General features: G+C 44.2%; 2 protein-coding genes across 2 annotated transcripts; one reads left to right on the top strand and one right to left on the bottom strand.

Moving 5' to 3' along the window:
• Positions 1-1,048: 1,048 nt before the first annotated feature.
• PTPRB (protein tyrosine phosphatase receptor type B) lies at positions 1,049-501,192 on the top strand. The gene is made up of 34 exons (XM_078673917.1): positions 1,049-1,147; positions 32,941-33,339; positions 166,370-166,635; positions 231,558-231,828; positions 287,617-287,895; positions 290,968-291,225; positions 294,939-295,202; positions 313,897-314,166; positions 315,933-316,193; positions 323,810-324,076; positions 334,598-334,861; positions 338,785-339,048; positions 347,516-347,779; positions 348,784-349,047; positions 351,185-351,454; positions 352,806-353,069; positions 354,234-354,497; positions 356,241-356,522; positions 360,330-360,608; positions 361,708-361,857; positions 383,721-383,964; positions 384,703-384,809; positions 385,308-385,413; positions 390,511-390,594; positions 390,689-390,706; positions 390,799-390,880; positions 397,104-397,194; positions 397,776-397,852; positions 410,047-410,181; positions 442,705-442,827; positions 448,150-448,313; positions 476,918-477,053; positions 500,185-500,305; positions 500,406-501,192. The coding sequence occupies exons 1-34, from the start codon at positions 1,093-1,095 to the stop codon at positions 500,426-500,428; spliced, it is 6,666 nt and encodes a 2,221-aa protein (XP_078530043.1). The 5' UTR covers positions 1,049-1,092; the 3' UTR covers positions 500,429-501,192.
• Positions 501,193-570,116: 68,924 nt separating this feature from the next.
• On the bottom strand, positions 570,117-669,342 carry LOC144769883 (indolethylamine N-methyltransferase-like). Its single transcript, XM_078654082.1, has 3 exons — positions 669,195-669,342; positions 617,958-618,165; positions 570,117-570,543 (listed from the first exon to the last, which is right to left on the bottom strand). The coding sequence occupies exons 1-3, from the start codon at positions 669,340-669,342 to the stop codon at positions 570,117-570,119; spliced, it is 783 nt and encodes a 260-aa protein (XP_078510208.1).
• Positions 669,343-870,119: the final 200,777 nt, after the last annotated feature.

The raw sequence follows: 870,119 nt of genomic DNA, 5'->3' as shown, positions 1-870,119 counted from the left end.
ATGTTGGTAGAAAAATGAAACACAGCATTCAGCTTGGTGACTGCTGAACGCCTCAGCCATCCTGCATCTCTCTGCGGCTGGGTTACAGCACCCAAAGCTGCCAAGGTGGGCTTTGTAAATGTAAATGTGTTTGTATTTTATATAGCGCACTTCTACCCAGAGGTCTCGTAGCGCTGTATTTATACCGCTGTGGAACCCATCCTGGCTTTCCTGTGAAATGTCCACTCCTGGGCACCCCCAAGGTGAATCTAAGCGCTGCTGGGTCCCTTGTGGAGATTAAGCAAGCTATTGCCCAGAGTCACAGAGTGGGACCCATGATTAGACTAGGCACCAAGGTGATAATTATCAGGTCCGGGGAAATTGAGTCCAAGAGCCGCCGAGGCGGGAATTGAACCCTGGTCCCGGTCCAGAACTCTGCATCAGGGTCTGCCGCTCTAACCATTGAGCCATGCTTCTCCAAATAGTTTGCATCCATTCACCCTCCTGGACCGGCTCGGACGAGGAGGTATAAATGAACAGTGACGTCAGCGCTCGTGGCTGACGGCACGAACTGTGATTGGGATGGTCCTCCCTTTTTGGGTGTGTGCCCCCAGTAAGTGTAGGCCTCCCCACTGTGCCCCTATATCTCTGGTACCCCTGCCCTTAACAGGGTTCACTCAGACGACCTTGACAAGAAGTCTAGCCCCGCCCCCCAGTGCCAACCAGGGAACTGAAAACATGTCATTATGTGAACAAGGCGGCTGTATGCAGCTTGGCACAGATCACCTGCACAGTACATGTGTGCACTGCACACATGTGTTCTTTCATGTCCGTTCAGAACCCAGACTGGGGCCGTGTTCACAAATCACGTCTGCACCTTCCCGGCGCCCCCAAACACCTCGCCAGCTTGTGTTCTCTGATGCTACAACAGACAGTCGATATTAGCGAATGACACCAAATGTCAACCTGGTGCAAAAGTCGCAAAAACAATTGAATAGAAGGAAGTGTTCGTCACTGACTTTTCCCCCCGTGAAGGCGCGTTTCCTTCCTAGCTCGAGCTTCGCTTATCTGGCTGGTGGAGAGAAGCATGGAGCGGCCGTGATTAGGTGCAAAATGGAGCCCTTCCTCCGGCTCTGGTGGCTTGCCTGCCTGTCTCTGGGGCTCGCAGGTAAGTGAGGCTCCCGGGGGACGGAGGGGAGCGGGCAGGGCTAGCGCACCCCGGGTTGGGCTGGTCCGGCAGGACCGCTGCCCTGAGAGCTGGACAGGATGAGAAGGAAATGAAGGCTGCTCACATCACACCGGGCACTGCCCTGCCAGGGTTGGCAGAGCCTCTGGGCACCGTGCAGATTGTTTCTTTAAGAAGGTTCACTTCCCTGGGTGTCGGTGCGCCTCCTGCCCCCACACCCAAGAGCCTGTGTGTCAAGAGTCCGGCACCTCGTGGGAGTTAGACCTCCTACTGTGAGCCGGGACTTTTGGGGGCTGGGAACAGCGGGTCGTCACTCCATAGCCGTTATACACACCATGTATGTGCCTCGAAGAATGCTTTTTTTTTTTTAAATACGCGGTATAAAGCGCTTGGAAATTTAGATTTGTCAACGCGCAGTGGCCCCCTTTGTGGTTCTATTCTCTCCCGTGTCTTGGTCAGCTTTGCATTATGCGGCGTTGTTATGCAAGAAGGGTGATTTAAATATACGTTAGAATGGGCGGAGTTCAACCTGTGTGTTATTTATATATATATGTATAAACTTCAAGCTGGTATTTCTTGAGATGGTGAAATGTTCGTATAGATTAGAGCCTCAAGTGTCCTAGGTCCATGCGCACGCAATCCAATTCAGGTTTAGTTTTTATATTCTGTGATTTATAGTCCTGTTTTTTTTATTTTTTATAATGGGATATCAGGACCACAGATACCATAATGCAAAGAAAAAACGGTCTGGGTGCGCTACTTTTACACTGACCTAGGAAACTGATATTCCCAGTTACCTAACAACCACTAAAGCCGTACTGCACCCGATAAGAATACGTTTACATGTGGACCTATCCGTCATGCCAGCTACCAGTACATCTTAAGTGTGATAAAGATTACCAGAGTTCTCACCCACAAAGTGCGAAGTCACCTTTAGTAACATTCACACTGTCACCAACGTCTTGCTGCCACGTGTAACACTTTCAGACAGTCTCCGCGTTTTAGCCTCCATCAGTTGGGGAGCTGTAGGCCTAATGAGGAAATTCAAGCACCAATCACAGAATGCAAAATAATGTAAAGCGCTCTGATACCCGCAAGGGTCTTGTTCGCGCTCTATAAAACTTTCTAAATAAATAAATAAATAAATAAATAAATAAATAAATAAATGTTGTCTAAAACTGGTTGAAGGTGTCACAAAATGTGCCACTGCCACTTGCAGCCCAATCTCCGGGTGGCCTCTGCGTGGTTACCTAGTGGCCCCATGTCGTGTTGAGCATTTTTATTCAGACTTGGCTTGTGGTTTTTGAACCTATAAATACAATACAAAAAGCCAAGTCCTAGCATGCAAAGTATTTTCGGCTAAAAAAGCCAGTACTGGCCGAATATGCCGTGCACATGACACGTGGCCACATGGGAACAGTGTTGCAGGAGCAGATGCGTCTTGTGTAGCTAGGCCTCCCGAAAAATGTTTTCTCAAATTGCCCTCTTGTCCGTCTTTAGCCTACATTATTTTAACGCATCATTGGCAAATGCAATTCAGCTCGAATCGAAGTCCATACAGTATTATGTCTCTACTAGCGCCATAGTGTTTGGTCCTTCTTTGACGTCACTGTGTCTGAACAAAGTGAAGTTACCAATCGCATCGAGGCACTGCTGGGTTTTAAACAGGATCAACATAGCTGCCAAGTTTCCGGTGCCCATGTGTGACTAGTCTGTCCAGTCCCGTTTTTTTAAATTTTTTATTCTAAGACTTGAAGTCCAGGGGGCAGATTTACAAGAAACTGACGCATCTGTAGAGATGTGTCAGTTTCCCTGCGCCAGCCTGCAATACACTTGCGCCATCATGGATGCGCCGTATTTACCATGACTCAATGGCGGCACAAAAGTGACGCAAGGAGCTTATAAATCTGCCCCAAGATTTTTTACTGAATAAGATTACAAGTCCAGAATTCTAAGAAAAAACAAGAATGGCCTAACTAGTCATGCAAGGACTTGCCTAACTTGCAAATAGCAGGAAGACTCAAAAGGTAGTAAAAGTCACCAAATAATTCACAAAATGTAAAATTAACGCTACATTGTCCATAATCCAATCCGAATATATGCATCCTGCATCCAGTTTATATTCCAAAAACTTTATTCTTGCATCTTCCACAATAAATGTCAAAACCAGCCAACACGTTTCGTCCTTACAAAAAGACTTGATCAGGGATTCTAATTCTCATGGTTCTCGCAAGGGCCTCCACATCAACAAGACAATTTACTTAACATTTCATAAGTATTCTAGTTCTCGCTTGCGCGATAGAACCACAAGAATTGGGATCCATGAAGAAGTCCTGTTGTAAGGACGAAACACGTTGGCTGGTATGGACATTAACTGTGGAAGATGCAGGTATAACGTTGCTTGGAATATAAACCAGTTTGCTGGAATCAATGAACTGATTGCAGAAATTAACCAAAATATAGATTTTTTTTTTTTGTGGAAAAATGGAAATTAAGTGCTGCAGAAGAAATAGTCAGTTTTTTTCTGCAAATAGCATCAACACAAGGTTTGTGGTGCTAAAATCACCATCCCTCAGCTTTCAGGAACAGGTAGACTTGATTCAGAAAAACATTTTTTTTACCACAGTTGTGGCATTTTACTGGGAGATTGTCCATTTTTCCTATTTTGTGTGCTTTCAGCCTCCTTTCAGTTGTGGTGGAAGCGGGTGTGAAACCTATGGTGATATGAGAAAGCTAAACAATTCTGAAACTTAGGCAAAATTATGAATTAAGCAAGGGGTCATTTGTGTAGATCCTTCAAAGTTTTCCCAAAGAAACTAAGTGTTAAAATAAAAGCATTTGAAAATTAGGAGGAAAAATGTATTTTTGTGACGTTTTCATTTGTAACTTCTCGTCACAATGTCAATTAACAAAAGCAATATACCATTACATCTGCTAGACCCTTCTGGTTGTAGGGATATATAGAGTTTGTGGGTTTTCCAAGAACTTGAGGTACCAAGCGCTAATAACTGGGCTGCACCTTGCAATGTTTTTTCATTGTGTACTGTGAATGAGGTAATTTATATTGTAAAATATACAGAGTGAAAAATAGGTATCAAGAAATCCTATGTATTTCCAAAATGAGTACAAGATATGGAGTTTAAGAGCAGTGGTTATTTGCACATCTCTGAATTTGTGGGTCAAAATGTCTTCTTTGTTACACACTGGCTCACATTTGAAAAACACAAATGCAGAGAAATGCAATTGGTAATAACACTTTGTTAGAAATAGAGGTCTCTAGTTGGAAATGGTTTGCGCCATTGTCCAAATAGGGACCCTTCTTCCTAGTAAGGGTAAGGGGGATACACTTAAAATAACCCCTGCTCACCCCCTTGGTAGCTTGGCACGAGCAGTGGGACTTATCTCAGAGGCAGTGTGTAAAGCATTTATGAACACATACAGCAATACAGTAATACAGTGAAAACACTACAAATGGACACCACACCAGTTTAGAAAAATATGTAATCTTTATTTAAACCAAACAAGACCAAAACAACAAAAATCCATAATACAGTAATACAAATATGCCTTTTAAAAGGTAGCAACAGTTCTGTGCAAGCCAATTGCAGATGCAACACTTTCAACACAAAGTACCTTGGATGCGTCAAAATCAAAAGCAAGAACAGCCACAGGGAAGGTGATGCGTCGGTTCCTTACATGCAGCAAAAGTGATGTGTCGGTTCTTTACTCCAGGTTCCTCACTGCCACGCAGTGGAGGTGATGCATCAGTTCCTTACTGAAGGGGGGGCGATGCGCTGGGTTACTTACTCTGTGGGGGGGAATGATGCGTCGGTTTCTTACTGCGGTCCCAGAGTCCATGTAGACTGGGCGCCCCAGTGTTATGCGCAAAGATCGGGGATGCGTCCGGTCTCGATGCGGCGCTGGGAACGGCACTGCGTTGATTTCTTCAGCCCTGGTCCCACGATCCGTTGGTTCTTGCAGCCACACAGCAGGGCCTGCATCGGAATCAGTGCAGTGATCTCGGCCTTCGTAGATCGGTTCCATTCAATGGGGCCTGCAGCGAGTTCCCGAGCCGCGGGCAGGCGCTGCATCGGTTTCTTCGGCGATGCATAGGAAACAGGTACGGATGTGTCGTGCTTCTCTTCGTTGCACTACTTTTCTCGCTCCCAATGGCAGGAACAACCTCCAGAGGCCCAGAACAGCAGCAGGTACCACTTGGCAGGTCAGAACTCTCAGCAAGTGGGTTCAGGGGAGCTGGGGCAGAAGTCTTTGTATCCTTGAAACTTCAAAAACAGGAGGCAAGCTCTAGTTCAAGCCCTTGGAGATCTTCCACAAGCAGAGGACACAGCACACAGCAAAGCCCTTCTCATTCCCTTAGCAGAAATAGCCATTGCAGGCCAACCCCAGACAGCACACAGCAAAGGGGCAGTACTTCTCAGTTTCTCCAGCTCTTCTCCTTGGTAAAAGTTCCTCTTGAATTGCAGAAATGATCTTCGAAGTCTTTTCTATCCCTGAGACTTCCAACAGGAGGAACACTCTACTTCAAACCCTTGGAGAAAACTGTAACAGCAGGATGATTAAAGCACAGTCTAGTCCTTTCCCTTCCCAAGACAGAAGCAACCACTGCAGGCCAACCCCAACAGTACACAGCACCGGGGCAGTACTCCTCCTCCAGCTTTTCCCGCTTGATCCTGGCAGGTTCCTTAGTGCAGCAGTAATCTAAAGTTCAGGGGTATTGGCCCCACTTTTTATTGCACACATACCTTTGTTTTCTGGTGGCAGAGAAGCTCTTTGCCTAGCCAAAACCAGTTCTGTCCTGTCTGGTGCAGCTGCCCGCAGGATGTGGAGACAGCATTGTCCAAGGCAGGCAGGGCCTATTCAGGTGCAAGGGAGATCTCCTCCCACTACTCTGAATGCAGCCAAGGTCTACTCAGCCCAGCCCGACTCATTCAGGAAAGGCAGGACACACAACAACCCCCGTGGCTGAGAGAGTGCACATCCCCAGCTCCTTTCACGCCAGACAGTCAATCCACAAACCAGCAGAGGAACACAGGATGGCTAAGCAAGAAAATACCCACTTATTAAAAGTGGTATTTTCAAACACACAATATAAAAATCATCTTTACTAAAAGATGCATTTCTTTATTCAGAGTTCAGGCATACTAAACTCAAACTTTCTAACTTTTCTCAATGGGAAGTTCTATTTATAAGATGTTATAAATAAACTCCCATTCTATTCTATGGGACAGGTAGCCTTTTAATAGTGAAAAACAAAATACACTGTATTTCACTATCAGGACATGTCACACACCTCAGTACATGTCCTACCTTTCACATACACTGCACCCTGCCCATGGGTCTACCATGGGCCTACCTTAGGGGTATTTTACATGTAAGAAAAGGGAAGGTTAGGGTCTGGCAAGTGGGTGCACTTGCCAGGTTGACATAGCAGTACCAAACTGTGCACAGACACTGCACTGGCAGGTCTGAGTTATATTTACAGGCTGCTCATATGGGTGACACAATCAGTGCTGCAGGCCCACTAGTAGCATTTGATTTGCAGGCCCTGGGCCCACGCAGTGCACTATACTAGGGATTTACCAGTAAATCACATATGTCACTCATGGAATAACCAATCCATAAACACAATTTACAGGGAGAGTATATGCACTTTAGCACTGATCAGCAGTGGTAAAGTGCTCAGAGTCATAAAACCAATAAAAACAGGGTCCAAAACAGGAGGCCATAAAGAAAAATGTCTGGGGATAGACCCACTGGAAAATCCAGGTCTTACAGACTTGTTCTACTATTCTGTGTTCTCCTAAGTCTTCTGATACAAATGGCACTACACTTGAATGGGTAGGCCTAGTGCCCGCGGTAAGAAAAAGACCAAAACTCAACTTGGAAACATCACATTTTTCTATTGAACACTGACCCTTTTGTTGCAATGTGCCTAGTTGTGGATTTTGGACCTAGCTCAACGGGCACTTAGGGAAACCCAGCAAACCTGTACATTTTTTAAAATTAGACACCTAGGAAAATCCAGGGTGGGGTGGCTTGTGTGCCTTCCACCAGGTTGACGTACCCAGAAGCCCTTGCAAACTTCAAACTTTGACTAAAAGCAAACATTCCTCACATTTCTGGGATGAAAAGTACTGGAATCTGCAGGTAACAACTATTTTCCTACTACCTACCATTTCCCCAGGACTCCCGATAAAAATGGTACCTCATTTGTGTCAGTGGGGCTAGTACCCGTAAAAGGAAAGGCCCCAAAACTCAACATGGACACCTCATATTTTTCCGCTGAAAACTGACCCTTTTTTGCAGTGTGCCTAGCTGTGAATTTTGGGCTCTAGCTCAGCCGGCAGCCAGGGAAACCTAGCAAACCTGTATATTTTTTTAAAACTAGGCACTTAGAGAATTTAGGGTGGGATGACATGTGTGACTCCCACCAAGTTTTCCTACACAGACCCCCTTGCAAACCTCAAACTTTGACTAAAAGCACACGTTTTCCTCACATTTCTGTGATGGAAAGTTCTTGAATCTGCAGGAATCCTCAACATTACTTCCATCCAGCATTCTCCCACTTATCCCAATAAAAATGCTCCCCCACTTGTGTAGCTGGGACTACTGCCCGTGAAAAGAACAGATCAAACCAAGGTCAAGGAGTGTCACTTTACGCGGACTCCCATTGGTGTTAGATTGATCCATTCCTGCCGTGGGCACTAAGCTGAGCCACACATATGGTCAGTGTTAGATCTGGGGGTCTCTAGTTGGCAATGGTATTCACCTTTGTCCAAATAGGGACCCTTACTTCTAAGTCAGGATAAGGGGATAACACTCCTAAATAACCCCTGCTCACCCCCTTGGTAGCTTGGCATGAGCAGACAGGCTTATCTCAGAGGCAGTGTGTTAAGCATTTGTGAATATACACAGTAATACAGTGAAAACACTACAGATGGACACAACACAGGTTTTATAAAAATAAGTATTCTTTATATAGACTCAACACAAGACCACAAACAAAAAAATCCACAATACTATACTTAAAGATGACTTAAAGATGATTAAAGTTGCTTAGTTCAAGTTGATGATAAATGCGACAAAGTTCTCAACAAAGTACCTGGATGCGTAACGCAAAGTAAACAATAGGCTCGCAAAAGGGGAGATGCGCCGGTTCAGTGATCCGGGGGAGATGATGCGTCGTGCCTCAATGCTTGTGCAGAGTAGGGGATGTGTTGTGATCCTTACCGGTGCGGAGGTGACGTGTAGATTCTCGGGCTGCGGGCCCGTTGCGGTGCGTAAGATGGCACCTTGATGCGATGCGATGATCCGGTTGCGATGTGAGAAGATGGCGCCCTTGAAGCGACAATGCGATGACGATGCGTAGATGCCCTGGCAGCCTTGCGACGACTCTATACTTTGGAGCCACGACAGGCCCTGCGACACGCTTCTCCGGTGATGTGATGGCGACTCTCTAGATGGCGTCACGCTTCTCCGTTGATGTTCAAGTGTGGAGTGGTGTGGCTCACTGGTTAGAGGCGGCAGACCCAGAAGCAGAGAACGGCCCAGGACCAGGGTTCAATTCCCGACGCGGCAGGGTCGTGGACCAGGGTCAGCGGGCTCGACAATTCTCGCCTCGGTACCTACTCTAACCAGGGATCACACTCGGCAACTCTGGGCATTAAGCTTGCCTCATCTCTACAACGGCCCCCCCACAGATGCCGGGGATGCCTGGTTTCACCTTGGAGATACCCAGAAGGGACCATCTCACAGGGAAAGCCAGGACGGGTTCCCCAGCGGTCTCCAGCGCCGGGACGCTTACGGGCAGCCGTGCGCTTTACAAATCCAACACATTTACACACATTTACATTTACATTCAAGGGAGATGCGGCGAAGGCTCGCTTCTCCTGCGATGCGACGATCTCGGCTGCGGCGGCGACACGCTTCTTCTCGATGCGTTGCGCTTCCAGCTCCCAGCGACACGCAAATGTCTGGAGTTGAGAATTCCCAGCAAGGAAATTCAGAGGGGAGCTGGAGGTGAAGTGTTTTGTCCCTGAGACTTCAGCAGGAGGCAAGCACAGTTTAAGCCCTTGGAGAATATTCTGTAAATGATGAAAGTCCTTAAACAGTTCCTTCTCCTTCCCTTAGCAATGAAACAACCACTACAGGCCAACCCAGCAAACAGCACACTGGCATAGGGGCAGTAAAACTCCTGCAACTTCCTTGGTTCTTCTCCTTGGCAAAAGGTTTCTTGTTCCAGAAGTGATCTCAAGTTCTTGGGACTGGGTCCCAATATTTTTTACCCCAAAATCCTTTGTTCTGTGAAGGCAGAGGGGCCTCTGCCTAGTCCAAACCAGTTCTTGAGCACTTTGTTTACATGACTCTCCCCTTCCTTTCACTGTGCAGGGCAGAGACATCAGACTCTGGAGCAATTTGTTGACAAGATTCCTTCTCTCCTTTCAAAATGCATGGCATAGACATCAGACAAGCCACAGGAGGTGGAGCCAGCATTGTAGAGGGAGGGCCCAGCCATATCCCAGGTGCAACTCATCCCTCCCATCTAGATGCAGATCTCTTTATTCACCACTGGGCTGCCCCAGCCTGTCTCCTGGAATCCCCCAGCCCTGTCACTCACAAAGCCAGACAAGGAATACGCAACCTGTCCTGGACAGTTAGGCAAGAAAATACCTACTTTCTAAAAGTGGTATCTTCAAACACAGAAAATTAAAACCAACTTTACTAAAAGATGTATTTTATCATTCTGAGTTCAAGCATACTAAATTCGAATTTCTACCATGTTCCCTGAGTCGGTTAGGATTATAAGAATGTAATAATCTAACTGCCCATTCAAGCCTATGGAGAACAGATAGCCTTGCAATAGTGAAAAACGAAAATGGCTGTAATTCACTATTAGGACATACTACACACATCAGAGCATGTCCTATCTTATACTTACAATGCACCCTGCCTATGGGCCTACCATAGAGGTGTCTAATATGAAGCAAAGGGAAGGTTTAGGGACTGGCCAGTGGGTGCACTTGCCAAGTCGACATGGCAGTCACAGACTGCACACAGACCTTGCAATGGCAAGCCTGAGACACACTTTACAAGCTGCTTCTGTGGGTGGCACAACCAGTGCTGCAAGCCATCCAGCAGCATTTGATTTACAAGCTCTGGGCACACATGGTGCACTGTACTAGGGGCTGACAGGTAAATCAGATAACCCAATCATGGAATCACCAATTAGTACATCAATTTAACATAGGGAGCACTTGCACTGTGGCACTGAACAGCAGTGACACAGTGCCCAAAGCATATAACCAGCAAAAACATATAAAAACATAGGAGGCAATCTGTCAAAAATGGAAGGGAGACTCACGTCAATGATGCCAGGTCTAACAGTCAGCAATTTTATTGGGACAAGTGGAAAGATACTGGGTGGTAGGAATTTTGTGGATTCCCTCTGATTCTGGAAGAATAAGTCACAGAAAAGATCCGCAAGAGGCACACCACACTGAACTACCCTGAGTGTCTAGTTTTCAGAATTGCCTGGGTTTGGTAGGTTTCTCTAGGTGGTCACCGAACAAGGCTCAAAAACTACAGCTACCCCTTTTGTTGATGTTGCCACATTGTGTCTTGGACCCCGCCCTTTTGCAGGCACTAGTGACACTAGTGTGAATAAAAAGTTATTAATGCAGGAACAGATTCTCTGTATCGTTAGTTATTCAATGATTTTATTAATTCATCCCTGGGGCTGTATACACAATTTCTGCAAATTTAATTTAACCTTTTAGCTGAGTCTATAATCGTTCACTCCTGGAGTAGGTGCCTGGGTTATAAAATGCTGAAAAGCACATTAAACATGCACAAATAAAACACATAAGAAAACATGTATAAGGGGCAATCAACGCACCAAATTGCACATACATAAAACATATATCAAATACCCACCCTTAAATGTGCTAACTAGGAAGTTATTTTCTTCAGTCTTCCAGTTGTTTTAAACAGATATGGCTGTGTTCTTTGCTTTTTACACAGTCCATAACGGAGATAGTCTGTGGATTGTAAACACGTGAGGGGTAGTTTTGCCCTCTATATTCTTGGTGTGTATCAAAAAATGTCTTTGAAAATGTATTGGAAATTATAGAGACTCCTCCATTGGAAGTGTCGACACTGATCCAGCGGGTTACCAGCAACAGGTAATCTAACACCACATACTCACCTGGGCCCATAAATTTCATTCACAACACACTGGTAATATCCGCTGGGGTCATGTTTTTATAATTTCCTAGATTAGTCATTTCTTGTCCCTAACTAATCTTTCACTGATCAAAACGTTACTTCCTCTGGTCAATGGACCATTAGTTGAACTAGTTGATGGTGAAATGACATAAGATTTCAATATACGTACACATTTGGAAATGATCACAGAGTCGGGATGTATTTTAAATTTGATCTCAGATTAATTCATGTGAACCACTTACACAATACAGGACAAACTCCGTCTCTCACGGGAAGGAAGATTCAAATAGTCAATCAAATTTCATTCATCTATACTTTGCAATGAAGCTTCTTGGAAAGGAGAGGATAGAGAGAAAAGTACATAAGCGCATACACAGATATATTTATTATTACCAAGAATGGTGTGAAAACCATCTCTGATGCCTAGGAATTGGTAGGGGTCCTCCAGGAAAGATCTGGCGAGCAAAGACTTCAGGACTGGAATCAGGACAGGACAGGGGACCTCTCTATCACCGACGCTTGCGTCGTACCCCTCTCTGACACTCTCTTCCCTCCTCGAGATTCTTCCTCGAGATTCTTCAAAATTATTTGCTTAAGATAATTGGTTCAGCGATTCGATTCTTCAATTTCACTCGTCACTCCAACAGTATCCCGGTCTGGAAATCAACATTTTCGTCTCCAGTTCTTACTAACTAACAAATGCTACCTCAATTATACCTTTCTGTATGCTAGTACCACCCATTAATGTTTCAAATTTATGAAACGTCTAACTCTGATTGGACGGGCAAGGGGAGGTGATCATCACACCATGCTTATTTCCCATTATTTTCTTTCAGCTCTTTGTTTAAAATCCCACCTCTAAAATTTTATACATCAATCTTTATTCCCACCCATATTCACATTGTAATTGTCACATATTGTAAAAACGTCTGCCAGTTCCCATGCATTTCAGTGAACTGTTGTTCCTGTTCTCATGGATGTATCCATTCACAGCCTTGGCCGATGTTCAAGTTGACATCGCGTCTTCCAGCTTGGATTCAATGCGCATGTGCGGAAGAACAAGAGGGAATAGACTGTGATTCATACCTTTAGGCCCATAATAAGCACTATTAAAAGAGTCAAAAAGACAAATGTTAAAATCAAAAATAAATGGTTTCACGGTATACCACCTATCTCTACTCTAATCCCATTTACGTATTATTCTTCTTCTTGCATTAGCATTAGTAATATAGTCGAGTTTAGTTTCTCAGCAAGCAGGTGGCAAGCATGTGAGTTTTAAGCAGCCATATTGTTAGCTTCTGCGCAAGTGCAAAAAGTTCCCTCCAAGCAAAAGATACGTCATACTACGTAGATGCAGTAGTCGCATGCGCACTACAGAATTTCGGTTAGCGGCCATTTCAAGAATAAACTCGAGTTACTTATTAGTAAGACACATATGCAAGCTTCCCCTACACTAATAAATGTTGTGTGGTGTATATTATTTTCACAATTACAAGGTTAGTACGGGGCTAGAGGTTACATGAGAAGATTGTCTTCAAGCAAAGACTCTTTTTCACAAGTCCTTGGTCCATCAACGCATTTCGGCCTAGAAACTGCAGGCCTCTTCAGGATAGAAGAAAGACGATGTACTGTTAGTCCCAACTGTGGGTGGGGTACCGTGATCCTCTGGGGGAATCTGTATCCTGGGGTCAAATGGGTGACAGGCATATTGTCATAGTTTGGAGGATGCTGGGAGATTGGGAACCAAATCCCCTCTGGCGGCCCCAGTGGATTAAATAAACAAGAGTGGCTGTGCCATGTAGATCAAATCAACATTGGAAGGCCTGTGGGCCGTATAGCATACGGTTTCAGGGTCCCAGTGATGGGCTTTAGTGATTCCTAGTCAGGGAACTCGAGGAACTCATGGCCGGACCATTCGGCGGGGAGCAGCAAAGCAGAATGCCTGTGTACTTCCTCGGTACTAGGCCCACCCACACTGGTGAGGTACCATTGTTATCAGGAGATATGTGAGAACTCTGAGTGGCAGAAAATCTGAGGCTCCCAGCAGATTTCAGTACTTTGGGGGATCCACATAAGCCACCCTGGAGTCCCCCTGGTGTCTAGTTTACAAAAATATCTATTAAATCCAAATCCAGTCAAACATATTTTATTTTTGTAGACCTCATAAGAGATCCACAATATAAAATGACAGTAAGTACAGATAATAAAGTTATTCATAAATTTGACATCTTTAAAACAGTGGTGAAAAAGTTAAAAAAAATTAAACAAATTATAGCATGCAAATTAATCTGGTGGGTCTCCTATTAGCTCGAACATATCATTAGTTCTAAAAATATTGAATTTAATACATATAGGTTTTATAAAATGGCTACGAGCTTCAATCAGGAGTTTATTTGGACAAACGTTTAAAACATGCACCATATCTTGAACATCTCCTCTGCACAGATCACAAGAGCCTGATTTATCAAATGTGCCTCCCCAGGTTTTGGTTAAGGCTTTTAATGGTAGAGTCTTTAATCGCAGCATCAAAATGCAACAACAATATCTAGAATTGGCAGATTTTCCCTAGAGACAATGAACACCCTGGCAGAGAAAGACAAAAAAGACAAATAATCTTGCACAACCATCTCATCCTCTAGTACAAACACATACAGTTGGGTTTAGCATGAGGGTAAGTGAAAAGTTAAAAATGTACATTTTATTAATGAAAGATTTCATAAAAATGAAATTCACTGTTAATTAGTGAAAGTTCAGATTACTGAACCAATTACTTATAGCAATTGAGCTGCAAAGCCACGACAAGACACCAACCCTTTAGAGGCCATTCACACACATTTTATGCGTGACACACACAAAACCATTCACACTGCCAGCTACCGGCCCAGCTTATTACAATACTCACATCAACAAACAATGCCATTCAGGGGCCCATCACTTTCATACACCCACAGGACTGACAAAGCAATCACACTGCACATCAACTGCCTGAGTGTGTGGACTGTAGTTTGGCTGATGTGTTTGTTGTGACCAGCAGAAATTCACTACACACACACCGTCAGCCAAATGCCAGCTCACACACATCACTAACCAGAGGCCAACCATACAGCCAGTGCACACATCACCAGCCAGATGCTAGGTCAGTCACAACAATCACACCGCCTGGAAGCTGGTAGAATGTGTGGACTGGTGTTTCATTGGCAGTTCATGTGTGTGTGCACTGACTTGCTCCTGGGCACAATACACACACTGGCAGCCGAACACGAGTGCACATACACATGTATCACACACACTGCTGGACAACCTACAGTCTACACACACCGCCAGCCAAGCATCAGTCCACTCACACTGCCAGCTAAGCACTAGTCTACATGCACCACCAGACAAGTGCCAGTCCACCCACACTGCCAGCCAAGTGCCAGTCTATGCACAGCACCATCACATTGTTTTTATCAAACAAGAGAACACAAGCCAATTTGAAGGGGATGAAGATGAAAAAAAAACAACTATCACTACAAACCCAACATGTCTAACTAAATACATCAAAACCTGCCAACTGTGAAACTGAACAAAAATTATAAAACGATACAGACCAATCAGTTCACTTTTACTCTCACAGTGGCTCTCAATACTTGAGTTGCGTGTCGTATGATTTAAAACAGGAGGGCACACATATCCCAGGTTTAGAAGGACACTTTGGGCAGTACATACAACTCTCCTTTTGCACACCTCTACGGACAAAGACTCTGCAGCTACTACAGGGAAAGGTTTTTTTGGGTGTGGGAGGAATGTAATCGGGAAAGTTGCAATCTTTCAACCTAGCAACATCCTCCACAACTCCAACTCTAGGAACACTTGCCTGCTCAACTACAACAAGGCTGCCTATTACCGACTGCTGAAACTGAACAAAAGTTATATTTTAAACTGGAGCACAATACTTGAATTAACAAAAGTATTGAAGGTTGCCAAATGCAACAAATGAACAACCAGCTTCTTATACCAAATATATGACTTATGAATAGTACTGTAAGGCTTCAACTTCTGATCTACCCTATCTACACCACCCATGTGCTTACTGTAGTCTGAAATGCACACAGGTTTGGGCATACCAGCAACCTGACCCCAAACAGTCCAGGTGAAGTACTTTCATCATGAATGGTTGTCAGCATGTGGACATATCTCCTGTAATAAACAAACTGTCACTTTATCAAACAGAAAGTAAAACAACTGCCATATAGTAATCTAGAAGAAAAAGTAAATCAATACAAAGCACACAAAGAACTATATTCTCAAAACCGATACCACTCACTTGCTAGACAAATCAAGACTGGGGGGAGATTTACAAAAGAGTCACACAACGCAGCACAGGCCTCCGCGAGGCTGAGCTTCATTGCGCGACAGGGAGGGAGCAGGAGAGCGCCATATCTTCAGAGATATGGCTCTCCCCTCTCCTTTCCCTTGCGCCGGCGATGATTTCAGTGGCCATAGCACTAGGGTGTGTGCATTAGACTAGCAAATGGTTTCCACAGGAAGGGTTCCCCTCGTGTACAAAAAACTATGCCTAGCCATGACAGAAAGCTTTTCCCACTTTATATGCGTGCTGCAAAGTGCAGCACGCATGCAAAGCCGGAACAGCATGGAGAAATGAAAGCATTTCTCCTGTTAGCGCCTCCTTTGAAGGTGCGTTAATTTTTGGAGCAAAACCATGTCTACAAATCTCATTAAATATGGTTTTGTGTCAAAAGCAATTGGTGGTTGCATGGGAACACCTATGTAGTACCCATGTAACACCCCCCCCGGCGCTAAGTAACGCAAAGCAGTGCCTCACTCTGCTTTCCAATACTTTTAGGGTGCTTTCCAGTGCAAAACAAGTTTGGGGGTTTTATAGTAAATTGCTTGAAAACCTCCCCCTGAGGTAGTGCACTTACTCTGCACAGACACAGCAAGCACCAAAGAAGTCCCACTGGAAAGGGGAAAAACACATTGCACATATCACAAAGCAGTATAAAATATGCACAAATCAATATGTTACTTTGAAAAAAAATCACACAAAAAGCTAAAGATTCAAACATTAGTTCAAAATAAATGATATAAACAGGTCAAGGATACATATTAGAGTAAAATATTTCATGTTGCTTACCAAGCACAACTACAGATCTGCCAAAGCTGCACCTGCAAACAGGAATCACCACCAAGACAGAAGACGACTGACTCTACAATAAATTTAAAAAACACTACTAAAAATGATAAAATATCACTCAAAAGACACTGATATTCCCCCGAAAAAGGTGTGACAAAAAAGACACCACCAGACGGAAGCAAACCTTATTCCAGAAGCAGATCCTCGACCAAATCCATAACCTTATACCCAGGTGTTACCACCCACCAGGCCTTAAAAATTGCAGCTCTGCCCTGGGGAGAGGGAATTACAAAAAAAACAAAGGCCCTCAAGGGGACTGGCACTCCTACACACTATCCCTGGGGTCTAGGTGGCTTCTGCCTCCCTCCCAAAAGCAGATTGGCCTAAAAGCAGCCAATCTGCCCTCGAGGGTGGCATAGAAAAAAAATGGATCCCATAGGGAACCAACCATTGCCCAACGCGTCACTCCCCAACATTAAAAAAGCCCTGGTAGTCTAGTGGGCTTCCACCCAATATCCCCCGTCCCCAGAGAGAAGATAGACATAAAAATGGCCAATCTGCTCTCCAGGGGTGGAGGGAGCTAATTATAAAAAATAGTATTGCCCAAGGGGTCGCTCCCCAACAACAATAAAAAGTCCTAGTGGTCTATTGGTCTTCCACCCCTTCTCCCCCAGAGGGCAGATGGGCCTAAAAACAGCAGAATGCCCTCTCAGCGGGGTAGAATTATAAAAAAAAATATTCCCCATGGGAAGAAACCCTTTCCCAAGGGGCCGCTCCCCGCAAATATAAAAAATCATTATCCCCCATAAGGGCAGATCAGCCTAAAAACAGCTGAACCACCCTCTCAGCGGGGTAGGATTATAAAAAAAAATATTCAAAAGAGGAGCAGCCCTTTCCCAAGGGGTCGCTCCCCGCAAATATCCCAAAACATTATCCCTGTGCTTCAACCCACTCTGGGGGGCAGATTAGCTAAAAGAAATGGCCAACATAGCTCCCAAGGGGGCCGAAACATGAAGTGAGCGGCCCTTGCCCAAGGTGCCGCTCCCCAAACGACAACAAAATTCCTGGTGGTCAAGTGGTGGGGATTCCTGCTTTACGATCGCGGCCCCACCAGCGATCTTGAAGCAGGAATCCACTACAGACAGACACAAGGAGAAAGGTACAACTCTTTCCTTTCCTGTGAGTGTTCCGAATTCAAAACTCCCCCACCCCATGGAGAAGGACTTACCTGAAAGCGTCCTCTCTCCTGGATGCGCTGGAAGCAAATGGCTTCAGGCACATATCCGGCACCATCTCATGATGTTTGAATGCCATAAATGCGCAGAACGTCATTGAATAGCCAGGGCATGGTCAGGGGTGGTAGCAGAAGCGCTTCTGCTGCCACCACCAATGGAGGAATGTTCATTTAGCCTGGATCGATCCTTGGCAAATGCACACTGTGGCTGAGGACGGCTCCAAGCCCTCCTCAGCTCGGATGGGGTGAAAGGTTAATGATACTTTTTTTGTGGACTGAAACAAAGTATTCAAAATCATAACATGGTTTCCTTGATGGTGGCACAGTCCATTTCTGATGCACTGAAATGAGGACAGAAGAAGACAGCATACACACCATTTTGTTTTCATGGTGGTAGTCAGCTTCAAATAATTATCAGCACTATAATACAAACAAGATGGTTCACAGTTGTGCAGCTGTAAGTGAACATTAATCTGTAGTACACAAAGTATGAGCTGAACTCAACTGCACCGAATATAATGAGACCAATTTATTACACAAATGCCAGGTGGTACTATGTTTGACGTGAGATCTGGACACAGTCGTGGCTTTGCAGTCCACATCATGTTGCAATTTGGGACTTCTTGTTTCACTTTTCACGTTATAAATCTGGAACTACACACAAAAAGCCAGAACTGGCTGAGGGTGTCATTCAGGACTAGAACATGTAAACACTTTGTAGTTGTCTGTAAATACACCAGGATTCCCATATCTGCTTCTCACACCTATTTGAATGACATTTCAGGCTTAACACTGACTTCTACAGGAGTGGACTCACATGCTGCTCCAGTTTGCAAAGTCCATGCAGTTCCTACAACCATTCTATTGTTGCAGGGTTTCTGTACTCACACAGAACTGTGCACAGAGGAGTGGAACCTCGGCAAATTAGGATGTCCCAAAACTTACCTTAGCAACCAACTCACCCCTTACCGAGCTAGCTACAGTGTCTCATTGGACATATCATACACCCAATGTTTAGACAAACCAGAACATGAACTTACAGTACCTCAGGGTACGTGGGACTCATGAACACTCTTTCGTTATATTATCATTACAAACCAGAACATGGAGTAAAGAAGACACATGTGCATTTGAAATGTTTATTTACTAATGCCGTCTTCTCAGGCGCAGTATCTTTGATAATACAAGTATACTTATTATCAGTAGCAAAATTATCAGCATAGTTACTAAGACATAAAAAGCGAATGGTGACAGCATGTTAACATGCTGTAATGAATAAGAGTTAACAACACTTATATCTCACCCTCCCTAACACATATATTATATTATTATCTAAGAAGGTCTCTTTGGGTTGTTTTAGGGCGGGCCCATACCTTAGTGTCCTAGCATGAAGGAATCACATCAGCATACACCAGCTCTCTCTGCATGTGCACCGCATCAAGTGTGTTAACAATTCTCGTGCAAAGCAATATCAATCCCGCCTCAAGCCCAAGTTGGCAAAGGCTGCACTTGTGTTATGACTATGAAGGCGTGGAGATCAGACCTCATAACAATTCCATATCGTGTTGCTCCTGAAACTTCAGCACTCTCCGTGCAGACATGTTTTATTAAACAAAGCAGATATCAGAGCAATAACATATTATTCTCACATTCACCACGGCAAACTACTAGGTTGAAAGCTAAGTCAACAAATGAGGGTCGTGTGCAGAAGTTGCAAGAAAGGAAGAATGGCGTTTAAATCTCAAACGTACCTATGCTAACTTAACACGATATAGGGATATATAGGAGTTATACAACACCCCCCCATGATCCGAGAACGGACTAAATAAGGTAACAGAAGTGCCATCACATGAGAGCAGAATCCATTTATAAACGAGCATGAATAAAAATTCAATAATAAAAACTAATGCTAAAAAATAGCCCACAAATATAATGTGGCTCAAGCCAATAGGCAAGCAAAAATAAAATGTCTTGACCAAAAGTCAATAAAATCAAGGAAATGCTATCAATCAGCATGCCAATTTGAGGCAGTGTCTATGATAAGACTGTATATGAAAAGTAAGCTGCAACAGCCTCCAGGAGGAAGTTACTGTCCTCATCCGAAAACAGTTCAGCCATCCAATTTAAAAGATGAAAGGAACATACGTGATCTTCCAGCACCGGATCCTCTATAACCATCAGAGGACAGCTCGGTGGGTTTTCAAGAAAACTTCGTTCCAAGAAACTTTGCGCTGCCGACAACACATCCCAGGGACCCATTAGTCCATGTGCCACCGCCAAGGCCATAATCCTTTCGTCAGAACAAACCAACTCGTGAGCAATGATAGGACTCATCAGTTGATCAAAATCGACGTCAGCAGATATTGGTCCGCAGAGACACAAATCAATGGCCCAAAGGAAATCACAGGTCAGGCAGCGAAATACAGGCTGGACACAGGTGAAATAGGAGAACCGAAAAGATAATCCAAAAGCCGTGCTTAGAGTCGCCAACGGCAGTGTGCCATAATAATCAAGCATGCGGTTGCGAAACCGCGTCAGTAGTAGCTGTGCGTGGACTTGCACAGGAAGGGCATCCATATTTAAAAAGGCAGAAAACCACCAATGCGCCAGCCGCTAAAGCAAGTAAAAACGGGAACCCTCCAAATAAGGATGAAAAAATAGAATGGAAGAAAGCAGGGATGACTCCAAAAATCTTCTCAAAGGAAGTCACGAGACCACCGCTAACAACTTTAAAAAAATGTGCTAGGCCCGTTGTGGAGGATGCGTTAAAGATAGAACGGACCATGGCTCCGAAATGCAAGGGCAAATCAGTGTTTAAAAGAGCCTGAACCTCCGTGCGGGTGTTAGCAATGTGAAGCACGAAAGTTTCACGGGCCGAGCTCAAGGCCACCTCTTTCTGGGACAATAGAGCTCTTATTCTAGCCATGCCGCTGAATTCTGCTCCCAAGGTCGGTATCTGTGGCCAAATGGAAGACTCCCTATGTTCACGTGTGGGAGGATAAAGAACATTTCTGCAGCAAATAACTCGCTCACTAACTGTTACTATGAAAGCTATACCTTTAATTAAACCACAACAGTTTTCATTATTGAGCATTAAATAACTACCATTCTCTAACAATTTAAACGTGGGGATGATAGCAGGAACTGGCGTGCCCTGTAAAACGCAAGCCATATTCGGGCGGTCCTTGTTACATGAACCGTGCAACTGTATGTGTCTGCACATCAAAGAATGATCTGGAGTCTCAGTACACTCATCCCCTGTCAGATAAACCTCTTGGTCATCCTTGAAACATCTGTATGTGTATGGGAGTGACCAGACCTCATGAAGAAAACCGCTACCTAAGGGTTCAAAACGACCTATTGGCACATATTTCATACAATTTGAAAACTTATATAAAGCAAAAGGCAGTGTTATTAAACCGTGGATAAGCCACGTAGCCGCAGTGGATTCTGCCACAGAAAAAGGTAAAGATTCCAACCTTTCAATATGTAGCATAGAAAAGGAAGCATCACGCATTGAAAGCAAGCGTTGTTTGTCTGTCAAATTAAACGGTGCAAATAAAGAAGAAACGTTCATGTATCCCCAGGGAACTTTACCCATTTTCAGAGTCTGAAGTGTCCATGCAAACTGCATGATCGAACGTAATTGATTTTGACCATGGTATAATACAGATACTTCATCATGTACAATATCAACAACAGACGACACAATATTATCTAATGTGTAAATTCTAGAGGAAAGCACGTTAATGCTATTGTCAACCACTGCAAGCACTTTCTCAAGATTTGCCTGATCAATAGCCCTAAGGCGTGAAGCAGCCTCAATCTGTGAGAGTTTCCAAATTTCATTGTAAACACCATATAACCACCTTTTCGACCTGCCACTAGCTGGGCCCTTAATGAAATCATTCAAATCCACGTCTGCATTCAGTTTGGAAAGGTGATACTTAACCGCAGGTAAAGTTGAATGTTTCAGCCAAGCTTGACACAACTTGCCAACAGAGTAAGAGGTGACAGTATGACTCAAATCAAAACGGGGATCAGATCTAACAGTCTTAAAACCGTCAGTTATATTTAAAAATCTTTTTTGGCAAGAATCAGCACTACGGTGCCAAAGCAGCCAACCCCTGGGATTCATACTGGAAATGTTAAAGGAGGAATTCAGAAGCAGAGCCTGTATTTCTCTAATGGACAATTTAGTAAAATTACTCCAATTCTCATATTCCTCCAACTCCGGGAAAGACGGGGTGTTCAACCTTTTAGATGTAGCCAATCCAAAGCATGTGGTCTGGGAAATGGTTTCATTTAAAAACCACATATGATTTGGGATGAGACATGCACGGTGCAAAGCCTCAGTGCCTTGTACCTGCCAGGCCCTTGAGCCCCAAACTGATTTAAGGTCTATGGTATCCTTCCATAACTCATACCCTCCAGTAACTAATTGATCCAGGAAGGCCTTTGAATATAACAATTTTGTATTTGTAAGTCGAACCTTGGACAGTTGCTGTTTGTGAAATTTAAAATAAAAGGACTCGGGATTGGACTGATTAAAGTCAGTGAAATAAGTATACTTTTTAAGAAACGTTTCTGAACTCCCTTGTGTTGGTGCTGGGCAATGTTCCCACTGAGTAAAATTAACCGCATCCCTTCGGGAAGATGTCTTGTGTAAGAAGTGATTGCCATAATGTTGGTAACAGAACAATTCACCATAATTAGCAGATTCTAAATATAAATCCTCAGCATCAAAAGCAGCATAATATTTCAAATCAGAAAACAAACTTTCCACAGCATTAACATCCCAATCATCAGAACGAATGTTTTGTTTCACCACATCCCCCATATTAACTCTCAGTACATTAGGGACATTAACGACTTCCGTTGGACCATGTATCTGAAAACGAACTGCATCCCACGCGATTCCATCCAGAACAGGCCACGCTGTGATGTTAACCAAAGTCAAGTCTCTTTTTAATCTGTGTGTAGAATGTGAAGAGGAAAGTGGGGCCAAAGTTCCATTCAAATGAGTAATGCAAGTTCTCTCCTCGACATAGTGTCCATTCATAATCCGAAAAAAATAAAACACAAAACCAATTGACATAAAAAGGTAAACTGAAAAAAGGACCAGCCAAATGTATATCCAAGGAGGTATCAAAAAATGTTTTTTAAACAGGCTAGCATATAATGCAATTTTAGAGGGTTTTTTCGAGGCAAGGGAAGCAGAGTCAAATGAAAATCTGGATTCCGTGGCTAAACGAGCTTGCAGGTCAGGCATGGACAAATCAGTGGGGTATGTATAGTCTGTCTCATCAAGGTTAGTTCCTGGTAAATTATTCAATAATGGAGTGGAAACAGCAGGTAATTCGATGGCCACCTCAGGTTCATTATTAGAAGCAGTGGGCATAATTGAATTTCTCACAATGGAAGGACAGGAAACAGCCGGTGTCATGCTAAGAAGAATCGGCCACTCTGTGTATCTTGACATTGTCAATAGAAATAAACCTGTTTTCCTTACGACCTGGAAGTGGTGGTAAAATGACTGTTCTTGTGCCCTTCACTCCAAGCACTGGGACCGGAGCTCGATAGGAGGGACCAAACTCTTTCTTGTTGTCGATCTTCTCTCGAACCAGTTCTCCAACTTGGGGTAGCCAGCCAACTACCGGGATCTGCAACGCATCATCCGATGTGGAGGGCAAATGTTCCTTTGCAAGAGTGTCTCTTGTCTTTTGTAGATTCTGTAAAACATTGCAATGTTCATCTGCGTCAAAGGAAGTGGCGCGAACCACCGAGTCTAGACCGTCAAGGTCAGGGACGAACATCTTGATGCCAAAGAGCATTTCGTATGGGGTCCGCCCACCCAGAGACCTTCTAGGGAGATTATTAAGAGCACGCTGCACGCCATAGAGGTGAGCCAGCCAGTTTCTGCCAGTGCCTATAACTCGGGCTGTCAAAGATTGCTTTAAATCACGGTTCATTCGTTCAACTACACTATTACCCTCAGGTCTGTAGGGTGACGAAAACTTGACTTGGACCCCCATCGAAGTCATGGCATCCTTATACGCCTTAGAGGCGAAAGCCGGACCCTGATCCGAATGGAAGGTACCACAGGCAAAAATCCCTATAAAGATACGCAAATCTCTGATGACAGTCCGGGAATCAGCGCTGCGATGTGGCCATAACCACACAAAGCGTGTGCATGAGTCAACTGCTACTAAGATGTATTTATACGCAGTATCAGATGAAAATGGACCGCAGTGATCTAAATAAACACAGCCTAGTGGTTTATTAGAAATGTACAACTGAGTCTGAGGCGGACGCGTAGCAGTTGAAGGTTTAATCTGCTGGCATATGTCACAAAGAAGGACATAATCACGCGTCTGTTTGTACAGTCCCCGCCACCAGAAACGTTGTTGTAGTTGCGTTACAGTGGCTGAGACGCCCGCATGCGCAGACGCCACACCTTCATGAGCCGCTGTAATCAAGTCTGTTCTGCGATCCGAGTTGGGAATCAGCCGTTCCCCAACATCAGGAATTGTCACAAAAGGAACCTTTTCGGGACTTAAGTGGTATTTATACTTCGAAGGGAATCCCGAAGGATGTTTACTTCCCTTCTCAGAGGCAGCAATCGCTGCCAAGATGTCGCTATCAATCTTGGTTTTAGACCTAGTAACTGCTGCAACTAAGTATGTAGATACTGCTGATTTCGCTGCTTCATCAGCAAGCGAGTTGCCAAAAGCGTGAACTCCCACGCGCTGATGACCGAGAGTATGAATCACATAAACGAGTGGCAACATAGCCTTAAGCTCTGCCACTCGAACCCAGATCATTTTATGTTTTATTGTGCTACCCGTGGAATCATGAAAATCATTTTGAATCCAAAAGAACAAGTTTTCATTGTAAGACTGGACACAGTAATAAGAATCACTTACAATTAGAGTAGTAACACTTGGATCTGCGTACTCCAAAGCTAGTAAGAGAGCACGAAGCTCTGCCAATTGTGCGGTGCAATCGCCCAGGGGCAACGTGTGTATCTCCCTGGAAATGAACTCATCATTCAACATAGCACCGACCACAATGGCGCATGCGGAAACGTAGGCATGTTTAGAGCCATGCGCAACCTGCGCCGACCCATCAGTGTAAATGATGCAATGGAAGTCCTCCAAAGGCCGCATCGCCAGAGGAGCAGGGTGAACGAATTCATACTGCAAGAACTCCTGCGACCGTAAGGAAGCGTCAAAAATAAACATGACATCCGAGGATGACAATGACGCAGCCCACTGAATCCACCGAGGGTGCAAAGCTTTCGAATTTGGTACACTGGCTTTCGTGACTGCCTCCAAATGAGGACAGGGTGTTACCACTAGCATGCGTTTCCCCTGTGACTGAGCTCGTTCCTTTAGAATAGCCATCTGTACAGCAGTTAAAACCTTTTCTATGGTGGGAAATCGCATCTCAGCCGAGGTGTACAAGTGTGACTTGTAAGCAATAGGTACTGTGTCACCTTCATTAAAAGTGAGGTAAGTGAAACCCACCGTCCCAGGAATTATTCTTATTACCAGGTTGGTGTGGTTATCACGAGTCAGTAAATATTTAGAAGCGAGCAGATCAGCCTGCAAGGATTGCAAAATGGCTGAATGCTCAGGCAGCCAGCATGATTTTGAGAAAGTTGGTTGGATCAAAGCATACAAAGGCTTGATACGCTGGGCATATTCCGGAATGTAAGTTCTGCCGAAATTCAAAAAGCCCAGTAAAGACTGTAATTTTTTCAGTGTTGTTGGAGCGCGTAATTGTGCGCACTTCTCCAAGAAGTGAGGAGCCAAACCTCTACCTTCATTGTTGAGCTCATAGCCCAAAAACAACACTGTGTGTTCAGCAATGTGCGATTTTGCAAAGTTGAATTTGTAACCCATGTCTGCGAAGTTGCAAACAAGAGAATTTACACGACACAGATGCTCCCAAATATCGTCGTCTGTGAGATATATGTCATCCACATACGAAAAAGCATCAGGGTCGAGTGCCTCTAGAATAGAGACAATTCGAGCGGTAAATACACCAGGACTATTCTTGTAGCCCATTGGAAGACGCCGGAATTGCTTTTGGACTCCAGCGCTTGTAAAACTGGTCCATTGGGAGCTAAAGCTGTCCAATCTGTGGGCATAAAAACCATTGGATATGTCAAGCGTTGTCTTGAAACGCTTACGCACGAGACTATCCACTAGGGCAGAGCCGTGGGTATTCTGTACTGCACAGTTACGGCAATGCGAGTTCAAATGCCGGTAATCCAAAACCAAACGATATGATCCGTCAGGTTTATTCACAGTAAAAAGGGGATTATTCATCGGTGACACACACGTTTCAATAACTCCCTGATATTCCAATTGTTCAAGGATTTCCGCGACGGAAGATTTTGCTTCACGCCGAATGGGATATTGAGGTTGAGGCTGCGGCTGAGACCGCAACGGAATTTCGTGGCAAGGCGACAATTTATCCCAACCACATTGGTTACGGTACAGAGCCGGCGCGAGAGCCCGAGCCCACTCTTCTGCAAAATGCTGCGCATGCTCTTTCGAGACAGTGTTCGCGAAACTGGGTAGGATTACCTCCTCCCCTCACGGCGCCGCGAGCACAAAAGGTGGGGGCCAGTCAGCCTCCGAAAGTAAAATATCATATGTAGAAGACAGATTCTCCCAAAATACGCCTTTAACGGTACGCTGTATGTCACCTTCAATTAACAGGACAATTTCATATAGTCTTTCAGGGGGAGCAAGTCTCGTATCCGCTGTTTCTATCACAACGTAGACATCAGTCGCTGTCACCCTCAGTAGTGGACGCAGCGCCTCTCTGACTATTGTTATCTCCGCCGCGCTGTCCAGCAAGGTCAGAGCCCACGTCAGATTCCGAAGCCGCGTTCTCACTATCTGTGGCATATCGATGCGCTGTTAAGGCTGCGACTTTCTTTTTCGCAAACTGCGGACGCCTAGGCGTAGAATCCTCCTGCTTCACTGCGCCGTCCGTCTGGCGGGACTGATCACGTCCTTGTTGGCCACCACGTCCACGTCCACCCCCTCCTCCTCCACCGGTTTTCGGGGCCGATGTGTCCTGAAAGGAACGAGGAGAGCGTTGATCAGAACCCTGAAAACGATCAGGTGATTTAATCATCGCGCGGTCGCGCAAATCATAAACTTTTTCGGGTGGCGCAGGAGCTTGTATTGCAGGAAAAGAACCCTGAGTCTGCATTGTCTGCTTCCCCTGTGTCTGTTTTTTAGGCCAATTTTGTTTCTTGGACTTTGGCTGGGCATCTGTCACTGCAGATTGCCCCTGTGGTTGTTTTTTCTCCTTCACTGGAAAATATTTCAGACCTCTACTCGTGCGGCCAATCGTTTTATAAGCGGCCACCACAATCTTTGCTAACTGGCGGGGTTTGTCGGCATCGGGCAGAGCAGCCAAAGCATTCGACACCTGAAAGTTAACTGCATCTCCTTTAACATTGGAGAGAATGAGATCACTTACAATCTCAAAAGAACCACACAGGCGCATACCCAATTCAACCGCTGCCTCTGGACCGTGATCATTCTGAACACGTCGAACGATTTCAGGCAGGGCAGTCATAGACGGGGTGCCGAAGCACCTTGTATAAACTGCCGCAAATGTTTTTCCCCAGCTGTCACAGTCAGCAAGTTCAGGAGTAATATCCTTCGGGAGAGTAATCGTCAACATTCTATGTTTATCAGCAGGAGTGGAATTCGGAAAAAACGCTTCCAGTTGATCAAACTTCTCTGCTAGCCAGAATGGGAAGTCATCGTTGTCAACAGGACGCGCACCAAAAACCGAATTTACCATAACAGGATTGAGACGCATTCCGCCTCGTTCCATGGGAGCGGCCGCACCCCCCTGGGGACCACCAGGAAGATGTCGACCGATGTATTGCACTAAAGCACGAATCACGGAAATGGAAACTACATGCAGCCTGCGAATTTCTGCCAGGGTACAAGCCCCGTGATTCGGGTGCGGGGTAAAGCCACCCAGCGCAGGCCAATTCGTACCTGGAATTGAGAGTGGACCTAACCTCGCACGGGACAAAGAGTGGGGGAGGGCGCCATCAAACCAAACTCGATGCTGCCAATGATCAATAGGTATTTCCAATGCCCTGTATGGCGTATATTCAGCCGGGACATCCGAGGCGGTGTAGGAGTGGTACAAACCAGAATTAGCGTCCACAGCCGGAAACGTAACCCAAGAGTAAAACAACTCGTAAGGAAACGCCGGATCTGCACTTACCACGAAAATCACAGCCATCCCATCTACTGGGACTTGGTACGTCTGAAGATGATTGCGTACCGCTACGCGACTATGCTGCGCAATAGCCACCGCTGCCGCCATTACAGAATTGGAAACAAGAAAACACAAAGAATACTTTGTAGCACAACTGGGTAGTAATACAAAGAAACCGTTTAGGTAAGAATCAAGCTTGAATAAAGACCTATTTCAAAAAATAGGTAGGTTTCACCGACACCCCGTTTTCCGGAAACGGACGTGAAGGGGTTAAGGCATGAACGATAAACTACTCGAGTGTCATGATATAAGACCACCGAAACCGTTGGGCGCCATGTTGCAGGGTTTCTGTACTCACACAGAACTGTGCACAGAGGAGTGGAACCTCGGCAAATTAGGATGTCCCAAAACTTACCTTAGCAACCAACTCACCCCTTACCGAGCTAGCTACAGTGTCTCATTGGACATATCATACACCCAATGTTTAGACAAACCAGAACATGAACTTACAGTACCTCAGGGTACGTGGGACTCATGAACACTCTTTCGTTATATTATCATTACAAACCAGAACATGGAGTAAAGAAGACACATGTGCATTTGAAATGTTTATTTACTAATGCCGTCTTCTCAGGCGCAGTATCTTTGATAATACAAGTATACTTATTATCAGTAGCAAAATTATCAGCATAGTTACTAAGACATAAAAAGCGAATGGTGACAGCATGTTAACATGCTGTAATGAATAAGAGTTAACAACACTTATATCTCACCCTCCCTAACACATATATTATATTATTATCTAAGAAGGTCTCTTTGGGTTGTTTTAGGGCGGGCCCATACCTTAGTGTCCTAGCATGAAGGAATCACATCAGCATACACCAGCTCTCTCTGCATGTGCACCGCATCAAGTGTGTTAACAATTCTCGTGCAAAGCAATATCAATCCCGCCTCAAGCCCAAGTTGGCAAAGGCTGCACTTGTGTTATGACTATGAAGGCGTGGAGATCAGACCTCATAACAATTCCATATCGTGTTGCTCCTGAAACTTCAGCACTCTCCGTGCAGACATGTTTTATTAAACAAAGCAGATATCAGAGCAATAACATATTATTCTCACATTCACCACGGCAAACTACTAGGTTGAAAGCTAAGTCAACAAATGAGGGTCGTGTGCAGAAGTTGCAAGAAAGGAAGAATGGCGTTTAAATCTCAAACGTACCTATGCTAACTTAACACGATATAGGGATATATAGGAGTTATACAACACTATGATATCATCATCATTTAGTATTTATTGGTTCCACCTGGCTACCGGCATTCAGACACTTTAAACGCATGTACCACTCACACCGTCCACAACAAACCATAATTTCTGCTCATGAACAGATTTAGGCCTTAGTAAATTGTGTGAAGAGACCACAATGTGTTTAGGGAAATTTATCCCAAAACAATAGAGGAAGTGTAGAGGTATTGACAGAATCACCCTCCAATCCGATATGCATAAACAAAGAGATTCTATCAATGTGTGGTGGTTTAAATTTTTTATATTTATATTTTGGTGGGTGAAAAAAAGGTGTAATAATAAACTCTCTCTTCGGGTGGTAAAGATGAGAGCACAATGTGCTTGTTAAAATACCCCTCACACACTAAAAAAATCCTTTAGTGTCATGCTTCATCATTGGGGTCTTCCCGTCCCTCTACGGGGCGGGGCGTGCTACGACCTGACGAACTACGCGGGAGCACTTTTAAGGTGACAAGGCTATGTGACTGTGCAAGGTGAGTGGTGTCAGTGAAGTGTAGGGACCTAATAATGTGTGGGAATTAAAAAGCTAAAAATCCTCTGGCTAGTGGAAAAAAACGATTTATTCACTTCCCTAGCTGGGGACGTTAAGAAGGGGGTTTTGAGGTAGAGCAATTAGCTAACTACCTGGTCTACATGTTTCGTAAGCAGTCCCCTACTGCTTACTCATCAGGACCTTCTAATGGCCCCTACTAGAAAATGCTCGGTTTCTAAGTATGATAAGCCTACAGTCCTAAAAACTAGCAGTAAAAATCCACTGTCAGTTTTAGCTTCAGGGCATGAGCTGGCCCAAGGGAAGCAAGATAAAATATATCAAAAAAGTTGACCTAAATGTGGTCTCTGTAAAGAAAAAGGGAAAAAAGGGGAAGAGAGAAAAGCACAAATTTATACAATTGTATCTATAATTTGTCTTTGAGCACCAATTAATATTAGTGCCACTAGTCCCACTTGTCATTCGTATTAGCCCAACTGATAAAGAAATTTATCACCATATCTTGAAATTTGAATTGTTCCATGTCTTGGTACCACACAATGTGCAAATTGGGATACAGCATCCATGTTGTGAGAAGAGTGGTATACTGTATGACATGTTGTTGGCTGCCCACCCAGGGCAATACAACTCTGAGCTGTTTGTATGCTGCATCGGGTTTTGACCCTTCCCACTCAATACCTACTCATGGGTTCCCAGATGCAGGGAAATCTATGATTTTTAGATCCACCGGTAACTTCCCTTGAAGGTGGCAACATTGCTTGGCAATCCGGAGTTTACCTCTTTTTAGGTGCTTCTAGTGCAAATTAATCTGAAATCCTCTCACAGGACTAATGTAGGTGAGAGAAAACTGCTTCTTCCTCTCCTCTAATATTGGCATCTTGGATACTCTCAAACCAGCCGGGAACTAGTATATTTCTGCATGAAATCAAGCACTTCCATATTCCGCTGGAGCATGCCAATCCTTGATACATTCTCTTCAACATAGGACGTCACTTGGAACATCCAGGCAGCATAATGTATCTTAGCTGCCTTCACACTGAATCTTCCTCCCATCCCTTTCAAGGTCTTTCTCTGTGCCACCCCTTCTCCTTCGGGTGGCCACACACACAGCTGAAGGACTGCCAGGCACAGATGTTCTCAAGTGATCTGCCTGCATGTGATTATGTTGTGTAGGAAGGGATGAACTGGCCACAACAACTGGGTGCACTTGTGCTAGTTTGCAACAGTTCTCCCACAGGCTGCCCAGCTTCACTTCACTCTTTGACAAGGGTGGTGGTTCTCATATCTCCAATGCAAACTAGACTCTTCAGACAAAATCCCATGCAACATCAAAAATGCATTGCATATGTATCAGAGTGGCGCAGAATCATGGATCAGTGGGAGAGTCTGTTCCTAAGTCTCTTAAAGGCACACCTAGTGTCAGGGAACTGATCGTGCTCTCTGCTGGTGGCTTTGAAGAGCACCCCAAGCATGGTGTGCTTAGGTCCTACCTACCTTGTCTCGGTCATCAGGGCTTGCAGCCCTATTAGTGGCCTGCCGCAGCATGTTTTCCATTTACTGCCTGTAAAATTACAGATACGTCTTAGGGCCTGGGTTCCTCCGAATCCTGTCTGCCTAGTGTGTCTTCTGTCTCATGAAGAAAAACAGGAATCAAGATGGCCCCGGAGATCTGCCTGCTAGTTGCTCACACATGGACTTGTGTCCATGAGTGTCCAATCCAACCCATTCCATAATGAAGGTCTGCCCCAAGGACAATCATATTCCTCATGCCTTCAGCAACACAACAAGGACCTACAGAGCTGCCTTCTACCAACTGGCATTCTTTTGCCCCTGGACTCTTCCAGAGCATTCATGCATGCATCCTACATGAAGTCTCCTGCTTGACCATCTCCCTTAGAATACAGTCAAGCATTCCAGAATCAGCTAATGCACTCCTGCATCAAATTCACCACACATTCTTCCAGCTTCGCATAAGGAAAGCGGTCATACACTTACTTCATCTGCTATTAAGATTTGTTTTAAAATTCAAAGAACATACCCAGATCTATTAACCAAACCAAAACAGAACACTGTTCTTGCATTAAATAGGAGCCAGCTCTAATAGCACCAAACATGTACATCAGTTCATTAATAACATTTTACCTTTTAAAAACGTTAGCTGCTAAGTGGGGTACATAACTTACTCTTTTACTGAATTAAAGAAATGTTGCCTGATTACAAGTGGACCTTGATATTGCAATTCCTGGGCAAATAAATGTTTGTGCAGAGATCGCAATTATAACTGCTGCCATGTTTAAGCAACCTGCATTGACCTGGTGCGATAAAATTCGCACCCTTCATTAAATGTCATCAGGTCAAATCTGCTGGACATTAACAAGGGGAAAGGGTAGGTACTTGCCTAGAATGCAGATGTGGGTGGGTAATAAATTCCACTCCGCCGGCAGAGTTCACGGAGTTTTGGCCAGTCCGTGATACGATTGTAATGTGGAGTTCGAGTCAGACTCCACCAACTGCCACTTGGTGGAGTTTTTTCTTGCGTGTGGCTCTCCAATGATGAGTTGGCAGGAGCAAGTGAGAATTTGCATCCACTAGCTCAATTTTCAGGCGCTAGGAGGGTACCAGGTACAATTTTCTCATTACGTGCTCTCGCACCCGTGCGCAGTGAGAAAGCTGCTGCTTGAGTAGAAAATCTATTTGAGCAGCAACAAATAAGCAGCACCCTCTGGCATACCACATGTTGGTGTTTGCGCAGACTTTGCAGTGCACAACAAGCTCTTGCCGCTAAAAATCAGCATGAGCATCACGCGATACGATTTCCACCAGCTCGCGGAACTCCGCAGAATCTCGCCGAATTTTCATGTAACTATGCGGAATTTGCAGCGTGACACTCCGCGCACTCCAAATTTAGTCTCCTAAAAATAGGATTATGCAATAAATCTCGCACCGTAGAAGGCCTACTTGAAGTCAGCCCTTTGGAATCTTCTGCTTTTATCAGAAAGAGAGCTTGCCTGATGACAATTTGTAGTAGAGTTTGGAAATTTTGATTATAGAGGGCATGGGATTTTTTTTTATTTGTGTTGTTTTTTATCTTTCAGAGGGATTTCTAATCGTCCACGTCCAGAAACAACAGTGCATCCTTGGAAGTAAGGTGGTAGTGAGTGTGGGCATATGCAACGTGACCAGCCAGAACCAGCAGTGGATGTGGACGGAGGATGAGAAACTGCTCCACGTGAGGTCAGCCCAGTGCTTGGGTATCTCCAACTCCTCTGCCAAGCACTCACGCCCTGCCATCTTCACCAACTGCTCCCAAGCACCCAGATGGGCCTGCCATGATAGCGATGGTCTACTGGAGGTGGCTGGCAGCTCTCTGTTTCTCAAGAAACAGGGCCCCAGAGTGGTGGTAAAGATGGACAAGAAGTACCCCAACAGGTGGAAGAAGGTTGAAGTGAATGAGAAGGGAGAACCAGCGTATCAAAGTTTGTGCCCAAAAAAAGGTGAGCCAGTCCTGCTGTAAACCTAATTGATATCTTTTTTGTATTTATGAAATCACAACCCTTACAAAATTGAGTTTTCAAAGTACACATACAATATTAGGTAAATCAGTCATAAGATTAATGCTTTATAAATCACTCATCTTGCTGGGGTTGACCATAGCTGGTGCTTCATGTGCAGGACCATATATGGTACCCCATGCTTGATAAGATGCCGTGATGTATTGTCCCTTTTCCTCTGCATGTCTGGGAGAGGGTTTGCTACCCGGCTTGTCCCTTATGATTTGAAGTTTGCTGCCTCCTCCCTTCTGCGCACTGGAGTTGGGATACCGTGCAGTCCCCGCTTTATAGTTGGGCACCATGCATAGTGTAGACCTATTCAGGCTCGCCATCCTAGTCATAGGGAGAGTAAGAAAGAACTCATGGGCAAGTTTTGGAGGTGAGGCAATTGCACATTTGTTAATGGACCCAGGAGCCTCATGGTCTTGATTGAGCCAATCACACCACATGGGAGCATGCCGGAGTGGAAGTGGGAGGCCAACACATCAGACACTCATGGCAGAGGGAGCACTACTCTGAGGGTGGGAACAAACACATAAATGCCCAAAAACGCAGAAGATAAGCCCCAAACATTAGTCTTCCACTTGGGTGGGGATGTTGTGTGGTTTTCTAGGAATGAGCTGAGATAGCAGATGAAGGTGGCAGGTATGAAGTTATAAAAGGTGTTTCGTCCTTCTTCATCACTCCCATCACCACCCATGCAACCCATGCCAGTGCTGCCAGTACCGGCAGTCCTGCTCCAGATGCTTTCTATTGAAGAGGAAGCCGATTTCCGTGATGATGAGGCAAAGGCCCAAACTGGTTCCCGGCCACCCAACTCTAAGTAAATGTGGTGGTGCGCCCCCTATACCAGAACCGCTTGCCTCCGCCAACGTACTCCTGGCAGGTATGAGTATGTTTTTAATTGTATTTATTTTATTTTGCTTTGTTCTACAGCACACTCCACCATTTGGTGTCAGCAGACTTTACATTGGAGCAGAACTGTGGGGTTGTACTATCTCAACTTACCCTAACGTCATTGTCTATTGAGAACATTAAAACATAACTGTGGAGTGGACTGTCTCATGCTATATAACATCATGGTGTTAACATTGAGAACAAACCCGTGGAGACAGAATGATTTGTTTACATTTATGTATCAGCCATAGGTTCCTTTACAGTCGTACCGTGCATACAGACAGCACTAAGGATGGATAGGGCCCGATTGTAGAGAGGGCATTAGGTGGAAAGAGAGGAGACTTGGAGGCATCATGGGAGTGTATTTTAGCAGAGTTTTGGGAGGGAAAGAGAAGGTGGAAAAGTGGTTAGGTGAGGTTCGAGGGGGGATCATGGGATATTTAAGTGAAGGCAGACAAGGGGAAAAGAAGGAGGTGGCAGAAAAAGATGTAGAGGAGCAAGGATGAAGGGAGAGAGCAGGGGAAAGAAGGTGTAGAGTGGTCAGAGGAAGAAAGAGGCAGAAAAGTGAAGAGAGGAGATAGTTTGGGAAGGAGTGAAAGGACAGCAAGGACAGAAATGAGGTGGAGAGAAGGGCAGGGGCCAAGGGATGCAAGGTGGCAGAGGGTTTGGGTCATTGTTGGCTTCTAGTTCATGTATTGTTTTATTTTATTTTGTGTTGTGAAATATCGTTGGGTCATCTTGACTTCTCATTTGGTAGAGGAATGTAGCTGCTCCAGAAAATGTTTGAAATATGTTTCTCGTTTTTCATATTCAAGTTGGAGAATGACTACGCTTCTAGTTGCTTGTTTTCACTGGACAGCTTAAAGTGGAGTTTAGGTAATATGGCTGGGCGTAGTAAATGACTATGTTTGAGAGACTGGGCTCTTTGAATTTGATTCTGGCCTGTAGTGGGAACCAGTATATACCTTTCAGAACAGGAGTGACGAGGTAGAATTGTTTTCCAGACACGATTTAAGACGCAGACTGTAGGGAAGAGTGTGGATTTGGGCACGCCTTTCTGGGTGGCATTAACACAGTTGGTACAAGAGAAAACTAAGGCGTTTACCAGGAAATGGAAGACTGCTTTCCAATTTTTTGAATCTGAAAACAACTCGCAGCCCATACATGGTGAGACAAAGATGGTTATATATACATGATATAATACAAGGCTGTTGTGAAAGCTGCACTGTTTAGATTAATCCTGTAGAAGCTAGTATTTCCTTAAAAAAGCTTGATTCCGAATTCCCTCCTGTTGTTGTTGTGGATAATTTCGGAGTAAGTGATCTTGTTGACAGAAGACAGACCTCCATTAGGCAGATTCCAGTAAACAACATGATGGACTCTGCTTCATAGAAATATAATATTGCCATATTTACCCCTGCTTGCCGGTGTTTATGTTGCTTTTGTCGCTTTGCCCCTAAGGAACACGCAGGAGCCGGGAGGTATGTTGAACACTTCTTTATTCCAGCGTGCATACCTCCACTCTGCCTCTCTCCTCCCCACTTCCTTCCTTCCCCACGCCCTTCCTGTGCTGCCTGTCCTGTCACATACAGGGTCAGGCAGCCACATTACGACATCTCCCCCTTTTGTACAAAGTCTTACTGTGTCTCAGATTATCTCGATGAGGCGTTCCGGCCGTCGAGTTTGTCGTCGAGGTCTCTCGGATGGTTCTGGGGTGTGTCGATGGTGCATGGGATGTTCCTGTCTCGCTGGACTGGATTGACTGCAGTCACTGCTTCTGCTTTGACTTTCAGAGTCAGTGGACGATTCCCAGGGGTGACGGTCATCTGTTCCGTGGGGATTGCATTTCTTAAAGTGTGACACATTTCGTGTAATTCTCTTGTGGTCGCCTTGAGCCGTGATCATGGTTCCTCTCCGGCGGCTGACCTTTAACGGATGGGCGATGTAGCGGCTGTCTGCTTTTGTTCCTCTGTCTCGGCGGACTACCACCCAATCTCCTTCTCTGATATCGGTGTGTTTTGCATGTCTGCGCTGATCGGCATATGTCTTCATTTTCAGCTTCTTCTCCTGATCAATATTGACTAATGTTTCATGATCAATGTTCGGAGGTCGTGACTGAGTCGTACTGGCCAGGGTGGGCAGTCGAGTGAGTGGGACTCTTCCGAGCATGAGGGTAGCTGGACATTGGCCTATGGTGTTGTGGGGCGTGGTGCGGTAAGCTCTCAGCACTTCGTTCAGTGCTTGCTGAATGTCTTTGTGGACCAGTTCTGCTTGTTGTACTGCTTTCTTCAAGGTTCCCATAAATCTTTCCACCATGCCGTTGGCTTGCGGCCATAGTGGTGTGATCTTTTGATGTTTAAAGTCAAGGTGTTTCGCAAAATCCGCAAATTCGTGGCCGTTGAACGGGGCCCGTTGTCCGACTTGACACGTAGGGGAATGCCCCATGCTGCAAATGTTTCGTCAAGTATTGGAATTACTGCGGTGGCTTTGGTGGATGGTATGAGGTGTGCGAATGGGAACCTGGAGTATTCGTCCATAATGACGATGATGTATTGGTTTGACTTCAGAGGTCCAAAGAAATCTATGGCGACTTGCTGCCATACTCCTTCCGGTAGTTCCGACATCTGTAATGGAGCTGGGGGCTCGTCTCGACTTACCAGTTGACATGGTATGCAGTCCTTGAGAGTGACTTCCACCATTTGATCTAACATCGGAAACCAGACGCGTTCCCGTAGTGCCTTCTTGGTGGCACTTATCCCTCGGTGGCCTTCGTGAGCAAGATTGATGACCCCTTGTCTCAGTCTCTGGGGAATGACAATCCTCCCCCCTCTCAGAATTAGGCCTTCACTACTGATGGAAAGTTCGTCCTGGACATGTCGGAAGGCGATGAGCTCACGTGACAGTGGACTTTGATCATCCGGCACATGGCGCCAAGAGTTGTTGCGGATGCGGTCGGATACAGCCTGAATGGTTGGGTCTTGGACAGACGCTTCCTGAATGGCTGCCAGCGGGACCGTGGGGGGACACGCCGCATCAATGACAAAATTCAGGTACTCTTCTGCTACAGATGGCAGCGCAGCGGCAGTGGCTGTGGGGTGACGGGACATGAAGTCGGCGGGATTGTCCGACTTCCCAGGCTTGTGGACAATGGTGTAGATGTAGTCCTGAAGACGGAGACCCCATCGCTCAATGCGTGGAGGCATCTTGGCCTTGGGGTTGCCGAAGATGGTGATGAGGGCTTGGTGGTCCGTGACGATGGTGAAATGTTTGCCATATACAAAAAGGTGGAAATGCTCACACGCCCAGACTACAGCCAGGCTTTCCTTCTCTGGTTGGGAGTACCGGGTCTCGGTGTCAGTGAGGCTGCGACTGGCATATGCGATGATGTGGCGCTGGTCGGAGTCCTCTGTGTATTGTGCGAGAATGGCGCCAAGCCCGACCGGGCTGGCATCCACGGTGAGCTCCGTACGTTTTTTTGCATCAAAGTAAGCCAGGTTGATCGCAGAACTGACAGCCTTTTTGATCTTTTTGAAGGAGCGATGACAGGCGTCTGAACATTCGAAGGGTTGTCCTTGGCGAGTAAGTTCTCGCAGGGGGTGACTGAGTGTGGCAAAGTCCTGAATGTAACGGGCGCAGTAGCTCGCCATGCCCAGGAATGAGCGAAGGTCGCTCACATCTTGAGGTGTTGGTGTGTCCGCAAGGGCCGATACCTTTTCAGGATCTGGAGTCATGCCATCTTTGGAGAATATGTGTCCGTAAAATTTCAAGTTCGATTTGTGAAACTCACATTTGGCTGAGTTCAGAGTGAGATTCGCATTGAGAAGTGCATGGCATACTCTGTCAAGAGCAGTGTCATGCTCGGTTTGATCTTTGCCAAACACCAGTAGATCATCACTGTAGTTGAAGGTGTTCGGTATTCCTTGAATCACACGTCTGATGGTTTCTTGGAAGATTTCGGCAGCAGATGATATGCCAAAGTTTAGGCGTTTGTAGCGGAAGAGGCCTTGGTGAGTTGTAAATGTGGTGATATAGCGAGATCTCTCCTGAAGTTCAAGTTGGTGGTAACCTTTATTGAGGTCCAGTTTTGAGAATATGGTAGCTCCGTTGAGGCGGGCAATCATGTCACTGATGTGTGGCCCAGGGTGACGTTCCCGTTGAATGGCTACGTTGGCCGCCCGCATGTCCACACATAGACGCACTTTATTGTTCTGTCCCTTTTTGGGGACGACAACCACAGGTGATATCCACGGAGTGGGGCCGGATGTACGTTCAATGATGTCTGCTTTGAGTAGCTCTTGAAGTTCGTCGTCTACTGCTTGTTGCAGATGGAATGGTACTTTCCGATGGTGTTGTGCCACCGGTGTGATTCGGTCATCGATGTGTAGTTTGACCTTAAAGTGATTTAACTTTCCAAGTCCTTTGAAGAGGTTGGGGAATTTCGCCTCGATGTCTGGGGCGTCTTCAGTCATGTAGAGGAATTCTACTAATTTGAGTCGTTCCGCCGTTGGCAAGCTGAGCAAACAGTCGGCTACATCTGGACCTTCTACAACATGGATGTATGCTGGAATCGCTCGGTCTCGATATGAGAGGGTGGTGGGAAACCGGCCGAGGCATGGCAATGGTTTTCGGGACATCCACGTAAATATTCTCACCGTTGCTGGTTCTAGCGCTGGACGTGGCTTCATGCTTTGATGTTCTAGGGCGCAGATGTAGTTCAGTGAGGCGCCTGAGTCTAGGACAAATTTGGCTGGGTGATTTCCGATCTTGATGTCCAATTTCGGATATTTTCTTAGCCGGTCTGGATCTGAGACAATGCATATGTATTCATCGCTGTCTTGGGACACCGGTGTATGGGTTACAGAGTCGCTGGATGTTGACCTCGACCGGCGTGACCGACGTGATCTGAGGGAGTGGTCACTGGATCGGGAGGAGCTGGTCGAGCGTCTTTCCCGTTCTTTGACCGCCCGTGCATGATGATGTGTTGAAGATCGAGGTCGTGAGGATCTCCGTCCCGAACGCGATGATCTCTGTCTCGACGATCTGTCCTGGCAGACGATTTCGAAGTGATTGTCTCTGCCACAGCGATGACAGCGTTGCCCCATAGCTGGACATTGGCCCGAGTGTGGGTAGTCTTGTCCGCACCTGTAACAGGCTGGAGCTGGCTTGCTAGATTTGTCATGTCGTGCTTCCCGTGATTTGTGGCTTGTTTTGGGTCTTCGGGACGAAGTGTGATACGTTGACTTGTTCGACTTCCACCGATCAGTCTGGTGCTTTTGATCCTTGTGACTTTGAGCTTGAAGCCGAAAGGCTTGTTCCTTCTTGTCCGATTTATTTACTTCCATCTTCTTGGCATGGTCTTCCGCCTGATCGTTTATGCGCGTCATTTCTTCGATTTCTTCTAGTGAATAGCGTTTCTTCAGCAGACGCCGACGTAGCGATTGGAACTGACATCCTTCAATTATGCGGAGCCGCAGTGCATCTTCAGTGTTAAAGTCGTCAAAGTTGCAGTGGCGGGCTAGTCGTCGTATGCGCAGTATGAAGTCGCACATTCGTTCTTCCTTCTCTTGCGTAGCTAGATTGAACGTGTATCGTTCATAGTCGAGGTTGTATTTATGTAAGAATTGCCGGTCAAGAGTTCCTTTGACGTCATCATATGAGGCGGTGGCCGCGTCAGGCAGCTCCTTGATAATTTGGGCAATGTCTTTCCCCACTAGATTGCGTAGGGCAATTAGTTTCTGTTTGGGGTCTTGAACTTGCGACCCAGTCATGTAGTCCTCGAAGTCCTCGGACCAACTTTTCCATTTGGGGCCCATGCTGCTGCCGGAGGTAAGTTCCAGAGGCTCAGGTGGTCTGAGATACGACAGTCCCATGATTGTTGGAAGCCCTGGGTTCATCGCTACAGGGTTGTGTGGTGGGGCTTGTGTCGCTGGGGTCCCTCCTGTATCACTGGATGACGCGGGTTGCACTGACATCCCTTGTGTGAGTGCTTATTTCTGTATGAAATCTGTATTTATTGTCAGGTGCCTGACTTCAAAATGGCCGACACAAGTGAAGTATATGGAGTTCTATGGGCGGTGCCTGACTCCAAGATGGCCGCCGTTTGAGACACGTGTGTCCTGCTATTTGTATTTTATTTTTGCTTGTAGGGGACGCGTGGCAGGGTGTTTGGCGGTAATTTAAACTGTCCGCTGCAGTGGCACTGATAGTTTGTCTTCAGGGACTCACCCCTTCGGTTGCTTGGCCACGGCGTCACCTTGGCGAGCGCTCCTCCGCCTTCGCGCTCTTTTCTTCTGCAGCTAGGGCTGGTGCTGCGTGTAGGCGGCGCGCATCTGGGGTCGCTTCTTTCCCGCAGGCAGCTCCGTCTCTGGGCTCCGCTTTCAGCAGCGGCAGCCAGGCGGGGTGTGGGCGCGTTTTCGTCCTGTTCGCGCGCGCCACTCCAACGCGAGCTGCAGGCTCGCTGTGTTCGGCCGCTCACGAGCGGCAGGGTGTAAGCGATGTGGGAATTGCTTTGGGAAATCCCACCCTCGTCGCCAGTGTCGCTTTGCCCCTAAGGAACACGCAGGAGCCGGGAGGTATGTAAGGAACACTTCTTTATTCCAGCGTGCATACCTCCACTCTGCCTCTCTCCTCCCCACTTCCTTCCTTCCCCACGCCCTTCCTGTGCTGCCTGTCCTGTCACATACAGGATCAGGCAGCCACATTACGACATCTTTCTTTAACATTTTCAACCACTTTAGGAAGGAGGTCCATTCTTGAGTATCGAGAAGTAGCTCTTCCACTGAGATCTAATTGCCATTTACATTTCTATAAAGCGCTTCCATTTCATTGTGAAAGTATAAGTACTTGCCGTCAGTGAATCCTCCCTGGAGTCTGCCTCCCAATTGCTGTGAAGCTGGGAATATCCTATGACGACTAAGAGATCCAGACAGTCTCTGCAGCTCAAGGAGCTGGAAACAAAGTTAGGGGAAATACGTTTGAGAGTCCCTGCAATAATTTCTAGCATATCTCTAGTGACTTGTGACGCTCCACGGGGCACCTTTAAATATTGGAAGGTCTGCATATTTGAATCAGCATTGGGCCATACTCACCAGTCAGCTTCAATGTCCCTGAATCCACTCACAGCCCCTATCATGGTCTAAACGTTGCCCTGAACAGTTCCTATTGATGCAAGTTCCCGTGTCGGTGTCACCCAATAATAACAACCGACCTTGGGGAAACTCTTATCTGCTATGCTTAGGCTTATGTAATAATTGCAGGCACATATGCACTCCCCCGGATATCACCTATACCCCAAACGCACCCAGTTGTGGTGCAGTTAAGATAGGCATTCAGATACGAGCATGCTGCTCCTAAAAAATGTCAAGAAAACGAGGAATATGAACATTTATTAAAAGATGCTTTCAACAAAGCTATTGGAACAAGGAAACAGCATTGCATAGCAGCTAGAAGTATATTGCAAACCACTTATTATAAAACAAACATAACTAACGTTTAAAGCGGTCTTCCCTTCAAAGCTGAATATTTTAATTTCCTAGCATATTTGTCATCCTTTTTTAAGTAATATGCACAAAGCAAGTAAGATATTTAAATAATAAAGTGAAGCAAGGTCTGTAAATCTGTATTACATCTTACAAATCAAGCACCAACATATCTCACAACTAAAATGAAACATAGTTTTCAGTTTAGTTTTAAGGGTAGATTAAACTATTATGACAAATGACCATTGTCTCACATCTGTGTTCATGGGCTCAAGAATGTAGACTTTACACATGTCTAAAAGGCACTATTCATTTGCAAAGATTATCATGCAAGAGTTCTTCGCAGTGATACATGTAAAATATATTTCAGATCCTTTTTTTGTCCCATAATAAATATTTCTTTGATTAATATTCTGCATATATTTTCGAAGTTTTTAACTCATAGGAACTTTGATTTGTAGCAGGAGTTTACTGTGGCTGATGAACATTGGATTGCAGTGAATGTAGAAGGGAAATGAGTTCTTATTGAAGAAGCCAAGTGTCATGACAGTGGTTAACCAGGGTGATATTCTTGGCGGGTCACATAGGTGTGGCTGGTTTAACGCCCTAGATTTTTCCTTGAGGCATGCTGGGTTTGATCTGGGCTTCTTCAGAGAGGAGGTTAAGCCTCCCTCGCAATGGAGCCTCTTTATTTTAGACTCAGTGAGGCAGGCAGAAACATTCGGGAGCATTTGGGGGCATATTATCAAGAAACAGCGTTAAATTTATCGCTGCTTTAGCGGCAGGAAACTGCCGCTAAAGCGGCGATAATGGGCTTGATAATATGCCCTTGTGAATTCCCAAAGAAGCCCATGTTCTGGTGTGAACATGGGATTCTATTGGAATTCTCAAGGGCATATTATCAAGCCCATTATTGCCGGGGGCGGGGACACGCCCACGAGGAACATGGCGGCGGGCTGAGAGCCGGTCGCAGGCAGCGCCGTGGTGCTCTCCGCTGGTTTTACAAGTGATATGCAGTAGCGAGGAGTCGCGAGTTTCCTTTCCGACAGGTAAAGCGGCAGATGCATTTCCCCCTCATTATCCAGCATTAAGCTAAGCCGGCACCTCTGTTTGTTTTTTCTTTGAGGTTGCTGGCCAGCTGATCACCCGAGAGGAGATTGCAGGTCGCAGGTCACAGGCAGCGCTAGGACCGCGCAAACCCGGCTCTGCCGGCAGGGGAAAAAAAAAAAAACACAACGACCGAGAGATGCGGGCAGAGTGTGTGGAGCAGACTGTGTTCGTATGTTTCTAACCTGCAGTGACCGGCGAGAGAGGCAAAATAACGTATCTACACCACTTAGCCTCCCAGTAGGTAAAAGGAAAATAAAATAAATAATAAAAACGGTGCGAGGGTCTTAACGGACCAGCGTTCACCCGTTTTTTTTTTTTTCATACTGGAAGAACGCCGAAGGCTATGGAGCAGATGCCGCTCCGTGCTGGTTAGACTAAAACTTAGAGGTCTGGTAGCATACACCTCTGAGCAGCAATCCTGCAGGACACAGCCTGTGAGAACGAAGCTTTACTTTTCTGTAAGATATGGGGGGAATGGGACTAAAGAGGTAGAGACTTCACCCACTTACATCACTGGGAGGTCGGGTTGCTGCATGGATCTAACACAGTCTGATGTCTCTATCTACAAGGATTGCTACGCTATTTTAGGGAAAGTCCCAGAACAAGAGCCTGCATTTTTGAAAGGTACCAAGCTGGTGGGACACAAGTCAACGGAAGCAGCGTTACCTGAGACAGTGGAGCCTATCCCAGTGGAGGCAAGCTCCAATCCTGTAAAAAAGGGGAATATTCTCCCAACAAGAAAGAATAGGTATCAGCTGAGATCCAGGGTTGAATTAAAGGAAAAAGGTGCCTTGGAATTTGAATTTGAAGAGAGGGAGCGGCCCATGCCATTAACTCCATGTAAAAGTAGAAAGAAAAAGCCTACCTTAGTTAAGAAACTTAAAGGGGCACCCCTTGATTGTCAGGCAGTCAAAAGTACCCCGTCCCTTAAATCTTTCTTTAAGGTCCTAGATCAAGCTAGGCTTTCGTTTGGGCAATCGGAGGCCAATACTGTCATCGTACCCTTAAAAAACCGCTACGAGGTCCTAGAAAACCTGGAAAACATGGAAAATGTTGAGGGAACTCACATGTCAAGTTTAGAGAGCTCAGGACAGTTTAGTCCCCCTGAGACTGAGATTGAGACTGAGACCGAAAATGCAACAGCAATAGGTATTCCGGCAAATGTAAATAAAGTAAACCCAGTAGACGAAGCTCAAGGAAACAAGGATAAGAACCCCACGAACCTCAAGAGTCAGTCTGGAGCAGTAAAACCTGCACAAAATAACTCCAAAGATTCAATAGGTGGGGCGAGGAGAAAGGAAGTGAGTAGAGATAACCAAACTGTTCAAACAACTTCTGGAACGAGGAGAAGTTCTGTGGACCTTGGTGAGCGGGAGCCGGAGAGCGACAGGTTAGGGGATCTCTTTCGATCTCTAAGAGGTGATATGATGTTGAAATTTGAGATCTCAGAGACCAACCAAAAAACCATTCATGATAGATTCGATGCATTAGAATCTAGGCTGGAGCAGGTCACTCTTCGTACAGGGAACCTTGAAACAGAAACAGCAGCTTTGAACAAAACAGTGCATGGCAACCAAAAAGATATAGAGCATTTAAAAGCCCAGAATAGATCTCTGGTCATGGATATTGAGCGGCTGGAGACTCAAGCACGTAGGAACAACCTAAGGATCTTGAAAATACCAGAGGGGGAAGAGCTGGAGGACATAAAAGTATTTGTCTGTAAACTTCTGAGAGAAGGTGTCCTAAAAGACCGCCCGGACATAGATTTGGAGGCAGAAATTCAAAGGGTGCACAGAGACCCCTACAAGAGACGTACAGACAGGAAACAACCTAGGAAAATACTAGTAAATTTCCAAACGTATAATGTCAAGGAGCTTATTTTGAGGAGATCTCTCCTAAAAACAGACCTCCTGTACAAGTCTAGTTCTTATCTTATTAGGTCGGATATTGGAGCAAGAACTGCACAAAGACAATGGGAGCTGGGCACTCGAATGCCGGATCTGAGGTCACTGGGAGCCCAGGTACAAATGAGATTTCCGGCCATGCTCAGGATTATGTGGAAGAACAAGACCTACAGTTTTACACAGCCAGAAGAGGTTGATAACCTTTTAGACCGAATGAGAAGTGAGCAGGAGGAGTAGTACCGGAAAGCCTGGCGTTCTCCTTAAGGATAGTAGAAACTGCAAAAAAAAAAACAAAAAAAAAAGAGGGTAAAAAAAAAAAAAAGAAAAAAAAAAAAAAAGCAGTTGGGGGCACACGAGAAAACAAATTATTGCATAAAATGTTGCTTGATAAAACTGGGGATATGATTTATTTCTGATTTAGTTTGTCTCGCTAAAACTTAGTATTGGGGGTACACGAGAAAGCAAACTATTGTACAAAATGTCGCATGATAAAACGGGTGATATGATTTATTTCTGATTCAGTTTATCTCGCTAAAACTTATTATTGGTCGCGGACACCACCCGGCTGCGCCGAAAAGGCGAAGTCATCGCCAGGTATGCAGAGGGGGTTCCTCAGGGGGGAGGGGCTGTGTGGGTGGGGGGGGTTAGGGGGAAAACAAAAGAAAAAAAATCCTCATATATAAACAAACTTATTCTGTATAGAGGCATGGATGGGTATGAGTGGATACTAGATTCATGATCAATTCATATAAGCTAAAGGTCCTGTCCTGGAACATCAACGGTTTAGGGGAAAAAATAAAACAGAGCAGAATCTGTGAATTCCTAAAAAATTCTGATGCTCAAATCATAATGCTTCAAGAAACACACCTAGAGGCCGCAGTGTGTAATTCTCTCTTTAAAAAGTTTCGGTGGGTCCAAGAGATAATTAGCTCCAGGCAAGTAGGTGCCACAAGAGGAGTTTCTATCATAATTCGAGCAAACAGAGGGATAACTGTAAGAAATTTTGAGACAGACCAATCGGGAAGATGGTTAGTCGTTGACATATATATTCAAAATATCCCTTACTCCATCGCTGTATATTACGGTCCAAATGAGGATAATTCGAGCCCTCTGTCTAAACTCGAAACAGCATTACTCACGACAACTGGCCCTTTAATTCTAGGCGGTGATTTTAACCTGGTCTTTGATCAAAAGTTGGATAGAACCTCTAAAGCTAAATACCATGCTCCCTTAAAAACACTTGCTATTCTGGACGCCCTAATGAAAGATTTTACTCTAGTTGACGTTTGGAGGAAAAAATATAGAACTCAACTAGGCTTTACTTTTTATAGCAAGAAATATAAGAACCATTCAAGAATAGATCATTTTTTAGTTGATCAACTCCTTCTCAAAGATATCAATTACCTCTCCTTCACACCCACAGGACTATCGGATCATGCTGTCTTGGAGATGGTAATTGAACTGAACACAACTCCCCTAAAACTTAGGTGGACACTGGAGAGATCACTTTTATTAGATGAACAAATTAAAGTAGATATTAAAGATAAAACATCAGAATTCTTCATAATAAATTCAGGAACTTCCTCCGTTCAAGTCGTATGGGAAACTTACAAGGCCTATCTGAGAGGGTGTCTTAAGTTCATTAATGAATCATAAGAGAAAGAGTAGAAAAAAAATAAGAAAGGATGACTTGACTGCAATAACAAGAAAGGATCTAGAATTACAAGATGCAATCCTAACGAACTCTAGCAGAGTACACTCGCTAGAGAAGGAACTTATAGAGTTACAACTCCAGTTAAAAACTTCAGACGAGAGAATTCTTAAAGAAAAATGGGAGTCTAGTAGACTAAAAAATTTTGAATACGGGGAAAAGTGTGGAGCCCTCCTAGCCTGGAAAGCTAGAGAAGAGAGAACAAGAAACAACATTAAAGCCTTAGTACAACGGCAGACAGGAGATTTGATGGAAACGGATGCAGAGATTAGAGGGGAAGCAAGGTCCTTTATGAGTAGTCTCTACACGGAAGTTAAATATCCTAAGGGGGAGGACTTAGAATCCTGGCTGGCAACAAAACATTTATTGCTAATGTCTGAAACAGACAAAGCTTATTTGGGAAGTGAGATCACAGAAGGGGAAATTCTGGGACAACTAAAGAAAATGAAAAGAGGGAAAGCTGCAGGTTCAGACGGGTTGCCCGTGGAGATTTATTTAGATAATAAAGATCAACTAATATCTCCGCTAAGGGATCTTTTTAACTCATTATTAATCCACGGTCACTCTACTCCCCCCTCATGGGCTGAAGCCATTATAACACTTATATTAAAACCTAACAAAGATCCCAAACAAATAGAGTCCTATGGACCCATTTCATTGTTAAACACCGATATGAAGATCTATTCTGGAATCCTAGCCACTAGACTATCGAAGGTTATAAAAACCATAATTCACCCTGACCAGAGAGGCTTTATACCAGGGAGACAGTTAAATGAATTAACATTTCAAACAATAGGAGCCATAGACTATGCCAGCACCAATAATCTTCCGCTTGCTCTGATCGCCATAGACGCGGCTAAGGCCTTCGATCAGGTCAATTGGAAGTATTTATGGGCCACAATGGAGGCATTTGGGTTCCCTCTTATTTTTATAGAGGCGGTCAGATCATTATATCACAATCCAAAGGCGAAGGTTCTAGTTAATGGAATTTTATCCAAATGGTTTGATATATCTCGTGGAACCAGGCAGGGCTGCCCCCTGTCCCCCCTTCTGTTTGATGTGTATATGGAGCCTTTTGTGTGTGGCATCAGAGAGGACAATATAATTCAACCATTCCAGCTTGGCAATCTGTCTCTGAAAGTGGCATTGTATGCAGATGATCTTCTCTTATATACCTCTGATCACTCAGCAGCAATACCAAGGTTGTTTTTCCTATCGGAAGAATTTGGGAATCTGTCAGGTTATCAGATAAATAAGGAGAAAACGGAGATTATGGGATGGAATAATAACATACACATATCGGGTGCAAAACAGTCAATGAGGTACCTGGGAATTCACCTTACCCAATCTGTAAAAAACATTACACTACTCAGCTGGCAAAAGGCGGCTAAAGATATCAATAAAACCTTAATCAGATGGGGGAGCCTGCCTTTGAATATATATGGTCGTGTCAATCTTATTAAGATGGTAATTCTTCCAAAATTGATTTTCTTATTTAACTGCATCCCTCTATCATTTTCTCCTAAAGACATTAATACTTTACAGGGCAAAATCGGATCATTCATATGGGCCTGCAAGTCCACTAGAATTGCATGGAAGAAGCTGAGAAGGGCCTTAAAAATTGGAGGGTTAGCCCTCCCGGATTTAATGTTATACTGCCATGCCTTCCACTTTAAAAATTTTAGGCTCCTTTCAAACAAGTTAGATGCATCATCGCAGGGCCGCCTGTTTCAAGCCCTATTAAACGATCTACCTTATGACCATGATTTCTTTTTATTTAAGTTTGGAGACCAGAAATTTTTTTAAAAAATTCGCCTAAGAATTTTACAGACTGCATTAAGAAACTGGGGGTTTATCAGGAAGACATTCGATATCCCTTACTATCATTCATACACTCCAATATGGGATTCTCCTGGTACACCTCAATGTCTTCAAGATCGCCTTTCACAACCTTTGAAAACAGCTGGGTTAAAAAAATGGGGCGATTTTTGGGGAGATTCAGGCTTAGTAAACTGGAACTCTTTAGCACAACTAACCAATGGCCAGTTGACCAGGTTCAAATATTATCAACTGTCTGCCTGGTGGTCTAGTCAAAATATGCAAAGGGAGAAAAATATAGACATTCTTGATGCAATTGGTAGGGGGGAAAATGGTTAAAAGAACTTTCATTTTGGTATAATTTAATGATCACAGAAGAGAATAGCACTTTGCACTTGGAGTTGAAAAAACTATGGGGAAACTGTATACCCGACCCCTCGGAGGAAATCTGTAAAGTTTGGTCGGACTCTTTTACTCTTTCTCAGAGGCTAATTAAACCAGCCAATTTAAGACGTAATCATTTGTTTACGGCTTATAGAGTCTATTGGACTCCTGCCAAACTGCATAAGATTACTCGTAATAATTACTACTGTCCTCGATGTAATCATTGTACCGCTGATGATGTCCATATTTTCCTTGATTGTCCAGCTATTCAAGATTATTGGAAAGCGATAACGGATTTTTTGAGTGACGTACTTTCTATAACTATTACTTGCTCTCGTAGACTTGTATTTTTTGGCTTAACAGACAATTATAATATTAACAATCTAGACACTAAGTTTATTTTTTATATAATTGTTATTGCAAGGAGACAAATTTGTATGGAGTGGAAGTCAGCGTCTCCTCCTAGATTTGTAATATGCCTGAAATATATAATGGAAGTTTGTAAAATGGATTTAGCTGGTCGTAACGAGAGTTCTGAAAATGTTTGGTCTAAATTGGTGATCTGGATGAACAAGTGAGCGGTCCTATGATTATGCCAGAGGTTGTGTTGGTCCTGTCCTCCACTCTGCCTAGGGCGCCCAAAATAGGCTCTGAGGAGTGGGATAAGGAAAACAGCCTACCTCTGGGACATCCCTGTTTGCCATGATACTGTTTCCGGGGCGGATAGGAAAACTACAGTATAAGAGGCAACAGAGAGACCCATCTAGAGCATAAGAATTCTGGTGGCATATATGAGGATTCTTAAAAAAAAAAAAAAAAAAAAAAAGCCCATTATTGCCTCTTTAGCGGCAGTCCCCTGCCGCTCAAGCGGCGCTAATTTTAACGATGTTTTTGATAATATGCACCTAGGAGTGCGGTGAGTTTGTAATGAGGAAGACGTAAGTTGAGTGCAATAATAAAAAAAAATAAAAAAAAATTGATACTTGTATAGCGCACTACTCACCCGCAAGGGTCTCAAGTCACTTGTACGAATACCGCTGTGGAACCCATTCTGGCTTTCCCTGTGAGGTGTCCACTCCTGGGCACCCCCAAGGTGGAGGCCAGGCATCCTTAGCGTTGTGGGGGCCGTTGTGGAGATTAAGCAAGCTATTGTTGCAGAGTGGGACTCCATGATTGGAATAGGCACTGAGGCGAGAATTAGCAGGTCTGTGGAATTTTGAGCCCAAGACCCGCCGATGCGGGGAATTGAACCCTGGTCCCGGGCTAGACCTCTGCATCAAGGTCTGCCGCTCTAACCATTGAGCCACACTTCTCCAATAAGGGGTTTGTCGTTAAGTACCACATTAACTTCACCTATGTGGAGTTCGGTAGGTGCACAAGGAGGTTCTAAAATGGATCATAGGCTGGCTTTTCAAAAAGCTACAAGCTCACACTAACGTTTAGGGCACATCCTGCAGTGAGTGCAGCTCGAGAACTGGTACAAAGTGAACCACTACAATGACAAGTTATTCTTATTATGGTGGAAGTGAAACTAAGTTCAACTTGTTGGTGAGGCTAAAGAGAAGATCCTAGCTCTCCTCTATGTCTTCTCCCGTGACTGTGGAAAGACCAGGAGAGAATATGGGCTGATGTATCAGTGGAAGTTGCATTGCTCTGCCTGAGGGTTCTGCAGTGAGGTCGGTTAGAAGCATCATGCACCGATACTTTGAGATGCTTGGATGCAGTACAAAATAGCATGGGCCTAAGTCTGGTCCTGCAGACACGACTGGGGTGTTATTGCCATGCCAGAGTTGGAGCTTTGGGTAGCGTGGCCCTGTGTCAGGGACCCTCCGATCAAAAGTAGACTGCGGGATACCTAGTAGGGCAGATGCAGCTCAGGACCGAAGAGGCGAGAGCCCTCAAACGGTGGGGCTATTTTTATATATGTAGCAGGTGAAAGTAGAACACACTGTAATGAGGAAGAGGTATATTGTCAGGAATCTGTGCTTGGTGGGTACTGTACGCAATAGCATAAGAACAGCGAGTATGGACACACTGGAAGGGTCACAGTGCCATACATAGCGAGAGCGCTTATTGGCCTGAAGTAGAGCTGCTGTCAGGCATAATGCGTAACTGCAACAAAAGATGGACAGAATGCTGAATGATTCAAACATTCTCCCCCAGTCAAGAGATCTCGGTTAAATCCATTGGTCTTTTGCCCACTAGCCACCCCAGTTTGGACCCAGCCATATACAAATCAGTCTTGACCCTGTGCCTCATGGGAACATTCCAGATCGAAGTGCCAAGCCAGGTCCTCCCTGGACCGGAAACAAGCATCCTGGGACTGGGTTCAGGGTATGTCACCCTTCATCAGCAAGGCTAGCTTGAATCCAGTGGCACAGTGAGCAAGGGACCCACGTCTGGGCATACCCATCCCACTTAGGTCGAAAAGTGTAACTGCAACAAATGATGGACGGAATGCTGAATGATTCAAACATTCTTCCCCAGTCAAGAGATCTGGGTTAAATCCATCATTTTTTTTGCCAACTACGCCACCCCAGTTTGGATCCAGCCATATGCAAATCGGTCTTGACTCTGCTTCTCATGGGAACAGTCCAGACCGAACTGCCAATCCGGGGCCTCCCTGGACTGGAAACAAGCAACCTGGGACAGTTTCGGGGTATGTCACCCTTCATCAGCCAGGCTAGCGTGAATCCAGTGGCACAGCGAGCAAGGGACCCACGTCTGTGCATACCCATCCCACTTGGGGCGAAAAGTGTAACTTCAACAAATGATGGTCTGAATGCTGAATGATTTAAACATTCTCCCCCAGTCAAGAGACCTGGGTTAAATCCATCTTTCTTTTGCCCACTATTCCACCCCAGTTTGGACCCAGCCAACAGCAAATCAGTCTTGACCCTGTGACTCATGTGAACAGTCCAGAACGAACTGCCAAGCCAGGTCCTCCCTAGACCGGAAACAAGCATCCTGGGACCGGTTTCGGCATATGTCACCCTTCATCAGCCAAGCTAGCTTGAATCCAGTGGCACAGTGAGCAAGGGACCAACGTCTGGGCATACCCATCCCACTTAGGGCGAAAAGTGTAACTGCAACAAATGATGGACGGAATGCTGAATGATTCAAACATTCTTCCCCAGTCAAGAGATCTGGGTTAAATCCATCATTCTTTTGCCCACTACGCCACCCCAGTTTGGATCGAGCCATCTGCAAATCGGTCTTGACCTTGCTCCTCATGGGAAAAATCCAGACCGAACTGCCAATCCAGGTTCTCCCTGGACTGGAAACAAGCATCCTGGGACTGGTTTCGGGGTATGTCACCCTTCATCAGCCAGGCTAGCTTGAATCCAGTGGCACAGTGAGAAAGGGACCCACGTCTGTGCATACCCATCCCACTTAGGGCGAAAAGTGTAACTGCAACAAATGATGGTCTGAATGCTGAATGATTTAAAAATTCTCCCCCAGTCAAGAGACCTGGGTTAAATCCATCTTTCTTTTGCCCACTATGCCACCCCTGTTTGGACCCATTCAACAGCAAATCAGTCTTGACCCTGTGACTCATGGGAACAGTCCAGAACGAACTGCTAAGCCAGGTCCTCCTTAGACCGGAAACAAGCATCCTGGGACCGGTTTCGGCATATGTCACCCTTCATCAGCCAAGCTAGCTTGAATCCAGTGGCACAGTGAGCAAGGGACCAACGTCTGGGTATACCCATCCAATTTAGGGCGAAAAGTGTAACTCTAACAAATGATGGACGGAATGCTGAATGATTCAGACATTCTTCCCAGTCAAGAGATCTGGGTTAAATTCATGGTTGTTTTGCCCACTACACCACCCCAGTTTGGAACCAGCCATATGTGTTGTAATTTACCCTTGGTTCCACCCATTCCTTCCTGTTCCCCCCTTGCCTCTTTCCCACTTGGTATGGCCCGTGCTGTCACTTGAAGGCAGCAGTAGAATGTTCTATTGCGACGATCCTGTCAAGCTGGGGGCACCTGTGTTATATAGAACTTAATAAAGGTTCTTGAATTCTACCACGTGTCGACAGTCTTTACTACAATTTTGGCGACGAGGGTGGGATCCGAAACCCACGCGTGCAAAGCACAATGGATTAGCAATCCGTGTCGACGGCCCTTGGAACAATTCTGTCGAACTTTTTAAAGGAATAATTAGCTTACCTGGAGTTGTCAAGTTCAGGAATGTGAGGTGTATCTTGGGTTTCAGGCTGCGCTCATCTTGCGTAGCATTTTCCTCAGAGTTGTGACGTGAAAGGGAGAGCGACGCTCATCTCGCAATGGCGCCACCTTACTGTTGAACACTGCAACCGCATTTACATAAATGAATTCAGGGCAATAATTTAATCCGATGGTACAGCAATTAATTTGCGTTCTAAAGTGTATTTGGAAAATAATATAAGTAAGAAAAGTGAATAAGTACCCTTTAGTGGAATTACTGAAGGAGTGTAGGAAATGTCTGTTTGATATACTAAATAATAAAAAATGTATCGAAGGAACCTTTAAGTCGAAAATATATACCCAGGTTATGAAAAAAGGTTTTTACACGCATTTTTGAGGGAAGTTTTGAGGAAAAACAAATAAAATGAGCGATGTGAGAAGAACATGAACTGGATTTCATATTGTGTGAAGGAATAACATAACTAAGCACATCAGCAACTACTAGTTGAAGCAAATTCTTTCCTTTAGGAACAGTTACTTAAGAAAGAGTTCGTAGACTGCATCCTTTTACTTTAACCTATACTATACAGGAAGAAATTTAGGATCAAAATACACAGAGAAGAAGGAGACTTCAAAATGGTGTTGTACAAGAGAGAAATTGAACATGAGTATACTATCAAATTAGAGGGAGTAGATATTGACTGTAACGGAGACTCAGGGTCACAAGGTACGGAGGTTAGCAAAAGAAAATGGAAGAGCGAATTGGCCATAACACTAGGGAATACTTTGGAAGAAGCTGACACGTCCTGGGAAACACACACTGGCAAAGGCATTATTTTAATTGGAAGAGATGAGATGAATTTGAGTTACAGGGTGAGAAGCCCATGGAATAAAGGGTATATTTCAGAAGAGGTGTTCTCCGTACTTGGAGGGGATGAGGAAATGAAATTAAGTGTAACGCAAAGTCCCAAAATTTCAGAACCAATGGGTAGACGGACTATAATCAAAAGTAGACAAATTACCCAGTGGGAGATGTTGAGGTTGAGAACACTATTATCCAGGGACGAAGTTGGAGGGACTAGGGCTGCTGTGAGGAAGGAGCAGATAGGAGAAGCAGCAGTTGTCAAATTCAAAAGAGATCTAAATACTTCATGGAGAAAAGATGAGGATGGAAATATAAGGATAAGTTTCAAAATAAAAGAACTTGCTAATAAAGGAACTGGGGTGGTAACACGACCCACGAGGACAGAGGAGGACCTTTGTAAGTCCACCTGCCACAAGGCTGAGAAAGCGTGGTGCTCTAATGCACAGGCCGAGTCCAAACATATGACAAGGGTGATATGTTCTGCTGACATTGACCGAGGTGGAGCTTATGATCAGAGTTGGATTGATTTAAAGTGCAACAAGCAAGGAGAGTACTGGGACTCGTTATATAGCGAAGTGACTGAGATGCAAAGGGAGGAGGCACACAATAATGTACGTTACCCGCACCCCAAAGTACCTTTAGAAGGGAACAGGATGCTTACAGAAGGCGGGAGAGGATATGTGTTCATAGACACAGAAGATTCAGCATCATTCACCAGTAGAACGGGTTTGAAGGAATCGGGGGAAAGGCCCGATTTTGAGGAGGCGCGTACCGAAGGATTTACCAGTGGTACTGAGAGCAGTAAGAGAACTGTCGTTAGACCCGATGCTGATCCTTATGATGAGAAGGAAACTGGACATTTGAGTTGGTGTAAACGCAGCGTTACATGGTCCAGGAAATTTCCTAAGAAAAAAAAAAAAGTCTATAAGGGTGGTCACCCACCTGAGTGGAGAAGGGTACAAGTCATGGCGGACTAGAGCTAAATAGTAAAAGTTACCGCCGTGGCCAGTGGCAGCCTGAGGAACTCACCCACACCATGAAGCAAACTTAAGGGGTGCACTGATGCATTTAGAAATTGCGATTGAGCACAAGTTCAGTTCATCGTCAGGCCCTTGCGTTTCCTAATTATACGTTCCCTTCCTTGTAAATGGAAGGGACAGACTATGGGAGGGGCCTACTCTGATCTAACGAACATTGGTTAAAGTAACCCTCCTTGCTAACTTAAAACGGATGAGAACCATGGTAACCCGAGTCTACATGATTCCTTAATTACAGACAGATGTACTACTAGGAGCATGTTGTTTACCAGTCTGTTGTTTAGAATTGAGGGGTGGCCGGGGTATACGGGAAGTTGGGGTTTTTGGCCAGGTTTTTCCCGTCACCATTAGATATGACTAGGAGGGTGAAGGGGACTTACAGTCAAGTTTACTATTGGTAGGAAAGGGGGGGCAGAGAATATGGTTTCTCAGGATACTATCACCCGCCACAGGACTTCGCCTCCCCGCCCTGTCATAGACATTGTTATAGTTATCAAGGGGCACTCTGCCAAGCCTGGTAGAGGCCATGGTTTATCATATAGGGTAGACCCCGGTGTCTCACCGGGCCCAGGGTCCTCCCTGTAGGACCCACCTTTGGTTTTTGCGCTATGATGTCCTCCTGTGTACACCTGCCTTTCTCTCTCTCACTCTTTCTCTCTCTCTCTCCCTTACTCGCACTCTCCTTTCCCCGCTCTTCCCCATTCTCCATTCCGCACCCACCTCCGTGTCTCCTGCCCATCTCCCCATCCCTTTGTTGCCTCCCTAGGGAGGATGATGTGTTGTAATTTACCCTTGGTTCCACCCATTCCTTCCTGTTCCCCCCTTGCCTCTTTCCCACTTGGTATGGCCCGTGCTGTCACTTGAAGGCAGCAGTAGAATGTTCTATTGCGACGATCCTGTCAAGCTGGGGGCACCTGTGTTATATAGAACTTAATAAAGGTTCTTGAATTCTACCACGTGTGGACAGTCTTTACTACAATATGCAAACCAGTCTTGACCCTGTGCCTCATGGGAATAGTCCAGACCGAACCGCCAAGCCAGGTCCTCCCTGGACCGGATACAAGCATCCTGGGACCAGTTTCAGGGTATATCACCCTTCATCAGCCAAGTTAGATTGAATCCAGTGGCACAGTGAGCAAGGGACCCACGTCTGGGCATACCCATGCCACTTAGGGCGAAAAGTGTAACTGCAAAAAATGATGGACGGAATGCTGAATGATTCAAACATTCTCCCCCAGTCAAGTGATCTGGGTTAAATCCATTGTTCTTTTGCCCACTACGCCACCCCAGTTTGGACCCAGCCATATGCAAATCAGTCTTGACCCTGTGCCTCATGGGAACAGTCCAGAACGAACTGCCAAGTCAGGTCCTCCCTGGCATAATGCAGCATGCTCTGCGTGAAGCTGGAGGAAAAGTGACTATATTAAAGCATTGTCTCACCCCCTTCCTCACTACTGTCCTTGCCCACCTTCGAGGTTTAAAGGGGTGAGGGGCTGTACTGTTGTAGGAGGACACAACTCTCCTGAACATTTAAGCAGGGGCAGTGGTGTGTAAATGGAACTGTGGATAATAACATGAAAAATCACAGGTCCATGAGACATTAGGCTGACCCACAGAAATTTTAGAAGTCAGGTGGAGATTGAGAAACATTCATATATGTCAATCCCTGGGTACTCTATCTATAGGCATCATTGCTGACATTAGCACAGTCATCATTTGTAGAGATCTCCCGAGCCACTATTGGGTTTTAAATCAATTGTCAAATTGTAGGTGTTAGCTACTCTAGAACTAAGTATGGAGCAGCATTAAAGATCAAGAAGATGTTGAATTAGGTCATTGCAATTTATGCATAAGTAGTATGACATCATTGTCTATCCACTGCTTTGACAGGTGCAACATGAGATAAGTTTATAAGTATACTTTTTTCATAGGCTTTGAAAGTTGTGGCGCAGGGGAGGAGGGCAGCAGCACCCTAAAAAATAACCATACTGGAGTTCAGAAGGTGAAAGAGCAATAAAGATGCCTCTAAATTTCGTTTTTATCTTATCATATTTGCTATGGTTCAATGATAAAGGTCAAATGTCAGGCTATGACTTCTGACAAATCACTGCTTATTGTTTTAGCATGGAGATTGGTGTTGCCTTTCTTTCACTGACTGCAAAGTTAGAGGATTTTGTAAAGTGAATTATGTGGCAATCCTGCTGGGGGTACAAGGAGTGTGAAAGGAAAGGATGTAAGATGTTAGTTTTTAACAGTAAACAATAACATTTAAATACTTGTGAATGAAATGTACAAAGATTTCAAAATATTTCAGGAGTTAGGGAAGCACAAATGAAGCACTTTTTTGTACTTATCAAGTGTGATGAAACAACGATTTTGATATATTCAAACAAAATCAAGATACCTTACTTGGTGGTGTTCAAATGATAAATGTTTGCTGAAACCAGATTTCTACACATTATAGTTTGTGCGCTATATAGACTTATCAGTGAAACTCCATGTCAGTTCGAATTTTGCAGCCATTTTAATGGAAAATGTACTGTAAATGAGAGTAAACTACCATTCCATGCTTTAGTAATATATTTGTGATAGTGTGCGTGCTCCAAAGAGCACCACTGGCTACATACCACACCCTTCCCACTGCTGTTGAATGGGTGAGACTCATTTGCTATATTTATTCTTCGTGTGACACCTAGATTTTTCATAATCCCTAAGATATAAATGATGTAACATTGATGGCAGCAACCCCACTCTGAAAATTGTTCCAACACCACTATTTTTTTTATAGTCTGCTCACTGAAAGGAGGTCTTCATAGGCCACTTTCAGTGCCCTAAACAATTGTTACTAGCTCTGCAAAAATTACAGATAGGGGCATATTATCAAGGAGCTATTGCCAAGTCAACTGCACTTTATCGCAGCCAAAGGTGCGTTACATTTATCGCCCCATTCACAAGCTGGTGCTAATAGCCCATACCACCAGTTTCCCTGCAACAGCAGCCGCAAAAAAATCACCACAGACGACCCCCGCTAATGAGATGCAGAGTAGGCGTTCCCGTGCCAAAAGCCACAACAATTTTAATGACCAGACAGATCGGCGATAACAACCCAAAACAGGCGACAAGGCGGGTTAGCAACAGGAAACTAACACCTGCTCTGACCTGGTGTAAAGTCGGATCACAGCCTGCACCACAAAAGGGAGCCCAGCCCAGAGCCACACCTGAAGGGCAACAGATGCCATGGAGCCACTGATCATGCATCTCAGAGCCCCAACAAGACCAAAACACCCACCGCCACCCCCCCTCCCCGGGCACCAACCCCGGGCACACCCCACCACCACCGGACCAAGACACTGCACATCAACAGCCCGAAAACATGGAAAAAAGCACCCGCCTGATGTCGCACAATTGCAGCAATCAACATACATGTGAGTACAGAAATCCTGAGTCATCCACGCACCATTGAAAGACCAAACAAAATGCCACATACTAATTTGTCTCCAGACAACTATTATGAAGAGTCATGGTGGGGCAACCCTGGACAATCTGTGAGTCACAGCCTGCAAGACAATGTCCAAGAAAAGAAGGTGTGTCAGGCACTCAGCAAAGGACAGGGAGAGAGAGAAAGAGAGAGACTGAACAAGGAGCGCAATGCCAATCATGCCCTTGGCCCATGCAATCATGCAAACAGCTGCGTGTGTCCCGAAATTCGTGCACTCCAAATCACAGGCCTGTCATCAAAGTTGGTGCAAAATCCACATCACATCTCAGAAATTCAAGCAGTAGTCAGACTAAAATTAGAAATGAAAGCTTATTTATCCATAAACACAAGGCGGAAGGCCAACTGAACCCCCGACCTTGGTCCTGAATGAGGCTGGCACACCCTGAATGAAGTAGCAAACCAGCCTCCGATGACTCCCAAACCCACGAACAGCGCTAAAGAAAAAACAATGTGCCCACACACACTTGTGCCTGTACGACCTACACCTGCAAAGGATGGCCTTGACACACTGGTCAAAAACTACCCATACGTCCAAGCTTTGCACACACATACGACTAATTGCCCAGAGCTGTGGCATATCGTCCACAGAACTGCCCCCGGTCTGATGAGTGCTGGTGCTACAAGACCAACAAACGCAATGGCAAGCATTCCTGGGCACATGCACAACCCCTGTCAAATGTAACTGTACGTGCATGAATGCTGCTTCTGTTGGGATCCCTGCCAATGGTAGTATTGCGAATCAGTTACCGTCTGAGTTTCCGTCTTGCCTACGTCACCTGCGTCCAGCCCTGGTTCCACTGTCGATCATGCACATTCGAGTGCCCCATGAAGGTCTGCCTATCCAACGCCACGGTAGCTGAATTGGATTATGACCTGACAGTGTGCCCCCTGTTGGCACACAAACAGGAGTGTCACTGGGATACCCGAGTATGGGATGCACTGATCTTTGGCGTATGTGCTGGCAGTTGTGCACGGGAGATTGCACAACTCCTTGTGTGCAGTGACCACAACGAGGTGCTACCCTATTGGGCTGTGCTGCAGATTGGGGAAACAGCATGGAATGAGCACATCCGTCCAGACCAGTTAATGGATTGGGTCACCCTGGTGTTCCTTGAACCCGACAATGACGTACTATTGGAACACATTGCCCATGAAGCTGCGCTTGCATTCATGGACGAGTAACTATGTTCCTGCAGCCACATTGGATTGTCACCCACAGCACAGGTCCCAACACCTTGTTGCATCGTGGAAAATGCTCACATATCCCACCACAACAGTGGACATGTCTGCCTTCGTCTGGACTCAGAATGCATATGCGAGGAACTATGCGTGTGTACAAACACCTGTGCAAGGTGAGGCAGTCCCATGGGCGTAGCATCACAGCATTGTTTAGCAACGTTTACAAATCGGACATACTGCTGGGGGGGAATACACACCTACCGGATCACTGTTAGCAGAGCAGACAGTCGGCGCAGTCCAGTGGCACAGCACTATGCAGATTCCATGGGCTGTGAGTCGTGTCCCCTGACACAGGGCAATGGGCAGACGCAAACATCACATGACTCGTCCAGCAAGGCAAGGTGGACTGAGACCGTTGCCATCCGTAACGATATGTGTACATTTTTGCACTGCCATGTCTTGCACCTCAACATGTTCCCATGCTGTATGTAAGTGTCTCAAGCATGTCCCTGCATGTTGTGGCCCTTGCCCTGTCCATACTGGCATGCACACGCCAATAAAGTCACCGCAACTTCACTACTGTCCAAATGTGATGGGTGTGGATTAGATGTACGAATTGTGTGCCACAATGAGCAGCGTTCCGACCCAGGGAGGGACTGAGTGACGCCAGCACAATGGGGGTGGGTCCCTTTTGCCTGCTCCTCCTCTGTGAGCCAAACACTGTGATTGAGATTGTTGATGGAAGGCCTGTGCACTTACGTGTCTCCAGCAATGTGAGTATGGTGTCCAACCTCTGAACATGTGGAGCAATGCAATGATTCCAAACAGATTGTGTCCACACAGATGTGTGTGAGTAGGTATGCAATGACAAGTTCTGCTGACACATGTGATGTAGGACACCACTTCTGGCTTGCTACCGATTTGGTCATTCCTACACACATCCCTATTCAATACATGGACTTGTGCCTACGTGGAGGGGTAGCGAGATTGTCATTAATGTGCAACAAGGCCACAGCTAGTACTCACCTTCACAGACATCCAACTGGCCATGTGGCTCAGGGTTCAACATGTGCATTGATGTCATTTACACAGGTGTACCTTCATGTGTAATCATTGTCCATACATATATACATACTTTCACACTTGAGTAAACATAGTCATGACACATCTGTGTGATTTTGAATGTTTTAGTCACATTCTGGTGCAATCTGGAGCTGGGGCTGTACATGGCCATGCGAAGCCCACATTACATGGGAGCTCAGTCGTGGGCCAACCAGAGTCCGCTGGGGATTGGTACGTGATTTGGGAGAGGGAGAGTGCAGTCCGCTGCAGGAGTGCTGTGTTATTGTCCACCAGTGAAGATATGCCAGTCCATGTCGGGGTCCAGGTGTATGTCCCTGAGTCTTCTGGTGTTCTGTGGGAGGTGTTGTCCCAGGGCATCATGCATAGGGAATTCCATGTGTTATTTGTCGGTGTCCTGGGAGACAGCCATGGTGGTGTGTGTTTCCTGCTGTGTGGTCTGTGCAGGTGGTGGGGTCACCTTGAGGTAGCTGGGCTGCCCAGCTCCTGGGGGTGGTGTGCTGAGCCTGTCCATTATCCGTTGAGGGTGTCTGAACAGATGTGCAGGGTGTCCTCTTCATCATCACTGATGGGAGTTGTAGTCTGCTTTGCAGTAAGTGTTGTTTGTCTCCCTATAATGTTAAGGGGAGATGCATGTTAACAGAGGTTCCCATGTATGTTGCCGCTTTGCAGACGTTTACATGCAGAATGCATGACAATGCACATGGTGACTGTTTTGGTGGTGCTGGCTATTTGATGGCAAACAGTGGGTTTTCTGAGTACATGACGGATGTGTGGTGGTGGTACCCGTACATTGTCATCACACAGTGTCAGGGAATGCCAGATGTGAGTGGCCAGTTACTACGCACAAGTGGAACCTGCTGTGTCATCTGTCCTGTGGTGTAGGTGTTGCACTGTGTCACACAGTGCCGTCATTGGTGATGTTCTTTTCTTGCTATGTGTGTGCTGCATTGTGGGGGAGCCAGCCCTGCAGCTCTGAGTTTGCGACTTGGGTCATTTGTGCTCTTGCACATATTTTTTGGCCTTGTGCATTATTTGTCTGCTACGTTTATTGAACGGCATGTGTTGTAGGTGCTCGTGGATGTGTCAGAGTGTGACCGGCTCCTGTGCGGATGTGATCCACACTGGGCCACCTCCATGTCAATTGGTGCACAAGGGCATTTGGGGCTGCTGCCATGCTATCGGTCATGCAGTGTCCCTTGCTTCGTCAGTGTGGCTCACACATCCGCTGCATTTCTGGTTTCATCACATGTGCATGGATTGGTAGGATTGTTGATTATTCGGATGGGGCCCATACATGCACGTGGTGGACGGGGACCTACTTGGTGTTTCTATGTGTGCTGCACTATGCCAAGGGTATCAGGGACATGTCCCACTGTCATTGTGCATTTGCGGTGTGCTTTACATGATTGTGCATGTGTGGCATTGTGCCCATCTCCCCCAGTCCCTGGTTGTCACTAACCCTGTTGCTGTTGGGTCAGGTCATATTGTGCTGTGTCCAGGCCCCTGACTCCACACTGGTGACTGTGGCCACCATTTCCTCCAGCTCATTGAGCTCACCCTGTGGCACAGGCCTCCCACCTCCAATCGCCTGTGCTGCCTTCCTGTTGCGGTGAGTTTCTGTTTGGTCTGCCTTTTCACATCATGCCAGCACCTCTTGACCTCCTCCATGGACCTCCTGGCCACTTCCACTGCATTGACGTTATAACAATGGTCTCCCATATTTCCGTTTGTGTTGCCAGTGCCGCAGTGGAGTTGACAAACAGTTGTTGGTAGTGTACTATCACCTTTGTGACGATGATCCGGTCTTCCTGCGGACTGAACACCATCTTCCTCTTCATCTTCTCCTTGCCCTTCCCGAACATGGGGTTCCATGCTGCTCCTCCGTGGGGCTTGTGGGTTTCGGCTTGTCCTCTGAACTCGGTCCGGGTGCAACCATGGTGCTACGCAGTTTGAATTGGTTTTGGCGTGTTTGTGTTTTTTGCCTTTTATAGTGAGTTTTCCCACATGACTCGTGGGTATTGCAGGGCTGTCACTGGTTGTCGTTGGTTTTGGTATTGCGCTTTGTGGCATTGCAACTTTTTTGGCATTCATGTTTTGCGTTTTTTGTTAATCGCGTTGAATTTTGCGCAGTCATTTGGCGCTTTATCCTGCAACTATCACATGGTGCTACCGGATGCCGGGAATTGGACATTAAGACGGTGTTATTTTCTCGCAGGAGACTGCGGTAGGCACAGTTGCGTTAAGTTACTTTTGCGATGGTTATCACACGTTCTTGAGAATATGCCCCAGAATCTTTAGTACCCTTGATGTGCATATGTCCATAGTTATTAATTATACGTGGTAAATGGAGGAAAGGCTTATTTATTGGAAATGGCATTTGCACATATCAGGAACTTCTGGCACTTGCCCTTGTCTGGAAGGATCATTGAATTTCTAGATGTCTTGCAAAATATATGGAATTTGGCAGGAGTTGTAATTTTGCTTCTTTCTGACACAGTTAGGCAGCATGTGGTCATATTGGGAAATCTTATTATTTAACAGATTCTTTACTTGTGAAGCCTCTGTCCTTGGAATTATTTTATTGAGGTTTTATTTTATTGTTATACTATGATTGGCAATCCTTTTATTATTTTTAGTTGTTTACATCATCAAGAAGCTAAGTAATTAAAATACATTTTAAATTGAACTATAGTCAAACACTGTATCACAGGTTCAGTGCTGTGACATCCCAAGTACCTTGTCTACCCTACATAAAAACTATACAGCTAAATAAAAAATAAAACAAACCAAAACCAACCCCGATGTCTTAGCCATCCAAGTCAGCCTACAATTTGGGCTCCATCAAGAGTGCATAACTCCTCTAAGTAAGCACAGAAGACTTCCCGCCTGAGTCTTTGGTTCTCATTATAACTGGCCTGATAATTTCCAATGTGTATAGCCGTTCATGCTACCACATATAACAGAATTATGAGTTTTACCATTTTTACAGCCCCCAGTACATACTGTATGCAGGAAATAAATATCCTTCATTAAATGTTGGCTGGTCGAACCTGGTGGAATTGAAAAGAAAATGGCCAGGAAAATACTAAGACATGAGGAGGTTTGTGCAGTAAGCACCAACATCTGCATGTTATGCCCAATTTTCAGGGCAAGCTTTTATATATGTGCTTTTATCGCAGCTGATAAATAACGTACCCCACGGGTTTGTTCTTTATAACGTGCAGTAAATGTTGCATCCAATACAGGGTCACTGTCAAATTGGTTAGCATTCACCGGCTACTGACTAATGGGTAGCGTGTTGCTAACCTTCTTTTAATTTTGAATTTATCACAACCTGGTGTTAATTGTATTTGCCTAACCATTTTGATTGCTACTGTTCCTCTTGGAGGATCACTATTGACCCAGAGGGACGCCTTGTGCTTGGCCACAGACACCTGATCAGTAACTTGAAAATGATTCATGGCATGAATTCAGTTGCCTATTGTCAAGTGTCAGTCAGTCAGTCAAAATACTTTATTGCGATAACTTAAGCCCCCCTGGCTGACTAAGTGAGATCCTTTGGGTTTATACCGGTGTCCTACGCCGATGACACCCAACTTCTGTTCCCCTTTAAGACCTTCACTCCTGCTTTACAAAGAACTTTTGCAGAAGGTATGAGGGCCGTTTCCAAATGGATGGCCAACAACTGCTTACAGTGCAACGTGACCAAAACAGAGGTTGTACTTTATGGGGAAGCAGTAACATCATGGTCCAATGAGTGGTGGCCTCTTGAACTAGGACCTGCCCCTATCCCTAAACAGACCATAAGAAATCTGGGAGTGCTATTTGACCAGTCACTGACCTTCAAAGATCATGTCAACCAGGTTGCTGGTACCTGTTTCGGGGTTATTTCTCTGCTGAGAAGGGTGTTTCCTTTCCTCCCAGATCACCACAGAAAGACCTTGGTCCAGGCTCTGGTCGTAAGTAGACTAGACTACTGTAATGGCCTTCTTTTGTCAGCTAATGAAGGCCAATTTAACAAACTACAGGTGGTCCAGAATACGGCCGCGAGGTTAGTCATGAAGGCTCCATCCAGGACTCCCTCCCGGCCACTACTGATGGAACTTCACTGGTTGCCAGTGCGACTGCGGACCAAATTTAAAATCTTGTGTACTATTCACAAGTGCCTGATGGGGAGAGGCCCGAAATTTCTCACTACAGCCTTCCTTCCTTATGTTCCTGGCCGCTCACTTCGATCGAGCAATCTCCAGCTTCTTAAGGTTCCAAAAATTAAAAAAACTCGCCAAGGAGGCAAGGCTTTTGCATACACAGGGCCTGTTCTTTGGAACACCCTCCCCCTCTCACTAAAGCTTAGTACTGACCACCTGTCTTTTCGAAAAACCCTGAAAACGTACCTTTTTTCCAGCATTTAATTCATTCCCCTCCCACCATCTACTAGTACTGTCTGGGCAGAGTAGCTGGTTCTTCTGTATGGCAAAGCGCAGAGATACCCCTTCGGGGGTCTATTCAGGCACTATAGAAGCATATAAATAAATAAATAAAATACAAAGACAATGGCAAGATACATATTACATTAGCAAAAATACACAAATTTACACATTAAAAACAATTAAAATGTGCAAAGTGCTAATGTGCAAAAGCTTAGGAAAAGAAAATTACGAATAAAATCCCCAGCAAAATAATCGTTAGCAACACCAATATCCCTGTTACAATGGTTTTTATGGTTATAGTCCCAATGTAATTATAGTTAACCTAATTAAAGTGCGCAATCCGTGCTACAAAGGGAGGTCGACACATTCTTTAATCTAATATTCCTGCTCCTAATAGCTCTCACCAGAAAACTAGCCACATGAAACATAACCCTGGGAGTTTGTAACAGTTGTAAAAAAATAAGAGCAGGTTTAACTAGAATACTAGAATAATGAATTCATGTATCAGGGATTTCTAGTCTTACAAAAGGAGCTTAAATCAGCTTAAATCAGCTCCTTTTTACGCATTTGGGGGCATATTAGCAAGAACCTCGTTAAAATTATCGCTGTTTTAGCGGCAGGAAACGGCCGCCAAAACGGCGATAATGTGCTTGCTAATATGCGTTATAGAATTCCAATAGAAGCCCAGGTCAGATTTGTAAGACATCTAACCCGGGCTTCTAGTGGAATTCTATAACACATGTTAGCAAACCCCTTAGCGCCGTTTTAGCGGCAGTTTCCTGCCGCTAAAACAGCGATAATTTTAACGAGGTTCTTGCTAATATGCCCCAAATGCGTAAAAAGGAGCTGATTAAGAGCTCCTGTAGACACTGTGGGACTCCAAGCTCCAAGCAAAGACTAACACAAGCAAACATATTTTGTATTTAAAAATGCAATTTATTAGGCATTATGGGGTCACTCAGCAAACATGCTATTAAAGATATACTGTTGGGTAGCTTCCAATTGCTGGCACCCCTACAGCCAAACACGTATATTGGTGAAGGCGGAAGAACAAATATAGACGCAGCCTTGAGTGCTTGTTCATGACCTTCGCAGAGACGTGGTTTCATTGTTCCCTGAAATCTACTACTTCCTCCAGCTAGCTACTATGCTCGATCAAAAACAGCAAAGAGCTAAACAACAACCACTGACAAATGCAATAGGTTTCACCTTTGGGACCATTTGGCATTGCCAATGCCTTCTGGTCATGCTGTCCATACAGCTTCAGCAAGATACTTTGCTGCAGGGTCAAATGTAACTCTAAAATAAAGGCACACTGATGCATCCTCAGAAGCTGTGTTAGTTTACACGTTTGTGCATTCATGATGATGTGTGTGTGTGCAATCGTCATTAAACATGTATGACTAAAACACATGAGATAGTTGGGGAAAAAAAGTAGTAGTGCTTTTTTTAAGGTGGAGGGGCAGCTAGCAATTTACTTTGGGCTCTCTTCACCCTAAAAAATATAACATTTAGAAAAAGTAAATAAAATACTGGGTGTGGAGAGGGGGTAATTGAGGAAAGCGTGGTGGAAAAGCAAAAGGGATTGTGTGGCGGAGGGGAAAACCAGCACACGAGAGAGAGTAGCACGAGAGTTGGGCAGAGAAACATTTCGATTGTAATAGGAACACAAAGTGTGAGGGAGGCAGGGATTTGGCAGGAGAAGAAACACACTGGCAAGAGCTTGCAATGTGAGGAAGACAGCAACGCAGCGCGCGGGGGTATTTGCCAGGGTGCAGGTTTTTGTCAAAGAGGGAAGCAGACAAGGGAGAGAGCAAAAAACACATGCACTATCATAAAAAAGTTCCATAAAAAGGAGCCGTGGAAGGATGGAAGCCAGCTAATCAGAGAGGAGAGGCTATGATCCAGGGGATGGACAAACACAAGATGGACAAGCTGGGATCATAAATGCCATTACGTCCCCCTTTTGTGCCCGTTGTATCACTAGGACAGAGTCTATACCGCATATCCTGTTTGAATGTCCGGACTATGCTAAACCCAGGAGTTTTTGGCTCAAAACCCTTTGTTGCAATATGGGTACGCGTAGTTACCTGGTAGCCCTTCGCATCCTAATGACGGACACTTCCCCTCCCATCGTTTGTGCTGTAGCTAAATTTTTAAAGCATTTTTGGTTGATTCGTTGCAAGAGATTGTCAATAGCTGTTTAATTCGTTTTTAGTTAATTTATTCTGGCATTACATGTCGTTTTATCTTTCTTAAATGTACATTTAATATTGCTTCTTAAAAATGTCATTTTTTCTAATTTTGTAAACGCTGTATATGTGTACGCTTTCAAGATATCTTGCATATCGAATAAAAGCTTCAACCAACCAACCAATAAATGCCATTACGAAAGAAGCAAGCAAATGAGAGTGACAATAAAGTCAACCAATAGTAAGCAATGGACGGGTTGTAATCCCAAGTAAATTCTTGGTAACAATAGATCTTTTGCAACCGAAAAGCTTGCACTGCCTGGCAAACTCGACCTAAAAAGACTTTTCCTAAACCATCTTTTTTACTTTGAATCAAAATGAAATCGTTTTCCAAAGCAATGTAACTTTTCTATATCAGAGGCCATTGTTCTTATAACTGTCGGCTGTTTAGTAGTAGAGATGACCAGTGCCTTGGTTACGAAACTACTGAGGATGTTTGCTGAGTTTGCTCCTAGCTGCTCTATTTACTTCCATAGCTTTTCATTTGGACATGAATTTTACATCAGCTATCCACAGTTACCTGACATTGGAGTCATATTCATATTTGATTTCGTGCAATTGTAAATACCTGGATTTAAACCGGGTCAACAATTTGTGGTTCTTGAAACCCAGTCCTGAAGATGGTCTCATGTACTTTTTTTTACATAAAGAGACCAAAATGCTGACATATAATCCACTTTAGCTTTTTGAACATCACATTACAACTCAACTACCAAAAAGAATACAAGGATTATTCTATGGAGCATTTGATGGCTAAGGGGATTTCCCACTAATCAAAAAACCAAAACCCCAGTTATGAAACACACAGTTGCGTCAAAATTCTAGAGGAATGTCACGCTGCTTCTTCTTTAGCCATGCGAGGCAGAAATTGATATTTAATCATATTTCCCCCATGTGTGTCTGTTTTATAAACATAAAGACATGTTAGGAAGCAAGCCGGTGTACAAATGATGTTTGACAAGTGTTCAAATCAAAGATGTTCTATGAGAACAAAAAAGTGAGGTGGATCGAGATAGTGCCTTTCATAAGCAACACCATGGGGGTAGTTGGTAGGGACTCATCAATTAGCTCACTGTGTCATCATTGGCACTTCCAAGACTAAAACCGAAAAACAACTCCCAAATATATATATATATATATATATATATATATATATATATATATATATATATATATATATATATATATATATATATATATATATATATATATATATATATATATATTTATATATTATATTCACTGAAAAAACCATAGGTTATAGACCATATATAGTTAGGAATTAGCATTTAAAAAACCTTATTTTACTCACACAAAACCATTGAAATTCCATATATAGTTAGTTGCACTAACTATATATCGCGCACCCGCAATCCACTGCTGATCATGTCACATATTACATCATTCATGACATGGTCAGTGACATCACTGATGACATCACTGATGACATCTCAAATGACATCACTGATGACATCACTGATGACAACATCCAGTGACTGTATTTTTCTGTAAAGTTAAAATATGTCTTGAGTGGATGTATAAGTGTCTGGATGAAGGATTTAGTAGGTGCATGACTGACTGTATGAGTGAGTGATTAAATGTGTCTCACTGAATGCATGGGTTAGTGACTAAACTGTCTTAATTTGTGCATCATTATGTCTGTTGTTCTGTAAACTGCTGCATGTGTTGATCATTAGCTATACGAGAGGCTATATGTGTTATTAATTGGTTGCCCAAGTATTTCTATGGGAGATTGAGTTTGTGTGGGGGTGGCTGGAAGGTGTGTGACTCTATGCATAGATGTGTGAGCAGTTTATTCACTAGGTGTATGAGTTCAAGAGTGCATGTGGAAACAGCTACATGGGCAGTTGACTGTGTGCATGAGTGTATTGATGAGTGAATGGATATCTCAATGCTACATGTCATAGTAAGTACATATGTAAAACACAGTACATGTGAGAGTTGGCATATATAAATAACTGTGCATGAGAGCCACTGAATGAGTGAGTGGTTGTATCGATCATTGTGAACTTGTATCAGGGATTGTATAAGAGAGTAAATATGTGTTAGTATATGTTTCAATAAGTAAGGTGTGTTTAACTGTATAGTTGAAGAAATGGAGGTGAGATTGTTTCTTTGCATGACTGACTGGGTGTGTGAGTAACTCAATGGATGAGTGGCAGTGTGTGAGTGTCTGTATACACTGAGTGTATCTAAGGTTATATTAGAGTCTGAAGAGGTTTATCGTATTAGTACAAGAATGATGTCAAATGAGATGTCATCAGTGATGTCATCAGTGATGTCATTTGAGATGTCATCAGTGATGTCATCAGTGATGTCACTGACCATGTCATGAATGATGTAATATGTGACATGATCAGCAGTGGATTGCGGGTGCGCGATATATAGTTAGTGCAACTAACTATATATGGAATTTCAATGGTTTTGTGTGAGTAAAATAAGGTTTTTTAAATGCTAATTCCTAACTATATATGGTCTATAACCTATGGTTTTTTTCAGTGAATTTCATTGTTTTTTTAACAGCTAATATCTGTAGCTGTAAAATGTATTCTTCTTTAAATCCAAAAATATATTTTATATGTTTATGAATAATTTTTTTTTTAAATAATTTTTTTTCTTCGTTCCCGCTTCGCAAATCGGGAAGCTTCCCGTTAGCTGACCTTGATGCCGCGAAATAGACCGCGAGCCGGTAAACGTTTCTTTACCGCAAGTGCCGCGTTACAAAACAACATCGTGACGCCTCCCGTCCGCATGACGTTTCACGTTGTCGCGTGATACGTCATATGACGTACTACGTTAGCGAACTGGTACGCGAAGCGAGTCGCAAAGCGCAGGTTTCTGGAAGCAAACTGGGAGGCCCTGCAAAGCGCTTAACGTAAACACAGCAAGTCATGTGACTTGGTAATAACACTTTTCATTGGTTCATTTCACTTTTGGTTTCCTAATGATGTAAGACTAGGTCATATAATCTAAAATGAACACTTTTGATTGGTTGAGAACTCTTGTTTTTCCCAAATGATGAAAATCCCTCCTTCTTTCCTCACTCTGACTTTCATCATTGTGAGAGAAAGACCCTTTGTGATCACTGAGCAATGGCTTCTTTAGTAGCTTCAGCTGGTGCTTCCCCACCACCTCCACCACATCCAAGGAAGAGTGGACCACCTGCTCAAGTTATAATTCAACAAGAAGAAGAAGAAGAGGAACAGGAGGACGAGCACGAAGAGAGGCAGTTTTTGCCTGAGCAGCCCAGGACGTCTCACCGGAAAGAAAACTTCATTTGGCAATTTTTTAAAATTCCCAAAGGTCAGAAAAAAGTAAATGCAAGATACGTAACTTGCCTTATATGTCAAGATAGACTGTCCAGAGGGACCGACAAAAAATACAGTTTCGGAAACTACACAATGCATCGCCATATGACTAGGTGGCATCCTAACAACTACAGTGCTGCACAGTTTCGGAACGACCTAGATAATCTCCCTATTATGGCCAGAAGATCTGTTGTACCGGAAGTAACGGGACCAGAGGGCAGGGAGATGGTGCCAAATATACAAATGAGATTTGGTGATGTAAAACACATCTGCGCATTTTGCGATGGATTCATTTCCTACGGACAAAAAAGCATCACTCTGATCAACAGAGCTATTGACTATCATATGCAAGTTTGTCCGAAACGCCCAAAATAATAAATACTTCTTTTTTTTGTTTTGTTGCTCCTGTTGAGCCCTTTACAATGAATCGTTTTCATTGCCCCCTCCAAGAAAAACCCCAAAAAATATAAAACTGTTCTGAAAAATTCAAAAACAGTAAAAAAATGTTCAGAAAAATAAAAAAAAAAGTTCTTTTCAGAACTACCTCCCCGTTATTAAAAAATTGGTACAATATTTGGAACTGTGCCAACCTCTATTTCTCTTAGTTCGCTTCCCAGTTCGCTCGCCGGTACGCGAACCGGAAGCGAACCAAAAACAGTAAGTATAAGGGAAGGAAACCCGCGCTCCACGCACTTCACTGGCTTCCAGTTGCCAGTCGGGTTGAATTTAAAACACTCTCCACATGCCATCGTATTGTGAATGGCAAGGCTCCTGCGTTGCTCAGGAGTTTGGTGACTGTGTATGAACCCACACGTAGCCTTCGATCCTCCTGCACAGGGCTCTTAACCATACCAAGAGTAAGGAAAGCCCGCATGGGGGGCAGATCTTTTAGGCATCTGGCGGCCAAACACTGGAATGCTCTTCCTTTAAGCCTGCGTTTGGAGCCATCAGAATTGATTTTCAGAAAAAAACTCAAGACCATTCTGTTCAGCAGGTAGACGGCGGGGAGGGTGGGTGGAACCTCAGTTTCTCACTTATCACAGCGCGGGGACACGCCGGTGGGCGTACTTCCAAGCGCTCTATAAATGTCCAAAATGAAATGAATGAAACAGACACTTATGTTAAAAGAAAGACAGCTATAGGGGAGTAAACTAGAGATACTATTACCCGTAATCCACTGCTGATGATGTCACATATTACATCATTCATGACATGCTCAGTGACATCATCAGCAGAGGATTGCGGGTTTTTTGGCAACATGCCTTATCCACGGTTTAATAACGCTGGCTTTTGCTTTATATAAGTTTTCAAATTGTATGAAATATATACCAATAGGTCGTTATGAACCTTTAGGTAGTGCTTTTCTTCATGAGGTCTGGTCGCTTCCATACACATACAGATGTTTCAAAGATGATCAAGAAGTTTATCTGAATGGAGAGGAATGCACTGAGACGCCAGATCATTCACTAATGTGTAGGCACATACAGTTACACGGTTCATGCAACAAACACCGACCAAATATGGCTTGCGTGTTGCAAGGCACGCCAGTTCCTGCTATCATCCCCACGTTCAAGTTGTTGGAAAATGGTAGTTATTTGATGCTCAATAATGAAGATTGTTCTGAGTTAATTAAAAGTATTCCTTTTATCGTAACAGTAAGTGAACGGGTTATTTGCTGCAGAAATGTTCTATTTCCTCCCACACATGAACATAGGGAGTTTTCAATCTGGCCACAAATACCAACCTTGGGACACGTTTCAACGGCATGGCAAGAATAAGAGCTCTTTTGTCTCAGAGAGAGGTGGCCTTGAGTTCGGCCCGTGAAACTTTCGTACTTCACATAGCGAACACCCGTACAGAGGTGCACACCCTTTTCAATTAAGATTTGCCTTTCAATTTCAGCAACATGTTTCCGACTATCTTTAACGCATCTTCCACAAAGTCCCTGGCGCACTTTTTTAAAGTTGTTACCAGTGGTCTCGTGACTTCATTTGAGAAAATCTTTGGAGTCATCCCTGCTTCCTTTCATTCTATTTTCTGCACTCTGGTTCGTGGATTGGCATTTTTACTTGCATTACCAGCGGACGCTCTTGTGCTTTTTTACATTTTTAAATATGGATGTCCCTCCTATGCAACCTCCCACCCTGCAGCTGCTGACACTGTTCCGCAATCGCATGCTAGAATATTATGGCACAATGCCGTTGGCGATATTAAGCACGGCATATGGATTATCTTTTCGATTCTCCTACTTCACCTGTGTCCAGCCTGTATTTCACTGCCTGACCTGTGATTTCGATTGGGCCATTGATTTGTGTCTCTGCGGACCGGTTTCTCCTGACGTCGACTTTAATCAGCTGATGACTCCTATCATTACTCACGAGTTGGTTTGTCCTGGCGAAAGGATTATGGCTGTGGCATTGATGCATGGACTACTTGGTCCCTGGAATTTACTGGCGGCAGCACAGTCTTTCTTGGAACAGAGCTTTCTTGAAAACCCACCGAGCTGTCCTCTGATGGTGATAGAGGATCCGGTGCTGGGAGAGCACGTATGTTCTTTTCCGCTTTTAAATTGGATGGCTGAACTGTTTTCGGATGAAGACGGTGACTTCCTATTGGAGGCTGTTGCAGCTTATTTTGCATACACAGTTATGTCATAGACCTTTTTCATGTTTGATATGCTGAGTACTAGCATTTCATTGACAATTCATTGACTTATTTGTCAAGTTTTTATTATTTACCTTGCCTATTGGCTTAAGACTCGATAAAGTACTTGGCTGTTTTATTTTTCTTTAGCATTAAATTTTCCTAGTTTTTAATGCTTTACCTTGCGGACCGTCCACATATAAACTTGCAATCTGCTCTCATGAGATGGCACTTCTATTATCTTATTCAGTTCGTTTCCGGATCATGAGGAGGTGTCATCTAGGTCCTGGATATCTTTACACCGTGTTAAGTTAGCATGGGCTCATTACCGGTTTAAACGCCATTTTTCCTTTTTTGCAACTTCTGCACACGACACTTAGTTGTTGCTTTAGCTTTCCACCTAGTAGTTCATCGTGGTTTACATGAGAATAATATGTTATTGGTCTACTATCTGCTTTACTTGTTAAACTATATCTGTACAGCGAGTGCTAAAGTTTCAAGAACAACACGATACAGAATTGTTATGAGGTCTGATCTCCACGACTTCATACTCATAACATAAGTGCAACTTCTGCCAATTCTGGGCATGAGGCGGGTTTTATATTGCTTTGCCGAACACACATACACAACAGTTGATGCGGTTCACATGAAGAGAGAGCTGGTGTATGCTGATGTGATTCCTTCAAATCTAAGACACTGAAGTATGGGCACGCCCTAAACCAACACAAAGAGACCTTCTTAGCAAATAATATAATATGTGTATTAGGGAGGGTGAGATATAAGCAGCCGCGGGCCGTGGAGGGAGTTACGATGGGGCAGGGAGGCGGGGAGGGGGAGAAGCAGGGTGGAGCCCTCTCTACCTTGCCCCTCCCCCTCCCCGCCTCCCTGCCCCACCGTAACTCCCTCCACGGCCCGCGGCTGCTTATAAGTGTTGCTAACTCTTATTCATTTACAGCATGTTAACATACTGTCACCATTCGCTTTTTATGTACTAGTAACTATGCTGGTAATTTTGCTACTGATAATATGTGTACTTGTATTCTCCACCCTGCTTCTCCCCCTCCCCGCCTCCCTGCCTCACCGTAACTCCCTCCATGGCCCGCGGCTGCTTATAAGTGTTGCTAACTCTTATTCATTTACAGCATGTTAACATACTATCACCATTCACTTTTTATGTACTAGTAACTATGCTGGTAATTTTGCTACTGATAATATGTGTACTTTTATTATCTAAGGTACTACGCCTGAGAAGACGGCATTAGTAAATAAACATTTCAAATACACATCTGTTCTTCTTAACTCCATGTTCTGGTTTCTAAGAAATCTATAACGACCGACTGTTCATGAGTTCCACGTATCCTGAGGTACTATAAGTTCATATTCTGGATTGTCTAAACATTGAGAGTTTGTTATATCCAATGTGACACTGTACCTAGCTTGCTAAGGAGTTTTTGATTACTAACGTGAGTTTTGGGACACCCTAATTCGCCGAGGTTCCAATCCTCTGTCCACAGTTCTGTGTGAGAACAGAAACCCTGCGACAGGGGCACCCCCGACCCTTGCTGGAGCTTCATCACACTTGCGATACAACTCCAGCAATGCATTCGCCGAGGTTCCAATCCTCTGTCCACAGTTCTGTGTGAGAACAGAAACCCTGCGACAGGGGCACCCCCGACCCTTGCTGGAGCTTCATCACACTTGCGATACAACTCCAGCAATACGCCACCTTTACGGCACAGATACATCACGCATCTGTGCTGTTTTTGCCCCATGATGCGCCGCATTGTAAATGCAGCACACCATAGGTGACTGAACAGCGGCACAGAATGACTAACACATCCCTGGTGATGCGCCAGTCATCATAAATGTATCCCTATGCTTCTTATCTTGTTAGAGATGAACCGCCATATGTATCATCAAAGTTTTTTGCATTTCCTAAATAGCGAACTTTAAGGAATAAATAGCGATTCTTTACCATTCCTAGTTTGCGATGAGCTATTTGCTAATTAGCCGAATGTAGCCCAATGAAGCCCAATGTAGCCCAATGTAGCCCAAAGATGGCCGCCAGACACACAAAAAAACAAATGTAGCCCAAATATCAGCCAGATGTAGCCCAACTATAGCCCAGTGACAGAATGACCAATCAGCTTCGCAAACCTCCGTTACGCGAAGCGGAGCGCTGTTACAGATATATATCTTTTTTTGAACGTTAATTTCTCAAAATCCACTGCAGCACATATATTGAGACCTAGCAAAGGCACATCGGGCTACCAGTCCCTAATATTTTGCCAAGTTTCGTGCAAATCCATTCAGCCGTTCGATTATTATTATTATTATTTTTTTTTGCCCCGCGGGGCCCTTTTAAAACCTCCACATCAAACCTAGGGGGTCAGCGAGGATCTACTATGCCCCCTTATAGTTATTTCCCCCTTTGTTTTGACCTCCTCTTGTCTCTCGATCCTACCGAGAGACAAGATGGCGGCCGCTACGGACTGTTTGGAATGTTGACAGACGCCGGAGAACCAATCAGCTTCGCTTCACAAAGCTCCGTTGCGCGAAAAGTCCGCGAACCAGAGCGCTGCCCGGTCCGCTGTTACAGATATATATCTTTTTTTAAACGTTAATTTCTCAAAATCCACTGGAGCACATATATTGAGACCTACAAAAGGCACATCGGGCTACCAGTCCCTACAATTTTGCCAAGTTTCGTGCAAATCCATTCAGCCGTTCGGGCTAAAAGTGAGGCCAACCGCCCTATGGAAATTAACATGGGAAAAACGCGTTTTGGGACCCCCCTTTTTTCTCGGCCCCCCCTTGACGAACCCCCCCAAAATTTTCAGGGGCTGCTCAGAAACAAAATGTGCCATTTTCCTGAAAATTTCAGCCAATTCCGTCCACAAACGCCAAAGTTATTAGACATAGAATTTTCAAAAAACCCTTAGAGAAAAAATCCTAACTATATATACCTACTGGCGACCGCCAGTAGGTAATATATATATATATATATTCACTGAAAAAACCATAGGTTTCAGGCCTTATATAGTTAGGAATTAGCATTTAAAAAAACCTTTGAAATTCACTGAAAAAACCATAGGTTTCAGGCCTTATATAATTAGGAATTAGCATTTAAAAAAACCTTTGAAATTCACTGAAAAAACCATAGGTTTCAGGAGTTATATAGTTAGGAATTAGTTTTTAAAAAAAACCTTTGAAATTCACTCAAAAAACTATAAGTTTTAGTGGTGTTATAGTTAGCTGGACATTTTACTCATACAAAACCAATGAAATTGCTCCTATATAGTTAGTTGTACTAACTATATTTCGCGCACCCGCAATCCACTGCTGATGATGTCACATATTAAATCATTCATGACATGGTCAGTGACATCACTGATGACATCTCAAATGACATCACTGATGACATCACTGATGACATCATCCAGTGAATGTGGTTTGCTTCGTTATTTAAATATGCATTATATATATAGCAATTTACATTGAAGAATGAGTGGATATATATAAATAAATATTTGGATGGAGGATTTAGTAGCAGTGTAATTGACTGTTTACTTGACCAATTTATAATGTCTCACTAAATATAGTGGATAGTGACTAAACTGTGTGAATATCTGTATCACTTTGTCAGTTGTTGTGTAAACTGATTCTACAGGTGGTTACTAGCTATGTGAAAGTCTATATTAGTTATTGATTAGTTAACTGAGTATTTGTATGGGAGTGTGAAAGTGTGTGTGGTTCGGTGGGGGGGGGGTGTGACTGTCCAAAGATGTGTGAATAGTTGATTCAGTAGATATATGAAGTTACAATACAATAATAACTTTATTCGGTAGTTTTAAGAAAAACACCATAAAAGTTCACAATAATCAAGTTACAAGAATTATAAAAATTTAAAAAGAGTTAAAAATACGTTTGTTAAAAAAACGATTAAGAAGAGCAGGAGCATCTTAATTTGTATAAGTTTTTCGATCTTATAATGGCATACAGTTTTCCTGTTTTCTAAGATTCTTTTATTTGTGCAAGTTCGCAGTATAGTTCATACTCAAAGATTTGTACGATGACGTATACAGAATTTGAGAAAAAGTACGATCGCTTTGGCATAATTTTCGTTTTCAAGATACTGGAGTGCCAGATATGCAGGGCGGCACTGTCGAAGGCCCCAGAATTTCAAGATGGGCAGTATCCAGCGTTTGCGGGTTCAATAAAAAACTTACAGAATAACATTGTATGTATCGTTGTTTGAGGGGACAGTAGATCACAAGGGCACATAGAAAATGTAGATGTCCAGACATTTTGCTTTGGAAATGCAACCAGTAAATGAAACAGATCAAGTCTGAAGCGAGTGAGCAGCATTTTTTCATACTGTGTTAGTTTGAAGTTCAAATAAGGTTCAGCAATGAACACAGTCTGCACTAGTAAGGAGTGTTGAACAGATGGTTTATGGATCTCGGATAGTAATCGTAATTGACGCAGGTGTGCAAGGCACTCTCTTTTTAAGTTCTTTTTTGAGATTTCTTTTATCAGTAACGGATGGTCAAAATACTTCCTGTAACCTAGGTCTGTTAATAGCGCTTTAACATAGGACACCCATTTGATTTTCTTGCAGTGATCCAGCGTTAAAATATCTTGAATAATCGCCCTAGTCAGTTTGCACTGCTCAGTGACCCATATTCTGCGCCACAACATTATTGGTTGCAATTTTATGATATCTGTTATATGGTCAATATCCAGCTCTGTGTGGCAGACATGAGTGGAGCAACTTTTTGGTACCGCCAACAGGTATCTCAGAAAGGAGTTCTCAATTTTTTGTATTGGGTCCACATTTGCGAAGCCCCATATCCCCGCCCCATATGTTGCCGTACTTATGCATTTTGAGTTATATATTTGCAGCAGTTCTTTGACCGGTCGCTGCCCCAGTCTTTGTGAGAAAGTTTTTAACGAGGATGTCTTTCGAAGAAATGAAAGTTTCCTAGCGTTGATAGCTGGGTTCCATTTAAATTTTTCATCAATGATGATCCCTAAATAGGGATAGGTTATAGTCCTATCCAGTTGTTCGCCCTGTACAAGCAGTTTCCTGTTTTTTGCGTTTCTTTTCTCCCCCACGTGCATTGTATAAGTTTTTTTTACGTTTAGTTTCAGATTCAGGCTTGCCATGAAGGTACAGTATCTATTCAGGGCCAGCTGTAATTCATTTGGTGTTCTTGCTAGAATGACAGCATCGTCGGCATATAGGAGAGCTGGTATCTGCCGACGAGCTATCAGAGGAAGGTCTTTGCTGCCTTGAAGCATAGCAGCCTCCAAGCCATTAGTGTAAAGGGTGAATAAGAAGGGGGCCAGTACACACCCCTGCCTGACCCCCTTTTCCACCCTGAAAGTGTCCGTGAGCTCTCCTCGCACCCCGAATCTTACCCTTCCTGTAGTGCCTGTATACAATTCTCGAAGAAAGTCCACTATTGGAGGGGGAACTCCCATCTTCAAAGTGATACTCCACAACGTTGAGTGTGCCACGCAATCAAACGCTGCGGGGAGATCTACGTATACCATATGAAGAGAGGAGCCTTTAGCTTCCACGTATTTGGCCGCCAATAGGGACAGATTTAAGACCTGATCGACTGTTCCTAGCCCCTCCCGGAAACCGTATTGTAGGTCTGAAATAATACTGTGGTCGGTAGCCCAGTCCTGGAGTCGCTCAAGGAGTATTCGTCCTGCCATTTTTCCTAGCGAGTCCAAGAGGGAGATCGGCCTGTAACATGATGGACTGTTTCGGTCTCCTTTTTTGAATATTGGTACCAACGTCGATGTTCTCCAAGAATCTAAAAGGCCCACTTCAGTAGTGGCGTTCAGGACGTTGGTTAGTAAGGGAGACCATAGATCTGGGAGGTGTTTAAAAATATCAACGGGAACGCCATCCGGGCCAGGAGCTTTGGCTGTTTTTGAGAATTTTCGGGCTTTTTGAACCTCTTCATGAGAAAGCTGTAGGTTTATTGGATAGATGGTATGTGACGAAGGTTCAGGTTGATCTGTGTCTTCTGTCAGGTCTTTTGAAAAGACTTTTGTGAAGTGTCTGACCCATTCTTGTTCAGTTATGGCGACGTCAATAGAAGGCGAATTGTCTTTGTCTGTTAAAAAAGGGGAGCGAACTACCTGCCAGAACGTGGTGCTGTCTTTTAGTTCCGAACTTTGGGTAAGACGTAACCATAGTTCAGTTTATATTTCTTTTTTCCTGTTGTTTAGGGCTACCGTGTACTCCTTTCTGAGTCTACTGATTTCTACTCTGTCTCTCTGGTTACTGTTTAAGGCTTCCTTTAAGCGTGTGGATGCTTTTGTACATGCTGTATTAAACCAACCTTTTTTTGAGTGTAGCTTTTGTTTGTGCGCCCTGGTTAGTTCTTTTTGGATACTTTTTGAGATTACCAGGAAGCTCTTTATGACTTCCCTTGGTTGTGTAGTAGGGTCCAGACAGTTTGTGATGTCAGCTTGGTTATGTGTGACTATTTTTCTAGTGGTTATTTCCTTATCAATACTACCCCACTTCAGTGTATAACCGTTCAAGGAGCCTAGTGCTAGGTCACGTTGGTTTAAAGCAGTCATGACATCATATGGTTTTTTTGTTTTTGTTTCAGCAAGACCCATGGTAATTGGAAAGTGGTCACTTAGAGGATTTTTAAGGACCTCAAATTCTTCTATGGTACATCCTGTAGGTGTTGAGATTAATATAAAATCAATTAGGCTTATCAGACCTCTTCCATTGAATGTGGGCTGAAAAGGAACAGATGAAGTCTTTATTTCGTTAGCAAAACTTAGCTCTAGTTCAGCCATGACTTCAGTCATTATTTCTCCCACCTTAGAGTGTGTAAAGTGCGTAAGGTTTATGTCGGCCTCATTACTGATACCACACTTATTATTGTTGCTGTTGCTACATAGGTGAAGATTAAAATCTCCTCCCCAAATTATCGTACATGACTGTTTGATGTATGTTATACGTTGTTCTTGTAATATTGCTGTGATCTCTGGGAGAAGGGCAGTCATGTCAGCCTGAGAAAGAGTATTATAAAAGTTCACAATTAAATAAAGTCTTTGTTTAGTGACCTTTAGTACTATGATCTGGAAATTCACATCTAGTCTTAAGGGGAGTACCTCATCCACAGGAAGGGTATTTGTAATGTAGGTGACTAAGCCTCCACTGTTTCTACCAGAGATTGATTTTTTTGCAGGTGACCAAAAAGTTTTAAAGCCCACCATATGTATTGGCCTTATAGCCCAAGTCTCCTGGAGGCAGATACAACCGCTCAAATTGATCTGACCAGGGTTTGTCTTTTTTGCGGAAAGACCTGCAATATTCCAAAATGTGAAGTAGATCTGTAAAGTATTTGGGATGGGATCAGCTGGGTTGCTTATATCGGATATCAAATCTTCCAGTTCCAGGGTAACAGGGGCCGATGTTACATTCACCAAAGCATCTGTCTTGTGATGTTTTGTTATTAGACAGTTAACTGTATCAGGGATTTGAATAAACTGGGTTGCCTTTTTTTCAGAGATAATCCATGTTGTAAGTGGTAAGATCATCTCTGTGTTGGAAGGTTGTGGAGGTTCCCTGTTAGAATGTAAGCTGGGGAGTCAATCATTAACATCTAAACCAGAGAGAGCATTAAACCTGTTATAGGTCGGAATATTGTAAGGAGTAACTAGTGGCATGGCTGCTTGGCTCCATCGGTTATCTCCATTCTCTTGGTAAGAGGTTTCAGAGAGATAAGGATGTGTGGCAGGAGGGATGAGTGTTTGACTCTGGTGCCACTGAACCGAGCCTGTTGGATAAAGAAACTTAGAGTTCTGGAAGGGTGTGGGAGGATAAGAGTCGGGGGGAAAGGACCCTTTTGGGAACGAATTCATGGGGATAGGGAAAATATTGTTATTTGTATTTAGTAGATGCCTATAAAAGTAACCCAATGGGAGAAGAGTTGTATTGAATTCCCATGTAGAGGGTGAAGGGGCCTTAGCTAGTGTTTTTTCGGCCCACTGAGGGTTTCTGAAGGTAATCACTACGCAATCCCCCTCAAATTTTTTACGTAAGGGGCCTATCCAGCCTACTCTTTGGGTATGCGAGATTTCCCCAACACATTCTATAGGAAAATTACAGTTCAAACTTAACCAATGTAGTGTTTTGTTTTTCTGGGACGATCCAGTTTCACTCTGTTCTCGTTTTAGTGTCGGTACGTTTACCAAGACAATTACGTAGGCTCCGCATTCAGGGGGGAGGGTAATACGTGTAGGGATCTGTCGTGCCCTATATGGTTGTTCGTACGATGTCTGCGGCTGCTGGATCTTTGCGGCCATGTAATTAGATTGAGTGGATACCTGTGATCCTTTTTGGGGTGGTACGTAAGAGTTCCTTGTCTGATTAATGGCTGAATGAATGTTCGTTGTGGAAGTGAAAGAAGGACTGTTAGGTAATGGGGGTTTATTTACAGCTGTTAAGTTATTGCTATGAGGGTTCTGTTTCGGGATAGTTTCTGGACCAGGAATAGGTTTTAGTTGGGGAATAGTTACTTTACTGCTGTTTGGTTTAAGGTTTCGAGGTACAGTAATATTTTGGAGCACGGTCGGTGCAGGTTTTGTGTTTAGGGATATTAGCTCTTCAATTTGTTTTTCCAGTCGGGCAAGCCTAGTTTCGACTGGTGACAAATATATACTTAGTAGGTCCCCAATTCGCTCGATGAGCTGATCGCTGCCTATGGTAGTTTCATACTTGTCCCTATGTTCCTCCCCTACATTTATATCTGAGGTCCCCGGGAGTTGATGTGTTTCGTTGGATGCCTCCTTACTTTTCTGCTTTCTCACACACTGGTGCTTCTTTGAGGCCCGAGGGACAGCTAAAATCAATTGCTTAGTTGGTTTCGGAATCGCTCCCCCTTGTATGTGAGTTGATTCGTTCACTTGTGTATCATCCACAATTTCAGGTGTTGAGGCCACGTTAAGGGCTGGGGATCTCTCTAGATCAGTGCTCAAATCACAGTTGGTAGAGGTATCTGACACTGAAAGATCAACCTCGTTTGTTAGTGTGTGAGGGTCGTTTTGGGTTTCCTGGATGGTGACTGAGTTAGTTGTATTAGATTTGGCGGGAGTGGCAGCAAATTGAATGCTTCCTAAAGAGGAGCGATTGGCAATACTCAAATCATGGGATACTCTTTGCTGTAACAATGAGATGCTAAGGTCAATAGCGTCGTGTGTTCTAGTTATAAAACTGTCTATTGGCCCTAGGACTGCCGCTGTTCCCGCGGCGGTCTTACTTCTGCTGCCTCTCGTGGACATATTGCAAGTTGTTAAATTTCAGCAGTTAGTTAGATATAAATACTTGTGAATCTCAATGGGCCACAGTAAATGTCACTATTACTCCCAAGATACACAGTAGGACAGAGGAGAAAAAAAAAAAAGAAAAAAAAAAAAAAGAGAGAAATTGTCCTACTTGTTTCAGTGTCTGAGATGTTAGGGTGGTGGACCCAACCCGACCTCTACGTACTCGGACGGCCACAGACGGCCCGCCCTTTGTCCGGGCTTCGTCCGGACGTCCCGCTCGCGTCCCGCGTTGCGGGCGTGACCCCGTTTTGTAGCGCCGCCTGGCGCTTGATGGTGACGCGCTCCAATGCGCGCTGACACGGCCCCCTGGGAAGGCGAGTTTCTCTCTACTGCGGCCGCTAGTGGAATTGCGGTGCGGCGGCAGGAGGACTCAGCCTGGATGCAGCAGCAGGGCGGAAGTTTTCCACAGGACTGCCCAGGTCACTGGGGGCAGAGCTGACGAGCAGCAGGTCTCCTGGAACGCTTAGGGGTTTAAATCGCTGTCCCTCTCTTTGAAATACAAGGTGCATGTTCTAACAGTTTGGGTGAGGGAATCTCTTTATGGGTGTGGTGATGAGCAAATATATTTCTCAAAGGTACAGGTCCAACAAACTAGAAAAATAAAAGGCAGTGTATGTGTCAGTTGTTGTATATAAATAAGTATACATAAGACACAATGATTGTGTGAGTGACTGTATGGATAACTGTATACGTGTAATAATGATTTTATAATTCACTAAGTATGACTTACTATCTAAATGAATAGAAGAAGTGGTGTTTGTATAAGTGTTTTGCTAAGTAAATATGTAAGCATGATCCATTGTTTGCATAAGTGAGTAGGATGACTTCATATGTGAATAGGATGCGTGCTGTTGTTTAATGTCGATATAGATGTATAAGTATTTTTGATAGTGTTCTATTGTTCATTGACAGCATGTATGAGTGAATCCATAGGTAAGTGATTAGATGTGTGTATACATCTATGAATCACTGAGTGGATTTTTAGATACTTGTATTGCTGTGACAATGGATTTAAATATGATACTCTGTATTTTACAAACAGTGATGAAAAATTGCAATAGTGTATGAAAAGGTGTATGTGATTGTCACGTGGATGATGTCATCAGTGATGTCATCAGTGATGTCATTTGAGATGTCATCAGTGATGTCACTGACCATGTCATGAATGATCTAATATGTGACATCATCAGCAGTGGATTGCGGGTGCGCGAAATATAGTTAGTACAACTAACTATATAGGAGCAATTTCATTGGTTTTGTATGAGTAAAATGTCCAGCTAACTATAACACCACTAAAACGTATAGTTTTTTGAGTGAATTTCAAAGGTTTTTTAAAAACTAATTCCTAACTATATAACTCCTGAAACCTATGGTTTTTTCAGTGAATTTCAAAGGTTTTTTTAAATGCTAATTCCTAACTATATAAGGCCTGAAACCTATGGTTTTTTCAGTGAATTTCAAAGGTTTTTTAAATGCTGATTCCTAACTATATAAGGCCTGAAACCTATGGTTTTTTGAATTTCAAAGGTTTTTTAAATGCTAATTCCTAACTATATAAGGCCTGAAACCTATGGTTTTTTCAGTGAATTTCAAAGGTTTTTTAAATGCTAATTCCTAACTATATAAGGCCTGAAACCTATGGTTTTTTCAGTGTTTAAAAAAAAAAAAAAGATTGGTTAACTGGCTTATTAAGTGTATCTTAATGAATACATATATTAGCGAGTAATGTTTAAATATTTAAATATATGCATGAGTGATGTAATATGTGACGTCATCAGCAGTGCATTGCAGACGTGCAAGTTATAGTGAGTCCAACTAACTATAACGTGGGAATTTCAATGGTTTTATGCGAGTAAAATTTCCAGCTAACTATAACTGGTGTGAAACCTATGGTTTTTTCAGTGAATTTCAAAGGTTTTTTAAATGCTAATTCCTAACTATAACTGGTGTGTAACCTATGGTTTTTTCAGTGAATATATATATTTATAAAATTTCTATGGCAAAATGAAACTCCTCATTTTGTTCCTTTTCAAATTAAATGTATTAAGTGTAACCACTTTATTCCAATCAAGATGACTTCAGGTGTGCCATACTTTTGTCATAAGTAAGACTGTTAGCGTTCTAGTTGTTCTTTAGAACACTCTGGGACATTAAGGGCCCGATTCACAGAACTAACTTAAGACAAAATCCTAAACTTACTACTTTTGGTATTCACAGAAGTTAGGATTTTGTCTTAAGTTTGTCTTAAGACAGACTTAAGACAGACCTAAGACAAAATCCTAACTTAAGTCTGTCTTAAGTCTGTCTTAAGTCTGTCTTAAGACAAACTTAAGACAAAATCCTAACTTCTGTGAATACCAAAAGTAGTAAGTTTAGGATTCTGTCTTAAGTTAGTTCTGTGAATCGGCCCCTCTGTCATTGGGCTATAGTTGGGCTACATCTGGCTGATATTTGGGCTACATTTGGGCTCTTTTGTCTCTGGTGGCCATCTTGGGAGACTTCATATCAGAATTTTTTTAATGAAATATAAGAGGATTGGAGAAGTCACTCAAAATGTGCCCTAATTTTTCTTTCTTCAGCACTAATCATAATTTCTATGGCAAAATGAACCCCCTCATTTTGTTCCTTTGCAAATTAAATGTTTTAAGTGTTAACATTTTATTCCAATCAAGATGACTTCAGGTGTGCCATACTTTTGTCATAAGTAAGACTGTTAGCGCTCTAGTTGTTCTTTAGAACACTCTGGGACATTCTGTTACTGGGCTATAGTTGGGCTACATCTGGGTGATATTTGGGCTACATTTGTTTTTTTTTTGTCTCTGGTGGCCATCTTTGGGCTACATTGGGCTACATTGGGCTACATTTGGGCTCTGACATATATATAGCCCAATGTAGCCCAATATATATTTTGTCAAAGTTAATTTTCGTAAAAACCACTGGAGCACATATCTTGAGACATAGCAAAGGCACATCGGGCTACCAGTCCCTACAATTTTGCCAAGTTTGGTGGAAAACCATTCAGCCGTTCGGGCTAAAAGTGAGTCCAACCGTATGGAAATTAACATGGGGAAAACACTGTTTTGGGACCCCCCTTTTATCTCGGCCCCCGCTTGACGAATCCCCCCCAAACTTTCAGGGAAGGAGCGCAGCGAGGCAAAGTTAAGGAAAATTTCAGGAAGATTCCTCAACCGGCGCCAAAGTTATTCCCAATAGAATGTTGCGATTTCCCTATGGATAACAATCCTAACTATATATACCTACTGGCTATCGCCAGTAGGTAATATATATATATATATATATATATATATATCCAAGCTCCGGTTACACCATTCAACGAGTCACTCACAGAAGCGGGTGCTGTCACACGACGGTGTCCGTGTGAAAAATGCAAGCTCCAGAATCCTAAAAATACCCAGCCGGGTTTAAGGAAAAACAGCATTCACGCATCTAGCAGCATGTCATCAAAGGGCTTTATTCAGAACAAACGCGTTTCAGGAAAAAATCCCTTCGTCAGTGTTCACATCGGAAACACGCTATGTGGCACCATTATCTATGTTTGCAGATGTCATAGAAACAAACAGTGGACTACATCACCGGCGCTATTTTGCGCGCCATCTTTAAGTGTGTGGTAAGTAAACATGCATCATTTCAATCATAAAATGGGTTATTCACTCCATATTTAAAGCCGTGTATCGGCAAACGTTGATTCCAGTCATTGCTTGTAATCATTAGTAAGGCAAAATAATCCAAACTAAAAACAAGAATAGACATCATGCAAAATATCGCAACATCCACATGAAAACCACATTAAACGATAATCACGGGGGCATATATCTTGCCGTGGATCGGCACAGGCAGCCAAATATTAGCTGCAAAAACTAGGAATTTATTCCCAATTGTTTCCTGATGCAAGAAATACAATAAATGTATAAGTTTAGGTGCAGCTTAAGACGAAAACCCATTCTTATGCATATTGTTTTACAAATCAGTCAAACTTACACATTAAAAAATTCAAAAAATTCAAAAAATTCAGAAAATGCCATATCAAAGAATTGCAGAATTATAGAATTACACATTGATATATTACTGATTCATCATCCTAAGTGTGATGCCAGTTCTTCACCCATGTTCAGGCCCTTTGGCGCCCTTGTCTCTAGATCAACAATATATCGAGATTCTAATCTCCTGAGTGTTTGTAACCTGTTGCCTCCTCTAGGATTTTCACTGACATAGTCTAGGCAAAAATATCTCAGGAGATTCCTGTCACTCTTGTGCTTCAGAGCAAAATGTCGAGCCACCGGATACGTGAAATCTCTATTAGTGATGGCTCTCATATGCTCGAGCACCCTTAGTTTGACGGGGTTGATGGTACTCCCAACATATCTCAATAAACAAGGACATGACAGACAGTAAACCGCATGGTCCGTGTGACAAGACATGAATTTGTCAATTTTCTTGCCATCTCTACAGCCAGGGACTACATATGTTAACGTTCTCTTGCTGGCTGTACAGGCTTTGCATTTCCCACAGGGAAAAAACCCTTTTGCATCTTTTAAGGTACCTGTTTGTTTTTCTTGAGGCTGCAAGTAACTATGGACCATCTGATCACGTAATGATCTTGCCCTTTTGAACGTGATTAGTGGTTTTTCTGGAATATCTGGCCCTACAATCAAATCCGATTTCAAAATGTGCCAGTGCTTGGACATTATGGATCTCAATTTGTTAGAGTTAGCAGCATATGGTGTTATCATGCGGAATTTACCATCTGAAATGGGGCGTGTTTTCTTAACAAAAAGGTCTGTACGGGGTACTTGTCTAACTTTATTCAAAGTATCCTGGAGAATTTGCCTACTATATCCTCTAATTCTGAATCTCTCCATACTCTCTAATGCAGCTTGCTCAAAATCCTTGGTCTGACTACAGTTCCGTTTGAGTCGTAAAAATTCCCCGTATGGGATGCTATTAATGAGTTTACGGGGATGGCTGCTTGACGAGTGCAATACACTGTTCCCAGCTGTTGGTTTTCGATAGAGTTGGGTGCATAAGTGTCCCTCTCTAACACTTACTTGTAAATCTAAGTAGTTAACACTGTCTTTACTCACATCACCAGTGAATTTTAGATTGCACTCATTCTGGTTAAGTATTTTTATGTATTCTATGGCTTCCTCTATAGACCCGTCCCAAACAAGGAACAGGTCATCAATGTACCTGTGCCAAGACACCACCTTGTTAGTCCAAACTGCGTTCTCCGGGGCCCAGGCTACCTGCTCCTCCCACCAGCCCACGAATAAATTTGCGTAGCTGGGGGCGAAGCAGGAACCCATGGCCGTGCCAGAGAGTTGGCAGTAGATGGTATCAAGAAAGAGAAAGATGTTATTACGCAAGCAAAATGCAATCAATTCTAGTAACATTTTGTTGTGCATTGCGTACTTCAATTCTCTTTTCTTTAGGAAATATTCCACTGCATGAAGACTTTGCTCATGGTCTATGCACGTGTACAAGCTAGTAATGTCCAATGTGATTAGTACATAAGAGGATCGCCAGGTTAACAATTCCACCTTCTCGATGAAATCAGTGGTATCTCTGATATAAGAACTCAAAGATAGCACAAAGTCAAAAAGAAAATGGTCCAGAAATTTTGAGAGATTCTCGGTTAAACCTCCTATAGAAGAAATAATGGGTCTCCCAGGGGGACTGTCACTGTTCTTATGGATCTTAGGTAGATGGTAGAAACAAGGCAAAATAGGGTTCATGATCTTCAGAAAAAGGTATTCTTCAAGATCCAACATCTGTTTATCATGCCATTTTTTGAGCAAAATGTACAAGTTGTCAAGATCCATAAGAACAGTGACAGTCCCCCTGGGAGACCCATTATTTCTTCTATAGGAGGTTTAACCGAGAATCTCTCAAAATTTCTGGACCATTTTCTTTTTGACTTTGTGCTATCTTTGAGTTCTTATATCAGAGATACCACTGATTTCATTGAGAAGGTGGAATTGTTAACCTGGCGATCCTCTTATGTACTAATCACATTGGACATTACAAGCTTGTACACGTGCATAGACCATGAGCAAGGTCTTCATGCAGTGGAATATTTCCTAAAGAAAAGAGAATTGAAGTACGCAATGCACAACAAAATGTTACTAGAATTGATTGCATTTTGCTTGCGTAATAACATCTTTCTCTTTCTTGATACCATCTACTGACAACTCTCTGGCACGGCCATGGGTTCCTGCTTCGCCCCCAGCTACGCGAATTTATTCGTGGGCTGGTGGGAGGAGCAGGTAGCCTGGGCCCCGGAGAACGCAGTTTGGACTAACAAGGTGGTGTCTTGGCACAGGTACATTGATGACCTGTTCCTTGTTTGGGACGGGTCTATAGAGGAAGCCATAGAATACATAAAAATACTTAACCAGAATGAGTGCAATCTAAAATTCACTGGTGATGTGAGTAAAGACAGTGTTAACTACTTAGATTTACAAGTAAGTGTTAGAGAGGGACACTTACGCACCCAACTCTATCGAAAACCAACAGCTGGGAACAGTGTATTGCACTCGTCAAGCAGCCATCCCCGTAAACTCATTAATAGCATCCCATACGGGGAATTTTTACGACTCAAACGGAACTGTAGTCAGACCAAGGATTTTGAGCAAGCTGCATTAGAGAGTATGGAGAGATTCAGAATTAGAGGATATAGTGGGCAAATTCTCCAGGATACTTTGAATAAAGTTAGACAACTACCCCGTACAGACCTTTTTGTTAAGAAAACACGCCCCATTTCAGATGGTAAATTCCGCATGATAACACCATATGCTGCTAACTCTAACAAATTGAGATCCATAATGTCCAAGCACTGGCACATTTTGAAATCGGATTTGATTGTAGGGTCAGATATTCCAGAAAAACCACTAATCACGTTCAAAAGGGCAAGATCATTACGTGATCAGATGGTCCATAGTTACTTGCAGCCTCAAGAAAAACAAACAGGTACCTTAAAAGATGCAAAAGGGTTTTTTCCCTGTGGGAAATGCAAAGCCTGTACAGCCAGCAAGAGAACGTTAACATATGTAGTCCCTGGCTGTAGAGATGGCAAGAAAATTGACAAATTCATGTCTTGTCACACGGACCATGCGGTTTACTGTCTGTCATGTCCTTGTTTATTGAGATATGTTGGGAGTACCATCAACCCCGTCAAACTAAGGGTGCTCGAGCATATGAGAGCCATCACTAATAGAGATTTCACGTATCCGGTGGCTCGACATTTTGCTCTGAAGCACAAGAGTGACAGGAATCTCCTGAGATATTTTTGCCTAGACTATGTCAGTGAAAATCCTAGAGGAGGCAACAGGTTACAAACACTCAGGAGATTAGAATCTCGATATATTGTTGATCTAGAGACAAGGGCGCCAAAGGGCCTGAACATGGGTGAAGAACTGGCATCACACTTAGGATGATGAATCAGTAGTATATAAATGTGTAATTCTATAATTCTGCAATTCTTTGATATGGCATTTTCTGAATTTTTTGAATTTTTTGAATTTTTTAATGTGTAAGTTTGACTGATTTGTAAAACAATATGCATAAGAATGGGTTTTTGTCTTAAGCTGCACCTAAACTTATACATTTATTGTATTTCTTGCATCAGGAAACAATTGGGAATAAATTCCTAGTTTTTGCAGCTAATATTTGGCTGCCTGTGCCGATCCACGGCAAGATATATGCCCCCGTGATTATCGTTTAATGTGGTTTTCATGTGGATGTTGCGATATTTTGCATGATGTCTATTCTTGTTTTTAGTTTGGATTATTTTGCCTTACTAATGATTACAAGCAATGACTGGAATCAACGTTTGCCGATACACAGCTTTAAATATGGAGTGAATAACCCATTTTATGTTTCAAATGATGTATGTTTACTTACCACACACTTAAAGATGGCGCGCGAAATAGCGCCGGTGATGTAGTCCACTGTTTGTTTCTAGGACATCTGCAAACATAGATAATGGTGCCACATAGCGTGTTTCCGATGTGAACACTGACGAAGGGATTTTTTCCTGAAACGCGTTTGTTCTGAATAAAGCCCTTTGATGACATGCTGCTAGATGCTTGAGTGCTGTTTTTCCTTAAACCCGGCTGGGTATTTTTAGGATTCTGGAGCTTGCATATATATATATATATATATATATATATATATATATATATATATATATATATAATATATATATATATATATATATATATATATATATATATATATATAAATATATATATATACGTGAGAAGAAAGCAATGTGTCATCAGAGTGATATTTGTCCAAGTCCAAAAAATCAATTCCTAAAGACCCCCTTAAAAGGAGGTGGCCCAAAGTGGTACTCAAAACTTGGCTCTTCGACAGACCCCCTTCTTGATGGACTGGAGCCTGCACCTCACCTCCTTGCCAGCGCCTTGGGACCCTTACGGGTGAGTCGTCGAGCTTAACAAACTTATGATTGATTGATTGCCTCCCAAAAAGTTAAAATCGTGTTCCGGAAATACACAGCTCATACTTTTAAATTTTGTCATATCCATACTCATTTAAGACAAAGCTATCATATTTAGACCATTTTAACCTAATCGGCCCTCATGTTCCATTGACATTAATTTTGTGGCAATTTCATCAGTGCACGGGGACCCAATTCCACCTCAAAAATGCACCGGACCTGCAAGTGGAATATTAAAAAAAAGCAGATTAAACAATAGAAACAAATAAAAAAGGCGCATAACATAGGCTGCATATAATATTTCCTATTAGGCCCAGTAAAATAGCATATTACAATATTTTACTATGTGGTCTGTTTACCAGATAGTTGCCAGGTTGACTCATACCAGCATGCCATCATTTAAAATTTACTAAGTGACAGAGTCGCCTCCATCGCCAGGAAATAAATGTGAGTTGAGATGTCAATGTGGACGTCCCACTGATGTTTTTCGTCTTACACTTTCTTTTTTCTAATTCAATACACATTCAAGAAAATTCTGCTCCAACTATCCTGTCAGAGGTGGTAAGTGCTCCACAGGAGGGAATATATCGCTCCCAATATTCCACTATTTAATTGTTATCACATACTCCATTTGACTCCCTTTCTGTATGACAATCCACATACTGGTTTTACTCTTTCTTCAATCATATTTTCTTGTTTAGAAAAGAGGAAAAAGTTGCATGTCCAAATAACCAAGACAACAACTATATGAATTCTTGGCAAACATCTTTGTGGCTTAGTATCAGTGTGTGCAATGGCCCTTAATTATTTATTAATTATTATTAAGTGAGATAAATGAGATTGTTTTTAAAATGCTATTTAGGGCCTGATTAGAAGTCTGGCGAACCGAGGACTGACAGACTCCCGAGGGCGCAAAAGTGGTGGTCAAACCACAGCTGCGCTGGGGGTCTGACTGCCCTATTAGGACTTTGGCATTGGTCCTGCCTATTAGGACTTTGGCCACGGACCACCATTGCACCGCCGCAACCTCCAGGGAACTGCGTTCCCTGGCGGTCCTGTGGCGGTCTGATGTATGCAATATGCTTGTTAGTCCCCTTGGGCACTACCAAGCGTATTACGACTTTCCCTAACTGCCCGCGGTGTCCTGCAAGTTCTTCCTCCATGTAACTGCTGGCCGTGAGTAAAGAAAAGGCCCACTCTTACCCCTGTGTACAGGGGTGCATGCAGGAGGGTGCATGTTGTGCCCCCTGTAGTTTTGCACCCTCAATTTCTGCAAGGGAAGAAATGCACAACATGGTGCATTCCTTCCCGTGCAGGAACAGGCACTGGCAGTCATGCGGCATTGTTGTTTAAGGCTCACAATGAAACTTTAAGCAGCACCTCCGCGGGGCCACCACACCACTCGCCCGCCAGACCACAAAATTACTTGTAATATGGCTGGTGGGCAGAAACAACTCTTGGTGGTGTGTGGTCCTAGTAGTGGCATACTCCCTGATCCCGCTCCACCAAATGTCATAATCAGGCCCTTTGTGTTGATAAAAAACTGCTCAGAATAGATGCGTTCTTCTTTGATATCACTTTGAGCAGAGTTTGCCTTAGTATTATAATGTAATATTACATTGTTTGAATAATTCTTCCATTTGAAATTACCGGTTGGATATTTCTGAGATATCAATCAGTTTGGCATTGAAGTCATTGTGTAATTACTCCTTCATGAACTTTCTCATGTTTTCTAATTGTTTATAAATACACCTCAAATTAATTATTTCGAATATGTTCGGTGAAATATGTGACTCACAACAGTCCTAGTTACCTATAAAAATAGACTCCATTTATATTTCTGAAGGTTAAGTGTGTTGAATTAACTCAGGCATGAATCCTTCTGATATCGGTACACTGAGTCCCACTGAACTGGGTAACAGCAACATCTGGTTCCTTTTTCCGCTGTTTTACTTCCTCATTGAGGGCCCTATGCACAAGTTGAGGTGATGCGCCGATAAAACAGTGCTCCCTTCTGCGCTTGCACTTTTGTTCTGAGTTAGCGCATGCCCTGGAGACAGCTCAGCATTGACAGCACAGTGTTTCTGGAACAGGGGTGGGGACCGCCTAGCCCTAACAGGGCACCCTCAAACAGCGGGGGGCACATTGCTGTGCCTCACCTGCTAAGTGGTGCTATTAGAGCATCCCCTAAAGACCTCTTAGTCCTCTGTACTTTCCCGACCTGCCAACACACACGGTGCCACCGTGTGACACACAATATCATCTCCCTTCACACGGTCACATGATGAGGAGCTGTTATCACATGGTGGTAGGGAATACAAGCTGAAAACTGCCGGAAACAGTGGATTTCCAGCTTGTTTTCGTAGACCTTGAACTGCCGATGCCCATTAAGGGGTGTGAAAACTTCTTTTTGGAAGAGGAGGTTTGGAGGCAAGAAGGAGGAAAAAGAGCCTCTTTAGTACTTATCAGCATGAGGTCCTGCCCCTCCAAGGCCCCGCTCCTCCCCTCAAACTGTGACATTTTTATTTTAGTTGGAATATTTGACTTCGAACTATAATATTTGGGGCATGAACATAGGCACACTCGTTCCCTCATTTTCATAGGGCTTAGCCCCCGGGAAATGATTATTTGCCTTTTAAGTATTTTGTGGGCACTTTAAGTAATCCAGCTTGTAGAAATATCAAAAGTGCATTTTTAAATATGTTATGAAAAACGATGTTATTATTGTTATTATGAAAGATAAACATAAATGCAGATATTTTGAGTATAACTCCTTTGGAAGGGCAGTTCTGCTGAGCCTTGAATGCATTTGTAAACTATCTGATGTCATCTTTTCCTGATTTTAATTTAAGTCTTAGAACTGAGCACGTGACACATGTCAACCACTTAAATGATAATTTGGCTTTTGAAAAGTATCTCTACTTCTGACTTGAAACTCAACATTATATTCAGTATCCGTTTGCGGCTTCCTTTTAGTGGCAAAATGAAAATGACAAATATAGTTTTTCAGGTGCCCATGAGGAAATTAAATTGTTCACAATTTGCAAATATGATATGAAGCACAGCGATTTATTGACCAATTTTTCAGTAAAATAAAATAATTCAATTTTCATGGACATGTTGCAAGCTTTCTATTTCATACATTGGAACTAGGACAGATTTCTGTGCTTTGACGTGGGGGTTGGTGGAGAGTATATGTGTGTTGTGTGTGGTTGTATGTGTGTGTGTGTGTGTGTCACGCCAATTCATTTGCCTGTCCATACAGGTAAAATGGTCAATCTGAGCTGGACTACAGGCACACTGTGATCTGGTTTTCTGATACAAATAGGTTGCTATAATATGACATGGAAGACTGCAAGGGCCTTTATTTCACCTTGTTGTGTGGCCACCCTGGCATGTGCCTGACTTTATCTTCTCTGCTTGATGTGCTCTTGCACAAACTGCATCTGGACCTTAAACATGCATTTCTAGTTAGGATTTCTTGGGCTTTTTAGTCCAGAAAATAAACATTATTACACTTGCTGGTCAACATGTTCTCCAACAAGGGATATGTATGAGGAAAAAGCAATGTTTGCATACTTCTAAGAATAGATCAAAGTAACGTGTTTGTATTGGGTTTTAAAACCTGTCCTTCAAACACAAATTATATGGTGGGCTTGAAGAATGTCAATGAACTACACTGGCTGTAGGAATCCTCAAAATCGTTTGTAATAATTGCCAAGCTTGGCCTTAATTATGGATAGTCACAAGAACAATTTGGTGCTCCTCTTTCATTCATGAACCCTCAGTTACTCATTGGATTCTGGTTCTTTGCAAACTAGGAGGCTCCTCAGAAGAACTAACTTGCCCTTATAAAGTGGCTCTCGAGATGATAGTGCACCACTGGGGTATGCCCTTCAGTTACCGTGTGGAGGGTGGATATCTTAATTCCATACAAGTTCAGTGATTTAGTAACCCGTTACATCTGCAGTGTTTTCCTTCAGGAACAGTTTTAGTCTACAGCCCGTCTGAGGCCCTAGATCTCTTATGTTTCCTGGGTAATCAGAAGACATTTTTTTTCATGCATTTCATTCTTTACATTAACAGTTGATCCTATTCATTGAGGTTTTCTGTGGGCTCTTTGGACAGCAAGAATAGTTCAATGGTGCCGTGATGCAGCAGGTTCCAGGGATATCCTGAATACATCTTCTGGGCCTGTCTGTTTAGTCATATATATAGACACTGGGTGATACCATCCGTCCAAACACACAGCCCTGGAGTTTATCCAAGGTAGGGAACTAGAGGCTATGAGGCGTCAAGGATGAGCTGGCCTTTAAACACAATGTTTTAACACAAAAAATCTACCTGAGATTTAATGTTCTGATTATATATCCCTCATGATTCTACTTAACACAGCTGCCGTTACTGGACATATGCCAAAATTGACATATGTACTCACACACTACCAGGTGTCATGCTTCATTATAGGTTACCCCACACATCTGTGATCTAAACAGACTAAAAACCAATGTGACATCCTAACCAGACCCTTATATTTACTAGAAATTACACTTGGTATTACAACCAAAATGTGGCCCGGATGACCTGATAGTGGGATACTTATGGATCTGATACATAAAAGGTTGACAAAGGTCATCCTTTTAGTCTATTTAGATCTCAGGTCCGTCCGTAGGTAGAAATGCCTTCCTGACTCCAGGTGAAGGCCCACTCTCCATCAAACCAGGCATTTGGAGAGCGTGGGGTTTCTTATGATGAAGCATGACTCCTGGTGGTGTGTGATACCATGGGGCAGATTTATGATGACTGGCGCATCCCCAGGGATGCGCCAGTTATATTGCGCCCCTGCTCCGCCACCCATGGTGCGCCGCATTTACAATGCGGCGCACCATGGGGCAAAAACGGCACAGCTGCGTGACGCATCTGTGCCGTAAAGGTGGCGCATTGCTGGAGTTGCGTCGCAACAAATTCATACATTTATACATACTAAAAAACAGAAAACATACCTGTCCTGCAGTTCCAGGAAAGGAACGCTTCAGAGGCGGGCCTTAATTCAGCCAAAAGAGGGCAGGGTGCAGTCCCACACTCATCACAGAGTGGGATGGATTATTGAGAGTTGCTGACACCACCCCACTCTCTGACGAGGTGTCACTTATTGACAATATCCCCTGGGCACTTCAGGGTTTAAAAATGAAGCATCCAGGTCCGAGACAAGCGGTAACACTCTCCATGTCATGAGGAGCAGGGCCTCGAGGCACTTTTGCCAGGCTGAGGAGGTCCTGCGCACATGACTGTGCATTTCTCACCCTGCCACAGGTCCGCTCAGGCAGGCAGGAGCCTGTGCATTTAGCGCATGTCGACCTCTAGGCTGCCTGACCTGAACAAGAAGGGTGTTTGCCTTTGCTCAGCCTGAGGGACACTCTTCCTTTCTGGAAAAGGTGAGGGGGCATCGCCACTTCACTCTTATGGACAGGACGTGGCACCCATACAGATATTTATTTCTGGTTGGTGGACCAGCTTCACCTTATGACAAATGTGGCTCTTTCAATGCTTAGCTAGGTCTGGTGGCTCGGGGGACCAACACATTCACCCTATTGGTCTGTGTTGGATCTCTTGGTCACAGGTTTAAATCCCATCGGCGTCACTTGACCTTTCATACTTCTGGATCTGAAAAATAAAATGAGCACCATTGAGCTGAGTATCCATAAACATGTGTTATTGAGCACTATGATTCCCCAAGGGGTGAACGCATGCCTTACAGATACATGCTGCATGTTATGTGAAGTGTAGTTATTTGCATTTCTGAAAACTGCACTGGCTGCAGCTGCTACTGCTGCAGTTGGATTCTGAGGCAAATTAGCCACGGTGATAGGGCATGGCTGCAACCACCCTGTCGACCTTTAACGCCATTCAGCATTATCCACCCCAGATTCAGGAGGTGACAGTAGGCCTGGTAACACTGATCCAATTCTGTACATCATTACCTCCATTCTGTTGGTGTTTATGGTGTTCTAAAGCAGCATAAACCCACAATACATACTAGGCCCTGTACCAGAACATAAACCCTCATACAACGCGGCGCCCAACCAATGAAAATAAGGTCCACAGTCCAAGGTTCTACAAGCCTTCTGTAATGTACCTTTCACTATTGTCCTAAATCTCGGGGAATTTCCTTAATCTTCGCAGTGCACCGTAATCCCTTTAATTCAGGGATGGCAATGATGCAGCAAGGTAGATATGTATTTATTCGCCCTGATAATGCTGGAATCCGCACCTCTGGCCAGTTTTACAAAGCCACACAATGACATACAAACACAAAGGGAGCAGTGCAGCCCAGGCACACAAAGATAAGGACACAGGCAGACGTATAGAAACATTTTAGGGCACCACGGTAATGGCACACACACGCCCAAAGTGACATAGGCCAGACAAACCCACACATACTGTACACGCTCACTCCCTCCCACAGCTCACAGGCACAGAACCTCCACTGACCCAGCACCCCTGGCCCAGCTTCAAAAGCCAGCCTGTTTCCTATGGCACCATGTGCGTTGTCATTCGGCCAAGAAATAACAATAAAGCAACGTCATAACCTAAAAACAGTGTCATAAATATCTCTCATCTTTCAAAGCCCTACAACAATCAAAGGCATATTTCAGAATTTCTTGAGATTGTAAACATGGTTTGAAAGTAAAAGGTAGGAGTGGAGAATCCACAACAGCAAAACGCGTTGGTAACTATGGTAAGAAACAATTAACTGGTATGGAGATTCTGCCATTAAACCTTTCCTGTTTTATGTTTATATATTTGTTAAAGCAATTATGTTTACTAAGAGCACTGAGGCACAGGAGCACAATATACTTTGCCGAAGATCACACAGTGTGATCAGATGGAGAAGCATGGTAAAAACAACTCCACCATGAGCACCTTTAACTGTGTTCACATACTCAATAAGATATCTACAAGATGAGGATTTTCAATGCCAGGTAGCCGAAGCGGGTTGCTTTTTAAAACCTATCGGTTTTCATTGTTGACTTATTCATTCTGTGTGTTGCACCTTCCCCATTTCTCTCTGTGTGTATTCTTTATTTACTGCCTCTGTTCCACTCTCTTTCTCTCAGGTTTCAGGTTTTAATGTCTTTATTTCGATGATAAAATCATAAAAGACAGAGTTAAAAAACATTGCATTACAAAGCATATTAACCACTATACAATAAATGAAAAAGAAAACTGAAAAACATTAACCATGTTATTAAATTACACTTAAATCACGGCTAAAACTATTTATTAAACCTCAAAAATCTACAAAGACAGAGATAAACCTGGACCTAAAAAAGCTAAAATTTACAAATTTCAATTTACAGAATTAATGGAGTCGTACGCAGTCCAGTAAATGAGAGTTCTTTCTGACCCTTATTGCCCACGCCCAGCCCAAAAATGTAGCCAAGCATATCACAAAGATTTCCGAGGTATTAGTTATTAAAACCCAAATTGCCTCGGAGGACCTTCTACATGGGAGGCGCTGAAACAAAGGTTTTAACCATTTGGTGCGAGGTTCTGAGTACTGCGGGCAAGCAAACAATAGATGACCCTCTGTTTCCTTTTGGCCTGGGCACCAGCAGCAAGAGCTTGAGGTTTCTTTACCCCAGGATGACGTAAATGAATTCAGTGGTAGGGCACCTACTCGAAACTGATGATAAAGTTTCTTGTCCAGTGGTCTGGTGATAATATCCCAGTAAGTCTCACGGGAGGGGTCCAGCTTAAAGCTTAGGAATCTTCCCGTAAGACTGCCAGAACTGGAAGCAATTACCAAAGATTGGCGAATCGAGGCCCAGTGTAATTCTTTGAATTCCTTTTTAGATGGAAAGGTGTTGGTACCAGGAAAAGCCCACAGATATTCTAAACCCATATCTTGCAAGCTCCTTTTCACGGAGCGGAGCCAGGGGATTCTTTCAGAGCCCCCCAACGACCTCACTTCTGCCAACTCCTTTGCAAATAGAGTAAGATCCGGGAAGGTCCACAAACGCCTCCAGAAAGCCACTACTCTAAATCTTGCCATATCATTAATTGGGAAGCATCCCATATCATGGCCGAGGGGTACCGATGGAGAAGATTGGGGTAACCCTACCAAGTTCCGAAGGAATTTACACTGAGTTTTATAAAGACTTGAGAGATCCATAAATCCCCATAAATCAGCGCCATAAAGTATGGCGGCGTTTATTTTAGTATCATAAATTTTCATAGCAGGGATAACCCGTTTTGTTATGGATCTCTTCTGCTCACGCAAAAGACAACCGGTGAGTTGTGCAAATTTTAGCTGTTGAGCCGCGATTTGCTCTTTCCATAGAAAACGGCGATCCAAAGTAACCCCTAAATAAGTCATGGATTCAACTTGTTCCAAGTTGACCCCACTCATTTTTACATTGCTACGGACGATGTTATTCCTAGTTAGAACCATGAACTTGGTTTTACCCACATTTACCTGGAGATCATTTTTCACACAAAACTCCTCAAAATGGTTCAAGGCCCGCTGTAGGCCTATCCGTGTCTTGGATAAGAGTAGGGTGTCATCGGCAAAGATAAGCATAGGGAATTTTATCCCTGACAATGATGGGGCGTCGGTATGGGTTGCCGAAAAAAATGTAACTACCTGATCTATGAAGAGCAGGAAAAGTGTGGGCGCAAGGACGCACCCCTGGCGAACTCCACGAGTGACCGGGAAGGAATCTGTAAATTGTCCTTGGCCTCCCCACCTTACCCTCGCATAGTTGTCTTCATGCATTCTAATGATTAGCTCGAGTAGTTCTCCTGGTAACCCAAGATCCCTCAATACCTGCCACAGTTTGACCCTAGGCACTAGATCGAAAGCTGACTTCAGATCTATAAATGCGGCAAAGATAGTACCACCGCCGAGCAAAACCACCTTCCAGAAAATCATACAGAATCAGAACACCTGGTCGATGGTGCTCGTCCCAGATCTAAAGCCTACTTGCATGGGTGACAATATATTTTCTGACTCCATCCACCCTTGCACTCTAGCCAGGATCATTCAATCAATGACCTTTTGGAGGCAGTCGATTAAACTAATCGGGCGATAATTGCCCGGATTAGACCTGTCTCCTTTTTTATATATTGGAAGGATCTCGGCCCCCTTCCATGATTTGGGGATGTATGCACCTTTTGCTATGGCATTTGCTATGTTAGTTATATATGGCACCCAGAGATCTGTATTTGCTTTGAACAAATCCACCGGTATTTGGTCCAACCCCGGTGCTTTCCCCCGCTGTGTCAAACCTAGGGCAGACTCCACCTCAATATTAGTGAAGGTCAGATTTTCTCCACATGTGGGCGTTATATACAGCTTATCCAGCATAGGAGGAGGATCAATGCTCGACATACTAAATTGGGACGAATAGTGTATTATCCAGGCTTCTGGGGACACGTGATTAGTTGGAGTACGGGAATCAACATCCTTCCCCCATTTTACTATGTCCCAGAATTTGGTCTGGTTGTTCCTCTTGGAGGCATCCAAGAGATCGGCCAAATAGCCATCCTCCCACACCCTTTTGGCTTCCCACTGAACTCTTTTATACCGTGTCCTAGCCTCTTTTACAGCACACATATTTCTAGATTTAACCTTGTCAACCAAATTGCTGTGAGCCTCCCTACATTCTTTGTTATACCACTTTGCCCGAGTAGCATGTGGTCGTGCTACACTCTTCTGACATGGTTTGGAGAGGAGAAACTTGAGCTTATCAAAACAGCGCTCATGCAAGTCCATGATTGTGTTAGGTTCTAAGGTACCCCTCCCAGTATCCTCTGGCAGCATTTTGTTTAATGCAATCATAACCACATTCTCTATATTAGTCTGAAGGGTTTCGTCTCCTGATATGTTTGACCATTTCAACCTCCTGCGATCATTAGATAGGATTACAACCCCTTGCCCCATGGGATCTGGATCTTCCGGTCTTACCAAACCATGCAACCTTAATTTCAATGACAGGGGGTTATGATCGCTTTCTGGGCGAGGGACAACTTCCATATCGACCATCAGTGACCAAAAGTCCATTTTTAAAAGGAAGTAGTCTATACGACTTTTCCTCAGTCCATTATCAAAAGTAAAGTTGGCGCCAAGGTCTGAGGGGGAGCGTCCATTTACTGCCCTTAACCCCCAAGTAAGGCATAGTGCAGTCCAGTTCAAAGCAGCCTCAGTTGCTTTAACAGTTTTACTGGTCAGTAAATCCGGTATGTTCTATGTTGCATCCTCTGCAGACCCCCAGCTGTCCTCTGCAACGTAGAGCGGTTCAATTGTACAATTCAAATCGCCGGCTAGGAGAATTAAGGTTTCTTTACTCAACCCCGCTAAATATCTATCCAGGACATCCACAATCGGAGGACACCGACCACCAGGGAGGCCACGAGAATAAATGTTAATGATGATCAAATTCTGTCCGCCTCCCTTGCGCAACTTGATGGCCAGTAGGTCGGGATTGTCCACATAAAGTTCGGTGATTTTATATCCCCATGCCTGTTTGACCCACGTTATCAGTCCCCCTGATGCTCGCCCTTTACTGCTCTTAATTGCAGGTTTAAAAAAGTTTATGAAACCTGCTTTATGTATTGGTTCGGGTGCCCAAGTCTCTTGTAGTACCACAACGTCATATGTATCAACAAACTCCAGCCAGTCCTCAGAATCCATGCGAGCCTTCACTCCTGCAACATTCCAGGACACAATATTAAATGTTGCTGTTGTAGGTTCTGCTGTCTTATTTCTAAGATTACTGGGGGGGAGAGGATTCATTAGGGTAGACCATGTAGGCGTATATCTCTCCCCTACCTCTTCTATTTTATTTATTTGCAAGCTATCCCCCTCTAACGTCGCCACTATTTCTTCCATTTTGTGTAGTGTGGACTGATCACCAGATTCAGATACCATTGGGGCTTGATGTAGGGTGTATGCCTCATTCCCACTAACATCAATGGGGTTATTCATCGTACTAGGTGTATTTAGTCAGTCTACCAACTCCAGGTCAGACAGGGGCCCAAAGTGGTTAAAGAGTAGAGGGTACTGCTGTAAGTGAGGTGTTCTTGGCCCTTTATACCTCCCGTCTCTCGCTCTCCACTGAGTTGGGCCCAAGGGATAATTGCTATGTCTATGTGGGTAAAAATAAGCTAGATCCAAGGATTGGACATCACCCTGGTGAGCAAATCTGGCTTTCCGTCGTATAGAATCGACCACCTAGGGGTCTTTAACCCCTTCAGCGCTAATGACAAGGGTAACTCGTCATGGACTTTCCATTGATTTCAATGGAAAGTCAATGGGAAGAAGAGGGAGTACCTTAGCAGCCAAGTGGTTAAATGAAATTAGGATACAGTCCCCTTCCAGGTCTTTGGTGCCGTTACCCACCCAATCTACTCTCCTTAAATAAAGAATTTCTGTTGTAGATGATGGTGGTAGGGGACGGTTTTTATTCAGCCAAAATATTGCTTTATTGCGCAATTCCCCTTGTGTCTCCTTAATACCATCTCTTAAGGGAGCGACACCAGTTAAGACTATAGTGTATTGGGTCGCCTCCGGGGGTAAATTAACTCGGGGTGCTAAACGCTTCTTTTGTTTACCCACAAACGGCGTCCTAGAGGGTTGAAGATTAGTTTTTCCCTTACTATGTGTCTGAGCTGGAGTGTTGTTGGATGGTTTTGTCCTGCCTTCTAACATAGAAGGATTCGCTTTATCTGGATTATGTTTGGGCAGGTCTTTTTTCCTTGGTGCGCGTGTTAGGGTACCTCCAGTAGCGGTAGTAGATGTGTCAACTGACCTTGCCCCTGCTATAAGTTTATTATTAGCTACCCCTGATGGTGTGGGCTTGGCTACCTGAATCGCGGGGGGATTGCTAGCCGGTTTGATTTTACCCAGTGTCAGATTACGGGCCCCTACCTCAGGACTAGAGGTGGATAGTTTTTGCAATATGCCCAGATTAGTATTAACCACAGTTTCCAGAACATCAATTTTGGAGGTCATCAGCCTTGTTCGCTCCAAAACCGGAAGCAGAATAGTTTTTAACATAGCCTCAATTTTGACCAAAAGAATATCATCACTATTGAGGCATGTTGGGCAAGGATTAGATGACCCCAAGGGAGTGAATGAAGGACAATACACATTTGGAAAACCATAAGGTGGTTGTTGTGGGGCTGATGGGGGCACACTACGGAAGTCGTTCAATTTGGGCTGTTTGTGATCTTTCGCCCCCTGGGGGCTCAAATCCTGCTTTCTCTTACAAGATATCAATTTCGGACTCATAGGATCCACCACAGTCAAATTAGGTGCGGTGGAACCAATAGATTGAAAAGAATTGTCCGAGTTAAGTTCATTATCCCCATTATTCTGGCTGTCGTCCCCCTCCCTTGACTGGCTGACATTACGTTTCGGGACTCTAGTGTCCGGGGATGAGGGTAGGACCACCCCCTCACCATCCATATGGACTATTGCCTCAGTCTCCATGGAATAAATGCAGTTGGATGCTGCATGGGGGACAGGGCTTTTAGCTAATGCCAAGCCACCTATCGAAGAGCGCTTTCCAGTAACTAGGTCTAAGGACAGTCTTTTTTCCACCATTTCTATTTCTTTTTCCAGAATCCCTGTGGCTCTAGTAATGAAGGCGTCCAGTGGGCCAGAAACTACACCCTTTGATGTTTGTAACTGAACTAAACGTTCTCTCCCTGATCTCAGTGGCATGATGAATTTTTATTTATTCAATTTAGTTTAACCTTCTGTACTTTAAATTCTTTAAATGCTATGTACCACCCTCCCTTTCACAGACAAACTATATCAAAGTACCTTTAGGTCCCCCACGATAAATGTGATGCTGCTTATTGTTTGGGTAGCAATTTTGACAGGGGTCCGGGCCTAACCCGACCTTGTCCGACCACGGACGGCCACAGACGGTCCCGCCCTTGTCCCAGGCTTCTCCCGGCCGCTCCCGCGCAGCGGGGCTAGTCCATTGAACTTATAGGCTCTAAAAAAAGAAAAAGAAGGAGGAGCCTGCAGGGAGAGCTGCCCAGGTGTGTGCAATGAGGGCGGGCGGGCGCTCCTGGGACTGGTAGTCCTGCGCCTCCGCCTGCTCGCAGCCCTGCAAGTTCAGATGGTAGTCAACCCCTCTAGTAGCAAGTGATTTTTAAATGGCTGCCCTCACGACTAGTTGCTGTAAAAGACGGAGGGAAAGGAAAACAATTCTGCTGCCGCCGAGAAGCTGCTGCCAAAGAGACAAGCCGCAAGGTATCCCACCAATAGTCCGGTTCTGCTGCCTTTTCTTACATCCACTGGGGGAGGAGCCTGCAGGGAGAGCTGCCCAGGTGTGTGCAATGAGGGCGGGCGGGCGCTCCCGGGACTGGTAGTCCTGCGCCTCCGCCTGCTCGCAGCCCTGCAAGTTCAGATGGTAGTCGACCCCTCTAGTAGCAAGTGGTTTTTAAATGGCTGCCCTCACGACGCAGGACCCGCGAAGCGGGTACCGCTAGTTGCTGTAAAAGACGGAGGGAAAGGAAAACAATTCTGCTGCCGCCGAGAAGCTGCTGCCAAAGAGACAAGCCGCAAGGTATCCCACCAATAGTCCGGTTCTGCTGCCTTTTCTTACATCCACTGGGGGAGGAGCCTGCAGGGAGAGCTGCCCAGGTGTGTGCAATGAGGGCGGGCGGGCGCTCCTGGGACTGGTAGTCCTGCGCCTCCGCCTGCTTGCAGCCCTGCAAGTTCAGATGGTAGTCGACCCCTCTAGTAGCAAGTGGTTTTTAAATAGCTGCCCTCACGACGCGGGACCCGCGAAGCGGGTACCTCTAGTTGCTGTAAAAGACGGAGGGAAAGGAAAACAATTCTGCTGCCGCCGAGAAGCTGCTGCCAAAGAGACAATCCGCAAGGTATCCCACCAATAGTCCGGTTCTGCTGCCTTTTCTTACATCCACTGGGGGAGGAGCCTGCAGGGAGAGCTGCCCAGGTGTGTGCAATGAGGGTGGGCGGGCGCTCCTGGGACTGGTAGTCCTGCGCCTCCGCCTGCTCGCAGCCCTGCAAGTTCAGATGGTAGTCGACCCCTCTAGTAGCAAGTGGTTTTTAAATGGCTGCCCTCACGACGCGGGACCCGCAAAGCGGGTACCGCTAGTTGCTGTAAAAGACGGAGGGAAAGGAAAACAATTCTGCTGCCGCCGAGAAGCTGCTGCCAAAGAGACAAGCCGCAAGGTATCCCACCAATAGTCCGGTTCTGCTGCCTTTTCTTACATCCACTGGGGGAGGAGCCTGCAGGGAGAGCTGCCCAGGTGTGTGCAATGAGGGCGGGCGGGCGCTCCTGGGACTGGTAGTCCTGCGCCTCCGCCTGCTCGCAGCCCTGCAAGTTCAGATGGTAGTCGACCCCTCTAGTAGCAAGTGGTTTTTAAATGGCTGCCCTCACGACTAGTTGCTGTAAAAGACGGAGGGAAAGGAAAACAATTCTGCTGCCGCCGAGAAGCTGCTGCCAAAGAGACAAGCCGCAAGGTATCCCACCAATAGTCCGGTTCTGCTGCCTTTTCTTACATCCACTGGGGGAGGAGCCTGCAGGGAGAGCTGCCCAGGTGTGTGCAATGAGGGCGGGCGGGCGCTCCCGGGACTGGTAGTCCTGCGCCTCCGCCTGCTCGCAGCCCTGCAAGTTCAGATGGTAGTCGACCCCTCTAGTAGCAAGTGGTTTTTAAATGGCTGCCCTCACGACGCAGGACCCGCGAAGCGGGTACCGCTAGTTGCTGTAAAAGACGGAGGGAAAGGAAAACAATTCTGCTGCCGCCGAGAAGCTGCTGCCAAAGAGACAAGCCGCAAGGTATCCCACCAATAGTCCGGTTCTGCTGCCTTTTCTTACATCCACTGGGGGAGGAGCCTGCAGGGAGAGCTGCCCAGGTGTGTGCAATGAGGGCGGGCGGGCGCTCCTGGGACTGGTAGTCCTGCGCCTCCGCCTGCTTGCAGCCCTGCAAGTTCAGATGGTAGTCGACCCCTCTAGTAGCAAGTGGTTTTTAAATAGCTGCCCTCACGACGCGGGACCCGCGAAGCGGGTACCTCTAGTTGCTGTAAAAGTCGGAGGGAAAGGAAAACAATTCTGCTGCCGCCGAGAAGCTGCTGCCAAAGAGACAAGCCGCAAGGTATCCCACCAATAGTACGGTTCTGCTGCCTTTTCTTACATCCACTGGGGGAGGAGCCTGCAGGGAGAGCTGCCCAGGTGTGTGCAATGAGGGCGGGCGGGCGCTCCTGGGACTGGTAGTCCTGCACCTCCGCCTGCTCGCAGCCCTGCAAGTTCAGATGGTAGTCGACCCCTCTAGTAGCAAGTGGTTTTTAAATGGCTGCCCTCACGACGCGGGACCCGCGAAGCGGGTACCGCTAGTTGCTGTAAAAGACGGAGGGAAAGGAAAACAATTCTGCTGCCGCCGAGAAGCTGCTGCCAAAGAGACAAGCCGCAAGGTATCCCACCAATAGTCCGGTTCTGCTGCCTTTTCTTACATCCACTGGGGGAGGAGCCTGCAGGGAGAGCTGCCCAGGTGTGTGCAATGAGGGCGGGCGGGCGCTCCTGGGACTGGTAGTCCTGCGCCTCCGCCTGCTCGCAGCCCTGCAAGTTCAGATGGTAGTCGACCCCTCTAGTAGCAAGTGGTTTTTAAATGGCTGCCCTCACGACGCGGGACCCGTGAAGCGGGTACCGCTAGTTGCTGTAAAAGACGGAGGGAAAGGAAAACAATTCTGCTGCCGCCGAGAAGCTGCTGCCAAAGAGACAAGCCGCAAGGTATCCCACCAATAGTCCGGTTCTGCTGCCTTTTCTTCCATCCACTGGGGGAGGAGCCTGCAGGGAGAGCTGCCCAGGTGTGTGCAATGAGGGCGGGCGGGCGCTCCTGGGACTGGTAGTCCTGCGCCTCCGCCTGCTCGCAGCCCTGCAAGTTCAGATGGTAGTCGACCCCTCTAGTAGCAAGTGGTTTTTAAATGGCTGCCCTCACGGCGCGTCACCCGCGAAGCGGGTACCGCTAGTTGCTGTAAAAGACGGAGGGAAAGGAAAACAATTCTGCTGCCGCCGAGAAGCTGCTGCCAAAGAGACAAGCCGCAAGGCTTTGGCTATGGATCCTTTCTTTCACCCTTTCTACCTCTCTTTTGGTGATTTCATAATATTATTTCTCCATATGTTGGAAACCATTTCTGACTGAAACTCTCTGTGCCACTTGCCTTTTCACACATATTCTGACACCTTTTCCGTTTGCTTTCTCTGTCTCCTACACACTCTTTCCCATTTTCCCTCGTTCTCACTATTGCTCTTCCACTCCCATTCTCTCTCTTCTCTCACCATATAGTCCCTTTCACACACTCTATCTTCCTTCCTCTGAATTTGCATCTTTCCTCACCATCCCCCTCCCTTATACTCCCTTCACCTCCACCACCTCTCTCGCTCCTTATCATTTACCACTTTCCATCTCTCAACCCTTCCCTTTCCACAAAGTCACTCTCACACTTTCTCTCAGACCTTCTTTCACCATCTCCCTTCTCTCATATCCCAATAGCATGCCTATGGTCCCATCTCTCTTTCCCTGGCACTCTTTTATTTACTCTCTCTCTCGCTCAGACCTTCTTTCACCATCTCCCTTCTCCCTCACCCCAGTACCATGTCTCTATTCCCATCTCTCTTTCCCTGACACACACACACTCTCTCTCCCTCTCTCGCTCTCTTTCACTCTCACTCTCTCTCTCCTCTCCTCTCTCCTCCCCTCTCCTCCTCCTCTCTCTCTCTCTCTCAGACCTTCTTCCACCATCTCCTTTCTCCCTCACCCCAGTACCATGTATCTATTCCCATCTCTCTATCCCTGACACATACACACACACTCTCTCTCTCTCTCTCTCTCTCTCTCTCTCTCCCTCTCTTCATCATCTTGTGGCTGTAGGGCTGGATACCGTGGTCCACTCTACAGATGATGAGCCGAACAAACACACTGTGCAGTGAGGTGGGCTGTTGCTCACCAGACTTTTTTTGAAGCAAAGCCAACACAAAGGAGGTGGTGCCTTCCTGTGCGGCAGCTGTAAGAGGGCAGGATTGCTGAGACAAACTGATTTCTCTCCGTTGCCATAGCCTGAAAGAGAGGGATTGGAACGCCGCAGAAGAAACATTTTTACCGCTGGCATCCACATCCCTGGTTTTTAGCCTACTCCATAAAGTGTCGCTTACCGCCATGTTGGGCTTGGTGTCCTCAAATTGGCTTCCAGTATCCAGGAGTAGCGGCCAGGGCAGGGGCATCCATACGGCTTGGCGCCCATCCTGTGGCACGCATTTTGACTGCGTGCGGGCAATAGAAGTCTTTGAGTTGGGCAGGATCTAGAGGGCCTGACTTGCATGCATTCAGCTGGCCAGACATGCATACAGATCAGTGGGGCAAATCCCTTTGTGCCCCCAGCAGGTGGGCATCTTGTTTCCTCACATCTGTTGAAATCCTACTCACCTGATGATAGGTGGCCTGTGTGAGGGTTTCCTCTGCTGGGACCTGCCACTGCACCTTGGCTTACCAACCTCTCCAGCCTCAATAACCAAAGGCATACTGCCAGCGCTAAGGAAATAATCTAGAGTCAGTACCCCTTCACTAAGAAGAGAGAATGGATGGCATGACCGCATTCCTGGCCTAGTATTATCCTTGCATTGCTGAGTAGATTTCAAGAGAGGGTGGTGCCAAGCAAGTGTCCACCTTCCTCGAGGACCCAAAGACTCTTGGCAGCTGACTTTCACCGCAGTAGAGGAACAGAAATGGCACTAGCCTTGACCCTCAGTGAATTAAGGAGCATCACGTGTAAAAGGGGTGCAAGAGGTCACATTTTTCTACATCCTTTCTCTGCGTTTAATCCTGTTGACAAACCCATCCTCAAAAGGAGGCTCAGATAGGAACAGCTGAAACTGTGTTCCTCTGCCTTGGAAGGCACTCAGATTGTGTCCTAACCAACCTTTTGGTCATACAGTTGTAAGGCACACACTGGGGTTCTGCAGGGCTTGTCACTCTCACATATGCTTTTCAACTTTTATGTTTGGTTGTAAGCTCAGCTCTTATGATCCTATGGATGTTTTGAATTTTCTTTCTTTAGGATGAGCTGAACAACAGCAATAAGTAAGTGTTACTGTTGTTGTTGCGTAAGAACAAGAACTGCTATCATGAGCGACTTGCCACCAACGCTTGCAGCTCCTCCTAATTTTAAGTCTTTGTTTGTGCTGTTTCATGAGTTCTTCCTAATGTGCAGATTATTCCACTTTCGTCTTCTTGTTTTCACATGCTGCGTTTGATTGGAAAGATTCTCCCTTTTTTCTGCCTACCAAATGTTACCCTAATGGTTCCGCTTCTGTTCTATGAAGTACAGACTACTGTAATATCCCATACTAGGGTCATCCGGCATCTACTTTCTTCAAGCACCAGAAAGTAGATTATGGGGCATGGCTGGCTCATCAGTCAGAGGGGAGTTTGGTTTTGATTCAACGTCTTTCTAAAGCTATCCCTTGTCTTCTCATTAGTCAGAGGCTGTTATTATACCAGTCATTTGATTTTGTGGGACCACCTAGTTTTGGAGGGAGCTAAGAATTTAGATGAGTCAATTCAGAATGCCAAATGGGTTACTGGGCAGAGCGTCTGCGGTATCATTTAACATATGAATGAAGGCTTCCGGCTTCCGGCATCCGGCTGTTCAGCATATATGCCATTGGGATGAGGGAAGGATGTTGTAACTGAACTGGGTACCATTGGCGGGCTCCATGTCTGTGGAGAGTTTGATTAGGAAGTGGTCTGACTATTATACCTGATCGATGCCAAAGAGCTTTTTTAGTCCAGGGAACGTAGGGAACAGGAGGTCAAGGTATCGGCCTCCTTCATGTGTTGGTTCCAACTAGCTGTGTTACACCAAGGGCATCCATGTTTTAAATTAAGAGGGTGATCAGCTCAGATGTTCATATCACCCAAGATGATAACATGGCTAGAAGCCATTAGAGCATGCCGGGAAATAAGTAAGAGGTCGGACTGGAAAGTGGGAAGGCATTTCTTGGGTGTGTAATAGATGACTGCACAGTTCAAGGAGGAGGTGGAGGAGGTAACAGCCTTCGTTCAAATTTACTAGAGTGAGGTGTATGATGGGCAGCCCATTATCTGGAAGGGGAGGGTATCATGATGGCCCAGTGGTACCCAATTTCTGGTCCTTGCTTGTTTCTCCGCAGAATGTTATGGTTTTTTGGACGGAGATTGACTATATCAGTGGCATAAGAGCAATACATTGATGCTTTTGAACCATTGGAAATATCTCCCCCTTACCTAATCCAAGTCATTTTGAAGCGAGAATAGTGTGTATTCCCAGACTCCTCCCATGCTCTTCTTACAGACACAACTCACACTTTAATGACCAAGTCCAATGACTCCGAAACGCGTTACTTGTTGATTTGTGCTAAATGGACAGGGCCAATCCACTGTCAAACCGATTTTTTTGAATGAGTGTCGCCGGTAGTTCTCATTTGTAATAGCACAAATAGGCTACAACACCATGTATGTGCTGTCCATGTCAGTACCAGATGTTTGGAATCATTTCCATGAAATGTTGAGTCTTGAGAAGAGTACGCATGACCAGGAGTGATGAGTGATGAGTCTCATTCTGACTATGACTAAAAACCAAAGATACTGCTCTTTGATCAAGTCCATTAAGGAAGCCCAATGTTTAAAGCCCCTAGGGTTGCTCGTTGTCCCAAGGGGACATGGCTAAAAGGTCTGTGTCAAATTTTAGTAATGTGGCTTTCCACTTTTTAATGGTTGTCTTCCTGCTTCTTGCTCAAAGTATTTCTGGTGGCTCGTTGCACTGCACATACATGTATGCTGACAATGTGAAATAGTATTTCTGCAAGTTATTCCCTATTATTTCACAGAGTGGTACATCCACAATAAGAAAGGCATGTTACAGGCGTGGTAGCATTATTACCAACTCAGAAGTATTACCTCCCATTGACCAGGCTACCTTAAATTAGGGCGCTTCTGTGTTAAGTTTATATACTTACAGTATCAAGTGTAAAAAAAGACAGGAAACTTTTCAATTGCTCGACCTGATGTAAGATCACTTTCTTCAAAAGAGTGTGGGATGTAAATTCTGTAGTGTGAAATATCACAATAATTTTGCCTGTTCTTCGTCGCTCTTGTCCCTTTTGTATTAATGGGAAACATTTATCTGAACACAGCCCTTGCAACACCTTAATGAACACAATACATATTATCACCAGGTGAAAAAGATATGTTTTAATCTATTAGGGCATTAATGTTAAAATAACAATATACTGTCCAATAAAATTTAAAACTTTTTGATTTTTGTAACACTATTATATTTTTCAGTACTTTGAATCATATTTTTTGCAAGGTGGATTTGTAGAGTGCCACTTGTAACCCATGAGGGTATCCAGGCGCTTAGTAGGTGATAGTATGCTTGTGGTGAGGCTGGGCCTGAGTACAGGCAGTCTTGATGGTCCAGCAAGAAGTCTTATTGAAAAGCCAGGTCTGCAGCTTTATCTTTGGTTGATGAGGTTAGCAGGCTGGGAAGGTCAATGGGAGTGGCTGGGATTCGAAGTTGCTGTAGATCTAGGTGATTTGTTCGTGGAAGAGGTTGTTCCAAATTAGGAGTGATGGTGTTGGCTGCGGCTGTTGGTTTGATAAATTCCTTGACAATGGTGAAAAGTCCCTTGCAGTTGATGGAGCTAGATTTGATTCTCAGGGTCAGAGCCTTTTTCTTGGTCTCTTTCACTTGATAGTGTCTAAGTGTTGCCATGTAGGTGTTTCTTTTGTGATTCATCGGGTGGTTCTCAATATCCTTTCAAGTTGTTTGCACACATTCTTGGACTCTCTGAAGTCAGCGTTGCACCAGCTAGCTTGTTTTTTTGGGAGTGGGGGGGTATGGGGGGGGGGCATATGGTATTGGTGCAGGTGGTGATCCAGTTGTTGAAGTTGTTTGTGTCATTGATGAGGTCGTTGGTGTGATCTGGGTAGTGTAGTTGTAAAGCTTTGACCCATTCTGTTTCTGCAACTTTCTTCCAGCAGCAGCTTGGAATTTTGCTGGACTCCATAGGGGTGATTGGTGGCCCTGTAATGTGGAAATGGGTGAGTAGAGTGATGTGGTTGACTTTAACTTTAGCTAGAGAAGAAGATGGGGTCCAGGGTGTGTCTGGCAATGTGGGCAGGGCTTTATGCGATTTGGGTGAAGTCGATGTTCTCTAGACTTTCAAGCAAATCCATGAAGTTGGCATCCATGGGATAGTCGAGATGAAAGTGGAGATTGCCTAGGAGTGTGAAGTCTTTGGTGCCCATGGGGAAGGGTGAGGTGAGGTCAGTGATGAGGTTGCTGAAGTGGGTGCAAGGTACCGGCGGCTGGTATGCGAGGGTGCCATTGATAGTGGTTTTGCCAGGTCTGGTGACTCAGTCGACTAATGCACCCACTGCAGGGGCCTGTGTTCAACCTCATGGTCACAGGTTCAAATCACGGCAGGTCCACTCAGCCTCTCATCCTTTCTGAGGTCAATAAATTGAGTACCATTTAGTTGGGTAACAATAGACACCCGTTATTCAGTGCCAAGAAGCCCCTTTGGGGATGAATGTGTGCTTCTTCAAATATACATGTTATTTTATGTTATGTTACTGTCTTTCTAAAGCTTGAAGTGCATGTGTTTCATAAAAGTGGCTTCGTGGTCAGTGTAGGAGGTACACTTGATGGTGTCTCTGTGGATGATGGAGAGTCTTCCTCCTGGTTTATGGGGCCTGTCCTGGTGCAAAAGTTTGTATCCAGTAGGGATGGCTGCATCAATTTCCAGTGCAAATGTGAGGCTGAGCCAGGTTCTGTGAGGAAGAGGATATCCAGTGCGTAGGAGGCAATGAGGTCCCAAATCTTGGTGGAGTGCTTGGTGGGTGAGCTTTTGTTGAGGAGCATGCATGCATGCAAGTGAGTGTTGTTGTCCCGGGTGGATGTGTGGTGCTGTGTGAGTGTAGGTCTTGAGATCTGGCTCATTGAAGGGTGCAATGTATGTGTGGGTGGTCAGAGCAGGTGTGTCGAGGCATGTGGAGGGGCCATACGAGCAGGTAAGGGGTCCACCATGGACTGAGGTGTGGCTTTGCTGCAGAATTTGTGGCGGCATCCAGGGATGAGCAGGTGGGTTCGTCAACGGTGGAGCTGCAGGAGGTATTTGGGCTAGGATTCCTGGCGCTGGGTGTGGTCCATGCATGGATGTGCGCAGATGGGCTTTCCTTTGGTATGCCGGTGGTGCCCCTGTGCTGCTGCCTCCATTAAATAGGGCCTAGAAGAGTTGGGGGAGAATAGGGGCACTTAATGTGCTCAGCAAGAGCATGAAAGTCAGGTAGGGAGAGCAGGAAAGTCCATTGGGGAGAGCATGAAAGTCCGGCAGGAGCCGCAAGGTGGGAAAATATGATCGCCGGAGCTAATCAGGGGGCAAAAACTGACAAAAGCGACCAAGATCCAACACGGAGCAGCACAGTAAGCGGAGTAAAAGATGCAAAAAGGGGCAGTTCAGAGGAACATAAAATGCAAAAAATAGAGCAGATAAATAAATAAAGGGGCAGATAGAGCAGACAGCACAAACAAAGAGTAGCTACCAAGTCGGGGGCAGAACGAGCAGCTAACAAGGAAAATGGCAGACGACAGACACCAACATGAGTCAGGCTGGCAAGGCAAGATCAAGTTCGCACTGAAGCAGAAGAGTTCGCACTGAAGCACAGGAGAGATGTCTGGGCACCTAGTACTTTTTTACTAGTTTGCATTTTATTTACAAGTATAACATTGCTTTGTGTTTCCATACAATTTTATTTTGGAAACTTTTGACTTTTGTATCATGTATCTATTTTTTGGGTACAGTTGGCACATTTTAATGTTCATATTTAAAAGTAAATCCACACAAAGAAAACAGTCGTTATTTCTCACTAGTTCTTGTATAGTGATGCATACACTAAAATAATCCTCAGGCAAGGAAGGACAACATGTAATGCTCCAAAGTACCTAGAAATGTCTGTCAGTGATCTGTAGCACTACTTATTAGTCACCCAAAAAGGATATACATTACTATTAGGAAAACAAGTAAACAAGCAATGATTCCAAACTCACATACAAGTTAGCACATTAACAATAGTGAGATCCCCAGTTGGAAGAACTTAGCCTTGCACTGGGTTGGTAACAGTGCAAAAACCCTAAACAATAATAATAACTTATTGTGTTTCTTAGGAATTCATGTTTACCTTGGGTTACTTACAGGATTATAGATCTGTAACTGTAAATAACAGGGTTGTTCTCCATCAAGGAAGTGACAACAGATGGACAATGAGAGTGAGGTGCGTTGCCTACGGTATCACTTGGAAAGAAAAGGCAGAAAATGCCAGTTTTTTGGCAACTACACACCTAGAAGTAATGAGTGCCCCCTCAAATCCTCTTCCTCTGCATTGTTAGTCATATGAATGAGCTGGCAGGAGAAGAGGAGCATGACATATCCTTTCACTCTCAACTAAACTTTATCAGTAGCATACTTGGTGTCCCGCCACCCAACCTCACCACACTCAATAGTGTGCTTCTCTCTCTCAAATACACAAAATGCACGTAGTGTCAGAAGCAGGTGGTGACATTTGAAAGTGGTGGGAGGCAAAAAATGGGGACGAGGTTGACTTAGCAGGCAAGCCCCCCAGCCATTTGGGGAGTTTGAGGTTAGTTAATGTCTGCAGCAAATACATTGTTTCTTCACCTAAAATCTATTTGTATCCCAAAATTTGGAAGCAGTCGTCTCCAAACACGTATGGTACCATGCCTGCCTGAGCTTAGAATGTTACTGTTTCCTGTAAAAGCGTTACATTTCATTATAAAATAGAGGTGGGTGTTCGCCTATAGGTTTGTACCAGATGCCTGGTTGTGGCTCAGCTTCAGGTCCTCTGAGACCCGTGAACTTAAAGCAAGAGGCGCTTTGATTTGGCTTTTAACTTCCAATCAGGCTCAAACCTAATGCACCAAGAATTACAAAAAATTGACATTTGATGCATAAAGCAGAGCGAAAGATATAACCATTGAGTGGCTGAATGGCACAATGTGAAAGCAATACTCCTGGCTTCGACGTTTGACCAATTTGTACGATCCTAGGCAAGTATTCTATTTCACAGTGTTTCCATTATTGCACATGTGATTACCCTGAAATTCTTACATTCTGAATTAGTGCTGTACAGGAATTCAGTTGTGTTTGGTTGTAAGACTATAATGTTGCTCTGAGTATAACAAGATTCTAGGAACACGCATGCTGCACATGACAACTGAACCTTGCACTAATCCAGATGACTCATATGGTGATTTTAGTGGTGTGAGAAAATATAGAAAGCTCTCTAAGTGGTAGCTGTGGAGAGCAGCCTTCAGGCTTAGTCCAGAAGGAGTGTAACCACACATTGTAGTTATAAAAATTGTTAATTATTATACACACTCACTAACACATTGGTATATCTCCTACCCAGAGCACAATACACGCAATAATTCAAGAGTAGAACAGGTAAGTAGCACAAATACACAGTGGTCTCCAGGAGCAGACCAAACCATATACTAAATAAGTGGAATGCGAACTGCGACCAAAGTCGGGACTAGGACCAGAAGAATCAAAAGAGCTGGGGACACAAGGAACCAACCAAGGTAAGTACCGTGGAACGCCACGGAGGCTGTGTGCAGAGTGGAAACACAGCAGCGTAATCAATGTAAGTCAATGGGAAAGTGGCAATTGCAGGTTTCTAGAAGAAGGACCCTTCCCAGAGGACCCTGGTGAAACCCCGTGGAAGATGGAAGCTTGGAGACTCACCCAAACTGTGGGTACCCCAGGAACAGGTAACCTACACCAAGGAGGCCGGGTGCAAAGGGACCACAACAGAGGACTTCAGTGAAGATGCAGCTGGCAAAGCAGGTGAAAGCGTCCAGTGGAATCCAAAGATGGATTTTTGAAGAGGAATACCTGCAAGCAGAGAGGACAGAGTCTATGCCACTCAGGAGTGACCAGGAGGCACAAAAGACCAATGACCAGCGATTACGGATGATGCAAGAGTGATGACGGTGACCTTGTCGCTGCAGCTGTGAGGACCAGGAGATGCTGTGGAAGACCAGGAGCAGTTCACAAGCTATCCCACCAGGGAATACAAGAACCAGGGGGTAGGTGCCCAGAGGGAGCACCAACAAGCTTTGGCAGCAGCAACAGATGTGGAAAACAAAAAGGGTGCAGGGTCATGACCTGCAAGGACCAAGGGACTTGCAAAGTGCAGGAGAGTCAGAGCAGGCCCGGAGCTAAGAGGGGAACCCACTGGAGCCAAAAAAGATGCTCAAGAGGACCCACAGGCTGAAGGCATAGGTGTTGCAAGATAATCTCCAGTAGCTCACAAAAGATGCAGGCCCACGGTCCAGAGGATGTGGTGAGTACAAAGATCTTAGCAGGAGCTTCTTGGAGCCCAAAGATCTCTGGAGGACAGAGTCAACAAGCCTTGGCAACGGCAAGTCAACACAGTGCACAGGAGTGCTGTTCCAGCGGGTCTGACGAGGGATAATGGCCTGAAACTTGCTGAGAGCACAGCACAGTCCTTGAGGGAGTTGCAGAACTACCACCTGTGTTGCTAGGCCTTTCAACGTCCAGAGGACATCAGGAACAGCAGATCACAGCTTGTTTGCAATGCCTTGAGACGCAGGGTAATGACTCTTTTACTCCAAGGGATATTACTTTGGGTGTCTTTAATGCCAACAGGCCTGCAGAAGAACCTGGATGGGGCAAAGGCACAGACAACAAAGAAGATTGGCAGGACAACAAGACCAGGAGCAGTTGAAGTCTTCCTAGATGCAGTCTCAGTTCCCAAAGCGAAGTCCAACAAAGTCCAAAGTACCAAGACGGTAGAAGTAGAAGTGGTTTCGGATCTGAATCTTGTCCCATTTTGAATCTGAACAGCCACCCACATGTAAGCCCTTAGCTACCCTAGGGAAATGGTTGGGACGATTCAGTTTTCCCTCCCAGAGGAGGGGATGGACAGAGAGGCGGATACTCCCATGTCCTTTGTCCAGTTTCATGCCAGAGTGGGAGCGAATGGTCCCTGAACTAGTTCCAACTGGAGTATGCAGGGAGGACACCAAAGGTGCCCTTCAAACCAGTCTGGTGGCACTGGCAAGCACCCCCACCAGAGCCCAATACACTAAGTTCTGTCTGGGAGGTGTTCACACCTCCCTGTGACAGGAAACCTATTGTTCTACCTTCCTCTTCTTGGGCTCTGCATAGAAGTAGGATGGCAGAATTGTGTCTGTGGTCAGCAGCAGCACAAGCTTGCTGTTAGAACCTGAAAGGCTTGTACCGGGAATACAGGGGGGCTCCCTGCAGGGGCCCTCCAGTACATGGGATCCTAAGTCCAACACTGAATCGGTGTTGGGGTAGGATTTCAACATGTTTGATACCAAACATGACCGCTTTTGGTGCATCCAATATATAGCTAGTCATCTCGTAATTGACTTGATGCCCACTATATGTATTAAATGGCTGACCGCACTTGCAAAGGTGATAGGAACAGGGTTTTGTAGGGGGTGTCCTGCTCATGCAGGGCAAACTTACACTTATAGCCTAGCACCCAGCCTTCAGGATTGAAAGGCATCCCTTAGGGGTGGCATAGGTTTAAGTGCAGTGAGCCGAGATACAAGAAAACTTATATCTGTTGTAAGTCATGCTAGCCCCAACTCACGCAGGCTGCAATGGCAGGCCTGTAGTCACAGTTTGAGTGGTCTCTCATGGGTGGCATAATACATGCTGCATCCCATCAGAGACCCCTGTTGTACCTATGCCCTGGGTACCTCAGTCCATATACTAAGGACTTAAAACGGTACACCAGTAGCCAATTAGGAAGATACAAACGTACATTCCATAGTCAGATTGAGGGAGAAAGCACAGTGACTGGGGTCTTGATTAGCTGGATCCCAGTCTGACAAGTCCAAAACACACTGACATCAGGCAAAAAGTGGGGGTAAACATGCCAGAAGGATCCTACCTTCCTACAAGGTGCTAAGCTTTTCCCTAAATAGCAACCTTTGTGTTCTTTGCTATGTTACCCTGTGACATCCCCGCTGGATCCCAGAGACTTAGACCTCCTTGTTAGACCTGGCACCTTGTCGTGGATCTCCCTTCCATTTTTTGCTGTAGCCTCAAGTATTTTTGCTGGTTATAGATGCTTTGGACACTGTGCCACTGCTATCCAGTGCCACAGTGCAAGTGCTCCCTATGGTAAATTGATGTATGGATTAGTGATTCCATGATTGGTTGGTTTGGTTTACTTGTCAGACCCTAGTACAGTACACTGAGTGTGCCCAGGGCTTGTAAACCAAATGCTGCTGGTGGGCTTGCAGCACTGGCTGTGCCACCCACAGAAGCAGCCTGTAAAAGTGTGTCTCAGGTCTGCCAATGCAGAGCCTAAGGGCAGTCTGCTGCTCCCATGTTGACTGGGCAAGTGCACCCACTTGCCCGTCATTAAACCTTCCCTTTTCTGCATATTAGTCACCCCTATGGTAGACCCAAGGGCAGGGTGCATTGTAGGTAAAAGGTAGAACATGCCCTGGTGTGTGTGTGGCATGTTCTTATAGTGAATTACAGCCATTTTTGTTTTTCACTATTGCAAGGCTACCTGTTCCCCATATGCCAGAATGGGCAGTTTGATTATTACATCTTATAAGCCTAACTGACTCGGGGAAGTAGGTAGAAATTCGAGTTTAGTATGCCTAAACTCAGAATGATAAAATACATATTTTAATGAAATTGGTTTTAGCATTCTGTGTTTGAAAATACCTCTTTTAGAAAGTGGGTATTTTCTTGTCTAACCATCCAAGCATGCCTCTGCTAGGTTGTGTATTCCTTGTCTGGGGTTTGAGTGACAGGGGCTGGGGGATTTCAGGAGACAGGGTGAGTCAGTAGAGGGCTGAATAGAGATCTGCATGCAGATGTGAGAGAGGAGTTGCACCAGGGACCTGAATAGGGCTGTGCCTTCCTTCCACAAGGCTGGCTCCACCTCCTGTGGTGCGTCTGATGTCAATGGCCTGACCTGTGAAAAAAAGAAGGAGTCTTGTCAAAAAATTGCTCCAGGACTGACCAGAACTGGTTTGGACTAGGCAAAGGCCTCTCTACCTTTATAGAACAAAGGAAAAATGAGTATAAAAGAGAGGACCCAAACCCAGAACTTTAGATCACTTTTGGGAAACAAGAAGAAACCTTTGCTGAGGAGAGGAACCTGAGATACTGAGGAGAGTCTATCCCAAGTGTGAAGGATTGACCTGCGGTGGTTGCCTGACTGCCAAAGAGAGGAGAAAGGACGTTGTGCTACTTTCATTCAACTTGTGAAGTATCTCCAAGGGCCTGAGATAGAGCTTGCCTCCTGCTGAAGTCTCAGGGACAACAAACTTCACCCACCAGCTCCCCAAGAGTTCTTTGGAAGTGCCTGTAGTTGTGAGGGACTACCTGTTGCAAGGAGCTGGAAGCGAGACTCACGAAGAAGAAGCGTGTTGCCACTGCTGCCGCTGCCGCAAAAGTGCCTCCCATCGCAGGAGAAGAGGATCAACGTTGCACCAGGCGCCACCACATCATCAGAGGAGGACGTTGCCGTCGCAGCCGCTGTCATCACGTCGCTGGGAAAGCGTGCCGCTGCTGCAGCTGTTGCATCGTTGCTGAAGTGCCTCACATTGCCGGAGAAGAGGATCTGCGTCGCATCGGACGCCACCACACCAGCGGGAAGCGTGTTGCAGGGCCTATCGTGGCTCAGAAGAATCGTTGAGTTGCCACACGGCCGTTGGGCATGCACGCATGCACACATCATGTCACATCAAGGAGAAGACGCCATTTTTGTTTCATTGCACCAGATCTTCATTGCATCACGGCGTTGCGGGCCGCATCGCCACGGAAGCGTAGTAAGAAACCGACGCATCACTTCCCCACACCGAGAAGAACCGACACATCCCCATAGCATGTTCAAGTTCAAGTTCAGAAATTTGTATAGCGCACTACTCACCCAGAGGGTCTCAAGGCGCTTGAGGGAGGGAGGTGAATTTACTATCCAGGTTTTTAGTTGCTTTCTGAAAGAGAGGTGGTTCTGAGTGAGGCGGAGGTGGGTGGGGAGAGAATTCCAAGTTTTAGCAGCTAAGTAGGAGAAGGATCTTCCCCCCATGGTGGATCTGTGATTGCGCGGGATTGCGGCGAGGGCTTGATTGGACGATCGTAGTTGGCGGGAGGGGGTGTAGAAGGATAGACGCGTGTTGAGGCATTCGGGTCCTAGGTCGTAGAGGGCTTTGTGTGCGTGGGTGAGGAGACGGAACGTTATTCTCTTGTTGACAGGGAGCCAATGCAGGTCTTTCAGGTGGTCGGAAATGTGAGCTTGCCGAGGGATGTCCAAAATGAGCCTGGCTGAGGCGTTTTGGATGCGTTGGAGTTTTTTCTGTAGTCTGGCTGTGGTTCCGGCGTAAAGGGTGTTGCCGTAATCCAATCGGCTTGTGACCAGTGCGTGGGTGACTGTCTTTCTTGTTTCGGTGGGGATCCAACGGAAGATTTTTTTGAGCATTCGTAGGATGTTGAAGCAAGATGATGAGATGGCGTTGACTTGTCTGGTCATCGAGAGGGAGGAGTCTAGGATGAAGCCCAGGTTACGTGCGTGGTCCGTAGGTATGGGTGCGGTTCCGAGGGCCGGTGGCCACCATGAGTTGTCTCAGGCAGAGGGGGATGGTCCTAAGATGAGGACTTCTGTTTTGTCCGAGTTTAGTTTTAGACGGCTGTTCTTCATCCATTCGGCTACTTCTTTCATTCCTTCGTGTAGGTTGGTTTTGGCGGTGTTTGGGTCTTTTGTGAGGGAGAGGATCAGCTGGGTGTCGTCTGCGTAGGAAATGATGTTGAGGTTGTGTTGGCGCGCGATGGATGCGAGGGGACTCATGTATACGTTGAAGAGGGTGGGGCTGAGTGACGATCCTTGTGGTACGCCGCAGATGACTTCGGTGGCCTCTGATTTGAAAGGGGGGAGGCGGACTCTCTGGGTTCTTCCGGTGAGGAACAATATTATCCAGTCTAATGCCTTTCCTTGTACTCCGATGTTGCTGAGGCGTTGTATGAGGGTGCTATGACAGACTGTGTCGAAGGCTGCGGAGAGGTCAAGTAAGATGAGAGCAACTGTTTCTCCGTTGTCCAGTAGTGTTCGGATGTCATCTGTTGCTGCGATGAGGGCGGTTTCGGTGCTGTTTTTGGCTCGGAAGCCTGATTGAGAGGAGTCGAGGGATTTGTTGGATTCTAGGAAGGCGGCGAGCTGACTGTTGACGGCTTTCTCGATGACTTTGGCGGGGAATGGGAGGAGCGAGATGGGGCGGTAGTTCTTAGGTTCGGTTGGGTCAGCCGTGGGTTTCTTCAGAAGGGCGCTGAGTTCGGCATGTTTCCAGTTTTCTGGGAAGGTGGCGGAGTTGAGGGAGCAGTTGATTACGTCTCGGAGATGGGGTGCGATGATGGAGTCTGCTTTGTTGAAGATGTGGTGGGGACAAGGGTCGGTTGGCGATCCTGAGTGGATGGGATTCATCAGGCGGATGGTGTCTTCAGTGGTGATTGGGTTCCAGGCGCAAAGGTTGCTAGAGGGGGGTTTTGGTTCGGAGGTGGGTGGAGTGGGCCGGTCTTCGGACTGGTTTTGAAAGCTGTTGTGTATTTCGGCGATTTTGTTGTGGAAGAATGATGATAGAGAGTCGCAGAGGTCTTGGGAGGGGGTGATGTCGTTAGTGCCTGCGGAGGGGTTAGTGAATTCTTTGACAATGTTGAATAGTTCCTTGCTGTTTTGGGCATTGTTGTCAAGTCGATCCTTAAATGCTGATTTCTTGGTGGATCGGATGAGTTGGTGGTGTTTGCGGGTGGCGTTTTTGAAGGAGGCTAGGTTGTCAGTGGTAGGGTTTTTTCTCCAGGTTTTCTCGAGAGTCCGATAGAGCTTCTTGGATTTCTTAAGGTCATCGTTGAACCAGGGGGCTTTTTTCTTCCCTTGCTTGATTATATGGTTTTTCAAGGGTGCTAGTTCGTCTGCGCTGTGGGTGATCCATTGTGTGAGGTTGGTGGCTGCTTGGTTTGGGTCCGATGAATTGGCAGGAGTGTTTTGTTGAAGCGACGAGAAGAGCTGGTCGGTGGTGATTTTGTTCCAGTTTCTTCGGGGAATAGGTTGTGGGGGTTATGGGACGTGGCTTTTTTGTAGTGGAAGTGAACGCAGCTGTGGTCCGTCCAGTGGAGAGCTGTGGTGTGATCGAAGGAGATGTGCTTGCTGGAGGTGAAGATAGGGTCGAGCGTGTGTCCGGCGGAGTGGGTGGGGGTGTCAACGAGTTGTTTGAGTCCGAGATTGGCCATGTTGTCCAGAAGGGTGGTGGTGTTGTTGTCGTTTTTCTTGTCCAGGTGGAAGTTGAGGTCTCCCAGTAGAATGTAGCTCTCGGATGGGATGGCATGTGGGCTGATGAAGTCAGTGATGACTTCACTGAATTGTGAGCGGGGTCCAGGGGGTCTGTAGATAAGGGTGCCTCTGAGTGTGGTTTTGGGGTCGGTGTGAATCTGGAAGTGAAGGTGTTCGGCGGTAGCGAGGTTATCGTCGGAGCTGGTCGTGATGCGGATGGTGTTCTTATGGACGATGGCGATGCCTCCTCCTGTTTGGTTGATGCGGTCCTTTCGGATGATCTTGTAGGTGTCCGGTATGGCTATGGCGATGTCGGGGGCTGATGAGGCGTTCATCCAAGTTTCTGTAAGGAAGGCGACGTCCGGCGATGTAGTGTCGAGTAGGTTCCAGAGTTCGATGGAGTGTCTGTGGACTGAGCGGGTGTTGAGCAGTAAGCACTTTAGGTGGTTAGTGTCGGAGCTCTGTTTGGAGTTTGTGGATTTGGTGTGGGTCCTGATGCAGTCGAACTTGCAGGAGTGGCAGGTGAAGGGTCCATGGGTGTGTCCTGGAGCGGCTTGGTAGCAGTTAGGGAGTGGGCCGGGGTTAAGTGCTGAGAGGGTTGCGGCGTCGTATGCTAAGCGGGTGGAATGGGGTTTGCGTGGACCAGGGGGGCTGGCGCTGGGCGCGGTCCAGGCGCGGACGGGCGTAGACGGGCTTACCTTTGGCGCACCTTCGGCGCACATAGGGCGCGACCGCTGCGCGTGAACGCTGCGCGCGTAGGCATCTGTCATATGTGGATAGTGGAAGGGGAGGGGAGAGGGAGGATCAGCTGGGAGGCGGGAGCGGGGTGGAGATCAGGGCAGGGAGGCACAACACAACAACAAAAAAAAAATGGCAGCAAGCCAATATCGCAACAGGATTGGGGCACAATTGTAAATAGCGCGATGCAAATGGCAGTGGCGCCGGCACAATCAGGCACAAATAAGTCTGCAGGCAGCCCAGCACAAGTTCAAATATCGTACAAGCGCACCTTGGCAATCAAGCGCTACAATCTAATTTACATCAGCAATTTAATAAATAATAATAAACAGGCGGGGCAATCTAGCGCTACGAACTCTAATAAATAATTATGCAGGCTAAAGCAGTTGTGGGTGCAAGGCGAGATAGGCACTCAGCAGTCTGGCGGTAAGCGCTACGATACCAGGCGAGGCAGGGAGCAGCGTGTGGAGCGACCTTTTCTGCTGGGAGCAGGGCGGTCACAGCGCTACCACGGCAGAGCGGGGGTAAACAGTATCAGTGGGAGGGAGGATCAGCTGGGAGGCGGGAGCGGGGTGGAGATCAGGGCAGGGAGGCACAACACAACAACAAAAAACAAAATGGCAGCAAGCCAATATCGCAACAGGATTGGGGCACAATTGTAAATAGCGTGATGCAAATGGCAGTGGCGCCGGCACAATCAGGCACAAATAAGTCTGCAGGCAGCCCAGCACAAGTTCAAATATCGTACAAGCGCACCTTGGCAATCAAGCGCTACGATCTAATTTACATCAGCAATTTAATAAATAATAATAAACAGGCGGGGCAATCTAGCGCTACGAACTCTAATAAATAATTATGCAGGCTAAAGCAGTTGTGGGTGCAAGGCGAGATAGGCACTCAGCAGTCTGGCGGTAAGCGCTACGATACCAGGCGAGGCAGGGAGCAGCGTGTGAAGCGACCTCATCTGCTGGGAGCAGGACGGTCATCAGTAGGGACCCGACGCATCACCGTTCTTGCGTGTAAGGAACCGACGCATCACCTTCCCTGCAACACTTTCGTATAGCGTTACGCATCCAAACGTACATTGAACTTAAAGTGTTGCATTTTACATCTAAAGAGAACTAAGCTATTTCTACCATTTTTAAAGTACAGTATTGTGGATTTTTGTCGTTTGTGGTCTTGTGTTACGTCTATATAAAAATACTTATTTTTATACTACAACTGTGGTGTCCATCTGTAGTGTTGTCACTGGGTTTCTTTTTAGAGTTCTCCCAATAACGAGAATTTTATGGATTTAGATGGTTTAACACTATGGTCTAAATAAACATTGTTTATCTCTCACTGGGTTACAGTATGTGTTCACAAATGCTTTACACACTGCCTCTGAGATGAGCCTGTCTGCTCGTGCCAAGCTACCAAGGGGGTGAGCAGGGGTTATTTTAGGAGTGTACCCCCTTACCCTGAATAGACGCAAGGGTCCCTTTGGACAAAGGTACCACCTCTGCCAACTAGAGACCCCCAAATCTAACACTCCTGAAATCTTAGTGCTCTGCTCGCGAGTGAATTCCAAGACTCAAAGTAATGAGGAGGTTTCATTAGTGCAAAGAAAACTTTTATTAAAATTCAAGTTATCGCATAGCAAAATCTGGGACTGATCACAAAATACTTGAATATGGCACCTCTCAATAATGCTCTAATGAGCTGATGATGTATTTTGATCTGACAATATAAGCTGTCAGAGAAATCATCAGCTATTTTTTTTCCTTGCTCACAACTCTCGATTGCACTACAATGTTGGCAAAAAAACAAATTTGCCATCTTTCGTTTAATACATTGAAAAAGTTACTGAAACAGTTTCATTTTCCTCTCCAGCTATGAACATCAGTCATGTCATAGTCTACCAAGTCTGACAGCATTTTATAAAAATTTGGTGAAACTATTTGGCTTTTGTTATCCTTTCAGTATTTTAATATTTTAATAATGCATTATAATGTTTTACTTTTGAAGGCTAATCGACCTTGAGCTGTCCTTTGAGATGTTTGTAAACTTTTTATTAAAGTCATAAAATGTGACATAAATAGGGAGGTAGAAGTTACCGGCACTGCCAAATTATAAATTATGTTATAATATGTAGGATTTTGCAATCAATGCTTAATAATCAATGACTTGTGACACACCCAGTCGCTGATTATTTCAACTGTAATAAATTATTGCAGTTGAGTTCTGAAGTGACAATGCCTCCTGCTGGCAGCGGAGGTGAAAGGCAGGTTAGGTTACAGAGCAGCCGTTCAGAGCAATGAAAATTAATGGGTTCTTATTTCTTTTTGCAGGAAATATCTAACAGGTTTTAAAATATTTTTAATGTTGCCCTCGAGATATTGCTTTTATTTTTCATGTTTGCAAACATGCTCTCTCTTTCATATGTGATAGAAATGGAGTCTCTGGTTGGCAGTGGTCTGCACCCTGTTCAAGTAGGGACCCTCACTCTAGTTAGGGGAAGGGAGTCACACAGCTAAGACCCTTGGTAGCTTGGCACAAGCAGTCAGGCTTATCTCAGAAGCAATATGTAAAGTATTGGTACACACAGTAACACAGTGGAAACACTACAAAAGTCCACACCAGTTTAGAAAAATAGCCAATATTTATCTGAAAAAAACAAGACCAAAACGACAAAAATCCAACATACATTAAGTCAAAATATGATTTTAAAAGGTCAGCAAGTTCAGTCCATAGTAATTAATGGATGCGTTAGTTTTAGCACAAAGTACCTTAGATGTGTCAAAATCCAAAGACGTGCAAGGCGCAGGGTAGGGGATGCGCCAGAAAAGCCAAGCAATGTGCCGGTTCCCTACTTCACTGGGGAGGTGATGCATTGATTCCTTACTGCCAGGGGAGGCGAGGTGTCTGTTCCTTACTGCTAGGCAGGGGAGGTGATGTGTCGATTCCTTACTGTCAGGGTAGATGATGTATTAATTTCCAGACACGCAACCTCGGTTCCTTACAGCAGTGCAGCGTTGAGGAAGAATCAGCATCAAGGGTTGATGCATCGAAAATCCAGGCCTCAGTCCAGAAGTGTTTTGATTTTGGGGTTTCAGAGGACCAGTACTTATACCCCTTCTGCCTTTGAAGAAGGCAAACTTCGAAGGAAAGTTTATGTAGTGCACAAGACCCCTCCTTTCCCTTACCCGGCTCCAAAGACAGTGGTGGTGGAGGCAGCTTTTTGTGAGGGCAGGCACAGCCCTATGCAGGTGTCAGTGACAACTTCTCCCACCACTCTAGCTGAGGAAAGCCATTCAGCCTGGTGATGGCCCAGCAAGATATGTAAGGCACACCTCAGCTACCTTTATGTGACTGTCTAGAGTTAATGCACAAGAGCCCAACTATCATCCAATCCAGACATGTGCACAGGCAGAGGTACAGAATGGATAAGCAAGAACAAGCCCACTTTCTAAAAGTGACATTTTCAAACTCGTAATTTAAAAACCAAATTCACCAAAAGATGTATTTTTAAATTGTGAGTTCACAGACCCCAAATTCCAAATCTCTGCCTTCTCCCAATGGGGAATTGCACTTAAAAGATATTTCAAGGCAATCCTCAAGTTAACCTGTGCGAGAGATAGTACTTGCAATAGTGAGAAACAAAATTAGCAGTAGTTACAAAATTAGCAGTAGTTCACCGTTAGGACATCTAAAACACACTAGTACATGTCCTACCTTTTAAGTATACTGCAGCCTGCCCATAGGGTTGCCTTTGGCCTAACTTAGGGATGCCTTGCATGTAGTTAAAGGGAAGGCTTCGACCTGGTAAGTGGGTGCATTAGCCAGGTTGACATGGCAGTTTAAACTGCACTCACAGACACTGCAGTGGCAGGTCTAAGACATGTTTGCAGGGCTACTCGTGTAGGTAGTACAATCAGTGCTGCAGGCCCACTAGTAGCATTTGATTTACAGGCCCTGGGCACATCTGGTGCACTTTACTAGGGACTTGCTAGTAAATCAAATATGCCAAGCTTGGATAAACCAATCACCAATACATTTAGACACAGAGCATATCCACTTTAGCACTGGTCAACAGTGATAAAGTGCCCAGAGTCCTAAAACCATTAAAAACAAAGTCAGAAAAAGGAGGAAGGCAAAAGGTTTGGGGATAACCCTGCCAAAAGGGCCAGGTCCAACAATATAAAAGAGCTATGCACCAAGGTTTTAAGTTGCTTGTGGGAAAGGGGATGGTGTGAACATGTATTGCATGGAATAACGTGCCCACTATATGATGATGAGGACATTGAAAATCACCTCGGAGTTCCATAACCTCGTAAAGGAACTCTACCTTCGACCTTGTTTTTGAATGTTGTTATGGACCTTCTTTGTGACATGCAATACTATTATAATGTACAGCAAGGTGTACTTTATCCCTTATATGGACAGCATGCTTGTGAGGGGAACAAATGTACAGAAATGTCACTACATTTAAATCTAGAGCTAAACTGTTTCATCATGACACTGTGAAGGTTATGACAGTCTTTTGAGGTTGGACTGGGGTAAGGAGGATAACATGCACAAAACATTTCAGATGCTATAATGTTCTTTACATTCAGAAAGCAACTAATTGTGACCACAGTTAATACAGCTGCCAGGGTCTCAAACACATACCCAATACATACAACATAATATTGACTAACCTGCAACTGGACCAAAAGGAAGGGGTTTTTGAGAGTTTGATTTTATTAACAGACACCCTCAGATTTTCACGTATTAAAATGAGGTGATTTAACTCTTTTTCCTGGGCACAGGGGTGGCTCCTCCACTAGGGTGGAGGAGCGCCACGCCACTGCTTTCTCGCAGTACGAGAAGCATAAACATAAAATGATAATAACTTGCCGTTATTACCATTGTATGTTTACTTGCAGGCGGGCGGGTGGAAGGGGCTACTCTGCACGCAGGGGAGGAGTATGGTGCCCACTCCTGAGGGCGCCATGACAGTTTGGTCGGCCCTCTGGGGCTGCCCAATCCAGTCATGCGCACTGTGCCCATGCAGGCTCCATGCAGGCTGCAATGATCCGACTTTAAACCAGTTATTAACTGTTTGAACTCTGCCAAAAGCACGGAACATATTTAGGAATGATTTCTCAGTCAACACAATTATCATGACTGTACTACTGACATGTTACACCTGAAGAAGCCATAGTGCTAGGAAACATCTTAAAGCCACGATGTTTTATCTGAGTTTCCACATTAAAAAATGTTTAAGAAGCTCCAACAATACCAGTGTCCTGACTGTGTGACATTTTAACCAATCTACCAATCAGTCTGTAATATCTTGAAGTTGAAAACGTTGTGTACAATGCTACTTGAGGGTGTTAGAGAATATTTTTGTAATGCCACCTGGATGTTCAGGGCTCAGCAGCATGTCTCCCTGTAGCTCCTACTAGTGAAGAGGCTGTACGTCAAGATAATCATTATATAACCCATTTGTTATGTAATTGTCTTTTTGTTGTAGCAACCACTCTAGAACATCCCTCTCTCCCCACATCACTAAACATCTAGCATTGAGGTTAACTCTTCTTTAAAAATGTTGACTATCAAAGGCAAAGATGTTCTTACCTGGAATCTGTTAAACTATGTAGATGGAGTACCCCTCATATATAGCTTATTAGGTCCCAGAACAGAGAAAAATCTGTCTGTACAAATACCAAAAACTCCCCTCACCTATGTCGCTTTTTAATCAAAGGTCAATCCAGGGTAGAATGAAGACTTAAATGATCATGTCGAACTCATTTTTTATTCTATTTATACAATACTCATGAAATATTTGTGCAATCTATGCATTTTCTTATACAACAGTATTAACACTTAGGCAACAGTTTATCACTGCTAACAACAACAGCACTGTGATACATAAACTGATATATAGACATACATCCATCAAATTCACAAGGAAAAACTGCACCAGAGAAACACAATTCATAAATCAATACCACTCTTATCACATTTATCATACTTAGTGTTATAATTCACCTTGTTGATAGATATAATCAACAGTCAAAGCCTTATTAATGGGCCCGCCTGTTAATCTCCTCCATTTCACATCCCACTAGAAATTAAAAACTGTGGGGCATAGTAGCAAAAAATAGCGATATTTATCGTTAAGTGCGCGTAGCGCATTTTTTTTATCGCTGTCTATCGCCGGATATTATCGCAGAGATAACATGCTATTAGCAACGTTTATCTCCGATGCGATAAAATATCCGGCGATAGCAGCTCAATGCGTGAATATCGCTAGAAATCCAGCGATATTCAGGCATTAACGCTAATGGAGACTTAACCTGAGTATCCACCTCCCATTGGATTTACAGGTTAAGTCATGGCCTGAGCAGGCGTTAGGTTCTGGCGATAATCGCGCTTAGCGTGACTTTTTTAATCGCACAGCCTGCCTTGCTAATAGGCGATAGCTGTGTTAGCAGCTGCTTTCAGTTGCTAACAGGTTGGGTATGCCCACTTTGCATGTCATTAGCGATAAATATCGCTGACATGCAAAGTGAGCTCCAAACCAGTTGCTATAGCCTAAAAGCTGTCGCTAACAGCAGTTAGCGACAGCTTGCTAATAGGGCGATAAAATTATTGCCGCTTTAGCGGGCAAAAGTCCTGCTAAAGCGCCGATAGTGCCCTTGCTAATATGCCCCTGTATTTTCTAAATATTTGACCTTCTTTTTCTTCAACCTCATTGTTCAGCTACATCTGCAGGTGCAGAAGACCTAATAATTACAAAGATTAAACAAATATGTGGGAGCAAAATTATATTATATTGGATGCAGTACCTCATTGGGTTCGCCCGCAAGTACTGGATTGTAGATGGTGGTAAACATCAATTTCATGAGGCAATGTGCCCCACGTTAAGGCACCTCCCCAAACATAAAATTAGCTGAGTAAATAAAGCTTATTAAATATGAAAATGCAATAGGTCTCGCAGCATTAGAGTTAGTGCTTTTAGAATTGTTTATGGGTTTTTTTTGTAAATCTTTAGCATTTTTGTTTCCTGTAGCCAATGCTAAAGAATTTCAAAAAAAAAAGCCATAAACATTTCTAAAAGCTCTGAAATGCAGCTCTTGAAATACGATTAGAACCCAAAAGTGCAAGAGTGCACAGCTATCTAAATAGAAAGTCTTGATCTGCTGGTGTACTGTGTTTGACACTGACCTGGTAACATTACATTCCCAGTCTGAGGGTTCACTGAAGGAAGGATGGACTAGCAAACACAGCCATAAAACATCGACTCCTGGCTCATTTATGGGAAAAAGCAACTTAGCAAAGACGCACAGCTCGGCAGGCGCTCATGTGAGAAAATAGCCGTTGCGTGTGAAAAGTGTGGCAAAGCAGAAAGAATACATAGCAGCGGGACAGCATGCCAGGTCCGTCATTAGGGGGACGTACACAGAGCAGAGAGGCACACAGGTGAGCGGGCCATAAAAACACAGTTGTGGGGGAAAGAGCCAACAGGAGGAAGACGGCTGAAACAGCCCTGCCAATGCACCTTGGGGTTAAACTAACGGCAATTAAGTCATTTCCGCCGCATTCCAACAAAAAACAAGACCAAGTGAAGCATGTGAAATGTAAGCAGAAACTGCAAGCTCTTTACAGGGAACCAATTTAGCTCCTTGGATAGTTTCAGAGCATAAAACAATTCACGATTAAAGCGATCAAGCTACTGTTTGTTCACCGCTAAGAAGATGGTTGCAACACTGGAGTAGATTTAAAGGAAATTAAACGTTTTCCAAACAGTCCAGTAACTCTGAAAGGGTTAAGAACATAAGGAAGAGTCAGTGAAAAGAAGATTCAAGAATGCAGGGGTGGAAGACTGAATACCTAGGTAGGCAATTGGTTTGCCACTTAATTCCAGTGTTGTATTTACCTCATGTCCAGCTACCGTCCTCTTGGTTAACATCGCCTCCTTAAGAAGGACAGCTTTGCTCAAGTCTCTTGTTGCCTATTCACCATATCACGAGGCCGACACTGAGTGCCAATTCTGGTGACACCTACAAGTTGATTCAGGAAGAATGTGAAAGCATTTCTTTGCGGCTCTGGCAGTTCACATACTAAAGTCCACGCACTTCAATATTTATTTACCTGTAGTGACCGAGCATTTACAAACTGCAAATGCGTACACACGCTACTCTTTTGAAAATACAAATGCTACAGCTGCGAAGCCCGAATGGAAATGCTTTTACACAAGCTGCTGCTTTTTAAAAATACAAATGCCGCTGTGGAGCTCCTACTTTGTAGGCGCCCGCTGGACCTGTGCAGGAGGGGTGTAGGGAGTGAGGGAGGGGTCGGGCAGACATGGGAATGGCTGCGGGAGGAGGAATAAGGAAGTATTGACACTTGCTTAAGAAAGGCACTGTTTGTGCTCAGAGGGTGGGGAGGGCTGGTAATGCGAAGCAGGAGAGGGGAAGCTAAATTATAATGCCGAAGCGGAGGTCACAATTCACGGTCACAATTCACGGTCATTATCTTTGTCCGTACCGCATTGATGTTGTGGAAAAGTAAATTTTGCCATGTTCTGTGTCCCTACGCCTCATCCATCATATGTTATGTATGCATGACCAATATGCATATGTTATTCCCCATTTCTGATTAAAGACGCAATTACAGTTGTGTCCACCTCTGGTATGCCAGTTTCCAGTCCTCGTGAATACTACGAATATCAGGCCTATGTAAGTAATGTTGCCACGTTTCTCAGTGTGCACGTTATTCAATTATAAAGTCCCCGTTTCTAGGCCTCAAAAGGGCCCGGACCACAGATTCAGCTCCTGTCTCCTGAAAGCCTCGCTGAGGAGCGATACAGCCCCCACCTGTATCCTCGACCTTTCACTTACTTCCTGCCTCGCAGTGCCCGGTGCAGCCCGGCTCTGCCTCTAAGTCTGCCAAAAGTATGTTATAGTTCCTGCTATCAGTTCAGTCCTCCTCTTCTGCATTCCTAAGCTACTGAACTGCATCAATAGTTTCCGTCATTGTCTAGCCTTCTCGGCTCCACGTTAGAGAAATACTGTATTTAATGGTCATTTAATATTCTTCACGCACTACATGTAGAATAATGCATGGTCCAGTCTTAGAGTCAAGTTAGCCTTTCCCCTCATGACTTCTAGTTCATATCAACATGTTCCCTAAACATTAGATACCAGATAGGATTAGGTACATGTCGCTCCGACCCTCCAGACTCTAGTCTCTGCTCCTAGCACAGAGTTCGTAGCCCCCAACTTCTCCTAGTAACACGTCATTGCCAGTTTTCGCGCACCATTAGGTTAGAGGTCCCGGCTCCTTAGGTAGCCCCCTCCTATGTTTCCGCCCATTCATGACATATTCTGTTACGTTTGCATCACATGTCTATGTAAACTCCCAGTTACACCCACTTTTACTGTTATCTCTCGCGACTGTTACACGTCACGCCTTCTATTCCACCCACTGTTACGCCTACTGCAATGTAATGCTATGTGTTTGCGCTATGTATATATATATCAATGTTATGTTATTGAATGTTAGCGCGCTCATCCCAGACCAAGCCCCAGCAGCTGCTGGGCATCTTTTTCCCCTACTGGGTCCCAGTTGTCCTGCTGGGCCCTGTCGTTCTGCTCATCCTATGCAGGTTGTCCTGATCCTGTCCTTATGCTGTAATAAACCTGCAGAAACTCCTACTACCTCGAATCTTGACTCTTATTTATTGAGCTATCTGTTATTTATTCATTCATGCACTCAAAAATAGGGTATTATTTATTTATTTACCACATAATGGCGCCCGAACAGGGACTTGCCCTTTCCCCACGCGTCGGTGAAGCCACGCCGACCCCCTGACCCCCTGCAGTCGTGACGGAACTCTTCTGGCCAAGTGCAGATATTTCTGCTTTAAGTATCCCTCAGGCCCACGGAGGAGACGGAGGAGGCGGTCCAGCATCCGAACGAGACGGTGGAGGAACGCGGCGAGTCCCGACCAGAGCCCAAGCCGAGAGTCCAAGGTCCGAGGTATCCGGAGGTCCACCCGTAACTGAAGTCCGAAGTCCGAAGTTCGTCGTCGTAGTCCAGTCCCGTCCGAGGCCTTCCGTTCCGTGCTGCCCGGTGAGTACCATTGCTGGGGTAGTGTCTAGACAGGGTCAGTCTAAATTGACTCTGGTCCGTGGGTTGGTGGTACCCAAGCCCGCAAACGAAGTGTTCACCTAGGTGGATGCGGGTCTTGATGTGTTCCTTTATGGGACCGGTATGTTCCGTACTGTTACAGCAGCGCATCCAGTAACTCTAGTCTGTTCCGTTCTCGAGAATTCTGTTCTGTTTCTGTTTTCAGTATTTTTCAGGTAGTATTCTGTTCGAACTGTTATTTATGATGTTGTTTAATGTATTTTCAATGTCGTGGTATGCCTGAATTGTTTTCCCAATTGTTATTGTTTTTCGTGTATTGTATTGTGTTCCGATTTAAGTTTAGAATGCCGCTCTTTTCAAAGTTACGTCAGTTAAAAACTAGAAAGGGTCTGCTGGAAGCAGCAGTTCCTGTTCCGCCAAGGGACAGTCCAGGTCACTTTATGTATCAGAAACATGGCATAAGCGCCATATTGTATTTAGATTTATGGGTAGAGTATACCAAACAGTTAGAAGAAAAGTATAGATGGCCCGTATCGGGTACATGGGATGCCGAATGTATCATGCGAGTAGAAGAAGCATTATGGAAAAAGAAAGCCAGACAGTCACAGAAAGATGCCATCGAGTTATGGCGTAAGGAAGCGCATAGAAGAACGGAAAAGGAAGTCAGAAGGTCAGAGTTAAGTAGAGAATCCCAAGAACGAGCCCAAGAAAGAGAATTAATCGAGATAGGTGAACAAGTCAAAGCCGAACAGTCAGACAGACAGAGGCATGCCCTTATTAAGGGTATGTATCCTCTTCTTGCCGAAGGTGTGCCAAAAGCGACCCCGGAGGCATCCAGTAATTTCCCGCCACCATTAGTTCCGACCAAGCTACGTCACAAACCGACCGCAGCTGATATTTTCATTTCGTCCTATTTGGATGACACCGTCCCAGAATATGCAAATCCAGTTCGCGCTCCACCTGTCCCTGTAAATCAGGCACTTCCCGCTCTTCCAGGCACCGGAGTACCTGTTACGGTACCCCCGGGTCAGCCCGCCATACAAGTTCAGCCCACGTTACAATTACCGACCCTGCAAGCACGAAGAATGTCAGTTGACGATTCTAGTCTAGGGGCCGCAGGAGGAGGTCCTCCTCAAACCCCGCCGCCATACAAGCGTTTATCAGCACTCGAATTACATGCTCAAGCATCACAGCGTACTCCCAAGAGTAATAAGTCTGTCGCAGAAATCAGGCAAACCCTTAACGAATGTAGTTATGATCCAGTTCCAGGCGAAAATACTATGGTTTTATATTCCTTGCGTGTAAGAAGAGTGACCGAGTATCTAGTCACCTTACCGAATATGAAAGAAGATCTAGACAGAATATATCGTTTCATCCGTACAGGGGATGATCCAGAAAGTATTGGCGAGATTATGTCCCAAAGGAAAGCCGAGATTCAGCTCATGATATTAAAGTTCCTGATCAATTGTCTAATAAGAGAACAAGATTACCCGACTAAAGATCCCGCCGACATGAGAATCCTAACAAGGTGGAGTGATAATATAGCCGAGGGTAAGCACAAGACCATTAGTGCCATGGAAAGTATGTACAAGAAAATTCGTAAAGAAATAATAAAGTTACACGAACAGCGTAAAGCAGCACAAGTAAGCGAGAAAGAAAGTGCCTCTGATCCTGAAGAGGAAGACGAGAATCCCGTCAGAATAGCGTATGTAGGAAAATCCAGATTTCCAGATCGCCATTTACGTCCAGAACCTAAGTCTATTTTTCATCATCCAGCACGAGAGCCTCGCTCTCTCGAACAAGTATTTCAAGCTACCGATCACATTCTGAAATCACGAGTCGGTTATAGCGAATTAAGTACTATGCACGAACAAGAACTAGCCCGATCAGCAGTCCGATGGATTACTGATTCTACCACTTTTCCAGACGAAATAGTGGCACAAATGTTTCTGAAACTGCCCCCAGCCGAGCAACGACTGGTGGGTATGTATATGATCCAGCACCTCATTACCCTGTATGAGGGTCAACATTCTGATCCAGGTCCGTTACATGATATCCTGAACGAGTTACTCCAGTATAGATGGAGAGGTCTAGGTACCGATTTAATTAGTGTCATTCTAGAACAGCGCCACAAGTATAGAACGTTCCTGAACCCGCATTTTGTTCATGTCTCACCCCCAGAAAGTAAACCGTTTTACATAGACAGACAGAATCCGTTACGAGAAGTCCACCCAGTCCAAGGGGCGGGTGGCGACATGCAACGAGTGTTTGTATACACTCCGATATCAAAGATGGAACTCCTCGAGATGAAGAAATTAATTCCCTGTCATGACAAAGATCCAGCAGGGTTCCATCGAGAATTAAAAGACATGCTCCGTATGGGAGAATACACCTACCCAGATATCATTAAAATGTTAAAGGTTCTGCTACCCGCAGGGGTGTATGAAAAGCTAAAGGAAAAAGAATGGGAGGTGGGAGAGAAAAAGATCGATTGGACAGCTCTAGAAGCTGAAGACAAGGCACGAGTACCAGGTACCGGTCTTGGAGATAAATGTAAAGAATTACCAGAATTATTGATTCAAGTTTTACCCAGATTATTGACAACTAGGAAAGAAGACTGGGATGCAATCTCAGCCTGCAAACAGAAACAAGAAGAAGATATTAGTGATTTTTATTCTAGATTCGAGAAATGTTTCAGTATTAACAGTGGTCTCAAGACAAGTAGTGAGTCATACCCTCATCTTTTCGTTACCAAATTGGTCGAGAATTCAAGTCCACAGATTAAAAACCGAGTTTTGAAAGTCGAAAGCACCTGGCAAGCAAATAGTCCGTCCCAGATGCTCCAGATGCTCCAGTACCACCAGAATAGAATCAGAGAAGAGCAAGAACACGAGAGAAAACGTATGAAAGACACGAAAATGAAAGTGCTAGTTGCACAATCTATTCCCCAAGACAGTCAGAAGAGGGGTCCGAATCAAGCCAGTCATCCTGCAGCTCCCGTTAAAGGGAACTGCAATTATTGTAAACAGCCAGGTCATTTTATAAACGATTGTGCAGTTCTGAAGCACAACATAGCTACTGGTAAGACTAAAGAAAGACCACGTCCGCCTAGACAAGAACAAGTTTCACAGGCTCCTCAGTCACAGAATGCACCGCAGACAGTTACAGTACCGCAGCCTATTGCTGCAACACAGCACGTTACATCGCAGATGTACCAGTATGCACAGTCTGAGTATCCAGAGTACCAGTCATATTCATGAAACAGCCTAGAGAGGGAGGTAGGCTTGCCTCTCATCGAGATACCTGTAGACCAAGAAGGTCCCTATGTTCATAGTCAAGTATTAGGGAAAGACAGAAAATTTCTGATCGATACAGGGGCAAGTAGGACCACAATTAGTCATGCCGAAGTTCCAGGGGCTCCGCTCTCAGGCTCAAGAAATGTTTCCCTTGGATTTTCAGGAAAACCCATAGTTAATGAAATATCTCAGCCAGTTACTCTAGAAGTAGGTCCATTGTCCCGTACTACTGATCTGTTACTTACTAAGTCATGTCCAGAAAATCTATTGGGTATTAAGACATTGAAAGAATTAGGTGCAATTATTTGTTGTTCCCCAGAGGGAATACGTCTGTTCCTACGTGACTTTAAGGGTCACTATGTATTACGAGATTTTGATTCAAGATTGTCTAATGTTCCGCAGCAGTTATGGGCGCGAGGTCCAACTGATGTAGGTTACATGCAAATCACACCCTATCGTGTGACTCTCAAACCAGGTGTAGTGTTACCCCGAATCAGACAGTACAGATTGCCACCTGAGGCTGTAGCAGCCTTATCCAAAATTATTGACGAGCTCATGGCTCAAGGGGTAGTTGTAGAAACTGACTCCAATGTATGCAATTCTCCGATCATTCCAGTCATGAAACGTACTGATCCGAATGCACCCCCAGTATATCGATTAGTGATTGATTTACGAGAGCTTAACAAATGTATTATTCCTCAGTACCCAGTTGTTCCAGACATTTCTTCTCTGTTAACTGCCATTGATTCCGAAGCCATGTTTTTCACTGTTATTGACCTCAAGAATGCATTTTTTAGTGTTCCAATTCATCCAGACAGCCAGTTTCTTTTCGGATTCTGTTTAAATGGAAGGAGCTATATGTTTACACGCGCTCCTCAAGGTTTCACAGAAAGCCCTAGTATTTACAGTCAAGCACTCAAGAGACAACTAGACAACATTCACATGCCAACTGACACTGCCCTGCTCCAGTATGTCGATGATCTACTGATCACAGCCCGTTCTGAACGTGCTTGCGAGCGAGCATCACTTACAGTTCTGTATTTTCTAGCCGAGATGGGGCACAAGGTGTCACCTTCGAAGCTTCAATTCTGTGTCCAGCAAGTGGTATACTTAGGACACTTGCTGTCCAAGAGGGGTAGGCAGTTGACACCCGACCGTATCCAGTTAATAGCGAGTCTTCCCCAGCCCAGAACCCAGAAGGAGGTACGTGCTTTTATCGGCCTTACTTCTTATTGTAGACAATGGATTCCCCAGTATGCATTTCTAGCCAAACCATTGATACAGTTAACGACACAGGAGGCAGCCGTATCGACTGTCCTCCCTTGGACATCTGAACATACACTTAGTTTCAACGAGTTAAAGAAAGCCCTATGTCAAGCTCCAGTTCTAGCTACACCGAACTACAGTAAGCCTTTTACACTTTTCGTTACAGAACGCGAAGGTACAGCATTATCTGTTCTCACACAAGATCAAGCAGGTCAATACAAGCCCTGTGCTTATTTTTCGAGCACATTAGATCCAGTCGCCCAGGCGTTGCCTGCGTGCCTCAAGTCAGTTGCAGCCACAGCACTAGCTATCAGACAAAGTGATTCCATAGTTTTAGGACATTCCCTGACAGTACAAGTTCCACATTCAGTAGAAGTTCTTTTAAACCGAACACAGACTCAGCACTTGACAATTGCACGTTTAACAGGTTATGAATTGACACTGTTCCAGCCACACATAGAAATTAGACGCTGCAACGTCCTGAATCCTGCTACACTGTTACCATCAGTCAATTCAAATCCAGACCCACATGATTGTGTGGAAGTAGTTAACATTACGACAAAGCCAAGACAAGACCTGACAGACATTCCGTTACCAGATCCTGACCTGACACTTTATGTGGATGGTTCATGTATGAGAACTAGTACAGGAGAACTAGTCGCCGCGTATGCAGTGACTACTGACACTGAAGTTATTGAAACACACCGTATTGATACCCTGTCCGCTCAAGCAGCAGAGCTAGTCGCTCTGACACAAGCCTGTATACATGCCAAGAACCTGAAGGTTAATGTTTACACAGATTCACGCTACGCATTCGGAGTTGTACACGACTTCGGAGTGCTCTGGCAGGAGAGAGGTTTTATGACTTCTCATGGAACCAAGATTCAGCATGGTCTCCTTATTCAAGCCCTGTTAGATGCCATACATTTACCAACATCTATTGCTATCATGAAGTGCAAAGCACATACGAAAGTCACAGACATTATTTCCCAAGGTAATGATCTAGCAGACCGCACAGCCAAGCTTACAGCACAGACTCCAGACGTTCCAGTTAATCAGACACATACTCCAGATCTGATTACATGCATGACAGTTAAGGACCCTACACAAGATGTCATAGATATCCAGGTACATGCTACTCCCGATGAAATCAAGAAATGGTCTGTACAAGGAGGGATCCAGACAGATCAAGGATGGTTAACGAAGGGTAGAGCCACATGGTTTCTCCCCGATTCTATGGTTCAAGTCATTATCAATACCGCACATAGTCCAGCACATTTAGGAGAAAAAGCTATGTTAGACAGTATCCAGAACATTTGGTTCAACAAGCATTTACGAGCTGCAGCCAAGCAGAAAGTCCGTACCTGTATGATATGTTGTCAGTTTAATCCAGGTAAAAGTGTCCCGGTGGAACAAGGTGGTTTCCAGCCCCCTGACCACCCTTTTGAGGTCCTCCAGATGGATTATATTCAGATGGAGCGATGTCGAGGTTTCAAGTATGTCCTTGTAGTAGTATGCGCTTTGTCCAGGTGGACAGAAGCATATCCAGTCCCAGATTACACAGCCGCGACCACTGCCAAACAGTTGGTTCGTGAATTTTTCCCTAGATACGGACTCCCTAGAGTCGTATATTCTGATAACGGTCAGCCATTCTCATCCGAACTCATGAAGCACGTTTCCCTGTTGTTAGGGTACCAGTGGAAGTTCCATTGTGTACGCCATCCAGAAGCAGCTGGACTAGTAGAAAGACATAATCAGACTCTGAAAATCCGTATAGCAAAAGTCTGTAAAGACAAGGGTGTAGACTGGTTAGTAGCTTTGCCAGTCGCTCTGTTTTACATGCGTATGGTCGCACATTCCAGATCAGGTCTGTCCCCGTATGAGGTCGTTTTCGGCCGCCCCCCTAACATGTGGGGTACTCCTAGACCCCGAAGTATTACCGATGTTTCATGTAATATGCTGACAGATTACCTAGCTTCCTTGATGTCTGCCCTCAACTCATGTCGTTCACAGGTTGCCGCCGCATTTCCAGACAATACCGAGGTGGCACCGCACGAGATCGTTCCAGGGTCGTTGGTGATGATCCGCAACTTTGACAGATCAAGTCCGCTGGAACCACGTTGGAAAGAGCCACGTCAAGTCCTCTTGACCACCCGAACTGCCGTCAAGTTAGAAGGCAGGAAGGGGTGGGTCCATCTTTCTCATGTAAAACTTTTTAAAGGATCAAAGCCAGTCGTCAAAGACATTGCCAAGAACATTTCCCAGGATTCGAAGGATTGCCAGAACATTGTTTTAAAGGACTGTCCCGCACCAGACTTTGTTACAACCCCTCCCTTGTTAGAGAAAACTCCGCAACAGGAGTATAAGTTAAAGCTCAGGTCTAATAAGTCAGCCAGTTTGATTGTATAAGTCCTCCCCTAGGTGAAACGGTTAGACTGTTTCTGACATGTATAAAATAGACCCCCATAGTGAGAGAGTCAGTCGCAGTTCACTACAATGCATCGTTTTTCTGAGTTTCATATTATTTCTCAGCCTAATGATTTCCTGCACCAGCTACGCATTTTTTCTGTATTTACCAGTTCCTCATGTAAATATGTCTGCTAATGCTACAGTAGAGCACACGTTTAGTGATCTGCCTCCTCACGAATATGCATACCGCCTTGCCATGCGTAATAACACATTCATCCGTATGTTACATTATTCACACCAGACCAGCAATGCCACTAATTGTTGGGTGTGTGGTCGACTCCCCCCTTTCCAGACATCGAAGGGAGTTCTGCCACTCTTTCCTTACCCATTCTCACACAATGGTTCGTGTGGAGCATGGTCCACGTTAACGTCATCCTCAACAGATATGTCTTTTCTTAACAGTACATGTTTTCCAGACAAGCAAGGTTTTCCCCACAGAACAGGTTTAGATTTAGAAAATGAGGTATATAATTTAGGAAATTATTCGTCGAATTTCATGGTTCTGAATGTTCAGTCTGATAATACTCCAGACTTACCTGCTATTTCAGTACTACCAGTCAAAGGCGAATTATGTATCCGTAGTTATGGTTCTGTACATATAGGTCATAGTGAATGTACTACTGTTGTCAAGTATGGTGACAGTGGGAAATCTATTTTCAAAGCTTCACGTCATTCTTATTTTGTTTGTGGTCAAACTGCATATGTCCGTCTGCCCCTCGATTGGGAGGGAACCTGTTACATTGCCTTCCTACTGCCACCTGTTTTTCTAGCCCCACCTGATTATCATAGGAATTCTTTCTTAGTACACACTAGACCTAGAAGGGAGTCCCCAATTGTCGATCAAACTGAAACTGCTCTAGAACAGTATACAGATTTCAATAAAGGTTTCTTTTTCTTTATAGGACCTGTCCAGAATAGTAAACTAATCCGTAGGTTAACAAGAACCCTCGAAGCTGTAGTAAATGAGACTGCCTCTGCTCTAGGTAACTTAACCGAAGAGCAATCTGCTATGAGATTTGTCGTTTTACAGAATCGTCTCGTCCTTGACGTCATACTGGCCGATAGGGGCGGGGCCTGTAGAATTCTCGGATCTAGTTGTTGCATTTTCATTCCAAATAACGCGCCGTCTGTTTATTCAGCTATAACCAGACTTCATAAAATTGCCCATCTGTTACATCAAGATCCAGGCACCTGGACATGGTCCGGTTGGTTCTGGAATATAATTTCCGCATGGGGATGGAAAGTCCTGTCCTTCCTAGGTATTGCAGTAGCGATCATATTTAGCTGCTGCCTCTGTATACAATGTGGCCCTGCGATTTGCAGCATGTGTGCTACCTCTTGTATTCCTAGTCCCAAGCCCCGTTCTAAATCCCGTTCCAAGACAATTCGAGACGAGCAAATGGTACTGTATGAAATGATAGACGGTATCATGAATATTGATGTTTCATGATGTAAACGTAGTGACAAGGAGGGAATGTGGAAAAGTAAATTTTGCCATGTTCTGTGTCCCTACGCCTCATCCATCATATGTTATGTATGCATGACCAATATGCATATGTTATTCCCCATTTCTGATTAAAGACGCAATTACAGTTGTGTCCACCTCTGGTATGCCAGTTTCCAGTCCTCGTGAATACTACGAATATCAGGCCTATGTAAGTAATGTTGCCACGTTTCTCAGTGTGCACGTTATTCAATTATAAAGTCCCCGTTTCTAGGCCTCAAAAGGGCCCGGACCACAGATTCAGCTCCTGTCTCCTGAAAGCCTCGCTGAGGAGCGATACAGCCCCCACCTGTATCCTCGACCTTTCACTTACTTCCTGCCTCGCAGTGCCCGGTGCAGCCCGGCTCTGCCTCTAAGTCTGCCAAAAGTATGTTATAGTTCCTGCTATCAGTTCAGTCCTCCTCTTCTGCATTCCTAAGCTACTGAACTGCATCAATAGTTTCCGTCATTGTCTAGCCTTCTCGGCTCCACGTTAGAGAAATACTGTATTTAATGGTCATTTAATATTCTTCACGCACTACATGTAGAATAATGCATGGTCCAGTCTTAGAGTCAAGTTAGCCTTTCCCCTCATGACTTCTAGTTCATATCAACATGTTCCCTAAACATTAGATACCAGATAGGATTAGGTACATGTCGCTCCGACCCTCCAGACTCTAGTCTCTGCTCCTAGCACAGAGTTCGTAGCCCCCAACTTCTCCTAGTAACACGTCATTGCCAGTTTTCGCGCACCATTAGGTTAGAGGTCCCGGCTCCTTAGGTAGCCCCCTCCTATGTTTCCGCCCATTCATGACATATTCTGTTACGTTTGCATCACATGTCTATGTAAACTCCCAGTTACACCCACTTTTACTGTTATCTCTCGCGACTGTTACACGTCACGCCTTCTATTCCACCCACTGTTACGCCTACTGCAATGTAATGCTATGTGTTTGCGCTATGTATATATATATCAATGTTATGTTATTGAATGTTAGCGCGCTCATCCCAGACCAAGCCCCAGCAGCTGCTGGGCATCTTTTTCCCCTACTGGGTCCCAGTTGTCCTGCTGGGCCCTGTCGTTCTGCTCATCCTATGCAGGTTGTCCTGATCCTGTCCTTATGCTGTAATAAACCTGCAGAAACTCCTACTACCTCGAATCTTGACTCTTATTTATTGAGCTATCTGTTATTTATTCATTCATGCACTCAAAAATAGGGTATTATTTATTTATTTACCACACATCTTTCTACGGACCGGTTCGAGTCTCCCTTTCTACCAGTGCCTATTAAAAAAATAAAAACTGTGGTGAATGGGAAACAAAATAATAAATGTGCCTATCGCAGTCTCGCAAATGGATGAACTCCCGAAGGGTGAATGCAAGGGTTTGCTTCAACAAACAACAACAAACAAGACGGAGGGAAGAGAGGGGAGGGGGGAGGAGAAATGCGACACGGCGGGAAGGGGAGGGGGCGGAGCGGAGAGTTGAGGCAGGAAGAATTAAGTGAGAGAAATGTGTGGAGAACAGATGAGCACGAAGAGAAGTGGGGGCGAGAGGGTAGAAAGAAAAGAGAAAGATGTGAGAGTAGGCGGGAGAAACGAGGAGCTAAGGAAACAGAGGTAAAGGGAGGCAAACGTGTGGGGAGACGAGGAAAGCAGACGTGGCAAATGTTGGAGAAAAGAAAGGAACAGGAGATGGGCATAGAAGGAGGTTCAGAGAGGGAATCGAAAGGAAGGGATAGAAGTAAGGGGCAAAGAGTGACAAGTGAGCAAGAAGAACAAGACGGAGGGAAGAGAGGGGAGGGGGGAGGAGAAATGCGACACGGCGGGAAGGGGCAGGCAGGATGACTCAGGGGAGGGGGCGGAGCGGGGCAGAGCGGCATGTGGGTGTGAACAAGCCGGGCCTTTGAAGTGAAGCTAAGCTTCACTTCAAAGGTGTCGGAGGAATGCGGGCGGCTGTGCACGCGCTTTTAAGCTCAATGCACATTCGCATTGAGCTTAAAAGTCACGGGCACTGCAAGGAATCGCCACGATTCCTTGCAAGTTAGATAAAGTCTGGATGAGCCCCTATAGTCTCGCTTGCTCGATGCGCATGCGCATCGACAGGCGAGACCTAAAAATGGATCCACTTCATAACGGAGTTGGAGATCAATGATAAGTTAAAGGGTTTTATTACAAAAACACATGATACACAGTATAGAGTCAATGCCATGATGACTCTTACATGCAAACTTATACAAAGGTTGCAAAATTAGAAATTATTCTAAGTCCCGAATAGTAGAACAGAAAAGTCTTCTGGCCCCCCACTAAATCATGGGGTTCTTAAACACAATTCTTGCATAGAAAATTAGTAATACTTCAAGCTTATTGTGGTGTAAGCAAAATTATTATTTCTTTAGAAAATCAGAACACAAGAATAATACACATCAGTATCTTAACACCTAAGCACCATTCCAATTCGTCGAACATTATTCTCCCCGCTCTATGCTAATGTGATCTGGAGACGTTCACACAAATATGAAGCATTTAACAATAGAACTTTCTCTAAGTGAATAGATCCAGTGAAGAAATGAATGGCAAATACACTTGTTGCAATCTTACATCCATGCAAACATAAGGAGATGATGGGAGGAGCGCTGAAACTTTTCAGACACTCATCACCAGTCACAGATCTGGGTTAAATCCATTATCATTCTTTAGCTCACTTCACGACCCCAGTTCAGACCAGCCATATGCAAATCACTCTTGACCCTGTTCCTTGTTGGAGCAGTCCAGCCTGAACTGCCAAGCCAGGTCTTACCTGGATTGGAAACAAGCGTCCTGGGACAGGTTTCGGGGTAACATCTTTCATAAGACAGGCTAGCTTGAATCCAGTGGCAAAGTGAGCAAGGGACCCACGTCTGGGCATATCCTGCCAATTTAGGGCGAACAAAGAAAACACAATGAGATGATGGACGGAGTACTGAAACTTTTCCGACACTCATCCCCAGTCACAGATCTGGTTGAATCCATCATCATTCTTTAGCTCACTTCGCCACCCCAGTTGAGACCCAGCGATATGCAAATCAGTCATGACCCAGTTCCTTCTAGGAACAGTCTAGCCCAAATTGCCAAGCCAGGTCTTCCTTGGACCGGAAACAAGCATCCTGGGACCGGTTTCAGGGTAACACCTCTCATCAGCCAGGCTACCTTGAATCAAGTGGTAAAGTGAGCAAGGGACACAAGTCTGGGCATACCCTGCCAACTTAGGGTGAACAAAGAAAATACATAGAGATGATGGACAGAGTGCTGAAACTTTTCAGACACTCACCCCTAGTCAAAGATCTGGGTTGAATCCATCATCGTTCTTTAGCTCACTTCTCCACCACAGTTCAGACCCAGCCATATGCAAATCAGTTTCTACCCTCTTCCTCAAATAATTATTACAACATCTAGTCTGCAACATTTTCTGCTTAGTTTCTGCAATTCTCCTCCACCATTTTTAACTATTTGTAGAAAAGATGCTTGATATTCTCCATCTTATACTCTTCAGACCATTTATTTTTTAATGGGTTTTTCTTATTTGAATACTCACAATTTGTAATTAGACACCCAGAAAATGTAAGCAAGCGAAACAGAATAGTTGCAAAAATCATTATTAATGTTAGAAAGGTTAGTATAATGCATAAATAATGCTCATCAAAATTATTGATTCATTCACCAACCTTGTTAAAACACTCCCCTAGCTCACTAACCCAGCGCTTCCCAAAAGCCATGCTCTTCTAAGAATTAAAGTTCACAAGAGATACTAGTCATGTTTGTGATATAAGACAATAATAGGGCCGTCATCAGGACTAAAAGTGCAGCATCTCTTAACTTTTAGTGCTTTGCAAACACCACGTTCTTTCGCAAGAAGAATATCTATTGTTAAGTGGTTGTGTCTATCCGTAGCTCTAATAACAATTAGTTCTGAATGAATTTGAGTTAACACTCCAGCCATGCTTAAGGCAATTTTTGTCACCAATGAGGATAAAAGTCTCATTTTCACATTATTCATTGCCATACCTATAGGAGGAATAATAGTACCTAAGATATAATGTTCTATTATCAATCTAGGATGTAGATCTGCCAAACTAAATAATTGTTCTTCTTTAATTTATTGTCTTATTGCTTTTTCATCTTTTCAATCTCTACCCTCCTCTTATTGTATTCCCTAACACATTCATGTTCTCCTTCAGTTAAACCACACACGTTTCCATGTTTAATTGCTACATTTTCAGACATTTACAATATTCTTAGATTCTTCATTCTCTATGATAGTTATTTTCTCTAGTGATATGTTGAAATATGATTAATAAGAAGACAAAATGCATTAATATTAAATATGCTAACAAACACTGTGCTAGAGGAGCACCCTCACCTGCAGAAGAGGGAAGGAAAGTACAGAGGAAACAACTCATAACATTAATAATGTCAGAACATTCTTGTATCATTTTAGTATAAATGTTATCTTGAAATCCACTAACTAACCTTTCCCTGTGTTTTGGTGTGTTATGTTTCATTTAATTATGTACTGTAGTTAATTCAACTCTATTAGTATTTTCAATAAGATAACTAAACTAATAATTTCACAGCATTTGCTGTGCTTCATTTTGTATTTATGCTAGAAACAAAATATTTGCGGGGCTCAAACTTCTTTAAAAATAAACAACATATTTCTTTAAAACAATAATAGGTTTCTTCTTATTTTTTTCAAAACAATATTGCAAACAACATTTCAAAATGATCTTTCTCAAAAGTTCTTTTCAATTTGTGTTGTCAGTAAATGTTCTATCTTCATTTATTTTACTAGAAAGGATCACTTTAACTTTAACTTTTAAGTCTTTTATAGTTATCAAAGTGGATTTTCTTCCCCTTCTAATTCACTTCCAAGTTCACTTTCAAAGGTGAATTACCAACGATTTATTGGGTTGTTGATCTCTGATTCTGATTCTTCTTCTTCCTATGACACCTTAGCTAGATATTCCTGTTCAAGCAATGCATTCTTTCTTTTTTGGTGTTCTCTTTCAGGTGATTCATTTCACTATTTTCTTTTTTGGTGTTCTCTATCAGGTGATTCTCTTTCACTATTTTCCTGACCTAGTTCAATTACGTCTGCAGTTTCATTTTTACAATGTGAACTATGATCTGTCTCAGTAGAAGTTGGTAGGCCGAAATGTTGAATAATGTCTGTCAACAAAAGTTTAGCAAATGTAATGCTGTCTGATTTCCAAACGAAATAAGCCTCAGCCCTTTTAGAAAAGAAGCAGAAAAAGACCAGGATGTATTTCAAGCCATTGCAAATAGGCATCTCCACAAAGTCTTTGAAGAGGCTTGCAAATGGACCTTCTGATATACCAATATGATTCATCATAGTCACTGTTCTTTTTCTCTGTTTATTTTTCTGGCACACCAAAGACCTCAAATATAAACATTTTGTCAAAAGTTCTGCAATTTGTGTTTTCCCAATATTTCCTAAATGTTCAGAGCGTGAAATTTCACCCTGAATAAGATTGTCCATGAAAATACCTTGCAGTGGGATATAGCTTTGTATCTGGAAGGATGTCTTTATTTTTAGGAGTGACATACAAACCCTGAAGATTTTTCATGTAACCAGATTTTTTTCATCTCTTTTTTTATCTTCTGTAGCTTCCTCTTGAAGTTCTCTCAACTCACCCAGAGAAATTTGAATTGAAATCAATAAGAAAGAATTCCTGTTTTCTGCATTTTGCATAGTATTTATTCTTGATTTCATCCTCAAATGCAAAATATATGGCCACTTGTTCAGCATTAGAGTAACCAAATCCTTTCCATCTTTATGGGCAGTGTGCTTGACTACGGAAATCTCATTTGGCTGCTGTATTGCTTTCAACAGATCAAGTATATAGAGACTGCTTTTTATGGGAGCTCCAAAAGGTGTCAAAAAGCCTCACTGTGACCACACAGTTTAAAAAAATGTGTTGCACCACACTAAAACCATACTGGCTGCTTATATAGTTTGTGAGATTTAAGTTTTCTAACAGGCAATACACTCTTTTCAGCATTTCAATATTTACATTATTTCCAGAATTTTTCACCATCCCTTTTCCAAATCTTGCATTTGTATTGATCCATTTCCATTCTTGCACCTTGCATGAGTCATTCCATTCACGCCAGCATTTACATATTGAATATAACCTATGTTTGAACCCATCAACCTATTTTGAGGACTCCTCTCAAATTGTTTTGTCTGAGCAACCATCAATTTCTCCTTTATTCCTGTCTGCGTCACATCAAACCAATCACTGCTATAATTGGCCAACTTCAAAATCTCATCTATACTTTTTGTCTGCCAGCACATTTCACTTTGCTGTATATGATTACTAAGTTCTAGAAGCAAACCCATAACAAAAGCAGAAATTAAACTGACACTATTTTTCTTGAGATCGTCAACTTTGCTGTCCTTAAAATCTGCATGAGTCTCTCGTAATCAGCATACATGAACTTTTTAGGTTCCTGTGAGGTTCTTTAATATTTTGCCCAATTAATATTCTTTTCAAGCCCCTTCAAGCCCCTTCTTTATCAAGGGAGAATTATGAAGAGCAAACCTATCTGATCCTTCAGTTGGCCAAACAACAGCAACCTTACATTCAGACTACTTCTCTTAAGGGAAATTCCAAAATTGTTCCCGATCCTAGTTCTGAATCACTAGCTGATCACCTCGCGTTGCTCTCTGATTCTTAAGCTTTCTTTTTGCTCGCTGTCCCCTCGCTGTCCCTTTTTTCAATCTCTTTCTGTATTTCTTCAAGTCACTCGATTCCCTTGTTTTTTCAAATAAATCTTTAATGTGAGCTTTAAAGTCATTAAATTCAATTCCTTTTTTCATCATGACTCAAATCCATTTTTTATTTCTTTCTCATATTCTGCATTTTACTGATGTCAACCTCACATTCATCTGCACATTTTTCTAATTTATCTTGTGCTTTATTCAAACATCTGGGTGTTTATTTTGTGGTAAATAAATAAATAATACCTCTATTTTTGGATGAATAAATGAATAACAGATAGCTCAATAAATAAGAGTCAAGATTCGAGGTAGTAGGAGTTTTGCAGGTTTAATACAGCATAAGGACAGGAACAGGACAACCTGCATAGGAATAGGATGGCAGGGCCCAGCAGCTGCTGGGGCTGGATCTGGGATGAGCGCGCTCCCATTTAATAACAATACACGATCATATATACTAAAACAGTTGCATTACAATACATACGATAGGCGGAGCAGTGGGTGTGGTCAATAGCAGTCGCGAAAGATAAGGGTGAAAGTGGGTGTAACAGAGGCGTATACATAGACATGTGATGCAAACGTAACAGAATATGTCATGAATGGGGCGGAAACCATGGAGGGGGCTACCTGAGGAGCCGGGACCTCTAACCTAATGGTGCGCGCAAACTGGCAATGACGTATCACTAGGAGAAGCTGGGGGCTTCGAACTCTGTGCTAGGAGCAGAGACTGAAGTCTGGAGAGTCAGGGCGACATGTACCTAAGCAGTATCTAGTATCTGATGTTTAGAGAACATGTTGATATGAACTAAGAGTCAGGAGGGGAGAGGCTAACGGACTCTAAGACTGGAGCATGCATTATTCTATATGTAGTGCGTGATGAAGAATATGAAATGACCATTAAATGCAGTATTTCTCTTACATGGAGACGTAAAGGCTAGACAATGACGGAAACTATTGATGCGATTCAGTAGCTTTAGGAATGCAGAGAAGGAGGACTGAACTGATAACTGGAATCATAACATACTCTTGGCAGACTCAGAGGCAGAGCCAGGCTGAGCCGGGCACTGCGAGGCAGGAAGTAAGTGAAGGGTCGAGGATACAGGTGGGGGCTGTATCGCTCCTCAGCGAGGCTTCAGGAGACAGGAGACAGGAGCTGAACTGAATCTGGTGTCCAGGCCCTTCTGAGGCCTAGAAACGGGGACTTTACAATGGAATAACGTGCACACTGAGAAACGTGGCAACGTAACTTTACATAGGCCTGATATTCGTAGTATTCACGAGAACTGGAAACTGACATACTAGATTTAGACACAACTGTAATTGCGTCTTTAATCGAACATAGGGAATACATATGCATATTAATCATGCACAGATAACTTATGATGGAGGACTCGTAGGGACACAGAACATGGCAAAATTTACTTTTCCACATTCCCTCCTTGTCACTACGTTTCCATCAGGAAACATCAATATTCATGATACCATCTATCATTTCATACAGTATCATTTGCTCGTCTCGAATTATCCTGGAACGGGATCTAGAACGAGGCTTGGGACTAGGAATACATGATGTAGCACAAATGCCGCAAATCGCAGGGCCACATTGTATACAGAGGCAGCAGCTGAATATGATCGCTACTGCAATACCTAGAAAGGACAAGACTTTCCATCCCCAGGCGGAAATTATATTCCAGAACCACCCGGACCATGTCCAGGTGCCTGGATCTTGGTGTAACAGATGGGCAATTTTATGGAGTCTGGTTATAGCTGAATAAACAGACGGCGCGTTATTTGGAATGAAAATGCAGCAACTAGATCCGATGACTCTACAGGCCCCGCCCCTATCGGCCAGTATGACGTCAAGGACGAGACGATTCTGTAAAACGACAAATCTCATAGCAGATTGCTCTTCGGTTAAGTTACCTAGAGCAGAGGCAGTCTCATTGACTACAGCTTCAAGGGTTCTGGTTAACCTACGGATTAGCTTACTATTCTGGATAGGTCCTATAAAGAAAAAGAAACCTCTGTTGAAATCTGTATACTGTTCTAGGGCAGTTTCAGTATAATCGACAATGGGGGACTCCCTTCTATGTCTAATGTGTACTAGATGTGTATTTCTATGATAATCAGATGGGGCTAGGAAAACTGGTGGCAGTAGGAAGGCAATGTAACAGGTTCCCTCCCAATCGAGGGGCAGACGAATATATGCAGTTTGACCACAAATAAAATAAGAATGGCGTGAAGCTTTGAAAATAGATTTCCCACTGTCACTATACTTGACAATAGTAGTACAATCGCTATGTCCTACATGTACGGAACCATTATTTCTAACACATAATTCGCCTTTGACTGGTAGTACTGAAATAGCAGGTAAGTCTGGAGTAGTATCAGACTGAACATTCAGGACCATGAAATTCGAAGAATAATTACCTAAATTGTATACTTCATTTTCTAGATCTAACCCTGTTCTGTGGGGAAGACCTTGCTTGTCTGAGAAACATGTACTGTTAAGAAAAGACATATCTGTTGAGGATGACGTTAACGTGGACCATGCTCCACACGAACCACTATGTGAAAATGGATAAGGAAAGAGTGGCAGAACTCCCTTCGGTGTCTGGAAAGGGGGGAGTCGACCACATACCCAACAATTAGTGGCATTGCTGGTCTGGTGTGAATAATGTAACATGCGGATGAAAGAGTTATTACGCATAGCGAGGCGGTAAGAGAGTTCATGAGGAGGTAGATCACTAAACGTGTGCTCTACTGTAGCATTGGAAGACTTATTTACATGAGAAACTGGAAAATACAGGTAGAATGCATAACTGGTGCAGGAAATCATAATACTGAGAAATAATATGAAACATAGAAAAACGATACATCGAATTGAGTTTAACTCTCTCACTATGGGGGTCTATTTTATACATGTCAGAAACAGTCTAACCGTTTCACCTAGGGGAGGACTTAGACAATCAAACTGGCTGACTTATTTTACTAGACCGGAGTTTCAACTTATACTCCTGTTGCGGAGTTTTCTCTAACGGGGAGGGTGCAGTATCATTGTTCTTTGCGGGACAGTCCTTGAAAATAGTACTTTGGCAATCCTTCAAATCCTGGGAAATGTTCTTTGAGACGGGTTTCAGTCCATAAAATTTCTTTACATGCGAAAGGTGCACCCAGCCTTTGCGTCCCTCCAACTTCACGGCTGTACGGGTGGCGAGGAGGACCTGTCGGGGCTCCTTCCAGCGAGGCTCTAGCGGACTTGAGCGGTCAAAATTGCGGACAAGAACCATGGATCCTGGAACGATTTCATGCGGTGCTACCTCGGTATTGTCTGGAAATGCGGCGGCAACCTGTGAACGACAAGAGTTGAGGGCAGACATCAAGGAAGCTAGGTAATCTGTCAGCATATTACTTGAAACATCGGTAATACTTCGGGGTCTGGGTGTACCCCACATGTTAGGGGGGCGGCCGAATACGACCTCATACGGGGACAGACCTGATCTGGAATGTGCGACCATGCGCATATAAAATAGAGCAACTGGCAGAGCTACTAGCCAGTCTACACCTTTCTCTTGACAAACTTTTGCGATACGGATTTTCAAAGTCTGGTTATGTCTCTCTACGAGACCGGCTGCTTCAGGATGGCGTACACAATGGAACTTCCACTGGTACCCTAACAAAAGGGAAACATGCTTCATTAACTCTGAGGAGAATGGCTGGCCGTTATCAGAATATACGACCCTAGGGAGTCCATAACGGGGGAAGAACTCACGAACCAACTGCTTGGCAGTGGTCGCGGCTGTGTAATCTGGAACTGGATATGCTTCTGTCCACCTGGACAAAGCGCATACAACTACAAGGACATACTTGAAACCTCGACATCGCTCCATCTGAATATAATCCATCTGGAGGACTTCAAAAGGGTGGTCAGGAGGTTGGAATCCCCCTTGTTCCACCGGGACACTTTTACCTGGATTAAACTGGCAACATATCATACAGGTACGGACTTTCTGCTTGGCTGCAGCTCGTAAATGCTTGTTGAACCAAATGTTCTGGATACTGTCTATCATAGCTTTTTCTCCTAAATGTGCTGGACTATGTGCGGTATTGATAATGACTTGAACCATAGAGTCGGGGAGAAACCATGTGGCTTTTCCCTTCGTCACCCATCCCTGATCCGTCTGTACCCCTCCTTGTTCAGACCATTTCTTGATTTCATCGGGAGTAGCATGTAACTGGATATCTATGACATCTTGAGTAGGGTCTTTAACTGTCATACATGTAGTCGGATCTGGAGTGTGTGTCGGTGTCTTATTTGCTGGAATGTCTGGAGTCTGTGCTGTAAGCTTGGCTGTGCGATCTGCTAGATCATTACCTTGGGAAATGGTGTCAGTAACTTTCGTATGTGCTTTGCATTTCATGATAGCAATGGATGTCGGTAAATGTATGGCATCTAACAGGGCCTGAATAAGGAGACCATGCTGAATCTTGGTACCATGAGAAGTCATGAAACCTCTCTCCTGCCAGAGCACTCCAAAGTCGTGTACGACTCCAAATGCGTAACGTGAATCGGTGTAAATATTAACTTTCAAGTTCTTGGCGTGTATGCAGGCTTGAGTCAGAGCAACTAGCTCTGCTGCTTGAGCGGACAGGGTATCAATACGGTGTGTCTCAATAACTTCAGTGTCAGTAGTCACTGCATACGCGGCTACTAGTTCTCCTGTACTTGTTCTCATACATGAACGATCCACATAAAGTGTCAGGTCTGGATCTGGAAATGGAATATCTGTCAAATCTTGTCTTGGCTTTGTCATGATGTTAACTATTTCCACACAGTCGTGTGTGGCAGAATTCGAAGTAACTGATGGTAACAGTGTAGCAGGATTTAAAATATTGCAGCGTCTGATTTCAATGTGTGGCTGAAACAGTGTCAATTCATAACCTGTTAAACGTGCAATTGTCAAGTGCTGAGTCTGTGTTCGGTTTAAAAGAACTTCCACGGAGTGTGGAACTTGTACTGTCAGGGAGTGTCCTAATACTATGGAATCACTTTGTCTGATAGCTAGTGCTGTGGCTGCAACTGACTTGAGGCACACAGGCAGAGCCTGGGCTACAGGATCTAATGTGCTCGAAAAATAAGCACAGGGCTTGTATTGTCCTGCTTGATCTTGTGTGAGAACAGATAATGCTGTACCTTCGCGTTCAGTGACGAAAAGTGTAAAAGACTTACTGTAGTTCGGTGTAGCCAGAACTGGAGCTTGACATAGGGCTTTCTTTAACTCATTGAAACTGAGTGTATGTTCAGATGTCCAAGGGAGGACAGTCGATACGGCTGCCTCCTGTGTCGTTAACTGTATCAGTGGCTTGGCTAGAAATGCATACTGAGGAATCCATTGTCTGCAATAAGAAGTAAGGCCAATAAAAGCACGTACCTCCTTCTGGGTCTTGGGTTGAGGAAGACTCGCTATTAACTGGATACGGTCTGGTGTCAACTGCCTACCCCACTTGGACAGTAAGTGTCCCAAGTAGACCACTTGCTGGACACAGAATTGAATCTTCGAAGGGGACACCTTGTGTCCCATCTCGGCTAGGAAATACAAGACTGTAAGGGATGCTCGCTCGCAAGCACGTTCAGAACGGGCTGTGATCAGTAGATCATCGACATACTGGAGCAGGGCAGTGTCAGTTGGCATGTGAATGTTGTCTAGTTGTCTCTTAAGTGCTTGACTGTAAATACTAGGACTTTCTGTGAAACCTTGAGGAGCTCGTGTGAACATATAGCTCCTTCCATTTAAACAAAATCCGAAAAGAAACTGGCTGTCTGGATGAATGGGAACACTGAAAAACGCGTTCTTGAGGTCAATTACAGTAAAGAACGTGGCTTCGGAATCGATGGCTGTCAATAGGGAAGAGATATTTGGAACGACTGGGTACTGAGGAATAATACATTTATTAAGTTCTCGTAGGTCAATCACTAATCGATATACTGGGGGTGCATTTGGATCAGTACGTTTCATAACTGGAATGATCGGAGAATTGCATACATTGGAGTCAGTTTCTACAACCACTCCTTGAGCGATGAGTTCGTCAATAATTTTGGATAAGGCTGCTACAGCCTCAGGTGGCAATCTGTACTGTCTGATTCGTGGTAACACTACACCTGGCTTGAGAGTCACACGATGGGGTGTGATTTGCATGTAACCTACATCAGTTGGACCTTGCGCCCATAAATGCTGCGGAACATTAGACAATCTGGGATCAAAATCTCGTAATACATAGTGACCCTTGAAGTCACGTAGGAACAATCGTATTCCCTCTGGGGAACAGCATATAACTGCACCTAATTCTTTCAGTGTTTTAATGCCTAACAGATTTTCTGGACATGACTTAGTAAGTAACAGATCAGTAGTGCGGGACAATGGACCTACTTCTAGAGTAACTGGCTTTGATATCTCATTTACGATAGGTTTTCCTGAAAATCCAAGGGAAACATTTCTTGAGCCTGAGAGCGGAGCCCCTGGAACTTCGGCGTGGCTAATTGTGGTCCTACTTGCCCCTGTATCAATCAAAAACTTTCTGTCTTTCCCTAATACTTGACTGTGAACATAGGGACCTCCTTGATCTACAGGTATCTCGATGAGAGGCAAGCCTACCTCCCTCTCTAGGCTGTTTCATGAATATGGCTGATACTCTGGATACTCGGACTGTGCATACTGGTACATCTGCTGTGTAACGTGCTGTGTTGCAGCGATGGGCTGCGGTGCTGTAACTGTCCGTTGTGTATTCTGTGGCTGAGGAGTCTGTGAAACTTGTTCTTGTCTAGGCGGACGTGGTCTTTCTTTAGTCTTACCGGTAGCTATGTTGTGTTTCAGAACTGCACACTCGTTTATAAAATGACCTGGCTGTTTACAATAATTGCAGTTTCCTTTAACGGGAGCTGCAGGATGACTGGCTTGATTCGGACCCCTCTTCTGACTGTCTTGTGGAATAGATTGTGCAACTAGTACTTTCATTTTCGTGTCTTTCATACGCTTTCTCTCGTGTTCTTGTTCTTCCCTGATTCTATTCTGGTGGTATTGGAGCATCTGTAACATCTGGGACGGGGTATTAGCTTGCCAGGTACTTTCGACTTTCAAAACTCGATTTTTAATTTGTGGGCTTGAATTCTCGACTAATTTAGTAACAAAAAGGTGAGGGTATGACTCGCTACTTGTCTTGAGGCCACTGTTGATGCTAAAACATTTCTCAAATCTGGAATAATAATCACTAATATCTTCGTCTTGTTTCTGTTTACAGGCTGAGATTGCATCCCAGTCTTCCTTTCTCGTTGTTAACAATCTGGGTAAAACTTGAATCAATAATTCAGGTAATTCTTTACATTTCGCTCCAAGACCGGTACCTGGTACTCGTGCCTTATCTTCAGCTTCTAGAACTGCCCAATCGATCTTTTTCTCTCCCACCTCCCATTCTTTTTCCTTGAGCTTTTCATACACCCCTGCGGGCAACAGAACCTTTAACATTTTAATTATATCTGGATACGTGTATTCTCCCATACGGAGCATGTCTTTTAATTCTCAATGGAACCCTGCTGGATCTTTATCATGACAGGGGATTAATTTTTTCATCTCTAGGAGTTCCATCTTTGTAATCGGAGTGTAAACAAACACTCGTTCTAGTTCGCCACCCGTTCCTCTAACTGGGTGGACTTCTCGTAACGGATTCTGTCTGTCCATGTAAAATGGTTTACTTTCTGGGGGTGAGACATGAACAAAATACGGGTTCAAAAATGTTCTATATTTGTGACGCTGTTCTAGAATGACACTAATTAAATCGGTACCTAAACCTTTCCATTTATACTGGAGTAACTCATTCAGGACATCGTGTAACGGACCTGGATCAGAATGTTGACCCTCATACTTTACGCTGTTCGTGTAACTTTATTATTTCTTTACGGATTTTCTTGTACATACTCTCTATAGCACCGATAGTCTTGTGCTTACCCTCGGCTATATTATCACTCCACTTTGTCAGGGTTCTCATTTCGGCTTGATCTTTGGTCGGATAATCTTGTTCTCGTATTAGACAATTAATCAGAAACTTTAATAGCATGAGCTGGACTTCAGCTTTTCTTTGACACATGACATCACTAATACTTTCTGGATCATTCCCTGTACGGATGAAACGATATATTCTGTCTAGATCTTCTTTCATATCTGGTAGGGTGACTAGATACTCGGTCACCTTTCTTACGCGTAATGAATATAAAACCATACTATCCTCGCCTGGGACTGGATCATAGCCACATTCGGTAAGGGCTTTTCTTATTTCTGCAACAGACTGATACCTGGGCGTACGCTGTGACGCTTGTGCATGTAATTCGGCTGACGTTAAACGCTTGTGTGGCGGCGGGGTTTGAGGAGGACCTCCTCCTGCGGCCCCTAAACTAGAATCGTCGACTGATCCTCTTCGTACTAGTGTGGCAGGAAATTGAAATGCGGGCTGAACTGGTATGGCGGGCTGGACCGGGGGGACCGTAATAGGTACTGCAAGGGGTACCCCGGTGTCTGGAGGAACGGGAAGTGCCTGATTTACAGGGGCTGGCGGAGCGCGAACAGGATTTGCATATTCTGGGACTGTGTCGTCCAAATAGGACGAAATAAAAATATCAGCTGCGGTCGGTTTGTGACGTAGCTTGGTCGGAACTAATGGTGGCGGAAAGTTACTGGATGCCTCCGGGGTCGCTTTTGGCAGGCCCTCGGCAAGAAGAGGATACATACCCTTAATAAGAGCATGCCTCTGTCTGTCTGACTGTTCGGTTTTAACTCGTTCACCAATCTCGATTAATTCCCTTTCTTGGGCTCGTTCCAAGGATTCTCTACTTAATTCTGACTTTCTGATTTCTTTTTCGGTTCTTTTATGAGCTTCTTTGCGCCATAACTCGATGGCATCTTTCTGTGACTGTCTGGCTTTCTTTTTCCATAATGCTTCTTCTACTCGCATGATGCACTCGGCATCCCATGTACCCGATACGGGCCATCTATACTTTTCTTCTAACTGTTTGGTATACTCTACCCATAAATCTAGATATAATATGGCACTTATGCCATGCTTCTGATACATAAAATGACCTGGACTGTCCCTAGGCGGAACTGGAACTGCTGCTTCCAGCAGACCCTTTCTAGTTCTTAACTGACGTAACTTAGAAAACAAGGGCATGACTGGACTGTAATCTAGACACAATACAATACACAATGAACACGATACTTATTCCCCATTCATACCACGACATTAAAATACATGAAGAACATTTAAAATAACAGTTCGAACAGAATACTACCTGGAATACGGAACACAGAATACATGAATTTTCTCGAGAACAGAACTGACTGGAACAGAAACTAGATGCACTGCTGAAACAGTACGAAACTTACCGGTCTCATACAGAGACACGTCAGGACCCGCATCCACCGAAGTGGACACTTCGTTTGTGGGTCTGTGTACCACCAACCCACGGACCAGAGTCAATCAGATTGACCCTGTCTAGATACTACCCCAGTAACGGTACTCACCGGGCAGCAAGAACGGAAAGCCTCGGACTGGACTGGACTGCTTCGACGTCGGACGGACGAACTTCGGACTTCTGTTACGGGTGGGCCTCCGGATACCTCGGACCTTGGACTCTCGGCTTGGGCTCTGGTCGGGACTCGCCGCGTTCCTCCACCGCCTCGTCTGGATGCTGGACCGCCTCCTCCGTCTCCTCCGTGGGCCTGAGGGATACTTGAAGCAGAAATATCTGCACGTGCACGGTATGGTTCCGTCACGGCTGCAGAGGGTCAGGGGGCCGGCGTGGCTTCACCGGCGCGTGGGGAAAGGGCAAGTCCCTATTCGGGCGCCATTATGTGGTAAATAAATAAATAATACCTCTATTTTTGGATGAATAAATGAATAACAGATAGCTCAATAAATAAGAGTCAAGATTCGAGGTAGTAGGAGTTTTGCAGGTTTAATACAGCATAAGGACAGGAACAGGACAACCTGCATAGGAATAGGATGGCAGGGCCCAGCAGCTGCTGGGGCTGGATCTGGGATGAGCGCGCTCCCATTTAATAACAATACACGATCATATATACTAAAACAGTTGCATTACAATACATACGATAGGCGGAGCAGTGGGTGTGGTCAATAGCAGTCGCGAAAGATAAGGGTGAAAGTGGGTGTAACAGAGGCGTATACATAGACATGTGATGCAAACGTAACAGAATATGTCATGAATGGGGCGGAAACCATGGAGGGGGCTACCTGAGGAGCCGGGACCTCTAACCTAATGGTGCGCGCAAACTGGCAATGACGTATCACTATGAGAAGCTGGGGGCTTCGAACTCTGTGCTAGGAGCAGAGACTGAAGTCTGGAGAGTCAGGGCGACATGTACCTAAGCAGTATCTAGTATCTGATGTTTAGAGAACATGTTGATATGAACTAAGAGTCAGGAGGGGAGAGGCTAACGGACTCTAAGACTGGAGCATGCATTATTCTATATGTAGTGCGTGATGAAGAATATGAAATGACCATTAAATGCAGTATTTCTCTTACATGGAGACGTAAAGGCTAGACAATGACGGAAACTATTGATGCGATTCAGTAGCTTTAGGAATGCAGAGAAGGAGGACTGAACTGATAACTGGAATCATAACATACTCTTGGCAGACTCAGAGGCAGAGCCAGGCTGAGCCGGGCACTGCGAGGCAGGAAGTAAGTGAAGGGTCGAGGATACAGGTGGGGGCTGTATCGCTCCTCAGCGAGGCTTCAGGAGACAGGAGACAGGAGCTGAACTGAATCTGGTGTCCAGGCCCTTCTGAGGCCTAGAAACGGGGACTTTACAATGGAATAACGTGCACACTGAGAAACGTGGCAACGTAACTTTACATAGGCCTGATATTCGTAGTATTCACGAGAACTGGAAACTGACATACTAGATTTAGACACAACTGTAATTGCGTCTTTAATCGAACATAGGGAATACATATGCATATTAATCATGCACAGATAACTTATGATGGAGGACTCGTAGGGACACAGAACATGGCAAAATTTACTTTTCCACAATGTAATCAACCTCATTTCATCAACTTTGATGAATATTATATGAGAATTGTCTACTTGGATCAATTTTCCCTTGTAGCATTTCTCCAAATTACATTTTTAAAAGAACAGCATTAATAGTTCTCTCTGTAGGAGTCCCTTCAACCACAACTATAGTACCAGATGGATCGATTTGAATTGGAGATACAGCTTAGGTATCTCTTCCAGTAATCGGCAATGCTGTCACTGCAATTTCTTGTGAGGCACTCGCTAATATGCTTACTACTACAGCTGTAGATGGGCTCTGTATTTTCACTGCTGTACTATCTCCTGCTGCTCCCATATCTGAAACTCCAGCAGAACCAGCACCAGTTCCTTGTGCCCTGTCAGTATGTGGATGAGATCTGGATTTCAAAAGAACATTAAGAAAATGATCCTCCTCATCTATGTTTCTATCATCTGTTTCTTTAATTATTGCAGGGGAAACTCTTCCACTTTCCATTGTATCCTCACTCTAACATTTCACTTGTCGATCCCATTTGTTTGCTAACCACTGCTTACATGAGCCTTTAACTTGCTTTATCATTTTCTTTCTTTCCTTCTCTGTGGCCATTCGATCCAATTTGTTTAATGCCTCAAACTGTGTGGGTCTAGGTAATAGCTTTTTTCATTCGTTGTGAATCTCAGCTTTCTAATGGTATAGGTACCTTCTAAAAGAAATTGTAAGTTTTAACAGAAGAGGTATAGTCATGCCATTCAAAAAGCAGGTACACGTATAGATCCCAATGTCTGTCATTATTTTGTAATCAAGTGTTCCCTTGGCAGGTAATATTCTGCCCCTCAGTATGTAGAAATATAACTTTTTAGGGGTACACTGGTGCAGGGTCACCCTTTTGTCCAAAGACCAACAAAATAGAGATCAACACTGGAGTTGGAAATAATTCACAAGTTTATTAATCACTCATGAGTGGGACCACATACACACAGTACTCTCAAGTGCTGCCTGAGGTAGTACACTGGTTTCACAAACCAGTGCCCTTTTATACAGGTTTTGTGCAGTGTAAGCATGTAAACAGAAATAGAAAGAACACGTTTTAGAAATAGTTATCAGCAAACAAGGGCAGATGAATAACTACATGGTCAGCAAAGTGGGAGGGGGAGCAGAAATGCTTATGGCAGCAGTTAATGATTGACAGTTAACAGGTGTACTGGCAGCTACAACCTCTGAGTACGTACACTGATTTTAACTGAGTCAGGAAGTCAACTAAAATAGATAGCACAAGCAGAGTGAAAAGACGAAAGAATAGCTAAGGAAACTTAAATGGACACCACAGCAAAAATGGCTGTTGCTTATGCCAAGTAAAATATTACCTGTTTTCCACAAGTAGATAGCACCCATTATTTTGACCCAAACCAATCTAAAAATCACGTAAAACAAACAGCAAACAACAACGAATCCCAGCGCTTCTCTTACAAAGGTCAATCTATCATGGCATGGTTCTGTCAGCAACTACCCAATGACAGCACAGCTTGTGGTGACGTCTCACCAATCTCAACTTCTTAGCTCCCTGGATGACTAGCCAATCACAGCTCAACCTTTTCATGAATGAGGAAAACAACTGCAAACCCTTTCTCACTAAATTATACCCAAAATAAACCTTGTCTACTCACCTAAATAGGAAGAAAAAAAGCAAGTTAAGGTAAGACAAATCTCACAATTAATAGACATGAGCAACAAGAGCAGTAACCTTAACTGTACTATCTTAAATCACAATACACACTATGTACATTCCCGTCCAGCAGTAATCTACCCTAATTAATCTACCTACACCTGTGCACTTAGGAGCAAAGCGCATCAATCCGAATTGAGCACACAACCCTAGTAAGGAAAGCTAATTATTTCTTTAAAACCCTATCTGTTTGTGTGCAATGCCTCTCACGACGCACTACCTTATGCAGACAAGTAAACCACAATATGTTGAGATCTTGGATTTCGACAAATCCGATGACCCAGCCAATCATTAATAAAACAAATTGTTTATAAAACAAGACTCACAAATAGGAAACAGACATTAGCACAACAGTGATCAAATCATCAATTAAGCCCCAAATCAGCATTGCATAACCAAACACTTCTCATATAACATAGCAATCCATCTCGCAAACTCAAACTTCGACAAACACCACAGACACCGCAGAAACACACACCCAAAACAAAAGCCTTTGATATGTCTCACACACCTAATTCTTTTTTTTTAAACTCTTTTTATTAGCACATGCTCAATCAACAGTACAATACTGTAATAGCAATTCACACACCTAACCTGGCATCCCCCTATTTCACATTTAGGAAGGGAAAAGTTCTACTATATGTCTAGGAACACTCCCTTTATGTGTGTTATTTTTAAAAGGCAGGTCCTGTGCCTAGGGATAAGCCATATGTGAGAAAAATGAAAGTAAAGATAAATAAAAATATAGGAAGTGCCTCATGTAAGCAACCACCAGGGAGTCAATTGGCAGGATCTCACAAATTTGCTCACTTTGTCATCATCTGAAATTTTCCTTTATATACGGAGGAACCAACACCCGAACAAGATCAAAAGAATGTTGTGTGTGTGTGCATTTTCTACATAACCCTATTGTGTATAGTACACATCCCACAAAAACCTCTGGACCCCAATATAGGGAGGAGAAAATTCTTCCTCACAAGAAAAATGTATTAAAAATGAGTTGCATATGACACATAGCAACCGTCTTAACTTTTATGCCTACACTCATGATTAAAAGCAGCATACCACGTTTAGACCAGTTTAAGAAAAACTGAAGAATAGACCTTAGAAACAAACACAACTTACAGAATCATTCAGCCCTATTCATACTTACACCCTGAATCATTCAGGAACAGCACTGCAAGTCATATCTCTCAAACTTTGACACTGGGAACTCCACTGGAAAATCCTCTATCTCTCCGAACTGGTCATATGGATACATGCAACCATCCTCTGCTACCAATATTTCTGAGAGCAAAACTGTACCCTAAAATGTGGACACCACAAAATTAATCTCCTTCGGTTTCCCACAGTTTACTGGATCAGAGACAGTGTTAATCCTCAATTTCATGAGGCAATGTGCCCACATGTTAAGGCACCTCCCCAAACATTAAATTAGCAGAGTAAAAATTGCTCGTTAACTATTGGGGCCCACTCAAAAACTGAGTTCTAGGTCAATGGAAAGTTAAAGGGTTTTATTACAAAAATAAATAATAAGCAGTACAGAGTCAATGCAACGAAGGCTCTCAAATGCAAACTTATACAGAGTATGTAAAATTAGAAATTATTCTAAGTGCCAAAGAAGCAGAAACATTAGAAAGAATTCAAGAACATCCCTGGTAGAACAAGAATGTTTTCTTGCTCACGTAAAAGATTATGTGGCTCTTATACACAATTCTTGCATAGGAAATTTGTAATTCTGCAAACTCATCATGGTGAGAGCAAAAGTATTATTTCTTTAGCAAATCAGTACACAAGAATAATACACATCCTTATCTTAACAACTAAGCACCATCCTACTTTTTCAACACCCTCTATGGTAATGTCATCTGGAGATTTTCTAACAAATATGAAACATTTAACAATAAGACTCAGTGAAAGGATTTAGTGAAAGAAAGAATCACATAGACACCAGTAGCGGCTGCTACTGACCAGGGGTGGTGATGCGGGGAGAGGGAGGGGGATCAAAGTGGGGAATAAAAAAAAAAAGTACCACCGCACACCGCCTCTTCTTTTTCCATCCTCGTCTCGGCAGGAAGCATACAGCCTCCCAGAATCAGCTTACCAATCACAACGCTGCCGTAGCAGCGTTGTGATTGGTCTGAGCACTGTGGTTCACTGCTCAGACAGGGGCTGGCAGGCTGTGCATGTTCGCCTCCCAGGCTGTCATGCATTAGTGTGCATGGCACTTTGACCGGCCTGAGACGGCCGGCCTAACCATCATGTGCACTTTAGGTGCTGCCCCCCTCCTAACCCTGTGACCTGGGGAGCCCAGCCCCCCCGCCTGGCTTTAGCTGCAAGCTGAATACAAAAAACAAATTATAATGACTAACGTTATTATCAATTTCTTTTTGTATTCAGCTTGCAGCTGAAGCAGTGGGGCGACGCTCCTCTGCCTTAGCGTAGGAGTTGCCACTGATAGATACGTGTTGCAATCTCACATCTGCACCATAGAATGTTCATTGTGAGGAAAAGAATACACATTAAAATAAACTAAAATTAACTCAGTTTGACAGTGTGTTTTGCAGAGCCTGTGGGGAGAGGATGTGTGCAGGGGGGAAAGCAGGAGTGAGTGACATGAATGGTATCCATCTTGTCTAAAATGGTGTTTTACATGGAAATGTGGCATATTTAACACACATTAATAAATACACTTCTCAACTCTGTAGGCATATTAATCATTATTATTGATGCACAAAATCCTGAAAAGCCTGAAAAACATTTTCACAAATACATGCATCACCTATCCTGAGTAAGCTAAAAAGTATTTACTTTACAGTTTCAAATCTCACATAGAACACAATTTCCAGCAAGCACTTAAGTGCAAATATTATAGAGCTCATATACTCCTGTACCCCAGCCCTGCACTCATGTGAAGATTTAATTAAAGGGATTGTCACTAGAGCCTCACTATATCCATCACTGGTACCAGTAGCTGTGCAAATTCCTTATCAGGCATGTAATTCCTTTTCCGTGCTTTTAAGTTACACCATCCATCACCAGTGCTCCATCCATTGTGTGTCAAGCTCTATAACAAAAAAACACCACTAATGTATTCCATATCACCATAGTGAAACAAATGCGTACCTTATATTAGTATTTCCAGCATGAAAAGCAGTTTTTAAAAATCAGCAATACAAGCCAAATCATATCTTTGTGGCATCCCGGGGTATAATAACTATAACATTTATGATGATATGGAATATGAACAATCAGATCTCATACAAAGTGTATCAATACAACACATAGTTGTCTCTGTGCTGAAAACAAATCTTCAAACCCCAACATTCTATTAAATATAATATCCAAGCTATAATTTAACGGGTATCTCTTCCTTAAGATCCGTTGTGACAGCATTACAAGTATGCACATTTCCTCTCTTTTCTTATGTTAGATGCTCATATTGACATCATCTCAATAACACGTTTGACCATATCATGTGTTGTGACTCTTCTTCTTCAATAGCTATATGTCCCATGTAATTATAGTTAATTAAAATGTGTTATTGCCACCTGATTTCACTCCTTGAATCAGTTCAGATTATAAGCTTGATGAATAATCAGGTGTATATGCACTTCAGCAGAAGTGGCAGAAGCTGGGTAAGTCTCATACCCAGACCATTTGCTGCTGCTTTACCCTTCATGGTTTCGCTGCCCGAAATCAAACTTGGATGGCAGTTAGAAAAGATTTGGAGGGTGTGTATTGCAAACTCATTGACATATGAGAACTAAGAATGCTTTAAGAGGAGTAAACCGTATTATTTGAAAATGAAAATAGAAAATGAAAAAAACTATATTGAAAGAAAAGAATTCTGACTTTTTTTATTTTGAGCAATGGTTAATAAAATCTATAAATTCTTGTGAATATAAAATGTCATCATTAATAATTTAAGCAATGTGATGTTAGAGATACGATTAGTATCATGTTGAGAGCTTGGTTCTTTTTAACATAAGGATTAGATTTGAAGGATATGCTTATTTTAGAATAGTTAAGGTTATGTTAAAGTGTATGGTTAGGAGAGATTTATAGTGAAAGTAAAAGTAGTATTAGTTTGGATTTTTTCAGCATTCTGGAGTTTGCTATAGTCAGAATTATGGATTCTTCATATTCATTTCGTCATAAACCTATGAAGACAAACCTGTATCCCCTATTTAACAAGCTGTTTCTTAAAGATAAAATATTTGGATTCATTATCATTGTATGTTGCGCAAATGTAACTGGTATGAGATCCATAGTAATTGGACAGTAATTGTATGTTACTTTAATGCAATGATATGCAATTTTGTGACCAAAACTGTAAACATTACAATGATTCATAATTGTTTCTTTAATTGTGAAACATTCAATCAAACATATTTAAAAAAACATATTCTCTCATTTTGTACTTTTCATTATCATGTAGTAAACATAATATTCTCTTTTTACATAAGGCTTTGTACTGCCCTCCTGTCGTTTATATGTATGTATTGGTATTTCCATAGTGCAACTCTAGCTGTGAAGCAACAGCGTGCTGTGCATTACAATAGGGGTTGTAATATTATGCCCCTCAAGTGGTAAACATACACATACCTCTTACTCACAAGGACATTAAGTGATTTGCCAAGCATCACACAAAGTTGAGTCTAGACTTTGATTTGAACCTGGGTTCCCGGGTTCCAAAGGCGGAATCTTGAGTGACTTAGCCACATATCCTTCCCCTTGTTTTTAACTGTAGATTATAGGCACTTCGATTACACAAATCACTTTAAAAACATTGCAGACTTGAGTGATGAAAGCCATTGGATGATTGCACATATTAAGAACCTGTGAAGGCAAATGGAGCGTGAAAACGAAAGAGTTGAACTTTCTTAATAATGCTGAACCTTAGCACGTGCTCTGTGTTTTCACAGATCTCAGAGGAGGCACTATGTCGGTGCAAAGCTCTCCAAGCTCTATGAGCACCACTACCATCAAAACGTCAGCTTCCACGGATGCTGTAACAGACAGTACCACGAGCCGATGGGAGATGAGCACTGAGATGTTCAACCAAACCCTCACAGGTGAAGCCAACCAAACCCACACTGAAAGCCCTCCGGTTTCTGTCACTGTGGCAGCCATTACAGAACAAACGTCAGCTGCAGCAACCACAGAATACTCCACGCATTATGTGGAAGAGGTATGTTTGAAATTGTCTATGCAACTATTCTTCATATTGCAACCTGACCTAGAATTTCTGTAATTCAAAAATACAATAAATAAGGGATGTGTATTTTGAGTCACTATATATATATATATATATATATATATATATATATATATGCGAAAACTTCCTCCCGAAGAATGAAGCAGGACCCAGAGAGGAACAGGTAAAGCAGCCTTTATTGTTCTGTAACAGTTCTAGTGGCGGCAGATGCATTTCGGCGTAATGTGCCTTCCTCAGTGCCCAACCCCAACTGCAAACGCGATGACTCTGTTTCTCCTGCTGCCTCGAAGGTTATAGGCGTAGGTCCGCTCCTCCCCCAGTCAATGTCGCACACCTGTGGAAGTTCATCGGAATGGTCAGAACTACCACTCCCAGGATGCAACATGTTCATAGCAACCCAGGCCGGTGTGATGGGGGGAGTGTGGAGCTGATTCTCTGCTGCGGACCACAGGGCAGGACGCGATGACGGCCACAGCCGTCTCCCAAAACAAAGAGCCCGCTCTCGGGCCCCCTCTATAAACGCCACAGCCTCCGTAACATCGAGTCCATGGAGCAGGGACCAAAATGCGGGGAGCATAATGCCCAAACAGAGGTGCAGTACCTCCACTGCTCGGGGCCCTCCGGAACAGAGGCGGGTATCGGACCAATCCATATATATATATATATATATATGTATATATATATATATATATATATCCAAATCAACACAGGAAGCCCATACAAAGCAGATCCACACAAAGTTTGAATAGGCACGTTTTTTTATTTTGCATCCATTTCACAGCTCGCTCTCAAACTGCTCCGAGCACCACCTTCTTACATGAGAGCCTAACGCGTTTCAGGAATTATCCTTTCATCAGAGGCAAGGTTCGAAGGTTCTGAGAAACAGTCTCTGGTCGTACACCTCTTCAAATACAAATCACCTGCCAAGTGGGCGTGGCCAATCTTGCACTGCATTCTGTGCCTTGTAGTGTACTAACCCTCTTCCCACAGTGGGGCTGCTTCTCTGACCTCACAATAACCACTATTGTTCCCCCAGTGGGGTGAAGGGCAGCGCTTGGAACCTTCCGAGAGCGCTTTGTAGCTGCAAATTCGTGCCAAGGCAGCACCACCTGCATGGTGCTGGTCTTTACTTCGTTCCGTGGCAAACTTCTTGAGTCTTGAGTGAAGCCCCCCTTGGACCCTGGTCACAGGTGGGGTCCGCCTCTCGACTGAGCAGCAGCCGAAAATATCCAAATCAACACAGGAAGCCCATACGAAGCAGATCCACACGAAGTTTGAATAGGCACGTTTTTTTATTTTGCATCCATTTCACAGCTCGCTCTCAAACTGCTCCGAGCACCACCTTCTTACATGAGAGCCTAACGCGTTTCAGGAATTATCCTTTCATCAGAGGCAAGGTTCGAAGGTTCTGAGAAACAGTCTCTGGTCGTACACCTCTTCAAATACAAATCACCTGCCAAGTAGGCGTGGCCAATTTTGCACTGCATTCTGTGCCTTGTAGTGTACTAACCCTCTTCCCACAGTGGGGCTGCTTCTCTGACCTCACAATAACCACTATTGTTCCCCCAGTGGGGTGAAGGGCAGCGCTTGGAACCTTCCGAGAGCGCTTTGTAGCTGCAAATTCGTGCCAAGGCAGCACCACCTGCATGGTGCTGGTCTTTACTTCGTTCCGTGGCAAACTTCTTGAGTGAAGCCCGCCTTGGACCCTGGTCACAGGTGGGGTCCGCCTCTCGACCGAGCAGCAGCGGAAAATATCCAAATCAACACAGGAAGCCCATACGAAGCAGATCCACACGAAGTTTGAATAGGCATGTTTTTTTATTTTGCATCCATTTCACAGCTCGCTCTCAAACTGCTCCGAGCACCACCTTCTTACATGAGAGCCTAACGCGTTTCAGGAATTATCCTTTCATCAGAGGCAAGGTTCGAAGGTTCTGAGAAACAGTCTCTGGTCGTACACCTCTTCAAATACAAATCACCTGCCAAGTGGGCGTGGCCAATCTTGCACTGCATTCTGTGCCTTGTAGTGTACTAACCCTCTTCCCACAGTGGGGCTGCTTCTCTGACCTCACAATAACCACTATTGTTCACCCAGTGGGGTGAAGGGCAGCGCTTGGAACCTTCCGAGAGCACTTTGTAGCTGCAAATTCGTGCCAAGGCAGCACCACCTGCATGGTGCTGGTCTTTACTTCGTTCCGTGGCAAACTTCTTGAGTTAAGCCCGCCTTGGACCCTGGTCACAGGTGGGGTCCGCCTCTCGACCGAGCAGCAGGCGAAAATATCCAAATCAACACAGGAAGCCCATACAAAGCAGATCCACACGAAGTTTGAATAGGCACGTTTTTTTATTTTGCATCCATTTCACAGCTCGCTCTCAAACTGCTCCGAGCACCACCTTCTTACATGAGAGCCTAACGCGTTTCAGGAATTATCCTTTCATCAGAGGCAAGGTTCGAAGGTTCTGAGAAACAGTCTCTGGTCGTACACCTCTTCAAATACAAATCACCTGCCAAGTGGGCGTGGCCAATCTTGCACTGCATTCTGTGCCTTGTAGTGTACTAACCCTCTTCCCACAGTGGGGCTGCTTCTCTGACCTCACAATAACCACTATTGTTCCCCCAGTGGGGTGAAGGGCAGCGCTTGGAGCCTTCCGAGAGCGCTTTGTAGCTGCAAATTCGTGCCAAGGCAGCACCATCTGCATGGTGCTGGTCTTTACTTCGTTCCGTGGCAAACTTCTTGAGTGAAGCCCGCCTTGGACCCTGGTCACAGGTGGGGTCCGCCTCTCGACCGAGCAGCAGCCGAAAATATCCAAATCAACACAGGAAGCCCATACGAAGCAGATCCACACGAAGTTTGAATAGGCACGTTTTTTTATTTTGCATCCATTTCACAGCTCGCTCTCAAACTGCTCCGAGCACCACCTTCTTACATGTAAATGTAAATGTAGTTGAGCTTATATAGCGCACAGCTACCCGCAGTGGGTTTCCCGGCGCTTGCTTAGGGAACCCTTCCTGGTATTCCCCAGTGAGATAGCAGGGTATCCACAAGGTGAAAGTCAGGCATCCCGCAACGAGGGGCCGTTGTGGAGATTAAGCAAGCTATTGCCCAGAGTCGCAGAGTGTGAACCCGTGAGTCGAGGAGGCACCGGGGCGAGAATTATCGAGTCCGTGGAATTTTTAGCCCAAGACCCCGCCGAGGCGGGGAATTGAACCCTGGTCCAGAACCGATCTCAGCTTCCGGGTCTGCTGCCTCTAACCCCTGAGCCACACTTCTCCACACATACATGAGAGCCTAACGCGTTTCAGGAATTATCCTTTCATCATAGGCAAGGTTCGAAGGTTCTGAGAAACAGTCTCTGGTCGTACACCTCTTCAAATACAAATCACCTGCCAAGTGGGCGTGGCCAATCTTGCACTGCATTCTGTGCCTTGTAGTGTACTAACCCTCTTCCCACAGTGGGGCTGCTTCTCTGACCTCACAATAACCACTATTGTTCCCCCAGTGGGGTGAAGGGCAGTGCTTGGAACCTTCCGAGAGCGCTTTGTAGCTGCAAATTCGTGGCAAGGCAGCACCACCTGCATGGTGCTGGTCTTTACTTCGTTCCGTGGCAAACTTCTTGAGTGAAGCCCGCCTTGGACCCTGGCCACAGGTGGGGTCCGCCTCTCGACCGAGCAGCAGCCGAAAATATCCAAATCAACACAGGAAGCCCATACGAAGCAGATCCACACGAAGTTTGAATAGGCACGTTTTTTTATTTTGCATCCATTTCACAGCTCGCTCTCAAACTCCTCCGAGCATCACCTTCTTACATGAGAGCCTAACGCGTTTCAGGAATTATCCTTTCATCAGAGGCAAGGTTCGAAGGTTCTGAGAAACAGTCTCTGGTCGTACACCTCTTCAAATACAAATCACCTGCCAAGTGGGCGTGGCCAATCTTGCACTGCATTCTGTGCCTTGGATATATATATATATATATAACTGCTTTAAATAATATACTTTTATAGAACTATCAAAAATATAACTTCACAGTTAGGAGTTTAAACTAACGTTATACCTTCAAAATATGGTAACCATCAGAGCCGCATGTAAAAGACAATGTCATGTACTTTTAACCCACTCAAGAGTTTTAAATTCACAATAGCGTGTTGGTCCATTGTGTGTAGCTGTAAAGGCAGTTTGAAGCAATGAATAACAAGGTCGACATTCATCTGCTATTTCACTTTAAAAGATGAACATCGGCCAACAAATCTGGGATCATCCAAGTCACATTCATCTTCTACTAGTGTGGGTACAGCAGGGTTGAAGGGCACTTTTTGCAACAGAAATCGATGATGGCTGAGGTGTAAATACCAGACGCAGACCACACTGTCAAGCAAAAATATCTTCCCCCTTCCATCTTTTTCCCCTTTGGTTCACCATTTTTCCTTTTCCCCTCTTTCTATAACCTAATCCTTTTTTACCCTCATTAAATTGTATTCCTTTCCTGCCTCTCTCCGGCGTGTTCTTTCTATTTGCTTCTTTCAAATGTCTCTTTCCCGGTGTGGATCGTTTCTCTTTCTCCTACACTTCACGTTGCTTATTTGTCCGCCCTTAGGCCAATTCTCTACTGCCATGAAGTGTAATTTATGAGCTTTTTTATCTGACTACCAACAGCCAGAATTGGCCTGTAAATAACTAATCCATGTTATTGTGGGACCCAGTTACCAGCCCATTACTCCCAGTGTGAATCCCAGCTAAAGCTACTGTTGCCAGCTGGCTGACATTTTATTGGGTTGACTGTTATTTTTGCGTAAAAGTTCGTTAAACAATGAGAAAAACAGGCAATATTTTTCCCTTTGAAGTATAAAATGCGAAATCACAAATACAAGAAGAATTCGCTTAAAACGCAGTGCTCTGAATGATATCAACATTATATTTAAAATAAATAGAGGGATTATTGTGATGTTAAAAAAAATATGAAGGATTTTATACAAATTCCATGCATCCTTAAACAGCTTGCCCAACCAGACTATCAAAATTTAAACAAATCACTGGTGTTGTTTCTGGAAGATGGCTGTTTGAGTGAGTGGGCTCACAACCTCACTGGAGTACAGGCACAGCAGTGTGCTAGCCTTCAAAATGATCTTTGAAACATTGGCTTTGTGAAATGAAGATATAGCATGTGGCTGTATATTAAGATTGAATCTCACACAAAGGGTAAAGGGGAAATATATGCTACTGAAAACTATACTATACCATTCCCAAGATAACCAAACACACAGTGTATATATTAGCATTTGCAAAAAGAACAGAGAAAAGATAAGAAATTTAAAGCGAGGTGGTGGGGCACTAAAGGTGTTTGGACGAGAACCCTCACTCACCCAAGGGTGACATACTTCATCATTGGATCCCTCCACACACTGGACTGCAAGGTACCCAGTATGGCCTACAACTTTTCAGAAGGAAAGAAGCTGGGGTGTTTTAATGTGGCACGTCTATATATTGATACCTCCGGGGCAGAATGAGGGGTGGAGTGCAAAGGAAAATAGTGTGTTAAAGCTATCTCAATAAGAGCAAAACAACGTTATTCTTGTGCCCTATGTGATAAAAGTTAACAACATAGTGAAACAAGGTTATGGATGTTCACCCTGTGTATGGTCAACATGTTTCTGTCTTGTTTAGTACTAAGTTGTTCCAAGCATTCTTCAGGACCAGAATATTCAGTCATGTTGCTGCAAAAACGTGTATGAAAAGCATAACAACTCAAAATAAGGTATTTCAAATATACTCAGGCCTGTACTCTTGACCAACTGTGCACAGTGGCGACAGATTCTCAAGTGGGTCAGATGGCCCCTAAGAAAATGAATAAGGTCTGACTGTACCGTCAACAGAGTTCCTGCACATGTAGAGCTTTTACGTGTCACTAATCTCGCTGTAGGGAGACTCTGGCGGGAGTGATTTAGTAAATTAAGATTATTAGTCATCAATAAATCAATCCATCAGGATTTATCAAGCACAGCTAATCACCCAATAGGGTATCCAAGTGCTTGCAGGACCTGGAGGTTTATTCGAACAGCCAGATCTTGAGACCATTCGGAATTCCACAAGTGAGGTGATGGTCCAGGGGTGCGTGTGGAGGCTGTTCCAGGTCTTTGCTGCGATGTTGGAGAAGAAGTGTCCGGCACTTCTGCTTAAGTAGATGCGGGTAGTATGCGCCAGTGAGAGGGAGGCAGAACATAGTCTTCTCGGCAGTTGGGGGAAGTTCAGGCGGTGGTTAATGTGGGCAGGTAGGTTGTGTAGAGCCTTGTGTGCGTGGGTCAGCAGCTTGAGTTGACATCTCTTCTGTATGGGGAGCCAGTGGAGATGCCTGAGGTGGGAAATGATGTGGGTTTGTCGAGGAAAGCCAAGGATGAGTCAGGCTGCGGTGTTGTGTATGGTCTGAAGTCTCTGTAGGAGTTGGGCAGCGATTCCTACTTAGAGGGTGTTGTCATTGCCCAGTCAACGTGTGATGAAGGCCTGTGTCACAGTGCGTCTTGTGTGTAGGGGTAGCCACTTGAAGATCTTACGTAGCAGGCGCAGAGTGAGGAAGCAGACAGAGGGAATGGCATTGATCTGTGATTTCTTGGTGAGCTTGTTGTCAATGATGATTCAGAGGTTTCTGGCGTGGTTGGCTGGAGTAGGTGCAGGTCCTAGGTCTCATTGCCCCCCAAATATCATTCCATGTGTTGCTGCTGGTGCCCAAAATCAGTACTTCTGTCTTGTCTGTGTTCAGTTGCAGGCAGTTGTTCTTCATCCAGTCGGCTTGCCATGTATCTGTGGAAGTTCTGTGTCATGCATCTGTCATGCATCTGTTCAGCTGCAGTCAGTTGTTCTTTATCCAGATGCGTGTCATGCATCTGTGGAAGGTGGTTCTGATGGTGGTGGGGTTGTCGGTGAGTGAGAGGAAATTATGTTGAGGCTGTGGAATCTGACGTTATTGCCCAACGGGATCGTATATGCACTGAAGGCTGAGGGATGAGCCCTGGGGGTCACCCTGGATTTATTGCAGTCAAGAATCCACTCTATCTTTTGAGTATAGATCAGAATTAGTATCATATAGGGGTTAAGTAACACTATTATCTATAGCTGTAATATTTTCCCGAGATCATTCCTCCCCATTCCCACCCACCCTGTAATCTTGCATATCACACCCTCATTAGAATGGAATTACTCATTTATGAATGGTGGATTTCCCATCCTAATGCACAAGTAAATTCAGCATTATTGAGGAAGCATGAAGTCTCTTTCTAGCTGTTGCTAGTTGGCACCTACATGCCTTGTATTTTGATAAGCACCTCATCAAATAGGAGTTCATTTTCAGTTTTTTTTTATCACAACATTCTCAAAATCTAACTCAATCAAACAATTCTTTTGTCAGTTAAATAAAGGGTATTTTTGGAATAGTTGCTTACTCCATTTATCGATTGCCTTCAAGCTTTCTGAAAAGATTTCCGATTAAAACAAACTAAAGTTAGAGCCAAAAAGTATTTTAGACAGGATGACAGACAACTTCCCAAAATTAAATATGGCAAAACCAAAACTTTTCCCAGTATCAATAACATTTTCAAATGGAATGACTCCTGTTGGCCAGGACCTTGTGTAACTGCCCCATGCAAACTACAAAAGTACACAATTTAGGAATAATTCACAGTTCCCATCTCAAAAGCCATAATCAAATACAATCAATATCTTGACACTTGTTTCTACACATCTACAAAATAAAGTTAATCATCTTTCTGACTTTTTGCCATCTGTTACAGTGCCTCCAGTACTTAATTTGTAAAGAAATAAGTGCCAGGGCCCTTGTCAGAACACTGCAGCAGCCTGCACCACCTGTTGCACTACTAATGATAATCCAGACTTTGAATACATTGACTAACACCTCCCACCCAAGCTATTTTTATACCTTTGGGTGGCAGGTATTCATCATTTTTAATGTATATAGAATTATTAACAACTGTTGTAGAGGTCATCACAGATTTGGACAAACAGTGCCGCCATGTGGCTGGCTGTCTTAAGTCCCAAGGTTGACAGTTAAGTACCAGTGCTGACTACCGGAAACCACTGGCTCAAATGAAGCACTGGCATAGAAACAATGAGATAGATAGTGCTATATGAATACTACAGAATGAATACAAATAAAAAATAGACTTAGTAGAACCCTGTAGTGTGTTTGTAGAACCTTGCATGTAGTATTTTATTTTGCAGTGATATCAAAGTCCTTTTTCTAAGACAAGAACATGGTTAGACAGTAAATTTTTGTGTTTGTTGCTTGACTGTTTGAGTTCTGAGTCTTTGCCTCTACACTACCTTCTTGAGAATGCTTTGACTGATCACCCTTGCTACTCTGAAAGTCAAGTGCGGAAGGGTTGTACTTGGCCCTATTCTGCAGAGCCAGATTAGGCCTGGTTCACAAGACAGCTACCCAACCACCACATTTGAGTCCCAATGGCCCCCACCTGCCCTGTGCCCCCCCTCCCCCATAAAGGAATCATACAGGGATAAATTGTAAAAAGTCATTGGTCTGAAGCCTAGTCCTGAGACTAATCTTTCGACTGAAATAGTACTAAGAAGAACAATAACATATGAGATTAAGAAGTGGTCATACACTATTACCAAGCAGACATCTCTGCTATACTGCAAGCCTAAGCCACCAACTAGGTTAAGAAATCCTGTTCCTCATCTTCACTAACATCGGTATGTCACAACTTTGTCCTTATTCCTGGGGCTGCAGTAACGTTGTTCTTTTTTTCACAGGAATAATATGAGAAATATATTCGGAAAATTACTCAGCACCGAAGGATATTTATTTTCATAAACTTCACCCCATACATGACTTGCTCATAGTTAAGCTTTTGAAGTTTGCAATGTGGGGACTGCAAGATCATCCCTTAGTTGTCAGTGAACCCACAAATAATGTACGCAGTAGATGTATTGACAGAAGAGACTTCAAGTTTAGAATAACCATTAATTATTGTCAAATAACGCCAAAGATGAATACAAGCTACCTTTGTTCAAGTCAGAATTTCTCATTATATCCTGCAGACAAACATAAGTTATGGGCAAAGGTAAAGAAAGCATTGAAATCCAAATACCCCAATCTCTCTGTGATGAAACTTAGGAATCCGTTCCTTGTTTTATCCTTAGGGCTGTCAGAGGATGCGCCCTTGACACATTGCAGCCACACTCTGGTTCCTTGCCTCAAAAACAGTGATTGGCGGCCGACTGGAGCCTCCTCTCCGGCTAACCTCAGTCCCAACTGAAGACAATGTTGTACCTTCACTCTGCATCAGTAGCATCACACCAATCAATCGCTGAAGCGGCATGCCCTGTCCTTCCAGTGGAAACTGTCTCAAAGGAAGTTGGGCAGCCAAAACTTCTGCAAAATCTGCCCAGTGCAAAATATTAACCAAAAAACCCTGCCAAATCAACACCGCATACCAAATTTCTCCCGTGGGGGTCGGGGGGCGCGGTTGGGGGACGCGTTATGTGTGTTGGGTTTCCCCTGATGTTTTTTGCCCACCACTATAAATACCAACAGCTTACAAAGTCACACAGTGTGTACACTTTTTCAATTTAGTCTTTCATATAAAACAGGTTCAACATACAGAGAACTGTGCAGAGACTACCCATTGGAAAGCGTACCACTACATAAACAGGGCGTGTTGATTACTCTTAGATGGTTTACACCTAGAAATCAGTACTGGTTGTTAACTGAGAACTATGATGCAGGGAGACGACCCCAAATCTTGCTTTCACAAGTCTTTACCCACACCGTGTGGTTTGAGTTCAAAGCTTACACTACAGACACCTCTAATTGAATCGCAGCTACTTTGCCAAAATGGATCTTACTTAACCTCCCCTCGACCTCAGTGAAAAAAGGTGTTTCCCCCCTAGATAGTGTTCCTGCCTTCAGGAGCTGCAATCAGGCCTTATCTCGTTACTGTTTTTATTTTGAATATTATTAAGCTTTTTATAACTTGCTCTTTGTTTCCTAATTTCCTGAGCAGTTGTCTGTAATCTAATTCCTTTGTGTGCGCTCATAAAATTACATTTTACACTAAAACGCTAATCACAAAGCATAGTTCCGGTAGTTTTGTGAAGAGTCAAAGGTTAGTTTCCATCAGCTTCCTTTTTATTACACCTTCTGAATTTGGGCATCAAGCAGCTGGCATCTAAAACGCAGACCCTTTCAAACGCCAATGGATTTAATAATTTAAGAATAGTGGTTTCTGAAAGTACCTTTCATTCTTTGAATTTAACGTAGCTGTGTTATAGAGTTGTGCCATGTTGTATATCGAAAATTCCGTATTGTGTGTGGAAACTTGTCGAGGATAACAGTGGGGCCACGTGAAACTGTGCTCCATCATTTAGAGACTTCTTCTAAGTGAGGAGTGTCTAGCCTAAGACCAGAAGCTCAGATGAATGCCAAGTTTTCAAGACCGCCATGCAAAATAAATGTACCTATAGTAAAATATAGATGTTACTCATTTATATAGTCAGTAAATATCCCAAAAATCTGGCATGGATCCAGCCTTCCTAGACAGGGATAGGATCCGCGCTCTAGGTGTTCCTTATACCAGAATATGGAATCGCATCTGTGAGTGTGTAGAACTGAACTGTAGTTTAATGTCTGCCCCCACACCCCAATTTAAACACACAACACGCGGTTACAAAATTCTGCTGATTTGCTAACATTGACTGAGATGCGTTTTTGCCCATGACAACTCTCCATGATGGCGGGCGCAGTGCCTGAATGGACCTGTCCTTGTGGGCACCACCAACCTATCCTCATAGAGTTGTTGAAACTGACTTTCTTTGCTCCATGCCATCAGGGACATCCTAAGGATTTTGGAGGTCCTGGCCCAAACATATTTTGGGGGCCCCTCTTCGTTTGTATGACATTACAACGCATGCTAATACATCGCATGCCATTACATCGCGGTTTTTACAACGCCGGTCGTTACATACAACTTGCGTTGGAGGGCGCTGGACTTAGGAGTAGTATAATTTACTATTCCAACTCCAGTCTACATACAATAGGGAAGGTGTTGGATAGTAAATTATACTATTCCTTGTCCTAGAGCGCCATCCAGCGCAAGTCGTTGTAACGACTTGAGTTCGACTTGAGTTCTAAAAACCACGATGTAATGGCATCGCGATGTAACGACCGCGTTGTAAACGACGTTTCTCCCCTCTTCGGAACAGCTTTGAATTCATGATCCAATTTCAGGTCTTTCATGCACTCTTTGGCCAGGCCACTGGCAGTGCGCAGGCACACTTTCCCAAATTCTAAATGTGTTTACATTTAATATTCAGGGATAGTGATGTGTGTTTTCAATATTGTAACACAGTGGTAGCTCACTAATATTACTGCAAATAATCTCTATGACGCCCTTCTACTTCTCATATGTGAGGTCCAGTTTGGACCTAAAAGAAACGTTTTATGAATGTTGCATGAAACATAAACACATTTCTCTGCAAAATGTCTGTAATAGACTCTCACTCATCACTCACATTAAAAATACATTAAAGGAAAAGGTATTTAAAACAATCTGTTTAACAATTATTCAAGGTAATCAGGGCAAGACTCTCTCCAGAACAGAGCTGGCTGTATCAGTAGCTCCCCTGAAAGGCTGGGGCCTTGGGCCAAAGCCCACTTTGCCCAGGGCTTAAAATGTCTCTGCATGCCGTAATGCACATCATGTTCTGGGCAGTCTAAATTTCCGTCCTCCAAGCTGAGGGTGCATTTTCTACGGTGCCGTCATGCTCTAGCAAACTTTGGACACCTCTGCTGTGCATGATGCATGCTCTCGTGACAATACCTTTACTCCCCATTTTGAATGCTTGACTGAAGGTTCAGCTCGTTTGCTATCACAGAAGAGATCTTAAAACCAAACTGTGTAGGGGGCCACAGTTTAGATAATACAGAACTAGATGTTAAGTAACATTTTCATCAGGGCACAGTTATTGATTTTAACTGTTGTCCTGGACAGTGTTTAATTTGCCAGAGGCTACTGCAGCTTGCACCACCTATTGCCCCTGTCTGTGCTTAAAATGACAGAACCAACAAAACTAGTAACCATCGTTCATCTGCAAGCATGACAATCCAGACTATTCCAGGACCCCAAAGCCATAAGAATGGTTTGGACAGCCAGTATTATTCATTTTAATGCATATTGAATTGATAAAATAATAAACAACTGTTGTTGTGCTCATCTCTAAATTTGAAAAACAGCACAACCATGTGGCAGACTGTTATAAGTGCTGGTGTTGACAATTAAGTGCTGAGCACCAGAAACCAGCGGTTCAGTTTGGTTGTCCAGAACAATGCAGACGAGGTCTTGTATGGTCATATGTTCATCCTCTGTACTGAGAGTTAACAACTTATCTACTTACTGACTCTTCACTGAAAACAATGTAGCAACTTTGAGGTGAATCAGCTCTGTGACAAAATGGCTAGAAAATTGTTTGAAACTGAAGTGGGGACTCAAATAGATGATGAAAAAAATATTTGGATTCAATTAAGCAGGTGAAGTTTTGATAAGTTGTCATGATAACCCCAAGAGGGCATTGCACAATGTAAACCTAAGTGCAAAGAATTGTACCCAATACTACTTGGGGGCAAGCTTTTCACAGTCTTGTGTAGGGGGAAATGTGGAGTGAGATTGGTTAAACTTGTCACTGGAATTGTGCATTGTCAAGCCGGCTTTAGAGCTGTTGGCGCCCGCTGCAACAATCATTAGCTCCCATGACCATTTCCTCGAATTCTTTCATGACCTCCGGGCAAAAGTACCCCCTCATCCCTTCATAGCCCCCCTTTCAAATACACTTAATTTGTTTTAAGGCACTGGTGAAGGCTGGCTTTACAATTACGAAGGTATACTTACCCAAACAAACCCTTTTCAGCATTATTAGGAATAGATAATTTAAGACTGGGGAAACAAACAGAACGTCCTTGTTAGAAATGGGGGTCTCTTGTTGGCAAGCGCTTGCACCTTTGTCCAAGTAGGGGACCTTCTTCTTAGTCAGGATAAGGGAGTTACACTCCCTAAAATAACCCATGCTTACCTCCTTGGTGGCTTGGCATAAGCAGTCAGGCTTATTCTAGAGGCAGTGTGTAAAGCATTTGCACATAACCAACAGTAATACAGTGTAAGCACTACAAAAGTACACCACACCAGTTTAGAAAAATATCCAATATTTTTATATACTCAAGACAAGACCAAAAACGATAAAAAATCACAATACAATATTTAGAAATCTTCAGTTATCAGAATAACCTTGGAAAAAAGTTCCTTAACGTCAATAGCTCCATCTGGGGCTATCACGGCGTTGTGAACAACAAAGTCCAAACAGTTCTGCATGACTACGGCGTTGCAGGCCAGCTACAGTGTCGGGAAGACCCGCAAAACAGTACCTTTGGAAATGTAGGGTATTGGCAACCCCTCGTCAAGCTCCAAAAGCACAGTGTCTGCAGGCGACGGTTCTGGAAGTTGGTGCAGGGGTCGTTGGGCCCTTGAAGTCACACCTGTTGCAGATCGAACTCCGCGCAGTTGAAGTCAGGAGTGCTGACGTCGGCGGGCGCTGCCGTGCGAAGTGCAGCAGTGCGGCGTGCGATGCCCTCAGGCCGTGGTGCGAGCAGCGGCTCGGTGGCAGCATCAGATGGCATCGTTGGTCAGATCAGGGTCGCGGTGCGAAGTAATTTGGTGCTCATCACGGTGCTGGGATGTCACGGTGCAACAGTGGCATCATTGTTGCTGAAGCACTGTCATCGTAATGGACAGAGGGGTCCCAGACTGAGAAAATAGATAATTATAAAATATACAAACAATGAAAAATGAAATACGGAAGGGCGACAGAAGTGCAATGTTTTATTCACAGCGCATTCTTGACCTTTTTATGGTTACACAGTAAGCATCAAAAGAATGAAATCAATAACTTTTGTTTTTTTGTGCCCAAATAGGAAGATGAGGGGGGAGGGGGTTTGTGTGGGGTAAAGTTAAAGATAAGATAGATGTGACTCACTTTTACATGAGTTTGTGACATTAAACATACATTGAAATTCCTGTATATACTCTTATTCGATGGTCCCCATCGGAAGGGGCCTCGTATGGTATGCACAAATCAGATACAGTTTATTAAACAATCAAGCTCCTGAAAAGCTGTATAAATCACGCTGGAAAAGGAGTTGACGGGGTAGATAGCAGTCTACGTTTCGACCCAAGGATTTGTAGGATGATTGATCCTTACACGGCTGGTCTTCATCAGGACATGTGAGGGAAGGGCAAACCTCCTAGGGTCAGGAGGAAAATATAAATCAATTACTATAAGGGCTCAAAAGGTCCCTAGCAACCTAGCGGGTTTACCGCTTGGTATTCTTCATTAAAAACACTGAGGGCTATATACACACGGAGAGCCACATGCTGTGCTCTCGACATTCGGTAAATCATGATTACCTGCCGCATGTGCGGGTCGGTGGGTGAATTGCTGCGGCCAAAGTTGTTTTTTTGTAGAAGATCTAAAGGAGCGAGAGAACTAAGTGAGGAGTGAATCCATCGGGTCACATTGCGTGTGGTTTTACAGGGCGTTACATTGAGAAAGGGGATTACCTGTGGCTTCACATGAATCGCTATGATTTTCCGACAGCCCGTATCTGAAAGAAGGAGTTAAAGAGCCAGTCAGTTTCGGGCGACAAAATGTCGAGCGATCTTCCTAAACTGACTAAAAAAGGGGGTGTAATTTTTTATTTTTTTATTTATTTATTTATTTATTTAATTTGTATAGCGCGTTATAACCACCGGGGTCTCTAAGCGCTGTTTGTCAAGATTACGCAGTGGGGTTCAGTATTTACATGATCTTAACACCACACCTAAAGGCTGCTCCATGCTTGCTTGAACAGTGCAGTTTTTAACTTTTTTCTGAAAGATAGCAGATTGCATTCCTTCCTTAGCTCTGGGGCCAGTTTATTCCATAAAGCTGGAAGTGTATTGGAGAAAGCGCGTCCCCCCACCGTAGCCAGTTTGAAACGGGATTGGGACAAGAGGGTAGCATCTGACGAGCGCAAAGTCCTGCTCGGTGTATATGGGGACAGGCGGGATTTCAAATATCTTGATGCCTTACCGTACAGCGCCTTATGTACGATACACAACCCTTTGAATACAGCCCTCTGCCGAATCGGGAGCCAATGTAGCTCCTGCATCAAAGGTGAGGAGTGGGCAGTCCTAGGTTTCTTATAAATCAGCCGGGCTGCATCATTCATAACCCCCTGTAGCATATCCAGCAACCGCTGGGGTAGACCAATATACAAGGAATTTCCGTAGTCCAGCCTAGCCAAGATTGTGGCTGAGACCACGTGTCTCAAGGTGGAAAATGAGAGTAGTGCAGAGATCTTCCTCAGTTGTCGCATCAGGCCTATACAGGTACCCACTACCGTGGTAACTTGTTTTTTCATAGAGAGTTTGTCATCCACGTACAGGCCCAAACTTTTGACTGCAGACGCCGGTTCCGGTGGCACACCCAGTTCCGCAGGCCAGAATTTCTCGCTCCAGGGGTTGCCCGTGATGGAAATGGGCAACACTTCCGTCTTGTCCGGGTTGATTTTTAAAGAATTCGCGGACATCCAATTGACCGTGGCTTTAAGTATGTCCTGCAACCTGGTGGACGCTCCAGGGCTATCGTCCAGCCGGATGATTATCTGGGTGTCGTCAGCGTAGTTGTATACTAAGCAGTCCATCCTATTCAGAAGGGCAATTAAAGGCTGCAGGTAGATATTAAAGAGTAGGGGTGACAGGGCAGAACCCTGTGGAACCCCGCAAGTAATGGGAGCCGAAGTGGAAAGAAGATCCCCCAACTGTACTCTTTGTGTCCTGCCCTGCAGGAATGATGTAAGCCATGCATGTGCTGTACCCCTGATACCAAAGGACCTCAACCGCGACAATAGTTGTTCATGACACACGGTATCAAAAGCCGCGGAGAGATCCAATAGTACCAGGGCGCTCGGTGTTCTTATATCAGCCCGACTCCTCAGTTCATCCAGGATTGATAGCATGACTAATTCCGTGCTATGGTTAGCACGGAACCCTGCCTGGTTAGGCTCCAGCAGGTCGTTGCTTTCCAGATGTCCTGAGAGCAATGCCAGCACATGCTGCTCGATCACTTTTGCCAAAAAAGGCAGCTGGGAAATGGGTCGGAAATTCTTCAAACACTTCATGTCTGATCCAGGTTTTTTTAATAGAGGAATCAGGCGAGCCTCTTTGAAAGCTAGAGGGACCTGTCCTGTGTGAAGAGAAGAATTCAACAGATACAAAACTTCTTTCTCAACTCCTGGCAGTGCCAATTTGAACACAGCAGGAGGGCATGGATCAACCTGAGAACCAGATTTAACTCGGTCCGTAATCGTGAGTAGTTCCTGTTTTGTAATTGGGGAAAACTCAGCTAACGGTATAATATCCGACGGGGCCGTGTGGTCAGGTGGGCGAGGACAATCGAGGGGTACAGTTGCAGCGATTTCCCCAGAATATCGGAGATCTTGTTCACAAAGAAGTCCTGGAACCTCTGGCAATCCTCCTGGGTGAACTCAGTGCTTTGCTCTTTGTTTGTCCTGAGCTCAGCCAGGACCCGAAAGATTTCCTTCTGAGGATTTCTAGCTGCAACTATTCTTTCCTGAAAGAAAGCAGCCTTCCTGGTTTGGATGGCTAGTTTATAAATCGCTAAGGATGAGATGTATTCTTTCTTGGCAGTGGCGTCATACTCTTTCCGCCATGCTCGTTCTTTCCTCCTCACCCCACGTTTCAGATCACGTAAGGAGTCGTTGTACCAGGGAGCCCCAGCTCCTCTTTCCACCTTCTTCACCCTAAGAAGGGGTGCCACCAAATCAATAGCTCTCCCCAGTCTATGCTGAAGGTGTCCACAGAGGGCATCAACATTAGCATTCTGCTCCTTTGCTGGAGGAGACTCTTCCAGGAGATGCACCATTTTCTCCCCATCAATGTTTCTCCACTTCCGGGCCATTTTCCAACCTTCCCCAGGCTTGGGCAGGTGGCCGTTCAAAAGAATTCTACCCTTTATTAAAGAGTGGTCAGACCAGGCACATGGCAAGACCTCTGTAGAGCCCTGGACTGGCATAGTGGTCCAAACTAAATCAAGCGCATGTCCCTTCTCGTGTGTCGGTCCCTTCACTTGTTGAGTGAAGTCCAAGGAGGAAACTGCTTCCTCAATCTGTAGCGCTTGCCCCTCTTTAGGGGATTTTTCCCAATGATAGTTGAAATCCCCGACAATAATCATTTTGTCATATCTCGACCGCAGATCCTGAACCAATCTAATGAAGAGAGACGGGAATTCTGGCGAAGCCCAAGGCGGTCGGTATACTACCAAAAACACCACACATACCGCCCCCCGCCTGAGTTTTACCCCCATAACCTCTGCGCCCCCCAGGGTTTCGGATAGAAACCTTTCAGCGCGGAGACGGGCCTGATAGAAAAGAGCTACTCCACCTCCTTTCTTAGCTCCCTCCCTATTAAAATGGATTGCCAGATAGCTATCTGGAAGGGCCGCCACTAAATCCGGCGCCGAACAATCCTCCAACCATGTTTCAGTAAGCGCAAGAGCATCTAGCTCCCCGTCTTCCAATAGTGAGAAGACCTCCAACTTGTGGCCCGGTAAGGAGCGCGTATTCAACAGGCCATAGTTTAAAACGTGAGCATTGAAGTAGCGCTGCCGCGCTCTTGTGCTCTGAGATGTAATCAAGAGGCCCTCCCGAGCTAGCAGATGTGTACAATCCTGGTCAAGGTGGGACTTACCCATGTTAAGTTCCAATAATTCGCCTCTAGAGTAATGTAACTTTGGGCCAGGGGTTCTGGCCCCGGGTCCCGGATGGTCACTGATGGGCAAAGATGGGCTCGCCTCTGGCGAGCCTCCGGCGCGCCTATGGCGCGCCCGCTGCGCGTCATCATGGGGACGTTTAAATAGCACCCAATCGTGCTATGTCTGCAGCAACAACTATAACGCCAACAAAGATGGCGTCCCTTGCCGGCACTTCCCCTCCCAAAATGGCGCCTAACCCCCAGTCCAGCTGACGGGCCGCCGAACAGCGGTGCAGATATCAATTTTAATGTGCAGGTATGTCCTAGCAAGCCCACTAATCGCGGCAAATCCAATGAAGTGTTCCCTTTTAAAAACACGCAGATAAAAGCGCACAAGACCGCGCTTCAAGCGCCGAGCATGTGGCACAGTTAAAAATTAAATTTCAAGTCCACAAATTGAATTAAATGTCCACAAGTAAGTGGCAGTTAGTAGATTTAGAGATAAGCAAGCGCAGCAGCAGAGTGTCGAAAAATGCCTCGCCTACACTGACGCTTACCTGAACAGGTTACCAAGGCGAGCTCACCTGATTATTCAGATTACTGAAACTGGAGGGAGGTCTCGTGGCATCGCTCGTTTCCAACCCGTAACCAGGAAGTAAAGCGGGACGGGGCGTGGTAACTTAGTCACCTAGGTAATGGAAAGTGAAAAAAGACTGGTCTGTGGCGGTTGCTAGGTAACCTGAGGCGTTCTATGTCAGAGAAATGCAGGAGTTGGTATGTAGTGGTAGGAGAGCGAATCATCGAGAGGTTATCTAGTACCCTTACAGTTTATAACATTGAGAACAGCACATTATACTGGCTTCACAGTTCGCAAACCTTGTGGATGATTCGCTCAAAACAAAAAGTCAAGAAATTTAAATTCCCCATGCGTGAACCTACCACCATGGTGGTTAAGACGCATATCTGTTCTTGACATGGGTTGGCGCCAGCATGTGTGACATATTGCATACTCCCCGTCGGCGTGAACCTGCCAACAGAGCGGTTAGACGCACATCATTACACAGAATAAGAGTCAGAGATTCAGAATAAGAAGAAATCACACAGTAGATTTCAGAGATTAGCCAGCTGGGCAAAACTATTTTCAGATTCATTCAGACCATTTCGCACAGAGTCAAAGAAATTGATCCATTTTAGTTCTCTGACATTGAGGATGGGTACTATGTTCCCTCCCCTTGGGCCCAGTTTTACCTGTTCCAATACCACCCACTTAAGACTTTCAGGTAAATGGTTTTCTTTGTTGCAATGTTCAACAAGAGGAGCTCCCTGGACCTTGCAGCGGACACGACTGCAGTGTTGTAGAAATCGCATTTTTGCCCGTTGTTGTGTTTGTCCCACATAAATTAGGTCACACGGACAGGTGATACAGTACACCACATTGGTGGTGTTACAGTTTGTATGTGATTTCAGTGTTACACGTAGCTGTTTATGGACAAATTCCTTTGTTTGTATTGTCGATGGACAGGCCTTGCAACTGCCGCATCTGTAATGGCCCACAACTGGTTGAAGATTCCACATGGAGGTGATTGTTTGTTCCTGGTCATTATCAAGAAATGAGCATACAACATGGTCACGGATATTTTTGGCCTTCTTAAAGGAGTGCAAAGGTAGATTGCTGAGGTTAAGGTCTCCTGAGATCAAGGGCAAATGTTTGTTTATAGCTTTCTTGACTGCATTGCTCTTGGTTGAAAAAGTTGTTACACAAATCAGGCGTTGTTCATTGCTTGCTGTTCGCTCATTAGGTTGTAACAGAACCTCTCGTGGGTTGAACTATGCTCTCTTCCTGTCTTTCTTTATCAAGCGCTTCGGATAGCCGCGTTCCATCAATCGTTCTGCAAGGTTCTCAGATTGCTCCATATAATCTTACGAATCCATCGCAACTGCAGCAAAAAGGAAGATTATATGGAGCAATCTGAGAACCTTGCAGAACGATTGATGGAACACGGCTATCCGAAGCGCTTGATAAAGAAAGCCAGGAAGAGAGCATGGTTCAACCCACGAGAGGTTCTGTTACAACCTAATGAGCGAACAGCAAGCAATGAACAACGCCTGATTTGTGTAACAACTTTTTCAACCAAGAGCAATGCAGTCAAGAAAGCTATAAACAAACATTGGCCCTTGATCTCAGGAGACCTTAACCTCAGCAATCTACCTTTACACTCCTTTAAGAAGGCCAAAAATATCCGTGACCATGTTGTATGCTCATTTCTTGATAATGACCAGGAACAAACAATCACCTCCATGTGGAATCTTCAACCAGTTGTGGGCTGTGGGGTGTGGGCTTCGACGGGCCGGAATAACAGGCGGGGAGGCCAGATATAGTGCGCTATGGTTACGTGGTTTTATTGTTGATACAGTCAGGTGGTGATATATAGTCACAGGGAGGGGGCCGCTAGGGTCCTTGATGGTGTCCGGAGGAGAGAAGACTTCGGGTCGGGAAGGGTGGTGGACGACTTCCGACTGCTTGGCTGAAGTCGTCAGGGTGGTGTGCGTCTTCCCTCTCGGCTGCTCCGGTCGTGTCTTGGATATCCACCGGTGGGCCTCGGAGGTTTGGGGCGAGAGAAAAATTACAGAGCCGTTAGTCTGACGCTCTCGTGCAGTAACGTAACTGCCACCGACACCGGGACGTGAGGGTACGGAAGAGGTGACAGTGAGGGAGGGTCGGATGGGGAGGTGGAAGAGACCGACAATAGGGGGGAAAAAGGGGTGACAGGGTGCTCACGGTGTGGAAGGGGCCTATATATATATATATAACGTGCTCTTGTGCTCAGGGTTGTGCGGCTTTACACTATTTACAACTATCTACAAGAGGCACACGGAAACGGATGGTGGTTACTCACGTGGCCCGCCGCAACTCCCTGGTGAGTTGCGGCCGCTCTCCAGCCACCTCCTGGGGACTCCACCAGTCCTCAGTCCACACGTTGCCGTCGGCGTCCTCCTCCTCTTCTGCAGCTCGGCTCTCGTTCTCCTCGCTTCTCTCTCTCCGCTCCGGTTCCTTCCTTGCTGCCTCCTGCCACGAGTCCGCGGGTTGGAACCCCGTTCCTAGTGGTTCGTTGGTTTTTCTACTTTCCGGGGCAGAGCTGGGGGCGGGACTTCCGGGGTTATGGAGAACTGCTTCCGGGTTCCCGTCTTCCGCATTCGAACCCTGGCGTACCTGCAGAGGATGAGAGATAGAAGAACTCCTAGGGAGAGGAAACAAGGTACAATAGGGGTTAGACGAGCCCGCCCCCGCGCGAGGATGCTTTCCCGTTAAGGTAGGGACCGTGACCTTTCCACATGGGCCATTACAGATGCGGCAGTTGCAAGGCCTGTCCATCGACGATACAAACAAAGGATTTGTCCATAAACAGCTACGTGTAACACTGAAATCACATACAAACTGTAACACCACCAATGTGGTGTACTGTATCACCTGTCCGTGTGACCTAATTTATGTCAGACAAACACAACAACCCGCAAAAATGCAATTTCTACAACACTGCAGTCGTGTCTGCTGCAAGGTCCAGGGAGCTCCTCTTGTTGAACATTGCAACAAAGAAAGCCATTTACCTGAAAGTCTTAAGTGGGTGGTATTGGAACAGGTAAAACTGGGCCCAAGGGGAGGGAACATAGTACCCATCCTCAATGTCAGAGAACTAAAATGGATCAATTTCTTTGACTCTGTGCGAAATGGTCTGAATGAATCTGAAAATAGTTTTGCCCAGCTGGCTAATCTCTGAAATCTACTGTGTGATTTCTTCTTATTCTGAATCTCTGACTCTTAATCTGTGTAATGATGTGCGTCTAACCGCTCTGTTGGCAGGTTCACGCCGACGGGGAGTATGCAATATGTCACACATGCTGGTGCCAACCCATGTCGAGAACAGATATGCGTCTTAACCACCATGGTGGTAGGTTCACGCATGGGGAATTTAAATTTCTTGACTTTTTGTTTTGAGCGAATCGTCCACAAGGTTTCGAACTGTGAAGCCGGTATAATGTGCTGTTCTCAATGTTATAAACTGTAAGGCTACTAGATAACCTCTCGATGATTCGCTCTCCTACCACTACGTACCAACTCCTGCATTTCTCTGACATAGAATGCCTCAGGTTACCTAGCAACCGCCACAGACCAGTCTTTTTTCACTTTCCATTACCTAGGTGACTAAGTTACCACGCCCCGTCCCGCTTTACTTCCTGGTTGGAAACGAGCGATGCCACGAGACCTCCCTCCAGTTTCAGTAATCTGAATAATCAGGTGAGCTCGCCTTGGTAACCTTATACCCCCCTTTTTTAGTCAGTTTAGGAAGATCGCTCGACATTTTGTCGCCCGAAACTGACTGGCTCTTTAACTCCTTCTTTCAGATACGGGCTGTCGGAAAATCATAGCGATTCATGTGAAGCCACAGGTAATCCCCTTTCTCAATGTAATGCCCTGTAAAACCACACGCAATGTGACCCGATGGATTCACTCCTCACTTAGTTCTCTCGCTCCTTTAGATCTTCTACAAAAAAACAACTTTGGCCGCAGCAATTCACCCACCGACCCGCACATGCGGCAGGTAATCATGATTTACCGAATGTCGAGAGCACAGCATGTGGCTCTCCGTGTGTATATAGCCCTCAGTGTTTTTAATGAAGAATACCAAGCGGTAAACCCGCTAGGTTGCTAGGGACCTTTTGAGCCCTTATAGTAATTGATTTATATTTTCCTCCTGACCCTAGGAGGTTTGCCCTTCCCTCACATGTCCTGATGAAGACCAGCCGTGTAAGGATCAATCATCCTACAAATCCTTGGGTCGAAACGTAGACTGCTATCTACCCCGTCAACTCCTTTTCCAGCGTGATTTATACAGCTTTTCAGGAGCTTGATTGTTTAATAAACTGTATCTGATTTGTGCATACCATACGAGGCCCCTTCCGATGGGGACCATCGAATAAGAGTATATACAGGAATTTCAATGTATGTTTAATGTCACAAACTCATGTAAAAGTGAGTCACATCTATCTTATCTTTAACTTTACCCCACACAAACCCCCTCCCCCCTCATCTTCCTATTTGGGCACAAAAAAACAAAAGTTATTGATTTCATTCTTTTGATGCTTACTGTGTAACCATAAAAAGGTCAAGAGTGCGCTGTGAATAAAACATTGCACTTCTGTCACCCTTTCCGTATTTCATTTTTCATTGTTTGTATATTTTATAATGATCTATTTTCTCAGTCTGGGACCCCTCTGTCCATTACAATACACTTACCCAGGTCCCTTTGACTTTATGGGTCTAACCCTGTTGTTCATAATATATGAAGCACTGTCATCGGCTGATGAACTGGAGTCACTGGCGCCGGCATCAGTAGGCCAGGGCTGTGGTGCGGGATGAGGGCGGTGCGTCATGTAACTTTACGAGCGTGTCCCTCCAACTATGGTGCAAGCAGTGGCGCCGATTTCGGCGTGGAGCTGCGTCTTCAGGGATACCAAGGCAGCGTCGTGAAGTGAGGCGGTGCGGAGTGTGGTGCCCACAGGTCATGTGCAAGCAGCGGCTCGGTGGTGGCATCAGCAGGCGGCATTGGTGAGACCAGGGTTGCGGTGCGGCAGTGCCCTCTGCGGTGCCTTCAGGACACAGAGTAAACAGCAGCATCATAGACGGCGTTGGGTTTATTTTTCTTCTGTTGCAGCACAAAACACAGAGTCCCCAGTGCTGGGAGCAGAAGAACTTGAAGTCTTTGCTGTTCCTGACACTTCCGAACAGGAGGCAAGCTCTACCTCAAGCCCTTGGAGATACTCAAAGAAAAGAAGTTGCAGAAAGTTCATGTCCACTCCTTTCACTGCCCAAGACAGAAGCAGCCACCGCAGGCCAACAGAGCAAAGCACACAGCAAAGTGGTAGCTCCTCCTCACAGCTTCTCCAGCTCTTCGTCTTGGCAGTCTTCTTGGTACAAAAGAGTTCTAAAGTTCAGGGGTTTGGGCCCCACTTTTTATAGCCTAAAATCCGATGTCCACTCAGGCAGAGAGTGTCTGTGCCCAGCCAGAACCAGTTCTGTCCTCTCTGGTGTAGCTTCCTGGCAGGGGTTGGAGACAGCTTTGTCAGAGGCAGACCAGGCCCATTCAGTTAAAAGGAAACCTCCTACCCCTACTCTAAATGCAGCCCAGGTCTATTTAGCCCCGCCCTGACTCATCAGCCTTCTGGAGCCACTGCTCCTCTCCAGGCCCTGTCATCCAAAACCCAGACAGTCAATCCACAAACCCAGCAGAGGCCTACTGGATGGCTTAGCAAGCAAATACCTACTTTGTAAAAGTGGTATTTTCAAACACAGAATGTAAATATCACCATCACTAAAAGATGCATCTTTAGATTCTGAGTTCAGGCATACTAAACTCTATTTCTCTACCTAGTCCCCGGGGCCAGTTATGTTTATAAGATGTTATAAACAAACTCCCTACTCTGTCCTATAGGAACAGGTAGCCTTGCAATAGTGAAAAACGAAATTGGCAGTAATTCACTATCAGGACATGCCACACACATTAGTGAATATCCTACCTTTCACATACACTGCACCCTGCCCACAGGGGTACCTTGGGCCTACCTTAGGGGTGACTAACATGTAGAAAAGGGAAGGTTTAGGGCCCGGCAAGTGGGTGCACTTGCCAGGTCGACATGGCAGTTACAAACTGCGCGCAGACTCTGCAGTGGCAGGTCTGAGTTACCTTTTTACCTGCTATTTTTGTGGGTGGCACAACCGGTGCTGCGAGCCCACTACTAGCATTGGATTTACAGGTCCAGGCACTCTCAGTGCACTTTATTAGGGACTTACCAATAAATCCAATATGCCAATCAAGGAAACACCAATTCATAATACCATCTACAACAAGAGCACTTGCACTTTAACACTGAATCAGCAGTGAGAACGTGCGCAGAGACTCTAAACCAGCAAAACCAGGAGGTCAGAAAGCAAAAAGACAGGGGAAACATGCCAAAAGATGTCAAGTCTAACAATCCAAACCTATTTTATGCAGTTTGCATACAGCTCTTTGATGACAATCTGTAAAAGTCTCTGTTCTATACTGGGGTTGTATCTTATGAACTGCGGTATCAAAAGGATCTCTGTGATAAAAGCAGTAATCCACTCAGCTATCCACATAAAATACAGGTCTGTGATCTGCACAGTCGTGTTCTTTGCAGCAGTCATATTAATCCTCTGCACAACCTTATGGTGAGTCAAAACTTGCGCTAGACAAAACTCTGATCTATCTCTATAGCTCAAACACTAATCAAAAGAGTTATCTTGACATTTTTAATGCTGCCTGACAGCTGAAGCCACAAAGAACTCTGCTGCAGGTGTTTTCAAATCGTTAGTTAATGCTAAACGCACTGCCCTCCCTGAGGTCAGCGCCCCCTCCCCAGGTCGGCACCCAGTGCAGCCGCACAAGTCGCACCTCCCTAAAGCCGGCCCTAAGTGTGTGTACAGCAGCTGGTTCAAGTTGCACAACAACCTCACAAGTAGGCATCCAAGTCAAAGACTCTTCCAATCACATGAAAAGGATGTTCTGAAGTATTTTCTATGTGTCAGTAAAGAAATTTGGCACGCTCCTGAACAAGTATCTATTTCCGAGATGAGTGCTTCCACATCATCTTTTTCATTAAAAGTCACACCGCAGCATCTTGCAGAAAGTATACCTAACACCGTGAATAAAAATGTATTTGTACACAATCAGATTGGAATATGCATAAATCTGTCACCGAGCTGTTGTGATCACACGACACTGCGACAATTGGTAGTTAATTATCATTTCTTCCCCACCACCCTCTGTAGCTTAAACATCTTCCAAGCAATAATGCCTTTAATTAAGTTATCTCTGGGAGAACCCTGACAAGCCAATGCATGCTACAATAATCAATAGCCCCATACAATTACCTTCCGTGATGTTGAGGTGTCTCGTAATCATCCAAATCAGATGTACACAGTACTAGTCTCAAAATACTGGTCACAATTTGCAATCGGTATTTTTGTAACCAGTGTTGTCATTTGCGAGCCGATCTTTGTACTAATAGGTCGGTTCGCAAATTTCAGATTTTTAGTAGTTCACAATTCGACTAGGACTGTGGCCTCCTCGGGTCAGCAGAACACAATGTCTGTGATTGCATTTAAATAAAGCTACTTTTTAAAAGATGCAACCCATTTTCCTTATAGGAAAGCAGGATGTGTTTAAAAAGCAAACATAAAATATAAGTTTTATTTTGTACGAGTAGGCAGTGAGCCAAACGACCTCTGCCTACTCTTAAAACATGTTTTTTGTCAACATTCACAAAGGGGGATGGGTCTCTTGGGGAACCCTTTCCATTTCCAAATGGCTTACCACCCCTATTGAGGAGGTGGTAAAAGATTACGGTTTTGTGACCAGAATTTGGTTCCAAAACATGAATACATACCCATGCTAATGGGTTTTTCAAAGGGGCGCCCTAAACACGCCCCTTCCAAATACTAATTTGGACTTTGGTCTCAAACCCAAATTGTGATTCTGTAACATTTGTGGTTGTACATAAAGCCAAGTCTTTTTGAAAATCAGGCCTTTTGCGACCGAGAAAAGGCTACATTCATGTGGCTAAAACTCCTTAAATGTTAGAATTAGATTTGCAAGTTATCGTGGTCATTGTGGCAGGAGAAAAGCCCTATTATCTTATGTAAAGGTAGCTGGGGTGATACAGTGATGATGAGAAGTCTCCCTCAGTGGTTCGGACAATTACAGAAATGCAGGTTCCCAAAGTTTGCCACTGACTGAAGATGAGCCCTGTGCAGAGAGGGGAAGCTGAACCGCAGCTACTCCCACCACAGCAGCAAGCCTCACCCTTCGCCATCAGCTGGGGGTTCAGACGTGATAACTTGCTTTTGGATAGCAGCCCATCAATTGAAACGGATACCCCTCGGAGTCGAAACTTCCTGCAATAGAATGCCTCGGATTGTTTACATCAATGTGTACCTTCAAGGTCTTTTTCTGGTTTAGGGAAAGTTACACACGCAGCTTTCTCAGCATTTTAGTCCCTTTGTTTGTGGAATGTGCTGACCTTTCAGCCAGGGCATTGTTTATATTCACTGGTGGGCTATATTTTTTAGTAATTGTTCAAAGCATTTCAAACTATTCTTGGTCAACATCATCTTTGCACACCTGTTGTCGAATATTTTGTATATTTTTCTATTGTGACCTCTAAATGGCACTTAAAGTGCTATTGCAAGAACATTCCTCAAATCGAATTGAATGAATGCTGTTTTCTGATTCTCATTTCAGTATACTTTGCTTCTGTCTCACAAACCTGGGGCTCCTAGGAACATTCCTCGGATACCCTTGGCCAGGACCTAGACTGAAATTTTGCTTTTTGCATTTGATCCTTTTTTATGGAGACTGTTGGATGTGCGCTTGGCACAATTCAGGTTACAAGAAGAACCAAAAATCTCTTCTAGAAAAACAATGCATTATGTTTGTTAACGTCGATTTTTGTAATGGGAGGGCATCTTTTTGAGCATTTCACAGTATTTGCACACAGAATATCAAGGCTCATGCACAAATTTCTTTGTGAACTGGGCTCTTAATCTCTAAAACCTATGATTTCTCCAAAGAATGTACAGAAAAAAGCAACAGACTCTCTCCTTGTTCTCAATCTAACTGTACACTGAATAGTTATTTATTAAGGAGGATTAGGCAGCACTGCATGTTGCCTTTGAAGTACTTCAAAGCGCTTGAGAGAAAATACAGCTTGAAAACTGGTAGGAATCCTCAAGTCCATTTGTGCACAGTAAAAGACCAAGGGACAAATGTACTAAGAACTTGTCGCAAAATACTGTCCGCAATTCCCAGTGAGTCGCAATTAAACCTAACTCATGAAAAATTGTGTTGAATCGGTATTTAGTTGCAAACCTAAATTGCGATATGTAATGACCTAACAAATCACAATTCAGTAAAGTACATAAGAAAATACTTCTTTGCGGTTGAATATGGCCCAATTCTGCTATTCAGACCCTTTGCCACCACAAAAAGGCTTCACACATCTGGCCCCAAATGCAACATTCTTACACTGTAAGTCCTTTTCTACGTAGAGGCATATCCAAATATTTCTGCTCTCAAATGTTTACTGAACTTCTTGTGGCTGGGATCGGATCAAAAGATTAAGCCAAGGATCCTTGCCCGTAGCCCCACCTGTGACCTCTTTTATTTGACTCTTTTTCAGTCTCGTGTGTTCTTTAATTATGTGAAGAGCAAAGCTACATATACAAGCATATCTGAAATTCGGTACCTGTTTCTGGAACTTCTGAAATACTGGCATTGATGTTCTGGAATCTCAGTCACTATTATACGAAATTCCGAGCTTTCAAGACATTCAGATTAATAGGGTTTACCGCTCGTTGAAATTCACTTTGTAAAAAATGCTCCACTGGCAAATAAAGGTCTTATTTGTTGTTTTCAGAAACGTGAAAAGCTGGACCGAATTTTCTCCAGAGTGGAAATTTCGAGTTGTGCTTAGAACATTGTCTATCTGAAACACATCCTTGATGTTAACTAGTTCCTACTGTGGAATCAAAGGCTGAGGTTCTATCAGTTTCTGCATTTACATAGGTCTAACTTTTTATTTTGTGGATGACGCTTTGTAGATCGTGGTTCCAAGTTGAACTTTTTCATCAAACCTATGATCTTCCGTTGTGGTAATCCCCGGACGTCCATATGCGACATTCAGCTCACAAGTTAAAATCATGAAGGTTTGTCTCAGCCTTTGTACTTCTGTGGAGCACAGGAGCATTTCTACAATATCGATAAAAAAATTTAGAATGCTCACAATCATTTAGTTAATATTTTACAAGTGAAAAAATTACATTTGCAATGGTGGGCACATAGATTGTTGACAAATTTATTTGGCATAAATGTGTTCATTAATCATTATGTGTTGTGTTTAAACAATGCTGAGTGAGTGAGTGGCGTCTGTGCTTAGATAGTACCACGTAGCCGGAAAAACATCGGGACACTTGAAGCAGAATGTGGAGGCTGGTAATACAAGTGGGTCAGCCAAGGAGCTTTCCCTCACTCGTCACAGAGTGGGATGGGGTCTGAGAGTCTGCTGACCCTACCCCACTGTGTGACAAGGCTTCATAATAGATATTCCCCCTGGGTGCTTCAGGGCTTAAAACTGAAGCATCGAGGTCCGAGGATATCAGTGGCGCTTCCCCATATCATGAGGGGGAGGACCACCAAGCACTTTGCCGGACTGAGGAGTTGACACGCATGACTGTGACATCTTCAGCAGGGGCAGCGGTACTCGGCCAGAGGAATGGTACATTTAATTATATATATTTTTATTATTAAATTAACCCCCTCCCTGCCCGCCCCCCCCTCCCTGCATGACCTCCCCCTCCCCAACCAACCTCCCCGCATGACCTCCCCTCCCCACGTGACCCCCCACACCCCACCACCCACAAGTCATGCCGGCCGCAACTGATCTTCAGCCTACCACAGTTCAGCTCAGGTAGCCAGGCGCCTGCGCATTTAGGGGCAGATTTATGTCAGACTTGCGCCACGTTTACGCCGTTGCATCACGCAACAGCGGCGTAAATGTCCGCATCCCTGCGACCCATTTACAATGTGACGCATCTAGGCAGATGCGTCACGTTGTAAAGCCCTGCGCCACATGTGGGCGTTCCGGTGCAGGGTGGGCGTTCCGGGGCAGGTGCGCCTCGCAAAAGTGCCTGCGTGAATTCTACAAGATTTCACGCAGGCACTTGTGCGATGCTGCTACGTCAATTCCTTACACCTGCTTGAAGCAGGCCTAAGGACTGACGCAGCACGTTAAGTATAAGGCACACCCGAGCATTGCTGGAGTCGCGTCGCGCTTGCGACGCGACTCCAGCGATGCGCCACCCTTACATCACGAGATGCGTCACGCATCTGCCTACCCTTGCGCCACGGCACGCCGCATTGTAAATGGGGCGCATTTGCCGTGATGCAAGGGTAGTTTTGCGTGACTCATTTGTTCTGGCGCATCCCTGCTGATTTGCAGAGATGCGCCAGAACACATAAATATGCCCCTCAGTGTATGTACAGTGCCTGGCTGTCTGACATGACCAAGGAGAGTACCTGTCTGGCTGACCATTGCTCAGGCTGACAGACACTCTTCTCGTCAGGAAAAGGTTGGGGTGGGCTCTGCCCTTAAGGAGTTGGTGTGGTTGATAGCCATCTGAAAACAAAAGGTCTTTTGGGGTTTTCTGAAACTGCCCTTGAAGCAGACGAGCCTTGGCTATTTACTGCACCCGGTAAATATTGATTCTGTGGAATACGGCATCTCCTATATGAAGTAAACACAAACACCCACTATTCCTAATTGTGACCCTGGAAATGAAACATTCAGAACATGTGTAGTCGGCATATATCGCAGTGAAATCTGCATGTTTTAGCATTTTGGGAGGAATTTTCTCCTGATAAATTCCACCAGGTTTTATCTGTTGAAATATTTCGGAGGAAAAAACAGGGGTGTGATAATTATAGCACAAGCCATCCTGGGATCCCCCTGCAAACTCCTGTTTGTGCAGGGATTTAGGGGTGTAGCTTCCATTAGTGCAGCAGGTGCAGTGCACCAAGACCCAGAGACCTGAGGGGCCAATTGGACCCTGATAGCTGCGGCATTCCAGTGCCCCTACAGTAGTCAAAGGGTCCTTTTACCCGAATTGGAATTCATAATCAGGACCTTAGATGGATTTTCAGAAAATCGGCACTCGTTTGAGACCTCCCTTTTCCATGCAGTCTCGCTAGGTGTGTTCTAAATGAACTCCATTCTCCCCTTCCCTCAACAATCACCGTGCTGCCGCATTGTGAAACATGTCGATAGATTACCATCTCCCACAACACAATAGCGCCCCCTTCCAGTCAATGTAGGCGCTTGAGTGTAACATGTGCTTAGATTATCACAGGCTGCGACTACTCGACGAGCAGCGCGTACTCTGAAAGCACGGCACACAAAAGCCTTGCAAGGCCCATTTCCTCCTGATAAAAAAAGGGAGAGAAACTGGTATTAAAAAATGTCAGGAAACCTTGGGAAAGTGTCTGGTGGAGACTTTGGAGCCTGCCATTAGACACGCATCCGGACACTCCCAGGACTCACTTCCGGTGCTTTTTCTGTAAAAGAATTCTTGGCTCCAGGGAGAGATACATTAACTGCTGAGGTACCTGCTTAGCTGGCCTTTAAAAAGCTGATAAGCAGTGCCGCTGGAAATAAAGTGCTATTGAATTTTTTGTTCAACAAAAAGTATTCAGTTCAAGATTGATTGTCTACTGTCTAAACGATTGTGTGTGACACACCTCAGTGAGCTGCATTGTGTATGCAAAGTACTACATTTCACAATAGAGCTGCTACTATTTTAACTTAGCTCCGCAGACATCTCCGCTGATTGTGTTTGAGAAACAGCATCGAGTTCCATGTAATGCATTATAAAGTGTGTTTACACAGTGGATACCTTATGAGCAATTACATCTCAGAGTGTCCAGTTGAATTTTAGAGTGACTATTTATTTGTGTTTCCCTAATCCCCTGTGGCTCGAGATTCCTGCAAGGAATCATGGTCCACTGGATGAAAGGCCTGATTTTGTGCGCCTACATTTGAGGAGAATAATAACAAACTAAAATTATTTTCAAGAAAGTTATTTCTTATTGTTGTTGGTTTATTTATTATGGCTTCATTCCCAGAGAATCTACTATTTTTGTGTGTTTGGTGCTACAGGAAGAGAAGCGGTATTAGAAAACAATATTGGCTCATATGAGAGTGACATTGAGGGTAAGGCATACAGCTGGTCCTATTTAGAACTAATCTTCAAGCATAGGGTAAACAAGGGATAATAATAGAAGGCGTATGCTTTATACAGAAGGGAGGCTGTGGGGTTAAAATGATCAAAGTCAGAAGTCTGACCAATTCGGATCCATCATTCACTCCTTAAAGCCATTGTCTAGTCAGTGGCGCAAATCTACTACTGTCTGTGCTCAGAATGATCCTTTGGCTAATACAAATGAATCATTTAACGAAGTTGACCAAAGGCCTAGCAATGGGATGGCGGGACTCTGGGAATGTGGTCTATATTGGGCTTCCAATGAGCTCACGGCCTGCAAAGACGACAAATCATGTGGCAAAACTCTCTTGTATCCATTGGAGCCGCAACCATGTAAACCAGCCTTGAAAACCCTCCAATGCATCAAGTAGAATTAAAGGGCCGGATCGTTGTCCGGATCTGCCCTCCACGGCAGCCCAGCCAGGAACCTCTGATCAGCCCACCTACACTTTCTTTATCAGTGTGATTAGAGATGACAGAATCACAGAGGGAGGTCTCTCGACATCTAGGGCCGTAGACGTGAAACGCCTTATAACCCAGTCTGTGGGGAGAAACCAACAATTTCAAGTTCTGAATACCCCTGGATATAGAACTCTTTGTAAAAGCTGGTATTCTGCTAAAGACTTGCACTGCCCAGATCAGTGACATAGTGATCCCAAAGAGGGGGGTTCCAACCACCTTGCAGTGAGTCGGGGTCTACCTACCCTTGTTGCTCTCTGCACTGCATGGACTCCTTACTGTTCTTTTCAGCACTCTGTGGAGACATTTCGGAATTTGTTAAATATCCTAATTAATTTAGCTAACTGGATATTGGTACTGTTTTAAAATGCCTTTTATTTCATTGCATGGTCGTTCTGTGGGTGCTAGCAAGTAAAGCCTTCTTGTGAAAGTTCAATTCAGTGGCTAATTAAAGTTACTGGGCCAGGTTCACTCAAGGGGTTGTAGGAATGGGTAGGTGCAAATACCTAGGGCCTCATTTATGAGGCTGTGCGTCAATTTTCCGCCGCCGGTGCGTCACTTTTTGTGACGCACCAGTGGCGTAAAAAATGCACCTTGTTGCGCCATATTTACAAAGTGACGCATCTCGGTAGATGCGTCCCTTTGTAAACCCCTGCGCCACATTATACCTGCGCCAGGTATTATGTATGCAAGGGGGGCATTTTGACGCAAGAAAGGGTCATGGAAGTGACGCAGTGAAATCTATAAGATTTCACTGTGCCATTTCTTGGCCGCTAATGCGTCAAAATCTTACGCCTGCTTCATGGCAGGCGTAAGACTGACACAGGCACTAACGACACGGGACTTGCCCATTTGAAAGTACACATTGCTGGAGTTGCGTCACTTTTTTGACACACTCCAGCAATGCGTCACTTATGCGCCTACAGATACGTCAGAAATACTGACGTATCTGTAACTCCTTGCAACATGATGCGTCATATTATAAATATGACGCATCAATCAAGTTGCAAGAAGTGCGCACTGAGAAGTGACGCATCGCTGCTTTCACGCAGCGATGCGTCATTTCTCATAAATGAGGCCCCTAGTGTTTAGATAGCTCTTGCTACTGCGGTCTTGCCATTTCATATGGGCAATAACAGGTATTACTAACTTGCAAGGCAAGGGCACTCAGGCCTCATGGTTGATGATGGAGGATAGGGCAAGTCGAGAAAACACGTCCATGTCTCTGGCATTCCATTCAAATGAAGGACCCAGGAGCCTCACTGGCTCTTGTGCACTTATTAAAGCTAAGGTAGGTAAGTGGCACAGTAGTGAATCCAGAAAGCCTCATGTCCTCTATCACAACGAATGCTACCACGACTGCAGGTCTGAAAACCCCGCCACTAAGAATTCCAAAACCAAACAGAGGAGAGGAGATATGGGTAGATGAGTTGGCCAAACGGCTAGGACGGTCAACCTCGAATCTAAGGGAACTGGGTTCAAGTCTTGGCAATGATGCTGAACATCCTGTGATTCTGGGCAAATCACTTAGGGCTAGATGTATCAACATACCCTTTTGCGATTTCCAAATAGCGATTTTTAAGGAATCGCTATTTGGGAATTGCAAAATGGCATATATGTAGAAACTCGCTATTTTTTAGCGATTTCTTAAAATTCCTTATTTGCGATTAGCAAATTGCTAATCGCAAATAAGGAATAATTTCCCATTCATTTCTATGGGCCAGGGGGCCCATAGGAATGAATGTGAAATTATTCTCAATTTGCGATTCGCAATTTGCTAATCGCAAATTGAGAATAATTTCAAGGGTGCAGGGGTGTCTCAACGAAACCCTGCTGCACTCCTGAAAACGACATGTGTGCGCATATGGCGCACATACATGCCCTCGGGCATGTATGAGCGTCACATAGCACCTTTACAAATTGCATAAAGTGCATTTGTAAAAGATTTCGCTAATTACCACCAACTACAAGTTGGTGGTAATTTGCGATTTCTTAGCCAAAATTCGCTAAAATGAAATGTTTCATACATAGCATTTAAGAAATCGCAATTTGCGATTTCTTAAATGCTTGCGCAATGTTAAGGAATTGCAAAATTTGCGATTCCTAAATATTGCAAACTTTTTGCATGATACATCTCATTTCCCGTTTTTCTTGTCGCAAACGCTGCTATTTTGCGAATCGCAGCGTTTGCGACAAGAAAAAAGCTTGATACATCTACCCCTTAATCTCTACGTGCCTAACAAAAATGAATGTGTCCTCATCTAACGCAACTGGTGCTCGTGCAAAGCGCTCTGATACCCGATATCTTCAGGTCAAATTCGCGCTATATACAACTCTGTAAAGAAAAAAGAAAGTAAATAAAAATGGAGAAAAGGGCAAGCTGATTGGTCTGCTCGCGAGCTGCTCTTGACTTTTGTTCACAAGCAGTTTGCATGTGCAGTCAAAGGATTCAATGTAATGAGTGTCAGTGCAGCGCGAAACAGATTACACCTATGTTTTAGTGCAATGGAAACATATAAAGCATTCATGCAGTGGAATTGGTCAGTAAGATTGGGGGGGGTTTGAGTTTCGGATTTCCCAAAAATCAGGCTTGCATTTAATATTACAATACATTTTACAAGCAGGCACATGAGAGGAGCTTAAGGGGCTGCGGAAAGGGAGAGGAATGCGGACTGGTATGAGTACTAAGTGAGAGAAACACAATATTTTGTCAAAATTTTCAACATTTTGATGGACTTTCAAAACAGAGATGAGAGAGTGGGTGTGTGTTTTTGTCTGAGTGCATGCAAAAATCCCAGGTGAAATCTGACCGACACCTCACCATACCCGACTGAAAGCACCTGTACCCAACTATTTATTAGAAAATGCATTTATTGGGGGTTGGGGGCTGACCCCTGAAGATGCGCCCCTGGAAATGGTCCTGCTTTCTGGAGTGATGGCCTTGTAGGGAAAGGAGGTGTAGTCACAAGTTTAGTTTGTGTTGATAAACTCATAAAACATACCACAAATGCAACCCATTGCAACAATAGGAACAAATACTCAGTAGCATAGCATTCATCATAATAGAACGCATCAGTGCATTATTTACAACCATTGACAGTTAAAATGAAAAATACAATATTACAAAAAAGAATAACATGGATCTCAAAACAGCGGTAAACATCAAACTAGAAAAGCACATTTATTTCCATATCTACATGAAGAAATAATTCTTAATAATCAGGTTTACTTGTAGAGCCCACCAGAGCGTGAAATATTGTGTGCTTGAATCCTAAAGCAGACTGAAGATCTCTGAGAGGTTCACAGTAAACTGGAAGCATAGGCTTAGAAACTGCACACCCCACTGGAGTGGAGACAAATGGATTATAACAACTTGCCAGCAAACTAGCTACATGTGGGAAATGGAATAAGTCAGCTTCGACGGAATGCTACCTTCTGAGCACTGCAAGTTGATGACATAGTAAATATATAATTTGCATTATTGATTTTAAAAAAAGGTTTACCCTGAACTCCACATTAAAAGGAGAAACCGTACATTTAATTTAAAGACTAGGACCCAGACTTACTAAAAGAATCCTAGAGTATTGTATGAAAATCTGCAGTTCTGCGTTGCACAAATGGGGACAATTGCATCACTTCATATTTACCGGGATCTGTACGCTGATGCCAACTGCTGGGTTTATGCAAACAAAAAAAATGTCTTCGAGGATGACACAAAGGAACTGGTGTCTTGTGCCAGTTTGTACTTAAGGTGCGCCCTGCCTCAAATACAAATTTGTATGTAAAAGGTGTCGTTTTGCAGAGTTTACACGTTACATTGGTATTATCACGCAGTGTTCTTTTGTTAGAAAGGTGATCCCGGGGGAGGCAGAAGATGTCTGACTGACCACCCCTAGGTCCACCCCTCTGTCTAGAAGTACCCGAGCGTTGTCGAGAGGCCTCCTGGGTGAGGGTCCTCTCCTAAGATCGTACAGCAGAGTAACCACACCACTACAAATAGACACCACACAAGAGGATCAGTTCTTAGGCTTTATCAAGGATAAAGGTTGCTGGTCTTCAGCGATATGTACAGGTAGATCGAGGGATCTGGAAAGTCTCGTAAACAAGGGATCGGGTAGCGGGACAGTCTCAGTACTGGTGAAGGATGGGATACCCTGCGCACAGCTCTCAATCCTCGAGCCGGGGGGTTCCGAGGGGTCGAGTCGCGGCAGCGCCAGCAGGACTCTGCAGATGGTCTCTACGGAGAGGGGGCCGCGGCAGCGCCAGCAGGCTCCAAAGATGGTTCAGCTAAGATGGACCGCGGCAGCGCCAGCAGGCTCCAAAGATGGTTCAGCTAAGATGGACCGCGGCAGCGCCAGCAGGCTCCAAAGATGGTTCAGCTAAGATGGACCACGGCAGCGCCAGCAGGCTCCAAAGATGCTTCAGCTAAGATGGACCGCGGCAGCGCCAGCAGGCTCCAAGGATGAGTTCAGGCTTCAGGGGAATGAGTTCTTCTCGGGTCAGCCGCGACAGCGTCAACAGGGCTCTTGACTCCAGGATACAACTGCCGTTCTACTCCGGGGCTGGCCCAGATATAGGACGGGAGTCCTTTGATGTCCGGACCCTCGCGCCTGGGGGTCAGAGGGGCCGGGATGATGGTGTCCAGACACCCAGCAGGGGTGTGGAGCCAGCTCCCAGGGAGGCCGGAGGGCGATTGATACCAGGTGTCCGGGGACGGCTGGAGGGCCATCGAAACTCCCCTCCTCTTGGATCCGTTGAGTGGCCACTCTACCACCTGGGTGGATCTTGGTGCCTCGATGTCGGGGCTTCGCTGGGGCCTTGGCCGGGGTCGGGCCGAGGCCACGTGCTCGGGATGTGATGGGCCCAAGATGGAGTCGGGTCTGTAGGGGTGGTCCGGAATGGCAGCCGGACCGGCAGTGTAGGGACGTGTGAGGTTCGCCATGTTCCAGGGGGGAGAGCCGTGGTTTGCCAGGGTGGATGCTCTCGTTGGTAGTTCGTGTAGGGTCATGCCAAGGGGGCGACCGAGGCTCGCTGGAGGCCCAATGTCGTCCTGGGCCCGCCATGCGGGAGGGGTAGGACCACGCCACGAGGCCGGGTCCAACACGCGTCCCCCCCAGCTGAAGGCAGGGGAGAGTCACCCATCTTCTTGGGGGTTCTCCTCGGCGAGGCGGAAGAAGCGGGACAGGCCATCAGCGTTGGCGTGCTCGTTGCCAGGGCGATGCTCCACAGTGAAGTCCATCCCTTGGAGGGAGATGGACCATCGCAGCAGCTTCGGGTTCTCGTCACGCATCTGCATCAGCCACCGCAGGGGCCGGTGGTCGGTATGTACCCGGAAGTGGGTGCCGAAGAGGTAGGGCCGGAGTTTCTTTAGGGCCCACACGACGGCGAAGGCTTCCCTCTCGATGGTGCTCCACCGTTGTTCTCGAGCCAGCAGTCGCCAGCTGATGAAGGCCACGGGACGGTCGACTCCCTCGGGGTTTACTTGGGATAGGACCGCCCCAATGCCGTGCTCCGAGGCGTCGGTTTGGACCACAAACTCTCGGCTGTAGTCGGGGGCCTGGAGCACAGGGGCGGTGCACATGGCAGTCTTTAGAGTCTCGAAGGCTGCTTGGCACTCGGGGGTCCATTGCACCTTCTGGGGTAGTCTTTTGGAGGTCAGTGCTGTGAGGGGCCCCACAATGCTCCCATAGTCCTTTATGAATCGACGGTAATATCCCATGAGCCCCAGGAAGGCTCGGATTGCGGTCTGGGTGACCGGGGGCTCCCAGCCCATGATGGCGTCAATCTTTGGTTGGAGGGGAGCCACCTGGCCGCTCCCTACTTGGTGCCCCAGATAGGTCACAGACCCTTGGCCTATCTGGCACTTGCTGGCTTTTATTGTCAGTCCGGCCCGTCGGAGGGCCGTCAGGACCTCCCAGAGGTGCTTCAGGTGCTCGTCCCAGTGGAGGCTGTATACCGCAATATCGTCCAGATACGCGGCACTGAACTCTTCTAGCCCCGCTAGCACTTTGTTCACCAGTCTCTGGAAGGTAGCCGGGGCGTTTTTCATGCCAAAGGGCATCACTTTGAAGTGGAAGTGGCCGTCGGGAGTCGAGAAGGCAGATCGCTCTTGGGCACCAGGGGTGAGGCTGAACTGCCAATACCCGGCCGTGAGGTCGAAGGTGCTGAGGTACCTGGCGGCCCCCAGGCGATCGATCAGTTCATCTGCCCGGGGGATGGGATGGGCGTCGGTCCTGGTGACAGCATTCAGTCCCCGGTAGTCGACACAGACCCGGAGCTCCGGGGGTGCGCCGGAGGCGGCGGCTTTAGGGACCAGGACAACGGGACTGGCCCAGGGGCTGTCTGGAGGTTCGACTACCCCCAGGGCGAGCATCTTGGTAACTTCGGACTGTATGCAGGCCCGAACTCGGTCGGGAACTCGGAAGGCTCGGTGCCACACAGGCGGGCTGTCCCTGGTGTCGACATCGTGGACACACCACCGGGTGACCCCGGGAGTGAGGGAAAACAGGTCCGCAAATTGCCCCAGCAGCTTCCGGCAGTCCTGGTGCTGTTCTGGGGTCAGGGTAGAAGAGAGCGTGACCCCTTCGACGGAGCCGTCCTTCTCAGTGGTGCTCAGGAGGTCTGGTAGGGGCTCGGAGTCGTCTTCAGCTCCGTCATCTGTAGCTAGCAGCAGGCTCAGTTCGGTGCGGGCAAAGTGAGGCTTGAGCCGGAGGGGGTTCCGGGGGGACTCCATGTCCACCAAGTAAGTGACGGGGCTCTTGCGTTCCACCACTTTGAAGGGCCCCGTCCATTTGTCCTGGAGGGCACAGGGTTCGACCGGGGACATGACCCAGACCTGCTGGCCTGGCTCAAACTCGATGGACGAGGCGTTCTGGTCATACCAGCGTTTCATCTCCTCCTGACTGGCCTCAAGGTTGGCCTCAGCAAGTTCCCGGAACTTCCGAGTCTGGTTGCGGAGGGTCAGGAGGTACCGGTAGACATCCGGTGGGGCGTCCTGGACAGCCGTCTCCCAGCCTTCTTTGACCAGGCTGAGGGGACCTCGGACAGGATGCCCATACAACAGTTCGAAGGGGCTGAACCCCAGGGACTTCTGGGGCACCTCCCAATAGGCAAACAGGAGGCAGGGCAGCAGGACGTCCCATCTGCGTCGTAGCGGTTCTTCTAAGCCCTTGATCATCCCCTTCAGTGTTCGGTTAAACCGCTCTACAAGTCCATTTCCTTGGGGGTGATACGGGGTGGTGAGCTTATATGTGACCCCGCACTGTTGCCACAGGGACCGCATATATTTAGATATAAAGTTTGTGCCCCGATCACTCACGACCTCTCGGGGGAAGCTGACCCTGGAGAAGATCCCCATTAGCGCTCGACCCACTACGGGGGCCGTAGTGGTTCGGAGGGGGATGGCTTCTGGATAGCGTGTGGCATGGTCCACCAGAACGAGGATGAAGCGGTGTCCCTGAGAGATGCGGGGGTCCAAGGGCCCTACTATGTCGATCCCCACTCGCTCGAAGGGGGTGGTTACCACGGGAAAAGGTTGGAGCGGGGCCTTGACTTTCCCCCCGCTCTTCCCGCTGGCTTGACAGGTCGGACAGGTTCTGCAGTGGTTGCTTACATCGTTGCACATTTTCGGCCAGTAAAAATGGGTCACCAGGCGGCTGTAGGTTTTGTCCTGCCCCAGGTGCCCGGCGAGGGGCACGTCGTGTGCCAGGTTCAAGAGGAAGTCTCTGAATCGGAGGGGGACTACCAGTCCCCGGCTGGCTCCTAGTTCGGCAATCTTCTGCTCGCTGTAGAGGAGGTCGTGGTCCCAATAGACCCAGTGGGACCCCGAGGGGTCTCCAGCGGCTTGAGTGGCGGCTTGTTGTCGGATTCCCTCGAGGGAGGGACAGGTTTTCTGTTCCTGCGGAACTGTTCGCGGGTGGGGCCACCTGCTTGGTGCCATTGAGCTAGTTCTGGAAGGTGGCTGAGCTCGGTGAGGTCTTCAGGGTTGGGGCCCGGGTTCCGGGTCGGCGTCCTCGGGGACGGCGGGCGGTGGAGGTGCGGGCCACTCCGGTTCTTCAGGCGGGGTGTCTTTGTTCGGGGCGGAGGCCCGGGCGGTCATGGATCGAGTGGTCGCACAGACCCACTCGGGAAGGCCGAGCATCCCCAGATGCTCCCTCCGCTCGACGTGGGCCCAGGGGGAACTTTCCAGGTTGTTCCCGAGGAGGCAGTCCACAGGGGCATCATCCCGGACAGTCACTTTCAGCATGCCCGACACCCCTCCCCATTCGAAGGGGATCCGGGCCATCTGGCACAAGCTCTCGGAGTTGTCCGCCGACCGTACTGGGCACAGGACGTTGGGTAGGATTTGTTCAGGGGTTACCAAATGGCAGCGGACCGCCGTTACGCTGGCCCCAGTGTCACGGAGGGCTTCGGCCCGGTGTCCATTAATGGTGACCCACTGGCGGTACTTCTGTGTGTTACCCGGGATCGGGGCTCGGGGGATCATGTCTCTTTCGCCCAGGCACACCAAGGACATAGCGGCGGGCTCCCACTTGGCTTGTTCGGGGTCGTCCTCTTCTTCCTCGCCTCTTTCTTCACCCAGGGCGGCGGCCGCGATCTGGCGGGTTGGAGGTCCGGTGGTGCCGGGTCGTTGGTTCATCGGGCAGAGGGGGTCATTAGCATAGTGACCCTGCCGCTGGCATCTGTGGCAGGTAACGTTCGAGCGGGGTCCCGGTCGGGCTGGAGGGGCCCCCCTTCGGTCCAGGGCTGGCGAAGTGGAGGTAGGGGAGGACCCCGTGGGGGCGTCTCGGCCCCTGCTCGGGCCTCCTCCGCCGCCTCATGGTCTGTGGTTCCCCGGGGATCCCCGGCCATAGTCTCCCCTCGGGCTCCGGGGGACTCGGGTTCTCTCCCATCTATCCGCCTCGACAGCGAGTTTCCGTGGCTCTGTCAGTTTGCTGTCGAGGAGATGCTGCCGGAGTTCGATGAAGCAGTTGTTGGACAGATGTTCCCATATGATGAGGTCGACCAACTGCTGGTAGGTGGTGACCTGACTGCCTCTGATCCACCCCTCGAAGGCTCTGCTATAAAAGTTCACATATTCCACCCATGTGGTACCGGGGATTTTTTTACAGTCTCGGAATTGCTGCCGGTACATTTCGGGGGTGAGTCTCTAGCGAGTGAGGAGGGCGGTTTTTATGTGTTCGTATGAGGTCATCTCAGCATCAGGAAGCTCTAGCAGGGCGTCCCTACCTTCGTTGACGAACTTCCCCCACAGGCCGGCGCCCCATTCCCTGAGGGGTACTCAATGGGCGGTCATGGCTACTTCATAGGCTTTGAACCACTGTTGGATGTCGTCGCTCTTATAATACTCTTTGACGACATCCTTGGGGATGTGTACCTTTGTGTCCCCGGGAGGTGGCGAGGTCTTGCCCCCGGAGGCGCTGGCTTTGCTCGCTTTGGCCTTGATTTCTAGTTCCTTTAAGCCCCGCTCATGCTCGAGCGTGAGTTTCTTTTCTTCAAGGTCTCTTTGTCTTCGTTTCTCCTCCAGGTCTCCTTCCAGCCGTAGTTGCTCGAGGGCTATTTTTCTTTCCGCCAGCTGTAGTTCTCCGTCTAACCGGAGTCGAGCGAGCTTCAATTCGTGGAGCCGGTTCCTCTCTCGTTCTTGGGCGTCTTCGTGGGAGAGGCCCGTGGCCATGTTTGTCGGTCTTTCCCCCGCTGTGCCGGTCTCCGGCCGTCCGTTCGGGTCCGGGTTATCTTCATTCTGGGGTGGCGTGTCTACGGCTTCCACCCATGTTTGCAGGGCCGATTTAAAGTCTTCCTTGGTGCTTAGGCCAGTGGTAGCGATGCCCAAGTCTTTGCAGAATTGCTTCAATTCCTTATGACTGTACTCTTCCATTTTTTCTTTTTGGAACTCTGCGGTCGGTCTGGTTTCTTGAGTAGTCATGGTCGCGGTGTGTTTCTGGCGGTAGTGGTTGAGTCACTCTCTGTACGATTTGCGTTGGCTCGGATCGCACCGCCTGCCACCAATGTTAGAAAGGTGATCCCGGGGGAGGCAGAAGATGTCTGACTGACCACCCCTAGGTCCACCCCTCCGTCTAGAAGTACCCGAGCGTTGTCGAGAGGCCTCATGGGTGAGGGTCCTCTCCTAAGATCGTACAGCAGAGTAACCACACCACTACAAATAGACACCACACAAGAGGATCAGTTCGTAGGCTTTATCAAGGATAAAGGTTGCTGGTCTTCAGTGATATGTACAGGTAGATCGAGGGATCTGGAAAGTCTCGTAAACAAGGGATCGGGTAGCGGGACAGTCTCAGTACTGGTGAAGGATGGGATACCCTGCGCACAGCTCTCAATCCTCGAGCCGGAGGGTTCCGAGGGGTCGAGTCGCGGCAGCGCCAGCAGGACTCTGCAGATGGTCTCTACGGAGAGGGGGCCGCGGCAGCGCCAGCAGGCCCCAAGGTGGTTTCGGCGAAGATGGGCCGCGGCAGCGCCAGCAGGCTCCAAAGATGGTTCAGCTAAGATGGACCGCGGCAGCGCCAGCAGGCTCCAAAGATGGTTCAGCTAAGATGGACCGCGGCAGCGCCAGCAGGCTCCAAAGATGGTTCAGCTAAGATGGACCGCGGCAGCGCCAGCAGGCTCCAAGGATGAGTTCAGGCTTCAGGGGAATGAGTTCTTCTCGGGTCAGCCGCGACAGCGTCAACAGGGCTCTTGACTCCAGGATACAACTGCCGTCCTACTCCGGGGCTGGCCCAGATATAGGACGGGAGTCCTTTGATGTCCGGACCCTCGCGCCTGGGGGTCAGAGGGGCCGGGATGATCGTGTCCAGACACCCAGCAGGGGGTTGGAGCCAGCGCCCAGGGAGGCCGGAGGGCGATCGATACCAGGCGTCCGGGGACGGCTGGAGGGCCATCGAAACTCCCCTCCTCTTGGATCCGTTGAGTGGTCACTCTACCACCTGGGTGGATCTTGGTGCCTCGATGTCGGGGCTTCGCTGAGGCCTTGGCCGGGGTCGGGCCGAGGCCACGTGCTCGGGACGTGATGGGCCCAAGATGGAGTCGGGCCTGTAGGGGTGGTCCGGAATGGCAGCCGGACCTGCAGCGTAGGGGCGTGTGGGGTTCGCCATGTTCCAGGGGGGAGAGCCGTGGTTTGCCAGGGTGGATGCTCTCGTTGGTAGTTCGTGTAGGGTCGTGCCAAGGGGGCGACCGAGGCTCGCTGGAGGCCCGATGTCGTCCTGGGCCCGCCATGCGGGAGGGGTAGGACCACGCCACGAGGCCGGGTCCAACATTTTTTTTTTAACCATAATTTTATTAGCATTTTTATAAAAACATACACAATAATACTATTACAGTTACTACTAGCCCCATCTTCTCCACCCCTTTTAGTCCAGTCCCCTTTACAGCATAAATAGACACATCTTATTTCGCAAAGTACACTTTTCAATTAGTTCTATTGAATGCAACATTGGCTTGTCTTTGGTACTTGGCCTGTGCAACAACACAACCCTCAGAGGAATTTAATATAGATGTTGTGTTTAACAAGCAAACCACTGCCAGTAATAAATTCAGCTTTCGCTATACTATACACAAAACAAACATTTGATGAGGAATATAAATGGAAAAAAAAAGAGTTCAAAAGATATTGGAACACTTAAACGTGGCACTGTTAGACCTGACATTCTTGGCATGATATCCCCCCAGGCTTTTTGCCTTCACACCCTAATTTATGCTGAACTCGTTTTTGTTGGCATTGGGACTCTGTGCACTTTCCATTTGCTAACCAGTGCAAAGTGCCTGCGCTCTCCCCTTCAGACATTGTAAAAATTGGCATGCACCCAATTGGCACATTTAATTTACTCATATGTCCTTAGTGGGGAACAACCTTTACAAAGCAACTTTTACAACGCACTACCATTACAACAAAACTTTTACAACGCACCATCCATTACAACGCATGCCATTACAACGCAACCATTACAACGCATGACACTACAACGCATACCACTACAACACATGTTATTACAACGCAGTCATTACAATGCATACCATTACAACGCATACCATTACAACGCATAGTACCCTTACACTATCCAACACTTACCCTACTGTTGCACCCCCTGGAGTTAGAATAGTAATTTTTACCCCTACAGTATCCAACACTTACCCTACAGTTGCACCCCCTGGAGTTAGAATAGTAATTTTTACCCCTACACTATCCAACACTTACCCTACTGTTGCACCCCAACTGGAGTTAGAATAGTAATTTTTACCCTTACACTATTCAATACTTACTATACATGCAATGTAATGGTATGCGTTGTAAAGGTAGTATGTGTTGTAATGGAATGCATTGTAAAGGTAGTTTTTAAAAATTCGTTGTAATGGCATGTGTTGTAATGGAATGTGTTGTAATGGATGTTGCGTTGTAAAAAATGCGTTGTAAAGGTATGCGTTGTAAAAGTATGCGTTGTAACGTCATACATCCGTCCTTAGTATATGGTACAACACGTACCCAGGGCTGTAAATTAAATTCTACAAGGGGGCTGCAGCAGACATTGTGCCACCCTCTAAAGTAGCACTGTTAACATGTATCAGGCCTGCCCCTGCAGGTTGGAATGCATTTTAAACTGTCATTTCAACCATTTACCAGACCTAAATGCTCCTCTTTAATACATGCAAGTAATCCTCAAGGTAACCCCTAAAGGCTCATATGACAGGGTGCATGGTATTTAAAAAGTGAGACATGTGGGTTCAGTTTTACATGTTCTAACAGCAAGAAACTTCTAAAGTCGTCCTTCACTGTTGTGAGGCTATGTCTCCCATGGACTATTAGTGGATTACCTTATTACACTTTATAAGTGATACGTCAAGTTTGGGACCTGGTAGAGAAATGCTGTTTCCACTCAAATGAATGTAATTTTAAATCCTCTTTAATAGTAAAGTCAAAAATAAAGTTACTATTCTGACAATGGCACTTTTAGAAAATTTGATAAGTAATTGGGCAAGCAAATCAACCCTTGTGGGCTCTGGTTTTAAAGTTAGAAAGATAAAGATGCCTACAGGGGATATATTTGAATCAAAATAGTTTTGAGTAATTATTTTCATATATCTGAGAAATGATAGCTAATAACAATAAAAAACAATTTCTTGAAGTTAATTATGGCAAAAAACAATTCTATTAGCAAATCAATTGCATCAACCGGATGGTCAAAAGCAATATACAAGGATATAGAAAGAACAACAGAAAAACTTAACAAACATTGACAACTGAGAACATATAGGTTAGATGTACGAAAATATCTTAGTAATCAATGTATATATCCATCTTCATTCAGAAAAATTGTGAGTCTGTCCTCAACATAGGATTCACCACTCAAAGATAACTTATTTTAACAATCAATACTGAGAAAAATTGATTATTTGTCTACGTTTTGGCCTTTGTTGTATTAAATCATTGAGGCCATATTCAGGACAAACTTAACTCTTATGCAATTTTTTTACCCTGGCCAACAGAAATGTCTGGGATTCTCAGATGAGGTATCTCCAGTGACAAGAGAAAGCAATAAATTTGGCTCAGGTAGCCTCTTTGAAAAAACAGAAAAACTGGATTTCTTTGTTATCTTTCCTGTGGCATCTGTCTCAGGGTCGCGACGAGAGTTAGAAATTAATTCTAAAGACGAAGGGTTCCAGTTTTTCTGTTCTTTCAAAGAGGCTAACTGAGTTTCTCAATCCTTGGGTTCTGAATCCTGGGCAGAGCTGGGAGAGTTCTACTCCAAAGATTAATGTGGAGGTAACAAAAAAACACACAAAATTCTGCGGAGTTCTGTGTGTGGGCGGACTTGCTCTGCGAGTCTTAAGGTAAGCAAGGTCGACGCCACCTGGCTCCAAAATTGCTACGTCCAAAGTGGAAAACAGCAGTAAGTAACGCGTTATGCTTGCCAACATGGTGCAAGGATGGAATGCAACCAATGCAGTCCTACTGATCCCAAAGACAGACAGGTCAGGAAGACTTTAAGGTCTGTGGATACCTCCGCGCAGGTGCATGTGCTCCTCTCTAGGCTTGTACATCTGCTTTATGTGAGATGTGCATGAGCTAAACAAATAGCGACACGATAGGCTCCAGAAGTACATCTGAGCAAGAAACGTTTGCAGGTTACCATTAAATATATTTTAGACTTGTTGAGTTGGGCCTGCACTCAAAAACTGATAAAAGGTTGGATTCAGGTGTACCTCAATTCGGAAACAATGTAAGCGTCTATTACTAAAACTAAAAAACACACGGCACTACAATTTCGGAATGTAAAACTAATATTAATTCTCAATTCTCAAAGGCTAGTGCAGTTAGACCCTGGTGATTTTTACCTGTGCTGTGTCTGTCTGGCGCCAACAGTTGGGACAGAAGTCGGTGCTACTGTGTGCAGAGAGCACAAGGCCCCCGGATCAAGCCATGCAATGAGCACACGCTGAGACTCAAAAGTGGTTCCCAAGTCCCAAAGTTGGCAGCTTTGGCCTCACCCTTTCCCTAAGACCTTACGTAGATGACAATAGGTAACCATGATACACTCTAGGTTTCTTGAAATGGTCTCTTGGCCACGCTTACTATGCAGAGAGATAAACGGTTGAGGGGGGGTCCGAGGGGAAAAAATTATTATAGACCTACTGGTACCTAGTCCCCCAACTAGACACTAAAACACACGGAAGGTACAGAAGGTCTCAGAAATACAGAGGGAGAGAAAAGAAAATAGCAAATCTCTCTATTGGGACCTAATAGTGTCCTCTTTACATGCCCAGAATACACAGTTAATCTGGAAACAACCAAGAAAACAAAAACAAGAGAAGATGCACAAGGAGAGGAAAAAGATACCCATCAGCCCACTCATAAGTGGAATCTCGTCATCTGGGTATATGTTGGTAAATGGTGTCCTCTAGGATCTGCCTTGGAAACAATCCATAGGACTGCCTAGTGATGGACCCAGAACATTTCACCAACAGATGACAGTATATGAGCGGGAGGGGTTGAGGTTGCAGTGCTCAAAGAAAAAGAAGAAGAAAAGTAAAATAATCCAAGTGATTCTAAAAATACCTACGATGATGTCATGAGATACTTTATTAGGGCTGACCATCAAAGTGGTATGGTTAAAAACAGTATGCTGATAGCATGTAAGGAATTGCTACCCACCAATGTTGTTATTCGGTCAACATGTTTCAGCCTCAAGGGCTTTCGTCAGGACCTATGGTGCTACTGCAACACTTACTTAAGTGATGTGAAAGTGGGATCTACATCTGCTTTCCAAACTGAAAAGAGTGTATCTTCTCCTGCATAGACACAATACAAAAGACAGAAACAGAGACATGGACAAATTAGTCCAACAAAAATAAAGTGCACAGACTGCAAACTCTCGTTTCTATGGTCTTTATAATATGGCTATGAACACTTGAAAGACACTCACCCTTATTGTGGGGAGAGAAAACCTCACCTGGCCACTGCTCAGGAAGAAAGGGAGGCCACGCACTGGAAATAAACAGAACACTTAGAAAGTTATAACCAGTGGTAGTAGAAACACAATCTACAGACAAGAAAAACTGGATTCAAAACACATAAATCAGAGACACACATGGTGACACAATGGCCAGACTGGTTTCCTCTTGCATCAGGAAAGTATACCACAAAGCCTCACTGACTGCACTGCTTGCACAAACCTGTAGACCTATAAAGTACAAAGGCCCAGGTAGCCAGCCGCAGTCACTGGGAATAGAGGCGCCTACTCCTGTGCTTTCCACCTAGTACTCAAAGACCAAAGACCAAAGCAATAATGCTATTGACTGTACCACCACCACTGACCTCTCCGTCGTTGCCTCGGAGTGAAAACTGAGCCGAGGGGGAGGCGACGACTGATGGTCACACGCGATGTTAAATACACTGCAGTGGACCTGAAAGGAAACTCCTTTGTTTCAAAATTTGATTGGCTCATGTGTAGGCCAATGGGAATCGGCTCACAGGCAGCCAACCGTGACCTACACTGATAAGCCTGCAGTGGACCTGAAAGGAAATTCCTTTGTTTCAAAATTTGATTGGCTCATGTGTAGGCCAATGGGAATCGGCTCACAGGCAGCCAACCGTGACCTACACTGATAAGCCTGCAGTGGACCTGAAAGGAAACTCCTTTGTTTCAAAATTTGATTGGCTCATGTGTAGGCCAATGGGAATCGGCTCACAGGCAGCCAACCGTGACCTACACTGATAAGCCTGCAGTGGACCTGAAAGGAAACTCCTTTGTTTCAAAATTTGATTGGCTCATGTGTAGGCCAATGGGAATCGGCTCACAGGCAGCCAACCGTGACCTACACTGATAAGCCTGCAGTGGACCTGAAAGGAAACTCCTTTGTTTCAAAATTTGATTGGCTCATGTGTAGGCCAATGGGAATCGGCTCACAGGCAGCCAAACGTGACCTACACTGATAAGCCTGCAGTGGACCTGAAAGGAAACTCCTTTGTTTCAAAATTTGATTGGCTCATGTGTAGGCCAATGGGAATCGGCTCACAGGCAGCCAACCGTGACCAACACTGATAAGCCTCAGCCACATTAACAGGCCGACCGTGAGACATACCTCACGCGCATATGCGCACCAGTCAAATCGTAAGGCAGTAAGATGGTGTGTTGTATTCTATCCAAAGAAGAGCCATAAGAAGAGCTAGGTGTGTTTATTTATTTATACTGCTAGAGGGCAATGTTTAGAGGTCGCGCGCTAATTTAGCCGTTTGCCAACTTCCAGTCGGATAGTACCAGGGGCTTAAACTGATATAGACACTGGCTACATATATTCAATATATATAGAACATGAGAAGGGGAACCCTACCCAGCGAGGGTGTTAGAGCTCAGTGGAGGTAACCCTTATGCCAAAAGCTGTTAGCACAAGGACTCTGTGTTCGGAAAAACAATCTGCACAATCACAGCTGCATCCAAGGAATGTCATCATTCAATCCTTCTGTGTCACTATGAAGTTTGAAAACCCACTTCTGTTCTTTCCTCAATAGGAAAAGTGAAACATCCGTGACGTGACTAGGTATGTAAGGTTGTTCTAGAACCAACCATCTCAGTTCATCTGGACTATGTCTCTTGTCCAAGAAGTGAGTGGTGAGCCGTGTTGCCTGTTTTCTGCGTCTCATAGTGCTCATATGTTCCTGCACGCGCAATTTGATTTTTCTTGCGGTCATGCCGATATACCTTAGTCCACAGGGGCAGGTAATCTGGTATATCACTTTCTCACTGTTGCAATTAGTGTGGTGTTTCAATTGCCATGGTCGCGAGGTCCCAATGTCCACTTCAAGTGTTTTGCTGGTCAGTGGGCATACTGAGCAATTCCCGCAGGGATGATGTCCTCGTACCGGGGGCAGACCCCATAGAGTTTGCGGGGGTTCACATACTTCTTGCCGAGGTCGTGTATGCACAAGAGAGTCTCTCAAGTTGTTCCCTCTTTTAAAAGAGTGTCAAACCACCACTAGACAGATTGGTGTGCGTGACAACGTACAACACATCATCTTCTAAAATCCAAAAGATGATCAGGAAAAGGTGGCGCATTCTGAACAGTTCCGGTGAGACCATTCTCCTTCCACTCTTTTCTTTTAAAAGAGGGAACAACTTGAGAGACTCTCTTGTGCATACACGACCTCGGCAAGAAGTATGTGAACCCCCGCAAACTCTATGGGGTCTGCCCCCGGTACGAGGACATCATCCCTGCGGGAATTGCTCAGTATGCCCACTGACCAGCAAAACACTTGAAGTGGACATTGGGACCTCGCGACCATGGCAATTGAAACACCACACTAATTGCAACAGTGAGAAAGTGATATACCAGATTACCTGCCCCTGTGGACTAAGGTATATCGGCATGACCGCAAGAAAAATCAAATTGCGCGTGCAGGAACATATGAGCACTATGAGACGCAGAAAACAGGCAACACGGCTCACCACTCACTTCTTGGACAAGAGACATAGTCCAGATGAACTGAGATGGTTGGTTCTAGAACAACCTTACATACCTAGTCACGTCACAGATGTTTCACTTTTCCTATTGAGGAAAGAACAGAAGTGGGTTTTCAAACTTCATAGTGACACAGAAGGATTGAATGATGACATTCCTTGGATGCAGCTGTGATTGTGCAGATTGTTTTTCCGAACACAGAGTCCTTGTGCTAACAGCTTTTGGCATAAGGGTTACCTCCACTGAGCTCTAACACCCTCGCTGGGTAGGGTTCCCCTTCTCATGTTCTATATATATTGAATATATGTAGCCAGTGTCTATATCAGTTTAAGCCCCTGGTACTATCCGACTGGAAGTTGGCAAATGGCTAAATTAGCGCGCGACCTCTAAACATTGCCCTCTAGCAGTATAAATAAATAAACACACCTAGCTCTTCTTATGGCTCTTCTTTGGATAGAATACAACACACCATCTTACTGCCTTACGATTTGACTGGTGCGCATATGCGCGTGAGGTATGTCTCACGGTCGGCCTGTTAATGTGGCTGAGGCTTATCAGTGTTGGTCACGGTTGGCTGCCTGTGAGCCGATTCCCATTGGCCTACACATGAGCCAATCAAATTTTGAAACAAAGGAGTTTCCTTTCAGGTCCACTGCAGGCTTATCAGTGTAGGTCACGTTTGGCTGCCTGTGAGCCGATTCCCATTGGCCTACACATGAGCCAATCAAATTTTGAAACAAAGGAGTTTCCTTTCAGGTCCACTGCAGGCTTATCAGTGTAGGTCACGGTTGGCTGCCTGTGAGCCGATTCCCATTGGCCTACACATGAGCCAATCAAATTTTGAAACAAAGGAGTTTCCTTTCAGGTCCACTGCAGGCTTATCAGTGTAGGTCACGGTTGGCTGCCTGTGAGCCGATTCCCATTGGCCTACACATGAGCCAATCAAATTTTGAAACAAAGGAGTTTCCTTTCAGGTCCACTGCAGGCTTATCAGTGTAGGTCACGGTTGGCTGCCTGTGAGCCGATTCCCATTGGCCTACACATGAGCCAATCAAATTTTGAAACAAAGGAATTTCCTTTCAGGTCCACTGCAGGCTTATCAGTGTAGGTCACGGTTGGCTGCCTGTGAGCCGATTCCCATTGGCCTACACATGAGCCAATCAAATTTTGAAACAAAGGAGTTTCCTTTCAGGTCCACTGCAGTGTATTTAACATCGCGTGTGACCATCAGTCGTCGCCTCCCCCTCGGCTCAGTTTTCACTCCGAGGCAACGACGGAGAGGTCAGTGGTGGTGGTACAGTCAATAGCATTATTGCTTTGGTCTTTGGTCTTTGAGTACTAGGTGGAAAGCACAGGAGTAGGCGCCTCTATTCCCAGTGACTGCGGCTGGCTACCTGGGCCTTTGTACTTTATAGGTCTACAGGTTTGTGCAAGCAGTGCAGTCAGTGAGGCTTTGTGGTATACTTTCCTGATGCAAGAGGAAACCAGTCTGGCCATTGTGTCACCATGTGTGTCTCTGATTTATGTGTTTTGAATCCAGTTTTTCTTGTCTGTAGATTGTGTTTCTACTACCACTGGTTATAACTTTCTAAGTGTTCTGTTTATTTCCAGTGCGTGGCCTCCCTTTCTTCCTGAGCAGTGGCCAGGTGAGGTTTTCTCTCCCCACAATAAGGGTGAGTGTCTTTCAAGTGTTCATAGCCATATTATAAAGACCATAGAAACGAGAGTTTGCAGTCTGTGCACTTTATTTTTGTTGGACTAATTTGTCCATGTCTCTGTTTCTGTCTTTTGTATTGTGTCTATGCAGGAGAAGATACACTCTTTTCAGTTTGGAAAGCAGATGTAGATCCCACTTTCACATCACTTAAGTAAGTGTTGCAGTAGCACCATAGGTCCTGACGAAAGCCCTTGAGGCTGAAACGTGTTGACCGAATAACAACATTGGTGGGTAGCAATTCCTTACATGCTATCAGCATACTGTTTTTAACCATACCACTTTGATGGTCAGCCCTAATAAAGTATCTCATGACATCATCGTAGGTATTTTTAGAATCACTTGGATTATTTTCCTTTTCTTCTTCTTTTTCTTTGAGCACTGCAACCTCAACCCCTCCCGCTCATATACTGTCATCTGTTGGTGAAATGTTCTGGGTCCATCACTAGGCAGTCCTATGGATTGTTTCCAAGGCAGATCCTAGAGGACACCATTTACCAACATATACCCAGATGACGAGATTCCACTTATGAGTGGGCTGATGGGTATCTTTTTCCTCTCCTTGTGCATCTTCTCTTGTTTTTGTTTTCTTGGTTGTTTCCAGATTAACTGTGTATTCTGGGCATGTAAAGAGGACACTATTAGGTCCCAATAGAGAGATTTGCTATTTTCTTTTCTCTCCCTCTGTATTTCTGAGACCTTCTGTACCTTCCGTGTGTTTTAGTGTCACGCTTACTATGCGACTACTCTCTACTCTCACTGAGTCTGAAATGCGCCCACTCCAAGATGAGTGCTAACAATGCCTTAAAGGTGGCAGCTGTGTGTTTCCTGTTTGCTGGTTCAGTTCAGGTAGCACTTAAGTTTCAAAAATAAAATTGTAAACCGCAAATCATCATTAACCTCGCTCATTAACACAACATCAAAAGCGCCAACACCGAGGTAACGCCCAGACCAGTTGCACAATTTCCTTTTCTTTTAGCTCTTCATATAAAGTTTTGGTGGCAGAGTTGCCCGCTGAGCCTCCCCCTCGCCCGTTGACAAACCATATATAGGCTTTTTGCCTGAATTTAATATGGCATCCCCACTAGATGGTTCTCTGCTGAAAAGATGCAGTTTTAATCAAGCTACTGATAGTGCCATAGACATAAACAAGGTACTACAGCAATAGAGAACACAGCACAGCAGGGGCTGACCGTCACTGACCGGATGAGTGATGTACCAGTAAACTCCGCTCCACCAGCAGTTAGCGGAGTTTGTTTTACCCTACTCTGACTCCAAGCATAGTGCATAGTGGCAAAACGTTGTGGGCTCCGCCTGCACAGCGGAGTTCACCACCCACCCTTAACTTTAACCATGGATAAGAGGATGAAAGATCAGCTGTTACACATGTTGAGGATGTGGAAGAAGGCAGCCAATGATGTAATGTGGTGTACCAGTTTAATTGGCCCTGGATGATCCCAGCGGATGACGACAAGGTAAGAAAGTTGTGGGGAAAAAAATATAGGGAAAAGTGGCAGGGGGACGTACCTTATTTGAGATGTAGCTGATTTGCTGGGTGATTCAAAGGCAGACTATGACCTTGACCTGGAGATAGAAAGTGACAGAGGGTAGAGAAAGGAAGCTTTGGCTGTTCGTCTGTATAAAGGTCATAGGAAAAGCCGAATGGGCGATATAGTGCGACAAAGGGAAGATGAGTACAGTCCGACACAGTGGGGCCTGAGGATCGAGTCTTGCAGGACACCTTTGGAAAAGGGAAAGAGTGGACTGAGAGAAAGAGCTGATCAGTCAGAAGCAGTGCTAATGATTCCAAAGAAAATAATGTAAACATCAGTGTTGGAGGGCAGGAATTAAATAAATCACCGAAAATGAGAAGAGGTAGCTATGGTGGGCTGAGGAAATGAAATTGGAAAGCTGTAGAATGTAATCTCAACAGAGAGAAGCCTGGGATATACCAACAAAAGGGCATACCATGGTTGTGGTTGGAAAAGTAAAGAGCTAGCCGGGTGAATAGTGATCATTCCACAGTTTTGAAGAATGAAGCAAGGAGAGGAGCAAGGTCAGCCAGGTGCTTCTAGAGCAGGAGGATCCACAATGCTTTTTCGAAGAGATAAGTGTAAATAAAAAAGTGAGCAGTGGGTAGTGGAACAGTTTTGTCAATTGGGTGAGTGAGCTAACCAAGACGACAAGAGTTTAACACTTTGCAAAGAGAAAGGGTTAGAGGATGTGTATGATCACTTTATATTAGGACGAACTGTAGGATTTTGTTCAGGGGTAGGTATACTTCATGTGAACAAGCAGGAATCCCAGTGGCTTTTATTTACATTCCTCACCCCGACTATCCCAGACATTTAACTGTATAATGTTTTTCAAAATGGCTCAGTTCTGCCTACCGTTCATGCCATGCTGAACCGCTAATTACTTTTATCTTTTAAGAAAGATCACATTAAAGTAGAGTTGTTCCAGGAAAAGCATGCTCCATCTCCAAACAGTTTGAATGATTCAAACTGATTCCAACTTCCAGGGAAAGGATAGGCTTAAACCGGATCAAGCTCGTTCACAAATCCTACTTCAAGGTCCTGGTTGAGGCCCCATTTGAAGAGACCGCCCTCTAACATCGGCTTTTAAACAATTACATACACATTGGTTCTTTCAAGCTATTGAATAAGGTTGGAATTCAACCACTGGAGGCACAGGTGTAAGCCAGGGAACTTCTAGGGGACTATCAGTCTTTTTGTCATCCAGGGCGAGTATATGATACAACATTCTTGGCTGAAAGGTAAGAACTGCTAAGAAGAACCGATAAATGGCTGAACACCACCTGATCGTGCTAAACACTGTCAGTGTATCTCCTGATGGTCAGAGAAGTTGAAAGCCTACTTAGCTTAGTGCCAATAGTGTTATAGTTGGTTCTATGTTAGACCACTACAGTACCTTATATGTGGGTGTCTATGTGGAAGTGGTGTCACTCCCCGCCTACTAGCTGCATTTGTAGTTGGAGGGAGTCAGCGTGGGCCCAGCCTGAACCAATGTGAAGGCCACTCCAAAGGCTGCCAAGCAGGGCTAGAATTCATTTCTAGCTCGTGCCCCGGTGCACAAGCGCCTCCACAACACTGAAGTGGAAGCAAGCCATGGTTCGGCCTATCCTTAAAAAACCTAGCCTGGACGGCAGTAAGCCGGAGAGCTATCGGCCGATTTCACTCTTGCCGTGGCCAGCTAAGGTGATGGAGGCACACGTAAACGCTGTCCTCTCGGAACATCTTCACCATGCAGATATCCTCGACGCGACGCAGAATGGGTTTAGGGCTGGTCATAGCACGGAGACGGCTCTGCTTTATATGGTGGAGCACCTTCGCTCCGTGCTTGACGCGGGACAAACGGCAGCGCTTGTGCTATTAGACCTGAGCGCTGCCTTTGACACCGTCTCGCACCCAATCCTTCTGCTGCGCCTAGAGGAGGCTGGTGTGACCGGCATCGCTCTCCAGTGGTTCCGGTCGTTTTTAGCCAACCGGGCCTTTAGCGTGACCGTCCCGCCTTATCAGTCTAAACTCCATCCGTTGAACCTGGGGGTTCCCCAAGGCTCCTCGCTGAGTCCTACGTTGTTCAATCTGTACGTAAGGCCGCTAGCTGAGGTTGTCAGGCAATGGGGTATGACGATGGTGTCATATGCCGATGACACCCAGCTAGCGGTTACGATCAGCGGGGATGCCGAAGTTGATGCCCCCAGGTTTCAACAAGGACTGCGGGCGGTCGCCAGCTGGATGACGTCCAACTGTCTCCAGCTGAACGCTAGTAAGACCGAGGTCATGGTTTTTGGCAGACAGCCGGATCTTTGGGGAGAGAGATGGTGGCCGGGGGAGTTGGGCCCTGCTCCTACCCCAGTCGCCGAGCTTAAGAACCTCGGGGTCTGGTTGGACCCTTCCCTTACGATTGTGTGTCACACCAAACGCACGGCGGCCTGCTGCTTTGGCATCCTGCGCGGGCTCCGTCCAGTGCTTAAATTCTTCGATGCTCCCACTAGGCAACTCATGATCCAAGCCACAGTCATCTCAAGGCTGGATTATGCGAGCTCCTTACTGGTTGGTCTGAACCAGGCGGAGATTGGGCGCCTACAACGGATTCAGAACGCCGCTGCAAGAGCGGTGGTAGGCCTCCCAAGATTCTGTCCTACCTCTAATACCCTGCGGTCATTGCATTGGCTGCCGGTGGCCCAGCGGATCCAGTTTAAGGTCCTCTGTGTCGCCTATAAAATTCTGAAGGGGTCCCCAGCAACGATCCTTATGGCCCTTCTCGCCCACTACATTCCAGCTCGACTTTTAAGATCTGCAGACCTAGAACTAGCTGTCGTGCCGCGCTTTAAGCGGAGTCGAGCTGGAGGACGCTCATTCCGAGTGCGTGCGGCGGTCCTGTGGAACTCCCTGCCCCCGGCGATTCGTGCTATGAGGGATCTGTTTTCTTTTCGTCGTGCGGTGAAAACTTTTTTATTCCCTTAGTTTTTCTATATTGGTTGCCTATTGTTTAAGTTGTGTTGTGCAGCTACCTTGTCGGGCGCCAGGACGCTCCTTCGCTGGAGCATCTGTGCGCCAAATAAAAACGCATAACATAACATAACATAACATAACAACAGGATTTCAAACAAAGGTCTCGATGTGGGGAAAATTGTGAAAAAACGTATTCACAGTTTTTTCGTGGCTTCTATGTTGAAATAAGTGGAGCAAATAAATGTTCTTCGCTTTACAAATGAGATACAAGTGACTACTTTGTAGCAAAGTGCCCTTTCCCAATTTCTTGCAATGTAAGCAGAAACATTATGGAAAATTAGTTCAATAATATTTTTACATCAAAGGCAATGCGTCGAACCTTTTTTTGTCAGAAATATTTTACAGAAATTACAAAAAAAAATAGCAACAGATCATCAGTTTGCTGTTTGAAAACATGTCACAATCAACTTGCCTTTGCTCTTTTTGTTTGCACTGGTGCACATTTTGTATCATTTGACCCTCACTTCGGATGTAAGAAACGTCCAGTGCGCACTCACGGGTAAAATGCGAGTTACACCCACGAGCCAGTGCAAACCCGCAATTTGCACCAGCCAGTCAGTCGGTGATCCTCGCGGTGCATAATTGCCCTGAAAATGGAACTAAATTAAATTTAGATTCAGTTTGTTTTGTACAGACGGATGGGAAGATTGGCCCTGGCAGCCAGACCCCCAATGACGGCCCGCCTGGCCGAAGGCCTCTGTGCGTCTGTGCGGCACCGCATTCAGCACACGCTGCTGGACAGTGCACACCGCCACGCTTCCGATAGAGAGGAAAGATGTCAGCATAGCGCACTGAAGCGTGCAGTGACTTCAGACGCCGCGTCAAGCGTCGGAACACACAGGACCGCAGAGGGTCGGATAAGAGAGAGCCTAATGCCAGCATTCCTTGGCAGCGCCTCGCTGGGAAAGAGGCGCTGGACCAGAGAGTCAGTCCTTTTGGGTGAGGCTGGTTTTATGAAGAGTAAAAAGGCAGCATATAATAATAGGCTGCGCTGGAAAGAAAACAAAACGGACCCACAAATAGCCACTGGGACGCGAGGGGGAGATAGGAGGAAGGAAGACAGGGGTGGGGAAGAGGAAAGTGAGAGGGGCCGAGGGACAGCGGTCAGCAGAGACGAGGAGCGCGGCTGGAAAGCGAGAGTCCCGTCTGGACAGCAGCGGCGGCGCGGCCAGCCTCCAGCAGCCGAGAGGGGGCCGAGGAGACTCTCCTCACAGAGCCGGCCCGGGCTCCCTGGCACAGGCGGGGGGCCGGCGGGTCACCAGGAGGTCGCGCCTCCACGCTGCAAGGAGCAGGGGGCATTATTCAAGGGACACGGCTGGCAGAGGAGGGGGAGGCGTGCCCTGGCTCCGGGCCGGGGCTGCGTCCCGCTCGGGTCCCCAGCACAGTATTGTTCCTTCGGAGGGAGCCGAGGAAATGGACTCTTGATTGCGGAAGTGGATGGAAAGGGCTCGGCAGGCTGAGGTCGGCTCAGAATGGCAGCGTGGGAACTGCGAGAAGCTGCCTCCTGCACCCTCTGCCTGAAGATCTGCCCCAGCTCCAGCGCCCCCCGCAGCCCCTTCCTGGACCCAGGCAGGGCCGGGGTGCCCACCGACTCCTTCCCCTCAGACCCTTGGATGCAGCTCGGCTCCTTCCTGGGCCGGATGCTACAGCTTGTCTGAACTCCCTGGTTTTCTGCTGGGTGCAACCCCTGGTCTAAAGCCTCTGCTCTGCAGAAACTGTTCTCAATCCCAGCCCTGCAACAACTGGGCTGGATGGAAAGCTCTTCAACAACTGGACTGGATGGAAAGCTCTTCAACAACTGGACTGGATGTAGTGTCAGATTTTCAACAGCTGTACGGTAGCCTCAAGTCTGCGACAAATATCTCGAGTTCTCCTCCCTGATCCTAAAAACGGACTCCCAGATCTACTGGAAGTAACACCTGTTATGAACCCCCAATTCTTTTGGGAGCAACAATCGCTGGGTAGCAGCAGTGGAGCTACCTGATGCAGCAAATGTTCTGAAGTCTCAGTTCTTCTACTGAATGCAAAAACAGATCCTCAACCCCCGTTCCACTGGAGGCAGCGCCTGTTATGAGCCCCCCAGTGCTACCGGATACATCAGCTGTTCTGAACCTCCAAATCTACTGGATGCGTCAGCTGTTTGGGACCCTCCTTGCTACTGGATGCATCGGCTCTTCAGAACCCCAAGTTGTCCTGGATGCATTAACTATTCTGAACCCCCATATCTCCTGGATGCATCAGCTGGTCTGAACCCCCATATCTCCTGGATGCATCAGCTGTTCTGAACCCCATGACCCTGTCTCCTGGATGCATCTAGTGTTCTGAACCCCCAGTTCGCCTGGATGCATCAGCTGTCCTGATCCCTATGCCCCCCAACTCCTGCATACATCCGCTCTTCTAAGCTCCCCTTCCTTTGGTTGGATGCTACAACTCGAGTGAACACCCCGCTCTTGAACCCTCGCGGCTGCAATAACTGTTCTGCTCTCACAACTCGTCTTATGGGACCAACAACTGTTGCGGTCCCCCTGGTGTTTGATGCCACAACGTTTATGAACCCCAGCTCTTCTACTTCATGCAACAACTAGTGTGAACTCCATGTTTTGTACTGGACACAACAACAGATTTGACTGTTCTGAACCCCGCGCGCTGTTGTGCCGGATGCAACACATGTTTTGAAGTCTCAGCTCTGGTCCTGGATGAAGCAATTACTCTAAATTTAAATTATATTTACTGAGTTAGACAGCTGCTTTCAACCCCAAGTCAAGATGGAAGAAGAGGTCTGAACTTCCAGTATACTTGAGACGCAGCCTCCACTGGAGACACCCCTGTCGCAGAAGGGGTTGAGGGGTCTTTCCTGTCCGTCTGACACTGCCCCGCCTGCCCCTGGATGCCTGGTCTGTGCCTTGGGATGTGTTGCTCCAGGGGGAGGATTATTTAGTAAAGGGCACCGACATGCTGAGATATGTGTCTGCATTGCCACTGTGGATTATACTCAACTGTGCCAAGGTGAGCTGCTGCCACGGCTGAGCCTGGGGATCAGGTACCCCAGGAAAGGGTTCACCACGAGTATTTGACACTGCATTGTTAATACCGAGGCTGTATGACATCCAACACTTACAATGGGCAGTATGACATCCAACACTTACACTGGGCGGTATGGCATCCAACACTTACACTGGGCGGTATGACATCTAACACTTACACTTGGCGGTATGACATCCAACACGTACACTGGGTGGTATGGCATCCAACACTTACACTGGGCGGTATGACATCCAACACTTACACTGGGCGTTATGGCATCCAACACTTACACTGGGCAGTATGACATCCAACAATTACACTGGGTGGTATGACGTCCAACACTTACACTGGGCGGTATGGCATCCAACACTTACACTGGGCGGTATGGCATCCAACACTTACACTGGGCGGTATGGCATCCAACACTTACACTGGGCGGTATGGCATCCAACACTTACACTGGGCGGTATGGCATCCAACACTTACACTGGGCGGTATGGCATCTAACACTTACACTTGGCGGTATGACATCCAACACTAACACTGGGCAGTATGGCATCCAACACTTACACTGGGTGTTATCGCACCCAACACTTACACTGGGCAGTATGACATCCAACACTTACACTGGGCAGTATGACGTCCAACACTTACACTGGGCGGTATGGTATCCAACACTTACACTGGGCGGTATGGCATCCAACACTTACACTGGGCGGTATGGTATCCAACACGTACACTGGGTGGTATGGCATCCAACACTTACACTGGGTGGTATGACATCCAACACTTACACTGGGCGTTATGGCATCCAACACTTACACTGGGCAGTATGACATCCAACAATTACACTGGGTGGTATGATGTCCAACACTTACACTGGGCGGTATGACATCCAACACTTACACTGGGCGGTATGGCATCCAACACTTACACTGGGCGGTATGGCATCCAACACTTACACTGGGCGGTATGACATCCAACACTTACACTGGGCGTTATGGCATCCAACACTTACACTAGGCAGTATGACATCCAACAATTACACTGGGTGGTATGACGTCCAACACTTACACTGGGCGGTATGGCATCCAACATGTACACTGGGCGGTATGACATCCAACAATTACACTGGGTGGTATGACGTCCAACACTTACACTGGGCGGTATGGCATCCAACACGTACACTGGGCGGTATGGCATCCAACACTTACACTGAGCGGTATGGCATCCAACACTTACACTGGGCGTTATGGTATCCACCACTTACCCTGGTTGGTATGGTATCCAACACTTACACTGGGCGGTATGGCATCCAACACTTACACTGGGCGGTATGGCATCCAACACTTACACTGGGCGGTATGGCATCCAACACTTACACTGGGCGGTATGGCATCCAACACTTACACTGGGCGGTATGGCATCCAACACTTACACTGGGCAGTATGACATCCAACAATTACACTGGGTGGTATGACGTCCAACACTTACACTGGGCGGTATGGCATCCAACACGTACACTGGGCGGTAAGGCATCCAACACTTACACTGAGCGGTATGGCATCCAACACTTACACTGGGCGTTATGGTATCCAACACTTACCCTGGTTGGTATGGTATCCAACACTTACACTGGGCGGTATGGCATCCAACACTTACACTGGGAGGTATGGCATCCAACAGTTACACTGGGCGGTATGACATCCAACACTTACACTGGGCCATATGACATCCAACACTTACACTGGGCGGTGTGGCATCCAACACTTACACTGGGCAGTATGGCATCCAACACTCACACTGGGTGGGATGGTATCCAACACTTACACTTGGCGGTATGGTAGCCAACACTTACACTCGGAGATATGGCATCCAACACTATCACTGGGCGGTGTGGCATCCAACACTTACACTGGGCAGTATGGCATCCAACACTCACACTGGGCGGTATGGCATCCAACACTCACACTGGGCGGTATGGCATCCAACACTTACACTGGGCAGTATGGCATTCAACACTTACACTGGGGCGTTATGGCATTCAACACTTAAATTGGGCAGTATCGCATTCAGCACTTACATTGGGCAGTATGGCATTCAACACTTACATTGGGCAGTATCACTTTCAACACTTACATGGGGCAGTGTGGCAGTCAACACTTACACTGGGCAGTATGGCATTCAACACTTACATTGGGCAGTATGGCATTCAAAACTTCCATTGGGCAGTGTGGCATTCAACACTTACATTGGGCAGTATAGCATACATCACTTACATTAGGCAGTATGGCATTCAACACTTACATTGGGCAGTATGGCATTCAGCACTTACTTTGGGCAGTAAGGTATTCAACACTTACATTGGGCAGTATGGCATTCAACACTTACATTGGGGAGTATGGCATTTAACACTTACATTGGGCAGTATCGCATTCAACACTTACATTGGGCAGCGAGGCATTCAACACTTACATTGGGCAGTGTGGCATTCAACACTTCCATTGGGCAGTGTGGCATCCAACACTTCCATTGGGCAGTATGACATCCAACACTTACACTGGGCAGTGTGACATCCAACACTTACACTGGGCAGTGTGACATCCAACACTTACACTGGGCAGTATGGCATCCAACACTTACATTGGTCAGTATGGCATTCAACACGTACACTGGGCAGTATGGCATCCAACACTTACACTGGGCAGTATGGCATCCAACACTTACACTGGGCAGTGTGACATCCAACACTTACACTGGGCAGTATGGCATCCAACACTTACATTGGTCAGTATCGCATTCAACACTTACATTGGGCAGCGAGGCATTCAACACTTACATTGGGCAGTGTGGCATTCAACACTTCCATTGGGCAGTGTGGCATCCAACACTTCCATTGGGCAGTATGACATCCAACACTTACACTGGGCAGTGTGACATCCAACACTTACACTGGGCAGTGTGACATCCAACACTTACACTGGGCAGTATGGCATCCAACACTTACATTGGTCAGTATGGCATTCAACACGTACACTGGGCAGTATGGCATCCAACACTTACACTGGGCAGTATGGCATCCAACACTTACACTGGGCAGTGTGACATCCAACACTTACACTGGGCAGTATGGCATCCAACACTTACATTGGTCAGTATGGCATTCAACACGTACACTGGGCAATATGACATCCAGCACCTAGACTGGGCAGTATGGCATCCAACACTTACACTGGGCAGTGTGACATCCAACACTTACACTGGGCAGTGTGGCATCCAACACTTCCATTGGGCAGTATGACATCCAACACTTACACTGGGCAGTGTGACATCCAACACTTACACTGGGCAGTGTGACATCCAACACTTACACTGGGCAGTATGGCATCCAACACTTACATTGGTCAGTATGGCATTCAACACGTACACTGGGCAGTATGGCATCCAACACTTACACTGGGCAGTATGGCATCCAACACTTACACTGGGCAGTGTGACATCCAACACTTACACTGGGCAGTATGGCATCCAACACTTACATTGGTCAGTATGGCATTCAACACGTACACTGGGCAATATGACATCCAGCACCTAGACTGGGCAGTATGGGCACGGAGCGCTCTATAAGCACTTCTGCGCATGATAGAAGTCATCGGCTGCTGTGATCCGCGCCCATGGACAGTGTGTTACATGGACTTGGAGTGGGCTTTAGAAGTACTTTGGCAGCGTGCTGTAAGGACTTAGGCGTCGTAGTGTATGTACAGTGGGGTCAATTCACAAAGGCATGTATGTGTATGTGAAGTGTTACTCCTGCAGTGCTGCTTCGAGTACTCATACATAGCCCAAAATGTCCAACTCTCTAAAACTGCTCACGGGGCACCGTCCTTTCTGTTTGTACTCATTATATATGCATGTTCCCTGAATATTCACCTTTATATGTTTTGGGGCCAACTCACTGAGGCTTTTACGAGTAGTTCTCCTGGAACCCTACCTCATGTACTCGTACATGCCTTCGAGAGTTGGACTCCTAGCGTGTGTCATGTTAACACCATGTTATATGAATTGAAAGCGTGTAATACTGCCATGGCATTATATATTGAGCCCCTACGTCAAGAATGAATGTTTGCCTTGACACGGGCATTGAGGCGTGTATTTCACTCCGATCTGGGTCTCCAGCTGTGGGGCTCATGTCACTCACCTGGCTGTCCCTCCTCTACCTCTCACCACATTATGTGCTCCATTAAGCGCTCTGAAGCTGCCGTTCCTTGGAGTGGGTGTTATACCAAAGCAACACATCCGATAACAAGCAGCACGAGCCAGTGAAGCTGACGCCACAAACAGCAGCAGTGCTTGGCCCAGTGAGCCATGGCACGTCTCTGAGCAGAGCACAGTCAGGGGCACACTACAGCCGTGTGACATGGACGAGAGAGGTGCGGGCCAGCTCCTAGCAGGAGACTATGGATTCATAGCAGTTATAGGCACCGGGAGAGGGGGCTCTGAGATACGAGGCAGTGCACTCCACCAACGCAGGCAGCGTAATGAAAGATACACCGAATCCCAGCTTGTGTATTAGAAGCACAGACAGCTCGCATGAAGCAACGAGTCAGTGTAGTATAAAATCCCACAGAGGGGGCTCTATGAGCCTTACGCTGTTCAATACCACCATACACGCACATAGGGGCTGCATTGTAACATACTTGGTCGAGTATTATACGTGCCTCGACAGTGTAATAGATATCCTAGATAGCGTACTACATGAGCCTAGGCAGTGGATTGTTTGTGAGGCCCTAGACAGAGCACTACACCTGCCTAAGTAGCGTGTTCTAAGAACCTACACAATGTACTATATACACACAGACAATGTACTACACTACACACACACACACACTGCGTACCACACACACCAGTGTATTTGAAGCTGCTGTAAGATTCCCTTGACCTATTGGGAGTGTGAATGATAAATTCATCACCAGTGGAGCCTAGAGTGGGTATTATGACACCATCAACAGTGTACAGGGCACGTCTAGGCAGAGTATTAAAATATCCTTGACAGAGCACTACAGGCACCTCGAGAACACTTTACAGGATCCTTTATCAGTGTATAATAGACAACAGTTGTATCTCGGATCACGAGCTTCTGTGTTATATGGGAGCACCTGGACAGCTCTGGTGCCCTTGTGACCTCTCCTCTCTGATATTTTTGACTCTATGCCCATCCAGCTGCACTGTTGATCCTTTCACTTTTCATTGGCATTATTTAAGGTCCTAAGCGATTTTATGCAAAAGACAAATCCTTAAATTGTCTCTCTATTCTTTACTCTACACCCATTTCTTCATTGGTCCACTCGCGAGGTGATCCGGAGTCCGTGCAGGGATGCTGTAGACACAGCTCAGCTCTGCAGGACTCATACAGGAGGTGTCACATGCATGCTTCTGAGGATCCCCCTCCCACTGAGCCTCTAACCCCTCTGTTTCTGTGTCCCCCCGCAGTATGTGGAGCCCCTGAGATGCACCATCAACCTCACGGATTGGAGCGTGTCCAGCCAGTCTTTTGATGTCAAGTGGAGCAGTGCGGGCAATCCCTGTAACTTCACCCTGATCTACACCTCAGACAGCTCCTGGGACAGCTCCTGCCTCCCTGTCCAGACAGGCAATCAGTCCTACGCGTGCAGGCAAACCAGCCTGGAGGCCGGGACCATGTATGACCTGAGCATCGTGTCGCTGCTGGACGGTGAGGTGAAGAACCTGTCCCTGGAAACAGGTAAGAGCTGCTCAGCAGGTGTGTCTGTCTGGCGCTGCCACCTTCTCTATGGAAGAGCTGTTCTAATCTGTGGTGTGTGATGAGGCTGCGCTGCAGCGCAGTCGCAGCGGTCAATGAGATGACGCTCGTCCCCAGGCACACTGAGGACACATCAAGCGTCGCATCATGGTCTGGCACTTGGGGCCGCGTTGCTGTTCCTATTACTCAGATGTCCTAATAACACACATGTGGAACTCCGGTTACACTCTGTAGATGGAGTTATACTATTAACTGATGGGTCACAAATGTGTTATTTGATCAGTTGTTACAATTTGAATGGAAGTGTTAGGATCTCTTTCTTAGACAAGACTATGGTGAAATCGACATTGTTCAGTAGCGTGGACTAACCCTGGGCGGACAACAATGCTACGCTCGAGTAGTTTGTGAAGTTTGCACTACTTCGCACTACGCGAATTGCATGTAGCACAGTGCGAACACGCGTAGCATAGCGGTCAGTTTTTGCTTGCTCGCGGTCCTCAACATCAAGTTGGTGACCGCGAGTGAGCAAAATGACACACCGGCAAGACTTTTTCCTCATTCGTGATCAGCAACATCAAGTTGGCGATTGCGAGCATGGAAAATAAACCTCCCGGCGAGATTCTCAACGTGGGGAGGTCAGGTTTCTCATTGCGGGTGGTCGCGTATGTTCGCGACCGCTGGCGATGAGAAACTACCAGTCCGTGTTGAGAAAGCTGCCGCTCGAGTACAATTCTACTAGAGCGGCAGAAAATGACAGCTCGCACTGTGCAAGATGCCGTTTTCAATGATTGCACAGTGCGGACAAGCATCCGACACTGTGCAATCATCGCGAACAGCGTACTACGCAGTTCGCATAGCGCTACGCGTAGATCTCGTAGTGCAAAGTGCACTTTGCCTAGCAAAGCGTAGCTCTACTGTGCAAAATACACCCAGGATTAGCGTGGACCCAGTATGTATGTTATGTTTCGATTCAACATGACATGTATGAAGTGTCACATTGCGACGCGATGAAGTGTTTCAAAGTGTGTACATTTATGGACGATCTAGAGTGTGAGAATTTTCTTAATATCTCATCTTTGACTTTTGAGCACCAGGATTATGGTAGAGAGTGGTCCACAGGTGTAAAGCAACCTGAATTCAGTTTCTGTACTTGTGTTAGCCTCATGGGCTCACTTGGTCAGAAAGAGCTATATGATCTTGACATAATGGCCATGGGCCAATTAAAAATGTGTGAAGGCTGTATATTCTAGGACATACCGTGCTGTATGAAATAGATAAACTAGATTTTCACATGTTAGACACAAGGGCCAATTTCCTGGCACACTGATGATACAGTGCAACGCAGGAATTATGTATTTGAGCAAAGTAATAGGGATCTTGAGGCATAATGCAAAATGCTGCTACAATTTAGCATAGTGATTATAGGTCTGTAATAGTGATTCACTTTACACAATGATGGTTATAGTATTGCACCGTGATGACAAATTCGGAAAAAGTGGTGATAAACACCAGCACAACAAACATACAATTGAGAACAGTAATGAGCATCTGCTGTCAATGTGCTGATACATTCTGGCCTGGTCATAAAACAGATTGTTACAGTGGTGATACCCATGGCTACTTGATGGGGATGAACTGGCTCAGTAGTAATTCATTCTGGCACACTGTTTGGGGTATTCTGGTGTGGCAGTTGGTTGTGGGACAGTGACCATACGTTTGGGAAGCGAGAACAATATCCCACAGAGTCCTAGTAGAATGTGGCAGAGTGAGGGGACTACGTAGGCACAGTGTTTCTGTCTGGAACACTGACGAAAATATTCTAGGTCGATCAGTGGTGATACAATCTGGACCAGTGAACTGGATTCACCAGACCCATTGAGTCTAAGTGCAACAATCACTTCTTCACAATTATTTGCGATTAAAAATTGGGCGGAAGATTACCTATTTCTCCATCAAGGCATGTCAGCCTAACCTGTACTGCCAGGCATGCATTTTGTTTTAAGATGGGTAAAAACAAGGACAATGGCTGCTTTAGTACAGTTCTGTGATAGAGGCGTGTGTGCGTCAGATACAGTACTTTGAGAGTTAGAACTCACTAAGCACACAGATCAAAGATAGACTATACTTTTTTTTATAAAAGGACCACATTGCACAGGTAATACTCTAAGACACATTTATTAAAATCAATAGGAAATCAGAAACTTCAGGATTAAAAATGTGTGCCATAGTGTGTCTCAATCCTATGTATGCCAGACTATTTATTGGTGTGCAGTGCTATTATTGAGTGAGTGATTCACTCCTCAATTAAGCATATGGATTACATGAACATATTAAATGTGAGAAACACTGAGATTTGGGAAGGAGTGACATTTCATTATTTTGTCTGATATTGCATTATCAGAATATACCTGTTTGAGGCATCCTCTGTTGAAGCAGAGGTGCATACAAGTAAAGGTTTAATACCAGCTCTTCATAATGGGCATAACGCTCCTTGGGGGACACTCTCCTCTTCCTTTGTATAGTTTGGCCTAACTTAAGCCATAGCCTGACCCAAAATGCTGGAGGATGTTGGAAAACACAAGCACAATGTGATATAGTCAAGAGGTAAATATCTTAATCTACAAACAAAATGTGATAACATAGTAAAAATATATCATATAGATCCTGAAGGTAAAAATAGCATGACTCAGAATAGAAACTGAGGAAACCATTTAACAGGGTAATGCCACTGGGCCTTTGTACTACACATTATAAATGGAGCCCAATATAGCCTTAGCATGCATACAATTGGTCTAAACATCCTTATATTTCAGCCAGCAAACTATCAAGTGAATCTGCCTGTTGTGTAGGGAGTTTGGTCTCGTAGAAAATGTTGCTTTCCGTTTTTAACAATTTCGAGGAGCTTAATGCACTCAAATGGGAGCTGGCCACAGGCAACATTCAAACCAAAGTCGACAGCTTTTAACCAACTTGAGTGGACGTTATATTTTAATCTGTAATCTGTAAAAACTACTAAAGGTGGAAGAGTCAAAGCATGGTACACAACTCTTTGGCCAATATGGTGCATTCCTGTCAGGTGGTTTTCTGCCCGACAGCTGTTGGTGATACATTTCACCCCAGGCCCGCAGAAGAAGACCATTAGTAACAATGCAGAACAACATATGTCCAATTTCCTGAAACATATTCACAAGATGGCCGACCGTAAGGAAGCTCTGTGAAGGAGCTCTCTGCTAAGGATCACCTTTTGGAATAAATCCCCATCAAATCCTTCCCATCGATCCACCGATCCATCACCTAGCTGGAAGCAAAGGAGGCGATCTTGCGATCTGCTTAGCAGACGAAACAGCCCAAGGCAATAAAAAGGGTGACACAGCAAGGATCGCCGTGAAGATCATGCAACAACAAAACAAAGGAAAAAAGCCCAGGGAGGCTTTCACCTACTGGACACCTACAGATGTCTGCCAGCCCTGATGCTTCTGAGCATGCCTGTGCCATGTCTTAGGATCAAGAATTTGGGCCATAACTAGCTGTGGGGCTCACTGACCCTGCCTCCCTCGAAGAGCGCGCCTACTGCCTGCTGGAGCAGGGGACAAAGAGAATGAGGTGGCCAAGTTGCTAAGAGAAGAGCCCACCACCATCCAGTTCTGCAATCAACCTTACTCAGTCCACGGTGCTAGTCCATCCCTCGGTGCTGTGGCTTCCCGGCAAGTGTGAACTACTGTGAGACAGTAGGGGAAGGAGGTCTCACTTGGTGCACGCAGACAATGACCTGACCCGCTCATACTGCGTGCCGGGGCTAGTTTTAGGGGTTCCCAGGGGCTGTTGGGACTAGATGCTACCTCCCTCAATCCCCTTGCTGGCATGCAGCTTGCCAGACCTGTGCAGCCTCGCCCCTGTCTGCAGGATGACAACTGACCCTCATCAGGCATCTTTGTCAACTTCTAGTGGTGCCCCTGCTCTCTCCCCCTACCCCCCCCCCAGCCCCCTTGTGGCTTGCGTGACTGAGCTCTAGTCCGCTTGATTCCAGCAGACGCTCGAAGCATTGCCTTATTAACTGCTGGCCAAAAGGACCGTCATGTGTGGAGGACCATCATGTGTTTGGAAGTGCAAAAAAAGGACAACATCAAGAGGCTGAGCCTACAGCTGCCCACTTCTTCCTGTTTCAATGATTGCCGACCAAGACACCGCCCCCACCTCCATCAATAGCTTGACTCACCAGATGCATGGGCGATGAGGAGGCTTCCACTTCTTCCTTTGAGCCCCTTGTCACCCCCTCGCTGCACACCGCTGAACGGCCCGACAATATCCAAACTTGGGACAAAATCCTAACTTAAGAAAAAATCCTAATTTAGGACATATGCCACTGGCCTGGCCTGTCCAGTTTTTCCATACGAGGACAATTGAGTTTTTGAAGGCTTTCTTTGAAAGCTGGTTTACTTGTGAACCCTTCTCCCTGCCTCTTCATTCACAATAGAGTTTGCTTTGTCTGAGAGACAACAGCAAAAAGGTTGTCCGTGTTGAATTAAACTACCTACAAAGTTTGTGGTATTAGTGTCTGATCTGTGCCTAGTACTACCCAGTCTGTTAAGGAAATAAAGTGCATATTGCTAGCTATAAGGACCTTCATGACAGTAAGCTGTGCTGCTGTATGAATACGCAGAATAGGTAATAAAATAACTTCAAAGCCTGCTGGATGCTTTGAGTCATTTGCCTGGGCAGGTCACATTATGAATAACGTTTATTTCACATTGTTGGACCATGTCAATGGGATTTGCTGTTTATTTTAAAAGCTATCACATGTCAAGAATGTTGGCTTTCATTTAAAAGCAGTGTTGAAACCGGGTCCTTACCAGGCATGGAGGAGAGTTGCACAGGGCACTTTACATTTGTGTTTTGTGCAGCTTGCACTATTTTGACGTTGTGTGAAAGAACAAACACATTTCGGTATGTTTCTATTAAATGTGGTCACCATTGTTTGTGTAGGTGATATTACCAAGTGTAAACCCTTGTTTTCACATCATAAGTTTCAAGCTTCATATTGACACAGGATTTAAAAGTGAACATGGTGATCCTGGGGTTGTATAAGGAACACATCCCACACCAATGCATAGGTTTAGGAAGGGTCCATGAACTTGTTTTTTTCTGAAATTGTGCTGTCTGCAGCACCTGCTAGGAAACACAGCTCAGCGGTTGTCTCTTCATGGTTCTGAGTTGAGTGTTAACACAAATTGTCTGAGTTAATGTATGTACTAAAAGCAGCGCAGTTTAAGCAAAAAGGTACATGGAGTTTCCGGGTTTCCATATAGGCAATGAAGATATTCATCTGACTGCTCATCCTTCTGTATGAGGGGGTGCCACTCCTATAAGCATGTGTTAGACCTGGCATCTTTGGGCATGGTTTCTCATGTCTTTTTGCCTCTGACCTGTTTTTAACTGTGTCCTGGATTTCGTTTTTGCTGGTTTTAGGATGCAAGTGCTCCCTTTCTGAAATATAATGGTGTTAGGTTTCCTCATGATTGGCCTATTTGATTTACTAGTACATTCCTCATACAGTGCTCGACGTGTGCCCATGGCCTGTAAGTCAAATGCTACTAGTCGCCTGCAGCACTGATTGTGTCACCCGCATGAGTAGCCCTGCAAACATGTCTCAGACCTGCCACTGTAGTGTCTGGGTGTGCAGTTTAAACTGCCATTTCGACCTGCCATTTCGACTCTTAACAGTAATATTAACATTTTGGTTCTTCTTTTAGCACCACAACGTTTATTCCACCAAACAATGAATCTCCTTATTCTTCTATTACATATATTTTACCCCTTCATAAAATATTCTATATTTCTCCACTATCCCTATTATATATATATACTTACTGAATTAAGAACTCATTGTAGACATATTTGCTCAAATAGTTTGTCAAAATAAGTACATAGCTGTTGATTACTCAACCAATATTACATTCTTAGGGCCCGATTCACAGAATGAATTTAAGACTAAATCCTAAACTTACTACTTTTTGGTATTCACAGAATGCACTTACTACTTTCGGGATTCACAGAGTGAACTAACTACTTTCGGGATTCACAGAATGAATTTACTACTTTCGGTATTCACAGAATAGATTTAAGACTACTAACTTTACGTCTGCACTCGGGCCGGAAATTCCGGCCAGGAGGCGGAGCTTCTGGCTTGGGGGTGGAGCTTCTGGCCTGGAGGCGGAGCTTCCGGGCCATAGGCAGAGCTTGCAGCCCGGAGGCTGAGCTTCCGGCCCAGAGGTGGACATTTCAGCCATGGCTAAATCCCCACCTCCGAGCCGGAAGCTCCGCCTCCAAGCCACAAGCTCCGCCACCGGGCCGGAAGCTCCGCCTCTGGGCCGGAAGCTCCGCCCCCAAGCCGGAAGCTCTGCCTCCAGGCCGGAATTTCCGGACCGAGTGCGGACGTAAAGTTAGTAGTCTTAAATCGATTCTGTGAATACCGAAAGTAGTAAGTTCATTCTGTGAATCCCGAAAGTAGTAAATTCACGCTGTGAATCCCAAAAGTAGTAAGTGCATTCTGTGAATACCAAATAGTAGTAAGTTTAGGATTTAGTCTTAAGTTCATTCTGTGAATCGGGCCCTTAGACTCCAACCACTTCTTACCATGATTTGGGGATGTACAATTCATCATCTTAATGCTGTTATCTTAATTAGAATTTCAACCCTAATCTGCCCTTTCATTAAGGCCTTCCTTGTAGGTCTAAAATTTAAATAAAACATAGTTCTCTTAGTTTTTGTTGTGTCACAATATCACCTCTCCAAGGTGATCTTCTATAAAATTAACTAACATAGCTCTCTCTCCATTTGCCTGTTACTTATACACAGAACAACAAGGATTTTTTTTCTTTTTTGTGTATGCATCGCTAAGTGATGTTCATTTAGCTGTACTCTCATTTGTGATCTTTTTTCCTCTACGTAGCCTTTGTTATAAGGACATACAAATAGATATATGATGTTTTTAGATTGACAGTTTGTCATATTATGAATTTGATATTTCATTCCATTACAATTCTTCCTGTGATTGCTCTATCATATATTCTACCAGTATGACAACTGAAATTCCCTTCTACTGGTGGTCCATTGCATAATCTAGCCTACATTCTACAGGCAAACAGAGGATTTCCAAGCACTGCCGTCTGCTCCCACAACTGAGCTATTGCAAAGGTATTGGCAAGAGAAAATCAAAACTGACTCCACTGAAGAAGAATGATTAGGGTCTTGGAACACCATGGGAAAGGATTAAGGGAGGCACACCTAAAACTTAGAAGAGATACTTCAAAACTGACTCCACTGAAGAAGAAAGATTAGGGTCTTGCAACACCATGGGGATGGATTAAGGGAAGTGGGCCTAGAACATAGCTTCATGAAAGTGCTACATACCAGTCCTAGACACATTTGACATGTTCTTTAGTACTGTCAATAATAAGCCATCTTTGATACTTTAGGACATCAAGGCATCTCGTGGTTATGATTTTATGGTAATGATTCTTTTTCTGGCATCTCGGTCATCACACAACACTGGCTAAGGTGGCTCGCACCTCCCTAATGGTGATTAAATTATGTATTCTGGGAAAGTGGAAGACTAACAGCTCACCATCCAAGGAGCACTGGTTTCAGGAACTGGTAGTCATAGCCAGTCACAAGCCACTGATCTGTATGGACAACAAACAAGTGGCAGTCTTTACTAAAATCTGGGACCATTTCCTAAGCTCATATGTGCCTTAAAACTATAGATTGCACATGGACACCCTGAGTCTGACTTGATTGTAATCAGTGGAAGAAGTGACTAATATGCTTCTGTGGCTGATCCCAGCACCTGGATGTATGTGCTGGCTCTTTTGGATATGCATTCCATTCCTTGGCTTTGAGCTCTACCTCTGCTGGATGAAACATTAGGGTTGACCCTGAATATTCTGTAGGTGGACTAACTGGGGGGCATATTACCAAGGGCCTTATCGCCGCTTTAGCGGCAATTTTTCCCGCTAAAGCGGCGATAATTTAATCGCCCTATTACCTAGCTGTTGCTAACACCAGTTAGCGACAGCTAATAGGCGATAGAGGGCATTTAGGGGCCCACTATGCATGTCAGCGATAATTATCGCTAATGACATGCATAGTGGGCGTGCCAAGATGTTAGCGACTGGAAACAGTCGCTAACATCGCTATCGCCTATTAGCAACTTTTGGAAATAATCGCGCTAAGCGCGATTATCTCCAAAAGCTAACGCCTGCCCAGAGCAGTTCTTAGCCATGTTATCCAATGGAAGGTGGATAACTTGGCTAAGAGCATTGTCACGATAATGCATGAATATCGCTGCTTTTACAGCAATATTCATGCATTTCCCACGATTTTTACCGCTTTTGAGATAAACCTTGATAATATCAAGGTATCTCAGCGGTAAAAATCATCATTAAAGCGCGGCGATATTTTTATACCCGCTAACCAAGCTTAGCGATAATTATCGCTATAGCTTGGTAATATGCCCCTGGGATCTTTAAGGCCTGTTGTTGCTGCTGGGGTGTCAGTTATCTGTAGATCGAAACTAAAGGGAGTGTGCCAGAGGCAGCCACGGATCCCATAGGTCTGTGTGTATCGGGCTCAGAGATGGTGCAGGTACTTGTGTCCCGCTGTGTGTCGTATCACGGGGATGGTTTCTGTTGCTGATGGTGAGAAACATACTTGCTACTGAGAAATTATGTGGTGGCTGATACTGTCCGTATGTAGGGTAAAGATACATTGTGCTGTAATATGGTTATTACCCACTTCCCCTTCTGTCTCCTGGCCCTCTGGTTAAGGTGGTCTTAGTATGACAGACAGAATATTTCTAGGTGAAGCATGCTCTGCGTTTTATGATTTAAATATCTGTACTGTCACAGATTTGGTGGCTCTTCCTATTCGCTATGCTACTTTACTAATTCCCATCGCCCAACCTCTTTCTGCACCTCTTCCTCTATACCACCTGCAGGGTTCATTTTATTATGTTAAGGTAGGCCCATATTATGTTTTAGTTCTATGTTTACTAGTGTACTGCTGGAACTGCATGCTCAGACTTCTGTTATTACTGTACGTGGTCAAATTGCATGTTGGTTCTTGCCTGTTAGTTTGCATTTTACAACAAATGTATATACATTGTTCAATATGCAAGAAATCTAGATTGGTAATTTCTCTATTTGTCCTGATCATATACTTATATGTTCAATAAAGAATTATCTTAACAATGCTTTTCATTGATGTCTCCTACATAAAGACCAGCTAGATTAGGGGCACAAGTTACTCCCATACTTGTCCCCTTCTTCTCGAAATATAGTCCGTTTTAGGATAAGAAGATGTCATTTTCTGATGTATTTCTGCACACGGTATTTTTAACTCTGACCCGAAACATTCAGGTGTGGCCTATTTCTGAAGAATGTCACTAATTACTTCCATGGTATCATCTTGAAGCATGCTTGGGCATAGAGAGTCGATTATTGAGTGTTATCAACATTTCCTCTTTCCAATAAAAATTGCAGCCGTTTGTTTTGGGAAAGCATAGATATGGTGTCTGTAAAATATGATTTCTGTTTGCTCACCTTATGTCTTAAAAGTGAATCAACATATTTATTAAGAGTTCCATAGCTTAATTCAGGCTAGGCACTGTTGGACTCATTGGGGAGTGCCGGACATACTTTAACGGACTTTAGGTAATTGATAGATGGCTGGTACATATCCCATTTTAGGAGACGTAAAGGATTTTCTGAATCCTCAAATGGGATTCTGAATGAATCTCAATTCTGTGTCTGTAGAAGTCTCATTGTAGAAATCTATTTCAAATACCTAATTGGTATCTAATATACCAATGTTCTGTGAACAAAATACAGTTGCAAAACATGAACATTTACTGACACCTCAAAGGAGATGCTCAGCCACTCGCACAAGGGAAGGGTTGCTGCTTTGTCAACCACAGTGTGTTTGGGGGATGCCAGTCTTTCTCTGAATTGTGGAGTAAGAGGTGTTAAAGAACTCAACAAACTTCATGGATCTCTCATTCCTATTTGTTCCCCTATTTGAGCTAAACGGGCTGTTTATATATTGCCCTTCCTCATAATAACTCCCCCTCAAAAATGGATGTGTGTTTTTTTAAACTACATCTACTACTATATTTCTTAAGTTATTGTGGCACATGTGGGGGACTGGCTTTCGTGCAGGCCTTTACAGCTGATGAGTCAATAATCAATATATGCAGAAATGCACTTCATGTAAGAATTCTGACTAAGGCCACCTATATCCCTATATGGTCTTGAGTATGTTTTATTGTATAGTGAAAATCCTATCCCATTCCACAGCAAAGCTTGGTTGCTATTGAAAGTATTTTTCTCAATGCTTCACAGCTTTAACCTTCCAAAATTACTAAGATCCAGTTTTATTGCGGAAAAGTGATTAGAGAGGTTCTGCCCTTTAGTATCCAATTAAAAAAGTTGTGTCTTCCTCTCTGAAATAACATCTTTGCCTTCAATAGAAACATGATAAATTCTCAAATGTACTCAGAGTAGTTACTCCAGGATATTTCAGAATACTGAAAAGTGGCACTACATTCTGTATTGTGGCAACGAGTTGCGCTTGACATACTGCAGTAAACGACTCAAATCCCTGAAATCATGCAAAAGCATAAAAACAAAAGATGCTTTAATGGAGAGCAGATGTTTTCCTCGGAAATTAATCACTAAGGGGTATATTCACAAGGAGTTATCGCCAAATTAACTGGACTTTATCGCAGCCAAAGTCGTGATAAAATTACCCCACCATTCACAAGCTGGTGCTAACAGCGATAGCAGCCGCAAAAAACATCGCCACAGAGGACCCCCACAACTATCGCTAATGAGATGCAGAGTAGGGGTTCCTGTGCCAACACCACACCTTAACATTCACAACGACACGCTAGATCGGCGATAAGAACACAAAACACGCGATAAGGCGCGTTAGCAGCAGGAAATTAACACCTGCTCTGACCTGGTGTAGAGTCGTACCACAGCCTGCACCACAAACGGGAGCCAAGGCCAGAGCCACATCTGAAGAACAACAGAAGCCTTGGAGCCACTGAACATGTGGGACGGACACCCAAGAGAGCCACAACACCCACCGCCACCACCCCCAGGACCCCCCCGCCCCGGCTCCCCTTGGCTAAGACATGCCACATCAGATACACCTAAACATGTACAAAATAATCCGCCTGATGTAGCACAATCACAATTGGTGACATGCATGTTTCGTCACAGAAATGAGCATCACACATTCACTTTCGAAGCAAACAATGAAACTTTATTGAAATTAACTGAAGACACATGGCGGCTCCCCTCGACACAATCCGTAGGTCAAATCCTGCAAGACAAAAAACATGATGAGAAGGTGTGTTCTGCGCACATCAAAGGATAGGGAGAGAGTGAAGGAGAGAGAGAGAAGAAAAGAGTAAGGGAGCGAGAGAGAGAGAGAGAAAAGAAGAGAGGGGGAGAGAGAGAGAGAGAGAAGAAGAGAGGGGGAGAGAGGTTGAGAGAGAGAGAAGAAGAGAGGGGGAGAGAGGGAGAGAGAAGAAGAGAGGGGGAAGAGAGAGAGAGAAGAAGAAGAGAGAGAGAAAGAGAGAGAGAGAGAGAGAGAGAGACAACCCTGCACACCCAGGCCATTCTGCTCACCTGCTGCCACCACTGTGTCTCCAACCACTTGCCAGTATGTCTAGCAGTACATCAGGTCACACATCTGAGGCAGAGCTGTCATCTGAAACAGAGTCCAGAGACATGACTGGCACAGTACACACACTTGCACAAGACAACAACGCCCGCCCACCCATGCACACCCAGGCAGAGGCATCCCAGCCCCTCCCGCCGCTCATTGGAGCATGCCTGCCCATGCACACCCGGGCCTCACTGCTCACCCCTGCCACCGGCATGTAGACTGCGGGTCCCACCACGTGCCACTGCAAGCCACAAGCCTGTGGCCCGCAGACATGGCACCCTCCACACCATGTATCCACACTGCGCTGGCCACCCGGTATCACGTCTGGTGCTGGGACTTGATTACACCATGGCAGACATGGTGCTTGGGTGTTGGTCAGTTTGTGTTTGGGTGTTTTTTCTATTTTTATGGTGATTTTTCCCGCCTGCCAGGTGTGTGGTGCAGGCCTGGCGCTGCTTATCGCTGGTTTCCCCATCACGCTTGGGCCCATCGCAGGTTTTATGGTGTTCTGGTTTGTGTTTTTGTCTCCATCAAGGTGGTTGTATCGCGGACATTGTCCGCGGTTTCGGCAGACTATCGCATGCTACCGCCGTGCTGTGAATTCCACTTTGACACAGGGTTATTTTCCAGTGTTAGGCTGCGATGTTGAAAGTTGCGTTACACTACTCTTGCAGTAGTTATTACACGTTATGTGAATATGCCCCTAAGTGGGTTAAAACTGCAGTGGCTAAATGTGGCACAGACATTAGCATTTAGTTATGATACTAAGTAGGAATATGAATAGACAGGCAAAATGTCCCCAGTATTTTTTCACCGCGACGGCAAAATCATCCAGAAAAAAGGCTAAAATACAACTCTAGAAATATCTCTCGCAATAATATACCTCCCACTGCCACAGACTGCCGTCAACGCCACAAGTTGAATTTACCAAAGTGGAACGAGAAATCCAAACTTGTCTTACGGTCTTCCTCAATGTTAGTGCACCACACTGTGATGTCAGCTAAGGCCCTTTCTAGTGTACCCCGGGAGCATAGCACTCCATGATGCTCGCTTGGACCTAACTCGTGTCGGCAGGGTCAGGCAAGGATACAACTCAAGGCCTACACAAAGACGCATGCAGTGATCCTCCTTTGGTGATGATGTGTGCGCAGGGGACTACAGCAACAAACAGGTCTCGCGGTTTGCGGTCAATGGTTAGTTTACGCCATCCAGTGACCCAGCAGGTCAAACGCTTCCCAGAACGTCGCCAAAATGGGCGCTACCTGCGGAAGCAGAGTACGAGCAGCTGCCTGGCGGAGGTAGTACCTGTAACTCATTGCCATAAAGTTGCCTTAGAAAGTGGAAAGCCAAAGATAAATTAGCACGCTGCTGTCTTCTTTATTTTCATGCTAAAACCTGACTGACTAGTTTATACAGAATGTGCTTCCACCAAATGAAGAATTTCAGATTCCTGGCTATTTTTTCAATCTGACGTTTACTCCAGATATAGCTTCGGTTCTTTCTATATTTGTGTAACATACGCATAATATAAGCCTTTTTTTGTTGCTCCCAGAAATAAACTTGTCAGCTTGCCAGCGGTCAGCCAGTTGCAGAGGGCAGCCCTCCTTATGTTGACAAGGCTTTGAAAATGCAGAATATTGTGACATGATACTTTTACTAAGCTTGTTGGCATTTATATAAATACTGCTGTTATTTGCTGTCATTAACCCAGACCGGCATTGTTCAATTAGAAGATTCAGTCATGCTAAAGCAGTGAATTTTTTAATAGGGCACATAATATGATTACCTCTTGAAAGTTAAAATACTGTAATTACAGAGCATTGCATGCGTTTACTGTTTGATTATAGCTTCTTCAGCTATGTACCGTCTTCTTGCAGTTTCTTTCAATTTTTACTTTAAAAAAAAATTAGTATTTGCCATACAATGTGCCTTCTTTTTGTTAAATATGTGTGTGAAAAACATACCATCATTTGTCATTAAGCCATAAATAGTGACAATCGCCCTCTGGCAGTGGTGTGAAAAAATGAATCTGCCCCTCTCTGGCCCTTCTCTCTTCCTCGTCTGCTTGTAATCTATGCAGACATAGCAGTCCTACAAGGCTGCTGCTTAGGAGTGGCCCGACCTGCCTCTAAGAAGTGGAAAGGCGAAGGAAGAGAAGGGGGCATTTTACCCTGTAAAGGTGGACTTTCTCATTTAGGGCCATATGTATCAAGATACCCATTTGCAATTCCCAAATAGCGATTTTTAAGAAATCGTTATTTGAGAATCGCAAATGGGTATGTATGTACAAAATCGCATTTTTTTGCGATTACTTAAAATTCCTTAATTGCGGTTAGCAAATTGCGAATCGCAATTAAGTAATACTTTCCTATTCATTTCTATGGGCCAGGAGGCCCATAGGAATGAATGTGAAGTTATTCTCAATTTGCGATTCGCAATTTGCTAATCTCAAATTGAGAATAATTTCAAGGGTGCAGGGGTGTCCAAAGGACAAAGGAAATCAAAAAAGGGGGGGAGTGAAGAGGTGGTGCCGATGGGCACCGAGGTGGGCACGTCCTCCTCTTATCAGGGATTCTATTAATCAAAAAGAGTCCACCTCACATTGGGTGGGTGTATATCCAGATGTCAATGGAATACACCTTCTTTGTTAAAATACCTCTCACACACCAAAAGGGCCCTTGGTGTCATGCTTCATCATCGGGGTCTTCCCGTCCCGCTGCGGGGCGGGGCAGTGCTGCGACAAGCGACTACGCTGGAGCACCTTTAGATGGGGGTGCTATGTGTTGGGAGTGAGTGTCAGTGGGGTCAGGAGTGATATAAAGTGTGAGTTATTAAAAAATACCTGGCCTAGTGGTAAAATAAATTTTTATTAAACACTGGCTGGTATTATTAAAAAGAAAAGTGAAGCGGAGAGATAGAGCAGAGATCTCTCCTGTGTGGGTCAACATGTTTCGAGGCGTGAAGCCTCTTCGTCAGGACCTAGGGGAAGATCCCCCTGTCACTCACTAGTGTTTCACCACAAAGGTAGAAAAATGTGTATATACAAAAAAGTGAAACAAGTTTATCTATGTGTGTAACTACAATTAATAATTACAACACATTTTTACTTTCACACTAGTAATGTAGTATGCTTATCATTAGAGGAGTCAATGCCTCATGAGCCAGCTCAAGACAGAAGGGTAATGTAGGGTCCCAATCAGCCCCCTGCACGCTCGTGCTTCCTCCTTCGTCTGTGGTCCACGGAAGCCAATGTGAGGTGGACCCTTTTTGATTAATAGTGTCCAAAGGACACCCTGTTGCACCCCTGAAATATGCATGGGTGCACATGCGGCGCACATACATGCCCTAAGGGCATGTATGTGCTTCACATGGCACTTTGAAAAATGCAAAAATGTGCATTTTTCAAGGAATTCACAACTTACCACCAACTAGAAGTTGGTGGTAACTTGCGATTCCTTAAGGGCATTTTGCTAATTTTTTTTGCTACATACATTGCATTTAAGGAATCGCAAAATTTGCGATTCCTTAAATGCAATTGCAAAATAAGGAATCGCAAATTTTGCGATTCCTTATTTTGCACCACATTTTGCTTAATACATTCCATTTAGCGAATTTCGGTCTTTGCGAATGCGAATTTGCATGATACATATGGCCCTTAATCATTTATGAGTAATAACTAAACACTTCTCAAGCTTGACAAGGAAATGCCAATACTCAGGATTCTAAAGAGATCGAGGTCTATTTCCCTTTCAGGAGGAAGGCCAGGAAGACTAACCCTTCATGTTTTTTGAATTTATATTAGTGGATGGGTACGGATGCAGATACGTTCTTGCACGACTCAGGAGTATTGTTATTTGGTGAGTGCTGGGCAACACAGATACCATGCTATGGTCTGCTGAGAGTGTTAATTTTCTTTACTTTGTTCTGCCACTTTTTTTAGTCCCAGGAGTTCTTGTTTGAAAAGAAGTGAACCGTGTGTTTTTGGAACTTTTGATGCTAGAACTGTGAGGAAATTCTTTTTTTTCCCTTCAAATTGGCAGTAGGGACAAAACGTCCTTATATTTGCTAGAATACACTAACATTAAGGTGGGGGAGGGTAGATGTTGCGTTGTGTATCTATTTTGTATACTACGTTTTCAATGCTTTTACTTTAGTAAAACAAGACCAAAATAACAAATAATCCAATCAATAGACCCGGATTTATCAGATTTTTAAGTTTTCAGTAAAAATAGCACCAAAAAAGCACAAAGCACTAGCTGGGAATATATGGTAATTCCGGACAAAGTCACAAGTTCAGGCCCACTGCAATGGAGCATAGACCTACAACAGGGACGAGTTAGGTCGGCTTAACAGAGTACCTTACTTCCTGGTTATGAAGCGCTGTGTGGATCTGCAGCGCAGACGAAGCGATGCGTCCGAATACGACGAGACTGCGGTATGAGATTCTGTTGCATCATTGTCGAGGATCCCGTCGACAGGCCTTGTGATGTAAAGTCCAGCATTGGGCATGCGGATTACAGCTGGCTATATACATTGGTTCCAAGAAGCTGCAAGACTGCGATGCAGAGTCCATCGTCGAGGCTGCCGGGGACAAGAGAATCAAGGGCCTGGACTGGGTATGCACCAAGCGATGAGTCGGTTACACGGACTGTATTGGTGACGCAGGTCTTTGCAACAGGGCCCACAGCATCGATGTGTTGGTTCTGCTTGGAGATGCGTTGCGCAGCCATGGTGAAGCATCGGTTCTGCTTGGGGATGCACCACTCAGCAGATAAGATGCATTGGTTCCACTAGCAAGCACATTAGTCCTACTTCCAAGGGTCCAGAATTTAGATGGCACCACTTGGCAGGATAGGTTCACAGATAACAAAGCCCAGGTGCAAGTGCATGGTTGTTGGAAGCCAGTTATGACCCTGAGGCTTCAGATCAGGAGGCCAGCCACCTAACCCTTGGAGTCACTCTGCGTTCTGGGATCAAGAGATCCAGTTCCAGTCCTTCTCACCCAGGCAAGAGGGCAGCAGGCTAGCACAGCAAAGCAGGAGTACAGCAGAGTTGCAGTCTTTCAGCAGCACAGCAGTCCTTCTTCTTGGCAGAAGTCCAGAAGTGTACTGAAGTGGTGGATTCTGAGGTCCTTCTTTTATACACAGTTGTGCTTTGAAGTGGGGAGAAGCTTCTAGAAGCATGCATTTGAAGTGCACTGATGTCCTGCCTTCCCTGCTCTGGCTCCAGACTAACTACAGTGGGGTATGCAGTCCTTTGTATGGAGACAGGACATAGCCTGTTCAGGTGTAAGTGAGGCTGGACCCAGCTCCTCCCTCCCATCCTGCCAGGAATGGCCCAATCAGTCACACATAAACTCCCATTGTGTGACTGTCCAATAGAAAAGCATAACGCCCAACTGCCAGCTACACCCAGTCAGGTAACCAGAGACAAGCTACAGGCACCAAATGGCTAAGGCAAGAACATTCCAACTTTCTACAAGTGGCATTTCAGAATGGAAATTTAAAATACAACTTCACCATGCGTTAGAATTTTAAATTAGTATTCCAGAGACACAGAGAATGTTATCCTATGGGAGAGATAGGCCTTGCTTTTAACTACTAGGACATGTAAAACTTACAAATACATGTCCTGTAGTTTAAATAAGTTGCACCCTACCCTCTGGTCTGTCCAGGGCCTACCCTAGGGGTGACTTATATGTGTTAAATAGAAAGGGTTGGGCCTGGCAAAAGGTTTATTTTGCCAGATCGAATAGCAGTTTAAACTGCACACACAGGCTCTTCAACATGTTTAAATGTAAAATCAACGTCAACGGTCTTAATGATTTCAAAAAGATTGGGATGTTTCGTTCAATGCTTCAGGCTCTTTCCATTGACTTAGTATGCATCCAGGAAACTCATATTCCATGGGATAAGCGTTCTTGCTTGGATAAGTTGGGATTGGATGTTTTGCTTACATCTAAACAAATGGGTATAAAAAGAGGAATTGCAATTTGCATGCGAAAGGGAGTTGGGAAGTGTTTGAAAACTTTAGCCGATAAATGGGGCAGATGGGGACTTGCTGAATTAATGATTGGGGGTTGTAAATTTACTATATGTTGTATGTATGGTCCAAATTTAGATGATGCTGAAGTTTTTAATATTATAAATACAGAATTAGCTACTTGGACTCAACCAATCATAGTGTGTGGGGATCTAAACATTCACCTGCCGGCTGACTGGAATATTAAATCAGGAAGGAGGTACCTGGGTCGTAAATCTAGATCGTATAGCGCCCTTAGAGAGTTGGTCTTGAATAATGGGCTAACGGATGTTTGGCACAAACTGTATCATAAAGACCCTGGATATACCTTTTATTCTAGTCCCCATCGGAAATTCGCCCGATTAGATTATTTTTTTGTTTCTTCTCAGTTCTTGGCGACAATCAGTATCGAAATTCTACCTCAAGTCATCTCAGACCATAATCCCATAATTGCTGTGATTCAGGTTCCCACAGAATGTCAAAACTCAATTAGATCCTGGTCATTCCAGAGAAGTTTGTTATTAGATGAAGATTATCTTCAATTTATGGCGACTATCATTAATGATTATTTTTTAACAAATAACGACACGGCCTCCTCACAAGTAGTGTGGGATGCCTTTAAGTCAATCGTACGCGGAGAGACAATCAGTTTCGCAAATTATAAGAGGAAAAAAATCCAAACAGACTTTAAGGAGAGGTTAAATAAGATCAGGTTAATTGAGTTGGATCTATCAACCGCATGTAAAAACAACACAGGGATAGAAGATGCTCAACTACGTCTAGTAATTGAACGCTCCGGCCTACGGACTCATATCGCCGACGAAGTAGCATCAAAATTTAAGTTATATAAAACTGAACGCTATGAGTATAGTGAGCGCACTGGTAAAATTTTAGCACAACGTCTTCGTCAAAAATCTTCTATAAGTGAAATCCAAGGTGTCAAAGATATGAATGGTATTTATCATGAACGTAGGGAAGGAATCTTAGAATCATTCTATGATTTCTATAAAACATTGTATAATGACTTTAATAATGAAGTTGTTAAGACTCTCAACCCTGTAAATTATCTCCACAGTACCAATCAATCATTATCGTGTTCTGAAGAGACCGATCCATTTATACGCTCTATAAGCTGGGATGAGATCGAAAATGCCATTTTAAGCCTTGCGGCAGGTAAAGCTATGGGATTTGACCAGATACCCCTTGAATTTTATTGGACATTTAGACATATGTTGAAACCAGAACTGTTAAAGATCTTTAATTCAGCCTTTCAAGGGAAACCACCTGATTCCTGGTCTACTGCTATTATAGTTGTTTTTTTAAAGAAGAATAAGGATTCAAAAGAATTAGGCTCATATCGACCCATCTCCCTTATCACCGCGGACAGTAAGATTTATTCTAAAATTCTCGCAAATAGACTAAACCAGGTAATGTCTAGTCTAGTATCTCACATTCAACATGGTTTTATCAGACATAGAGATACCACCGATCATGTTAAACGTGTTATTGCATTATTAGACTGGGCTCAAGCAAAGGAATCCCCAGTCGGGGTGATCTTACTCGACGCGGAAAAAGCGTTTGATAGAGTAGACTGGGGATTCCTTTGGACAGTGTTAGAGTGGAAACGGCTTCCATCACAATTTATTCAAGCGGTGCGATCACTCTATGCTAATCCTAAAGGCGTAATAAGATTAGGTACTGATAACTCGAAACCCTTTGCAATTACTAGGGGGACTAGACAAGGCTGCCCCTGTTCCCCGCTTCTATTTGCGTTATATATAGAACCTTACCTGACTAGACTTATCTTGGAACCTAATATCCCACCAGTCCGTCTTTTCGAAGTTGACCACAAAGTCTTAGCGTACGCAGATGACGTGGCTATCGTAACCTCTGATGTCTCCTCTGCGCTACCTATAATTATCGATGTGGCTAGAGAGTTTGGGCAAGTCTCCGTCTATAAGCTCAATATCACAAAAACACAGATCATACATTCGGAAACTGGCAAACCCACTGACATCCCATTAAATACTACTGCTACATATCTTGGTGTAATTTTATCTCCCAAGGTGGATGATATTGTCGCATTAAATATAGACCCGTTACTTATTTCCACTAATAGAACGTTAGAAAGATTTAATAATCTACACTTGTCTTTATACGGACGTACTAACGTCATTAAGATGATGATTTTTCCAATTTTTTTTTATTTTTTCCGCACTATTCCTTTATTCTTTTCAATGGCCCTTTTCAATAGAATTGATAGGATGTTGTCAAGGTTTTTGTGGGGGTACCGTCGTTCCAGAAGATCTTTAAAATGGTGTACTCTGCCGTCAGATTGTGCTGGGCTAGGATTCCCGAATTTCAGAATGTATTACTGGGCTATTACTTTGAAAACAATTCGGGTTCTACTTTTTCATGATTATGTAACAGAACCGGCTATGGCACCCTCCATTTTTGAAATGCTTTTAGGTGCTCATGCTCGGCAGTGTTTATTGAAAATCATTGAACCCAGCTACTATAAAAAAACAAAATTCTAAGTGGTCCTCGCTGCTTTTTCAGTCTGGCGGCAAATGAATAAAACTTTACGTATAGCGCCAAAATTGAATTTTTATACACCGCTGTCTGATAATAAGTCTCTACCCGAAATTTTCCAAGATACCGTAACTCATCAGTGGCATATGAAACAGATTTATATACTGGGGCAACTGTATCAAAGTGGGATTCTCATGTCCTTTTCTGAACTCCAAAAGACATTCGGTCTATCTAGGAACCAATTTTTTAAATATCTACAGATTCGTAGTTTTCTAGGAAAAAAAAATCTATTACTCAATGATACTATGGAGACTATTGACATTCTAGAAAGCTGCAGGAAGAATAATCGTATCGGTACAATCTATCTGTTGATGGTTAATAGGCTGCAGAATGACCTCGATTTTCAAACCCAGAAATGGCTGAGAAAGCTTTGTATTGAAGGGATAGATCTGGTCAAAGTTTTCGAGATGTGCAATAAGACACTAATTAACAGCTCTCTTAAAAGTCAACATTATATGTCTACTCTGGATCTTTACTATACACCTGCCAAACTGGCAAAATGGAAAGCTGTAAGAGGTATTAACTGTAGCCGTTGTGGAATTGTAGCAGCTGATTCAATTCACATGTTCTATAGCTGCTCTAAACTGGCTGTATACATAGACAAGATCGAAAAGTTTCTGACTAAGTTGCTGCATGCTCAGATTATGCTCCATCCTGCTGTTATTATTTTTGGTGTCTATTTTCCCTCTCGGAATTTATCTGTGGATCAGGAACACTTTATGTTTATTGGAATGTCTATTTATCGAGCTTGTATTACTTCTAGATGGCTGGATATAGACCCACCAACTTTTGAGCTATGGTTAGGAAAGTTGTTGAATGTTTATAGAATGGATAAAGCAGTTTACAAATTGAAGGGATTTAAAAAAAAGACTTTTGGCCGGAAGCTATGGTCCCCTATCGACAATTGGATTAGAAATGTATATTCGCTGTTTTTTTTTTGTAAAGACTCATGTTGGATTCTTTATTTTGTTATGTCCTTGTATGTTCTTTTCTACCTCTGCCAAAAAAAAATTAAAATAAAATAAAAAAAAACAACATGTTTAAATGGCTACTTAAGTGGGTGCACAATCAGTGCTGCAGACTCACTATTTAATTTACAGGCCAAGGATACATATAGTACCACTTTACTTATAAGTAAATAAAATATGCCAATTGGGTATGAGCCAATATTACCATGTTTATAGGAGAGAGTACATGCACCGTAGTATTGGTTAGCAGTGGTAAAGTGCTCAGAGTCCTAAACCTAGCAAGAACAAGGTCAGAAAAAATGGAGAAGGAAGGCAAAAAGTTGGGGGGGGAAGACCACCCCAAGGCTGACAGGTCTAACAGAGCCACAGAAAAGATCATCAATCTATTCTCTCATCAGGCATTTTTCCCCAAATAAAACAAGGAATTGTTGACCACTCCTGAAAACTCCCAATCCCGAACCTTCCATGTCTTCTGATTAAAGTCCTATCACCCCTCCTCCACAGTGGCTACATTTCTAGAAATGTAGATGCTAAACATGTTTGCTTGCATGAAGAAAAGTACTCTAACCTCAAGGCTGGTCAGACAGAATCCACTGCAGCAGAAGTAGCGGATCGGTCATGATCGCTGTTGTTGCCGACCTGGGCAGCAGAATCAGACAGTGCCAGTAGCCTGAATATGCTCGATCTTTCAGCATTATTCAACACCCTTAACCACAACATCTTGATATCTCTTCTGAGTGATTGGTCAGGAAGGATGTGCACTTGAATGGCTCTCCCCTTTTATAATAGATAAGGTACAAAAAATGGTCCTGATTCAGTGGTCCTTTTCTTCCCTGCCATTACTATTGCCTATATTTTTAGCTGTTTATTTTTTACATACATTCACTCTCACAGCTTTTCAGGAGTTTTGGCATTTAGTTCAATGCATTGGTTGATAACATATAGCTATTGTTACACTTTAATTGCAAACTTTTCAACTAAACCAGTGTCAGGAAATGCCTTATCAGAGGTAAAAAGTGATTTGAAAATTGGCTGAACAGAAATCTAGACCAGACCAAAGTTATTTTTTTCTTTTTTTTAGCTTTTCCCTATGGTCTTGTCAGTTGTGGCATTCCAGTCTCTGGCCTTTTCCTGTGCCGAATAAAAGTAAAATGTCTGGAGTGAAAGAGAACTTTAAACTGAATGTGGATGCCCAAGCCTCTGCTATAGCTTCATCTTCCATGTACTTTTTGTCCAAGCTTAGTCTGGTTCTCCCCCCTTACTCCAGAAGAAAGGAAAGCCACCATCACTGCAGTTTCGATTTAGACTACTGCAATGTCATGAATACAATCCTTTTGCATTGTCCACAATTCCTACAAAATCAAGTGGCTAGATTTTGTACTTCAGCTGCCCAGTTTGCAAGAGCTAAGTTTCTATTGACACATCCTCACTGGCCGTCTATCATGCACACTAAAATTATGAAGCTGCCAGCTCAAATTCTCACAGCCCTAGAATGCTGTATGCCCCAGGAATTCCATGTTGGATCTGGGAGGCAGCTTTCCACAAGTCACAGTCACATACATGATTAGTCATGACTAAAGTGTATGTCAAATTGTCTGTACCCAATTGGAAGTGGCTAACGTACCTGCAAGTCCCTAGTACATGCACTGGCACTCAGGGCATGTAAGTTAGAGGGATCCCGCAGGGCTTGCAGCATTGGTTGTGCCACCCTGATGGCAATGGCACAGTCACCATTTTCCCTGTATATGTGCGTAAATCAACCCTCTAGCAGGCCTACCGAGTCCTAAAGGCATGATGCAACATAACACAAGCAGGAAATATCCTGTCAGTAGAACACTCAAAACAACCATTTTTACTATGGAAAGACTTGATTGCCCAATTAGCCAGTACAGGGTTGCACACTGACCCATCAATTGTGCCAGACCCTGAACGGTGTGACTAAAGTGGGCACTCCAAGGTATTGCAAGTCAAAATTAACATAACTTGTTGCAGTGTGCAGCTTTAGCAAAGCTGCCACTTCATTGCTTTTAAAACTCCTGTGCCTTCTCGAGCACACATGGAGACTGTTCCTTGAGTCAGCAATCTGCCCTCTGGAAGAGACTTGCCAATGACGCTCAGGGAGAAGGGCAAGAAGGGATTGCAGGCCAGGGAGATGTTACCTCAGTCTTGCAGGAAACCACTTGGGGGCTAGCCCCAAAAGGCAGGCTTCAAAGGTGAGGTCGCCTTTGAATTGCCGATGTGTAACATCAGGGGAGAGGGCTAACCCATTGTTGAAGTAGACAGGCAGGCATGGGAAGCATAGAAGGGACACCTGTTGCCAAACTGGTTTTCCCAGGGGCATGTAGTTCTGAGGTAGCCACACTACAGTGGTGAGCTAGTGAGGTCTGAACACAGAGAGTGGGGTCTCACCATCTTGGGAATGGGCAGAATGGTGCATCCTGGGATAGCCAGATGCCACACTCTGCAGGAAGTGGTCCCAGGTGGGATGGAACCTGGTAGCTCATTGGCTACCAACTGAATCCTGCCCTGAGTGCACTATCCAAGCATAAAGAGGGCATCCCTGGTACCCAGACCTCAGACCTCCACTGACTTGGAAAAAGAGATGAAGAAGGACTGTCCTTCTGCACTGAGGGCCACAAAAGAGAAGCTGCACTGTTGAAGACTGCACCTGATGCACATAGTGGCTAATGAATAAAGGGACTGTGCTTGCAGTGCCCTGCTTAAAGAAGTAGTTGCCTCCGGAGCCCAGTGAAGCCAATACACTCCAAGGGCCAGTAAACGGGCCTCCTGTTTATAGCACATGGACATAACAGCTGAAGAAGCCTGTTCGAGCACGTTGGTAGCCCAAGTCTTCAAGCTGCTTCCATCACTGCCGTGCAGCACCAAGGACCGAGACCCGAAGCACAGAGTTGCATCAGATTTGTCTGACCTCAGGAATGCTGTCGGAGTTTGGCTGACCTCAGGAATGCTGTGGGAGTGTTGCTGGAACCCTCAGAAAGTGAGTTATCGAACCAGGAAGGAGAGACCTGTGACCACAACAAGGGGAGACTAGTAGTCCAGTGGCAACTGGACTTCAGCCTGACAGGAGAGGACTTTGTGGGACGCTGACCCTACAAACAGGACACCCTCACCATCTTTGTGGACTAGTGAACTCCTGCAGAGAGACCCACAGCGACCGCATCACACACACAGCATCCTTAGAGCATCCTCAACATGCCTTAGGACCACTCCATAGGAATCCATTGCAACGCGGATCGAGTGCCTGGAACTGCTGAAGGACTGCTTCCTCTGTGAAGGTAGCTGTTCTTGAAGACGTTGCCGTTCCCCCTGACTAGTTCCCCGCCAGAGATGGTTGCTCCAAGTACTAATAACCAACCACATTGATATCTAAGTTTTCCTTGAAAAAGTTTCTAAGGGGTTTAGTATGAGTATGGAGGTCCAAGGATCACCGTACTCGTGGTGGTGGTCAGACCACTCTCACCCCTGCGTGTCCAGAGTATGGTGTCGGACTGCAACAGGACCATCGGCTCTGCCGAGATCCAGATTCCTGCAGCAGTGGCGGTGTGTGAAGGGGAAGGAACATGCTGGGGGTCCCGATGCAGCACTGTTAAGCATATTTCGAAGTGCATTTCCACCATCCATTTCATGACGGTGAGTCTGCCATGAAAAGGGTGGCAGACATGCAGGTCAGGCCAAATCCTGCCCTGGGATGCATGCAGGGGGGCACATGTTGAAAATGCACCCTCATTCCTGCACAGTGTGGCATGCATGACATGGTGCATGCCACATCATTCTGGAACATGCTACAGTCACTCTCACAGCAGCGGTCTGCTGTTAAGGCACCCATATGATCCTAACAGACAGCCGCCGTGATACCGCCTACCCACCTGGATTCAACTCGGAATCCGGCGGATGGGTACGCCACATGCTTGGTGGTCCTCCTGTGGGCACAGCAGTGGCTCCTGCCAAGGCCCAAGTGTATAATTCATTGTCTTTACCAAGGCTTGTTTGTGGTTGAGTGAATTTGCATTGATACAATATTGCTTGTAAAATCTATACCTCCACAGCCCTCCAGGGCATCTTTGTAGTTCTAGTGTCTAAATTCTTCACAAAATACAGTCTATTTTTATAAATTGGTGTCATATTTCTTGAGTGTATTGTCGATTTCTTATTCAATTGTTTTGCTTTACACTTGTTCCTCTGTGTGATCCTTGGTGCACAGTGCCACTGCTACCCAGGGTTGAGCTGAGGGTTTTACAGATGAAACCTACTGACCTAAAGGGGTCGGTAAGAGTATTACACGGTGAGGTCATACAACCACATCATGTAATACATCTCATTTCCTCACAATGATGAAACACAGGACATATCAACTCTTGCCACTTTCATCCCTTTTCTTCACCTGACGTCATGAAGATCAGATCACTGTTTGTTTTTTTGTTCTCTCCTCCAAATATTCTACACCTTCCCCCCCCGAGTCCTGTATTTTACCTCTTTACTCCTGCTTCTTTCACTTTACTAGCTCCTCACTTTCAACCTCCACCAAATCCACATGTTGCCCCTGCATTAGCTCACCCTCAATTCCCTCCCTCTCTGTAGGTCATCTGCCCTCCCTGCCTTATCATTGTCTTCTGCACACTCGATTAACTGGTTTGTCAGAGTTCTGGTTAAGGTCCTTCTTGGGTTGGCCTGAAGCTGTGTATCAGCCTTTTTGTGCTGCTGCTCATGGCTTATGCCAGCCAACCTTTCCTGAATCTCCAAACACCACACGTATGAAAAAGAAGCTAAAATAATTCTATCTGCTGTTTATGGCAGTAAGGTAATTGAAAATAAAGGTGGAAAATGCATCCTTTTTTCTGTTTAAATAAACTGTACCTGCTGCCCTGTAAAAGCATTGCACTCCAGCACTAAACTTCTGTATGGGGTCCACTGATTGTCCACCTACACAAAAGCGTCTTTCTTTACCTCCATGGTATCAAGCTGCCAATGACTGTCAGGGACTGGGGCTTGACATTTTGCTTGAGGAGCAAAGTATAAGTACTCAGAATAGGAATGTCAAAGGCAGCTCTACACAGGTTTGTGGTGCCAAAGGGAGACTTTCTTTAAAATCCAAAAGCTTGCTTCATCAGACTATTCGACCCCAAGTTCTGTTTTTCACTGTCCCATCTTCATAGTCCGGAGCCATCTTCTCCTCCTCTCCCTTCTTCCCAGGAACATGGCATTCCATACTTGTGTATTCTATTCTTTGTTCTTTCAGATAGCTAAACGAACATACAAAAATGTCACAAAGGAAAGTCAACATCCCTAGTTAAATGCTAGTTTTTCCTCAAAAAGCAATATGATTAAAAAAACTGAAATAAAAAACAAATGCCCCATAAAGCAGAAGGCTCACACTAAATATTAGCAAGACAAATGCAAGGTCAAATGTATAAGCAAAAATGTACAGCGGATTAGAAAGCTAGCTATTTAAGGATAACATCCAAAGTCATCTCCAAAGTCATTTAGAACAGAAGTAATGAGCCTCACACTAGCAGCATTAGCACATCTAAGAACACACAGTTATTCTATGTACAAAATCACTCTGAGTGCACACACAACACGCATCAGCTCAGATTTTTGTGATCAGATCCTTTATAACATATTTGCTAGAAAGACACAGTAACTCCCATGTGATGGTTAGCATTCCAACAGAGGCATTTAGCCAAGAGGTTCCACATGAAATCTGTATGAAATGGGAGTATTTGTTGATGGGAGTGAAAACTCACCTCAAATATTAATCACTGTCTTTTCCAGGGGAACCACAAAAGCCACTATATAAACCTGTGCGTAACCTTATTGTAGCTTGGAACAAAGCACCGAGGCTTTACTTAGAGGCAATGTGTAAAGTATTTATGTAGCACTCAAACAGTAATAAAGAGAAAAGACAACACACTAAAAAACTCAAAATACAGTATATTTATATTTCATTAAATAAAATAACAAGAAAACAAAAAACATTCAATGCGTAGAACCGGAGTTATGAATTTTTAAAGTTTGAATTAAAATAGAACTCCTTAAGCACAAAGCACCAATTGCGGTTACCTAGTCATGCTAGATAGGGTCCAAGTTAAGCACTTAGGCTGACCTCAATGGTTCATTACTGTGGAAAGTTTACCTTCAGACGTAGAAACATTTCTGGAAAAAAGGTGCTCGTCGAGGAGCATCAGTGGGGTAAGCTAAGCCGCAAGCTTGATCTTAAACAGGGCTCGAAAACAGAGGACTGCTGAAGAGTGGGCCCCTGTGCAATAGCTGACGAAGGTAAAAGAGGTCTGAGCAGCTAAAGTCTGTGCCCAGGAAAGCTTCGACATTGATCAGATACTACTCACCGTCTGTCCCAATGAAGCCCTCGACGTTCGGATTTAGAAACTTCTGGAAGCTGGAACTCTTTCAATAGGGTAAACCACACAGGTGAGGCCAACCGACAATTCAACATCAACATCTGTGCCTTCGACAGCGATTCTGGTCTCCATCTGTTCACCAGGTAGAAAGTTCACAAAAAGTTTCTAAGTCCCACTTCTTGCAGTTTTGGAGTTGGGGGGGGTACACTCTAACACCAGCAAAGGGTACAAGATCTGTGGGCACCACTTGGGGGTTAAGACTCACTTCAACAAAGGTCGGGAGAAGGGTCCAGGGCAGGCCCAGTTTGAACTAGTCAACTGGGCATTTGCAGGAAGAAAGGCATCTGGAAGTTTTATAGCTCAAACAGGAGGTCAGCCAACTCACCTCCTGGAGCCACTTCTGGGATCCTGAGTTCAATGCAAGCAGGTTTCAGACAGCAAGGCAGTCCTACTTCTTATCTTCATTGTTTCAGGAATATTCTGAGGAGGGCAGTGGTGATGGCACATTTATGCCAAGGGCCAACGTGTGAGTTGGGGAAAATCCTGGCCACTGCGAAACCAATGAGGTAAAAGGTCCCAGGGATGACCCTACCCAGTTTGAGAGCACTTCCTGTTTGTTTTACTGCCAACTAAACCACAGTATCCCTCTTTCTTAAAATGTCAGAACCTTTCTTCCCCTCGTCAGAGATCAATGTGGCCACTCAGAGGTGTGACTATGCTAATGGGCAAACCCTCCCTTGTGGTCACTCCAAACCAGTTCTGGGCAGCTCCCTCTCCCACTGGTTTTGGGGTCAAGTTATCTTGGAGGAAAAATGGGAGGCAGGCCTAGAGATAAGCTAGATTTGTCAGTGACAGGGTAGGCATCCATATAAGCTTAAGAAGAGGCTGGACACAGCACCCAGGCCATCCAGCTCAAGGAAGAAAAACACCTCTCCACACCCTAGCCCTTTGACCACTCTCTAGGAAACAACCCACCTATAAAAAACAATTGACCATTAAGTTTGATTTTACATAACTATTAAAATGAATCCTTGGATCAAGCTCCTAGCTGCTACCAAACAAAAAGTAAGCACTATAAGTTGTTGTGGTATAGCCCAGTGTGTTCCCATGGGAGAGCCAACCTCACCGCAGTGAAAAATGACTTTGAAGGTATTTCACTGCCAGGACATGGTAAAACATTAAATCTAATGTATTTCTTTTTAAATACCATGCACTCTTTCGTATGAGCATGTAGGGCCTACCTTTGGGGTGTCATAGCTATTAAAAAAGAAGATTTAGGCCTGACAAAAGGTTGCATTGCCAGGAGGAAATGGCAGTTTAAAACTGCACATTCAGTCTGCAGTTGCAGGCCTGGATGTGTTTTACACTACTACTTTAGTGGGTGGCAAAATGAGTGCTGCAGCCGACTAGTAGTATTTGATTTACAGGCCCAAAGAACATGTGGTCCCATTTACTAGAGACTTACAAGTAAATTAAATGTGCCAATTAGACTTATGTCCATTCTAACATGTTTAGAAAGGACAGCATAATCCCTTTACCATTGGTCAACAGGAGTAAAGTGCACAGAGTCCTATGGGCAACAAAATCGGGTTTAGCTAAAGAAGGCAAATATCTGGGGAAATTCCACAGAAAAGATGGTTGTTTCCAACAAATCTATTCAGAGAATAATATTTCACATGATATCCTCTGATATTTAAAACTCATGGTGTGCCCTAGACTAACTGTGAACTGTTTTATTTTGGCATTTATTGTTTAAGTGAATATAGGGCTGTAGTACTATATGGGATTTCTTGGCATTCGATTGAGCACCTACCAGATTACTGAGCTGTTTGTGGATGTCTTCCGTGTTTTCTGATGTTCATAGAAAGACTAAAGATCTGGGATTATTTTCTAAAGACCCTGTGTTTACTCACAGAAAGCACCGGCTTTACTCCAAGATTTAAGCAAAAGGTGGACTCTTAGACAGCTACCACACGAAGAGTTAAAGGAGTAGACAGGTCCACATTTGCGGAACGTCTTGGGTATAATAAATACGCAATCTGCAGTCTGACTTTATTTTTTGGTCAATTGTAAGTCAGCCGCTGAAGAATGAACAGCTTACTTCTGTTTCACATCATCCAGGCCCTCTGTGGCTTCTTAATGGCACTCTTGACAAGGTTACTTAATATGGGTATGCTCATATCTGGCTTTGTGTGGCATAGCTGTGTTTTGTGCCATCATGGGCAGTCACATTCGTTTCAGCCAATAAAGTAACCACTATTATTTCTGTCTGAAAATTTTCTTCTGGCTCACTGCCAGAATTTAGTTGTATAACAATGCAAATGGATTTCTAAGTGTGTGTTTCCAGCCAAGTCTCTCCCAGCCCAGGCACTTCCCAGTCTCATTGTTCCTTTGTTCTAACGGATGTTAAAAGGACTAAGTGTTTTGTTTTCTGTGCCTGATAGATTAGATAAAGTCTGCATTTTTTGAACTACACCTTTTAGGCACGCAAGCCTTTGCTTTTTAATGTTCTAAAAACTGTATACTCAAGACTAATTCTGTTGGAAGGTTAGGGAGTGAACACTGTACATGAAAAGCACATATTTTCTTACATTTTCTTGAACAAGTAGTCATCGTACAGGACATATTGGATACTATTGTCGCTTGTGTTTGCCACACTGGTAGAAAAACCCAATATGTTCTGCAGATGCTGTTTCAGCAGAAATGATCAGATTGTTGTAAAGCATAGCATAGCATGGCCAGTAGGCAATGTGACACAGGCCTTCAGCCTTATCCCGTTGTGAGTCAGGCCATGACGCTTATTCTTTACGATTATTTGTTCACGTCCATGTTACTCATCGGATGCCTTTCCTGCCTGCCTTGCAGTCTCCTATAGATGGCATGAGAACATCTTGGTCGTCCATATTAAGACATCCGCACATCCTACTTAATCACTCAGATTAACAGGTCTGACAGTAACGTGCTACAGCATGCATATAGCATGCGTATATGCCTCTATTTGCATGTGTTAATACATCAAAATCAGAGCTATTGGCATTGACAATGTTTGTCCTAGCTGATTCATGAGAAAATCTAAAAATAAAAGGAGGACTTAAAGAAAAGTATTCTAGCCTCTCAAGCCATAAGACAAGCCATTCCAAGCTGGCTACCGTAGCAGGGTGGTTAACATTACAAACACTCATTATTATTCTTTGGTTGCCATCTTGGAAGGGCAGGTCATCTTTCCTGATCAATCAATCAATCTGTATTTGTAGAGTGCAGCTATTCACCCGCAAGGGTATCCAGACATTAGGTTGCTGAGTTCAGTCGAAAGCCAGGTCTTGAGTCTCTTCCTGGATTTTCGTTAGAGAGGGTGCTGACCGAAGGTGGAGGGGAAAGGCCGTTCCAGGACTTGGTGGCAAGGAAGGAGAATGGATGGCCTCCATTGAAGCTTCGGCGGATGCGAGGTGTCCGTGCGAGGGCAAGGAAGGGAAATCTAAGGTCTATGGAGGGCTGGTGGAAGTGCAGGCGGTAGTTGATGTATGCTGGTCCTTGGTCATGGAGGGCTCTATAGGCATGCTTCAGCATCTTGAATTGGCACCTTTTCTGGACGGTTACCAGTGGAGATTTCTGAGGTTGGGGGTGATGTGGGTCGGTTTGGGCAGGTTGAGGATGAGTCTGGCCTCTGAGTTCTGTATTATCTGGAGTCTCTTCTTGAGTTGGTTGTGGTTCCTGCATACAGTGCATTGCCATGGACTAGCTGCCTGGTGACATGGGTTTGAGTGACAGTTTTCCTTACGCCCATGGGAAGCCATTTGAAGATCTGTCGTTTGCGGTGGGAAAAAGGTCAGATTTCAGCAGACCACCAGGTGTCATTCCACGGGGAGGCGTTGTTCCCAAAGATCAGTATTTCGGTTTTGTCAGTGTTGAGCTTCAGACAGCTGGTCTTCATTCAGTCAGCGATATTGGTCATGCAATTGTGGAAGATGGTCCTTGTGGTGGTGGTGTCTGTTGAGAGTGAGAGGATGAGCTGGGTGTCATTGGCGTAGGATATGATGTTGAGGTTATGGGTTCCGACGTTGTTTGCCAGGGGCGTCATGTAAGTGTTGAAGTGGGTGGGGCTCAGGTATGAACATTGAGGGGCACGGCAGATAGTGCACCTTGGTTCTGAGGTGAAGGGTAGCAGACGGAGTCTCTGGGTTCAACCTATGAGGAAGGATGCAATCCATCTGAGTATATCACCCTGGATCCCAATGTGGTCTTGTTATGAGTATTTATTGGGATACTGTGTTAAACTCAGCTGAGAGCTCGGGAAGGATTACGACTGCCGATTCTCCCCTTTCGAAGAGGATACGGATGTTATCTGAGGTGGCAATCATGGTGGTCTTGGTGCTGTGGTTGGCAAGGAAACCAGATTGAGAGGTGTTGAGTGGGTTGTTTTTCTCTGGGTGTTCTGTGAGCTGACGGTTTATGGCCTTCTCGAGAACTTTGGTGGGAAATGGGAGCAACAAGATGGGGCAGTAGTTTTTGAGTTTGCTGGTGTCGACAGTTGGTTTTTTGAGGAGGATTCTGACTTCTGCATGTTTCCATATGTCAGGGAAGGTGGCTGTGTTGAGGGTTACATTGAGAATGGTGGTGAGTTGTCATCTGATTTCCTTGCTTCCTAGGTTGAAGAGGCAGTGGGAGCGGGGGTCCTTGGGTGCTCCGGAGAAGATGGATTTATGATGGCTGTTGCATTGTGGGTGGTAAGCTGTTCCCATGCAGTGGCAGATGGTCGGGGTGGCATCCATTAGTGTGAGGAGGCTATTAAGGTTGGTGGGTTGACATTCGAAGTTCCTAAGGATGGTGGATATTGTTATTGTTATTGTTAATTGAGATTTATATAACGCTAAATCACCGACAGGTCTCTTAGCGCTCGATATTTTAGTGTGGAAATAGTTCACTACTGTGTCCCAGAGTTCCTGTGAAGGGGCGATTGTGTTCTTGGTGGCTGGCAGGCAGACAAACTTTCTGACAATGCTGAAGAGTTCCTTGGTGTGGTTGGCACTTGTTTCGTTGTGGTTTGCCTGGGTATCTTTTTTGCGTCTTTGAGGCATTGGTGGTATTTCCTGAGGGCTGACTTGAAGGTGGCTCAGTCTATGTGATGTCTGCTGGTCTTCTCTACACTTGTTTGCAGCGTTTCATTGTCCTGAGTTCTTGTGTGTACCAGCTGATAAAATAAGACATCCGTTCCATCTGCTAGCATACTACCCAACCCCCCCCACACACACACACTTTTGCTTGGACTGAAATGCAGTGACCCAGGAATGGGTACTGCCACAGGTACAGCGGAGCCACTGCCATGAGCTACAATGGCAAGGGAATCAGCTTCCCAGTGCCTACCTCCTAGCTGCTCGTCTTTGCATTGTAGGTGATTCCAGGGAAGCCACCATTGTGGGACCCCTTATGAAGAACCCTATAGCAAAGATGGAGGTGGGGCAATGGTGGAGGGATGAGGTTCCCAGATCTGCTCCAAGGCAGGTAGCAGAAGCACCAACAGCCTGATTCATCAAGCTAAATTGCACTTGCAAAGGGCAAGATTCTCAGAATCTTGCCTTTTGCGAGTGCAATTTTTGCATTTGGGATTCATCATCCCAAATGCAAAATTCGCTATTAAAGAATTCGCACATTTTCGAAGAATTGCATTTAAGGAATCTCTATTTGAGATGCCTTAAATGCAATTCATGAATCATTTTAAAATTGCGAAATTGCAATTTTGGGCCGCTATATACCGAGAGGTCAGACCTCGTGGTAAATAGCAAAAACTTAGAAAAATGCATTTAAATGCATTTTTCTAAGTTGCATGTTACACACACACATGTCCTTGGGACATGTGTGTGCGCAACACCAATGTAGATTACATTTCAGGGGTGCTACAGGGTGTCCTTTGGACACCCCTGCACCCTTGAAATCGCATCCTTATTTGCGATTAGCTAATTGCTAATCGCAAATAAGGAATAACTCCCCATTCATTCCTATGGGCCTGTAGGCCCATAGGAATGCATGGGGAGTTATTCCTTATTTGCGATTAGCAATTTGCTAATCGCAAATAAGGAACATGTAGGAATCGCAATATTTTTTGCAATTCCTACATGAATCCCGTTTTGCAAGTCCTTAATAGCGATTCCTTATGAATCGCTATTAGGGGCTCGCAAAAGAGGAGAATGATGAATCTGGCTGCATATCAAGGCCAGCGCTTCTAAACCTGCATAAGAAATACAAGGGGGCACTGTTTTCTCTGAGCTGCAGGCCTCCAGCGAGATATATTTTAAGGATAATAACGTTTGACAGCTTCTGTAATGTTTGTAAGAGGTTGATGGCCTTGACATGGCCTGTCTTGCAGCCTACTAGCCTCCATGGGCTACGATGAATAAGCTACTGGATCCTACACAGTATGGTTTTAGAGAAGGGCACAGTAATTAGGAAAGCCCTGGACCAAGGAGGTGCGGCCGCCCTCATTATGCTGGACCTATCCGCGGCCTTTGACACGGTCCATCATGTTCTCCTTATGAACCGTCTGTCGGAGTATGGAGTCAAAGGCAAGGCATGGAGGCTGCTAAAAGCATTTCTGACAGAAAGCAAATAGTGTTCTTAGGGAACTTCTATTCTAAACCTTTTTCCTTACCATGTGGTGTGCCGCAGGGATCGACCCTTAGCCCTACCCATTTTATTGTTTATGTGGCACCTTTGGCTCCTCTGATCAGATCCTATGGATTCAGTCTTCCCTCATATGCAGATGACACACAAATTGTAGTGTCACTGCTACCGGGACAAGAAGTAGGAATAAGCAAGAAGTTCCATGACTGCATGGGAGCAATAAAAATATGGATGACACGGAATTGCCTAAAATTAAACTCAGGCAAAAATGAGATCCGCATGTTCGGAAACAAGACCAATTTCTGGACCCTGGACTGGTGGCCATCAGAACTGGGCACCCTCCCTAAACCTATGAGGAAGGCACAAAATCTGGGTATTATGGTGGATAATAGACTAAGCTTTGAGGACCAAATAAACGCCACATACTCGGCCACCTTTCACTCCCTTAAACTACTTAAAAAGGTCAAACCTTTCCTGCCAGAAGACAGTTTACGAACGGTCATCTCATCCCTTATTCTATCACTGCTGGATAATTGCAATGGGCTCTACTTGAATATCCAAGAGCGGCACTTAAGTAAACTGCAGATCCTGCAAAATGCGACAGCAAGACTTGTGACAGGTAACACCAAATTTGTATCTACTACACTGGTTGCCCATCAGGAAACTGGTGCCCTTTAAGTCACTATGTATTGTCTTCAAGGCGCTACATAGTCAGAGCCCTGATTTCCTGATTCACCAGTTTCAATGGTACACGCCCACAAAGAAAGCTTTGTGGGGGGGGGGGGAAGTTTCATTACAGGTGCGGCCAAAGCGTGGAATGCCCTCCCCTAGAGTATGAGGAACTCTACTGACCTCCTTGCATTCAGGAAGGAACTTAAAACGTGGCTTTTTAACTTATAGTATCCTCCAGCTACACTTTCCTTGAAACCCTGTTCTCAGCAGAGTTTGAGCTACCAGCGCCATAACACCCTTGGGTAACCAGGCGCTCTATAAACATAATTAACATAACATAATATGTGAAGTTCACAGGACTGGGCAGAGCCACAACCTGTGGGTGCCACACATCTGCCCTGTTCCCTAAACCGACAACACTAAGGTGGAGCCAGCCAGCAGCTGCACTGGTTAAAGGCATGTACAGGCTGGCAGCAATCTGACCCCTTTTGCTTTTATGTAGCCGAAGACAAACTCCTTTTCTAGTCACCACTATGAAATGTAAGCCTGCACAATACTAAAATGGACTGAAGAGGTAAGCAACACTTGACTGAAGTTGTCTAACCTAAGGCCTGCACTCTGTGTTTGTGTGTTTTAATGATGTGATTTAGCTGTCAATGGTTAGACCTAAAATGGAAGGACCAACGATATTTGCTACTGATTGGTTCACGTACGACCAAGTAAAATATTAATTGCGTTTTTGCTAAGTTGAACCTTTTTACAAAACTTTCACAACAAAAGTAAACGAACAATTGATTAAAATAGAAACATCCAATAGAAGAGGGTAATTCGATTTCCATTATTCTTATCTTGAGTGATAAAGTTCAAGTATTGTTCCATGAACACTTTGAGTTCCTGCAATAGACACCACAGCCAGAACCTATTCAGCTACAATTATTTCGACCTTATTATCAGTTAAAACGAGAGAGAATAAATGGAAAAAATGCAAAAGATTTTAGTGCTAATAGCCGCTTAGTTTAAAATATAGAACATTGGTATGGGTATTGGTATTTGACGATGCAATAATATATATGTTCAACAACTATTCCCCACTTAATTTGAGAATTAACTTCATTTTAGTAAAAAGAAACAAATCCATGTTTACACAGTGACACCTATGGTGGACTGGTGCATCAGTCAGTCAAAATCCAAACATCCGGTAAATCAGTGCAACACTATGCCATATTTCAACTTGTTCCATTTATAACTTGCCTACATCAATTTCATATTCCCTCTTAATTTGTATTTCAGCTCTTTAAATAAATGTTGCTGATCAACAGCGCACAACAATAATTTGGCACACACAGAAGAATAGTACAACTTCAGCAAGTCTTCATTCTCCATGTTGCATACATACGTTTTAGGAAAATGTGTTATTTGGTCAGTTGCCCAAGGAGCACACATTACCCCAATTTTAAGCCACATTTTTCTGTCATGGCCAACGCTTCCATGGACTTCTTACATCAACATCTGCATATAATGTCATTGGATCCTTTACAACAGATGCTGCTATCCAGGATCTGCGTCACTCTGACCTTCGGAATAGTAAAGTTTTCTTCATATTATTGGATGTAATGGTAATCTGACATAAACAGGATGCCTATCCTAAAAGCTCTTGCTTTATACCTACATTACCAGTAGCCAAAGCCTGGTTTAACATAACACCAAATAATAGAGTGATTTTAAATTAGAATGGGCTAACAATTCATCCAAATATGGTCTCCTAGGGCTATTATGGGTAAGTCCTCAGTCAGAGCACAGTAGATATTTTTAATAAGCAAATCACTGCTCATATTTGCACTTCTGCCATTTTAGATGATACTCATCTTGCACTAGTGATGCAATATGTCTGCATCTCAACAAGTAGGAAACATGAATGGGAATCACCAGCTGGTGAAAAACAAATAAAAGTGAAGGTGAAAAACTTGTAGTAGCCTTGACACTGGAAGTTTTTACCCATTTAATTGCACAAAGATTAAAATCCGGAGGTAACATGGAGCTTTACAGTGAACACCAATATAGAGAATTACGAATAGTTTTTGCCACCCTACCCTAAACGAGCATGTCATTAGATATGCTAATTAGCTCTTAGACTGCCAGATCAAAAGAGCGAGACAACCTGATGGTTGATGTCTTATTTTTAAGTAGTGGAATAGGCAAGCATGATCCGTTTTAGTATGTCCAGTAGTCAGGCATAAGATAAGGTGGAGAAATGACTTGACAGTACTAATTATTAGAGCCTAAACCATTCATACACCTTTACATTCCAAAGTGTTGAATTTATGGCATGTCACAATTTTTTTTATACTATGCACAAATAAACCTGGCAATGTAATAGTAAACGCCCTCAGCATTAGTTGTAGGATCACCCCAACACATGTCCTATGAAAACGTTTGATTTCCAGGGTCCATAAGATTTAGAAAAATATCAATTCAGTACCATATCTATTTGATTGGTTCAAAAATGAAAGTTCAACTTCCAGAAAGGGTCTACTGCTTCTAATGTTTCATTTCCTAAACCAAGTTATAAATCTTTTTTTCACACCTGAACAAATCTAGTACCTTATGTATCTCTTTTCTGACATTAAACATTGTTGATTGTAATTGTTAATAGCAGGAATTCTTCTCAACTCCAATTGATCATCTGTCAGAATAGTATTATCACTCTGCATTGTACCTATTTGACCAGTAGAAGTATTAACATCTGTTGTTGGTTCATGGACATTTGCACTCTCAAAAAGATTAAAATGCACTTGATATCACAACCAGAACTTTTCATATACTTCTGTCTTACTTAGAACTATATAATTTAATGTCAGAAAAGGATGACTAACCCATCTGGTCTTATGCTGTTACTACTTGCTCTAATCCACCTATTTTCTCCATCTCTGTTTTTACTCATTCTTTACACTAATGTCCCCCTTTCATTTATTCCAGATCTTGTATTTGCCATTGCAACTATTGTACTCCCTCAGCTAAAGAGGGAGAATATTTTAATTAATTCTCTCCAAAAAAGGAAAGCTATAGTTAAATCTAATTGTTACATTCGAACAAACTTGAAATATTTCCAAATATATTTGTTTTTCACATTTCAAATCAGTTTATCATAAGCCATAGATATGCATCCTATGCATGTATATGCAGGAGTAAATGTTGTTCTCCTGAGGCACTGGTGGATTGGAAATGGAAGGGCGAGCACATGTAAGGGCTGTCCTGTGCAGGTTTTGGGTTTGCTGATGGGTGTCATATTACTACCAAGTTTCATTTTCAAATTCATATCAACCTGAAAAACATTGTTTACCAATTTGTATCTTAGGGCCTAGTTTACAAAGCTATTTTGCAGTTGCAAAGTCTGCAATTCACAAGATTACAGGATTTGCACCACAAAAGATTTTATTTTTAATCTACTGACCCTCTTTTGTGATTCTGTAAAATTTTACGAAATCACAAAACAAAACAAAATAAGAAAAAACAAATCACTATTTGCAAGGGATATGCTTAGGGAGTCACTTCCAAATAGCAATTCGTTATGGTATGTATCAATGTTTTTTTTTTTTTTTTTTTAAAGGTTTTGTACAGCGCGTAGTAACCCTAGAGCATCCCAGCGCTAAACCTGAAACTCCAAGGGTATCAGCAGTGGAGGGAGTTTATGGGTGAGGAAAGAGGAGGGTCTTCAGTGATTTCCTAAATTGAAGGAGGTTGGGTTCTAATCTCAGTCGTCTTGGGAGGTTGTTCCAGAGTTTGGCCGTGTGGACCGAGAAGCGGCGGCCACCGGTCCTGGCTTTTTTAACTCTGGGGACTGTGATGAAATTTTCTCCGCTGGACCGGAGGGCCCTTTCCGCTTTGTAAGGGATAATGAATTCCTTAAGGAGGGGAGGGCCGTTGTTGTTGAGGGTTTTGTGGGCCAGACAGAGAGCCTTGAAGGCCACTCTTTCTCTGACTGGGAGCCAGTGGAGAGACTTGAGGGCTGGTTTTGCAGATGATCTTGCTGGTGTACCGGTCAGAAGGCGCGCGGCGGCATTTTGGACTTTCTGCAAGGTGTTGAGCGTGGCTTCGGGAGCTCCCAAGTAAATTGCGTTGCAGTAGTCAAGTCTCGCCAGAATGAGGCCCTGAATGAGAAGTTTCTTGGCGTTCGCTGGGAGCAAGGGGAAGACCTTTCTGCAGGCTCTGAGGAGTCCGAAGCATGTTCCTGCAGTTTTTGTTGCCTGAGTTCTAAAGCTTAGGTCGTTATCGATCCAAACGCCTAGGCTTTTGACCTCTTCCTTAGCGGTGGGGGGGTTGCCCAGGCAGTCGGGCCAGAGGTGAGGCGGCAGGGAGGGTCCTTTGTGGCCGAGCATCAGTATCTCGGTCTTTGAGCCGTTTAATTTTAGTGAGGAGAGGTTCATCCAGCGGTGGACTTAAGTGAGACAACTGTGGAGGTCAGAGGGGGAGTGGTGAGGGTGTGAGAGGGTAACCACCAGCTGGGTATCGTCAGCGTAGTTGATTATTGATACGCCGAACGGACTAACCAGTTTCTCCAGTGGAGCCATGTAAACGTTGAATAACGTAGGGCTCAAAGATGAGCCCTGCGGTACTCCACAGCGGAGGGGGATAACGGGTGAGTGGCTGTCGTTCTCCCACACTTGGAAGGAGCGGCCTGTTAGGAAGGATTTTAGCCACTTCAGGGCCGTACCCCTTACTCCGATTTCTTCCAGTCGTTGGATAAGGGTAGGATGGTCCACAGTGTCGAAGGCCGCACTGAGGTCCAGGAGGATCACTGCCACTGATCCTCCTGTGTCCAGAATGCTTCTGGCCTTCTCCACTGCTGCCAGGAGGGCGATGTCAGTGCCCTGTCCTGGGCGGAACCCTGTCTGGGAGACCCCTAGTAGGTTGTTGCTCTCCAGGAATAGTGACAGTTGTTTGTTCACTAACTTCTCCGCGATCTTACTGTTGCCTGGGAGAAGGGAGATGGGTCTGTAATTGGAGAGGTCCTGTGGGTCTAACGAAGGTTTTTTTAGTAGGCCTTTGACCGCTGCCGCCTTCCAGCTGGGGGGTACTGTGCCCTGCGAGAAGGAGGAGTTGATCAATGCCGTGAGGGGGAGTGTGATGGTACTAGTCACTTTTTTCAGGAAGCGGAGGGGTGCAGGGTCGAGTGGGGACCCACTTTTGATTGAGGCCAGTGTTGCCTCAACCTCTTCCGTGGTGACTGGACCAAAGGTGTCCAGGGGGAGTGAAGGGCTGTCAAGCGGGTGGGGGGGATGGATGATAGAATTAATGCGAGCCCTATCCGTATGCCACGGTTCGGCAGATGGAATGGTTTGGAGGATTTTTTTATTTTCTCGTCAAAGAAGGTAGCAAGATTAGTGCATTTGCTTTCTGCTTCTTTGGGATCGAGTGGCTTGAGAGGAGGGTCAGGGGCATGGAGGAGTTCTTTTAGAACGGCGAAGGTTTCGTGGGCCGAGCAAGCGGCATTTTTAATTCTGCTCTCGTAGAAAACAATTTTGGTGTTACGTAGCTCCTTTTTGTAGATATTTATGGAGGTACGAAAAGTATCTTTTTTCTCTGCCGTTTTGTCCTTCCTCCAAAGGCGTTCGTTCCTCTTGCAGGCCTTCCGCAAAAGGTTAAGTTCAGGGGTATACCAGGGGGACGGATTGACTCTCTTGGTGCGTTTCAGGGAGCTGGTTTTTGGCAGGATGGTGTCAAGGGATTGGGTGACCCAAGTGTTGAATTCTTTGTCCGCAGCTATGGTGTCTTGAGAGGGAAGGGGGACGTTTTCCCTTAGTTTGGCTGCCCATTCGTCTGGGTCCAGTTTGTGCCATCGTCTTGTCCTGATTCTTATTTTGGGGGATAGAGGGGGCAGAGTGTTAATCGCCCAAACGAAGGGGACCAGGAAATGATCTGTCCAAGGGAGGGGGACATGATCAAGGGTTTTCAGGTCTGGGATATTTGTAAATATGGGGTCGAGCAATTGCCCTCTGTCATGAGTGGCCTGTGGATTTTTTAGGTCGAGGCCGGTGGAGGTGATGTCCTGTAGCAGTTCTATCGCCTGCTTATCGGCCGGGTCCAGAAAGTGGACATTAAGGTCCCCCAAAAGTAGGTAGTTGGAGGAGGATGTGCACTCAATGGAGATCTTATCAATGATTTTACTTGGAAATTCGGCCAAGTGGCCTGGAGGGCGATATACCAGCGTTCCAGACAGTGAGGTAACTGGGGAGATTTGTATGGCAAAGTTACAGCTTTCGCACCCCTTGATGTTGCCGTCCGAAGTTCTGCAGGTAAAAACGTCCTTGTAAATTATGGCTAGTGCACCTCCTCTCCCCTCTGATCTATTCAGCGAGCACATAAGGTACCCGGGAGGGAGTGCAAGGACTGTGTCGGGGCCATTACTGGACGTAAGCCAGGTTTCAGTTAGAAACAAGATGTCTGTTGCGTGGTTGGCGATTAGGAGGTTGATTTCGTGCGCGTGCTTCACGAGCGACCTGCAGTTGAGTAGGCCGAGTTGCAATCCACTAGGTGCCTGATCCGGGCCGGCAGGGTTACAAAGATTGCATCTAATGAAGGGGTTGCCGTCCGTCAAAGTGCGCGAGCAGGAGGGATGTTTCTGGGTTTTTAAAGCTAGAAGCTTGTCCCGGGTGTATGTCAGGTCGTTCCTGGGTAGGATGGGCATAGTAGTTGGGCCTAGGGCCGGCTGGGCCCGGACGGGCTTGCCTTTGGCGCGCCTTCGGCGCGCTGACGGCGCGTCCGCTGCGCGTACGGTGTAAGCACATACTATCAAGGGGGAAGAGGGCGGGGCGTGGCCTCGAGTGGGCGTGGCCTCGCATCTCGCTGTCAATGGCGGCGAGAGTAGTCAGGGAAAGTGATTTGCACCGACAGCGCTGAAATCGGCTGTGCAACGAGTGACTTCCCAGCAGTTTCCTAAGGTGCCAAGAGCGGCGTGCTTTCTAAAATCACAGGTGAATGGTGACACAATTTTTAAAATATGAGCAAACAAACTCCCGGCTAATCGCCTCAGGAGGAAACAGGTTCTGACTCAGAGCGCTCGCATTCAGCGCTTTAAGTCGTGCGGGGCGGGGGGCGTGGCCTCGAGTGGGCGTGGCCTCGCGTCTCGCTGTCAATGGCGGCGAGAGTAGTCAGGGAAAGTGATTTGCACCGACAGCGCTGAAATCGGCTGTGCAGCGAGTGACTTCCCAGCAGTTTCCTAAGGTGCCAAGAGCGGCGTGCTTTCTAAAATCACAGGTGAATGGTGACACAATTTTTAAAATATGAGCAAACAAACTCCCGGCTAATCGCCTCAGGAGGAAACAGGTTCTGACTCAGAGCGCTTGCATTCAGCGCTTTAAGTCGTGCGGGGCGGGGGGCGTGGCCTCGAGTGGGCGTGGCCTCGCGTCTCGCTGTCAATGGCGGCGAGAGTAGTCAGGGAAAGTGATTTGCACCGACAGCGCTGAAATCGGCTGTGCAGCGAGTGACTTCCCAGCAGTTTCCTAAGGTGCCAAGAGCGGCGTGCTTTCTAAAATCACAGGTGAATGGTGACACAATTTTAAAAATATGAGCAAACAAACTCCCGGCTAATCGCCTCAGGAGGAAACAGGTTCTGACTCAGAGCGCTCGCATTCAGCGCTTTAAGTCGTGCGGGGCGGGGGGCGTGGCCTCGAGTGGGCGTGGCCTCGCGTCTCACTGTCAATGGCGGCGAGAGTAGTCAGGGAAAGTGATTTGCACCGACAGCGCTGAAATCGGCTGTGCAGCGAGTGACTTCCCAGCAGTTTCCTAAGGTGCCAAGAGCGGCGTGCTTTCTAAAATCACAGGTGAATGGTGACACAATTTTTAAAATATGAGCAAACAAACTCCCGGCTAATCGCCTCAGGAGGAAACAGGTTTGTTACCTTAGGTCTCAAAACATCCAGTTACTAAGGGCCACATGTATAGTGCATTTTACAGGTCGCAAATAGCCCTATTCTTTGAATTGGGCTGTTTGCATCCAGTAAAATGCTTTTTGGTATTTATGAATTCCAATTTGCGATTCGGTAACATGTTACTGAATCACAATTTGGAATTGCGAATATATACCGATTAGAGATTAGGAAGGGGCATGCTTAGGGTGTCCCTTCCTAATACCGAATCGCAGCGGTAAGTAGGATTGCTTTGCAACCGAAATGCTTCCACAAAACATTTGCATTTTAGCACCTATTCCAAGTAGGTGGTAACCCGTGCGCAAACGGAAGGGGTCCCCAAGGGACACCGTATCCTTTGTGAATGTTTGTAAAAATGTTTTTTAAAAACAGGCAGTCCCTGAAATGAAAACTTTTCATTTTTCTTTTTTAGACGTAACCCCTTTTCCTTTAAGGAAAACTAGCCGCATTTTAAAACAACATTATTGCTTTATTTCAAAGCAATCACAGACATGGTGGTCTGCTGACCCTAATAGGCCACAATTCCTATGATTTTTGAGAGTCCCAATGGGTCGCAAAATGTGAACTTCCCCTTTAACCGCTACCGCGCTAGCGGGTTTTCCCGCTGTGCGCTGAAATTTAAAAATCGCGCGGTTTGTGACAAAGCCAGCTCGTCATCCGCGTAGCGCAGGTAACGCCCATGACGAGCTGGCTTTGTCATCAGCACGGAAGGGGTTAATATGAATGAGGAAGGTCGATTTGTGACACATGAAGAAACGTTCAATGAAACTCATAGAGTTTCATACATTCAAATAGCTCTTACCTATTTGTGATTGACAGAGAATAGCAATTATGTCATCGCTATTAGAATTTTTTTTACATGTGGCCCTAAGTCCCAAGGTGGAGTGGTAACACATTTGCAAAATAGGAAGGATCCCAGTAAGTGTAAAAAAACATTGTTTGGGATTAATCAGTGGGAACCCTACTTTCAACTTTACAACAAAAAATACTTTTCTTTTCAGATGCAACCTTATTTCATCTGAGGCAAAAGGGTTGCATTTTTGTTTTAAGTTTAGTTTTTAAAAAAATGCTATCACAGACATGGTGGTCAGCTGACTCTATGCAGATCATGCTCACTGTGATGGCGCCTGTGAATCATGATGAGGAAGGTCAGATTGTGGCCCACTACAGTTCAGAATTTTTTGATCTAATAACATATTAATACCATAGATCGGCTTGCACAATTCTTTTAGATTTGCAAAAAGTGGGTGCATTATTTGCAGCCACAATTTGCTAATGGAAAGTTTGTATATCAGGCCCTAGTCTAATTTTCTTTCCATGTTGCTTCTCCTAAATTGTGCACGGCCCGTCTTTGCAATCAAATTCCAGCTTTTTAAATGATCACGCACGTCTAATCAAGCCATTACTAACCAAAATCACATGCACATAGTTAGACCTCTTTATGACTGTGTATGAAGTTTCTATAGAGTCTTTTACATTTCATTGCAACACCCGAAAAGTCATTATTGAATTGGTGTGCTGGGAGGTACAAGAATACAAGATACAAGAACTGTGTGATGTTCTCCCTCTTCCTGATCCCATTACCCTCTTTTGCTGCTTCATAAATATATGTATTAAAAATACAGAAATTAATTAGCATTAGAATGCTGATTTTATTTTATGAACTTTTTAAATTATTTGACATTATGTTGCTATACAGGTAAATTACTTGTGCACTTTATTTTTTCATGGTTTTTGCTCATTGGTTAAATGTTAACAATGTTATTACAAATGTCACTGAAGCTTTTAAACTTAGAAAACCTATGGTATGAGGTACTTTGATGAACAAAAGCAAAAATCTCAGAATCTGTTGTTGGTTAAAACGAGTGTTTTGTCTGAACCCACATGATGTTGTAAGGCTCTCCAAATCTTTCCTACGCGGCTGCTTGCTGGAGCCATGAAGGTCACTGTTGGACCCAACATCCTTGGCGTGGATTACCCTCAACTTTTTACCTTCTATCATCCTGTTTTGCTGACTTTGTTTTTGCTGGCTTTAGGACTCTGAGCACTTTACCATTGCTAACCAGTGCTAAAGTGTTTGTGCTGTCTCCTTTAAACATAGTGAAATTGGCTTACATCCAATTGGCAAATTTACTTGTAAGTCCCTAGTAAAGTGGTACTACATGTACCCTAGGCCTGTAAAATAAAAGATACTAGTAGACTTGCAGCACTTATTGTACCACCCACTTAAGTAGCATTTTTAAAGGTTGTTTCAGGTCTGCCATTGCAGTGTGCAGTTTTATATTGCCATTTCAACCTGGCAAAATAAACGTTTTGCCAGGCATAAACATGTCTTCTTAATACATGTAAGTCCCCCTAGGGAAGGCCCTTATCAGTGCAGAGGGCAGGGTTCAGTGTATTTAAAAAGTTGAACATGTGCTGTTAAGTTTATATGTCTGGCAGTAAAAAACTCCTAAATTCAGTTTCCACTAACGCAAGGCCTACTTGTCCCATAGGATGAAATTGGGTTACCTTGTTACATTGAATAAGTGATAACTTTCAATTGGGAGCAAGTAGGTGTGTCAAGTTCGGTGTTTAAAGAATTGTAATTTAAAACCCACTTTTAGAAAGTTTATATTTTCTTGTCCTCACCATATGGTGTCTGCAGCCTATATCCTGGATCACATGACTAGGTATATCTGGCAGTTGGTCTTTGTGTATTGCTCCCAGACAGTGAGACAAAGGGGACAAGGTGTTGGCAGGATGGGCCATCTCTGACTTGATAAAGGGGAGAAGCTGTCACCTACCACAGTTGCATATCACAAAGGGTCTGCCAGAGAATACTCCCAAAGGGTTTGACACTAGTCTTTTGTGTCCCCAGACAAGCTGGGATCAGGGCAGGGATGCTGGAAATTCAAAACACCTTTGGGGATGGAAACATCCAGAACCTACTCCTACTTCACAGTGGCACCAGGTATAAATAATGGTGCCTCAGACACAGCTCTTCACTACACCTCTGGACCCGTGGAAGACTCAGAAGGACTGCTCCGCAAGAAGGACTGCTACACTGCTGCCCTGCTATCTGAGAGAGGACTCGCCTTGCATCATGAACCCGGGATCACCAGTTTGACTCCAAGGGATAGTTGGCTAGCCTCCTGCTCAGACACAGACAGAAAAGGCTCCAACCACATTGAATCCAGCACCTGAACTCTATGTGCTGTGTGGCTTACCCTCAAACTGATACCACCACAGTCTTGGACCTTTGGAAGTAGGTCTGCAGGTGCTCTGCCAGCCCAGCTGTGGTCCTGTGAGAAGAACCAACACAGCGCAATGCATCTCCTCACAACTCCTTTAGAACTGCTGCACTGCAATGTATCCCCGATGCACGATCTCGCATCGTAGCTCCCTTGGAATGTTGCTGGGCGATGCATCCTTGACGTAGGCCTTCACATCACAGGCCCCTAGTTGATAGCATCCTCCACGATGAAACAGGACTTTGCTTCCTAACCCCACAGCTCTTCAGTACCACTGCTGCATGATGCATCCTCAGCACAGGAATTCACGTAGCAAGCCGCTCAAAGCAGGACTCTACATCACAATCCCCTCAACACAGGACTCCACATTGCAGCCTCGCATCCTTGACGTGGGATTTCGCAACGCTCCACAAACCATGATTTGGGCACTTTGTTCAGCGAGCCTAACTTGGTCCCTGCATCTGGCCCAGGTTCCATCGCAGTCAGCCTGAACTTGTGGTTTTGGCCCAGTCCAGCGCGAATAGATAACTAAAGTTGGTGCCTTATGCTTTTAGGCACTATTTCCACTTACATTTTTATAATTGTAAATCCCTGGTTCTACTTTTTGAATTTTAGACGTTTTGTTCTCAGATAATTTATTAAATTGTACTTTATTTTCTAAATTGGTTTGGGTTTTTTCTTGTGTTGTGTTTTCACATTATTACTATTTGAATTTCTGCATAAATGCCCTATGGTAGGCCTGACAACTTTGTGCCAAGCTACCAGAGGGTTGAGCACATGTTAATTAGGGATTAGCTTATGTTCCACCCTGACAAGAATCGAGGTTGCTGCTTGAGTAGGGTTTCACACCCCTCAACCAGTAACCATATTTCTTTTAGTCTTGCACGTTTCTGGGATCATGTTTTCTTCAAAAGGGGCCATTCTGTGAGTAAAGTCACACTACTCAGAAAACTCCAGTTTTAACATGTATTGCAAAGTTATCTTTATTTTTGTACCACCATGTCTAATTTCTCACTGTGTGTCTTTTTTGATTAAAGGTTAAATATTTGATGCCAGTCCTATAGATTTTGGCCCTTTGAAAACATTCATATTTGAGTAAAAATGACACAGGAATATTCTGTATCTGTGACTGAGCATGTCATTCATTATGAACAGACAATATATGCCAGTATCAAATATAGAATTATGTTTAATTAGACAATTACTGTTAAAAGGTAAATTGTAATCACTGGTGCAAATTCCATCAGATTTTGTCTTGTTAAACCCCACACTGTGAAGTCATCGAGGGTCTTTTGATGGGCCCCCAGTTTGTTTTATGAGCGAAAAACATTTGTCAATCTTCTTTTCTGAGAAACCAGTGACCTTAGTCAGAGGCTGTTTAACATTGATCCAGGTCATAGGATATTCAAGGTGGCTTCTGACTACGTAAAGGTTGTTTTCGATTACTAGTGTGTAAATATATGTTATAGGCATATCTGGAAACCCTGCCATGGATCCAGCCTCTCTAGGCATACTTTGAAAACCCCTGCTATGAAAGCTAAAAAGAATGATCTTTCAGCAAATTGGAAGCAAACTAAAAAAGTTGCACATTTTCTATGGCTTGCCTTTGCAAGATCAGTTTTCAATGCCAGAACAGATTTTACTAAACCTTACAATTGTTTTTTTTCTACGTTTAAACATACTTCTTAGATTTCTGAACTGAGTGTTTTTATTAAATTATTATGAAAGTCACACACCTTTTGGCAGCTGGCCTTGTACATTTCTATTTAAGTTCTATTCTGATACCCAACCACGCATATCACTTTCAGCGGTTTAAAACACACATCCTTTGCATTGTGTACTAAAAATAGTGGTGATGAGCATTGCTGAAATCGTACTTAATAACAAGCGTATGCAGGGGAAATCTTTACAAAAATATATGTACAAATATTCAATGGTTTTTCCTAGAACGCTTCTGCTAAAAAGTTTTTGCATGTGACCATAAATATTGAATGCAAAAACAACAATTGTTGGACAGAATGCAGAACAATGTCATACATTCACCCCAGGACAGAGATCTGGGCCTGAAGCCATCGTTTTTTTGCTCACCATGCCAGTCCAGTATGCAAATCAGTCTTGCCCCTGTGAACAATGGGAACAGTCCAGCCCGAACTAACAGGCCAGGTCCTCCCTGGACTAGAAACAAGCATCCTAGGACTTGATTCGGGGATTCACCCCTCATCAGCCCGGATAGCTTAAGTCCAGTGGCATGGAGAGCAAAGGACCCATGTCTGTGCATACCCACTCGGGGTGACAAATGCAAAAACAACAATTGATGGACAGAATGCAGAACAATGTCATACATTCACCCCAGTACAGAGATCTGGGCCTAAATCCATCGTTTTTTTGATCACCATGCATTTCCAGTTTACACCCAGCCATATGCAAATCAGTCTTGACCCTGTGCCCAATGGGGACAATGTGCCCAGGTCCTCCCTGAACTGGAAAAAGCATCATAGGACCGGTTTCCGGGTTTCACCCCTCATCATCCAGGATAGCTTGACTCCAGTGGCATGGAGAGCAGGGACCAACGTCTAGGCATACCCGTCCCACTTGGGGTGACAAATGCAAAAAGACGTGGGTCCCTTGCACACTTTGCCACTGGATTCAAGCTAGCCTGGCTGATGAGGGCTGTTAGCCAGAAACCGGTCCCAGGATGCGTGTTTCCGGTTCAGGGAAGACATGGCTTGGCAATTTGGGATGGACTGTTCCCATGAGGCACAGGGTCAAGACTGATTTGCATATAGCTGTGTCTGAACTGGGGTAGCGATGTGAGCTAAAGAACGATGATGGATTCAACCCAGATCTGTGACTGGGAATGAGTTTCTGCAAAGGTTCAGCGCCCCGTCCATCATCTCCTTGTGTTTGCTTTGCTCACCCTAAGTTGGCAGGGTATGCCCAGACGTGGGACCCAGTTCGGGCTGGACTGTTCCCATGAGGCACAGGATCAGACTGATTTGCATATGGCCATGTCTGAACTGGGGTGTCAGAGTGGGCTAAAGAACGGTGATGGATTAAACCCAGATCTGTTGACTGGGTGTGAGTGTTTGATTGGTTCAGATGCCCCGTCCATCACCACCCTATTTTGTACCGCTCTGTTCGCCATTAGTTGGCAGGGTATGCTCAGACGTGAGTCCCTTGCTCACTTTGTCACTGGATTCAAGCGAGCCTGGCTGAAGACGGCTGTAATGCCAGAAACCGGCCCTAGGAAGCTTGTTTCTGGTCCAAGGAAGGCATGGCTTGGCAGTTCGGGCAGGACTGTTCCCATGAGGCACAGGGTCAGACTGATTTGCATATGGCCATGTCTGAACTGGGGTGGCAGAGTGGGCTAAAGAACGGTGATGGGTTAAACCCAGATCTGTTTAATGGGTGTGAGTGTTTGATTGGTTCAGATGCCCCGTCCATCACCACCCCCTTTGTACCGCTTTGTTCGACATAAGTTGGCAGGGTATGCTCAGACGTGAGTCCCTTGCTCACTTTGAGACCAGAACAGAAAAAACCTGCTCAAGTGTGCACTGTTCCTAATGGACTAAGTCCACAATGTTTATTCCACAATCAATTCCAAATTCAAATCATATTTAAATTAAATATACCACACACTTTACTCTTGTTTGATCTGTTATTTACTTAATTCTCTATTTTGAACTTATAATCATGTAACTTGTATTCATAAAGATTCACAGTTGATCAACATACAATTACATTAAGTTTACTTCTTATATACACTCATGTACATTTCTTCATGTAGTAATATAACTTCATTATTTATCTCATAAACCACAGTTTGTTGCTGGCCCAATGCATTTCGGAACCGTGGTTCCTTCCTCAGGGGCTGTGTTCTGTAAATTAAAAAATTCCAATTACATAACGCATATCACAACCATTTATATGTATAATTCTTTAATTCTATGTTTTCTTAGGATCTAACAATGCATATATGAACACTGTACCTCAGATTCTCTATTTACACTGTGTGAATCGATACCACACTAATATGCATTATCACGTACATTTTCCTCCGTTGTGAATTCTCTTGTGGCAAACTAACTGCCCAAAAATACATTGATACATCCGGTGTCGATCTCAGTCATATTAAACAATTGGTACTAGCTTACCGACCATATATACAAAAATGAACAATAGATTCACAGTATTCCATTAAATCGTATATACAATAACTGCCTACATACAAAACTCATTGGTTCATGCGAACCTCTGCCATACACGATAGAGCCCTTCCTACTCTGTATATCACACTGTCCTTACTCCCTAAAACTGGATGGCTAAGACTGTCTAAATTTTATGTTACCACGTTATGCATTAAAGGGTTAACTCACTATAAAGAGGTCACTTACTCTAGTGGAGGGGATACGACTCGTATTCCAGCCTCGCAAAGAAATGTACTGCAGAAACCCGGTCTATAACTTCTTACTGTTGGCGTGCTATAAAGTAAACATGGAAATATCACTATGTGCTATAAAACATTTGCTTAAAGAACGGTAGCGTATCTCATGAACTGTGCACTTACTTGAGTGCAATTATATAACTTGAACGAAGACTGTTTATCACACCGCTTCAGGAATCATGCCAGAAGACGTCAAATCAGTGCGATTTTCTAAATTAAATAAGTAAATCTACGTGTAATTTGCCATATATACGGGTTAGTTTATGATTTTGTGTATCTTAGTGCAAACTCGTAACACTTACACGAAATGTCGCTTGAAACGAATCTCAACCGTATGTTCCGCTCCCCTTCGGCAGACTCGCGTCTCAAGATCTGGAGCATTCAATTAGTTTGAGTTCTTAACCGTGCTAAAAATAAAAGCGGAAAACTATTTCTATAACTACCTAGCGTAACGAGTATTAAAAAAGACAGGTTGTCTAATAAAATGATGTTCGCACTTACTTAACAGTTTCATAAGCGGCGGAACTCATCCGTCCGACGTGTAGGTCTCCGACTGACTGCCGTCCTACTTGTTTTTGGCGCCAAACGATGTCAACCCCTATTACCCAGGTAGTGGTTGTTAGGCTCAAGGATTCTGGGATATGTAGTATACTCATAACGGATAACATAAAAACCTAATCCCTATGTGTTTTGCCAGATCGTAAATCGCAGTTAAACATAGTTAATTCCACAGTACAGTGGGATTTATCGCAGATAATATGTGCTGTATACTAACCTCAGTGCGTATGAATATCATGTTTACCTAAATAATTTTTGTTTAACTCAGGAATCCTGGGATTTGTAGTGTTATCATGACGAATAACATGAACCATATCTTATTGAATTATACCGATAAAATTCATGCTAGAACATTAAAATCCCTAATAAAGTGAGATTTATCGCAAGTGATTAGTAGTATATCCTGACATCTAAACGTTTTTATACTAATGTTCATAACATAAGCTTGACTTGTATATCACATGTACTCAAAATTCTCACATCATATAGTCCTCCTATACATATATCGTAATACACAGTATATTCATTGTCCAGTATTACATTGCACATATATCTCAACACGTTATTTTATACCCACAGTAAATCTTAATCGCTTTGCTGACAGAAATATACATCAGACTAATACCGTGATAAGTGTGCTATTGTACCTCATTTTGTACTGTCTCTTACTCTCATGTGGATTTATATGTAGATCACAAAATAATTAGCTTTAGTGTACTCTATGTATGCAACTAGCAATCCCATTGCTACATGCTTATGCTGTTGTGGTTATTACCATGTGATTCCTCCTCCTTTATCGCTATACTGTAATGAATCACAGAAAACAACTCATATCAATTTTGTCATTAAGCCCTTTTGGCTGCATGGTTTCTAGAAACTCAATCCAAAATACTTCTCGCTGCAGAAGTTTTTGAGTATTGTCCACTCCATCTACTTTTGTGACCACTTCCACTATTTGTGCTCGTAGTTGGGCTATGGTGTGATTCTCTTTTGCCCAATGGGTAGCTACACTTGATGTTAAATTCTTCAGCCTTATAGTGCTCTTGTGCTCTGTTAATCTTAATTTGAATTTTCTCTCTGTTTTTTAGGACCGGTTTCCGGGTTTCACCCCTCATCAGCCAGGATAGCTTGACTCCAGTGGCATGGAGAGCAGGGACCAACGTCTAGGCATACCCGTCCCACTTGGGGTGACAAATGCAAAAAGACGTGAGTCCCTTGCTCACTTTGCCACTGGATTCAAGCAAACCTGGTTGAAGACGGCTGTAATGCCAGAAACCTGTCCTAGGAAGCTTGTTTCCGGTCCAGGGAAGGCATGGCTTCGCAGTTCGGGCTGGACTATTTCCATGAGGCACAGGATCAGACTGATTTGCATATGGCCATGTCTGAACTGGGGTGGCAGAGTGGGCTAAAGAACGGTGATGGATTAAACCCAGATCTATTGACTGGGCATGAGTGTTTGATTGGTTCAGATGCCCCGTCCATCACCACCCACTTTTGTACCGCTTTGTTCGCCATAATTTGGCAGGGTATGCTCAGACGTGAGTCCCTTGCTCACTTTGCCACTGGATTCAAGCAAGCCTGGCTGAAGACGGCTGTAATGTCAGAAACCGGAACTAGGAAGCTTGTTTCCGGTACAGGGAAGGCATGGCTTGGCAGTTCAGGCTGAACTGTTCCCATTAGGCACAGGGTCAGACTGATTTGCATATGGCCATGTCTGAACTGGGGTGGCAGAGTGGGCTAAAGAACGGTGATGGATTAAACCCAGATCTGTTGACTGGGTGTGAGTGTTTGATTGGTTCAGATGCTCCGTCCATCACCACCTCCTTTTTTACAGCCTTTCTAGATAGACAAAGGTGGGGGAAGCCTGGCTGTGAACTTCCTCTGCCAAGCTAGGCCTCCTTTGAATCTTAGGAAGGGGCTGATCACAGCCACCCCGGCCATCCTGTCATGGTGGAGTCCCCTTCCCACTCACAAGGCCATGTGTCCACTATTTGGGAGCCATACACATCTCATCACAGGGGAGTCATCAGGGGTCAGTTAACAAGAATGCCTTTTAGTTTTAGGCAGGACAGTTTCCATGGACCATTTTTGTAGCTGCTCCCAATCTGAATGTAAGCACTATAATTCGTTTTAGTGTATCTAAATGTTTACCTATGGGAGAGCCATCCTTGCCACAGTGAAAAATTACCCTGGAGATTTTTTACTGCAAGGTAATGTCAAATATTAAATATACATGGTCTACTGTTATAATACTATGCACCGTGGCCTGTGGGCATTTAAGGCCCATTGTAGGGGTAACTTATAAGCATTAAAAAGGAATGTTTAGGCATGCCAATAGTGTTTTATTTGCCAGGTCAAACTGTGAGCCTAAACCTGCACACCCAGGCTGCATTAGCGTGCTTGGAGACCAGTTTTACAGTACTACTTTAGTGGGTGACAAAATGAGTGCTGCAGCCCATTAGTAGTATTTAATTTACAGGCCCCAGGTGTAGTACCATATATAGTAGGGACTTTTAAGTAAATTATATGTGCTACCTGGGTATATACCAATTTTACTAGTATGTAGTACCATATACTTAATACCATATACGTAAATTAAATGTGCTAATTGGGTATATGCCAATTCTTGTAGGTGTACCCACTTTACCACTTGTTAGCAGAAGTAAAGTCCTATGGCCAACAAAAACGGATCCAGCAACAGAATGCAAAACTCTGGGTTGACCCTGCAGAGAGTGTAAATGTTCACACCATTAATGGTGTAATATTAAGCATTTAATCTCATTTACAGTGTGGTGCCTCAAAACACACTACGTTTGACTTCTTATTTTGGCTTACCATGCCTCCGATACGGAATGGACACTAGGCCACTTAATCCAAGGATTTTCTCCTTCTTGAATATTATTTTAAAGCCTACATAACTATTTTTTGCCAGGTTTTTTTGGGGAGGAAATGATTCAGAGCCATTTTTTATCTATCAATCAATCATGCTAAAATGTAGGAAGAGCATAGAAATATCGCATATAACACACTTTACAATCATAAAAGACTAACACTCGCGCACAATTTGGTAAAAATAGTTACTTCAAAGTGATTTGAGTTGAAGCCGAACCTCATCAACCAGGCAGGATTAAATGAGGTATCCGTGGGTCTGGTGCTAATATTGATGAAGTGTGGTGTTTCTCTAATGTATTGGGCCCTGTGGTTGAGTTCATAGAGTGATGAGACAGTGAGGTCCGGAGTGTAAGAAACGAGAGATAGAATGGCTTGGGGCACTCTGGAGACGAGACACTGACTTTGCAGTACTTGGTCATACGGTAACAAATGGTAGAGAGCCATGGATGTCGATTTACCCTAATACCGGGTTGGTGGAAGTGACATCTGGTGCATTTAGACCCCATGACAACTTCAAAGGGTTATGCCTTTGTTCTAGCCTATAGACACGAACCACCTAAAGTCTGCTACTGAGGGACCAAGGAAAGAGCAAGGAGAGGAAACTTCAAGACTCTTAGACGTATGTCTACTTTGTCTCCTGTCTCTGCCATCATGACCCCTATAGCCAGGTGTAGCATGGGCAGTACAAGGGTTATCAAAGCATTTGCTACCCTTGGATGCCCATGGTTGAGGTCCACATAGAGAGGTAAACGACTGCAATAATGGAGTGAATCTGTAAGAAAGGGGAAAAAAGTGAATAGGATAGTGGGAGTAGCCGAAGGGAGGACTTATGGCCCTGAGGAAGAGGAGGGGACAATAAAGGAGGACACCGAATATGGAGCATTATCAGTTGGTGACGTAAGAGGAGAGGAGAAGTGTGCCACTTGAGTGAGATCCATTTAGGCATGGTGTAAAGCGCATGATGTGATCAACAGTGTGAATGGTGGCTGAGAGATCAAACTGAGTCTGAGGGTGGTCATGACCGCAATTGCATTCTTTTGAGAAGCCAGTTAGTTTACAAGTCAACTCTCGACCACTCCAAAACCAGGTTCTCCAAGGCCCATGACCAATAAAAAAGTAGGGCTGCATTTTTCAAGTTTTGAATCTGTGATTTGATATGCACTGTTCTTAGCAGGGACGCGTTACTTGCTATCATTTCTGCTGAAAGCCTAACATGGTTGCTGGTGTTGCTGCAGACAGAAAGTAGGACAAATGGCACAATGCCCACTTCCCAGGCTGGCATTGGGCGGTGACAACTGTTAGCTTGGATTGTGGCATTCCTATAGTTTATTTTCATTAGTGCATATCCACTGATTAAGCTGTTGAGAATGTCAGACGTCTTGCAAACAAAATGTACCATAATATTTCAAGGTTGCAGGGCATGTTTTTGTAAGGGCTCTCAGACGATTTCTTATACAGCGCAATCATAACATGTCTTTCAACCTGCTCTTTGCAGAAGGCTTCTCCGCTGTGCTGTGAACTTCCTGGGCTTCTGCAGAGAGCCGTGTGAAGGCTTCCTGTATTTTCATTAGGATGTGCTACTGGGTAGGGGCAGGGTGAAGGGGCATGGAGATCTTATCAACAGGAATGTATTCAAACATGGTCAGCAAAGAGAAGTTTGCAGTTTTGGTCATATATGGAAGGGATTCTGAAACTCACCTCTCTACCAACAATTGCTAATGTGTTGTCCTTTCATTCCAGATCCCCTACCACCAGCTAAGTTTGAATTTATGCGGGACAGAAGCACGTCCACCAGCTTGCAGGTTTGGTGGACCACCTCCCGGGGAAAGGTCACGTGGTATGAGCTGCAACTGTTGGATTCCAACAAAGAAAACCTCCAGACCCGTCGAGTTCCAGGGACTGTGTTAATAAAGGAAGCCACATTCTCTGGTCTTACCCCTGGAACCAAATATAACCTCACCCTGACTGTACTTGCAGGCAATAAAAGTACCTCTGCTGTTCTCATCACTGGATCAACAGGTATATCACCCCCGCCAATTGCTTTTCTGGGTGTAGCTTGATGTATGTTGGGCACTCACCTGAGCGTTGCTTGCTGGTGCTGTCTTGGAAAGCAGAATTAAACTATTTACATTAATGGCCGGTCCTTATAGTACTGTTTTTCGTTGTATATTTAAATAGCCAATAGTTGGGAATTTAGGGATTGTGGCATGGGAAGTACAGTAGAACTAGCTTAACATGATTTAAGAAAGTTAGTTCAAACATATTGCAGCCTAAATTAACAAACCAAGCACATTGGTTCAAGGGGCTCAGCCATAGAAGGGAAGAGTGTCAGACTCTTGAATGTGGTGGGTGCAGTGCACGTCGCACTGCTCTTCAATCAGTCAGGTTGAAGATGCCTCATTACTTAAAGTACAGGTGTACACTCTCCTCTCTTGGGCGTCAGGCCTGTACAGTGTCAGTGTCATACGTGTGGCCAATCAATGCTCTGCTCAGCCTCTGTAGAGCGGCTCTAGGATTCATGTTAAAGGCTCGTTGGCAGGCAGGTGCGCCCTTCCTCTTTCAGACCCCAAACCGTATCATATTAAGGACAGGCTGGATGACAGACGTGGAGCCGTTTCCAAGACCCGCGTCTTTATTCAGGGATGTCCCAGTTATGCCTTTGAAGGGGGCTCAGTGCCTAACACTGAGTGGTTCTAAGCCTGATTGCAGCCCAGGAAGCAGGCAATAGGCTGTCAGTGGGGCCATGTCTACATTCACACCCGTCCGAAGAGGCCTCATTCCAGACTGTCTATGGCCTCAACGCAAGAGTGCCAATGCGTACATTCGGACAGAAGCACCGCACGGACACACCCCTCAATCAGGCGAGCATAAGACCAATGCACTAAGGTGAGGGACCCAATCAGATATCATAAGAAGGCACACAGACTGCTACGTCACCACATATAGAAAGAAACCGGGTGGGCAGGCGGGCAACTAGAGCCAAATTTCGGGGGGGGGGGAGCTGAAAAATATTTCGGGGGGGGCTAATTCTTCCAAACATAGACAGAGTGGCTGTAAGAAGGGGCGAACACACAACAAAAGCCTAATTTACACGTAAATGGTCTTTTAAAGACCTGTTAAGTACTCGGGTGCGGCGGCAATGAAATGCTCGCCAGCCCGCGAAGCTGTCTCCGGCCGGGCTGACACACACGACGCGGGGGGCTGAAGCCCCGTCAGCCCAATGGGTGTTGCGAGCCTGCGGGTGGGCGCCTTATGCTTTCGGAAAGATATACCTAGTGAAAAGGTAAGTTTGTGCTATAACTGTGCACATCACTGTGAGTATTGTACCTCGGGGTCTCAAATAGCTCCCAGCCTTGCTGAGCAAATAAATACAGATCCAAGTGGCGGTGGCTTTTTGAGTTTCACAGCGATAGGACGAATGCTTGATTCATTCAGTGCATTTTTAGTGTCAAACATCTGCGGTCACTCAATTTGTCACTAACTGCTTCGTCCCACACCAGGGCTAATCTGTGCTACTCGCTGCTTTTACCATCCGCATGCAATCAAGCAAATTATGGAACCCCTCACCTCTCTCCTAAGGAACTCTAACATCCCCTTCCACCTGTACGCGGATGACACTCAACTCTACTTGGAAACCACTTCGATCGCTGACATTCACAGACTTAATGCCACACTCATGGAGGTTCAACACTGGCTCTCAGCCAACCACCTCAAACTGAACGAAGATAAAACGGAAGTTCTCTTAATCTCGAACAAAGATGAAAACCCACAAATAGTGGAATGGCTCAAAGCCTTAAATGCCCTCAATGTCTCTCTTACTCCAACGGACTCAGCAAAATCACTAGGAATCACTCTCGACTCCAAACTGGACATGAAGAAGCATATCTCTAAAACCGCCAAAAGCGCGTTCATGAACTTGAAACTTCTCTACAAAATTAAACCCTTCCTCCCCCCCAAAGATCTGAAACATGCCACCCAGGCACTCGTGCTCTCAAGAATTGACTATGGCATTGCTGTACTGACTGGAACAGCCAAGTCACACCTGGGTCCCCTCAACTCCACCCTCAACGCTGCCGCAAGAATGATTACAGGAACAAGGAAATTTGACCACATCTCCCCGGCGCTCAAAGAACTCAAATGGCTTCCGATTGACCAACGAGCTAACTTCCGCACAGCCTGCCTCACACATAAAGCCTTGCACACAGGCAAACCTGAATACCTGGCTTCTAAACTCAAAAGGGCTGGACAATCCAGGAACCTCAGAAGCTCCAACACACTCCTGCTCATCCCATTGAAATCACAGAAACGCAAGACCTCTAATAAATCCTTTGCGGGGAACGCTCCCAGGATTTGGAACTCCATCCCCCCACATATCAGAACGACCGCCTCCTTCCCACAATTCAAAACGCTACTCAAAGCCCTCTTCCTTGAACGCTCCGGTGCTTAAAGAGAAGCCCATCTCGCAACAGCAGAAATCCGATTCCTCTACGGTACTCAAATCTAACCGATTCACCCCCGAACTCCGTCTCTTATTACGTTATTATTGCTGTTGTTTTGTTGGTGTACAGGCTTTATTCCCATCCTATCGTGTCCGATTCTTGTATTATTTGCTTATTGCCTTGATTGCATTTCTCTATTTGCTGTGAAGCGCTCTGATACCCCCGGGTCCAGCTAGCGCTATACAAAACTTCAATAAATAAATAAATGTTAGCTTAAATACGAATTGGAAATGAATGTTAAATGATTCACTTATGGTAAATGTTAAAAGATTCTCATTGGTGTAGGCATTTTGCGTCACATTTAGCTTTACTAACTCCATTTTCGTAGTTTTATTAGCTGCAGTTGTAGTATAATAATTGTGCCAGAATACTGTAGTCAGAATATTACTGACGTAGATATTGCGTCGTAAATATATTTTACTGAACTATGGTTGCTTGGGGTTTTATTACAGAAAATCTACAAACAATGAGATGATATTTTTGTAAACGATATTTCTGATATAGCAGTGATATTTCTCAGAAGATATTCTAACTTAAAACCTATGAGGTACACACTTAATAAGTGTTTATTTTTTATTTTTTGTTGCAACAGTTCCCTCAGCAGTGGTAAGTGTGCAGGCTTCCAGGCAAACCGACGGGTTGAATGTGTCCTGGGTTCCAGGCCCTGGGAATGCGGACTCGTACAGACTCCTGTTACGGGACAAGGAGCGTACCATCGAGGAGGTTGTAGTGGAGAAGCACGTCACCAGCCACGCCTTCAGTGGTCTGAAAGCTGGCCACCTGTATAACGTCACAGTAATAACCCAGGCGGCAGACCTGGAGAACCACACCTCGAAGCTGGCCAGGACAGGTATGTGGCCGCCAATAGTATGAGCTATGGCTGACGGAATGTCCCAATCAGGCATAAGGTTGGAGGGGTGGGGGCACTGATGGCGCAATCCTAATATTCATAGTCCTGCAGGGAGCAACAGGACGCGCACGCGGACATTCCTCGATGATGGGTTACCTTATCACTGCAGACGATTCGAGTGAAGGTGGATGGGCAGATGTTGTTGAACAATGAGGCATTTTAGAACTAGATGTCCAAATAATGAACACTCTTGAACCTAAAAAAAATGCTCCCTCTTGAACTGTTGGAACAAAAAAGGTATGTTATGTGTGATTGGGCCTACCATGTCCAAGCGAAGGCTGTGGTGAAATCCAGAACTGTTCCTGTTATGTAACTTCAGGGCGGTGGAGAATGAATTCCACTGCTCTGTCCAGCCTATGCACAGGAAGCTCTGCCAGCCCTGCCCTTGCCCCACCTGTCCATCACAGGGGTCTTGTAGGTCGGGGTGGTGGTGCCCAACATCAGTTAGGGGGAGCTGGGGTCAACAGTCGCTCCCTCAGTCTAGTCTTTGATACCCGTGACAGACACTGCCTCTGCTCTCAAGGGTCATGAAGGCAATGCCAGGAGCAAGAAGTAAACAGACCTCTAGGAGTGATGTTCAGGTTCTGCAGTTTACACCCTATGAACTTTCACTAACTCTTCAAGCAGCAAACATGAGCCTGTGGAGGTACAAAGTTGAAAACATGGATGAGTCCCAGATTGAAGTGACATATCAAAGTGTGTGATGTTGCTTCAGACACCCCTGACATTTTGATGAATCGGTAGTCGGAAGAGCATGCATCCCCTTGCAATGCGTTGGCTGTGTTACCCTGAATCATGTCCTACGCACTCCACTCTAATACAAATAATGATCAAGAAGACAGGGAGTCAGGTCTTTTTGTTACATTGAGAAATATCCATAACGAAAATGAGGGAATGGGTCAAAACCTGCACACTACAATACTCTCCCTTTGGGAACAGATCAAAAGTGAGCAAGAGAGGAAGGGGAAGGTCAATCCAAGTAGCTATTTGTAGGATTTCTCTTAAAAACCCTTTGGACCTTTTTGTCGTACATAAAAAATAAAAACATCTACATAATATAAGCCAAGAAGTCAAAGATTTCAATCAACTGTATTCCATAGAGCGTTACAAGGGAGGGCACCAGGGTCACTTTGAAAAGATCCCACACTTTTTGGGGCCCCATGCTTCCATTTAATATTTCTGCTCGCTTTTGAGACCTATTGGCTTTGCCGATGGACTCAGCCATGCTGTACAGCATCCCCAGTGTTCTGGAGTATTGAGAAAGGAAGTAATTTTGTAGGTATTCGCACCAAACGTGTGTGCCTACAAAATTGTGCAAACACTTTTTTTTCTGTTTGATTACCTCTCCGAGTTGGATGGGTAAGCAAAAAGAAAAAAGTAGCTCTAGCTGCTCGAGGAAGCAACACAGTGGCGTTGGAATCACAGAGGGTAGGCGAGGGTACACAACAGGAGGGCAGGGAAAGTAACACTGGGGGAAGGATAAAGCAAACCAAGAGCCATGGGTGAAGGGAAACAGCACAGGGCACGGGAGGGTAGCAAAGAGAAAGAGAGGAACACATAGCAGAGACAGTGCTTAATTTGAGCCAGTGGTTTCCAGGGCTATGCACTGTCATTTAATTGTCAACACCAAGGCACGTGTGACACTCTGCCACGAGGTGGCACTGTTTGGCTATTTAGAGATAACCACAACAACAGTTAATTATTGATCCAATATACTTTAAAAATGACTATTACCTGTCGCCCAAGCTATTCTTTCTGGTTTGGGGGCCTGAAATTGCCTGAATTGCCACTCTTGTAGGAATGTGATGGTTGGTAGTTGTGTTGTTAGTATCATTGGCAACTTAGCAGGGCCAGTGTGTGGTGCAAGCTGCAATGGCCTCATGAGGAGAGCCACGGTACGTATTTTTACAAATTAACCACTGGGCCAAGGGAAGCAAATGGGCGAGAGAGAGTGCAACATTTACCTGTGGGGCAGACGCACACAGGTCAGAAAGCAACATGAGGTAAAAGCACATGAGGGCGAGCACACCACAGAGGGAGAGCAGAGAGAAGCACATGGGCAGAGAAATGACAAAAGGAGCGCAGAAGAGGGGGTAACTACACGAGGTAGCCAGCTGAAAAACACATGCATTCTCATGAAATACTTAAACAAAATGATGGTGCCTAAAAGTGGCATTTGGGAATTTGTGTGCTTTTCTACCCATTAAACCCAGTCCCACACGGTTATTCCCTGTTACATTGGTTTAACTCATAATTGGATGGTACTGGTGCTGTGTTATCGCATTTTAATGTCAATTCCCCATAAGGAGTTTGCGCCCCGTCAGCACCGGGGAACTTATAATCAGAGCTGTAGTAGCAAGAAGGTTTTGCCAGTTTTGCACACAGAAAAGTCGTACTAATGACAACCAATAAAATCCTTCATCTTCTTGGGTGTGCAAGTCAATAGCCACTGTCTTTTTAATGAGTACTACATGAATAATGTATTGTGCGCAAATATAAAACAGAGCTTAATTAATGTATTAAAATCTTAAAGTATTCCAGAAACATGTGCGTTATTCAATTTCATCATGGATTCATCAACATTTGAATATTCTTCGTGAAAAAGGGTGTAAACGTGGAGCGCATTATAAATTAGGCGCTACTTTAAGAGAATAGTGCATTATAAAAGAGTTTTACATGGTGAGGGATTGTGTTCTCATTGATTAGAGTTGTTTTATATTGTATCAGAGATCCCTCTTCAAATCTTTGCTTTATTGTGCGTGCTCACAGCGTTAGTAAGCACCATTGTTTTGAATGGTATTTCTAAATAGTTTTTATTGCGTTTTGACTGGATATATTTACAAGCGAATTCAATGAGATTCAAGGATATGTCAGGATTGTAAGTGCCAGATAGTATCACAGATCACGGATGTTTCTGTCACTTTAAAACGGGCATGATGGCTGAGTGGGTGAATGAACGCTCTGTAAAGACTGAAAACCCTAAATGTCACAAGAATGTATCTTGTCAGGGATCACTCCATCTTTATAAGAGTAATTGCTACAGTTATAAAGCACACTTGTCCCTGAGTTTGGTCCTTAGGCATAGATAGTAGCCATGATTACCCAGCTCACTGGTAATTGTGTTACCGACCCTGAAGGATGAAATGATGAGCGAGCCTCCCAGTAGTAAAACCTGTGACTTTCCATTAATGCAAGGATCTCTGCAGTGGGCACATTAGCTCGCCGAGCTATCTTCCCGCCTTTCGCCTTCTAGGGGCTACGGGCACCCGTGAGCTCGAGGTCGGAGGCTGAGACCCTACCAGACAGCGAGGGTACGGGTGCCTGCGTGTACTGTCAGCGGCCTGTGGAAGGGTCATAGAGTCCAGTCGTGCTGGAATGTCGCATATCGCAGGGCGGCCTCCCAGACTTCCTTCCTTGGCTATGCTGCCCGGTTTCCTCTCAGGCCAGAAGCATGCATGTGATTTGCAGAAGACTGTGCAATGATTTCCTTTCTGATTAGACTTTAACCCAAGCAATGAAAGTCGGTTGCTATGTTTTGGGCCTAATTATCGCTGCATTGTGGGAACGTCCCGCGCGGACGGTGTAGCTATGTAAATATTGACGTGTTGGTGCCTGCTGTATGGTAACTCGGGGTATTCTCGTTCCCATTTTAGCTCCTGCTGAAGTCTCGAATCTGACGGTGATTAATGACGGTAGTTTGGACACATTAACAGTCTCATGGAAGAGACCCTCCGGCAGTTTTGATTTCTACAACCTCTCCCTTTCCCATCTCAGTTCGGTCAAAGAAATCAAGACCTTGCAGCCGGGGGCTTCCGCGGCCACTTTTAGCGGCCTGGTCCCGGGGCGGCTCTATCAGGTTGTCGTCAAGACCATCAGCGGGGATTTATCTGCTGGAAGGACCGTGGCCGGCAGGACAGGTAGGTGTAAGAAGCGCTGAGAATCCTTGGGGCTTATTCACAAAGGCGTTTTGGATCAGTAAAGTAATACTCCTGTAGAACTCTTTTACAAACTCATGCATTTCAATTCACAAAGGCCTGTGAGTACCCCTGTAGCACCAATCCCTGAGTCCGGGTCAGTTCTTAAGCCCCACCTCTACCAAGATGCTCAGAATTGAAGATCTCTGAAACCAAAAAGAAACCTGGGGCCAGGAAGCATCACATGAAGTATCAGCTTGGTTGTATGACATCTTGATGATATTTGAACCTCAAAGGGTGCTAAGCCTCATTATAACTAAGTCGGGGCGATGAACTCCACTCCGCTTACGGAGTTTAGGGAGTTTTCTGCACTCCGCATTATGCTACTCTATGCTTAGTGGAGTGGAGTTTTTTTCCTCACTCGAGATCGTCGACGTCAGGGTGGAGATCGCAAGTGAGGAAAATCCACCTCCCGGCGAGATTTTTCCCCGTTCGCGATCGTCACCATCAAGTTGGCGAGCGCAAGCGTGGAAAATCAACCTCTCGGCGAGATTTCTCAGCGCGGGCGGTCAGATTTCTCATTGCGAGTGGTCGCGTACGCTCGCTACCGCTCGCATTGAGAAACCGTCCGTTCGCTCAAATCACTCAAATCTACTAGAGCGGCAGAAAGGAATCAGCGCCTGCTTGCACTGTTGCATGGTGCAGTTTGTGATGATTGCAAGTGCAGACTAGCACCTGGCACTGAAAATCACAGCGAACGGCATTTATCTAACGCACTCCGCTGCTCGCGGAGCGCCGTGTACCCAGTAGAGTTTTTTTGCACTTGGAACTCTGCGAACTCTGCCCAGGCTTAATTAGACATTGAATTCTGTTGTTCATATGTTTGCTGGGTGAAAAGGTTCTTGTGTACTTTATGCCCAAATTGTTGTTTAAATGGCATCTCCTTGTAAAGTACAAATAGCTGCCACCGCTCAATCCAAGAAGTTTGGAAGCCCTTGGCCCTGGCTAGACAGTAGCAGTAGCCAGCATGTAGAGACCAAAGTATTCACAAACATCAAGTGGTTCAAATGACAGGTAAATTGTGGCTGAATACCTCTGGCAATGGCAACAAGAAAGATGCGGGTTGTACCATGGGGTGATTAGCCACACACAGAGTAACTGCTGGTAAATATAATAGACATTTTACATTTTAGCACCTCCCCACAGCTTTAAACCTATACAATACTCACAGTGTCCCGCACAGAGATGGTAAAAGGGAATATGAGTCGATAAAATACAACTAGGGAGAGAATGTGGCCAAACGGCTTGGGCAGTCGACCTCAGAGCTGGGTAACTGGTTTGAGTCTCGGCTGGGACGCTCAACATTCTGTGGCTCTGGGTAAATCACTTAATCTCCCTAAGCCTAACAAAAATGAATGTGTCCGTCTGTAACATAACTGGTGCTCATGTAAAGCGCTCTGATACCTTCAGGTCTAGTTTGCGCTATATAAAAACTCCACAAAAAAATTAATTTAAGTCACACGTTGGAATTTGGGTTCTTCTCCTCAAGTGGAGGGACTACACAGTAGGATAACAATAAGGGAAGGAAACAACAAACCACTTTTTCAGCACACATGGTCACAGCACCTAGCTAGATACTTCTAAAATAAACATGATGTAAGCATGTGCATTACAAAATGATGATGAGATTGCCAGGTCATGCAGGTTTTTTGGTGCACAACACCGGTGCTCAGGTGTGTCTGTGCATAAGAAAACGTTGCTGTAGACAGATGCATACAACATGGACACATAAGTAACCCAAAACACAAAATACAGCAGCATAACATTTGAGCACAAGCAATATCATTTATCCATCATAGAACCACATTAAAACATTTTCAACAAAACGGATGCAATGTCAGCCTCCGCTGATAACTGTGGACAAACGTGAAAAAGTATTGATTATACAGCCATTAAAGCTCCTCAAACGAGATGGGTAACCTCCTGTCGTATTTACAGTCATATTTCATGTTAATTATGCCCTTTATCAGTTAGTTGAATCATGATAGTGGCCTGCTCCCATGCTGCTGTGGTTATGCACTGGGGATGCAGCAATCACTGGGGAAGCAAGAATAAACCTTACTGTCCTGCTCGCTGATCGCAGCCCAGCACGCCTATGATATTCTGTGATTAATGGTTTGTATGTATGTAAGTGGTATTTTGATAGTGCGACTCTTTGCAGGCAGCGGAGCAATGCACAGAGTCAAAGGAACGCATTATATGAGTGAGTGGTAAGAGAGGTAGCTGGTTTGTGGGCAGATAATGCATGTGAGGTTCTGTTCTTTGAAACCGAAGCAGCGTCGGGCGGCCCTGATAGATATGGGGATGCTGTTCCACATCCTGGGCAGGTACATAAAAAAGGCCTGCTGTCTTGTGTCTTCTTTCTTTCACTTCGTAGTCTCCAGTCTGATGGTGCCCTGGCTGCAGGTGAGCCAAGAACCCGCAGAGATGGTGATCTTATCTACAAGATAAGCAGAGGTGCTGGTCGCGATGGCTTTGTAAATGATGCTGGGTGAATGTGCCTGCATAAGTGATGGTTTGTAGGATGGGCTGCTGTGCAGATGACATTGGGTTCGATAGGACCAACTTAAATGAGTCTATTTCTGGCCACATGTAAGAAATAAGGCAGTTATGTAAAACGTCTGGATGTACATGAAGAAGAAGCAATTTAGAATGAGACAGAGGGATGCACTATGCTACGCATGTGCTATCACACGGCCGGAAATACAAATTGGCTATAAATAAATACTTGGGGATTTTTCTCCTCACCCATTCTGAAGGTAATGATAGGCCAGTTCCAGAGCTACTACGAAATATTTAACCTGTAACAAATATTCATCACAGATGAGACAAACACTTTTTGTCAGTGAACTCCCTTTTATCACCTACATGCAAGGAAGCAGTGTCACTAGATGCAACATAGCAGGCACATCTTCATAAAGCTCTCCTTCACAGCTCTACAACACTGCACTGTACTTATTTGAGTGTCATACAATTACAAAGGAGACAATGTTGAATAATTTCTGTGATTTCTGTGATGAAGTGGGTAGAAACTTCACAAGATTATGAAGATAGAAGTTCTTACAATCTCAAAATGGAACTTCAAAGGGTCTTTTGCTGCCCCCCAAAAAGGCGTACCTCCCCTGTCATTGTATTGAACGGTATTTTGTGTGCACTTGACAATGAAGAACTGGAATCAGGTACTGTGACCAAAGATCAGATCTACAGGGATGTGTTGTATCGCCCAGTGCAGTGAACTTTAAACTCAGCTCCATAATGAGGACCGTTTAATTAATGACAAGGATTAGCAGGGATAGGTTGGTGGCCTCTCGGCATCACTGGTCCAAGCTCTGTACGACACCCACTCTATGATTCTTGTAGTCTACTTTCATATTATTGCTACATGTACTACTTGTCTCTTTGGATGTTATGAATGGACACCACACTAGGTTAGGCTACATGGGCCGAAACCAGTACTTAAGTCTCAAAGATACTTGTGCCATTTTGGGCAGCATATTCCACTGTAGCCCTAATGGCTGATTAGCTCTGTTGGGGCCAGTAACAGTAGATAGTAAGTTACTTGTAAATTATTTGTATTATTCATTTCAGAAACAATAGTTGTCATTAACACGTCTCTAAAACTGACCTATTTATACATAAAAAAGGGTGCAGTGGGCAGCAGGACCGGACTGGGGACTGAAACCGGTACTGGCAAACTGCTCGGTCTGTTCCGCCCTGGAGGAAGGGGGGGGGTAGGGGGGAGGGGTTGTGCAGCCGAGCTGTTTGAAAGGGCAGGTTTCGGCTGATTTTGTTACTGGAGACCAATATTGCTGACCTTCAGTAACAAAAATGCCCCCCCATGGGCCCAAAACCGGCCTCCACCCTGGCGGCCCACCAGGGAAACACCCAGTGCCCGCTACGGCCAGTCTGGCCCTGGTGGGCCGTTGAAAACAAAGGGTCTGATTTAGGGTTTGGTGGGTGGGTTACCCTGTCACTAATGTTACAGATACCCATCTACCTATTTCCAAGTGGCATAGGAGATAATGCATTTTTAATACGCCGGATAGGATGCCCGTCAAGTTTGTGATGCTGTAGCCCATCTTTTGATCTCTGAATCAGGCCGAAATATACTTTATATAACATCCAAGGAAAAAGTAAGAAAATCATTATGTAGACAGTGAAGTGTCACAGTAGATGCTCAACTTCAGAACAAGTCTCTCTATGTTCATTCAGATGATGCAGTCCTGCTGAACCTCAAAGAGACAGGCCACTCAGGTTTTCCCTCCACATTCACATCTCCATTTTCCCTCAGCCTAGACTCCAAGAATGCCCTAGCTGCCCTGAGCTTGGTGAATGTAAACGTCTTTCCCTCATCACAAACTCTCAATTAAATTCTCAGTGAGGTCTCACACCCCATAGACTAGAGTTCCTTCTTGATTATTCGGAGCACCTAGTTGGAATAATGCCCACTTTTGAGTCCTCCTTTAGTGTGTCGCTCTTCTTTTCAGCCATTTTAGTTACTTGTTCTCTCTGTATGGCTTCCTCCATTTCTACTAGTACTCGTCTGGCACAAGTGATCTTCCCCAGTTGGGTCTTTAGTGGGCAAACATTTCACCTTCACCACCGTCACTTAGCGCTGGACATATCCTCCATAACTGCAAAGTGCAGTAAGAGCTGCACCTTATTCTCCAGCTCAGCACCACCAGGTGGTAATGGCAATACCGTAATTGTGATTGTCGCAGCTCTTACTCCTTTAATTTCATAGAATAATGTGGAAGTGACAGCAGAGTCCTCAAACTGTTGGCACCTTTGAGATCTGTTTTCACATTTTTTGCATCTGCTTCTCCATGTTTGTGACCTTACACCTGCTCTGTTTCAGTTACACAGCTTTTTATTGAGTGGAAGCCATTCAGGACTCAATGTGCTTCAGGAACGCCTGCACCTCCTGTAAAATTGTAATTGCAAGGTTTTTTCCTTGTGAGAGTTGGGGCTTACTGTGACAGGAATCGCCAGATTAGACCTGTTTTTCACTCCAAATGAGGACCCCAGAGCAGTGCTTAATTTGAACCGGTAGATTCCGGTGCTCAGAACCGACACTTAATTTTCAACACTCGCACTTATGACAGCCTGCCACATGGTGGAGCTGTTTGTGAAATTTGGAGATGAGCATAGCAACAGTTTTTTATTAGCTCAATATACATTTGAAAAGGACGAATACATGCCTCCAGCCAATCTTAAAGCTTTAGGGGCCCGGAAAAGTCACACCTGTAGTAGTGTGATGGTTAATAGTTGTGTTGTTACTGGTACTGGCTGCACAAGCGGGGGCAATGGGTGATGCAAGCTGCAGTGTCCTTCTGACGAGGGCCCTGGCACTTTTTTTTTTTTACAATTTAAGCACTGCCACAGAGTAGAAAATGTTTCTCTTTACTTTTGCAGCTTTCAGCTTGTTATCATTAGGTGGTATTACGGGGCAGAAAAATATGTCCACCACCTGTCAGCTTCCTATGTCCCTCAATACCTCCAGAAGTCACAACATGAGGGCAGGTGAAATGATTACTCCTTGTCATAACCCCTTTCAGAGGGCCACGGGGCAAGAAGAAGCTACTAGCTACAACTGATGGGGGCTGAGGTCTTTTACTCCTGATGTCCCAGGGCCTGACTTACTATGGGCCCTTAGCGAGTGGGACAAGTACCCCTTCAGCACTTGACTGTCAGTAGCAGTGAGAGTTCAGCTGCCAAGGATTCTTGATGGGGAAGGGAGAGTTAAATACAGGGGGGAACACAGGCTCACAACTTAAAATATGTTCAGTAGCAGATTGACGAGTCAAATACATGCTTTCATGAAAAAAGGAGTATTTATACACAAACACAAAGTAAAAGACAGCATGCACGTACACCCCCTGAGATCGAAGTGCCAGTGTTTCGATAGGCAGGTCCCTGAGTCCCACTTTCTTCACACTAATTATAATGGTTATTCCCCATTCAGCAAAGGAGACACTCAGGTTAGGCCCCTGACTCCTCCAAATGCAAAAGTGTTCCAGCCCCCAAAGTGCTACGAGGCAGAACAAGTTGCCCCAGGGCCTTCTGGCCCTGCAAACAGTCTTTCCCAGTCCTGCAAGCGTTGCGCTACCAGTGTCCATGAGAGTGTTTCTCTCTCAGATGCCCCAAAGGGTAGCAATGTGAGTAGCATTCACGGTGCTTCAGGGGCAGAGCCTGGGAATCCATGGCATTTTTTTTAGTGAGAAGATAAGTTCCTCTGATCCTTCTTACAGATGTGGCGACACTCCTGTGGGTTCCGATCCTCAGGCGGGCTCGGCACACACCAGTCACCAGAGTGTCCTCCCCTCTACTTTCGACATCATCTGAAACAGGTAATGTTCCTTGTTCTTCATGGTAGACCCCACTGGCATACGGGGTCACTGACCTTACTGTGCACACAGGCAACAGCCCATTTGGCACAGCAGTAATTTCTGGTTCCTGGCAGCCTCCTCTGGCATGTGGAGTAGCAGACTTCACTCCACACACCACACGGCAGGAAGCTACTTCTTGGTCCGCAGATTGTGCTTTTTGTGATTTGGTGTAAATCCATTTAGTCGTTTTTGAAAAATAAAAGTTTAAAAATATTTCTACATCTGGATAGTGGGGTCTGCGAATAGCTTGCTGGAGCACCAGTTTAAAAAAGAGTGTTCTGATTGGCCCAGGGAGATATTTTTCCCATGGGCCAATTCACTCCTGTAGGAGAAAGGCTCCGGCGGGAGCAAGCGCTCTGATTGGCTGCCAGCAACTTAATTCCCTGCGCCTAACTTTAAAAATATATGTATTATGGAAGGGAGAAGGGTAAGGATACCCTTCCCCCTAAGCCTCATGAGGGGGACCCAGAGGAAGCCCCCCCCCTCCCTGGGACCAAAAGCAAAACAAATTGGCAAGTTTTGCCGCAACCCCACGTGAGTCCTGCATGATTGTGGTAAAAAAAGTGATAAATAAATTGGCGGCTGCCATTTTATTATTAGGGCTCCCGGTTTTATGGTATTTATTTTTTTGCCATTTCCGTCTGTATTTATCCATATTTATTTTTTGGGCATTGTTTCTGTTATTATCCACATTTATTTTTGCCACAAGTAAAAGACGATGCTACAGCTAGTATTTTTCCACATTTATTTAAATTGACAATGCACACAGGCGCTCACTTAAACTAGCGATTTGTTGTGGCTTTAGCAGTGCTTTAAATGGTCCGGTACCGAGTACCTGTGCTTCTCAGTTCTGCTAAAAAAAGACTTTAGGATAGAGTACAAGCACTTAACAGGAGCAAACGTGCCAGCGCTTCTGTATTTCCATCTAAAGCCAGCTAGAAATCTGCCTTCAAATGTCTTTGTTTTTCACACAGAAAATACGTAAGGTTATCTATATTGGTTGTGGTGTGTTTATGTATAGATAGACAGATAGATCCCAAGCTACACGCCACATGCCCTGAAAGTTACTATCTCAGTCTAAAGTTCACCGACTGAAAATAGATGCTATACCACTCGAGGGTGATCCCAGCGAGCAGAATAAATTGTCTCTTTTTCCACTCCGTCCATGTTTTCTCACATCCACAGCAAAGTTCGAAGGGCATGAACATATGAAGCTGTGCCAAAAAATGAACATTCTCAACCACAGACAGAATGCTGTGTGAAATTGGTATTCCACAGCAGATGGCCATTTTTTGACAAATTGAACCAGTCATATTTTGTAGATGGCAGAAGAACTGCATTTGATCTGCCTCATTTATTTTATTTTTTATTTTTTTTATTTTCAAAAGTTTTATATAGCGCTGGCTAGACCCGGAGGTATCAGAGCGCTTTACATGAGCATCAGATCATAGTTACAGGTTACATCATTACAAAGGTTACATAGTACTTAGAGCATGGCCACATAGTTACTTGTAAGGTCGAGATAAACAATAAGCACAAATACGTAAGGGGAAAAGCAGGCAAGGTGAGAGATTCAGGTGAGGGGGGTTAGGAGCAGGGGAAGTAGTCAGATAATGAAGGCGGGAAAGAGGAGGGTAGGCTGATAGACACAGCATGCGAAGAGGAGGGGAAGGGTGACGGGTACACAAACCGGTAGACGAGTCAAGGCAAACGTCCAAAGTCCAGTAAGCTGTGATCCCATGGGAAGTGGTATCACTTCCCTATCTCAGGTGCGAGAGGCTCTCTTTGCGCAGTGGACTCTCTCAGAGGGGTCTCTGAGACTCCAAGGCCTACATACTGGATCCTTCCCCAGTAAGGGGAGAGGGGGTGCTTTGGCAAGGGGTGCCATACCATACCTCAAGTGTGAGTGGCTCCCTTGGCACAGTGGACTCACTCAGCGTGTTCGCTGAGACTCCAGAGTATAAATATTGGATCTTTCCCCAACAAGGGGAGAAGGAGTGCTTAGTCAAAGGGCACAAAGGACAGGGGGGTAGGAGGGTAGCAGGCAAGGGGAGAGATTCGGGGGAGAGGGGATAGGAGCTAGGGACGAGACAATAAGGAGAGACGAAAAGAAGTCTGTCTAAAGACCGACTGGGTAGGTGACGACCAAGGAGGGAATCCAAAGCCCATCTCCCCTAATGCTTCATCACATCAAGCTTTCCTTTCAAATTTAAAATATAGACAGAACTCCTCAATTGAAAAATTACCTGATGCTGGTTAACAGAACAGATGCTGTCCTTACATAAATGCACTATTTTTCTATTATTCCATGCATTTCACATTTTACCTTTCCCTGATTGCCTCTGTCTTGGGCAGTCTGACATTCCTTCCACCTCCCCTCGTTCGCCTCCCTACCACCAGCAATCTGCCCATCATTCTCCCTCTTTTCCCTCACAGGCACGTCCGTGTACCACAGACTAGTTATGATGTGCTCCATCATTAACTATGAATTAAACCACTGAGTGATTGTTAAGGGGCTAGACCATTTACATTGCAAAGGGTGCTATGAGACTTTCATGCCATAGAAATGTAAAGTTAATATTTATATATGTACTGCAAACAAAGTTAAGAAAATCATGGGGGTGGTACAAAATATTATCCAGAGGAACAGCTATTGGTTGTGCAGCAGGTGCAGTGGCACCGGAGCCTTAGGGCCCCACTGTACCCCACTATAGCTGCACAAACTGTGGACCGAAAGGGTTCCAATTTCCTTCTTGCTTATGGCAAATTTGCTACGCCACTCACTGTGAAGGCTCCACACTCAGACATTGTAGTGGGGGGAGTTGTGGCGCAGGGTTGTTAATCTGATGCCTGACAGAGCTGTGTAGGAAATGTGCAGTGGTCGTGGAAAGCTCATCAACAGAAGAGACTCTCCTGTCCTCTCAGGAACCGGAGCCGGCTACATAGGATAGATCTGTCACAGTATTGTTTCTCTCAGCAAAACCCTCCCCACCCAGGATTTCAATTACTGGGTGTGCCATTGACATCTCGATAGGCGATACCTCATTGTACTGAAATGTGCCCTCTCGACGCGGCTTGGAAGAGCTCGCCACCCCGCCTGTGCAACATTGCATAACTGTGGAGTGAAACGGAGAGACACACTTCAAGAAATGCAAAATACCCTCCCGCCATCACTTTTGTGCATCAAAAATGATACAATACCTCCTTATACGAGGAAAACGCATCTTCTTTTAGGTTTAAAAAAGCTGAGTGCCAGGATGCGCTGCTGCAGCACTGTGAATTTAAGTGCTTAAATCGTGCACTGTATATGGCCTGGGACAGGAGGAGTCAGTGGTGTTGGGGGAGGCTACTGCATGGGGTGAAAGAACAAAAAAGCCTCATTAACCAATAAATGGTCTTTCAAAAGACCTGTGAAGTACTCTGGTGCGGCTGTGTGTGTGCCCAGGAAGGAATTTCCAGCAGCAGGCAGGGGGCTTGGAGAGAACTCTGGATTCGAGCACAGCAGCACGGCAAAGTTTTAAAGTATTTTGCCGTTTCTAAATATAAATACAGACAAAGGAAATATAGATTTATGTCTTTATTTATATGTAAAAATCCATAAATATGGAAAACCGGGAGCCCTATTTATTATATAGAAATGGGGAGGAGGGAATGAGTAGAGCCCTATCCCCAGCCCAATTAGGGCCCCAGGGACCCCATCCCTATGGCCGCATTCTATATTTAAGGGAAGCGGGACACACTGCCCCCCTTGCTAAGCCGTATTCAGCCCCTCTGACCCCATCTTCCGGGGCCCAATATGTTTATTAAGGGGAGGGGAGGCTGCATTAAAAAGGATGTGGGGACCTCATCCCCACAGGGCTATCCCTTATGTTTAAAGGGATGAGTGACATGCACCCCCCCAACCCTTTAATGGCCCCAGAAACTCCAACCCCCAGGGTTGGCTCACTTGCTGGGTCTCCAGGAGCCCACCCAGGGACACAATAGTTTTCCTGCTCGCACCGGCATGGGTAGGGAAACGCATTTGCTCCTGTCTGGCAGGAGCATTCAAATCTCCTGCCAAAGGGAGCAAACACAAAGTCTGCTCCCAGTGGGCGGGAGCTTTAAAAATGTTCCTACCAGCTAGGAGCAGACTTTTGTTCTGTTTCCCTGCCTGCACTGATGCGGACAGAGAAACAGAATAAGATATTGCTTCCACCTGGAGGGAGCAGCATAAATAGCTGCTCCCCCCAGGCAGGATCAATACCAGCTCGCACACCATGCGGGGAGCCGGATGGGGCCCTGGGGGCCCTATGGCTGCCCCTGCGGCCGCCGACGTGTGCGCGGTGGGTGCCCTAGGTGGGCAACGGGGCACTTATTACTCATGACATGTTCTAAGAGATCGCTGATGACATCTCAAATGACATTATTGAAGGCATCACTGGTGACATCATCCAATGAGTGTGCTAGTTTGTTTTGCAATGTGCATAGTGGCGGTTAACTGCCATATTACTTTTCTACCTAATTTTGTACAGCCTGTATCCAGCTAATGGGTGTCAGTGTTTACAAAACTATACATTTCTAATTCCTCATAAATGTGTAGAGGTATTGAACACATTATAATTCTTTGGCACACATACACCCAGCATATGCATACAGCAACACAAGTGCTGCACAGCACTTTATGCTAACTTGATGTAGGCCAAGGGTCAACCTTGAGGGATGAGTTAAGCACATGACAGCAGAACTTTACATGAGTGAGCCTGTAGGCATCACTGCAGTGACACAGGTAAGATGGCCTGTTCACTTCTACTGATCACTAAATAGTATGCCACAACCACTGCTTTCGTGCTACCTAACTCCTGGCAAAGGCACAAGCCTTTTACAACCATGAGGGCAGGGGGTTGGGCGCCCCTCCCTCTCTAACAAGACCATAAGCCGTAAGACAGGCTATAGCATGGTGCACACGCATGATCTGTGTTTGCACATAACAACACAAATCAGCACTAGGGCTCCAGATTCTATTGCAGCTGGGGAACTCAGGGCAGGGATACACGTCCTTCACCATGGGAGCGTCTTTTCCGTTCTAACACTGCCGTAATGGCGAAGCACCATCATTCGGTGGCCACTGTTCACCTGCTTCTTCTGCTAGAGCCGCCATTTCCAGTTCCTCCACCACCATCCTGTTCACATGCAGACACTTCACTTTGTGCTGATGTCTGGGCAGTGATGGTCTCACAACGTGCCGACGCGCCAAGTTTGGACAAAGCACTACTGGACCGTCAGACCGGTACTAAAATAAACCATTATGATTTATATAATGTACAGGAAAATGCAGGTGTTTGTATTAGCTGCCAAATATGAGTGCTTTCCCCTGTCCCTCCTCCTACCTGCCCTAGCACCACTAGACTTTCTGGCTGATAGAACTGTCCCCAAACAGGGCTATGGTAAGCAGAAATCCCTTGAGGGCTATGTTGGACATTTATGTTTTTTCAGTAATTAAATATTGCAAATAAAGGACAAAGTGGTGAAATACTATTTCCGGGATTTTGAAAGGAGGAATGATTTGAGTAACATTCTGATTTAACCAAAGGTCAATTTACTTTAATAGTTGCCTTTTAATAGCTTGCAGTCTATGTTTGTCTAAGGGTTGCTGACGTCACTGGTATTCTAAATATTTATAAGGGAGCGAAGTAAACAAAGGTGCGAAACTACCGTCCTCAACTGCTGGACAGTGAAACAGATGTTTGCTGGGAGCTATCTACGACGGGGAGAGCAAGAGAGGACTGTATATTGGAGGAACTCAGACAGCAAATGCTGGAAAGGGTGAGGTTGCATTTTAGAAAGGATTGCTGCAGGGAAAATGAACGAAGGCGCCTCCCATCAGGCACACATAAGGAAAGGAAGTCACTATTGAGTGACGGCTGGTAGCCAAGGAAGACATTACATGTCTGACTAAAGTTATTGTGTTTAAACGAGGGTCGTGCAAAGTTATTATATATTTTTTAGCAATTACCAACTTTCGCCATTCACATAGCTTCCATCTCCTTGGTCTGTGCAAAGTGTTTTCTCATCTAAAATGACAATTCAGCATACTAATGCTCAGGTGATGACATCACTGCTTGTTTTCTGGTCTTGATTTTGAGGCTCCTGAAACTAAGTTGCTTGGGCTTAGACAATTCATCCTAGTTGTGATATGTCCGGGTAACCAATTTTACGACCACATCACAACTTGTATCCCAGTGTGTTTTTATTAATGGAAATATGAGAGATCTCATTTCAGAAGTCCCAGCTTGAACCATTCGCTCACTCTGTTAGATATTGTCACAGCTACACACTATTATTGACAGGTTTTGAGTAGAGGTCAGCAAGCCTGAAAATTAAGAGGAAGAGCCATGCAAGAGCCTAGACCATGGTCTATGTTGGCTCTGAGAACCTTTATTCGAGCCGTGTCTTCACATGTTTGAGATGTAAGTTGTGCAACAAAAGCATGTAAATAAGATAAAGACTCTCCAAGAATTAAAAAAAAGTACTTTTTTACATGGAAGTGTTTTTCTTTAGAGCACGAGTAGTAAATCACAGTTTATTTAGACCTTAGTCTGTCAAACCAACATACAAATCCTTACACATGAAATACAATTGACAAAACAATCTAAAAATACATCAAATGTCATCTACTATACAAGAATAGACTTTAAAAACCTTCCTAAAGCACATGCTACGTCAACGAAATCCATATTTAACAAGAATGAGATTGCTTCCCTTCGATGCTGAATAGTATACTTAGTAAAAATTGTTTTTAAAAATAAAATAAACGTTGAACATCTAAAAAATGTAAACAATCAAAAAGCAAATGTACATTAAAGTAATTATACTATACACCACATATATAGTTTCCCTTCATGTTTAATAGCTCTTGGAATTTACTATAATTTGAATACAAAACATTAAAAGCAACCAGGAATATCAATAACAACTGACGAAGAAGAGAGTTGGGTAAGGAAGACAAATAGGGATAGGTTTGATTTAATTGCCCTGGTTCCAACATACAGCCAGCCTACCTCTTTGTTGCCAAGTAGCCTAAATCTGATAGCCTTGATTCCCTGATACACATTTCTTTTAAGTATTTTTTTTCGAGAGGGGCGGGGGCTCTACAACCTTATAATTCCCAATATTTAACTTTCTCGCATTTTTCATTAGTCTACCTTTAACATTCAGTGTACAATACAGTTCATTGTTTCTAATTTTTACAGCGAAATGTTGAAACTTTTAGATAATCAATACCGCCGAATGTCCCCAAAAAGCGTAATTTCGATTTCCATGGCAGGAAGTTTCAGGATTGCAGATCAGATTATATTCTTAAAGCAGAGGTCATTACTCTAGTGTGTAGCCCAAGCAATTTCTTTAGACATTTGCCTTCACACTTTTCCCACATTGATTCGGAGCTTAGGCATAAAACTTCAGCCCCATACAAACACTGAGGGGACACCATTGCACTATATGCGTTAAACAGTGGGGAGAGCGAGGGACAACCAAAAGCTTTCTTAAATTTGGTTTAGTAGGGACAGGTGTAGGGATTCTTCCCCATGACAATGTGACTTCCAGCAGGTTATGGTCAGAAAAGGTCTTCTCCAGTTATGTGGCATGGGTTACTTGAGTTGTAATGGGGAGGAAACATAATTTTCTATATAGTCTCGTGTGGAGCAGGTGGGGCGGTGAGTAGACCAACCCACTGCCCACCCATGTAGAGGGTCTGCCTGCCTGAAAGAGACTGCTCCCTGGAGAGGGGTGTGAGAGCAGTCCATCTGCACATCCAGGACCGCGTTATAGTCCCCTCCCAGTACCCTTGGGTATCAAGCCCAGTCTGCAAGCACTTTATTGAGATCTGTTAAGAATTTATCCTGATCGTAATTTGGGGCATATATACTGCCCATGACTATGTGTGTGCCATCTAGTGTGATATGGATTATGACATACCTGCCATGTACATCTGCACGCTGCTCCAAGGCCACGAACAGGACCTCATTTCCGACCCATATAGCTGCTCCCCTCGCAAAGGTGGAGTATGATGTGTTAAACACCTGGTCTCCCCACTTCTTACTGAGCTTGGTAGCCTCACAGTCAGTGAGGTGTCTCTCCTGCATCAAGGCAAACTGTGCCCTCCGCCTCTTTAGTTGGGGATGTATCCTATGGCGTTTGTGCACCAACCCCAAACCCCTGACATTCCAGGTGACTATAGTGTACGTTCCCAATGTGGCCATATGTTTGTGTATTCTGCTCTGAGTCCTGCCTTATCGTGGGGGCAGAGTAGTGTGTGCTGTGTAGTAGGGGGTAAGCCAGAATCCCAAAAACACACATTAACACCGAACACTAGGCCCAATCCCAGAACAATGCTGGACCAAACAAAAAACTCAACTTTGCGAACATTTCTCTAAGTTTGGTTTGCATTCGCTGCAGGGGAGGCGGCTCCTGCACTTTGCAGAACACTCTGGATTGTGTGCCACATTATGAGTGACTGGACCACCATTGTTTACTAAGGATATAGAGAAGTTGGGGGAATAAAAAGGAAGCTGCGGGGGCTACGGCTCATATATTATTAGGTTACTTCTGGCTCATCAGGGCACTCGGGAGGGAGAGACCCTCAGCCTAGATAGTCATTGGCAGTTTGTGGAGTGATATAGGGAAACAAAGTAAGGCTGTTCTCTGAGTCTGAATGCATAGTAGTGACTTCTGATGACTCCAGTGAGGAGAGGGAGCCACAGTCTCTGAAGGCCGTCGTAGTGACAAGCGCCGCCTCCCTGCTCCGCAAGGCCTGCTCTGGGAATGGGCTTTTCGCATTGGTTTTGCAAGTTGATCCTGTACGGCATGGTTTTCCCCCTGCCGCTACTTGTGGGTCCTGGTTTGTGCTTTGTGTTGATCTCTCTGACATGTGTGAGCGGAATGTAGCTTCCAGCCAGTCCCCTACAGCCTCCAGGCTGTCAAAGAAGTGTGTCTTTTGCTCATGCAGAATCTTCAAGTGGAGTGGAAACAGCAAGGAATACTTGAGGTTCAGTACTCTGAGTCTCTTTTTTGTCCTTTGGTAAGAGGCCCTCTGGTGTTGCACCAGGACCGTGAAGTCTGGGTATAGCAAAATCTGGTGGTTTTTGTACTGGATAGTGGATTTCTCCCTGGCGACTCAGAGCAGTGTGTCCCGATCCTTATATTTGAGTATACGAGCAATCTTGGGACGTGGAGGAACACCCGCTACTGGCTTTCTCATGAGGATTCTGTGGGCTCTCTCAACACAGAAGAGGTCGGCCAGGCCCTCTGGGGCTACCTGCTCCCGCAGCCTTTGTTCAACAAATCGAGGGGCGTTGGGAAATTCAAAGCGGTCCGGCAGGCCTACTATGCGGACGTTATTCCTCTGTGCCCTGCCCTCCGCATCGTCGACCCTGTCCTGTAGGCTGGACACTTACCGCTGCAGCTGTGATATCTGCCCCACATGGTCCTTGTGCTGTGGGAGCAGTTCAGATCAAAGTAGTTTATTGCTTTTCACTGTAGAGGCCAACTTGTCATGGTCTGCCTTAAGTAGTGTAAAGCCGGTTGTCAATGAGCCTATTTGTTGTTCTATTGCCTTCTGCTACTCCCTAACCTCCTGCAATATTAGGTCCAGTTTGTCCGGTCTCCATATTGGTCGTTGGGACACAGCTCATAGGGGGCATTTGGGTGGCATTGTCCGAATCTTCTTGCTGCATTGTACCCGTGGAGACCAACTCCGGCAGCTTTCCTTTTGTGGGCCCCATAGTGCGCCGCTGGGTAGGCCGGTCACCGTTCCAGTGTGTTGGAGCCCAAAGTCTATAGTGTCATCACTCGAAGGTGCACCAGAGATACCCCACAGTAACAGTCTGAGGCAGACCCAAGGGACCCCACTGCTTCTCAGCACCGCCTTGGGTAATCAGAGCAGGGGCAGACACATGAATGTTGGGCTACCGGCTGGAGTCGACGTGGAACCGAGTCGTGGAGACCGGGCATGCCTCCGTCGAGTGTCCCTCTTTATAGCTAGATAGAGATGTGGGCACCTCTCTGCAGGGTCAGGGTAGTTATGAAGTGCCTTGGTCTTCAGTCAGGGACAGGCCACTATTTCCAATGCGGGGCCGCCCATCGCCTATCCTGCCTTGGTACACAGTCCCCACAGCTAATGGCCTCCTTTCACCGGTGGTTCCCTCTGCATTCGGCCAGGCTGCCCTCACAGTCTCAGGTGCACCGCCCCCAGGACACTCAGTCTATCAGGAGCCACAGCCCTCGCGGCTCGCCGGCCCGTACAGGCCTCACAGTCAGAGCCGAAGAGTAAAAGAAGGCCCAAGCGAGGCGCGCCGCACCACCCGGCCAGCACCATGGAATGCACGACTCCCCACAGGGTACGTCAAGCCCACTGAACCCGCATCCAGGCAGAGTGCCCCCCTGCAGTCTGGAGTATGTCTGCTTTCTCCCGATCGTTACTTCGCCACCGAAGGCTCAGCTGGTGGGGCCCCAATCGTGTCGCTTCCTGCTGCGGTCCGATGCATTCAGAGAGACTGCTCCGATGCAGCAGCGCCCACCACCGATCCTCGGCGATTCATCCATGGCTGTTGTTGGAGTAGGCCAGTGGCACCGCCTTCTGGGGTGAAGAGGTGGGAGGCTGCACTCACCAGGGAAGCCGAGAGTGTCTCAGCTTTTCCCCCGACCTCGCTCATGGGCTGCCACACAGCCCTTTCTTGTAGCACGGGTCCTCATCGCACTTGCCAGTCACTGTTGGGTCACTTGAGGTAGTGCCCCAGAGATCCTCGGGACGCTGCAGTCTGCTCCAGCCAGCCCGTAAAGCCTAAGCTCATACACCACGCTCGTCCCCGCCGACTTTGCTGGTTTTGCCACCTTTATTGCATCGTACGGAGTGCACACTACCCCATCAGCATTCCCTTTAGTTTTCGCAAGCGGCAGGGTAGGATGTCACCCTGGATGTCACCCAACATCTCCGGTATTTGCCGGATAACTGGGTCCGGTCTTGGAGCTCCACTACAGTGCGGCCGCCATATTCGGTGGTTAGCCACGTCTCAGCACACAGAAGACAGAATATATGTCTTCCCCCTATTTTAAGGGGGAAAGCCTTGGCTTCTGATTGGACATGTGGCAGGTCTGCGAGATATGAGGTGAGAAGCATTGGGGCCAGCAAGCACCCTGTCTCAACCAAATCTCCAAGGCAATTTTCCTTGATAAGGACCTGGAGAGATCTAGTTCCACCTACGCCCAGTTGTCATTGTGTAGTTCTTGAAGTATCCTCAGGAGGTATTCCAGTATGCACATTCCACTAAATTTGGACCATGAATTTGGAAACAATCAAGTCTCTTCACCACCCTGATGACAGTGCAATAAGTGACCAAAAGGCATGCAAGTCCTCATGTGTACCCAATGTGTGGCTTAGATTTAAATTATGCATGGAGCATCATAACAAGTCTTTAAAATTATATAAGAGGCTTTTGTACCGCGCACAACCCAAGATATTTTAAGATGACTCTCAAATGCAATGATAAAAGAAAAGAGGCACAGTGAAGCAAGGTAATTGCCAAGGATCACACAATTTGGTCAGGCAGAGGAGTAGAGATTTGCGTGGGCGTTCCTAGTTTTCAAGTCTACCACAATAGGGGGATCTGTTTCTCTATCCCGTTTTAATTCAAAGGATAATGCTTTACCTTTAATTCTTTTAGAAGCTATATCTGTCCTGTGTGTTAGATACATACTTGTATTGTATGTGAAATCAAGTTGAAGCAATATTATTTCCTGGCGAAAGGTGATTAAGGAAATTGGTTGGGGGGGGGGGCAGAAACTGCATGAACCACATGAAGGAGCGGGTTGTTTTTGGGATGAGATGTTAAGAGGACTTCGGGCTGGCCAGAGCCAGTCCTCAGGCTTAACCATGTTTCGAGCCTTCAGTGGAACACTCACCTGATTTTTAGAGTAAGAAACAAGCATCTGATCAGACAGCCTGACTTCATTAAGCTAAGCATATTAAACTCTATAAGGTTGTGTATGGGTAGAGTTATATCAAATCAGGGAAAAGGGCTACAGTGGCGCTGTATTGCTTAGTGGGGTACAACGGTACCAAGCTGATTGGATGAGGTGGCATGAACTAATTTAAAACACTGGTGAAAATTCTAAGAACATCAAGTTGGCATTTTGTTTATAACATTTTATTTGATTTCAATTCTGTTTCCTGGATCCTGCTCACATTCATCTGTCCATTTGCCTTTCTTCATCAGTTCCCCACAAAGTGTCAGAACTGAAGGCGAGCAGCAGCGGCGGGGCGCACTCCCTTAAAGTGAGTTGGACACCCCCTACCGGAGACTGGGAGAAATTCCACATTGTGCTGTTGAACCACTCTGCTGTGGTGATGAACACCACTGTGGAAAGACACCGAAGAGACTTTGTCATCGAGAATGTTGGGTTGATACCAGGAAGACAATACGATGTGGCTGTCATTGTAGAGAGTGGAGGTTTACAAAACACTGCCCGCTGCAAAGGAAGAATCGGTGAGTGAATCTGCCGCGCATGCGCACAAGGCTTGTGATCAAGAGTCAACAGTGATCTATTTACTGTGTCTTTGTGGTAACCAAATGGCCAGAAGTGAGGAGTTGATATGGAAAACTGTGAAATATGAAAATTGTTGTAGAATGTACTTCCTTACCTTTAAATCCATCCCTGATATGAAAATGCCACCAGCAGTTGTTTTAACTCTAAAACCCCAGCCCCTAAGGCCTCATTACCACTGCATTAGGTATAGTTCCTGATACCCCCCACCCAAAGATTTACAGACACCGGGCGCATTGTTATTTTTCAAAGACAGAGTACCGCGTAATGGATGTTGGATCTTAGGGTCTTCTAGGAAAGGAGACATCCAGGGGGTATCAGAAATTCCAATCCTGATTTCCCCTGGGATTTCTCCTGGAGATTTTAGCTGCTTTGATCCAGAAAGACATCAGTTTCATTATGTTCCAGTGGTCCTTGTAAGTACAATGTGGCTTATAATGAAATTTGCGGGCCCACTGGACTAATTGGGAAATTTGTAATCAAAGGTATTTTAAACATGGCCCAACAGCCTATTTGTATATGTTGTTTTTCAGTCCTTTTTCTTGGGTTGGTCATTGCTTGGTTACGAAATATATTTATGGAAGTCTGTTGACCTAAAGTTTGCAGTTGTCATGTTGTCTACGCACAAAGCTGTGGAATGAAAGATGTAAAACGTTTATGTATGACCTGGCTGTGCTCAAAGCCATTGGCCCAACCCTTCTTCGGTTGCCTCAAAGGGAACAGACTGAAAGGATGAAAAAAATCTTCTAACCCCATTACCCATAATCCTTCAGTCTCTGGATGGTTTCACAAGCAGCAAACATAAGGAACAGCAGGAAAACTAATGCTTTCTCAGAATTCATTCCAGCCTATTAGAAGCCCGTGTTCACTTTCTCCAGCTTTTCAGACCACCCCAGCAGCTTCCTCCTCTGTGGTCCTGATGCACAGTAAGCATGTCTCCAGTAACAATGAGAAAGTAACACCTAAGGTGGCCTTCGACACAGCCACTCCCAGAAGAAACCGGGTTTCTGGGTCCATCAACTTATAAATGTGTCAAAACATAATTAAAGTATAGTATGGTATTATTTGAGCAAATATTAATTAGAACAATATTTTTGTTGAGCTTCCTTTGCTAATTAAGGCATTTGCTCACACGGTATTAAATGAATTGACATTGTTCTTCATAGTGCCTGTAGGTTTGTCTATTGCTATCTGTATAGTTACAGTGTGTCATTTTAGTCAGGTCCTTATCACATTGAACCATCACTTCAAAGATTCCTATGATACTTAAAAGTATTCTGGCAACTTTTGTATGGAACAGTCAGTGGCTTATAGTTAAACTATGGGGTTAATGGGTTGGTCAGGTTGAAGGTTCCTCAAATTTCGGAGAAGCGGACCAGCTCATAAAAGCGTTTGGCCCCCTCGCCCGCCATGCTAGGCCAGCAGGTGCCGGCGCTCAGGTAATAATGAGTGGGCCAAAGTAGGTAGCACGTCTTAGCCAGCACTAAGATGGGGCTTCAGTGGCCCTGGAAGCCAGGAAGTTTATGAGTGCTTCCGCCGTGGACTATAATATGACAAGAAGAAGTAGTTGGTGGTCAAAGATATAAGACAAGATAGTTGGAGGAGACACAGTATCACAGGATAATGGGCAACATCAAAGTTTTTTCACCTTAACTATTGCACATGCATGTACCCATTCTGAACCTGTGATTTCTTGGTTTTCTGACAGCTCCACACCCAGTCCTTCAGCTGCGAATAAAGCAAGCCAATGAATCGTCGCTGAGCGTCATGTGGTTGACTCCAGTCGCAGAATGGGACAGCTATGTTGTCTCTCTGGGAGACAGGGACCTCACTGTCATCAGCAAAGCACTTCCTAAAGAGGCCAAGGAATTCACCTTCACAGACCTGATTCCAGGTAGAAAGTACACAACAACCGTCACCAGCATCAGTGGGGAGCTAAGCAACTGGACAGCAGTGGAAGGAAGAACAGGTACTGCAGCATGGGCCGTTGTCCTCCTTTCAAGCATCTAGCTCACTGTCTCTTTCCCAAGCATCTCATAAAGGTCTTCAGGTGTCATGCCAATGTCCCACTAGATCTCAGCGCAGTCCACCACACGGAGACCCCATGCGGGTGTAGCACACCTCTTCTTACCTAGAAGTACATAGATTTCACTCCACTGCCCTTTGGCTGGGGTTGTGCCATAGAAATACCATATGCATACAGACATATATTTCTAAACCATAACCAGCCATTTTGTTTAATGCCTGGATTTCATTCTGCTGTATGAAATGAGCAACTTTTATGAGCATACTTCCTTCATATTATGCAAGGGTTATCGTTGGAGAAAAGGATGTAGAAGTAGTTAAGTTCAAGACATCTTTACAAGAAAGTTAATAAATTATTATACATATTTTTAATACTGCTCCGAATTGTCAAAGACGTTTGTAAGGAAAATAAGATTATTGTACAGATGAGAGCAACAAATAGTGTTTTTTAGCTTTGTTGTTACTAAAAGTGTTTGTGTGTGTGTGTGTGTGTGTGTATACAGTTTGCACCTGTTTGTTTTTTAATCTCGCCTGCACAGTGCAAGTGCTATGCTTGCAAAATCTCTTGCATTAAAAACAAAGGGGCAGATTTACAAGCCCCTTGCGCCACTTTTGCGTCACTTTTCCCATGTTAAAAGTGATGCAAACGTGGCGCAAGGGGCTTGTAGATCTGCCCCAAAAGTCTTACATGGGGCTCGGAACCCACCCATTACTTATCTCTGCTTACCCATGTCACTCGTCACTTTACTTACCATTGGCTGGCTCCCACGTGGCTCCCATGTCACTTTACTTACCATTGGCTGGCTCCCACGTGGCTCCTATGTCACTTTACTTACCATTGGCTGGCTTCCATGTGGCACCCATGCCACTCTAGTTTTCATGCTAGTCAGTGACTCCTCCTTGCCTCTGACATCATGCTGTGGAGCCTGGTTCAAGCATTGCTTCTCCTTGCCAGTATCCTTCTACTGGCTGCATGCTTCTGGAAGTACTTTTTAGGTCTCAGCCTGCGTAGGCTGCGCTTGCGCAGTTTCGCTGGGAAGATCTTATGTTTTTCAGAGTGGGGCTTGAACCCGCCCCTCTTCTCCATTGGCTGGCTTCCTAAACGGAGGCCAGCCATTGGAGGAGAGGGGCGTCTGTCCATTTAAGCCCCGTCTTTTTGGGATTCGGGGGTGTGTTTTTTAGGTTCTTTCTCTCTCTGACGTTGTCATTCCAAAACACGCCCCCCATCACGCTGCCTGCACATTCAAGTCGGCTCTCTGATTGGTTGACAACTACCAAATAAACCCTACCATTGGTGTTCCTTATTATCCAATCAGAGGGCCGACTGGCACGTGCAGGCAGCGTGAGCAGACAACAGGCGGATAGCAGCACTTCTCAGAAACGTATTTGTACTGGGCGGGGAGGGAGGGGGGCAGGAGAAAGAAAAACACGCCCCCCAGTCTGCAAAGGACGGGGCCCGCACATCTGCTCATTTTTATCCCTAGCGGGTGCCCACCCAACCAGGGACCTTGCCGCTATTCCGATACCCCTAGCGGGTGCCCACCCGGCCAGGGACTTTGCCTTAAAATGGGGTGCCTATCCCTCATTTTGCCCCGACAAACTCACCGCTGCTGGCCCAGGAATCCGGGCTGCTGCTGTCGTCACGAGGCCGCCGTGCTGGGATTGGTCCCAGCCGCGGACGTTGCCTCACAACGAAGAGGAAGTTGCCGGTGAAAGAGAGGACGGGAGCCTACCTCGCCTCCCAGGACGTCCCGGCACCGGAGAGGAGAAGCCAGGCCAGAGTCCGCGGGGCTCCCATGAGCGGGAGAGAGCCCCGCCCGAAGAGGAGTGTTCCAGGAGGCTAAGAAGCCGTCCCGCGCCTTGCTGGTCTCCCTTGTGGAGATGGAGACCAGAGATGCACCCGAGGTTGAGGGTTAGGTGTTGCAGTAGGGGCATAGCTCTGGTTGCGCAGGCTGCGTTGGCTGCATCGGTGGGGTTTGGAGTGGCAGACACCGAGGGTACGCATCCTGGCTGATGACGATAGCCCCGGCCTGAGTGCAGCGCATTACCGATCTGCTCTGGCGAGCCCATTCCTGACCGTTGGCCGTCTTGTGCCACTGGTTGTGACGTGGTGGTGGAGGGGACGGCGAGCTTTGCGGCAGCTACGGAATTGACTCGAGCGTTGCTCTGCCACGGCAGCCCATTTCCTAGCTCCCACACTTTCTCGCTCCATGTCGGCAGGTCGGAGGGCACCAGGCCGCAAGGGAGGCGGAGGCTCACATTCCGCATGTAGCGAAGGGGGTTACTCAGTGCGCGTGTGAGTGGGGGGCTCAGGGCGCGACCTTTTAATATCCTACGGGCACCGGAAGCCCGAGGTAGTCCGTCCGGGGCCAAAGCGTCCAGAGGGCCGTCACAGTTTAAGTCGGACCAATGTTCCCTGCTGCATTGTGTCTGTCCGCAATTGTTTCAGCATGGGTCCGACTGAGGCTTGAGAAGGGCGTGTTCTGGGGCTGTGGAGAAAGGATGGTGTCGGGCGTGTTGCAGAGCCGTTTAAAATGATTTGCGGTATTTCAGCCCAGTCTTCCAAAGTGGGTTTTGCGCGATTAGTCCAATAAACCCCGCCATCTTATCCGCTGCAGGCTCCCAGATGCGCAAGAACCGTGGCTTCCATTGTTAGTTTGCGCTGAGGCCCACGAGGGAGGAGCTTGCTGCCGGGTGCAGCATGGCCTGAGCGGGTGGCGAGTAGAGGGGGGTGGCGTGCTGGCCTTGGTTTGGATAGCCTCCATCACCCCCCCTCCCATCCAGACCATTTGGCAGATTCGCAATGGGTCCCACAGCCCCTCATCACCACCCCCCTCCCCAGACCGCTTCGGCGGGTGAGCATTTGGTTCTCGGCGGTTCCCATTAGAGGTGGATCGGAGTCACCCGGACCTTTTAGAAGCGGAGGGCCCTTTGGGACACCCTTACTCCCCCACCGTCCGCAACATGTCCGGGCTCAGTAAGTTGCTTATAACAACTGGTCGGCATCCAGTTGGGGGGTCAGCGGCCTGCCATTGTCCCAGCTGCAGGGTGCACTCTGGGCGGCTGCATGGTGCAGTCTGGCACGGCAGGCGGTCGAGGGGTTGACTACACCATGCGTGGCCATCACTGTGTCACAATGGGACCTCAGCTCCATTTGTAAGTTCCGCCTGGGTTGGGTTATGATCGTGCACAGGACCTGGGCAGTGTGTGTGTTTGGCGCTGTGTGTGTGTGTGTGTGTGTGGCGCTGTGTGTGTGTGTGGCACTGTATGTGTGTGGCGCTCTTTGTGTGTGTGTGTGGCGCTCTGTGTGTGTGTGTGGGGCTCTGTGTGTGTGTGTGTGGCGCTCTGTGTGTGTGTGTGTGGTGCTCTGTGTGTGGGTGTGGCTCTGTGTGTGTATAGGGCTCTGTGTGTGTGTGGGGGGGGCTCTGTGTAAGTCTGTGTGTTTGTGTTTGGCATTGCGAGAGATTAAGCTATTGGCATTGTAAATGACAATGCCATTTTTCAAGCCCAACACATAAATAAAAATGTTGTCATGAACAATGCCAATAGCTCTAACTTTTGCAAAGGCGAGACCGTTGCATTGTAAATGCTTGTTTTAATTACAGACAGGGGGAGTGCTCCCATGCTGTCCGTTTTTTACAACATGAAGGTCCCCGTCAGCTTGTTACTGCATGGCTACAAGTGTGTGTGTGTGGTGTTCTAATGTGAAATATCACAGATGTGCTGTTGTAGTGCCAGACCGAGGCAAGAAGAGCTGTGCTCACGGCAAAGTCTGTTGTGCGGCATCCCCCCTCAAGGGGGCCTCCGAGTAAAGCCATCCATTTGTGCACTATAACGATAGTAATGTGACTTTTTTTAATTATCTGATGACCCCCACCTTACTCAAACACAAACACACATCTTTCCATTCGCTGCGCAAGAGTGCACCACCCCATATGCAGTGATACAGAGCCTCCGGCTCGAATACTGTCTGTATTCGACCAATTAATATACACACCACAATCATACTTTTGACCTGTTTGATTTTTGAAATGTTTTATTCTTTGTAAAGACCTTCTGGGTCCAATTGAAATCCCATGCTTTTTATGCTAGAAATAGGATCGTTTTCTATATAAAAAACATTGGCAAAACCAATACATTTCTCAGAGGTGAAACGCACAGGCTTTGCCAATCCTTGTTTATTTATTTCATGGACCTTCTGTCTTTTTTCAATTAAGAAATAATACCTCTTTAATGGATGCTGCCTCCCATTTGCTTTGGTTATAAATAGGAGTCGTGTCCCATACAAGTCAGGCACTACACCAAATTGCTGAGCGTTGTGGAAAAGTTGCACCTTATTGGAGAAATCTATCTATCTATCTATCTATCTATCTATCTATCTATCTATCTATCTATCTATCTATCTATCTATCTATCTATCTATCTATCTATCTATCTGTCTGTCTGTCTGTCTGTCTGTCTGTCTGTCTGTCTAATTAATAAGCGCCTTTTCCAGGTGAAAGAAAAAAGAGGACACCGCCATATTTATGAAGGACGTAGATGTTTTTCCACAGGAAACAGATATTTCCCTGTGAAGAATATGAAATCTAAAGTTTTAAGCAAGGAAATACACATTACTCATCCATATCTATCTATATATATCTGTATCCATACAGTGGCAGTCAATGAATATATAAGTATTGGTAATATGCTTAATACTTATACATATGTGAATCTAGGCTGCGCCGCCGCTGTACACCCACCTAGCCACCCAACAGCATGTTGGTCTTGTTTCTAAATTCTAGACCTTTGTGTTGTGCCCTCCCACCCCCTTAGTTAGCTTTTAGTGAATTGTAAATTACATCAAATGCTTTGGGAACTAGTCCAAGATCTTGCCCGTGTATTGCATCAGAAATAACTGCTGTGAAAAGCTAGCCATTCATTGACTTCCAATGAATGATGAGTAAAAGGTATAGCGATTTTGGTATGCATTGTATCTCACGGGACAGCTGAGATACCAAGAATTGACACCTGCCTAAAATCTATAAATATATATATACATATATATGTGCATACATATATATTCTGCTTTTTCAAAAGGAACACATCCAGACACAAATAGTTCCCTTCATTATTAGAGACTACTTTAGCAATTTGTGCTTTTTGATACCAAAAAAACATATTTGCTTTTAGCCAATTGTATTTTCTTGTTAATAATTGTGAGTGCCCGGCTGATCCACCTATGGATGTACAAAAACCAGGCAAACTCAAAGGAAGCATTGGCAAATCCAAAAAAGGATGGTTATCTACGCCAGATTTAATGACTTGCCAATGCTTGTTTTAAGTTGGGGAGTTCAATTATGTGTTGTAGCCTTCCCATAGCTAATCAGAGCAACTGATTTACAAAAGCAACACATCAGAAGATACATGAAAATACAGTTGTATGGGATACAACATGTGCCAAAACTAGGACGTAGAGTTCTCATAGAGAGGGAATCATAGCAATGCACAAATAAGACTGCCTAGACTGATTCATCTGTCCATACGAGAGCGCATCCTAAAACTGTTCCGCAGGGGACCCTACCCAGTTATTTTGCAAATGTGAAAGCCAAGTGCCTGCTGAAATGAGGATCAATAAATAAACAGAGGTGCTCTGCAGTCATATGCAAGTATTAAATGCTGTGATGTGTTTAATAAATAGTACTTTTCTCTATCTTTGATGAGAGGGTTCTCCATCTGCATTTTTCATCACCAATACTTGGCATTTTCTTGCAACTTCCATATAAAAAAAAGAAATTTATGAACAAAATCCAACCCACTGTTTTTTGAGTATTCGTTGTCTTTCATAGAGGCTTCGATGCACGCGCGTCTAGTCATTACTAAAACGATTACATTTTTTAATGTTAAAGTGACAGCTGTATTTGTAAATAATTATTAGGCTCATTCAAAAGATTTAGGTCTCAATTGTTTACTTATAAAAGTTTTGAATATCTTTGTGAAAACCTTTTAAAAGTTGTCATTATTTGTCAAATTATTGATACGTTTAACAAAATAATCAGTTCTTTAAGACCGATCTTTAAAATTATAAAATTTCATTTGAAGGTATTAAACGTTGAACAATTGTTTAAAAAAACTATAATTTTAATAAATATTGTTTGTAACAAACAGAGGTTTATCAAGGTATTCAACTAATTAGACCTTTTAAAAAGGTAGGTTTCCGTGCCAAAATAGTATATAAAAAGTTAATAACACTGTAAGAAAGAGCCAAAAGGTTTTATTACCAAAGGATGGTCAATGCCCGAAAGACTAACAAACGTGTTCAGTGAGTGAGAAATAAAAGGGGTGAAGGAGCTTTCATTGGTTTAAGCGGCCTCTTCCTGCAGTACGTCATCTCTGTGGTGTACATGAAGTGACTTGGTGAACGAGCCACACAATATGCTGTTCTTCTTCCACTAGTAAACCAATAGAAGTGAGATTTCCTGCTTCCTCCTGACAGGGGCATTCCATCTTACTTTTCTTTGAGTTTTATGGCGGTGGGACAATTCTCTCGTAGGGGCCACATGTATATACCTCTTTAAAGGTCGCAGACGGCTTGTTTCGCAGAATCGGGCCTTTTGCGACCGAAAAAAGGCTTTTCCTATGTACCAAACCCTACTTGCGATTCGGTTACCTGTTACCGAATCACAAATAGGTTTTGCAATTTGGTGTTAGGAAGTGGCATTTTTACTTGCGATTCGGTTACCTGTTACCGAATCACAAATAGGTTTTGCAATTTGGTGTTAGGAAGTGGCATTTTTAGGACGTCCCTTCCTAATACCGAATCACAGAAGTATGTAAGAATGGTTTGCGAGTGAAATGAGGCAATAAAACATTTGCATTTTGCCACCAACTTGAAGTTGGTGGTTATCCTTCACAAAGGGGACGGGGTCCCTATTGGACCCCATCCCCTTTCTGAATGGTAGCACAAACATGTTTTCAGATCAGGCACGGGTCCCACGACTACTGCCTGCTCTTAAAAAATTAAAAGAATACTTTACTTTTTTTTTTTCAATGCAGCTCGTTTTCCTTTAAGGAACACAGGCTGCATTTTGTTTTTAAATGATGACTTTATTTAAATGCAATGATGGATATGGTGGTCTTCTGACTAAAGCAGGCAACCACCCCCGTGATATTAGTAATTACTAATGCTTCGCAAATAGCGATCTATCTCATTAATGTTCATGAGGTAGCTCAATTTGCGACCCCGTAGGAAAAGCTAAATGAAACTCAGGGAGTTTCATATATTAGTAATTGCCATTCGCAGAAAAAAGTAATTAGGTAATCGCTATTCCTAATATTGATACATGTGGCCCTTAGTAATGGATTTCAAACCTGGGCAGGCCCGCATTAGGGTCTAAAGAGGACCAGAGCGTTGCAAGGATACAGGCCTTTTGTACACAAGCCCTCTCACGCAGGATCATGTCATCCGCAAAGATTGAGCTTAATAGCCACAATCTTCTTCACAGGGATATCACACATACTATATTATTGTGTTAGGGCGAGAACAAGGTATAATATTAACATTGCATCTCTCCCCCACAGTGCCAGCGCAGGTAACGCACTTGAATGTGGGAAACAAGGAGACAACTGACAGCCTGTACACAAACTGGACACGGGCGTTGGGAGACGTGGACTCCTACCAGGTGCTACTGATTCATGAAAACATCGTCATCAAAAATGAAACTGTGCCAAGTGACACTAACAAATACCAGTTCCACTCACTGAAGCCCGGTGGACTGTATTCAGTGGTGGTGACCACTGTGAGTGGAGGAATCTCTTCCCGGCAAGCGCTCATCGATGGCCGGACAGGTAAGAAAGCACTGATTTTCACCCAATAGTGAACCTCAAAATCATGAGTGACACTTGAATTTACAGTCAATCTTCTTAATGGTACCACATTTAATGTCACCTAAAGTCCACACCCCAAAAACAGTTTATACATCCAAAACCACAGAGTATCCTACAGGGTTTTATCAATCCTGTTCTCACATTTCTGTAGTATTTCATATTCAATTTGAGAATTTGGTGTACAAAGTACATAATCCTCACACATTTCACAGTGCTTTGGGCCTGTATTTTAAAGGGCCTCTGTGGCATGAGAAAGAGTGAGAAAGGCGCACCGAGGCGATGTGTGGGTGTGTGTGAGAGAGAGAGAGAGAGTGAAAAAGCTGAGTTGTAGTGTGAGAACAAGACAAAGAACAGAAGAGTAAAAGATGTAGAGGGACAAAGAGAGAGAAAGCAAGCAAGAGAGACAATAAAACTACACGGAGACACAAATTTCAACTTAAAAGTGTACCGATGTCCCCTTTTCTGTTAATTACAACAAGGGGTGGTGATGGACAGAGTCTCTGAATTAAGCAGAGTACTCTCACCCAGTCAAGAGATCAGGGCTAGATCCAACACCGTTTTTTAGCTCATTGCACCATCCCAGTTTCAGAACCTGGCTGTATGCAAATTAGTCTGTCCCTGGCCCAGTGCATCATGGGAACAGGGCAGACCAGACTACAAAAGCCAATTCTTACACTGGGAAGGAAACAAGCTTCCGGGGACCGGTTTCTGCCATTTCAGGCGTCTTCGGCCCGGCTTGCTTGAATCCTGATGGTGCAATGAGCAAGGGACTCACATCTGAGTATACCCTTCCACGCTTAGGGTGGACAAAATTATTTACAACAAGGGGTGGTGATGGACAGAGTCTCTGAATTAAGCAGAGTACTCTCACCCAGTCAAGAGATCAGGGCTAGATCCAACACCGTTTTTTAGCTCATTGCACCATCCCAGTTTCAGAACCTGGCTGTATGCAAATTAGTCTGTCCCTGGCCCAGTGCATCATGGGAACAGGGCAGACCAGACTACAAAAGCCAATTCTTACACTGGGAAGGAAACAAGCTTCCGGGGACCGGTTTCTGCCATTTCAGGCGTCTTCGGCCCGGCTTGCTTGAATCCTGATGGTGCAATGAGCAAGGGACTCACATCTGAGTATACCCTTCCAAGCAAGCCGGGCCGAAGACGGCTGTAATGCCAGAAACCGGTCCCCGGAAGCTTGTTTCCTTCCCAATGTAAGAATTGGCTTTTGTAGTTTGGTTTGCCCTGTTCCCATCATGCACTGGGACAGGAACAGACTAATTTGCATACAGCCAGGTTCTGAAACTGGGATGGTGCAATGAGCTAAAAAACGGTGTTGGATCTAGCCCTGATCTCTTGACTGGGTGAGAGTATTCTGCTTAATTCAGAGACTCTGTCCCTCACCACCCCTTGTTGTAAATCCCTTTTCTGTTAAGGCATATCCACCCCTGCCAATATTGCAGTTGCTTAAACTTTGATCGATGATTCATTTGTATTTAATGGTTTTAGATAGAAAATAAATAAGATTGGAGCCTATAACTTTATTTTATTTATTTATAAAGTTGTATATTGCACGGACTAGATCCCGAAGGATATCAGAGCGCTTTACAGTTATAGGGAAAGGTAACAATCAGATCATGAATCAAACATGGATAGTAAAATAATCATTAGATCAAATAGTTCACACATAACAATTCATAAACGTTATTAACACACAAGGTATATGCCCCTAACTGAGCAGTTAGACCTGAGGAATGGTATCAAGATAGCTGAGATTGGCCTAATGGAGACAGTTTAGTGCTAGTGGCCAGATTAATGTACTTTCAGTTGGCGCTTTGTTCATACATCAAAGTAAGAGGGCAAAATGACTATTGAAACTAATTTTAAAACCAGGTTATTGGGCGTGGGCGGTTCTGCGCTGAATCTAATCCAAGCATAGAGAGAGGGGGTGTGGAGCAGCAGTGTGTGTGTTTTCTTCTGTTTCCTTTCTTTGTCTCAGCCCTGCTGGTGTTTCCATAAAAAAAGGTGCAGGCAGCCTTTCAGTATCACTCATGCTGAGAGCAGGGGAGGGGGGAAGAAAAGCACAGTAACCAAATAATCAACCTGCAGAATTTAGCCTTCTTCATAACGTTGACTGAAGGCAGGTGCTGAGCTACTCTTTAGCGGATGTATGTCATTACATTGCATACCAATACCACACGTGCCATTTCAACACGGGTATTACTACGCGATGTCAATGACATGCCATTACATAGCAAACTTTTACCAAGACTATGCTTTTACCACGCATGCCATTACAACGCAAAGGCATCCGTGGTAAAGCTATAGTCGTGGTAAAAGTTTGCAAGGTAAGTGACTCTACCCTACCTTACCCTAAACACTAATATAGTACCCCTACACAACCCTCCCCCGAATCTCAGTCCAATCCCTACAATAACACTACACTACCCTGCACGACCCCTGACACTACCCTAAAATACTACACTACACAAACACTACCCTAAACCCTAAAACACTACACTACACAACCACTACAAGACTATCCTAAACCCTAAAACACTACACTACACAAGCACTACCCTAAACCCATATATACTACACTACACAAACACTAACCTAAACCCTAAAACACTACACTACACAAACACTACCTTAAACCCTAAAACACTACACACGCATGACGTGGGCCTGTTAATAAAAGGGCCCAAGTTCACATGCTCGTCGCCAGTTCAGTAGGCATCACCACTGTATCTGTGTCATAATTTACAAAGTATGTGGGCCTAGAGCCCACGACTTTACAAGGGACAGCCTTGCAGACGGAACTGGTTGTTTTAATAGTATGAGACCTCAAGTGTTACATTTTTATGCATTAAGGCATTATACTTGTGATGATGCTACTCATAGGGTTGGACCGGCCTACAGGGCAATCAGACAGTGCCCAGTGGGCTGGTCTGACAGGTCACTGTAAGGGCCAGTTTTTACCTGTCTGTAGCCTGTTTTACGACCTGCTCTGTCGGTTTTTACTGATGATTTCCCTGATATTCAAATAAACATTACCTGCAGCCAACTTAAATCCATGCAGTCCTCCATGCCGTGCAAACCACTTATACAGCGTTTCTCTTTAAGTTCAAAACTCCCACAATTTGCAAACAAGGGCTACTTTTTAGCTTTCTCATTAACTAATGGGGGCCCCTATTATTTTGGTGCTTATTTTCTGTCTCAATCCTACCTTGATATAGAATGAGCTACCCTATCAAAGATCTGTTGCTCAGGCGACTAATTGTAGACATTTCTTTATAGTCAGTTTCTTATTTAGGAGGGCAGCACCCCCCTCTGGTCTGTAGCCCTCTGTGAATCATACACGAGTGGCTGAAACAGACGCAATACTGAGCTTTGGTGGCTGCCAACGTCCTCTTTATGGAGGTTCATGCCCTCATGTTTGTCCATTCGTCTGGGGTGTTGAAGATTATTTATATCTTATTAATCACCATGTAAATTGTTCCTGTTTGCTACTTGCCGGCTGCTTTGAACAAAGTACCTCCATTTTTAGCGAATCCAGGATTTACCTTCGTGCCATACTTTAACCCACTTGAGAAAGGCATGGGGCGTGCTAACATCATTAAGATGTTGGAAATTCATGACTCGGGGTGGGGGCAGGTGGAGTTGTGGGGTTGACTCGGATGGGTTAGATAGGGCAATGAAAGTTTAAGGAAACCTACATTATAATGAACTTACTTTTAAAATAACAGGAAGATAGAACTAGTGCCAGAAAGCAAGATAAGGAACTAGCCAGGAAAACTCTGCCGGTGATATTTAAACACCGATAATTAATCAGTAGTTTAAAAAAAAAAAAAAAAGCCCAGCCCTCCAAGTAGTGCACACATGCCAACATTTTAAAACAGGAGAGTGGAGACTGAAAATAAAATCGGGGAAATGTATTTTCCCCAGTGACAACTGCTAAAGCAAAGGCAATTTCAGGCGGGAGATGGCACAAAAAAGGATTTTTTTGTCTACAAAAATCGGGAGTCTTCCCCTGAATCGGGTTTATTGGCATTGTGCAATAATAATGCATTTGGTGCCTAGCAGTAATTCTGTCTCTTGTTTTACGCCATGCTACCACTGGAGGGCAGTGAACCCTTACTCAACAGAAAGAAAGGGTCTCCCACAGGACCACGGTTGTGGCAGGTGCTTCCGTTTCCTTTTAGTGGCAAGAAATTCAGAGCCCTTTAGTGATGTCAAACATATAGAAGTGGCGGTCATCCGTTCAGTATAAGAAATTTAAAAATAGTTGACGAAAGGTTATGCTCTTTCAATCCACTTTCGATCATTATGCACAATGCATCGTACACTTCTTTGCAGGTTTCACTGGTGTGAGAGTGAGCTGTTTGTTTAATTGGGCATAATTACTTTTTTAATAAATTCATTTCAGGCAAATCCCTTTTCTGTTCTTACAAACCAGATGTGCAAAATATCAAGAAAAATACATGTTTTTTTCGGGAATCATGTGCATACATGCCAACATTTTATTTAGAGGAAGAAATGGGATATTTAAAAAAAGCAGAACGCATTTTCGCGACCGACTTATGTTAAAGCAGAGGCAACCTGCATGGATCGGGTCTATTGGTGTGTATGGTGACAGACAATCAGCATTTTATTATTGGCAGTTTACGAACAACGCAAACATTAATAGAGGTCTAAACTCTGGCAAACAAAACGAAGTTCTATACTGTTTGTGTTACTATGTAAAACTGCTAAAAAATAAATTTAGAGTCCTGTCACATACTTTATTCTCCCCCTCCAAGCATCAAAGACAAATCGTTAACCTTTGATGTTACAGGTAATTGTTGGAGTGTGAGATTGGAGTGTGTGAGACAGGCATCAAAGTTTTAGTTTTGGCATTTTTAAAATACTCCAAATTGGGTTTCTGCATGCAGGAATCAGGAGGCGGGAGACTACCCTTGAAATCGGTGATCTCCCTCCTGGAGTTGGAGGGTTGGCATGTATTCATTTGCTATTTGTCGAGCTTGCCATCCATAGTTTGTGAACACCGGGTACGTTCATGCATATGTTAGCAGCTAGGACAGCTGTTTCCGCCGTGCTCTTTACCCACTGGCTGCCTCCACCAACGTACTGGGACCTGTTGGGAGCACCATGATTAAATTCCCGCTGCCTCCAGTCCTCTTTCAATTACAATGGTTCTTAAGAAATGTTTTGTCCACTGCTTACTAATAGGATAAAAGGGTATCAAAAGTTCCTAGGAAAGGGTAATGTAGGGTTTTCGTATGTGACAATGCCTGTCGCAGCTAATTCCAGTAGAGGCTGCTACCAGACCCGGGTGGTGGTGCGGGGGCAGGTGGAGTGGGAATGAAAAAAAAAACGCTTACCTGAGGTGCCTCCGTCCTCTTCTTCCTGACTCCGGCCCTCATCAGGATGCAGGAAGCATCAGGAAGCACCTGGCTCCCAGCCTCCTGTTAGCCAAACACAACGCTGCAATGCAGCGGTGTGATTGGTCTGATCGCCGTGGATCGGCGCTCATCCAGGGAACGGGGGCCTGGGCATGTTCTCCACGCAGGCTGTAATGCAAAGATGCGAAGTGCGAATGAATGTTTGGCCGGCCCAAGAGGGCCGGCCAAATAGTCATGTGCACTTAGGAGTGGGCAAAATACTCCTCCCCTGCTTCTCTGTCGTCGGATCAGCCCCGCCCCAAATGCAAAGCTGCAGCAGAAGGAAACATAAAATGATAATAAGGCGAGTTATTATCGTTTTATGTTTCTTTTACTTCACTGTTCCGAGAGCAGTGGGGTGGCGCTCCTTCGCCTTAGCGGAAGAGCCTCCACTGGCCAAACAATCCAGGGTTGGTGGTAAGTGTGGTCCCTAAGGTGGTGGATCCCTAAATTGTACATTTTTAGATTTGCATGCCACTGCTTCCACTCCAACTGCATTTGATAGGTGGTACATATAAAAACAGTGGCTCCACTACGATCTAGGAACAAAAACTCATCCAGCATGCAATAAACCTGGAGTTAAATCAATTGCAATGCCAATAACTTTATTATACACACTTTCACAGGGGATAATCATTATCTATTAGCATTATACAAAGGGGTTACATTTTAGGGGATGGAGGTGATGAATGCCTCACTGGAGTCCTGAGGAGATGCAATTTCATTACACACACACCCCGCAGACACCGACACACCCACACCCGCAGACATTCACACACACCATTAGGAGCCGGCCAAATAGGCCTTTCTACTGTCACAACGTGGATCCTCATGGGAAACCTGTCTGCATCAAAAGCTTCGCTTGCATAGAGGGACCTTCATACTGACATCAGTACAGCATTGGGCAATGGGGTACATATCGTGAACAGGTGTCTAAGGTTTTATATTTCATTGCAGTGTGCTATAGAATAATATCTAAAATATCTAAAATGAATTTCGTTGCGCGCACTGCATCACCAAATGTGATGAAGTGCGCGCAACGAAATTCGTTTTATTTATTTAAATGTTTACTTACCTGTAAAACTCCGTAATCCATACATTACTACCCCACACCCTGCCCCTCCCCCTGCCCACGTTATCGCCCTACAGAAACACCTACTGCCGACCGCTACTGTTCACTACACCTGGCCAGAGGTCACTATCCAATTTCAGAAAGATGACATTTCTATGTTTAGATCATTCTGTCTGCATTAATTTTTTAATGCGTATGGGGTGTTTTTATTTGCAATTGTTTTTCCATCAGCGTAATTACGACCTGAGGACTCAGGCCATTTGGAAAAATTCCGTGTCTGATTGTTCAAGAAAAGCCACAAATCTAAATTGCGGCAAACTATAGCTGCTAGCAACAAAGTAAAGCTAGTTTTGAGATTTGTCAATAAAGAGGCTAAACTTTTTTACTGAATAGTAGTATTTATTTGTCCTATTACATCACTTATGTTATACCAAAATGGCGTTTGCTAAAGCTTTGAAACATCCAATAAAATTGCAAATGAAACTTCAGGTAGGATCCATTGCTTGCTCAGTCACACTTTGACCATAGCCATTTAAAATGAAAAAAAACTCTGAAAAGCAAATTCTTGCACTTCAAAGGGCTGTCAGAGTCTTAGAAAACAGGAAGGACCCCTGTAGTCAAAAGGGATACAGCTTTTGATTACAGTAAGAGTGTTTCCTGTTGGTACATTGATCTCAGGGCCAAAAATACTTTTAAAGTCAAATCCTTTTTTGGCTTTGTTTAATTTATTACAGAGGAGACTGAAACTCTCCTGGTTCACAACAACCACATTTATGGAGAATATGGGGCATATTACCAAGCAATAGCGATAATTATCGCTATTGCTTGGTTAGAGTCAAAAATTTACCGCTGAGCTGCGGCGATTTTTATCGCAAATAAACCTTGGTATTACCAAGGTTTATCGCAAATGCGATAAAAATCGGCCGCAATGCATGAATATCGCTGAAAAGTCCGCGATATTCATGCATTATCGAGCTAATGCTCTTGGCCATGTTATCCACCTCCCATTGGATAACATGGCTAAGAACTGCTCAGGGCAGGTGTTAGCTTTTGGAGATATTCGCGCTTAGCGCGAATATCTCCATAAGTTGGTAATAGGAGATAGCGATGTTAGCGACTGTTTCCAGTCGCTAACATCTTGGCACGCCCACTTTGCATGTCATTAGTGATAAATATCACTGACATGCAAAGTGGGGCCCAAGATGGTTGCTATCTCCTACTAGCTGTCGCTAACTGGTGTTAGCGACAGCTAGGTAATAGGGAGATAATTTTATCTCCGCTTTCTTGGCTTTTAAAGCCAAAAAAGCAGAGATAAACCCCCTTGATAATATGCCCCTATGTTCCATGAGTCGGGTAGTGCGCCCGGCACCCTTTCAGAAGGTTTTTGGACATGTCCATCAGAGACCTTTCGATGGATGACTGTCAGATCTCCCTTCTTTTATTTAGGATTGTGCGAAATTCACGTAATTTACTTTCATGTAATTATGCAAAATACAAATATGGCATTTAGCATGAAATGCATCCCTCATTTCACTCTAAATAAATAGCACCAAAATCATAAGTATATGAAAGACAGTTATTCGCAATGCACCCACGCTTCTGTGCTATCATTTCGCATAAAGCTGTGTAAATACGCAACGGGTCGTAATGGCATAAGTTTTGAGAATTATATGTAATAAGCATAATACAAAGTTCCTTAGATGACGTTAATTACTCTTGTGTTACTCAGATTTTGCCGAAGTCTACTTTTGTTGCAGTTTTTAGAAGTCACTGAAAAAAGTTTAGTTCTCGGACTCAGGAACATTAATGAATAAAAACTAGTGATACACTGAGACCACAGTGACTGTGCTTGCGGTATGCCATCCGCATGCTTCTGCCTGGCTTGTTTGTGCATCATTGCTTCATATGTGGTTGTCTCCCCAGCGAAAAGGATCTTGTACTTAACATGCAGCTTCAAAATACCGATAACTAAAACCAATGTATAGAGGTGGCAAAGGATGGCGGGGGAATGGACGCAGAGAATGTGTTTAGAATGACGTTCACCAGGTGCATCTAGGCAGCACTGTACATTCACCTTATGGCCTCATTGCAAGTTCCTTGATTTAGTTGCAGGGATACCCAGGGGTCGGAATCTCTGATTCCAGCTGCTATCTCCAAACTAAATTCCCTCCCATAATGAGAAATAACACCCATACCTAGAAGTATCAGGTCCAGACTGTATGTTCTCCCCCTTCTATATGTAAGTCTGTGTGGGGGGGGGGGTTGTTGAGGACCATGTCGAGGATGGCAGGTAGTGGAGGTCTGGGAGGGATATAGCCTGTGAGGAGAGAGTTGGGGGAAGCATTTGCAGACCCCATCTATTGTGCAGTAGTATAACGGGTTGGTACCAGTGGCAGCCGCTTCCCACAGTCTAGTGTCTACATCCCTGAAATGATTGGGTCTGGAGGTTGTGGCCACTTTATTTTGAGGGACAGATACTCCCTCAGGTCAAGTTGGAATCACCCCAATACTAATCAGGGACACTCATAACAATGGACATATCACCTAATTTACAGTATGGCGGATTGTTACTCGCCACAAATGGCCGGATATCTGGTTCGCATTGTTTCATTGTTAGCATTACAAACACTTTCTTGCTGAACTTTAATAAGACACTGTCCTTGTTCATTACAGACACATTTTTAACAAGTGTTTGTTTGCCAGCACAAGACAGTGCTTAATTAGAATATTGCACAAATACAGTACAAACCATATCTTCAGCAAAAGCGTTACAACTTTGCCAGTTTCGTAGATGTACGTCAGAAGCACCAATCCATTTAATTTATTGAAATTAGCAGAACATACTGTGTTTTAACTACTTTCTGTTTTAACTTATGGTCGCATTTATATTTATAACATATAAAACACTGTTCTTTTATGAAGTGCACCTCACTGAAATGCACAAACAATGATCACTTGTGATTTTGGTTGTCTTATTTTGCGTTTCTACAGGAGCTCACTATCCAGAAGTATTTTAGAATTTCATCCATCAGAATACATATGTGATTGTAATTGCACCTCTTTCTCTGAACATAGGAGATCCTTGCAACTTATAAGTGCAGCTCAGAGCTCTTCTAATATGGGCACAGCTGCTCATTGAACCCAGCATGCAAGGCGCTACAGAACCGCCTTCCGTATGACACCACGCGGGCTTGGCAACATGGTCCAATTGCCCTGTGTCTGCCGGCATCACAGCACCTGCTAGTCTTTTGCCAAAGCCTTCTTAGAGGTTCCCATGAAGGATCCTCTGGACTCCTTACTACCCTCACTAAATTGACACACTCAAAGAAACACGTTTTCTCCAGTGCATGCTATGGCAGGCCTCAATTACATAAGGATCGAAAAATCCCTCAGTTGCTAGCAGAACACCCCCAAGCACTTTCGAAAACCAGAGTTTGCGCTACATTGTGGTTCAAGTACACTTTATGTTTCCTTTACCCAGATTTGTAGAGCAATGCATAGCAATTTATTTATGCATTTTCAAATAGCGCATACTTTACTCGAAGGTGTCAGAGCGCTTTACAATAGAACCAGTTGCCTTACATCAGAGAACCTGAATTACATAAAAGATACAAACAGAAAAACACTCTAAACTCACATAGGAATGGCAGTAAGTACATATGTCTACTACAGATACAAGTGGTTGCATAATATATCCAAGATGCTAATTCACTCAAGATTCCATTGTAAGAAGAGTTGAAACGATTAGGATTGGACAATAATATATTACAAATTAGCAGCGTATGCTCTTCTCGCCATTTCTGGGGTTCTTGTGGTGTTCACTCAGGAGGGCTGTGATGAGGTATCGACTTTGTATGTGTACTTGCAACAGTTCTGGCTCACAAAATATTGCTAAAGACCTCCAGACCACCAGTTCTCACAAACAGGAATAGAGGAATCCAATATCTGGTTCTGTTCTTCTGTCTCCCACAGTTCCCTCCAGTGTGAGTGGTGTTACGCTCAATAACTTGGGCCGGAGTGACTATCTGGGCGTATCCTGGCTGCCTGCTGCTGGAGATGTCGATAGTTATTTGGTGACACTGTCTCATTACGACAAGATTGCGCCACCTTTGACCATCTCAAAGTCTGTCAGCGAGTGCTCATTCAGTTCCCTAACCCCCGGCCGGCTCTACAATGTCACAATCACCACTAGGAGCGGCAAGTTTGAAAACCATTCCTTTGGCCAAGAATGGACAGGTAAAAATGATAGCACAGAATTTTTTTTTGTTTGATGCATGCATTTCTGCATTATACCTGGATGTATATGTATGTCGTCTGTTGCCATAATACATATCAAAGATGTCCTAGAACAAGGCATGAGTGAGGTCATAAGCAGTGCATGGCAAGGGGGCGACATATAGTTTCTTGAATTAAGTGTAACTGGTGAGTTTCAAGTTATTTTTTTAAGTTTAGAATATTACACTTAAAAACCGACATTTTCACCCAATATTAACGTCAGTTTAACGGTTGGTTTTTTAAAGAGAATTCTAAAGGTGTTTTATTGTGAAGTAAGGTAATCTTCCCGGGGTTTATTTACAGGCCCCTTGCACTGCCAGGCGTCACTTTTTTATCACAGAAAACTTGACACACTGGCGACACAAGGGGCTTGTTAATAAGCCCACCATTTCCAACTATAAAGTCTCTTTAATCTTTGTTTTTTGCACAGATTTTCTGTTTTTTATTCATGTACAGTTATATCACTATACCTCCAGTCCAGCATGGCATGAGGTTGACTGAAGGGCCTGCACAATACCTTGCATCCAGCTAACACCCGCTGTTCACAGCCATGAAAGTTGGCTACTGGGCCTGGCTTTGGGACAGACCCTTTGCCCAACCTTCATGCAGCCAGCCATTATCCTCTGCGCATGGCCATGGTCAAGGGTGGTGGGGGATTTGCTCAGGGCCCCCCAACTTGAACGGACACAAACTTTCCTATTTGTTTTCAATTGTTTTCCTGATCCTGTTGGTCAAGGGGACTATGCTGACTTCAGTGGGAGTCCAGGGACTTTCACTGGCTTTTGCGGGACTTCAACGTGGTTGTTGGGTCCCAAAAAGATTATTTTAATTTAAACCCACCCAAAAGGTCCATATGGCATGGTACCTCTACCCTGCCACCATATACCTTATTTTCTTTTCATTTTCAGGGTATGGGTACCAAGTCCCTGCGTCCTGCAATGCCAACTGCAACATTTCTCTTCATGTTTCAGCCACTGGACTCACAGGAGTGAGGCATCTAACGGGACAGATTGGCCCTTTGGCTAATCAGATTGCTTGGTTATTTGAAATCACATGCAAGAGTCACACACACCCAATCATCCAGATATACATACATTTTGAACTTTAATTTCCCAAAAGCTACTGCATGGATTTACACCAAATCTGCAAAACTTTGGTGTCATTCTGTACAGTCATTTTCGCTGTGGCACTAGTTAAAAATCCCTAGGGAAATTGCACAGGAAATTATGTTTTGGGAGCTCACTTGACAGATCACCAAGAAACTTTCAAGAAAGGAGCTGAGGTGAATGAACTTTTAGTGGGAAGTTTCGTGAAGATTCGTCAGACGACGTTAAAGTATATGTGTATTTGTGTAGCATACATTGCTGTAGATACATATACTGTGCATACTCCTGCCATCTAGTGTTGGTCTCAGACATTGAATGAATTCAGCACTCTGAATTACGGGAAATATTTCGAAGTTAGACCCTTGTGAATTGTGAGCTTTGAAACCACTGGCAAACATTCAATATGAAGGCTTGTTCATATCATATAAATAAATATATATTAATGGAAAAATCTACTTAGCTGCAGTCATTTGTTCTTAGCATGTAGTACTGTAGATTCACATGCTCTGCATACTCCTGCCACCTAGTATTGGGCCCAGACGTTCGCAAGCTGTTTTTCTTTGAAGAAGTTTGAGTCACAAGACCTGTTTAAGAGTGCATCAGCACAACAGCTCTACATCAGATTTCTTTCATCCACCATCGAGCTCGGATACTCGTGAAGATGCACCAGAGTCAAAGCATCAAGAAAATGGGTAAATGCCTTAAAATCCTTTCACTTCAGGTCTAGCAACTTACGAGAAGAAAGGAAATGAACTGTGTCAAACGGCTACAAATCTATTCATAATTTTTCATCAAGTCCACCTAATGGAGACATCATCAGCTCAATGGTTTCGTAGAAGACTTTGGGCTGATAGTGTGAATGTACCTGGGACTAAAGTATTAAAAGACCCGTTTGCACTTCTGGCCGCAATGTAATGCCAAGTTTGTATGGTTGAGCTACAGTATATGTCATTTGTGCCTTTCTTCTGAGCAGGAGGAGTCCAACTGTAAGGCCTGCCTTGCGTTCCATTGTGAAAAGTCTCTAAAACATTAATGAGACAGAGGCTGGGAGCAATTACAAAATGCAGAGCTAAAATCTCAAAGGCACGCTCAACATCTTCCTCAAAGAGATGTCAAAAGCCACCAAGCACACCTTGAGTAGGAGACCGATATGGGGAAAGACACATTTCCTCCACAATGGGTGAAGATCATTGGGACTACTATATTGTTGACCCACAGGATGATCTTGGCATTGAGCCATACCCTGTGTATATGTAGGTATATATGTATAGTCGCCTTCGCCAGACTGACGAAGGCGACTGACGAAATGCATTTGTTGACTGCAGACTTCAAGACATAAACTGGGAACTCACCCCGCAAGTGCTTCTTCTTCTGTGTATTGGGCCCGGAATTACAGACCGTATATTTACTATATAAATATATATATATATATATATATATATATATATATATATATATATATATATATATATATATATTGCATTCCTGACGCAAGCTCATCACACTGTCTTATTTCTTTTAAGAAGTGTGGGGTGTAACTTTAGCAGCAAAAGTATAATTTCTGATTGCCCTGAAGTCTGAGTATTATGCTTTGAGAACAGCTGGTTTTCAAGGGGTTAAAATGTAGATACTAATTAAAACAAGCATTTGCAATGCAATCAGGGCCTTTGGTGGTCATATCACTGAAAATACAAGATTTGAAAAAAATATCATTGTCTACAGGTGCTCGTGGAAAACAATTTCCAAGGACTGGAATCTAGAGAATGCTAAAGTGATTATGCTATTTTACTGACCTCTGCTGGTCGCTTTCTATCAAAAAAGTTAAATAGAGGCAGTTAAACAAACAGAAAGCAATTCTAGTATTTTACTGACCTCTACTGGTCGTTTTCTAACAAGACAGTTGAACAGAAAAAAAAGTCCCTAAGCGGAAGCAGACATGCCCTAGGGCTGATCTCCAGAGCCCACAAAGTACATACACATGTAGCTATATACTAAAGTATATACAAGAGGTCTTGAATGCTCGACCTAAAAAAAATGTGCAGCACCCAAAGTGTTCTTAGATAGCCCTGCAACGCCAACTTTACCACTAGTTTCAGGGATCATGAAGGTAGTGGCGGCAAAAGGTTGTAGACTGAGCCTAGATTTTTCTCTCTCCTTATCCTGGCCTAAACCCCAAGCTGCAAACAGAAGTCTATTGAAGCCTAGGTGTAAAAAATCAGTCAAAGGGTGCATGATTTTACTTACTGTATCGTTGGACTTTTTGTGGCCTAAATGGTATGTCATTAATGGTTTGAGTTATAACAACTGGTTGGAATGTTAAATAGATAGAAATATTGCGGTTTTATGAGTGCTTTTGCCATTTGTGCACAATTTCCTCATAAAACTTAACATTTGATAATATTTCTGCAACATTTTGGTATGTATTGTCTCTTCTTACCTTGGATATGCCTCCATTAGTAACAGATTCCCAGATCCTGAGAACTGTATTAAACATGAAAGGAATCAATATAATATTACATATTACCCTAGGCGCACTACTCTTTTTTCTGTATAATTAATTATATATATCCAATTAAGAGTTATATGTTGTCTGTGTCTTCTTCTGTGACAATATCCATAATCAAAGTTCTTCTTTTTGCATTTGTTTGAATAAAGCATTGGGGGACACAGCACCTACTTTGACTAATCGGTGTGATGCATGTGAGCTTTTGAAGAATCCTGCCAAATTTAAATGCCCTTTCTTGTTTCTGTTCTTGATTTTTGCTCTTTGTATCCCAGTGCCTTCCGGTGTCCAGGGACTCACTGTCAGCAGCTCGGCCCAGAGCGAATACTTGAAGGTGTCCTGGCTTCACGCCACTGGGGATTTTGACAACTACCAAGTGATCCTCAAAGACAATAAAGGCTTCATCAAAATACAAAATGTGTCAAGGGTTCAGAATGAGATTGCCTTTCATGATCTTGTGCCTGGGCGCCTGTACAGTGTCACCGTGAGCACAAGGAGCGGGAAATATCAGACCATCGCCATGGCCAGTGGCAGAACTTGTAAGTACTTCACAGTCTTGCTCTGGTACTACATGAAATGTATATCGAAGTGGACATTAAGGATGCAAGAAACTTTACTTAATCTTAAGTGCATTGTTTGTGTGTAACTTTGTTGGCTCACTCCAAAAGTCTCCCACATAGGTGGCGTGCAAGATTTTTTATGTTCTGTAACAAACTGAGGATTTGTTTTGGGATGTAATGAAAGGGTTTGCAGAACCATACTTTGTAACTCACACCTTTAAAATCATTTATTGTTTTCAAGTTAAACATGTACAAAAGTGCATATCTGACATGATTACAAGAATGTATGAACCCACTTTTGTCCGGGCCGGTTCACCCTCAAAACATACCTTTATGCACCAAGTTTACATCCAGATGTATAAAACCTCAAGTAATTTATTGAATTTCAGAAACAATGTTTAAATCACATGCAGCAATAAGGCATTAGTCATTGTGGTTTTAGTGATCTATTACCTAAATTAAAACATCTTTTTTGAAGAAGCGCAAAGAAGAGCAAAAAGCAGTTAATTACGTGCTGCCTTTTACTCTACTACATATAAAAATCACTTAATAAAAATAACGTAACAATGAGCCTCTCCAAGGAAAACAAGTCAGAACCTTATCTGGTGCAGGAAATGAACCACTCACTATTATTTCATCGAATGCGGTCAAGTGGGATACCTCATCCTTTATTTGCTTATCTATGATCTGCTCCATTTCATCACATATCAATTCGATGAATTCTTCTTTAGTATCAAAGCTTGTTCTCTTCTCTTTTTCCTGCCAGTCACTTTTGTACATATGTCTCTCCATCTACCAATGCCACCCAAGTTTTATAAGTCCCAATCATGTAAACAGTTTACACCAGTACGAGCTGGCTGCTAGTACCTGAATGAACACAGCGGATATCCCATCTGTCTTATTTCAAGAGCCCTAGGACATAATGCACTTGTAATAAGGTGGATTGGATATCCACCATGTTTGTGATGGAGTAACCCACCCGCCAAACCCTAAATCTTAGTCTGTGTCATGAAATGAGGCAGATGCCGCGTAGGCTCAAATACCACAATTACCTGCATTCACATTAAACATGATCGCATTGTGAAGTCGCTAAGGGATGTAATGTGCACCCTTGAAAATGTATATAAAATATCAATCTTTAATCATGTTAGCAATCTGCCTGGCTTCCTATGGGTGGACGTTACTCCTAAAACTTACACCTAATGTCAAGCTTCAATGACAACATTGTCAGGGGGGATGGCCTTATAGAAGCAAACCAAAGATTTCTCCAAGGTATCTTTGTTTCACCTTCGGTAGCGTGAGCTAAGATTAAAGACTAATGGGGACATTTAATATCTCGCAGATGTTTTAACGAGGGGCGCTCTACTTAGAGATCTCTGTCTGCCTAAGTTGATTTGATAGCCATACTAAAACTTACTGAAAGGTCTACATGGTGACACAGACATGACAAATTAATGACATGAAGTGGTCCTCAATAGAGCGAGACAACTATTACATTGACCTGGTGACTCCATGGCTGATGGGCCTCCAGGTAATTACACTGGTAAGGCCAGCGAAGGATCCGTTAATGTAATCATGGTGCTTTACCCAGCTCTAACCTCTAGTTTGTTGGAGTAGGAGCAATGCTGATGGGGAGAGAATGTGGCCTAACGGCTAGGGCGGTCAACCTCGGAGCTGGGTTCGAGTCTCGGCAGGGACGCTCAACATTTTGTGATTCTGGACAAATCACTTCATCTCCCCGTGCCTAACAAAAACAAATGTGTCCATCTGTAACGTAAGTGGTGCTCATGTAGAGCACTCTCATACCTTCGGGTCTAGTTTGCGCTATATAAAACTCAAAAAGAAATAGTGGTATTATCCCTCTGCCAATCTTCAGACAAAGCCCATACTAATTGAAAGTTCTCAGATTTGGGGTACTGGTATAACACAAACAAACAAAAATATAGTAAAACAATAAAGAATATATAAAAGGTTTAAGCTAGTTCAGTAAACATAATATTCAATTGATTTAATAATAGACAAGAAAAATAGAGAGAATACAATCATTGCAATGGAGAGAAAACCTATTAACCTTTCTTATTAAATTTACTGGGAGCAACTGTAACTTGGGGGTGCTATGCTATTATGTACTTTGTTAATTTGTGGTAAATATTAGACATATTTTTTTTATTTAAATATATTTATTTGTCATTTAATAGAGTTATTATGTTAATTGTTTGAAGTGAACTACTCTCTCTCTACTGTTGCACCGACTGGGTGGCAGTAGTAAATTTTACCCCTCCAGAGTCCAACGCTTTCTCTACTGTTGCACAGACTGGGGTGGGAATAGTAAATTTTCCCCTCCCAATTCCAACACTTTTTCTACTGTTGCACTGACTGTAGTGGGAATAGTACATTTTACAGTTCCTGAGTCCAACGCCTTCCCTACTGCCGCATCGACTGGAGTGGTAATAGTAAATATTACCCCTTCTGAGTCCAAGGCTTTCCCTACTGCTGCACCGATTGGAGTGGGTATAGTACATTTTACCCCTCCTGAGGGCAAAGCTTTCCCTACTGTTGCACCAACTGGAGTGGGAATAGGACATTTTACTCCTTCTGAGTCCAACGCTTTCCCTACTGTTGCACTCACTAGCGGGGAATAGTACATCTTACCCCTCCTGAGTCCAACACTTTCCCTACTGTTGCAGTGATTGGAGTGGGGATAGTAAATTGTACCCCTCCTTAGTTCAATGCTTTTCCTACTGTTGCACCAACTCGAGTGGGAATAGGAAGTAGTACTCCTTCTGAGTCCAATGCTTTCCCTACTGTTGCACTCACCAGAGGGGAATAGTAAATCTTACCCCTCCTGAGTCCAACGCTTCCCCTACAGTTGCAGTGATTGGAGTGGGAAAAGTCAATTGTACCCCTCCTGAGTTTAATGCTTTCCCTACTGTTATAAAGATTAGAGTGGGAATAATAAATGCTATCCCTCCTGAGTCCAATGCTTTCCCTACTGTTGCACTGACTGGAGAGGAAATAGTAAATGTTTCCCTCCTGAATTTAATGCTCTCTACCGTTGTGTACATTGGAGTGGAAATAGTATATTTATTATTTATATTGTTTAATTTTTTTAATTAATATTGTCCAAAACAAACGAAGTCCCACTCACACTCTCAGAGGAAAGCCAAACGCAGTAGTCACAGGAAAGTACAAGCAAATTGTTTTTTTTTTTTATTCATAAACCCGCCGTGACGCGTTTCGACACCTGAGTGGCGAAACGTGTCAATGCGGGTTTATGAATCAAATAAACCCCCAATTTGCTTGTACTTTCCTGTGACTAATGCGTTTGGCTTTCCTCTGAGAGCGTGAGTGGGACTTCGTTTGTTTTGGATATTATTCACCGGTCCTCTCCGCCGGTCTCACGCCACCCCGAAGATTAGGAGCATACACAGGAGAAACTTGGTGTGATATATATATATTATGCCGATCATTAAATAAACCCTTTACTGGATGGCTAATCTGCTTGAGTGTCCATGTCCGATTTCTTAAACTGGCAAATCGGTTCTGGTTGAAATATATATATATATATATATATTTTGACATATATATATATATATATATATATATTATGTTTGTGTATTTAATTTTTTTTTTATAGCTGTAAATGTATGTAACTTTTAAGATATTTTTAGTAAACCTTTTTTTATATGTTTTTATACTAATTATGTATAATTAAATTGGAAATATTATATATATAATTGTTATATTGGTAAATTGAAAAACAGTTATAAAATTATAACACAAGTTAAAATAATGTATTTTTCAAATAGTTTTACATTATATATGTGTATATAAATATGCACACTTAGATATATATATGTGTGTGTTTGTTTTTATTAGTACATATTTATATATATTTTTAATATTAGTTCAACATATTTTATAATATAAGAATGCTTTATGTTAAAATATTTAAGTTGTACTTATTTAAACTACATATATAGTAAAAAACGTTTTTTTAATATATATTTTTCAATATTAGTGTAAAGCTATATTGTTTCGATATTTTTGTACTTACCATTATGTGTATAGAAAATAATATTTTTGTGATTGATATTTTTGACATGATATTCCGGTATCACGATATTTATGGTTTCAATATTGTATCAGTGAACATGAAACTACACCAATCTTAAGCATCCCATAACCTAACCCAGTTTCACCTTTATAGCAGACTGCCCTAACTAACATCTAGTTACAATTACGGTCACCCGACTTCAACTTGCTGCTAGCCACTGTAGGCTTGAAATAAAGTAGAAAACAATACAATATTTTTTAAAGTAAGATGTCATTTGGGCCACTAAGAGTGCCATCCCATTTCTAATTTAGTAAAGCTATAGTTTGCTTCTTTATCCTGAAATGCTACCTATCTCAGGTAAGTGAGTTAATGTATTCAAGTGTTCTAAAATCCAGTTGGGTATTTCAAAAAGAGTATTAATAAATAAGTATAAGACTGTTGTGTGACATCCTTCTTTTCCTGTTGTTGCTCAGTCTTTAATGTTGGTGGAAACGGGATCCACTGATCCAAGAAGTATTTCGTGCACCTAAGTAGTACTTAGGTAAACACAAGTTCTCAGTCAGAGAATCAGGATTTAGTAGAATGTTTATTATAATAGAGTTCACTTAGACTATGGCAAATTTTTTAACAACTGTAAATTATTGTTGAAATGGGGCAGGAAGGAAGGTTTCTGGGTGTACCATAGCACATACGTAGGTGGGTACCGGCAAATTTGTACGTTTGTGGATATTCAAATACTTTTTACTGCACTGCTCACCCCTCAAATTCACCCAGATTTTCACTTGCAAACACCAGGAATAAGTGCCATCCCCAGGCAAAAGATGGTGCCGTATTTATGAAGGACGGAAATGTTTTTCCATAGGGAACACACAGATAGTTCCTTCTGGAGAGTAACAAATATAAAGGCTGAGCACAGAAATAAACAATACTTCATGATTTACTCGTGCAGTTCTTCCACCAAGTGCATATTTTGTGAATTGGAGTAAACTGGGATACTGTAATGACCTCAGCACCGCAAGAGTGCTGCTGAGGTGACCCGGAAGCTGCCCCGCACAATGTAACACCCTCAGGGCAGGCGTGCCCAGAGGATACAAATAAAGGAGGTGAAGACCGCTTGGGATCTTCCGCCCAGAGCAGTTACCCAGTGTGCATGTCTCACTGATTGCAGCTGCTGCACACGACCCCTCCCAGCAGTACGCCATGCCTCAGAGACCAACGACTGTTGACTGAACGATTCTTCAAGCAAAGGAATAATCCCATGGAAATAGATTGACCACTTTAACAGTGTTAATAGTACACAGATCAGCCAGGAATTTACAGACAAAAAGCTGCACTTAACTAGGAGTTATAATAGATTATTTAAAGTTCCATGCCGGATAAAGACACACATGTAGAACTCACCTAGGGAGAGTGCCCTGTAGAACAACTACACAAAATTGTGATTAAAAAAACATGGTGATGTTCCACATCCTTATGATAGATACAGTATTTAAACAGACTAACTCCGTGGCTGAGTGTGTAAAATATCGTAGACTTAAAACACTATTTTCGTTGTAAAATGTTATGTTTTCCGCCAGCGTTTTCTTTTAGGAAGATCATTCTGACTCTCTTGGTTATGAAATACTGAAAGGATGTCATATGTGTCGCATAATGTCTACGCAGTCTGTTATTTGTGAGAGAGAGACAGATGCTTTGGCGATTCATTCAGCAAAAAGCAGTCAGCTGCACTTTAGCAGTAAGGCTTCCATTGTTCGCTGAGATGGCTGTGTCAACACAGACTCTTTACTTAGAGCGCATATGCACATTTGCAAATTAAATCTTGTTGATCAGCTGCACAAGCTGCTTTTCAGCTGTTCATCTAATCAACTAATTGCATTTGCTACCAATAACGCAACGAGTATCGTCAAGTTGTTACAGCCTCAAACAGCTCCCCACACATTGTATGTTTTGTATCGAGTGTTCTGCACCAGATATTTTATAGGTAATGTTGACCTTTTCGTTTTTTAGAATGATACTTTTAAATATATTTTTTTTCTCTGTTCATGTATATTGTTAGTTTTAGGGACGATCTATGCGTATCCTCTGCTGTCTAATATGAGGATATTACAAGCCACCAAGGAGTTCTGTGACCGTACAGATGAACGATGCTGAATGCTTAAATCCTTGGTATTCTGCACTTTTATATGAAAAGGGATATTGTGGTTGCAAACATCAAGAACAAAAGCAAAATCTGTAATGTGAAATATTAAACATCAAAAGTTGCAACAAATATTACAAACAACTTTATGTAAGTCAGATTTAAAAAATATGCTGTAGCTCAAATGAGTTGAAAGTTGCAGAAAGATTCTATATTTTCCTGTAAAGATCCATATCATACAAAACAATAAACAGATTGCATAAATAATATCCCCTTTCTGTGATCAGTGTTCATTTGATAAATAGAGATCAGAGGAAGAAAACAACTGTTCTTTTTTTTTTTTTAACGGAGCTGTAATTATCCTCTGTGACCAGCCTTTCACTCGGGCTGTTGACTTTGGTGGCAGACTGTACGACGCCACATCTCACCTGTAGCAAGTTATTATGTTATTTATTGTGGTTCTAACTATATTTTCAGTGGCTTTTCAGTTTTAATTCATAACCATTACTGCAATTAAACTGGGTTTTTCATTGTGAATTTTGACAGTTATGTTCTAAAACACATGCTAATGTCTTACCATAACGTCACTTTAAACATATATTTATATATTTATATATGTATGTACTCACACACATGCCTATGTCTAAAGAATCCAAAGAGCACACTCAAGGTAGTTTGGTGTCCCCACAGTAGAATATTTCTTATTAAATTTTAATACCAAGCTACCATGAGGCAGTGTACCTCATTGAAGCCCTTGGAGCCTTTTTGATTTATAAACCGGGGTCCGCTACCCTCAACTCCTCCGATTGGGTCTAGCAGCCATCTTGGTGATGGACTTCATTGCAATATCTGTCTATCTCTCTACCTATCTGTCTATCTCTGTCTGTCTTTCTGTCCGTCCATCCGTCCGTCTATCTATCTATCTATCTATCTATCTATCTATCTATCTATCTATCTATCTATCTATCTATCTATCTATCTATCTATTTAATAAGTGCCTTTTCCAGGTGAAAGAGATAAGAGGACACCGCCGTATTTATGAAGGACATAGATGTTTTGCCACAGGAAACAGATATTTCCCTGTGAAGAATATGAAATATAAAGTTTTAAGCAAGGAAATACACATTACTCATCCATATCTATCTATATATATATCCGTATCTATACAGTGGCAGTCAATGAATATATAAGTATTGGTAATATGCTTAATACTTATACATATGTAAATATAGGCTGTGCTGCCGCTGTACACCTACCTAGCCACCAAACAACATGTTGGCCTTGTTTCTAAATTCTAGACTTTTATATTGTGCCCTCCCACCCCCTTAGTTAGCTTTTAGTGAATTGTACATTTCATCAAATGCTCTGAGAACTAGACCAAGGTCTGGCCCGTGTATTGCATCAGAAATAACCGCCGTGAAAAGCTACCCTTTCATTGACTTCCATTGAATGATGAGTAAATGGTATAGCGATTTTGGTATGCATTGTATCTCACGGGACAGCTGAGATACCAAGAATTCACACCTGCCTAAGTTTCTGACCCCTCTCATGACACCTTCTACTCGCCCATTTTACCACCTAATGTTGGCATAGCTACAACAGATTGACAAATAGCTGCTGCATGTTACTATAAATTATTTCCTTGGAATTAAATCGAGTAAAGCTGCTGGCAATACGTGTAGCTGCATTACCATAACCACATTTCTCTGATCAGCAATGTGAGGGCTTCTGTTTTTTAGGGTAAACTTAAAATTGATCATTGCCAATAAGCAGATTAATCTGGGGCAGTGGGAAGCCCAAAAGTTTGTTAAGATCTCTCGTATCAGAGCTTCAACAACTCTGCACATCACCCTTGAAATGGGTGCTAGTATGTAATGAGTGATTTATAAGACGTGTACACCAAACCAAATAGCATTCTTTGATATGAATGAATTGGACCATTTGGAGGTACTAGAGCGTAAAAATGTTTTGGTCATTGGTATTTGGGAATATTGCAATGCAGATTGCATTTTTTTGCAAACTGCATTCTTAAAGAAGAGCATGATTGGTATCTGGATTGGGTCAGATATTCTAGTTGCTATAAAGTCCGATAATGTGTCATATTTACCTAATATTAATTTCTTCAAAAATGTACAAGAGATATATTTGTAGCACAGAGTAAACAAATCAGGTGGTCATATCACATACAGTATGATTACCTTGTGATATTGTCATGAATTTGATATCCCTATCTTCTTGTTTTGTTCCATCAGTTCCGGAGTCAGTGAAGGAGTTGACTGTCGCCAGCAGGAGCACAGAAGACCTGCAGGTGACATGGACAAAGGCCAATGGAGATGTGGATCACTATCAGATCCAGTTGCTCTTCAATGACATGAAGGTCTTCCCACCTATTACCCTGAGTAACACTGCGGAGCAGTACCAATTTACCTCTCTCACGCCCGGAAGGCTCTACAAAATAGTAGTTCTCACCTTCAGTGGAGATGAACAGTGCTCCAAATTTGTAGAAGGATTAACAGGTAAAAAGACTCAAATGAAACAAGAGGGCTTAAAGCAACCAGTGTTAGACAAAGGAGGTTCACAAACATCTCTCCATTACACTTTACAAAAGGTTTTTCCTTTTCACAAAAATGATATGCAACTTTTTAATTGAGCAAAGCGCATGCAAATTTTTTGTCTCCTTTGTAAAAAGAATGTTGAGACTTATGGTGACTCATCGTAGCTATTGGTGGGATAATGATAATTTGCCTCTGACCGCAAGGCGCAAGCAACAAATAGTCTAACAACTGGCAATCGCAATGGCTTTGGGTAGCATTCCAACGCATCGTTCTTTTGCCCACCATGCCATCACAAATTAGACCCAGCCCAGGCTTGATGCTGCTCCAGTAGGAACAGTCCATCCCAAACAACCAAGCCAAGTACTCTTTTAAACAGAACACAAACAACCCAAGATTGGGTTCAGCCTATGGGCCGCTGCAGTCGCGTGCAGCTTAGTTCCAGTGGTACAGTGAGCACAGGACCACATCAGGGCATACATTGTATATATATGTCATGCGGTATGCTCTAATGACTTACCTTGCCAAGTATCTTTTTATTTTGATCATTGTAAGGTTTATATATGTGTAGTGTTTATCGGAGTTTCCCATTCTATGTGCCTGTTTTGATCATTACATGACCATTGCACACTGCTGTCCTCTCTCTGTACTGTCAATCACTTGAGGCAGACGGCTTATTGCAGAGAAAGGAAGGTTTATAACAGAGGAAAAAACGTACAAAAATAATTTGGATTAAGATGAGAATCAAGTAAAACGTGGCTGAACAGGTCATCATAAATTATTCTAATGCATATCATATTTCTGTCTAGTCTGCATGTCTCCTTTAAAAATCATTAAATAGGGACTGCTAACTTTAGTGTGCATCCTATGTCTGTGAGTGGAGCAAATATAATTTATTTAGAATTCATTGCAGCAAGGATATAACTCTTTATAATAATTGCCCAGGTAACTCCTTGTTGTTTCTTCAGTCCCCAGCACGGTGAAGAATATCCACCTCTCTGCCAATGGGATGACAAATAGCCTGAGAGTGAATTGGACGCCAGGGGCTGGAGATGTTGATTCTTATACAGTGACAATCTTTCGGAACAGCCAGCAGATGGATATGCAAGCCGTGTCTAAGCATGTCTACGAGCACACCTTCTACCAGTTGGAAGCAGGGGAGCAGTACCAGGTTGTGGTAAAGTCTATCAGCCGCTCCTTATACAACAGCCTAACTGCCTACGGACGAACAGGTGGGAGTTGGTAGACTTCTGTGCAGTATAAAAAATTACCTCTTTCATGTTAAATACTGGCTGAAAATATTTAATAATTTATTGGATATAACTGTGCATTCAAACTTTGTAAACATTGTAGTTTACACAAGGGTGAGAGAGGCACAACACAAAGTGTAAAAATATCTCACATACTCCTGAAAAAGGTGCAACAAAGAAATTGATGTTCCACATGTATCCAGTAGGTTACGCAATTATAGTCCAAATATGAGAGGATAGCTAAGATGGTAGTCTTTATTTATTCTTGTGATACACAGAAAAACACAACCACCACATTTCGTCCATGAAGCAACGGGACTTCTTCAGGGCTCATCCATGCTTTTAGAAGAATTCTGTTTTGCATCAATCCAAAAAGTATAAAGTTTATCATTCATCATTATCAGCAGTGTCCTGTATACGTTTCATAGAACAAGTGTTATAGCATCATAATGGCATTCATGCATAGATGAGTGTAATCGCGTAACTTATTGGATACATGTGAAACATCAATTCCTTTGATACACTGTTATCTGGATTACTTCAGAGATTTTTATGCTTTACGATGTGCCTCCCTTACCCTTGTGTGAATTGTTTTAAAAATAAATGGTATTGGAACGGTTAACCCAGGGAGTTTGATACCCGTGACTTGGAACGACTTTGAGTGCGGCAACACATTCACATTTCACAACCATTCAGAGCAGTGGTTTCTAAAAAATGTATTTTCTTCATCAGATAAAAGAAGTTTGCCATTTTTTTTATCAAAGAGTCCAAGGAAGAGGTAATCCAAAGTTTTTTCTTCCCGTTACTTTCCTTTAGGTCCATGCTCTGAATGAAATAATAGACTTTGGCCCTTGTAAATATGACTGGTCCAGTTTGGACATTCCACGGTGTTGACTTTGTGAGGATGTGTATTACAGATGTATGGTTTCATTTCAAATGTGAGGTTCATGCCACCAGTAGGACCAAGCACAATGGACATTTTGCCCATAAACCTGCTCCTAACAGAGTAGTGGATTCTCTTCCATGTATATAATGTAACAGCTAGGGTATTACACATCGAGCTGTTTATTTATCCTTGAGCATGGTCCTCGGTGTACTCCGACATTTCACCCGGCCCATTCCCTAGAACACTAATATATATTTTTGGTTACATGTCGTGTGATCCAGAGCCGAGTTGTTGAGTGTACCTTGACTGTGGAAGGCACCATCACTCCTCCACAAAATCCTCTTGGGAAATAAAGCTAGCTATGAAAGCTCACGTTGACTTCCGCATCATAATGTTCATTAAGATGGGATTGTGCCTGGAAGCTGCCGCGGGCAGTTCAGTGTTCTTTAATTTGTGTTGGCAAACCAACTGAATTCTAATCTACAAGTTCAGTACTTCCTAATCATTAAGCTCTTTCTGGCCGGAAGTCCTAGTGTGCAATGATTCTTATAAATTTGCATATAAATAAAAATGAACAGTCATGGAACATTACACTTGGTTACTGACATCTGAGGGTGGTTACTATGTGGTAATATTTCTGTGGCCTGATTTGACCCACGTCAGAGATCAACGGTCACTGAAATTAACCAAATATGTACATTCATATACCACGGCTCATAAGTACTAATATTGACATGTTCATGAAACAGACAACACTGCATTATGTACGTTTATATGTGAATCCCTGTTTCATACTAACAAAAATGTGCTTTCTCTTTCTGGTATCACCGCAAACCATGACAAAGTCGACATTTGGAGGCAAAATAGAAATATATTCATATCATCATAGTAAAGCAATCATTGTGGATTTATGGGCTGGGTACTATTTTCTTTTATTAAAATCTGTCATTTAAAAACTACCCTAAGGTGGAGCAGGAACATACATTTAACAAATAATACCTGGATAGTGAACAATGGCCGAATAAGCTCCAAAGGGCGATTAACGAAATGGCGGAGTTACTGACAGTTTGTACATTTTAATTAAATTCTTAAGTGGGGAATGTGATTAAAGCAAGGATGAATGTTAGAATAAATTTAGTGGAAAATCTTTCACAAATATGTGTTCATGGTTACACCTAAAATTTAAAATGATCAGCAATATAAAACGGCTTAATCGGATTTCTCCTTGTCTAGTTCCTGCAACTGTCCAAGGGTTAGTGGCTAATAATCTGTACAGCAGCCATTCGCTGGTAGTCAGCTGGCGCGGTGCAGCCGGTGTGGCAGAGCGCTATGACATTTTGCTGCTGAACGAGCAAGGAGTCTTGTTGAGTAATCGATCTGAGTTGGCTGCAGTCAAACAGCACAAATTTGAAGACCTGACACCAGGCAAGAGGTACAAAGTCAGAGTAATCACAGTGAGCGGAGGACTCTTCAGTGCGGCCCAAGAAACCGAAGGACAAACAGGTACAGAGAACTCTGAAGTTACATGTTCATGGTGGGCTGTCATTGACTCAAATCGTTGTTAAAGAAATGTTTACCTGCTTACATGGGTTCAAATTCAGATGTGGCCCTAGGAGGACTCCCACAATGTTATTGACGTCAAGTGAGTTCTTTGGTGCCTTGTGTGAAAGTAGTTTGTGGGTTACATGAACTCTATGTAAAGGAACCAACCACAATCTGTGCACATATGAGATCGATGAAATGGATATGAAATGTTAACTATTCACCCCAAGGAATTACCTGTCGTCCATTGCTAGGTTGAGGTGCTTTGTTGCCTGTGGCACTGACTAGTGTGTTTATGAATTAATCAAGGACCCATTGGAGGTGTTTAGTACATTAGTAAGTTCCCTACCACCATCCAATTTTGGGAGCCCTTCTACATTCAGTTTATCTATGTCTGTTTTCATATATGTTTGTATTGTATAAAAGAGATGTGAAATAGTCACATGAATGCCCTAATTTTGTATGTAGATACTCATGCCACAGTGAGCATGTGTGCACCTCTTGCTGTAGAATACTTTCAAATGATGCATCAACTGTTATTGTGTTGGGTCACTGATTTCTTCCGTCATTCCCTTTGTTGTATTTACTTTCCCTTCTCTAATCCTACACTGGCTGAGAGGCAATACGCAGGGTGGTAAAAGGTCATTGGAAAAGTGTGTAAAAGACATTGTGGGTGTACCAAGATTCCTAATGCTCACACTTTGACCTCTCCTTAGGAATTCCCATTTTCCCATCCATTTCTTGAACTTACAACTGTGGTAAATCTAGCCTTTGGAGCATGTTTCCCACTTGTAGGTATCCCCTCAAATTTGTACCATAAATGTAATTTATTTTTTGCACATGCGAGAGTATCTTAGATTTGCCAAATGTTTTGAGTACGGGTCCTTAATATTAGATAGTATAATATTTTGCATATACAGCTCTTTCAGTGACACTTTTCCTGGTTTTCAATAAAGAAAGGTAAACTTGAACCTAATTTATATCTGCATCGAAATGGTGGTCTTATAAATAGCCGGATCAATAGCAGCACCAACAGCTGTATGAAATGATAATGAGCTGTTCACACTTAATGATATTGCAATGTAAAATGGTAAAACATTGTTGCATCTATCGGATACAGCTCCCTGTGTTTATCTCTCACATGCCTTTTTCTCCATTTTTCATTCTCTTATTCTTTTCTTTTTGTTTTCGCAACCCATTTGATCTCTCACTCTTCTCACCACTGTTCTTTCTCTCTTTCACCAACCTCCTATCCTTGTTTTACAAAAATCTTGATAATATATTCTACGTATCTTACCTCTTTGTTTGGCAGTCCCAGCAGCCGTCACTGGTCTGAAGATAACACAACATAGCATGCAAAGCTTGTCCTTCACCTGGGTGGTGTCGGAGGGAGAAATGGAGTCCTATGAGATACTGCTGTACAATCCTGACAAAACTCTCCATGATCGAAAATCAGGAACTCCCGCTCTCCAGCAGTGTACCTTTGAAAGTTTGCTTTCGGGCAGGCTGTACAAAATGGTGATTGTTACCCGCAGTGGCACTCTTACCAATGAGACATCCACCCTTGGAAGAACAGGTAGGAACCTTAAATCATTGACCAATTGGTTAACAAAGAAATGAACAAGCTTAATTAATTACATACAATATTTGTTATTCAAACTTCCTTAGTTCTAACTGTTCCCATATAGTAATGCATGGTTGTTACTGAAATCCTTCCTATTAGAAATCAACTGTGACTGCAAAAGGCTGTGGTCATAGGCATAAAACACTATATTCCATTCCGAAAAGGCCTAGTCAACTCCAGTTGCCAACTTTGATATGGGAGACACAGGTCAGGCTTCTTATTTATAAATTAGCCAATTTAAATGTTATTATATAGAATGCTTGGATTTGTTGTGTAACAACCTGGGATTTACTAGACACCAGGCCATACGTCTAAAATAACCTGGAGTTTATTTGTGAATGTCAGTAATAAAATATTCAGGCATCAGTAGATATCATGTTTGACTTCAGTCGTTAACAGGTTTGGCTCTATTCAAATGCATATTAAGTGTGAATCCCTACTATGGCGATGATTACAAGTAGGCTGGAGCATTTTCACAAGAGGATACCCCTCTTAATGATTACTTGTTCTCACGTTAATAAGTACCAAAAAACCTTAGACTTCAGGAATAGGCTGTGGGTACAGCCGCAAACCAGGCCCCACCAATCCAGACCTGCACCACAGGTGGAGCATGGACACATCCCCCCAGGCATAGGAAAGCCTGCACTGCCTACTCACAGCCTCCAGACCACCTAACATTTGCCCCACAACCTGCATTGCCCCAGCACCAACTTACCACATGCTTATATCAGGTGGTAAACAACCATGAGGAAAAAGACTTGATAATCCTAGGCCGGCATGATTAGTGATTTTGTCCTAATTTTGGACTTCTTCACTGTACAACTTGTAATCGGCCCCTACATGTTTTCTCTGAGTCAAATGGCCCAGTTGTATAATCATGCCAGTAGTATACATGTTAACATTTGTGTAATACAATTTTGCAATTCAGTCACCCAAGTCGCACACAAAAATAGTCCATACCTGCCTTTGAGTCATTATTTGTAAACTGCTTGTAAATCTTGCTGCAAACCTCATTCTGATTGATGTGTAGCCCAAATCTAATTTTTTTAATTTGTACTGAGAATGGAAGTTGTTACTGGAATCCAGTGATTTGATAATTATGTTTTATCACCCAAGTTCCTGCCCCAGTGACTGCTCTACAGTCATCCAATCGAAACCTCACAGACAGCCTTTGGTTCACCTGGAACCCAGCAGTGGGTGACCAAGATCAGTATGAACTGACACTTTATAATCCGAATGGAACTGAAAAGGAGAAAAGACAGGGCAAGGACCTGAGGGAAGCCCACTTTCAGAGCCTGATCCCCGGCAGAAAATACAGACTGGAAATAGTGACTCACAGCGGAGACCTCACCAACAGAGCCATGGCTGATGGAAGAACATGTGAGTAGATTCTAGGGTTTTGCAAACTCTGATATGTGTTCGAACATTAATACATTATTCATAAATCTGTTTTGTTTTGACAACCATTTTATCATTCATAGGTGTAGCATTTCTTGAATAATTTGTTGGGCCTTGTGTCAAGTGTAAGTTGTGCTAGGCAGTGTATACCATGGGAAACACTGGTTTTATCTTTGAGCTTAGTCTGAATGTGTATACCTATGTTGCAACTCGCGTAAAGCCTTGCATTTTGGGCCTGAGGTCAAAGAGGAAGGTATAAAAGGGGGTGGTGATGGACGGAGCATCTGAATCAATCAAACACTCACACCCAGTCAAAAGATCTGAGTTTAATCCATCACCGTTCTTTAGCCCACTCTGCCACCCCAGTTCAGACATGGCTATATGCAAAGAGGAAGGTATGCCAACTTCTGCGGTATAAATATAAATATATATATATATATATCTCAAGAGCCATTAGTAATAGAGATGGTGATGCCACAACCTGACCACACGAATGACCTGCTTGGAATACTTTCCTTATGCCTGATGAGGAGGACCCAACCAGTGGAGAACACAGAAGCTCCAATGACAGTGTGTGTATGTTGCTCTGGCCATGTACAACTTTATCTTTATAATCTTAAATGCTAAATTCAAATTGGCTACAGTGCTTTTAAAGCTTGGTGATGGTGGCCTTAGTCTTATCCTTTACTGGTGTGCAGAGAGGCACCTGCTATAATCTTCCATCCTCGGAGACTGCATCCTTTTGAGGGTACGCAACCCGGCAATAGACAAAGGTGCCTTTAGGAGCTCGGTTTCATACACATGAAACAAACCAGCTCTAGCCCCACATTAGATGCTCATTGGATCTTTTAATATATTGGTTAGGATGCATTATCAACTTTTCTGTTTGACTATCACTTCAAAAAAATAATTTCACCATGACATTTTATTTTCACAATTACATATCCAACATCCTCTATAAAAGCAAACCTCACTGATTTGCCACCAAAATGAAGGTCAAAGTCTTTGACTGATCAAAGAGTTAAATCCAGCCATGTTTTCAATATAGCCATAATGCATATATAATGAGGAACATTTAGATTTGATTAATTTAATTGGGGATTATTTGCCTGTTTCTCTATCATTCTAAAAATCCACACTGAATTATACTTTTTCATAGGTCAACAATTCTAGCCCAGTTAACATCTAAAGCAGGTAGCAATTGGCCACTAAGGGCCACACTGTGCAGGGTATATCCTGACAGAGGTTCCATGACCCAGAACCATTTGCCAGTTGGTCAGTGCTACAATTTACCACACCTGTACATTTGTTCTCCATCCTTTTATTTATTTAAAGAGGAATAGAGTGTTCATTGAACTTAAAGACTATTCTAGCACTAATGCAAGGCAAGTCACTGTGAGAACAAACAGCTCAGACCAACTAAAACTTGGAGCCAGGAGAAAAAGTTAAGAGCACAAGTAAATAGGCCAGCTGAACAGACTGTCATTTAATATTTGGCTAAATTTGAGATAGGTAGATTTTATCTGATAAAGACGATTTATTTCATATGGAAGGAAATACCAAGTCCTCCTGCTCTTCCTCTGTGGAGGGTGCCTGTAAGAGTTAAGCATGTACAGAGTGAAAAGAACATGCTGGTACATGTTTGCAGAACTGTTTCTGAAGGAAAAGATGTCAGTTTGATTCAGAAGTTCCCTAACACTGTCTTATTTTCTCCCTCTTATCCAGCACCCAACCCACCTATTTCTATATCCTTTGTTGATGTTAAAAATACTTCGCTGTCAATCACATGGCTGGGCCCTCCTGATTGGACGGATTATGATGATTTTGAGCTTCAATGGATGCCACGGGATCCACTCACAATTTTAAATCCGTACAGCAGTAGCAAGTCAAAGGGGCGTATCATAAATGGCCTCCGCCCAGGAAGGCTCTACTCGTTCAGTGTCAGAAGCGTCAGTGGCTCTACTGGCAAGACCTACAGCCAGCCTCTGTACGGGACTGTGCGAACAAGTAAGTTGGGGGTCTGACGATTGTTAAAGAGTGATGAGCTAGATACACTACACATGCTAGAAGAAATGCAGCTTTTAATGTTAACCACATGTTCTGCACATAGTTGTGTGCCATTTACACATATTCCTAGTGGCTTCTTGTGCGAAATTGGGTTGTTTGTTGACCGGAGTGTGAGCCCTAGTCAAGCAGCAAACACAATCCTTGTCGTGGTGAGGCACAATTCAACCCTAAATTAACCTGTGCTCAACCCTCTGGTTGCTTGACACAGAACAGTCAGGCTTTACTTAGAGCAATATGTAAAGAATTTGTGCAACACTTCAAACAGTAATAAAGTGAAAACACCACACAAAAAGGACCCAACACCAGATTAGGAAAATAGAGCAGAATTATTTAATAATTAAAACAAGACCAAAATGAAAAAATTCCAATCAGTAGAACCGGAGTTATATATTTATAAAGATGAAAGTGTAAAGTAGCGCTCAAAAGCACAAAGTGCTAACCGGGGCTATCTGGTCGAGCTGGACGGGGTCAAAGTCGAAATTTCAGGCCGACCGCCATGAAGCGTAGGTCGGATAGTGTCCCAGATTAGTCCAGCTGAACTTTACCTTCTCAAGTTTTGTGTCAAAAATCCCGTTCACGTTGGAGAGAGCTACGAGGAACATGTAGAGCGTCACAGGAGGCTGTCGGCATGGTGCATAGAGCAGGCCAGGCATCGCGGAGCTTCACGTTGCCAGGGCTCGCAAGCGGTCTATGCTGAAGTGCAAAGAGATGGGCTGGCGGCGCTCTGCGCTGATTTTCAGTGTGAGCGGTGCGGTCTCAGTGCGCACGACCCGTTTGCAGTTGTGAAGAGCCCAGAAGCTTGACTTCTGTGCCTGTGAGCCACACCAAGGGTCCAGGATCTAAAAGGCTACACTTAGGTTTAGGAACTTGCGGCAGCTGGGTCTTGTAGCTGGTTGGGGAACCTTTATGTCCCTGAGGCTCAAATCAGGAGGACAGCAGAGTAGCTCCTGGAGTCACACTGGTGTTCTCGATTCAAGATGAGGTTGCAGGTCCAGTTCTTCCTCCTCAGGCAAGAGGGCAGCAGCAAGCATGTCAGCCCAGCAAGGCAGTAGCTCGTTTAGAGTAGCATTCCAGCAGACTGGCAGTTCTTTCAGCAGCACAACCGTCCTTTTTCCAGGCAGAATATCCACAGGTCCAGAAGTGCACTGAAGAGTTGGTGTCTGAGGTCCATTATTTATATATCAACAATAATGGCCTTCCCCTATACACTCTGTGGTCAAAGAACCCAGATTAATTCTGTATTTTAACTCAGTCAGGTAGAGGATGCTCTTCAACCTTCTCTCTGCATGTGCTGATCACAGTCACTCCCTCAAATAGCTTTAAAAACCATACATGTGTGTCTGTGTCTGTGAAGCCCACCACCGATCCTATTGCCTCACTATACCCTTCAACTGTGAAAAAGGGGGAGGGAGGGTTGCTCCCGTGAGGCTCTGTCAGAGCATCCTCTACCTGACTGAATTAAAATACAGAATTAATCTGGGTTCTTTGACCACAGAGTGTATAGGGGAAGGCCATTATTGTTGATATAGACTTGAGGGGGGGGGCGGCCTGTTCCCTTGCTTCTTCCCCCTGAGGCTCCTGATAGTATAGAGTCCATTATTTATACACAGTGCTTTTGCAGTGTAGAGAAACTTCTAGAGGTATAACTTTGAAGTGCACAAATGTCCTGCCTTCCTGGCCTATTGCTCCAAACTAACTACAAGGGGTAGGCAGCCCTTAGTGTGAAGACAGGATACAGCCTGTGTAAGTGGGATTGGGCCAATTGATGGCCCGTCCAGTCACACCTAGAATCCCCACTATGTGTGGGTGCCCAGGAGAAATAAACAAAGCCCAACTATCAGCTACACCCAGTCATGTGACCCATAGACAGATTGCAGGCTCCAAATGGCTAAGGCAAGAAAATGGCAAATTTCCAAAAACGGCATATTCAGTAAAACATTTTAAAATCCGAATTCACCATAAGTTAGGATTTTAAAATTGTGAATCTGGAGACCCCAAACATGAAGCTTTAACCTGTTCTCATTAGGAAATGACACTTATAAAAGGTAATAAGGTAATTCCAAAGTTATCCTAAAGGAGAGGTAGGCCTTGCAATAGTGAAAAACGAATTCAGGAGATTTTGACTACTAGGACATATAAAACTTAATAGTATCTGTCCTACTTTTTAAATACATTGCACCCAGGCCTACGGACTGCCCAGGACCAACTTTAGGGGTGTCTTATATGCATTAAAAAGGAAGGTTTGGGCCTGTCAAAAGGTTTATTTTGCCAGGTCAAAATAGAAGTTTAAAACTGCACACAAACAGGTCCAATTGCAGGCCTGAGACATGTTTAAGGTGATGCTTAAGTCGGTGGCTCAATCAGTGCTGCAGACCAACTAGGAACATTTAATTTACAGGTCCGGGGCACATGTTGTGCACTTTACTAGGGACGTATAAGTAAACTAAATATGCCAATTGGGTAGCCTAATACCAACAAAACCAAATCCAGCAAGTAAACAAGAGGAGGAAGGCAGAACGTTTTGGGGATATGACCCTATAGACAGGGCCAGGTTCAACACTACTTTTTGTCCCTTAACCATCCTGTGTGCATTCTCCACAGCATGGATATTCTCCTTTGTGGGATCAGGAAATGAGTGAAAGGTTGAAAAGGCTAAATTATCCCTTTTGTTTGCTTTTTCATTTCACGAAATTTATTTTTCAAAGAAGAGCTTTCTTCTCTATGCCATCTTACTGCTGCATTTTCCACAGTTCCTGCAGGTCTTCCATCTAGATCATTAAGAAGCATGTTAAAGAAGTGCCCATAAGTGGAGAAAATTCATTATAAATATTTTTGGATACTCATCAAGTGGGGGTTTTCACCTCTTTTGCTTTGGATTACCTTTACTGGCCCTCTGGTACTCCTCTATGAAAGCCTAAATGTGTTCCCCATGGAGCAGGAAAAAGGTTTTAGCAATCGGGACTTCGGTGTTCATCAAATCAAGTTATGAAGCTCTTGATTGCCTTGTTAAACTTGCGGTGCTTTATAATATCTGAAAGGAGAAATGAAGAGCTCTATAAAGTTATTTTAAAGTTAATTGAATACATAAATAAAAAATTAATAAATACAGAAATAAAATGAGGCATGCCCTCCTTCATTGCAAGGAGGAGAGTACCAGAGTTTCGTTTATATGCAGGTTATATTAAATAACTACATTATATTCAACATAGGTCCAAGGACGAAGTGTAAAAAAGGAGCACTGACTAACATTTGCATATTCATTATAAAAAATGCCATGTACCTTAATTGCACAAATAATGAAGGCCTCTTGGCAAGCAGGGAAGACACAGGTGAGTGCAATGAGAAGAACATATATTTTGGGTGGGGTTAAATACTTATAAAGTGGCTTCTGTTTCCAAGCAGCCAGTGCTCTGTATCTAAATTGCCTCTGCAGAATTGCAACTCACCCAGTGTCGGGCGCAACTGGAAATAAACATTAAAAAAGTCATGAAGGAGAATGCAATGGATCACTTCTTTGAAACAGAGTTTAATTCTTGGCCATTGCTGCTTACTAGTTAATGTACTAGGTGGACCACTTGCTGCTTGGGCTTCCTTGGTGACAACTGTTAAAGTCCATTTGAGGTTACTGAGGTGTTATCACAGTGTTGCACTTAATGAATAATCAGCCTAGACACTTATGACAAAGGAAGCTCCCAGTGTTAAACATGGAATCTTTTCTAAGGTACCTTGTCTTTTTCTCCTGCCTAGAGCCAGACGCGATACAGCACCTTCACTGCCGGCCACAGAACTCTACCGCCATTTCCTGCTCCTGGACGCCGCCAGACTCAGATTTTGATGGGTATAGTATTGAATGCAAGAAGATGGACAATGAAGTGGTCGAATTTTCTAAAAGGATTGAGAAGGAGAAGTCCTTGATCACCATTGTGATGTTGGTGCCACACAAGCAATACTTGGTGTCAATCAAAGTGCACTCTGCTGACATGACCAGTGGCGTGGTCGAAGACATCACGATCACCATGATAGACCGTGAGTACTGAAATTGGATGGAGGGAATGAGGAATCGATTGCTGATTCCGGGGTGGCTCAAGGGAGAATGAAAGTGAAAAAATATGCATGGGAAGAAAGATGCAAAGAAAGAAATAAGTAGGGAATGAGGTAGAGAAGAAAGGACAAATGGAAGGTAGTAAGGGTGGAAGAAAGGAAAGAAGGGAGATAGGGAGGAAGGGAAGAAATACAAGTTTGAAGCAGAGGGCATTAGGGAAGGAAGGAGGAGTTGTAAATAATATAAATACGAAGACAAGAGCAAGTAGGGGAGAGGAGTTGGCCTAACGGCTAGGGCGGTCTACTTTGAATCTGGGGAACCGGGTTCGAGTCTCGGCAATGACGCTGAACATCCTGTGATTCTGGGCAAATCACATAATCTCCTCGTACCTAACAAAAAGTGAATGTGTCCTCATGTAACGTAACTGGTGCTATGTAAAGTGCTCTGATACCCGATACCGGGTCAAGTTTACGCTATATAAAACTCCGTGAAAAAAAAGTAGACCCAAGGTACAAAGTGAAAAGAAAGGTGTGTGACTGTGAGAGTAAAAGAGAAAACTCTTAAGCAAGCAGGATTTCTATGCCAATCTGAGAGGATATTTACAATGAAAGAGGACTCAAGCTCTGCTTGTTGATCTAGACCCCATCACTTAAACATTAAATAATATTATAAAGATGGCTGCAGGCGACGGAGCAGTTTAATCACTGCAGTAGTCATTTTCTCAAGAGTAAACGTGTTTTATTTAAACATTTATTTACCTGTTGGTAGATGCTAAATCATTATAAACAGTATTAACAAGTACAGCAAACTAAAGCATTCGTTTTTCTACAGAACAGAGGTAGCCTACTAAATACAGTTTTGTACATAATTCCCGAGGTGGGTAAAATGTATTATTTCATGAGACATATGCCTCTGCTGCTGTGATAATTTTCAGACACACTTTGCCAGGTAGGTGTGTATTGTTTGCACCTACAAAATTGGAAGGGATCGAACTATTAGACATTTTCCATCTGTTCAATCTACATTTTGGTGATGCTTGACACCCAACTGGTTTAAGATGCTATAATTGTTTCTTTTTTACAGGTCCTCCTCCCCCATCTCCATATTTCCGAGTGAATAAGAAAGATACAGTAATTAGCAAATCTTCCATTGGCTTCAGTTTCAACTGTAGCTGGTTCAGTGATGCCAATGGGGCTGTGAAGTACTTCACGGTGATTGTGCAGGAGGCCGATGGTAAGCTGCTGTTGACTTTGATAAACTTTTTTCTGCTTTTACAAGGAATTTCCAGTTTTATCTATCAGGCTTAAGGGTAAGACTTGATCTTTGTCTATGGTCTATGGATATGATGACATAAGGAAAGTCTTGTTATTCTTATTGGTAACTGTTCAATGATTGGTTGTTTGGAGAAGCGGGAAGACCTGTCGAAGATGCCATTGTTTTGTCTGGTTAGTGGAAGACCAGCAGTGTGTTAGCCCAGCTTTATATATAGCCTCAAATTCCAGGATAAACATGCTCAAACTTCCAAGCAATCGTGTCTGGTTAGACCATGCACATAGTTATTGAATGGGAAATTGAATAGTGAAAGCATGGATATGTAATACACTTAATATAAAAGAGTGAATATCATTCTAAAGTACCCCACATAAGCGTATTGCCAGCACTTGTCACGTTGGCCATAATCAATTTGTGGTTTTTAAACTACATACATCTGATAAGAAGACCTCTTGGATCAGAAATACTAATGTATGATACTGGCATTTACTTCATTGTTGAAGCATAAAAGTTATTATTAGTTCCATATTGAACAGCGTTTAGGAAGGGTGCTTAATCTACCGGGTTTTGACAGAGCGACTGTTTTGTTCAGTAATACGTACGAGAGCTTGTTATGTGATAAAGAAAATATTCTAAAGCTAGTGCTAACATTAAATAAATGAAAATCTAAATGCTCAATGCCGTCTGTAAAATAGGATATATAGGGCCATATGTATGAACACATTTTCCCATAGACACAGAATGGGTAAAACCCCTTGATACATCTGGCCCATAGTGTTCCTGGTACCCTCAAGAACACAGCTCTCACTGCTTAGTTACAAAATCTGATCAGACCGGTCTGTTCAAGACAACTATGGCCTGATACCATAGATCCCTGAGATCTTGAATTACTTTCTAGGAAGTAGCCACATTCCTGACCCATGCGAATTTTGCTTTTATCCTTGGCATGACGCAAAGTATGCCATGGTTGTAGAGTGGTACAGAAGGGGGTGGTGATGGACGGAGCATCTGAACCAATCAAACACTCACACCCAGTCAAAAGATCTGGGTTTGATCCATCACCGTTCTTTAGCCCACTCTGCCACCCCAGTTCAGACATGGCTATATGCAAATCAGTCTGACCCTGTGCCTCAAGGGAACAGTCCAGCCCGAACTGCCAAGCCACGCCTTCCCTGGACCGGAAACAAGCTTCCGAGGACCGGTTTCTGGCATTACAGCCGTCTTCAGACCGGCTTGCTTGAATACAGTGGCAAAGCGAGCAAGGGACTCACGTCTGAGCATACCCTGCCACACTTATGGCGGCCAAAGCGGTACAAAAGGGGGTGGTGATGGACGGAGTATCTGAACCAATCAAACACTCACACCCAGTCAAAAGATCTGGGTTTGATCCATCACCATTCTTTAGCCCACTCTGCAACCCTAGTTCAGACATGGCTATATGCAAATCAGTCTGACCCTGTGCCTCATGGGAACAGTCCAGCCCGAACTGCCAAGCCATGCCTTCCCTGGACCGGAAACAAGCTTCCGAGGACCAGTTTCTGGCATTACATCCGTCTTCAGCCCGGCTTGCTTGAATCCAGTGGCAAAGTGAGCAAGGGACTCACGTCTGAGCATACCCTGCCACACTTATGGCGGCCAAAGCGGTACAAAAGGGGGTGGTGATGGACGGAGCATCTGAACCAATGAAACGCTCACACCCAGTCAAAAGATCCGGGTTTGATCCTTCACTGTTCTTTAGCCCACTCTGCCACCCCAGTTCAGACATGGCTATATGCAAATCAGCCTGACCCTGTGCCTCATGGGAACAGTCCAGCCCGAACTGCCAAGCCATGCCTTTCCTGGACCGGAAACAAGCTTCCGAGGACCGGTTTCTGGCATTACAGCCGTCTTCTGCCCGGCTTGCTTGAATCCAGTGGCAAAGTGAGCAAGGGACTCACGTCTGAGCATACCCTGCCACACTTATGGTGGCCAAAGCGGTACAAAAGGGGGTGGTGATGGACGGAGCATCTGAACCAATCAAACACTCACACCCAGTCAAAAGATCTGGGTTTGATCCATCACCATTCTTTAGCCCACTCTGCCACCCCAGTTCAGACATGGCTATATGCAAATCAGTCTGACCCTGTGCCTCACGGGAACAGTCCAGCTCGAACTGCCAAGCCATGCCTTCCCTGGACTGGAAACAAGCTTCCGAGGACGGGTTTCTGGCATTACAGCCGTCTTCAGCCCGGCTTGCTTGAATCCAGTGGCAAAGCGAGCAAGGGACTCACGTCTGAGCATACCCTGCCACACTTATGGCGGCCAAAGCGGTACAAAAGGGGGTGGTGATGGACGGAGTATCTGAACCAATCAAACACTCACACCCAGTCAAAAGATCTGGGTTTGATCCATCACCGTTCTTTAGCCCACTCTGCCACCCCAGTTCAGACATGGCTATATGCAAATCAGTCTGACCCTGTGCCTCAAGGGAACAGTCCAGCCCGAACTGCCAAGCCACGCCTTCCCTGGACCGGAAACAAGCTTCCGAGGACCGGTTTCTGGCATTACAGCCGTCTTCAGACCGGCTTGCTTGAATACAGTGGCAAAGCGAGCAAGGGACTCACGTCTGAGCATACCCTGCCACACTTATGGCGGCCAAAGCGGTACAAAAGGGGGTGGTGATGGACGGAGTATCTGAACCAATCAAACACTCACACCCAGTCAAAAGATCTGGGTTTGATCCATCACCATTCTTTAGCCCACTCTGCAACCCTAGTTCAGACATGGCTATATGCAAATCAGTCTGACCCTGTGCCTCATGGGAACAGTCCAGCCCGAACTGCCAAGCCATGCCTTCCCTGGACCGGAAACAAGCTTCCGAGGACCAGTTTCTGGCATTACAGCCGTCTTCAGCCCGGCTTGCTTGAATCCAGTGGCAAAGTGAGCAAGGGACTCACGTCTGAGCATACCCTGCCACACTTATGGCGGCCAAAGCGGTACAAAAGGGGGTGGTGATGGACGGAGCATCTGAACCAATGAAACGCTCACACCCAGTCAAAAGATCTGGGTTTGATCCTTCACTGTTCTTTAGCCCACTCTGCCACCCCAGTTCAGACATGGCTATATGCAAATCAGCCTGACCCTGTGCCTCATGGGAACAGTCCAGCCCGAACTGCCAAGCCATGCCTTTCCTGGACCGGAAACAAGCTTCCGAGGACCGGTTTCTGGCATTACAGCCGTCTTCTGCCCGGCTTGCTTGAATCCAGTGGCAAAGTGAGCAAGGGACTCACGTCTGAGCATACCCTGCCACACTTATGGTGGCCAAAGCGGTACAAAAGGGGGTGGTGATGGACGGAGCATCTGAACCAATCAAACACTCACACCCAGTCAAAAGATCTGGGTTTGATCCATCACCATTCTTTAGCCCACTCTGCCAACCCAGTTCAGACATGGCTATATGCAAATCAGTCTGACCCTGTGCCTCACGGGAACAGTCCAGCCCGAACTGCCAAGCCATGCCTTCCCTGGACTGGAAACAAGCTTCCGAGGACTGGTTTCTGGCATTACAGCCGTCTTCAGCCCGGCTTGCTTGAATCCAGTGGCAAAGTGAGCAAGGGACTCACGTCTGAGCATACCCTGCCACACTTATGGCGGCCAAAGCGGTACAAAAGGGGGTGGTGATGGACTGAGCATCTGAACCAATCAAACACTCACACCCAGTCAAAAGATCTGGGTTTGATCCATCACCGTTCTTTATCCCACTCTGCTACCCCAGTTCAGACATGGCTATATGCAAATCAGTCCGACCCTGTGCCTCATGGGAACAGTCCAGCCCGAACTGCCAAGCCATGCCTTCGCTGGACCGGAAACAAGCTTCCGAGGACCGGTTTCTGGCATTACAGCCGTCTTCAGCCCGGCTTGCTTGAATCCAGTGGCAAAGTGAGCAAGGGACTCACGTCTGAGCATACCCTGCCACACTTATGGCGGCCAAAGCGGTACAAAAGGGGGTGGTGATGGACGGAGCATCTGAACCAATCAAACGCTCACACCCAGTCAAAAGATCTGGGTTTGATCCTTCACTGTTCTTTAGGCCACTCTGCCACCCCAGTTCAGACATGGCTATATGCAAATCAGTCTGACCCTGTGCCTCATGGGAACAGTCCAGCCCGAACTGCCAAGCCATGCCTTCCCTGGACCGGAAACAAGCTTCCGAGGACCGGTTTCTGGCATTACAGCCGTCTTCAGCCCGGCTTGCTTGAATCCAGTGGCAAAGTGAGCAAGGGACTCACGTCTGAGCATACCCTGCCACACTTATGGCGGCCAAAGCGGTACAAAAGGGGGTGGTGATGGACGGAGCATCTGAACCAATCAAACACTCACACCCAGTCAAAAGATCTGGGTTTGATCCATCACCGCTCTTTAGCCCACTCTGCCACCCCAGTTCAGACATGGCTATATGCAAATCAGTCTGACCCTGTGCCTCACGGGAACAGTCCAGCCCGAACTGCCAAGCCATGCCTTCCCTGGACCGGAAACAAGCTTCCGAGGACCGGTTTCTGGCATTACAGCCGTCTTCAGCCCGGCTTGCTTGAATCCAGTGGCAAAGTGAGCAAGGGACTCATGTCAGAGCATACCCTGCCACACTTATGGCGGCCAAAGCGGTACAAAAGGGGGTGGTGATGGATGGTTGTAGAGTGGCATCTATCCTTTCTCTTGCTCATAACTGATTTCCTCTTATACTCATCCTTATAGATATTTTGCTAATCCACACATTTTCCTGGATCGATTAGTGTCGAATCCTGAGAGCTAGCTCTTTCAGAAATTCGGGAACCAGCTTCTCCTTGCCATCAAGATCCCTCCATCTCCCATCTCCATTAGAAGGCCTTTAAAACAGTAATCTTTATTGCCTGTTTAGGCTCAATTTGACAATTATGCCTAGAAGCAAGACAGATCACGGTGCACACATTCCAAGTTCTAACCCCTCACAAATCCTATTTTCCCCTTCCAGGATTTATTAAAATGGTGAAAGAGTGCTCCACATATCTGGGTACAGAATTATCAATGGGACAATGTATTTATTGTCCTTGCCTTTATTTCTGGTTTTGGTATAGGACTCAAGTGTTCAGTTGTTGAAGTCTTTCATAAGTATAGATTGACAAATCAAAGTGATGGTACAGTGTATAGATTCATGTTGAAGAATCTCGATGGAGTTTGTCGTTAGTATCTGTGAATCTTTTTAGATCTAGTTTGACAGTGCAGCTGTCTGCAACTGTTACTAACTTATACATTCTTTAAGATAATAGAATGGTCTTTGATTCCACCGAATGGATTATTTCTTTTTGACCTCATAGCATTGGGTGTTTGGTGCATCATTTCACCTTTTTTGGACTGTTTGTATTGCTTGACTATTTTACGTCTCAAAAGTACTCCGTATAACACCCATTAAATATGTTATCTCATAAATGCATTGCATGCAGAAAGAAATTGTTTTTTGTTTTGCATTTTCACTCAAACAGGCTTTTCCATAATATTTTAGTCAGCGCTTAAAATTATAGCAAGATGAGTGGCTTTGCCAAAGCTTGTTCGCTTGTGAGTCTGAGATCAAGAATGCTCCTTGTAGTAGACACCGAAGGCAAGTCTCTTCCCACTGGTATCTGTTCTGTTCATGCAGTAGACCTAGATCGGAATAAAGTTTGATGTGAATGTGGTAAATTTTTTAAGATTCTTTGGCACATTTTGTTTAATGGGTCCACGGAGAAATTATTTTAAAAATGGCTGTGAATCTCATACTGTGGATCAGTCTGTTTGCTTGAACAAATGTTCATGAAGATTTTGTAGATTAATGACATACTTGACTAAATATTGTATAGTGCGTGAAATGTGCTTAATTGGCTTTTTCATGCTTAGGTGAAACTTCACAAAAATGACATGTAATTACTCAAAATGCAAATCTAGCATTTAGCGCTATAGTTTAGCGTGAAGTACGTCCTCACATCCATTTTGAATGTGAGGCTGCATTTTACACCATAAAAAGAGTGTGGGTAACAGCTACTCCCGTTCTAGTCGGTTGCATTGTTCCTGTGCTATTGTGGTACCATTTAGCCGTGAAAATAGTGTAATTAAGAGATGCTGCATAATAGGGTCATTGTAGGAAATTAACATAACAAGCATAATATAAAATTCCTGATATTTCGACAGATCATGCTAGCATAACAGAAATTTAACCTAGGCCTAATTCTCACCACACATAGATTCTTCACATAGTGCTAATTAATGTCAATTAAAAAGTGAAATCTGAGCCAAAGGGTGTGAGACAAAATATCACTGTACAACAGCCGCGGCCCGTGAAGGGAGTTGCGTTGGGGTGAAAGGCGGGACGGGGGAGGGGCAGGGTGGGGCATGCTAAAAACCGGAGTATGGATAATTGGAGGTAAGTAAACAATTTAATTAATAAAAACAAATTTCGTAGCGCGGGCTGCATCGCATTTTCAATATCCTGGTTTTTATCATTCCCCACCCTGGCCCTCCCCCGCCCCGGCTTTCGCCCCACCGCAACGCCCTCCGCAGGCCGTGGCTGCTGTACAATCGGACTTGTGTGCACATCAAAGGCATGCATTAGATAGTTTCTTAGGAGTTAGTGGCAAAGAACTCATATTTACGTAGAGTTAGCTTGTCCTGTAAAATCTAAGGAGAAATTAAACTATTGTGGATTGGGTTCAGAGATTGCAGATGTAAGAGATATCACAAATCCCTAATGATCAATCCCTAATCTTTCTAATTTGATAAATGTGTTGGTCAGTCTGTCACTGGTTAAACAAGACGTTCTGTGTCAGTGGAAAGTATTGAATCAATTTCTGCTTTCTCTGTCAATTTGTTTTTGCTGGGAAACCTTGTGTGTTCTAGTGGCCACCATTATGAAGTCTCTGGTAGTTGTATGCCATCAGATAGGTCTGTTTCCTTTATTGTGTAAATTATTTCATGCAGTGTTGTCTGGTAGCCTAGTCTATGAGCCCCAAAGAAAACAGATGCAGTCAGGTACTAAACCCACCCAATATGCTGCTCTTACGCACTTTTCCATGGTTTAGGGGCTCATGACCATTTTTAGAAAGCAGCCAGTGAAACCGCTATTGTCTAAAGGAGTGCTGGTCACTTGTACAAACTTAAGGAGAGTGCAACTAGACCCCAAGACCCAGCTGGCAAGAGCACAAAGCTCTCTCTGGGGATGCTCTCTCACCCATACTTGCCATTACGAATACCACTCTCACTCAAGGCATCTTCCCAGAAGCTCTCAGGACAGACAAGATCCTCCCACTCACAAAGAAACATACACTAAAGTCTAATGATCTCACCGACTACCTGCCCGTCACTCACATACAAATCATCAGAAAGAACTTTAAAAAAAAGTCTATGTTCAACTCCAAGATCACATTAATGCTAACTGTCTCCTGCACAACTACCAGTCATGCTTCGGATCACCCTGCAGCAAGAAGACTGCTACCTTACACATTATATACAATGCTTTCAAACCCATGATGAAGATGACCCACATTCTGATATTGCTGGGTCTCCCAGTTGCCATTTACACTGTCAAAAATCCCACCCTAATGGACACCATAGAGTCTGGAATGGGATTCACTGGCAATGTCTTTCACTGGTTCTCCTCCTACCTTTCAAACCAACACCAGTTTGTTTGAATTGGCACCTCCAGGACACAAAATATTCCCATCACCTGCTGAGTCCCTCAGGGTTCCATACTGTCCTCTAGCATTGTCAGCAACTATATGGATCCGCTTGGTGCTGTACTCACAGATAACGTCGTACCTAGGCAACAAACACTACTGCAGAGGGCTCTCTGTGGGGATAGATTCAGACTTTACATAGTCAATAATAATGCCATGTTATTGGACCGTCAATATTATTCAGCAAAAGTGATTATTTTACACTGTGTTTCACACATACTCACCCATATACAAAGTGTTGTCTAGATATGACTTGTGTTAAACACTGCTTAGTAGGACATTTATTAATAACAGTTTCAGGAAATCAGTCCAAACTCACTTTATCCTTACGGCTCAGTTGTTTCCTAGGCAAAGGTGTGCACTACCCAATTTCAACATGTGACATGTGGGCCGAACTATAGGTAGCACGCAACCGGTCCTGAAGGTGTATGAATGCCTAATTGTTGCAACACAGTATCATTCAGGCTTGTTATCCTTTAAATCCTTGTGAGTTTGTTGATGTGCTCCCATACCAAAGGTATGTGTAAAATCCTCCTCAGGACACAACAAGGTCAAGTGCCTAAAAAACTCATCACTACTTGTGTGGTTGGTACCTGATACTAGTAAGTCTGTGGGACAGATGGATGCAGCACTTAAGTCACTGAAAACGGGACATGGTTAGGATTCCATGTCAGCAGAGAGATTTCGAACACGTCGCACGCAGGAGACAATGCATTCTCAACATTGGACGCCAAATACGGAATATCCTGTCTCACAGATAACAGCTTCAAGATTTGTCATATGCAGATGGTATCCAACTCTACTTCAACGTTTCCTCCCCTTGACACATTTAACACCTCATACACTACCTTTACATCATTCAGACCTGGATTTCCTGTTATTTACTAAGAACCACAAACAGGAAGCATTACACACCTGGCTCAATGACATGGACCTTGATTGCTTTGAACCCCAAACTTCATCCTCTGCCAAATCACTTGGACTCACCCTGGACACCAACATCACACATTGCTAAAATAGAACACATTGCCAAAAAACAAAGACAATCTGGTACCTGCTCTCTTCTCTAAAGAAAGTGAAACGGTTTCTTTCAGAAAGTAACTTCAAAACCCTCATACTCTCACATCTGAGTGGTGGTAACACCTTGCTCTATGGCATTCCAGGCTCAACACTGGCACCCTTGAAGTGCATCCTACACTCTGAAACATCATAACATTGATCCCATCCTGATGAAACTCCATTGGCTCCCCTTACCAGCCTACACCACCTTCAAACCCGGCTGCATCATTTACAAAGTCATAATGACAAAGCCCCCACCTATCTTGCAGACCGGCCCACTATCTCTGGTGGTTCTCAGCACACCTGCATTTAGGATGCCATCAGATTGCAGGCTAACACCTTTAAAAAAGAAAAGATAAGGCAGGATTACTTTTTCTTCCATGCACCCTGGATCCGGAGTAACATCCCTGTATCCATCAGGATCATCCCAATGCTGCTCCAATTTAGGAAAGAGCTGAAGATGCACCTCTTTAAAGTAGATACATCACAATGAATTAACAGTCCACAAATCTGCACGGGTCTGCCTGGTGCTGCTTTGGGTACTGCATCAGTCATATCTGTCCAGGTCCAGAGTATATATGATGGGATGCAATGAATCAGCTGATTGATCCAGGCGTTGTGGCAATGTGGGCACATTCTACCACACACTTTGGACCTGCCCACTAATCCAAAATTTCTAGACAGGGGTAATAGAAGTAATGAGAGAGGTGACAGGTCTATCGGTACCACTTGGGGCAAAATGGCTGCTGGAGGCCATATCAGGGGAGAAGAGGTGGCCCAAACATTCACATACCAGGCTGAACATGGCAGCAGGAGTGGCGAAACGCAACCTAGCTTGACTTTGGGGAGCGAACAGATCTCCCTCGGCTCGAGAATAGGAGGAAGATCTTGACCGGTTCCAACTAGCGGAGCACGCAGCGTACCTGTCCCAGGGCTGCCCATGTAAATTCAAAAAGATCTGGGGACCATGGGTGCAACACAGGGGTACGTTTGGAGTGGGAGTAGAGGGGGATAGGGAGGGAACTGGGTCACTAAGTCTCTCAGATGACGGGTCCTCAACCCGCCATATTACGTAAGGAGTCCACCTAGGAGACAGAGATTGGATTGTACATTGATTCAGTGTGGTCTATAGAGATTACACTATTCTGCTCATGAATGATCTGTGGTTCTCACATAACTGCTCAATAATAAGAACTTTAAAAAAAGGTCCACAACCCAGCTACTTCTCCTATCACTTATTGCCTTTTTTCTTTATGCCTGTATAGTGATCTGCTTCCTTTTGGCTAGGTTCGCACAATGGAAATACAACATACATCCTTACATACAGCTGACATTTCTGTTAATAGGGCATTCAGTAGGAGAATGCACCAGTTACCAGGGACTTCCCCTGGTGATCCTGGTGCAAGTCCTGGTAGGTTCCCATTAAGAAATGCCATCCCAGGGATGAGTCTACCACTCCTGCTGCATCTTTTGTTTTGTAATTGCTTAACAAAGAAGGGAGATGTGAGTGTAGTTGTTAGCAATGGGGTTTCTGGTTGGCAAAGGTATGCACCCTGTCCAAGCAGGAACCACAGTCCTTGTCAGGGTAAGTCGGATACACACCATAAATTAACATTTGATCACCTTCTGGTAGCTTGGCACTGAGCAGTAAGGCTTAACTTTATAACTTCTTTTCTGTGATAGTTATAATAAATCTAACCTTGGCAAGTTTTTGGATTTATTCTAGCATTTTAATATTTGAAGTTTATTTTTTGCTCACTTCTGTCAATAGTTATACTTTGTTAAAGTAATTCCCATGTTAGCCTACGGAGCCAATGTGCTACAATGGGGTTACATGACACTGGTAGTTTTTCCCTTATCAGGACATGTAAAACATCTTTTAAAATGTACCTACTTATAGTTACAAGAGGCACATAGGGGAGATATTACAGGGCCGTTTCTACCATTAGGCAGGACTAGGCGGCCGCATGGGGCGGCAAAAGGGGGAGGGCGGCAAAATACAAGTTCTTTTACATCTAAAAAGGTGCTGCTATAACGCTACCACTGCAGCTATAACTGGTGCATTATTATAATGCACCAGTTATAGCTGCAGTGGTAGCGCGGTCCTCCTGACAGGCTTTGGGGCTCTGGCTTAGCTGCTAGAGCTCGGCCTGCAAAGTGGTACAAAGTAATTAATAGAAGTTTTGGGCTGCTGCGCAGTGCAGCTCAGGGGCAAATCTCAGGCCTCTCAAATGGAGAGTGCCAGTCAGAGCCTGTCCCACACTAAGATCAGGACAAAGGCCGCAAGACCCTAGAGGCTGCCTCCCAGCCACCGCTGTCACACCCCAGAACTGATACCCGGAGGTGGTGCTGATGATATCGCTGCCTGCGGCCCCCAGCGTGCGTCCCTGCGCTGCATAGGAGGTGAGACTGCCGGGAGAAGCCCCGGGTGGTGGCGACTAGGGCCGCGGGTCTGATTATATTGCACCGCACTTGCACGGATTGTCTGAGCCGCTCCATCGACTCCTGCCTCCGGCGCCTGGACTGGAGCAGGTGCTGCTGCCCGACTCTGTGAGGGGACTAACAGGCAAAGCAACTGGTCCGCACGGCAGCGGGGATAAGGTGGAGCGTGAAGGCCACACACTGCTTGGTCTCGAGACCTATAACCTGGGGGCCCCGGTGCCTGGATTGCAATTCCGATAGAGTGAGCAATGCAATGCACCTTGCCCCTCCGCAGTATCAGGGTCCAATACTGGCAATTCCTATGATGGACTAGACCTGCTTCAAACCACCTGGCTCAATGCTACTGGTGGTTCACACTGGCCTGCTGCCTGGCTATGAATATGGCATTGGCAGCACCGCATGCCAACATCCGATATCCTGTCACCGAAGGACCTAGATGAAACAGTATGTCTAGTGTGCTGTCCAACCGAGAGCTCAGTGCTGAGCCAGAATTGCCACGCTGTGACCGGGGCGCACAAAGCCCATTGGACTGAAAGGGCTTCAGCCCCCCCTTCGTGTGTGGCAGCCTGGGCTGGGACAGCTTCCCGGGCACACACACAGCTGCACCGAGTACTTCACAGGTCTTTAAAAGACCATTTGCTTGCTAACGAGACTTTGTTGTGTGTTTTCACCCCTTCTTAAAGCCCCTGCATCTCCACTCTGCCTTTTGCTGGAAGAAATAACCCCCCCCCACCCGAATTTTTTCTTAGCCCCCTCCACCCCCCCGGAAATTTGGCCACCACGAGGCCCGTTAATTGGTGTGGCACAGGTTTGCTTGCTGGCCTCCTGCCTCAGAAAGAAGTGTGCCCAGAGAGCCCAGTATCTAGCAACACTTGATACTTGTAATGGGTGCTATAAAGTTAGGTACATTCTGAGCTGCCTGCTGTGCCTCTGTAGTCTGAGAAGTGTTCAGTCACGCAGTCTTTCTCTGCTCAATTTGAGCAGTGACACGTTAGCGCACTTTAGTGTACTGTAACTGAGTCGGGGTAGGGTGCCTGTGCGGGTTGACTAGTGCTGCTTGCAGTTCGCCTAGTTATAGCGCCGTTGGCAGCGTCACACGCTAGACAAAACAACGATATCTCCAGCACCAGGCTGTCCTGCCCAGCTTAACAGTATGATAAATTTACAAGGGCACTACATCTATGCCCTTAAATTTCTGGTACGTTTCTCGTTGCTCATATGGGTTTCATTTCTGATATTTATGTTTCCATTGTCTTTATTGCTTGATTTTGCTCGCGAGAATGTGTCACACAGTCGTTAAAATGTCACTCATAATTAGCCTGAAATTATGAAAATGTCACACATGGTAATCTGAAACCTTGGCAGCTTTGCCCGGCGCTTGACAGCTGAGGCACTATAAGGCGTGACATTGCATTTCAGGGCGCTGATGCAGACCACCACACTGAAATGCGTTAGTCTAACGCCTGATGAGTGATTCTTGACAGGGCTGAATGCATTCATTCATCTAGCCTGGATGACAGGAGGAGAGAGTTATCAGGCCTGAGAGTGATGATATTAAAAAGGAGGGGGGCGGCATTTTTCATTTCTCGCCTAGGACGGCAAAACACCTAGAAACGGCCCTGGATATTAGGGGTGACTTATATGTCAAAATAAGGTAGTTTAAGACTTTGGAAGTGCCTTTAATACCAAAGTTGAATTTGCATATAATTTACTTTTAAAAGCAGCAAGCAAAGCATGCACCTTTTAAAATGACAGCAGGCAACACTGCAGTACACACTTAAGTGCATTAAATCTGCTGGGCCTCTAAATCTACATGCCCTACCATATACTAGCGGCTTACAGGTTGGTTGGCATACTAATTGTTATTGTACCTAATTACCATATACCTTTTACACAGAGCACTGGCCCTCGGTATGGTTAGCAGAGCCTTGGGCTCAATCAGAGTCAGTTACCACCAGTACAGGTCAAAAATGGTAGTGATCAGGGCAAATAGAATAACTTTCTCACAGTAATGATAAATTCAACTTTGTCAGCAAAGATGATTGATCGTTACCATTCCAATCAAATAAAACATGAAAGAGCTATTTTTTCTCAATCAGGAATTACAGCGTATAAGTCTAATAGGGAACTCCAATGTTAACCTACGGGAGGGGGTAGGCCTCACAGTAGTGAAAAACGAATTTGGGTGTTTTCACTACCAGGACATGCAAAACTTAACACTGCAAGTCCTACCTTTTAATTACACAGCACCCTGCCCATTGGGCTACCTAGAGCCTACCTTAAGGGGACTTATAAGTTATAAGAGGGAGTTTAAGGCTTGGCAAGGGGCTTTAAATGGCTAGTCGACATGGCAGTGCAAACTGCACACACAGGCTCTGCAATGGCAGGTCTGAGGCATGTTTAAACTGCTACTGGTGCGGGTGGCACAATCAGTGATGCAGACCCACTAGTAGTATTTAATTTACAGGCCCTGGGCACATGTAGTGCAGGTTACTAGTGACCTATAGGTAAATTAAAAATGCCAATTGTGGATTAGTCAATTAAACCATGTTTTAGGAGAGAAGCGCATGAACTTTAGCACTGGTTGGCAGTGGTAAAGTGTTCAGAGGCCTAAGGCCAACAAAAAGAAATCCGCAAAACGTTGAAGCAAATAGGTAAAATGTTTGGATTAGACCACCCTAAGGCTGTCAAGTCTAATATTAATGGTGAGTGGACAAGCATTTATTTTGAGCATATTGAGAAAGGGCTGGTCACTTTGTGAACCTCTGGAGGAAATAGCCACATTATTCTCATAGTGTCACCCACCAAGTACTGCTTTCACCCGTTGGCCGCGGCCGCGATTTTGCAGCAGTGCGGCACTTCCTCAAAAACGTCGGCCGTTGGACGTGCGCAGCACTACGAAGGTAGTGCTCGCGACGTCCAACAGTCGACAGCAGCACTTAAGGGGTTACATTTGGGGCTTGTTTGTTTGAGGTCAGCGACCTTTGGTTAGACCAAGGCTCAAGTGTCATTGAAGGACATGTAGATAAATCATGCGATTGGCCATGCTCTGTGTCTGCAAGCCCAGTCAGCAGCAGCCTGTCTTCTCAATTCCTATATAGTTAGTAAAACATTATACTGTGTTAATAACGAGCAGGAAGTCGAGCATTTCTAACCCGTGCTGCAATAAAACAGACTCGGTTCACTTTAAGTCTATCAGGAACACCACAGCTCGGTGACCTGTCATCATTACTGTGTCACCCGAGCTCCCGGCTCTAGAAATACCTATCATTATCTGCTCGAGCGCCTCAGGCTGCGGCCTCTATTCATAATCACATTTTGACCTCTGTTCACCCCAATCTTCATTCAAAGTCCTGCCTCCATTTCCAATTTACTCTCTGCCTTTTCATGTACAAGTCTGTGTAAATGAGGAAATGATGCAAGACCATTTCTTGCCATGAGCTGGGCAAACACAGCATTTTAATTTGCGTTGTACTGCATGTCTATTAAATGTGCTTGCAAGCAAGGGGGGCTTTGGAGGAACATCAGCCTCGTCCTAGTCTCAGGCTCTGAGCTTTAGAAGAGCAAAAAACCCTTGATATGGAGCAAACGTTAGAAAAGCCAGTAGGTCAGGGTTACTTTCTGACTAAAGCATTTCAAAGTTATGCTGCTTTAAAAAAAAACATTTATTTCGGTATAAAATGCATTGATGAGATAAAAACTTCATCGTGTGATCATTCGGCGTACGTTTGAGATCTAAAAAAGCCCCACATGCATTTCAAAGAAGCACTACCCAAGAGGCGGAAGAATACACCAAATCGTCAATAACATGAGGTGAGAGAGCCCTGATCCTCTGAGCGAAGCCAAAGACCACTCTGTACATTTAAACTATTAGTAGCAATAGGTACCGAAGACAGCTGTGATGGTAGCCAGATCTAATAAAAAGGAAGGATATGTTCATCTGACTGTCGATGCCTTCTCTGTTATTCGTTTTCTGTGTTTTTTTCACGAGTTCTCATTGTTGCCAGTTGTTGTTCGCTGCTGAGCTAATGTAAAATTAGATACATTGATTAGATGTGATGGAGTGCGATTGAAATCTGTATGAGCAGGTGTGCAGAGCAAACTATTATTTCTGGTTAATTGTCAGTCACTCAATTATGGTTCTAAATTGGGGGCACAGCCTTTTCCTGCAAAGCCTCAGCATACTGTGTGACTGTAAAATTATATTATCCTGGCCAGCAGTGTCATGGATGAATACTGGGAGTGAGTAGACATTGCTGGAATTAATGATATGCACTATGCTAGTGCCTCACCAGTCTCCCGACTCACTCCTTTTTATCTGCTGTTATCACTACAGAGCAATATGACCACGTGGCAAGGTCATTACCAACCTGCTTGTCCCCAGTATCCTTTTGTCTAAAAGCTAAAGTACTTGTAAATCTATCCTGAAACCATTCAGATGTGTTCCCAGGTAACCATTTATGCTGCATGCTGGAAGTGTCACAGGAAGTTGTGTTGTCGATGAATACGCGCGTCAGTCAGCACTACATACATTGCATAGAGCGGAGCTCGCAGTACATTGGTTTGTAAGTGCTTGCCATGTGTGTGCGTCAAGGCAACAGTTTATAGCAGTGGAGAATGGTCAGGTGCATAGCGGAACGGGGCTTGAACTACAGAAATCAATCAATCAGAACATTTGTAAAGTGCACTACTCACCCTTAGGGTCTCAAGGCTCTGGGGGAGTGTTGGGGGGGGGGGGGGGTTGCTGCTACTGCTCGAATAGCCAGGTCTTGAATAGTCTTCTGAAGGTTAGTAGGTCCTGGGTCTGCCGTAGGAGGGTGGGGAGAGTGTTCCAGGTCTTGCCGGTGGGAGAACGATCTGCCGCCGGAGGTCGCTCTTCAGAAGCGGGGGGCGGTGGTGAGGGTGAGGTCTGTGGATCGGAGTTGGCGGGTGGGGATGTAGAAGGTGAGACGTCTGTTGAGGTATGCTGGTCCAGTGTGTGGAGTGCCTTGTGTGCGTGGGTGAGGAGCTTGAAGGTGATTCTCTTGTTTACTGGAAGCCAGTGCAGGTCTTTCAGGTGGGGTGTGATGTGGCTGTGGCAAGGGATGTCGAGGATCAGGTGTGCGGAGGCGTTCTGAATGCGTTGTAGTCGTTTCAGATGTTTGGCTGGGGTTCCTGCGTAGAGGGCGTTTTCAAATCCAGCCTGCTGCTGACGAGGGCCTGGGTGACCGCTCTTCGTGTTTCGATGGGGATCCACCTGGTGATCTTGCAGAGCATGCGGAGGGTGTTGAAGCAGGAGGATGAGACAGCGTTGACCTGTTTTGTCATGGAGAGGGTGGCGTTGAGGATGAACTCCTAGGTTGTGTGCATGGTCAGTGGGTGTCGGTGCTGTTCCCAGTGCGGTCGGCAACCAGGAGTTGTCCCAGGCTGAAGGGGTGGAGCCGAGGATGAGGACTTCTGTCTTGTCCGAGTTTAGCTTCAGGAGGCTGTTTTTCATCCACACGGAGATGGCTTTCATTCCTTCGTGGAGGTTGGTTTTGGCGGTGAGGGGGTCCTTGTTGAGGGAGAGGATCAGTTGGGTGTCGTCGGCGTAGGAGATGATGTTGAGGTTGTGCAGTCGGGCGACGTGGCGATTGGTGCCATGTAGATGATGAACAGTGTCGGGCTGAGGGACGAGCCTTGGGGTACGCCGCAAGTGATCTTGGGTGGCTTCGGAGCGGAAAGGGGGAGGCGGACGCTCTGGATACTGCCGGAGAGGAAGGAGGTGGTCCGGTCCAGAACCTTGTCCCAGATCCCAGCGTCGTGGAGGCGTGTGCGTAGGGTGCGGTGGCAGATGGAGTTGAAGGCGGCTGATAGGTCCAGGAGGATGATATGGTATTTAATGCAGGTGTGGGTTTCAGTGCAGCAGCACACCACAACAAGGTTGCACTTATGTTAGGTTAGGTTAGGTTGTCTTGTAAAGCGCATGGCTACCCCAGCAATGGGGCGTCCCAGCGCTGTAGACCACTGGGGAACCCGTCCTGGCTGTCCCTGTGAGATGATCCCTGCTGGGTATCTCCAAGGTGAAACCAGGCATCCCTGGTGTATGTGGGGGGCCGTTGTGGAGATGAGGCAAGCTAATGCCCAGAGTTGCCGAGTGTGATCCCTGGTAAGAGTAGGCACCGAGGCGAGAATTATCGAGTCCGCTGACCCTGGTCCACGACCCTGCCGCGTCGGGAATTGAACCCTGGTCCCGGGCCGTCCTCTGCTTCCGGGTCTGCCTCCTCTAACCAGTGAGCCACACCACTCCACTGCAGGTCTTCAGCACTAAAGCATAGCCAAAGGATCCAGTTCAACACATGTCCAGGACAGACTGGTCGCCGTGTAAGCAACCCATCAATGGGAGGAGTGAATATGATATGTGTCCTTGTTCTGCTTTGCAGCAGAAGGTGGGCAACACAGAAAAGCATTGTTGACTGACCCCATCCCGAACTGGACTAGAGATTCCTGGCAGCTAGGATTCTACATATTGGCACTGAGTGTAGCTTCTACCCAGCACTGCGCTTGATGTGAAATGAACCCTTTTTGGACAAGTTTGGAGTGACTTAGTGTTAAATAAAAGCAAAATCTTTAACACAGCCACAGCAAGGAAACAGGTGGATGTTATGCCTGGATGTAGAAATCTGCCTATGACCAGACTACCCCTACCTACTTGGATAGCAAAACGTAGTTCGCGGAGGCACAAGCTGCCTACCAAGATTTTGACTGGCTGCCTGCAACCTGAATAGACTGCTGCTAGGTGCTCTCTTCATTTTTAGCATATTGTAGATGGAAGCTCCCTTTCTGCTGCACCCCAGAAAATAGTGCATTTGTCATGGAATTATTTTCTGCATACTGCAGACTAACAAAACAATCCCAACCACTATTAGGACGTACCAGAGGCCAAGGAGAAGATTTATGATCTACAAGTGTGGGCGTGCATGTTAGTGCACATGAGCTTTGTTAGAAATGGGGTTTCTAGTTGACAGAGATATGTACCAAGGTCAGGCAGAACAAACTACTCTAGTCAGGGTACGCTAGATACATAACGTAAATAACCGGTGCTTACCCGCTGGTAGCTTGGCTCAGAGTAGGCAGGCTTATCAAAAGAGGCAATGTGTAAAGCATTTGTGCAACACACAGAAACACAATGAATACATCACAAAAAGACTCTACAGAGCTTTATAAAACGAGGGTGTTATATAATAAACACATTAAGGCCAAAACGATAAACATCCAATGTAAACTTTTCGAGATATGAACATCCAAAGTATGCAGGTAAAAATGTGGTGCTTAAAGTTCTGAGTGTTGAAAGAACACTCAACATTTTGTAGGTTATTTACATTCGCCTCGACCGGGTTGCATTGAGTTCAATCCAAGCAGAAGATCATTCGTTATGCGGCTGAAAAATAGTATCTGTTAATTAGTGCCCAATAATCACGAAAAAGGGAGATCCTTAACAAGTCCCCTGAGACCAGTACACTGTGTACAATTCAACCGCATGCGAGGCGGCAGCACAGCTGACAGGGACTGTACAGGTCAATTCGCACACAGTACTATCTCATATGAGGCACATGGGTTGGGGGCAAGCCGTCAGTGTCTACAGCCTTGGGGATGGAGCTTTCAAGGCTGCAATATCCTCCCTCACGCGGAGTGCGGGGGCTGTGAGAAGTCACGCTGATCCAGTGTTCAGGCACCACTCAATGTCAAGAGTATCTGCGGTTGTCTCCCGCTGGCAGAGTAATAGGCAGGGCAAGCCTTTGCCCTGACAACATTCCATTACATAAATGTGGCGGTTTGGAATAACGCACTGCCACCAATCAGGACTCCGCCATGCTCACTAGGGAATCGCTGGCCCTTTCTTGAAGTAAACACAGAGCAATGAGCCCAGTTGGAGATTGGGCAAGTGCTGAGTTTCACTACCAGAAGTTCATTGTTGATGTAGAGCGGAGCGCTGATTGTCACTGCGCGGGACTTTTCTCTTGTGCAGCCAATGCGCTGGTTCTCATGGAAGGGGCTTCTGCAGTAGTGTAGTAAAAGCGACCAAGAAGTCTTTGTTGGCCCTGAGACTTCAAGAACAGAAGGCAAGCCAACAAGCCCTTGGAGAGCACTTTCAATGTAGCACAGAAAAAGGGTAGCAGGCAGCAGGAGAGCCCAACAAGGCAGGTAGCAAGGTGGCAGTCCCTCTCACAACACAGCAATCAGCAAACCAACACAGGAAAGCAGTTCGCAGAATGGCAATCCCTCCTGGCAGCACAACAGTCCTTCTGGCAATGTGCAGACATATATCCAGCTGTGTCTGGTTACAAGTTCAACAAATGTCTGATTTTAGGGGATCAGAGACCCAGGACCTATTCCCAAAAGTGCCTTTGATGTAGGGGGTGACTGCAAAAGATTTCTCTGCAATACACAAGGATCCCTTTGAACCCAGTCCAGTCTGCCAGGCTAACCCTGAGGGGTAAATCAGTGCTTTGTGTGTGGACAGGACAGTACCTATTGAAGTGTAAGTATCAGCCCCTCCCATTACTCCCTGCCCAGGAAGACCCATCAGAATGCAGATGAGTGCTCAGAATGCAGATGAGCCTCACCTACCTGTGTTTGTGGCTGTCTAGAGGGAATGCACAAAGCGTTGCTGTCGTCAATTCACAGACATGTTTTGGAGACAGGCTGTCAGGCACAAAGAGCAGTAAGTACAGGGAAATGCCCCCTTTCTAAAAGTGGCATTTCTTAAATAGTAAAAAGGAGAATGTATCATTCCAAACATATGAAACATGAAAAAGCTACTCCTCTCTGATCAGGAATTACAGCTTAAAGGTGTATTAAGGATTTCCTAATGCTGATCTATGAGAGGGGTAGGCCTCACAGTAGTGAAAAACAAAATAGGCTGCCTTAAAAGTACATTTCCTACCTTTTACTTACATTACACCCTGCCCTTAGGGCTACCTAGTGCCTACCTAAGGGGTTACATATCTAATAAAAGGGGAGTTTATGGCTTGGCAAGTAGTTTTAAAGGCCAGATATAAGTGGCAGTAAACTTCACACACATGCTCTATAGTGGCAGGCATGAGATAGATTTAAAAGGCGTCTTCTGTGGGTGGCACAATCAGTGCTGCAGGCCCGCTAGTAGCATTTATTTTAAAGACCCTGGGTATATGGTATACCACTTTACTAGGGACTTACAAGTAAAACAAATATGCCAAACAGCAATACCATGTTTAGAGGAGAGAGCACATGCACATTGGTCAGCTGTGGTAAAATGCTCAGAGTGCTTAAGCCAACAAAAACAAGGTCAGACAGATAGGAGGAGGAAGGCAAAAAGTTTGGGGTGACCCTTCAGAGAGGGCCATTTTCCAACAGGCTTCCTTTTCACGCGAAGAGCACCAGGCCACAATACAGCGGTGGCCTCTTGTAGTGGCCTGATCTAAGGTAGTATTGCACACACCCCTGATATTAATCCCAAGGTTCATGGGCTTGAGAACGTTGGAGGTCCACGCTACACAGATCCATTCCATATTTAAATGGAGGCGTAAGTCAGGCGTGCCTATCTGGTGGTGCAGCAAGCTACCCCCAAACTTTATTAAGTGTTCTCAATATATTTCATCATATTTTATTAGTGGTATTTATATACCTGAGGGTAGTGGAGTGCCATACATATAACTAGGAATACATCCTGATGCATGTGGATTACAGATGTTTAGGTATACAGAGAGCAATGAAAATTTGCAATAGTGTTGTTGCTGCTAAGTGTCAGTACGTGTCTATTCTCCTTCGGCATTTTATAAATGCTATTTTTAAGACCTTTAATTCGTATAGAAGATACGTATAAAGGAACTCAAATGAGTGCTCAAAAGAAAGCATGTTTGTGATTACTTTATCTGAATCAATTATAATTCTATGTTGGCTGATTATGACCCATAAGGATATTGACATTTACTTGCACCATTGATATTAATTCCTTTTGTTGCATATTACTGAATGCAGGCCCCAGAAGACTGAACAGTAAAAACGCCATATAGTTACACCGTGAAAACAAATGTGTATTACAGATGGGCACATTTACAGGGCTCGATAATTTAGCATGTCAACGAAGGCCTTTCCCGATGATAACCCTCAAACATATGAGCATTAGATAACGTTTGGCCATAGGCACACAACGAGAAGTTGCATAGGCTTCTAATTCTACCACGAGAGCTGAAAAACAAAAAGGGCTCCGATCAAGATATTTTCAAGAGATTATTGCTAGAGTAACACTATCATATTTTTACAGCAGCAGGTATCTGAGATACCTTGTAAGAGTATATGAATGGACCATTCTCTTTGATGAAACACTTTGAAAAAGACAATTGTTATTACCTGGGTTATAGAATGGCCACATTTCTTCTGGTTGCACCTCATGATTTTCCCTACGAAATCATCTTAGCTATTCCTGTATACTCACCGCATCCCTTCCTGTCCCACAGTACTTTGCTGCTCTCGTTGCACTCTTCGTGCTGTATGAATGCCAAAGAGAAAACAGTACAGCACAATACTTAACAAGGGTTGTTCAGATAAACGTGTTGTGTAAAGAACTTATTAGGTGGTGTCTCTTTTTCCTTCATGTCTTTCCAGACAAGAGTGATATCAAGCCAGAACAGCAGAACCCTTTGCCTACATATCATGAGTACAAACACAACAGCTCCATCAAGGTTTACCAAACCAATTATTTTGCCAGCAAATGTGCAGAAAACCCAGACTACAACTATCAAAGTGTTCAGATTAAGCTAGGAACAGAGATGGAAAGCCTCGGAGGGAAGTGCGATCCGAACCAGCACAAGTTCTGTGATGGACCACTCAAGCCCCGGACGCCCTACAGGTTCGATTTACTGTGCTCGTTATGACAATGTTTGAACTCCTTCACTCAGATGACCCATATGCAACTCTTTGTCTATCTTCGAGGCGGGTACTCAGTGCATGTCACCTATCACAGGGAATGGAGGAGTCTTCATTTTTGTCTTGGTTTGGCTAACAACACGGCTAAACATCTCCTTTAATTATGCTCCATGACATGACCTGTCTTTCCCCCTGGTCATGGCAGAAGGCATTGCGATGTCAGAACGCAACTGACAATGAGGCATTACAGTTGCATTCTGACGTCATTTCTTTATAATAGGTGACTGGGTGCGTCACAAGTCGCCTATTGCAAAAAATCAGAGACAGTGTTTTATACAGTGATTGCAGAATCCCATGTATTATTATAGATAGATAGATAGATAGATAGATTGATAGATAGATAGATAGATAGATAGATAGACAATTACATCAGTTCTTTATTTGCCTTTTCCACGCTTCAGTTTGATGCTTTAGAGCAGGGGTCTCAACTATTGATCAGGGTGAGCCAAATGCATGCCAGATTTTCAGGAAATTCACATAAGGTAATTTTGCATTCAATTAATCTAAATTCAACTAATTTCGCACAGTCTGAAAATATGTCTTGGATTCAGACCTCCTAGCCCTACATTGAAAAGTCTGTCTTTAAAGAGCAGTGCGACCTTCTTCGGCTGATTCTCACAACTGGCCACTGTAGATGATTCATCTGTTACTGTGTTTTCAGGATCAGCATTCGTGCTTTCACACAGCTCTTTGGCGAAGATCTGAGGGACTTTTCCAAACCTCTTTTCTCAGACACTTTCTATTCTCTACCCATCGTGACAGAGTCGGGTAAGTGCGGGGGTGCAACTCTTTTTTCAATTTTATTTTAAAGATTCCCTTTCCAATTCACAAGTCATGACCACACTTTGCGGCTGCAACATATTTGTTTTAGGTAGCTAGAAGAACCCATGCTTTCAAGCGTGTTGTTATTTAATTCTTTCTTGATGCTATTTGACTGTATACCAGCTGTCAATGTCCTACTTAAATACTGCTTAAAGCTGGTTCTTTGGTAAACAGAGTAGTCCATGCCTGTTTGCATAAAATGGCCAGGTAGGCAACTGGACCCTTAAATAATACGCATCATTGAGGGATACTGTGAGGGAAATGGAATCGTGCTTCTGGTCTCTTTATAGACATATAAAGGTCAAATGTCCTCCTTTTGCGTCACAGAGCACAGATTTTTTGAACATCAGTGATTGTTGTCTTCTGGTATCACAGACTGTGTCCAAGATTATTCATATGTCGTAAGAAAACCCAAGAGTTTGATTATTTTTTGTCTCTGTGCAGAGCCTTTGCTGGGGGTGATTGAAGGTATAAGCGCTGGACTCTTCCTTATACTGATGCTGGTGGCAGTCGCTGCCTTCTTAGTCTACAGGAAAAAAGTGCGGCGCGGGTAAGCATCCCTTTTAGTTTTGCACCATTGCTTTTGATGGTTACTGCTTAACTTCACCAGTGAATTCTAATCGGAAACATATAACCATGCTTTGGTAAAACTGCGAGGACCTACAGTAATTACATAGCGCAAAGAAGAGCAGAATGGCAGAGAAGCCAAGAGAAAGGGCAGGTGGACTACAGACACATTCAGCAGCCTTTCCCCCAGATCTCTGACATACAGTCACAGTTTTTTCCAACACCAGAATTGTTCCTATGACCAACGCATAGTGCTTAGGCACACTGTCTCGCTTTTTAATGCACCAGTATTAGTGATGTTCAGATCTCAGCAGTTGTCAGATGGGGGCACTAAACTCATTGTGCATTATACCTAAGGCCGGAGCCAGTCACAGACACATCAGAATCTGTTCCTATATGTTTGGTATTTTTAAAAGGAATTTGAAATAACATAATAACCATTGTGTTTGCCTGTTAGTCATCTTCAGATCACACACAGGTGTCATGGTTCAGGCAAGCATTGTGCTTATTTTATTTTCCTAATAATCAGCTTCTCAAGATTGCCTGTATCCAGCGGCATCCATAAAAGTCCAGATGCATGCCATATTTTGAGTATCATCATAGAATACGTAAAGTAGTTTCAGTTTCATATGTACTTTATTTGATGTCCTGAAAGCCTGCCAAAGACCTGCCCATCTTGGGCATGCGTTGAACATCACTTGTCTAAGCCGTTGCATTGATCCTGAGAAAATCACGTTATGTAACTGACCTTAGAATGCCAGTTAGCAATAGAAAGCAGCTAGAAGCTCCTTATGAGGTAATTATTTGTTGTAAAATACTTGCTTTCATTAAACTAGGAACTTCTTCTGCATTTTTTAAGGCAGTCTGCTATTGAGTAATTGACAGTAGCTGTCAGCTGAGGGTACCTAGAATAATTAGATAAGCAGTGGTGTTTCTGTGGTACCCTAAGCTAGGGCCGATCCTATTCAAACATTAAATGTCATTTTATTGAAGCACCAATCGCCACACATTTTCTTCTGTGATGAGCATACCATCAATCATCATCCCTGATGTGTTTTTCTAAAACTGTGCTTTTCTAAAGATTTTTCACTTTTTCTCAAGGTTCTTTGGGCATGTTCTTTCTTTTACAAGCATGACCTTCTTCCTTAAGCATGACCCACTATCTGCTTTAGAACCACATGATTCCTGCTTCTGTTGGGTGGACCCTCTTTGGGATCTTCCACCATGTGAATTCATATCCCAAACCGTGCATGGTCTCTTCCATTAGGTCAGTCTTTCTCCCATCAGCTGGACCACCTACGAACTCTTCAAACATACAATTTCTCCTCCTTGCAGCTAGACCCTCTATGGGCGTTTCAGGCATGTGAATACTTCTCCGATAAGCATGACTCTCTTTGGGTGTTCATGCCACATACTTCTTTCTAGACGTAGCTCAGAAAGGTTCTCCCTTTCATCCCTTCTGAGCTTCACAAAGAAGTAGTCACATCTTTAATGCAATCTTCGCTGAACTAAACACATGTCTGTTATCTAGCTCTTTCAAAGGATCAGTTAAGACGTGTGCAACTGATCCAAGATGCAACAGCATGACCTATAACTGAACTTTCAAAGAAAGGTCATATTACACCCACTCTTTCAGATTTTGTTTCTGGTAGGAAAACCTAGAGTAGATAAAATATCTTCGGAGCCCCTGATCAGGCAGTTCCCCCGGTTTGTAGCAAATATGACGATGGGTGCAATGGCGGACTCCAGAGCTCGGTGCAAGTACGTAAAACATCTGGCTTCCAGTAGCTCAGAGAATTCACTGAATTTAAAACCTTGTCCTTTATTCACGAGGCGCTTCATGGCTAGGCTACATCTTTTCTTAGAAGAAAATGTAAGATATATATAGTGCCACTTACTGTGAACTTTTGCTCGGGATAAATAAAATCTGCGTGCCATCCTATGGTGGAAAAGCCTTTTCTTAGGCTGCTTCCGGGAGTGGAATTCTCTCCCCTGTCATCTGCATTCCCAGCCTTCATTATTCGGTAGCCTGTTTGAGGCTATGCAGGTTTCTGCTTCACCCTGATTTAGTGGGTATTTTAATTCACAGTTGGTTTCACGTGCACTATCATCAATATTGCTTTGGTCCTGACGAAGCGCCACCGACCTTTATGGTGAAAGAGGCATGAAACATGTTGACCTTTGACCTTTTTAACCTAGGCATAATGTGCCTTTAGGGTTACATATTATTCTGCAGTATTTGTCTGCCAAGGGTACATCTTTCTATATTTTTGCTGCATGATGACCCTTTATTATTACATGCAATTTTTTGCACGCACCTTTTTTACCCCTGTTTTTAGGACCCACACACCCCACACAGCCATATGCACCATCTGGCAGTCCTTGAAAAGATCTCCGATAAAGTGACCCTTTGGGGGGCCGTGGGGAATTGCAGAGCCGGCCCTAGAAGGAGTAACTGCCCGATGATGAGCATGACACCTATCATGTTATGTGAGGGCAACAGTGGACAAAGAGTGATTTTTCCTCTCACATGTGGGTCCCATATACCTAGGATTATCCCCTTTTTTCTTGACCTTTCTGTTTTTCTTTGAATGCATGTGTGACAATTTTGCACCCTGCGATAGGAACTGTGTCCTCTTGGTGATTCGTACATAACATAACTGTAGTGTTAAAGAATGTCCATAGACATGAAAGGCTTGAAGGTAGTTTTATTCTGCTCAAGAGCAGCACAGCGACAGCAACACAGTCCAGCCTTCAACTGACAAACGGTCAGCATTCCACCTCCCAGCCTCAGAACTCCCAACACCCAAGGTTCCAACTACCAGTGCCATGGGGGCACAAACACAGAATACTACATTATCCTCATTTCTGCAAACAAAAAGAAGAAAGAGAAAGAACAAAAGAAATATAGAGAAGACAGAGAAACAAAGGAAAGACGAAAGAAAGAAAGAAAGCAAAGCAAGACACTAAATACAATAAACGCTAACGTAGCATGGCAAAGAAAGGCTGAAACGCTCCAACTTCCTCTCTCGGTCAGCAAAATTGCGAGGTGAGTCTGCAGGTCCGTTGGATGCTCTTGAGCATCATCGCCATTATTTTTGTAGTGTTAAAGAATGTCCATAGACATGAAAGGCTTGAAGGTAGTTTTATTCTGCTCAAGAGCAGCACAGCGACAGCAACACAGTCCAGCCTTCAACTGACAAACGGTCAGCATTCCACCTCCCAGCCTCAGAACTCCCAACACCCAAGGTTCCAACTACCAGTGCCATGGGGGCACAAACACAGAATACTACAATAACCTAACATAACATAACATATCCTTGTGGAACGAATACAGAGGTACCAATTGTGAGCCACCTGTGTTACAGACACAACCGCCAATGGAGGACTTAATACCCTAATGCTTTATTACAAACTAGATTGTCTACTTAGCAGGATAGAGTGAACTGTGTATAATGTATCACAAACCGCCATGCCTTGCGTATTTTCTGTCAATGTGTATACTGTGACAACGTTTTTGATTAACAATAAGAAGAAACTTAAAAAAAAAAAAACATATCCTTGTGTGGGATCTGTGCCACTTAATTTGTTTCCTAAGCCTCACTCTGTACTCTCTTCAAACATGATGATTATTATCTAATAATAGTGGTTACCTATATGTGTCCTTCAACACTATGCACAATCTTTAAATATGTGGTTGCCTTTCCATTAAAGATGCCCAATATCAGGATTTTTGAAAATATCTTTCTTTCACTCCACACTCAAACCTTAACATGTTTTTCAGGCTATTTTTAACTTCTTTCACTAATATTCACCTTAAAGCCTTTGCTATCATATTTTCTCAGCATGCATATCTCTGGGACCTTGACAAAGGTGAGCCACTCTAAGTTATTCTCCTGTTTGATTGTTCTTCCTTGTGCCATTCATGCATGTGATTCATTCAACACATGGACTGTTCTCCTGCGGGCTCTTCCCATTCGATTCCTTCTCTTCTTCGAAAGCTCCCCAAAAACCCTTCATACATGTGATTCATGTCTCTTCCTGAAATAATCCTGTACAATCCCTTCATATATGTGATTATTATATTCTTGGGTGAAGTGTTAACATGTAGCTATGCCCTTAGAAGTTGGTATTATGCATGGTTCAAACCATTTTACATTTGCTCCTTAATTCAACCGGTACTCAGTAGAGCATGTTGGGAGCTGGTTTCTGTCATATTTCTATGGATTGAGGCCCATGCTGGTTGCCTGATTCTGCAGTTTTTCCAATCATTGAGTGGCATATTTGGAGCTCTGTAGACAATGTTTATGTAAATTAGTAGTGATATCATAGAGATCTTTCCCATCTTCACTTGGTGTCTAACTTGAGGGAGAGCGAAGTTGTATATGGATGCCATTGAGTATTGGGTCAGTTTAGAGTGTTGACACAACTGAGAACTGTGCTAAACATGGTCCTAGATGTCTTACTTCTAGTGATATGGATTGGAGTGTCATCAGACTTGTTAGCTAGTCAAAAGAAGCATGTTGGGTGTCGCCAACAAGATTTTAGTTTCTACTCTTTTGAGGCAGCGGAAGGGCCAGTGGAATGTGTGGTCTGGACATTTAGTGATGTGTGCTTGGTTCCCTAGTTTTTTGTGGAGCTGGATGTCAATTTGGGTGACATGAATGGTTATTTTGAAGTGCACTTGGTTTGCACTATTGGGGAGATATAGCCTGCCCATTTCTATGCTTACTGTAACACTAAAGGCTACACCCGGGGTTCAGTGTTGTCTTTCACACTGCCCTTACAGCCTTGTCTGTCCCACGCATTCTTGACATTTTATGGTGATTTTGCATTTAGATTATGTGCCGGATGAGAAATCCATGCATTTTCCAAGTTTATTGTGTAGTTTTTCTCTTTTTTACACCATTACCTCTTCAGGCTAGTATCAACTCAGGAACCCTTTTCTAGTGCAACTGGAATATGCTACATTGAATTAAATACATCTAACTGCTATCCCTCGCTTTTCACACCTATATTCCAGACTATGCAGATGTTGAGTGAATTATGAAGAAAATCTCTTTATTTTTTATTATTATAGTAACAGTTCAGATGGACCTACGGCAAGGCTCAGTGCTCGACGCGAGAGAACATCATCTGTACATTTGCATTTGGGCAATAAAGGGTAAGAAGACAGTTTCGTTTTTCTTACAAACTATTTTTGGTGTGTATAAGATTCCAATATATGCTAACTTGTAATATGTTTTTATGATTCGCAGCAACAGAAGAACATCCAGGTGGGTGCATAAAAACGCTATAGATTGTAATTAAATAAACAAAACATACACTTTTACAGTCTAAATCTTGCTTTGTCTCCTTCCTCATGTAGCCCAATAAAAACAAGTCAGTTTGATACTCACTTCACTAAACTGCAAGCAGATTCGAACTACCTACTATCGGAGGAGTACGAGGTAGGGTGAAGTATAAACATGGGTATCTGATGTAATGTAGAATCCAAGGTGTTAACATGAAAGCAATGTACTATCTTTACTCCAAGTGTAAGATAACTGCATTTGTTAAGTGACTGATTTTGCCTTGAGTAGAAATATGCTAGACTGGTCTGACAGTTGCATTCTATATGGCTTGATTGTGGAACGTATGTTAAATGGAGGCAACTGGAGAGGGTGCGTTGTCAAAGGATCTGGCAACGGCAGCACAACGGGAATAAAGATATAAAAGGAAGGCATAACTTTTGGTTGACTTGTGCACTGAAGATTAAAGAAGGCAGGCCCATCAATGCGGGATGAAAGAATGAGGCTAGCAACACTCTGTGGTATTTGGTGTCTCTGCGGGTTGAGGACGTGTGCTAGAAAATTTAAAGGGGCAGCAAGCACTTAGCAACCTATAAAGGTACTGTGAGTTCCTGGAAGAGGATTAGAAACTATAAGTAAGAGTTTGGAGAGAAGGAGTCAGCCTACAGCATAACAGCAGACGATTATGGAGAAAGGGAGATCATAAGCCCCAATAACGCCCATGTTTAAGGTAAGAGGTACAGGAAAGAGGGGACAGACAGCAACGAAAATGCACGTGCAAGAGAAAAGCAAGTGGGGAGAGATGTAAAAAGGGGCAAAGATGATCAAAATATCAAAACCTGTAGTCGGAGGAGCCCAAGTCTGCAAGACAGAAAAGCCAAAAGGAGGAAGGACAAGGAAGAGGAAGCCCAACAAACAACCTATGGTATCTCTTGGTGACATAGGGTCTGTTCCTTCGAACTTTTCTTTGGATGACAGGAACTACTTCTGTTTCACCCATATTTTGTGAAACGCTTCAGATGAAAGGGTCAGTGGTAGAATAGATCCACTGATGGGCAGTCTCCTGGCACCCATATTAAAATCAGGACTTCAATCAATCACTCAATCATTTGTAAAGCGCACTACATACCCGCGAGGGTCTCAAGGCGCTGGGGGGGGGGGCGCTACTGATCGAGCAGCCAGGTCTTGAGTATCCTCCTGAAGGTCAGCAGGTCTTGGATCTGTCGTAGGCTCAGTGGGAGGGTGTTCCATGTCTTGGCGGCGAGGTGGCCACCGGTGGTTGTTCTTCAGGGACGGTGGCGAGTGAGAGGTCGGCGGAGCGTAGTTGGCGGTTGGGGATGTAGAAGGAGAGCCGTCTGTTGAGGTTGGCTGGGCCTGTCTTGTGGAGTGCCTTGTGTGCATGGGTAAGGAGTTTGAAGGATACCCTCTTGTTGATGGGGAGCCAGTTCAGGTTTCTTAGGTGGGGGTGATGTGGCCGTGGCGTGGTACGTCGAGGATCAGTCGTGCCGAGGCGTTTTGGATGTGTTGTAGTCGTTTGATCAGCTTGGTCGGGGCTCCCGCGTAGAGGGCGTTTCCGTAGTCAAGTCTGCTGCTGACGAGGGCCTGGGTGACTGTCTTTCTTGTATCTGTCGGGATCCATCTGTAGATCTTGCGGATCATGCAGAGGGTGTTGAAGCAGGAGGAGGGGACGGTGTTGACTTGCTTGGTCTTTACTGAGGGCTGTCGTGGACTTATTACAATCTCTTTATTTTGTATTTTAAGTAGCATTGTCGTGCAGGGGGGAGTCTGGAATACTGGCGACCCAAGGTTTTGCTTTCATCCAGGAAGAAGGTTTTGGAATTATTAGAGTGGAGGTTCAAAGAAGTTCAGTCTCCTGTATGTGCTGTTCAATAACCTTTTCAATACAGTTGATTTCCACTGTTCTTTATTTTTATCTCACCCAGGCATTGGTCTTTAATAAAATAAAATTGTATCCACAATTCATCGTCATAATAAAAATATAATCGTTTTTAGGATATTTCAAGTTATCTACTCTAATGAGGAAGTAGTAAGAGTATTAAATGTAAAGCAAGTCCATGTGTTTCGTTATTTCTGCCGGCTATAATTAAGATTCCATAATGAAAAGTGTGGCCCTCATTAAAATATCCCTCAAGTTGCAAAATACAGTATATCACAGCATGTACATGCTCTACCAATCAGGAGCTGTATCATGATGGGCTTTGCTGGTGCAGAGCCGAGTGCCAGTTTCATGCTCCAGCAGCGCATAAAGTGAATTCATATAACCCATTATTTCTCTGAGTTCGTTTTTTATTTTCAGTGAGCAGAGCTCGAAAACTGTAAGCAAGGTTTTCAATTTCTCAACGGTGCTGTCTGAAAATAGAGGACTAATGCCAGTGGCGGCTGGCAGAGAACGGGGGAGGCAGGGCAAGGGGGGGGGGGGTGGAGTTAAAAAACAAACAAAAAAACACTTACCTCTTCAGCGCCTCTCCTCGGCATCCCTGCTGACGTCCCAGAACCGAAGTGGAATGGAAGCACACACAGGCTCCCTTCCCTAAGCCAATCATAATGCTGCACTACAGCGCTGTGATTGGTCTGAGCACCGTGATTCGGCGCTCAGATGTGGGAATAGGAGCCTGGGCATGTTCCTCACCAGGCTATGTAATGCCCAAGATGGCAGCCAAACAGTCACGCACACTTAGAGTGTGCCCACCACTATTCCCCCATTGACCTCAGCCCCGCAGCTACCATTTTATTTTTTCACTGCTTTGAAAAACAGTGGGGCGACGCTCCTACGCCTTGGCGGAGGAGCTGCCCCTGACTTACGCTGAGAATTAGAGGGTTGAATTAATTCACTTTTCACTTAACACACTGCAGGTGCATCAAACAGACGCTCAGCTCTGAGCCAGAAAACCTTGTCATGATTCGGCCCCAGGTTTCTAGAAACTACTGCTGCACATGAGACAATTCTGTCAATGTTGCTACCAAAGAAGATTGTTAACGAATCAGGGCTATATGTTGGAGTCAACAATGGATTAATCGCAGAAAATACGTCAATATCTCTGTTATTAAGGACAGGTGGCATACATGTGCATTATTTCTTTCTGCCATAGGGGCAGAACCTCTAAGACAATTTGCATGCATTGACCCACACCATTTTGCTATGTTTGCTGGAGCGAAATAGACATTATAATAAGTGCAGTATTGTTTCGATTTTAGACGAGTGGGCGTTATTATGGAATGCTTGTCTTCACTATTCAGGCTGACACTCCTTCTCAGTGGCTTCTATGATGTGTAATCATTACCTTGCTAGCAAGAAGGCTTGTTTCCAGTTTATTTATTTATTTATTTATTTATTTATTGTCATTTGTAAAGCGCGACAAATACCCGCAGGCGTCTTGGCGCTAAAAAATATTTGCGTACCTACGGCTCCCCATGGCGTGCAGCAACCGAGAATCTTTCCTGAAGGCACTATTGGTTAAACAACCAGGTTTTTAATTTCTTGCGGAACTGTAGGATTGAGGGACTTAGTCTGATGTCCTCCGGGAGCGTATTCCATAGTTTAGGTGCCGCTATCAGAAAGCGACGATCACCCCAGGACACTGTTTTGGACCGGGGGATCACTAGCTGATTAAGATTAGAGGACCAAAGCTGCCTTAAGGGATGATATGGCACTAGATGGTCTGATAAGAATTGGGGGCCTTGATTGTTTAAGGATTTATAAACTATGCATAGTGATTTAAATTTAATCCTATTTTGGATCGTCAGCCAGTGTAGTTGTTTTATTGTTCCAGATATGGCCGCGAATTTTGGTATTCCTGAAAGCAGGCGTGCTGCAGCGTTTTGTATCGATTGCAGCTTTTTTAGGACCCTGACCTGGGTATTTAAAAACAACCCATTGCAATAGTCAAGGGCCGAGAGAACCAAGGAACTAATCAAGGTTTTAATGGCAGTAGCTGGTAGAAACGGGCTTATCTTTCTAATCATACGTAATTTATGGTGAGCTGTAGTTGCAACTTTGTTCGCATGATCCATAAAAATAAGGCCCTCGTCAAAAATGACTCCTAGGTTTCTGACCTTGGCTGTTGGAGTGGGTGGTTCTCCGAATGTGGGTGGCCACCAGAATGAGGACCACACTGGAAAAAGTGGGCCAAAAATAACCACCTCGGTTTTTTCCGAATTGAGCTTCAAGCAATTTGTTGCCATCCACTCTCCTATTTTCAGCAATCCCATTTGAAAGCGTTGGGCCACCTCCCTTTCGTCACCTTTAATGGCCAATACCAACTGCGTGTCATCTGCATACGAGGTTAGGCTCATCCCATAGGTTTTGATGACATTCGCAAGGTCCGACACATAGATATTGAACAGTGTCGGACTAAAGGATGAGCCTTGTGGAACACCGCATGGCAGAGACAACTGCGTAGATTGGTATGGCCCCAAGGTGACGGCCTGGGATCTATCTTTGAGAAACGAGGTGAGCAAATTTATTGCCGTTTGACAGACGCCCATTTGGCCGACACGGTCGACAAGGGTCTTATGGTCGACCGTGTTGAATCAAGGCGGTTTCGGTCCCGTGGTGTTTTCGGAATCCGAATTGTGTGTCATCCAGCAATTTATGTTTCTCAATAAACTCCGACAGTTGTGAGTTCATCGTTTTTTCGACCACTTTTGCTATGAAAGGTAGACTGGCTATAGGCCTGTAGTTTTTTTGTTCAGTTTTATCGAGGCCTGGTTTCTTTAAAAGTGGTTTCAGTAATGTCTTTTTTAAGGCTTTGGGGTATATTCCTGAACTCAAAATGGAGTTACATACTTGAGTGATGATCGGTATTATAGCGTCCATCACAGGAGGGAGGACAAAAAATGGGCATGGGTCCAGTGCTGATCCGGGTTTGATTGTAGTTACAATAGCTTTTACCTGGTCCTGTGTTAAAGAATTAAAACTAGCAAAAATGGCTGAATGTATGTTGGGGGAGTAGAACTGGTTATAGTTGGGTTGGAGGCAAAAACTTGATAAATATCATCTACTTTAGAGAAGAAAAAGCTGGCGAGCTTGTCGCACAATACTTGTGATGGAGGTGGGGTGAGATCGGGAACATTATCTGACAGTGTTTTAGTTATTTCGTAAAGTAGTTTACTGGAGTTTTTAGCTTGCTCAATTTGGTCAGAGTAAAAAGACTTCTTGGCTTTTACTATCATCGCTTTGTAGACCGCAAGTGACTCTTTATAGCGCGTTCTGCTTGCTGTGTCATATGTTTTCCTCCATTGCCTTTCGCAGTTCCTGTTAAGTTGTTTTTGCGTTTTTAATTCACGCGTATACCACGGGGCTGTTGGACTAGGTCTGTTCCTGGATATGGATTTAATGGGAACCAAAAGATTAGTGGCATGGCCTAACCATTCCTGGAATTGTTGAGTTGCCGTGTCTGGGTCAGGAGAACACGTGTTCTTCATGTATGTGTACGAAATTAGGAGCGCTCTGAAGCATAGATGTTTTTTTACTTGTATATCTGCATGGAAATCATAGCATGACATAACACGTAGAAAATTTGAATGTGGGCTTCTATGCAAACAAAATTTTTCAAGTGGAAGGAAAGTCTAAAATTATTTTTGACTGCGAAGAGAATATTTGGCGAAAAGATCGAGGTCTTTTTGGTGCAGTGGTTCTGTTGCTATCATCACACTATGTTGCTGACATAATACATGTTCAGCTCTGGGATGGTATCGGAAAAGAGAGTGGAGAGAAACCCCCAGTATCCATCATCCTACCCTACACTGTCTCCCGCCACATCACTCTTTCTGTGTCCCTCCTTACCATACCAACATGTAATCTGGCCCTCTCTAATGCCATAACTTGCAGATCATTGTACCCCAAGCAAAATCCCATATCTATCGGTTTTCCGTTGGCAAGTCTCATCCCTACATCACTCCATGTCACCTACCCTGATGCACATTTAAGTCCATCACACCCACTCTAACACTTTTTTGAGTGCCTAACTCCACACCCCACTGAGGGTCTTCACTGGTGTGCCACAACCTCCCCAGCACCATTCCAAGTCCTGATGCCTTTACACTCTTCTTGGAGAAGGCCCATATGAGCCCTATTGACCGTCACGCCAAACAACAACTGCTGTCAATCAAACAAAAGCCAATACACAATGCAAGGGCTTGTGCATGTACACGTACTCTGTGTGCTAGGAAAACACATACTTAATTCCTCATGTTTCATCCGCCGCAGATATTTACCCGGCTGTCCTTCCACGCTGGTTGAGGAAGCAGCACACTTTTACTCAGCACTGTGTAGTTATTTGTTGACTTCCTCGTTGTGACGTAGGGCGCACGTCTCCTTTGTATCTGTCCCCCACACTGGATTGTATTCTTGTCGTTTCAGGACTTAAAGGACGTGGGTCGAAACCAATCCTTTGACACAGCACTTCTGCCGGAGAACAGGGGCAAGAATCGATACAACAATATATTACCCTGTAAGTTTTATGTGCGGATTTGTAATACTGCCTCGCGCTGGTTGTTTGTCACTTGTTCTGAAAGAGAGCGGCTCAGGCAGGGAATGCGCCATGGCTCTTTTGTACAGAATGATGTGGAATCTTGTTATCCTCCCAGACCTGGCTCCGCAGTGCTGATGATGCATTGCTCCCAGTGGGCCCTGTAGCTCGACTGGGACCCTCATGTTTCTTAACCACACCAGCGACATGATCCCGCCTAGCTATTAATGGCCGCTGTCAATAAGGCTAAGTGCGCCCATCTAGTGACTCGTTGCCTGTTTCTTGGAAGTCGCAGAAGTACTCTGCAGATTTGTGGTTGTGTTTTTCATAAACCGCCACATAAAATAGAAGAGTTTCATTAATGACATGTTACCAGCAGCAAAACTGGGATGAAACATCCTCTAATAACCAGACCCAACACATTTACTGCCGTGGGCCAGTGCGGGTTGCACTAAAATGTGTGAAAGGCGCTGCATAATATGCTTTAAATGGAGACATTATTGTATTAGTGTAATCAAGTTACTTCATGCTTCTGACCCCTTTCGGAAATATTCTGTTTCCAGACGATTCAACAAGAGTGAAGCTCGCAAATGTGGACGACGACCCCTGCTCCGACTACGTCAATGCCAGCTACACCCCCGTAAGTGGACGCATGTTCGCCCAGTCCTTGTGCTGCAGCTGAAAGTACAATATAAACATATTGCATCACTTCTAGGGCATGTTGCGGATCGCAATGTTAATTCTAGCCATAGACCAGAGCTTGAAGACAAGTTAATTAACAATGTCTTATAATATCTTTGCGGCTCACAATTTACATAGCTGCCAAGGTTTGAGATTGCTATGTGTGACATTTTCATAATTTCTCTGTAATTATGAGTGACATTTCAACGACTGTGAGTGACACTTTATCCCGAGTAAAATCAAGCAATCAAGACGAGAGGAACATATAGGTGCCAGCCAGGGTGCTGTTGTGTGTAAAACACTATTGCATAGATTCATCAAGCTTAAATCCGCTCGCAAAGGGCCAGATTCGCAAGCGGTATTTTTGCATTTGGGATGCATCATCCCAAATGCAAAAATCGCAATTCTAGAAATCGCTAAATTGCAATTATATGCATTTAAGGAATCTCAATTTGAGATTCCTTAAATGCAATGCATGAAAGTGTTTAAAATTGCAAATTCGCAAATAGGGCATGCAAATTAGCATGAAGTACAACTTCGTGGTAATTTGCAAAAACTTTGAAAAATGCACTAAAGTGCATTTTTCAAAGTTCCATGTTGCCCCCTAAGGTCATGTGTGTGCGCAATATATGTGCTCATATTAATTTCAGGGGTGCAACAGGGTGTCCTTTGGATACCCCTGCACCCTTAAAATCATAATCTCAATTTACGAATCGCTAATTGCGATTCGCAAATTGAGATTGTCTTCCCATTCATTCCTATGGGCCTTGAGGCCCATAGGAATGAATGGGGAGGTATTCCTTAATTGCGACTCGCAATTTGCGAGTCGCGATTAAGGAATTCTAAGAAATCGCTATTTTTTAAGTGATTTCTTGATGCATTCCATTTTGCAATTCCTTAATAGCGAATCAGTATTTTTCGCTATTAAGGAATCACAAATTGGTTTGTTGATGCATCTGGGGGTTAGTCCCCTTATGGGAAAATCCGAATATATGGCAGACGATGAAACAAACCAAAAGAGAAACGGTTAATGTTTGAAACAGGCAACAAAAGGGGTGTGCAGTTATATATTTTTTATTAACGCACCATACATTTTGGGAGAAGGGGTACTTCTTTATCAGTTTCCCAGCTCAGGACGAAGTCCCAGTAATCCTAAACACAAAACCCTGGATGGAGTAATACAGTCTGAAAGAGTAATGGTAGCAATATGGAAAGTGTAATGGCCATCACTGAATGACATTCCCCATTAGTAACCTCGTTGAAAAGAAGTCATAAGCATGAAGGGAACTTTATATATGCACTGTAGCAGCATATAAACAGGTAAGAGCTGTCAGCCAGACTATCAGTGACAGAGAGAGAATAAAAGAGAGCTGCACTCGAGAGACAGTGAGTACTGAGGACTGAGCTACAGTTGTTACCTGGGCGATAAAATATAACGTGCATTGTTTTAAATAGTTTATGGCGCACGTATTTAGCACGATTTACTTTTCAAATTATATTGCTCAGTGACACTAATGCAGGTTACGATTTTTAGTGCTACAGTGCTTCAGGATTTTGAATGCAAAAGCAGAAGAGCTATGTTGTGCTCTCTACCCTGCGAAGTGAATGATTTCTGTATCCTGCACTTACCTTGCTTGGATCTTTTATTTGGCTCACGCAACAAGCTAATAAACTATAATACAAATCTTGCTTTAAATTAATCTAGGTAACAGTCACTGTATTCGGGACCACCTCTATTCAGGAAAAACACCAACTTTTCCCTCGCAAAGCTCGAGGTTAGCACAGCTCAGTAATGAGTATCCACCTCTCAATATCTACTGCTTATGAAAACATTGTCACTCTTACCGTCATTCAGGTGAGGCAGGTATTCATGTCAAGTGCATGCTGACGATAATCTACTTCAGAGGTAGCAGATTAGTTGCTTGCCTCCCATAAAACTTAACCAAATCTGCCCTTGAACTTTTTGTTGTGCCATAAACTACAGGGAAGCAAAGGAGTTAGGTCCTAAATGGGACTGAGGGAAGAGCAGGACCATATAAACTATTGAACATCAAAAAAGAGTGCCCCAACCCTCGTGTCTTAATACAGAAGAATCTATCAGATAGAGACCAAGTATAACTTCATGAAACTTGGTACGGTACTTTTATTTATACCAATTATTCTTGTTTTTTATATCTTATTTTTTGGAGAAGTTTGAACTTTTAGCAAAAAAGAACACAATTGAACATTTATACAATATTTACAATTCTGACGACAAGACATTAAATCAATACAATATCACACTAACACAAGACAATATATACACAATATACACTTTCATCATTGTTTTGGAGATAAATCAATCAATAGCTTGAGAAAACAAAGCGATGTGAAATCAAGAGTAAGAGCAAAAAATACGGCGTTTTTCACTTAATCATTCAATGACATGACTTGCTCTTGAGATGTGCCGACGCGTTTCAGGTTCAAATATTTAGTTTTCGAACCCTCTTCAGGGCTTTGTTATTCGTCTATATTTTTCAGACAGGACATCTTTTCAACTAGAACCTGGGGACGTGGCTTCAAGCTCTAATTCTAGCTGCACAGCGTCCGTAGTCTCGTGGAGAGAAGGGATTGTGGCAACCGGGCTAACCTTGCAACAGTTTGTTCAAAATGGGTGTTTTAATCCGTTACACGCACGCCGTTTCTGTGTAGAATATCCTGGAATGTCGACTCAATTCCGGTGTTCCCTCCCGAGTGCTTCCGCTGTTTGCGCACTTAATCTATTCGCGGACCGCTTTCAATAGCTGCCTTCACCATCCACATCTTACTGAAGAGTGTAGTGCATCTTCAGTATTGAGACAGCTTCAGTGCACATGACGGTTTTGCCGGCCTCAGACAGCTGGCCAAACAGCCATGTGCACTGACAACAGCGCTCACCACTCCTCCTGCAGCCTGTCATCCCCCATGGCCCCGCCCCCAAAGATTCAGCAGGAAAGGGAAAATAAAATAATAATAAAACATGTTTATTATCTTTTTATTTTTCCTTTCCTGTGGTTTTGAGGCATCTAGAGGGGGTGAGGGTGATGATGCTCGAACGCCATAGCAGAGGAGCCGCCACTAAAATATTGATGAGACAGGATTTAGGCAAACCCTTGCAAGCAGGATCTTTGAGCTGTGCTGAATTGATACATCTGGCCTAATCCAAAGAACTGGACACATTCAAAATCAATCTCTGTGCAAACCCAGGTCTGTGATGGGACCTAGCCAATGACACATTAGGCTTGTTGTCATTAAAATGTACTTTGTGGTTTATTTTATGTTTCCCTTTTTAAAAATGTACATACCACTAAAAGATCTGAAGAACTCTCTCGACATTCAATCTTCCAGGTGTATAGTTAAGATGCTCACACTAGCAAAATGTCCAATGAGACAAGACACAAATCTCCGAGATAGTAATATACTTATTGAAACTTGTTGCTAAAGGGCGAATCTGACTCAATTTGGGATATCAGAACTCTGAGCATCTGAGTTCCTTTTCTGTGTGCTGATGTCCTGTCTCCAATCTTGTAGTTCTAAATTTAGTGGGGCCAGCAGCAGATTTTAGGCATCTTGTCCTTGTTGCCTGCAAACCACAACAATGAGAGTATTATTTGAACACCTCGCTAACATTGCGGTCACTTACAGGCAAATAGATTGGCAGCATTGATTCTGTAGTAACTCCATTGTAGCAACCCTGGTCTCAAAGATTTGATAATAAAGTGTTTGACATCATGGAACTTATTTCCCCTCCATTCTTAGACTAGATCTTCGGCTTTGGTGATAATGGGCAGTGATTAAAAAGTGTTGCTTCCTCAGCTGAATAGAGCACATATCATATTACTTCAGCTGAAATACAGGTTCTAGTTATTGTTCGACCTGGTATCCTTGGCTTGCTTTCCCCCAGACATTTTACCTTCAGACCTCCTTTTTTGCTGACTTCATTATTGCTGGCCGTAGTACTCTGGGCACTTTACCACTGCCAACCGGTGCTAAAGTGCATGTACTTTCTCATTAAAACATGGTAACATTGACGTATACCCAATTGGCACATTTAATTTATTTGTAAATCCCTAGGAAAGTGGTGATGCATGTGCCAAGGGCTTGTAAATTAAATGGTACTAGTGGGCCTACAGCACTGATTGCGCCACTCACCTAAGTAGGCCTTTAAACATGTCTCTGGATTCAATACAGCCACTCCTTAGGAACGTCAAGTCCTGAGACTCTACAAACTTTGACACGCTTTACACCTGCAACTGGGGCAAGGCCCGAATGTGCTAATTAGTGCTACTGCTTCTCCTGCTGTGTGGGACACGCAAGAGCCATGCCCAGGCAATGCGTGGGCCAAGAGCAGGCCCGTCTGAAGTCCAAAGGAGGCTGGGCTGGACCACCCCACTTGGTTTTGGTCCTCAAAAAGGTACTGTGCTTTTTTATTGTGACTGTTCCCCAAGTGAGTCTTTGGCCTTATAGTTCCCTCTGCATTGGACAGTTTATCCCTTTTTTGACTCACCTGCTGTTTACTGTTAGTTCTACACCCATTCAGGTTGGCTAAGTGTCCTTACCACCATTACCCAAGAAGCCTGGGATAACCATTTTAAAGTGGTCTATGGGTCTGAGACTTTAGCCTAGCCTGCGCCCTAGATTTTACCCTAGATGAGGTCAGGGATGCGATAATCAAAAGCCCCCTAAATAAGGCCCCAAGGCCGGATGGGGTACCCATGAATATGTACAAACCGTTGCTGGATCTATGGTCTCTTAGTACTACGGGCTTCCCTCAATCATGGCAAACTCATTGTGCCTATTTTAAAAAAAGGACAATTCTCAATCTCTGGGTGCTACAGTCTGATATCTCTGTTAGATTCGACATTAAGCTGGTAGGGAGAGTTGTCCCGTAACACCTTCTAGTCTTGGTCAGGGAGTCTGAAATTCCATCGGAAGTGTAATTTGGTGTCCGTGAGGGGGTTAGCACGGTGGAGCAACACTTGAATTTACACCTGTTGATCAGTAAATACACTGTCGCTAAGCAGGGCTCTATCGGCCTGGCCTTCAAGGACCTTTCCTGTAACTTCGACATCCTGAGATTCTGACTAGTTTAGGAGTGAATGGTGATTTGGTACAGTTCCAAAGAGTCCTTAACTATGACCTCACTGCCTCAGTCAGGTTTGGCCTCTCAGGTGAGTGGACAGATAGCTTTATGCTGGGGAGAGGGGTGTGCCAGGAGTGTGCACTAGCCCCACTGTTGTTTTTTTTGTATATAAATGGCTTAGGTGCTGCCCTGTCTAATAATGTTTCTGACACCCCCTCTGTTGGCAGGAAAAGGTTCCTGTTTTATTGTATGAGTATTATACTTTGAGAACCCCCAGTGGCCTTAACATCCTACTACAAGAATTTTTATTTTTAAGGGTCACTTGGACTTGCTACTTCTAACTCTAAAACCTTTATAATGGCCTGTAATCTTAGCCAAACAAAGATACAGAGTGTCTTGTTACAATTTTCATCTCGAATGTGGAAACAAAGCGGACACATCTTTTCTGATAGATAATATGGCAGGTTTTGGGCTGACCCAGATCATCACAGAGCCCACGCACAATGCCTGTCACACACTAGATGGAATCTTCACTAATAACCCCAACATTATCTTGGATAAATTATTGCCGTTAACCTGGACTGATCATAGGGATATTTTCTTCAAACTCCTTCTTCTGAAGGAAAAAAGTGCCCTTTCAAAATACATTGCCTCTGGCTAAGACCCGACTGTGGCACAAAATCACCAAAACAGATCTAGAAGAGGCCCTTGATTAACACATACCCTTGCTAGTCCCTGACAACAATAAGGATGCGGATAATCTAGAGTGCTGGATCAGATCAGCAGTTGATCATCTGGCTCCAGAAAAAACTCACTAAACAACGCAGAAATCAAGCCTCAGCCCCATGGTATAGTGCAGAACTCAAAAACATAAAATCGAAGTGCAGGCGATTAGAGTGCACCTGGAGGCTACACTATGGTGTGCAGGGTAAACTTAATTGTAGTCTAGCCCTAGTAGAATACAAAGAAGCAATTAAAACCACCAAAATGAACTACTTCACCTCTAAAATATAGGCAGCAAAACATTCGACTAGAGAGCTTTCTAAAACTCTCACTTCTCCGTCCAAACTTCAGCAGGAGAATCAATTCTCTCTTGATCAACCTTTCTGCAACAAAATGGCTAACCTTTTCCAGACAAAAGTACAAAACAGTCTACAAGAAGCTCACAGAGAATGCCAAGATACCGCCAGCAAGATGTTAGTAGAGGATACTATCTCTGAAACTCGTACTACCTGTCAACTATTTGGTTTCCCTCTAACCTCTGAGAGAGTAAATGATCTACTAATATCCATCAAAGCTGGCTCCCCGTCGAATCCCTCTGCTCCCTCAATAATTCACATGGCTTCGGATAGGGTTAGCACCCATTTGACCCCGCTCCTGAATAACCTTCTTACGTCAGGTATCTTCCCCACTTCTTGGAAGAAAGCTTGTATACGGCCCATTAAAAAAAAACTCACTAGATCCCTCCGAAGTCAAAATTACCGGCCTATATTTTGCCTACCCCTCACGGGCAAAATCCTAGAAAAATCTATTAATCAAGAGCCGGCATGCTATTTAGAATCCAACAACTTCTTAAACACCACCCAACATGGCTTCAGACCATACCACTCAACAGAATCAGCCTTAGTCATGGCCACCGAGAAGATACGTAAACAGCTTGACAGTGGGTGGAGGGCCGTCCTCATCCTACTTGACCTCTCAGCAGCGTTTGATACTGATAACCCTGCTCACCTCTTTCCTTGCTGCTAGGGAACAGAGGTTGTGCTGGGGTAACCTTACATCGGAGGCCTTTTCACTCCCTTGTAGAGTTTCTCAAGGCTCAGCACTGTCACCGACCCTGTTCAACATGTACGTCACTCCTCTGGCTAAGTTGATCAAAGCACATGGGTTCCTGCTGGTTTCTTACGCCGAGGACACTCAGATAGTCATATCTACATCATCTACTGCAGAAATAGTGGATGGGTTGTTTCACAACTGTCTGAAGCACCTCATTGGGTGGATGCATCTGAATTAACTTAAATTAAACACAGATAAAAGGGAGGTGGTGGTGTTCGGAAAGGGACCATCACTCTGGAATCACATATGGTGGCCAGCAGAGGCAGGACGTTGTCCTGATCCCATTGAGAAGGTCAGAAACCTAGGAGTCATTTTTGATGACTAGCTCAATTTTGCAGGTCAGATCCATCTCCTAACTTCCTTTTGCTTCTTCCTTCTAAAGAACCTATTCAATATTCTTCCATTCATTCCTCAAGAACTCAGAAAAACTGCAGTAGTCACCTTAATCCTTTCTAAAATTGACTACTGCAATGCTCTCTTTCTCAGCATTGACAAACGCCAACTATCAAAACTCCAGACCTTGCAGAATGCTGCAGCGCGACTGCTGTCGAACATCCCGAAATTCCATCCTATTTCCAAAAGCATTAGGGACCTCCATTGGCACCTGGTCCAACAAAAAATTGAATTCAAGGCTCTGTGTCTGGTGCATAAAGCACTACACGGTGGGGGACCACGGGACATACAGAAACTCTTCTCCTGACATGGCCCCCGGCGGGACTAAGATAAATGGAGACGGCGTGAGGTCGGGTAGGTGATCAGGCCACTCATACCTACGAGAAACTGTCTAGAGGATACCAACAGTTGCATCTCATGTTGTACTTTTCCCTTACTATCTAGAATACTATATCTCTTTCCAGTGGCACTAGATTAACGGATACAGGCCACTTATTGTTTTTTTCACTGACTGCATTCCGGTCCTGAACAAGCGCTTGAGATCTCCTATTGAGACCAATAAGTAACGCAAAACATGTTGACCATTAAACATGTCCATTGGGGGCATGCTACATTCTTCCTGCTACTGAGGGTCATTATCTCCCTCTAAGCAGCACAACCTTCTGGTTATTACTGATGGCAGAGAGACATTTTCCCTAATAAATTGTTTAGCCACCCCTACAGTCATCTTTTAGACTTTACGTTAGGACATCACTGCCACTCACCCCCACGCACCCATACGGCTTTATCTTGAAAAGATCTCCAATAAAGTAACCCTTCGGGGGACCCGTAGGAGATTGCAACGCCAACCCGACGAGGAGCATTGCCGATGATGAAGCATGACATCCTTCGGGGTGTATGAGGGCTCCAAGATCAGGACACACTGTACCCAGCAAACAAAGTATTGAACAACCATAGTTTTTCTCTCTATTCCTTTTCTATAGGAACAGTGACTCCTGTGAGATTTAATCACAACGTTCAGGAGCACGAGTCACTAGACCTTTATTTGGCTCCTCGTCCCCCTCCCCCATTATTTTGGGACCTAAGATCTGCCAGCAAAGGTCTTGTTCAGGTCCCTAAAATTAGTAAGGCTGGATGGGGGGGAAGAAGTCTCTCCCATTGGGCAGCCAAGCTCTGGAATAGGCTACAAGTTGTATATAGGTTACAACCAAATAGACTCCTGATTAGGAAAATGCTGACAACCTGGCTATTCCCATCCAAGTAAGAATGCAATACTTCCCTCTTTGGTAAAGCTTCTTGGTACACGCCACATTTAGCGGCATGATGCCTCAGCATTTGCACGCTTTACAAATGTTTTACTTACAAGGTCACAGTGTTGCTCTCACCCCCAAGTTTTCATACCTGAGTTTTGTCTTTGATGCAAGGGGTAATTGGGGTCCATATACTGCTAAAGTCTGCCAGAAATGTGTTAGCTCGTTAGGGTTCGTTTTCAATCTTGCCAATCCCCTTGGCATAAAACCTGTGGCCCCTCTGCTTGAGGTCTATAGAAGAAAGTGTTCACCAATTATATGTATGGGTCAGGCATCTGGGGATACATCAACACAAACCCCTTTCAGGATGAAAAAAACAGGGTGCTGGGTAGACTAATAGGGCTCCTTTATGCGTGTTCTACCTTTATCTCTCACCAGGAGCTGGGGGTAGATTTTGAGGAAGACACCATCAAACTGGCCCCCCTGCTCTTGTGGTGTCCGAACTGGATACATTTACTTGTCTCTTTTAACAGGGAGATTTTCAAGGATTGTCTTTCATGGAGGAAACGCTTCAATATCCCCTGGTCAAATTATATAAAGTCTGAGCTGTCGAATTTAGGAATGCCACACCTCTTCTCTGAGCCTGATACCATTACCGAAACTGATATGACATGGGTGAAAACCACATTTAAATTAAAGAAGTACTGCCTTAGAGAGAGCTATAAACTCACTAAATCCTCTGTAGGGGAGTATGTTGATCCTTGGAGCCATACCTGTAATGGGCCGATAATACGTGGGACAGAATGTTACTCACCCGTTTTAGATTTGGCATTGTGAGATGGGACCTCGGTTTTCATCTTGGTCAGTTTTACCCAGCTAAAATATTATTATGCTACTGTGATGAAACCTCGCCACAGAGCCTTTTGGATTTTACTTTCTTTTCCCAATTGTATCTTGATTTTACCAAAAGGTTTATATTTCCAGTAATTCGGGCCAGGGGCATTCGAAGTCCCAGGGCAGTTTTAGTCTTTTTGCAACAGCTTGATTCCCCATCTAACTGTATAAATATTTGCTCATTTTTAAAAGATGCTATAAATAGAAGGAAATGAATGCTGTTTTAATTGAAGTGGGCATTAACCTAGGGTAGCCTTTGCAGTTTCTAAACATTTTTCTTTACAAAAAAACGATGTAACAGTCCCACAGATTTTACATATATGTTTCTGATTATTTTTTGGTAGTTCTTATGTTGAAGTATGTAACTTTTTAGTAATTCACACTTGCACTTATCTGATGTTACAATGCTAGGAAATAAGATGGCTTTATATGTGGCTTATCATGGCATTAATATATGGCCCCAATCTGTTTTGCCTTCTGGAGGCCTTTTTCTATTTTTCTTTCAGGTATGAACATGCGTGTGTCACTGTTTTTAACTTAGTATATGGATTGTTTTAAGTTTTATTTTAATTATATACTGTACTTTTTATGATTACTTTGTCAACCAAAATACCATTTTTGACTATAACTATGTCTCTGGCCTGCCAGTATAGAGCCTGTGTGTGCAGTTTTAACCTGTTATGTCAACTCGGCAGAATAAACCTTTGCCAATTAATACATACAGGTCACCCCTAAGGTAGGCCCTGGACAGCCCCAATGGCAGGGTGCAGTGTATTTAAAAAGTTGGACATGTACTTTTAAGTTTTACATGTACCGTTAGTGAAAACCCTTTACATTCATTTTTCACTATTGCAAGACCTGTCTCTACCCCAGGATAACATTGGAGTTGCCTTATTACATTTTATAATTGTAAATTCCAAATGGGAAGAGATAAGTGGTTCATGCTTAGTGTCTCTGGAATCCTAAATTAAAATCCTAACGTATGGTGAAGTTGGGTTTTAAATTATAATTCTGAAAATGACACTTTAAGAAAGTTTACATTTTCGTGCCTTAGCCATTTGGTGCCTGCAGCCTGTCTCTGTTCACATGACTGGTTGTAGCTGGCAGTTGAGGATTCATGCATTCCTCCTAGACTGCCACACACAATGGGAGCTTAGGTGTGACTGGATGGACCATCACTGGCAGGATAGGAGGAAGGAGTTGGGCCAAACCTCATTATACCCAAATAGGCAGTGTTCTGTCTCCACACAAAGGGCCTAACAACCCTGCATTGTCACTTAAGCCAGTTTGGAGTCAGGTCAGGGGATGCAGGACATCTGTACACTTCAGAGGCATGCCTCTAGAAGCTATTCCCCACTTCAAAGGCACAACAGTGTATAAAAGAAGGATTTCAGACACCACCACTTCAGTACACTTCTGGACCTATGGGTACTCTGCCAGGAAGAATGACTGCTGTGCTGCTACAACGACTGCCACTTTGCTGGACGGCTACTCTGAAGGTGCTGCTGCCTTGCTGTGCTGACCTGTTGCCCTCTTGTATGGGGAAGACAAACTGGACCTGCAACTCTGTCTTGAACCCAAGACCCCAGAGTGACTCAAAGGGCTAGACTGCTGGCCTTCTGATCTGAGTCTCAGGGACATAACAGGCTCTTCTATAGTTTCTGGATGTATATTCAGCAAGTTCTTGACCCCCAAGAGGCCCTAAGTAAAGCCTGACTTCTCTGTGCCAGGCTACCAGGGGGTTGAACACAGGTTAATTTAAGGTTTTGTTGTGCCTTAACCTCACATCCCAGTTCTCCAGTAGACAAATTTCTAACAGTTATCTTTTCAAATTCAAACAAAAATATAGTCTCAAGAACAAGATAAATGTTGCTAGAAAGTTTTGGATGTCTTCGACCAATGCACATAGAGAGCAAAATATTTGACCAGCTCAAGCGGCTTACCTGAGCAGTCTTTGCCAAATTCAGTGACCACCAACAAGTTCACATATTTAACAACAAGGGGTGGTGATGGACAGAGTTTCTGAATTAAGCAGAATACTCTCACCCAGTCAAGAGATCAGGGCTAGATCCAACACCGTTTTTTAGCTCACTGCACCATCCCAGTTCAGAACCTGGCTATATGCAAATTAGTCTGTTCCTGTCCCAGTGCATGATGGGAACAGGGCAAACCAAACTACCAAGCCAATTCTTACACTGGGAAGGAAACAAGCTTCCGGGGACCGGTTTCTGGCATTTCAGCCGCCGTCGGCCCGGCTTGCTTGAATTAAACCAACAAGTTCACTGCAGGACCACAGTGTGCATTTAAAACACTGTTTCTTCTTTCTAACCCAGCCAGTCTGCTGGCAGATGATTTGCATAGCAACACCTGTGTTACAACTATCTTTGTATCCTCCAGGTACTTGATCTGTAGTCACTGAATTTGGTAGCAGCAATGAGTCCTTGGTTTGCTTGCAGTTTCTTTTCATGCTTTTGTTTTCTTCCATGTAATCCTCATCTTTTCTTCCTTGAATCTGCCACATTCCCGCACCCAATGCTCAAGTGGCTGCTGCTTTCAAGGCTAGGCTTGGACTCTAAATATAACCATTGGGCTAACGTGAAAAAAACAAATGTGTGTTTTTTTTCCTTTTTCCTTTTGTCTTTGCTAAAATAATGCAGCATGGCCTCTGTTTTTTTATAGGGCAATAACTTCCGAAGGGAATACATTGCCACTCAGGGCCCTTTGCCTGGCACCAAAGATGATTTCTGGAAAATGGTCTGGGAGCAAAATGTGCACAACATTGTGATGGTGACCCAATGTGTTGAAAAGGGGCGGGTGAGTACGTCCGGTGTCAAATAGATGTGTTTTCCTGTTTCCATGATTTGTTAATTGTGTATGGACTGTTCCAGGTACAGTGCTATCTACAAAGGCGCTATGTAACAACACATTGTTCTTCTTTTTCATCCCCTTCTGCACCTATTATCCTCCCTTGTCCTCTGCTCCTCTTACACTCTGTTTATCCCCTCCTCTGCACTCTCCCTTCTTCTCACAAGGACCGAGTACTGCCATAATGCCATGAACAGCTGTGCCTCAGTCCCAGACTAATGAACTTTCAGCTGTCAATGCTTAACACGATTATTTTTCAATTGCTTTTCAGACATTTAAGTGACAAGATTGCAGAACCTCAGTTTTGACAGGAATAGGAATCCCAATTCTTCCACTATAGATTTGGTAGAACACAAACCTTTGGATGTGTGTGATTGGAGACTGCACATTAAATAACAGATTTATTGCATTGAAGCCATTGTGTCTAAAATGCAATGGACTTCTTTGAGTATGCAATCTAGTTAAAAGCCATCACTTCCCACTCATCATCCCTGACTTTTACTGCCTTGACCTGAGTGAGCTGGAACTAAATGAGAAATGGGTCGTGGTACACCACCCTATTATAAATTAACATCCCTGCACCCAGTCGTAGAAAGCCAGCTCTGTTTTGACCCTTTGTTTTCTTGATACAGTCAAGGTGGTGTGTAAGAACGCACAGTTGGAACATTTATTAAACCCACACTGAAAGAACCTGAAGTAGTTGTTACTGCAACATGCTTTCTTTTTATATCGTGGTCCAAAGCTTCGGCCCTCTAAGATAGTGGAGTCTAGTGACTTGTTCAAATTGTTCTCTTTATTTCAAAATATTTCTTAGAATCATTGGTACAATTATTTTGAGGAGCTCACGAATTATAGTTATCAATAACAAGGAGAATCAGAGAACACACACTGAAAATAAGTATTTATAACAATCTCTCTAAAGTTGGGACAAGATAGTCTTTCTGTGTTATACTTACCAGTAACACTGCCACTAACCTCTTTTTTTGCATTTTTGTACAGGGCTTGGGGGATCTTTTTTTTAAACTATTGGTTCATTGTACTACTTTTTAAATTGGTTGCTAAAACGAAGGGTGAAACGACTTTTAAATCTGTTTTCTGTATTCTGTGATTTACAAACAATTTTCCAAACAAAAGGTGAAAGGGAAGGAAGGAATACTTACAGCTGTGCTTTTGAGCGGTCTGTGACTTTAAAGGGTTACAAAAAAGGATCCTGGCGCGACCGTGTAGCTGGCGCACGCAGTGGGTGCCCCGACGGCGAGTGCGCCATCCACGCTCAGTGCCAACCACGCTGCTGGACTGGATTGGAGAGACTCGCTGTGGGTCAATCGGATAACCTATTCAAGTTAGACAATGTCCACTGGTCTTTCAAGGTAATAATGAGAGGCCAGAACCGATCACATGCGGGCTTGTAAACACTTGGACAGCAGTAAAACATGCAGTTGAGATCCACCTGATACTTGAAACTAATAAATGGGACTTGCCTGTTTGTCACTGAGACATGGATTCCTCCAGAGTCTAATATCGTGGTGGGATTTTGCGTGTCCAGTTATCCATCAAGCAAGGCAGGACAAAAGGGGAGGAGGAGTGGCAGTATTTTTTAAAGCGAATTGGGAAATCATAAGGCTCGATGTAGATCAAATGCCAGGGTTATCCAGAATTCTGTGTTATTGGCCACCAGGAAGAGGTAACACCTTTGTTTACCAGTTTGTAAAAATCATCAGTAATCTGGCCCTTACACACGCAAGCTTTTTCATGTTGGGTGATTTTAATATCTGGGCACAATAGTGGCGTATCAAAAAGGCGGGCTGAGCTCCAGGGGGCCCCCTCAGCACAGTCTAAGGCCTGAGAGCTGATGAGTGAGTCCGGCGGGGGGCCCTCAATGTACTCTGCAGGGGGGGCTCAACTTTCGTTATGCCACTGGGGCAGAAGGCAACATATCCCCTCAATGTAAAGGGACATACTCTGGAGCTTATACAAGCACCAAAAGACAGACAGGATTCCTTAAAGTTGGTCAGACCATAACGTGATAGCCTTTGAAATAAAAAGCCTCAGACCTTCAAAGGTAGGTGGGCAAAGGGGAAAAAGAATTCAAGGCAGAGCCTGCCATAAGTTGATCAAGAGCCAGAATGGAAAACTCTTTGACTTAGAGACATGCTTCAGTGAAGCAGAAACAGTTGATGGGAATTATAATAAGCTGCAAGAAAATAACTAGAACATTTGATAAAGTAATACCAATTAAAGAGATTACAAATCGATGTAAGCCATCAGCATTATGGTATATGGAAGCCTTAAAAAAATCTATAACAAAATGTAAATAAAAAAAAGAAAATGGTGAAAACTCTATTTAGATAGTGATAAGCAGAAACTAAAGAAAGCACTACATATATATAAAGTAGAGATAAGGAAAGAGAAAAAAAGCTACTATGCACAATCTATTTTGAAGACGACTAATAGGTCGGAAAAATTCTTCAACATAGTTAAAGTACTGGCGAATCCTGACTGTACCAAACAAATACTAACACATTCACAAGAGCTTTGTGATTGTTTATCCAATTTTTTATATAATAAAATTGAGATATTTATTGCAGACATAAATGCAAACTCCAAAACAAATCAACAAACAAAAGATGGAAAAGGTAAAGAAGAGACAGAAATTCTAGCCAATACAAAGCTAGTGAGGCTTGAAGTAATGACAGAAGAAGCCTTCAAGACTGTAGCTATGTCCATTCCATCGCGGTCTATATTGGACCCGCTACCTCTAAAATACTGGAAGAAATGGGCAGATTACCTTTATCTGGGGTTGCAAAAGACATGTAATCTGTAATCAGTCTCTTGTGACAGACAAAGTGCAGCAGAGTTGCAAGAAAACATTGAGAACTTTCTTGTTTCCTGGAAGAGCAGAATATCCTGTTAATAGAGCAAACAGGCATTTGTCCTGCCCATGTCACAGAAATTGCATCAATTACAGCTCTAAATTAACTCCAGATTATGGTTGACAGGGGTCAGACGGTGGTTCTGATATTGTTGGATTTATCAGCCCCTTTTGACACTGTCAACCATTAAATACTTCTGACCAGGTTAAAAGAGATAGGTGTGGCAGGGATTCTGTTAAAATGTTTCCTACATCTCCTGCTGAAAATCATTCAGTCATACGCCACTAGTTTTGTGAATTATGCCAAAGATACACAACTGATCCTCTTGGTAGATAGCGATAGATATAGTCCATTGGATGCTTTTCATAATTTTCTGAAGGGAATATAGCATGCTACAACACATGTAATTACATTGCGTTCCGTAACAACGCGGTTGTTACAACGACTGTGTTGTTACAACGCAATGCCATTACTACGCAAGTCATTACATCGAGTTGCAGTAGATGGCGCTCTAACATTAGGAATAGTATAATTTACTATTCCAACTCCCGTCTACACAACAGTAGGGAAGGTGTTGGAATAGTAAATTATACTATTCTTTATGTTAAGGCGCCATCTACTGCAAGTCGATCTAATAACTTGCGTCGTAATGACATTGCTTTGTAACAACGCGGTCGTTGCAACAACCACGTTGTAAAGGTATTGCGGTCTAAGGACCGCGTAGTAAAGGTTGTTTCCTGTCTAAAGGTTGTAGCAGACTAGCTGAACACCAACTCACTAAAATGTAATGGTGAGAAAACGGGGTTTCTATGCTTTACGCCATCAAAAAGTTTGGATTAACTTCCAAACAGTTTTTGGCCTTGGACAGTTACAGGTGACCTAGAAACATCCAAATCTGCTTGTAATTTGGGAGTTTAACAGAACAACCTCCACATGCTTTGACTTGCGGAAAATTGTTCCTTTGCTGCCACAACCTGCTAGAAAGTTGATGGTCCAAAGTGCAGTTCATAGCCGAATTCACTATTGCAATGTCCTCATGCTTGGAGTACCAGAATATCTACGAAAAGGACTGTGCATAGTACAAGCAACAGCAGCATAACTTGTTCCGGATAAACCTAAGCGTGCCTCTTCGTCTTCTACTCTCAGGGAACTTCATTGTCTCTCAGTGAAGGACAGAATCACTTTTAAATCGATGTGCATTGTCTATAAGGCTATAAAAGGCACAGGACCCAGGCTATTGCAGAAAAATGTAAGCACTACGTTCCAATGAGAAGTTTACCTTCATCTACAGCTAATCTACTATGCATTCCAAAATGACAAACAATGAAACAGGGTGATCAGTCTTTTTCAGTAAAGGCAGCTCAAATCTGGAATAAGTTGCCGGCCCCGTTAAGAGCCAGTGACTTTCTCCTGCAATTTAGGAAGAACTCGAAAACATGATTCTCTTCCAGGGGATCCTCATCAATAGTCATAAGCACATGAATATTCCCGCCTATACACATCACATATATGTGAAAACCATATATGTACCTCTATATATATATATATCCATATATATATATATTCACTGAAAAAACCATAGGTTTCACACCAGTTATAGTTAGGTGGAAATTTTACTCGCATAAAACCATTGAAATTCCCACGTTATAGTTAGTTGGACTCACTATAACGTGCAATGCACTGCTGATGACGTCACATATTACATCACTCATGACATGGTCAGTGACATCACTCTTGACATCACTGATGACATCTCAAATGACATCAGTGCAGATCTTTCCATTTTATTGGCTCTGAGTGTAGCACTATCTATGATTTCAGGTTTGTAGCCTCTTTGGAGAAATTGAGCCCTACAGTGGGATTGGGCCAAACGGCACTCCTCATCACTGCTGCAGATTCTCCTGATGCAGAGCATCTCCCCGTAGGGGATACTCCGTATCAAATGTGCTGGATGATGGCTTCCAGCGTGCAACAGCGTGTTACCCGCTGTTGGCTTCCGGTATAATTTGGTGTGGAGGCTACCATCCTGGACAAAAATTTCCACATCCAGGAACACAATGGAATGTGCACTGATATTACTGGTGAAGTGGATATTGAGATTATTGTCATTCAATTCTTGTATAAACTCATTTACTTCACTCTCAGTGCCATCCCAAACTAGAAACAAATCGTCAATGTACCTGTACCAGAGTTTCACTTTGGTGTTCATGGTGGCAGTGTAGTTCTTCATGAGGACCTGCTCCTCCCAGTACCCCATATGCAAACATGCGTAACTGGGAGAGAAGCAGGCCCCCATTGCCACCCCCTGGTCTGCAAAAATAGCTGATTGGCAAATAGGAAAACATTGTTTTCTAAACAAATGGAAATCATGTCAAATAACATTTTCGAGTGTTCCTGAAAGCACGCTTCTCTTGTTCCTAAAAAATGTTGGGTAGCTTTCAAACCATCTTGATGGACTATGCTGGTGTATAACGAAGTAACGTCCATAGACACCAGAGTGTAATTGGAATTCCATTCGAAGTCAATGAGTTTCCTAAGTAGATCACAAGTGTCAAGGATAAAGGAAGGCAAGCCTTTTACATGGTCTTGTAGAAAGAAATCGATTTACTTGCTCATATTCTCCAGCAAGCTGTTACACGCAGAGATTATATATATATATATATATATATATATATATATATATATATATATATATATATACATATATATAGATAGATAGATAGATAGATATATATATATGTATATATATAGATAGATAGATAGATAGATAGATAGATAGATAGATAGATAGATAGATAGATAGATACACATAAACACTCCGATAAACTGGCACCGTGCCTTTAAGGCAGCCATGACCCCTAGCTTCCCATCATGCCTCAGGGGTGACAGTTAGGTTAGTTGTTCTTTCCAGCTCCTTCTGTCAGGAGCCTGGTGTCTTCAGCTCTACCTTTTTTCTGATTTCTGTCAGAAAATACTTCAATTTTTGAGTCAAAATCCTATTACTTTGAAGTCTTTCTGGTGTTGGAGTATTTCTCTACTGTTTTTTAGAGAGTTGAGCATTGTTTTTTGTCAGAAATGCCTTCCCTTTTTGACCCTTGCCCTTCCTGTGGTAAGAAGAAGGCTAAATCAGACTCCCATCCTGTCTGTATTCTATGCCTTCCTTCTGAACATAATCCTAAAACCTGCCAGCATTGCCAGCTGCTGTCCAAGAGAACTCTGAAGGACAGGGAGAGGATTCGCCTCTATGGGCTGGCTGACAAGAGAAAATCACAGTCTAGAGGCAGGCCTCTGATGAAAAAGAGGAAAGAGAGAGCTTCCACTCCATCTAGAAGTAAGCTTCCAGTATGCTCTCCATCGGCGTCGGGCTCGTGCCTCAAATCCCTTCATCGGTAACGAAAACGTCGACGAGAAGACCATCGATGGCAAGCTCGCTGTCGAGAGAACACCGGTCGTCGTCAAAGAACGCAGGTACGTCGAATCCTCCACAGTCGTCAACCCGGCCACGATCGGCGTCGAGGAGTCACTCTCCGTTGGTGCGGGCTCACCCAGCATCGAGAGGCAGATCTCCGTTGTCGCCATCGATGTGGCGTTTCGACGTAGAGACAGGCTCTTCCGTAGCAGGGTCACCAGCCATCGGCGTCGAAGCAAACATCTCAGTCGACGTCAACCAGACGACGGTCGACGTCGAGACAGGCTTTGTCGTCGCAGGGTCAATGGCGATCTGCGTCAAATCAAACATCTCCGTTGACACCAACCAGGTGACGCTCGACGTCGAGACACGTTTCATCACCTGAGGATAGACATTCATCACCTCCATCGTCTAGGCAGCGTGTGACGTCGAAGGCACGATCCTCTCCGACGGCGAGGTATTCAGCATTGAGACCAAAAGTGAAATATACCAAACTTCGTTCGACGTCGAGACGGCAGTCTCCGTTGGCGACGAGTAGTATCCCGCTCTCTATTCCACTGTCTTGTAGAAGACGGTCAGCGTTGAGGGAAAGATCGACATCGAGAAGGATTTCTCCATCTACCCACTCATTGTTGAGGTCTCCTGCACGCTCCATGTCGAAGGCGAGGTCTTGGGGTCCAGACATTCGAAGCACACTGAGAGATCGACGCAGAGGAGACAATCAGGCTCTGGGAACTCACCAGTGATGGTGACACAGAGCAGGTCGAAGCCGAGACACTCCCCATGGATGTCGCATTGCTCATCAAGACGCCGATCACGCTCCAGAAGCCACAGAGAGTCCTCTCACTCCATTCGGAGCTCACCCCAGATGTTTGCGTCATCACGCAGTGCTTCTGTTCACTCGCAGGAGCTTACAAAATCACCGCCAAGAGGTTCTCCAAGGAGACTGCGATCTCCTTCCATCCATTTCTCTCCCAGATGGCTACAACCTCACCATCATTGGCAGACAGAGCCTGCAGGTCACGCTCAACGTCCTACGGACTACTCCAGTCCGCTGCACAGATCACCATTGCAGCGTCTTTTGCAGGAAGTGGACAGATCACCCACCACTCAGGCCAGAGAACACCAAGGCAGATCCCCTGAACGCAGGTCGTCTCAGGGACATCGCAAGAGGCGGTGTACACCGTCTTGGTCTTCCTCTTTGACACATTCATCCAAAAAAGATTACTCACCTAACCTGACGGATAGTCCTCCCTCCAGAGTGTCGCCTATTGATGATGTTCTCACCAGAGGAGCTCAGAAGCTGGGCATCACCATGTCAGCTCCTCAGACAACCATGCCCATCATTTTTTAGACTCTCCATCAAAGGTCTGCGGCTAGGCCATTGCTCACTTTGGTCCCTGGTATCATCGAGCAGGTAATGGATCTCTTCCTCGCTCCAGCATCGGCTAAAGCAGCTCCAGCTCGGATCCTTAAAAAAAATGAGCCAGCTGCATCGGATCCTCTTTTCCTTAGATCGGATCCACCTGCCGCAGCGAAAAAGACGCATGCAGTTGCATCTTCCTCCTCCGCTCCTCCGGATAAAGAGAGTAGAGCACAAGATTCTTGGGCGCAGAAGGCTTGTGGCTCTGCAGCGTCTCTCTACAAGTGTCCAATGCCGCGGCCCTGTTGGGTCTTTATGACTGGTCACTATGGGACTCATTGGAGCGCTTTAAGGACAAGCCCCCAAAGGAGGATCAAAAGGACTTCTCTGAAATCCTTCAGGAAGATGCTCTGGTTGCAAACGAGGTAATCAGCACTGCAGTGGATGGTGCGTCCCTGGCAACTCACTCTTATGCACATGGCATATGTGCACTACGATCTTCCTGGCTGCACCTCACAGCGTTAAAACCGGAGGCCCAGCAGCGCATCCTGAATCTCCCTTTTTATGGCACTTCACTGTTTGGTGCACACACAGGCGAAGAAATGGCGAGGATAAGGGCCGAGTTGGATACCTTAAAGGCTGTGGGCCTAGAGAAGAAAAAGGAATTTAGAAAGATATACAGGCCCTACAATCAGAAAAACTACCAACAGAGGGTTCAAACCCCTCAATGGTCGCAAAACAGACAGGGCAAATCCCAGTACCAAGGCCGCCGTTCTTCGAGAGGAAGAGGAGTACATGAACAGCAGTCCTCCTCTGCAACAAAAACTCCAGGGAAGCGATGAGTTTCTGCTTCCTCTAGCACCGTTGCACACTCCAGTGGGAGGAAGTGTCTCAAGTAAATTTTTGTGCGTCCCCAAGAGACATTCCTCCGGTGAAATCTTGTCATCTACACATACACCTCCTGCGTCAAGAAGTGTCGACCCTTCTCGAAAAGCAAGCAATAGAAGAGGTCCTCCTGCACAGAGACGAAAGGGAATGTACTCACGATACTTCCTTGTTCAGAAAAAAGATCAACCGAACAAGTTCAGACCAATTCTGGATCTACGTTCTCTGAACAAGTCCATCAAAAAGGAAAGGTTTTGAACGTTGGCGCTCCACCAAATATTCCCACATCTAAAGAAAGGCGATTGGATGTGTTCGGTGGACCTCCAAGATGCGTACTTTCACATCCCAAACATAACACAACATCGCAAGTTCTTGTGATTCATGGTGGGAACAAAACATTACCAGTCCAAAGTCTTACCCTTCGGCCTAAAATCATCTCCGAGGGTTTTCACCAAATGCAAGGCAGTAGTAGCGGCAGCATTACATTGCCAAGGCTTGTTCGTATATCTATACCTGGAAGACTGGCAGTTGAAGGGATCATCTCCTCAAATGGTGCAGGAACACCTTCGCATATGCCTAGAACTCCTTCAGGGCTTTGGCCTGCATGTCAACCTGGACAAGTCGATCCTTCAACTGACTCAATCACTCCACTATCTGGGCACCAACCTCAACTCCGACCTCGGAAAAGTGTTTCCTTCGGAGGAGAGATGGTCATCAATGAAAGACAAAGGCAACATCATCCTTCAGGCTCATCAGCCATCAGTAAGACAGGTGGCATCTCTGCTGGGGTCAATGGCCATTTTTCTCATACCCAACACCAGATTGTGGATGAGACCGTTACAGCAAGATCTCGAGGAGAAATGGGATCAACCCTCGGGTCAGTGGAACGACCGGATTATCCTCTCTCCTGCAGCAAAAAAGTCCATTCTCTGGTGGCTGCAACCACAGAACCTTCTAGTGGGAGTCCCTTTTCACCAACCTGTACCAGAACAATCCCTGATCACGGATGCGTCACTTCAGGGCTTGGGAGCGCAAATGGGTCATCTGCAAACTCAGGGCAGATGGACCAACAGAGAACAGATGTATCACATTAATATGCTGGAGCTTCGGGCGGTTCATTTAGCCCTCAAGGCTTTTCAGCCGTCAATTCAGTCCAAATCGATCCTAGTACAAACAGACTATACAACCACCATGTATTACTTGAACAAACAAGATGGAACACGCTCTTGCCCTCTGTCTCTCGAATCACAAGCGATCTGGCACTGGCTACTAGCCAGAAACCTATTGATCAGGGCAGTCCATCTGCCGGGAGAGCAGAACGTGCGAGCAGACGCCTTCAGTCATCACTTCCAAGAGCAAGAAGACTGGGTGCTCAACGATGAAGTGGTGGCAGACATCTTTCATCAATGGGGTCATCCTTTCATCGACCTCTTTGCAGACGGTCAAAACAGAAAATGCCACGCCTTCGCATCCAGGTTTTACTGACCAGGAACGAGAGGGAATGCTCTTTTGATAGATTGGTCAGGGACGTTTGCATACGCCTTTCCAACCCTCCCTCTCATTCCGAAGGTGGTGGACAAACCTCTGCGATCCAGAATGAAGATGATACTCATAGCACCGGACTGGCCTTGACAATGGTGGTGTCCGGACCTGTTGCAACTCTCGGTTAGCCCTCATCGGAGACTACCATGCAGGCCGGACCTTCTCACCAAAATGGGAGGGAAGATTCTGCACCCCAGCCTTTCCTCGCTCAGCTTGACAGCATGGCTCCTGAAGTCATGCAGTACGGGCATTTGACCCTCCCTCAGGACTGCATGAACATTTTAAGGGAGTCAAAGAGACCTTCCACAAGAACCTCATACTCTATTAGTGGAAAAGGTTTTACTTGTGGTGTATCCGTAATGGTTGGAGTCCAATTAATGGACAAGAGGAGGTAATCTTGCCGTATTTGCCCTACTTGGCCAAATCTGGTTTGAAATACTTCCATTAAAGTGCATATGGCGCCTCTCACAGCATATCATAAATCACCTAACCAGCCCTCTTTCTTTCAGCTACAGGTGGTCAAGGACTTCCTGCAGGGGTTGAAAAAGGTGTATCCCCCTGTTCGACCTCCTTCTCCTCCTTGGGAGTTGAATATAGTCTTGTCTAAATTGATGGGACCTCCATTTGAACCCATTCATAAGGCTACATTACAACACCTTTCTTGGAAAGTAGCCTTTCTAGTAGCGATTACATCAGCACACAGAGTGAGTGAAATACAAGCACACTGTTCTAAAGAACCCTGTACGGTTTTCCACCATAATAGGGTGGTTGTGCGAACTCACCCTTCCTTCCTTCCTGCCCAAGGTTGTGTCAGAGTTCCATGTTAATCAGATGATGTCTCTACCTTCCTTCTTTCCCAATGCTACCACACCAGCGGAACGGTCTCTTCATTCGCTAGACCTCAAGAGGGTTCACAAATTCTATTTGGATGCAACGAAATCCATTAGAAAAGCTGATCAATTGTTTGTAAACTATGGTTCTGTTAGAAAAGGCTTCCCAGCTTCTAAAAGATCCATTTAAAGATGGATAGTATCTTGCATAAAGTTGGCCTACCAAATAGCAAATAAGCCTCTTTTTGCCTCCCCTAAAGCTCACTCTACTAGGGCCAAGGCTGCTACGGTTGCATTTCTGCACAATGTACTAATGGCCAAGATTTGCAAGGCTGCAACTTGGAAGTCAGTACATACGTGTAGCAGACATTACTGTCTGGATTTGGACTCCAGAGCGGATACCCAAGTGGGCCAGGCCTCCTTAAGGAATCTCTTTCAATACTAACCTATTGGAGTCTGTTTAGGCCTTACGGCTGTTATGTATCTTGATGGTACTCTGTTTACTTGCCCACAGGATGAGGGGATGGGCTTGCTATTCTATTCATGTGCTTATGACTATTGATGAGGATAATACAAAAAGGGTGAAACAAAGGGTCATAGGGGAGTTTAAAGACCTAGCCTAGGTTATGCCCCTTATTCAATAACTTCAAACTCCAGAAAACCTAGGGGTCTAATAAGGAGGATATATGCAAACCTCAAATCCAAAAGCTGAATGGATATCACAAACATTAGGAGTGGAATAAACAATAACCTGTATAAAAGGAAGTGTTAGTGGTTGTGAAAACAGACTCGCTCAATTCATAGGATCCCCATCAAACTATTGTATGATCAATTATATCATCTGGTCATCCTACTGTGGTAATAAGTCTCTAGATCATTGAGACCTGTATTTACCCAGTTTAGAGAGCGAGATCACTGCTCACAAGCACTAGGTGACCAGTGAAAAAAACTCATGATGGGTAGAAGTGCAGTGCAAAAAGAATGTGGTGAACGTAAAATAGGATAGAGGACAGAACAGTACTTTTATTGAGAATATGCCCTCTTCCTAGCTAAAAACAAAACGAACAGTGCAAGAATGCAGTATGGAACCAAATTACTGCATTAATGGTCAGCATGTTTCAACCTGAAAGGGAAAGACCCAAGGCTTTCATCAGGACCTCTGTTCTTTAATGATGCTACTGCTTAGTGAAAAAATATATATATAAAAAGTGACATTTAGAAAAGGATACAACGTATTAGTTGCAACTCCTCCATGTAGATAGATCCATTGCGTGATCCAGCTCTACCGGGGAGAAGACCTCACCTCGCCTGGACTCAAACTCAGGGGAAAATGAAGCCACGCTCTCTCCGTCGTTGCCCCAGGCGAATACCTGAGAAAGGGGAATCTATTGATGAGGATACCCTGGAAGAGAAGGATAAGTTACTTACCTGTAATCCTAGTTCTCTTCAAGGGGTATCCTCATCAAAGTCATAAGCACCCCACCCGCCCCCCCGGACAAGTGAACATGATACATACATCTCTTCGTAAAATGGTCTGCGGATATGCGCAAAGAACAGCTGACCTAACTGTCACCCCTGAGGCATGATGGGAAGCTAGGGGACATGGCTGCCTTAAAGGCACGGTGCCAGTTTATCTGAGTGTTTATGTGGGTTAGCTTTTCAGCTTTTTACACTGATGTTTCTACAATGCAGCCTATGAGCGAGGTGCCTTTATCCAAGCGTAATTAAAGTTCTACTGTTGTAGTCGTGCTTTTCTCTAAAACGATCACTGAGAAGGTCCCCAGAGCACCAAGATACCTTTTGGGTGAAAGTCGCACTTTAAAAATGTAATTAGTAATTATTCACATATAATGCTTTTGATGTCGATAGCAAGGGTCCCCAATGTTGCTTATACCTACTGGATCAGAAAAAAAATCAAAACTAGTGATTGAGCCAGTGAATCTCCAGGAATTAACCATTTGCACAAAAAAGTAGTATGACTGCTTTCTAAAAAGCGTATTTTAAACAATGAAAGCAGTAAGAAATATTCAACAGCGACTAGTGTCCAACTAGGATTGCCTTTATTCCTGGAAATGAACAGTTTGTTTTACTCTGGAACTGTAAAACCGTTTAGCAATGAACCCTAACACTACAAATGAAAGGAGCTCAAGTGAGCGTGACCACGAGGTAATGCTTGCCCTTTAAATTAAATATTGTAGGCCTCTTAAATAATGCAGCTACCTTCCACGGCCAAAGGATTTATAGAAAGAGTAGTCAGTATAATTGTCGCCACTTATCTCTTAGACGTTTCAGCCGGGATTAAGTGCAAACTTGTGTGCGTTTGTCTGAGGGACGCAGGTGGATGCAGCGGAAATGAGAAAAGTAAATCAGGCCAGACATTGGGACTATTAAATATGTCACAATGACAACAGTCTTATAAAACTAAAAAAAATAGGGGCACATACCATCATGGTTTGCCGTTCCTAGATGTAAATATCTTGGGTGAATGTAAAGAAAATATACAGTAAGCCCCGTGACGTTCTCTGTTTCTCATTCACGTTCAGTGGTACCTGCCAAACCCCGCCCAGTCCCGGTGACCACGAGAACCATCTGGATCGTAGGCTCAGCAGGCCTTACACCAGTGTTTACGCAGCTGCAGGAGATCAGTGCCAGTAAATTCCGGCTCTTGCGCGCGTGTACGTGCGTGCACACACTCCCATACACACACACACACTCTCGCTCTCTCTCTTACTTTCTCGTTTGTCCTCTTCTTCACACAGAAGTATCCAATAGACATCTTTGCTATAGTTTGCTCCTTTTAAAGCAGACGAATGAACAAATGTATAATAGTATTTTGCAACAAGTGGTCAATTCTCACTTTGTAAAGTTTTGCTATGCCCGAATTTGATGTTGAGAAAATAAGACAAATTAGAATTCTATGAAAGAATAATAAGGGTACTGTACAGGTTTACTCGAAAATGTGTCCATATTGTGATTCTAAAATGTGCTTGCCCGAATCTAGAGCTTCAGCAATTTAAACCTAAAAACATGCCAAACGGATAAAAATGGGGATAGTGGACATTCATCCATCAACCCTCCTTCAGCTGGTAAATAAAACGTTGCCAACCAATCAACAAGCATTGGCAGTGCAAATGACTGGCTTATAACAAGAAATTATTCTTCATTCAGTGGTGAGTTTAGGCACTCAGTACCTCCTCATGCATGCACTCTGTCACTCGTCCTTACACTCATGCACCCATTCGATTTACCCACTGATTCATTATTGCATCAAACTACTCACTCATATGCAATAAAACAGACACACAAACAGTGAGCATATGCAAGATAATTAAAAGAAAGAAAGTAAAAGAAAGAAAAGAAAAACGGTGCCTCATAAATGTGATGAGCATGCGTACAAGGAAAAATGCATTAGGTGCATAGTTTGTCTCTGGTTTACTGATCCAAGATAGTTGACGTGTTGTTTCTAAATATGTAGAACTAGCCTGATCTGGTAAAATAATGTTACGCCTTTGAAAATAACATTCCTCAATCGCTGCCCTGGTCATAAGTTGTGGTCTGGAGCGCTGCAAGCGAAATGAGCGGCATAATAGTGGCCCCATTGCACTGTCTAGGGAGTAGCCTAATGCTCCAAAAAAACAGAAAAAAGGAAAGTAAATCAAAGTTGACCTATGGAAAAAAAGAACATGGAAAACTGAAGGACTGGTGCACAAGTTATGGCCCTGAAGTGCACACAGTTTCGGGTGCATGGGCACATGTGATCAGGAAACCAAGCGTCACTCACAGCCCATCCGAGCCATTGGCAGAAGAGGCTGAACCATTGTCTTACTTGATATGGCTTCATGGGAGGAAACAGAATGTGAATGCCAAATATTGACTGCTCGTCTACATACCTTAAAGATGTGTATATATATTTGCCCCTGTATTTCACCATGACACATAAAACACACAGGCCTGCGTGCTTGACACTCACCTTCAGACGCGCGCGGACAGAGATGCACCAAACACATGTCGTGCAGTTACCGCGATTAAGAGGTTACAGACTACTGAGCGGCTACAAACATATACACGTGGCGTTAGGAACTCTTCCATGTCTAAACCGGCATGGAACTGACAGCAGTCATTTAGTTTATTTTCATTAACATTTTTCCAGACAATATGTTTAAAATTAATTCTTCATGATATGTATACACACCAACATGAACCGTTGATTGTAAAGATGTATTTACAATGATTTACGATTTTTTTGTTTGATGTGTCACACGGCAAACGTGAACAAGCCGAGAGGTGAAACGCGTTGTTTGTTGTTTTTTGCTGCCGAATAAACCTTTGCAGTACAGCAATTCCTGGTGTGTCGTTGCACGTTTTCTTCTACTGAGGAATCCTTTGGATTGATATATATATATATATATATATATATATATATATATATATATATATATCAACATCCAAAGAGATCCAATAGCCATGTGGGCGCGCTCTGCAGTGTGTGCTCTGCCCAGGGGTCGGATCCTGACCCAGGTAATTTTTGAAACAAAGGAGGCGGCACAATCAGGAATCGATTTAAAGCCTTATTTATTACAAGACTTCACCCCACCAACGCGTTTCGGCCTCACTCGGCCTTGCTCACGGTTGGTTAGTCCCTCTACAGTGTTTGTATTTATACTAGCCCATTTGTAACCTCGACAGCGTCCTCAATACCTGTCAACACTCTAAAGCAGCAGCTAAACGCTTTAGAAAAATTATACAAGAAAGAGATCAATAAAAGTTGGGAGGCAATCGCTTTAGAAAAGTACTTAGAAGTGAAACGCATCCCTCGAGGGCTCAGGATATTCACAATGCCAACTCATACAGAGGTAAAGAAAGAACTAATTGAAGAATGGATAGATAATAATACCCAATGCTCTCTGAACATGATGCGCATTCTTGTAAAGCATGCACGCATTGAGGTGGATGAGATCAAACTAAAGATCAAAGAGCTGGAAGATAACATTACAAATGAGACCAATCAAGATGAAGTTGCCAAACTCCGCAAGGAAATGGAAACTAGATTAGACTCTTATGAAAATGAAATCGAAGAACGCAAAGAGCGGAAATTCCAAAGGGATGAACAGGATTATATTCATGGCAGAATATTGACTTTTGCTAGAAAATATGATAATTTGAAAAAGAACTATCCAATACAAAAATTAGTATCAAGTGCAAGTGAATCCAGCATTAGTGATGATGGGTCAACACGAAGCACCTACCAGTCAAAAAACTGGTCAGTTTTAGAGGAGGTCGAATTGGTCAATCTGGAAAAAAGTATTGCGAGAGGCGGAGGAAGAGCAAGAGGAAGGGGGAGACGACCATACCCCAACCAAAGACACAGAGGAAGAGGAAGGGGGCAACAAAATCAAACAACCCCCACATCAGCGCCAGAAAAACCCGCAGGGCAAAACGAAGAAAAACGCCAGTACCCACTGCGCAATCGCAATCCGAGGCCAACTTAATAGTAAATCTTTCGGACCACCAACTGACAGAGACTGAAAAGCGTGTCTTAAATAAGGGATTATCATTTTGTCCCGAAGCACATTTTGATTACACAGAAACTCGGATAGATTTCTACAGATATGTGAGAAAGTTAAAACTAGCAAAAGTGCACGCCAACAAACAAACAGAGCCCATCAATACTGTAGATGTTAACATAGAGGAAGTTCCTTTCAATACCATTGCAGATATCCCAGATATGAAAAACAGTTTTGAATCATTATTTGACTTAGATGGTACCTCTATATCGGATGCCGAACTGTTAGAGGAGCTCAATATCCCTACAGACGTCAGACCAGCAACAGGATTAAAGAGAAAATCAAGGTACTATCCGATACTGTCACCTGGGAACAAAATAGACCTATTCTCGGAGGCAATGGTAAAAGAACTGGACAATCTCTCTAAAGTCAAGAACAAGACACGGGAAAATCTCTCGAAAAGTGAGCGTGCAGCAATCAAAACATTAATGAACAATGATAAAATCACCATAAAACCCGCGGACAAGGGGGGTAATATTGTCCTGATGAAAACAACTGATTATATAGAAGAGGCAATGAGACAATTAAACCAGTTAAACAACTATCAAAAACTGGAAATAAACCCGTATGAAAAGATGAAAAAAGAGCTACATGAACATTTGGAAACATGGCACAAAAATGGTCTAATAGATGAAGAAGAACAAAAGTATTTAACCATTGATTACCCAATAATACCGTGTATATATTTTCTCCCGAAAATTCATAAGACCTTAAATCAGCCACCAGGGAGGCCCATTGTTTCTTCATGTGGATCATTATACGAAAACATTTCCAATTACGCTGACAAATTTTTGGCCCCCATTGCCCAAAGTCTTCCATCGTACATAAAAGACACCGGTGATTTTTTGAGAATTCTAATGAATGTGACCTGGAACCCCGAATTTTTGCTAGTAACCATTGATGTAGTTTCACTCTACACCTCAATCCGCCATGACATCGGAATGCAAGCCTGTGAATACTATTTCAAACAACGGAATATCACATACCTAGACCATTCGAAAATGTTAATGTCAATGATTGATCTATGTTTGAAGAATAATGTTTTTTTCTTCAACAAGCAACTATTCAAACAAATCTGCGGCACCGCCATGGGCATTTCTCTATCACCGAACTACGCCAACATCACTATGGGGTGGTGGGAGAAAACCATAGCATGGAATGAAGAAAATCAACAAGATCTGGAACGGATAATGTTATGGGTTCGGTACATCGACGACCTGTTCATTATTTGGCACGGCACGAATGAGCAATTTCAGATATACTTCAATAAACTTAACAACAACAATGTCGGATTACAATTCACATGCAATACCAGCACTAAGGAGATAGATTTCTTGGACACCAAAATATATGTGCTCAATGAAAAGTTGGAATCAACTCTATTTCGAAAAAAGACAGCCACAAATAGTGTACTTCATGGAACAAGTTTTCATCCCACACCACTCCTGCGAAGTATACCGTATGGCGAATTCACAAGATTAAAGAGGAATTGCTCGGTAGCTGAAGATGCTGAGAAAATCATTGAAGAAAGTAAATGCAGATTCAGAGCGAGAGGCTATGAAGAAAGAGTGTTGACCAAGTGTAAAAGAAAAATCAACCAAATAACACGCACCCAAACATTGATGGAACAACCTAAAAAAAGTGAAACCCACACACCTCCAAGATTAATAATGACCTACAGTAAAGAAAGTTCCAACATTGCCCGAATAATGAAAAAATACTGGCATCTTCTGAAAAATGATCCTGATATTGGCAGTACCATTGGCAACTCACCACAAATAACATACAAAAAAAACACTTCACTGAAAGACCTATTGGTCAAAAGTCACTTCCAAGAAAAGCCAAAACAGAACTGGCTAGAAACGCAGCGAAAAGGATTCCAACCCTGCAACACTTGCAAAGCCTGCAAAATTGGAAAAAGTATGAAAGTAATTGAGGAACCAGATGGCAAGTTAATGAGAATAGATCAACAAATCTCATGCACCTCAAAAAATGTTATTTACATAATCGAATGCAAATGTGGAATGAAATATGTGGGGTGCACAACTTGCATGTTGAAGAAAAGAATTTTGGAACATATTCGAGCAGTAAAAAATTCCAACATGCAATATGCCACTGCGAAGCACATGAGTACATGCCAGAACGGCGACTGGAGGCAAATGCATTTCTTTGGAGCAAAAGTACTGGACAAAATGGAAAGAGGAGGTGATGTGGTTAGAAGACTGCGACAGATGGAGTCGCGCATGATAATCAGACTCCGAACCAAATACCCGAAGGGGATGAACTTTGGAGAGGATCTGCATGTTCACCTGGAATAAGAATCTCAGAATAAAAATGGGTACTACACCCTTAACAACAACGGATAAAGAATAAACATCAAGATAAGACAATGGGTACTGAACCCACTTTCATGAACACTGATTGTTACCGAAGTGCTATAATTTAAAAGCATGCAAAGTCTTTCTTTTCTTTAATTTAATCACTAAAATGCACTGAAACTACATCTCCCATAATGCCTCATAAATGGCTACAAATGGGCTAGTATAAATACAAACACTGTAGAGGGACTAACCAACCGTGAGCAAGGCCGAGTGAGGCCGAAACGCGTTGGTGGGGTGAAGTCTTGTAATAAATAAGGCTTTAAATCGATTCCTGATTGTGCCGCCTCCTTTGTTTCAAAAAAAAAAATAATATATATATATATATATATCCAACACACACAAAATGGCGTGCTTCTGCCGCTTACACGGCGGGCGCTCGGCAGGGTCGCCAAACCATCAAATGTTCAATACCCGGTATAATCCTTATTTGCAAAGATACCAGAGTCGTGGCCCAAATTCGTCTTCAGTGCTCAAGGTTTATTGGCAAACAAAACAGCCCCTACGCGTTTCGAGGTAAGCCTACCTCTTGCTCGCGTGAGCAAGAGGTAGGCTTACCTCGAAACGCGTAGGGGCTGTTTTGTTTGCCAATAAACCTTGAGCACTGAAGACGAATTTGGGCCTCGACTCTGGTATCTTTGCAAATAAGGATTACACCGGGTATTGAACATATATATATATATATATGTATATGTATATATATATATATACATGTATATATATATATAGCATATATATATATATATATATACACATATATATTGTTTATGGTTATTTTTATATAAATATTATTAAATTACATATGTAGAATTAAGAATAGTAAATTTGTCTGCTGAGGATGGCAGTAAGGAGGCGCATATTATGCATATTTAACCCCCAAAAGTACAGTATACATCTGCATGGCCCGCTCACCAACAGATGCCTTTCTAATCCAGTGCAATGATTAATAACCACAAAGCGCAGAGTTCTAACCAGGGCTAAGGCCATGTTACATTAAATCTCAAGGAAGAAAGGTCTGAAAATGAGTGTGTAGTCTATATTTCAGTTTTGTGACGCGGACAGCGACTGAATATATTGGAATATTCCAGCAATAAACAACGTGTTCTAAGGCTACCCACATATGAAATCAGCTGCAGCTTGTCAATCATCGCTCCAAGAGCCCTGGCTATCCTTGCAAGCAGGGCTAAAAGCCAGAAGCAGTAGGAGTGAAATCCATCGTCTTCAGTTAGTCGCGCGTGCAGTGCACCAGCTGAGCATCTCGAGGCTGTCAATCACGTCCTATCCATGAAATGAAGACTGAAGCTAAGTAGGTTCATTAATTAATGCATTTAGTTTCAGGAGTTTTAATTAAAGACAGTACACCAGTTCTAACACGGGATGCTATAAATAGATACACTCACATTCACCACAGGGGAGTTTGTCTGGAACATTGTTAGGCTCTAAGTAAGTTCCCGCCTGTTGTTTCTTTTACATTAGGATCACCATTGTATCTGCCTTGCCTTGTTGAATCCTGGCACTACAAATATTCTGCAAGTCATTTCCATACACGTACTAACGTTTTTGTGGAAATCTATTTATTGGGGAGAATTGTACCTGGAAGTGGCGGCAATGTTTGTTATGTGGGTCAGTGGAAGGGCACAGCACGAGACACGAGCAGCTATTCAGTTTTAGAATGAAGACCTGAGCGCAGGGACTTACTCACTAGAGGCTGTTCAACAGACAGCGCATAGAAGGTGGCAACAGTATGAGTACATTCTGGGCCTCCTTAGAGGGGCTGCAGCTGTATTCATAGATCTGTCTCAAACACCAATGAAGCGGAAACGTAGTCCATTCGGATATAGAACACTATACTATCACATCACCATTCAACTAATTATGCAGTCTTGCAGCATCCTAGTCTGTCTGAAGGGTGCTGGTTGCATAGTGTTGGGAGGAAGGGGCCAAGCTTTCGTCCAGGTATAAGACTGGCTGCAGCAGACTGTAGGACTTTCTAAGGAGGATATTTGCTATTTTGGAAGGCTGGAGTACCATGAATATGCGTGGCTGAGTCAGGGTTTATAGTTATTCTCACTACTAAAATGTCTTCTTGAATGTAGTCAGATGTTGGATGACTTATATTTAGCTGTGGGAATTACGGGCCATTGATCTGAGCTTCAGTCCTAGGTTTTAACTCTTGATTTAATAGTTGCCCCCGAATTGGTTCATCAGGTGAGGGTGCAGTTGTTAATCTTTCATTGGGAGCTTATCAGCAGCAGTTCTGCTTTACAGTCGTTTGATTAGAGGAAATGTGTGTCTGACCATGTTGTGCTAAGGGGCAGGCAGCCTACTCAGGTTAGTATTTATTGTATTCGTTGAAGCGCAGGTGTGGATGTGCGCCATTGGTGAACAAGTGGCGTAAGAGGTTCTGTAGATCTAACGGAGTGTGATAGAAGCAGATGTGGACCTAAGTAAGAAGCAAGAGAGAACCTTATTGACTCCTCACATGACCTGTTTGGCCTGAGAAATGAAGGAACGGAAGCAGTGTAAAACTCCTTTCCTGTGAGAGGGATTGCATCTCTGTCCTTCCCAAGGTTTGTAGACCCCCACCTGTTCCCTTGTGCTCTCAGAAGAAAAGGTTCCCCACTAACTCATGACAATACCCTATATTGTCTCTATATAGCGTAACCAAAGCTCCTCTTCTCCTCCTTGTATTAAAAAAGCAACTCCAACTGCCATGTCCATCCAACTCATTAATGTGGTTTCTTACCTTTGAACCTGCATAGAGTAATATCCATTTCATTTCATGGTGTTCAGAATTGGGCCCAATATTTTAAACGTGATTCTGCCTAGGACTTTATGACTTCCGGAGGGCTATAGCATTTATGAATGTTTTAAAGCAGGAGAATTACACACTTCGTTTGAAAATCCTGCCCCATCACATTGTGCATTCACACTCAGTGTGTTTTATAAGCACTTCCAGACGCCATCATGGCTTGATGCTCCAATGTCTCCCATGTAGACATCAAGCCTTCTCCCTCCCTTTGCATCATATTGTTTATTTTTTAAACAGATAATCATTTATTTAGAACTGGGCTCTTTTAAGGCTTTTCATGTAACCTATTACTGGAAGATGGCATCCTCCTGACTAAGGTTCTTCAATGAGGGTCACTACAGAACATCTTCATCGGCTTACACGATCATGTGCATTTCTACCCAAGTTCTTGGATGCTCCAAGTAAGAAATGCCTAAGTGTAAACAAAAGTGCTTATTCTGTATATCAGTGTGCCATTTGAAATTCATTCGCCTGAGCTAATGCAATTTAAACCACCCCTAGCACTAGTTTGTGCATCTGTAATATTCTAATCGTCTCCACTGCACTGTGATCTGTGTCCACAGTAAATATGGAGGTAGCGTTGCTCATGTTCACCTCGAAACCATTTGTGAGTGTATTCAATACATTGCTGAATTTGAACCAGTGGTTGCAGTTGGTGGACTGGGGCTTATTTTAATGATCAGACTTTAACCCAAGAATGATAGAGAGAAAGGCAGAAAAGGGGGAAAGAAGAAAGAGAAGAACAAATAGAAAACAGTGACAATGGGAGAAAGCAGGGATGAACAGGAACTCACAAAAATCAGATAAAGTAGCAGGGAGAGCATGGTGGTAGATGAAAGATGGAGTTAGTGGAATCAACACCAGACAGACTACGGATTCGTCAGCCCCAACATTCAGCAGCACGGACGGGGAACAATTTTGGAGAAAATCCTGAAAGCCCGACACTTAATATGTTTCAACTAAGCACTGGTAAATACCATTAGGGGCAATATGTAATCTACAGTCAATGAGCAGTCAATGGAGACTTTTGTTCCTGAATTACACATTTCCATGTTCTCCCACCTCTCTTCAGCTTTCCGTATCCGCAGTTGTCTCTGCATCAGCAGCTTGCAATCTCTCTCTATCATTCGCCACCACAAAAGTTAGCTAGGCAGCACTTTCCTGACTCTATTGAAGCGAGGTTTTATGGGTGTCATACATGAAATATGAACCTGGAATGAACCTGCACTTCAGTGATAAATGGCTCCCACACCACTATTACTGTGGGAAATTGACTTGATGAAAAGGAAAATGCCTTTCCGCTAGGTTTTTTGTCCAAGAGTGGTGCTAAATCCTCCTCATGTTTCATAGACAGGTGCGCCTTAAAAGCTGTCCCAATGCCTGTTGTTCTTGCAAAACACACCTTGAAGAACCTATGCCATCGATAAGTTAAGCACTCTTCTCAGTAATAGCCTACACAATGCAAAATGGCTGTGGTATGGAACGGGGTAAGATTAACAAGGAATATTCCCTCTGTCGAAGTGTATTGACGGAGTCAATCCTCTTCAAGGTATTTGATGATATTCCTTGTTTACCGTAGCTGGACTACATTCAGCCAGATATAGGTCTGAACTGCAGCGAAGTGGGTAGAGCACCTGCTGCGTAGATCTGTCCTCAACCTTCTGGTCACAGGATTAGTGTCCCAGAGGCCCCTAAAGTACTTTATTCTTCTGTTGTTAATAGAGTGGGTGTCTTCGAGTTACTTAATAATTATAACTATTACTTAATTATTAAGAGTAAATGTGCTTAATGTGGTATGCTACATAAGTGGCTACTATCATTAAAATGCTACTAACTTGGGGAGTGAGCCATTATCGAAAGCTAGAGCCCTGTTAAACGTTTTTCAAAAATCGGCGAAAACAATAGTCATTTTCGAAGTCACTGTAACAGGAGTTAGTGAAAAAACACAGGTTTTCCAGTCTCAATTTGTCTTTCATCACCCAGTAAATCGAGGACCACCAGATGCTTAGTAGTGACGCCTACTATTTACAGGTATGCCTGTTTTTGGTAGCAGAGCAAGTTATTATTCAAGGAGTTGTAGTCTTGGGGCTCTCCAGCTGAAGCTCTCTGGACTGACACACCAGCAAAGACTACAAACGCGTTGACCGGCTGGCATGGAGTGACTGCGTCGACACATTCGTTTGGGGAACTCTGCAAATCTTGGGCTACCACTAACAACCCTTTACCAGCTTCAAGGGAAGGGTGCCCTATACAAGCAAGCGCAAATACGTTTGCCACCTGCCAGACCACTTCATGTAGGGAACAGTGGCGGTCGGTGACCCTCAACAGTGGACAGTCGTCAAGCCGAGTGCCCAATCCACTGGCAGGTACTGTAATAAATCAGAGTGCCTTTGGGCTTACATTCCAAAGCTTTCAACCATGGCTCATTAACCGCATGCGTGCGGGCGGAATTCCGCCCGTACGCTGGGTTTTTAAAAATCGCATGTTACGTGACGAGCTGGGCTCGTCATGAGCGTGCGAGGAGGCTACGCCATGACGAGCCCAGCTCGTCATGAGCGTTGAAGGGGTTAAGAGATTTTATAACGGGCCGTGACTGGGAGTGCTTGAATAAAGGCTGAAGGCAATGTGAGTTTCTCACAGTGCCTGTCAGTTGGGCAAAAAATTTAAAATAAAATGTGAAATGTACTTCCCCATGCTTCCTCGTCTTGAGTGCAGTTGCTCGAATCCTCCTGGAGCCTCAGCCAACCCTCTCCAAATCCCGAGGCTGCTTTCATGCTGCAGATGAGCAGCGCAAGGATTGGCTGGAACAGGCTGCCGCGACGCTCCAGCATGCACTGGGGTTCTGTGCTAGCTCTCCAGTCAGCTGTATCAGACAGCTAGATGGAGAGGTGTACACTGCGCATGTCAGGCTTGCAGTCGCAAGAGTGACATGTGTGGTGTAAACTGGTGGAGTGAGCACCACTCCCCTGCTGCCAGTCAGCAGCAATGACCCTCCCCCAAACACTGCTCGGGCTGGGAGCAGAGAAAAATAAAATGGTAATTCATTTTATTACCATTTTACTTTTCACTTTTGCTTCACTGGCAACAGGGGGGCGATGCTCCTGCACCCTAATGGACGGGAGGAGGGGGGCACCCCTGTTAGGGAACACCAAAGGTCCGTTGTCTGTCCTGGCATTTCATTTCCCACATCGGTGAAATCCTTGACAAGATGTTTTTGAGTGCTTCCGTTGAACCAATTTAGCTAACTCACCAGTAAAAATTATTAGAAACAATAGCCAGGAGTCAATACGTGGTGTCTTGTGAACATTGAGCTGTTGGGTGACTATAAGTGCAAAAATTCTAGTTTTGGACAAACTCTAACTCCCTTCTATTTTATTATTTTTCTTTGCACCACTTTATTTTTGTAGCAATATTCTGCTGCTTCAGTTTGCTATTTTATGAAAGCAGAAAACATTGATTTGCGTACTTTTTTATACTAGTGTTTGGATGTGCTTCTTTACATTTGCCACATTCCTAGAAGAAGGTGATAATTTCCTGGTTCCCTGAGGCGGACTGTCGCAATGCTGTTACAAATAAAAAGAAAGCCATTTTACTACTTCCCAGATGTAAACTTGGAAAAAAAGAGCTGACAAGGCAGAAAGCAGGCGAAAGTGGCACAGGTGGAGAATCCATCTTAACTAACCATGGCAGATGTTAAAGAAAGTCAATTGATTTGCTGATTGGCTGAGTCTGGCTGTCAGTTTCGTTTAGCATCTATCACCTCACGCTCTGCGTCTGCCTCCTGGTGTTAAGCAGAACATTGCCCGCTGCTTTTAAAGGTAGCATAACAGGCGAGTACTGCAGCACAGACAATTGATAATATCCCACATACAGTTCCACCATGCGTCTATTTGTATGATATACGAAGGCCAAAGATTTGTGCAAAGCGTTGTGACGTGACACAAAGCCCTGCATGGTATTTGCATTAAAGGCGATTTGTGCTGGAAAGCAGCCATTTTTTCAGTGCAAATTATGCCTCATGCCGCATGGTGTCACTTTGCATCTAGAGGGCATTACTTGGACAGATCAGTCCAAACACCAATATTTTTTATGTCAATCCAGTCTACTAAAATAGCAAAGTCGTGCTTTGCATCAAAAACGAAGGCTTACTTAAAGCAGGCGTAAACAAGTGGAAATGTGTCAATTCCTCAAAAAAGTGACACAGCGCATGTGTGCTGCAGTGCCTAGCACATATATGATGTTTGGGATCCTCCTGAGCTTGTCTAAATAGGGTATACTTCCAGTGCAAACCTTATGCTAGACAGCGTTCACTCTCTGCACCACAGTGTGAGGTTGTGCGTCGCATAAGACAGCCCTTATAGAGCCACCCTGCAGGGGATGACCGCAGCATCAGGCCCGTCTTCACTGTGTTTTGTCCTTTGCAAAGCACAGTGCAGCAGATTTTGTTGCTGTGCTGTTTTGCATTAAACATTTGGAACTACACTACAGTAATTAATGCCACTCTTCAGATACAAGGACTTCTAATATCCCTTACGGCTTTGCTTACCCAAGGGAGCCTCTCTGCGTTCCAAGAGTCCTACACACTGCAAGCACATATTAACATCATAAATACAAAACCTATTAAACAGACTCAAGGAAAGGTACTAGACAAAGCTACTTCTGGAAAGCTGTTTTCAGAAAAAATGCCCTGCATCTGGGTGAGGCAAACTCTGGACCTTCCACGAAGATATGGAAATGTAGGGGCACACTTTCATTCAGCTTCTCCAGTTTAAAACAAGCACTTGAAAAGGCTGCCAATGCCTGGGCGTAGTTCGCTGAGTTTTGCTACGTGGAACTTCGCAAAGTTACAAAACAACTCTGTGAAGTTCCGCAAGTGGCGGAGTGTAGTGCGAACTGTTGTTGGTGCTGGCCTTTCTGCAGCTCGGGTAGAAATTCTACCCGAGCAGCAGCTCACACTCGCAAACTTACCGTTCGCGACCGGGGAAAAAACTCTGCTGCACTACGCAAAGCAGTGTTTTCTTGCAGTCCGCGAGCTCCGCAGAGTGCGGAGTGCAGAAAAATCCACGAACGGAGTGGAGTTCAATGCCCAGGCCTAATTTTAATACAAGCAGAACGTTCGCAGTAAGGGAATTAACACATACATTTCAGCACTGCTGCAGAAACGGCGAGGAGGTCTGTGTTTCCTTGTAAGTGAGTACGCCAAAGTAAAAAAAGTAATGCTTGCTGTCAGTACGTTATTCCCCATTCCACGTTTGAAATTTGAAATGAATCAGTAATTTTGAACCTGCTAATTACAGCACCTTGCTATATTGCAAAGTGCTGGTGGAGAATTGCCACACTAAATTTGCGCTGGATTCAGACTGATTCGCATAGTTTTGTGCATGGGTAAATGCAGTGCTTCAAATAGAAACATAGAAGTGCACCATTTCGGAGTGCATATTTTCCACTGATAAGTGTTGGTATGCTCCCATAAAAAGCATTAAGGCAATGCTGAGAAGTGCTAGTACTCTCCTTTTCAAGTTAAATAAATGCAGGTTCTCAGGCTAACAGTACCTACCCATTTAAAGCACTTAGGGCCATATGTACAAACCGTTTTTGCATTCGGAAACGTCCCAGACGAATGGCCGATTATGATTCGGTAACTTGTTATTGAAACGCAATTTGGTTTAGCGATTTGGTATTTGGAAGTGGCCTGTTTAGGGCGTCCCTTCCGAATACCGAAATGCATCGCTATGTATGAATATTTTGCAACTGAATTACAGTTGCAAAAACATTGATTTTTTACTGACTTCTAGACGGTAGTGGTAACCATTCGCAAATAAGAAGAGGTTCCCATGGGACCCTTCCCCTTTGAGAATGTAAAAAAAATATTTTTTAAGTTTCCTTTTTTCTTTTTAAACATATTCTGGTTTCCTTTACGAAAAACATGTTGCATTTTGGAAAAAACTTTTTCCTTATTAAAAAGCAATGACAGACATGGTGGTCTGCTAACCCTAGGATGCCGCTATCCCTGTGATGGCTATTATTCCTAATGGGTCGCAACTTGCGGCCTACCTCGTTGATATTCATGTGGTAGGTTAATTTGCGACCCATTAGGAATCACTATTGAATCCTTGTATGTTTTCTTACATTAGGAATTGCGATTTTCTAACTACGATTCAGTAAGAATTGCCAATAGGAATTTGCAATTCCAAAATGTTGTACTTTTGGCTGTTGGAAAGTGGGTTATTAGTAGTGGTAAATATGAATCTACTACTGGCAATAAAGTCACTAACATATTCTAGGGCTCAGAATAGGTCTCCGTAAATTATTCCCAGGCCCATCCCTTGGTAGCTTGGTTGCAAGCAGGCAGGCTTAACTTAAGAGACAGGTATGTAAAGCATTTAAAAACACTAATTCAGTAAATAATTAAGACACAGCAATAAAGTCAATAACACATTCTAGGGCTCAGAATAGGTCTCCGTAAATTATTCCCAAGCCCATCCCTTGGTAGCTTGGCTGCAAGCAGGCAGGCTTAACTTAAGAGACAGGTATGTAAAGCATTAAAAAACACTAATTCAGTAAATAATTAAGACACAACACACAATAAAAATCCCACACCAATTTATAAAAATAGGATTTATTTCTAGCTTTAAAATGACACCAAAACAACTATAATTCAATGTAGGGAACCGAAAATAGGTATTTTTAAAGATTTAGCACTATATAGCACTTTGAACACAAAGCGCCACCTTGGGACAGATGGTCGCTGTTGATCGGAACAAAGTCAAAGTTTGAGGCCGACCGTGATGGAGCCCTGCTCTGATACCCCTCGTGGTAGGCTTTGGATGAAGTTTTACCTTCTGACTTAGAGACTTTTCTGGCGCTTTTTTGCTGGGGTCCCTTGATGCTCTTCACCAGTCCAGGTTCGGTCAGGTTTTGCTGGTTTGCTTTCCAAAGAGCTACTGGTCAACTCTGGAAGTTGGACCTCCGGAGCTTTTCAGCAGGACGAATCAGCAAGCCAGGCAGGCTCGCGGTTTAAGGTGGGCGGCTTGGCTCTCGCGGTTAAGTCTGTCCCCTTCTCAAGCTTTTTTCTAAAGTTGCTCCAATCTTCTGAAACTTCTTCCAGACGTTCCTCTTGAGGGTCCAAAACACAATTGAAGGGTCTGGAATCTGGAATGGTCCTTGAAAGTTTGGGACCACAGTTTCCACAAAGCACCTGGACAAAACCCTTACAAATCCACTGGACACACTCCTGGCAGGGGAATCTTAGTGGTGACGGTCCAGGTGAGATCGGTTAACCTGTAAGTTGCAGGGAGTTCACTCTTTGTTCCTCTTGCAGCAAGGTACATCCAAAGGGCTCTATTTCCTGATAATGGAGCAGGCGCAATCAGCCAGAATGCAGGTCCTGATGGTAACAATCAAGTCTCCAGCTTGGCAAGTCTTCTTCTTCTCTTAGTTTCAAGTAGATGGCTTGAGTAACTTATGGTCACAAGCCAATTCAGTGACTATACACCTGATTGATTCTCTCGGAAAAGGTATGTCCAATGTTATAAATAGGTCAGATCTGTTTATAATGAACAGTTACAACAAAGATACTAGATGTGGCTTATTTATTCTGAAAAGCATTTGTTAAAGCCAATATGCCTTTAATGGTAGGTTATCCCAATCTGTTACTGGCTTTAGACAAGCATTTTGTTACATGAGGGACCTCAAAGATTACTGGAACAGGCGACGTGTTTGGTGTTGGGCACTCCTTCTGACAACCCTGGGGGTTAGAAGATTTTCATTGCTGATCCTATTTGTGTGATACAGGTTGTGTATCATTTGCCAGAAGTCATTTGCTACATATATGTAATGCTATGGCTGTAAGCTTGATGGTTGCCAATGCCAAGACAATAGGAAAGGCTGTAGAACTTACTGGCTAATTGAGAATTTTTTTTTCAGAGTCCGTAGGTTTGATCTGTTTATTTTTAAAAGTTATGACAACACCACTAGGCTTGACCTAATGTGTAAAGCATGTGTTAAAAGCAATATGCTTTAAAGGGTGGATTGTTTCTGTTACAGTGTACTAAAGCCTGTGGGCAGATGTTACAAGGAATCTCACAGATTCCCTTAGTAGATCAGGGTTTTGATTTTAGTAGTCCACTCAAACAAACCATTGGGTTTGAAGATTTGCATTCTAATGAACTTGATTAGACCTTTCTGGGAGGAAACTTGTCCATATTTATAAAGTATTACAGTATGTCTGATGGATTCCTTGTGGGAAAGCTGATACTCAATACAATAGGTTTGAGTTGGTTATGGTGACAAGCCTATAGGCCTTATTGGTTGATTGGGAAACCATTAAAGAAGATGTCATAGGTCAGATATGTTTATTTTGAAAAGTTCCAATACAAACAATAGGCCTGCTTTATTTATTATGAAAATATGTTAAATGCAATAGGCCACTAAGAGTGGATTGTCATTGCAGCATTTAAAGCCTGCAGATATGTATTTTGTTACATGAAACCTCACACATTACATTTGTACGCAAGGATTTTGGTGCTGGCTAACCTTGAAAAAACCAATGGGAAGAATATTTGCAACATTGTAATTCTTGCTAGAATCGTTTCAGACGGCCTCATGGACTCAGTACTAAGTGCTTGTGAAATAATATTTTAATAAAAAAATATCTATCTATCAATTAATCTATGTATATATACATATATATGTATATATACACACATATAATTTATATAGCTATCCATGTGTGTTCGTGTGCGCTGTGCATATATATATATAAATGCAAAAGAGAAGTAGAGAATTCTGGGTAGTTCTCAAGTTAGGTGGAAAGCAGCTCCTGTATGGAGCACCCTCAACACCAGCAACACTCTAAATCTGCTCACCTCAAATGTCTGCTTTTCTATCAAAGTCTTTAAGCGTAGGAGTAGCCAATGCCATCCACGCTGCGATAGAAAGGGACAAAGTATACACATTTATGTACTTCCATACATACTCACATAGAAAGTGCTTTTGTTCAGCGCTCTTCTGTCATTGGTTTGTACAATTGACAGCATACAGAATGGGGTGATGGGTCAGCCCACTTCAGCCAATGGCTCACTTGCCCTTTGAGTGATGCCATTTGTCTGATCACATGTGTACATCTGCCTACAAATGACTGTGCTTCAGTATCAGGGCTGGTGCCAGTCCTTTATTGTCCTTTTTTTCCTTTTATTGGTTGTTTATGATTTGTTGTCTTCTCCTCTTTTTTTAAACCATACTACAACTTTCCAGACAATGCTTGCAAGCCACTTGCTTACAGCTCTTTTTATTTTCTGTGCACCACATCCCTTGAGGCCACTGACTCTATAACAGGCGACCATCATGGAATGGTTTTGTCCATGCCATGCTGGAACTTTAAAACGATAATATACTATGTACAATACTATAACAAAATAGTCAGCTGCAGCTATGTTTAATTTTATTTGTTATTGCAAGCATATTTCTGTCATATTTAGGTGGCAGCATGTTTTCTTTTTTCCACTTTATTTCTTTATCTCTTTCCGTACGCGCCTCTGCCAACGGCCGTAGCGAGCACTACCTCGCTAGTCTTGCGCACGTCCATTGGCCGACGCAGCTGCACCCACTGATTAAAACTCCTGCACCGCGGCGGAATTCGCGCCACGGTTTAGGAGTTAATTATCTTGCATGTGTTGAGTTTGTTGTGTGTTTTATTGTGATCGGATAACTGGGTGAATGCAAGAATGAGTCAGTGGGTGGATGAATGAATGCATGGGGTGAAAGGATGAGAGACAGAATGCATGCATGATGACGTTTTGAGTAGTTAAACCGATCAATGAATAAAAGGGCACTTTCATTCATAAGCCAGCCCTCTTGGTACTGACTAGGAGCTAACTTGGTGCTATCCTGAGCCTTTCCATCAGTGAGATAGTGCATGCAGAGTGTACACTCTTCTCTCAGGTTCTCAGTGATGTAACATTTGAAGGTGGGGTTCCTCGGGTCGTTACAGATAACTTTTCAGCTGCTGTTGTCTCATGTTCTCCTGACTTGAATGCAGAAATTATTTAGGGCCTTTTTCCGAGTACCTTGCAAATCCATGTGGAATGTACTGCATATGTGTAATAATTCCCCTCACATGTCATCTGAAAAAAAAAAAACTCCGGTGACAGTGAAAAAGTTCTCAAAAAGAGAGAATAGTTGCATTAGCTCTGGCACAAAACTACAATTCCACGGATGATTGTCCATTCTGAACACCTGTAAATGGTGAGGTAAACCACATCAAACGTCAGTGCAGTCAAAATGAAGCCACAGACTACAGTTGTCATCAACCTGCTCTGTGGCTGGCTATGTTGGCTCCATGAAAAAATAATCTCTTTGCACTATGCGAAACATGGGAGCAAATTGCACACCTTCTTGCTGATGATTACCAAGTTCAAGTTTGACCCGAACCGGCATGCAATTTGTTTATTTTACTTTCTCCCGAATCCAGAGGCGTAAACTGGAATTATGTGTAATCTGCACCCAAGATTTGCGGCAGATTTGTACCTACTCGAACTTGCTGGACAATTAACCATGTTGAGTAATTTTGGCCCAAGGTGTAATCTTGTTTTAAGCTCAAACTTCTATTTGTGCCCAAAACGGGAGCAGCATAACTCTTGTGATCAGGGCCTTACATCTGCAGCCAGGTGGGTGGGAATCTGCCCGGCACATTGTGAATTTCCATGACGATAAAGAACTAAACCTGCGTTCATTTTTCATGCAGTTAGTCTTATGGGCATTGGTCTATGTTGCAACATAAGTATAATAATGCAATGTTTGTCTCCTTCCCCTCCAGGTGAAATGCGACCATTACTGGCCTTTCGACCAGGATTCGCTCTATTACGGAGACCTTATTGTACAAATGATGTCTGAGTCTGTGCTCCCAGAGTGGACCATAAGAGAGTTCAAAATCTGCAGTGTAAGCTCCTTTTTCGTTTTGTATTGAGCCTTTTGCATTATTCGCAAAGAATAAATCAGTGAGAATGGTGCCATTCATCACTTATTGATTGCCCTGCTAAGCTCCACTCGCCTCTGGCTCTGGAAGAGCAGTAGCCAGTGCTCGTCGTCCACTGTCAGACCATAGGAAAAGTACTCCTATGCTGGTCAGCAAAATACGGAAAATCACCTCTCATTTTGCACTGTACCAGTTTTTAACTTAAATAATTGTACCATGGTGTGTGCAAAACAGGATTCTGCAGAAGAGCGACAACATGCAGGAAGAGACATCAAGAGCAAAAAGTGCAATGACGCAGAGAAGAGAAATAACAAAAAGGAAGACACAGAAGAAAGTGAAGAGAGAAAAGAACAAATGTGAGAGAGATAAGGGGAAGAAAAATAGTAAAGTAAGAATGAGAGAAAGCTATAGTGGTGTGATCAAAAGAGAGAAAAGGGAATCCAAGATCTGGAGATGAACAGAAGTAGATGGACAAAGTAGAAAAGACAGAAATATAAATTGTCAAAGAAGAACATGTTTCAAGGATACATATCTTTGGACCACTCTGGGTCTCTACCTCCAGGTCAATCTTCTAGATTCCTGTCTGAATTTCTCTCCTCCTCATAGGGCTCTGAGACTCAACTGAAATGCTATAAACTCACCCTGCGAACCCCCTCAGATTAGCTTCTAGGCAGAAACATGCCAAAGAGACTTTCTATTACCGGCTAATTACGGACTAGGTTTACCATTCTCACTGTTTGTCACTTTTAAACCTCAACTTAAGCAATCTCCCCCAATCCCTCCAAATACTTGTTTGTTCTGTGGAAGGCCTTGCTGCTTACTACACTTTGAAAATCTCTAATGTGTTTGTATCTTTCTCTACCCAATCATCTCCTTGCTTTGACTCTTTTTTCTCTGCTTCTTGTTCTATGCTTTTCCAGTCTCTTGCCTTTCTCTTCTCCTCTTCAATGCTCTCATCCTATCACCCAATATCATAGTTTGAAGTCTTGACCATACTACAGAAGCCTGCTACTACCTCTTCACGATCTGACTGTCTTCCTCCTGCACTTGGGGAACAGTTTTTTCCTGGTCTTCTTTTTCTAGTTTCTCTAACTGTTCTTTGTCTCTTTCTATCTTTCCCTCCTTCTTTAAACTAACAATTCCCCTACTGAAGAAGCCATCTTTGAAGTCTCTGACTTCCGTCCTTCTGTTTACTGCTCATCACTGCAGAACCCTTTAGCAGATTGTCTACACACAGGTCTTTTCTTTGCTCCACTCAAATAATGTGTTTTCTGCATGTTTCTAACTTTGTTCTTCACTCTAGTCTCATTAAACGTTATTTTTTCTTAATAAAAATTGAACTACCTTTTGCTTTTGACAGGTTCTGCCTTCTAGTTCTTCTTTGGGTATTACGGGCTCTGTTTTAACTATTTTCATTCTTATCTCATTCATTGTTTATCTCAGTCTAATGTGTTGCTGCTTAGTATGAAGTCCCCCCAAGATTCTGTGTTGGGTTCCCTCCTTTTCTCAACATACACAATTCCCCCTTCTTGATCATTCAACTTTTGATTTTGAAGCTCACTTTTACGGTGATGATTCAGAAATCTTTTCTTGTTAATCTTCTCTCCATCAAGCTCTGCCTGTATCTCTGTGTTTGAATGCTGCTTGACGTTTCGTTTTCTTAAGCTTAATCCTAAAAACCTAAAAATTAGTTTCTTTTACATTACTTTAGGTTCCCCTGATCCTTCACCCTCTCTAGATTTTACTCTTCTGGTTCCTTTATTCACTTAGTCATGCCATTTTCATCATTTTACTATCCATAAAATGAAAGCATTACTCTTCATCCCCACTCTAAAATAACCATTAAAACATTGGTTTTTGCCACATCTTTACTATTGCTCGTCATTGTATGTGGATCTTCCCAGATATCTAATTAGTTCTCTACTGTGGATTTAAATTGCCTGAATGTGTATCATCTCGTACTTCATCTTTCTCATTCTCGTACTTGTCTAGGATGGTTACCTGTTGATTCACAATGTTAATTCTGCTTTTTGTTTCCATCTATAAGTCTTCACCGTCTAGCTTCTTCCTACCTCTGATTCCTTATCTCTCCATAAGCTCGCTCCTTGCGTATGCCTCACAGTGTCTCTTCGCCTACCTCTCCTCCTTGTGCTTCGTCTTCTTTTTATTCTTCTGCACTGCTAACTCCCAAAGTCTGTAGTGAACTTCCCTTCTTTATACAATCAGCTTTCTAACCAGGTCCAATAAGATGTTGATGGAACATTTGCTTTCCCTTTTATGCTTTTCTTTTACAGCATGGTAGTTTCGAAAAGCGCTTTGAATATAATAAAATAAGTATAAAGGGTGGAGAGAAGCGACAGGTAAGGAGGGGAAAGTGTATTAATGAAACAGAAAGTGTAAGGCAAGTTATGAAAGACAGGGAATGAGACAAAAAAGAAGTGAAGAGCAACAAGTTGTAAATGTTAAGCACTTGAAGAGAATGGACAGAAAATTATGAATTCAGAAAAACAAGGTGGCTAAAGGAAGAAAGCAAGCGAAGGACTTAAAGCAAAAAACAAGGAAAAAGAATCAGTTGGCACATGAAGAGAACACAAGCGCAGTAGTGAGACAAGAAAAGAGCGATCACGGGGGATGGACAAACTAAGGGATAGATATAGGGAAAGAGACCTAGACACAGGGCGGAGTGAAAGAGGCATGTTCAGCTACATTGATGACATTAATGATGCTACATCTATTCCTGCACTGACAAACAATATATTGATGTTATAATCCGCTTTTTTGACACCCAGGGAGGGCACATCTTCCTTTGAAGTGTGGAGTTTGCATCATCACCCCTTTTTTTATTACTCCTTAAGAATTGCATCAGCAATTAAAATTGTGGCACCATAATAAGAATATTGCAATTTTATTTTTTCTTCTGCGTGCTATTTATACACATATCCTCTTTCTCTGTTTACCGTTGTACTAGGTTTATGCATTGCTTCTTGTGGTTATGACGCTGGCTATTTCGCAGTGGGAAATATAAAAGGCTCCTTGTGTGTAAATTATACTGTGCTTCATCTAGAGAGTTCAGCCTTTGGTCTTTTTCTTAGGCTACCTTCTATCAATCTGAGTTCCAGTTTGAACAGCTTGTAAAAAACTCTTGCCTTATTTTGGCCCTAAGCAAACACAAGGAGATGATGAACGGAGCGCTGAAACTTTTCAGGCACTCACCTCCAGTCACAGATCTGGGTTGAATCCATCATCATTCTTTAGCTCACTTTGTCACCCCAGTTCAGACACAGCTATATGCAAATCAATCTTGACCCTGTGCCTCATGGGAACAGTCCAGCCCGAACTGCCAAGCCATGTCTTCCCTGGACCGGAAACAAGCATTCTGGGACCGGTTTCGGGCTACCAGCCCTCATCAGCCAGGCTAGCTTGAATCCAGTCTCAAAGTGAGCAAGGGACCCACGTCTGGGCATACCCTGCCAACTTAGGGTGAACAAAGCAAACACAAGGAGATGATGGACGGTGCTCTGAAACTTATTTTGGCCCTAGGCAGGCTACTTTGAGACACCCCTCTCATCTCACAATTTACCTTAAATGAATTTCTGAAGTTGTTTTCATACCCTAACTAGTATCCATTACCTCCAGCAGGGAGCTTTGCATGAGAGATGGTATCTCCCATTACAAAATTTATATTTTCAAAAGAGGGAACCTCGCCACTTATACATTTTCACATTTCTGGGTTTGATTTCAGCCTGCCATTCCTTAAAGTATCTTGGTAGGGATATAGTAGAGGCTACACAATGAATAACTGTGTTGTATGCCCCTATATTGCCATTCTGATGACATTATAAACCACGAGGGCAAAGGCCTACTGGTTTGTAAATGTCACCAATCCCCTCAATGGCAAAATAGGCCCTTATTGTGCTTGTTACCTTGTTATGTATTTTTATGTTATGTGTTTATTTTGGGATTGCTAGCTTGAAAAAGCTATTTACTTCAAGGTCCAGCTAACAACAAGCACCGATGGGGATTAGAATGCTTAGGTTTTGTTTACCTTCCTTGAATAAACTGTTGATACAACAATGGACAATGGTAAGGGACAATGGATGTATCTGATTATTTATCTGTAGACTTACCCGCCTAATTAGGGATTGACCAATTTACCACTCAGTTTGCTTATTTCAGAAAAACATTATCTTTAGCTCAAATGGATGAAAATAATACTGCCAGAGAATATGATGCATAATTCTCATCTTCTAACTCAGACAATGGTAAAGGTCTGCAGAATTGTATGGGTGCTGTCATTATGATAAGGAAATCATATTTCACAGGAACCATGAACGATTTCCATATATTGCAGTTCCTAGTGAATTACAGGTTTTTCCACAACTGTATTTTGTTCAATAAAAGCACCCAAACATTTTATACCCTTTATCTTCTTCTCAGTCTATACCTATCTAGATAGATAGATAAGTAGATCTATATCAATATCTGTCAATAGATAGATAGATAGACAGATAGATAGATTTCATAATCTGAATATGGGTCTATGTCATATAACATTTATAAGCTGTATGTGTGTGTATATATACATATATATATAGAAAAGATCCCCTTGAAACGATATATGTATGTATATATATATATATATATATATATATATATATATATATATATATATATATATATATATATATATATATATATGTACATCGATCCTCCTTAGGCTCCCATTTCACCCTGCAGAAGGGTAGCACGACAGATGGAAGAGCGTGCCAATGCTATAGACACCTACAATCACGGTTTACCAAAATTGTCAAGAAGAACCCTTCTTCAGGGCAGGTGCAGTGAATAATGTGTGCAATTTCGTGCATGAACAAGATGCGTCTCGGTCATGACAGTTTTGGTAAACCTCAGTTGTAGTGTTTGTTTGTGTGTGCAGATTTGCACAGTGTAATTTAAGTGTGGACACAGGCTTCGACACTCAAATATGTCATAATGCCCCTCACACTCCCTCAACAATGGTAATAGCATATTACACTCTACACATCTGCATATATGGTTTATCCAGATGTAAATGCATGAGAAAAAGGTGCATGAGTGCTATAGTTGTGAGTTGCACCTTTTTAAGTTCTGATGCGTGTTTTGAACTGAATTACACAGACGATATCCTCATAATTATTATTTTGTTGGCCACGTTTTATGCCTAGGACAAATTGTTCATGTTTTTTTTATCATGCTTTGTTGATAGAGCTGTTTAGATTCCTAACTAGTCATACTTCTCTCATTTGGCAGGAAGATCAGCTCGACTCCAGCAGGCTTGTCCGCCATTTTCACTACACGGTGTGGCCGGACCACGGAGTACCAGAAACAACCCAGTCCCTCATCCAGTTTGTGCGAACTGTCAGGGATTATATCAACAGGACCCCAGGCACTGGGCCGGCGGTGGTGCACTGCAGGTAATGAATGGCTCCAAGGAAATGTCACGCGCCCTGGGGAGGCCTGGGAAGCCGCCCCGCTGGCTGCTCAAATGTCACACGCAAGAGTCAAAAAGATGCGCGGCTGGTAATATTTAACACTGAAGCCGCGTGCGTCAGGTGAAAAAAAGAAATCTGTAAATATGAGCAGACCCATAGAATTCTTTATAGCTTTTAGAAACATACATCTTAAAAGGCGATTGGATCAAAATAATCACAGGAAAGGGTCCTCACTGCCAAAAGATTTACTGTCATGTTGCAGCCTCTTTAAAGGACAGTTTCAGGCACACTGCATCGACACACAAAAATGAAGAGTTTCATTCATAGGGCACTCAAAATGGGTGTCTACAGATTAAATATATCTAAGCAAATCACAACTCAAAAAAAAACCAGACAAAAGGCAACATGAATACAAACGAAGCAAACCTTTTTAAATCTAGTGAAAAAAGAAGTGCATGCTGCCAGTGCATTAATTCATGACAACTACAACAAACGTCAGAGCTACTGGAATTTTTTTTTTGAGAAAAAACAATTCTGAACAGATGAATAACGTTAGAATAGAGAATGTGTAATAATATATTGAGGAGGGCGTGAATCCCCCTTTGAGTGGCTGATGCGATTCTGCCAGCACTGGAAGTTGCTGGTGGCCGTGGTTAATTTGTAAAACAATAAGTGCTGTGGCTCTCGCCAGGAGGCAGCTTGAACCAGTCCATTTCTACTGTTAGCTCTGCCTAAAACACATCCAACTACTAACCATGAAAGTGGGAAGAGGATGTGGCATAATGGCCAGAGCTGCAGACTTCAGAGCTGGAGAACCAGGTTCCAGTCTCAGCGTTGGCTCAAACATCCTGTGATTATGGGCAAATCACTTACTCTCCCCGTAAAGAATGTGCCCTTAACTGGTGCTCATGAAACACTCCAGTGTTGATGATTAAGTGCCCGGGCTGAGCACCGGAAACCACCGGTACAAATTAAGCACTGGTTGGGGGCAGGATTACTGATGACATAGCAGGCCGGGTGTTCAATAGATTATGTAGTCAGCATTGGTACAGTGGTGTGACACTCTGGGACGGGTCTCTCCTGCAGAATGGGATTGTCCATCGACTGGGTGGGGATCCCCTGATGGTTTGAGTGCCCCCCCCCATGCACCGCAGGGGCTGCAGAGCCCTGCGTTGGTACAGGGCTTCTGTCTTTATGGACCTTCCCTCTACGGTGTATCCTGGGACTTCTTCAAAGCTCAAATAAGGAGTATTTATGGATTCTGGATTTCCTCAGGTGACAATGTCAGGGACTTGCAGTCGACCATATCATTGGCTTCCTAATCAGAAGTCCCAGCATTAGTGTCTGTGTAACCTAAAATGAATCAGTCTTGAAGGTGTTTGTCTTTCTTGACAGAACGTGGATTGTGTCTAGAGAGCGCTGAGGCCGCAAAACCATGGAATTTTGTGAGGCACTGTCTCTCTTACTCTGATAAAGGCACTTGCAAACAGAGGCACCCACAATCCCTTATAGGTTTTATTGGATCACCTTGAAAGCCAGGGTTGGAAGAGATCTTCAGTGCAGTAGGCAGTCGAGAAAAGACGTCTTCTTGGCAAGGAGCGAATCAACTTAAAGATCTTCAGGAGATGTTCACAAAAGAGCATGATATAGGAAAAGCACATTTATTAATTGGTGGAGATACAACTTCTAAATTAGCTAATCCTTGATTTTTCTGGTTCAGCAGACGTATTTAGTTTAATTTTATTTTATGAATTATATGCTGCAAGCAATGCCTTTGCAGTTATCTTGAACTGAGTGAAACTCATATTGCCAGAGAGCAGTTGCCTAATGCATTATTTGAATGTGTGTTCTAGTGAAAATCAAGATCATTAACTGTTAGGGATTATCCCTGTGGTATGTGCGTTATATATTTGTGTTGCCAAATTGAACTGCTAAATTTGCTAACACATTGTTATCTATTTAGGTGGAATATCTAAGAATGTAACACCAATATTGGAATAATACCCAAAAATATGCCTCATGAATGTCTATATGAATTGCCTGTATACTATGCAATATGAATTGCCTTTCCCTTGAATTTGAACTTTAAAGACTGTGTTGTGATGCAGTGGCGAATAAATCCAATTGCCACGGCATGTGTTTCCAGTAAACCTGGGTATGGGAGACTAACCTGTCTTTAAAATACCTGATTTGCATATAGGGCTTCTACCTGTACGTCTGCCATCTGTAAGCACTGTAAAACCATGGAAATAACATATCAATATTACCCAGTTTAGAGGTACTCAATATACCAATCTCAGAAAGACAGAAGGCCGAGTCAACCGAGACAGGATTCGAACTTGTGACTAGAGGGTCTGATTTATTTATTTTACCTGCGAAAGCTTGTTTGTCTTCACATCTGATGTGAAATCTTTTTCAGAAGATAACTCAATCATCACTGTAATCAAACCCAGCCAAGCTAGAAAAACGTCTGCATAGTATTTTACTCACTGCAACGTTTGATCCTTTATACACAGAACTGCAAATGTTTTATTTTTTTGTACCTGCAAGTTTACCGTTTGCAGAATTGTTCTAAACACAAATGGCAACACGCAAAACTTTAAAACCTTCACATACGTGTAAAAATTACCACAAATTTTGAGATAAAAAACGTTTAACTTTGCGCACTCTTCTCGTGATTTCCAAATCAGTGGCTTCTGTGACGAGTGTGAGGTTGGCCTTCGCAGAAGTGTGCCTGTGAGTGAGAGTGCCAGGGAAGCCCTGAATGGAGTTCCAAGTATATCTTTGGCTATACTTCCCTATGGTTTCTTACGTGGTATCGTTGCCTTACCTTGTCCTGTGAACCATGTGTGCCCCAAAATGGATTTAGAATTGGCTCTTGAAAGAGATTGTTGGGTTGCCATTCAATGGGTGCATTGCTTGCTCTTGCGTCGTATTGTAGAAATCCCACCGTTCTTGTCCCTGTAGTATTTGATATGTAGCACAAATGTCTTTATTTAAGCCAAAACTTCTGCTAATAATTATTGTTCATTTCAGAGAAATTTTCGGCATTAAGTGAGCATGAAATAGTTCTGAACAAAAAATGGAATATGGTACAAAAAAAAAAACCTGTCACTTAGGAAGTCCGAATGTATAGGGTTTTTATGGTTCGGGTTTTCTTCTCTGGTTCTTCATAAGTGGGAGCCTTTCGATCTACGCTTGGCTAGTCCCACTGAACATCAGTACAAGTAACATAGATGTAAATTTAAATAGAAGAGGCCCGACAATGCCGCCATTTTGTTGCTTCCTGTATTGGAAGGTTGGAAGAGTGCTAAATTATTGCAATTGACAACTTTCCTATTGGCACACTGCCTGTTTGTTGAACACACCTTTGACAGCTCAGCCATGATAGTCTGACCTTTTCATTTTCATGCTCTATTTGCCATACATCAGCACCTGCTTCAAGAGTTTATTATCGCTTGACAAGAAGCCACTTGTGTAAAATGATCACGCACACAAAGGTATGAAAGCATAAGATGCTGTTCAGTTGTCACATTGGATTATGTGGGAAAGTTCTAACAAGTCTTAAGTTCAATTTTAGTTTCTTATAAACACAGAAGATGGGCCAGAGAAAAAGGAGAGAATTTAGCAATGTTCCGAGTGTCAACAGGTCTGAGAATTGGCCATAGAAGTCTGCGATTTGACGCCGGGCCGGATATTAGCTGCTGCTTGTAGTTCAATTGAAATATTTTTCATATTGCAGAATATGTTCAGTACATGGTACGAAGAGCTCATAGCTTTGCCTAAACGTAACTTAATGTCAAAGTAGAGTAAAATGAGAAAAAATGTCAATGTTCCTGTAGTAAATTGGGTAATTGGTTGAGGGAGGTTCAACCCCTTTTCAAACATCAACTACAATCTCTTTCAGGGTGAAACACAAGCAAGCTCCAAATTAGCCCGTGCTTTTCCCTCTGGTAGGACGAAGCAGTCAGGCTTAGCTTAGAGGCAATGTATGAAGTATTTATGCAGCACTTCAAACAGTAATAAAGTGACAACACAACACAATAAAAATCCTACACCAATTCAAAAAAATAGAATACAATGTGATAAATTATTTGAGACCAAATATTACAAAAATCGAATCAGTAGACCCAGAGATATTTCAATTTCAAAGTTTTAAGTAAAGATAGTGCATAGAAATACAAAGCACCAACTATGCATATCAAGTGGTGACAGACCAGAACAAAGTACTAAGTTAAGGCCTATCACGATGTAGTGTCGGCCTTATACAGAAACCAAATCCTGGTTTGTCGAGTGTTGCGAGATCCCACGCTCAGGATGCGTCATGCAGATGCGGTTCTGAGTACGCTGCGGGGCTACGATACGTAATCCGGCATTGTTGGTGAGGATGCGGTTGACAAGAGGCTTGCGATACAAAGTCCTGTGTCAAGGATGCGTCTCACAGTGGTGGTTCTGAGAAGCAACATGATTGTGATGCGGAGTCCTGCACTGTCGAGGCTGCCATCAACAAGGAGTTTCAATGCGAAGGCCTGTGTTGAGGTTGTGTTGCACAGCGGGGGTTCCGAGGAGACTGCAATGTGGGATTCGGCATCAGGAGGTGTTGCGCTGAGGCTGTTTCAAAGCGGAGCTGCGAGGAGATGCGATGAGCTACGTTGGTTCTGTCAACAGGACAACAGTTCGGCTGGCAGAGCACCTTTAGGCCTACTTCAACGGGTCCAGGACTGGGGTGGCACCGTTTTGGGAGTAGGGCTCACCGAAGACAGTCCAGGTGCTGGATTCTAGGTTGTTGAAGCCTTTTCTGTCCCTGAGTCTCTGATCAGGAGGCCAACCAGCAACCTTCGAGTCACTCTGTTGGTGCTGGGTTCAAGTTTCAGGTCAGGGCCTTTTCACACGGGCAGCAGAGTAGCAATGCTTCTTACAGAGCAGCACAGCAGTCCTTTTGAGTCTTATACAGGTCCAGGGGTGTACTGAAGAATTGGGTCTGAGGGTCCAATATTATACCTCATGCCCACAAGTAGGAGAAGGTTCTGGAGGATTCTATCCCCAGAGGTGTCTGCAATTTCCTGCATCCCTATCCTGCCCTCAGCTTGTCGGAGGTCATAAAAGGCTTTTGTCAAACCCTTTTTGAGGGTGATCAGGCAAGGCTTTTGTGATTTGCAAGTGCGGTAGGTGACAGCTCCTCCCCCTCATCAAATTAGATAAGGCCCATTCTGCCAACACCTATCTCTCCTTTGTTTCACTGGGAGTAATACACAGAGACCAACTGCCTGCTACATCTAGTCATATGACAGAGAATGCAGGTGGCAGGAACCAAATGGTTAGGACAAGAAAATGCCAAATGTTTCTAAAAGTTGACTTTTCAGAATTGTGATTTAAAATCTGACTTTACCATTAAAAAAGGTATTTTAAATTTCAGTTCCTTGGACACCAAAGTTGACATTCCTAGCATTCCCAATTGAAAGTTAACGCAATGGTAGACTTTTGGAGAGGGAGGCCTCACAGTAGTGAAAAACAAATGCAAGACTGTTCCACTATCAGGACATGTAAAACTTAAAAGTACATGTCAACTTTTTTAATGCACTGCATCCTGGGCTGTTTAGGGCCTATCATAGGGATGACGTATCTGTATTAAAAAAGGGTGGGGTGGGTCTGGCAAAAAGTTTATCTTGTCAGGTCAAAATCGCAGTTTAAAACTGCACATACGACAGCAGTGGCAGACCTGAGACATATTTATAGGGCTACTTAAGTGGGTGACAAAATAAGTGCTGCAGGCATCTAATTTATAGGCCCTGGGTACATGTAAATTAAATATGCCAATTGGGTGTAAGCCAATTTTGCCATGTTTAAAGGAGAGAGCACATGCACTTTAGCACTGGTTAGCAGTGGTAAAGTGTGCAGAGTACTAAGGCCAGCAAAAACAAAGTCAGCAAAAATGGAAGATGGCAGGCATGATGTTGGGGAACACCATGTCAACGATTTCTAGTCCAACAGTTTCTCAACATTTTCTAATGAAAAACATAAGATGATGTACTGCTTGAAACATTATATTGAAGTAAAATTCTATACATTGCTGAATTGAAGTCTTTGACTGGGACATAAGCTATCACAGAATTACTGAGTAGAAATGACTTCTGAATAAGATATAGATGAGTTGTTGTCCCAGTATTCAGGGCCTTCCCATCCCATGTAAAAAGATTGTTTGTTTTATTCCGGATGTTAGAGCATCATCGTCACTTATTAGGCAGAAAAAACGAGACGAGAGCCTGCCATACAATTTAGTTTTGAAGATAGAGTGAAAAGAAGTATGTTCTGAACTTTCCACACAACTTTTACAAACTTGAACTAATCCGCAGACTGACAGAAACTTGTTCAACAATTTAGCACATTTTGGTAATTTAATCAGGGGGGTCATCAAAGAGAAGCACAGACTTTCAGGGAACAATATGCAATTCTGATATCTTGGTTGCACTTTTGCAATCAGCTGAGATTCTATACCTCTTTAATGGGGACAAAAGTCTATGACCCCTATCCGCACCCTTAACGTGGGCCTTTTTCTTCCACTAAATCCAAAGCGACTTCAGAACTGCTGTTCAGGCCCTCATACTCTTGCATCTGGATGGTGGTAATGCCCTGTTCCATGGCTTTCCAGGCTGTACACTGACACCCATTGGGGCATCCTACACGCAGCAGCACGTCCCATTCAAGGTATGAAGAAATATGAGGACATTCACCCCTTCCTGGTATAACTCCATTGGCTCCCTTTGCCGGCACACAGCATCTTCGAAATGAGCTGCATCATTCAGGAACTATCATGACCAACACTCAGACAAGCTCATTATCCCTGGAGCATCCCAGCACACTATTAGCCAGGACACCGTCAGGCTGCAGACCAAGAAAGTTAAAAAAAAAAAAAAAGGAGCAGGCCTTTTCCATCTATGTATCCAGAATCTGCAAGAACATTCCCATATCCATCAGGACCACCTCAACGCTGCTCCAATTTAGGAAAGAGATGAATAATCACCTGATTAAAGAACACTACATCACAATATATTATCCATCCACAGGTCAGCTTCCTCCCCTTCTTAACTTTATGCTTGCCATGTACTTTGCTCTTCTGCTTTTTGGCTAGAAATACTATATACATACATAAATTCCTGTGGACAGTTTGTGTCAGCTCCCATCCCTTCAGCCATATGGATTTGCCATAGCTGGAATAATGGAGACACCTTTGCCTTTTGACTGGCTCTGACCATTATGGAAATGTTTTCCTTGACTAGATAAGAGCTATCCCTTTAGGGGGCGTGGCTTGGGCGCCGATGGCGGAGGCCGCCTAGTAGCTCGGCTCCGCGACCGGGCCATCTGTTATCCTGATCCTGGGGCACCCTGGGCGTCCCGAACTCCGCAAAGGAGACCCCTGTGACCCGTGCACCGCTCGACGGCGATGAGGATCCGTGGCGGGCTCTATATCCGAGAGCAGAAGGATCCGAAAGTCCGCGGAGCGGAAGGCAAGATGGCGCCCGCTCCGTCTTCAGAGCCGTAGAGAAGGCCGGGAATCCTGGTGCGGCCGGCGCTCCGGGCGCCCTTTGCCGAGGCGGCCGCTCCCTTCCCCAATAGGGAGCCATAAAGCAGTTTGCCCCGTAACAGCCCCTGGGAGTCCGGAGACACCTGGAGGCAGACCGCAGAGTGCCCCGGGCCGCTGCCGCCGAACACTGCCGAGGAGCCGTGTGGGGGAGGAGAGGGGAGAGACGGTCCTCGCCGCGCGGCGGAGTTTGCCGCGGCCGCCCATCACCCGACCTCCTAGATGACCAAGTGAGTGGACCGGATCTGCGGCGCTGAGGGGTGACTTGAGGTGCCCCCCCGCTGGAAGAACGAAGTGCGTGGACGGGGCGCCGGCTATTGATAAGGGGACCGGGGGCTCCTTGGAACCACACTGCTCCCCGTGCTCTAGTCTGGCCCCCCTCTGCCCCTGAAACTAGGGCTGGAAGATTGCAACTACTCTCTGCGCTGGGGGTGAGGGGGCAACTGGACCGCCTACGCCGCGCTGCACCGGCGGAGCCCGCCGTCACACTCTGCCCTGAAGGCCCGAGCTGGCCTGTCATTGGACGCTCCTCTTAAGCGTCGTCCGGGGGCCCGCTCTACTCGGAGGCCTGCTGGTGACCGCAGAGTGGAAGACCGGGCGGTGACGCCATTTCCTGCGGCCGCGCCGCATTGGCCGGAATCCCCGGCTTGACCATCCCCCGCTCCCGCTGGGACCCCCTGCCGAAGACCCTGAACACTATGGGTAAGCCAAGAGGACCTAAAAGTAGTGCCCAGACTGCCTCTGATGTGGAGCCGCATGATAGCGAGGAGCGCCTACACCCGGAAGGATTAGGGAGCCCGCACCTTCAACAGCAGCTAGACAAAATCCTGCTGGCGATCACTGAGACTCGATCGGCCCTCCGAGAGGACATAGCTCAAGTTGCGACGGGCTTGGGATTGCTTAGAGCAGACCATGGTAAGCTCTCAGACAGGGTGAAGTGTAGTGTAGTTCCTATTATCCCAATAGGCTCTGCGCATTGGAATAATACCTTCAATAGTATAGGCCTAGACCAGACGTTAACTAGGTCTACTACTGTCGATATTAGACTTAAAGTTTTGGGTTTGCCAGCTAGCTCAGAGTTCACTAGAAACTTTCTCGAATAGGCAAGGAGGAGTTGAACCTCCCTGGATAGACAAGAAGGGATTTAGTTTCTGACAACCATAGAACATGACAACTTTGCTCTCCCCTAATCAAGAGTGTATCTCTAGAGTCGTGTGAAAACAAAAGACGACTTATTTTACTCAGTCAGTACGTGCATTCTTAGTCTCACCAGATTGTAGAGAAAAGGAAGAGACGGGCGTGTTCAATAAAAGATGTTATTTATTGATCAGTCTCTTTTCTCATACAAGAGAAATGGATCGATATTATTGCAATACTTATGGTTAAGTAAAGTGCATACAATAAAAGCAGAAGTATAAAATAATACTGTAAAAACATTGATATGGTTTCTAAGCCATATGAAAGTTTAAAATGAATAAAATGAATACATACACATTTACATTTGACTAATCGTACTCAACTGGTGTTTCTAACTACGCCTACCCCGTGTACCTGACCTAAGCCTAATACGTGGGCGGGAATAGAAAGTTACAGTTTAAGTTAAGTTTGTTTTGCCAAGTGACTGACTAAAGAATTCTCTGCAAGGGGTTATTCAGTTCTGTACCTGGAATCTAGGATGGATGAGGGATGGTATCTCTCGTCTCTGGTCTCGATATTCCAGGCTGCCTGCGAGGGCTACCCGGAAGCGCCGGAGCTGGATTTCTCGGCAGGAGAAAGCAGCGTCTCGTTCTCAGCGCGTCAGGAAAGGCGGGGCTGCGCCAGCGGGGTCTGCTCTGCTCTGGGCTTCGGCAAGTCTGGCTGCTCCGATCTCGTCACCACCGCGTGTGTTTGCATAGGGCAATATCGGTAATATTTATACCTTTAAGGTGCCGAGATTGACGTAAGGATGGACATAGATACGTCAATAAGGATGTCATACGACCTGGTCGTTAGCACATTCTTTTGCTGAAGTTCTCGGTGAAATCAAAACAATGGCCGCAGGGTTTTTCCCAGGTTGTCATAGGTTTGATTTGTTTTGAGAACTCCGTATGCCTTATCAGGGGCTGGAGGAATATCGCTTGTCTAATTAGATGGCAAGCGTTATGACCTAATCAGAAAACACGTTCCTGTGCCGTAGTGTGGCTTTATCAGATAACGGTTCCTGCATCATGGGGGTTTTCTGCCTCATGGGATGGCTGCTAGTTAACTTGTTAACCAGAATAGGGTCAGGAATAGGGGGATCGATACAGAACCTATAGGAATACATCACACCCACTCCACGCTAACTATGGACATATTTACGAATCTATGCATAGTAAAACATACTGTAGAGTATCGTGTATACCTTACCACCCCAAAATACATAAATGCATTTTGAATTTATCAAATATACGGAAAAAACATTCACATGTAATATATGCACTCAAGCTGTAGAATAATGCTAAAGTAATCACGCATATCTATACATTATCACTAATTTGTATATGAGAATTTACACATGAAATGGCTCTTAATACAGAAAAAAGTTTCGAGACCATTCCATCACAGAATAAAATAATTATGAACATACCAGCGGGCAGCTAATGTCTATAAAGTATCTAAAAATAGAAATCTTAGTTCTCTAAGAATAGTTCTTACTTTAAGCAGAAAATAAGTGTCCCGAAAAATTCGTAAAAATATTTTGGGGCTGCTGAAAAAAATCGCTGTCCGTGAACTGGAGGGAAAATTGTTCATGGTATTTTTGCTATTCTAGTTGAAGGCCAAATTCAGGGAACGCCGTGTGCGAGCTTGCTCAAAAGTCTCTATTTCTGCTCTGGTGAGAACATCATATCATTTAGACTCTCGAAAAAGTTGTCAACAGCTTCCTGGGAGAGTTCCACTAACTCGGAAAAAGATGTAACCATGCATTCGTGCGCATGATTGTCTCCATTGACGTTTTGATTAGTATTGCTGACAGAAGGTCGTACCTGATCAATGCTACTTTCATCTTGAACTTCACTACCCCTTAATCGTAGTGGTGAAGCTTCCACGAATGCCGTCATCAGGATTGGTAGCCGTTGAGGGCAGCACAAAGTATGAGCCTTTATTGGACTCAACAATGTTTCTGCATCCACTGGCGCATCTGATTGTAGAGTCAGACAGGTGTCTAACACGCATTCTTCTCCGCATAGCAAGCACCTTAATACAGGTAAAACACATCGATGCCACATTGGTCGAAATGAAAGAAACCAAGTCATGTTCAGGTCTCTAAGCCGGGATAGTCCCAGGATTTTTGATATCCGGTCCCGGTATCCAATGGCTAGGATTGTTTCTTCCCTTGTCGCAGGTGTTTTGTCTGTGACATGGTTTGCCATAACGAAATATAAGGACTAAGATTAGGATTCCTGCAATTAGTCCCAAAATGAGGGGAAGTCCGCCAAAAATCGAATGGACGAAATCTGGAAAAATACCCAGTATGGCTTTGAATGGTGTTAATGCCATCGAAAATACTGTCTTAAATACTTTTGAGACTCCACTGGTATCAGAAATATTTAAGATTTCATTCAGGATTTCTGCGAAATGTATGGGGGAATTAGTTGATAATAAGGAGTGAATCTCTGCAGTCGTCCTTGCGACTAGGAGATCATACGTTTCTTTTGATGACGTGAGTCTGGTCGGCGTCTGAAGAAGCACTGTTTTCATTCTGCTTAAAGTATCTATTCGAATAGAAGTAATTTTCAAGTTGGGCCATGCCCTTGCCTCCCTGTCTGGAAGGGAGCTGGGGAACAATAAGCGTCCACAGCACTTGACCTTCGCAGTCGTAGTTACGAGATAAGGAGTCCCGGGCATAAGACTACAGCATCTGCGATCTACAATTAGAATGTAACTCCCATTATAGAGTCTTTGAAAGAATGGTTCTATATCTGTTGCAGGTGCGCCTAGCTGGTGACATGAAAGGTTATTTGAGTTCCCTTCACAGGCTCCATGCAAACTAATTCCATTACACAGAAGTGTACCGCTCAGTGACATTGCACAATTATTGCCACTAAGAAACACTTTCTGGCCTTTATTACTGACACATGCATGTGAATAGGGCAAGTTCCATGTTGTTTTAATGTACCCCTTTCCCAATTTTTCGTACATGCCAGCCTGTATATATTTTTGGCAGTATTGAAACCTGAAGGTTGATATTGGAATATTAATTATCCCATGTATTATCCATTCACTGACAGGTCGTTCTGACATTGTCACTGGTAATCTCTCGAGTTTCTCAATGCTCAGGATTGTATAATCAGCACCCTTCTGGGCCATACTGATTTGTTTATCAGTAAGGTTAAAGATATTGAATAGTGACGTTGTGTTGATTAAACGCCAAGGCACATAGCCTGAACGCAGGTTTTGTAACGTCCAGCCAAGCTGTACAATAGAACGCAATTGAGACTTACCGTGTTGTAACAACAGTAAGTCTTGCGATATTATGTCGATTGCTGAAGACACAATGCTGTCCAGAGAAAAAATTCTGGAGGACAGAGTCATTAACCCATTGTCCACTACAGAAAGTGATTTTTCCAAATGAATACGGTCAATTTCCCGTATTCTTTCTGCTGTCTCAATTTGAGTCACCTTCCAGGCCTCGTTGTATGCTGCATATACAGAGGCTGCTATGAAACGTTTCTGACGCTGTTTGCGCGGTCCCATAATGAAATCACGCAAGTCAGCACCATCAGTAAGTAAAGTTAGGTGTTGCTTAATTTCTGCCAGTGTGGAAGTCTGTAGCCATTGAAGGCATAATTTGCCCACACTGTAGGTGGTTATTATTCCTGGGTGTTGTCTTTGGGAATATCTAGGGTCTGGCCTGGTCATTTTGAACCCCTGTGTTTTGTTCAGGAATCTGTCTTGACAGTTATTTGTATCTGTGGGCCAGATCAACCACTTTTTCCAATCAGGATGTGTTCTGTTTTGGTTTAATACATAATTTACGTCTATCTCTTCATCTGTGGAGCTATTGCTGTTCATTGTTGGTTTTGGAATAGACGGTTTATTTAAGTCTTTGATTTTGGCAAAGCCAAGACAGGTGGTTTGTTGAACAGTGTCATTTAAAAATATAATTTGTTCTGGGATCATGCAGGCTCTAAACAAGGATTCTATACCCTGTACTTGCCATTCTTTTGTACCCCAAACACTTTTTACTTCAACATTTTTGTCCCAATAATCAAAACCAAAAGTATTAATTTGTTCAAAGAATGAATCTGAATATATCAATTTCGTGTTTGTTATCATGGTCTTTGTCCCTGTCTTATTTGACAATTTGAAATAAAATGTTTCAGCATTACTTGTGTTGAAACCTGAAAAGTATGAATATTTGTCATAAACGGTTCTTGAGCTTCCTTTTGGAGGGGTTGCACAATGTTCCCATTGATTATAATTTAAAACATTTCTAGGTTGTGCAGATCTATGTAGAAAATGGTTACCATAGTGGTTATAACAGTACATACTATCATAATTTGTCGAACCCTGCAAATAATCATGTTTGGTAAATTTAGCAGACATTACTAAGTCAGACATCATATTATTTATACTTTCAAAGTCCCAATCATCAGCAAATGAGCTTGGTTTTACAAAGTCACTCAATGAGATCTTAATTTGGTGTGGATATTTCAGGATTTCAACCGGACCATAAATTTCGTAGTCAGCTTTGTCCCATGCTACCCCACCCGGTATAGGATTGGCTGTGAAGTTGACTGAAGAAAGTTCTCTTTTCTCGACGTGTGAAGATGTGTGTGGTTTGAGAATCAAGTTGATTTTCTGACTTGCTGTGTCCATTTTAGCATATTTTCCCTCAATGAAGCGTCCCAAAGTTAGTACCATGATGAGCCAAAGTATGAGGATAAATGCACCAAAACCCACCCAAAATTCAATCCATGGAGAAATTAGATATGTTTCTTTCAGTTGTTTCAAAAGTACTTTAACTTTATCTTTAAAGGTTTTTGTTGATGGCTGTGTATTTGATTCAGTGAAGCCTTCAGAGGAATCATCGAAGTTTATGAAGTAGCCGGATGCAGTTCTGTCTATTGTTCCAATTGTTTCAGGATTACTGTTTCTTGCATAGTCGTTTGTTACTTCATTATAGATTGGTGTGTCTCTGCTAAATGTTTTTATTTGGGTTTTCAGAGGTCTAAGTTCCATTGCATTGTTGCATAGTCCTTGTTGTAGTTCTGTAGGCGTTTCAAATGTGATTAGCCTCTTAGATTGAACCTCTGTGTTAGTAGCAAATCTTGGTGTTCTACTACTTCTCGGGAGTCCACTTGGCCTACTATTTGTTATCGGCCACATGTTGTGGTTTTACCAGGTCGATGGATACAACTCGGTTCTCCTTTTTACCAGCAAGCGGCGGTAGTACAACTGATCTTGTCCCGTTGATAGACAAGACAGGAACTGCTTTTCTGTAAGAAGGCCCAAATTCCTTCTTTACCGCGATCTTTTCTCTGACTAGATCCCCGACTTTTGGAATCCAGACAGGTCTTGCTGGGACAGGTGGTGGTTCTTCAGTGGTTGTTGGCTGCTGTTTCAACTTTATGTTGCTCAGGTCTTTTCTTGTTTCGTTTAAGTCCTGCAAAACAGCCAAACGATCTTTGATATCAAAGCGTTTTTCCTTCACCACTGAAGTCTGACTGTCGAGATCTAAGACTAACATCCTAGTTCCAAACAATAATTCGTACGGACTGAATCCCTTCAGAGAATTTCTTGGCAAGTTATTTAGACTACGTTGGACACTTATTAGATGTTTGACCCACCCAGTTCCCGAACCTAATATCCTTTCTGTTATAGATAGCTTTATGCCTTGGTTTTTTCTTTACACCATCCCGTATCCCTCAGGAAGGAAGTGAGAAGAGTCCCGCTGTGCTATGCTCATTTGGCCATGTTTCCCCTCAGGCTGGAGGGCTAGAGTGAAAACAATGGTCAAACGTAGCATGCTTCTAGCGTATATGCCATTTAGACTCGCAAATCTTTGTATAACAGTCCAGACGTCAGCCGAGTGCTGGTGATCTACATTATAAATGGAAACTAGCCTGTATATGTTAATCGGACGCTTTGCTTTTTACTGTTGATCTTTTCTGGAGTGAAACGACACGGTATTACACCGTTTCTCTCACCACTGCGATTCCTGTTACAGTTTGGGCAGTTCTTTACAAAAATGGTATGATGCAGGCTCATGCCTGGCCACCAGTAACTTGATTGTAATTCTTCCAGAGAATCTTTTAGTTTGAGGTGTCTGAGACCCTCGCCCATATGTGCGTCTGCTATTAACAAGTTTCTCCTGTCCATGTTTGGAATCACTCTATCCCCCTCTCCAGGGATTCGAGCAAAAGGGACGGAGTTTGCATCGATTATGTATGTATAATTGAGTGGATAGTTGATCGGTAGCGCCGAGCAGTCGCCTTTTAATGACGTTTTCACCGCCAGCACTGTTTCACCGTCAATATACTTCACTGTACGCTTTTTTCGAGCTACGGAAGCCGATTTAGTTGCTACCGCTGTGGCTGTCTCAGCCAATGAATTCCCTGCAACGTGAATGCCATCACGCTGATGACTCAGTGAGTGTGTCACGTGAGTCTTTGGTAGTTCTTTTTGTAAAAGAGCTATTTGTTCCCAAAGCAGTTTTTGCTTTATTGTTGCATCTGTGTCATCTTTGTAACCGTTTTGAATCCATGTCTGCAAATCGTTGTTATATGATTTGACGCAGTAATATGAATCGGACACTATAAGTGTCGGGAATTCGCGATCCGCATTATCTAGCGCCATTTTCAATGCTATTATTTCAGTCTGTTGTTCTGAATTAGTTTCTACTGAGTGTGTTTTTGTTAATAGAGGTCTTAGTTTACCTCCGCGCCACACTTCTTTTGTAATCTCACATGTGGGGTTGTATGCTTGTTGTCCCCAAACGGAGGGTTGAGCATGACCGTCTGTATAGATTACACAAGCGTATTGTCGTAAGGGCAGAATGTCGATAGGCAGAGGGAATGTTCTTTCATATTCTAGATTTTTCAATTCCTTTAGTTCTGGATCAAAGTAGTAGTATACTTTGTCCGTTGTAATTGAATTCACCCATTGTATCCATTCCGGATTCAATGTTGTTGTTGGTAAATTACAAGGTGTTGTTAGTGCCTCAAAGGCTGATTCTGCTGTTCTGACTGTGATGTGTCTACCGTCCGCTTGATCTTTTTCTCTAGCTATTGCGGTTTGAACTGCATGAACAATGTTTTCTTTAATGCTGAATTTCTTTTCAGCTTCTGTGTACAAGTGTGATTTGAATGCAATTGGTACCTTTTCTCCCTCATTAGAGGTCAGGTATGTGAATCCGCATCTTCCTGGGATGACTCGAATCACAAGATTGCGTGTGTTATCACGTGTTTCTAATTTTGTTTTAATTAACATGTCTGTTTGTAAGGATCTCAGAATTTCTGTGTGTATTTGAGTCCAATTGGTTCTTTTAAAATCTGGTTTTATTAGATCATAAAGGGGTTGGACCCTTTCTGCGTAATTTGCAATGTATGTTCTTCCGAAATTTAGGAAGCCTAGAATTGACTGTAGGTTTTTTAGTGTTCTTGGTGCTTGGAGTACGGCACATTTCTCTAGGAAATTGTCAGCCAGGCTTTTGCCTTAACTTGATAATTCGTATCCTAAGAACAGGACTGTTAGATGGGCAATTCTGGATTTTTTAAAGTTGAATTTGTAACCCTCTGCTGCGAACCCAAGTATTATGGTGTTCACTCTCTTCAAGTGAGTATCCAAGTCATCATCTGTTAAGTATATGTCGTCGACATAAGATAATGCTTCGTCATCATATGTTTGTAGTAATTCTGTTACTCTCGCTGAGAATACCCCTGGGCTATTCTTGTACCCCTGGGCTAACCGACAGAATTGTTTTTGAGTGCCATTTATTGAGAATGCAGACAAATATCTGCTCTCTGGTGCTATGTTTTGACAAAAGAATCCATTAGAGATGTCTAATGTTGTTTTGTATTTTTTGCGCACTATGTTATTCATTAGTGCAGCACTATGCGAGTTTTGCACTGCAAAAGTTTTGCAACATGAGTTAAGGTGTCGGTAATCCAAAACTAGACGATATGAATTGTCTGGTTTGGAGACCGGAAACAAAGGGTTGTTCATTTGTGAGGTGCAAGTTTCAATCACCCCCTGGTATTCTAATTGATCTAGGATTTCTTTTACCTGTTTTTTTAGCTTCTTGCTTAATTGGGTACTGTCTTTGTGCAGTAGGTTGTGATTTTAACTGGATTTTGTGAGGAGGAGAGTCCTCATCCCATCCTACATGATTTTTATATAAAGCAGGAGCTTGAGCTACTGCCCACTTTCTGGCAAGTGTGTATTTTTTATGAATTGGGATATGATTTGAGAAGGCAGGCATAATTATTTCTTCGCCATGAGGGCACTCCCTGACAAACTCTGGTGGCCAGTCTTTTTCAGCTAGAAGGATGTCATAGCCCTTGGAGAGATTATCCCAAAATAGTCCCCTTATTTTTCTAGTCTTATCCCCTTCTATACGTAAAGTTATTTTTGTGAGGTTTGCTAACTCTGGTGTCTGCAGTTTCCACTTGAAGATATTCATTCGTGTCCACTGTCTCCAGATGATTCATAAGGACTTTGCGAGCTATGCTCACTTCTGCTGCGCTGTCTAGCATTGTCTGAGCCCATTCTCCGTTTTTCAGTTGTGTCCTCAGTATTCTCGGCATTGTTAACTACCTTGATACTGGCTACCTTCTTTTTTGGAAATTGTAATTTCTTTTTTAGATGAGCAGGTTCCTTGTCTTTGGACTTGGCGTGCTCTTCTCTTTGTTCTGATCGTCCTCTTCTTTCCGATTTCTGCGAGGAAGTCTGAAAAGATTGAGAGGGACGTGTATCAATGTCTTGATATCTATCAGGCTTCTTTATATTATCCCTATTTCTAAGGTTATATCTTTTCCCAGAGGGGTCACTTTGGGGTGACCTGTGTCTTTGGTTCGGAGATTTTTCTCTCCGCCGAGGAGACCTTCCTCTGGACTGGAATTTCTTTTCTTTAGGATTGGATTGTTTGTTTCCATCCCAGCTCTTTTTTTGTGATGTTGAATTATTATTAAAAAATATTTTTTCGGGACTTTCAATCAGTTGTGGTTTTACTGGTATTCCACCTAAACTATCTCTACCTAGTTCCTCATAGGATTTTTCTATAATTCTGGCAATTTCAGCTGGTTGGTCTGCTATATCTGTCTCCTTTAACCTCTGGCGGATCGCCACGTTTGCTGCTTCTCCCTTTATGTTGGCTAATAATATAGCCGAGACCTGCTTGAAGTCTTTTAGTAATTTCATACCAAGAGTTAAAGCGGGTTCTTGACCGTATTCGTCTTGAATTTGTTTTAGCACATCTGGTATTACCGAAATGGATGGAACACCGTGCGTTTTTGTGTAGATGGAAGCAAAGACTGTACCCCAAGTGTCACAGTCCTCCACGTGTGGTGCGATTCCCATTGGAAGACAGATAGTCAGAATCCTGTGTTTTTCTAACGGGGTGGTGTCTGGAAACACCGCCTCTATTTGGGTGATTTTTTGTGCTAACCAGAATGGTATTTGTTCCCGTTTAGCTGGTACTTTACCTAGGCAGGATTGTATGTTCTGTGGTGTAATTTTATTTGTGTTCCCCTGGTGAGGGGTCAGCTGTGGAATTTTAATTGCTGGTTGAATTGTTGAAGTCCGCATCACATATTGGACTAATTGTCTATGTAATTTTATTAATTGTTTTAGCTGTGTTAAAAGCTCTGCTTGAGACATCCCATTGATGTCTGGATGTGGTGTGTATCCGGCTAGGACCGGCCACGTTGCTCCTGGTCTACCTAATGGACCGAGCCTGGTGATGTGATTATTATGCTTTAGGGCGCCATTAAATAAGAGCAGATGCTCTTGAAATTTAAGTGGTACTTCCACCTCCTCGAAAGGAGTGTACTCATTAGGAGGGTCCTCTGTTTTGTAATAGTGGAAGTACTTTGTTACAGCATTTGCTGCTGGAAAGTGTATCCATGAATAATATACCTCTGTCTGCCGATATTCGTGTGCCTCAATCACGAATATGACTGTGCCACCTCTAGGTGTCAGTCCATTTTCTATAAGTTTTAAAGTTATAGATTTCCTCTTGATGACCGGGATGAGTATTATATCCGGGTCTGTGTCTAGCAGTGCATTATCAGCTGCTGCGAGTTCAGTTGCTATCCTAACTGTCTCTCTTTCGTCATCACTGTCTCCCATTTTACCGACAGGGACGTTATTTAGTTTGTTTGCAGATCAGGTTTCTTATGGAAACAAAGATTAGATGCACAATATTTTGGAACAGTGTATCCTTCAACGTTGACTAAACCAAGAACCATACATAGGAGTTTCCTCCTGCGAGGTCTGGCGGATATTACCTTTTACCCACTCCAGACGTCTTTGGAGTATTATGGGAAAAGGGGTCTGAGTGAAAAAGCACGACTGAGTTACTCTAAATGTCTTACGTTAGTTTTATCGCCCTTCCAAACGCGTTGGGCGCCATGTAGTGTAGTTCCTATTATCCCAATAGGCTCTGCGCATTGGAATAATACCTTCAATAGTATAGGCCTAGACCAGACGTTAACTAGGTCTACTACTGTCGATATTAGACTTAAAGTTTTGGGTTTGCCAGCTAGCTCAGAGTTCACTAGAAACTTTCTCGAATAGGCAAGGAGGAGTTGAACCTCCCTGGATAGACAAGAAGGGATTTAGTTTCTGACAACCATAGAACATGACAACTTTGCTCTCCCCTAATCAAGAGTGTATCTCTAGAGTCGTGTGAAAACAAAAGACGACTTATTTTACTCAGTCAGTACGTGCATTCTTAGTCTCACCAGATTGTAGAGAAAAGGAAGAGACGGGCGTGTTCAATAAAAGATGTTATTTATTGATCAGTCTCTTTTCTCATACAAGAGAAATGGATCGATATTATTGCAATACTTATGGTTAAGTAAAGTGCATACAATAAAAGCAGAAGTATAAAATAATACTGTAAAAACATTGATATGGTTTCTAAGCCATATGAAGGTTTAAAATGAATAAAATGAATACATACACATTTACATTTGACTAATCGTACTCAACTGGTGTTTCTAACTACGCCTACCCCGTGTACCTGACCTAAGCCTAATACGTGGGCGGGAATAGAAAGTTACAGTTTAAGTTAAGTTTGTTTTGCCAAGTGACTGACTAAAGAATTCTCTGCAAGGGGTTATTCAGTTCTGTACCTGGAATCTAGGATGGATGAGGGATGGTATCTCTCGTCTCTGGTCTCGATATTCCAGGCTGCCTGCGAGGGCTACCCGGAAGCGCCGGAGCTGGATTTCTCGGCAGGAGAAAGCAGCGTCTCGTTCTCAGCGCGTCAGGAAAGGCAGGGCTGCGCCAGCGGGGTCTGCTCTGCTCTGGGCTTCGGCAAGTCTGGCTGCTCCGATCTCGTCACCACCGCGCGTGTTTGCATAGGGCAATATCGGTAATATTTATACCTTTAAGGTGCCGAGATTGACGTAAGGATGGACATAGATACGTCAATAAGGATGTCATACGACCTGGTCGTTAGCACATTCTTTTGCTGAAGTTCTCGGTGAAATCAAAACAATGGCCGCAGGGTTTTTCCCAGGTTGTCATAGGTTTGATTTGTTTTGAGAACTCCGTATGCCTTATCAGGGGCTGGAGGAATATCGCTTGTCTATTTAGATGGCAAGTGTTATGACCTAATCAGATAACACGTTCCTGTGCCGTAGTGTGGCTTTATCAGATAACGGTTCCTGCATCATGGGGGTTTTCTGCCTCATGGGATGGCTGCTAGTTAACTTGTTAACCAGAATAGGGTCAGGAATAGGGGGATCGATACAGAACCTATAGGAATACATCACAGAAGGAGGTGGAGAGTTCAGTGAGACACCTGGAACCGGCACAGAAGAACTTGGACGCCACAGTGAAGGATGCCCTGTCCCGAATAGAGGCCCTAGAGAAGCGGGCGGAAGACGCGGAAGGGCGCAATCGGAGAAATAACATTCGTATAGTAGGCCTTCCGGAAAAAATTGAAGGCGAGGACATGGTGACGTTCCTAGAGGATTGGCTACGGACGGCGGTGGCGCCGGAGGGGCTGTCCCCCTTCTATACCCTGGAACGGGCTCACAGAGTGCCGGCCAGACCGCCGTTACAGGGCCGCCCCCCCCCCCGACCGGTGGTGGCGCGACTGCTTCATTTCCGCGACAGAGACTTCCTACTGCAGGCCGCCAGGCAGAAGGGTCCTTATCAGGTGGAGAACAGCCGAGTGAACATTTTTCCGGACTATACCTATGAGACGCAAAGGCGTCGGTCCTCCTTCCTGGCATTCAAGCGAGAACTACGCGCCGAGGGCATCCAATACTCCCTACTTTTTCCGGCACGACTCCGCATCATCCTGGACGATTCAACTAAGTTCTTTGACACCCCGGACGACGCGTGTGGTTGGCTTGAATTGTACAGGGCTGGCAAGGATGGTTTTGGGACCTCTTCCCAATCCACGATGGAGAGCAACCAACAGCGGAAGACTGAGAGGTTCCGACATCGCAGAGGCAGAACTACTCGACCCTCGACGGTGGAAACTGAGGCGGAGAGGCGAGGCGCGCTGGAGATGGTCTCTACTATCTCTGGCCCCCAGAGGGACCAGGGGACTATAAACTCGGAGCCTGGAGAGAGTGGAGGCCACTCGGACACGGAGGGATCTGAATCGGACAGCGTGACACTCCCAGTGGTTACCCCGGAGACGGCAGAGGGCCTGCTCGATGAACAATGAGACTTTCGGGTGAGCCGGCTCTGAACGGAGGGCGGAGGTGGACGGGTGAATGAGGGGGGTAGGGTTTCATAAGGGGAACTGTTAGATACCTGGCTATATGGAGGGTTGCGGTGATTCCCTGTTTAGGCCCTGATGACCTGGGCTCGGTAGCATTGTGGCATTGCAGTGCGGGGACCCCCCATCGACGCTCGACCCCCATATTGCCCTTAAGGCACACCTGCGGTGACTACCGTCAGGTTAGTACAAAGGGGGTTTCTGAGGATACAGTTTGGATGGGAACTAGATGGTACTATTTAGAACCTGTTCTGGGGAGGGTGGGAGGGGACTCATGTTTGAAGGTTGTTTTGTTATTGTTGTGGGGGGGACTCGTCATCGGTATGGATTTATCTGGGTGCTTGCCTATGCTTGAGGTGTGTTTGGAGAGACAGGAGGACACAACATGGGACAATGGCTGATCTCTCAACTCTGAAATGCATCACCTGGAATGTACGGGGTCTGCACTCCATGTCCAGACGACATAAAGTCCACGCTTACCTAGTGCGCAGAGGCATACAGATTGCACTACTACAGGAAACGCACCTCACCAAGTCTGAGGGATTGGCGCTACAGCGTAGATGGCGAGGGCAGGTATACAACACCACGTATTCAGCTTATGCTAGGGGCGCGCTAATTTGGATAAGAGCTGGGGTACCCTTGCAGGTAGATAGTCACACAGTGGATCCGGAGGGGAAGTACGTGGCCCTTGCAGGAAAACTGGGGGGAAGAGATGTGAACATTTGCTGCATTTACGCGCCTAACATGGACCAGCTCGCCTTTCTGACTGCGCTGTCGGGTTCTCTGGCCCGCTACCTATCGAGACCCATCCTATTGGGGGGCGACTTCAATTCGGTGGTAGACGTTAGCCTTGATAGGTCCCATCCTCCCCTCCTGGACTCGCCAACCCATCGGGTGGCTAAGGGCAGGGCGAACTGGCAGACTAAGTGGGGACTGACAGATATCTGGCGAGCACAACACCCGCATACCCGGGACTACTCCCATTTTTCAGGCATGCACGAGTTGCATGTGCGGTTGGACGGCCTGCTGGGGTCGAGAGAATGGGCTTCCACAGCTGTGCGTTCTGAATATCTGACGAGAACTATCTCCGACCACAACCCGCTACTGGTTGATTTCAGGTGGTTTCGGAGCACCCCCTGTGTGCCGACCTGGAAACTACGTCCCGAGCTGCTAGAAGACCAGGTGTTCCGTAGCGACCTGGAAGATAAGATCACGGAATATTTTGAGGTGAATGAGGGCACGACAGATGAGAGGGCTACGGAATGGGACGCCTTTAATGTCGTGGTTCGGGGCTATTGCATAACGCAGCGAGTTGGGGTGCGTCGGGTCATCCTGGAAGATCTGGCTAAAGCGGACCGAGCACTCCGCGACCTAGAAGTTGCCCGCCCTGGCCGCCCGGAGCTCCAACAACAGACCTTGGCGGCAAGGGAGGCGGTGGCCGTGGAGGTTGAACGGCTGCGAAGCTATGACCACAAGGCTTACCTGACTAGATCGCTTGCTGAGGGTGATAAATCGGGAGCGCTGCTGGCTTGGCTTGCCAACCCGACGAGACGTACCTCACCCACTGTGGCCATGCACACTGCGGAGGGCAGGGAGGTTTATACGCAACCCGAGATCCTTGACTGCTTCTGGCGCTACTATAAGCTGCTATATCGCAGTCGACTACCACCAGACACCACTCCGACTGACGTTTTCCTGCGTGATCTACCGATCCCCACTCTGGAACCTGCACAGGCGAAGGACTTAGGGCGCGACGTGGAGTTGGGAGAGATCAGAAGCGCCATAAAAAGGATGGCGCGCAATAAAACGCCAGGCCTTGACGGGCTCCCAGTAGAGTTTTACTCCACCTATGTAGAACTCCTGGCCCCCAAGCTTCTGAGGGTTTACAAGGAAGCGAAGACCCTGGGGCGCTTACAGGGCTCGATGCGAGAGGCCCTGGTGATACCCCTGCTCAATCCCGATCGGGAAGGCGTAGAGCCAGCGTCCTACAGGCCGCTATCAATGTTCACCGTTGATTACAAGATCTTGAGCAGCATATTAGCCGCATGACTGCTGGATCACATGAGCTCTCTAGTGCATGTCGACCACGCGGGCTTCATTCCCAAGCGTAATACGACAATGAACATCCGCCGTTTGTTTCGCCTGCTGGAGGGAGATCACGCAGATGCTCCCGATCCCATGATCCTCTCGATTGACCTGGAGAAGGCCTTCGACAGCCTGGAGTGGGTCTACCTCCGCAAGGTCCTTGAGCGCTTTGGCCTGGGAGAGGGATTCCTGGGATGGACCACGGTATTATATACCTCGGCGGTGGCTAGGGTTAAGTCGGGCCCGTTGATTTCTCAACGGTACCCCGTAGAACGGGGCACTAGACAAGGCTGCTCGCTATCCCCATTGTTATTCGCCCTTGCAGTAGAGCCACTGGCATTATCGATCCGCACAGGGGCCCACTACAGGGGATTGCAGTCTCTGTCGGGACGCCAATACATTTCCCTATATGCTGACGATCTACTGCTTTTCCTCGAAGACGCTGGGACGGCCCTGATCGGAGCTGATGCAGTGCTCACAGCTTTCGGTGAGGTGTCAGGGCTCCGTGTAAACTGGACGAAAACTTGCCTGTTTCCGGTCCACAGCGATAGACCTCAGCCGGACACTCACAGGGAGATCAGATGGGAGCCTGTTTGTTTTAAGTACCTAGGGGTGTATGTTTACCATCACCCTGCTGATACCCTAGAGGGCAACATCTCCAGAAGCATCCGGGCGTTAAAGGGTAGCATGTCCTTTTGGTCCACCCTACCCCTATCGGTGGCGGGACGGATAGCGCTGCTGAAAATGGTGGCACTCCCCCGCCTGTTATATTACTTCCGGACACTTCCGATCTGGATCCCTAGATCTAGCTTTCAGAACCTAGACTCGATGATCGTGGCGTTCCTGTGGGGCTCGGGCCGCCGCAGAGTAGCGCTCAAGACCCTGCTGAGACCAAAAATGGAACGGGGGTTGGCGGTGCCCGACTTTGAAACGTACTATTTGGCTGCCCAATTGCAGACCTATACGCAAGAGATAGCGCGGGAATTTCGTGGCCCGGAAGAGACGCAGGGCAATGGTATACCCAGACATGTCTTATCGTTTATCGCACTGCAACAGATTTGAAGGACCTCACCCAGGAGGAACGCACTATACGGTTGTGCTGGAACCGGGTGCACCGCAGACTGGGAATGCCGCAGCCTTATGCCTCGGAGATCCCGCTGGGAATGCTCACTGCATTGCCCCATGGCGGTGACTGGTCGCGACTAGGAGTATGGGAAGAGATGGGTGTGCAGTCCCTGGGAGACCTCTATGAGGACGGGGCGTTACTGCCTTTTCGGGCACTTCTGGACCGCTACAACGTCCCCCGAGGCGATTTTTTGCTGCACGCGGCGGTCACAAGGGCACTCCAGGCGCACTGGCAGACTGGTCTTGAGGAACCACAGCTGTCCGCGGACGTGCCAATACGTCATGATGTCTGCGGGAACGGTTAAAGCAGTGTCATGCCTGTATTCCAGGATGATCAATGAGAGATTGACTCCAATGGTGGTGCTCAAGACCCGCTAGGAAACTGACATAGGGAAAGAAATCCCAGAGACCACGTGGGCCCAGCTGCTACGTCGAGCCTGGAAGGGCACACGCAGTGCTCGATTTCAATTGGTCCACTTCTATATATTACATAGAGCCTATCTGACTCCGGAGAAAATACAGAAATATTTCGCCTCGGAGACGGCAGCCTGCCCTAGATGCAGGACGCTTGGAGCGGACCTTATTCACATGTTATGGTCCTGCTCCGTGCTGACCCCCTACTGGTTGTTTGTAGGAGACACGCTGTCCGAAGTAACTGGTAGATCCCTGCGGGTAGATGCGGCGGTGGGAATTCTACACTGGTTCCCACATACCCCCAAAACTAAGATTTCTAGCAAGTTTATAGACTTGGGGTTGCTCCTGGCTAAACGGGAAATCACCAGACATTGGAAGGTGCGAGTTGGTCCAACGGGCGCTAAATCGCGCACTGAACTTCTAAAGTGGGCAGGGAGAGAGAGCGCATTGAGATACCAGTAGGCGAGGCGGCGGCAGGATGAGCGAGCACTGGAGGCAGCACAGGCTTGGGAGACATTAGTACAGGCCCTGCGCGACCATGACGCACATACTGACTCTGATAGTGTTGCTGAGGAGTTACCTGGACCCCAATAACATAATATTGGTGAGATACCCCCAATAGGAAGGACTAAATCTCTTATCACACGCTCTTTGGCTGTATACTAAACTACCGATGACGGGTTGGGAGGAGGGAGGGGGGAGGTGGACTGAGGAAAAGGGAGTGCCATTCGCTTTCACCAAGCATCGGAGAACTAAACTATGAGGACTTGTGACTCACTCCTCGGGGGGGTAGAACTGTTTGGGGAGGGAGAGGTGTTAATTTGGGTTGTTTAGAAAAGCAGTGGAGACCAATTCATTTTCGCCTGTTTTACTCTGCTAGAACGTGGAGCTATCTACTGAACATCGGATGCAAATGCCGCCCGACCCCCGGGTTGTGGGCTAAATGGCCGTGTATAGATATTCTACCACTACTGCCGACTGTGATATGCACCTTCTAACAGGCGACTATTGTATGCTTCTATTTGATTCCTGCAATAAAAATATATTTACACAAAAAAAAATAAGAGCTAGCCCTTCAAGACAGGTTCTAGGTATTCATTGTTCTTAGGGTGGAGCACTGCTTCAACTCCACAAACGAATGTCTGGTGACAAACAGTACTTCCAGTATTTCTGTGACTGGTCAATGTTCCCTCTCACCAGAGATCGGTGTGCTAGCTTTAACTCTGAGACTCGGGCCTGATTCACAAAGGGCCTCCGCACTCGTGGTGGAGGGCCCGCAGTTGTAGCTGGACCTCCTCACTGTAGTTTCTCATTGCTGAGGTCCCGCCGTGAGTCTGGGCCCCCCCACCACGACTGCAGGGCCTCCGCCCCGAGGGTGGCGGTCCTTTCTATATAGGGCCTTCAGCTCTTTAGCACCCTAAAATCGTAATGTTTCTGTCAGTGGGAATCCCATTTTACTTTTGGGTGGAAAGGTTTTCGGTGTTTAAAATAGTTTTGGTCTTTATGATATAGTTGACTGACTCTCAGTATTCTGCCTGCTAAGTTCCATCATCCAGGGACTGTTACTCAAGCACTAGTAAAATAGTGGGCAATGGAGATTTTAAAAATAGCTGTTAAATCACAAAGTTGCTCCATGTGATAACATGGCCCATAGATGCTCATGTACATGGAGTATCCAAAAGCAGGACAGCAGTGGCTTTGGCCCCGGGAAATAGTGGTAAATGACACTACCCGCTGTAGATCCCACTCTAGTTCCTGCTGACTTCTCTTGAACCCTGAGGATAGGCCTCAAAGGTGCGCAGATATATGTGACAATATTACCTAGCATTAGTGCCTGTCATATGTATACTATTAAACCCAGGGGTGTAGCTTGGTCAGTAAAATGGGAGGTGGCGGGAGGGGGGAAGCTTCAGATTTTCCGACAATGCTGCTGGCATATAATGTTTAAATACTTTATATGACAAGCAGGTTGCATGAGAGGTGCCTGAGGGGCAGTGGAAAGGGAGAGGAATGCGGAAAGGTAGGAGTGCTAAGGGAGAAAACAAAGGGGCATATTATCAAGGGGGTCGATAGGAAATTATCGCCGCTTTAGCGGCCGTTTTCGGCTGCTAAGAGGCGATAACTCTATCGCCCTATTAGCAAGCTGTGGCTAATAGCAGTTAGCGACAGCTTGTAGGCGATAGCGAGCGGTTTGGGGCCCGCTTTCTATGTCAGCGATATTTATCGCTAATGACATGCAAAGTGGGCGTTCCCAACCTGTTAGCGACTGAAAGCAGTCGCTAACCTCGCTATCGCCTATTACCAACACAGGTGTAGCGTTGGAAATATTTGCGCTAAGCGCAAATATCTCCAAAAACGAACAACTGCTCAGACCAGTTCTTAGCCATTATATCCAATGGGAGGTGGATATAATGGCTAAGACCCTGTTAGCGATAATGAGTGAATATCGCTGTATTCTCAGCGATATTCACGGAGTTTGCCGCTATCGCCTGAAATTTTATCGCTTTTGAGATAAACGTTGCTAATAGCACGTTATCTCAGCGATAAAATCCGGTGATGCGCGGCGATAAAAAAAGGGGATGAAAGGAACTACGGGGCATATTATCAAGGACCGGTGTTAAAATTATCGCCGTTTTATCGGCAGGAAACAGCTGATAAAACGGCAATAATGGGCTTGATAATACGCCCTTGTTAATTCCCATAGAAGCCCATGTTCTGGTGTTAACATGGGCTTCTATGGGAATTAATAAGGGCGTATTATCAAGCCCATTATCGCCGTTTTATCAGCAGTTTCCTGCCGATAAATCAGTGATAATTTTAACACCGGTCCTTGATAATATGCCCCTACATTTTTTCTGCAAACGCGATATTTTTTGCATTTAACTCTAAGAACGAAGCAAAACAGTGGAGAGTTAAGAGGGTCAAGAAGGGTAAATAAATGTCCTAGCTTTTTTTTTATTGTATCATCTGTTGACATCTGTATAGGGAGGCTCATCAGTGGCGCAGAGATAAGTGGGACCCTGACTTTTGAAGAAGGTGGCCCCTGAATGGCTTGAAAATGTTCCGAAAGAGAAAAAGGTGCAAGTAGGGACCCTGCAACCTCCGCCTGTCTTGTACTGGTGCCGTATGTGAGAACTTGGAAGTCGGGTTAGTAGTAAAGAGTCATTTTGACAGATGGTCAATGAACCAAAAAATATGGGGGTTTGTGGCAGTTCATTCAATGCTTTGCCTGATACAGATATTCCATTATAATAAACTACAGGTTACTGTCTGGCTGTCAGATCCCCTTGGAAGCTAGGTTTGCTGGGGCCTTAACATTTGAGATGTACTCATATGAAAGCTGGATTTATCTTTCAGTTGCTATGAACCAACAACATAAAACTGAAATTAAAGTTTTGAGGGAAATGTTGTTTTTAAGGTTGGACCTAAATCCTCTTTCCTCCGTTTTGTTTCCAGCGCTGGTGTTGGCAGGACGGGCACCTTCATCGCACTGGACCGAATCCTTCAGCAACTGGACTCCAACGACTCAGTGGATATTTACGGCGCGGTGTACGATCTGCGGCTTCATCGAGTTCACATGGTTCAAACGGAGGTGAGAGACCATTCTGTGTCACCAGCAGCCTATAGGACATCAGAGCCAGCTGCCGAGCACACAGCGCAACCAGCTGCTAATCTCACATCCAAGCCAGCTGCCAAGCACACAGCCCAGAGAGCTGCCAATCTCACAGCCAAGCCAGCTGCCAGTCATACAGCAGAGCTGGCTGCACACATCGCAGCCAGCTGCAAGTCACAGCCCAGCCAGCTGCCAATCTCCAAGCACAGCCGGCTGCCAATCTCCAAGCAGAGGCAGCTGCCAATCACACATCAAAGTCTGCTCCCAAGCACACAGCCCAGCCAGCTGCTAATCTCACAGCCAAGCCAGCTTCCGATCACACTTCAGAGCCAGCTGCCAATCACACAGCAGAGCCAGCTGCCAATCACACAGCAGAGCCAGCTGCCAAGCATGCAGCAACACCGGCTGCCAAGCACACAACCCAGAGAGCTGTCAATCTCCCAGAAGAGCCAGTTGCCGATCACACATCAGAGCTGGCTGCACATAGCATAGCCAGCTGCAAATTGCAAGCCAGCTGCCAATTTTCCTGCCCAGGCGGCTGGCAGTCTCACAGCAGAGCCAGCTGCCAGCCACAAATCAGATTCGGCTGCTAAGAAACTTAGTGCAGCCAGCTGCCAGTCACAGTCCAGCCAGCTGCAAATCTCCCAGCACAGCCGGCTGCGAATCTCACAGCAGAGGCAGCTGCTAGTCATACATTGGAGTCAGCTCCCAAGCACACAGCCCAGCCAGCTGCTAATCTCACAGCCATGGCAGCTGCCAGTCACTCAGCAGAGCTGGCTGCACACAGCGCAGCCAGCTGCAAATCACAGCCCAGCCAGCTGCCAATCTCTCAGCATAGCCGGCTGCCAATCTCACAGCAGAGCCAGCTGCCAATCACACATCAGAGAAGGCTGCCAAGCACACAGCGCAGCCAGCTGCTAATCTCACAGCCATGGCAGCTGCCAGTCACACAGCAGAGCTGGCTGCACACAGCGCAGCCAGCTGCAAATCACAGCCCAGCCAGCTGCCAATCTCTCAGCATAGCCGGCTGCCAATCTCACAGCAGAGCCAGCTGCCAATCACACATCAGAGAAGGCTGCCAAGCACACAGCGCAGCCAGCTGCTAATCTCACAGCCATGGCAGCTGCCAGTCACACAGCAGAGCTGGCTGCACACTGCGCAGCCAGCTGCAAATCACAACCCAGCCAGCTGCCAATCGCCCAGCACAGCCGGATGCGAATCTCACAGCAGAGGCAGCTGCCAATCACACATCAGAGTTGGCTCCCAAACACACAGCCCAGCCAAGTTGCTAATATCACAGCCAAGTCAGCTGCCGATCACACATCAGTGCCGGCTGCACCCAGCGCAGCCAGCTGCAAATCACAGCCCAGCCAGCTGCCAATCTCCCAGCACAGCCGGCTGCGAATATCACAGCTGAGCAGCTGCCAATGACACATAAGAGTCGGCTCCCAAACACACAGCCTAGCCAACTGCTAATCTCACAGCCAAGCCTGCTGCCGATCACACAGAGAGCAAGCTGCCAATCACACAGCAGAGTCAGCTACCAAGCATGCAGCAAAGCCGGCTGCCAAGCACACAGTCCAGACAGCTGCCAATACCACAGCCAAGCTAGCATACAGCAGAGTCGGCTACCAAGCACACAGCAAAGTCGGGTGCCAAGCACACACCGCAAACAGCTGTCAATCACAGCCCAGCCAGCTGCCAGTCTCCCAGCACAGTTGAGTGCCAATTTCACGGCACAGCCAGATGCCAGTCACAGCTCACCTAGCTGCTAATCTCACAGCACATCCAACTGACAATCACACAGCAGAGCCGGTTTGCAAGCACACAGCAAAGCTGGCTGCTAAAAACACACATCAGAGCCAGCTGCCAATCACACAGCAGAGCCTGGTACGAAGCACATATCAGAGCTAACTGACAATCACAGTTTACAGCCATTACCATGAAGAATACAAAGCATGAGCATAGGGCGCACTAAATCTGTTTCACGTTATTTGAAGACAAACGAAGGCAAATGCGCTGCATGGCCCTGGAGACTCTCTTGCATGCCCTGCTTATGTAATGATTTCGAAAATGGACAATTCTGTGTGCATTTATTCAAAAGAAAATATCTGGGCGTCATCAGAGTATCCCAGGCAATTTTTCTAAACATTGTAGAAAGATTAACTTGCTCTTTTGTCTGAGCATTTAGAAATATCGTACCAGTCAGTCACAATTTTGAATAATCAATCAACTACATTCTGCACGTCAGGCCCATAGCATCCTGTCATCAGCAGTAGATGCCTGTGTTTAGTACTGAGGGAAGTGAGTGGAGTTTGGGGGCAAGAAGACCCAAAGTCTTGATATGAGGGGATGGCCAATCTCTTGAATCATGCCTCCATTCCACTGGTTCTCATATGTCCCTTTGCAAGTCATTCGGAGAAAAAAATTATAACCATGCTTAATTTGAACAGGTAGCTGTCAGTGGGCACCTCCTTCCCTAATTTAAGGGGACTGTGACACTTTGCCACCTCGTCCACTGTCCTGGTACTGGTCTGCAGCTGCTTTAATGAACAAAACAGCAGGAAGCAGCATATCCCTTTTTATATTGGAACTAGAGAAAGGACAGCCAGTTCATTGATCCTTCATCAGTCAGTGAATTGGCAGTCCATTTTCTATTTCCACAAGCTCCAGGAAAGTGTCCATCCTCCTCACTTCCAAGCAAACTGACTGCAGAGTCGACGCACTGATGGCTGACAGAGAGGGTAGGAGGTTCCAGGCTGTAGAGGATTGCTTGTAAAGCAGCACCGGTCTCAGGCTTCCTGGTGGACTCCTGGAAATGTAGTGACACTTTCAAGTGTTTCCTCACTATGCCACTGTAGGCAAGTACGATTCTGTGTTGGTAAAGTCTGTGCAGTTACAAATTAAAAAAATAATTATAATTCGAACCACAGAGGAAAAAATGTTCTCCAATAATTTCCAGGGTGATAAAGGATCAGTGAGCAGTTTGTGAATGCCAACATAATCGTGAGGCAAGCCAAATCATGCCTTGTTATGGGCACTTCCCGACCCTGCTCGCAGGCAGGTTGCTCCCCACGCCACCACACAGCAGCCAGCTGCCTCGTTTCCTCCTGCTGCCTGCCGCCGTCTCCCTGCTGCCGTCTCCTGCTCCTTCCTTTCCGCCGCTGCGTCTCTGTGGCCCCGCCCCCCTGATCCCCATTGGCCACCCAGATGCTCCTCTCTCCCATTCTACCTCTTATGGAGGGCGCGCAGCGGTCGCGCCGCTGGCGCGCCAAAGGCTAGCCCGTCTGCGCCCGCCCGCGCCCAGCGCCAGAACCCTTGGACCCCGCGAACGCCACAACACCAGACTCCGCAATGACGCCAGCACACTCTACGCACTCAACGCTGGCCGAAACCACACCTGCTTCCAAGCCGCCCCGAAACGGACTCACGGACTTTTCTCCTGCCACACCTGCAGCTTCACCTGCGACAGAACCACCAAACCTCCAAGGACTGGACCCAACCACCTCCGCTGCATACTCCTCAACACCCGCTCCGCACGCAAACACACCGTTGAGCTCTGGGATCTGCTCGACACCTCCGCCCCAGACGTGGCCTTCCTGACCAAGACCTGGTGGAACGACTCCTTGGCGCCCGACATCGCCATAGCCATCCCGGACGGCTAAAAGATCACCCGCAGGGATTGCGCCAATGGAATCGGAGGAGGAATAGCCATTGTCCACAAGTCCACCCTCAAGGTCACCACCCACGCAGACCACACCCTCAACACTGGCGAACACCTGCACTTCCGGATCCACACCGACCTCAACACTACCCTCAGAGGAACACTCATCTTCAGACCACCCGACCCTGAGCTCAATTCAGCGACTCCATCGCCGACCTCGCCAGCAACCACGCACTCGCCCCCACGGACTCCATCCTCCTCGGGGACCTGAATTTCAACCTTGAGAACAACAACGAAGCCAACTCCGCCAGCCTGACCGACAACCTCGCCAACCTCGGCCTCAGACAACTCATCACCGCACCCACCCACGCCGCTGGCCACACACTGGACCCCATCTTCTCCACAGGCACCCACGTCTCCTTCGACCACACCACTGAACTCCACTGGACCGACCACCGCTGCATCCACTTCACCTTCAACAAACCAACCACGCACCACCGCACCCAACAGCTGCCTCGCCGCTGCTGGAGCAAAGTCACCGAGACCAGCTGATCACCACCCTCACCAGAACCCACCTACCGACCCCACCAACCCAGACGCCGCAGCCTGCAACCTCAGACAGTGGATCGACGACTGCGCCAACACCCTTGCCCCACTCAAGAAACCCTCCAACAACCACGCCATCAAGAGAGCCACTTGGTTCACCAACGAGCTGCAGACCTCCAAACGTGCATGCCGGAAACTGGAGAAGATATGGCTCCACGAACGCACTCCGGACAACCACGCAGCCCACAAGAACGCCACACGCAGACATAATAATAATAATAATAATAATAAAACCATTTATAAAGCGCCTGGCTACACAATACAGTGTGTCCCCGCGCTGACTACTGCTAAATTGCCCAAGAGGCGAGCGAGAGAGTGCCAGAAAGTAGCATAGGGGAGACAAGGAATTATACCAGGGGAAAAAGGAAGGTTTTGAGTTTTGCCCGGAACCTTGTTTCCGAGGGTTCCATCCTAAGATCGAGCGGGAGTTCGTTCCAGCATTTGGAGGCCAGATATATGAACGAACACCCACCCATCCTGGCTCTGGTGACTTTGGGGATTTTAAACATCATCGTACCGGATGATCTCAGGTTCCTGATGGGCCGATGTATGGTGAAAAGATTTTTCAGGTAGTTCGGACCTTTGCCATGGGCAATACGATGCACGAAGCAAAGGGACTTGAATTTAATACGCTCCTTAATAGGGAGCCAGTGGAGTTTAGCCAACCCGGTTTTCCAGATGCTCTGCGAGGGAGTCTGAGCACAAGGCGGGCGGCGGCATTTTGAGCACACTGAAGTTGGTGAAGGCCTTTTTTGCTCAAACCCAAAAGCAGCGCGTTCCCATAATCAAGGTGGGGGGTCACCAAAGCGCGGACTATGGTCTTTCTGGATTCAATGGGGAGGATGTCTAAGACCTTGCGGAGGACTTTCAGTGTGCTGAAGCACCTGGCTGTAACTTTGCTGACCTGGGACTTATAGGAAAGATTTGAGTCAAGTGTGATGCCAAGATTGCGCACTGAATCCACAGGACGGGGAGGGATACCTAGTTCCGCAGGCCACCATAAGTGTGGCCATGCTGAGGCGGATTTCCCTACTATCAGCAGTTCGTCTTGTCGCCATTCAGGCGCAGACAATTGCTGTTCATCCATGCTGCCACTGATGACAGACAGTTGGAGAAATTGGTGGCATCTTCTCTGTGGTCAGGCGTGAGCTTGAACATCAATTGAGTGTCATCAGCGTAACTGACAATGCCCACCCCAAATGCTTCCACTATGCGAGCCAGGGGTTCCATGTAGATATTAAATAAGGTAGGGCTCAAAATCGAGCCCTGAGGAACCCCGTGGCTTGCTTTCCTGAGAGAGGATTTGAAAGGGGGGCAGTGCAGCTGGAAGCAACTGTCAGCCAAGAAGGACTTAATCCAGGCTAATGCCATTCCCTCCACACCCATAGCGGACAGCCGAGACAGCAGCGTTGAGTGCAGCACGGTGTCAAAAGCTGCACTAAGATCTAATAGAACCAACGCTGCTGTCTCTCCTGCATCCACTATTTTCCTGAGGCACTCAGTGGAAAAGAGTAAGGCTGACTGTGGAGTACCCAGCTCTGAAACCCAATTGAGTGGGGTGAAGGAGAGATTGTTCCTCCAGATATCTCATGAGCTGTCTATTCACCACCTTTTCCACAATCTTAGCACAGAAGGGAAGAAGGGAAATGGGGCGAAGATTTTGGAGTTGGGAAATGTGGATGTTGGATTTCTTTTTGAGGGGAATAACCTGAGCCGTTTTCCAAGCATCCAGTACTAGACATTCTTGGAAGGAAAGTGATACAATAAGAGTGATCTGATCAATAATCACCTTCTCATTAACTCCTTTAAAGCGAGTCGGGGGGCAGACATCGCAAGGCGATCCAGATTGAATGCTGTTGACGATGCGTACTAATTCCTGTCTCTCAGGGGTGGTAAAACATGTGAGACGGGAATTCCCCATATGGGTGTTTACGGTTTCTGTAGGTTTGCTTGAGAAATTCTCATCCTTTGTAAAGGTAGCATGGATTTTATCAATCTTGTCGATAAAATAATCGGCGATATCGTCACACAGTTCTTTGGAGTATGCATCTTGGGCATCAAGTCTAGTTGGGACCGTAAGTTCTCTATAGATGGTGAAGAGTTCTCTAGTGGGGTTGTCCGCTTGATCGATTCTGTTCTTGAGGTAGCAGCTTTTTTCAGATCTAACTAATTTATGGTATTTGTTCAGTTCCCTTTTATAATGTAGTTTATCCTCTGGGTTATAGTCTTTCCTCCAGCTGCGTTCCAATTTTTTGCATCTGGCTTTGGCAAGTTTAAGGTTTACCGTGAACCAAGGGGTGGTTTTAGATTGCCTAGCAGGGGGCCTGGATGTCCAGGGAGCTATCACATCCAGAGCATTAGTCACCCAGTTTTCGTAATTGTTCCAAGTCTCCTGCAGAGAGCTGCTTTGGGGAGGGGGATTTTCAAGTAGGGCACGTTGGAAAGCCTCTTGATTAACATTTTTCCATTTTCTACGTTTCACTGGAAGGGGGTTGGTAACTCTATTATCAGGAGGCGTAATATCAATAGTAAACGGGACGACATCACCACCTCATCAAATAGCCAAGAGATCCTCCTTCAAAGACCGCCTGGATAACAACGCACACGACAGCAAAGAGCTCTTCAGCATCGTAATGGAACTCTCCAACCCCAGCGCCAACGCAAACGACATACCGCCCTCACAAGAACTGTGCAGCTCACTAGCCATCTTCTTCCACAGCAAGATCGCTGACATCCATATCAGCTTCAACACCATGACCGCCCCGACTACGCCAGACCCCACCTCACCTGTGAACACCACCAGCGCCAACCGCCTGACCTCCTGGTCCAACGTCAACGACGACGAGACACGCAAGGACATGAACTCCATCCACTCAGGATCTCCGTCTGACCTATGCCCTCACCACGTATTCAACAAAGCAGACGCTACAATCGCACCCCAACTACGGAAGGTCATCAACATCTCCTTCGAAACAGCGACATTCCCAGAAAGCTGAAAACACGCCGAAATCAACGCCCTCCTCAAGAAACCCAAGGCGGACCCCAAGGACCTCAAGAACTTCCGGCCCATCTCCCTGCTCCCGTTCCCGGCAAAGGTCATCGAGAAAATCGTCAACATGCAACTGGCCCGCCACCTGGAAGACAACACCACCTTGGACCCGTTCCAGTCCGTGTTCAGACGAAACCACAGCACCGAGACAGCCCTCATCGCCGACACAGACGACATCAGGCGCCAACTAGACAACAGCGATACATCAGCCCTCATCCTCCTGGACCTGTCTGCCGCCTTCGACACGGTCTGCCATCGCACTCTAAAGATACGCCTCCTAGAAGCCGGAATCCAAGAGAAGGCCCTTGACTGGATCACGTCCTTCCTCTCCGGCAGAACCCAGAGCGTCCACCTCCGCCCTTCCGATCAGAGGCCACCAACATCATCTGCGGCGTCCCCCAGGGCTCATCCCTCAGCCCGACGCTGTTCAACATCTACACAAGTGGCCCGCCAACACGACCTCAATATCATCTCCTACGTCGACGACACCCAGCTCATCCTCTCCCTCACCAAGGACCCGCACACCGCCAAAACCAACCTCCATGAGGGAATGAAGGCCGTCGCCAACTGGTACAGCCATCTGAAGCTGAACTCGGACAAGACGGAGGTACTCATCCTCGGACCCACCCCCTCAGCCTGGGATGACTCCTGGTGGCCGACCACACTGGGAACAGCACCGACACCCACCGACCATTCACGCAACCTAGGATTCATCCTCGACTCCGCCCTCTCCATGTCTAAACAGGTCAATGCTGTCTCCTCCTCCTGCTACAATACCCTCCGCATGCTCCGCAGGATCTACAAGTGGATCCCGACCGAAACAAGAAGAACATTCCATTATCTCTAGACCCGAGACATGGCCCGGGTTTCAGGATTTATATCCCTCATCAGTAGAGAAAGTTCAGGGGTGGTAGAGAAAGCCGCCGTAGAACCGTCAAGATGATGGAATTTTCAAGAACATACTTGCACCAACCATGGTGATATACTTTGAACTTTTTCTCAGTTCTTTGTGCTACTCGCACTACAAATACCAAGATGCAGAGGGGCGATCCGGTGGAGAGGTCAGCAGAGTCGCGCCCATCTATGCTTCTGATTTAAGGGCTCCTGTGAGCCCCCAAAGCTGACGAGCTTTTTGGAGACGCACCTGCGCGCCTATTAGGCAACGAAGCACTTGACGGTTTTACGGCGGCTTTCTCTACCACCCCTGAACTTTCTCTACTGATGAGGGATATAAATCCCGAAACCCGGGCCATGTCTCGGGTCTAGAGATGATGGAATTTTCAAGAACATACTTGCACCAACCATGGTGATATATTTTGAACTTTTTCTCAGTTCTTTGTGCTACTCGCACTACAAATACCAAGATGCAGAGGGGCGATCCGGTGGAGAGGCCAGCAGAGTCGCGCCCATCTTTGTTTCTGATTTAAGGGCTCCTGCGAGCCTCCAAAGCTGACGAGATTTTTGGAGATGCACCTGCGCGCCTAGCAGGTAACAAAGCCCTTGACGGTTCTACGGCGGCTTCCTTTACCACCCCTGAACTTTCTCTACTGATGTGGGATATAAATCCCGAAACCCGGGCCATGTCTCGGGTCTAGAGATGATGGAATTTTCAAGAACATACTTGCACCAACCATGGTGATATACTTTGAACTTTTTCTTAGTTCTTTGTGCTACTCGCACTACAAATACCAAGATGCAGAGGGGCGATCCGGTGGAGAGGCCAGCAGAGTTGCGCCCATCTTTGTTTCTCCTTTGTGCCAATGCGTTTTGCCGTGGTAGGGTTAACCTACGGCTTCGCCAGGACTTTAGCTTTTCTCATGGTAGTAATCCTCGCTGAAGTTTTCCATATGTTGATAAATCAGTCCACAAAGTTCAATAATTTATGCAGCTCAATTCCAGATTCAGTTCTCAATTTGTCACAAACCATATATATATAATCCAATCTATTCAGGTGACGAGATGAGTCTTAAATTAAACATTATGGAATCATATAATACCAAAGTTCCTGCTCGTCACAGTGCCCAAATCAATCGGTATCAGGAGCTAGACTCTCTGCAGTCTAGGTATATTGTATTCAGCCTAGTTTTTTTTGCCACGGTCTCCTCAAAGGTTGTTCCGGTCTCCCGGTTGCGTCTATCTCCGTTCACCCGAGTGCAGGCAAAAATGGACCCACATCACCCCTCACCTCAGAAACTTCCGCTGGCTCCCCATCCCGAAGAGATGCCAGTTCAATATCCTCATGCACGCCTCCAAAGCCTTACACGATCAAGGACCGACCTACATCAACAACCGGCTTAACTTCCATCTACGTGCAAGACACCTGCGCTCCTCCACACTAATCGCATCCGTTGCAACCGCTAAGACCTGAAACTACCTGCCCTTCCACCTCCGATCAAATGCAAAAAGAGCAATTGATGGACAGAATGCAGAACAATGTCATACATTCACCCCAGCACAGAGACCTTGGCCTAAAATTATCGTTATTTTGCTCCCCATGCCATTCCAGTTTGAACCCAGCCATATGCAAATCAGTCTTGACCCTGCTCCTTATGGGAACAGTCCATCCCGAACAGCCATCCCACATGCTCTTTGGACTGGAAACAAACATCCTAGGACCGGATTCAGGGTTACACCCCTCATCAGCCAGGCTAGCTTGACTCCAGTGGCATGGAGAGCACGGTCCCACGTCTGAGCATACCATCCCACTTGGGGAGAAAAATTCAAAAAGAATAATTGATCGACAGAATGCAGAACAATGTCAGACATTATCCCTAGTACAGAGACCTGGGCCTAAAATTATTGGTTTTTTGCTCCCCATGCCATTCCAGTTTGAACCCAGCCATATGCAAATCAGCCTTGACCCTGCTCCCAATGGGAGCAGTCCACCCCGAACTGTCAGGCCAGGTCCTCCCTGAACTGGAAAAAAAGGATCCTAGGACTGGTTTCGGGCTTTCACCACTCATCAACCAGGCTAGCTTGACTCCAGTGGGATGGAGAGCACTGGACCCACACATGGGCATACCCAACCCACTCGGGGTGACATACGCAACAAGAACAATTGATGGACAGAATGCAGAACAATGTCATACACTTACGAACAGCACCCTCCGGACATCAGAAAGAAACTGGCTATTCGACAGAGACCTTGCACCTTAGAGCCCAGATAACCCCAGGGGTGACAGTGCTACCCTCTACAAATGCTGATTGATTGATATGTGTTGTAAACATAGAGCATTTTTGCTCTCTCTCTTTCATGCAGTGCAGTGCAGCAGGTTCCCTTGCTGCGCTGTGTTGCATGAAATAATAGTAAATATTCCCCAAGGCTCATAGCTCGTTACTGACTGTGATAGCTATTGAGAACACCTAAGACTGTAGATTCTGTTGCATTCCAGTGTTTGTAGTTTTGATGATACCTTTACTGCCGATCTGAAGCCATGGGCAGTTGTAAGTTAAAGTGTGGGCAGGGCAGGGTGAGCCTTCCGAATTTTCAAGGTCAGTAAACTGAGCCCAATTAAAGAAGGTTTTGGGGAAATCATTTACATTGCTTAGAAATGGCAGACTTGTGGTATAAAGCACTGTGTAAAAAACTATATATTATTACTATTAGAAGTCACACCTCCAACACTTGCAACTTGTAGTAACATGGACACTGGAACAAGCCCATCATCCAGCATCCGCTAATGAGCATTGGGGCCTCAAATGTCAGTAACTTGTTGTTTTGACTCACCTTCCACTGGCACATTTACATGCTTGAGTCAAAAAGAAGCGAGTGAATATACATGGATTTCTTGACCTTTCTTTGTACTTATAAACCTCTGAGGAAGGCAGGTACTTAGATTGTTACATGACCCAGACTTGTCAGATGCCTAAATGCAGTCCATCCACCCTGCTGGGTCAACTACTAACTTCCCTCTTCCCCTTCTTGCATTTATCGTTGTTATGAAATCATAGTTTAGGATTACTGTCACCTGTACCTAAGCCAATAGCGCTCTGAGGCTACCATGGTGTAGTACTTAATTTGAGCCGGAGGTTTCTGGTGTGCGGCACCTAATTGTCATGGCTGCAGTCGGACTCCGGCCACATCACAGCTGTGCCTGTCCCCGCTTGCCTGGTGCCTTAATTGAACTTCTAGTGTGTTTTCACTGGGTAATTAATTTTCAGTGTCCCTGCCTTATTCCTGCTGCCTCAGACCTTCCTCCTACAGAAGCCCCTTTTTACTTTTTCTTTCTTAACCTTGCACTCTCCACCTCTTTTTCTTGCTGCCGCTGTCCCGCGGCCCCTCCCCCCTGCACAGCCCCCGCTCCCGCCTATCGTGCCGCTCCCTCGCTGTGGGCACCGCGCTGGCACGCCTGAGGCAAGCCCGTCTGTGCCCCGACCACAACCAGCGCCATGAACCCTAGATCCACAACCCTCCACCGCTACAAGTCCGCCACCCTCCTCACACTCAACCCCGGAAGTTTCAGAGACTGCCAACAGGCCTAGCCGCACTCGACCCACGGCCAGTTCTCCTGCCTCAACTGCCGTCAGTCTTCCACCACTGGCCCGACCTGCGCCGACACCTGCGCCGACTACACCCAGAGATGCATCCTCCTTAACGTGTGCCCCATACTCAAACACGCCATAAAGATCTGGAACCTACACGACTGTCTCTCGCCCGACATCGCCTTCCTCACGGAGACCTGGACCAACACCGCCTCTGCCCCCAACATCCACACCGCCATACCGAACGGATACAAGATCCAGAGGAAGGACTGCCCAAACAACCGGGAGGGGGGCTTGCCACCGCCCACAAGAGCACCCTCCGCCTCACCATCTCCAGCGAAACCTTCCTCTCCGCCGAACACCTGCACTTCCAGATCCAAACCAGCCCCAACGCCACACTCCGAGGAACCCTCGTCCACAGACCCACGCCGGCCACCCTTCCCCACCACCATCACAGACTTCATCGCACCCCACACCATCGCATCCATGAACTACATACTCTTTGGAGACCTCAACTTCCACCTCGACAATCCCTGTGACGCCAACTCCACCATCCCCTGGGACAACCTCACCAACATCGGACTCAACCAACTCGTCACCAAACCTACACACAGAGGGGGACACACCCTCAGCCCCGGCAAACAGCGCCTCAGGAAAGCCGCCTGGTTCACCACCAATCTCCAAGAAGCCAGGCGCACCTGCAGACGCCTGGAGAAGAACTGGGGGAACAACATGACAACCGACAGCTACCACACCTATAAGGAAACCATGACGGACTACCAGAACTAAATCAGAACAACCAAAAGGAATTTCATCCACAACAAAATCCTTTCCAACTCCGCCAACTCCAAGGTACTCTTCAGTGTCATTCAGGAATTCACCAACCCATGCAGCAAAGCCACAGACATCACCCCATACCAAGACCTCTGCGACAAGCTTGGAACCTACTTCCACCTCAAGATCAGAACTCTCTGTAACAACTTTGTTGACCACCCAGAAGACGCCACTGCCGGTCCTCCACTCCCTAGAGACACCCGCCAGCCCACCATCTCCAACTGGACACCAGTCACGACCGAGGACACCACCACGACCATGAAAGGCATCCACTCGGGGGCCCCCACCAAACCATGCCCCCGCACACCTACCAGAGGGTTGAGGACACCATCGCACCTGAGCCGCAGCGGACCATCAACACCACTTTCACAACAGGCACTGTTCCAGACAACTGGCGCGCAGAAGTCAGGCCCCTGCTCAAGAAGGCCACAGCCGACCCCACTGACCTCGCGAACTACCGGCCCATCTCGCTCCTCCCCTTCGCAGCCAAAGTGGCAGAGAAAGCAGTCAACAGGGAACTGCAACGATTCTTCGAAGAGAACACCGTCCTCGACCTGTCCCAATCCGGATTCCGAAGCAACCACAGCACCGAGACGGCCCTACTCACCGCCACAGACAACATCTGCACCCTCCTGGACCAAGGCCACTCCGCAGGCCTCATCCTCCTCGACCTGTCTGCAGCTTTCAACACCGTCTCTCATCGCCCACTGGTCAACAGACTACACGATGCCGGCATACAAGGAACTGCCCAGGACTGGATCCGATTGTTCCTCACTGGAAGAAGCCAAAGGATCAGGCTACCACCCTTCCTCTCGACCCCCACGGAAATTACTTGCGGAGTCCCACAGGGTTCATCACTGAACCCGACCCTCTTCAACATCTATGTGGCCCCTCTCGCAGCCATCATCCAACAACACGGCCTCAACATTGTATCCTACGCCGACGACACCCAGCTCCTCCTCTCCCTCACCAGTGACCCAACCACTGCAAAACTCAACTCCCAGAGAGGAATGCAAGACTTCGCAGTCTGGATGATCTACAGCTGCCTAAAACTCAACGCCGAAAAGACAGAAGTCCTCATCCTTGGAACCACCCCTACAGCATGGGACAACACCTGGTGGCCCACCGCTCTCGGAAGCCCACCCACCCCCTCAGACCACACCAAAAACCTTGGCATCGTACTCGATTCATCCTTTACTCACCATGAACTGACAGGTCAATGCCGTTTCCTCCAGCTGCTTCAACATCCTCTGCATCCTTCGAAAGACCTTCAAATGGCTGTTCAAACTACATCTATGAGCCCCACATGCCTCGCTTGTAATTGATCACTAGCGCTGGGAAGCCCAAGGGCAGTCATGCGCTCTATAAATCCAAATAATAATAATAATAATAATAATAATAATAATAATAATAAATGAATCCGCCCGGAGTCAAGAAAGACAGTCACCCACGCAATCATCACCAGCAGACTGGACTATGGAAACGCTCTCTGAGCCGGCATCAACATGTCCCTACTCCGCAAACTCCAGACGATACAGAACACCGCTGCCAGACTCATCCTCGGCATCCCCCGGCACAAACACTTCAGTCATCACCTGCGGATACTCCACTGGCTCCCCGTGGAGAGGGGAGGCATCTTCAAGATCCTCACTCACGCCTACAAGTGCCTACACAACAACGGACCCAAATACCTCAACAACAGAATAAACTTCCACATACCCAAAAGAAAGCACCGATCTGCAAACCTCGCACAAGCTGAAACTCCGCGCATCCACAGAGCTAGAGCAGGCGGAAGATCGTTCTCTCACATTGCAGCAAAGATGTGGAATGAGCCGCCAACAGACATCAGACACGCCCCCTTCCTAAACACCTTCAGGAAGGCTCTCAAGACCTGGCTCTTCAGCTGTACAGATCTGCGCCCCCCCCACCCCTCCCCTCAGCGCCTAGAGACCCTCACACGTGAGTAGCGCGCTTACATTGAGTGATTGAACTGTCAACACCGGCACTTATGACAGTGTGCCGCATGGTGGTACTGTTCGTCTAATTTAAAGATGATCACAACACCAGTTGTTTATTTATTCAATCTACATTAAAGATGACTGATATCCGCCACCCAAGCAATTCTTATAGCTTTGGGGGCCTGGAATAGTCTGAATCCTCACACTGGTAGGAGGGTGATGATGGTTGTATTATTGTATTAATTTTTGTATAGCGCGATTGCTGCCCAAAGGGCGTCCAAGCGCTGAGCATAAAATCACAGGGCTGTGAAAAGCGGGTAGGTTAGAGCTCAGTGGACCTTGCAAACAGGAGGGTCTTGCGGTTAGTAGGTGTGTTGGTGTTGTCACTCGCAGCGCTTGCAGGGGCATTGTGTGGTTCAAGCTGCAGTGGCCCTGGCACTCATGTTTTTTTTTACAAATTAAGCATTGCCTTGGTGGCTTGAAGCTGTTATTAAATCCTAAATTAAAAGTGTATTTTTGAACCCTAGAGAAAGGATTTGGTGTTTCAATCCGCCCGTCACAGACGTAACCTATAAAAAAAATTCGGTTTAATGTGATGGATCTCTTGCTGGCTGGGAGATGTGAACGTCTCGTATGCAAAGCAAAACGTAATAAAACCATGGAAACAGAAATATCAACTTTTTTGAGTTGCAAAAACTGAATTAATTCGGCTTCAAAACTGACAGTGTGTTTACTGCCGAACAATAGCAGAACAGAACTGGGCGAGAAATGGACCAAAAGCACAACATAATTATAAACAGCTGGCACCGTTGAGTTATGTCAAAGTAACTTTATCACAAACACGAGAAGGAGATAATGGAACGAGGGCGTTGCTTTGGGTTCTCTCACCCCCTCTCCCATAAAGTAACAGGGTCGGTAGAAGAAGGAATCCACCCCACTTCCTCCCTCACCAAAGCATTTTTTGTGAGATTGATGTATGCACATTTTTGTCAAGTGCATTAGTGTGATTGCAATCGATACTGACACATGGACCCGTGGCTGGTGCGCTAGGCACTTTACTGATTGATTGCTCTTTTGCTGTTTCTAAACTGTATCTGCTTTTCGGTGTTGTCACAGTTCGTGGCTCGGACTGCGAATACCTTTGACCCTCAGCACAGGGTGAAAGAGACAGTTTGTGTTCAAGGGATATAGAACTTGTCAAAGTCAACGTCACTCCAGTCGCTCGGTCGCCCCAGGCCAATGCCGAAGGAACTGTGTCAGCAGTGGCTAATGCAGGGGCGGCTCTAGGCTCATGGCGGCCCAGGGCAGGGAGCGTAGGTAGGGGGCCCCGGAAGAGGGGGTCCGGGCGGGGCGGAGCGAGGAGGCCAGTGAGGTGGGGGGATCAGGGTGTTTGGAAGTGGAACAGAGCCGGAGGCCGCCAAATCCCTGCCAGGGGCAACCAGGCAAATTTGTATCCATCCTCAGTGGATTATTATATTAAGGATATATATTGGCGTGGTGGCCCCTGGTGTTTGGTGGCCCTGTGCAGGTGCACAGCTTGCACATGCCTAAGGCCGCCCCTGGCTAATGACTCACACGCTTTTTGTGATCATATGTCATCAAAGTGCATGATAGGCTGCTTACTCGTGATTTATACTCTGTTTTGATTGCTTCTTGCTTTATCTTGCTTACTGGACTAAGCCTTGATTGCCGTTCAACATAGGCTATTAGGAATTATCCGCACAAAGCAGGATCCTGCTGTGAACTCATAACAAAGCTACGCCACCATCTCTGATTTATATTTCTTTAAAATCATGGTGTAGAGGAGGAGGGATCCTAGTGGCGACAAGACCATGGAAGTGAGGTAGGGACGGATAGAGACAAGTTGTGGGTACCTGGTCTCAAGGAGATACTTTTTTATTTAGTTTTATAAATCATTCCATGAGAGTTCATGTGTTTGCTTGTTCTTTCTCACATGCTGCACCCCCCAAAACTCTCACCTCTGTTGTTTCTGCTTCACATGCCCCGCCCACTCCTAACACGCTTCTTTATTGCTTCCAGCCCCACACAGGCCCTAAAATTATGTGTTTATTTATTTTTGTCAGAAGGTCTGGCAGCAGCCATTTGCTGCTGGACCATTCTGCATTCCAAAAAGCTCTTTGGCATACCTCTGTTGCTCTCCTATCCACTCTCCATTACTTTTCCTTGACCCCTCCACCCTCCTTTGTTGGTCCTCCATTCTTCATGCAACTTATATTACATTTTTGTAGGGTCTTGCAGCTGGCATTTGCTGCTGGGGCACTCTGCATCACAAAAAGAATTTCATTTTTTTATTCATTGATCCAAGTGGCGTCCGCCACCTTGAATCAGTAAATAAAAACAATGAGACCCGCTGTTTTAGTAGGTGCTCATACGTCACCACACCTTTTTCCTTTTTCTTTCTTATTTTGGCTGATGCATCACAGGTTCAGCAGAAAGCATTTTGGGGCAGATTTACAAGGACGTGCCGCAGCGCAAGCCCTTTGGCTGCGCCACGCTGCAGCACTTCCAAATCAGAGGAATGCGACATATTTACAATAATATGTTGCATTCCTGTGTTCTCCCCTGCGCTGGCGCACAAACAGCTGCCATGCGCCGGCGCAGGCACCCTTGCACCATGGTGGAAGGATGTCTGCGTCATAGAGAAGATTGTTTTTGTGCAAGATGGGGCACCATCCTGCACAAAAACAATCACTACAGGCATTTTCCTCTTCCAATGTGTGCTGTGGAATGCAGCACACATGGAAAGAGGAAAAAACGAGGAGAAATAAAAAAAATTCTCCTCATTGCGCCTCGCTATGCCACCCATAGGGACACATTTCCATATTTACGATTCCTCGTAAATCTGGAATTGGGTCTTGTTTCATGGGTTTTGCGTGGGAATACCCACAGCAACACCCATGGAACGCCCCTTTCACTCAAAGTGCTGTATGTAAAGGGGCCGTATTTACAAGGACAGGAAAAGCCACGCAAGGTGGCTTTTCCTGTGCAAAAAGCCACCCAGGGTGGCTTTTCCTGCCTTGTAAATATGGAGCAGTAACATGTGCCACCAGTATGTCACAAAAAGGGACTTACTGGTGGCGCAGGGGGCTTGTAAATCTTCCCCTTTGTTTTTTTCCGATGCTGTACACAATCAGCAAAAAGTCAAGACCTAGTGGCTTTGTGTGAACACCTTTTGGCTATGCCAATTCTTATATACTCTTCAGTATGTAAGAGAAGTAACTGAGGTTCATATATTACCAATATACGGTGAACAGTTCCATTTTTTGGATGCAACAATTCTCTCCCACATTTTTGTTCTAAGTATATTCTTTGGCAAAAGCATCGTCGTATGAATTTTCACTGACAGGCAAAGTTTAGCAAAGTCGGCAAACTTAGCAAACTTCTAGAGGGGATGGGGAATAAGGATTAAAACCTTGCTCAAGCATGCAATATCGTATTTACCATTTAAGTTGTTGTAAGGAAGTGGGTTTCTGTTGCAGTAACCCCCCCCAATTTTTGCCTGATAACTGATGCACTTTTCCTTGGTGTGCCCTGCGTCCCTGCCAATCAGGTACCCAGGGCCTGTGTTCCTTCCCTCCTGTACTAAAGCCTAAACACAACTGGCCTTTCCGGCCACAGGTAGGACCCTGGTAAATGGTACCCTAGGTACCCACGGCACTGTGACCAGAGGAGACCCCTAAGGGCTGCGGGACTTCTTGTGCCAACCTTAGGGGCCCTTTACCCTGACACACATACACTGCCTTGGCAGGCTGAGTATCTTGGTACAGAACTAAACAGAGAGTCGACATGGCACACATCCCTGTGTGCCATGCCCATAAACACACTGCCCTGGCATACATCAGTCACCCCTGTAGCTGGGTGCACTATGCCAGTGGTGTGGGCACAGGTGCATGAGCCCTGTGCCCCTACAGTACCCAGGGCCGTTCCTGGGCACTGTAAGTGCAGTGATGCCATTAAGAGTATATGGTGCTGGGAGGTTGTCATTACGTACTCCACAGCACCATAATGGCTATACTGAAGACTGAGAAGTTTGGTATCCAACTTCTCAGCACATTAAACCCACACTGATGCAAGTGTGGGATTTAATGTAAAATGCACTACAGAGGGCATCTTAAAGATGCCCCCTAAAACCTAACCAACTACCAGTGTCCTGACTGAGGGGCTGCCTAGGCTGCCACTCAGCAGACATGTTGCTGGACCCCTGGGTAGAGAGCCATCCGCTCTCTCGGGCCTGCAACAATGCACAACCTGGGATGAGGTGCTAGGTCTCCTCCCCCAGGATGGGCAGGGGGAGCTTCAAAGGCATGCCGCCTTTGTGAGCTTCTCCAGGCCACTTGCTGTGCTCAGCAACTGGCTCCCACCGGTTCTGACCCCCACTCTGGCAGGAAGACAGGCAGGAAAAACAAAAGAAGGGAAGGTGGTGTGCCAGCCTCTGCCAACCCCCCCCCCCCCTCAGGTGGGAGAGGCGAGGTGAAGCACAACTCCGGGCTCCCGCATCTTGAGGATGGGGAGCCCAGCCCAATCAGAGATAGGCTCCTGCCCCCTCCCACAGGAGAGGAGCAGGATAAGGGGTGTACTCACCCCAGGACAGGGAACCATTGGTACCTGCCCTTACACTACCTATAACACCCCTAAATTTAGTATTTAGGGGCACCCTGAACCTTCCTTCAGCAGATCCCGATTTGAAACCAAGAAAGAAGAACAAGAAGAAGGACAACCTGCCATGTAGCTGCTAACAAGAGGACAACACCAACTGACTTCGCCCCAGCCCTACCGGCCTGTTGATCCTTGAACCTGCTCCTGCTAAACCCCGGCATCTCCGGCAGACAGCAACCTCGAACACCCCGGAGGACGTGCCTGTCTTGCTCAACTAAAAGACTGGGACTCCCATGAGCAGTGGTTCTGCTCAAAAAGCAAGACCACTTGTGCCAGCCAGGAACCGCGAATCCAGCACGGGCATCCGAGGGCATCCTTGGGTCTCACATACTTGACCCTGTGAGTGCCCTGACTCTATGCCCAGAACCTTAACTTTGCCAGTCGTGTACTTACCCGAAAGCCGATAACTCACTTTTCTTCCATAGGGTAACATTGACCGGTTTCACTTGGAAATTCTTCTAAGTGTGGAGTTTTGGAACTTTAAAATATTCATCTAAAATCAGTTGAACAACGAATTCCGATTTGCTCACTTGTTATCAGGAGAGAACCCAGTGCTGCATCTTTTAGCCCAGCACTGACCCTCAAAAGTAATTTTAACCGTACTTACCAATGACTTGAATTTCCTTCCAAAGGAATCCATTGTCTGGTTTTCACCAGAAAAGTGTCTAAGTGTTGATTTTCAAAAACTACAAATATTCCTTAAAAATCGCCTGTATAACTTAAACTCATTCTTTCAATTGTTTACAGGAGATACACCAATGCTGGATCCAGGATCCAACACTGAGTAAGAAAAAGTAACGATAATATTACTTACCTGCTAAGTCAATTTCCTCCCATAGGATGACATTGGCAATTCTATGTGAAAACGTTTCTAAGTGTCAACTTTTAAAATACAATAATATTCCTTAAAAATCCCTACTGTAACCAAAACTCTTTTACTTACCTGTTTACAGGAGATGTCCCAGGACTGAATCTAGGATCCAGGCCTGTGGTTAGAAAAGTAATCTATAAAGTAACTAATTACATTTATCTAGAAATTCCCATTGACCTCAATGTTGCATTGTGTTTGAAATTTTGTTGCCTATTGCAACAACTGTAACTATTGTAATCAAAAAGTCTATTGCCTATTTGCAAATCATTTAACTAAAGTAACTCATCCTGGGAAAGTATATTTTGTTACCTTGTTGGTTCTAAAATAAAACAACTATATATTTTGATACAAAACAATTGGCCTAGAGTTCAGTTCTTGAGTGTGTCAGAGCATTTGCTGACTGAGTGTGTTCAACACATGCTTTACACTGTCCGCTGATACTGCCTTACTGCTCGACCAAGCTACCACTTTAGAGAGTAAGGTTATATCTAACTTTAGAAATCTAATGAGAACAGGGTTTTTAGGATGGGGGAAATACTGGGCGCACAGCCCTTATTTAAACACAAAAGTGTTATGTGATAATGGTAAGGACGGAGGTGCAGACAGGTGAGGGGAAGAGCCCTATAACCCCTCAATAAGTGTGCGGTGAACACCACACGCTAAACAGAAACCAACGAATGCCTGTTGCACAACTCCAAAGGAAAAGTACAGAAATTCCGTGCCTTGATGGACACTTCAAAGATCCAATCGCCGCTATCAGAGAGAACAACAATGTTTTTAAAGTTCAAATTCTTCTTTTAAAAAATCTTGTTAGCCAGCTGACACGTGTTTCGTCGCATAGCAATGTAATGATTCCGCGACTCCTCAGGGCTGGGAAGGATACAAAAAGTACACATGGAGCGCACTACAGTATAGACAATGTACAGAAACGCTGTTTGTGTGATGTGATTAAGTGAAGGTGCTGTTCCAATTTGAGCAACGTGACTTAGGACAATTAAAAGTGGAAACTTGGAGCCCGAACCCACATACCAATGCGAGCAAGAGCATAGAGCAACCTGTGCTGTATTCTAAGTCGAAAGTGACATGGTGTGTGCTGCTTCCCTGATAATGATGTCGTGGTCTTTAGTGAGATCATTCAGTGCAGACCGTTCCCCTGTCATCAGATTGTCCTTGTACTTGAAAGTATCAAAATCTTTCTTATTATCGAGTTTTTCAATGTCTTCCAGAACTCGTTTGTGGAAATTGTCAATGGAATTGCCTCCTGATAACGTCGGAATCCATTTGGATTTAGACTTAAGCCCACTCACAATGCTAAAGTCTGACTCAATATTGAGTACTTCCAGTAGCCTTTCCATATCATATGGTGTTTGTTCCAGGCCTGTGAGAGAGAGTAAAAGTTAGGTGGCTTGTATGTCATTAATAGATAGAACACCAGATTCAAACTGAGTCGGGATGTTTTTATGGATGCTTTATTAGAATTTCTGTTATTTGAAAAAAAAATTTAAGTTTTAAACTGCGTATAAACTTAATAAAAATCAATCTTCAATCTGCAGATGTCAGTGCTGGCAAAGGGATTGTAGTTGAGACCTTTGCTGAGAAGGGAGATCATATTTGGGGTCAGGGTTTTAGATGAAAGGTTGATAAGCTGTACTTCTCCCTCGTGTGTGTCTGTTATCTCTGGACAGTCCCCGATCTGAGTTTCTTTTTGTACTCCTGGCCCTGCGGGTTTTGGATCTTAAAAAAAAAAGAAATTCTTTTTACAGGTTGATTATCACCCTCTGATATCCACCTCAATAGTCCATAGTGATATAGACCGGCTGAGCTGGTTTTGAATGATGTCCCGTTTTCCTTCTCTTTTTCTATCCTACAGCCCTATGGTCCGCTACCGCTATCATTCAGGTAGGGCGCATGTCCTATTTTTAATAAACGGAGAGTATACTTGTGGTTTATTTGTTATTAAACCTCCTAATCATTCATGACCCTTTTGAGTATGCCTTTTGGGCATGCGTTGGTCTATAGATGTGCATTTATGGATTCTGTCACTTACTAGGATGTCCCATTATTGTAACCACAATTCTATCCATCACTTCGCACGTCTCTAAGACAATTGAGTCTTTCTTCACGTTTGGCACACACCATGTCACTTTCGACTTAGAATACAGCACAGATTTCTGCACACTCTTGCTCGCATTGGTATGTGGGTTCGGGCTCCAAGTTTCCACTTTTAATTGTCCTAAGTCACGTTGCTCAAATTGAAACAGCACCTTCACTTAATCACATCACACAAACAACGTTTCTGTATATTGTCTATACTGTGGTACACTCCATGTGTACTTTTTGTATCCTTCCCAGCCCTGAGGAGTCGCGGAATCATTACATTCCTATGTGAAGAAACACGTGTCGGCTGGCTAACAAGATTTATTAAAGAAGAATTTGAACTTTAAAAACATTGGTGTTCTCTCTGACAGCTGCGATTGATTCTTTGAAGTGTCCATCAAGGCACGGAATTTCTGTACTTTTCCTTTGGAGTTGCGCAACAGGCATTCGTTGGTTTATATCTAACTTTAGCCTCTGCCAAACCTCTGGGAACTATAGACTCTGTGCACACTGTACCTTACTTTGGTCCAGTATATACAGAGCCACTTTCTTACAGTTGTTCCACAGCATTTAAATTCATCACCCCCTAAACAAAGGTAAGCACTTGTGAAGAGCTTTAATGAAAGCAATATGTAGTCATGAGACTTCTTATTAGAACTGAAGATTGAGCAATAAAATGAAAAATCCAAGGACAATGACTATTTGCACCTCAATGCTACGGTGCTAAATAGAAACCACACACCTTTGCTACGTTCTGTGTTGTTTAATTGCATGCAGCCACAACTTTGTTTATGTCCATGCCTTAAATTATAAAGAAATTCTGTGGCCTTATTTTTTAATTCCCTCTCTGATACTATCTCCCCGTCCTGCAGTGCCAATACGTCTACCTCCATCAGTGTGTGCGTGACGTGCTGAAAGCTAGGCAGTTAAGGACAGAGCAGGAAAACCCCCTATTCCCCATCTATGAAAATGTGAATCCAGAGTACCACCGAGGTAGGTGACAACGCTCTTAACGCTGCCTCCATTTCCTGTCACGGCGGCGGCGGCCATTATTGTTCAACCTTTAACCTTCGTGCCTCCATTTCCGTTTCAGATGCTGTGTATGCGAGGCATTAGACGAATAGTAGCAGTTATGGAGTATCTAATGGGATGAAGCGTGAACGACATCAATGCTTTTGTATCTAAGGCACTCCAGGGGTGTCTAACATTTCTGTTTTATGCTGTGTATAATTTATTTGACATGCCACCTTGAAGGACTATGTATAATTTAAATGTATTTGATATTATTGTATATAACTGTATTGGCTGTTACCACTATGTAAATATGTATTTTTTCATAATGTTTAAAATTAAGCTTAAGATATACTTATTTTTCCACACTAAAGATTTTTTTAGAACATTTTATACATAAGCTATTATAACCACAGTAACTAAGTCATGTTTAGATCAAAATGTTTCTGTCGGTTGCTTACTAAATTTGAACTGTGCTGCAACCACACTGTTGAATAGCTCAGGAAGTTTGTGCTGGAGTCAATCAATGCCATCTGCTGTGAGGTTCTGAACTGGGATGGTGCAGTGAGCTAAAAAACGGTGATGGATCAAGCCCTGATCTGTTGACTGGGTAGGAGTGTTCTGATTAACTCAGATACTCTGTCCATCACCACCCCCTTTTTGTAATTATCTGCTGTGAGAGGTCATTTTTATATGTATATAATTAAGACTGGGAAGCCATTTTAATACCCTAGTGAATTGTGGATCATTACTTCCGCAATTTCAAACGTCTCACTTGACATCATAGCAGGTTGTAATTGTAGGCAAAAATATTAGGAATTAAGTTATTCCTCCAGAAAATCAGCTATTAAATCATCAGTTTAAAGTCTATGGGGCAAATTTATGAAGGCCTTGCGCCGCCGGTGCGTCACTTTTTCCCATGTTAAAAATGACGCACCGGCGGCGCAAGGCCTTCATAAATCTGCCCCTTAATTATTTGGCATGGAGAAACGGGGGCGTTATGGTCATGCTTACCCCGGGGCACAGAAGCAAAAAAAAACTCGAGGAGTGAGATGCGTATACACAATGTGGGGACGGCATCTCAAAAGAGTCTCCTGGACGTCATGCCCAGAGACATTCAGGGGCACGTGTTTCAAGATTGCGGTTAGTGGAGTCATACATCCAAAGAGTCGTAGCCACAAGTCTCAATCCTTATGTCAGTCAATAAAGGCTCCTGAAGAAACAAATGTGCACCAAAGAGAATATTTTTAGTCCCCCTACACACTTTCTCGTCATTGTGTTTCTTTATTACAATTGATGTCCACAGCCGATACACATCTCTGTGGGGAAGCACAGTGCAGCAAATGTGGAGTTAAGTTACCATAAATACTCGCTGATTCATCATGGGATACAGTTGAACAGAAAGTCATGATAGGCCATGAACCACCTATTGCCAAGTGCTATGATTTAACAAATAGAGTTCAATAGATATGCCCAGATGAATGGCTGATTTGTTACCCACTCCAATTACTGTCCGTATCTGCTTGGACATGGTCTCTTGTTGGAAAAGTGCAGTAGGCAAAATCCAAATGTTGAATGTAAAAATGCACTAAATGACAAAGGGATATACAGCAAAAAAACAAAGCTTGTTAAAAGCCAACCATTTGTAAGAGGAAGTAAAAGTTTGGAGAGACAGGGTGCTGAAACAGGTGTAAAATGGGTAAACAAATTATCCTCACAGTCTTTTTCTGCTCTCATCTGTGAAATGTACAAAAAAATCCAGAAGTGGGGAACACCCTCAATTCTCTGCCCTTACTTTACCGCCCAGTTTAACCCCGGTGCACGAGCCATAATGCTGTGACTGTCTGTACTTTCTGTAACTCTGTTTTTGTATTTTTGTATGCACACATTGCCCCAAGAGCACCCTCAAGCATCTGAAAGGCGCCATGTTAGTGCTACAAAAGGTGCCTACATAAATAAAAAAGAAATATATAAAAAAAAGAAACAAGAATCTTCATTCAGTACTGTGTGTTTCTGCTCACCCACAACGAGAATGGGTTTTGGGTGGGAGCCGACGGGAATGGGGTCTGCCCCCTAGGGGTGATTGAGAGAATGGGTCAGCCCAGAGTTAAACTGGGCTTGGCGTGCTATATATGGGTTTTTTTGTGTGCTTCATGTAGCACACATATTAGGCTGCCATTTAGGTTCCCCTCCTATTCCATTTTATAAGGCTAACATGGTGGTTGGCCTAATAACGTTTTTTCGCTGCCCCCTTCCACATGATTTGTCTTCCCTTTTTTCTGTGTCTCTAGTATGTGATTTTCCATAGGTATGGGCAGCTTTAGCGGGGTTTTTAGGTGCGCAGGTTTTTTTTTGTCTTATGCGTTGTCGCTTGAAGCAGGTGCGTGGTGGTGGGTCATAAAGTTGACATGATTCTAATGCAAGGTTATTGTTGTTGCCGTAGGTGAGTAGGACAATTGGTGGTTTCAAACAAAAGTTTAACATGGATAAAACAAGGAAATTAAATGTTTTGTTGTAGGAATGTAGATAGTTAGATCAGTATTAGAGGTTAGTTTAAGCGGTAGGAGAAGAAAAGGTTAAATATCAATAGCAGGGTAGAATTTAGGAAGTTGTAGTATTATGAGGTAAAAAGTGGAGTGGTTACTTTAGGTTTACGGGATTAGCGATGGTAGGAATTTTGTGTATAGCTAGGTTTAGTTTTGTAAAAGCAAGGCCTAAGGTTAGAATGTAATGCGCACCTGGTTTCAATAAAGCAGCCTTTTTCACACCAGTTATGACTCTGTGGTATGTGCTGATCCCCATTTTGGATCAGACAGCAGTAACATAATAATACATGTGTCTTTGTAATATGCACATTTATTCAATGAGGTATCTTAATTCTAATATGAGATGTTTAATGTTGCCCACCTCAATGATACTCATTCTATTGAACTCGAGAGTAGAACAGCAAGGTAGATCGATGAGGATGCAAACCAGTGACCAGAGGATCAAACGCAAACTATTATAGAAAGTGTATTATCTCACTGAATTACCATACCAGGCAAAAGTTCATGGGTAGCTTTCCTAGAGGTGAAAAATGAGAAAGAGATGACAGCCTCTCCCAGATCTGAACGACATTGGGAAATTACAACACAAACATTTATACACATTTCATAGAAATTGGTGGATGCACGTCTGAAGTAGAAACTATTTCTGTTTCATACAGTGCACAACAATGTTTTGTGTCCATATACGTGTGATGAAAAGCTCGATTGGTTTAATTTTATCCAATGTTGACTCCTAGCATATAGACAGACTGTATTATAGGTAGGCTGTTCATGACACTCTGTATTCGAAGAGAGAATGAAGTGGAGGCAATGTCTCGTACCAGCAATGTGGTAGTAAAGTTTTAAGTATGGCAATGATCCTTTCCAGTGTCTTCAACAAGAGTGTACGACATGTGGAGTACCGGAGAGATCCTCGCTATTGCAAGTCATGTTAACATCAATGTACCTCAGGTTGTACGCGGATATTATACACAATGCTGTGAATGGAGATCAACCTCACATTCCTCCAGAAGGGAAAACATTGTTGATGATAGAGGCCCAGATTTACAAAGGTTCATGTTCGGTTTACTTTTTTTACAGCAGACCTGACACAAAATCATATTTGGGATTTACAATCATTGCAAATTGAGATTTGCATTGGTTTGTAATGAAAAGATGCGTAATGTACTTCATTGCATCACTTTGTGTCAGGGGGGCATTCAATTGGTGGTGAATGGGTGTTCCAGTGCATCCATCCATGGATTTTGATGCAAATCCTTATCAACAAAGATTACATTAGACTGGTGTAATGAGGAGGAATATCTTTATGTTGTCTTGTTTTTTCCTCTTTGCTCATGTGATGCATTCTTAAACACATATTCATAGAGTGACTTGCATTAAAGCATAGCTTTCTCAAGAAGGGGTGCTTTCTGGCACAAAAACTATCTAGGCCACAATGCAGACACCCCTGCACTGGGAAACATCCTTAACAACGCAACTTTTACCACGCAGTGCCTTTACGATGCAACTTTTACAACGCAAACCATTACAACGCATTGCGCTGGGGGGCACTCTAGGATAGGGAATAGATTTAATTTACTATCCAACACCTTCCCTAGTGTCCACGGGGACTGGAGTTGGAATAGTAAATTAAACTATTCACTATCCAGCACCCCAAAGCGCTATGCGTTGTAAAGGCATGCGTTGTAAAAACTGTGTTGTAAAGGCATGCGTGGTAAAAGCATGCGTTGTAATGTCATACATCCCCCTGCACTATGACGCAAGAGTGCCTGTGTTAGCGCATGGCTACACAAAGTGCACCAGCGCATGCATAGACCAGAGTTGTGTCATTTTTTTGTAGACGTGGAACAGTTCTACTCTCTCCAGTTCATGCAACGCAGAGCAACAACTTTGCCTGCTGCCCAGCATTGCACGAACTCTTAGTAAATCTGTGCTATAATGCGAAAAAAACGGAGCTCATTTATCTCTCGCTGAACAAACTTTGAAGAAATATCAAGCTACTCCTACCAAAATTCTGGTGTGCTTATTGGCAAAGGACTCAACATGTCTTCCTGGAGCAGACCTGAGAGCATGCGGGTGGGACAGTAGAGAAGAGGCTAGCCAGTAGGGGGTAAAACCATATAACATTTACAGTAGGTAAAAACTTTCACATGAATCACAGTGATGAAGCTCAAAATTGTGGGGCTTCTCATCCGAATTTGGTAGGAGTTCCCTAAAATGATGCGAATGATGACCACCTCAGTGATACACAGTGGCACTGATACATCTGTGCTCTGCACAGTCTGAAAATGCACACAAAAAGAGGGTTGACCATGTGTGGGGTGTGTGTATTTATTCACAAGCATTGTAAGCACCTGAATTTCCAAAATAATTTCAGTGTAGGTATGGTAATAAAATATTACTTTATGTTACAAAAAAACCTTAGAAATGCCCTGAAACAACAAAGGTTAATGTGATGTTATAGTTAGGCATTGAAAAAATAAAAGATTGCCTTACATTAAAAACCTAGAAAATCCACAGAAAACACAAGTTAAAGTGACAATATGGTTAGGTGAAACTGTCGGTTTTAATATAACATTTTTAACATAAATAACACTGAAATTGATCAATTATAGTTACTGACACCTATAATTAGTGCTCCTTGTAGCCCCTCTCCTTTTTTGTCTAATTTGTTAATCAAGACACGTGCCCACCTTATTCCCTTGTTAGTAATTCATATTTGTAAGCATACAATTGTTAGCTCTGCTTGATTTATTTCCAAGGATCTCCACTGTACACTGAGCATAGTTACCTTCTGGAGAAGGCGCATGGACAAGCCTGCTCTATAATTCGAGCCTGCCAATCATACCTCTTGTTCCAATTGCTCTTTATGTGATCGACTCTAAGCCTGTGAGTAATTTTGGTTACACCAGAGTAATTGGAGTAATTTTGTTAATTCTGTGTTACTCATTGAGGCGGAAATACTGATAATACTGGAATTATATCTCCTCATGTAATTAAAAGTATAAAAAATCCTACATCAAGAGCACATTTAGCAGGCTCTAGCAGCTGCTTATGCGGCTGTTTACGTTCTGGTGTATTTCTACTTAGACCAAAATGCATCCTTTCATCCAGTTGGGCTGAGAGAGGGCAAAATAGTGCTAAATTGCAGAATTACTCTTGTCTTGCTACACATAATTATGCAAGTTACACCCACCTCTAGTCATCTCATCTTCCCATCTATGGTCCTCAGCCCAATTGAGTGGCCTCACATGCCCGATAGCTTTTTGTACCCTTGTCATTCCCTACTAGGCGCCCTTCCCCTGCCATTTCTCCCTCCTCTGCATCTCTATTCTAGCCACTGCGGTGAGCTTTTTTAATGCCAGGTGCTTTTAAAATGCAATAATATTGGCAGCACACCATTTCAAAGGGACAGACTGTTTTCTATCATTTCAAGATGGCCACCACATGACATGATGCAATGCAGTAGACATATGAAATGTATAGATAATTTTGTTTTCAACACTTTCAAGATGGCTGTTAAAGTGGCACTGCAATGTCACATTGCATGACATAGAATGACAGCTATCTTGAAAGTATATGAACAGTGTTTTCAATACTTTATGCCGACCGCAACAACCATTAGCAAATCCAATAGCTTACCTGTTTAAAGTAGACCTTGGAAAATTTTAAATTATGCTGTTGTTATTCTTGTAATTTGGGGAATTTTGTGGTAGGCTTGTTACACACAATTCCCCAAATTACCCCATTACACCATGAGTACATCGCCTTTTGCAGCAAATCTATAGTACAGGAATATTGCAAACAGCCAGAACTTAAGCAGCTGTTGTTTGTGGTGAATGTGATGTTTGTGCTGTTTTATTTTAGCACAAATGTGTCCTTACGTCATTGACTCGAGGACACGTTTTGTGCTACAATACAGTGCTAAGTGACAGGTTGTAATTTTGCCTAGTTGCATGCAATTTTGCATAACTTTTCCAAACTTTTTCACAGTTGCATGATAGCAACTTTGGGAAATTTTGCACACCCCTGATTTAAAGGCAAGATATAATGGCTTTGCCAGTGATTGTTATTTGAGTTTTTTGGGGATATTTAGTGTTGAATGCAGTATTTGACAGTGGAATGCTAATTCTTCCTCTAGAATGTATATATTGGTATATTTTGCATCTTCAGTCTTGTCTTTTGTTTCTTGATTTCATTGACGATTTAAGATTCATGCAGCCTTATAATTCTGCCCAGTCTGCAGTACATTTTCAGACACTAAACTGTGCAATGTATCCTTTTCTCTGAATACTCAGCTTTCGTTGATGATAATTGTGCCCAAAATGCCTTCTTTTTTAATCTGACCAATGCCGTTTTTATTTCCTTTGTCCTCTTATTGCATTCATTTTTTCTTAGTAAATTTGTGTGCCCTGGCATATCCATTACAAAGTCATACACGTTATGTTCCTTCCATCTCCTATACATGCATAACATAAACTGGTTATGTAGGCTATTTTTAGGGTATGAGTTTTGAGTGATAGAAAGTTGAGTAGCTGAATATGTTCAATAGCATAGAAATAGAAAAAACAGTTCTCAGTTGTAGTTAATAAGTGTAATCAACGCGGTGAAAGGTATTATGACTCGAAATCAACGTCATTCAATTAGAAATTGTAAGTATATAAAGGTATTTACACACTGCACACCTAGCTGTGAAGCAACAGAGTGCTACATATTACGTGAGGTTGCAGAAGACAATTTATGCAATCATGTACATCAACTGGAAATAACACAAATCCATTTTACACACAGTTCATGCACAAGTAGATTAAATTATTTTCCCAGAATCACATGATGTTGAGTCTATAACTGGGTCTAGGATCCAAACTTCCCAGGTTCCAAAGGCAACAGGTTAAGCTGCAAGGCTACATCTCCTCCTCCTTCGATTTATCTCCTTGCCGTGCATAGCTTTTAATGCTTCTGGAGTTCGATTCACACAGAGGTATAGATCCCACTGTCTCTTCAGCAGGATCAGTAAAATAACCCATTAGACTTTAAAATTATGAGTCTCCTCATGTGAAAAGATAGGATAGTCCTATATCTTTATGTGCGGAGTAAAGACAAAGAGCGGCAGCTAGGCATAATTACTGCACCCATTAGACTTTAAAATTATGAGTCTCCTCATGTGAAAAGATAGGATAGTCCTATATCTTTATGTGCGGAGTAAAGATAAAGAGCGGCAGCTAGGCATAATTACTGCACCACCCAGTATGGTCACATAAAGAGTCAGCTATGCTGCCCACCTCAAATGACCAGCTGCCACATGGCCACGAATTAGAAATAATTGAACCATGGCTGGTTGATTTACTATTGAATGTTTTGACCTGACGAAAATTGACTTAGGTGCCACTGGCTCAAATGTATACCTACAGGTAAACTACTTAGAAAATTGAAGAAATCTTTTTGGAGTTTTGCCTTTGGAATATTCCTTCCTGGCTTGACTCTTACTCTGTTGAATTAGTGCCTTGAAGAAGCCCTTGTATTTGGGCGAAACGCATTGGCTGCGTCTGTATATTTGAGAAGAAATAAAAGAATAAAATACTTATCTGATTCAAAATGAAAGCCGTGAACTGAAATTGTTAAAAGACATCTTTTTCACTTTGTTTTTAGGATTATGATTATGTTGCCTCTCATCATTTTTATGTTTATGTCCTGAGTCTCTGCAGTTGTAAAGATACTTCTGGTGAAATACCTTTCTCAAAAGCAAACAATCGTAAACTTACACAAAAGTTTAAGATTACTATGCAAATCAGACCCCAAGTTACCAAATGCAGGTTTTCAAAACATTTATTTTTTTTTTTTAAACTTCTAAAGCGCACAGCTACCCGCAATGGGTTTCCCGGCGCTCAGGGACAGACTAAAGAAGAAGGAATTGCAAGCTGATTTTACTGGGGCTACAGATTACTGCTGAAAGAGCCAAGTTTTAAGTCCCTTGCGGAAACGAAAAAGATTGGTTTCTGTCTTTAAGGTCACAGGAAGAGCATTCAAAAATGTAGGACCTAAATGGGCAAAAGAGCGGCCTCCCATTTTTGCTAGCCTAAATCTGGGAACAGAGAAGTCACCATTTACTGATGATCTTAGAGTTCGACTGGGTTTGTAGGCCTGAATAAGGCCCTGAAGGTATTTAGGGGCTGAGCCGTGTTTGATTTTAAAAACATGGCAAAGGGCTTTGAACTTGATTCTATTTAGGATTTTGAGCCAATGAAGGTCACGAAGTGCTAAGGAAGCAGATGTTCTCCTAGGAACATTGCAGAGTAGTCGAGCAGCAGCGTTCTGCACAACCTGGAGTTTTTTTATGGTTGTTAGGTAGGCTCCAAGATATAGGACGTTGCCGTAGTCCAGACGGGAGACGACCAACGCCTGGACTACCGTTCTTTGTGTGGAAGGGGGCAACATCCACAAGATCTTTTGAAGCCATCTCAAGATGGCAAAACAAATAGAGGCCACCTTCACAGCCTGCTGTCTCATTGTAAGTTTCTCATCAATGAGAAATCCGAGATTGCGAACTGCAGTTACAGGTTGCGGGGTAGGTCCCATATCATTGGGCCAATGTTGGGGGCCCCAGAGATCCTTACCCTTGCCCAGTATCACAACCTCGGTTTTGTCACCGTTAAGTTTCAAAAAGTTACTCTTCATCCATTCAGAGACACAAATCAGACCTTCTTTCAGAGCAGAGGTGTTATTGCACTCTTTATTGGAGAGAGAAAAAATGATCTGTGTGTCGTCGGCGTAGGAGTATAGTGTAAGACCAGCTTCCTCCACAATAGTGGCTAAGGGTCTTACATAAATATTAAATAGTAAGGGACTGAGTATAGACCCTTGGGGAACACCATACGCCGATGGACAAGTTGTAGAAGAAGCAGAGGCAGAAAACACCTGAAAAGTGCGATCTTTTAGGAAAGAGGCTATCCAAGCTAGAGCCGCACCCTCTACTCCCAGGAACCGGAGAGTCGCAAGAAGGATACATGTAATCTAAGTATCAATGAGACAACATTTTCTGAAATTATCATATAATTTAAAAAATCACCATTTGCCTGTCACTGTACTTAATGCTTTGCTTTTTTGGCAACATGGGCCACAAACCCTCTTTTCTTTCCTGGTGTGCTTAAAATGGATTTATATATAACAGTTATGTATGTAGTCCTTAGGTACATTTAACAAAGTGATCTGATTTCTAAAGACAAGCAATGTCAAACATTGTTCTCTGTGGCAAATTCGAATTCCTTACTTTCTTACTATGGCATCTCAGGAATACTAGTGTTAGAAATTGGGTTCATCGTTGACTGGGTTATTTGCTTTGGTCAAGCAGTAACCTCAAACCTAGTCAGGGTAAGCCACTGTGAGAAACTGGGTTGTTGATTGACTGGGGTGCGAGCCCTGGTCAAGCAACAGCTGCAATCCCTTGCAGGGTGACCACAAAAAGTCACTAAATTAACCTGTGATTAACCTTGGGTAGCTATGCACAAAAAGCAGCCAGGCTTAACTTAGAGGCAATGTGTAAAGTATTTATGCAGTACACGAAAAGTAAGAGAGTGAGATCACAACACAAGAAACCAGTTTAGAAACATAGTGTATTTTAATCAATTATTTGACACCAAAACGACCAAAAACTATTCAGTAGAACCAGAGTTATGAATTTTTAGAGTTTTTGCTTTAAAATAGCGTCTAAAAGATGAAAGCGCCAGACACAAACATTGAATTTTTAGAGTTTATGCTTTAGAATAGCGTCTAAAAGATGAAAGCGCCAGACACAAACATCTGGTCACGTTTAGCACCACAGCCAAGGGTACAGGAGTGTATGGAAACCTCTTGGGGGTTAAGGACTCACTCAGGCTGGGTCCAGGTGCGGGTTCAAGATGGTAGGAGCCTGTAATGTCCCTGTGGCTCCGAAGAGTAGGCCAGCAAACTAGCCCTTGGAGTCACTTGGATACAGGGGATGAAGCAGGACTGGCCTCTGAGGGTTCAAGGCAGGCTCCAGGCTGCAAAGCAGTCCTTTCAGGTACAGCAACAGTCTAGCAGAGTGCACAGCAGGTCACAGCAGCAGGCAGTCCACTGAGAGTCCTTCCGCAGGTCCAGTAGTCAACTGAAGTGAGGGTCTGAGAGCCCTATGTGTATACCTTGGTGCCCTGCTCCTAGAAGGTGGGAAAAGTTTCTGGAAATGCTCTTTGAAGTTCTGTGAGCTTCTTACCTCCCCTGCTCTAGCTCCTTGCTGCCTGCAGTGACAATATAGGGTTGATAGGCCTATTGTGAGGTGACAGGGCACACAGCCCATTCAGTTGCAAGTGGCGATATGCTCAGCTCCGCCCCTCCATCAAGATAGATAATTGCCCATTGAAGCTCAGCTAATCCCACTTGTGTGATTTGTCTGAGAGAAATTCACAAAGTCTAACTGTCAGCTACACCCAGCCATGTGACCCAAGATAAACTACAGGCACAAAGGGCTAAGAGCCGGAAAATACCAACTTCCTAAAAGTGGCATTTTCAAAGTTTTCTTTTTTAGGAATTACATCATATTAGGTGTAGTAAAGAATCCCCAATGTTTTCCTGAGAGGGGTAGGTCTCAAAGTAGTGAAAAACTAATTTAGGAGTTTTTCACTAACAGGACATGTAAAATTTTGAAGTACATGTCCTACCTTTTATTTCCACAGCACCCTGCCCCATGGGCTAACTAGGGCCTACCTTAGGGGTGACATCCATACTAATATAATAAAGAGAGAGCCCAAACCTTTGAGGCGGGTAATCTCAGGAACCACAGCACCAATCACAACACCCAATACAGCGTTGGAAAGGGCAGTTGCAGCAGAAGGACATAGGCTATTCAGACGCCCACCATATACATTTAAAAGGTAAAAGAACCGTGCCAGCAAAGTAGTCCCTTGTGGGCGTGTCTGAGTTGTGCTGTGGGCGGGTGCTGGAGGCGTGACAAACGCTGGGGGCCCTTCATGCCATGTCTCATATCGCGTGCTAATTCCACCCTGCTCCCTTTAAATACCCCTGCACCCCATGATCATAACCCACCCTTACTCCTTAAAATAACCCAACATCCTTGAACACTAACCCATCTTAACCCTATAAATATACCCTGTACCCCAAAACCCAAACCTACCCCTAAACCCTAAAAATACCCCTGTACCCCAAAACCTAAACCTAGCCCTGAACCCTATAAATACCCCTGTACCTCAAAACCCAAACCTAGCCCTGAACCCTAAAAATACGACTGTACTCCAAAACCCAAATCTACCCTGAACCCTAAAATACCCCTGTTCCCCAAAACCCAAACCTAGCCCTGAACCCTTAAAATACCCCTGTACCCCAAAACCCAAACCTACCCCTGAACCCTAAAAATACCCCTGTACCCCAAAACCTAGCCCTGAACCCTAAAAATAACCCTGTACCCCAAAACCCAAACCTACCCCATAACTCTTAAATACCCCTGTACCCCAAAACTCAAACCTAGCCCTGAACCCTAAAAATACCACTATACCCCAAAACCCAAACCTAGCCCTGAACCCTAAATATAAAATATAATGCCATGCGTTATAATGGCATTGCGGAGTCATGGTACTTTAGTAATGAAAGTATGCGGAGTGATGGTATGCAGAAAGAAAGTTGCGGAATAATAGGTGTTTACCCTCCCCGGTAAGTACATTGGTGGCACGGCGGCCCACATCTCCAGCAACATACTCATATTTTTTCACCACCCATTTGAAAAATGCACAGGTCTCTCTCATTGATGGCCAGCACCGACATACACTTTTAGACACACCTCCCGCCACAAGTTCTAGAATTGCAAACTTTAGAGCTGGGAAGCTACGTTCGAATCTCGGCATCAGCTCAACATCTTATGATTCCAGGCAAATCACTTTGTCTCCCCGTGCCTACCACAAATGAATGTGTTCTTCTGTAATGTAAATTGTGCTCATGCCATGTTGTCGAGTTCGCGCTATATAATATTGCAAGGAAGAATAAAGAAGGGAAACTCGAGTTCACACACTACTGAACGCGCACTCTTAAATGCATCAGCAGTGCACCGTGAATCGGAGCGTTTCACAGGCCTGTCACAGATAAGAAATGCTATCAAAACGAAATCCTACAAAACAATATACTACTGGCCGGCAGCAATTCATACCCGGACAACGACGGGACGGGCTGCTAGTTTATGAAATAAACGGGGAGTTTGAGGCTTGGCAAGGGGTTTTCAATGTCAAGTCGACTTGGCCGTGGGGCACTGCATTCAGGATGAAGTGGAAAGCCTGGAACATGTTTTAAGATGCTACCTAAGAGGATGACACAATGCGTGCTGCAGGACCTCTAGTAGCATTTCATATACAGGCCCTGGGCATATGTTATACCGCTCTACGATGGACTTATATATAAATTAAATAGGCGAGGAAATGTTGAGGCAAGCTGGCAAAAAGTTTGGGAGATGACCACCCCAAGGCTCACAGTTATAACATGTTCCCCTCCACCAGCTGAAAGTGGGGAGAACTACCCATCCTCCTGGGAGTTCTCATCACTAAGACAAAAGAACCTGGATAGACCATCAGCATTAGCGTAGTATGACCCAGGTCTATGTTCCACCATAAAGTCCATTCCCTCCAAGGAGATGGCCCACACAACCACTTTGAATTCTCACCCCTCATTTGCATCAGCCACTTTAAGAGCATGTGGTCTGCCCGAATCTTGAAGTGAGTCCCAAACAGGTATGGTCTCAGGTTCCATAGTGCCCAGACCACAACAAAGTCTTCTCTCTTAATATCACTTCACCTCTGTTCCCTGGGAAGTAACCTCTTGGAGATGAAAGCTACAAGTTGCTCTAGGCCTTCATCATTAAGCTGTGGAAGTACTGCCCCTATGCCATGCTCTGAGGCATCTGTTTGTTCATTGAATTCTTTGAAAATGTCAGGGGCCTTGAGCACAGGGGCTGTGGACATGGTCTGTTTTAGGGAGTCAAAGGCTTTCTGGTAAGCCTCTGTGCGGATCACCTTTCTTGGCTGCTTCTTGGAATTCAGCTCATTTAAGGGGGCAACAATGGTGCCACAATCCTCCTGTAATATCTTGTGAAGCCTAGGAAGGTCCTCACCTCTGTTTGAGGTTTTGGGGGCTCCCAGGCCAGAATGATCTCTATTTAGGCCTGGAGCGGCTGCCCTTTACCGCCTGCCCACTAGATGTCCCAAGCATACCTCTGAGCCCTGCCCTATCCGGCACTTACTGGACTTGATAGTCATGCCTGCATTCTGCAGAGCCTGTAGCATTTCCTGGTGGCGAAAGAGGTGATCCTCCCAGCTGCTACTGAAGACAGCTATGTCATCCAAGTAGGCAGCACTGACGGCCTCCATACCAGACAATAACTAGCCCACCAGCCTCTGGAAGGTGGCAGGGGCATTTGGCAATCCAAAGGGCATCACTTTAAAATGTGGCCCTCTGGGATGGAAAAGGCTGCTTCTCCATTGCGCGTTCAGTTAGGGCAATCTGCCAGTAGCCTGAGGTTAGATTAAAAGTGTTCAGGAACTTGGCAGCCCCTAACCCTATCAATGAGCTCATCAGCTCGGGGTATGGGGTGAGCATCAGTCCTAGTGACTGAGTTGAGCTCCCTGTAGTCCACACAGAACCAGAGTACTTGGATGTCAACCTGTCAGGCATCTTTTGGTGCCAGCACTACAGGGCTGAACCAGGGGCTACTGGAGGACTCGATCACTTCCAACTCCAACATTCCTCTTTGATGCTGACCCTCACTTTGTCAGACAGCCTGTACATTTTGTTTTTTACAGGGGGCATGCCTCCTGTATCAATGTCATTGGTCCACAGATGTGTAAGCTCAAGAGTGAGTGCAAACAGAGAGGCAAACTGCCTCAACAATGGAAGACAGTCCCTCTGCTGTTCTCTGGTCAGGGCAGGGGAAAGGCCTACACCTTCCACTGACCTATCCTTCCCTTTTGATGACAGGAGGTCAGGGAGAGGTTCACTCTCCTCATCATCTGCACAAACAGCATGGTGACCACAGACCTTTCAAAGCGGAGTTTGAGACATTCGATATGGAGTACCTTTAAGGGGTGTCTGGGGGTCTTATGATCCACCAAGTAGGTGGCCTCCCTCTTCCTCTCAACTCTCACAAGGCTCCGTCCAATGGTCTTGGAAGGTCCTGGGCTCCACTGGCTCCAGCACCCACACTTTCTGTCGTGGCTGGAATTCCACAGAGGTAGCCGTCTGGTCATACCACTGCTTCATCACCTCCTGGCTGGGCTCCAAGTTCACTGAAACCTTCTTTCAGAACTTGGCCATCTGGTTCTGGAGGGCTAGCATGTAGCTAACTAAATCTTGGGAAGGCTTCTTGGGAGCTTGCTTCCAAACCTCCCTAACCAGGCTGAGAGGTCCACTTACAGAGAGACCATTCAGCAGCTCAAAGTTTGTGGTACCTATCTGTAAGTAAAGAGTAGGCATTGTAAGAGGACGTCCCATTTCCGCCTCATGGGCTCAGGCAGGCCCATAATCATGCCCTTCAGTGTCCTGTTGAGTCTCTCCACAAACCCATTTGTTTGTGGGTGATAGTGTGTGAAAAACCTATATGTAACTCCACACTCCTTCCAGATTAACTACATATCAGCAGACATAAAGTTGGTTCCCTTTTAATCACCCCTTCTTTGTGGAAACACACTCTAGTAAAAATCCCCATTAGGGCCCTAGCCACTGTGGCTGCAGTTGCAATCCTCTGAAGTATGGCCTCTGGGTATTTTGTGGCACTGTCTACCAAGACCATATAAACCTGTTGCCAGGGGCTGTCTTTGGGTCCAGAGGCCCAACAACTTCGATACCTACCCTTTCAAAGGGAGTGCCAATGACGGGCAAGGGACACAGTGGAACTTTCATCTTTCTCCCTGTCTTCCCAATGACCTGCCAGGTCAAGCAATTCTTCCAGAATGCATCTGAGGACACCTTTATCCAGGGCAGGTAAAAGAGGGGAGCAAGCCTGGCAAAGGCCTTCAGCTGCACAGCTGTCTTTCTTCTTGGCAGACTATCCACAGGTCCAGAAGTGTACTGAAGTGGTTGGGTCTGAGGTCAAGTTCTTATATCCTGTGGTGCCCTTGAAGTGGTAAGATTTCAAAGAAGTGTCTTTAAGTGCACAGCGGTCCTCCCTGCCTGCCCTGGCTCCAGACTCACCACATGGAGGGTATGCTGCCCTTTGTGTGGCGACAGGACAAAGCCTATTTAGGTATAAGTGTGAGGCTGTGCTCAGCTCCTCCCTCCCATCCTTCCTGGATGGTCCATTAAGTTTCACCTAAGCTCCGATTGTGTGTGGCTGTATAGAAGAAATACACAAAGCCCAGATTTTACCCATCCCAGACATGCAGTCAGAGACAGGCTGCAAGCACACAGGACTAAGAGCAGGAAAGCACAAGCTTTCTAAAATTGGCATTTTCAAAATTGTAACAAATCCTACTTTGCCAATAAACATGATTTATCATTGCAGTTCCATGGGTACTAAACATGCCATATCTACCTACTCTCAATTACGAATTAAAGATTAATAAACATAATACAGAAGCCTCACAGGAGTGAAAAACGAATTTAGGAGTTTTTCAAAACCAGGTTATGTACACTTTAAAGCGTATGTCATACCTTTTAATTGGACAGCACCCTACCCTATGGGCTACTTAGGGCCTACCTTAGGGGTGACTTATATGTAATAAAAGGGGAGGTTCAGGCTTGGCAACGAATTCAGGCTGCAATGACAGGCCTGGGACAAGTGTTAGGGGGCTACTTAGGTGGCTGGAACAATAAGTGCTGCAGGCCCACAAGTAGCATTTAATTTACCGGCCCTGGGTATATGGTATACCTCTCTACAAGGAATTACAAATACATTAAATATGCCACTTAGCTATATATCAATCAAACCATCTTCAGGGGAGTGAGCACAAGCTCTTTATCACTGGTTAGCAGGGGTAAAGTACACAGAGTCCTAACACTAAAAAAAACAAATTCAGCAACATTAGAGGCAAGCAGGCAAATGTTTGGGGGAAGACCACCCTAAGGCTGACAGGTTTAACAACCACATATTCTGCAATTGTATTGTTTGCTGCTGTTTCTATGTCTTTGACTCCATCTTCAGATCTGGTTAATCCATTTTATATATGCATGTTTTGAGTTTTCAAAAATCCAAACCTAGATGCATGGAGACCTCTAGGTGTCAAGTCCCTGTGGGAGTACATGTGATGGACGCAGAAGGAGGCTAGTGCTAGGCTAGTGAAAAGGGTGATAAGTAAGCCTATGTAAGGTACAGTTACGTAAGGACTTCTTTTAGTTACTAAAGAATCTTCCTGAATTGTAGGAGGGTTGGTGCTGTTGTGATGTCTAGGAGAAGGTTTTTGTAGATCCTGGGTTTCGTAGTCTGAGCAGATTTGTTTCCTTGTTCTCTCCTGAAGTATTTATAGTCTTTAATCCAGTGGCGTAATGAAACTTAAGGGGGGCCCCCCTACAAAGTACATGGAGTGGGGTCCCCTCCGTACTCACTTGGGAGCTCTGAGGCCAGAGTATTGTCCTGAGGGGGCCCCCTGGAGCTCGGGCCCATCTGCACTGTGGGAGCAGTGGGGGCCTTTGTTACGCCACTGCAGAGGTCTCTGGTCTTTGGCAGAGCACCAGTTCCATGTCAATCATTTGCAGCTTTCTGCATTCTGGCTGGGTCTGAAAGCGTTCCTTATGACCATCGGGGGAGGCCGGTGCAGGTCCTCAGAGACAACATGACCGCCATCTGTTACTGCAACATGCTAAGAGAAGTGGGATCCAGTATTCTGTGCCAGGAGGCTTTGCACATTTGGAGATGGCTGGACTAGCACCAGATCTTTCTTTGCACCAGATCTTTCTTTGCACCAATAACCTGAAAAGGTCCCTGAATGCCAGAACTGAGCAGATGTTGGCTGGTCTACCATGAACGGCATCTCCCTCTGGAGGCGGAAATAGGCACCATCGAACGGGTGGGTTGTAAGGGAATGACAGGCCTGGCTTGATCTGTTTGCCACCATTGAGAACACATCATGTTAGGATGTGTGAGGTATGTCTTCAAGAACACCATAAAATGAAAAACAAATACACACTGAAAAGCACAGAACCTTATGTTCAAGATAGATGTGTCCCTTTATCCCGAACACTTTTAGAATGGAATCACCTGATCACAGTTAGTGACTGATGTCACATACAGCCCCAACAGTGCACAATGCATGGAGAGAACAGGTGGCGGATAGGGTTGGCATCTTCCACAGAAAAAATATAGTACCCATTTGTATTAATGCAGCTGTTTATTCTGGTTAGGGTCAAGCGCTGCTCGGTGAAAAAGAAATTCTCAGTATTATTTTGCACCATGGCAATTATCCATCTGTTTGCTTTAATAATCATTTATAAATTAGTTAGACTGCTTTAAATTTTTTGTAACCGTTTTTTCTCCATGTGATTGTTGTTTTAGGTTTATATTTCAAATGGAAAATACCTCCTTACACCAGTTTTCCAATTTTTTTATTGACATAGAAACAAAGGTGCCCCTACACTGAGTTTGGTGTCCCTCCTGAGTGAATGTGCTTCAGAATGAATTCCAAGAGGTCGTACGCTTTTCGCTGTGACATGCCACTCTGGAGGCTGGTTGCATACGCACTCTGCATGTGTGATTTTCTCATGGGCCCAGGTCAATCATATTGTAGGCAGGCCTTTCGCAAGAGAAGTACCTGAATTTCAAAGTTTACAAATATTTAATATAGGGGAAAAGAGACCCCAGTTCCCATTACTGGCACCGTTAGCTGTCTCATCATAAAGATGGAAGTCTGGTTTCTAGAATCTATAAATACATATGTTGCATCACGAGTACGGGGTTGGGCTGCTAAAAAGCGACCTGGGGAAGAATGACCCACTTGTCCTAGTCTTCCCTCCCCATTCTGAGGGGGCCACGCACACACGTGCATCTGCCTACCTGACTGTGTGTGAAAGGGCGTGGCTGCGAAACTCGTGAGGCTGCAGACTGTCTGCAGTGCTCGTCTGTCTCCTGAGATATACTCCCACCCCCACTTGTCCTTCACACAGGTGAGAGAGCGCAAATCAAGAAAAAGTAGAAGTGCACCATATTTACAAGCACGTTGCATCAGTTTAGTAAAGATTATATAAGAGTGTTGAATTTATAAAGTGAAAATATATAAGAGTGTTTAATTAAAATAGAATGCATATATCAGTGTGAAAAGCTAATGTAGAAAAGTGTAGAGATGGTGGAATGATGTTGAAGTTCCATGTTATGTGGCTGTTGTAGAGGAGAATGTAATGCTGCTAAACGTATAAATGTGTAGGCCACATGGCAGTTCACAGAGAATGCAAGGTGCTGTTACACTCTCACTTGACATGGATTTTAATGTTGTTGTAATTCAAAGTATTATTGGCAATAGAACTGAAATATATGTTTTATAGAAGTGTTTCATAAAACCATTGTGTGTAATAAGTTAGAATACGGTTTAGACTAAGAAATTAAAGGTTTACAGAGTGCACAGGCCCGTTTCATGTAATTCTAAAAGGCCTGAATAGATGAGGTCGTTTCTTTTGATCTGCATGTGTTAGTTAGAGGAAGGTCATGTTAAGCATAAATTGCAGAGACTGTTCGATGGTTTACGACTTAAAGATACGGTGGAGGCCGGAATTTGGGGCCCACTGTACGAGTGTCTGTTTGCAGGTGCGAGGAGGTTCCAATAAAGAGAGTGATGAATAGAGTTTTGTTCAGTGAGCCAGGCACAGGCCTGGAGGAGGCTTCAGGAATTTCCTGGGGGGTACCGCCCTGCCGGAGAAGAGCCTGAGAAGCAAGGTCAACACTAACTATGGGCCCAGAGGAGTATCAGCATGGAAAATGCCAGACTCGACACCACGTGAGGGGCGTCTCTAAAGGGCGTTTCTATTGTAAATGTGATTTTTGTATTAGGGACAGCACCCTTGGGTGGAGTTAGGGCAGATGGTCTGAGGAACCTAAGAGAGCGGATGGGTAGGCAGATAGGGAAGCTGTGAGACACTGATTAACAACTAAGACTAAGGGAAGTGAGTGATCTTCTTTGGAAGTCACCACGGCTGACACCTTTTTAGGTTAAGACTTTACTAAGTAGGGATGTCACTTAGTCCAGTGTAGGGACAGTCTAATCTGGATTTTCTTCCTTTCTGTAAATGACTTACAAGCTACAGCTTGTGTCTATTCTTGCAACTCTGATGATCTTTGAATTGGGTTTGGTGATTTTCTTCTGTCGACTAAGAGCATTTAGAAAATGTATGTTTGTATTGATACCAGTATATCTTTTGAATCTTATTTTGAGATGTTTGTATCTCCAGTTAACTTTGGCTTTGTAATAAACTTTTAAAACTTTCTCGTAGTAAGTGGTTCTTTGGAGTGGTGTAAGTCCTTAACTGATTAACCTAGTAGTGGATTGCCTTTTACTCTATGACAGGTATCAACGGTTTAGTCGACCTGAGTTGGGATCTAGATCTATAGCAATAGATCAGAAATCCCGCCGTATCAGTTGGTAGCAGATAAGGATGGTTACCTTCTAGAGGAAGGTGATCTAGACTAGGTTAGATTACCCCAAGGTCCCTAGAGATCGAGAGATGAGCAGCGGAAGAATCGCCTGCCGAGGAAGGTGCTGAGGGTGCGAGAGAAAAGCAGCAGGGTCGGACGAGAGTGAGTATAACAAGGGTCATGCGTTGACAGATTGCGGTGTTTTGTGTTGTATCTGTATTGTAATGTCATGCGGAGTTGAATGCCTGTAGTATGATTGAGAGAGAGGGTTGTGAGCGCGCGCAACCTGGCAAACCGAGAAAATCTTAAGTTCGGGGAAGAGCTTAAGTGGTTCGGGTGTATCGAACATCCAGAGTAGTTGTCGACCAGAGTAAAGGGGGTCATGAGGTACCATTGATCGCCCGCAGGACCGAGATAGGGGGAACGCAAGAGTGAGTGTGTGGGTAACGGACGCAGGTCGAAAGTTACCGTGTGTAAGTAACCTATCAGTTAAGGCGATTGTCTGGATGTATACGGAAAGACATTTCGTCAGTTAAGGTGACAATTACAGTTAGACTGTGGGCGTACAGTCAAGGAAAGTGATCGCTTGGTCGGAAGTAATCATTTTTCAGAGCATGAATGGGACGCATGCATGACCGGGAGACGAGCAGAGAAAGGAGGGGAACTGCTGCGAAGGGGAGACGAGTGACATCAGCGAGAGCCGCGCTGTGATAGGCCGGTTGGAGTGAAGCCGCGCTGTGATAGGCCGGTTGGTGTGACGTCAGCGAGAGCCGCGCTGTGATAGGCCGGTTAGCGAGAACCGCGCTGAGATCGGTGGATTGTCATCAGGAAGTAAACGAACGCGGAGAAAATAGAAATTTTGTAGAATCTGAACATGAAGTGTTTTAAATGTTTGAGAGCGATCTTTAAGAGAAAAAGAAGAGAATCTTATTACGGGGAAGAGGCACCGCCAGAGGGTACACCAGCTCACTATATGGCAACGAATGTTGGGTTGCATACTATACTGTGGCTTGACACTTGGAGTAAGATTACAGAAGGGAATGAGGAACTGACTTTTCCGAAATACGGAACGTTTAGATTAGAAGTGTTGCATCAGCTGAAAGCAGTTTTGTCCTCATTGAGACCTTTGCCTAGACCAACACAGTTTGAAGCCCTTAATGCGTGGATTAGGGCGGCGCACGACAGGAATCAGAATAGACGCCAAGAAAGGGTAAGGCGATCAGTAAGGGCAGTGCAAGATGCCAAATGGGATGCGGAAGCCAAGAAATGGAGGGTACAGACGATTGAAGTGGATAAGTTGTACCCAGTGAGAGAGGTTACAGGAGAAAAGAGACCCATAGAAGAGGATGACGAGAGCGAGTCGGAGGATGGCCTAATAAATAGGTTGTTGATAGATAGACCGCCTCCGGACAACAGGGAGGTAGAAGGTACGGAGCTCCCAAGGGAAGATAGGGTTGACATAGAAGGGAATAGGCCACTCCCTATAACGAATTGGGTACCTACTAAAGGTGAGGAGACACCTCAACATAGTCCTGTACAGAGAGTAGTCGGAAGGGTTGTGGTGCAGAAGATGCCAGCAACAGAGAGGGTTGAGTCTTATGGATTGCCAGATGCTCTTCAAGTACCCGTTACCATAGGTCCTATAGTGTCGGTTTATCATCCAGAGAAAGCGAGAGAGGAGGAACAAGTACGGGTAGACAGAGAAAGAGTTGAGATGGAAAGAAGGAATACCACGACAAATGCCTGGAGACAATTGCCAGGACCGATAACGTGGAGCACACCATTGGATTCAGCAGTGGATCCCGTAACAGAACAGGGGGGTCAGAGAGGACCGATGGACCTGAGGGGACCACGGCCGAAATCCTATAAAGAGTTGAGGGCTGACTTGAAGGAATGGGATAGGTCCACAGAAACACCGAGCAACAGGTCAAGAGCAGAAGCTGAATGGGGAAGTCGAGGCAACAGGATATTATCTCACTGCGGGGCTAGCGAAAGCAGTCAGGAGTGGGACGGTAAAAGTCAGGAGAATAGAGGAGTCACACGTCATATTGACGGCGGAAATGGGCAGGAGCTAAAAGGCAGAAGTACGGAGTGTGGAGAGAAGTCTCGTCTCATTCAAAGTGAGGGAGACCAAAGGACACAAGAGTACAGGGGCAGATTTAAGTGCACTCTCCACGCACCTGATGATAACATACAGCAGTGGAATCGTGGGAACATGGGGAACCGAGAAGGATCTTGCCATGCGTCGAGTGGTCAGAGGTCACAGGCAAATTGTAAAGGCATGGGGAATAATGGAATGTCTTACCATGCACCTAGAGAAACCAGGCAGAATGGGAAATGTGGGACTATGGGAAATAGAGAAGTGTTTCACTATACACCCAGAGAGGATGGAACTGCATGGGATCTGGAGAGATGGGAGCATGGGAGGACTCCCCATAACACGCCTGAGCCCAGACGTAGGACTCAGAGCTGTGATGGGAGAGATGTAAATGGACTCTCTAGAGATAGCATACTGAAATCTGTGATAAAAGCCAAAAGACTCGATGTGACCAGTTTAAAATCTGATCTGGACGAGATAATAGAGGGTGTGTTGCCTTTAGAAAGGATTGACATGTACGAACAAGATGAGCTGCTGTTTATAGCAAAGGATATTACTCGAAAGGCAAGAGCAACTCATGAGAAACTGTCTGAACTGGCAGACAAGTATATGGTAGATCTGTCCAGAACAAAGGCATTGCAGGGTAACCATAGGTTGCATTATTCAGATCAGGACTTAGATGAGAGGAGGACAACTGGATTAAAAACACACATAAGGGAACTGATCACAGGAATAAGAGCATGGAGAGATCTGGACAAATGGGAAGAGAGATGGTCCAAAAAGGGAACTGTTAGGCGGAGCGCGAATGTGATGTCTCCGGAGGGAAGGCTAATGCAGATGGAGGCATTCTCTTTGCGAGAAATAGCAAATGGGAGTTATGTACACGTACCCTGGAGTAGGGGAGATTTGGCTGCATTTACCAATTCATTTCCGAAGTTAAGGGAAAATCCTGTAGAGTGGTACAAGCAGGTAGAGAGGTTTGTCAAGATTTCAAAAGTATTGTGGATTGATTTGAACACCTTATTCGACATTGTGGTCCCAGGAGACTTGTGGATAGCATGCAAGGTTAGTGTCGAATGGCCAACTGCAGAACCAGAAAGGGATGCTCGTACTAATGGACCGTCAGAAAGCGTAATGATAAAATATGAAAGGGTAATGACATAGCTGAAGGATAAGGTGCCACCACAAGATATAGATTGGGTAAAAATAGACCGAACAAGACAGGAACCCAAGGAGACAGTTCATGAATTTTATGAGCGATTGCTGAAAACGTTCAAACAATACAGTGGGTTAGATGTAATGGATCCCAAAGAGATAGGACAGTTTGTATCGAAGTTCGTTTTGGGGTTGAGACCTGATATTTGCTTGATGATTCAGCAACATTTAATTTGTTGGCAAAACAAACCATTAGATGAAATTTTGAGATACGCAAGGTATTGCAGTGATGAAATAGATTCCAAAGCAAAGAAACTAAAAGAGAAACTGATGATGGTGCAGATGCAGTCGGCTGGAAAGGGTGGACAGCAGCAACAGGGAACAGGGACAATGGGACGGAAATCAAATAGTCAGAATAAGGACAGCGAGGAAAACTCGAGACCTAGAATAGACATTGCTACATTGAAAAGAACGACAAAGTGTCACCAGTGTCACCGGGTGAGACATTGGAAACGCGAGTGTCCCTATAATCCTGAAAACGGAGAACTAGAAGTAGAGGAGGAGGAAGTTCAAGAAGTTCCAGTTCAAGGGGTGACAGTGTCAAAGAATAAGGTGGCCAAAGGGGGGACTTCGGCCCCACGAGCTCAGTACCCGCAGCCACCAAAGATTACGACAGGGGGAAAGATCTATAGACAAATGCCTCTTTTTATAGACGAAGAAGAGTGTTACTACGTTGATCCATTGACGGGACGACGTGTAAACAGAGAGGAGGACTGTACCCTCGGGGCAGTTCTAGAGGTGGATCAAAGAGGACCGTTTGTTGAGGCTGAAGTGGCAGGGTGTCCTACAACATTCTTAGTAGATACCGGAGCTACTCGATCAACTTTGAGATCGGCAGTGGTTCCAAATCTACCAATGTCGGGGGAAACAATTCAAGTGGTAGGAGTCGCAAATAGGAGAATGACTAACCCTTTGACGGAACCAGTGCCAGTGAAAATAGGAAACTACACCGACGAACATCAGTTTGTAGTATGTGATTCTAGTCCTGTGTGTCTGTTAGGAAGAGACTTATTGTGCAAACTGAACTGCACAATATACTGCACACCTCAGGGAGTGGAGGTACAGACTACAGACGATGATGCTACCTTTAAAGTTGCAAATTCGAGAGTATGCGTAGATCTGTATCCTACCCTGACTGTGGAGGATCTTCCTGGGGACTTACGAGATACAGTGTCATCAGAGGTATGGGATTTTACTGGAGAAGAGATAGGATTGATCAAAGGAGTAGAACCAGTGAAGATCATGGTAAAACCAAATGTTGAATATCCACGAACGCCTCAATACAAATTGACCCCGGAGACGATTGCAGGAATAAAACCCGTAATCGACTCTATGATCCAACAGGGAATACTGAAGGAAATCGTGGGTAGTCCATGCACTCCCCGATTATGGGTTTGCAGAAACCTAGTGGGAAATTTAGAATAGTACAAGATCTTCGAAAGACTAATAACATAGTTGTTTCATGTTGTCCAGTGGTACCAAATCCATCAGTGATATTGTTTCAGATACCATTCCAAGCTGAGTGGTTCACAGTGATAGATCTTTGTCAGGCTTTCTTCTCAATTCCATTAGATGTGGAGAGCCAGTATCTTTTCGCTTTTAAGCTGGAAAATCGTGTCTTAACATGGTGTCGTATCCCACAAGGGTATACAGAAAGCCCATCAATTTTCAACCAGCTATTGAAGAAAAATCTTGAAAGTCTAATACTGCCACAGAACTCGGTTCTGGTCCAGTACATAGACGACCTACTTGTTGCGTCAGGAACGGAAGAAGCTTGTAAGGTAGATACCATCGCCTTACTGAACCATTTAGCTGAAAATGGGCATAAGGTATCTCCGAGCAAATTGCAGTACTGTCTGACAGAAGTACAGTACTTGGGTCACCGGATAGAAAAAGGAAAGCGCAAGGTGTCACCAGATAGGATAGAGGCGATAATGAAGATGAATGCGCCTACGACACAGAGAGAAGTCAGGATGTTCCTAGGAATGGTTGGTTATTGCCGACAGTGGATAGCTAACTTTTCCCTGAAAGCAAAACCCTTACAAAAACTGACGCACAAGGAGGTGAGTGATCCGGTACCATGGGACAAGGATGTTTGATGTCATTCCTACAGCTGAGAGAGGACTTGTGCCGTGCTCCAGCTTTGGGGATGCCTGATTACGAAAAACCATTTTCACTTTACTGCTGCGAAAGAGAGGGTTGTGCTTTGTCAGTTTTGGTACAAACTCATGGAAATGCCCGTAGACCAGTTGCATACTTTTCGGCTACTTTAGATCCGGTAGCCGCAGCGTTGCCCGGATGTCTCAAATCCATTGCTGCAACAGGTGTCAGCATTGAAAGGTGTGAAAATATAGTAATGGGACACCAATTAGTGGTGTATGTACCCCATTCTGTAGAACTGTTAATGACCAGGACCAAGACACAGCACTTAACCAATAACAGGCTCACGCGCTACGAGCAAGTTATTCTTGCTGCGGAGAACGTGACCCTTAAGAGGTGCTCTGTTTTGAATCCTGCTACATTGATGCCACTTCCTAATGATATAGAAGGCGAAGAATGTGAAGATCACGATTGCCTTGATGTGACTGAACTATGCACCAAGCCAAGGCCAGATATTGTGGATGAGCCGTTGACTGACCCTGATGAAATTTTCTTTGTTGATGGCTCATGTTTAAGAGACGATACTGGTCGGTTGAGAGCAGCTTATGCTGTTTGCACCATTACTGGAGTTGTGGAAGCCGCTTGCCTGGAAGGAGTACACTCCGCATAGGTAGCCGAAATCATTGCATTGACACGCGCCTGTTTAGCAGGTAACAAAATTAGAGTCACCATTTATACCGATAGCCAATATGGTTTCGGTGTAGTTCATGATTATGGGCAATTGTGGTCTCAGAGAGGGTACATGACCTCCTCTGGTTCGCCTAATCGAAATGGGGAATTTGTGCGACTGTTGTTAGAAGCATTGCAAGGTCCAGCAGCAATTGCGATTGTTAAATGTGTAGCCCACACAAAAAATACAGATTTTGTATCGCAAGGTAATCGATATGCAGATGAAGTTGCCCGCTACTGCGCGGAGCAGGAGTATTCTTTCACGGAAGTGGAAGTAGGTGGTACTCAGGAAAAGACAGAGTTAAACATGATGCTAGAAACAGTTGATACTTGGGAGGATTTAAAAGACATGCAAGAGAACGCACCTGATTCTGAGAAAAAGGCATGGGAAACAGCAGGTTGCGGGAAAAGTGACATGGATTTGTGGGTTTCAGCAGATGGAAGGGCAGTATTACCTGATGAAGTAGTAAGACCAATGGCACGACAGATACATGGTCCAGTACACTTAGGAAGAGATGCCATGCTGAGGTTATTTAGGCAGACTTGGTATAATCCAAGGTTTAGGATTGCAGCAGAAGCAGTGTGTCGAAGATGTGTCACATGTCAGCAATTGAATGTAGGGAAAAGAACACCAGTTACAATGAGTCACATTGGGAGGTCTGGGGGGCCTTTCAACCGAATGCAATTAGATTTTATTGAGATGCCAAAAACCAACCGCCTCAGGTATGTTCTGGTGGTTGTATGCATATTTTCCAGATGGGTCGAAGCATACCCTACACGCAGGTGCGACACACTCACAGTAGCAAAGTTGTTGCTTAGAGAGTTGATCCCGCGCTTTGGGGTGCCGACCTCCTTGGAATCAGATAGAGGAACTCATTTCAACAGTGAAGTTGTGAAGATGCTTTGCTCTGCATTGAACATTGATCAGAAGTTACACTGTAGTTATCGACCAGAGGCTTCAGGTATCGTGGAGCAGATAAATGGAACTCTAAAGTCCCGAATAGCCAAAGTATGTTCATCGACGTCCTTAAGCTGGCCTGATGCTCTGCCCTTGGTACTCATGAGTATGCGTAGCACACCAGACAGGAGGACAGGTCTCTCTCCACATGAGGTTCTAATGGGGAGGGCAATGAGACTTCCGTCTGTTACGACTACAGCTTTGTTGAATATTACAGATGACCTGATCCTGGATTACTGCAAGGGTCTTTCTGACGTCATTAATTCTGTGTCTCTTCAGGTGCAGGCTGCTGAAGTTCCATCTTCAAGAGACCTATGTCACGACTTGTGCCCTGGTGATTGGGTACTTGTGAAAAAACACGTCCGGAAGAACTGCCTAGACGTGCTTTGGAAGGGGCCCTACCAAATAATCCTGACAACGAATACTGCTGTAAAGTGTGGAGGGCTGCCAAACTGGATTCATGCTTCCCATACTCGAAGAGTTCCAGCACCCTTAGAAGAAACAGCTCCTCTCACAGATGAAAATCCAGCTGTGGACGGCGAACCACTAGAGGGGACCAGTCAAGCTGTGGGGGTGTCGGAAGAAGTTGGGAGTGCTACAGATCCAGAAGAAGAAAGACAGGACGACAGTGAAACTGAAGTTGCTACCGAAGGAGAAAGTTGCTGTGGATACGGCTCAGACACAGATCAAGACAAGAGTGATCAAGAACCGAGTGTGAGGACAAGAAATAGGAGAACAAGGCGTGGAGAAGCTAGTTGGCCTGAAAGAAAGCAGAGGTCGAGCTTGAAGCCAACTCCAGAGAGAACTCTTGCTCCTATATCTGAAGACTTGGATCTAGACGAAGGTGCACAAAGACAGGAACAGGAAGGTCCGAGAAGATCGAGGAGGGTGCGAGTGCCCTGCAGAAGATACGCTACTCCTGAGTGGACCTACCTAGCAGCAGATGTCCAGTGCACGGAGATCCGGGAGGGTGAGGGAAGTGACATTGACCAGTACTGACCCAATCATAACAGTGGAAATAGTGTTGGTGGTACCCGGAGTGGAGGTCGAAGGGTTGCTGACACTCACTATCCCCAATCCTCCTTATCTGAGCGGGATAAGAGACATGGTTTTAAACAGAATAGAATTTCCGACTTTTTGTTCAACGAGGCCAACACATGAGGAGATCATTCTTCATTTGGAAATATTAGAATACGTGATTAGAGCCGCTGGAACACGTCTGATTCCAGACTGCTAAAGACTTTGTAAATAAAAAGATTAAAAGATAACCTAGCGCCAAGTGGAAGAAGAAGAAATTTAGGGATTTCCCATTTAGTGGACGGAGAAGAGCTAGGGTTGTCTGTTACTATAGAACTTAAAGACTGATCTTGCGGAAGGGATTATCAGCTTCCAGGTGTGGTTCGGAAAGACTGAATAAGCAAAGAAGAGGGACTTTGTGTTGTGAAAGAAAACCAGAACTACACTGTCTTGAGATCATGGAGGCCGGCAACCCAAACCGCAGGACAAAATGCATAGTAGGCACACTTTTAGGGGGAGTAATTTTTTTTATAGTTTTAGTAGTTACTATATCATATGTAGTGGGACATGAAAATGAAGAGAAGGCAACAAAGGAAGCAAAAATTGTATCGATACAGAAACCTACTACTGCTGGTCAAAGGGGGGACAATACAGAGAAAGATAAAGCTTTACTAGCAGCAGAGACTCGTAGGTTACATGTGGATGAATCACAGGGAAATTTCAAATCAAATGCATATGCTAAATTGCTTTATGAATATATTGATGCTATGGAGGCAAAGGATTGCTACGTTTGCATGCAATTGCCAGCCTCTGTAGACGAAGGTATTAGATATCATCATCTTCCATTGACTTATGGAATCACATGTAGTTTGTTGCTTAGTATATTTTATGAACGTGATGGTTTTGAGTATTATTTTTCAAATTTTGATGCTGTTTTACCAGAAGTTCCAAACTATAAGCACATGAACAAATGGGATTATTATAAGAGTGAAGATAGATTAAAGAAATTTTTCATTCCTTGGAAAACGTTAGATACTTCACATGCCCGAAGAAATAATTTGACTTGTAAAGTGTCAGAAATTGAGAAAAGGTTTATAGGACAGGTGGATGATCGATACAGGAGACAGAAGATCTTAAAGGCTTCAGGCCAATGGAAAACAGATTGGACCGAGGAAGAAAGGTCACACCAAAGAAAGGGTAGTAATGGTCCAATAGCTTTAGATCGAGAGAAGAAGGGGAAACTGTGTATATATAGGGGTAAAACCTATTATGAGAATGTGTTTGCGGGAGAAGTAAATTGTGAACATGCTTTCCAATTAGAATATTATACAAAAGATTTCTTGAAGGGAATGCAGGTGATCCTGAATGTATATTTTGTTTGTGGAAGAAATGCATACGTGAAACTACCGGATAATTGGTATGGATCATGTTATTTAGCAATTGTCTTCCCCAAAATATACCATGCTAAGGATTTAGAAATTATAGAGGGAGGAACTCAAGCTAGAGGAAGAAGGGATGTAAACTATGAGGGGGTAGTTGGAGACGTATTTTGTGCTATATTTCCTCTTTTAGGGATAGCACTGAATGATGTCAAGATTAGAAGATTGGCAACAGTTGTAGATAGGTTATCCGCCAGTACTGCTAGATCATTAATGCTGGTGGAGGGAGAGATGCAATCGATAAGGGCAATGGTTCTTCAGAACCGACTTGCTCTAGACGTTTTGTTAGCCAAAGAGGGAGGAGTCTGTAAGGCTTTGAAGGTTCAGGAATGTTGTACTTACATTCCAGACAATTCAAAACCTCTAGAAAAGTATATACAGAACATCACTGAAATTCATCATGAGAGTGAGGATTTGACACAGGTAACTGTGTGGGAAAAAGTAGGTCATGGAATGGGTAAAGTTGGAGGTTGGTTTGCCAACCTAGGAAAGGGTTTCATTTGGTACATACTGAAACCTATCATCATAGTAGTGATTTGTATAATCACCTTGTGGGGATTGGTGCGGCTGTACCAATGGTATAGATCAAATAGGTTGCAGAGATCCATGAGAGAGCAGGAGAGGAGATTAGCTGCGATGCAGGACAATCAGTACAGGAGTCTGAGGGCTCTAGAGATGATGAAACGAGAGAGTACTGCAACGAGTTCTGTATGATTCAGTTCATACCTCAGGGATGGTGTTGTGATGGTGATGACTACTAAAAGTCATCAAAGGGGGGAACTGAGAGAGCGCAAATCAAGAAAAAGTAGAAGTGCACCATATTTACAAGCACGTTGCATCAGTTTAGTAAAGATTATATAAGAGTGTTGAATTTATAGAGTGAAAATATATAAGAGTGTTTAATTAAAATAGAACTGTGCAAAAACGGAGTACCTTTTCCTGATTGTACCTTATGTGCGGTGTGCCTAACCCCTTTGGGGTGACCACCTACGTGAAAGAGATTGTGCAGTATTGTCTAGGTTACCAAATTTACAACGTGAAATATCAAGACCCTTCTGTGTAATGGGGAACCATATATGAATCAAAGACTTATTTTTTTTAAAAAATATTTGTGCGTTTATTAATAAAATTTTGTTAAAAAGATCATAGTATCACAATACTGTTGCATGAGAAAACACTGTGAGATATATATTCAATTGATACAAAACATATTCATAACACATTCATTAAAACAATTATAAGTTTAAAAACTGCTTGTATAGCTATGTTTACAAAAGACATATTTATACATAGTAGTAGAATAATATCTTAGTAGGAACAAAACTGTCGACGCGGCGTTTCGGTGCCTCTTTTATTCTTGCACCTTCTTCAGGACTCGTTCCCTGATTGATCACATCTACAAAAACATATATCATAAAGCATTTCATTAGGTCCCATCTTATAGCATCGATTTCACTTTCTTAGTACATCATTAATTCCATCCTAATATTTGGTAACCTATACATTGATTTGTGCACAAATTCACTAAAGACATTCTTCAATGTCCTTCACTATCTGTTATCATTACCTATAGACAGGTTGGCTACTGGGCAGGATAATAGTGGTGAAGTGTATTTTCCTTACTTCATCACTAATGACTGGCTCAGTTTCTTTACTTTCCAGGACAGTCCTGTTCCAAACCCCTTTCTCAGATCTTTTCATTATATCTGCATAATTATTTCTCACGGGTCCATTTATTGTGACCTTGGGGATTGAGTTAAGGTTTCTTTTACTTAACTAGATCTATCCACCCATCTCTGTTTACTCAACTTACCCAGGTCATATTCCCTGGATCTTTTTCTCTAGTCTTATGAGTCCGTTTAGCATCTGCTCATATTTTTCATTCCCTTTGTTACTATGGAATTTCTATTTTTAGGACGAGACAAAAAGAGCATGTTTTAGTTTTTGCTTAAATTTTCTGTTAAATTCAAAGTGGGTTTATGGTTCTCCCTTAGTTTGATTACCTTATCACTCGATATTCTCGGTCTTTCCTCAGAATGTATGGAATTTGACCACTTCGGTACTACAAGGCAAAAAAACATGTATTTTTCTATTTATGTTCAATTTATCACTTATTTCAGCACTCTTGACTTCAGTAATTTACTGGTAGGCCTATAGATTCCTTACCGGTCCTATTTCCATTTATCTCTTGGTCATAAGGACGCCTCTGGAAGCTCCCTTCTGATATTTCTTCTCCTTTCTCCGTCTAGGGAGGGAATTATCTTATTAGTGTCACTCTCCTTTCACTAAGCTTAATCAAGTGTGTCCCATTATTGTTTTAATTCTTACCTTACTGTGTGACAAGAGTTACTTTTAATTTACTTCACTCTTATGTGTGTAGATCCACTCTGGAGTTGGAAATCTTTATGTTAAATCCTTTTGACTTGGCTTGTATTTCTAAAGAGAAAAGACAAATGTTTTTAAGCTCTATCAGAGAAGTCTGTCCTTAGCATTTTCTTGCCTGCTGCACACTATTTACCCCATCCCTACTTACTTGATGGTGGGAGCTGAACTGCGTGGCGTCCTCCTTGCCTTCTGAGTCTTCTCGATCTAAACAAACTAGCTCCTCTCTGGTTTTTATACCTTCAGTAATTGGCCGATTAGTACCACCTGGCCATTGTTGGTTAGTGCATTTATCTGGCGTCCTCGCTGCGGACGCCATCTTGTAGTGGGTTCGAATTCTTGGTCACTTATAGGGGCTTGTACTGAATCTATTTATATTAGAGCTCACTATAGCCAGCTCAGCCTTCTAATTAATATACCCATTGTTTTCCGTTTTAGTGAACCATTTCGGGATTCCGCCGAGATCTATGGCAAAATTCAAAAAATAATATTTTATTCGTTATACCACCACTTCATCACTATGTATTTATTTAGTGATTTTTAATCGATTGCCCACCCAGTGTTATACCATTATTACATGTACTATTTACTGTCATCTCGGAACGATCGATTGTTGTTCTGTGATCATAACGCGGTCGCCATTTTGGATGAGGGGACCTTCTGTTACTTAAAATCCCTGCTTCTTATAGTTGGGATTATAATGGGATTGTTTAATTATATTACTTATCCACCTATCTGGTCCTCATATTAATTTACTTAGTCTTTCAAGCCCATATATGCTCGTATCGCGTCTTCTATCTACCTGTCACTATTAGTGCGCGCCATCTTGGATTGGGGAGGAGAAACGCTCGGAATTGTTCCGTTTTGATGTTATTCTAGTATTCACATCTCCGTATCCTCCAGGTTTTATTAACATATTGTGCGAAATTATGGCTCCTAATTGTGTTATTATGTTATTATATACTGTTATGTCATCATACTTATTATTTACATTATCGGGTTCTTATGAACTCTTTTTACGATTAATAAAATTCGATGTCAAAAACATTTTCATACGGTCCCACCTACATGGTTAATTACAAGGGGGAAGGTTGCACTGTCTCTTAGGTTAATGCCCCGACCTTGTTATTCATTCAACTAGTATTTATTGCTTTTACCTGTAGTCTATAAATGTACCAGTTGTCAGTTAGGTTTGCCCAGAACTCATTCGGTCTCGAACTCGCTCTTGGATACATTAGCAGTGGCTATTTCTGCAAAGGAATAGTATTTAGGATTGTGTAATGTCTAGAGACCATGCCTGTTTGTTGATTCTCCTGTGGGCTGCTCTCATACTCTTATCACTTATGTTTTATAAAGACCCCATCTCCCTGACTATAACTCCAGAGTTGCATTACAGTATTTTTTCCCACTCTTCTTTATTATTAAGGCCTGTTTTATAAGAGCTGAATTTGGACATATAGTATTGTTTTTTAGTTAAGTCTTCACCTCTTCTATTTAGGCTGACTGCTTCCAATACACACCAACGCACATCCTCAACTGCGTGGCCCATCTCTGCCCAGTGGGCCACCAGAGGTGCTGCCATCTTTTTGGTACGGATGGCTGACTTGTGTTCAGTTATTCTTGTCCTGATCTCACGTTGGGTTTCTCCTATATATGCTTTGCCACAAGGACAATTAATCATATATATGACATTGTTGGTTCTGCAATTAAATAGTTCTTTATATATGTGTGTAATTTTGCCGTAAGTTATATTGGGACCTGATATTATGGACGAGCAGTTTTTACAGTTACCACAGGCGAAATTGCCTGTTGGTGTTGACCCATCTATTGTTCTAATTGAATTCCTTTTGTTTTTATTGGGATATGTTTCAACTAGACAATTTCTAATTGTGCGATTTCTTCTAAAGGCAAAAATAGGTTTTGGTATTGGTGTTTCGCCCAGGTCATTTATCAACTTCCAATTACTGTTGATACAGTTCTTTAATTTGTTGGATATACATGAAAAATTCGTCACAAATACAATAGGTTTTGTTTCGTTACTCTGTCTGGTTTTTGGTTCGAATAGACTTTCTCTATTTTAATATTTGGCCCGTTTATAGGCCTTTTTTGTCATTTTCTTTGGATACCCTCTTTCGACAAACTTTTTTATCAAGACATTTGCATGTTTATCGTACTCTTTCATGGTAGTGCAGTTTCGCCGAACCCTTAAAAATTGTCCAAAGGGTATATTATTTTTTTGGGTAGCTGGGTGGTGGCTATTGAAGTGGAGCATTGTGTTGCGGTCCGTTGGTTTTGTAAAAAGTTCCACTGCTAGGACGCCCTCCACATTTTTTATTTTAATGTCCAAAAAGTCACACTCCTCGTTGCTGTACGTGGAGGTGAAGTTTAGGTTTTCATCACCCAAGTTTAACCATGTGATGAATTCTGTTAGTTGCTCTCTTTCTCCTTCCCAAATAAAAAAAATATCATCAATGAACCTTGACCATTTTTTGATGTTTTCAAAAAATGGCGCCATGGGATTAAAGATATGTTTTGTCTCAAAGTCCGCTACGTATAAACACGCCAGACTAGGAGCACAGGTGGCTCCCATGCTGGTCCCCTTGGTTTGTTTATACATATTCTCTTTAAATAGAAAGATGTTATTTTTAAGGATAAGTTCTAGACATTCTATTATAAAGGTTGAGTGCTCTGATAGATCTTCTTCCCCATTTAGCAGTAACTTTTTAATTACTTTAATGGTATCATCTTGGGGGATATTTGTGTAGAGCGCTTCTATATCGAGCGTAACCATCCATTGGGTGCAGGGGTTAAATTCAGTTCCTTCCACTTTTTTAATCATTTCTGTCGTGTCTTTTATATATGCTGGTTGGATTACAACCAACGGTTGGATGAATTTATCCACATATTTGCTTAGTGGTTCTGTGAGGGAGTTTAAACTAGAGACAATCGGTCTCATGGGTGGGTTTTTGATATCCTTATGTACTTTGGGCAACCCGTAGATAGCTGGAATAGTCGGGCTTTCATTATTAAGGAAGTTAAATTCCTCTTGATTGATTACACCATCTTCTCTCGCTAATAAGAGTAGGCTCTTTATCCGTTTCCCCAGATCGTGCCATTCTGTCATATTTGATTTTGTATAGTGGTTAGGGTTGTCTAAGAGGTAGTTCATCTTTTTATCATAATCTGTTGTTTCTAATACCACTATACTACCACCCTTGTCACCGGGTTTGATGGTAATTTTATCATCTTTTTCTAGGTTACACAGGGCCTTTTTCTCTTCCAGGGTGAGATTGTTTTTTACCCACATCCTCTGGTCCAGTATTTCCTCAAGTCCTCTTGTTATGACTCTTTCAAAAGTGTCTACGTTTTTATTTACCATGGAACTCAGTGGGGTCCATAGAGACTTAGGGCGTAAGCCGGATTTGTTGTCTGTAGGCATTCTTTCTTTACCCTCAAAAAAATTTTGTAATCTGATTTTCCTTATTAGCTGCTGTAGGTCCCTTTCTAATGTAAATCTGTCTGGTGGTCCTACTATGGCATAGCCTAGTCCCTTTTCTAGTAGACTGATTTCCTCCTTAGTCATGTCCCTATTAGCTAAATTTATTATTGGGGCTTTTGTGTCATGTTTTAATCCCATGTTTTTTGGCTCCTCGTTCTCATGTAGGGACGTTGTTGGCCCTGGTTGGTCTGATAGTTTCCTCTCCCTCTCCCCCGTCCCCTCGGGGTTGGGTTTTGATTTTGAGTTTTATTTCCCTTGCGCCTGTCTAAAAAAGCGAGACTGTCTCTTGTTTGTTTATTTGGTCGGTCCCCTTCTGTCTCGGTCTGGTTCCCTGTTATCGTATCATTCTCTGAGTCACTACTCGTGTATGATGTGTCGGAGAATGTTACTCCCTTTCTAGGGCCCTGGCGTTTGTTAGCTTGCCAGTTGCCTTTGTTTGACCAATCTTCCCTGGGCCTATCAAAATAATCTTTTTGAATATAAGGATACACCAGCTCTTGCTTGTATTGATTTAGATCTTTCCTAAATGTATTACTTTTTTTATTGATTAGGTAATCCTTATATCCATCAAGATCCCTTTGGATCTCTTCCAGTTTTTGTTTTGCATCCTCCACTGAGGTATTCTCTTACCTAATCAATAAAAAAAGTAATAAATTTAGGAAAGATTTTGAGGGTAAAGAAAGAATGTCTACAGACAACAAATCCGGCTTACGCCCTAAGTCTCTATGGACCCCACTGAGTTCCATGGTAAATAAAAACGTAGACACTTTTGAAAGAGTCATAACAAGAGGACTTGAGGAAATACTGGACCAGAGGATGTGGGTAAAAAACAATCTCACTGTGGTAAATAAATAATTAATTACCGGTTCTATTTTTGACTATAATCAATAAACGGGTAGCTCAATAAATAAGAGTCAAGATACGAGGTAGCTAGAGTTGACAGGCTTTAATTAAGCATAAAGGACAAGAACAGGACAGCCTGCATGGGAATGGGATGGCAGGGCCCAGCAGGGCACGACGGGGACCCGACAGCTGCCGGGCAGGATCTGGGAATGATGCGCACAACTTTTAATAACAGAACATTAGTATATATAGTTAAACAAAACATATTGCATTCAATACAGTAGGCGTAGCAGTAGGCGGAGTTTGTAGCAGTCGCGAAAGATAAGGCATAAAGTGGGTGTAACAAGAGGTGTGTACAGGGCGTATACATAGACATGTGATGCAAACGTAACAGAATATGTCATAAAAGGGGCGGAAACATGGAGGGGGCTACCTGAGCAGCTGGGACCTCTAACCTAGTGGTGCGCGCAAACTGGCAATGACGTGTTACTAGGGAGAACTGGGGGGCTATGACTTCTGCGCTAGAAGAGGAGACTAAAGTCTGGAGTGTCAGAGCGACATGTACCTAAAGCCTATCTAGTATCTAGTGTTTAGAGAACATGTTGATAGAATCCAAAAGTTATCAGGGCAAAGGCTAACGGACACTAAGACTGGTGCATGCATTATTCTACATGTATTGTGTGTGCGAGGAATATTCTATGAATATTAATACAGTATTTCTCTTACATGGAGACACAAAGGCTAGACCATGACGGAAACTATTGATGCGATTCAGTAGCTTAGGAATGCAGAGAAGGAGGGCTGGACTGATAACTAGAAACATAACATACTCTTGGCAGACTAGGAGGCAGAGCCAGGCCGAACCGGGCACTGCGAGGCATGAAAGTAAGCTAAGGGTCAGGGATACAGGTGGGGGCTGTATCGCTCCTCGGAGAGGGTTCAGGAAACAGAAGCTGAATCTGAGTCCAGGCCCTTTTGAGGCCTAGAAACGGGGACTTTTCAATGAATTAACGTGCACACTGTAAAACGTGGCAACGTAGCTTTACATAGGCCTGATATTCGTTGTATTCACGAGGACTGGAAACTGGCATACTAGAGATGGACACAACTGTAATTGCGTCTTTAATCGATCAGAGGGGAATACATGCATATCGATCATGCACATATGACATAACATGGGGAACACGTAGGCACATATAACATGGCAAAATTTACTTTTCCACATTCCCTCCTTGTGCCCTACGTTTCCATCAGGAAACATCAATATTCATGATACCATCTATCATTTCATATAGCATCATTTGTTCGTCTCGAATTGTCTTGAAACGGGACTTAGGACTAGGAATACAAGAGGTAGCACAAATGCCGCAAATCGCAGGGCCACATTGTATACAGAGGCAGCAACTGAATATGATCATTACTGCAATACCTAGGAATGACAATACTTTCCATCCCCAGGCAGATATAATACTCCAGAGCCAAGCGGACCATGTCCAGGTGCCTGGATTCTGGTGTAACTGATGGGCAATTTTATGAAGTCTGGTTATAGCTGAATAAACAGACGGCGCGTTATTAGGAATGAAAATGCAGCAACTAGATCCGATGACTCTACATGCTCCTCCTCTATCGGCCAGTATGACGTCAAGAACGAGACGATTTTGGAGCACGACAAACCTCATAGCAGATTGCTCTTCGGTTAAGTTACCTAGAGCAGAAGTAGTCTCATTCACTACCGCTTCAAGGGTTCTGGTTAGTCTACGTATTAACTTACTATTCTGGATAGGTCCTATAAAGAAGAAGAAACCTTTATTGAAGTCTTGATACTGTTCTAGAGTAGTTTCAGTTTGATCGACAATTGGGGACTCAATCTCCCTTCTATGTCTGACGTGTACTAGATGTGTGTTTCTATGATAATCAGATGGGGCTAGAAAAACTGGTGGCAGTAGGAAGGCAATGTAACAGGTTCCATCCCAATCGAGGGGCAGACGAACATATGCGGTCTGACCACAAACAAAATAAGAATGACGTGATGCTTTGAAAATAGATTTCCCACTGTCACTATACTCGACAGTAGTAATACAATCACTATGTCCTACATGTGCGGAACCATTCTTTCGGACACATAATTCGCCTTTGACTGGTAGTACTGAAATAGCAGGTAAGTCTGGAGTAGTATCAGACTGAACATTCAGGACCATAAAATTCGAAGAATAATTACCTAAATCATATACTTCATTTTCTAGATCTAACCCTGTTCTATGGGGAAGACCTTGCTTGTCTGGAAAACATGTTCTATTCAGAAGGGACATATCATTTGAAGATGATGTTAACGTGGACCATGCTCCACACGAACCATTATGTGAAAACGGATAAGGAAAGAGTGGCAGAACTCCCTTCGGTGTCTGGAAAGGGGGGAGTCGACCACACACCCAACAATTAGTATCATTGCTGGTCTGGTGTGAATAATGTAACATTCGGATGAATGTATTATTACGCATAGCAAGACGATAGGATAGCTCGTGAGGAGGCAGATCACTAAATGTGTGCTCTACTGTAGCATTAGAAAACTTATTTACATGAGAAATTGGAAAACATAAATAAAATGCATAACTTGTGCAGGTAACCATCAAACTTAGAAACAATAAGAAACTTAGAAAAACGATACATCGGATAGAGTTTTGACTAACTCTCTCACTATGGGGGTCTATCTCATACATGTCAGATACCTGTCTAACCGTTTCACCCGAGGGGGACTTAGACAATTAAACTGGCTGACTTATTTTACTAGACCGGAGTTTTAATTTATACTCCTGCTGCGGAGTTTTCTCTAACAGAGGAACTTTCAGTTCTGGATTTGTATTAATGTCTGATTTAGAGTCTGGTTTCAGGCAGTCTTTAGAAAAGGAACAGTCCTTGGAAATGTTCTTGGCAAAAGTTTTGTTACGGAGTCCATGGAATTCCTTGATATGCGACAGATGGACCCAACCCTTGCGGCCCTCCAACTTCACGGCCGTACGGGTGGTCAGAAGGACTAGTTTCGGCTCCTTCCAGCGAGGCTCCAGCGGACTTGAACGATCAAAATTTCGGACCAATACGAGGTTTCCTGGAACGATTTCATGCGGTTTCACCTCGGTATTGTCTGGAAATGCAGCAGCAACCTGTGAACGACAAGAGTGTAGGGCAGACATCAAGGAAGCTAGGTAATCTGTCAACATATTACTGGAAACATCTGTAATACTGCGGGGTCTAGGTGTACCCCACATGTTTGGGGGGCGGCCGAATACGACCTCATAAGGGGACAGACCTGATCTGGAATGTGCGACCATGCGCATAAAGAATAAAGCAACTGGCAGGGCAACCAGCCAGTCTACACCTTTCTCTTTACATGTCTTAGCAATACGGATTTTCAGGGTTTGATTATGTCTCTACGAGACCGGCTGCTTCAGGATGGCGCACACAATGGAACTTCCACTGGTACCCTAACAAGAGGGAAACATGTTTCATCAACTCAGATGAGAATGGCTGGCCGTTATCAGAATACACGACCCTAGGGAGTCCATAACGGGGGAAGAATTCACGAACCAACTGCTTGGCAGTGGTCGCTGCTGTATAATCTGGGACTGGATATGCTTCTGTCCACCTGGACAAAGCGCATACAACTACAAGGACATACTTGAAACCTCGACATCGCTCCATCTGAATATAATCCATCTGGAGGACTTCAAAAGGGTGGTCAGGGGGCTGGAATCCACCTTGTTCCACCGGGACACTTTTACCTGGATTGAACTGGCAACATATCATACAAGTACGGACTTTCTGCTTGGCTGCAGCTCGTAAATGCTTGTTAAACCAAAGGTTCTGAATACTGTCTAACATGGCTTTTTCTCCTAGATGTGCTGGACTATGTGCGGTATTGATAATGACTTGAACCATAGAGTCGGGGAGAAACCATGTGGCTTTTCCCTTCGTCACCCATCCCTGATCTGTCTGGACCCCTCCTTGTTCGGACCATTTCTTGATTTCTTCGGGAGTAGCATGTAACTGTATGTCTATGACATCTTGTGTAGGGTCCTTAACTGTCATACAAGTAGTCGGATCTAGAGTGAGTGTCTGCGTCTTGTTAACTGGAATGTCTGGTGTCTGAGCTGTAAACTTGGCTGTTCGATCTGCTAGATCATTACCTTGGGAAATAATGTCAGTAACTTTTGTATGTGCCTTGCACTTCATGATAGCGATAGCTGTCGGTAAATGTATTGCATCTAACAGAGCTTGAATGAGGAGACCATGCTGAATCTTGGTTCCATGAGAAGTCATGAAACCTCTCTCCTGCCAGAGCACTCCGAAGTCGTGTACGACTCCGAATGCGTAACGTGAATCTGTATATATGTTTACTTTCAGGTTCTTGGCACGTATGCAGGCTTGGGTCAGAGCAACTAGCTCTGCTGCTTGAGCAGACAGGGTGTCAATACGGTGTGTTTCAATAACTTCAGTGTCAGTAGTCACTGCATACGCGGCTACTAGTTCTCCTGTACTAGTTCTCATACATGAACCATCCACATAAAGTGTCAGGTCGGGATTAGGTAATGCAATGTCTGTCAGGTCTTGTCTTGGCTTAGTCATAGTGTTAACAATTTCCACACAGTCATGTGTGGCAGGATTTGAAGTAACTGACGGTAACAGTGTAGCAGGATTTAGAACGTTGCAGCGTCTGATTTCTATGTGTGGCTGAAACAGTGTCAGTTCATAACCTGTTAAACGTGCAATGGTCAAGTGCTGAGTCTGTGTTCGGTTTAAAAGAACTTCCACAGAGTGTGGAACTTGTACTGTCAGGGAATGTCCTAATACTATGGAATCACTTTGTCTGATTGCTAGAGCTGTGGCTGCAACTGACTTGAGGCACGCAGGCAAAGCCTGGGCTACTGGATCTAATGTGCTCGAAAAATAAGCACAAGGCTTGTACTGTCCGGCTTGATCTTGTGTGAGAACAGATAATGCAGTACCATCACGTTCTGTGACAAAAAGTGTAAAAGGCTTACTGTAGTTCGGTGTAGCTAGAACAGGAGCTTGGCATAAAGCTTTCTTTAACTCATTAAAAACAAGTGTATGTTCAGATGTCCAAGGGAGGACAGTCGATACGGCTGCCTCCTGTGCCGTTAACTGTATCAGTGGCTTTGCTAGAAATGCATACTGAGGAATCCATTGTCTGCAGTAAGAAGTGAGGCCAATAAAAGCACGTACCTCCTTCTGTGTCTTGGGCTGTGGAAGACTCGCTATTAACTGGATACGATCTGGTGTCAACTGCCTACCCCACTTGGACAGTAAGTGGCCTAAGTAGATCACTTGCTGGACACAGAACTGGAGCTTTGAAGGGGACACCTTGTGCCCCTGCTCGGCCAGAAAATACAGGACTGTAAGTGACGCTCGCTCGCAAGCACGCTCAGAACGGGCTGTGATCAGTAGATCATCGACATACTGGAGCAGGGCGGTGTCAGTTGGCATGTGAATATTGTCTAGTTGTCTTTTAAGTGCTTGACTGTAAATACTAGGACTTTCTGTGAAACCTTGAGGAGCTCGTGTGAATTTATAGCTCCTTCCATTTAAACAAAAACCGAAAAGGTACTGGCTGTCTGGATGAATGGGAACACTAAAAAATGCATTCTTGAGGTCTATTACTGTAAAAAATATGGCTTCAGAATCAATAGCTGTCAATAGGGAAGAAATATCTGGGACTACTGGATACTGGGGTATGATACATTTATTAAGTTCTCGAAGGTCAATCACTAATCGATATACTGGAGGTGCATTTGGATCAGTACGTTTCATGACTGGAATGATAGGTGAATTACATACATTGGAGTCAGTTTCTACGACTACTCCTTGAGTAATGAGCTCGTCAATAATTTTGGATAAGGCTGCTACAGCCTCAGGTGGCAATCTGTACTGTCTGATTCGTGGCAAGACTACACCTTGCTTGAGAGTCACACGATGGGGTGTGATTTGCATAAATCCTACATCAGTTGGACCTTGCGCCCATAAATGCTGTGGTACATTTGATAATCTTGGATCAAAATCGCGTAATACATAGTGACCTTTAAAGTCTCTTAAAAACAAGCGTATTCCTTCTGGGGAGCAGCAAATTACTGCACCTAATTCCTTCAGTGTTTTAATACCTAACAAATTTTCTGGACATGACTTCGTAAGTAACAAATCAGTAGTTCGGGACAATGGACCAACTTCTAGAGTAACTGGCTTTGATATCTCGTTCACAATAGGCTTTCCTGAAAATCCAAGGGAAACATTTCTAGAGCCTGAGAGCGGAGCCCCTGGAACCTCGTCATGACTGATAGTAGTCCTACTTGCCACTGTATCAATCAAAAACTTTCTATCTTTCCCTAATACTTGACTATGTACATAGGGACCCTCTTGATCTACAGGTATCTCGATGAGAGGCAAGCCTACCTCCCTCTCTAGGCTGTTTCATGAATACTGTTGATACTCTGGATACTCTGTCTGGGCATACTGGTACATCTGTTGTGTAACATGCTGTGTTGCAGCAATAGGCTGCGGTGCTGGAACTGTCTGTTGTGCATTCTGTGGTGACTGAGAAGTCTGTGAAACTTGTTCTTGCCTAGGCGGACGTGGTCTTTCTTTAGTCTTACCAGTAGCTATATTGTGTTTCAGAACTGCACACTCGTTTATAAAATGACCTGGCTGTTTACAATAATTGCATGTCCCTTTAACGGGAGCTGCAGGATGACTGGCTTGACTCGGACCCCTCTTCTGACTGTCTTGTGGAACAGATTGTGCAACTAGTACTTTCATTTTCGTGTCTTTCATACATCTTCTTTCGTGTTCTTGCTCTTCCCTGATTCTATTCTGGTGATACTGGAGCATCTGGAGCATTTGTGACGGGGTATTAGCTTGCCAAGTACTTTCGACTTTCAAAACTCGATTTTTAACTTGTGGGCTTGAATTCTCGACTAGTTTAGTAACAAAAAGATGAGGGTATGATTCGCTACCTGTCTTCAAACCACTGTTGATAATGAAACATTTCTCGAATCTAGAATAAAAATCACTAGTGTCTTCATCCTGTTTCTGTTTGCATGCTGAGATTGCATCCCAATCTTCCTTTTTCGTGGCTAGTAATCTTGGCAAAACCTGGATCAATAACTCTGGCAATTCCTTACATTTCTCTCCAAGACCGGTACCTGGTACTCGTATCTTATCTTCAGCCTCTAAAACTGCCCAATCTATCTTTTTCTCTCCCACCTCCCATTCTTTTTCCTTGAGTTTTTCATATACCCCTGCGGGCAACAGGACCTTTAGCATTTTAATGATATCTGGATACGTGTATTCTCCCATACGGAGCATGTCCTTTAATTCTCGATGGAACCCTGCTGGGTCTTTGTCGTGACAGGGAATTCATTTCTTCATCTCTAAGAGTTCCATCTTGGTGATAGGGGTGTAAACAAATACTCGTTGCATTTCACCATCCGCTGTCCTAACTGGGTGTACTTCTCGTAACGGATGCTGTCTATCTATGTAAAATGGTTTACTTTCTGGAGGTGAGACATGAACAAAATGCGGGTTCAGAAACGTTCTATATTTGTGGCGCTGTTCCAGAATGATACTAATTAAATCAGTACCTAAACCTTTCCATTTATACTGGAGTAACTCGTTCAGAACATCATGTAACGGACCTGGATCAGAATGTTGTCCCTCATACAGTGTAATGAGGTGCTGGATCATATACATACCCACCAGTCGCTGCTCGGCTGGGGGCAGTTTCAGAAACATTTGTGCCACTATTTCGTCTGGAAAAGTGGTAGAATCAGTAATCCATCGGACTGCTGATCGGGCTAGTTCTTGTTCATGCATAGTACTAAGTTCACTATAACCGATTCGTGATTTCAGGATGTGATCGGTAGCTTGAAATACTTGCTCAAGAGAACCTTGTTCTGGTGCTGGAGGAGGGAAAACTTTCTTGTGTTCTAGACGTGAATGTCGGTCAGGAAGTCTAGTTCTACCTACATACGCTATTCTGGTGGGATTCTCGTCGTTTACCTCTTCAGTATCAGAATCGTCTTCTTTCTCGCTTACTTGTGCTGCTTTGCGTTTCTCGTGCAACCTTATTATTTCCTTACGAATTTTCTTGTACATACTCTCTATACTACTTAGTGTCCTGTGTCTTCCCTCGGCTATATTATCACTCCACCTTGTCAGAACTTTCATTTCGGTCGGATCTTTTGTCGGAGAATCTTGTTCCCTTATTAAACAATTAATTAGAAACTTTAATAGCATGAGCTGGGTCTCAGCTTTCCTTAGAGACATGATTTCGCCAATACTTTCTGGATCCTCTCCTGTACGGATGAAACGATACATTCTGTCTAGATCTTCTTTCATATTCGGTAGGGTGTCCAAATATTCGGTCACCCGTCTTACACGCAATGAATATATAACCATATTATCATCGCCTGGGACTGGATCATAACGGCATTCGGTAAGAGCTCGTCTGATATCTGCAACGGACTGATATTTGGGCGTACGCTGTAACGCACGTTCATGTAACTCGACTAACGTTACACGTTTGTTTGGCGGCGGGGTACCAGGAGGACCTCCCCCCCCCGCGGCTCCTAAACTGGAATCATCGACGGGTATCGTACGGGCTGGCAGAGTGACTGATGTAGCGGGTACATGTACTGTAGGCTGGACCGGGGGTACCGTAACAGGTGCTGTAACAGGTGCCCCGGTGGCTGGAGGAACAGGAATTACATTATTTACAGGAGCGGGCGGAGCAGGATTTGCATATTCGGGGACCGTGTCGTCCAAATAGGACGAGAGAAAAATATCAGCTGCGGTCGGTTTGTGACGTAGCTTAATCGGAACTAATGGCGGCGGAAAATTACATGGTGCTTCCGGGGTTGCTTTTGGCAAGCCCTCGGCAAGAAGAGGATACATACCCTTAATGAGGGCATTTCTCTGCCTGTCTGACTGTTCGGCTTTGACTCGTTCACCTACCTCGATCAATTCCCTTTCTTGGGCTCTTTCTGAGGATTCTCTACTTAATTCTGACTTTCTGATTTCTTTTTCGGTTCTTTTATGAGATTCTTTGCGCCATAACTCGATGGCATCTTTCTGGGACTGTCTGGCTTTCTTTTTCCATAATGCTTCTTCTACTCGCATGATGCACTCGGCATCCCATGTACCTGATACAGGCCATCTATACTTTTCCTCTAATTGTTTGGTGTACTCCACCCATAAATCTAGATATAATATGGAACTTATGCCATGCTTTTGATACATAAAATGACCTGGACTGTCCCTAGGCGGGACAGGAACTGCTTCTTCTAGCAGACCTTTTCTAGTTTTTAACTGACGTAATCTTGAGAACAGAGGCATGACTGAACTGGAGTCTAGACACAATACAATACACAATGAACACAATAATAACTGTAATACGAATCATTCATACCACGACATTGAAAACACATGGAATAACATTTAAAATAACAGTTCGGACAAAATACTACCTGGAATACTGAAAACAGAATACATGAATTTCTCGAGAACAGAACTGACTAGAGCAGAAACTAGAATGACTGGATGCACCGCTAAAACAGTACGAAACTTACCGGTCCCATAAAGAGACACGTCAGGACCCGCATCCACCTAAGTGGACACTTCGTGTTGGATCTGTGTACCCAAACCCACGGACCAGAGACAATTCAATTGACCCTATCTAGATACTACCCCAGCAACGGTACTCACCGGGCAGCAAGAACGGAAGGCCTCGGACTGGACTGGACTGCTACGACGACGGACGGACGAACTTCGGACTTCAGTTACAGGTGGGCCTCCGGATACCTCGGACCTTGGACTCTCGGCTTGGGCTCTGGTCGGGACTCGCCGCGTTCCTCCACCGCCTCGTCTGGATGCTGGACCGCAACCTCCGTCTCCTCCGTGGGCCTGAGGGATACTTGAAGCAGAAATATCTGCACGTGCACGGTATGGTTCCGTCACGGCTGCAGAGGATCAGGGGGCCTGCGTGGCTTCTCCGGCGCGTGGGGAAAGGGCAAGTCCCTATTCGGGCGCCATTATGTGGTAAATAAATAATTAATTACCGGTTCTATTTTTGACTATAATCAATAAACGGGTAGCTCAATAAATAAGAGTCAAGATACGAGGTAGCTAGAGTTGACAGGCTTTAATTAAGCATAAAGGACAAGAACAGGACAGCCTGCATGGGAATGGGATGGCAGGGCCCAGCAGGGCACGACGGGGACCCGACAGCTGCCGGGCAGGATCTGGGAATGATGCGCACAACTTTTGATAACAGAACATTAGTATATATAGTTAAACAAAACATATTGCATTCAATACAGTAGGCGTAGCAGTAGGCGGAGTTTGTAGCAGTCGCGAAAGATAAGGCATAAAGTGGGTGTAACAAGAGGTGTGTACAGGGCGTATACATAGACATGTGATGCAAACGTAACAGAATATGTCATAAAAGGGGCGGAAACATGGAGGGGGCTACCTGAGCAGCTGGGACCTCTAACCTAGTGGTGCGCGCAAACTGGCAATGACGTGTTACTAGGGAGAACTGGGGGGCTATGACTTCTGCGCTAGAAGAGGAGACTAAAGTCTGGAGTGTCAGAGCGACATGTACCTAAAGCCTATCTAGTATCTAGTGTTTAGAGAACATGTTGATAGAATCCCAAAGTTATCAGGGCAAAGGCTAACGGACACTAAGACTGGTGCATGCATTATTCTACATGTATTGTGTGTGCGAGGAATATTCTATGAATATTAATACAGTATTTCTCTTACATGGAGACACAAAGGCTAGACCATGACGGAAACTATTGATGCGATTCAGTAGCTTAGGAATGCAGAGAAGGAGGGCTGGACTGATAACTAGAAACATAACATACTCTTGGCAGACTAGGAGGCAGAGCCAGGCCGAACCGGGCACTGCGAGGCATGAAAGTAAGCTAAGGGTCAGGGATACAGGTGGGGGCTGTATCGCTCCTCGGAGAGGGTTCAGGAAACAGGAGCTGAATCTGAGTCCGGGCCCTTTTGAGGCCTAGAAACGGGGACTTTTCAATGAATTAACGTGCACACTGTAAAACGTGGCAACGTAGCTTTACATAGGCCTGATATTCGTTGTATTCACGAGGACTGGAAACTGGCATACTAGAGATGGACACAACTGTAATTGCGTCTTTAATCGATCAGAGGGGAATACATGCATATCGATCATGCACATATGACATAACATGGGGAACACGTAGGCACATATAACATGGCAAAATGTACTTTTCCACATCACCCTGGAAGAGAAAAAGGCCCTGTGTAACCTAGAAAAAGATGATAAAATTACCATCAAACCCGGTGACAAGGGTGGTAGTATAGTGGTATTAGAAACAACAGATTATGATAAAAAGATGAACTACCTCTTAGACAACCCTAACCACTATACAAAATCAAATATGACAGAATGGCACGATCTGGGGAAACGGATAAAGAGCCTACTCTTATTAGCGAGAGAAGATGGTGTAATCAATCAAGAGGAATTTAACTTCCTTAATAATGAAAGCCCGACTATTCCAGCTATCTACGGGTTGCCCAAAGTACATAAGGATATCAAAAACCCACCCATGAGACCGATTGTCTCTAGTTTAAACTCCCTCACAGAACCACTAAGCAAATATGTGGATAAATTCATCCAACCGTTGGTTGTAATCCAACCAGCATATATAAAAGACACGACAGAAATGATTAAAAAAGTGGAAGGAACTGAATTTAACCCCTGCACCCAATGGATGGTTACGCTCGATATAGAAGCGCTCTACACAAATATCCCCCAAGATGATACCATTAAAGTAATTAAAAAGTTACTGCTAAATGGGGAAGAAGATCTATCAGAGCACTCAACCTTTATAATAGAATGTCTAGAACTTATCCTTAAAAATAACATCTTTCTATTTAAAGAGAATATGTATAAACAAACCAAGGGGACCAGCATGGGAGCCACCTGTGCTCCTAGTCTGGCGTGTTTATACGTAGCGGACTTTGAGACAAAACATATCTTTAATCCCATGGCGCCATTTTTTGAAAACATCAAAAAATGGTCAAGGTTCATTGATGATATTTTTTTTATTTGGGAAGGAGAAAGAGAGCAACTAACAGAATTCATCACATGGTTAAACTTGGGTGATGAAAACCTAAACTTCACCTCCACGTACAGCAACGAGGAGTGTGACTTTTTGGACATTAAAATAAAAAATGTGGAGGGCGTCCTAGCAGTGGAACTTTTTACAAAACCAACGGACCGCAACACAATGCTCCACTTCAATAGCCACCACCCAGCTACCCAAAAAAATAATATACCCTTTGGACAATTTTTAAGGGTTCGGCGAAACTGCACTACCATGAAAGAGTACGATAAACATGCAAATGTCTTGATAAAAAAGTTTGTCGAAAGAGGGTATCCAAAGAAAATGACAAAAAAGGCCTATAAACGGGCCAAATATTACAATAGAGAAAGTCTATTCGAACCAAAAACCAGACAGAGTAACGAAACAAAACCTATTGTATTTGTGACGAATTTTTCATGTATATCCAACAAATTAAAGAACTGTATCAACAGTAATTGGAAGTTGATAAATGACCTGGGCGAAACACCAATACCAAAACCTATTTTTGCCTTTAGAAGAAATCGCACAATTAGAAATTGTCTAGTTGAAACATATCCCAATAAAAACAAAAGGAATTCAATTAGAACAATAGATGGGTCAACACCAACAGGCAATTTCGCCTGTGGTAACTGTAAAAACTGCTCGTCCATAATATCAGGTCCCAATATAACTTACGGCAAAATTACACACATATATAAAGAACTATTTAATTGCAGAACCAACAATGTCATATATATGATTAATTGTCCTTGTGGCAAAGCATATATAGGAGAAACCCAACGTGAGATCAGGACAAGAATAACTGAACACAAGTCAGCCATCCGTACCAAAAAGATGGCAGCACCTCTGGTGGCCCACTGGGCAGAGATGGGCCACGCAGTTGAGGATGTGCGTTGGTGTGTATTGGAAGCAGTCAGCCTAAATAGAAGAGGTGGAGACTTAACTAAAAAACGTAGACAAAGAGAACAATACTATATGTCCAAATTCAGCTCTTATAAAACAGGCCTTAATAATAAAGAAGAGTGGGAAAAAATACTGTAATGCAACTCTGGAGTTATAGTTAGGGAGATGGGGTCTTTATAAAACATAAGTGATAAGAGTATGAGAGCAGCCCACAGGAGAATCAACAAACAGGCATGGTCTCTAGACATTACACAATCCTAAATACTATTCCTTTGCAGAAATAGCCACTGCTAATGTATCCAAGAGCGAGTTCGAGACCGAATGAGTTCTGGGCAAACCTAACTGACAACTGGTACATTTATAGACTACAGGTAAAAGCAATAAATACTAGTTGAATGAATAACAAGGTCGGGGCATTAACCTAAGAGACATTGCAACCTTCCCCCTTGTAATTAACCATGTAGGTGGGACCGTATGAAAATGTTTTTGACATCGAATTTTATTAATCGTAAAAAGAGTTCATAAGAACCCGATAATGTAAATAATAAGTATGATGACATAACAGTATATAATAACATAATAACACAATTAGGAGCCATAATTTCGCACAATATGTTAATAAAACCTGGAGGATACGGAGATGTGAATACTAGAATAACATCAAAACGGAACAATTCCGAGCGTTTCTCCTCCCCAATCCAAGATGGCGCGCACTAATAGTGACAGGTAGATAGAAGACGCGATACGAGCATATATGGGCTTGAAAGACTAAGTAAATTAATATGAGGACCAGATAGGTGGATAAGTAATATAATTAAACAATCCCATTATAATCCCAACTATAAGAAGCAGGGATTTTAAGTAACAGAAGGTCCCCTCATCCAAAATGGCGACCGCGTTATGATCACAGAACAACTATCGATCGTTCCGAGATGACAGTAAATAGTACATGTAATAATGGTATAACACTGGGTGGGCAATCGATTAAAAATCACTAAATAAATACATAGTGATGAAGTGGTGGTATAACGAATAAAATATTATTTTTTGAATTTTGCCATAGATCTCGGCGGAATCCCGAAATGGTTCACTAAAACGGAAAACAATGGGTATATTAATTAGAAGGCTGAGCTGGCTATAGTGAGCTCTAATATAAATAGATTCAGTACAAGCCCCTATAAGTGACCAAGAATTCGAACCCACTACAAGATGGCGTCCGCAGCGAGGACGCCAGATAAATGCACTAACCAACAATGGCCAGGTGGTACTAATCGGCCAATTACTGAAGGTATAAAAACCAGAGAGGAGCTAGTTTGTTTAGATCGAGAAGACTCAGAAGGCAAGGAGGACGCCACGCAGTTCAGCTCCCACCATCAAGTAAGTAGGGATGGGGTAAATAGTGTGCAGCAGGCAAGAAAATGCTAAGGACAGACTTCTCTGATAGAGCTTAAAAACATTTGTCTTTTCTCTTTAGAAATACAAGCCAAGTCAAAAGGCTTTAACATAAAGATTTCCAACTCCAGAGTGGATCTACACACATAAGAGTGAAGTAAATTAAAAGTAACTCTTGTCACACAGTAAGGTAAGAATTAAAACAATAATGGGACACACTTGATTAAGCTTAGTGAAAGGAGAGTGACACTAATAAGATAATTCTATCCCTAGACGGAGAAAGGAGAAGAAATATCAGAAGGGAGCTTCCAGAGGCGTCCTTATGACCAAGAGATAAATGGAAATAGGACCGGTAAGGAATCTATAGGCCTACCAGTAAATTACTGAAGTCAAGAGTGCTGAAATAAGTGATAAATTGAACATAAATAGAAAAATACATGTTTTTTTGCCTTGTAGTACTGAAGTGGTCAAATTCCATACATTCTGAGGAAAGACCGAGAATATCGAGTGATAAGGTAATCAAACTAAGGGAGAACCATAAACCCACTTTGAATTTAACAGAAAATCTAAGCAAAAACTAAAACATGCTCTTTTTGTCTCGTCCTAAAAATAGAAATTCCATAGTAACAAAGGGAATGAAAAATATGAGCAGATGCTAAACGGACTCATAAGACTAGAGAAAAAGATCCAGGGAATATGACCTGGGTAAGTTGAGTAAACAGAGATGGGTGGATAGATCTAGTTAAGTAAAAGAAACCTTAACTCAATCCCCAAGGTCACAATAAATGGACCCGTGAGAAATAATTATGCAGATATAATGAAAAGATCTGAGAAAGGGGTTTGGAACAGGACTGTCCTGGAAAGTAAAGAAAACTGAGCCAGTCATTAGTGATGAAGTAAGGAAAATACACTTCACCACTATTATCCTGCCCAGTAGCCAACCTGTCTATAGGTAATGATAACAGATAGTGAAGGACATTGAAGAATGTCTTTAGTGAATTTGTGCACAAATCAATGTATAGGTTACCAAATATTAGGATGGAATTAATGATGTACTAAGAAAGTGAAATCGATGCTATAAGATGGGACCTAATGAAATGCTTTATGATATATGTTTTTGTAGATGTGATCAATCAGGGAACGAGTCCTGAAGAAGGTGCAAGAATAAAAGAGGCTCCGAAACGCCGCGTCGACAGTTTTGTTCCTACTAAGATATTATTCTACTACTATGTATAAATATGTCTTTTGTAAACATAGCTATACAAGCAGTTTTTAAACTTATAATTGTTTTAATGAATGTGTTATGAATATGTTTTGTATCAATTGAATATATATCTCACAGTGTTTTCTCATGCAACAGTATTGTGATACTATGATCTTTTTAACAAAATTTTATTAATAAACGCACAAATATTTAAAAAAAAAAATAAGTCTTTGATTCATATATGGTTCCCCATTACACAGAAGGGTCTTGATATTTCACGTTGTAAATTTGGTAACCTAGACAATACTGCACAATCTCTTTCACGTAGGTGGTCACCCCAAAGGGGTTAGGCACACCGCACATAAGGTACAATCAGGAAAAGGTACTCCGTTTTTGCACAATTGTCGACCCAATCCTTTTCCTGACAGAAAGGGTAGCTCCCTACTCATAACTTTTCTGATAATTAAAATAGAATGCATATATCAGTGTGAAAAGCTAATGTAGAAAAGTGTAGAGATGGTGGAATGATGTTGAAGTTCCATGTTATGTGGCTGTTGTAGAGGAGAATGTAATGCTGCTAAACGTAGAAATGTGTAGGCCACATGGCAGTTCACAGAGAATGCAAGGTGCTGTTACACTCTCACTTGACATGGATTTTAATGTTGTTGTAATTCAAAGTATTATTGGCCATAGAACTGAAATATATGTTTTATAGAAGTGTTTCATATAACCATTGTGTGTAATAAGTTAGAATACTGTTTAGACTAAGAAATTAAAGGTTTACAGAGTGCACAGGCCCCTTTCATGTAATTCTAAAAGGCCTGAATAGATGAGGTCGTTTCTTTTGATCTGCATGTGTTAGTTAGAGGAAGGTCATGTTAAGCATAAATTGCAGAGACTGTTCGATGGTTTACGACTTAAAGATACGGTGGAGGCCGGAATTTGGGGCCCACTGTACGAGTGTCTGTTTGCAGGTGCGAGGAGGTTCCAATCAAGAGAGTGATGAATAGAGTTTTGTTCAGTGAGCCAGGCACAGGCCTGGAGGAGGCTTCAGGAATTTCCTGGGGGGTACCGTCCTGCCGGAGAAGAGCCTGAGAAGCAAGGTCAACACTAACGATGGGCCCAGAGGAGTATCAGCATGGAAAATGCCAGACTCGACACCACGTGAGGGGCGTCTCTAAAGGGCGTTTCTATTGTAAATGTGATTTTTGTATTAGGGACAGCACCCTTGGGTGGAGTTAGGGCAGATGGTCTGAGGAACCTAAGAGAGCGGATGGGTAGGCAGATAGGGAAGCTGTGAGACACTGATTAACAACAAAGACTAAGGGAAGTGAGTGATCTTCTTTGGAAGTCACCACGGCTGACACCTTTTTAGGTTAAGACTTTACTAAGTAGGGATGTCACTTAGTCCAGTGTAGGGACAGTCTAATCTGGATTTTCTTCCTTTCTGTAAATGACTTACAAGCTACAGCTTGTGTCTATTCTTGCAACTCTGATGATCTTTGAATTGGGTTTGGTGATTTTCTTCTGTCGACTAAAAGCATTTAGAAAATTTATGTTTGTATTGATACCAGTATATCTTTTGAATCTTATTTTGAGATGTTTGTATCTCCAGTTAACTTTGGCTTTGTAATAAACTTTTAAAACTTTCTCGTAGTAAGTGGTTCTTTGGAGTGGTGTAAGTCCTTAACTGATTAACCTAGTAGTGGATTGCCTTTTACTCTATGACAGGTATCAACCGTTTAGTCGACCTGAGTTGGGATCTAGATCTATAGCAATAGATCAGAAATCCCGCCGTATCACAGGCGTCCCTTTAACCCAGCCATTTAAGCACTGGAATGGGCAAGAGGAGAAAAAACGAAAATGGTGAAATCGTGACCATGAAACATTAAAGAAATCATAAAAGTTAACTTTTAGAATTCCTTAAAATGGCTGCATACAAAGCCCAGACAGTCTGCCTGTGAGCTCTACAAATGGAAATGCTTATGATATGGTGTAAATTATTCAGAGGACATTCTAAGTTGAGCCCCAGTCTAGTAGAAATCTTCCCTATCCCAACCTTTACCACAAAGCCCTCTTAAGTAAAAGGCGGCAGAAGGGTCCTCTAGGCTGGATTGGCCCATCTCAAATACCAGAGAACTACGGCGAAGCCCAACGCTGCCTGTACTGTCTCCTGGAACATCAGGTACATAAAGATCAACATTACCTCCTCCTCTCTCAGCAGGACACACCTCTCACTGGGCACCCTACCACTCTCCCAGCACTCCCTGCCTCTCCTAACTCTGCCTTCAGCTCTCCTGGTCCCCAGTGCACCCTGCTTGCGAAGCTCTCCCTGGCCTCAGCCTGCCTGGGTAGCACTCCTTGTCCACCTATCGTGCGAGCAGCCTGGATCACGGGCAGCTGGGGCCTGCCTGGGACCCAGAGTACCTGGCTGTGCCCTCACCTGGAGCTCTAAGAGTCTAGGTGAGCTAAACCCAGTTTTGACAGTCGAGCTTGGCCAGGTCTGGGCCTGCCAGAGTCTAGCTGTGGTCTGTCCCAAGTTGACAAGAAACGTTTTAAGGTATGCAGAGTGGGTTATTGCCCAGGACACCACCTTGCAAGGGTCCTGGTAAAGTGAATGGGACAATCGAAGTTCCTACCTTTATAACGCTGCTCATAAAAATCAGCTGATTTTCCGAATCCAACAGCCGAGCATGCATGACGGGAGCTTGCCACCAGATTTACTGAGGGCTCATGCTGGGGCAAATTCATGCAAAGTGATGCAAAGCATTGCAAAATCTTGCAAGGGCATTTACTTTGTAGCATAAAAAAGTATTTTGTGCTGCAAAGGTGCCCTTTTCTGAGTATAACTGGTGCTTTATGCTGCTTTGCACCGTTTTGCATCAACTGGGCATTAGTTGGTTGTAACTTGGGTGGATTAGTGCCACCCTGTCTTCTACACTCATCTCTCAATATACCCAATAGAACTCACTCAACTTCATTTCCCTCTAACTCTTTCTCATGACCTCGCCCCTCTCGCTATCACATTCTGTAGCTACTTGTATAGTTGTGACTCCCGACCCCCTCTCTCTACCTCAGTTCTCTCCACTTCATCACTCTTGCTGTACCTCATTAGTCTTTTTCCATCTGAACACGCGGTATCTGTTCTCCATCCACTTCACTCCTCACACAACCGCATCTCAGTCTTTATCCCACCTCTCTATTTCTCTCTTAAAGCCTCTCCTACCGTACCGCAACACCTTTTCTCTATCATCAACTCTTAACTCTTTCTCTCTCTCACACTCTCTCTGGACCCCCTTCTCCAATTCAACTCACCCGCTTCCATTTCAACAATCTCATCCTCTTTCTTTATAGATCTCCACCTCGCCATCTCTTCCTCTCACAACTCTATACTTCTGTATAAACCTCACCTCTTTCTCTGTTTCACTTATGCCTCTCAACTTCCTCTTTTTTGTTCCACACCAGATACCTCTTTCTACCCTTTATCCTTCTCTCTACCTTTTGTCTTCCCCACTACTCTTTACCCAACCCACTTGTTTATATTTCTTTACAGTTTGTTCTTTACTTTCCTTCTGTTTTTCATCCAGTCTCTCCATTTTCATGTACATCTCACTGCCTTTACCTCCCACTAATTCACATCTTTTCCTCCATCGTCTCTTTCTCATCCCCTGGAGTCCTGCACTTCTCTGTCTCTATTTACTCTCCCTATCTTTATCTAATTCTACCACACTTTTTTTAAACCTTGCCTATTTCTCTACCTCTCTTTCTCTAACTACATCTTCCTCTTTCTACCATTCCTTATCTTTGCTTCTGGCTGCCTTACCTTTCTCTATTTACTTTTTTTCCAGTTCCTACCCCATATCTTTTCTTTCTACATAATCTCTAACTCTACTCCCTTCTCCTGCTTCACATCTCTCCGTAGACCTCTTTTTCACATTTGTGTTCATCCTGCCTTGTCCCATTTCTCTTACTCAGAGACAGCGGGGTCAAAGTTAAATGTCTAGCAAGAGAAGTGTACACATATGAAGAGGAAGGGACAAGGCAGGGGGAAATAACGTAGGAAAAAGTTATTACATTTTAAGCTATGACGGTAAAAATCCTCAGATCAGCACTTTGATCTTCACTGTTGCAGGAAGAACGGCAATAGTGAAGGGGTGGAATATTTGTGATTACAAATATGCTCCAACTAAAGCTACACTTTCAAGCACCACGTGCATATAAATTGACCCGGGCACTACAAATCCATCAGCTGTTCCTGTGTATGAAAAGGCCGAGCTGGCCTCAGCCCTGACTGTAACACGGCCTGGCTTGAGGCTGATAAAGACTTCTAGGTGGGGTCAGCCTAGCTATAACTGAATATAGCTGCAGCGTAACAAAGTTTGGCCTCTGAATTTGGCCGAATTTAGGGATGGGGGTTAGTGCATAATCTATCTGGTGGGGCCTGGCCTAGCTCGGTGAGTTTCAGCTCGGGTTGTGGGGAACTCCATTTAATTTTTTTTTGTTTTTTATTTAGCGCAAATTCGACCTGAATGTATCAGGGCGCTTTACATGAGCACCAGTTGCATTACAGGCACATTTATATTTCAGGCACAATGTGATTAAGTGATTTGCACAGGATGCTTGTGCCTTGCGCCAAGTTTTGAACCTGGTTTGCCAGCTTCATGGCCGGCCAGCCGCTCTGACCATTTTGCCACATCCTATTCTGGCCACTGGTGCAGGGTCACACAGAGGTACAACTCACTAATGATTGTGTGGATGAAAGGCAGTGAGCACATGTTGAGCAGCTATGGTGATGTTCCAGCGCGCGAACATCACTCGTTAAAAGGACCAGATGCCACCTAGTCTGGCTTGAGCCTGTTGCTGCTCAGCCCTTACCTTGTATCCTCGGCTCCTGGGGCCCTCTCAGGTCCTTGTACGGTGGGTGCCCACGGACAGTCAGGTGTTCTGGTCTCTCTCTGGGCTGTCAGGCCTTCACTGTACCTCAGATGCTCCCACCGGGACCCGTAGCCACTCCCCGTCTGCGCGTCGGGCATGCACACCATTTAATTCATGAAGAGGCTTGCTGGCTGAGTGAGGGGGCCCCTGCCTGGAGCACACCCCTCGCAACTCAGCCAGGGGGCTTGCGCACACCATTTACTTAATGAGGACTCAATCAATCAATCAGTCAATCATTACATTTGTAAAGCGCGCTACACACCCGTCTCAAGGTGCCGTGGGGGGTGGGGGGAAAGGCAGGTCTTGAGAAGTCCTCTGAAGGCCAGCAGGTCCTCGGTCTGTTGTAGGCTGGTAGGGAGAGTGTTTCAAGTCTTGGCGGCGAGGTAGGAGAAGGATCTGCTGCCGGCGGTGGTTTTCCGGATGCGTGGAACTGTGGCGAGGTTGGCAGAGCGGAGGCTGCGGGTGGGGGTGCAGAAGCTGAGTCGGTCGTTGAGGTATGCTGGTCCGGCATTGTGTAGGGCTTTGTGTGCGTGGATGAGGACTGGGAGGCCTTGCGCACCGTGGCCGTGAGCACCTTTTAATTCATGAACCAACTAAGAGGCATGCTTTGCTAATGCTTGTTCCGCTGAGTGAGGGGGCCCCTGGAGCACGGGCACCTGTGTTACGCCCCAGCTTTGTCTGGTGCTGACAGAGCTCCTCGTCTGGGGTTGACCTCCAAGTATTGTTAGTTTGTTTGCTAGATAGACAGGGATCTAGATTTAGAGTGCCTTGAAAGTGATGCCACTGATCTGGGCTTGGCAGGTTAGTCACTGTTTTGATTTTCTCAGCCCCTCAATGAGCTGTGCGTTTCAGGGGAGCAACTATAGTCCACAGGTGATGGGGAGAGTCAGAACCTGAATGAATTGTTGTTGGTTGGTGATGAAGAATATAAACCATTTCAGAGGTGTGCCAGTGACGTCAGTGACGCCTGTGTGGGATTTCAGTTATTTACAACAAGGGGTGGTGATGGACAGAGTCTCTGAAATAAGCAGAGTACTCTCACCCAGTCAAGAGATCAGGGCTAGATCCAACACCGTTTTTTAGCTCATTGCACCATCCCAGTTTCAGAACCTGGCTGTATGCAAACTAGTCTGTCCCTGGCCCAGTGCATCATGGGAACAGGGCAGACCAGACTACAAAAGCCAATTCTTACACTGGGAAGGAAACAAGCTTCCGGGGACCGGTTTCTGCCATTTCAGGCGTCTTCGGCCCGGCTTGCTTGAATCCTGATGGTGCAATGAGCAAGGGACTCACATCTGAGTATACCCTTCCACGCTTAGGGTGGACAAAATTATTTACAACAAGGGGTGGTGATGGACAGAGTCTCTGAATTAAGCAGAGTACTCTCACCCAGTCAAGAGATCAGGGCTAGATCCAACACCGTTTTTTAGCTCATTGCACCATCCCAGTTTCAGAACCTGGCTGTATGCAAACTAGTCTGTCCCTGGCCCAGTGCATCATGGGAACAGGGCAGACCAGACTACAAAAGCCAATTCTTACACTGGGAAGGAAACAAGCTTCCGGGGACCGGTTTCTGCCCTTTCAGGCGTCTTCGGCCCGGCTTGCTTGAATCCTGATGGTGCAATGAGCAAGGGACTCACATCTGAGTATACCCTTCCACGCTTAGGGTGGACAAAATTATTTACAACAAGGGGTGGTGATGGACAGAGTCTCTGGATTAAGCAGAGTACTCTCACCCAGTCAAGAAATCAGGGCTAGATCCAACACCGTTTTTTAGCTCATTGCACCATCCCAGTTTCAGAACCTGGCTGTATGCAAACTAGTCTGTCCCTGGCCCAGTGCATCATGGGAACAGGGCAGACCAGACTACAAAAGCCAATTCTTACACTGGGAAGGAAACAAGCTTCCGGGGACCGGTTTCTGCCATTTCAGGTGTCTTCGGCCGGGCTTGCTTGAATCCTGATGGTGCAATGAGCAAGGGACTCACATCTGAGTATACCCTTCCACGCTTAGGGTGGACAAAATTATTTACAACAAGGGGTGGTGATGGACAGAGTCTCTGAATTAAGCAGAGTACTCTCACCCAGTCAAGAGATCAGGGCTAGATCCAACACCGTTTTTTAGCTCATTGCACCATCCCAGTTTCAGAACCTGGCTGTATGCAAACTAGTCTGTCCCTGGCCCAGTGCATCATGGGAACAGGGCAGACCAGACTACAAAAGCAAATTCTTACACTGGGAAGGAAACAAGCTTCCGGGGACCGGTTTCTGCCATTTCAGGCGTCTTCGGCCCGGCTTGCTTGAATCCTGATGGTGCAATGAGCAAGGGACTCACATCTGAGTATACCCTTCCACGCTTAGGGTGGACAAAATTATTTACAACAAGGGGTGGTGATGGACAGAGTCTCTGAATTAAGCAGAGTACTCTCACCCAGTCAAGAGATCAGGGCTAGATCCAACACCGTTTTTTAGCTCATTGCACCATCCCAGTTTCAGAACCTGGCTGTATGCAAACTAGTCTGTCCCTGGCCCAGTGCATCATGGGAACAGGGCAGACCAGAATACAAAAGCCAATTCTTACACTAGGAAGGAAACAAGCTTCCAGGGACCGGTTTCTGCCATTTCAGGCGTCTTCGGACCGGCTTGCTTGAATCCTGATGGTGCAATGAGCAAGGGACTCACATCTGAGTATACCCTTCCACGCTTAGGGTGGACAAAATTATTTACAACAAGGGGTGGTGATGGACAGAGTCTCGGAATTAAGCAGAGTACTCTCACCCAGTCAAGAGATCAGGGCTAGATCCAACACCGTTTTTTAGCTCATTGCACCATCCCAGTTTCAGAACCTGGCTGTATGCAAACTAGTCTGTCCCTGGCCCAGTGCATCATGGAAACAGGGCAGACCAGACTACAAAAGCCAATTCTTACACTGGGAAGGAAACAAGCTTCCGGGGACCGGTTTCTGCCATTTCAGGCGTCTTCGGCCCGGCTTGCTTGAATCCTGATGGTGCAATGAGCAAGGGACTCACATCTGAGTATACCCTTCCACGCTTAGGGTGGACAAAATTATTTACAACAAGGGGTGGTGATGGACAGAGTCTCTGAATTAAGCAGAGTACTCTCACCCAGTCAAGAGATCAGGGCTAGATCCAACACCGTTTTTTAGCTCATTGCACCATCCCAGTTTCAGAACCTGGCTGTATGCAAACTAGTCTGTCCCTGGCCCAGTGCATCATGGGAACAGGGCAGACCAGACTACAAAAGCCAATTCTTACACTGGGAAGGAAACAAGCTTCCGGGGACCGGTTTCTGCCATTTCAGGCGTCTTCAGCCCGGCTTGCTTGAATCCTGATGGTGCAATGAGCAAGGGACTCACATCTGAGTATACCCTTCCACGCTTAGGGTGGACAAAATTATTTACAACAAGGGGTGGTGATGGACAGAGTCTCTGAATTAAGCAGAGTACTCTCACCCAGTCAAGAGATCAGGGCTAGATCCAACACCGTTTTTTAGCTCATTGCACCATCCCAGTTTCAGAACCTGGCTGTATGCACACTAGTCTGTCCCTGGCCCAGTGCATCATGGGAACAGGGCAGACCAGACTACAAAAGCCAATTCTTACACTGGGAAGGAAACAAGCTTCCGGGGACCGGTTTCTGCCATTTCAGGCGTCTTCGGCCCGGCTTGCTTGAATCCTGATGGTGCAATGAGCAAGGGACTCACATCTGAGTATACCCTTCCACGCTTAGGGTGGACAAAATTATTTACAACAAGGGGTGGTGATGGACAGAGTCTCTGAATTAAGCAGAGTACTCTCACCCAGTCAGGAGATCAGGGCTAGATCCAACACCGTTTTTTAGCTCATTGCACCATCCCAGTTTCAGAACCTGGCTGTATGCAAACTAGTCTGTCCCTGGCCCAGTGCATCATGGGAACAGGGCAGACCAGACTACAAAAGCCAATTCTTACACTGGGAAGGAAACAAGCTTCCGGGGACCGGTTTCTGCCATTTCAGGCGTCTTCGGCCCGGCTTGCTTGAATCCTGATGGTGCAATGAGCAAGGGACTCACATCTGAGTATACCCTTCCACGCTTAGGGTGGACAAAATTATTTACAACAAGGGGTGGTGATGGACAGAGTCTCTGAATTAAGCAGAGCACTCTCACCCAGTCAAGAGATCAGGGCTAGATCCAACACCGTTTTTTAGCTCATTGCACCATCCCAGTTTCAGAACCTGGCTGTATGCAAACTAGTCTGTCCCTGGCCCAGTGCATCATGGGAACAGGGCAGACCAGACTACAAAAGCCAATTCTTACACTAGGAAGGAAACAAGCTTCCAGGGACCGGTTTCTGCCATTTCAGGCGTCTTCGGCCCGGCTTGCTTGAATCCTGATGGTGCAATGAGCAAGGGACTCACATCTGAGTATACCCTTCCACGCTTAGGGTGGACAAAATTATTTACGACAAGGGGTGGTGATGGACAGAGTCTCTGAATTAAGCAGAGTACTCTCACCCAGTCAAGAGATCAGGGCTAGATCCAACACCGTTTTTTAGCTCATTGCGCCATCCCAGTTTCAGAACCTGGCTGTATGCAAACTAGTCTGTCCCTGGCCCAGTGCATCATGGGAACAGGGCAGACCAGACTACAAAAGCCAATTCTTACACTGGGAAGGAAACAAGCTTCCGGGGACCGGTTTCTGCCATTTCAGGCGTCTTCGGCCCGGCTTGCTTGAATCCTGATGGTGCAATGAGCAAGGGACTCACATCTGAGTATACCCTTCCACGCTTAGGGTGGACAAAATTATTTACAACAAGGGGTGGTGATGGACAGAGTCTCTGAATTAAGCAGAGTACTCTCACCCAGTCAAGAGATCAGGGCTAGATCCAACACCGTTTTTTAGCTCATTGCACCATCCCAGTTTCAGAACCTGGCTGTATGCAAACTAGTCTGTCCCTGGCCCAGTGCATCATGGGAACAGGGCAGACCAGACTACAAAAGCCAATTCTTACACTGGGAAGGAAACAAGCTTCCGGGGACCGGTTTCTGCCATTTCAGGCGTCTTCAGCCCGGCTTGCTTGAATCCTGATGGTGCAATGAGCAAGGGACTCACATCTGAGTATACCCTTCCACGCTTAGGGTGGACAAAATTATTTACAACAAGGGGTGGTGATGGACAGAGTCTCTGAATTAAGCAGAGTACTCTCACCCAGTCAAGAGATCAGGGCTAGATCCAACACCGTTTTTTAGCTCATTGCACCATCCCAGTTTCAGAACCTGGCTGTATGCAAACTAGTCTGTCCCTGGCCCAGCGCATCATGGGAACAGGGCAGACCAGACTACAAAAGCCAATTCTTACACTGGGAAGGAAACAAGCTTCCGGGGACCGGTTTCTGCCATTTCAGGCGTCTTCGGCCCGGCTTGCTTGAATCCTGATGGTGCAATGAGCAAGGGACTCACATCTGAGTATACCCTTCCACGCTTAGGGTGGACAAAATTATTTACAACAAGGGGTGGTGATGGACAGAGTCTCTGAATTAAGCAGAGTACTCTCACCCAGTCAAGAGATCAGGGCTAGATCCAACACCGTTTTTTAGCTCATTGCACCATCCCAGTTTCAGAACCTGGCTGTATGCAAACTAGTCTGTCCCTGGCCCAGTGCATCATGGGAACAGGGCAGACCAGACTACAAAAGCCAATTCTTACACTGGGAAGGAAACAAGCTTCCGGGGACCGGTTTCTGCCATTTCAGGCGTCTTCGGCCCGGCTTGCTTGAATCCTGATGGTGCAATGAGCAAGGGACTCACATCTGAGTATACCCTTCCACGCTTAGGGTGGGCAAAATTATTTACAACAAGGGGTGGTGATGGACAGAGTCTCTGAATTAAGCAGAGTACTCTCACCCAGTCAAGAGATCAGGGCTAGATCCAACACCGTTTTTTAGCTCATTGCACCATCCCAGTTTCAGAACCTGGCTGTATGCAAACTAGTCTGTCCCTGGCCCAGTGCATCATGGGAAAAGGGCAGACCAGACTACAAAAGCTAATTCTTACACTGGGAAGGAAACAAGCTTCCGGGGACCGGTTTCTGCCATTTCAGGCGTCTTCGGCCCGGCTTGCTTGAATCCTGATGGTGCAATGAGCAAGGGACTCACATCTGAGTATACCCTTCCACGCTTAGGGTGGACAAAATTATTTACAACAAGGGGTGGTGATGGACAGAGTCTCTGAATTAAGCAGAGTACTCTCACCCAGTCAAGAGATCAGGGCTAGATCCAACACCGTTTTTTAGCTCATTGCACCATCCCAGTTTCAGAACCTGGCTGTATGCAAACTAGTCTGTCCCTGGCCCAGTGCATCATGGGAACAGGGCAGACCAGACTACAAAAGCCAATTCTTACACTGGGAAGGAAACAAGCTTCCGGGGACCGGTTTCTGCCATTTCAGGCGTCTTCGGCCCGGAACCGGTCCCCGGAAGCTTGTTTCCTTCCCAGTGTAAGAATTGGCTTTTGTAGTCTGGTCTGCCTTGTTCCCATGATGCACTGGGCCAGGGACAGACTAATTTGCATACAGCCAGGTTCTGAAACTGGGATGGTGCAATGAGCTAAAAAACGGTGTTGGATCTAGCCCTGATCTCTTGACTGGGTGAGAGTATTCTGCTTAATTCAGAGACTCTGTCCCTCACCACCCCTTGTTGTAAATATTTTTGTCCACCCTAAGCGTGGAAGGGCATACTCAGACATGAGTCCCTTGCTCATTGCACCATCAGGATTCAAGCAAGCCGGGCCGAAGACGGCTGTAATGCCAGAAACCGGTCCCCGGAAGCTTGTTTCCTTCCCAGTGTAAGAATTGGCTTTTGTAGTCTGGTCTGCCCTGTTCCCATGATGCACTGGGCCAGGGACAGACTAATTTGCATACAGCCAGGTTCTGTAACTGGGATGGTGCAATGAGCTAAAAAACGGTGTTGGATCTAGCCCTGATCTCTTGACTGGGTGAGAGTATTCTGCTTAATTCAGAGACTCTGTCCCTCACCACCCCTTGTTGTAAATATTTTTGTCCACCCTAAGCGTGGAAGGGCATACTCAGACATGAGTCCCTTGCTCATTGCACCATCAGGATTCAAGCAAGCCGGGCCGAAGACGGCTGTAATGCCAGAAACCGGTCCCCGGAAGCTTGTTTCCTTCCCAGTGTAAGAATTGGCTTTTGTAGTCTGGTCTGCCCTGTTCCCATGATGCACTGGGCCAGGGACAGACTAATTTGCATACAGCCAGGTTCTGAAACTGGGATGGTGCAATGAGCTAAAAAACGGTGTTGGATCTAGCCCTGATCTCTTGACTGGGTGAGAGTATTCTGCTTAATTCAGAGACTCTGTCCCTCACCACCCCTTGTTGTAAATATTTTTGTCCACCCTAAGCGTGGAAGGGCATACTCAGACATGAGTCCCTTGCTCATTGCACCATCAGGATTCAAGCAAGCCGGGCCGAAGACGGCTGTAATGCCAGAAACTGGTCCCCGGAAGCTTGTTTCCTTCCCAGTGTAAGAATTGGCTTTTGTAGTCTGGTCTGCCCTGTTCCCATGATGCACTGGGCCAGGGACAGACTAATTTGCATACAGCCAGGTTCTGAAACTGGGATGGTGCAATGAGCTAAAAAACGGTGTTGGATCTAGCCCTGATCTCTTGACTGGGTGAGAGTATTCTGCTTAATTCAGAGACTCTGTCCCTCACCACCCCTTGTTGTAAATATTTTTGTCCACCCTAAGCGTGGAAGGGCATACTCAGACATGAGTCCCTTGCTCATTGCACCATCAGGATTCAAGCAAGCCGGGCCGAAGACGGCTGTAATGCCAGAAACCGGTCCCCGGAAGCTTGTTTCCTTCCCAGTGTAAGAATTGGCTTTTGTAGTCTGGGCTGCCCTGTTCCCATGATGCACTGGGCCAGGGACAGACTAATTTGCATACAGCCAGGTTCTGAAACTGGGATGGTGCAATGAGCTAAAAAACGGTGTTGGATCTAGCCCTGATCTCTTGACTGGGTGAGAGTATTCTGCTTAATTCAGAGACTCTGTCCCTCACCACCCCTTGTTGTAAATATTTTTGTCCACCCTAAGCGTGGAAGGGCATACTCAGACATGAGTCCCTTGCTCATTGCACCATCAGGATTCAAGCAAGCCGGGCCGAAGACGGCTGTAATGCCAGAAACCGGTCCCCGGAAGCTTGTTTCCTTCCCAGTGTAAGAATTGGCTTTTGTAGTCTGGTCTGCCCTGTTCTCATGATGCACTGGGCCAGGGACAGACTAATTTGCATACAGCCAGGTTCTGAAACTGGGATGGTGCAATGAGCTAAAAAACGGTGTTGGATCTAGCCCTGATCTCTTGACTGGGTGAGAGTATTCTGCTTAATTCAGAGACTCTGTCCCTCACCACCCCTTGTTGTAAATATTTTTGTCCACCCTAAGCGTGGAAGGGCATACTCAGACATGAGTCCCTTGCTCATTGCACCATCAGGATTCAAGCAAGCCGGGCCGAAGACGGCTGTAATGCCAGAAACCGGCCCCCGGAAGCTTGTTTCCTTCCCAGTGTAAGAATTGGCTTTTGTAGTCTGGTCTGCCCTGTTCCCATGATGCACTGGGCCAGGGACAGACTAATTTGCATACAGCCAGGTTCTGAAACTGGGATGGTGCAATGAGCTAAAAAACGGTGTTGGATCTAGCCCTGATCTCTTGACTGGGTGAGAGTATTCTGCTTAATTCAGAGACTCTGTCCCTCACCACCCCTTGTTGTAAATATTTTTGTCCACCCTAAGCGTGGAAGGGCATACTCAGACATGAGTCCCTTGCTCATTGCACCATCAGGATTCAAGCAAGCCGGGCCGAAGACGGCTGTAATGCCAGAAACCGGTCCCCGGAAGCTTGTTTCCTTCCCAGTGTAAGAATTGGCTTTTGTAGTCTGGTCTGCCCTGTTCCCATGATGCACTGGGCCAGGGACAGACTAATTTGCATACAGCCAGGTTCTGAAACTGGGATGGTGCAATGAGCTAAAAAACGGTGTTGGATCTAGCCCTGATCTCTTGACTGGGTGAGAGTATTCTGCTTAATTCAGAGACTCTGTCCCTCACCACCCCTTGTTGTAAATATTTTTGTCCACCCTAAGCGTGGAAGGGCATACTCAGACATGAGTCCCTTGCTCATTGCACCATCAGGATTCAAGCAAGCCGGGCCGAAGACGGCTGTAATGCCAGAAACCGGTCCCCGGAAGCTTGTTTCCTTCCCAGTGTAAGAATTGGCTTTTGTAGTCTGGTCTGCCCTGTTCCCATGATGCACTGGGCCAGGGACAGACTAATTTGCATACAGCCAGGTTCTGAAACTGGGATGGTGCAATGAGCTAAAAAACGGTGTTGGATCTAGCCCTGATCTCTTGACTGGGTGAGAGTATTCTGCTTAATTCAGAGACTCTGTCCCTCACCACCCCTTGTTGTAAATATTTTTGTCCACCCTAAGCGTGGAAGGGCATACTCAGACATGAGTCCCTTGCTCATTGCACCATCAGGATTCAAGCAAGCCGGGCCGAAGACGGCTGTAATGCCAGAAACCGGTCCCCGGAAGCTTGTTTCCTTCCCAGTGTAAGAATTGGCTTTTGTAGTCTGGTCTGCCCTGTTCCCATGATGCACTGGGCCAGGGACAGACTAATTTGCATACAGCCAGGTTCTGAAACTGGGATGGTGCAATGAGCTAAAAAACGGTGTTGGATCTAGCCCTGATCTCTTGACTGGGTGAGAGTACTCTGCTTAATTCAGAGACTCTGTCCCTCACCACCCCTTGTTGTAAATATTTTTGTCCACCCTAAGCGTGGAAGGGCATACTCAGACATGAGTCCCTTGCTCATTGCACCATCAGGATTCAAGCAAGCCGGGCCGAAGACGGCTGTAATGCCAGAAACCGGTCCCCGGAAGCTTGTTTCCTTCCCAGTGTAAGAATTGGCTTTTGTAGTCTGGTCTGCCCTGTTCCCATGATGCACTGGGCCAGGGACAGACTAATTTGCATACAGCCAGGTTCTGAAACTGGGATGGTGCAATGAGCTAAAAAACGGTGTTGGATCTAGCCCTGATCTCTTGACTGGGTGAGAGTATTCTGCTTAATTCAGAGACTCTGTCCCTCACCACCCCTTGTTGTAAATATTTTTGTCCACCCTAAGCGTGGAAGGGCATACTCAGACATGAGTCCCTTGCTCATTGCACCATCAGGATTCAAGCAAGCCGGGCCGAAGACGGCTGTAATGCCAGAAACCGGTCCCCGGAAGCTTGTTTCCTTCCCAGTGTAAGAATTGGCTTTTGTAGTCTGGTCTGCCCTGTTCCCATGATGCACTGGGCCAGGGACAGACTAATTTGCATACAGCCAGGTTCTGAAACTGGGATGGTGCAATGAGCTAAAAAACGGTGTTGGATCTAGCCCTGATCTCTTGACTGGGTGAGAGTATTCTGCTTAATTCAGAGACTCTGTCCCTCACCACCCCTTGTTGTAAATATTGTTGTCCACCCTAAGCGTGGAAGGGCATACTCAGACATGAGTCCCTTGCTCATTGCACCATCAGGATTCAAGCAAGCCGGGCCGAAGACGGCTGTAATGCCAGAAACCGGTCCCCGGAAGCTTGTTTCCTTCCCAGTGTAAGAATTGGCTTTTGTAGTCTGGTCTGCCCTGTTCCCATGATGCACTGGGCCAGGGACAGACTAATTTGCATACAGCCAGGTTCTGAAACTGGGATGGTGCAATGAGCTAAAAAACGGTGTTGGATCTAGCCCTGAGAGTATTCTGCTTAATTCAGAGACTCTGTCCCTCACCACCCCTTGTTGTAAATATTTTTGTCCACCCTAAGCGTGGAAGGGCATACTCAGACATGAGTCCCTTGCTCATTGCACCATCAGGATTCAAGCAAGCCGGGCCGAAGACTGCTGTAATGCCAGAAACCGGTCCCCGGAAGCTTGTTTCCTTCCCAGTGTAAGAATTGGCTTTTGTAGTCTGGTCTGCCCTGTTCCCATGATGCACTGGGCCAGGGACAGACTAATTTGCATACAGCCAGGTTCTGAAACTGGGATGGTGCAATGAGCTAAAAAACGGTGTTGGATCTAGCCCTGATCTCTTGACTGGGTGAGAGTATTCTGCTTAATTCAGAGACTCTGTCCCTCACCACCCCTTGTTGTAAATATGTGTGGGATTTCAGGGCATGGATCAACGCTGAATGGCCTACATTGTCCAAAGCTGCAGAGAGGTTTAGCATGACCAGGAGGAAAGGGTATCCTGGAGGAAAGCAGTGCCTTCAACCGCTTGGAGCATTGCTGTTTTAGGGGAAACATCCTTTACAACGCAACTTTTACCACGCAGTGCCTTTACGACGCAACTTTTACAACGCAAACCATTACGACGCATTGCGCTGGGGGGCGCTCTAGGATAGGGAATAGATTTAATTTACTATCCAACACCTTCCCTAGTGTCCACGGGGACTAGAGTTGGAATAGTAAATTAAATTATTCACTATCCAGCACCCCAAAGCGCTATGCGTTGTAAAGGCATGCGTTGTAAAAACCGCGTTGTAAAGGCATGCGTGGTAAAAGGATGTACGACATTACAACGCATGCTTTTACATCGCATGCTTTTACAACGCCAGTTTTACAACGCATACCATTACAACGCATAGTGCTTTGGGGCGCTGGATAGTGAATTATTTAATTTACTATTCCAACTCCAGTCCCCGTGGATAGTAGGGAAGGTGTTGGATAGTAAATTAAATATATTCCCTATCCTAGAGCGCCCCCCAGCGCAATGCGTTGTAATGGTTTACGTTGTAAAAGCTGCGATGTAAAAGCATTGCGATGTAAAAGCATGCGTTGTAATGTCGTACATCCTTTTACCACGCATGGCTACTGCTGCTACTGTTCGTCCTTTGCATATGCACAATTTTACAGATTCCAACTGCATGTTTTATTTGCTCGAATTTCTGAGACTCGCATGAGTTTAATTAAACTACTTTTAATGGGATGTTCAGCTGCTTAAATTGTGTTTTGAGCGTTATGCTCTCCTTATCTCACTCTTTTCCTTTTAACTTGAACTCTTTAGTTCTACTACTCTAAATACGAATTCTGTTCTTTAGAATATGGTTTACTTACTTCATGGAACACACTTGATGCATTATTTTACTATTTGTTCTAACCATATCTTTTAATGAGATTTCTGTAAACTTATTAAAGATGTATTGACTAATCTGAATGAAAAGGAACTAATCTCTTAAATGAGAAATACAATTTAAAAAAAAATTTAAACTCTCATCATTGACTGAACTTATAATCATTGTTGTGATGATGAAATAGTTTCTGGATCAAAACACGGTGGCAAAGATCCATCACCTAAACAGCGCTTGACCCTGTAAGTGAAGAAACGTTTGAAACACATTAAATACATTTCACCCCAAATCTGCATTATCAGCAAGTAAATTGTTCAACTCTGTGATCAATGCCACAATTTATATGATGCTGTACGTTGAGTATATGGTGAAATCAACTAAAAGTGACCCTGCCAAAGAGCAAACAGCGTGACACCAGCACAAACAGAGTCGATTGTCAAGCATGAGGAGGAGAGACAGGGAGCAGAGTGCAGCTGGTGTCAGCAGCAATAGGGTTAAAAGAGCAGAAACAGAAGAAGTTTGATTCAGTAGAGAGGTAAAATCCTGTATTTTTCCTCTTTTGAGTGGTATATCTGTTTATAAATTATGATCCATCCGGAGATGTGACAACTTATTGTTTGCGAGCGACAACATATAAAAAGCTGTGATAATCTGCCACATCATGCAACAACTGAACCTGCCTAGGCAACACAAGTAGCTCCTCAATGTCATAGCCAGCATCACCAAGCACTTTCTTCACAAAACCCTCTTCAATACATAGATGTGGAAACTTGAAGCTCCCAACCATGAAATACGTTGCTTCAGAGCAAATTATCAGTATGAGATACCCTCCTTTTTTTAACAATGATGAGACATTTTTCAGGGCACTGCAAAACCCATCTTTGTCTGTGACGTGACATTCCAAACAATGTGGTAACAGCAGGCAGTCGGCCTGAGGCAGCACCGTGGGAGACAACGGGTTACTTTTGCTGACGTCATATTTTAGAACTTGTTTGATTATGGTTCGGAATATGGTTTCCTTCTCAATCCATGTTTCCCTAAAAAAAACATAAATGCTCAATTTAAAACCACATGCAGATAAACAAGCATCAACAAAGCCTGTAAGCCTTGCTTTATTGTGGCGATGGATAAAAACACTGGTATCCTGAAACGCTTCTTTCTGGGACTAGCACAATGAAGCCAGAGCAATTTTTGTTTTATTATCATTATTATTAATATTATGGATTTGTAGAGCGCATCGCTGCCTTTCGGGCTTCACAGTGCTAAGCAGTCATGTACTGAGTATGGACAGGTTATACCTTAAAGATATTGCGATTTTAAAGGTGGGGTGTAGAGTAAAGCTAATGTTTTGACTAGAAAAATCAGTAAAATCTATCTATCTAATGTGAAACACACACCCCAAAATAGTATAGCTGTTAGACTGAAAAACTGTTCACTTTTTATAAGAAAGTTGGTACAGACATTTGCCTTTGTAATAGTAATCATATAAGAGCAAGACCCCCAGTGGACCTTGCCTATGACATCATATAATCTAATCAAAATTCAAGATAGCCGACAAATATCAAAAAATGATTTAACATTTTCAGATTCACGTCAAATTTGGCACAAAGGATCATGTGTAAACGTCAGTGCATGTTATGTATATGCGCATGTTGGATCTAGACTGGGACATCATAAGTATAAAAGCAAAATGGCTGCCAAAAGCATGTACAAAACTTTAAAATTAAAATCTGTTATATATTCGATGTATGTAATTCATACTTATTGACATGTATCAACACTTCTTAATATGTATTATATATTTATGTACATTTCTATTTTTTCAGATTCAACACGTCTTCTGTAATGCCTCTAAATGAGTAGTATTTTGAAACAATATCTTATTGCAACACTCAAAATCAGTGGTCAAGCTGTTCTGCACGATAATGTTGTTGCAACAAATGTGTCCATCTGTGTTCTTTGTGAGGAAAGCACTTCAGAAAGACTTATTTGCCCAGCAAATGCTACACGCAAACATTATGAGTCTGCATATAGTATTTTAGACCATAACCTGAAGAAATTTAACGAATTGGAATTTGTACCAATAAATATCAAGCTAAAATGACTTAATGATGGTTCTGCTATTGAGCAGACATTAGGGACTAACAATGTAGTGTAGCATAAATCGTGTTTTAACAAGTGCTATTGTGTTTCTATCTAGGAACCTAATTCGATATTTCTATTTTATGCCCTTGTACGGTTATAATAAATAATATCCTTATAAAGGCATAAGAATCATATCCATATTTGGTCATAGCCCATGCAGTCCACATTAAGCAAGGCTACTTCCCCGGACTCCTAGAAAGCACAACGAGTTCTCTAAACAAACCAAACCTCCAGCAACCTGGGAAATCCCCATTGCTTTTGTTTTGATTTCGTCCTAGAACTCCTGTGAGCACTGTAAGAACGGGCAGTTCTTAGTGACATCTTTATTGACGTCTTATGTCCAACGTTACGTCAAAACCCGGCACCTTTCAGGTATAAATATACCAGCGTTGCCTTAAGCAAACACACGGTGGTTTGGAGCAGAGCGGCTATCTACTTGCCCGAGAGCCCAGCTGATGCGAGAGCCCACGGACGCCGCCCCTCCCCTTTGACGCACTGAGAGAGACGCTGTCTTTTCTCCTGCCGAGAAATCCAGCTCCGGTGTTTCCAGATACCCTTGCGGGTTACTGGGATATCGAGTCCTGAGAGACAGATACCAGACCTCCTGCTTTCTATTACCCAGGTACGGAGCTGACTAAACCCTTAAAGAGAATTCTTGAGTCAAATTCTTGGCAAAACCAACTTAACTTAAACTGCTACTTACTTACTCCTTCCCACGTATTAGGCTTAGGTCAGGTACCCAGGGGTAGGCGTATTTAGAAGCACCAGTTGAGTACGTAAGTCTATGTATATATGTATGTATATCTATTATCTATTTTAAAGTATCATATGGCTAAGAAACCATATCAATGCTTTTACAGTATTATTTCATAATACTCCTTTTACTGTACGCACTTTACTTTACTATAAGTATTGCAATTGTGGCCATTCATTTCTCTTGCATGAGAAAGAAGACTGCTCAATAAATAACACCTTTTATTGAAAACACCCGTCTCTCTTTTATCTGCATTCTGGTGAAACTAAGTATGCACACTTGACTGAGTGAAATAGCGGTCTATTGTTTTCACACGACTCTAGAGATACACTCTTATTCTGAGGGAGCAAAGTTGTCATGTTTTATGGTTGTCAGAAGCTAATCCCTTCTTGTCTATCCAGGGAGGTTAAACTCCTCCTCGTTTATTCGAGAAAGTTTCTAGTGACCTCTGAGCTAGCTGGCAAACCTTAAGTCTAATATAGTCATTAGAGACCTAGATGACCTCAGTCCTACGTCTACACTGCTGTTTATATTATTCCAATGCACAGAGCCTATTGGGAATATAGGAACTACACTACATGGCGCCCAACGTTTGGTAAGGCGATAATCTAACGCAAGACACTAGAGTAACTCAGTCGTGCTTTTTCACACAGAACCCTTTTTCCCGTAAATACTCCAAAAGACGTCTGGAGTGGGTAAAAGGTTAAAATCCGCCAGAACATAGTAGGAAGAGATTCCTGTGTATAGTTTTTGGTATAGTCAACGTTGAAGGATACAGTGTTCCAAAATATTGTGCACCTAATCTTTGTTTCCTTGAAACTTGATCTGCAACAAAAAGCTTTCTGTCAGTAAAATGGGGGAAAGTGAAGACGAAAAGGAGGCAGCTAGAATAGCAGCTCAACTCCTAGCGGATGACGCAAGTCTCCGAGACAATGACCCGAATGTTATACTCATTCCTGTCAACATAAGAAAAACTATAACTCTTAAACTTATAGAAAATGGACTGACATCACGAGGTGGTACAGTCATATTCGTGGTAGAGGCCCATGAATATCGGCAGACAGAGGTATTCTATTCATGGATAAACTTTCCAGCAGCAAACGCTGTAACACACGAATTCCACTATTACAAAATAGAGGAACCTCCGGATGTATACACTCCTTTCGAGGATGTTGAAATCCCATTAAATTACCAAGAGCACCTGCTCTGGTTTAAAGGCGCCCTAAAACATCACAATCACATCACCAGGCTCGGTCCACTAGGTAGACCAGGAGCAACGTGGCCGGTTCTAGCCAGGTACACACCACATCCAGACATTGAAAAAATGTCAGCCCGGGAACTTTTAGCTCAGCTAAAAATACTAATTAAAATACATAGACAATTAGTCCAATATGTAATGCGGACATCAACAGTCCAACCAGCTATTAACATCCCACAGCTGACCCCCCATAAGGGGAACACAAACAAAATTACACCACAGAACATACAATCATGTCTTGGTAAAGTACCCACAAAACGGGAACAAATTCCATTCAGGTCAGCACAAAAAATAACTCAAATAGAGGCAGTATTTCCTGATACTACACCTACTGAGAAACACAGAATTCTGACTATCTGTCTTCCAATGGGGATCGCACCACATGTGGAGGACTGTGACACTTGGGGCAGAAGTCTTTGCTCAAATTTACCCAAAAACACATGGTGTTCCGTCTATGGTGATAATACCAGATGTGCTAAGACAGATTAAAAATGAATACGGTCCAGAACCTGCTTTAACTCTGGGTTTGAAATTACTGAAAGACTTCAAGCAGGTCTCGGCTATATTATTAGCCAACATAAAAGGAGAAGCAGCATCTGTGGCGATCCGCTAGAAATTGAAAGAAACAGATATAGCAGAACAGCCATTTGAACTTGCCAGAATCATAGAAAAATCCTATGAAGAACTAGGTAGAGATAGTTTGGGTGGGAAACCAGTAAAACCCCAACTAACTGAAAATCCTGAAAAAACCTTTATTAAAAATAATCTAAATACTCCAAAAAAGAGCTGGGATGGAAATAAACAATCCACTCCCAAAGAAAAAAGATTCCAGTCCAGAGGAAGGTCTCCTCGGCGGAGAGAAAGATCTCCGGACCAAGGACACAAGTCTCCCCAGAGGGAGCCCTCTGAGAAAAGATACAACCTTAGAAATAGGGATAATTTGAAAAAACCTGATAGATATCAAGATATTGATACATGTCCCTCTCGATCTTTTCAGACTTCCTCTCAGAAATCGGAAAGAAGAGGACGGTCAGAACACAGGGTAGAGCACGGAACCTGCTCATCAAAGTAAAAAATTACAATTTCCAAGAAAGAAGGTAGTCAGTATTAAAATAATTAAACATGCCGAGGATACTGAGGACACAACTGAAAAACGGAGAGTGGGCCCAGACAATGCTAGACAGCGCAGCAGAAGTGACCGTAGCTCGCAAGATCCTGATGAATCTTCTGGAGACAGTGGACACGAATGAATACATTCAGGTGGAAACTGCGGATACCAGGGTTAGTAAACCTCATAAAATATACGAGATAACTTTACGTATAGAGGGAGATAAGACCAGGAAAGTAAGAGGTCTCTTTTGGGATAATCTTTCAAAAGGCTATGACATCCTTTTAGCTGAGAAAGACTGGCCACCAGAGTTTGTCAGGGAGTGCCCTCATGGCGAAGAAATGATTATGCCTGCCTTCTCAAATCATATTCCAATACATAGAAAATATACATATGCAAGAAAATGGGCAGTAGCCCAAGCTCCTGCATTATTCAAAAATCATGTAGGATGGGATGAGGACTCTCCTCCTCATAAAATCCAGTTAAAATGTCAACTCACTGCACAAAGGCAGTACCCAATTAAGCAAGAAGCTAAAAAGCAAGTCAGGGAGATCTTAGATCAACTTGAATACCAAGGGGTGATTGAAACATGCACCTCTCAAATGAACAATCCTTTGTTTCCTGTCTCCAAGCCAGACGATTCATATCGTCTAGTTTTGGACTACAGACACCTTAACTCATGTTGCAAAACATTTGCAGTACAAAATTCACACAGCGCAGCACTAATGAATAACATTGTGCGCAAAAAGTACAAAACAACATTAGACATCTCTAATGGATTTTTTTGTCAAAACATTGCACCTGAAAGCAGGTATTTGACCGCTTTCTCAATAATGGGGTCACAGAAAAAATTTCTGTCGACTCCCACAGGGATTCAAGAATAGCCCAGGATTATTCTCAGCAAGGGTAACAGAGTTACTACAAATACATGATGATGAGGCATTATCCTATGTCGACGACATCTATCTCACAGATGATGACCTGGATACTCACTTGAAAAGAGTGAACACCATAATACTTGGGTTCGCAGCAGAGGGTTTCAAATTCAACTTTAAAAAGTCACGAATTGCCCATCTAACTGTCCTATTTTTAGGATATGAATTATCAAGTGAAGGCAAAAGCCTAGCAGACAACTTCTTAGAGAAGTGCGCTGTACTCCAAGTACCTAAAACGCTCAAGAACTTACAATCAATACTAGGCTTCCTGAATTTCGGAAGAACATACATTCTAAATTATGCAGAGAGGGTTAAACCTCTCTATGAATTAATAAAACCTGATTTCAAACCAATCAATTGGACTCAGAAACACACAGAAATTTTAAGATCATTGCAAACAGACATGTTAGCTAAAACTAAATTACAAATACGCGAAAACATACGCAACCTTGTAATCCGAGTCATCCCAGGAAGATGCGGATTCACGTACCTGACCTCTAATGAGGTAGAAACGGTACCAATAGCTTACAAATCACATTTGTACACACAAGCTGAAATAAAATTCAGTTCTACTGAAAAAATTCTAACTGCGGTTCAGACTGCTGTAGCAAAAGAAAGAGCCCTAGCACAAGGTAAACGAATAATAATCGTTACACCAGTACCAGCCCTAGAAGCGGTAACAAAAGCAAGCATTCCAAATGCTAAAGCACTACATCCGAGATGGATACAATGGGTTAATTCTCTTGCTGCAACAGACGTAGTATACGAGCTTGATCCTAATTTGAAAACACAAGAATTTCTACAATATGAATATGAATGTCCTCTGCTGACCGAAATCCTGCCTCTAGAACACTACGGCTGTATAATATATACAGACGGATCAGCACAACCCGTAGTTGGGGGTAAACAAGCTAACAGTGCTGCGTGCGCGATTGTTAAAGGTCGTTGGCACGAAGGAAAATTTAGACCACTGGTCACTAAAACGCAATCTCTAGGAGATTGTAAAGCTCAGCGAGCTGAACTACTAGCATTTAAGATGGCGCTTGAAAATACCGATCGCGAATTCCCCACACTAATAGTGTGCGATTCATATTACTGCGTTCAGTCTTATAATGAATACTTGCAGAACTGGGTTCAAAACGGTTTCAAAGATGCAAAAGGTGGCACAATCAAGCATAAAACGCTTTGGGAATAAGTAGTTCTTTTACAGAAAGAACTACAAAAAACTCACGTGATACATACACTGAGTCATCAACGTGATGGCGTTCACGTTGCGGGGAATTCATTGGCTGATGAAGCAGCGAAGGCAGCTGTGCAAACGGCTTCCGTAGCTGCTATCACCCGGTCAAAAACAAAAATAGACAGCGATACGATGCAAGCTGTCAGTGTGTCAGTAAAAAGTGATAGAAAAACACTCCCGAAAGGCTTTCCAGTAAAGTACTCATACATAACTGATGCGAATAATGTTCCTTTTGCTCGAATCCCTCGAGTGGGGGATAGGGCAATTCCAAACATGGAACACAGGTTAGGACTGATTACAGCGGCACACGAAGGGCTCGCTTCTGCACATGCTGGTGTTTCCGCCACAATATCATTATTAAAACAGAGATATTGGTGGCCGCGCATGAGAATACAAACTAAGAACTATGTTCTAGAATGCAAAATATGCCAAAGAACGAAAGTATCAACAGTGAAACAACCAGAACAGACGCCCCTTCTAATCTCAGATAAACCATTAGCTTGTGTTTACCTGGACCACTGTGGTCGCTTACAAAGGGATGGCAACTATAAATACATCATGGTCATAGTGGATTCCTGCACGAGATTCATTTGGATGTGGCCCCAGCGCTCGGCTGACGCCAGAACTGTTATAAAAGATTTGCGAGTCCTTATCGGCACATACGCAATTGCCATGCTACATTCTGACCAGGGTCCTGCGTTTAGCTCTCGAGCTTACGAGGAGGCCATGACCAGCATGGGCATTGAATTGCGGTACTCTTGTCCCTTCCATCCTGAGGGAAATGCGGTAGTGGAAAGAAAAAACCGGGACATAAAGCAATCTATAACGGCGAGGGTATTAGGTTCGGGTGATGGGTGGGTCCAACAGTCAACAAGTGTCCAACGAAGTCTTAATAATCTGCCAAGAAATTCTGTAAAAGGTTTCAGTCCGTACGAACTATTGTTCGGGACTAGAATGTATATTCAGGACCTTGATAGTCAGACTTCAGTGGTAGAAGAAAAATGCTTTGATATCAAAGATCGTTTGGCTATTTTACAGGACTTAAATGAAACAAGAAAAGGCTTGAGCAACATAAAGTTAAAACAGCAGCCAACAGCCGCTGAAGATAAACCACCTGTCCCAGCAAGGCCTGTCTGGATTCCAAAGATTGGGGATCTGGTCAGAGAGAAGATCGCGGTGAAGAAGGAATTTGGGCCTTCTTACAGAAAAGCAGTACCTGTCTTAGCTGTCAGCGCAACAAGATCAGTTGTGCTACCGCCCCTTGCTGGTAAAAAGGGGAACCGAGTTGTATCCATCGACCTGGTAACACCACAATCATGTGGCCAATAATAAGTAGTAGCCCCAGTGGACTCCCAAGAAATAGCAGAGTACCAAAATTTGCTACAATACAAGAGGTTCAAACTGAGAGACTAATCACATTTGATAAACCTGCAGTGAATAAAAAAGGACTATGCAACAAAGCCATGGAACTTATGCCTCTTGAAACCCAAATTGCAACAGTTCGTAAAGAAACACCTGTCTACAACGATGTAGCCTCAGACTATGCTAATGAAACAAAAAATGCAAAAGGAACTGAAAATCTGGAAGCAATTCCAACAATTGACAGAACTGCATCTGGCTACTTCATCAATTTCGATAACTTTTCTGACGATCCAAGCGAACCGCAAGAAACGCCAGCAATAAAAACTTTTAAAGACAAAATAACTGAATTCTTTCATCAACTCAAAGAAACCTACCTGATTTCTCCATGGATTGAATTTTTGATTGTGTTAGGTGTACGTTTCCTCCTGCTTTGGCTCATCATGGTTCTTTGTTGGGGAAAATTCATTGAGGGAAAATACAGTACAATGGACACAGCAAGTCAGAACATCAACTTGGTCCTAAAGCCTCACAAGTCATCTCACATCGAGAAAAGAGAACTATCATCAGTGAATGTCACAGCCAATCCAATACCCGGTGGGGTAGCCTGGGACAAAACGGATTATGAAATCTATGGCCCGGTTGAGCTCTTGAAATATCCACATCAGTTCAAGGTTTCATTAAGTGACTTTGTAAAACCGAGTACATTCTCTGATGATTGGAATTTGAAAGTATTAATGATATGATGTCAGATTTAGTAATGTCAGCAAAATTTACAGAACATGATTACTTACAGGGTTCATCAAATTATGAAGAAATGTATTGTTATAATCACTCTGCACATCACTATTTGCATAAATCTGCTCAACCTAGAAATGTTTTTAATTATAATCAATGGGAACATTGTGCAACTCCACCTAAAAGCAGTTCGGAAACATTTTACGAGAAATTCCCATACTTCTCAGGGTTTAACACAAGTGATGCAGAAACGTTTTATTTCAAACTGTTAAATAAGACAGGAGTAAAAACAATGCTGACAAATACTAAATTGATCTATTCGGAAACATTTTATGAAAAAATGAATACGTTTAGTTTTGATTTCTGGAAAAACAACATTGAAACAAAAACCATATGGGGTACCAAAGATTGGCAGGTCCAAGGTTTAGAAGCATTATTTAGAGCCTGCATGATCCCAGAACAAATAATATTCTTGAATGATACCATTCAACAGACTACTTGTCTTGGCCTAGCCAAGATAAAAGATTTAAACAAACCGTCTATTCCAAAGCCAACACCTGACAGTAATAGCACTACAGATGTTGAGATAGACGTATCCCATATTTTTAACCAAAACAGAACACATCCTGATTGGAAAAAATGGTTGATCTGGCCCACAGACACAAATAACTGTCAAGATAGATTCCTGAACAAAACACAGGGGTTAAAAATGACCAGGCCAGACCCTAGATACTCCCAGAGACAACATCGAGGGATAGTTACAACATACAGTGTAGGCAAACTATGCCTTGAGTGGCTAAAAAAATCCACACTGGCTGAAATTAAGCAACACTTGACTTTACTTAAAGACGGTGCTGACTTGTGTGATTTCATAATGGGACCACGCAAACAGCATCAAAAACGTTTCATAGCGGCCGGTATATACGCTGCGTACAACGAAGCTTGGAAAGTAATGCAAATTGAAACAGCAGAAAAAATACGAGAAATTGATCGTGTTAATTTGGAAAAATCACTTTCTGTTGTGAACAATGGGTTAACGACTCTGTCCTCCAGAATATATACACTGTACAGTATTGTATCATCTGCTATCAATATATTAGAGCAGGACTTACTAATGTTACAACACGGTCAGTCCCAATTACGTTCTATTGTACAGCTTGGCTGGAAGTTGCAAAATCTGCGTTCAGACTACGTACCATGGCGTTTAATCAACACAACGTCTTTATTCTCTATCTTTAACCTTACTGATAAACAAATCAGCTTGGCACAAAAAGGAGCAGACTATACGATTCTGAGCATTGAAAAACGTGAGAGATTACCATTGACAATGTCAGAAAGACCTGTCATTGAATGGATAATACACAGAATAATTACAATTCCGATAACAACTTTCCAATTTAAATACTGCCAAGAGAATATACCAGCGGGCCAGTATGAAAGGTTGGGTAAAGGGTACATCAAGTCAACATGGAAATTTTGTTATACACACACATGTTACAGTGAAAAGAAAAAGAATGTATTTCTTAGTGGTAAAAATTGTAAACGATCACTAAGCGTTATACTTCAGTGTCAAGGTATTAACTTGCACGGAGCCTGCGATGGGTATTCAAATAACCTTTCATGTCACCTGCACGGCACTCCTGCAACACAGATAGAGCCATTCTTTAGACAACTTTCTAACAGGAGTTATATTCTAATAATGGACCACAGCTGTTGTGGCATGGTGCCAGGAAAAGCCTATCTCGTCAGCGTGAGTTCCATGGTCACTTGCTGTATGCAAGTATTGTATCCAAACAGCACTCCAGATACGGAGGCAAACAATTTGGCCTTCTTTGAATATCTCTTCTATTCAAGTTCAAGTTTCAAGTTTTATTTTATTATGATAAGGAACTCTTTATGAGGTCCACATAAAACAGCATATACATACAAACAAGAAATACTTAAAATGTTATTCCATCAAAATTGCAAGAGACATCTTAATATAGGTCCAAAAAACATTTAAAATAGTTGTACAGTTTAAAAGCAAACATTTCATTAGGTGGGTTAATCAAGGCAGCCTTAAACAAAGAAGCAGATAATATGTTGAGTTGTAAGCAAATTGGTCTTAACCATCTACGCCTGCAAGGCATCAATGTCGGACAGACAAACATGACGTGATCTAAGTCCTGATCATACAATTGACAAAGATCACAGCGTGCCGAATGACCAAACCAGCTGGCATGTAGAACTTTCAGCGGAAGCAAATTGTGTCTTAATAAATACACAAGGCGCCTAGCGCCATGGGAGATATTCCAATGCATATATGGTTGAGCTTTCCGCAGGGTATAAGATTCAATAACAGGCGTACAACCTTTTTTTGCTAGACAAAGGTCTCTATCCTGACAAAACCCCAATTCCCAGGAGGCTGATTTCAGAACCGTTTTTAATTGGAGAGAGGACAATAGAAATAAAGTCTCCTCATCCAATTTCAATTTTAACACGGCAAATCTGAAGTTTTTTACAATCAGTGAGAAGTCATTAAGAGATCCTAATAATTCATTTTTTATAAGAACTCGTAAAGTATTAGGTTCACCTTTAGATAAAGCTACTACCCAACGTATAATACTTGCCAAACCTTGGACCCAGCTGCTACGTAAACCCAGCTCCTGTCTCAAGGAGGCAGTTGAATTTGCAGTACCTACAGACATTAAACTACGTAAAATTTTCCCTTCCGCAGAGTTTAAAAAACTACACTTTTTTAGATCAACTAACTCAATACCGTATAACAGGGAGGCAGGAACTTTCGCTCTAAAAACATCTAAAAGAATAGAAAAATGCCTTCTACCTGTGGCTTTATATAGGGAAACTAAACTCTTTCCCTGCGAGATAGCCTTACAAGAGTTTTTGTCAATGTGTTGTTTGTCACTTAAATTATAAGTGACAATTTTACCTAAGAAGGTATAAGATTTCACACATTCCAGTTTTTTCCCCCCCACAACCCATGGATAATTAAGGCATTTAGGTTTCTTTCTACCAGAAAAACAAATAACTTTGCTTTTTGCCGTGTTTATAGATAAGAAATGGCCTTCAGCATATTCAGACAATGCATGCAGCCGATTGTTCAGGCCCTTTGGGGTGAGATCCAAAATCAGGATGTCATCTGCATACATAAGGCATGCAATTGGAGCTCCACCCAAATACGGGGCAATACCGGCGCAAGCAGAGAGAGTGACGGGTAAATCAACTGTATATAAGGAAAATAGCAATGGAGCCAAAAGGCAACCTTGCTTCAACCCGTTGGAGGTGGGAATTAATTTAGATACACCACGTTCACCTCCAAGTAAAACTCTGCACCAAGTGTCAGAATAAAGGGCGCGAATTAACTTAATAAGGAATGAAGGCATACCCAAGTTAACTAACTTTCTCCAAAGCAAAATTCTATCTACCTTATCAAAGGCGGTGGAGAAATCAATAAATGCGCCATATACCTGACCACCACGGACTTTCACATATTTTTCATTGATAACTTGTAATGCAGTCAGGTTATCAAGAGTTCCGTGATTTTGTCTGAAACCAGTTTGCTCCATGGGAAGGATTTTATGTTCAAATACCCATTGATTCATTAAAGTAAGCACACATTTTGCAAAGACCTTACCAATCGCATCAAGCAAAGCTATTTGACGATAGTTTTGTGGTAGATCTCGTGCCCCTTTTTTATATAAAGGGACAATAATACTTCCTTTCCAGGAGGGGGGGACTGTTCCACTAGAAAAACAAAATTTAAACACTGGGAAGAGTATTTTACTCCAAAGTTCGCTCTGGTTTTTTAATACTATAATTGGGATTTTATCAGGACCCATCGCACCAGAGGAGCGCATATTCTTAATGGCACATTCAATTTCCTTTTCTGTAGGACAGTCAGGTGTACGTAAGTCATTATCCAATTCAACATTTAAAACATGAAAATTATTGCTACTGTACAACTTCTCAATATAATTAACCCACACCTGTTCCTCAATGGCAATAGGCGTAGGACTGGCTCTGGTACCACAACCTTTGCCAATTAGGGACCAGAATGTCTTTGCTTGGCCATTATAAGAAGCTTCCCTCAGTTGGATCCAGAGGGCATCTTCCTTAGACCGTTTTAAGCGGGCCTTGAGCCTAACTCTCCTTCTTTTTAAGATAAGTAACTTAGACTTAGCTTCTTGGGTAAAGAATAAAAATTGCCCCCTTACAACTTTGTTTATTTCTCTATTTAAAGCCCTTAGTGGATGATGGACCACAAGGGATTGTTTCAGACCTGGTTTCTTTTTTGCACTAGCCGTTACAGAATCTAAAAAATTATTAAAACAAAACAGCACTCTCCCTTCCCAGAGGGGTAAATTCTCAACAGTAAAATGCAAAAGAGGCATCAGATTTCCAACAATACAAGGGTTCCAAAAACATTTCCCTGAGCTGGAGTCAAAATTCACAGAATCTATATCCAGCCTCCACGGATCTGCTTTTTGAAGCTTAACGGATACAGAAAGCGTCAACACATTATGGTCACTAAGATTAGTCTTAATGACCTTCATATCCTTCAATAAGTGAAAACCGGCATAGTCTACCATGATAAAATCAATAATAGATTTTCCCTTTTCAGATTTACGAGTATAAGCTGCCGGGATGTCGGATGGAAGCCTCCCATTTACTATTAAGCATTCAACATTAAGTAGACCCTCTAATATAATTTTACCTCTTTTGTTAATTTTAATTTTGGAGGGAAACTGGGCTGGTGGTATATTCAGAGACTCTTCCAATAAAATATTTCTAAACAACTCCAACCCACAGTTAGATATATTACAATTTAGGTCCCCAAACATTAACACGTGCGGAGTAGGGGAGATATCAAACGCTTTAGTTAAAAAAGTAAACAGAGTTTTTAGACCAGCATTAAAACTACAATTGGGAGGAATATAAATGTTTACCACAATCAACAATCTATTAGGGCAATCCTCAAAAACATCTTTTAGCATTATTGCTTGAAACAGTTTTCCTGGATCTAAGTAATATGAATAGTTCCAATGCAATCTGTTAGATAACAGGCATGCTAACCCTCCCTTAGCATGGCCTCTTCTAGTACTGGTTGCACTGCAATCCAGAACAAAGAAATCTTTTTCCAAAGCTAATCTTCCTTCAACCCATGTTTCCTGCAAACAGATTATGTCAGCCTTTTGAGAATGTAGGAAACCCAATTTCTCCTTATAATCCTTGAATCCAGCAGTGTTCCATGAAATAAATTTCAGCTCTCTGTTAAAAATTGGAATGATGTTTAAAACCGGGAGCAGATCTACTCGCTAGAACTCCAGGTAACCAGCTCCATTTAGATTGATCATCCTTCACTGTCTGCTTAAGGGGAGGATTTTTGTATGAAACTAGCCTTTCATTCTTAGCCACACAGATTTTTAGATCCTCTGATCTAGAATTAGACCAATCCGACAACTGCACTCCCGTATTTAAGGGAAGTGATATTGAAGAATCAGCAACAATACTTTGAGAACATTTTTCCCCGAAGTATGGCATGACATCTATCCCTCTAACTTGTAATTCCTCTGCCCACTGTAGAACAAGATTTAATACAACTTTTGAATAAAATTTCACCCTAGTTGATCTTAATGGTTTCCCCATATAGGAATTAAGGAGAAATACAATATCTAAATCGGACGTCTGAATTAATTTCAGACCTTCGATCTCTTTGAAACAGATCAACAGGGTAGAACGATTTAAAATTAAATCAGGTTCAAATAAGGGAGAGAAATCAAGATATAACGTATCCACATTTATTTTTTCTTTTGGGACACTAACTGTCGTTGAGGATGAAACCTGAAAGGGTCTTGCTGACGGATTCAACAGAGGCGCAAACGGGATGACAGAAGGAGAGGAAACCTTAGAAATTACTTGACCAGATCCTGCTTTAACGTTACAATAAGAAAAAGGATTTGCGGAGGGGTAGGAAACCTTGGGAAGAAAAGGATTAGTAAAGCTTATAGGACCTCGCCCAGGGGAGGGGGCATTTTCTTTGGGCGAGACAACCCTAACTTCTACATGAGATGGAGGAGACTGCTCCACCTGCGGGGAATCATCCATACTTAATTCAGCATTTTTATCAAAGAAAAGTTTCCTCTGTCTTTTCTTAGCAAACCTTCGAATGGGTTTCCTCTTCTTTATTTTAGTCTTTTTGTGTTTCACAGGACTCTCTTTTCCCATCAATCCCGTATTTACTTTAGGAATCTCCTCTTCTTTACTTAATGGCAAGGAGAATATCGGAAAAAGAGATGGAATTTCGGATTTGGGAATGAGAGGGGAAGTTACTGTTGCCTCTATCTTGTCGCTAATTAGAGCTATACAATTAGCACCAGCCGAAACCACTTTGGGAGGATTGGGAACAGCTAGAAGAACTACCGGCTTCTTTTCCTTTTGTCCTTCTATCAAAGGAGAAGATACAGCTGAATCCAAAACTGCCGAAGCGGAGGGCGCGCTTATTTTCGGGTGTACCAACAAAGAGGCCGATGGAATAGGAAGATCTGACACTAACTCATTTTTACTTAACAAGAGAACTTGCAAAATTTGCGTTACCGTGTCAAAAATACATTCCGAACCTCCCACAAACTTTTCAAGCAGACTTAAAATCGAAGAGAGAATTGATTCCAAAGAGGACAAAGAATTAGAGATTAACCTCCCATTAATATTTGGGGATCCCTCCACTACATTGTTCAACATTTGACCTGAACAAGATGTAAAATTTAATTGTGGAAGGGAAAAATCTATTTTATTAGAAGGTGTGCTACTTAGAGGACCGGAACTTGAAATCGTTATTGCTTCCTCTAAAGGTTCACCTTTAGGGTTCCCCTGTACCGATCCTACCCGCGCCCTATGAGCTGTTAAATCAATGTCAGGCAGTGTAAAATCATTCCCTACTACAGGGGATTTAACCAACGCGGCTGAAAAAAGATCAATATTCACTGGAACTTTAGGAGCATCCATTGGTGCAACTTGAGAAGGGACAGTTTTGATAAATTTTGAGGGCATATTACCCAGAGATTCAAGGGGAGCCTTCTGTTTCAGATGCACATTGTTAGACGCCGGCGGCGAACCCCTTAAAATTTCGGGACTAACTAGAATAGGCAAAGATTGACTAGCAGCCAAGATTAAACTAGAGGAAACATCAATGACCCCGTTAACAGGCACCGATTCGTTAGAACCTGAAATTTCATTCGGGGACTGCAAATCAGTGGGTTTATCTTTCCCTTTGTCCCATAAGTTGAAAAGCTGGCATTGACCTTTCAATTGCATGGAAGATGCAATTTTGTTCCTTAGAGGGTTGGATTTGGTTTTAGACCCAGATCTCCCCACAATCACTCGCCCAGAGCGTAGTTTTTTAGCCGTCATGAGGCTTATATTAAAAAGGGGGAAAAAAAGAAATGAGAACAATTATATAATATAAAACCTAATAAACAAAGCCTTAAAATACAATGCAAGCCTATGAATGAAATAACACACTAATTTGATACCGGAGAACCAAGGGAGGGGGCCCAGCCCAGCCTTCTTCAGCCTCTGACGGCCTCAGACGGTCCCGCCCTTGTCCCGGGCTTCTCCCGGCGCGCTCCCGCGCGCTCCCGCGTTGCGGTGTCACAGAGGAGGTTTATAGCCGCGCTGAGGCGGGGGAGGAGCCAGCAGGGAGAGCGGGTCAGCTGCTGGTGATGCCGAGGGTCAGGCGCTCCTGGGACTTGAAGTCCTCGCCTGACCACGCTCGCAGCCCTGCCCACACCACCGCCACAGAGGCTCAGTCAATGCAAATCCTAGAGACACAGCGCACTTCCAGCAGCGCTGACACAGAACCAAGGGCGAAGCGGGACCCGCGGAGCGGGTTCCGCGAGGAGTTGAAAGAAGGTTGAAGGAAGAGCAGCTCCTGCGTGCTCGCAGTCCAAAGCTCCCTCGTCAGTCCACAACAGGCAACAGGGGAGAAACCAAAGAACAAACTGACGCGCTGGTTTTAGCCGCGCTGAGGCGGGGGAGGAGCCAGCAGGGAGAGCGGGTCAGCTGCTGGTGATGCCGAGGGTCAGGCGCTCCTGGGACTTGAAGTCCTCGCCTGACCACGCTCGCAGCCCTGCCCACACCACCGCCACAGAGGCTCAGTCAATGCAAATCCTAGAGACACAGCGCACTTCCAGCAGCGCTGACACAGAACCAAGGGCGAAGCGGGACCCGCGGAGCGGGTTCCGCGAGGAGTTGAAAGAAGGTTGAAGGAAGAGCAGCTCCTGCGTGCTCGCAGTCCAAAGCTCCCTCGTCAGTCCACAACAGGCAACAGGTGAGAATTGATACTTTAAGCAGAATAAAGTCTGTTCTTTTACAGACAACTGTGCCCTTAACGTCATCAAAAGAAACGTATGATCTGCAAGTTGCAAGAACAACGGCAGAGATACATTCCCTTTTATCAACAAATTGCCCCGTGCATTTCGCAGAAATGCTAAGCCAAATCCTAAATATGTCAGATACCAGTGGCATCCCACATGTATTTAAGACAATTTTTTCGGGACTGTTAACACCCTTCGAAACAGTTCTGGGCACTTTTCCTAATTTTGTCCATTCTGTCTTTAGCGACCTACCACTTCTTTTGGGACACGTATCAGTAATTTTATTTTTGATCCTTCTGCTCCGATATGGCAAGCCAAGTCACAGACAAGACTCCAGCAATGATGGAAGAAACGATCCTAGCTATACACTATCGGGACCGCATAACTAAAGTCCTTGGATTAGCCCGGCTAAGAGATCTGAATATGACCTGGTTTCTTTCATTCAGACCCATCTGGCAGAATTGCATCTTACCTGTGCTTCGATGTATGCTATGCGGAGAAGAATGCGTGTTGGACGTCTGTCTTACACTACCATCAGCAGTACCATTGGATACAGATACTTTGCTAAGTCCTGTAACCGCTCATGCATCGTGTTGTCCCCAGCGGCTACCGATTCTGATGACGGCATTCGTTGAGACTTCATCACTACGATTATGCGGCAGTGAAGTACGAGATGAGAGCAGCATCACCCAGGTACGACCTTCTGTGAGCATTGCTGATCCTGACATCGATGATAGCAATCATTCTCACGACTGTACTGTTGCGGCATTTTCAAACTTGGTCGAACTTTCACCTGAAGCCGTAGACCAATTTTTTGAGAGTCTGTCTGAAATGATGTTCTCCCCTGAACAGAAAGAATAACTTTTTTAAGCAATGAGCACACAGCGTTCCCTGAACTCTGAATTCGGCCTTCAGCTTTGATAAACAAAAGCTACTGAAAATATTTGGAACTGTTTTTCCCCTGAAAACAATTTTTTTTTTTCCAATTTCAAAATATTTACCTTTTTCTGGCACATGTACACTGCTTAAAGTAGAACTATTCTTAGAGAACAGAGCTTCTATTTTAGGAACTCTAGAGACAATATATTACCTCAGCCTCTAGCACATGTACAAGCATTTGTATTATTATGTGATGGAATGGTCTCGACCTTCTCTTCTGTATTAAGAGCCATTTCATGTGTAATTTTCGCAAATCATTCAGCTGATAATTATTTGCAATCCTTTTTTCTGAATGATAACACTGCTTGAAAAACGTACAGTACCAATAATCATTTTCGTGTATTTACCATATACCATTTCAAATGCAAAGTATGTATTTTGGGGTGGGTTGGAAAACACATGCACTTTTATATGTTTACTATTGCTTAGTTTTAGTAATGATGTTGTGTTGTGTTTCTATCTATGAACCTAATTCGATATTTCTATTTTATGCCCTTGTACGGTTATAATAAATAATATCCTTATAAAGGCATAAGAATCATATCCATATTTGGTCGTAGCCCGTGCAGTCCACATTAAGCAAGGCTACTTCCCCGGACTCCTAGAAAGCACAACGAGTTCTCTAAACAAACCAAACCTCCAGCAACCTGGGAAATCCCCATTGCTTTTGTTTTGATTTCGTCCTAGAACTCCTGTGAGCACTGTAAGAACGGCCAGTTCTGAGTGACATCTTTATTGACGTCTTATGTCCAACCTTACGTCAAAACCCGGCACCTTTCAGGTATAAATATACCAACGTTGCCTTAAGCAAACACACGGTGGTTTGGCTATCTACTTGCCCGAGAGCCCAGCTGATGCGAGAGCCCACGGACGCCGCCCCTCCCCTTTGACGCACTGAGAGAGACGCTGTCTTTTCTCCTGCCGAGAAATCCAGCTCCGGTGTTTCCAGATACCCTCGCGGGTTACTGGGATATCGAGTCCTGAGAGAGAGATACCAGACCTCCTGCTTTCTATTACCCAGGTACGGAGCTGACTAAACCCTTAAAGAGAATCCTTGAGTCAGATTCTTGGCAAAACCAACTTAACTTAAACTGCTACTTACTTACTCCTTCCCACGTATTATGCTTAGGTCAGGTACACCGGGGTAGGCATATTTAGAAGCACCAGTTGAGTACGTTAGTCAATGTATATATGTATGTATATCTATTATCTATTTTAAAGTATCATATGGCTAAGAAACCATATCAATGCTTTTACAGTATTATTTCATAATACTCCTTTTACTGTACGCACTTTACTTTACTATGAGTATTGCAATTGTGGCAATTCATTTCTCTTGCATGAGAAAGAAGACTGCTCAATAAATAACACCTTTTATTGAAAACGCCCGTCTCTCTTTTCTCTGCACTCTGGTGAAACTAAGTATGCACACTTGACTGAGTGAAATAGCTGTCTATTGTTTTCACACGACTCTAGAGATACACTCTTATTCTGAGGGAGCAAAGTTGTCATGTTTTATGGTTGTCAGAAGCTAATCCCTTCTTGTCTATCCAGGGAGGTTAAACTCCTCCTCGTTTATTCGAGAAAGTTTCTAGTGACCTCTGAGCTAGCTGGCAAACCTTAAGTCTAATATAGTCAGTAGAGACCTAGATGACCTCAGTCCTACGTCTACACTGCTGTTTATATTATTCCAATGCGCAGAGCCTATTGGGAATATAGGAACTACACTACAGTGCGACAATCTAAAGCTGCAACAGGCTCAGTAATGAAAACATAGTGACACAGATCTATATGATTGCCCAGTTAAACCACGTTTGGAAATTCCAGTTCCTGAATAAAATTTGTGATAGAAATGAATGTTTCTTTTGTAAAGTATCAGATACATCTGTATTGCATAAAGTGAAAACAGATGATGTGGATGTTAAAGTTCCTCAGTGTGCCAAGTTAGTTCAAGATACAGCACTTATTGTCTTGGATTTCGATTAGGCTGGGAAACAGTCATTATGCATGTAATGGCATGCTATTACATAACATGCCATTATAAGGCAAGTGCCATAACAATGTACTGCTATCACAACGTATATGCTTTTACCACGTATGCCGTCACAACTAATTTCGTTGTAAAGGCTTGAATGGTAAAGACATATGTGTTTTAAATGTAAGTATCAGGCAGGTAAAAGGTAGGTAGGTAGGTAGGTAGGTAAAAGGTAAGTATATATATACATATATATATATATATATGTATATATATATATATATATATACATATATATATATATATATATATATAAGATCCATCACCAACAGCCGCCGCCGAGAGTGAAGAGGCCAACACAGGAGAACGAGTGAGAACAGCCTTTATTCCATCCGCAGCAGGTAAGGATACATTGCACACCCGCTGTCAAGGCAAATGCATTTCGGCTTCTGATTAGCCTTCTTCAGCGCCACGAGTGTTTTGCGGTTAGTCAGGTAGCGGCAAATATATCTAACACAATGTCACGCCCCTACGGCACTGGCTGGCGCTCAATTACGTCAGCGGTACAGTACAGGAAGGGGCGCGATGGAAGTAGGATGGTGTAACCTCCTTGCTCTAAAACCTGCATCAACCCACTGGGGACATTTATACCAGGTTTTATTTCTGGGCAAGCACTCCAGCAGATTCACTTGAATTGTATTGCTACAGCACTCTGTTGACCAGAAGGCAGTGCGCCAGCTGTAATCCACTTGGAGGGAGTCACGTGTTTAACAGGTGCTGCAACTTGCAGATTTCTTTCCAAACATTCCACCCAGGAAGAAGTGCAGAGAGTGCACGAAACGCGTTGGCAGAAGGACGTTTATTTGGATGTTTGTTTTAACAGGACGTTGCAGCTTCCATCAATAAAGTGCTGATTCAGACCTACCTGTTGTGAGGCTCGTTTCACAAAGGTCAAAACTTTACGTTGGGATATTTGCGGCTAGACGAGCCGCGAGAGGAGCCCCGCTGGGTTCTACAGCACTGGCTGGCGCTCAATTACGTCAGCGGTACAGTACAGGAAGGGGCGCGATGGAAGTCGGATGGTGTAACATCCTTGCTCTAAAACCTGGAGGGAGTCACGTGTTTAACAGGTGCTGCAACTTGCAGATTGCTTTCCAAACAGTCCACTTAGAGAAAGGTTCCGACCGAAACGCGTCAGTTTGCTGTGGTAAAATAAATTTGTGAATACGTACCTCCGAGAGTGCTTCCTTTCTTCCTGCGGGAGATTTCGCTATTGGGAGGTGGAGCAGAATTGGATTTGCGAGTGCACCCTCGCAACGGAGGCACCCGCCTGGGAGTGCGGCGCTCTGGTGCTTTTTGAGCTGCAATATATATATATATATATATATGTATATATATATATATATATATATATATATGTATATATATATATATATATACATATATATATATATATATATATATATATATATATATATATATATATGTATAATTAGCTGGACATTTCACTCGTACAAAACCATTGAAATTCCTCTGTTATAGTTAGTTCTGCTAACTATAACTCACGGGCCCACAATCCACTGCTGATGAGGTCACATATTACATCATTCATGACATGGTCAGTGACATCACAGATGACATCACTGATGACATCTCAAATGACATCACTGATGACATCATCCAGTGAATGTGGTTTGGTTCGTTATTTAAATATGTATTATATATATATAGTAATCTGCATTGATGAATGAGTGGATATATAAATATAAATATCTGGATGGAGCATTTAGTAGCAGTGTGATTGACTGTTTACTTGACTAATTTATAGTGTCTCTCTAAATATATTGGATAGTGACTAAAGTGTGTGAATATCTGTATCACTTTGTCAATTGTTGTGTAAACTGCTGCACCAGATGGTTACTAGCTATGTGAAAGTCTATATTAGTTATTGATTAGTTAACTGAGTATTTGTATGGTAGAGTGAATGTGTGTGTAGCTCGGTGGGGGGTGTGTGACTGCCCAAAGATGTGTGAATAGTTGATTCAGTATGTATAAGAGGTAAAGTCTACATGTTATAACAGTTGTTTGGGTGAGTGAATATCTTTATGGGTGTGGTGATGAGCAAATATATCTCTCAATGGTACATGTCCAACAAACTAGAAAAATAAAAGGCAGAGTATGTGACAGTTGTTGTATATAAATAAGTACACATAAAACTCAGTGATTGTATAAGTAACTGTATGGATAACTGTATACTTGTAATAGTGATTTTATAACACACTAAGTATGAGTTACTATATATATGAATAAATGAAGTGGTGTTTGTATAAGTGTGTAGCTGAATACATGTAAGTATGATCCATTGTTTGCATAAATGAGTAGGATGACTGCATAAGGGAATAGGATGTGTGCTGGTGTGTAATGTCGATATAGGTCTATAAGTATATTTGATAGTGTTCTATTGATCATTGACATCATGTACGAGTGAATCTATAGGTAAGTGATTAGATGTGTGTGTAGATCTAGGAATAACTGAGTGGGTTTTTAGAAACTTGTATTGGTGTGTCAATGGATTCAAATATGGTACTCTGTATTTTACAGTGAGTGATGAAAGGTTATACTAGTGTATGATGAGGTGTATCTGATTGTCACGTGGATGATGTCATCAGTGATGTCATCAGTGATGTCACTGACCATGTCATGAATGATGTTATATGTGACATCATCAGCAGTGGATTGCGGGCGCGCGAGTTATAGTTAGCAGAACTAACGATAAAGGATGAATTTAAAGGGTTTTGTACGAGTGAAATGTCCAGTTAACTATAACAGCCCTGAAACCTATGGTTTTTTTCAGTGAATCTCTAAGATTTTTTTAAATGCTAATTCCTAACTATAACATGTCTGAAACCTATGGTTTTTTCAGTGAACTTTGAAGGTTTTTTTAAATGACAATTTTTTTATGTAATAATAGTTATATGTATTTTTTATACTAATTTTCTATAAATTTTTAACTGTTTATTTTCACATATTTTATTTTTTAAATTACATTATATATTTTTAATATAAATGGAAATAAAAATGTTTTTAAAAATATTGAAACTGAAATATAGTTTTTTGTTGAATGTATAGGTGCAGAACTATAAGTGTGTTGGTTAGTTAGGGGACTGCATGCATAGTGGATAGGGGTTTGAAGCAGTCCATGTGCTAAGGCCTGGCTCAGTGCATGAGTACTTGGGTACTGACTGAATGATTAGAATACTACAAGGAGAGTGCCTTGGTGAATTTATAAGTGGTTGGGTTTTGGCACAGTGAATGGATTAGTACATGGTGCTGAATGGGTCACTAGAAGAGTGCAAGGGGAGTGACAGGGTTTTCCTGGAAGTGTATGGATACTGACTGGGGAATTGAAGGTGTGAAAGACAAGTGTGTAGGTGGTTAGAGGACTGCATGCATAGTGGATAGGCGTTTGAAGAAGTCCATGTGCTAAGGCCAGGCTCACTGCATGAATACTTACACAGTGGTGAAGGGAGGGGATGGGGTCTGAGGTGACGTGTGAAAACCCGTCCTGTGGCGCATTCTAAGTTGGGGAAATAATTCCCCTTCAATCCTAAGAGCCCCAGGGAGCCAACTAGCCCACCAGGTGCTTCCAGTAGGCACCACTGCGCTGTGTTTCAGAGAGGTGGCCCAGGCCATGCCCCTTTTTACACCTCTCTGCAACGCAGCTCTGTGGCGCTTACTGGAGGTACCTAGTGGGCTACATGTACCCTTAGGGACACTCAGGATTCAAGGGGACTTAATCTCCCAAATTAAAACGGGCATAGGGCGCGTTTACACATTCATGAAGGGAGGGAATGGTGTAGGAAAGTGGCTCTATATATACTGGACCAAAGTAAGGTACAGTGTGTATAGAGTCATAGTCCCCAGAGGTTTGGCAGAGGTTAAAGTTAGATACAGCCTTACTCTCTAAAGTGGTAGCTTGGTCGAGCAGTAAGGCACTATCAGAGGACAGTGTAAAGCATTTGTTGTACACACTCAGTCAGCAAATGGTCTCACACACTCAAGAACTGAACTCTAGGCCAATTGTTTTGTATCAAAAGATATAGTTGTTTTATTTTAGAACCAACAATGTATCAAAATATACTTTCTCAGGATGAGTTCCTTTAGTTAAATACTTTTCAAATAGGCAATATAATTTTTGAATGCAATAGTTAAACTTTGTTGCAATAGGCAACACAATTTCGAACACAATACAACATTGAGCTCGATGGGAATTTCTGGTTAAATGCAATTAGTTACTTTGTAGATTACTTTTCTAACCACAGGACTGGATCCTAGATTCAGTCCCGGGACATGAGCTGTAAACAGTTAAGTAAAAGGGTTTTGGTTACAGTAGTGATTTGTAAGGAATATTATTATATTTTAAAAGTTGACACTTAAAAACTTTTTCAGTTGAAATTACCAATGTTATCCTATGGAAGGAAATTCAATTTGCAGGTAAAGTATGTTCACATTACTTTTTTAATCCAGTGCTGGACTCCTAGGTTCAGCACTGGGACCTCTATCTAAAACAGGCAATTAATTACGTTTTTATCGTTGGCACGATTTTTAGAGAATATTTGTTAGTTTCAAAAATCGACACAAACTTTTACGGAAAAAAGCAGGCAATGATATCCTATGGAAGGAAATTCAAGTTACTGGTAAATACGGTTAGAATTACTTTTCAGGATCATTACTGAGCTCAAAGATGCAGCACTGAGATCTCTCCTGATAACAGATGAGTAAATCGGAATTCGTAGTTCGGCTGATTTTAGAGGAATACTTGTAAGCTTCAAAAATCGACACTTGGAAACTTTTTCTGCAAAAAGTAGGCAATGATATCCTATGGAAGGAAATTCAAGTTACTGGTAAGAACGGTTAGAATTACTTTTCAGGATCAGTACTGGGCTCAAAGATGCAGCACTGAGGTCTCTCCTGATAACAGGGGAGTAAATCGGAATTCGTAGTTCGGCTGATTTTACTTTGGTCCAGTATATATAGAGCCACTTTCCTACACCATCCCCTCCCTTCACCACTGTGCAAACACGCCCTCTGGTGTGTTTTAAGTTGGGGGATATAATTCCCTTTCAATCCTGAAGGGTCCCTTGGGTCCAGCTAGCCCACTAGGTACCTCCAGTAAGCGCCACAGAGCTGTGTAGCAGAGAGATGTAAAAAGGGGCACGGCCTAGACCACCTCTCTGCAAAGCACCTGGTGGGCTAGTTGGCCCCCAGGGTCCCTCAGGATTGAAGGGGAATTATTTCCCCAACTTAAAACATGCCACAGGGCATGTTTGCACACATGTCACCTCAGGACCCATCCCCTCCCTTCACAACTGTGTAAAAACGCTCTGTGGCTGTTTTAAGTTGGAAGATTAACTCTCCTTGAATCCTGAAGGTCCTTAGGGGCAAATTAGCCCACTAGGTATCTCCAGTAAGCGCCATTGCAGAGAGGTATAAAAAGGGGCACGGCCGGCACCACCTCTCTGCAACGCAGCGCAGTGGCGCTTACTGGAGGTACCTGGTGGGCTAGTTGACACCCGGGGTCCCTCAGGATTGAAGGGGATTTTTTTTACCAACTTAAAACTCGCCACAGGGCGTGTTTGCACACATCACCTCAGGCTCCATCGCCTTCCTTCGCCACTGCGGAAACGCACCCTGTGGCCGTTCTAAGTTGGGAAATTAAGTCCCCTTGAATCCTGACAGTCCCTAGGGCCAAACTAGCCCACTGGGTACCTCCAATAAGCACCACAGAGCTGCGTTGCAGAGAGGTGTAAAAAGGGGCATGGCCTCGGAACACCTCTGCAAAGCAGCCCCCTGGCTCATATTGAAGGTACCTGGTGGGCTAGTTTGCCCTCAGGGACCCTCAGGATTGACGAGGAAGTAATTCCCCATCTTAAATCATTCCACAGGGTGTGTTTGTACACATGTGAACTCAGGCCCGCCCCCTAAGTTGGGGGATAAACTCCCCTTGAATACTAAGGGTCCCTGGGGTACAACTAGCCCACCAGCTACCTCCAGTAAATGCCACAGAGCTGCGTTGCAGAGAGGTGTTTAAAGGGGCATGGCCTCAGAACACCTCTCTGTAACGCAGCCCCCTGGTGCATACTGGATGTTCCTGGTGGGCTAGTTGGCCCCCAGGGACCACAGTATACAAGGGGAATTCAATCCTCCTCTGCAAAGGTGCCAGGGGGGCCCATTTGCAGAGTGCTGCAAGAAGGGGGCGTGATGCCGGTCTTTTTTTTTTTTAAAGAAGGGGGGCTGTATGGTCCCCCTTATTTTCCTAATATTTTGGCCCTGAGGACCTCATCCCCCAGCGCTTGCCCCCCAATTTCTTTTTAAATCAAAAATTGGTAAGGGGTCTGCGTGGCCCCCCTCCTGAGGCCTTAATTGGCCCCGGGGACACCATCCCCTGGGGCATGGCATTTTTTTTCTAAAATTCTTTTGGAGGGGGGGCTGCTTTGCCCCCCTCCTTAGGCGACTTAAGGCCCCGGAGACCTCATCCCCAGGGGCCGGCCTTTGTTTCTTTTATTTTTAACTTTTTATTGAAATTTTGGGGAGGAGGGCCACGTGGAACCCCTCACGGGCCACTTGTAGCCCCAGGGACCCCATCCCCCGGGGCTGGCCCTCTCTGTTGGGGACCGTGGGGGGTCCCCAATCCCCCCACAGTCCCAGCCGGCTCCCCGCGTTCTTCGGGAGCCGGCATTGCTTTTCCACATGGAGAGCTGCTAAGATGCAGCTTCTCATGTGCAAAAGCAATTTGGTTTGAATTTTGAAAGAGAGAGTAGGTTTCCTGCTCTCTCTTTCAAAATTCAAACCAAGTTTGCTATGGCAGGGCGGGAGCCGCGAGGCCATAGCAGACTACAGTGTCCAGGGGGCTGGCACCCCGGGACACTGCAGGAGCCTGCCCTGGGTGGTTGCGGTCCCCAGGGCCATCAATGACTCCAGGAGGGGGGCCACACGGCCCCCTCCTCACATTTTCAAAACCCCGGGGGTGGTAGTCCCCGGGGTTGGAGGGTCTGTCAGGGACACCTCAATCTAAATATTTAGAGCCCTGGGGAGTTGGCGGTCCCCGGGGTGTGTGGGGGGGCTTGAGCCTCCCCCACAGGGTATTTTTGTCCCCGGGGCTCAAATTAATAATATGTGTGGGGGGCTCAAGCCCCCCACACTGCCCCGGAGACCACCACCTCCCCAGGGCACTTTCTATTCAAATTCGGGGATCCGTAACAGACCCCCGGCCCTGGGGACCACCACCTCCCTGGGGCTTTGCCAATGTTGGAAGGGGGGCCGCGCGGCCGCCCTTCAGGATCCCTTGATGACCCTGGGTACTGCCGCCCCACAGAGCCGGCTCCTGCTGTGTCCCGGGGTGCCCTCCCCCGGGACACTGCTGTTTGCTGTGGCAGGGCGGGAGTACGGCTCCCGCCCTGTCATAGAACCCTGCTTTGGTTCATTGAAGCGAGAGCAGGGAAACCTGCACTGGCTTCAATGAAGCAAAGCAGAATTGCTTTTGAGCAAGGGTAGCTGCATGTCAGCAGCTCCCAGTGCACAAAAGCAATGCCGGCTCCCGCAGGAAGCAGGGAGCCGGCGGGACTGTGGGGGCATTGGGCTCCCCCCATGGTCCCCACGATGAGGCTAGGCCCCGGGGGATGGGGTCCCTGGGGCCATGAGTGGCCCCCCTCGCTGAATTAAAAATAAAAAATAAATAAAAAAGAGGCACAGCCCCGGGGGATGGGGTCCCCAGGGCTAATAGAGGCCTCTGGAGGGGGGGCATGCAGGCCCCCTCATACATCAAAAAAATGAATTATGGCCATGCCCCGGGGTTTGGGGTCCCCTGGGCCAGAATTGGCCAAAGTAGGGGGGCCCACGTGGCCCCCTTCCCGTTCATATATATATTTTTTTTAAAGGGGTCAGGCCCTGAGGGATGGGGTCCGCAGGGTCCTGTCAGGATATCTTAAGCTAGGATTCTGGGAGAGCAGCACCAACCCCTGCGCAGGTGTTCTACATTCTTGCGGTGGAAGAAAAGGTACCTGATATCCACCCTTATGCTAAAGCAATGTTTCAAGAATATACAGGACTCAGCAGAAAACCCAACATGGTGGAGTAACACGGACTCAGCCTTCACAGGTCAGCAGTCTAGTGTCTGCTCTGCGCGTGAGCATCAATGAGAACAAGGTGTGCGTTCGTAATTCGAACTGCGCACTTCAACTGTGTTCCGGCTGACAGAGCACTTCTTCATTTAAGCTCCATGCCGGAATCAATTTTGAGGATTCTGGGACTCTCCGCTACAGACTTTCCGAAAATTGCCACAGTGTTCCGAAGCAGCACGAGTATCGCATGCGCAACGAGGGACGTCTCCCCAGCTGACTCGATGAAAGGAACCCAGTCAGGCTTGTTCTTGTTTCTTTCTTGTGTTGTGTGCACGAAAACTTTTTAGTTAGAGCTACCAGCTAATATTTTTTTGAGCCCAGTTCTTCCAGTTAAAAAAAAACCTGTGAACAGTCAAGATTTTGTTAATCCCCCATAGTCCTTGATTCTTGATCATCCCATAGTCCTTGGAAGCCGTAGAAGTGCAGTTGAACAATATTAAGCTCCCTTACGCTACAACCAGGTAATGAGAGGTAGAAAAATCTGAATATGAAGTGTTTGTAACATATGTAGTTTTAAGGGTAAACTCATGTAATTCTGTTTCTTTGCAGTACCAAAGTAGCCAGAGGGAATATATACAAAAACCAAAATAATAAACCATAACAAGAGAGAAGCGAAGGCCTAAAACTTTTGGGGTAAATGTTAGTCTTAAGGTTACTAAAGTTTAGACTGTAGTTTTCTTTTGAAATGTGTTTCCTATAATATTGTGTTTGTTCAGGTGCAGCCAAGAAGACACCTCAACCAACGACAGAGGGATTAATATCCAACTCTACCAAGGCTGTCTCTCTTTTTCTCTCCACTTCCCCTTTCCCCCCTGTTTTAGACGTTACCTTGAATTATATATATTCAGAGGCGGAGGGGCGTTGGGTACATCGTCGGCTCCTGTGGATGTTACCAGGCACCTGACAGGCCCAAAAAAAGGAAAACAAAGGGGGGCCACACAGCGCCCCTTCTAAAAAAAAGTTTTTTTAAAAGACTGCAATGGTGCTGGAGGCCCCACCCCCTCCCAGCAACACTCTGCAAACACGCCCTGTGGCACGTTTTAAATTGGAGAATTAATTCCCCTTCAATATTGGGGAGACCTGTGGGCCAACCAGCCCACCAGGTACCTCCAGTAAGCGCCACAGAGAGGTGGTCCAGGCCGGCCCCTTTTTACACGTCTCTGCAACGCAGCTCTGTGGCGCTTACTGGAGGTACCTGGTGGGCTAGTTGGACCCCAGGGACCCCTAGGATTCAAGGGGACTTAATACCCCAGCTTAAAACGCGCCATGGGCGCGTTTGCACAGTGGTAGAGGGAGGGGCGGGGCCTGAGGTGACATGTGTGCAAACACACCCTGTGACGCGTTTTAAGTTGGGGAATTAATTCCCCTTCAATCCTGAGTGCCCCTGGGGGCCAACTAGCCCACCAGGAACTTCCAGTAAGCACCACAGGCCTGCGTTGCAGAGAGGTGGTCCAGGCCACGCCCCTTTTACACCTTTCTGCAACGTAGCTCTGTGGCGCTTACTGGAGGTACCTGGTGGGCTAGTTGTACCCCAGGGACCCTCAGGATTCAAGGGGACTTAATCCCCCAACTTAAAAAGTGCCACTGGCGTGTTTTCACAGTGGTGAAGTGAGGGGGGCCTGAGGTGACATGTATGCAAACACTTCCTGTGGCACGTTTTAAGTTGGATAGTTAATTCCCCTTCAATCCTGAGGGCCCCTGGGGGCCAACTAGCCCACCAGGTACCTCCAGTAAGCACCACAGGCCTGCGTTGCAGAGAGGTGGTCTAGGCTATGCCCCTTTTTACATCTCTCTGCAACGCAGCTCTGCGGTGCTTACTGGAGGTACCTGTTGGGCTAGTTGAACTCCAGGGACCCTCAGGATTCAAGGGGACTTAATCCCCCAACTTACAATGCGCCAGGGGTTACCTTTGCACAGTGGTGCAGGGAGGGGGCAGGGCATAATATAACAAGTTAGCAATCCTGCTGTATGGGACTTACTGGAGGTAATAAAAGGGGTAGTTGGCCCCCAAGGTTGACGTTGGGGGCTAACTATCCCTCCTGTTACCTCCACTAAATTCAACACAGTGGGATTGCTAGAAGGTGTCTGAACGCCACGCTCACCTTTCTCCACCACTTTGCAAATGCGACTGCTATGTTATAGTTAGAAATTAGTATTTAAAAATCTTTGAAATTCACTGAAAAAACCATAGGTTTCAGGGATAATATAGTTAGAAATTAGCATTTAAAAAACCTTTGAAATTCACTGAAAAAACCATAGGTTTCAGGGACGTTATAGTTAGCTGGACATTTTACTCGTACACAACCAGGGTATATTTTATATCAAGCAGTCAACCTGTGAGCGAAGGAAAGAGAAATCTCAGTGTGTACATTATCCCATGCGGTGATACAGTGAGAAAGGAATAGAAAGGCTTGGCTATATTTTATTCTGTACAGTGACACCATGAGCGAGGGATAGACATGTCATGAAATATTTTTAGTCCCTGATGTGGCACAGTGAGAGAAGGAAGGACATATATTGGAAGATCTATTATTATTATTATTATTATTATTATATTATTGTGTCTTTTATAAAGCGCACAGCTACCCCAATGGGGTGTCCTGGCGCTGATTGAAGGTGAACAGTCTCTGTGGGCGGGGAATTACGAGCAGAACAGAAACGTTTTCAAGGATTTTCGGAATTCAAGTTTCGAGTTACATCTACGAAGATCCAGGGGCAGTTTATTCCATCTCTGAGCGACTCCTAGCTCGAAGGTTTTTCCTCCCGCTCTGGCTTTTTTTAATCTTGGGTTGGTCAGCAGACGTTTGGTGTTGGATCAAACGGCTCTCGAATTAGAGTAGGGCCGGAGAGTCGAATGTAGATTGTGCAGATCCAAAGCCCTTAGTAGTGCGATAGGCAAGTGTCATCGCCTTGAACTCTATACGTTTGCTCATGAGGAGCCAGTGCAATTTCCTCAAGTATGGGGAAATATGCTGTCGTCGGTGAGGCCACCAATTAATCGTGCGGCAGCATTTTGGACCATTTGAAGTTTCTGACAGAGGCTTTTGGTAAGACCTAGATACAGACCATTCGCATAATCAAGATGGGAGATAATGAGGGCGTAGACAATGGTTTTCCTGTTAGCACACGGTAGGTAGTTAATTAATTTTTTTAAGGTTCTTATCTTGGAAAAACAGGCAGCTGAGACTATCTGGATCTGATTTCCGAAAGATAGTTTATCATCCCAGCGAACTCCTAAGTTTCTGACAGAGTCCTTTGGGGTAGGGGCTGGGCTCAGATCTTCCGGCCACCACAGGTTCGAGCTAAGTGGAGATGGCTGATTAAAAAAGAGCACCTCTGTTTTACCTGCATTTAATCTTAAAAAGTTAAGGTCCATCCATTTTGCGATGTCTCTCAGGCAGGTTTTGAGGGGGTCAAAGGCACTGGAAGATGGGTCTTTAAACGTAAAGAGCAGCTGAATGTCGTCCGCATATTACGTCGTTTTTATGCCTGTGCAGGAGATCAGTTCTGCCAATGGAGAGAAGTAAAGATTAAAAAGGAGAGGGCTTAGAGACGAGCCCTGGGGACCCCCCATTTCAGTGGCCTAGGTGTAGAAGTGTAGGGAGGGGTGTGGACCTGTTGAGTTCGATTAGACAGGAACGAGCCGATCCACTTAAGGACCTTGGGCCCGATGTAGGTAAATTAGATTTACCGATTCATAAATACCGAATTTTACCGAATCGGTATTCATGAATCGGTAAATCTAATGCAGGTAATTATTCTGTATCAAATACCGAATCGGTAGGATTCGGTATTTACCGATTCTGTAATTACTGAATCGGTATTTGTCATTGATTCCTATCGGCCTTGAAGGCCATAGGAATCAATGGCAAAAAATTACCGATGTGACAAGGGGGACAGGGTGTCACTTTGACACCCTGTTGCACCCCTGTTTCTGGCATGTATGTGTGCCACATGGCACAGGTGTACATGCACAGATGTGCATGTACACTAGAATTCGTTATTAACATGCAATAGTATTACATGGTAAATAACGAATCGGTAATGGCCCGTGGCACTGTTTTCAGTGCCACCTACATCTGTATTTACCGATTCGGTAAATTTACCGATTCGGTATTTTACCGAATCAGTAAATTTACCGAATCAGTAAATATACCGATTCTGTATGTTTTGAGGCCCCTACATCTCCATTGGCAAATACCGGCCGGTAACGGCCGAAATCGGCTGTTACCGACCGGTATTTGCCGACCTACATCTGGCCCCTTGTCCTGAATTCCAATGGCCCTCAGTCTATTCAGCAGTAAAGAATGAGAGACAGTGTCGAATGCTGCTGATAAATCCAGCAGCACCAACACCGCCCTCGATCCCTGGTCTAAGGTCCAGCGCACAGAATCAGCCATCTCGATGAGGGCCGACTCTTTACTGTGGCCCTTGCGGAAACCATGTTGGGAGTCATGGTAGAGGCCATTGGTCTCGATGTAGCCGGCAAGGTGCTGATGGGCTAGCCTTTCTAAAATTTTGGCCAGGGCTGGGAGGAGGGATATCGATCTGTAATTGGCCGGATCCTCTGGATCTGCATTGACCTTTTTTAAAATAGGGACCAGGAACGCATATTTCCAAGCCTCCGGGTAAATCCCGGAGCTTAAAGAGGAGTTCCAAATGGAATTGAGGAAGGGGTTGAGAAAGGAGGCTAGTGCTTTATAGTGTTTAGCAGGCCACGGATACCCTGGGGAGCCTGACCTGCATCTGAGTAGCTCTTGAAGGGAGGACTCAATTGAGATTTCAGCAAATTCTGTGAGAGCAGGGCCCACAGAGTGGGGCGCTGCCTGTGTCACGGGGAGGTCAGCCTCATTTCTAGTCGGAAAAGATGCATGGATCCGAGCAATCTTATTCTCAAAGAACTCTGAAAGAAGAGTACAGAGTTCCTGAGAAGCAGGTTGCTTACGGATCAGAGCTTGAGTATCAGTAAATGATCTTACTATCGAGAAAATTTCTCTAGGGGCATTACTAGCTCTATCAATCTTCTCGACTAAGAAGATTCTTTTGTGCTTTATGATCTGTTTCCGATATTCCATGAGGGCTTTATGATAATTAGATTTATTGTCACTGGAGTAATCCAATCTCCAATGCCTCTCCAGCACCTTACCAGCGGACTTTAATTGGCGTAATTCGTCCGAGAACCAAGGGGCAGCTGGGGAGGATCTGAATGTCTTAATCGGCCTGAGGGGTGCCAAGGAGTTGATGGCCTTACAGACCCATTCGTTAAAGTTAAAAATACGTGAATCAACATCCTCGGCCGGGGGAGGGCGGTCATCTTTAAGATGGACTTCATAAGCAGATGATGTAATTTTGCTCCAATTTCTGCCAAATTCCCTAGGGGTGGAAGAGGGTCTGTCCCTATGAGTCATAAGGGTGGAGAATGGAATTAAAAAATGGTCTGACCATATGACTGGAATAGGGTCTTCAATTCTTATACCTGTGAGATTGGAACAGATTAGGTCCAGTGTGTGTCCGGCTCTATGGGTAGGATGTGTCACTAACTGGGACATGTCGCAGGCGGAAAGGGTAGATAAAAGATTGGAGCTCATAGAGCAGGACGGGTCTTCTACATGCATATTACAGTCGCCAAGGACGGTGTAATTGGCATAGCGGGTACAGGCTAAAGTGATGTATTCTAACAGTGCCTGAAGATGAATGGGACTGGAATTAGGCGGGCGGTACAACAGCAGGCCCGCAAAAGAGACGGACGCTGAAAGGTTGATACAGAAGTGAAGCCCCTCAATACAGTCAATTGGGTCAAAATGGGGGAGGTGATGGTCCATTTATTTTTATGTATAATTGCCACTCCACCACCCCTTCTCCCGCTATGGCGATTAGCGCAAATAATACTGAAGCCATCCGGAACCGCCAGAGTGATCGCTGGGTTACATTCCTCGTTTAGCCAAGTTTCGGTTAAAAACTAAAAGTCCCAATCATTATCTAAAAGGGATTGCTGTATGTCAAGGGAATGTTTAACCATGGACCTGCAATTTATCAAGTCGGCCCTAATAGGTATTGTCAGGGTAGGGCCACGTGAAAGAGGCAAGGCAAGGGACTTATTGGGCTCCCGTAGATTCATAGAAGAGAACCCACAGTGCCTACAGGTTATGTGTGATCCTCGGGGATTGGCGGGATCAGCTCGGGTGTGAGAGCAGCCCATAGGGAGAAGGGCAAGAATTTCCCAACTGGAATAAGTAAGTATGGTCTGGGTAGTGCAGCGAGCAGTGTGACCGGCCCCGGCCGCGATCTGGTCGCGGACGGGCGCAGATGGGCTCCCCTTTGACACGCCTTTGGCGCACCGTCGGGACGCCCGCTGCGCGCGTCCGCTGCGCGGCCATGTGGGTGGGCCATTTTATGCTCTGGAGGGTGGGGGAGGTAACCAACTAGACCTCCACCCCCAGCCTACCTCCAATATGGCCGCTGTGCTTCCTCTTTAGCGCCTAGTCGGCTGAGGGGAAGAAGACCTACAATCAAGTAAGCGTCAAATTGTAGGCAGGCAATGCTAAAAGATTAAAACAATGTGCAAAGTGGCAAGCAATATTTTAAAATATCGGGTTCCTACGTCTCCGGCTTTCCGCCTCAGAGACTAGTATCACGGGACAATCTGCGCGCGAAAAGCAGATTGCGTCTTTTATGCTCTGGAGGGTGGGGGAGGTAAACAACTAGACCTCCACCCCCAGCCTACCTCCAATATGGCCGCTGTGCTTCCTCTTCAGCGCCTAGTCGGCTGAGGGGAAGAAGACCTACAATCAAGCAGCCGCGGTGCGTCCATTGGGGCGTAGGGGCGTAGCCTCACCAGCCACATGGACCCGCATCGCGGCCGCTGGCCGCAATCCTATGTAAATAAAATTACATTGCAACACCATACAATAATCAGATTCAGCCGCCGGGAATTGCGCTGGGGCCAGGGGGGGTGGCTTGCTGCAGCTTGAGTGACAGGCTGCAGCAGACCGTAGTGCGCAGTCCCGCCGGGGAACTTACAGTGCGCATGCTTGGGATAGTTGGCAACTATCTCAAGCATGCGCACTGTAAGTTCCCCAGCGGGACCCAGGGGTACTTGTTCGCCTGCCACAGCCCGGGTTTACAAAGGGTGACGGGGCGAGCAGCAAATGTGCCCCCCTAGCCAATCCTGGCGCTGCATGCAGCGCCAGGATTGGCTGGTCCACCGCGCAGCATCCATCATTGGATGCCGCGCGTGGTGGGGGTGGGACATCCTGTCAAGGAAGAGCTCTGTCGTGGCCGGGGTCGGCGTCTCGTTTAAGCCACCTTGTGCCCCAAGCCGTCCTCCTCGTCTCCTCCACAAAATATCCTGCTGAGATTTTCTTTCCCTTCTTCTATAAGCCCTGTGTTTTCATATTGACATTAGTGCATGCGGACAGCTGCTCTTGTCTGTCACTGCGGCCAAGGCGGAGAATTCCTGAATATACTTCGCCCCCGGCAGGGCCTGCAGCAGCCGGGGTCGGGAGCTGCGAGAAACGGGTTGCCATGCCAAGCCATGCTTTCAAAATGAAACAGAGACGGAGTGTGGCCCCCTGGTGCTAGGACACTCTTTTCGTGGGGTTCACCATGAGAGACTTTGCATTCCAGTCCTCCAAATCCTTTCCCTGGCCGTGCTGTGCTCGGCAGAAAAACGTCCCAAAGGTGAGTGGCGCTGCACCTCTCTCGCGTGTGTGTGTGTGTGTGATTCTGGAGCTAGATGTGTGGTAACAAGCGAGATCTGCTCAGCTTAACCACCCTTTTTTAATATAGTGACTACGGACACAACTGTGCATGATGACGTTTTCGTGAAAATGTACGTTAATAACTTTGCTTGTACGGCGTGGCGTTCATTCGCGACGCCATTGATTGATCGTCAGGGTCAGGGTCTGATACCAACTGAGGAGTTTATTGTGCAGCGCTTAAAAACAACACGCATCGTTTTATTTGGCAATGACTTCCTTTTAAACATGTTTGGTTTTTGAAACCTGTTTGTGGCAGAAAATGCATGTTTATTGTATTTTCGTTTGATGAGAAGCACAATAATGACTTGCTTTTGAGCTCAGTCGCTAGGGTTTTCACAGCGGCCCCTCTTTTATGCTGAGGGAAAGTATGAGCCCTTATGTTTCAAGGAGTCAATGTTCTCTGTTTTCGGGTGCTTCGTTTTTTAAATATTTTTCTTCTGAGCCTCTCTTTGTTGAACAAAAACAGGCTTCAGCTGCGCACACTCTGGGCAAACGGGGTCATCTGTCTGTGGACCACGAAGTGGCAATAGAAAGTCATCCCTTTGAGACTGTTAGTGTTGTTTACTGGCAGCTCCAGAGAAGGCAAAGCTGTGGACTGACCATGAATTAGAGAAGTAAGAGTTAGTTGCCACACATTGTATTGTCAATGATAAAGGCGCTGTTCCCATGAGGCACAGGGTCAAGGCTAATTTGCTTATGGCCAGGTCTAAACTGGGGTGACATGGTGTGCAAAAAAATGATGGATTTAACACAGATCTCTTGACTGGGGGTGAATGTTTTGATTTGTCCTGCATTCTGTCCGTCAATTGTGTGTCTTTTGCTTAAAGGCACTGGGGACCCATGGCTCAGTATCCTCCCAATGTAGGCCAGCTCAGAAGGTTCTGCACTTCCTTCATGTGTACAGTCAGATGTGCGAGATACATGTCTAGCATCTTTTATAAGGACACTGGTATTGTCATGACTCTTTGGTGTCTTCTCTTGGGATGCACTCAGCACATGCCGTCATGGCTCTTTTATAACCAATGGCCAGGCAGCTTCATGGTTTTAATGTGTTCAGTTTTGTGAAACGTTGAAAGGTGGATCTTGGAAATTAAATAGTTTTTCCCTTTTCCAAATGTATATATCAAACTTGTCCTGTAAGTGAGGCAGGTAAGATGGTTGAGAAAGATGAAGAAAGATCAGGTATGGAACATCTGGTTACTTGTGGAAAGTGGTTGTAGTTGTCAAAGCCTGTTTTTGATGTTAGACATCACCTGTGCATCACTTTAATTTGGAATGGTAAGCACCTACTTGATGTTGTGTGGCGGACAAATTAGAAGTGTATAAAATCATAAAATATTTTGTTCTCAATAAAACCAGAACGTTTAATAATGAACTTATACAGCCCGAGTCAAACATGAACTAGTTAGCGATAAGATGCACACGTTTCAAAAAGAGATATGAAAAGAATTAGCTGAAAAGATATGAAATACCAAAGGAGACTTTTGCTCAAACCAGTCTTTTTGACCGAGGGTGCACGCAATGCGCACAGGCATCCATTATTTGCTTTACTAGCCGGTCCTCAGTGGCATTGGGGAGATAAGCCAAATGTATGAAAATTTAAAAACAGCAGCTCTCTCAATTTAAGACAACAGCACCCCTTCAGGAGCATAGACAGACTAGGCTATCGTTAGAACTAGTATAACAAGTTCCTTGCCGACCATCCTGAGAGCTTTTATTGGTTTTAATGTTTATAGTATAAATTTTTATAGATTTCTATTACAGTGGGGCTGTAATATGCACTTTGAATCCCTGCCTGTCCTTCCCTTTTTTATCGAGGTATGCTATTTACAATGGCTTTTAGTAGCTAAAAATTAAAGATTTGATTTTGATATGAAACACAATTATGCAAGGAACAAACTTACTTGTAGAAGTACAAATATTGTGAAAACAGAGTGCATTTTTCATTTCACAACTTAAAAAAAGAAACATGGGCGTGTCCATCCTATGCAGCAATATCAGTATGAATTATTTACATATGAATGTAAACATCATCCGATGTTCGTGGGACAAATTACTAGCTCGTAAGTAGATTCCTGTAGGTGGCAAGCAACTTTCGAAAATAAGTGATTTTCTTCAAATCGTGCAAAGAATAAAATAATACTTCAGTCACTTCCCAGGTAATGTGAAGTAGTGTTATATTTTCTTGTTTTTTTCTTATAAAAAGATTCACCCTTAAACATTCTTTTTAATATGGAAAATGCTGCATTTTAGCACATATTGGTCAAATCTAACTCTAATATATAAACAAATCTACGAGGGTGCAGTCAGCATCTTCCTGGATTCTCAATTCGAAGTTGGACGAATGGTTGAGTGATTCTAAGGTACTACACTTTTCTTCCTGTAACTTAAATTATAAATAGCTGAAATTTGCCAATGTTAAAATGGGAAAAGAATTGATCAGGGTGTACTTCTAATTATAAGGGCCCACCTACTCCCCATCACAAAATCTGGATCTCTTTAATCTGGTGTCAGCTAAACCCCGAACATAACCTGTTCTATGCATGGAATTTCCTGCTATGTATGTTTCTCACAAAATAAAAATTATCTTTGCAAAGCCCTCAGCTGATACTTCGAGCTGTGTCTGCGCTATATCAAATATTCAAAATCAATATTTTTGTTACCATCTTTCTCTTAAAATATCACTGTCAATGAATTCTGTTTCTCACTCAAAAAAATTATATAAATAAGTTTATAAGTTTATGTAAATTTTGCTCTGTCATTTCACTTTTTTGCCCATGCATGTTTCCTATTCCTCCCCTGTTTTTGTTATTTGACTAGTTCATTCATCCTCTTTTGTATGGTTTAAGGGAGGGGTAGTTCCACTTGTTTTGTTCTGCTTTAGAATATGCTGTAGAACCTTGCATGGTCATTCTGTGGGTATACTGAATAAGCAGCTACCTATGTTATGCCATCTATTAACCCCTTCCATGCTCATGACGGAACGGTTCCGTCATCAGCGTCGGTGCTCCGGTGCTCCCTTGCCCTGACTAGAGTGGTGGTTTCTGCCTGGCTTTGGAGCAAGCCTTAGCCAACCAGAAATCCTGTTTCTAGCACTTAGCAATACATTATTTAATGTGAAACTCGATGTCTGTGGATATCGTGGACCAGAACTCGCAGAAACAGGGTTTCTCTGTTATATTGTACCTATGTTAAGCACTGGAGAGTTGTTTGGATACAGGTGTAACTAAAGACATCTTTACACACTAATGTCCATCAAAGGACAAGTGGATACTAATGTAACAAACTGCTACTGTGTATTCGGTAGCTACACTTATATGCATGAGCAGTGTTTAATTTGTAGAAAATCTAAGTGCAGGGGATTAAGGTCCTTTCTTGGGAGGGCAGCGCTGCTAAATGCCTGGGCTGCTGTATGCCAGGGTCTCTGAAAGCCAGCGTTGATGTATGCCAGGGCTGATGTATGCCAACCACCGACGCAAATGAAACACTGCGAAGAATTATCAACTTTATTATTGTTTCGTTTAGTTTGGGTTCTCCCAACTACAAAAAGAGCGTAAACCCAGATTGGCACACACTGTGCTAGACTAAAAAGTCTATCTTATTTCATGTATGACGCATGCGAGCCTGCAGCCCCTGTATGAAAGCCCAGCTTTCATTTCTTTATTACAGGCAACTAATGAATGACAGGGAAAGGCAGGACTTGGAGTGCAATTAAAGCTGCATTTTTAACCGTGAAAACAAAGCCTGGCTGTTCCCTCTTCCGCCAAGTGTTTCTACATGAACAGTGATCAGAAAAAAGAACATATTTGTGCCAACTTTATTAATGCATGATTTATATAATTATATGAAAGATAGAATCTTTCTGCATATTTCCACACATTCCCAGCAATATCATTTTTTTTTTTTCACTTGTATTCATCTAATTCTAATATATTTTCACAACAAATACCTAACTGTTTTTTGGTGTGCTCAATTTTTTACACATATTCTACTTTTATTCTTCATGTCTGCAAACATCCTATCTCTTTCATGAGAGATAGCAATGCAACAAGAATTTAAGAGATTTGTGGAAGGAGAATGGCGTGATACTCTTATTATGAGTAATAAAGCCCCCCCTTGCTGTACATTATAGAGATATTGCAAGTCATCTCCGAGTTCCATGACTTTTAAAGTAACATCACCTTCAGCCTCGTTCCCCGATCATGGAGCTTCTGATTGACTTGCAATAAATATCCTTATGTGTACGCCTGAGGGTAATTTATTCCATATATACTATGTGTCGTAGACACTGTGAACATAATTTTCGTATCATTATTATCTATGCTGGTGCTAGTTAACAATAACAATCATTTATAAAAGCTTAATGTGGCGTTTGGAAATTCTTTATAAATAGGGGTGTATGTGAAAGCTGTGATACAGACATCTACGCAAGAAAGATCTGCATTGGAGATTAAAAACTGCTTCTAAAACTCTCCCGCGCGTGCCTCGGTATTCATGCAGCCTGGGATCTACAGCTAGGACACCTCTGCACTGTTCTACAAAATAAAACCTTAACCGATAGCAGCAAATCTGTGGATCCACTGGCTCATCATAACTCTTTGACTAAGGGTGTTAGGACCTAGCACCTGGAGACCCCCGGGGTGACAAGTTGCGCTTTTCAAGAACTCTTTGATTGATTGATCAGTGTGATCGGCTGCAGTGCGCAAGCACAACACTTCGGCACCGAGAAGCGAAAGCCAATGTTCTGCTAGGAAAAGGAGGCAGATGCACAGCGTTCAATTGAAGTTCAATCAATCAATCAATCATAGCATTTATAAAGCGAGCTATATACCCGTGGGATTTCAAGGCGCTGGGGGGGGTATCCCTACTGCTCGAACAGCCAGGTCCTGAGGCGTCTTCTGAAGGTCAGTAGGTCCTGCGTCTGCCGTAAGCGTAGGGGGAGGGTGTTCCATGTCTTGGCAGCGAGGTGGGAGAAGGATCTGCCGCCGGTGGTGGCTCTGTTGATGCGGGGGACAGAGGCAAGGGCAAGGTCGGCGGATCGTAGCTGGCGAGTGGGGGTGTAGAAGTTGAGTCGGCTGTAGAGGTATGCCAGTCCGGTGTTGTGGAGTGCTTTGTGTGCATGGATGAGGAGCTTGAAGGTTACTCTCTTGGTGACAGAGAGCCGGTGCAGGTGTTTTTAGGTGCGGGGTGATGTGGATGCATCGCGGGATGTCGAGGATCAGCCATGCGGATGCGTTCTGGATGTGTTGGAGCCATTTGAGGAGTTTTGCCGAGACTCCTGCATAGAGGGCGTTTCCGTAGTCCAGTCTGCTGCTGACCAGGGCCTGGTTGACCGTCCTTCTGGTTTCGGTGGGGATCCACTTGTAGATCCTGCGTAGCATGCGAAGGGTGTTGAAGAAGGAGGACGAGACGGCGTTGACCTGCTTTGTCATGAGAGGGTGGAGTCGAGGATGACCCCTAGGTTGCGTGCATGGTCGGTGGGTGCTGTTCCTAGCGAGGTTGGCCACCAGGAGTCATCCCAGGCCGAGGGGGTGGGTCCGAGGATGAGGACCTCTGTCTTGTCTGAGTTCAGCTTCAGTCTGCTGTTTCTCATCCAGTCTGCGACGGCCGTCATTCCCTCGTGGATGTTGGTTTTGGCCGTGTGGGGGTCTTTGGTGAGGGAGAGGATCAGCTGGGTGTCGTCTGCGTAGGAGATGATGTTGAGGTTGTGCAGTCGGGCGATGCGGACGAGCGGGGCCATGTAAACGTTGAACAGCGTGGGGCTGAAGGAGGAGCCCTGGGGTACTCCGCAGATGATCTAGGTGGCTTTGGAGCGGAAGGGAGGGAGGCGGACGCTCTGTGTTCTGTCGGATAGGAAGGAGGTGGTCCAGTCCAGGGCCTTTCCTTGCACTCCTGCGTCGTGGAGGCGTGTGCGTAGGGTGTGGTGGCAGACTGTGTCGAAGGCGGCCGACAGGTCAAGGAGGATGAGGGCCGCGGTTTCCCCATCGTCTAGCAGGGTTCTGATGTCGTCTGTGGCGGCTAGGAGGGCTGTCTCGGTGCTGTGGTGGTGGCGAAATCCGGACTGGAATGCGTCTAGGATGTTGTTTTCCTCGAGGAACCTGGTCAGTTGTATGTTGACGGCCTTCTCGATGACTTTCGCCGGAAAAGGGTGGAGGGAAATGGGACGGAAGTTCTTGAGGTCCTTGGGGTCAGCCGTGGGTTTTTTCAGGAGCGTGTTGATTTCTGCGTGCTTCCAGTCCACCGGGAAGGTCGCCGTTTCGAGGGAGCAGTTGATGGCCTTCCGGAGGTGGGGTGCGATGGTGGTGCTGGCCCTGTTGAAGACGTGATGTGGGCAGGGGTCTGTCGGGGAGCCGGAGTGCACGGAGTTCATGATGTTGATGGTGTCGCTGATGTCGTTGTTAGCCCAGGCAGTCAGGCGGTTGGTGTGGGTGGCGGTCGTGTAGGTCTCGGTGATGGCTGGGGCGGGCATGGTGGTGAAGCTGTTATGCATGTTTGCGATCTTGCGGTGGAAAAAGGTGGCGAGCGAGTCGCACAGTGAGGGGCGATGTCGATTGCGCTGGAGGTGGGGTTGGAGAGTTCTTTCACGATGTTGAAGAGCTCTTTGCTGTTGTGTGCATTGTGGTCTAGCCGGTCTTTGTAGGAGGCTCTCTTGGCGGCTCTGATGAGGTGGTGGTGGTTGCAGATGGCGTCCTTCTGCGTAGTGCGGCTTTCCAGGGTTCGTTCGCGGATCCAGATCTTCTCTAGCTTCCGGCAGGTTTTCTTGGATGTTTGCAGGTCTTGGGAGAACCATCTCGCTTTCTTCCTGGTGTGGCTGGTGGAGGGGTTCTTGATGGGGGTCTGGGCGTTGGCGCAGTCTTCGATCCAGTGTCTGAGGTTGTGGGCTGCGGCGTCTGGGTCGGTCGGTTCTGCTGGCGGGAAGTGGGTGAGGGTGGCGTTTAGCTGATCGTCGGTGACTTTGCTCCAGTGGCGACGGGGCATCTGTTGGTTGCGGTGGGGGGTGACCGGTTTTCGAAAGATGAAGTGGATTCAGCGGTGGTCGGTCCAGTGGAGTTACTTGATGTTAATGACTTCTTAAAAATGCTTCTTTGTATTTGTAAAGAAATGAATAGCAGCAAGGAGTGTTTTTGCTCTTTGATGCGCGTTTTGAGGTTTGAAGTACTTTATTAAGGTTCCAAATTTTCAGAGGCAAAGATGGCCACCCGATTTCCAGGAGCCTCAGACAGTTCCTCTCTATGGTCATCTCATGATCAGAATATTTATTGGGTCAATGCATACTCATCAATTGCAACAGGCAATATCCCCATGCCATAATATATAGAATTATAGCTGGGTAAAAGTGAGCAATGGGACTGAGTGACATCAACCAGACAATTAGAGTAAAGGTTGCCCCTTCCATATAAGCACATTTTGCTACTCGGTCATTCCATGATTGTGTTAGGGGATCAGCTAATCCCCTCCATTAACACTTTTGCTGCTAGGCATTTCCCCCCCCCCCCGTGCTAAGCTTTTTTTAGCTATTTGGGGGAGTTTGCGCTTAGGCCCCTGTACCTTTTTGACCACATTAGGTATCCACGCCATATTTGCGTCCTTTTCTTCCAACATCCTGGGGATTCTAAAGGTATCCAGGGTTTGTGGTTTCCCCTGGAGGGGACCCAGAAATTAGCCAAAACACAGCAAAAGTTTTGTTTGGGGGGGGGGGAATGGGGAAAAAGTGCAAATGAAAGCGTCTGGGTTTTTCCCTACAAATGGTATCAAAAAAGGGTTTGTGGGGCTGAAATCACCATTTCTCAGCTTTTAGGAAATGACGGACTTTTGTCAGAAAACTAATATTTTCTGGGACATAGCCTACTTTTGCAATTTTTTGTGCTTTCAACCTCCTTCCAGTTAATGGAATGAAAGCAATAATCAATCTCTGTTGTTTAAATAAATTCTACAAACCACACCAGTATTTGAACAATTTAAAAATAAATATCAATAGTAAAAAACATGCAAACAATAAATTACATGAAGTTATGTGCTTATAACAACAAAATATATACTGTAGGCCACTCCCTCTACACACAAGCCCTATTAAGTAGCACATCTCTACTACACACAGCCTTTACTCAGTGCACAACGCATCATGGACAGGCCAATGTCTTCAGACACAAAGGGTCCCTTTGGTGGCTATGCCCCTTCCACATACAGCCTTGGCACTGTAATTAGCTCTTCATTTAGAGTCCAGTCCCTCCAAATCACCAAGCCCCATTAGATCCCTAAGTCGAAACTATGCACAGCCTGCACCCTGTGCACATCTCCTAATAGAGAGTACACTTTCTTCACACAATTAGGTGGTCAAGCCCCTACTTACCAAGGGTCTGATTTAGATCTCGGCAGACAGGTTACTTTGTCAAAACGGTGATGAATATTCCGTCTGTCGAAATATAAATCTCATAGGATATAATGGGATTTATATTTTGGCATACAGGATATCTGTCACCAGTGTGTCTGAGTAACCCATCTGCCGAAGTTTAAATCAAGCTCTTAGTCTTCACTGTGTGCAGAGCTCTTAATGGAAACTCCACTCCTTCTAGACACGAAAGCCACATTATGTGGCTAAGCCCCAACAACGCACAGCCTTTGTCCTGTACACAGCCCTTCACAGAAAGCCCACTCACTCTAGACTCACAAGTCACATTTGGTGGCAAACCCCCATTGCGTATAGCTTCACCCTGTGTAGAGCTCTTCATGGAGAAGGCAGTCTCTCTAGACATCCAAGATGCACTACATGGCCAAACCACTACTGTGCACAGCCTTCCCCTACAGACATCTCCTCACACAGAGCCTATTCCCTTCCATACACCCAAGGCCCAATAGGTGCCTAAGGTCCTACTACACTCCCCTTCACCCTGTGCAAACACTTTTAAGGAGAGTACATGCCTGCCAGATCTCCATGAATGTTTAGGAGGTCACACATGTTGCAATAACGTAGGCTCATTAACAAGACAAATGGCATAGAAAATTCACTGAAGAAGTGGCTCACTAAATACGTTCATGGTGAAAAGAATGTAGCAAGCTGTTTCATTGGGTGTTGTTATCAGTGATGTCATCAGTGATATCATCAATGATGTCATTGAGCATGTAATAGGTAATGCAATTTGTGCAATCATAAGTAGTGCATAGAGCTAGCTGAAATCTAACTGGTGAATTTCAGTATTGTTTCTGTTAAATATGCTACATAAACACTGACATTTTCAGCAAACTATAACGTCTCTATAACCTCTGTTGTTTTCACGGAGTTTCTAGGGTTTTCTAATGTATATGAAAATGTTTTTTATAAACTTAACTATAAAGTAACTTTAACAGTAGATTTTTTTTAAAATGAATTTCACTGTTTCTTTTTACATAAATTAAAAAGTTAACATATCTAATTATAACGTCACTTCAACCTTTGTTTTTTTAAGTGCTTGTTCAGTAGTGTGCTGTCATTTTTCAACTTAGGGCTCATTATTATTATTATTTTTTTTTACTTTCAACGGGTCTCACAGCACTCCCATGAGACCCTTAGAACCAATGTGAGAATCCTGCAGGATTTCTGTCTGGATTTTACTTCTTCTCTGGGTCCCAAGAGGACATTTTTTAAAAGGTTTGGGATGAAAAACTTATTTCTATATCAGTGTGAGCCTAAAGCTTTTCTCTTTAGATCAATTACTGAGGATCCCTTTTTGTGAAATTGACTTGATTTGGGGGTTTTGAGGTGCTGCAAGAATAGTGCAGGAGTACCATGAGAGTACTGCAGGAGTACCATAAGACCTATGACAGACACATGAAAAATATATGATTAGCTGAAAGTACTGCCTTGCTCCATTTATTTATTTATTTGTATAGCGCCTGAATCTATTTGACAAAGTATCAACCTTTTCATCCTCATCTGGGATTAGTATTTGAATGTAAATACATCCTGTGTTGGGCCTACCAGCTTTTTTTTTTTAATTCTTAATGGAATTTGACCGAAAACGCAATCTGGAGAATTGAGGGATTAATTGGAGGAGCATCATCAAGAGAGATCACCTGCCATCTAGGAGTCTCTTGATTGGCAGTATTTTTGTTTCCCTGCATGGAAAAGAAAGTGAATGCTAAAATTGTGAAGTACTGCTTAGGAGAAAAGGACTTCTCATGGAACACTACCAAAAAAGTATAACAACGTGCACCTAGCACATCCTAAATAAGTTATGATTTGCTGGCAAATTTGAGTGGTTTCTCTGACTTAAACTGTCTCATTATAACTGACATTTTCATCTAACTACAGCGTACCTCTAACTTTTGTTTTTTCAGTGAATAAATATGGTAGTCACCACTTTGTATTCAACTATAGTTAAGTCAGAGTTTCTATAGGAGGACTTTTTTAGTTTTGCTAATAACTTTGAAGCTGTTTAACTAGGCTTCACAGAAATTCCCCCAAAAAACACAAAACTTCATCTATCTTAGCTCTTTCTTTGAAGGATTTTGAAGTTATCCATAAAAAAAAAAGAATGACACAAAAAAGTTGATTTTGCATGTTAATTCACATAGGCAATTTTCAGAAGTGATACAGAAAAAACAGCTGACCAGAATTGCACCAAATGTGTCAGGAATTTAGAAATTTACTTAGAAATTGTGGGGGATATGTACAAGGAAGTGGCAGAGCATGTCGTTAGACTCCATGGCTTAACGCCACGCTCCGCCACTTCTGAAACGCAAGGCTGCACCATATTTCCAAGAATGTGGTGTAGCCTTGCGTTTTCCCCTGCAATGGCGCTAAGTTTAGCAACTTGCAGGGGAGGATTGTTTATGTGTAGGAAGGTGTCACTTCCTGCACATGAACACTCCTAAAATGCCATTGTGTCACTTTCATGTGTGCTGTTACATTCAGCACACATGAAAGTGACAAAATTGCATTTTTTGTTAAGGTTTGTTTATGTACAGGAAGGGACACCTACTGCCCATAAACAAACCATGGCATTTTGCTGTTTCCATGTGCTAGGAGAAATAATGCATTTCTCCTCATTTCGCCAAATTAAGAGCAGGGTTTTATTGGTCTTAATGTTGGCGCTGCCTCCTATGTACGCCACCCTTGTACATAGGGGGCAGTGTCAAATACAATGGGTGTTGTGGTAGACCGCCCACCATAAGACTCACTGCACACACTTTCACGCTCGCCATAACGTGAAAGGGGTTCTTATGTACAAGGCAGTCTTAAGCCACGTTCAAGCTTTTAAACTGGCGGAATAAAATCAAGATATTTGTTTACCTTTTGTTATCTTGCAGAATTACGTTGGATTTATTAGCTCATCAGTTGGCTGATTATTTAGAAACATCTTGACCTGGCTTTCTGTTTGACCATTTATTTCTACGTTGCCTCAATCATTTTATCCAATGTTTGCCTTGCTGAATTGAATGCTCCTAATTCTTAGTTCATCAGATGTAGTTACGGCTATCACTTGGCAGAAAAATCGCTTTAAGATCTAAATATAAAAAAGCAAAACAGGAATTTTTTTGTGAATAACTGGTTTTACTTCAATGATATTCTGATCAAAAGATGTGTGTTCATCATTAGAAATATTGAAAACTACCATATGTTAGTAAACCTGCTGAACTATAGTCTAAGATCACTGGAAAGGAAAGCACTAAGAACAGTAGTTGATACAGACTTAAGTGCACAATACATACCTGTTGCCCTCAATTTCACAAACCATCTTTGCTGCATGACTCCAGTTAATAGCCCCAGGTGCATTTGTCCGCCATTTCTCTACCTCTGAGATGCACTTATCAACGGAGCTGGCAAAAATTATGTCTGTAAAATATTCAGAGGCTGGAAGAGCCCATTGGAAGAATGGACCGACGGACAGTACAATCAGCATCTCTCCCTTTACAACACCTGGTAAGAAAATTGTTCATTATTTCAATTATAGCAGCACTTTAAAAATCAAAAAGAAATGCCTTTTGAGTAATCGTTCCTCAGTTCTGTTTTTAACTATATGCTTGGTCCCAGGTCATACAACATCTGTACATTTTCAGAAGAGCATTGTATGTATAATTGTGTAACCAGTGCAATGAAAATTTACACTAATTCGTGGTACTCTGCGGAATCTTGCACATTTTTCACGTACTCCATGAAATTTCACGGAGTGAAACTCTGTGTGTTCTGCCCACCTCTAATTGTTATATCCTGGAGGATAACCACTGGAGGGTGAAAGTAAGTCTTGATGTAGCTCTAGCATACTTTCGTTCCTGCCTACGTTGCATTCAGGAGATAAAGTACGGAGAGCCCCAAGATACATGAACAATTCAGGCACATATTAGAGCATATAGGGACAGAATGAGGCTTCAGTCCCATAGGCTCAATTTTAGTTGGCTGCTAGTCACTTTTCTTGAACGGGCCTCATGGTGGCAGATTGACTTGAATCGTGAGTAATATTAGGGAGAAACAACTTGGTGTACGGATTCTACAGTCACAGAACTATGCTTGGGATCACAGAACCTTAGTAGGCAGGGACTGAGTTATCCTACCACCTGAGTACCCATGAGCCTGGGACTGACTAGCTATAGTGTCTCATTTGCCCTCCTACTCACTCACAGAGGAACAAGTGATGAGACGCCCAAGAACACAACTCTCTCGACCCTCTCAGGAATCGCAGTTGCAGGACACACCCATCATACTAGTCCACAATAAGATCTGACAGAGACACGAGTAAAGTTTAAAATATTTATTTCTGCTATCGTGCTCTAATATGCAGCATACATGCCACAATGGGTAAGAAAATGCCTAACACAAATATGGTCAGCTTAGTAAGTAGCCCATAAATCATAACAAAAAGGTGTAATTAAACAAGACAGGGTAGCCTGACCCACCTCCCCTTCTACAGATGCAAAGTGATTATATAACAGAAGATCTCTCTGTGTTTTCTGAAGACCCCGTACATTAGCATGCACAGATGAAAGTTCTACATATCAAGTGCTGTCATGCTCTCTTCCCTGGAAAAAAGCTTCTCCAAGTGTTTTGACTAAATCTGTACATAGCTATAGGATACAGTACGTGTTCCCAAACAACAACTGCATTTGAGTGTTTTGTCTAGGTGCTGAGGCCTGACCAGAACAAAATAATAATGGGCATTGTGGTTTGATCTTGTCTACGGTGTGCAGAGTAATTCCCAGGAAAAAACAGAATCCAAAATCAAAGGCAAAGTACAGTGTGGCCCAAAGCAAAATACTTTTGTATAGTAATGTGCGCAAAGCAGAGGACAGTCTGCAACATGCTCATGCTAACATAGGGAAAACAACACTGTGATCTCACCCGGCAATATAATGCTCACCCAATACCCGAATTGCAGTGTTGGTTGATATCAGGAAAGTTTGCTTAATTCCTTCGTCACCATGCATGCAGAGTGGGGCTTCGTTTTTAAAGAAGCACCATTTTGAATGACGATAGAAGGCTGTATAGCTGTTTGCTTTTCACTAATGCCAGAGAGAATTATAGACTGCAATAGCAGCCATACAGAATAAGTCGCATAGACTGGCAACAAATGAGCCGTCAATGCTTAAGACTCATATTATGTGTCTCCACAGCTTGGACACACAAGATATGTGGAAGAAGAACTTCTATGACAGCTCGATCTAGCCTCTCCCACAAGGTTCATGTGAGAAATTGGGATGTTGGTTGACTGGGGTATGAGCCCTGGCCAAGCAACAGTCACAAACCCTTGCAGTGTGAACCACAACAAATAACTAAATTAACCTGTGCTTAACCCTGGGTATCTGCACAAAAAGCAGTTGGGCTTAACTTAGATGCAATGTGGGAAGTATTTATGCAGCACACCAAACAGTGCTAACGTGAAAACGAACACAAGAACATTCCCAAGCCAATTTAGACAGAGTACATTTGAATACATTATTATTTGACACCAAAACAACCAAAATCCAAACAGTAGAACAGGAGTTAGGAACTTTTAAAGTTCTTAGAGAAATCTTGTGCCTATAAGATCAAAGCTCCAACCACGGATATCTAGTCATGCGAGACTGTGTCAAAGACAGAAATTAAGGCCGACCATGATGTAGCACGGTATGGATGCAAGAAGTGGATTGGGCCAGATCAGCGCTTACCTACGAACTTAGAAAAATATTTGAAGAATAATGTCTGAGACTGTAGATGTTCAACAAGGCATGGCAAGGCTGCAGGAGTGTCGAATGAGGGAGCACCATCGTCGGATGGCCGTGAAGTGAAGTCGCAGTGAAGATTTTTACCTTGGACTTATTCGCCAAAACGCAAGTCAAAAATCTCCAGCGGGAAGAGGCCTGTAGCCGAAGACAGTTCCGCAAGGTCAGATACCCCCAGGACCACTGAAACAGATTTGCTGCTGCAGAGAAGAAGGTAGTGGGAGAATCCACAAAGTCAATCTGACCGGTGATGCACCTCAGGCGGATAAACAAGCAGGTTGGTCACGGTCTCCTCCTGTTCTCAGAGCATTTGTTTGCTAAATTATATCAAAGTTTTGGAAAATGGACATCTGGGCATATTAGCATCACAACCAAGGATACAGGACTGGTAGGACACTTCTTGGGGACCAGCACTCAATCAGGAAGGGTCCAGGTGCGGGTTCAAGATGGTGGGAGCCTTATATGTCCCTGTGGCTCTGAACAGGAGGCCAGCGAACCAGCACTTGAAGTCACTTGTGATAGTCCTGGTTGCAGATGTAGATAAAGAGCTCAAGTGCAGGGCTGACCTCTGAGGGTTCAAGTAGTCTGCAGGCAGCAAAGCAGTCCTTACAGCATTGGTAAAGTGAACATATTCCTAAGGCCAACAGAAGCAACAATCCAGCATAAATTGGAGGTAATTAGGCAAAAGGTTTGAGGGAAGATCACCCCAAATCTAACAAGTCTAGCAGGCCATATTTAGTAAATCTCCTAGAGAATTTGATAAGATTGGTAAAGAACCCTTGACCCCATGCAACAAAGTGTCTCTAAGGAAGACGAATCTACATCTTGTCTAAAGCATCTCTCCAACAAATCTATAATTTCACCTATTTGCAAAGAGTGGAATTTATCAACCGATAACGAAGATTAACATTGACCTTAAGATACTAGCCAAAATACTGCCCACCATGTTGCAGAAAGTTGTACCATGATTTCATCACTAAGGTCAAGTGGCTATATCGTAACCTAACAGCAGATGTAAACTACTGGCTCTTCTCATCATTCACATTTCTAATTGCTTGGGGAACCTCTCAGTGTTTCCCACTGTCATCGTTACTTTTTCCATTGGTACTCAAGCCACTATCAGTGGCAATTGATCACATATGTGATTAGAGGGAATTGATCCACCCCCATGCCAAAGGAGTGAGACATATATGAGAGACTCTTGCCTCTACTGTTTTACATGAAAATTAATGAATTTCCCTATCGCTGATAAACACCAATGTTGGGCACAGGTGAAATATGTAAGCAGAGTCTTAGTGGATTTATCACTCATTGTTTTCAAGAAACATCCTGTTTCTATTTTTTTTTTTTAACAATTCCCATTGTATCCTCTGAACAAAAACAAAACCTTTTGGGTAAACCTTGAAATATTTTATTTTAAAACACCAGTATCCCTGCTTACAACCGGCCAGAAAAAAATTATATAGAACTCCCAAAAATGGTTGAGTCCATTGAAGTGCTGTCTACCTACTCAAATGTGGAGGAAATTTCAATGATGAAACATGCCACAATGAATCTTGGGTGAGGTGATGTCTCTGAATATGTTTGGACATTTGTGATATACCAGGAGACCAATAAATGCACCACCTGGAAAGAAACCCTTGCATCTATTGTGCTTATATGGTATAGTTCACTTACAAAGTATTTTTTTCTTTTGTCCCTTTGCAAAAGCACTGTTGTCATATCACAGAGTTGCAATTATGGCATCTTATTGGCTTTATTGCTGCAGTGGGGTTGTATGATACAATCATGCATGCTTTTACAATGCATGCTAATCCTACATGGGCAATACAACAAGCGTGTTGTTATCGCACGTTCTATTACCACACAAGTAGTTACAATGAATTGCTTCAGGGAAGCGCTGGGCTTTGGAATAGTATATGTTCCAACTCCAGTTTGTGCAACAGTAGGGAAGGTGTTGGGTTTAAAACACGTCCCCTGATGCAAGTCGTTGTTACCACTTGAGTGGTAATGTAACGCATGGTAACAACACGTTTGTTGTATTACCCGCATTGTAATGGTAGTGCGTAGTTCTGGCTGCGTAGGAAGGAATATTTCCCCTGCAGTGGTCTATGGCACACCTTCTCACTGCATGGCGAGGGTGCTGCCTGTGGCATTACCAGAGCTGAAATAGTAAGGATTATCAAGGAATCTGCTGACTGATACATCTACATTAAAGACCCCAAAACACTTTGAAAAGGTGCTAATTTGCCTATTAACCATGTTGATACTATATATTATATTGAGACAAACGCAGCATTTATAGTATCCGACTGATGTCTGACTTTGTCACACTAACACTTATTACTAAGGCTTGACTGAGAGCAGAAACAACAATTTTTCTAAACTGTCTGCAGGAAACCCCTGCTGACCTATTTTGCTTCTGCATTACACAGGCATCACTCAAGAAAACATTTTGCACACTACCTTATGTGAAACAGTAAGCATTACTGACGTCTTAGTTGTGAATGATAACACTCCCATTACTGTAACTTCACAAAATGGAGGTGTCAGAACTGTGCATACAGATGTTAATATTGAAAGTCGATGTATGCAATAATACATGTGTGCATAAAAAATGAAATCGAATCACTGTTGTCGAAATTACCTGTTAAGACCTCTCCATCAACCCTGAGTCAGAAATACATGGTCAGGTGTCTTGCTCTGCCCTTCAGATAATACAGAATCTCCCACACGGTGGCTAACACACAGCAAAGTAGGAGACATAAAACACAACAACACCTTTAGAAAAGGGTTTTATTTTACAAAATGCAAAGACTCTCTTTTTAGAATAAGGCTTGGGGTTTTATTTACACAATGCTCTCTAACTGAAAGGCTTTCCAAGATGCCAAAAGGAATCACATTCAAATACACATAGAGATATATATTTATATGCATGCACTAACCACACACTTGATAAATGAAGAAGTTAAATACATGGATAATACTAATGAATAAACAAGCAGCAAATAATACGAGATAAAACTCAAGCAAAAAATATGGGAGGCAGCGCAAGAGATCAGACAGATATCTACACTGAATCACAAAGAAAACACCTCAAATCATCAAAGCCACTGACCATACATCACAATGGCAATAATCAAAACTCAAACACCTCAAATGACCAAAGCCACTGGTACCACGCATCACAATGGCACTAGTCAGAAACAAGTCACCTCACTCAATCGTTCACTCGACATGCTTGCCAATTTCCGCTTGGGCTGGGCCCACTCACAGCTGGCTTGGACTGTCGACCGGGACTCAAGTTCCGTTTGTCTTACAGCCATATGTCTACTCTGTAAGTGAGCTCCCAACTCAGCTGTCAACAAACCTCAGCTTTATAGACTCAAAACACACACTAGAAAGTTCGAAAGTCTTTCTCCACGCACAAGGAAACTTACTTGAACTGGCCAGCTTCGAAGCAAGCATTCCAGGGTAGAAACAGTTCCCACGTAGCCTCTACATTCTCGCATGTTCCAGCCTTTATCTTAACAAAGCTCACGAAAGTCTTCCAGGGTACATTAAACAATCTGTCATATGAATACATGAGTGCACAGCCTCGTTTCAGTAAATGGTATACTCAGTTTTAATGATTTAGGTGCTCCTATGGAGACGTCTCCTGTCCTTGTGGCGTCAAATGTATGAGAACTTTAACTGGGCTTCGGTGATTGGTTGCATCCCGTAGGGCACACTTTTATGGTTCCAAATCGGATTCCACTAATGTTCAATAAGAAAAAGGAGATATCCAAAATTCATTCATGAGAATAATGTTTATTTTGATAGTTCTTAGTTGTCGGTAGAAATTCTTTTAATTTCTTTAAAGTTCCATAAACAAAAACTGTATTATTGCATATCGAGTTCAATATTAGCTCCAATGCATTTCGGACGCTGTGCCCTTCGTCTGGGAGCATTTCTGAAGTACAAAATAACATAACTCAGTTGATTCTACATAAACACCATGAAAAAAGCATTACATTTTCATACGGATATCCATAATGTTGTCAACATGCTTGTTTTTTTAACAAGCTGTGCTTAAAACATAAACCAGGGTGTAGGTAGTGCAAAGCTTTGATACGGCGCATTACGTGACTGGCTGAGGCCAGTCTGTAATTCAAACGTGAACCCAGATGTGGGTAGGGCAAAACGATAGTGAAAAAGTCTGACGCCGTGTCTATCGGCGCTAGAAAATGAACCATTTAAGTGTTGGGCTCATGCATAACCCCAGTGATATCAGTAAGTCAAGCTTACTTGAATCTCGAGACACTTATCCCAATAAATCGTGTGGGAGTCTGTAAAAAGAATCAATGCCGTTCGCTCAGATTAAAAAAATAAATTCAGAGTTCTGATCATTAAAGGGAACCCTGCCTGTCATACTTACTCGATCGTGGATGAAACAGCGTTTGAACGCGAAGTTCGACGTGTACTGGTGTCCGACATAAGCCGGTACTTCCTGGTTAACCAGTTAGATGGGCGCCCATTGGATATGGCGATGATCACATGATCGGACTTCGATAATGAATCTCGAGAACAGACTTTGTATGTCTATGTAGAATGGTATAAGAACTTGGCTCATGATCCGAACATGACGGCAAAAGTGAAACATTTTAATCTATAGAGAAACATGAAAATGTATGTGCCGAAAGTAGTAAAAAATGTGACTGAAAAGACCAACCACAAACCAGGAGCATTACACAACCGAAAAAGGACAAAAAGAAGACAACCCAGAGAGACAACTAATATTTGTACTTTGCACCTACCTGTATTTCTTTGCCCTCGTGACCCCGTTCCGCCCCGGCTTGGTGCCGTTTGTGCGGAGGGTCAGGTTGAGGAGCGGCACTTCCTGCCTTGTGGCACCACTTCCGCCCTGCTCGAAACCTTGCAGGTTAGCGCTCTAGCACTCCCTCACCCCTACTATTTAATGGCAGTATGGAGGAAGCGCAGCGGACGAGCGCAGCGGGAGCGCCGAATTCGCGCCGAAGTCGCGCACAAGTCAAGCCCGTCTGCGCCCGTCTGCGGCCGACCAGGCCCAGGGCCCTGTCGTAATGCCCATTTTTATTCCTACTCCTCCGCCGATCTCCTGAGCCTTAATGTACCAGGAGCTATTCCCGCTCATGCACTCAAAGCGGCTTTGTCGTGCGGTATTCTAGTCCCATCAGACTTTCCGGCACTGCCTCCTGCCCATGACCCCCTCCCCCTTCTGCTCCATTAGTCTCTACTTCCTTATTGATTTATTACCTTAACACCCGCTCTCTTATTCGCCACCAGCTAGAGGTGTTCCAATTACTGATCCAAAGTTCTATTGACATCCTTCTCTTAGCAGAAACCTGGATCACTCAAGATTCAGCCCCTGATATCCTCGCTGCTGTCCCCCCGGGATACTATATTTTGTATACTAATCGGCCTGCTGGGAAGATGGGTGGCGGAGTGGCGGCTATTATCCGCTCCGAACATGTCTTTTCTGAGATCACGGCCATCCCCATCCCTAAAACTGAATACCTGGCGCTAAAATTCACCTCTCCTAAATCGTCCTTTGTTTGTGTCCTTGTATATAGACCCCCTGACTCTATGCCTCTCTTTCCTCAACTCTTCAGTGATGCAATCGCTCAATTTGCTATTAACCACGCCAATATTATGGTAATTGGTGATTTCAATTACTGGCCATCCGATGCTCATGAAAGTCAATCGTCGGTAGAATTCACAGACCTTTTAAAGGGTATGAATCTCACTCAACACATTCACTCCCCCACCCACCTGAGAGGACATATTCTTGACCAAGTTTGGACATCAAATCTTGATATTTCACCTCCCTCAGTTGTCCCTTGTCCTTGGTCTGATCACTATTTCATCTCTTTTCACTTACATCTGCACACTCCGTGTCCCCCCCTCCGCATTACAAATATCATGGCTCGTAATTGGAAAAGGGCCAACCTTCCTGACTTTTACGACTCACTGGCCTCTACTGTACCTTCGGCGTCGACCGTATTAGAGAATCAGGCTAACAACCTTGAGGAATGGCTGCGTCAGGCTAGTGACAAAGCTGCCCCTTTTAAGGAAATTAAAACCAAGCGCCCCCACGACGCACAACGTTGGTTTTCTGACCAACTTAAAGCGGAGAAACTCACACTGCGGCAAAGTGAACGCCGCTGGCGCCGCCATTATGATCCCCAGCTTAAACTGGCCTACATTGAGTCTTTGAAATCTTATAAACGCTCAATTTTGGCAGCCAAGACGGCATATTTCTCACAAAAAATTCTGAACTCCAACAATAAAACTAAAGATATTTTTTCAATCGTAAATGAGCTTTCCCTGCTAGATAGAGTCACCCCTCAGCCCCAGCCGACCCAAACCCTCTGTGACTCACTCAACTCTTTCTTTACAGAAAAAATAACTACAATAAAAAATAATATTCCGTCGCCGGCATCTCCCACTTCTCCTCCTCTGCCCCCTACAAATACTACTATCCTAACAGAGTTCCCTCCTATATCGCCAGAAGAGTTCATCACTCTCCTTTATAAGGTCAGTTCGGGATCCCCCAATGATTGCTGCCCCCCGCAGGTCCTGAAAGAAGCCTTTCTTGCTTGCCCAGGCCCCCCTTTAGCGTTACTTAATAACTCCCTTGCTATCGGGGTGGTCCCATCTTCTTTCAAGCAAGCTGCAGTTCTACCTATATTAAAGAAACCCAATGCTGACCCCACAACCCTCAGTAATTACAGACCGATCTCCCTTCTGCCATATCTAGGAAAGATCCTGGAGACCTACGTCACCCGATGTCTGAGCTCTTTTATAGAGAAATCATCTTTCTTAGACCCCCAACAAGCGGGTTTCAGACCCCTCCATTCCACCGAGGCGGTCATAGTAGCCGTCATGGACACCCTTAGGAAAGGAGCAGACAAAAACATCTCGCAAGCCCTTGTCCTATTAGATCTTTCGGCGGCTTTCGACACGGTCGATCACGCTATCTTGATCGACCGTGTCCAAAACGCCGGTATTCAGGGAGTGGCCCTTGACTGGCTTAGATCTTTCCTTTACCAGCGTTCACAGTCGGTCCATCTCTCCACCTTCGCCGCCCCTTACACTTCCCTTCCCTGCGGTGTTCCTCAGGGCTCAGCACTATCTCCTCTCCTTTTTAATTTATATCTCCAGCCACTTTTAGCCTCCCTCCGCAGCTCCCCTGTCACAATCTATAATTATGCGGACGATCTTCAGTTAATTTTTCCCATAGATTCCCTCCCCTCCTCCCAGACAAATTTTCAGACCATCATGCTGTCCATCGCGGAGTGGATGCACCACAGCCACTTAAAGCTGAACCCTACCAAAACTGAGCTCGTTCTGGTAGGTAGTCCCAATCATCCTTGGAATTCCACCTTTTGGCCAACATCCCTGGGGCTTGCACCCTCTCCCGTGAGCTCAGTCAAAAGCTTGGGGGTGATCATTTCTGAGGACCTATCCATGAGACCGCATATTAACGCGTTCACTTCTGCCTGTTTCTTCCACCTCAGGCGGATCCGCAAGATCAGCAGGTATCTTAGCAAAGAAGCCCTGACCCAAGTGGTTATTGCGCTCATCACCTCCAGGCTCGATTATGCGAATATTCTATACGCAGGAATTCCCGCATATCATCTCCAACGACTGCAGCTGGTGCAGAATCAGGCCGCCCGCCTGATTTTCCACCAGCCTAAACATCAGCACGTTACCCCTCTCCTCCGCAGTCTGCATTGGCTTCCTGTATCCAAACGCTGCACGTTTAAATTGGCATGTACTACCTTCAAGGCCCTGTCGGATGCAGCTCCCGCCTTTATTACTTCGGCCCTGTCCCGTCATGTTCCGACCAGAAATCTTCGCTCAGCCTCATCAAACCTTCTCGAGATCCCTAGATTCAAAAGGAAAAAGCATGGCGGCCTGAGCTTCTCTTTTCTGGCCCTCTCCACTTGGAATTCCCTTCCACTCTCACTTCGTCTTTGCTCAAAGTACGATTGTTTCCGTAGACTTTTAAAAACCCTGCTGTTCCAAGCCGCATATGACTAAACCTTCTGCCTATGGTCCTCTCTACCTGTCAATGAGCGCCAAGAAACCGATGGTGATAGAGCGCGTTATAAATATTTTTAATAATAATAATCAATATTTCAGACCACATATTTAAACCAAATGAAATCAAACTACTACAGAAGGATACTTCTTTCGTACCAACCACAAAAACAGATCAACTTGAGTTGGAAGTCTGCACCTTTAAACTATTGAGGAAACTCAGGTTGAAGCATTTTTTTGAAAACGTGTTATCCGAACAAGAGACGTTACAACCAGATCAGCTTATGGGTTTGAAAACCAGAAGCACCTACCAGGCACCAGTTAGCCACAAAACTTTGGACCTGTTTGAGAATCTAATCAAACAAGACATAACTAGATTGAATTTCAACAAAACCACATATAAAAATATCACACAGAAGGATTGGGACGTGTTAAAAACCATTGCTAACAACAAATCTAGAACATGTGTGAAGGCTGACAAAGGAGGAGCCTTGGTAATTATGAATACTATCACGTATGATCAGAAACTCAATGAACACATTGCAGACAACATAACATATATGAGACTTAATTAGAATCTAACTAAACAGTTTGCTGACATTTTGAGGAACATCGTGGAGAATGCATACCAGGCAGGGACCATTAAAGAAAAGACAAAAAATGTCTTGATAAAACAGAATCCTAGGAGTCCATCAATTTATATGGTCTCTAAAATCCATAAAAACTCCACTGACCCACCACCAAGACCCATAGTCTCTACACGAGGTAGTTTACACGAACCCGTGGGACAATTTCTCGACAAATATTTGCAGCCAGCAGTCAAATCCAAGAAGAGTTACATAAAAGACACAACTGACTTCCTGTTAAAACTACAAGAAATACGTATTGACCAAGATGAAAAAATACTGTTGTGTACAGCAGATGTTAAATCGTTATACACGTCAATTCCACATAAAGAAGGCATTGAAGCAATGGAACAAGTCATCTTGCATTTAAAGATTGACCAACCGATGCAAGTATTTCTCATGAAACTGGTATACTTTACACTCTATCATAGCTATTTCAAACACAAAAATTATTGGTATCTTCAACTCGTAGGTACCTCTATAGGAAATTGCGCTGCTCCTGTATACGCTAATCTTGTCATGAATCAGTATGAGGAGGAGCATATCCTAAGCAAAACAGAATGGAGTAACAACATCAAACTATACGCGAGATATATTGATGATGTGTTCATTATCTGGAGAAACACCGAAGAAACATTACAACAAGCATTAACAACCCTAAATGAAATTGGCCAACGCATACAATTTACATGGGATATTAACGCAGAAAGAATCACGTTCTTAGATGTAGAAGTGAAGTTAGATTCTAATCATTTATCCACTGATATTTACCGCAAACCAACTGATAGGAACAACATGTTGCATTTCACCAGCTTCCACCAAAATTCACTCAAACAACATCTTCCAACATCACAGATGATCAGGGTGAAGAGAATATCTTCTGATCCTAAACAGGCAGCATTGAGAGTAGAGGAAATGGGAAACCGATTCTTACAACGAGGATACGCCAAGAACATAATAAAAACGGCTAAAACAAAAACACAAGCCATACAAAGAACGACATTATTGAGGACCTCTATCAAACCACTGAATAAAAGGACAGTGATTGTTTCTAAATTTTCAAACTTGAGTACGGACTTCAAGTAAATCATTAACAAAGATTGGCCGATTTAAAGTTTAGCGCCAGATTTCAACGCCATATTCGATCACAGACCATTGTTTGCATACACCAGAGGGAAGAATATTGGGGAAATTCTGAAATCACCGAAACCTCAGAATGTGGAAGCAAAAGGAACAAGACCTTGTGCAAATTGCAACAACTGCAATAACATCATACCAGGGTCTAGCGTAATGCATCCAATGAAAGGCTAATAAATCAAACTCACGGTGACAGCAACATGTGATCCTCAAATGTGATTTATCTGTTAAAATGCCCCTGTGGAAAGATTTATGTTGGGAAAACTGAACGCAAAATAAAAGTGCGCCTGAACGAACATAAATCGAACATTAGGACACGAAATCTTAAATCTTCGGTGGCAACACACTTTCTAGAACACAACCACAATATCTCACAACTGAAATTCATGATACTAGAGGTCATACAGAAGATAGAAGGGTGTGATAACAACAAACATCTACTCCGTCGTGAAAACGTTTGGATTTGCAAACTGAATGCAACTAAACCCAACGGGTTAAATAATCGCACAGAGTTAGCTTGTTACTTATAACTATTTCTGATTGCATGTTACATGCACCATGTTCTGCAAACTATGTTCCAATGGTGATATGATGTTCTACATAACACCCAGAGATGTATAAGTGTAAAGGTCACACCTATGGATATATACTCCCTGTTTCCATTTATATTCATCATTTACATTTATATTCATCATTTTAGCATAATTTTTCATTTTTTATTAGCCACATTATCCATCTTGGAACGTCACAGATTGTCATGTCCCATCATCACTCTTTCACTCTTATTGCCACCATTTCAATAGCAATATGATCGGTCACATTTTTTACTACTTTCGGCACATAGATTTTCATGTTTCTCTATAGATTACCATTTTTCACTTTTGCCGTCATGTTCGGATCATGATCCAAGTTCTTATACTATTCTACATAGACATACACAGTCTGTTCTCGAGATTCAGAATCAGAAAATCTTTATTTCGGCTGCTTTTAGCCATAAAAGATACATACATAAAAGCACAAAACATATCATTTTACACATATAATTCTAAAAACAGTAAAAAACTGTCCATAGTTTACAAAAAATCGTTCATCCTCTTCCACAAATAATATGTACAAAAATAGTTTCGCAGCTCAAAATAATTGACCAATATTTCTCCGAACAATATAGACAGAATAGAGAAATCTGCTAATGCTGAATACAATGGGTTGGGAAGTGTTTGTTTTAATAATTCTATATGCCAAAGCGCAGGATCTTATTCCTAGAAGGTTACACAAAGGTTTGATCCACCTTTTTCTTGCTTTTGTATATGCTTAGCAGAAGAATAGTATATGGACCTCATCCTCTTTATGAAAACCTGTGCACGTAATACAATTCCCCTGTGTGACATTGGGCCCTTCTATTTTTCTCTTGGACCAACGTTCCAGATTAGAATTAGTCATAAGATTTCCATACCTAAACTTCAAAAATAAAGACTTCGCCAAAGGAGGCTCTATCTCGTCAAGAAATACCTCAAAGAAGGGTTCGTCTTTAAAGCTCAGAAAATTATGAGTAAGAGACCCAATTCCTTTTCCATTTCCATTTGCCAACTGGTTAGTCATGAAGGACCAGAAGGCCCGTTTTACCATAGATTTCACATAATGTGGTTGCCTTTCCGGATTCTCCCATAACTGTCGCAAGCCCAGAATTGAAAACCATTTTTTAATATGTTTAAGCCAGAAAATGGAATTAAAAGAGTCCAAACCCAATATTTCCTGGAGACCATTCCTATAGTCAATCAGTTTGGAGTGGACCATATTCTTATCCAGAACATTAATGGTCTAATAATTGTATGATTACCCGTTCTTTTAAGGTTCAGATCAAATTGAAGAGGTGTTAATGGTGTACTAGTGGGAACCCTCTACTGGCTACCACACTGCTGCGCTCGCGCTTGCATTAGCGCTGTGTTTTTTTAGCATTTCCTCGTTTTGTATCTGTGTTTGGTATTTTGTTTTACTTACCCCTGGTTTTAAATCTTGATTGCAGCTCGCGCTCCTATTCCCCTCACTGCACATAAAAAGTGCATTTTGCCACAAAAGCACCACCACTTTGGTGGGTCCGGGTCCCGGGGGTGAACTTTGGTGGGCGCCATCTTGGATTGGGGCACTTCATCCGGCGGAGCATGCCATCTTGGAGCGGACTCGCGCGCTAAGGGCTGATTGGAGCGCCTACTTAAGGCGGTCCTCTGTGGGGCGGCTGTCTCTACTGGCTACCACACTGCTGCGCTCGCGCTTGCATTAGTGCTGTGTTTTTTTAGCATTTCCTCGTTTTGTATCTGTGTTTGGTATTTTGTTTTACTTACCCCTGGTTTTAAATCTTGATTGCAGCTCGCGCTCCTATTCCCCTCACTGCACATAAAAAGTGCATTTTGCCACAAAAGCACCACCACTTTGGTGGGTCTGGGTCCCGGGGGTGAACTTTGGTGGGCGCCATCTTGGATTGGGGCACTTGATCCGGCGGAGCACGCCATCTTGGAGCGGACTCGCGCGCTAAGGGCTGATTGAAGCGCCTACTTAAAGTCGCTCCCTCCCGCGCAGCGGGACGCGCAAGTGGGCGCCTTCGCTTAGCCTGAGTCGTGCCGGAGTCCTGCCCGTCTGCGCCCGTGAGCGTCCCGGAGGTGCTGGGGCGGTGTTGGACTGCGGGCCGGTTGGGCTTGGGCGAAGATGATCTGTTACACCTCAGCGACGTTGCGCGCCCTGCAGACTATTTCCTGTTCCTGTCGCTCTGTTTTCCCGGGGCGTTTCAGGGGTAAACGGCGTTGCCCGGGCTGTGGTTGGTCGCCTGCTTGGACTCCTGTTACCGTCCACCGTCCAGCTGTGGCTCGTGTTAAACATCTTTGTCTGCTGCTCAATACAAGGTCAGTGGGGAGTCATGCCCTGTACATTTACGATCTTCTTGTCAGGGAAAATCCCTTATGTCTTCTACTGACTGAAACCTGGTTGGGCGAGGCGTCAAATCCAGACATTTGTTCAGCCATTCCCCCGGTGTATAACATCTTCCGGCAGGCCAGAGCTAAGGGAAGGGGTGGCGGGGTTGCTGTGGTGGTGAAGAAGAGCGTGTCCTGCTCAGTTGTCCCCCTGAATTCCATCGGGGGCTCCGAGTCCCTTGCCTTTACGCTTGGATTGTCCCCGTGCCAAGCTATGAAGGGGCTGCTGGTATATAGGCCGCCAGGCCCGGTGGGTTCCTTTTTTGAGGACCTGCAGATGGCCATTTCCGAACTGGCGCTGTCCACACAGCATTGTGTGGTGGCTGGTGATTTCAATTTCCACCTAGACGTGGCGGACGATGCGGATTCAACTAAATTGCTGGACATTACATCCCCGCTGGGCCTTACACCTTTTGTGATGGGTCCTACACATGAGAAAGGGCATACCCTGGACCAAGTGTTTTCGTCGGCCCCGATTGTTGATATTGAAACCCTGCCGGTGCTCTGGACGGATCATAGGCTGATCAGGTTCTCCGTGGTGGAGAACGGGCGAATGAACAGCAGCGCCCCTATACAGCCCAGATTAGCCTCGAGAGGGCTGCATAGAGTGACGCCTGACATGTTGGAGCAGGCGCTTGTGGATCATCCATGCTCCTTCTCGGGCAATTTGGAACAGGACACTGAGGCTCTGCAGCTGTGGCTGACTGAAAGGTTGAATGATCTTGCCCCAAGGGCGGCCCCCCGGTCCACGGCGATACGGCGTTCTGCGCCGTGGTTTACGGAGGCACTGCGCGCGGCTCGCAGCCAATGTAAGGTTGCTGAGCGAGCCTGGCGCCTTCAGTATGACGGGAAGGTCAAACTCGCCTATAGGTCGGCTGTGAAGGCTTATCACCGGGATATCCTGTCTGCAAAGAAGGAATATCTTGCTAGGAGGATTGAGGCGTCGGCGAACTCCTGTAAGGAGATCTTCGCTGTGGTAAAGGAGTTCACGACCCCCAGCTCCAACCTGCCCCTTCCAGTGTCATCTGACGCGTGGGCGTCTGATCTGGCCAGCTTTTTTACAGATAAGATCAAGGCGATTCAGGCCTCCCTCTTGGAGGGATCGGAGAAGGGGTGCTGCGGCTCCGGGGCGGGCCACGTTCCATCGTCCACACCTGTCGCTGTGCTGTCGGATTTTCCAGCTGTCTCTAGCGATGCGTCCCTGGTGCTGCTGGCCAGTCTTAAATCGGGCTCGCCGCTTGACCCCTGCCCTGCCAAATTTTTGGCCGGGATGGCTGCGGTGGTGAACCCACTGGTCAACCCCCTTCTCAATGCCTCCCTGAGGGAGGGGAATGTCCCACGCACCTGGAAAAGGGCGATGGTGATCCCCCTCCTGAAAAAGCCTGGTTTAGATGTCGAGGTTCTGGCCAACTACAGGCCAATTTCTCTTCTCCCGGCTCTGGCCAAGATCACAGAGAAACATGTGCATGGCATCTTGTCCGGTTTCTTAGAAACAAACAATCTACTTCATCCATCCCAATCCGGATTCCGTCCTAATCTAAGTACGGAAACGGCTTTGTTGGAGGTCTCGGAGGTCATTCGGGAGACTTTGAATGTTGGTGGCAAGGTCATGCTGATCATGTTAGATCTGTCGGCGGCCTTTGACACCGTCCCCCATGTGGCGCTCCTCGCCAGGCTTCATGACATCGGCCTTAGGGGGACGGTGCTCAAATGGTTCACATCTTTTCTGGAGGGCCGCCGCCAGGCGATCTGGGTCTCCCAGAGCCCCGCTGAGATGCCGCCACTGGGAGTCGGAGTTCCACAGGGGTCTGTGTTGAGCCCGACGTTGTTTAACATTTTCATGTCCCCTTGGTGTAGGCTTATGGGGCCCAGATCGTCTCATACGCAGATGACACGCAACTTCTCTTCACATGCGGAAAAGATCAGGCATTTGTTGGAGAGAGCATCCGGGGGTGCTTGGGAATGGTCTTCGACTGGTTCCAGCGGAATAGTCTGAAGGCCAACTCCAGCAAGTCTGAGGTTTTATTCTTCGGCTGTGCCACTGACCCCGAGTGGCAGGAATGGTGGCCGTCGGATATGTGTCCTCCTGCACAGTCATCACTGATCGCCAAAAACCTGGGAGTTAAGCTGGACAATAAGCTTTTATTGAGAGCGCATGTCCTTGGTCTGGCTGGCACCTGTTTCGGCATCTTGAAGATGCTTCGCAAGTTTTTACCACTGCTATCTGTGGAACACAGGCGGATTACTGTGCAAGCTCTTATCGGATCCAGATTGGATTATGCGAATGCCCTCTTTTTAGGTCTCCCGGATTATTTGGTCCAGCGCCTCCAGGTGGTCCAGAACTCTGCTGCTCGCGCCATTTTTGGCCTTCACAGGCGAGCACGAGTTTCTGGGCTGCTGCAGACGCTTCACTGGCAGCCCATCCGGAAACGGATCATATTTAAATCTTTGACGCTGATGCATAAAGCACTTTTTGGCTCAGGTGCTAGGTATTTGCAACGGAGGCTGTCCTTTTACCGTCCAGCCCACTCACTCCGGTCAGAATCTCTTTTCATGGCCGTGGTTCCGCGTGTGAGAAAGGCCCGTACGGGGGGTCGCTCTTTTAGCCTTAAGGCCCCTCAGCTTTGGAATTCGCTTCCGTTGGTTTTACGTAGCACCTCTAATTTGCTTCAGTTCAGGAAGAGCCTAAAGACCTGGCTTTTTAACCTCTAGGCCCTTGTTTTCTCCCTGTTTCTGTGCTGTCTGGTCTGTTATCTGTTTGTTGTGTTATTTACACTGAGCTGCATGTGGAAAGCGCCGGGACACTCTTTTAGAGTAGCCGTGCGCTATACAAACACAATATAACATAACATAACATAACCCTTACAATAGATCTCATAAATTTATTGTCCAAAACATGAAAACTATCCCTTGCCCAAGGCCCCCATATCTCCGCCCCGTAAAGAACAGCAGATTGGATTTTACATTTAAAAAGCTCGAGCACGGGGGTCACACATTTACTTGTACTAGCATTAAGTTTGCTAATAATTGGCTTCACGTTTTGGGCATATGACACCTTGCTTTTCTCAATTTGTGCCTTCCATGAAAGGTTAGAATCTAGCACCACCCCCAAATAAGAAAAGCTATCAACTGTTTCCAGCACTTGACCATCTAGACTTAAGGTCCCCTTATCCGGCCTACAAGGATTCAATGCCATGCACTTGGTTTTGTCAACATTTATCTCTAATCCTTTCTTCGTACAGTACGTACTGAATGAGTTCAAGAGTGCCTGGAGACCCTTCTTAGTTTGGGATATCAAGATGGTATCATCCGCGAAGAGTAACGCAGGCACCCTTTCTCCACTAAGTTGTGGTGAGTCATTTGTACAGTCGTTTAAATGATCAGGGATATCGTTCACAAATAATGAAAATAAGGTAGGGGCCAAGACGCATCCTTGGCGGACGCCACGCTCAATGGGGATATTGCGCGTCAATTCCCCGTTAGGACCCCACCTGTTGTTAGCCTAATTCTTAGCATGCAGCTCGACTATTTGGGCCGCAGACACCCTGGCAGTCCAGCTTCACTAAGGGACCTCCAAAGCAAGTTACGTGGAACGAGGTTGAATGCCGCTCTCAGATCTACGAAAGCGACATATAAGTGCCCCTTCCTAAGAAGTACATATTTCCAATATATGCAGCAGAATCTGAACACCTGGTCTATAGTGCTGACCTTACTCCTGAACCCGGCTTGAAGTTTAGTAAGTATGGCTTTTTCCTCTATCCAATCGTTTATCCGAAACAGTAAGTGCTTGGCATAGAGTTTTTGAAGGATGTCCATCAGACTAATCGGTCTATAGTTTGATAGAACAAACCTACTACCCTTTTTAAATATTAAAACAACCTCTGCAGCACGCCAACTATCTGGAAACTGGCAATTACTAGATAAAGCATTAAACAAAAGATTTATATATGGGGCCCAGACTTCGATCTCGTGCTTATACAGGTCGCCAGGTATCTTGTCAGGCCCAGGGGCTTTACTACTTTTTAATTCAGTAATTGCCCTTGTGGTTTCACCAATTGAGAAATCAAGTCCCTCAATCGGGGGTGGCGACCATAGAGTCTCATCCAGACCACTATCATATTTTTTATATAGGGTAGTAAAGTGGGCCACCCAAGTCAATTCATCTAGGAAGACATCCTTCACTGCTCTACCCTCATGAGACCCATTAGCAACCAGTCTCCAAAATCCAACATTGTCCTTAGATTTGGCAGCAGCCAACATATCCGCCCAATTTGACTCTTCCCATTTCTGTTGTGAAATTCTTTGGATACGCTTGTATGACTCCCTGGCAGCTCTAACATCATCCTTCGTTTTGTTTTTAATTGCCAACAGGAGCTCCCTCTTAGCCAATCTGCATGACTGGTCATACCATAGTTTGCCATGACACCCAATCCTTACATTTTGGAACCTTTTTTTGGCATTTTTGTCAAACATATTTTTAACTCCTGGAAAAATGTTTTATGTAGTGCAATGAATTGGTCATAGCAATTAGGTAAAGAATGGTATCCAGCTAGAGGCTCAAAGGTTGTATCAAATAGTGAGTATACAGTTGCAAGAGCCCTACCATTTGCAAGAACATGCGACCATTTCAATGCACGTCTGTTATTACTGACTTGTACCACGTCACACAAGGAGGGATCAGTAACCTCAGGTGCAGATAATAGAGAAGGACCGCTAAACATAACTGCATCAATTGACAATTCCAATGGATAGTGATCACTCTCAACCCTATCTCCCACCACGAGGTCAACCATATGGTGCCAAACGTTCAATGAAACAAATATAAAGTCCAAATTGCTTCTAATGTCGGACCTCAAAAAGGTGGTTTGTTTTGAAAGGTCAGATGGCAGGCGACCATTACACGCCCTTAGACCGCGATCTGCCACTAACCTCACCAATTGCACAACCAATGACGAACACTTGACATAGTTGGTTTTCTCAAGCTGAGGAATATTATTAGCTAGATCTTCTTCCTCAAAAACGTCTACAAGCCCTAAAGCAGGTTCAAAATTACAATTTATGTCACCACCCAGGATAACTGCAGCTTCACCAACCACCCTATTCAAAAAACTGTCCAAGATTTGAAGAGTGGGGGAATCTTTAGAGTGTACTGAGGGTCTATTATAGACATTAATTACGTAACATTCTGCCCCATTCATATTTGTAAGTTTTAGGGCCAATATGTCAGCTGAGCCTGCCTCGATTACTTCAACCTTGATCTTCAGGGTGATTTTGACCCATGTAATTAATCCCCCCGAGGGCCTACCCCTGTTGGACTGAACTGCCCCAATGCCAAATGTTTTGAACCCTATCCTGTGAGGTATGTCTATTGCCCATGTTTCTTGCAATAGACAAAAATCACTAGAATCAATATAATCTGCCCACTCTGGGTCCCTTACATTTTTGTTTACCCCCGCAATATTCCAGGAGATCAGGAGCAGTGGTGTATTTGTCCCACTACCAGGACAAGTTGTCTTTACATTGACCGGTGTAGGAGCCACTAGAGATATCACATGAACCTGCGACATGCAATCTATAATATGTGGTTCCATTCGAGAAATCAACCCCACTGCACCATTGTCAGCCCCACCTTCCGAGTTTCCTTCTTCGTTATCTATCTTCATAGGAGTAACTTCTAAAAGGCACTCCTTATCTAGGGCATCCCCAATATTACAGTGGTCATTGACCCCCTCTCCATTTGCCCAAGATTCCTCACTATTATCATGATTGATGGAAAAGCCCTCATCACAAGGTCGGTATTGTGTGTTGTTTGAATTAGTGGAGCAACTAAGTGAGTGCGCGAGTCAATCAACTCCATCTAAACAGCTATACCTATTATAGGTAGGGACTCCATTCCACACATTGTGAATGTCCTGCCTGCCCAATTCAGTGGCACGCCTGGAGTAATGATTGGTCGTGGTCCAATCATTCCCATAGTTGGTGTGCCTCAGTGGGGGATAAAAGAAGGTTAGGGGTCTAACTTCAATAGACGATGTACCTGCATAGTAATTCCGTGTGCATATATGTTGGGCAGTGTGTGGGTCCTCAAATGAAACTACAATACAGTCACCTGGTATTGATTTAGTTATAGGGCCAATCCATGACACCCGTCGTACCATAAGAATTCTGCTTTTCATGTGATTGGGAACAGGCTTATTCTCGTTCAACCAATATATCACCTTATTTTTCAAGGACAAAAATGTTTCCTCATATTGGTTGCTTAATTCAGGGACCCCAGTAAGTACAACTACAAAAGGCCTCGCATCAGGTGGGAGGTCTATAAATCCTCCCCTTGGATTGTCTCTAACATGGGGTATATGGTAGTTGTGATTGTAAGCTTTATTTACTGAAGTTTTCTGAACTGATGACTCATTTAATACAGAGGCAGTGTGCACAGGAGGATGAGTATTGGCAACTCTCACTGTTTGTGTGTTCACATTTGGCATTAAGACTTTCGGGAGTGATTTATTAGGTGTAGTTCCTTTGGGTGGTGCCAAAGTGGTCGCATTAGAAATATCGACATCACTCACAATCTGATCAATTAGGTTTATTACGTCCTTCTTCAAGGGTAGTTTGTCAGAAGGATTTACTCTCGGTGGCGACAAGGGGGTTGCAATAGGAACCAATGAGGGGCTAGCAACTACATCAGTGATTGGAAGCTCACTACCACTTAGACTTAGGCTGGACAGGGTGATGATACTTTTCTCCACCTCGAGGAGCTGATTTTCAATACAGGTTAACCTAACTTCCAGCGGCCTAAGAAGTTTCTTTAATGTCTCCCACACAATTGCCAGAAACTCTTCTTTGCCCCCCTCTGTCTCTACCACGGGTGTGATCATTTTTTCTTCCCCGATGACATGGGACCCTACTACCAAATCTAAATTTGACGCTTCCAATTTATCACTAGTATTTAACGTTTGCGTGGTCAAGGGTGTCCAATGTTGCAAGTTACTTGTACACCCCATTTTCATTGCCCCCCTGTAAAACACTGGCTTTTGGCCACTTTTGCCTTTTTCCTCGCGTATACTGACATAGCTTTACGTTTTCTCTTTTGTTTAGGCGCTACCTTGTTTACACCCTGTTTGCTCTTAGTCTCTTCTTTCCCCATGGCTTCGTCCTCTTTTACATCCTCCAACGGCATAGCCACTTTAGAGGTATTTTCCATTGAGTTACTATTAACTGTATGGTGGGATGAATTTAATGTAACATCAACAGTAGCGGCTGTTTCCTCAGGAGCAGCGTGCACATCAGCCAATATAATAATAGGAGTGGGGCCAGTAGAATGCTCGGGAGTTTTAGCTAAGGCTATACTACCAAGAGAAGATTTTTTACCCAATGCAAGGTCTGAGGACAATCTTCTAGCTGCCTCCAGCTCCAAGGATACTCTGTGCTGTAATTTACAGATCTCAATGTCAATGTTCGTGTTAGTCCTTGTGATGAAATCGTCTAATGTCCCTGTAGCCGTTTTCACAGTTTTAGCAGCCCTGCTCCGACTTTCCCGAGATGACATCGTTAACCAATATCCCACAACTAGAAAGTGCAGAACACAAAAGAGAACTAATACCAAGTTTGTCTAGCACAGCCACACAATCGAGGGGGGTGGCCCGGTGCGGTCCTGTCCGGTCTGTAACGGGCTAGAACGGGCCCGCTCTTGGCCCGGTCTTAGCCCCGGCCTTAGTCCCGCGCGCGTCCCGCGTGCGCGTGCTATGGCGTGTTGAAATACGTAGACGAGTGGGCGGGAAGAGACACCAGGTGCTCTGGGTTGTTGAAGCGGGTAGCCTCCTGGGTCTCGCAGTCCCGTCCCCTGCCGGCGTGCAGATTAAAGTCCCAGTGTTCTAGTGCAGAGGGGCTTCGACGGGGAACAGTCTCTCAGGCTCACCATCCAAAGTGCAAAGTGAAATGTCAGCAAAAACGGCTGCGAGCGGCTCTCGCGGAGCGGGGGCCGCGAGCCGCAAATAGCCTGGCGCTGGGGGGCGGGAAGAGACACCAGGTGCGCTGGGTTGTTGAAGCGCGTAGCCTCCTGGGTCTCGCAGTCCCGTCCCCTGCCGGCGTGCAGATTAAAGTCCCGGTGTTCTAGTGCAGAGGGGCTTCGACGGGGAACAGTCTCTCAGGCTCACCATCCAAAGTGCAAAGTGAAATGTCAGCAAAAACGGCTGCGAGCGGCTCCCGCGGAGCGGGGGCCGCGAGCCGTAAATAGCCTGGCGCTGGGGGGCGGGAAGAGACACCAGGTGCGCTGGGTTGTTGAAGCGCGTAGCCTCCTGGGTCTCGCAGTCCCGTCCCCTGCCTGCGTGCAGATTAAAGTCCCGGTGTTCTAGTGCAGAGGGGCTTCGACGGGGAACAGTCTCTCAGGCTCACCATCCAAAGTGCAAAGTGAAATGTCAGCAAAAACGGCTGCGAGCGGCTCCCGCGGAGCGGGGGCCGCGAGCGGTAAATAGCCTGGCACTGGGGGGCGGGAAGAGACACCAGGTGCGCTGGGTTGTTGAAGCGCGTAGCCTCCTGGGTCTCGCAGTCCCGTCCCCTGCCGGCGTGCAGATTAAAGTCCCGGTGTTCTAGTGCAGAGGGGCTTCGACGGGGAACAGTCTCTCAGGCTCACCATCCAAAGTGCGAAGTGAAATGTCAGCAAAAACGGCTGGCCGCGAGCCGTAAATAGCCTGGCGCTGGGGGGCGGGAAGAGACACCAGGTGCGCTGGGTTGTTAAAGCGCGTAGCCTCCTGGGTCTCGCAGTCCCGTCCCCTGCTGGCGTGCAGATTAAAGTCCCGGTGTTCTAGTGCAGAGGGGCTCCGACGGGGAACAGTCTCTCAGGCTCACCATCCAAAGTGCAAAGTGAAATGTCAGCAAAAACGGCTGCGAGCGGCTCCCGCGGAGCGGGGGCCGCGAGCCGTAAATAGCCTGGCACTGGGGGGCGGGAAGAGACACCAGGTGCGCTGGGTTGTTGAAGCGCGTAGCCTCCTGGGTCTCGCAGTCCCGTCCCCTGCCGGCGTGCAGATTAAAGTCCCGGTGTTCTAGTGCAGAGGGGCTTCGACGGGGAACAGTCTCTCAGGCTCACCATCCAAAGTGCAAAGTGAAATGTCAGCAAAAACGGCTGCGAGCGGCTCCCGTGGGGCGACGGCCGCGAGCCGTAAATAGCCTGGCGCTGGGGGGCGGGAAGAGACACCAGGTGCGCTGGGTTGTTGAAGCGCGTAGCCTCCTGGGTCTCGCAGTCCCGTCCCCTGCCGGCGTGCAGATTAAAGTCCCGGTGTTCTAGTGCAGAGGGGCTTCGACGGGGAACAGTCTCTCAGGCTCACCATCCAAAGTGCAAAGTGAAATGTCAGCAAAAACGGCTGCGAGCGGCTCCCGCGGAGCGGGGGCCGCGAGCCGTAAATAGCCTGGCGCTGGGGGGCGGGAAGAGACAGCAGGTGCGCTGGGTTGTTAAAGCGCGTAGCCTCCTGGGTCTCGCAGTCCCGTCCCCTGCCGGCGTGCAGATTAAAGTCCCGGTGTTCTAGTGCAGAGGGGCTTCGACGGGGAACAGTCTCTCAGGCTCACCATCCAAAGTGCAAAGTGAAATGTCAGCAAAAACGGCTGCGAGCGGCTCCCGCGGAGCGGGGGCCACGAGCCGTAAATAGCCTGGCGCTGGGGGGCGGGAAGAGACACCAGGTGCGCTGGGTTGTTGAAGCGCGTAGCCTCCTGGGTCTCGCAGTCCCGTCCCCTGCCGGCGTGCAGATTAAAGTCCCGGTGTTCTAGTGCAGAGGGGCTTCGACGGGGAACAGTCTCTCAGGCTCACCATCCAAAGTGCAAAGTGAAATGTCAGCAAAAACGGCTGCGAGCGGCTCCCGCGGGGCAACGGCCGCGAGCCGTAAATAGCCTGGCGCTGGGGGGCGGGAAGAGACACCAGGTGCGCTGGGTTGTTGAAGCGCGTAGCCTCCTGGGTCTTGCAGTCCCGTCCCCTGCCGGCGTGCAGATTAAAGTCCCGGTGTTCTAGTGCAGAGGGGCTTCGATGGGGAACAGTCTCTCAGGCTCACCATCCAAAGTGCAAAGTGAAATGTCAGCAAAAACGGCTGCGAGCGGCTCCCGCGGAGCGGGGGCCGTGAGCCGCAAATAGCCTGGCGCTGGGGGGCGGGAAGAGACACCAGGTGCGCTGGGTTGTTGAAGCGCGTAGCCTCCTGGGTCTCGCAGTCCCGTCCCCTGCCGGCGTGCAGATTAAAGTCCCGGTGTTCTAGTGCAGAGGGGCTTCGAAGGGGAACAGTCTCTCAGGCTCACCATCCAAAGTGCAAAGTGAAATGTCAGCAAAAACGGCTGCGAGCGGCTCCCGCGGAGCGGGGGCCGCGAGCCGCAAATAGCCTGGCGCTGGGGAGCGGGAAGAGACACCAGGTGCGCTGGGTTGTTGAAGCGCGTAGCCTCCTGGGTCTCGCAGTCCCGTCCCCTGCCGGCGTGCAGATTAAAGTCCCAGTGTTCTAGTGCAGAGGGGCTTCGACGGGGAACAGTCTCTCAGGCTCACCATCCAAAGTGCAAAGTGAAATGTCAGCAAAAACGGCTGCGAGCGGCATTTGATTCATTATCGAAGTCCGATCATGTGATCATAGCCATATCCAATGGGCGCCCATTTAACTGGTTAACCAGGAAGTACCGGCTTATGTCGGACACCGATACATGCCGAACTTCGCGTTCAAACGCTGTTTCATCCACGATCGAGTAAGTATGACAGGCAGGGTTCCCTTTAATGATCACAACCCTGAATTTATTTTTTGAATCTGAGCGAACGGCATTGATTCTTTTTACAGACTCCATCACGATTTATTGGGATAAGTCTCGAGATTCAAGTAAGCTTGACTTGCTGATATCACTGGGGTTTTGCATGAGCCCAACACTTAAATGGTTTATTTTCTAGCGCCGATAGACATGGCGTCGGACTTTTTTCACTATCGTTTTGCACTACCCACATCTGGGTTCACGTTTGAATTACAGCCTGGCCTCAGCCAGTCATGTAATGCGCCGTATCAAAGCTTTGCACCACCTACACCCTGGTTTATGTTTTAAGCACAGCCTGTTATAAGCCATGCATGTTGACAACATTATGGATATCCATATGAAAATGTAATGCTTTTTTCGTGGTGTTTATGTAGAATCAACTGAGTTATGTCATTCTGTACTTCAGAAACGCTCCCAGACGAAGGGCACAGCGCCCGAAATGCATTGGAGCTAATATGTAAATGTAAATGCAAATGTGTTGGACTTGTAAAGCGCACAGCTGCCCGTAAGCGTCCCGGCGCTTGCTTAGGGAACCCGTCCTGGTATTCCCCTGTGAGAAACCCCGGCAGGGTGTCCACAAGGTGAAAGCCAGGCATCCCGCCACGAGGGGCCGTAGTGGAGATTAAGCAAGCTATTGCCCAGAGTCGCAGAGTGTGACCCCGTGAGTTGAGTAGGCACCAGAGCGAGAATTGTCGAGTCCGTGGAATTTTGAGCCCGAGACCCGCCAAGGCGGGAAATCGAACCCTGGTCCACGGTCGATCTCAGCTTCCGGGTCTGCCGCCGCTAACCACTGAGCCACGCTTCTCCACTATATTGAACAATATTGAACTCGATATGCAATAATACAGTTTTTGTTTATGGAACTTTAAATAAATGAAAAGAATTTCTACCGACAACTAAGAACTAAAAAATAAACATTATTCTCATGAATTAATTTTGGATATCTTCTTTTTCTTATTGAACATTAGTGGAATCCGATTTGGAACCATAAAAGTGTGCTCTACGGGATGCAACCAATCACCGATTTGAAGCACAGTTAAAGTTCTCATACATTAAACAATCTCTCACAATAACAATCCCTGAATGTGATTAACCCAAACAACTTGCAAGCATGTCTGTGCGCGCAGAAAAAATTCAAGTCAGGCAGAGTCAGAATTCAGGATGACATGAGGCCACGTCCAAGCCAATAGTAAGAAATTAATAATTGTACAACACAGTGCATATTTGTGCACCACTGCTCATAGAATCACATACTTCATCTCAATGTACAACACAGTGCACATGTGTTCACCACTGCTCATTACACATTGCACTTTGACACCACAAAGTACATTCCACACCTCTCTCTCTCATGCTTTCAAATGCACATCCCACACGTTCTGCTCTTGGCCAGTCTGTTCTACTCCGTGACAGCTCCCACTGAAAGACTGCAAGATTACAAGAAAGAAACCTTTAAGAGAAAGAAAAATAAAAAAAGGGGGGTGAGGCCCAAATGACTGGATGCAGGTAGGGCCAATAATCAATATGTATAATAGGGAAGTACCTGAAATCCAAACTATTTTGTAAAAATGACCACACTATATGCTTTTCGTGGTAGGCGTTGTTTATTTACCCTTTTGTTTTTTCTTTCATTAATTTTTAGTTTGAGTAGGAAACTCTCTTATTTCCAAAATTAATGTGAAAAATGCCACTTACGAGGTTGTTTATTCCCCCGCAGAATAAAAATGGACGATCATAAAAACGGATGCTTGTGAAAAGAGATGAGACAAAAGTGAATGGCATGACTCATAATACAGGTAGGAACCGCCCAGTAAGGGTCACCACTACACGAAAGCAGCTTTTTGATAAGCATCGTGTAATATAGGATTGCTTCCTTTTTTGCAGGTCATATTCCGAGAGAAAAATAACGCATATTCAAAAACGAGAGATAAATTCACCAAAATAAGGTATGCCTCGTGCGAATTGAACGTTTGGATACTTATCCCTTTACAACAAGTTAAGTTCATTGGCCCATTTTCATAATTGGCTTGTTTTTTGTAGTGAAACCTCAGCCTTGCCGCCCCAGGATTAATTGACGTTATACTATTTTCTTCTGCTAAGAGGCTACCAGAAGGTAGGCTTTTAGGCAAAATTTAACAGATGAATATTGTTAAGGGTAAATGGGAGCACGATTAGTGATGTATGTATACATATTTTTGTTTTTTAGATTGCTTCAATATGCTTTTAATAAGAAGCCGTGATGAAAGCCCGTAAAGGAATTAACCGTGGCTAGAAACGCATCGGCATATTCTCTATTTGATACGAATCAGCCGAACTGTTAGATCAGGATATTCATATTGAATTCATTTTGCAAATTGTTCAGTCCTTGGGTTGTACAGAGTAATTCTTTTTATAAATTGTATAAACACACATGATTTGTTCATGATTTGCATGACATATCGTGCAATTTTGAATGTATGTTGTTGGATTACTACCAATTTGGTCCATTGTAAATGTCTATATGTGGTTATAATTTAGTTTTGTAATTTTTTGTAGAACTTTTTCAGTTTTCTTTTGGAAATAAGAGAGTTTCCTACTCAAACAAAAAATTAATGAAAGAAAAAACAAAATGGTAAATAAACAACCCGTACCACGAAAAGCATATAGTGTGGTCATTTTTACAAAATAATTTGGATTTTAGGTACTTCCCTATTATACATATTTAAGAGAAAGAAGGCACATTCAGGATGTCGTCCATTCAGGCTAGGATAAAATAACACACCAAAGTCAGATAAAATAATGGTAGTCAAAGGTCATCACAGGGTGTCAGACCACAAGAGTGCCTCTAACACTAAATCTAGCTAGTCTGACGATAATAGTGCGCTGACTGCCTCATTGTGAGGGGAAGGTCTCCTCAACGCAGCGTGCATCTTGTTCTGAATTGTATTTTTAAATTGTTGGAAATGCCTTATTGCTAAATCGTTTTTAAACTCTGTTCTTTTACTTCAAACCAAATTGCCTCAGTCCGCTTACCCGCACATAAAATTGTGATTACACATCTCGCTGCTTAGCGAGAAATCAGGGGTTTCACGCTTCCTGGACGCCATCTTGAGTGAGGGACCAGGGGCTCTTTGCACGCTTCGCAGAGCCATCTTGGGTCGCGCTCTAGTGCTGGTTGACAGCATTTGCCAGCCTACTTAAGACAGGCAATGCAAGCGTGCAGCGCGCGCGTGAGCGGGCGCGCAGATGGCGCGCCAGAGGCAAGCCCGTCTGCGCCCGGCCGTGCTCCGGCCGCACCCAGCACCAGCCATGCTGCCCGACCCAGTCAAGCTCAAGGTAGGAGAGAATACTCTAGGGAGCGGCTGCTTAACATCGGTAAGAGGGAAGAGGAGTGGGACCTTCAACATCTAGCTGCTATGAGGTGTGACAATAACCTTTTATATTGTGCGCTGATAAATTGTAAATCCCTGATAAAACACTATATTGAGGTTTCCAATATGGTAGAGGATCTGGTCCTGGATGTCATATTTCTTACAGACACCTGGACACGGACAGACTCCCTTGTGGAACTGGGCCTTGCTTGCCCGGAAGGCTATGACATTTTCCACAAGCTGAGGGCTGGGGGGAGAGGAGGAGGAGTTGGGGTGCTGTATAAGGAAAAGTGGGGCTTTGCACCCCTCGAGATAGAGGCAGTTATAGGGGTAGAATTATTGGGTTTCTCACTACAGGAGGCCAAAGGGAGGCTAATCACGGGAATGGTCTGCAACAGACCCCCAGGATCAGATACCCAGTATTAAGCACTACTTGACACCATCACTGACCTGACCCTAACCCACTCCAGAATGATCCTATTAGGGGACTTCAACCTATGGGACAATGGGATTTTAGGCAACCACTTGAGAGATCTAAAGCAAACGTGTGAGAATCTTAATCTAATCCAACTGGTACAAAAACCAATGCACCAAGGAGGGTACGTCCTAGATCTCTTATTTGCCAACCAGGCTGAGACTAAGATAGTGGACATACTGCCTCAAAGCTGGTCGGATCACTCTTTATTTCACTTCTATATATCAAAACCCCAGCTAGAGGATAATAACAATCGTTGGACAACTTACCGAAAGTGAAGAGAGTGGGCCAAGCTAGTAAAAAATAAGATATACTTGACACTTCCGAATCCCCTCAAACTCCGTTGGTGAAAACTATCAAGCATACTGTAATTATATAGTCAGCTTCTTGGACAATATACTTCCAATAAAGAGACTCAAAAACAGAAAAAAGCCTCCGCCCGTAGTATAGTGAGGAATTTAAATCACTACGATTGACCTGTAGGAAGGCGGAGAGTTAATGGAGAAGGGCCTATCTGGAGATGGACAGAAAGGAATTGAAACTAGCTCAGGCCAGATATAAGGAGTCTACCGCCAGGGCTAAAGCAGACTTTTATGCCAATGCCATTTTGCTTGCCCCGAATAGTATGAAAGCGCTCTTTAATATTGTTAGGGATCTCTCCCACCCAGCCTGCACAAGCAGCAAGGTGGTTGCTTCGCAAAAACTCTGTGATGCAATTGCCGCACGTTTTGAAGAAAAATTCACTAAAATCGTTGGTGATATTCGTCCCAATAACATCAATAATCAGGATGACCTGACCGAGAGACCAGGGGAAGGGCCCGGGGTAGCCACTTGTCTGGAATACTTCTAAGCCCCCACAGAGGACTTTTTTAACAACTTAGCCCAAAGTATCACCTCGGGCTCCCCCGTGATCCTCTTCCGCACAGAATCTGGAAAGTATCTGGGAGGGAAACCCTTCCCTGGCTGCGATTAATCTGCAACCAGTCCCTGGAAGAAGGAATGGTTCCGGTGGCATGGAAGCAGGCAGTAGTCACCCCTCTGCTTAAGAAACCCTCCCTAGACCCTACGGTCCCGGCTAATTTTAGACCTATATCTCTTTTGCCATACCCGGTTAAAATCCTAGAGAAAATAGTTAGCAAGACATTGTCATGCTACCTAGAGGACAATCATCCACTAGATAGGGATCAATTTGGCTTTCGCCCAGGCCACAATACTGAGACTGCTCTGGCTACCATAATGGAGAATCTACGGATGCGGGCCGACAATGGAGATTCTTCAGTTCTAGTATTACTAGACATGTCGGCTGCATTTGATACGGTGAGCCACACAGTACTGGTGGAAAGACCAAAAAATATGGGGATAAAAGGACGAGCCTTGCAGTGGCTACAATCCTATCTATCAGGGAGGCAACAGGCTGTGACCATGTCACCGTTCGAGTCCAGTAAGTCCCCAGTACATCACAGGTTTCCACAGGGGTCTGCGATAAGCCCCATTCTTTTCAATATTTACTTGCATCCTCTACTCTCCCTAATCAAGTCTTACAGAATAGACCTGGTTAACTACGTTGATGACACCCAATTGGTGTTCTCCCTGGAAGGGAAACAGGCGGTGTCCATGGATACGTTCCAGGAGTGTATGCGCCAGACAGTAGGCTTGCTCAGGCAAAATTCCCTGCAATTTAATGGTGGAAAAACAGAGGTGATATTTTGCCTGCCCACCAGCCTGCATCAACATCCGACGCTGGAGTTTAAGCTCACCCCAGAGGATGATCCCCTGGTTCCTGCCAAAACAGTGTGCAACTTTGGGGTACTAGTGGATGGCAGTCTCCAAATGGAGTCTCAGGCAAATAAAACTGCTAACGTTTGCTTTTCTCTGCTGCGGATGTTACGACATATCCTCCCGCTTCTGCCCAAAGATGCCCGCTCACTTGTAGTAAGGAGCGTAATTCTTAGCAGACTGGACTACTGCAATACCCTGTATTTGGGAGCACCACAGTACATCTTACAGAGACTGCACAGAGTCCAGTCCATGGCAGCAAAGTTGGCGCTGAATAGGCAAAGCAGGTCCTCTACGACATTGGTCCCGAGAGACCTACACTGGTTGCCTATCAAAGAGAGAATCTGTTTCAAATCTCTCTGTATTGTGTATAGAGCAGCATATGATTTGGGCCCTAGTCCACTACAGGAGAGGTTTACCTGGTATAATCCGAAAAGGCAGCTACGCTCCTCTAATGCAAATCTGATAAGGACCACCAGATTCAATAAAACCAGAATGGGGGACAGAGCCTTTGGCGTGGCAGGCGCAAGACTTTAGAATGACTTGCCCCAGACCATAAGACAGGCCAACTCGCTGACCTGTTTCAGAAAGAATCTGAAAACCTGGTTGTTCCCAAGGGCGGAAAACTAGACCTTCCACTGCCAAATTGGGTCTGTTCATGTGCTGATTTACTCCTAAGTCTAAGAGCCAGGATACCCGTAGGGTGACAGTTTTTGCGCTATATAAATGCACAATACAATACATCAGGCAGGCCCTACGACCAAGGAAATTTTGCAGCTGATTGACACATCACAGGTGGGGTGGCACTGAACCAGCAGGACAAACGCATGAACATGAAAAACCTAGATCCGTCTTATAGATAGGCAGTGACACCACAATGGTCCAGGGAGATAGGTCCTAATAGAGCACATATGTCCGGAGATGTGCACGTCCCCAAAACACCATAAAGTTAGATGCCACATGAACGAAGGAACACTCAGGCAATCAGGACACAGCACAAGCAGTGAGGAAATGCTCTCCAAGCTTGACATCTGTACACATTACCCACTGGCCTATATTGTGTTCACGTAAGGTGGAGACCCACATGCATTTGTTATCCTGTGGGAATAATTTATGACTTCATGTCTAGGCCCACATTCCTCTTCCTAAAAAGGGCCTATGAATTGTTTTACGATGATCCTAGAAATGTATATAATAGCACTCAGATTAATTGTACTTTGAGACCATGTTTAGACCTCAACTCTGTAACTGTGTTCCTGGCCGAAGTATTCAATTAAGCCAACTGTTCCTGTTTTGCCAAATGCCTCTGGGCTTTGTTTTTACAAGGTAAATTAACATTTGAGCAACATTTTGGTGAGCTAGAGAGGAGAGATTGGTGGTTTGAACCCGACTGCAGCCAAAGGAAAGGACCTCGCCCAGACGGATTAACATCTAAGCTGCAAGGAAGTTGAGCAGACACCACAATTCATTGAAAGTTGTGCTGAATCTGTGGGGCGGAGGTCCGGCCTGAAGCCGCTGTCAAATGGGTAAGAGACTACATTTGATCCCTAGTCCAAGCATTTGGCATATGTCAAACTAGGAAGAAGCGTAAAAATGTAATCCGAGCGCCCTTCCACTGACAGAAATCTGACATATTGCCTATTTTATGTGTCCAAACTGAGTAGTCGCAAGATGGCCTCAAAGCCGAAACCGCAGAGTTCACCTTTCTTTGATAGTCAGCACACTTGTAAAGGTGAAGGTTGTTAGTTGCTTGGACTGCTGAGCATGACGCAGATGGTATCCTTGTCCCCTGGGTGTGATACAAGTATGAGGCCCCACCGCTTGGACCACTGTGCATGGGACCTGGATGTGATATAGAGCCAGCACTTCAATGTCATTTTTTAGTCTAAAAGGGTTTTCTCAGTGCTACCAGTTTCTTACACTGTCCGTATCTGGAAAAAGTGAGAGGTGTTGTTTGCTAGGACCACTGTGCATGATACAGATGTTATGCATGACCCCTGGGTGTGATATAGGGTGTCATTCTGACATTAGGGTATATTTGGACCTTTGAGATTAGGTGTGTCTTGTGCTTGGCCAAGATGGGCCTGTAAGTTGTAGAGTTGTTTTATTGTCCACATAAATTGTTATCATCATGAAGCTGATATTGATAAACTATTGGGTTCACTTAGGGGCTCATTACAATGGCATAACGATCGCCACCGCTACGCCATCGAAACGAGAAATACCCCCGCTGTATTATGATGGCAGTGGGTATCGCGGTAGATGCAAAGTCCATCTGTCACTTTCCCGCCGGTCAGCAATCGATACAATTGCCGGGCAGAGCTGGGCCAGTAATATGGTGGCGGTGCCTAGCATGCACCGCCAGCCATATTATGATGTGGGTGGGTAACAGGCCTTTCCATGGTGGTGATGCCGCCATGGTAAGGCTGGCAGGGATTGGCTTTGGGAGCCCGTTGCGGGACCCCAGGGGTTGGGGAGGTAGGTGGGTGCACTTGAGGGGTACCCATTGTACGCCCCTGCCGCCATGGTAAGGCTTGCAGGGATTGGCTTTGGGAGCCCGTTGCGGGACCCCAGGGGTTGGGGAGGTAGGTGGGTGCACTTGAGGGGTACCCATTGTACGCCCCTGCAGTTCCCTGCACCAGGTGGCTGGCACCGCATTGTGCCTGTCATGTGGTGCAGGGAAATGCTGTGCATGCCCTTTTACCATTGCGGATGGTGCTGCAGCCAGCAGCACCGTCCGCAATGGTAAAAGGGCAAGATACACATGCCAGTATGGCAGATGCATTCTAATTGGGCTGGTGGGACCGCCGCACTTCTGGAGGTCGGTCCCATCACCGTTATGGTGGCGGGTGGACTGATGTCCGCCTGCCATCATAATGAGCCCCTTAGTCCTGTGTACCATGCAGAGCCTGTACTCATCATCGGATAGCATGCACTAAGGAGTGGGCTACGGTATTTGTTTCTTGACAAAGTCATGATTTTTTCTCTGTCATTTTCTTCTCTCTTTTTCATCGATGTGGTCGTTCGTTGATACATTCTTGATGTTGTGTTGTTAGTAAACTGTAGCAGCTGCAGTTCTGTCTTGAGTGTTGGTTTGGTTAATGACCCAATATGCTTATGCAGGTACCACTAATTCTTACAATCGTCATTCCACAGCTGCTATTTTTCTGCTGAATTCACACGTTTTGAACTAACAGTTGCACTTTCTTTCAGGTTGTGACCATTCATATGCATTTTTGTTTGTGTTTGTGAAATGTTTATTCAGATGCAGCTGTATCTAGCTTTGAGCTCGTAGAAATAGTTGTAGCCAGTAATCCACTGTTTTTTATTTCCCCAACAATCAGAGTAAAATCTAATATTATTTAATCCTGGTAGGCTTGAGCGTATCTGTGCCTTAAAAAGCTCCCAGCTACCATGGAGTCAACGCTAAAACACATGCAAACTAGGCTCACCACGCAGGTTAAAAAACGTAGCAAATATTGCCATGAATGGCGCGCACACACTAAGGTACATGTGTTCTCCTGGCTACAGGTTGAAAGCTGTGACTCTAACATAATCGAACACACAAGAACACACATTTGGACCAAATACATAGGCAAAGCCCAGTCCGACAATACTATACTAGAACCAGCAAGTAAGACACCCGTGCCTCCTCCTCTGTATGTAGGAATGGGAGTGCTCTCCCCAATGCCTGCAATCAGTGATTTAGGCAATACCAATCCACCTGTTGAGGGAGCAAGAGAGCCCCCTACTGAAAAATGAACCACAAAACTCAGACATGAAAGGCTAACAGGCCAGCAGGCCCAGGAGCACCTCAGGCCAGTCCTAGAGCGCCTTGAAGCTCAACCCCTCAACCATCGCATTCAGCCCATCAAACTTCAGCAATGCAGGAAAAATTAGCTCCCACCAGTTCATGTGAGCACAGTCGGGTGACAGGGAGATTCATAGCGGGTCTGGACAGTGATACAAGTAGCGATAGTGAGGCTACAAGGTCAGCTCAGCAGGCCATGGGGGCAAATAGAAGCCTATGCCAGAAAACGACAAAACACCAACAAGCACACACATCCTACTGTCCACCTCCGGCTGATTGAAGGAAGACACAGTGGTCACAGTGCTTGTGAACAAGACACCATACAATTTCCTGGTAAAAAATGGGGCAACGAGGTCATGTCTATGGGAAGGGACAGTCACCTTATCAAAACACACTGCAACTATATAAGAAGTTTAGGGTACTGTGGCATGGATCCCATAAAAAAAAACTAAAGCTTGAGTTAGGGGGGAATAGAACGATTTAACACTTATTATATTCTCCCTCATCCCCAACTAATATATTTGTGGGAGACCTAATGACTAAGCTAAAAATGTCCATCCAGTTTTCCTACAACGGAACTATAGCTTGCTCCTGTGCAATTGGTTTTTGTCATTTTGCAGCTCAGCATGGATAGCACTGTGCTAGTCCTATGCTTAAAGACTTTTCTGTAGAAATGGCAAAGACTTTGGGGCATATTCTCAAGGATTTAACGGCAAGTTATCTGCACATTATCGCAGCCATAGTGGCGAATAAATGTATTGCCCCATTCACAAGCTGGTGCTAACAGCTGATATCACCAGTTTACCAGTGATAGTAGCCAAAAAAAAGATCGCCACCGATGACTCCGGCAACTAACGCTAATGAGATGCAGAGCAGGCGTTCCCGTGCAAATAGCAGCAACAACACCACTCCGCAACATTCTCAACAACCAGTCAGTTTGACGATAAGATCACAAAACAGGCGATAAGGTGCGTTAGCAGCAGGAATTTAACACCTGCTCTGACCTGGTGTAAAGTCGGAAGACAACCAGGCCGGGACTGGCAATAGTGGGCACCGGGCAATCCCCCGGTGCCCCGCACGGGTGAGGGCCGGTTTTGGACCCCTGGGGGCCTTTTTTGTTACAGGCCCGTTCATGGCCCTGTACCAAAATCGGCCAAAAACCGGCCCCGGCAAAGAGCTTGGTGACACCTCAAACCCCCCTGAGTGGGGGCTGGCTGAGCACTTTGCCGGGGCCGGTAGAGGTTCCCAGTCCGGCCCTGATGACAACCTGCACCAGAAAAGGGAGCCCAGCCCAGAGACACACCTGAAGAACAACAGATGCCATGGAGTTACTGAACATGCATTCCGGAGCCCCAAGAGGGCAACAACACCCACCGCGCCCACACCCAGGCACCCCCCCCCTGGGCCCTTACCCCGGGCAAAGATATGTTACCTCAACCCCACAAAATCATGCACAAAGCGATTCACCTGACGTCACACAATAACAACAATCAACATGCATGTGTGTTCAGAAAAAGGAGAAATCACTCATTCATATTTGAATCACCAAACAAAACATTTCTTGCAAGAAAATTCAAAACAACTATTATGATGAGTCGTGGCGGGTCTTTTCAGGACAATCTGTAGGTCACATTCTGCAAGACAAAATACTAGATAAGAATGTGTGTCCTGCGCTCATCAAAGAACAAAGAGAGTGAGCGAAAGAGATAGAGAGAGAGAGAGAGAAAGAGAGGGAGTGTTAGAAATGGGATCTCTGGTTGGCGGAGGCTTGCGCCAAAGCCAGGTAGAGACCACCACTCTAGTCAGGGCTGGGGAGTCACATGCCAAAGATAACCCCTGCTCACCCCCTTGGTAGCTTGGCACGAGCAGTCAGGCTTATCCCGGAGGCCATGTGTAAAGTATTTGCGCACGCACACAGCAACAACATCCCAGGCACACTACAAAAGGAACTCCACACAAGGGTATATCAAAAATAGTCTTTGTGTTCTCATGACACATTAGAATAGTAAACAATTAATATACAATGTGCCAACTGGCATGGGCAATATTCACAAGGGATTATATACACATGACAGGGCCACATGGACCACTGTCGGAACCATCACAAAATAAAATTGCTAAAAGTAAAACAGATCATAAACATACAACCAGTAAATACTGGTAATCACTGTACTTAGCATCAGCCTGTAACATAAACTACATTATGCACAGTCCCATCAGGCACAAATTACATTCTGCGCCAACCTCACCAGCATAAACACATTATGCAATCACCTCACAACTCACATTAGGGGCATAAATAACACAGTGAAACATAATCTCACTAGCATAAACCATGATATGCAAAACAACCTCATAATCATAAACCATATTTAGAGGTATCAAACAGGGTGCGTAAAACATACTAAATGCATTACATTTCCTAGCACCACATCACATTAGCACATAAATCACATTAGGGCCTGGCGCCCTATAAATCTAACAATCCCCCTGGCCAACTGGCCATCCAAAAAGGGGCTCAAATGCCCTATATCCACAGAGTCAGGGCTGCTGCCTAGGCAGCGAAGGTCAAGGGTGCGCCACTGCACAAACCTAAACGTTGCAGCTGCCCACTACTTGCTTGGCAGCTGGGGAAGTGGGGGACAAAGGAGTGCAACTCACTGCTAACTCAGACATGCCCCCAAAGAACTGTGGGCCTAAATGGTGCAGCTGCCAACGACATGCTGAGCAGCTGTAAAAGTTAAAATGCGGCATGGGCTCTCACTGGCCCTTGAAATAACTGCGCCCAACGTTGGAGCCATCTGGCCCTGGAATCATGGTGCCCTGGAGCACACAGGGTCCTGAAATACTTTATGCCAAATCAACGTGGCAGCTGCCCCCGCTAAAGTGGGGCAGATGGAGAATAACGCCCAACCTGGGCAGTACGGGGCCTTAGGACCCCCCAAGGGTGCCCCTCTAAGCATATATGGCAGCTTTGGAGCCCTCAAGGCTCTAAGGATTATGGAGCCCTCCGTTGGGGCGGACTGGCGCTCAAAAACAGAAGATGCCCACTGTTGGAGCCACTCGGGGCTCTTAAAGCAAATGTGCCCCCTTTTGAAGCCGCTCAAAGTATGAACAGGACACTGTGCCTCGAAGGCAACAAGCAACAGGGAGACCCACTCACTGGGACACCACACGGAAGAAGCCCCTACTCACCGGAGCTTCCTGGTGGCTGCACACGGGCTCCCTCCTCTTCACCTGTGGCGGGGGCAGGCACCGGCAATGTGCCTCACGCCCCTTCTGCCTTCCATCTCTACTGGCTGGCGCCCACGGGGCTTTCCATCAGCAATGGGAGCCCGGCACGGGCAGGCACTATCACCATCCTTCTAGGCAGCTTCTCCAGCGCGTGCGCGGACTTCCTTCTCAAAGCCGAAAGTCCCACCCGCCGTCAGGCACCTCGCTGCCTGACTTTCGCTGTGTCCGCGACTCGGGCCGCCGCAGTGATTTGAACAGCTGCAAATGAGGGATGGGCTCCCTCGAGAACAAAAATTGAGCTGGCATGCGGGGTGGGCACCTGCTAGGGCTCACAAAAGCGGGGTGGGCACCCGCATTAATTTATAAAATAAAACAAAGACGTAGGGTGGGCACCTGCACACTGAAAATCATCAAATAAACGGGGTGGACACCCGCAAGGTCGGTACCACGGGGGAATTCCTACTCTGGGGATTCCCTCTCAAAGGGGCTGCAGCATCGCGCTGTGCAGCCCACGCTCCTCCTCAGCTGGGCCATTAAAAGGTAGCGCTTCCAGCAGCGCTAGAGGAACCCAAAGTCTAGGGGCAAGGAATAAAACAAATGGTCCCACAAGTCCTTGAATAAGAAAATAAAGCAAAAAGGTTCCAGGGCATAGCTGGGCCCAGGGAGGCAGCCCTCCTGGCAAGTCCTTCTGGGCCCCAGCAGCAGAACGTCCTGCAGCAATCAGGATCCAAAGCAGAACATTTTCTGGAGTCACAGCCCCTTCTTTTATACCACATTTTCCTTTGTCTACAAGGTGCGGGCAATGGGAGAACCAGCTACAACTGGTTATGGGGAGCTCCTGAGCACTTTGTTTTGCTCAGCTCCTCACAGGACAGGCCAGGGCCATCAGACGCACCACAGGAGATGGAGCCAGCATTGTGAAGGGAAGGCACAGCCCTATTCAGGTCCCAGGTGCAACTCCTCCCTCCTATCTACATGCAGATCCCCCTATTCACCACCGTGCAGACCCATCCTGGCTCCTGGAGCCAACCACGCCAGCCAGCCCCTGTCAATCACAAGCCAGACATGCAATTCACATCAGACAGGCAGGCACACTACACACAGAAATGCCAACTTCTAAAAGTGGCACTTCTCCACTAGTCAAAATAAATCTGCACACACCATTGCGTAGCATTTATTCTCACGAGTTCGCAAATACTAAAGTCGCCCCTGCACACCTATCATACCAGGAACTACCAGGGACACACATATCCCCCATGCATTCCTATGGGAGGGCAGGCCAGTCTCACCACACATACCCAGAGAGCGCATGCATTTTACACTGGACCACAGTGCTAAAGTGCGCAGAGGCCTAAAATCACCAACACTAGGTTACAGAAAAAGGCTAGGAGAACGCAAAAAGTTTCGGGGTGAACCTGCCAAAAGGGCCAAGTCCTACAGGGAGAGAGAGAGAGAAAGGGAGCGAGATAGAGAGAGGGAGAGAGAGAGAGAAAGAGGGAAAGAGAGGGAGAGCAATAGATAGAAAGAAAGAGGGAAAGAGAGGGAGAGATAGAGAAAGAGAGGGAGAGAGAGAGACAGTGAAAAGAAGAGAGGGAGAGGAAGAGAGAGTGCTGACACTGTGGACCCAGGCATCACTGCTCACCTGCTGCCACCAGTGTGTCTCCAACCACATTCTGCAGTCCACCAGGTCACTTATCTGAAACAGAGCCCAGATTTATGAATGGCAGAGTCCATACAATTGCACACGCCATCATCGCTTGCCCACCCCTGCGCACCCTGGCAGCTGCACCCCAGCCCCTCCCGCCGGCCAGCAGTGTATGCCTGCCCCTGCGCACCTAGGCCTCACTGCTCACCTTCCCCCACTGGCGTGTCTTCAAGAGGGCCCACCACATGCCGGGTCAAGCCCCAAGCCCGGGGCCTGTGAACATGGCACCTTGCACATAATGCAGTCCCGCTCCGCGGGCCACCAGGTCACACATGTGATTCTGGGTCTTGATTTCGCTATGGCAGAGATCATATCAGTGCACACGGCATCATCGCAGGCTGCATACCCGCTCAGCCCCTTAGGTGCCACTAACTCTGTGAACTGCGAAGCAACGCCACGTGCCTTTAGGCCAGCACTGCCCGCTGGCTCAGGCCTACACTGCGGTCCAGCAGGGCTCACCTAAATCCTCACCAGTCTGGACAGCCAGGACGGGACATCATCGCAGGCTGCACACCCGCACAGCACTTAAGGTACCCCTACCTCAGTGCACCGAAAGTCACCGTCCCATGGAGGTGTTCCTGTGCCGGCTGCAGTGTATCCGGTGCCACCAAGTCTGTGCCCCGCAAAACATGAACCCTTTATGATTGAGTCCCGTGGCGCGGACGCCATCATGTCACCTCCGGCACTGGGGAATGTGAAGTGGCAGGGCCCTGGGCCCTCATGCATAAATAATAACCACACGGATACACCCAGATAGAGAGTGGAAATGGCATCCAGCACGTGGGTCCATCCCTTTTTATTCGGCAGGGTCACATGTCTTTTGACCTGTGCGCTAGATGGGTGTGGTGTGGGTGTAAACCAGCCGTGAGGGAGTGGCTGTAGCATGCTGACAACTAGATCTGTGATCAGCAGATCACCACAGGGAAGACCTGGGACATGTAGCGTTGTCGTCGTCCCCTGTGAGCATAAGCTGAGTGGGCTGGCCTGGCGTATGCCAGTCCAGCATAATGGTGTGAACAATGACCCCGGAGCTCAGAACGTGGTTCCGTCCTGGGCTTGACAAGGAAGTCACTAATGTGAATGTCCCTGTTGTTGTGCCGGCGCCACCCGAACCACAATCGACAATCTGTCACCATGTGACCCAAGTCCCACAACATGAGCGACATGGACGTAGGGGGGGAATTACTGACCCTACATTCACCCATACTTCCACACTTCAAAGATCAGAGATATGTCACATCTGTGTGAATAAGAATGTTTATTGCACATTCAGTGGAGTGTTGTCGCTGGAGCAGTACAGGGCATGCAAACCCCACTTTACATTGTTGGCCCGTGAAGGACCAGCCAGAGTCCTTCAGGGAATGGCAAGTGCAACAGAAGGGGAAGAGCTCAGTCCACAGTCTGACTGCTGTGTCATTGGTGACCAAACAGAATATGGCAGTCCATGTCTAGGTCCAGGGTGAGTGTCGCAGAGTGTATCGGGGGACAGTTGCAGGTGATGATGCAGAGGGCAGAACCAAGCAGAAACAGGCCATATGACGGAGATGTATGCTACTGCATTCTTCTGACCATGAAGGCAGATTCTTCCGCATCTTCGTCCTCTGCTGTTTCATGTGCCTCACATGTGGGTGGTGGTGTTCTGTCTCCAGCACTGTGTGGCAGTGAAACCACAGGGGCCGGAGGTGGAATGTCTGCTGCACTGTGTGGCACTGACATTTCAGGGGGCGGAGATGTGGATGTCGTGGTAGCAGCAGCATGCATCATCCCCAGGCCTTGTGGCAGCAATGCCATGAGGAGGGTCTTTAGGGTGTTGAGGAACCCAGCTACCTCTCGCTGGTGTGCAGCTGTGGCAGCCGCTCTTTCCGCCTGCGTCTGCTCCATGGTCTCCATTAACCTCCACATGTGTCCCAACTCACTGATGACATCACTGGAGCCACTATGACTAGACAGTCGTGCATGTCTCCGAATCAGAACTTCAGCGATGTCAACCATGGTTCGTTGGAGAGCATGGAGTGGACTGTGGGTGTCCGTCAGGGCATGTGATTGGTCCCCAATGGGACTTAGACACCCACGTATGGTGTTGAGTTTGGCTGCCATGAGGTCGAACCCCACCTGCACGTGTTTAGCCAGCTTCTCCTGGCATGCCAACACACGGAGTTGGAAGGCCATGTGTTCTTCGTGGGGGTCCTAGGAGGCAGCCATGGTGGTGGGTGCTGCCTGCTGTGTGATCTGTGCAGAGGGGGGTCTCCTCGTAGCTCCTGGTGGTAGGGTGCGGAGGCTCTCCACAAACTGTCTCCCCACTGGTGACTGTGGACACCATTTCCTCCATATCGTCCAGCTCCTCCTGTGGCGCTGGACTACCACCTCCAGTCTGCATTGCTGCCTTCCGGTTGTTGGCGAGTTTTTGCTTGGTTTTGTGCTTCACATCATTCCAGCGCCTCTTGACCCCTTCCATTGTCCTCTTCAGCACTCCGACTGCATTCACCTTGTCCACAATGGACTGCCATGTTCTATTTTTTGTTGCCAATGACACAGTGGATGTGACGAACAGTAGTTGATGGTATTCTACCACCTCTGGTATCAGGATCCTGTTTATTTGCAGACTGAACTGCTTCTGCCTACTCTTCTTGTCCTTGCCCTTCCCTGACACCTAGGTTCCAGGCTGGTCCTCTGGGGAGTTTGTGGGGTTCTGGTTGTCCTCTGTACTTGCTCTGACTACTTCCATTGTGCTTGGCTTTTGTTTGTATGTTTTTTTTCATACTTTTATAGTGTTTTTTCCCGCATGCTGCATGGGAATTGCCGGCATGCCACTGGTTTTTGCTGATTTTTGTATCGCGATTTACCTCATGGCTATTATTTTCACGTTCGTGTTTCGCGTTTATTTGGCGTCTTGTTAATTTTTGCTCCGTCATTTGACACGTTGGCGTGGAACTATCGCATAGTACCGCCATGTTAACGTTGTTTTCCCAACATGGCGGTACCTTGTGATATTATTTTCCCGCAATAGACTGCGATGTGAAGAGTTGGGTAAAGCTAATTTTGCGGTAATTATCACAAGTTCTTGAGAATATCCCCCTTTGTCCCATTCTATTTCGGCGTAGATGGCACTGTGCTAATCCTATGCTTAAAGACTTTGATAGAATAGCAGACATATATATATATATATATATATATATATATATATATATATATACACACCACACACACATACATATAACAATAACATAACATCTATATAAAAATATTCTAATTAAATTTAAACATTATACTATATATAAAATCTTTAAACTTAGTCAACATTATTTTACAAATAACAAATATTAATAGTTACAAATATTATAACTTAAAATAAACGAAACATAATAATATAAATTATAACAATGCAAAATTAACTATAACATTTAATACGCATACTATTCCTACTGCAATTTAAACAAAACTAGGCAAACTATTAAACTAGGAACATAAAAATATACCACTCCCTATTAGCATCCCACTCCAGTCAGTGCATCAATAGGGAAAGTGTTGGATTGCAGAGGGGTAAAATGTACTATTCCCACTCCAGTCAGTTCAAAATTAAAAACAACAAAATATAATCAACAAAATAAAAATATTCAGTATGAAATGCTTAAAAAAACAATATAAATATGTTAAAAATTAAAATAAATGTAATTTTAAAATAAAACATATTACAATGGTCAATACATATCACAAATTCCTACAAATATCATATTAAATAAAATAAAACATGTTTTTTCAAAGAAATAAATATGTTACTTAGAAATTATTTATTAACAAAAAAATTAATTATTACATCATTTAGTTTATTTTCTTCCCACCCATAACACTACGCAACTTACAACCCACATCCAAAATAAAAAAATGTATTTGCATAATTAACATAACTAATTATCAATTAAGCAAATACTATTAATAAAAAAATGAAAACAGAAAAAGTTACTTCCCACCCTTTACCCCATAATCCCCACAACCCACATACAAAAACATAAATAAACAATTACCCTGATTAATTATCAATGAATTCATTAATATTATTATCAATGAATTATTAATTAATTAAAAATAATGTACTTACCACCCTTTACCCATAAAAACCACACAGCCATGAATAACATTAATTACACAATTCCATGTTCAATTGTCAATTAATCAATTATTATTAACTACTTTTTAATTAATTAAAAATAAAAAAACTCTCCACCTTTTACCCCTAAAGCCCAAAACCCACACCCCAAATATATAATTAAACAATTAACAAAAATAATTATCAATTATTTATTATTATTTATCAACTAATTAAAACTTAGTTACAAATAAATGACTCCCCACCCTTTCACCCACACCTAAAATTCATTACACAATTACAATAATCAATTATCAATTAATTCATTGATTATAATGAACTACTAATTGATATTGATATAAAAAAGTACTTCCCAACTCATACCCCTATAAAGCCTCACAACTCACTCATAAAATGTACCCAAAAAATGTAAACACAATTAACATTGTAAAATTTCAATTAAATGAATATTAATAAATAAGGAATATTCATTAAGTTATTATAATTAAATTACTTCCCACCATATTGCCCTATAAACCCACAACCCACTACAGAACTAAAAAACACAAAATGTAATTAAAATAAAATTAATAACTACTAAAAATATAACAAATCTATTAAAAACAAACAATACTTATACAAAAAACATAACACTAGTTAAAAAAATCGATATTTTAAACAACAATATTTTTGCAAACGATATTAATGACTTCTATATTTTTGAAATCGATATTTCTTAGCTGTCATTCGATATTCTTGACCACAATATTCCTGCTGTTGATATTTCGGTATCACGATATTTAAAACTCAATATCTGTGTAAGTCGACATTTCCAACTCAATATTTTGACTGTTGGGGTCGGGGGAAGTCTGAGGTTTTTCATTCACAATTAGGAATTAAATCACAAGAGTCAATTGGGTGTTGGAGACAGTAGATGATTTCAGAATAGAGTTTTGGGGAACACCTGTTCAAAACAGACAACCAAGGTAGTTAGTAATGGATTTGGAAAAGATGGAACTGTAAGATGCAAAAGTTGCCCACAAGTTAGAGAAAGGGGCCTTAGTATAAGTAGAAGAATTAGAAACATTAGAAGGTTTTGCGAGTATGGATTTCCCCATAAAAAAAAGAACAACGGATGAAGTCCCATAATAATTTTGAGGGAGTTATATTTGTAATAGACAAACATGAGGGTGTCCATTTGTTGTGGGACATTTTGAAGGACAAAGTTTTGGTTGGTGAAATTGGATTTAAAGGCTGCATATATTACAATACTCATGGAAAAAGAATGTCAGAAATATTTACGGTTCGGGTGAAGAGGTGTCCTATATCAGTGTCTTTGTCTATTTTTTGGCTTGTCCTCAGCTCCTTTGTGCTTCACCAAGGTTATGCGCCCAGAAGTAGCCTTTCTGAGTGAGAGAGATGCCTCGGCTGTTAATCTATTTGGACGACATATTGGTAATGTCTCAGAACAGGTTAGATTTGCTGAAACCTCTCGCGTGGACAAGGGTTCTGTTAATCCTTCCACAGAAGATGATAAGGAAGATAAAGAAGGTGAGAAGCGCTATTTTGGATAAGAATTTGGTTACCTTGAGGGACCTAGTGAATGTCCTTGGACTGCTATCATCGTCCATTCAGGCCATATTCCCAGCTTCATTACATTGCAGAGCTCTTCAGAAACTGAACGCTGTGGGACTGAGGAAACGATTGTGGTTTTCAGACCCAATTTCATTATCAGTGGGTGCTCAGGAGGATCTATAGGGGCAGTTAGAAAATTTAGAGCCATCCGTTGGAATGTTCCCGAATTTATTTTAGAGTCGGATGCCAGCGATTTTGACTTGGGAACACTATTGAACAAGTTAGAAACAGGGGTCAGATGGTCCAAGGAAGAACAATTGCTCAACGTAAACTGTTTAGAGATGTTAGCTGGTAACATGCATTAATGAGCTTCAAAGATTTATTGGCGAACAGTGTAACTTCATTTAGATAATTTTACAGCTGTTTCATACATAAATTGATTGGGCAGCTCGAAATGAAAAAAAAATGCCAGAGTTGGCAAAACAGATATAGTATTTTTGTTGGAATCTCAAAATCATTTTGAGAGTGGAATATATTCCAGGGCCGGAGAATGTGTGTGAATCGGATGTACAGAATTACAGCGACTATAAGTTGAATCCAGAGGTTTTCAGTTTGATTCAGAGGTTATGGGGTCCAATTCAGGAGGACTCGTTTGCGAGCAGATTAACCTACCAAGTAGCCAAATACTTCAGTTGGATACTGGATCCCACGGCAACAGCAGTAGATGCTCTTCTCCAGGATTCAGGAAGAGAGGGAAGATATGTTTTTAACCCTTCTAAATGATCCAGAGTTTGTTGATTATGGTCCAGTCAAAGAGATGCAGTATCATTCTAAACCCCCTTATTGGAAGTCTCAGGTTAGGTTCCCAAGTGTAATGGAACTCGCTACAGAGATACCCCGTATAGTTCGGGTTACTTTATGTGTTCTGGTGGATTCATAGGGAGAGGAACACCCTTTGGTTTTAGAAGGGAATATGAATGTTCTTGTTTGTAGGATTTCAGGGGTATTAGCAGATATTCAGGTCTTTTAGGAAAAGATAAAGACCAATTGGATGAGTCCTGGGCTCCGGGCACCAGAAAAAGATACAAGGGAGTATAAAAAAAGGGGTAGTTGGTGCGTGAAAGGGATTTGGATCCCGTGGAAGCTCTTGCAATTGAAGCATCAAACTGTTTGGTGGATTTGTTCAACTTTGGTCTTTCTTATAGTGCAATTAACTGTAACAGATCAGTTGTGTCAGATAATTTTGCACTAGGGAGTGAACCTACGATTAGGAGAGCAATGAAGGGAATTAGGCTTAAAAGACCCCCTATGGCCTGTTGTGATACATTATGGGATATTGGATTAGTATTCAGATTGTTCATTTCATGGCCAAGCAATAGTTATCTTTCACTTAGGGGCCAATTACGATGTCATTCAGAAACTCTTCCGACCAAATCAGTTTTTGGATTGTTTCTGACCGAATCAGGTTCTGCGAGTCCGACCGACCGATTACAATTCTTCCCAACATCGTTCAGTCGCACTGGCATTGACTTCAATCGGAGACTGTGTTCCAAATGAGAACACAGACTCCCATTGAAGAAAGGTGTGGTTGGGGAAACCTTGCACCATTTGGTAGGCACCCCATGGTGCTTGCCGCACTGTGCATGGTTAAACAGAGGGGTACCTTGGGTACACCCACAGGCTGCAACCGGAGACTTCATGGTGAATGGGGGCCTGCTACGGGTCCCCAAAGTCAGATTCCGACAGCTGTTTCATGTCGGGCAGACTGAGTCAGAACGGCAGTCCGAATCGGTCATCGTAATCACTCACTTGGAGACCGTGTCCATAGAGCTGTACGATTCGCCTCCGAAAGACTCGGGCTGTCAGATTGCCTTTCGGAACTGATTCGGACAGCCCAAATGGTTTCTGAGCATCGTACTGAGCCTGTCCGAATGACATCATAATCGGCCCCTTAGAGAGATATCTTTGAAGCTAGAAACTTTACTTTGCTTAATTTCCTTTAGAAGGGTTTATGATGGTATAGCCTTGGAGATCTCACGTGTCCGAGACAATTTTTTATCCCTATTTTTATGAATGTGCCAAAGTATGTGTAGTAAATTGTATGAAGACATATGAAAACAAATTGATGCAATATAGAGCAGATAGAGAGGTGAAGGTACTACTGTCCTATGTGAAGCCTTATAAAGCAGTTTCAACAGCTACATTGTATAGATGGGTAAGGACAGCGATGAGAGAAGTTGGTGTAGATCCTTCAAGGTTTGAAGCTCACACCTCTAGAGGTGCAATGGCTAGCCAGGTCTTCTCGACAGGTGGTTCTCTAATTGTGAAGGCGGCAGACTGGTCAAATGCGAATGCTTTTGAAAAGTTCTATTTAAGACCTGTGGATCATGTTAGCAGTGTGGCACTGGATGGCTTTAACTAAACATGCATAATGGTAGCCTCCAGTCTTGTAATGAAATGGCGATGCTCCAATTAAAATGCAAAAAGAATCTTGATTTTATTAAAGACAACAGAGGCTAACGTTATCCCACCCTCCTTTTCCTTTGTGGCATGAGAAAATAAATTATGGCCCTTTTTTATGGGGATTTGGCGTTGGGCAGCTCAGCAAGTCATCCTGCTGCACTGCCCTTCGCCAAAGTGAAAGCGAAGAAATCCTAGCGCCAACACAGGCACCCTTGCACCATGGTGCAAGGTGCCTGTGTTGTTGGCAGGATTGTTTTTTTGCAGGAAGGGGCACCGTTCTGCACAAAAGATAATCCTAAGAGTTGTATTCCTCTTTCTATGTGTGCAGCAGAATGGAAAAAAAGAGGAGAAATAAATACATTTGTCCTTGTTCTGTCTTACCTCGGGAAGCTTGAGGATTTGGTGCTTCCCCAGGTTTACATTATCTCCTGATTGTCTCCCAAGAGCAGAGAAAGGCAATGCAGCACTTTGCGCTGCCTTGCCTTACTCCATATCTATGAGGTCCTCCAAAGCCACACATAGTGGCTTTGTGTGGCCTCATAGATATGATTATCTCCAGCGATGCAGGGGGCTTGTAAATGAGCCCATCAATGTTTAACTTGAACTGAAGAAAAAACTGTAAATGAATAACATGAGTTAAAACATGATTTGGCTATATTAAGAAATGTGTGGATTTAAGTATGTTTTTATTGATAGATAAGTTACAGTAGATGTTTTGGTGGAAGATAAAGGAAATATCTTGTTTTGTCACAGCTTAAAAGTGGAAGAAGATTGTGTGCCTTGAATATGTATACTGTTTGAATTAGAGCTTTATGATGTATTTGTTATGTTATTTAGAGGGCTGCATGTTGGGGCAGCAGTAAACATGTATTGCATAATATTAGGCTCCATTGACTTTCATGAAATTTATGGAGCAAAAATGTTGTTATTCACCTATTTACAGGTTTGCACAGAAAATGGATTGTGACACTATTTTACATGACAATTACATAATTGTGTATTAGGTTTTCATGTTTCAGGAAACACACAAATGAGGTTCTGATTTTGATACTGCATCCTAAAAGTATGCAGAATGTTAGAAGCATATTTCTGATACCCCTCAACAGTCAATAAGCTGAAGTGAAATTTAACATTTTAATGATGTGTACTCATGCTTAGTTGAACGTGGTAGATAAAAAGATAACACAGAAAAGTTCTATATAATAATAAAGCTGATTTATGTTTTAGGAAACCAGATAATAACACTAGAATGTATACCATGAGCAGTGAAATAGACAAGCGAAGTAGATGTTTGAGGAGGTTATGTTATGCTATGCACTTCGTAAAAAGTTTATTTCAACCGTTCTTTTAAATTCTTTATGATGTATTAATATATAATGTGCAAAAGAGACTTACAAAATGATATGTGAAATGATAGTGTGTGTTATCATTTTATGAGTACCCTATAGTACACAAATTAATATCCATTTATAACAAAGTGATGATTTATTGAAGAATTAATGCACTGTGCTAGTTCTATGTAATGTGAGATTCATATTTTAGCACAATTTCATCATGCATGAGCTGTATTTCATGAGGGCTTCAAACTTTGCTTCCTTTCCTAGTATGAACGTATGAACTGAACAATCCAAAGCCTATGGGGAGTTTTTGTGAAGTTTCCACTTATGTTCTAACACTCAATCATTTCTTTCAGGTTTGTAGCTTACTTGACTAAACATGCAACAAAAGTGTTATTTCCTAGAGCAATGCTTGAGAATGAACTGACAAGGGATGAGAGCATGAACTTGCCTACTTCTTAAATGCAACAAACGATCATATGATAAAAATACAGTGGTTCTAAAGAAATTGCGAGTAAATGGATTACTTAATTCTTCCGGATTTGTGTACTTTTACTTACTACATCATCTGATCCTAAATTTTGAACTAAGGGGCGTCTCCCCACTTCACATTTTGAGGTATAGAGACTGACGATTTGGACTTCCATAACAATGCAAACTGTGACGCAATACTGAGTTTGCTAAAATCAAGATTATCTTTGCATGTTAATTGGAGAATCACCATTGTTTCTGTTCCCTGGCTGGTGATGAGAGATAACTTTTTATATGTTGTCCTTCTGGTGCTTCTGGAAAAAGCTAAAGGGGGAAATCCTCATCTAACTCATCCTATACATTTTTAAGATGGTTCCTTTTGGTGATTCCTGCATTTTAAATGTCACCTGCATTAGGGGTTGTAGAATGTTACTTTTTATTTATATGTAGCTTCTTTTTTTGATGACGTCATCTTGGTTTGCAGTGTGATATCATTCACCAGAAGGGCCCAGTGTGTTGTAAAATTGTCTATATGTATAGCATTTAAATATTGTTACTGTTTCTGGGTCAGATAACCTTCAATATTTTACCGTTTAGATGATTCCAACAAAAGCATTACCCTGATCTGACTCATCCTGTCAGTTTCGTCTTCTGTACACACACAAGGTATTGATCACATCAAATGCCAGTTTTTAATCGCTCTAATCAATATAATGACTATGCATTAATTTCAGTGAGCAGATTATTCAGGGTTAAATGCATTACCATAGTACATATGCTCGCACCTCAGTAATAATTCCCCACACCTTTCAATAGGGTGCCTGCATGTTTGAATCAACCTACACAACGTGTGAATCAACAACAGGGTCCGGAGATGGTATGTGTGTAAGAATCAAGTGGGGTAAACAGGCCATATACCTGAAGAGAAGGTTTTGCACAAAAGAGGAAATATCTGCATACTCGTATCTTCAATGAAGGTGGCTTCCTTCCCAATGTATGTCTCCATAAACAATATTGGCTCCAGATATCGGTCGTGGAGCTCTTTCAGATCATAAGAGGAGGCCATTGTTTGCGTTCTATGTGCAATCAGACTTTACTTCTACAATGTGTTAACCTCTTTTATAGCAAAATAATATACATTTTAAAATGTGGACAAAGAGCATTCAATATGTTAATGCGGCAAACCTATTTGAAAATTAATTTATTTTAATAGATGCCAACCTGCTGATGACAGTTGGTAGCTGCTGAAGTGCTTAATTGTATTCATCTCTTTGCTAAACTTGATTCTTTGAAGCATGATACGTGTGATGTGAGTGCCAACTGAATGACTTGCTCACAGGCACCCAATGGACCTTGTAAAAACAAAGTTGCCAAAACAGTGACATTTCACAGTTCAGAACTTATAGTGAATATAGCTTTTGTTAGAAAATGTGTGTTTCAGCTGTGTACTTTTTGGTGCTTTGAATCACATTTTTGGTATTTTTAGGTAGTTTTAGCTGTTTGGCAGCAGTTTGTAGTAAAGAACAATAGTCTGAACTTCTAATTTTCCATCCACAAAAAGTGGTGGAACCTGATTTTGTGAACTAATCTATGTGCTATTAGTTTAATTCACAAATTCACCTTTACAAGGGGTCGTAAAAGAGCCTACCTAGTTAATGTTCTTTAGGCAGATCCCAATTTGCAGGCCCCTGTAATTTTAATAAAGTAGATGAAGTATTTTAAAAGAAACGCTGCTGCTTAAAAAAATAAAAGGTCCCCTTTAGGGAAAACTTCAAAAAGAGCAGGCAGTGGTACCCTGCAGCCAATACGATTACCAAAGGGAAAGGTGCCCCTTTGAGAACTAGTTAGCACCTCTTTTGAGGTTGTGGTAACTGGTGAATTGTATGCAACAGTAATCGCAAACCACTGACACATACCATACCGATTCACAAATTGGAAGGCGCATGCCTTTCACCCCTTCCAAATTGTGATATAGTATGACTCAAAAAAACATTTTCTGAATCTCGAAGACACTTCTAACTCGTGAAATGAGTTTTAAACATGTGAAACAAACATTTTACTGTCTCTGTAATTTTCCAGAAAGCAGGTTTTACATGAACAAAAAATGTTACCTTAATTGTCTTTGTGTAAGCCCCTTACAGCCACTGGTTAGTAGATGCAACATTGACTTTCTTGATTAGTCTACAGTTAGGACAAATCGAAGCACTCCTACCTTCGTGTGCAGCAGAAGAAACATGCACGCTTCCTCAGACCCCATCATGCAGCTGCCTAGATCCAAAGATGGCAGAAACATGAGACAGATATGGCGTAGTCAGTAGTAGTAGTAGTCAGTCAGAGTGCAGGTGAAACATCCTTTACAACGCAACTGTTACAACGCACTACCATTACGACGCAACCATTACAACGCAAGTCATTACAACGACTTGCGCTGGGGGGCGCTCTAGGATAGGGAATAGTTTTAATTTACTATCCAACACCTTCCCTACTATCCACGGGGACTAGAGTTGGAATAGTAAATTAAACTATTCACTATCCAGCGCCCCACAACGCAAGTCGTTGTAACGACTTGCGTTGTAAAACTTGTGTCGTAAGGGCATGCGTTGTAATAGCATGCGTTGTAACGTCATACATCCGAGTGCAGGCATTTGGGTACAGATCCAGGTTCCAAAAGGAGACTCCTTCTTCTCCTTTTAGTTTCAGGCAGCAGATCTGAGAGGCTTTGCAGCTCTCTCATATGTTTTCAGTGTTTTGGGAGGACAAGCAGGGGCGTACCTCTGTCAAATGAGTTGTTGGATGCCACCCGAAAGCATGACAACTTCCTCCAAAGTGTGGCATCTTTGTCCCACAAAGCACTGCACTTCTAACATCTAACGTAAATGAATGTTTTCCAGTGGAGTAAGAGCTGACTAAACCAACCCACAGTGGGGCTCATTTCCATTAACTCTCTTTCTCCTGACCTCTGCAACTCTGCAAATTCCTGATCTAAGCCTGCCATCTGGCTGGGGGTACAGGATGTGGGGGTAGGTAGGTCTGGTATTCCTTTACTGTCATCCTCTTGTTGAAGCCTAGGTTAATCTGTATCCAGCGGGCGTTCGCCTTTGTTTCTAAGGTGTAGAAGGGTATGAACCCTCCTGTGTTTACTTGAGTGTCAGAAAATGTTTCCGTAATGTCCTTGTACTGAGCCCAGCCAAAGTAATCAGTAGTTTTTTTCTCAAGTTTAATGCAAAAGAGAAGTTTTATTCTGTAACAGATTTTGGTACAACTAGGACAGATCTTCTCCACGGTTGACCAGAGTCGGAGTGTGTATGGCTACAAGGGTGCAGAGGCCCTGCCATCCTTAGATGAGCTGGGTGTAGGCAAACTCCCCACATTGTCAGTAGGTATCCATCAACACAGAGGTGCCCCATTGCATATCTGGTTCATGCAGTATTGCTTCACAATTTTCTCTCTGGATAACTATCATCTTACTGTTCGTTTCGATATAATGGCCCATTTTGAATAGAATCCCACACACAACCTGTGGTCACGCCATTTTAGGTCATCTCAGGACCATATGTCGCACCAATTGACTATCTTATGTGATATCTTATATATATTTTTCGACAGATGGTTCCCCTTATGGAGAACATAAACTAACAAATAGAGATCGGGGATCTAATTTCCACAATACAATCTTTTCATTGATGTGCTTTCACAGGTCCACTCACAACGGATCTGTGGATATATACTACGTTTCCCCAAAAGGGAGGAACATACGATACACGAGATTCAGGTACTCATTTTTCAGAGTTTCTCCAGTTCTTTAGACATCGAATAATTAGTGAATAACAAACTACTGATAAGGGTGTGATCACAATTCATTGTTTTTTATTTCAATTTTTTTCTCACAGAATTGACCAAACAAGACCAAGTACAGCGCTAAGAACAATACTAAAACCTTTCTTCGCCGGAACAGCTTTTTTCACTTATAGAGAGCAAGGTACTTCCAAGCTCCCTCTTTTCACCCATATCTTGCACACATTTTGGCCTTTTAAGCATGGTTTACTACTTCCTCTGGAGAATGGCCCTCTTGAATTGTCTTTATCACGTGTTTTTATTTCCTTTCCAAACACTTTCGGACTTGCATCTTTCTTTGTCGGTCACTTTTTGGGATATCATGGCCTTCCTAGAATCTTTTGTATATTTCACCCTCACATATAGAAATGAATGGATAAACATCTTTCCTTTCTAAATATCACAAGAGAACATCATTGCATGCTTCTTAATCCCTTTTTTACACATTGGCCCCACCCAAAACTGTAACAAAATATCATCTGATGTACATACCCGAAAAAGTATGTAATGAGCACTATTTTTTCATTCATCTTTGTCCTCAGCCTTGAGAAAGTTACGCATATGTAACGAAACACGTGTCGGTGGTCATCGGCTGTTCATCAACTACTACTAACTGGAAGGCCCTAGGATTAGGACCTCCAGTCTGGCCGCCACTTTTGCTTGTAGTGCTCAACCGATTTCAAACTATGTACATAATGTGAATATTACATGTACTGCTTTTCGATTCTTAGACAACTTTTGGGTACTATTTTTGGAATTATCCCCAACCCCTATGACAAAATATTGGACTGAATAACATTAAATTGCACTAGAAAAATACTAATTTTTGATGTTCTCCTCTCTTTATGATTGATCCATTTGTAATGTTCTCCTATCCTTGAAATAATATACCGATTAAGAATTCATTGTTGTAGGACTTCTAGTACTGGCCATTTATCTAAATCTAATGATCACTCCGTAAACTGTTTTTGTTAGAGTGCCGAGGTACAACTATCTTCTAAGGCTTAAAACAACGGGTATTTAATGGATCACTGACACAACATCGACAGACAAAATATCGAGAGGACAAAATATAGAAGTAAAAATATCGACTGCAAAAATATCGACTTCCTATCTTCAAACAGGTAAGTACAAAAATATCGACTCCAAAATATCGAGTGTAAAAAATATAGACTGTCAAAATATCGATTTTTTTAAATGTCTTAAAAGTAAATTAAAAGTAATATAATAATAAATTAAATTAATTTAAACATATTTAAAATACTTAAATAAACGTAAAATTGAGAAATAATTATTGTAACTAAAAAAATATATATATATTTTAAATACATATATTACCTACTGGCGGTCGCCAGTAGGTATATATAGTTAGGATTTTTTCTCTATGGGATTTTTGAAAATTCTATGTCTAATAACTTTGGCGTTTGTGGACGGAATTGGCTGAAATGTTCAGGAAAATGGCACATTTTGTTTCTGAGCAGCCCCTGAAAATTTGGGGGGGTTTCATCAAGGGGGGGCCGAGAAAAAAGGGGGGTCCCAAAACGCGTTTTTCCCATTCATTTTTCCATAGGGCGGTTGGACTCACTTTTAGCTCGAACGGCTGAATGGATTTACATGGAACTTGGCAAAATTGTAGATATTGTTTGCCCGATGTGCCATTGCTAGGTCTCAATATATGTGCTCCAGTGGATTTTGAGAAATTAATGTTCAAAAAAATATATATATCTGTAACAGCGCTCCGGTTAGCGCCCAAGGTTCGCATACCTGACGCGTAACAGAACTTCGCGAAGCGAAGCTGATTGGCTCTCCGGTGTCTGTCAACATTCTAAACAGTCCGGAGCGGCCGCCATCTTGTCTCTCGGTAGGATCGAGAGAGAAGAGGAGGCCAAAACAAAGGGGGAAATGACCATAAGGGGGCATAGTAGATCCTCCCTGACTCCCTAGGTTTGATGTGGAGGCTTTAAAAGGGCCCCGCGGGGCACCAAAAAAAAAAAAATGTTTTTTTTGCGTGGGGAGCGCCTGGTACGTGCACCGGGAAGCGGTTCGGGGAGCGTACTATGAGGAAAAAAGAATGATAGACTTTTCAAATATTGTATGTTTATTGATTGTTCGTTTTGTTGTTTTTTTTGTTTTTTTTTAATTGATTATTAAATATAAATTTATTTTTGTGATTGTTTTTCAAAATTTAATAGAACGTCTAACATTTGACTGTCCGAAATGTCATCATTTTCAGTGAACATAACTTCCAACATTTGAGTGTTCGAAATGTCCTTATTTTGAGTGAACATAACTTGCAACATATGAGTGTCTGAAATGTCCTCATTTTGAAGGAGGAAATCTACAGATTGTACACATTGTAGTAGTTCATGGTCCCGTGATTCATCCATGAATTCAATGTCATTTGGTTCAATGTTTTCTTGATTGGTCTCTGCAAGGACAATTTCAAATGACACTTTTTGTTCTCCTTCCATTTTGCCTGAAATTTGCATAAAAATATATATATATCAGTAGAGATAGGGCACTGTTGGGATTAATTTTAGATAGGTAGTTTTTAACAGTGAATTTATCTTTGGGCAGTGTATGGTATCAGACTGGAAGTAGAAATATAAAAAGTGTATGTGATGAAACCTAAGTAAATTCATAATTATACAAGACAAGCCTAAATCCATCCACAACTATAACAGAGAAGTCTATCTAAATCTATAACTATTACAGAGGTATAGTATATAACTATCAGAAAAAGTTTTCCATATTAACTTAAAGTGCACAATATACTTCAGTTTTCAAAATAACATCTTACCTTTTAAAAAAAGTTTAAGTTGTCAGTGAAAATGCTCTTGCAATGTACTTCAGGAAGTAGTAGTCAAAATGGCTGTGTTTCTCTCTCTTTCTTTATATATATTCAGGTACATAACCAATCAAATGTCAGGTAAAAAAAGTAGAAAATGAAAGTAACATTTTAATTGGTTGTCAAGTCCAACACTTCAGATGTGTTTTGTGAAGTAATTTACCTCAGGGTATTTAGAGAGGTCTACAGGCTAAATGGCTAAATGGAATTCCAATCAAATTTGTGAAAATGGTAGGGATTGGTATGTAGTATGAGCTAATCTATATTTGGTGAAAGTGTCTCCAGTGGTTTTTCTGTGAATTACTTTCCCACCTTTTTTCAGCGAGCGCTTCCCGGTGCGCGCCCCGGTACGCGAACCGGCAGCGTTACGGGAGTCCTCCATTTTGTGTTTCGGTAGAATTGAGATACAAGATGGAGGGCAAATAATGTTCAGAATGGGTAGAAGGGGGCACGGTAGACGGATCCTGACCCCCTAGGTTTTCTGAGGGTGGCTGAGGAGGCCCATATGTGCGAAAAAAAAACATTTTTTTTCAAATTTTCGCGCGGTTAGCGTCCGGTGCGCGTACCGGGTAGCGCTCCGGAAAGCGTAAATTGTGAAAATTAGTAAAAAGAAAAGTTACATTTAAAATTTGTTTATAGTGATCATAGTTAGGGTAGCTCTGAGAAGAGCTTTTGGGTCTGTGGTAGATTTAGGTACTTATAAGTAGGTACCAATACATAGTCTTAAATTCAGGATGAAAACTCTGTTCCCCTCATCTGAGAAGTGAACTCCATCTTCTCTGTAGATATCTTGCATGTAGTAACGCAAGTTATTGTTGTAGATGGAGCCCATTCCATGGTCTCTCATGTAAGCTGAAACAGACTTATTTACATGCTTCCTCGATTTCTCAATTTGTGGACAAAATTCGTTTGACCACCTCCATTTCTGTCTTTGGCATATATTTGAATATACCAAGGCAGTTTGAGGAAAAAGTGCCATCAATTGCTCAAAGGTGTCCTTTAAAAGCATTTCCAGACCTACCCCAGTCAAAGTGCCCAAGTCATTTCCTCCACAGTGCACAATTAACAGGTCAGGTTTTGGCAAATGCAAAAAGGTTTTCACCAATGGTATCAATTGGTGACATCTTAATCCTCTGTGGCCAATCCAGTTGATTTCCACATTTTGTAAATTGAGGTTGTGTAAATTTCTGTTATCAGCATACCTTTGAGCCCAGTGGATGTAACTATGTCCAACAATCCAGACAGAAAACATGGTGAGAGGAGGTTCTGCTGCAGTCAGATGAAGTGTGGTAATGAACTGGCAGTTGAAACAGTAGGAGTATGTAATGAAAAAAACTGTGGAGTTTCTGTGCTAATGAATCAGTAGCAGTGATTGGTGGATTTTGATTGCTGAAAACAGAAAGTTAGGGTGCATGGATGAGTTCTTTGAAAGATGTAATTTGAATGGTCAAGAAAAAATCATTTTATGAAAGATTGCACTGGATACGCAGGTGTACTGAGAGTTCAGAGTTCAATTGAAACATTGTTGTGTGAACTTGTAAACATGAGAGGTCTTTCAGGAGGTGGTTGCTATGGAAAAAAGGCAGAAAGGTCAGAGGGGGGAAGGGTGTTGATTTGAAAAAAGTGAGGGAAGAGTTTTGATTGGGTGACATGAGAGATATGTGTGATGAATTACAGCATTTCTGTGCCATTGTTGGTTGCAGCCTTTGGAGTGCATACCCTTTGCTCTGCTAAAGAAAAATTGGTGTGTGTCTGAGACTGGTTTGAAACTCAAAAAGTATTTGCTAAGGTGAGAAAAGATTCATTTAATTTAGATAGAGAATAGTATGCTTTAGGGATAAATTTATGAAGAAAGTTGTGTATTTAAAATGTAGCTTTGTCTCAAGTGTTTTACAAATAGATTTAGTTTCTTTGAGTTTCATAGCCATGTTAAAAGTGACGCAAAAGTGGTGGAAGGGCCTTAAAATACGCTTTCATGTGTGTTAGGGCATTTTAAGACACTTCCCCATGAATGTGGGTAAATAAGTGATTTACTTGATGTGTTTAAAAACGTTTTTTGAAATCAATTAGGTTTCTTGATATGTACTGCTAGAGTTTCATAGGCTGCTTGGGGCATATTTACAAGGCCTTTGAGTCACTTTGATGTTATTTTCCCCATTTTAATTTAAGACATTTCCCCGTGGTGCAAAGTCCTTGTAAATACGCCCCCATGTGTGCTTGGCAAATTTAGACTTTGTTTCTTTGAGTTACATAGCGATGTTAAAAGTGACGCAAAAATGGTGCAAGGGCTTTAAAAATACGCTTTCATGTGTGTTAGGCCATTTTAAGTCACTTCCTCATGAATGTGGGAAAATAATTGGTTTTTTTGATGTGTTTAAAAAACGTTTTTTTTTAAATCAATTAGGTTTCTTGATATGTACTGCTAGAGTTTCATAGGCTGCTTGAGGCATATTTACAAGGCCTTTGAGTCACTTTGATGTTATTTTCCCCATTTTAATTTAAGACATTTCCCCGTGGTGCAAAGTCCTTGTAAATACGCCCCCATGTGTGCTTGGCAAATTTAGACTTTGTTTCTTTGAGTTGCATAGCCATGTTAAAAGTGACGCAAAAATGGTGCAAGGGCTTTAAAAATACGCTTTCATGTGTGTTAGGGCATTTTAAGTCACTTCCTCATGAATGTGGGAAAATAATTGGTTTTTTTGATGTGTTTAAAAACGTTTTTTGAAATCAATTAGGTTTCTTGATATGTACTGCTAGAGTTTCATAGGCTGCTTGAGGCATATTTACAAGGCCTTTGAGTCACTTTGATGTTATTTTCCCCATTTTAATTTAAGACATTTCCCCGTGGTGCAAAGTCCTTGTAAATACGCCCCCATGTGTGCTTGGCAAATTTAGACTTTGTTTCTTTGAGTTACATAGCCATGTTAAAAGTGACACAAAAATGGTGCAAGGGCCTTAAAACTACGCTTTCATGTGTGTTAGGGCATTTTAGGTCACTTCCTCATGAATGTGGGAAAATAATTTGTTTTTTTGATGTGTTTAAAAACGTTTTTTGAAGTCAATTAGGTTTCTTGATATGTACTACTAGAGTTTCATAGGCTGCCTGGGGCATATTTAGAAGGCCTTTGAGTCAGTTTGATGTTATTTTCCCCATTTTAATGTAAGTCATTTCCCCGTGGTGCAAGGTCCTTGTAAATACGCCCCCATGTGTGCTTGGCAAATCTAAGTACTGACAGGGTGTGCTTCTACATAGGACCTGTGTTGTGTTTTTAAATTATGACCAGAAAATCGTTTTTTTTTAAAAAAGAAATGCTTTTCACATTTATGACAAGGTCATATTGGTGTCTGCTTCTTTAAATAAATATTTCACTTTCCACCATGAATATGTGAGAATAATTTTCCTTGTTTGCCGGTTTAAAAACACGTTTCTTGCAGTCATCAAGGTTTCACAATATGTTCTGCAAGAGTTTCATAGTCACTATGATGATAATGATATACATTTAGAACTGTGTAGGAGGCATGGAGAAACTGAGGCTTCTGTAAGTGTCAAGGGAGGTGAGTAATGTACATTGCTCTGTTGCATACAGTCCTCATCTTCTGCGTACTCTTAGATATGCTACACTACATCTGCACAATGAGATACCTAAGCTGAGGAAACACAGGTGATGTGATTGTGAAATGAGCAAAAATATTTGCACGTTTTTTAATTACATCACCTGTGTTTCCTAACATTACGAATCACATTGTGCAGATGAGGTTTACGCCTGTCCAGGGAGACAGAGGAGGTCTGGCCTTTGTTCAAGAGTGCAGTGGACATGACTCACTTCATTGGTAGGCCTGCACATGTATTATCTCCTCTGTACTCTTCAATAAGCATAAATTTCATCTGCAACCCTGAGTAGGCCTCACCTCAAACAAACCTCTGGATAGGCCACACCTTATCGTCATCCTGATTCAATCATTTAAAATGTTAGGGGCAGATGTATGATGGCCGTGCGCCTCTTTTGCGCCGCTGTTGCGTCACTTTTGTGACGCAGCAGTGGTGCAAAAGATGCACCATGTTGCAAGATAGGCCTCACTTCATCTGCAACAAGATACCGTCAGTTTAAACTGTATACATTTAGGACAGTGTAGGGGGCATGGAGAAGCAGAGGTTTCTGTAAGTGTCAAAGTTGTTGCATACAGTGCTCACCTTCTACGTACTCTTTCATATGCTAGACTACATCTGCACAATGAGATACCTAAGCAAAGGAAACACAGGTGATGTGATTGTGAATTGAGCAAAAGAAATTGCACGTTTTTCAATTACATCACCTGTGTTTCCTAACATTACAAATCACATTGTGCAGATGAGGTTTAGGCCTGTCCAGGGAGACAGAGGAGGTATGGCCTTTGTTCAAGAGTGCAGTGGACATGACTCACTTAATTGGTAGGCCTTCACATGTACTATCTCTTCTGTACTCTTCAACAAGCCTAAATTTCATCTGTAACCCTGAGTAGGCCTCACCTCAAACAAACTCTATATAGGCCACACCTTATCGGCATCCTGAATCATTCATTTAAAATGTTAGGGGCAGATTTATGATGGCCGTGCATCTCTTTTGCGCCGCTGTTGCGTCACTTTGTGACGCAGCAGTGGTGCAAAAGATGCACCATGTTGCAAGATAGGCCTCACTTCATCTGCAACAAGATACCGTCAGTTTAAACTGTATACATTTAGGACTGTGTAGGGGGCATGGAGAAGCTGAGGTTTCTGTAAGTGTCAATGTTGTTGCATACAGTGCTCACCTTCTACGTACTCTTTCATATGCTAGACTACATCTGCATAATGGGATACCTAAGCAAAGGAAACACAGGTGATGTGATCGTGAAATGAGCAAAAAAATTGCACGTTTTTCAATTACATCACCTGTGTTTCCTAACATTACGAATCACATTGTGCAGATCAGGTTTAGGCCTGTCCAGGGAGACAGAGGAGGTCTGGCCTTTGTTCAAGAGTGCAGTGGACATGACTCACTTAATTGGTAGCCCTCCACATGTACTATCTCTTCTGTACTCTTCAACAACCCTAAATTTCATCTGTAACCCTGAGTAGGCCTCACCTCAAACAAAACTCTATATAGGCCACACCTTTTCGGCATCCTGAATCATTCATTTAAAATGTTTGGGGCAGATTTATGATGGCCGTGCATCTCTTTTGCGCCGCTGTTGCGTCACTTTTGTGACGCAGCAGTGGTGCAAAAGATGCACCATGTTGCAAGATAGACCTCACTTCATCTGCAACAAGATACGGTCAGTTTAAACTGTATACATTTAGGACTGTGTAGGGGGCATGGAGAAGCTGAGGTTTCTGTAAGTGTGAAAGTTGTTGCATACAGTGCTCACCTTCTACGTACTCTTTCATATGCTAGACTACATCTGCACAATGAGATACCTAAGCAAAGGAAACACAGGTGATGTGATTGTGAAATGAGCAAAACAAATTGCACGTTTTTCAATTACATCACCTGTGTTTCCTAACATTATGAATCACATTGTGCAGATCAGGTTTAGGCCTGTCCAGGGAGACAGAGGAGGTCTGGCCTTTGTTCAAGAGTGCAGTGGACATGACTCACTTCATTGGTAGGCCTGCACATGTATTATCTCCTCTGTACTCTTCAATAAGCCTAAATTTCATCTGCAACCCTGAGTAGGCCTCACCTCAAACAAACCTCTGGATAGGCCACACCTTATTGTCATCCTGAATCAATCATTTAAAATGTTAGGGGCAGATTTATGATGGCCGTGCGCCTCTTTTGCGCTGCTGTTGCGTCACTTTTGTGACGCAGCAGTGATGCAAAAGATGCACCATGTTGCAAGATAGGCCTCACTTCATCTGCAACAAGATACCGTCAGTTTAAATTGTATACATTTAGGACAGTGTAGGGGGCATGGAGAAGCTGAGGTTTCTGTAAGTGTCAAAGTTGTTGCATACAGTGCTCACCTTCTACGTACTCTTTCATATGCTAGACTACATCTGCACAATGAGATACCTTAGCAAAGGAATCACAGGTGATGTGATTGCCAAATGAGCAAAAAAAATTGCAAGTTTTTCAATTACATCACCTGTGTTTCCTAACATTACGAATCACATTGTGCAGATCAGGTTTAGGCCTGTCCAGGGAGACAGTGGAGGTCTGGCCTTTGTTCAAGAGTGCAGTGGACATGACTCACTTCATTGGTAGGCCTGCACATGTACTATCTCCTCTGTACTCTTCAACAAGCCTAAATTTCATCTGTAACCCTGAGTAGGCCTCACCTCAAACAAACCCCTGGATAGGGCACACCTTATCGGCATCCTGAACCAATCATTTAAAATGTTAGGGGCAGATTTATGATGGCCGTGTGCCTCTTTTGCGCCGCTGTGCGTCACTTTTGTGACGCAGCAGCGGCGCAAAAGATGCGCTATGTTGCGACATATTTACAACTTGATGCATCTAGGCAGATGTGTCACGGTGTAAAGTCCTGTGCCACATGAAACCTGCGTCAGGTTTCATGTGGGCGTTTTGTTGCAGGGTGGGCATTCATTTGCATGAAAGCCCTGTAAAACTAACACAGTGAAATTTAGAAGATTTCACTGAGTCAGCTTTATGGCATTGCTGAATCAAATCCTTACGCCTGTTTGAAACAGGCATAAGGAGTGATGCACCATGCAATGTGTGGCTTGCCCCTGTGCATTGCAGTAGACATGTCGCGCTTACGACGTGATTCCTGCAATGTGCCGCTTTTGCGGCACAGATGCGTGACGCATCTGTGCTGTTTTTGCTCAATGGTGCTCCACATTGTAAATGCGGCACATCATGGGTGGCAGAGCAGCAGCGCACGTTAACTGGTGCATCCCTGGGGATGCGCCAGTTAACATAAATCTGCCCCTTTACATTTAAGTATGAGCAGGGGACACAGAGTTGGTGAGGCTTATCCAAGGTTAAGAAGAGATGAGTCCTGTTCACTGAAAACTTAGACATAGGTCTCACCTCCTCAGCATCGCTGGACATGGTTAAATAATATCTGCAAAATGTTACTCTTGTTAAACAATTTTACTATTATAGTCTCTGAGATTTGTCTCTTACTCTGCAACATCTCATTGTTGTTCTCTTTCTTTAAAGATAACGACAACATCAAGCATGAGTGATAATGAGCAATCTGTTGATCTCGATCTTATCATTGAACTTGTCATTGAAACATCAGTGGAAGTAGATCCCTTGGATGATTTAAATCCTGTGGATGATGAAGAATATGATGAGGATGCCGATTTGTCAGAATTGTATGACATAGGTTGGGAAGCTGACCTGCTCGAGCCTATGGAACTGTAAAGACTTATTTTTAAAAGTTACTGGAAATGAAAAGTAACCATGTTAACCGTTTCATTTAAAATTAAATACAACTTCAAAAACAGCTTGTGTGAAGTGTCTTTAATAAAATAGTGAAATATGCTAATAAAATTAGTTCAGATTGACATATAAAAGAGCAAAGGTCAAATGTAGAAGCATTCCATTTCTTTGCTACTATTTGTGAGTTTTAAATTTGCCAATGCACTAAAAATTATTGTATGTAGAATTGAAAAGTAGTGTGTTAATTTTTTGACGACTGTTATTGATTTACTGTTTGGTAATAGTGGTTAATAACATTTTTTATTATATTTTACCACAGATTCAACTGCAGATGATTTCAAAATTACAGAATGCCTTCGAAGCAAAGAAGGAGAAAGGTTACAAAACGTCAACCACAGCAGCTTACTACATGCTTGCAGCAGTCCTCTACAATAAAAACTTGTCAAGTCACCAAAAAAGGTCCGGGTAAGAGAACGAAATCTTTCCTAAAAAACATTTACAGAAAAAAAAGTATCAATACAGAACATGTTTTAGTCCAGAAAAAGAGAGCCAATTTAAACGGAAAGGAAAGGCCACTCAAAAATGTTACTGCTAGAGCAGGAGATAACTCTGTGCATGGTAGTAGAAGGAAAAATCAGTTTAGGGACATTCGTAGACGAATGTTCCGCAACAGGGTAATTGGCAATTTGTTAAAAAATATTAAGAAAGGTCAACAGAAAGTGGCTTTTTATAAGAGAAAGAGAAACATTGAGAAAATTATTGATCAGGCATTCGAAATTAAGTGAAAGTTATTTATTTTGATAATCAATAGAATTAGGAAACTAAACAAGGTAATTTATGATTTCAAAACAAATAGTAGATGGAAGAGAACAGTTAATCGTAGTAATTTTTGTGAAGTTTTTTCAGGAGAATGGATGCATAGTTCAAGTTGTGAGGCATTTTTTAATGAGGAGAGTTATTTCCAGGATAATGATTTGGTGCATGCAGTTGACACCAGTGGTCGAGCATATGAGGTGAAAGATGGCTGTCCGGTTGAAAAAGAAAAACTTGTGTCAACAGAGGCAGAAGAGGTGTTAGGTAATGAAGTTTTAGGAAGACGTCCTAAGGGACCAGTGTACACCTGGAAGTGTAGTAGTATTTGCAGTGTGCTACAGGATTCCATCAATTTGCTTTGTGATTTTGTACGGACATTTAATAAGAAAAGTTTAAAACAGAATATGAAGTTGTTGCAAGAATTAGATCCTTGCAGAGTGAGAGAAGTGACAGGTTTGCATGGTCATTCACTGGCTTGTCTATCCAGGAGAGTATGCCAGAGTGTTTTTCATCATTTCAGGATGCCAGCAGTGCATCATAATAAAGTGAGGAAATTAGTTAGAATGTTGTATTATGCTAAGAGTCCAGCAATTATGCTTAAACAATTATGCACTGCTCTTTTGCATGGTTCTGAAGTAGATGTGAAGAATATTTGTGAAGAAATTGAGTTTTGTTACTTTGCAAGTAAAGAGAAGAATGTTGAAATTGACCCAGAAGAAGAAGGTAATGTGGAAGAGAGTGTACAGGTTTCCAGTACAGATAATTTTCAGAAGGAAATTGCCACGTTTCAGGTGAAATCAAGTGAGAGGCCTAATTTCACTTGTGTGTGTTGTCGACGCACTTATTATAAGAATCAGACTAAGTTAGTGGATTTATATGCAAAAAGTGAAAGGGAAAATAATAGTGAATGGAAGGATTTCGCAACATACTTGATGGTAGAAAATTGTTTTGATTTGGGATCGGATCAACGTGTGTGTACTTATTGTTGTAACAAATTAAATCAAAACCAGATGCCTGCTAGAGCGGTTCATAATAATCTGGAATTGGTTGATATTCCTTCTGAATTGAAGGATTTAAATACTTATGAATCTATTTTGATTCAAAGTGTCCATCCCTTTCAAGCTATTGTACGAATGGAGCCAAAGACAGGGAAATTGCCTCCATCAGATTTACAGAGAGGATTAAAGGGAAGAGTTGTTTATTTGCCTCTAGATTGAAGAAAAACATTAATACAATTGGAGTAGAGAAAGTGGAAGAGGAACCTCTGGTTATCTTAGTTAATGGGGTTCCGACAAAGAGTAAGAAAATCTGGCAAGATTTAGTGGATGTTAGGAAAGTCAAAAAGGCAACATTGTATTTGAAGAAAAACAATAAGTACTACAAGAATGTATATGTTGCAGAAGAGGAAGTAAGTGAAGAAGAGGACAGCGATTTGTGTACTGGATAAATTGAGAAAGTAGAAGCCTCTAAAAATGAAGAAATATATGAACATTATAGTGTTCATCCTTTGCATTCCAAGGAAGTCATGGGGAATGCTATTGAGTTGTTTCAAATGAAACAAGCCAAAGGGAGTCCCATTAGTGTTTGGGAGAAAAGTTTGGAAGCTCGGTGTTTCCCACAACTATTTCCAACAGGTCAAGGAGGAAGATATGATGAGCGACCTGATCAAATTCCTGCTTCTGAATACCGCACTTTACGATTGTATGCAGAAGATCCTAGGTTTCGTCAATGCATTCCCTATTTGTTTCATCTACTGTTTGAAAGTGATCTGTCTGGACTGTCATATGCAGTGAACCACATCTTGAAAAGTGGTATACAGATGCAAAATATCTCAGCAAGGGACTTTATGGATAAAGTCAATGTGCAAGACAGTATTTTGGATTCTCACCTGATTAATCTCATGGCATGTCAGCGTGGTACTAATGAGTACTGGTACCGTTGACATGGAGATTTAAAATGTATGCTGAGGAACTTCGGAACTCCCACATGGTTCCTCACTCTCAGCTGTCCCGAATATGGCTGGGAAGACTTACTTGAATTTCTACGAGAGGCAAATGGAAACATTGAAAATATCGAATTCAAGACACCCGGAGAACTGTGTTCTTTGGATCCAGTGAATGTATGCAGGTACTTTAATCATAGATTTGAAGCTATGATGTCTTTCATCATGAACAAGAAAAATCCACCTCTTGGAGAGGTATTGGATTTCTTCTGGAGAAAGGAGTATCAAGCAAGAGGTGCTCCTCATATACATATGCTACTATGGATCAAAGATGCACCCAAATTTGGAACAGATCCGGATGACTTAGTGATGAGTTTCATAGAACAGTATTCTACATGTGCTGTTCCAAAGACAAAGGAAGACAAAAGCCTAAGAGAACAAGTTTTACGCTTTCAAAGCCATCGTTGTGGAAAGTACTGTCGTCGTAAATTCAGAAACAAGGACAAGTTCTACACAAAATGTCGTTTCGCCTTTCCACGACCGGTGATTTCTAAAGGAAGAGTGAACAGTTTGATGTCTTCGCTGCGACATAATGTGACAAGGAAATCACCCAAAAATACATACAATTTGAAAAGAAACGAAGAGTCCAAGTACATCAACGACTACAACCCAGTGATTTTGTCCATGTGGAATGCTAACATGGATATACAGTTTGTGGCTGATAACTGTATGGCTGTGGCTCGGTATGTGACATCTTACATCACAAAAAAAGAAAAGACAGAATTGAAGGATATGTGGGAGGACATTTCCCATGAAAAGAGCCTCAGTAAGAAGTTGTACAGTTTCAGTCTGAAGATGTTGTCGCATCGAGAAATCGGAGCTTACGAATGTTCTGACCGGTTATCTTCAGCAAGTCTCTATGCCAAATCTAGGAGTATCATTTTAGCGAGTCTTGGTCTTGCTGCAACACGTAATCGAGTTCTGAAACCTGTACGGGAAATTGAGTATTTGGCGGAGAAGGAGCCAAACAGTACAGATATTTTGAAGACCAACATGTTGGATACATATTATCAAAATAGAAGCAGTCACCTCGAGAATGTTTGTCTGTATGAGGTTCTACAAAATTACATATTCAAGAGGAACATCAAAGAAGATATTGATAAAGGAGTGTATGCTGTAATTGGAAGTGAGGGATGTCTGGTCAAGCAAAGAAAATGCCAATTGGTAAATCATCGAAAATTGAGTGGCGAATCTCCTGAAAGAAAAGAGTTTTTCTATTTAGCTCTTTTGCAACTTTTCAAGCATTGGCGTGCAGAAGAGGAACTGCTTGGAGATTTCCTCTGTTACGAAGACTCTTTCAATGCAGCCAAGGAGACTATAGAATGTCCTGTTTTTCCAAAATATCTAGAAATGTTGAATGCGGAAATCGAGCAGGAAGCAACAATTGCAGCCGAGATTGCTAGAGACAGTTCTCAGGACAGTCAGAGTTCTGTTTAATTGAGTCAAGATCCACTAGGAGGACCAGTTATCGAAAATGAAGCTGCAACTGCCATGATTGAAGTGGAAAGAGCCATGGCACATGCTCAGGAGGATGCGGTTAACTTAGAAGATTTGGAAAGACAACTCAACGTTGAGCAGAGGAAAATATATGACGAAGTTACCAAACAAATTGATCATGGATTAAGTCATGAGAAGAAAGAGTGCTCATGTACGTCGTTGAAGCCTGTCCGACTGTACGTGAGTGGAGAAGCAGGAACTGGAAAAAGTTTCCTCATTAAAGCAATTTTATGTTATTTGCAGAAAAGGACTGAGTCATCGCTGTCTTGTGTTGTCACTGCTCCAACTGGACTGGCAGCACATAACATTAAAGGTATTACTTTGCATCGTCTACTGATGCTGCCAGTGGAGCATGATAACAAATTACAATACCACAAGTTATCTGGAGATGCTTGTTGTGAAGTTTCAAGAGTCTTGAGGACAATGAAACTTCTTATCATTGACGAAGTAAGCATGGTTTCCAATGTCATGCTTGCCTTTGTGCATTTGAGAATGCAGGAAGTTCTTAAAACAGAGTATGATGTGTTATTTGGTGGCAAACACATCATTGTTTTCGGTGATCTTCTGCAGCTGACACCAGTGAAAGGACAACCAGTGTTTAAACTACTTACACATGAAGATACCAGGAAGTGCCTAGGGAGCATTGGCAACGTTAATATATGGTTAACCTTTAATTATGCTGAACTGCGTGAAAATATGCGTCAAGCGAAGGATGAAGATTATAAGAATATTCTACAAGATGTTAGAGTCGGAAAAGTGACCGAGCATGGGAAAGAAGCTTTACATGCACGATTACTGTCAAATTTGTATCCAGAGAAGACGTTCTGCCAGAGAATATTTTTCGGAAAATTACTGAGAAGAAATCTGGAATATGTTTGATGCCAACTCTTGCAGAATGTGCCATCTTCAACAACAAAATGTTGAATTTAGAAAACCAAGAGATTGTGAAACTGGAAGCTATTGACAGAATAGAGCATATGGGAGCAACAATTATTTTGTCTGAGAATTTGAAATCTAAATTGGATTCATTAGAGAAGACTATATCTAAAACTGCTGGTTTTGAAAAGACTCTGAATGTGTGCTTAAATTGCCGTATCATTTTGAGAAGGAATTTACATGTTGAAAGAGGTCTGGTAAATGGATCAATGGGTAATGTTGTTGATTTTGAGAAATACAGAAATAGAGATGGAATTGAATTTTTAAAAATGAAATTTGATGGCATTGAGGAAGTACAGTTAATTGGTCGTTGCTCTGCTAGATTTTTGCTTGTAAAAGACTTATATGTTCGCCGTAAGCAGTTTCCTGTTTGCTTGGCATATGCGGTGACAATCCATAAATCGCAAGGTTTAAGTGTAGACAGTGCATTGGTGAATATTGGCAGTTCTGTGTTCAAGGAGGGAATGGCATATGTGGCATTGTCATGAGTCAGAACTTTATCGGGATTATACTTGATTGAGTGTGATGTCACAAACATTTGTGCGGATCTAGATTGTGTTAAGGAATACAATAGGTTAAGAAGAGAGTATGCGCCACATTTGCCTCAATATCCTTTGTTTGAGAAACGTGTGGTAGGCCGGAAACGAAGAAATGTGACCAATAGTAGGGAGGTTGTAGCAAAAAGACGAAAAGTCGATGAACCCGAAATTATAAGCAGAAAGAAAATGGATTCTGTTGAAGATGTTGTTGGTTTTCAATTTGAAAATAGTTCTGGTGTCAACTGCTATGCTAATGTAGTGGTTAATGTTGTGTTTTCTCTAGAAACTTTAAAAGAACAGATTGTGATCAATTCGGATCAAAGTTTTTGCTGTTTACTGAACTCTGTGTTAGAGAAATGTAGCACTGATAGAACAAAAATAGAAAGTGTGTCTGAAATTCGTAATCTGTTAGACAAATGTTCAGGTCAAACGCAATTCTCTCAAAATATTCAGCAAGATTGTCAGGAGTTTTTAATATATATTCTTGATGTATTGCAAGATGAAGGTGTAGATGTAGATCATCTGTTTGGCCTTTCTTATCAATGGCAGCATGACTGTGAGAACTGTAGGGTATCAAGTACTACTAGTGTAGACTCAGAAAGATTTATATATTTAACTTTGCCAGACAGTAAATCAGTGTCCTTTAATAAGCTAGTAAAAGCAGCCGATCACAACATGGAGTGTAGCCAATGTAAGTCTGCAATGATGTCCACATTATTTATACGAACATATGGCCAGTATGTCATTTTAATGTTCCAACGATGTAGGCCTGATGGAACTAATTGACAACTTTAATTTAAAATGTTGTGGCTTCGCAGTTGTCAATATCAGGAAGGACTTTTGTAACTACAGCAATTATATATCATGACGGTCCTTCAACAACATCAGGACATTACACAGCTTATTTGAAGTCTAGAAACGGCTGGTCATTCTGCAATGATTCTGTTTTAACTTTTTTTTAAAAATTGCCTTTTGACCTTAAAAATTCTTACCTGGTGTTTTTACAACCAAACTTTTAGGGAAAGAATCTCGGGATTTGCTCTGAGGAATTTCAAGAGGTTCTAATGGCTCCTACACTATTTGGCCTTGAGGATAAGTGTAGTACAGAGTAAAAAGTTATTTTTGAGTTTTAAGTAGTTCCTGAAAAAAAAGAAGGTTTTCTTACAGAAAGTGGTGGGCACGGATTAGTTAAAGGACAACAGAGTATTTCCCAAAGCAAACAGTGTTCTTACCATAACACTTGACGTCATGGAAAAATAACTGCACTTTGAATGAGTTCAGAAAAACTGTTTCTTTTAATAAGCTAATTCAAGCAGCCAATCAAAACATGGAGTAGAGGTAATGTAAGTCTGCAATGCTGTATACATTATTTGTAAAAACTTTTGGTTATAATGTAATTTTAAAATTCCAACTATATAAACTTGATGAAAGTAAGTTTTCAACTTTAATTACAAATGTTGTGGCTACACAGTCGTTGATTTTAGGAAGAACATTTGTAACTGCAGCTATTATATGACATAATGGTCCTTTGACAACATCCGCTTATTACACAGCTTATTTAAAATGTAAAAAAAAGATGATGTTTCGGAAATGATTCACATTTGACTATGAAACAATGTTGCCTTTTGACTTAAAAATATTCTCACTTTCTGTTTTCAGAAGAGAGAAGTTTGGGTAGGTAACTGGCCTATAATGATTCTAGGAGTTGATATAATTGTATGTACTGTTTTAAATTGCTTTGTGATTAAAAGTGATGTAGAGAATTAAATAATTGTAGTAGTCATAGAGGTAGTGTAAGTGTGCCTCATAGTAAACAGTATCAGTGTCATAGGAAATGTGGAACATGAGTGAGCAAGAAGGGTGAGATATTACTAGTACAGGATTGATAAAGTGATCTTGAACGTTTTCTTTCTAAAAATTGTGGAAAAAGAAAATGACGGGATTTGCTTAGAAGAATTCCAAGAGTTATAAATGGCTCTTACACGATTTAGCCTTGAGGAGAAGTGCGGTAGAGAGCGAGAAGTCATTTATTCTATGTAACATATTTGTCAAAACGATGGAGCTTTTCTTTCAGAAAGTGGCGGGCTGAAAATAATAACAGCACAACAGAGTATAAGCTGTTCATAGGACATCCTTCGACGTCATGGAAAGTAAGTTACTTTTAAGGAGTTCTGATTTCTGATTGGTTATGTTATATGGGTTTTTTAAACACAATCATTTTGATTGTGTTTTTTTCCCCGCTGTTATATGATGAACACCTTCAACTCACTGTTTTTAGTGAAATTTGATATATTCTGAGAACAGCAAAAATAAACCATTTAACATGTATAATTAATTCTGTACTTTGTATAGTGAATTTTAATTTGTACTCGTCTTATCTCATGCTCACTCATCTTTTACTACCTTCTATCAATCCTCCTTACATACTCACATTGCCTTTTGTTTTATTCTCTTTCACCCTTGCTATCTAACTCCACTTATCTTTCAACCTTTGTTTCCCTAATCCAACTCTGCTTTTTTCTTTTCTCCCTTGCACCATTTTTCAGCTTTTAGACCTTGTGCTTTGCTTGTCTTTTCCATCTTTCCTCCCTTTGTTTTCTAAATTAAATATTTTTGGGAGCCCATAGAGGAACAGTGTTGCCATCTTGCGGCTGCGACCATAAGTCTCCGCAAGACATGGCACACTTTTTATTTATATGCTCATTCTACGAGATACCGCGGAAAATGTTTTTAAAACCTTTGCTTAAGAAATTGAACTTTGTGCAAATAATGCCAGCACTACTATATCTTCAAATGCTGCACTGTGATTGCACTTTTTTTACATACATTTTTTTAAAAACAGCCCTGAAACTCAGAAAAAGTATGGAATGCTGACTCCTAACCGAACTATATTACCCCCTTAAATAAGTCACTGATGAATTATACATATACAATTGACCGTGATATCATATATTTTTTTATGATTATCTGACGTATTGATTCTTTTTAACATGTTTTGTATATATATGTATTTCAATGTACTTTTATGGCTGTATTCCATGCATTCGAATAAAGAATTTTGAATTTGATTTGATTTGGGTTCTCCTTTTTTGGTGCAATCAGTTAGTATAACTCACCCTCACTCATTTATCTTTCTTTGTTGCCTCACTCAGTCTGTATCTGACACTCATTCCTTCACTTCCTCTGTCTCCTCTCTCCCTCACTCTCTTTTCCTTATTCACCCTTTCCTTATATAGTTTACCATACTCACTTTCTTTTAGTAGCTTACACAACTTCAATTTAGTTTTCTCTTTTATCCTTCTTTTCTGTCACTGAAAGTATCTTCCTTTTTTTTCTCTTAGTAATTTACTCTATTACAATTTCTTTTTGTCTCTGACTGTCTATCACCGTTTCTTTCTCTTTTTTTCTGCATGTTTATCTCTAACTTTATTTTTTTGTAAAATTGGATGATTTTTAATCTTTTCCCTTGTCTTTTCTAATTTTTAAATACATGTTTTAATATTTTTCAAATTTTTGTTCTTTCTTTCACAGATTGAAAATATAAAAATAACAAGTGACTAAGTTAACAACAATTATAAGGTAAGTGTTTTGTACTCTTTTCGTTACATTTCTATCACATTTAACTTCTATTAGTTCCACTGCTTCATTTCTTTAACCCTCAGTTTCCTGCCTTTGCTACTTCCCTCATTCCTTTCTCTATTACTTACTTACTCTACTCCTTCCACTCCTTTTCTCAGTCCCTCTGTTCTCATAGTTCCTCACTCCTGTTCACTCACTCCGTCTCTATTACTCTTACTGTCTCTGACTGATCACTCTTTCACTACTTGTTCATTATGCTTTCTCCCTGTAGTTCAAGCACACTATGTTATTTACATTTCTTTGCTGTTTCAATTATTCCTTTTCTCTCACTTCTGCTTTTCTGCTTTCTGTTTTTTCTCTCTGTTATTCCACATGTTTTAACCTTAGTCACTGTCATACATCTTGTTTTATTCCTATTTACTTTCACTCACTCTTTTCTTAACACTTTCCCTCAGGGTTGTTCTTTTAGTCCGGTTCTATCCCTACCTCTCATTCCACATCCTTTACTGTTTTTCTTCTTAATTTGAACATTCACTCATATTCTCCAAGAAACTCTTGTTTATTATTCTTCTACTCTCCTTTTTTTCTTTCACTTCCTTATCTATTTTGTGTTTCTCAATTATACCCTCTTACATCTTTTCTTTGGTAAATAGATGTATTAAACAGTATCTCTGTGTTACTCCCTCTAGCTGTCTTTCTTTTAACATTACTCTCTGTTTCCTTCCCTTATACTCACTCTTCCTTTTTTTTTTTTTTTAAATGTATTTCGCTTCTGGTTCGCGTACCGGCGCGCGAACCGGGAAGCGAATCAAAAGAAATAGAGGTTGCCAGAGTGCTAAACATTCTAGCAATTTTTTAAAAAGGGGAGGTAGTTCTGAAAAGAACTTTTTTTTATTATTTTTGTTGTTTTATATTTTTTTTATTATTTTTCTGAATTTTTTTTTACTTTTTTTGTATTTTTTGAACGGTTTTATATTTTTTTTGGTTTTTTTGGGGGGGGAAACGAAAATGATTCATTATAAAGGGCTCAACAGGAGCAACAAAAAAAAAGATAATTTATTTTCTGGGGCGTTTTGGACAATTATGATTGTCAATAGCAACATTGATTACATTTATGCTACTTTCTCTGTAGCAAATCAATTGGCCGCAATAAACGCACACTTGTTTCACATTCCCAAACTTCAGCTGGATATTTGAGACCGTCTCCCTCGCCTCTGGTCCCGTCACTGCCTCTTCATTTGATGTTCTGGCCACAGGAGGGGGGTTATCCTGCAGGTGACGTACCTGCGCAGCACTATAATTAATAGGGTGCCACCTCTCCATGTGGCGATGCATGGTGAAATTGCCATAACTATATTTCTTATCAGTCCCTCTGGACAAATCTTTTTTGCAGATAAGACAAGTAACATAGCGGGCATTTACTTTCTTTTGGCCCCGGGGAAATGAATAAAATTGCCAGATGTAATCCTCTTTTACATGGGACCTCCTTGGTTCTTCAGGCAAAAAGTGCCTCTCCACTTGATCCTCTTCCTCTTCTTCCTCTTCTTCCTTCTCTTGCTGAAGGATAACCTGAGGAGGTGGTCCTCTCTTCCTAGGAGGTGGTGGTGGTGGTGGGGGTGCACCAGCTGCAGCTACTACTGAAGCCATTTCTTAGTGAGCAAAATAGGTCTTCCTCTCACAAAGTTGAAAGTCAGAGTGAGAAAAAAGGTGTGGATTTCATCATTTTGGAAAAAAAATAGTTCTAAACCAATGAAAAGTGTTATTTTTAGGTCACATGACCTAGCCTTACATCATTAGGAAACCAAAAGTGAAATGAACCAATGAAAAGTTTTAATAACAAGTTACATGACCTGTTACGCTTACGTTACGCGCTGCGCGCCGCGCCCCGGATCGCTTCCGGGGTGCTGCGCTTCGCGCCTCGGTTCGCGCTCCGGAGCACTTCCGGGTGCGCTAACGCGGCGCGTCATAAGACGCATTACGCGAGAACGCCATACGTCGCGATTACACGACGCGTCACGATGTTGTTTTCTAACGCGGCAGTTGCGCAAACGGAACGTTTACCGGTTCGCGGACCGGGTCGCGGCACCAAATTGAGCTAACGGGAAGCTACCCAGTTCGCGGACCGGGAGCGAAACAAAAAAAAATAATAAAAAAAATACATAAAAAAATTGTATTAAAAACATATAAAATATATTTTTCGAATTAAAGAAGAATACATTTTAAAGCTTTTGATATTTGCTATTAAAAAACCATTGAAATTCACTGGAAAAACCATAGTTTATAGACCATATATAGTTAGGAATTAGCATTTACAAAACCTTGAAAATTCACTGAAAAAACCATAGGTTATACACCATATATAGTTAGGAATTAGCATTTACAAAACCTTATTTTACTCACACAAAACCATTGAAATTCGCATATATAGTTAGTTGTACTAACTATATATCGCGCACCCGCAATCCACTGCTGATCATGTCACATATTACATCATTCATGACATGGTCAGTGACATCACTGATGACATCACTGATGACATCTCAAATGACATCACTGATGACATCACTGATGACATCTCAAATGACATCACTGATGACATCACTGATGACAACATCCAGTGACTGTGTATTTCTGTAAAGTTAAAATATGTCTTACATATTGAAGAATGAGTGGATGTATAAGTGTCTGGATGAAGGATTTAGTAGGTGCATGACTGACTGTATGAGTGAGTGATTAAATGTGTCTCACTGAGTGCATGGGTTAGTGACTAAAGTGTCTTAATTTGTGCATCATTATGTCTGTTGTTCTGTAAAATGCTGCATGTGTTGATCAGTAGCTATACGAGTAACTATATGGGTTATTGATTGGTTGCCCAAGTATTTGTATGGGAGACTGAGTGTGTGTGTGGGTGGCTGGGAGGTGTATGACTCTGTGCATAGATGTGTGAGCAGTTGATTCACTAGATGTATGGGTTCAAAAGTGCATGTGGAAACAGCTGTATGGGCGGTTGACTGTGTGCATGAGTGTATTGGTGAGTGAATGGATATCTCAGTGCTACATGTCAAAGTAAGTACATATGTAAAACACAGTACATGTGAGAGTTGACATATATAAATAACTGTGCATAAGAGCTAGTGAATGTGTGAGTGGCTGTATGGATCATTGTGAACTTGTATCAGGGATTGTATAAGAGAGTAAATAAGTGTTAGTATATGTTTGAATAAGTAAGGTGTGTATAACTGTATAGTTGAGAAAATGGAGGTGTGATTGATTCTTTGCATGACTGAATAGGTGTGTGAGTAACTCCATGGATGAGTGACAGTCTGTGAGTGTCTGTTTACACTGAGTTTATCTAAGGTTATATTAGAGTCTGAAGAGGTTCATCGTATTATCACATGAATAATGTCATCAGTGATGTGCTCAGTAATGTCATCAGTGATGTCATCAGTGATGTCATTTGAGATGTCATCAGTGATGTCATCAGTGATGTCACTGACCATGTCATGAATGATGTAATATGTGACATGATCAGCAGTGGATTGCGGGTGCGCGATATATAGTTAGTACAACTAACTATATATGCGAATTTCAATGGTTTTGTGTGAGTAAAATAAGGTTTTGTAAATGCTAATTCCTAACTATATATGGTGTATAACCTATGGTTTTTTCAGTGAATTTTCAAGGTTTTGTAAATGCTAATTCCTAACTATATATGGTCTATAACCTATGGTTTTTTCAGTGAATATATAGATATATATATACATATTATTTACAAAACATATACAATATTTTTACCGTAGGATAGCGAAAGGGTTTAAATTACTATTCCAACTCCAGTGAGTGTAACAGTAGGGTAAGCGTTGGATAGCGTACAGATAAAAATTACTATTCCAACTCCAGAGAGTGCAACAGTAGGGAAAACATTGGATAGCGCAGGGGTAAAAATTGCTATTCCCACTCCAGAGAGTGCAACAGTAGGGAAAGCGTTGGATAGCGTAGGGGTAAAAATTACTATTCCCACTCCAAAGAGTGCAACAGTAGGAAAAGCGTTGGATAGCGTAGGGGTAAAAATTACTATTCCAACTCCAGCGAGTGCAACAGTAGGAAAAGCGTTGGATAGCGTAGGGGTGAAAATTACTATTCCCACTCCAGCGAATGCAACAGTAGGGAAAGCGTTGGATAGCGTAAGTGTACAAATTACTATTCCCACTCTAGTGAGTGCAACAGTAGGGAAAGCGTTGGATAGCGTAGGGGTAAAAATTACTATTCCCACTCCAGAGAGTGCAACAGTAGGGAAAGCATTGGATAGCGTAGGGGTGAAATTTACTATTCCCACTCCAGCGAATGCATAAAAATCACTATTACCACTCCAGTGAGTGCAACAGTAGGGAAAGCGTTGGATAGCGTAGGGGTAAAAATTACTATTCCCACTCCAGAGAGTGCAACAGTAGGGAAAGCGTTGGCTAGCATAGGGGTACATTTTAATATCCCCACTCCAGTGAAAATAAATTAATATAAATCACATAATTATAAATTAAACAATTTATACATTTTAATTACCACTTAATAATTAATTAATTACCAATTAAAAATTAATTAATTTATTTAAAATAAATACCAATTAATTAATTATCATGTTTAACTAATTATATTAAATTACTTCCCACCCTATTCACCTATAAACCCGCTACTAAAAATAAAATAATATTATTCACATAATTATCAATTAATCAAATAATAAAATGTAATTATCAATTAACAATTAATTAATTACCAATTAAAAATTAATTGACAATTTATTCAAAATAAATACCAATCAATTAATTAATTAACATATTTAATTAATTATAATTAAATTACTTCCCACCCTATTCCCCTATAAACCCACAACCCGCTAAAGAAAAGAAAATATTATTTACATAATTGTGAATTAAACAATTAATTAAAATTAACTATCAATTAACAATTCATTAATTATCAATTAATAATTAATTACCAATTAATTCAAATTAAATACAAATTAATTAATTAACATATTTAATTAATTATAATGAAATCACTTCCCACCCTATTCCCCTATAAACCCACAACCCGCTACAGAATTATATTACACAAAAAATAAAAAATAATATTAACTTACCCAAAATTCAATACTTTTGTTGTCTATATTATGTCTAGTCGATATTATGTCCATTCTATATTTTTGATTCGATATTATGTCCATTCTATTCGATATTCAAATTTTCTAGTCGATATTTTGGTAGTCTATATTATGTCTAGTCGATATTATGTACATTCTATATTTTTTACTCGATATTATGTCTAGTCGAAATTAAAAACTCGATATTTTGGTTCTACACAGTATTTAATACCCGTTGACTTAGCATCCTTGGTAGTGGGATGCTTCTGTTACCTTAAAGGGCACCGTAATCTCTGTACACTGACATACTGGAAACAGATAAATAACGTTAAAGTTACTCTGAGAATTTGATGTGCAACTGTCTTAACCACCACTACCATCATATGATTTTGACTTTCTTTACCTATCGGCCCTCAAATACCTGACTTTCACTAACATGAGTATGTGCATGTTTGTGCACTTTTATCGATGCAGAAAGTTCCTTTTGGCCTACACAGGCGTGATGCACCTTGAAATGAAAGGGGGAGTGTCACATATTGGGGATTGTTGTATTAATTGCAATGTGTCCTGAGGACACATGTATGCCCCTCTGGTCCCTGCACGTAGCATGTAACAAGGTTTCCCTAATAGAGTTGGATGTTTTGACTACGCACTTTATCTAGCAGCTTAGTTTTTGGGCTATTTTTTCCCTAAGGTCTCATGTAGTGTTTGTTTTACTGTGGCATTCTGGTGGGTTTGAGAAGATGCTCTGTGGTCCCCGTGTAGTTCGGATGTGGCAAATGATGGGGATCAGTCCTATTGTTTCCCAGGGCGATGTTCATGAGGCCCTTGTTACTTGCTTTGACAAGCTGGGTGCCGAGGCGAGCGTATGCATGCATCTTGTGTTGGGGATGTGATGGTCATCTACAGAACCCCTTTCTCTCTGAGCACCCTTCTCTCCATCGGATCCAGGATGCTTTGGGTCTGCCCCCCTCAGCTGAGATCAGGGACTTCTCACCCGATGACAGCCAACTCTCGCTGTTTTGGAGGGACATGATCCAATGAGCAGACTTTTGGATGTTTGGAAGCACTAGGGGAGAGGAGGAGGCAAGATATCTTGCTTATGAAGAGAGTCAGGTGCACAGATGGGACTTGTCATGCTGCGGGCAACAAACTGGGATGGCTAATTGCCCTGGTGTATTTTTGTTTTTACTTGGTGCCAAATTTTTGTTTATTCATGCATGGATGACGGAGTTCTATGGGGCATCTCAACATACCGCTATGCGAAAAACCTGGTTTATGGCACTTGAAACGTTGCCTCGTTTTCGAACTAAAAGGGGGCCTCCATTAGTTGGAGGCCTAAATGGGGTCCTTTTGATCTAGTGATAGGAGCCTGTCCCAATTGGACTTGGCTGAGGGGACCAAGGTGGCTGTTGTATGTACTGGTCAGGTCTGCCCTGCCCTCTCATCAGACTGCCCTCCCCCGGGTGTGGCCAGTCAACCCTGCCATGGGGGGCCAGCAGCAGAGTGGGCCTAGGCCCCAGCAGGCACCCTAATAGAAGACTCTAGCATGGATTCCGGGATGTGGCAGCCCAAAGTTCTGCCAGAGTGCAAGTAAAGGCTTTGAGGGTTATGCTGGCAATATTTACTTTTACTATGAGCTGAGCTTAGGACAGAGATGCATCAAACAAACATAGTGCATAAAACAATATAACAATATGTAAGAAAGTACAATGACCAATTCAAAACAGTTTTTTAGCAGCGGAACAGTAAAATGTGAACAAATTACGACTTTTTCATGTGCACTTAGAAATGTTAACTGGACATAACCTTCAACATAGAACACAGTTCCAATAATTTATCAGCACCACAACATCAAGAAACAATACATCAATTGAAAACCATAATAGAAGTAAAAGAGAAATAACAACAGAGTAGAAAAAATGATGGCTCATCAAACAATCTAAGCCTGCTTTGAGCTCGTGCTGCCCGATGATGAGGGGAGGCTCTACATGGTACATAGGATAAGTGAGCCCGATAGTCTGTCAATATTGGCTCTAGGACAAAGATAGAAACAATTTATGCGGATAAGAAGGAAAAATTCTACAACTACATATGCTCCTTGGCCAAGCACAAGCTACTCCTTAATCTCCAAGGTGCAAATTTTCACCTATCGTCCAAATTGCACCCTATGATACACCAAAGGGTCATGAGTACCATCTGTGTCACACCCAGTGGGCCAAGCAAATAACACCTCTCACATCTTTCAGACACCACTAGTGTTAAGAAACCGATAATACTGAGAAACCCCTTTAGACTAAAAATATTATTAAAGTGCTGGCCCTACAATACACCCAGAGCCTACGCATATCATCTGTGTCATGCCCAGAGGTCCAAGCGGCCCCTGTATCACATCCAGAGATAAGCGTACCATCTGTGTCACGCCCAGTGGTCCAAGCGGACCCTGTATCACATCCAGAGACAAGCATACCATCTTTGTCATGCCCAGCAGTCCAAGCAACTAAACTGCCCCCACCTTTCCTCGAGTGCCAACTATCGAAAAAAGATGACCTCCACAGGCGCCCTGCGACTACTCAGCTCAGACACATAAAATAGGCCATACGTCAGGTTTCTCTTAGTCGCAGGGCGTTCAGGTTAGGTTTTCCACGCTTTTCCTAGTGTGCCGCAAACTAAATTCTGGGACTAAGGATCGGATGTAGTCTCCTAATAGTAGCTTCAATATGTCCCACTGCTCCGCGGATTCAGCAGAACTTACAATTAATTACAGCATCTGCTAACCGTTCTTGCTGCGCAGATGTGAATATGTACGTGCGGGGTCTTGCTTCGGCTGCAGTCAGAAGAACCAATCTCTCCTATCTGCCTCACCAAGATTTTGCTCAATATGAATTTACCTTGAAAAAATAATAGACAAAAGGCATTTGTCAATACAGGAACAATTTAATTAAATGCAGCAGCCAGGAGAGCAGGCAACATAATCGGGGTCAGAAGACTGTCTCGAAGTACATTGGTTTCAGTCGTCATTTTAAACATTACATGAAGCATCATAAAGTAATTTGTACATTTCTATTGGAGCCATAAATCTGGGCCTAGTCATGGTGCCATAATTTTGGGTATTTGATAAGAAGCACAGGTGGGTCTCGACCTTCCGCTGACACAATGTGAGGCCTGTGGGTATGTTTGAAGAGGTCTGGCATGGGGAGTGCGTGATCACTGCATGTAATGAGCAAGCTCTGTTCTGATTGTCTGAGTGTTCATAGCTTAGTGTGCCATCTGACTTTATGGTGTTTTGGGAATGCGGGCCCCAAACGTGTTTTGTTGGGGCCCATGTGGTTTTGCTGCCTATCTGTAGGATTGATCAGGGTTTTCCTGTTTGCGCATTTGTCTAATGGTAACGTGTCAACCCACCTGCGATCTGTCAATCAGTTGCTTGAAGCCTAGGTCGTAGGGCCTGGCTGACCATGTACTTGTAACTCGGGTTGAGGGGGAGGTCATATCGGGTGATTTCAACCACAATGATGAGAGATTGTTATTGTACGTACATACCTTGTGACATGCATTGATATCGTACTTCCAATATTAACACAACCTTCTCCCTTCCAAAACTGTGAGTGGTGTTTTTGTTATGAGTGTAGTAAACCATACTCCTGTGCATTGAAAATGAGCTCAAACATTAAAGTCGTGATAATACACCAGTTCCCTGCTGTTTGAAAGGGAAATCAAGGTTATGATCAGAGGTGGATCATTTCGGTGGATGCCTTCAGCTGTAAACAATAGACGCTGAGCTCTGCAGGCGCGACCAAAAGCAAGTAAAAGCATTATTTACTAGCAATTTAAAACACATGAGGTTTGTGATGCTTATAAACCTTAGGACCATCACTTCTCTTCAGTAGGGGAAAAATATTTAGTTGAAAAAAGATACACTTTTAACCTTGTGTTATAACATCTAAAGCAGCCTGTGTTTCCTTTGATTTAAGAATAGCAGATGTGCCTTTCCTTCAAATTATAGGAAGATGGAATCATATAATGCTAAAGCAAGTTGGTCTGGGTTTAATGTGTTTAAGCATGGAAACACAGAGATGTATTCAAATCAAATCAATTCAAACTTTATTTGTTTTGTTTTCCAGATGAAAACCATAAAAGTCATACAAACATCAATAAAACTCCACATATGTACAGAATAACCAAACAATGTGGCTAGTGTGATATAATTACAGTTTAAAAATAAATCCAACTATCAAAGTTAATCACAGCTTGACCAAAGTCGAATGACGGCCCTTAAAAAGCTGAGCATATACAATACGGTATCGTTTGAAAGAATTTGTAAAAAGATAAAAGCAGGTCTCACCCTCCTAAAACAATCCTATTTAAAAATAGGAATGATAAAAGACTTTCTAGGAACCTCATAAAAACTACAATACATTACAAAGTGCATCATGTCCTGAGGAGACCAACTGTCACAGCCACAGAGCATGCCGCACTGACCTGTATGAGGGCATGGGGTTGGGCCAGGAGGTAGTGAAAGAGGTCGAGACTAAATCTGGTCAGTAGTAAGCGATCATGGTTGCTTAGATCCCTAAAAGATATGGTTCAGTCGTTAGAATAGTTTTTAATCCAATGTACATGCGCACAATGGGCTTGCTCGGCTCTGTTGCTTCTCTATCACAACAATGCCTTGTAAGAAAACACTCTTTTATGCAAGTAAAATCCCACTTACATATACCAGCTGGGCTGTCAAATAGATCTGCCCTTCCCAGGCTGTGGAGGCCGCCTCTTAAATACATTAGCCAACGGATACGATTAACATGGTTAAGTGAAAGACAATCCTTTAGAATATCCTTACCAAGGGCGTTTTCTTTCTTGGCCCAAATCTTTAACCACAGTGCTAATAGACGAATTATTGACAACATTTTTTTAAGGTATGAAGAATAATGTGTTAGGGTACAAAGGTTATAATGTAGGAATGAATGAGGGACAATGGATGAGAGTCCGATGAATATTAAGAATAATAAGAACGCAATTAATTGGAGTGTTCATCGTGGGTGTGTATATATTATAAATATATACACATGTATACACACGGATATGAATGAGAAGGATGAATAAATATAGATGGACATCGATCACGATGTTGAATGGATAGAATGGACTTAAATTTTAATGGGAAAAGTAGTACCACAAACAGCAAATATGGGGATTTGGCCACGACACTGTTGACAATATTGGAGAAATGTGCCCCAAAAAATCTGACTATTTAATAGTGATTGTGTATTTTTAATTTCTATTCACAGATTGTTGTGTTTTTAACATTGTCCTGAAAAAGGTGATGCATAATAAGCAGGATCCACCGAAACGCGTCGACATATATGTATTCTTTTTGGTATTGGAATTGAATGTTTATATAAAAATGTGTTTTTACTCTTCTTCGAATTTGAATCATCTGATGGCAAATGCTCTTTTGAATAATACATGTTATGTATTTTGCATGAATTGATATAATCAAGAAATAACTGTTTTTAATACACAGATTACATTTGATATATGTTTTTAATAAAAGCAAAATTCACATGTGAGCAACATTGTCAGGTTAAATTTGTACTAATATAGTGCTTTTCTGGTTCTATCTTCATATGGTGTGTGGTATACTTTTAAGTATGAATGCAAACACAACCCAGTGGGCGTAACTTGTGTAATTTGTGTACTGTAATCACATGGAATTACCCAAAAATTCTGTGAGATTCTGCTGAATTATGTGAGAAGTGTAATTTTTTTTTTTTTATTGCATTAAGTGCTATTTTCTTAACACAAAAAAGCCCCCTCGCATCCAAAATGGACGTTCAGATGCATTTTCCACTAAGAGGTAGCTTTTTTGCAACAGAATATGAAAAGCATTGATTGCTAAATACTCATTTGGAGTAGGATTCACTGGCTAATTTACTCCCACCATTTAGAGCTAGTCCCTTAGCACAAAATGCACTGCATTTTGCAGCAAGAAAATAGCCCTGAATACAAAAGAGCATAAAGACCAGCTTTGTAGCTGAACGCTCTCAGTAAATGTTCTCTTGCTGAAGGATTTCCTTCCAAAATTACTAGAGCAGGTGTAACTGAGTTGTTCTCAGTAATTCTACATCAAAGAGTAATGCGCAATTAGCAAAATTCCTCTAATGTAATTGAAATTATGCCCAGGCCTATTTCTAAATCTGTTTGCTTGGCTTTTCCAGTTCGTATTTTTTGAACAATGAAATAGGGCAAAATATAACACAAATATACAAACACACATACATGTACACACAGATAAACACAAATGTAGCCATATTCACACACTATAGTATTTCTGGTAATCCGCTCCAGACTTAAAAATTTAATTTATTCCATTACAAGGTATTCAACACAGCATTGTCATCAAAGATGTAAAGAGGCTGTGGAGGATGGGGAAGATCATCTCCCCCGCTTGTCTTAGGTGTGTGGTGGTGTAGGGCATGTTTCTACAAATCGTTTGGGGCTGTCCATCATTGGATCATTTTTGGAGAGGTGTAACATTTTTATGTATGGGCGAGGTCCTGGGTTGGTCAATAGGAGCAATCGATACAGGTTATCTTTGCTATTTCTTTGCTTGACTCTGGCGAAGCGGGATATAACAAAGTGGTGGAAGGATGGAAGAGTAGTCTGGACTATTGCATGGGCTTGGAGCTGGCAGTGTATAAAGACGAGTTGTTCCCACAGAAACAAACAAAGGTATGGCAGGCATGGGCTGACTACAGGGGTATGGTGCTGGAATCCTGAACAAAGTCCTGTGCACATGAAATATCGAGTTGTCTCCAGGTGGAAAGCTCATTTGTTGTGGAATCCACAACCCGGATGCCGATGGATACGCCTGCACGGACCCGTGCAATCCGTTTATAATTCTAAGTTGGAGATCTACCCGTCTCTACTTTGACCCTCGAGAGGCCTGCGCTTACCACGCACGCCACTGACCTTTATTCGCATACCCGGCGATTCAGCCCTGATGAGTCACAGCCGCTACACGCTGTGACGAAACACGTGTCGGCTTCATTTAATTCTGTGTACAACTTGCTATTTGGATGTACTGAACATTCATTCCACAATTAAATTCTATATTGTTACCAGATGAATCGTTTGAATCATTTCGATAACACTGCTCAATTGAGGTTTCCACCTGGAGATAACTCGATATTTCGTGTGCACAGGACTTTGTTCATGTTATTCGATACAGGAGGGGCATCTCCTTACCGTTGCAGGGGCTGGTTTTCCATTGGGTTTGTTCCCCTAACCTGCATGCACCGGACTTTTCACTGTCATAGCAACTACCAAAACCAAAGGAACACGTAGAGCGCCATCACTTCCTTGCACATATCCAAATCCATTCTCCCTCGCTCATGGTGCTGGAATCCGTTAATTCTCCACAACCTACTCTGAGTGATGACACAGGCCAAGTTGAGGGATAGGGTGTGCCATGGAGGAAATAATATTGGGGAATGGGTCTTCAGGCTCTTCTGTGATAAATTCCCGACTGGAATTATGAAAAGGGGGAAGGGCTAGGCCATGCTATACAGGTGTATGCAGGTGTACATGTTTCTTTTATTAACATTGGTTGATTTAGGAATTGTTGGCTGGCAGGCTATATGTTTTTGGAAAAATCAATACCATTTGTTACAAACAGAAATATGTAGAAAGTGGGATATTGAGCGAGGATGGAATGGGCCAGAAGTGAAATAATGTCAACTCACCCCAAACAAATAAGGAAATAAAGCTCCTACACCCACCACATATGCCCCTAAACAGCCATCCTTCACTTCTTCAACATTTTATTGTCACTGGTGAGTAACAGGTTTGCACCACAGACAGTGAGTTCTAGTTTAAGGCCATCACACACAAATAGACAGAATACATCAGGTTAGCCAATGTTAAGCCCTTGATCAGCATCTCACAAACCCATTTTCCATGAGGCTTTTTCTTTACTCCAATCCTCTGTGCAGGGATGGGAACAGACAGCAATTTTCTCAAAGAACAGTTTCTGATAGAAACAACTCTACTATTCAGTGAAGGTGTGAAAGTAAGAGGCCATCTAAGGAACTCAGATATGCAGTTTGGAGCTAAGAAGGTTTACCTTGGGCTCTAGAAAAGAAGTAGTTTCATCATATATTGAGTTTCATCAGGTAAAGCTTTAATTTACTGAACACCATTAGATATGTTGCAGTGCTTTTAATATATTGTTTAAAAATGTGTTTTATTTACACATTAAGATTATAGTTAAATCTATTTGCATACATTGCACTAGATTAGGGCATTCATTTTAAATAAAGCCTTTCAAATATGTAGTGTTAATCTTTTGAGTGTGTCTATCCATGGAAAAATATGTCTTATGACTCACTGTTAATACTAACACAAATAATCCTTTACTCTCACAGTACTAATCCTTTCCCTCGAGGGTTGTGGGCTAATGACTGTCATATTCCCAAGCTTAGGTAGGTAAGTTGGCTAAACCTGGACTTTGAGAGGGCTACGAAATTAAAAACTGAGCCGTATTTGCAGGTCGCCAGTGGGTAGTTATACGTAGGTTTCTGCTTCCATACGAAAATCATTTTTTGCTTTGTTCATAACTTTGCCCACGCTTGATAAATCTTCACAAAACTTTCAACCAAAAAAGTCTCCTCCATCTCAGAACCTCTACTCCTTTTTGAAAATGTCGACATCATCAGTCATGTGAGGGCTAAAAAAGGGGGGTCCCAAAATCTGATTTCCCCGTTCATTTTTTAAATAGGAAATTGAGATACAGCCCCAGCCCAAATGGCTGAATGGATTTATAGCAAATTTGGCAGAACGCTAGATCATGGTCCAGAAGGTGTGCTTTTTGTGATTTGGTGTAGATATGTCCAATTGTTATAGAGAAAGTAAGGCTCAAAACCTTTTATATCACACACCACGGAGGATCCGCACTTGATCCGCAGATCCTTGTGCTCCACCGTGCATTGTGATTGGCTGGTCACAGTCTGAAGGAAAAGTTGCGGACACCATTTTAGGATTCGGGGACTTGGTTCTCTAGTCCCAAAAAATTAAACAAAATAAGATATAAGAGGGCAAGTACAGGGCAACCTGACCCCTGGGCCTTGTGGTGGGGGTCAAATTTCAAGAACAATTCGCAGATCCCCAGGAGTGTCATGCTGCATATCGCGGTGGTCCAAAAAAAAGTTAAAATTAGGTGTCTTGTGAGCCCTGATGGTGAGGCGCCTGTGAGGGGCTGAGCGCCCAACTCCACGCCATGCATGGCAATTACAATTAATTATGTTAAAAACACATAGAAATTTGCTGAAAAAACAAAGGTTAAAGTGACATCATAATTTGAAATTGTATTAATATCTCACTTTATATTAGAAATAACCTTAGCAATTCACTTTAAAAAATCAAAGGTTAAAGGGACGCTTTAGTTAGGTAAAAATGCCAGTTAAAACATACTGTTTTAAATTAACAAAACCAATGAAGTTCGCTAGTTATGGTTATCTCAAGGAATTATAACTTGTGTCCTAAATAACAATAACTTGCGCCCTTGCCATGCACTGCTTCTACCCTTGAATATTACATCACTAATGACATGTCCAATGACTGTATTGATAACATCCTTAATGACATCTGAAATTACAACACTGTGCATGGCAGAGGTGCGAGATATAGTTCCCTGGAAACAGTGCACTAGTTCTACAATTGGCCATGGTTAGAGGATCTGTTCTCAGATTCCTAAAAAGTGGAGTTTTAGTAGCCTGTTTTCACAATTTAGGGGCCATTGTTCAGTGGTGGCTGGTATTAAGGGGCGTAGGGGGCGTTGCCCTACCTACCAGCATCAGGGGAAAACTGAAGGGAGAGAATGAACTCCATGGAGCAATTTCTGCTTGGTGCTCCCCGGTGAGACTACGTGAAATCTTTTCTTTTTGACCTCGAGGCAAGGCGAGGACGCAGGTGAGTGCTGGTGACATCAGCCTTGAGGGAGCTGTGGCTGCGTAAAGCGGCAGCAAATGGATTACAAATGGGGCGCTAAGTAATTGGCCTAGGGCGCGGTCAGTGGAGCACCATTCACTATAATGGGAAGGGGCAGGGCTGACGCACAGTCAGGGGGTTGGTAACAATTGAAACAAGCTTTTCGCCTCCGTGAATTAGGCTTTCTAATTGGGTAAGGCTGAGGGGACGTTAGGGGAGTTTCTGGCTATGCATTCGTTTGTCAGCTCTACCCGGGGACCCACAACACAGTTGCTGGAATTTGAAAAAGAAAGGCGCCTGCAGCCGTTTAATTGCAGCAGGTTGGTTTACTTTTAGAATTAGCAAGTAATCATCAGATGAATTGGGGTCGGGGGCTGCCATTAATTATAACAAAAATGTACGGAGTCTTCCTGCTTGATTATTTGCGATGTGATTTGGGTAGTGTTTTGGTGTTGCTCGAGAGTGAAAAGAGTGGTGCTCTTGTTCTGTCCTGTATTATAGCGCCTAATCATATGTTTGGGTAATGTAAACGAGAGATCAACTTCCGGAGACTTTCCACGTGAACTCAGTGAGGCGCGCGCTCCTCTCTCCTTTCCCCATCTCTTCCCCTCGCCGGTTTTCCTGTGGTTGCTTCAGTGAACATATCTGGAGGTAATTACTTGGCATTCCGAGGGCCTCACTGGCTGCTACTCATCTTCTGCATGCTTTTTACATTTTATTGGGCCGGAAAGATCATATACACATACTCCAAATGGTTGGCATCGCTGACCCTGTGGCCTGTACCCATCAGTGCAAGGAGGAGTTACACACTTATTCCAGAGTCGAGCGATGCCATGCTCTAATGCCAACTTCCAGACAACTCTAGAAAGTTCTATAATTACCCTGTGAGAGGTGAGTGTTGAGCGGGTTTGATGCTAGTGGCCTGTTTGCTAGTCTGTCTAAATTGTTCCAGTTCACAGAGGTCTGGTATTAGCTGGAATCAACCCGATTGTTGACAGGACTTTAATCAGCGTGCTCACAAGACACGATTACTGTGCCATATTTACACGCATAGGGAATATAAAAAATCAAAAGGTAGCACAAAAATCAAAAGGTAGCACAAAGCACCTGTGTCACACATGAGTTACATTTGTTCAGGAACGTGGTAAGGGTGTAGTATGTAACTGGTGGTAATGCATTTTTTGGGCACACTGTCGCAATTATATTACTAAAGTATGGTGCAGTAGCCCATGGTCATTCACAGATAGCACATTTCCATTGAAATGGCACCTACATTTTCACAATTATGCACTTCTGATATTATAAAGCAATGATTTGCCCGCTCTACTAAAAAAAAACCTCCCCCAAACATGCTTTATGATAGGCTCGATCACTTCGCTTGCGACATGACACTCAACAGCTTTTACGCATCACCACTTTCAAATGCCACAAGCCGCCACTGCCATTGTTAATGATAACTGAAGAATTTGAAGATCAGTCTGTCAAATAGTGACTGTACTTTGTTCATGACATCAAAGTTCTACTCTTCTCCTATACTTTATATGTAAGACATTGCTCTGTTTTATTAATCACAATCTGACAAAATTCTGTGACAAAGAATTCACACCTTGCTGTCAGATATGATACCATAAAGTCCTTTGCATGGACCCTCTTAAATCTCTCTGTAGTACTCCATGCTTAAGCACCAGTTCACTATAAACCAATGGTAGCACACTTCCTACCTTCCTGCATGACAAACCTCCATTTCCATCAAGGGATTTTCCAGGATTCAAAATGACTAATTAGAAACTTGGTGATGTCCGAAATGACTCAATAGATTGCCTTGAGTGTACCCTATGTTCATCTAATACATTTATTGACAGAGAATAAATGAGCAGTTTGTAGCTGAGCAACTGTGGGGCATATTACCAAGCCTGGCGATATTAGATTATCGACGCTTTAGCGGCCGTTTTCAGCCGCTAAGCGGCGATAATTATATCGCCCTATTAGCAAGCTGTCGCTAACTGACGTTAGCGACAGCTTTGAGGCGATAGCGAGCGGTTTGGGGCCCGCTTTGCATGTCAGCGATATTTATCGCTAATGACATGCAAAGTGGGTGTACCCAACCTGTTAGAGACTAAAAACAGTCTTGCGCCACAGCCAGCACAAGCTGCCCATTAGAAGCATGAACTGTCAAGTAATCTCTGCAATTCCCTGTAGGCCTAACTGTTGAGAGGCCAAAAAGTGCATAATTTCTCTGAAAATTGTTCGTTAAACACTCGACACCCAATGCAGACACCAGATGGCTGAATGTCCAAGGCCTGCAGTCAACCCAACATGAACACTATTCTCCTTCTTGTGCCTCGCAGTTTTTTCCTTGCCCTCTGATCCCTGCCTCTCCTCATTGCCATGCTGCTCATCTATCTGGTTAGCTGGTAAGTGGCGTCCCATGTAATGTGACCTCCAGCCAGTATGGTGTTTCAGCCATTTTACGTGTTTATATGTACAATTACATGTGAAGCTCCAAGACCCAGAATGCAACCCACTGTTGGCGGAAACCCCAGGATTGGCAAAATCTATAACCTTTGATATTTGGCTACTAGGAAGCAATGGCCTGCTATACTATTGTGTTAAATTTTCCTTCTTCCTTTACTCAGTTGCAAAGTCTGTCTCTATTTCCTCTCCCATGCAGTGTTTTCTCTCCTTTGCTTTGTGCTCCTGCTTCTCTGTCCATTCTACCTTGCTGCTCTTTTCTCTGCTTGATCTATGCCTCCCTGCTGCTCTCCCTCTCTTCTCTCCCCATCTGTCCAAGCCCCCTTGCTACTATTCTCTCTCCATTCCATCCCCTATCCTTTCTCCTGTGTGCTTAAGTTTCTCCCTCTCTCAGCAAACAGACAAGGCCCACTCAGCCCATCACAGGGCCGCGGAACCAACCCACATTTCTTGTCTCTCATTTGTGGGCACACCGAAAGGTCTGCTCACAGTAGGTTCCCTCAGCTTTGTTCATCTGCACTGAAAGCTTGTTTGGATTTTTTCAATTAACGTATGCATAACCCATGCCATAAAAATTGGTGTAATATAATATTTAAATCTGTAGGGGGTAGAACTGCAGTAAATGTGGTAAATTACCTAAGTCAGTAGGGTTCGCAAGTATGTAGAGTGGGCTTTTATTCTGCCTCTAGGAGAAATGGGGGTGCAATGTATCTATCTGGCTTCCATTGCATTAGGGACAATTTTGCATTTTTAAAGTATTCTCAGTCATCATGGCATGCACTGTGTTTAGCTACGTTTGTGCCATACAAGTGCTACACACCTACATGTACACATCACACAATCAGTTCTTCATGCGATCATTTTGTCTGTGCAGCCTGGCATCATTTCATTGTTTAGGTTAGTGCCTAGCACTAAACTGACTCTAACTGTGCCACCCTACTAGTTTGTATCCACATAGGGTTTTGGCAGTGTGATGGCGAGCGGTACTCCACCACCACGCCGTGCACCAACTAGCCTCACCGCCGCCTGCCATATTACACGCTATTTGTAGTCTGGTGGGTGGGCAGAGTGGCATTCCCAGGGTGGAGCCTCTTTCAAAGAGCGGGTGCCTTTGAAAAAGGAACCGTGATGCAGGACTCATTGGGTTAGAATCCCAAAGACTGTGATAATTATGGTGTCCCTATTTGGGGAAAAAGCAGATGTATATACTCATAGCAATGTTGTAAAGAGTAATAAAGTGTTACAAAAATATAACATGAGAGTGAAAATGATGGTGTTATTCTCAAAACATATGATAGTGTTCTCACTGGGTTGTCTGTAACAAAAGCCAAACTGATCCTATGTATTGAACAGTTCAAGTTACAGATTGCACCGTGACAAGATAAGAAAAGATGTATGTAAGAAATATATGCCTTTAAATTTCGGAATTTCTAATACATGCTTTAAACATATGTTCAATCACTGTAAATGGACATGTTTCAAAGATTTCTTACTTGTTACAAGATTATGTAAGGAAGTCTAATTGATATCACATTTTTCACATACGCTTGTGAGTTAATACATGTTAACCAAAGATGTGTACATACATATGGGGTTATTATTGATAGTTATTCAACCTTACAGAACAAAAATACACACCTACCATGTAATACATAGTATGGATACAAACATTGTTTTTAGTGTGCAAAGAGTACAAAGTTCTCTACACATTTCTATTCTTAGTATAAGATTGTATGAGCAAGTATATTTGCTATCAGATTGTTCACATATTCTTATGAATTGGCAAATGTTAAACCAGAAATAGATACATACATATATAATATGCAAAAAATATACATCACTACATGTCATGTAAAGTCATTAGTCAGTAAGAAACACATGGAGATCTCTATCCACATTAAGGCCCAAGTCTCAATTCTGACAAGACTGAGGTACTGATTTTCAGAAACAAAAGATCCTCCTGGGACTCATCCTGGTAGCCCTCAGAAGTCCGACCTACTCCTACCCCTACCCCTACCCCTACTGACCGTGCTAGGAAGATAGGCATTCTATTCTGTTCTATTTTCCAGAACTTATAAAGGACAGAGCTTAGAGAAAAGATGGGTCTTAAGTTTTTTTCTGAACTTCCCAAAATTGTCGTCCAATCTGAGGCTGGTAGGCAGAGAGTTACTTTTTTTTTTCTTTTTTTTTCTTCTTTTTTTTATTTACCAACATGAGTAAATGCCAAAAGTATAAAAAATATCATCTTTTTTAAGCAGTCCAAATAAGTAGTAGCAACAATAACAAAACATAATACATTTCAGGAAAGCCAAAAAAGTAGATATATAACAAAAAACGGGGACAACAATTTCAATTTCGAAAAAGACCATCTTAATTATACTGTGATATTTCTTTAGTCTTAGAACAATGACCCCCAAATTTTCTAGAATTTTCCCAATGAGCGGGTACCCCTCACTTTAGATAATGCTAGTTCCATATCATGTGTCTCTTTGACCAGTCCCCACCATTCTAAAGCTGACGAGGATCACGTGAGATCCAAACCCGAGCAATTTTGAGCCTAGCACAAACTATTAAGATGGTAATTAAATCCGCCTGGCTAGATCTCATATTCTGTCCGCTCATCATTACATCTGTTACTGATAACATTATTGAACTCCCTAGTTTCTGGGACATTATTTGAGTCACCTTCTGCCAAAAGTCTGCTAGCTCGGGCATGGAAAAAACATATGTTTTAAATCAGCTGCCAGTAGTTCGCATTTTGGGCCCTTTGTCGGATCACCAGCAAAGTTTTTAGATGCCCATTTAGATATTCTTTCGGGTGTATAATATAATAAACATATGGTTTTATGCTGCTGCAGCTTCAGATTAGATGAATGTACTGACCTATTAATACTGCCTAAAGCATGCGAAATAGTGTCAGCTGAAATTGATTTACCCATGCTTTGACTCCAACGATCCGTTAGCCTAGCACAGTCACCTGCCTTATAAGTATTAAGACTTTTATACCCTATGCTAATCAACGATTTATCATTAGCCCCGTAAAAGCAGTTCCATATATTAGAGTCCAGAACATTTGTCAATTTAATAGTGTGTATAAAATAATCTCAAATCCGATAATATTTCAATTGCATGCTTTCTGAGAAATTATATAAAATCTTCAGTCTTTCAAATGTAATGAACCCATTATACCCATACAAATCCCCTAGATATTTAATCCCAGTACTAGCCCATCGCTTTCCCACTACATAGTGGAAAATTTCTGGGAGGCCTGGATTGTCCCACAAGGGAAGTTTGACATGATGGTTACACTATCACGAGCAGTCTTAAATTTGACCAGCTTGTAATAATTTGGGTAATTAGTTCTAAAAAGTAACATATTATAGTCTTTCCCTAACATAAATTTATGAAAAAAAGTATTGCTCGTGGGATTTCTTAAGCTAAGGAGACGGCCCAAAAAACTGCCCAGAAGTATAATTTAAAATCAGGTAAATCGAGCCCCCCCTGATTAAATGGGAGCTTCAATAGGCCGTTAGCTCGACAGGCTCTCTTATGACCCCATATAAAACTACTACGAACCCCATCCAAGCGTTTAAAAAAATAATTATTCACTCGTAAAGTCATAGACCTGAACAGATAGAGGAATTTGGGCAGGATTTTCATTTTTATTATATTTGTTCGCCGACTGATACCCATAGGCACTTTATGCCATTTCTTAAGTGATTTAACAGTTTCTTTCAGTAGTGTCTCATAGTTTAGTACCACTATCTTTTCTATTCTAGCAGATATTTTAACACCTAAATAAGTAGCAATGGGGGCGTGGCCAAGATGGCAGGGTGAGCGGTCGAACTCTCCGCGAGCTCCCGTAACCCAGGGCCCTTAAACCGCTAATCTCAGCAGATCTCCCCCAAACGGCCGGAGATCTGCGACGGACGTTGGAGAGCCACCAGCGCTGCTGCCCGAGGCACTGACCAACCCCGTGGCCGTGGCGGCGGAGCCCCGGGAGTGCGGCCAGAGGCAGGGACGGCATGGAGAGACGGCCCGGAACTGAGGCCGCGAGGGTCGCGGTAGCACAGAACCACGCCAGAGGCGTCGCAAAGCGGTGCAGTCCACCCAGCAGGGACGGTAGGATAACGACCGCATCTCCGACAGGACCCGGCAGTGAGCGAGCGCCCGGTGGCCAAGGGCCGGAACACCGGAGCAATGGCCTCGGCGTAGAGTCGCTACGCAAGGCCGGGGACGCGGCCTATCAGTGGGCCCCAGAGGCGCGAACATCCCCCGGCCCGCCGTTGTTCGAGGTCGGGGAGGTGGGCATTTGGGACGGCCCACCCAGCGCACCAAAGAACCCCTGACTCGCAGTGGAGGGGCCCCCGGAGTGCGGCGGAGGATAGTGGCGGCATTGGGGTGAGGCCGGAGGCGAGGCCTGGGGCGGAACGGTTCGCCCTGCAGCGAAGAGGGGGCCATGGTGCGGCTCCCAGCGGACTCGGCAACGGACAGACGGCGGGGGTCCTACGCGCCAGGCGGAGGACGGGGCCCGCCAGCGGTGTGACTCCGACCCCAGAGTGAAGCGGGAAACCAGCAGATCCCACTGGAGGAGTACGAGGGGACACGCCGCCGGGACGAAGAGGCCTATAGAGAGGGGGCAAACCTCGGACACAACGCGGGTGCACCACCGGGTGGTCACAGCAGGCCCAGATCAACTGTACTGGGCGACCCGGCCCCTCAACGGTCGGCCCAGGGACGGCCGCTCACCGCAGCAGAGCACCCGGGGGTGAACCGGACCCCGCCGCGCCCAGCTAGAGAAACCTGGTGCATTCCAGGGCAGGAGACGGGTCTGCCTGCCGGAGGTAGGCGCTTAATGCACTAGGCGCCTGAAGAGTCGGCAAAACCGGTACGGGTGGAGAGGAAGGTGGCGGAGTGTGGGTGCACTTGCCGGGGGAGTCTTGCTACGGCCGCCTTGGGGTTGACGCCAGCCGCTTCCCTAAGTCAAGGAACCCGGAACGAACTGAGAGCCCTGAAGCACGGGTGAGCGGACCATCGGGACTATTGGTGGTATTGCACCGGGCCCGGGCTCCATAGGGGGTCGACCCCCCGGACAGGCGGTGTCCCCGGAAGGACAGTGTTCAGCGTGGCCCCAACAGTGCGATACGCCACATAGTGTGCAAACCCCGCTTCCAGGATGACTGGCAACAGAGGGGGCAAGAAAGGAGAGCGGACATTGCCGGAGATGCTGAATAGAGGCCCCACGAAACAAGATAAGGGACAGCACTCACCGGGCCCCTCGAGCAGTACCCGAGGGACAGAGGGGGGGAACCCCCCGTCACCAGATCTTTCCTGGGGGCACTTTTCGGTTCCCTTAGGGAAGATTTCCAAGCGCTGAAGCAGGAGGTGGCCGGAGAAGTTCGGGAGATGCGGAGAGACGTCGATAACCTTGGCGAAAGGGTGGCCACTGTGGAGGAATTGGGACACACTAGGGATGAGGAGATCGCACAGCTGCAACAGGAGGTGCTACGTTTAAGGGATCAACAACTTGACCTCCAAGCGCACAATGAGGACCTCGAGAACCAGCCCCGGGTCAATAATATCCGGGTCCGGGGAATTCCATCTAAAGAAGGTGAGGACGTTGCTGGGTACCTGAGAGACCTATTCAGGGAGATACTGGGTGAACCAGAGGATTTCCCTATCAGAATTGACAGAGCGCACAGGGTAGGCCTGGTGCGTCGGGCCTCGGTGCCACCCCCTGATATCCTGGCCTTCCTGCCGGACTTCCCTTTGAAGGAGCGAATCCTCCGTGAGGCAAGGAAGCAGCAGTCATTGCGTTTCCGGGGGCACCAGGTTGCTCTCTTTCAGGATCTATCGGTAATCATGCTCCAGAAGCGCAAAGCATTCAAGATAGCAACAGACTTCCTGAGGGAACATGGCACGCAGTACTCCTGGGGCCACCCCTTCCACCTCATCTTCCGTTGGAACGGAACTCTGCATCAGCTTCGCTCCCTCCAGGACACCTGCGGAGTGCTAGGAATTACCACAACGGATGAAGATGCGCCCACTCCTCGCCGCAGACGCACCACCAGAGACGGTTGGCAGACGATCCCTGAACGGCGATCCTCTACATCTTCCGCACGGCCAGACTCACCTACTATCCGAGCGGAAATGGACAACGCGGTGCGGGAGGTGGCCAGAGACACGGCATCTAGTGATGTTGCACTGACGGCATGAGAGAACTCCGGGGGGAGATCGACACAGCTTCCTTCACAATGCAGGTTCGGGGGTCCTGGGGGGGGGCGGTGGCGTAGTGGCTGGACGTCCACTTGGATAACTTACCACAGACTTGTCCATTGAGGACTGGACTGGGACAATGGAGTTCTGGAATCAGTTGGGGGGAAGGGATGGAGGGGAGGGGGACAGTTGGGGTGGTTTCGAGTTGGGAGTGAGGGAGGGCTGGTCAAGGGGGGGGTTGAGGGAGTTTTGGTTGGGGGGGAGGGGGAACGGGAGGGGAGGGTGGGTGGTCCAGTGTGCTACACAGGGTACACAATTTGGGTGGTGAGGGGGGGTCGTCCAGTGCACCAGGCAGGTTCACTCACCCCAGCGGCGCTCCAGCACTTCACTCCACTCAAGTGGGGACTCTGCGCTTTCACTTTCACTATGTCTTATGCCTGCCACGACTCTTAAGGTGGTGACCATCAACGTCAGGGGCCTAAACAACCCAGTCAAGAGACGAGCGGTGTTGTCTCTTCTAGAGAGCACCCACGCAGATATTTGTCTTCTTCAAGAGACCCATTTACTGGCCCGCGACTCTCATAGGCTGCGCTCCAATAAATTCCCGACACAACTCTTTTCTTCTAGCAATACTAAGACAGCGGGAGTAGCCATCCTAGTGGCCCGACATTTCAAGGGGGAAGTCCTTCACAAACACGTAGAACACAAAGGCAGGCTATTAGTCTACAGGTCTAGGGTTGGGGGGGTTACCTTTACAATTGGGTCCTTGTACAGCCCTAATGACCAACAGGACCGTTTCCTACGAACAGCTGTGGTGGATGCGACAGCTTCACCAGATAGGCACATTATCATTTGGGAAGACTTCAACATGGTCTTCGACTCTGCCCTGGATAGATCCGCCCAACACTCCCCGCAGGTCGGGGAGTTCTCGGCCGGGAGTAAGGCACTATTGTCGGAAGTGGACCTACACGACCTCTGGCGTACCATACACCCCACTGATCTGGAGTATTCTTACTACTCCCACGCACATAAAACGTATGCGAGGTTAGACCATCTTCTGGTCATGGCCCCGGTACGTGCTCTGGTCTCTTCGTCCAAAATGGGAGAAATATCCTTATTGGACCATGCCCCGGTCATCGCCGCACTCTGTCTACCGCTGGTGTCTTGCCCTCCTAGAGTCTGGCGCCTTAGGTACACCCTACTGCACAAGAAAGTTGTGGTTAAGCGTATAGAAGATGTGATCCGGGATTATCTATCACACCCCGATACTTCCCTGGCGACACAGTGGGCGGCCTTGAAGGCAGTTCTCAGGGGAGAGTTTTTGGCCATCTCTTCGGCCGAAAATGGAGAACGACGGGATAAGAGGGACGAACTCACTCAGCGGGTTCGCGAACTCGAGCAGATACACCACCGGACGGTAGCCCCCCAGATTTGGAGGCAGCTTAAAGAGGCGAGGAAACTCCTAACGGCCCTGGACATGGACCGAGCGGAATACGCAGCGCTTCGCCTGCGCCATGCCTACTACACTGGGGGGGACCGCTGCGGCCGCCTACTAGCCAACAAGCTCAGAGTGGCGCACCAACGTCAGATGGTGAAGGAAATCCGTGACCCCACGGGGGCGACGGTCACGGAGGATGCCCATATCGCCGAAACCTTTCGCAGATTTTATGCGGATCTCTACACCGGGGATCCTCCGGATGAGGCCGCGGCGGCGTCATATTTGGACTCTGTCGCCCTTCCATCCCTTACCTCTTCACAGGCAGAACACATGGAAAGGGACATTCGGATTGAGGAGGTGATTTCTGCCATCGCCAAGCTTAAGCATGGCAAGGCCCCGGGGCCGGACGGATATACCTCTCTTTTTTATAAAACGTTTTGCGCATCGCTGGCTCCGCTCCTTACACGCCTGTTTAACTCGTTTGTCGCTCCGGGGGCCATCCCGCCTGACCTTTTGAGGGCCTCTCTCACGGTCATTCCCAAGCCGGGGAAAGACCGATCGCAATGTGGCTCATACAGGCCGATATCTCTTTTAAATGTGGATCTTAAGCTGTACACCGGGATCCTCGCGGCCCGATTAGCCCCCCCATCTACCGGGACTTATAGACCCGGATCAGGCCGGATTTGTCCCTGGGTGGCAGACGGTGGACAACACCAAGAGGATTGTCCATCTTATTGAGAAGGCCTCCCGCATTCCTGGCGAGAGGATGATGTTAGCGGTTGACGCCAAAAAGGCGTTTGACCGAGTTCACTGGCCCTATCTTGCACAAGTTCTACGGAAGGTGGGTATAGGAGAGACATTTTGGTCCATGATCCTCAATTGTTATAAGTTCCCAACCGCGGTAGTAAGGGTGAATGGCTACAACTCGCGGAGCTTTGACATCAAGAGGGGTACTAGACAGGGGTGCCCGCTTTCACCCCTACTCTTCGCCCTCTATATGGAGCCCTTCGCCCAACGGATACGTACCAACCAGGTGGCGACGGGGGTGAGGTTCGGGGGCTTTACTCACACCATAAGCCTTTACGCGGACGATGTTATTTTGTCGTTAGATGAACCCCGGTCTGCTCTCCCGGCGTGCATTAAGGAGCTGGACTCCTTTGCTGCAGTTGCAGGCTTTAAAATGAACATGGAAAAATCGGTAGCCCTAGATGTTTCCCTTGCACCGGCCACTAGATCTCACCTACAAGGCATATTCCCTATGCTCTGGTCATCGGACCTGGTACCCTACTTGGGAATCCAGCTGGCTCGCACCCTGCCAACTATGGTGATGGCCAACTACACCGCGCTGGGCAAGAAGATCCGGGAGGAGCTGGGGAGGTGGAGCCGTGACACCCTTTCCTGGCTGGGCAGAATAGCGGCGGTCAAAATTACGATCCAGCCCCAAGTTCTGTACCTGTTCAGGGCTTTACCACTCCAACCACCCACTGGATGGATCCAACAGATGCAGGCAGATCTTTTGCGTCTTATTTGGCAAGGCAGGAAGCCCAGAATGCGTAGGACGCTTCCTATGTTGGCCCCTGAAGCTGGAGGGCTTGGAATCCCGGACCTCCGCAAATATTTTCAACCGGCGCAGTTGCGATATCTCGTAGAATGGAGCCGGTGGGAATCGGATAAGCACTGGCTTTTCCAGGACCAGGCAGTGGCGGGCCACCCCCTGCAGGAGATGCCGTTTCTACGCCGTCCTCATCGCCCCGCAAATTTATACCCCTCTTTCATCACCAGGGTACCCCTGCGTGTCTGGGATGCCACCAACGCCGTTCCCAACCGTACCACGTTCCCGTCCCCGCTTACGCCACTGGTGGACAACCCGGACTTTACGCCGGGAATGGAGAAGGGAGCCTTTACCCAATGGCGAGCGGCCGGGTGTCGGGCCCTGTGCCATTTATATGGCCCAGAGGGGGTTATTCCCTTTCCGCAACTCCGACGGGACTACTCACTCCCAGAGTCTGAGAGACTCTGCTACATGCAGGTCCGTCACTGGGCCTTACACCCGCAGGTGCGGGATGCAGCCGACAGGCAGCTGCTCCCGTATGAGAGGTGGCTCATGACGCGTAAGATGGATACGAAATTGATTACAGACTTCTATAGACTGTTGCAACCACCCTTTTCTCACTTTTACAACCATGGGAGGGAGCGTTGGGAACAGGAGCTGGGCAGGACGCTGAGCCATAGAGAATGGGAGCAGATATATTACAGAGCACGGCATTCGGCATACCACATGGGACTCACTGAAACACTGACAAAGGTCTCTACCTACTGGTACTATACACCAGAACGGATACACGAAATGGACCGGAGTAGGGACGGCGATTGCTGGAGGGGATGCAGGCAAGTGGGCACATTGACACACCTTCTGTGAGATTGTCCGCTACTAGAATCTTACTGGAAGGAAGTGTTAGACGAGGTAGACTCCCATCTTGACACTGAACTACCGCGCTTCCCAGCCTACATCCTATTAGACCTCACGAGCAGAATGATGTACCCACTTAAATCCCGCAGAGGTAGACAGATAGCTATAGCACTAGGCTCAGCGGTTCAAAACATTCTGCAACACTGGCGCACCACCACACTTCCCTCTATCACGGGCTGTCTCCATAGACTGTGGCATATCCTGGGCATGGAGAAACTGTCACTCACGGTAGCGGGGGATTTAGAACAATTTGATGAACTCTGGCAGCCGTTCCAGTCCTTACTAGTCACTGAATTCAGGGAACTCACTTGCCCCAAGTACCTCCGCCTCCTGAGGCTCACAGCACCTATTGCATCGACCACCTGATCTGACATAAGGCTAGTCTCCTTGGCAACAAGTGACCTGGGTGAACAGCAGGGGACGGACCCGTGCACTGGACGAAGGGAGGAGGGGGGGGAAGGGGGGAATGGGTGTTGGGGATGGGGGAAGAGGTTTGGGGGGGGAAAAGGTTGTTCTATTATAGCAACGTTAAATGCTCTTGGTTGTCGCTGCAGACCGGTTTGCGGTCGGACTATCCTTTTGAAGATGCGGTGTCGAGAGCTTGGCCTTAGCTGCAGAGGCCTAATACCTCCTGCGTTTTGTATGTTTATTCACTTGTATGGTACCAATAAAAATACTTTAAACCTAAATAAGTAGCAACACTGCAAACTCCCGGAACTGGAGTTGGGGGTTTAGAGTTGGGTATGACTTGAGTTTTATTTGTGTTTAATTTACAGCCAGAAATTGCGCGAAACCTCTCTGCCTCCTCAACTATCCCCTTCAGTGCTTCATCAGCATCAGTTGAATATACTGCGATGTCGTCTGCATACGCTGTAACTTTAAGACTATTCGGCCAGAATGCAAAAGGTCTTATTCGGGACTGATTTTGCAGGGCAAGAAGAAATGGCTCTATCGATAACGCAAACAATAACGGTGATAAAGAGCACCCCTGACGAGTGCCACGAAAGATTGAAAAAATGGGAGATTGTAGTCCGGCATATATGATTTTTGCAGTCGGATGGTCTTATAGAACTTTGACCCATTGCATAAACTTGCCTTTGATGCCAAATGCTAATAATGTGGCCCAGAGAAAATCCCACCTCACTCGGTCAAAAGCTTTCTCAGCATCTAATAAAATCATACCGAGTGGGTTTGATTCTGTCTTAGCAACATCGAATGCTGTTACGGCCATATTTACATGAGCCGTTGTATCCCTCCCCAAAATAAAGCCATGTTGTTGGGAAAACACCAGATCAGGCAATATCGGAGCAAGACGAGTTGCTAGGATTTTAGCAAAAATGTTTGTGTTGGTGTTTATGAGCGATATTGGCCTATATGACCCGCATTCGTCCGCTGGCTTTTAAAATAAAAAAAAAAAAGGCAATCTGTGTGATGTTCCACGAGTCAGAAACCTTTCCTCCTGCCCCAATAAAGCTGATCACTTGATTAAAAAGTGAGAGTAGTTCATCCGTGCAAATTTTATATAGTTCGAGGGGTATTGAATCTTCTCCTGATGCTTTACCGGAAGGCAAGGCGGCAATTGCTAATTTAGTCTCTACCATCGTGACATCAGCCATCAATGAATTAGAGATTTCGTCCCCCATCCTTTTCACTAAATTAGTCTGTAGGTACCTATTTATATCACCCAATTCCGATCATCGATTCTCCGGAGTAAACCATTCCAGATAGCAATTAGCGAATTGCTCTAATATCTGACTTGGGTTCTCATAAACCACATTATGAAACCCTTCAATTGCTTTTATGAAAGTCCTAGCTTTATCGGCCGCTACCCTAAATGCTAAGATCTTCTCTATTTTTTCTCCGGTCTCATATTGGGAGAGCCAATATTTTCTTAGTTTAGCTATGCTTTTTTCCCTAAATGTCTTTTTCAGTGCAGACTTTAAGTCAATTAAGATATACCCCAGATCTTCTGCGCTTGGGGAGCCCTTAAGAAGTGCCTCTGCTGGTTGATTCTCTACCGTAAGAATATTTAAGATAGTCTTTTCGGTTTTCTTCTTAAGTTCACCATTCTGTCTCCAGATATATTGCTGGGAAAATCCACTAATACTGGCCTTGCACGTGTCCCACACTACAGTAGGTGAGGCTGAATCAATATTTGTTTCAAGGAATTCTTTCAAATGTCTCTTCATCTGGGTTAGGAATTCCTCATCTGAGAGTAGATATCGGGGGAATGAGAAGGACCTAAGTCTCCTTCTCCCTGCTGACATTTTAAATGACACAAGTATGGGATTGTGATCCGAAGTAACCCTTGGGCAGATCTCCATTGTACCTGACTCGATAATCTTATCAGTGGCCCAGTCCATATCTATTCGGGAGCATAGCTAATGTGCGGCCAAATAATAAGTGTAAGCCTGCTGTCTTTGGGTATTATACCCGCCACACATCCCTTATAGCATGTAATCGGCCGAGTTCTATGATTGCGGCCCGAGTCTTCCGCATCCTCTGCAAAGCCCATCGTCTAGTGGTATCGATCTTATAATTCATAATACAATTAAAATCCCCCATTACCACCCGTTCCTTTTCCCAGTTTAACAGCTCTATATTTACCCGGTCTATAACTGATGAATCGTCAATATTCGGACCATACAATACACAGAAAACATATTTAAAGCTTTCAATCACTAACTGTGCTATAGCCCATCTACTCCCTTTATCTGTCATTACTTTGACAACTTCCGCTCTGAATCGGTTATGTTTTAAAATAGCGACTCCTTGGATTGAGACATTTTGATCAGAACTAACAACAACATCATATCCTAGTTGTTTTAGCAAACCTCTATCTTTATAGGAGACATGTATTTCTGAAAGAAGCACTATCTATGGGTTATACATCTTAAGTTCCTCCGAGACAAGCCGTCTCTTGTTCATACTATTCTACTATTCATACTATTCATACTATACTATTCATAGTGGAGAAGCGTGGCTCAATGGTTAGAGCGGCAGACCCTGATGCAGAGGTCTGGCCCGGGACCAGGGTTCAATTCCCGCCTCGGCGGCTCTTGGACTCAATCTCCCCCGACCTGATAATTCTCGCCTCGGTGCCTAGTCTAATCATGGGTCCCACTCTATGACTCTGGGCAATAGCTTGCTTAATCTCCACAACGGCCCCAGCAGCGCTTGGATGCCTGGCTTCACCTTGGGGGTGCTCAGGAGTGGACATTTCACATGGAAAAGCCAGGAAGGGTTCCACAGCGGTACGAGTGCAGCGCCGGGACGCCCTGTCGCGTGGGCAGCCGAGCGCTTTACAAATACAACACATTTACATTTATACTGTTCAGGCCTGCCACATTCCACGCTAAGCATTTCATTAATTCCATTTTGTTATTAATCCTCTACTTTCTTTCCAATTAACTAAATCTGTAGTAATCTTAGCCTTTATCTCTTTATTAGATTAAAATAGATATAACGTAAGAGGAAGAAAAGGAGAACAGCAGAGCACAGCAGAGAAGTCTAAATCTAAGAATCCCCCTCCCTTTGCCATTTCTGCACCAGCTTTTAGGGAGACTGCTTGGCGCAACAAAAAGTTGCCGAAGTAGAGCAAAAATGGTCTTGGATACCGAGAATCTTGACGGCGTTGCACGATTGGGAGCCTGTGGGCTCTCTGGATCTGACAGTCCCAATCCCAGTCTCCCAAATCAGGGAAAGCTCTTGTAAGATCTGAACTATATTTTTAAGTTCTGTCTCCTCCGTCTATTTTCAATATCCTCCAACTTAAGTTGCATGCTCCTGAGTTGATCCTCATGCTGTGAGACCGTTCTAGATGTAGACTCTTCTGCAGAAGCAACCCTCTGCTGGAGCTCGGTTAGCTCCTCCGTCACAGCCCCAACTTTCTCTGTAACCTCCTTAAAGGCTTGCTGTATATTGTGATTATCCGCTCTGACTTGAGCAAAGAGCTCTCTTGTTTCTCCCCTCTGATCCTTCAGGGCCTGTAAGATCATTGACAGTATTGCAGCTTCATTGCCCTAGGTCTCATTACTCTGAAGATCCTCCTTTGAATGAGGCATGTAAGGAAGTAGAGGTACTGGAGATATTAAAGGTGTGGTCAGAGTGAGAGGGGGATCAGCCACTGGAGATATCCCATCATGATCCATATTGCGAGATCCACTAGCTCCACCAGATCCGTCAGATCCCCTTATTATATTTGAATCTAATTTGGGTGTCTGACAGCCCAGGTCTTTATCTGACCCACTTCGCTGCCCCCTGCTCCTGACCCTCCATTGATAAGTCTTGCATACCACAGTCTGGCAATCACTGTTTTAATTCCTCCTGTTGCCTGGTTCCACTTCCTCTTGGGGCTATTGTTGGGGCTATTGTTTGATAACTCTTTGGCCGGTAGTATTTTCTTTTCCCCGGACCCTTTATTAGCAATAGCTGCTGCAATTATCGTCTTCTTTGGTTCTTTCATTATTTTAGCCTTGAGATCCTTTTTTGAAGAGTCGCTATTACAGTTGCTTTCTTTTTTACATCTCTGCGAGGCCGTTGATCCCTTGATAGACCTTTAGCATGACGCTCCTTCTCCTGACCCCCTGCAGAGATATTTAACCTGCTAATGTCCTTCCCAGAGAGAACAGAGCCCTTGAGTTCATCCAAAGAGGTGTCTGCGCGCTAAGCTCCTGAATCACTATGGGGGATTTCAGCATTCATACATTTTCCATTTCCATTTCTATAATTTCCCGTAGAGCCAGACTCAGTATCACCCCCTGAGGCTTCCTTCACCTCCATGTCAATTATACCAGCAGAGATACCATCTATGTTCTCTGTAATCTGTGCCTCGGTGTGGGAGATCTGTTGATCTGATTTCCCGGTATTCTGTAGTGCAGGGGTACTGCAACATTGTTGCTTGCTGGAAATAGCATTTATAATTGTTTCTACCAATGGTTGCCATTAGGTGACACTGTAACAATATCCGTAAGCTCTGCTCGGTTCCTTGACTTTAAGTATTGGACTACTGGCTTACCAAGTCTCATGCTTAGCTTTTGAACATTCGCAGCTTCCACAGTGCCAGTATTAGTTTTCACCGGCCCCAGCGGTTACGTTTGACCACGTGCTGGCATCCAAACTCACAGCTGAGTTTCCGGCTGGCGGTTCATTCCACGACCCCCTTGAGCGGAGCTCTTTGATGGCGCCATATCTGCAGCTGTGACACTATCAAAGTAGCGTATGGGGCCGATATGACACCAAAAGGGAGACCGACAAACCGGGAGCCCCACAGCAACCAGCGCTGATGATGAGCACCTGATAGAAACTCGGGATATCGCCTGCATCAGATCCCAGTGAGTTTTAAAGCTAGTTGCTCTCCTTCCTCTCTCCTAGGAAGCGCTTTGAGCTGTAAAACTTCACATATTAGCGAAATACTCCATTAGCTCGTAGGGAAGCCAGATTCTCCAGGAGTCTCCGCGGTCTGTTCCCAGAGACGGCGTCAATCCGCCATCTTGTCTCCTCCCCACATAGAGCTAGCAGTAGGCAGAGTTCCAAACCCTAGTTGTGAGGTAGGCAAAAGACCTGCCCTCACTTCCAGCTTACGTAATTCTGAGGACAAAAAGCGTCCTACAGTTGTTAGATGGCATGTCCCTACAGCCATGGTGGGGGATGGCTATTTGCTGCAGAACATGCTTTGTCGATATAAAATGCATAGTGTTGCAGCTTATGGGCGGCCAATGATTTGTTTTAAGCGCAGTGCCAACCTATTGTGTTTTCTGAATACCTAACAGTATCTGCGTGGCAGCATTTTGAGTGATCTGAAGTTTACTTATCACTGATTTTGGGCTGCCTAAATACAGTACCTCTAAATACCTCCCCCTCCTCTTTCCATGCTGTGTCTCTCAACCTCCTCTCCTCTTCCTCTCCTCCATTCTCTGTCTACTTGCCCTGCTCCTACCCCCACCCCTGAAACTCTCCCCTTGCCTGCTTTTTCCCTTACGTATATGTCCTTTTTGTTTGTCTCGACCTTACATGTAACTATGTTTTTGCAAGCTCTAATAATTGTGTAACCTTTGTAACGATGTACCCTGCAACTAGGGTCTGACACTCATGTAAAGCGCTCTGATACCTCCGGGTCTAGCCAGCGCTATATAAAACCTTTAAAATAAATAAATAAATGGGAGCACCTCACAAGGTTTTTCCACAGCATGGACTGAAAAGTTCATGCCGTGCAGGAACTGTTGTGCATGCAGACAGGGGGGAACATGTTATGCCCCCCTGTGTGCATGCACAAGCAGAGGAGGCACAAGGGGCCCTCTATGGCCCCCTTTGTTTCCTGTACATCGGGTTTGACCTGAGGAGGAACCTCCATGTCACCGCCAGCAGAGAAGAAACTCATAATACGCTTACAAGCATATTGTGGCCTCTGAGCGCCGCGCCACCTCCAGAGAACGGCGGTTCCTTGCCGGCATCAGCAGTTCCAGGGTGGTCTAACTGCTCAACTTGTAATGGGGTGGTCAAACCGCCAGTGAGGCGGTGGCTGGACCGCCACCGCCACGCCACCGTGAGTCTGGTGGTCCTCGGACTGTCAGACTCGTAATCGGGCCCACAGTGTCTGATCCTTTAATTATGACTACACTGAATAATGTTATTATTTTTTTTACTTGTAAGTCCCCTACTCTAAGATTGCTTTCCCTGTTGTTCATACAAACAGGAACATGGTTGAAGCAAGAAATGTATTTATAATTCAATTTTCAAATACCTCAATTAAAAACTTACCATCCCCAAAAATAGCTAATTCTCCATGCAGGTAAAAATCTCACCCACAACAGGGAGAAGATATAACAAAGCAAAACTGTATTTTACACCATTTTACACATCATGCAAAAATGTGATTGTGATTTACAAAAACAGGGCTTTTCCAAACCATTCTGAATATAAATAGGTGGGAGCACCTATGGGGAACAGGGAGAGGTTGGTGGCCCACTGCCTGTTTCACACAGTGAGTTCCTGAAGCAGCACTTTGTACATTAATGGGCATGGTTAAGTGTAAAAATTTGGATTACTGGTTGAGAGGGGTTAAACTCTAATCAAGCAACAACCACAATCTTTGTCAGAGTGAAGCCACAAGCGAAACCCCAAATGAACCTGTGCCTAACCCTGTGGTAGCTTGGCACAAAAGTAGTCTGGCTTAATTTAGAGGCAATGAGTAAAAAGTAACCAGTTCTTAACCTTCTGGTTGCATGAAGCTGTCAGGCAATGTATAATGGATCCTCCCTGAGTCAAGGAAGACAGTTGCCCGGCACTCATCACCAGCAGACTGGACTATGGAAATGCACTCTACGTCGGCATCAACAAGTCCCTACCTGCAAACGCCAGACAATACAGAACACTGCCGCCAGACTCGTCCTCGGCATCCCCCGGCATGAACACCTACAAAGACTCCACTGACTCCCCGTGGAGAAGAGAATCACCTTCAAAATCCTCACTCACACCTACAAATGCCTACACAACGGACCCAAATACCTCAACGACAGAATCAACTTCCACATACCCAAAAGAAACCTCTTATCTTCCAACCTCTCATTGGCCGAAACCCCACACATCCACAAAGCCAGAACAGGCAGAATATCCTGCCCCATATTGCAGCCAAGACCTGGAACGAGCTACTAGCATACATCTGATGCGTCCCCTCCCTGAACACCTTCAGGAAGACCCTCAAGACCTGGGTCTTCGGCTAAATGGATCTGCGGACCTCCCCCCACCCCCCAGCGCCTTCAGACCCTCATGAGTGAGTAGCGCGCATACAATTCCCTGATTTATTGATTGAATGATTGATTGAAAGTATTTCTGCAGCACTTCAAGCAGTAATAACGTGAAACACAACACAAGAAAAATCCGACACCAACCTATACAAATAGGGCCCGATTCCAATGCGGGCAGGAAGGACTCCTATTGTCGGTTGGAGCCCTCCTGGCCGCATCGTAATCACCAATGTGGATTTCCTTCCAACCAAGCCATTTCAATGAGCTCAGTCGGAAGGGAATCCGAATCAGTCTTCTTGTGCCGGCCTTTCTGGCACAAAAAAGGCATTGAGAAACAGCTTTCGGGGCCCCCAGCAGGGACCCCATGGGTGCAAGGCTGCCGAATGGCAGCCTAGGGGTCACCTATGGTGCCCCCCTTTGATCCCTGCACCCGGTGGCAGGCACCGCAAGGTGCACCTTAGCATTTTGCTATGACAGCATGTATTCCGTTCGGAGTGCATGCTCCCATAACAAAGTATAGGATTGCAACTGAACAGGGTTCAGTCGCATTCTAATTACTGGAATGGAACCGACGACAGGAGGTAGTTTGGTTTCAGTTCCAGAACAATGCCAGACGGCATCGTAATTGCCCCCTTAGAGTAAAATCTTATTAAAAAATTTAGATCAAATGACAAAAACACTGGGGCACTGCCCTGCATCATAGGGAAAGAGCAGGAAGGCACTGTATTTACAATATGGCAAATTTCTATACTTTTTCCTTACACTGGCGCAATTTTGGCAGCCTAGCGCCAATGCAGGCTCACTTGCTCCATGGTGCAAGGGTGGCTGTGTTGTAGACAGGGTTGGTTTTGTGCAACTTTCAAAAGTCATCAGGAATGCCTCAGTTTCCAGGTGCAGATTGAAATGCGTTTACTTGCTAAAATGAATCATCTAGATGGTGCAGTCTAAGCATAAAACATCAGTTAAGACAGGACCTATTTTTTAAGTACAACAGTTGAGAAAAACACACAGCTCCTTGTGTGCATCTGTTCTGCTAAAGTCTAAAAATCACAAGGGTAAAAGTGTAATTAGCGGGTAGCAGAAGAGTTGGTCCTGATTGTAAGACTCAAATTCAGATGACATATTCATATCTCCCGCCTCTGCCTTCTTTTCAACAGCATCTAGAGAAATGTATACAGGACAGATAGATCCCCAGGAATAGAATCAAGCAATTAATGTATTCTACTTTTAGTACTGATTGAAATTTCTCCTGGAACTTTGACATTGTATAATGGAGAATGGAAACAGGGGAGCACATGGTGCTCTACATCCCTCTATAGCTGAGTTGAGCATCTACCAAATGTAGAGCACTATTGAGGGTGATCCAGCCTGGCTTATTCCATGGAACTGTGCAAAAAAAACCAGTCTGCTCCTCGCTCAGATCTAGGTAGAAATGGCCACATCGGAACCCACATGCTGCAGAATGTCTCACATATTTCCCCATTCATTGTGTTTCTTGTTCCTCAACTTCGTTTAGACCCATCTCATCTACCTTGTATGTGTGGAGGGAGAGACCAATAAGACTAAAGGATGGCTGCAGCTACCTTGTTGGAAATATTCTGCACAGTGCAGAAGGAGGCATCCCAGGAGCACCTTCTTAGAGTTGAGTCTTTGATTCCGAAAAAGCAATCTTCTTGTCATGGAGTTTCTTTAGACATTTCAACCTGCAGAGCAGTTCAGCACTAAACCTTGCTACTGGAACCAGATGAACACTTCATGCATTTCATGTTACTAAGTGATAAATTTACATGAAACACTGATTCCTTGAGAGGTGCATCCAGATGGAGATCATGAGAAGCTGCAGTTAGAAGCTATGGTACCACATTGGGGAATAGCTGAATAGCAGTAGCAAAGAGCCACCCTCAAGGTCAGGGAGGTCCCTGTAATTCGCTGTCAACAAGGTGCCTAACTCCGACCTCGCTTTCACCCAAGGCTTCTAAACAAAAAATAATTAAGTACTTCAGGGGAAGAGAGAGAGAGAAAGGGGTTTATTGAGTGGATATGGTGGAGAAGGACCACGGGACAGGACCTCACTGCCTACCAATCTTGAGCAAAAAAACTATGCTGGCCCAAGCACAGTTGCAGGGGGAGGTATGGGACACTAGTCCTTTGAAAGTCAGACACCTCATCTTTTAACTTTTATTAGCTTAAAACATTTTTCCAAAACCTATTTTAAATATTAAATCGTTCTTATGTTCAACAGATACAATCTTCAAAAGAAAAAAAAGATCAGAATATATCTTAGAGGATATCCTCATTCGTTACTTCAGGAAGGAAAAGAGTCTAAGTAGTTGAGATAACATTTTCTACATGACAAGGCAAACCTGGGGGCCATGGCCAAGATATTGTGTCAGTCATATCAATCAGAGATTATTGTGGACCCCCTCCCACCTGATTCCATTCTGCTTTACAGAGCAACACTGAGCCCCTGCAGGAGCAGAGGATCCCCTCTGGGTCAGTGGCCCACGTTTGCAGCAATTTAGCAGGGTGAATTGACTGGAAGTGTAACCAGCTTTAATGAGCCTGATGGTAATTAGGAAACCAGGGACACCAAAGAACCTCAGGGCTCTACATGCAGGCCTTTTCTTGCCCAGTGAGATTGGAGAATCTCTCAAACTGATAGGGGTGACCGAGCGGGCCGAGAAACTCAGCAGAGGCTGAGAATCAGCCCCTCTTTGGGGTCCTGGCAGCTAGTGTCTCCTACGATGTTCCTAAGACTGTTGTAATAGCACCCCCACCTAAAAACCACTAGTGGAGAGGGAGAGAGTTTGAAGTAGGACAGTCCCTTCTGGGTTGCGATAGGCATGCCTCGCCACACCACAGAAGCAGGCAGGGCCTCAAATAGAGACTAGTCCTGCCTCTCTGGAACAGTTCCTATTTGAGACCAAGCAGTATGCCTCAGTACTGCCAAGTACCTTGCTCATCATTGTAACAGAGAGGTGTGCTGAACACACATAAGGATGCACGGCCCGGGACTGGCAGCTACTCTAGTGGTTCACATTAATGGTGAATTTCCCTAAATTATTAGCAGAAATTAATTGGGATAAGGAATGACAATAGCCCGAGTAAAAGTAAGTTAAAAATATATGGAAAAAAAATCTTTGATGGATTTTAATTTTCATAAAGGAGTCGGAATCCCCAAATGGTTCTTCAGCAGATTTCCACCAGTTTGTCTGAATGGAGGAGATTAATCAAGCGTTGTATGACCCACTGGCTGATCTGACTAAGGTCGAGAAGACCTCAACGTAGCAGTTCGATGGTTAAAACTAAACGCTAGGTTGGTACCAGCTAAAGGAGCCACGGAGATCCAAAAACTGGACGCTGATATGCCACTCCCTCTAGAGGTCCTGTGAAGGCTATCTTGATGCTTTACTTTACTTTGACCCCAATGTGTCTCACTTTGACAGCAGCTCAAGATTCTTCCTTTCAGGTCTCACAAAACTCTTTGTAAGTCTGATTCATGCATATCGTGGTCTTATATGGCTATCTTCTGGTTTTTCCAGCTGTACCTAATCCATTCACATTCAATCTTTTTTCTCAAAACCAACTTCTCTCCAGCAAGTTGTATCGCAGAGATCATTATTGAGGCCTACGCTCTCTAATATGTTTATGATCCCTCTCATCTGCCTAGTTCAAAGTTTTGCTTCTGATGTACTTTCATACCCAGACACTACTCAAAATAATGATATCACTTTCTGTTGAGCAGGGTTCTTGCCAATAGGCGTTAAAGCAATGCATGGCCATGGTTTCATCATGGAAGAGCAATAACTGTTCAATTGGTTCACTGACAGAATATCGATGTAAAAAATATAGAAGTAATAGATTTCGATGAAAAAATATAGGGTGATATTCTCAAGAACGTGTGATAACCATCGTAAATTTAACTTAACGCATATTGCAGTGTATCACGAGAAAATAACACCGTCTTAAAGTCCAATTCCCAACCTGGCGGTACCATGCGATAGTAGCAGGATAATTCACCAAATTACAGCGTGAAAATCAATGCAACGCACAGAAAATGCAAAAAACGAATGCCCAAAAAGCTGCGATGGCCCAAATTACGATACAAAAATCAACGACAACTAGCGACAGGCCTGCAATTCCCACTTGTCATGCAGGAAAATGCACTATAAAAGCAACAAAAAAAACATGTCAAAACCAAATCAAATTGCGTAGCACCATGGATCTTTGGAGGCTCGTTATATCTATGATGAATCCAACCCATACCGTGACAACATCCGGTTATGGAAACATCACCCTCTCAAGAAAGAGAGCACGCAAAAACAATAGAGAAAGTCTACTAGTGGTGAAAAATAAAGTCGAAACAGAAACCTTGACCTGTGTGGCGACTTACACACCAATATCTAACCAACTGTTGAAAAAACATTGGAATATACTCAACACGGGGTCACTACAACTTGAGCAACCACGGTTTGCATTCAAGCATTCGAGAAATCTGAAAGATATGCTCATCAACACTAGACCTAAACCTAAGGCCATTAACAAACAGGGAACATTGTGGCAATTACCAGCAGTCACAGGCCACTATCCATGTGGCTCATGCACTGCATGTTTGTTCACCTCTATCCATAAAGGCATCAAACTGAATAACAATTTTGTGTGAGAGATGCGCACCCACACAAACTGTAATACTGCAAATTGCATATATCTGCTCACGAGCCCTTGCAACCTCTACTATGTAGGGATGACCACACGACCCATTAAACAGCGTATCTCTGAACATTGCAGCAATTTCCACTGCCATAAAACAAATACCAAGATGTGTACCCACTACCTGGATAAAATGCATACACCAGATTCCCTCAAGTGGGTCATTTTGGAAGCCTCCTCCAACATCTCGAAGAGAAACCTCTTTATCAGAGAACAAAGATGGATACACCGCTTATCAACACACTATAATGGTCTAAACGAGGATATACCCTGGAGTTCCCTGTAAACTTGTAACAAAAGCTGCACAGACCATAAGTTCAACAAGGGAGTTAAACATGAGGATCTGACAAGCATCTATATAGATACCATACTCCGCTATAGATGTGCCCATATTACCTCACTGTATATGTGCTTACACTAACCAGGCATCATTTGCCACTTGCAAAACTAGTAACAACACTAGGTTAAAATGGCCACCGCCATATGCACAGGTCACAGGGACATAGCTCTATACATACTGAGCGACGCTCATTGCACACATCTCGTTGCTAACACTCAAGAAAAGTCACAATCAAAGGAAAATGGCACGCCCCCAGGTTTTGGGTTGGGCATCAGACATAATTACTGGGGCACACAACCATTTGTGACACGCAACAAACAGTGCTGTGGATACCGGGTTTTATGGACGGTAATGTTACTGTTAGTTCTACTAATACATACACCGAGTCAAATCATACACTACACTAAACATAGGATCTCAGCCCATTCCGTCTTCCATTCACTTTCATTGAGTTAAACCAACTTAGAAATGGCCGCCACTCAAGCGCGGCGAGATCCCCTCCCCTTTTAACACCATGTGACCGATCACATGACCCCTGCGAGTCTGATTTAATCTCCCATCAATGGCAACACAGGCACCTCCAGGACCCGGTGGATGAGGGCAGGTCAAAGGACGCATGCACAACACGGCAACCGTGAGTAACCCGCCTAGGCTGTTATAGACCCACACCCTACTCTAAACACTGGGTGAACTTTTAACCTAGTTTAAGACCACGCACCATGGCTACCTAAACACGAGCGTTCTATGAGCTCGCCATCACGCATTACACTCCTTTACCAGTACCGCCCTCCCCGCGCCCTAAGATTAATGCCTTTTCCAGCAGAGACGGCATGTTACCTGAACGCCGCACTCACAACCGCGGACTCTAAATGAATGCTGACGCGGTTATTCTAAAGCACGCTGCTTAAGGTTACACTGCGGGCTCGTTTGTTACAGCTCTCCCCACCAGCTATGTTACCCAGGGTACCAAAGAAACTGAACTGTCACTCCCAGAGCAGCGCCACGCAATCGCCTTTGTAGCGGAGACGGCATGCTAACAAAAATGCCATACTTATGACTGCGGGCTTTAATTGAATGCCCACGCGGTTTTACCTAAGCACACATTGAAATGGAACATCGCGGGCTTGAGCATTACAGCATTCCCACCCGCTGTGTCAATCCAGGGCCCCCTAGACATTAAACTGCCACCCCCAGAGCAGCGCTACACAAACGCCTGCCGGCATCATTGATAGTTGCATTTTTCATGCATGATCCAAACCTCCCTTGCCTTTTTGTTGCTGAAGCCCAATATGTTCCTTTCCAACAGCCGCTTTGAGTAAATTCCTGTCGGCTAAATGTCAATCTCCAGAGCAATCAACCACACGCTTTGCCACATTACTGCTGCCGCACATTGGCCTACAACTCCATAAGGCTTTAGGGTTAACAGTGTACGGGTTATCATGGAGTACACCCACGGCTGTCCCCCAAGCAGCCGCCTTTTGATACTCACCACCAGCATAATAATTTTTTTAATTTTTAGTCCTAACACAGTTCTTGCCACAACGCTGTACAGTTCTGTTAGACTAAAAGTTGATACGATGTACTTTTCTTTACCAAATTACACAATGCGAATTTAATTTTAATAACACCACAGCATCATAAATCTTCGTTATAACAGCCTAATGTTTGTTGGGGGTTTTGATGAGTCATGGCTCAAACAAGGTGCCATTTACAATGGTTGTAGATATGTTTTTATCTCCCCAACACCAGTTCACACACAGGAGCAAAGCCTTGTGCGTGAATCCACCAGGCACTGTTGAAGCCTGGGGACCATAACTATTGGGTGAGTCCTATCTGTGATATTTCTTCTGCCAATTTGTGTTCTTCCACAGGGGCAATAGTCACCATAGCTCATTGCGGACAATCACCACTGCTGTTTTAAACCTTTGCCATTTGTAAAACTGTCCTTCAAACGCCTCTCAGCGTTCACACACGTTTAGAATTAGTATGCTCTGGAGTCACTATGATGCAATGATGGTACATGTGATCAATTACAATATCGCAAATCTTTCCATTAACGCTTTTGTCTCCCACAACAGGTAGATCCAGGCAGGTTAAAGGTAATTTTGGGTAAAGCCATTACCTGAGTGCGCAATTTTGTATGCCTCTTACCATAAATTGTAGATAGCTTTTTTCTAAGGTCCTGAAGAATCGCAGAATTATTGAACCAATAGCAAGAAACATGTTGACCCACACATTTTAGCAAGGACACCACCACGCGAGGAAATCCCTCCGGCGAGTGCCTTGTACACTGTTTTTAATTAGGACAGGATACCCCAGAATACAATTTGTCCTTCTAGGTACTCCCAGTCCTATTATATATCACTACACTGCGTCTACACAGTCCAGGCCCCATACCCGCACCTCATCACACAGCAGTTGGATAGAAGATCTCCGACAAAGAGCCCCTTTTTAGGGAGCCCGTTGGGTATTGCACCGCCAACCCAACGAGGAGCAGCCTAGATGATGAAGCATGACAACTGAAAGGGTGTGTGAGGGCATTATGATCCAACATATGGATCCCCACCTTTGCCCTCTCTATGGTATAGTGGGACCAAGTCACTTGTGACTCCAACCAAGCACCTTTGATAGAGGAACAGCATAAACCCACTTTTGAAGTACTCTGCATGACATGGCACTGAGATGACCCAGTGTCGATCACATCCATAAAGGAGCAGGTCTCACTCTGCAACATCCAAGTGCACCTACATCCCATGACGTCCATTAGACATCAGCAGTCAAACAATGCACAAGGCCTCAAAATCTGTCCAAGAGCACAAATGACCCAAGTCACAAACATTTCAGCCCACAAAAATCACACAATTCAAAGGCACATCGCCTCAAAGGGAAACGGGTCCACAAAATCAGAGATGCTGGGGCGACTCTTCCACAATGCAGCACACACACATAGCAATCACAGCACATCAACATTGACGGCAATGTGGTACAAAATGCAACACCTACACCACAGGACAGAGGACACAACAGGTTCTGCTTGTGCGTAGTAACTGGCCATCCACAGCTGGCATTGCCTGTCACTGTGTGATGAAAATGTACGAGTACAACCTCACATCATGTAGTCAAAATGTCCACTGTCTCCCATCAAATAGCCAGCTCCTCCAAAACAGTCACAATGTACATTATCATTCAGTCTGTATGTGAACATCTACAAAGCGACAACAAACATGGGACATTCTGTTAACCTGCATCTCCCCTTTACATTGCAGAGGGACAATCAACACCTACTGCAGAGCAGACCACAAATCTCATCAGTGATGATGAAGAGGACAACCTGCACATATGCACAGACACCCTCCAATGGCCAATTGGCAGGCTCCGCACCCCACCCCCAGCCCAGCTGCCTCGACATGACCCCACCCCCTGCACAGACCACACAGCAGGAAGCACACACCACCACGGCTGCCACCCAGGACTCCCCAGAACATAACATGGAATTCCAACGCTGTGTGTTGGGGTGCCAGGTGGAGATGTCTGATCAGCTGTGGGTGGGTTTCGAGCTCGTGGCAGCCAAACTCAATGCCATATGTGGATGTCTGAGTCCCATCAGGGACCCCTTACAGTCTCTAATGGACAGCCACTGTCCGCACCATGCTCCCCGATAATCCTTGGCTGACATCGCTGGGGCCTTTACTCGGATACAAGAACTGTCTAGTCAGACAGGCACCAGCAAGGACAGCACAGAGTTGGTACAGATGCGCAGGACAATGGAGACCATGGAGCAGATGCAGGCTGGTAGTATGGCTGCCACGGATGAACATCAGCGAAATGTAGCTGGGATCTTCCATGCCTTGCAGTTCCTCATCTTGCCATTGCTGCCACCTCCCACTGACACCCGGAACACTCTGCTACATTCACCTGGACCCCGACATGCCTATTGGAGGGCATTATTTAACAAGGATGACGCTTGTGCTCTTTTTGCGATTTCGACCAACAGCCCATGAACAAGGAGCGCAGGGCTCCGAAACGCGTAGGGCGGAACTATATTACCTGATGTCGAGCCAGTTCAGCCGAATAAAGACTTTGTGGTGGTCACGGAGTCTGCCTGTACCTGTGTGCATTCTCGAAATTGGGATGCTCGTAACTGTATATATATATATATATATATATATATATATATATATATATATATATATATATATTTATATATATGAAAAATAAAATAATAAACATTAAATACGTTAATAATACAATTAATATGAATTAAAAAATATATAAACAAATAAACTTAATTTAAAAAGTTCAACAGATATATATAATTAATATATATTTACTTTAAAACAAACTATTCATTTTAATTTATTTTATAATTTTAAAATTATAATAAAATTTACATAGATGTATATTTATGTACCAAAAACATAAATTCTAATAAAAAAAAACTATTATACTATTGAAAACTTCAATTTACCACTCCAGTCAGTGCAACAGTAGGGAAAGTGTTGGATAGCGGAGGAGTCAAAATTACTATTTCCACTCCAGTGAGTGCAACAGTAGCGAAAGTGTTGGACAGTAGAGGGGTAAAAATTACTATTCCCACTCCAGTGAGTGCAACAGTAGAGAAAGTGTTGGATAGTGGCGGGAAAAAACGTACTATTCCCACTCCAATCAGAACAACAGTAGGGAAAGTGGTAGATAGCGGAGGGGTAAGAATTACTATTCCCACTCCAGTGAGTGTAATAGTAGGGAAAGTGTTGGATAGGGGAGGGGTAAAAATTACTATTCCCACTCCAGTGAGTGCAACAGTAGGGAAAGTGTTGGATAGTGGCGGGATGAAACTTACTATTCCCCCTCCAATCAGTGCAACAGCAGGGAAAGTGTTGGATAGCGGAGAGGTAAAAATTACTATTCCCACTCCAGTGAGTGCAGCAGTAGGGAAAGTGTTGGATAGTGGCGGGAAAAAACATACTATTCCCAATCCAATCAGTGCAACAACAGGGAAAATGTTGGATAGCGGAGAGGTAAAAATTACTATTCCCACAACAGTCAGTGCAACAGTAGGGAAATTGTTGGATAGCAGAGGGGTAAAAATTACTATTCCTACTCCAAAAATTGTAACAGTAGGAAAAGTGTTGGATAGTGGAGAGGTAAAAATTACTATTCCAACTCCAATGAGTGCAACAGTATGGAAAGTGTTGGATTGCAGAGGAGTAACAGTTAATATTCTCACTCCAGTCAGTTCAAAATTCCAAACAAAGAACAAAAATATTTTTAAAAAACAAAACGCAAAATGTATAAATATGTTAACAATTAAGATACAAATATATTTAATATTAAAGATATTTCATAAATCGTATTCTAATGTTAAATACATATTACAAATATCACAAATATTATATTAAATAAAATAAACAATTATTTTCAAACAAATAAATATTTTTAATTAGAAATTATTTGAAATAAAAACATTACATAAATTAACTTTTTTATTTCCTACCCTATAACACCACACAATTCACAACCTACATCTAAATAAAAAAAGTACTTCCTCAATTAACATAATTGATTACCAATTAAAAAAAGATTAATTAAAAACAAATTAAAACTCAGAAAACTCAATTGACTTCCCACACTTAACCCCTATAATCTCCACATCTATAATTAAATTGTAAAACATTTTTTTACAATTAAAACTTCTTTTTAATAAAAAAACTAAAAGAACTGAGGTTCCGTGGTTTTCGGGACCGGACTCCTTTTTGTTTGCGTTCTTCATAATGTCATTTTGTGTTGCCCTCACGTAGGCCATGGAGGTAACCGAACGAACAAAGTTGCATGGGCCTCATTGTTCATGTATGCATTAAACATGCCCTTTTCTGACTTGTGAGTGAACTGCAGGATGCTGACCTCTTCACCTGAAACTGGCCCTTCACGAAGCCAATTTCTCTGGCTGATCGTTGTCTGAGATTGCCAATCAATGTTCAGGACCTCGTTAACTTTTAGTTTCCTTGCACATATCTTATCCTAATCAGCATCTGAATTGTTTCTTTCCTTACGACTTTTCATTACATGGGTAGTGCTTTCAATTATGGGTTTGTCCGGTTTGTGGAAGTTGAATTTGGGACAGTCCTAATAATTAACTTTTGGGTTGGGCTACTGTAAATTAGGGTTTTGTTAATGTGATACTCAGTTAGAAAATGTGTCCTATTGGTCAGAATTTTGCGCAGTGAGTGTACATTTATAATGAGAATATTGTGTATAAAAGGTGATGTCTTGCTCTATGAAATCGAACAGTTTCTTGAGTTGTACACCGTGTTGTATTGCTGAGATTACTGTTACTAGCTGCAGCTAATAAATTTGATCTCTGACGCCAATTAGAAGTATTCCGTGTCTCTGTTTGCCAAGACAGGAGAACCCGAAGACTTTGGGCATGTCCCTGGCGCCGCTGGGTTCTAAAACTCGGTTCTTCAGTTGGCGCCCAACGGTAGGGCGACTTCAGCGGTACCGGTCAAAGCCCGAGGATCGTGGGGAGCCACGTGAGGAAATTCTGGAGGAAGGCCGCCACTTCATTGACCCCTGCATGTCGACGTGGACCGAAGGTCTTTTCTGCGAGGCTTCCCGCTTTCCAACGGCTACAAAGGACTGCTGCCCTGACTGTCGCCCTGTCTTGGACCCTTGGTTGATCCTTTGTAAAGCGAGACGATAGACGGTCTTCTGGTGGCGTGACAGATATTTGGTTAAGTATAAGTGGGTCACTCTCACAACTTTGTTTTGTTTCTTGGTTTTGATTTGATTTTTGCAAAAATAGAAGCCGAGGGGCTCGTATATTTACGAGTGTATCGATAGTTGATAACCCCTTGAAGTTTGAAGCTAGATTAGTGAGCTATAAAATGCCTGGTCTTAGCAAAATTAGGAAATGGTTTAGTTGTGGTTGCAACAGGGATTCCCGATTGGAGGATTCGTGTCCGATACCTCCAGTTAGAACTCCGACTGATGAGCTCTATTCAAAACACGGAGTGGGTCCTATCACTTATAATGAAGTGTGGGTCCGCTATACTAAAAAGGATGGTGTCTTACGATGGCCCCAACATGGTAGTTTTGAATTAAATGTTTTAGATAATCTAGAAGTTGCGCTATTTAAGAAGAAAGCCGTGCCGGCAATGTTTGACTCTTTCCACCTTTGGCGAAAGGAAGCCAAACAGCGAGAAATTAAGCAAGCAAAGAGAGATAGGAAAGATAAGAATATGTCAGTAGTACAAGCTGCTAGGCAGTTTAAGTCAGATGAGGAAGATCGAGTGAGTGAAGTTTTAGATAGACAGCGTTGCATGGTCATATATAAATATTATCCGGCCTTGCCGTCTTCTCCTCCGAAAGTGACGGAAGACCCTGAAATTGATCCTTTGATGTCTCATTTACTGAGATTGCCACCTCCTTATGTGCAGGGTGCTACTGCGCCTCCATTACCCCCGGTTGTTCTACCCTTTGTTGTTCAACCTCCTGCTGTTGTTCAGCCACCCGGTGATCCACAGATGGTTTTGCCTCCTACTGCGCAACCCACTCTAGGGTCGCAAGCTTTGCTTCCAGCTTTGCCTCAAACTCCTTTGCCTTCTACTTCTGTATCTTCGACTCCTACTGTTCTTGTCCCTACACCTCTTTTGCCTCAAAATACTTATTCTCCTGTTCTTATGTCTACTTCTTCTCCTTCTGCTCGAAAACGAATGACAGAAACTGTTGTTAATCTGTTGTCTTCATTGTTTGGGCCACTGAGTATGACCCCTGTTTCGGAACGTAAGCAGAGTCGTAGTCAGCTTCCTAGTTCCGAAGAGCAAGCAGTGTTGGATCTGTTGGCTCGTAGATGGATTTTAAATGCTTCCAGGTATAATTTGCCAGCAGTTATGGATGTTTTCTTTCAGTGGGAGCCGCCTAAGCAAAGGTATGTTTTTGATGTAATGTGTGCTTTTCTGCGGCAGGAATGGGAAGATAATGAGTTGGGTCCGATTCCGCAGGAAGTGCTTGATGTTCAGTCAGAGTTTGCTAAAGGGACGATAGTGGAATCTGATGTTACTGGTGCTGTAGAGACGATACTTGCCTTCAGAACTAGACTCCCGTCTCAGCCATTGTACGAACCTGATTCTTCTGTTAGGAGGAAAGTGAAGCAGTATCCTATGAGAGAAGTTCCCCCTGTATGGAGAGAGGCAGTTCAGGCTGATGTCGGTTTGGGTATTCAGGCTGCAGAAGCCCATTTTCAGCGAGTGTGGGTACATGTTCCATGGAAGAGAGCAGAGGTCTTGGCTCTTAAGCAGACCTTACCTGACCCCCGTAAGAATCCTGCTGGTTATTACAAGGAGTTGTCTCAGACAGTTGAAGCGTGTATTATGAATTTAGCTGATATAGATATGTTAATGGGTAATGTAGTTCCTCAACCTTTGTGGGCGAAGATTCGTCATGAGAATCATGCGGCAGAATTAGGTGATACATGGGCTAATATTGTTGCTGCAGATGGTTGACAGGTTGGAGGTGCCAAACCTGAGCCCTTAGCTGCAGAAGTACCTGGTAGAATTATTAATCTAATGAAAACTATGATGCCTCCTTTACGAGTGAATTGGGACAAGTTAGCAGCATGCAAACAGAAGAAAGACGAGAGTGTGTCTGATTTCTTCACTAGGTTTGAAGAGACGTTTATCGATCATAGTGGTCAGGACATGAGTACGGAAGGTGGTCAAAGGTTGTTCGTGGACGAATTTGTCTTTAATTTGCTTCCTGAACTTTCCAATAAGTTAAAGGACTCTGAGAGTTCATGGGCTGTTTCTTCGTCGGCCCAGATATTGGCTACTGCACAATATTATGAGAATAGGGATAAAGATGAGAAGGATAAAGCAGAGAAGAAAACTAATGATTTAAAGACGAAAGTTCTTTTGCAGCAAGCTTATCCACCTCGTCAGAATCAGCCTCAGTTTCAGCAACCTCCACAGTTTCAGAGATTGTTACAGAAGCCTGAGCCTTATGCTCCGCGATTCTTTCCTGGTCCTAATCAGTGTGCTTAATGCAGAGAGGAAGGTCATTTCAAGAATAGTTGCCCGGCTTTGTTACAGAGTGCGAATGGCTTATCTGGTCAGAGAGGTCGTGGTGGTTTCCAGCAAGCTCCTAGGGGTAGGGGACATGGTGTGTTACCCCAGAATGAGCGTTCCTCTTCCCTTCAGAATTCTGCGAATTATTTTGACAGACAGAATGTTCCGAGTGGTCAGTCTGCACAGTACTATGTTGATGATTAATATGTCGAGAGTGAGAGTGCTGGTTATAATGATAGTTAGGACAGCCATGGGCAAAGAGAGGGAGTAGTGTCAGTTCCAGTAGATCAGAGTGGACCGTATGTTGAAGTGATTACATCAGGTGTTCCAGAACCTTTTGTTTTGGATACTGGTGCGACAAAGAGTTCTATTATGCACTCTAAACTTCCTGGCGCACCTTTGTCTGGCTTGACCAATGTTTCCGTAGGATTTTCAGGCGCCCCAGTTTGTAACCCGATTTCTAATCCTTTGCCCCTTTCTATTGGCCCTTGTGAATTGGAAGCTCCTCTTATTTTGAGGACTGGTTGTAATGAGAATCTGTTGAAAAGATTGTATGCGGCATTACATTGTTCTCCTTCGGGAGTACATCTTACCCTAGGTAAGAAAGTGATTTCTCCGATGTATTTGTCTAAAGATTGTCTTCCACTGGAATTGCGTTCTCTTCCTGATACACTTTGGGCTACAGGTCCCAATGATGTTGGTCTTTTGCAGATTCCACCTTATGTTTTCACCCTCAAATCGAATGCTAGGCTACCTCGTATCCCACAGTATAAAATATCTAGTGATGGCGAGAGAGCTCTATTAGCGATTGTCTATGATCTGGTTGAGAAGTGTGTAGTTGAGGAAACGAGAGGTAATGTGTGTAATAGTCCGGTTTTGCCTGTCCTTAAACGTACTGATGCTTCTCAGCCACCTGTGTATCGGTTTGTGATCGATCTCCGGGAAGTGAATAAGATTGTGGTGCCACAGTTTCCTGTTGTCCCGGATAGCACTGCTTTGTTGACTCTGATTCCTGCTTCGGCAGCCTGGTTTTCTGTTATTGACATAAAGAATGCTTTCTTTAGTATTCCGATTGCTGAAGAGAGTAGGGATATTTTTGGCTTCTCTTTAGGAGGACGAAGCTTCCGGTTTAAGAGAGCTCCCCAAGGTTATTGTGAAAGTCCCTCCATCTATAGTCAGGCGTTAAAAACTCAGCTTGATAGCTTTGTGTTGCCTACTGGTGCTACTCTTATCCAATACGTTGATGATTTGTTGGTTGCTGCTGATGACGAAGAGATTTGTAAAAAGGCTACTCTTTCTTTGTTGCGACATTTGTCTGACCTTCATCATAAAGTGTCACCTTCCAAGTTACAGTATTGCCGACAAGAAGTAACCTACTTAGGTCATCTCTTGTCGAAGGAGGGAAGAAGGTTGACCCCAGAACGAATTCAAGCGATTGCGCAAATGAGTGTGCCATCCACACAGAGAGAAGTGCGCGCTTTCTTAAGTATCACTTCGTATTGTAGACAAGGGATCCCTAATTTTTCCCTGTTAGCGAAACCTCTGTTGGCGCTGACTCTTAAAGATACTCCGCATCCTCACCCTTGGTCTGATGAGTGTCATAAAAGGTTTTCTGAATTACGTGATGCATTGTGTTCGGCTCCGGTATTGGGTACTCCGGACTACAGTAAACCTTTCATGTTGTATGTTCACGAGAGAGAAGGTTGTGCATTGTCAGTGTTGACTCAACAGTGTGGAGACAAGCAACGCCCATGTGCGTATTTTTCAGCGACGTTCGACCCAGTTGCTAAGGCGTTACCAAGCTGTTTGGGAGCTACAGCGGCAGCGGCTGTTTCTATCCGACAGTCTGCTGGTTTGGTATTGGATAATACGTTGATTGTGATGGTCCCACATGCAGTGGATACTTTATTGAACAGGACCAAGACTCAGCACCTTACTAGTGCACGTCTGTCAGGTTATGAGCTGACTCTTTTGGCTAGCCATGTGCACATTAAAAAATGTAATGTGTTGTATCCAGCTACGTTGTTGCCGATTTCTATAGAGTTAGATGCTCAGGAACAGCATGATTGTTTTCTTCGTACAGAGGAAGAAATGAAAGCTAGAGTTGACCTAAAAGATACTCCTCTTGAGAATGTTGATGGTACTTTATGGGTAGATGGTTCGTGTTTTAAGCTTCCGAATGGTGAAACGACTGCAGCATATGCCGTCACAACTTTACATACAGTTGTTGAGACAGCACGCATAGCACAGAATTCTGCGCAAGCAGCAGAGTTGATTGCATTGACTAGAGCGTGTGTATTGTCAGAGGGAAAGCGAGTGAATGTTTATACTGATAGCCAGTATGCATTTGGTGTTGCCCATAGTTTTGGGCGTTTGTGGAGAGAAAGAGGGTTTCTTACTTCTCATGGAACGAAAATACAGCATGGGCAGTTAGTGAATGAACTTTTGGAATCACTCACTCTCCCAAAGCAGATTGCAATTGTGAAGTGTAGTGCGCATAAGAAAGTTGTGGATGATGTAGGTCGAGGGAATGCGTTTGCGGATGAAGTTGCGAAGGAAACGGCGAGAGATATGATGAGCCGTATGTATGTGGCAGGTCCTGCAAGATGGGTTGTGGAAAGAGGAATGTGTGAAGACACAATAGAAAGTGTGAAGATGATTCAGGCTGAAGCTACAGAGAAAGAAGTGAGTACGTGGAGAGAGAGTACGGGTATGTTGGATTCGACAGGTTGTTGGGTTGAGTTGTCAGAACACCAGCGATGGTTGTTGCCTGATGCGTATGTGCTCCCAGTGGTTACTATTGCTCATGGAATGGCTCACATCAGTTCGAAAGGGATATGTAAGTTGTTGGCTCCAGTATGGCAGAATTCTGGAATTCCTAAATGTGCTGAGAATGTTGTGAAGCATTGTATGATTTGTCTGAAGTATAATCCTGGCAAGGGAACTCCAACTCCAGCTGGTCATTTTGCTTCTCCGACATATCCATTTGAAGTGATACAGCTAGATTACATTCACATGGAGAGATGCAACAATCTGAAGTATGTCCTTGTGGTTGTTTGCGCCTTTTCCAGATGGATAGAGGCCTACCCCCTAAAGGATAATACTGCCTTGTCTACAGCTAAGGTTTTGCTCAAAGAGTATTTCCCTAGATTTGGTTTGCCGAGAATTGTATGGTCGGACAATGGAAGTGAATTCGTGGGTCAAATCATGAAGAAAGTATGCGTTGGTTTGGGTATCAGGCAGAAGTTTCACGCTGCGAATCATCCCCAGTCAGCAGGTCTTGTCGAATGCTATAACGGCACATTAAAGCTGAAACTCGCTAAGATTCAAGCGAACACTGGTCTTACATGGCCGGATGCCTTGCCGTTGGCTCTATTGTCAACTAGGACGACAGTGCATTCTCGTGTGGGACTTAGCCCATACGAAATAGTTTTTGGTCATCCAGCGAATGTTTGGGGTGTGCCTCGTCCTACAAAATACAGTGACCTTGAGTTCCCTATGTTGGTGGATTACTTACATGACTTGACTGCTAAATTACGTGATCTCCACCAACAGGTCTATGACAGTTTGCCGACAGCTAATGCAGATCCAGGGCACACGATCCAACCTGGTGATTTTTTCTTGACGAAGAATTTTCAGCGATCCAAGAATTTGGAAGCGAGATGGACTGGTCCCTATTTGGTATTGCTGGTCACTAGAACTGCTGTTAGAGTAGCTGGTAAAAAGAACTGGGTGCATGCCACCCATACGAAAAAAGTTCATTTGCCCTTACCGTATGATAAGTGGGTGAGGGATGGAATAGCTGGCTCCGAATGTGAAATGGTTCCTAGATTCGCACCTTTTAGTGATGCTCATTTCACATGGACACGATCAGAGCGCGAGGATGATGATGTTCTGCAAGCTGCTGTGCCTCCTCATCTAAAGATCGACACGACGAATCCGGTACTCCTCTTTAAGGATCAGACTGTGCCTGGCAAAGAGCGCTACAATCTGAGATTGAAAAAGGACGTTTGAAATGGACAAATAAATCTGATTTTTTTTATGTAGTGAATTACACCTTGTCAGATCAAGAGACTTTTTTTTACTTTTTCTTTTTCGAGTCACCATTCGGACTTAGCTGCAGGGTCACGGTATAAGTTCTTAAGGGGTGAGCCGCGTATTGACACAAGGTCTGTGGTTTAGGGTCGTTAGTACGATCTTGACGCACACTTAAGTGAAGAAGGAAAATTGCTGTGAGCAGCATGTTAGAGGATGGAGTTTTTTGAGTCTGACAAGGGTGTTAAAAGAGTTGATTTCAGAGTGCAAATGTGTATATTGGTTCGTAGCAAATGTTTTTTAATAATGGGTTTTCTTATGCTTTTGAACATTACATTGGTTTGTGTGGGTTGGATTTTCTATGCATCACAACAGACGCTTGCATCTACCTCCCAACCTACTCTTTCTTTTTCTACTGTTTCCCCACATGAGTTTCATACGTTGAGAGAACATGAACAGACACGAAGATTAAAATTTGTGAACAAGTCGTTTATACAGATGTTACATCAGCATCAGCTAGTTGTAAATACCACGAATTGTTGGGTGTGTGGTCTTATGCCACATACGACAGATAAGGGAATGCCATATTTGGTTTTGCCTTTTTCACCTGATGGGTCAGTATGGGCACTCCAGTCAATGTTTATCTATGCGAATGAAGCATCTCCTGTACGTTCTGTCAAAGATAATGCGAATAATAATGCCTTGATACAGGGAATAGTAGATATGGTCAGAGATATTGATGCATATAATGCTATCCCTAAAGATGAGGTACGAGCATATGTTGGTTGGAACAAGACGAGATATAGTATTAGTCTGACAGAAAAGGAGAGACAGAAAAGGTCTCCCCCTATTTGGAATGTACCCCACCGAGGTCATTTTTGTCTGCAAGGTAATGGTCAGAATCCGAGAGCTCAGCTTGGTAAGAGTGTGTGTGCTCACACCTATGTGTATACTTCCCAGAAATCTCCACCGTTCGTGCCAGCCAAAGGCACGTATTTTGTTTGTTATGACAGAGCATATACATGGTTGCCTTCTGATTTTTCAGGCACATGTTATGTGGCATTTTTGCTTCCCCCTACATATACAGCTGCTTTCAACTACCATAAGACAAGATATGGTAGAGGTGTTATCGATGTGAAAGACACTGCCGCACAAGAAGTTGGAGACTTCTTTAAGGGTTTCCTGCCCTTTTGGGGTCCTATGGCTAATGGTAGGACAATTCGTCAGCTTACGAGAGTGGTCGAGGCCACTATAAATGAGACTGCAGGTGCCCTTAGTAATATTACAGCTGAGCTTCAAGCGGATTGCCTTATGACATTACAGAACCGCTTTGCTTTAGATATTATACTTGCAGATAGAGGTGGAGTATGTAAATTGATCGGGTCTAGTTGCTGCGTTTTCATACCAGATAACGCCCCGACAGTATACCAAGCCATCTTGAGGTTACATAAGTCTGCTGAGTCTATACATGTAGACGAAGGGAATTGGTCATTGATAGGATGGTTTTGGGAAATGCTGCACAAATGGGGATGGAAGATTCTGATGTTCCTTGGTACCGCTTTAGCAATCTTTTTCTCGTGTTGCTTATGCATCCATGTGGTCCCGCCATTTGTAGTATTTGTGCTACGATCTGTGTGAGAAGACCACTCCCGAGAGAAGTGAAGGATAATAAGATGATGTTACAGCAACACCTTGATGACCTGATGAGAATAGATATAGACCTGGATTCAGATTGACGTGAGTTTAGGTCATTGCCTACGTAATGGCAAAAGGAGGGTCTGAGGTTCCGTGTTTTTTGGGACCGGACTCCATTTATTTTGTTTGCGTTGTTTATAACGCCATTTTGTGTTGCCCTCACGTAGGCCGTGGAGGTAACCGAACGAACAAAGTTGCATGGGCCTCATTGTTCATGTATGCATTAAACAGGCCCTTTTCTGACTTGTGAGTGAACTGCAGGACGCTGACCTCTTCACCTGAAACTGACCCTTCACGAAGCCAATTTCTCTGGCTGATTGTTGTCTGAGATTGCCAATCAATGTTCAGGACCTCGTTAACTTTTAGCATCTGAATTGTTTCTTTCCTTACGACTTTTCATTATATGGGTAGTGCTTTCAATTATGGGTTTGTCCGGCTTGTGGAAATTGAATTTGGGACAGTCTTAATAATTAACTTTTGGGTTGGGCTACTGTAAATTGGGTTTTTGTTAATGTGATACTCAGTTAGAAAATGTGTCCTATTGGTCAGAATTTTGCGCAGTGGGTGTACATTTATAATGAGAATATTGTGTATAAAAGGTGATGTCTTGCTCTATGAAATTGAACAGTTTCTTGAGTTGTACACCATGTTGTATTGCTGCGATTACTGTTACTAGCTGCAGCTAATAAATTTGATCTCTGACGCCACCTAGAAGTATTCCGTGTCTCTGTTTGCCAAGAAAGGAGAACCCGAAGACTTTGGGCGTGTCCCTGGCACCGCTGGGTTCTAAAACCCGGTTCTTCAGAACTTAACTAATTATAAATACAATTAATTTATTCCCCACACTGTGTCCCTATAACAGTAATCCCAACACACAAAAATATAAACAAATACCCTAATTAAATATCAATTAACTGATTAATATTAATGATCAACTAATTAATAATTAAACATAAATTACTTCTCACCCTTTTCCCCTATAAACCCAAAAACCCACACCTAAAATTAATTGCACAATTTCCATATTTTGTTTTCAATAAATTAAATAATATTAATTAACAACTAATTATTATGTAATTAAACATAAATTACTTCCCACCTTTAGCCCTATAAACCCGATAACCTGCACCTAAAGTTATTTACACAATTTCCATAATTAATTTTCAATCAATTAGTTAATATAAATTAGCAAAGAATTATTAATTAATCAAAAACTACTTCTCACCCTTTACCCCTATAAACCACACAACCCGTACCTAAAAGAAATTACACAATTCCCATAAGTAATTGCCAATTAATTAATTAACAATAATTAACAACTAATTAATAATTAATTGCAAATAAATTACTTCCCACACTTTACCCCTATGAATCCCACAACCCACACCTAAAACAAATTATACGATCACCATAATTAATTACGAATTAATTAATTCACTTTTACTAACAACCAGTCAATAATCAATTACAAATAAATGGCTTTCCACAACTAACACTAAATTAAATTAAATCTCAAATAAATAAATATTAATAAATAAAAAATACTCATTAATTTATTATAATTAAATTATTTCCTACCCTGTTCCCTATAAACCCACAACCCGCTACAGAGCTAAAAAACGCAAAATGTACTTAAAATAAAATTGATAACTACTAAAAATGTAATATATATTAAAAAACATAAACAATAATTATACAAAAAATACATCACATACATTTAAAATATAAACTAAAATATATAACACTATTTTAAAAATCGATATTCTAAACAACTTTATTGCAAACAATATTAATGACTTCTATATTTTTGAAAATGATATTTCTTACCTTAAATTCGATATTCTTAGACCACAATATTCTTGCTGTCGATATTTCTGTGTCACGATATTTCCAACTCGATATTTGTGTAAGCTGACATTTCAAACTCGATATTCTGTCTGAATACCATCCCCAACCTACCCTATCTGGAAAGATTAGGATCTTGAAGAACAGATAAAGAAGGTCCCTCCCTTGATCAGCTAGGAAAACAGTGGTGCAGACCCTCATCCCCTCCATATTAGAGTATGTCAATTCATTATATTTAGGTCTCCCTCTCCGTATGATCTGAAAACTCCACATAGCACACAGTAGCGGCTGGCTTCATGGAAATGTGAGGAGCAGCGCGGGGGTGGAAGGCAATGGGAGGGTAGCGCAAGCGAGAAGAGATAATAAAAAAATCGTACCTTCTCGCCAGTCTTCTCCTCCTGTGGGCTCAGGCTCAAGCTCCCAGCTTCCCCTGCGGCAAATCCCGATGCTGCTCTCACCATGAGAGCAGCGTAGGGATTGCGTAGGGATTGGGCGGTGGGAGCCTGTGCCTGCTGATCTCCTCAACCAGCAACACAGCTGGGGTTGGAGAGATGTCAGTGCGCATGCTGGTTCGGCAGGTCTGAGACGGCCGGCCAAACCAATCCTCCTTCCCTTGCTGCAGTGGTATGGCCCCACCTCAGAGACTCAGGCACAGGACAGCAGTGGGGCAACACTCCTCCACCATATCGGAGGAGCTGCCACTGGAAGCACAACATGTGGCAGTCCGACTCTTACTCAAATTTTCAAAAACCTGTTCCATTTCATCTAAATTCAGGGAGATTCATTGGCAAGAGATTTTCATTTAAGATCCTATCTCTAACACAAAGAGCTATGTAGACTTTAACAGCTCCAAAAGCTGATTACTCCATATTCTCCCATGTAAACACTGAGGACTTCCATCTCTGGTCTCCCTCTCAAATACCACCTAAATCAGAGATGAGGCCTAATGCAGTTCTAGCTGCCAGTCTGTAGTAATAACCCCAGCCCTCTTGGAATTATACCGACTGGTATAAGATTTATCAAAGAATTGGAAATGTGGCTTTTCATGGCGCCCTAGTTCAATTGGACCTCTTCTTGTATGTTCTAATATGTCAGACTTTAGCACATACAAGCCCATTCTCTTCTGGGTCTCAACCACTGGGATTGAACCATTTACCCGTATGTCCTGTGGCCTTGCTTACTGTTCATATTGATAATGTAGCACCAAGTAATTTCAATATCCATTAAGTAATTTCACTGTGTTTAAAGAGAACATGCTTCCTTACATCAACTACTCACTTTGGCACATAAATATGGTCCTTTTTTAATTCTACGGCTATGGCAATGCTAATCTATGAATGGGGGAATTCTGGACAGGTTCAAGTGTGCAGTGTGAGAAGCAAAGGTTAATGTTTTTGGGACTCATAAGACAGTCTTTGGTGTGCAAGTCCTAGATTAGTGGCTTCACAGGCTAAGAATGTCTGTAGCCTCACTTAAGCTCCATAGTGTTCGAGTGGTCATCTTGCCCTGCCTTCTTGCATGCATGAATGGTTGTTGCTTGGAGGCTTCTGTAACGCATAGAAATGACTGTAAGTTAAAGGAGCACAGCCCATTCATGAACTTTGGGGCAACTTCAATAGAGTTTGCTGCGATAGTTCATATTGGCCCCAGAGGCCTGTGTACTAATATCCATGACAGACCATATAAGAGTGTGCGGCCCAATGCCAGCACAGTGAGGTCAATAGCATCAACCACAAATGATGGTTTGTTATATCCTTTTGGTGCCAGTCTCTTCTAGATGAGAGTTCAGTTTTAATTCAGGACAGTGGGACATTAATCAGCTCATCACACCTTGAGTATTGATTTTTCTCATGCTCGGGTTGTAGGAAAGAGATGTGTTTTTCTGGAAGGTTTTCCATGCTAAAAAAACAAATAGCCTCAGTTACACTATTTTGACGCACTGCAGTGCAGCATGCCTTCCTGCTGTGCTGCCGTGCGTCAAAAGAAAAGGGCAGGAATGTGTCCTATCTACAAGATATGGCACATTCCTGTCCTTTTCCCCTGTGCTAGTGCACAATGGCCTGCCATGCGCCAACTCAGGCACCCTTACGCCATGGTGCACACAATGTCTACATTGTAGGGGTTTTTGTACCGAAAGGAGCACCTTACTGCACAAAAACAATCACAAGAGGTGCTTTCCACTTTCTGTGTGTGATGCAGAAAGCAAGAGAATAAGGATAAACGAGGAGAAATAAAGGTATTTCTCCTCGTGCCTCCCTTACTCCTCTTGTGGGGAGGCGTAGAAATCTGACACATTCCCGGGTGTACAAAACCCATGGAACGGCCATTTCCTGCATACAAATTGTTGAAAGGGGGCCATATTTACAAGACACGAAAAGCCACGCAGGGTGGCCTTTTAAATATGGTCAGGCACACTACTGCAGATGCATAAAAATAAGTGATGCAACAGCTGCGCAATGGGCTTGTAAATAAGTCGCAAAATGCAGAATGAGGGTTGTCTGTTGCTGCAGCCATTGCCTCATCCGACTCACACAGCACTCAGATGGTTGGAATGAGTCAAAGTGAAATTCCATGCAGTAATTTAACTGTGCCTGACTCAGAAGACGAACTGAGTCTTTTTAGGCCTTGGATAAGGTGGAAATCTTCTGAAAGATTTCTGGCTACAAACAGCATGGGATAGCAGCCGAGGTCTTTTTAATCTTCTAGACGTGGAACTACTGCTTTTAGTAACCAATCCTTAATCCCGAATAGGACAACCTGGTGACAAAGAAATCCTCGACTAGTAGTTTGGAAGAAGCCATCCAGATTTACAAAGACCATGTATGGTATTTTAATGATCGTGACTTCCCATGCTTCTGAAATTGGAAATATTCGAGAAGGGTAAGCAATTTAGAAAGTACATCCAGGCCTAGTAGCTTATGTTGAAATGGTTGATCTGACCCTGCGGAAGAAGGAGGACCCAAAAATCTGAGACCCCAAGAACTGCTAACAAGAAAACAAGAAAAAGTCATTAGCTTACAACTGTCTGCTGAAGATTTCTTGAATAGGTACTTTAGGTGCACATCACACAAACATTTCCAGTAAAATGAAGATATCTTTGAAAAGTCATCTGGGATGCTTCAATTTTCCAGGGTGCAGATTGAAATGTGTGTACTTGCTAAAACGAATGATCTCGATGCTGCAGTCTGAGCCTAACATTTCAGATACGATTGTGACCTATTTTCCCATACAGACAGATGAGGAAAAAAAACAGCTCCCTGGGTGCATCTGGTCTGCTAAAGTCTGAAAATCACAAGGAGAAGAATGTACTGTGCAGGTCACAAAAGAGTTGTTCCTGAGTGTAAGATTTAAGTGCAGATTACACATTCATATCTCTGCCTCTGCTTTATTGTCAATAGCATCCACTGGAGAAATGTCTTCATGAAGGATAGATCCCGGGAATAGAATCCTGTGATCAACTAGTTACTTTTAGCACTGATTGAGACTCCTCCTGGAACCTTGACATTGGATAATGGAGAGAGTGGAAACAAGGGAGTACAGGGTGCGCTTCATCCCTCCACTGCTGAGCTAATCATCTGTCTTAAATCGAGCACTTCTTAGCGTGATCCAGCCTGGCTTATTCCAAAGAAACTGTGCAAAACAAAAAACATTCTTCTCATCCTGATCTGGTAGAAATGGCCAAATTGGAATTTTAATAGGCCTTGGTGCCGGTATTGTTAAAAAGGTGAGGTGGTGATGTGTTGTATTAATGTACAAAACCTCCTGCATGTGTCAACCTGTTTTGAAGCATGCTGCTTCTTCTTCAGGATGGGTGCACAGATCTTTACCCTACTCACATGGACAGTGTGATACCGTCTGTACACAAGCAATACCATGTGTAGAATTAATGAATAAATGTTGCAAAATATGCCTATTGTTGTCAGATTGTACTGTGAAAAGGTAATACCTTTATATCAATCTGAAAAAGAAACACAAATGTACAGAAAAAAACATCAGGTAAGCAGAATTACTCCGGACGTGAAATTTGTGACCTGCAAAAGTGATATATACAGTGTCTATTGATAGCCTTTAGAATATAAGTGCTGGTGCAGTGTCCTGTAAAATAGGGGACAGATACAAGACACACAAACACGTAACATAAAACACACAGTCTAGAGGGGTCAGTTCCTAGTTGTGACTGCGGGGTTCATTCAAATGGGAAAAGGTTGTTAACAAAAGAAACTCAATCAATCAATCAATCACATAATTTATATAGCTCACTGCTCACCCGGTAGGGTCTCAAGGAGCTGGGGGAGGGGTCCGTTACTGCTCAAAAAGCCAGGTCTTGAGTTGCTTCCTGAAGGAGAGATGGTCCTGGGTCAGCCGAAGGTGGATGGGAAGGCAGTTCCATGTCTTGGCTGCCAGGTAGGAGAAGGATCTTCCTCCGGCGGTGGCTCTGCGAATGCGTGGTACGGCGGCGAGGGCGAGGCTGGTCGATCGAAGCTGGCGGGTGGGCTTGTAGAAAGTCAGGCGGTTGTTGAGGTATTTGGGGCCCAGGTCGTGGAGAGCCTTGTGTGCGTGGGTGAGGAGTCTGAACGTGATCCTCTTGCTGACGGGGAGCCAGTGCAGGTCTCTCAGGTGGCCGGAGATGTGGTTGTGTCGGGGGATGTCCAGGACGAGTCGTGCGGAGGCGTTCTGTATGCGCTGGAGTCTTTTCTGTAGTTTGGCTGTGGTTCCGGCATAGAGGATTGCATACTTGCTGTCCAGAAGCCAATGGCGTCATTAGCCTTTAGAACAGTGGGGACCCCGTGCTATTTGCACTCTGTAGGGAGAACTGCTGCATTAGGAATGCGTATGGAGTCTCACTCGGTGCGAGCAGGAGTGGCCTATGCAGAAGCTGCTACGCCGTACTTAGGTAAGTTAGGATACTACCTCGCTTGATCGTCCCCTCCGCGGCTCCGTGGTTAGTGTGAAGCCGGGAGGTAATGGTATTTATGCTGTACTTAATTGCCTCAATTTTTCCCGCCAGTCGTGTGGTGTGCAAGTGTATCGGGAGCGTCACCATTGGCAGCTTCCAGTTAAAGAAACAAAACCCTGATGCGGTTCCGGTTTGCTTAACCCGGAACTGAAAGGAGACGTGTAGCGGTGGGACTAGACCGCTCACTATCTCACTGTGTGGAACTGCACGGTTCTGATTGGGTGAAACAGAAGTGCATGTATGAATATTGTGAGAAAGGTTGCCGCGGTGACAGGCACCGGAGGGGGTGCGTGAAACTGGTGTGGTAGTCACTCAGGCGCATCATGCAGGAAAATAATGCAAATAAAGATTTTTACAAAAATGCAAATAAAGATTTTTACAAAACATGGGAGTATTCAGGAAATATTAATGGGGCTTCAAAATACCCAGGGGGACAGAAAAATTGATTCTATCAAACTAACAAAAGGGGATGAGAAATATAGAATAAAGTGGGAATAGAACGGCAGGTATTAGCCAAACTATTACTGTACTCCTGGTGACTGTGGGAAGTACACAACTAATAAAACAAAGCCAACTAAGCGAGAGATGGCTAAATTGACTAGGCTGCTATTCAGTCGATGAGTTACCATAGTGGCACCCAGAGGTTATTCTACTTAAGTGAAATGGCTCCAAGTAATATTGTTGTTAAGTCCAGTGACATAGGCTTATTCTGGAAGTGACTGTTGGTGGGCCTCAAGCATAGAAGCATATTGCATCCACATATTGCTTCAAGCATAACCGTAGCAGGAAGTTAGCTAGATGATTCTGAGATGGAGAAGGAGTGAGACCCCATGGAACACAATTGATAGAAAAGCAAATGTATGTACCAATTCCCTGAGAGAAATCCATAGGCGTAGAGGTGGAGAACTAAGGCAAAGGGACTCATTATGATGGTGGGGCTCATTATGATGGTGGGCGGACATCAGTCCGCCTGCCATCATAACAGTGCTGGGATCACCCGCCAGACATGCGGCGGTCCCACCAGTGAAATTAGGATGCGCTCACCATACTGGCAAATCCTGCTCTTTTAACATTGCGGATGAAACTGCTGGCTGCAGCACCATCCGCAATGTCAAAAGAGCATGCAGAACCGTGGTGGACGGACTTTCCAGCCGCCGTGGAACCATTGTGATTCCCACCGCCATCCTAATTTGGCAGTGGTAATTTTCAGTATGATGGCAGAAGGACCGCCACCGCCAGCCCGGCGGTGGAGGTCCTTCTGCCATCATAATGAGCCCCAAAGATCTCAAAAGCTAGACAAATGCGTTGATCAGTAGAACCAAAGATAATAATGGCACCTGTAAAAGCATCTTCATACATTTGTTTGTTAACAAACATCTAGTAGCAAATTAGAAATCGGAAGAAAGTAAGAAATTGGCTCATAATGTTATGTCCAACAAACAAATATTGGACATAGACGGAAATGTGTGGAACAGAAGACATTAGAGAGGTTGAGCGAAAGGTAACTCCAAAATACATTGCAAAGGATGGACAGAAAATACATACCTCTGCTTTGAGAACAGTGATTTATTTATCCCATTGTGTATGCAACATTGTGTAGGTGCTTTGGCGCTGATGAAGCAACTTGTCGTCATCAAACACCTGCTGGCCCATGATATTCTCCTGATATGTGGACATAGAAAGTAAAATTCCTATTTTAATTCATTCATCACCACATTGGGGAGATTTCCTTTTGAATCTGAAAGACCCCAGTGCTCAGTCATTTTGCTATGCTATTTTATGCTAGGCTATGTTATTTTATGCTATGTGAATATGCAGAGCGCAGCTAATCACCCGTGAGGGTATCCAGGCACTGAGTGGGCAGGACTGAGGGGTGGAGGAGGAGAACTATTAATTTATAATTGTTGCACCTGGAACATAGAGTGCAGCTACTGCAACGTTCATCTAAGTTAAAGTATTAGAAAAACCGTGTCTAAGGCAAGATGGTAAAGAATAACAAACTGTCATGCAGCTCATTACCAGCAGAAGAAAAGGGGGAGTACCCTGACAGTCCAAAAACCTATTCTCGTGAATAGGTTGGCCAATCCCAGCACCGGTATGATGGTGGGCAGACTGATGTCCGCCCGCCATCATAATGAGCCCCTATGAGATCTGTAAATATCTCTTTTCTTTCACCCAGATATTTCAGCTGCTGTAAACAACTCAAATCTCCATTTGAAAATATGGGGGAAATGAGCAGTCAGACACAGAATTAAAGATTCTCTAGGGAAATATTAGTTGCTTAGGGGACATCAGGGACCAACTTGTAATAGGTCGGATTTTCCCCACAGCTGAATTTAGCAGTACTTGTGGTATTGGTAATTCCCAGAGTAAGGAAAAGTCTACTCATTTGCACCTATTAGGGAATATTTTGTTCCTAGTGGCACAGGGGTGGTACACATGGTATCGTCGGAGTAAGTTGGTGTCTGTGTGTTTCCTGTAAAGTGTGCTGTATAGAATCCCATCTCCATGTCTCATCAGGAAATCTAAGTAATTGATCTCAGATTCATGGTACAGCCAACTAAAGTAGATTCCTCAGTACAACCTGTCATACAGATAATTTGTTAGACCAAAGACCTCTACCACAGGGCAGATTAGTTTAAAGAAGCTGAAACATTGAAAGGTAGATTGCTTGACAGAATTTAACCTAGAAGACTTGTCCACAGAGTGTTGCCTGGTGTTGCCATACAGAGCCTTTTTTGCTTATGCCCATGGCTAACAAGAGTAAGAATAATCATATTGTTATGGTTAACACATTGAACCCTGTGAGCAACCAGCCTGAGAAAATTATAAAAAGACATTGGTCACTGATAGACAAAACTAGAAACTTCCCTCCTCTATTTGCATTTAAACAAAATAGAAACATAAAAGACCACATATGGAGAAATCAATAGCACGTGACACCAGCAGTACATGTTGGGGTACACTTGAACTCGTAGGACATTAGGTAAGGGTCAAAGTACCCCCTGCCGTAGATTATAAGGAAATTGCAAGTCACCGAGGAGTTCCATAACCATATAGACGAATGAGGACAAAGGCCTCTGAAAAGCAAAAAGAACTCTGAAAAGCAATGTTCTTTTTGTATTGCTTTAAACAGCTGCTTCAGTTATGCTCCATCACCTGACCTTCCTTTCACCTCACTAGCAGGCATTGTGACATTAGAACTTGACTATAATGACCTTATAATGATTGAGTTCTGACGTCTTTTCTATATAAAGGCGACTGGGTGTGTCAAAAATTGCAAATTATAAACAAATTCGAGACTAAGGTTTATACAGGGATTACAGAATCCCATGTATTAGAAAGTCATAATTACCAGGTCTGCCGGTTCACCACCAACACCAAAGTATTGACCAATGACACAAGAGTTACACACTGAGCTCTTTTTTGAAATTGTAATACAAGATACGTGATCTATGCCATAAAATGTATGTATACTGTTACGTATGCCGGCCAAACCACACAGTTGGTTAAAAAAAGGAATTGTCAACCCAGTAGACATAAACACAAGCAAGAAGACAGTAGATGGCAAGTCTGAAGTTGTGAAAATTGCTAATCGGGTTGGTGACATCATGACACGACTCTGCAAACGGGAATGCAAATGGATGGACATGCTACAGAGCACTACTAATGGTTTGAATGATGTCTTCAACATACAGTGCCTGGCTGTCGTAAATAGATGATTTTGAGACAATTGCTTCTTGATGGAATCTCATTGTGATATAGCGAAAAATAGCAGAATATGGACTACCATGCTTGTATATATGTATAACTATCTTGGACTTCAAAATTCCTTGTGTCAGATACACATACCTTTGTTGCTACATTTTCACACATCATGTGTTTCACAGATACCCTGCCATTAGACAGGAGGAAATCTACCTGCTAACCTTTGATGCTTTTCTGTGGAATATCTGCTCATTTTGCATTTCCAATTAAACTTTTGCTACTTGTTTGCAATAGCACTTCACATGGACCTGTGAGGCATGTCCACTTATCATTTATGCCCCATTGTATTTGAGATGGAGTATACACTTAATGTTATTTCATTTGATGTTCATTGGGTGTTTTACCATTATATGACCGGGATATTCAATTTCTCTGGGGTATCCGTCCATCTTGCTATGGGGTCAATTAGAATTGCTTGCCACAATTGATCCAATACACCATGCACTGGTTATTTTCAAGATTCACCTCCAGAATTATACCCTGACGGTGGTTCATGTTCTAGTGTTACAAATAGACACCCACTTATCTCCATCGACTGTTCCTGTTCAGTGTCACTTCAGGAGATGTAGCAGTGAAGTCAGTCTGCTCGTCATGTGATATTCTAAGTATGTGCTCTTCTCAGTAAGTTATCATTACTAAACAGGGGCTACTGTCCTGTTTTGATGTGTGAATTGGTTACTGGATTGCACAGATATTTTTTAGATAATTACAGTACAGTTGTTTGGAAGTCCAGTACATTCTCGGCATATCTATAAGTACTTACAGTTCAGTTGCCCGCACTTTTTTAGGATGATATGGAGTTACTCACTTGGAATCTGCACGGTCTTGGTTAACCACTAACTACCCTAATTTTCTAACCAGGTTGTTGTAGGAATTTTTTGGGGCATGATGATCTTGGCACCCTACCGACTTAGTACAGTTGTGCTAGCATGATCTTTCTCTTGGAAACATATTCAGTATTCCTATGCACTATATTAAACCTTGCATAACCCACACTTTTGGGATATAGACCACACAAAGCTTGTTCCTTTGCATGACTTTCCCAGGACTCTTCCTTGCACCATTCACAGGTTGGAGATGTTGAATCCTATACCTTCATTGCATAGTGCTTTTGAAACATGCCATGTTGTGTCCCCTTGGTTCATTTAGGCCTCAGCATTCATCTCAACTTGATTCTGTTGACTTTGTCACATTATGCTTACCATCTTCGGTAGGTTGATTCCAAATTGCATTGACCACTGCTTACTTACACACACACACACACGTACACACACACACTATACGTAGATCCATTTGAGGCCTTCCCTTTTTTATGGATCGTATAAATGTATTTGCTAATCAGATGACTTGCTCTGATGTGACCCATCGATTAAATGTCGGGTCGAAACATTCAAAACAAATCCTGTGGATTATGATTGTTTCACATAACGATAACCTGTGAATTTGTTAACAATCCCTATAAGATTGTAACTCCCAGGAAAACCAAGATTTTGTACAGTGTTTTTTTATTATGTAAATAATTTGTTCCACACTTGTGTTAATGCACTGCGTTGTCTGCACTATTGTCACAAATGCCAATTAAGCAATACAATGAACAAACATATGCAAATAGCTAAAGAAAACTGAGACTGCATGACATTGTTTCCACTACCATTCATGGGTCCATGAATGTTTGAATTTGGTTTGGATACCCCTCATTGGGTACCCACAGTGCTTTTAATGAACGAGTCGCACAGGGCCCACTTTCCTATTTTATCAGCTAGTGATTCAGGCGGGTAAAACCGCACACGGCTTGACCTACAACATTAGCCAAGCCATGTCCCCGCTCCACTCCTACTTTCTTCTCTGACAAAAACAAGTAGGAGAATACAATGATCCCACTCCCATAACAAACTTCACACTCCACCTCCCCAATCTTCTCCACCGCATCCTTCATCCCCTGTCTCACACAGAAGCCCCCTAGGCATTTACCATCATCTCAAAGCAGGTGGCAACTGTGTGTGTTAAATTTCTTGGGAAAGGGGAGTACCATGTAAAATACTGCACAGTAATTCTGTTTTCACACAACTATTCCCCATTCAGAGGAGTGTAACGCATCTGCACCCTGCTGGTACTGTGCAGCTTCTAATCAGGGTCTAGGTGTTAGTGTTACTTCACACTGCAGGGAGTGCTCATTTTCTTTCACATGACACCAAGGGGCATATTTACAAGCCCCTATTGCCACATGAACATCACTTTTTATGAGGTTCCTGTGGCGTTAAGGGCTTCACCTTATTCACAAGGCCTGCGTTAAGCCACTTAACATAGCTTAACAAGGCCTTGTAAATAAGGCACCTTTTACGCAAAACTTAGCGTCAATGGAGAGAGCAAAGGTATTGCTGTGGGCGTTCCATCGCAACACCTATTCATTCTGGTACTGCCCCCTATTTACAAGGGAAGCATAAATAGGATGCAGCACCAGATTTAAGACCAGGGAATACCTGGTCTTACACTGGAGCAATGAGAAAAAATGTTTTATTTCTCCTTGTTTTTGCTGTTTTCATGTGTGTTGCTTTGTGCAGCACACAGGGAAACAGCAAACGTTCAATGATTGTTTATGTACTGGAAGGTCCCCCTTCCTGCACTTAAATAATTATTTTTTAAAAAAATGTTGTTTTGCAACTTCTATGTGTGCTGTATAGGGCTGGGGAAAGCAAGGAAAGGGCAAGATTATTTCTGTCAAGGAGGAAGCTATGAATAAACCCTCCCTATTTTCCAGAGGAAAAATGTTATGTGGCGCAGGGGGGGATGAGACTTGGCTGCTATTACGTCTTATACTGACTGTAGATTTAAAGGTAGGTATAGATGCTTGAGTTGCCAACCTTGAGTAAAAGTATATACTCTGAATTAATGGGGATTCGGCAAAAGTGGTAGCTTTGCTTGAACATGTGGAGGCACTTCAAAGGGCTGTAGATGGGCGCGAGGAGCACTCTTAAACTAGGAGTTTGGTTCAAAGTTATTTACTGGTCTGAATAGGCAAGCCACTCTTAGGTTATTCATAAAGATTCCATGAAGGGATAATGTCTCTTTCCCAAAACAGCAGCTTTTGGATCAAAGGAAGGCAGACACAGATCAAGTAGGTTCATATCTTCCTTTGTAAAAAAAAGAGTAATGCAGTTCTTGTCAGACAAGTTATCTGGCGAATGCAGAAAAATCAACAAGGGTGGTAGCACTTTCGTCCATAGAAATGCCATGTATATATGTATGCACCCAAGAGCAAAGACTGTAAACTATGAGCTCGAATTTCACTCCATCTTGCCCTACCAACTGTACAATATAGGCCATGTCTACTGGGATGTAGGAAATGTTGAGGTGAAGAAAGGGAAGAAATATCTTCCATCAAGGTCAGCAAAATAGATGCCACTGTGGGCAAATGTTTTGAGGAAGGGAATCATACTGTTGATAACATGTCATAGCTTGTGGACATGGACACTTAGCTTGGCACACAAATCATGGTATGAACGAAAAAACACCAGAGAAAAAAATAAAAGACCTTTAAAGCCGCAAAGAATGTGTACTGGAACAATTTCTCCTATTACCTCATGTTTCATTCACTTCCGCAAATCGTTTGCTGATGGGTGACAGCAAAGTTTGCATATTTGGGTACATTTTGCCATTTAAATATTTCGCTATTCCAAAATATTTAAAATTATACAAGTCATCGTATTGAATTCGTTTATCAGATGCCCTAATGCCAGTCCCCCAGTCTGGTCTAATTTCTCTTATGTTTATGTTGCTAATAAAGCACACACCACAGAATTACATTTGGATGTCAAGCCAGTGAATAGGATTATAAACGGGCCAACGGTTGGATTTAGCTTCAGCAAGGCGAAGGGCAGGACTGACTGAAGATAATCAGTTCAGGACCAAGTTACATATTTCAAGCTGCAGAGTTATGTAGGCCACATATGATAAGAAAACGTTACATAGGTTGTAGAACAGCTACTGAGTGCCATGGCTAGGGGTTTGTGGCTACAATTGCGTGTCAGGGTGCTTTTGTGATATCTATTGTACACCATACAGATAAAGTGTAGATAAAAGTGGCTATTATTCACTGAACGGCATGCAGACGAGCATGATTAGCAGCAAACTAGTGGAAGAAGTGTGGAGAGAATCATTCTTTATCTTTAAAAAAAGGGAATTCGTACTTATCTCTTTAGGAGCAGCATTTAAAAGAGGAGGATAGATCCGTGCATGGGTCTTTTATTGTTTACTGAAGTTCCAGTTCTGGATTTTTTTCGTGGTTGATGTTCTTTAAAGCGGCTGCAGTGAGGAGAGACAAATAAAAGATTATGCATAATGGTAGCCTCCAGTCTTGTATTGAAATCATTGTATCACGAGGTTAGAACTGCATCAGTGCTTGGAGGGTGATTTTGTCTTGGCTGGTTGTCCCAGAAGCAGGGAGCTGCCAAACCTCAGTCACCTTTGCATTTGAAACCAGTTATCCAGGGTGACCAAGAGAGATTCTTTAATTTAACATAGCTTATATTATGGGAGTATGTTACAATTGTATCTTGCTTGTTGTCAGAACCCCTTTCAGAGGGCACTGGGGCAAGCAGGAGCTACTAGGCCCAACGTGAGGGTTGAGGCCTTTTACTCTTGATGTCACGGGGCCAACTTACTTTGGGCTCTGAGTAACTGGGTCGAGTAGCAATTGACTCTCAGTCGCACCAGCAGGTCAGGCAGTTCAAGGCTTCTTGTGGGAGGTAAGTGCAAGGCTTTCGTGAGCACAAGTCTCAGAATATTCACTGTAACCCCAATAAATGAGTGTCCAGACAGATGCTTGCTTTTATGAGAACAGTAGTGTTTATATACAAACAAAGTGAAATACAGTACACGAGAAATAATACTTGGGGGCCGATTACGATAGCGGATTTCCCGTATCCACCGGGCCGGCGGAAGCCACCGCCGGCCCGGAGGATGCGGGAAATCCGCCGGGAAGCCTTGCAAGACCCACCACCATATTAGGATGGCTGGTGGGTCTTACTATCTGTCCGCCGCTTTTCCGCCGCGGGCGGATTCCGCCCACGGCGGAAAAGCATTAACATGGCTGGCGGTGTCTATCAGACACCGCCAGCCATATTAGGATGACTGCGGAAAGATGCCTTTACACGGCGGCATTTCCGCCGTGTAAAGCCATACGGATTTGTGTTTGGGGGCCCGTTGCGGGCCCCCAGGGGTGAAGGGGGTTGGAGGGTGCACATGGGGGGTACCTATGGTACCCCCCTGCATTTGCCTGCACAAAGCGGCAGGCACCGCGAGGTGCCTGCCGCTTTGTGCATGCAAATGCACAACTTACTTTTTTATCATTGCGGCGGGTGCTGCTTCAAGCAGCACCCGCCGCAATGATAAAAATACAGGATGTGACCGCCAGGGTGGCGGTCACATCCTAATTTGCACGGAGGGACCGCCGCTGCCCCTGCGGACGGTCCCTCCTTCTCTATGGTGGCGGACGGACTCAGGTCCGTCCGCCATCATAATCGGCCCCATAGTCTTTGTTAGAGTAGCACACTAGAGGTGCCCAGGTAAGATGATCATGAGTCTCACTTCCCCATGTAGGACTGTGGGTATTCCTCAGTTACATGAGGCAACATTCACATTTGGTCCCGTTAGTGAGTATGAGCCTTAGAAGTTCCACAATGGTTTTTTGAAAGTCCAAGTTTATCGGCACAACATTGCTACAATCAGAGCAAGGAACTCAGATGCTTTGCAGCCTAGTGGTTAGTCTTATCCGCCGTGCTGGTGTAGCTATACAGAAGGCACAGGTGCATGTCCATGAACCAGTAATGAGGAGTAGTCTGGATGATGCTGGCAGGCACTCTCAGTGCTCTTCCGGTCACGCGATGAGTCCTCCTGATTTTGGCTACAGGTCTCAGGTGGTTCCTGGGTGCTGGTGGTTAAGTGGATGCTTTGCATACATGGGTCACAACCCATGATGCATCACTTTCGCATGCTGCTGAATAAGGATGGCCCTTTCTCTTTACTGTGGCCCCCTCCTGGCATAAAGGGGCTCACAAAGAGCTGCACACAGTACATAGGCCCCTCCAGGTCACAGCACTGCACAGGGGGGTGGCCCTTTTCGGTCACAGTGAAGCACCAGGGCATGGGCCCTTGATCTTCACCATGACCCCCAACTGGCATACGGGGCATACAGATGTTGTGATCCGTGGTACAGAGGGTAACCGCCCCTTGGGTCACATCACTCTAAGAATGATGGCCCTCTTCTATAACAGCAATCCACCTGCATGACAAATCCTAATTTGTCACAGATTCACAAGGCCCCACCTTGCGTACAGGGGTCACAAAGAGGAGTACACCTTGCAACAGCCTACTAGGCGCATAGGGCAAAAGTCCTCTTGTTGACAGCAAAGCACCAGGGTGATAGCCCCTAATGTTCACCACGGCTGCAAAGGTTGTGAACAGCAGCACATAGGAAGACGCGTATTCAGGTCACAGCACTGCACAGGGTGACATCCCTCTTTGGTCACAGCGATGCGCTAAGGTGATGGCCCTTAATATTCACCATGGCCTCCCCCTGGCATACTAGGGTCATGAACAAAGGTACACAGTGTGACTGCCCTTGTGGGTCACTGCACTGCACAGGTCAATGTGCCTTTTCCGTCAATGTGATGCACCAGGGCAACAGCCATTAATCTCCACCGTGGACCCCATCTGGCTTACTGGAGTTGCAGTGTGGCAGGTCCCGACATAACAGGAATCTCACACATTGAGTCAGGGATCCACTCAACAGGTTCTCCCACTGAAGATCGCTCCTTCCAGGTACTCTCCTTCTCACATGTCCCTCTGGTCTCAGCAGCAGACAAAAACTGGTGCTCCAGATTATAGTGCAAGTGGTCTTGATTCTTCTGCATGATATCCCTTCACCCAGCTGGAAGACTAGCAGACCTTGGTCTCCAATCATGGTCATAATAGACAGAAGTCGTGTTGAGCCTCTCCACACAGATGTACAGCCATAGTTGACTGTCTGACATTTGACACTTTGAAAGACACAAGCTCCCCTTTTTATAATACGTTTCAGACACAGATGTGGTTTAGTGTCTCAGCCTTTGTAGTTTGAGTTGGGGATGTGCATCCTGCAAAGTGCCATACCTCAGTCTTGTCCTTCATCCAGTAAGCAGTCATGTAACAGTAGAATCTTTTTTATTTTATTTATTGAGCTTTTCCATAACATGACATGGAGTTTTTGCTGTACAGTCAAAAGATGTATACATTTTCCTTGTACATTGTTTCGTATCAAGAAGCATTGTCATTTGAATGTGTCCTGATTATCTGATAAATATTATTAATTACAGTTCAAACAAGTGACGACATCTCATTACAGTGCATCTTTATTACAACCTCCCTGCCCTAGGTACTCATTAACTGGTAAATCTTAAAATACATGGCTCATTTATACAGTGTGCTCGCATATGGGTAGTGCACTTAGTTTTACACGGATCTCCTCAGTATCCCTTCTCACCTCGCCCAACTGCAAGAGACTATGTATTGTCTGATATAGCAAGAAGGTAAGTTCCCATATATCCCTTGGTCTAGAAGTGGGCGGGAGTAGTTCTGCGTGCGTAAGTGATTGTTCTTGCCATAATATCAAATCTTGTAACCATTCTTTAAATTTGGGAGCCCTTCCTCTCCCCCATTTACAAACGACCTTTCTCTTGGCTTTCAATAGCCCCAATGCCAGATATTTCTTGTGTGCTGTTTTGACTTCTTTGGTGTAGCCTAGAATGGCAGTGATCGGGGACATCTGAAGAGGAAAAACAAATTCTGCAGCACACTTATGGGGAAAGTAAAGTTAAGGCGATGTCTCAATGGACATGAGGTGCAAAGTTCAAAGGCGAAGAAGTTGTCCACCAAATTCAAGAATCTTCTTTTATTGTTCGTACATGAGCCAGCCGACACGTGTTTCGTCGCAAGAAACCACACTGTTTCTGCGACTCATCAGGGCTGTAGGGGAGAGGTGTGAGAACAGCAGGTCGCGGTGCCGGTGATAATTCCGACCCGGCTCCGCTCGAGACCGGGTGATGTTGAAAACACGGGTTGCGTAAAATGGAACGTTGTTTCTCGCGCAGTGCTGTGATGGCCCTTAGTAGGAAGACCTGGTTTCTCGAAATGTACGTATTAATGCTGAACAGGACCTCCGTGTCTTCAGAGTATTAAGGCAAGGGGCCTTATAGGACAGTAAGTCCCCGTAGTGCGGGGATGCTTCTGGCGTGACTTCTCCGAGTCTGTGTTTCTGTTCCGGGTGCCTACATACAACCAACTGTGCGTCATCTTAGCAGTGCGCCCATTAGTGCCTCACACCTGAAACCCTGCTTTTCTCTTTTTAACATCTGAAGAGGAGATTCCACCGTTTGTGTCAATACTGCGAAAACCTGGTGCCAGTATTCAATAATTTCAGGTAATTCCAAAGCAAGGTGAAGAAACCCAGTGCCTTCTTTTTTGCACCGCTCGCACCTATCATTGACCTTTAAATGGAATTTGTGCAATTTAACTGGAGTGTAATATTGGCGATGTAAGAACTTATAATGGACCATCCGTAGCCTGATGTTGGCTGAGATATCACCTAGGTGTTTGCAGCAATATTCCCATTCCTGGTCCGATAGTGTCATACCTAGTTCTGCTTCCCAGTGTGTGCGTGATGGTGACTGGGGTGGCTTATTTGCTGTTTGTGTACTGTGATATATGAGAGAGGTAACATATCGAGGTGGTTCTGATTGCAGTATCTCTAGTAATGGCAGGGATACCTGTGGCTCTTTTGGAAATTCTGGGGTGGCAGCCCTAACACTATGCCTTAGTCTCACGAACATGAATAACTCCATCGATGTGGGTGTATTATCTCGAGAAGAACTGTTCTTTAGATTGGAATATCCCGTTGACATACAGGTCTCCCAAAGTCTGTACCTGAAATTTATCTAGGACTTGCCTGCATATCCCTTCGTAGGTGACTTTCAACTCTGGGTGGTATTTTATGACTAATCAAGGTGAATATAGCATCAGGATATCTAATTTATGTGGAAGTTTACTCCATGCAGTGGTAGTACATGACACAGTAGTGGGGTTGGTAACTTGCTTTTTAGGCTGTGTATCAATGAACGCGGGTAGGGGAGTGAGGGCCATATATCCCATTTCAACTGCTTGATGTGGCATGAATGAGGGTGGATAAAACCAGTATATTGCGTAATGCGCATGTGCACAAAGGTAATATAGCGTAAGGGGAGGTACTTTGAATCCTCCTTGCGAAAAATGAAGAGTCAGGACTTCCCATTTTAGCCTTGGTTGCTTGCCTCCCCACACCAGTCGAATCATTTTCATCTTTAAGGCTGCAAAATATGACTATAAGGGATATTTGTGAACAGATAAAGCATTTTGGGCAGTGCCACCATTTTTATTAGTGACACTTTCCCTGCCATGGATAACAGTGGAGCTATCCAAAGGGTAACGGAATCTGTCAGGGGATCTAAAGTTCTGCCGTAGTTTATATGCATGAGTGTAGTTTTATCTCTAGTAATCTTGTGCCCAGATATTTAACCTCCGTAGTGCTCCATTACAGAAGATAATCTAATGCATGGGGAATAACCTTATCGGTAAGAAGGAATATTTGCGATTTACTCCAGTTAATATGTATTTCAGAGAGTTCGCCAAACTTGATGAGTTCGCATAATACTGGGTTAAAATTATCTTGTGGATCTCTAATGTAAAGGGTTATGTCGTCCGCATTAGCGATATGAGGATATGCCTAGTCGGGTATACAAGCGCCCTTTCTTCATGATGCTGCCTTAATTTGGCTGCCAATGGCTCTATAGTGAGAGGAAATAATAGTGGAGATAGTGGGCAGCCTTGCCTCATACCTCTGGAAATTTTGAAAGGTGGTGAGCGGGAGACATTAAGGAGAACAGTAGGTAGGAGCTGCTGATATATTAGTTCTCTCCATTTAAGAAATCCTGGGAGTAGTCCCATATGTTGGAATGTGCTTGCGGGATAGTCCCATTCCACAGAATTGAACGCCATAGTGGTGTCTAAAAAAACTGCCACCGCATCTAGTTCTGGGTCAATGTCGTGTATGATTGTGAACAGCGTTCGGAGGTTATGTGATGTCACCTGTCCTGGTATAAAACCAGCTTGATCTGGCAATGCCAGATTACCGACCAAGAGATTTAACCTATTGGAGAAAACCTTGTTCAAGATCTTGGTGTCACAGTTGATTAAAGAGAGTGGCCTGTACGATTCGCAGTGTTCTGCTGACTTGCCCGGCTTGAGCAGGGAGATTATCATGGCCTGGTTAAAGGTTAATGGCAGTATTCCTTCCTCACTTGCTTCACTTCTTTTAAAATTGGGACTAAATGTACTGTAACAGTAGAATCTTTATTTTGAGGTTAATTATAAACCATTACAATTTTGGTAAGAACACAGGTAACATAAAAACGGCATAGCTAGTGGAAACGCATTTGTTTGGTATTGAGACAGAAAAGTCAATGTGCAGAGGAATTAAGTCCACCAAGCCGCAATGCAAAACCATTAAAAATAAATGTGCGATTATACTTAGTCAAACAGCAGAATAAAAGGCAGCAAGGTCAATATTAGTGCTTTGCGAACATTGAAAACAAAAATAAAGTTAAAATGATGAGTAACAAGAAAATATAAATTCACAGCGAAGTGCTAATGCGGGGGCAGGGTAAGAGCAGCATGTTTTCACAGTCAAATCTTAGACATTAAATCAGAGTGGGGGAAGAGTGATAGCAGCAATTTTTCACTGATCTGAGGCATCCGACTGGTGGTCTGTTCAACAGGCTGCAAAGTATACTTAAAACCCACTCCAACAACATAAAAGTAAGTGCTGGGGGGGTGAGGGTGTGGGGGGGGGCCTCATAAAGTTCCTTTGATGGACTTAAAAGTAATCAGATGAGAGGTACAGTCTTACTGCATCTGGTGGCAAAGGTTTCATGAGAACACATAATAATGAGTAAACAATGATCCACTCGAGGGCAAGCACAGTGATGACTCTTCCAACCGGTAATTAAGCTTTTGAAATTGGATCCTAGCTAGGAGTTCGCTAAAAGTAAGGGACCAAGGCCACTCAGCACAGCCCTAGAGCGGCCATGTTTATTGACGGCTAAATCAAAAAACTTGGCCAGCTAGATGTTTAGGGTGATATTGCCTAGGTTAAGGGAGGCAATACTAACCTGCTGGCTTACCGGTATAACCAGTTTATTTCATTCACGCTTCAGAAGGGGTTTGTGTTCCTCAGGAACAGCTGGGCAGTGACACATGATGTGTTAAAAGGATTCCTCACACAGACCACAACCCCTGCATGTTGTTCCTTCTGAGGGCCAGTGCCATCTGGCAAGATGTTTTAAGAAAGGCCAATCCCCGAGCCTGAGGGCCATAAATCTTGCGTTCTGATGTTTAGAGTAGGAACAAGATAGGTACGATAAAGGGGACACTGGCTGATAGGAATAGATAACCACCCAGGCATGCTTGTTCTTCGCCAGAGTGACTCTGTTGCAGTGATATGAACAGAGGCATATACATGTTTAATGCATTGCTTGAAAGCTAGTTGACTTAAGTAAGATGCCCAGAGGTCTCTCACGTTCAAGATGCTTGGGCAAGTCCTCAAGGTACCGGTGGTGCAGTTGCCTATGGCTTCCAGTTTTGATCTCGTCCCATAGTAACTCCTCTAAAACAGCCACCCCTAGCAGCCCTGAGTTTGTGACACAGATTTAGAAAGGCGCCAGCTCTGTCAGCCCACTGATTGTAAAGGCCCAGTTCCAGCCTGATCTGGGCAGCAGAAGAGGAGCTTGGTATGCCGAGGAGGAATTTGTATATCCAGGTGACAAGTTTGTTCAGAAGTTTGCAATCTTTTCCCAGTAGAATGTAACTATAGTAGGACAATGATGGAATAATTTTTGCCTTCATAACTCCCATGAGGGGGAAAAGGCTTGGCCCACACATCGTGTTTGATCATTTTGACAGTGTTATCTGAAGGGCCAGGGCTTTTGTTTCAACTTCCTTCTGTTGCCAAACAAGAGGGCCTCTTACGTCGATAAGGATCCCCAGGTATTTGAATGTATGTATGCATGTATTTGGTATTTGTTAAGCGCGTATATCACCCGAAGGTCTCACAGCGCCAGCAGATACTCAGAGCACCAAAAGAGGTGCCTCGACAGGGCTAGAAAAGCCAGGTTTTAAGGGCTGTGCGGAACCTATTATGATTGGGGGTCCAATCGGAGATGTAGAGGCAAGGTATTCCATGTTTCAGGTGTAATTTTGGAGAAAGCTCGGCCCCCGTTCCTTACTGTACGGACTTTTGGTACCGTTACGAGTTGTTTATTCGTGGAGCGAAGGGTTCGGGCTGGTTGGTATTTTATTAGTTTTTTAGCTAGATATTTTGGCTCTTTGGCACTAAGGGTTTTATGGACCAGACAGCACAGTTTGAAATTGATCCTCTTTTTGATTGGGAGCCAGTGGAAGGTCTTCAAAAGAGGCGCGGAGGGGGTGCAGCGAGGGAGGTTTAGGACTAGTCTATCCGCAGTATTCTGCAAGACCTGAAGTTTAGTCAAATGCTCTTCATTTATGGAGGAAAATAGTGCATTTCCATAGTCTAGACGACTGATGATTATCCCCTGTACAAGGGGCATGCGAGAGGATGGGGGATCCATTTGAAAATATTCCTGAGATTGCGCATTAGACCGTAGCTGGTGTGTACTACATTGTTAATGTGGTCCACCATGGAGAGTTTATTGTCTATTATTATACCCAGATTTCGCGCTGCTGACTTAGGTGGGGGGTAGGATCCCAAAGAAGGCGGCCACCAGTCGTCTGTCCACAGTTTCTGTGCATCACCGAAGAGCATGATTTCAGTTTTGCTTGCGTTGAGTTATAGGTAATAGAGTGATCCTTTGTGATCTTATTGCAATTGTAGAGCCATTGTAGAGCCAGACACCACCCTTGTATGATTTCCTTCCAAGTTAGTGTAGGTTTAGGAGTGCAACTAGTTTAACAATCACTGCTACCCTACTCTCATGTAACTAAATAAGGCTAGGGCATCTTTGTGAAGCAGGTTGCTGATGTGTTACTGACTAATCTTTGGGGATTGGCTGTTGAAAAGGAGGGGGGACCAATACGCAGCCCTGCTTTACACCCCGCATGGTGGGGAGTTTTCTTAAAACGCTGCACCATCGTTCAGTTTAATGTGGATGCAGGTATCAGAGTGTAGCTGGAGTTTGGATGGGATGCCTCATTTGTTTAGTTTTGACCAAAGTGTTCGCCTTGGCACAGAGTCAAATGCTGCCTTGAAATTTACAAAGCAGCAATGCAACAACGTGAGTGAAGTGATTGCTTTCTCCGATAGGATTTGGCTAACAAGTTGGATATTGTTCCAGATTTTGCCATAAATCCCGTTTGAATCTTCTGGATGAGCTACCCCATCGTCACCCATTGCTGTATGTCCTTCAGCAGTAGACGGGCATAGAATTTTGCTTCGTTATCCAGAAGCGCAATCAGTCTATAATTGCTAGAATCTGATTTAGAACCCCCTTTGTTGATGGATGTATGATGGCCCTATACTATGACTTTGGGATTGCTTAGCTTCTCAAGCAGTAATCAAAAAGTGACAAGTGCTTGCCTCCCTAAAAAGGAATGTCTTATTTGAAAAGGCATCGGGGAGACCATTGGGCCTAGGGTCCCGTCTGATCTAGCCTTTGGCATAACCTGTTACAATCAACCAAACAGAGATGGTGAGTCCGCAGTGGAAGTCAAGGTCAAGGAGAGTGGAAAAGGTGGTGGATACTGTTGGACTTGCAAGACCCCTGCCTGTTGGGCAATCTGAGTCACCACTCCACGTGAAGTGGCTGAAGAGGAAAAATTACCATTCTGATTCAGTGATGTTTGCACAGCTGGTCTTGCAGGACCTGCTCATCTGCTTTTTTACCAGGGCCCAGAAGTTCTTTGAGTTAGTTTTCTTGCTCTCACATAAGAGAGTTGCCCAGAAGTGATTTAAGCAAGTAGACTTCTCTGCCTGAACAGTTTGCTTGATGTTTTTCCGCATCTGCTTAAGTGCTAGAATTTTTTTGTCATTCCCGGGGTTCTTTCTAGCTCTTCGCATGGCGGTATTGCTAGCTTTCTTTAGATGTTGAATCGTTCTTGTAGGGGGAAATTACTTAGTATTGTTATATGACTGTGCAGCGTTTGTGGCTGATCCTGGGAATTTTACAAGAAGTTGAGTGATGAGCTTTGCCCACTCATCGATCAGGGAGATGTCACCTGAGTCTGCCCCTGCGGAGAATCTTGTACATTCAGTCATGATGTTGCCATTGATGTCATTTCTCCATTTGAGGTGCCTGAGACTATCAGTGTAGATTCCCTTGCTTGTGGGGTGTGATGAGACAGGTTGGAGTTTATTCTTGTGATCTGGGGGTGGTAGCCACTCTCAGTGCATGGAGCTACACAATAACTTTCAATCAAGGGGAACATTTCTACATTGCATATGGAGTAGTCGAGATAAGAGAACATTTTTTCATCAGTTGTTGACCAATTGGGGGGAAGTGAGAACAAGCCATTTAGTACTTTGACACCCATATTGCTGAGCTGCTGGGCCAAAAGTTCCCCCGGGGAGCTCCGTGGACAGGATATCAGCCTAGTTTTTTGGCGATGTTCCAGGTACCCTCATGGGAGATCTCAACATTTTCCTCATAGTAATCTTGGAAGAGGTGTCCACCTGTTATCATGCAGTCAACTAGGGGTGGATCCCTGACCAGGTCACACAGGACCAATGTTAACTAGTTAAGTTTTGGCCTTTTCTCCCTTGCACTTGGGTTGATGCAGATGTTAATCAGCAAGAGCAAGCACTGTGGTCACCAGCTTGTGAATGTTTATTCCTTGTAACCTCTTCTCCTGAAATATTATCGGTTTGATTTTACTCCTTCAGTTTTACGGAGATATTTAGTGACAACCCGCCATTTAAACTCTGTACTTGTTCTCTCTGGAAGCTGGTTTACTGCACTCGATGAAGCCAGTGATAGGATGACTTGACACAGACCATGTTTCCTGTAAGGCAATGATTTCAAACTGACTTAGAAAGGCTATGAGATTAGGGGACTGAGCTTTCTGTGAGAAGCCACTAATATTCCAGCAGCAGAAAGATAGAGATAACGGCTCAGAACATGAGGACGCTGATGTCTTGATTCAGTCTGGCAGCCACTTCCAGTCATTGTTTAGGAAGTAGTTTATCGAGCCTCTTTAGTCACAAAAGGCGGTGAGGCAATTTTTCAGGATTGAGTATGGCTCGTCCCTGGATATCTCGGGGGGAGAGTGGGGGCTGGGAGTGGTGTGGTTTTGCCAGAACCACAGGATAGCCAATTAATTTGAAGGGACTAATCTTGATGCCCCCTTTCTTTCAAGGCCTCAGTTCTACATAATATTGACTACACGAGGGTCACCAACGGGAAGGTCACCAACGAAGGTTCTGAGATCTGGGAGCCCCTGGAAGCCAGGAATTCGATTGAAATGATGTCATGTGACTCCAGACAGCTGGACTCAGGGATGACCTTCAGTAGCCTTACATTTATTCCTCTGTTTAAATTATTATGAGGGCCTTGGGTGTGGTACTCCCAGATAAACAGCAGTTTGCGCCTGAGAGTTGCAGGGCTGTTTGTTTTGCTGGACTGTGTCTTCTAGAAGGACTGAGAGCGACCAGTGCAGAGGGGGCGCAGAGGAAACTCCCTGAGCATTCTCTTCCGGCAGGTGGGACGATAGGGGCTCAGTGATGTGGGCTGTTTACCACAGTGGATTTGGGGTTCCCCAGGTCCTTAGGAGCGTGACTCAAGTGGTTTCACTGTTAACTTGGGCAAGGGGCCCAGGCAGGTCAGCAGGGCAGTCTGCATTTGCCATCGGCCCTGGACCCCAGGGGTCCCGGACCACTCGCACCTGCCTGGTTGGCATTTGATGTAATCTTCAGAGCATGAGCCAATTGTGCTTGCAGGTTGGTGTGAGTCGGTGCCGGGGAAACTTGGCAAAGGAAATAAACAAACAAGCTCTGAGTTTCAATTTGAGCTAGCGACAGGCCATGTTTTAAGTGTTTGGAGCTACTTTCGTCTTCGTTGATCATGAGGGCCCTTGGTGAACATCAGAAACAAATTGTGTGTAGCAGAAGAAGAGTTACTACAGAATGTGTGTAGCAGAAGGTGAGTTGCTACAGATTGTGTGTAGCAGAAGAAGAGTTGCTACAGATTGTGTGTAGCAGAAGAAGAGTTGCTACAGATTGTGTGTAGCAGAAGGAGAGTTGCTACAGAATGTGTGTAGCAGAAGAAGAGTTACTACAGAATGTGGGTAGCAGAAGGAGAGTTGCTACAGATTGTGTGTAGCAGAAGAGTTGCTACAGATTGTGTGTAGCAGAAGGAGAGTTGCTACAGATTGTGTGTAGCAGAAGAAGAGTTGCTACAGATTGTGTGTAACAGAAGGAGAGTTGCTACAGATTGTGTGTAGCAGAAGAAGAGTTGCTACAGATTGTGTGTAGCAGAAGTAGAGTTGCTACAGATTGTGTGTAACAGAAGGAGAGTTGCTACAGAATGTGTGTAGCAGAAGGAGAGTTGCTACAGATTGTGTGTAGCAGAAGAAGAGTTACTACAGAATGTGTGTAGCAGATGGAGAGTTGCTATGGATTGTGTGTAGCAGAAGAAGAGTTGCTACAGATTGTTGTACAGCAGAAGAAGAGTTGCTACAGATTGTGTGTAGCAGAAGAAGAGTTGCTACAGATTGTGTGTAGCAGAAGAAGAGTTGCTACAGATTGTGTGTAGCAGAAGTAGAGTTGCTACAGATTGTGTGTAACAGAAGGAGAGTTGCTACAGAATGTGTGTAGCAGAAGGAGAGTTGCTACAGATTGTGTGTAGCAGAAGAAGAGTTACTACAGAATGTGTGTAGCAGAAGGAGAGTTGCTATGGATTGTGTGTAGCAGAAGAAGAGTTGCTACAGATTGTTGTACAACAGAAGAAGAGTTGCTACAGATTGTGTGTAGCAGAAGAAGAGTTGCTACAGATTGTTGTACAGCAGAAGGAGAGTTGCTACAGATTGTGTGTAGCAGAAGAAGAGTTGCTACAGATTGTGTGTAGCAGAAGAAGAGTTGCTACAGATTGTGTGTAACAGAAGGAGAGTTGCTACAGATTGTGTGTAGCAGAAGAAGAGTTGCTACAGATTGTGTGTAGCAGAAGTAGAGTTGCTACAGATTGTGTGTAACAGAAGGAGAGTTGCTACAGAATGTGTGTAGCAGAAGGAGAGTTGCTACAGATTGTGTGTAGCAGAAGAAGAGTTACTACAGAATGTGTGTAGCAGAAGGAGAGTTGCTATGGATTGTGTGTAGCAGAAGAAGAGTTGCTACAGATTGTTGTACAGCAGAAGAAGAGTTGCTACAGATTGTGTGTAGCAGAAGAAGAGTTGCTACAGATTGTGTGTAGCAGAAGAAGAGTTGCTACAGATTGTGTGTAGCAGAAGTAGAGTTGCTACAGATTGTGTGTAACAGAAGGAGAGTTGCTACAGAATGTGTGTAGCAGAAGGAGAGTTGCTACAGATTGTGTGTAGCAGAAGAAGAGTTACTACAGAATGTGTGTAGCAGAAGGAGAGTTGCTATGGATTGTGTGTAGCAGAAGAAGAGTTGCTACAGATTGTTGTACAGCAGAAGAAGAGTTGCTACAGATTGTGTGTAGCAGAAGAAGAGTTGCTATGGATTGTGTGTAGCAGAAGAAGAGTTGCTACAGATTGTTGTACAGCAGAAGAAGAGTTGCTACAGATTGTGTGTAGCAGAAGAAGTGTTGCTACAGATTGTGTGTAGCAGAAGGAGGAGAGTTTCTTCAGATTGTGTGTAGCAGAAGGAGAGTTGCTACAGATTGTGTGTAGCAGAAGGAGAGTTACTACAGATTGTGTGTAGCAGAAGGAGAGTTACTACAGATTGTGTGTAGCAGACAGAAGAGTTGCTACAGAATGTATTCTGCTGCCGCCTGCAGTACTTCCTTTCCCGCTTGCTAAGAGGATGCAAGAACTGGGTTCCATCTAAATCTATAATTCCAGGGGCAGGCTGAGCCACCAGACTGGCTGCAGAGGAGGATAAAGATGGTAAGCCTGCCTGCTCAGGACTCACGCTTATTGACAGAATATGCACATTTGATGAAGGAGAATAAGAATTTACTTTTGTCAGCACCATGGGGTTGATCGACAGTAGGGGCCTGGGTGCTCAGGGCTAGAGGCAATTGATGCAATGTGCACATTCGGGGGTTGTATGTTGGGCGCTTTAGAGGCTTGAAGGGGAGTTACTTTTACCGGTATTTGACACTGCCCTGAGCAGGCAGTGAACCTTTTGATCTCCATTAAAACAACACTGAAGAAGGTTGGATGTGAAGACAGGTTGTACTTGTGATAACTGCCTTCCATGCACGTGTACATGAAGCAGAGAATCTTGAATGGGTTTATTTCGTTAAGAGAGCCAGTGTAGACATTCGGGAGCGTTACAGGTTCGTGCTTTTCACACCAAAAATCAGTCTCCGAACTGCATTTTGCACCTTCTAAAATCTTGTCATGTGGTAGATAAACAGCTTGTGATAGAAAAGTTTCCCACAGTACAGTCGGGTTCACCAGTGCTCCCAGTAGCACAGGGTGGCATGGGGGATGAATAGGAGTTTTTCCTAGAGGTTTGGGTTTGTTTTAGTCAAGGATATTTTTAGTATTGCTTTTCTTTGCAAGCTCTGTCCGAGGCTGCACCCAATAACACTCTCAGGTTAGGTGCTTGTGTTTTACGAAGTTTTTGTTAATCTAAAGGTCATCCGTGGGCACAAGGTGTTAGTGTTCCTGAGGTTGTCTGCTTTGCCCAAGACTGGAATTTCTGCTGTCCAACCGTTTGAATTAAGGCAATTATCCTTCATACATTTCTGAATGTTTTTTGAGGCCTTTCAGTTGGGACTTAAAATTTGTTGAAAATATGAAACAGTATAGTGCAAAGAGTCCTACCCTACAAGGACTCCCGGCACTGCCAGGGAAATGCTCATCTTCCTTTGTTAACTTCGTGAAATCCAAATTTCCAATTGCAGTACCCTTTCTATTTTCATTTTTATTTGGAAGAGCAGAGTCTGGGAGAAATAAACCTGCTTGTTTACAGACGTGAGTTTTCTGGGATCGTTGTGTGCCCCTTTCTAGGGATTATGGGGCATATTACCAAGGAATAGCGATATTTATCGCAAAATGCGCTTAGCGCATTTTTTTTATCGCTGCCTATCGCTGGATATGTTAGCGGAGAAAACATGCTATTAGCAACGTTTTCTCCATTGTGCTAAAATATTCAGCGAAAGCGGCGAAATGCGTGAATATCGCTGAGAATACAGCGATATTCACGCATTAGCGACGAAATGCTCTTAGCCATGTTATCCACCTCCCATTGGATAACATGGCTAAGAACTGGTCTGGGCAGGTGTTAGTATTTGGAGATATTCGCGCCTAGCGCGAATAATTTCATCGCTACGTCTGCCTTGCTAATAGGCGATATCGACGTTAGCGACTGCTTTCTGTCGCTAACTGGTTGGGTACGCCCACTTTGCATGTCATTAGCGATAAACATCGCTGACATGGAAAGCGGGCCCCAAACCGCTCGCTATCGCCTAAAAGCTGTCACTAACATCAGTTAGCGACAGCTTGCTAATAGGGCGATAGAATTATCGCCGCTTAGCGGCTGAAAACGGCTGCTAAAACGGCGATAATTGCCTATCGCCCTGCCTGATAATATGCCCCTATAAACGGTCATTTCCAGCACAACTACAATTATGCAATTAGCTTTGGTGGATGGAGTATTGAAGCCCCCTTTGAACTGGCGAAAATGCATTTAACGCCATCTTTTTGATGTGTTTTCAATCCTTCCGTTCCAAGTGGAAATGAAACTTACATTTATACAAACGTGACTTCCCTTAATTGCTGCTATCTATCACGAGTTATCACTGAAGAATAACACAAAGGGGCATATCAGCAAGGGCTCTATCTCTGCTTTTTTGGCTTTAAAAGCCAGAAAAGCGGAGATAAAACCATCGCCCTATCAGCAAGAGGGTGCTAACATGCATATTCGCATGTTATCACCCTTTTGCACTACGCCTACCTTAGCATCTCTAATGAGATTGAAAGTGGGCGTTCCTGACATACACTACATGTCAGGACATCAATAGCGCGGATTCGCGCTATCAGCAAGGATGCCCTAGCATTTTAGCAGACGTGCTGTTTTCTTCCAAAACGTCTGCTAAATTCTTGACTTAGACACCCCTAACATAGGGGGTGGATTGTGCTGATACGACCCTGTGGGTCGTATCAGCAAGGTTATCTCTAGCGATGTTCCCTGCAAAAGGGAGATAACCTAGCTATCTGGAATTTTTATCGCCCTGGAGTAATGCGTTGTTAATTACGCGCTACCAGGGCGATAAAAAGCAGAGCTAGCCTGCAATAATCTAATTATCGCTAAGCACGGCCTGCGATAATTATCGCTGGCTATTGTTAATATGCCCCAAGGTTTGGGAGGAATATATCTCACGGGGGGAAACATCAGTTTAGAAAAAATTGTGCTTTCTCAGTGAACATGCGCGACACACACTGCATTTCCTGAACCAATCACCTTGAGGCGCATGGATGACAAATCATTTCTGGCATTGTGGGCATGGATACCGATTCATCAAAATATCGGCGACACTGGAAGTGACATCACACACTCAATGATCTTCATCTTCCCTGATGTTATCACAGGAAGTGGCATTACATGAAAATTGACCCCAATGACACTTCAGCAAGTAAGATGAAGCAGATGACCACAGCCACAAACACTGCAGAGGAAGTAAGCAACATGGGCTGCCATTTTCAACCCGATGATAACACAGGAAGTAACATGACGTGAAGAGATAAATCACATGTGAAATGTAACTTTAATAAAACTGCTACTATTTCTCTACTGAAGCATAAGGAAATACTGTTAAATCAATATCCGTACCTTTCTACTGATGAAGTTGGCCCCCTAATATAGTTTAGGAATTCATATTGTCAATGTTGTGAGAAATCCCATCTGCCTTTGTGCCCCCAAACTGATTTTTAGGTCGAGCAGACATAGTCTGCACGAGACCTATTGCTGCCCGTATTTGGGAATGTAGACACGAGAGGGGCACGAGCGCAGATTTCACCTCGTGGGCGCGCACGGCACCGTGCCCCTCTCGTGCCTCATATTCCCATGCGCAAAGACACTCACACAGCCACACTCACGCATGCGCACATACACAGCCATACGCATACACAGGCACACACACACTGCATACACACACGCACCCCCCCTTAAACAGACCCCCGGCACACAGACAGACACACGCACAGACACACTCGAACACACACAGACACGCGCGTACACCCCCCCTCCCCCTCCACTCACGGGCTCTCGCGCACACATACACACGCACACAGACACACACACATATCCCCCCTCCACTCACCGTGCTCTTTTGTCACGTCGCCTCGCTGTGCTCTTCAGGCTCCGCACTCCTCTGGTGTTTTCTTCGGTGCATCACTATACGCGGGTCTTCCCTCACGCTTGTTTCTTCTTCTGATCTACTACGGCGCTGACGTCAGTACGCCCAGGGCGCGTGCACGGGCGCGGCCTAGGTGTTTCCTGGGGCTGACGTTGAGGTGGAAGCAGACTTGGGAGGTTGAGCTCCTAAAGAGAGCGAACACCGGCGAATCCAAAGTTGGGTCGGTGTGACGGGCAGAGAGCCCGGGCTTCATCGGGTCAAGGTGGCCTCAGGCTGGAGAGGGTTTTTGCTTTTGCAGGCTTTGCGATCTGCGTGTTTTGTGCGCGATGTTTCCCAGGTCTTCGCAGCACTTTATTCTTTCATAATGTGTTTACTTTCTGAGTTTGGAGAGAAAGGGATAAAGGTCGTGCAGATTGGAGGGTACATGCTGATGAGACGTGGGGGTTGGCGAAAGAAAGAGGGGCATGTTGGTGTGAGAGGCAGCACATACCAATGAGACAGGGAGGTAGCGTGCATTCGAGGGGTGGCGGTCGGCGGCAGTCCAGGTTCCTGTAACCTCTGCTGCCCCTTATCCCTGCATTACCCAAGCCCAGCCTCGCCTCCTCCGCCAGCTTCACGACCGGCCGGTCGCAGCGCTTCACAGCACTTTATTATTTGCCAATGTTTTTACTTTCCGGGCACGGCCGGTCGAAGGGCTTCATAGCACTTTATTATTTGATAATGTTTTTACTTAGAGGAGTCGAGCGAAATGCTGTGCATGGGCGGCCTGCTGTGCCACTTCTTTTCAATCTCCTAGTACTTGGGCCGGCTCCTCAGGCGTTGCATGCTCCGGGCCCCAGCTGCACGAAAAACCTCTTGTGTGCCTGCGCAAGTAGCTGCTCTTCCTCACACTTTTCAGGTTACTGCTGCTGCACTTTAACTCCAGGGAGCACGTCAGCCCACACTGCCGGGGTCTTTAATGGTGCACCCGTGTATGCCCCCGACCGAGGCTAACCAGGGCACCTTGGCCACACCACTGCAGCGGTTCGTATTCCTTGAAAGCATTTGCCTCGAGGTAAATTGCAAACGTGAAGCACTCTTCAAAATTTCACCACGCAGCACGCTGTTTATTTGCAGTCGGCACCCATTATTGTGTTGCACTGTGCTTGTGCAAATTATCAAAGCAGTGCTTTCTTTTAGCTACATTCCGATTTTGAAACACAACGGGCACTTTATTTTCATGCCACATTTACGGGTGCTTTTTGTTGTACATGTTTTGTGTTTAGCGAACGATTCATTTATTTATAGCCTGTAAGATTTATTGCTCAATGTTTCTCATTTTTGTACTAGAATGAGGGGGAAATGACTTAATTGGCGTTAGTTCAACCCCGATGCGCAGCGGCAGGGCTGTTTCAGCTGCCTCCCTACTGCTGCTCATTCCTCCTCATCTGTGCTTTTATGGCTGTCTCGCCAGTGTGCATCTCTGCTCCATGCACTTTCCCCACGTAACGGACCTGACATGCTGTCCTGCTCCTCTGTATTCTTTCTGCCGTGCCACACTTTTCACACACAACAGCTATTTTCTCACATGAGCACCTGCCGAGCGGTGCTTCTTTACTGTGTTAGGTTGCTTCTTTCCATAAATGAGCTCCCTGCCGAGATTCATTGCTGCCTCTGCTACTCCACCCTCCTTCAGTGGGCCATTAAACTTCACATGTAACGTTACCAGGGCTGTGTCATAAACCCAGCACACTAGCAGATCAACACTTTGTATTTAGATTACTGTGCACTTTGTATGTCTGGGTTCTAATCCTATTTCAAGAAACCTAGTTTGCATTTTTAAACATTTGAAATGTTGCTGAAGATTTATTCATTAAATCTGCATTCGCCACCTAAATTATGTTTAAAAAGTTATTTCTTTTCAAAGTCATGGGCAGGGGATGGTTTAAAGTGCTGCATTCAAATTGTAATATCACCTGAAACCCTTCATTTAAGTACTCTGGCTGACAGCATCTCCAGGATATTTGTTTATTTTTGGGAAATGTGGCGGTTTCTGTCAGGTAACTTTGCATCCAACAACTTACTAAGGCTAAAACAGGCTCTGCAAACACATATACTATTGACAGTCCTCCTGCAGCTGTTTGTACTGTTATTCATAACAGATAATAAAATACATTCAATATAGCCTTTGCACATACGTGCACATTCATGTTTGCCACCTAATTACACTCTACTAAATACCAGATAAATACATCCCACATACAACTACTATGCCACAGAGCAACCATCCATACAAATACACTCTACGCCATGCCACATAATTCCCATCAGCATAATTTAACTCAAAATACCACACAGTTCCACGCCACACAATTCAGCTCCACACATTTCCATTCTGCACCACATAATTCAACAACAAACCACATCATTCAAATCAACACACTTACACAACAAATGCATCCAATTCACACCTCAAAATTCAACGTCACACAATTCAACAGCTCACCACATAATTAAATTCCACTACATACCATGGCACAAGACAACATACCAATACACATATTTACACTCCATTTCACTCAGCACCACCACATTATCACTCAGCACCACCACATTATCACACAGCACCACCACATCAGCACCACCACTCAGCGCCACCACAGCACCACTCAGCACCAACACAGAACCACTCAGCGCTACCCCAGCATCACTCAGCACCACCACAGCACCACTCAGCACTACCACAGCATCACTCAGCACCACCCCAGCATCACTCAGCACCATCACAGCACCACTCAGCACCACCCCAGCATCACTCAGCAACACCCCAGCATCACTCAGCACCACCCCAGCATCACTCAGCACCACCACATTATCACTCAGCACCACCACATTATCACTCAGCACCACCACAGCACCACCACAGCACCACTCAGCACCACCACAGCACCACCACATTATCACTCAGCACCACCACATTATCACTCAGCACCACCACAGCACCACTCAGCACCACCACAGCACCACCACAGCATCACTCAGCACCACTCAGCACCACCACAGAACCACTCAGCACCACCACAGCACCACTCAGCACCACCACAGCACTACTAAGCATTTCCACAGCATCACTCAGCATCACTCAGCACCACCACAGCACCACTCAGCACCACCACAGCATCACTCAGCGCAACCCCAGGTTATAGGTGTCACATTTGTGAATGTTATAATAACAAAGCTATTCATTTAGCTATTTTCAAAACCAACACATAAATAAAAGAATTGTCATTTACAAGACCAATAGCTCAAACTTTCCTAATGCGAGACCTATTGCATTGCAAATGCTTGTTTAGTCTGGCATTAAACATGATCTTTTTACTTTTACTAAGATAATAGGTATTATATACTTTCTTAAAGGAGCTTTCAGCAAGCTTTTTTTATCTTTTATTCTGTTGTGCCATTAACATTTTTCTCCCACCCATTATAGCCTGGAGGATGGAACAAGAGGCAATGTGTCAGCCTCCTTCAGCCACTGGCTAACTTCACTTTGATTGACTGCGTTTTGTTCTTTCACATCAAGCACATCTACAAACACTAAAGTTCGCTTCAGTGCCAGCGTTTTTGTTTTTGCTTTATTATTATTTTAGTGTTTCCTTTGTGTTTAGAGCATGATGCAACAGAAGGACACTCTCTACCAACTCAAGTTGTTTTTGATGTGCACACAGGGCACATTCCAGCTTTACCAGTTCCTGTCTCCTCCTTATGCAGCTGTAAATTATTTTTGGAGTCAGCTTTCTTTATCTGACTTCTGCTGTTTGAAAATATACTAGGCTGTGTCCATTTTAAAATGTTCTTTATTCATTTATCCTCTTTTGTACTGAGAACGTTCGGAGTCAGTCCTTCCAATTTGATTCTGGTCAATAGAACTTTTTAGTAGCCAAAGAAGAAAATGGGTAACAATTTAGATCTCAAAGCACAGTGTGATCGTTAGCATCACACAATAAAAAAAGTCTGAATCAGTAATTTTAATTTAAAAGGTTTATTACAAACTCAAAGCCAGGCTGATATATATTGATCTTTAAAACATAGTATAAATGTATAAAATAACCAAAGAGAGACCAAGGTGTCTTACAATTTTGGTCCTCAACAGCAGGAAACATCTAAGTATCTCAGTAGCAGCAATAAAGAAAATAAGAAAAAGGAATTGTTGACTAGACAAATGGTTTTGATCCTTCTCCCACTACATGGAAAGGATTTAGCAGTATCCACAAAACCCTACACTAACCTAAGGATATAACCCTATTGAATCAAGGAAGCAAGAAAGGTGTCCGTATTGAACATCTGTAGCAGTTCTAAAAGTGAAGAATCATGTATAGTGTTAGAAATGGGTGTCTCGCGTCGGTTCCTTATGACCCCTGGGGAGGTGCAGCCTCTGTTCCTCACTGACTGCGGAACAACGCTTGTTTCCATGGACTTATTGCCTGGATTTGTGGGAATATGTTTACCCATCTGGATTGCTCCAGACTGTAACACCGTGCCACAGGGTACTGACGCTGAATCACTTTCTTACTGGAATTATCCCAGACATCACATCAAGCCACAGAGGGACAGCCTTGACTCCTTTACGCTTTCGCCTGGAGGGGAAGCTATCCCTTCTTTTCTAATTGTGAGACTGTGCCTCAACACATCTTTCCTGTAATTTGCAGATCCGTTTTGGCTGCCCCAATACTGCATGGGACTCCGTCTTGCATCTAGGGCTGTCCCCCTTTCCTGATGAAGACCCACCGCGACACAATACTTATGCGTTGTCAGGGTCGAAACATCGACACTTAACCTTGGTTCTGCCCTATATATCTCTGCTTCCCATGGTTGAGCAACTTGGTCTTAACCAGAGAGATTTCCTGAATCAGTGTTCTGACCATTCTTAAAGATTGTATATACCTGTACATAGCCTCACATCTGTATATATGAACTTTGTCACCAGCACTGATCACTCATGTCACGTTGAAACGCTGTCACTTTTTACTATGTTATATTTGGACAGCCCGGAAATATGTAATATTATGCATTCTGATGAAGAATTCTGATAATTCAATAACAATAATACATTTTTTGCAAGTATTTTTGAGTCTTTCTTCTTTATCAGGGTGGTCTGACACTTGCTTTTGCTTTGTTGTTATGTTGCTCGCATTGATGGATTTATTACACTTACATTACTATTGGATTCTTAAAGTACGCATGAGTTTCTATTCTTCATATGATTTTTTCTTCTCAACAAAGTGATTGGCGCTCCCCGACAGGGCCATTGTATCCTACTATATATCTGTTCCTCACTGCAGCATTGGGGATGCGAGGCGACGGTGCCTTGCTGCGTCGGGGAGGAGACGTCAAGATGGCGCCGAAACCACTGTTCCTTATGATGGAGCGATGTCGATGGATTGGGAGCTCAACCACGTCAAGGATTGGCTCCACGATGATGAAGTCGGCTTCGGTGTCGATGCGGCACGGCAGCGGGCGTCAGGCCTACGTCTCAAGTCGGAGCAACGCTCACGGCTCCAGTGCAGGTTTCGGCGTTGCTCGCCGGCGTCGGTGTTGTAATTTCCTTCTGTAGTAGCTGAAACAGCAGTTCCAGATTCAAGGAGACAGAGGGGGTGAACTCTTTGTGTTCGTGAGACTTCAGAACAGGAGGCAAGCTCAGTTTCAAGCCCTTGGAGATCTTTTCTTCAAGCAGATGACAAAGCAAAACAGCAAAGTCCATTTTCTCCTTTCCTTGGCAGTAAGCAGCCACTGCAGGCCAACCCCAGACACCAAACAGCACAAGGGCTGTATTCCTCCTCAGCTTTTCCGGGTCTTCTCATTGGGAAAGGTTTCCTCCCAGAAGTGATCTAAAAGTCTGGGGTCTGGGACCCACTTATTATACACACTAATCCTTTGTTCCCTGAAAGCAAAGAGTGTCTGTACCCAGCCAAAACCAGTTCTGTGATTTAACATTCTGAGTTCAGGCATAGTAAACTTGTCTTTTCCATCTTGTTCCCAGGGTCAGGTATGTTTATAAGATATAAATAAACTACCCATTCTGTCCAATGGGAACAGATAGCCTTGCAATAGTGAAAACGATATTGGCAGTATTTCACGATCAGGACATGCCACACACTTCAGGGCATGTTCTACCATTCACATACAATGCAGCCTGCACGCAGGGGGACCTTGGGCCTACCTTAGGGGTGACTAACATGCAGAAAAGGGAAGGTTTGGAGACTGGCAAGTGTGTGCACTTGCCAAGTTGACATGCAATCCCAGACTACACACAGGCTCTGCAATGGCAGGCCTGAGCCACATTTTACAAGCTGCTTCTGTGGGTGGCACAATCTGTGCTGCAAGCCCACCAGCAGCATTTGATTTACAGGCCCAGGGCACACACGGTGCCCTGTACTAGGGTCTGAAAAGTAAATCAAATAACCAATCATGGAATCACTAATCCATAACAACAATTTACAAAGGGAGCACCTGCACTTTGGCACTGAACAACAGTGGCAAAGTGCCCAATGCATCTAGACCAGCAAAAACACAGGAGGCAACAGCAAAAAATGGAAGGGAGACCCACACAAATGGTGCCAGGTTTAACGTATAGCATGAAGCCACACAATCAGAGATGTCAAGAGAGGTCTGTACCTCTCTAAGTCTAAAAGGGAATCCTACTAACCCGAGATGGGTTCACTAATTAAAATGCACAAAGAACATTCAAGAAATATTTCCTCATTTACATTACAGTACTTTTCCAGTTCTCAAGAAAAAACTTGGCACCTTGAACGCTACTTCCATATTCCAGTCTCTGCCTCCAGGGCGTCCTTGAATTCCTCCTTTTATGATAGTACCAACTGGTAACATTGCCTTTGTTCTTCATTAAAATCATTCAACCTTGCCAGTTCTTCCTTGCATCGCTATCTCCGAAATACAATGTGCTTTTCACTAACAAATGGCTTTGGGCTGCACCTGTAGAAGAGAGAAATATGCAGAAAAACAACTCTCATATTAGTATTAATAGTCTCAACTGCAAGCTTAAGGCCCACAATCATGCTAACTTAAAATTTCTCTTTAACTACATCGTAGTTCTACAACCTACATATAATCCAATAAATTAAACCTTTAATAAAGGACTCAGCAATTTTATACTGTACTCTTATATGTGGTACAATATACCCATACAATTGATATAAACATAAACGAGAACTGGTGACAATTTATAAAGAAAGATGTAAACACGTATATGATTAATTCTGCATTAAATTAATTTTAGCGCACCACCTTACAATCTCAACCTATAGAAAATTAATATCTGCAATCCAGATGTTTCTGAAAAGGAAAAATGTTAACATGAACCAACACATATATGTCATAACACAAAATTGAGTCACTTTCTATCTCTTTGTTGCACCATATCTCATTAATATTATTGCATCACATGAGTACATAAGGCCAATTGTAAATTTGTATGTGGCCTAGTCAAATGTAAATAGATAGACACAAAATGATGCTTCTCCAGTAGCACTCTCACAATGAAGTGCTGTTATAACTGCACTCCTGTATGTCATGCTGGTATATATTTTAATTCAGGACGAAAGTTATACATGTAAACCAATTTAGTCTGTATGTCCTGCTAATATGACTTTCTAGTTTGTTTTCAGTGCTCTTGTATGTCATGCTTACAGACATTTAACTATTATATTACTAATTGAAGCTGGGCTGTTAATTCCAATCTATCTATCTATCTATCTATCTATCTATCTATCTATCTATCTATCTATCTATCTATCTATCTATCTATCCAATAGCAATACTAACTATATATACAACCCTCTCTATCTATCTTTTCAACCCTCCCTATTTTTTTGTAATAAAGATTTACAAAAAACTTTACAAAAAAGCATTAGCAAAGGCAAGAGTCAACAGCCAACCTGGCAGTCAATGGCTGACTGAACTGCTTTTTAGGTTATGGCAATGTGTTTTTTCAGGCCTAAAAATATTTTTCCCTTTAGCCAGCCAATATTTTTGTATATTGTTGATGGCCCAAGAGTTTCTCTAAATATAAAGTTTTGCAAAAACCATGGTAGAACAAAACTAGAATTTCCAAAGCCAAAATACTGGCAGTCAATGCTTTGCCAATGTTTATTCTTTCTGCATTCCTGTTTTGTTTATCGCTGTAAGGTCTTGAGACAAGTACAACAGACTTTCAACCCCTAAGTGCTGTGTTTTATAATGGTTCTCCTTTCTCTCACACACATCTTCCTGTCATTATTTCACAATTGAGAGGTTGAGTTTCTGTGGCATTTAGGATTGAAATAATAGTAACCACTACACTGTAAACTGCTGCTAGGTCTATGTGTGTTATGAAAAGTGGGGGATAATGCAAGGTTTTCCTCACAGTTTAATGTCATCTGTATGCAGCTTTAGTCAAACTTGAGGCTGTGAGCTGCTGGCCTCTAGCCAAAGTACTTCATATCCATTATAAGTAGCTTCTAGAAATTTCTCTCATGGAAACAAAATAGATTGTGTGATAAACATAAAACAAATGTGAAAAAGAAGTAATCTATCATGATCATAATTATAGTTGTGGGTGCCTGAAAATGTTTATAATTTATTCAGATTCCGAAAGTGATAAGCAAGCCATGAAGTGAAATACAATTATACAATGCATGTGACCATCTTAGAAGATGTAGCTGCCTTTGTTCTCTCAGTAATGTGCCTGCCAAAGGGGGTGTGATTAAGAGAATGAGGAGCAGTCCTGCATTTGTTATGATAGGCTATGTATATCTGTAAAGCGTAGTATCACCCGTCGAGAGTATTGTGGTGCTAAGCATCTGTGTGCCTAGCCCTCAGAATAGCAGGTTGCTTAATTGAAAAAAAACAGGTCTTCAGCCTCTTGCAGAATTCAAAAAGAGAGGGGGATGTGAAGTGGGAGGCTGTTTCATGCTTTTGGAAGCAGTATAAGAGATTGTCAGTCCTCTTGATTTGATTTTGGTATGTCTGAAATGTGTGTGAGTAGGAGTTCTGCGGAGCAGAGGTGTCAGGTAGTTGGTGGAAGGAGATGCGATTGTTCAGGTAAGTGGGGCCTAAGTTGTGTAGTGCCTTGAATGTGTGGGAGGAGTTTGAAATGAGTGCGTTTGTGTATCAGGAGCCAGTGGTGCTCCCTGAGGTGTGGTGTGATATTTATCCTGTGTGGGAGGTTGAGGATGAGTCTGGATGCTAAGTTCTGGATAGATTCAACTCTTATAGTGAGTTGCTTGGTGATGCTGGCTTAGAGGGTGTTCCACAGTCCAACTTGCTGGTGACTACGGCAGTATTTCCAGTGTTGCTTGGGAGCTATTTCAAGATCTTTCTGAGCATCTTCAGGGTATTGAAGCGGGATGTAGTGATTTTGTTGATATGTGCGGTTATATCCAGTTTGCTGTCGATTATTACTCTGAGGTTCCTGGGTTGGGTGCTGGGTATAGGTCTGAGTTCAGCTAGCTCCAATTGGAGTCCCATGGTCAGGTGTTCTTGCTGAAGATCTTTACTTCTGTCTTGTCGGTATTGAGGTTGATATAGCTGGATTTCATCCAGTTGCAACTTCGACATGCAGGCAGAAAACTTGTTTCTTGTGTTTGGGGTCTTGTCTGAGAGAGAGGGTATAAGTTGTGTGTTGTCGGCAAAGGAGAGGATGTTTATTTCATTTATACGGATGGCGCTATCCAGAGGAATCATGTAAGTTTTGAAGTGGGTAGGGCTGAGCAGAGAACCTAGAGGTACTCCGCAGATTAGTTTGGAGGCTTCAGATGAGTACGGTGCCAAGCTGACAGCATTTGTTCTATTTGTTAAGAAGGAGCAGATCAAGCAGAGAAAAGGGCCTTGGATGTTGTGCGAGACTGTATCAAATGCTGCAGAGAGATGCAAGAGAATGACGGCTGTCTTATTTCTGGTAAGGATCATGTGAACGTCGCCTTTGGCAGTGATGAGTGCTGTTTATGTACCGTGGTTGGACCTGAATCCGTACTGTGTGGTGTTGAGGACCTGATGGCTGCTGCGGTGGTCAGTGAGGCATTGGTTGATTAGTTTCTATAAGACCTTTGCTGGGTATGAGCGGGGGGGAGATAGCATGGATGTCATTTGGGATGGTCAGGGGTCAGAGCTGTGACATCTAGCTTGCCCCCTGCTACTCCTGGCACTTCCTTTGCGACCCCTGGTCTCAGAAGGGACAACTCTTTTGCCTCCTCTGAGGCCAGGGCTCGCAAAGGAAGTACTAGGATTAGTAGACAGCAAGATAGAGGTCACAGCTGCGACCCCTGACTACCTCCAAATGGCGTACATGGGAGATGGGTCTGTAGTTGGAAAGTGTGGCTAGGTCGGCGGATGATTTCTTAATCAGGGGCATGATGGGAGTAGGGATAGGGCTCAGTCGATGGACGCACTGAGAATGAGTGTTAGTGCTTTTTTGTTCAGTAGGAATTCTTGGGAGAAGGCGTGGTGGGGGACAGGGTCAGATGGGTCCCCTGAGTAGATGGTCTTCACGGTAGCAGTAATTTTGACAGCGGTAACAGTGGGCCACAAGATCAGGGTTCATTCTTTGCTAGTGTCGGGTGATTGAGTTGCCACTGTGACAGGTCCGGTTGAGGCTCGAAGTTGCCATATACAGAGGTGATTTTTTTTACAGAAGAATTCAGAGAGCTTCTTCTAAAGGTCTTGTAAGGGGTTATGTTGCTGGAGGCAGCAGGTGGTGCGGTGAAATATTTAATGATAGCAAATATTTGCTTTCTGCTGTTAGTGCTGGCGTAAATGCGATCTGCGATAGTTGTGCGCCTGGCTTTCTGTAGCTGCTGGTTGTAGGGTTTTCGTGCTGTGACTAATTGTCAAGCCATGATACTTTGTAAGGTAGCCTTACTGCAGAATACTTTTTGTTTCTATGATCTCACTCAGCCCTACTTGATCAATGTAAGAAAGTGACTCTTTTTGAGTGGTCATATCCATTTTTTTCAGATTGGAATTGTTTGCTTTTTTAACTTTGCACTCAAGGGCAAGTTGAATGTTATGTGGGAACTGAAGCACTTACTGTGCCATTCCCTAGAGCCATTCCCTAGAGCAGTGGTCTTCAAACTCTGGGGCGCTCCTCTCTGGGGGTCTGTGGCTTTGCTCCCAGGGGAATGTCACAATGTCTCATAAGGTAACATGTAAAGAATGATTTAGCATGGGTAACTTAATTATGAAAACAACAGACAAAATGGCACCAGAATTTCATAGACAGATATATTTGACAATATTGAAAAGAGACTGGAAGCAGCATCAAAGAAAATCATAATTGTACTCTAAGTACGTAGTGAACATATGGTGCTCGTGAAAGAATGGTGACCAGCGCAAAGTGACCACATTAAAATACTGGACAGCAAACGGATATCAATTAGTGGATATTATGCATGAATATCAAATGTGTCAAATATTTCATTTTACAAAATCATGACATAAAAATAATCAGTGTCTGCTGAAGTTTGTCAATGAAGGTTTGACCTTCGTCAAATTGAGGTCTTCATCAGAACAATAGAACACAAGGATATGATTGCTGCATAAAGATTTCCAGGGGAAAAATAAATACCGGGATAAGTTCTTGCCAGGCCAACGTTAAGTAAAATGTAAAAAACATCTTTCATGCATAGTATACGTCTTGCACAAAAAGCAATGTGATGGAAGCCTAATAGTAAAATTATCTAAAGCATTTTGCAGGAATCGCATGTACACTTGGGGCTAAATTTACTAACATTTGATGCAATGCAGTTCAGCAACCATTGTTGTTTTACTGTGTTGAGGGAAAGGGAGAGTGTAGAACAGCACCATTTCCACTAAGATATTGCATTGTTTCTCTCTCCTCCTGCACTGGACCACTTTAGGCTGCCTTGCACCATGCACAAACCTGTGAACATACTACAGTGGTGTTAGTGCAGTATCTAGCATGAGTTTTTACTGGAAGGATAGTTTAATACTTTCCTTGTACAGTACAGTACAGCATACCTGAAAAGTTTCAAAAGTTTGGAGGAAAAAATAATTGCTCCAACATAACACCTTCCTCAAGAGTCTCCTATCTACCTTTTTAGTAGATAGGGATTTCCATCAAAATCCATGGGTGGTTGAAGGAGAATGTCCATCTACCACCAATGGTAGGTCCATTAGTGCAAAATAGAGCTACTCCTCAGCACGCACATGTAAATCCCAATTCTATGATATGTGCTGTTTGTGATGCAAACTGAGTGCAAAGTGTAAGCAAATCTGCCCCTTAGTTTTCAGAATGTTTTCAGAACGTTGATGACCTTGAGGAACCCATAAAAAGGTGTCAACACCCGGTTTCTGAAATCACTGCTAGAGATGTGCTGAATTATGAGAAAAAATCTAATACAGTAGTGTGGGACTCCAAAGTGTAACTGAATTTTGTCTATACAATAAATATGATTTTGATAATGTTGATGCTAAAACATTTACAAAAATGCAAAGTTACCATAAAATAATATATAGGAAAACTGGTTTCAATTCAATTTGTTGCTGATGACGAAAAGGCATGATCACATAAAACACTACAGTTGGTCTGAGCTCTGTCTGCTTCCATTTCTTCTTAAATGAATGGTTTCTCTCCAGAGTAGCTTTTAATCACCTGATAAAGCTATTTTGTTTTGACATTCCTCCCATGGAATTTACTTTTTTCCCTCTGGCTATATCGTTAATCTACCATTTCCTAGTAATTGCCTAGCTTGCGTTATCTGTGAAGCATCATATTACCCACTTTAATGCAGGCACACTATATACAACTATTAAATAAACTCTTGCAACAAGAGCAGCTTGTCATCTTGCAATCAAGTGATGTGGTGCGTCCAACCGCAACTGTCCTACAAGTGTGCAAAAATGTGGATGGAATAAATTGCTGTATACAACAGTCACACAGAATAAATTGCTGCAGTGCATCAGACCTCACAAATATTTTATAAAACCTAGAATTTGAAAGCCAGAGTTTTAAAAAATGTACCACGAGACACAGTTGCTGGTTGAAGTTCCTGCCAGTGTGATTTGCTGAGAATATCCAACATGTTCTCTCTGATGATTTCAGCTATTTGTCTCACCCGTCTGATTAATTAAAGGAATCGGATGTGGATATTTAGGAGCTGGAAGGCAAGTTGGTAAGTGCTTAGGAAATACTGTTGTATGCGAAACAACAAAGTGCTTATCTGGTAAAGCTAACATTCACCCACATCTTGCTTTGGCTTACAAACTGATACTAGTTTTGCCTGTTGATATTCTTAACTGACTAAAATTGGTGAAAAATTACCATATCACATAATGACAGATGAATTATTAAGTTACTTGATGCACATCACGTGTAAAGCAGATAACCCATATAGGTCCAACATCTACAGCATGGATTCAAAATGGAGTATAATAGAGGAAAATTCCAGTTCAAGGTACCACAGTATAAACTCCTAATTCTACCTCTTGTCTTGCATTTCAGACCACCCACATAATGTATGGCTACAATTCTAATACCACCATATTGAATCCTCCCTTAACTTGGTTTTCTTATTTATGGCTCTATGTATACATTAATTCTTGCAAGAATGTTCTTTATATTTCCTAATATCTCCAAACTAATTCTTCAACCTATCCACGTCAATCACAACCACTATCCTCCCTCTCCAACTCATCGCTCCCTTTTTGGGTTCACTGCTTTGCTTGATGGTAGATCTCAGAGTCACACCTCCCTAATATTACTATGTTGTCTCCTGCCTAAAACCTATATCTACAGCTAACGAGAAGTCAGTGGACAAATAAAACCACAATTCATGTTATCCTGCATAACATGCATCCAAAGATTAATTAACTCAGTATTTTATGAAAAGACAAACTTATCTGTGTCCATCTGTGCTAAGCAGGCGCCCCTGCTTTGTCACTTTGACCCTTCTGGCAGTGAAATCTCATGAGCACTACGGAAAACCTACACCAATTAGGAGGTATGTGAGAGCTTGGCCATCTAAATGTTCCAGTTGTATGATATTTCTTCCATTATCACTGAGCTGGCTCTACTTGGAGTTGAGGAACCTTCACTACCTACATATATGTCTTATTTATTAGCTGTAAAATGAAATAGCTATGGTTATCTTTGAACCCGCTCAGAGGAGGTTATCTGGGGCTGGAAAGAACAACTGCTCTTGCTTGTGTAACTATTGCTCACTGGTTAAATGCACTAGGATGTTTGTCTACTGTCACTGAGAAAGGGGTTTTCATTTTTTTGATAAAGGTTTGACTTTAGGATACTTCATGCCTTGATTTGGCTGATGACACCCTGAGAGGATTTAACATTGTTTTCTTTAAATGGTGATACACAACTTTTTGCCTGGTATATGATGCAATTTTGACAGAAGTGCACTGGGTTCCTGCTATCCAGGTTCCCAATGCCAGATCTATTTCCCTAAAACTGTACAATAATTATCCCCCCAATTGGCAATACATTTAGCACTCCCTGTAAGTCCCTAGTAAATGGTACCCCTGGTACCTAAAGCAAGGAGGCCAACGATGTCCCCTTAGAGCTGCAGCATGTATTGTACCACCCTAAGGGGCCTCTCAGCACCAACATGTAAACTGCCACTGCAGGCTGCATGCCATGGTGCAGAGAAAAGTGAAGACACAACATGGCACACCTCCTGTGTGCCATGCCTGCAGACACTACATGCAGTAAAGGTGAGTGTTTAAACCGGGGTCTCTAGTTGGCTCAGGTAGGTACCTTCGTCCAAATAGGGACTCTTGCTTCTAGTCAGTGAAAGGAGGGACACACTCTTAGATAACCCCTGCTCACTCCCCGAATAGCTTGGCACAAGCAGCCAGGCTTATCTCCGCAGCAATGAGTGAACTATTTGCAACCACACTCCCAGTAACACAGTGATTACACCACAAGTGGGCACCACACTGATTTAGTAAACTAGCAGTATCTTTATCAAGAAGAAATACGATGAGACCAAACGATAAAAATATCCAGTATATGCGTATTTGTAATATTTCACTGGGCCGGTTATTACGCCAACAATCACTTGTAGGTTCTTGCAGTGTTAATGAGCAGTTCACGATGAGCTAATGCAATCCTAATGCAATGCTATGCAGTTTGTAATGCAGTTCGTAATGTAGAAATAAGACAGTCCTTAATGCAAGTACTAATGCTGATTGTAAAAGCAAGTAATAATGCAGTTCATAGTGCAAGTACTAATGCAGATCGTAAAAGCAAGTAATAATGCAGTTTATAATGCAAGTACTAATGCGGATCATAAAAGCACTTTGGCACCGATCGCAGTGCTAGTGAATATCTCTATGCCACTCTTGGCTGACTCAAGGTCAGCGACTGCCAAAATATGCACCCAATACTGTTATGAAGGAAACAAAGTGCAATTCCACAATCCGACCCCGGTACTGCCACTCCTCGGCGAGTACGGGCTGCGATACTGACTTGAGCAAAGGCTTGTGCTGCAAAAATGGGAAAGGCCAAGAGCAGTCTCTCGTAGCACGCACTCCGCCCCAGGCAGCGACACACGCACGCTTGCTGAGCGTTACCTGGGTTGGGATGCAGTCTCTCCCTCCTTTCCTCGCAGCTTGAGCATCACACTTTGCGGCTTCGGGTTGGCGGCGGCTGCTCCTCGAAGTGAGAGTCGGGCAACCAGGCGAAGGCCTTGCAACTGATCGGCTCCTGGCGCAACCCCGTTGATCTTGGGCAAAGTACCTTGGACCTATGATCGTGAAGGTTCACAGGTTTCTCCTTGGCAAAGGCAGGCTCGGGCGGGTGGCGGTGATTTCTCATGACTCCCTCTTGGGACGACGGTCCGGGCCAATGGCGATAACTATCAAAGCACTTCTGGTCACGCTGTTGATCGAAGTAGAGCGCAAGACTGCTCCAGGGCACACGGTCACGGGGCAATTCTCACGTAGGGCTCAGGCTGCAAAAAGCACACCCACACAGTGTCGCTGAGACACACTTGGAAACTTTGATGTTCCTGAGTTTTCACAACCGAGCCCTTGTAAACAAGTTACTTCAGGACACAGCAAAGTCCTTTCACGCAAGGGGACACAGCATACAGCAAAGTCACTTGTCCTCTCCTTAGTGAAATAAGCAAACTGCAGGCCAGCCCCAGAACACACAGCTAGGGCAGTCCTTCTCTTCAGTGTCTTCAGCTGTTCTACTTTGGCAGAAGTTCCTCTTGATCACGAAGTAGTTTCAATCCTTTTTCAGGCTTGAATTCAGTCTTGAGTTCAGGAGTTTCAGCTCTCACATTTATACCCCTAAATGCCTTTGAAGTCTTTGTGTTCAGGGGGTTCTGAGCCCGGTCCAAACCAAACCTGGGTGTCTTCCTGCCAGTGCACGCCTTCTTTCTTTGATAGTGAGGGTCTGGCAGCAGCACAGCCCTCTTCAAATCAAAGGGGCTAACCCACCACACCAAATGCAGGTCAGCCTGTTGCTGTCTCACCTTCTCCTCCCTGGTGTCCCCAGACCCTGTCACATCCAAACCCAGACTGTCAAGACACAACCAGGCAGAGGCACGCAGGATGGTTAGGACAAGAAACCAGCTGCTTCTAAAAGCGTGTTTTCTAAACACACAATGCAAAAACTATCTTTACAAAAAGATGTGTTATTAAATTCTGAGTTTAGGTACCCTAAACGCCATCTCTCCATCTTATGCCCATGGGAAGATATGCTGGAAACATGTGACACAACATTCCCCATTCTGTCCTATGGGCAAGATGGCCTTGCAACAGTGTAAACAGTGTAAACAAACTTTTTTGCAGTATTTCACTGTCAGGACATGGTACACACCTCAGTACATGTCCTATCTTTCACATACATTGCATCCTGCCCAGGGGGGGTACCTTGGTCCTACTATAGGGGTGTCTGATGTGCATAAAAAGGGAAGGGTAAGGCCTGGCAAGTAGGTGCACTTGTCAGGACAACAAGGCAGTGAGATCTCTTTTTAGGGCTACTTGTGTGGGTGGCACAATTAGTGCTGCAGGCCCACTAGTAGCATTTGCATTTCCAGCCCTGGCACAGATAGTGCACTTTACTAGGGACTTTACTAATAAGACAAACATACCAATTAACGACACCCAATTACCATAACACTTTACACAGGGAGCACTTGCACTTTGACACTGATCAGCAGTGGAAAAGTGCCCAAAGCATCTAAGCCAGCAAAACGAAATCCATCACAGCATCAGAAATAGAGGCGGTAGAGGCAAAAAGTCAGGGGTAACCACGCCAAGAAATGCCAGGTCCCTCAGTAAGCCTAAAACCTTAAAGCTCTAAGGCGGGATGAACTATACTACATGTGTGGACATATCTGCATAAGCATATATGCCCCTGTAATGTCTAAAGGCCTTTGTACTAGTTCAGCAGTCTGGCCGCCTGAGAACTGTGTCCTGCCCGCCAGTAGCCACCAACTCTGGTGGTCTATATACTGCCTTATTACGAGTTGACCATGGTGCCGGCAGAGATCTTGCAGCTGCGGTGAGTACTTTTTCCAAATATTTCGATGCCTGTATTGCCATTTCGACTGGATATGTGTCAGATGCACACATTTGCATGATTCACGTGGAAATATACCATCTACCCATTGCCAGAATCCGGCCCATATATGGGCAGTCCTGGCAATGGGTATAAGGTACGGAAAGGGCTCACCTGTAGAATGTCGTAAACAGGGAAGTAATCCTTGGGGTGAAGATCGTGCTGTGAATTGAGGACCTGAAGAAAGGTATCCAAGTTGAACTCAGCCTGGAAGAAAGGGGTAGTACGTATCCCAAATCCTTTTTTTCCGCCACCTTGAAGCGGATGGTTGGACCACCACAGTCAGCTCATGAAAAAGGCAAACTCATAATACAGATGGCAGCTACGGTCTTTGCAAAGGCAATCCTCTCAGCCCATAATATGGTGTTCAGACCACAGAGCTCGCTACGGTTGGACCGACCACCACCGGTACAGCAGTCCATGTACTGCCAAACTTTTATAATAGTAGTAGTAGTAGGTATTTATTGAGCGCATATATTACCCTTAGGTCTCATAGCGCTTTGCACTTAATAAGGTCATAAGGCAATTCTTAGATATTACAAGTGATGCCAGGAACTTAGTTTCGACAGACCAAGAGGAAAATTAAAAAGATGAACGGCGAGAAATGAAGACTGCTGTGGACGTTTGGTTGCAAAACTCTGCCTGCCTGCACTAGTCTCAACAAGCACGACCAGCAACTTGTCCTGCAGCTGTATAGCTTCCAAGAACCACCCCATGAGACTGCCTGCCCTTAGCAAACTGCCAGAAATCACCCTTGGAGTAAAAGAGCTGCTCCCCTGCAGTCCACAGGCAGTGAAAACACAAAGTCTGGTTTACCAAGTTGCTGCTTGTGGGAAGGTGGATACCTGACTATGGTTACCCCAGATTTTTTGCTTTGTGTTTAGCTGGTTTTCAACTTAGTTGGCCTGGGATCCTGCTAATCAGGGCCCCAGGCTATCTGCTCTCTCTGTAAAATGGACTCCACGTATTAATTGAAAATCTGACCTTTTTACCGGTCCGGACGAGATTGCTTCATCCCAGGGGCCGACCTTGATCTCTCCCCCGGCGCAGCCAAGCACAGTGCTCTTGCCGGCCGGGAGAACGCGGAACCGCCATCTTGGGGGGAGGCAGGGTAGCGCTCCAGCTCCTGGACGCCTCCCACCCTCCTCCCACCGCCAGAGGGTTATGGATATAAAGAAGGGACCAGCCCGTCCGCGCAGCGGGCGGGCGCAGCGGGTGCACCGATGGCGCGCCGAAGGCGCGCCTAAGGCAAGCCCGTCTGCGCCCGTCCGCGCCGGACCCGCGCCCAGGGCCAGAACCCCTGTTTCTAATGACCCAAAAATCTCATGGACCTCTGATCAGCTGTTACATCTTCGTCATAATTCCTGTAGCCCTATTTTTTGTTGTAAACCCAATAGCTTGGATTTTACCGGCTACTCCTGTTCACAATGCAAGTTTTCCATCCCGGCTGTTTTTAATGCATCCCAACCCCTCCCGAGGGGTCAACTGCAGCCTTCAGCTATCTTAAAAGCGGCGTTAATCAACTGCAGATCGCTTCCAGCCCACACCACTGATATTTGGCTCTTACTGGATACCCATAAATGGGACATATTGTTTCTTACCGAAACATGGATCAAAGATTCATCTACACCGGACATTAACTTAGCTATCCCCCCTGGCTACTGCTTTACTGGCATTAATCGCGAAAACTCTAAACCCGGGGGGGGCCTGGCTATTATTGCCAAATCTCACTTAAAACTGAACCTTACTAAAATTCCCAATCACGGCCTTATCGAATCTGCTTACTTTACAATAATGGACTCGGCAAGCACCATCTGTGCCGGTATCCTGGTTTATAATCCCCCTACAGCTGCCGTTTCCTCTCTCAATGCTTTGACGCATTCTATTGCTGACTTTCTACTTAAACACACTCATTTTACTGTATTGGGAGACTTCAATCTTCATATTGATAATTCTTCCTGTACTAAAGCCTCTTCTCTGTTGGAAACTTTACAGGGACTTACCCTGCCTCAATTAGTTATAGGCCCGACCCACATTGCAGGGCACACATTAGATCTCATTTTTTCTAATCATCCTGGTATATCTGTTCTGTCCCCTTCTCCCCTGTCCTGGACTGATCACTTCCTTCTTCCTTTTACCATCACCTCCCCTTCTCCCCCTCCCCCATCCTCTCTTCATAGAGACAGTGGTCGTAGATGGACTAAAGTGACTTGTGAGTCCTTAGAACCTCATCTTCAGTTTCAACTTAACCATCTAGAAGACCTTGACAAGGAAACTGCAAGATTTAATTCGGTCCTTTCCTCGGCCCTTGACTCCGTTGCCCCTGTTGTTCCGTTGTCTTCTTCCAGATCTCGTCCCTCTTCTCCTTGGTTTTCTTCCCTGCTTCGTGAGGAGAAGAGCTTATGTAAACAATTGGAACGCAAATGGAGAAAAAATTATGACCCTCTTGCTAAACTGGCTTATAAATCTTCCATAAGCTGAAACGCTCTACGATGAGAGCCTATTTCTCCAACCTTATTCAACAGGCACAGAACTCTTCTAAAACTCTTTTTACCATCGTGAAAGACTTTGTCAATCCCCCTGCCACGAAAACCCAATGTATTCCTACGCAAGATCTTTGCAACGGACTTTCGGATTTTTTTCAGGACAAAATGATCAAACTCCCCTCTTTTTTTGATACCGTCGCACTATGCCACCCCCTTGATATAACATGTCCCAGTCATAGCTCATTTAATCATTTTGATGAGCTTACCTCTGAACAAGCTTTGTCCTTGCTATTTAAAGTTAAGTCAGGTTCTCCTTTGGACCCAGTCCCTGCCAAAATCATGGACAAGCTTGCCCCTGTTCTGGTTAAACCTCTCCTCACGATTTGGAACTCCTCTTTGTCTCGTGGTCAATTTCCCTCAGATTGGAAACAGGCCAGGCTAATCCGTATTCTAAAAAAAACCGGTGCTGACCCTTCACAATTCACCAACTACCGGCCCATCTCACTTCTGCCTAAACCTGCTAAGGTTTTGGAGAAAGTGGTACAGACTCAGTTGGCCCAGTATCTGGCATCTAATCAGCTGTTACATGAGTCCCAGTCCGGCTTTAGAACGGGTTACAGCACCGAGACTGCGTTGCTAGAGGTCTCAGAAATTATTAGGGAATCAGTGGATAAGGGCGAGGAGGCCATGTTGGTCCTCCTCGACCTATCCGCTGCATTTGACACTGTATCCCATGACATACTAGCAACTCGTTTACATCAGCTCGGGATCAGTGGCACAGTACTGGCTTGGATTAATTCCTTTCTGTCTAATCGGTTCCAGAGGGTCACGTTGCACCCATTTGAATCAGAGGACAAACCCCTTCTGTGCGGTGTGCCCCAGGGCTCTGCCCTCAGCCCTCTATTGTTCAACATCTACGTGGCTCCTCTTGCCAGGGTAGTAGAATCTTGGGGTGTCAGGGTGGTCTCCTATGCTGATGATACTCAGCTTATTTTTTCATTCAGAGGCCACTCTGACTCCCATTTTTCCAACTTTAGAAACTGCCTTGGCAATATCTGCAAGTGGATGTCTGCTAATCACCTGGCACTCAATGCCTAAAAAACTGAGGTTCTTTTCTTCGGTCAGAAATCTCCTCCCCTTGCCAGCCTTTGGTGGCCCACAGTTCTGGATCCCCCCCCTAAGCCAGTTCAGGCTGCCCGCAACCTAGGCTTTACATTTGATAACACCTTGTCTGGTAAGTCCCAAGTCAACAAGGTTGCGGGGGCTTGCTTTGCGAAATTGCGCATGATCAGGAAGATATTTCCGTATCTCCCTCAATCTTCCCGTAAAACGGTGGTCCAGGCACTTATTACTACACATTTGGACTATGCTAACAGTCTGTATGCGGGTGCCCCCCAGTATTTGATTGACCGTCTGCAAATTGTCCAAAACGCCGCAGCTCGGCTTATTGGCAATATCCCTGCTCGCACCTCAGTTAGAGCGTACAGAGATGAGCTTCATTGGCTCCCTATTGCTCGGCGTATCGATTTTAAGATCTTGACCTTGGCATTTCGTGCTATTCATGGAATAGGCCCGTCTTACCTGAGTAAACGCCTTAAAATTTCATCTTCAGTTAGACACCTCAGATCTAACAGCCTTCGTTTACTGATCGTCCCAAGATTCAGGCTTTCCCGGTGCGGCGGCAGAACTTTCACCGTTATTGCTGCCAAACTCTGGAATAGCCTTCCTTTGGATCTTAGGTTCATTGAATCTGAGACGGCCTTCCGACGTAAACTCAAAACCTGGTTGTTTACTAATCGGTCATAATAGTTTGTCTGCACCTTTTATTTCCTTTCTGTGGGATTTACTCCTGGTACCTTCTTTGGGGGACATTCGGGTAATCTTAGCGCCGGGACACCTCCGCCGGAGGTAGCCGTGCGCTTTATAAGCTTCAAAAATAAATAAAAAATAAATGTACCTTATGTACACATCCAATTGGGAATTGGTTCACATTGTCAGCCCCTGTAGAAGTGTACCCTAGGTACTCAGGGCATAGGTATAACCAAGGCCTACCAGGGGCTGCAGCATGTATTATGCCACCCCTGGCTGGCCACTCAAACTGACACAACTGGCTGATCACTCAGCTGGGGCAAGGTCGTGTAATCACCCCTTGCTTAGGTATAGTATTCCTATTTCTACCCTTAAATGTAGACACACAGTAACCTATAAGTCACTCCTATGGCAGGCCTTAACAATCCTGGAGGCAGAGTGCTTGGTTATGTGTGAGATGGTGCTCTAGCATGAGCTGAGCCTGTCTGCAGCTTGCGGAACCATGTCCTTATAGCTGTTCTATGATATTGCCATACCATATACTCTTAAGTGCATTATAATCCTCGCGGTTGAATGCTATTTTTGGTTTGGCTTTATCTAAACATGTCGTGTAAGGTGTCATACGCTTTGGAATACTACCCCCTCGCCAATTCTGGCGACGGGGGTAGTATTCTAGAGGGAGAAGACATGTTGTTGCTGACTATCCCGGTTAAAGTTAACTAGAGCCCCAGCGTCACAAAATGGACACTGCTCCCACAGACAGAAGTCTGACCTCCTGCTGCTAGGAGTCCTTCCAGTCACGGAGGGTTGGGCAATAGATTTCCTGCCTGGAGAGTGCGAGCACCACCCCAGACAGGACTTTGTATATTGGGACAGGGAGGGCTGAATAGATTAAGACAAAGCCTGGGGCACACTAGGTGCTCCATGCATAGTCCAGTTCAAACCAGTGCTAGGGCACTCCAGCCCCAGCTCTGGCGCGAAACTGGACAAAGGAGAGGGGGTGTAACCACCCCCCTTCCTGGTCCCACACATAGGAGGGCCCTAGAAAGTAATCCATCCTCTTTTAGTTGTATAAAGGTAGGAGCTGAACCCCAGGACTTTAGATTAATCCTGGAATCGACTTGAAACGAAACTCTGGACCCTTCGACATTCACCAGAGCTGAAGACTGAAGAATCTCCCTTGTGGCCAAGGAGTGACCACCCTGGGCAACCAGGCACCATCCAGCATCTCGACGGCTTGCTGTGTCCCCGTTCCCGCCAGAACCAGAACCCGAGCACAGAGCCTGACAAGACCTCGACTCCCGGACCTCTCTGACCCCACTGCACGACTCCAGCACAGCTGAGCCCCGTGGAAGGCGTCGGAACCCGTGGACCCAGGCAACTTGGAAAGTCTTCAACTTGCTAACAGCGCAGCTCCTGAGGCATCCTCAAAGCTGTGCCCTGGGGACTGAGACACCCCGACACCGAGCTCCACCTGCACCGAAGACCAGCCCTCCACACTCCACGAGATCTGCATGGGACCCTTTTGCTTGTGTTCTGCTTGACGCGTTGTCCCGGTTGCTGGCCAGTTGGCTAGTAGCCCTGTGACGACGATCCTTTTGAAAATCCATCACTGGTCTGGTTGCTCCAGACTGGCCCTTGCTTCCCTGAAGAGGTGAAGTACCTCAGACCCTCCTGGTCTGCACTCATGAGGGATCTCCCTTACTCCTAGTTAGGAACCTCCCCCAGATGGACATTGTTGGGCACAGCCAAACATGGGACCCAAAGGCCCCAAACCTGACCTGTCTCTCCAGTAAGCCAATCAAAGGGACCCAGCCTCCAGCTACAGGCAGCCAGAGGTTGAACCCGGGAGCACAGTGCAACTTAGTCATGGAAAGAAAGGCACACATGGTGGATAGTGATTGGAGGAAGCAGAGCCCTACATTAGTGGAGCCTCACTTCAGTACTCCATCTCAACACCATCCTTTTACTTTGCCAAAACACACCACAGGTAGAGATTCCCCATAATGGAGACCCTCTGATAACCCTAGGGTGAGGGATTGCTTAGTGGACTATGAGACAGGGGGTAACCATGCTAGTGCAGGTACTTCCTTATATGGCCATTTAGGCAATATAGGCTTACCTGGTCAAGAATAGCCTTATCTCCTTTCGTTTGGGGGGGGGTTGTGTAGGAAGGTGGAAACCTGACTATGGCTACCCCAGATTTTTTGCCTTGTGTTTAGCTGGTTTTCGACTTAGTTGGCCTGGGATCCTGCTAATCAGGGCCCCAGGCTATCTGCTTTCTCTGTAAAATGGACCCCATGTATTCCACCCTTCTAGAGGGAGAAGACATGTTGTTGCTGACTATCCCGGTTAAAGGTAACCAGAGCCCCAGCGTCACAAAATGGACACTGCTGCCACCGACACAAGTCTGACCTCCTTCTGCTGGGAGTTCTTCCAGTCACGGAGGTTTGGACAAGAGGTTTCCTGCCTGGAGAGGTGCGAGCACCACCCCAGACAGGACTTTGTGTATTGGGACAGGGACGGCTGAATAGATTGAGACACTGCCTGGGGCACACTAGGTGCTCCATGCATAGTCCAGTTCAAACCGGTGCTGGGGCACTCCAGCCCCAGCTCTGGGGTGAAACTGGACTAAGGAGAGGGGGTGTAACCACCCCCCTTCCTGATCCCACCCATAGGAGGGACCTAGAAAGTAATCCAGCCCCTTTTAGTTTTATAAAGGTAGGAGCTGAACCCCAGGACTTTAGATAAATCCTGGAATCAACTTGAAACGAAACTCTGGACCCTTCGACATTCACCTGAGCTGAAGACTGAAGAATCTCTCTTGTGGCCAAGGAGTGACCACCCTGGGCAACCAGGCACCATCCAGCAACTCGACGGCTTGCTTTGTCCCCGTTCCCGCTGGAACCCGAGCACAGAGTCTGACAAGACCTCGACTCCTGGACCTCTCTGACCCCACTGCACGACTCCAGCACTGCTGAGCCCCATGGAAGGCGTCGGAGTCCGTGGACCCAGGCAACTTGGAAAGTCTTCAACTTGCTAACAGCGAAGCTCCTGAGGCACCCCGAAACCGAGCTCCACCTGCACGAAGACCAGCCTTCCACACTCCACGAGATCTGCGTGGGGCCCTTCTGTTTGTGTTCTGCTCGAAGCGTTGTCCCGGGTGCTGGCCAGTTGGCTAGTAGCCCTGTGACGACGATCCTTTTTAAAATCCATCGCTGGTCTGGTTGCTCCAGACTGGCCCTTGCGTCCCTGAAGAGGTGAAGTACCTCAGACCCTCCTGGTCTGCACCAGAAGCCTTTTGTGTATCCTGCATGGGTTGCCTTTGCTTAGGCTTGTTGGCTCCGATCTTGAAGTCGACCCCTCCATCTGCGAGAACCTTCGTGGGACAGCACCTCTACAGCACCTGGTCATCCTCGACGCCTCCTGGTCCGCGTGGCTGCAAAGACAAGCTTCACGACAGCACCTGATTGCTCCTCGACGACGTCCGGTTACTTCCTGGTTTCACCCGGTCACTGGCTAGTGACCTAGACTCTGTCCACTCTGCTTTCAGGTCTTCTTCAACTCCGATCCACCCTTGGATCCACCCGGACATTTTCCTCCTGGTCGCCTGCAGCAACTTCTTCCAAGGCTCCATAGGAATCAATGAGAAAACCTGTCACACTTTGACACCTATGCACCGCAGCCCGTGGGTGAGGTAACTCGAGTACTTCGGTGCTCCTGTAGGGATTGACTCTTCTAGTGTTTAGATTTGTTAGTTGTATCTTCCTATTTAGACCGGAAGTGTCCTAAATCTTCGTTACTTACCTTTTTAAGTTCCTATTGACTTTCTATTGACTCTCGCGTGAGTGTACTGACACTGCACGCACCGTCTGTGGGCCTCCTACTCCTAACCTAGGGTTCAGATAGTGTAGCCCCAGCGATTCTCTAGGCCCTAGGCCTTTCCTTTTCCCGAGTCGTGGTTCTTATACCACTTACTTAGTATATGGTTTTACGCGCCCCTAGGGCCTAACTGTAAATTGTGCTATTTAAAGTATTTCTAAGAGTAACTTGTTATGTGTTGTTGCCTCTGATCTCATAAAGAGTTCAGAGGAGTGTGTTAGTGAATAAATACCTATATATTTCATATATCCTGTGTGGTGTCCTTTCATTTGGTATTCAAGGGGGCACATATGGTAAAACAGCTGGCTTTACACGCCCTCAAGAGTCTTTTAGCCTAAGACTGTTCTGTCCATGCTACCACTAGGATAGCTGGTCTATAAGGTTGACTTACAACCATCACCATAAGGGTTGTTTGGACTGGTGCAAGGTGTTCACTAGAATAGTGAACATCATATACCAGGCCAACTTCTCACATTGCTCCCAGGCCAGCCCGATGCAGAAGCCTCCCAGCAAGAGGACCCTGTGCTCCTGAAGGTGAGATATACCCCCCACCAAGTGAGAGATCACAGGGACCAACTGGGGCCGCACAGGACCAGGACCCACGTTACCAGACCCCTTGAAGCAAACAGAGCCCGTGACAGTCCAATTCTGACTTTGCTGTACCAAGACTAAACCCCATTGAGGGATGCCAGCACCACAGAGACAGACACCCATATTGTTCCAGCTGTCCTGATTTTGCATCCTCAACCGGCGAAGGCCAACAACAACAAGACCCTAGGATGCACAGAGCCCAGCCAAGCTTTCCTCCAGGCACTTGAGTGCCCCAGCCTGGGGACCGACGTATCGTCTGTGCCCCCTTGTTCCCAGGAGCCTTGTGACCCGAGCTCCCCCATTTGAAGCTCCTGGACTTGTCTACAAGTTCTCCTCTGCAGCCTGTTTCTAGGTGGTGCCCTCCTTTCCACCGGCACAGCAGGCTCACCGGCTTAGATGCAACCTACCCAACCAGCCCCTCTGCACCCATACGCCCCAGGGCAGGTAACAAGTAAATGCTGTTGGTACTTTGGACCTTGGCCCCAAATGACCCTAAGTCTCGAAGAAGACCCCCAGAAACAACTTGCAAATAACTGTGTGCAACATATGCCTTTTCTTGCATAGGCAAGCATTGCCACTTGAAGAAGCATTTAAGTAAACTATTTACTTACGTGTAAAAACTAATATTTTGAAAAGTACTATAGACCTCCTGGTCCTTAAATCAATTTCATTAATCGTTTGATCAAAATCATTGCCCCACACGTACTAACAGACAATAATTTCTTTCTTATTGGTGATTTTAATTTCCACGCAGAACTTCTTTCTGATACGGATACGAGCCAACTGATCTCAGATTTAAACAAGATCTTTCAATGGATTTCACTAGAATCAAGGAAACCGCTTGTTCAGGGTCTAATTATAAGTCAGCTTGACTACGGAAATGCTCCGAAGGCCTCCATCAATAAAGAGCTTTTTACCAGACTCCAAGTCTTGCAGAACATGGCCGCCAGACTGGTGCTAAATCTTCCATCACGGTCCCCGTCAGCACCTAGTCTGAAAGCTCTTTGCTGGCTCCCTATCAGGAAATGAATCTGTTGTAAGATCATCTTTCTGATACAAAAGACCATGCATGGAAATGGGCCGAGCTACCTTGCCAAAAAACTTAACTAGTACTTACCTAACAGGACTCTCAGGTCAGGAACAAAACATCTTCTTACTCCACTCAGGGTTTGTACCTCTAGGAATGGCTGTAGATCCTTTTCTCATCTAGCTCATCTGTTTTGGAATTAATTTCCATTGCAGCTTTGTACGATCATTGATCACAAACAGTTTTGAAAGAGGCTTAAAACCTGGCTCCTTTGACCGCCCTTCTCCTCCTGTCGTCGTTTATCTTTTCCTTCTCCAGTTGCTCTAGCAGTTTTACTCCTGCCACATCTTGCACTTACAGGAATTGCCATCACTTCAGTTCGTACAAATGCATTGAAAGTGTGCCGTGTGGCTCTGTCAACATGACAGCGCCACACCGAGCACTTAAATTGTATTGTTTGTGATTGTCAAAAACAAAATGCCAGAGTAAGATAAAAAAAATTAAAAATGACCCCCCTCGTCATCAGAATTTTCTCATATGGCAAAGGGGTCATTGAAAGGTTTCTATTTTTACAAACCACAAGTTTTGGGTGGTGGTTTGTAAAAGTAAAAACTGGCCAGGAGTTTACACACTCTAAATCGGGCAGGTGGACCCATGGCTAAATCCCCTACAGCCCTTACTCTGTCGGGCCATCGGAGGGGTATGTAGGCATTAGAGACAGAGTAGTTTCCGCCATCTACATACTGAAAGAACACCTATCTGTAAATAAGTTTAGTTTGACCACCAATCTCTAAATTGGGCCTAAGTAAAGAGGTAGAAATCTTGACCTGGCAAAGGTGTGCAAAATGTTTATTTCCCTGCTCTGACTTTTTCTGCCGAAAACCAACAGCTTCAGTAGGCTCTCGTCCAACAGCTATCTGATTTTGAGAGGACTTTGCCAGATACAGCCTGCAACCTGACACCCCAGAGGAATTCAACTCCAATTTAAGAGACTAAGGGTCTGATTTAGATCTTGGTGGGACTCCCGTTGTCCCTCCATGGCGGCTTTTGCAAGTACTCCGTCAAGCTAACAGATACCCGCCCGCCCTATTTAGATGTGGGCTCCAGACAATTGTGGTTCTACTTGAATAATATCATACACCATGACTGACAAATCTTCCTCAGTAAAACAGGGACTTCTCCTTCCTGACATGATCAAATAATGAACTTAAATAAATGTAATAACGCAGAAGCAAAAAAGCAGAGCAAAAGAAAATATTAACAAGAAATAGAGAAAGCAAAAAAGAACTGACTTCAATGTAATGTCAACGGATCATTGTATGAAATGGAGTGTGTGTTATAGTGTGGTATGCAGGTGAAAATAATTAGCCAAAATACATCATTTGTATGATGTGAGTATCCACCCCAAAGCCACAGGAATAGTACAATGTTGAACGTGTCCCAAAACGGAATTCCTACATCAGGAATCCCCTGCTAGGACAATGCCAGCAACCCGCCTCCTTGACAGCAGCGTAGTAATGTTAGCCAGCAGAGAAGTCTACTGCATCGACGGAGGTGAGCTGCTTACACGTCATAAAACATTCTGTTAACGCAGCCCACATCTAAATAGGGCGGGTAGGAATCTGTCAGCTTGACAAGGTACTTTTAAATGCCTCCACCGAGGGACGACAGGAGTCCCGCCAAGATCTATATCAGGCCCTAAGGGCCAGATGTAGGTAGGATTGATTTACCGATTCTTAATTACCGAATTTTACCGATTCGGTAATTAAGAATCGGTAAATCTGAGGGGTGGGTATGTAGGTATTCCAGATGTGCTGGAATCGGAGAAAAATCGGTATTTACCGATTCGGTAAATACCGATCGGTAATGCCCCTTCATCCCTAAGGGCTTTGAAGCCCATAGGAATGAATGGGCATTACCGATGTAAATACCGAATTTCACAAGGGTGCAGGGGGTGTCACTTTGACACCCTCTGGCCCCCCCAAAACAGGCTCGGGTGCCATGTGGCAGGCATACATGCCCCAAGGGCAGGTCTGCCTGTCATATGGCAGAGGTGTGCATGCACACGTGTGCATGCACACCGGAATCGGTATTTTACCATCAAATCGGATTTGATGGTAAAATACCGATTCGGTAAGGCTTGTGGGACTCAGAAGAGTCCCACCTACATCTCAAATTTACAGAATCGGTAAAAAATACCGATTCGGTATTTTACAGAATCGGTAAATTTACCGATTCTGTAAAAATAAGCCCCTACATACCAATTCTTCAATACCGGTCGGTAACGGCCGAAAATACCGATTTTCGGCCGTTACCGACCGACCTACATCTGGCCCTAAGTGTACTACACTAAAAATTGCTGACTACACTGAAAATTGCCCAGAGGTGATCTGTGCGTTGAAAGGGGCGATGTGAGAGAGTTATGATAGTGTCAGTCTTTTCTGATTCCCTGCAGTGTTGAAGGAAAGGTTGTTTTTATCAGATTTCATTTCCTGTGCTTACTGATGGCTTCAACCTTCGATATGAAGCTGATGCCAGGGTTGTGTGTGGTGTGAGAGGGTAAACTGGGATTCGAACTCATGTAAGTGATCAGATTTAAAAGGAAGATGGAGCAGGTGGGTATTTGGTCCAATAACAAATGTCCTACTTTAACCCACAGTCCACTCCGTACCTAAGAGCACATTGTGCACGGACAATCGCTCCGTTTATCCTGCAGCTGATTCTCTTTAAACAGGTTTTAATAATTTTCAGTAAGAAAACAATGATTAACAAGTAAAGTTTACGTTTTATTGATCGCCTGATATAATCTGCAATCGGTAAACATTTTGAAATATTTTCATTATGCAGGACAACTTGTTGGAGCAGCTCAGAATAATCTAGTTTGAAAGCTAAAGTTGCACTTTATTTGTTGAAGGTGTTATTTCTGGGAATTTTTATTCAAATGGAAGTAAGCATTATATAGCAAAGAGACAAAGCGAGGGAAGAAACAATTGGTATGAAAAAGAGAAAATTGGATTTGCGATCATTGCTCGCACCTGCAGATTGACACTTCATATTTAATTTGTTTAGGTATTTGAGGCGTTATAGGACGTTCGTGCTTCTGCCAGACTCTCTATTAAAAAAAACATTATTGTTTGGGAAATAATATTAAAAATTCGCAGACAAAACTTGGCTATTATGCTTTAAAGCAAGTTATTTCAGCAACTTCAAAGAAAGAAGAAACGGCAGACAAAAGATGAGATCTCAAAAAATCTTTTTTTTTTGTTTACTATCTTGAATTTTAATATTGGTTTTGTGGGAGCTTTATTTTACTTCAACAATGTTTTTAAAAGTAATTCACTATCTTTTTTATAATGCCACATGAGACGCTGTGTGTTGATAGTTGTACCTACTTTTTGGCTGTCAGTACAGGAGATGAAATAGCACGTTTTCAGCACCTTTTTCTCGAAAAATCTCAGTACCATTGAGCGACTTCAAATGGTAAAGATTACCACCGTAAGTGCTGTAACCTAAGCCATATTGCCTAATGTCCACCGCTCTGCCAGGCCATCGGGAATTGCGCTAGTTTTATTACCACCTTTGGATGGTCTTAACTCTGCACGGTGGGTACTGATGTTTACTCATCCTTATTCTAAATCAGGTTGAAGGGATGTTGGTTGGGTCACCTGATCCTGTCCGAAATGCAGACAGAATACTTGTTCCAAAATACTGCAAGGAAAAGTGTACACAAGACTAGAAAAGTGTTCACTAACAGGTATTCTTAAATGGACCAGTGTTGATTTTCTGACCAAGAAAGAAACAATCTTCTCTGTGGGTATAGTTTTAGAAAACAATTTACTGAGTATGGCTGACATTGTAAGGATAAAATCCTAAGTGCCAAAAAGCAAAAGTTCGGTTTGTGAAAAATATTTTTTTAAAGTGCAAGAGGCTTAAGTTTAAGATTTTCACAGACTTATTTTGTATAGAATTCAGTGGCAAAGAAGCAAATGTGTGGCAGAACAGTGCTCTAAAGTTCAAAACTTAAGTAAATAAATAATCCAAACGTTGCCTCAAGAAAACTACAGTATCTAAGCAGAATGATATTCTAAGTAGCAATCTGTAATTAAAATAAGTATTGACATTCAACCCCATTATTGGACTTGCCAGTGTTCTCACCAGGATGCAAGATGGTAAATCAGTTTCAGAACTAGAGGTTCAGAAAAATTCCTCAATAGAAAAGAAAGCAATCGGGAACTCAGAAATCTGTTTCATGCAGGCCTACATTTTAGACGGTCTGAAAAATAGCAGTGGTCACCAAAGGATCCTGCAAACTTGGTGTAGCGTTCATACAGAGGGGTGACCAGCACACATCTGTGTGCATTGTGCCCTAGCTAGACGTCACTGATCCCCTTATGTAACATGGCAATAATTGATATTTGAAGGATAGTCTGCAGCACAGAATGTAAGTTTGAAGCAAATATGTATATACCCTTTTAGGCAGTATGGTCCCTTGTATGTAGTTTACATTTACATCGTTTTAAGAGGATGATAGGAGAATACATACTGCACACTTACAAGGAGGAGCCGGTTTCTAGTGTGTGAGGTGCGGGCACGCAATATGTCTTATGCCAAACTCTTACATCCACCACACTGACTACCGCTGCATCGCCAAGGTAAGTTGTGGAGTTCAGACTAGGAGAAATTAATTGACCTTGACAAAATAGTGATAGGGGATCTAGTGTAGGTCATTTTGTAGGTAGAAATTGGAATGATGCTATTATGATGACAATGCGCGTGCTTGGCATCGCGTGGTGACTAGGGCACACATGTAGGTACTCTCTTCCTGTAACAGCCCACATAGTGTTTGTGGATGTAGCTGTAGCTCTGGAGCCTGGCTGTGGTCGTAGCCTTGCATAGGATAGCAAAATAAAAGTCTTATCTGCTTATTTAGGAGAACCCTGTCTTGTCAACTATTTCCTTAGCAATGACTAGAACAAAGAAGATGGTCAATTTTGCTAATTGTTGCACCTCACGAACAGAGGTGTGGATCAGCACGATGTCACTGTAATTATATTTATATGGTGCTTACTACCCCTTATGAGGCCTTGAAGTGCTTTACAGCAAGTAGCAAGCTCCTCCAAAAACCAAACTAGTGGTTAATCCAGAAGCTAAATGTTGGTTATTGTGATTAGTTGATGTGTTCCCCAGATAAAAAAACATTGCATGCATTTACTCCAGTTACTTTGAGATAGATTATATTACTACCAATAAGGTGTCATCACTAGTGGGAGCTATGTGGGTTTAGGTGAATGCTTGGTTGGATAGATAGGCTGGTGGAGATTAGATAATGTTAGGTTGCAGAGATGGGGTTTTAAAGCAGGACAGGTTGTGAGCCATGAAATGAGGTGTCAGCATTTTTCAGAATTACAAGAGATTAAGGCAGATATGCATAAAACTGAAAGGAGTCTACACTCAGAAATAGAAAGCATGCGGAGCATGGGAGGTAAAAAGAAGGTCACTCTGAAGAAAGAAAAGAGAGGAATAAAGCAGAAGGAATCAAGTGGAAGTCAGTCAAGTGCAGTTTCTTCAGGTTTTCGGACTAAGGGGGGGAATCCTTCTGAGATAGCAAACATCTAATGATGTAAGCTGTAAAAAGCAATTTGAGGATCTAAGCTGTAAAAAAAACATTATACATATTGCTCTATATAGGGGGCAGATCGTTTATAACATGAGAGTTTGAGTGTGTGCACACTATAAAGTCTAGTGGTACAAAAGGGGGTGATGATGGACGGAGCATCTGAACCAATCAAACACTCACACCCAGTCAACAGATCTGGGTTTAATCCATCACCGTTCTTTAGCCCACTCTACCACCCCACTATAAAGTCTAGCCTGCTGTGTGCCAAACCTAGGACAGCCCTTTGAAACATATTCTGGAATATGTCAACCTTGGTACAGGATCTGTAAGCTACACAAGAGGAGTCGGTGCAGAAAAAAGAAAAGGCTCTCTTCTAATGATCTTCCTTCACCATTTTCTATTAAAGATTTTTTATTACTCACGCACTAAAATTAGTTATGACATTGGCTGAGTGTATGCAAATAAATATTACATTTGTGTTGTTACCTACCCCCATTCAAGGTTGTTTCTACTGCACGGCAGAGTAACTGCTGATATGAAAGGTGTTTACAGCTAACATCCCAAGAGTGTGTGTGTATGTGGCCAGTGTAGTATTTGCTTTGTGCAAATAAAGCATGCAAGTAATGGAGGGGTATCGGTTCCCTTTTGAAAGCCCCTGGCCCGTTTCTGTGCACAAGATGGAGGTGATGTTATTTTCCCAGACAGTAGAAGTGTATTGCTCAGTTGCGTAGCCAGAGCTTTTGCCACCCGGGGCATTCCCTGAGTTTGTTGCCCGTCATGCACACCAAAAATACCATGGTGCCACTGACTGAGGCACTGGTCCACGGACTGCTGGTAAATTATAGGCACAGGGCAGTTCCGCGACGACAAACGGAGGCGGTCGGCAGTAGGTCCTTGCAACTTCTTTGCTTGCTCAGAGGTGGCTGCCTGCTCACTGGCTCTCACTCTTGCACTGTCTGCACGACCGCTTCCGTACCGTCATGCCCAATCATTTGCGTGCCACTTTCCTCAGTGCTGACCACTCCTCCTGCCTCACCACCGACACAGCACTAAATGTAGTCCTAAGATGTGAGATGCAGGGACTGAGGAGGAAGAGATTGTTCTACAAGGTGTTGTGCTTGTGTTCCTTGTATTTGTTACTACAAACCACATCCAGCTGTGCACTGCATGCCAGTCAGTAGACAGGGAAGGTGGCAATACCATACAGCTCAGAAAACTAAATAAGTAGAACAATAATTAACCCATACCACATGCTCATTTCAGGCGGTGGTGGAAATCACCTTACGTGCAGTGCTGCCTCCCCCAAAAAAGTGCATCCCAGGGAGGACTGCCCCCTTTGCCCTCCTCCTGCTACCCCACTGGTATTGCTGACAGTCCTGAAGCAGGAGGGAGGAGACCTAGTCACTGAAGTGAGGACAAAGGCGGGAGGGCTCCTATAGGAATGTGATTACGTCATTATGCTGAGAGGATTTCTCGAATAATCTTCCTGTAGCACTGCCAATTGGTAGATGGGTGAAGGGGGAGGGCAGGGGGTCATAAGTCTCTGTTGTTCAGAATGTGAAGGATCCTTTGGGTGGCAACAATCTACTCCCTCTTTCTTGACCACTCTCTTCTTGGCTGTTCATAATGAGGAACTGATAGACCACACCTCTGGGTGCCTCTTTTGGGTGCTCAAGGCTGGAGACTACCCTGCTGAGTGGTGCCTCACTCTGCAGAGGCACTTGAAAAGGGAAGCCACCCCTAACCAGTTCTGCTCACTTAGAGTGTGACCAGAGCAGCCCAGAGGTTGAAGTCTTGCCATTCAAAACAAAACTAATTCTATGTGCATGGTGCTCTGAACTCAAAGGTCTTGTGAAACTGTGATACAATGATACTGCACCCACAGTGTGTGATCCTGAGCGCTGCAGTATTAAATGGGTGCAGATCTACTGCACCACCACACCTTTTGGGTATCAGAGCATGGGACACCGCACAAACTCTGCACATTCTCTGCACATTCTCCGTGTTGCTGAGCAGCACAACATCATCACACACAGCGTTCACCAGAACAGTATACCAACTAATTTTATAACATCCGTGAAAGCATTATATCTTCACCCTAGAGCCAAGTTTCTTGTAAATAACTTACTTACAGATTGGGTCCAAATTACACGCGGCACCAGACAGGGATGTCCCCTCTCCCCTTTATTGTTTAATTTATATCTAGAGCCCTTAGTTATCCAGTTAAGATCGGATGCTCTAATCGAACCTTTCCGCATGAATGAACTAGAATTAAAATGTCCTTTATATGCGGATGACCTTTTAATGTTTACATCTAATCCTGTAATATCTATCCCTCAACTATTCCATCATGCAGAGGTCTTCGAAGAGGTTTCAGGATATAAAATCAACAAAGAAAAAACCGAGGTCATGCAATGGAATCAGGAGGATCAATACCCTGGAACAAAGTCTCGGATGAGATATCTAGGCATACACCTGGTTCAGAACATCTCGGAGACATCCAAAGTTAACCTGGATAGAGTATACAAGGATATTAATGTACTCTTAAATCGTTGGTCGGGTCTGCCACTGAACATCTTCGGGAGGGTGAACCTAGTGAAAATGGTCATTCTACCAAAAATTACTTTCCTTTTTAATTCGATCCCGTTGTTATTCAGTCCCAAGGATATCGCTAAATTGCAGGGACGAGTGGGATCTTTCATTTGGAATTCTAAATCACCCAGGATTTCCTTGAAAAAATTGAGAAGGAAAATGAAGACTGGTGGACTCGCCATGCCGGACATTCTCTATTACTGCCATACCTTTCATTTTAAAAACTAAATGTCTTGGGCACAGCTCTGAGAAACTGGGTGTTTGTAAGAAAAAAATTAGGTATCCCTTATTATTCACCTCTTGCTCCAATATGGGGTTCCCTGGGAACACCCGAATGTCTCAGAGATCAATTATCGCTTCCCCTTAAAACAGCTGGTATTATGCAGTGGCAGGATATTCTTGATGGTTCAGAACTATTAGGGTGGGATCCACTTTCTCGGCTGACAAACGGAACTCTCACTAGGTTCAAATTTTATCAGCTCTCTAGCTGGTGTAGCACCATATCTTGGGGCCCTATAAGTAACTCTAAATTTGAACTTGTAAAGAAAAAAGGGAGCTGGAAAAAAGAGATTTCCTTTTGGTATGAGGCACTAAACGAGAAAGATGAAGTCACAGAATTAGAACTCAATAAACTATGGGGGAAGCAGCAGTTGGGCAATCTTACAATAAACTAGCTCTTTGGGGAGATTCTTTTAAATTATTGTATACAGTGGTGAAACCAGCCCCTTTAAAACAAAATCATTTGTTCACCTTATATAGAGTATAAATATTCCCCAAGAAATTGGTTAAGATTACAAACCTTGAATATTGTTGCCCACGTTGTAAGTCTCCCGCTGCGGATGATCTGCACATGTTTGTCGGGTGTCCAAGACTATCTCTCTTTTGGTCTAAGATTGAAGAATTTATAACGGAGGTATTGGATATACATTTTGTTATTACTCCCATGACTATTCTTTTTGGCCTAGAGATAGGGTACCAGCTTAAGGAGATGAGGACTAAATTCATATTTTATGGTATGATCTTAGCTAGACGGGAAATATGTAAGTCCTGGAAATCAGAGAATGCTCCAATCTTTGCTGACTGCCTTAGATATATTATATATATCAGTAAGTCTGACATCGTATGTGATATTTCTAGCCTTGTTAAGACCTGGGCGGCCCTAGTGGCTTGGCGGAACCGTTGAGAAATATTCCTATGATTTCACCTGGGTACTGTGGGTGCTCGGTCTCCAACCCAAACCTAACCGAGGGCGGATCAGATTAACGGGCATGGAGTGGACCTAGCAAACAGTTGAGTTTGGAGGGGGACTCTCTTTTCCTCTCCTACTCTGGATCAAATTCCCTGGATTTGGTTCTTGAGGTTGGCACATCGTAACTTGGAGAGGTGGAGATACCCTATCCAGAATACCCATTACTGGTATATGAAGAATAAAAAAATAAATAATAAAAAAAAAACAGAACAGTCCTCCCCCAGCTCTCCCACCACAAAGCTCACGGACAAAAAAAGCCGTGGGGTGGGCATCCCACACTCCATACTCTGGGGCAAACCCAAACCTCCATCAGGCTCAGGATCCTCAGGGGGATCCGGATTCCTCCCAAACACTCAATGTAATGCAAATGTCCCTAATTAATATTCATGATGTGAGCCAATAGTGCAGCAGAGTCCAAACAGTTAGCTCAGCACGTCCGGGCAAGCTCTTTCTCCAGTTGCTGAAGCGCTCTAGTGTATTTGCAATTCTGGATGTTGATACATGTATCCAACACAGAGGCTGTCATCAACTTTCACTAATGATTATCTAAAAGAGGACAAAAGGCAATAGACTCTGGGGCATAGTCACAAACCTCTATCGCCACCACAGCGCCACTTTCAGTGACTTTGCGATGGCGATACGGACCTCGCCTTATTCACAAAACATCGCCACTTAACGTGGCTTAACGCTGCCTTGTGAATAAGGCACCCTTTCACGCTTTAATTAGCGTGAAAGGGGAGGGTAATGGGTGTTGCGGTGGGCGTTCCACCGCAACATCCAATAGATTTTGACGCTGCCCCCTATTGACAAGGGCAGCGTAAATACGAGTCAACGCCAAAATTAAGACCAGGAACATCCTGGTCTTAAACAGGCGCAACGAGGAGAAGTGCTTTACTTCTCCTCATTTTTGCTTTTTCCATGTGTGCTGTCTTGTGCAGCACACATGGAAGAAGCAAATTGCCATGGTTTGTGAATGTACATAAACAAACCTTTTTTAAAAATGCCATTCTTTCACTTTCATGTGTTTTGCATAAGGCAGCACACATGAAAGTGATAGAATTGGATTTAGGACACATAAACAAACCTCCCCTGCACACAGACACATTGCACTCTGGTGCAAGGGTGCCTGCGTTGATGCTAAGTTGATAAATTTAGCGCCATCGCAGGGGGAAACGTAAGGCTGCACCAAATCCTTGTGAATATGGTGCAGCCTTTCATTTCTGAAGTGGCGGAGAGAAACCTTAAGCCAAGAAGGCTAACGCCTCTCTCTGACACTTCCCTGTGAATAAGCTAGATCTGGCTCTCTTTTATTCCGACATTTTGCATATTTTGGTAAAAATATGTTATTTTTGAGTTCATGTCAGAATATATACATTGGCCGTTTTGTTTTTACTTTGAACAATCTAAATGCATATTTACTCACATTTTACATGAATATAGTATTGCCAGTTCAACCCAACAAATAACATATTTTATGTATGGAGTTGTGAGAGTTGAGAAATTGTGTAAGTAGTGAAAGTGGCACTGGGACCCTGGAAATAGAATAATTATCAGAAAATCACTTATTCAGCCAGTTTGGTTTTCTACCCTTTGAACACTTGTGCGTTTTTTTGTGGGGGGTTTTCAACATGTCCTATTTGTATCAGCAGAGAAATCTGCTAAAGGTAGCTGAGAGAATACTCTGAGAGATGACAAATGGGAGTGTGGGGAAGGAGATGAGTTAATTTCAAAGTGAGAGAGCTGCTTCAAATGTACCAGATGGAAAGAACAGTTCAAGTATCAGGAGTAAGCAGACCAGCAAGAAAGTCTACCACATGTATTTGTTACTTGGAAGAAACGTTTCTATATGTAAATCTCAAAATATGTGGAAATGGGTCCTGCACATAAATGTCTAGATATGTCTAGAGCAAGGAACATATTGTAAGTTGCACAAGACTGGTTTCCACTTAAAGTCAGAATTAACTTCAATTTGCACATATGATCCATGAAGCAACACATTTAGGTTTGCCCATACATCTGAAGAATAAGGTCCAAACTGCAGGAGTGGCAAAAGAAACAGCAAGCAGGTCTCATCCTGGTCCCTTTCAAGTTAATGAAGCTCCGGAACCCTCCCCAAATGCCCCACTGAGTCACTTACCTAACACCCAGGTCTTCCTGCCAAGGGACCTAAGCCTATCATACTAGCTAGGGTGCAGTTCTGCTGTATTCCTTGCATGCGACATACTGCAGCAACTTAACTTGCTGCACTGTGTTGCATAAAAATAACTAAAAATGGCCCAAAATTTTTAAAAGTTACTTTTCCTGTATAGCTGTCAAAACTTTAGCTTCACCATTGAAGTAGACTTTTTTAAAATAAATATTAAAAGCAGTGGCTGAAACATTTCTGTAGCATACCCCAGACCCCGAATGGCAAAAACATCTTTTAATTACACTTTAGCTTTCATCATAGTATTAGCCACAGCTATGTACATTTTAAAAAGCTTTATGGGGCTTGTGACTGTAAAAACATGCCAATATTAAATTCCCACATGATAAATTTTTAAATGCTAGCCTACAAAACTAGAAGTAAGTTTAGTGCAAATAGTTTACATGAGTATATTTTAATCTTGAGTTGTGGCATACCAGTTTCACATACTCTTTGGCTACTGTCCATTGTTTGGCTGAAATGACCACATTCAGGTATTGCATCTATTTGACCCTAGAGTCATCTCAGGGGATTGACAGTTGAGACCGCGGTGCACTTTAGGGGGTCAAGACAGCCTTATGCCCAGTGACATGTGCCAGCAGGCACTGTAGTGTAGCATCAGTGGCAGGTTCAGTTTGGTGCCACAAGGTGCACATGAGGTGTGCCAAGGCATTGCATGCATGAATTGGCCAGGCCCGAGACCAAATGTCTTTTCCATATCAGAGAAGTTGCATAGTTGCACAGTTCGTAAACAGCCACAGCATGGAGAAAACCTGCCTCCATCCATGGACGCATATTTCATGTCAGTGCTACTGCTCTTTACCCTGGTACATTCAGAGACCCACTCAGACACTCTCACACCAACTCACAGACCCATTCCGACACTGATGCAGCCATTCATTGACTCATTCAGACATTGACACACCCATTGGAAGACCCACTCAGGCACCCTCTCATCCACGTACTGGACCAATGAAACACTCATGTACCCACTCAGAGACTAACTCAGACACTCTTACACCGATTTGAACTCCCACTCATATAATCTCACCCCCACTCACATAACTACTCAGATCATTCACTCACTCACAGACCCACTCAGACACTCATGTACCCACTCACAGACCCAGTCAGTCACTCTCACACCCATTCACGGACTCAGGGAGACACTATTGCCTCCACTCATAGACCCACTTAGATACTTGCATAATGACTTGGAGATACACTCAGGAACTCACACACCCAGTCACACAGCCATTGACCCATGCACCGAGTCACTCAAACAGTGAGTCTTAAATGTGCTGCTGTGTATTGAATTTGTGCTTTTGGTTTGTGTATTTGTGACAGATTTACATGTTTGAAAAATAAATTAATAATGGGGATTTAAAAAGAAAATCAACTAGTGTTGCAGAAAAGGAATGGCTCTGAGAAGAGCCTTTGTGGTTTTTGTGTGTAGATGATAAATACACATAAAACAGGATGCAGTCTTTTAGGTTGTTGAGGAACATTCTGTTGCCTTTCTAAGTGAAATGAACTGCATCACATCTATATATACCGTCCATGTTAAAGCGTAAATTGTTGTGGTATATAGAGCCCATGTTATGGTCTCTGAGGAATGCAAAAACAGTTATATTGACATGTTTCTCGGCTTTGTCTGTGGACTGAATTTGTTTGACCACTTCCATTTCTGCCTCTGGCAAATGTTGGAGCAGACCAAGGCAGTGTGAGGGAAATGGGCCATTAATTGACCAAATGTGCCATTCATTAGAATTTCCAGTCCTGCCCCAGTAAGTGTGACTAGGTCATTGCCACCACAGTGCACAATCAGTAGGTCTGGATATTAGCACTCTGCAATGCTCTCAACCAAAGGCAGCAATTGATGCCATGTTAACCGTTTGTGGCCAACCAAAGTAAAGTCCACATTAGGCAAACCCAAGTCCCTGTCAATGGCACTCTTTCTAGCACACTCTGACCCAAAACACAAAGTTATGACCAATGATCCACACTCCAACAATTTGAAGAGGCAAGGAAGAGTACCACGCAGGACACAGCTGGAGCTGAATGAGACAGTTTTCAAAATGAAAGGCAGTTCAAATAGAGGATAGCACCTAATTTGATAAAGAACACATTTGAAAAAATAATTATGAAAATAATATTGTAATACAATTTTCACACAATAAAATAAAAAAAAGTTCACTGAAGAAAAGTAAACAATACAGGGATGTTACAGTTTGAAAATCAAATGTAAAAACATTTGAAAATAACAAGAAGAACAAAGGGTACAGGGACGTTAAAGTTAGCAAGTAAAATTTAAAACACCATAAAAATTCACTTTAAAACCAAAGGTTACTGGGACAGCTAAAGTTTTGACAGCTATCTATCTATCTATCTATCTATCTATCTATCTATCTATCTATCTATCTATCTATCTATCTATCTATCTATCTATCTATCTATCTATCTATCTATCTGTGTGAAGTTTTTTACATCCTCACCGTACCTTAGGTAAATGTGCTCTCTCTTATTTGCAACTACTGGGGAAGAAGAGACAAAGGACAGCACACTACGAATGATTTTTAATCGTGTAGAGAACATCCTGCTCCTGCAGGTCGCAATAACTGCAGCACATGATATTGCTGATGTTAAGGAGATTGATGGTCTAAAGCAGGATGGCCCAGCTGCCACCACGCTACTGTTAAGAAGCAGTCTCTATTGTCTGGCCATCTTCCATATTGCAAGCTCGTGGGCACATGGGATAAGATCACTGATCCTTATGTATACAGGACTCACCTGCCCCCCTACTATCCACCCTGCATGTATCCCAAATGAATTCCCAGTTGGTGCAGCTCCAGTGTTTTCTCCCCGTCACAGAGACAAGATTCCAGAATTTGAGTAATGTGCCGTTCTCATTCCTCATTCACCATGTTGCTTTCCCCCTGATGTCAGCCCGGGTAGCTAATTTATACATTCATAGTAGCTTGGCTTGGGAAAGGGCAGCTTTCTGGTAAAATGACTTCTTCACCCTGCAAGACACCTATCAATGTGGTAACTCCAACATACAGGGGCACACACCAGCTCCAGCTTAAGCGCACCCAGATCTTGCAGGATATATTACAGATGGCATTGAAGAATCTCCAAATGAATGGTGAGTAAAGAATAAGGTGTCCATGATCAATAAGCCATGAGTAACTTCTACATTACCTAATCATGCTCCTGGTGCATCTCTTGGGTGGGACAGCAGGTAGCCTTTTTGGAACTCCGGCACTCTGGTGTACCTTCACTGAACAATGTGTACTATGTGCACTTATGTGTGCACAATGCAAGTGCAGACCCAGCCAATATAGAAGTCAACAATGTGAGACCAACAACCAGCATTAACAGACATTCTCATGCATGATGCGCACAAATAACCCCAAAGCAAAGTGCATTTACAGAAGATAGACAAGAATATGCGTAATGGGGTTATAGGGTGATGGAGTTTTGGAAAATGGAATGTTGGGTGATGTGGGTCTTTGGCCTTGTTTGACCTGGCATTCTTGCTGTGATTTTCCACCTAACGTTTTGCCCTCAGACCTCCTATTTTGCTGAATTTGTTTTTGCTGCCTTTAGGACTTGCGCACTTTACAGCTGTTAACCAGTGCTGAAGTGCTTGCGCTTTTTCCTTAAAACATGGTAAAATTGGTGCATAGCAGAATTGCCTGATTTAATGTACTTGTAGGTCCCTAGCAAAACGGCACTACCGGTGGTTAGGGCCTATAAATAAAATGCTACCAGTGGGCCTGCAGCACTACTTATACACCCCACTTAAGTAGCACTTTACAGATGTCTCAGGTTTACCATTAAAGCCTGTGTGTGCAGCTTTGAAAGGCTATTTAGACCTGGCAAAATAAACCTTTTGCTGAGCTCAAACCTTCCTTTAAATACATATAGGCGGGGGGGCGTGGCTTGGCGGCGATGTGAGTGGATGTGTGCCTGCGGAGCTCCCGCTGCCGTTGGGCCCATCATCAGCTATCAGGGCGGAATTCGGGGGTCCGAGTTCACCACCCTCCTCCCTAGTGCCCCTGACCAGCTGGGCACCGCGTCTGCCGCAGGGGGACTCTGCGCCTGCCTGTGCGCCGGCAGGAACGAACAGCCGGCTTCCTGCGAGGAAGTCCTCCGGGTCCGTCCGCCATCTTGGTTCCGCGGAAGCGGCGAACTGCGGCGGAGCTTGGGCGACCCTGCGGCTGCCAGCGATCCCTGCCCGAAGAGACCCCCGCCCTTCCCGCACTGACATTCGGCGGCGCTCTCACCTGGGGCCGCGGCGGTAAGGAGAGGGAACGGAGAGGGGGCCCCGGAGCGGCGTGCAGTTCTGCGGCGCCCCATCCCCCGCGCTGCAGAGAGTGTGGCGGTGAGGCGGCAGGATCCGGAATTGGGCCCCAGGGTGGGTCGGAGACTTTGCTAGCCTCCCCTCCCCACCGGACTGTTTGGTGAGCCTGGCCCTGCGGAGCCGAGGCGGGAGGCGGCGGGGACGACCAGTACGGCGGATTGCGGCCGAGGGTGCCCCCGGGGCACTTCAGAGAGCGGACGGCGCCTGCCTTCAGAGAGACGCCGATACCTTCTCCGACTTCTTTTCACACGAGTGAAGAACCTGAAGCCCGAATCTGAAGCGTGACCCACGACCACAGAATGAATAAGTCAACACCAACCTCCTGTATAAATGCACTGTGATAAGACTTAGGGGGTGATTTGCTGCTGTTTTCCGTGGATGGTTGTGTAGAGCAAAGTGGTGCAAAAAGTGATACCAGGATTTGTGTTTATTTACTTCTGATTAAAACAGGCTGTAGGTGCAGCACGAAACAGCGGGAAAAAGCGAGCTTTCGCGACGGCTCCTCCTAAGAGGTGAAAGCGGGCCTGGGGCAACGGTGTGTGTCCCTTTCTGGTGCTGACCCCCTCTGGAGGACTAGGGGCCCCCGCTGGAGGAACGCGAGGGGTCCTGCTGCTATATCTGGCTGAACGAACGTTGGGGGCGGAGAAGCTGTGGCCTAGGGCCCCCTGAACTACCTGCTGTGTCACGTGGGGTGGGGTGTGCCGTAACGAGGCCGGGACCCCTGAAAGCGCTGAGTCTGTGCGCCGGTGCCTCCTACCGCCTCCCTTTGTGTTTTGTGCTTTCGCCCTCGCAGCCTACGCGGGCTGGAGGACGCCCTGTGGCCCACGCGGAGGATGACGCGCACGAACAGGTCCAACAGGGCGGATTCTGCACCGGCCTCCAAAGGGAACCCGGTGACGGCCATGTGGGGCAAAGCGGGAGCGCCGGCGGCCAGTGGTGGCCCACCTGCGGAGGTGGCGGATTCCCCCCCGGTCACACAAGCGTTCATGGCCGCCTTCATGACCGACCTTAAGACGGAGATCGGGTCCCTGCGGTCGGAGGTACACTCGTGTGTCACGGAACTTCGGAAAGACGTCACGGACCTGGGGGACCGTGTGGACAGCCTGGAGAGGACGGCGGACACGCGCACCGAGGACCAGGAACAGCTATGGCAGCGTGTAACGGCCCTGGAGCAACAGAACATTGAACTCCAAATCAAGCAGGAGGATTTGGAGAACCGGGGCAGGCGGAACAACCTCCGCATCCGCGGCGTGCCGCTCGGGGAAGAAGGGGAGGACGTGATGGACTTTGTGGCGCAACTCCTCCACGAGGTGCGGGGCGACGAGGATGTATCGCCCCCACACTGGACCGGGCTCATCGAGTGGCGGCGCCTGCGGGGAGATCGGGGCTTCTCCCGGACATCATCACAAGGGTGCATTTCTTTGTGGAGAAGGAGGAGATTTGGAAGCGTGCTAGGGACAAACCGGACCTGCAATACAAGGGCCACAAGATTCAGATCTTTCAGGATTTGGCGCCCAACACCCTGAAGCGACGGCGCGCTTTCCGCCCGGTGACGGAGAAACTGCGGTCCCTGAACATCTCATATCAGTGGGGCCATCCCTTTGCACTTATCTTTCAATGGGAGGGTAGGCGTAAGTCCCTGCGATCCTACGATGAGGCGGCGCGACTCCTCAGCATTGCAGGCTCTCCTCCGGGGAGCCCCTCCAGGCGCCCTCCGAGCAAGAGAACACAGCTTACCCCGGACTGGACCACGGTGCCGAGGAGACAGCGTACGACACCTGCCGATGTGCCAACAACGAGCCAAGCCAGGCAGGAGGTCATTGCCCACATCAGAGCGCTGGAAGAGGCGGAGATCGACCGTGCAGACCGCTCGCCTACGGGACGGTCCTCCACACCATGAGATGGACAGCATACCTAAGTCGTTCTACCTGAGGTACTGTTCTCTTGTCCCCCTCCGGAGGGCGGGGATGGTTGTAGGGCGGGGGGGGGGGGGTTGCTTGGACTCCTGACTTCCTTCTGCCGGGCCTGGGATGGTGGGGGCTCCATACCCTCTAGTGTTCCCGGCCAGTCATGTCCCACCGAGGCTGTCTCCTGGGGAGTGACATCCCGATGGACATTCAAACCCGAGGGTGTAGGATGCCCTACTGTGGAGACAGTGTACTTTGGCCCAGTTGGCCACATCGTTGCGGCCTTGGCCGTTGGTCCTTCAGATTGCTGAATGTTTGGCTTTCTTGTTCAACTTTCCTTTTTCTCTTTTTTCTATCTTTTCTTCCTTTCTCTGTTTGCTATGGGGGGCAGGGGATGGGGGTTGGGGCGGGGAGCGGGGGTGGGCCATCTGGGTGGGGCTCTGTGGGGGTGGGTACTCTGCCGCGCGTAGCTCTGCGTACTGACCTTAGGGACCCACATGATGGCGAGTGATTCGGCCAGACCCCTTAAGATTTTATCACTCAATGTTAAGGGCCTTAACTCGCCCAATAAGCGTCAACGGCTCTGGCATTACTTCCTGCAGCATGACCCGGACATCATTTTCATACAGGAGACCCACCTTCTCCAGGCAGATACGAAACGCATGGCGCACCCTAGATACCCCCTCCAATTCTGGGCTTCAGCAGATACGAAAACGGCTGGGGTGGCGGTTTTGTGCAAAGCTGGCGTCAGGCGGGGCAATGGCAAGCTCTTCCGGGGTGGTGACGGTCGCTTCCTCAAGGTTTCGGTCGAGGTAGGCTCCCGCCGTCTTATGTTGTGCAATGTGTATGCGCCCAACCTAGCACAGGATCGCTTCCTTCGGGACCTCTTGCATGCTCACGTCCTTCGGGGCGGACCCTCGCTCATCTTGGGGGGCGACTTCAATTTGGTGTGGTGCCCTGCGCTGGACCGAAGTGCGGGCTCCTTTCACGGGGCGGGAGCGATGTCCTCGGCGCTGCGTAAACAGTTGGGCGACCTGGGTCTCTTCGACGCTTGGCGCTACTTCTTCCCCGACAAACGGGACTACTCTTTTTATTCTAGTGCGCATCGCTCTTATTCCCGCATCGATCACGTGTTCGTATCGCATGACCTGATGTGTGACGTGGTGGATGTGGACATGTCGGACATCTCCATCTCGGACCATGCGCACGTGGAGTTGCACCTCCGTGGCCTGCGGAGTGGTCCCCCCAGGGAACGAAAGTGGCGCCTGCCCCCCCACCTCCTCAGAGATACTGCGGCGGTTGATGACATTCGCACGGCCATCGCCTCCTACTTCGAGTTTAACGATCTGCCGGAAACGCCGTTCCCGGTGGTGTGGGACGCCTTCAAGGCTACTATTCGGGGTCATATCACCTCTCTCGAGATAGCGAGAGCACGAGAGAGACGGGCAGTGGAAGAGGGTCTGGTGGTGGCCTTGAGGGAGGCGAAGGCGCGACACCAGGAGGGGTCCACTCTGAAGGTGCGGAGGCACCTGGCGAACCTGCGGGGGCAATTGCGCATGCTGCGTGCGAACCGAGCGGAGAAATCTCTATTAGCATTGAAGCGCATATACTTTGACGGTGGGTACAAGGTGGGGAGGCTTCTGGCGAGACGTCTGAGGGTCAAGGCGGCCAGATCCCACATAGCGAACGTGCTGCTCCCGGACGGGTCTCGGGCAACGGCGATGGAGGCTAAAATGCAGGCGTTCAGGGACTATTACGCCTCCTTGTACTCGGCAGACCCCGCCGGCGCTACCCCGCTGGAGGAGGTCCTGGAACACTATGGCGGGACGCGCCTACACCCCGACGTGGCGGAAAGGTTGGAGGAGCCGCTTTCACTTGCTGAGGTGACTGAGGCCATCAAGGATCTGAACTTGGGAAAGACGCCGGGCCCTGACGGCCTGCCGCTTTCTTTTTACCGGATCTTCCGGGAACAGCTAGGTCCTTATCTCCTCAGACTCTTTGCTTCCTTCGATGGTGGTCAGGGTCCCTCCCCGGACATGGGGATGGCGGAAATAGCTCTAATCCCTAAGCCTGGGAAAGATCCGGCGCTTTGCTCGTCATATCGCCCGATTGCGCTGCTCAATATTGATTTTAAAATTTATACGAAGATGCTGGCTAAGAGACTCGACCCCCACATGCCGGATCTTGTGGACCCTGATCAGGTGGGCTTCATCCGGGGCCGACAAGGGGCGGACAATGTGCGGAGATTGGCTCACTTGGTAGGGAAGGTACATCATTGGCACATTCCGGCGTGCCTCCTGTCGCTAGACGCTGAGAAGGCGTTTGACCGCGTGGATTGGGGGTTCCTCCAGGCGGTCCTCTGCAGGATAGGTCTCGGCCCAAGGATGGTGGCCAGGATCATGGCACCTTATGTGGAACCGAGGGCGAGGGTCAGGGTGAATGGGAGGTTGATGGACCCGTTTGCCATTGGCAGAGGGACGAGGCAGGGCTGCCCTCTCTCGCCATTGCTGTTTGCCCTGGCGATCGAACCGCTGGCGGACCTGATCAGGCGTAACCCGGACATCTGCGGCGTTCAGATGGGGGGGCAGACCCATAAAGTGGCGTTATACGCAGACGACCTTATCCTCACTCTGACGGAACCGCGACGGTCCTTGCCGGCGCTTCATGAGGTGCTCTGTTCCTTCGAAAGCGCCTCAGGTTTAAAAATTAATCACGATAAATCGTGGGTACTTAACCTCACGATCCCTCCGACCGAGGTTCCTCCCCTGGAGGTGCTGTGCCCCTACCGATGGACGGACCAACATATCCGATACCTCGGCCTCTCCCTGACTCCCTCTTTGGACGGCTGGTCGGCACTCAACTGGGCGGAATGCCGCAAATCGGTCCTCGCGGATCTGCAACGGTGGAAACCTCTTACCCCCTCGTGGCTGGGCAGGTTGAATGCGGTCAAAATGTCCATCCTGCCTAAAGTACTCTACCTGTTCCAATGCCTTCCTACGCCTATCCCTCTGCCGAAGATTAGAGCCTTGCAAAGGGACTGCACTAAATTCATCTGGGGGGGCAAGAGACCCCGCTTCTCCCAGGCACTCCTCATGGCCCCGCGGGATCGTGGAGGGCTAGGGTGCCCGAATCTGGTGGACTATTATTGGGCTTCCCACTTGCGGTTTGTCATCGAGTGGGGTATTAGACGGAGTGAGAAGGGGTGGCTACATCTGGACCGGGCGGTCACGGGTCGCACGATCTGGAATCTCGCTTGGACCCATAGGGCGGGAAGGGCCCCTAGTGCTTATCTGGCGATTCCCACTAGAACGGTCCTGGACGTGTGGGACAAGGTGGCGGTGCGAAAGGGCCTGACGACTTTCCCCTCACCTCACACCCCCATAGAGGACAACCCGTGGTTTCCGCCGGCTAACCACACTACCGCCTTTCGCAGGTGGACACGAGAAGACTGCAAAGTCCTTATGGATCTCTTCGACGGGAGCTCCATTAAGTCCTTTGGCCATTGTAGAGAGGAGTTCCGTCTTCCCCCAGAGGCTGAATTACAGTTTCTGCAGTTGCGCCACTGGGCCCTGTCGGATGCGATGTACCCGGGGGCCACTCGGGCCTTCACCCCATTCGAGAGGCTGGCACGCTCCGGTGCGGGCTCGAAGGGCCTTATATCAAAAATTTATCAGATTCTGCAACATCCTTCCGCACCCCCTGCACACCCGTATCAGCGTCGTTGGCAGGAGACTCTAGGGGCTGATATTGATCAGGCGCAGTGGACCCGCCTCTGGAGGGATGTTCCTAAGGTGTACCGCAGTGTGCCGCAACAGGAAAATGCGTACAAGGTGATGACGCTGTGGTACTACACGCCCCAACGCCTGCACAAGATGTTTCCCTCTGTATCGCCCGGTTGTTGGAGATGCAATCATGTGCCAGGCGACTTCATGCACATTTGGTGGACCTGCCCTGTAATCGCTATCTTTTGGAAGGAGGTGTTGAGCCACATTCGGGGGGTGCTGGGATTTCCCCTGCCTGATGCTGCTGGCACGATACTGCTGGGACTCAAGCCTGTTGACCTGCTGGCCCTGACCCGCAGTGATTGGACCTTAGCGATGCAAATGTTGGGTGCCGCCAGACAACTTATCGCTCTGTACTGGAAGAAGGTGGAGGCCCCCCCTCTAGCTGTGTGGTTCGGCAGACTGTGGCATGTCGTTACTATGGAACTACTCTCGGCCAGGCTGCAGTCTCGCGCGACCCGCTTTGAAAAGGTTTGGAGGCCACTAGTAGCTTACCTTTGCAGGAGCGAATACGCTAGGAATATGCCCCCATCGCTGCGAGCATTGCAACTGGTGGAAGATGCAGCGCTCCCCTATACTCCTCGCAACTTGTGACGCCCCAAATACAGCGACTGTCTCCTCTACCTCTCCCCTACTCCTCCCCTGCTCTTCTTCTCTTCTCCTTCTAACCTCTGCTTTACTCTTTTGACGGCCTTCTCTTGGGCCTCTGGTTGACTGTTGGGCCCCTGGGGCCGGTTACTTGTTTCTGTTTGATATGTTTGTACTTGCCCGCTCCGAGGGAAGGTCTGTAAGGCGGGGTATCACTGGGATGTGCCGGGCGGCGCTTCTTGGCCCCCTTCATGATTGACTTCGTGGGATCTTGCTGGACTTTGATGTGCGGATCGGCGAATGTGTTTGGACGTTTCGATTTATACAATCTTCGCACCACGAATTCTTTCACGCGGCCGGCCCCATGAGGGTTGTAGGCTTATCGCTGTGTCACTGTGACCCTTTTCTTATGTGTGTCTCGACCTGAGGCTTAATAAACAGACGTTGAAAATAAATACATATAGGCCATCCCTAGGGTAGGCCCTGGGCAGCCCAGAGGGAAGGATGCAATGTATTTAAAGGGTAGGGGACATGCACTTTTATGTTTTACATGTCCTGGTAGTGAAACACTTTTAAATCCATTTTTCACTACTTCAAGGTCTACCTCTTTCAAAGGATACAATTGGAGTTTCTTATTACATTTAATAAGATGTAACTTCCAAATGTTTGGTGTCTTTGGAATTGTAATGGTTATCCTAATTTATGGTTAAGTTGGATTTTAAATTACAATTTTGAAAATGCCACTTTTAGAAAGTTGATATTTTCCTGCCTTAGTCATGTAGTGCCTGCAGCCTTGCTTGGGGGGTCACATGACTGTGTGTAGTTGACAGTTTGGCTTGTGTGTACCTACTAAACAGCCACACACTATAGGGAGCTTAGGTGTGCCTGGATGGGTCATCACTGGCAGGATGGGAGAGAGGAGCTGGGCACATCCCCACTTACAATCAAATAGTCTGTATCCTGACTCTACAACAAAGGGCTTCATACACCCCGTAGTTTGTCTGGAGTCAGGTCCAGGTAGGCAGGGTACCTGTGCACTTCAAAGGCATGCCTCTAGAAATGTTTCCCCACTTCAAAGGCACAACTCTGTATAAATATTGGACTCAGACACCAACTGTTCAGTACACAGGAAGAAGGACTGCTCTGCTGCTGAAAGGACTGCCACTCTGCTGGTCTTGCGCACTGAAGGACTGCTGCCTTGCTGTGCTGATCTGCTACCTGCTTTCCTCTTGCCTCGGTAAGAACGACCAGACCTAAATCTGTTGTACCTAGGCCCCTAGAGTGTCTCCACAGGATAGTTGGCTGGCCTCCTGACTTAAGCCTCAGGGACAGAAGGCTCCAAAAACCTTGACCCAAGCACCTGGACTGCGCCACCTGTGAGTGTACCCTGCTGAGTGCGGCCACCACAGTCGTGTATCCTTGGAAGCGGCCCTAAGGTGCTCTGCCAACCTCTGTGGACCCAGCAAAAAAGATGCATCTCCTCTATAACTCCAGCCATAACTACGCATCGCCACTGCTGCATGAATTGGACCCGTCACAAGAACCCGCCTCACTCTCACAGCGCGCAATCTCTTTGGAACCGACACTCGGTGAGGCATCCTCAGTGCAAACCCTTGCATCCCTTGTTAATGGCAGCCTTGACAATGATGCCTGAATCCACATCACAGCCTCGCAGCTCCTCAGAACCTATGCATTGCCCTGACTGTGTGACGCATCTTTGATGCTGGTCTTTGCATTGCAATCCCTCTTTGATGGGATCATCAATGATAATACAGGACCTCGCATTGCAGCGAGGCCGCACCTCAGAACCGATTCATCTATTTGACTGTGCAATGCATCTTCAACACGGATCTTTGAAACGCTCTGAAACCAGGTTTTAAGGTACTTTGTTCAGCAGTTTTAACTGGGTACTTGTAGACAATCCGTGCTCCAACGTGGTCGGCCTGAACATGTGACTTGGTCCCAGTCCGTTGCGACCAGATCTCCACAGTTGACACTTTCTGCTTTTTACAATATTTTCACTGAAATCTTTAAAATTGCATATCTCAAGTTCTACTGATTGGATTTTCGTCGATTTTCTCTTGTATTTATTAAGGAATCCTCTATTTTTCTAATCTGGTGTGGGATCCTGTTTGTGTGGTGTTTACACTGTATTACTGTTTGAAATGTTACAAAAATACTTTACACATTGCCTCTGAATTAAGCCTGACTTTTCTGTGCTAAGATACCAGGGCGTTTGAGCACAGGATAATTTGGGGTTTGCTTGTGCCTTCCCCTGACAATAATTAAAGTTGCTGCTCATTCCACAGTCAACAAACAACCCAATTTCTTACAGGTATACACAAAAATAATATTGCAAAAAACGAACAAAAGTATTGCCCAACTCCATGGAGGCATACAGCTGGAGGTGAGTGGTAATCCCCCAAAACAATCATCCAAACAATAGTAGTTTATAAATCTCTTCCTTAAACTGTCTAAAGTTGAAAAATACCCATACACAAAATCCAAAACAGAATCCAATGCCCAACAGAAATTCCAGTATAATAATGCAGTCACACTCCTTATCAGGGCATGGTGCTCTCCTTGCTGTCCCAGGATGGTGGATACAATTTTGGCCACCCATTTTCACTTATGATATAGCCTTCATCAACATCACATCCTCCGCATATATATAATAGAAACTGGTCCAGACTTCTCCTGAAGGCAAATGTTGAGGCTGATAAATACAATAGCAATGTACATCCTGATGTATACATGCATAGCAGAGTACCATTAAACGCAATATTGATGTACCCTGAAATCTATACAAGCACAATGATGTCAATACTAGCAAATGCAATTCCAATGTATGCTGTAACCTATGCACGCACAATGTCAATACCAGTAATTGCAATTCCAATGTATGCTGTAACATTTGCACGCACAGTGATGTTAATGCCAGTAAATCCAGTGTTGATGTTCACCATAACTTATGCCTGCAAATTGACATCAATATATTAGTGAATGCAATATTGATGTATGATGTAACAACTGTACGTAAAATAATGAGAATACAGGTAAATGTGATATCTGCGCTTGTCATGATACACATGCTCACACTCACAAACTTGTATCATTGCTGTCTGATTTATCTGAGATGACCTCTACATCAACCCCATGTCACAGATACGTGCCCAGACAGGCCCTGCAACCCAAACCCAAGCCTACCGATTGACAGATCACAGGACGGGTTACACTTAGCTCAAAGACTAACACGCACACAGGGAATACTCTGATCAAACCCACATATAGGTAGTCAAACCACAAACAGGCCCACGGAGATTGACCCCAATAAAACACATTTGGCCAAATTTTGCACTTTCCCAAAATACTACAAGGTTAGATGCCACATATAGTTAGGAACACGCAGCCAATCATGATACAACATACACACCACACGAGGTGATCACGATCTCACCACACCGGACATCTGAACATGCACACAATGGCTCACACTAGCTCTCCACAAGGTCGGGAGCCATCTGTGTCAACGTTATCGGACATTTTTTCTTGTTATTTATGACTATGATGATTTTCAAAGAATGTCAACGTGTTATATTGTACCTACAAAATGTATATATGTGCCGCCAAAACTTTTCTACTTTGATACTGTCTTTGGACGCGCCTCTGTCTATATATTCTCCCGGCAGTTGTTCCTGTTTTGCCAAACGCTTCTTGTCTTTTCATTTACTTATGGTAAAATCATATCCGAGCAACGTTTTGACACAACAGATAGGACAGATTATTTCATCAAGCCCGACTGCTGTCAAAGGAAGGACCCCGGTTCAGACGGATTCACATATGTGCAATGAGAACAGCGAGCAGACGTCATAATTGATTAGATGTTCTGCTGAATCCAAGGGGGGGATGTCCATCTGGAGACAGACATCACATCTAAACCTTAATCCCAGTGTGTGGCGTGTGGCAAACTAGGACAAGTGCGTAGATCACGTTTGCTTTTCTCCTAGTCCGCACACTAGAGGAGGCAAAGATAGCTACAGATTTGTCACTTGGACCACTGGGCAAAATACAGAGGGTACTCTTCTCTCTTGGTGTTAGATAGGGATGAGTGGACCACTGGGACTGATGTGGAAGGTACGCCTGTCACTGGGTGTCAGACAGGGACTGCTTGGACCACAGGGCATGACACAGAAAGGTACGCATAGTCTCTGGGTGTGATGTAGAGCCAGCATATTGATCTTATTTTTTAGCCTCAAGGAGTTTTCTTAGTGCTATTGGTTTCTTAACACTGCTGGTATCTGAAAGAACTGAGAGGTGTTTCTTTTTTTTTTTTTTTTTTGGACTGCTGGATGCGTGGCAGTTGGTATGCAAAACCCCAGGGTATGAAAAAGGGTGTTAAGGAAAATTTAGACCTTGGTGAAGAAGATATAGCTTGTGGCTGGCTGTCCCTTTCTTTACTCACAAATCGTTGCTATTTTTGTCCACCGATAGGATATTGACAGACTATCAAGCTCCCTTAACTCTGTGTTTTACACAGAGAATCCCTCTCCCTGGGCTGGAGGCATTGGAAGAGGACTAAGATGATTTTTTTAGACAAAGTAACAATTTTTTCAGTCAAATCTTTTCTCTTCTGGTCTCTTTTAGATTTTTCCATTTTTATGCATTTCGTGGTGCTGTTGAAATTTTGCAAATCATATTTCATGTTAAATGTTGTGTTATGTTAGTAAGTTTATGCGTTTCATGAAGTAATGCATTTTTTTCCAAAATTCTGAATTCCATGTTGGCTATTTTACTGCTAAAAGTCAACTCGGTTTGTTCAGAACTCACCATTATGCTTTGTTGCAGGTTGTTATTATTTCATTGCATTTGTCATTTTCAAATTGTTAAACATTTGTTGATGCATCAGATTTTTAGAGTCAATTGTTTCTGGTACAACCCCGTGTACACAGTTTTCCTCACAATTAGAGTAGAATTTGTAATCATTTAAAAACTCGAGACGATCAAAATGTTGAATATTCCTTACAATGAGTTCCCTAATCAATCATGGAGACTCCACTCAACCATATGCAAGCTAGGTTCCCCACACAGGCCCGCAAGCGGCATGCCCTAACCAAAAACTACACAATCCCCTGGCCTGATGGGGGAACATTTGATGCCAACAGCATAGGGCACACAACGACGCACATACAGACATGATATACAGGTCAATAGAGGGCTAAACAAGAAGCCCTACTTGCACAAACCAAATCTCTGACCTCCCCCTATCGAGCTTCAGAAGCAACCATGGCACCAAGACTCCACTCCTCAATGCCACAGTTACAGCATCGATACCCTCCTTGACGGAGGCGAAACAGCAGCCCTCATCCTCTAGACATCTCGGGCGCCTTCAACAACAAGTCTCACCACACCCTCTGCGCAACACTGCTTGACGCCGGCATTTGAGACAAAGCCCTAGAATGGATCCACTTCTTCCTCACCAGCCGAACACAAAGTCAGACTTCCACCCTTCTACTTGGAAGCCCCAAAGATCAGCTGCAGAGTGCCTCAGAGCTCCTGCCTGACCCCCCCTATTCAACATCTACATGGCCCACTTGCAGCCATCACCAGAAGCCATGGACTCAACATCATCTACTACGCCGACACACAGCTGATTCTCTCCCTCAAAGACGAAACCAGAGCCACCAAGATCAACTTCCACAACTGGATGAAGGCAGTCGCCACCTGGATGAAGGACAGCTGTCTTAAGCTCAACTCAGGAAAGGCCAAATTCCTCATCCTGTGCTCCACCCCCTCTGCCTGGGACAAATCCGGGTGGGCTGCAGCCCTCAGGTTCTCCCCCACACCCATGTACCATGCACGAAACCTTGGCATCATCCTAGACAATCGCTCTCAATGAACCACTAAATCAACTCTGTTTCATCCTCCTGCTTCCACACGGTCCACCTGCTTTGGAAGTTTTTCTTAGTAGATCCTCACCAATTCCAGGAAAATGGTCACCCATGTGGTCGTCAGCAGCAGAATGGACTACAGCAATGCACTCTACACTGGCACCACCCAGAAACTCCTAAAGAAACTGCAGAACATCCAGAACGCCTCCACCAGATTCCTCCTGAACATCCCCCACCGTAGCAACATCACCGGTCACCTGAGAGACCTCCACTGGCTCCCGATCAACAAAAGAATTACCTACAAGCTCCTCATGCATGCCTACAAAGCCCTCCACAATGCCAGTGTAGTGAGGGCTGGGCCTTGTTGTGCACATTGCTATAATAGCATAGGCTTATTAGAAGTTTAAACATCCTTTTACCTTTTTGCTGCTTTTGCACACAACATTGCATATAGCTGTTGTAAGTTAGGCTGCGTGAAATGCTTCACATGAGAAGGGCTTGGTTTTGGCATCCCTAGACTTACATCGCTACCCTAGTCTGCATAGTCCGTGCTAAAGTCTCCAAGGTTATCATAACAAGGTAGCTGTTGTTCGGGCTGATCGGCTCACGTTTTAGCCATAACATACATACAGCTGCAGCCAATGCGATTCAGGCGCCTTTAATATTGCACTGTAAGCATGATTCCAGGCACTTGGAAGAATCCCGTTTTTCCAGAGAGACATAGAGCTTTTGCAGATCCTGATGTGATTCACACCTGCTGATCTTGGAGGTATGGGGTCCCCTACACAAGCCTAAGAGACCTTCTATATTTTATAAAACATAGTTCCTACCTAGGGAGGTTGATATAATAGGCGCTATAGGACCTGTTTTCACCACCGTTGTAATATGATTTCTCCATTTGTGTTTTATTGGATTGTAACAATGCTGATCTTATTATTTCTAATCATATGTCTGCTAATATTAGCAAAGATACTGCATCTTAGAGCATGTCGTTAAAATAAATATTTTAACCTTTCCCGTGTCTCTTTTTACTCCTGTTATGAACTGGTATGAGAGTATAACGAAAGAGTGTTCTTGCTTCCCACCATTCCTGAGTATACCTAAGTCGCATGTTCTGGGTTGTCTAATCATTGGTTCCTTTGCTATAGGAAGAAGAGCTAATGTGACACTGATGCTATCTGGTTAGGGTTTCTAGGTACTAAGGTACGTTTTTTGGTCCACCACAATTCACTAAGGTCCTTTGACTCTGTGCACAGTTCTGTGTAGGAGCAAAATCCCTGCAACATGGCGCACCCAACTTAGTGGTCTTGAGACTCTCGAGTAGTGCTTATATCAGTCCACGACCCCCTCACTATTGTTTCCGGTTGACAGTGGTGACGGGTAAACCTACCTATAGTTAAATAGGTCATTGAAACTTGATACTTAAAAACGTTTTTTTATTGAATTACTACCCAGTTGTGCTACATTTCTTTGCATTGTACTTGTTCTTTTCCGTGTCCTTATGGCTGACGTTGACATCCCGCAACATAGTCGGGTGGTGTCACGGTAGATGGCTTAGCGATTGTTTTTGTGGTGAGTGCTGAGGCAGCATACCCATTTGAGCTCTTTTACTCGTGGGTGACCTTTCCTGCTGTTGACGCTACTTCTGGTCTGTTTCACATTTATGCTCTCACTGCTGTACCTCTACACTACACCACATATAGGACTCTGGAGATCCCTATTAATGCTTGGCAGCATCGCATTTAGTTTGATGGTGTCCTCTCCCAATCTTTAACAGCGGTTCGGTTGGGTCCTTTTTTCATTCCAGGGGCCATGTGGCCGGTTTTGACTGGTTACACACCGTATCCGCGTTATAACCAAGTCACTATTGAGGAGTTGCGTGTGCTCTATACCTCTTTGGTTAGAGTGCACCAGGCTCTAGTTCAATATGTGACCTGCATCATCCAGGGCGGGGCTACTGGTGCTGCGGCACGTCCAGTTTGACCTGTCGGGATCAAAATGAACCCCGTCATGGTTAATTCAGTTATGGGCAAGCGTCCCCAGGAAAAGGATGATATGCCTTTTTGGCTTGCTGAGAAATTTGACTAACTGGAAACAGTGTTTCCTAACTCGACTCCTGTTGAAAAACATAGGATTCTCACTATTAGTATGCAGAAAGACTTAGTGCCGGAAGTAACTGATTGTGATATTTGGGGTATGATCTTTGCGGCAGTTTATGCTAAGTGCTTCGGCACTCCATCCATGACTGTCCTTCCCTTCGTCATTAAGCGTGTTCAGGACGAACACGGGTCGGAGGCAGCGATTGAACTGGGAAAGAGACTCGTTGGAGTGTTTGACATAGTTTACGATCTAGTCCTTGCAAATGTCAAGGGAAATGCACTTAGCTTCCAGGTGTCTAATGCTCTGCGCGATGTACCAGATGCCGATAAACCCAGTCAGTTGCCGAAAATTATTACGGCGGCATATAAGACCGTTGGCCATATTAGTTTGGGTGTTAAGCCTTTTGCCAAAGCTGCGCAAAAGCAAACTCAGGCGGCGAAGTCTGATAAGGAAGACCTCCCTAATTTTCCAAAGCAAAATTGGAGCGAGAATAAAAAACAGGGGAAACAGCAACTGAAACAGGGGTCCCGTCCTGCTTCCCCGATACCTGCGTCTACTAAGCGCATATATAAATTGTGAGAATAAGCCACTATTAAGCCACCTGGTCGTTTTCAGGTTCCTGATCAACGTTTTCCGCGCTCTTTACAGGAAACATCGGTCTCACCCACTGGTGGAGGAGATGGCGACAGAGGACGGGGTGCGAAACAAGAGCAACCCCGCAAGACAGGCGGTAAAGGCAAGCAGGAAGACTCTACATGACACTGACCCCAGTTTCAGAAAAAGAAAGTTGCTGCTTTAACAGCGAGATATGCCACGGATAGTGAGAACACAGTTTCAGAATCTGACATCGGCGCTGACGCTGCTGGACAGCACAGCGGAAATTACCATAGTGCGGGAGGCGATGCATCCACTTCTGAAGGTGACAGCAACTGACACGTTCGTTGTTGTTGAAACGGCTGACACTAGAGTGGCTCCCCCTGAAAGACTTTTTGAAATCGTCCTTTTAATTGAAGGTGACATACAACGTACTATAAAAGGGGTATTTTGGGAGAATCTAACTACCACCTATGAAATTTTGTTGGCGGAGGTCGATTGCCCCCCGCCTTTCATTCTAGCAGCTCCATAAGGGGAGGAGGTAATCCTCCCTAATTTCGCGCACACTGTGCCGAAGGAGCAGGCTCTGCATTTTGCAGAAAATTGGGCTAAGGTGCTTGCTCACAGTGGATGGGGCAAATTTTCCCCCCAAAATGAGATACCATTGCGGTCTATGCCACAGCCTCAACCCCAACACCCCATGCAGCGTGAACCGAAGGCTCCCGTGGCAGAAATCTTTGAGCAATATGAATATCAAGGTGTAATTGAAACATGTGTGTCTCCGATGAATAACCCTCTTTTTACTGTGACTAAGCCTGATGGCTGGTACCATTTGGTATTGGATTACCGGCACTTAAACTCTCATTGTTGTACGTGCGTGGTACAAAACACTCACAGTTCTGCCCTTGTGGATAGTCGTGTGCATAAAAGGTTTAAGACCACACTTGACATAGCCAATGGCTTTTTCAGCCACAAACTGTCCTCTATTAGTAGTCAATGGACAGCATTTACCTGCGGTGGCAAACAACGCCAGTTCAGAAGATTGGCTATGGGCTATAAGAACAGTCCAGTCATCTTTGCCGCCCGCATAGTCTCTCTTCTAGAGAGGCTCAACCCAGATGCATGTTCGTATGTGGATGACATTTATCTCACAGACGATGAATTGAGGACGCATCGGTGTCGCGTTGACTGTGTAATTTGTCAGTTTGAGAACTTCAGTTACAAATTCAACTTTGCAAAATCACACATTGCAGAGTACACAGTGTTGTTCCTGGGCTATGAGCTCAACAATGAATGTTGAGGTTTAGCATCTCACTTCTTGGAGAAATGCGCACAGCTGCGCGCTCCTACAACGCTGAAGAAGCTACAATCTTTACTGGGCGTTTTGAATTTCGGTCGTACTTACATTCCCGAATATGCCCAGCGTATCAAGCCGCTTTACGCTTTGGTACAACCTACTTTCAACAAATAGTGCTGGCTGCCTGCTCATTCAGCCATCTTGCAATCTTTGCAGGCTGATCTTCTAGAATCTAAATTCTTATTGACTCGTGATAACCACACCAACCTGGTGATAAGAATCGTACCTGGGGCAGTGGGTTTCACGTACCTGACTTTTAATGAGGGTGACACAGTCCCTATCGCTCACAAGTCACACTTGTACACTTCGGCTGAGCTGCGGTTTTCCACTGTGGAAAAGGTTTTGACTGCAGTGCAAATGACGATTTTGAAAGAACGTCCCCTGTCGCAGGGAAAACGCATTTTGGTTGTTACCCCGTATCCAGCCCTGGAGGCAGTGACAAAAGCCAGTGTACCAAATTCAAAAGCTTTGCACTCTAGGTGGATACAATGGGCTACGTCCTTGACATCTCCGGATGTCACATTCATTTTTGACTCCTCTTTGCAGACTCAGGAGTATTTGCAGTATTAAATCGTTCATGCAGCTCCTCTTACCATGTGCCCGCTGGAGGATTTCCATTGTATCATTTACACTGACGGTTAGGTGCAACCGGCCATGGATTCAAAGCACGCATATTCTTCGGCCTGCGCAAGAGTGGTTGGTACTATGGTGAATGGAGAATTCAAGTCCGATGTCGTGCATACACAGACATTAGGGGACTGTACCGCCCAATTGGCAGAGCTCCGTGCTCTACTGCTTGCATTGGAGTACGCTGATCCTAGTGTGACTACTCTTATCGTAAGCGACTCTTACTACTGTGTACAGTCTTTTGGACTCAAAATGACTATCGTGATTCAAAAGGTAGCACAATAAAACATAAAATGATCTGGGTTTGAGTAGCGGAGCTTAAAGAAAGGCTGCCACTCGTGTTTGTGATTCATACTCTTGGTCACCAGCGTGTTGGAATTCACGCTGTTGGTAACAGTCTCGCTGATGAAGTGGCGAAGACAGCAGTAGCGACATATTTGTTTGCAGCAGTTACACGTTCCAAAAGTAAGATTGATGATTACATCTTGGCAGCTATTGCCACAACAGAGAAGGGAAGTAATTACCCTAGAGGTTTCCCTTCCAAATACTCTTATCACCTAAGTCCTTTCCTTTGTGAGAATTAATGACATTGGTGACAGATTGATTCCCAACGCGGACCGCAGGTCCACACTGATCACAGCTGCTCACGAGGGTATGGCATCCGCCCAAGACGGCGTTTCTGCGACTGTATCACTTTTGCAACAGCATTACTGGTGGTGCGTATTGTACAAACAAATGCGTGATTACGTCCTTCATTGTGACATTTGCCAGCAGATTAAACCTTCAAGTGCTGCACGCCCCCCCCAGATACAGTTGTACATATCTAATAAACCACTGGGTTGTGTTTATTTAGATCACTGCGGTCTTTTCTCCTCCGATACTACGTATAAGTACATCTTAGTTGTAGTTGATTCTTGCAGGCGCTTTGTGTGGGTGTGGCCCCTAAGGAGTGCTGATTCTCGAACTGTCATAAGGGATTTGCGTGTCTTTGTAGGCATTTTTTAATGTGGTACCTTCCACTCAGGCCAGGGTCCATCGTTTGCCTCAAAGGTGTACAAGGATGCTATGCGTTCATTGGGGGTGCAAGTCAAAGTTTAATCTCCATACCGGCCTGAGGGCAATAGTGTTGTGGAGCGGATAAACCGTGACTTAAAGCAATCCTTGACAGCTAGGGTTTTAGGTACAGGCCGGAACTGACTAGCCCACCTCAATAGTGTTCTGAGTGCACTTAATAATCTCCCTAGAAGGTCTCTGGGTGGGCTCTTTCGTATCAAAATGTTTATTCCGGACCCTGAGGGTCTATACCTTGCGGTGTCTGCCGCTCCCTTTGACGTAGATGAACATTGTGCTGTTTTCCAGAATCTACAAAAGACCCGAGACAGTCTTGCAAAGGAACATTTGCCCTCCACATTTGATGCTGCATTGCAGATTCCGGTAGTTGGCTGGGTACCCCGAGTTGGTGAACTGGTCCGAGAGAACAAAAAGGAGTTTGGCCACTCATATCGTGCTCCAGTTCCTGTACTTGGCGTGCAGGGCACAAGAACAGTCATTTTACCTCCACTTCCTGGTCGTAAGGAAAACAGGTACATCTCCATTGACAATGTCAAACTACAATGAGCGGCCGATTCTTCTTAGTATAACACCTGCGGTCTCTTGTCCAGCAATGCCACCAGGCCTAATGTTGCCATTGAGATGAATACAGTTACGAATCCTTTATTGAATCCACCAGCTGGTGATCCTCTTGATGGTACTGAGTAAACTTATCCCACAGATTAATCAATGCCAGATTTGCAGACCTGTGTGGCTAATCAGTCACGTTTTTTATTTGACACTGACTCTAACAATCAAAGCCGCCATCAAAAGTTTCAATTTTTGCTGTTTGGTTTAAAAAACATTTTTTAATTCCCCCTTGGACTTACATTTGGCTGGTGCTTTTTTCAATTTTTTTATTCATGTCCATTGGATTTGTGGTGTATTTTTTCTGTCTTGTGAATGGACACTATGTTAGAGAAAGATCTACAATTAGAATGATTGATGGAACTTTAGCACTCCACTCCTCATCACACATCATGAAGAGGGACCAGACTTTTGTGAATATCACTGCTTGGCCTGTCTTAGATGGGATTGTATGTGATGCTGTCAAATTTCAGATTCATGGTCCCACAGAGGTGATAATGTCCCTAATGTACTTTGCGTTTCAATGGGAGATGTGGTTAAGCAAACATACGTCCAAGCCATAGAGGCCTTTGTTTTCTGCTTTGAAATATTATGCAGTCTTTGATGCCGAAGAATTGTATTTAGACTCTGTAAATTATGCTGATTTGTTTTGTTACCAACACTATGGCAATCATTTTCTGCACAAAGCAAACACATTTAGGAATGTTGTTAATTATACACAATGGGAACATTGCCCCGCTCTTGTTGAAGGCAGCTCCAAAACTCTTTTGAAAAAGTTTTCTTACTTTACTGATTTTAATCAATCCAACCCTGATGCATTTTATGTTAAGATGACTGAGAAGTCCTCTTCCAGAGTTAGACTTACCCCACTAAATATTATATTCTAAGTGCTTTATCGACCAATTGGCAATAGGAGGCTATGAGCTGTGGAAAGATACGATTGATCTTAAATCTGTTTGGGGTTCTAAAAATTGGCAAGTGCAAGGCACTGAGGCTTTGCATCGTGCATGTCTCATCCCGAACCATATGTTGTTTCTGAAATAGACTATTTCACAAACCACCTGCTTTGGATTGGCTACGTCTAAAAAATTAAATGCCCCATCTATTCCTGATTTGGAAAAATACCCAAATTGGAACAATCAAACTAGTAGGTCTCTTAGTGATTTACAGACTCTGCTACTAATGACGTCTTTTAACATTTTCAATTTGGATCCCCAAGGTTGGATGTTATGGCAAAAAAGTGCAGATTCCTGCCAGCATTGTTTTCTGGGTTTGGCCCCAGGCTATACACAGGTTAGAGTGGATCCCCGTTTTCAGAATGACCACTCTGTTACTACCTATTCTGTGGGCAAGCCACTGTTTAGATTTGAAGCATGCATGAATCACTATGTCATAGGCAGATATGAACCATTGGGTAGCGCACATCCCCATGAGGTTTGGTCTCTTCCGTTCACCTATAGGTGTCTGAGGGAGGGTAAAGAAGTTTATTTGAAAGGTGAAGATTGCTCTTCCACACCCGATCACTCATTGGTCTGTGAGAATATACAATTGCACGGCTCGTGTAATTTAGATGCACCAAATTTGGCCTGTATTTTAAAATGTACACCCGCCCCGGCTATTACGCCTACTTTCACTTTGTTAGCAAACGGTAGTTATTTATTATTAAATAATGAAGATTGCTGTGGTATGCTGGCAGGGATACCATGCATAGTGACTGTTTCCCAATGTGTAGTCTGTTGTAAAAATGTACTGTTTCCTCCTCCACATGGTAAGCTCGATATATCCATCTGGCCTTCCATTCCGACCTTGAAAGCAGAGTTCAACAAGATGAGTCGATAAGGGCTCTTTTGTCTCAAAAAGAATTTGCCCTTACATCTGCGCGTGAAACATTCGTCCTTCACGTGGCTAATACTCATACTGAGGTACATGCCTTACTCAACACAGATCTCCCCCTGCATTTTGGAGCATTGATTCACACTATCTTTAATGCCTCTTGGACCACAGGCTTGGCACACTTTTTTAAATGTAGTGAGTCCTGGCTTAGTGACTTCATTCCAAACTATATTTGGTGTGATACCGACGTTTTTTCATTCTATTTTTTCCAGCGTCTTTGGCGGTTTACCATTAATTCTCGTCTTGGCTGTCGGTTTACTGCTGTTAATTTGATTGCTGCAAACTGGTTGCACATTCTGCGCCCCACGACGGTCTGCCCCGGCTGCTCCAACTTCGTATCCGGATGCTTGAATACTATGGATCGCTACCTCTGGCTAAATTGAGTGTGGCGTATGGTTTATCTTTCCAGTTTGTGTACTTATCATGCGGCAGCCAGTTTTCCACTGCCTGGATTGCTGCTTTGAGTGGGATCTGGATTTGTGTCTCTGCAATACGGTGTCTCCTAACCTGGATTATGATCTACTAATGAGTCCCTAAGTTGCTCATGAACTAGACTGTTCTGGTGTCGGGATTATGGCCTGCGCAGCTGCGCATGGAGTCCTGGGCAATGGGAATATATAGACAGCAGCCCATGACTTTCTGGCATGCAGTTATCTCAAAGAACACCTGAGTTGTCCTCTGATGGTGCTAGAGGCTCTACTGTTGAACATGTGTGTTCTTTTCCAATATTAAATTGGATGGCAGAAATGTTCACTGACGATAACAACGGCTTCCTATTAGAGGCGGATGCAACGTACTGTGCCTATACGCTGTTGGATTGAAGTTACGATTTTTTTCTACTTCATAGACACGTACTGGACTCATGACTTTTTTTTCTTCCACTTCATTTTTTCTACGAATTACATGTGTATTGACATTATACACCCCTGTTGTGTTTTGAAATTTTTATGGTGCTAATTCATATTTTACTCCCAATTATCCAGTTTGGGGAAATTTTGAACTTTGTTCTGTCTCATTCGAACTTGAACTCTGCGTTCTACAAATTGCCCCCACTTCTTGTACATTCTCCGATCAAGAGAGGGTGTGGTGAGGGCTTGGCCTTGTTTCGTACATTGCTATGTTAGCATACGCTTATTAGAAGTTTAAACGCCATTTTACCTTTTTGCTGCTTTTGCACACAAAACTGCATATAGCTGTTGTTGGAAGTTAGGCTGCGTGAAATGCTTCACATGAGAATGGCTTGTTTTCGGCATCCCTAGACTTACATCGCGACCCTAGTCTGCATAGTCAGTGCTAAAGCCTCCAAGGTTATCATAACAAGGTAGCTGTTGTTCGGGCTAATCGGCTCACATTTTAGCCATTACATACATGCAGCTGCAGCCAAAGCGATTCAGGCGCCTTTAATATGGCACTGTAAGCATAATTTCAGGCACTTGGAAATATCCCATTTTTCCAGAGAGACAGAGAGCTTTTGCAGATCCTGATGTGATTCACACCTGCTGATGTTGGAGGTATGGGGTCCCCCACACAAGCCTAAGAGACCTTCTATATTTTATAAAACATAGTTTCTACCTAGGGAGGGTGATATAATAGGCACTATAGGACCTGTTTTCACCATCATTGTAATATGATTTCTCCTTTTGTGTTTTATGGGATTGTAACAATGCTGATCATATTATTTCTAATCATATGTCTGCTAATGTTAGCAAAGATACAGCATCTTAGAGCACGTCATTAAAATAAATATTTTAACCTTTCCAGTGTCTCTTTTTACTCCTGTTGTGGACTGGTATGAGAGTATAACAAAAGAGTGTTCTTGCTTCCCACCATTCCTGAGTATAACCTAAGTCGCATGTTCTGGGTTGTCTAATCATTGGTTCCTTTGCTATAGGAAGAAGAGCTAATTTAACACTGATGCTAGCTGGTTAGGGTTTTTAGGTACTAAGGTGAATTTTTTGGTCCACCACAATTCACTGAGGTCCTGGGTCTCTGTGCATAGTTCTGTGTAGAAGCAGAATCCCTGCAACACCAGACTTGCATACCTTAAACATTGCCTCTCCTTCTAGACACCCACCAGACATAGTCGCTCCACCTGAATGTCTGACAAAATATCGAGATTCACAATATCGACGTACAAAAATATCGGAGCAAAAATATCGAAATCAAAAATATCGGGTTCCTATACTTAACTAGATATATACACAAATATCGATTTTTTAATATCGATATACAAAAACATCGTTTACTTTTATATCGACTACATTAACATCGGAAAACAAAAATATCGCTATCTACAAAAAATAATGACATTAACTATAATATCGACATCAAAAATATCGTGCACTTCAATATCGGATTATCAGCTATATCGACTTTTTATATGTATCTGTTTGCATAATTAATTAACGTTTTATATGTGTTCACATCTAAATAAACACACAATACTTAAATTAATACTATAGACACACTATTAATTTGTCAAAAATATCCTATTGGTATAATTATATCACCTACACATATAAAAATATTCTATACTACTTTGTATAATTTTATAATTTGTTTTTGTTTTTCACTTCTATTACAAAGTAATCACAACTGAAATTCAAATATACTAACTAACCAATCACAAACCTAATTTTTTAAATAAACCAATAGCAAAGTAATTACTACTGACACTCCCCTATATAAACAATTAAAATCTAAGCACAAACTACTTGCCAAAAGTCATTGAAGGAGATTCATCTCTATCCGAATTGCTGCACAACAACTAGAAGAACCAGACTATCAACCTACTATCACATCTTCTAAGTAAGTAAATAAAATAGAAAGTGCATTATTTGCTAATACTACTTACTTACCTGCTAAATACCCAGTGCCCCTTTGCTATTCATACTACTTAACATGCTAAATAATTATATGAAACTATTTTTTTTAGATACAACGAGTACTGAATATTCTACTCAAAATAACTGTGAATAAACCCTAGGAATACAGATTCTAATAACTATGTAAGTAATTTCACATTGATTCATTATGTGCACATAAATCTAAACACACAGAAATAATGACTTTTGCCCCACATATTTCTTTTTTTCTGTAGATTCTACTACTGAAAACTGCACTACTAATGAACTAAGGACATCAGTACTATTTCTCCAATACATTTTACTACGTAAGTATTATGCTACTGAAATAAATGTGGAAAAACAATACTAACTTTTAGAACTGTTCTAATTATGTTCTATTATATATTGTTTATTTACAGAGCAAACACAACGAATAGATATACAGACATAATACAGAACTCCGCATTCTGAATAATACAGATAATAATCACAAAGTAAGTATATTAAAGAACATAATTACCAGATAATCTATTAAAAAACATACCAACATGGTGATTATTCTAATACATATGTTCCTTTTTTATTTAAGATAACACTACAAACTACTCTCCAGAAGCTGAAGAAACAACTATACTGGCAAAGACCAACCTAAAAAAATATGTAAGTATCTTCACAATGTGAATCATGAAGATACACTTTTGTAGTAGAAATGAGCTCTAACATTGCAAATGTACCGAAACATTAATTAATAATATACTACTTTCATGTTTTTCATAACAGCTACAACAACATCACAAACAATTATCCCCAACTAAAGAAGCAAGCAGCTCCTAATTTTGCTGTAAATTCAAAAACACGTAAGTATAAACATTCCTACTTATCACTAACATAGATTATTTATCACATTTAATTTGACATTAACTATTATATATACATTTTATAGATATACAAAGTACAAAATGACCGAAGGAGACGAATTTGTGACCAGCCAGAAAGGAAAACTATTACTATGCTACATGGGTTACACTTATACACAAGAAAAGCAATATGGCATGCAAGTTAATTGGAAATGTTGTAAATATTATTCTAACAAGTGCTATGGCAGAGCAACAACTAAAGAAGCTACAGTACTGTATACTAGGGAACACAATCATCCACCTAATGTTACTGAAATAGAAGTTAGAACAGCTTTGGAAAATATAAAAGAAGCTAGTACAGGTTCCCAAAAGCAAACAAATGTCATTTTAAAAGAAGCCATTCCTAAAATCCCAAAAACTGCCACAACTCAAATGCCAAATATCCTCTCCTTAAAAAGAACTATAGCACGAACTAAAAAAGCTACTACTTCTACAACACCATCTCCCAGAACATATCAGGATATAAATTTAACTGCTAACCAAATAATAACTTTAAATAAACAACCATTTATAGTTTACGACAACGAAAACAATGACAAAAGGCTTATAATTTTTGGTACCAGTATGAATTTAGTTAAACTCCAATTATACACAATACATGGCCTCTACCACAACTGCAACATACCTTTGCTATATGCACTATTACCAAACAAAAATAATTCCACATATATGGAGTTAATAAATATAATAAAACAAAAAACTAATGATTTTTCTCCTGAAAGTATCATTCTTGATTTTGAGCAAGCAATGCTCTCAACTATCATGAAAATCCACCCCCATACCTGCATTCAAGGCTGCTATTATCATTTAAACCAGTGTTTATGGAGACACCTTCAAAAAACTACCCTAAGTGTCGAATATGCTACAAACTCATCTTTTGCTTTCCAAATTAAAAAACTCATTGCACTTGCTTATGTACCTGAAACAGACGTAGCTGAACACTACAACATTCTTATAGACAGCCCCTTCTACAAACAAAATGAAGCTAAATTAAGTCCATTTCTGGACTACTTTGAAGACACCTAGGTAGGCAGACTCCACAGATCTGGCCACAGACGAAATCCCAAATTCCTCATACCCTGGTGGAACGTTTACAGAAGTACCCTTAACGGAGATTCAAAAACTAACAATGCAGTGGAAGGTTGGCACAATGCATTTGTACAATCAACTGGCAGAACCAAACCTACTCTAGAACATTTCATTAAATGCCTACAGAAAGAACAGAGCTACCAGGAATTTAGAATGGACCAATCTGTAACTGAACTTGTCCCTAAAACATCAAAGCAAAATAAACAAATGCACAAGTACCTGGAAGAACAAGTTAAACTTACCCTAGTACAAAAGGCACAGAATACCTAAATATCATTGCCAAAACACTACTCTAATTAATTCCCAAAATGTTATAAAACACTAAAAGTATCACCTAAGTATGGAAAAATATGTAACGTGAGCTTCTAAAGTATTTAATGTATGCAATATATAGAGATATTATTATAATATATGCACACATTAAAACTAAATAACAAGTAAAAAACTATTCCATAATAAAAATAACATTACTTACCCACACAAAATAAGAAAGCAAGGACTTACCAATCATGTTGTCAATCCAATAACCTCCTTGTCCACCAAAGTAATCCAGGTAGTGCCAAATTAACCAAAAAAAAAATGTAAAAATACAACTGTTCCAAAATTAAGACATCCACGTTATCCAGAGCCATCGAATAAGCATAAAAAACCCGAAAAAATTGAAAAATAGAAAGAATCGCTCCAGCAAAACCGAAAAATGTAAAGAAGTGTTTGTAAAGCAGTGTTGAATTAAACAAACAAACACTTCCTTTAAAAAAAAACGGAACTTCCGATGTAGCGTACACCTATGACAAAAACATAGAAAACAGACATTCCCACCCACATTAATTAGCTAGTAATTAGGTACAAACATATTAAAATAGATTATTTCACTTGTAGATATACCGTAAAAGACTAAAATTCACTCTATATATAATGAGTTAACTAACTAACACTACGTGTATATACCATAAGTAATTATCTGTTTTCGAAATCTAAAACATACCTCCCTCACATTCAACAACACAAAATATACGGTCACTAATCTCAAAACATCATTAAAATACACATAAAACATATAAAATAAACCTTACCTGAAGCAACGTGAAGTGTCTCCCAACCGCGATCAGCCCTTCTTCCAAATAACCCAAAACGACCTAACCCGGTTACAAAATAAAGCACCCAAATGCAATAAAATAGTCCCAAGTATAAAATATAATATATATACTTCACTAAATATGCAAAAATGAACATTAAGTTTCTATTATTGTAAAGAAATATTTACTTTAATCCTACAATGATTTGATTAACAAATATGTAAATTAATGTAATAAATACATATTATGAAAAGAATAATATTTATATTAACAATGTCTAGAAATATAACTACATTGTCAATTATAATAATAGAAAAATGTGTTAAAAATATGTGACTTACATAATAAATATTTTATGTATTGAAATAAAGTGTAAAAAATACTTTTGTTATTTCTACATTTCTTTATGAAATTACAATATGTAAAAGAGATAATAAATAATATTCATTTTTGTACAAAAAGTATGAAAATAATAATGCTTCTGTATAGTTGCTTATCATTGTGTTTATAAAATATGTTTATAAAACCAAATGTAATAAAAAGAATTTTGTAATAAAATAACATTTTATTTGTGAAACATAAATAAAAATAATGTTTCTACAATCATGTTGAACTATTTGTATCATTATCTTACTATAATGTAACAATCTTATCAGAAATTTTGCACTGTATATTAAATGTGAGTATATGTTGGTCTCTAATAATTTAATTATTACTATACCAAATCCAGCGTACATTAAATTAAAACTGACCCTGAACCCAAAAAATACCCCTTTACCCAAAAACCCAAAACTGACCCTGAACCCTAAAAATACCCCTTTACCCAAAAACTGAAAACTGACCCTGAACCCTAAAAATACCCCTTTACCCAAAAACCCAAAACTGACCCTGAACCCTAAAAATACCCCTTTACCCAAAAACTGAAAACTGACCCTGAACCCAAAAAATACCCCTTTACCCAAAAACCCAAAACTGACCCTGAACCCTAAAAATACCCCTTTACCCATAAACTGAAAACTGACCCTGAACCCTAAAAATACCCCTTTACCCAAAAACCCAAAACTGACCCTGAACCCTAAAAATACCCCTTTACCCAAAAACCCCAAACTGACCCTGAACCCTAAAAATACCCCTTTACCCAAAAACTGAAAACTGACCCTGAACCCTAAAAATACCCCTTTACCCAAAAACCCAAAACTGACCCTGAACCTTAAAAATACCCCTTAACCCAAAAACTGAAAACTGACCCTGAACCCAAAAAATACCCCTTTGCCCAAAAACTGAAAACGGACCCTGACCCCTAAAAATACCCCTTTACCCAAAAACTAAAAACTGACCCAGAACCCCAAAAATACCCCTTTAGCCAAAAACTGAAAACTGACCCTGAACCCTAAAAATACCCCTTTACCCAAAAACTGAAAACTGACCCTGAACCCAAGAAATACCCCTTTACCCAAAAACTGAAAACTGACCCTGAACCCTAAAAATACCCCTTTACCCAAAAACTGAAAACTGACCCTGAACCCAAGAAATACCCCTTTACCCAAAAACTGAAAACTGACCCTGAACCCAAGAAATACCCCTTTACCCAAAAACTGAAAACTGACCCTGAACCCAAGAAATACCCCTTTACCCAAAAACTGAAAACTGACCCTGAACCCAAAAACTACACCTTTACCCAAAAACTGTAAACTAACCCTGAACCCAAGAAATACCCCTTTACCCAAAAACTGAAAACTGACCATGAACCCTAAAAATACCCCTTTAACCAAGAACTGAAAACTGACCCTGAACTCTAACAATACTCCTTTACCCAAAAATAATTATTATTATGTAATTACAAAATAATTATTAATTAACAATAACAATAAAGTTAATATATTAGCACATTAGCTGTAAAGAAATAAATTTAATTGTTAATATTATTTTTTCCAAATTAATTTACAATAAGTAAAAAATATATATTAAACTAAATGAAGCTAATTAATATAATTAACTAATTTATATTAATTAATTACCAATTAATTATTATTTAAAAATATGTAAAAAATGATATTAATTAATTAACTAATTAATAATAATTAATTAACAATTATGTATTATTTAAAAATATATACAAAATTATATTAATTAATTAACTAGTTAATATTAATTAATTACCAATTATTTATTATTATTTAATTACCAATTATTTATTATTTAAAATTATGTCCAAAATTATATTAATTAATCTACTAATTAATAATAATTAATTACCAATTATTAATTTTGTACTATTATGTACGATATTATATTAATTAATTATTATTAATTAATTACCAATTAATTATTATATAAAATACTGTACTAAATTATATTAATTAATTAACTAATTAATATTAATTATTTACCAATTAATTATTAATAAAAAGTTTTTTACAAATATATATTAATTTATTATTTATTTTTAAATTACTTCCCACCCTTATCCCCTATAAACCCAATAACCCGCTCCTAAAACTATATATGTTTTTTAAAAATATTTTTATATTAAATATATTGTAATTTTTTAATATAGACCTTTTTATCAAATTTTTATTTACAATTATTATATTTTTTCCTACACTATTTATTTTTTCCATTACTACACGATATTTTGTATTGTCGATATTTTGTCATACGATATTATTTTTTTCGATATTTCTACTTACTTACCTATTACGATATTTTTGTATCCGATATATTTGCTTCCCAATATTTTTTACCTTCGATATTTTAACTTCGATATTTTGTCTTTCCGATATTTTATTTTCGATATTTTGTCTGTGTACCGCTCCACCCAATTGGCCCTGGCCAGCATCCCACAGATCTGCAAGAGCTTGACTACAGGATGATCCTTCTCCTACCTTGCTGTAAAGACCTGTAACCCCCTGTTTCTACATCTCAGACAATCACTGTATCATCAGCGTACGTAATTATATGCACCCCAAATGGCAAGACAATCTCTGCGAGGAAAAAGTGTCAAAAAGAGTGGGACTCAGGGATGACCCCTGAGGCACTCCACAGTACAAAGGTCTCGGACTTGAGATGTCCTCACCTCCAAAAACCTGGTAGGATCTGTCCTCCAAGAAGGAACGCAACCAATCAAGCGCAGTACCTATTACACCCAACCCCTTAAGTCGGTGAATTAGGATACGGTGATTCACCGTATCAAATGCGCGCTAAGATCTAGCAATATCTAACAATATCACGGCTAGAGATCCCCCAGCGTTGAGGATTCTTCTTGAGTCTTCTACGGCGGCCAGTAGAGCAGTCTCAGTCCCTTGCAAGGGGCAAAATCCAGTTTGAGATGGATGTAAAAGCTTACCCACTTCCAGGTGCTTGGAGAGAGCCATGTTAACAGACTTCTCCGCGATTTTACTCACCCAGGGTAAAAGTGAAACGGGGCAATAATTGGCAAGACAGTCTGGATCTAAAGCTGGCTTCTTCAGCAATGCCTTTACCAACGCCTTCTTCCATAGGGGAGGAACCACTCCAGAGGAAAAGGAGAAGTTAATCATATCTATGAGGAATATGAGGAATGGGCTGACCAAGCCAACTACAGATCTGAGAATTTTTGGAGGGACGGGATCTCGAGTTGATCCGCTCTTGACCAAAGCAGAGATAGTGAGGAATGCTTCCTCAACCAAGGAGGTAATACTTCCAATGTATGCGTCTCCCTCCCAATAGTAGTTGCTTCATGGAAGACGGTTAAATCAGGTTCAGTAAATAAAATGCAGGTTGATTTAATTTTGTTATGGAAGTAATCCGCCAGCTCATTACAGCGTTTATCAGTAGGATCAGGGGCATCAGGAACAACTGTGCATTGTGAGAGTTCCTTAACAATGCGAAAAGTTTCACGGGATGAATTTGCTGTGCAAGAGATTTTTCTGCTATAAGGCAGTTTGAGCTTTTTTGATTTCCGTCTTATACACTTTGATAGTGTCCCTATATTCTTTTTTCCTAAAGGAGGAGAAATCCTTCCTCCATACTCTCTCTACCTTTTTACAAGTCTGATATAATTTCCGTAGCAGGTGAGTTTACCAGGCCAATTTATTGAGGCCTTCCTTAACTTTATAGACCTTTTTTGGAAGAACTAGATCTAAGGTGTCTTCCATCCAATGATTAAATTGATCATTGGCCACGTCCGGATTTGGATTGATTAGGGGTGTACTGCCATCTAAGGAAAGGATCCAATCTTCTACCTGCAGTTTCTGCCAACAAGGGATGGTTTTCTTTACAGGTCGGGTGTAAGGAATAAACACCTTGGGGAACCGATCACAGGAGACCAAATAGTGGTCAGACCAAGGAATAGGTATAAGTTCACGGCAGTGCAACTCCTGCTGATTTGAGAACACTGGGTCAAGAAGATGCCCTTTCACAGGGGATGTCCACAAAACTCCAAAGAAACACAATCACACGACCCCATCTTGTAGTAAAAAATCCATTGAGACCATTAACAGCACTGTATGGGGCAGAGCACGATGCGTCTTAGCAGCTCTCACGACCCTCGTTGGGAAACACAGCAAACAAACCAGAGTCCAGTGATTTTCCTTCAGGGCCCTACAGGGGTCCACAAACGACCCTCTGAACACCTCTGGTATTCCTTGTTAAAAGCGGCAACACTCAGATCACAGGTAAATGCCCACCAGAACCTGCACGAGGCAGCCTAGAAGCAACCCAAAATTTTCAAACCTTCCAAAAAGAAGGCGTAACCTAACAAACCAAAACCATTTAGGAAGAACTCCATTGTGCGCCACAAACAGATAACAGAGAAACGCTCACATGTTGACGGACAGACCACCACATAATTAAGATTCCTCTGCTTAAAATTGTGTGCAGCCTTTGTAGGCCAAAAGGACGCCCTCACACCAATTAAACTAGCACACTTTTACAGAGCAGCGCACAGATGAAAATATTGTCCCCACTATAGCAAGTAGAAGGGGGGAGCAAAAGTACGAATAAAACTAAAATGAACTTAAAACTCACCATTTCCTAAAAGTGCTACCACCTTTCTTCAGCACCCTGCTAGGTAGCTTCATGCCCAAGTAGAGCCATAGATTATACCCGTTTGAAGAAAACCATGAATTGTTCTAAAAACTGTCTTGGAATGTGCTTTTTCCAAAGCGAACAAACAGCTCTTATCCTACAGGTAGGCGATCTAACCACATGTGCACCATCAATGCAGCAGCATCCACCTCTTCAGCCGAGGCCTCCAAAATAAATTTTGATCGCAGCCTCCAAAAGGACTTCCACAAACCAACCACTCAAGAGCACAGTCTATAAATTGACTTTACATCCATTTTTTCAATAAGAATCTTTCCTTTTCACTCTTCACCAAGACAAGACAAAGACACATCCAGACGCCCAGACGACAGACATCTCCCACGAAGACCATCCTACAGTCGACAAATGTTTTTTTCAGTTATCTACCCCGGTGTTTTTGTGCACGCTTTGCTTAGAGCACCCTGTTGATTCCCAAAATGTGCCTAGTTCCATGAAACCCGGTTTGACATTCCTGCAACCATGCGCAGAGACCTCTCACACCTCACGTACACTACACTGAATCCAACGCTAGCATCCCACATGCATTCCACAGTACGCTCCTACACAACACATGGTATCAACACATGACCTCCGTGGGCGAGCAAACCACAAACAGGTTATGCTACATATGCTCAGTGATACCCCACACCTTAGGTGCAGACAGACTTTACCTACCCCTAAAGATAGCCCCAGAGAAAGCCAAATGTCTCAATCACCTGTATCTCTGTAGGATACGGGCAAAGATACAACCTAGTAGAGTAGAACCACATAAAGCAGCAGTAAATATCTCCGATATGACACAGCACTGCATCTTTTTACTGAACCTTGAGACATTCAAACAGAGGTAAATAGGATGCACAGATGAGACACTGTTGGGGAGGACACTGTTTGGCCCAGGACTTCGTCCTGCTTCTGTCTGTTGTCCTTGTATGGCACTTAATGTATTTGGGTCTGCCTTTTTTAATGACAAATGGGTCCTTGGCATGGAATTCCAGTGTAGGGCCACACACCTCGATTATGCTAGGGGGAATGAGTCCTATGAGAGGGCGTCAAACTCCAGCACAGACTCCCCATGGCAGGAAATCTGGGATGCTGAGATAAATAGGCACACGTGCTTGGAAGGGAAGGGGCAGCCCCTAATTGTACAGAAACTTTCACAGTATTCATTGTGTTTTAGAGACAAAGGGAAGATACCGCTCTGAACCAAGGTCAACTGTGAAACAGTGTTGTACGTACTGGACCTGCAATGGGGCAACCTATGCAAATTAACTTTTACTGGCATTGTGGTGACCTTGTCGATGGACAACTCGTTCCCGGGTGGCGAGACCTCTGCGCCCTCGTAACCATACACACCTCAACACTGGTCATCCCAGGAGATGATCTGTCTGAGTTGTTCTAACATCCATTACAGAAGATAACAACTCTGTTGCATAAGGCTCGAAGAAGAAGAACTTCTGATTATTTTGGTTGGGCTCAGTACAAGGACATGCTGGAACAATTCAGACTGTTCACGGACACTCAGATCAATGCAGGAGAGTCCATACCTTTCTTCACTGTTCAAACAAAAGGAAATACCCTCTTGTTGCAAATCACCAGGTGGGAGCTGCTGAAGATGATGAATGACACTGAGCCCGGCCTTAAAGCTGCCAGGTAAGAACTGAGACCCATACGCCTCATGGTGATGCACATCAATATGTGTTGGGTTTGATGAGGGGCACAAATGGGCCTCTGGTTCCTGGCTTACCCCCTTCTTAAGGGACAGATCCCCTGGGAAACAAGCAACAGGCTCACCCTCCCCTCCTGGCACCGGGAAAACAAATCTACCAGGAGGTGAGTTTTACAGAGCCCACCTGTCAAGGCAGCAACAGTTCGACCCTTGGCAACAACACCCACGTTTACAATAAGACAGACTTTACTTTGTGAACTGAGTGCTTACTTTTAAGAGGGCAGGCAGTTCATACTTCCAACAGCCCCCCACCATTCTCCCTACCCCCAAGACCATACATTACCACATTGGTCTTCCAATGGGACCAGCGCTGAAAAACTTGAGATTCTGAAAATATGAAAAACAACTAGCACAATCCCGTAAAAGGAAGCCCAAAACCAAACAAAATCCTAAGAAAAAAGCCCAACGGCTGGTTGACATCGAAAATTGCGAAAAGAGTAAACCAGCGGCTGAAAAACGATATCAGTGATGTGCGCACCTTGTGAGAGTGAATGCGTGCTTGGGGAAGACAATGTGCAAGTAGCAAACGTGCATCCACCACGGAAAAATTATTGCAACATGAAAAATATGAAAGGAGGCGCCATGCTGAAACACGAAGCATGCAAAAAGAATTGATGGACAGAATGCAGAACAATGTCATACATTCACCCCAGTACAGAGACCTGGGCCTAAATCCATTGTTTGTTGCTCACCATGTCATTCCAGTTTGGACCCAGCCATATGCAAAATCAGTCTTGACCCTGTGCCCAATAGGAACAGTCCAGCCCGAACTGCCAGGCCAGGTCCTCCCTGAACTGGAAACAAGCATCCTAGGACCGGTTTTGGGCTTTCATCCCTCATCAGCCAGGGTAGCTTGATTCCAGTGGCATGGATAGCACGGGACCCTTGTCAGGGCATACCATTCCCACTCGGGGTGAAAAATGTAAAAAGAACAATTGCTGGACAGACTGCAGAACAATGTCATACATTCACTCCAGTACAGAGATCTGGGCCTAAATCCGTCGTTTTTTTGCTCACCATGCCATACCAATTTGGACCCAGCCATATGCAAATCAATCTTGACCCTGCGCCCAATGGGAACAGTCCAGCCCGAACTGCCAGGCCAGGTCCTTCCTAGACTGGGAAAATGAAGCATGGCGCCTATGTACACAATAATATATATAAATAAGCATCTTAAGTGGAGTAAAGTTTAAATAATAGTATGTTGGGTAATACCTAATGTTATTACAGTTGTAAATGAAAATGCCTCGCTGCAATATGGCCTTCCTTTTAGGAATGTCTCGTTCACACCTAAAAACAAGAATTCAACATGCCCAATCTCCCTTAAAAGGAATCCCAAAACCAAACCAATATAACTGAAAGGCAATGTCAAGAAATGGGCAAGTTGAACTCCAGAAACCATATACAACAGATCACTAAGCGACAGCCCAAGCGCTGTCTAGGTTCAACCTCAAACAGGTAAACAGGTAAGAACACCTCCTGACTTTATTAACAGAAAAAACCTTTGAGATAAATGAATGAACAGGTCTTAGCACAATAGACTCATCAAGAATGGATTAAAAAGGTGGTTTAGGCATTTATGCTTGCGGTTCTCCAATCCTTCTGGCTGAAGTGATTGCAATCAAAAAGGTAACTTTCATTGTCAAAAAATGTGATATCATACAAATCCACTGGCTCAAAAGGATGCAACAGTAAAGCCTCTAGAACTTTTAGAAAGGCCACTGCAGAAGCCTATTTATAAGCTATCGGTTGTGACAACATAAAACTGTTTAACAACCTCTTTATTATTTCCACCCCTTCCATTAAATTTTCAAACAGAATTCTCAAGGTTTTTACTGCTAGCCATTGAGCTCTCAGTTTTGGTACGCCCACCCTTTATGGAAACATCTAAAAATAAAGTGCAAGAAAGAAGGAAATCTGACATAGTAATGGGCATAAAGATGTCCCTCTACAATATTTCTGAAAAGATCCCTGTAAGAAATGTGTTTATTAGCTGTGCAGAATGTGAGTCTTGTGCAATTAATAGGCTCACAATTGTCTCCTTACTGGGAGCCATGTACCCCATTGTAGCACTTGACTCTCTCAGAGTAGCAAAGTAGAGCAGTCCAAGGCCTACTTAAGGAGGAGGTGTGGGCTAGTAATCTAGATAAATAATTGTCCATTCAGTGTTTCTCCTTTGAAAAAAGGAAAAGTACATTTATTACACGCACACTACAGAATACTACATATTCATTTACAAATATATACATCAGGCAGGTGCAAATACATTCTGTGATATTCTGAAATCGCATCTGACCCCTAGTGGGCCATGATCCCCAAAAATCAAAGTACTCTACCCCCCCCCCCCACACACATATACCAGATAGAACATTACACTATAATGATGTGTCAGTTTAAAACAGGCCTATTGGCTTTGTCAGAGGGTTACCACATTATAATATAAGGGATACCTATTGGCTGTGTCAAGCGGTCACCCCATGTTTAAATGCAATCATTATCAGTGATATACTTTGAATGGAACATTTTAAATCAATATGACATATATGAGTTTTTCTGTTGCACGTTCAGATCACATAGAATGTGGCCATAAGACCCACCACTATGGATTCCTACACTCCTGAGCTGGGGAGCAAACGCTCCAACACAGAGAGTACTTTGAAAATGTACCAAAAATATTCAGTGGCCATGCATTCTACGGCCTGGTATTTGTAGGGTTAATTTACTAATAGGATCCGGGGTGAGGGGCTGCTGTACTTCCTGCAGCCCTCACAATCCATTGCAGAAACATTGGTGGCGCCTCGCCTGTGCTTCGGGCACCACAAAATTCAGAAAATAGGCACATAAACCCCTCACTGGCATTATGGGGCGCTCCCCGGCCTGAGAAAATTAATACTTCATAAGCTGGTTAACGCGCTTTGCTTTTGAACTGAGGCCTTGTGCTGCGTGTCAGTACCATGTAGTACGAGTGTTCTGGTCCCACCCGTTGATACTATCACAGGCAGTGGAATGGGGTTGTGGGGGGAGCCCCAATGCCCCCACAGCCTCAGCCAGCTGCCCATGTGCCATCCTGGTAAGCGCAGGAGCGGCAACTGACTTTTGGGCTCCCACCTCGGGCGGGAGCACACCACTGAATTCTTGGCACCAGTGCAGGCAGGAGCCACAACAATTTGAAGCAGACACGCTTATTGGGGTCCCGGGGAATGGGGTCCCCAATACTGGTTGTTTCAGGTGCTGGCCCTAGTCTTTCTTTTTGTGTCACCTCTAGAGAGCTGGGGGCACCAGGGGGCAGTTGGGGCACCCATGGGGCCCTATTTTCATCCCACTGAAAGGGAACAATATTCATATTTTTTTTTAAATGCACTTTGCATCCATCGCCAGTCACAGACCCACTGGAGGTGATTTCAAGGAATCATAACAGATGGCTCATTGGGGGCCAAAGGTCAACATCTTAGCTGGATCATAACTTCTGCCCTTGAGGACCAATTTAAATGATCTAGGGCTCATTTCACAATTGGTGGAGAGCTCTAGCTTCAGCAGGCTTCATGGCCTCAAAATGCACATCTTGTGAGAAGCTGACTTCATTGGCTTCCTGCGCTAGCTTTCTCCTCCACTTTGTCCTCCACAGACCCCATGGCTCCTGTCCATCTTGCGGGGCATATGATTTTTAGGAGAGTCCAAGTCTTTCCCCAGCTGGTCCTCAGCGGCTATCATGGGGCAAAATAGCCAACATTAAAGTAAAATATAGCAGTCCATGTGCAAAACAATACATAAACCCTTACCTATTCCCTGCAAGCCCTAACAAAAGTTGAGATCTCCGCTTTCTGAAATACTGCTGAAAATGGAAGTGCAAACATGCACGGAAGTGTCCTTCTCCATCACTGAAGCACAGAATTGCCCCCTTTCACCAAACAGGTGTGACAGTAAACACTACTTTTCTGAGCATCTAACTCATGTTACAGCTTTTCCACATTTATTGAAAAACAGCATATGAAAAAAAGAAGTGAATAAACTTTTGCATTTATAAATATGTCCATTAACCAACCAAGCCCAGAAGAGCCAGTTCCCTTACACTTAAATATTGTAGTAAACTGTTTTTCAACGCTGCTGTTTCTACCAGGCAATACTCGAAGAGCAGAGTATATTCCTTAAGTTTCTGCCTTCTAACAAGTCCAGCACGTTAAAATCCTAAGAGCATTCTTGAATGATCTTAGGTTCAAGCTCAGCAGGGACCTAATATTCTTCTGATTTATATATATTTTCGGCCTCATGTCCAAACGTGTTCTCACAAACCTTCTGATTAGGCAAATTGTTTTAAAATGTACAAAGCTCATTCAACCATTTAAAAAAGGTTTTCCAAAATATTGAATGGTGTTAGACCTGTCAGCCATAGGGTGGTCTTTCCTCAAACTTTTTGCCTTCACTCTCCTATTTTGCTGAATTTGTTTTGTTGACCTTAGGACTCTGTGTACTTTACCACTGCTAACCAGTGCTAAGCTGCTTGTGCTCACTCCCTAAAACATGGTAACAATTTATTTACATCTGATTGGCATACCTAATTTGCTTGTAAGCCCTTAGTAAAGTGGTATACCATATACCCATGGCCTGTAAATTAAATGATACTATTGGACCTCGAGCACTTATTGTGCCACCCTCGTAAGTAGCCCCTTTTAACATGTCCCAGGTCTGCCGCTGCTGGCTGAATGCAGTTTTAAACTGCCAATTCAACTTGGCAACACAACCCCCTTACCAAGTTCCAAACTCCCCTTTCATTGCATATAAGTCATCCCTAAGGGAGGTCCTAGGTAGCCCCTATGGCTTGGTGTATTGTAATTAAAAGTTTGGACATGTACTTTCAAGTTTTACATATCCTGGTAGTGAAAAACTCCCAAATTCGTTTCTCACTACTGTGAGGCCTACCCCTCTCAGGACAACATAGGAGATTCCTTAATAAATTTGATGAGCTGTAATTCCTAAATGAGACAAATTAGATATGTCATGTTTGGTACCTATGAAGTGAACTTGTAATGATTAACCCTCTTTACATGTAAAGTCAAATGTATCATTACAACTCCAAAAATGCCACTTTTAGAAAGTTGGTATTTTCCTGCCCTTAGCCCTTAGCCCTTTGTGCCTGTAGCCTGTCTTGGATCACATGACTGTGTGTAGCGGACAGCTAGACTTCCTGAATTCCTCCAGATAAATTACACAATAGTGGGATTAACTGAGGCTAAATCCGTTTAAACCTACCTCTCCAATAGGATAACATTGGGTTGCCTTATTACATTTAATAAATGCTAACATTTGATTGGAAACAGGTAAACATTTCATGTTCAGTGTCTGAAAAATTGCAATTTGAAACCCTCTTTAATGGTAAAGTCGGATTTCATTTACAATTTTAAACATGCCACTTTTAAGATAGTTGGCATTTCCCTGCTTTATTTGTTGGTGCAGTCTGTTCCTGGGACGCAGAACTGAGTGTAGTTGGCAGCTGGCCTTTGTTTATTCCTCTGCGACAGCCACATAGTAGAGGGGTTAGGTGTGCCTAGATGGGCCATCACTGGCAGGAAGGGGGGGGGGACTAGCAGGGCAAAGCCCCGCTTGCAAATGAATAGGCTGTGCCTTGCCTTCACACCAAGGTCACGTCACCACTCCATTGTTCATGCAGCCAGATCGGAGAAAGAGCAGGGGAGGCAGGAAACCTCAAGCACTTCAAAGGGAATTCTATAGAAACTACTCCTGCTTTAAAGAAGGCGGCAGGTATAAAAATAGAACCCTCACACCTATTCTGGACCTGCGGAAGGACTCTCAGAGGACTTCCTGCTGCTGTGATCTGCTGTGTACTACAGAGAACTACTTTGCTAAACCTAGAAGTGCTTTTCAGCAGCCTGAAGCCTAACTTGAACCCTTAGAGGCCTACCTTGCTGCTTGAGCCCTGCTCCATCTCTTGAACCCTGAACTTTCAGAGTGACTCCAAGGGCTAGTTGGCCAACCTTCTGATTAGAGCCTCAGGGACAGAAAAGGTTCCAACCATCTTGAACCCGCACCTGGGCCCAGCCTGAGTGAGCCCCCCGCACCTCCCCCCAAGTGTTACCCTTCCAGTACTGGACACTTGGTATTGGTGTTAAAGGTGCACAGATAGCCAAAATCCAAAATTAGGGACTTAGACAGAGAGGAGACCAGGGCCAACCTGCTTGTCTATATGTCCAAGATGCATCGCCAGTCGGCTCAAATGTGCAGCAACTCCCACTAAGTTCTTCTCCACAGCAGCACATTCTGTTCAAAGGTTATTTCTTGTTATGCCTCATGTCCAATTCCTCAGATCGGTGTCATGCAGTAATATCAACCGGTTAAAATGCCCCACACTGCGATTTCAGTACTGCCGGGGCAGCGCCGCTGCAATCAAACACTGGTCAGCTCCAAGCGATGCCCCTGAACTTAAATCTGGCAAATAAACAAGGAAAGCATTTACCAAATGTCAGGGTTTGGGAATTTGTGGCAAAGGCCTTTGCGATCTCAGATACATTCAGGGTGAGAAGAAAATATCCAATAAAGCCTTGTAGAAAAATGATATTCTAAAGAGTATCAAAAAGAAAAGTATAGGAAGGGTATCAGAAACACTTTTGCTAGCTGAAGATGGTCCAGGATTTGAAGCCCATGGGACAAATCCTGCCCCCATGTTTTAGTAGACATTACCTGGTCTTTTGAAGCACTTAAAACTTCCAGATCTCCCCCACCCAGCACAATAAATTAGAATACCATTGACAAGGGTTGCATTGAAGAATTAATGGGGGAGTCGAAAATACATCTCACTAGTCCAGTTGCCCATGTGCCATCTATTCTGCGAGCAAAAGACATACACAACAATGCAAGATTTACACCGTAGGAAAAATAAAAAAACACATTTAAAACGATGACTTGGGAGTGGTATGGTTGACGAGGAAAATGACGTATAGAAAAGATGGACAAAGGAGGAGGTCTCTGATCCAGTCATGTAAATTCATTGTTTGACCTTTAAGGTTACAATGCAAATTTGGGCATGTTAATTGCCTACAAGTGCTCCTATTAATTAGTATGTACTGTTAAAAGAATACGTTGTTCTCTAGCATTTTGATGAGTCAATCAAATAGATAACTACTTTACATCTTAAGCAACGTCTTCAAGGTCATAAAAACAAACAACATGACAGTAAATGAAAGCATTGACCATACTAGTGACATGGAATTGATTAGGCATTACGTTCAAATGTCATTTGTCATCATCTTCATAAGACTTCATTATATGGGCTAGTCTGGTCCACAATCAAACAGCATTAATGAAAATTGAACCAAACAAACTTCAAACAGACATCATAAAAATACATTTAGCGAAGGTCAACCAGAAATACGAATTCATCAAAGTGTACAAACAGTCAGCACTTGTGAGAATCTTCATTTCCAGGAGAAGGGAATTTACAGACCATCCCTGGATAGTTACGTTAACTCACTGGATCACAACTTGCAGCCCTCAGCCAACTAGAAACATTTCTTGATCTGAAACTATACTGATTTCTCTCAAGTTTATTTTATACATCTTAATTATTATTGTGTCCATCCAAAAACACATGCTTAGTCCCACTCCAATAAACCAGTACCAATAATTTCACCTCTTCTCTTTCTGATCTCACATTCCACTTTGAGCCTTGTAGTTGTATATTTCACAAGTAATCTGTTCCAGCACAACTGCAGGTTTCAGAAGAGCAAATTATCATGTTCCAGTGTATTAAGGTTCTCGTAGATGTTCATATCATAAAGACTTATTCACATATCACTTTAATGCATAATGCTTCAATTTCTGGTCTTATAAATCTGTGTGATTAGAAACTTAATAAGGCCAGGTTATGCATCTGCTGGTGATTCATGTTGGATTGTTGGTCTGGGGCCCCAACTCACCTTTTGAATTTGTGATGTTATGTTATGTTAAGCGGCATTTTTAAAGCGCACTGACACCATAAGTTTCCTGGCGCTGAAAGGTGCAGAGGTTGCAGTGAGACAGGCTTAACCGGTTTGAGTAAAGAGCCAGGTTTTTAAAAGCTTCCTGAAGTTCAGTAAAGAGCAGCTTGTCTTGACAGACAGGGGGAGGGGATTCCACAGTTTAGGGGCCAGATGGGCAAACCTGCGGCCGCCCCACTTTTTGAGTTTTATGGTAGGGGTGACTAGCAGGTGGAGGGGAGCCGACCGGAGATTGCGTGCCGGACGGTGCTGCGCGATAAGGGTTTTGAGGAAGTGGTGACCGGTGCAATAAAGGGCTTTGAAGGTCAGACAGCCAATCTTAAAAGCTGCTCTTTGTTCGATAGGTAACCAATGTAGTTTGCACAGCAGGGGTTTTGCGGATTGACATTTCGGAGATTTATGGATTAATCTGGCAGCCTGGTTTCGTACAATTTGGAGACGGCGGAGCAGAGACTGAGGTAGACCATGATAGAGGGAATTGGAAAAATCGAGGCGGGATAGTACCAGGGAGATCACTACCTGTACCAGTGCCGCATGCGTGAGTAAGTGGGCAATTTTGCAGATTTTGCGCAGTTGGAACATGCTGGATGAGATCACAGCCCCCACTTGAGCCTTGAGGGAGAGCTCTGCATTGATGACCACCCCGAGGCTCTTCACTGTGCTCGCTGGGGCAGGAGGAGGGCCCAGCTCGTATGGCCAGAACTGGGGGTCCCAGTGTGCAGAGCTATTTCCAGGCAGGATGAGCTCTGTCTTTCCTGGGTTTAGCTTTAATTGATTGTGATTCATCCACTGCTGTATGTGGAGCAGAACTGTTTGAAAGCAGTTTGCAGCATCAGGGGAAGCGAGAGGGAAAATGATCTGTAAATCGTCTGCATAGTTAAAAACCGTGATGTCCCACCTCTTGAGCGAGTGGATCAATGGCCGAAGATACAGATTAAATAATAAGGGAGAAAGGGATGAGCCCTGGGGGACTCCGCATGTCGTGGGTGCCTTGGTCGCCCTGAAGGGACCCAGACTGACTGCTTGCGTTCTACCCGAGAGGAAGAACTTGATCCACTCGAAGGCAGGAGCCTGGATGCCGGCCTGTCCGACACGGTGGAGAAGGATGTTGTGGTCCACCGTGTCGAAGGCAGCCGACAAATCAAGTAGCACAAGTGCCTGAGGGGTCCCCCTGTCCGCATTCCCCCTCAAGGCGTCCAATACTGCCAGGATAACGAACCTTGGATTCCTAGAAGCTAGTGAATGCACACTTGAGATGATACTCACTAGCTGTACACCCTGTTGTTTGAAGATGCCCTCCAGTGGCTGGTTTTGTGGTCTGCAACAAGTCATCACTGCTGTATTGGGTGAAACATATGACTCCAGTTTCTATTGCAGGGACGAGCAATCCCATTTCAATTGCAATTGGTCTGGTGGTGCTTCTGCTCCAGTGACCAGTGCCACCAACCATCTCCATCGTGCCATCCACCGGAGGGCCTGAAATGTACCAAGCATCCCCAGTGCCCTTTGTACCTTGAGGGCTACTGACATGATAATTGGATGTCTTATTTGTGGAGACAGTCCCCAGGGAGTATTGGCATTCTTCCAGGGCACACTACCACACCCATAATTACATGCGACCCTATTGTGCTGCTAAGAGCCCCAACCGTAACACAAGAAAAAGTATGAGTGATATGTTCCACAGTCCAGAATGTACATTTGGAAGGGTCCATTATCATGAAGAATCATCCCGACTATCACTTAATGGTTCACCTATGGATACAGAATCTCCCCAGAAATAAAGGAAAAATAAATAAGCCATTGTGTCAAAGTCCTTATTTAAAACCTTTCATAAAAAACTAATTGTTCTCTTGATTTGCCACCCCCACTCCTTTTCCTTTTGTATACTGTGAACTGTGCTTTACACCCGCCATCATCTTTATCAGGGAGCGACACAGCACGTCTTACATTTCTATCATGAAGGGCTACCTTCCGAGCATTATATTCCTTCCGTGCCCAAGGAATAATCAGGATAAAAGCTCATATTGCCATTTTTTATTTTATTCTCAATATGCCCCTTTTTTCCTAAGTGAGTAACAGTTTTCTAAAGCGTGCCAATAATGAAGTGTCTTGGCACTAGCAACCTCCAGATTCTCTGAGGAGACAAAAGTCTACTTTAAAGAGGAGTCAAAGATCCACGTCTTTAACGATATCCTGAAAGGGACAAGATTTGTTTACGGTCGGCGATGAGGGCACAACAACCAGCGCACTGGTGAACCACTTCCAATAAATATTTTGAAAATAAACAATTTCTATCTGAGTGATGCTCTACACCCCTAGGTCCCACCGCTACTACGACCAATCCTCAAATAAATTTTAACATTTGGAAAGGAGTACCAAAGTACCAGAAATGATAATCAATCAATTATTGTAATCATGAAAAACCAAGTCCAAAGGCAAACTTGTATTTTAGAAATGGTCTGTATTTATTCTTATTATGCTTTTTTTCCATCCAATAATTAATACAAAATCAAATCATCAGCGTCAGCCTACGTGTTTCGTCCCCACTTGGACGTCATCAGGGCTGAAAAAAGGAAAAAGAATATACATGTGTCAGATATCAGTATCATTGACATTCCAGTTTTTAAACTTCACATACAAATCCATCTCTTGAAATATACAATGTCTGCCTATATACAATCTAACCATATTCATTATCAATGATGCTCTTGATTTCACATTACTTCTCCTAAATTCTATCTATTACCAAAACAAACCTAAATGTACTTCCCATTTTAAACAAACACTCTCTAGTATTTCCTATGTGATCTCTTTTACAATCATCAACTTTGTGTATTAAAAACCAATTCCAAGCAGAATCCATGCGATAATCCTTAAGTATTTCAAAGACTTGATACAGTCCTCCCATTAATGTGGATGTTTATTCCTGAGCATGAAAAGAATATAAAATATTTTTTTGATCCTCATTGTATTCCCATTTATATTTAAAAACTTCATTATAATGCATTACAAATGCCCTGTTTAGCACTTATTACATTCATCAGCTTTGTATATTGCAACTTTTTCCAAGCAAACAATCAATATTACATGAACATTACACATACCTCCAATTTTATTTCATATGATAATCCTCAAGTATTTAAAAAAACTTTGTATCGTCCTCCCCTTAATATGGATGTTTATTCCTGAACATAAAAAGAAAATGTACAATGTTTTTTTTAATCCTCAAGGATTTGATGAAGTTCAGAAGCCTAAAGTCACAGGAGGGGCGGAGGTGCCAGGAGAATTGAGCTCAGTTAATTATAGTAGCTCGGATCTGCCATCCAGTGAAGAACAGGGGGCCAGTAACATGGCAGCACTTAGACCAACAATCAGTTCCTCTTTTTCCAAAGAGATTCAAAGAATGTGAAGAGGGAAGAAAAAGATAGTAAAAGAATAAGGAGGGGGAGGAGAAAACACAGAAATTACAAGGATTGGAACACGCAGTCAAGTCAAATTCAGGAAATAGAAGAGAGTAGTGAGCATATGTGGCCCACTTTGCAAAATCTGGATTTAGAGGTTATCAATTTATCTGACAGAAACTTGAGTGAACATGAATTATCAGTACTTAACAGAGGTCTCTCATTTTTTCCCAATAGGAGTTGTGCTTCTTCTGAAATAGAAATTGATTTTTTTAATTTGCACAGATTAAAATTGAAAAGTTTTTTTGCAAATGTTAAGAAATCCATGAATGTAAAAAGTACAATTAAAATATCTGAATTGACCATAGGACATATGCATGACGTACAATTACTTATTTCATTAACAGAAGGAGAGAGGTTTGGGGTTGAGGATGTTGCTACCATGCTAGATATCCCTACAGATTATGGATGTACTAGTGGTTATACCTCAGGGTCACCAGTATGCTGCAATTGATTTGTTTGTTAAAAAAACCATTAATGATTTACATAGATTGGAAGACCAATCTGGTCAGTGGCATTTGAATTTTGGGCATAAAGAGAACTTGTCTAAAGCAGAACGCTTAGCGTTAAACAATTTGAGACAGGGTCGCAATATGGTTATAAGAGAAGCCGATAAAGGCGTAAATATTGTGGTTATGAGGAGATCGGATTATTATCATGAGAGCAGGAAAAAGGTTAGTGATACATCATGTTATAAAATGTAACTGCCAATCCCACTAAGGAAGCAGGTAGAATTATTACAGAAATACTTTATACATGGAAGGAACAAGGTTTATTGGATGAACAGGAATTTAAATATCTTAATAACATCAGTCCTACCTTTCCTTTCATTCATACCCTACCTAAAATTCATAAACAAATGTAAATCCCCCAGGTCGACCCATCGTTTTGAGTACTGGTAGCTTGACGGAACATCTGTCGGAATTCGTGTTCATATTTTTTAAACCTTTAGTCGGGAATCTACCCTCATATATATAAGGGACACAATGGATGTCCTTAATAAATTACCAAATATGGCCTGGAAACAAGGAATGAGTTTTGTAACTCTGGATGTAGTGGGATTATATACCTGCATAGAGAGGGAAAAGGGAATACGTGCCCTCAATCATTTTGGGGTACCAGAAGTGCTAGTTTACAGGAACATTCAGAAATGATTGATGAAATGAGCGATCTGATATTGAAAAATAATTATTTTCTATTTGAAGGAAAATGGTTTCATCAAATAAGGGGAACAGCGATAGCCTCCAGGTTTGCTCCCTCTTACGCAAACCTCTTTATAGGGTTGTTTGAGAGGGAGCATGCCTGGAGCAAGAGAGCTGCAAAATGGACTGATTTGATTTTGTTCTGGTAACACTTCATTGATGATATTTATTAATTTGGCGGGGCTCAGGGCAAAAGTTAATGGAGTTTTATGATCTTTTGAAAGGTAACAAATTAAATGTTGCACTCAGCATGTGTCATCACAGTCATCAGATAGAATTTTTAGACATACAATTGTTCATATCAGAGAACAGAATACTCTGTAAACTTTTTTGTAAGGGCACTGCCATTAATTCTATCTTAAGGGCAGATAGTGCACATCCTCCTTCGGTAATTAAAGGAATACCCTATAGAGAAATGGTACGGATTAGGAGGAACTCTAGTTTAGAGGAAGACTGTCATAAGAAACTAGATGAACTGCAGTCAAGATTATCGAGCAGAGGTTATACCAGAAATGGGCTGGAGAAGGCGAGAAAAAGAGTGAACACTATAAAAAGGGAAGCCACATTATTACAAAAAGACAGGGTCCAAGCTACAGAGGGTCCAAGCTACAGAACTTGTAGCTTTCATCCCGACTTATAATACATTGCATAATAGAATTTAAAAAATGTGAACAAAAATTGGAACTTACTTAAGGGAGTGATAGGTTTAATGGGGATCATTTCAGAAAAACCAATAGTAACCTATTGTAGATGTCCAACAATTAGAAACATGATTACCAGAAACTATTTAGAACCCACACATATTAAGGGGGGAAATTGGCTAGCTGAACAACCGAAGGGTTCTATACATATGGATTGTGCAGAATTTGTGAGTTAGGAATCAATCGCATTAAGGAGTTCCAGTACAATACTAGGAAGTGGTATCATATTAATGAATTCATAAATTGAAATAGCTGTGGATTAATTTATGTACTTCAATGAGAGTGTAGGAAAATCTATATGGGTTGTACAAAAAGAACACTTAAACTCAGGATACAGGAACACATTAGGGCAATTGGGAATGAGGACATCAGATCACCAATTTTTCAACATATTAGAGAGAACCATCCTTAGAACAGGAAAATAACATTTCATGAAATACAAAAAGTTATTTCAAATATGAGGGGAGGTGACTGGGGACTAAAAATCAGGCAACAGGAAGCTAGATGGATTAGTAAATGTAGAACGGCCACACAAGGACTCGATAGTGATAATGAATTACACTATGTTTTAAGTTAGCTTGTGTGTATGTGCGTTTTGCATCAAATGATGTAGGAAAGAAATGGTGTTAAGATCAGCTGGAATAGACAACTAAGTATGACATCAAAACATTTCAGATTGAAATGTATTTGTGACCTAATACGAATGCCTAATTTGGAAATAGAACTATTGAATTGGGAACAGGAAGAGGTAGGGACACGCCCTCTGTGGGGAGGATTAGGTTGAACACTTGGCAAATTGTGCACGGGAACGATATAGTATCACCTGCCAGTAGAGATTAACTAGGGAGTGAAGCAAACATTTAGACTGCTAGGGAATCAAGGTAGTATAAATATGGAATGCACCAAATTCATTCAGGGAACTCAAAGGTTTGTGATGATATAGAAGGAGTTTAGCCACGCCCCACGTCAGTCAGTCAGCTAAACAGATACTTACTTTTTTGGGGATATGTTTTGATTGGTTGAATTAAGCGAGGACAATATGCGTGGAAATAAGAGTGTTCATGAGAGTGATACAGTTTAAGCAAATTTTTCATTTGAT

This window comes from Lissotriton helveticus, chromosome 1_1, assembly GCF_964261635.1.
Source record: "Lissotriton helveticus chromosome 1_1, aLisHel1.1, whole genome shotgun sequence".
NCBI lineage: Eukaryota > Metazoa > Chordata > Amphibia > Caudata > Salamandridae > Lissotriton > Lissotriton helveticus.
Note: the sequence above shows the minus strand (reverse complement) of the source record. Positions and strands in the feature narration are given on the sequence as shown.

Bases quoted from the DNA above. Each gene is read 5' to 3' on its own strand.
- PTPRB (XM_078673917.1), top strand. From the start codon at position 1,093: ATGGAGCCCTTCCTCCGGCTCTGGTGGCTTGCCTGCCTGTCTCTGGGG. The intron at 1,148-32,940 runs GTAAGTGAGGCT...TTTATCTTTCAG, and splicing joins CCTGTCTCTGGGGCTCGCAG to AGGGATTTCTAATCGTCCAC. The intron at 324,077-334,597 runs GTAAGAAAGCAC...TGTCTCCCACAG, and splicing joins GCTCATCGATGGCCGGACAG to TTCCCTCCAGTGTGAGTGGT.
- LOC144769883 (XM_078654082.1), bottom strand. From the start codon at position 669,342: ATGGCCTCCTCTTATGATCTGAAAGAGCTCCACGACCGATATCTGGAG. The intron at 618,166-669,194 runs GTATATGGCCTG...TTTTCTTACCAG, and splicing joins GTGCAAAACCTTCTCTTCAG to GTGTTGTAAAGGGAGAGATG. The intron at 570,544-617,957 runs GTATGTATTGTG...TGTTTTTTTTAG, and splicing joins TGTGAAATTGAGGGCAACAG to GGAAACATGGATTGAGAAGG.